Source organism: Zonotrichia leucophrys, chromosome 2, assembly GCF_028769735.1.
Source record: "Zonotrichia leucophrys gambelii isolate GWCS_2022_RI chromosome 2, RI_Zleu_2.0, whole genome shotgun sequence".
NCBI classification, from domain to species: Eukaryota; Metazoa; Chordata; class Aves; order Passeriformes; family Passerellidae; genus Zonotrichia; species Zonotrichia leucophrys.
The window spans coordinates 9,553,640-10,668,832 of NC_088171.1; the positions used below are offsets into that span (position 1 = coordinate 9,553,640).

A 1,115,193-nucleotide genomic window follows, 5' to 3' on the forward strand; every position below is an offset into this window, starting at 1 on the left:
CCCACACGTGGAAACTTCTTGGCACAGAACTGGAATGGGCCTTTCCAAACATTACCTGAGCCTCTGGTTTATTCCAGGCCCTGTGCTCATCATGGGCACTCTTGCACAGCAGCCTCTGCTGGCTTTGGGGAAAGGTGGGAGAGGTGGAGGAGTCACCTCAGTGAATGTTCCCAGTGTGAGCACCAGCCTCTGCTCCCCAGGTTCCCCCTGGAGATCCATTTACCTGCTGTTATAGTTGTGCATGATCAGGGACACTCCTCCTGGCTGCTTCCCCTGTCCTGGTGAAGTTCTCAGAGGGTTTCTGGAAAAGCTGTTGACTTTTGACTGAGAGGAAGTGTTTGCATTGAGCAAAGCTTGTTCTTGTTTGTTCAAAACTGAGCCCAGGACTCCCTGCAGGTGAGAGAGCAAACTTGCTCAGTGCTGGCCTGGCCATTGAGCTAGGAAGAGTAAAGAATGTTACAGCCCACCTGGCCAGCACCTACCCCAGGCTTGATTTTTATTGAATTCTGTGAGAATTCAGTAAAGACAGTCACTAAGCCCAAGCCCACGTGGATAAAAACATCTCTTGATGCTCTCAGACCTGATCTTTACTTCAGGATCCAGATACAGCTGTACTCCTGGGGACACCTTTCTGTGGGGTCTGTTCAGTCCTGACATTTGGATGCCAAAAATGAAACCCATGAGGATAAGGCTTGCCCTCACCCTTCCAGTGTGATTTAGAGAAGTCAGGTGAACCTTGTTTCAACCTTGTTCTTGGGTTCTAAGTGGTTGTTTCATTTAGGACATTTGACTAAAAGCCCTTTTCATGGAACCAGCTTCTGCAGGAAAGATGCCAGCAATTAATGAAAGATGATAAAATAATAAAAGAAGTAATACATTAACTATATTATCCTTGCACATTTGGGCAGTCTTTTTCATTATATCCTCTTTATGGACACCCTCCAGCAGCAATTGAAGAGGTTCTTTATTGCTGTTCTGTGACTGTTTTGGTTTCTAGACATTAACAAGTTATTTAAATGCAAAAGTTCTCTCTTGCTCATCCATTTCCTACGGGTAGATTTGATTCAAATAACAAAAAAACCCCCTGCAACTTGTTGCAATTACACAATTTCTCTGTGTGTAGGAATACTCATATCAAAAGCAATTTGGATATTTGGGATCTTTGACTTTCTCTCTTCTTCCTGCAACATGAAGAGATGCAAATATTTACACCTTACATGCAGGTGAATACTCTTGACGAAGATTGCAATGCAAGTTCTTTTCCATTACCATCTGTATGGCAGATTACCTTTGTCAAGTGGGCAGTTTGCTTTATCTCTCTCTTTGAGTGACCACATTCACACCTCCCTCGGGAGGGGACATTGCTGATAACAGCTATTGCATGTCACTGCATGACTGATAAAAACTACAGCATCCCATTGGGAGATGTGAGCCCAGAGGGAGGAGCCAAGGATTCCTACCTGGATATAATCTGGATTCTGGAACACCAGCACAGCTTCTCCACTGGATTTCCCAGAGGATCAGCAGCTGCCTCTTCCACTGGATCTTCAGAGGAAGAATACATCCTTCTCTACAGATCTCCCTTGCCCCAACAGAACCACCCCTGACACTTCAGGAAGACTGCAGCCACATTTCCAATTGGACTGCCACCAACACCCTGACCCACAGGGTGTCAGGTTGGGTTCTGACTCTGTCAGTGTTGTTCTAGTGTACTGCATTGTTTATTTTATCCTTTTTTTCCTTTTCCCTATTAAAGAAATGTTATTTCCTGCTCCCACATTTTTGCCTGAGAACTCCCTTAATTTAAAATTTATAGCAATTCTGAGGGGTGGGGAGGGTTTACATTCTCCATTTCAGGGGAGGCTCCTGCCTTCCTTAGCAGACTCCTGCCTTTCCAAACCAAGACAACTCTTCTGGCTGAGTAGCACAGTACTGTGTATCCCCATTGTTCTGATTACTGAGACAGGATTTTCTGGCAAGAGAAAGCAGAGTGAGCCCAGCAGCCCACAGGGCAGTGATTTCTGAGCACCTTAGAAACTGCAATCTCTATCCCTCCTGGGCGAGGTGGGAATCACACTGGCACTTATGGGCAGATTCCTCTCACACAAATTCCAAGGCTCACTAACTCCTTGGTGCTATCTCCTCGAACACCAACACAAACACCAATTTGGAGGCACCATTCAAAGCTTGACTCTGCTTTTGTGCAGAACAGAAATATCTCTCCAGGCAATTCTGACTGCTGGCATCACAACAGGGCATCTGCTCTGAAGGGCTGGTTTTGGAGCCCAGCTTCAGCAGGCAGGCTGGATTATTCAGAAACAGGAAAGGTTACTATGGCCAAACCTAAGGAGAAAACTGAAGGGGGAATTGCCTACCATCTTATTCATTCATCCCACTTTCCCCAAATGCCTTCTGACAGCTGTTTAAGAAAGGCAAGAGCAGAACCAGGTCTGGGAGGAGGTGACTCCTGTGCTGCCTATGAACCACAGCTCTGTTTGCTGCAGAGTATGTTTGTGTCCTACACAAAAACCAAATGCTGCATCTCATTTTTCATTCTGCAATTACCCTGTGGCCACAGAGGTTGATGAAAACTGCCAAGGTTCTCACTGTTATTTTTATTTAGCCTATTTTTACCCACCTGCACATCTTCCAAAAGACTTGTTGTACCAGATCCATATATTTTTAAATTCTCAACTATCAAACAGTAGTTTGCCATTTTGGAAAAAGAATGTCAATGAATTGTCAATTCCTTATGTTGAGTAATTGATTAATTGGCACACTTATATCTAAATCAGCAGCAACAAATTCTATAATTTTTAATCTTGACTTAAAAGTACTAAACCACTTCTAATCGCCACTGTTGCTGCTGTAAAATGACTGATTAAACTGCATTCATATCATGATCTTTGTTGCTTCTGAAAAGTCTAATTGAAGCCAAATCAGTGACTCAGTGCCAAGAAAGAAGACCTTGCTTTTGCTTTCTCTCAGGAATTATTTGGATAGGAATGTCTGCTATTTCCCCCTGTCTGTAGTGGACACTGGATTCTGATTTTAATTATTATTGCAATGCTATTTATTGTCTATTGAGTCTCAAGGTGCTCGGTATTTTACAAACACAAGACAAGACAGTTTTAATCCCAAAACTTGAAGGAGAATATGGAGAAGTAAGTAAGCACAAAATCATGATGAAGAACCACAAAAAATACCAGTTTCAGAGTAGGAAAACTTTCACAAAGTTTTTGCTAGGCATCAAAGCAAATGGGAGCTGTGAGGAGAAATTTAATTTTAATTTAATTTTTGCAATTTATGCAATTATTTTCTAGCAATTCAAAATCACAAAGACCCTGGAAGTCAGCTTTAGCCTGACCTTTGTATAAATTCCTAGGAAAAGGGATAGAGCCCAAAATCCCAGGGTTATGGTGAATCATAAATCCTGGGGGCCACAGGCAGCTGGGATCCATGAGCAGTGGAGTGCCCCAGGATTAGGATGAGCGTGTCCAGGTCTCCTTTGTTCTCCTTCCTTCTCCACTCTGAGCACAGCCCAGCCTGGCTGGCTAATCCGGCCTCTTGTACTATCATCATGTACCTACAGGATTTGTGAAGTGGTGCTTTAACCTTGTGAAAAACAGGGTTTTCTGACAAAGAAGCAGAGCAGACCATCAGGATCCAGACAGGCCTTCTTTGAAGCTGGGGGAGCTGGGGATGGTTTCTGACAGACAAAATACCTCCACCCTTCCTGTGTGAGTTGTGCAAACTGCTCAGAGACTTGAGTGGCAGCTTCAAGCTGTAAAAACCTTAAAAAACCCCCAACAATCCTAAAAAGAAGTAAAAATAATAAAGGACCCAAATCCTGCTGGATTAAGCTGAGGCCCAACTTCTAAACTTTTGGGAACTAGTCAGGAGAAAACCCATCTAACAAAGTCACAATGCTTTCCATCCCAGGTTCTTGGATTCTTTTTCTGGTTTATTCATTATCAGCCCAAGTTCTGTAGCTGCAGCTTTATTATCATTCTAATTCCACATATAGTTTGCAGGTGAAAAAAAATTTTGAAACTGTACCAGATGTGATCTGAAAGAAACAGAAAAAAAGGAGCTCAGACCACCATAATTCTGTAACCATGAGTTTAGATTTTGTAAACTTTAGCCTGCTTATTGCATTTGACAGTGTTACATTGTAAGGGGCTCTGTTGCCTCAAATAGTCTCAAAAACCTAAGAAGCCTTGTTTTAGCACAAAATTGATTAAAGGAATCCAAAATAACTGGAAAACCACCAAACTTATCAAGACCCAGCATGAGCAACATGAACATTCCTTTTGGTTACTTATTACAGCTTCCCATGATCCCAAGGACAACGCAGGGAGCAGCTGAGTTCTGTAGGATTTTGGAGACAGGTCCTGGAAAGGCAAAATGAAATAGGGAGAGGAAGGCCACAGCTCTTAGCATGCATTTTTCTCAGCAAATGCAGGGCAAATGCCCATGGGTGCAGATTAGTCATAGGTGTTTTTAAACACAGGGCAGTGAGAATACAGGGGATGGGCACCTGAAGGACAGGGGGATCTCATCTCATGGACATCTGAGGTCTGGAAGGACAGAACATCTCCTCCCTGTGCTGGCAAAGCCCCACATTTTGCTGCTTCATGGTGTGGGTACTGAGTGGAACACAAGAGCTCTTGTGTAATTCAAGACTACAGTGTAATTCTGCTCCTGGGGTCAGCACCAGAGCGCCAGAGGGCTCTGGGTGAATGCTGACATTCACTGCTGGTTTTTGATGTTTTTGAATCACTGAGGAACACAGTTAAAGCTTTTCAAAAGTATTTTAGTGTCGCTATAGGACACGAAAGAACACAGGCGCACACCGCTGTTCTCAAGGTGAAGAAAAAAAGGGAAGTTTATTTTCTGACTCTAACATTTATAATTTTCTAAGAGTGACAGTGGATTGGAGGGTGACAGTGCCACCTCTCCAATGACACTTGACAGACCAACAGTCCATCAACTTTCTCCTCCTCTATAAGGGAATGCAAAACTATGAGTTATTTAGAGAAAGTGTGTGAGAAAGTTCGCCACAAGAATGTCAACATCAGAAGCTTAGAAAATCTTAAAAAATCAGGGTGACATCTTAGGTGTTGGGGTTTTTCTTAGGAAAGGCTCTTGGGGGGTTTCTCCTATGCCATCTTTGGTTAATTTGCAGGGAATTTCCCAGCTGTGGCAGCAGCCAATGGTGGGCAGTGAGTGAGTGAATGGGACAATGAGCTCAAGAGGAAATAGGGCTGTGAAGCCGGCCAATTTAATATCCTCCATGTAAAATCTTGTAGATGAGAAGGAAACTCCAGCTGATGGCCATCTTTCATCAGACATTTCTGTCATTTGAGGTTTCCTCTATGAGGATTAGAAATCATAAAAATATGGAGTATTAATCACAACTAATTTGATTGTTAAAATGACCTCTATAATTTCTTCAGGGTTTTCTCTGCTTCCATAACACCCAATTACTCCATCTTGTGCTTTAGAAGCAACATGAAAAATACTCTTAAGAACAGCTAAAGAACACTGAGAGAATTTGTCTTGTTTCTTTAATAAAAGGTTCATTCTACTTCATTATTGCCTCAAAATTAGCAGAGATCATTGGTCATTTCTGGTTTTCCTAGATGAGGCTGGGTAATTTGGAAGGTGGGTGCTGTGATTTCTCTGATCACAGGTGCCAGGGTGGGAGTAATCTGTCTGCAAGAGGGACAGTTGATGTTTCAAGTACCAAACACCTAAAACTGCAATGAGGAAACTGTGAAAACCAAACCCACCAAGGGCCCCTGGAGCGATCTGATAGATCATGTTCACAGCTGGGGATGTCCTGACTCACCACCTGCGAGGCACCACAGATTCCTGACCCAGCCTGGAGCTGGCTGAAGTAGTCTGAAAAAAAGAAATAATAGCATACCCTAAAAAATTTTCTCAGACTGCATAAATGCCTGAGATTTCCTTCCTTGTCATGAAAAAAAAAAGGATGCAAGTTCAGTTTTAAAAGAGAAAATTTCAGGAAATCTTTGTGTAAAGGGATAATCTTTGTGTAAAGGGATAATTCTTGGCCTTTACTGAGACTGTTTTATCCCATTTCCTCCTTTTTTTCCTCCATGTGTGCCAGGTAATCACATCCACAGAGTGATTTGTACAATAGTCAGATATCAAATACAGCTAAAATAGCTTAACTGGAAGAAGCCATGATGGGACCATGGGAATTTTTGGCACCAGCCCCTCTGCACCATGGAGTGATTGTTCATGGAAAGGAGTGGGATTGCTGGTGGATTTCCTTGGGTTTATTTCAATGTCAAGTCCATTTCTCACAGTGCTTTTTGCCTTCAAACCTGTGGCTGAGCATCTTCACCATGGCCCTGGAGCTGCCATATGAGGTTGCTGTAGCAATGATGGGCTCAAATCTGTGTGGGGGGATCCCCCCATGGAAATGGAGGAAGATGTTCCTCTGAGTGACTCAGAAAGATCTCTTGAAAGACCTTGCATGGCTTAAAAATTCTAACAAAATCCATGAACTGTTGAGAACTTCTTATTGCTAGAAAATTATCATCCTTGCTTGATTTGAATTTCAAGTTTTCTCCAGTGCTGCGGGAGCTGTGATTTTGAAAGATGGGAATCACACAGAGCCATTCACTCTAGGACAGGGCAGGGAGACAGAAAAAGGGCAAGTCTGGGGCTCAGACTGCAGTGATGGGCTGTAGCAGAGGGGCTGCTTCGGCCAAGAGTGTAAAACTCAGTGAAATGCTGAATCACTCAACTGGCAAAGCTGAAATTGATAAAATCTGTTATCTCTGCTGTTCTCTGTGTGGCTTGTCCTGGAAGAATACAGTTCATAGCTTATCCTTCACAAGTAATGAATACAAAACCAATTTTGTGATGCAGTATTTGCCGTGAAAAACTTTGTTAGAAACCAATTTTGGAAGTAATTTTTAGCAGATACATTTTGGGAAGGCTGTTATATGGCAAGCTCTGGAATGTGAAACTGTGGTGACTCTGTGAAAGCCAAAATGTACACATTAGTAAACCTTAAAATAGTCCCTGTCCTAGGCTTTAGAATAATTTACAAATGGATCATTTTTCAACCTACAGACTTCAGAAACTACCTTTAGACAGATCCAGAGAAGAATTTTATTTGCCAATAAAATTTTCCAAAGGAGCTGTTTCAAAAATGGCTAGAACATAATGTAATGGCTTTATCTAACATTTTCATCTAATGCTTTTAGTTTCCTATGACTAAGAGTTTGGGACAGTGACATCTTATTATTCATGTATTAGAAAACAATTTCATTCCTATTTTAAAAACAAATGTCCATATAAACCCAAGTGCTGGGCTGTCTTTTAAATATTTGTCATCAAATCCATTAATCCTCTGGACCCTGAGTCCATTTGTGATTAATCTGTCACATTAGACAGCATCTTTTCTAAAATAGTAATCAGTGGAACATTAAGTGACAACATCCACATGATGATCTGCAGATTGCAGAGGCAAGGCCCAAAAAGATATTAGTGAATGAATTTTCAATCTTTCTCCAAATTTATAAGATTTTGAAACTGCCAACATTTAAAAATAGCATACTGCCATTGCCATGAACATAATTAAAAAGGAACAATAAATCCATGGAATTGGAGATGCTACATTAGCAGATTCACACAACCAGAATGTACCTTCAGTCATTGTTTTGCTACAGAACAGTAGCCAGATTTCACAGCAGTAAATCTCTGAAATATATTTTTGTACCTTTAACAGTCCTTTACATATGGATGCTTCAGTACAGGGTAAACATGTCCAAACCCTCTTCTTAAAAAACTATTTTTATATACAAATCATCTAAAAATAAAAAGAAAAATAATGAAACCCCCAGAAGAAAATTTTGATTTTCTTATATTATACAAGCTGCTAGACAAACACATTTGTAAATTTTCAGCAAACTTACTGTAGTTAGCTACAACTTTCTATAGCATAAAAAAAACTAAGTTCCTGTTTTAAGGGCATATCTCAATTCAACTGTCAATGGAGAAACATCTTGGTGGTTTCACAATTAAATGCCTCCAAAACTCCATTTGTAATCTTGTCATAGAAATCAATTTTACAAGACAAATAATATGAAAAGTCTTTGATTTTTTTTTCAGCACAAGAAGAATATCAACTGTAAAGGAATGAAATTTGAATAGCTAAATGAATTAATCCAGTTTTAATGTTAAATATTGAAGATGAACATTGTACTTCTTTTGGATCATGAAAAATTGCATCATTTGCCAGCTATGGTCTGATAATAGGAAGGGTCAATGTTCATACCAGCTTTGAATTAATTTTATCTTAGTACTGTCATCACTACAGAGGCAACAGATTTTATTATAAACAATAGGTTTGGGGTTTTTTCAGTTAGCTTCACTTGAGTTATTCTGTGAACTAACCTTCAAATTGTGTCCATATTGTTCTGCATTTATTCATTTGTCCAACAGAGACAAGTTTTATGTTTCATGGCACTTGTAAAAGTTGACCTGTTGAGCAACTTCATTCCTAGTGAGCATGGAAGCAGTTTGGACTCCTGGAGGATTTGTAGGGAGGCCCTGGCAGAACAGAGCTGCTCTGGGCTCACTTTGCCTTGTGCCTGTGTAAGAACTGAGTGTGGACTGGGCTGCCTTGGCCTCTTTATCCCAGTGGCCTAATCAACTTGAGTTCCAGACATTATCCCTGTAAATTAAAAGTTTCTCAGTGTGGATTTGACTATGACTAGAAACTACATTTCAATGATGCCTAGCTTTGCTGTAAATACCAGCCACCTGTCTATTTTCTTTTAATTCCAAAGTGTTTGCCACTTGGTTGCCTGGACACCAATAATCAGAGCTTTTTTGAAGCTTTTTTTTCATTGAAAAACAAAACACCAATTTCAGGAAGCCTCTAGATGATCTACCACAATCAAAATAACTTGAATTCTTGACATTTCTCCCTCTTGCCTTGTTTTTCCTTACCTGTCACTTTGTATGTTTTTACTTTTTGTTTCCATATTGCAGCAGTGCTGGTCATCCCTGAGCATTTCCTGATCACCCTTTGCTACAGAGATCTGCTCATCATATTTCATTATCAAATGCCAGGTAAAATACATTATATAGGCATTGTAGGCAGGAGACTTGCAAGGTTAATGCAAGTACAGCAATAATTGCTCTTTGAATATAATTATATGTTCCTTGTATTCACTCAGCTACTTTCTTTTCCTAGAGACCAAGGTTATGCTGTGGAAAATGTTATTCTCCATCAGGCCTTGGTACTGGACTTCTTGAGATTAATGTTCTTAAAATCAAAACACAATCTATAGAAGATGTCATGTCTTGGAAAATTGTTGCCAGAGATACTTTATTTAGTAAATTAGTAATCAGCAGTGACACTTTGCTGTAGCATATCAAGTACAGCACAAGATTGCTCTGCAGAACTCTCATTTGAGCAGGAACAGTCTGAAACTCAATAAAGAGTTTTTCTTGAGTTCAAAAGTTAAACATATCCCTAAAAATTTGATTCCCTTGTCATTTTGCATACTAGATAGGTAGTGTACAGTGCAGGGCCAACAAATGCATATCAAAGGCTGTATAATTTTTTGCATCCTTGGGTGCTTTGTTTGCTTCTGTGGCTCCTGAGGGCAGGAGATTCACCTAGGAATTATGTCAGTTTGGTGTAGAGTCAGGAAGAAAAATCATCATGGCAGTTTCTAAAAATAACTTAATTACAGCTAACAACTAGCTAATATTCAAAACCTCATTATTCTATCTCTGTAGTCAGGCAAGTAAATATCTGAAGATTATCTGTGGTGTAGTACCTGGTGACTCCCAAACATGTTAAACACACCATGTCATTGTGATTTAAGAATAAAGTGGAGGCAGGGGATTTAGCTGGCTGCCAAATAAATAACAATAAATAGCACAGTCACCTGAAAATTATTAACACCAATTCTAAGCAATAAGGAGATCAGCTCCATGGGCCAGTCTCCTTCTGAAACAGATTCATGACCTTCTATTCACTGAAAGTTAACTTTTAAATATACTTTTTCCAGGAAGCCTTCCAAAGGCAATCTACCCTGGAAACAAACCTGATTTAAAAAGCTTCACACAAACAAATGAAAATAGCAAAAGCAGTACAGTAATTGACTGCACTTAACCTGTATATTTTTACTCTATTTGTTTTTTTAAACTTTCCCTCATGTTTAGGCTTTACAGTATTTTGGATGGTGAAAAAAAATCAAGAGGAAGTTGTCTGACATAATCTGTCTGCTTTGCAACATTGCATTTTCCTTAAGATTACTGTAATCAGAGTTTAGTGAAGAAAAATTTCAGTCAAGCAGAAATTGTCTAAGCTGAGGGGTCACTAGAGATGTTCTCTAGCACCTGTCCAGCCTGGGGCTCTTCTTGTACAATTTTTCTTTCAATGACACACACATGAGGAATTTGCCAAAAGTAAAAAGTTGAGAAGCACTGTTGATACTGAAAGGGATCTGAATATCCAGGACAAAGAAAGTACTGAATAACCAAAAGTGCTGGAATCAAAAACTGGCTTGAAATTTCATTATGCAAAAGTGTCCTTCTTTAGGGGAGCCATCAGAGGGATTTCTGCTGTAAATTGAACTCACCAGCTGAGAATGTCTGAGGAGAAGGAAGATCAGGATGTACCAGTGAATACCAGGACCATTAGGAGACAATGTTATGCAGAAATGAGAAAAATGAATGGAAATGCTTTCACAGAAATACTTCAAGGAGCACAAGGAAAGTTTTAATTTGAGAAAGGAGAATGCTCTGCAACTTGCCACCCAGCTCTGGTCAGATATCCTGATAAAAAGTGTGAAGAAGGGTTTATGACATGATGCTGGGAGTGGGGAGCTGATCATACAAGAAGACACATTGGTTCCTAACAGTGGCCTGAACAAGCCCAGTTTTGACCACCTGTCAAACTGATCCTGCTCCCTAAACCAGCAGAAAACACTTCGTATTTTCTGCTGGGTTATTGATTTAATCACCTATTTTACTTATATTGATTTAATCACCTACATTGAATAGTCAGACAAGAGCCAGAAGCAGTTGCACAGGAAATATACACATGAATAGGAGAGAGAGGAGGAGGAAGAGGAGGAGAAGAAAATCAGGGATCATCCCTTTCAATGGCAAGAAGCTGATGGATTGACTCAGCCTGTTCCTGGCAACCTCACCTAACTCAGCAGAGCAAGGCTTGCTCAGCCTAGAAAAACTCGACAGGGCAGAAGGGAGATTTTGTCTTCCAACATTGAACCAGATAAGACAGAAGCCAGTGCTGTTGCAAGAATAAATGAACATAAACAGGCCATGAGCAGAGCTGGGCTGCAAGTTAGAAGAGTGGTTTTAGGCTCCATACCAGCCAGATTCTGCAGTCCCCAATGGGATTAGTCAGGAATATGGGAAAGACATAAACACTGAGGGACACCCAGTGAACACTCAAGTAAAAATCTTTGAATGGAGGGTATTACTTTTTCACCCACATTTATAAGCATGCACCAGCAGGATTCTGCTGTTGGAGGATGTCACAGAGGCCACAAGGATAGGTGGGCTCAAACAGGGAATGTACAAACTCCTGAAGGGGAAACACATCAGTCTCTGCCTCAAACAGTTGAAGTGTTCCTAGGATGGAGCTCCATAAATTTCTGCAAAGGATTGCATGTGAGGAACGTGAGGCAGCAGGGGACCAGAGTGCATGGTGCAGGATGCCTTTCCAAGTGCTAGATCCAAAGTGTATGGATCACTGCAGAGGCAAATGAACCAAATTCCATGCGCTGCATTTCACAAGAGACCAAATGAGCATTCTCATCTGGCCAAAATATTTCCTTGCTTAACACTAGGGTATTAGATAGTGCAAACCAACACAGCTTGTAGGCAAGTTTTCAATTTCTCAGTTTAAAAAAAATTCACTTTTATTCTCCAACATCCATCACTTTGCTGTTATTGATTTCAAATGCTGTAGAGACTAATTGGTAAGCATAGAAAATAGAACTGATGAAAGTGAGTATTTAACACAAAATCCAGTTGTGTAGATATTATATCCATTATTTGATTAAAAAAAATTAATTTTCACATCACGGGTTTGTGTTCCAGAGATACATAATACATAAGATCTAGCAAATGGCTGTACCACTGTTACAGAATTCTACAAAATACCTTATTGCCAAGACAAAATATTCAAAAATCATGAATGAGATCCCAATAATCAGGACACAGTCTTAAAATTATATTTCAAAAGAAATCAAGAAAATTCTGACTACATTAAACTCAATGACAAACCTTTTGTAAAGTCAATGACAAAATCCATATGGGATTAGTCTTAATTGCCTTTTGTTTTTTATGAGCCTTCAGGACTCACCTACTTGCCATTTCCAGTCTCAGTAATCAAAAAATTAATTTTCCTCCTTAACTGACTGATAGAGTTTTCCCATAGTCTAATAAGTCCAGGAATTGAGGCAATAAGAGAAGGACAAGTTATCATCAGGTTTGTGCTCCAATTATATGTCTCCAGTCAATTGGAGAGCAAATTTTTCTTTTAAACTCATCCTGCAGGAAAAGGGTAGTGTCTCACAGGGAGATGTGATGAATTGCACAGGAGTGCCCTGGAATTAAGGGCTGGGAGTGTGGTCCAGACAACCCTGAAGAGGTGGAAGGACCAAGCTGGGAGGGAGAGTGGGGTGCAGATCCCACCTGAGATGTAGAAAATTTACAAAAGAAGAGGATTACCCTCGGAAAATGTTTAATTTGGGGCTACTTATGCTCAGTTCAAGCTTGACACCTCAAACAATGGCAGTGAATTGATGCAATTTACAGAAGATGGATTTACCTTCTGCTGATGTTCTCTGACTTTATCTTTTAGACTTGACTGACTTCATTCCAGGCAGCTGCTTCATACAGGAATGGTGATAGTGGAGCAGTGAAGACCTCTCTAAAGGCTGGAAGAACCCCATAGAAAATAGCTGGAAATATCTGCTTGGAAGATAAGAACTTAGCCTAAGAAGAGAAAAAAACCCCCAAATCTGCAAATCTGAAGAAATGGTAATGACGGGAGGGGGCCAAGAGGGACAGAATGTTTTAAACTAAAAATAAACCTCAATTCTGAAATTTAAATATATAAAGCTGTCTATTAAAAAATAGTACCAGATTACATCTCTACAGAGCCAAATAATTAATAAATTTTAATAACCTTAATAAATTTGGATTTCATCAAAATCTTGTTGCAAATCATTGACTGTTTCAAGCAAGGACTATGAGTTCTTAAGGGAAACCAGCACCTATGCTAAAATGTACATTGCTGACATCTTTCCCAGGTACATCAATTATAATTAAAGTGTAATAAGAATGCCAGGATGGACTTCTCAGGCACTTTCGTGCTGGAGCCCTAGCATTTAAAATTAAATCCATTAATTGTAACTACTGTACGTTTGTGATCTCTCAGATAGAGTACAAACTAATTCATTGCTTTTGCAGCCATGCCAGTCTTTGTTAATTAAGGTTTGTGATTTATTTAATTTGAGCAGGGATGTATCAGAGTGCCCCAAACTGGACTGATAAAAGTTCATTAGTTTGTACTGTTTAAGACAATTTGGAATCTGATAATGAAAAATGTTTCTAGGTGCCTGACAAAAATTGATTAGCAAAATGGTCTCTAATTGTTTAAAGGAAAGCTCCATATTTTCTTCAACCCACCCATCTGAAAGTTCATAAGTTAAGAAGCTCTTCTCACTCTGAAGTGGCTCTGAAATACATTTGAAGATAAAAGGCTAATTTTAAATTATTGTTGGCATTGCTTAGGGGAGGAGGGAGCCACTGTGCTGTCATCATCTGGAAGGCCTTATTTCTTTCTTCTCTTTTCATACACAGCAGCCAACACCAAAGTTCCTGAGTGAGAATCAAATATTAACAAAAATGTTCCTCCAAAATTGTATTAAGGTAGGAGTTTCTCTGCTTTGCAAGTGTGAAAGAGAGCTGAAGAGTGTGGGACTGGTATGACCAAGTTGTGGCTTAGAGGAGACAGAAATGATGAGATGCTGAGATCTTTCTGTTGACCCTTTATCATCAGAAAGATCTCAGTAACAGAGCAGTAATCTTGCCCACAGACTGGAGAGTCTCATGGTGAGGCTGGCACTGGAAGAGTCACAACAGTGATCCCAAAAGGAGCCCAGAGCAATCAGAGGAGATGCAAACAGCCACACACAGCCATCAGTTTGGTGAACTGAGTCACAGAGTCAGAGAAGAGCTGAGGCTGGAAGGGACCTGTGGACAAAGCAGGACAACAGACTGCTCAGCACACTGTGCAGTGCAGGTTTGAGTGTCCCCAAGGATGGAGGTTTCACAAGATGCTTCTCTGGGTCTCATCCAGAGTGTTTCACCATCACCAGCAATAAAAGTTTCTTCCTAATATCTAGCTGAAAATAATCCAATTTCCCTTGCTGGAACTTGTGTCCATTGCAACTTGAGTCCTCAAGATGAGTTTGGTTCCACCCCCACTATACACTCCAATTAGATGGTAATCAAATGCAGGGAGGTCTTTCCTTCAGCTTCTTCTCTCAAGGCTGAACGAACCAAATCCTTCCAGCCTCTCTTTGTATCATACATCCAGTCTCCCATCGTGCTGCTGGTCCTCTGATGATTTCCTCCAGTGTTCCAAAATCTTTCTTGCCCTGAGGAGCCCAGAATTGCATGGAGCTCTCCAGATGCACTCTCAGAGAGAAGAGAGGGCAAAGAGTGCAGAGAGAAGTTCCATCAAGCTGCTGGCTATGTTCTGGTTAGTACAGCCTGATACACAGCTGGTTTTCTGTGCTGCAAGGGCACATTGGCCACTCCTGTTCCAATTCTTGCCCAGCTGGAGCCCAGCCCTCTCTGTGCACAGGTGTTTTCCAGCTGCCTTACTTGGTATGATTGTACAGCAGGTTCGTGGAAGTGCTCAGTATTCAAACTACATCTCCCAAATCCTGTGGCACCTTCATCTCTTCCTAATGGCACTTTGAAGATCCAAATTTACTGGAAGAGATCAAAAGAAAAATATAATTTCTGTGCCTTTTTCTGGAGTAGATGTTAATTACAGACTTCAGAATTGGTTAAATGGGCATTATGCAGCAGTCTCTGATACTTTTCACAACATCCTTCTGTGACATTAATAATAATCCTTAATAATTTCATCGCTCATTTGTCATTTAGGTCTTAAAATCTGTTTAGAAGTGCCTCAGCATCATTGCTCCTACTTTAAGGATAAAGGAATTTTTTTCTTTATTGTTTTATTTTCTTTCTTTCTTTAATTTTTTACTGGCTCGTTTTCAGTCACATAGAAAGTGAAGTGACTCCAGCTAACTTCAGCCTTGCACATGGCAAGTGCCCAATTCCATAATGAACTTTCAGTCAATCAGCACATCCTGAACCCCTTGTAAGGGAGGAGTTTAGAAGAGGAAGGAAGCAACTCCCTGTGTGGAGAGGTCTAGATGAAGAGGTTAGACCAGATGCCTCATATTTAGACAGCTAAAATTAGATTACACTGATGTCACTTGAAATGTAAGAGTAGGTAGGAGTAAAATTTGGGAACTTTTTTCTGAGGCAGCATAAACTGTTGTAAAGTTCTACTCAGTTCCTACTGCGTTCTGTGTACCATGCTCATTTTCATCAATGGCAAACCTGAATGAATGGATCTGAGCCATGCAAAATCTAAACTTAGAGGAGAACCTATACAGCTCATATAGGATTAAGCTAAAACACCCATGCAGAAAATGAGTCTGAATAGCTTGAATGATACACAGATGTAAATCAGAACAATTGTTCAGGATCCCACAGCTAGCTGTAGTAAATTTTCCAGAGTAATTTTAAATATCAGAATATTGTTGTTTCCTCTTAGTTATATAAACTGATATAATATCAGTGCCTTTTTTTTTTCTTTCTCGTAATTATTTTCCACCAGATCATAATTTGTGTCCTTAAATACTATTTGAACAAGTCTTTAGAACAGGAATTTACTGCCTGCCTTTAATTTCAATCTGCTTCCTGATGAAGGCCACTTCCACCTCATAAGAACTGGTCAGGGAAAATTTACTTTCTGAGTGGACATGGTATTAACAGGTGTTTTCATTGTTTTTTTTTCACTCACAGGAGCCCAGGCCTTGTGCAACAAACAGCCCACCTGAGTGCTCATACTTAATGAATAGAGGTTGGGGTATACTGGGATCTTCTGCTAACATTTGTAATTATGAGTAATTTGTTATGAAAGACCTCTTTAAATTCTTTTGTGGATTCCTGCATGAAAACTCATCCATAAATCCTTGCATCAATTCATGCACACATGCATGTGTGCCTGTGCTTTTCTGGATCACAGGGAAGCTCAGGTGATGTAATTCAAGAAATAATCTGGTCTGGTTTTTTCTCAAACCACATGAAAGATTTGATTTCGACAAGGTTCTTGTTTACATGGGCACCAAGGGAGGGTGAAAATACTCCAACCAATTTAAATAGGAAATTAAATGGAACACATTTTAACAACAGCTAGATGTATACTCACACATACACACATTTCTCTCAAGATAAAATCAACATGTTGGAATTGCTAGGAATGCCAATTTTTTTAATGCTTATGTTTAGGGAAAGCTTCCAAGTGTATCAAAGGTGAGCCAAAGATAGTAAGGTAAATATGAAGTTATGTTTGTGTTCACTTGAGGGTAATCATTCTTTAAAACTGGATTTTCAATCACATGTAAGAATCCTGAATGCTCCTTTCCTATTAAAATAAATAGTTTGAGTTTTAGGCAGACTTGAAAAAGATGATCCTAATCTTTACTATTTAGCAGCAATAGCATTGGGATTAAATATGTTTATATTTTAAAACCCTAGAAAACAAAACAGAATTCATGGTTAAGTAACATTTGCCAAATAACATCATAATGTCCCACAACTACAGCTCTAAAACTATAAAAAGTCCTTACCTTCAGTGCTCCCCAAAAGACTGGATTCTGAAAATAAATGATCTTGCACATCAGAAGTTGTGAATGAAGTGTAGGCACATCTGGGGGAGAAATTTTGCAATGTAGCTATTATAAAGGAGCTGAGACTATAGGCTAACAAATTCTTCATCTTAGAAACTGTGGATATAAGGTTCCTCCTCTCAGCAGCTCAACATGCCTTAGAGGAGTAAGGTGTCAATACTGAGAAAGGAACCACTTGTTTGACTTTTTTACTTCCTTGAGAGCAGGGACAGCAGGCAACCAACAGATATTTGTAGATTTCTGATGGAAACCCCCAAAATCTCACTGAGCCAAGCCAACAAAACATGGAATGATGGCCCCAGACTGGAATCCAAATGCATCACTGCAGTTTGCTGATGTGATTAGCTCTGTAGTACAGGATGGAGCCCGTCCATTTTTCAAAACTGGGCCAAAGCCTTGAACAGTTGTTTTGGTAATGTAGATGAGCCTTTAGGTCTTAATAGTTCCTACAATTACTGCTGAATCTGGCCTTGGCTCAGGAATAAACTCCTTGTATTGAAAAGATTTACTATCCTAACTATATCTGTATCTCAATTTAATGAAAATGTTAAGGATAATTTGATGGTCTCTTGCCAGTGTAATTTTAAATAAAATGTCTTCATTCCTTGGCAGTGTCTATTGGCACTCAGGTTTAACTAAAGGAAGTGCTTAAGTGAAGTGCTTTTTACATTACAGTCTTGCCAGTATCTTCTTTGATAGAATAGATTTAATTTTCAGTGTTTTACTCAGAGTAAATAAATTAAAAAAAAAAATACCTCCCACCGTCAATCCATATGGTAGCAAACCTTACTAAAAGCATTACTAAAAATCAGATATTGGCCTATCACAGCATTTGGACTAATCTCAAGCCTCATCTCCTGTAAATTAAAGGATTTCTAACTTATTTACTGTTCATTTTTTATGCACTCTTGTAAAAAAAATCTTTCTGTACCTTGGGAAATAATGTAGGACATAATGAGGCGCTGTCAGTGCATCTTAGATTTTTATCTGACTTCAGCAAGTCAGCAAAAAAGTTTAGGACACTTTATTATAATTGCATAGGGAATGGAATGTAATGGTGAGGTGGTGACAATTTGGCCATCATATCCTACAGAACTGAGCAGTTGCCAAATACAGTCTTGATTGTTTACCCTGTCTAAATCAGGAATGTGTGTACAGCATGAGGCCAGAAGGACAATGCATCAGAACTTAAATTGTTTGGGGATAGTCTGAGAATAGAAGAAACATTGTAGATATAAAACAGTGCTCATTAAAAGGGTAAAACATGAGTAATATTTATTTTCCTTCTAAAATTTAGGTGCCATTGATTTGTTTTAATATGCAGAAAAAGTATTTACAAACATTAAAAAATCTCCCTGGCAGAGAGAATGTGCTGCTACTTACATTAAGGTACCAGGAGCTCATAATTTTAAGTTTGTAAGCCACCTCCATAATGTTATCCTTGGCACCCAGCACAACAACTCAAGATCTTTGTCACTGTTGGGAAGGAATAATTTTTCTTGTTATTATTGCTACCCACCAAATCTTCATTCCTCTTTTTCTTCTGCTCAACAAGAGATATTTAGAAGTGTCAACAAGAGACTCACAGAAGATGGCTTTGCTCCGAGCCACTCACAGGGAAAAATGGAAGATCTTACAACAGCCATATGGGCACCACTGATTTTTCCTGTCCCTTGGCACCTAGAAGCAGGCCCTGGAGACACACTATAGATAAGTTTCTCTGTATTATGGATTGAAACACAATTTACCCATGTTTTCTACAACTGTCACTACTTTTGTGCAGCTGTTTTAATTTCTATGGTGTGTATTTGCAAGAAAAAGATGGTATTTGCACACACTTGGGAAACTTGATTTCAGGGAGTGAAGAAAATGTTGAGGAATGACATTTTTTTAATAGACTGCATCTGACAAACAACTGGACCAATCCATCTGTACCAGGGAGCAGTGTGTACACATGTGTGCAGAGGCAAAAAGGTACAATCACAGGGCAGAGAACTGTGACCAGGAGAACACAAAAAGTCTTGTGAAATGTGCAAAAAAGAGATGAAAAAGATGGGAAAGATTGCAGCAGGTGAGTAAACACAGCACATACACAAGGGCAATATTCCCACATCCTTGAGTGTGTGTTTGTGAGGGGCCTGGATTGCCCTGAGCAGCGACATCTGGGGTCCCCACTCACTCACTCATCCCACTGCTCATCGGTCCCTCCAAGCTCAGGTGTACCTGTCCCCAGCCCTTCCTCCTGGATGCACCTTGGACTACCTCACAGCACTGTGGCCTCTCAGGACTCTTCCACTCACCCTGCCTGGGGCTGAACCCTGTGTCACCACTGCCAGGCTCTGCCCTCTCTCTCTGGATCCTGTGGAATTATGTTATGATTTGAGAGGGCCCATGCTGGGGGCATCCACTTTGCTTCCTTCATGAAACAATGTGTTCTTGCTGCTCCCTGAGAATATTAAAGCAGTCCTGGCCTAGAGGGGCATATGCAAATCATAGAATCACAGAATGGCTTGGGTTGGAAGGGGCCTTAGAGATCACCCAGTTCCAATCCCCCTGCCATGGATAGGGACACCTCCCACCAGGCCAAGCTGCTCAGAGTCCCATCCAAGCTGTCCCTGAACACTTTCAGGGATGGGACAGACATCCACAGCTTCTCTGGGCAGTCTGTTCCAGTGCCTCACTGCAGGCACACAGTTTGTAGGATTGGGAGTGGGGCTGGGCCCAGCCTCATCCCCCATGGGTACAGCTATGAGCAGCAGGTGAACAGCATTGAAGGCAACAAGCCATGGAGTGCTCAGGGGCACTGACCAACCACCAAAGGAACAGAGGGCACACAGGTGCAATGCATCAACAGGAGGGTATAAATGGTTGAGCTAGAGAGCAAGAAGGGTAGACACTTGCAGCCTTTTGATGTGTTGTTATTTTGTATGGGTTGAAGCTTTCTGAGACTGTATAGTGACACTGTGTATTGTGGCGGTCTCAACTGCAACAGATGCTGTGGCATCTCACCACCCTCAATGTAAGGAGGTTTTTTTTCTAGTATCTAATCTGAACCTACTCTTTTTTGGTTTAAAGTCATTCCCCCTTGTCCTGGAGGAATGATGTTTTATGGTAAAAATGTTCTTTCTGTCTTTATTGCAGTCTCCCTTCCAGTACTGGAATGCCACAATGAGGTCACTCCACAATGTTCTCTTCTCCAGCCTGAACAATCCGATTCTCCCAATCTTTCCTTATGTGGGAGGTGCTTCATCCTTCTAATCTTCTTGGCGGCCTCCTCGGGACTCAACCCAACAAGCTGATGTCCTTCCTGTGCTGGGGATGCCAGAAATCACCAAGACTTCTCAGACACTCATCACTTGGGCCTGTGTCATTTGCCAACCACTTCTGCAGAAGGTAACAGCCAGGGTCAGCAGAACATCTTGTGTCTTTCTGATACTGGAGCTGGAACATGTCAAATGTGTATCAGTGAAAACCCTACTTCATAGAAACTCTGCTCTCTGCAGTTTCATGTTTCTTTCACTTCTTACATAAGGTGAGATTGCATCCCTAAACTGTCTTTGCTACTGATAAACATGGCACAAACTCATAACCTAACAGATTGCTTCTGTGCTAATGAAAATTAATTTAATAACTGCTAGGGACACCTAGACTAGTCCTTTTTTGTATGAGATTTATAAAGTTTATCAAGGCCAAAGTCAAATTGAAAAGAATCTTGTCATGTTTGGAAAAAAAACTTACTATCATTTCAATATAGAGTGATGGGATATTTCATCAGCAATGCAATGTGTTGAAACTATGGACAAACATTTGACATGGTATTTCACAATATCCTAAACCCCATCTGCATTTGTAAACAGTATTTAAGGAGGCCAGGCTTGCTTACACTGAGACGATGTTATCTGGGGAAATGCCAGGCTAATGCTTACTCTTGCTAAGCCCTCATTCCCTTATGAAAAGTCTGAAATTTTAAAACTTTGACTCTTCCGAATCATCCAAATCCAATGAAATCTGAACAAATATTTCATTTGCCAGTCAGCTTGACAACAGTAAAGAGCATTATACTCTTGGTGTGAACAGCTGCAAAGCACATACATCCTCTCCTGATGTGGGTGCTTGCCATTTGTTTGTTGTGATATGCTGATGTGAGAATTCACAAGCTACAGCTCATGAAATCAAATTTCCACTGAAGGGAATGAAAGCTGGATTTGGCCACGTATATTTATTTACCACCTTGAGTTGCAGACTGAGTAACTGCTTTTTGTTCCTGTTGCTGTCTGCACCACCTTTGTATCTGGAGAGATACAGTACCCACGGTGAAAAAATGGAGAATGGGCTAAGAAATGTAAAGCAGCCTCAGGTGTAGTTTCATGTTTGGGTCTGCTACTTTTACATTACAGCTTTTTTCTTTTTCCACTCCTCATCAGCTGAGATCCCATTCCTGAGCCCACCTCTATCATGTGTATTTTCCCAAGGGTATTGTCGTGGCTGTGTGTATTGTCATGGCTACACAGAAGCCTGTATTGGTGTGTTCAGTCTTCCCCCTGATCAAGAAGTCTTTGCTATAAGGTCATGTCCATCTCTTCATGGAGAAGAAGAGGCTCAGGTAAGGCCAATGGCATCCTGACCTGGATCAGCAATAGTGTGGCCAGCAGGAGCAGGGAGCTCATCCTTCCCCTGTACTTGGCACTGATGAGGTCCCACCTTGAGTGCTGTGTCCAGCTCTGGCCCTTCACTTTGGGAAGGATGTTGAGGTGTTTGAGGGAATCCAGAGGAGGCAACAAGTCTGGAGAGGGGCTGGGAACACAAAGCCTGTGAGGAACCCCTGAGGGAGCTGGGGGTGCTCAGCCTGGAGAAAAGGAGACTCAGGGCTGCCCCCATCACTCTCTGCAGCTCCTGAAAGGTGCCTGTGCTCAGCTGGGGCTGGGCTCTTTCTCCAGGCGGCACTAACAGAACCAGAGGACACAGTCTCAAGCTGCGCCAAGGGAAATATAGGTTGGATAGTAGGAAAAAAGTTTTTTATGGAAAGAGTGATAAAGTTCTGGAATGACCTGCCCGCGGAGGTGGTGGAGTCACCATCCCTGGATGTGTTTATAAACAGCCTGGATGTGGCGCTGGGTGCCATGGTTAATTGAGGTGTTGGGGCTGGGCTGGACTCGATGACCTTGGAGGTCTCTTCCAACCCAGTGATTCTGTGAGTTCTCTGAATTCTTATCTCTCCCTACAACCTCCTGAAAGGAAGGTATAGCCAAATAGGGGTCGGTTTCTTTTCCCAGCACAGGACGAGAGGAACTGGACTTGATTTACACCGGGAGATGCTCAGGTAGGCTATAGGAGTAATTTTTTCACAGAAAAGTTTGACTAAACATCGGAATGGGCTGCCCGGGGAGGTGCAGTCACCGTCCCTGGAGCTGATTAGGGGCTGGATGTGGCACTTAGGATGGAGGTGTTTGGTCAAAAAGTTCGACTCTATAATCTCAGAAGTATTTTTCAACCTTCTTTATTCTGTGATATGCTACTAAAAGTAGAAATTATGTGTACACAAATGTGTGTGTGCGCGTAGCAATTGTGTTCCCGTACCAAATGACGCTCAGGGCAGCCCTATGCCAAAGTCCGGCTGGACCCTCAGCTCGATTCTCGCCCTCAGCGCGGCCCGTCTGGGCAGGCTGCGGCAGCGCAGCCGCACAGCCGGCCCTGCACACGCGCGGGGAGCTCCGGTGGAGGCCGGGGCAGGGAAGTTTCCCGCAGAGCAGGGAAGTTTCCGCGGAACACCCGCAGCCGGGAGAGCCGGGACAGGCGGGACAGCCGGCGCGGGGCGGGGCGGCGGGCGCGGCCGTGTGTCGGGAGCGCGCCCGGCGGGCGGCGGGCGGCCGCCATCTTCTCTGCGCGGCCGGCGGGAGCGCTGCCTCTGCCCCCTCCTCCGCTCCCTCCTCCTCCTTCTCCCTCCTCCCACTACGCTCCGCCGTCGCCGCCGGTCAGGAACGGGGCGACCGGGATAGCGAAGGCCGCGGGAAAGGCGGGGGACGGTGGAGCAGCTCCGCGGGGGTGGGCGGGCCGCGGGGCGCCAGCCCGGGGGGTTCGTGCGGCCCCTCCGCTCGCCCTGCCGGCCGGCCGGGCCCCGCTCCCCATGGGATAAGCTGTAAACATGTTCAGCTTTGAAGGGGATTTCAAAACAAGGCCCAAGGTGTCCCTCGGAGGAGCGAGCAGGAAGGTAAGGAGCGGCGCCCGGCCGTGCCTGTGTGTGTGTCGGTTCTGTCGCCCCCCGCCCTGTTATCGCTGCTTTTACTGTCGGGCCTTCAGAAATGGGAGCAGCGATGACTAAGGCTTAATAGAGGGGAAAAACCCTCCCCTCCTGATGATGTGTTTATCTTTGATCTCCCTGCCTCACTGTTATTATTATTTTTTTGTATAATCAGGCCACACCATCCCAGGCTTGTAGTGTAGTAAGAATTGTGGGAAGCGAGGAAATGTCTCCTTGGCTCGTCCCCCCCGCAGGCGAGCGATCGATCCCGGCTGCCGTGGCCGGTGGCACCTCCCCGGCAGTCGCTCTCCGGGTCTTGCAGGGGGAAAGGACTCGGAGCCCTCCTGTCATTTCCCTGCGGAGGGAATGCCTGGCGTGGAGCTGCCTCGCCGGGGGATGTGGGACACACTCAGCCTCACACAACCCCGATTGCCGGGGGAGGTCCATCCACGTGAGCCGCGGCCGCCGCGTTGGTCTCTGTCAAGTTTAGGTTCAGTCAATTTGTCGTGCGCAGGGTTAGTCGCAGTTAATTGTCAGCTCCACCAGGCTATTTGATTTCCTCGTGTTTATTGATGGGGAAAGAAGCAGAATGATTTATTCAGATCTTGCTCATTGCACAGGGTCAGCAAATGTTTAGTCGAGCACTGAAGGGCACAGGACTTCGGAAGAATGACAGAAAGGACAAAGTGTTTTTAGAAGTGGCCTGATCTGTAGGGGTCACTTTAATTCACCGTGAAAATACCGAGTCTCCCCGTTGTCATTGGAGATGGCTGTGTGGGAAGCCAATGAGTGTTTCCATTAGTATTTTTGAATTTTAATTGGGTAAAAAAATAAGTTTTTATTACTGTGCACTAAAAGCAAGTTGGATCCTTGGAAACTTTTAAGGTTTGGCAGTACAGTGAGGAAATGAGCAAAAATACTGCAATGTGTGATACTAAAATCACAGTGAAGTTTGCATTTTGGTGTATTGACTTAATATGAAGAGATTGTATGCAGAACTGTACTTGGATTATGCAGATTTCCTCTGATTCATCTTCTGTTTATCTTAAGGCATGTCTGTTGGTTAGGTCACGTAAACTGGCATTACATGAGTCAAAATGCCATAAATACTCCCCAGCTTAAGTAGGAGTTGGCAGAACATGCCCTGGTCCTCAGCTGTACGCTTCAGGTACTTTGCAACTTTTGACCCTGACTTTGCTCATGGTGTTTCTTGCTGAACATGTTCCCTCCTACAGAAGTGAGGAACTGCCATAACATCTTCTTTTACACTTAGCAATTCATGAAAACGTATCAGAATTATGTCTATTTTAATTATATGGGACAAATTTATTAATGTTATGCAGGCATAAATTTCCAAGGGCAAATATTAGCATGTAAAGGACTGGAAACTGAAATTGATGCATAACCTTCACTGTGTGCAGCAGAGGTTGTGGTTCATGACGAGATTGATGCTGACTGGTGCACAGATTTCATGATTCTACATGGGTTCACTGAAGTGCTTGTGCTGCATCAGTGCAAATCAGTTACGTGCAGCTTTGGGCAGCGTGGTTACACAGACATCCTAGGGTGTCCTTGAGAGAGCTGCTGGTTTGCAGAAGCTGGGTACAGTGCTAAAGAAAGAATTTATTTAAACAGTAATAAAAATTACTTCTAAATGCAGTTTAGCTGAACTTCTGTGAAAATGTACTGCAACAGAGATTGCTTTGGGAAGTGTCTGTGAGTACCATGTGATGCCTTAGGATTTTAGCTTTTGAATTTTTCAGATTCTATACTGCATTAGTGCATTAGCTCTAAACTCCATAAAAACTGCAGTTAACTGTCTTCATATTTTGGTTAGACAAAACAGTCTGTGTGGGTCTGTTATCCAAAGACATCCTACAGCCTCAGGCCCTAAAAAGTATAAACAAAAGTGATTGGGGGGGAGCAAACTGGGGGAATAGAACTTCATTACCTGGAGCTGTAATTGGAGGATTAACCCCTGATATATAAACATACTAAAATGATATCTGTCTGAAAAACTCATGACCATTGTCCATTTTGGGTGTAGCCCCTTGGGGAGGCTTTATCTGCTCTTAATGTACCTGAAGGCCCTTCATTAAATATACCTGCTTTTATATTTTAACTTTGTCTGGTCTCTGTTTCTAGATAAGCCTGCATTAGTCATCATGTGAGTTTCTCATTATTTCATATCATGAGCTCCTTGGGATCATGTTCCTCATATGTATTGGCTTCATTTTTACAGAAAGCTGAATTGTAAATGATTTCCTTCGAGCTTTTGGTAAACATACAAAACACCCTCATTTTTTTTGACAAGTGCCCTTGCCCTCCCAAATGGTGTATAACTTTAGAAGGGTCAATGCTGTACCTCTCCATGCTTTTGGCAGCTGGCTGCATACTTAGTGCTGCCTGTTGATTCCTTTGGTGGAAGGAGGCATCATTCAGAAACACTGGGGCCATGCAGGCTGCTTAGTGCTAACAATAACTCTGTACCCAGTTTGGGGGAGTTTCCCAAAGTGGTTGCACCCCTGCAGAACAATGACAAAAACCTCCTGTTTGAGGAGCCAGTCAGTGCTAAGGGTGCCAGCTGATGTGAATACAGCTACACCAAAACAGTGATCAGCAACACTATTGCAAGTGTGGTTTTGCTGATGGAACTGCAGCTCAAGCAGTGATTGTGTTGGTCACAGCTCCCGTGTGCTGACACCTGTCTGGCACTGCCCTGTGTGTCTGTAGTGTTCCCTTGGGCCCCACAGAGCCAGACTTCAATAAGTTCTATCAGTAGGAGCACAGTGATAGAAGTAAAATTGGGGGCTTGCATAATTGTGGCAGCTAGGTACTGAATCTAATATGCCTTCTCATCATTAGCTTGTATGGAATTTCTGAATTACAAAACCAGAGGGCTTTGGGTCTGCTTTTGAGCTGTTTGTATCATACTCATGTGTGTTATGGTCTGAATTGTGCATGCTCTTGGGAAGCACTTCAGTCCACCCATACCAAGCATCACTTGATTTTGTTCTAGTCACAGGCTGCAAATGAATGTTCTCAAAATTACTACCTCAGTGACTGATCCTTTCAGAATATTATTGTAGCATTATAATAATGCATTGTACAAAAATGTAGGTGGTATTGCCAGTGCTTGAACTTTTCCTTTTATACCTACTTTCAAGAATCTGCTGATTCATCTGGACTGTTGACCCTGTTGTATGTGTTTGATTGTGTAGATACAGGTTTTATTTACAATGTGATAATCTAATTTTAGAGGGCTTTATATATTTATTTTTATTTGTGGGGTAGTTTTATCATCACCTTTAAAACCACACACACCTTTGTGTGTGTGGAAGATGCCAACAAGTCCTGGTAAAGTTGTCTTTTCAAATGGTTCATCTGTAATACAATTTCTGGACAATTGTATTATGACAATACAACCCAGACTTTTCCTAGAAAAACATTAACAATCTGATGCTTGATTTAGGAGATTTGATGGTCTCTTAAGATGTCTGCTCAGACTAACTGGTCTGAGGGTTGCAGCACTAAGAGCCTCATAAAGCAAAGAACCTTTAAAACATAGTTCTTTGCTTTATGAGGCTCTTCAGAAGAAATTTTCAAATTTATTTTAATTGTACTGGCAAACCATATTTTTGTGCTTCTTAGGTAAAGTAGCCTCCAGAACTGAGTGCTGATATTGGAGTTGTGTCTTGAGTCGCTCATGGACGTTTTGTGCGGGGCAGTAAGTGTGCCTGGGAGGCTGTGGGGGTGTCAGGCAGGAAATGCAGGGCTGTGCATTGGGGGCTGCCTTGGGCTGCAGCTCAGCCTGCCCTCAGCCAGCCCCACTGCGAGGTGCTGCCTTCACCTGGCTGCTCCATCCCTGTGTCTGCACTGAACATATTCCTGCCAGGTGCAGTGTCACCTGCCCTTCTGGGCACAGCTGGCTGCTGCCACTGAGTTTAGCATGAGTTGAACACAGCACAGAATTGGTTTGACCACATCAGCCTGGCTTGGGACACTCAGGCCTAGTGTTACTCCATTAATTTCAGCAATGTTAAGAAAAATTTGAGGTAGCAATGCTTTAGTGCATCCATGCAGGGCATCCCCAGGCCAGTGCTGAGAAGTGCAAGGGGCTCTGTAGTCCCACATTGTCTGATTAAGTTGTGAAATGTATGAGTGACACCTTGCAAGTCTAACAGGAAAAATGGGTAAAAGAATATTAAGTCAAATGTTCAGTATCACTTGAGCTATCTAAACCATGCTTTTACAAATCCCAAGACTGTTTGTAATAGAGTATTTTTTAATTATAATGCATTATGAGATGATTTTAAAAACCACCTCCCTTTTTACAATTTGTGATACAGATGAGTGAGCAGGGCCACAAAAGTGAAAGTGAAAGCAACTTCATTGAGTTTGGGGTTCTTTTTGATCTTTGGCTTTTTTTGTGGAAGACACAGAAGCTTACTAATGAGCAAATATTGATGACTCCATCTGTACTTTAACAAGTCTTAGTGATTTCTTTTAATTTGGACATTTTACTAATCAGAGAGATTAAATTTACAGAGTTTTAGATTTTAATTTAGTAGTTTCTGATCTGCTTTCTTAAATTAGTAGCATGACATTAAACATAAGGTTATTGTTTATATTCCCTCTGCTTTCAGCTGAAGTGCAGAGGTAGAACTCCAGAGACACCTTGTTTGCTCTGTTGTCCATATTCTACACATGGAATAACTTCTTGTGGAATTAAAATTTTACAAACAGTAGGCTGTAAAATTGCCAGTGCATGGAGAGGTCTGCCTATGTTGGGATTGGCTGTTGTGGCAGATGCCTGTAGGATATAAGCATTGATGGGACAGTTAAAAACCAGTTTTGTTTCTCTCTTACTGATGGATTGAGGAAAATAGTTAATAATTTCAGGAAGGAATAATTTCTATTATAACTTATTTGACCCTACACCATGCCACAATGGAAGTGAAATGATGGTAAGGATTTATAGGATGGGAATTCTAGATTAGAATTACAAATTGTTTATTTTTGAATGGAAAGAATTGCAGAGCTTTGCTCCCTGCAGACTTTGTCCTGTCAGGCACACGGTGTGTTCTGTGTGCAGGTACACACCTCACCCTGGCTCAGCTGGGATCTTGCAGTGTCACAGCCCAAGTCTTGAAATACTCCTGGAATTGCAGATCTGTGCCATGGAAGTATGAGGAGACTCTCATAGTGTAAAATAATGGCTGCCTGTCAGTAGGGAGCTACACAGTTAATGCATCCTTAATTCTTGGGCATTTTTTTTCTCTCTGTAACATTTGAAATTCTCCTCATTTGAAAGCGAGCGACAAAGATGGAGTTGTAGTTAGCTGACAGCAGTGATTACACTGTTCTTTTCAGTTATGTGCTATTTTTTCAGATTCAAATCAAGAATTTCTGCTTTTCTAAATACATTTTCTCCCCTTGTTCCTGAGAAAATGATGAGTCACAGAATGGTTTGGGTTGGAAGGGGCCTTAAAGATTACCCATTTCCAACCCCCTTGCCTTGGGCAGGGCCACCTTCCACTAGAAATAGCTCACCTACAGCTCTGTGAGTAATGTCAATCTTAAAAATCATAATAGGGACAAACTGAGCATAAATGCAAAAGCAGCTTTCTTGCATTTCAGTTGCCTCTAGAGCCTCCAATCAAATCCTGGCTCCCCCTTGTGTGGTTTTGGGGGTACCATGATAGAAGAGGTTCCAGATCCCCTTTGCAGGGCCAGATTCCTCTCCTGGGCATAGCTCACACTCCCTTCTTCTGCAGGATTGTCTGCTCTACATATAAACTTACCTGATTATTTACATCGTTGTTAACAACAATCACAAACTGGTTAAAAGCAGATTTCAGGCTGCTGAACATACTCAGACATGTTCAATGGAATTTAAATTGTTGAGGTTCGGTTCAAGGCATTGTAAGCCTTTTAAAATGCAAATTTCTTCTACTATTCAAACTAAAAAACCCACTTGGAGTTCATCTTGTCTGAAATAATGTCAGGAGATTGAAACATTGTTGAGAAGATGGGGGATGTTTCCTAGTGGCCATGTTTATTCTGTAAAAATAAATGTTAAAATTTTTTCCATTTATTGACTGGAGTTACTGAATACTTGTGTTGAAAGGAATTTTATTCTAAAAATTGCTTAGGTCACTTCATTTATTTTGGGAGTTGTTACTGATTTTTATGTGGTTCAAGTTCAATTCGGCTGTAAAGTCGTGTTCCTCATTTTAAGGAAAGAAAAAAAGATTCAAGTTCCTGGATTTTGCAGATGAAAACCACACAAGTTTTTATAATTGTCCACAAAAAATTAAAAAAGGTCAAGTGTTTTTTTGTTTTTTAAAGAAAATTTCATAAGAAATCATGCCTTGTACTTTGCATGACCTCTTGTAATGTGAAATACGAAGTGTTCTCAGCTACTAACCAAAACAAACTCTTAATTTATAAAGAAGCATCAAACATTTATTAATAATATTACATTTTTGCTTCAGTGTGTTGTTATTAATTAAAAAGAAATCTGTGTTTAACTAGTACCTGAAAATAATTATTCAGTTTCATATTTGCATCTGGGCTTATTTAGGTTTTAAATTTATTTGCTATGGGATAGCCAGTAAATAGCTGTCCAAGAGTGTTCAATTTCAGATTTTAGGAGTCAACAAATATTAGAAGTGTTGAAGAGGATTTAATTATGTATACATTTTGTTTTTTATAAATCTGGATTTTGAGCCAAGTGGGCTGAAAGTTTTTCTTTCAAGACAAAGTGTTCAAATGCAGAAGGAAAAGAGTAATAGTTTCTATATTAATGTACATTATTCAGTCTTTGGCTAGGATATCTGAAAGCTAGTTCTGCAAATGAACTTCTGCAACCAAAAAGTGTATTTCAGCAAAACAGGGATAAGAAAAGAAATTGAATTAAAGTTTCTTTTTTGTATGATGGGTTGAGCTGCTGGTTTTGAAGCAGTGACATTGACATTGTCCCACTGTCAGATGTGGCTGTTCCCAGCTGCTGCCTTGGAGCAGTTCAGCCCCCGGAGCCTGGCTGTGATGAACAGCGCAGTACATGGAAATGGATGTTATTCCCATGGACAAATTAACATTTCACATGTTACTCAGCATTTCTTTGGTGGCAGTCACACATTTTCCTGTCTGTGTGCTGTCCTCCCTCTGCTTCTCTGTTTTCACCTCTTTCCTCTTTCTGTCTTACCCTCAGAGTCATTTCTGTAGTGTTGCTCTGTGTTTTGCTGTCACGTACTTCTCTGCTTTCTTGTTCTTTGTGCTGTGCCCCACAGAAAACTTCTCAAATGGGGTTTTTCATGGTGCACACATGCTGGAGCAGGAGGTTGGTTGTCTTTTCTCTGCTGGAGAAGGCATCAGGCAGGAAAGGGACAGCCAGATGTGTCCTACACTGTGTGAACACTCATGGATGGTGCATTCCATGTTCTGCACTTGGGAGGGCAAGCCCTGAAGGAAAAGGGCTGATAAAAAGTCAGGACTGTGATTCAGGGAATGGCTTTCACCCCTTTTGAGTTAGGGGTGTGACAGAGTCAGGACAAGCTCAGGCTTTGTTCCCCCTGCCTTGTCTACCTGCCTGCCTTGAAAGAAAGACTCAACACCAGACGTGTTCCTGTCTGGCAGGAGAAGAAAGCCTGGCATGAGCAGCCCAGGAGCAGGGCAGGGTGGGGAGCAGGAGTGAGCCAGGTGGGATTTTTGGGGGGTTCCTGGTCCTCCCTGCAGTGAGGGGCTCTGGCAGCAGCCAGGTGGGATTTTTGGGGGGTTCCTGGGGCCTGTCCTGCAGTGAGGGGCTCTGGCAGCAGCCAGGTGGGATCTTTGGGGGTTCCTGGGGCCTGTCCTGCAGTGGGGAGCTCTGGTAGAGCCAGGTGTGATCTTTGGGGGTTCCTGGCCCTCTCCTGCAGTGAGGGGCTCTGGCAGCAGCCAGGTGTGATCTTTGGGGGTTCTGGGCCCTCTCCTGCAGTGAGGGGCTCCGGCAGCAGCCGAGGTGGCCGAGCTGAGGCTGTGGCTGTGGGCAGTCAGAGGCTCTGCGGGGGCGTTGTCAGACGGTGTCACTGCCGTTCAGAGCCAGCCACAGAACAGCAGCTGCTGAGTTCAGCTCCTTTCACAGTGCTGGCTGTCAAGGGCCAGTTCAGGGAGGATTTCAGAGGTGACTGCAGTTAACTCTCTTTAGGAAATTATTTTGCTATTATGCCCTTTGTATTGGAAGAAGATTATTTTGTGTTTCTTTTTATCTCTTTCCTACTGCGGGTTTGTTTTCTTTTGCACGTGCATGGTTACTTTTTAATTTCTGAAGGGGCAGTGTATTCCAGCTTGGTTTAATAACTCTTTAAGGGGATGTATTTTTATTGAGTTTAATTTAAATGTGTTCTTTAGTCATAGTTATGATCTGTGTAGGTCTTGTGAACATGAGTAACAGTATTATTTTACCCATATTAACTTGTTAAAGGTGGGATGTACTTATACCTGAGTATTTTATTGTCTTAGGACAGTTCTTCTATTTTGCTTAATTTGTACTCTAACAAATTGGCATTTTTCTTTACAAGTACTCAAAGCAAGTATGTGGCTGACTAAAAACTTCTGTTAGTTTCAGAGTGGACTGAATTAGAGACTGATGGCTACAAAGAAACCTTGTTCTTCATCAATGAAAAGCTGGTGATACACTAAGGATACACTGCCCTTTTACATCTCCCTCCCTGTCAAATGATTTTAAATTGTTTGTTTCTGATTGTTTGTTCTCTGACCACTTATTTTCCTTTATCTACTAATAATTTGTATTGTCTGTCTTTGCTTGTGTTTTTTCATACCATTCTCTTCTCTATTCACACGTAGCAATTTGTGTTGCTTGTCCTGTATTTTGTTCTGCTTTTTCTTTCTGCTTTCTCTCTGAAGTGTAAGGACAAATTACAAAACATTTTTTCTAAGCAGAAATGCACTTTACATGGTGCTTTCTGCAGTACAGTCATTTCTAAACTGTGACGTTTCACCACCTTCTTTAGTGCATCAGGTATCAGCTGTTGAAAAAGTCCTGAAACTTTAAGCCATTTCTTGGTTATTAATTTAGTATCTTGTTTTGTCTTTGTGTGCCTTTCTGAACTGCCTGAGTGTGGATACATCATCCCTGTGTATGGATTTCCTTGAGTTTGTTTGTCCTGTGTTTAACACATGGAGCAAACCCTGTCTTTAGAGGGCCATAGCTGTAGTTAGTGGTGTCTTTGGCCATAAATACTGTCTTTAGAGGAAAGATGGTTAACCTTCTTGTGGGCTTTTTTTGTTTTTCACTCTTGGTGGTCTGTAAGAGTGTTTTCTATCCCAAAGAAACCGAGAGAATCATGAAAGAAACTGAGAGAATCATGACTTTGCTTCCTCTGTATCTTCAAAAAAGAGGTGCTAAAGAGTTTTGCACTCATTTTTTGTATCTGCTGATAGACACTGAAACTATTCCAGCACAGTTGTTTTAGCTGTACTTAAATATTTTATAAACATTTGTTTGCCAACTTCAAATTGATTTTTCTGTATTAAAATACAGTACATTTTCAGCTTGAGTGTTTTTTAATTTCTTAACTTCTCTAGGCTAATATGGGCATACAGAGGAGAACAAAGTTGTCATTTGTGTCGGTGTCAAAAAATGAAAATAGTTTTCTTAAGTCTGCTGTGTGTTTTAGACTGGATTTGGGAAAGATGAAAGCCAGGGTGCTTTCATCTCCTGTTGCCTGCAGTGGGAACTGAATACTGTGCATCAAAATTGAGTTATTTTGTATATTTCCTTGGAAATTACCCAGAATCATCCAGTAAGAGACTCTTGCAAATAAAGTTTTGTTTATATATTGTAATCTGTGAATACTTGTATAAGATTGTGGTTTAAAAGCTAATGCATGGTTTTTCTGTTGTAATAATATTGGGTTTTGAGGCCTCATGAGTACTTTAGTATTCCTGTCTTTTGCTCTGTTGGTGAGATCACTGTCCTGAAAGTTTTGATGCATAACCTTAATTTGGGTGAAGAGTTCAAAATATGAAAAGAAAAAATTCCTGCCATTTATGCTGTGTCTCTCTTGACATCTTTTCTGGGCAAGCTTTGAGAAAAAGGATAAGTAAATACAAGAGCTTTGGCCTTTTTGTAAGCTAGACAAAAGCAAGGGGCTTTGGAGCAGGATGGGATTGCTCTGAACGTGCCACAGCTTGCTGTGTGCACCTGGGCCAGGGGTTTGTGTACCCTCCAGGCAAGGAAAACACTCAGACTTTGGTGTTGTTATGAACAAAAATTCAGTTGATTTTTTTCCTGGGAGAAAAAAGTTACGACTATTGCTGGGCTGCTGCTTGTGTTATGGTAATTACGGGTCGTTGTTGTTAATAGTTGTTTTTGTCTTAGTAAAAGCCCTGGCTGGGGCGAGGTAATGGCCCTTCCCCGAGACATTGAAGGGTGGGGACCTTCCCGAACGGTGAGGAGAAGAGACCTGGAGGGAGGGGGTTATGCAAAGTGACTCCAAAGACCAGAATGCTTTGTGGGACCCCGACTCCAAACGCACGGAGAAAACCCCAAAAACAACGAGCCAAATAAGAGTTGAGAGACTGAAGTGATGTCTGGACGTGAGGAGCCGAGTGCTGAGCCTGCAGAGATGCGGAGTCCCTCTCGCCCTGACCACGGGAGTCGTCCCCGGCGGGCAGACCAAGCCGAATGGGCGAGGAGGGACAACACCTGATGGGGACATCAGGCCCTAAAGGCTCCCACGAGGACGGATCCCTGAGCTCTGCCCCTCGTGGACAGAGCTGCGCAGATCCTCCTCCTCTGAGTCGCCCTGGGACGACGGGGACTGCAGCCCTGCCGAGCCGCCCAATCCTGAGCTGATCACTTTTAATAAAGGCATTAAAAAGGAGAAGAAGTCTCCTGGCCCTGTTTATTTCAGGTGTGATCTTGTGGGACTGGGACCTTTTTGTGCTGCAGCTCTGCCATTTGTAAATGGCTGATGTTTGCCAGGGTGGGTGGGATGCTGGGAGCACAAACACGGCCAGGGATCAGTACAGTTTGCTGCTCTTTGCCGCTCCCTTTTCATAGGGACAGAACTTCCTCCATCCCGTTCCTCTGGGAGGGCTGCCTGCCATGGATTTGTGAGTTCAGAAAATGATTAACACCCACTTCGCTCTATGTTTTATGTGCTATGCATTTTGAGCAATCCCTGAAGTCTGCATTAAATGTCCTGAACACGCTGAAGTGTGTTTGAATGAAAATGCAGTGTTATCTTTGTTTGTGTCTTACAGGAAGAAAAGGCTTCTCTGCTTCATCGAACTCAGGAAGAAAGGAGAAAACGAGAGGTAAAGTAGCCTGTAAGCGTTTGCTGCCTGCTGGATTTTCCTTTGATGGTACATTTACAGTGCAAAGTACTTCTGCTGCTGTCATACTTAGTTCAGAAATGTTTTCTTTGAGTTTGCAGGTTCTGTATAGTCTTAAAGTATGCTTGAATTGGCAAAAGAATTTAAGTGCCTTATACAGTTCCTTAGAAGTGCTTTTCATCTCAAAAGATAAGCATGCACTGGGTGTAAAGGGAAATTTCCCTTTTATTTTGGTGTTTATTGGATCTAGTCTTTTTTGAGAAAAGATAAGGGTTTGGCTAGTAAATTGCAAATTTTACCTTATTCATAATCTGTTACTATGGGTTGGTCTCAGCAAACTTTCTTCTGCTCCTGGTTCTGTTACGTTTTCTTGGCTGACCTTTAGTACTTCACTTCCCCAGTGTGTACCTCACTTCTGTGAAGGTAAAATCAGAAGTGATTCTTGAATTCCTTGAAAAGAATTCAAGAAACCTGAAGTGCTTTGAAATCACCTGATAGTGAAGGACCAGTGAGAAGCTGATGTGTGAGGCTTTAAGCAACCTTAATACTGATTTATGATGGAAGCTTACTGCTCTGGAAAATTCAGGCTGGAATAGTGCAAAGGAGGAATAGGCACTGAAATGAAGAACCCAAAATTTAGCAGTATGGAATTTGAATCAATACGTAATTTTGTCATTTTTCCCTCACCCCTCCCATATAAGTAAAAAACCCCTTGGTGTTAAATACTGATAAAATACATTAAATACATTAAAAAATGTAACTATGCAGGTTTCATGCTCATAAAGAAAACAGGTCTTTGGCCCTTAAAGGTGTTTTGACCCATGCTGGATTAATCTCAAGTTCTGCAGTTTCTGTGGACAGTTACTGCTTTTCTTTTTTTTCTCTGCAACATGGGCCTGTAGTTATGGACTAAGTTCAAATATGAGAGTACCAGGATTTCATTCATTAGTACAGAATTCCATGTTAAGAATCATTATGATCAATGAGTCTTTAGCAACACATGTAAAAATTCTTCTTTGTGGTCCATAAACGCATTCAGTTGCTTGTCTCTGTCCTGTGCAAAGCTGATGCAGAGCCCCCCACTCATCCCAGTGCAGGCACACGTGTGCACACAGGGATTTGCTGTGGCATTGAGCACATTTTCACCAAATGAATGGCTCCTCTGAGAATAAAATCAGCTGTGGCTTTTCAAAACTGCCTCTAGCAGAATCTTAGCAGTGACCTCAGACTTTAAGCCTGTGCAGTTGGGAGTCTCTACTTGACAATTGTGTGTTCTGAGATAAAAGCTGTACCTAGAGAGGACAAGTTACCTGTGTTTTAGTTGAGCCTTGCATTATGGTTGTGAAGAGACACCACCTCTCTGAAACTCTCTCCTGATTGCACTTTTACTGTCAGTATTTTGGAGAGAGAAATAACCTTTGGCCTATCAAAATTTTGATTTTGGTCCATGATATAGAGGCAGTTAGTCTTCAAGAATTTGCTTATTCAGATAAGTTACTTTAAGAACCAAGGTTTTCCAAGAAAAATAAAATAGGCCTTGAATAGTGATTTTGTCTGATGTTCTCTCTGGTCAGTTCAGGTCCTGCTTTTAACTTGGATGTGTCTTTATAGAACAATAAATTGGAAATCAAGGATTTGGGACTTGAAAGTTTATGTGAACTTTCCAAAAGTATTTTGATGAAATTTATGAAAACATTTTGGTGTTTTGTTTTGTCTGATGACCCTCAGAATTATAGGTTCAATATAGTTTAAGGATTGATTAGTTTAAAATTCCTCTTTTTAAGCAGGCTTCTTGATCTTTGTACTTTTCCTTCAGCCACTGCTTTGTAGCTCTAGGTTCATGAGCAACTCTTTATTTCCCCTCTTTCATTCCCTAAGAAACCATATGGACATTGTTAGAAATATAATGACAGTAGCCACTTCCCATAGATATTTATTGTAATGGGATATGCCCAGGGTGTTGTCAGGGAACCCTCCAAGAGCTCTTTCCACAGCATCTCAAGCAAGCTGGCTTTCAGTTCCTCAGAGCCATTGTTAAAAGGTGATTTTTGCTACTCTTTCCACTTTCTGAGGGAGATGTCATAAAAGGAATCACTACATATGTCTGGTTTTGGAGAAGAGACTAAGAATTTTTATTAATTTATTTCTTTTGCTTCTGTGCCACAGTGAGCTTTAAGCCTCATTTTCCTTTTCATGGCAGTACTGTCTCCAAATAACTGATTTTTTTAAATTGTTTTCCCCACATCTAAATTGTGCCAGCATCATAATGCTTTTATATTATTTGAGTGAAAACAAATAAGTGGATTGTCAGTGTTTGCTGCTCCGTGCAGAAAGAAGAATGATGTAATTGAATTTGGTGAATCCTTCAGAATTTTTCAACAGAGTGTTAAGACTTTGTCTAATAAAATGCATTAACAATAAAGTGATGCAAAATAATAACATATTTATGTTGATTTCTGTAGTATTACATACTTACTGTGTATTAAATACTCTTTTGCAATATTTAATGGTAAATTTGTATTTAAAAACGAAAAGCATTCTCACTGATGTATGTGTATTGGGTATGAACATTAAATTTTCTTTGACTAATGATTGCTGCTTAATTTTCATTAAAAAGCCATATTAATACAAATGTACTGGATAAAGTGGTAGAAATTAGAGTCAGTCCTGTGATGCTGATTTCAGTTTTCTTGCTCTGTTTTACAGGAAGAAAGGCGGAGGCTGAAAAATGCAATAATAATCCAGTCATTTGTGAGAGGGTACAGAGACAGAAAACATCAAGTCAGTACCTGATTATTTAATTAGAAAGATGCTGAATGGTTTTGTTGAAAATGAGATTTTCTTGTAAAAAATAATTTCATTGAAAAATTGTTTTGAGTATTTGAGAAATTGGAAATTCTTTTTTGCCTCTTGGCATTTTCATTTCAAACTCAGTATTTTAGTAAACAGTGGCATTTTCATTTCAAACTCAGTATTTTAGTAAACAGATATGTATTCTGCAAAGCATGGATGTGACTGGACCTGAGTGGGATTTTGCAGTGGTTTTTTTAGCTGATGAATTGGATAAAAAGCATTAAGTAGTAAGAACTTTCACACACCAGTAGAGCTTTTAATTTTTTTTTTTCAGTTTGGTCAAGGTGGTAGTTTGGGTCAAAAAGTTGATTTAGGTTGCTGTTGGATAGATTCTCCCAAGGAAGTTCTGTTTAAATTTGTTAATTTGAATGAACTGTACTAAAATGTTTGATGTGATAATGCTTGATAAGCAGCAGATTTGTTGCAACTGTGCTGAGTTACAGAATGGAGTTATGGCTTCAGCTGTGATACCATGTCTATGTTTTGATCTCTGTACAAATATGTGTTGTATCTGTTTTACTACTTTGCAGCCTCACTGGATGGGAAGCTGAGGTTTTGCTCTGTTGTAAATCACAACCATTACTGATGTATTGATGCATGTTTTGTTTTTAAGTACTCTATCCAAAGAAGTGAATTTGATCGCTGGGCTAGTTTGGCTCAGTCTGGAGGAGCCTTTTCCACTGCTCATGGAGCGAATTTGACTCTCTTAGTTCGCCAGTTGCTCTTTTTCTACAGACAGAATGAGGACTCCAAGCGTTTGGTGAGTACTGTTACCTACCTTGATCTGTGGTGCTTGCACCTCATGCACTTTTAGAGTAGTGTTTCACTGCAAAGTGCACTTTTCACTGCACTCTGCTCTTTTTCATTTAGTCACAATAACTTAAAATTAGATTTTACAAGTGTGTGTGCCCACACACATATATATAGTATGTGAAATGAAGCCTTGAAAAATCCTATGTGTATTATTTACAGTAAGTTTTAAAAAATACTATACATCTATTAGGATTTTAATTTTTAGACAGTATTTCTACTTAGCCCCATGGTCATTCCCATGGTGTTTGGGTGGTATTTTTTTCTCACTGTTCGGTATTGCTGGCATATCAATTGCAAAGTCACTGCCAGCTTCACAAATGTATAAGTGTGATTTGTAGTGGCTGGTAATAATGGACATTAAAGAATTATGGCTGTTTAAAAAGAAAAAAATTACCAGATGGTGTAGTTCAGTCTTAACTTTGAAAGTTTAGTACTTAGTGGTTGTGGAGTTTATAATGAGAAACAGTTTTCTTTTTCTCAACTGAACATGATTCAATCTGAGTTTGTGTTTTGTAAGTCTTCCAAAAGTATCCATAACAGCATTGAAATATCACTGTCTGAGTTGTCATAGATAATAAAAGTTGTCATTATAAACTGTAAACTTGTGCATATCTTGTTGCAGGTATGGATGTGTCAGAATTTAATTAAACAGAGTTCTCAGTTTGTTAAGCAATTGGATGGTCCAGACAGACTTACTTGCTTATTCCAAATAAAAAGACTGTTGGGGCTGTGTTGCAGGTAATTTATTCTTTTTCTATGTGCTAGTATTTAAAAAGTGTTCAGAAATTATGGTAGGCACTTGTTTGTTTCTTTTTGTAGCGAGTGAAGTATGAAATGTACATTATTTTATGTAGAGGACTGTTTATATTATATATGTGTCATCCATGGTGTAGGATACCTGTTCCTGTGTAGAACAATCAAATGTTCTGAAGCTCTGTTGACTTGCAAATTCAACATGTGCTTAAGGGATGCTCTCCTAGGATAGGCCTGAGTCTGTTCTTAACTGTTTTTGTTTAGTGATATCATTGACAATATTTGTGGAAATCAGGTTTTCTTGGGAACTGATAGTGTTTAGATGTTATTATCTGAAGTAGATTAATGTTCCAAGGGTATCCTTTGAATAGATGTTGTTTGAAAACGGATATAATTGAATAGGGCTTTCCTCACTCTTTATTTTGAACTGAAGGCATATTGAGCAGTCACATTTTGGCTTCAACATTAAATTTATTATTTGTAGTGGGAGAATCACAGAAGGGTAAATCTTTTAAGGTGACTTGAATATCTGGCAGCTATTGCTATTCTGTTGTTAGAAAACAATATATTTGTTCTTATCAATAACAGGGACTAGTTACACTCTGCAGAACTTCAAAATACTTGTTTTTATGAAAGTTGTTTAATTTAAGTCACTAAAACTTGTGTTCTTATAAGTGTAGTGTGTAAACTGTATGTATGATAAAAGGTGACACCAGATTCTAAAGAAGACTTGGGTGGTGGGCTTTAAAGTCCTTGTGCTGTGGGACACAGATGTGGTGCCACTGCATGGAATTGTACATTTTCACTACAGTGGAAATTGTGTTTTTGTAAATGCAGCTCTTAATATGGATAAGGAAGAAAACACATTGTTAGGACAAGTCAGTCCATGTACATCTTGCACTAAAAAATACTTTGAATTCTAAATAGGCTCTTAGTCATCATAATTTCTGTGGCTACTGATAGCTGTTACATAAGCAGCTTGTTAAGAGGGAGGGAATGGTTGTATTTTTAATATTTCAGTCTGTAATCAAAGTCATACTGTGTTAGTTATGCACATGATGTTCCCTAACACCTGTTCCCAGCCTGTGCTGCTCTGGGGCTTTCATGGCTTCATTTGTCATGTGTGGTTAGTGGTACATGTTGCTAAAACATGTATTATTCTTTGCTTCTCTCCTAGTTTATGCTGTAGACCTCCAAATTTTCAAATCACTCAGAGCAAGAATTTAATAGGATTTAAAGGTAAAATGCCATATTTATAGCTACCTGAAAATCAGGAGTTATTATTATAAAGATGCCAGCAAAAAGATGTAGCTAAACCACTGAGAGCACCTGGAAACCAAGTAGATAGAAATAAGTTACTTTAAGGTGAATGTGTGGTGAAAAATGAGAAATATCTTGTTAAATAATTTTAATTTCATTTCTAGGCTACTGCAAAATTGCAATGATGACAGTCTGAATGTTGCACTTCCTATGAGAATGCTTGAGGTATTTTCATCTGAGAATACGTATTTGCCTGTTTTACAAGATGTCAGCTTTGTGACATCATTAATTGAACAAATTTTGCACTACATGGTTCAAAAAGGTGAGTGGCTAGGAACCAGATGTTCTGGGAAGTAATCAAAAATTCAATGTCTGAAGCTCATATTGTTTAATAAAATTTTTGTCTTTACCACAGACATGATGAATAAAGTGCTGCATACGCTAACATATGCCGTAGGAGGATGTTGTCCTTGTAATGAGGTCATGGCTTGAGAAATTGCTGCTTGATTTCTTTGGAAATTCTCTTTATAAATTGAATATTCTACTGAGTTATTTATAGAGACTTGTAGCACAACTTTTGATAGTAGGTGGATATTGCCTAACAAAATTTTATTCCAGAAGATGTTTAACACACTCTCATGGACACACGCACTGTGGCAGATCTAGGCCTCAGTTGTGTAAAAGTTGATAATTGTGTTGCAGTACTGTTCTCTGTAAATGTTAATATTCATTATTATTCTAGATTGGCATTAGCTTTTCACCCTGCCAGCACTCAGACACCTTAGCAGGGATGGTAGCCTGGCTTTTATTTCTCTCCTGCCATCATCAGCAAAACTGTTTGCTGAACTGCAGTCAGTGACACCTGTGCAAACATACCAGAAGTTAATGAATTGGATAGTTAGCACCAAAATGGTGTTTAGTTGCAAAGAAACTTTATTGCTCTGGAAATGTCCAAAATAAATTATTTTGCCTTTTTGGTATGGTGGCTTGAGTTCACATAACTTGTGGATTGTGAGGAAAGACAAAAACATTCTGAAATAAATCTCTTGGATCCAGCCTCTTTGGTGTAAAATGCAGAAAGTCCATCTTCCAGTCATTGGAATTGGTTATTGGAATATTTCTATATAATATTTACAGTACATTCAGTGGACTTGACTACCTAATCCTGTTGCTAAGGACTGCATGTTGAAGTCACTATGAAGAAAAAAATTACTCTTAATGTAGCACATTTATTTTACTTGCCTTGCCTTAACAGAAACTATGTTTGTCACATTGGTTTTTATATAATAAATATGCACGTATTTATTCTTTTAGTGTAATATTCTGTCCTCACAACTGATATATGAAAGTTTGAGATTATAGAATCATAATTTTTTTCTAAATTTAGCTTTCTGATTGCTTATTATGAAAACATAAAGAAGTGGTTTTGCGTTACTGCAAGTGTTCTGTCTCCTGATAAGTTTTGATGCTGAACTTTTAAAGGATCTGTTTCCAGTTTTCATTAGTGTATGTTTTTGGATAGAATTGGCCTTTCATGTGTGTCTGCTCATTGCTAAGCCATTCCTTTATGGGACTTCTACTGTAAAAAGTTAGGTGGTCCCTGAGGAGGGTTCTCAGACTGGACTCTCAGTGGTGTGACACTGTTTATGCATTTACAGTGTTCCTGTAATTGTGGGACTTGTGTCTCAGTGTGGGAGTTCATTGAGCATGAAGGAAGTTGGTGTAAGAATGAAATCACGTGGTTCCATTTGTACTTCAGTGAGACAAAAATAAATTCCTCTCTATACATGTCTTTATGGCATGGGTGATAATGCATTTTATTACTGTCTGAGAGGGCCCTGCTCTGGAAATAGTGATTGTATTCTTCAGTCTGCTAAGGCAAGGTGGTCACAGAATTGGGACATTCTGCCAGCAGGCCTCTTGCCTGTATGGTGCAGTCATGTTTTGGAATAGAGTGGAAAATTCTTCATTTCTGGAAGAGTGAAAGGACAACATGACTAGAGTAATTCAAAGGAGAGGAGAACATCCTTGTCATAAATCATTATTTTAAAAATCAAAGTATTCACTTCATTCACTTCATCAGTAAGAGCTGATTGATCTTTCAAAATCAAACTGACTCTGAATATGGTTATCTATGAATGATTTTATAATGTGATGTTTCCAAAGAGATTGCTGATACAGTCTGTTAATTATGTGAATGTGACTTGGACTATTGTAAAATGTCTTCCTAAGTCAAGCTTCATGTAATGAATTAGAAAGTATTTTTCAACTTCATTTATTGTTTTATATGGAAAAGAAGAAAAATAATGCTGTGTTTAAAAGTGATGTTTTTTGCTTGCAGGCTACTACAAGTCGCTTTATTTGTTAATTAACAATAAGCTTCCCTCGAGTATTGAGTATTCTGATGTTTCTCGTGTCCCTATTGCAAAAATACTTCTGGAGAATGTTCTGAAGCCATTGCACTTTACATATAGCTCCTGTCCAGAAGGTGCAAGGTAAATAAAGATAATATGAAACATTTGTGTACTCATTTGCTATAATCACATGTGCAGTTTGTTGTTGTCTAGTGTCCAGCCATTTGTTCAGTGCAATTTGTTGATTTATTTGTACAGTAATGATTTTTTGGTGGCACTGTACATCACTGAAGCAATGTAGTTTCAGGTGTTTTTAAGAAAAAGGCAATAAAATGCTGAATGCTGCAATAAACAGAGCACAGAGAATAGCAGGTATCAGCACACAGGAATGAGGGTGTGGAAAATTTAGATGAGAGCAGAGATGCAGCTAAGGGTAGATGAAAAGAATTTCAGAGTTCAAAAGAACTTTGTGACAGATGAGCTGAGGTTTATGGAGAGAAATTACTAAGGCAGCTTGCAAGCAGAGAGTCAGGTGTGTAGACAGAGAGAACATGAGTTCAGGTTGTATCACATGCAGTAGGATTTTTTGTTGCAATAGGATTTTGTGTAAAAGGGTTTTTAAGATGTATTTTTTTCTCAATATTATAAAAAATGTATTTTATTTCAGATTAGTTTTCTTCCAGTTCATGAAAAGCTTAAAGGATAAAATTGCATGTAAGATCATCAGGAAGAGGATTTAGTCTAAGAAGTTAATTTTTGAGAAATCTGATGTACTAGGATGGAATTAATGGAGCACATCTTTGCAGTCCTCTTGATGGATGTGTTCATACTTGCAAAATGATCTATTATTCTATTGGTGTAATTGTGGGAAATTTTTCCTGTATTTTCTATAGCAACAATTTTTCTTCCTTTCAGGCAGCAGATTTTTGCAGCCTTCACAGAGGAGTTTCTGGCAGCACCTTTTACAGATCAGATATTCCATTTCATCATTCCAGCGCTTGCTGATGTGCAGACCGTTTTCCCTTATGAACTCTTTCTGAATGCACTATTATTAGCAGAAAGTGGATGTTCAAGAAGAAGTGATCAAGCCCCATGGCTTTTCTACTTTGTGTTAACAGTTGGAGAAACATATTTGGGTGAGCAAGCTGAGTGGACAATTCATGGATTTTTTCATGTTGGAGTTAATATGTTATGTATTTCCTCAGCATGGTTCATTGCCAAGTAAAAAGGACAGTTTGTGGATAAAAGTGTTGGAGAGATCTGTTCTGTTATCTGTTCCTACCCTTTTCATTGTAAAAATGCACTAATTTAGTAAGATTTGGCATAACTTGTTTTGGTCAGGTATTTCTGATAAAATACTTTTGTAGCACACTGTGCTCTCACTGATGATGATTTATTTCTCTGTATGTGCTCTAGGATCCCTTTCAGAGGAAGGACTTCTTGTGTATTTGAGGGTACTCCAGACTTTTCTCTCTCAGCTGCCTGTGTCTGCTGCTGGTACAGATTGTCAAGATGCAAACAGTGATTCTGAAGATGAGGATGAAGAGATCAGTAAAATGACAACTACACCAGTAAGCAGTGCACAATTCCTGTCAATGCGTTTGTGCTGCAGCAACAGCAGCAGAGACAGGCACAAACATGATCACTCTAAGTCCAGTATTTTTCTATAGGAGTAGAAGGGAGCCTGTTTGCTTCTTAAAAATTGATGTCTGTTCCCTACAAGCAAATGGAATTGATTGTTTACATTAAAGCAACCTCCTTACTATAACAATAGATCCAAAACTACAGATAGTATGTCTGTGCAAGTACAAAGCTTCTATTAAAAAAAAGGCTTAAAATTGCCTTTTTACATTTGTATTTTACAGAGATTTTCTTACTCTTTGTATTCTGTAGGTCCACAATTAAATTGAGATATCATGAAATACACTGATACTCCAACTTAGTGGGTTTTTTTTTTTCCTCATGGAAATAACTACAATTTTTATGCTGTAGAATAGGTCAGTATATACCCACTAACTCAAAGCCCTGAAAGGGAAACCAGCATCTGCTTCCTGTAATAATACATAGAGACACTGTTATACATAGGGCTTCTTCACTATAGTTTAAAGTTATTTATAAGTCTGTGCTGACTTTGGCCTCCTGTTACTCATATCAAGACTTTGACTAACCAAAGTTGAACAGATGTAAATTCAGCATTTTCTTACTGGCTTTTTTGTAGTCTTTCAGAAGACACAGCCATTCAAAGGATATAGTGTGCATGCTTTCCTTTTAGAACTGGAGCAATTTCACCATATTTAAAGTCCATTTAAAAAAATCAGAAGAGCCAGGGAGTACTTGCAGCATTTTACTTGAGTGGTTTTAGATGCTGCATGTTACTGTCACACCAAAATCTTTACCAGTTTAGTGTGAATAAAATACTTTTTTTGCCAGGCACACATACTGTCTGCAATGTAGATATTGGCAGATTGTACTTAGAGATCAGTGATGCTTGAGAGGTGATTAGGTAAAAACAAAGCAGTAATTTCTGTTTACAGATAACTTACACTAATTCATAAATTAGGAAAAAAATCTGCTCTGAGAAGGCTTTATATAAATAATACTCTTTATTGCAATATGGTTTTTTGTGTGTTTTTCCTGTGATTTTTTGTACATGTTATGTATTTTTATGCATGCCTGTCTTGCAAAAAAAACCAAGGTGAGTGGGTAAGCAACCCCTCTTTCTTAAAAATCTGTAACTGATTCACTTGTGTCCTTCAATGAGCCTGAGAGCTTTGCTCAGAGGAAGTTAGGAAAAGGTTAAGGTGGACTCAGTTACATGCCAAGAGAAAGCATTCCTCTTCACACACTGCTGGTACTACCCAGACATGTAGTGACCACCCTGAACTTTGTTGTCATTTGTTAATCCAAGAGATGTGAATGTGAAAATACTCCTTATAAAGGAATTTAGAGTCAACATCCATTTCTGGGTTTCATGTAATGCTGACTGATGGCAGTGGAGAAGAGATGATTATTCACATGTTTCATGCCACTAAAAGATTTTGCCTAATTATGTGTAAGTATTACAGAACATACCTATAGTAAAGGCAGTATTTCCACTGGCCTCAGTGAAGGGTGGATACCAAAGCTCAACACTTACCTGCCTGGGACTTTAAGTTGGTTCCTGGATCTGATATTTTCAAAACCTGGATATGTATATGTGCTTCTGTTTTATTTATTGTACCAGAAAACTTCATTCTAGTTAAATTTGGAAGTATTTTTTAATAGAAATGGGGATATCATTAAAAAAAATTAAAAGTAAACATTCCTTTGGTGTGTTTGTAGGGTGATGGGAGAATATCAGTCCAGTACATAACTGAGGAGTGCCTCAAGAAATTGGACACAAAGCAGCAGACAAACACTCTGCTGAACATGGTGTGGAGAGATTCAGCCAGTGAAGAGGTCTTCACCCTGATGGCATCAATTTGCCACACACTCATGGTACAACACCGAATGATGGTGCCAAAAGTCAGGCAAGTAGAAATAATAGTCATCTTCAGCTGCAGTACATCTAAAATTTTCTTAGATAGACTTGTTTTAAATTCCTTGTGGAGTTTTTTCTGTGTTTTCTTTTATAATTAACCAAAATAAATTAGAATTTCAGAATTTAAACAGTAATTCCAGGCAAACCAAAGAGTGGATTCTTTGTTTCTTACTTTTCTTGCTGGTCACTATCCCCTCTCAGGATTCTTGTAAGCATTTGATCTCTTCCCTTGCTCAGAGCAAGTGTTGAGTGTCATTCTAGTAGAAATTGGACTACCTTGTTTCTAAAACATTCAGTGCTCTGAATTCCCCAGTCTCTCTGGTTAGCTGAGCACTGAAACCAACTCATTCACACCCTTCTTTAGTATATGCCAAAATCTCTTGCTGCCTATTAAAATAATTGCGAACTATTGAAAATTGCTGATTTCTGGGGAGGGTTTGGTACCTGAGGTAAAAATAAAGGGCATGTTCATTTGTGCAGTTAATTAATTAATTCCTAACTATTGAAAAGTGCTGGTTTTTGGGGAGGATTTGGCACCTGAGATGAAAATAAAGGGCATGTTCATTTGTGCAGTTAATTAATTAATTCCTGACTATTGAAAAGTGCTGGTTTTTGGGGAGGATTTGGCACCTGAGATGAAAATAAAGGACATGTTCATTTGTGCAGTATTCTTTTACTAAGATTGTTCTGACATTTGTGGTTTGCAATGGGAGAAGATTTTTGACCTTTTTATTGTCAGACTGAGACCCATAAGTATTAACACTGTTCTGGTGCAAGTAGTTTGGAGTACCTGTGTAGTTGCTGGTAGTAAAGTAAGTATTCAGGGAATGTTGTCAACATAATTCAAACTGCATTGTAAACAGTGATACAGAAAACTAATTAGGTGCTATCTTAGCCCAATGGTGTTTATAGCTGCTAGAGGAAGTGAGATGTCAGTGAAACTGTGATTGCTCGATTAGGGTAATTAGTTCTTTGTAGACTAATTGCATTAGAGCAGGATGTGAGACCTGAAGATCATAGCAGCAGTTGAATTAGTGTGCCAGCTTTATTGTTGCAAGTAGTACATTGCCTTGGATAGTAATTACTGAGCTTAAATGCATCACTGCTTTGGCTGGGGGCTTGCTGGTGAACTGTGTGGAAAAGGGTGTTTAAGGAATAAAGAAGTCACCCAGCTTTAATTGTAGGAGTATGGCATCTATTTCCTCTGAAGAGCTCTGTTGGGTCTTGGCAATTATTTGTGATAACAAGCTATTTACACATTGGGTACATTCAGGAATTATGAAAGCTCTACTCAGCATCTTCTAGTAGAAAATAACTTTACAAATTGTGACTTTTGAATAGCTGAATTTTAGAAATGAGTAGGAGATACTAAGATATCTCTCAATTATACCAGTGCAATTACTTTTGTGGTCAAAATGAACTTATTTTACACAGATATTTGGTAAATTAAAGTAGACATTTAATTACTGGTTCTGACTTAGAAGTCAGCTGTAAGTGCTGAGTTTGCCCGGGATCATCATTTCAGCAGCTGTCAGTCTTTTGTCCTACTCTCAGTGCATTTTAGGCATGGCCTAGGTTACCCAGTAGCTATTCTAAACATAATTTTTGAGTATTTTTTGAAGGACAGATGATGCTTATTTGTGGAATTTAAAAATATAATTGAAAGACATTTTGTCATGAAGTTTCACTTTTTTTGTCTGGTGATTTTTTTTAATGCCGAAATATTTTTATCAAATGTAATTCTAGTCTTTTGAAAGATGCTGCCCTTGCTTTGAAACTTTTACTTAATATCCAGAGTGAAGTATATCTACTTAATAAAACCATGTAGAAATAGTTAAGCAAAAATAATTTATCTGAAATTATTTTTAATGCATTCTAAGAGCCAATAGTGCTCTTTTATTTTGTGTTTGAAATCATACTGGGTTTAAAATAGGAGCAGTTAAAAAGACTTAGTTTAATAGCATATCTGTCATATAAAGTAATGATAAAACCAGAAGCTTCAAATCTGAAAAATGGGATGATAAATACAGTAATAATTGAAAATAATTTTTCAGTAACAGGAAAATTGAGCTAAGATCGACACAAGATTTTGAAGGGAACAAATGACAAATATCTCAGTATTGTTTTAATAGTTCTGAGGTTTTTTTTCCTTCTTGGACAAAGATGAGAATTTCAGAATATAGACTTGTGTCACTGTTATTGCTGAATGCTTTTTTTTTTCCTTAAGGCTTCTCAATACTTTTATAATTTGACTGATGATTATAATATACTTTTATAATTTGACTGATGATGATGATATTGTGTAATGTTAGGAACATTGGTGTTGCTGAATCAACTCAGTGTTTTCCTTGATTTTGCAACAGAGACCAAGTCCAAAACAAGATGCCCACAAGTATAATGTAGTTTTGAAAGGAGCAAGCCTGTGAAGTGATTTTCTGATGCTATAGATAGGGTGGTGGGATCCAGAGGTGGATAACTGAAAAAACACATTGCTTTGGGTTTTTTATTAGGAATTTTGATGAATTCTGAAATAATTCTGGAAATATGCATTCAAGCCAACTTAAAGAAGAAGGTCACAATACAAGAAAAACCTGTAAAAACTACAAATACAAAAAAAAAATGTAGCTTGTGTTCAGTAACCTGGATTAGAGGTGTAAAATGAAATCCTGATTGTAAAGGAGCAATTAAGAGTTCTGCTTGTTTTCAAAAGGGATGAGGCTTTAATCTTTCCAGGATGAAGTTGATACATATTATTGAATACTGTTTCTAAAAAAAATAAGGAGAGATTTTTTTTTCTTGGACTGTAGTTCTTCTGGAGAGACTTGCAGGACTATTTCATCAAACCAATGCTTTAAATAAGTAAGTTGTGTTTCTGTAAGATATTTTGGGGTGTAATTTAATACCTTAGACTTCAGCTTTATTCCAGCTGGTGTTAAATGGTGGTGGAGGTTGTGCTGGGACGTCAGTGCCTGAGCAGTGCCCCGAGTGCAGTGCCTTGGGGAGCAGCTGCACAGTCCCTGTTCTCACTGCTGCCATTACTGCAGCTGCTCATCTCAGCCTGAGGCTCAGCCCTTCTCTGCTGTGGTGTGAGCAGCCTGTGCTCACATGTGTGCTGAGATACCCAGGCTTTATCCAGGCTGTTATGGTCATTCTTTAGGCAGCGTTCTGACACTGCTGTGTTTTTCTTAAAGCCAACATCATTGCATCTGCAATTTTAATCTTTTTTTAAGCTTTGCTGTATGTTCATGGTCCAATACAAATAGAGGTAGAAGCATAAAGCAGCCTGAAGATCAGGAGAGTGCATTTAGCAGTGGCTGTGCTGCTGTGTCATACCTGTGACACCTCTCAGTTGAGCAGTGACAGAATCGGAACGGTTGGATGGATGGGCAGAATCTAATGGGATGAAGTTCAATAAGTCCAAGTACTGAGTCCTGCACTTTGGCCCCACAATAACCCCCTGCAACGATACAAGCTAGGAACGGTGTGGCTGGACAGTGCTCAGGTGGAAAGGGACCTGGGGGTGCTGGTTCACAGCAGCTGAACATGAGCCAGCAGTGTGCCCAGGTGGTCATAAGGCCAATGGCATCCTGGCCAGTATCAGGAACGGTGTGGCCAGCAGGAGCAGGGAGGTCATTCTGCCCCTGTACTCAGCACTGGTGAGGCCTCACCTGGAGTATTGCATCCAGTTCTGGGCCCCTCTCTTTAGGAGGGACGTTGAGATGCTTGAGCCTGTCCAAAGGAGAGCAACGAGGCTGGTGAGGGGCTTGGAACACAAGCCAAATGAGGAACGACTGAGGGAGCTGGGGTTGTTCAGCCTGGAGAAAAGGAGACTCAGGGGTGACCTTATCACTCTCTTCAACTTCCTGAAGGGTGACTGTGGTGAGCTGGGGTCGGTCTCTTTCTCCAGGCAACAACAGACAGAACAAGAGGACACAGTCTCAAGCTGTGCCAAGGGAGATACAGGCTGGAATTAAGGAGGAAGTGTTTTACAGAAAGAGTGGTCAAATACTGGAATCATCTACCCAGGGAGGTGGTGGAGTCACCGTCCCTCTAAGAGTTTAAAAAAAGACTGGATGTGGCACTTGGTGCCATGATCTAGTTGAGGTTTTAGAACATGGGTTGGACTTGATGATCTTAAAGATCTCTTCCAACCTAGAATTTCTGTGATTCTGTGATTTCTGTGATTCTGTAATCTCTGCCCCAGCAGCAGTGACCTGTCGCAGGCTGTATGAGCTCCTCTCATTCTGCTGTATTCTCTTCATTAACTTAAATGGTCTCAGTGGGAAACTGAGCCCAATTTATGACCTAGACTGAAAATCTTGCCTTTAACTAATTAACTTGTAGTGGTGCCTCAGCTAAATTAAGCTTAATGGGTCATTTAATCTGTCCCATTGCACAGGAGGAATTTGACACTTTTTTTAAACCAGAGGTGCCCAAAATGCTAATCTGGCAAGTAGACATAAATCATGTGGCCTTTGTGGACAATTAGATACCTAGAGAGAGAAACAAGGGTCTAAATAAATGATAGTTATGTACTTACTTTTGGGAACAGATAATTTAATTTGGTGTGATTAAAATTGATACTTAACAGGAATCACTAAAGTGAATTTAACTCTATCATAGCCTGAGGTTGAGGCAGTGCGTGTTTTTGCACTTGAAAAAAGTTTTTCCTTTCTGGTAGCAGAGAAATGTTTCTTTCTTCGAAACAGTTGTGCTAAATCTTAATATTGGACTTTACAGAAAATCTATTAATGAATCCATTACATAAAACATGTATAATGATCTCATAATGAAGAAGTTGGTGGCATTCAGTGAGATTTTCAAGAAAATGCAAAACCTCCAGATATGAGGAATTTAAACTTTAGCTGCTTCAGTTTTTTTTAGAATAGTGCAAATATTGAAAATGAAACCCGAGTTAGATTTTATAATTTAACATAAAAATCAAAATGCCTGTAATATTTTTTATTTCTAGTTCTTTTTCTGTTTTTTTTTTCTTTTTCTTTAAAGGAAAAAGTGGTCAAGACTGTTTGACACTCAAAAAGATATATATATATATATATATTAGCTGATCTTGAAACTTTGTGAATTCCTAAGGCTTTTTCCTCAGGGTGTATGAGCCATCCCTGTACTCTTTTGCAGTTTATCAGGAATTTTTGCACTGTGTCATTTTAATGTAGCTCTACTTGGAAAGGCTGTTTTTAAACAGGTGAACATCTTTTATCTGCCAAGGAAAAAGATCAAATAAGGTAGATTTTGACCTATTTTGATTCTCCAAGATTTTTTTATAACTTAGCCGTTTTTTGCTTTTCACAGTGCTTTTTTTTTTGTCAGTGTGAAACCAAAAATTTTGAAACTTTATTATAACTGATTTTGTGTAGCTACAACTTTCCAAAGTCATCCTTGCATTTTGTGGTGGGTTTCTTTTTTGTATTTTTTGGTTACAGTTGTCATTTTGAACTTTGAAAGCCAATTTCTGTACTTGGAGTGGGAAGGTAGTTGGTTTTTTCTGCCATCTTTACTTTTGCAATGGATTAAATTTCAGGTGAATCTAGCAGTGCAAATCTCTTTAAACACACAGCCCAATTCACCATTCTGTGCTCAATTTCCAGTTCTGTGTTTGTTTTCTGGTCACAGCACAGAAACTTTAGAATGGAAGCTTTAGAGCAGATGAATTCATTTGCTTCATAGTTACAGTTATTTCATATTAATGAAACAGGCTGTTGGTGCCATCTTCTACCTAATGTGCATTTTTGTACTTAACCAGATTTTCAGGAAAGGGAAATGTGAAAGTGGAATTAATTCAGCATTTCTGGATCTGAGCCATGAAACAGAGCAGTTGCTACAATTGACTGCCTGAATCACGGATATGGAATAAAAATGGCTAAAACTTAGGCAAAGGTTATTATTATAAGCTCTTAAGGTTTGTCCTTTTTTCCCCTTCATTACTGCTGAATATTGCTAGAATGAAAAAATGAATTACATTATGATAGGTTCATTGTCCATAATGTTTGTTCATTTCTGCTCAGACTGGTACATAATTTCCAGGGATGATTGAGAAATTAACAAGTTTTTACTTGGAAGCTGCGTGAGACCTGAAGGCAAGGTGCCAAATTACTTTTCATTTTAAATGTGAGGCTGAAAACTGAAGGTCACTGTGGAAATTTCTCATTTCGGAAACCAAGACATCTGAGCTATCATACAGATATTTAAACAGTAAAATACAAATCCTTATTCTAAATTAGCTAGGTATGATAAGGCTGTCCTTACATGTTAATGCATAATTTTTGCCAAATGTCAAAATAATATGACTTTAGAAGGGAATGGAATTCTCATGTATCAAATTGAGGTTGAATTTTTTTGAAAAAAACACAGAGTAGAATTTAATTTAACAGCAAAGCATATCTTAAACTGGCATTAGCTGCAGTTGCTTCAAATTTGACTTGGACTTGGTAATGTTCCCAATGTGCAATTTCTTTGAAATAAGTGAAGCTCCCAACTCTTTTTAAATGTAATGATCTATGCATTTAAAATTCAAAGAGGCACAGTGCAAACTCAAGGCTGCTTGTTTCGTTTCCCATCTTCCTGCATGGCCCTAGTGTATTTCCAGAACTCCCTGTAGCTGTGAAAGGCTCCTGTGTGCTCAGTGAGTTCTGCTGCCTCCTGCTGCTGCCTCCCAGGTCTGTGTGTGCAGCCTGGGGGCTGCAGGTGAGCTGGGAGCCCGAGGAAGGCACCAGCTCAGGGTTGAGCTGTGGGAAGGCAGCAGGAGCAGCCAGCTCAGGGGTGTTGGTGAGAGGGTGTGTAGGTGTTCTTGTGTGGGAGTTAAACCATTCTCCAATGTTTTAAAACCTTTAATGATATTTTACTTTTTTTCACTAATGAAATGTGTGCTTCTTTTCCTTTTGCCATCTGGCAAATATTTATTTCCATGTGGTCCACAATAATACTTTGTTTTGTGGCAGCAGATAGCCTCCCCTGCCTGCTCACATTTCCCAGCCTCCCATCTCTTTTATGCCTGGTCACAAGAGAATTTTGATGTTGCAAAACTCTTGGCTACTGAGAGATGTTGATCCCAGTATTTCTTTTACTTACTCCCTAGTAGGAATTAGGAGACCTAGGGAAGTAGCATCTAGAAAAATTAACTGAATAAAGTTCTTTGATACCTGAAAAACTGACTGTTTGGTCAGTGAAATCTGGTTTGGTTCTTAGAAGACATTGTTTCAAATGATTTTGTCTCATTTGTTGTTTCCTATGAGGGGAAGAAAATGTGCTAGGGATGACTTTTTAGTTTTAGGAAGCTTTTTATTTCTCTTTTCTATAAGAAGTTTTTGATAGTGTAATCATGTCTTAAGTAATGTGGTTAAAGTCAGTCCTGTGTATAACTGGCTTGTGAAATGACACATTTACAAACTAATAAGAAATTTTCAAATAATAAGCAATTTTCAGTTTACAGGTGGATTAGTGCACATGTAGCAGTCCTGACATTGTTCCATTGGTGTTCAATTTCTCTCTGCCAAGCTGAGTATATCAGTAAAGCTGCTGTAGTTCTGACATAAATGAAGGTATTTTAATCTACCTTCTGTGAAAAATTGCTGTTTGTTACTGTCAGAAGAACCACAGAAGTGACCTATTAACTAGTTTAGTGTAACTTCCTGTATTAGAATTTAAAAGGTCTCAGATCATTAATTCAGTGATTCATGTTAATATATGTTGAATTCAGCAAAAGACTGGAAATGTGGGTTTATATTGTAGGGTTTGTTGCTGAAATAATGAAAACTGTTATTTATATTGTGTGGTTTGTTGCTGAGATAATGAAAATTGTTATTTTTGATATAAGGTTTTATATACTCGATTGTCAGCTTTTGGGGTTTTTACCATGTTTGATCAGAATAAGACCTTTCATGTGGAAAAAGTAAATTTAAGTTGTTAATTTCTGAAAAAGGCTTGACTGGAAAGTTCTTATAGAAACATTTGTGTTTTGTGAATTTTGAGTATTTTGGATGACCCAATTAATTTAACTTTTTTTTTTGCAGGCTTCTTTATAGTTTAGCCTTTAATGCCAGATTCCTGAGGCATCTTTGGTATTTGATATCTTCAATGACTACACGGATGATTACAGGGTATGTATTGTACCATCTCTGGAGCTGATTCTTTGTTAAAGTAGAATATCTAGTGAAGAGGAAATGGGACAGTTAGAGATATGGTGACTTACCTCCTGTGATTTCATAAAACTGAGCAAAATCTTGGAAATCGGACAGAATTAAAAAAATACTTATTTAAAATGAGTTGAATATTTGGTAGTTCTTGCAGTGCTTACAAGCATCAGTGGAGCAAACACTGAAGCTCCAGGTGGAGCCAAATGTGTGAGTTTTATCTCACATGCTCTGACTAGTCCATAAATAGATGGTGGCAGAAGCACTTTCCTGGAGCTGAGGCAGTACAGGTGTGTTCAGTGCTGACATGCAGAGGATTATTCTCTTTGCTTTGTGACTCCAAAGTATCTACAGTCTGTATTAGTTAATGCCCAGGTTTATTTGCCATGCAGACACTGAGGTACCAGTGACAAGAACTTGTGAAGAGTAACTGTATTTTCCAGGAATTGAAAACAATAATTATTTAACTGAAAACACCATTGTTGTATTGCTGTTGGAGCTACTACCATATTATTTTACCAGCATGCTGAAGGTAGTACTGTCATAGAGTATTTTACTAACCCTCTCTTCTGCACTGCATTTTGTATTTTAAGGTCCATGGTGCCACTCCTTCAAGTGATTTCAAGAGGCTCTCCAATGTCCTTAGAGGACTCCAGCCGAATTATCCCTCTCTTCTACCTTTTCAGTTCTTTGTTTAGTCACTCACTTATTTCTATTCATGATAATGAATTCTTTGGTGACCCAATAGAAGGTGAGTTTCAAACATGCTCAATAGCAGTGCTTTGTAAAATGTTTTTGTGTGGGGCTTGGGGCCTCCCTGGGCAATGATTTGCTGACATCTGGGACGAAGGATCTTCTGGCCTGGCTTGCTGATGGTCCCCTGAGCACTCAGCTGTCAGCTGGCTCTTTTATGGTGATTGCACTTAGAAAAAAGAGAGAAAAATTAATGGGCTGCACCTTGGGAACCCTAGCTTTACACAGGGTCTGATATGGAGGTTCTTAATCATGATAATTTTTAATGAGTTAGTGAAGAGAGTGAACTTCTTCTGGACTGAACCTGTAGTTTAATATATAAATTTAACATGGCAGGAATCACAAAAGAGATCAAGGTGATATTGTAATTAAAATAGTTGTGACTACACACAATAATAATATTTGATCTCCTTTCTAAATGTTTACTCAATCTTTTTTTTGGGTGATTTTTTTTCTCTCCATTTAGATTATATGTGTGAATATTAAAGTTGAATTAAATAATTAGGGTTTTTAAAAGTAATTTAAGGAAACTTAAGCTTGTGTTTCATGTAGTTGTAGGTCAAAGACAATCATCAATGATGCCTTTTACACTAGAAGAGCTTGTAATACTGTCCCGCTGCCTTCGAGATGCCTGTCTGGGAATCATCAAGCTGGCTTACCCAGAAACCAAGCCCGAGGTTCGGGAGGAATATATTGCAGCATTTCAAAGTGTTGGAGTGACAAAAAACACAGAAATGCAGCAATGCATACAGACAGAACAGAAAAGGTGGATTCAGTTATTCAAGGTAAATTCTGGCAATTTTCAGAACGTAGCTGTATAAAATTGTAATGATTCTGCTGAAGATATAAAATTAAAAAGATCTAATTTTATTTTATTGCTGTTGCAGCAAGGAATATGGATTTGGGAAGATTGCTGTTTGGCATATATGCTAAACTTCAAGTAATTTAATTCTGATAACTATAACAATTTTTTTTCCTTCTGTCAACTCTTAATTTTCTTCTTGCTTGTCTTGTTTATGAAACAGTTACTGTGTAAAATATGGGGTTTAACTTGGACTCCCTTTAACCAAGGTGCTTAAGCATGTTGTCATAACTTTGTATAGGTGTGAAATTCTAACAAAATCTAATGATTACTCAGGTACTTCTGTATTAGAGACTTCACTATACTGGTACTGTGTTGTATTGGATTCTTTGTAATCTCCTAGAACCTGTGGGTATTCCTCATTTTGGGTTTGCTGGAGCACTAAAGGGAAGGTGAATCTGGCTTAGCAAATATGAATTTAATGTATGTTCTTTCTGGGTATCTACCAGTGTTTTCCTGCTGGTTTTATCTGTGGCATCCTAGCTAAGACATGAGTTAAGAGAAGCTGAAAACGTTAGCAGAAAAAAAACCCTGATATAACTGTTGCTGAGAAAAAGGAGTGCTTGACTTGTCATGAAAATTCTGCAGCAAACACATCTAGTCAGCTAAAATTGCTCATTAAAGAAGTGGGAGCAGAAGAAATGCATTTTCCAAATTGAATGCTAGATTTACAGTCTGTTTAATACTGGCGACCTCTCGCACACTAATGTTCAGTTCGAGTCATCAGCTGTCCCTTCAGGTCTTTTATCACTGCTTTTGTCAAGCTATCTATTTAATTGAAAGAAGTTAATTGAATGAAAATGATCAACTAAGCTTGTATTAATATTGCTAATGGAACTTTCTTCTTGGCCATGTTTGGAGAAAGATGTCATGCTAGACTTTAGGAAAGGCCCATTAAGGCTTGCACTTAACCTGATGGGCTAATTAAGGAATGCTTATTCATTCTACAAGTCTAAGGTAGCCTCTATCCAGCCTATTCTGCCTGATTTTACAACACATTTCACTTATGAGCATAAGCATTAATAGCAGTGAGGGTAACTGATAATGTTTTGATTGCATTGAATACAGTCCTAATGCACCACTGAATCTGTAATTTGCACAGATTGATCTAATATGTGTTTGCACAATGTAATTTAATTACTTGTCTTTAAATTGCCAAATAAACTTTTGATTTAAAGGTCACTAATGAAACCCCCAATATGTGTTTTTTTCTGAGAAAGCTGTCAGACCAGGGGTATTTTTATGCATGCAGTTTGTATCATGCCTCGTTTTTGTTTGCTTTAGTTTGTTATGCTTAATCAATCTTTGTGTAAGTTGGTGGATTTCAGGTGAATTTGATCACATTTTGCTGTCATTCAGAGAGCTGTAAAGTTCTGAGTTACTTTGTCCCACTTTGGCAGTCTGAAATTAAACTTGTAGTGGAACTGTCAAAACTGGGTGTACTCTTATTATGTTCAGGAGCCAGAGTTGTCTTGCATCAGCTGAACTGGAAATATAAATCTTGAGGGTATCTGGAAGGCTCCAGTTCTACCCCAAAAAAGAATATCATAGCAAAGCTTCCCTTGTGTGCTTCTTCAGAAGCATGTTTGTTGTTACAGATGAAAATTGAACATGGCTAAAGGTAATGTCACCAGGAAGACTCCTGTGTATAGCTCTGAGTCTTTCCTGACAGCAGCTTCAGAAAATTGCTTCCTGCCAGTAAGCAGGCAGCAGTACCTTCTTCCAAATCATTAAAACAAAGCTAAAGTAATTAATTATAAATTCAAGTAGAAACTGCTTTTTCTATCTTTTAACTGTGTCAAATATATATCAAATATATGGGATTTATCTTTGCTAAAGCTTTTGCAAGCTGCTGGTAGAAAAAAGCACATTCCTTCCTTATCATCTGTGCTTTTAATTTCTCTTTTTTCTTCTAACTCCTTACTTTTGTGTATTTTCAATACCTCTGGTGTCTAATAAAATACATATGTGTATATATGAAGTGAATTAAATTATATATAAATATATATGTTTATTATTATTATTTAATATATTATATAATGGTAAATCTGGAAACAGTGAGGCTGCTGATAATGATGTGCATATTTGCTAACAGATTGGAGGTCTTTGGTAAGATTTACATGTGAAAATGTCTTCATGCAACAGAAGTCTCCCTTTTTGGCTTTGTAGAATGATAGTGTAGTCAACTATACAGATTCCATAGAAAATCTTAAATCCATTTTCATATACTCATAACTTTGTTCAACAGAAGACTTATTTCACCATCTTGAGTTAATCCTGTGAAATTTTGCTGAATTTTGCTGAATTTTAGTTTTAAATGCTGCTTGCACTGGATACTTTATTGGAAAGAAATCTCCATTTTAATATTTTTATTGCAGTACATCTTCCCTTTCCATGGAATACATACTTAGGAAAAATTTTACAGGGAATGCAGAGTGTGGGTGGCAGCTGGGTTGGTGTTCTCAGTACCAATACATTCTGCAGGAGAAACTCCAATTTCACCTGATCTGATTCAGCTTCCTTTAAGGTTTCTTTAGCTGCTTGTAAAATAATGTGTTTTCAGATAGTCTTTTCTGATTTTATTTTCATTTTAAAAAACATTTGCCTCACTTAGTGATAATGGGATCTGAGAGCTTCAGTGATTTGTGTAACCTGCACTGAATTTTATAAGGGAAAGGTGATGAAAATTCCCATGCAATCAGACAGTTCACTTAATAGCATTCTTTGTTCTGTCTTGAATAAAGACATTACCTTAGAAACTGGATGTTAAAAGCTCTTTTGTGTAGCATCTAGACCCAGAATCCTTTGGAAGGCCCATTGAACTTTGTTACTGTTGGCACCTGTCTATTAAGACTGTATTTAGCAAGATTTTTTCTATGAAAAACCCTGTGTACACTTTTCTTACTCATTTTTCAAGTGCTGTACTTTGAGTTTGCCAAACAGATGGCTGATCATTGTAGCAGTGATAATGTCTTTTTAGCTTAGTAATTTACTATTGTATTGATTCCACTTAATTATGTTTTATGTAGTGGTGGGTGAACTTGATTCAGCTTTGGACAGAAGGCATGCAGCTGAGTATGGCAGCTCTGCTTGAGGGGGAGAATTTGTTAGCTTGGTTTCTCTACTTTTTACTTTTTTTTTTTCTGGATTGGAGAAAATGGCCAGGAAAAACACTAAAATTGCAAAGATGCCATGATAACAATTTTTCTCAGCCTCTCAATTTTGCTAGGAAGATAAAAGAACATTATATACATACCTAATATACATTATATACAAATCATTGGATACTTGATTTGGTGTTATTTTCTTTAAATAAGGTGTTTAATGTTGATAATGATTTGTTTGGGCTTCCTTGAACTGGCATGCAGCACTTCAGGTGTGCAGTACTGCTAAATCCTATGTAGTGCTAGTTCCTAGATTTTGGAATGACATGTTGATAAGCCAAGTTTTTTGATGTCTTGCAGGTGAACCATGATTACTTAATTTCATTACTTAATTTAACTCTAACAGCAAGTTTTTGTGAGTTAAAAAAAATAAATGGCAATTTTATATGTTACTGATTTTTAAAAAAAAACTTTTGCTTTGCGAATTATTTAATTTCATTCACAATGCTTAGTGTATTCTGAATGTGTGTGTTTCTGACACCTAGGTCATCACAAACTTAGTGAAAATGTTGAAATCTAGAGATACAAGGAGAAATTTCTGTCCACCAAATCACTGGCTGTCAGAACAAGAAAACATTAAAGCAGATAAGGTAAGAGTCATGTCCTTTTCCACAAAGCCCTGCTGGTGCCAAATTTTCAGTGGTCAGGTGTTTGATTCCTGACAGTATTGGTGATGTTGCTGTTGCACAGATTGTATGGTTTAAAATGTGGAATAATGTTGCTTTTCTCTAATGTAAGAGTCTTGCCTCTGTTAAGAAACTTGTATGTTAAAGCACATTTCCAATCAGTAAAGGAGAACTTGCCCCACAGTGCAAGAGTGTAAACATTGCATTTATAGCAGAGGAGAAGGGGGAATCTGGTAGCACATAGTTGCATCTTCTCATAGTAAAAATGCTAAATTAAATAATTGCTCTATAGTGGGGAAAATTCTCTTCTAAAATAAAAGAAAATTCAGCAGCATTTTCTGTACTTACCTCACCTAGAAATGACTTTATTTTTCTAAGAGCTTTTGAAAAAAATGACATTGATCTCAAAAAGTGAGTATATGTGTGCAAAAGAAAAAATAATACCTGCTGTGGACTAGATTCCTTTGAATCATGACACATGCTCAGTGCAAAATAAACAGAATATTTGATATCTCAAACTTCAAATTTGGCTTCTCTAGTGTCCTAAATACCAGAACTGAATGTAACATTGTGTGATATTTTTAAATACAGGGCATTTATATTGTACTGTTGTTAATTGTGCAGCACTCCTGTAAGGCACAAGTGTAAGGAGGGATCAGCAGAAATGAAGATGTCTCAAGATGTGTCAAAGGAAATATAGGTTGGAAAAAGGTTTTTATGGAAAGGGTGATAAAGTTCTGGAATGGCTGCCCAGGGAGGTGGTGGAGTCCCCATCCTGGATGTGTTTAACAAAGCCTGGATGTGGCACTGGGTGCCAGGGTTTAGTTGAGGTGTTGGGGCTGGATTGGACTCAACGATCTTTAAGATCTCTTCTGTGTGATTCTGTGAATTCTGTGAATTGAGGCATTCAGACACACTCCTGCATGTGACAGCTCTGTGTATTTAGTCTGCAGCAGTAAATGATGATGTGTAATTAGTCCTGTTTAACTGTGAAATCCTGTTCATTTGTGAGGTCACACAGCTGTACGTGCCATCGGCCAGACATGTGTGGAGAGTCAGGAGGATGGGGAGAATAGGACCCCTGCAGTCCACTCTGGATGGTAAGACACTGTCCATGCAATTGCAGCTTTGCTAAGTCAAAATAAGAGATTGCCTTATGCAAAGAAATGTCTTCTCTAGAATGCAGTTGAGTATTTTGTAGCAAAATCTTGCTAGCCAAAAGCAAGACAATCTTTCATAATTTTGGTTAAGATAGTTTTTAAGATTGTGTACTTGTATGTATGTGTGTAAATCTTTATAATATGTAATGTTATTTAATTTAATAATTTCTTTGCCCAAGCTACCACTGGCATTGATGAGGTGGAGAAATGATGTGTTCTTAAAATAATGTATTAATTTGTATAAAAGGCAGTTGAATTGTACAGAAGATGTAAAGCATTGAGATCTTGCTTTTACTGTATACTCTAAAGAAGTATTTTTGTTCTGTATTAAACTGCAACAAACAGGCTTTGTATGGTAAACATTAATTTCTGTTTATAAATATTGTGTCTAATTAGATAAGGCAGAAATGTAAACCTCTGAAGTAGTCAAAATACCAGGATTTTATGGAGCTTGCAGAGAAAGATTAGAGAATGGGACAAATTTAGCAATCAGGGTAAATTTACACCAGATTGTTCCAGTATGCTTTCTCATGTAGACAGTCGGTTTCTTCCAGCTTTTCATACCTTTTCAGCTTCACTATTCTAGAATTTTACCTCTCTGTGATCAGGTAAAATAATCATTAAATCACTGGCACTTGTGCGGAATTAATAATGAATTTAAAATGGGGCCTTTAAGCAGCAAAATGACTCATCTGCAAGAGTCCTTGCTCTCTTTCAGGATGATGCAATCTGCTTGAGTTAGTTTAGCCAGATCCAGTAGATCATGGAGGGACTGTGGCCTTTGAATGCTGCTGTAGGGTTGTACAGAATTAAGAGTTTTGGCCAGGGTGGAAGCCTAAAGACTTCTGGTGATAATTTTTATTTGAGTAGCTACAATGGTAAAAGTTAATTTTGATTACCTTATTAGTGTAGTTGCCAGATAATAACTAGTTGGCTCACTTCAAGTACTGCTGAGAATTATTGATTATATATTTTTCCAGTTGGTTTCTTTCTTTGGAAGTCACTGCTTCTCCACATCAGCAATCCTTGTTTCTTTCACTGACCTGCATGACTCTCCACAGCTGTTTATACTGTCTGGATGTTCTCCACTGCCAAACCTATTCCACATTTATCACTTCCACATTCTCCTGCTCTCCTTGCCCTCACACCTACACTACATTGAGGTTTTCCTTCTCCAGCTGCCTCCACTTCTCTCCATTTCATGCCTCTCCTGCTGTGGGCACTTGGGGGATGAGGAATGCCTGTGCTGTGCAGGTGTGAGCAGCTGTGTGCCCTCCTTTTCCTGGCTGGCACACTGAGCACTGCTCTCCTGGCTGTTGCTGAAGGAATTTCTCCTCTCTGGCCTGTGAAAATTTTCACAGTATTTGGTATTTTCGAATTTCCTATTCTCTGTCAAAGTTGAAGTTTGGCTGATGAACTCAAGAGGTGTGTTGGAGGAAAGATGGCACAGTGTGTTCATGTAAACCTTGTTTTCATACAAAGTCAGGCTAAAAAGAGAGTGCAGCCAACATGAATGTGTGAAAACAAGCAGGTAACCTTGTGCACATGACTTGTTAAATCCCTCTTGACTCCATATGGGTTAAAGCCAATTAGCATGAAAGTACTGCTGAATCACATATGGCCATGTTTATTTGTGCTTTTTCATTTACTTAAATGGCAGACTTGTGAGTTCTAAATGCCCTCTGTATTGATGACTCCATCCCATATTTCTCTCTAAAGAAAGAAGCTGTGATGGAGAAATGCAGATAAAATTGACTAATTGACTGAAATAATTGAACTGTCGAAGTCATGTAGTAGTTTACCTTTGCTGTACATGCACTTTTCATTTAAAATGATTTTAACTGTTAGCTTAATAGGCTTCATACATTGACTTTAATTAAAAATGTTTACTAAGTAAACTAAAGATAATCACAAATCAGCATTTTGTCAGAAATTCCAAAGGCTTGCAATGTTGAAACCTGCTCCCAATGAATATATATCAAGATTAGTGATGTTTAGGGTCATATCCTATTAAATTGGTCCTTAAAATATCCCTACTCACGTGCTTTGAGGATATAAAAAAGAAATAAAAAAGAACATTGAAGTGTTCAGTCCAGAAGATTGCAGAAGATGCTTGTCACCATGGGTAGAAGCCAAAGAAAAAACCTTGAAACTGTAATTAAAAACTTATAGACAGGGTAGTGACATGAAGCATTTACTTATTTTGTAATGCACTCTATGTGTTCAGACTGGAGTCTTTTTTCAGAGGTGATTATTAAACATGAGAATGAAACAAGCAAGGAACTGTGGGTGTTGTTACCTCTGTAGACTGGAGTCAGGTGGACCTTTGGCCACAGTGGCTCATCAGTGAGCAATACTGACTGCACTTAATTGATTTACAGTCAGGTATGTGCTCACCAGCTGGGTTTCCTCCCACAAAGTTAGAGCAGGATTGTCATTTCTACGGTGCATCACCAAAAGTTCAGTTGTTTCCTAGAAATACCCTGTGAGTTCAAAGGAGCTGCACAGTAGTTTGGGAACTGCATGAATGAGTCTCTCTGCTGTGGCTTCTTGGATTCTTCTCCAAGATTTTTATCTTAAATACATTATACATGTTCGTGATGGTGTTTTCATTGTTTCTGCAGTCACTGGGATTTAATGTGGTCTCTGTGACTTTACTGTTAGGGGAGAAAACTCACTGAAATAAAAGTTATCTTTCTGTTGGTTTCCTTAGATTTGGTTTAATTCTTAAAGTTTTTACCAAAAATGACTTGATTGAAATTAAAATATGTAGTTGAAAGCACAGTAACTGTAAACTATTCTGAACATGAGAATAGGAATATTGTCTATTCCTGCAATGAAAATTCTAAATCATCAGTTACTAATTGTCTTCTGTCATGCATTTTTTCCTAAGCTTAAATGTCAATAAGGAGATTTTTTTTCTGAATAAAAATAGAGGTACAGAAGTACATATTTTTATATGCATTTTGGTTTTGTATATTTTCACTACTTATATTTCAGTTTGCCTGTAGCAACTAATGTTTAAGGAAAGGTAAGGCTTTGAGTGAGTATGTAGTAAATAAACTATTTTAATGTATGTGTTTTTATACAAAGTAGATTGATACAAAAGAAATTGTTTTAAAAAAATGTTCTTTCCAAAATTTTAAAAATTGTTATTTCTGTTTTAAGTGGGTTTGGAGCCAGCACCTCTTTCTGTATCTGAAGAACGACAACTTGCAATTCTGACAGAGCTACCTTTTGTAGTTCCTTTTGAAGAAAGAGTAAAGGTACCTAATTTCTAACTTAATATGCAATTGGTGTTTTTTGTTTTGAGTAAGTGTAAAAAGAGCACTTAGTGAAGTAGAAACTGGATGGATTCCCTACAGAAGGATATGGCACTCTGCTCTGTTTTTCTGCAGTATTCATGCAGCAGCTGAACATTTGAAGTTACTGACTTCTCTTTTACTTTCCTGTTGCCCTTAATAATATTTGCATTAAAGTTAGGAACATTTATTCTGAGGCAGCTGAGAGCAGTTTGCAGTCCTGGCTCAGAGATGGCTCTACCTTGTGGCACCCTCTTGTGGTGGCACAGCCCCGGCCGTTGTGTGCTGTGCCAGAGTGCAGGGCCACAGCTGGGGACTCAGCAGCACTCGTGTGCCCACATGAGATCATGGATCTCCATTCTGGGAAATCAACACCTACAGATTGAGTTCCTGCATTCATAGCTGAGTAGCTGAACTTTACTAGAGTGTATACTTTAAACTTGCAAGATTGTTGTACTTGATTGATTGGATTTGCTTATGAATGGTTTTGAGATTTTATAGATGTAATTGTTAGTTCCATTATCTATTTCAGTTTGCATCATTAATATTCTTAAAGCTTTTTTTTCTGTTAAGCATATTTTTTTAAAACTGGCTTAGTTTTCAAAAATATTAATTATTTCAAAACTGCTCCCTAAATTTTCTTGGAAATGTTACTTTTAAAGACACCATCAAAGGAATTAAGAGTAATTCAATAGGGAAAGTCAGTCTTTATTTGTCAAAACACAGAGGCAACTTTGGTAGAAATGTGTGATTTTTTTTTTCTCAGGCTTCTATGAAACAGTTGTTCCAACAAAACATCTTATTACTGTATGGCAATGGCACACCAGGATTACAGGGAATGATAGGAACTGATCTCGAGCAGGGGTCTCTGTATCATGACTTAGTCACTGCCTTCCAGCCTCTGGAATTCTTAAAGCTGTGTTGAGATGCATACATGTTATGTTTTTGGAATTCATAAAGCTTCTTTTGGAATTGGAATTCATAGAACCTTGTGTGCTTTTATCACAAAAACTGAAGTAACAATGGCATGAGAGCTTGGAGATGAGGATGAAGCTCTGTAGTTCAGAGAGGAGATGCTGTTACACTGTGTTTTGGAACAAGTGTGTACAGTCCTTTTTGTGTAACAGTGGGAGTCAGCATTCCTTGGAGTCTGCCAGTGCCTCTACAGAGCAAGTTGCAATAAGGGAAGAAAATACCATGGCCATAATAAGGGTTTTTTTTTCCCCCTTTTGGTCAGTTGCTGTCTATTGCTCTGTAATTTAATGTGATAAGCTCAGTGGGGCATTTCCATGTGCCCTTTCATTTTTGGACTTCTCATGCCACTTTTACCTTGACTCACCAGATGACAGATGCTCTAACCAGCAATTGCAGAGTCCAGTTCCATGGTAGGCTCTGGAGCTTTCTGGCCCCAGGCAGTGTTTTCCCATTCAACCTTAAGGCACATTAAGGTGCACCCTTCAGTCTGTGGGAGGAAATGAATCCAATTTGTAGCAGTGCCTTGGTTGTCACCTCCTTAGGCCATACTTTGGTCACTTTGCCTCTGGTGATGCTGCTTCCATGGTGTGTGCTTCAGTCAGCCTTGCTTGTTTTTCTCTGTCTGAAGTCATTGCAGATGCTTCAGTTATGCATTAGAGTTCTCATTTTCAGGACTAACATCCATGAACATTGGGTTGTGTAGGGAGTCAGAGTCAGTACCAAAATGAGTTTTTCTATGAGATGTAATACCAGGTGATTTTTTCTATCTAGAGTTGAGTAACAATAATTAATAAACTGTATCTAGGGCTGCTTCAGGAAGGAGAGTGGTGATGAGCATATTCTCATGCTCTGTACATAAAAAAGTTGCTTGTGACTACATGTCTGGATGTTATAAAACTGTAGAAAAATTAAGGCCAGAAGGCACCTCTGGAGGTTCTCTAGTCCCCATCCTTCCTCACACAAGAATAACTTCAGACTTGGGTCAGCATGCACAAGGACTTGTTCAGATGAGTTTTGACTCTCTCCAGAAATGGAGATTTCACAAACTCTCATGTAACCTTTTCCAATACCTAATCCCTCCCATTATGAACTTTTTTCTTTATGCCCATCCCTTGTTTCTCTTTCTGCAGCTTAGGACTATTTTCTTTTGTTTTCCTGCTTGTGTACCTTAGGAAAGATTCCTGCTTTGTCTGTACTGTAATCTTCCTGGTTGGAAAACATCTTCTCCACTAGCAACAATTGCACATAAAAACAGTAGATTTGAGACCTTACTCTACCTTTGTTTGCTGTGATCAGATTTTCTCTTTCATGGTCATTTTTTTGTTTTTAAAAATCCCTGCAGACTGTTACTTCATGTTCTGAATTAAAAAATGGTCTGACATATTACTGGGAGATTATACCCCTTGGGAAATATGCTATAGTATTTATTGAATATGGGAATGATGGCAAGAGAGAATATAGTAATCCTACACTTGATGGATAGAGGGAATATTATTTTACATTAGGCAACCCCCTCCCATGCTACATCCTGGTATAGAAAGACAGTGAGCTGCAGTTACTTTTCAGGGGAGCAGTTTCCTCTTGTGAAGACTTGAAAATGGACAGTGTGAAATTCAATTTGTGCTTCACCTGGCATAATTGTTTTGAATTTTTATGATGCTCTCGTTCTTTTTTTTTTTTAAATATAGTGGTAATATCCATGATTTTAATCTGAATTATTTGTTCTCTGCTTATACAAGGGGAACTAGTGCCTATTTTCTTATTACTGAGAATGTTCCTAACCATTGCAAACAGCAACAAAAAATTATTTACCAGTATTTAGAATAACTTCTGTGTGAAATACTTGTGGGACTTTTTTTGTTTGTCTTTGAATACTTTGTATTTCAGAACTCTAAAAGTCAGGGAGAGGAAACTGGAAGCACTGGCACAGTGTCTGTATATGTGCTTCTTTATGAAAAAAAACCCTGAGGATGTTATTTTAGCACAGAAAAGTTCTTTGCATTTCTGTCCCCCTCCTCCTCTTCCATAGGTCATGTATTAAGTTTCTGCAGCTCAGTGAGAGAGTAGACAAATAACTTGAAAGTGAGTGCCAGAGGCAGCTCAAAGGACAGTAACAGTAATAAATAACCATCTCTCATTGAATATTTAGATCTGCACAATGACATGATTGCTCTTTTCACTCATTTAAACAGATTTTTCAAAGATTGATCTATGCTGATAAACAGGAAGTTCAAGGAGATGGGCCATTTTTGGATGGAATTAATGTCACTATCAGAAGAAATTATATTTATGAGGATGCTTATGATAAACTTTCTCCTGAGAATGGTAGGTTTGCAGTTATCAGCTTGTTACAAAACTTTATTGTTCTTATTATGTAGTTCCATGTTTGCTTATTTGACTGGTATGCTGTAGGTGTATCAGCTCTGAGATGTGAAAGTTCTTAAAAGTTAAATTTCCTTGTTTTTACAGAAGTAATTCTCACCCATATTCTTTCTGATCATTGCAGTCCAAATGATCTCTTTACACCCTCTTCTTATGGTGCTTTTCTTCCCATTTGCTCGTCCAAATAATTGTAGTTTGTATATTTTTCTATATAATTCATTAGATATTATCTGCTTTGTTAGTCTTGGCTGAGAAATACATATGGACTGAACAGGATTTGCTTGGTACAGTATGTCTGATAATAGTGCAGGGCTCTTTTTAATGATGGGATGTAGTACTGTAAATTTTACTACATTGAATTAAATCACATGTTTGTGTGAATCTGTGATCTTGTGCTCACAATATTTTATATAAATAAAATTTTCAAGTTATTCCTTGGTCTCTTTTAGGATTTTGTAAAAAAATCCTATTTTGTAGGATTTTTTTTTCTTCCCCTACCTATGGTATTATCCTCTTCTTTTTTTGATGACTCTTAAGATGATATCTTTTCTACAAAATGAGCATTTCACAAACTGAATATTCCAAAAGTCAAGCCAGTAATAGGAGTTTTGCTACTGTTTACTAGCTCAAATTTTATGCTAACATAAATAGTTTGTGTGTGTAGTTACATGTGGTTTTATCCATACAAAACTGAAGCAGACAATTGCATTTGAGTTTGTCTCTCTGCTTTCCCTGCAGAACCTGACCTAAAAAAGCGCATTCGTGTTCACTTGCTTAATGCACATGGTCTTGATGAAGCTGGCATTGATGGTGGTGGAATTTTCAGAGAATTTCTGAATGAACTCCTCAAATCAGGATTTAACCCTAACCAGGGTTTTTTTAAGACCACCAATGAGGGGCTGCTTTACCCTAACCCTGCTGCACAGATGCTGGTTGGAGACTCCTACGCCCGACATTACTACTTCCTTGGGAGAATGCTTGGAAAGGTAAAACCTGTGGTCTGGAATACAAAGCTATAGCACTACTGAAATTATGCAGTAATGGGTTTTTCTAATTAAGAGGGAATGGGAAAAAACAAAGATTTTTCCCAGACTTGAGAGCGTAACTTTCAGATATTGGGTATGAATGTTACTACTAAATTTCTGGTTGATTTTAATAAATTATATATTTGGGAAGTACAGGAAATTTGTGTTATCCTGACTGCCAGTTGAGTTAGGTAGCAATAATTAATAAACTGTATCTAGGCCTGCTGCAGGATGGTGAAGTTTACATATGTGTGCTTCTGTGTATATCCTCATGCTTAAGGTTAAGTTGATTGAATTCACCAGCTCTACTCTGCATATAGTGATTTTCAACCTGGAACTTTTAGGACTATGACTGCAGTTACATTTCCATCATTTGGAATACATGAAATGAATGTTTTAAAGTTACTAGTTGTATGAGGCATACCATTTTTGATAGCATTTAAAATTTGCCATCAGCATTTAAAATACTTAAGAGGCACGTGCAAATTACTTTTCACATATTCTGTTTGGGGTTTTGTACATTTTGCATACTTCTTGAGTTTTAGTGCTTGATAATTTGGTGATATGAGTGTTCAAGGGCTAATAGATGCTCGTTGAGCTAGATGAAAAATGGAGGGAGAAGAACAAAGACAGAAACCATTACAAACATTAATTACATTCAATTTTCTTTTATGGTCAGGTTTAAAACTGAGGCTATTTCATTCTAAGTACTCGAAATAATTTTTATAAAGCTAATAATTGTGAAACAAAATTTGGAATACAAATTCCATTTCAGAAAAAAAAAAAAAGTATTAAATGCTACTTAGCTGTCTAATACTGAAGGTATTTCAGATGTAGAAGTCCCATTTAATTGTTTGCAGTATTTTGGGGGCTAAAATCTTGCTACTGCCTTTCAATGAGGTTTTTGATGTCTTTGTAGTATAGCTGGAAGTGGTTTCAAGGGATGTTGTTGGCAAACAGTGAATTGTTGAACCAGTGCTGTGCTTGGGAGTTGCCAGTCAAGTGATTTAGATCAAACTGCTGCTTTGTAAGCAAATACCCTGCTAATGCATCCCAGCTACTGCCATATCCAAATCTCCTAAACAATGAAATTACAAACCAGCCATTTCAATAAATAATCTTTGACTGATGTTCCCACTCCTGTTGCAAGATGGATTCAGTACTAAGACAACAGTTGGTAATTATGTCTGATACTACATATTCAAGCTTCATTTCCTTTCTGCATGTGTAAATTTTTGGAGTGGGAAAACAAATGCTTGTGGTATTGTTTAGGGGGTTACTTCAACCCAAAAGTGTTCTGTGTATATCTAGGAAGGGCTCATCTGTCAGGGTAAGTTTGAAGCATTATTTAAAAAATAATAATTTTGAGTCTTCAGTTTCCTCTGTCAAAACAACACATTGCCTTCTGTAACTGAATTTCAGATATTAGCATAGAGAGAGAAGTTGCAAAATGTGTTTTATCTCACAGAGTGCTACAAGTAGACTTTTTTGGGTTTTTTTTAATCAGAAAATCTATTATTTAACACTCTGAAAGCATAAATTGTTTTTGTATTTGCAGTATGTGTAGATAAGGTAAGAACTGACAGTGCTACTTAATAATTACCCTTGCCCATGTGCACAGACACCTTTTTAGTGGTGTGTTCAGAGACTTGATGAATTAAACAGAAAGATAAGGCACGACCATCATATTCCAAACCTGCTGGTATTGTGATCTTGGTTAGGTGATTGAATACCCACTCATCCATTTTCAAAAATGTGCCCATTTTATGCTTTGCACAGGGCTATTTGTGAGCAATAGGGAATTATTAAAAGCCCCTTTGCAAACAAAGTAGATAGAATGCAGCGGAAGCAATGAGGCATCCACAGCAATTTCTTATTTGTGGAAATCAGTGTGCAAAGAGTGCTGCCACCAAAAACTCTCACGTAAGAGGCTTCAATGTTATCAGAAAGCAAATACATTAAAATATAATAATTTATAGAAATTCTCTGTCTCTTGGTAACCACTTCATACTAATATCCAAATGCATTTAACTTTCAGCACCATGAAGTTATACCTAATTCAGTTTTTCTTCTCCTCAGGAGGTTTCTAACAGCTTGGCATCTTCTTTGCTCATTGGTCAGTTCAGAAGCAGAAACATCTTAAAATATAAAACATATCTTGATAAATGGTATATCTAAAAATAGAAATAATTTTAATCCTGAATAAATTACTGACTTTGGGGTATCTTTCTAGTTAATGAAGAAATTAAAATCTGTGTACAAAATGTTCATGCAGCTTTTGTAGTCACTGGATAAGCAAAAGGTCTTGTGGAAATAATACTTTGTGGTCATGTAATTGCATATGTTGTCTGAAATCATCCTTTAAAAAAACCAGAAATGAGTTTGCTTAAACAGCAGCTACTCAAACACTTCCAAAGTTTACATTTTCAACTGTCAGTGACTTTACTCTGAAATGTAAATATTACCTTAACACTGGTGCCTTTTAGGCATTTTCCGGTCTCTTCCTTAAAAGTTAAAGCTCAGTTTGCTGCGCGCAGTGAGAGTCTCCTACAGCCAGAGGGATTGCAGGCTTGAACCTCTCTGTTGCCCCCTGGAAGCACAGCTGGGACTGAGCCCCAGGCTTTGCCTGAGTGTCCAGGCAGGGGAGTTCTAACCCCAAATCCTCTTTGTTGTCCTCTCTGTAAAGTCAAGTCTTCCTGTCCCAAGTGGTGTCCCAGAAGGATGGATGTGATCCTTTTGCTCTCTTGGTAGTTTTGGGCTGTGGGCAGGCTCCTGGTTTGGTTCCACTTCCTTTCCACATGCAGTAGTTGTTGTTCTGGCTGCACTAAAAATCTCCCCATGTGCAGACTCTGCTGCTGCAGGTTTGGGGTGTAGTGGAATTGGCACAGGCTGCCAAGAAGCAATGAAGCAAGAAAATTTGGAAGCAACACCTGAGAATATTAAATAAGGGTTTTCTCCATGGTGGTTCTTGAGTTGTCTGCTGCAAACCTGAGCAGAGGGAAACACTGGTTAACCATTCAGGCAGGAACAGTGTCCAGGCAGAAGAACAGTGAATTAAAATCTGAATTTCACCATGTTCTGACCTAAACTCCCAAACATACTTCTCCATTTCCAGTTTACATTTGCATTTATTCAGTGATGTTACTGTGACAGATGTGGTGGAAAAGGACATTATTTGCATTTGGAATTCTTTGACATCAAGCTGCTAATTCTTAGGATAATTTACTTAAATTTCATGAAGTATCTGCATTAGTTTAAGAATATGGCAGGAAATCCATAGATAGATTAGTATGATAATTTTTATGGTTTCCTCTTCTTCCTTTTTGACATAAACCTGCTAGTTCTTGCATTTATTTTGTTTTACAGTGACTGTCTTTGCATGTTAAGCAGAGTGACTCTGACAGTAGAGATTTTTGTATTATACACTCAGTGCCTTTGAATTTACTGAATTCTACCTCCTCTCTTATTCCAGAATATTAAATAGCACTTGTGAGTCACACATTCATGTTGCTGAAGAACATCTATTTTTGAAATAAAATGTTAAGTCCCCTTTTCGAAACAATAGAACCTGCAGTCCTTGGGAGATACTACGGTTTTCTGAAAAGATTTAGATTTGTTTTGCCAAGACCCAACTTCTGCCTGAAGTGATTGGGAAAGCAATATGGAGAACAGAATGTCTTTTGAGTTGTTTTTGAAGTGAGTCCTTCTTTTGTGGAACCCAGTAAAGAAGATTCATAGAGGAAGCAGCAAGGATTGAGGAAAAACTAATGTGTTCATTTTAAATTTTAGCATTATTTTGATGGTGGATACAATCTTGGTTTTGTTATTTGATCTTTAATATTTAATGGCATATAGGAGGTCAGTAATTTGCATGGACTTGTGGATATTATATTGATGAAAGCCAAAGTTGCTTATTTTTGTATGAGTTTTTGTAGTTTACTGATTTAAGATCTAACAGACTGCTGCTCTTTGCACACATCTAAATGTTACTAAATATATGTAATTGAAAAAAATAGATACATGCTAAGTCCTTGAGTAAAATGAAGCTTTAGAAGAGTAATAGTAAATCAAATAAAGATTTTATTACACTACAAATAAATGAATGGGACCTAATTTTTGATTAGATTATTCTTCTGTGTATTAGAGAGGACGCCTTATGGTTACTGTTTGTAACTTTGAATATTGTGCCTCTGTGGAAGGTACAATTCTGAGCTGAGCAGTGTCTGTAGAATCCAGTCTGCACAAAAACTAAAGTAGTTCTTAATCATTCTCAGGCCTTATCCAAATATTGATTCAGGGGAGTCTTCCCACAGCAAGATCTGCATCAGATCCTAAACTCTTTAATTATAAATAAGCTGCATGTATGGAATTAAAACATTCAAGGAGATGCTTCTAATAACATACTTGAGTGCCATTCATGCACCAAAAGCTTGTGGAAAGAAAACAAAGCAAGAAAACTACAATGAGAACTGGCTTTTCATATACTGGATTGTTTGGTGTCAAGCATTGCACTGCCACTCTGACTTGGAGGGTGGTGGTTTTTTCCTTCTGATTTTTAGCCTCCTATTTCAATTTTCTTATTGTTATCTTAATTAGACCCTCTTTGGCTTGATTTAAGTCAGTACACCCTTAATTAGTTTGTTCTGCAGCCACAATTGGTATTACTGGTACCTGGAATGGTAGGTATGGGATTGGTGATACTGATGCAGAGGAGGTAATCGATTAAATTCTTGGTTTTATTAATTTCAATTAGCTCTCACATGACTTTGTAGCTTCAGCATTTTACTTAAGAGCAAGTTAGCTGATGATCATTTGCCTCAGAAAATCCTGAATCATCTGATATGGAATCAAAACAGGAATTCACCATGGAAAGTAGCATGGTCCTTTAATGATATACCTACAGTGCAGAAACACAATCCTGAGAGAGCAGAATTGGTACCTTATGGGAGCTATTTCATGATTTATGAATGCAGATGTAAACTAATTTGAATCTACTTTCTGACACAGTTCTTCAGCTTGACAATTCCTTTGTGTGCTGGTGCATTTAACAAAACCAATTATCTTTTGATTACAAATAGCTATGTTAGTAGTAACCCTGTAAATATATGTCTAGTGCTAAAAGACTACTGAAATGTGGTATTTTAACTCTAAATCTTTAGGGAGGAAAAGTGTTTATTGATGGATTGTGATATTTATTGGGTCATAATGTATTTAAATTTTCTTTAATGCATATGTTAGTGATTGTTTACCGTGATAAAGTGCATAGAGGTCTCTGCAAGGAGTTCTGCATGGAAAGAATTACCTCATGTCAGTGGTCACTCCTCAATTAAAAGTTCCATTAGCAGATGATTCCTGCTTCTGGTTTGTGTACTGATTGCATTTTATTGCCTCTAAATCAGGTTCCTGGACAGGGAATAAATAAACAGTTAGAGTGTGTGGTAATGGTATCCTGATCTTTTTTCACAGTTGGGAACACCTACATCCATTTCAATCAATTAGGTTTGGAATATTTACTGAAATTCTTAAATTGGCTTGAACTTTAGAAATTACTTGTTTCACTGCTATTAAAATACAGATTTATCTTAGAAGCATATCCAGAGGTTAGTTAGATAGTATTAAGTGTTTCAGTATGTCAGAAGATTAAGCTTAAATAAGGAGAAGTTTTCCTTTTATCTTCAAGTTCTTCCTAAATTATGTTTAAATTTGAGACAAGAAAAATCTATTAAGCCTTTACTGAACTTCAGTAATGAATAACTATCAGTTATCCAGTGCATCCACAGGTATCCACAGTGCTTTCCTCTCTCATAATTCAAAACCCCCAAAATGACATTGATAGCAATTTATGTCATATTTATGGCATAAGTTACAGAGATAACTGTTCCTATTAAATGAGAAAGAAAGTATCAAGCTGATGAAATTGTAGTTTTCTGCACGTGCTGGCATTTCTGAAGCACTCTGTTTTAGTAAAAAACATTAATGTTATTAAAGACATCCTAAATTCCTAGAATAAAAATATTAGCATGACTTTCTATTTTTAAATTAAAAATTAACTCAAGGACATTATAGTTGATATGATCCAGTGAAGTCTTTGGGAATGGATCCTTACATTCTCCAGGTCCTGTGTTCAGGAGTTTGGTCTGTGCTGCCACACCCCTGCCGTCCATTCAGGGATTTGTACCATCCTTTATGCCTGAGTCTTGCCATCTCAAATCTCTGAAACTTCTATAAGCTTGTACTTACTGAACTTCAAATTCACACTGAGTGGGAAATCTGAAGTAAAACCAATTTTCAAAAGGCTTTTTCTAAAAAAAAAACCCAATAACAGTAATTTTAAAATGTAATGATATTCACAATGCTGCAAGGGTTATTGAAGCTTGCTGAAGCCTCATTACAGGCATCAAGCTGTGGAATTTTGGACTCTTGTTCTTCTAAAAGACAGAAGAAAGGCAAGCAATGAATTTTCACAGTAATACAGGGAGGATAATGCACCAGATTTTCCATTACTGTGGTGATACAAATGCATCTAAACATCTGCTACTGCTCAGAGGCTTGGAAACAGTGGCTTAGAGCTCCAGGGTAACAGGAAACATTGCATTGGGACACACACCGGGGAGAAATAATTTTATTTTACTGTATTGGCATTAGAAACAATATATTTTGGGGTTTCCTCAATTTTAAACACATTATTAAGCACATCTTTAAGAATTTCTTTTATCTAGAGATTACTAAATGTTAGCTCTAAAAATGCTTCAAAATATGAGTACATGTTGATTTTAATTTAACATAAATTTTTAATCTTTTTTATTAGGGTTGAAAAGTCTCTGCTGCCCCCAATAGCTTTGTGAGTGTGATGAAATATTTCTAGGATATAAATAATAAGGTAGAAGGAAGTTCTAATGGTTTTGCTATTTTCCGATCATTTTTATTAATGGTTCTGTACAGCTTTGAAGATCTATTGCACTCTGTAAGTGCTAAGTATTATTTAATAGTAACTGTTTAAAATTACTGAAATAGAAAGGGTTGTGGTCTTGGGGACTGATTATGGAAATAACTGAATTTAAGTCCAGTCATTTATTGCTTTATCCCATCTTTCTAGGGATATGACTTTAGCATTGTTTATGCTTTAAAATACAGTTCTGGGTTGTGAGGGATTAATGGAAAGTAGCAGCAGTGACTGATTATTTTTCTTAAGAAAGATTTTAGTTGAAATAATAAATGAGAATTAGTTGTAGATCTGAAAATGTAAGTGAAGGCACTAAAGCTGCCTTACAGGGAGGGAGGTTTAATTAATTCATCTGTAAATTTGTTTATGCAATTTGTTGAACCTTATTCAGTATGTTGTTGTGCTTGTGTAACTTCTGCTGTATATGGCTAATCTGGTTGAAATTACTCCAGTAGCTTACATTTTGTCCAAATTTAAAATGTGGTGTGGAATCTTCTCTTTCTGAAGAGCAGTTCCCCAATCTTGGGGTCATACTCGAACAATACCTTGTATTGGAGTGCAATACGCTATGGATTACTTAAATGGTGTTGTGATAGTTACATCTGTAGTCTCTGTCAGGCACAACTGTTATTTTGTTGGAAGAAGGAAAGGATGACAGTTCTCCTTGTCCAGAGAAATGTCATCCTTCTCTTTTTGTCACTATGTGCAGCTGTCCTTCAGTCCAGATCCTTCTTCCATAATGTATTACAGAAATTAATTGCATGCCTCTGTTCTGAAAGGTGCTTACTTTAAAGAATTGTTTCTTGTTCCTCCACATCACAGCTGTGTAGTGAGTGCATTCAGTATATTTGTGTCTGAAGATGATATTTTCATCACTTCAAATGCCCACATTGTGATCTGTGTCACCAAACTGAGTAAAGGCCAGTCCCTGTAGCAATCAATTACTGTGGAACTGCACTGTAATCACAGGTGGCTGAGGGTATTTAAAAGAGGAATAACTTCAGACTGCATGTGAAATGAAAACTTCCTAACCACAGTAGGCTTTCTCTTACTTTGTTGTTTTTAATATTCTGTTGTGTTCTGCAGTCATTCTCACAAAGGGGGAGATAGGTGGGTGAAGTTTCTTTCACTGAATACTATTTTTTCCTTAGTGAAATAATTGCTCTTGACCTTTTAACCAGAAAAAAACCCCTCATTTTAACCATCTCTTCAGAAAATAGAAAAGATTTGACATAATTAGAACACTGGGTTGTAAAGTACTAAAAATAATTTTTTATTGCAATACAAGTTTTTTTTGTTTAGTAATTTCAGAAGCTTTTAAATTACTTTTTTTTTTTATATATATATATAGAGATGTCAGCTTTTAAATAAAGAGCATCCATAATCTACATGAGTTTGAAAGAGTGTTGGGAAATCCAGCTTGGCCTTTTCAGCAGACATTGCCTTTTAGCTACTTGGGAATGTGTCACCCTGTGAGCATCACCGTGCTTGTGGGATTGCCCTTGATGTGAACATCACTGCCTGTGCTTCAGAGCAGCCTCTTACCCAAGTTTGTACCTCAAATTGCCCTTCTGTCCAGCTGGAGTGTTCATAGCCCAGCCTTGCAGGGAGGCAGAGCTCTGCAGGGTGGGCTAAGGTTGTTGGTGTTGACCTCCACATGTGAACATAGAAGGTGGAAATCTGATGCCATCCATGGCCACCACTTGCTCCTTTCATGACTTCCCATCTGCACTCTCTGCCTTCCACAGGCCTGTGCAGTTCAGGGGCTGCAGGGCAGAGCCAGTGGGGTCAGGGGCTCAGCTGGGAAAGCTGGGGATGGGAGCTGTCAGAGCTCAGCATAGAAAGGCATCAGTTCCATTGGTGGTTGCTGCACAGTGAAAGGAAGCTTCTGAAAAGGTGAGAGTATTCGAAGTTTTAAACATTAGTTTTAAAATAGACATTGGTTAAACTGGGTGAACTTGCTGGCTTTGAGCTCCTGGAGCAGTGTATGGACAGGAAGCTCTGATTTAGCCAAACAGAAGAAATCTCTGTCCAAGAGCAAGCCAGTTTCTGCCATCAGTGTTGTTGCTCATTGGCTGTGAGAGGAAGTGTCGCCGGGAATGAGGGCCTTTGTCGGGGTTGAGCCATTTGTCGGTGAGGGGAGACTCAGACACTCAATATGAGTGATAAGCAAATTCCGTTTATTGGAGAGAGCATCAGACACTTATACAGCGAGTAATAAGCTTATGAATATTCTGTAAGCTAAGCAATCTATTGGTTAAACTATACCATCAACTCTTCCTCATTCCTTAGGGGTTAGATCTCTCTTTTTTCATGTCTCTTTCACTGTTTGTTATTCTGCTGCAGCTAGGCCTCAAGGACATGCTATCAACACAGGTGCAGGACTTGGAATTAGCCACAGTTTTGTACTTTTCCAGTCCTTAGCAGCTAAATTTCCAACAAGGAAGAAAGAGAACAAGGTCTGTGTGGAGAGCTTGACCATATATTTTATTAAAGGACTGTGTAAATGTAGTCTAATGGTGCAGCTTCACACTGCAGCTGACTAATCTGACAGAGCTGCTTTCCTCTGGGGAGGTGGTCACCATTCCCTTCCTGTTGCTGATCTGGGCTCCTGCCTCCTTGATGTTGATGTTGTGGAAAGCCAGTTCAGAGTTCAGACAGGCAAAAAACTGAGTTTAAACACAGGGTAACTTACAGCTTCCCAAGGCAGTCCAGTATGGAAAAACAAGGAAGGAGGGGAGTCTCCCTCTTGGCCTTCAGATTTAGCATTAGTAAAATCCCCATCAGGGTGGGCTTCCATGGGCAGCTGGCAGGTTTTGCTCCTGGTGAAAACAAATTGTTCTGCAATTCCCGCCCTGTTTCAGCCATGGCTGTAAGCTGGAAATTACTCTAATTTAGAAGAAACTTCAGTGTCCCTGCTGTGACCAACACACACCCACCCTGCAAACCCCAAATCCAACAGCCCAAAGAAACCACAGCAGAAATAATCTGGAAGTTGTGAACCTTATTCAGGTTGTAGTGACCCTGTAGCCTCCACTGTCCAACTGCTCTACTTGCAAACAAACCCAGGGCAATCAGCAGCTGAGGGTTTTGTTGCCCTGGCAGCAATGTGTGGAATCACATTTTTAGCAAGAATAGGTAGTCTGATCAGTTGTGCTGCCTGAGAAACAGAAAAGTTAGATGGAATCCAGAAAATAAAAGTTTCAGTTATTTACTCATATTGTACACAGCACTTCTCAGCATCTCTGCAGTGCTGGGGCTGTAATGGTGGCCTTCACCTCTTTGAAGTAAAACCCAAGTTCATCATGACTTTATTCACCAGAGTTTTAGTGCATTTTTTATTAAACTTTATTAGGATAGCTTGACTTTCAAACTAATTAAAACACTACTGTTTGTCTTCTTTCCAAAAATACTTTATTTTGAATATTGCAATCACTTAGCTAAGAGAGGGAGTAATTAAAGTTATTCTCAAGTTGCACAATTTAGTTTATTTAAAAATGCTTTATATAGTTTTTAGATGAAGTTATAAATGTTCACTTTGGAACTACCTGAAGATTAATAGTGATGCATTTGAAATGCATTATTTTTTTATTGATTCTTAATGTAGTAAATTACTGAAGTTATTTGGCAGCAAACAGAAATAGCCAGTGATGTTGTTCACATTTATTTTCCTGATAGCATCACAATTTGCATTAATTGCATTGCAGCTGCACTCACTTATATTAAAAAGCTTCTACCATAATTAATCCTTTTTATTTCAAATCATTTTGGCACAATTTCTTGCAATAAACACTCATAAAAGACAGACACTTGAAAAATAACGTACAAGTTTCTTCAATATACCTATTGCTGTTTTCTTCCTGACAAGGAATTATTGATAGGCTTCTAGGATCAAGTGTTGCAAGTGGTGAAGACTTAAGACCAGTTTGAAAAATGCTAAGTGGATTATTTTGCATAAAAAATAGACAGGTTTTGAATTTGTGTAATTAACCTGTGTTTAGAAAATACCTTGATTTATGTCTACATTTGTATTTCAGTTGCATACATTATGGAAATTTAATTTATAATCCATTTAGCTGATGTGATCATAGTTTTTAGTGCTATCATTTATTAGTCCTTGTATATTGAATGCTCTAAAGGCTTAAACCTGCCTTGTGTAAAAAATTACACCTCTGCATTTACATTTTATGAGTCACAGATGGAATTCCATTTTAAATTCGGGTAGCTTTGATATATTTAAGGAATTACAATAGCTTTATTGTTACTAATGCAGGAACAGCAAACACTGACCTTACACATTGCAAATTAATGATTTATCCCTCTAGTTTGCTTTTAAAGTCAGCTATACAAATGAGGATTTTGACTTCTACACCTTGAATAAATCATATGGCTCTAAATATAATGCACCCTTTGGCTTTGAACTCGTTATTCTCAGGTTTTTTTTGCAAGGTCTAACTCACCTCATAGAAAAATGTTCTTTCAGAAGTTTAAGGAATTGTGTGTATTTTTCTTAAAGTCTTTGTTGCAATATCATTGAGTGATTAAAGCTGCATCTATTCATCTTTTCTTAGTTTTGGTTTTTTTTCCCCCTCAGTGGGATTCCTTTTCAAAGTTTGCAGCAGATTATGAAGAAATTCAGTAACACCAAAACTCTGCTCTTGGAGACTTAAAAGGGAGCAAACAATGATGTTACAGTGATGTTGTGTTGGTGATGCCTTGTCTGATCAGCCTGGCATTGCTATTAATGTTTTGTAAAGATTTGGTTGTCACTGGTAGAGATGCTGATGTGGCAAACAGAGTGGAAAGTGAGAAGGGCAGCATGTACCAGGAATGGGCTTTTTAAAGCAGTGGTGCTTTATTCAGAATAGCCCTGAAGGGTGCACCTCTCCTTCTGAGAGCTACCATAAGTACTTTTTTCTTCTAAGCAAGCATTTATTACTGAGTTAATAAAAAACAATGCAAAGATACTTTACATTACATGGAAATGTGCTCATACAGTGGATGAACCTAGAGTGGTGTGGCTGGAGTTTGAAAATTCTGATTATCCAGGGGGATAATTTGAGGTTGCAGTCAGAAGATTTGGGTCAGGTACATGTTTGGTTCATGAATTTTTTGACATCTGTAGCAGTGTCAGGCACAGACAGGATTGGACCTGTGGCACAGAACTGGTCAACCCTTGGCTTGGGAATGAGGATGTTTTGGTGATTTTGTGGCATTATAGCAGTGGAGTTCACCAAAGGTGTTGCCATGAATCTCTGTAACATCCACCAGATAGTTTTTATTAGTTTAAAATGTACTGATTTCACAGAGTTACTCTAAGGGGATGACAGTTCTTCATGCAGTGATTGATATGAATGGAATAATGCTGCTTGTGATGGTGCAAATGGAAGTAGAGGTGTAAACTTCTTTTGTAAGACATTCTTGATGCAGTTGCATTGTCCTTTAGCAAACCTTAGTTTTCCTGAAATAAATGCAGTTTGGATAAAGAATAATGACAGATAAGCAATGACCTTGCATTTTAAATCACAACATAATTAATTCGTGAGATTTGGGACCTTGGTATTTTGCAAGAATATTCACATTTCAGATTTTGGATGAATATTCTTAAATTTATGCAATATTTGAGCTATTTCCATGCTAGAAGAGCCTACTCAGGCACCAGATTAGGACAGAATTACTCAAAAATTGAGAAACCTTCTGAATTCTTGCATCTACAAACAGTAATATCTAATGTGCTTTTAATTGCTTTATTTTTCAGGCTCTTTATGAAAATATGCTGGTGGAGCTGCCATTTGCTAGTTTCTTCCTCTCAAAATTATTAGGGACAAGTGCTGATGTTGACATCCATCATTTAGCTTCACTAGACCCAGAGATGTACAAAAATTTGCTTTTTCTAAAGAGCTATGAAGGAGATGTGGAAGAACTTGGACTCAACTTCACCGTGGTAAATAATGACCTTGGGGAAGCACAGGTAAGAATGGCTTTGAATTTTTATTTTCTTTAGTTTCTTTTTTATTTTATTTTCTTTTTATCTATGACTGATGAATCTTTACTATCCCTACTAATTAATTTTTTAATTTAAATATGATGGGAAACAGCTGTTAAAGGTGCTGTAAGTCATCAGTTGGAATTGTGGTTCAATATTTGGAGTTGAGAGTAGCTAACTGTGTACTTTAAAAAAAAACTTTTGATGATTACTTAAAGGTCTGGTCTTTTAAGGAGTAAACTGCAGTGATTTTCTAACAGTCATACTTATAAAGTTCTATTGCTTGAGAATCTTTCTTGAAAAAAAAATAGTTTCTTCAATTGCACTTGTAATAATAGCAAAACTTAGATGATGTGTAAACTACAGAAATACTGCCTAGTTCTAGAGTTGCAGGTAGCAATCGAACAGGTTTTAAATAATACTGATAGGAAAGACTCTTTATTGTGAGATAAGTATTGTCTCATGTATCTGTAATTTACAAAGTAAGAGGGCCTGAAGTTTGATCAACCTCAATTTTTTTATTAGCCCCCACCCCTTTTTTTTTAAGGCTTGAGATACCAGATTAGTCAGAGGGGATGAATGGTGTTAGTGTTTCTGAAAAGCAGTTACTTAGGTCCTTAAGTCTGAGTTTTTAATGCAGTTGCACCATATAATTTGTTTACAGCTTTTATTTGTTCTGTTGTGTCTACTGAAGATCACTCATAGTAGAAAATAAATATCACTAGAGCTCTAAAAGCCTGCCTTAGTGTGCTAATGCAGGTAACCTCCTAGGTAAAGTCTTCTGTCATGCTTCCTCTTTCAGTTCTGAGGATTTAAAATTGAGGATTCTAAACTTACACTTGATTATGGCAAATAATGGATGAAAAAAGTAGAGCTGACCACACTGTGATGAGCAGCAGATCTGAATTCAGCTCCTGTTGTGACTCAGGAACAGACTCCAGCAGGGGGTGAGCAGTGCTCTGGGTTTGCTGCTCAGGGCCAGGACTGAGCACATCTCCAGTGAGGGGCACTGACCTGTCCTGGAAATGGGGAGTTGAATTCTCTGAGGCTCCCTAAGTCAGGGCAAGTTTGCTGGCCAGGACTTCTGCTTGAACAGAGTCAGGCTTGGATTTTATCTTACTCTCCTGTCATTCATTTCCTGTCATTGTAGAAGATCCTAAAATCTGGATTGGGTTAAATTTTAAAATAGTACCCTCAGATTTGGGATTCCTAAAGCACACTAAAGGGGAGAGGTAACATTTAATATTAAACATGTGCCATATGTAATTTTCCTCCCTGAATTACACTACCTATAGGTAAACATCTGACCTGCACTGTCTTTAGAAAAACACTCAAAAACTTGAGATAAAGGTGTGATGCAGATGTACCCAAAAGCACATTCTGAGTGCTCTGTGTGGCTGGTACTGAGCTGAGCACACAGAGGTTGGGTTTTAGGGAGCAGAGCACACCAAATGGCAGTTTCCAGTATTATCTGGGATTTTTAACAGTGAGGGGAAAGTCTGAATTCTAAAACTATTTATTTAATTCTCCTTAAAGTAATAGCTTTGTTGGTCACAGCTAACACAAATCCAGTTTAGCATCTAACTAAAATGAGGGCTTTGGCTGCTGTTTTCAAGACTTATGATTTGTAGTTGTTTGGCCTAACTTTAAAAGCAAGATTTAATGTATTAGTGAGTTACTGAATAACAAGGTGAAATGTAAGTTAAAATAAATATTTTGATGATGGTTTGCTGGTTTTATACTTGAACATTTTACCCACAAAGTATCAGCCATCTTTTTATGAGACTCACTGCCTATTGTAGTTCAACAGAACCCATTGGTTCTTGTCACTGTCTTCTGCCTTTCAGTGCAACAAGTCTCTTTTTATACTTCATTTCATAACCTTATACTTCATTTCATAACCTCATATGGATAAATACATTTTATCTGCTGTTTGACTTGTAACCATTGCATACTAATGGATTGTGCCAAGGTAAGGCTAATTCACTTTGGGAAAAGAGCTTAATTTGCACTCCTTAGGTTGAATGTACATTATATGTAGTTTTCAGCTAAACAACCACTTTAGTGTTTAATAAATTAGTGCCCAATAAATGCATCATAAATCTATCATTGTAAATAGCTCTGCTCATGGCAGTGTCCATCCACCAATTGTGACACAAAAGCATTATCTGCAATGAAAGACACATTCAAAAGGGGCTCTATTGCCTCTGTCAGTAGTAGAAGGTAGAAATTCTATTATCAGTGTATTGATTCCAATCCTGTAATGTGCTTTTAGACCCCATTAAACTATTGTCAAAGTGCATTCACCAGAAGTTGAAAAAGGTACTTAATAATTTGCACATTAGACCTGCTAATTAGGGGAGCCATGCCATCAACCTTATCTTCCAGCCCCAAATAGCTTTTGATAAAGATCTATCTAATGCAGTGATACCAGCCCACATTTCAGCTGTTGGGTCTCCTGCAGAAAATGGTGGCCAGTAGCAAAGTCTCAGAGGAGGTCAGCCTGTGGTTACAGGTCTGTATATTGATTTAGTGTTTCCTTTTATCTTGTAGATGAGATGCTTAGGAAAGGTCTGTAAGAATAAGGTTAGCAAATTCAAGAAAATATCTTCTCTTCTCAGGCCTTTCTCCCTCCCCTTCTTTCAGTGAGGAAAGCAGGTTTTGTGGCTGCCCAGGGCAAGAGGGAGATGTAAACACTCATTCCTCTTCCTTCAGAAATGCTGGATGCTGCACTCAGAAACTCTGCCTGAGAACATCGGTCTCACACTGATACTTGAGAATACATGGATCACAAGCTGAGTGTGATCAGAAGATTCCATAAATAAAGTGTGAAGGCACAAATCCACAGAGAAGCACTATAATAAATATTCAGTTTCTATGAAATCCATATCATACAGAACTTGGTTTTGGGACACCTTGGGCTTTTTAAACAGATGTGAATGCCCTTGCTGTCTCTGAAAAGATGCTGACTCACCAAAGGGGAGTTCTTTGCTTTTAAATTTCTTTGGGGGAAAATTTTGAAGCCCTAAAAAGAGTTTTGAAAGTTTGTCTTGACAACCTCTTTACTAGGATGTGGTGGCTTAGCTGAATGATTTTAGAGGTTTTTCAGCAGCAAAGAAATTAAGCTGAGGCTGAGCCTTCTCAGGCAGACTCCTAACACTTACAGAAAATGCATTTTTAGGCATTCATATGCAATCTCCTACCTGGAACTTCTGCATGGACATCTGGAAGGCAGATGACAGGGAAAGGGAAAAGAAACTTTATCGACTTCTTTTCAAAAGGGGGAAGAACTGTAGGGGTGATGTGAACAAAAGTGATCAGAGGCCAAGAGAAGATTCACATCTTGTAGGAATTCTTGAATATCTATAAGAGCTGTATGAAATTGCACTGGAGGTTCTGTGATTCTGTGAAGAGATAAAGTATCTTATGTCTTCATCATATGGGACTTTTCTGTCCCCTTTTGGTGTTTTCCCCTTCATTTTGAAGATGCACTTTGTGAGCTGGGAATCAAATTTGTCTGAACAATCTGAATACTCACCTAAAGGATATCTATGGTTTGATTGCCTTTAGTACATGCGGTTTTGATTACAAACCAAGTTAAAATGCTTTTTGTTTGTTTGTTTAAACTTAGATCTGCAGAACAGATACATGACACAGGGCTGTGGTTTTCTCGCGTGGCCATCCCCGGTAACCTGGGTTATTGGCTTGCTCCATCTAGTGGCCAAGACTGGATGGATAAAATAAAAATAAAGCTGATTAAGTGTTTTTGATCAGTTAAGTTGTGCTATGGCCTTTTTGAAAAGGAACTCTTCAACAATCATTCCTGACTTCTAGAATTAAGAGGGAATTCTACGATAGTTCCTTCAGTGCCATTAACACACTGAGTGCATCTACCTTTACTTAAGTTTTATGCTTACCATGTGTTACTGGTTTCTATTTTACATCCTTCTTTGCCTTTTTGGCATAACATATTTATTATTTGTGTTCTGTTATCCCTTTTTCTTTGGTCTTAGATGATACTTTTACACAACAGTGGTAAAATTAACCTCACACTGGCAAACTCTGAAAATTGATAGTTGGGTCTCTGGAAAACCCCAGGAAATGCCCTTAACTGAGTGCTGTGCCTGTACTTGTGGCAATGCAGGGCTCTGGGGAGGAAGGGCAGCTACAGAAATGTTGCTGGATCAGAAATCAACATTTGCTACTTAAAAATATAAAAATGAAAGGAATAATAGGATTTAAAAAACAAAACAACTTTGTCCTGTTTTCTAAAAATAGTGGAACACCTTTTTTTTTCCTTTATTTTGAAGGAAGAACTTTATAGGAACAGAACAGCTTTTTATTATAGAATGAATACAGCTTTCCTAACATCCCTAGAGCACTGTGGAGCCAGTGCTATTACAACGCAAATGTAAATTAATCTGTGTCCTGATTTCTGTTTGCTGGCCTGCAGGGAAGGTCAGACATTTTGCTTCACCTAGTGCTGGGATGAACTTAAAATACAGAAGTTTTCTAGAACACCCTGCCAGTAGTTCCCTTGGGCTGTTTTAGGAAGGAGGTCAGTTCAAGCATCTTTTAGTGTAAATACTGAGCTCACAGAAACTGTTGTATGCACATGGAGTGATAGCTGTTAGTGTATTGTTGGGTGTGCATATTCTTAAGAGATGCTTGATGAGTTAGGTGATACAAATATGCTTTAATGCATTTTAATGGCCTAATTCAGTGTGTCCATACCTCAGAGAGAGGGATTGTTTTAATTGGTGCCAAAAACTCAAGGGGTTCTGCAAAACAAGCAGAGAAGGTTTGTAAGTGGGTAGATAGTGAAGTGTTAGTAATACTGAGGTCACAACACTGATCTGTTCATGTGGAACATCTCTGGTTGCTCTGATCTTGTAAAGCTAAAGAGGATGAGAATTTAAGAAGTAAGAGAAAGCTTTCTGGTCTTGTTAGGCTTGGTAAAAGGTATTTTATAAGAGGAAATTAAAAGAACTGTCTTTAGTTCTATGTAAAAGTCTCTGGAAAGATGAATGAAGTTCCTGCCTTTAAGTAATACATCATGGATATATTTGAGGAGGAAGGAAAGAGCTGATTAAACTCTTCAACACTGAAATAAGGATAGTAGATATGAACAAACTTTACCCATTGGATTTGAAGTAAAAATTAGAATACTTCTTGTCAATAATTGGATTAATCTGATGATTAACTGTTCAGCAACAGTAGTAAAATTAGTACAGTGGATGAAGCACAGAGAGCTCAGCAGTGCAGGAGCCCCTTCCCATCAGCTGTTTCCACTGTGGTATGGAACATGTCCCACACTTCTATTAATACTCCATGTGGACTTTACCAGTAAAAATACCCTCAGGCCAGCCATTGGCCCCAGGCACTGGCCTGTCCCTTCTGGAAATGATCCCTGACTGTATCCCAAGCCAGGTGCTGTGATGGATCCCAGAGAGCCCTCCTGGCCCCTGTGGAAGGAACAAAGTAATCTGTATAGGGTGTGAAATGGTGCCACCTACACTGACACCTTCCTTTTGCTTAATTCTTGCAGGAGTAGGGTTTAAGCACTATCAGTACCTGCACACAGACATGGTGGAGTACTGATGAGTAGGAGCTAAGAAAAGCCAGAAGCTTGCAGCTGAAGGATTAAAGTGGGAAGTAAGACATATTTTTAACACCTGCTGTAATTCAGGTTGTGGTAGCTTATCAAAGAAAGTGATAGATGCAGAATCACAGGATTGCACGTCTCTAAAAATGCGCTCTAACTCATCTGTGGATTTATGGAGTTGAATACAGGAATCTCTAGACAGAATCCTTTGGCCTGTGATCTGGGAGGTCAGAATTCACAGATCTTAATGGTTTCTTTTGTCATAAAGAGCTATGAATCAAGAAAAAGTCTGAATGCTCAAAAGCACTGTGAATTTTTAATCATACCATTTTGCACATTTTGCTTAGTACATGAACAGCTTGCATTACTAGGTAACATGTTAGAAAAGAAGCTCTTCATGTGTTTAATTCTCTGTGCTCTAAAGATCCCATTATTACCACATACTGAAGTGCACTGTTGGTTTAAATGAAGAAATTGCTGACTCTAGAGTGTAGGGAAAAACCAACAGTTTTCGGAAGAGTTTAGAAGGTGATGGCATTACGTTTTTAGGTTTTTTAAATTCTTCTCTTAAGTACTCTAATAATACCTTCCAATTGGGCTGCTGCTTAACTGAATTAACCCCATGTAGTAAAGAGTAGAATATGTGAAGGCCTATAGTGTTCTAATTACAGCTATCTTTGAACCTGGTTTATATCTTAATGCAAGTACAGTGTCTTTAGTTCTGGAGTTTTTCTTTAAAAATTCTCCCATACTGAGGTACCTTGGTGCACTTGAAGGACAAAAGTTGAGCTTCCCAGTAAGACTTGATTTGTTTGGTTGTTTTTTTTTTACTTTGATTGAATATACTGAGTACATTTTCCACAGGATGAATTGTGAATGCTGAGCTTGGGATTTTGACTCAGCAGTACCGCAGCCTCCGGCCGGGTTTCAGGGTGTCCCCAGCGGGCTGCAGTGGATCCGGATAGCCCAGCCCTGCTCAGCACAGGCTGTCCCAGTTCCCAAGCAGTTCTTAGCCTCAGGCAACCTTAGCAAGCTTAAGTGATATCAGCTCTTTTAGTGATTATCAGCTCATTGTGATTTCAGCTCTTTGCTTGCTAGGTGCCAGTAGGCAGACACAGGGAGAGAGAGGAGAAGGCTGTGTGAGGTTCCACAGCAATGTCTTTATTGAATCTTCTGTGAAGGTTCTCAGTGACAGCTCTTCTCCTGAGCTGGGCAAAAGTAGAGGTTTTTATAGAATACAGGGGTTTTAGAAATTGTCCAATAGTAAGAGTCAAAGGAAAGTGGCCTATAGTCTTACAGAGAGATAAGCAAGGGTCCAAAGGGGGAAGAGAGGGGCTTCTAAGGTCCAGTCATCATGACTAGGCATTTCCTATCCTAGGCTGCTGACCCCCAGGGAGCCCTTGCAGGCTCTGGGGCTGCTACACAGCAGCCATTGCTTTACCATAATGTGACCCTGCAGAATTCACCAGCAGCAGCTGGGGAGGAGCCCAGCCAGTCAAACACAGCTTGCCTAATCCTGCTTTCTGATGACAAACCATGGGGCTGTGTGATGAGCTGCATTGGCAGTGGAGGTCTCAGTGCACAGAATGTGCTCTTACACATAACCAGAGAAAACACCTTTGTACCTCCTCCTAATCTTCTGTCTTCTTTGAGGTGAATATTCCTGAATGTGTGGTAGCCAACTTCAAAGGGATACATCACTGACTAGAATGTTTTAACTTCATAGGGATACATCACTGACTCGAGTGTTTTGCAGCCCCATTTCCCAGTTAGGGCACAGAAGTGCAGTTTGCCAGGTGATGAGCATGGCTGTGTTTTAGGTGGTTGAGCTGAAGCCAGGTGGGAAGGACATCCCCGTCACCAGCGCCAACCGGATCGCGTACATCCACCTGGTGGCCGACTACCGGCTGAACAAGCAGATCCGCCAGCACTGCCTGGCCTTCCGCCAGGGGCTGGCCAACGTCGTCAACCTCGAGTGGCTGCGCATGTTTGACCAGCAGGAAATACAGGTACTGTGCCTAAAGCTGCTCACAGCAACTGCCCCTAACAGAAATCATTGCTCATTTCTGCCTCTAATGGAACGCTCTCGTTTCCTTTGCCCTCAGGTTCTGACTTCTGGTGCACAAGTTCCGATTAGTTTGGATGACCTTAAGTCTTTCACAAACTATTCAGGTAAGCATATTTTACATAAATAAAAAAAATCTGTTATGACTGATTTGGGAATAACTGAACTTGCTTTTCATTCTACCTTTTAAAAAAAAAAGTTGCAGGGTCATTCTTGTTACTTTTGGCCAAATTCAGAAAATTGGTTAAAATTACAACCCAGTTTTATAAATGGTAGGAAATTGAGATACACAGTTTATTTTTTTCACATGCTTAAATGCAAGTTTATAGCCAGAAAACTTGAGGGCATTTATTTTCTAAATTAAAATTAGACTGTGTCTGATCAATCTGAAAATAAGTCTGCAAATTACTTTGGGATAGTAGTTTCTACTGCCTCATTTAGATACTTACCATTTCTCAGACAGTCTGAAGAGAGGTCATATATTTTGCTTTTGAAAAATGAAGGTATCATACTTAATTTGTCCCGTGCATTTATCATGAATGTAATCAAAAAGTAGCTACCAAATCATGAGTTCACATCTAAGCTTACCTCAGGGTGAGCAAATTCATTCAATAACATCCTGGGTCGTGCAGATTTTGCCCACTCTTGGAGTGAAAGGCAATAATCTGAAGTTACTAGCTAAATACTAAACTAAATTAATTTAAAATAGGCTTCAGTGAAGAAAACTGCATTTAAGAAGCTGAAGGATAAAGTAGCACAGCTAAGCAATGAAACTGAAATTGCAGTGATGGCAGATATGTAGGTACCAGAAGTTAACAATACAAGCCTGCTGGCTGTAATATTTTCCCCAGACCTTCAAGATTGATGCTAGGTTTTCTGAAGAATTTATTTATTACGTAGAACTATTCTAGCTGTAAATCATTTAAATCTCATTGTAGGTGGCTACACAGCAGACCATCCTGTAATTAAAATATTTTGGAGGGTTGTAGAAAGCTTCACTGATGAAGAGAAACGCAAACTGCTCAAATTTGTAACGAGCTGTTCTCGACCACCTCTTCTGGGGTTCAAGGTATGTCCTCTGACTTCCTGGCAAGCTTTTAGAAATGCTGCAGATGTTGGTTCCAGTTTTTCTTGTCTAGGAATCTGCAATTTGAGAATTCTCATCCATGACTACAGAAACAGCTTCAATGTTTGCATTTGCATGTATAATAAGTACAGTTTTAAAATATGTAATGAAGTGTTCTTTTGCTTTCTGTTTTAACTATGAAATTTGATAAGCCTGCAAATCACTGATTAGGGCACTTGCTGTGTGTGATGGAAGGTCCTTGCTGCCATTTCATGTTGTGCAGAAGGAGAGTTGCTACCAGTTTCAAGCAACAGGTTGGGTTAAGCCTAGTGTCTTCTAAGTCAGGCAAAAGAGAAGTTAAAATATGAAAGCAGTTATGAAATTTGATCCTCTTAAATTAAGCATTTGAAGCAGGACATGTATTTTCTTGTAATTGCCATTTATCTGCTTGTAGCTCACATCTCATTACTCTTAGCAGCAAAATATTCAGCTGCAGTCCAGATTGCTATTTACAAGGAAGCTTAAGTATCAAAATCTGCTGTATTGCTGATAAAACTAAAGAGAGGCCAAGGCAAGGTGAAGACATTTTGAAACTAAATTCTGGTGTTGTTCTACCCATGAATTTCAGTGGACTGCAAAATTTTGGCTAAGAACCAGCCATCACATCATTTCCTCTAAAATGTGGGAACATTCAGTGCTGTGTGGTGGTGTTACCATGTGGATGGATGGGCAACATCCTCCATCTTCAGTATCTGTAATCTATAGCTCAGCCACACTCCTTTTATAGACATCTAGGATTGGAGCTGGCACTTTCAGTTGCTGATTGGTCTGACTGTTCATGTGTCAGCTTCAGGATAAAATGAGTCATGTCTCAGGCTCCCCAAAACATGCTAACCAGATCCCCTTTAACAGTAAAGAGTGTCCATAGATAGGGATATGGAGACAGTGGACATGGCTGTTGAATCACATGAATCCTGTCTCTGGTATTTATCTATTGATGTGATTCCTTATTTAAAAATCTGCAGGCTTTTCTCCTAAACCCCCCAAGTCCATGCAGATATCACTGTGCAATATTCTAGCAATAAATAGGATTTTACAGGACAGCAGGAGGAGCAATTGGAAAACTTTGGGATGAGACCAGGATAGAACAGTGCACATCAGTCACATAAGGAAGGGAGAACTGGGAAACAACTGGGGAAACCAAGTAAGCAGAAGTTCCCATTGGTTGTCATCCTCTTTAATTACAAGGGGAGAGGAGGAAATGCAGATGTAGGTACCCAGCTTTGAGGTATCCGGTGTGACATTTGAAGAGATGGAGGAAGTGAATCAAAATTCTAAAAATGTTCAGGCTGACAGTGGCACACTCAAAAGCTAAATGTGGAAAGCTGCAGTTGGTGTGTTCACTTGGGAGATGGGCCACAAACTGCCTGTAGCAGACATGGCTGGGAAAAAATGAGAATTAGTCACCAGACTTTCAGCATGAAAGCAGTAAGTTAAAAGATGAATTCAGTGTACAAGGGGCTTGCATGCTCAGCCACAGGCAGCAGTGTTGGCAGAGGAAGCAGCTGAAAGGGCATTAGAGCTGCTCTGCTGGCTCTGAGCGGGACCTCAGCTGGGGTGGCTGCAGCAGGACCTGTGAACAGGGATTTGCCTCCAGAGCAGGGGCTTGCCTGGAAAGGCAGTGGGTGACTGTGTTTGTTATCAGCAGAAATGTGTTGCTAGCCCCTGACAGGGCATTGTTTGGAGCTTGGGAAATGCAGAGTGGGAGGCCACAGGAGTGCTGAGTATTGCCAGGCAAGTAAGCATGAAAACGTGTTTATGTTGATGGGAGACATGAACACAAACCATCTTCAAAATCTGTGTGCACTTCCAGTGTGTGTGCTGTATTTTTCTGGGAGAAACACAATTTCTGGTTCTCTCTCTGAAGTTTTCTGTGTATTTCAGGTTCTCACTCTGAAGTTTTCTATGTATGCATTATATTGTGGGACCAGCATGTTTTCTTTAAGTCAGTGCATGTTAATTTAAGATTAGGAAATATCTTGACAGTCATAGCTTATAGATAACATAGTCTAGCTTTGCATCATTTAAAAATGTTCAACTTTCATTGCCAGAGTCAGGTTCAGAATAACATTTACTAAAGCTAATTAAAGTTTAATAAGTTTAATAAATGCGATTGTTACAGATTAAAAAAAGAATTATTAAAGTGTGGTTGAAAATTGTTAAGTTCCAATCAGGTCACATAATAAATTGATGATACTTTTCCCTTCCAAACTATTGCAGTTTCCCAGTGTACAGTATTTAATTATGCAACAAATGGTGCCCTTGGCATGACATTTCAATTTAGAACTCCATTTTTCCATTTTTAAAGCTAGAGTAGGGGAATTCAATTAGCATTTTGAAAGGAACACTAAAAATGCAACATTTTAGCCATGAAATACTTTTAAGGCCTCCATTTGAACAATAATTTAGCTTAGAATCTCATTGACCTTTTGCCTTTGAAGCTGGAATTTTTTTCCAGTTTCTGAAATCAGAACTTTTTTACCTCAGGCAAGCATTTGATAAAATGAATACTGTGTTGCCAGCAAAAGCAGTGATTTGGAGGTAACAAATAAATATATTTTTCACTATACTACTTTTTGGAAGATGATAAATGGGATATTATTAAACCAGTTAAATACTACATACAAAATGTCTTTAAAGCATGTTCTTCAGATCAGTAGTTAATGCATCAAAGAATAATCAGGGTTTGACAAATTTTTATCATTACAGACTCACTATGCCCATTGATATTATGTTTGTGTAGCACTGCAAATTTGTACCATAGACTGTATGAACAACAACAAATCATTATGTTTTCCTTAGAATCACATAAATTGCTCTGTGTGTTCCAAATTAGTGGATCTTGTTGGGACAAGGCAGAGGGAGACTACACAATTCAAGAGTGGCTTTGGTGGTATGAGGAGTGAAAGAAATGGCACTTGAGTGTCATTGTGACAGGTTTTCATCCAGTGATTTACTTTGTAGAAATGTGTGCCAGCTGCTACAGGGCAGTTTTGGCTTTTGTATACCTTTTTTTGATATGTGGTTGTTTTTTGTTTTGGTTGCATTTCCAGGAGTTATATCCTGCATTTTGCATTCACAATGGAGGATCAGATTTAGACAGGCTGCCTACTGCCAGTACCTGCATGAACTTGCTGAAGCTTCCTGAGTTTTATGACGAGAACCTGATGCGAAGCAAGCTCCTCTATGCCATTGAATGTGCTGCTGGATTTGAACTCAGCTGAGTCCAAGCCATGCTTGTGTGGATGACCTGCAGAAGAACGAACCAGTGCCTACTCTATAAGCAGCACCCATACCCAAGCAGTTTTAAGGGAATTCTGTCTACATTTCTGCAGCTCTTGTGTCTTACCAAATGCCCTCAAATAGGTTTCATTTCTAAACACGATTTCTTAGTTAGCTTCCATTACTGAATATTGCGTTGACACTGCTTTATGACTGAAAACAATGAATGCTGTGTGCAGCGTGGCTGATTTCTGTGTTGATGTGGAGAAAGAGCACATTTAAAGAACAGTGACATCTCAGTGAAATTAACCAAAGATGAAGCTTTGGCTTTGTGCTGTTCAAACATAAATAATTTTGCAAACTGGCAATAAAGTTGTGTACTGTGCGGTGCATTGGGATGAGACAGGGCTAACATCCTGTAATTAATCTTGTAGAAGGAAGGCAAGCAGATGTTTGCAGATATCCCAGAATTGAGAGGATGAAAATGCTCATTTCTGACAACCTAACATTGTAACTTATATTGTAGAGTTGTTTACAAATCATGGAGAGATGGGCAATCACCAACCATATGAAATTCAACCAGGGCAAGTGCTGAGTTCTGCACCTGGGACAGGGCAGCCCTGGCTGTGTGGACAGGCTGGGCAATGAGGGGCTGGAGAGCAGCTGTGGAAAGGGACCTTGGGGTCCTGCTTGATGGCAATTTGAACATGAGCCAGCAGTGCCCTGGCAGCCAGGAGGGCCAGCCCTGTCCTGGGGCATCAGGCACAGCCTTGCCAGCTGGGCAGGGGAGGGGAGTGTCCCACTCTGCTCTGGGCTGGCACAGCCTCGCCTTGAGTGCTGGGGGCAGGTGTTGGTGCCACAATATAAAGAAGACATTGAGCCATTAGAGAGCATCCAGAGGAGGCCATGAGGGTGGTGCAGGGCCAGGAGGGGAAGCTGTGTGAGGAGTGGCTGAGGTCACTTGGCCTGTTCAGCCTGGAGGAGACTGAGGGGAGACCTCACTGCAGTAACACCACCTTGTGAGGGGAAGAGGAGAGGCAGGCACTGATCTGTGTGACAGTGATGAGACCTGAGGAAACAGCATGGAGCTGGACTGGGGAAGGTTCAGGTTGGGTGTCATGAAATGGTTTCTCACCCAGAGTGTGGTTGGGCTCTGGAACAGGCTCCCCAGGGCGGTGGTCACAGCCCCAGGTCTGCCAGAGTTCAAGAAGCATTTGAAAAATGCTCTCAGACACTTGTGACTCTTGGGTTGTGCTGTGCAGGACCAGGAGTTGGACTGGATGATCCTGATTGACCCCTTCCAACTCAGCATAGTGCATGATGCTCTGACAGTTGTTGCAGATCTGATTTTGTTTCATATTACCTTCCCTCAAGATGGTAGACACTGAGATAAAATGGGTGTAATATTCCATTTGTGCTTTTTGAAACACTTTGAAGAAAACAGATTTGCATTATTTTAAGTTCAACCTTTGCTGCATCATTATCACTTGGACACTGTTCTGAATGGATGTGACTTTCCAGGTTTTCTCTGTCCTGTTCTGTCTTTTGTGCCTGTACAGGTTTGTTGATGGTTGGTTGGTTTTAAATGAATCAGTCTCCTATTGCATACAGTACATATAGAAATCACCACTTTGGAAAAATATACATGTAATAATTATTAAAGTTATTTGAACCAAAGTTATCAGGCTTTATCTTTTATATTTGAAGCCTGTGGTGTTCACATTCCTTTTCCCTATCATTTCTTTCCATCTTAAATGCCATATCTGTGCCGTAGACACTAAACAAATTAACTTCTCTTTGTGATTAAACAGCTTTTATATCCATTTCCCTGCAGTATTTCTGCTGAGAAAAGTAAGTGGGAATATGCTGCTTAATGTAATTTGATATCTGGGGAGAAAAATTGCTCTCACATGGAAGGAGCTGATCCTCTAACAGTAGGCACATCGTAGGGTTTCGTATGCAAACTCCAGGGAGTTTAGAAAAGGAGTTATAGTTCAGACTGTAAGATTCATCAGTCCATCCCTCTGAACTTTACTTTTATATTTTAAATCATCAAAAATTACAATCAAATTTGTATTCATCTCTTATGCAAAAAAATATTTTGCTGTTACTGGAAACTCTGCTGGATTTCCTATTTAATAAGCAGTAACCAGCAATATCCTTTTAAATGTGGGGGAACTGAGTGGTTTTAAGATGTTTACTAGTAACCATATAAAAATGTATAATTTCTTAATTTGGGTAATAAATGAAGTGTTAAAATACTATTTGTAGTCTTGATGTACAGAAATAAAATTATTGGTTTTCTTTTTGGTTTTGCTTTAGGCTTTTTATTTATGTTAAATGTTACATGCTCAACCTATTCTTTATCCCAAATTCTTTTCTTGTATATTTTTCTACATAAATTATGAAACTTGTAAAGAAGTTGAAGAGATCAGTAATAGTGAAACTGCCTCCTCCTAATTCAAAACCTGAACACTTCTTTTAGATAGCATTATTTATTTTAGAACCTAATGCTTTAAATATTTTGAAATTATTTTTCAATTCCATTATTTTGCTACATTGAGTAGTGTTGTATCTGTATTTTGTAAAATTAAATTAAATTTTTCTATTAAATATTTGTATTTTGAAGATTGTGTTGGAGTCATGCCAAGTACTGGTGACTGGTACTGTCCACTTTGTGCTTTTGAAAAGGAGCCAGTGCCCACTATTGCTGTGTGTGGCCAGGAGAGCAGGGGAGCCACAGGGAGGGTAGGCTGGGGGAGTGTGACTGCACAGGGCTGTAATGGCAGCAAGCACAGAGCTGCAGAAACCTCCAGGAGAGAACCTGAGTTTGCTGGCAGTACTGTGGTGTTTCATTTCTTTGTCCTGCAGCACTCAGTGACGTTTGTGTCCTGTAGATGTGACACTGGCACAGGCAGTCAGAGCAGATGTGTGTCCCTGTGCACAGGTGTGTGCAGCTGCACCCCTTCAGATCCAGGCTGCACTGAGGGCACAGTGGGGCTTTCCCTGGAGCAGCCAGTGCTTGCAGCTCTGCCAGCTGCTCTCAGGCACGCAGGGTGAAGCACGAGTTCTGCTTTTCAATGATCTATTGCTGGATGTTTTAAGGAACAGGAGGTAAAGGTGTGAGAGGTAACAGTCACGTCCTGGGGAGCAGCGGGTTAGAAATGATCTCTTGTAGCACTTACATAGCAAGAATTGTTTCTATGTGAAGCTGGATTTTCTGGATTTTAAAAGAAGAGCAAACTGTCCCCCAGTGGTGATGCTCCCAGGGTTGAGGTAGGCAGAGGCAGGAGCACTCTGCATGCAAGCAACCTGGAATTTTATTGTAGATTTGATCATCAGAATTAAAGCAGTAATAATTATGAGTTTGGGGTTGGTTTCTGTACAAGACAGCCCTTCCTTAAAGTACTACAGTGTTTCTTCCTCCTAGTTCAGTACTTGCTTTTGAAAAAGCAAGCATTTTCTGATTGGTTTTTGTTTTCAACCAGGTTTGGGTTTGTAGTTTTGTAACCTGTTCTACAAACATTTTTGTCAAGGTCTGTATGATAGAAGAGTTCACAAATTTTTCACCTCTACAAAGTTCAAAGGCGTTAAAAGTGGAATAAAGAAATAAAATTAGCACTTGGTCTCTTTCTTCCAGTGAGAGTTTTTCCAGATGGGGGTTCAGTCCTATTAGGTAGATTAAAATAAAATAAAGCACAGCAAACCAAACCAGGAGTAATTGGCCTTGTACTTAATCTCTGTTGTCTTCCATCATGGTCCTGAAAGCCAGACTTGTATAAATGTAACAAAGCTGATTTCTAGGGAACATTTCTATATCTTTAGAAGAGGGAAGATTTTGCTCCAGTTCCCTGCATAAACACTGAGCTGACAGAAGTTTGATTTGAATGAGGAGGATATCTTCAGGTATTTTTTGGGGAGGTGCTCCATAAAAATAATAAAAAATGAGCTTCCTGATGCTATTAGTAGCAGTGTTGACTTTTTTTTTTTTTTTGGCATCACTTGAATAATAGAGCACAAACATTCTCAATAAATTCTGTCAGAGAAAAAACTGAATGCAGTGAGTTCATACATTTCAGTTTCTACCAAAAACTGTTAGTTAAATACCAGTTACCACATATTCTTGCCAGCACTGAAAAGCACTACAGCACAGAAAAAAAAAAAGGAAAAAGAGGAATATTTGTTGGACCTGTAATATTTGCTAATATACATGAATCTGTGTTAATAATGGTTTGTGATGTAAATGCTTGTTATTTTTTTTTCATGATGCTTTTGCCTGTCAGTGAAGGAGAGAAGAAATTAACATGGTCTGTAAAACTGATCAGGATATCTATATTTTTATTGACTTCTGCTTTTGTGAATAAAATAATTGGAGTTTTCTTGAAACTCTGCAGAAACACTCATTTTTTTGCAGTAAATTGTGCATTTTCTTGTTAAAAACTGATGGTACTGAGTAAGTTTTAAAAGAATCTAATATTAACTGCTTCTTGGTCTTGATAGTACTGATGGAACTGGCCACCCATGGCAGTGATGGAGTCACACTGGTGGAGGAATTTAAAATTCCTGGAGATGTGTCACTGAGGGATGTGGTTCAGTGCTGGGATTGGCAGGGCTGGGTTAATGGCTGGCCTCAGTCATCACTGTTTTCCAAACATTCCTATTCTGCTTTGGGATGGTTCCTACCTTCAGCTTTCGAGCTGTGATTCCCCACTCTGCCAAGGAAGCTGCAGCTCTGAGGGTTACCTTTGTTCAGGGTGTCTTCCAAACAATGCACTTGCTCTGCTTTGTAAAAACTTCTTCAGAATCTTTGGAAAGAATAAAACTCCATGGATAGAAGTCTGAGAAGCTGTAATTGATATTGAGGAATGCTACTCTGTCAGCAAACACAAAAATTTCAGCTTCTTCTGGAATTCTAGCACATGTGGGCTCATCTGAAGGTGCAATTTAGTTTTTATCTCCTTTGATAATTAGACTTACCTGCTTCCCTTTGCTCATTTATTATTTTTATTGCTAAATACACTTTTAGTTCTACTTTAACATTTATAAAGTTAGTATTGTGCATATTTCTTTTTGAATGTTTAGAAATAGCAGCATATATGCTTTACCTGCTACTAAAAATGTGGTGAACATAAAACTACACGAAACTCCTCTTGTAGGGCATTTCCTAATTTGTAACATTAATAAAAGCACAAATGCCCATGTAACTGACCTGTTTTTCAGTGTGTATCTGGTAGTCTGGAAAGGGCATTACATTTCTCATGTGTGTAGAGAGGCAAGAAGTGATCGTGAAGTTACACAGGCTGAATCCATTGAAGGGAACACCAAGTAGCTGAAGTCAGGGGAATGTCTGGAGATCACCTACTCCAACCCCAGCTCAAAGCAGGGTCCAGCTACAGCAGGTTGGGCAAGACCTTCACCTGTGGAGTTCTGAATGTCTTGGATGGAGAATCCACAGTTTCTCTGGGCAACTTGTTTTCAGTGTTCAATTGACTTCACAATAAAACCTTTTAAATCAGGTTTAAACACATTTCTTATTTTCCAGTTTGTGCCCATTGCCTCTTGTTCTGTGGGGCAATATTAAGGAATCTGAGCCTTCTCCAGGCTGAACAACTCAGCTGTCTCAGCCTCTCCTGCTATGACACAGCTTCCAAGGCTGTAACCATCTTTCTCTGCCTTGCTTGTTAGTGACCCCAGCAGCATCTTCAAAATTCCTTCTGTGGCCTTTGATGTGACTGGGGACTGAGTTAAGTGACAGTAAATCTCTTCCTTGTCACATTCCTGTGGTTGTTAATCAGTGGCACTTACCAGGTAAGGTTGGATTTAAGATTTTGTGGCTTTGCTTTTTCAACCTCCACTGCTGCTTTGACTTTCCAAGGATTTTGCAAATCTTTTATCAATGTAAAATAACAGACTGGGTAAAAACTGAGTTCTGAATTATTTTCACAAATTTTTATAGATAGGATGCTAAACATTGATATAAAAACCATAGGACCAGTGTTAAATCACCTAAATGTATATTTGCTTCTGCCACCAGCAGTGTCAAACACCCAAGTGCAACCTCTTGTGCAAACTCTTCTGAAGGTTGAGTAGCCCAGAATTTAGCAAAGCACATCAGACAACAGGAGAAACATGGGAATTCTGAATGGCAAAAATGGGGCATAATAAAGGCAGGCACAGATGTCCTGCAGCTTGATTTTACACTGTCAAGGGATGAGCTCTTCCTGTGTGATGGTTAAATCACTGCCACATTTATTGCCAGAATAGTTGCTCTCCAGTCTGGGTCTAAGCCTCCCTGTCCACAGCTCTGCAGAATCACATTCTGTTTGCAGAGTTGGTTCATGTATTTATAGGAGCAGCATGCTCAAATTTCCTACTATATTTAACATCATTCTTTTCTGCATTCCCAGAGCAGCTGTTTGTTCATTCTGTGTAACATTTAACTGAAAAGTAGTTTTGCATTATTTCTATTTTATTCCTTGTTTATAGTTACACATAGTTCTTGATTGCTGAAGAGAGAAGCAGGCATTCACCAGATGGTGTTATTTCAGATCCTCCTGCTACTGCTGCTTGCCCAAATGTTAGACCTGGGACAAGCATTTCTCCTCAGTTGCTATGTAGTTTTGCTGTATGTTGTCAAACAAACCTGCTGAAGGAAAAGTTTCTTTTAGCCCTTGTGTCTTAAGAATTATTTTCATTACAGCTCTGTTTTTCTTTTTTCCCCTTTTCACTTTTCAGGCAAAAGGCAGCAGAGCTCAAAGTTCTGCAGAGATACTTCAGGTATAATTATCTGGTAGATCCATCTGGCTATTGAAAAATTACATAGAATTAACTGATATTTCACATTGTCATATGAAGAAAAAAGCATATCCCTGATCAAGGTAATGAACATAAATGCTGATCAAGCTGTCCTTGCAAAGAATAAGCACTTGGCATAAGCTGTGAGATCATCTGACTGCCCCCAGTAGTTGCTGGGTTGTTGTGTGCAGACCCCAAATAATCAGCAGAATACATCTGATATTTCAGGAGGAATTGGCAAAAATATCAACTATGCTGAAGTGTTTTAACCACTTTCAAAAGCATCCACTTAGCTCAGGCTTCTGCACACAAAGAGGAGTCCAGATAAACTTGCAGCCTCTAGATTACCTAAGACACACCGTACCAATGAAAACTGAGGTTGTGTTTGACAGGCCAACACTGGAGAATGCAAGGGAAAATGGGTTATTTTGTGCTTTTAATGCTTCTAGTGAAAGTTTCAAACTCAAGGTGTATTCCCCATATTTCAAGTCTAATTGTTTCTGATAAACTATCAGCAAAAAGTTAATGCTTGTATTTAATTAAGTGCCACTTTCCAGAATTACTTTGCCAGCAGTGCTATAATTAGATGACGTGAGAACAGTCTTTGATACATATGCTCATATTCTTTGTTAACACCAAAAATAGAATCTGTAAATCTGTAAATAGAAAAACGAGATGCATTAAAGCAGCAGGGCAGAGCAGCAGGCTGGGAAGGCTACAGCCATTACCACCCCAGGAGGATTAATATTAATGTCTCTCTAATGCAGCATTTTTAAGCATTTCTTGTGTTCTGATGGGCTTTATATAATTGACCTCCACAAATCATAAAAGATGGTTTAAAAAAAGAATCTGGGAACTATGTGAATTGCCAATACCTCCTGGAATGCTGCCACGTGATTTCCATCATTAGGTTATAGCTACCAGTTAGGGCTGAATTCATCTCACTGAGCTTCAGGCATCTGTGGGGTGGCTGTGAGGCACCTGGGGAGAAAAGGCAGCCCCAGGACAGAGCTCTGGCAGGAGGCTCCTTCTGTACTGAGACACAAAAGCAAAAATTCCACCCTCTCCAAAGAGGATGGGATGAACTGTGCCCTGGAGGTGCCCTCTCCTCTCTCTTCACAGTCAGTGCCTCAAACTGGATGTCTGAGACAGCTGAAGTTGGGTGAAGTGACCAGACCTTTCCCTCGTGTTCCTAGAGGAGAGCTGAAAGTTCTCAAACAATTAAGGTTCTTTGATAGCAGTGTTTATCCTGACTCAATGACTCAGCACTTGGATATCAGCCTGGATCTCTGATACCAGCTTTAACAGACCCACCAGAACTTTTGTTACTGGAATGTTGATGCTCTGCCAGCAACATCAGATTTAATGTCCCTTAACACAGTGCTCCAGGCTTCTGCTGCAAGCAGGGAGCCATAAAAACAGAGGACACTTTGACTTCATACTTCTGCAAATACCTTTGAAGGTTTTCTGAATCTAAAAGCTTTTCAGTTTTATTAATCCTATAAATAGAACTAATTAAAAATGTTAATGAGCCAGTTATGTAATCCTTTTGGATTTCAGCAAAACTTTCAATAGTGTCTCTCCCAGGATCCTTCTGGACAAAATGTCCAGCACACAGCTGGATAAACACAGCCTGGGCTGGGTGAGCAATGGGCTCAGGGTCAGCACAAAGGCTTCCAGTGGAGGGGGTCACACCAGGCTGGTGTCCTGTCCCCAGTGGGCTTCCACAGGCCCCAGCCCTGTGGAACAACATCCTCACAAATGACTTGGATGCAGGGCTGGAAGGGACACTAAGTGTGCCAAGGACACTAAACTGGGAGGAGTTGCTGCCTCCCTTGAGGGAAGAGAGGCCCTGCAGAGACCCAGACAAATCTGAGGGCTGGGCAATCTCCAACCACATGAAGTTCAACCAGGGCAATCCTGGGTGGATGTGCTTCAGTACCCCCTGCAGTGCCTCTTCTGTGGGTTTTGCCATGTGCTATTTTAATTGAAATCACCTGCCTTTCCCTGGAACAGAGAATAGAAAATTAAATATCATGTCATGTGCACAATTGGAGCAAACTTTAAAAAAGTAAATAATTCTTATTATTGTTCAGTATTAGAGATAATCTGAGCTATCAAAGATTGTAATTTAAAAAAAAAAAGAGGTGCCCTAATAAATTATATTTGTATTTGGCAGCTCTGTAAAATGCCCATTCTGAGAAGTCTTGGGAAATGCCTTCATATCTTCTTCAAAGAAAAGCATAAACCAATTAAAATATATTTTTGATTTAGTAAAAATAATTATACAGTCTTTTGTTTTCATCTATAACTTTGTTAGGAAGCATTTATTTACATTCTCAGTGTTTTGCTGAGGCACTTTACCTTCTCATACCTTCCTTTCTCCAAATGCAAAATTGGTCTGTAAGCCTTCCCAAATATTATTCCTATATCAGAAGGATGCTGAATCAGGGCTATTCTGTCTAGAGTCAGAACAGTGTTAGAAAATCTCTGGGCAGATAAATGTAATGATAACAATTGTGGTTAAAGAAGCCATGGTCGTTTTGCATTGATGCAGGCAGTGTTTGGATTCCGACCCTCTAGTTCCATGTGGAATCATGCTTCTTTGCCTCGTTCTTGTTTGCTTGGATAAAAAGAAAGTTTTATGGTTGGCATCCATCATATCTTAACTGTAAATATAAAATCTGTTCTTTAAATTATTAAAGGAAAGAAACTGCCTTGTGCAACTTCTGTCTTGTTTGCTGTAGCTCAGGCTTTAGGACCCTGTGACCGTGTTCACAGGGGTTCCTGAATGAGGGAAGAGATGAGGATCTGACTCCATGTTTCAGAAGGTTGATTTATTATTTTATTATATATATTACATTAAAACTATATTAAAAGAACAGAAGAAAGGATTTCATCAGAAGGCTAACTAAGAATAGAATAGCAAGGAATGATAACAAAGGTTTGTGGCACAGACAGAGAGCCCGAGCCAGCTGGGCTGTGATTGGCTATTAATTACAAACATTTAACATGGGCTAATCAAAGATTTACTTGTTGCATTCCACAGCAGCAGATAATCAAAGTTTACATTTTGTTCCTGAGGCCTCACAGCTTCTCAGGAGGCAAAATCTTAAGGAGAGGATTTTTCAGAAAAAATGTCTGCGACAGGACCCTTCAATTTTTTTCTCCCCAGTCATTAGTTATGAACGGTTGGGGAAAACCCATTATTTCCACATCAAGAAATGTTTAAAGGATTAAATCAAAATTTTATATGGTCTCCTCCCACACCTCACAGTACTGACCTGCCTTTGCCTTTGCCAGGCTGTGAATGCTGAGGTGTGAACCTCACCCATAGGAAGAGCCAGTCTAACCTACAAATCCTTTGGCTTTTGTCTTTCCAAGTGGACCAGCGACTGGGATCCACAGCTCCTTGCTGATGAGAAACTAATAATGGATGAGGTATCCCTCTGCTCTAATTTTGAAGAATTATTTCCATAACCACAACTTAGCATCAACAATATTTCTTTTGAAGCTTGCATTTCCCCAAAGCACCAAGCCTATACTTAGGGTTATCCTACTACTTGTCCTGCAGATTGTTTTAGGTTTTCTTCCCCTGCCTTATTCCAAGGTGGCTTTTGTCTTTTTGAGCTAACTCCACTTCCACACAAACGCTTCCTAAATAATGAGTAGACTTTTAATTGACTTTATTTGGGAAGCATGCATTTTAGGCGTGGAAACTCTCTAACTTCACTTTGGTGATGTATAAATTAATGCCTCCACTTTTTAAATAAGGGGCAAGAAATATAATTTTACAGCAATTTAAAACATGGATAAATACTACATTTTAAAAATAGAATAACAACTTTGCTGCCCTATACTTTGCTTTCAGCCATGGCACTCAGAAGACCACATACTTGAATATAACACAAAGGATGCTCCAATACAGTCACCCAGTGAAGGGCTGTATCCAGGTGCTACATGCAGGGAGAGGAATCTGACTTCAAAGGAATTGTGTGCCAGAGTTACAACTTTTGAGACTACAGCTTAAACACACAAGGGAAAAAAAAATTTGTCATCTCACCTTGAGCACCCAGACTCACCTATTCAAAGAATGTTTCTTAAAATTATTGTTTTTTCAGCTTTTCCTACAGCACCACACCCAGGCTTTACTTTTTGCATTTTCCCTCACATAATCCCAGAATGGGTCAGGCTGAAAGGGTCAATCTGGTCCAACCTCCTGCTCAAGCAAGGTCACCCAAAGCACACGGCACAGGATTGTGTTCAGATGGTTCTGGAGTATCTCCAGTGAGGGAGAGAGACTCCACAGCTTCTCTGGGCAATCTGTTCCAGTGCAGTAAAGAAGTAAAGAATTAAAGTAGAAGAAGTAAACAGTAAAGAAGTTCTTCCTCATGTTCAGGTGGAGCTTTTGTGCCTCAGTTTCTGCCCATTGCCTCATCTCCTGTTGCTGGGCACCACCGAGCAGAGCCTGGCCCATCCGCTTGGCAATCCCAGTTTTTGAGAGTAAGGACCCCAAAGGGGAAGAAATTTTGTCATTGCACTTCTAGCAGCCAAACTCACCTATTCAAAGAATGTTTCTTAACATTATTCTTTTTTCTTCTCCCTTCCCCTCAGCTGCCCACCCGAGCACTGCTGCACAAAATCACATTGTCAGAAAAAAACCTCTGAGAGTCCAGCCCGTGACTGAACACCAGCACTATGCCCACCAGACAAGCTGTGATTCTGTGGAACTGGGAGCAGCCATGGCTGTTTGCAGCCCATGACCGAACACAACCGTGCCCACCAGACACGCTGCGATTCCGTTGAGCCGGGAGCAGTCACCGCTGTTCAAAACGCGCGGTGCACAAACAAACCCGCCATGACCCTGCCCCGCCCGGAGCCCTGCCCTCCCGAAGCCCCGCCCCCATTGGAAGCCCCGCCCTTCCCGCGGCCCCGCCCCGCCCCGGTGCAGCCCCGCCGGCGGCCGGCAGGGGGCGCTCTCCACTCGCACGGGACACCCGGCGGGGCCGTTCGAGAAGCTTCCGGAAGCGGCGGGGCGGAAGTGACGACGCGCGCTGGCGGCGCTTCCTGTTTGCGGCCGCTGCCGTTTGTCCCGGCGGGAGGGAAGCGGCGGGAGCGGCGGCCGCGCTGAGCAGACACCGGCGGGTGAGTGCGGGGCGGACGGGCCCGAGGCCGCCCGGCCGCGGCCGTGCGGGAGGCAGGGGCAGCGGGGAGCGGGCGCTTGGCCGGGCCGCGGTGCTCGGCAGCGGCGTCCCTGGTAGCGGGGCCTCGCGGCCGGCGCAGGCCCCGCACTGCTGGATCGGCCCCGGCTGCCGTGCGGGCTCTGCCCGGCCTTGGCGGGACTCGGGGATCGCAGCGAGCTCGGGGAGGGAGCGGCTGCCCTGGGCTCCCCCGGCACTCGGAGCGGGACAAACCCCGAGACGTTCGGTGCCAGCCCGCGCTGCCGCCTGCTCGCCGCGAGGCAGAAAATAAATTCCGGCTTTCCATTCCTTGCTCACAGTGGTGTCAGTTCCCAGGGGATGAGGCCGAGCCTCGTTTCGTTAAGCAGACCTTCTCCTTAAAGCGCTTTTTGTCGCGGGGTACTGCCTAGGCGGCTTGCGAGCGGTGCTGCGTTCTCCTTTTCTACAGTCCCTGAAAGGAGAGCGGGGTGAGCTGCGGGCCGTGAGAGCCCGCAGTGAGAGCACCACAGGAATGGCCTTGAGATGAGACGGGGGAGATTCAGATTAGATAATGTATTAGATGTTTGAGTAGATAATGTGTTAGATATTTCGCGTTTAGGGTGGTCAGGCATTGGAATAGGTTGCCTAGGGCGGCGGTGGAGTCACCATCCCCGGAGGTGTTCGGGAGCGCCTGGATGTGGCGCTGGCTGGGTTAGTGATTAAGGGACAGTGGCGGTCGCTGCTGGGGATGTTTGGGATGGATGATCTCAGCGGCATTTTCCGCCCCTGATGATCCTAAGCCAAACGCGCTGTGTTTCCCCCGATGGAAGCAGTTCAGATGCGTTCGCTCAGTGTTTACTGCTCGGGGTAGGGGCAGCAGGGAGGTTTGTTGTGGGTGAGGTCGGCAGAGGTCGGGTGTTTTGAGTTCGCTGTTGCCAGGTTCCGAGCCGAGTTGAAAGCTGACACTGCCAGGTAAGGAACGCTGTTTGTCCTCAGTGTTTGTTGCGCTTCGGAGGGGGCTGTGGGCTGGGTTTACAACTCGGCGTTCTTGTTTGCACCAACACTTTGTGTTGTGTTGCTGCCTGAGCTCTCCTTGGCTGCTCAAAACGTGTGCTTCAGCCGTGCTAACAAAGGTGTTAGAAATAATTCTAAATACTGAACAAATCAGTTCTAAATTGTAATAATTATAAACTGCTACTTATTTAGACGCGGTAACATGAAAGCTGGGTTTATAATGTTCAAATGGTTAGGCTTGTGTCACTGCATAGTCAGTGATCAAAGTCAAGAGTTTTTAGGGTATAAAGTGTCAAAAAGTGATAAGAACAAGGTGCTGACACAAAGGGAACAGCTGGGATGAAGAAAGGCTCTGCCTCTCCGGTCCTGCAGCAGAGGTTGCACTCACTGCTGCCTGCTGACCTTAATTTTTGTTTACTCTTCAGAGATCCTTGTACTCCAGTTAGGGATTTTATGTTCAGCTGGCGATCAAGAGCCTAGTAGTGAAAATACCATTTAGTTTGATGGATTATGTTGTCAAAGAAGATTTGTTTAGACCAATGAGTAAATGTATTTGTTTGGACCAGTGAGTAAATGTATTTACAGATCTTGTCTCTGTGATTACTTTTTTATTGCAAACAACCAGAATTTTACCTATTGCACAACACTGTTCTAACTTTGTGTACTCCCCTCGGCGCCTGTGCTGACTTCTCAGTGGAGAATAACAGTGTGTTGAAAATGGAAGTTAAATTAGTATTAAATTTTCTTAAATAATCTCTATTGGAGTAGAAGTTTAAATTGCTGCTTTTATTGGCAGCACTGTTTAGACTGCAGTGCTACTAATAATGTAAACTAAATCTGTAAACTGCAGAGTTCCATCGAGCTTGTCTTTTAAGTACTTGTGCTTTCAAACTAGAGCAGATTCTTACCCAGGCAGCTTCTCTCTCTGGTATATTCTCTGTCCTTCCCAGATCGATGCAGTTTGCTCATTTATCTTGGCTGGGTTTGGGAAGAAGGCAGGAAGGGCTTTACTTCTGTGAAGTTTTAGTTAGAGGGCTAACGAGTTTTGCTACTGATGTTTTTAAATAGATAAATAGATTTCTTTACCGACTGTGTTCTTGCTTTTATCCATTAGAAGTTTTGGAATGTATGCGGGGAGAGGGAATAACTTATGTTAAATCATAATTATCTTATGTAGGATACAGGAGCTCCTAACAGTACCCGAGATATAAATACCAGGTTTTTGGTTTGTTCTGCCCCTGTGCCGAGCTCGGTGGCGCAGTGAGCTCTGTGAGCGGAGCTTGCGTGGGCCGGGGGCGGTGACTGCGGTGTCCCCGGGCCGGAGCTGCCGCGGCCTGGCCGGGAACGGGCGGCGATGTCAGCGCGGGGGCCGGGCCCGCTGGGGCCGCTGCCGGGACGGGACAGGACAGGAGAGCACAGCACAGCACAGGACCGGAGGCTCTCCAGCCTCCCAGAGCGCATCCACCGCTTCTGAGCCGTGCAGTCAGGCTCGCTTTGAAGGGAACTCGTTGCTGTAATTTTCGACTTAGCTCTGTGAGGTTTATGTTTAAGCATTGTGCTCCTTAAGTAGGAAGTGCTCCATTTCTCTAATAGCATTTGTAAAAGAACCTCAGTTGTGTCCTGGAAACATTTAATGACAAAGCTTTTCCTTTGTCTTATTCAAGCAATGGAAGGATTAGTGAGAAATTACTTAGCTTTGTCAAAACTTGTTGGATCTTGCATATGATGATTGTATCTTTCAAGATAGATTTAAAATAAAATTATATTTGAGGGTGTTAGTAGTTTAAATTCTATTTTCTTTTGTATGAAATACATTTGAATGGATGTTAGATTTTCCTTACTTTAGACTTAATGAAATCATTCTGCTTTATTTATTTAAGTGCTAGGGAAGAAATAATTCATGCATATGCATTTCACTCCTACAGTTTCTAGTTGTAGGTTTTATGTTTTCTCTTTGTTCTGAATACTGAAATCCCCCTGGTATTAGTGAGGACTCAGTACTTAACAAGGATCTTAAAGGCCATATAGTAAGTCTGAAGCCATTCATAGCTACATTGCAGCTATTTTTTATTAAAACTTTAATTTTTCTGATTAGAAATTTTTTTCTCTCTTAAAATGTAGTCTGAATCTGTGACAGCCTATCAAAAGTTGCTGTTTTCTTTAATGAAGCTTTTTTTTCCTTTTTCTTTGGCTTAAGTAAAGTTATCATGACTCAAAAACACTTCAGGGGAAATGTGTAGAAACTTTGAACTATTTTCTTTTCCCTAAAGGATCATCTGTTTGCATGTGATTATTTGCCTAAAACTTTCTGGGCCATGTCTTTCAGTTGAGGCTTTCACTGTTTTTAATTGCTTACTCATAGACATATCATATATTTTTTAAAATAAGGTTTTATTATACTTTGTATAAAATAGCCTTTTATGGTGAGTTTTAGGAGAGTGACAGTGTTCCAGATATTTGGGACACAATTCCAAATTTGGACACCTGAGTTGTTTTGGAAAAGTGCTGCTTTGCTTTAAGGGAAGATCATGAATAAGTCCCCCTTTATCAGAGATGAGATGGATAAGCAGGAGAGTCTCAGCCAAGGGGGTGAGGGTGGCCTGTTGACTGATCAACATCCTTCCCTGGTTTTTGTTAGCCAGCTTACATTTCTTTCACAGATGAAGATTTTGGTATTTCTTCTGTTTCCATTTTTGGTTGGTTCACTCTTTTTTAATGGTTTTTCACTTGTTGCCCTGTTCAGGCTTTCCATGTGCCAGGCAGCAGTGCAGAGCAGGTCTGTAGTTCCTGCCAGAATTGTCTTGCTGCCCTTGGGGAGCAGAGCAGGGGACAGGACTCTGCAGCTTCCTGCCTCGAGGGGTGAGGGTGTCCTGGTCAGGGGCCTCTTGTCTGGCTGTGGTGGAGTTTTGTTGTTGCTGGCTTTTCCACAATGGAACACGAGCTGCAAGGTAAAGCAGCCAGCCCAGCTGCCTTCTCCCTGGTGAACTGGTATAATAATAACAACAACTGTATCCAAATCCACTCTGCTGTCTGACATACAGGCAGGATGTTTGCTGTAAACATGAGATTAAACTAAGCTTTTTGGAATGTGCATTTTATTAAATTCATCTCCTGAGGATACTGAGGGAGTATTAAAATAATGAGCATAAACATGGCTATTTAAGTACATCGTATTAATTTAAATTATATGGTAAATTGACATTTTTCCATGAAACAATAAATTTCAAGAGCCTGTGAAGTTAAACTGTGACAGTTTTTCTAAGCTTAGGTAAGTAAAAGCTAAAAGTATTGAAGTTGTTAATATGCTTTAGTCTGCTCTGTGTATGTATAAGTGGGAGGAAAAAATTAATGCTGGTGCCTTGTTTAAATGTGTTTGTCAGGTTTATTAATCACAAAACGTACACAGGTTTTCTTACTCTGTGTTCTTGTACTCATAGGTAACTTTATTTGTTCCTTAGCATTCTTACTCTTAAAAAATGCTCTGGTAAACTTTGTGTTGGCACAGTGGATTTTTGTGAGTTCACCCTTCAGAGCAGGGTGTTTGTTCCTGCAGAGCTGACACCAATCCTTCAGTTAACTCCATGGAAAGCAGCAGGTGCTGGCACCTGGGTGCTGTGGGGCCTGCAGAGGATGTTGATGAGTGCCTGCTGTGTGAGCTTTGTGAATCAGGAGTTTGGAACTCCATCCTGCTCTCCAGGTGACTGCTGCAGTCACTGAGCTCGAGCTGTTCTGGCATCTTTGAGGACTCTCTGTGCTGCCCCTTGCTTCATGGCCAGAAATAGATAACTTTTTCTGACTGAGCTGACTGCAAAGGTCGCATGCCCCTTGCTGTCTGAATTCCCTCCTGGCTGCTCTGAAGAATTTCTTGTTTGGATGCTTTCCCCCATTCCCTGTTTAGTTTGGGGTGCTGCTTTGTCATCCCTGCTGCTTGTTTGTCTGGTTACTTGCTTTTCTCTGGCATCTGATCTTATCAAAGTTTGGAGTTCTCTACATATCTGCCTTCTGTAATGCTTCTCATGCTTTTTATGTAGCTGAGGACTGTGCTGTAAAGAGTTTATGGGCCAGGTTCTGGGTAACTCAGGCTGAGCTGTGTGGGGAGGGCCTGAGCCTGGTCCTGTGTCCGTGTAGTTCAGGGCCACTGTAAACCAGAGCAAAGCTGCCTTCCCTGTGATGCCTGAGAAATCTATAAGCTATGGAAACCTTTGGTTCACTTCAGCATTTGCCTGTTTGATTTTCATGCCCCAAAGAAGGAGTTGGAGTAGCTGATAGCACACTGTAAACATAGTGCAGTTCCCAGCTCAGGGAACTACAGATTTTTGTGAGCAAACACAAAGGCCATGAAACATCATCTTTCAGCTGGTTTATTTTTTTTTTTTTTGGCTTGTATTTTCTTCTGAAATTTTGAAGATTTTCTGTGGATGGAGGCAGGAAATCAGCTAATGTGGGCTGGTTTCTTCCTTGCTTTAGAAAAACTCTCAAGTGCCTATTAATGAGCCTTGCTTGTATATTTGGAGACAAATTATTTGACAGATTGCGTGTTTGGAGAAGATTTTTGTCATGTCATTGTGATTAGGACAGTTGGGTGGTTTCTTGCAGAGAGGTGTATGGTTTGCATCTTTGAAACATTTAGGCATTTTCACCATGCACATTCCTGCTAGCCTTAGAAGTACTGATTTATTTCTTTTTAATTGGCCATCTTCTATTTTCTAAGTCAATGGTGATCCATATTCTGCTTTATTATAAGCTGAGGGTGGCTGTTCTCTTGAGTGAGTGTTTTAAATAATTCTGTCCTGAAAAGATTGCAGATAGAGGTCTTTTCTAGTTTGTGAATATTGTTGGATATTTTGGGGGAGGGGGGTTTTGTGGGTGTGCATGGAGTTTTTTTGGTCAGTCTTGGTGGCTGTTGAGGGGCTAAATACTGGCTGACATTTTTTTTCTTTAGCTGGACAAAAGAAGCTGCAGATGAGTTTTTTTCTTCTAAATATTTTTAAAACCTTTTTACATACAAAAAGTTCCTATGATAACTGAAGTTTCAGCAGTACAGCTTATACTTTATGATAACTAGTAGATAGAAATAACAGGATATTAGAGATGAATGCTTCCTGTCACCTGACTTGGGTGACACTTTGATTAGGAGAAGGAGAATATTAAGAAAATATTAAGAATTTGTTTCTTTAGAAGGTTTCTGGCTGTTTTAATTCCAGACTTTATGCTAATGACAAGTAAAAACTGAGCAATAGCACTCACTAAAGACAGAATATGCAATCCCCAGACATTTCTTTGAAACAAATAATTTCTCCATCTTGAAGGAGTAGCTTTTTAGGGTCAGAGTCATCTGTTAAGAGGTGATCATGCTTCTGCTTGGTTTTTTTTGTCCCAACTTCAGGTTTCTATTATCTGGGATATATGGTGTTTATATTGAGTCTGAACTTCACAGATCTGTAGCATTGCTTTTAAACAAGCAGGAAAGTTAAAAAAAAAAATACTGTGTTGAAAACAATATAACTACCTGTGTGCACAAAGTTCTCTAGGGAAAGATATAATTTATTTGTTACATCTTAGTTGCTTTTCCTGCATGCTTTTTCTAGTTAGAAGCTTGAGTTTTAAGTTTTCCCTCTAAGATAGGTACCAGAATTGAGAGGAGAGCTAATGAAGGTCTTGTATAAGAAAAGGAGAATATGGAAAGACGTTTAGTGTTATGGTGTATGCTCCTGTCCTGAGGCTTTTTGCTGGTTGCTTGCTAGTTTTAGGCTTGTTAGGAGGGACTCTGACCTTTAGTCTTAAGCTTGACTCACGCTGGATTCCCCCGATTTCTTTGCAGTCTGTACATTCTGTGTGTGCTGTTCCTCATAAGGCTGTGGGATTTGATAACAAACTTACCCACCCTGACTCTGCTCCTCGCCTCTGTGTTCACAGAGCTGTTCCAATTGTTGTGTGGGAAACAGCAAAGCTAGAGAGGCCAGTTGATAGCAAATATCCTGGGATATTTTTGGTAATCTGTATGTTTACATATTGAACACTGCCATTAGTACATTATTATTATTGGCATTCTTAATTTTAGTGCACGTCCCCCAACTTCCTTTGGTGTTGGTCACAGTATTAACTATACCCTTATGTTTTTTTTTGATGTGGAGATTTCTTCAAAGGGCTATTTACTTGCTACATTTTAATTTTGTGTTTGTGGGACTGTATAGTTAAGGGGATTGCTAAAACCACCCAAGTTTTAAACACCTGGGTCCTCCAGTACATTTGCTTCTGTAAGTGGTTTGGAGAGGGGAGGAAGCGTGGCAGGGTATCCCTTAAACTGGTTCTGCCATTTGAGGAAATGTGTGTGTAACCATAATCCATAATTAAAGGTAATTAAGCTTTAACCTACAGCAGGAACATATTTTGAAGATGTACCAATTTATTTTGAAAGGAAGTATTTTTTCAGTGTTTGTATCCCAGGATGTTGAAAGATACTTGTAAAAGTAGTACAATGAATTAATTTTAGAATATTTCACTAGGCTACATCATGCTTGGTTTTCTTGGGAAAAAGGAAACTGAGACTGCCTGGGCTAAAATGAAAAACACTGAATGACTTGAGGGGGGGAAAGGTTATTTCAATGAATTTTTGTTCTTGATGCACAAGATAAGAAAATGTGACTAATGCATTGCTGTTCTGAGTGTATTTGGGTGATTTTCCCCGCAACAAGTTGATAACTACTGGAAAAGGGTCACTGTTTATTGTTCCTTAAATTGAAACAAGCCAGCAGGGGTAGGATGGAAGGGGGATTGGAAGTTTTGCCAGAATGGAGATTTTTTAATGGTGGAGAGAAAGACAGCATTGCATGAAGACATGAAACATTCTTGAAACTTTTTAGGAAGGTTCTTTCATCTTAGTGGTCATTTAGTTGGAGTAATGGTCAGTGAAACTGTTCCTTGTAATTATTCTCCAATGTTGACAAGAAACTGTTAATATTTAAATTGCTTTTTTAACTTCTGGGTTTCTCAGGACTCTTGTGATAACTGTTCTTTTATACTAACAAACAGTGCCTCTGCACTTGAGTTGGTTGGTTACCTTGCAGTTGGAGCAATCGTGCTGGTTATGTTCTTATCTTGAGAAGTGTAAAGGAGGCAAATGATATTCAGTAGTTTAGGCAACATGCACGTTTTTGTCAAAGTCTGAGTACAAGAAAGGCTTATTGGACTCAATAAGAGATTGAGTTTTAAATTTCCAGGCCCTGCACAAACATTGCTTTTCCGGAGGGAGCATGTCAGTGGAAGTAATGTTCTGAAGAACAGATGTGAAAGATGGGTCCCTTTGTTTATGCCCATATGTGCTTTAGACATGACAGGTGTCACAGATAACAGGTGAACTTTTGCATTCAGAGTTATTAATATCTACATCAAAACTGTAATCCAGATACCCTTCTTAAAATACTCATGTTTCAGGAACTGCTGTATCTCTGTGTGTTTGTGTACTGTGTTTCAGTGGGATTAAAGAACATAAAAATCTGAATTAAAGTAATTGTTTGATCTGTTGACCTAAAGTGAAGCAGTTTTATTTTCAATTTGGAACATTTGAACTTTGTCTTTCTTGGGTCAGGTTTGATACAAGGCAGTCCCAGGCTCCTACCTGACTTTCATGGAGTAGCAGTACTGGACAAGCTTCATTTACAAGTTGTTGTTGTTGTTACAGGACTGGAAAGACTCAGCTGTTGTTACCACAAGAACTCCTGAAACATGGTGGATTATTATGAAGTTCTGGGAGTGCAGAAGCATGCCTCAGCAGAGGATATCAAAAAAGCGTGAGTGTCACTGGTGGGGATGTTTTGGATTTTAAGGGACAGATATAATTACATGGCTTTTGTAGTCACACTTTGTTGTCTTCCTGTGTTCTTTTGCAAATTCCTCCATGTGCTGCTTTATCAACTCAAATGTCTGATCTGTGGTCTTGGATGATTGCAAAGCACATCAACCTGGGGGCAAGCTTAGCTTTGCCTCTCTAAGAAAGAAGTTATGAACACTTTGCCTGAAGTGTTTCGTTGGAGGATAGGAATTGTGTGCAGCTGGCAAAGAAGGCATTAATGTTAGGATGTCACAATCAGTGTGTTCTTGGAGCTTTATCAACTTCTAATGTACCAGATTCCTCTTGATGCTTCCCTTGGTTGGTTGTAGTACTGAATAATTACAGAGCTCTAAGGAGAAGCCCACAGCAGAGATACTTTGTTGGAATGTTTTTCCTAGGTCTCATAGATGTTAATCATCAGAAATGCACAAGAGTAATTTCAGAATAAGTAAGGAACCTCAAACCTACTTTCTAATTTAAAACATATCTGAGTAGGTGGTTCTTTGTGTACCTGCAGGTTGCTCCCAGTATCTTGATGCAATATACAAAGCACCAGGAATTTCTTATTTTGATCCTTGACAACCTGTTTAACCTGACAACATTATGTTTATTTGTATAGCATATTCTGTTATTTCAGAGTAAAATATCCTTTGTTTTCCTTCCACTCAGGTACCGTAAGTTGGCACTGAAATGGCACCCTGATAAAAACCCAGACAATAAGGATGAGGCAGAACGGCAGTTTAAGCAAGTAGCTGAGGCCTACGAAGTCTTGTCAGATGGTAGGTATCTCCAAAGGGCTCTTGAACTGCCTGTCTGTTCTGGAGATCAGGCTGAAAATGTTCATCTGTGGTGCTTTGAAGGGATATTGTTATTTTGGTTCCCCATCCAACTTGACCGCTTCCTTTTCAAAGGCAAGGAAAGAGAAAGATGCTTGCAGATAAGGCAGAATAAGCAGAAATTTTGAAACAAAAATTTCAGGATCTCCCTAGATACATAACCACTAGAAACTGAAATTCAGTATCTGCTAGAAATTTCTGCAGAACTTCTGTGAATCCCAAGATTAATTTTATCTTAGCAGGTGAGGCCAGTGTTACTGTCAGTATAGAGGTATTGTGTTTATCCTTGAAAGTCAGACCAGACCAAGTCTGAAGTATCCACTGTTGGGCCTACAGCTTCTAGTTTTTGTAACAGTAAACTAGTCTTGAGAAAACCCAAGCATACTGTAAACCTTGCTGAAAGTTTGGATTTCATTTGAGTGAGTTCTGTAATTTCAGTCAACTGTGATACTAAAGATAATGTTTATTTTGAATTGTTCTGAAAGAGGTGTTTAGCCTGACCCATGTAGTGCAGGAATGCAGTTTACAGTTCACCCATGTCTTTCTGCTTGAAGAGTATCATTAACTTTTGCCAGTGTTCTGACAAAAGCAGCCTGAATCATAACAAAGTGATTTAAGCTTCTTTGATTATTTTCCTCTGTAATTGACTGCAGCTGTCTATATGCTATTTCTGAAGTGTCCTTGATTTCACCTGAGACAGTGAGCATGGGAAAGCTATATTTAAAGCTCTAGCAGCATCTAGATTACCTCTCAGAGTTCAGCCTGATTTAGTGAGCTGCAGTCTTGTACACTGTGTTTCTTTGCTTGGTTTTGATAGTTAATTAACAGGGGAGAAAAAGAACTTAATTTATCATTAGTTCATTGTATACTTGTCTTTTAGAGTACTTTATGCTTCTTAAGCTAATATTTTTGAGCAGGATAAAAATAGGATATTGGTCTGGTTGTTAAACAGATCTCTAAGTTCTTTGGAAACAGTACAGTGCTAGAATTTTAGAACAGCTTCTAAAAGTGCTGCCAGTTTTTGGATCTATGCCAAATCCTAAGTTACTGATGTCTTAACAATCATTTGTGCAGCAGGGATAGCAGAATCTTCAGCCCAGTGGTTGAGAGGCAGTCAAATGTTCTGCAAACTTAATGAAATTTTCTGACACCATTACAGGCTTGAATGATGACAGATTTTTGGCAGAAGAATAGTTTTGTAAGGGATTACATAAGCAAAAAAAATACTGAAATTGGGTGATCATTGAACACACTTCCCTTGTGGGAAACCTTGTGGTTTCAAAAATGGAACATTTTTCAAGATGAATTCTGTTTTTTGTGAGCCCTCAGGGCCTATTTGCTGTTTCCTGCCCATGACAGTTTATCTACCTTGCTGCTTTCTTCTTCATAATTGGATGGGTAGGTTAACCTCCCTTCTTTAAAAACTGCTGTCTAGAAAGGCAATACAGATAATATATCAAGCTTTGGGGATTTGTCTGCATGTGAACCTATTGCAAGCTATTATTTGAGATGATAACCATTATATAAAATTTTAATTCCTGTTAGTCAGAAGTATTTTACTTTCCAATATCTGTTTGAGGTAACTGCATGTTCTTTCAGTGATGCTGTTTAAATTTTAAAAACATCTTTCACTGAAGAGATTCCACTGGGAAAAGCATAATAATATTAAGAGAATAAAATCAAATGCCCTGATTGGTTTTTGACTGGTACTTCCCCAACAGTGCAGGCGAAGGGAGCTGTCTGTCTGCCTCTTTAAGGTCTTCAGGTTCCCTTCCAGTACCAAAGTGCCATCTGATCTTGTGCAATAATGTGGAGTTCATTTTTCTCTCCTTTCTCATGAATACTGGCTGGTTTACAGTGAAATTAATAGTCATTCCATGCCTTCTAAAATAATAGAGAGCAAATAGTTTGAGTCACATCCTTCCTTGGCATTTTGGAACATCATTCTCCATTCCATATCCCACAATTAAGCCAGCAAAAATGGTTATAATTAATTTTAGGGGTTTTGCAGTCACTCTTATAAACACTGGTCTTTGTTCTCTTAACTCTCCCACAATGGGCTTGGTCTTGTGCAAGAAAAGGAGAAGAGGCAATGGTCAGGGTTGGCAAGTGGGAGAGGAGGAAGGGAGTGCTTGAGCACTGGAACTGCTCTCCAGAGAGCCTGTAGGATCTTCTCTCAGAAACTGATGTGATCACAGCTTTGTTCAGGCAAGATGTGGCCAACTTCACAGTTGGACCTGTGTGGAGGAGCAGGTTGAGGTCCTCAGGTTCTTCACAGCCTTAAAGCTTTTCATGGTAGCTGTCCAAAGAAGAAATCTGCCATATTCTTCTTAAAGGCAAATTTCTATATGAAGTTTGTCCTTAAACAGAACTTTTTCTGATACATCAGGACTGGACCTCCTACAGCTTACTGGTCTTAAGTTTGAAGTTCAGTAGCTCTTCTTTCTGAAGTAAATTGCTTTGGCAGTTCTTGTTGAAGATGCTCAGCAGTTATATATCAGAACTTCCTTAAATAAACTAGCTTTGAGAAGATGCTTAACTGAGAATGCTGATAAGTGGTTTTATTTTTTCACAAACCCAACAAACCTGTTTACTGACATGATGTACAACTTCTTCTTGTAGCTAAAAAACGTGACATCTATGACAGATATGGAAAAGAAGGCCTAATAAATGGAGGTGGAGGTATGTTGACAATCAGCAGTTTTTTTCTTTCTTTATTTTCTGTAGCTTTCTTTTCAAGACAGGAATCTGGAAATGCCTGTACTAGGGCCTAAAATTCAGTCTTCTAAAAATCAAGATGTCAATTGTTTTACAGTTTTTCTGGTTATTATAAAAGGTATTACTGTTATTTGAAAACAGAGAAACTGTTATGGAAAGTGATGAAGTAATGTGTGTACTTAAGTTAAATGATATCTGAAAGAGAAATTTTGAAACCGTTTATATCTTTAGATGATTCAAGTACCCTATAGGCCTCAACTTTCTTATTAGTAAGAATATGTAAAGATAACTGAAATTTAACTTTTTTCCTTTTTATTTGCAGGTGGCAATCATCATGATAGTCCATTTGATTTTGGATTTACATTCCGCAACCCAGATGATGTCTTCAGGGAGTTTTTTGGTGGAAGGGACCCCTTTTCATTTGACTTCTTTGGTAAGTGATCCCCTGGTTTTAGTAACATGTATCTAAAGTGGGGCTAAAACTTTACTCTTACAAAACAAGCAGAGCTAATGTAGTTTTAATAGAAATAGTTCTGAAAATGAGGTAAACAACTGGTATTTTGTATTATATTTGAAATTGTTTCATACCTGTTTCTTGGTTAATTTTATTGTACAAAACTAGGTATGGCTTGCCAATTAATGTTTTGTTGGAAGGCCTGGTTTGCCAAACATGAAATGATGTCTGGAATGTCTCTAAGTTGAAGTAATATTCAACAGAAAAAGTGCTTACTGGAATTTCCTCTCAAGAATTTGAGCAGGCTAACTTAGTCTGTTGATTTCTCTCTTTGGATCTGTAAATAAATTAAAACTTTGAGAGCTTCTGAATGGGACAGCTTAATTATAACTGTTACACCATAACTCTCAGTGTGAACTTGTGTCCTAGCAGGACTGATTTTCTTCTATCAGAATAGGAACAGTTGCATACATAATCTAGACCTTCTCCCAAATTCATGTCACCTGCTTGCTTGGGGTATAGAGCCTTTACAGACTCAGATAAAATGGTTCTTGAGGTCTGTATTCTTCATTTAGGAAGCATTCATTAAAGGAAGCAATATGTGATAAAAGTTGTCAGAGGAATCTTTTTGCCCTCATGCTGGAGGTCTTCTTGCTTGCCCTAGTGAAGGTCTTTTCAGAGGTGCTGGGATTCTTATGCAATCTCTCTGTGTATGTTCAGCTCAGCAAAATGCTGACCTATAAAGCAGAACTGATCCTGTGTTCAGTATTTACTGTGAGAAAGTTTCATACTGAAAACTGCAAGAAGTGTACTTGAAAAACCAGGCTTTCTTCCTGTTCAGTATGTAGATATTGATTTAGCTCTGTAATAATGTTTGTAAATGGTTTAATATTTTTAAAAGTAATTTATTTTCTTTGGCAGCATTAAGGGGGTAGTGCAGTTCAGATTTTAATTATATCTTTCTTTGGTTTGCTATTTCAGGATCATCAGCTGTTAGATGACTAATGAAGGATTAGAAAGGGGGTTGAAGGGCTTGAGGTTGAATGCAGTAGAATGGTAGTTGATGAATTAGATGAGTAGCTAGAGGAGGATCTGGTAGAAGACAGGCAGCTGAATTGGGCAGTTGGATCCAGTGTGAAATCAGCTGAAAGTAGGAAAGGGAAGATTGGAGGAAGCTTCTAGCAAAATACTGATGAGTGGAATGGGCTCTGAACTGGGTAGATGCAACTTCTTCACTGTCTGCAGCAGAAAAAGAATTTTAGGAAGTACTAGACAAGGATTTCAATTTAGGTGAGTGATCTCAGCTGGTTAGGACTCATCTGGAGTACTGGGTCCACTTCTGGGCTCCACAGTAAGAGAAACAGAGCTACTGGATAGAGTCCAGTGAAAGGCCACCAAGATTATTACAGGAGTTTCTCTCACATGAAGAGCAAGTGGGGGAATTGCTGGAATTGTTCAGTATAGAGAAAGCTCAGGGTAAGAGTCTCATCAGTGCATTGGGAAGGGAGGGGAGAGGTCAGAGGCAATGACCACAAATGGGAACACAGGAGTCTCTGCCTGAACTTAAGGTAGCACAACTTACTGTGAGGGCAACAGTGTTGGAGCAGATTGTCCAGAGAGATTGTGGAATCTCCATGTTTGGAGATAGCCAGAAGGCTATGGAGTAGTCCTGGAAATCCCCCTGCACTTGATCCTGTTTGAGCAGGGGGTTGGACTGGATGAGCTCTGGAAGTCCTTGTCAAACTCAGTTATTCTGTGATTGTGTGGTAGAAAACCTGGAAAAATCTGAGCAAGATGTTGAGTAGGAAGCTACTGTGGAGGAGCTGGGAGAGAGTGTTCAGTTCTTTTGTTTATTTTTTGATTGAAGATCTATTAAACAAAACAGTTGGTTCTCAATCAAGTATCTTTATAGTAAATTGCACAGGTGAGATGCTGCTAGTGGGAGACTGACGTAGGCTCTGTTTGATTTTGATTAGATTTACTACATCAGCACTAGCAAAAGACTCTTCACTTGCTGTCTCTGAAAATGTCAGTATTCTTGATTAACCTTAAAGCCATGAAGTTTAGTTCTGCTCTTAAATAAATGAGAGGCTTAAAGAAAGCTGAGGCCCTGCTGTTTGGGTTCCTTGGAAGGAGGGCTGTAGAGCACAGTGCACAGAGCTCTCCAGCTTATCCAATGGAGGGACCACTGCTGCCAGTGTTCCATGGGGTGCTGCAGCTGCAATAGCCCCTCCTGTAGAGGCTGAAATTTTAATTCCTGTTAGTCAGAAGTATTTTACCTTCCAGCATCTGTTTGAGGTAACTGCATGTTCTGTTGCCCCATATTCCCTTGGACACCAGTGGGCTTAGCAACTTACCTCTGCATTAATGACCTATACAGACATTCTCCCCTGCTTACCACACTATTTATTTATTTATTTATTCAGAAGCAGGTTATCTACTTCATGTACTGATCACTGTCAGCTGGAAGAGAAGAGCACTGAGCACAGGCTCTGCCTCTTGCCAGGGTTCTGGCAGTGGCAGCAGTGTTGTGTGCACTCCAGTTAATGGAAACTAATTGTTCCTAAGCTGCCTCTCTGCTTTATGTGGATAGTTGCAGTGTCAGTGACCAGAGGCCTAAAAGCCTCAGTTAAGCTTTGGATTTTGAGCATAAGCTCTTGAAATGTTTCTAGTTGGAAGGTTTCAAAGTCAGTGCTTTTTTTTTTCTTTAAGATGTTCTCTAACATGGGTAATTGTGACTCCAAACTTTTTTTTTTCACAAATTTCTGTAAAAAGTACTTGAATTGGTCTTTGCACATATATGAATATTTCAAGATAGTACAACATAAAAATATGTGTGCTTTCATCTGAATGTAGTGCATTTTGTAATTCCAAAAGCAAGCAGTAGAATTGCATGTATAGCAGGAATATTTGTATTGGTGAACTGCAGCCCTTATAGGTTCTGCTGTGTTGAGACACTAATGGAACAGTTCTGTCCTGAATAATAACAGAATTTATCTTCTTAAAATGAGGAGTTATCAACTTGTTGATGAGTTTTCTGTGGAATTAGTAACTTCTTGAGGAGCTACTCAGGTTATAATTGATATTCTAAGCCACTAAATAAGTACTGAGGTAATGTTTTCTAAAAATGTGTACTGGTGGAATCAAAGATGAAATTGAATAAATACTTTAAAACATTTGTACTTTTTATGCAGTTTGAAGTGGCATGTAGTGAAGCCCACAGAATGCAGGTGGGACTCTCTATATCCTGATTGTCATTGAGTATGTAAAGAGCAGCATTCATATGCATAATTCCTGTAAATTTATGGATGTGAAGAATTTCTGAAATGGTGCTATGACTTGAGTCTGTTAAACTCTACTGAACTATACTGCACTGCTCTTGCAGTTACAGAAAGTTTTCTTTATAAACAGAGACATCTTTATTCATCTGTAGGAAAGAGGAGAATGTAGATTTTTAAATGATGTCTCCCTTCAGACTTTTCAAATGAAAATATGTAATGCTGTTGGAGACAGCTCTGAACACTTCCAAATGGAGCAGAGCTAATGTTATGTGCTGTGTGTTGCACTGGAGACAGTCACAGATTATTTTCATTGTTTTTTCCCAGGCAAATTCTTTGTAAATCTAGGGGTGCATGAAGGCAGGTACTTTTTAAAACTTCATCTGGTGCTATGACAGATGCTGAGCTCTTACTCTGAGATTTGTGGACTTGCTTTTTGTGGCACATGGTTCCAGCAGAGTGTGTATTCCTGGTGAGCTGTCCTAGGGATAGTTTTTAGCCTCTGACATATGGATGGATGCTGATCCTTGTGACAGGAAGAAAAGTTGGTGCTTCCTGTGCAGCACTGCACTTTGCATTGCAAAGTACTGCCTTGGTATGGCAGTGATCTGGTGTTCAGTCTGTGCCATACACCTCTGCCTCTCTGACTGTTTACTCTTAATGGAGGCTTGGTTTTTCCTGTCAATATTCTTAAACTTTTATATTTCAGCTCTATCCTACTTCATTTATGGAGTATGGCTATATCTCACTTTATTTATAGCTATATCCTACTCCGTTTATATGTGATGCTTGCCTTGATTTGGTTTGTGTTCCTTGTTGTGTTTTATTTGTATTTTACTTGTAAATTTTCAAGGACCTTTTTTCTTCTATAATTTAACAGTTCACAGGAGGGAAGGATCCCAGTGTTACCACTGGTAATGGAAGTGTATTGATGAGTGACTGCTGCTTCAGGCTGAGAAACAGAAATTGATGTGCTTTGGTGTAGGCTGGGCTGTGTTTCTGGGCTGTTAAAGAATTGATTTGGTTTTGGTTTAGAGGCTTTTCAGATTCTCACTTTGAGAGTGAGTTCTGTGTTGGAAGGTGTTATCAGTGAGGAGTTACTGTGGAAGATGGAGTTGGTATAACAGCATCAGAACATTACCCAACAGAAACTCCTTAAGGAGTTAATTCTTTTTTTTTTTTGTAGACTAGAAGCTGCATACACACCCTAAACCATCTCAGCTGACTCCAGATGCATCAATGATGCCTGAGTAATCTGTGTATGGGCTAGGAAAAACAACTCAGGGCCTACAGCAGAGCAATATCCTCCAGCAGAAGTGTCTACAAGCTTGACAGGATGGTTTGGGCATTTCAAACTGCTTCCAGTGCCTGGGTGTGTAGTTAAATGTATCCCACAAGGAGCCAGGCTTCTCTCCCTGGCAGAATGTGTTACTAATGTGACATGATAAATTGGTCCTGGGGGATGTCCCCTCTGGACTTTGATGTCCCAAGAGAAGTCTGTTTGTGGGATCTCTTTAAACATCACTGTAGTCTTGACAGTTTTGCTGTGGTTTCTAAACATACATTTGGAGATGGTAATAAAATCTAATTCTTTTTTAGATTGTGAAGTAGAATTCACAACGTACTTTAATGCATTATATGCCCATAGGGATTCTGTGGAGTTTTCCCTTGAGAGTTCTGGTTACCTGGTTTATGTGATCTTTTAAAATTACTCTTGGAAATGAAAGGTAAAATGAGACTTAAAAGCTTCATACAACTAGTTAGATACAAATATTTGTCACAGAGAATGTCAGCTAGCTGGTTTTCTGGTATATACCTTGGTTCCATCAAAGGTCAGAATTACTTCAGATTGACTGCTGTAATATTGATTACATAAAGAGAAGCAGAACTGTTCTGGAAAAGTACAGCAAGTTACTTTTAGTATGCAGGCAAAAGAGTCTTAACCTGACAAGAGAGAGGAAATTTTATGTGCAGTAATCATTGCAAACTCTACGTGATAGGAGTTTCAGGATGCTTTTCCTGAATGGGACAGCTTCATCAAACTACTTGTCTCAAGGACAGAAAGTTGTCCTGCTGTGGCAAAATATTCACATAAGAATCAGATCATGGTTTTAATTCACATGCTGTCTCATTTCTGATAATTGATTGTTTAAATGTTCTAATGCAAAATGTATTTGTTAGTAAAATGGATTATTAAAACTGAAAATGGAGGTGGCTTTCATTTAAAGCTATCTTGAACAGCAGTGTCTTTTTAGTAATTAATTTTTTTGTTGATGTAAATTTGCTGCTTTTGGTGCAATTTCTGAAGTGCTCACAGATTTGCATGTGCATTCATTGCTTTGGTATGAATGTGCAGTTTTATTTCATAACCACCAGTCTAGATCATAATTATGCACTGAATGGTCCAAATCTCACTATGAATTTTTCAGAAATAACTTGATAGATTCAAAGAGGGCTTTTGGAACACAGGAATTGTCTCACCCAGACAGCATTATCAGACAGGAGTAGGTAGTGTTGTGGCTCCATGGCCAAACTAATACATAATTAGCCCTGCTGAAAGGAGGAGGCCTTACTTCAAATTTTTATGTGTATCTTAAAACTTTAATCTTTGTCTGATGTCTCATTAGATAGATTGAGAAGCTGTTTGATAGCATACTAGCAAAGTTTGTCTTGGGAATCCCAGTCCAGTACAGGTTGTTAGTTCCCAAGAAAATGTTTTGATTTGCTTTTCTTGGACTGGTAGCTGGTTAAATTGGTCAGAGCACAAATGCTGAATATCTTAAGGAGAGCAGGTCATAAGGAATGGAAGGTAATGGAAGTTGCCTCCATTTTTAAGGTGTGCCTGAACATTTGAGCATTCATCTGATAAGTATGAAATGCTGATTAGTGTACTCCAGCATCTCTGTAGTTACCATATAGATGGCATTCAGAGGTGATGTTTAGGTCTCCTTTTCTAAAAACCAATGAATCCCAAGATCTCTGCTATAAATCACTAGGACTTCCAAATGCTTCTTCTGTAATTTTTTATATGAGTGGGACAAACATCTGTTTCACATCTAATTTATGAAAAGACCCAAGACCAATTTACAAAGACCATGCTGAAACATCAGGCACATGAAGCAGCCTTGCTTGGAACAACATCTTGGTGTCTCTCCTCAGTAAGGGGCATCAACAGTGTGCTTACTTTGTAAGGAAGAAAATATTTCCATGCAGAAGTGCTTACAGGTGGCCCCTCCAGTTCTCATAGTAGTTTTTTACTGCCTGAGTGCTCTCCAGAGCTGTAGCATGAGGTTCTATGTGTGTTTACTGCAAATTTGCATATTTGAAACTTTTTTTCAGATAGGATACAAAGTAGAAAACACCTGCTCCAGGAATTCTGTTGTATTGTGGGTATTGTGTCTGTAAACACATTCAGACCTGCATTTGAGACTCTCTTCTGGCAGGATGTATAAAGCCATTACAGGATGCTTTTGATACAAGGAAAGGATGGGGCAGGCAGCCTTTGCTTACTGCAACACTGCAGCCGTGCTCAATGCCAGTGGGTTTGGCTGTGCCCTTCCACAGGGGCTGCACAGCATCCTTCATCCTGTTCCATTATCCTGTGTTGTGCCAGTGCCACCCTCCTGCATCTGCATCAGGGGCTGTGTTTTGGCAGAGCAGTGGGGAGGCTCTGGTGGTGGAGAATAAAGCAGAGAAGGTTCACTGGGGAGGTGCTGCAGGGAGTGGGGCCAGAGCAGTGGCCCTGCTTGGACAGGGTAATTCCCTTTGCACACTGTCCTGAGAGGATTATCAACATCTCTGACTGTGACAGTACATGCATGGGAGAGCATTTGCTGACAGCTCACCATTTATCTCAACACCTTTGATTTTTGGAGGTGAATGATGGCATTGCAGGGGAATGTGCCATCGTTCTGTGGCTGAAAGAATCCTCCTGTGCTGCCTGTGACCCTTGGGCACTTGTGCTGCTGCCTGTCTCATAACCAGCACAGTTGCTTTTACAGCCACACTGTGAGCTCTAGCAAAGAGTTGATGTGGCTGAACTCGCTTTCATCTGGAGATGCTCTTTTCAGCATTTCAATTCCTGGTCCAGTTCCCCAAGCAGCAGCCAGGATACAGAAAAGTGGTAGAAGTGACTGTCATAGGAAATGTGACACTTGCAGTTTGTCATGTATTGTAATTGCAGCTAATGCCTTAGATTGATATAATGAATTTTGAATTTTAGCTGCACTGTGGACTGCTTCAAATTGTGGAGTTTGACTCCTTTCCCCCCTCCCCTGTTGTGTGGTGCTTTCCTGCCCATTTTTTTCCCGATACACGAGTCCTTCTAGTGCTGAAAGAGATTAGCTCATGGGTGCAACAGAAAGTAACAACTCAGTGTTTTCTTTTGGATCAGTGAATTAGTGCAACTTATTTGGTTCTATGATCACAAGGCAGGAAGGGAAAACAATCACATCGTTTAAGTAGTATTCTGCCATGAGCTGAAAGGGAAAAAAATCCTGTTTCTGTGTTACAGCTGGGGACCTCTCAGAGTGGAGAGATCACCACCTGCCTTATTTTGAGCTGCAGTGTGATATTTATTACAGTAGTTGTTGTTATTTGACCTGTTTAGAGGTGAAATGCTTTTCTTGTGACTACAGAAAAGCAAGGTAATATTCCGTGGTTTTCAGGGAGCAGGTTTAATGTTTTACCCAGAGGATCAAGACAGTTGTTCCATTTGAATTGGCAGTGATTTTACTAAAGAAATTAAATTTTCCTGAAAACTTTACTTCCAGTGCAGTTATTTTCAGACAGGTTTGTTAGTGTACAATGTGTGTTGCTGGGGGTTTTGTGTTCCAATCTCCACATTATTTTTTGGCTTCTGTAACTTCAGTAATGGCAAGAGTCCTGAAGTCCTTCATTTTGCCTGGTGTTCTGGTAATGGGCTACCGTGAGTTCTTTGCTTAAGCATTTGACTTTTTCCAAAAAGTTTCATGGCATCTGCTGTTGTTGATAGATAAGAACTCTTTCTCATTTACTTTCTTGAAGTTTCTCACCTTTTGTTCTCTCTTGATTTTTGCTGTTCTTACAGCACCACAAATTCTGCATTAGAAGTATACTCCCAACGTTTTTATGGAAATTGAATGTAATACTCTGTCCTCCCATAAGCTTCTGGTAATACCTAGATTATAATATACTGAATTTATCTCCAGACAGTGGTTGGTAATACTCTTAAGTATCACTGGTTTAACATTTTGATTTTCTGAAGCTTGGAAGTTGTATTTATATAGTATTTTCACCTTTTTAGAAAGGCCTTGACTTCTATTTTTGTATTTTTTTTTCTTTTCTTTTTGCTGCTTAGTTTTCTTAATCTGATATGCTGCTCACATTCAGTAAAAAATGAACTGGAAGTACCAAAATGTCTATAGTAAGAGGTTAAAAAAACTCCAACACCGTGCGTTTGAACTGTTTGGAAAAGGCCTTTTTTGTGAAAAGGTTATCAGGGATGGAAAGGCTCTGCTGAAATAGACTTAGGGGGCTGAAATGTTACTATTTTGCTGAGTGATGCCATTAATCATCCAGATTTAGGGAGTAAAAGCATAAACAGGGTCTGCCTAGCTGTGAGGTTGCTATATTAATGTGTGTTTGTGGTAGATACAACAAATGATAGTGCAGCAGCCTCCTGCTGCCTGCTCTGTGTTCTTGGTAGTTTTTTTCTTCTGCCTGCTGTACTTGGCTGTCAGAATCAGAAAGGAGCAGTTTCTCTGACAAGTCCTGCCCCTTTTCCTGCCTCAGCATAATCCATCTTGCTGAGCATTCTGCAGTGCTCTGAGTGGAGTGCTTGCTGTGTCTCACTGGAGAGAATGACAGGAAGAGCTCTGGAGAATTGTTGCCAGGCTGCTGACAGCAATCACCTGGCATCTGAACACGTGCTGATCCCAAGTGCTGACCTCTTCCTTTGCTGGGCAGGCTGATAAGGCATGGCCAGGTCTTGGTTAGGCTTTGGTGTGGCAATAATCCACTGAGAAGCTGGGTTGATATCAGGGATCTCTAGGAGAGTCCATGATCTTCCCTTAAATAACTTTGTTTCTGCAGCTGTTGTGCTGGGGAGGAGAGATTCACTTGCAGAATCTCTCTCACACTGTGAGAGATTAAAACCACAGAGCTTACATGATAGGTTGTTTTGTTTTTATTCAAACTCCAGGTAACGAGAAAATTTGGATTATAAATAGAAAGCTTAACAGTGGGAGTAATACAGTATATAATTTGTGCACGTGAGTGAATGACCTTCATAACTAACCTCTGAGTCATTCCTGTGAGAATAAATTGGGCTACAAAACAATTAACTGCTCTGCTTGTACTTGCTGCTTGATATGCTAGACTGACAAAACTGGCCTGGTTTTAAATATGGACATAGTGCTTGTTTTGGAAATTATAATAATTCCCATATTTCCACGCTTGTTGGTTAACTTCTATAAAGGTACTAATAGGTCATCTTTATATTGAGGAAAAATTGCTTTACATGGAAAAAAAGAGGCTACAAAACAAAAATTGTCTGAGGTAGAAAAAATCTTGCCACTTGCTTGCCAGTGTATGTGAGATAAAAGTTTGGTCCTGTGTTGTTTTACTCAATAACTATGGAGGCTGGGAGGGGGTTGGGTTTTTTTTTAGCAGCTGCCCTTGTTCAGCAGAAATGCATTGTGACGTTTTGTATTTAAGTAATTGCACAAAACCAGATGGTAACTTACATATTTTTATTATCATATTGATTAGTTAATGATGCATAATGCATATTGTATTAACTTGGTGATTTATCTTAAATCAGCTTGGATTTTTTTTGAGGTACCAGAAGTGGAACAAATACTGCATTTCTGACCTTCACTTTGTCAGCTGTGGTTCTGAACAGTCAGGCAGTCACACATCTTTCCTTGCTTTCATACCTCTATTGCTGCTATCACCAGGTTCTGCAGTTTTCATTAAAAGTTTATTCTGAGCTTTCAATACTGAAGAACTTGGTAAAATCATTGGTATTCTCAATAACTCTCATTCTGGGAGAGTTGTGATTGATGAAGAGAGTAGTTCCTAAACTTTTCTGGTTTTAATTGCAAGTATTATGTTTATTGACTTTCTGGTTTATGACTGCAATTTTTTTCTGTTGTTCTTTGTCTCAAGAGAATTAGAGAAAAGCAGTTTTCTGATAATTCTAGTAAATAAAGAGTGCTTGTGTAGGTGCTGGTGTTGTACCCCATGGCCTGACACCTCCCCCATCTTTTTTTTCCTTTTTGGAAAGAGACTATTGTCTTCCTGGTGGGGATGGAACAATAGCTGTTCTCAATGACATAACAGTGGAACTAGAATTTCAAATAACATTTTATCCATGACCCCCTTTCTCTTTTTTTGCCCTCTCCCTCCTGCTTGGTACAGACTGAATGCCTCCTTGGGACACTGTGTGTAAACCTCCATGCTTGGCTGCTAAATGTGCAGCAAATACGTGTTTGGAGTATCCAATGTGGCAAGTGCTAAATTAAACACTTGGAACACTTTAGGGTTATGAGTCATCAATCCCTGGCTGCTGTTTTTAGATTTCAATAATTAATACAACCTACCTGGAAGTTACTTTTCAGATCATGGTGATCCACAATAAATCATGAATACAAATAAGCTAGAAAGTTCAGGTACCTGAATGCAATATTTTCCATTAGGATTACTAGTTGTTAATGTTAAAACTGGTAAAATAAGAAAGTCAGCTACTTTATATATATAAAAACTATTTTTAGGTCCAGAAGCAAGCAGAATTTAGACCAGGAGGAGTATAGCAATTACCTTTGGGGGAGTCCTAGTTCAGTAGCCTCAAATGTTTCAAAGGAAGAATCTTACCTGTTAACAATTTTTTTAAAAATAAATAATCCCTAATGATTAAATACAGAATCACTCAGTAATATTGACTCTTAAATGTTTTCTTCTGTTTTGTAGAAGACCCTTTTGAGGACTTCTTCGGTGGCAGGCGGGGTCAAAGGGGAAACAGAAGCAGAGGTGGGGGTGGATCATTTTTCTCTGCCTTTGGTGGATTCCCTGCTTTTGGAAGTGCTTTCTCTCCATTTGACACAGGTAAATATCATAACATTTAAGAAAGAATGCAATTTTGGCTCACAAAGGATTGCAGTACAACAAGCTGACTTCTCCATTCAGGCAATTCTGTGACTAATTTTTTTTAAAAATTAAGATGGTGTCTGTAAGGTGTAAATGAAAATTAAGCCACTGTTAGAGTATTTGGGCTACCTGGGAGTTCATATAGAGTGAACAGATCTCTAACAAGTAGAATTTCTGTTTTCTTTATTTTGATGCTACAGTTTCTTCATGGCTTTAGAATTCTTTTGTTCTGTTTGCTTTCAGGAGTGTGATGGCTTTAATTACAGGTCCTGAAAATGTGCCTAAACCCCATGGTGCTGCTTAGAGTGCTGGGAATCTGGGCATTGGTTGGGGTGTTACTGATCCAGGACTTGTTCTGTCTGCCAGCTTGGGGCATCCCAGCATCTGCACTAAAGCTGATGATCACATTCATTGGGGTTGCTGGCTTTCCCTGAGTGCAGTGTGGATAAAGGTTGAATGCCTTTTCAAGGCAGGAATTGGCAAATGGTTTTTGGACAATGCTGTGCATTTGGAAGCTGAACTGTGGGACCATATGAGAGAAATGGATGGGGCTGGAGCCATGGTTTTATTCTCAGGCTGGTGTTAATGCAATCTAGTCACTGATGTTGTGTGATGAAACCAGCTGAAAGTAGGATGAAGTCTGAGTGGATGATAAATTTGGATCCCACAGTGATGCAAAATTACATTTTATTCAAATGCCTTTTTTTTCAATAGGTTTTACTTCGTCGTTTGGCTCCCTGGGACATGGAGGCCTTACTTCATCATTCTCCTCTACGTCATTTGGTGGCAGTGGAATGGGAAACTTCAAATCAGTATCAACCTCTACTAAAATAGTTAATGGCAGAAAAATTACTACAAAGAGGTAAGTGATGTAAAAATATTTATATGAAACTATATGTAGAGACTTACATACCTATAGTTACATGCATATAAATATATTGTATCTTGGCACACACACATATAATGATAAATGTCTTTATGTTTTACTTTTGTTATGTTCATCATATTGGATTTCTCTGAATGCTTAAAAACATCTTGAAATACTTAATTGGGTTCTCTGTCTCAGCTTGGCATTGTTGAGTTACTTAATGCTGTAGCTGGAGCTCTTTTAGGCTTCAGAACCTCCTGTGTAGGGCTGCACCTTTTATTACGGTCCTTGACTAGAAACTGGGAAGAATTTTAGTTTTGCAGATGTTATGAAAGAATTTTCTCTAGCATCTGCTTAGTGTGCTTTCCTAGGCAGTGTTTGAGTGAAGTCTTTCTAGTAATTTTTTTCTGTCTGTTAAATGAAATAAGAAAATGAAGCCTGCTTTGGAGAAAAAATATGCCTGTTTGTTGGAAAGTGAATTTTCAAGTTCTGTACACAGTGTTGTGCTTGTGATGGGCAAATCCTTGCATTTGGGAAACCCAAGTCTTAGTTAACTATAGAAAAACCTACATGGAATATTACAGTCAATATAGGAGTACTGAACAATTAAGTAATTTCATTACTTAATATAAAATTACAGAAAAGTGAAGGAGGATAAATTGGTTTTGTTTGTTAACTTGGGTCCCATACTTCTAAGTGCAAGGTTCTTCTGTGAACTGTTGTACTGGAGAGCTCCTGTCATCTTGACCACTTGATAACAAACAGCCTCTGGATTACATGCTGGTGTGGTCATAATATTTTTCTGAGTGTATGCCAGAAAAATCTGAAAACTCAAAAGCTCTTTAATAATGTCTCTTTTCAGTCAGGGATACTTGAATTTTGTAACATGCATGCTGGTCATAAAGTTGGTGTATAGTAAGTCTACAAATTACTTGCTCTGATCAAATTAAAAATGGACTTTAGACTTTCTTGTGTACAAAATTGTGATTGGATCTAGAATATCATACATTTAACAAATGGGTAGGGACTAAATGCAGTGTCAAGATTGTGCAGTTGATCTGTCAAGGCCTTTAGGCCTAGATAACAGTGTGTAGTGTGAGCACAGCTGTGACAATGACAATGTATGAGGTGGCAGCTGTAACTGTGAACTCCACATCCTGGAGGATTGCAGCTTGCAGAAGGCAATTTTCCTGACTAAGCAGTGGGGAAATGAGCTGGGTGCTGGTGCCAGCTCTGGTGAATACCAAAGCTTGCCAAGTACAGTTGCATTAAGCAGGTGCTGCTCCCTTACAGTTTGTTATCTAAACCCGAGGTCTGGTGTGTGTTCAGAACTCTCATGGTGTTTTTGTCCTGCAGGATTGTTGAGAATGGACATGAGAGAGTAGAAGTTGAAGAAGATGGCCAGTTAAGGTCGCTAACAATAAATGGTAAGGAGCAGCTGCTACGCTTGGATAACAAGTAATTCAACGCACGCATTTAACAGAAATTTTAAGCTCTAACAGCCACCATTTGAGGATTGACAGGAACATTTTTTGAAGATTTCAAACGAATTCAACTTTCTGTATATCCGTACTCAATCTTAAGTAGTATAAGTAGCTCACAGAAGCTCGTATTTGTCATAGACTTTTGAGTTAATCGTTGGGACCACATCAATTGGACCATTTTTTGTCCTTTAAATTGTTGTAAACTTCTGTATGCACTTTTCTTTTCTTATCTGTGATCAAGGTGAACCATGATCCTTCAGTAGTGCTAGGGCGAGATGTACACTAACACTAGCATGAATCTTGCTTTTTCAATTTGAAATGTGAGCCAATTAGTAGTTCAAGTCTGCTGTGAAGTTAACAGTTCCAGGATAACCTTTTTAATAATTTCAACTTTTTTTTTTTTTTTTTTTTTTTTAATGTTTAGTAGTGAACAATGTTAATACATTTCTGGTAATGCATTTCTGGTTTAAATAAATTAAGGATGTTTTCTAGTTGTGCATGAATGCAGATGACTTTAGTAAGTTTTGACAAATGTTTAAATGTGTAATGTAAGCAAAAGGTAAACAAAAGTGAAGCCAGTGAGCTGAGTCTTTTGTCATTTGCTAAAAAAAATTCAAAATGAATAAATGCTGATGTTTGTGGTGCATTCTTTCATGAATGGCATTTGTAACCTTCCTGTGTCTGTGTGTGATTTGGGCAACTTGGGAAAACGGTGCTTTTTTTTTTTTTCCCCTTTACCATCTTTTCTTCAATCTTAAGGATGAGGGCCTTTTTTCTTTGCAGATGTTTTCTTCAGTGTGACTGAAAACATTATTTTTAATTTCATTTCTAAACCTGTATTTGAAGCACCTATTTTAAGAAGCATTCAGAGGCTGACTCTCTAACTCCATCTTTTGCCCTAATATGTAATTATTTTAAGTCTAGACTGAAAGCAATTCTGTTTTGAAAAGTTTTCTAAAGTTGTTCTGAGATTTGCTTTAAAAATAATCTGTAGTAAATATAAATATACATTTGATAAATTTATTTATTTAACATTTAATAGTTACAAAAAGATTTGAGAATTATGAGATTTTTTTTTTGCTGTTTTGAGAACAAACAATTGCTTTGAAGATTTGGACAAAATTGTTAGGATTATGATATCTCACTCTTATTTTTAGTCCTCAACCATAAATCAAAAGATGGATTAATGCCCTTTGTTAAATTAATGAAGTAAAGTGTTCATTTGTAGCTAAGACCAGATTTTCAAAGTTTAGTGGAAGATGACTTGGTTTTGGTGTGTCACAGAGAAAGCAGGCAGGTAACTAATGGTGTCTGTTAGCACCTGCCAGGTTCTGGATAGTTCCATGCATAGATCATGGATGTGCAGCTTTCATCTGTGCACCAGCTTTGAACATCTGGCCTGCACAAAACCCTTCAGGGTGGCTTAGTGGTTTAAAAAAAAAAAAAAAAGCATGGTGTTTTCAAATGATCACCTAATGCCTTCTTGCTGAACACCATCTGCTTTGTACTAACAAATGTGTTGATTATTAAATACATTGAAAAGATATGCTCTTGTTTTTCATGCAGGAAAACCATTTCAACTTAAGCCAAACCAAGCGAACATACTGCTACAACAGAATTTGTATTTGCAGTAAAGTTAGTATATTGTACTTTTGTCCCTCTACCATTAATGCTAATTTGATAGAACTGAAAAAAAAATAACATGTAGAAGAAAAAATAAATATATACTTTGGTTTTGGTACTAAAGCAGTTATAAACCTTTTCAAGTTCTTTGCAGAGTTCCTGTCACTTCAGTGTTGTGTTTTTGATGTAGAAGCACAAACTTAGTTTAGAACTAAACAGTGTTTTCTTGTTAATGCTGTTTTTTCCCCCTCCCCATGTATGTTACTTCTTGATCCAGATAACTAAACATGACATTTATTTCAAAATTTGGCTTTGTTGTGATGTCTTGAGTTATTAAAAATGTTAATTTATATTTATAGGATGCAGTGTGCTCCTTTAAATTATGTAAATTGTAAAAAGTGCTTTAAAATTGATTAACCAAGTTAAATAAAATTAGGACAATCTGGAGTTGAGTTTGAATGCCTTCCTCTGGATACCCATAGATTTTATATTAAAGTGCCAACTTTGCCTTCTAGTTTTATTCCAAGTCATCTTTAACATTTCAGTTGCCTTGCTCAGGTTAGGAACACAGTTAGGGTACCCACATGTTTATCTTCTTACCCAGGAAAGTGTGATCCTTCTCACAGTGTTACACACCAACAGGTCACACCAGGGTTCTGAAGTGAATTTTTTAACACTAAATGTGCTCAGGATCCAGTTTTTTGGATAGTCTCTGTTCTGCCTTCAGATCCCTGAAGCTGCTTGTCAGAGCTGGCCAGAATGCAGCATTAAAGTGGCAGTGCTGCATTTCCTTGGTAGAAAGTGGCAAAACACAGGGAATGAGGCAGCAGAAGGCAGAATTTGGCAGTAGATTCCTGCAGGAGTGAGATACCCACACACACCAGCATTTCCATGGGCTGGTAGTTGAACTGGATGTGTGGTCTTCATCCAAATAAATCATTGGACCAGCAATTCCAGTTCCAGGCTTAAAAAATTGTCATTGTTCACTTGACCTAAACCTAACAGTCTCCGTCTCTTTGAGTGTTTTTTGAAATAACATCACATCCAACTTTTTTTTAATGCAACTTCTTGCATTCAGCTCCTTTTTAAAACCACAAAATAAACTCACATTCCATGTTTTATTCAGATTTTTTTTGCTGAATTTAGTTGTTTTCTCCTGAAAACCCACTTGTTAGGTTGCTTTGAAAAAAAAATTAATGTTGTTCCTTTCTAATCCATAATTTGCATAGATGTACAAGACCTGTTTATTAGAAGTGATAGATCATCAAGGGCAGCACATTTCCTTACACTTCAATTTTACAAAATAGTACAAAATAATTAACAACAGAAAAAGTTCCTGATGGCAAATGCTAGGTACAAATATACAGTGGGATGAGGCAGCTTTCAAAACCAGGTGCTATTGGATTGAAAGTGCCATCTTTTCATACATGAGGGATTAATTTTGAATGTTTAGAGACACCATCCCATTTAAATTAAACTTCCTGGAAAAACAGTGGTTTGGAAAAACCAAGATGGAGTTTTTGAACCTGCTAAGTCATTTAGTCTTTCATGCTCTGCTTCAAAGTTCATTGGTGGATACAAGAACTTTGTGATGCTTTCTCCTGTGCACCCTCTTTGCAGTCCCTCGTGCATGGCAGTAATCCCAGAGCAGCACACTAACCCAAATTTCTCTGTAGATTGCATGGCACCTGCCCCTTCCACTTGGCTTTCCTGAAGGAGTTTGGGATTTTGTGTTGGAATGCTTCACACTGTTCAGTGGCTGCACTCCTGCAGGGCTCAGTTCTCACAAGACCTTCTCTGCTGGGGATCAGAGGGCTTGGTTGGTGCTCCAGGTGACAGAGCTGCTCTGCAGAGAGTGTGTGCAGCATTTGTCAGGTGGATCCTGTATCAACTTGTGAATAATTGATGAGCTGAGTTAGAATGCTGAAAACAAGGTTGTAAAAGATTTAAAAACCCATCATCTCTAAGCCCAGAGGGTTTGTATCTCTTCTCAGTGTTTGTGTTTGGTTATCCTGTTTCCTTGACTCCTTCAGTGTTTTGGCATTAGGTGTAACTGGAGGTTTATCTTTTGTATTGAGCTGTGCTGTGTTTCAGACCATCTGTGGGATAGTCCAGTGATAAAGTTGGATTTTAGTTTTTATTTTTGGAAATGTGAGTTCCTGAATCTGCTTCTGTTCTGGTTGAGCAGTGAGCTCCTTTGCCTGAGTTTAATCTGTGGTTGTAACAGGATAGTGCTTCTGAAGATGGTTGTGCTGCATAGTGAATGCTACAGCTGTTTGATTCTCGTGGTCAGAGAACCTTTGAAAAGGGCCTAGTACTTAAAATACTTGTTAACCTTTTTGTGGAAGTGTTTCTTAGTATTTTTTGAAAATTTGCCTCTTTGGTTGTGATTTTTGGATGTTCTAGTTATTAAGGCTTATTTTTAAGTCATGGTATTCTCATGGGTTAGTGGCAATATGGACATCAGTAATCTGCCAGAAAGCCTGTTTGCACTGTCTGCTCCCTCAGGGCTTGTTTACTTTACGATTCAGCTATGACCACAGACTTGATTTGCCTCAACAAAGACAGTTTGGGTTTTCTTGTTATTGTTTGTCTTAAAGTGGTCGTTGTGGTACAGAACTTCTTGCCTTCCACCTGAAATGCTGAAATGGTCCTTACATTGCACTAGGGCTGGAATGGAGAATGTTGGCTTTGTAGTGTTACAAACTGTACCTTTGAATTTGTAATTCTAGTGGATTTCCTACTTGGTTTTTAAAAATATATCTTGGCTAGAGTTGGTTGTTGAGTAAAGTGCACTCCTGAAAGGTTAAAGCTGAAGATGGTTGGTTTATTCTCTGCTATATAGGTCATACATTAACAAAATAGTAAACCTTATGTTTGAGGTGCTGTCAGATTAAAAAAAAATCACGAAAGAATGAAAATCCTGTGATGATCAGAGCCGTAACCATGAACCTCTGCAAGCTGTGCTGATTTAAACTCACTGAAACTTCTCTGAATACTCTGTTGTGGCAGACTCAGTGCTGCATTAGGTGTTATCTCACTTACAACAGCTGGTAGAAAGTTAATCAAAACCCCACATGAGTACTTTATGCTCTGTCATGCTGCTGTGGCCAAAAGATAGGAGGAGTTTGGAGGTGATAGTGCCCATGCCTGAAAGCTGGGCTGTCCTGGTGTGAGGTAGATTGCACTGATGGCCTGACTGCTAATTGCCTTCTAACAGAATAAAGGAAAACTTTCAGATGTTGTCAGATTCAAAATGCTGTGGTGGGGATTAAAGTATGTTTAATTGAGAAGATAAGTAAAACATTTTATCAGAAGGACACAATTAAATAGAATTCTCTTCAGTTTCTCTGACTTTTACAATGAAATTAACTTTGCAGCATATTGAGTTAATTTAAAACTCACTAAAAAGAGGTAATTTTTGAACCTGACCTAAAACTGACAATCAAGAAAAAATATTTTTAGAGGCTTCTGGTAATAACTCTTAAAATTTGGCTTTAGCCTATAGCTTATCTTTACCTCTGAATCTCAAACAAGGACTTTTCAAGCTCTTTTCAATGCAACCAACTTGAAGTGAATTTCATAAAAATAGAAACAAACAAAACTGTGTACCTGCTAGTTTACCAGCAGCGAAAGTAAAGCTGAATCCTTTCAGTCACCTGAATGTTAGAGAGAGATGAAATAGCAGAGAGTAACATCTCGTTTGGAAAAGCTCATGTGAGCTTGCTGCTCTGTTACCTGACATTGAGAATGCTCCAGTTCCTCCTTCTTTTTGAAGTTAAAAGCCAAATTTGACATTTCCTGCATTGTTTCTTATTTGTGAATTTATTTGAGTTACTAGAATGAGAGAGGAATCCAGTCTGGTGACTGGCCATAGTATTCACGTTGATTTGTGATGGCCAGAAAAGAGAATTACTTGGCTGTGTCTGTAACGGAGTTGCTCAAAGGTGTTACTAAACCAGCTGAAAATGCAAAGCAGTAGCTCTGGAATCTTCTGTCTTGGTTCCAGTCACAAGCTTGATTGAATTGTGGTGCAGGAGGGGAATTTACCTCCCAATAATAAAAAAAGTCATAAGGCTGCAGAGGCTTTGAGACATCTGATAGAGAAACTGGGCAGCCTCATCCATCTTTTGGTTTCCCTCCAGAAATACATGTCAAGCCTGTGTTAATCTTTGTAACTGATATATAGAGGAAGATTAACTTGCTAATTTATCACACATTTGCATAACTGTCACCATAGCCACCTCTGGCAAAGTTTTCTCCTAGACGTGTAGTTGGAGGCTGCCTTTTACTCTTCACAGAAACTAAATCTGCATTTGTCATCCTGTTGTGATATTTGTCATACTCAGCAATGGAAATACTGTGCTTTGCTGTTGTGTAAGAGCATTCTGCAGTATCAGTCACTGTCATTCTCCTTCCAGGGGGAGCTAGACTGTGGATGTTTTAAAATTGGTTTGAACTTCTCTGTGAAAGTATTTCTGAAGGAAAATGGAGAAAACTCACATGGCCAAGGCTCAGCCTTTCCTGCAGCATTTCTTAGCTAGAGGACAAGATCCTCTGTCTGCAGAGGACTTTGGCCAGGCTTTGTGTAATATCACTGCCTCTTGTGAAAAGGCACTTTGGTGCTTTGAGTTACTTGGACATCTCCTGTTGAGTAGTCACTCAGACACCCCTGAGAATTTCTCTGCTAATCTTATTTCTTACTGCTGGGTGCCTATGGAAATGTGGTCAGGTCCTTATCACCAAATGTACTGCACTTGGATAATGAAAGGGCATTATTCATCTCTTCTACACCAAGTGGGAGCTGGCTGTCCAGGAGAGCAGTAGAGAGCTAGAAATTCACTTGGAGCTATTTTGGCTGTATCTGGTGCTGCCTGCAAGCAGGAGTAGCATTCACAAGCCTCCTGCCCTTGCTTTTTGATTGAGCTCCTGAGTAACTGCAAAGAGATGGAAGATATTTTTGGGGGACATTCACCTTGAGAGTTAGGACAGCCACCAAAATGTTTCTTTAATTAAACACCTCTAGTGCTACTTCTGTTGTTTCTGGGATTGGATGGTGTACCCCTGAGAAGAACAGCAAGTCTTAAGGTCCTTGAAACCAGTAAGGGAGAAGCAGGAAAACAACATAGCTTGTTTTGTGCTGTTGACATAAATTTCAAGGACTTTTCTCCTCATTTGGTTTTTGCCTTTCTCATCAGGAAAACACGATCACGAGTTATCACAGTGAATGCAGAAGTGGTGGGTGTTTGTCTGTGTCTCCTCCTCCAGTGAACCCTGCCTGTTCTCTGGCTGCCCAGGCTCAGCCCTGCTCTGGAGGCTGTTCCCTGCCAGCACAAGCAAGGGAGCTGCTTCTGCAGCCTGAGGATGCTGTGCCAAATTCCACTTTGATTCTAAAAAATGTGTACAACAGTTAGAAAAAACTGAGCATATCAAAGGTCACCTTGTTTGGAAGAAGAGTATAAATATTTGTATCAGGCTAGACAAATTCAAATGAGAAGATAAACACACATTTTTAACACATGGATGATTAACTGTTGGAAGAAGCTGCCAAGAGCAGTAGTTTCTCTGGCTTTCATGTCTTAAAGACCAGCTTTCTGAAAAATATCTCCTAGTGAGAAGGGATTGCTTGGGCTTTGCAGAGAACCAGTGGAAGCTCTGGGAGCCTGGGGCACAGAGTGAGATGCACCTTGGAGCACAGTGCTCCTTCCAGCCCTCCTCCGTGGGCTGTACTTGGCTCTTTCCCTCCTGATGGGCTGCCATTGATGCACAGGCCATGTTCCCTTACTGTGGTTTTCAGGCTGGGGGATGATTCTGTGATGTGGGGGCTGCTTTGTCTCTTGGGAGGTGCTGAGGAAGCAGGGGAGCTGGGAAGAGAGGAGCCAACACCACGTGCACCTGGGGCAGCCTCATGACTCTTGCCCTAAAGCATCCAGTTTGGGATGTGTAGGTGCCAAGAGTGGACTTCATGTGGGAGAAGACATCCTGGATCTGTTCAGGTAAGTGGCTTTATTGTTGTGGAAGGATTGGATGTTAAGTGAGGAGGAGGAAGAACCAGGGCAGGTCAGTGATGACTGTGCCAGGGAGTTAGATTTGGAATTTGCAATACAATGAGCCCTTGTGTATGTCCTGTCTTCTCACCAACTACTCACTGTACACCTTCAGGCAGCCTAATTCCAGCTCCTCAGTTGAAGATCAGGATGTCTCTTGTTAATCAATGTAATGATACAGCAGAGATCCACATTTCAGAGTAAACTGTTCATTTTCTTGAATGCTGGCAACGTTTTAATGATCTAAAGTTTTTTGTTTTTACTGTGTGCTAAATCTCAAGTGGGTAACAATACATGTGTTTTGAATTTTAAGTGACTGTGATGAAAAGAGCTGGCTTTTTGTTAATGGAATCACCTTTGGTATTGTGCTAAATGCCCAAGACTGCATTATGTCAGATAAATAGTTCTACAGAATAGCCAGGGAAGTGTCCTACAGGGCTTTGTGTGAAAAACCTCTCTGTGGATGATAATTTGGGTTTTGTATATACCCAAAGCTGCATTTGTTAGGTTCATTTCTAAGGAGGACTTGAGGAAAGGCAACTTCCTAGAATTTTATAATTCATCAGCATTTGGGTCATACAAGGAACAAACATAGTTTGTAACAAACTGAAAGGTAAGCTATTGTGTGGTAAAATCCTGGTATCTCTTGAGATCCTCCCAAATTTTCTGGGAAAGGTATCCTGCTTGAAGAGCACTGGAACTCCAGATTGTTATTCTTCAATGGTCAAATGAACCATATTTTGAGATGTAAATATTCAGGCCTGAAAATAGCCCTTGTGCAGTCTCCTTTCTGAGCAAGTAATAAAAAGTGTAAGGCTTTTTCCAGTCACCAGCATGGCCAGAGCCAGCTGTAGTGACACAAGGAATCTTGTTAATGGAAAAGCAAACAAGTGTACGTGCTGTACTGCTCTGCCTTCTTCTGGCCTAAAAGGAGGCTCAGACAAAAACATTTCTGTAGTTTGCAAAGTGTGTAGACAGTGCACACCTTGAATGTTTGTTAGCAGTAAATGGCTTCTAAACTGTTAAAAATTGTTTAAAGCAATTGTTTTTAAATGTACCAGAACTGAACTTGTCAAAGCAAAACAATTCCATCAATTTTATCTGTATTTTCCAAGGACCTTCAAAGATTTGAGTTGTATTCTGTGTGGAACCTTTTCCAGAGATGGAAAATGCAGTTTTGTTTACTGTACAAATCAAGTCCTCTGTTACAGTCACTGTCTGGTCTTCGTAGACTAAACACCCTTTTGAGAAGCAGGTAGAAAATGACAAGTAGATGATTGGTTTTAACCACTGTTAAGTAAAAAGAAAATGATATGTACTTTACTATGCATATTCACATTTTCGAGGTGTTACATATCAATGTCAGCTGCTCCTATATAGCATCTAAATTGGAGGATCTATTGCTATTGCCCTACTTTTGATATATATTGAAAGTATTAGCCTGAAAGAATTGGAAGAAAATCTGTTTGGTTAAAGGTTAAAAGAAAGTAGAGTAATTTGTCCTGAAGCTTTCTCATAGCAGTTTTGTAGCCATTAATAATTTATTTATTAATAGCTATAACTCTGTCTCGAAAAGTGTCGTAGAACAGAAAGTGACTTTTAAGTGGCTTCTAATGCAGTGACTAATTGAGAAGATGCTTCTTGTAATCACTCCTAAAAACAAGAAACTCAGCTCAGGGAAATAAAACATTTTTCTGAGAAGACACAGGTGTTCAAACCTCCCTGCTCTTCTTGATCAACCAAATTGAGAACATAAGATTAACTGATTACTCTTACGTGGTTTTCACTCTTCCCTCTCCTCTAGCACTTGCTCTGAGATCACATGTGTGGTTTTGCCCTCGAAATGTTTATAGAAGGTGATGACTCCATCCCTGGTAACCCTTTTTGTGGAATAAATCACAAAGCCAAGTGCATGCTCGTGCTGCTCTGTTCAGGGGAGGTGCTTGCTGCCCTGCACAGAATAGTTTCCAGTAGTGGAAAGTTCTTTTATGAGAGCTGTTTGTGGGGGGGAATTTTGCCTTGCGCCTCCCAGCTCCTCCTGAAACCAGAAATGAGCCCTTGGTTCACGCTGGGCTCTAGATTCAGATTGCTGTTGTGTTTTCTGGGTGTGGTGGCAAAATTACCCAAATTGTCAGTGTCTCTGCTGTTGGGTTTGGGCCTGGAAGGGGCTCAGAGCCAAGCTGGCAACTTGGAGCAGCTTTCATGGAGGTTAGATGATAGATTGTTAACAGAGGTCAAAGCCTCTTGGGTTTTCTATTTTTGTGACTATTCTGGCTAATCTTTTAAAATCTAGGTCCTCTAGATTTTCAGTTAAAACTGGAGTAGAGGTGGACACTCAGGTCTTAACTGAACTGTCATCAGTGTCTACTTATTGCTGTTATAACAGTGTGGTTTTATTTGTTGATTTATTTTCTCAATTGAATCCAGTGCTTTGAAGGCTTTTGCAAACAGATCCCATCTCCTGGAAGGCAATTTTGCTGCCCTTTTGGCTCCAATTCTGTTTCCAGTCCACTATTCGGTCTTGTCTAAGCAACTTTCTCCTTAGAAAAACAGTTCATGATTCTTTTATTTAGTATTTTTAAATATTACTGTAAATGGAGATTGTTTCTGTAGAGATACCAGGCTGTATCCAATACCAGCAGTTCAAGCAAGGTCAGAATTTCAATTGGAAAGTGACAAAATGTTCTCAAATGTGCAAAATCTGGGGCTATTTCTGTCAGTCACTGGCTTGCATGATACCAAATGTAGGTGAGCATCAGCCTTACCTGTTGTGGATCTGTTCAGGGTTGCTCTCTCTGTCACAGTGCTGTCTGCAGGACATTCCCAGCCCTGCAAAGGGACCCACCCTGGTTCACAAGGCTGAGCAGAAATGCTTTTGTGTAAATTGAGTTTGACACCTTCACACTCAGTAAAGCTCTTGGCAACTGTTTCTGAGAAGATTCTGAGTTTGCTGATGTTCAAGGAAGAGGTGGAGTAGCTCTGCTGGATGCTGCACTTTGGGCTGCTACAAAATTGTAGTTACACAGCTCAAACCACAGCAGCTTTGATACTTGTTTTTATAGTTTTTCAAATATTTATACCGTGATATATGGATCCCATTGACAAATAGTAACTCAAACATTCTTCCATAAAGCTTTCAGTGCCATTACAGAATTGCAGGAGATGAGGGTACATCTTTATGCTGGGTGATTTTGAGCAGAAGCTGGGTATGGCAAATTCAGGTGTTGAGTTGTGCAGTTTTGGGGGATGCAGCCTTCCCAGGTCACATCCACATCTCCACAAGAGCCAGTGGGCTCTGCAGTGTGCATTCCACCCTTCTGGAATGTGGAGCACTCCAGCCTCTCTGCCATTATGATAAGTTCTTAAATACTGGAGCCCCTTTTTTTGCTTTGGCCCCAGAGATTGTGGTTGCTCCTGTCCTTGGTGCTTCATCCCACGGCTCTGGAGGTGTGTGAGAAGAGGAGAAGGTGGGATGGTGCCACTGCAGCCTCACAGCATGGGAGCAGCCCTGGGGTGGCTTTCCTGGGAGGTTCATGGCCTTGCTGGTGCACCCAGAGGTACCAATGTCACTCTTCAAACTCTCCTTCTCTTTCCAAAACTCACAAAGCTCAATTGGTAAAGTCTTGCCTGCTCCCCCTGGATCTCTGCAGAAGGAGTGTATAAACTGACGATTCTGTTTCCAGGCACAAAAGAGAATTGTAAGTATTGTTAGTGTTGGGTGGTAGTCATGTTCCTGGTTTGCTCTTTGGGTTTTTTTCAGTTGAGAAAATCTTCGTTTCTGTGCTCTCTTTATTGGTTGTTCAGGTCAGAAGTTCATTTTGAGAAGCATACATGGAACAATTTATTTTTATCTGTCTAAATACCTGCATGTATATGTGTGTATACATTGCATTTATAAACATTGTTATTGACAGGATTTGAAAAATTGTATTTCTAAAAAGTGGTGAGTTTTAAAGTATGGATCTTGACTATGGGTGGGAAAGAAGGAATGTTTGGAAACTTTTGAGATGGATTGGAGATGCCAAACAACAAAAGTTGGTGAAGCTTGGGAGTCTCCTCTAAGGCCAGTTGTACAGGTTTCATAATTAAATATAGTATTCAGTCAAAACTACCATTGAATGTCAACTTGAAACACTATTTTTAAAAAAATTCAGGCTTGTCATTTTTGTGTCAGAAATGGAACAGCAGCTAACAACTTAGTGTTCCTGTCATTGGGAACTGGGTTTTGTGGTGAAAGTTCATGAAGTACTTTGAAACCTCCTGAGCCTCAGAAGAGATGTCCTGTTACTGTGAGCATGTGATGCTTTCAGGGTCATTTAAAAGATGATGGTCTCTGGAGCTCTGTAAATCAGGGATATGTGCTCACACTGGAAGATGGGATTTGCTTGCTGTAGTCCTACAGGGATAGATGGATGAGGAATAAATTGCATGTTGGGGGTATAATTGGAGAGGGCAGGTATCTCTTATTTTTTTGTAATTAATACGTGGAACCCTTAGTGTCAGAGCCACAGTGTCATATTTAAACCTCGGGGTAGAAGGGAGAATATTTTTCAAATGATGAACCTGAAAAGATGAGACCTTGCAAAGGGAGTGTGGACAGAGCAATATGAAACGTGGGGCTGCACTCACTGTCTCGTGTCTGTGATATTTCAACAGCACTAATAGCCATCTGATGAAAGTATAAACTCAGTGATTTTGTGCTTTTGCCAAATTACTATGGAAGTGTTGACAAAACAGCTGGGGAAGTCATTCATCACATTTTTCTGAAGTCACTCATGAGATTCTTTTCTTTTTAAATTTAACTGCATGGCTTTTTCTTGAGGTATCTTTTTTTTTCTTTTACGGTAATCCGGGTTTGCTGAACATTAAGGTTTTGAAGACGGGTTTAAAGCTGATAATCAATGGAAAAATATGTAACACAGCTGTACAATTTGCAAATTAGGGCTTGCTCAGAACTGTTCTGAAGTTGCTCCTTTAGTGAGGGCCACTAATGGGAATATAAGATGACGTCTTGATACTTCAACTCATTAGTTTTTAAGAGTTATAAAGATCTGTTGCAAAAGTAGAAGAGCACTTTTCCTCTGCTTTTGCTGTTTGAAGAGCTTTTTAATTAGAAGCAAATTTTGCTTGACCTGGTGGTGGAAACTCCTAGAAGGGCTGAAGACAAGAAGCAAAGTTTTGTCTTTGGGGACAGTGGAGGAGCTGTTTCATGTGGAACTGGGAGGTTCTGGAGAACAAATATGAGAGATGTGAGGGTCCAAGGGGCTCTGCTTGGGCACAGGCGCAGAGGAAACACTGGTGGGAGGCACCTCGTGTCTGAGTGCACCATGGAGGACCTGGCAGGGCTGCATGCACTTGCACTGTGGAATTTTTATTTCTTTGTTTTCCTCTAGTAATGAGTATAAAGTTCATTATAAGGGCTGGTTTTTCTTTTCTTTTTTTTTTTTTCTTTTTCTCTTTTTTTCTTCTCAGTAGGATTTTGGTTTGCACTTCAAATACAATTTCAAAGTGAAACTTGGGCTGCGAGGCTTCCTCATGACAGAGATGAAACCCACGGGGATTTCTGTCTGAGGTCGAAGTAGAGATGAGATAAAAAACCCCTCTTTGTTTCAGGACAGTTTGAGTTGGAAGAGATCTTAAAGTTCAGCCAGTTCTGATCCCCTGCCATGGGCAGGGGCACCTTCCACCATCCCAGGTGGCTCAGAGCCCTGTGCAACCTGCCCTGAACACTGCCAGGGATGAGGCATCCACAGCTTTTCTGGGCAACCTGTGCCAGGGCCTCACCACCCCCACAGTAAAGATTTGTTCCAAATACCTAATCTAAACCTGCCCCTTTCAGTGGTTTAAAGCCATTCCCCCTTGTCCTATCACTGTCTGCCCTTGCAGTATCAAAACAAATCAAAGAACTTGATGTCAGTGATACAATTCTGGAGGAAGAGGAGCCATGTAAGAGACAGACAGAGGTACAGGGTTCTGAGCTCCACCTCAGCCATGAGCTGTGTGAGGTGTTGGAGAGAGAAACCCCAGGAGCAGGAGCCCCTGGTACAGGATGTTAAAGGGGTTTGGGCACTTCAGTGTAGTGCTGTGCAATGAGACTTGCAGGAAACTGGGGTAGACCTCTGACATGACCCTGAAGAGTGTAGAAAATACAATCTTTTAAGTAATCTTGATTGCTGTTTAAAAATCAGGTCCATTTGGTCAAGCTCTGAGCTTGAAATCTTGCTAATTTGTATTTATATATGTCAAGCTGTGCAGCTCATTCCTCATTCTTTGCTTCCTTTCAAAATTCATGCAGAATTGAATAAAAGGCCTCTGCTTGATAAAGTCTTTTAAAATTAATAAAATTCCCTTTGAGCATGCAAATTGGGTCATCTCTCTGCTTGCTGGAAATGTGAGGATTCATGTTGTTACCTGCTGCCATTTGCATTTCCAACATCCCAGATCTTTAAGATGAGAGCAACTGGATTATCCATATGGATGCCCCGGTGTGCTTTAACAGAAGGAAAATAGCTGCAGGAAGCAGGTGTGCTCAGCCTGTGCCTTCTCTCCTGCTTCAGAAACAATGCAGGACCAATTCATTGAGCTTAAAAGGTTCTGATGAGGAAGTTTTGGCAGGAGGAGGTAACTCCAGGCTCTCCCAGCAACTCCCTCTCTTTGGGCCAGGCTCCAGAGCTGCTCCTGGTCCAACAGGAGTGGCTGCAGCCATTGATCCCTGATGGCCACCATGGGGAACAGCATGACCACATTTCCTTTCAAAGCAGCACCTTGTGGTTGGTGTGTGCTGAAAACTCACTTTATTTTACCAGTTTGTTGCAGACTGGGGAATCTTTGTGGTAAAAAGTGCCTTGAGTAGCTTGTGATGTGCTGGGAATGCAGGATTCGTGTTGGTACACGCTGAGCTGGGTGCAGGATATCATGGGGTTCTTGGGTGTGGGTGGGGTGGCAGGTAAAATCCACCTAAAGAAAAAAAGGAAAATCTAAAGTTGCAACTGTCTAAGGGAGCTGCTGCAGGGCAGGGAGGGTGAGAGAACCCAGTGTGGGGCTTTCCCTGCTCTGGTCTGTGCCACAGCTGGGCAGCAGCAGTGGGAGCTGGCACTGGAGCAGATGAATAGGAGGGCAGAAATGAAAGGAGCAGGTCCATTGCCAGCTGTTAAAGCCAGGAGGGCAGAGGGTGGCTCTGAGCATGGAGCAGAAATCTGCACTGAGCCCTGCCCTTTCCTGGGCACTGGAGGTGCTGAGCCAGGCCTCTCCAGCACAGAAATAGCACTCCATCAGCCTGTCCCTTTTCCCAAATCCCACACCCTTGTTTTTCCATCACTTCCCAGGACTTTGCCACCACCTCCCCTGCTGTCTCCTGCCACTTCTGGATTTTTTCCCCTTTGGCAGGAAATGCCTGGCTTGCATGGCAGGCAAGATAGCAGTGCTGGTCCTGGCCTGGGAAAGGCCAGCCCAAATCCCCTAATTATAAACTTAATATGAGTTTTTGGGTGGGAGCAGGGAGACATAACCCACATCAGAGTGCAGTGCCATCGGTGCTGAGAGAGCTGAGCTGACAGAGCCACTGCAGGATGTGAGAGAAGGGAGTGGGACACTGGAGCAGGATTCTGCAGGGCAGGGATTGGGAGCTGCTGGCATCTTCAGCTTCTACCCAGCTGAGCACTCCAGGCACCACTTTGGATAAATATTTCCTTGAATTCTGCAGGACAGGAGTCTCAGACAGACACCAGGAAACCCTGAATCACCTTGTGTTCTCTGTAACACCCAGTGCATTTGCTCTGGAAGGAAAATGATTGCCAATAACTGGTGAAAGACACTGATCTGTTGTGAGCTGACTCAAAACCTCGTTGTTTGCGCTGTGCTTTGGCTGATAAACGTCACTGTTGAAATAAACTCCCTCTACAGTTTACAAAAGTGACGGTGCAGATGGGGCAGCTGCTCCAGCATTCCCTGGATAGTTTCTCAGTGACTTCAGGCTCTTTCAGCTTTCAAAACTATGTGCATCTTTTAAATCAGAGGGTTTTAAAATGGCTGTTTTTTCTTGGAAGCATCACATCAAATAGCAAGAGAGAGATTTTTAAGGGCTGTCACTCTCAAACTCAGAGATGTTTTCCAAAGAGGGCTCAATGCAAATTTTGGTTTCTGTCGAGTCTGACAAAGCCAAGAGAGCCCAGGCTGGAGGGTTTTATAACTCCTGCTGAGCGTCACTGTGTTCGTGTTTCCTGGCATTTAGAAACAGGTTTAAGACCAATTAATCAGAAGAACTTGCTCAACATAGCCTCTAGTAATGGTGAGGGAGTATTTTCTTGGCTGAGCAGTTTCAGGAGAGGTGAGGGGTGTGTGTGTGTGCACGTGGTTTTGGAAAATACCCTGGGCTGGGTGTTTTATAATGAGCATCCGTAGTTTCCAACAGGAATTTAAAAAACTGATGATTTGGCAACTTTATGAAAACAACTTTCAAGGTGTGATCCCCTACATTCTGTGTTTTAGTAGAGTCACTTGGTCTCCTGCTGTCTTCTCTGTGCTAGCATACATTAGATTTCATAAGAAACAAAAGATCCAGTTGTTCTCCAGGATTTTTTCAGCCCACGGTAATCCAGGCCTGTGGACAGATCTGTTAGATGAGTTCTCAGGTTGAGCTGGTTCCTGTAAATCCTGAGATGTCCCAGCAACTGGTGGACTTCAGTCTAGGAAGAACACTGGTAGCTTCTGCCAAGGTAAATATTAATACCAGACCTGCTGTAACAATGGAAAAGTACACGGGTAGAAAAATCTTATCAACAGATTACAAAGATCACAGTGCAATCGACTTCAGATAAGTGTGTTTCAATGGGGATCTCTTTCTTTCACTTCTGATTGCTCCTTCATTGCAGTTCAGCTCTCTGCAGCAGCAGCAGATGTGGCTGAGTCATCAGAAACTCCAGGTCCTCTGTGAGCACGGGGTAAATTCCAAACCCTTGTAACAGGAGGGGGAGAGAAATTCAAGAAAAGCTCCCCTCCCCAGCTTTCTGCACTCTTTGTGGTGTCAGCTCGCATCAGGACCAGCTCAGGGGAGCCTCAGACTGGCTGAAGCAGCAATATGATGCCTTGCTCTGAGTTTACACTGCCCCTTAACTTTAGAGTCTTGAAGTAAGATTAGAAAGACACATTGCAGGCCATCCTTCAAAGAAGATTTGGGTGGAGGAAGCTTCCTGCAAGCCAATACCCGGGGGCAGGAGCTCAGCTGGGAGCTGTGGTGTCACTGGGCACAGCCCCATGTCCCTCACCAGCTGCATCTCCTGGTGCTGCCTGGGGCACCCGGGGCTCTCCGGTGCCTGTGGCCTCAGGGAAGTGTTCCTTTCCTGAGCAATCTGCTGCACCTGCTTTTTATTTCGTAATAGAGGGGGAAAACCCCAATTCCAGGTGTATTTCTTTGGTGTGGTGTGTAAGAGCACAGCAGGCAGCAGTGTGGGAAGTGAGCTGGTAAATGCAAATCAGCAGCTCCATCTCCTCAGGATGTTTACCCTGGTTTGTTCAGCATAGATCTGTCATTACTGTCCTGCCATTAATTACTGCTAGGATTTCAGTTCAATTCCTGGACACACAGGGGTATTACTTAAATAATATAAAAAACACAAATAATAATGGTAATCTGTGCAGGACTGTGAAGGGCTCCGGGACTCACCTGTCCCACCTCACCTGTCACAGACATCTTTTATGGAAAATCCTTTCCTTAGGATTTTTCCTCCTGAGAAGCTGACAGGCCTCAGGAACAAAATGTAAACAATAATTATCTGCTGCTGTGGAATGCAACAGGTGCATCTGGGATTGGTGTCATGTGGTTGTTTCTAATTAATGGCCAATCACAGCCCAGCTGGCTCAGACACAGAGCCCGAGCCACAAACCTTTGCTATCATTCTTAGCTAGCCTGATAAAATCCTTTCTTCTATTCTTTTAGTGTAGTTTTAATGTAATATATATAATGAAATAATAAATCAAGCCTTCTGAAACATGGAGCCAGATGCTCATCTCTTCCCTCATCCTAAGACCCCTGTGAATACTGTCACATTCATCTGCATGTCTCTGCCACTGTTTATATTCCTGTGTGTCATCCTCAGAATATAATACAGCAGATAGGATATAGTATAGTATTATAGAATATAATATCAACATAAACAGAACAGACAATTGGGGATTCGAGCATCATAAAGTCACCCCAGGACACTGCTCTATTGAGATAAGTCAGCAGACTGTGCTAAGACAAATGTCCAGGATCACGCACAGAGCCTTTGGTGTAGCTGGGGCTCCCCCAAGCCCCCACCTGGCGCGGGTTTGTGACAGGTTTGTACAATCCCCGTGTGACCGCGGGCAGCGGCGGTTCCGCTGGGACACTGGCGACAGCCGAGATTGCCCTCTGCTGGTTTATCCCAGCTCCACGGAGCCCTGTTTTCCACTGCCACGCAGCTCCTCTTTGCTATAAGGAGTTATTCCCCAGCCCTTTTCCTAGCTGTTAGCCCTAACACAGCTTTTTAGGATGCTGCAGCTCCTGTTTGGTTTTTGATTCCCTGTAAGCTGCAGTTCTCTGCTGCAGCACAAACCCAGATCTTAATTATTGTTTTTAAATGTTACTGGTAATGCCAAATCACTAATTTTCAGAACTAACTCTTAGAAACTTCTGTAACTTCTCCAAACTGGTTTTGCAAGTGAAGCAACTGCTAGGTTTTTAATTATTATTTGTATTAGTAGAATAAGATCCTTTGCTTAACACCATAACCTGGATGCTGATTCCAGCTGTCCTCAACAATTTCCCCCTTCCCTGCCCCAGCTGGGGCAGCTGCACAGAGCTGGCTGCTGGCCCTGAGCTGGGCTAAAAATAAGCTGCCAAAAAGGTTATTTTTAACCTGGATCAGTCCCTGCTGGGGTCACAGCCCGGCTGCCCAGGCTCTCACGTGGGTGTGGAGGAGCAGGGCATGGCAAGAAGGAGGTGTTGGGGAGCTGGGGGCTGTTTGAAACCTGAGCACTCCTGGAAGGTGCTCCTTGGGTGGATATTCCTGCCCAGAACTCAGGAATTCCACACCCAGCCCCATCCCCAATACCTGCTCTCTTCCTAAAAGCCATTTCAAGGACAAACATCACTGCTGACAAAGCTCCTGCAGAATTTCAGCACTTTTTGGTGGTGATGTCCTTTGTGGGTGACTTCTCCCAGAGTAAATTCTGGTCAAGTTTTCTACTTGCAGTAGTTCTGTCTGGCTCAAATGTTTGTAAATGTCTCTCAAGTAGAATGTCTCTCAAGTATGTAGAACAGGAGAGAAGAGTTGATGCAAATCCCACTTTAGTTTTGCTGTGCCAGGTGTGCTAAAGGTGGATGGTCAGAGGAAGGTCTGACAGCTCATGCCATGCATAGCACTGCAGTCAATTCAGTATTTAAATCACAGCTGATGTGATCTTGCACCATTTAACTAATTTCTGGTGCCATTCTGCTCTCTCACAACTCATCAGGGGGGAAAAGTTTGGGCAATTTTTTGGGGGTCTACTTATTGTACTAAAATTTGCCTTTGCTTTGGGGATATAGAAGACTGAAGGACTCTGTTAGGTGATCAAGATGGATTTAATCCTTTCAATTTCTTTAAGAGAGCTAATAAGAAAGATGAGAACAGACCTTTTAGTAGGACCTGTAGTGACAGGACCCAGGGTAATGGTTTTAAACTGAAGGAGGGCTGACTTAGATACAACAATGAAATGTTTACAGTGGGGGTGATAAAACACTGGCACAGGCTGTCCAGGGAGCTGGTAGGTGTCTCATCCCTGGAAACATTCAAGGTCAGGTTGGATGGGGCCCTGAGACACCCTGATCTAGTGGGAGATGTCCCTGTTTATTACAGGAGGGTTGGACCAGCTGAGCTTTAAAGGTTCCTTCCAGCTGAAGAGTTCTGTGATTGCAGAGGTTGTGCTGGCTCCCTGAGCCCAGAGCTGAGGAGCTGTGAGTGTGCCTGGCTGGGATGGCTCTGTGATGCACAAACACACCCAGAGCCTCAAGGGTGGCCTAAGCGTGTTTCCCATTCCTGCATCTATCTATGAATATAAATTTTAAACATACATTAAGCAGGACTTTGCACATGAAAAAGAAATCCATGCACTGTGTTTCCATGGGAGAGGAGGGATCTCCTATTTCTGGTGCACTGTAATTTGTTAGGAAGTGAACTCTCTTGACTGGCTTTTGTATGTGCAGCTGATGTAAACAGGTTCCATGTGCTTTCTTTTCTTAGTCTTGGCATTTTATAGGCTTATCTTCATAGGTAGTATCAGCTTGATACCTTCTTCAGTGCTGTTTGTATAGTGTGTAAAATCCTGTAGTCTCTTCTGGGTAATGATGGCAATTCTGCATCTGGCCTTCCTTGAGCTTTTCCTCACCCCCTGCCTCTCGTAGCTGATGTCCTGGTGCCACCCTGGCAGCCTCTCCTACTGCAAGGAGAACCTTACACAGCCCTCTCCTGCTGCAAGGAGAACCTCACACAGCCCTCTCCTACTGCAAGGAGAGCCTCACACAGCCCTCTCCTACTGCAAGAACCTTACACAGCCCTCTCCTACTGCAAGGAGAACCTTACACAGCCCTCTCCTACTGCAAGAACCTCACACAGCCCTCTCCTGCTGCAAGGAGAGCCTTACACAGCCCTCTCCTACTGCAAGGAGAGCCTTACACAGCCCTCTCCTGCTGCAAGGAGAACCTTACACAGCCCTCTCCTACTGCAAGAGCCTTACACAGCCCTCTCCTACTGCAAGGAGAGCCTCACCCCGGGTTTTACACTGGCCTGATGCAGGCAGGCAGAGACTAAATGCAGAATCCTTGTCCTGCCATCACTGGTGTTTCTGTGGTGTTTGCTTGTGCCTTTGGAGTGTGGGGGACTCCAGGGCACAAAAGCAGCAGTGTTGGGGTGGGGATGGACATTTGACCACTCGGGAAGGAGCATCCTCTGCTGACACCCCAGCACAGCCCATGGTGTGCTCGAGTCCTCCTCTGCTGCAGGGCCTCTGTGAAATGCACTGTGAAATGACTTTTTAAACACACCTTGCCTCCTTTTCCTCATGCCCTCAGAAGCATCTCCCGGTGTAGGATTACAAGGTAAAGACAACGCAGCCCGTTGTGTTTGGGAGGGGCACACACAAAGTGGGGGTTCCTGCTCTGTCCCGTCCTGCCTACGTGGAGCCTCCTTCATCTTCAAAGCATTTTCCAGCCATGAACTAAGAGCACACGCATTAGCTGGGAGCACACACCCCTCCCTGAGCAGCTGATGCCGGCCACATCCCAGGAAAAACTTCCAGAATATGACACACCACTTTTGATGAAAATAAAATGATGCCATATTTCATCAGCTCTATTAGAAGTACTTAAGTAATTGAACTAATGAAACTTTAAAAAGCCTTTAAGAGACGAATGTGGTACACAACTTTGTTCCAAGTCTTTCCCCCCTGCCCCCCTTATTTTCCCTGTTGACCATCTTTTGTTGGCTTTTTGGGATCTGTTTGTTTTCCAGTGTGTGGTTTTGCTGAGTTTTGTGTGTGTTATGTAGTTGGTTTCTCTGCTTTGCAGCAATGGTACTGCTACAGTTTCTTCAGCAAAGGAAAGTATCATCTGCAACACAGCATGAGAATGACAGGAGTATCTCATCTTTCATGCCACTTTTTGCAAACATTGGGTTTTATTTCCATTGTGTGCATTGGCCTGTGCTGTGTGTGCCTGCCTTGCCTCTGGGCTGTGTTCACCTCTCACAGCTTCAACATGATTTTTGTCCTCATGTGTTCCATCACACATCTCCACCATCCTTCCAGCTGTGATGTCCAACATCTGGCCCCTCTGAACCCATGCTGGCTCAATTCTTGTCCCACCACCCCTGTAGCCAGCTTGGGTATTGATCTCTCCTTTCCCTTTACCTTCTCCTTGAGCAGGGCTGTCCAGGTGAGGTGGGATGGGATGACAAGCTCTGCACAGAAATCCTGTCCAGGGCCATGTGCTCAGCTCCCTCACCCTGCCCTTTGGGAAAAGGGAACGGTGGCCCCCAAGCCTTCATATCTAGTGGACTTTTTTGGGTGCCACGATGGAGCTTTCTGCTCCAGACACTCCCCAGTCCGCAGACACCCAGGATTGTCCGTGACCAACCACATCCAAAACATGAGCTTTGTGACCCCAGCCCATTTCTGAGGGCTTTTATTCCAGGCTAAATGTATTCACTCTGGGTGCAGCTCACCTTTCTTGCCTCTGTTGCTTTTGCAGGGGAGGCAGATGAAGAAGCCTTTGCCGAGGAGTGCAGACGGAGAGGACAACACGCGCTGCCCTCCCAGCCCAGCAACCTGCGCCTGCTGAAGCCCCACAAGCCTGGCAGTTCGCCCCGCTTTGCACATTACAGTAGTGATGAGCTGGAAGAGCAGGACAAGAGCCGCGTTATGAGCAGCTTCGAGACCCCTATTTATTTATCAGGTGTGCACAAGCATGTTGGTGAAAAAGGTGCAGAGAAGGACCCATCACATAGTCAAAAGCCAAACGCAAAAAGCCACGCAAGAAGTTGGTGCTGTGTGTTGACTTAATGTTAGTGCCCTGGTAGATAATAAACAGCAGCTTGTTTGCCTTCATCCTGCTTTAGCTCTGATCTTCCATTTAGCCTAGATTCACTAACGCCCTGAGATATTTAAGGATCCAGGGCAAATACTGTTGTGCTGCTGAAGTGCCTGTGCTATTTGTTGTTAAAAGTGAAGGCATTTTAGAGGTTAACTCATCACAGTACTTTGCACATTCATTTACTTAAATTGTGCTTGGCTTCCTTGTCTAAGGAGAAGTTCAGCAAGTTGATACTATTTCTGGAAGCTGCAGTTTTAGTCAACTAGATCCTAATAGAGGAGGAGAACGTTCAGGCAAACGTGGCAACGTGGCAATTGTCCGGGTTATTTTTGGAAGTAATTAGTCCTTTGATATATTTCCAGTCTGTAATTTTTTGGCAATGTAGTCCAGAGGCTATCTTGGACAATGAAGTCCTCGTAATTACTTGATTTAATTGGAACCTGTGGTCAGAGATCATCCAGGACTGCAAGGACAGGTTTTTACGTGAAAGATGCCTTTCTACTTGGATGCCCAAAGCAAGGACCCTTTTCATTAGTGTGAAATCAGGGGAAGTGCTGGGAAGTGTGAGCCTATGAGGCTTCTCAGAGTAAACACAGCACATGAAAAATATGCACTGTATCCCAAAACAGGTGCTCAGGTACTCCCAGTGCTATACCAACTTCCAATGTGTTTATGAGCCTTTAAACCCAACAATGTCTTTTGGATGGAAGACCTAAGGATATTATGATAGACGGCACATTGAAAAAATAGAATAATTTAGATTAATATCTTCCTGACAAGTTGCTGTTTGTGTCTTTAAAGATGACCAAGTTGAATCTTTTCTTTTTTTAAAAAAGAAGAAAGTTACAGAGGCCTGAGTGTAACCTCTGGGCTAATGTCCTGAAGCCTCCCATGCCAGGGCTACAGGTTTGGTCTCCTGTGTCTGTGGCTGGCAAAACAAAACCTTGGCTCTGCCTTTGGGCACACAAGGGCCTCTACAATCACAATATTTTGCAATGGATTCCAAGGAGCAGCTGAGTTTGACACGCACTGTGCAATTTTTGGAGTAATTTTTAAAATTGCTTAGGTCTTTCTGCTGTGAATTTATTTATGCTCCAAGACGCACAAGTTTGCAATTAAAATTAATTTCCAGAAGTATTAGTGCAATCACAAATGCTCTCTTCTACCAGTAGATTGTGAGTTGCCAAAACAGACTCAGGGTGAAAACTTGATTGCAGTAAGACTGAGATTTTACTGTTGCTTTAAATATTTTGCCTGCTGTTCCTCTGATGGACAGGGCTGCTGAAGGACTGGTCGAGTCAGTCATAAAAACCTACGTGAGTGTCTTAATCCCTCCCTGGGGAGTGTGTGCACGAGCCCTGGCCAGAAATGCCATTTCCCTTCATGGGTGTTCACCTCTGCTGAGTGCCTTGCCCAGCCAGCAGCTTCACCAGCACAGCTCTGTGATTCCAGAGCGCGCTCGGCTCGCTTGGCTTCTCACCGATCACTGCCGTGCTTACACGGGCCGGCGTCGGGAGAGAACGGCATCCTTTCTGCCTTGCTCCAAAGCCCTCTCAGCTCACTGGGAAACAGCTGAGTTCAATGGCCTCAATCCAGGTGCAGTTCCACCTTGAATCAGTTGTTTTTGCCACCACCAGTGTGGGGTTCTTGACAGCAGGGCCATGCAGCAGTTTTAGATGTTGTCCCAGTTGGAGCATCTCAAGCGAACCCTCAGTCATTGATGATTCACCTGCAGTGAAGTGGTTTTCTTTTCCCAGCTCTAGGAATGGGACTGTTTGAGTTTTGATTTTTAAGTCTGTAGGAAATTTAAATGAAGGAGAAGGGGATAGGTTTAATCTTGACTATGTGGTGGGAATCCCTCTGGAAGTGGCATCTCTCTAGTGCCCAAGAGGAAAGGCTGGCCAACTCCTTTAGACTGGCAATATCCAGAGGTGAGATGAATCCTCTACTTAGAAGGATTGCCAGTTATCACAGTGGGTATTTAACTAAAAAATTGAGAGTTTAATTTAATTCTCCATCTACCATGGACGCTTTGTGTTTTAGTAGAAATTGCTCTGGAAACTGTTCTTGGTTCCATAATGGCCTTTTAGAATAAAACTTCACCTCTTGTGCTCTGAAGTTGCTGCATATATCAAACAGTTCTCTAGCTCCAAAAAGGAATTTTTGAAATAAGAATTCAGACACTGCAATTGATGTGCTCCTTGATAGTGTGATATACAGCTGACTGTGCAAAGTGGTGCTAATGCCAGCAGAGACCTGGGGATGGCAGCTGTTAATGCCAGAGGTAGTGATAACTACCCCTTAAAAACTACTGCTTTAGATTTGAGAGTTTTCGCCTTCATCCAGCAAGAATGATTGAAATGTTTAATTGTTCAAATAGCAAAAAAAATATGATACAAATTTCATTGTTTGGAAGATAATATTGCAAGGTTTGCTCTTCCTTTTCAAAGAAATAGCTTGCATTAACCTACAACTTACAACATTAATAATTCATTTTTTGCTGCATTTTCATCTGCTGGCATCTGTGAAGAGGAAACCACTCTAAAAGAACTAGCTTAACTAATCTTGATCCTTTCCTGGCATGGTTTCCTCTGCTGGAAAGTTGAGCTGTTTGTAGTTCATTTCATCTTTAATTCAGTCTCTGTTTCTTTTACCAATGTGCAGTTTCCTGAATTACACTTTACTAACTAGTAACAGTGATGTGCTTTGTTATCCAAACTAATTACTTTATTATTCCATCACAAACTTCCTTTTGGGCATGTATTGGAAAGAGAAAGGAAAGCAAAGCCACTGATTTTTGTGGAAGTCTAACACATGAGGAGGGGCAGAGATGGAGTTTTCCCTCCCTTTGCCCCACATCCCCTGGCTGTAACTGTGCAAGTGGGATGGGATAACAGCTGTACCCGTGTGGAGCAGGGCTGGGAAGGCTGGCTGGTGGATTTAGAGTCTGGCTGGTGGATTTGGAGCCTGGCTGGTGGATTTAGAGTCTGGCTGGTGGATTTGGAGCCTGGCTGGTTGATTTGGAGCCTGGCTGGTGGATTTGGAGACTGCCTGGCTGCCCCCATGTTTAGCCCAGAGCTGCCTTCACTCATGGTGTTTTGGCTGCTGGTGCAAAATCATCTTGTTATCCATGCATTATCTTGTTACCCATCAAAGGCAGCTGGGCTGTGTGTGGAAAGGCTTCCATGGCTGCAGAGCCTTGCAAGCTTTTGCTCGCCATTTGGGAGTAAAACCTTGGAAATCCATTCAGTGCCGGTGTTACCCTAATTAACAGGAGGCAAACAGGTGGTGTCTGGCTTGGTTTGTTCTTGTGGCAGTTCTAGGCAGAATTGGTAAAGAAAATGGTGTGGTGAGCAAGCAGGAAGAGGAAGGCCCCTGCAAGCTGCTAAAGCTTTTCAGTCCCCTAAAACATCAAAGCTGGGATTACATCACCAGGTTGGCCAGTGAAACTGGAGAACTCAGCCCTTGGATTTGACAGTGTGGATAATTGAATAGTGGAGCAGCATACCTAGACAGGGTGGGATGTTTTGTCACCCCAGGCCTTGACTGAAGGCTCCCTCTCCAGGATGCTCCGTGGCACAGGCAGGAGCTGTGGGTGAGGAGAGGAATTAGTAGGTGAGGTTGTGCTGTGTGCTGGGCAGTGGCTCAGGCTGAGGGGAGGGGATGTGAAAGTGCAAAGTTGTAATTGCAAATTGAGTCACACATGAAATTATACTTAAGCTGTGATCTGGGGTGAATTTTTACAATGGCCTGTGTGAGTGTGGTCAGTATAAAATAACAGAGGGTGGCTGCAATTCAGAAGTAAGCCAGCTGCCTTTGAAATAGCAGTTTATTGTTTTGACTAGAGAGAGATTTCTAAGATCAGAAAATTAGAAAGAGCACTACAAGAACCCAGCTTGAAAGTGCCTCACTGCCCTTTTAAAGCTCTGTGGGTGTTGAGGCCTTAGCTGCTTCCATGCTTTGAAAGGAGGCCACAATCTTTGCAAAAAGTTGGTAGATCTTGGAGAACATTTTCTTTGGAACTTAAGCAGAAATTGTGAATCTCTCCCAACCCCAGCCTCAATGTTTCACTCTGAAATTGGAAGGAGGCTCCTCCAAAGTCTTCACCCTGGCAAATCCTCTATAAAAATCGTGCCTTTATTGCTCACTGGTGTGGGTCAAGCAGCAGCAATGCTGGGTGTTGATTGTCAGCTGTGACTGAACACCTTGTTTCCTTCTGCTCACTCCTCCGCTGCTCTGTGCTGGCACAAGGAAGGTGGGGCAGACCCGTGGCCACTCTGTGCATCCTGGTAGGGCAGGCAGATGTCGGGCAGGGCAGGAAGAAGCAGGATGCCAGAAATGCACTGGGTAGGAGTGTCTTCCCCAGGACATTTGGGCTGCCCAATGTGTTCGCCTCCCTTGCAGCTGCCACCCAGGAATGTGATGAGTTTCACAGCCAGTGACTGAACAAACTCGTGACTTTGGGAGGTGCAGATGGCAGTGAAGTAGAAAGCCAGAAGGAAAGTCAATCTGGGACACAGCAGAGAAGCTTCCCAGTTTGTTTGGGTCCTTGTTGAGTGGTGGTTGAAGGAGTTGCACCTAAGTGTTTCTGGAAGTTGTTTTCAGCCTTCAGCAGCTTCATGAAAGCTGGAATAGCTCCTGAACGTGCTCCTTATGGCTCTTCCTGAAGTAGAAGAGAAGGGGATGACATGGAAGGAGTGGGTTAGCTGATGCTGTTTGTTTTAGACAAGAATTATCCAAGCAGTAAAGCAGGTGTAATTCCAACTGGTGTGGATTCTTGCTTCACCCATCTCTGCCCCTGGCAGCTGACAAAAGCAAGAAATCCCAACTTAGGGAGATTTCTATCTGCATTTGAGTGACTCTGTTTTCCAAACGTCACAGCTTGGCGAAGCTCTTGGTGACCTGTTCTCCCTCTGCCCCGTGAGGCATTTCTAGAGTTTGGGTGGCTAAAGATTGCTGTTGAGGGTGGAAATGTGAGCAGCCTTCTCCAAGGCCAGCACAGTTTGGCTGAAGCCAGGTCAGCCTGGCACTTACTATGGGAAGTTTCTATGGACACTTTGGGATGCTGGCGACTCTCCAGGCTCACTGCAGAGTGATCGGTCACGGGGTTGCTGCTTTCTAATTCAGATTTTATTGCCTCATGACTTTGGGGCTAGTCTTGTAACCAAGGCAGCTAAATATACTTTTAATTAGTGCTGGTTGAAGTATTGGAGTGAAATAGGCATTGAAGGGTTACATCTTTAGTGTGCAATTCTTATTTATCTTAGGAGCTGCTTCACTTGTTTGGATCAGGGTTTTGGCTGTTATCACCCAGCATCGCTGGAGCAACAGACTGGCAAAGTTTGACCTATCCTTTCTTCTTAGGTGGGGGTAGAAAAGGAAATGGCAGACAGTGAAATTATTTATCACAGCAGGCTCAAAACAGAAAAGACCTGGCAGTTTTCTCTTGAGGAATACTCTGTGTTTGTGTGTTATCTCCTACTTTGGGCAATCTCTTTCTGTGTGTCAGTGATAACGCTTGAAAGATTTCCACTTTTCAGCCTTATCAAACCAGAGGCTGGTAGGAGGCCATGTTGTCAAATGCCTAAATATCTTCATACCACAATATTTTAACATTTGAGTTGTTTCATTTATAAGACAATAAATTATGTGGCATTCACTTCAAGTCATAATTTACATTGACTCAGTATTTTTAAGAAACAGTTGCTAGAATTGCTTTCAAAATCTCAAGCATTTGAAGAAAATGGGAAAAAGTATTATGATATAAAACAGCAGCATCAAATGCTATCATGCCTGGATGTGGAAATCTTTTAGAAATACTGACACTGTTTTCAGAATGAAAAATGCAAAAAATTATGAAGCTAGTACCTGCTAGGGTTTAATGATCCTTTCCCAAATATCTGTGTGATTGTTTCATAGTTATTATGTGAGCTAGTTCTGATCAACTGATATGATGCTGGTTTTCCTTCCAGTAAAGGGAGGAATCCTCTGAATAACACCCCCAGATGACTGATTCTCAGGAATCAGGACATCTTTTCCTCCTCCTTTGTGGGAAAGCAGGGAAATGCTTGAGTCCCTCAGGGATGGGTTCCTTACTCAGTGAATTGAATGCAAAAGAATCCTATTTTTGGTGATGTGCAGGTGACCAAGGGGCTGATGTGGAAGGAAACTTCCTGGATGGAGTTCCTGGTGAGGAGATGTTCACACAGTGAACAGGGACAGGAGTTTAGCTCAGGAGGTGACAGAGTGCAGGGAAAACCCAGTGTCATCTGCAATTCTGCTAAGCACCACCAGTTTCTCTCTTCCTTAAACAAGAAAACTGGTTTCCACTCTAACTTTGTGCAGGCTGATCGCTCATGGCACAATTTCTAAATAAATATCCTGCCCCTTGACTCAGGTAATTACTAAAGATGAAGTCATGCTGTGGGTGCAGCACAGGAGCTAGAGTGATAACCTAGAACAGTTTCCCATTGCTGCAATGAATGTATTTCCTCTAAGCTTTTGGTAATGTCTCAAATGGTTTTAGCCAAAAGTCTTAGCTTGTGCTTCTCCCCAAGTCTTAAACTTAAACTGAAGAACTTCAGCTCTGCTGTGGGCACATCTCTAACTGTGCTTGGGAGGAGCTCTGCTGAGGAGCAAACTGCAGCCACAGTGTGGCTTTGTACTCCCCCGGCCTCCCACCACTTCCTTTTCCTGTCTTAATTTTGCTATTGAAAAATTGATGAAGAACCAGGTGCACTGGTGAAACTGCTCCCTTGGGGCCATCTCTGCCTGCCTGCTGACAGGACAGAGGAAAAAAAAAGAGATTTCCATAGAGGCAGAGCTGTGCCTTTCCACAGAGCCATTCCTCTGACTCCCAGCCCTGCCTCTCAGCTGGATTGCAGGGGCTGCTCTGCTCTGTGCCTGCCCTGGCCACTGGACTGTGCTGATTTCCAGTGACAGAGCACCACTGAGCTGAAAGATCCCTCCAGCTGCCTCAAAACATCACAGAGTGATTGTCTGAGGGAAATGTTTACTGGCTCTCAGTTTAGATTTATGAGTGCGCCCAGGTAGATGTGGTGGCTCACACAGTTCACTGCCCGTGCAAGTCTGCCAGCAAGTTGATTTTACTGCAAGTTTGGAGGAAAAGGTGTGATGCTGAGCACAGACCTGTTTTACACACATCTCTGTGGGGGTAATAAACCATTGGAATGATGATCACATGGCTGGAAGCTTGTGCCTACTGAACCTGTAGCAAATAATTGTTGCTTGAACTCAATGCTTTCATGCACCATTGGGGCTGCAGTTGAATATAACCTGTGGTGCATAGTTAAGCATGAGCAGGCTGATGACCAGCATATAAAATATATATTGGTAAACACTGAGCACCTTCTTATTTACTCAGGATTCTTGGCATTCCCTAGTCTTAAAATGGAAATGCAAATATAGTGGTAACTCTGACTATTGTGAGCAGGAAATGCCAGTACTTAAATTGCTCCTGCTGCATAAGTCTTATTTATTGCTTCCTTTTTGAAAATTATTCTGGTTTTGCATGTGCTCTAATTTTGAAGCTTTTCCTGAATGGCTTTGAAGTATTTTGAAAGTTCTCCAGATCTTTTAAAACTTCAAAGATTGGTAGTATTTTCTTTCTATCCTATGTAAGGGATACAGTAGAATGGGGGATATAGTGGAAATGGCAATTTAAAAAAAAAAACAAAAACCAAACAACACATTAGGAAGCCAGACCTTTTCTTTAATATTCTTTAAACCATTCAGAGAACATGTGCTTTTGCTAGAGAGAAAAGTCTGTGAATGCTGTGAAAAGTGTTTTACAAGCCATGTTTCCTCAGGATACAAAGAAGGCAGCAAGAGGAGGAAGCAGAAGCAGAGAGAGGAACTGAAGAAGAAGAAGTCAACCAAAGCGAGTTACTAAAATGGACTTCTCTGCTATGCCAATACCTTTAAAATAATGACAACAACTTCATGTACCTTCGAGCACACCTCTTTTTTGTGTATATTTTTTGATTGTTCACACTGCTACCAAGGAAGTGACTCATGTTTAAAACTGTACTAAAATTGCACTATGTTATTCCTTTTAGTTTCACGGAGTGGCTTTCTTGCCCGTTCAGGTTGGGGAATTCAGACGAGGCAGGTCGTGGTTAGACTGTGTCATGTTGGAAGATTGGAAAGAGTTACAGAATTTCTTACCTCTTCTTCCCTGGGACTAAGGCAACTCTAGCCTAGTGTTTGTTATTTGTCTTGTAGGATATAAAAGGCAAATGCCTGCTTGTTTGGTCACTGGCATCAAATCAGGCCTGTTGAAAGAAGAGTCCTGTTCACTCATGTTGTTGGGAGTGGGACTGAGACATGAGCTCTTATAGGGTAATTTATGTGAGATTAATAAGTGACTGTTATGGTTGGGTTTTTGGGTTTTTTCCCCCAGGCTGGGCAGTTCTGTCCCTATTAAAATGTACCCTCATATTAAATTGCATCTTGAAGTTATATTTTCAGATTTTAAGTAATGATGGTCTCCTGTAAGCACTCCTACTGATTTCTTTAGGCTTAGTTGACTCCTGATGAATCATTTAGTGAAATCATTCCTTGTTTTAAAAGTTTATTTTCAGAACCTAGAGACAAATGATCCAAGTGCTACTTTAAAACTGCTCTTTGTTTCTCCTGAGTAGGTTTTAGATAACAAACATTTTTTCAGCATCCGTTTTAGATTTTATCAACTTGTTCTGCAAAGAACTTACACCTTTATGTATGAAAGCATTTTGCATCGGTTTTATTGCAGGACTATTTTTTTTTTTAGCTTGAAAAGATGTCTTAGATTTAAAAGAAATACATATTTCCTGGCAAGATGACTTCCTTGCTTCCCATACTCGTCTCATGTGCATGACACATTGCTGCTCTTAACCTTTTGGTGTGTACAGAGCCCCTCTGTTGTTGCCTTAAGCATTCACCTGCATGTTTCTTGTCAGTGTGTTGTCTCCTTTTTTAACCTCCAGGTAGGAGTTAGCAGCTTATGGTTTTGTTTTGTTTCTTTTGTCTTCCTCTTGCCAATATGTTGTTGATGTAACAGCCTTAAACCTGGCAATATTGAAAGTCCACAGTTCCTGGAGAAACTCACTCATCCTAACGTTTCAAAGATGCAGGAATGCACATAATGATGGTGTAAGAGAGGAGCTAAACAGAAAAGCCAAAGTCTGCATTCTGGCATGGTTTGATATAACAAATTCTGGCGTCTCTGGTATCTGAATGGTTTAGCTTCAATTACCTAATGTAACCCTCTGCAGGCACCATATAACACACAATAACCATTTGTGAACTCTCTTAGGGTCTGTAAATTATTGTTAAAATTAAATAAGGACTGAGTACCGGTTTTCTGTCACTTAAGTACCACTTTTTTTTTTTTTTTTGTGCAGTGTTACTAATATTTAAAAATAAAGAAAATCTGCCTTTATGCTTTGTCCTCTTGCACTGTGCTGTAGACTGGCTTCAGTTGTCTGGTTCACTCCCATTAAAGTTCAGGCTGTAAGCGTAGGGGGACAGTCCTCATTCACACAACGCCCACCAGCATTCCAGGTAATTCCTTTTGTTAAATCCATGAGCAAGTCAATACAGTCCCTGTGTCAAATGGCTGATACTGGAAAATGAGGGTTCATTCTGGCTGGAAACATCACTATGAGGAGTGTGTGTATACTTCAAGCAGAGCTTGCACATTTGCCATGCAAGGAATATTCATCCTGGATAATGCACAACATTGAACTGCATCCTGGTTAGGTTGCTTTCCATATTGCAGGAGAAATGCCCCCATACAGATGTTAGTTTAAAGCTGTTATTGCTCATTTGCTGGGACACAGTGCATGCTTTGGAAAAGCAGCAGAGGTGGAGGAAGGGAGAGGTGACGCCAGCACAGGGCTGGTCTCCCCAGGGCTGTCGCTGTGCTGGGAGCAGCCTCACGTAATGGGACAGAGTGGCTCCAGATCAGGAATGTGCCTTGAAGAGTTAGAGCAGACAGGGGTTTGGTGCATAAATATTTCCCTGACTCAATCCCTGTGTCAGGCTCGATGGAGGCAGGCACAGCATTAATTAGGAGAGCTGCAGGCAGGCTCTGAATTAGTGAGGAAAAGCCTGTCTCAACAGAGGCATCCTCACCCCACTGGAAGGGTGCTGCTCTGCTCACAGGCGGCCTCCTACACCCCTGGGAGGAACTCCTGGGAAACAGAGTCCCCAGAGGAGGGAAGCACGGGCGTCAGCTCTCCCATAACTACCAGAATCTGTCTGAGCTTGCCTGGAAATTAAGAGATGTGAGCCCATGGCCATTGAGCCTTATTCCTTCTTTCTCAGCCCAATTATTTCTGGATTTTAGCTGAAGGGGAGCTGCTCAAGTGTAGCGTGGCTGTAGCACTGTGTTCATGGCTGTGCTGCTTCCAGGACAGCCTGGAGTTCATGCTGTGTCTGTAGGAGCAGGCACATGGTTCAGTGTCCCAGTGCATCCATCTGCCACAGGTGAAGGCTGCCTGCTGATGTGGACACTTAAATATGTGTCAGGGTAGGAAAAAATGCAGGTGGGTGTGAGACACCACAACTGATAACAGATGATGCTGGCCCAAGAATGGCTGTGAATAAATGTATTGTGTATTGTGAAAGTTGAGAAATGATTCCTGCCCATCCCACAGTACTTCTGTGGAAGAGCTGAGAACAGAAAGAGAGCTAGTTTAAATACAGAGCCTGATGTGATGTATAAGATGAATTGCAAAATGATTCTTTATGGAGCAGATACCTGGGCTCCAAGACCTGAGTTATATCCATAAGAAAATACATTTACTAGGGTAGATAACAGTTGAGTAACAGGAAGGATACACAGAAAGGTGTCCCTTAAAAAGATAACACTGGAAAAACCCCAGTTTTGCAATGAAGGGGACACAATTGCAAACAAATAGATAAATGTTCCTGCTCTTCACTTGGAAGCTGCCACTGTGAAAATTGTTTAAATTCAGTTGTTTTTCCACACCTTTCACAGATGTGCACTGTCTACTCTTTGAACCAAGATTTGGCAAGACTTTGACCTGAAATAAATGATCTCAGAGTGTGTAGGTGTCAGAACGATAAAAAAGTATTTTTCAAGTTTTCAGCTACTCCGTGCTGGTGCCACCTTCACGAGCAGCTTGCAGACCTGTACATCCTGCTCCTGGAGGTAACACAAAGCTCTGTTTCCTTCTGTCAGTTTGGCTGCATTTACAGAGACTTCACTTTTCCCCAAATTTCAAACTACCTCATGAACCTTTGTATGTATTTCTTGAAATAACACACTGAAAAGATGATGAGTCAAATATCTAGAAAATGTGCAGTAATCATCAGGTAAGCATGTTTACCCAACCACATTTGAAATGTGTGACCTGTACCCACTTGCTCTTCAGGAATGTTCCCCACCATGTGCCACCAAACTGGTGCCTATCAAGTGGTAGGATTAGCTTGTTACTATATCAAATGTTCATTGTTTTATTCTACCTGTAAAGAATTCTATTAATTTCCATTTTTTCCCTTTTGTTTTGTGTGCTAGTTGCACAGGATTCCCTGGATGCACAGGTTAGTCCTTCCTGCATTTCAGAACCTGGTTATCTTGTACAGTTCTCATTTATGTCCAAACTGAGCTTACATTTTAGGGCTCTCTCACGTTTCCTTGCCCACAGAACACCTTGCTGCTCTGTAACTCACACATTGATGGGAGGGTGGGAGTGGCACATTTGCCCATGATTAGCTATATTTAGTTCTCTTCTTTCCAAGGGAGAAGCTGTTCTTAAGAGATTTTTTACCACTCATTGCAAAATTTTTCTCATCGCTACCTGTTGCACTAACAACTCTAGGCAAGGGAACTTTTCTCCCTGTTGATGAGAATTAAGAGGGCACTTAGAGCCACATACAGATCTCAGTAAAAGTTCATCTTTGGAGCTATGATCGACTGACCTGCCCTGTGTCAGCACACTTTGTCTCTTCACAAGCTCTTGTAGCCAAAAAGGATTAGGTGGGGTGTTGGGAAGTGTCACATTTGTTATGTACCTTGTTAGTGCCCTCTTAGCCACCAGCTGTTACCTCCTGACAGTGGGTGAAGCACTTACAAAGTGGCTGAGCTGATGTGAGATGACATTTCCAAGCATGGGGCAGGTTCTGCTCTCATCATGACAAGAAGAGACTGACCATGTCATTTGGCATATCCTGAGCTACAGTTTCAAGTATCCCAGACTTGACATAGGCAGGTTCCTGCCTCTTCCTGAAGGCCTCATGTTGTCACTGCAAAACCAGCCCAAAAAGTAAGAAGTGAGTGTGAGACGGAGATTACAACACTTGTGTTGATAATGAGTCTGAATGCTTTGATTTCAGGGAAACGCCCCAATACCTGCCTGGAAGCAATCATGGATTTTCTAGGATGTCTTCAAGGAGGGAAAGGGACCTCACTGAGCTGGCTGGATGTCTGATTGCATCTCTTCAGTGTCTGTTTCCATTGGCACACACATGCACCTTTCTACTGAAACAGCAGATGTCATTTTTTCCATCCCTTCTTTGGGTAGTGCTCATCCTTTGGTCAATGCTGAGCAATTTGCTTGTTCTTTAGGCTGCTGGTGGTTGAAATTTAATGAAGTCTTCTATGGCAGATGGTTTTTTTTACATTATTTTAGTGTTAGAGATTGCAGCTGGGAAAATTTCCTTTAACTTAAAAACCAAAGCTTACTTCCAGGCTTTTGAGATGAAAACTGAGATGGCAAAATCATGGATCACACCAAAGCTTTTATGCACATATACCCCTCAAATGTAATGGAGTTAAACCTATAAAATATGTGTTTCTGCCTGATTTTTTGAGTTCAGATATGTGGCATTTTTGGACAGTTCAATATGTTTAGATGAGCAGTGCTACTGCATATTGCCAGGTCAGACCAGGAGAGGGTTTGCAGCCTCTGTGACAGACTGCACACTCAGAGCCAAGGAGGGGAAGGAGCATTGAGGAGGGGTTTTGGAGCACTAAAAAAACAGTTCCCACACTACCTGGAAGGGACATTCACCACAGGTGGTTGGCTTGATCCTGGCAGCAGACACAAGCTCCAACCTGCCATGCTGTGACAGCGCGGGTTTCACGCTGCGGACGCCAGGGGAGGTGCCCACACTGGAGCCTTCCCTGGGCTGTGAGTCACCCTTTGTGCCCATGAAAAGGATCTGTCTGTCAGCTGCCTGGTCCACTGTCCTGTCTTTGATAGTGACTAATGGTGGCTGCCTAGGGGAAAGCACACGAACAGGCTGAGCATGTTATACCTCACCAGTGTTTTCCCAGCTGTGGCACTTTGGGGGTCAGAGGCTCCTGGATCCAGAAATGGCCTTTTTGTTACCCAGTATTTTTTTCTCCCATTGACTTGTTAACCTAGAAAGCTGCTCAATACTCATTGTCCTGTGACAAGGCACTCGTCATGTGACTCCACTGGGTAATGAGATAGGTGCTGTGCTTTAAAATTCTCTCCTACATCTTCCTTTGGCTTCCTCCCCTCCTCCATCCCTGCATGGGAAGAGCCACTGCCCACCACCTGTCCTCACTCACCTTTTCCATGGCACTCGTGATTTTACACTCATGCCAGCCTTTGGTTAACTCTTTTATGGCTCAAGAGATTCAGCACATTGAGCCATTCCTTGCAGAAAGCCTTTCCTGCCTTTGGTCACCCTCTCAGAATGGGGAAAGATGGTTAAACAGTGGCTCAGCTCCATAAATTGTGCTGACCATCTGGAGAAGCATGAGTAGCACACTATCAGCTTGCTAACACTCCACTGACAGGAAGAGAAGTGGGCCATGCACAGCCTGGGATGCAGGAAGGGCAGAGCTGGGGCCAGGCTCTGCTGCCCTCAGTCTCACCAGGCTCTCACAGGCTCTGGGTGCGAAAGCATGAGCTCATGGCAGCGATGGTATCTCCAGAGCCTGGTCCCACACACCTTCCCTCCCCCTCATCTGGAACCACGTCATGGGACATTCCTTGGCAGCATTTGGGACGTGCTCCTCCTGGCTCAGGCTCAGCTCCAGCCTCCACTTGTTGCTCCTCCAAGCGTTCGCTGTCTGTGCCTCTGCCAGGCCAGCACCACCCGGGCTGAGGTCTGTGGCCACTGCCAGGCTGCCTGCTCCCACACAAAGCTGGCACTGCCTGAGGGATCCCTGCCAGCCAGGGAGATGGCTCCAGTGACCTCGGGAAGGCACCAAGAGTGCTCCTGAAGTGACACATCCCTGCAGGCAGTGCCGGGAGTCCCGGGCGGTGCCACTCCACGTGTCCTCGATTTCTGCAGCACTGCCCGTGGCAATGCAACAGCTTTTGCACTGCCAACCCCTTCTTGTTAAATTTGCAGAAGGTATTTCCCATCTGTAGCAATCTGGGCTGTGAGTTTCCCTGTTCCCATCAGCATCTTTTGTGCAGGGACAGCTGTGTGCAAGCGTTCACTTACTGGGTTTTTAGGTCATCCACGTCATCTGGGAAATCTTAAATGTCTGGGGAAATAGTTATGAGGAAACGTCAGGGAAGGAACACCCAGAGAGATGGGAGGGCACAGGACAGCAAACAGTGATAGCTGAAGTGCAAAGGCAAAACCAGCTCATCGAGCTGAGCCCCCAAAAGGTTGTGTCAGGACCTGTCAAACCCAGAGTGTGTCCGGCTCTCTGCAGCTCTGGGTCAGATCCAGCTCTGCTGTAAATGCAATTTTGCTCAATATGTTTTTGCCCTGAGTGCAGACACAGACTCAGATGATGGGTGACCCCTGCCTGCTGTGCCTCTGCTGCAGCAGACAGCCCTGCTGGGATGTACAGGGAGGAGGTGTTTGGGTGCACCTGAGCCCCTGTTTTTCTCAGCAGGATTCAGGTTTGGTGGTGGCATTTTCTTTAATCAGTAAAATTACTTCCCTTGGAACCACAGATTTTTCTATCCTGATTTCTTAGGAAAATATTATTCAGCTCATGTAATGCAAGTCTGAGGTTGCATGATGAGATGGATGTGATAGAACACGATGGTAATGAGTCACCTCATATCATGTTTTATTGTGATGTGTCAGCTGAGAAAGGCAGAGAGCTATAGGTGTTTCCACCAGCCCAATTATGAAACCACCACTGGTTCATGCAGGAATTAGTAAGTTTTTCCTAGGTTAGTTTAGCAGATAGGTTTTGGTCTGTCATTTAACAATGTGGTTTTTTAAGTTGCTAACAATGAGCTGCCTCAGAATCTATTTTCCACCCAGAAAAGTCATCGGTCTCTTGCTAGAAAGGGTTACATGTGCTCAGAAACTCCAATCATCAGGATGAGACTGTCTCTCTTGGCAGAGGGGAAAGATTCTGAGATGGCCTTTATTTTAGGAGTACCTTCTGCTGGCACTGACTAGAAGGGGGTGATGCTGCCATCACCTGTTGCTGCAGAGAAGTGAGACCATGGAGGTGTCATTTGGAAAGCCAGGAGGTTACAGAACAGGCCCCTGTTCTCAATTTAATCCAGACAGGGACAGACACCTGCACCCAGGCAGAAGTGCTCAAGGTAGGCTTTGCATTTCTGTCCCTGCTGGCTGTGTGGTCATTCACAAGGACAAAGGACATTCCTGCAGGACATTGCAGAAGTCTGAGTATGAATCATGCCTGTGGAATGTGGATGATGGCAGTGGTGCAAACCAATGGGTCTTGGTCCCTTTCCACCACTGGTCTGGTGAGACCTTCAGCCAGGTGCTTGGCTTCCAGCTAAAATGCCCATGGATTTGCCAAGGCTGCACAAACAAACATCCTCTCAGCCAGGCAGTCTGAAAGTATCTGGTCATAGTGGAAAAGCAATTTTTGGTAGAAGTTTAGGTAAATGTCAAGAATAATGAACATACACTGATGCATATGCTCAGCTTTTCTTGTTGTGCTATTTGTTTTGACCACTAGTGGACTCAGTGGAGGGGCCCTGGAGTTTCCAGCCCCCCATGCAGGGGACAGATTTGGGATAAGCACGGATTATCCCTTCCCTCCCACAGCCCTGTGCCTTGTCCTTCCCACAGCTCTTCTGCAGCCCTGTGTCTTTTTGCAGCAGGAAAAGTCAATTCAGTGAAATGCTCTGGGGCTTTTGTTGTGTCAATAAACAGAGGCCAGGGCAGGACCTTTCCCTTCATTTTTGTACAATGGTTTGAACTGCTCTTCTCTAAGTGCTGGTCTCACACCATTAACCCCTTACAGCCCTGGTTTGAGGAGAAGGTTTCCTAGTGGGGTCATAAATGCTTCAGAGGAGGCATCCAGGGAGGGAAGCTGAATAATGGAAATATTAACAGACCTTTCATTACACACCTGATACATCATTACTTAATTTCTTTGCTTTTGTCTCTTGTTTTTACAGGGTTTTTTTTCCTCACAGTCAATAGCATTCATCCTACTCAGTGAATGGTCTTGATACTGTTTTTATGGCATGAAAATTACTGTTGCTTTGACTGGCTCCTATTACCAGGTGACACTTCTTGGCAGAAAACAATGAATCTTCCTATTATTTGGAAAATAAATGTGATTTATGGGAGCATCAATTGATAGTGGTCTGTGTTTTGCCATCAGCGTGCTTGCTTTCCTGAAATAAGGCTTTTACCTTTGGAGCATGAAAGCTGTTTGTCTAGTGCTGCAGAGCAGTTATATATATATATTTTTTTTTAACCTCAGCTTTCATTAAAAATGTTTTAAAATATGTTTTAAACAGATGTTTAAGGAAAACATCTATTATCATTTTAAGGGTTTGGTGCCTGTGCAGGGAGCAGTTGTGTAGGTGTGGAGTTAAGCAGGCTGGCAGGGAAGAACTGCCAGTGTTGTGGATGCTGGAGATGATGGAAGGAGGAGGGGAAAGCTGACCTGGGACGCGCTGTCACTTCCCTTCATCATGGCAGAGATGATGGTCAGCACTGAGGATTTATTACTAAAATCCCACAGAACTGATAACAAAAATGGGCCAATGTAATTGCAGGGAGGGAGAACTTCTTCCCTAAGAGCTGTGCAAGACATTACCCAGAAATGTCTGCGGGGATCCACGAGGCTGTTTCTGTTTTTTGTTTCATTCTTGCTCCTTTTCAGCAATCTCTGCTGCCAGCTGTCCTGGGCTAGGTCTCTCCCAGCCAGAACAGAAATGGGCCCTCTCCTTGCTAATGCCAATGCTGAAAATGTCTTGTGCTTCTTGAAGGACAAATAAATAAAGGCCTCACCCATTTGGGAACACTTTTTAACCTTTCATAGGGAAAATGAACTGAGAAATCCCCTGCATCACTTTAGATTTTTTTAAAATTAAAAATAGCCATGGTGTGGTGGGTTGACACTGGCTGGATGCCAGGCATGCACCAAAGCCACTCTGTCCATTCCCTCCACTGGACAGGAGAGAGAAAATACAAGGAAGGGTTCAGGAGTTGAGATAAGGACAGGGAGAGATCACACACAGATTAACAGCCAGGCAGAACAGGCTTGACTTGAGGAGGTTAATTGAATTTACCCATCAGAATTAGAGCAGGATAATGAGAAGTCAAACAAATCTTAAAAACACCTGGCCTCCTCCCTCCCTTAATGCCCTCCCCTCCTCCACTCCTTCTTCCTGGGCTCTCCCTTCCCCCTGCCAGCTCTCAGGAGTTGGGGAATGGGGTTACAGTCCCTTCATCCACATGGTTTCTGCTGCTGCTCAGGGAGAGAGGTCCTTCCTCTGCTCCAGTGTGGGGTCTCTCCCAAGGGAGACATTTTTCCACAAACTGCTCCAGCTCTGGGGTCACTCTTCCATGGGGTTATTCCTTCAGGCACAGCCTGCACCAGTGTGGGTCTCCGACAAGGTCACAACTCCTGCCAGGAGCCTGCTCCAGCAGGGGCCTTCTATGGGTTCACAGCCTTCTTTCCAGGCATGGGTCTCCCCTGGACCTCTGCACCCCCTGAATCCCCGTGGGCTGCAGAGGCTGTGCTCACCATGGCGTCACCAGGGCTCAATCCCCATGGGCTGCAGGGGCTGTGCTCACCATGGCCTCACCAGGGCTCAATCCCCATGGGCTGAGGGGCCCATCCTCACCATGGCCTCACCAGGGCTCAATCCTCATGGGCTGCAGGGGCTGTGCTCACCATGGCGTCACCATGGCTCAATCCCCATGGGCTGCAGGGGCTGTGCTCACCATGGCCTCACCAGGGCTGCACAGGAACCTCAGCTGTGGTGCCTCCTGAGGGACCTCCTGCCCCTCCTTTTCCAATGACCTTGGTGTCTGCAGAGTTGTTGTTCTCACATATTCTCACCCTGCTCTTCTCCGGCCACAATTACATCTGCCCAATAACTCTTTTTTCTTTTCTAGACTATGCTATCCCAGAGGCATTGCTATGATTCCCAACTAGAATTCCAGCCTTGGCCAGTGGCACGTCCATACTGGAACCATCTGGCATTGGCTCTGCTGGACCCAGGAGAAGCTTCTTACAGAAGCTCTCCCTGTAGGGTGAGAATTTTCACCTTATAGGAATCAACAAATCAGTAAACAAGTTCTGTCATACAATGCATAAGGGGAAAATTTTTTTACCAGGTTTTTACCTGCAAAAAAAATTCTTTTGCAAAATTACTGGTAAAAAAGCTCCACATCCAAAGAGGTTTCACCTGCACATTTGTAAGGAAAGGCTCAAAACTGAACATACACCTAATACTGCTGCACAAAGGACCAACCAATGACACAGGGACCAAATTATTTCTCTATACAGAACTGAGCTGCTCAGAAAAACAGTTCAGATATTTTCATTAAGGTATTTTGACAAAGATGAATGCTCCTGGAGGAAGCACGTACATCAGACAGGAAGAGCTGGACCATTAATTTAAAAAAGCCAATTTTCTGTCAGGTCAAGTTGTATTTTGGTTTGGTTTTACTACTCCTTCCTGCCAGCCTGCTTGCTCTGCTTTGCGGCCAATTTCTGCTCAAGCTGAAGTGAATACCTTAAAGTTGTTTCTTTCTTCACAGAAATAAATATTCAAGCATACACATCCACATGCATATGGACCTTAAGCATCTTTTGGGATGTTTTTACCTACTTTTATTAGGCCAAGAAGATTGATATTGTCCTAGCAGCTAGGAAGCTGAAGCAAACTGGAATTGCCTTTATCAATCTTAAAACAATGGAATCAGCAGTTTTCTGAATATCTTTGGGCAGAGCCTTTATTTTTCAGGCCTCTGAGTTTATGTTCAGGCAGTGCCAGACACTGGAGGGATCTAAGCCTGATCTGGGATTCCTCAGTGTAACTCCTTTGTTTTATGGTCAAGAGGAGAATATGACGAAAATCTCGTCTCCTACATGATGTGGGACCACATAATTTCACTTAATGATGCCTGCATTTAAGTTATGATCTCATGGCAAGCCCAGAGTGTATTTCATAGGGAAACACCCATCCACAACTGGAATACTTATCTCTTTTAAGCATCATCCCATACAGAAGGTACTTCAGTTCACTCAGTGCCTCAAACACCAGCTTCTTCTACACATTTGCCTGTCTGGCTGCAGGGTCTTTGCACAGGAAGGAGCATCTCTGGCCAGGACTAAATGCAGGGTTTGTCCTGAGTTAGCTACAAGGAATGGGTTTTAGTGGGGGAAATGGCATAAATACAGCTTCCAGGGTAGCTATAATTACACAGACTTTGATAAACATAATTACACTGTTGTTAAGGGGATTTTGGTGTATTTTATTTCTTCCACTTGCAAGAGCTGGATAAGAGATAGAGAGCTGTCAAAGGGAGTGCACAGTTTTGTTTCCTTATCTGAAATTAGAGCCCCAGGACACAGCTGTATTCTTACACTTTGAAGATTAATTTAAAATAAATACCATGCTTTTTATATCAGACCCTTGCCTTCTGTCTGGGATTTCTGTCACGTGGATGCATTTCCTGCAGGTGCAGCTTTTCCCACTTTGCTGCCCCTTTTTGGAGGGGATGTATTTGTGTGTGCTCACCTGGTGCAGGACTCAGCACTGTGTGTTTAACACTGCATTTCTAGTGATAAAGACCTTTACTGGAATAATGACATGTGAACTTATAGAGGTGTTAAACATTAATTATACCAACACAGATTCTTAGGAATTACTTAAGGCTTCATGCATGTAACATAAAGTATTGTTATGTGCATCATTACCCTGAATCTCACTCTTAAGGGATATTTTATTTTGATCAGAAAATAGAGAAGCCAAGTAAAAGAAATACCATGTTGCAACCTCAGAATCCAGTTATAATGTGATGGCATTATCAGGATGTATCCTCATAAAAGATCCCCAAAAGGTCTTCCTATTTAAATTAAACCTTGTGGAGGGCACAATGCTTTTCTGAATGGAGCTAACCATTCCTTAATTTAGTCCTGCCAGCTGCTGTGCTATTTGCACTAATATATGCTGATATTCAGCGAATTAAATCTTGATGCATCCTTCCAAGTGCAGTGGGGAAGAAATCCTATCAAGGCCCTTTACCCTAAATCAGCCTTCACCAGCTGATTTGATATGGCCCCAAATGTGGAGCACTTTGCTGTGATGAGTGAACTCCAACCCCCACAGTAACCCCCAAATCCTGACACCATTTATGAGCCTGTAAGGAGCTTTGCTCCACAAAGCTTAAAGTACTCCAGTCAGGCTCCTGACTTCATAAATAAAGCACAGGTCTGCCTTCCCCCTGGGAAGGGGTTGCTTGTTCCTGACTCTTGTCAAAAGGAAACTGATACTGAAACAGCTTTTTGGCATCAGCCAAGTGCTTTCTGCTTTGTAAGCTGCTACCTCAACCTTCTTTTTGACACAGCTGAATTTCCCAGCATATTAGCCTCATTTATCAGCTTTGTTAAAAAACAGTGTCTCTTTCTTTTGTGTCTTTCTGGTTTTCTGCAATTCCTGAGCATTTGGGGTTGCTGAGCACATTATTTTGGAAGAAACATTTTTTTTTTCTAGAGGAATTTGCCCGTACAGACATGAAAATGAAAGCTGAGGCAGGAAGTGGCTTAATGTGTGATGCATGGCCACATTACAAACAGAACCCTGTCCTTTACAAGGTGGGGTTCAGGGTTGAGAGACTGGACTCAGAGGATTTTCATGCAGTTCCTGACTCTGCTCCTGATTTCTTGAGCCAATCTTAGAGTGGTTTCCAGTCAGCCTCTCTGTTCCCCCTGTAAATTTGTTGCACTTTGAGTGCATTTAGCTCATTAATTTTTCAGACCAGGAAACCAAAAATGCTGCTTCACAAGGCAAACAGACAGGGAAACAACATGGAATAATACACAATAAATAGCCTTGTTTCAGCTTATAAAGATGAAATTAAACCCTGTAGGGTATTTCTCCTTAGAGCCAACATTGAGACAGCACATTTCTCCCTGTCCCTGAAATCTGCAAACACCAGAGAGGGAGATGGGTGAGGTCTGCTAAGTGCCCTGCTCCACCCTCTGCCCGTGGCTCTCCTGGCATCCCCTCTCATTCTGAGTAATTGTATTTGCAGTGCAAGTATTTGTACAGCCACAGTCACATCCGAGGGCTTTCCCAGAGATAAGGGGCTCTATTTCACTTCCATCCCCAGCTATCTGCAATAGAATGTAATTAATTTATCCCTTGTTTGTCAAGAGAAAACAAAACTGAGCAGCTGAAATGGTATTTGGAGGAGCATCACATTCCTGCCCTTTGGCATGATTGAGCCTGTAGCTCTTTGTCCAGCTGTCCCTGTGCCAGGATGTCCACCACTCTGGGATGTGACACGGAGCAGTGCTACAGGAAAACACCATCTTGATTTATAGGGAAATTTCAGCACATCCATTACCAATTAAGTTATTAAACTCCTTCAGTTGTTTATCTTCTGTATTTGTGACCTGCCCTTTTGTAGGCACACGCATTTTGGGGGCAAGGGTTAGTGCAGAGGCAAAGCACCCAGCTGTCTTCTGGCTCTTCCTCAGCCCTGCCCCAGCATGATGAGTCCCACTGGAGTGAAACAAAGCTTGGGACTCTCCTCTCTTAAGGGTTTAAATACATTTTCCTGCTTATTAGACAAATGTAGTGGAACTCTAACTATCCAAGCCAACTAGTGTGGTAAAAAGACGCTGTAAAATCTCAAGAATCCAGGGCAAAAGGAGGAATGTTTAAAAAGACCCTTAAAGCAGCTATCTTTAATGGAATTAGATATCTTAGCTAAATAAATAAGAAGCTATTGCTTGTAAAAAAACCCAAAACCTCAGTGATTTCCCTTGAGGTAAAATCAGTAGAGCAAAAGAAGGAAAAAAAAATGGACTAAAAAAAAATCCCTCACCATAAACCCCAAAGGGACTTGTCAGCTCTACAGCAGAAATTGGAGAGACTACTCAAGCAAGAAGAGGATTAGGCTATCTCCTATCAAAGCACCCAGGGACTGGATTTTTACAGCAACTTAAACAGAAAGTGGAGTTTTGGGTTTGGATTTTTTTATCATTTCCAGCTGTTGCAAGGACCGGAGGCAAAAAAAAATACACAATATTACCCCTAAAGTGATGTCTTTCCAGCAGGACCAGTGCCTGTGTCCTCCTTCCAGGTCCACTTTAGCCATTTTAAGAGTGCTTTGCACAGTGACCAAAGGCAGTGTGAAACATCTGACACCTTTGGGTAAATCTCTGAGGACCATTGTCCCACGCTGCTGAACACAAGAGTGAGCTGGCCTGGCTGTGAGAAGGACAGGACACAGTTGGTGACAATGGCTGCTGGATGCTGCCTGCTGCAGGAGAGCTGGAGGCAGCCACAATCCTTCCTCCTCATCCTTTCTGACCTGGGCTCCTGATCACAGACACATCAGTGTTCAGCTGTTTGAATCTGCTCAGGCTTCCACAGCACCAGGCGTGGCCTGAGCAGACCCCTCTGGCTCAGCTCTGCTGGGAGAACGTGCCCTGAGCTCTGTGCAGAGCGCCAGGCTCAACCCTGGGCACCTCCCTGTCCCACAGACACCATCACTGCTCTTACAGCAGCAGAAATTGGGCAAATTATCACTGCAGTGTGAAGAAATTATTCTTTATTAAAACTCAGCACTTTTTCACTAAGCCCTCAATTTGAGACGGTGCCTGTGCTCATGTGTGTCCTTTAGTCCAAGCACTGAGGGGAGGGCATTGGTTACACTGCTGCTCTGCGCTCCTGCTCTGGCACAAGTCCCCTCCTTGCTCTGGTCCTCTCCTTCTTCACAAGGTGCTTCCAGGGGCCATCTCCTCTAGGCTGAGCCCAGCTCCAGCCCTCTCTTCTTCATCTCTGCAGCCTCTCAGGCTGGGCTGGTGGCACCTTCCAGGGACACAGAGAAGTTGGTGCATCCCTTGTCTTTCTTGTTGTATGGCTTCTGCTGCCATTGGAAAGTGAGCTGTGCCAGGGCTGTGTTACTGAGCATCTTCACCTGCCCATCTTCAGACCTGTGTGTTCAGTGACTGGTCCTTCACTGTGCCTCTGTGATTCAGTCCTTTAATCAGTTTTCCCCAAAAGAGTGAACAGATAGGGTTTTAATTTGTAGTCTACTGGGCTTTCAGCTTGCTCTTCTGAAAGTTATTAATTCCAGGACAAACACAATTTTCTCTCTCTTTCTCAGCCCAGATTCTGGTGCTGTTGAGGTAATGTGTCTCTGTCTGTCTAGCTTTATATAACTGTCTCCCTTTCTCTTTCTTTTTTCCTTATTTTTTTTTTTAATTTTCTTTGCCACTTTATCAACAGCTGGAGAAAAACCTGTTATCTCCTTCCTACGGGCAGGGCAAGAAAGAGATAAAAAAGTAATTCCAAAGCCAAAGCTCAAAGTCTACCTGCCTAGCCTTCAGCCACCAACCATCCTTGGCTAAATCTGACAGTGTCCAAAGCCTGGGGCCTCACCAGGTTCTCCTTGGAGATTTCCTTTAACATGTTCTGCATGCAGAGACACAGAGCCACCAAGTCTGTACAGCAGCTTGAGCTCCTGCTGGGGGTCACCACCAAGGTGCTCCGTGCCCATTCTCACCCAGAGCCAGCCCTGAAAAGGCCACGTGCCTGAAGGTGGTCTGGATTTATGCTCAGGAGGTGAAACCTCCTGCTGGGGTGGAGTAGCTGCAAGTTCACCTCCCTCAGCTGCCTGAAGGTTCAGCAGCATCATCTGCTGCCCACAAGGCTCTGCAGCTGTAGGCAGAGTGGAAGAGTAACTGGGCATGTCTCAGACAGCAATTCCAGGATTTCATAAATGCGGGAAATCTTGACCTTAACATCTGGCATCAGTGGAGTCCTCTCCACAAGAGAGCTTCATATGGAAGCGGTGTTTTTAGCCCCTTCCCCTATAACACTTTGTGAGGACAGTTTATCTTGTCCTGATGCCATTCCTTAAGGTGTTTGACATGCAACAGTGCATTTTAGGCATTGGAGTGCTCAAGTTCTGCTTATAAATCTAACTAACTCGTCCAAGTTAAAATAGGAATTTATTCTGAAGCTATCAATCCAGTCTGAATTTACATAACTTCTTTTTAACCTCAAGACTTTTAGAAACAATTGCCTCAGGATATAAACATTACGTTATCAAATAATTTTGAAGGATGCTATTGGTCTAGAAAGGGCTGGATTGAGGCAAACTGTATCAAAGAATCCATTGCTCATTTCTCAATATGTGATTACAATGGATTCCATATCTTTACAAGTTTACATGTTTAGCTCCAGGCATTTTATTATGACTGGCACTAATGATAACCTTTCAAAATAAACATATCTGTATTGTTCCATATTGTTATTAAAGTGATTCTAACCCCTACTACTCCTAGTTTTCCTGTTTTAAAAATTCTTCTAACTGGGATTTTGCAGACCACTACTGTCATCCTTGAATTATTTCAGATTAATAATTTTGATGCCAGGGAAATATTTTACTGGTAACTCCCTCCCTCCCTGGAAAACCCATTCATATTTTAAAATCTTAGAAGGAAACCAGAAATTTGCAAGTTCCCAGCTGTCATTTGCTCATTATAGCCTACTTTTGGAGTGTTGCCAGAAACTCTCACCAGTCTGCTGGTGATGTATATGTGACACTTTCAGCATCGTGTATGGCTGGGGACAAGAAATGGGCACATGGAAATGATGGCTGCTAATTTCACTATGGAAATGCTCTTTGACCTTGACCCCTGCCTGGAAACCACAACATTGTTAAGTCTCATGTTGTCTCTTCTCTTTACTTCTAATCTGTGCAGGTTTTATTACTAAATACAGTTTAAAGATTTCACAAACTCAGAATAAAATCATGCTGTTAGCAGGACACCCCCAAAGTCTGTCTGCCAGGGGTCCCATGGGAGCTACTCACTCTTTGCATGGCCTCAGAACCTTCCTACTGACCCAACACAGGAGCAGAATTAATATTAGAAAGCCCTAAACTCACTTTTAGTGTAGAATAATTGTATTTAAAACCATTAACCTAAATCCCAATTGAATTCATTTGGCAAAACTTGAGCCACTGGAGTAGCACAGATACCATTTTTTGTGTGTGTGTGTGTGTCTGATAGCACAGATCCTTGCTTAGGAAGATTTATCAGATATAATGACATAGCTGCATTTAGATTGTGTGAAGCAGTATGTGTCATAAACTGCTTGAACACTCGTTGCACCTGATGAATGAAATAACCCTCCTGGGCTGGAGAGAGATGTTGCTGTTACAGATTATGATACATCATATATCACATCTGGTTGTTATTGTTCTACCCAGGTTATTTGATGTGTAAAAGGGATAGCAGCAGCAGGAAAAAGTCCTTATTTTGGAAGAAACAGATGCTCTGCAAACAGGAGACAGAGCAAAAAGCTTAGAAATTGGGAAATATGCTGGGAATAGGGAAATCTGCTGGAAATCTCTCTGACAGTCAGAGGAAGTGCAGGAAGACTTGACTATGTGGAGAAAACCTGAGGAATATTATTATAGATCAGTTATCATATTGTGGGTTGATTTTTTTCCCTGAAGTACACCAACTTGTATTCTGATTTTAATTCCTTTTGTTCTGAGTGTTCCTCCTCTGGAAATGTTGCCACAGGGGCTGCTATCCCTTGCTTGGGTCTCTCAGGTTGGAGTCTGGTACTCAATGCTACTGATATGTGTCTCTTCTTCCAGGGTGCACTAGACTGGGGCTCAGATCTGCACTTCAGGGCTCTTTACACTCCTCTCTAACTCTTGGGGAAAGTCAATCCTCCTAAAATTGCAGGCCAAGCACTGTTCTCTTAGTGTAATCTGTATAAAGTCATATTTCTTTATTAAGTGGTAGCACAAATCCTCCAGTTCTCAGGTTTACACTTTTGGTTGGCCATGTATCTGTTGGCAGGCAGGGAGCAGCTTCTTTCAGCCAGAGCCAATTCCCTGTGGAGTCAACGGGTTCTGAGCCAGGCCAGCTGCCCTTGGCTGTGAACTGTAAAATAAATATTGCTCTTAAACACTGAGCATCTTGACTATTCCAAGAATGTCTCAAAAGCCAATCTAGGCTATGTCAGCTCTTCTTCATATGCAAAGGGGAAAAATCCCTTCAGAACTGAGGCATGGGAAGTATGTGACACTGAGATGTGTCATTGTCTAAACTCTGGGCAGGGTGGGATGTTAGGGAAGGTTTCCAGGGAACCAGAAAAACTTTCACAAACTTATTGGCTGACATCCATGGCAAATGTCATTCCAGATATGGCAGAGAATTAAGCAGCTCTAGAGCAAAGTGAAAGCACATCCAAAAATAAAAATCATAACACTTATATTTTAATGTTAAATGATAAAAAATCAAGTGCTGTAAAAGTCAGTGAGCATAGAGAAGAGATTTATAATCCCTGGTAGTATTTAAATGAGTAATTTTCTCTGATTATGATTAAAAACAAGTCTTTAGATGCATTCAAATGTGTGAATTGTTTCCTGGCTTTCAGAGGGACCAGTCTTTAAGTTGCATGTAGTGTGCTGTGCTTTGCTAAACTGTGGTCAAAATTTCTCTCACCTGGCCAGTGATGTGAAAACAGTGTCTCTAGATTAAAGTGTCTATTTAAAATCTAATAATTAGATAAAAAAGTGAGCAAAAAACCAAAAACTGCCTTTCAAAGAACTCCACCTAGGACTCAAAACCTTCTCACTCAGGCTACATAAAACTTTAGAACTAAACATTGTCCCTTACTGATTCTCCTGTTTTACCTCCATTTGCTCTCTTTCCAATCTTCTCTGGGGCATCACTGGTTTTGATCCCAGTGTCCTCCCAATGCTGACAACATCTGGATTACTGGGCTCCTAGGGTGGAAAGTACCCATAGGTAGCTGTGTCCTTGGAGCACCTACAGCAGACAGTGGAGCTCTGGTCAGGGCAATCTATTGACTCACAGGAATATTGGAGATCATCCTGAAGTTCTGACCTGCCTTTGGCCACATGATCCTCCCTCTGGGATCCAGAGCACCCTGACAGTGAATGTAACAGGGCCCTACACACAGCCACCCTGGCAGATCCCTCAGATTCTGTGTCCTAAGCAGGATTTGGATCCTACCTTTGCTGTCCAGACTAAAACCCTGGCACATCTTTGTGATTGGTCACTTGCTTTTTGTTCAGTTTTAATCTTTCCTCACAGTGTTTCCTCCTTTTCACAGCCTTTCCTAATCATGGCAGGTGATAAGGCTGTTGTGCCTGTCACTCAGGCTCCCAACCCAGCCATTGTATGAGCTGGGATTTGGCTGAGCTGTGATTGCTGAAATCTCAGTGCTTCTTCATTTCTGACTTCTCTATCAGCCAATCCTTCCCAGCATTGCCCACAGGTAAACCCCTCCTCCAGGCACCCCATTTTCACACTTTTAGATCCTTGCAGGTTTCTTTCTGTTATCCCTGAGAAACTCAATCTTACCCTGCTCCTACCCATGGCCTACAAAATTCCAGTGATTCTCCAGATTGGATTGCCTCTCACCTTTCTTTTTCCACACTGACACCTCTTTCTCAGACACTGGACATCAGCCTCTTGCCTTGGCTCCCAGGGCACAGCCTGGCCAGCTCCCACCCTTCTGCCTCAGCTTCCCCTGCCTGTCAAGGCCCTTCTCCCTGCCAGAGTGCCATCATTCCTGGTTCACTTTTCCAACAACAACCTGGATACTTTCTTCCATAGGCCCTAGGAAGGGCTTGGGAGAGACATCTTGCAAAACAGCCACAACATGACATCATCATCTGCCTTCAGAGCTCTTACTTTAATTATACTTTGCCATAAGTTTAAGAAAAAGCCCCTCATCTTTGACATAGTACATTATACAAATATTTTATAATACAGGATAAATGTAGTTGTGAATGATTTCTTTTATTTCCTGTGTATTTTTTTAATTTTGATTATAAGCTCTTCGGGGTATGAACTACATTCAAGAGTTTGTTATTACAGAAAACCAAAGTACATCATTAGGGTAAATTAAGGAGGGTAATAACTTTTTCATTCAACAGAAGGACAGCCTAAATTTCCTGTTGCTTGGATATTGTGATCTCCCCTAAGACCTGTGAATGTAGACATCACTTTGCCTCATCCCTTGGCTTTTTCCTAGGGTAACAGAGCATGGGGTGAGCTTTGGGAGATGTGAGAGCACCTCATTTCATTAAGTTTTATTTCAGCATAAAACCCCAGCTGCTTCTTCAACGCTGCATTTTTTGGAGAAGCCACTGGAGGGAAACCTCCACTATAAAACCAAACCCAGCTGCAACCTGCTCCAGCACTTCCAGCCCCGTCTCTCCTGCTCCCTCTCGGATGGAACACTCCAAACACGGTTGTTATTTTTCCGGTTACAGATTACTTCTGGTTTAACATCAGAGAACTAACATGACATAAAGTTATTGGTTCTATAGGCATAGGAGGAAAAGAAGGAAAGGAAAATTGTTTGTGTCACTTAGGACCAGAGTTAAAGCCCACAGCTTTAACAATGGGGAAACAATGTTGGAATTCCTGCTCTGGCAAAGCCCGGCTTGCAGGGCACCTGTGCTGGGACAAGAAAAGAACCCAAGACTTTGTGGGGAACAGGCACAGCTCGAGTCTGCAGCCACCAGACACATTTAGGCAGCCAAATAATCTCTGATGGCCAGGCTGCTCCTCCTGCTGCTGAGGGTTTTGTGAGTGATAGCCACAGCAGAAGTGAAATTATCTCATTCTGGGTCCCTGGAAGCTGCAGATTTTCCTTTTTCCACACCAGATCTACTCCTGCTATTGCAATCACATTTCTCGAATCCAAATGAAGTAGTATTTATGGCTATCTGCTATTTTTCCAGAAAAAAATAATAGTCACCAAGAAAGTGGCAATCTGGTGAAAATATGCCAAATGTATCTAAAATATATCTTTGTGCAAACATGATTCTATTTTTGTCTGAAACAGAGGGCAGGAAGCATTTATGTTCCTGAGTACCTAAATTTATCTTGAAAAGAATATTTATTGAAGTCACCATAGAAACAGAAATTTGGAAGTATTAGACTTATTCCAGTTGTTGCAATTACTATTTCCTCCACAGCAGGATCTGTTATATTACAAATAATGAACAGCTCAAGATCTGTTATAATCTTATTCTAGATATTTTTCCTCTTTAATGGAAAAACCCCAACTTTTGTGGCATGAAAAACTTCCCTTTAACATCCCTGCTTTAATTCACTGATCAAAAAGAGAAAAAACATTTCAAATATTTACTTGGAAGTAAAGATATCAAGAAGAAGTTTGCACATGCTGTGCATAATTTTTGGGCAGTATCCAGGAGCGTTTATCAGATTTAAAAATGCTGTTTTATTTTCTGATTGATAAGCAAGGTCCATGACTTGGTACACAGAACAAAGGTACACAGAACAAAGAATCTGCTCAGCCTGGTGGCCCAGTGGTCACTCTGGATTGTGTCATCAGCTGGCACAGCTGCTGCTTGCAAAGCCATTTTAAAAATGATTCCATTGCTGGCTTGCAAAGACCATTTTTGTAGCTTGACTTCTTTAACCACAGCATCCCTCAGCTGACCCAGCCATGAGCTGCAGCCCACGCTCTGGCCAGCTCAGGACATTCCCTCTGGTTTTCCAAGGGGATTACACACCCCATGTTCCTGCTGGATTGCCTCAGGCTGACCACATCTGAGCTCCATTCCAGAACTACTGATAAAGAAGCATCTTACAAATGTCAAACTCTTTAACAGCTGGTTCTGTGTGCTAAAAAACAATTTAAACCATGAAAGCACAAAGCATTCTCTGCTCTCATCCTTACTTTGTGCAGCCTTTCACACCAGCTCCTCAGTGCAGTGGCTACTCCAGAGTTTCACTGTTTCCAGTGAGGATAACACACATGTCCTATCATGGAAGCTTCACCTTTACTCACTGGATGTATTTTCTGAAAGCCACAATGTAATCCTGTATGCACAGGTTATATTTATCACAGCTGGCTTAGGCAGCGACAGAATTAATTAGGAAGTGTCTCAAATGTCAGATCATTAAATGAAATTGTAAAAAGGTAAATTGTAGTCTTCAGCAAGCAGAGATCTCAGAAAATGATCCTTGAAGCAAATTGCAATTGCTGTAAAATATTCATTTCTTCTTTAAAACAGGGACAATGTGTATGGTTCCACATAAACACTATAACTTTCTAATTTGATATGAAGGTCAGTATAGAGGTCGTGATGAAGAATTTCTTTTAGTCTCTGAGGAATGACTAAACACTGAACAAATATTTAATTTGCATTTTACATTACTATTGAATAGACTTTGCTTCTTCAAAAAATCCCTGTAGAGCTTATTTCAGTTCCTGTCAAAAATTTACTGGATTAAAATGGAAAAAAGACAAGATATACAACAGCTAACAGTTGACAAATTCTTCCTTTTTTACTATTTTAATAACAAAAAAAGTAATGTAATAGTCAAAATAGTAATGGGAAAATGCAGCATATTCTCTCTTTCTATTCTAACATGCAAAATTTTCTGGCCTGAAATAAATATTTAGTCTCGGTAGTAGAAATACATTTTAAACAGAGAAACCCTTATAATATAGTTTTAAAACCATGGAGGTGAGGTCTGTTATTTAATGCTCTCTTTGATTCCAGGGACTAACAGGAGATTTCTGTATCAGGATGCCAATTCTCACCCACACTGCAAGAGGTAGCAAATTAAGACAGAAAACAGCATGTGGGGAACAACACATTATTTTCCTCCTTTCTCCCTCTTCCCTCTCCAAGTCAATCTGTTTGGACTGTGCCAGCTGTGGTGTCAGAGCAGTGTGTTATGAAAAGGGATGCTTTGAAGGGGCAGCTGATTAAATTTAAACACAGCTCCTGTAAAGCAGGGGTCTGAAATATGGCAGGATTTATTAAAGGGTCTTGTTTCTTAAGGTTACCCCCAAACCCACAGTTTCTGTGTGGGCACCCATCTGCCTGGCCTCACTGTGTTAAAATCTGTGGCTCTTACACCTCCCACACTGGTAACTGATTAGAGGGTCTTGAGATTGGCCACCTTCATGGGAACCCTGCCCTGGAATTTCAACTCAATGTATGGCTGCAGAGGTGGTTTCTACCCTCTCTGCTCTGCAGAACAGTTTGGACAACCTGTTCCTGAACTTAGTGAGTGCTTGGAAAGTGAAGCCACTTTAGTGGAAGTCCTCCAATATTTTTTCTCTATAAAACATTTTTGACAGCAATGTTGCTGATGCCTCCTACAGTCCCAGAAGACTTTGGAACAAAGGAATTCTCGGCAGAAAAGTGAACATAGATACTTGTGTTGCTGTCCCTGTCTCTGCACAGTGCTGGAGAGGGGAGCTCCTTCCCATCTCTTTTCTCAGCCCTAAATTCAGTAAGGAAGATGTGAACATGCCCTGGAGCACAGATGTGCCTCTCAACTCCCTGGGACTGTGCTGGAGATGCCAAGGGACAAAAGTGGTGACACGTGCAGATAACACAAGCAGGATAACTTTGAAATTCAGGTTTCAATGCTGCCCTGGTGAGTCATCTTTGTTAAACTGTGTCAGCACATGGACCTGATGGAGCAAGTGCAGGAGAGGGTGAGGAAGCTGATCAGGGGGTTGGAGCACCTCTCCCGTGGAGACAGCCTAAGACAGCTGGGGTTGATCAGTCTGGAGAAAAGAAGACTCCAGGGAGTCCTCAGAGCACCTTCCAGTTCCTAAAGGGCTACAAGAGAGCTGGAGAGGGACTTCTGACAAGGACATGAAGTGATAGAACAAGGGGGAACAGCTTCAGACTGAGAGAGTAGGTTAAAAAGAGATAATAGGAAGAAATTCTTTACTGTGATGGTGGTGAGGCACTGGCACAACTTGCCCAGGGAAGGTGTGGATTCCCCACCTCTGGAAGTATTTGAGGCTGGGTTGTACGGGCCTCTGAACACCCTGGTCTGAGTGGAAGGTGGCCCAGCCCATGGCAAGGGCTTCAGAACTAGGTGGTCTTCAGGGTCCCCTCCAGCTCAAACCATTCTATGCTCCTGTGATATTGGTCCCCACAGACACCTATGGCAGCCCCACCCAAGCCATGATACATCCTCAGCCTGCTGTAACAGAGCAAGTGTTCCCACCTAGAACCTGGCAATTCTCCACGGCACCACCAGACTCACAGCGCTCAACGGGACTGGCAGAACATGGCAGTCAAAATGTCCCTAAAGGGACCCAAAAGTGACCGACTATTGGTCTCTAATCCTCCACCAGTCTTGCAGAATTGCTTTCATTCAATCTTCCTTGTTTTTGTACCTGGTATCACATGGACTCCTTCATGGATGCTTGTCCTATTGAAAGCACAGGCCTTGGTCACCTCTTAGGAGGGCACAGTGAATGTTACATGAGTGAAGTCTTGGATTGTTTTTCTTTGTGAACTGTTAAAGTTTCTTCAGGAGGACATAAATGCCTTTTCTGATGTTTCCACTCCTCTGTCTTCATTTTTGATGCTGAGGACATTCAAGAAGTGCAGGTCATGTTGCATGGGATGTAGGAAGCTTAATGCACAAATCACAGACCTTCTGTTTCATTTATAAATAAATAATAGGAGATTTTGTTTTCTCTTAAACAAATCTTTTGATTAAAAGGATGATGATGGACTTTTTTTAAAAGGAGACACCAGTAATAATAAAAGGGTCTGTTTGCTTTTTGTTTCATATTATGCAATGATTTGCCTGAAAGAGATATCAATTATATTTGTATAAGAACATTTTCCCCTCACTGGTTTTAGCCCCGTGTGTTGCACTGATGAAGGGGAATTGATCTTGCTGCCACACGGAAATGGGAAAACAAACATGAGCTCAGTGGTTGTATAAGATGTGCTCAAGGGCCATAATTTGAGCCAAGAGGAACACTTTGTGGCTCAGACCATGCAGAGAAGTCTATCAAATGTACACCGTGTCATATACAGATTTCTGTTTAGTGGACCTTTCTGTCCCAGCCTCCACATTTATCACTGTCTCCCTGACAGGAGCTCTGCCCTGTTATCCTGACTTGTATGTCATTTATCAGTGTTAAGTACAACAAAAGAGTATCTCTTTAAACCCCCTTTACCCTTTCACATGCTTCTACCCTTGAATAATGATATCTGTCTCTGCAGCCACAAATATTCCATTTCATCCTTTCCTTTGTATTACATTAGTTGCTCAAAAAATTATTAAAATGGCATTAGTGCACTTTAAAATGAAAATTATTATATTATTGTTGGAGTCATGTGTAAGAGAAGAGATAAAAGCCTTTGGGTACTTTTGCCCCCTTTTTAGGCCTGTCAAGGCAAAAGAATTTTGTCTATATATGTATATACAAAAAGGCACCATCCACAAAGTCAAAATTTGCAATGCCACTTCAGCCCAAATCACACAGCCCCAAGCTCAAAGCTGAATTTTCAGCTGTGGGTATAAATAGCTGTGTCCAAAGGAAACAGTGTAAATTATGACATAAACACAGGCATTAAAATAACATTATTGATCTTTGAATATACTTTCTTATATGACTATTGCATTTATTTTATTCAAGAACAAAGAGGAAAAAAGTAAAATGGACCACAGAAACCTTACAAAGGCTATACAAAAAGTGTAGCAACACTGAAAATAGTTGCTAGAAGAGATGTTTTCAAGCAGCATTTCATGACCATGCCGGCTGCCATGCTTTATAAAAACAGACTGCTTTTATAGGAAGTTGGTAACATGCTGGGAATCATAAGCTTCACAAAATTTATGTTTAGCTACTGCCTTGCTAGACATTTTATAGAGATGTGTTAGCAACTCTCCATAACAGGTATGGTTCAGGCTCAGGTTATTAATTATAGCTTGCAGATTCAATTTATAATCAATAAAAAACCCAAATGAATTGTCAGTTTGAAACTTTGCTTCTCATTTTCTCGTGTGTACATACACATAAATCATCCAGTTCTCACACCTCCTGCTCTATTTCCCAGACCTATTTCCCAGCTCTCTTTCTGAAAAGCAGAAAACACCTCATCCTTCATGTTTTCCCCAGCCTCCTCATGCTCCTGCACTGGTTGGATGTGTTCCCTGGCACTCCTCATCACTGTGCTGGATCCTTTCAGACACTACTTCCAGTATGCTGGGACCTGCATTCCTGGGCACAGCAGTGAAGGAATATCTGCAGGGGGAGAGAGGACTGCATGGCACAGCTCCTGCAAAGTGCTGGAATGGGAAGGGAGGAAAGGATCCCTCTCATAGTCCAGATCTGGTTCCTGAGACAGACATCATTTGTACAACATGTGTCAAAGCCTCTGTGACAAAGAGAGGTGAGATTCTGTATGGTGAAAGTATCTGATGCTGAAAGAATGCCCAGGAAAGGATTATTGGATAAAAACAGTTCACCTGCTCTTGAAGCTGGCACAGCACCAGGAATAGAAGGATAAATGGAAATAGGGGAGAAATTTGGAAGATAGAGTATCTTCAGCAGCTCCTGATTCCCAGGTCTGGTAGCTGAAAAGGCTGTTGGGGTGTCTAGGAGCTGGAGACTTGTTGCTATCCCTGAGCAGATTTGTCTTTTGTATTTGTATCCTTGTGACCATTTGCTTTCAATGTGGTAATTAAGAGCTTGGCCATATATCCTGCTAATTGCCTTCTCTTGTTTTGCCATTGAGTTTACCTGATCCCCTGCCTACCCTGATTTAAATACACTTAGCTGAAAATCATTACATTTCTACTGAGTAGAGGAGGCAGGTTCTGGACCAGGTTTTCAGCTAAGGGCAAAAAAACCCTACCAGGCTTACAAAGAGGACCATGTAATGGTGTTTGCAGCACTTGTGTGCTGGCATGGCACACTCTGGAGTCTGCTTTTCATTGACAAGTTGCTATCACAAACTGGAGATCTGGGAACAAGCCTCTCACTGAGGCTGCCAACTGGCACAATATGTTTTCCAACTTGGGCAGGCAAGTCCCAACCCTGATTGTCCCAGAAGCATCTCTGGAGGGCAGTGAGGCAGTCTGAATCTTCTTTCTCTGGCTGTTCTGCAAAGACACCACCAAAAGACCTATCCTGGTGTGACCATCACATAAGTGCAATGCTTTGGATGAGCTCCTCTCAGATAAAGCCTTACTCAAAGCCACTACGGCAAGAGTTTTCCCACAATGGGATAAACTGACCTGACAGCCACTTCCCAGTAGAATCAGTGCCTACTCCTTCCCCTTTCCCCCATCTCTGCTGTTACACACTCTTGTCATTAACCATGTGGTAGGTGTGTGGCTCTCTGAATCCCTCTGCAAATGGATGCAGCTCATTCACTCAGAAAAACACCATTTTTTGTTCCTTGGTTACAAAAAAAAAAAAATGCAGGAGATTGGACTGACAGGAAGCAGAAGACCATGAGAAAGGATTGAGGAGAATAGAGATGGTGCATGGGAGATAGTGGGAGCCATGTCTGAGTGTAGGAAAAGGGCACAAGGCTCATGTCTGTTTTTAGGGCAGGAGTGAGCCATTAGACCAGCCCAGAAGATCACGACTCTTACCTTGATACGTCCTTAGCTCTCCTAGGAATTTCACTCCTGGTACAGCTGAAGGCAGAACTGCTTCTCAGACCTGCCCTGGGGCTGGTGGCTCACAGCTGCACACAATCAGCTCATGACCTTTCACTCATTTCCATTGATGAGCTCCCATCTTATGGGGAGCTATTTTTTGGGTGTTAGTTCAAATATATCTCTGAATATTTTGCACCTTGAATGGATTTTACCCTGTTTCCATTATTTCAGTCCAAAACACCATGCAACCCCTCCTTGTTCCCCATATCAGCTCTTCTCTTTTGGGAACACCTCCCAGCTTTCTGCCATCAAGAGAGAACATCAAATACTCCTGGCATTTGTGCCAACTCAGTGTTTGCATTTAGGATACATTTTCAACAGTCCACATGGTACTTCACGTACCCTGATGGAGTATGGCTCAACCCCATGCTGTCACTTAGTGAAGCCTTGGATGTTAAACAAGATTGGCAAGATTGTTATAACTTCCACTGAAATCACAAGGGGTCTTGGCAGGGATGAGAGTGTGTGAGGCCACTGTGCAGAACAAGCTGGAAAGTTTGGGACCAATAGGTCTAAGTTGTGAAGAAAATAGTTTGAATATGCCAGTGTTTTTTTAGGGTAAATTTTGTAGCTTTTTATGGATCAATACAATAGAACTCCCCCCCTCCCCCCCCCCATCCTGTGTTTAAACAAAATTACAGTGAATTGCTCAAAGGCAAAACAAAATTCTCTGCTCAGCTGTTTGGCTCACATTCATCTCCCTTTCCTCCTATACAAGTGACATTTTAATTAACTGTGTCAGGTGGATGTGCAACATCTCTGCTGAAAAGCCTGTATCTGCTCAGCTGTGTGTCATAGCTTCTATACCACCAAGATCTACTAGAGGTCATGCTTTTGTGGCAGGAGTATCCAAATTCTAAACAAATACTTCCTAATACATAATCTGTCTAAGCTTTTCTTCTACTTGCACAAATGTATGGAAAGTAGTGATTTACATTCACAATTTTTTCTAAAAACAAGCAAAAAAAATTCTATAGCAGGATCAAAAATCAGTTCTTTGTGAGTAATAAACAGTTTTGCATGGGACTGGCTGGGTAAATGGTAGTGATTTGGTTCCTCGAGTGAGTGCTTTTAGCTATGAATACCTAAGTGTGCAAATGTAAACCGCTGCTTCTGCAAATATATGTGCAGCTCTGAGGTTCACTTTCTGTGAATGTTAATGGACACAGAATTCAATCACATGAATATTCAAAGAAAGTGAACACAAAAGCAGCACAAGGGTGGTTGAAGTGAACAGATGTAAAAACGTAAGCCCAGAATCACGGTTCTCCCCCCCTCGCCACTGTGAGTGCCTTCAACTTTGAGAGCTTTACAGTATTGATCAGATTCTGAATTTTTCAGGTAAATATAATGCAGTACAAGCCATGACACTCCCCAGAGTCTTGTGAGGAACATATCAGTTGTGTCAGAAAGTCTGATTTGGATCTGAAGCCTTCCTAGTCAACTGTCAGCTTAGACCTACATGGGAACGCTGGTGCAGATAATACTTCTGCTGGGATGACAAGGATATGGTCAAAGAAGAGGATCACTGGCTTTGTGAGAGTCTCTTGTCAACCAGGAGTGAGGGAAATGATGATGTGAAATTCTGTGAAAGGGAAGGGATGAAGGTGAGCAATATTTTTATTATTTTACAAAACAACAATGTACGGTGGGGTTTAAATTGCAAGTGTGTGACTTTAACGTCAGTGAACAGGAGGCAGAAACAAAGGAGGAATAGAAATCTATATATATACACTTATACATGTACTTGAACATACATTCTCAATCTATCACCTTTAGACATGCCCACTTAGCTGCAGCTGTGAGTGGGAACCTCTGAAAGAGTCACTGGAGCAGGAGTGGGCATACAAATAGAGTAAAACTCCAGGTGGCTGGAGTGCTGCATTTTGTTATTCAGGAACTTTCCTGATGCATTTGAATTTTACCCATAAAGAAATCACACAGACACAATCTACAGGGAAAGAACATTGGAGGCTATGAACGAAACCAGCTAAAATTAGAGAGGCAATTCAGACCTTTGGAAAAGTGAGTGGCATTTTCCCAAGCACATCATGAACACACAGTCAGTGGGAGCTCACCACACATCAGTAATGTGAGTAAATGGCAGCTCCTCTGGGGAAACTGAAGGGAAACTGAGGCACGTAGGTGACTGACTGAAACTCTGATTCTGCAAAGTAGTTAAATATATCCTTCAAACATGGGACATCCTCACTGACAACAAACGTTTTCCTGAACTCAGTAACTGTTCGTCTCAAATCCCTTCTCCTTGAAAGAGATGTGGTGGTTGGGCTTAGAATCCTTCTATGGTTACAAGTATGCATCAATTTAGTTTGGTGAGAAAAAAGCTACACATATGGCTGAAGGCCAGGAGAGAGTCAGAGATGGGCTTGAGACACAAATATTGTTGAGAACATCAGGCACAACCATCACTGGGGTTTGATGGCAGTAGGAAGTGAGGAAGAGCAAGAACTGAGACTGGAGGTGACAGATGAAATACAAAAGTATGTAGGAAGCCTCAGGAAGATGCACCATTGAATCTGTGTTGCTGTTTCAATGGAAATTAAATACAGCATGCTTACTTACTGTGCAGAGTACACAGGAACCAGCCTGGAGCTTCCCAGATAGCCTTGTGCTGCATCAGCAGCAGTGAGGGATACTGGGGAAAGGCTCATCTCCCCCCATTCACTTTGGAAGATGGGCAAGACTTGGCAGGGCAGAAATTAGCACATTCCTTTTCAGTATATTTCCTTTCAATCCTTTTGTTCTTAAAAACTAAGACAAACCTGTGCAGTGATTTGTGCAAGCTCTATGCTCAGAATCTTCATTTCTTCAAGACACCTTCATTTCTGTCACACAGCAACTTGTTTTTTAATAGCTACAGAGGAATACAGATTACTTATTTAGCTAAAAAGAAAGGTTTGGGTTATGTAGTCAATCTAGTAGGCCTTGAAGCCTGTTCTAGCAGCTTAACAGCTGATGACAGACCCTCAAAAATCAAATCTAAATTAATTTTCAAGGAAATTAAATACTACCTCTCATTATACTATCTTATTGGCACCATGTCAACGGCTATTTTACGGACACTCCGCCAGAAAAATGAGATCTGATAAAAATTCGCATTTCAGTTTACATTTTTTATCAGAATTTTAGTTTAGACTTCATGAATGTCTCATAATGATAACTGCAACTCTCTGCACAGTTACATGAAGACCTACCAAAGCTGTAGCACACAGCATCACTTATTCTCTGTGTAGCTCCAACACAGAGTAACTCCCTCTCTACTCCATCCAGTGTCAGCACCTCCTGCCTCTTCTGGAAAAGCCACCAAATGATTTGGAGATGGTATAAACATGACTGAAATCAATTTAATTAAAGAGATTGTGCCCACTGATATATGAGGAGAGCCACTGCGGTAGCTTATAGAAAATTGTGGGAAAGGCTGGTGCTGCCTGAGTGCTTTTCCTTTATTCTTCAACGAGACAATGTGGTGAAAAAGCAGAATTTAAGCAGGTTGCAACTCCCCTAACTGGAGTAATTAAGAAAGCAGGCACAAAGTCTACACCAGCCACGTGGGGTCCCTCTACATTCAGTGAAGAGGAGAGACACCTTCATCCCTCTTATTGTGGCCTCTCAGAGCTTATGCTGAGCGGCCACTGTGATTTTGGCAATCCTTCCTCAGGAAGACTTAATTTTCTTGGCTGGGATTTGCCAAAAATGCTGTCTTAAAAGAAAAAAAATCTCTTTGAGTGTATTTTTCACAAAACCCAGTGTTCTTTGAAAATTTTCTCATCCTTCACTTTGAACAGTATCCAAACTGAAATAAAACCTAAACAATACCTAAACAATATTTTCCATATTCCAATACCCTCTGCCTTCTCTCCATTTTTTCTCTTTATTTCCTTTGCTTTTCCAATGGAAGGAAAGTAGAACAGAAAACAGAGAGTGTGAGGATGATTAAGCCTATTTAATTAACCTGTTAAAGGCTTTCTAAACATTCAGCCAGGGATCTGCTCAGGACTCTCAGGGCAAGTATGGCTTCACCACAGGATATTCTCTGCAGAGCTGTATGGGATTAAGTGAGCAGGGTTACCTCTTCACTTTCTCCTCGGCCATTAGCCTGCAGCAATCTGCTCTCCACACTCTCAGGCTGCTCAGAGTTGAAGGGACACGAGAGAATTTACAGTAATGGCTCATTTCTGCCAGGTCTGTGCCCTGGTAGCAGATAGTCCCTCTCTCCATCAACCTGGTGGCTCAAAGCAGGCAGGATGCTGCAAGTCAAACAGAGCAGCCTGGGTGATTATTCTGCAAATATTTTGCTTTTTCAAATTTGCTTACATACCAAAATATGGGTTTAGCTGATAAAAGCCAACAGCTCCATCAGAGTTCATTACAATCTATCAGACAAATACTCAGTAATTTCCAAATTAGTCCATGGACTACAATACATTCAAGTCATCTTCATAATCTCTCTTGTAGAAAAGGCCCACTGCTATAAGAATTACCTAAACATGGATTTACCAGACAGATAGCTTGCAATGTAAATGACTTGTGTTTGCATAGGTAGAATGCATATCAAAATGCATGCTCAAATGAGAGACCATATTGACTGTCTCTGAGTTGTTATGGTCTATTAGATAAACATTATCTTGGTTCAGGATAGTGGTAGTTTTCTATATGCACAGTTTCCTAATAAGCCATATGGACTCTCAGATAAAATTGTGCCTTCAGATTTCAAAAGTGATATGGCTGAATAGCTGTAATGAGTACGAGGAGGCTCCTGTTAACCAATTAATCAGGATGTGTCACGGAATGCCCCCTCCCTGCTTTGTGTTGGGATGTGTTACAATACCTACCCAGCAAACATGCACTGCTCAGTGGTATTTTGGCAAAAAACACATGCCAGCAGCATGGCAGCCAATCCCTGTACAAGAATGCTGGTTGTATTAGAATCCCTGCACTTCTGTGATTCCAGTCATCTTTTTATTATTTTTCATCCTGTTCACACAAATGCACACAGATTTACAATCACTGCTCAACAATATTAACAGAAGAATCTTAATGGTGTAAAAGACATGGATTTCCATCACACATTGCTTTTTCTCACTTAATAATAATGTACTAAACACATTTTTCATCATCAGTAGCAAAAACTCAGTGGATTTACATTTCATCTACATGGAATGTGAGCTCCAGGGATTCCTGGAGTATAAACTGTAAAGTTGAACTAAACAAGCCTGGGACACAAACCAAGAGAAAAACCATTTGCTGAAGCCAAGCAGGTGACACCCCAAGAAACTTATCCCTCCTTAAGGAACATGAAGATTTGTCCAGTGCATTTGTACACCACATTGATGTGGAAAATTATGTGGTGAATTCTAGTTTATTTCAAGTGACTGTGTTTCTTAGAGCTGACTGTTCTTCTCCTTCTGGCTACACCTTGTGAAAGAGGTCTCTTGCGACCATATAAAAAACTGTGACTTCAAGAGGACAAAAAAGGACATTATTTCTGGATAAATCAAATTTTGTTCAGCTTTTCCTCATCATTACGGAGTAAATTTTCTCCTGAAGAGCAACACAAAGATGTGCCTACACAGGATGGTTCAGCATGATGTAGAGATAACCAAGGCAACCTTAGAGTACCACAGGCTTTACAAATGACATCTGGTTTGCCTTCCCATAACTGTCTCCCAGACAGGGCAGCACACCAATGCATATGTAGTACCTGGTAAAAGGTTTTTTTACAAGATGTAAAATGATCTCCCAGCAGAAAAAGTGCTACATGGCTGCTGTACTGGAGGCTCCCAGACAGCTGCAGGGGATGAGTCTCACTTTGGGAAAGGGATGGTCCAGATACAGGCAAGGCCATCAGTGCCATGACATTATTCCTCACACATGGAGGTAACTTTTGGTTTAGACCCTTGTTTTACCTGCAGAACTCAGAAGCTAAGGCAGCAGACAGCGTATTATAAAAGTAATTTTAACAGGTGAGAAATGTAACTTCATTTGGTCCTCTGTTCCATGACTTCCTTGTTATCTTAACATTATTTAAAAGTAGCTCTGCTTGAATGACTAAATTTGTTCTCTGAAGCTTGCTGCTGAAATGTAAACATCATACAACTTTGATTTCCTCTGAATAGAGAACTCATGCTGTTCCTCCAAAGAACATACAAGATTGCTTTTAGAAATCAAATGTTAATTATGACTGGGGATTGGAGGACACAATAAGCTTTTGCCCATTCATTGTGGCCCAAGATAATTTCCAAGCCTCTACAAAAATTGTATTTTGCAGGTCTGTTTGGACTCTTGTGTTTTATTAGGAGAGAAGTACTTCCAGCCCCTGGTCCCTTCCTGGCAGAGGAAGCTGAGGCTGCAGGCACTGTCTAATGCTCTTGCCCACCTTTGCAAAGAGGACAGCAGCATCTTGTCTGTTCTTGTGTTCACAGCCATCCTCCCATGAAGGAGTGTTAAGATTTTCAGCTCTAAACAGCTCTGCTGTGCTGTAAACATGCTGTTGAAGCTTTTATAGGCCAAGTTACACAATGATGTTTTTCTTTCTGTGTACATTATTCTGTATGTCAAACTTCCAATGTGAAAATAACACTGTTGTAAGCCTGAAGCATTAGGAGGTATCAAAAGAAAACCAATGGTAATCAAAGTTGCTTTATCTTCCCAAAAATTTGACCACAGACAAATGAAGATGTGGCCTGGATTTCCACTAAAATATGTAACTTAGCAAACCAAAGTTGCACACTTGGTAGAAGTTTTGGATTTCCTTTGCTTTTTCACGATTTAATAGTTAATGCAGCTTATTTTAACAATAAAAGAAATAAAGTGTGAAAGAGCTGAGCATTGACAGTATTTCAAAATTGTGTTTCTGCACCCTTTGTTTCAGTGCACCTTTGGCACTGCCAGACTCTGAAGCCAGCAGAGCACACTGTGGCCAGCCCTTCTGAAGGCAGCCCTCCCTTCCATTCTCTAAGGAGCGCAGCTCTCAGGAGATTTCCAGCACAGCCCAGCCTCTGTTCAAAAGGCTCAGATAGGCTTGAATAAACATCTGACCTTCTCAAGGAAGAAAATGTAAACTTTCCTCTCCTCCCTCCCAAGCCTGGATTCTTTTGACGTTCTTTTCTACTATTTGTCTTTATTTATCAAGCAAAGAAAATATGTTTGACCCTATATAAGAACAGAAGATTTTCAAACTTGAAGAAGTTTTCAGCTATAATGGAAACAAGTGAAGAGTTCAAAATTGTGAATAAATATAAAGTTTGTGGGAAGGAAGTTTTAAAGTTTTTTTATGCTGGGAAGAGTAAAAAGAGTAAATAAACCCCCAGGTACACAGCACATGATGAGGCCCATGCCCAGCTCTGGGTGACAACTGTGCTTGTAATTATATTGCAGGTTTTGGGGAAAAAGTGCAGAACTGTGTGGCTTGATCAGCCATGATTTCATGTTTTTATTTTATCAGAGCACTGCTATTTTCAGTGAATTTTAATGTGTGCCATCAAACCCCAAAAGTAACTTAAGCAGATGTTGGTTTTCTTTTTCATTAAATGCATACATTTTTTCTTGTTTTTCACTGAACACTTCATGTCCTCCTCCAAATTGTTCTAGGTTCAGCCTCCAAGAGAGTAGTGAGGGAAAATCAGGCCATTTAAAAATAAAATAGATTACTTCTGCACAGCTTTCTTTAATCAAAACCATTATAACTGAAGGCTCAGAGCCTTGATTACACCTCTTCAGAGGGCACCCCTTGATTTTTGCACGACATCTCTGATTATTTTATTTACTTATTTATTTATTTATCAGCTTTTACTTTTGGCATTGATTTCTAGGTCATCAAGTTGAGGCTTTTTCTTGCTTTAAATGGACTTGCTTGTTTCTCACTGGCAGGTTATTTTTCTTACAGGGGCTGTGAAGTAAACATGCCTCTTTCTCAGAAGATGACAGAAATTCCCGTGATCGCATATTCTTGGAGTTCTTTCTCTTTTGCCTTCCCCTAGCCCCTGTGGTGAGCAAGATTGGACCAAGAGTCATTCCTCCCGACCTCTCCCGAGCCCCTGCAGAGCTGAGGGCCAAAAGGTCATTTTCTCAGGTTCCCTCTGGAGGGAGAATCCAAAGGTCATTCCCTCCCTCCCCAACTTACCCCAAGTGCATCTGAGAGACATTTAAAACTCTTTTGAAGAGGGAGGGAAGAGATCGAGTCCATGTGCTTTACCTAGTGTCCCTCAACAGCCAGGAGTTGTGTACCAGAGCTGCACATGAAATGTTTACCACAGCATCCAGAACTGTTTAGGTTGGAAAAGACCTTCACACCATCAAGTCCAACCATTTGCCCAGCACTGCCAAGTCCACCACTAAACCATGTACATGTCTTATAAATACCTACAGGGATGATGACTCCACCATATCTCTGGGCAGCCTGTGCTGATGCCTGATAACCCTTTCATTGAAGAAAAGTTTTCCTAATATTCAATCTAAACCTCCCCTGGCACAACGTGAAGCCATTTCCTCTTGTCCTACCACTTTTTGCTTGGGAGGAAAGACCAACTCCCATCTGGCTAAAACCTCTCCTGTTGTAGAAAGCTGTAAGGTCCCCCTGTTCTTCAGGCTGAACACTCCCAGCTGCCCCTCAGAGGACCTTGATGCTCACACCTACCCAGGACTGGCCTTGGTTTCTAAGTTTGGCACTGTGAACTTCAGCAGCGATGAGCAGAGATTGATCACACAGCTGTGACATGGGCCTAACCATTTCTGCCTCCTTTCCCCCAAATCAGTCTTTTCCTTTTCACAGTCCCCAGAATCCTTCTTGTCCTCCCAGATCTGGCTTTCACTTGGAATTAACCAGATGCCATCGGGGAGTTGTGTTAAACAGCTCTGAACATCCTGATGTTCCTGGTTCTTGGGAATGGGGCCGCAGGGATCATTTTGTGATTCCCCTTAGAAAACAACCCCCGACAGACTCCCACAGCCTCACCCAGAGCTCCTGCTGCTGCTGCCTGCTGCCCTGTCATCCGTGAACCCTGTGGACCAGTTTTGGATTTCCCAAGACAGAAGTAAATAGTTAAGTCTAGCTCCTCTACACTTCCTCCTCATCCCTTTCAAGGGAAAAGTCTCTTCATTGCTTGCTCTTTGAATGATGAAGTAAAAGCGAGTGATTTCTCATCGTTAAATTCTTTGAGCTGCCTGAGGAAGGAAGGAAGGAAGAGAAGAGCAACACTTATTTCACAAGGTCCCCTGCAGAAGGGGGGCACCAAGGGTCACTTCCTCTCAATCTGTCCCCTCCGAAGGAGAGCAGTCAGGCTGTGTCAATGCCATGGTCCCTTTGTGGCGGGTAGGCAGCCGGAGGTCATCCTGTGCCCCAGCCCCGCTCTCGCTGGGACGCACATACGCTGCTGAGCCCCGGCTTTCTCTCGCACACGGGGGGCAGGGGAGATTAGTTCTTTTTTCCTCTCTCTGCTTTGTGTACAGGGAACTCACAAGTCACTACCTGGGCCCCTTTCGGAAAGAAACAATAGCAAAAGGGGAGTCCCTAGGGTTTTTTTTTTTCTGGGGATTTTCCAGGCTGCTGGGACACAGTAGGATTAGCTGAGCAAAGCTTTAAAATCCAAATAAAAGTGAAGTGCTGAAGTACAGGTTTCGAGCCACTTGGAGGTTTTGGTGGCACTCTTTGCAAATCCACAGTAAATCCACTGACCTCTACCTATACATCAGCCTGAAATTTGGGGAAAACACTGAGCTTCCATGAAGTACTTTAAGAAAGCAAGGATCACATGAAATACACTGGAAAATTCAGGTCCTGTGTTGTCAGACAGGAAACAGTAAATAAAACTACCTATTTGTTTGGGGTTTGAATTGTTGTAGGTGCCTCCTTCAGAGCCTGATCTTAATCTTTTGAAATAACTCATGTTCTGGTTGAATTTCATGGGCTTTGGGTCAGGCCATGACTGGGCTTCTGTCCTTACATTAGTCTCTGGGCAGATCTTTAAGGAGCTAATGTGGAATTTAGAGTCAAGAGCTATCTTTTCATAGGTATCGTCTATTCTTTCAAGTCTTTGGATTGAATTTTGTTCAGATAGAGGTTGCAGTTCCCACTGAACTCAACGAGCAAGATTTTGTTGCTTCCAAAGCAGACCCAGGGAAATAAGCATGGTTTAGCTGCTTACTTTGGAACAAGAATTTGGACCTAAGATGTAACTAGTAAATACTTATACCTTGTTAAGGTACCCTACAATTTCAGCCTTCACTATTTTAAATTACACAAACAGCAAACTGCTCAAAAGAGATGTGCAGACTCTCTATGTACTCCTAAGACAAGAGCAGAGAAAACAATTCTCCACTTTCTGAGCAGAGAAACTAAGTCAGCAGCATGAGTTAACATATGTGCAGAATCTCCATGTGAACTCATTGGCGAGATTGAAAATTCCTTTTGAAACACTCCAAGACCATGTACAGCCTTGACTACAAAATTGTAGTCAAGGCTTTCTTTCCTTTCTTCTTTCTTTCTTTCTTTCTTTCCCCCCTTCCCCTTCCCCTTCCCTTCCTTTATTCCCTCCCTTCCCTCCCTGCCTTGCCTGCCTTCCTTCCTGCCTTCCTTTTTTAAGGCACCCCTGGCCTTCAGACTGCAGCCTGCACATCAGAGTCTGCACTGAAATAATTCAGGACTTTTCCTTCCAGCTCTTGACATTACACAGAGTTTCTATAGGAGCAGCAGCACTTAAATGTGGAACAACACAGTTTTTATGGTCTAGGTGAAATATCTCTGTGATGCTGTGAGATGTGAGCAGTAAATGGTTACAAAATGCCTCCAGATCCCTGTCTAAGTGTGCAGTATTGTTACTTTACAGCATCTCACTACCGTGAAGCTCAGGACTGATGTTGTTCATCAGTGCATCAGAAAACCCCCTTACAAATGAAGATTTTAGCCTTTGCACATGAAGTGACAGATTATTCCATACACTGTGTTGCAGTGACACAGGTGGGGGTCCTCTGCCAGCACTGAGCCTTCCTCCCCACACACGGAGTCATTCAAGGATGTGAGGGGGACAGGGTCCTCTCTCCTGCACAGACTCACTTGACTCATTCAAGCATGAGTTCCTATTTCCACCTGTGCCTGTGGATCCATGTCTCTGCCCTGCAGCATTCCACACTTCAAATGGAGCATGAGAAGATTCTTTATGAATCAGGATGGTTTCGTTATTGCCACACAGTGCTGTTTGTTAAGAATACAATGAATTTCCCTCATTGCAGTATCCTTTCCTCCTCTCCCTCCTCAAATGCAAATACAAATCCACTTAAAATGCGGAGATCTTTTGACTTCTAACAGGAACTTTTATCCACATAAGAGGATAAGAAATTCATTAGCTTAAGTTGTGTGATTGTAACAGCTCATTAGAGAGCACTGTGCCTTTCACAGTGAGCATGCCTTCAGTCCCACACAGAACCTGTCAAAGTTAAGGATAAAGGTATGGGACAACTTCACCATCTTGAAAGGCAATTTCTGATTTTTAACTATGCAGACCACAAGGTTCATTAAATGATTTTAATGAACAGTCACAGGCCTGATGTTCCAATCTTCATTTGTGTCTAATTACAAGCAAAATATAAAATTGGTAAATTGATCGTTCTTGACATGAGAAAAAAATTATGGTCATTAATTATGTTTTCAGACTATTTGTTATTGGGGTTTTTTTAAGCTAAAATAAATATTTTGATCTCAGGTTTGTCTGCTGCAAAATGTTGCTGTGAAAATCCTAACACAGCTTCTCTTCAAACAAGGGGGAAGCTGCCACTTCTGAACAGAAAAAATAGTAATTAGTCATACTAATTTGTTGAAAGAAAGGAAAGATAAAGAAGAGTTCTCAGCCATTTATTAGATCAAAAAAGTTAGTGATACAGTATTTTTTAATCTCTGGCATCTCAGAAGGCATGGCCTTGAAAAGGCAGGTAGTTTGCAACATTTTATAAAATATATGAGGGGAGATTGGAATGTATTTTTCAATCTTCCCCTGGCAGCCTTCACGGCTTTATTCAATTTATGCATCATCTCTTGAAGTTCAATACGGGGCACTGGGTCCCAAAATATACTTTGAAGCATCCATAGCAAATCTTCTGATCTCTGCTCTCACTATCTGAGCAACATATGCATTAGAGTGGAATTTGAGATCAGCTTTTAGGTTGAGGGGTGAAGCGCTTACTTAAGATAACCCCCGGTATCTCAGCTTCAAGTGCAATGCTCAGGTTTGGATAAATGATTGCTTTTCATTTTCCCTGAAGATAAAAGACACAGTTTTATACTAGGATTTACAAACCTCTCTACCCACATGGACATCAAGCGTTTCTTTTAAAATGTATGTTAAATACAAATATTCAAAGACAACGATTTCCTGACGCCATTCTGAGAGAAATGATACTTTACAGAACAGGATGGTTGCAGTAAGGTACCCTCGTGTGCCTTCAGTGAGCTCTTCTGCCTTCACTGCTCTTATTTAATCGAAACAAAGCTCAATCCCTTTCCTCCCCCTCAAAGAAGGGAAATTACACATTTTTGCGTGTGTGGCAGTACTACAGCAAGAGTTCACAGAACTCCACAAAGGAATTGCACACAATGTGGCTCAAGGCTTTCAGCACTTTTTGTTTCCAGGTACAACTTCTACTACAGCAAATTTTTGGGTTGTTTCTGCCACTGTTCTGTCACTTGCATTTCTGCTTTGTTCTCCCGTATGTCACCCGAGAGCAATGACTGTGTCGTGTGATAAGACAAGCTATGGGCTTGGAAGGGCAAAGCCGCAATGCAATGATTACTGCTGGAGAGTGCAGTGGAGGGAGAAATAATCTGATTTTTAAGCTGATTCTCTAAAAGTGATGCGTCATTCACGGAGCAGTACAGCACGCTCTCCAGGAGCAATTCTGCTTTGCGAAGACCAAATTAAAAAATCCTGAAATTCCTAAAAATAAACAAACAAGCAGATAAATAATCCGCCTCCGAGTGCCCGAACCCCTCAAGTTTCCCTCAGTGTCATGCAGCGCTCGCAGTCAAGGATTGCACAGAAACACTTCCTAAACTACACAATCCTCTCACAACAGTCAAGGATTGTACAGACACACTTCCCAAACACACAATTCCCTCACAACAGTCAAGGATTGCATGGACACACTTCCCAAACCATGCAATCCCCTCACAATAGTGAAGGATTGTACAGACACACTTCCCAAACACTCAATTCCCTCACAACAGTCAAGGATTGCACGGACACACTTCCCAAACACGCAATTCCCCCACAACAGTCAAAGATTGTACGGCCACACTTCCCAATCCCCTTGCAATCCCCTCACAACCCGCCCTCCCCTTGTGTCGTGCTTCCTGATTGGCCCGGCCGTGGCTGTAAGACGCGCGCGGATTGGCCGGGCGGCGCGCGCTGTTGCCATGGCTCTGTTGCTAGGGAGGCTCTGCCGTCTCCAGGCCCTGCAGGAAACATGTAATGAATTATGGATGCTTGGTTTGCTCAAAGAGGGCCTGATCTGTAATGCAGATGAGCTGCCAGGCCTCCCCCCCCACCTCGTCCCCCACCCCCCTTTTCTTCTAGGGTCTTAAAAAAAAATAGTTTTAAAAAAAATCCGGGGGTGTGTGTGGGGGAAATCAGTTTTAAATCAGAATCTGCCGTTTGCGCGTCCCCCGCCGCAGCAGCGGCTCCCGAAGCCGATGGCAATTCTCATGCAAAGGCAGGGCCAGAGGTCACTATCTGTTATTTGTTCAGGAAAAGCTTGTAGGATTTTTCACTGAACTCCATGACCTGCTGGGGTATTATTTTTTCCCCCTCTTTGGTTTGGAGACAAAATAGGATACAAACACCAGAAGTGGCATTTTCTGACAGTTGGAGAGGAAATTGTCCCCTCGGTGCTTGAGGAACGCAGCAGCCAGGCTGGCTTTTCTGGCCTCCTGAAGGATGCCTTTGCCCAGACGTGACCCAAGCCCTTCCATCGCTGTGGTTGAGTGGCTCAGGTCTCTGGAAATGGTGCCAGAATCCCTTGGCTGTGGAGATTCCCAGCGAGTGCCACAGCTGTAACATGTCTGCTTCACTTCCAGCAAAACTGGACCTTGTTCCCCACAGATTGCTCCCCAGCTGGAACCCCCCAGTCCTGTTTAAAGAAAGCCTCTGGTGCTTCATACCTGAATACACAGGCTACTACAAAGCATTTATTTCCCCTAATCTTCTTTGAATAAGAAGTAAGGTGGGTGTTATGCTACGGAAATGATAATATTTTCCTATACCTAATGAATACTGATGTCAGAAGAGACGCCTCTCTTGTGCTCATGCAGAGTTTAGTCTTGTTTGGGTTTTTTTTTCAAACTAGTGACAAATCATTTCAACCTTTACTGTGTCAAGCCTGCATGGACAAATGTGACTTGAAAAATTCTTAATTATAGCAAAAATAATGAATCCAATCCTTGTTTTGAATCAGAGGGTGTAAGTTTGGCCAGACCCAACTGAGAGTGGGCACCCTTAGCTGTCCAAAGATTGACCTCAGCAGAGGTCTCTTTGTACCTTGAAGATTTATCACTGATGTGACAGATGAGATACCCCTGCTTCTCCTCAGAGCCCTGTTTTACAGAGAATTCCACACTAAACAGTTTGCTCAGCAAGGAAATTACTGAGCAATTAGATGAATTTCTACGTATTTTGTATTGTGGAATTTTATGCCTTTTGTACATTAGATCCTGATTGGTTCATGGTTCTTCCTCTGGGCAAAGTAAATTCTCCAGTAAGAGCTCTGAGATAAAGACAAAATGTATCCAACCCTCTAGTGATCCAGAGTAGAGTGATGCCTTATTTCTAGGATTGTTAAACAAAATGTTCTGTTGTGTAAAAACCAATCAGCACTTAAAAAATAAGAAAGTCTATAAAACATTGCATACAGAAGAAGAAAACACTTATGGTGAGCTCTGGCCATCAGGCAGTCTCTAAGAGCTTCAGCTGTAAGGGGCCTTATGTTTTATTATTTTCTATTATTAAAATGTTTTCTATTGAAGAAAATTATTAAGGCAAAACTGTATTGTCTACCCCACCCACTTTTGAAAGAACTTTCATCAAATTCCATTTAAAAAAAAAATATCCAGACTAAAGAATTAGAGAACCGATGGGGCTTAAAGTTGAGAAATGTCTGAGATATGTTTATCTGAAAACACAGTAAAATTTGTATATATGGATGTATTAATTTTGTTGATTTTTAAAATTTTTTTCTTTTTTATGTCAGTGGTTCCCTGCAACATGCACTAAAAGAAAAGATATGTTAACAGTTTGCACTTGCAGGAAATGTAGGTCATGATTTTTGTGAACCAAATAACTATGGCTTACACTTTTCATTTATTGATCTTCATTTTTGTATGCAATACTTTAGGCATTGGAAGATGATTATTCCCACAACCATTCAAATACCTGCTGCACGTACCATGAGATTTGGGATAGCTTAAATAGTCAGCCGAGAGGCTGCAAACAACTTCTTAAGCACATAAGCAATTTAAACAAATCCATATTTCTAGTGCTTTAAATGGCCTTAGCATCTCTCCCATGCTTTCTATTGAGGAATCACAAGAAATTCAACCAGCACCAGCCAAGCTCTTTCTGTAAGTGTGCCGTCAGGTTGTGGAGAGCTCTTGTAATGATGTCTGCAGCACAGCTTTTGCCTTCCTCCATCAGTCCAAACTTCACCAAAACAGTGCTTGAACCTTCAGGGCAGAAACACCTCAACTCCAGCAAGCTTTGCACCTTCCCCAGGACATTTTGCAGGCAGCTCCTCAGGAGGAACCTTGCTGAGTTCTCCTGATTAAGATTTTATAATTCCCTTTGCTGTGTTTGTGCGCTGAGGGGTGAAGGAGGGGCTGGAGGCCCTTAGGGTATGGACCTAACAACCTGACTCAAATGAATACAATACATGCTGGACAATAGTTCAAGTGTGAGAAGGTCTGGAGTCACCAACAGGGAGAAAAATGATGCAGGAAGCTTTCACAAAAGAAGCAGCTCTTAAAGAAAGAGCTGAATGAGGAAAGGGAACATTTTGGTGCATGATGAGAGGGAGGTTGGTGTGTGGCCAGGGTGGAGCAAGAGGGAATCTTCAGAAAGCAGGAGCAGCTAGGAGAAACAAAGGAAAAATATTAAACTTTTTTTTTCTTCATTCCTGTGGCATCTGATTGAAAAAAAAATCGATTTTATTTTATTGGAAAATAACAAAGTTATATTTTCCCCTAAATTTGAAATGTTATTGTCGTTATTGTTCCAGTGGAAGTTTCTTTCTTTTAGAAACAAAGGGCTTCTTTCAATTTGCTTTAAAAAATGCAAACTTTCTAATACTCCTTTTCTATTTGGATTGTATAAACAAAAAAGCTTTGCATTTTTATCAATAATAGCTTTAAAATAGTGCTTTAGTACAAACATATTCTTCACAAAGATCCTTCTGTAATTTAAAACATTTTTTTTTCTGAAGTAATTTCAACCAGTTTATGCTATCAGTAATCTTCATAGAGTTTACATTAATCCACAAACATTGTATAGTGTGATGAAGTTGATGAGAATCAACAAAGGATAAAGTAGAGTATTGCAGCCCAGATAAAGAAACCCTCTGTTTAATGCCAGCTGCTCAGGAAATGTCAAAAGTAAAGTGAGTTTCAGGTCAAGGGCACTGGGAACAGTCTGTTAGCAAACCCTAAGACAGGCAGCTCTTGTTATTAGTATGAACAAGGATATGGTGAGTTCTTTTTAATCTACCCCTGGGCCTCCTTCTGGCTTCCCAGGCATGAATTCATCCCATTTGGGCTCACCTCTGTGGGATTGCTGGGAGTTTTTCAAAACATACCCTCTTTGCTCTCTCTAATGTTCCCCATCAGGTTTGCTAAAGGCCAGGATTTCAGTGAAAATCCTCCTCCTAGGAGATCTGTGGGCTCACTGCCAGACCTTGAAAGTGAACAAAATTGTGGGCAACTGCTCTTTTTGTTCACTTGTCTTGATAGCAAGGATTTTCTTCACCCCTGTTTTTTTATGCCATGTACCTGTGAGTGTACCTTGTTTATCACCACTCAAGGGAGTTTTACCTCTTGATACAACACTAAGCTGACAGGTAGAACATCTGAGGAAATAGGACCAAAGTGTGGGCAGGGTAATAACTGGATGAACCTCTCTATTGGTAGCCCTTTTATGAAGGATGGGGCACTGTTTCATGTGACTGGGAAGAAGAGGAGCTTCTTGTGAAGAGGTGTGGGAGAATGAACATGGTATATGCTGATACTGCTTGAGAAAATGTCCCCAGCAAAATGAGAACACTGTTGACAGCCACTCTGGAATGAACAGCAAAGCAGCTTGGCTCTGTGAATTCAGAGCCATAAGAGGCACTTTGCTCTAGATGTCCCATGGATGTGCACCAAAAATACAAGGAATTTTGCAATGATTGTTCAGAATTGTTCAGGTTAATGGCACAGTATGACTCTTTTCTTGCTGATGTTCTTTAATCTCTTCAAATTTTCAGGGGTCCTTTAAATGCATCGTTGAAGGCTGTGTTTTGGACCAGAGGGAAAAATCCCTGTACAAAACTCTGCAATGTATTTTGTAACATGCAAATTGTAAATGTTCTGTGGGATATGACTTGTGCATCTTTATGATAAAGCATTAGGTGAAAAACTTCTTCAGTACAAAGCATATAAGCTCAGCCAGAGCATTAGTCAATCTGATAAGGCCTCATTTAGAAATTGTCATAATATGCAAATATGTTCTCACATTTTATTGTTTGAATAGTGGATATTGGGAGATATAGATTGGGAAGAAACAGATGAGTGACTCAGAGGCTGCTGGTGCCATAATACTTTACGGTTATTAGAGCCAGACAGTCTTTCAGATTTGGTTCTGTTTGCAGAGTAATTGTCCTGTGAGAAAGAACAGCCAATATGATGCAATCTACCATGGATCCAAACCCTTCTCTCCACAGTGAGAGCATTTATTTCATCATATGTTAGATATTTAGAGAGGAGAAATTTACAGCAGATCTAACGAACCCAGGCACTGGAGATAAACATTATTTGGCACATAATTTGCTTGATCTATTTAATTCTGTTTTCCTTGGACTGAGACAAGCCCGTGTCTTGGAAGTAGGTGTCTTGGGGTCACAGGGCAAAAATGAGTATTTTGTCAGTGTGTCATGGTAATCCAGGCTCTTCAGGAAACTCACTTCATATCTGCTTCAAAAGATCTCTGTACAGAGCAGCCAGGGGATCAGGCCCAGCTGGTAAGGGTTTGAGAAATGCCAGCCTTGCTTGACCAAGCTCATCACCTCCCATGACAAGGTGACCTAAGTGGTGAGGGAAAGGCTGTAGATGTTTGCCTGGACTGTAGTAAAGCCTTTGGCACAATTTCCCATAGCATTCTCCTCCAGAAACTGGCTGCTCATGTCTTGAACAGGTGCTCTGTTTACTGGATAAAAACTGGCTGGATGGCCAGGCCCAGAGAGTGGTGGGGAATGGAATTACATCCAACTGGTGGTAGGTCACAAGTGTGCTCCCAGGGCTCAGTACTGGGGTCAATTCTGCTTAATATCTTTATCAGTGATCTAGGTGAGTGGGTTGAGTGTACCCTCGGTAGATCTGCAGGTGACACCAAGTTGGGTGGGTGTTGATCTATTGGAGGATAGGAGGGGTCTGCAGAGGGATCTGGACAGGCTGGACTGATGGACCAAGGCCAGTAGGATGAGGTTCAACAAGGCCAAGTGCTGGGTCCTGCATTGGGGTCACAACAACCCCAGGCAGTGCTACAGGCTGGGGACAGAGTGGCTGGAAAGTGGCCCTGGGGGTGCTGGTTGACAGCAGCTGAACATGAGCCAGGTGTGCCCAGGTGGCCAAGAAAGCCAAAGGCATCCTGGCCTGTATCAGAAATGGTGTGGCCACCAGGACCAGGGCACTGATTGTCCCCCTGTCCTGGGCACTGGTGAGGCTGCACTTCTAATCCTGGATTCTGTTTTGGGCCCTCACTACAACACAGACTTTGTCCAGAGAAGGGCAACAAAGCTGGAAAAGGGTCTGGAGCACAAATATTATGCGTAGCAGCTGAGGGAACTGAGGTTGTTTAGCCTGGATAAATGGAAGCTCAGGAGAGACCTTATCACTCTTTACAACTGCCTGAAGGAAGGGTGCAGCCAGGTGGGGTCAGTCTGTCCTCCTAAGGAATAAGCAACAGGACAAGAGGGCGCAGCCTCAACTTGCACCCGGGGAGGATTTGACCAGGTATTAAGAGAAATATTTTCTCTTCAAGGGTTGTCAAGCACTGGAACAAGCAAGGAAGTGGTGGAATCACCATCCCTAGAGGTATTTAAAAGATGTGTAGATGTGGCAGTTAAGGACTGGTTCAGTGATTGGTCTTGGCAGTGCTGGGTTAAGGGTTGGACTCAATGATCTTAAAGGTCTTTTCCAGCCTAAAAGATTCTATGAAACATCTCATCCCTGCTACTCTGCTGTCTGCCACACAATCCTCTTTCACACAAAACTTGTTTACGAGACTGGAAAGAGCCTTTTTCTGAATGAGCCAGGAACAGTTACTCAAAAGCAACTGGTTACTGGCCTCCCCACTATTTGAGCAGCAGCTGTTGGTAGGATCATGGCAAGTGGAGCCACAGAATCTGCTTCAACAGCAGCTTGGTAGCTGCTTCAGCTTTCCAAGACAGCTGGCAGCTGAGTTCTGAAACTGCAGCCAGCCAGCAGTGAGATGTCTAATACATCTCCAGAAATCACTGTGTGTTTGCCATGATTACCATAGTGACATGTCCCACTGTTTTGTCCATGCTCTGTGATCAAATAGAATCAGTCAAGATGTTGCCATTTATCCAAAACTGAAATAAAACAGTGAGATAAGAGGAATAACAGCACTTTGGATGTGGATCCCACATGCCATAATTCTACTAGATTACAAACAGCTACTGTTATGTATGGCCTGGGAAGAAAAGGTGCCATGATGGATAGGTTCCTCTTGGAGAAAGGACTATGGTACCAGAATTATGGATGTTTCATAGAGAATAAGTGCCTGTGTTGCAGAGATGTTGATATGGTAACAGGTTGTGTGAATAAAAGCAGCCTAGATAATTGGAGTGTAATAGTTAAAACATTACTCAGCTTATTTGCAAGCAAAAGCTCCAATTTACCTTCAGCAATCCCTGTGTGATGCAGTAGGCTGCTACATTGTGCATAGTTTGAGCTTTTCAGTGAGATCTTGAACTTATAGCTACTGGCAAAGGTATCCCTGTGCATATCCCTGTGAATATCCCTGTGCATATATAGGAATTTTGTTGGCATTGGTATCAAAACTCATATTGTGATAAAGGAAAACAACATCAATCCTTGACTTTTTAAGAGTAATTCTTCTGACCTAGAAAACACCATCAGACCCTGTAGTTTGATCTCCTGTATAATATGGTCTATTCAGTTTTAGCGGATACACAAATATTTTCATGGTTTAAATGAAGGTTTTAGTTAGATTAAAGAATTTAAGTCTTCAGGGGTAACAGTTGCATGCCACAGGCATAACACAGATAGAACAAGCTGTAGTGCCAAGTATATGTGAAGCCTCAGTGATGATGGAAGTTTATTAAATGGGATATGCCTAATTGATCACAATTAGTAAAAGTAGTGCTTTCTCCTATCTTTTAACTATTTTTTTCCAATTTGACCTGAGAAATTATTTCCAACTTCTAATCAATATGGTTCTGTGCATTTAAGTCAGAAATACATACATAGTATCTAGGAACATTTGTCTCTGTCTGGTTAGAAGCCAGATCTTTGGTGCATTTTTGTCAGTTACAGCAAGTTTGTAATTTTGAAAGCAAACCACAACCCTCAAACAGTTAAATAAATTTAAAAAATCCCAATTTCCAAATGCCCAATCATCTCCTTCTGACCAGCTGAGCATGAGAGGGAGAGGGGGAGGGGATCCTTTGAGCCCAGGCTTGCTCTTGGGTTGTATTGAAACCACATCTTTTAGGAAGGTGTGTGGTATTGCCTTGCAGCCTCCAGCCAGTAGTGAGACCCTCACCTTTACTGGTAATCTTTCAGTGCTTAATTACCCTGTCAGCCAGAAAGTTACATCTTGTTTCAAGGTTGGATTTGTCTAACTTCCAGCCATTCAATCTTGTTCAAGCTTTTGTCAACAAAGATTGAAAGCCCTTTATTAGGTATCTCTTCCACCAGGGAATACCTATATAAATTGATAGACTCATTGTATAACTTACCTGTTCTGCCTCTAAAAATCACTTCCCAACTCTTGCTTTCCCCACATCTTCCTGCCAGAGATTTCTTCATACTATATGCTGGATGGTGAGAAATGCTGTCTTCTTATGCTGCCTTACAATGCTGTCTTCTAATAAGACATGAGGAAAACTGAAGACATTATCTAAGAAAGGAAGAGGAGAGGTTCAAAACAAATTGATTGGAAGTGGCATTTTCTCTTGATTGCAACTCATTTCTTCAGTACTGATAAGCAGTGCCATGTCCTAAACCACACCTGGCACAAACCAGCCAACCTCCAGTGGTGGGGTCAGCTCCTTTCTGGGGAGCTGTTGCTCTTTGTAGCACTTGAGGATGTAGAAAGTGCTTTACAGAGAAGCACGTTAGGTTCAGGAACACTGGCTAAAGCAGGGATAACCTGTGTGGTGCTCTGCAGAGTCATGGTGAAATCACAGAAACCCCCAACCACTTAATTTAGCAAGTCATGTTAAACACAAAGGAACAGTTACAATTTCACTACCAATTTGCTGTCAAGAAGTTGTGTGTCACCCTACCCCTTCAGTTATTAATTTATATAATCAGCATTTACCTTTCACACGATGAAAACATTAGGACAGACTTGCCATTGTAGAACATCACTAGATCACGACAAAAATGTGATGCAGTCCCCATAACATCAAAATGTTGGTCTGTAATATTAGCTGTTTATACTGTAATATTCGCTATTTGTAGCTGACCAGGTCTAAGCATTTAGTGTAAAAGGAGAAAGGAATTCAAAATAAGAAAGTGAATGCAGCTCTCCCCCAAGGAGGAGCCATGATTAGAATTCAACCTTTGCTGGTGGTGTAGTTCTTGTGTGTACCCTACGGGTGTAAGTTCTGCAGCGGTGCTTTGTTTCAAACATCTTCATTTTTCCTCTCAGGATGAAGCAAATGTTTTAAATTACAGCTGTAGCATGGAAGAGAGAATTCAACTGAAACACAAATATGAGTCATGAAAGTGTTTGTGCCTTATTTTCAGGGTAATCACTAAACACCTGCTAAATTACATTTTAAAAAATTACCCAGTATTTCACAGTGGGTTTTATCCTCTTGCTTATTATTTTCTCTCTTAAGCCCCACTCTCAATCCTTGATCTGCGTGGGAAGATTGTCTCATCCATGCAGAGCTCCCAAAACTCAGCAGAGCTCTGCATATACTGATGCTCTGCCCAGGCAGGGCTGATTACAGGACAAGGACTGAGGTTTGTGCTACAGGGATAGACCTTGGGGCCTTTAGGCAGAGCCTTGGCAAGCACTGGGTACACCAGCACAGCATGAGAGAGGAAATCATTACCCAGAAAAAAACCATAGACTTTTTCTGAAAGCTAGTGCAGCAGAAATAAAAAACCAAAAGTGACTCATCCACACTGATTGTGTCTAAACTTTACTTTCCCACATGTTGCTGTTTCTTCTGTTAGCAACTTTAGTGTTGTAAAAGTACATCATGGAGAAGAATGCTGTAGATGGGCACTCTCCTCCCTGAGATGTGTAGTGTATACTCAGTTACTGAGATTCCTGGGAACATGGTGGAGAACACATGCTCAGTTGTCTGGTTTGCTTTTTATGTTTTCTTTAGTTGTTTTTCAGTCTGGCACTGAGTGGGCAGACAAGACTCTTGAACAATCTGTAATTACATTGTGTCACAGTTGATGAGGTTACAAAGGAGTAAATATCTAGTTGGTTTTAGAGAGGATATTTTTAACAATACTCACTCTACGTCTAATAGAGTGCATCTGTGTCCTCTGTGGGCACTTTGCCTTAGATAATATAAAAGGAGAGCAATGGGGAAAAGAGCAGCATAATTATATCTGCATAGTCTTCAGCAGAATCAGTTTCTGCAAATACACACTTGACATTTCAACTATTTCATTCCAGTGCTGCTCCTATTGATGCCAGTGGCATCTCTGCCCTTGAATAGGAATAGGATTGAATTCTGACTGTTGGATCTCCTATGACAAGAGAGGTGGAAGTTTCCCAGCATGACCTGATTGCCATAGGGAAAGAGAAAAGTTTTATTAGACCATCATGTCAGTAATTCTTGACCTGGGGTTGTGACTGTGTCTTGACAACCTTCCCTTCTTTTGGATCACAAGGAGAGACCAGCAATCCAATATATTTTCCTGTTGTAACATGGGTCACAGCACAAAATAAAATAGTTCCATCAGCCTGCCTCTGCTGGATTGTTACCTGCTGTGTTTCCACTTCTGCTAGCCAAATGTTGGCATCTCAGTGATACAGAGCAGCCTGCTCTGGACAGTATCACATATCTAAAGTCGTATGAAATCATATTGCATTTATACCACTCAGAGCTGAGGGGAAAAAATCCTTTTGAAGAGTCAAGGGCCACTTTCATTTTATAGTGGCAATGTAGAAAGTTTTGTTTGAAAGGCTCTTGGATACTGATGCTTGAGGTCCTTTGGTGAAGCAGTTACTGGACGCACTCTTTGTCATATTTATTAATTTTTTGTTCTCCAGTGGCATCTACTAGTGCACGTCTGGTGCAAACATCCAGGGTGACATTGCTTGAAAGCCCATTATTTCCAGCCTCCAGGGCAGGTGTGGGAACAGCCAGACTGACTTCCATGAAGCAGCATCAGCTCACTTCAGCTGTTGCTCTACTTTTGCAACCTGAGGATGACTCAGGCTATTGGGAACATCCCCTGCCTCTCAGCTTCAACATTCAAGGCTTTGCAAGTAGATTGACCTTGAGCAGCAACAGATTCCCTCTGCACATTGTAATGAAATGGCAGAACTCCTCTCCATAGAGGGGTATTATTCCTTAGCCTTTAGGAGAAATAACTGTTAAAAATACCTATAGGAAAATAAGACAAAATTGAGAAAAGGCGATAGTACACTTAATTTGGTAAAACTAGGACATAAGTGCAGACCTATTTTCTAGAGTCAACTGCTGAATTTTTGAAGAGATTACTAATAATTTGTTTTTGTTTTCCTAGCCTTGCTCTGTCTCCCTTCTTTTCAGCATCTGATAATAGAACCACCTATGCAATACAGCAGAAATGATCAAGAAATCAGGGGAGTGGTTAGGTGATCTGCCTCTTGAGCAGCCTGCTATGAACCATCTTCTGAATGAAAAAATTCAGATGCAGTGTAGGAGAAATCCATCAGCGCTTGCTTGCTTTTTTCCCTCTCTTTCCTCTAGCCACAGGAGACCAAAGCAATCTCTATCCCCTGAGCCTGTTGCCCTATGGAAGGATTATCCCTTCCTCCAGCATGAAGGGTTATTTGTGTCTTCTTTTCATCTACTATTTACTCTATTTTCCTTGTCTTGACGTTTTTCCCTCTCTTAAACAGTGTTGCTCTGTTTTTGGCAGTAAGGAGAGCAGCACAAAACAGAGCCAGGCCTGCCTTCATCTACAAGGCAGAAAGAAAAGAGTCCTTTTCCTTCTGGCTTTAACATACTTTGTGAGATCTCTGCCTAATCCTCACCATTCTCTTTCTCTGCTGCTGCTCCTCCTTTGGGCTGCCCACTCAAACACTCCTCCTGCTACTCTTCCCTCTCCTTGTGATGTAAAACCTCAACATCCAAGTAATGAATGCTGTCTCACCTCTTCCTCCTCACTCATCTGCCTGCAAGGTGAATGAACGCCCTCACAATGGAAGGAGGAGATAAGAAATTCCCCATGGAAATAGCACAGATACTTAAAATAATTTGGAGCAAAAATCCCTGCAGGTTTATTGAAAACACCCCCCTCGACACACAGAGATTTATTTATCTGCTTTGCTGCATTTTGCTTACGTCAAGAGCTGGATTGCTCCTGTACAGCCCCCTCGCCAGGCAGATAATTGCTACATATTCTTTTGTACTGCTGCCACCACCTCCACCATCGGGCGTTTTCCCAAACAATTGCCTGAGCAGCCTCGGAGCAATCCATCTCCCTGCCGACACTGCTTTGGTATTAGGGGTCTCCCAGGAGCAGGTGAGAGTCTTGCCTCTTTTCTTGAAAATCAAATGAAGTAAATGCGCTGCATTTCTCCTTCCTTTTGCAGATAATTAGCAAAGATGTGAAATAAAGCCTGGGTAGCTCTCTGAAAGCTCCAGCCTCTCCTCGATGGTATCTGGTTGGCCATCATTTCCATGCAGGCACACCAACCTGATGTAGTGTCATTTATCTTTACCTTTTGTTTACAGCCACTCAGCCAGTTGTCACTCTGTGTGACAGTGCCTGTATTCAAGCCAATATGAATTTATTTTTCAAGAAAGACTTTCTGAGAGCAAAGCTGATGCCTCACTAAGGATCCAACTAAACTGCATTGCTGGCAAGACCTTTTCCTTCCCCATCATCCATTATATTAATGATTAAACAAATGATAGCGTAACCTGGCCTTTCTCTTTTTTTGTTATTTCCTGCTCAGAGTTTCTTCCACGTGCTGATACTTATCTTTTCAGCTGAATAGTCTTTAAAATCTATTGCTATGCATTATGGCAATGACAATTTTTAGGTGTTCTTTGATTTCCTTCACCTGTCTCCAGCTCCTTAAGATTGGTTTTCTTCTCAGCTCCCTGGACATGGGGCTGTCAGACTCCATTGCTGTAGACAGCTGGAGACCCCAAGAGCGCCAGGACTAACCATGGCCCCATGATTTATCCTAGAAGGATGTCTGACAAATGTGACATCAGTGTGTGTGAGGCAGGGCATAAACAACTTTTTGTGTGTTGCTGCAGTCACAGCAGCAAGTTTTGGTTTTGAGCCTCTTCTTTTTCTTCCCTTCCCTTCCCTTTTCCCTGGCTGCACAGTGAAGATGAGAGGAGAAGGGCTGCATGCAGGGGCAGCATCCCAGGGAGAGCTGGGCCACATCAGTTTATCCTCCTCTTGCCTGCACTCTGTGGCAGTGTGCAGGCAGCAGCCTCTTTGCCGTGCCCTTGGCCAGAGGCAGGAGGATGCCCTCACTCCCTGGCTTTCCTGCATTGTTTCCTTCTGGACAAAGGCAAAGCTGGAGAGAGACAAAGTGCAGGAACTTTTTTCCATGGTGTGTACCAGAAACAGGTTCAGCAAAAGAGTTTGCTACATTGTAGACAAGTAATGACTCTCCCTTTTTACTGTTAATATATTCATTGCCACAGTAAATATTTCATTTCCCAGTACTAATTCAGCTCAAGAACCAAGGACATGTGTATTCCCTTCCCTAATGTCTCATACCCTAACAGCATATAATACCAATTTTCACAAAAAAGGCTGGAGGACTAAGGACATACCTTAAACTGCTTCCAGTCTGTCTACAACTTCAAAACCAAGAACCATATGCAGGGCCTAAATATATAACTGGATGAACTATTTTATGCAAAACTTCTGATGTACCAAGAAGTTTCCATGATACTAAATATTTACATGTAAAAAAAAAAGTCATCTCACTGTGAATTTTGCTTTCTAATTTCATAGGAAGTATGCTTCTTTGTAATACTGTCAGGGTGGTATATTTAATTTTTTTTAAATTGGAAAGTACATTTTAGCTAAAAATGGCATGAAAATTTATTCCAAAAAGTTCTAAATTCTTAACATCAGATGAAAAATAAAATATTTTCATAGATGAAGCATTTTACCTGATGTAATGGTTTTAAAATATTTTTCTGTTTGCAGATAAGTAACAAAGTAGTTTGAAATGAGAGTCATTTCAACATCATTTTTTCAGAATCACTAGTGAGATAAAAAACCCATTATCTGTAAAGCTCACACTAGAAAATCTAATTCATGAGAGTTACGTTGAAAGCATCTTGTGATCTTTAGATGGTAGATGCTGGCACGTGTATTTAGTATATATGTGTGTATGTGTGTTTATATATGCACCCATATGAAAGCATGAGCAGATATTCATAAACAAGGACATTGTGCTACAGGGGTTTGCCCTCAGTTGTAGTGGCTCCATATAGCTCATGGAGAGGCATGCAGTCAGCATTATTGTGGATATTATTTCTTTACAGCTTTGGACTCAGGCCAAGACTTAAGCACACAGTTATATTTGAGTATATCAGTGCTTGCACTGAGCTTTGTGTGGAAGTTTTCCTTAAGTCTTTCCCGAAAATCTCCCATGAATACACAGTGTGGATTTTGTTACTGACCCTTTTAAGAGTCCCCCAGTCCCCAAATTGTCTTTTGCTTTGGCAGCCATGGTGATGTAATACTTGTGTGTGCTGGCAGTGGTACATAGGATGCTGTAGGCAGTGGTTCCAAGCCTCTTGGAGGAGGTGTTCTTGCTGCCATCCCTGGCAATATCAGCAGAGATAAATTCAGTTCCAAGCCTTCTGTGGTGGGCATGAATCCAGCAACATGGCCCTGGGGCTGTATCTCAGTTTTGCCTGCCTCCTGGGTCAGGGTGGGCTGCCTTTGCCTTTATCCATGGACTTTATCCAGGGTGTATTGAGTGAGAGGTGCAGCAGGAGCAGCACAGCCTGCTCAGCGATGCCCAGTGTGAGCGCTCCTGGGGCGCAGGTGCCACCTCGAGCTGTAGGTGAAAGGAAAGGCAGGGAAAACAAGCAGAGCAGCCTTTGGCTGCACAGAGCTGCAGATCAGGTCCCCAGTGCCCTGCTCCCTGCTGATGGACAGCAGAGTGTTGTGGAGGCAGTGTAGCATAGCTTGTTTAATGCTGCATTATGGTAATGAATACCGGGGAGCCATTAACACGGGAATCTCGGACTGCAAATATAACAAACCACACACTTCAATGTTTTCTAGCAGTGTCCTCTTTGGAGCTGTAAGCACATGATTTTATTTTTAATCAACTTTCATCCCAAAGCAAATTTTCCCAGCTAAATACCTCTTTAATCAATCTATTCACAAATGTATATATATTTATTTTTAATAATATTTTAAAATATTTGCTAGAAACATAATGACAGTTATTTTTAACCATGGTATGTTCTTTACCTATTTAATGTTATACAACCTTTCTAAAACCAAATTAAGCAAAAACATTAGCATCAATCCATTGAATTCAGGTGCTATTAAAATAAAGTAGATGTTTTCAAACACTAGAATGAATGGAAAAATATTGTCTTGACTGTCAGATTGCATTTCTTTCCCATTGAAGCTAAGTGGGTTAAATTAAGTGACTAATTAACTATGCATCTGCACAATTAGGTGGGCATTTTTATTTTGTTTAACTTATACATTTATTTACAACTTTGAAAAAAGAACTGTAACAAGACAGAGGGAAAACATTCCCCATAGCACTACTGTAGTGTGGTTTTTACTATCATTTCCATTGAAGTGCTGCTGTTAATTACTTAGGTGTATAACTCTGGCATAAAAATTTGCACAATGTTGGAATTTATCAGAGAAGATTTTGCTGAGTTTTATTAACTGTTGTTTTTAGGTTAGGAAAGCTGAAACAACATCCAACAACAATAACCACATTTGTTGGAGGTGTTCTGAGTCTCTTTTTGTTGTGAACTGATTTGGTCCAGTCTGGCATTGGGATAAAATTTCCGAAACCATCTCTGGAGCTGCTGCCTGGACTTTTGCCTGTGGTTGCATGAGGTCAAGGCAGGTGCTGCTTTGCACCTGAGGAGCTTCCCAGGTGCCCAAGCCAGTCTGGAGCAAAAGCAGCAATCACAGTTTCAGTTTCTTCAGTTCCCCTTCTGAAGTGCAGGTGGAGGTTCACAAACCTCCAGCAAACATTCAGTGGAAGAAGGGCACCCAAGGCTTCTCCACTTGGAATGAAGGTCTTGCTTCCCATCCTTTACACCGCAGAACTGCATCTGGCTGCAGCATTGTGCTGGATTTCTCACTGAATTTTCTCCTGCACAGAAAAACCAGAAGTGCTTTTTAGTGCTGCCATTCACCAAACCTCCTTTCCAAGATGGTTTTTATCTTGGTTCTTGCCAGAATTCCTGTCACTGGATGGTACAAATTCTGTAAATGGACTAATATGGGCCCAGCAAGTGCTGGGACTGCTGCTTTGAGCTGAGCTTTTGAAAATAATGAGCTGGATTGTCAGAGTCCTTGGTCAGCAAGGCAAGAGAATGAGAACCCTGCTGCTCCCCTGCTCAGTTTGCAACTCCAGCTGCTGGCAGTGGCAACAATTCAACTGAAATTCCCTCCAGAGAGAAAGGTCTTCGGCAAGATGGAAATGTTGAGATGCTTTTTCTCCTCCCCTGTAATTTTGTGCCTCTTTTGGCATCAGATGCCTTGTGTCTTCATACAAAAGTTCTTTTCATTTTCTTTTTTCCTTTATTTTAAGCTGACATTTTGATTCTGCCTTAATTAAACCACTTTGGAAGCAGCATGACTCTGTTTTGGAATGAGTTGCACTGGTACAAGTTTTGTGCAGAGGCATCTTTGTTTCAGAGTGACTACATCCCTTCTGACAGTCCTCCCACAGCTAGCCCACCTTGCCTTGCTTCAGGCCTGCATCAGGATAGGTTTTTTTACCTGCATGAATCCTACTGCTCCACAAACATCTGAACAGATGTCACAGGGCACTTTTCATGCCAAGAGAAAACCTTTTTTGCTTTTTCTCCTGTGCTTTTCTGCTTGCCTGACAACCCTCTTGCTCCTTTTCCCCCTCCTCCCCTCTTCCATTCAATTACTGACCCAGTGTGGATGTCATGCCTCAGGATTTCTCAGGGCTTTTTTCTCTCCCAGGAAAAGAGCATGTCCAGTCCTCACTGGATCCATTCTTTGCTGTGACCTCCCAGTGTCTGGGGCAGAACATACAGGAGGAAAACACTTGTGGGGACAAGGGCCAGCACCCCACTGCATCCAAGGAACATGTGTGGCTTTACTGTGATACAAAGATGCTCTCTTGCTACTCCCTCCACCCAAAGTTGTGCACATGATTTTTCCAAGTTTTAAATAATTATAAGTAGTGGTTGTTAAAAGATAAGTGATTTTTTTTTTTGGTGTTGCCCTTCAAACCCACCCTCCTCCTGCCCTGCTCATATGGTGCTCCTACAGCTTTATACTTTAAACAGCTTTGTTTTATTCCAAGTGTCTAATTTTGCAGCAATTGGCCAAATATCCCACCTCTCCCTTCATGCCCATGTGCTTTATCTTTCTCTGTCTTGCCTCTTCAAAAAGCATTGTAGACATTCAAGTATTTTTGCTTAGCAGATTAAAAAAAACCAAACAACTGGTTCAGAAAAGCCATGAGTGAACTGCCTTTTAGGTTTTTAAACTGTATTTATAGTAGAGGAGGTAAATTGCCAAAATTAAACCATGATAACATGACAAAAACTCATGGAGATGATAAAGCAGAAATTCCTAGACATCCTCCCTTACAACTCCACTTCCAAGCCATGAACTCATTCCCACCAGCTTGGGATGTATTTCTGAGACTGGAAAGCACCTTCATGAGGAATTATTGGTTATTTTTAGGAAAATCCTTGGAAATTTTAACAATTGAGATTCAAATGGTTTATTATTAAGCCTAGTTATTTTAAGGTGCACTTTTATGATCAAAAAACATATGGGAGAGCATTTAAAGAAAGAAAATTAGTGCTCAGTTTCTGGGCTGGTCTATGGAATAATGGACAGCCTCTTCATGGGGCTGAACACTGTTGATTCAGTGTTTCCTTCATACCCCGGCAAGGCCTTTCTGACCACCAGCCTGGTATGTGGGCATTGATCCATTTTCCAGGCTTATGGAACCTTTTAAAGCAATATCCATTTCTGTTCTGCAGCCCAACATTTCAAGAAGTGAAAAGAAATCCGTGGAGGTTAAGAAATAATTACAAATCAACTATTAGAATTACAAATATTTTTACCCTGTGCTGTTGCTTAGTGGATTGAAAATTGAGCCCACTTGGATGAATTAAATGAAATGTGGGAAGAAGAATGCTGGGAAGTGATTAGGTGATCCCTCTGTCCTGGAAGTCTGGTTAGTCACTGCTAGGAAATTCATAGCACCCCTAAAGCCAAGTAACCAAATACTGGATGCACAGGATGTCTTCCTAGAGCCTGCACAGCTACTTTGAAAAAAATCCAGCTGTACAGTAAGCATGAAAATGCTCTTAAACTGGCATATCCCTGAATGTGTTAAATAAAAAATCTTCTATCAAATGCATTCTTTTAGGAGTGGGACAGAACTGAGTAAAGACATGTCAGGCAGAACTAGGTAATTTCTGGAATTCTGGCTCTGTGATCCCTCTCTTGAAAGAGAGACAACAGAAGCAGTTTAATTCCAGGAAAGGAAGCAGAGCAAATGTTTCTCCTTTGAGCAAGCAAAGAGAAGAGGGAAGCTGTGATCATTCCCTGCTCTGCCTGGGCTGCAGGGCAGCTCCAAGCTGTCTCCTGTGCAGGGCAGGCATTGGAATTACAGCCAGCATAGTCCAGTGGGCTGCTCACTGCCCTGCCAGCTATGTTTAGTGGTGGGTATTTTCAGCAGCAGGATTTTGCCTTGTAATCCACGTCACACAGCACCTGACTGGCAGATGTCTGGGTACACAGGGAGGCTGGGGGAATCAGTGGTTGGGGAGTGCTGGAGTTTTTTTGGATGTGACTACTTTGATCATATTGTCTTTATTCCAAGAGTGAACTACACCCACAGTTCTGGATGAATAAAAAGCCAGACCTTGCATAAAAACAATCAGTTTTCTAAAGTTGTTGAAATGGCAAGATCTTTAAAAATCTGTCGGTTCATTAATATATAATAAACCTATGCCAGCTTGCCCTGAAATAATTTAGTAGGTAAGATCTCATTTTGCTGATAACTGAATGAGTTTTAGAACATTCAGGATTTTTTTTTTTTAAATCTTGTTTACATTTACAATTCCTCATAACTGTTTATGTCCATTTAATGACTAAAAAAGCATGTCCACAATCTGTCCCTGGCTGAATTCCTCTGAATAGTTTACTCATTCAGAGCAGCATTGGCTTAGTGCGTTGGTTCAGTGACCAACGTGATTTTTGAATCAATGTAACACAGGAGAGGGTTTACATTACTGCTGCCACAAAATGTAATCAACTGCCTAGCATACTTGTCTGAAGAATTATTAAAGCATAGAATGCAAAGTGGCAGAAATAGAAGTATAATTCTAGTAAAATCATCAAAGGATGCAATAACCGAGTTAGAAAATGCAGTGACAGATCTAATTAACGAACTAAATTACAATTCAGTCCAAAAATAATTGTCATTAGAAGTAAAATCACATTTCTGTCTGAAGCGTCTCAGCATGTTTGCCATAGTGATTGCTAAAACTAGAAAGAAACCCACTCTCATTATTTTTTTAATGCAATTATTACACACAAAAATCAGTCATGAAATCGAATATGCCAGTTTAGCAAACGATTCTCAGCTAAGAGCCTTCCCTCTCACACCACAAGGTACAGATTTAGGCTGGTACTGCTGGCTTACAGCACTTTGTTTTTGTGCTCATGTTGGAGTCAACATTATTTTTGGACTGACTCCTTCCTCCCCAGGACATCTTTGTATTCTGACTTAAAACAACAGACTGTTTAATTTTAATATTGACCTAATTGCACATCTGAATCCATTGGAAGCTGTCTAACAAAGCAAAAATACTAATAGGACATGTGCCAGGTGCAGTTTAAGTTGGGTTGCTTTTAATATAAGCTGAAGAGCTTTTGTATTAAGCTCTAACAATGGCTAATACAGATGCTGAGCTGATTACTTAAGCAACTTCTGGGTATATTCACATGTCAAATTTGAATTCCAAGTATTTTGCATACTGTTTCCACCTATATGATTGTCCACTGGCCCTTATCATTATTTATTATGCAAAACTGATTTTTTTTTTGAAGCGTGAAGAATGAAGTAATTTAGTATGCAAACAGTTAAAACTCTCATGTGGATTCTGATTTCGTATGTGTTGATAAATTCACTTACGATGACTGACAGTGTGAGATTTTTTGGGGTCATATCGGTCACTCTTTCCATGACACTGATGAAAATGATAAACTAAATGCCAGAAGTGTCCCTGGCGCATCATAGGATGAAATGTGTAAAATGTCAGTGTCTAGCCTGTGTCTATTAATAACTAAATATGATTGTGTGTAATGAGCAGAGATTTTCATGTTGATTGAAGTATGATTTCTTTTGATCTTCCAGATGTTGCTGCTTAGAAATTCATATTGCTCTTTTGCTGCTAAATGCATAATGACCTTTTAAAACCTTTTAACTGTTAAAACCCCTATTATTTTCAACAACATAGTCAAGTTTCCATCTTTTTTTTTTTAATGTTGATTAGAAGTTTCTCTCTCTTCCCATCCTCACCTTCCCTTTTGCTTTCTTTTCCTCTCTCTTTTTTAAACCCTTCTTTTCCTCTAATACATTTCTCCAGCAAAGTTCCTGACATCACACAGACTCCTGTGCTCAGAGGGGCAGACAGCATAAGAGGGCAGGACCCTGTTGTCACTTTTGTGTCACTTCTACCCCCTAAATGTCCCAGGCTGTTACCCAGCATTGCTGGAAAATTTGTCCTGAGCAACCATTTCAGGCAAACACCCAGGTCACCTCACTCCTGAGGTAGAAAAGGAACAAAGGCAGGTGTCAGAAATGAAGAATCGTGTAGCTGACGTTGATAGTGGAGTGATCTGCTCTGAAGAAAGGAATTGTGGAGCATTGTAAGCTTTCTGCATGAATAATGCATTTGTTTCGCTCATTTTTGGGCTTAGTCACACCCTGCCTTCCACATTTGGCCCCTTTATTGTTGCACCTGTGCATGAATGGTGAGTGCCTGAGAGCCTGCAAGAATAAAACCAGTCCCTGAGTAAAGGCAGCAGCAGCAGCAGCAGCAGCAGCAGCAGCAGTGTAAACATCTCTTCATTATTCAGCTTTTGTGCCAATCCCACGTTGGCACAAGGCTGTCTCTGGCCTGTGTGACTCAGCCATGGGAATGCAGGAGCTGTTCTGCACCCTGAAGGTGTTTCAGGCACTTGACTGATTCGGTCAGCAAAGAAAGAAATCTCTACTCCTTGCACTTCTGCCAGTATGAATTTAGGATGCTTCAAGGGCTCTGAAGAGGCCTCACAGTGCCCAAGTTTCCTCCTCATCACTGTACCACTCCAGCCCTGTTCACACCAAAAAGGGCCTTGGGACATTACCCAGTCCAAACTCCCATTTCAAGCAGGGCCAGCACTGGCTTGAGACCTATTTCACCCAACCCATTTCCAGTATTTAGGAGAGGTCTGGAAGAAGAGCTGCACCTGGCTTGTTATGTTTGGAAAGATGAATACTTATCAAGGGTCAAATCTTCTTTATAGCCTCACTCTGGGCAAATGCATTGTCTTTGAGCAGGACTCCTATAAATCAACATGAGGATAAATCTACTTGAAACAGTTTCACCAATTCACTGTAAAATGTTCTATCTAAATACTTCCAATCCCTTCTTTGGGCCCACTAGGAGTTGGTTCAGCTCTTCTCATTACCTGGATGCTGGCACAGGGCCATGCCTCAGGTGTTTTGTGTCCTCTGAAATGGGGAGGTGGCTCATGGATCTATTTAAGCTGTTGTGTTACAGCTTAAGTGCACCACTTCTGCTTGGGCAGTACATAGGTGGAAGAGGCAAGAAAGCAAAGCAAAGCATCTAGCAAAAGAAATCCCACCTCACCAAGATTTTTACACCTTGTTTCTAGAAATATTCAACATAGAAAACAAGTTATTTTGGTTTGGATTACAGATTCTGTGGCAAATATGATGCACATAGCCAAATCCAGGAAGATCTAGACCCTTGGAGGCCCAGACCAAGTCTACCATGACAGGTAAAGAGTGTCTGTAGGAGATGATTATTTAGTGATTAAAAATGCTGTCTGTCATATGGCATCTCTGCAATGTCATTGTGAAAATAGATGCATTTTTACTGGTGTCCCTGTGGTTTTGTTTGTCCCTAATGCAATAGTGACAGTCCTGGGGCCCTATTGCTCTCAGCTACCTCTGGTTCCTGTGCAATGTACTGTGTCCTTCATTATATATTCTGGTCCCATCTGGTCTGACAAGCTTTCTCCATCCTCAGAAGCGATTACAAATAATAATGATGACAAAACCCAGAGAATTTTTGCTTTATTTTGAAAATTATTGTTTTGTGTTGCATGGTGGTGCTTCCTGCCTCTCTCTGGGGTCGCCTGGCAACCATTTGCAAGGCTCCTGCCATCAGCGCCATATCGAGCAACGGCATCTGGAAGCTCGTTTGGGATGGGAACTGCTCCCTTTCACCACCCCTGCTGGCCTTCTGTGGGCAGAGGTGAGGTTACTGGGCATGCAGTGGATTCATGACCATCACTCTGATAGAGGCTATTTAAGCACATTGTAGCAGCTTCATTTGAGTGTTGCCAAAATATTAAAAGAAAAGCTGGTGATAATACAGTATCAACCACCAACACTGCATAATTAAGCATGCATTATTTGCAGTTGATGTTTGTCTGTTTAATAGAATTAAGGATAATTAAGAGGAAACAGTGAGGAGATATCTCTGCACAATATAGCAATCTACCAAAGCAAGTGAAACAGGGAAAGCAATGTCTCTAAGTAGGATTGCCTACCCTGTGTGGTGTTTGTTCCTTTGTTTCTTCAATGGGTCACTTATATATTAAAATTATATATTTGTATATGTACATGCATACATACATGGGTTAAATGAAAAAGGGACAGATCATGCCTAAGGCACATTAAGGTTTTATAAAGGCATGCTCAAATTTTGAGAGTGGAGGCATTTGCTACATAGGGCTAAGATGGACATATCCCAACTTTCTCTCATCCAGCATCCTTTCCTTTGTTTTCACAGAGATGCCCTGTGACTGCTCCTGTCTGATCACATTCCCCACTCTCCTCACCCTGAAGCTAACATCTCTGCACTGGCTGGAGTAAGTCCAAAGGTTGTTAAACACTGGTCTGGCCACTGCCTTTTGCTGCAGGAGTGAAAGTGGATGAATGCCTTGTGCCCATCCATACCTTGCTATGAGCTCCTTCTTCTGACATCCCACCTTGGGGCTAAGCCTCCTCCCCTGGCTGTGGTGCTACAGATATAAATCACCTTCTGTAGCTGGGTAACTCTTTACTTTAAGGGCCTGTTCCTTTAAGCAAAAGCAGTAGGAGAGGTGGAGGGAGTGTGGCTGAGATGTGTTTACTTGAAACATCCAGAGCTCTGAATATATCATCAGCATAGGCCAGAATGGCCTGGGGAACATCTGTGCTTCAGCTTTGCTCAACAAAGACAAATACGTCTCACTCAGTGCTTTGTTCTTATATAAGTTTCCATATTGGTAGAAATAATTCAATGTATCTTGGTAATTCTGTTAAGGCAGGCTCACCAGTTTCCCCACTTCAGATTCAATAGTAATTGTGTTGATATTACCTGCAGGTATCTTTGTAGGATAATGCTGTTAATGTCACTACTCCAGAAGCTTTATCAATACATTAATTGGTGCAGGAAAGTTGACAGCCTGCCCTTACCAGTGCCTTGCTTTGAGCAACCTGAAACTGAAATGATTATTTGAAATTATTTTCATTTTTGAGGGTAGTGCTCTGCAGAGGGACAGCAAGAAGCAGCATCCTTAAATGGCAGCCAGGTTTTCTGAGTGGGTAACTAATGCAATCACTGTTTTTGTTTGTTCCTGTAGTGAACACATACCCAAGGGCTTTGGTGAGGATTAGGGTCTCTGTGCTCAGTACCATGTTACAAACAGCTTGCAATCAAATGTGGATTCATATATAAGAAAATGTATGAATAAAGTACTCCCTTTCAGAAAAATTGAATTTCTTTCCCAACACATCAATAAGTGTCCTCAGACAGAGGTGGTTGAAAAGAAGAGACAGCTGCCATGGTGTGCAGCAGAGCTTCCTGACAAGGATCCTACATCCTGAAAGACTCCAGCAAGGTGAGTCCCTGCAGTAACACAGACCTTTGGGGCAAAAATGTGCTCCAAGATAGAAACTTACTGCTCTGGCTTCATTCCTCCAGCACTGCCTTTGCAGACAGGCAGAGCTGGTGCTTCCCTGTGGCAGCAGTGGCTGGCAGACTGCCTTGCTTGGACAAGGCATGTGATAAAGTGCCTTGTCCCCAGTCCCTGCCTGGCCAGTCTCTGTTGCACAGAGACTGGCAGATACTGTCACAGACAATGATTACTCTCCTTCCCAAGCTTGTCCTGTCCCTTTCTCACCTCATCTCTTGTTCCCACTCACAAAGTTTTCAGGTAGATGGCTCAGAGACAACTTAGAAATGCAATCTTTCCCCAAACTGGTGTCTCCCAGCTTTTCCTGTAGTGAACACATACCTCTAAATACTCTTAATATATATATTGTTTTCTTTTGGTTTTGCAGAATTGAATTTTACCTGTATTAAGGATTAGCCTTGAGCTGACTTTGCACTCTTAAGCTCTGAGAGCTGATCCTGAATTGTAGATTTTGCCTGGATTTTGCAGAGTTCTCTGAGGTCTAGACCTCCTGACACTGCACAAAAAGCCCTGAAGAGGTACCACAAAGGGGTAATGAGCACTACTGCATGGAAAGGTGGTAGAGGCCCCATCCCTGGAAATAGGAATGCTGACAGGGCTCTGAGCTACCCGATTTAGTGGAAGATATCCTTACTCATTCCAAGGGGGTTGGATTACATGAACTTTAAAGGTTCCTTCTAATCCAAACTATTCTGTGATTTTATGAATCTATGAAAGAGGCCTGAATCCAGCTATCCAGCTGCTCTAGCTTGCATGTATGGTTGAAATTTTAGAGGCATGAGCAGAAGGAAAAAGAGATGGATGCAGCTACCTAAATGTTTGTAGAAAATTTTTTTTCTTTTTTTTTAGATTGCAGCCTATACAAAGGTATAAGCAATGATAAAGACTTCCAGAGGTTTCTCCTGCCTTTCATACTGGTGATGTGTGAGGAAGGAAGAGGAGACTCACTGGAAATGTTAGTTGTCTTCGTGCCTTTGAAATCTGCTCCATCACCCCTTTCCATAATGGCAGGATTCTAGTACTGGATGGTGCCATTTGCTTTGTTATGAACTATGTGGCAGCAGTTAGAGCGCTGATTTAAAATGGGGATTATCTAGCTCTCAGCTTTCTCCTGATGCAGGAAAAAATGTCCTAAATGTCCTCCCATTTCCCAGATCTCCAGCCCTGATTTACTGTATCCTGGGTGAGAGCAATCACCAACTCTTCTTTCCAAGCCATGCCATGGTCAGTCATCAGGCGTGCACAAGTTTTGCCATGGCTTTCTCCTAGCTTTTATCCAGTCACTCTGAACTCCACCAGCGGATCTGCCCCAGCATGGTGCAGCCACAACAGCAACAGGGAAATGGCTGCACCACCGTGGTGCAGGTATGAGAAGTCCTGGCTCATATGGAAGCTGAGAGAGGGTGCAGGTGCCTGTTGTGCTGTGCTTGGGCTGCCTTAGGATCAGTAATCTCAACCATGCTGCCTGCACCAGCCACTGCAGCAAAGAGTGTGGGCAAAACTGAGGCTAAACCTCTGTGGATTTAGCTGTCATCATCCAAATATGAAACTGTTGAAAAGGAGCAGTTTTGACAAACTGGACCAGTGTCTGATATTTGTAAACCAGCATGTGTCTGTGTTCATATTTATTCACACCATTCTTCAATGCTCCAGTTTCTAGATTGGTGTGAGGATAGTTCCTTGGAAATTAATAACTGTTAGAGCTTTGTGGCTCAGTGAGTTGTTTACTTCCTTACATCATTAATACTATCCTTGTAGGGAGGAGGAGTGTTCAAAATAATAAACACTCTTTCCTTCATTAACATGCTGAAGGCTGTGGAAGCAAAAGCAAGACATGACTGCTAGTTACTGTGGGGCCTCAAAATACACAGCTCCCAGCTGGTGCTTCAGTCCATGCTCAGGTCTTTTCTCCTTGCTGTCATAAAAAAGTGATATAATCACACAAGCCCAAGTTTGCATCTTTTCTGGCATATTGACTGTTCTGCTGTCTGCCTGTCTATCTGTATATGTATTGTATACACATCACTTATAAAATATGCTGGATTTGACATATTTGGTGTGGGTATCACTCATTGCAGGAATTCACCCTGAGCACTGGTCCTTGGTGGGGTGCTGCCTCAGTAGGTGGCACTATTTCCTCTGGATTTAGGACCAAACTGAGTCCCAGCACCATGTGTGGGAGCCTTGAGGCCCAGTTTGAGTCAGTTGTCAGGGCTGGTTGCTTCTGTGCAGGACATGAAGCAGCACTTCTGGCCATGGGTGAGAGGGGTCTTGATTTTGACATCGTAGCCAAAATTAACTTCTGTCTGATTCTATAAATCTCTTTTGAAAATTCATCTGGCTATTGCATTGGGTTTTTACTTTACAGCCTAAAAATTGCTGTCTGGTATTGAACATGTTGTAGTAACTCTCTTAAACTAGTTATTACTAGCTACCCCAGAAATGGCTGCATTCCTACAGTAGAAATATGTCCCTATACATTCCTCCCCTCATAATGTTGAATCTTAATTAATTGCTGCTTATAAAGTGCTTTCATATTCCCAGAGGGGAAAAAAAAAGTAGGGAAGTGCAAAGTATTGTTAATTGTTATTTTAGCACTTTAAAAGCATGAACCTGGCCCTGAAAAGTAGCCACAAAATAATACACTAATTCCAAATTCTGCATGAGAAAACTCAAGGCCACAAGGGAATTTGAAAGGTTCCTAATTAGGCAAAACTCACAAGGCAGACAAAAACTGGAAGACAAAGGTTAAACAAAAGAGGCAAGAATATATTTCACAGGAATCCAAAACACAAGCAGAGAAATGCAGTGAGGGACAGATACTGGTGTGGACCGGAGGCCAGGTGCAGATGCCCAGGGGAGATGCCTGCACATTAGCATACATCACTCTGCTACACGTGCTGGGCAAACCCAGGCCTGTGGGAGCTCAGCAACTTGCTGGAGTGACACCAGGGATTTGCTTGGCCCCTTTTGTTTTGCTGATATCACAAGAGTGGAGACAGAGAATTAGGCTGGCACTGATAACTGCCTGCCATGCACTCAGGAGAGAGGGTGATCATTTGTGTGCTGTTGGCTCTGCCCCTTAGGGTCTTTGGATTTTGTGGTTTTTTCCACCCATGTTATTATCCTTGCTATTTTTAGAAAATTCTGTAGAGAAAGAACAAGTTGTTATAAATACTAACTTAAAATAAAAAAGTGAGTAAAAGCTTTGGGGCCGGATTTACAAGGACAGATCAGGATACTACCAGCCATTTTATGCTCTAAGTCTAAATGTAAATTTTTTAATGCTCTCCTCTTCCCTTAAATTAAATTTATTTAAACAGGAAATGTTTAATTCCCTAAATACAAAAGTTTCCACTGGACAGTTTTTCCAGGTGCTATGGCACTGTGCTTGCACAGATAGAACTTCACTTGCAATTTGATGACTCTTGAGGTGCTTGACATTTGTTTCACTGACAAATTTTCTCTCTTTCCCAGAATACCCAAGCCTGAAGCCATCCTTTTCCTTTCCTCCATATCCCTGCATCTTGTCACAAAACACAGCCAAACACTGCTCCCTGCTACACATGCAAACCCCAACTCTTCTGAGTATCCCTGAGACAAAATCCCTGCTTTGTGTGTTTTGGGACAGAAACTCACAGCCAGTTTATGGAAACTTTCTGCCAGTGGGGTACTGATTGAGATAGAATGTGGCTGTCCCAGTCAATCCCATAAATTATCCTCAATGTAATTTTCCTTTGCATTTGCAACTCGGTATGTAGAGACTAAGGCAGCCAGCCCTGCGTCTCCTCCAGTGCAGGTAAGGATCCAACCCTCAAGGCTGCAGAATCAACTCTTTACAGCTTCTTGTTCCCTGTGCCTTAATGAATATGTATGTTTTTATTGCAGCATGGAATAGCTCAGGTCCCATGAGCAAAGCAAGCAGGGAAATGTTTGATTTGTGAGCCTGAGATAGGGAGCAGCAGTAGTTGAAATTCAGGTGCCACAGGGATTTCTGTGCAGGAGGAGAGCCATGGTATCTATATAATTTAGGTGCCAAGGAGGTCTGGAAGATGGCTGGTTTGGAAGTTAGCACATAGACCCGCAGTTATACACCTCCAGCACCCCAGTGAATCAAGCCCCAGAGGCTTCAGCACAGTATGCAATCCATATTCACATATTTTCATTATTCAAAAAGGTTTTTACCTTGCCTGGAAATTAAGCACAAAGGGCCTAATTCTGGATGTTGCATGGATATAACCCTTGGCAACTATCACTGATGCTGATCAGTAAAACAGTGTTTCACTTTTGCCTCTTTGAGAATGGGATTTGTTCCAAACCTAACCAGATAATTGTCATCAGACTGATCCATACACTGCATAAGAAAGTGTCTCTTGTTTTACCATTGCCACTGCATTTCCTCTTTAGACATTCACTGCATATCTGAAGGCTCCACAGTTTGCACAAAAAATAAAAAGCTACTCTTTCCTTGCTAGTCTCTTACTGATGTTACCTGTGCTCAGGATGCAAAAGTCAGTGTTCATTTCACATCCCTAGAAGTTGTTCAGGCCATGTTGGATGAAGCTCTGGGCAACCAGGTCTAGAGAAATGTGTCCCAGCCTAGAGCAGGATTTGGAACCCGATGGTCTTTAAGGTCCTTCCCAACCAGACTATCCTTTGATTCTGTGATGAGTCTATGATTTTCTTGACATAAAATATGGCATATAAGTGTAGCACCCTTAAGCAAATGCCACAAATACTTTGTAGAGAGGTATAGCATCTCTCTCTTGGGCTGATCTTTGCTTAGTACATGCAGATTTTTTAATGCTAAATATTCCCAAGAAAAGGTTAAGACCAGAGTTGGTTTTCATTTTTTTTCCTCCAATCAATCAAGCCCAGGTACTTAGAATAAGGTTTTGTGAGGCAGCTCAGCCTTCAGTTCACATTCTGCAGAAATGTTATGTCCTCCCATACTGTGATCTAACTGCATCCCTTGCATTTACTCTGGTCTTTGGACCTTGTAGCAACCAGTCTGTATCACTACAGAGAAAAAACCCATTAACATACAGGAAAAAAAGCAGAAATGGATGTTCACTGTCCTAGCTGAGGCTCTGTGAGGGACATGGTGGGCCGGCACTGCCAGCAGCTGGGGATGCACAGGGATAGGGGCTGTACCCCAGAGAAATGAGCTGTGAACTTGCCCTCCCTGCCTGTGGAACTTTTCCCTTAGAGGTGGACAAGTGTAATTCCTCTGTAAGATCTACCTCACAAGCCTTCCAGCACAGCTCCCTATCTAGCATGCATTAATTAGTGCATGCTACTATTACATACACCACACAGCAATCTGGGAGGGGAGTGGGAGAGAGGACCTAAGACGTGATGCTAGCTGTGACAGCCGAAAATGGATTACTTTTCTTCTGTATTTCAGCCTAATTATTGTACTGAGAATCTGGCTTCTCTGGTGTCTTAGAGCTTTAGGGCTCAGTGCTGAAAGCAGGATAAGTGCCAGTAGCCAGGGAATGGGGTACTTGGTACAAAACAACAAAAACATCTTCGTGAAGGCAGTGACCTGCAGGACTCTAATTAGCTCTGGTAGCAGCAGGGCCCAGCTGTGATGCTGAGCACAGATCTGAAGCTTGAAGGGACTGGCCAGCCACAAGCAGGCTCCATAGCTGTGCCAGAAAAGAAGGGAACAGAGGAAAATTCTGCCACAGTGACATGAAAGAATGCTCAGAAGGTGTCTCGGGCTCCTGTGCCAGCTGGCTGAGTGGCTGCAGAGCCTGCGTATAAAGACCACTTTCTGGGAAATGGAAAGACATCTATGTTTAATATTAGAGCTTGTGACTCATTTTCTCTATTTGCTACCCCAACTGCATAACCAAACAGAATCTCCAATCTTCCTTCCTATGACCTTCAATCATCTGTTGGGAAGACACGTCACTCGGATGAAATGGAGAGAATTTATTCAGAAATTTCACTAACCGAGATGAAGCAACCTCTGTGCTGCATTTGTCCATCTCTCCTTGAAGACCAAAGATGAGGTGGGTCACACAAAAGGCAGATTTTTCCATCAGTCTGACCTCACAGTACAGTCTCTATATTTTGTTGAATGCAGGAAGCTGATAGCCTTATCCTTGTCATGTTTTCACAGATCTGTGCCTCTTTTCATCATATTCCTCCAGGCAATTCCGTGTCTATTTTGTACTTAACCCCATAGTTCTGATTTGCATAGCAGGTTGCCTATTCCTTTGCTTTTACACATTTCTTTTGTTTAAGAAAGAATCCCATCCTAATCCCTTGAATTTGCCCGTGATTCTGCCAATAATCCCACAAAGAAAAAAAAAAAGGTGTAAAATATACAAAATCTCTCAGAGCCCAGAGAAAAGAGTATCCCAAAGAACATCAGTGTTAAATACTGTTGTTTACCCATGCACTCCAAATGCATTAATAGGTTAGAAAATGGAGATGAGTCTAGGTTAAACAGACAGCTTTGTCACTTTGCAGATGACAGGCCTTAAACTTACAAGATAAATAAGACAATTCAAGCATGCCTTTACCACTCAACATACTCCTCCTTATGTTCTTACAAAAGCTTATGCAATTGTGTACTGATGTAAAAGGCACTTTCCTGCCTGTGATTATTTATGCAATCAGTAAGAAAAAAATTCATGATGAACTAGACTCTGTGGGTCAGCCTCTGATCATTCTAATTTGAATGTTGGATGAAGAAAAAATGTCACAGGCAGCCAGTATGCTGGAAAAGAGAAGATCTGCAGGGTCACTGACAGCAGACTGGCAGTGGGTTGTCACAGTAGACTTTGCTGGTTATTTGCTGTCTTTCTGTGAATCATCTGGTCTTTTGCTCCTTGATCACAGGCTTAGGCTCCCCTGCATGCAAGGCAGATGCCTCATTTGTGGGTACCAACAGGAGTCATGTCTTAGATGAATGTTGAACTGCTCAGATCTGTTAAAACTGAGAAACTTATGGGCACAGCTGAAAATACAACATGAATTGCCTCAGGAACACTGGTGTTCAAGGCTGCGCTGCCTGCAGATTTTTAGGTGCCCCTTGATCTCATGAAGAGATGGGGAGAAATGTAGTGGTTTGATGTCTGGCTGATAGCTGGCAGTGAACAGAGTGCTGGGCTCTCATTAAATCCCATCTATGATTTTGTGTCTGGTTTGGGCTCCAGCTGAAGAAGGATAGGAAGAAACTGCAGGAGGTGTAATGGAGGGCTACCAAAATGGCACAAGGTTGGGAGCTCTGGCTCACAAGAAGAGGCCAAGAGAGTTGGGTCTGTCCTACCTTTGTAGAGACAAGGCTAAGGGACACCCTTGTAACTAAAAGGACTTGATGGGCAGCTGCAAAGACAGAAACCCAAACCCTTCTTAGTAGTTCCAGGCACTATAAGAAGGGCTAAGACCACAAAATGAGATTTGGGGTTTCAGTCTGAACATTAAGAAAAGATTTCAGCAGGAGGCACAGCAGTGGAAGAGCTCACCAGAAAGGTTGTTCAACATCCATACTTTGAAGTTTGCACATCTTAGCTACAAAAAGCCACAGGCTGGTCCCTTGTGGATGATGAGTAGAATGATGGAGACTAGAGATCTCCAGATGTCCATTGCAACCAGCATTTCTGTGATTCTGTGACCTAGAAGATTTTTAGCACATTTTATAGCTGAAATGCAGTTCCAGACTTCTCAAGTGAGACTAAGTCAGAGCAGGAGACTAGAACACAAAGAAAAGAGAGCAAAAGTTTTGCTCTAAAAACCAATGCAGCAGAAAATTGAAGGAATCGTACCCATATGCTATTGTAATCTGAGAGATGTGTGCTTGCCATTACATTGGGCTGACTGTGTGTTTCTCATCATGATGTTATGAGTTAGGGATAACTTCAGAAGGAGCCTACTGGAAGGAAACCCTGCTTGCTGGAGTGGTGAAAATCTACCTCAGCTGACAGCAGAACAAAGTCTTTCTATGCTCTAAAATGATTCTCACAGAGACCAAGGAGTGAGTGTGTGTGTGGGGCCCCTTCTATCTCTTGACAGTTGTTGTACTCTGAAATAAAATATTGGGGAGAGAGAAGGAAATACCTTGAGGAGAGAAGTCAGCATTTATTTTACTGTGACTGTGTTCTGGATGGAGCAATACTGAAATCTTAGGCTTGCAGATGTGGTGATAGCCCCCAGTTTAGTCTGCAACAAAGCAGTCTGCTGTCCACACACACACACAATATTTCAAATACCCTCTAGCACCACTCACCACATACTTCCTATGTGATGAACACATTCCTCATGGGTGGGCAAAAGTAGCATTTCCAGTTTTTGCTGTGCTCCAAGTCTTTGCCCGTCCGACACTCCGTGTCACCTAATCCCACGTGTCAAACTGAAGAAGGAAATTGCAGCTATGGCAGGCACACAGCAGTGTGCATGAGTATGAAACCTAAAAAAGAAATAAACTTGTAGATCTCCATGGGTCTATTTAAATACAATATTTTATTCCATTCTGTGTAGCTTTTTATACAGTTCTCATCACCATAGCAACAGAGGTCCAGCTCTTCAAATGGAATTTAGGTATCCTTCAGCACCCAAATCTGTCAGCTGGGTGCTATTGCAGTCACAAAAAAGGTTATTAAACTTCCACACACTCTTGTGTTTATTCAAAGTTCCTGGATACAGGTGCTGCCCATAGCTGAGAATATGCTAAGTGTTCCAGCTCAAGCTGAAACAAGACTTAAAGATCCCCAAATGCAGAATTTCCTCACTTCACTACCCAGTACCTTTGAAACCCTGGGAAGATGGTTAAATGAGCTGTGGTTCACTCAGTGGACAGCCTAGGGACAAATATGGCCCTATATTCATTTTTACCTCTGCCACTCTTGCCACCCTGGCAGCCCCCTCCAGCTTGCTGGTTAAAGAACTGATGTATGACAGGTGAGTTCAAATTTTGCTCTGAATCATTTGATGCAGAGAAATATGACTCCTCTCCCACATCCTACTATAACCCTCCTGCCAGCTCTCCCTGTTTGAATGAACATGCTCAAGCAAAAAAAATTTCCTCAGCAGAACACCTTCCCCTCAGGGGAATGGTTCGAATTTTGCCTCAAATGAAGCAAAACCAGGGAACTGAGCTGGAGTTTCCTGCAGCACAAGATTAACAATCATCTGTCATGGTTTGGTTCCATTATCTTTTTGTAAAGGGAGATATGTACGCAGGGGGATTTTTAAAATATACATATTTCTGTGCATATAAATTGTGTCCCTCTTTGTGTTCTTCTACTTGGATGAATGGTGTGTGTATACTTAGCAGCATTGCACAGACTTTGCATGCATAAATATTGTTGTGTACATTTTTTATTTCCCCTCTCTAAATAGCTCCATATATGTGGAGTGCAGTGACGTTTGTTCTCAGGCAGTGAGCAAGGCTGTGCCCTGTGTGAGGGGGGAAGGGGATCTCCTTGACACAACACTTATTAGTATCATCAATCACTGGGGATGTCATTTCCAAATTCCCTTTCCCTTACCTAATTTGCTAAACCTAATTCTTTATCACACTAAAAAACACAGCATGAGAGATGGAAGTGATAATAAGAGATGGCTTGCTCTGCTGTATAGGGGCAACGTCAGCCTGGCACCTTCTAGAGGGATTTCCCATTTTCTCTCTCTTTCCATGTAGGGTGCTCTGTATCTGCTCAGCCCAGAGCAATTAGAAGCCCATTGCATCCCTCTTTTACTGTGGCTTTATTTACTTCTGGCTCCTCAGTGAGCTCTTTAGTTGCTGGAGTCCCTAAGTCAAGCATTTTGCTTGATTTGTCTGCTGCTGCTTTCTTGGCTTATTTGCTAATGCATCCAGTTCAGGACACCTCCAAAATGCACTTCATTAATCTCAACAACCTAAGGCTATATTTTTTTTCCAAGTCTGGCACTAAATTAGCCGAAGACCTTTATCAAAAACTTGCCTTATTGAATTTGCCAGTCCTGTCCTACTTGTGCAAATAATTGCATGTCTGTAAAACTTGGAGGGAGGAAAACAGCAAGCCATGAGTGGAATCTAAACTACTGACTCCAAACTCCCATCCCTGCCATGGACAGTGCCAGGATCTCATCCTATATGTGCTGTCACTTCCATTCCATATGCAAGTCCTCTTCCTGTCAATGAATTTAACTCACCAGAAATCATTGATTTCCCTGGGTTTGTTCACAGGATTGTCCTACACACAGACTCCTAATGGAATTAATGGATGTGCATCTTGCCCACATAGATTATAGCACTGGATTTGGGCTCAATTATTCATGGACGTGACTTTGTTTCACCAGCACACCTTAAAAAGACCCAGTGTCTTCTCTCAGTTGTTATAAGGAGGATGCCAGAGAAAGAGAACAGAAACATATGAAAACTGTAATAGTGAGGGAGGTCAGAAGCCTTAGGAGGAAATGACCTTCAAAATTTCATGGCCATTAAGAGAAAAAAACTCAAACCAGCTCTGTTTTTCATAAAGCAGGCAAGGTGCATCCAGTGTGTAAACTTTTAACACCAGCATAAAGAATCAGTGAAGCCTGACTCTTACATTTGATGAGAAATGAGTAAGACTCAGAATACAAAGTTGTCACCAATTAGCAGCATCTCAGCTAAAAGACTGAATATTTTTAGAAAACTGAAAGGATTCAAGACTTATTTTTAAACAAAGAAGGGGTTTTAATCAGATGAAGAGATAGATATTAGGAGGGATGCTTTACAAAAATCCTTTGGGAATTTGGTTGCTTAGTGCCAGGAGGAATGGTACTTAACTCTTTTTTTTTGTCTTCTTTTTTTTTTTTCACTTTGAACATCTGTAATTCCCCCAGTGACTACACAGTCCCTTGAGCTAGACCATTGGGACTTCCTGCTCAGATGCTGTCATGATGACATCAATCTTGGTGGGAGCCCAGGAAATGTGGATCAAGGCACACCAGGCTGGAGATTCACCAAAACCAGAGTGTTTATATGAGTCCAGTAAAACTGACTACACTGAAAAGGTCCTACTCCCAGTGAAAAAAAATCTGTCAGGCACCAAAAGCTTTGTTACTTGAATGCCCCAGGGGCAGCAGCAAGAATTCCAACCATGAACTCTGCTATTTGCCCAGAGGTTCTGAGACCCCCAAAACTGCTGTTGCTTTACAGAGAAGGTACCTGTTTGCTCAGCTTCCTCACTGAAAGCCATGTTCAAACAGCAACAGCTGAAAAAAAAGGCTTAAACAAGATATTTGAAATTGCAAAAGCTCTTCTGAGCAGGGATTGACTACTGCACTTACCCAGAGCTCTGTACTCAGTTCTTGGTTAGCTTTCAGACAGCTCTGTAAAATTTATTCTCCAAGGAAAATATAAAACCTTTAAAGGCTAGAAAATTTCAGTATTTCTATGTGAGAAGTATCTAACATAAGAAAAAACCTCTGCTTGCTTCAACCCAGATATTTATGGTAAATGTGCTCTGATCTTGTGATTTCACACCAAAAGGGATTCATGCCACTGCCAAATGTCCAAGGAAAGGCACCATAAATCTCCTTGTGTCCCACTGAATATCCATAAAAAACCCTACCAGATTCAGTCTTCTTTTCTTCTAGCTGTAAATACCTAATGGAAATGCCTTCGAGCATAGGGAGGCTACAAGGAATCCAGCAAAACTTTGGCATTGAAGCTGCAAGTTTCTTTTCAATGGGTGTTTGCCTCCCCAGATCCAGAACTACAACTCCTCCCTACAGGAATGCTCCAATATTCAGATTGTCTGAGGAGCATGGGTATTGTTTTATTGTTTCTTTTGTAGAAGAGCTAAAGAGTAAAATATTTAAATAAGTTGTAAGTGTAAAATTATATGTGATTACACACAGATAGTAAACCTCAATTCCTGCATATTTTGTGAAGGTTGAGAGAATTATTTTTTTTGCATAAAATCTGCTATGAGAAAACATTTAAAAACATTTCACAAGTAATGCGGCCATATCTGCCAGAGGCAAAGGAGCAAACCCTATGCAGATGATGAATTTGAGAGCCATTTATCTTAGCTAGACCATAACAACCAACTGCAAAGATGGACAAAGCTCTTGCCCCCAATGGCTGGGTTTCCATTCTTCCAGGGCAGGTGGAATTTAGCCAGGTCTCTGTGTTTTTTTCAGTCTGTAGAATATTAAAGAAGATGAAAAATTGTTGCAAAGATACAACTTTCTTCCATACTTTGAAATTAAACAATATTATACTCCATGACATAGAATCTTTTTGGCAGTAAAGTATCTTATTATTCACAGTTGGCCTTCATCAATAACTGTAGTTCTGTAAGACCATTTAATATTGTGCCTGGTAAATTTTCTCAACAAGTCTGGAAGATTTGTTGTATTTAGATCAATACCACAGCCATTTGGTTGGCATGCACTAAGAAAAATATTACTTTTGCAAATCCACCAAGCCATGTACTGAGGTGCCATTCTGGTAGGAAGGTTATGAAGGCAGTTGTCCCAGTCTTCTGCTGCTCAAAGGGCTGTGCAATAATTTTGGCCCTGGAGCCAATTGTAGGCTTATTTAAAAAATCAGCAACTTTCACCTTGGTGAAACTCATTGTTTTTAATTTGCAGCTTTGAGAAGTGTAACCATCTATGTTTTATAGATTTTTCTTTTCCTGTGAGGAAACTCATCAACTTTGATGTCTGTAACTATTGATTCTCTGCATTAAGGGATTGGTAAAACAGATTAACCACAATAGCGTGTTAATTAAGACCATGTTTCAGCTTTCCAAAATTACTCTCTTTTTGCAGAAAGCTGATGAATTGACTGGCATTAGAGACCATCCAGCCCAAGGAGCCAGAAGGTACAGATCACAGGGGAAATCATGCATATACCCAAGAGAAGGTTTGGAGAGAGTGCAATCCCATTTTCACAATGTCCTGTGTGGGTCTGTTGGATCCAAACCTGCAGTGATGCTAACAGGATATTCTGCATATGCACAGCCTGTCAGATCTTCAGCCAGGCTGAGACAGGATTTGCGATGCATGAAAATTCCAGGATGAGGGGTCAAGGTTAGAAACAGGACCTTGTCCCACAGAAAGATGTTCTGCCACAGAAAGCCAGTCTGTCAGCCCAGGAACATCTTCAGGTTTTCTATATTACCTTAACTAAAGCAATAATTTGCCTCCTTCCATTGTTAGCTCTCATGCTTCTTGTGCAGTCAGACTTTACTCTTTGGAGAGGGTTTTTGTTGGGTTTGTCCCTGGTCCAGAGGGTGCTAACCTGAGCTGGGACACCATCATGGGTGCCCCTGGGTAAATATCTCTGCTCTGCTCTGGTGAGATTCCCCTTGGAGTGCTGTGTCCAGTTTGGGGGGCCCCAGCCTTGGAAGGACATGGACCTGTTGGAGTCAGTCCAGAGGAAGCCACAAAAATGATCAGAGGGTTGGAGCACCTCTCCTACAAAGAGAGGCTGAGGGAGCTGGGGTTGTTCAGCCTGGAGAAGAGAAAGCTTCAGGAGGACTTCTGGGGTCCTTTCAGTACCTAAAGGGGTGTGCAATAAAGATGAGGACAGAGGTTTATCAGGGTTTACAGTGACAGGACAAGAGGTAATGATTTTAAAAAGCAAGGGTAGATTTAAATTTGATATAAGGAATAATTTTTTAATGGTAAGTGTGGAGAAACACTGGCAGGCTGCTCAGAGATGTGGTAGATGCCCCATGCCTGGAAACATTAAAGGTCAGGTTGCACAGGCTTTCAGAGCTATCTGATCCAGTTGAAGTTATCCCTGCTTACTGCAGTGGGGATGGGCTTTTAAAGGCTCTTTCCAACCAGACTGTTTGACAAGCCAGTGATTCTGATGCAGGCTGGTAGTTAGTGCTGCTATTCATTCAAGTTTCACTTGCCTTGAAGTGTTAGTTCTGCAAATGCCCAGTACTCTTCTGATGTATTCAGTCAGAGAAAATGATGAGAGTTTGCTTTTGATGCAATGATGTGGATTGCTTTTTAAGCTATTCTGTCTGGGAGTGAGATAAAGTGGAATCAATGTCCAAGGGGTGTCTCTGGTGGTTGATCAGGCTGGTCTGATCCACTGCCAGACAGTGCCATGTGGGCAGAGTCACCTCCAGCAGCAAAACCCCCTCTCCATTTCTTCCCCACCCTCATTACCTTCTGCAAGGATATGCAGCAGACTCTTGCATGACCCTCTTTACGTCATGCAAGCTGGAATGTTTTTTGTCCAAAAATCAAATATTGTTAGCACAGTACTTGAAGGTCATGTGCTTTGCTGTGCCCAGTTAATCTCATTTTCATTTGGGTATGTAAAAAATGAAGGAACATAAGCTATACTGCTTTTGAATATTGTTTAAAAATACATTTTTCCTGGGTAGATGGGAGTATGCTAAATGTGTGTATCTTTTAGAAAAAGCCTCAATTTTATCATTGCTATGATTTCCCACTTTCACTATTTTCTGGAAGGAACAGTGTTGTTTTGTTCAGAGATTATTTTAGCTGCTTCTATCCATTTTCGTTCCCCCCACCCCAGAAAGCTTTCTTTTAATAACAGTTGTTTTTCTCTTTGCAACAGCTGGGAAGAGGAGTCCAATAAACCCCTCCTTAGGTTCCTTCTAGAAATAAAATAAAAACCCCATCTTGGCTGTCATTCAGGCCTGCCTTTTCATTAATTCTATTTCAATGTATTTTATGTGACCGTGTGCCTGCCTTTGCAACAGCAAGGAATCTCAGTGGGATGGAGCAGCTTAATCGATCAGCAATCCTGGTCACCCAGAAAGAGTGTTAATTGGCCTCAGTACTTGAAGCATGTGACACTGCCTGACCTAATCATCAGAGCTGGAGAAGTCAATAAATTAGAGGAGAAAATGCAGATGGATAAAATAAAGACCCAGCTCTATACAACACGCTGTGAACATCGTTCCTGAATAGTGCTATATGGAAAAGCCAAGTTAAGCATTTTCTGGATAAGGCCCAGGGGAGCCAAGAGCAAGAATAATTTCATGTTTTCAGAGTTTCACCTTTTAGTCTTCCATCACGTACCCTTGATATGTCTCAGCAATTTGTCTGAAATCTCCTAACTGAACCTGTGAAAATTATTCATTCTCCCACTCTAATAACCAGCAGTGGAGCTTGCCTGGCTCCTGCGCTCCCTGGGGATGGACTGAGGCTGGCCAAGCCAATATCAACTGGTCAGGGGTTTGGCAGGGACATGCCCAGGCTCACCTCCCTCTCGGAGAGGAGCAACATTCCCACAAAATTTCATGTGTGGGTTAAATGCTGCAGGTGAGATCTCAGCTCCCTCTGCCACCATGGGAGCAGGTGGGCTTTGTCACAGGGTCCAGCATTTCACTGGTGAGTGAATAACTTCAGGCTGCTACTTTAGACCCAGAAAGAAGCTGGTGGGAACACCACCCACAGAACAGCCAGAGAAGGAGAGCACCTTGCTCACTTGGCTCCTGGAGCCAGCAGGGGTGACTTTCCAAGGGTTGGCTGCAAAGGAAGTAGCATGTGCAAGCCCAGGCTGTCCCAGTAAATATGGAAAGGACTGCCCTGGTGACTGAAGCATGTGGGATGTTGGCCCAGGCAGAAGGTGGTGGGACAGAAGAGTTCAGGGTCCCAAACCTGCTCTCCTATGTGGAATGGCTGTGTGGGGATAGAACCCTTAACAATCCTTCTGTGGGACCTGCCAGTGTCAGGATTGGATGTGGAATAATAAACCCCTTTGTCCTGACTGCTCCAAAGGCAGCGAGTACTGCAGTGAGACCCAAACCTTCCCTTAAATGTTCAGAGAAAGAAGGAAATCAAAATAAATGCCCAGTAAATGCATCTGTCAGGCAATGAGTTAAAGGGAGGATGGTGTAAGGTGTGTATCACTGTGCTGGTTTTGTCTGGGATAGAATTAATTTTCTTCACAGTTTCTAGTATGAGGCAGGGTTTTGGATTTGTGCTGAAAACCTCTTTGATAATGTGGAGCTGTTTTTGTCATTGCTGAGCAGGGCCAAACGCAGAGCCAAAGCCTTTCCTGCTTCTCATATCACCCTGCCAGCAAAGGAGGCTGAGGTGCACAAGGTATTGAAGGAAACACAGCCAGGACAGCTGACCCCAGCTGGGCCAGGGGTATCCCACACCATATGGCATCAAGCTCAGTACAGACAGGGGGGGAACAGGAGGGAGAGGAGAACATTTGGAGGGATGGTGTTTTTCTTCCCAAGTCACTGCTATGTGTGATGGAGCCCTGCTTTCCTGGGAATGGCTGAACACCTGCCTGCCCATGGGAAGTGGTAAATGCATTCTTTGATTTGCTTTGCACATGGTGTGGCTTTTCCTTTACCAGTTGAAATGTCTTTATCTCAACCCATGACTCTGCCAGCTTTTACCCTCCTATCAGATTTTCAGTTTCCTACCAGTAAGAACCACCTTGTGTTGGTGGGATCACTGGAGGGGACTGGTGGGAGAGGCACTGCTGCCAGCCAGGTGTGGGGATGCCAGCAGATCCAGAATAACTCCCAGATCCCAGCAGAGACAATGTGATAGTGAAGGGTTGGATGTCTCCTGCACCAAAAATTACAGATGTCCAACCATGAGTAAGTGAACATGTGCCTGGTAGGAGTTCTGTGATGCTATTTTATCCAGCTATTTTCTGTGCTATTTTATTCAAATGTCTGGAGGGACATTTATCCATCTGTTGGCTGTCCACATAGCTGTGCTCTTATTTATTCTCCTTTTTTTTTTCTGCTGTTGTTTATTTATGTCTAGCTCTGTAAGAGATATATATCTCTCTAAAACAGCTCCAGAGATAGTTGCACAGATAAACATCTGTTGCAAGGTATGGTCCACAGAGAGAAAACACTGTGTTAGCAGAGAAACCAACACAAAATAGGCACAGGCCTATTAGTTGCAACTGGTCAACTGAATGCATTTCCAAAAATAAACAAAGCTTAGGGAAAAAATGTCAGAGAGAAAGTTAGCAAGTTACAAACTCATTTGGTTGCCCTTCAAGTGCCAGAAGATGCTCAGAGTCGGCAGAGCTTCTGATGTTAAGTCAAATATGAAAGGAAGGTAGATTGGATTATTGTAGCCTGGCAGATTGGAGGAACTTAAGGAATAGGAGCAATAAAGTCTCCAGACCAGCCAGGTGAAAAGTGCAAACCTGCCCTGTCCCCTCTGTCCATAGCTCACTTTTTCCCAGAGCCAACAAAAAATATCTGTACCATGTCCTTTACCCGCTGGCCTTTCAGTGGGGCAGACAGGATTTTAAAATAATAACAATAAAGTTTTCCATTTGTATTTTAATAAGGAAACATTTCTTTTTATCAGATTACCAGGCTTGTCATGCTTTACCTCTGAGCCCTTTGCTTGGCTAATGAATTTATGCCCGTGTCTCTGGGGGAAGAAGATCTTGTCATTTACAAAATGCTGCCATTGTCAGCATTTCTCATGCTGAGGTGAGGCAGGGAAAGAAATCCCAGCTCATCTTCCTTGGTGCTGGTCTCTCCTTCCTCCTGTGTTTGGTGCTGTAAGAGGGAAGAGCATTGTTCAGCTCCAACCCTCTTCTGCTCAGGGGCTGCTGTCTGGTCTCAGAGCCTTTGGGGTGAGGAGAGACCTCAGTGTGCAATGGAAAACTTCACCCCTTTGTCCCTTCTCACACCAGGAGCTGCTTATTCTGTTACTGCACAAAAGCTCCTTCATTGCTCAGCTTGGGCATGGAGTGAGTGGAACACACTCCCCTATCCTTCAGCAAAAGGTTGAAGAAGAGTGAAATTTGGACCAAAACACAGTGAAAAGAAGGCTGGACTGTGGGCCAGGAGGTGATTCTGCATCTCTGGCATGGACACAGTGCTAACCCATATGGCAACAAAATCCCCCAGATGGCTTCAAACTTTGCTGAAAACAGTTTGCTTTCCATCCCCATCTATTCCTGAGCCACTTCACACCCCATGCCAGGCCAGCTTCTCTGCTCTGGTTCAGGATCCAGAGTTGCTGCCTACCACCTCACCCTCATTGTGGTGAATTTCAGGGTAAAGATGGCTGAGGAGCAAAACTGTGTCACAGTACAGGGGGCAGACCTAAGTCCTGGAGCACTATTTGGTACTGGTTTTATAGTCTCTAGCTAAAAAAGAAAAACAGATGTTGCTTTCCCCCTAAATTCAAAGTGCCAGTTATCCATAATCCTCACACAGATCTGGCCTGTGCAGGGGCAATCCTCCCTCTCAGCTTTGTGCTGCAGTCCTGCTGGCACACAGGGAGGATTTGTGGGAGCTGGGTCCAGCAGCTGCCTTTGGCAGTGCCACATTCCCAAAAGAGATGAGCATCCCTGCTCAGAGCCCTGAACACACTGGGGAATGGCAGATTTCAGGGGAGACCTAAAGCTCCTGACCTAAGGGCCCGGTGGGAGTCCTTCCACATGTCATGATGCTTTCCTTCTGCAAGGGAGGCTATTCAGGTATATCCTGCCTGCCTACCCAGACTGTATTTTCCCCTGGGAATAATATTTTTCTGCTCTTAGTCCACAGGTAATTCTGGGCTAAGTGATTTACCACTGTTTATTTCTCTCTGCTGATTTGGAAGAAGGCTGAAAGGATTATCTAGGACTACTACTTAATTTTTAGCTGTTTGGATTAGAGGAGGCAAATCCCACCTTCTACACCTACATTACTTACTGAAGGGTAGGGGAGCAGATGGTGTGGGGAGAGGAAAGTGTGTAAGCAAATACTTATTAGAGGGTTTAGGAAAATATCTGTTAGTGGTGCACTGCTGTGCTCTCACCTCTTGTCTCCTGGAAGGTCTGACCTGCCTGGGCATTCCCTGGATATGGGCAGGAGGAATTTATCAAGTTTATCCTTATGCTTCCTTTCCTTCTTGCCCAACCCTCTATATCTCACTGTGCATTAAAGGGAAACTCAGACAAGTAATTAAATTACTTTTTCCTGACTTAAAATACTTAATAATATTAAATGAGTTTTCATGGAAGCCAAAAGTAAAAGCTATAATGGCATTTTCAGCCAGCATTAAATTGCTAATTAATTGACATACATTAGAAATAGTGTAACTCGTGCAGCATCAGCCATCCATTCTGAAGAAACATTTAAAATGGGATGGTCTCAGTGACTCACACTGGTCAGATGCAGCCAGACTTGTATACATAGCTACAGGAGTCTGCTCTAGGAGGGGGGACCAGCATTGGTTGTGTATGGCAGAGCTGCTTGTGTCTGCCATTTACATAAATCCTGCTTTTACAGGAGTGGAAATCAACAGAGAGAATTGAATAAGCTTTTCCAGGCCAGCATTCTGCTAAAAAAAGAACTTTTGTGGACATTTATGTGGTTCTGTGCACATTAGATGTTGTGTGTCTTACAGAAAAGAAAGTTAGATACAGAAAAAGATCTGTGAAGATCTCCCAGCATAAATACCTACAACACTGACAAAAAACGTGGGTTTTTTCTTTTTCTTTTTTTTTTTTTTACTGAGAAGAAGAAGATAATTAGAGACTGGAACTTGCTCAGCAATGAGATGACAGCTCTGGCAGATCACTCCAATGTCCATCCATTCCACTCCTTGGTGAATGTGATGATACAGGAACCTCTGCTGTAAGTTCTCTGCATCTCTCAGAGCATCTTTCCTTCAAGATTCTATTCTTGTGCCTCACATCCTTGTGTCAGAGGGGGACCAGCACATCCATCTCCATCTACCCTCTTGGCCATGGAGGATAAAGGAGGTGAAGGAGGTGAAAGTTGAGCAGGGCAAGAATTTGGCACTATTGAGAATCCAACAAAGGTCTGGTTCAGCAAACAGAGACATAACAAAATCTTACAGAACAAAATACCTGGATGTCTATGAGACATCAAGAAATGTTTTATTTCCCAAGTCAGTTCATTAGCTCGTCATGTTGTCACAATGTCTTTATTCTCTGAACTGCAGAGAAAAAAATAAAGAAGGTAATTTAACTTTACAAACATAATCAAAGTGTTTCTTCAAAAAGCTCACCATTTAGTGCTATAACTATAAGGAAAGCCAAATTCTACCTAACTGCTTAGGAACACAGTTTGGCTTGGTTGCCTGTCTTGAGGGTCTTTGTAATGGAAATATATGGCATGGGCAGAAAGGTAATTAATTTCAGATTAACCCTAACAGATCCCAGCTTGTTACTCCAGCTTCTATACTACCATATTTAAATAAAATAGAGTGAAAATACCATGTCTTAGAATGAAGAGTAGAACAGATGAGAAAGTCAATGCTAAAGACCTTCTGTTCTGCAAGGAACATCTCACTGAGAGAGGTCACTTACCCAGCTCCTTCAACCAGGCGCAGCTAGACACACCAGATGTTAAATCAATCTCCCTTTTCAAATAGCAAATGTGTATTCCTGCTTATGGAAATGATGTTTAAAGAATCAAAAGGTTTTTCTGGAAAAAGTGGAAGTTTGTTTTTCCCTTTCAGCCACTTTCCAGAGCTCTGGTTTCCTTTCAGCCTTGGCAATGCTTTTATCAGGATTACAAAGCTGTGGGTCCACTCTGGCCTCTGCTCAAAAGCTCAGGTGCAGCATCAGGAACACCTCAAGAGCTGCTCTTGCTGATGCTCTCTATTGTAATATCCACCTTCAGGAACAAACATTTCTAACTTGGACAATACAAATGAAACCTGTTGGAAATCAGAGCAGACTTCCTGCGTGAAGGAAATGGATGCCACATTTAGAAACAAGTGCTAATGGAGCACTGCTGTACACTAGGTTTTATTTTATGTGAACTCATGCTTTTGGCCAGTTTTCCTTTTTTTGCCCTCTTGTGCTGGAAAGCAACAGAGCCTGTGATCCCACACACCGCTGTCACTGCTGTGAGGTACACAAAGCCTTTTAGTGCTGCCTAGCACAAGGGCAGCTCTCCAGCTGTGCCCTGCTGTGGTCACTGCAGCACCTCGTGCCTGGGCTTGGCACACGCTCAGGTAAAGCTGCTGGAGTCACAGCCCTGCCTTGAATCCAGTTCTGACTGCAAAATTAGGGTTTTTAGAAGCTGCTGCCTCTTTTGGAGCGGTGGGTTTTCTGGGAAGCTGCCCTGTCAAGTTGCCTCCCATACCTTCAATTCTGGTAGAAAATACAGAATCCAACTGCTAGACCCATGATGTGGGACTCAGATCCCTGAATGTAAGCATCCAACATGATTTGAGGCACTTCAGGAGATTTCAGCCACCAGCACAGGGCTGGCAAACGCAGCACAAGACCTCAGATTGAGCCATTTGGCAGGAGTGCTGCAGGCTGGGCAGGGGACCCACAGCATCTGCAGTGACAGCAACCACTCACCAGCAGGCACTGAATCCTGCCCAGAGGGTGGGATTGAGCTCACAGATTAAGAATTTATTTATAAATCCTTCCATGTGTGCTGCTTGCCTGGGTGTGCTCTACAATGACAACCTTGGTGGTGGAACCCAGAGAGGGTTTGTCTGCACAAGGCATCTCCTTTTGGGGAGCTGGCTGGCAGTCAATCAGCATCAAGGGAAATTTCAATGAGATCTTCAAAAGATATTTTTCACAAAGAGGACCCAGAGGAGCCTACATCTCTGGAGACACTAAAAATGTGCCTGGGAACGACCCCGAGCTGTGTGCTCCCAGGGCTGTGTTCAGTGGTGGTTGCACTATCTGAGCTCCACAGCTCCATTTTTAGCCCATCCAGTAGCTCTCCACTGACTCCATAAGGATACCAAAGCTATTGTATTGTGTCCTACTCTATAAGCAGCATCCACACCCATGTGTCTAGACCCTGCATGACTGATGGTGTAAAGAGGAGGAAGAAGCAACAAGGCTTTTGCAGGGTCAAGTTGTGTTGCAAAAGCATCCTAAGAGACTCTGAAAAAATCAGTGAGTTTGATGATGTATGTGATGATTTTGTATTTGGCTTTCCTAAAAGCATTTTGCAAAGGCTGTATCGTGAAAGGTTCTTACAGAAACTGAGTTGCCATTGCATTAAGGGTTAGATTTTTTGTGGGTTAATGAAGGATTAAAAGTTAAGAAACACGTTGTGAATAAAGGGACAATTTTTGTAGTGATGGTGATTCCCCACTTTAAACAATAGGAAAAAGGAAGAGGTGATAGGGAGGTGGCAGAGTGTGAATGCCACATTGTTCCCTACCATTACAAAAACAAAATTAGCTGAGAAGTGTCATGGAGAGACCTTGTAATACTGTAGGACTGTGAGAATGGCAGATGAAATTACTGGTGATAAAGTAATTCATATAATGAAATACATCTTAACAATAAAGATATAAAGATGACCTGAAGAAAAGCATTTGGTATTGCTGTGAATGAGTGTCTGAGAGCAGAACCTCAATGGTCAGCAATGGAGAAGGGCAACAAAATGTTAGACATTCCAAAGAAGAGGAAAATATCTAAAATATCTAAAAACATCACAGTGACACTGGACTACAGCCTGGCTGGCCCCTCTGTACCTCAGAGTGTAGTACAAATAGAATTGGACAAGTTAAGGTGAAGGGTAGCAAAGGTGATCAAAGGCACAGGACAGCTTCTATAAGAGGGGACATGAGTCATCTGTATGGATCAGGAGAAACTAAGGAGGAATGGGATAAGGAAGTCTATAAATTCAAGGTCTATAAAACCAGAAATCACTTCACTTTTTCTGACAAATGATCCAATGCAGTTTTGAGGGAATAGGTTTACAGTATAGAAAGGAAATGCTTTTGTACTTAGCACATAGTAAAATTTTGATGTTCCCTGTTTCAGGGTATGGGGTGAATAGGATGAATCACCTCATGGTGAAGTGGAAGCCAAACCAGGTAATTCCCACTCTAAAAATGCTCTGTTTTCCTTTATTGACCACAGAGGAAGCTTATGATGAGTGGGTGGTTTGTGGAAGTCCATGAAAAGCTGCACAGAGGCTGGTTAAGATGAATCCTACCTGCTCTATATGCTGGAAATGATGGGAGCAATACATTCATGTATCTTTGAGAAGTGTGACCAAAGCTACTGCAGGAAAACTCTGGGGCTGTGCAATGTAACATTAACAGAATATCAGCCAATATCAGCCCAAACCTTACAAAGTCTGAATTCCAGATTGATCAGCCACACTGAGTCTTTTATCTGTATTGCTGATTTCCTGCATGTGGGGGGTTCAACTGGTGCACTCTCAAGGAGAGAAATTAATTTTTGACTTAAGAAGAATTTCCCCAAGGACTCAGTTGTTTCAATCACACATAAACCCAGCCTAGACACCCCTCCCTGTGGCTGTGCAGTTCTTTGCTCAGCATCCAAAACCAGGAATACCAGTCCCATCCCACTTGTTCTTACAGCTGTGTGCACCTGTGCAGTGTGAGGTCAGAGCAGCACTGCCTGCATGAATGGATGATGCACAACTGGTAGCTTTGGTTTTATCTAGAAGATTCACAATGCTCCAGTATTTATACAGTTAAACACATTTCTCTTTTTGTCCTCCATCTGATGTTACTGGAGTTTTCAGAAAGCTGTCTTGGAGATGAAAGACCTAAATTACACCAACAGGAAAATAGCTGTAATGGTGCATATATTTTGCTTCCAAGATGAAAGTCACCTTCTTACACTGAGAAAGGCACAGATATTTAAACATGCAACTACATAAACAAGGTTAAAGAATGTAAAATGTGATTATTCTGATGGGAAGGAAGCGAGCTGGACCAGGACCACTTTAGGTTTCTGTTTACATTTTTCTAGTGATTTCCAGGTAAGTGGAAAGCATATTTCAAGTCTTCTTCAAAACACAAGTGAAATTTCAACACATAACACAGGACCATGGAAACTGCCATGCCAGGGCTGTCTAAACCCAAAGACTGCTCTGACAGCTGACAGTAAGTATTTAATGGGAAGATCCAAAACCTTCATATCATGAACAGTGCCTATGGGAAAATGACTTCCTTTACTCCAGGAAAAAGACCTTTTATTGAATGCTGTGTTTGTGTGGTAACCTCATACTTTATTTCTTTTAACCTTATTTGATGTAACAGTGAGAAGTTTCCTTTACCTGTTCAAATACTCCTATGAACTTCTACTATTTTAAAACTATAAATCCTTGGCCATTTTCTGATGGTCTGATCCACCAGCTTCCCCAAAACATTTTCCTGCCTTTAATTTTCCTGAAAGCAGGTTCCATTTAATTTCTCTGTTAACTTGTACACTCTGTGGCACAAGTTCTAGGTGATTTTTTTCCCCACTTCCTGGCAGTACAAGGAGGGTCCCTGTAACTTTGTGATTCTTTTGCTTCATTTTTGGCCTGAATACAGAAATCCATCTCAATCAAAATCCTGTAAGGTGCAGTACTAAGGGCCACACACCTGAGCCAGAGTCTGTTCAGAGCAGATGAAATGTGCATATCCAAGCCATCAGCAGGGCATTTGTGCCCCTCCCTGTGAGCCTCCTGTTCCCACCTTGGATAGTCAGACCCCCCCCTCCAGCAGGAGACATCAGCACCACTCCCACCCCCAAATAAAAGCAAAGCACCAGCTTTTAATGCTGTATTCACAATACCATACTGCACAGACAACGTGACTTTATTCACAAATATGATCTTTACAGAGGTAGAACAAAATACTTTGTATAATCTTTTTTTTTTAACTATATACATATAAAGAATATAATAGAATGACGAGAAAGAAAAGGTTGTAAACAAAACAATATTATGCCATCAAATACAGTACAAACAGCATGCATGAACAGCTTCAAATGAAATCTTGCTGGTGTAACTATTTTTTTTCTCATGTGGTAAATGAAAAGTAGTAAAGAGTCATGCTCTAATTGGATTGAGTATGCCACAGCTCTGCAATTTTGTTTTAATTATTTTTTTTCTTTTACAATAAACCAACAGGATCACTTTCTTTTCACTGTGGTGGGGAATGCTTTTGTAATGCCCAATGTAATATTAACAGAAAAATATAATAATCAAATCTACAAAGTGTACTCTCATTTAAAAAGCAAAACCATAGAAACTGTACAGTTTTAAAAAGCGAATTATCTCAAATGCTTCTTAAGAGAATTTTCTAAAGAAAGAATAAAATATGCAGAATAAAAATGAGGAGAGCTATTGTTCTGTAACAAAGCTAATCAAATTCTTGTTTTCTGTTCCAATAAACAGTTTTTTTAATTAATGACTATTCTGGAAATTATGAAGTGGGCCAGGTTTTATTAATGTTCCACTTGACTAATAAAGCATGAACTCCTTACAGGTACTATAGCTGTCATTCCCCTGGGAATGGATGGGGATTGGTTCTGCATGCATGCTGGAGACAGGGACAAGGTTTAGTCATGGGTGTAGATTCTAAAAATATTTTGAAATGTGTTAAACATTTAGTAGCTTCTATAAAAATAATCTGGCTTGTTTTGCTACTGGATTGAGATCTGGATTTGTGATTTTCTGCTGAAATTCATTCCTGGCCAGGGACTTCCACTGGGATGGGACTTACCTGGGCTGCAGCAGGTCCCATGGCAGTGGCCACCTGCAATGGTTACAGGTCACACCTGAACACCTGAAGCCAACAGCAAACCCCACACTGTGCCTCAGGCTGAACCTTAGGGATCTGGGATTTGGGGAACGGGGCTGTCCTGCCTCTCCATTCCTCTAAGTCCCAGCCCATGTCATGGCAAGGGCAAAGGCTGGAGAGAGCAACTGTGCTTTTACTCCTGTGAAATATCAACTCTGGTATCATCCACCTTTCTGTCCCTCCTGTCTGGACACACTGACTGCATCAGCAGGGCTCTGCTCAGGTCCCTGCTCAGGGACAGCAACTCTGTGTGCTGCCTGTGGGACAACAGGGATTTCTGCCTCTGACCAGTGAGGAACAGTGGGGTTAAATTGCCCTCCCTCAGGTTGCCCCCTAAAATGTAATTTAAAGGTTCAAGCACACAAACAGAACCTTTACACTCCATTTGTATAGAATGTGAGTGTGTCCAATATTAAACACATGCTGTTTGTGGCCAAGTCAGGCACCAGCCCCAGCTTCAATGGCAATGAGTTTACTAAAGATCAGCAGAAAATTGAACAGAGAAGGGTGGTGGGTCTCATTTGACTTTGAGCTCTCAGGTGATCCTGGTCTTCAGGCAGAAGCTCAGCTCAACCTGACAGTGAACATGGGGAGCATCCCACGTCTAGTGCAAGTGACTGGAGGCTGGCCTGAATAACATCCTTCACCAGATCACAAGGATTAAGTTAACTTCAGTGAAAATAAATACCTGCCCTGCATGGCAAATCCATCTCTGTGGCTTCATCCATGGCTTTGGCATCTTCCTGGGAAATGGATAGTCAGATCCCTCCAGATTGCCCTGGTGCACCTGAAACCTGCATTTCACTAATTGACCCTGCAGCAGATTATCACCCCCAGAAGCAGGGCATTTATTGAGAGGTGTGAACAGTGTGCTATGCACAGATGAAATATTCTGTGTGGTTGTTTACAGTCAACAGAATAAGCCTTGCACCTCTTTGTGGAAGAACTGTACAAAACATGGCTGAAATAACAGGATTGTCGATGACAGTCAGTGGGAGATACTCTAACCCTCTGAGTAAAACTGCATCTTTCTGTTGTGTAAACTGCTCTACAAGGATGAGTAAAACAATACATTCCTGCCCCATTAGCCTTGGGGAAGATTAATGCCCTCTAATCTACGCTAAATAAACTCTGAAGCATGAAGTCCCACACTCAGCTGCTTGTGAATTAATAGGGATCACCCTGAAATTGCTATTATGAAATGCAAATATTTGCCAAAGAACAATTAAAAAATGTTCCTGAAGTGCAACGAAAGGCTCGTCAGTCGTGTTGGTGGTATGCACAGGGACAGTCAGGAGGCAAACACTAATGAATCCCAGGGCAGAAATCTGTGGTAAAACCCCCTTCGCCCATTGGCAGTGGGTGATGGCACAGCATCTAACTCTGGAAAATAATTCCACCCAGTAATCAGAGAGAGGGCTTGGCTTAGGATGCCCCAGTTTTGATTCTTTGGACAGTTTGTTTGCATACACCTGTATTTTCAGAAAACTGCAGTACATGGCTCACAGTAAATCTACTTCAAACACTTGCTGATACAGCTCAAACTGATCTCATCTGCCCTGATCTGAAATTTTGTGTTAGCTAAAGTAATAAAAGAATCCCGGTGAACCTAAATTATCAAATGAAAAAGGCAATTTTCTCATTTATACTCCATTAGTTTTTTTAGTTATTGCTAGGAAAGCTCTAAAATGCTTAGGCCATAAAATAAACATGTGGCTTAATGTACAGTATGTGTACTTAAGAGGATGATGGCATCTGCAGTAACTGCTCTGCACTGCTGTAGTAATGGGATGCACAAATTTGGCAACAGCATATATCAAGTAAAGCATACAAAAATGTATGGCAAAAAGTAACAAGCCTTCTGCTATTTTTTTTTAAGGACCTCTTTAATTGCTAAAAAGAAGAAATCACCAATATCCACACCTACAACACAAAATTGCAACGTGGTTGATTTTGATTGATCCTCATCACCTCTGTGCCAGCAAAACTGTATGATACTGTTATTTTTAACATTGCACTGATTAGAAGTTTATGAAAGCTCCCCTTCCCAAATTAAATTCAATGATTTATTTTCCAGTGTTGAAGTTAAACAATTAGCCTAATATGGTTTCAAGCACACAATACTCATAAGATTTTGGGAAAAAAGCACCCCAGATTCTTACATCATGGAGATGTAGGATAGCAGATGAAAAAGCATCCATATATTCACTTTTGAAAATGAAATTAATAGCCTAGATCACTTAGGTACCTTCAATAATTTTACTCTCAGGCCCTTCATTCAAACATATCAGAGTACTTTCTATCAATAATGTAAATTCCTTTAGAAAAGTGCCACAACTGAACCTGTGAAATCACAGAAGCAAGATTGCATATCCAAACCATTTACAGACATATTTTAGCATTACTTTGCAACAGTAGGCATTAGGCTTTTGAGAACACATGAATCTCTGAAATTCAATCTTTGTGCTGCTTTACCCCTTCGTGCTCAGTTCAAATAGGTGTCCTGCAGAACAAGGAGTGAGCAAAGCCTCTGCAGAGAGCTGCAACAAATGCTTGGATCAGACAAAGTCGATGAGAGTCATAAAATGCAGATTGGAGATTTCTTCTTCAGCCAGGCTTTTACAGAAATACACTTTCCTGGCTACAAAGGATAGCACAGCGGAGCTTTACAGAGGGAAATGCAAAGGTATAAAGGGGAGAATCCCATTTTCTTCCTCAGTAATCCCATAAAACCAACAATCTCTTTCCATAACAGCTCCAGACAATTACCTGACTGCTGACAGGACCTTTCCCATCATTTGAGGGGAGCCTATGCTCTCCTTTTCTGTGCTGTCAGTGCCAGGTACATGGCCAGAGTTGTGCTCATTATCCCTGGCTTTCCATAAATGTGACCAACATGTTTTCTCCCCAGTTGCAACAACCATGCAAGCCTCTTTTACTCAAAGTTCAGACTTTCTTCCTCTCGTGGCACAAAGCTGAAAAGTAAACAACAGTTAAGAAAACATTTGCTTGCCAAAGCCTGGCATGAGAAGGTGCAAGCTCTCCTTGCCAGAGCCTGGACCTGTGTTTGCTCACACCCACAGCAGTTTCATGCTCCAGCTTGGCTCTGTATGGGAACAATCACCATCCTCTTTAGGCCCCCACTCTTATTCAGCCTTTGAGAAGTTACAAAATATAACAGAACACTGTTTTCTGAGACTATATTGACTGCACTAATTACCCACGATATTGTATATTTGCTATTAAGAACATGAATGTGTGCTTTCAAAGTGTGACATTCAGGGCTTCGAGGATGTAGGAGGAATTAGATGGATTGTTCTGTCACTTAATCCGAGGCTTTGATGTACTTTAAAAAATTTGTTTAAACCCCAAAAAAAACAGAATACACATTTTAACTGTTGAACTTTTACCAGCTAAAGCAGTTTGTAAGGACCCAATCACTATGTGGTTACAACAGAAGATACACAGTTAAGGTCAGGTCACGGTTTCCAAGAACATTCACAGGGACTGAGGATGAGGAAAACGAGGGATGGATTCTGCAGGAACCTTCAGGAGACCGAGCTGCTCACTGGGGAAGGGCCTTGAGTATTGCATTCACTTCCTCTGCCACCGCTGTCAGAGCAAACTCAAACTGCTCCTGCGGAGAGAACAAACGCACACCCTGAATAATAAAACAAAACACTTCCCACAAAGCCTGGCGCTCTGTTCTGCAGCTGAACCTCCTCAAGACATTGTTAAAAATATGAATATGCAGGATGAACTGTACACTGCAAGGGAAAGGAACAAAATGTTCTTGGATTATTGATGTCATATAATATGTTTGACAGCATCTCGAAGCTGGAGTCATTTTAATGGAGAAAAATGTTAGTGGCAGAACCCAAGCTATTGGGACATGATGATTTATTGCCATTGCATGGTCAGAAGGGTTTGGGAGTAGCTGATCACCAGCCATTTCCTTCTGACACAGAGATGGGAACTCAGTACATTATTGAAATATGAAGTAAGTGAGATGCTGTAAAGCAGAGACTTTGGCTTTTCTCAGGACTGTTTCTAGTTGAAAGAATCTAAAGTAAATATCTCCTCCCCTGATATCTATTATATAGAACAATATCTGTTTTTTGGCTGTTATTGATCTTTTTAAACCTCTCTTTTTTAATGTCCTCTCCACACTCACAAACTATTCAATTTTGTTAAGACCACTCCTACATTAGACATACTTGGGAAGGCTTTTCTCTGCTATTATTTTACTGTAACCTCAACACCAAAATGATTTGCCAGCTTCTGTGCTGGGTTGGCAGAGGTGTGAAGGACACAGCTGTGAATGGCTACTTCTTCTGAGTGCGAACCTAACATACTCCTGAACTGTGCAGTCCTACAGAAGGACAAACCTTAAATCCTCAAGGTTAACAGGTGTTATATTTTCCAAGCAGGTGATTTTTTTTCTCAGTAATTTAGCTTACTGAAATAACTGACTGCTGATTTGGAGTTTGAAACTTTCCAGTGGAAAGTTTTCTCGAAATATAGGCAAATCAAAGACACCAGATAAGGACTGTGGAGAAATTAATGGATTTTGTGGAAGTACTCCAGAGGTTTAAGGTAGCTGGGATCAAGAGCTGCTGAGGAATTGACTCTGAGGATGCAGGTTTGAGATGCACCCTGCAAAGCATGCCAAGATCACTGCTGGGATACTGTCTGTGTGTCCCATTAGAAAACTGGAGGTCTGTACCTCTGGCATCTCAGTTGGTGCTGGCAGGGGCTGTGTGGGATGGTTACAGAACACAGCCACCTCTAAAAGTGATCACTGAACCAATAACATTAATTTTCCACAGAGTTTCATTTTACTGCAGAAAGGTACAGGAAGAATGAAAGAACAAACTACAGATGTACAACTCAAAGTTCAGACAGGCAGCTGATTCTTAATTCCGGCAATCCAGTGCCAGTCTTCTCTGCCTTGTCTTACCCAACTGCAGTCAGCTCCCATGCAGAGATGCTTCAGAGAAGCAATGATGGGCACAGTGCCAGAGCAGAAAAAGCAGAATAAAACTCAGAATAATTTCTCAGCGACACTGCCATTCAAGAATTTTGCTGTCTGCTTTGTGCTGTCAAAGTGGCATCCATGCACACTTGCTGGACTGCAGCCAACAGCTTTTAATCAGACATCAGTTCACCCTAAAGAGAAGGACTCATCCTCAGTAGGCACTGAAAATGGTGGGCATGATTGCCTAAGGCTCCCTGCACTGTCTAAAGTCTCTGCAATTAAAGGAAACACTGGGAATGCTGGGGGCCATCCAGGAGCATCAGTTGTATTTACCCAGAGCACAATGAGTGTGAGAGAAGCTGGAGAGCAGCAGGGTCAGAGAGGGCAAATTTGGGCTGTTTTGGGGCAGAACCAAACTGGGTGCTTGCAGCAGCTCAAAAAGCCTGAGGAAGAGTGTCTGCCTCACCAGGGACTGCGCAACAGGCAGTGTGACCTCAATGACTGAGTAAAACAATTCACAGGTGTGATCTGCACAGCCAGGGCTCAGAACTGACTGCAGTGAAGGGACAGGAGAGCAGACACGAGCTGTGTGGGGACATGGCCTGTCAGGGATGGCCAGCTGAGCTCTTCCCCTGCATCCTTCTGCATAACACACCCAGGTGAAAGGCAGGGAGTGCAGCTTCCACTGCTGGGCATCACCACCCTCCCAGGAAAAGCCTTCCCACGCCTTCCACACTTCTCCATGAGGACAACTGCAGTTAGAGCAAATTAATGTCAGTAATTTTTAAGGAGATCAGTTTGTTGTTTTGTACAGCTACACTGCCATTCACATATTCTATTTGCATATACAAGACTGCCTGGAGATGAATTTTAACATCTAGTTTTGCCTAGAAAACAGAGCTGGGCAGACATTCTGTGATGTCAGTTTATCTATAACGCAGAGGTGACAATATATTTAATAAATAGAATATCACTAATAAAAAATATATTCTAAAAATTCTGCTCTAAAAATAGAATATACTTAGTAAAAAGTAACTATGGCTGTGTTTCATTAAGTCTACAGATAAAAATTCCCAGGAAAACAAAGTGAGTTCATGTAGCATATATAACACAGTAAGGAATCTATCTACTATTATAGATTGTGAGAGGATAGAGGAGACAGGAAAAATAAGAAATATATCTTTTTCCCATCACAGACAATTCACTTCCTCCTTCATTACTTTTTCCTCTCGTATGTGACATATCAATTCTATTTTACAATTCTCCTGAAAAAAAAAAAATCCAACAAACCCACAAACTCTCCATTATGCTTCTCAGAAATGCAGAATGTGGTTATGATAATTTCATTACAATTTATTATATACAGTGCTTCTGAATTAAAGATCCCTTCCAGAAGACAAAATGCTGCAAACAAATCTTTCCCATGCCTGTTGGAAAGGTGGAGCGCTGCCTGCTGGAAACAAAATAACATTGCTGAAGGAAGTTGGTGTTTATTTTGCCTAGGGATATTCTGTAATTGGCATTTCTAACCTGACTTTTAATCCATCGTTTTAAATTACTCCAAGAGTCTAATATTCCTCATTTGTATTCAGTTGGGAAAGCACAGGGGTTTGTTTAAATCCATCAGAAAAATTCTCTGGGGATCATGCATTGCTAGCATGTAACCAGATATTTATAATTTGCAAGACATTAGCTTGAATAAGTGATTTGGGTGGTTTTGAGAAAATGACAATGATGGAAGAAGGAGCAAGAGGAGAGATAAGCAATATCCTGAGAAAATTTTTCACCCTGGATGAAAACACAGGGTACATTTGTTTTCTGAAGCTCTTCCAGACAAATGTTTGGAGGGAAAAACCATGTCTTGAGGGAGATTTTCGTGGAATTCAGGTAACTATTGCTGAGCTAAGTAGAAGAAGTTGTTCACATAAACTCATTCTTTCCTTCAGGAGCTATGATTTTCCTTCCGTTGAAGGCAACAAGCCATAATTTCTCTGCCCTGAAAAGGAAACTGGAATCTGAGCTCTATGTTGCCACAGAGCTGCTACATATTTTGAATGCATTTGCAGAGTAGTCCAGGATTTGCATCTTACCTCAGAGTAAATATATATGACATTGGATACTGTGTGCTATTTGCCTTTTGTTCCAGTTGGAACAATCAAAGCAGAAGAAAGACTTGTGCAATTTTATGTCTTCCTTGCAGATAAAGATTAGTTAGTTTTGACTAGCTCATCTTTATTTTTCATGCATTTACTTAATTGGTAAATAATAATTAACACTCCCCAAGCTGCTCTTCACCAGCGCTTTCCCCTAATATTAGTGGGAAATAACATAATTGGGAAGAGATTCAGGAAAAATTATGAACCAATGATTTCTGCAAAACATACTTATTTCACCTCTGCCCCTCAGCAATTTCAACTCCCTAAACACTGCAGAATTTCCTATCAGTTCCAGCCTGGCCAAGACCCAGTGCTGTCACATTGCTCTTGTTGCTCAGTTTGGGACTATAACTATCATTTGATATTTTATAAGGCCATAAACTGATTTATTTCACCTTCATACCAGGAAAGAGTTTTTTTATTGTCATATTTGCAGCTCTTAACTTGCAGCACATATCCCACAATATCATTCCATACATCACCGGAATTGTTAATAACAGAAAGCTTCATTTCTAATTTAAGGGACTAGAATTGCACCATCAGCTACTATGTTTAAAAGTTTTACATTGTAGAAAAATGTCAAAACTATTACAACTGACAGGAATTTGAGAGTAAGGCATTCATCTCACCAAAGTGTAAAAATATAGTTGCCATGTTACATCCATAAAGGCTGATGCAAGCTCCTTCATTCAAAGATACTAAAAATTACTTGATTCCCTGCAAAACTTTATTTCCTTTAATTCAAAACTTCTGATTTCTTTTTTTTTTTTTTTCAGAAAAAAATATCAAATGCAGCACTTACATTCTCTTTAATGAGTAGAAGCTTTAAAAAAAAATATTACAAGCACAGTTAAGCACAGATACTTGAAGAAAATAATCCATAGTTCAGGATGAAAGCAAGAACATTCTTTCAAATGCACATTTTCTTTAGCAGGCTATAGATTGTTGTCTTGACTGCCCTTCATATATGGTAATCAAGATAGATGCTGGAGATGTTACAAGAAAGAACAGTAAACACCAAAGAAAGTAACCTAGATAAATCTTCAGCATAAATAAACCTCAGTTGGGAGGGAGCCAAACAGAGTAATCAGCAAGCGACCTGCGTTAAATTAGGTCATACCCTTTCTCTTCTGTCATGAAAACAACTACTGTGAAAGACCTTTAATGTATTTAAAATCCCAGTGGATTTATTGACAGTACCTTTGTCTGGACCATGCCTGGTCTCTGGTCCCTCAAGTGCTCCAGGGTAGCAGCAATATCAATCTCTTTAGCACCTGCAACAAACCACAAATTGGGCTGAGTTCAGAGCACAAGATAATCCATGCTGCATCTGTCAATCTCTTGCTGTCGGGTTCCCTTTGGGCTAACAGTCCAATTGAAAATTATTACATCCATCTCTCAGCAGACTTGGCAGGCAGCTGCAATTTTTGTCTTCATATAGAAAAATAAGAGGTTGGGGCACCTTTTACTAACATTAATTCAAGAGAAGCCAGAGAAAAACAAATTCTTAAAAATGTCTCTGCACCAGAGCAGAATATATTTTGTGGAACCTGAGGGTCTGTCATGGCAATGCCACTGAGCATCCCCTTTGTCGCTTCTAAGAGCATGAACTGAATTAAGGGCCTGAACCACACATAGATTAATGCTGTAAAAACAAGATTTAGGTGACCTTTTGTCACCTGCAGCTGACATCCAGAAAACCCGTCTGTGGATCCTAGCTCAGGACCTGTCAGACCACCTTGCTGTGTGGTCACTGTTTCACCTGGCCAGTCTGTGGCATTTTCTTTAGGTTCCACTCTGGGTGTCCGGACACAGCTGCCCTGCAGCCATGGGTGGCACCAGGGCAGGTGAAACAGGCACAGAAGCCTGGCTGGGGCTGGGTCCCTGCCCCACACACATGGAGGAGCTTCCTTTCAATAGATGAACTATGGAGATCAAAGCAAGTCCTTGAGCCCCTTCCCTTTCTTATAATCCACAAAGATTACAAAACTGAAGGGGACAGGGAGATGCTGATTTCCTCCTCAATTTCCTCCAGTGACTGATATCTCAAGACCACTCTTCTCATTTTCCTTAAGTGCCTAATCTGATGTTTTAGGAAGGGATTGAGAGGGAATCAGGATTTTGGTCATTCCTGTATGAGCTTCAAGAATGGAAGCCGGGCTGGAAATCCTTTGAGGTGAAAAGTTCACATGCAGAATTTGGCCTTCTTGTATCTGCTCCCTTCTGCATCTTGCAAGACCATCTCATGGAACCAAAGCACCAGGCAGATGGGCCGAGGGTCATCCTAATGCAAGTGTAACCACCCCATCCCTGCTCCCCTGTGCCCTACTGCCCTGGGTGGCTGTTCATTCTCCTGGGGCTGATGTGGGCCCACAGATACAGGAGATGGAATCATGTTGACCTCAGGTCTCTCCTTTTCTGTACATTCACTTTTGTCATTGGATGGTTTATCAAGGGCAGGGACTGGCCACAATTTTGGAATATGCTTTGTTTTAAGGGATACTCAGTGGTGGGCTCTGAAGAAGATTTGTCAACTGCTTCCAGTTGCCTGGTCCTAAAAACTTCCCGAGCCACCCTCTGCCAATTTGGGACTTCCTTCTGGAGGCATTTAAATATTCCCAAATATTCATAGGGCTCTCAGTGGCCAACCTGTGGGCCATGCACCTAGAGCACTGTTGCTGCAATGTAACTTGTACACATCTAGAACACATACTTGTTGAGTTCCCAGAACTAGATTTGGAGAATTAGACCCAACACTTACCACTCCTCATACAACTCTTGTAATTTAAGGGCTTGTCTACCCATAGTTGGGTTCATATCAATGCAAACATCATGCACTTCCTCATTTACCCAACTCAGCTTTATATCTCAGCATCATCTTTTACAAAAATTCAGAATAGCAATGAATGAGGAATGATTTAATTTGGTTTCCTGGATAAAAATTATGAAATTATATTTAAAAATAGCAACAGCTCTACAAGAATAATTTATTTGGAATATGTTCTTCAAATAAATGAAAATATGTTCTTCAGCTGTATTAGAAAATGAATGAATTCTTTCAGTAAATATACTAGTGACAATTTAGAAATGGTGTCTTACAGACAGTTTTGCTAATTACTATGGGTTGGGACATTGCATGCCTTTTGCTCCCCACCCCTCCCCAGGATTTACAGGCATGAGCTTTGAAAAAAAATAGAAGGTTTTATTTGAAAATTAAACCCCCCAAATCTCCTTACAACAGAGCAAAGCAATACTTACATACACCGTAAAGTCTGATAACACTGACAGTAATTATACCTTAAATCTGTTGCAGGTTTTGCAGTGGCAATTCCTCTAGAAAGCATCACTAAAGGTACCCTCTTCACAAACCCTAACACTGGTAAAACACAGTAGCTCTCTTCAGTGTTTAATCTCACACACACCATGTGCAATTTTGTGGGGTTTTCCTGTTCCACCACAGCTGTGGATGGAAGCAGAGCTATGTGAGTGCTGCACATGCTTTACAGCCTCTCATGTAGCCTCATTTGATTACCAGGAAACAAAAACTTCCAGCAACATCTTGGTTCAAAGTAAGAGGAATTCTCCTTTCAGAAATTAAGATTTGAGAAATATTTAAGACACTGCTGTCCATGGACAAGGCTGTGCACAGTTCTGAGCTTCCCAGGTGTATGCTGCAAGGATGAACCCAGAGATCCTCCACTGCAGCTGGCAGCTCAAGAACCCATGAGTGTAACATCTCTGTCCCCCCACCACTGAGGGATGGTCTTTATTTGAAAATACTCTACCCTCTGAACAAAAAGAGAAAAGGTTTATGATAAGACATTGTTACACTCTTTAGTGGCCTGACAGGCTTTTGAGTTTACTGTTGAAAGAGTTAATTCCTCCATTTCTGTGATGCAGACTGCAGCATTTACTAGTGAACTGATGTTTGCTTTTTTATCATCATTAAGGGAATGACATGACTAATAGTATGAACAACACTTGATTAAAAAATCCTGATTTAGCAAAACACCAAAGCATATGCATGGACTGGAACATCAGAACAGTCCTGGGCTGGTGTGCTTAAGGGGAAGCTTGTTCTGAAGTGTTCTGTCAGTAAAGTCCCTAAAACATCAGTCTTTACTCACTAGTGTCCCTAGCCCATGTGTTGTGATCATCAGGTCATCCAAAAGCATTTCAGTTGTCCTCAACCATAGGTAACTTTAAGGAAAAGCAGAGCAAATCAAGTGTCTTGTTGAGATGCCAAGGCATTAGAGGCAATCCAAAGCAGAGACAAGGATTGGTTTGCTACAGCATTTTTTCCACCTCTGAATGCCTTGGATACTATGGTGATGGGAAATATGTGAGTGCCTGGAGAGACTGATCAATGAAACTTAGGGCTGCAAAGACAGGACACTGTTTCAGAAGAAAAACACCTTGGAACAAGAAAATTCACAGGACAGGAGATGAAATCAATGGCATAGGAAAAAGCCAGCATGACTTGTTCTCTCTCTGCATGTGTAAGCCTCTCTTCCTCCTCTTCCTCCTCTGCATCTACATGTTCTGCATCTATTCCCTTATTGTGGCTAAAACAAATGAGTTTAAATATATATTGCTAGTCCTCTATTAAATCTCATTTTGTGATGAGGGCTTTTTTTCTATTCAAGTTTAGGATACTCTGCTGCTGGATTATGTAAATTCAGCTGACTACCACTGGCGTGTGTAATAGTCTGTAAAAAGTTTTCTGGTGACAGACACAGACAAAGAAAGAGATTTTCAAGGCACAAAGGGAGGTCTGAACCCAACCTGCCTTCACAGGTGAGAAGAGCTCACTGTTTAAGTGCAGCATGAACTTTCACCTCTCTTTGGAATTATTTTGCTGAAATCTGACACAAATTCAACACTTTCTTTGCCATGCTGAGGCTTCCTCTTTCATTTGGGAGAATGACAATATGGCATTACATTCTATAGTACCCAATAACAATTTATTTATGCTTTTGAGCCAGTTCAGGTGACAAAAAATACAGCACATGCTACATGACATCAGGAAAGAGGAATATTGTATCTAAGGACATTAGGGTCAAATCATGCTCTTACTGAGATGGCTGCAAAATATCCACACACTGCAAAGGCATTTGAAACACTGCTTATCTGGAAAACCCATGCAAACTGAATTTGATGCAGTGGTTTAGAGCAAAAGCTAGAAGAGCTTGATCCACTGATCCCAATGATATCCAATTATTGGAAATGTTTTGCTTAGGCTTCTAAACTATTAAGCTCAGTAATAGATGCAGATGTCCATTTATTGTCATATAACAAATAATCTACAGGAAGGGTTAAAAATACTAAGCTGGAGAGCAAATGACATTTGGAAAAGAAAACAAAATATGTCAAAAATACAGTATTTTCTATCTTTTCTTCCCACCAATATATATGTGTCTGCCACAGGTTTCAGAAGCTAAAGAAAGGGATAAAAGAAGCATTTAAAAAATAAGGAATGGTCTTTTCACCTTTTGACTGTATTTTACTTTGCAAGGAATAAATTTGGGTTGTGTTTGTGACGGGCTTTTTCACAACAGATTTCATTGCTTGTTTTAAATGAACATACAAATGTAACAGTGCAAGACTGAGCTAATACTGTACCAACAGTATTGGGAAAAATGACTGTGCAATGTGCTATTTTTTTTTTTAAACAGAACATACATTTTCAGTAATTCACTGCAAGCCAGATACTGCCAGCCTTCCCCTGCCCCTAGCAGCTCAGTGAGCTGGCTGAGTAAATACCTCTGAAAGCACTTCCACACCAGCGCAAGCCAGATTTTAACTTCAGTAATTAACTATCATCTTCCTAAAGGCTTGAAGCATTCACAGTGAGTGCACAACAACTCACATCAGGAACATTAACTGGATAAACTAAAAGAAAACAGGAGAAGATGCAAGCTGAATGATATTTTGCCCCCAAGGAGAGAGGAGGTTTCTGAAGTTTAGGGTCATATCCTCTGCAAGCCTTTCTCTCCCTGCAGGCATGAATGCTGGATGCACGCTGGCACTTAACAGCTGGTGCTCCTGATTAGCAGATCTCAAGGGGTTAAAGTGTTTGCCCTTAGACAGTTGTGTAAGTGCAATATCCACCATGTCATAAAAACATGGGTAAATTCCCCTTTTCTTTCTTTTCTATGCAATAAATAATGACCCGGCCTAATTCTGCTGCAATAGGCTCCATGAGGTGACCAGCAGCTCACAATATTTAAAATCACCCTGAATTACCGAATGTTAGTTTTATGACTATAATAATGAAAGCTTCCCTCCTCTTCTCATTCCCCTAGACATGGCAGGGGTCCTATTTTGCTAAGCACAAGACACATGAGAAACACTCTGTGGAGGATGGTCCCTTCCACATTGTAGCTGTACTGCTGTCACTGTGATGGCACAGGAATATGACAATGTTTGTCAAGAGGAATAACATCTTTAAATGGATCAGCTGGGAAGAAAAAATGAAGACATATCATTAAAAAGTTTTTTTCAGGTTCAGCAAACTATAGAGTTTGTGTATCTGAAAATGTGCTGGGTTGTTTTCTTTTCAGTTATAAGAACAATCACCATTTTTACATAAATGCATGAGAAGTTTTAGCTTAATTAAGGTAATCTTTGAGATTTTTATGTAACAGGCTTCAACATACACTGAAAGCAAAGTCAAATGTTCTATTTTATTCAGTACTAATGAAAAGTGCAGTGTAGATTCTGTGAGGCTGATAGAATTTTATATTAAAGCTCTGTCTTAAAAGGAATATTTTAGATTCTAGATGCTCTGAATTTCCTGTGTATTTATAAAAAATAAAATGATGTTTAAATACTTCATCAAAGCAGTTATTTGTGGGGGGTTTCCTTTTAAATACCCCAAACTGAAGAATTTTCTTTGTGAATGTTTCGCAAATGCATTTTGCTCATAAATATTAAATTAAAAAGGATTTTTCTAGTTGGGAAAAACTTCCAGATATACCTCAAAAAGATATGATTATAACTCTGTAGAATGGCTATAAATTTGTTACTGTGATTCCTAAAGGATGGCTTGGTCATTAGGGGCTATGCTTAGATAGATTTCAGTTCTCTTGCAGACTGAGATTTTAACTTCCTGCTAAATGATTTAGCCACTTGGGCTAAATCATTAAATTCACCCTATGTTTCACACCATCATTTATAAAAGGAACCCTTTCCCCCCCTACCTAATGAGTTGTTATGAAAGCAAATCCATTAATGATTATAAGGTACTTGGACACCAGAGAGGTGAAGACCTAGATAGATCCTCTTTTTTTTTTTTTTTTTTTTCCTTTTGCACCTTTCTCAGCTCTCTTTCTGTTCTTCTTGACCATAAAGTCATCACAATACTGAATATATGAGGTAGGAGTTGTGCTGAGCAGCTGTAAAGGGGGGGTTATTAGCACCTTTACCATTTCTCCTTCAGGAAATTATGATGATCAGTGTGGGAATAAGCATTTATCCCAACAGAGAAAAATGGAGTACTAAGAGCAATACAGATATGACCTGTCAAACACCTTTCTTTTTGTTGCAGAAAGTATTCACCTTCATTCTAGTCAGATATTACCTGCCTAATGCATCTTTTTTATATTTATTATATTGTATAGATTTTGAATTAGGCCTTGAAGGGCAAAGGGACTTGTTAGCTAAGATTAAAAATCAGCTTGTTAAAATCTTGAAGGAACAGTGCCTACTACACTTCTTTATGCTGCTGTTGCTAGAAGCTGAAAAAGAGCCAATTAGTGTTTGCAGGATGCTGCTGATCGCAGCCTTTAGCCTCGGATCCTGCACGGCTCAGTATTCCCAGGCACCGCAAGATACACGTGTCATAATGTGAAACAGCAAAAACACACTTGAGGAAGAAAATAAGGAGAAACAACACAGTGCCAGTGAGGACACTAAGCTGTCTCATCACAGAGTGCCTGTGTTTAGGAAGAACACAAGTGTTTGTCATGTTTGGGTGATGGCTGCATGACTCATGCCTAATGTGGCGCGTCACGGTCAGAGCAAACGCGCAGCGGCTTTGGGCTGCCTTCCTTCCCTCCCCATCTGAAACTCACAAAGAGGCTTTCTTTGGCACTGCATTTGCTGGCCCTGTTCTGCATTCAGCTTTGCCACGGCAAGGGGATAGCGAACTAAGAGAGACCAAAGGACAGACAGTAAATAGATCCCGGTCTGTCAGGAACCTAACATACAAACATACCCATCCACACTTCTGTCTGCCATAGATATAGTGTATAGAGATAGAAGTGGGCTCTCTGGGGAGTTAGGAGGGTAAATCAGCACTCATGGACTATTACACTGTCACAGCCATGCTGGTTCCAATGTCTAATGTAGCTGGACATAGCACAGATATGCTGAAGATTTGCAAATCTCCTAAAGCCCTACATGCCTCCAGCTTCCCACTGAGAGCTTCTAAAGGAAGGCTCATGTAGCTGCCCCAGCAAGTGTTTGCCCCATTGAGTACTTAATGTTGCAGCAAAACATTTAATCACACCATATGAGGGGCAAACTCAATCTGATTAAAGAGAAAAGGGTCATAACTAGGGGGAGTGTAACACCACTTCTTCACTGACCATTAGTTTTAATAGCAAACCGGTAATATTTACTAACTAGCTTAGTCTCAAAGGCCCAACCTCATCTCATCTACTCCAGCCATCCTTGAAGTTGGAATTGGAGTTAGTCATCTCCTCTCTCAACAGCTAAGAGAGAGAGGGTAAGCTCAGATGGGCAATTCATTTGCCTGAGAATTATCCTCCAGAGGTGTGTATCGGTCTCCTTGATGACAGAGGAGACCCAGACAACTAGGTTAGGTGAGATGCTTAACACTGGATGTTTTATGTGCCTAAAGTTAGCTGGAATGAACTTGGGCTGAAAGGAGCTGAGTTTCTGCTCTTCACTTCTGGATTCACAAATGCTACAATCTAAAGCTTACGGTGTTTGAGATCTGTGCTTTGTGTCTGTAGCCTTCCCTATTTCCCTTATCTCCACATTGGTGATTTTGGGGGAAATGACAGAAGAAAGGCAACATGGAACCACAATGAAAAGATAAACCAGCACTACAGTGTAGTGAAGGCCATGGAAGTGAAAAATGTATCCTATGAGTAACTGCTGTTTGTAAAGTGCTCTGCTGCAAAGAAGCAAGAGTATTTTCTTCCTTCAACTTGCATTCTCTAAGTGCTCACTAAATAAAAAATGCTTTTAAGTATTAGAGATAAAAAAGAGGCCTGACCATCAGCTAGAAACTACAAAAATAAAAGCAATTTTCATTTGCAGCTATCCAGATGTCTGCTGCTGTAGCTCTGCTCTTGGCCAGGAGGATCATTTGACACTTTTCGTGGAAAGAGAAAAGCATCAGCAAAATCCTAGTGAGGGGTACACTTTTAAAGATAACAAAAAAGATTAATGTATTCAGGTTGGCATTTTCATTATAAGCTTATTCACTCTCTGAGATGAACAAAATCTGTGTGCGTGTGTGTGTAGCTAGGGATGGACCCAGCCTATGTCCGAGTCAGTGAACTGTCTGTAATTTCAGACAAAATATGTTTGTGCTTCTATGCACCTAACAACCCAAATTAAAAATTCATTACCTTTATTAAAAAGAAAACCAAACCAAAACAACTTCAACAAAAGTACCCAATGGGAAAAGCAAGCATGTAAGTGGAGAAGGGAGTGCTTAAAGTAATAAAAGTGAAGCAATTAAAACTATAGTGACAGTCATGCACATAGAGTATACATTACATATATGCATTACATAACATGTTACTGTTTACACATTTTGTATTAATACTTTAAGAACTGCATGTAATAAATGTACAAATGTGATATGGCTTCGTCAGTACACAATCCAAAGGAAGGTGACACTGCAGATGAAAGACAGGTACAATCTAATATTTTAAAAAATTGTACAGGAAAATAATGCTTCTAAGTTTTACACTGATTTTAACAGCCTTGCAGGGATAGAAATTCACTGCTGACATGTCAGTTTTTAAGTTAATATCCTTTGTCAATGCAGAAAAAAACATGCAGAAACCACTCACTGTAACTGAATGCAAATGGATGCTAATTTGAGGACCAATCCTTCCTCACTTCCACTGTGTGTGAGAATTGTCACATCACATTCTATACACGATAGGAATTGTTTCTCTTTTACAATTACATTTCCTCCACCCTCTCCAGAACTTAAAAGTAAAATGAATATGCCTAAATTACTACATAAGAACTGCTATAGAAATGGATGCTAATGCATTTTATTCCATATGGGGTAAAACATCCCATAATCACCTATTGTCACTGTAGAAAATACCAGTGCATGCATCTAAATTCAACTTACATGTGCATATGCAGACACACACATATAGACAAAGCACATACAGAGCAAGTATTGTGAATGTGCTGTTACTTCCTGCTAATAGATGTTGCCCAGGATCAGCTCCCATGGAGTTTTACACAATTTGCTGCTTTTAGTATCTCTTCCAGAAACTCTTGGTACATTACCTGAAAGGCATTTGATCTCCACGTGATGAATCAAACACAAACAAAGTTAAGATGCTTATTGCAAAAATGACATTTATGAGTACATGTCTCATTTGGCCTTAAAAAAAATCTAGAAGTCCCCTTTGGAAAATATGCATTTTCTTTCCAGGAGACACAGAAGTAGCTCGCCTACATAAATCTATTAAATTGTAAGAACTCAATTTTGCATTAGATTCATTTTACGTTGCACGTAGGTGGTAAAGCTCTCACAAGACAGTACATGGAGTGACCTGAATAAAAGATGCAACTGTTATGGATTCACTCTTTAAACAGAGTTTATCCTTAAAAGTGACTAAACTGATCCAGCTCTAGAAACTGTGGAATAACCACACTTTAGCCACCAAACTGTACCCTTTACAGCCAGAAGACTACCACTGGTCAATTGGACAGTCCTCTGCTGCATGAGATTAGCTACTGAAAAAGAAATAGTTTTACTCACTGCATATAAACTTCCTTTTCCAAACATGTGCCCAGCTGCTTTCAAAGCAGCAGCACAGTGCTTCTATGACCCAGCTTTTCCACTTTTCCATATCCTAACCTACCCATGGTGGGAAAAACGCCACACAAATTCCTTATCTGCTTGTCTCCTCCTTGGTTTCAGTCAATGACCTCTTGTTTTCAAATTAGTCACTATCTCAAGCTGCTTACTGACATCAATACATTTCTTTCAGGGTCTTCCAGCACTCTATGGGGACCCCCCTTCGTGCTCCCTCTCCCAGGGAATAGCCCATGCCTGATCAGTCTTTCTTCACAATTCATTTGACCCTAACCCTGGATAATTAGGATTGCTTTCTACCATAACTTTCCCTACTCCCAAGTAGTTTCCAATAAAATCTTCAGAATAGCAAGTAACTCAAGAAATATGGCTCAGTTAGGGTAATCCATGACCAATAAATTATATATATAGATATATATTATAAAAAAAAAGGTAAAGAAATTGTATCAGTATCATGTTTGCTTTTTGCTTGAAATTTTTATATTCTGTAGAGGAAACCACCTAAAAATGCAGACCATAAAACATACAGTGGGAAACATCAACCAAGAACACCTTCTCCATGGTCACTAATTCATTTCCGAACAGAAGCTTGTAGAACATGCTATATTTTTATCTTCCTTTTATGAACTATTAATCGATGACTCCATACAGGCAATAACATGCAAAAAACTTTAAAGCATCAGATGTCCAAATGTGTTTTTCAAAGGAAATAAACACTATTTTAAACAGCTTTTTCTAAATAGTAAGAATTTGCTGAGCACCTCAGGCTGGACCGTGAAAAACTATCCTATACATTCCCTATACACTCGTGCATGTAGCTGGGGGCCCAGCTCTCATAGTGATTAATTATCTGCTGGGAAAGGCTGCAAGAACGAGCACTATTTGCCTAATTGTGTTTCCAGGGTAACTCATTACATAAAAGTTACAATACATAAATGCAGCTCATTGGAAAAACCAGCCCTATAACATACGATATGTTTACATGGACACGAGCAGCTTCCTTTGGAAATTGAAACAGCAGCATTTCACATTTACATGGCTGGCAGTACTGCTGCTGAGAACTGAGGCAGTCTTGTGGACAGCACAACAGTAAACAAAACAAACCCCAATTTTTGGCTCTGTATTTTTTCTTCTGTGTTCCTAGAGATAATAATCTGTCTCACCCAAATCTCAAAGACCAGCCATGTAATTAATTCAAACTTAGACCCTAAAAACAATTATTATGTCCTGAATTTTTCTGCTGTAAATCTTTTTCCAGAATACCACTATTTCTAATCCCACTTTTTGACCTTCTAACGATTATTACCTTAAAAAAAAGGAAAAAAGAAATCTCCCATTTACACTATATATTCTCTCAACCTCCGAAGGAAAGCAGTATGGTAAATTTTGTTGTCATGGGAGAAGCTTGATCCTGGCTGAGGAAATATTCCCTCATTCACCAAAAGCATGTCAGAAATAGTCAGCTCTAGACTTGTATCAAAACAACAGAACAATAGAATTTTCTCAGACTTTGCATAAGGACTCAAAAATAAGCAGATTGAATCCATTTTAACACAAGTATGGGCAAGCATTTCCTTTCATAAAATCTTTTCAGAGAGGAGCTAACCCCACAACTTCATTATGATTGTTAAATCCAAACAGCAGATAAGCAAAACCTCAGCAAGGGTTCAGATTAGCCCAAATCATTTGATCACGATGAGTCAGAAGGCGAATTAAGGAATCTTTTGTTTTGCCTTAAAATGTCACGGTATAAACTGCATCTGCTCAGGAGCTGACTCACAAGACCCTCAGACAATAGGGTAGCAGGGGCAAGGAAAGGACTTGGGGAGATAACCTCCAGAGCCAGCCCTGGCCAGAGTGTGTGTGCTCATCAATTATAATCCAAGCTTTTGAATGCAGGAGAATAAAACGTTGGTTCAGCTTTGCTAAATTGAATCTTTTTTTGCCGGGTTTTAGAATCTGGAAATCAATACTTTAAAAGGATTTTAAAATTCATATTCGCCTTCCCTTTGACTCATCTCGTTTCAGCTAGTTCAAACACAAGAAAATGGATGGTCAGCAAACCCTAAGCAGCTGCTGGCTGAATGAATATCTAAAAATCAAACTATTATCTACACTATCCAAGCCTCACAGTTCAGAAAAATGGAAGTGGGAAGACTCATAATCTCTCTCTTTTTTTTTTTTTTTTTTTTTTTGTGTGTGTGTGTTTGTGTGCCAAAAACACTCAATAAAAATGTCTTGCAATATATCACACTTTTTAGTCACTATAATAAGCCTGCGGGAAAGACATGAAATGAGAAAATTCTCAACTTTTCTCTAGATCTCACAAAAAGAAAAAAAATCTGATCAGCTCAGCATTAGTGTGAGTTTGAGGTGAGGAAGAAATATCAAGTAGACTAAATCTAAATCATCTTATCTTCCCTAGTAACAAAGGATAAAACTTGTAAATACATCAGGAACTTAGAAATCAGCCTCAGAGAAACAGTCCCTATGAAAAATCCAGCTAGCATTGTTATGTACAAAAACAATCCATTATCATTTTCTGTATTTTTTTAAATCATGAAAATGCACATGGGCTGATCGAAATCACTTCTCAGCTTTTAACTCAAAACTAAAGCTTGTCTTAAGATGGCTGCTGAAATGAGAGGTGATTTGGTAACTGTCTTAAAACTTCAACACCCATGTACAAACAGTTAACATAGTTAAATAGGTACCATAGTTGAAACATGTTAAATGGCATTAAAATGCGTTACTGTAAGGCAAGATTTAACACTGTTTCATTTTTCTTTTTGCCTTGATGGATACAGGATCATGGTCTCTGCATATCACAGAATCACAGAACACCAGGTTGCAATGGGACCTCAAGGATCAACTTGTCTAAACTTTCTAGGCAACAGCATATGAAGCTGTTGCTTAGAATAATATAGTAATAAACGACATGATAAATAGCTACATTAATTATTGGAACAATGAAACAAAAGGACCTACTTTGCATTGAAACTTCCAGCTGACATGACACAGGAATGATAGCACAGGATACACACTACTGCTCTCTGCCTATTCCAGCATCTCAGATTATTTCATGTGGATGTTGGGAATAAGTGCACAGACGCAGTCATTGCATTTACTGCACTGAGGACAGTGAAATTCATTAAGAACCTCCCCCAACAGCAAATCTGTCCCAGTGCCCCTATGAGCTCCTGCACATCTTTCACCAGCTCAATCCCCCAAGTACACCATGGGAGCATTTCTGCCCTCATTACCAACTTTTACTGTCCTGCAAGTGCCCTGAGCTGAGATGCTTTGCTTCTTTAAATTTTCATTCCTCAAAATTCCCTTCCTCAAAGGGGTTGGGGCTGTCAAATTGATGTGGCACATGTCAAACACAAAATCCTCCCCAACTTGATTTCTTTTCCCCTGCTTTAGCTTTTAGGAACAGGTCCCTTGTTGGTGTTTTCAGCATCTAAAATAATATGAGGGTTGGCAACAGCAGGGTAGTAGAAGATATGAATTTATAACACGTTTAATAGACTAAGTGTTAGCACTAATTCAATGAGCAGTAGAAGAAATTGTAAATGACAAAGGCATTTACAGTTAACTGTCTAAGAGAATGCAGGGAAGTAAATCATTACATGAAAAAGGAGCTCCTTTGCCCAACCTATTAAAGACCCCACTAAAGAGCCAAGGTATTTATTGATTGCTTTCTACTTTCCCACTGCTCAAACTAAGTACCCCTCTATTTACTTTGATTTAAAAATGCATTATTGTCTACTTTCTAATAAACCAGACCATGGAACAAGAAACTCAAATTATTCTAAGTTTATTCTTAAAAGTCCGTGGTGGTTTTTTTTTTGGTTGGGTTTTTTTTTTTTGCTTTTTTTTTTTTTTTGAAAGACTGAAGGCCTTAATCCTTAAAAGCCTTTTTGAAAGAAGGGTTCCTCGATGCTGGCCCTGCAGCTGGGCCCAGATTGAAAGTGCACTTACATTTTTATGTTCAGCGCTGAAGGACTCTGAAGTTAGCCCTCGCACTGCACATAAAAGCTTTGGAAAGGGCATTCTTTGCCACTCGTGCAATTCATTCTCTAAGAAAAGGAAATGGAAAGAAAGATTTCATGTCCAGGGCTTCAGGCCTTTGATCATTTGATGAACATTGGATCCTCAACCTGGGCCTCCAGCTTCTCAGGCCAGACAAAGAGGGCCCCGGCCGCACAGGCTGGGCCGCGGCTCCCGCCCGAACAAAACCTTTGGCGGCCGCACAGTGTGACAGCCTGGGAAAGGCCCACCTCAGCAGGGCTGAGATGCCCGCTCTGCCCTTTGATCTTTCATTTAAACTCCAGCCAAAGCACCAGGTCAGGGGATTTCGCGTCGCACACCCCCACGGGCAGAGGGGAGCAGGTCAAGAACAAAATGGGGGTGACCGATCTCCAAAAAGCCCTGTGACGCCTTTCTCTGGCCAGTTTCACATGACTTGTCTGGCATTGTGCAGCGCTAAGCCCACACTTAAAATGGAATTTGACATTACATGGTACAATGGAGTCAATAAATGGCATTCTTCAGTGCTTTTACAACAAAGTCAACCCTCCCTTAAGTGGCTGAAAGCCTCGAGCTAGCAAATACTCCTCATTTACTTCTATATGCCAATAAATTGCATATAGTTTAAATCTAGTTTTCATTATGGCTTCTCACTGCTGATAGCTGAAATGAGTGAACAAACACTTAACAAAGGTCCACATTAATTTTACGATGCACCATTGCTTCTATTTTTAAAGTTCTAGATTGTCACGTGGCAAGTAACAAGCATTGGAAATATCTCCATATTCCTTCACAGAGCAAAAACCTATTTTCCAACGAGCATGAAAAACTAATCTCATCCCACTGAAAAATTTATTTTCAGTACAGCGCAAAGGAGAAGGCAAACATACAACTTCTTTTAGCATCAGTGGCAAGTTCCACATGATGCTTGCGGGCAGAAAATTCAGTCCATGTTTGATGAGACATGTTAACAAAATCTGGAGAGAAAAAAAAGCTAAAATCTTCTTTCTAAAGAGACCGGATACCACCATGTCCCAGAGGGCTGGAATATTCAGGATGCAACAGCAGATGACTGCAAAGCATGGAGAGTATTTTTAAACTACATATAAAAATATGTCAGTGTTAAAAGATATTAAATAAATGCTGTAAAGTGATTAGAATTCAAAGAACTAAATATTGTTTCTCTCTATAAATTAGTATGTTTTTACACCTAATCCTTTTTCATTAAATACACGTGTGTGCATAATGCCAGATGCGGCTTAAGAACTCAGGTTAAGAATCAATAAAGGCAAATTTCTTTTTGTTTATTTGGTCAGTTTTACATGCTCACTCTCACCCTCCTTCCTTCTGAAGACAGTATCAGCATTAAAATTTTGTTCAGTTCTAACAAAGATTATTTCCTTCTGAAGAGAGTATCAGCATTAAAATTTTGTTCAGCTCCAACAAAGATTATTTCCGAGTATCTCAAGTACTTCCCACCATGAACAATTTACCAATCAAGAAAAAAAAAGGAATGATCCCAATCTCTAGAGTATCTCTAGATTGTTCATTTTAACAAACAAATTTATGTTTAGTTGACAGATTATTTCCCATGTCATAAAATTACGTATCACAGATGAGACTTCTAAGAAACAGGAAAGTTAAATACATTGTTCAATATTAAATAGACAGTGCCAGAACTGGCAACGGAGATTTATTTTCAGTTCTCTGTCCTGTTCACTACAGTCTTTTTCCTTGTAAGAAACAAATCTGTGCTAGAGACGAGGTCCTGTCTGGCACCACCACTTCTACATGTGTTGGTGGCAATGGGCAGCTCCAAAAAGGAAAATAAGCACATCTGACTGTCATGGTGGGGCAGGTAACACCCACCTGGGCAACAGCCATGACACAGCCCAGGACCTAGCTCCTGTAACCACTAAATTATGGCTGTACAGCCCCAAGGCATCTCTTATAAAAACTGCAATAACTATTTTAAATGATAAATTTAAAAATTCAACTACTTCTCAACAGCACAAACACACCTCTCATTCACAAAGCATTTGCGTTTGGTATGAAAATAAAAACTACAGAACATTCAGGAAAGAGTACAATTTGCCTCTAATTTATTCTCAGATTTTCTGTGAATATTGCTCCCCCACTGTTGTCATGGCAACACAAGCACATATTTCAGTAGTGAGGAAGTAACAAGCCTTTCGATTCTCACCTTTGGCCATTTTATTGAGAACCATGTCAATTAGAATGTAGGTTCCACTTCTTCCCGCACCATCGCTGCCAACAGAAAAGGAAAAAGAAAAAATAAAGCCTATCAGTGTGCATCTAGACTTAACATGAAGGTACCTGCCCTTAATGTTACAGCGTTACACATGGTGGGAGAGGAGAGAATGAGGGGTTAAAGGAGGGTACTGAGAGAGGAGAGAAAGCTTGCACTGAATAAACACAAGCTGGTTGTGGAAGATTAACTACTACCCTGCATGGATAACAGGGCTTTGTTTTGATTTTTTTAAGCCAAGTTGTGTTCATGCAAGAGAAACATTTTGAACAACAATGGAAAACCCTAAACCAGGATACCATTTCAATTAAAAAAGTGTACATATAGTGACCTTGCAGTCACTTATATATGAGATGAAGAACTCAAGAGTAAGTTTGACTAGAACATTATCCAAAACAGTCAAAAATGCTGCAGATTGCATTTGAGCACAGTGGTGACAGGGAATGCAGAGATCTGCTCAAGAACAAATATTTAACTACTGAGGACTGCAATCTTTCTTCACTACATATGAGTGGTTTGTTTTTTCTCTGTCCCTTTCCCTTCAATTCTTCCCTAGAAACAATGACCAGAAAGAACTATTATCTTGTAATTTTAAGAAATAGCTTTACTTTTGTGTATCCACAGCCCTTCCTCAGAGATGTGAGACCAAGCCTCGGGAGGGGCAAAGCTCCCTAATCTGAATGCAGCTTGTGTCCCTTTCAGAGAGCAACGTGTAATTGCCAGTGTGATGCTCTTTTAGAGCTGCTGTTAGCAAACATAATTAAGACTTTAAGTAAAAGCTTTTTTTCTTTTCCTCCCCAAAATTTTTACAAAGGTGCATGTGTGACCCATTAGGCTGGTATGTAGTTTTATTAATTAAGCCATTATTTTTATTGATAGCTCAATTTGTGTAAAAGAATTAATGAAAGAAAAAAAATAATAGAACAGCATGAAACACATTACTGCATTCTGTTTACAGTCAGGCTATGAAACTTAATTTCTGTAGACAGAGATTTTTTTCTTTCAGTTACAAGATCACTGTTTAGAGAAAAGGAGCTAGTGATAATAATTTTTTTTCCTCTGTCTATGAAGGGAACAAAGACACAATCTTATTAGTTAAGCTGAATAATGAGAGACAAGACGGCAATCAGGCTCAATAAAAAACAAAAACTCCTGAGCTCATGGTAGATATTTCCATCCATCACAGTAAGGAAATAGCAAGAAATTTGAAGGCTCTTCATTGTGCATCAAATTGTTCCTTTCTTGCATTTCCTGAAGGCAATGCAGAGCAGCCCCCTCTGGAGCATTCAGCTCCTTGCATCCTCACTCGGCTGAGCCACACGTGAGAGACACATCCCCTCCCTCCTCAGCCCCATCCACAGTGAAGTGCCACATGGCAAACATGCTGCCACTTAGCAGGGCTCTTTTTCTGTCTTCATTATCTACAAGGATATTTTTGATAAATAACTCAGAACCCTCAATGGCAAACCCCAACATTAACGTTATTATGGTAAACTTTTCCAATGAACTGCCTGGCAGCTTTCGTGTGCATCTATCACATTGTCAGGCCTAAAAATAGTCTGTGCTTAAAGAATTACTCAATCTCTGGGCAGGTTTCCACTCCCTGACATTGCCCTCTTCCTGCCCTGATTGCTAAAAACAAGTAAAGAAGAAATAAAACATAATTGAGTGTTAATAAAATAAAGCAGACTAAATTGGGAGGGCATGCAAAGAACATCTACAATTTTGAAGGAGATGTATGTAATTGAAGTGCTGCTTATACTAGAAAGTGTGGCCATACATTGTTAAGTCATGGCTCAACATCTAAAACATCATATGGAAGAATAATTTTATGATAAAAACACATCCTAAGTATTAAATAGCATTAAAACTCAATTGAATTACACTTAAAACTTTTAGGCTACCACACTGTTTAGCGATTCATGTAAGGCTTTAATTTGCCCACTTTGTTTATATCTATATTAAATTCTTACACATACAGATCTGTCTAAAGCTATTTTAGAAATTGTACTTGCCTGCAATGAACAACTACTGGACAAGAGCGACCCCTGTAGCACTTGTTTACTTTTCTGAAATAAAACAGACACAAGAAATTAATTAAGCATATTATTTACTGTTTCTTTCACCAACTGTCAAAAATAAGCAATAAGAAAATGCAAATATTACTGTCTTTGAAGGAATACTCATGTTGATAGTTTCCTAATATAAAAGCAATTAGGTAGACAATCTTCTCTAAAGTTTGATTCTGGTTTGCTGCCTAAGAAATCCCAGAAAACATTCCATTATTACTGTTGTTTGGGCAAAACAAATGAGCTATTTTCTCAAATGGTTCATTTCTTAGCTCCAAAACTAAGATTATCTTGAGATGCCTTGATTTTGAGGCAAGCTTTGAGTTCATGAGCTTTCTCAAGGGTCATCAAACTGAATACAAAATTAAAAAAGGCTATTCCACTACACTTTGTACAATGTCTGCTGATCTGTAACACCACTTCTTCCCAGAAAGGCAAATGCCAAATCTCCTGAAACGCTTCTTAAAAATTCTAAAATGTAATCTTATTATAGTAAAAATAACTAAACCCATCAGAAAGCTTTGGCTCTACTGCTTTAGTTCTATTGCAAAAGTGTTATATGTTTAATATTTACACATTGTTGTCTTCGACAGTCTCCTGGTTAAACATTTTCAGTGGCAAGAGAATATAGGTGCAATCAATCAATAGAATATAACCACAGAACAGGTTAGCTGATGTGTAAATTCAATGAAGGAATTAACTAGTGCTGAAGCAAACCAAGATACTCAGTCTAAGAATAGAGCCCACAAAATTGGTTTAAATCTATTTAAATTGCCTTACAAACACCAAAATCCCAAGCCCTCTCTTTAGCTCTAGGATATATTTTGCATGTCAAGAACGTTACAGGCCAAAAATCCATAAAATATGCACACATATGTTAACAAGGCAAGATGAATAAAGGCTAAAATGGTAAAGCATTGCTGCAAGAAATCAAAACCTTTCATTCAAATTATTTGATGAGTTTGAGTTTACTGGAGCTAGAAGGTCTCCTATAAAATAATTTCATAAGGCAGCTTCCAAAGGGTGCTCTAATAGTCCCCAGCTCAGTGTAAGTGTTATACAGGATCCTGATAACTAAACTAAAGGGAGCTGCTAAAATTTAACAGTGGTGTGATGTTATTATGAATTTTAAAGCATAACTAACCTACTGAATCATTTAGTTCTTGGCTGTTCATCTATTCACTAACATCTGTGCTGTGAAAACATGCACATATCTTTAAACACTGCTTACAGTATAGCCTGAAGATGCCTAAACTTCTGACAGGGTGTTGGGATACCTGGAACTCAACCCAAATGGTCTATGGAGGTATTGATGATATCCCATGAAACCATGTTTTCATATTCTTATTTTTGTGACTTAAGATTCTAACCAAACTTGAGACCAATATTAAGTTCTTGTTGGGATTCCCTTTAAACATTTGAATTCAGAGACTTTTCACAATTCTTACTCTCTTGCTTAATTATGTAAATCATACTTGCAGAGACATTCTGTCTCTATTTATATTCCCTGGATATAAGTAATTAATGCAGTAGAACAATGTTCTCATTAAATGAGTGGTAAGTCATTGAGAAGCACATGACCTCAGAAGTTAAATGGACCATTTATATGTCCATAAATATATCTATATGCAGGCAGTACCAAACAAAACTTCAACAACTTGGGCTACAGAAGAGTTTTCACATGAAGGAACCATTCAATTCCTGATGGTCATATCCTGGGGATCAGCTCCTTCTATATGATACAAAACCTGGTTTGGTGGGGCTTTTTTTTTTTTTTTATTGTACAGTAAATTGTATTTGAAATGTCTGTACCAACATCTGATACAGTCAGCCTGCATTCCCCAACTCGCAGCTGGTCACTCTCCCCTCACCCCCATCAAGTGCATTAGTAAAGAGTTGTTTTTCCATTTCAAGTATTAAATAAAAGCCAATCACTACAGAGGGGTATTTACCGTTTCTGTTTCTGCTTGTGTGGTTCCTTTGTTCCTTGCGTGGCACCACTAACATGATATTTGCATGTTGTGACTAGCCCTCTACCAAAGTCCTAATATAATTTCAATGGCAAACTGGATCTAAATCTATCAGACCTCTCAGTAAATCAGACAGCCAGAGACACATGTTAGGGAAAGACACCTTATGTTTGTCAGTTTTATTGAAGGCGTTTCAAACATTTTCATTATCACACAATTCAGAAAACACATTAAAACAAAGGGTTTCAATCCAGCTGGTTCATAGCTTAGTCTATATATAGCTTATGAAAATATTTAGAAGTGCAGCAACATCTCTTTTCATTCTTAGTTCTGGCTAATGAGAGTGAGCTGAAAATTCTTCAGTAAGCAAAGTTCTTGAATGTTGAAGAAAATATATATTATATATATAAATATATACATATACAGGAAGAATTAACTTAGAAAGAATGATTAGTAATACAAACCAACCCTTGGCTCATTGAGTGAAAAAGAAATCATCATGCAAACCATCAGCAAGCAAAGGTCAGAGGTCGTTAGAGGCTCAGAAAAGGGGTTTCCCACATTGTCCCTGCAGCAGAGTCACAGTTTCCAATGATCACTTTTGTGACTATGCAACTGGGCTCATATTACTAGCTGCAACATCACAAAAATGACACTGGCAACCGCTAATTAGCTGGCAAAATAAGAATTTGTCCATTTTTAAAGTGAGCAGTGTTAGTAAATGCCATTGCACACAGCGAGAAGTGATAGCATAATAGATATATATTTTAAGCAAAGCCCTCACATGTGATGCTAATTATCTTTTAGCTTAGCAGTCCCTCTTTAAAGTGTAAATGTGCTCCCTCTGGGCTTAAGAAATATTTAATGACACATATCAGTGCATGACTAACAAGCTAGTCCAGAGCAATAATGATTGGTCTATTGTTCAAAATGAAATTAGGACTCCAGAAGCATTTAAAACTGACCAGTGGTTTCCGTAGTAGCCTCACCTCTCAGGGACTGTCTTTTGTACAGATTTGTAAAGTATATAGAATAATGTCTTTTTGGCAATTTATTCCTACATTACGGAAGTATGATAGATTATTCAGCAGGGTATAATGTATCTGCTAGATGCAAAATCATCTAAATCACTGTCTGATATGGAGTAAGAGAAATGTAAGCTTTCAGTTTTCAAAGAGACTTGCAAAATTTACTTTAATAAAAATGTTTAGGTCCATATTTCCACAGACTCTGGGCAAGGTAATTTTGGGAATCCAATTTTTCTTGGTGATGAATTATAAAAAAATAGAGGGTTGGTTATGTATATGCTTAATTTCATATATGTATGTGAATATATAAATATACACACATATCCATATATATATACAAACACACTGAATGCACATAAAAACATAGATAAGATTAAAAGAAATGAGAGCAGCCCCTCCTAGCACTACCCTACTAAGAGTATGGTAGCACTGTCAGACATTTTTCTGGGGGCTTTATGACTCAGCTGTTGTAATCCAGCAGAGTCTGTACTTTCAATAGAAAGCTTCAGGTGCAAAACATGGATTGTATAAATGAATTCCAAATACATTATTTTAGCGATAGTGCATTAGTTTTTTTGTCATTAAAAAAGAACGAAAAAGAAAAAACAACCCAAAGATCAGATGACCAAGAAAACTGAGATTCATAGACCAGGCTATTGTGCATGCCAAAATTCCTTTTCAGGCGGAATTTTACTATGCATTCAGTACTATGAGTTCATTGTACAAAATCTGCACGTAGCAAATGATTACAGTACCCTACACTGGACTGTGAATACATGTGAAATGAACACTCAGAATTCAATTAAATCTTAACAGGTTCATTCCCATACTGGCTTAAAATACAAAGAATGGCAGCTCTGCTACTTTTCTCATCTAGTTATCATTTTTCTTTTTCAAAGTATTGCACAACACTTCTTCCACACGGCTATTTAACCCTTACACAATGTCACTCTAAGAGGCTCTTTCCTGGCAGTGTGAACTGTGACTTACTGCAGATCTAATCCTGTAGCTCATGCAGGGACCTCAATCCTTACTGAAACAAGTCAGAGGCGAGGTGCTCTGAGCTTCAGATGTCGTGGCTGTACAGGCTCATTTATGCTCTAGTTAGAATTGCTAGCAGATTTCCCACTAACTTTGAAAAGAGCAAAGCTGGATGCTGCACTGGCTCTGTGCTGCAGCCTCACACAGCTTAATGGAACCGAGTCACAATTGTCACTACAAAAATTCACTACAGGCAACTTCCTCGGTACCACAAGCAAAGGGAAATCAACCTATAAAAATCATATTAAAGTTGAACCCAGAGAAGAAAACCTTGAAAATTCAATTACAATTTCAACTCCATCGCATGGCTGTGCTTCCTTGCTCCACTACTGCTTTTGTGTTGTGACTCTGTAGTATATCCTTACATCCTCACCTAGCCATACCTCCAAGTGACTCAGAGCAGCTGCACTCCATTACCTGACCTGCACCGTGTGAGATATCTCTCTGCTTTGAAAAGCCTTGCAATATGTACAAGAATAGTGAGTAGATGAAGGGTGGCATTTAGCCCTAAATTTTTAAGGGTAGGATTTTGCCAACAGACAACTGTGCAACCAGCTCCTGTTGGCTGTATGCCAGCTCCTCCCCTCGGGTGCAGATGCACGACTTTGACTGGCATCAGTCAAAGCTCCCAGCATCCTTGAAAGAAAAAACTTTGGATCTTTTGAGCGCTGAGCCCCGTATAATCACTTTGGGGGGTTGTAGATAATATTGTAGAGCAGAGAGAACAACATGTGATCCCACAGGCCGCTGGTGGATGGAGCACCAACTCCCCAAACCTCCTGGAGATTCTTTTCATTAGTCATAAGCGCGTCGCTGCGGATTAGCTGTTACACGCTAACACCTACACGTGATGCACTGGGCACGGTTTGCAATCAAATGAAGATTATTTCGCTCCAGTATTTATCATGCATGGCTTTAATTTTCAAATTAAAATTTAGATAGGCACAGCAAACATTAGAAAAAGTGGCGAGGACTTTCACAGCTTTTGCCTTTGTATATTTGTATTTTAAAGCCACACTGACTTTCTTTAAAGTTCCAAAGGGTATGCTATGTCAACATTTTCGCCTGCTTCCTCAAGCTTCCACCTTCCTGCAGCCAAAGGTCTGCAGACGTCGCTGTTGGATCCTTATGAGCAAATGGTACCATGGGAATGATGCTATCGCCATATGACTCCATTGTGATTCTTTTTTTAAAGCTCACACCTCCTAATTTACTTGTGAGAGTCCCGATATAAGGATCTTGGGGGAGCTACACAAAAAGCCTGGAAGTTGCAGAAATGAATAAATACTTGAAAAACAAAGAAATACAGAAGCACTGAGATTATACAAAGGGAGAAAAGGTATTGATCACTAAATGCAAAATGAATATGTCTTAAACCCAGCCACCATCTCTGTGTAAGGCAACACTAAAAACATCAACCTAGTGAAGATATTTCTCTTAGTCTAGCATTGTGGCATCACAGGCTGAGGAGCCCCCTTTCAACCCAAAATTCTTTAAAGGAAGAAAAAAAGCCCTAGTTCCCCAGATCCGTGTCATCTTAGAAGAAGCGCCATACTTTGTGCTTTACCTGCGGAAATCCAGAAGGGATCTGGTGGAAGCAGGAGCCCTCTGGTCGTTCCAGCTGAGGAAGTGGAACTGGGTCACTGTGCGGGTCTCGTTGGTCTGCAGGTTCTTCAGGTAGAAGCTCCTCACGAGGAAATCCTCGCACCAGATGTGCTCAGAGACAAGATTTACCTACACACCCACAGGAGGGAACAAACGGAGATCAGCAATTCTGGTTGCAAGTCACATCTCCGGGATTGCACGTGTAAGATTTCTGGGATGAAGGAATTGCATGAAAATTTTATTTTTATTAGCAAATTGGCTAGTATGGAGGGGAAAAAAAAAATTCATTTAGCAATCAATGTAGCTGTCAGAAAGGGGTTAGCTGCCATTGCTCTTCCATTGAAAACATAAGAAAAATCTTGACAATTTTCATGCAAAAGAAAAATTCACTGAATTAAATTTTTATAACATTATGTGAATACAAAAGATATTTTGTATTGAAAATGTGTTAGACTGGCAGTTCCTTTCTTTTCAAAAATGTCCACAAATGCATTGCCCAGCCCACTCTCAGAGGTCTTAAAAATCTGAGTTGAATTCACAAGAGAAGTAAAAATTCAGTTTCTTTTGCTATGAAGAAAAATAAGCATTAAAAAATGCAGTTTCTTTGCAGAGCTCATCTTTTCAGAAAATGACTTTATTCCCGTTTTAGTTTAAATAACAGCATTTCTTCACAGTTTCTCCACATTTCTTTGTGTTTGGCATTGTGGTATTATTTTCTTCCTCTACACAGCTGGACCACTGGAAAAATCTGACAGTCATTGTCAATGTTGCATTGCAACATAACTTGTGATATGATATTTTGGGCTAGAAATGCAAAGCAGAAAATAAAAATATATATTTGTTGTTGTGACTGAGGCATGAGATAAATATAGATAAGATTAATTACTACAGCAATATAGAGGTTTTTTTCTACAAAGATTTACATATGGCTATCCTAAGGCAAAATCCACTAGTTCCAAAAATACTATTTTCCTATAAAACATAAATACACGCTTTCATATATCAAACGCTTGCAAAACCATTCAAAATGCAAACATTATTTTCATTTTTAATACTGCAATATTTCACTCATTATTTACTATGCTTGGTGGAAACCACCTTGCTGTTAAAGCTGCACTCCAATTTTTTTTGCAAACGCAGAACTACTCGAAGGCACATCAGGAGTAATTCAGAGTCCGCAGCTCGACCTCTGGGTTAAAACATCTCCAGCATCCTTCTGCCCTGGATGGAATCAGCACTTACTGTCACGTTTGCAACCAGAAATTTTGTGCAGGTACCTCGTAGATGTGGTAGAGGTTTGACCCTTCGTCCGGCCAATAGTGGTAGCACTGCTTGACTCCGTTTTCCACGAGGGGTGTCAGCATGACAATAACGACACAGCCGTTCTCCCAGACCATCTGCAGACAAAGAAAGACACCGTGGCCACATTGTGACTGCCTAATTACTGCGTGACATGTATAATTACTGCACTCAGACACACAATCAAAATTTATTCCATTCACAGGAAATTTATTTCATTTTCATTAGACACTTTTACTCTGCAGCTGCTTTCAAATCCCTGAATAAACTGGCACCATATTTTGCAGGCGTCCATGAAATATTAAAGAATTTCCTGCAATTTCAATTCAGGTCATCCCCAAAATCTCTCCTTGCTCCCGGTACCATATTCAACTGCTTTTGTGGCAAACTTTTAGATCCACTGAAGGAGCACTGAGTGGTGCTTGCAGAACACCCATCTATTTAAGATTTGATATTTAACACTGAAGCAGCACAGACCTACTAAAGTCACATATACTGAAACCTATTTGTGTTCTCAACCCCATGTCTTTTTTCACTTTGCCAAGTAGCTAAAGCCATTAAAGCACTGCATTGCTGAAACAATCATAAAAGTTGCATCTGAACAACAGTAATGAAGAAAAGGCAGGGAAAATTCAAAGCAAATCTGTTTTTCCAGGAATATTTTGGATGGAGAAGTCGTCCCTCCAAATGCACATTTATAAAAGCTTCATTGCAAATATGTGCATTACTTTCATTTTCCTTCTTTCTTTCCTTCCAGCTTTCCTTTGTCTTCTTTCTTCCCTTTTCCTTTTTTTAAAATTTTGTTTTTATTTTCCTTTCTCTTTCCCTCTTTTCTATTTCATTTTTCCTTCACTTTTTTTTTTCAGTCCCTTCTCCTTCCTCTTTTCTAGGTCTGTTTTCTCCTTTTATTTTTTTTCCTGAAGATAGAATGCAAGTCCAACCTGTGCTGCAGACAGTGCACACACAGAGCACAGGTACAGAAACAGAGGAAAACAGAGAATCTTCACTGTCAGCATGATCACTTAATAATTTAGACGAGCCCCAGAGTAGGATACAAGAATCAAGCACATCCTCAACTAAAGGATTTGTGGATGTCTCTCACAAACAGCAAACAAGCAGAGATGTTCTGGTCTGGCATATCTCTGTTCCAAACACAGCCCATGACTGAACAAAAAGGCTCCTATGAATTAATACCAAGCAATATAATCACTAAAAACTGTTATTATTATGCTGTACATTGATGTTATATTTGCATACAACTTTCATTGTCTTTTTGCTAGCATATAAAATTACTAAATGAAGAGTAAACTGCTCTTTTTGTGAAGGGTTATGTTTATTTCACAGAAATATTTATAAGCAACTGTATTGACATGTAAATTTTGTCAACAAAAAAGGCCTTTGTCTAAACTGTGCAAAGATGAGATGATACATTCAATTCAAGGATTATTTTTTAAATTACATATCAAATAAAAAGGTTTCCCATTCATGGATAATGATGTTGTCTTCTCTTTTAAGAATAGCTTGCATATAGAGAAACAAATAACGTTTTTCTTCCCTTTTTTCATTTTGCAACATAATTAAAACTACTTTTAAAACCGGCTTAGAATTATTTAGAGAAATGAATCTAGGGTTTACACAGAATAGGGTTATTTATCATTTTGAAAAGAAGTGGGGTAAAAAAAATTATAGTGGAATTTAAGAATAATCTTTTTTTTTAACCCCTTCAAAAATGTTTTTAAAATAAAATTGTCTGTAATTTCCTCCTCCTCACTTTAAAATCTCACAATGCCACAAAACCATTTAAACAAACTTTAAAATAATCGATACTTTACAGACAGATATATATTGATCATTTGTATCTTTTTTTGTACTGCATTTGTTTCAGGCCACAGCTGGAAACCTTCTTGATATGTAAAGAGGATGATACAGATTTCTTTCATTCTAAAATAGTTTCACCTTTTTCAGCCAGCAATCAGACTAAGATAAGAATTCAAAACATGCATCTTACTTTAAAACTAGCCTCACTAAATCAGTACTTTCATCACATAACGATTTAATGTGCCTCTAGAAGGTATAGAAGCTCATTGAAGCCATTACGAAAATGAGGAGAAACACAGTTTTTATGAGTGTAATAAAAATACAATGATCTAGACCATAAACTAATCATCGAGCACTCTGCTTGTGCCACCCAAGTGTAACATTATAAAAGCCCACTCATTTAGAGAGGAATCCTTACAGTTTGGCAACCCTGTTCATTGGTTCAAAGACAGAGCATTTCATTAGAGAGGGGCTGTCTGCATCTCTGAAGATTTCATTAAGCATAAATCCAAATGAAAGTTAATTTAAACAAACAATTTCAAAGTTACTCTGGGGTGTAATATTTCTTTTAGGTCATTGTGTGAAAAGTAGAAGTCAAATCTACTAAATCAAGAAGGCAATACAGTCTAGTGCCTTCCTTCCTGTTACAAGCAACTGTCCCTGCATCTCCTGTGCTTACCATTGAGATGGGATTTTCACTAAGGCTCACCACCTGTGACTGGAGGACTCCAGCATTTTCATTGTTTCCTTGCTAATTTAACTATTAGAATATCAGGCTGGTATCTATTACCATGTATTTCCAAGTAACTTGGAAGCAGGATGAGTCAAAGGCAGTTCACAGAGTTTTACACTGTCATCTCTTTACCTCCCCATCTTTGAGCAATTGATGGGGTTTTCAGAAGCAGCATCCACCAGCACTTCACACTTGGCTGTGCTCAGTGTCCAGGCACACCCATAAGCTACAAAGTGGCCCCAAAAATGTGTCTTGGTAAAGAAAGAACAGGCAGTCCAGACCTGGTCTGCACAATCCCAGCACAGCCTCTGAAGAAGTGCCAAAGGGACATTTGAGCTGGCCTTGGAGAATGGAGGAAGAAGTTCAACTGCAAATATGCAGTAATTCACATATTTCTGAACTTTGTATGCTTGCACAATGTGATAGAAGAATAAAGAGAACTTCAGGTCCTCAGGACAGAGGTTTTCTTTTTATGTAGAGCCCAGTAAAATGAAGCCCTAGACTTCAAGTTTCTACAAAACCAAAATATATTTATATATATGCAACACATAATATACACATGTATATATTTGCAATATATAAAACTAATTTTATTTTATTTTTTAAAATCACTTAGCACAGGCAGGCTCATGCTTGTAATTCATGATAATACTTTCAGCAGAAGAAGAAATGGTGAACAGAGTCCAGTGAATGAGAGCAATAAAGCCTGAGTTCTGTACAGGAGCTCACTGCAGAGCCTGCAGGGCATTCTTTGCTGAAAAGGGAGGACATTGCATGACTTTGTGTGACATGTCCACCTTCAGCCTGTAGGCCTAGAGAGTAACATGTTAATGATCTTTAATGAGGTTCTGCTGTATGCATCATTCTCAGAACACTTCTTGGACAAGAATAACACCATCCTGTTCCATTTGCTGCAAATTAAAGGCTGAATCCTGCAACCCAAAATGAGCAGAGCATTGTGATCCTCAGAATTCCCTGTTGATGAAATCCACCAAGTGTAGAGACCTCATGCTGTGGTTATCCAGCATTGCCAGCCCCATATAAAGGGCTTCCACATTGGGATGAATTATATTTAGTATAATTACTTGAAAAGGAGCACAGAATTGGTTTTTTCATGTAATGAGAAAAACAAAGGCACAAATAGCAGAACCGGTGTTACAACAATGCCATAAATATGATAAAACATCAGTTTTTGATAGCTTATACTTTAAAATGTCCTTGTTTACTAGCTTGTAAATATAATGGTTAATATGAGCCCCCTTTTTTTCCAGACACTTCATCACTCTGAAGCTTCTTTTTATAATAAATGATTCTCCCCAAACTCCTCTTCCAGCTATTTCTGTCATTTTGGTGATGGGGAAATGACAAGATAGGAGCTCTGCCCAGACACTCTTCATTTAATGGAGACTAGTGGAGAAGTTTCTAAAATGCAATGATTTAAAAGTAGAAAATAGATGGGAAAATCAGTCAAATCCAGTCAGTTCACTAAATATAACCTGCAAATCACACCAGCTGCTCTCTGGGAGTGACCTCCAGAAAACGACAGAATTTACCCTTCCAGTCTTTTTGGCTACCCATACAATTGGTATAACTGTTAAATGCAAAGACTTGGAAAAGCAGATGAACCAGCTAAGACAATCTAAACAATTTCTGAGGACAACATAAACTCAATATGAATAAACAGCACTCCTAAAAAAACAACAAAGCAAGGTACTAACCCTTGCTGCATCAGATAATATTCATCCCATTAGGTATTGTAAAAATAATTAACTCAACTGATGTCTTTTAAGCTTAAAAAAAAAAAAAAGAGGATCTTTTAACTGAAGGAAAAATTTGAGTTGAATTTAGATTTTTGTTACCAACTACAGCTTTACAATGCATGCCAATCAGAAAGTCATACAAACATTTTTGTGAAATATTTTGTTTGTGAATGACATAACTTTAATATGAAATGGGTCAAATCTGGCAAGGTGAGAATGGCCATCTGCAAAATCATAACTGTGCCTGCCAGTTAAGCAAATCTGTAAGTTGGATGATTAACGGTCAACAATCTGTATTTCATTAAAAAAGTATCTAACAGAAGCTGGAAAAATGTCTTCAGAGAGGACGATATATAAGTAGACAGTTGTACTGTGTCCCCTGCTGTTTTAGCAACACTTGTTTGGAAGTCATAGGAAAAGGCAAATTCAAGATGTCTGTATGTGTTGCAATAATTTCTCTTTCTGCTTTCTCATAGAGACATAAACTGCTCTTATTCTTCTCAGTAGACTCCTAAAGAGCCTTATTATTAAATAATTTAAATATGACCTCTGTTTAGAGTTGCACTGCTGACAAAACCACATTAAGGAGCAAAAGTCCACCAAAATAATCAGAAATTAGTTTTTCCTTTAGTATTGAAAATGTGGAAACTAAACAATAGAAGGATACAAATTTTAAGGGGCCATTTCTAAGTACCTTCTCCACCCAGAGCCATAATTAGAGGGAGCGTGGTAAAAGCAGACTCCTTCACTGAACGCTTATGGAATTTCTAATGCTATATTTATTTCTCATGGCTTGACAAGTTACTTGAGCTCTAGGGGCTACTGTTCTGTGCCTATGTCTCCCTTGCTGTTTTTCCTTTATTAAATTAAAATATGCATATTTTACACATCGAATTGCTTTCTGTTGGTTTTCATCTGCTCTTCTTTCTGAAGGTGAGAACTGATTAGACATGCAGGAAGTCCCATTCCAGGCAAAGAAAATAAAACTTGGGAATCACAACTGCTTGAAAGCACAGAACAAAATGCAGAAGAATAATTTAGTCTGTAAATTAATTTCAGCACTCAAAAACGTGCTGAACTGGGAGCACAGAAAACAGCATTTAGAGCAGACAAAGGTTTGGTACAGGCGTTCCTACTCAGCCCATGGGCTTGGAACACTGATTTTGCTGGAAGACTCATTCAGCTATGGGGACATGGTCTCCTGCTACTGGGATTTGCCCTTGGAGACTACTGATTACTAATCCTTTTTACAGAGGACACAGTCAACTGACAGTATTCTGTATTTCTTTTGCTGAATTCAAAAACTGGAAGAGAGAAGCAAATATTGGTGATTAGGCATGCAAAGATTTATCATGTCCTCTAGACTGTGATTCAGGAATCAATTCTTAATATTCCATTGTGATCTGGGAGGAAACCAACAGTCAGTTTTTCTGACTGATGCTGATAACTTACTCCTGAACAGGGGTAGAGAAAAGTAAAAATAGTTTTAGATTAAGAAATGCAGGACTGGGGCAACAAAAAGCAAATGGCAGTTGAACTGCCTGGCTCATATTAGGGCTATGGACTTCACTCTTGGGACCCCTTCGGCACTTACATTTAACAGTCTGGTAATAAAAGTAAAAAATAATCAAGGGAACAGAGATGAGGTTTCCCCAGTCACTACAGCCACAACAGTGCAAATCTCCACTCCAGTGAGGTCTCTCTCTGTCAGCAAGAGACAGGCAGCATTAACAAGAACGCCAAAGAGGATTTCCAGTTTCAAGACTATTCATGTACTGACAAGTAGTGGAGGTAAGGAGGACAAGATGGGGTGAGGAAAATCATGGGTTTGACTCAGAATGTGGAGGATGATGAAGTTTTTCCTTGCTTCCTAGAGGAGCACCCCAACCACAAAGGGGCAGCACCTGAAGTCTGCCTTCCACCTCCTGTCTGACTTGGTGCTGCTCATGAGTGGTGTCAGCTCTGTCATTCTTGCCAGACTGAGGCATTGGGGGATCTATTTAGCCTGAGCTACAGATGTGTTTAGGCAAAACCCATGGGGTTTTCTGGTCTAAACTACGAGTGTGTCCACTACAAATGTGGACTGTATTTAACTTACTCTCATGACTTTTAGGTCACCAGGAGACTTAGGTGTACTGTACCTTACCCAGCATTTGCAAAATGAGGAAAATCATATTTCTCTACCCCTTCTGCAGAACTTCTGTAATGTTCAGATAATGATTAATTATTTTCTTTATGGAGGGAGGACATCACAGGAGCCCAACAAATGCTTACAGAAGTATATATATCACATATTATTTCATTTTCCAAGGCAAATACAGCATGGCAGGAAGTGCTTGTTCCCTCTCCCTATTTCACTTAATGTAGCAAAATAAAAAAACATGAAAATGTACTTCCCTCCAAAAAGAAGGAGGGGAAAGAAGGGAAAACCTGGGCAGATTTATGAAAGAAAGACATGATATGGGGTATTTTTCAGAGGGAAAATTTATGGCCTCCTACAGAAATGCCCCTTTGGAGATGATGAACCTTAGCAGACATGCAATTTATAAAACCAGAATAATTAAGAACAATTTTTCAGTGAAAGGACAGTTGGTTCTAAGTATCCTGACTCTTAGAAATAGTTTCTTGTATATTATCATCCCTTGCTTCTTAGAATACTTTGCAAGTTAAGACATGTACTTCATGTCAAATATTTTGTGGAATTATAACCCAGCATATACTGAAAATAATAAAATTTTATGCCTCCAGAATTATTCACAACATGGAACTCCTGCTGCGAAAACTTGTTATAGATCAGAAATGTTCCACATCCTCTTTCTTTTGAATTATGTTCAAAGAGATGTTGAATTTTAATAGCGCTATGTGAAAGAGCTGAGTGAAATCTCACTGAAGCTGCTGGACAAAATCATCACCTTTCATTCAAGATAAATGTAAGAAACAAGCAAACTCTTTTATGAAGCCTGATAACTGAAATTACAGAAGTTATCATCAAAAACAAGAGAAACATGAAGCATATGGACCCGCGAGTTTCTCTAGAAACTGATATGCTTAATGCAGAGAGAGAGCATTAATCAAGGCAAGATGATTAATCCTGATAAGCAGCATAAATGTGTAAAAGGAATAAAGAAACCACCAGCACAGCTCAACAAACTAGTATTGTGATCCTGGTAGAAGAAAAGCTGAAAGAGAGGTTGGGGGTAAAACACTGGGTGAATGAGGTTTGGAAAATAGAAGTTATTGACTGTTATTTGATTCTGTCTTTGTTCAAGGAAATAAAACTCTGTTCTTTCTTTGTAAATAAAATGGAACTCTATCAAAGCAAAACCCTGTCCTGAGGATGAATTTTCTTTCCAGCTGAGAAGAAAACAACTCGCAGACCTGACAAATTGTTTAACCACTCAGGTAAAAATGGATTAATACCATGTGAGGACAGTCTTCCAGTTTTTGAGAAAGGGAATTGTGAGGTGGAATTCCCACTGAACAAGAATAGAATCAATGAAGGATGTATTTCTCAGAAATAGTAATTGGTAAAAGATGAAAACAAGACCAGATAAAATTAAAAGAAGACTTAAATCAGCTGGAGGCTTTTCAAAATTAATTAAAGTAGTGGCTGGAAAATTTCCAGAGTGGTCCAAGAGATGACAAGCGGGTAGAGATGAAATCTCTGCTTGAGCCGCAAACACAGAGCATCTAGACAGATTAAGAAGCCCCGTGGCAAAACAGATCAATGAGATGACTGACAACACAACTCCTGCAGGCTAGAAAGTTTTCAGAGAAATAGGTAAGCCAGGAAAGTTGGAAACTAACTTGGCACTTGCTGACTTAGAGAAGCTATGCCAAGAATCTAAGGAGCTGGGGAAGTAAACCAGAGGGACACAGATAACTGTGGAGGGTTTTGCCATTAGAACAGTCAGTATAAGACTATTGCCTTTCTATCATTATTTTTCTTACAACAACATACACACAAATTCAAACACCATTTGAAAATAACCAATATACAGGCATTTGGACCATCTCCAGCTCAAACACTGTGCCTTTGAAAGAAAAACTTCTCTCAAGCTGATCTCTCAGGTCAGCTTGGAAACCCAAACGAATAGAAAGTTTTACAGAAAATTTTGAGACTGATGGCCAACTCTAGTGGCTCAAGTTAAATGGTACTGAAGAACAATACCTGCTCTTCTCCACCCTACCAAAAAGACTTATCTTCCAAGAAGTGGTCACGAGTGACATCAGTGGAGCTGGCGCCTCTCAATCCCATAGTGGTACTAGGCTTGGATCACACAGAATTCACAGAATCACCAGGTTGGAAGAGACCTTAAAGATCATCAAGTCCAACCCAGCCCTAACACCTCAACTAAAACATAGCATTGAATGCCACATCCAGGCTTTTTATAAACACATCCAGGGATGGTGACTCCACCACATCTCTGGGCAAACCATTCCAGTAATTTATCATCCTTTCTGTAAAAAACTTTTTCCTAATATCCAATGTATATTTCTCTTGGTGCAGCTTAAGACTTTGCCTGTACTAAGAATGCTAAACGACATGAGCCTGGACCAAGCACCATCAATGTTGTATGAAAAAGCTCTGCCTAGTTTGAGAAAGCAAAGGCACTGAGCAAACCATGATCTTTGCTTGGATCTGGGCAACTTGAATACAGTAAATGGGAATTTGTTTGCTAAGTGTCTAACAGCACTTGCACTAAAATACTGGGCACTGGATCAACATAACAGGTTTTAGAGGGGCCTGCCAGTAAAACTAGAAAAAAAGATTGTCCAAAACTAAAGTATCTGTTTGGTAAAACCTACAAAGTATTGTGACATTCCACAAATCCATTCATAGCAGGCCAGACTGCTTCCTACTGTGGAGGTAGTCACTGTCTGGTGGGAGAATATAACAAAAGCTTAAGAGAAAGCTGGTTTAGAAACTATATCTGGAATAAGAGCATGAAATGCAGACAATCAGCAGAGATCAGAAGCAGTTTGGATTTCATTGTGGATATCAGCTGTCTTGTGAATGCCAAGAAAGTTGCGTTACATATGCAAGTAAAACAAATGCTCTGTAGACAAGAGTTTTCTAGAAGTCAGCTTGAAAAGCCTTCAGGAGTGGAAACAATTACAACATGTTCTTGCTGGGGCAACCTTTCAGCCAAGACACAACGCAGTGGCTGATGCCCACTGTGCACTCTGACTGTTGGGAATCTCAGCCAACTCTCTGCAAAAATAGGAAGCAATACATCCAGTAAATATTGCCATGGAAGGTGATGTCAAGCTCCAAGAATTTCTGATGGACTTGCTAAAGCATGACATTGTGCATTTAGACAAGGAACAGTAGAACAGCCTAAGATCTCTCTGGAGTCAGTTGCTCTTCTCACTATCAGTCAGAAAACTGCTTCACTGAGCACAAAAAGGGAAAAACAGCAATGCAACTCTGCAACAGCTGGCATTAAGTGGAGGAGGGAGAGGGAGGAGAACCACTGAGAAGATGTATCAAGGATGAATAATTGAATCATTAAACAATCCCTGGTGGCAGCATCATGGAAGCACCATAAACTACAGAAAACTGTACTCAAGTAAATCTCAACTGATTGTGCCCTGACAGCAGTTAAGATTATTTCCCATAGCAAGTTTAGATTTCCTATGCTTTACATTAAAATAGGCACAATTAGGTGAAAATAGAAATTAACTTTTCTCCTGCAACTGGGCATAAACTGCAAAACCTTCAAGCCATGGCTTTTGACTTGTACACTGGATCTTCTTCATTTCTGTGGTCGTGGATGCAGTGTTTGGCAAGGAGCTCCTCTCTCTTGGCCTGTTTATTATATCTGGTTGATACCCTGGGCTGTGTAAAAGGTTTGGGACAAGAACTGGCACATTGAATTGTGATCAGCAGGAAGTTTAAGAAAAGTGGGTCATGGACCAAACCAGGACACTGGCACAGGTAGACTGTTATGTTGAAGTGACAGACATCATCAAAACAAACGTCAAAAACCACCTTTTCTATGGAACCTAACAGAAGAAATAGTAAAAGAGCATCACACCAGAAATGCACACAAGCACACTCAAACCAAGGCTGAACTATGGCTCCCAAACATCTTTTGAGGAGATGTTTACAGCAAATCTGGTGGGGAGCTGGAGTGAACTTTCACTGATGGAACACTGGAAGAGAAATAGCAAAAAGAGCAGAAGGAAAGTGAAGACTCTTCCACACAACATAGCATGAGGAAAGAAAGTAAAGAAAGAGATTTTTGAAGTATGAAGTAGAATGAAGAAGATTGCACCAGAGAACAAAGAAACAAAGTTGTAGTCTCTGTGACCATGCAAATGGGGTGCCTAACTTCGAACTGATGTGGGAGAAGAACAAAAGATATCCTTCATACTATGCTTCAATGCTTGAATTAATTCTGATTTCTGCAAGGCTTACTCAAAGTGGGCTTCTTAAATGCCATATTTAAAAATGAGAACATATATTCTTCAATGTGTAAAGGGGAATTTTCAGGTCAAAGTACACACAATGTAGATGTACAAATATGAAAAAAACAAATTATTAAAAACCTGTGCCATAAAAATCATAAAATGTAATTAAAGAATAGCTAACATACTATTTGATTTTGCATATGTAACTAAACAAATACATTTTCAAGTATTATGTCTGCTAGAATGAACCCATGTGTCAAGCAAAAAATATCAGTCTTCTCAATTCTAGCTAATTACCAAACAATGAGGACAAAAATCACAAGATCCTTGAAAATTTAAGCCAGACCAAAAGCTCACCTGACTTCAAGAAGAAAGCATTTGCTCTGCCCTTCTAGAAAACAGTCCCAAAATATCTTGGTCTGAGCACTTCAATATTCATGCACCCAAAATTCAATAACTTTTTTGACAATGTCCTGATTACTCATCAGAAAAATCGTGACATGAAAAGAGTCTTCAATAGGGATCAGTTAATAATTTCTAAGGATAGGTCAAGTGATGCAGATGAAGAGCTGATTTCAACAGATGCAAGCTCCTAAAATACAATGACACTTATCTTATCTTCAGAACAAAAACTTCTAAATTCATAATGCAAAACAAAAAATAAAAGCATATGTTCATGTTGATAATAAGCCCCAGCTGGCCTCCTCCCCAGGCAGCTTCTGTAAACTTTCAGACACAGTTCTGTACTTCCAAAGGAATATCTAACACTCGTATCCATCACACCATCACACACATCTACCCTGGCAATATGTGTTGGTCCAAACCTGAGAGCTGCACCAGCACTGAAACACCTGCATGTAAAGTAAAATCCTAACTGTGCCTCAAGAACTACTTCATTTAGCCCCAATGCTGCAAAGAATTCTGCCCCTACCTTAATTTATGCAGCTGGGTCCTAACTGCCTGTGGCAGGGGAAATGCATAAGGATTGAAGCATATTGGAGAACTGGGACATGTGTGGAATAGATTTCAATGGAAAATTCACGGTGCTTGGTGTTAAGTCCTTTCTGATCTCAAAAATGACAACGAATTCTGGCTACACTCTTCAGAACTTCTGAAAATCACTGAATCCCTGGCAGTAATTTAGTTACAGAGACCAGGCACTAAAATAGGAATACTTTGCCCAGAGGTTCTCAGTATAATTCTCAGATAAACTATTCCTTAGCAGGGCTTGTATTACATATAGATGTCTTGAATATCCATGTACTAGATTTTAAAAAGGCATGTGAATTGAGGTTATTCCACCTACAGTGACTCAAGCACAACATACTTTTACACAAATTACATTTCAAGAAGCACAGGAAAACTTGTGACATAAATTCAGTTTTCAAAAAGATCTTTAACTTACCTGCCAGAAGTCAGCAACAGTAGCAGGGAGAGGGCCCTGGGTGGCAATATATGCAGGGTTTCGGGGGTCATGGTCCATCTGGAATAAGGAAGAAGAACACACACTGGATTTATTTTAAGGAAATCCCTTGGAGTTTTAGAGACAGAAAGTATTTGAGGGCAGAACAAGGGACTTCCTGAAGGACTGCCATGTCCTTCCACCCTTTATTGGCAAGCAAAGTGTTTTATTTCTATTTGTAAGCTCAGAGAATTTTCCCCCAAAAGACTGATGACACCAGAGGTGATGAGCAATGTCCCATGTCCTCAACATGCAGAGAAAGATCATTTATGGTGGCTGACAAAGGCATTTATTTGAGATCAGTACTTGTGGTTTCATAGCAACCTAGGAGCCTTTTGAAACATTTTTCTACACTGAATGTTAAGAATGCTCCACACATCTAAATATGTTCTCCATTTCCACCATGCCAGTCAAGGGCACATGTAACTAAAAACCAGCAAAAATGGGGAACAAATTCAGTTTCTGGCTTTTTCTGGTTAGCTGATTTATCTAAATGCATGGATTTGGCCTCAATGGAGGAAGTTCTGCTTAAAGACCTTAATTATTACGTTTAATTCAAGGAGCAGAAAATTCACTGAGCAGAAAAAATAAAGAATCTAAGAAACAAAGCCATCAGGAGTAAATAGGATTAGTGTGTTACAATGAATGTTTTCGAACTGATGGGTGGTTTTCTTGGTTCTAAATCTTAGGACCCATTCTGCTGAAAAAGAAGATCTGCTGATAGGATTAAAAAACAAACAAACTCATTCTAACCCTGAACTGGGCAGGACAAAACTTTGAACATAAAGAAAAGAGACCCATTTCAGCTCTGAGATGTGTGGGTGTGCCTCGGTGACACTGAAGTCGGTGAGAGTTAACTTATACCCATGTAGCTGAAGGCAGAATTTGTCTCAATACACAGCTCTGTCCTATAAGTAAAGATCTGAATAAGAATGAATGTGAGTCACATTAACAGGCATCTCCTGAATTTATTCATAGCCTATCAAAATCTTCAGTGATGGTACATGTCAGCGTAAAAAAGGCACCTCATAATTATGTGCAACATAAAAGAGGGAAGAACCATAAAAGAACAGATGTAAGTTATTCTAACAGAACAACAATATGATGAATGTTGCAAAAAGGAAGAGAACACTTTTATGTTTCTAATTTTCTGATGTATAATTAAGCTGGACTTAATATTAAAATTCTCCATGACAACACAACACAGGTAAAAGTCACTGAATCAATTTAGACTAAAAGCTTACTTCTGATTCACCACCCATAGTTACACAAAAAACTTGACCAGGATGTCTGTAAGAGCATCATTTTATTCCAAGTTTCATTGGGATGCTTCTCTTATCAGACAGTAAATCTTCCCAACAAGCAATTGCTCACAAGAAGTTTCAACCTTGCTTTCTTTGCCTTTTGAAAAAAGCAATTCTGATAGCAGGACATTTACTGTTGTGGGTATTTTGAGACCAAGAAAAACTAGCTTTCTTCAAAAATCAGTATTAACAAAAAAGCCCTTAGGAAACATTTCAAAAGGAGCAACTTTTTTTTGGTTTTGTTTTGCTTTGTTTTGTAAGAATTAAGACACTGAACTGAACACAGCTGAAAACAACAGCAAATGTGATCAAGCAAAGTCAAGCTTAAAAGCAGAGGTTTTTTTTATTCTCCATTACAGTTGAAATGATTTCTTGGTGTTTTTTTGGGGTTTCTTTTTTTTTTTTTTTTTTTTTTTTTTTTTTTTTTTTTGGTTTTTGGTTTTTTTTTTTTGGAATCCCAAAGATCTACAAGATTTAAATTTGTGGTGAAATGATTTCCTATGCTGGAACTAAAAATCTTAACTTAGAAAAACTGACCTACACCAAGGAGGATGTGCTACTCTCAGTGGAAATTTTTGTGGGCTGCATCCACTCAAAAATGATGTAATTTCTCCACAGGCTAGAGCTTTGCTTGAAATGTAACCAACAGTAAATACACCAAACTTTAGAAAAAAATATAATTCATTTTGAATTCTTCTAAATGATTTTTTTTTCAAATGTAGACATGCCAGAAAACAAAGGCAGAAGAAATCAAGGATGATGCAAATAGTGCTGTCATGGAGGAAATACATCTCAACATTCAGCTGATAAATCAGGAATAGGCCAATCTTGGCATTTCAGCATTAATCAACCTCTGTCACAAAGGTGCTGTTGGAACGTGGCAAACATTACAATAAGCACAGAGTGGTGAAGTATATCAGCAGTTTAACAATAATTCAAAAGACAATTACAATTATTACATTCCAAGCACATTGTGTTGCACAAAAAACAATTATGAGCAGAAACTCTTCTTGCTTGGAGCAAATAGAAAATGGCAGAAAATGCTATCACACTATTAATGATCTTTAACTGAACGAAAATAAGAGCAAAGTTTAAACTAATTAAATGAAATTCCTGGTTTCATCAATTTTGTATTACATGCACTGTTTAAAAGAACATGTATTTCAAGAAAAGCATGAAAAATCCCTAGTCTGGTCACATTCAATTTAATATGAGTAGGTGATGGCAAGGGACAGTTCTTGAATGTTTTTGCTTTGTTCTTTTCTATTCTCTCAAGGTCAGCAAGACCACCAAGGGCATCTTAATCTATCAAAGTTAACAGAAGTTTGAATAAAGAAATAAAGTCAGTAATGGGTTTTAAACTAACTAATCAAGGATCCAGTAAAAGACTTTTTTTTTAATGTCAGTACTCATTATCTTCTTTCAAGGATCCCTCAGATTTCTCACTTCATGAAAATAAAATTGAAAATGTATTCTCCAGAGAAGAATGGAGAACTCCAGACTCCATACAATCAAGTATTAAAACAAAAATTGATTGTTTGCTAACATTTTACATCAGAACAACCTTCAGAAATCACCCTAATAGTAACTGTTCAAAAAGAACATGATTTTTCCCTCTATTTCCCCATCAAAGCACCAAGTTCACAAGGCTTACATCAGAATGGGATCGAACAGCCATTGTTGGAAAGAAAAACCTACAATTATTGCAGCTGTTCTGCTATGGTGGAATTCTCATTTTCTGCTGCAGTACAGCAAAGACAAGTCTGGTGATAATGTTTCAATCTATTTTTTCATGATTTTATATTAGGGGTCAAGTATTTCTATAATGGGCCATGCAATTGATTGTACTGATTTCCATCACTACTAGTACCAAAAGCAAAAGAAAAGAAAAATGAGGAGCAGTGAGATTTCTTCTTGGAAAAGAAAAACTAGAGAAAACTTTAGTGGCACAACTTTTGTTTTCCTAAAGGGTTTCGTAGTATAAACTGACTTATAGTACCCTAAAGTAGGAAAATATATGAAGAACATTATCACAACTGGTTGCATCTTGTTAACATCAGACAAGGATTCCACCTTTGCTTTACTGCAGAATAAAAGCTGTTTTTTCCCCTCAAGAGTTCTATTATCCAGCTGTCTTATTCTAGGACTTTGCAAGAATTCCCCGAAGAATGCTGAGTTTTGTTGAGTTTGTGATAGAGATTGTGCTGCTGCACGATTTCACTGATAATGCTGATGAAATACAGAAAAATCAATACATTGTGGAAGTAAATCCTTGAGAGTGGTACATGTAGATTCTTGTTAAGCAGTCTTGTAAAACTGCAAACTGAAGTAAAAGTGCCAATAGGCATCAATGGCCATTTTGAAATTTCATGTAAATGATAATACTGATGAATTCCTTCCCTTTACCTTCCCTTTCAGCTTGTCAGATTTTGATTTCCACAGAGAAGGATGCTGGGTGAGATGTGGTCTCAGTCACATCATATTTACCATATTTACCTTCACTTAAAACCTCTGAGTCCATCTGATATATTCCTAAATCATGAGATCAGAATGAAATCCAGTGTAGACCAAATATAACAGAAAGGAAGTTGAAATCTGATTAACGCCTTAAAAATTTGTATGGATTCAAGCTTGTGTGGTTTCCAGACTTGATGTGTTTACAACATCAAGAAAATCTACTTCCATACATATATTTATTACACAAAATATAGGCAGTCTTTAAAGAAGAAGTGTATTTGTTTTTGCAAAAGAAAGCATATCCAGCAAATGCAGATGAACTTTGTAATCATTCACCTCAGCATTAAAATTAAAAAGGTAGACTAGTCCTCATCTTCATGTTTGAATTAAAATTTAAAACAATTTTTTAATTCCTTCCTTTTAAGCCCCTAATGGAATGAAAGAAGCGAATCTGGTTGCCTATGCCATTATGAATTTCAGAGTCTATTCTTGCTGATGAAATTTGTATGCTGTATTTGAACAAACTGTCATGCTAATGACATTCCTCAGTCTGGTGTCTTCAATAATAAGCAAACTGAGTTTTTAAATGTAGTTGATGGGATTTTTTCCCTCTCAGACACCCTATGAGGAAAAACAGAATTTCCCATTTACTTTCATGACCTCTGATTTAAAAGCAAAGATTGCACATTATTTACTACTGGATGATTTTCCTGAAATTTAATGAGGACTAAGTACAAATATGACAGAAGTAATTATCACAGTTTTATTCTGCACAGTCAGGGTCTCCTTGTGCTGTAATTGTAAGCCTTTCATTCAGCTGCCGATACCAGAGTTATTATCATAGTACTTTATGTTATTTCAGAGAGGAGGGAAACAGATTTCTACCTCACTTTTACCCTGCAAATTTATCCCAAGGACTCATTTTGCCTGGCCTCATGCTACAGCTAAATAAAAGACATATGGGAAGAATTTGGACTAAATCTTTCCTGATTCTCTTCACCCAGCTGCAGTGGGGCCACCAATATAATCCCAGTTTTCACATTCTACTGTGAAGTATTGAGGTATTGAGGGGGGGCAGCATTTTTTCAAAGGAAGAAACATGTGGGCAGGTGGCCAGCTCATTGTCTAGCACGGGGATTTTTTTACGGTGTGCTGCTGCACTCATTTAGACTTCAGTGAAGGTTGAGTGAGCCCCAGCTGGAGACTGGACCACTGACCCAGAAGCTGGAGATACCCAGGAACATGTATGGGACTGGCAGCCTCCCTCTCTGAAGCTCAAAGAGAATTACTTTATTTTCCACTCTTCCTGCACCAGACAGCTCCCACACACCGGGAGGAAAAAGCCTCTTGCAGTCAGTTCATCCTGTACTGATCCTGTGCTATCAATGCCCATCTCACAACACTGCTCACTCCTCACCCAGGCTCTGCAAGGAGCAAATGCACCAGGAGCATCACTGTATTGACAGGATAATTAGTGAGGTTATGTAGGTTGAAAGAGTCTGAAGGAAAGAAATGGTAGGATTTTTGCAAGAGTGAGTGAAAGCAGTTGTGCTGATACTCCACATCCGCTGTGTGCTCTCATGGACACTCACTAAATGTGTGCCTGCTACCAGGAAAGATCTCGAGTAAACAGCAGCAGAAATAGCACAAATGTCCAACTTAGGCTTCACTAGCTGTATAAACACAGTAAATATTGCAGAATCAAGTGCCCAATTCAATATTGCAGTGGGCATTTGAAGTGGGGAGAACAGCGACTGAATATCTCTGCCACTTCTTTATACAAAAACTACACCAGATTAACAAATATGTTAACACTAATCTGAAGATATTTAATTTGGCTCAAAATTCAGCAGTTTGCAGGGAATCCTTCCAGACCATGGGCTTGCAAAACAGGGATTTCCTCCTATCAGCCCCCCATTGTATCACCTCCAGGAAACACATTTTGACCTATTGCTTTCAAAACAGCAAAATGACTACTGGCTTAGTGGGGTGAACTCATGTAACTAACTGGAGCATCTCTTTCCTTGGAATAGCAGGTCTACACAAATATCAGCTGTGGCACTCTCTCCTCACACTAGGGTCTCTATCCTACCAGAAAGAAGAGGAACTTGAAATTTTTTCTTGGCAGTTTTTCTTGGCTATGCAAGTTACTGGGCACTAATCCCAATCTAATGAAACACTTGTGAACCCACTTATTTTTGGGCATAGAAGTATTTCTGTAAGAGATACAAAGACAGCCATAAGAATTTTTGGTTCATCAGTGTGACTTCTTGTATTGAACAGAACTCTTGAGTCTGGGAAAACGACAAAAAAATAAATATGGTTCTAACCCTGGAGAAGGACCTTTATTAAGAGCTGGATGGAAAGGCAAGATTACAACCCTTTGTAAAAACACAAGAGGCAAAGTTGTAGGAGCAGGGACCCTGTGGTTGCATGAGCCTTGGGAATCTTGATAAAGCAAACCTCTTCCCAGTTTTGTCAGTGGGATATCCTAGTCCTGTTTCTTCATTTACAACACTACTTAATCTAATGCTTTACTCTTCAGTGTTATTAAAGAAACAGTTACACTATAATCCAAAACTACAATTGCAACAGACACATACACACATGCAAGAATTTACTCCCTTCTCCAGCCAAAACTGTGTACTAAAATAGTTAAACTGTGTCTACATAGACTTTTGGGCAGGTTGCAGAAGCCCATTTTTTCAGTAAAAACCCAGCAGTTGTGCTGCTGTCAACACTGAACCTGCCTTAGCACCGTCTACAGATGCTGTAATTCCACTTTGCTACCACGTTGTTGCCATGTGAGTTACAACCAAGCTCCTACAAGAATACAATATCTCACTTCCAGTTATCACCTCCCACTCCCGTCCTTCCCACAAAACCTCTCAGTTTCTACTATCAGATGTAGGCTTGACCAAACATAACTCACCAGCTGGGTCCTGAAGACACAGGCAGAGCACTGAGGCCCTGGAGCTGGACCTCTGTGTGTGATTTTACAAGCAGGATGGATATTCCTTGGAACACGACCTACTGTGATCCCCAGATCCTGCTGCCCAACAGAGCTTGGTCTAGTCAGAGACACACCTAAAAACAGCCTAAAAGCTCCAATCTGTGCCTATCTACCCTTGTCCTCTGAAATGGAACTGGCAATCCCTCAACATGCAGATGCTTTGGTTTCCCCTCTAACCTAAGCCAAAGACAAAAATATCCCAAAGGTGTTTTTTGGCTTCTGTGTGTTTTTTGACTCTTTGAATAAAGTGCTTTTATGTATTGAAGGAAATGAAGCTTTGAACTCTGCTGAAACAAAGATCAGGGAACACTTTTTATGTAGCTGTTGGGTTTTTTTAAAAGAAAAAAGTATTGTCAACAACATTGGAAGGATGCAGCCTGTAATTTCATGCTGTTGCAAATTGTCAGCTGCCTTGCCCACACAAAGTCATTTAACTGGGGGAGTGATACTCCCCAGGAAAATGAGCCAGTAATGGCAAATACAGCCCACTGCAGTGAGATCTTATTCTCCATCCTAAGCTCTTTCTCACAGTTGCCCTATAATAACTTTTTGGTGGCTAATTAATGTGAATAAGAACTGTGAGAAAAAGTGGCTGCCACACCAGCAGTCCCACAAGGTCAAGGACACAGTGCCTTTTTCCCCCTTCACTTGGAGATCCTGACACTTCCTTGAGATGCTATGACAGGGCAATGCCACTGGAATGACTGTACCTGTTCAGTGTCTGCAAATAGAGACCTTTTCTCCCTATCACCTTTCATGGACAAGAAAAGGATTCACATTCAGCTCACACAGTCATGGGAAATGGCAGCTGGGCAACACTGGAGTACCTGGACCCAAAAACTGGACTGACCTACTTTGCAGTTGGAATGAATGTACAGGGGCTAGGGGATCCTCTTCTTGCTTTCCAAACAGAAAGCTCATGGAAGAACAAGGAGAGCTACAGAAACACCAGACTGGGCTTCCCTAGGTCAACAGAATAAGAAAGTAAGAGGAAATGTCACTTCCTAAGGCAGAAGAAGCTCAGAAGTCTGTGAACTCAGCCCTCCATGCCTACAGAAACCATTCCTCCTACTGTAGCTGGCAGGACAATGCAAAAAAGAATAAGCTATTTTTCCTCTCAGGAGAAGGAAAAGCTCTAGTAAAATAAAGCATTGAATTTTATAATCTGTAAATTAATAAAATCTAATATCAAGTACAGAAAACTGACAGTATTACAAGGTGGAATGAGGGTTATCTAGTGACTTTTTCTTAGTAAATAAACATCAAGTGTATTGCATGCATATACATTTCTCTTCAATTTAAAGGACAGGCTGAAGCACCAGCATTGTGAGGTGCTCACAACCTGAGATTAACAGTGAGGTCCCTGGAGTGACCCTATTTTGACAACAAGGAATGACAAGGAGCAACTATTTGGAATACTTCTCATAGGTTACGATACTTACAATGGGACTGGCGTTGATGTAGTCTGAATTGTCGTGGCTACTTTCACCCTTCAGACATATCCTGGAATGGTCATCTGCAAAGAACAAGAGAAGAAAGTTTATATACCAGTATTCCACCCATTTTATGTTAGACAATTCAGAGTCACATTAATGTGCTTTCCAAGACAGGAAGATAGCAGAAAGGATATTTCCTTCTGACTCCCAGCTTAGCCATCGGGTTGATACAGCCACAGTACCACAGCCTGACTCAGGCATGAAACAATGGGATATTCCAGAAGCTCAGTATCATAAAACCTGTCTTCATGAGATGCTCTCTGATGTGCTACAACCTCTCATAAGAAAAAAAGAGAATCTCTTCTGTTCAGGAAGTTTAAGATTTAAACTAGGCAAACCACTAAAATCACTAAGACCCCCCAGTATTATAACAAACATTCCTGTGCTTGCCAGGTCATGGAAGAGGGAAGCTGATGGCTTCTCTAAAATATGAGCAGCAGGGACATGGAAGTACAGCTGAGAGCTGGACAGTAAATTAATCTGTCCTGATCAAAGACCAGTGCTGTGTGGTGTTCCACTAGTGATGTGGGGAGACAATCTGACTTGGAGATGACCATGGAAGAGACAAAATGCCAATAAATTGACTTAAAGTACAACTGGAGCACACAGAAACATCTTTCAGACACCAGTAAAGAAAACAGCAGTTCTGGACATAGGAGACTCACTCCTGTTGTTTGCCCATGTTCACAATTACTTTATCACTTTTTAACTTGTAATTTTACTGGTGCTAGCTCAATTATATTTAAAGCTGGTATGTCCCAAACTCTAGTCTTTTTAGTCTTTTTTTAAAAATTATTTCTACATCAGAACACATATAATGGATGGGTTTTATTTGTCTGTACTCAGGCAGAGACAATGCAGATATCTGCATCTCTTCCCATCATCCAGACTCACTTTCTGTTATGAGAAAAGAAATGTTTCTATGTGATGAATCATTTCATCCTGATTTAGCTGTCACAAACAGGCCAAATTGTGTTCAAGAAATGCCATTTCTTTCTACTGACTAAAGAAAGAAAGCCCAGACCCAGCTCAGATAATTTTAGAGATGTCTAAGTCTACATATGAATCCCAAACAACTTGTACCTGATATATAAGCAGCACAATTTATACTCCTCAGGAAACCTACCCTGCACAGTATATGGTAGAAAGAGGTTGTGGAGTTGCCCCTTCTGTAACCCTCTACAGCTGAACACAGACAGTGATGTTTTGAGAGGACTGAGGATCTTTCCACTGATTTTTCAAATAGACAAAGTGAGAACACATTGTCTGGTGGCCTGAGACACCACTCAACAGCAGGATTCCAAGTTGGCTGTTAAGTACCAATCATTATTTTAATAATGAGGAATAATAAACGAATTATCAAACATTCTAAGGACCATACAGGAAGGTAGAGACAGAGAGTTTGGGCTCTGCTTAGGCTTATTTAACAGCAATGCCATGGCAGTTCAGTAGATGAGCAAGACAAAAGGATGTTTGTAAGAGTGTTGTTTATAGTCACTCAATCTCACCCAACAGTGTCAGCAATCTTCTCCTGGAATAAGATTAGTGATGAACAAGTCATGTCAAATAACTGAAGAGATATTCTTTACTATTCACATAAACTTACTTTCCCTGCTAAGGTTTGAGGATGAAGAAGAGAAGAAAGGGAACACGCTCATGAACATTATTCATTCCACCCCACTTTGGCACCACTGCACAGAAAAATCCAAAACATCAATATGAACTTTTGACACCTGAGATCTTGGGCTACCTGATATTTTTTATAGGAGGCTTTGCAACGAGCAATGTCACAGAGTGCTTGAAGAATTGCAGCTCTGAAACATTCTGGCTTTGCAGGAGGAACACAGGTTACATGCAGTAAATGTGGTCTCACATACCTTAAGCTAAGCAAGCACTCAGGATAAGCCCTGTTCATTGAATAGCAAAAGTGTTTGAACTAATCACCAAAGGAAACGTGTGAAATGTTTTCAGAGGGATGAAGGAGAGAGAGCAGACAGTGATTCATCAGTACTTAGCAAACAGATGTCAGGGTGACTCTCCAATAAGAGTCAGGTGTGAGATCAGTAACTTATAGATCTTTTTTTTTTTTTTTTAAACACAGAGTTTTATCCAGACCCTCTGATTTAGTGAGCTATGTCATTATCTTGCAGTCTTGGAGGGTTTATCAGAGGGCAAACCACGTTAAGGCTTAGTGAAAAGGTGTTGAGACTTTGTATTTGCTCTTAGAAAAAGGAAGTGTACAAAAAAGGTTGGACATGTTTTTCTGCATATATCAGGAGTTTGCACCCATGTGTGCTTCAGTTGCAGCATCAAACATTCATATTGACAATGAACAGATTGTGCTTGTCTATGCCTGTTATCACCTCAAAGCTTCTAGGAACTGGCATAATAGCTCTTCTGAAATAGGCAGGGGAAGAAGAAAAGAAAAAAGAAACCAAAAGAATACCATGGACACCAGATTGTTATGTTAACAATGAGCAACTATGGGGAAAATGCTGAATGTACAGCATTTTGTTTTTGGCAAACTGCATATTGATTAGGTGAGAAGAAGGAAATGCCGGAAATACAAGGAAGGAAGGTATGTCAGAAAAGGAAGATAAACAAGATTAATCTAAATAATGAGAAGATGAATGAAGAAATAGGAGAGGAGAGGGGTGGTAATAAGGAAGTGAGAGAAAAGACAAACAAATGCTGTTACTAGCTACTGCAATCTGGCCAAGCTACAGCATCATTTTAAGTATCTACAATAGCTGCTGCTGAATGCTGAGCTGCTTTGTATTTGCTATTGCTCCAGCCAAGCTACAGCTGAAAGAAAAACAAAATGTACAGACGGATACATGTGGCAGAGGGAGGCTTCCTAAATAAAAAGGTTAATATTAACCTGTAGCTTCAGAGAAACACAGCACAATGTTGGATTTTATATACGTGTAAAATATAAATTATAAAATATAGAGGATAGAGCATCAAGGAGATGATATAAGCAGACACACATGAATTTGCAGTATATAAATCTCAATTAATAAACTGTAAAAGCTACGTTTTGGTGGCTACACATATTCATGTGAATTGCTTAACGGAGCTTGATTTAGGGTGTTAAACTAGAACATGGACTGTTTGAGAAACTGTAGAGTAGGTGAGACATTGCACAAGGAGAACAGACAGGGCACAAGACCCCAAGACTTTTACCCTATTAGACCAGCATCTGAAGCTCACACAGGATAAACAGTGGCATCTCAAGGCTATTAATTTCACTATGAACCAAATACCAGCTGTGGCCATTGCACACCTCTCCTGATGTCCCTGCACTGACTGGCTCCTCACTGGCTCTGTCAGGGGCTTTGACACCTGGTTCACATGGAGACACTTAAATTCAGGCATCCTGATCTACAGTCTCTCAGACTCATGCCCAGAAAATTGGTTTCAATGTCTCAGTGTAGGTTTCCACTGATATTTGGGAGTTCTAGGACACTTGGCTAGCAGACAGGAGGGTCACAAGTCTCCCACAGAGCTGGTGTTACACCTACCAGTTCTGCCTGGGTACCTTGAGTACTTCGGGCATCTCAAACAACACTGAATTCCTGTGCTTAAATGACTTAGTCAAGCACAAAATGTCATTACTATCTGAATTATTATCTGAATAATTATTATTAATTATTATTGACCATTACTAAAGTAGTATGACCTCTCAGTCTTTTACTTCTCTCACAGTGGCCCTGCAATTTAGTGAAGATTATTTTTGTTGCTAGATGGAGATTGAAAGCTTGTAAAAATAAGACTTACATTCTCCCTCTGCCTTTTGGTTCCTTTTAATCAGATACTTCTGAAGAAACAGAACCAACAAACATAAGGTTGAAAAAGAAAGAAATATGGGCAAATTTGGGTTGTCTGAATCCTGACATCACTGGATAAGGCAAATCTTACAGCAATCAACCCAGCACATCCTTCCTGGAACATGATTTTCTTCCTTCTAGATTTAGACTGATTTTTGATTTTATTTTTTTTATACAAAGCACTACACAGGACTCCACTCAATTAAGAAAGTGAAGAACTACTGAGAAAAGAAAGTTGTGCAGCCTGAAGACTACGAAGAATCATAATCCGCTGATTATCATTATTTTGCTTGTAGATGATCTACAGAAAATGGAATTTGCTCTGAACTGGTCGAGTTCCTTCATTTCAGAGCACTCTTTGCCCATGCATTCATAGCATGGATAAGGCACACAAACCTCTGCTCAGGTGTTCCCATCACTGGTGCACAACCCCAGGCTGTGCCCTTAAGGCAAACAAGGCTCAGATCTGGGTGCATGTTCTGCCCCTAAATGCTTTGCTCTCCTTTAGAAGAAAGGCAAAGCACAGAGATAACCAGGTTGCTTAAATATGTACCACATCCCATGGATCTGGTGGACAGCTTTTGATAGATGTTCACAGCAAAAAGTTGTTTTCCAAATGTTTAAAATACCTGTATATATTAATGGTGTACATAAATAAAAACATACAGTATTGACTCTGTTGAGATGGGTTCACTTTTCAGTGATGCAAAAAGAGAAAAAAAAAATGAAAAGCTTTTTTGGATCTGCTCATGTATTCATAAACAAAATAGGCATCACTAAATTGTAGCACTAAATATAAACACCGTGTGTCCTAAATTATAGCAATCTGCTTCTTGATTGGATAAAAGGATACAGTTTGTTAATCTAGAAGGTCCAGGTAACTTGAATTGTTAGCATTTTTAAACTAGTAATTAGTTAAGTGCAGTGTCAAGGTGTTCTGCTATCAAGTATTTTAGAAGTTTGCATAGAAAATAGAAAAGTTAGGCACAAGAATAAACTATGATAAAATAGTGATAATAAGTAGATCAATTATATAATCACTAAAATAATATTGTATTGGTTCAGAAAGAAAAACACAAAGCAAATACAACATATTAAAGCTTATTTGAAGCCTTTCTAAGAGGAAATCTTCTATGTGAATTGGCAATCTTGTTCTACCTTGTCAAGGTGATTATGAATATAAAAGGGGTGAGGAAACACTAACAAGGCATTACTTACTCTGTGAGAATACACTGAATATAACATAACAGCTCTGCAGAATATCAAAAGCATATCAGGTTTGCTTCTTCATACATTATGAAGCAAATCTATGGCTTTTTTTGCTATAGTTTTAATGTCTAAACACAGTTTTAAAAAATGGGCAAACTGGGCACTCTCATCTCTGTCTAATCTTAGAGTCTAAAATAACCAACACCTTATCAAAATTTAATATTGTTTAAACTCTATGCCATACTTTCCACTCATCAACAAAGCAGTAAGTAGTTTAAACATATATAATATGACAGCTGTTTACCAGTGCACAGTAACCTCAGAAAGAAAAGGCAGGTAATTTTGTGCAATTCAGTCAAAAAGGAAAATTCCCAGTGCACTAATATTTGTAATAGAAGTTTCCACATTGAGGAAACAAAGCACATTTATCATTTTACCCTTTTAAATGTACTAAAACACTTATAGTTAAAACTTCAGATAAATTGCAGTCACCCTGTCCATGTCCAAATACCTTCACCAAATCACTTCAATGGCATAACAAAGTGTCATGAAAGAAGCAATGGCAGAGAAACAAAGCCTGGTCAGGGCTGGCTGATACATCCAGGAGGTACAATATGATGAAAAGAGACAGACTAGCTGTCACCATCCCTGAGAGTATTTAAAAGACTTGTACATGTGGTATTCAGAGATGTGGTTTGGTGGTGACCTGGCAGTGCTGGGTTTACGACTCAGTGATAATCTCAGATGTCTTTCCCAACCCAAATGATTCTATGACACCTAAGTTAAAAACCTCTGCTCTTTAGCACTGTCACAGCCATGATACGTCTGGATTTGGAGGTAGAAAAGTCTAGTCTGAAGGTTTCTATCTTACAGCTCACTGAATCATGAAGACAGAGTTTCTACATCAGTCAAATAACCAGCACCAATTTCTGGCAACATCCATAGCTCCCATGCTGCCTCTGTGGCAGCAACCAAAACCAGTCTAGCTTAATTTATAAGCAGGAACTTGAAATAGCTTAAGACAGTCTGACTGTATGTCCATATTGATGGAACACTCTAAGCAGGAAGATTAACTTGGATCAATACATATTTTCATGGAAAATTTTCACTGCCTATCGTGTCAGTTAAGTGCTGGTTTTTTTTCAGGATGTAAAAGAGCACAGGAGGCTTGCACTGCACCACTTCAACTTTCATGGTGACTTCTTTAGAACTTCTTCACAAGCCTGATCCCAAGCCACATGAAAGTCAGCAAACTGCTGCTGCTGCCCCAAAAGGCTTTTGACCAGCACCATATTTACTCAGGAGAATTAATACTGCTAAGTTGCTGTAATCCTCTCCTGAGTGGAAAAGTATTGCAGAAAGAGCCACTACATAAACAAAAGAGACAAACCCCACTGAAGCAAATATGCAGGGACTGATGGGCTCAGTTAAATTACCATATCCTTCCAAAGAATCTTCACTCTAAATCTGGCTATGACATTTACTTAACGTGTTACCTGTCATTTCTCCATTCCTAAAGGAGGAATACTACTTACTCAAGACTCTTTTAGGGAAAATTAATGTTTTCAGGGCACCTTAAAAATTAAACCAGCTATATATGTTTGCCAAGCTATCCAGCTGGATTGTGGGCACGCTGATTGAGAGCATTTTGGTTGCTGTGGACTGTGCATATATTCTCAGTTTCATTTTTGTTTCATTGGTTGCCTAATGAAATATGTGTCCATACATTACCAATGTAATCTATGAGATATATATATATGTATGTTTGCATAGCAAAAATATGTTATTTTTATTTCAAGCTCAAAAGGCGGCTGCTTACAGGAAAGAGCAGATTCTGGGAATATAAACATCAGTTCCTTTTTTTATAATTATTTTTATTTTTGTGTGTTTAGAGAAGCCTTGCAGAGAGAAGCCAGTTAGCAAGTTTATCCACTGAAGCCTAAAGGGGCTCCTTCAGTACAGCTGAGTATTTGATAAACAGATTATCTGGCTCTGCCTACAGACTGCTGGTGTTACTGCTGGATGGACAAGAGACCAACTTGTCTTGGTCAAAAGGAGAAGAGACTTCTACTGAATAGCTACAGATGCCATTCTTGTACAGACAGTATATTCCAGCACTGACAATCACTCTGGCTATGGAATTTGGTGAGACATCACAGCTGCAGCAGCAGTGTTATGTGGCACAGTTGTGTATTTTTGTAACATATATGCAAATTACAAGGAGATAAACAGGGTCTGATAAGACAACAGGACATGCACCCAGCCCATAGTTGTAGCCACAGCTTCCACTACACACAGAAACCACTCCACACTGTTTACCTGCCTTCTGCAGCTTTCACACCGCTGTGCAAAGAACACTTGGGAGTGTATGCAGAACCAAAAAGCCAAGGTGCAAAGGGAAGTGTACATACATGGTACCACGGTGCGGGAGCGGTTCTTCGGCACGTTCTCCTCCTGCTGTGCTACGCTGCTCTCGTTGGGCTCAGCCTGGTAAGCACACAGAGCTTCCCACTCCTTCTCCAGACGGTTCTTGTTCTTCAGGTGATCTTCCATGTAGGACTGGAATGAAAAGAATACTGCATTAAGCAATGGCTTAGCTAGGCTGCAAACTAAGCTTAAAGGATGTTTCTCAAAGCGTGGGAATCCTGAGCTTTGGGGAAAAAAAACTGGCTCAGTTTTAAGGTTCATTTATTTACTTAATAGAGAGTTGACTTCAAGCTTATTTGTGCTATAAAAAATGAGAATGATAAAATGTACCAGTGCTAACAGAGAGGAAATTTATGAAACATCCATTCACTGAGCTTTAGGAGAAAATTGTTTCTTCTTCAGTACCTAGAAAACATAAGCCCAAATGTCTTTTTCATCAGGCAATGGAAAAGAAACAAAATTCCATTAACAAAAATTACTACAAACAACAACTTCTGTCAAAACAAAGGATTTTACAACCAAATTTCAAGCACATATGCATGTCACAACAGTGATAGAAATATTGAAAAGAATAAAAAAATTGCCAGGCTGAACTATTGTGGCCAAGCACTGGGTCATCAGAAACTCATCTTGCAGATGAACAGGCACAGAGAGGGCCTTCAGCTGAGGAGGTGTTGTTAATTAATATTAATAGTTGTTGTTAGGGATTGTACATTGCATTCAGTTAACAGTATTGGGAAAAGCATCACCAAAGAAATCTGTGGCAGGATTATGGGCCTCAAAGTATCTTGGTGCTGATCTTAAGCTTTTGCAGATCTCCCCTGGCTAGAGCTCCAGCAGTGGATAGGAATTCAGCTCCAAAGATTTGAGAAAAGTGAACCAAAACCCTTTTCCTTCACCCTATGGATCAGAAATAATCCAAGTAGGTGAGGGGAGGAGAGCAGAAAGGAGGAGGAGTGGGGAAACCCAGAAATCTTCCTTTCCCTTTAACATGAAAATTAAGATAGTGACCTCCTGGTACTTTAAGCCTGCTTATACAGGCTCATTACTTTACAGAGCCTTCCATCTTCTACAGCAAGCAAGAAACATCTTACTTTAGACCATGTTCATATCTGTAAATTAAACTCCATATTGCCTGTACTAGGTAGGTTGAAATTAACATTCCTAAACAGAATTAAAAAGGACAGACTGTTCAGGAGACAGGCTCAGGGTGGGGTCAATAGCAAAACTTCTTGCCCAAATATCAGGTATTGCTGGACCTAATACAGCCCAATCTATAGCAAATCTTGTCTAGAAAAAGATCCCAGAAAGGATTCACTGCAAAGTACAAAACGGACTTTAATTGCTTCGAAAACCCTTTCCATTGCCAATCTTTCTGATGTTGAATTGTTCTTCCTAAATGTGCTTTAAAGAAGAAAAGCTCTTGTGCCCTCTCTACAGGTTTAACAGAAGGTGTAAAAAGCTTGCAGCTTGTCCGCTGCCAAACAGGAGCTCTGCAAATCTGTTGTGCCACTGTGCTTCCCACCTGGCTGGCAGGGCAGGATACAGCTCCCTGTTGCAGCTTGAACAGTTTTTTGATGACAAAGAGCCCCTGACACACAGCTTTGTTTGGTGCAGGGTTTGTCGGGCGCTGTCTTTACACGAGGTTTGTAAATCAAACCTGGTACTGAAAAACCAATTCAAGAAGCGACGCTTCAGAAGGGATGTCTTTAAGGACACAGAAAGGTATTGCATTAGAAGAAAGGTTTCTAAAGGAGGTAAAAAATAGTGGTGGCCTAGATACAATCAAAACACCTACTGTGTGATTGCTTTTCCTCTATAATGAAGGAAGAAGCATTGCAGTGGACAGAGCTGTGACCTGACAGACGTGGAGCTGGGAGAGTGGCGTGGCCCCAGTGTGTGTCAGGGTGTGGGTCTGGGAACACGTTCCCAGCATTAACTTGCAAGTTAACAGGAGGAAACCATCCTCTAATAGTTTATTTATCCTTGTCAAAAGGCTCTTGCTACTGGCAAAGGAGGGAGGCTAAAGATCCTATTCTTTTCTCCTAGCAATTTTGTGCCTGGCTATGTATACTGAAGTCATAGGGGAAAAAAAAAAAAAAAAAAAAAAAAAGAATAATCCCTCCAGAGCAGAGACTTGCTGGTATATAAGAATTTTTATGAGGCAAAGGGAAAAAATAGCAAAATCTTACAATACCACAGAGCCAAGACTGCTGGCTTCAGAGCAGCTGTTTAGCATGCAGCAGAGATCAGGCAGTCAAGGACCAGCCTGTAGCATCTTCCCATTTTAAACCACAGTTTTATAATCTGATTCATTTTGACATGCCCATCACCAATGTCCCACAGACTTCAGGGACATTTTATGCAGATATACAGATCTGCCAACACTGAATCTCTCCAAAATCCTGGTAGATCCACAAAGGAAAGGAAAAGGGCCATGAACATTTCATTCCTAAGGCAGAACTGAATGTAGTAAGGAGCTTTCTGTTGACTCCAGCTTGTCTCTCTGATGATTTCAAGGATTGTATTTTAAAAAGAAATTTAATTTCCTTTTAAAATCATCAAATCTGTCACAGTTAAGGTAAAGTTTACAGCTAAGGTAAATTAACTGCTTTTATTGCACATGAACTTTCAGATAACTCAATGTTCTTTAAAAATTATTACTTTTACCTTCATTTTTCAGGTAATCTTGAGTGTAAAGATACAAGAATTTTCAAATGGAAACACACGGAAATCTTTACTTTAGCCAACCATTTCTCGTGTGGTTTCAATTCCTACATCTCACGGATCAGACAGGGCACTTGTCTGACAGACCTTGAGGAGGGGTTTGACTATTTGAATGGACCCGTGGAAGGCTCTGCCCAATATGGACATCTGCTTTACACACTTTTTTTAAAAGCTGCCGAGGAAGAAGCTTGCTTTAAAACATTCAGGAGCCAGACAATTCCCTCAGAGTTAAGTAATCTTTCATTTACAGTCCTTCAGAGCCCCAACACTCATCCCCACTTTGCTAAACAGAAGCTTAGTGATTTTGAAACATTCCCTTGGGAGCTGCTAGATGTACATTAAATTGAGTGGAACTTCTGATATTTTAGAGATTGTATGTCTACTCAAATCCACTCCTTAATTAGGATGTTTTGATGAGACATTCTGCAATGTTTGCCTGGTGCAAAAGAAATTCATTACCAACGTGTCAAACACGCACATGATTGTCCTTGTCCCAGAGTAGCAGGTAAAATAAATAGAGGTTGTCACCACTGTTATTGCAATGCTCCTCAAGCCTGCTGAAAAAAGTAGAGGTCTAGCCTCACCAATATGGGCACAACAAGGCAAATCCTGTAATCCCAAGTATATGCTATTATTTAAACAAACACCATCTGCTTGCACAGGTCTTCTGATGCACCTTAAATTCCATTAGCCTTAATTTTCCTTCCACAGGGCCTGACCTGTGAGGACAATTGGTAGCCCAGTCCCTACTTTCTCTTGTTCAGACAGAGGAGATACTCTTGCTGCCAAAGATGCTGTGGGGATGAGGAGGATGTGCTGACGTAATGAGGACAGAGTGGATGCTTTATAAAATCCATTATTACTGTGTGAGACCTGCCAGTTGTAAGGCAAAAAGGGAGCTTTCAGCAAGAGGATGAAAAGCTGTCCCAGGTACAATGAATGGGCTGAAGAGACACTGCCAGTGGCACATATTAAGACAGATTTTATGTGCCTGAACACAGGCACAAAGACAGAGCACAGTGGGCTGGTTTGGCTTTGGTGGAACATGGCTTTGTTAGAGCTTCCTGTGTGCTCAGCTGATGTTGTAATAGGGTGTCAAACTACTTTGGTTTTCCTTATTTTTTTCTCTACTCTTTTATCAAGAAGGGTGTCCAACACATGCCCTGTGACTAAATAAGGTTAAAAATAAAACTATTAAATTCTAATTGACTGGTCAATCTTTAAATCATAGAATCACTTAGGTTGGAAAAGTCTCTCAGATTATCAAGTCCAACTGCCAAGTCCACCACTAAGCCATGTTCATCAGTACCACATCTATATGTCTTTTAAATACCTCCAGAGATAGTGGTGACCCCACCACTGCCCTAGGTAGCCTGTTTCAGTGCTTGCCAGGCCTTTTGATGAGGAAATTTTCCTTAATATCCAATCTAAACCTCCTCTGGCACAACTTGAGGCCACTTCCTCTTCTCCTATCACTTTTTACTTGGTTGAAGAGACACAGTACTTTCTTCCGAGATAGTATGGTTTGCATCTGTGAAGATATTTGTTTTAAAAATTCCTATTTTATTAGCTGACATTCAATTGCCACAATTATTTCTGACAACATACTTCCAATACAGTACTTGAGTAGAAACCCTTCCCATGATTGAGGATGCATCTTTCAGTGAAAACATGAGCAGCTCTCAAAGTGACAGACCTTGACAGGTCTAATCAAATTTCAAATGTCAGCTGAAGATGTGGATGTGAAATTATCTTAATCCTTGTGAATGGTGACTGCTCAAACCCACACTGTTCACCCAAAAGTGTGGGAACCACTGCTTTCAAACTGCTGCTGCTTTTTCCAGAGACGCAGAGGGCCAGGCAGTGCTGTTGGGCTTCCCAAGCTTCCTCAGAAGGAAGAGAGGAAATTCTAGAGGAATTTGTTTTAGCTATTATATAGCAAATTGTGCAGAAAAAGACTATACTTGAAAACATTTGTTTTGTATTCTTGTCAGTAATTTAAATAATGTGGTTTTTTGCCTTTGTTCCCTACTAACTCATGGGTTGTATCACTCTGGCCCAGGATGCCCCAGAATTCTTGCTACTCTGCTTGAACTTCTTTGTGTTCTTTAGTACACATTGCATTGACTACATGTAAGAGGAATACTTTTCTGCATAAATCCAATTTGCTTTTAACAACACATATGGTTTTGTCCTTCTATTTTCTGGCTTAATACCTTATCATTAGTGGCTTCACAGTAAATTTCTCTGTTCCTACTCATATTACTCACAGTGCTATAGAATTCAGAGACAGAAGCAGCCTATCTGATTACTTGCTTCCAGGTCTTCAAATAATGTAATTTCTTGTACCTCACTAGGATTTTTCTAACATTTGGCTGTTCTGTATCTAAAGCAGAAGCCTAAAGCACAGTTCATTACTACTTCTTGGGACTCTGACTGTTCTGAACTATACATTGTATACCTGAAAATATACAAATATTTTCAATAAGCAGCAGTAGTTCTCCTTTGAGATTTTTTTATATGGATGTCAACAACATTGCTTTTCATTTTCATACTAAACTTACTACTCATTTTCAGCAAGCCATGTATTTCAGCTTTAGTCTGTTTGCTCAGAATATTGCTGTTCTCCACAATTTCTGCTTGTATACATTCCAGTGTCTTCACAGATCATGAATTAATGGATCTAAGCAAATTATAGATGTCTTCTTGTGACTCTTTTCTTCAAAGATAATTTCTTTGTTCTATGTGTTTTCAGGTTTAACACTTTCAAACTTTTGAATTACTCCTCTGTCATCACATCTGTGCAGAACTTTAGATTGTGCTAAAAGTCATTGTCACTTCCACTCATTTCCACATCATTATTTAAAAAGTTAAATATAACTGGATCTAAGAGCAATTCCTGTGCTCTGCCAGACACTCCTAGACATAGCTTTCAATCATTACTTTTTGTGTATCAACCTTTTGCCTCATGTCAATCCACATAATTGTCCTCTAAAAAACTGGCATTAATTTTTCAATTAACTATTCATGAGATAGTGTCACGACTTTATTAAAATTTGTATGCATAGCATCCATTGTTTTCATTTCAACTACTGGGTTGTGTAGTTTTACTTAAATAAAAAGCAATCAGGTTTGTCCAGGCAAGAATTGCTCTTTAGAAAATTATGCCTATTCTTACTCATTGTTCAACTATCCAATGGAAAGGGTGAAGGAGATTAGCAAACACACAAAGGAAAGACTCCAGCCTTTCCCATCCTCTTAAATGACACCCTTACATTTATTTTCCTTTTATGCCCTTGAAAAATCTCTCTCTAGATAATCAGCAACTCCTTTTTTAATGTATGCTCCATTACTTTCTAGGGCTGGAGTCTAGACTCAGGAAATAGCAACAGAAAGTTCATTTCTATTCTCTGTTCCTGCTCCCCATTCTTCTTTTACAAAATTATTAGTTTATTCTTCCATTTTGGTGCACACAAACTTGTCCAGAGCTAATCAAATAAAGTCCCCTGAGATCAGAGTCACTATTACAACTCTGAGCCATATTCAGATCCTGCAGAGCACCACAATGTTTTTTCTACACTTTTTAAGCATTTCTCACTTCCCACCAGTTTCAGAGTAACACTGAAGTGACTCTGGGGTCTTGCTTGCAGAAGATCAGTCTTTCTCCCTGAGCTGCCCTGGTGCATAAACAAAAGGCTGGGATCTCACCCCACGTTTCCATGAAGAAACTTCCAGTGGTACTGAAACGTGGGAGCAGAGCCAAACTATGCCCATGCTCTCCTACTTTTCTTCCTAGCAAAGCAAACCCTAAATAAATAGAGGATGCACTATCTCAATCAATTTCAGTCTTTGCATCAACTAGCATGTTAAGAAAATAATTTTTTGCCAATAGTTAGCTGTTCCATGGAAGTCCCACAGTTGTTTCTGGTGCTCTAATCCAACCAACCCTCAATAATGCAGAGTCTGTAACTGGTACCAAGACCAGCTCCATCTCTGAAGATTCAATCTATAAATGTTAGGAATACTAGCTTTAATCTCAAACATCAAGTTCTCAATATTAACTGCAAAGAAGTGTGACTTTATAGGGGTAGTTATATTTGGCTTATACAGACATATAAAATGAAAAGTTCTGTTGTGGCAGCTCATTGTCAGTATCTTACAGAACTTGTATCTGGAAGAAATCTCAGTAAATTACCATCTGGCTATAAAGTCTCACATGCTCTCAATCCTAGGGAGTGTTCTGCATCCCTACTTTACTGGAACCAGGATTTCATCACCTGATTAGTCAGTCATTTCAGGCTAAAAGCTCCTTTCCCTTTTGTAACTTGTCCTGTGCCATCTCAGATCTCCTGCTTACAGTAACCACAAATGAAAAAAATATGGAAAATAAAAACTTGGGAATTTGTATTTTCTCTTGCAAAAGACACTGAGAAATTATTTTCCTCCTCCATTTGCAGCCATACTACTACCATGATGTATTTTGATCTAATAGTTCTTGTATTTCTCAGGACATGATTACACCAGTGAAAAAAATAGTTTTGAAGCTTTTCAGTTAGGTACTGAAAAATACTATGGAGCTCTCCTTGTAATTTGGCATGAAACACTACTAATATCATACATAATGTGGTAGGTGATGAAGGAAAACTTAAAAAAAAAAGCCAGAGTGAGGCAATTCACTGACAAAGCAACTATTCAGCGTGGTTGAGAATAATATCCCTAGATTGCTTCAAATAGGTTGTATTATTTAGAAATAATTTAACTTCCATGGTGATACCAGCCAACAATAAAAATGACATTCCATAGTTTCAGTTTCATATTTTTAGATGTAAAGCTCATTGTAGACACCTAAGCATGCACACAGAGAGCAGCTGTATTTTCATGTCATCTTAAATTATGTTAAATTTTTGTCTCTGGTTTGCTAGAGAAGTACCACTCTGCACAAGCAGTGTAAGGCATTTTCTACCAGACTGGACCAGTGTGAAACTTTGGCCAGAAAGGCTGTAATTCACAAGCATGTTAGATGGCAACCTATGTTCTGTTTGCCTAAATTAATATACCCTTGATGCAGTGTACATCACCATCTCTCCCTCTCCTAATGCTCTGATAATAGAGTTTTGTAACTTGTAAAAGGATTACTTCAATCCAATCAGCAGGTGCTGGGATCAGTGTGTGTCACACAAACACTTGCTAATCCCTTTTCTTACAGCTCCCAGCTGCCAAAGGTGTTCAGTGAAATCCCAGTGAAATGGATGGATACAACCTGGCCTGGACTGACACAGGTTGTCATCTCTGGAGGAGATTTTGGAAAACACATGTGCTGCTAAGAATTGCTTCAGCTGGAATGGTGGAGGCAGGTATACTTTTAAAAAGAAATGCAGCTATGAAGTTAAACATTTAAAAAAATTGAATGCTTAATTATGAAATATTTACTCTACCAGGCTCTCTAAATATAGCAAAAGATAAAGAAATTCACTCCACAAGGAATCCCTTCTTAAGGAATATCAGCCACTTAATGGTGTCTTCTAGGTCTTAAAATACAACCACCCTCATCTCCTCCTCCTTACCCCCTTTTTGAAATCTAAATTATGCCTCTGAATTTTCACCTCTGCAGTTACTTTGCTTTAAATAAACCTCCACAAAAAAGGGAAGATGATTGCTATAAAAGGAATATAATTTGCTCCCTTACAATCCCTGTGTTTCTATAGCTCCTTCTTGTCCAACTGTCTGAAAGTGCTCACATTACTCCTGCAGGGGAGGCAAGTATCACTGCTGCTTCACAGATGGGAAATGGAAGGGCTCAAACATTGAAATTAATTTCCCAGGGACACAGAATATGCGCCTGAAACACTAATTTTTGCAGGAATATTCTTGATAGCTGTTTTTTAACCCCATGACCATGTTTATAGACATGGCTGAAAGTCAGGACACATTAATGAATCCATATCTGAGAATATTTTTGTAATTACAAGTATACCACAATGTTCTGACTGTGATGGAATTAATACAGATTTTAGGTTGGGGATTTTGTTTAGAAGTACATGGTTTAAGTGTCTGGTGAGTAGATAAATTTATTCACATGCTGAATGCTGTTTATGCAAAGACATGCCAAGGTAAATAATATATATGTAGAAGATGAATTATCCAAAAGCAGTTTCTAAAATTTCTGTACTTCTTATAGTAGATTTCACTACAAAAATCTTAAATAATAAATAGCCTTCACAAAAAGGAATAATATTACTTTAAAAAATTAAGGTCTAAACCTCTTAGCCAATTACTGCTATTTCACAGCATGGGATATGTTGTGACATTTTGTAAAACCAAAAATAAATCCAAAACAAGAAAAAACTCAGCCCAAACCTCCCCATTAAAGACAGCTCTGCAGTACAGGAACTGGCACCAAGGAGAGTGTCAGCTGAATTCATCAACTGAGACATTTTGGGAAGCATTTCTGGTAGCTTTGTTAAAATGTAAAAGCACAAGCATGTAAAAACTAGCTGGAAAACTGAACAAAAATATACAAATCAAGTCCTTTGACTCTTTGTGATAAATATTGACACCCAACACCATTCTCACAGAAAACTGCTATTTTCTTCTTACACATTAAATAAATTTTTCTAATGATCCCTTCTCACTTCATTTTTTACTAATATTTTAACACCATACCACAATCCAAGACATATTTGTGATTCATTTATACGTCTGTTGTGTGTCTGAAATGAAAACTTTAAAAATATATTACTGCACACTAATTACCTGACTGAAAACACAAAACCAAATTCCCTGGCTTCATCTCACAGCTCTGCTAACTCAGTTAAGCATCTAAATTTGGGTTCTCTGTGGGATACTGTATTTCCAAATTTAAATTTTAATGAATTACGGTCTATGTTTTTTTTCAGAGCACTTGTATAGTCATCTTCCTTTACTATATATATAAAAATTACCAAGAGATAAATAAAGAATTCTGAAAACATCATGTTTAAAAATAATCCTCTCTTCAAGCGTGGTCAAGTTCTATACAGATAATGAGACCAGTAAAACCCAGGCAACCATGACCAAGTATATCCAAGTGATACAGAACATGATGTGATTTATAGATAGTCTGGAAAAATATCACTATGTTAAACACTAGCCATCTTGAGGACAGACAGGAAAATATTTCTTTTACAGATATAATACCCCTGCTAAAGCAAAGAGATAAGCACTTACTTACTGCTACTCTTAAACTTGTGAATAAAAGTCAAAAAGTGCTTCTCCAGGAAAAAATTATAACCCATAAAGGAAAGCCCCTCTGCCTTTCTGGGATTTTTTTTTTTTTTTGGTGGTGGGGTGAGGTAAGATATCAAACATAGAGTTTGTACCTAAACACACACAGAGGTTGTGGAAAATTGAGAACATGCAATATGAAATCCAAGAAGTCTTGCAATTCATGCTAGACCCACAGCCTAGAGGCAGGCTATGCACATAAGCACAAGTGACCATCAGGTTACCTGGGAGAAAGAGCAGGAAAGGAACAGACTAGATAATCAGCCTTTTCCTTAGAAATCTCCTGTAACAGAGACCAGACACTTCAAACTCCACAAACATCTTCAATGATCACATCCTTGCACTCAGGACCACTTTGGAACCATGGAAATTCCATGTTTGCACACAGAGAAGCAACACAATTAGTGAACTGCCAGTCCCATGGATGCAGAGCAAACCCAGCACAATAGTAGAAACAACAAGCTTGACTATAGAAGACAGCTCAGAAAGCAGATGGAATGAAAAACTGATTTTTAAATGGTTGGACTTGATATTGGAGGTCTCTTCCAACCTAAATTATTTGATAACAGTAGGAAATGAAGAAACTCTTTTTTCACAGAAGTCCTTTCAGGCCTTAAAAGAGATGACTGTGGGAGAAGACACTGCTGCCCTACCCCTTCCATGTCACACTCACAGCCACATTGAAACAACATGCAGTAGGAGAATAAGCAATGCTGGCTGTGAGCAAGATGCAGCTGGCATCTGCCCAGCTCCCAAATCTGGAGGAAGTGTCCCATTTTTCAGGTAACCTTTTATCTATGCACCATGGGATTTCCAACCGATGCTGGCCTAGCTTAGTGATTCTCAAATATTTTTCTCATGAAAGCATTCAAAAGGGATTGTGAAGTGATGGTAGAAAAGCTTTAGAAGTGCATAAGCTGAAGACATCCTGCCTACTCCTGGGACTCTTGGGTTTCCATGGAAGCCAGTAAAGAATAACACTTTAAAGAAGTTTGAGGAACACTGGTCTAATCCACAGATGAAAACATTTGAAGTGACAGAGGGCAAAATAAGAACAAAGGAAAAACAATGTGAAAGAGGACAGAAGAAGAAGCCAAGAACATACTCTAGAGGTCAATAAAGAAGTGAAATGATGAAAGAAGACCCTATACTGCAAAGGAAGGAAGTCAGAAAAACAAAAACCAGAACACGGCTAAATGCTATGGGAAGAAGCAAATTTTGGTCATAATGACAGGTCCCAACATTTCTTTGCATGCTGTTTCTTTTCCTTGGAACCTTTCCCTTCAACTGCTGAACAAGGAGAATACATTGAGGGGGTGACAGCAGTAGTTTTGAGTAGACAGTAAAAGTACAGCTGACTGTAAAACAGAAAGAAAAAGAACCTAAAATGTGGTGCATGTGCATGATTGCTTAAGATTTAGCAGATTGGGCTTGAAGAAAACTGTTATCAATTCAGAAGATATTGTGGAAAAATGTGTGGAAGGCATCCTTTTCCATCATACTGTTATTTACTATAGACTGCACATCCTCACTTTGGTTTTCACAAGCTTTTTCAATATGTATTTAATATCTTTCAGTCAGCTCTCCAAATATGGGATATTTTGCTCTTAGATAATAAGGTGAAAACTAAACTTGGCAGAATGAAATCTGAAAAACCCAAGTCCAGAATTCCTTTATACTCTCATGTCTTAAAAAAGTGTAGTGAGTGGGGAAAAAAGGGCAAAAATGTTGTCCTTTAACACAATTCTTTTTCTGTTAAAGCCAATAGGATGAATTGTGAGAGCTCAGCACAGGGACACCAGGGAATGGGGGTCTACTTCTGGCTCTGTTTCCAACCTTGAGGTTTGTCTTGGTCAACATGCTTCCCTGTCAGTGCCTGAGTTTCCTGACAAAAAATGACAGGATAATGATAGCAACCTTTAAAAAGAGCTTTGAATCTACTGATCAGAAGTAGTATATAATCATTGGCTTATTATTATTTTGGTTATTAAAGTGAGTTGAAAGGATCCTGGTGGCTTTAATCAACATTTCTTTTATCAGGCCCCAGAATCCTACCTGAAGGACAATGTTTCTCAAAATTCAGTTATGAGGACACACATATGCTATAAGTCAAATGCTGGTGGATACCCTCAGATACCATAGAGTATTCTTGATACTTGAACTTCTTGGTTCTTGAACTTCAAATGAAACAAAAGCCATTTATGGACTTCCAGAAGTACTGTATTAGGTACCATTAGTACATTTACTACAGAAACTGGACACTACCATGATGTTTTCAATCAAAATGGTCCAATGCAAACCAAGACACCAAAAGGTGGAAGGAGGCAATGAAAAATGAAGAAAGCACTTTTCTCAGGCAGGCATTACACACACAGACATCTGAGAAGCAGCAGGACACCCCTCTGCTGTAAGCCAGCACTGCCCTGGGCATCTTAGCTTGCTGTGGTTAACAAACCAAACCCTTCCAGGTGCCTTCCTCAGCAGCAGATAAAGCAGTAGATAAACTGCTGCATCAGAAATACTCCTGCATTTAGAAAAGCTTCGGGTTTGGATTCTGCATTACTTTAATCCTTGAAAAATTCCATCTTTTAAGTTCACCACAGCCTACCACACTGGCATGGTGGCTGTCTCTTAATGCTGCGGTCTACACATATGATTCTCACAGGTTAGGAAGCATCCTTGATGTCTTTGGCCTAACACATAATTATAATGCATACAAAACATGATTTTATAATGAAAATGCTTCTCTGGCTATCATTACTGCATGCAATTTACCAACTTACATTTACATGTTATAAATTACCAATTTACATTTAAGCTAAAATTCCTTTGGAACTGTCTGATGAATGAAGTGAATGCCCACTTCAGGACATGTCCTGCTGCAACAGTGCTCCCTCTGCAAGACTGCTCCAAGGAATCTTGTAGGACTACAGATAAAAGGGTAGTTCTGCAACCAGCAGTTTTTGGGGTGAGCCCAGTGAAGTTTCATGTGCTCTACACAGAAGTAAAGCTTGGAGAAATCTCATGGTAGAGCGGGTACATGAGGGTTTGTTGTGTTGATGTTACTTCTACACACAGTCCATCTACTCATGCAAATAATGTCTTAAAGCATTTAAATGATCTCTATCTATTCTGCTGGTAAAATTTGTCACTGGCAAAGACATGTGACATCTTTTCCATTAGCTTTTCTCTGTAATGTGACACAGGCAGATTAAAAGGGTTCTTTAACACACATCTCCTCCAGTACTGATGTGGCTGAGACCACTGCAAATTAAATTTTATAAATTACCACTGCTGTGCTTTTCACCATTTCTGTCACTATATATTCACAATTTCCTCATCCCAAGGTGCACAAACAGCCTTGTCAGCTTCACTTATACACTGCTGCAAGAGACAAAAATTGCAAATATTGCAAGGAAAAGTTTTAAAATTTAAAATGTTAAAAAAATTTCCATTAACGAAGAAAAGCTGTATATATTGTATGTCTGCTCCCAAATATTTATCTATACCTATAGAGGATTCTATTGCTGTTCATGGTATTTGTACACAAGCACACATGTGGGTATGAAGCACCCACCACTGAAGAGTCATCTCAAGGCACATGATACTAAAACCAATATACAAACCCTAAAAATATACCAGTATTTAAAGGCATAAGAAGGCCTAAACAAACATGAAGTAACACTGTGTCATAAATATAACACTAAGATCTAGGGCCTGATTCTGCCTGGGCTCCCACCCGCTAATCACTCGTCTGCAGACACAGCCGTGGGTGCAATTTCAGCTCTCAGATTTTCCTGCTGTAGCTGTTCTCCCCTTGTTATCTCAGCAGACATCTTCACTTTGGTGAGATGGATATTGAGCTACCATCCTGCTACACATTCTAGGAATATGCACACAGCAAGCAGCTCGGCATCAGCTCACACATGAACAGCCTTAGCTCCCATAAAATATTCATTCATTTAAAAAATATTTGCACCCTGCTGTCAAACTTAGACAAATTCATACTGAGCCTCAGAAATAGCTGTTTTAATGGTAAATGATGTTCCAGAAACCTCTTTCAGGCTAAACACTCTCGTCAAAATTATTTTAATAAGAAAGATTAACAATTTCAACATTAGCTGCTAATCCCCTTTCATTTGAAACTGTGCTGATAAAATTCTTTGCTTGTCATTCAAATAGTAAGTAATAATTATAGATTTGGGGCCTCCATCTCTTGCTTCATTAATAGTAAATTGCATGGAAGTCTGAAGCATAAAGTCAGCTTTGATACATCTCAAAATGCAATTTCCATAGCTTTCCTTAGCTATGTACAATTAATTACAGAGTTAATAAGGGGAATATGTTAATGAAAGGGAAATTATTCACTCAGACCACCTGGTCTTATCAAATTTCTTTAATATGTTTCCTTCTTTCTGTGAATTTGCATGACAGCAAGAACACAAATCATGGTGTGCATTGCTAGTCCTTTAGTATTTTTATTTGCAACCAGCTAAAGTCCACTTAAATTAAATACAGAAAGAATGAAAGAAGTAGTCAGTAGTAAATAACTGACTGCATTTGTTTTCTCAAGTTCATTACCTTTATAATTTTAAAACAAAATTGCCTAAACAGCTTTATAATTACCAGACTCTCTTCAATGCTGAAGTACAAATATAATGCATCCAAAAAGGAGACATTGTCATCTTTTATTTTCTTTAAAGAAATGTGCTGCATGTGCACCTATTTAATAAAAGATGTACAGAAATGTGCTTCAATTCACTGCAGTCTGACAGCTACTAGAGTTTAGTTGCTATGTGCAGTGGAGTTTTTGGATGTTCATGGGAATATTTTAGTTGCTCCAAACAGCCCAGTCAGAAGGTGGCAAACCTTCACATAAATCATCTTAAAAATAACACAGTTGTGATACATAGTCAGAGAAATATTTTTTTAAAGATGGGTCAAATCCAGAAACCAACCATCTTAAACAAACCTCGATGGATTTACTACTGAGCAGACAGAGGACAAAAACATTTGAGGACCTGGACATCAACCCTCATAATGATTCCAGGAAGAAAAAGGCCAGAGAATAATTCCTAGAGCAATGGCAGGTTGTGTTTGGAGGAGGTGATGCCTGTGGGCAGTTTATCACCCCTCTCTCCTATTCTTAGTTCAATGCAAAGGTCCAACATACAGCCAGCAACAAGAGGCAGCTCATAATTCTCCCTTGCTATGAATAGGGTTCTCTTGGCCAGCTTGGCAACCTAAAGCAGCATTAGCTCATGAGTTTAGGAGAAGAGGATAAGGGAGACATGACAGCATTGAGGGAGAGCTGCCAACTAAAAAAAAAAAAAAAGTAAGATATTACTCTGGTCTGAAACAAAAGGACAGTTACATAAAGGAGACAAAGTCAGTAAAATTATTCTTTTATAAAGACATACTGGAGGGGTAAGGATGTAATATTTGAGGGTGGAATACTTTACCTGGTTTTGACCACAAAGTAAACCAGTCCTCTTTTACTGAACAGCAAATACTATGTCATCCACTTCCAAGCAAACTTCACAGATTATTTTAATGTTTATCTCCTTATTTAAAAATGTTTCCACAGCTGCGTCGTGGGTGCATATGCAAAATTTGATCATCACAGGAGCATTTTGTCTATGTCCTACACATCAAATTTTCCAAATACCACCCAAATTCTGTTACCTTACTCAGAAAACACTGCCAAATTATGGTCTAATCCCAGAAGGAGTTGCAGAAAGCAAAGTACAAGTTTTTTTAATCTTGCCCTGAAGAACTTCGTTGAGTCAGTGGAGGGACTGAACTGTCTTCATAACAAATAACCAGGCCATGTTCAATAACTTTTGCTGGCATGGCCCACACAAAGAGAAAGAGCTCTCCAAAATTTCAATGGGAGTTCTTCTGGGCATCCTAAACTGCAACTGGCACAGCAGTGCAAAAACACAGCGCCAATATTATGTCTCTTTGGAAGTTATGAAGCAAGTCCCACTTTTACCCTGAACTCTTACACATTTTGAGGAGCTCTGAAGCTGGAGTCCCATTTACCACATGTCATTTGATCTTAGCAGTGTGCCATGTCTAGCAACCCATGTGAGTAATTTCTTTAACTCACAGTGAGTCAAAACTCACCACCTGCTCATATCTGAACCCTGCCACCAGCTCAGAAATACTCTGTAACATATATTATCATCTTGGGTCTCCTGAGAAGCCTGAGAAGTCTTTCTGAATTGCCCTCTTTCTAGTATCCTTCTAAACAGGCATTTCCACCTGCTAAATCCAAAATATTATTAACTGCTGTATCTGCTACAATGAGCTATCAAGGATTTAATGCATGATGTGAGCTTGCACAATAGGAAAAATACAGCAAGAGCACTTCATCACTGAGGATGCATTTGAAGCCAAAAGACAAGATGTCCCAGATAAATATTCATATCCAGGAGACCCCACAGTTCATGAGACACTCAGAAGCAGCTGAGTGTCCAGTAACATTCCTTGTCTTCAACCTGATCCATCAAAACTCAGATAATTTTCATTAAATCCCCATCTATTGCTACTTGCTACAGCTGATACTTGTCTTGCCTTGACATTACCTGGATGTCCTCTAGATATGCAAGAAAGCTGGGTGAAACAGAAAAAAGTCCAGATAGCCACCAAGATTTGTTTCAGCCAAGAAAATGATCCTTTCTTTTTCCTTGGTGCACACAGTTGCATAACCTAGTTTTGTGTCACATATTTCTCCCAATGTAACACTTTTAAAATCAGTAATCTAGAATATTAAGAGAAATGTTTTCTTCATCTTTCTACTAAAAGCCCTAGGGAATGATGTAAGTTGGATAAAAGTGTTCAACCAAAGCAGCTTAAACAAAGCTGGAATAAACACTTTACAGTCAAATGACAGAGTAAGATGTAGTCACAGAAATTTGTTGAGTTATTTCTAATAATGAATACATTAGGGGAAAACAACTGGCATGGAAGAATTTAGGAAAAAAAGGTTTTGAAATCAATTTCATATCATGTTCAAGAGGAATGTTTTTCTCAATTTAATACTGACTCTGCAATTGTCATTATTTCCTAAGGCCTATTCAACAAAATTAATATAGAAAATGGGGAGCAACTTATTATGAAACAAATAAAATGGAAGAATCAAAGGGTAACGTGTTCAAGAATATTTTTTCTGAGTTTTATTGATATAATCTATGTAGTACATACATCCATTTATTAGATTTATGGCTCTATTAGTAGAGCTGTTTCCATATGTCATGAGATTTTTTTCACTTTTCTTTGCAGCTTTTCTCTGCTCTTGTATCTCAAGTCCCAGCTTTAGACAAACACAGGCAAATGTTTCAAAACAATTTAAACATTTAGGGAGGGAAAAAAATATGTAAAATGAAGGAATAGACCCTACATCAGCAGAAGATCTTTCAGGAGGCAGCCAGCTCTGCTTGTCCCTAAAAGCATGACAACTCAGGGAGAGATGGGTAAAGATTTTCCCATCCACAGTGTTTATGTCTTTTTGGGATATTGGCTATCCTGTCACAGAGTAACATAATTTATAACAACCCTTTCCCTTGTGACTTCCCCTGTCCGACTGTTCATGATGAAATGGCCTTTAGGGCCAAAGCTTTCTTGGGACTTCATTTTGTGAGACTTTTACAACTATTTATACTGGCACAGCTGAAAGATAAGTTGGGATTTAGATCCAACTTAGCACATGTGTAAGGAGTTCATGCTTTTAGCTTAACTTTGCCACTGAGTTTTTCCCTTCTCATGAGAGGGAGGATTTTTTTTCTGCATTTTCTCAGTGGCAAGCTTTTTTTAAACAGGGTATTTATATTCTTGAGATGCATGAAGAGGTATTAATGCTGGCAGAAGGAGACAGTGGGAAAAAGAAAAAGATATTAGAATCCATTTAATAACCAAACAAATGATTGTGACAAAGACCTTGTTTTCCATACCTGCACTCCTCACCTTTGTCCCTGCCAGCATTAATCACCTCTGCAGCATCTGTGTCCCCAGGCAGTGCACTGCATGCTGCTTCACTCAGGAGATGCTCAGTGTGTATATGGATTAAGGTCAAGGTGGAAAGTACACCTGCTTCTAGCTCAGTGCTACATGTCCTTACATGCTGGAGCTTCTCTCTTCATTTAGAGAACTGCGTTTAGATGCCTTTTGCTCCCAATGTTATTGCAGCTTTAGGGATAAAATGAAGGAATTTCAGCAAGATGTAGTACAGGACCTAGCAAATACCTTTTCTTGTTGCAATGTGTCTTCAGTCATTTAGTTTTACACTCTTTCATATTCAATTAAAAAGAATCTATAGCTGCTACCCCATAGAGCTTATCTAAAAAAGAATTAACTTCAAAAAATAAAAGTGAGGGGGAAATTGCTAAGAAACCATCATAAAATTACTATTCAGAGAGTACAGCATACCAATATCACCAAAAACCCCCAGGTTCAATCTTGGAAACTATTCTCTCCCTGCTGCCCTTCCCAGTCCTACCGCAATCCTGCCAGTGATTCAGCATCAAAATTAAGTGGATGCAAAATTCAGCACCTGGGGTTTGCCCTTTTTAGCAGCACCAGGCCCCCACCCCATGTTCCCAGCTAGGATTGTGTCACCTTCTGGGACACAGCCTGTCCCAGGACTTTGACAGAAAGTTCTCACATGAGTCCATCCTTCACTCCTCTGTGGTGAATGTCCTCCTGGTTTTACAGGCATGTTGCCAAAGACAAGGGGATTAAGCAGACTTATATCTCTTAGATAAAAGGCCGTAGATTTCAGGCTCAGTTCATCTGCTCCCATCATCTCATTCAGCCCAAGTATGAAACTTTCTCCTCCTTCTGAAAAGTACAGCATCACAAACAATCACATATTATTATTACTTTCAATACATAAAGCAGTTTCATGCCCTCTGGGAGGGGACACCTAAGACTTCAGCTTGCAAAAAATACTGAAAAAGACCTTTTGCAAATTCACACTTTCTGAAATTCTGATTTATGCATAATGCTCCAAATTTTGCACATCTGTCTTTACAAGGAAAAAACCTGCAAAACACAGAAAATCCTGCAAAACACAGAAAATCACTTCTGCTTCTGCAAATACCCTCTCTTATATGGTATTCAGATAACAAGCTCATAATGTTATCACCAAAAGCATACATTCCCTTCTTGCAGGACTCTTCTTCATTTAAAACCTCATAAAAGATTATAATTGTTTTAACCAAAAAAAACATGGTAACACATGAAGCAGGTGTAGGATCCAACCCACCTTGGTGCTGAGCTTGTGCTACAGCACAAACAAGAGAGACTCCTTCATGTAAGCAGCAAACATCAAGGTCCCCTAATTCTCAGGAGACCTTTAGAGCCACCTACTCACTTCATCAAGGGGGAATTTATGGACTCAAATCAACACCAACACTTCATTAAATGCCTAAAACATAGGAGCCCAAGTTAGGGAGACTAAATCTCTCCTGATTACTTTTAAACCTCCTCTGGTTTTCTTCCTGGACTACAAAAGGAATTGTTGTCCTTTATTAGAACTTCTCTTGTCAGCTGCAATATAGACACACACATGAGAATAAAGCGGGTGGAAATTTCAGTTCCTATTCTTTCCCTGGTTGTGACCTTCTGAATGATGCTTTCTTGCAAAACCAGTGATGACCAAAATGAGGGTACACATCCTGAGCTGTTGCTCATGCTGAAACCAGCCAGTCAGTGCCACAACCATGACTGCATTAAACATGCTCCTCTAATTACACTTCCCAAAGTGCCTGGATTTTTTAGAAAGACAGAATCAAAATGTGCCATATGCGCCACCCTCCTGTTAGAAATGTGATGAAAAAGACAGTGAAAAGGAAAAAAAAAAACCCTCTGAATGTTGTTATCACTGTCCTTCTGGGCCTCCTGAGCCCTCCCTGCTTCCTCCTGCCAACAGCTCAAACCACCTCACGCTGCTGGCAGCAGTGCAGAGGCACTGCCTGGCTGCACAGGGAAGTGGCAGAAATGCAGGATTTTTCCCTTGGAAGGCTGCTTTCAGTCTAAGTGAGGAGACTGCCCCACAGCCACAGGGCTTGGAAGATTCCTGCTTTCTGCACACCTTGAGCACTATAAACAGTGGGCTAACAAATGTAAAGTCCTCCAAGAAAACAGTACCCATGGCCAACCCAAGCTCCAACAAACCCTAAGCTGAGCTGACTTAGACATGACTGCAGGTATGACTGATAGCATTTTCCAGCAAATTCAACAGCTTTATAGAAGTAGTTCTGACCAATGCTACCTCTGAATATGATTACATGGAATCATTCAGCAGTCACACACTTCTAAGCTATTTTCATTAAAGTTTTATTCTGTTTATGAATCAAAAGAAATTATTTCCTGCTGCCACTTTATACAGTAATCCATTGTTTTACTTTCTCTAGGGAGATTCTTGCACCTATGAGCAATAAGGACTGAGAAGCCTTAGCTCAGCTAACTACCCCTTCACTGCACATTGTGGAGCTCAAAAACACATTTGCAGACTTATAAGTGCATTTACCCTGCAAAGCAAAGGGTATTTGCCATTCTTACTAGGCCCCTTGCTAATATTTGTCATGGCTTCTTTGGGCACTGAGATTTTTCAAAGAAAATATCTAAAAAATTTAAAAGGAAGAAGATTTTGGTAGAGGGAAATTAGAAGAACTGAAAAATGTCTTTTATTGAATGGCATAAAAGTTGCAAACTGTCTCCTCACTCTCCTCCGCTTGTATCTGCAAGGCAAAGAGAGGAACAGTTCACCTCTGCTGAGCTGCTTCTGTTGCTGAGGTCCAACAAGCCACAGCATCCCCAGAAGGAGAGAAAGTCAGGTAAATAAGGCATTACAGAGCTGTGCATTTAATTTTGAGCAGAACATAAACTGGGTCAGCTCTCTGGTTTCATTGTGACCCACAGTGACACAAAACATGAGCATTTCTGATCAAGCCCAATCATCTGCTTCTGTGCAGTAGCTAAGGGATGCTGATCCTTCCATGTAAACCTAACCCAGCTTTGCCTTCAGCAAATCTTGTATTTATGCTTTAACTGCTTCCTTAAGTAAACACCCCACTGCCTGCCTGACCTTCCTATTATGCTTGCCCTGATAGCAAAGATAAATGCATATTTTGATGCTAACACATATTTTCTCCCTAATTGTATCATCTGAGTCCATTAAGAACAATTTTTCCCTATCCTGTATGTCACAGCACATAGGCAGACTCCCCTGAATCACTGATTTTTGGTTGTTCAGGTTAGACTTAACAAATGAACTGTTTTTACTCTTTCTGTGTGGCTTGCACTCTTAAAACCCTACAGCATTTCTTTACCCTTCTTTGAACCCTCACCATCTAAGATATAACATCTGCTGTTAGTTAACACATGTATGAGTTCATCCAGGGTTAAATAGGATTGACTGAATTATGGACACTGAAAACCATAACAGTGATCTTGACCAATCTGACTATTTTTTAAAAGTTTATTTACTGCCATATGAAGACAATTCCTTATTACAATTTTGCAGAAATTTGCAGAGCCAGAATAAGTGGTACCCCTAGGCAACTTTCTCTCCTTTAAGCATGATTTTGAGATGACTTTTTATGTTTCCCAATAATATCACTGAAAACGATTTTGCTCAATTTGAAGTAGTTGAAACTGTTTGCAAATGTTAAATGAATATTTCCATCTACATAGGAAAGCTTGCTCTAATTTCCACACAAATATATTAACTAGATCTTTTTGAACCTTTTTTGCTTCAAAATTCGTATTTATTTTGAGATTGGGCAACTGGAAATGTTTGGGGTTCCCAATCCTCCCACCCCCAGGCCCCAAGTATTTTACTTAACTATGAAAGGAAATCAAGTGAAGTTTAATTATGGTTTGGCAATAGTGGAACAGTCAAAACTGTAACAAATGGTTTTCTGTCATGGTAACAACCCTTTCAAACTGCACTTGTCTACCGGATATTAACATAATAATTAATTAATTACTTTTGGAGGGGGATGGCAGCGATGTATTTACCCAGGATCATAAACTCTGAGGAAGCATCTGGTTTAAAATCCTACCCTGCTTTTGCTCAGTTTTATAGCTGACTGGATCAAGGCTGAAGAAGGTCAGTAACTTGGCTGAGGTCAAATTTGGTTTTTGGGTTTTGCCTGCCTTTATTCCTTCCACCATTACGTGAGGTTGTCTTGTAAGAACTTGGAAAATACCTCAGAAGATAGTACCTTCAAATATAAGTCCAGAAAAAGAAAGAAGTTAAAAAATTATGACCCAAAAGTATGGCATGATGGAGAGAAGTTTCCAAAAACATGGCAAACTATCAACTGGAAAGGATGCTTACTTTAGGTAAAAACAGAAGTCAAATATACAAGCAAAACAACACAACTTTTGGTCAAATTCTTCACCACAACCTAACTTCAACTCAGATTATGTCAAGGCACTCTATACAGACAGTAAATATTTAAAGAAAGATTAAAATAAGGCAGAAAAAGTAGAGGATTACTCTACAGCTCTCCCAGCAGGACAGAAACAAGCTCCACCAGTCCCAACCACTGGACTCTGACTCTTACACACAAAAAACTCCTAATGTGTCCATCTTCTACACTGATACTGGTGTCAAGCTGTGCTTGGAAGTAACCCAAGATTTACAACATAGACTCCATCAATAGAATATATTTGGATCATTTCAAACACGAGAAATCCAGCTTGGAAGAAATTCATCCACGGACAAAACAAAAAAATCCAGTCAAGGCTCAAAATTCAGATCCCTTTTCTAAGGGTGGCAGAAATAAATTGCTCCACATCACTAATCTCCTGTTGCCTTCTCAGCTCAGATACCTCCACACACTGGAAACACATGAGAAGAAGCAGTGAGCTGATCAGAAATTTGGCAGCCTTCTTCAGTTGTCCAAGCTGAGCTAAACATAAATTAACAGGACAAGGGGACACCACAGGGCTTTTTTTTCTTAAAAGCAAGCAGGAAAACAATTCATATATTCACATTAGAAGAAAGTTCCCAAGAGAAGAAAAACAAAAATATAATGAAAAACAAAAAGGAAATAAAAATGCCTGTTTTAATTATACAAAGTTAAGATTATCAGTGAAACTCAGGAATATTTTCCACCTGTGAAAACATATCTTTCCTGTTGTTTAAAGCTCTCTCTTTCCAAAAGCTGAGCGGGTGCCTGAAATTCTGTCGAAATTTTTGGTGCCACGAAGATGAAAGTGCCTTACCAGGATCATGTGACCGGTGGAGATGTCCATGTTGGACTGGACCGGCTCCTCACACCAGGACGAGGTGCTGCTGCGGGCTGAGGGGCTGGGGATGGGCCCATCACTGAACTGGGAGGAGACGCTGTTGATTCGGGAGGAGTGCAGGGGCTCGGGGCGGTCAGAGCTCTTCACTGCCATGCGCTGCCGGCATAGCTCCTAGAGAGAGAGAGAGAGGAGCAAACAACCCACAGTTAAGAGTAATTACAGGACAGAGTCTACTAAAGACATATGATTTACAATATGTTTCCAGGGCTGGAAGTGTTTCTCCCCTCACTGCAGTAATTTTTGGGCGGCTGTCTGTTCCGTTAAGCACAGCTACAAAGGGATGCTCAATGAAATTACTACACTATCACTGCCCTAACCTTTCAAAAGTGCAATTATGACTGCATGCACATCTCCATATAGATAACCAAAAATCATATTTTGGAGCTTGACTCCTTTAACAGATATATATTTTTTTCTCCCCCACATTCTGCAAAGCCAGTTTTGAACCACACAACCTCCTGAAGTTAATGGGGTTGCACGGGAGTAATTGAGAGCACTGCTTGGCCCTGGATATGCAAACTCAGCACGCTCAAGGCAACTGAATTGATGTGCTCTCCAATGTAAATCCTCCTTGATAGATGCCTCATTTCTCTTCATTAAAATAGCAAACTCGCAACACTTCCTCCCTGATGTGGGGCAGAGAGGATGAAGAATGACATTAACGAAGAATAAAAGCAGAAATCTGTCATTGTATTGTTTAAGCAGCTTTGGCGAAGAAAGAAAATTCAAGCTATCACACACACTAATGCAAGTCATGTTGAAACACCAAAATAGATAGCACTGGGAATACGTATTTTCAGTTGCTCTCATGCATAGAATTTGTGCAACTATACAGAATTCTGGTTAGGTAGCAGAAAATCCTACTGGTAAAACCAACTCCTGATAATATAAAATTCTGATTCTTATAGGATGAGCAGACCCACAGTCACACTGTCATGTTGTAATGCTGTTAGAATCAGTTGTGGTGGTGAGATCACAGATATTGTAATAAAATGATCATTTTTAACATATGACTACTGTCCATGAGGGGTCCTTGGCTGCGAGGCCCCTTGGCAAGTCTATAGGATATGGCCAAATTGCACACACAGCGTGGGTACACATTTGTCTCAGATTACTCATTCTGCACAGATGAGTACTAAGAGCTCAATCTTTTGCCTCAGGCTAACAAAATAATACAGGCTGAAAAATTCATACCATTGGAATGCCATGGCTTCTGTTTTCTTATTCATTGATAATTTAGTTGCAGCCCAAGTGCCATCAGTAGGATTATCTGAAAACCATTATTTATCAACTGCAATAAAATCTTCTTTTCAGACAGGAGTTTGAAATATAACTTAAGACTATGTCTGGGGCTTTTTTATAACCTCGCAAACTCTAGGAGACTGAAGGGGGATCCCAATCCATGCAGCAGCAAGCATTCAAACAAACTCCCTGAAATCATTGTACAGTCTCCTCCTGTCACCACATGACAATGATTAAAGACCCCTTCAAATATTCTTTTCTACCAAAACTTCTGTCTTATTTGCCATTAGAGATGCTTATGTGGACTTTTACTATTTGATAGTATCTAATACAGGATGTATATGCATATATACATACATGTATGCATGCATGTACAAATTAAGATACACTGAGATAAAATTTGTAACATTTATAGACAGGATATATTTCACTGTCTACTACAAAAATACAGTCAACAGAGGCTTGGGAAGCAAAGATTACTAATTCTATGTGGTGTCAGTTGTTGGAATAACTGTACAGAAGACTGTCACAAGTGAAATTGCTACCTGACTCCATCATTGTATTTTTGTATATTTATTGATTTTGTCTAGGCCACGAAAGAGTTTTTCTAATTTTTACTAAAAGTAGGTGTTTTCCACACTTGAGTGATATTTATTCTGTCAGTTGGTACTTTTTAGCTTCCTACTAACCTTAACATGAAAAATATTAGAAAAATAAATTAAACTTCAAAAATATGCTGAATTGAGTCACATATATTGGTGTTAGATAGGTCAGTTAAACTATCAGTATTAAACCCAAGACTTTATTTTTTAATAAAGGAAAAAATGTCGTTGTGTCTCTTATTTTTATATATAGGAAGAAAGAAAAAACCTCTTTTCCTCCTTTTCTCTGGAGGATCACACACTTTATAAGAAAGGCTAGCAATAGTCCTCAATGTCTATTACTAACCTCAGAATGACCCTGCAGTAGTGTAATTTCAAATCCCCGTTTTTAGCAGATTTTGGAAAAAGTATAACAGAGCGGAAGCTTTTTAGACAGGAAAATAAATCTACAAAAAAACCAAAAAGCTGCTCAGATGTTTAGACATCAGCCATTCCTAGAGGGAATGGTTTATTGGACTAAGCAAAAGTATAATAAGTAAAGGTATAAAAAAAAGAAGTCTGTCACATAATTGCTAGAAGGATCTGTCTTCTGGCTAGCATGCCATGTGGCGTTGATATGAACTTATTATATTCTAATAGACATCCTGCCACTTGACTCACCCCAACTCTGTGCTAACAATAGCATTTGTACTCAAACAGGATCTTTGTTTTTAAGTTGATCTGTTCCTGCTGTTCATATCCTGCCTCAAGTCATAATCCTCTGCTTTTACAAGTGGTTGCTGTGGAAAGGATTATCGACCTCTGTTAACAAAAAAGAACTGAGATCAAGCGATCTCTAAGAAATTAATGTACCATTTTTACATGAATTATAATGACAGAAGAAACAATATTATAGACAATTGGTTCTAGAACAGATTAACCTCTAACCAAAAGATCTTTCTGTACATAAACTATTTAATATGTTACTAAGAAATGTTGTTTTATAATGAAGTTTAACATGTTCATGGACCTTGTGGAAGAAGGTGAAGTCGAGAATCATAACAAATTTAAATATGTTTAAAAAATATATACCTTATCTCAAATATTAACATTTTTCTTTCCTGACATATAGAGAGCCAAAACAATAATTCCCAGAACTGCTGTAACTGTCAAATACCTCAAACAAAGCAACCACGTCACTGCACTCTGCTGCAAAAAATATTTAATGTAAACAGGAAGGTCAAATCATAGCTGAAGCAAAAACGCCCCTGAATTTCTTGATTGGAGTTTCAAATCTCCATGACAATGGGTTTTCCCCTGCCTGTAAACAGAAGTTTTTGGGTTGAATTTATTTCCAGATCAGTCTGACAGCCCTCGACAGCTCTTCCTTCCCCCTCTCCCAGCCAGCCCAGCCCTGGCTGAGGAACCTGTCCCATCCCCACACACACATCAGCCACCTTAGCACAGCTCCAGCTTCTGCTTCTCCAAAGCCACCTCTCTGCCAGCCCAGCCCTTCCAGCTCCCACTTTGGTTTCTAGCCTGGCACTGCAGGGATAACCTGTTCAAGACCACCACACGTAAAAGCTTTGATGCACAGGGGAGCCACATGGGCTCCCCCAGGACATACAGACAAGGGACAATCAGCTCAAAGCAGGAAAATATTTACGTGGAATTTGGCCTTGAGATGGGTCATCAGTGTTCCCCTCCTACAAAAGGCATTGGGAACAGTGGGGTCTCACAGTGTGGGGTGTTTCACACCATCCCATGGCACTTACTGAGCTGGCATCTCTTCACAAATGCACAAAGCCCTGGATGGTTCAGACCCTCGTAAGTTGCCTGTGTCGCCTGTGCACTTCTCTGCATGCTCAGGTATGCTCTGCCTTCCTCTCCAAAATATTTACTCTCACAAGCATTTTGCAAATCAGCCATTTACCAAATCACAACTAGAATTCAAACTTGACTAAAATGTCAAAGCTTCATACTGTGACAATGACACAAACTGTATTTCTGTATTGTCTCAGCCATTAAAAATATTTTCTAAGAATGAATTCAATTTACTGCTGCATTTCTATATTTAGCAGAGTGGCTGAGGCTATTTCTGCCATGCTGAGACTCAGTAATGTCTAGCCATTGTTTGTGTATAGTTTGAGTGCCATTCTTCATTTAAAAACATCATTTACACCTAAAAAAGCAACCATAATGCATACAGTGAAAGATGAAGAAACGATCCTCCTGACCTTCAGGCTATGATCTAATGGATGGGTTGGACATAAACATTTATTTAAAAGGTAATTTGAAGTTTATGACATTATTTCCCATCACATGGGAATTGCTATCATACTGAGGCACTTACTCTGTTTTTTATTTCCCAACATTTATTATCAAACTTATATGGCGGTCACATGCAGTATATAATGGAGAAGTAATATCGCTGCATGACAAAAACTGCCATAACCAAGATAAATATTCTGTAAATAATGTTGAGTTAAATGAGTTCAAAGTACTGCACCATGATCATCTGCAGTGAGCTTTTTATTTGACACACAATTGATAACCTTAAACAAACCATAAACAGTATTCTTGGAAACCCCTCAATCCTCTTCACAATGAGGTTCTAAAATATTCCTCATACTTGGCTGTCCACACAGAGACAGGGAGAAGCACGAAGTGCAACTATTTCCTCAGGTACAACAAATAGATTTTCAAATCCATGCACTCCACTTGTGAATGAAGCACTCTGCAGCATAAATGTAGCTTATTCACATTTAAAGAAGGGCATGAAGAGACTTGCTGCATTTCTTTCATTGACAAAATTGAGAGCCAATGTTGCCACCATGTTTTGTTAGGTGAGTCTCTGAACCTGAAGAGGTAAGAAACTCTCCTCTCAAACAAGGAGGCATCAAGTCTGTTCAGAAATGGAGCCCACAGGCTGGTTTGGAGGTGTGACTTCCTTACCAGCAGAAGTGTTAGGCCGTGTCACCAGCCAGTGACAGGCGCTGTGATTTCTGCCACGTGGCTTTGTGAGGCTCAGCAGCCACTGGTGTCACGGAAGGGCAAGGCAGCAAAAGAGAGCTCAGAGAAATTTTCATCTGTCATCTACTGGAAAATCCACTTAAGGAAACTGGAAAATCCATTGAAGCTACAGTGCTTACTGTAATGTTTGGTTTTAGAGAGAAATATATGTATATGCCCTGGTAAGGATTATGAGTACAGGTAACCATAAAAGTAAAATCAGATGTAACTGAGACTAATGGGTAATATTGAATCTTTTCTCTTGATTTACTCGCAAAAATGGAATTTGAGAAGCTCAGGTGACACAGTACAGGCAGGAGAGCTGACTGTAGCATCCCACTTAAGACATGGCCAGTGCTCACCTGAGCTCTGCAGTCATTAAACACGAGCCATTCCACCTCAAAGCTGCCTCCAGAGAGGATGCTGCAAATACTTAATGCAAATTCTCTAAGCAATGCCTTCAGGTATTCCAAGTCCAGTCAATGATGATGGCACATGAGTCATTCTCTTCTAGCTGGTACCAGGAGCATGAAAAATGTTCAGTCCAAAGCAAACAAAAATAGCTTTGTATCTAAAACATTGCTCTTCTTTCCCAGCCACTGTCACCTCAGATCTGACAAACAGGAGATCTAGGATCTGAGGGAAATGTCAACTTTTCAGTTTATTTAGAAAAAGAAACGTAATTTCATTACTATATATTAATGAAAATAGATTTTGCAACTGATCCCAAAATTTGCACCAAACCAAAAATTAAGTCCAGGAAACAGGGCTAATATTTCCACATTTTAAAGAATATTTTGTTTAGCAAATTAAAATAGAAACCACTTGAGTTAGTCCAGAAACAAGTGTGACAAAATTATTCTAGAATTAACAAAATATAAGGAAGAATAAAGCTTTCCATGGATAATTATTAAGAAAATGCAGAGACACTAAACAAAGAAATTACTGTTTATTAAAAGTGATAGCTGAGTGTACACCAAACCCTTCCAACCTGACCTGCCTAATATTCTATGAATCAAGAAACAAATCTGCTTAAGCAGGCATGATCACAAGAACACTGCGTTAATTTTTTTGTGAAATGAACATATTCCTCAGATATTTTAAATTAAAATGCTGACAATTCTAAATTATTCAAGACTACACTTTTTAATAAAATGCATAATGAAGATTAAGAATATATGTAATCTATATGCTAGGTATGGAGGAATAAGACCTTTAAAACACCTTTTTTTTTTTCCTCAACGTGAGTACATTTAATTCAACAGAAGTCTCATTCTCCTTTTCAAGAGGTATTATTTACAGAATGAGCTGAGGTCTGCACATACAACCTGGATTTCACTGTTCTGCAATGGATGCAGGCATAAGACAATGAGATTTAAAAAATGAAAAAAATAAGATAAGCTCTTTTTTTCACAAATGGATCTAGAACTATAAACATCATTATTCTCTAACTAAATTTGCTTAGTGTTACTACAGGGTGAAGCTAAAGTCATTTGGCTGCCTTTGTTTTGCTTTTGCATACTTGATAAGCTTTCAGGTGTTTTAAATTTAACTTTAACTTATTTACTGTATTTGTAGCTTTGGGGATAATTACAGCTTTATTATCATTTATTTTTGAGTTATTGAAACATACTTTCAAGCTTTAGCTTGATTTTAGCATACTTTTAGTCCAGGAATAAAAGAGCTGTTTACATACATGGAATATTTGCATGTATATCTTCTATCCTTCTCAGAAAAAGCAACTATATCTGATATCTGTGTCCCTTCAGAGAAGGGATAAAGGGATATATTGAAAAAATGACTGAGAGTAAGATTTTGAAAGACACAGCATCAAACATATCATTACACATCCACACTCTGGACAATTCATTTTTATCTAGACTTGAATGTGATAGATCTTGGGAGGAACAGAAACAAAAAAAGAAAGAAAAAAGAAGAAAGCAAAATAAATTTCTTTGACTGTCAATGCAGCCTTCATGTGTCCAGTTCAGTTCACTATCTGCCCTCTTGTACCACACTCTGTATATCTGAATACAACTCTGAACCTTGGGACAGGGGGGATTACTTTGCTTGATTTTTAAATGATCTAAAACCCAGGGATGCTGTTTCTTTTTGAGAGCATCACAGCCAAATACAGGCTTGAGAATCATTCTCCTAACAAAACCTCAATTTTGATTGTGGCCTGTGAAACCTAAAATTTCAATTATTTTAGCATTGTGTGTGCTTCCTGGTGATGACTCATTTCATTATCATTCCCCTTTCCCCAAAAAAGTCGAGGCCATGAAGAAAGGTAAAGGCAAAGAAAACATGGCTAACTTTAAATGAAAAATTACTTTTCCTTTTTTTTTTTTTCATTTCTTTGATTTCTTTGTTGTATTCCCTCTCTTTAAATTCACACATTTGCACAGCCTTATCTTACCAAATTGAATGAGAAGCCATCATGGTCTTGTACACATCTCCAGGTGTCCAGCAGACATAAACATTGCACAGAACCAAAGATCCTGCCTATTCAATACAGCTTGAGAAAATAGTTTTACTTTTATTCTTTCAGCAACCTCTCATCAATGAAGAACCAATCTGAATAGTCCAGAAGCTCCTGAAGGAGGCAGATACCTCTTACAAGGCTCACATTGCCAAGGAAGACATGACAGCATAGGTCTAATGACATTTCTCTGAAATAATGATAATATTGCCCTGCAATCCATGCCAGGAAAGCACAAATATCTTTGGGGATAATACTGCTTTCCCAAGGGTCACTTAAATTGAAGACCATGTTTAGGTTACTCAGCTGGAGAATGTTTTTCTATACAAAAGACCACTGAGTGGGACTGCGTGAATATGACAGTTTAGAGCCTTTATTTCTAAAAGTTTCATGAAACAATTGCTGACTAAACAGGACTCCAGCACCCTGGTCTTCACAAACAGGAGATACACAATGAAAGGTTGTGATTCTTTAGACTGATTTGGAAGAGTATCTTCTCTGCATGATGACATCATGGTAGCTTCCCAAAGAATTTAAAGAATTTAAAATTTCCTGGATGACTCCAAGGAAATCAGTGTGTGTTTAGAATAGGATATATCTGTAAACTGTGCACCTGAAGTCACCTGAGATCTACTGGTGTAAAAGGACCCAATTTTTTTTTCTCAGGTTGTCAGAGTTTTACTGGCCTTGCAGTTCAGACAACTGCAATTCTGGAAGTGACGGTATATCACACTGACCTACCTGCCACAAAAAAGTGATTTCAACCAGTGCTGGTTTCTAAATTGCATTTCCCACATTTCAGCTGTGCCTGCATGTAATGTTTTACAAGTATATGAGTATATGGCAAGTATGAATCTGGAAGAGGAAAGATTTCTTAAAGGAGTAACCAGAGAGATGAAAAACAGCACACAAAACAAGCTTCACCTTTGCCATGTTTTGTTCATCTTAACTAACTCTAATACATGCTCATGAGGGCACAGCTGCTCCTTAATATGAATTGGCACAGAAAATTCCCCACTAGCACAGTGAGAGCCACAGAGCCCAGTATGGGTTACAAATAAACCATAGCAACAATTGAATTAACCTGAAAGGCCACGCAGAACCACGTGTAAATCCATCGTGTGGTTTGCCTTTGTTTAACCCACCCAAAGCCTGACCAGCTTCCAGCAGATGCCAGTGCTCTTAAAGATAACTGCCACAAATGTTTCCTTTCTCACTCCCAGCATTTATAGTTGCCTGGGGCCCAAAGGAGGCAAAAAATGCAGTCCCAAGACAGCTGTAGTTTCTCAGCAAAGCTATACATTAAGGCTGTGTAGTCCACTATTTTATTGCCCTGCAGGACTGAAAATGGAAGATCATTTCTGCTAGAAATAAGAATTCCCGGCAGCCAGCAGAACTCACTGAGCATTCCAGCCTGGAGAGAAACAAAATAGCCACTAGTTTATTTCTAAAAATGTTATTCTACCCCATTGCAAAGACTAGTATTGCTTCTCCCTAAATCTGTGTAACTGCATTCATGGTAACAGAGTTTCTAAAAGCAGTCAGAGAAATGGGAAAAGAAATCCTGCGACTTCTAAAAACCCTCAAATACTTTATTTTTTTTTCTCCACAGAAGGCAGACATACACCAGAGGTGATGCAAGGATAAAGGAAGTATTTACCAAAGATGGTCATCAGTGACAAACTTTTTTTTGTAACATCATCTATCATGACAGTCAAAATTGCCAGTCATTAACCCCTCCTGATTTGAAAACTAAACTCACTGCTTTTCACCCACTCTCCACGGAAAAAAAATTGAATCCCTCATCAGCTCTGCTGGGAAGACAAAATGCAAATTTAATGCACAAATGTTAAAAAAGGATCTATAAAGAACAAAGTTGCTACTAAGTCACATTAGGTTATTAAGAACCAAATCTTTGGTAATACAGAGATACCTTATTAAACTATGGGAACAAATAGTATGTATGAGTTTCCTTATGTCTCTGAGTACAGACATTTTTTCTATCACACATCACAAAAGTCTTCAAGGATTAAAAAATGGTCAATATTTCTACACTTTCACTGTATTGGTGTCATAGAAAATACTGGACAAACTAACAGGGATTTAATACTTGGTACTGATGGTCAGAGATACAGAGAGACTTCATATTTTGGAGAGGACAGCAACAGCAGCAAAATGCACAGTTTTTCTTGGGCTCTCCCATGTGTCTCTGTACAGCTGTGTACAGATGGATCAGGGCTGTGCCCTGAGAGTGCCTGGCCAGAAGAGACCTGTGCCTCTCTCCATGGTCCCTGACCTGTCCCATGGCACCAGTTCCACTAAATACCCTGCAGCAGCAGCAAGGGGTTAATGTGTGTCTTCATTCAAATAAAAGGATTTCCCTGGCCATTACTGAGGTTCTGCATTTTCTTTTCCCAAGCCATGCAAACACAGGGGGTCACTTCTCTCCCTTGGACCTCTCCACCAAGCACCAGTTTGTCTGCAAGATGTGCTACAGGAACAGCACAAGATGACAAGTTCTAAGAAGGCCAATTTCTTAAATGGTCACACTCATATTTGGATTATCTTAAGACCTGCATGAAGCTACAGGCATCTTCTAAAACATTATTAGCTCCTTTATCACAGATTTATTTTTTTTTCTCATGTGGCTCCTTTGGTTTTTGAGATTCCTGCTAACAACTTGTGCATCAACAACATTCTGCAGAAAGTGTTGCTTGTTGCAGTTGTATTGTGCTGATAGTTTTTCTTCTATTAGTCTCTTATTTTACATACTTAATGTAACTGAAAATTTTTGTCCTGGTGGCCAAAGACAGAATAAAAGTTTCACTCTTTCTTCAATTTTTCATTTTATACATTTTTTCTTTTCTATAATACTTCTTATTACTGTTAGAAGAAATAATCTGTCTTTTGAATCTCTCTTCATATGAATTTCCCATGCCCTTAATCATTCTTGTCACCTTTTCCTTGCTCCCTCCATTTCTGCATTGTCCCTTAGGCGATGGAGTGACCAGCACTCACAGAAGCCTCGAGCATTGATTTATCCTTAATTAACTTCTAAAGCCCTCAAAGAAGCAAACAGAATTCTTAGTTAACAATACCTGCAGAGCAATGGGGTTGACTCAGACCTCCAAAAAGAAGCTGAAATTTGGAAGAGCTTGCTAGACAACCCTTATGTATGTTTTAGCTTCACACCCAAGTGCTTTCCAGTGAGGTTAACTAGGAGCTGCAGTTCTTTATTTTGTTCTTGGCGGTCACAATACACAGAATTTACGTGCTTAAATTCCCATGTTACTATACATACTGTTATCACACAGTACAGAGGGAGATGTATGAAATAATTTCCCTATACAAGATAAATTTATGTGTACATTGTTTTGCTTCCAAAAATACATTCAGCTCCATCACATTTCTCCTTCTAGTTGATGTAAATAGCCAGCCACTGGCACCTTGTGCTGTGAGCCACTGCAGCAAAACCTCTTCCAGCAAATCCCTCCATTTGAGGCATTTTCCCTTCCCAGAAAGCCAGAATGAACTCCACTTGAGAAGCTGAAAAATGGTAAAATCCAAGTTTCTTTTCCCCATGCTGTCAGAAAGGCACCAAAGTAGCGAATTTTACCTTTTCATCTTTCCCTTGTTCTTTTCTAAGCAGTGGGGAAGATCAGTATGTCTCCAACATGGGAATATTCTCCCCAGTGCACTGCTGAAGACGAGGGGGGTGTTGAGAGCAGCAGTACCAGAAAATGGGGGGTGCTGTTCCCTAGGGCTCCAGTGCAGCCCACCTCAAACCAGGCACCTCTGCTGCTCTCAGTGGGACCAAGGACAAGCCCCCAACCTGCATGGAGGCTCCTTGGCTCCCCAAGCCAGGCAACTCTTGATGAAGGGAAAAAGAGTGATTGTCATCAGCCAAGCTAAGCATGTAATCCCAATACCAAAAGTGAGTTTTATCAGGATAATGTTGAGCTGTTCTCACTTTGTAGAGCAAGATCAGCCCTTTCTGAGATCTCTTGAGTGGCTGCCAGAACGTGGTGCTGCAAAACAACAGCCATCCTATATAAAAGGAAAATGCTGGAATCATCAAGAAGCCTGCAACTATGTCAGCTGGACAGGAAAACAGAAAAATAAAAACTGCACTGAAATTCAACAGGGTTTTATCTGTATGAAAGATTAAAAATTAAAAAAAAACTATTGCCCTGGTCAAAATCTGTGCTTGTTCAGAATGCAGCCATCCCAAACAATCATCAATAAAACATCACTTGTTTGTCTTCAGTAAGAAGTACAGAAACTGGTCAACAAAACTAGAGAAAAAACCTCATGAATTTTCTCCTTTGGATAAGCCACTTACACTAAATTTGATTTTCTCCCATTCAAAAGCTATTGTCTCTCATCCTCCAAATTAATTTTGTTTCTTTGAGGGATTTAACTTTTAGGAACATCCTTTTACAGTCTCCCTTCTTTAGTCTTGGTTTGGTTGTTTGCTAAGAATACAAGTGACAAAAACTGAAAGCTGCAAACCTGAACTGGAAGGAGAAGAGCTGCAGAAATGCCCCAACTGAATTTAAGTAGAGGAGCAACACTGACAGCTTAGAACATATCACAGCAAAAAAACCACAGAACAAAGAAGTCAGGCAAGCTGTCTCAGTCCTTTATCATGCCTTGCTGGTGTGCATTAAATCACTCAGATTGTCTTTTTCTAGTGGTTCAAAGAACTGTAAAAATTTAGATCTCTGTTGTGCATGAAATTACAAGAGAAAGAAAATATCTTGGATAGAAGGCCCCCATACCTGGAGCCAGAGCTTTTTCTCTGTTGAGAGAAATGAAATTGGGCCTCTTGTCCAGCCAATCCAAATCACATTCTCAGTGTCTGACTTGTAGCTCAGCACACAGGCCTTCCATGGATCTCCTTGCCCACACATGTCACACACACCCACGAGGCTGTTTGGGGTGACACCTCTCACTTGTGCCCTTAAGAAAACTGGAGAGCACAGCCCTAGGAGACCTCCAGCCTGCTCTACCCAAACTTGTCTTATAGCTTGTATCACAATAGAACCAGCAAAACTATCAGTCCACTCTGAATATTCCTCTTGGCAACATCCCTACAAGAGTCCCTACAGGGCTACAGGCAGAGGAAAGTGGAGGATTTGACACTTTTTGTCTGTCTGTCCCACAAAGCAGCCAAGTCTGTGTGAGCTTGCAAGGTAAAACCTCAGGTGGCTGCAGTCAGCCTCAAACCCTTCCCAAAGGAGAAGCACAAACACACAGTGCAGGAGGAACAGAGATCTTGGAGGTAAGATGTTGGTGGTTTGGGCCGGACACAGCCCTGCTCTGCCCACAGAGCCAAGCACAGCACAGCTTCCCTGCACACACAGAGAAGGAGAAGGGAAGCGACACAGCATTCCTGTCCCTCTTCCCTTCCCCACCCTGTGAGGCTGGTGTGCAGGAGGAACAGATGTACCAAAAAGCAAGCAGTAGGAAGAATGCTTTTATATACCTTACAGACTTCAGAGAATAAACTGCAACCTGTTCCTGCTCACAGGCAACATGGTCCTACAAGAACTGACAAACATCATCTACCACAGTTCCTTATTTACACAAAATTGTTTCTATTGCCTTTCAGAGGCCCTGGTATAAGATTTATCCTGAAAAAACAAACAAACAAACAAACAAACAAACAAAAAAAAAAAACCCAAAACTTTCAGTTAAAAACTTTTAAAAATGTATTTTTTTCCTTCCAGTGAAGCACTCTGGAGGAAAATGAAAGGATCAGCAAGCCAGATTGCAGTGTTAGCTGCTGAGCATTCAGAGAACACACAATAGAAGAATGTGTCAAATCTGAAACGTGATAACAGAGATGCCGCAAAAGAAAAAGGAAAATCCTAAAACAGAAAAAAGGGTAGAAGTGTGTAGGAAAGACAGGCCTGATTATCCTCTACATTACATGGGGGGGAAAAAAAGCCATTGAAGACAGTATCGTTATTCCAGAAAGAAATTGGGACACTTGAGATGATGTACGACCTGGGACTGCAAATCAAACACTCTCCAGCCCATTAGGCAAGGCTGTGGTTATCTTTGGCTTCTTTATAACATACAGGCTCTGGGACATAATCAATTTACCAGGGGGAGACAATCCATTGTACTTATCCAGAACCAGTCCACGCTCAGCTGGCAAACAGCCTGTGGCACCAGAGGGATGGGTGAAAGGGGCTCTGAAGCAGGAGCAGAATGCTCAGGAGCTGGATCCTGGGAGCAGGAGCCTGGACCTTGGTGGTCCAGGACAGGAAGTTAGGGTAGATAAAGCACCCTCTAAAACCAGGTGGCTACAGCCAAATTATTAATAAAACTGCCTGTTGATTGAATTTATTTATTTTTATTTGTTTGTGCTTACTCTGCTAAGAAACTGGGGAAAATTCGGTGGCATGACCTGAAATGGTGCCAGGACCATTCAAAATATTTACTGGTTTAATTTACCAGGCAAGATACAGCCTGCAAGTCCAGAGCACCTCCAGCACATTTTCTAAGAAATGCCTGTTTGGGTAAGGACTCTGGATTTCCCAGTAATTAAAATGAGTCACTAACTTAATTTTGCCTCCTACTATTTTTACTTAGCATTTTCTTACATCCTAGATACACAGAAATTATCCTGTGGGATGCCTGGGGCACATTTGTCCTTGTTTCACTAAACACCAAGCTCAAGCATTGTACTTTTGAAAAATAAAGCTGGCTAAGAGGAGAGGGTCAGCATCACCTTCACTCTGCCGCTTTGAATGAGTCCTATGCAGAAAAATGGACAACTACTTAAAAAAGATAGTTTTTTAATGAAACTGTAGACCTGCATGACACCATCTCATCCAAGCACTCCAGGATTTGCATATATGCCTATTTTCCTTCCACACCTGCAAAAAGCCCTTTCTCTCACCTGCTCACTTTAATGTAAGGAGTATTTTAGTCCGAGGTGTTGCTGCACTGTCACTGCTGCAGCTAGTCCATTTAAGGGCTAGTCCATTTGTCCAACACTGAGTAATTCACAGAAGTTATTCATGCAGACAGGAAAAGGCTGGGAGAGAGCCATCAGTAAAAGCCCAGCAAGTCCCTTTCCTACAGCCTGTGTGGTTCCCCCAGGGCTGCCCCTCGGCCAGGCTGGGTGTGCTGGGGCAGAGCAGGGACAGGAGGTGACAGGAGAGCCCTGCTCCTCCAGACCACAGGCTCAAATAAAGACTTCCAAAAGTGCCCTCTGAAATATCTGCCATCAAGCTCCAGCCCTTAAGATAGGCGTTTCTCATTAAGCAGTGTTTTTTGAAGTTGATTTTAAATGCTGTGTTACCAAATAAATCCCTATTTATTTGTATCCTGTTTTATTGACCAAGCAAGTTTGATAAATTTCTACTGCTTTATAGATTCATACAGTATTTTGGAATGCCATTTAGAGCACTGCTACCATTTAACTCAATTTTATGACTACCACAGGAAGCAAGGTTAGGGAAAAGCAGAGTCCACTGCACCACAGGAATGGAGGACACCTCTGAACACTAATCAGATAAAAAATTGACTAAAAGTTAAATCCAGATTTGTACACATCCTGTTTTGCTTCATTCTGCTTTGACTTGTCTGACTTCAAGGAAGTGTTTAAACATAAGACAAACTCTTCTTCTAATCACCTTGAAACACTCCCCCTCCTCCTCTCCCAGAATCGCTGTGTGTGACTACTGTGAATTCTGTGTAGTCACACATATTTTGTACACTGTGAAAACTGTCTCACCTTAAAGTACAGTGGTTTATGTAACTACTCTATGTACAAAGTATCTGTAGGTTCCTGAGAACTTATTCTGAGACAAAATGCCAATCAAAGATAGACAAAATTGTTCATATAATACACAATAAGCAGACTTAAATGGACAAGAACAACTCTTCTAATTCATATACCATGCCATATATGCTTTATCACAAAAAATTACAGCTTGTCCTGTAGCTTTATGTAGTCATGAAATGATATCGTTTTGCCTCTTTAAATAAGGACACAGGAAACGAAAAGATTAAAAATGCATTATGCCCTTTGTTTTCCCAGTAGAGAACACAAGCAAGCCTTCACAGCATTCTGCCTTAAGGCAAAATTTTCATCTATCCAAAATCCTTACAAAATGTATTCCTTCTGAAATGTTTACTAAATACTCATGTACTGAATAACCTCATCCTCAGTGATATCTTTTGTGCTTAAGTGTAGGAGGGTCCTTGAAAATTAGGTGATATAAAGGTAGAAGGTAATACTTTATAGTACAAATTATCCTCAGTTTACCAGCTTCCCTTGGTAATAAAGGTGATGTTAATTGGAGTATTACTGACAACTTGATAAATAAGAACAGCAAAATTTTCCTTTCCCCCTCCCCCCCCTTTCACTTAGCCCACAATTTCTAAGGAGCTGATATACAGTATTACTATAACATTAAGGTCTAATATTATAATAACAAGTTTGCTTTTGAAATTCAGTCTGGAGTGTAAAATATTAAGTCACATTAGAGGTAATGAGTTATCTGTATTTAAACACACAAACCATGCATGATGCTTAAATAGAGGGTTTGTTTCCAGCAGATTCTTTCAGTTGGAGTCTTTTAAAATATTTGCAGCAAAATATTTATTGTAATTGTTGCAAATAGTGTGTTCTTAACATCTCTAATAAAAAATACCAGCGGGATCAAATCGGTAAGAGCATGGAGAAGTTCTTAGGGGCTTTGAATCCAGCAGGATAATGTAATTAATAAGACTGTATTTGACAAAGGAATATATAATTTATACCTAATAAAATACATGTAATAATGTAGAATTTAACATATAATTTACAACTATTTGCCTGCCAAATCAAGTTAATTGGACAAGTTTTTAAAACAGCTGATGATGTAATCCATCTGCATGTAACCTTGAATACTTCAGGCAGTTTGAGAAAGAACTTCATTGTAAACTATTTGGTCTTTTCCTCCTCACTTTTCAAATGAAGTTCTTTTGAGATGAAGGAAAATTAAAAAGAATGTTATTGACATGAAATATTAAAAGGCAAGCTTGCTGAAGCCAGCTTCAGAGCATTTTAACTTTTGCCTTTTAATTCCATTATGGGCAAGGTTTTGCTGAGCATTATCAGTGATGCAGAAGACCATGCTCATAGGAAAGTTCTGCAGTGCAAAGTATAAAATATGTTGATGATTTAACATGCACACCCCCAGCGTTCCCCACACAGGGGTCAAAAGCCAGGGTTCAACTGGACTCACAAATACATCACCCTGAATCAAACAGAGCATCCCTAAATCGTAGCAGTCACTACCACACACTCATTACATTAATAAATTGCTCACTAATGGGAGAGGTGACAAGTAAGATGTGCACTTAGTGGCCCTGTTTGCTGCCTGCTCCTGATGCCTGAATGCCCGTTTTTCTCTGGGTTATGTTCTAAAGTCTTCAAAGTGCATGAAGAAAATCTGCTCAGTGTTGTGAAATAAATCAAAGAGCGTCTGCTGAAAATTCCTAAAACGCTTCTGCCCTAATCTCCTGGACCAGAGAGTGGGCTTGCAGAATGCTAAACTTGCTTTTCAAAGAAGATCAAAGCAATGCCAGCAACAATTAAAAGCAGGGGTGCAGGTGCGCGCATGCGCGGGGGCTCCGCGGAGGCACCAAGAGCCTCTTTTTAGTCATCCCTGAATGCTAACGCTGACTTATCTAATCATTCCACGTGTGCTTTGAAAGGACAGGAGATGTGTTTGTGAGAGACACAAAAACTGTCCGCCTTTTGGGATAAAACGTAACATTTTACAAGACACTCTCTTTCCATTAATTTTGAAAAGCTCCTCAGCTACTGTCTAATTAAACCAGCCTGTAATTTTGTTGTTTAGTGATTCAAAGATAAATGAAGTTTCAATTGTGTATCTATCCTTCCTCCTGTTACTTAGTCTTTCAATAGGCTTTCTCTACCTCAACACTTCGAGGGCCAGCTGCTTGCCTTACCCCAACACCTGAATAACCAGGTTTGGCAGCTTATCAGGAGCACTGCAGCAGTTTAATTTGCCTGCTTCAACTTCTATCCAGTGCTGGTTGTCCTGCTCTCTTCACACAGTTACACAAGAAATACTTGTGTTAGTAGCTAAGTGTAAGGAGTGCTCGTGCCTGAGGGAGGGTGATGTTACATGACAAGTGCTACGCCTCCAGAACGGGGGGAGACTTAGCAGCCAACCTGCTGTTTCCCTGATAATATGGTTTGTCTGTTTTCCCCTTCTCAAGATGGCATTTCACTGCACAAACCAGAAAGGGAAGGAAAAAACCCTCAAGGCCCGCCAATAAACAGCCATGGGAAAAAACTCTTCCAAGTTCACAGGATAAGTAAGGAAGGAGTAAAACCCTGAATGAACTCCCCTGGCTAAACTGGGTTAGGATGAAAAATGCTTCTACTAAATGCTGAAAATTTAGGTCAGTCTTGTTTATGTGAAGATATAAACAACTGACATTTTGAGAAGCATGTGAATCGAAGTGATATTTCTGTGTTCTCTCTGAATCACATTGGGCCACCAGGCCCTTTTATACCAACCAATTTCTCCCCCTTCAAATAAAAAAATAAATCTGAATTGTCATGTCAGCTGTAAGCAGCAACACATTGGAGTACTGTACTTCAAAGCCTAGTGGCAGCAGCCCTGATATATTTCATATTTTTAAAAAACATCGAGTTAACTGAGTGGCTACCTGGGAAACATATAACAGAACCAAGTAGGTACAGTTTTGAAAGCTGCTTGCCTCTTTCCTACCCCCATATTACAGAGGTTATATTATTCCCCTGTAAGTATCAAGAGAAGATGAGGAAAAAGATAGCAGATGCCCTTCTGAGACCTAATTGATGTTATCCAAAACATGCATCACACCAGATATCCATTACACTTAACACAGCTCAACGTAAGGTGATTCTGACAATGTGAACAGGGCTCAATCCTATTTCTCTTCAAATCCACGTGAATAGTTTATTATATACAGACCAGGCACAGCAATTCATTTTGATAAAATGCTGCTTAGCAGCATCAAAACTGCCTGAGCATTTTGTCTGTCTGTACTTGGGCTTCCTACTGCTGCCATTGAAACAAATGGCAGAATTCCCATTTACTTCCATGGGTGGAGAGCCAAGCTCTTAGAAACCTTTGTTTTTAAGGAAAAACATTTTTCCTCCCACTCATGAGTACAGTTCTCCCAAAAACCCAATGGAACTGTTTAAGAAGTCAGGTGGTTAGGACCAGGCCCAGAGGTCAGGAACAAAGAATATTAATACAGTCTTGCTTTTGAAAAACTGAGCAGCAACCTCAAAGCATTGCTGTTGTTTTCAAAACAGAAAATGTCACTCTCAGATTTAAATATGAAGATTTTAAAACATATATAAATCTGTGAAGGAAAAAGGAAGCACATATTTCATTTAATGTCTGGATTACAGATTCTTATTAAACAAACCGAGCTCATTATAAAATCAATATCAACCACTACACTCCCAGGAGAAATGGCAAAAAAGGTCACTCCAAGAAATTCAAACAATTTTCCTGCTGGAAGGGCACGATTTTAATTACAGATACTATTAATTAGAGCTGTCAGTAGGAAGATTGTCCTGTTAATTATCAGAAATTCAGTTTCAAGTGTGGTTTTGGAACCTGGAGGGCTTTTCAAAAAAATTAAGAATTCCTGTATTCACAATTAACAGAAGAAAAAGCCTACCTATAGCTTCTGTGCTTTAAATAAGCCAACAGCAAGTCACCTATTAAAATCAAACAAATATATTTATGGGCACAGTCTCACTGGCCAACAAAACTGATAAACTGCTGTTTTGTTCACACTTAATCCCAGAGAACACTCCTTTTTTTTGTCTACAGGAAATGCTCTTGCTCTCACTCTGTCTTGCTTTGGAAGTCATTAAATGCAAAGATGTGATCCAGTGATTTTTTTAAAAAGTAAACACGTCTTTAAAAGTGTAAACCAAAACCTTTCCTGAATATACTAATTGTTACAGAAACATTCATATTTATTATTCTGTACTTAATTCTCTCTAGACCCAGCCTGTGGAAATATACTTAATGCATTACATCTTTAATATCTAAGAGGTACAGACAGATCCAAACTTTGTGAGGAAATATGAGTTTACTCCCATAATACTCTCAACTGCCAATTTAAATCTATCTCAGCTCCAGGATACAGAAAGGCCAGAATGTCTGATCCTAAGCAGAACAAGAAAGTAAAATAAAACTTGACAAAAAAGTGTCGTTAGAGAGGCCCTATGGATGTACAATAGACAGAGATACTACAGAGACAATGTTTACACATTCTCAAATTCTTTTTCCTGGTCACACTCCAAATATTTTGGGTAGCAGACCAGGGCTGTCTGGTATATGACCATAACACATGCACTACCACACCAATAACACACCAAGAATGTAAGTGCCATATGATCTAAAACAAACTTCAGGAAGATGCAGTGTCTCACCACCCAACACTTTTGAAACCGAAAGAGAAAGCTGGAGGTTTCTGATTTATTTCTGAGAAGCTGAGTGCAGTCCTCCAGCATTACTGGGTACACATCTGCTATCATTGTTCTCCTAGAACCAGTCCTGGTTTAACTCCCATCTATCAGCATTAGATTTCATTTTATCTGAATAATGGCAGAAGGTGGCAACAGATCGGGTCAAAGGCTCTTTTCATATCAGACCCTGAAGAAGTCGATTACTCAAAAAGAGAGACATCTTCAGATAACCATGCAATCCATTCCTCATAAATGTTAAAGATTTTTCGTTATTAATAGTGGCAGGGGTGACAGATTATGGATATTAATGTTATTTTTCTGAGAATTTCAATGGCAAGGGCTGGGATTTTATTTTTTTTTATGCTTCTAATTAGGCACGAATTTACAGCAGCTACCAGAATAGCCAAGATTAATACCCAGTAGTAAAAAGCTGCTACACCGAATCCGCGGGACTATGAATGGAACGGGGGCGGGGGGGAAGCGTCGGAAACAAACCCACCCCCGCGACTCCCAAGGCGAGAAGGGCCCCCCCGGGGGTCTGCGGGCAGCGGGGCAGGGCCGAGGAGAGCTCGCTCTTACCTGGTAAGCAGCGGGCGCATCGGAGCCGGCGTCAGCCCCCAGGGCCGAGAGCTTCTCCTTCAGGCGGTGGTGGGCGCGGTGGCGGAGGCAGTAGGCGACCCCCGACGCCGCCAGGACCCCGGCGATGCAGGCGAGGGAGAGGAGGGTGAGGAGGAGGAATTTCGCGGACTGTGCCTCCTCCCCGCGCTGAGCCAGCGGCGGGACGTTGCTTTTCTGCAGGGAAGGAGAGAGAGGCAGCGCCTGAGTTGCGCGATCGCGGAGCAGCGCGGAGGGGGGATCCCGTCGCGGGGAGCACCCGGCAGCCCTAACTTTCGGCCGGGGAGGGAGGCAACCGGAGGGGCAGGGACAGGGACAGGGACGGGACCGCTGCCGTGCCCAGCTCCGTGCCCTCCCCTCCGGCGTTCGCGCTCAACTACCGAGAGTCGGAGGCGGATCCGCGGGATGCGCGCAAGCACCGCCGAGCGCCCCGCGGCTCCGCTCGCACCGCACCGAGGGCCAGGGGCTGCGAGGGGCACAGCAAGGGAAAATCCGGTATTGTTTTTTTCTTAGTGAAAAATAAAACACAGGAAAAAAAAAAAAAAAAGTAGGTGGTGATCCTTCCTTTTGTCTGTTATAGAGGGAAGCGGTTTTAAAAAAAACCCGATAGTTCCAAACTCCTCCAGATTACTATTATTTTTGCAGCAATAGGAGAGAATCCTTCTAGTGCATTTCACTTGTCTCCATGTGCTAAAAAGTTGTACAATAATTTCCCCTCATTAGCTTCATTATAACCTATATTAGCAACAATTAAAAACGCAACATGAAAATGAAAAGACCAGGCGCGCAAATTGCAGCAAGACTCATTTGGCCTGCATTCCCCCTTTCACAATTACCAGGGAAATGAATTGAAAAGCACGCCCCTGCCTCAGTCCTGGTTGCTACAAGACGAGAACAATTAGCAAACTCCTTTCCACCACCTAATTTCGCGTGGTAACAAAATGGATTTTTCCCCATGAATGCCTAGCCGGCCTATTCATTATCTCTCCTCTATTAGTAATTTTCTGCTCCGTATTCAGCTAGCCAGCTCTTAATTTCCTCCTGTCTTGCAGTGTACACAGTGGCTCTTATGTCAGGCCCGGTCCATTTTTATCTTGTAATCATAAAGGCCACCAAAGCAATTATCGCTGGTCTTGACTGTAAAAGCTTGTCATTAATTAGCCTCCTTGCCTTCAGTGCTGCGGATTAGCCGGGGCTGAGGCTGAGTTAATGGAAATGCAGGTTCAGTCAGACTCCCGGATTTTCCTGCCTGGACGCGCCGCGCGGAGGAGGACCGCGGTTCCGTGCGCCCCGGCGGAGCGGCGGGGGGCGGGCACAGGGCTCGCCGCGGCCACCGGCCATGTGCCGTCCGTCCGTCCGTCCGTCCGTCCGCGCAGCCACCGCCGCGCCCGCCGCTTCCCCTCCCCTGCACGGCCCCTCCTCCAAATCCCAACAGCCACCAGGAGGAGGGGGCTGCACCCCCACCCCACCCCGCCCCGGCCGCGGGGGGATCGGGGGCCGCCCCCTCGCCACCGCCCCCCCGGCCCCAGCCGGGCACCTGCCCCGGGGGGAGCGCTCCCTGGGCCCGCAGCGGGCGGGGGGCACCGGGAGGGGCAGCACCGACGGCAGCCGCCTCGGCCCCGGGGGGGTGAAGGGCTGCTGCTCTCTGCCGTTAGCATCTCCCTGAAAGGCCCCGTCCCCCCGGGGCCAAGGGTCGCAATCTGCATCTCAATAGGCGGCTCCCGCCGAAGTGCCGACGCCCCCTCGCCGAGCGCTGCGCCCCGGGACGTTAATCCTTGTCGCCGCGGTGTTTGCCCCCCGTCAGCCGGGCAGGGACAAGCCCCGCACCCCCGAAGTCCCCCGCGGGCCGGCCCCGCTCATCGGGCGGCCCCCGGCTGGGCTCCGGGCACCGACGGGAGGAAAGAGGCTGGCGGGCACCTTCGGGCACTGCTCCTGAGCCTTACGTCTCTGCTATCTCTACCACGGTTTTAAACGATTTCTTTTCTCCGGGTGCCGTGTGACAGAGCCGCACCAAGCACACGGGAAAAGGGCTATGCGAGAGATACGATGACAATGATGCTGACAAAGTGCTGTCAAAAGCTCCGAGTAAACATGCAGAAGAGAAAGGGCGGCAGGCTCTTTCTCCCACTGGAGTTAAAGCTATTTTAGATGTTGCTTCCAACTTCGCCAGACAGTTTTCCCCGCAAATCCGGGGCTGCCGTCCCCGGAGCTAGCTGCCCTTGACAAAAGAATTGCTCGAAGAGCCCCCCCCCCCTACATATTCTCAGCGTACAGCTGCACTCGGGAGCCTGAAGCACAGGGAAGAGTTAGAAACCTTCCATGGGGCGTTCAGCATTGCTTACACCTTGCCAAGCGTCTGCCCTGGGAGAGTCTGTGCAGCCCTGCCCCTTGTGACAGGCTTCCAGCAAGCGAGGGCTTGCAAAGCTCCTGCACGTCCAGGGGGAGCGGTGCCCACGCCTGTCCCGACCCCCGTGCCCCGGGAGGGGATGGAGGCCCCGCGGCGGGAGGGCAGGGCCAAGGGCAGGGGGCACGGCCGCTCCCCGCTGCCCGCCGGCGCACGCCGAAGGAGAAGGGAGAGGGGGCTCTGCCCGGAGCAGCCCGCCCTTCTCCCATCCTTTTCCTCCCTTCTGCCTCACGGGGAGCAGCTCCAGAGCCGCTGCCGTCGGGGCCCGGACGACTCCGTTCTCCCCTCCCTGGCTGCGGGGGGCTGGTGCTCCGGGCCACCTCGGCCAGCCCCGCACGCCGCCCGCAGGAGGGAGCAGCGTCTGATGCCCCTGTCCCAGCGGCTGATCCGCCTGCGCTGTCCCGCAGGAAGCGCCGGGTGCGGTCGACGGCAAAGCCCCATCGCCCGGCTCCGGCTTCAACCCCGGGGCGCGCATCGGCGGCGTCCCTGCATCCCGAACCGCAGAGGATAGCCGGTCCCCCAAGCACGTCCCATCAGGACACAGCCCCGACTGTCCCCAAGGCAGCTGGAGGAACCCGCTGCCCTTTCATCCTGCTCGGTGACCAAACATCACATTATGAAACGGGTAAAAATTAATCCGACGTGTTAGTTACCAGCTCCTTCCCTCCTCCCACCTCTCCCCCCAGCCGCCCCGCTGCCTCTAACCAAGAGCACAGATTTCCCCACCTCGCCTAACCCCCTGATTCTTCCCTGCAATAAGGCCCCAGCCTGAAACGGAGCCTAGGGTTAATTAGAGGCGTCCTGTCAGCCTTGACTTGAAATTGAAAGAAAAGTGTTTAAATATTTATGAATTTGACATTTACAGTCGGATGTCTTTTAAAGCAGAACACCTCTCCCTGTGCTGGTTGGGGCTGCCGTGGTGCGTGTGCCTGGGGTGGAAGGGGAACAATAGCTATTGCATAACAAGAAAAACAAATTACCTCCCCACCCAAGGCTTAACAAATAAATAGACCACATAAATTACACGCAATTAAATATTAAACTCAGCTACATGTAAGTATGCATTTTTTAAACTTCACATAAGAGATCATATTGACATTCCTCTGAATGATTTTCTCCTTCGAAAAGTGTGGAGTATCAATGAAGTCCCAATGAAGGAAAAACAACTAATTCCTAAATGAATGGTTTAGAAAGTGAATGTGAATGAAGAGGCTTTGGAGATGTTCATCCAGCCTTGCTTTGAAACAGCCCGACCTAGCTTAAATGCTAGAAAGCAAAGAACAACAGCACACCTAACACACACAGCGTTTACTTGAAGTACACTGATTCTGTGAGGGTCTGTGGGTTTTTTAAGAGAAAAGAAAATTCTTAGTGTCTGATCTCATGTAGGCTTTCCCGGTCCCTCGACAGAACACATTTTATATACACCCAAAAGTGAGTCATTAACTAGAGCAGCCATAACACTGGAGTCACAAATCACTGTTCTAATCAAAGAGCAGCGTCCCGTTCCGCGGTGTCATCCCATGATGCAGCAGAACAGTCGACATTTCAAACGAATTCCAGGCAAATGTCAGTAAATATTTAATGTACGCTTTCATGTAAATAAGTTCTCACACCTATGCTGGAAGTGTTGGAGAAAGTCTTTGTAAGAGCAGAGAGGAGCTCCCCATGCAGTGATGTGGAAGCTCACCATCCAGATGCCTCAGCAGAATTACACTTCATTATTTACTTTAGGACATAGGGCATGATTCTGGTCCTTGCAAAATTCTAACTAAAGTTGAGGTTTTGTTTTGCTTCATAAATTTAAAAAGATTTCAAACCCAATCTGCCAGTTACTGCACCTGACCACTCTTCCAGTTAGCAATGGAAAAAATCACTACAATTAATTTTTAAACAACATTATCCTTTTTTTGCAATTTTTTCATGCTTCGATTTTTACATTTATATTACACAGCTTTGTTTCTGAACAATAATAAAAAATTGAAGATTTCTCAGTAAATATGGGCAAAAAGAGGAACTTCAGAATATGATTTGTTTCAAAATATTAGAACGTTAAGAAACTCAAGAGGTGCTATTTTTAATTTGGAATTCACTATAGAATCTAATAAATGAGAGAAGTGAGGCGGAAATAATCATGTATTAATTCTGTGCATTACAAAATCTTTTCAGAAGCTATTATCAGAGCAAGAGGCATTGTGGTTTGGATTCAGGGTGGGAGAAATCCTTTGTGCAACTGAAAGCTATTGTTCCTCTGTGCAGATGAAATTGTACTTGCAAATATGCCATTCAAGGAGGGAAAAAAGTACCTAGGCAGAAAAAAAAGAATTCTACAAGAAAATCATTAGTCTTAAAAATAAACTTCTCTAAAATAAGTTTTAGTTCATTGTTTGTTTGTTTTCTAAGGAATATCCTGTGCTAACAGTTGCAGCCACTGACATTACATGAAAATATAAAGGATATGCGTATTATTTCCTTATATAGAAAGCATGAAGAAAGGGATGGATGTGTGTGGGTGTGTATATATATAATGTGTGTGTGTGTTCATATGTATGTGTACACACATCCCTGTATGTCTGCTCATCTATATAAATCTAAACTTAAATTCACTTCTAGTAATTTCCCTCTCCCAGAGGTTATCTGAGACATAGGTTGATACACTCTTCTGGTTAAGTTTTGATAGGTTACTAGAAAACCAGAGAAACACTTTACGTCAGGAGGAGGCTGGCTACCATAATCTGTCCCCAGGAAAGCTACAGAGAAGATTTTTTTACCTTTCATAAAGTAAGAAAACAAAACAGAAGGGACAGCAGCATCTCCCCCAGCTTTGGTAGCTATGCCTCCTCCCCTCCTGTGCTCCCAGTCAGGTTAGGCTGGGGCAGCGGGGCCTGGGGGATGTTCACCTTTTGTGCTGTAACACCCCTTGTGTTCAGCACTGCACTCCCAAACTGTTTGGTCCAGGCTACTTGTTGATGTTTTAAATATGATCTCTGGAGTTACTGAGAGATTTCTAGGGCCGCTACCTTCTGACTCCCTGCTCACACCCCCTCCTTCTCTCCCCGGAAAGCTCACCTGATGCCAGGATCACTTTCAGCAAATGTCAGTTCATCACCTGAAACGAGGTCAATTTAATGCTTTTACTCGGGAGGATGAAATCGGATGGCAAGGTACTTTTTGCTTCTTTTAGGGGTCGGAAAGATTAGACAAATCGACAAACACAAAAGGCAGATGGATTTCTGGGAACTGCAGCTTATTCAAATCACTGAGAAAGGTCACTGCAAAAGCCACAGATCTATTCATCTGTAGGGGTACAATGATCTTTCCACAACCTTCAACACCACAAAGCACTCTGGAGCGTCTCTATACCTTTTAGTAGGATTAATGCCATGAACAATGACTGAATACAATCAAGAATTCACTGAGTTCAAAGATCCCTTGATCAATGGTAGATATTTTCTTCTGGCTTCCTAAAGGCAAACAGAAGTGAAGTTTCTGGTTAGAGTTACAAGAAATAAGAGCTATTATTCTGAATCCCACTACAAGGTGGTATTGAAATGCCAGAATGTCCAAGCACCCCAAAGAAGTTTGTGGCATGGAAGGAGTAAGGTTGTGAAAGAGGAAATTCAATGAGCTTCAAGATGTTCATAAGCATCTGGGTATTTTTTGAAGTCAGCAGTTAGGTAAAGAGTAAAGCACAAAAGCCTACAGCATCACTGAGACAGTGCAGGGATAACACACAACTCAGGAGACCGGACAGCCACATCCATGCCTGTGGAAGAGGCAGGTGAGTCGGAGACGGAGGAGCACGGCCCATCCTGTCCGAAGCCGCACAGTGCACCTCTGAGGTGGCAGCAAGAAGAGGAGGGCGCGGAGACGGCGAAGGAACCACGGTGAAGAAACTTCTATCCCCGTCTCTAAGGACTCGGGGGCAGTTAGGGCAAAGCAGCAGCGTGGGTGCACCAGGAAGCAGGTTTTCCTCCGCAGCCCAGGCTTTGTTAGCCGGAGTAAAACCGCGAAAGAGAAGGACTCGGCAGGTCTAAGTCACAGAGTGTCAGAGCCCGAGCCAAAAGGTCGGTCAGCGATAGCCGAGTTTAATCAAATATCTTCAGCTAGCAAGGGAAACACGAGCCGCAGCGCCAGCGCTGATCTAATGCTGATGCTGAAGGCACATAATTCAGGGATTAGATAAGGCGCCCTTACAGCCGAGTGCCAGCAAACGAACCAGCTCTCGGTTATGCTGCAAGCACCGGCGGGTCCGTCGGCGGAGCAGCCGCCCCGTCTCTCAGGGAGCCGGGCCGGGTCCCTCGGCCGTCCCCGCCCGGGCCGGGGCTCCGCGGCCGCACGCCCGCACCCCCGCGGGGTCCCGTCCTCGGGCCCCGAACCGTGAACGCGTCCTCGCCCCGCCGCCCCCTCCGCCGGCGCCGGTTCGACGGCCCCGGGCCGGGAGCATCCCCGGGGCTGCGCTGGGCCGGAGGCGCGCAGGGAGGCGAAGCGAGCCCTCCGTCCGCCCGCGCTGCTCCGCGGACACCCGGCCCGGCCCCGCCCGGCGGCAGCGGCTGCCCCATCCCTCCCGGCCGTCCCCGCTGCCCACAAGGCTCTCCCGAGTCCCGGCCGGGCCGCCTCGAGAGCCGTGGGCGCTCCCCCCAGCCCGTCCCCGCCGCATGTACCTGCTGCCGGCGTGCTGGGACGGGCCCCTCTCTGCGAGGGGTCGGCGGGCTCTAGCAATCCTCGTCCGGTGCCAAAACTTCCCCCTCTCCCCCCCGCCCCTCCTCAGCGCAGACAAAGGCGGCGGCCAGCACAATCGCCCCTCGCAGCCCGCAGCCGCCTCCCGGCTCGGTGCGGCGGGGGCAGCGGCGGCCCCGGGCGGCCCGGTGGTCCCCGCGGGGCGCGGGCGGAGGATGCCGGCGCGCCCCGGCGCTGCCCTCCTTATATCGGGCTGCTCGCAGCCCCTGCCGGCTGCCGCACATGGCCCATCCACCGGTTGCTATAGCGATGCCTCCCCTCCACATGTTGCTGGCAGCAATTGGCTAAGGAGGTCTGGGCTGTGCAGAAACCCTTCGCCGGAGTGCGGCGATGAATGGACACGGGCTGTGTCACTCACTTGGAAAAGCTGTTTGGGGTTTCTGTTGTGGATGTGCGGTTTTTTTTTTTTCGTTTTTTTTTTCTTTTGGTTGATTTTTTATGTGCACCCTCCCCCATCTTTTTCTTTTTATTTTCCTTTTTTTTTTTTTCTTGGTGTCTCTCTTGCAAGATGGAAGTGAAGGGTAGAACAATGACAGAAAGCCAAAAATAAAATCAAACAAGGACACCAAGGAAAAGCTACAAATCATTTGCATCACAATACGGCAAAGGAGCCCACAACGCTTCTTCCTGAAAAGACTTTCCTCAAAAAAAAAAAAAAAAAAAAAAAAAAAAAAATCTACACATTGCCAAGCAAAGAAGACCCAAACTTTCTCCCCTCTCCTCCTCGTTCTCCAAATGACACAAGAAATTAGGAAGGAGGAGTGTGTTCCGACCAGCCCCGGGACAGTAACGAGGTCCAGCTCGATAAAGAGCGACAGGCGCTGCTCGGGCGAGCGGGGCCGTGCCGTGCCCGCGCTGCGCACCCGTAACTCCCCGGCAGAGCCACGCTCCCGCGCAGGGGCCCGGGGCAGCACCGACCCTTGTATGGAAACGGACCCTGCAGTCTTCCCCATCTCCTCAAATTCCCTCATGCCGCCGGCAAACACGCTGAGCCCCCCCCCGCCTCCCTCCCCCCATCCAGCATCTGCCCACGGAGTGCCCCGGCTGCGGGAGCGGGACAGGAGCGGGCGGGGAGCGGCAGGGCGGCAGGTCCCTTCCATCCCCCTTCCCCCGCCGGTGGACAGCGCTCCCGCTTCCCTGTCCCCATTGTTTCCCGCTGTCACTGCGGCTGGGGATGGCAGCCAGGGCAGAGGCGGCTTTCCTCTGTCCGTGGAGGGGGCAGTCCTTTCCCTTTCCCCTTCCCCTTCCCCTTTTGCTCCTCAGCCGTCCCGCCCCCACGCCGCCGCGGCCGCTGTGCCCCGGCCCGAGCGGCCGCGGCTACTCCCGGGCAGGACCGTCCCGAGCCGGGCACTGCACACATCGGACCCCCAGCCGGGCACTGCACACAGCTCCCCTCGGCAGGGACCCCCAGCCCCGCCCGACCCTTCCCAGTCGCGGAGCGACCCCCGCCGTGGGACGGTGCGGAGGAGGCAGTGTGAGGGACGAGACGACCATGGCATGGCATGGCATGGCATGGCCACCCTTACCCCACACCCCTGCTGTCCCGGGGCTCGGTCACTGCCGCCTGCCCGGCCCCGGCGGGCTTTGCCTTCCCGGCTGGCCCTGGCTCCCCGCGGCTGTCCCCGGGACACCGCATTAGCGCCCTGTAGCAATTCCTTTGCCCCCTTTTCCTCCTTCCTCCTTCCAGCACCCCTCGGCAGCCGGCACCTGGGTAAGGGACCAAGGAAGGGCAAGGGCCGCCTGAGTTCCCAGAGCATCCCTGCCCGCCCCAGAGCGACACTTCACTTAAACTGCAGGACAGCACCGAAATGTCCTCACCATCCCCTGTACAGCGTCCTCCTGCCGGGTCCTGAAAGTGCAGAGTGGTTTTGCCATGGGCTCACCCCTACTAACATCTCACCCACATCCAGACTTCCCATTCCAGGCTGAGGAAGATGCTCTTTACATTATCACTGTTTAAGAAAAGAAGGTTTCCAGGCAGGAGAGGTTCTCCTCACCTGGCTGCTGCTCATACAAAATCCTTCACGTTCCCACAGATTAACACATATTTGGCTTCTCCAAACATTTCCTCAGCCACGTTTGTATTGCTTGGACTGAAAGCATGGCTTTGTCAGTCTGTCATGCTGAGAGGACCCTCTCAGTCTGATGTTCTCCTGCCCCTGGAAGCCAGAGCATACATAAGCTGCTCACTAACCTGCATTGCTTAAGTTGAAAGATAAATGAACCCGCCAAGTGATTTCATTAAAAGGACACGTGTGTTTGCATATTGATCCTTCTAATGAACTGTCTGAAACTGATAAATACTTCCATTAGCTTTGTAGTTTGTATTTAGTATTTAAAAATATATTAATTAACATTTCCTGGAATAATACTGGATCTTTTCATAACTATCAGGCGTTGAATGGGTTGAACATGAATTTGGCTGGCCAGGTATCAAGAGACAGCAAAATATTAGTTAAATACTATTTCTTTTTAACAGTGAGATTTTGAGAAATTTGTGGTGAAATTTAAAAAACTTTTCACATTTATGTAATTTTCATTACTTTTATCCCATTCTAAATATGACCTTTGAAGCAATGATAGATACTTGTGAGGGTTATGTCACAGGGAGAAATTATTTAAACATAGATTGTTTAATGTGTTATTCATTAAAAATGTAGAAGGTGTTGAGAGAAAGAAGAAATAATTTTCAATTGTTTACTCATTTAAAATTTAAAATCTGTTTTAAAGTATCTATAAAACTGTTGGTCACATATCTGTGAATTGACTTACTGATAAATTTTCTTATATGACTTAATTAATTAAAAAATGGGAAAACAAAAAACCCCCTGTTATCAGCAGCATTTCATTATAAAATTTCTAGAAAGTTTCATGTCTATTTCTCAGAAAAAAAAGTTGACATTGAAAGTATAAATGACTTTGAGACAGTTTCTTTGGGTTTAGCGCATCTAAAAATACCGGTATTTTGAAGATTCACATTAACATTCATCCAAATTCAAGAGCTGTGTTTGAACTATGCCTAAACTCAAAATATTCTAAATCTTGCAATTTCAGTGAGAATGATGCTGAAACGTATTCCCATTTTTGCACAGAATAAAACTCTTGCCTGAGAACCACCAATGTTTGTCAGGACTCCCTAAAAATCTGTTCTTCATAACTGGACATTGAAAACCACACTGACCATTTTGCCTTGATTTCTGACTACAGACCTGTCTGCACTTCTAAGTTTAGCCACTTCATTCTGCAAAGCATGCACAATGCACAGCATGAAATAGATTTTCATTCTTTTAAAGCATGTATGATAAAGCTAAAACACCATTTAATCTCATTTGTTGTTTTGTTTATCAGTTATCCTTTGGAGCCTTGCTCATTAAATACAGATCCAAATATGTTGCAGAGGATTTTCCATAGATTTTCTGTTCATGTGGATATTGAAATCAAAGTTGAATTTCCTTCATTCTGATGAACAAAACATTTTTTTCCAAATATTAACTTCCTATACCACATGCATTTAAATAACTTTAGGAATGTATGTATTAAGAAAGAGGCAGAACTCCCATGTCTTGAAAACACCATACCTTTTTTATAAATAAAACTAACACCTAGGACCATAATTTAAAAGTAGAGTTAGCAGAATTTTAACCACTAGACTCCACTGAGTTTTATGTCTTATCTTCTCATGCTCATCTGTGAAGATCAACAACAGACACATTCTACTAGCAAATTCTAGAGCTCTTAGCTTTATTAAGAAAATTATTTCATTCTGGCTAAGATTTGAATCTAATTAATCTGTCTTGCAGTTTAAAAATGATAACTAAATTCAAGCTGCATACTATTCTTCAGAGACAGCTTAAAATATTAATTAAGTAAAGAGTGCATTTTCCATTTATTTTAATTACATTAATACAGTTTCAATAAATAAAATAGTTCTATGCTTCATCAAAACAAACTCAGATGCAAATTTTTCTGTTGATTACTTCTCTGTTCACATTGGCCCTCTTGACTGTTTATTTTCAAATAGGAAAGAGATGCAGAAATGTTTGGGGGTTCCCATTAGTGAAGTGAGGTCTAACAGTCTGAAAAGGTCAGTTCAGTCTTCCAGGGGGCTGATGTAGCCCTGTAAAAGTGGCATCCTGATAATGTATTGCTTATTAAGGTAATTAGTAAGATAAACCTGAATGAATTTATAGACATTTTTAAACAAATGAAAATTTTAATGTATTACATTTTTCTAGGAAACTTAAAAAAACCCCAAAGCTGTTGGATTGCTCTGATCCACTTGCCTGTGATGCTTCCTGATCCACTAACAAAATATTACAAGACTAGTGGATAAATTGCATTTTTAATATTCAATTTAATTAAAGCTGATGTGTGCTAGATTTGCAGGTGCACCTCTTTCTTGAGATAAAGCACAGGACAAGGCAGAGGAGTCTGATTAGTAGCTACATTAAAAAATAATTGTAATTCTACCTAATTCAGTAATAATTTTATCCTTCAAATATTTGAGCAACAGCATCAGATGAAGGAAAACTAAATATTGAAGACAAAGTCTCAAAATACTTTAGGAGTCACAGCAGCTGTTTTGAAACCTGTCCTTTATACAGAACATTTTGAGTGTCTTTGTAGGGCCCAATCCTGCACCCTTCATTTTAAGAAATCAAACACAAATCAACAGAGCCAAACAGAATAGCACCTGGAACACAGTAGCAAATGTTTTCAGAGTGAGGATTTATGTAAATTGGTATTTCACAAAAAAAAAAAAAAATTGCATTATTGAAACTTTAATTCCATTGTGATTAGGTTTATATTCACAGAATATAGATAAAAATATTAATCTGTTTTAACATGAGACTAAATACTATTATTATGAAAGCCTGGTTAAGAAGCTTCTATAAAAATGTCAACTTAAAACATGTTTAATGGCAAAACAAGAAGAGAAATGCATGATTTTACACTGTGATCTTGTTATAACAAAATGTGGCTATCATTGAAATGCTGGACTCCTTTTATGCATCAGTACTGTATGTGCCAAGAATTCAGAGAACTGGGAGGTATCAGTTTTCTCTACTGAAACATCAGCAGATGAGTTTGTTAAAGTGCTATTTTAATATCATAATGGAAAGGGAGTTTGTTTCTTCTTTCCTGAGATGAAAACAAACTAGTACAGTTTAACTACGAAAAAGTATTTTCAGAATAGTAGCTAGTGCTGCAAATCTGAAGGAGATCTGAAATCAAGATGTGTTTTTTCTGCCTTTGACACAGATATTGCTCATTCTATCTTATCTCCTAATACTGGTAGCCTCAGGACAAACATAGATTATGTTAGAAAATTGTCCTTCATTATATTGATCCAAATTCACTTCCAACCTACCTCAGTCTGATGTTAGAACATTTTTATTAGCTTTAAATTGTTTGCATTATAAATTTAAATAAATAAAATGCTTTTATATATAGTTTAAGGTTTTGAAGCAGACTGTTTACCAAGTTCTTATGTGCTTCATACAGTCCCACTGAGTTTCTTTTGGCACTGACCTTCCATTTCTGACTGCAGAGAACAGCCATCTCTGTGGAATATTCAGCAATGCCTTCTATGAAAATGGATGGAAACAGCATACAAACTGGTATAATAAAGTTTTGAGAAAAGTCAGAATTGCAGAGCACTGTCTGACCAACTGAAGTTCATGTACTGGTAGAACTCCACTTTATTTTTGATTTCTAGTTGCTGCTACCATTGGTTTAGGGTCCCTGATAAAAGCCTTGATTTTATGTTGTGACACACAGAAACAGTAGAAGTCTGAGCAGCATTAGAAACATCACCAGGAATACTGGTCCTGGAGCTGGGCTTCAATGGATGATTTGGCAAAGATGGCAGACACCCAATAAAATCCTAAATGTACTTTCACTGTATCTAATAAAGACACCACCTCCACTCACACCCCACTTCTCTATTTTAGAAAGCAATTTACCAGGGTTTTCCTCTTTTTCTCCTCCTACTGAAGAAATGACAAAATGTCCCTTCTTCATTGGAAGCAGGCCCTTAGCCAATAATGCAAGTGGGCACTGTATCTGTGGCATTTGTAATATAACTAGAATCCTGAAAATATTAACACTTACCAAAAAGAGAAGGAAGATCCTGACACTTATAGGAAGGAGGATAGAGACTACATAACTTTCAGAAAGTCCCTTTCTTCTCTGAGTCATACAAGCATTTGAGAACATTGAAAAATTTTGCCTTTCCTGGCTCCAGAAAAAAAGAAGGTGACAGCATCAGTTTATGCAACCACAAGCTATAAAACCTAGATAAACACTCATGTGTGATAGCATGCTAATGATAGTGTGCTACCATGAATGTGTCACACAGTCATTTTAAAATGTGTGCTTTAAATATGTAGTTTCAGATTACATATGAAATCAGAAAGGTTGATGAAAAAGCACCTATCCTATGTTTTCCACTTAATGAGGCACACACACACACACCCAGAAGAGTTTTTCAATTGATTTCAAAACAGAGTTCAAATTCAAAATTCCATTTAATCCCCAGTAGATGTAGGTATGGTCCCTGAGCTTTTACCTGGACTCAGACACTTGGTGCTTGAAGTGATTATCATAAAGTCTCCTTTTTTAAGTGGAAGAAGAAGAACAATAGTGCAATCTATACAAAGAGAAACTTACATTTTCAGCTGTGGTCTTACAAAAGCTGCATCACTGTATTCCCATAACTTTGAAGGGCTAAGAGTGGAGGGGTCATGTCAAAGCTTGAGCAGACATGCACTGACAAGCCTCTCATGCAACACTAATTGCAGAGGGAAAGCCAGAATTTCTGAGAGGATGTTCTGTTTATCATTCTTTTTTGGTGATTTTCTCAGTCCTTTGAAAGAAAGACCTTCTTGCCTCTTCCCTACTTTTAATCACTCTGTGTGTGATAACTTTGTATGAAAAGTTTTTTAGCAAATTTTAAAGATTTCTCTTAATTCAATATCAAATTTTAAATGGTCAGTAACATTTATGATGCAGCCATTTCAGATGCAGAGCTCAGGAAAATTTAGGGGTTTACCATCTAAAACTATATCTAAAGTATAGTTTTCCACAATGAATTAGACAGCCTCCAACACAGCTGCTCCTAAGTTACATTTCCTCGTAAAATCAAGGAAATTAATGGAGAACAGTACATTTGGAAAATTTTCATCTGGAAGTCCTTCCAGCCTCCCTCTGGTCCTGGTATCAGAGCTCCCAAAGGCACCATGGAGATCTCAGGATAGATTTTAAATATACCCAGGGAAGAGCTACAGGCTTGGTGATTGGATCAGTTGTTTGGTGCATGAAAGTGTAACTCTCCCAGAGGCACCTCAGAGGCCAGGAAATGTGTGCCGCAACCAAAGCCTGCACCTTTTCCTACTACCTAGCCCTGCTGGTAGGAAAAAAACATTACAGCGTCTGACTTCATAGGAAAAAGGAAACTATGGCTGAAAGTATTGCACTGTTTAAAAACATACACCTACAGGAAGTTTTAAGAGTTGTAGCTTAATTATTAATTAATTAAATCAATTTAAAAATTCTACTGTTCAGCTCTTCAAGGAAATTGAGAAGATGCTTTTGATGAAAGGGTGTGTGAAGATGCTCTTTATCTCTAATTCACTGGTTTTAATAGTTTTGTTTCTCTAGCTACTTTGGGATTGATTATCCTGTCTTCACTAAGCTTCACTGGCACTACTGGGGATTTCTTGGCTGTAACCCCACTATCTATGTTCCCCAAAACGTACTTGTGCCTTTTACCCTGCTCCCTGCCCCCAAAACCCCAAGTCAGGTCCATGAAGCACAGAAAGCTCTTTAGGCCCCCAGCTGAAGGCTTAAGTGAGGTGCAACCACTGCCTTGGTCTCCTGCTGGTCTGAAAGTGCTTACAACAAATATAATTTCTTTTCTTTTATGTTCAATATTTTAGTTACTCTACTGTTGATCGCAATTAAAAATCAAATGGAAAAATGTCATCCCCTCAGAAAAGTTACCATAGAAACAACACCAGAGAATTCCCTTTAAAAATGTCAAGATTTCCCTCACATTTAAATACAGACTCCCAGGCATTACTCATGCCCCATTAAAAATTGCAACACATCCAGTGAGTCATTAGTTTAAAAATACATCTACAAACATACACTCTTTTAGGACAGAGATGTTTTTGTCTCAGTAAATGTATATCATGACACGACCCAACTTTTGATTTTATCTTTTCTACCTTACATCCCCAGAGAAAACTTGAACACTGTTGTCTCTTGTTCAAACACCTGATTGAGGAAGGAGAGAACAAAAATGAAGAGTGACAAAACACACAGAATGTAAGCAATGCCAGCAAAAGCTACCTGGAAAGGAAGAATAACTTTGAGAACATATTTACATGGTAGTAGACAAGATGGATGGAAAGAAAATTGTCTGAAGTGAGACACAGAGCAGACAGAAAGAATTTTAATGTTGTATCTTAAAGTAAGAAAATTTAAAATTGAAAAAGTCCTAATTTAATGTAATCCAGGCCATGCTACTGGGCTTTATAACTTAATTTTCATTTCTTTGTACCAATCTGTAGGATAACATTAATCTCACATATGATGCTGCTCCATCCTCCTTCCATGGCATAGCTGGCAAACTCTGACATATTCTGGCAGAGCACAAGAAGGTCCTTCTGCATTAGACACTTTGATCATATGGAAGCAGAAGAAAATAAGCTGTAGTCAAAGTGGAAGGTGCTTCACAAGCAATAATAATGTAAATTTAAAGAAAATTCAGAGCTGGTCACAAAGAAAGCTGATAAATAGTTTATTCATAAACTCTTGCATATTTAGAGGAGATAATAATATAAAGGCATTGTGCCTTCCCTTTGCATTACTGGGTCTGCTGTAGATAAACAGCATGGCTGAATGGAACCAGATTAATGATAATAATGACAGTTTTCTCATTTTCTTTGTAGTAGAGCCAACCTGAAAATGAGGAAAAACAACAAAATTGAACTATTTTTTTGTTCTTCAGGCTCTTATAAAAATGTTCCATTTCTTTTTCTTAATGCAGGGAGTCTCAGAAATTTGCTTCTGAATTTTTAGTGCTAAAAGTCTTCCCATTTTTGCTTAGCCCCATTTCCTCCTTTCTTTCTACTGCTTTCTCTATTTTTTCCTCCCTTAATAAAAGAGAAAAAACCAATCAGAGGACAGCTATAAGGAAAACAATAAACCCAGTTAAAAAAAAGCACCAAACCAAACTATTTTTTTTCTTTCAATATTTAGCTTCCACTGAGCACATAGATTTGCCAAAAATGCTGCAAACATTCTCCAAATTAAAGAGAAATTTCAAATAAGTTATTTTATTATTTTGTTTGTTTGGTTTTTGTTTGCTTGTTTGATTTTTTTTACACAGAATCACAACATGGGGATGATTGGAAGGGACCAATAGAGGTCATTTAGTCCAACCTCCTGCTCAGCCAGGTTGTGCTACAGCAATTACTCAGGATTATGTTCAGACATCTTTTGAATATCTCCACTGAAGGAGATTCTACAAACTCTCTGGGCAACCTCCTTCAGTGCTCAGTCACCCTCACACAAAAGTTCTTCCTCATGTGCAGGGGAACTTGCCACTACCCACTTGTTAATTTATATAATCAGCATACTCTGATTGTTAAAATATAGTTTTAGGTTTTCTGCTATCAGAATTGGGTTTTGTGTTCCCACTTCAACTGTATGGCATGGAAAAAGAAAATGAACCCAAGGAATTACTGAGATTATGTGAAGGTGAGGAGCAGTATCTTATCAGGACACCACCAGAGAAACATATTCTGGAAGGGATCCCACTCTTTAAATTAACTTAAAGATTTTGATTATAAATTTTCTGCCACTCAGAAAGATAAATGTAGCATTTTCGTCCTAAAACCAGTAAGAGCAGTGCACAGAGCCGCTGCAACTGAGGTATCCTTGGTATCTTGCTTCTGATTTAATTTATTACTATTTCTAAAATGAAAGAACAGGTTTTGGAAATATTTAGATATCATTTATATACTTGGATATAATTTTTCACCAGCACCATTCTCATGAAGGGTTATATTCTGAATTTTGCCCCAAATTGTAGCCCAGCCATGCTGCTAACAGGCTTAGCTCATTAGGCATTAGCAAGAGGCAGAAATTTGCCACTGCCAGCATGGACTGAGGGAAAGGTTTAGTTATGAAACACAAGCATATTGTGGCAGGTTTTCAGCTGGAAGTTGATTTCAAATCTTTGGTAATTATGCTTCTATTCAGTGCCACAGAAGGAGTTTCACATAGCAATAGATCTGTTTGTTTCAAAACGCAGTTGTTCAACATTGTCTGGAACAGCAAAACACATTTTTTGGTTTATAGACTCAGTGCCATAACATTCTGGGGTGCCTATGAGAGCTGGACTTCATCTCTGGATATCAAAGGGAAGTGATTTATGTGCTGAAGCTGCCCTGGCAGAGAGCTTCCCACTGACCACACACCTGAGCTTGCGCTATTTTTACATGAAGTGAGAAATTTGCTAGAGGGAGGTGCTAGTTTCTTCAGTAGCCCTCCTCACCTTGTTTCTTCAGCAGGATGTATTTAATTTCCCCATTGTGAGAATTTCTCTGTGTTTACCTCATCATTCATATGCCTTTAGATAGATACAAAATGGGATTAACTCAAAGCTTCAGCCCTGAAGCCCTTTCTGCGTTGTCCCGTACCTCTGCCATGTATGAGTAACAAACCTTGCCCTAAAACATGACAAAAATCTCTATGCCACTTCTCCTGTCTCCTCTCTGAGAGACAAATCTCTGGAGCTGTAACAGTTTACACTGGGGAAGGTCTGTCCTCATCTATTTTTATTCACACGTATGAATCACACTTCCATGCACCACAGCTAGAAATAAAACAGTAGTCCACCTCAAAGCTTTAAATTACTTAGGGCCTAATTAAGAGGATGATAGAACAGATATGAAATTTAGGAAGCAGTCAAGTGGGTAAATTAATGTAGACACAAGCTCGTGTCTGCTGTATACCTTAATCTGGCAGTTTCAGACAGAACAAATTTCCTATCCTTTTTTCCCCCTAGACATAACACAGTGTAACAACCATGATTACCATTATATGAAAATTACACAATTTTGAAATTGCAGGGTTTGGAAACATGACTATCATATGTATGGCAAAGAAAACTGGTATCTTTCTGTATCAGTTTATCTCATCCATGAGTGAGTGTTGGATCTTGGCCCACTCCAGTTGCTTTGTGACACTGCAGCTCTCAACCAGCTGCAGGACTGGAGTAGGCAGGTCCTCAAAGATCCCCTTGCATCAGAGAGGCACAAGAGTGGCTGTGTATGGATTCCTCCCAGCCTTTATAGAAAAGCCAGTCCTCCAGGACAGAAACATAACATGAGGGCCTTAAAACAAGAACATCAAGCTTCTTTGTAGAGAGTCCCATTCTCAATTTGAGTGGTCCCTCAAAATGGCAAATGTGTCAGGAAGAAGACCAGAACTCTCTTATCCATGAATCCTATGAATCCTGCATACTCTTCATGAGTTTGAGCATTTATCCACATGGAAACAAGAAGTGGGATAAGCTTGCAAATGACTTCTATCCCAACCATTTCATCTGTATATTCTTTCAATAGGACTCCTGGTTACAACTGGATTCTTTTACAAGAAATTTCCCCACTGCACTTGGTTATTAGCAATAAATGCAGAGCTGGGCTAAAATACAGCATATTACCCAGTTTCCTTGGTAGGACTTTGGTTCTGTCAAAGCTTTTACTGTGAAGTCCAGGTTACTTAAGCTAATGGAGCAGTAGAGGGGAGATGCTTTGGAACAAAGTCTTTCCCCTATCAGACAAGTTCTAGTAGAATATCAGACCAGCTTCTAATTTCTCTTGGCATTCCATCTCACCACTTATATCTTTGAAACAACCTCTCCCTATCACTTTAGATTTTAAAAGGCAAATCATCTGCCTGAAGGAAAATGAGCAGAAAACCTAACAAACAGATCGTCAAGGTCATTATTTATTTTCAAGCTGCTGTCCTTCTGCGGGTTTCCTACAGAGCCCTGGCTTTTGCTTTCTGTTGTGCAGAACAGAATTTAAGGAGAAGACTATGGATCCAAGACTATGAAGGCTCTGTTGCTTTATACCCTATTACAACAATGAATTAAGAGATCAAAAAGTTAGGCTTTAGTCCTGGCTTTGTGTCAAACTAATGATGTACTAAGCAGGGGAAGAAAATTTCCCAAGAGTGTATTAACAAAATAAAGTTTTGATTGCAATTTTGTTAACACATTTATCAAAATGGATGTTAAACAAAATAAACTCTACATTTGGCCAGAGAGCTGCACCTCATTGTAATGAAGAGCTAGAAAACAATAATGTTATAAATTGTTTCCCAGTGGCTAAGAAAGGGAATAAATCCAAAGGGCTTTTTAAAGGAAAAGAAATCAGACAACTGTACTGTCTCACAGATATGATGTATGGTTTAGAGCTACAATTACAAATGATAATTTTCAAGGGTGTATTCCCTGAAGGGTGAATACAGGCTCAGCTACTGTGTCTCTCAGGTTCATACTGAGGAAACCTGGACTGCCAGCGTTGCTCCATCGGCTGCTGTGGCTGCATCAGCAGGTCACTGCTAATTGCAGGCTGCAGGGATGCTGCAGCTCCTCTCCTGCTTCTCAGAGCTGGGGGCATTCCTTCCTTCCCACTCCCTCATGGTGTTTCCTTGGGGGAGGGCTCCTTAGGCACTCTGCTGTGCCCTTTTTCAGGAGAGAGAGGGAAGGTTGCTGGGAGCAGACGTGATGCTGATGCTGCTCGGAGGGAGGGCAGTCACGACTTGCCAGGAACTCGCACAGGCGAGATGAGCATGGCACTGAGCAGCAGGGCAGGAGGCAGCTCTGCAGCTCCAGCACACCAAGGCACTTGGAGCAGAGAAGCAAAGCATCACCTCAGAACCATCCTCTGTGCCTCTAAAAGCCACGCTCAGCCCATGCTCAGACCCAGAAGTGACTTTTTGTCACATGCTGAGTGTCATGCATCAGAAAACTGTGTAAGGGTGAAGTGGGGAGAGCTTGAGCACAGCTTTGGTGTCACTCAGAGTTGGGTGCTGGAGCCCATCACCACCTCTGAGCAGAAACACTGCATGGCCACCATGGGGAAAACTGGGCAGCCAGGCTCACTGCCAGAGAGACCTGATGTGGATAACACAAATAATTGCAGATGCAGTTTGAAAAGTGGATATTTTCCTATACATACACAGATTCAGACTGGAAGCTGTGCTCTCTTGTGCTGCAGAAAAACTTTCCCAGAGGCACTGGGCTGCCCTCACCAGGCACTGACTGTGTGTCACCACTGAAGAAACCAAACACAAATGCTACAAGACCTTTGTGATCACACAGAGATGGATATAACTGAGGGAGAGAGAAGTGAGGGCAGCTGCACTACAGTTTTGGATGCAGGCTCCTAAATCCTGCACTGAATTCAGTCCCAGGTTTTGGGGCAGCAGCTGCATTATGCATTTTCCTCAAAGTGCCAGCTCTCAAGCTTCTCAGAGTAGGGACATTCATCATCGACTGAACTGCTGGATTATTTATCATTGAGAAAAATCAAGGACTCTTAGTTATACATTAATTTAAAATATTAATATAAATCTATTTGTCAGTAAAACTCTCTAAATGGTTATGAAATATGTGTGGTGCAAACAGATTTTACTTAGAGGAGCACCAAACCATTCCTTAATATCTCTTTTGTTGGAATTCAGCTTTAAACCCTGTGACTAAGATGTGCTATGTTTTTAACACCTCTCTGGTGGCTTGCTGCTTCTCTTTATTAAAAAGGATCCCAGCAGAGATTTTTTTCTTGCTGTAGATCACTATTGCCCCTCACAGTAAAAAATGTGTGCTCACACTAATTTCCCTACAGCAGATTATTATTATTTTATTGTGATGATCAGTTCTGAACAACTTGTCCTGGCAGAATGATTTATGCACCTCATTTCAATAAGAATAGGCCTCCATTTGATTTTAAAGAAAAGAAGGGAATTTTTTTTAACAGCTGAAGTTAAAGAGGATTACAGAGACCTCTGGAAAAATAAAAGATGCAAACTTTTTATTTATTTCCTTAAATTTGCCTAATAATATTGTCAGCACAACAACTACAGGTTTATTTTAAAGCCTTGAGGTTGATATCACAGGATTTTGGTAGGTATAGGCTAAAGCTGGGGTTATTTAGGCAGATAGGAGGGGAACCATGGATTTTATGGGCTGATTTGGACTCTAAAAGGAGAAATCAAGATGCCTGCCTGGGGCCAGGACAAGGCATCTTCATGGACAGCCCTGCTCATCCTCCTGTGGCCTGGCCAAAAAGGCAAATCATACTGACCTAAAACTATCACAGAGCTGGACCAATAAATCCACAGCTGGGGTTGGTACCAGGACACCTACTCCAGACGAGGGGGAAAATCAATACCTTTCTTAAGTACAGGGTTTATCAGTCCTTTCTGAATCCTCCAAGGTGCTCATCCCCAAATTATAATATTTAATTTCATACATTATACTCTCCTTTTCAAACGAAAGTATTTTGTTGGCACACAGTGGGTCAGATGGAGATGAAAGGATGAATGGGAAGAGGCTGATTTTCAGATTCAAGCCAGATCTCATCAGAGCAGCATGAAAAGCCCTCCAGAACTAGCAATGTCAGCAAAGTGATTTTTTTTTTCCACAGATTTCCATATGGTTTTGGACCTTGGGAAGGTAAAGTGATAAGTGGGCATTGAGTTTCTAGCTTTCTTCCCATGTCTGCCCATGACACTTGGTATAATCTTTCTTGTTATTACATTTATCAGTTCCTTGGTTTTCTTATTTGTAAAATGGACATGGCAGAACTTCAATCCCTCACAAGGTTGTTGTAGAGATCAAGTCATTAAAATTTATAAGATGCAGTCAAGCTTTTAGCCAAAAGTTACCACATAAATGGTGAAGATTGTAACAGAAGGAAAAATAAAAATTACATGTACAGGTTTCCTTGTGCTACCATAGCCATTTTCTACATTTTTCATTGTGGCCCAAGGAGAAAATTTATGGGTGGGTATTGGAAACTGGCACATCCTTTTTTAAGAAAGTGTAACTCCCCTTTGGGACCACCAAAGAGAGCTGCCTCTGGTCTGCATGGATTTCTAGCAAACACAAGTAACATGAGCTCACTGGATGCAAGGTCAGATCTCCAAGCTTACTGCAAGACTTTGATAGGATACTACCAACAAAAATTTCAAATTAGGACCAGGCACAGAAAAAGTAAAATTAAATTAAGCAAGATGTGCAAGTATTTTCCAAGTATTTTTACCCTGAATGAACAATAAGCAAGAGGGACACAATGCAGTTAATTTAAATATCACAGCTGGTAGACAGATGTTCAGACAGACTCCTGTAACAAATGCCACAAAGCAGGAATAAACAAAGGTGTCTTTGTGAAATATACCAAACCCAAAACACTAAGGGACAAAAATGATTTTTGTTTTTTTTTTGGTGGGGGATGTTTGTTTTGTGTCTGAGGATTCTAATAGATCTTCAGGATGGCTGAATGGTTCCTTGTATCACTGCAGTGCCAACACTGCAATTTCATAATCTTCCTCAGATCTTACAATATGTCATGGATATGCAAAGTCAACTCCACCCATAGGACGAAAAATGTAAAGTTTAATGAGATGGCTGCTAAGGATAGTTAGTTCCATTAAAAAATGACAAAAAGAAACTGTTTTCTGTTTCCGTTTCAATGCAGTTTTGGGGAGAAAAAAAAATAGAGAGATAATAATGGCTTGGCAAACCCCAAACATATGAATATCTGTACAATGGATATGTTACCTGCAGGTCAAAGGGATGAACTGCTTGCTCTAGCCAGGAAAGCCTGGTATCTAATGACTCTTACATTCCAGCACCACAACAAAAAACCCAGCCCCAAAACAGAGGAGACACCAGGTAAAATGAGTAGCAAATTTAAGTTGGGATCAGCTCTGTTTAAAGCTCTTGACTTCTCCTGGGAATGTAATTTAACCTCCCAATGAAAGATTTTTCATAAGCACCCGAGGGATTCAGAAGGGCAATTCTCATTAATTTTTATTAGACTTGTGGAACCCTCACCCCTTGGGTACTTTGAAAATCTCCCTCCCTGTGTTTTTAAGTTGACTCCCCTGTTAAATAGGGATAATAATTACAACTGATCAACCTGTTTAAATAATACAGTTTTAATATCACTATTATTTTCATAGGTTATACTCAGCACTGAAATAAATGCATCATAATAAATAATGCAGAACTTTAACATCTGTTCTGGTTAGTAAATAATTCACAAGTCAATAATTAATTTTCTAGCTGTTCATTTATAATTCATAAATATTTTCCAAATATTCAGAGTCTGAAAATTTTTATCTGAACTATTTTATGAACTTTTCCTTTTAATTATTACATACTCACAATTTGTGTCATTTAGTTGGGCATTTAATTAACACAGTACCATGTTCCTTATCCTGAATGAGTAAAATTTTTCAAAGGTTGGAAAGAAAGTCACTGTCAACACCAAATCATGAATATTCACTTAGCATGACTTTTCAGTGCCCATAAAAGCTCACAATGCTTTGAGGACTCACCAGCATTTTCATGAACAGAATGATTTATGGAGTCATCTTGGTGCAGGTACCCATGTCATGTACACTTGTACTATGAGACTTCATCAGCCAGCTCTCCTACTTCCCAGTTGTTCCATTAGCCAGTTCTCCAGTTTACTCCCAGTGCTTACCTACTTCAACTATTTAACATCTGCATGACAATTTGGAGCTTGAGAATCAAAATTTAGTTTGCAATATTTTTTTTTTTTAAAAAGTAACAGTTCTTACAGGGAAATAAAAACTCTTTAAAACGTTTATTTAATAATTCCCCAAGAACTTAAATGCCTTTTATATCCTTTCACATGAGGAAATGGGACAAAAGCACCTTTGGCACATCAGACGCCAAAACTCAACCACTGCTTTTTATTCTGCAAAACATGCAGTGCTAAATACTGCAGATAATCATTTCCATCAGTGTGCATTTGCAATGAAGTTTAGCAGCAAAAGACTTGAAAGATTGAGATTATCCAACCTGAGGCACCTTCCCTGACTGGTTAAATTGGGGAACTGGTTTCTGTAGGCTACTTGGGCTATGGAAAATAATGAATCTGCCCTGGCTGTGGGCTAAAGTGTTTTGAGGATACATATCTTGTTCTTTCTCCAGTGGCTCCACATGGGGCCAGAGCAACTTTGCTCTTTGATCACTTCATGGAGAAACTGAGTCCTTAACTGCTGCCTAAAGAAGGCCTTGTTTCAAAAGCAGAACAAATAAATATTCACTTGAATAGTTACTTTGCCCTTGAAAGGGATCTCTGCATTCACCAAATGGTTCTGATTAGGCTGCTGAAATATTCTAGAATCAAAATTGACATTTTTTGTCTGGTTCTCCAGAGGATGCAAACTATGAATCTATTTTACATCTGGATTTAAATGCTTGTTCAGAATAACATTCTGCATGCAGCTCGTGCCTGTGTGGGTGCATGGATAAAGGTACAGGGGCTAAAAATGTGTCTGGAAGACAGGCTCAGGGCACAGCTTTCTGTCTGCAGCCCTAGTGGCTGCACTTCTTTCACTAATTAGACCTTGATCAGACTAATCATGTATGCAGTCCTACTGAATGCAATGGGACTACTTCTGGGGACAAAAGTAAAAAGCAAGTTTAAGTGCTGCAGGTGGTTAGATCATCAATAACCAGAGCCAGAACCTTTCATATAGCAACTCAAGTAGGGAGAAGCTATCTTCTACCCAGCATTTCCATACCTATTGCTTCACCAGAACCATTAGGATTGTTATACAGTGAATATCCCTGAAACAGCAAAGTATCATTATAATGGATTTTTTGTTAAGAGTTCATAGCATCCATAAGCCTATTCACACAGCAATGTGCAGCCACAAAGCTTTGAAGAGTGAGGTTTAGAGAGTGGAAAACTAGCACAAAGGTAATTCAATAAGATGTTGGTCTCACAAACAGTATCAAAAGACTAACTTTTACATAGATCATGACATTTACTTTTAAAGCTAAGAAGATTTTTTCTTATTCATATTATTTTCATTAGGCAGCTACACTTGTTACAGATTTTTTCCCACTTGGGCACAGATGAATGAGACAAAAAGCCATATATTTAAAACATTAATATAATGGCCTGGTACCCTGTAAATAAAGCTTCGTTGATTATCCATTTGCTTTAAGTGTCTCTTTTGTTAAGCCACCAGTTTGTAGGTCATCTCTGCCGTTTAATCCAAAGTAGCTGTACCAGGTACTGGCCCTTGAACAGAAGCATCACCTACAGATGTAGGAAGCAGATAGCAGGTGTGTGCTTTGTGCTCTGCCAGGAGGATCCTTGCAACTTTTAAAAGGGATTTGGTGACACCCAGGATAGGGTCTACACTGTCATCCATGCTAAAATGAATTCTGAAATAACAAAAACACTCAGGGAGATGCCACTATAAAGGCTGTCAAAGGCACTGCCACAGTTTCCTACCTTATCTTGTTTTAGCCACGTGCATATTTGTTTTGCAATGGACACATATGGATCAGGGGGGTAGAGTTCCTCTCCTATGAGGAAAGCCTGAGGGAGTTGGGGTTTTTAGCCTGGAGAATAGAAAGCTTTGGGAAGATTTTACTGAGGCCTTTCAGTTCTTAAAGGGGGCACTTAAACTAGATGAAACAATTCTAATAATAGGAGAAGGAGTAACAGCTTTAAATTAAAAAAGGATAGATTTAGATACAATGTAAGAGAGAAATTCTTTATGATGAAGTTGATGAGACACTAGAATGAGTTACCCAGAGAAGCTGTGGATGCCCCATGCTGGGACATGTTCAAGGTTAGGCTGGATGGGGCTTTGAGCAACCTGATCTTGTGGAAGGTGCCCCCTCTGTGCATGCCCATGGCAGGAGGTTTGGAACTAGGTAATCTTTAAGGTGCCTTCCAACACAAATCAGTCCATGAATATAGGATTTTATGATGTTGGCCCCATCTAGCCCAACAATAATTTAATTACTCCATGTACAGTGGAACAACTCCAAAAGGACAGCTTGAAAGAAAGAATGAAAACATGCTGGTGAGTTACTTCCAGGAGACCAGACATGTCAGTATACTTCTCAAAGCTTGGAAATTGAGTCTGGTTGTCCCATATCCTTGTTGATATACAAGTCAGAAGATAAGGCATGGACATCCATGGACAATGTCTCCAACTGCTATTTTCTTTTTCTTGAAATCTGTCTGATGGATAAAAATCTACAAGTAGAATAGGGTTCAAGGTTTTAATTTTCATCTTGATCTCCTGATTTTTTTGTGTTTCCTTAAATATATGTGACTTAATCCTCTTTGGCTTCCTTATGCAGTTCCTGGTCAGTTTTATGGTTCATCTACTGGATCTGCAAACTCTACAACACTGAATGAGTAACCTGCATGGTGAACTTCTCACATATAGGCTTGGTTAATAACTAGTTGTCATTACTGAGAGTTTTCTTAACTAATAACACATAGAAGAAAGTTACTTTCAGAAACGGTGCTTATGAATTGTGTCGCCGTTATTCTGACCACATTGGTGAGAAATTAAAGCTGCATAATATCTAAAGGAATAATCTAAGTCACAAAGAGGTAATTTATTCCAGTGGCAAAAGAATGAGGAGTTTGGTGATAGATTCTGAAAGTAGGCAAACTTGGACAGAGAAGACCATTCCAGGCAAAACTATAGGCAGGCTGATTGGGAGTGAAGGAATCCATGACAGTTTGCCCAACCTTTTCCTCTTGATTCTCAAATAATGTGTGGTTTGAAGTGAGAGCAAGTCAACATCTCATTATATGCTGGGCCCTCCTCTTACAAGTCACATCAGCATGCAGATTCCCAAAGTGCTGATTCTCAAAGGCGCAGCAGACTTGTCCAAGCTGTTCTGAACATCAAGATGCATTTTATATAACATGATATTGGAAATAACTTCACCCAAAATGTCAAGTTTATCCTAAGTATATTTGATGACAAAGAGTTCCTAATAAATTGTAAGACTAGAGAAGCCTAAGGAGAAGGAAGCTTTGTAAGTCCTTTGTTGCAAAGGGACTAGCTTTAATTTTTTTTTTTTCCTGAAGTTATGACATTTTGCCTTTGGGTGATTTTCTTGGCAAATACTATAAACCAGTGTCAGAAGGGGAGGAGAAATAGAGAAACTGTACAATACTTTCTATTGTGTGCATCACACAGTGCCTTTTGGTTCAGTAGACATAAACAGCTTTAAATTTCAAGGCTAATTCAAATTGGATTTTAGAAACACAAAGTCTTAAAATATTTGCACCAAACTAAGGGATTATACCCTTATCTTATCCTTAGAAAAGCTTTTGAAAAATATATGGTATCTCAGATTTTAAATTGGGTCTTCAAAACCCTCTTGTCTGTAGCTGTGTCATCTGCTTGGTTGCCTATTGTCAAAAGGTAAAATGTTGTATAGAGAAAAGGATTTGCATAAATTGCTATCACCTGCTGGCCATCCAGGTTAATGAAAGGCAGGGAGAAAAATAAGGCAGGAAGCCTTTGAGCCTAATCTTTCTTGACTGTTTCTGTGCCAAAACAGATGAGCAAAATATTACTGTAGTGTTCTTCTTAACTTGCATTCACAACCTGGGCCTGGCTTTTCCTATTGCTATCACTGAAATCTTTATCTCCACCTACTGAAAGCAGTTATCAGAGGGTGGAGGAACCTTTTGATTGTACAGATGCTTTTAGCCTTCTGCTCCCCACAGGCACCAGAAAAGATGTAGTACAGGAAACTGTGGGAACAAGGTGTACCAAGAGAAAATTCCCCTTAGTGGCTTGAGCAGAGCATACACAGCAATTGAACAGTCAGGACAGAAACAAAAACATGAACAAAAAGCACATTAGGAATGCTTGTATTCCTAAATTAATTGAACACTTAGTAAAGATGGGTTAAAAGGGCAATCTCTAGCACCCTGCAGCTACCTAAGGGTTAATGACAGAGGTGGCAAGCCAAACTCTGCAGCAGTGGTAGATGACATGTGGGGACAGTGGTCACCAGCTATGGCCTGGGAGATTAGGACAGCCCAAAAGAGGCTGTGGAATTTCCACCCTTGGTGTTTTCAAGATTTAGGAGGACCAAACCAGGACTGACCTGACAATGCATTAGCAGTAGCTGCAGTTTGAACTGGAGTTTGGCCAAGGACTGCTCATGTCCCTTCCAATCACCATTTCTGTGACCCCAAATCACGTTAAGTGAAAGTTAACATGATGAATATAAGTATTTACACAAAAGATAATAAAAAGTATAGCTATTGTGAAAGCAGTAATTTTGTTCTAAGGGATAAAGAATGGTTCTGACAAATTACTACAGCATAAGGAATTTTACCAGTCAAGTCAAATGAATTGATTTTTGTAGTGTCTGTTCTTTCCTGTTTAGACAATTCTCAAGAAACTAACATTAATATTCATGGGGATTTTATATTTACATCAGAAGAGCAGATGACCAAATAATAGACAATACTCACCTACAGGTGAGTATCATTTCAAGCAAAGTCTCCACACCACATTCTATTATCTAACACAGTTTACCACATATGACTTTCCAAAGTACACGCTTTTGGGGGTGCAGCAGAAGAAAAGGAGAGTTGTCTTATTGCTGAGGATTTTTAAACGGCTGGTGAGATTGACCAAAGCATAGCCTGGAAATCTGAGAGAAAAACTAACTGCACACCTATCAGGCTATTCTGGTTTATGTGCTATGACAAATACTTTACCACATAAATTGAAACACATTTAACTAAGAATGATTATAGTAGTGAAGCCCTGGATTAGGCCCTGTAAGATGATCTATACATGGAAAAGGTGTTTGAGGGGCATGTGCATTATTGTTCATGGGCAGATCAACTGTGCTGTGCTGGGACTGCTGCTCAGTTTGCCTCAGCTGCACCCAGCTCACTGCACAGGCTGGGCAATGCAATACTTGGATTTCTTTCAGGGAAATCTCTGATTGATCTGCAGGAGACTTACACCTGCAGTGTATGAACAAGTACATAAAGCAGTGCAAGGGATGCCCACAGAAGGTTAATCCATTCTTAGAAGTTGCTAAGTAACAGTACTTGGAGCTCAGGCTCACCCATTACTTGACAGCTCATCCCAAAGACTTTGACATGTGATTTTTTTTTGGCTGAAAGCTGCTATTTCTTGGTAGTCTGTTTGGGCAGTACAGGTTGAGGGGGGAAAGAGAAAGCCCTAAATGATTTAGATCAGCAGAGAATCTGACTTGTCTCACGACTGTGACGTTTGAATTCACATCTCTGTAAAAGCTCCCTAGTCATGAGAAAACACAGTGGCTTCTGGACTGGTATATGCTAATATACCAAATGTTACTCACTCTGGCTACAATAGCACTATCTCTTTAGAATGCATAAAAATTCATTAGAAGGCAGGTGAAGTAAATTTGATTTTGTGAAGCTATCATGTGAGTGCAGTATTACATACAGAATGGAGCACACTTATGTTTTGCATACCCTAAGTACGTAATTTCTGTTTGCTGCAGGTTTTTTTCTGCCTGCCAGGGATTTTTCCTCCACATTTTTAAAGAAATAATCAATCAAGTCCCCTCCTAGCACACAGGTAAATAAACATGTACCAGCAACTGGATTAAGGTCAAAATCATAACCAATGTTCTGTAAATACCCAAGATTAAAAAATGTATTTTTATTATTTCTGTTAGAAATTTCTCCAGTATTTGAATGCTGTGACATTTGAACAATAATAATCTTTTGGCTCTCACTGACATGTGCATTTCTATCAGCAAATACAGTGATACATGGCTTTCAGATTCAAAATATAGTTTTAGCAAACCTTTAAGTATATTAAGAACAAGGCCAAAGCCAAAGGGTCTACATTTGGTTCACAGCTGGTATTCTAATATTAGTGAATAATGATGTACAGAATAGAATATTAGCTAAAGATTATTTGATGTAAACAAAATGGCTATTTCAAAAGCATTTAAAAAAATATAAAATACATCAATTAATGTAAAACATAACGAACATGCAATTCCTTGTAGTGAAAACATATTTTACAGGACTTTGTCAGACAGTGTGTGTAACTGAAATAAAAATCAATATAATTTGTTGTATAACTTAGACATAGCTTTATCCTCTTCTACACAAATTAATATATGGGTTAGCAATTTATATGCCAAGTCTCAGTTCTCAGGGATTAGAAACAGCTGAGATATACTGCAACACTGAGGTTTATGATGTGAAAATGCTGACAGACTCAAATAAAATAGCACTGCTGCTATGGCAGGTTGGAAATGTGATCCATGAACTATTGCTGGTTGGGTGTAAATGACTGAACCTCCAGCTTCAGTCTAAAGGGTTCATGCTTGCCCAGAGGATGTTGCCTAGCCTATACCTTTTTGTTTACAACACTCTCCAAAGTGATACTGTACAGTCAGCGAGCTTCAAATCAGCTACTTGTGGAAATATGCTGTAGTGGATCACCAGCACAAGGCTTGCATGACAGCTGAGCCTGCTTAACACCTTAAAGAAGGGATTAACAGATGTATATTCTCAAGCACTGTGAGCGAGCCTCCTTCCCTCTCCTATCCTTCTGTCTCTGGGTTTGCAGCACTGTGGTCCCTGCCCTGCTCTGATACCCCAGTGCCCAACACACCTGGTTACTGCAACCAGCTTTCCAATTCAAAGGCATCCCAACTGAAAAGGACGTACTTTCTAAATATATATTTTTTTGCTGTGGCCTTACCCCGCAGCTGAAATGCCTAGATTATGCAGAAGCTCACAGCTAGACCTCAGGCTAATCCCTCTGGATGAGGGGATGTTGTGGCTTTCACCCTGTAAAGCTTTTTGTCAAAGTCATTTTACAGTGCAGCATGTCCCTCTCACTGAGGAGCTCTTCTCACAAGTCCTGGCCATCCTAGGCAGTTACAAGGGATAACTCTGCCTCAGTCACTGCATTTGATCCCCATAGAGATCATTATGTTTTACTGGTTCCTCAGGACGTGGCTAAACAGGGCTCAGAGTGCCTTGGGAGTATAAAGGCACATTTTTCTTTCAAGGCACATCTCCGCTCTGCTTTCTACAATACTTTTCCAAAGTACAAAAAAAGTAACAAAATAAAAAACAAAATAGCAGTAAGTAGACTCTGTAATGCTGTACTAAGCATGAAGTTCCTTGAGGTGTGAGGTAATTGCAGCACCTGGCTGTCATGGTAACAGGCATGACTGAAATTAATACAATTTCAAGTGCACTATATTGTATTAGAAGAATGTGGAAGATGGTAGGTAAAATCTCCACCTGTTTGTTTATAGCTACTGCAGCCTTCCTGCTTATCCTATGTAAAAACTTTCCTGATACATCTCAGCTGGGCATCAGATTTCCTTAAGGGATTTCAAGCCTTTGTGCAAAGCTGCTGCCAGCTGTTCATAAACAGAATGACACTAAATTTCTGTGCCCTGAGGAATAACCCCAAACACATAGAATTTGAAGAACTGAGCCTTTGGTTTTCTGTAATGTGTGCTCTTGAATACCAGGAACTAATCTAACACTGCCTAAACCTCCTTTCAGCTCGGCAGCCACATCAGCATGGCTCTCCAGCCAATGTCATGCTGCCCTGGAACTGTGAAAATCAATGAAGGTTAAAATCACACACATGAAGGCATTGTGTTGATCTGCACTGCCACTAATTTAAACCATTTGGGGAGGCTAAAAAAGCAACCCAATTATTTTCTATTTGCAATTCTAGTGTAGGGCTAATACACAGAGCAATACCTAGTATATAAAGAAATGTAAACCTGTCAGTTTGCTGCTAAGTGACCCAGCTTATACAGATGTAATTAGAAAGTTATTAAACCAGAGTCCCTTTAGCCATGGCTTCAGCTGAACAGCTCTGCTACTAATACTATCCATTAAATTGCATCCATTTAGAGCTGGTGCACTATCACTTTTTAATAGCACTATTCCTAACAATCAGCTAGCATATGCTGCTTTAAGCATTAATCTTTGCATGCCATTGACTACTTACAAACAGAAAATACCTTAAAATTAAAAGAACTGCAGTAGCACTATCCTTGCAGGTTGTGATTAGGAGGTACTCCCTCTCTTTGAGGTGTGCAGGTGCCAAGAGCCAGATCTGATCTCTCCTGGTCAGACCTGAAGAGGCCAAAGGGGCTACATCTTGTCCCTGGCTGTGTAAGCTCACCTGGGGTGATGGCCCACCTGAGCACAGAACTGTGCTGTGTCACCTGCAAGTGACCTTGCCAGCCTGGTGGTGCCACTGAGGCCTTTCTATGATGCCTTCACAGCTCCTTTATAGCGTCTGTGACCAAGAGAAGGCAAAATTTAGCAAAAAACAGCCAGGTAAGACTTATGTCAAGGTGCAGCTGATTTATTTCCTGGGAAAGGTTTTGCCCCATACCCATCCCTTCAGAGAATAGCCCATGAGATCCCAGAAGAACCTGATTCCAAGTGGTAGTAAAACACGGAGATTTGTGGCATGAAATCAGATATCAGGTCTCCTCTGTCTAGTCCTTAAGAAAGGTTGAATCCTATCCCTAGGAAAGATGTTCTCATTCCACTGAGCCCTCTGGACATTTCTGAAGTCCACACTTCTACACAGGTCTATACAAGAGTTCATTAGATTCACAGAAAAAGATCTTCAAAACAGGTTCAATTGGAATGCAAATAAAGGCCTGTGGCAAGACAACAAACTTCCTCTTTTTGAGTTGACCTTTTCTATTTCCATCCATTCTGACTGATCTGTATTAGCATGAGACACAGCATAATTTCAGTTGCAGCCCTTTTTGAAATCAGGTATTTTCCCAACTCCCTGCTCTATCAGTGGAAGGTACATTTACTAGAGATTGAATCTAGAAGCATCCAGGCTTCTGAGGTTGTACTGCGTGAAATAGTTTAATTAGGTAACGGTACATCAGTATTTTTAGGAGAACTTTAATTTATTACATGGAAGTGATCATAAAAGTAGAATGAGTTCTGAAAATAACTTGTTCTTTTCTGAGACTATTCAAAAACCTCATCTTTATTTTTGGATTTAAAATCTGTCTTAATTTTAAACTGTATAGATACAGTGCACTTAGAACATATATAATTAGAAATGAGAAGTCTAGATTGCTCTAGATCAGGAGCAGTAAAATTTTCCTTAAGCATGGTAGAGGCACTGAGTGTAGTTTAGCATTGGAGAAAAAAAAATATTTCCTTATTATAAACTGCCTTGCTTCTCATATTCTTTCAGATATAATCTTCTGTCAGCTGGGTCTGCTGGATCTAACCTCAGTTCTATAGATATCAAGACTAACAGGAAAGGAGGAATTCTCACCCTTTAATAGCCTCTATGTAGTCTTTTCTCTCCATCTTCTCTTCTGCATTGGGTGTGATATTGAACTCTAAGCCCAAAGGTTACAGCAAGTGACAGTGCCCACAGGTCCAATGCACTGACAGTCTCACACTTCCCACGCAGCTGTGAGGGGAATTTCACTTCCCTGGACAGTGTTTCTGATCATGTAGCTTGCTATATGGATTCCATCAGAACGTTTCCTCATTTTGAACAAAAGCATCTTTAAAATGAAAGTGTTCAGCTCCTGTGCTCTAAAAGTATGAAACACTAAGTGGCAAAGAGAGAGCCTGGGTTTCAAGCATTTCTAAGAAAGACCATGAGTTCCAGCAGGTAAAGCTACCTGGCATTGGACAGTGGAAGATCTTAGAAGTAACAACTCAAAAAAGTTATGTGGTGCTAGGATACTAATAACTGCACAGGAACCATAGGTTCTGAAGCACTAAGAAGTCTATGTGCACTTCTCCATCAGAAACCTGTGGACTGGAAATATAAACGTGGAAAGAATCAGTACAGACAAACCTCAGCATAATGGAATAGGCCGTCTTTAACAGTGGAGAGGAACAATCCTTAATCACAGGTGAGCAATCTTAATTGCCGTGATCTTTGAAATAGCAGAAAACTACAGCACAGAGCACAATATGGCATGATTTTAGATAAGCTGCACAAAATTCTTTCACTGTTGACTCACCAGTACATGCTCTAGATGAGGCAAGTATTACAAAAGAAAATTTTACAAGGAGAAAAATCTCTTCTTCAATTTCTATTTGTTGAACAGTGATTGTATGATTGAACAGAAGATGCTACATTTCCTGCTGAATTAGATGTTTTATGGTTCCTCATTATAGCAGTTGACTACATATATCTATGTGTTTTACAAGTAAAGGGCACAAAGGGTCCCATCCAAAGAGAACTCCTGAGCCTGCATATTACCCCATTATAATCCATATAACCAGCTCTGACCCAGTGTGGCAGCTTGCTGATATATTGCAGGAACAACCACGTATACACATTGTAATACAGTCCAGGCTATTACCAATAAAAGTCAGTTATTTGGCCTCTGACATTTATACAAGCCATGAATATCCAGAAATAAGAAAGCTAGATCCTGCTTTCCTACTTCTTGTCTTCGTAATGATGCAGTTTTTTTCAAACTTGTTAACAACCCTATGTCCAAGAGCTGTTCAACTCTATGCACTCATTGTGCACATTTCCATTTGCCTAAATAAATGCAAAACTTTCACTGAAGCTCTTTTAGCAACGATTTTTTCCTCTGTGCTTTTGACACCTCAGTTATATTCTCTCTACACTTTAAAATGAAAAATCTTAGATGCTCTGACAAATAGTCCAGTTTTGATGTTTGTATTGTGATGTGCTTCCCTCCCAGGAATCATTTATAGTATAAAGCAAAAGCTGGTAGATCAGACCAAAATTATTTTTTCATATATACTGCAGCTAAATCATTTCAAAATAAAAAATAAATGTAAAACAAAAATACATTTTCTTAAATTTTGCAAAGTAGAAACACAGGGCTTTTTAAAAAAAAAAAAACAAATGTCTATACCAGGCACGCTTAGACATATTTTGTTTTACACTGACTTCAGCCACTGCAAATGTCTTCTACCAGGCATCTATGAAAATTTTAAATACTTCATTCAGCCTTGGCACAGGAGCTCCTAGATGCACTTGGATGGTTCAATACCTTTACTCAAACGTCTAAAGTCACTTGGTTCAGATAAAACCTGTGTAAATGGAGAGAAGCCTTATGCCATACTCAAACTGTCCAATCTCAGCAGTCTGATCTCAGCGCCAAAATCACTCAAATTTAGCTGATTTCTGACTTAAAAAGCTGGTGGGACCACACAACTCATCTAACTTTAGACATGGGGTAATGAGCACTTGGAGAATTATGCCTATTTCAACACTTAAATGCAAGCCTTGCTGCCCAACCTGATTGCCACAGTTAAAAATGCAGGCTTGTAGCTTGTAGCTGTAAATCCCATTTATCAGGCCTAAAAAAGACACAGTCCTAATGTCAAAATCGCATTCCAGATCAATGGGGGCTTGACTTAAGCCTAAAGACTGTAGGGATGGTGAGCAACAACCCAGCTGTGTTGCTGTACAGACCAGCTGGGGCTGACCCATCTTTCCAAGTAGGTGGGGAGCATGTAAGACAAGCACAATCCTAAGACAAACACAGAACAAGTATCTATGGGACAAACATCCTAAGAATATGAAATCTGAAAGGTCCTTGACTACCAGCTTCAGGCCCTAGTATGTTTCTCCTGTAATGCCAGCATTTGTTCCCAGGCCCCCTCCTATCTTGCTGATATCTGAACTACTCATCTCCTACCATACTCTTGCCTTTGTCTTTCAGACTTCTCCATTTCTGGGTCTTGTTCGTCAAAATTTGTCTTTCACTCTGATTCAGCTGAGTTTAACCAACAGGCAGGACCACCTGTGCCCCAGTCAACACAAACTGAATCAAACAGAAACTTGATTTCCACCAAGTTTGAGAGTCCTGACTGCTGTAAATGTAAAGTAAAATAAATTTGTTGAGACTGGGAGGATCTACACTCCGCTCTGCGGCATTTTTTAAAATTGAATGTAGCATGATGAATTTTGGGAATGGTACATCTAGTCTCTTCCACAATATCAAGGGGAATGTTGGGGATGAGTTGAAGGGAGGAAAAAAATGTATTAAAGAATATTAAACACAAAGATACCATCTCTGGTGCAGGAAGGCCCTGGACCTCAAATCACCAGAAGATGGGGAAATACATCAGCAAAGTGTAACTGGCCCTACTCCATTCTGCTGTTGCCTGCAGTTGGACACAGACTTACATACTCCAAGAAAGATGTTCTTATGTGCCCAGGTAGCCGGGGCCAAATCATCATTAATATAATCTGCATTTTTTGCTAGAGTGGGGTTGGAGTGGGTGTGGGGGAAGAAATTGGGAGGGCTGTAGGTGGGACTCCTACCATCTACTTCATAAAACCACTGCTTGAGGTACCTGCCCTCAATGCCAAAGAACTGATGGCACCAGCAGACATCTTCTACAACAGAACTATCCCTGCAGGGGTGTCTCCCCATGAAGTTACCTTTCCAAATGACTGCCTCCTAGCCAGAAAGAAGATGGTGGTGCTGGGAAGAGGGGGTAACACCAAGCACCCTGTCAGAGGGAAGGCAACAGGGGGTCTACAGAATCCACTGAGTTAACTGAAGGGGGGCAAAAAGGGGACAAATTGGAAGAGCACCCCCATCCCTGCCAACAGAATGTGGTGTCTTTTGTCAGAGGCACCACAGAGCAAACAAAGTCCCAGGAACAAAGGGAAAGCTGAACTTTTAAGGCCTCTCTTAGCAGAGAAGACCTGAAAGAACTGAGCAGGGACATGAGTTTGGATGGCAGATGCCCCAACAGAGAGGAGCCTCCTGATAGAGGCTATATGCAGGGTATAAACCCCCACTATCAGGAGATGTCACTCCTTGAAGCCCCCCTAACAGGGGGTGCAGAGTTAAAAAACACGTGGAAACTTGCAAAAAGGCTAAAGAAGATCACTCCATTTCTGAACAACCTGCAAAATACAGGGCCAGAGTGTGCACTGACAGAGCAGTGGAGCCTGTTTCAGCTTTCCACAAAGAAGGACAGGATCAGTCAGCATTTGAGCTGGGGTAGCACAAACCCTGAGCCCTAACACTTTTTTCAGAAAGCAGATGCGTTTCTTTTATGCCCTGAACGTGCTTGCTCCTCATCTCAGACTCCAAGGGCTGGGGAGAGGAGGGTGCCACCAGGCCCAGACGTGGGCAGGAGGTGCCTGAGGCAGGTGTGGAGACACCACAGCGCGGGCGGCTGACACGTACCATAGCCTGGGGCTGCCTGGGGATAACCTGAGCATCTGGCAAGTCTATCTGCTGCAATGTTCTACACCATTTGTCCAGGATATTCTCCTCTCTCCCTCTGTGCCACTCTGTGCAGTGACCTGGTGGACCCCCAGGAAGAGTCCAGCTCCAATGCAATTAGCAGGAACATCAGAAAACGTCTCCCTGCTGCACAACTCCATACAGCCAGGGCACAGCTTGAACATGTTTATTCTGTGCAAAGCTTATGAAGAATTTGCATTAGAAAACAGAGACAAATGGAAATTTTGGCTTTCACTGCTGTTTTTAAAGGAAGTGCCACCCAAAGAGCTATTTACCTATTATCTAGATTCTGTTGTTTGATAGTGCTAGCTTTGCAATATGAATTTTTAAAATTTATTTAAAGCAATATTAGGAAATTCACTTTACACCATGTAATTATATTAATAAAGAAATTTGTTTGATGTTAAATATTTATTCTTCTCTCCCTGTAATCATACTTTTGATGCTGCATACATTTAAAATGAAAAAATGCAATTTCAAATGTCTTCAACCTAGTTTTATGATTGTTTGTCAATCACAATCTATTAAACCATTTAGGTTCTGAGTGGAGAGTTTGGGTTTTGGTGTTTTTGTTTCTTGGTATTTTGATTTTTTTAGTGGTCTGTTTCACTCTGGTTGGCAGAGTGAAAAAAGTAATTTGGGTTTAGCATGTAGAATTTAACTAAGCTTTATTTATTTTATTGTCAGAAGTAATAATAGAGAGCAATTTAAGTACTTTGAAGATGTGCATTTAGTGGTCTTTGAAGCATAATCCCATTAAGATTAATAATGAATTGCATCTGAGAAAGACCATGTCCCTTAATGCTAATGTCTATTGCAAGGTGGATAAATCACTCAATTTAACAGCAAAGACAAATGTGCTGAAGAGCTGTAGTTACACTGGTTTACTTGCTGTTGGGAGGGTCTAATTTTGGTTTTTGTCTGTTTGTTTTGTTTTGGTGTAGTAGTGACTCCTGATAATTGAAAACAATGAAGTGCACCAGGCCCAGCATCTCCAGCCAGGCAAAGGAGGGCATTGTCCTGCTCTGGGCCAGGGCGGTGTCACCTCGAGCTGGGGCAGCTTTGGGCACCTCAGCATGAGATGGCTGTAAAGGTGTTTGAGATCACCCAAAGGAGAGACATGAAGATGAAGAAGGGCTATAGGGGAAGCCATGTGAGGAGTAGCTGAGATGTCTTGGCTTGTTCAGCCTGGAGAAGAGGAGACTGAGGGGAGACCTCACTGCAGGCTTCAGCTTCCTCATGCAGAGAAGCAGAGGGGCAGGCACTGATCTCTTCCCTGGGATGAACAGTACCAGAACCTGAGGGAATGGCCTGAAGTTGTGTCAGGGGAGATTCAGGTCAGATGCTAGAAAAAGGTTTTGTGCCCAGAGGGTGGTTGGGCACTGGAAGAGGCTCCCCAGGGCAGTGGTCACAGTACTAAGGCTGAGAGGGCTCAAGGAGCATTTGGACAATGCTCTCAGGCACACAGTGTGACTCTGGGGTTGGCCTGTGTAGAGCTGAACTGGACTGGATGATCCTTGTTGGTCCTTTCCAACTCAGGAAATTCTGTGACTCAGTGGTTTGCATAAAGCAATTCCTAGAGATCACCAGCTACCTCAAATAATCATCATTCATGTCCCATGACTGCAAACCTCACTGGAAGAGTTTCACCATTACCAAGATTTCCCATCAAGTCTTGGTCATGGTCTGCACAGAAAGCTTGAAGCAGCCAAGATGGGCTGAAGAGCTAAATATGAAGAGAATGTAGCAGTCCTAGTTCTAATTTGGCTCAATAAACTGTGCTCCTAAGCAACCCATGGGGTCTTTCACAGACACCAGCATTCAGGATACCAATGTCAAACTTCAATCAGAGCTGCTGCAGTGCCCCAGAGGAGAGAGATTTTGCTTCTTTTCTAGGAATGGCAGCATGCTTTGTGACATGCAATAACTATGAAGTAAAAGGTAGATCAATATTAAGCGCGGTTTCGCTACTCTAAGGGCAAGAGGAAGGGCTGAGGAAGGACCCAAGGACTGACAGACTCTACAAAGGAAAGCCCTAAGCTATGGCTCACACTAACCTGAGGAAGAATCCATTTCCCTTTGGCATCCTTTCAAGTCCCTGTAGCAGAGACCTGGTGGGACAGCTCTCCATTGCCACTCAGGGAGGACAAACATCACTGGCAGGACACCAGACAGTAGCTCCTCCTGTGCCCTGGCATTACATTTGTGTCAGTCAGCTAAGTCTTCTTCCTGTTTAATGTATAAGACTAAAGAGATCACATTATGCACTGGTACAGCCACAAAATCAGTGCAGCTTTGCCCAGCAAATAATGGTATATGTCACTTCTGATTACAATTGGTTCAAGGGGCAACAAACCACACAGTGTGTGCAGCCTTCAAAGCACCTATTAAAAATACACTTTTATGTTGTAATTGCTCACTAAAAAAGATGCATCGATTTCTTTCCCTCACATCTGAGAAGCAATTGCACAGACCTATTCAGAAGAATGCACATAATATACTTGAAAAACTAAGCGTGAAAAATCAGTTTAGATTTCACTGAGTGTGAATTTGGGGAGAAAAATTATCCCTCCACCTTCTCACTACTAATGCAGTAGAGTTTATTTTTGAATGAAGGCAATATGAGCTTAAATTAAATGTCAAATATAATTTAACATTAAAGCATGAAGTGGCTGAGCATGTGCGTGTCAAAGCTAGCAGCTCTTCTGAGTGGTTAATTGCTATCTACAAAATAATAACCTATAAAAAGATCTCTCATTTTCAGTAGTGAGGCTTAAATTTACTGTACTGGAATAATTCTAACAAAATAGAACTTAGAAGCCTTTTTAGTCACCCATGCCACATGAAGACACACAATGACAAATAAAAACATCTGCAATCTGGCTGCCTAGTTCTCCCAGAGATGTCTAGACTCCTTTTATAATCAGCAATGAGAAATAGACACTTCTAGGCTGTAGTTCATCTTGTCCTAAGCTAGATATCTAAAATAGGCCAGAAGAATCACATCTGAAAAATGCCCGTTTCTTTCACTCACTAAAGGGAGCCAGCCGTGATTAATTCAGAGGTAGAAAGCTACAAGGCATTGTGTAGTTTTGATTATTTTCTGCCAAAATGATCAACTGACCAATTCTGCAATTACAATTTTTTCCCCCCGACATCTGATAGGTAACTATTACTAGTGTTAGAAAGTGACTATTTTATGTGACATGCTGCCCACTTTAGAAAGTAGTCAAATCCTTGCCAAAAGAAACTCCCAGCCTGAGACTTTAGCTTTGGGGCAGAACTCCAGAAAGACATTACAGCAGCAAAAACAGCTAAAACTGAACAAAACATTCCCAAGGGATCTAACCTTCCATGCAGTTGCTTAATTCTAGCTACACAAATAGTCCCATGGGGCAGATAAAGACAACTTATTAAATGAAGCGTTGGCTACCAGTGGGCAGAGTTCTGTGCTCTGTTGTACAATGGACTGGCTGGTTACCACCACTAAACCAGCTGAGTTCTACTTGAAGGAAGGGGCAGCTCCAGTAGAGGAGAAAAAAACCAAGAGGACAACACGTTTTTTATGTCAGTACATTTCTTTCTTGAGGTTAAGTTATGAACTAAGTTTCCCTTTAATTTTTTTTTGTGTGGTGGCATTCCTAAATATGCAAAAATAAATAATGCAGAATACAGCTAGACAACATCCTGATGTGTGAAGTTAACAGCAAAAGCTGTCACTGACTTCAGTTGATTCACAACTTCAATCTTTCAGTGTTTAGAACAATTAAAAATCTAAGATTTTTTCCAGAATGTGAAATAACAATATGTTATTATAATATCTCTATGCAACTATTTCTGCAAGAAGAAGGAGGAAAAAATTTGAGATAAGGAAAACAATAAATTATTTTTGCAAAGGCATTATCACTGGGGTCAATGAATATGAAAATAATATACTATAATTTTCATCATGATTTCTTGTTTGTTTCCAAAGTGTTATATTCACCAATACAGAAGTTTTGATATAAAAGTTGAGAAGGGTCATGCAAGTTACATGATGGAGAGTGTTGGGAATTAGCATAGAAATCTGAACACTAAATACACCTTAAATAGCAAGAATTATGATATAATCGTAAAACATGGAGTTAGGGTTCTAAATGCTGAACATAATAAGGAGCAAGTAATATGGATGAAAGGAATGGAGGGTAAGCAGGAATTACAGGGGAACGAGTACACAATTCTTGTCCAAAACTTTCTACCAAAACAGTGCCTCTAAGTGCTACAGCACTGCCATTTTACTTCATAACTAAAAACTTTGAAACCTAAGCAAGGCCCAAGTCTCACTGAAAATCACTGTGTTCGCTCTCCAGTGTCCAAAGTCAGCACAGACAGCGGGCAGGAGCCCAACACAGGACAAGGCCAAGGCAGCTCGTGCCCTGGTGCCACAATCTCGCTCTGCACAGCCATCGCCAAATGTGCAAACCTACAGGAGGCTTTGACACAGTGGCACCAGCCTTGGGCACAGCGCTGACATCCTGCACTGCTGCCAGCTTGGCCAGCGCTCACTGTCTCCGCGGACGCTTGGGTGCCAGCCATGAGCTCCTCCTGCCTGCTGGCTCCGGCCTCAGGGCTGCCATGTTGGCAGGGTGGTTCTGAGCCACCCACCTGCAGCAGGGGGCACAAACCTTGGTGTGCCCAAGCAACAGGGGCTATGTACAGCTGGGGAGGCACAGCAGCCATGGCAGTGAGCCCTCAGCCCTGTGATCTCTGCCTGATAAAGACACTGAGGCCCAGAGCGCTATTTCCAGCCCTGGCACAGTGTGCACAGGACAATCCTTGTCTGCCGCCATCCCTCCCTTTGACATCCCATGAACAAATACAAGGTTATTTTATGCTCCCAGCTAAGGTCCAAGTTGGTGTGGGCCGGGAGGAGACTGAAGGGAGACCTCACTGCAGTTCCAACTTCCCTGTAAAGGGGAAGAGGAGGGACAAACACTAATCTTTGTGGTGGCCAGTGACAGGGCACAAACCTGAAGTTGTGTCAGGGGAGGTCTAGGTTGGATATTAGAAAAAAGCTCTAGAACCAGAGAGTTGTTGGGCTGTGGAGCAGGCTCCCAGGGAAATGGTCACAGCACTGTTGTCATCATATTGCAAAAGTTCCGTACCTTCTTGGTGATTTCCTCATAGGCAGCTCCTCACAGCACTGACTCCCTCTACCTCACAACACAGCCAACAAACTATAGCTCTCTTCTCACTAACCCACTCTTTTATAGCACTCATCCTTATTGGACACAGCTGTGGCCTGTTAAGGGCAGGTCTCTTCCTAAGCTTTGGTAATTAGTACAGCTGCAACTCCTCAGGGGTGAGATTACCTTCTGCACTATCTTTATTTTCTTACATTCTATCACCCCACACAGCACCAAGGCTGACAGAGCTCAAGGAGCCTTTGGACAGTGCTCTTGGGCACATGGTGGGACTCTTGTCCCCTCCTGTGCAGGGCCTGGAGTTGGACTCGATGATTCTTGTGAGACCTTTCTAACTCACACTAATTCTGTGATGCTTTGTATTCATGATTTCCAGTTTGATGACTGCTAGAGGCTTGCTGATATGGCTTCTCCTCCACATGTAGCTTGTGCTAAGCTGTTTACAACCTCGGTGCCTTTCCTGCTCTGTGACTTCTGCCAATCTTCTGCTGTATGGACTCACAAAGGGACAAGGGACTATCTGCCCTGGTAACAGGAACAGGTGCACACCACAGAAAACAGAAAGTTGTGATAATCATATCTTCCTCATTTCAGAGGTATCCTGTATTTTGATATCTTTTGCCAGGTCAAGACAGGAAAAAACAAAGAAAGACTGGCACTTTACTGGGTGTAAAAAAAAGCCCAACTCAGTTTACTAAAAAAGACAGTATAACATCCAGGGGATGTGAGACAGCTTGACTCTGGGGAGTGACTTGCATTGACCTTGCATTTCAAGAGGGATAGGAACATCCCTGTGCAGTGATTCAATGATTACATGACGAGAAAAGAAAGTGGGTCAGAAGAAAAGGCCTGTGTGGAAACAATGGCAGCAAAACTTGGGCAGGGCAAATGTTACTTAACCCAGCACAAGGTCTGCTGACAGCAGTCCAGCCAGGAATATTATCTATTTAACTGTTAGTAATTCAGAACTGGTGCAGTGTGATGTAGAGTAATCACTGATTTATATAATCTGGTTGCTCCTTTTTAGGTTTGGTTCTCAGCCTACTCTATAGATCTAGAGATCTCTACACCTGCTACCTGAAGTCTGGTAAGCATCAGTGCAATGAAACTTCATTAACATCCCCAGCAACTCTGTCTTCTGTGTACCTGAGGTCATAATGAATATTTTAAAATAAGAAGTAAATACTTTGTCTGGCAAGAGAGGATCTGAATACCTTTACTGGTCATCATATTAAAAATCTACCTGCAGTATTTGGTGTATGGTCTCCTAGTCTTACACAAGTTTAACTCCATCATAAATAATTAAGAACTTTGAAACCTCAAGATTTGCTGATTTAACAGAAAAGATATGTCGTAGCAGATAAAGTTCAGCAAATTTTGCTGAGGTGGTTTAGATATTACTGCTCTCAGTTATTTTTCCCATCTTTCTGCCAAAGTTACTGCCCCTGGACAGAAGGACAAACTAAAACCTGGGCCTGTATCTCAGACAGCCCCTTTAAACTGATGAGACATCAGTGTGCAAAAGGATGTCCTTGAAGTACAGGTGTCCCGTCTTTTTCTGTTGACCTTGACACAGGGCAGAGTTGAAATAAATACCACCATCAAAAGCCTTAATAACAAAATAGATAAACCCAAAAATATATAAAAGTTACCTCCGTTTTGTCTCCCACTTGTTCTCAATGAATTCAAGTCACAGCCTTGTATCTGTGCAACTGTCCTGTCTCGGCTAGCTGCTAATTTTAGCCAGGGTACTCCATTATAGGGCAAGATGAAAAGCAAGTTATGAAAGGATGTGAGGCATAGCTTTCATACACCTTCTATATTTTTAAGTTCCTTACTCAGCTCCCAAATACCTTTTCTAGTTCTCTCACAATTCTAGCACACAGAATGGAAACACAAAGTGCCAAACAGATGCAGCTATTTGTAAGAAAAAGCCAAAACCTTCTGTCCTCTCTCAATGATCTCTGACTTTCAGAATCTTGCCTTAACATTCATCAAATATTCCCTTTGTCTGCTGTCATCCCTCTTAAATACATAAAGAGCTCATTCATGAATGTATAAACTTTTGTCAGTCTCTAAAGTAAATGGAGTTTTCTTTTAAAATGCTTTAAATCAAACTCACTCAGTGCATGGTGCTCTGTATTGCTATTCTCCTTTCTTCAGAGACTGTGTCTGCTTTTGATCCTTTATTCCTGACTTTTCCCTAGCACTGATTTCTCTGTCAATTTGGGAGCTGTGCCCTGTGTTAATGTTTGGGCAGAGTATTTTGATGTTTTTCCTGTCTCACTTTTTAAAAAATTCTCTCCTAAAACTGATGCTGATAAAGGTTAAAGATACTCAAGGAAAATGTAATTCAGACTTTTGTTCTCCCCCTCCATCAGCACCCTGATTTATTCCTTTATGAAGAAATAATCAAGTAAATGTTGAAGGTCCAGAGATTCCATTTGAGATGCATCAACCTCTTCACCTGCACAGATAACCATCTTTGGTTCATGCCACTACACGAATTAGGGCCCAAAGTCACAAAGGACCAAAGACCACAGTCCAGGAAGAAGTTTCTCCATAGGAAGAAGTACTCCATTTCTAAATTTCCTACTTGAACCTATCGCATGCTGAGGGAAATATGATCTTGCATGGCTAAGCCATTTCTGTCATTCTGTGCAAGGATTCCACCACTTTGGATTCAAGAGTCAGGCCATCTCTTCACAAAAAACCCATTCAATATTCTTTAGACATTGCTTTGTGTAATACCTTTCTCTAATGGTTAAATCCTCTCTATTCTTCTAGTGACAAGACTGGCAACAAAGCAGCAGACACTGAATCGACTTTAAGACAGAACAGCTGAAAGAGCAAAGAAATCTTTCTTCAGTGTATGTGTGTGTATATATATATATACACAAACATTTATTTTTGTATAAACTTTTGCATTACACTCGCAGAGATAGAGACGTCTCTGTTAAGAAGCAATGGAGAACTCTGAGATAGAGTAATTGGAAACGTGTCCTTCTGCAGCTCCTATTCACTGCTGGTGTTCAGCAATAAAAAGAGAATTGCAACCATGAATCACAAACACTACTGTGCTGTCTTAATACTGCCTTTCAAGAACTGAAAAGACAAATACCACTTAGTCAAGGAGAAACCCTCATATATCTGATACACCTCCAAATGCTCTGTGATTAATCTTTTTTCTTAAAACCAAACAAAACAAAACAAACAGTGATTGAACAAAAAAATCCCACATCCAACAATCAAGATTTCTAAAGGTTTGATGGAATGAGGCCACTGGTGAGCAACAGTAGAACTTTACATAGAAAAAAAACCCAAACACTTTACTAAAGCAATCAAAAGAGCTATTCTTTTAGGTAGTTTTGGGGTAAATAAAACAACACTTACTCCTTTAAGTGATTTGTTTGCATTAATGATTCATTTGCATTTATTTGTCTAATCCCAGAGAGGTTATTGTGCTGTAGCATACTCACACATTCAATTGGGCTATTCTTTAAAGCCAAGTGGTGTGGCTTCTAAAGTAGGAGTGTGGATGCTGGATTGCAGCAGAGTTAATACATAAATTGAAAGAGTTGGCTATTCTTTATTGTCTGTATCACACTTGCTTGTTGAAAGAACATCAACCTTTCAGCAGTGGGAAGTGGGTGGCCTGGGGAGCAGGAGGGATTACTGAGGTGCCATGTGGTCCTTTGGGAATCCCTCTGAGATGCACTTGCAAAAGCTGTGGTGGCTGCCTCTATTCTCACTGTGAGCACTTTTTGAACAGCTTCCATAAGCCTCTTCAGGATTATGGTCTCATAGCGCTTAACTGGAAGGCAATGAGAGTTTGTAGTGCAGATCCTTCCATAACAACATGAACAGCCATCATGCTTCAAGGTAGGATGGGAAGGTGTTGGTTAGGCTGGCTGCCACTGCCACTACTGCCTAAATGCTCTTGCTGCTTCTCTTGCCCTGTATTGGGCCCTCATCTGTTATCAGGGAGCTGAACCAACAGACCACAAAGAGGTCTTGTGCATTTAGCATCCTGGACTGGGTCAGCATGATTGATCAGAGGTTTAATGTAAGAAGGAAAAAGGATGCAGATAGCTGGGATAGGTCAGAAGAAAGTTTTTACAATGGTTTAACTATATTCTTAAAACATACTGTCAGTCTGTCTATCTATCTATCTATCTATCTATCTATCTATCTATCTATCTATCTATCTATCCTCCCCCATGTGGCAGGATTTAGGAGCTGTGGTTGAAAGAGACACTTACGTAAGTGCTAATGCAATCTGAATAAATGGTGGCATTTAGGCAGGGGCAATGTAGGGGTGAGACAGCCATTACATAATGTAATTGGAGATTTATCCACCAAAGCTTCACACTTGGAGTGGGACAAACTGGGTGTCCCAGAAACCAGCAGTTAAACAAACACTGAATTTGTAAACCCATTCAGAATTTGTAAAAAGTATTGTTGTTTTATTACAGTTATTTATCTTGATCGCGTTTGTTCTGCTTAGAAGAAATAAAACACAGGCGCTCTTTGCCTTAATTGCTGGGTCTATTCTTTAGTAAACAATGAAAAGTGATTAGAGATGTTTTTTGACATGCACCGTCCAAAACCACCTAGTGAGAGTTCAAAGAACAAAGCAAATGCTTATTGAAAGAAATTACTCAGCTAACTAAACTTGTATATCTTCGAGTCAGACATTTTTTCGGCATCTTTACCCCATTTATCAATGCACAATTACTGTCACTATTGTGTTGTGTCATTAGGCGTAAGGTTACAAGTGCCAGTCGGAATAAAAAAATTGCAGTAATGTTGGCATAATTTTTCATTATCATCTTCATTAACCACAGCTAGTGGGAGTAAGAGTTTATCCTTGCTGTTGTCATTGTCATGACAACGCTTCCAAAGCTTGTCTGCCGAGAGTTCACCAGATACAAAAAACTGAATGTCCTCATTATTCCACTTCTCACACTCTCACCCATGCCAAGGGTGATCTGAGATGCACAGGGCCCTTGATTTATCCCCTGTGATTTCTCTTGACAGCCTGGTATGGTGTCTCAGCTTAAGGCAATCGGTCTGATTTCACAGTTTAATTACTGCTAATCTGAAGGAGCGTGGCCAATGCTAATGAGCCAGCAGCAATCAAAGCAGTAATGGCTAAACTCACCCTGTTTAATTTTTTTTTTTTTTATTAAAACACTCTTGTCCAGAAATAAGCAAGTAATTTCTCCTTTTCTGCGCAACTGCAGAGAAAGAACAGATGAGCTTCATGTATAATTTGGTGTTATTTCAGAAGCAGACTATAAGATTCCTTTATATTTTTCACTTAAACCTCTGTTTAATGTTAGTTTCCAACCAGCTTTGAGTCAAGAGAAGGATCAATAATTAGAAAAAACTCATTAGCAGATCACTAGCTCAACTGCAGAACATCCATGCTGGCACACTGGGCCCAAGTTTTGGACGGACGTCTCCTTGATTTTTGCAGCTGGGCATCACTGAATTATGCAGCAAATAGAAATATCTCCAATGGCACTGCAAAAGAGAACCTAGAATACCCAGAAAGGGAGTTACTGTAATTACAAAACTGGATAACAATCCACCCTGCAAAATGACCTGTGTTTTTAGTTAGCACCATCTGATAGCAGCAACTTGCACATTCTCCTTTTCCTTGATCTTCTCTCCTATTGCTGAAGAAAAGCATGGAAAAAGATCTTCAGAACAGATTTTTGCCAATCGTGCCAGTCAAATACCTGGAATAACTATAGGAAAATAAAAAACAACTGGGTAGGCCTTACATCTGCTTTTCCATACATCCTGCAGCTGTGTGGGAAATTTCTTCTGAAATTTTCCTTGGCTTTTTTCTTCCTCAGTAGAACTTCAATTTAAAATATGCACCAAACTTCACTCTGACGATTTGATTTTGATACAAAACCTTTCACTTTTTAATGACTCTCCAAACAGAAAGTCACCTATTAGAAGCAAGAGCCCCAGCACCAGTGTAAATCCAGGCTACTTCAGCCACCTTCATGGAGATATTCCATGCTTACTCTGGTGAGCCATATGTGGCTTATTTGGAATAGAACTCTTACTCTTTGGAATGAAGAAGGAAAGCTGTGTTTCGGTGCTACTGTGTGTGATACATGATATATGAACAGAAGGTTAGGCAATATTTTGCTTGTTACATGACATGGGAAGATGATGTATAGGGAAATCCTCCATAAAGAAAAGGGTTTAGAGCAAATTTTGAAGAATATGAACTGCTTGTCTTGTGCTTATCTCAAGCTTATCTGCCATTACTTGAAATTTGGTATTGCTCAGTTAACCTGAGGGAAAATAGTTTTTCACAATTTTGTGGCACCTAGGAATACCTGACTAGTGCACATCATTTTTGCAGAAAAAGATGTTTAATAAAACAGTAAATATTAGGATGTAGGATTTGCCTTTTACAGCAGCATCATTTAAATGCATAATATAGCAAGACAATGGTCCTTTGTAAGATTAAGTCTATTATTAATAATTTAATCTCATCCATTCATCAAAAAGGTCTTCCATCCGTGATTGTTTCACACTCACAATGTTGTATTCAAAATTACAAAAATCCAGATTGTAATGCTACAGAGATCTGTTATTTTGCACTCTTCTAAAAATATATATATAACTTCTTTTTTCCCTTTTTTTTACTCTGTCTCAGTACAAGGAAAATAATGCTATGGGTACTCACAAAATATGGCTATTTCCATAAGATATATGAAGAAAAAGAGTGTCACAAGAGGGGAACATCATTCTAATAATATTTTGTACTTCATCATAGCACTGTCAGAAGATGCCAATGGAGACTCTAAGTCATTTTAAAGAACCACTTCATTTACAGGGAAGGAGTTCACTCCTAATTAAGTTGGAAAGCCTCCAGGGCTTTCTTCAGCCTTTGCAATTCTGATTTCCTCAGAGAACTCTTGGTAAATCTAAGAGATCCAGAGATTTCAGTGTGATTAAGACCCTACAGACACAGACATTAAAATGGCAGTAGTCAAACTATGCCATAAACCTTACACTAAAAAAAACCCAAACAAAACAAACATCCTGTCAACAACAGCTCAGGCAAACAGAACTAGAAGCCTGACTATAATACAGCATAGTTAAGGAGAACAAATGGCAAAAAAGAAAAGAAGGAAAAATTCTAGGTCCAAATCACTTGTCTCCCATAGCACAGCTCCTAGAAGCAAAATTCAAACTGCTATGAAGGAGTTACAATTCTCTTATCTTCTCCCTTAGAATCGTTCTATATGGCAAGAATTTAATCAGATGCCACCAAACTGATATTGTATAGCTACATGAAAGATCTGAAGCCCTGTAAATAAAACTAACATTTCCATATAAGGCTAAATTCTTTGTTTCACTGAGAAACTCCCCAAATCTATCAGTAAAACTGGCAGAGAAGAGAAAGAGCATAATAATAATAGTAATAATAGTAATAATAATAGTAATAGTAATAATAATAATAATAATAATAATAACAAAAATAATAACATACAACTCTAAGATAAGAATCAAATAACCCGATTTCCACTTACACCCCTATTACCTCATTCTGAACTAAACTGTTTATGTCTAGCATGCAGTGGACTGTCCGTATATACCCACTCTGACACAGAAGGCAAGGAAATATGCATTCTTATTTGTAGTTTGTCCTTTTTTATTGAATATCCTTCAGAAGGTCTAGGTTGATAAGGAATTGTCAGTCAAGAGTAAGTAGCAAACACAGGGACTTGGGCAAAATTGAGGCCTTGTAAATTTGGGTCAAAGAGAGCAAGCTGCACTGAAAAGAAGTAATTTTATGTCATTCTGAATAATGGAAAGTACCACAGCCATTGAATTATCCTTCTCTTCCCATAAATGGGAATTACTAGCAGAAGTGGAAAGCCTTTTTGTTACAAAAGCGATAGAAGCATCAAGTTAGAGATGTCATTAACAAATGTAGGGTATTTTAGTGAAGAGTGGTGTGATGGAGCCCGTGACAAAGGAAACACAATGATGAGAAAAGACTTCTAAAAAATGATGCAGGAACACATTAATCACATGGAGGCAATGAAAACCAAAGAACAGACTGTCAAGAAATCTCAGCTGATTTCCTTCCGGATATGGTGAATTAGGAGGTCATCTGCTTCAGACAGCTATGGACTGGCATCCTGGTACTCTCCTCCAAAAAGGAACTGCTCAGATAATAATCTACCATAGAGGCCAGACCCAGAGCTGCTGAGACTGCACTTCTTGCACAGATAGAACTGCTCGATTTTTAAGTTACAATAAAGCAACTGCCTTCTATTATTCTAAAATAATGTTGCTGCTGAGGTTTTTTATTGCAAGACAGGAGTGAGACTGCAGTATCAGGTCACTGCTGTGGAAAAGAAGGGATCTGAGTAATCACACAGAAGAGTCAGGAGAGGGGGCATTTGAAGTGAACACAAAGGGAGAAAATGAAAATGAATAAAATTGGAGTGATCTTCAAACAGAAACAAACGTCAGAGGCAAAGGAAAATAAAAGAAAGCAAACTTGGTTTGTTTAGCCATCAAGACTAATTCCCCTTCCTGTTAGAAAAGACCTTCATAGATCAAAGTATTAGAGTGCTCTGAATTTCACTTGGGCTACCAGTGATATCCTGATTAGATTTGTATTTAAACAGAATTCTCATACATTTCAATTATCAGAATCATTGGCGCCAAGTGCTCTTTCAAGTTAGACCTAAATTATCCATTCTCTAACAAAAAGTGAAAAGGCATACAATATTGATACCCAACATTGCTCTGCAGAGCCATATATTCTTTTAGCAGTCATGAGCATAAAGAGAAGTGTTCTGTATTCATACAGTTCCACTGGCAAACTTAACACTTGCTACAGCAAGCAAAAGCAAGCTCATTCTTGGCTTTTAATTTCTTTAATATCTAAAGGCTAGGCTTTCATCCTAGTCTTCAAAATTGTTCTTTGTTCCTCCTGTGTGCCCGAAATGATAAAAGAAAATAATTAAAAGATACTACAAAAGGTACTGATTTTCATGCATTTGGGCTAGGCACCTTCTAAAAACAAGTGCCCTTGATGGTGTGCCATTTGAGGGGTAAAATCAGAGGCATCCCAAGCCAGGTCTCTCTTTAAACAATGATGTGTGATCTAGGGAGTTGCACATTTCCATATTCCTAGCAGTGAACAGGAATCTAATATCTATTGATACAGCCCTGAAAGAGAAACTTGTTCAGTGCTACTGACAAACGCTGTAAAACCACCCAAACACAACAATGAGAAATGAAAGAGAACTCCACAGCAGGTCTGGCACCAATGGGAATTGTAGCTGTTACTAAAATGCACATGGACATATATAAGGTGAGAACATTAATTTTTCACTTAAAACTCATCAGATTATGAGTTTTGTAAGTATGTGCTATTCTGAACTTAACACCTACATTTTAACTCTAGGATTTTAAAATTACAAAGACTTTTTTGATTTTTTGCAAGGTGGTTGTATATTGTCTCAAATTTTACTTGCTGTTATTCAGTATACCCTAGGGGTCATGGTGTTACTATGTCTGTAAAATTACGAAGAGCATGCAGGATAATAGGAAGAATTAATCAATGCATTTTTTCAGCAAATCATCTTTAAGATTATACCAGAATTTTACTGTTCAAAGATGATTCTGAGTCACAATACAGTGAGAAAAAATTAATCACTTCTTGATGCTATTGTCAACCTTTGACTGCTTTGTGACTGCTCCCATCCTCCCTACTCTGCTGAAAGCTGCCTCTTTGCACTCAGTGTGTTTTCTCCCAAATGCCTTCTAGAGTATCTGCACAAGATCCTATATTTACTCTCAGACTCTTTCTTTATTATAGCAATTTTCTCTAAAGAATGATGCTGTCTACCTCATCTGCAAGACACAGTAGAAAGTAAAGATGCTTTAAAATGTCATCCAGATATATCCTTCTCACAATCTCCTGCCCAGTGTCATCTAGAAGTTCTAGTTTCTGTGTGGGATCACATGCAGTTACCTGGGACAGAGATCGGCTATTTCCCCATCTCACAAGATGCACCTTTGAAACTCTAATAATAATAATGCGCTATGATAACAGTTAAATACCAAAGACTGCTTGCAACTTTTCCCTTATCTTGATGAAGTTACAAGTGAAACAAATCTACAATATATTTCTAACATCACACCACCCACATATCTGAATTATAGTTTTCTCTTGTTTGATAGTTTAAATAATTTTAGAAAAATGTTAGGTGAAATGTTAGGTGCACACCTGCTGTTTCCACTGAATACTTTGTCTGGAAGGCAGGGTAACCATAACCACAATTCACAGCTCTCTTGCACAGAAAAATAAACAGAAATTATAGTGTGAATTTATTGGTCAGGTTCAGGTCTTATTTCAAATAAATAAAATGTGTGGGCTGGAAAATTTAGATATAATTCATATGTGCATACATCCTCTTGGGATCCTATAGGGTGTAACTGTACATTACCCAGTTCTACCTCACCAGGTGAAATTCCAGAGTCAGAACCTCACTTTGCTTCTCATCAGTGAGAAGGGAGAAGATCAAAGGACCTTCCACTTCTAGAGAGAAGCAAGGTCATCATCATTATCAGTGATAACAACTCTAAATGGATGTACAAAACTTTTGCAGAGTTGGAAATGTGGCACAAAGAAGCTCAGATGCAAACTGTTTTGTGTTATCCTAAGCCTCTGTGCACAATTTTTCCTTTTTAACCCTTCTGTACCAAACAGCGGCTCTTGGAAAGGATGCCAGCAGCCTCCCTGCCATTTTTGTGGCAATATTTAGTATTCACAAAGTCACGTTTCGAGGTGTCAGTAGCTGCAGCTGTCCTTATTTGTGTGGTCCCAAAAATAAGGTTTGAGTAAGACTTCTACTTATATGGCCTGGTGAGTCTGTCTGCCTGCAGCCCCAACATTTAGCAGATGGCCATGCTTAGCCAGTGAGCCACAGGAATGACAAAGAGCAGGAGCCATCTCTCCTTACACCACTCAGAAGGCACTGAAGCACAATTCTGAGAAGGGACTCCAGGGTATTTATATATATAAAGCAGAAAAAAAAAAAATCATTCTTAATTCTAAACTGTTTAACCACTTCAGTTGAAATGATGAGCCAAGTCAGGCCATTCTACCTGTCCCTACTATTTAGTTGTCTCACATGACAGCCAGTGTCATCATCCTCTACAATAATCTCTGTAGGACAGAAAGAAAACCAAACACACACCTTCCATTTCAAATTATTTTTAGTATGTTGTATGAGTCATCTTTGTCAATATAATCTAGAGGATAATGAATGTCTTCAGAAAAGCTAACTCAGGTTACTCTTTCCATCACACCATTAAGCATATCTAGAATTCTTTAAGTCATGCCCTGTAATTTTTAAATGTTAAGCTTTGAACCCACGTTCCTCAAATAAGAAGGGATCTGATTTTTCTTGTATATGTTACTTGCAAACATGAAAAAGAAAAAATGTGCATGAGCAATCTTTAGGCTCCCTGTTTGGTATCTTCATTTGATTCAGTACATAGCTAGAGATGTAACATATGTTTAGACCTAGCTTAATTGCTATCAAGGAATTATTTTTGCATTGTTTTGGATTTGCTCTTTCCCAGCAATGCTAAAACAACACCAGTGGATGGTAACAGGCAGTGTCATAAGCATTTTATACTTTATATACTATGCATTAATATTCTCTACTTGTTTCCTTTAAAATCTTCCTTAGCAGTTAAAGAGGCAATATCATCCTAGCTGGACATCAAGTAACTCATTAGTGCAATGAAGGCAGTCTGCTTCTCTCTTGTTTTAGACCATCTTGTGACTCAGACAATCTCATCTCGTTGGTTTACACTTAATTTGCCTCATTATCTTTTCAAGCATAAAAAGATGATAACTTTTTTGCTACATAAATAGAGACTCTGGACACAAAACACTCCCCGCAGACAAAAAAAATAATCTCCTGGTTAAGATGCTTTTAGTCTGTCTTTGCCTGTGTAAACCACACACACACACAAAAAAAAAAATCTAGACCACACTGTAAGGATATTTCTCCTTTCTCCTTTGCCTTAGGCCAAAGGCACCTGGGCTACTGGACAAGTAAATTGTCCCTCACCAATGACCACTTTTAGAGTTGTGCCTCTTCGTGGCTGTTACTTGAGCCACTTTAACTGCTCTTTAGCTCTAGCTGGAGGATATGCCTGTTCCTGCCTCCAGTCTTCCTCCAAGAATCCTCAGCTTAACAATAAGAAAGCAAGGGGGCGCGATGGACGAAAAAAAAAAAAAAAAAGAAAAAACTCCCCAAAACAACTATCTGGGAAGCCTGAAAGATGGGGAGAGGGAGAACCAGTTTGTGTTTCTTGAGGTACCAGCAGAGCACACACTGAAAGTAGAGTGGGATGGGAACTTCTTCCCTTGAGAAAGATGGGAAAGGTACTAAAAGAATGGTAATAAAATTTTCCTGGCTTGAGCCAGGCTGATTCATTCTCATCAGAGAAAGCATGTAAAATATCCAGACAATGGAAGATAGCTGAAAAAAGGATTCTTTTACTAATCTGTCCTCTTTTAGCCCAAAGCTGCCATATGATATTCCCCTAACAAACTTCTAGTTTCCATCAGTTAAAGATTTTGTATTTTTCTGCGCTGGAAGTTGTAACCAGACCATTGTATTTATCAACCTTTGCTGCATCTTTCTGTCTTGAATTTGTCCAATTTTTCTTAAAGCTCTTTAAACATGTGGTATCCAAAGCATCCTGTATCAATGAAATCCTCAATTTATTTTGCATTAGGAATTAAAAGAGCTTTCCTGCTGTCTAGCAATTTCATGGTGCCCCTGCTTCTTATTCTGTGGTAGGAGGGGAAGAACAACTCCTTCCTATATGCTCTGGATCATGTATAATGTTGTACCTGGCTTTACATCTTTGCTGTTCATACCATCACACACATCATAAAACTCCTTTTTCCACAGGATGAAGAGATTTGTTGCATTCAGTCTCTACCTGTACAGAAACTGCTCAATTCCCCTGTTCAGGCTGGCACCTTCTCTGTAGCCCTTCCAGTTCTGTCACATCCAGCTGGAGACAGGGTAACAAAAGCTGCACATAGCTGATGAAGCACAGGAACATCACAAGGTAGAGCTGGAAGGTATTTTCTTTTCTGTTCTGTTCCTTTTCCGGTAACTCCTTTTTTGTCTGATGAAGTTGCATTTTTACAAGCTTCTGGGCTGTGTGCCAGCATGATGTGAGATGACTTGATGTTTTTAGTATTATTCTTCTAAACCCTAACTTCTCAGCAGTCATGTGTCCTGTGGGATAGCTTCCAGGGAAAGAAATGAATTGGCCATGACTGAAGTGTCACTGCTACCTGTGTACCAGCCACCTCTGCTACAGATACCATCTCAAAGCAAGTGTTGCTGCTCTGGAAGGGTCCCTGTGGGAGAAAGCAGGTCCACACCATGGCTGAGCAGCTGCATTAGACACCACAGTATTCTAATGTAATTAGAAAACAGCTGGGAAGGAATAGTCAATTGTTTTTTGGCAGTCACGGCCAATTTTGCACCAATGCAAATGATGAATCAAATCCTGCAAGTTTACAATATCTGCTGAGAGCATAATAGCAGAAGCCATGCTAATGACTTTAAATCTTGTTTATGCCATTTTTGGCTGATGGACTAGTCCCCTGTCCCCAAGAGGCCTCCAGTGTGAAGGAATTCCCACACACTGCACCGTAACACCTATGGGCCGGGGAGAGGAGAGCCAATCAGTAGGCTATGGAAATCAGGAAACCACCTTTCAGCCACAACTAAACATAGTGTGTTCTTTTCTGGAGCAAAACCCATGCTGTTGAGCCATGCATTACCCAGCCTTGGCAAATAAACATAAAATTTTCAAGAGACAATAACACAAAGTATCTCCTTACTACTAGGCTGCTCCTCCTTGACTATCCAGCCCAGTCTACCCACTATATAGTAATGCATCAGAAACAGCCATGCAGGAGAAAAGTGTTATTCCTTTAAACATGTTCCACATACCAGTTCTTTTAACAAATATTTAGTTTTTGTAAGGCTACCAAATACAGCCTGTAAACTATCATCTTCTCCTAAAATATGTGCAACTTTACTATCTCAATGATGATGATAATCTCTAGGGCCACATCCTCTTGCTGTGGCCCCTGACATGATCTTTCAAAATTATTGCATGTATCAGCTGGGATTGAAAATGCTTCATAGGAGGATAACTGCTAAAAATATATTTTTGTGTTTGTAGCAGTTCCTGTTAACATGAACAAATGGAAACCACTTAGCAATGTTTGCATAAGTGCAAACTTTGAGATAAAGATGTTAGAAACAACATTTCAAAATGGCCCTTTGCCCTTCTTGTTCTGGCCCAAAAATAGCTGCATGTAAGTCTTGAGAAGGCAGTACTTTTGGCCAGATAGTCAATAATTTTAATAGAACTAGCATGGGACAGAAATGCCATCCAAAAATGGATTCATGTTTAATCTGGTAATCTGATCCCATATGGCACTTTAAAGAGTGGGAGGAATTAGTGTTTTCTGCTTAAAGAAATTACCCAGAAAATGACTGCTGAAGACAGACCAAATAGTACCTCATCAGCATTCAGTGTGAAAAAGGCAAACAACACAGGAACAAGAGAAGTTAAAAGGTGAGCCAGCAAAGAAAGCCAAAATTTGTTCCTGCATGGCTGAGAAAGGGATAACAATCAGATTTTAAAGGCAATCTCACAAAGCACTGGATATAAATAAAGAGGAATTAGAATATATTGCACAAGAGGATAGAAGACAGTTTTAAAACCAAAGCTAACTATAAGGCAAGCACATCTTTAAATGCCCATTCACCTTCTCTGCAGTTCTGAGGTGTTAAGAATGCAGGGTTTTGTCCCATAGTTATTCCCAATCATGCAAATTCCTAGTCACAAACTTGGTTCTGACACTTAACTGGGCTTTATGTCACAGTTTCAGGACACATTTCTGGGAGGCAAAATAGGCCAATGTGGCTCCTTCTCTCTTTGTCCCTCAGTCCTGCAGTTGTTTGTCTGTGTGACCTTGTGATGAACTACATCAAGAAACTGAACTTACAACCAATCCTGTTAAAGAATCACAAGAAAAGGCTGAGTATAGTTTTAATATAGCTGAGGTCAACCAGTTCATCTATAGCCCTGCAAAAAGTGGCAATGGCACAACTGAGGAGCCACCCCTGGAGTGAACAGTTGGAGCTAAATGGAATAAACAGATGGAGTTGAAGAGGAGAAAAGCGGGAACAGCTCACGCTGCCTCTGATGCCAAGAGCGACGTCCGCAGAAACACAGCCTCAGAGCTCCCAGTTTGTGCTGTCTCTGGAAGTGTGTTCATATCTGCATAAACACAGTAAATACAGCCTTTGTGCTAAAAAAGAATTGTAATGGCCAGAGAATAAAAATAGCTGAGGGATGAAATGTGATGAACATCCAAAACACTTCAGATCTGGGCAGGCAGAAAAATAATGTCATGATGCCTTTTCTGTTCTTCGTCTATCAGGAGGCTCAGCTAGCCTGACCTGCCCCATGTTGGCAAACCTCCTTTCATGACATTCACCTTTCACTTGGTCCACCCTCAAAAATCCTACAAGATATGAGGAGCCATTCTCTTTTACTGAAATTAAGGAAAGTGAAAGGCACCAAAACAATGGCTAGTGAAGTTGCAGATAAATCAGAGCATGGTTTGTGGCTTGCAAATGTATTGAGTGTTTCTATAACTGGACATGGACATGTAGCATAGGTTAAAAACCAAAGAAAAGCTATTTTCACCCTTCACACCTCTCTGGAAAAGAAAGCATTTAGCAGAACAAAATGGTTGTTGTAAAATGAAATAAGATGTGACTGTTCCCATATGGGGATTACACAAAATAGACCCCTAAAGAATTATTCCTTTGCTTACTTCTGGGGCAAGAATGCAGGATTTATCTGTAAAACCAGCTCAGACCAGGGCAGTGCAGTGGCTAATGAAACCCATGCCAATATATGTCCAAATCCTTTCCTTTGTGTCACCAGTTCAAGCACACCAATTTGTGACAGAGCTCTGAAATGAAAAATCACAGCCCAGTGCACAGAGATAATATAGACAATAACTAAGCTTTTGCTGCGTGCTTATGCACACATGCAACACCCAGCATTCAGCTCAGGCAGAGCTTGGCTTGCTCACCAAAGGCAAAAGCCCTGACATAAAGAATCCAAATTGGGGGGAGAAAAAAATAAATCTCTTATGTGCAAGCTATAAATAAAAAAACTCACAATACTTTTCAAGTTTTATCCTGTCGTTCTGAACAGTCACAGGCTCTGGGTTCTGCACCAATGTCCAACAGCAGGATTAGTGCTATGGTATTACATCCTTAATGGATATACTTTTCTATTTATATATTTTCTCTCTTCAGATAATATTTTCTTAATCTATTTTCTCTCTTTTCTCCTTATTTTATAAAAATAATTTGCAGAATAAAACATTCTTTGTTTTGTTTAGGTGGTAGTTGAGTGAGAGGGAGGACAATATCCCTTTTTCTCTAAAAAATTAAAAATCCTTGAGTGAGATTCCCTAAAATTAAATATAACATAAGTGCCATAGCAACTTAAGTGTCCTCACTTAATCACCCAGGTTTTCACAGTCCATGGCTAGTCTGGGTGCCAGAGCAGCATCCAGCAGCTCTGCACATTTTAGAAACTTCTTTGATGAATGAAAAACACCCCAAACCCTACCACATTTATGAGAACAGTATTTACTCCCCAAGGGGGTAAATCAATACAGGTGTCTGTGCACGTTCAGCCTTGCCTGTCCCTTCATACAATTTTCTATCTTGAGATGCAAAAGTGCAACAAACTCTCAGGGTCCCTTTTACTAAGGACTGGCCACTTCTGGCAGTTCCCCACTCTCATGCCACACCAGACACATTTACATGATTTTACATGGATATAGATTCAGGCAGAAAGTTTATGATTTGCCAGGCTGGATTGAGCCAGGCTAGAGGCCTTTCCTAATTAAAAGCACCTAGATATCACCAGGGACCTCTTCCAGGCTATACTCAATTTCCCTTCTTCCATTTCCCCTTTCCCTCCTCTAAAGGCCTTGTTTAACTCTTTGCAGAAAAATGACAATAGGTGAACTGAGCTGACATAAAAGCAATTTCCCTACACTCACATTCTTTGTGCTCAGTTCAGCCAAGATTTCCTTATTTCACCCAAGAGAAAGGCAAAGAACATGTTCCTAAAGCCAGCATTTTATTTGCCCAGCAGTCTATTGGGTTCTGCCACTATTGGAACGTCCAGCTCACTAACAGCAGTGTTCACTTTCCATCAGCTTTTGCAATAAAGTGTTTATTGACAGGTCAGAAAGGAAAAATGGCTGATTAAATAAACCAGAGCAACTGTAACCATAATCCTTTGCTGAACATACCCCAGAAGTGTCCTTCACATTCTGCAGTGTGATCAACAATGTTAATAAATTATGGTTTTTATTTCAGGATTTGGCTAAAATAAGGATGATATCCTGCCTTTTTTTGACTGCAGTATTATTTTTTTTATAGTCCTTAGATTGTGTCCCTTGTTTGTGTTCTTTCCTGTTCAGGAGTTCAAGTTCTAATGACTTTCTAAGCGTCAAATAGAAATATCACCACTTTGCATCCCTGAAAGGAATCACATCAAGAAATCAAAAGGTTAAACTCTATTATCTGGAAAGATCATGCTCCCCTTGTATCTCTGCAAGTTGACTGCTTTTATGCAAGTTCACATTATTACTTAATATGAAAAGCACAGCCTAGAGACGGGACAGGAGACGTGCAAGACGTATCATGAAAAAGTTGGAATTAATGGATGGGTCTCATCAATCTCATCTTGTATTTGTGATGAAGACAGTGCAAAGTGAATATACACCTTTAATAAGAAAGAGAGTGTCAAAAACATGACAGTTATAAATCCAAGGTCAACTGTAGCCTTCAAGGAGTTTTCTTAAGCAGTAGTGATGGATTCCCAAATTGCTAAAAGTTTTACATAAACCAGCTTGACGCGATATTACCACATGTTCCACAGCATAAGAATTTCAAGGCTTTCAGCACAGACATCTGAAGGACATTATAGAACCTTGGCCTCATTATTGGCAGCCATATTAGTGAAGCCATGAAAGGTTTCCCAAAACCAGGAATGCTAAATTTTGCCAAACAGTGGCCATCATTTTCTTTTATAAACAACAGCTTAGTCTAAGGCAAAGCCCATAAAACTCTTGACAATATTACCAATGACTTTCAGAGAAAACCCATAATGTCCTTTTCATCTTGGAGGCCATGTAAGCATCCCACACCTCCATACACTGGCAAAGTTCAGCAGCTTTCAGGCTAGTATACAGCAACTATTTAACAATTTAGAGCAAACCTACACTTTTCTTTAAAAGCAAATGCAAAGTCTACTCTAAAACAGCATTTCCAGGGTTATTTTAGGTGGGTACAATATAATCACTTTCACAGTTTAACAGCATATGTTTTGCCTTCAATCTCTATATAGTCCCTCTGAGAACATAACCTTACATAACTCTTTTTTAAAATTATTATTTTAAAGATGATCCCTGAAAAAGCTTTACCTTGTTCTTCCACAGCTCTCTCAGTAAATCCCAAAGTCTCTAAAATCCATGTAAAGTCTCCAGCTTTCAGTGAATGACACAGCAGTTCAGAATAGGTTTTCCAGAAAAGAAACCTTCATGCTGCTGGCATTAAGCACTGCTCTTTGCTTCAGTTCCTGTAACTTCCCAGTTTCATCTTCCTCCCCAAATCAGCCATCATTATCTCTACACTGTTAACACTGCAGCTCATTAGTTGCAGTAGTGGGCAACCTAGATCTGTATTTTCCTCCTTCCACTGGTTTTCCATTATTCTCTGCCCATCCAAGTATGTTTGTTCATTTCTGGCTCTTCTACAGGAGTTCATTCATGGCAAATCAGAGGACAGACAGAGCAGACAGATATAAATATATGTAGGATTCCTCCCAATTTACTTTATGAGAGATTCTTTTCCCCAGCATATATTGGGAACTAAATGAGGAAAGCAAAAATACAAATATTAATTCTGCAGAATTACCAGAACAGAGCATTAACACTTGTATCATGGCTGATACTAGCATCATTTATAGAACAGAACATCCAAGAACTGCAGCATGTGTCATGGTCTTATTTCTAGCCACAGCTTCCAAATTTTAAATCTAGTCTGAAAGACAATTTCTGTGGGCAACCCATCTTCTGCTCAAAGGAGCCCAACTTTTGGCGCAGTCTCTTTTCAGGGGACCTGATCCTTCGCTGCCTTGCCTCAATATCGATACTTTTGCACAAAAGGTAAAATGTGCTACACTTCCTGCTGTAGCACTCACTCCACTCTCCTCTCCTGCTGAGCAGGTGAAAATGAACAAAGAAGCTGCAAGGTTGCAGTGCTATAAATCCTTACACTTGCATTTCCAAATTGTTTCTATCAGAAACATAGCATTTAAAAGTCCTAGCAGAGAAAAGATTATTTTTGAAGAGAAAAAAATTAAAATTTTCTGTCAACATTTCAAAAATTCAAAGAGTCCTGTATAATTTTAATAGCATTTTACATTTGATGAAATTCTGAAAATAATAGTTACACCTTTGAAAAAACCCAATATAATTAGCTTTGATAAAGTTTTTCAAGAATTTCCTTTCTTGGAAATATATCTTAGAGTTTTGGTTGAAGGAAAAAAAAAAGTACCCTTTCCTTGTTTGACTTTTGTCTTGAATGAATTTGATCCTCATTCCACCCACGGTGTCCCCTCTGCTTCTCCTTGAAGCTCCTAAATGAGCTCTGGAGTGATCATGGGAAGGGGCTTGCCAGGTAATGGCAGCCAGAGGCAGCAGGGGGGGCTCACACATAGGGTTACTTTGCTGGCCTTGCATATTTTCATCTTAATTTTCACTCTTTACTGATGATAATGGCAGAAGACAGAATTTCCATAGCAGTATTAAACTTTGGAACCTAAATTTTCTGATAATTTTCCTTGGAATTTCTGTACATGAATGCTTTTGATGATAATTTATATCTATTTCTTGCATCGAGACATTCATCAGTAAATCTCAAAGCACTTTAGAAAGGAGATCAATGTCATTATCATCATTTTGAAATTAGCTTACCAAGAGATTATTATTTCTGGTACAACGTGATTGCTGTATAAAAGCAGTATGAGTGCAATGGCATTTGCCTTTGTGCCATGATCTTAACACTGCTATCTAAAGATTTCTTCAGCCAAATCAGAATAAGACTGACTTAGTCTTTTCTACTATCTTGGGAAAAAAAAAAAAACCCTCACAAAAACAACAAAGGAAGGATTGAAAGAAATATGAGCCTTTTGACTAAAGGAAGAAATACAAGTTAACATTACTATATATTTTACTTAAATCCAGACATATAATTCGAAAAAGACTGATAGACATAAAAAAGAACCACATTCACCAAAGGAAAGCTTTGCTGCTTGAAGGCTTGCTGAGCCCTGTCCTTCACAGAAAGGGCTTCACTGATACCTTGTGGGAAAACTGGCCCAATCTTGAGCAACACTGTGCTTTCTCTCTCTAAAGAGAAAATCCAGAGGCCTTCAGAGAATTTCATGCTAAAATGCCATATAGAGAAGTGTTTGCTGTTTGCCATTCTGCTGCAATGCATCCATGTCATGGCTTAAATGTTACCCTCACAGTGCAATGCAAAACTCAGGCAAGCCCCAAGACCTCCTTGCAAGACAGGGAAGAGGAAAGGAAAACAAAAAAGCAACAGCAGCCAAAGGATCTCTGAGCAGTACGTTCTTTTATGAACCCCCTTAGTACAGCACAGTTCTACCCTGAATTTTTGCATAGTTTTTTACAATAAGTGCACGAGAAAAAACGTTAAAGAGAAACCTATAATGGTTAGTCAAAAATCACAATTTTTGCACTGCCAAAAGAAAAAATGTGGACAAAAACGTGCTTAGAAATGAAGAAATATGTATTGTAAATAAAAATGAAAGGTGTGGTGTTTAATAACTTGACTGTTTCTACCATTCAAGCATCAGCCTCAAAACAAAAAGCACAGAGAGCAAGAGAAAGTTCTGTAACTTTTTCAATATTCTTCATTACACTCCATCACTCACAGCCCCCAGAGTGAACTGCATCATCAAATCAATTGCACCAAAGCCTCCTCTGATTTATGAAAGGCCTCACCATGGAGTTTTCATATAGTGGTTATTTAAGCACTGAAAAGTCTTACCTATAGATTCTCAAGTAATTACACACTGAGAAAGCTCAGGCAAAGCAGACTTTCAGCAAAGGGAGGCCACTGTAGGAACAAAAGCCTTTTTACAGCTGAAATCAGGCATGTATTATGGGTTTGTGTTTTTATAGGGCTTCATTAAGAGCTGAGCCCCAAGACTAGCACAAAATGACAGCAAAGGGACTTTTCCAGTGATAAGTCTGAAGAGATATAAAGGCATTTCCAGGACCATCACTATGACAAAATCCAGGTACAGGTTTTTCCTTTACAACTCTCTGTTTAAATAATCATTTGGTAACCTGTGATGGCACACATACATTTGCATGTAGTAGGTGCTACAAATATCACCCTTCTACTGTTCAGTTGGGATTTTTATTTTTAACGTTCTCATCTCCTTTATTTACCGCCCCCACCAGCACAGTCAAAAAAGAACAGCAAAGTTTCTGCTTACAGGAGTGGGATCTGCTGCACTCCTGCTTATGGCGTTTGGGATTCCTGGGGAGGTTCTCAGCCTCCACACTCATGGACCACTGTGTCATAATGGCCTGGGTAAAAAGAATGCTCATCCCTTTTCTCTGAAACCTGTCCTTCAAACACAGCAGAAATTGAGCTTTACCCACTCTGCAACAGGGTAAAAACAGCATCAGCATTCTTATCTTCACCAGTGGAAACTATTTTCCCCCTTTCCTTCCCTCTGTCCAAAGTCTCTCTAAAAAATGAGTTGGAAAAGTGAATCAGCCCTTGCTCTTTCAGAGAATGGAAAATAACCATGTTTATATGCTTTATCCCCTTTTAAAAAATTTATACACAGTTTATAAGCATCAACTCATGTTTACACTAATTTTTAGGAGGGTGGGCAAACAAAAATTTGCAGGATCTTTGCACCAAACTCAAACAAACATAACCCCTCTGGTCAGCTTCAATCAGTTCAGATGGCAGCTGTACACTCACTGACATTTTGGAAAAATTGCTGTATTTTGTGACTCCCAGAGAAATCCCCACCCTCTCAACAGCAACCCCTAAATTGATCTATTCTGCTCCAGAGCTAGCTGAAAAATAGTTACATATCATCAAGCTATACAGAAATATATTTTATATATATGTTGAATTTCTACCAAAATGCAAAATGCAGAAGAGTCAACTATTGCATCTTTGTGATGCACCTCAGGGGGCAACTCATGTGAGTCACAAGGCATTATGAAGGCACTGGTTTAGTTCTTACCTCTGCTGCTTATACACAGTGATATATTAATAAAATTACCATTTCATTGATGTCCCAGGACCTACAGCTACTTATAGGTGTTGATTGTCTACAATTATTCCAAGTAATTAACTATCAGAGACTGTGTGATACAAAGATGTATCTCTGGTTAAAATCTACCAAAACAAAGTCCCCCAGCTGCTGCATCCTAGCCATTATCAAATAAAATCTTAACCAAGGCCCCATTTGATTAGCAAGCACATACTAGTGCATTATGGGGAGATTGGGAGGAAGATGAGCTACTCAACAGGAAAAAAAAAAAGCTAAAAAGATCTAAAACTGTCTGCAGGTGGGCTTAATAACACATCCTTGAGTTTTAGCCTGCATCAAGGCTAAGAACTAGCATGCAGCCAACCTGATTTGAGTTAGCACTTTTATTTTAAAATATTTTTTGAATAAAACATTTTGAATGAGATTTTTTTAGTCAAAAGTAAGAGAAAGCCAGAATTAATGTTGCTATTCTGAACAAAACCTTCTTGCAAACTGAAAAGGAAAGGTATTTTAAAATGGTAGTCCACATGAATTTGCACTGCACTTGTGCTTATACAGACCACTGTCTTTTGTCTTCTCCTGGGTCACCTAGCAGATGCTCTGAATGTTTATGAACACATTGTCCTTTGGAAGCTGAAAACTCATGTAGTCTTAAAACAGGATTTTCAAAAGATTGAATCTCTAACTCCATTTAGGATCTTTCCTATAAAGCCTAATCCTAACTGCTTGATGGGGCTTTTCCCTGGATACCCCTATCTTTACTATTTTTAAAATATAAAGGCAGCAGAGCTGAGGTTTAGCCTCATCTAATAGAACTCAGAATAAAAATGCAGCATCTGGTCACCAAGATTTTGCTCTCAAAAGTGACTGATTTGTCATAGATCAACCTGCAATTTATTTTGGGGAAATCAAAAAGCTACAGTATTTTTCATCAGGTGTGACTCACTCACTACTTTTTCCCAGTGAACTTCCAGTGGCAAAATCACCATCAGGTTTGGCACTGGCTGTACTGGCTTCCCTGCAGCTGCTATTCCTGCACTGTTAATGACCTGTGCTGGTGTTGTATCACACAGAATGCTGTGCCACGAGGCTCCCTGTGGCCTGAGGGATGCTGTAGCTCTCCAGCAGCACATCCAGATGTCAGACAGCACTGTCTCCAAGAGCAGCAGCATCCATCAGCAGCCACGAGTTAGGGAAAAAAAGCAGCTGTTTCCAAATCTTTTTGATATGATGTGCAATACACTCAAGCGAACCTCCCTTCCCCTCCCCTGGGATATATTATAAATATTATGAATTTGTATTATTAATACTGTATGAGTGTTGGAATATTTACTGTAAGTGTGGGGCCTTAACATTTGTACAACTCAAGTGTGTCTAGGGAATCTCTCACTAAGTGCTGATATGCAACTGCTTCTAGATAAGTGTAAATATCACAGGACAAGATTTCATAACAGCTTAAGACAGAAAGTAAAAAAATGTTGCATTATCCTACAGGGCTGATGCTGGAAAGTATGCAGCTGTATGACAGGCAGCTGAGGGGGAATTTTGACAGGGCATTAGGCAGCCAGTGTAGCAGAAGTGTAATAAGATCATTAACGAACAAGAGATCAATAGCCTTTTAATTTCTGCACCTGAAATACTGTAAAATGCTCTCTCTAACACGAGGTTTTTCAGGAAAGGATGTCAACTACTCACTAATCAAAGCCACTTTCTGCAGCAGTGCCATGCCTCACAAACCACCCTTTAAGAAAGTGTTCCTGATTTACTTGTGAATCAAATTGCTCTCACAGTCCAATGTGGGATCGCTGTAATAGGAGATTGCAACAAGGGAGGACACCTACTGATACATTACTTTTCTATTTTATTAGCAGGAACCGTGTTAAAGCCAATTAAATTTCATAGAACTGAGATCAGTTGCTCTCTTCTGGAGATTCCTGTGAAGGTTTAAAGCTAAAATGAAGAGTCTCCCACAGAAACCGTTAATTATAATTGTTCTTAATAAAGAGGGAGCACAAATGCAACCAGAATTTGAAACTAGTGCTGCTGATTTGGCAGGTCTGCTAACAAAGTTTTGTCTGCAAAGTCTGTTCTCAAAGCTGACTTTAATAGTCCAGTAACATCAAAGCTGCTCATCACAAGCAAGACTATTTTCTGATTTCCAGTGCACATAAATGTACAACATTTTTAGTTAACTAGAAATTTTTGTCAAAACTTGGTATTTAATATTTCCAGCTACCAAGACCAGGAAATGGCCATTGAAATGCATTTTTCTCTTTTTGATGCAACGCACAGACTGTTCCACCAGACCTTTCATAATTACTTGTGAAACAGGTATATTCTCAATTATTTGTAGTTTAAAACATTCAACAAAATTAACCTAGAAGAAAGTTTAAACTAAATTCCTAAATATATATATAGTTCATTCTTTTGGAAATAACAGCCTTTTGGTTTTATTAATAATTAAACATCCCCTTTAGTCAAATTTCCTCCCCTGCCCCCTTCCCTCCAAAATGAAAAATTGCATTTTCCAATTTTTTGTATGTCATTCTTGAGAAAACATGATCAGCTGTTGCTCCAGGAAAGAGCAGTCATACTTGTCAAGCTGCAAGTGTTTCATGGCTCACTCAAAATAATGCTCAGGAGAAGGAAAAGCCAGACTACACCAATGTATTATCACCAAGCTGCCTGCAACAGCTGCAAAATTTTTTCTAACCTCAGCATGCTCCAGCTTTTAGCTTTTGGGAGCTGCCACCCACCTTCTCACATATGCCAAGTCATCACTTCAAACTCTCCCATAGTTTCAAAAAATCAGTCAAAAAAACTCTCTCATTTTAAAAATTGTGCGGAAATTTGTTTCTACCACCACCACAGTCTCCCTCTCTTCCCCTGTTTATTTCCCACTTTGTTCTGATAATTTTTGATCACTGGGCATATTTCTGCTCTGTCCATAGCCTTACACTGGAGTCTTTCAACCCAAACCTAACTGCCACATCAGCCTCCTCTTTGGATTTCAGCCACTTAGACCTACTCCACCCTGTTTTGTCTTGGTTTCCCAACTCTTCCCTCTTCAGACTTTTTGCTTTTTTCATATATATTTATATTTATGTGTGTGTGTATGCAAAGAAAATAGATATCTTAAATAGTCTGATCTTTTTCTTGTGGAAAAAAAACATTCATACCATTAGAAGAGTTCAGAAAAAGATTCTGATGCAATTCCCAGTCCAAAAATGTGAGTGGTGGTGAGTAGAGGTGTAGTGTCTCCTTTCTGCTCTGTCATAATCTTATTTCCCCTACACAAAGGGTTCACACTGTAGTAGTCTGAATGTACCATGCAGTAGTATGAGCTCCCTAGCTGTCACCTTCTGGAAGAACACGTGCCACAAACTGCTATGAATTTAGTTTCTACTTGTTCATACATTTGGCACTTTAAAGCTGTGATATATAATTTAATACAAAAATATAAAATCAATACTGATTTAGTTCCAACTATAAAGCAAGTTGAGCACAGATCAATTTTCATAACATGCTTATAATCATTTAAACACCAACTGATGCCTGATACAAAAATCAGAGAAGCATTTTGCTGGTTGCTGACTTATGGAAATAGATTATTTCTGTGAGATAAGGACTCTACATTCAGTAAAACAGAACCTTCACCCTACAATCCTCTTCCTCCCCACCACTGCTCTGTTACGGTCCCTGTACAAGAAGCACTGGATTAGGACTTCACAAAGAACTATTATTCTCCAGCATTTTATGCAGGATTAGCAATTTTTCAGTTCCAGAAGCTTCCACAGAGCTGCGGACCTGAAATTATATAACCCCAAAAAGGCTGGATTAGGTGGGCCATACAAAATTTACTTTTTAGGGCTGCCAGGGACAATATGGGTCAGCCTCTGCAAGCACTGCCAGGGCTCAGTGACTCCAGATCTTGCACTGTTGAGTATGAATCGATAAAATGGAGACAACTGGGCTGCTTTCTAGGCAAAGCACCCATTTTTATGGGGTTCCCAGTGAGTTCTTGTAAAAGAAATAATCTGAGTACTAACAGAAATGCATTCCATCACACTTGAGAAAGGCTCGTGAGTTGTTAGTACAGAGCCAGCTCCCATGGGGAACGCCTCGTCCTCAATCACATCATCAGCCTCTAACTTGCTGGATCTGCTGCTGTTAAACAGAGTCCTGGGCTTCTGGGACATCCCTGTGCCCTTTGGGCTGGAGCCTCCCTCCAGCTGACCTGGGACATGGAACCAGAATCAAATCCACAAGGGAATACATGCAGGAAGCTGCCCAGAGGTAGCTCATCACCTCTTGCTGCAAAAGGCAGATGTTTGCACCTCTGAGCTAGGTGGCTTAGACTTAAGATTCACCCTGGAGGTGAATGTGATGGACACCTGGGCAGCCAGAGCCTTGTGAGGAAAGGGACCACCTGTTCACCAAGATAAGAAGAGACAGCAAAAGGTTCCAATTCTTCAGGACTGATTTCTATGACAGTGCTAAATACTAACCTCAGCGCAGTAACCACTCATGTAGTGAACACTAGCAATGTTGAGACCAAGATTTTTGGAAAGGGTGACTTTCAGGGCCTTACTGAGTCAACCCAGCCCTGACACACAGCTCTGGGTACAAATCTCTACAGCTCAGTGTCCTTGCAGCAGGCAGGTCTCCTCCTCTTCCCAAGCATCTCCCTTCTCTACCCTTGCAGATGACTTCTATTTGCAGCCCCTGACGCCAGCTACACCTGGAGTCCCTGGCCTGGTGTCCTGATTTCTGCCACTGGAAAGGGGAACAGCCTTTTTGGAGAGATCAGAGCCAAGATGAAGACCTACAACTTTTTATTCTTCTTTTTACTAATGCATACAACACAACACAGCCTGCAAACAAATAAACCAGCTAATTGTAACTTTGCCAGAGTGAGCCAAATTTCAGATCCTTTCTTCAGCAATGTTTCATTTTGAGCTAATATAATAAAGGATTAATTGCCAGAGGAGTTGCCATTCAGTTTTGGGTAAACTTGGATAAGTGACAGCTAACTGAAGTCTACAGCTGCCTCAGACATTATGACATACAATTAATCAGACATCCTGATAAAAAGTCTTCCATTTCAGACCAAACTGACAAGATCAGGGAAAGGAAAGGTTTTGCATAAGCAAAGTCTTTGCTGGAAACCAGCATTCCTCCATGAAGAGGTGTAAGCTGTGTGGAATGGAGCAGTTCATGAGCCTCTTCTCCCACTGTTTCCTAAAGCTTTAAGTATGATCCCCTATATTTTAATTAAAAAGTTGGAAAAGCTCCCCATACCCTCAAATCCATGATATTTATCTTTTCCTAGTAAACCGTGTTTTGATTTACTCTGGGGACAGAAACACGATCATGAGGAGCAATCATTTCCCTATTGCATTTTTTTTATTTTGATCTTATTTCAGATTAAAATAAGAAACACCTTCTTTAAACCAAGAATTTCAATAAAGAGATGTCACTGCTGCAGTGATAACTAGTGACATAGACATTTCTTTACATTGAATTGTATTTATAGACCAAAAATTATTATCCCACTAATGCACAACTGGCCTAAAGAGGCAGCTCAGCAGAAGATTTTGTTAGTGCTGACAATTTACAAGTTCCTCATATTAACACGTGAAGTCATGTGGGATTGAGTGAAAGCATTTTTAGGGTCTATTCTGCTTATCTGCATAATAAAACTCAATTTTATACATTTCATATCATCTAAAAGATGTCAAAGTCCCTCACAAATTAAACTAATATTCCAGTTGGAGAGACAAAAACTCATTCCTTACTGAAAGTCAGCATTGGTTTAACAACACACACCACTAAACAAGAAATCATCTTGTACTCTCATACCTGCTTCTGCAAAACATAATAAACCCCTAATGAATGGAAAAAGATGAGTTTATTAGAGTGCAAGGGAAGCAGTTAAGATAGTCTGTTGAAAATATGAAATAAATTGAGACATCAACACCAGTAAAAATAAAACACTTCAGTCATTGATGACTTACCAGGATCAACATCCCCTTCTAAGAGTCAGAGTTTTCCAGCTTTGATGGAAAATGGATGAAACTTTGACCTTTTCTGGGATTTATTCTCCCACTGATATGGGGTATCCCAATGTAAGCCTGTAATGAGTCACACGTGGAAGAAGGAGGCAGCCCCGTGAACCTTTCCCAAGTGGAGGCAGCTGGGGCAGAGCAGGTGAATTGGAGCAGAGCCGTGGCTGGCAGAGGGATGTGAGTTATCCTGATCAAAATGGGAATTGTCCTTTCCTGGGTTTACAAACAAAGGACAATCCAGGACCTAAATCTGTATCTGAGACCTTTTTCCTCATGGTCTGCAGGATACATGTTCCCACCACTAGAGTTTTCAGTTCAAGTCTTGCTTGTTCCATCCTTTTGGAATAATTTCTGAACTTTGTATTTCTTTTCACTATATTTGAACAGACCTGCAGTCTTTGTTGAGAGTGCATTTACAATGTGGGGTTTTTTTGAATAGAAGCATCAATCTCCCAGAGGATGACTACTTGCTACAGCAAGCTAGATAATTCCTGGTAACACTTACATATTTTAAAGATTTTCATCCTTAAATAGTTATTTATAAATACATTTTTTTCTCTATTGACTTTTCTCTTTTCAGTTACATTCAGAAATATTAAAATCAGATTTTTTTCCAATGTTTCTTGCCCTTTTGCAAAATTAAAATTTTGGAAAAGAAAAAAAAAGAAAACTCTTAAAAGTTTGTTTTAAATGCATTAAATCCATACCAATCATAAGGAAGGCATTTGATTAATGCCATAATCATTCTCAGAATGTCTTTGTTTCACTTAAAGTGCACCACACAGAACTTAAACATTTAAATGCAGGGCAAATATTGTCATATAATTTCATTTCCTAAGCATCAGTGTGACATTTTTCACCTCTAAATAATACAAATGAATCCGGGAACAATCTGCTTATAAATAAGCATGAACCTCTGGAAGCCCTGAATGATGAGCTACCACTACAGGCAGTGGATGTGTTTTCACTCTCAGCACTAGGGGCCTGACCCAGACCCTTGATGAACATTGTAATTCCCTGTGTACACAAAACAAAACAGAAGATGAGTTAGTGACTGGAATCAAGTTCTGTGTCATAGGTTGTCTTAGGAAATGGCATTTTTCAGTTCCCTCTCTTTTTGGGTGTTCAAGCCATACCTCTCTTTCCTTGTTCCTTTTATCTCCCTCTTGAATTGTATTTCAGAATCAGAAATGTTTTGCTCAGTCTATTTGAAAAAGACTCATCTCTCACAGCTAAAGTTGTCTCCCACAGCTACAAATCCACATTTGACCTTCACACTGCATTTCAGTACTGCACTGCTTCATTTTTCACACATAATCTGATTTTATTATACAGGTCAGAATTACTCATAATGAAAAGTTGAACTAATAACAAGGGGCACAATTGATGCCTCTTGTCTCCTCATTAAAGCACAAGACTTTAGTTTATGATAAATGGAACCATAGCCAAATATACATGCATAGGTACCACCAGAGATTTAAGATTTTTGCCTTTCTATGTTTTTTTCCATTGTATTCTAATTTTCTGAATAGAAAGTAATCAATTTGATTTATTTAGTTTTATTTAGATTGCAAAGACTTTCATTTATCTGTTTGTGTAAGATGTTTCACTCCCAATACAATAGCAGCAGCACATTTTTTAATGCACAGCTCTGCATGAAAACAGAACACAAATCCCCAGCTCTCCACCCACTGTGCAGTGGAATCTGTGGGTGACAAAGTGCAGTCAGAAAAGCACATTTGCAGCCTGTAACAAAACAAATGTTATGATGGAGAAGAGAGGAAAAAAGGAAGCAATTTTTAGAAAAGGTTTAAACCATCATTTACCCTAGCAGGAGGATGTGACTGACTTGCCACTTTAAGGCTTTATTGATTAATAAGATTTGAGGATACAGCATAGTAAGAAAAGTTTCCTTCCTTTTTTTAAATAAAAATAACTTCAAAAGATGGTACACAGCTATTCAAAGTTGCTCATATTTGCTTTGGGATTGAAATGAAGCCTTTGAGCATCAGGAATCCATTCCAGAGGGAATGAATGATGTATTTTGATTTTTAGACTTGCTATTGTACTTTTAACACATCTTTTGGCAATAATTCAAGTTCTTATTAGTTAAAGTTGGAATGACTTGCTTATCTGTGGTTGAACAGACCAAAGCTGAGGGGCCAGTGCTCCTATATGCTGCTGTGGAAAATGGGATGCTTACTGTTTTGAAAATACAAAACAAGGCTCCAGACCTGCAGTTGACTCAAGCCTGGAGCCAGCATAGATTGTTGTCAGTCCCATGATCAGAGGTTACATATTATTTAAAAGCTATGGGGTTTTTTGATTAAACTGAAAAGAAAAAAGAATTGTAAGAGTGTGTAAATTGTAAATTATTTTCATATGAAACTCCTGATCTTTATTGTCAATGTACATCTTTGTCTGAGAGATGGCTTGACTGACAAATCTAAGACCTCAGTCTCTAACAAATAGCTCTAGAAAAAAAATAAATTAATTGGTATAGAAGAAAAATGTGTAGTTAAATTTTATACCAGTTGAAGAAACAAGTGTTTTCACAAATGGATTTAGGAAAAGCAAATTCTAATGTGACTGACATTGCTCAGGCTAAGCTAGAGACTTGCCCTGATGGAAAGCTGAAGCCAGAGAAATCTAAGACCAAAAGAGTTTTCATTTCTTCCAGCTATATTCTGTTTCACTTATTATTTCTTTTATGTCATGTACTAGAAAGGACTCCCTTTTTTTCCCCCACAACACTTTCATTAAAAGAGAAATAAAAAAACCCAACCCAACAACAGTAATTCAAAGCTCAGACAAAAAAAAAAGAAAGGATGCCAGATATCAAGAATGAAAGAATTTTTTTCCTTCTTTCCCTCTTAAAATGTCCTGGTTAAGAGTTCAAAGCCATTTTTTTCCTTATAGGCTAAGCTGGAATAAAATGCCATGCCCAAGATTTGAAGTACAATTTTGAAAGTACATGTAGAATTCTAATTAGCAACAGCAGGAGAGACTGCATACCTAAGAAAAAGAAAAGTATCATTTTCCTTCAGAGTCACTAGCCTTTGCAATTTTCATTCTTTAAAGAATGTGGATCAGAATTGAAACCACAATAACTAAGCTGCATTTTTCACCCATTTAATGTAAAGACACTGACCTAGACTATTGTTTCCACCAAGGATGCAGCCACATGCAGATGCATCCTTGTCATGTGGTCACAAGCAGGGCAGTAACAGAGCTGGGAAGTTCAACAAAATCCTGTGCCACAAAATACAGCACTCATTAGGCAGGACAGCATTCCCATTTGTAAGCAGACCCTTGTGATGCTTCCAGTGTTGCATAAGAAATGGAGGGCAACCAATGTGTCTTAAAATCTTGAAGATTCTCTCTGCATTGAAATGAAAATGGAAGAAACAACAAAAACCTGTCAAAGAATAACTAGTGATGTGCAGAATTTTCTTTGTATTAAACTGAGATGGCATAAACCCATTATGATGGCTGTCTCTTTGCTATATGATTTTCACTTACCAAACCTGATCACTCTATTTAGAATTTGTTATTTTCTCTCTGACATTTAAAATAGTCCAGCCTCTTACTAAAGGTCTACACCAATTTTTAAATCATAATGCTTCCACATGCCACAGGAAAGGGGCACATTCTAAATGCAGGAATCTCTGAAGTGATGATCTGTGGTTCTAAGGTTGTTTGCTGCACTATGGAGTTTACAAGGGCCATTATTTGCACAAGCCCCCCATGGCCAGCATTCAAATTTCAGCTATTGATCAGTATTGAGTCCTTGGGGAAACATAATAAACAGCAGAGTTAAATAGAGGTTTTTAAGAGCCTGGGATTTGGGTTATGCCCTAATTATGAAGTTTGAATTTGTTTCTGTGTCTGGCTGTGAAAACAAAGCCCCATGCAGGCTATACTATTACAATCCCCACCAGCAGCAGAATGAGCAATCTGCACATTTGGTGTGACTCTGTGAGTGTTGTATCACTTCATAAAGATGCCTGTCATTTCTCAAAAGATACAAGAACATACTACAAGAAACCTCCACCACCCTAATTCAGATTTTTTTCTCTTCTGGAATGTACTAGAGCCTCACATATTCCTCTATACAGACATGCTTTGGGTGACAACATACATTCAAGAATGGTTATGGTTTGCATCCCCAGCTTGGGGGGTCAGTGATTCAAAACCATTTATAGATTCAAAAAAGAACTATTTGCACTGTAAACGCTGGTGAGCAGCTCATACAAAGGACTGCTCTTCAAGATTTTCATAACCTCTCTCATTTGTAGGGTTTGTTTTACTCCTTTGAATATTTTGGCTGTTGTGCTATTAGCTTTCTGTTAACACATGAAGTAAATTGCTGCTGTGCATTAAAGCAACCAAATTTGGCTATTTGAATGCTAAAATGACCAGCAGTTTCTGTTTATTTCATAGCTGATTAGAAATCTGCCTTTTGCACCAAAGCAGTATTTACAGGGTATTCATGTAGCAGACACACAGTGTAATCTTCTTTCTCTGCAGCTGACAGCACACAGAGATGTTCAATGTAAAACTCAATGATGTACAAAGAATTTGACGGCTATGAGATAACTGGTCCTTTTCTTAACCTTCTCCTGATGGATTATGGGAGGCACACAAAATAGGGATCTGCTACCAGGCTGATAAGTCATTTCTGTCCTCTAAAATAGGAAAGCAGGGCCATATTAAAGGTGAAACCATTTATAAATATAGTCCCGTGGAGAAGGAGATGGACAAAAGGTTGTATGTGATGTTTGAGTACCTATTAAAAGAAGCAGGAACACAAAAACGGAACAGATCAAAACATGCCTGTTTGCATATGCCTATTAATTCTGAAACAAACTTTTGAAGAATACTAGCCAATATATTCCAGCCTTAGAAAGAGAATTGGGATAGGTTCACAGCAAAGCACTTAAATAAATAAATAATTTGATTTTCAGAGGATATTTGAAACTCAAATACAAAATATAATTGCCTACCTTTAGGCATAAAATAATGAAACTGATGACAAAATTAAAAACTCTCAGCACCCATGAGTTCAAGGAAGGTCAAAGATTGAAATCAAACATTCACACACAGGTGATAATTATTTTTTCTTCCCCCTCCACCCCCATGTTTCTATACAATGTCATATGTGATCCAAACTTTTGCAAATGCAAAATATTGTCTTAGGCATAGCCATACCTGACACTTAGTGAATCTGATGGAAAAGTTCACTGTAACTGCTACTGCCTCTGACTTTAATCCTTCTTTTGGTGGAGGCTGTCACAATAATATACATTTTCTCCTTTAAATAAATCTGCAACACTGGCATGTGTTCATCTCTCTAGGATTTTAGAGAGTTAATGAGATGGTATCTCCCCAGAAGGCTTTATATATGTGTTTACACTCATGATATGCACTCACAAGCATAGGCACATGGGAAAGTTCTGATATCTTTTATAAGACTGTTCCTTGAAATTGTTGCTACTTAAAAACATGTAATCCTCTGAAAAAGCCCTTGTGATGTTTATTTCAACACAATAAACCACTGATTAAACAGGAAGTTGATTTTGGGTGCTCGGTTTGGAGGCCCACCTCTAGCAGTTATAGTCAGTTTTTCATTCATTTCTTTTCTACAGTTTTACAGAGGATAAAAGTGCCGCAACAACCACAGAAACTGGGGCAGGCCCTATTTCTAAGTGAAAATTTAATAAAATTATTGACAAAATATTTTTATAAAAATACTATGAAGAAAGTTACATGGGTATGTATTGTGATTCTGCATTTCTCTTATCTTCAGTTAAACAGCTAATCTCCTTACTGCTCTGTCCAGGATGGTAGAATTGAGAGAGAGACCTTGAAAATCTTATTTTTCAATATAAATCTTATTTTAAAAATACAGAAAAAAATTCTTTGTCTTGATTTTTTTATAGAAGCCTGTTCTGACAAAACCTTTATATTTCAGATCTAACACTTTCTCTTAGGTGCTCTGATTAAAAAGGACAAACTTCCTCGACACATTTTCTTCTCCACAGGAGCCAGGGTTTGTTTCAGTTTCAAACTTCACTTGAAGCATCAGACATCAAACCTTTGCCCTAGAAATTACAGGCTGCACAGACAGTTTCTGAAGGATGTGCAGGAATTTTATTTGCATGTTTTTTCTTTTTCTAGTACTTTGCCTTTACTACAACCAAAATAACCATTGTGCAGAGAATGTGCAAGCATAAATAAAGGGAGCTGGAGTGATTAAGATCTAAGGTGATACTTATTGGATGTTTAAATCCATTCAGTTTATTAATTAAAATAAATCTGGTGACAGCTACCCCAAATTTCCTTTTAAAATGCTCTAGTTAGTCCCTTTCAATTCTGATTTCTGATTTCTTAACATCACCTACATCTGTAAGATAACTTGCATGAGAGTGGGAAGAGACAAATTTCTGTGAGTTGGATCATGGGGTAAATAATCCATAGAACTCTTCCCTCTGCCTTCTATCAGCAAGGATAGTCCTCATGGACTGACTCTTCTGTTGGAGAGACAAAAAGGCAGTTTTGGTTGTTACTTGATGCCCAAAAGCCAGGTAGGCTCTTAGAAGCAGCAGGTTTGGAGCCAGTCATGCCTTCTGTTGCCCACACTGACTGACATGCTACATACGCAGAAGAAAAATTTTAAATATTAAGATTACAGTGACAAGTGCTCAAAAATTAGGAAACACCAAAATCCATCTAGCTCATAAATATGTATTTTGCTCCTGTGGTTAATTACATGATCACAGACCCCTTTTTCACAAAGTCCTCAGCTGGTGCTCTCTGAATGAGCAACTGCTGAATATTTTATCTTCACAAGGTAGTTTTTGCACTAAGCCTTGGGGATAAAGTGAGAGAAGGTAACCTGCATTACCCATCAAGTCAAAATACTTGAGGAAATTACTGCTGTGAAGTAACTGAGCATGCTTTTGGTTTGCTCAGTTGGAGTAACTCTCCTGTAACCTACCCAATTAATTGCATTCTTGGAAGGTATCAGCTGGTCCCCAAAGGGGTTTCCTGGGACTGATACTGGGCCCCATACTGGGCTGCTCAACATCTTCCTAAGCAAACTGGCTGATGGGACTGAAAGCACCAATTTTGCTGGTGACACCAGCCCAGGTGGTGCCATGAACATGGCAGAAGGGTCACTCACCTTACAGACAGCCTGGACAGGGCTGGGAGAGTGGGTGAGGGAGAACACCATGAAGTTTAACAAAGGTAAATGCCAAGTCTTGCACTTGGGATGCCATAACTGGTGAGCCCAGCACACACCAGGTTCTGGGGATGGGGAGCAGCCTTGCTGAAGGGGGCTGGAGATCCTGGTGGGTCACACCCCAGCCAGGAGTCAGCAGGGCACCTCTGCAGCAGTAAAGGCAAAGCAGATGTGAGCTGCATCCCCAGGACAGCACTGACAGAGACAAGAGCTGTCATCATCCCACTCTGTTCAGTGCACCTGCAGCACAGCCCAGTTCTGGTCCCCACAGATAGACTGGAGACAGCCCAAAGGAGGGCCACAAAGGTGATCAGAGGGCTGGAGAGCCTGCCTTATGTGGAAAGATCTAAGGAGCTATTTCTTTTGTCCCTGGAGAAGAGAAGGCTCAGGGAGCATCCTGTCACACGATTCCAGCACTTACAGGGCAGAAAGAAAGAGGATAGAGTCTTTCTCTTCACAAGGGGCCACATGGAGAAGCCAAAGGCAATGGGTAAAAGTTCCAGGGGAAAGGTTTCATGTCAATATAGGAAAGAAAATGTTTACAGTAGAACAATCATTAATTAGAACATCCTCCCTGGGACGTGGTGGAATCTCTCATTGCTGGAGGTTTTCAATTATCTGGCCCCCTATGGTTGGACAGGGGGGCCAAATAATCTCATTTGGGCTCCCTTTCCCATGGAAGGATAGATCAGATGATCTTTCCAGGCCTTTCCAATCTGGGCATTTTAGGCAATTGCAATGGTAGACATTTTTCCCTATGCATTAAATGTCTTGAATATTTTGCCTATATTTATTCCCTAGAATTAAATCCAATTGAAAAAATAAAGACAGATGTCTATATAGAGGCAGGTAAATTAAATTAATCTGGGGGAAAAGAGTAATTAATGAACCTATTTTAATCTGAAATGTTAAGACTTTTCAAACAAAAACACATTGCTGTTCAATGTTCAATGAACACAGAAAGAAGTTTTTATGGGGAGAGATAATTGTATAAAAGTAATTCAAAAGCAAAAAAAATAAAAAAAACCAGCTTCAAACTTGCAAATACAGATTGCCAGTTTTTGAAGACTTAGAGCTGTCTTTATGAATACAAAAGAGTTACCTATATGTAATTGAGATTATTACTGTTGAACCATGCATAAGAGTGATTACAACAATGCTTCACTGGCCTGGTTAGTTGGGGTGAAATACTACTCCCATTATAGTTGCTAGAAAGTTACAGGTTTCACTTGAGCATTACTGAATTTCTAAAGAAAATTTAGGAGTAGGGTGACTCACATGGTGTTCAGGCTTGATTTGCAGTGAAGATGCCATTAGTGAGAAAGAAGATAGAGCCCTAAATTGCTTTAACTCTTTTCAGTACTCAATTCTTCACTACATGACACACAAACCAGCAGAACTGAGCTGGAAACAGTCTATTCTGCCTGGTGAAAAATTAAGGGGTTTCAAAAACCAAATTGTATTCATTAACTCAAACACAATAATCTGCATTTTGCCCTACAGCAAATTTTAATAAATTATTTGAATTACACTAAGCACTTCATTCAAATAAGGTACAGTGATTCACTGCTGTTTTGGCAATTTTTAAGTTCTAGATTAGAATTATTATAAAATTTCAGAAAAAAAATTCATGCAGCTATGAAAACATACCCATGTGTGCATCTCAAAATTCCAAAGCTTATTTTTTAAAAAAAAAGCTTGAATTCAAAGAATTCTTTGAAATTGTCTTCCATAGAAAACTTTTAAAACCACTCCCTAAAACAATTTTAAAAAAAATTTTTGACTAGTCCTGTGAAGTGTACCACACATGGTGCATAAACCTAAGAAATAATTCTACTTTTTTTATACTAAGCTTGGAAAGTAAAATTCTGACTGTTTTAGAACTGCATTTATTTTATTTTTATCATCATTTGGTTTGGGTAAAACATCCAGAAGTGCCTGGCTGGGACCTCAGGTCCATGTAAATATCCACATCCATGTCCTGCCTTCCTGGCAAACTGGAAGTCATGTGAAGAACACTTGACTGTGCATCACTCCAACAAAAATCTTAGTTACTAGCAGAAGCATTCCTTGCCATAAGATCTGGTGGTTTCCTAACCTGCCATGAGCCTTCCCCGCTCAATTCTCAGCTTCCCAGTGATTATTCCACAGGACTTGTGGTAAAATTTAGTTGAACAGATCTTAAAGAGTAACTTCTGTTGGTCACATCATTGAAGTGGTAAGATCTTCATTCTGCATGTAGCTCTGTTATAGGCCAGTTGAAGCACAAGGAAATACATCCAGTTTGGGAAAACTATTGAAACACAAAGAAATTGTTCTCCCAGCATGAATAAATGTTAGTAGGTTTTGGCTAATCTGAGTTTTCATAAATAAAGGTTAGCAGATTTAGGGTGTGTTGTAACTCACAATTTTAACATTGCAGTATTTATTGCCAGTCTCTTTCTTCTTATTTTTAATTGCAAAGCTAGAGTTAAGGTAATGAACAAGAGCATTTGCATACCAAGGACAATGGTGGGGACTTCCCTTGTTGCTGTGGCCCTGCAGTCGGCAGCGAATCTCCTGCCAGCACCAACCACCCAGACAATGCCACCTCCCTCTCACACACCAACACCTCACAACCTGTTGATATTCAACAGAGGAATTAGAGCAGACCATTTCATTTGCAGCTGTAAATCAGTGCTAGGGAAGCAATTAGAAGTGCCCTAAAGTCTGATTTAGTTAAGACCATAGGAATTACCCAAGAGACAAAAAAAATCATCTTGATTAGCACAGAGACCTCAGAGTTCCAGCAGAGACCTCCAGCAAGCATGGATTCATCACTGCCTTTAGCAAGAGGACTTGCAAACACAGTGTAGAGTGTCACATATAGATGATTGCTTTTGTTTGCAAATAATCCTGTGTGCAAGATCTGAACTGTGCTAGCCCAGCACATACAACGCCCCCAAAAAACAACAGAAATAACTCTGTACTGTAGCATTGCAGCTTTGGATGCAGTCTCAGCTTAATTAATAATCAACCCTTACACTTTGGAGGGCCACCTCTCAGAGCTGTCACGCATTTCCTTCAGCACGCTTGCTTGCTTTTGGATAAATAGCTGCAAGATTGACAAGTGCATGAAACAAAATTACCCCCCTCAAGCCAGAAAGAAGGTGTCCTCTCAAGGTCATGCTCAGACAAATGGCATGAGCTGTGTGCTAAATCTCCAGCAATTTACCTGGGCTCTGGTAAACAGAATCCTTCAGTATCCTGTGAAGCTCTAACACCAACTCCTCCTCCTTCTCCTCCTCTGTCTCCCATATCAAATTCATTGTGAAGTTTCAAGGGGGAAAAGTACTCACAAAGGTTATTCTAAAGCTCAAATCTAAATGCATTTTTAAACACTGCTGAACTCACTGCAGATGCCACACACCAGACAAAGAGCTGCAGAAGGCCCACAATAATGCACTAATTCCATTGCTAGAAGAAAGGCAGAAGACTTCAATCAATCTTGAAATTAACTTTGCATTTAAAAATGTAACAGCCTCTGCACTGCATAGAGTGTCAATTCTTTTATCATGATTACTTGTTATGTGTCAAACCATTTAGTCTCACCTCCTATTGTGCTGTGATTGAGTTCATGACAGCAAACATACTGGCCATAAAAACAATGGAAGCTTGAATGCTGTCTGAGATATTTGTTTCATCGAAGCTGAATAATCAAATGCACATTATGATTTTTTGTCAACAACTTTAATTTAGTTCTGTTTAATTGATTGCCTGTGCCTTACCAATTTTTTTCTCCATAAAGGAGGCCTGTAGGACAAACAAGAAGCAAGACAGCTAGCTAAAGCTCATATTCTGTAAATAAAGAAATGGCTGAGAGTATTTTTATGTATTTGTTTCACAAACCCTCCTCTTCTAGTATCCCTTTTGTCCATTTAAAGCTTCTGTATCCAGCTGGTGGCTTCAAACTTTATGACCTGGATGCCCAAAACATTTTTAGTGAGCTACAAACCATTACTTGGATGGCCTGTAACATCTATAAGCTTGTTTCCTTTAGACATATTTTGGTGGTCCAAAGTCTGAAAATGTCTGAACTTGCTGGAGCTTACTACTCAGTGAGTGTGCAGGATGTGTGAGATGGGCAAATGTTCCCCTCAAAGGGGCTGGAATAGGAATGGAGGCAAAGCTCCCTCATCTGCTGTGCTAATGAGCACTGATGGGCCTGGTGGAGAGGATGTCAGAGCCTGAGGGTCACTGAGCTGCTGGGGACAGAGCGTGTGAGCCCCTCACTGCTTCCGGCATCTGCTGTAGGACTGTCCCAGTCCCACTCTGCACTTCTGTGAGTGCAGAAGGTGTAAAAGCATATAACAGACAGAGAGGAAAGTTTATAAGTGAAGTGGCCAAGGAGGGAAATGCAACATCTTCCAGCACACTCGAAGATGTTATTGTTCTTCTGACAATTACTGTTGGCCACAGCAGCAGTAGACATGGGATCCTGTGAACTGAAGTTATCTTAGCCTTACTTGTTTGTTCTACTCTTTTAAACCATTTGTTTTCAAGATGTGGAAAGCTCTGAAATTCATATTGCAACCTTTTAATGAAATCCCTTTACTTGGAATCTTGTGTGAAAAATCATTAAAATTTTGATTTTTCTAACAGCTGAAGAAAGGCCATGTCCTGTAGCATACTTTTAATCAAATTCTAGATTGATAAAAAATGTTTTACTCCTTCTTTGAAGTTAGGTGCAAATCTTGCCTTCCCTGTTTATTGCAAAGGGATTTTCAAAAAGGGATTGCAAATTTTCACCTAGAAAACGAAAATGATACTTTAGCCTTGTGGTCCCACTGTGAATATTTGAATACAATACAACTAGATGAAGAAATATGCCAAGGTGAATATGTATAGAGTAAAAATAAAAAGAAGAATGGGCTATTTGGCTGTGGTTAAAAGCAGAAAACAGGGGGCAACACAGTGATGGAAGACATGCATTGTTATTCACTGTGAATTTTGCAGATCATTTTCTCTGCTTCACAACCTTTGAGTGCTAGTCCACTTTTTAACCTGCTCTGTAGATCTGAGAGCACTGCAGATCTGCCCACAATACTACTTTATTAACTGCAGATAATGAGGTATGTAGCACTTCAAATAACAATACATCAGTCAGCAGAACAGGGAGCCAAATGCCTGGCTTGGTTTGGCTTGCTGTTTACCTTCACTCCAGCAATTATAACGGCTTGAGGCTGAGGCTGGAAAAATAAGAGAGATGCTATCATTTATCTTCTTTTTTTTTTTCCCCCAAAGAAAAGCTTTGTAAAAAAGAAAGGTAATGTTATTTTAAAATTGAATTCATGTTTCTTGTTTATCCTTTATTGTGAGTACATTTTTGTCCTACAGGCAAAGCCAGCTAAGTCAACCACTGCCAGAGATAATCAAAGGACTTTGGTTCTTCTGCCCACTTTGGCCATGGCATCAGCACTGACCATCCAGAAAGGGAAAATTTAGTATGTGACTCCTGCTGGAGGGAAGGTTGGAGGACACTATTTCCACTGTGTCCACATCTGTTCCTCACATCTCAGCAGCAAGGGCTTCACCCTCTGTCTCCATCTCTCTGCCACACTTGGACTGTCCCCTGGACTCTGGATTAGCAAAATTAAATTTTTTATTTTTAAAAAAACTTTAAAAATTTTTGACTAAATGGTGGTTCCATTTTTGATGTATTAACCTCTGAAGGATAGGATAGAAGGAACTATACCATCTAATTTTCCCAGTTAGACAATCAGGCCCCTATCTTGCTGTGAGAGAGTAAAAAGTGAGAAATATTGAGAAGATGGGTTCAAGAATAGAGAACAACTACACTGAACATTGTTCTACTTTGAAAAACTATAATGAAAATATATTTTCACGTGTTTACTAGCTCATTTTTGAAAATAGATATTAAATTAAATCAGAATTGTTCCCACTCATATTGTCCAAGACTGAAACACTCACAAAACAGCCATTCCAAAAATAAAGTATCAGCTGTATACAGATATTTCTAAGGTCTTAGAAACAGTGTAAACAAATAAGTGTCATTCAGCTCATGCCATATTCCTGATGAAGACTGAGAATATGGTCAGCAAAAAGACAATTAGTTCTTCGAGATTTTATTTATTTTTGTGACATCAATATTTTCTGTCCATCTGCATTTGTAAATATTTTAGATCAAATTCAGACATTATATAAGTGAGGGGATTATTTTAATACCTTCGCAATTTAGTTACAAAATACCTCAAATTGCCTCACTGAAGAAAACTATTTCCCATTTTTGAAAGGGAAAATGAAAAAAAACCATCACTCCACCCAGCCTGTGGTAATTTTTCTCTGTTTTTGTCCACATTTGCTGTCTTACTCACAAAACCCATGATTAGTGAGAAAAGAATCCTCTGTTTTGCTATGATTTTCCATTCAGAAACCATGGCATAATCTGGACTGTGTTTGCTTTATAAGCACATATTGATGAGTGAAAATGGTTCCAAGACTGGGACTGTTTCAGGGGGAAATCTAAGGATAAACTAGAAATAATCATTATATTATTGGGATTAGTTCCAGAACCAGAGAGCTGTTTGGCCACAAGTAAGACATGCTGACACTCCTCCCCAGAGGGGCTGGAGAGGGGCAGTGGGTCCCTGCAGGGATGTGGGATGCTCGTGTCCTCCTCGCCTGACAGTACCAATGCCTGAGTCACTGATCCCCTTTGTGATCACAGCACAGGTCTTTCAACATCCTGCATGCAAAATCCCACAATTAGAAGGGCAGAACCTCCCTCTTTAGGAAGATTCAACTCCTAATTCTGGAAATCTGGTCTCAGAGGTCAGACATGCACCCACCAATGCAAGAGTGCTGGGATTCCCTCCTTACTCCTCCTGTTGCAGCCATGTCTTGCTGTCAGAAACACTTCAATAAAAGAAGTTCCAATGTCAAAACCACACCAGTTGCAAAAAATGGTGGTTCAAAAGTCCAGCCTAATGTGCCAGGTTGTCAGCGCTTCTACAAGCAGCACACTTTATAAACCTGTCTGAGAGGCCATAGAATGTCTGAGAGCTGTCTGTTTGCCATCATCTTCATATTAATCTAATACTTATCCAGTGGTCACTAGCTGAGATTGGCAGTTTTCTGACAGAGGTGTAGTAGTTTCAGATTCCAAATCAATTTAAATAGCAACCACAAAAAGACTGGAACTGATATAAGGAATGGCTTGTAGCATCAAGGTCTGAGGCTAAAAAGAGTTACTTTCTGCCTGTATTGAAATGGAAAAATCTTTTTGTATTGATATGGAAAACTCCTCTTGAGCACCTAAAAGCAGCTAGGGAGGAACAATAACTTCAGATTGCAAACACCAAGATCAATGGCAAATGAAACTTATGGTAAAAAGGGACAGTTATGGTCTCCTTTAGAGGAACACTGAGCTTGGCTTATTTCCATTGAATTGGCTACTGTGTTTAGAAGTCACACTAGGGAATTGCAACTGTCTTTTCTGGCCTTCAAACCTCCTCTGTTTCAGTTCCACAGCTGGAGCTCAAACCCAGAGATCAACCTCCTGGTTCATAAAAGGGTGCTGCAGAGCAAGAAGGGAGATAGCCAAACACCTACTTGACACTAGCAAACCTTCCCAGCCATGAAATGGCAAAATAATGTCTCTTTTGAAAAAGAAGGGAAGTCAAGGAGATGTTGGATTTCAAAGATATTTTGTGATTAAATATGTGGGAAACTAATTTTGCAGGGAGCTTTGTCCCAGTTATCTTCAGGACTATGAGACCTGAGGGCAAGGTATTTCCAAATGTGTGTATAAATTAAAAAATTTAAATAGTCATCTGATTTTCAATTTCTAGATAGTTGTAATTCTCATCCACAAATTACTACTGGCTAACTGTTGACATTTACTGAAGTCTTGTAAATTAAAACAGGTGAAATTGAAAATACTTGCCTAAGCACTTAGCAAAATTCGGACTCACAAACTTATGTCCATAGGAAGGAGCATTCATTGAGAGTTAATAAGGGTAAAAGGAAGGGCTAAAACCTCCTTTCCTCCAATAAATGCATTATTGTGCTGTGCTGCATCAAACCAGCTCTTGGTGACATTTCCAGTAAGCTGCTGCAAAACTCAAACTAATTATGGAGGCAGAAAATACTGACTGAGAAAAAGGACAGGTAAGAAAGAAAACACCAAGGCAAACTTCTCACAAAATCCATCTTTTGCATAGTCAAGACTTTTCTTGAAAAGCTCCATCTCTGCTTTTTATATACCTAGAAAATTAGCATATCATTTGATAATGACCTATCAAAACCTATGCTTTGATTACAAGCAGCTGCTTTTGATTACAATCAATGAATCACTAATTTGTTCTCAACCACATAACAGTTGGACTCCATCTATTATTCATTCTTGAAGTGGAGATCCTATTTAGAACTGGATTCTGAATTCGACTAGGGCTTTTTACCCCCTTGGCTATTAATAATTTTGTTTTGAAGTTAGGTCTCTAAGGTTTCATGATGGCCTCTTTTGTTATGATTAAACTCTGGAATAATATGCTCAGCTGTTACCCAGATCTGTACACCTTTCTCCCTGACTGTATGTGTGGAATGGGCTGATTTAAGTTTTCTAACAATCACATGATACTCCTTTGAATTTCAAAATCTTTGGCTTTTATTTCCAGTACAGACTGAGCTATATTCACAAGGGACTCATGTGATATTTATTGCCAGTGGTTGCATAACATGAAATCTGTAGATCTCTGGATTTCGTTACAATGAAAAGAAAGAAAAAAAAATATTTATGACATGATGAAAAGACATGCAAATGTCACAGGGCTTCTCAGTTTGAGGTGTTTAGCCTGAACATGTTAGCCTGGGATATAATCCACCTTTGTCATTATATTCTGTGTACATAAACAACCAAATTCTCAGATAATTCCAAAACTTTCAAGCTCCCAGATATCATGTTCAACAGTTTGATTATATTATTGCTAGTTCAAGATAAGGAACAGTATGTTTTTTTCTTAGATTACTGATGATATTGTTCATAAGAGTGTGTGAATGACTTCTACTGTGGAAAAAAACCTCTCTGGTCTTAGCTGCTGCAAAATTGTAAAAGTAAAACTGTCTGGCCCACAAATCTGTGTGACTCCATCAACCAACACAAAGTGACACCTCATTTGATAAATGAATGATGATTAGACTCAAAATGAAACTAACGCTCAATGTGTTCTGTTTTCTATCAAACTCAAAATAAAAATAATTCACCATCAAGCAAGTCAATTAATTTATGAGCCCAGAATGTCAAAAAATGCCCTGTCATTCTGTTTGGGTGGTGGAACTGATAGATGGATGCCTGTAATTTAAAAGGTTCTATTCTAAAAACTGTTAAACATGTTCAATCTATGCAGAAACACTTCATAAAGCAGCTCATTCCTCAGAGCCTGAATACTGTCCTTACTCTAAATGTGAAGAAGGCAGCTCAGGATTTGGGCTGAGCCTTGAAGAGCATCACGAGTGCTTGCTGGGATGAAAACAACCTTGCTTCCCAGTCATGGGTTCTCTTACTCCTCAGACCCCTTATGAAATGTAGCAGAAACTCTGACCCTGAAATACAGCTGAAAGCAAGTCCCAAGTACCCTGAGAAAAGAAAATATTAATATCTTGCTTATGGTGGAGGAGCATAGAGAAAAAAAAATCAGTTTTTACAGGACAGTCTGCTTGGAAAACAATACTCTTTCTTAGATTTACTCTTAAATTGTACTCAACTTCTGTGTGTGAGATTAACCACCCGCGAGAAGAACCTGAGTGAAAGTGAGATACATTTTCAGTTCAAAATCATGGGCATGAGTAGTTGCAAGTGTAAAATGGCACCCACAAAAACAAAGAAATCCCAGCTCAAGCCTGACACACACAGGCTCCCAGAGACCCCAGTGTAGTCCATGTCTGTAATGATTGCTTCCTGCTCCTCCAGCCTCTGCCCATTGACTTCAATATGAATCATGCCTCGTGATTTTTTAAATAGTCAACAGAATGCTGTAATCTGTAACTCTTGCTCATGTTAATAAGTACTTAATCATCTCAACAGGATCTGGATACACATTGGGACTGCTCCTGAGAATAAATTACTTCCCATTGAACATAAGGACTCAGGCCCATTTTTATTTACACATTGTATGTGAGATTCACAAAAAGCCTGTGAAAATTCAGCCCGAGGTCTCATTGCAAGAGTTGCTGGGAGCTAAGTGCCTCTGAATAGCTGGCACTAGCACCAAACAGCTGACAATCAGTCAATCCATCAGACAAATTTTGCCCTCAGATGGATGTTGCTTCCACTGAAGTCAGCAAGTTACACATACTTCACCAGGGAATTTGATCATAAAATAGCTGCTAAAGCAGACTGGCATTTTAGACTTCATTTTTAAGCAAGGTGCTTTGTTAGAAAAGTTGCCATGTAACTAAATGTTTAACCACAACCACATAGATTTGAAATGTCAGGGAGGAATAAGTCTTTGCAAGCCTTTTTGCTTCCCAGGGAAAGCTACACAACTCGCTAGGCCTTTTCCAAACCAACAAACAAACAAACAAAAGAAAAAGAAAAGAAATGGCTGCCTGCTCAAGAAAAACCTCTGTGAAAGAGAATGGCTGAGTGGAGCCACACAGCAATTCACCTACAATGGCCAGTAGCTTCAAACAACACAAAGCCTGCACAAATGTCACATTTCTATTACTGGTAGACTGAAATCTTTTCAATAGAGTTGTTTCTATTAAGACTCAACATCACCACATGCTCTAATTGCTGTTAACATGCAGTTTATCATGTCTGAAATCTTTCAATTTATAAACACATTCACAGGGCACAGGTCGGTATACAGTGGCATCACACACTGAAATTACCATCAGCAAACAAAAAATCCTTGCCAAAATGACAGAGTTTTGGTGCTCAATGCCCTCTGTGTGGAACCAGACCCCAGGCAAAATCACAGCCTCTGCTTTGTAAGATACCTCCTAGAAAGTCAAGCTGAACCTCTGTGGCTCATTGCACAGATCTGGGCTGAGGAAATCAAGTTAATGACATCTTTGTGTTGAACACAAAATGCTCTTCTAAGTTTTCTGGTTTAGCTGAATTTGCCTGAATGCAAGTGGAAATCAACTTGAGACCATGTAAAACTGAACTCAAGGATTCCTGAGTGGCTCATGCTGCTTCAAACATATGAAATAAATAAGGTATAAAATTTTGGTGTGATAATAAAGGTACTTTCCTATGGAGACAAAACAGAAGATGAACACAATTTTCATTGATGTGAGAGAAGCACTATGAATTATCATTATTTGCTGTGGACTATATACATATATATGTACTCAATGCTAGAAAATACAATAAATACAACAAATATAAAAAAATACTCTATAGTGTATACATATACCCATATACTCTCTCTCTCTATATATATATATATGCATATATATATATACACACACAGTGTATATATATATATATATATATATATATATATATATATATATACACACACACACAGTGCTAGAAAATTGGTAACCCCATGAGACAACCAGGATCAAGTTAATTCACTTAAAACCAGGTTCCTTTCTGGTTTACAGGGGCACTAAAGAGCTCTGGTAGTTTGCAGATGGGGTTCTGCTATCATCATTTGGTACTGTGCTACCAAATGATGCGATACAGAAAATACATTTGTGGAAGAAATGTATTTCAGTATCAGGGTTTTGGATTATGGTGAATCATACCCTAAATTTCTAGAAGCATGGTGTTGGTGAGATGTGGATGTCTCTTGAAATTTATTTTTGTTCATTTAAAATTCATTTTTTTTAAATGAAAGGCAAACACAGAAATATCTACACACAAGATCCATGTGCTCTTTCATTCAAAGTTAATATTTTTCTCCTAGTTTTAATTAGCATAAGCAAAGAACTTAAAGACAGTGAAGAAATAAGAAAATCATGTAATTAAAAATTCAGTAATTACTAAGTTTTGAGTGCCGCTTTAGTACATGAGTGGGGCGCTATTTTAAGGCAGCTATTAATGAAATAAGTCCTACAAGTTGCATGAATATGATACACAGCACTGAAAGACAGATATTTTCCAGCTGGAGCAATTATCTTGCATGAGATTTAAAAAACATTGGTGAAACATATGTGACTTGACTTTCACATGAGAGGTAATTGCACCTTCTCTAAAGTTCACTGTGATTCCTGGTGTTCTGGTGCTTTCCTCTGAAAACTGACTTCAACAAACTAACGATGTGAAAGACAGAACCTTTTATTTAATAGCTTTCCATTAACTATCATTTTGTCATCTTACTATAATCTTTGGTAACATATCTGACCAATCTGCCATGGGAATAAGACATTGTGAACTGGGAGAGGCTACTGAGAGGAGTAAATAAGTTTCAGAACCTACAGGCATCTCCATAAGATATTCCCCAGTCTGTTGTATGCCAAGAGACTTCATCCCTTTGTTTCCCTTATACCCTCACTTCTATTTAGAGCTTCCTTCTGAAGCTGAAGATCTAGGGGTAAACCAAGCTGTGCATATCATCAGATATTTCATAAGAATGAAAAAGAGGACAGGATAAAGGCTGTGTATGACAAACGGCATAAAAGCACAAAGCAAAATGGCAGGTACCTTCAGAAAACAGAATTATTCCCAGAAAAGCACTTTCCTGCACCCTAATGAACATCAGTCTTTCTGCCATCTTGCAGCCTAGTGCTGGCTGGTTTTCATGGTGGTGTATTTCTGGAGGCTTCTGAAGGAGACACACTGCCAGAGCACAACTATGGCACCATTCTGATTTTTAAAAGCCCCAACTGTATTGTTCCCTGATATCCAGCTGGATTGGACTGATTGTGAGTGAAAAGAATATAAATTAAAGTTGAATTTTTAAATATTAAGCCTGCAGTGATCTGAAAAACTGGACAGCAGGTACCATCAAAATGGACAGACATAAACTCTTCAGGGGTATATTCCCAGGGGTGGAATGCTGCTCATCCTACTGATTTGCATGTCTGGGAGCACTTAAAAAACATGAATAAGAGCTCTTGCTAGAACTGTCAATATTCACTGCCTGCTGCTCAGAGAGCAAAGTGAGTATAGCTGCATGGGCAAAAAACTGGTTGTGACCTTCATTTTCCAAAGTTTAAACCTGCAAAGAAACACAGTCACCATTTTGTTTCACCTTTGTAGAAGAATAGATCAGAGACAGCCTTTCAAATCCAGCTATGGTAAAAGTTTAATTAATATAATGTCAGTATTTCATATTGCCTTTCCTGTAAAAAATAAGATGCACCAACTAGGAATCTTGAATAACCCAACAGATATTTTTTTTAATCAGCTTATATTCTGATGCTTGAATTGGTCTCAGAATCATCTCCCTTTTATTATAATTTTCTTTAACTGAGGGAAAAGAATAGCAGAAGACAGGGGTTTTGAGAGAAAAACAAACAGCAGAGACTAAACTTAAGTCTACATATTCCACCTGTGATGCCAAAACAAGCTATCAGATTACTGCATAAAAGGAACTAAAGGCATGACCTATACATTTATTTTTGCTCATGGCTTTCACTGTTCTGTTGGTTTTTATTGCAAGACTTAATTAAAATTAATAGCAAGTCAGACTGGCTGCAGATTGTTTGGAAACACTACAGAACAATTGGATTGTATCTCCACCTACTGTTAGTACTCAGCTTGAGAGGGGTGTAACTATGGCATTTAAAGCACAGGCACAAATGATGCTCTGGGATACAAGCTGGGCAGCTCATGAGCAAGAAGGCAGCAGACAGAAATAATGGAGAAAGTTGAGTTTTGGCTAAACCCCATATTTTATTATTATTATAAAAGGGCTGCAACTGGGAGCTTTGAACTTCTGTCTGCTGTTTCCTTTCTTGTGTCAAAATCTGGTGCATTCATGCAAAAGGAGCAAACAGCCTTTCCTCTTATTTCCATACATTACTTTGGAGATTTTCTCCTTCTTTGTATCTATGGCAAAGTTTCTTGTGAAGCCAGGGCTCACAGAAGCACCAGCAGGCTTTGAAGTGCATAGTTTAAACACACTTCAGAAAAGGTTTCTCTGAAGCAACCTTGTATTTTACATTAATGAAAATCTTTCCTTTGAGATTATGCATATTTCCCTGCAGATGCTACCTAAGAATATGTGGACTACATCTTGCCATTCCTAAATATCTTTCTTTTTTTCTTGGGCTAAAGTAGCCCAAGGGCAACAACTGCCTTCTAGATACTGTCCTGCCAAGCTCTAAATTTGGCATTTTGGGGTAAGAAAAAGGGCGCACAGTTACCACATCACTGGATCTGCCCAGCCTGGCCAGTAGAAGATGGATATGACTTCAGCCTTCCTCATTCAGGGCCTCACTTGCACAGAGGCACTCAGCTGCATTCAGGGCACAGGCAGCTAAACTGATTCTTCAGGTGAGCAAAGGAGATCTGGGATTCTCCAAGGGCAAGATGATAGTGCCCCTTTTCATCCAGCAGCTCAGTGTTTGCAGCATCTGACCACATGATGTGGGTCCCTGCCTTGATCAAACATTTCCTCCCCCCCTCAGGGATCCCTCCTGCCAGACAGCTGAGGCCTCCAGAGCTGGAGCGTCCCACGGAAGCTCCTCTTGGTCCATTCTGATGGAATTCTTCTGCAGCCACATTTCTCCTCGCAGAGAAAAGCAAGGCAATCTTCCCAAGAGTATTTCTGGGATTCACATTCTCTAAACCTCAGAGAATGATCAAAACAATTCTTATCTTTGCTGTGCCTGTGTTGTGCAAAAGTAGAATGCAATATGGAGATTGTTTACCCAAAGTGATGGTGGTTTTTTTCCTTGGCCTATCAGGGCCAAGTGTGTGTATTGGGACTGTTGGCTGACAGCCATGAGTTCTGTGCAGTTGTGTGCAGTTGAGTGCTTGGCAGATTCAGTTTAGATGTAATGTAATGCAGTGTAATATAATATAGAACAATATAGTATAATAAAGTGATTAATTAGCCTTCTGATAAGATGGAGTCCTCCTCATCATTCTTCTCCCCTCATTGGGGCATTCCTTGCAAATTACATACTCTTCTACTTTTTATGGCCCAATTCAATATTCATTGGGGCAGAGAGCAGTGAGCATCCCACTGTAGGTCAGTAGTTCTGTCAGTCCCCGGGGACAGAGTCCCATCTCTGCTCACATGGATGTTGAAGTATTTTCTATGATGGATTTCCCAACACAGACATGTTCAGGTCAATGCACACCCAGGGGGGCCAAGCAGGTGGGTCAGGTGCTGTGATGGGGAGGGAAATCTAGGCTCTCCATCCTGGATCTGGGGTGCAGGTTGAATCAATTTGTATGCCCAAGGAATGAGGGTTTTTATAGATTTATCTGCTGTTCTTGCTTGGACCAAAGAATCCTGGGAAGTTTTTCTTTAATTACTGGACTAAGTTTGGAAAATAAAGTTTCAGGAAAAGCCAGGATTATGGTTACCTCATCAACTCCATCTTCTCCTCTACATGTATTTTGAAATGGCGGTTTATAAGTGCTCCTCTTTGCTCAGGGCACAGTATTTTTTGCACCTATATTTGCATTTGGCCACTGGACTTATTTAGCTCACATTACACAATGCCCTCTGTGATGACAGATCTCAGCTCTAAGGATAGACTAATAATTTTCAATATTTTCATTTCATTCTTTGGTACTCATTTTCCCAGTATACAAACACTACATAATTTTAATGAATTTCATATCCTGCTAGTACATGTGGGTATTATTTCCTCTGTACAAAGTGGATTTGAAGCACAGAGAGATTTATGTCAAAAGGTACTCATTAATTTTGGGTACAGTTTGAGCTGTCTCTATATTTTTTAATACTTCATATATTCACATACACTCTTCAGTTCATACATTTGTTGTGTCAGTGCTCACCAAAACCTTGGGTCAAGCCCTATATGGAAGGTCTTGTACATCTAGAAAATGAGAAAAAATTGACAAAACTGGTGTAAGAAAATTGCCTACTGTCATAAAAGTTTCTCTGGTGAAAACAAAATTAATTTTTTAACCAAGAGACTATCCTCTCTAACTCACTCTACACTTTCTGATTTACTTAACAAAGGAGGTGGGGGACTCTTAATCATTTGCTTTACTGCAAAGTCCTAGTTCACTGCCAGACCTGACTCTTCCTGCATATGAATGAAGCATGATTCTGTAATTAAACATGCTAGCTTAATATACATGGGAAAATGAGACAAATTAAGGATGTTAAAAAAAAATGTAAGTCAGGCATAAAATTTTGAGGGCTCAACTTTGAATTCTTTTTCCAAAGAAAGTATTCTTTTTGGAATAAAAAATTATATCCACAAGATTTTGATTCTGAGAAAAAAGTACTCTCCCCTTTGTAGTTTAAATCTTTGTCTTCATACCAACTCAAATATAGCTTTTGTCACTTGACTAAATATCCATCATCCAGACCTATGTCATTTGGGCTACTGGAATCAAATACAGAATCAAAGAATCATAGAGTCCTTTAGGTTGGAAAATACTCTAAGAGCATTGAGTCCAGCACTGCCAAATCCAATACTAAAACATGTCCCTGAGTTCCACTTCTACGCATCTTTTAAATACCTCCTGAGATGGTGACTTCAGCACTTCCCTGAAGGAGAGTCCCAGACCCTTGGTTCTTTGCCTACCCAGTTCCCCAGTATTAAAGTTTCTCTCCATGGTTGTCTTGGCTGTGCCTTTCCTGGCCAATTCTCCTGCAGACCAAGGTGTGTAGTTGAGTGCTTGGCACACAAGGTGTCAGGGATGACATCTTGTAACAAGAAATTTACCCCTGATGGCTTCGGTACATTTCTTGTTACAAGATGTCATCCCTGACACCTTTCCAAAATCTTCTTAACTACTGTGTCCTGTGGAATTGCTGAAGCAGCAGGGAGGTCAAGGTCCATTTTAATACCCAGGTCTGTGTTACAGAAACTTTCTTTATTTATTTAGAAAAGATTTCTTCTATTTCTCACCCTGATCATGCAGGATCATGGTCCACAAGCTCTCAACAAGCTTTTGGCTACCCTACTAAATGGGATGGGATGTATTGCCTGGTGAATTCAGATGCTAAAATGCCACAAACTTCTTCAAGGCATGTGCAAAACACAAATATAAACAAATTTATAACTACTTTGGAAAGGATTTCCTGGATTTCCATTAAAAAAGGGCAAAAGAGAAATCCTTGTCACATGGCTTCCCCTACCCATCAGCATCTATCAAAGGTGAAATGGATGAATCACTGGGACAGTTAAAAGAAAAAAGCACCATAACTTTTTCATACTGGCTTAGGTTCAGTTTTCAACAGTGCAATTTCAGAAATGACTGAGTTGTTTTTTATTGTATTTTTCCTAAGAAAATTCAGCCAGAGGCAGAGAGTACGTTAGGTACTTTCAAATTATTAAAGTTTGCAGCTGAAATTTCTAACAAGAAGTGCCAAGAAACTTTAATGGTTGGTAATTTTGTCCAAGGTATAAGCTATAAACAAAATAACTAAGAAAGAAATTTCAGTATGCTTGTATGTGGCATCTTTTCACCATATCCTGAAAGTTACCATGAACAGAGACAGTCTGTACCTCCATCAAAAGTGCCTTTTATCTTCCAGAGAAAACACACAGCATACAAATGTATCCTCTGTTCTGCTTCCAAAAGCAGAACTTAAAAAACAGATTAAAAAAAAGAAAGAGCAAATACTCAGTAGAATTGCACAGTTTTGAGCTCATGTGCTGCACTGTGTCAGATTCAAGTGAATTCATTTAGCAAGTGAAGTTGTCACAATTTTCTGTTAAGCTCTCAGGACTGGTGGGGACAGCCAGCTCAAAGAAAAACTTGTGCATGTGTAACAACCAACCTGTACTTCTGTCAGTCCCAAAATTAAAAAGAAAACTTCATGAATTTTGTGGGGCCCTCATATCAGACTGGTCTTGAGTACAAATATGATAATGGATGTAGGATTTTGATTCAAAATGGGCGCACACCTTGCTTTTTATTTATTGCTTATGCTTTCTGGGTTATGTGTTTTAAATTAAGTCTGTGATTAACTTTGATGTGTCTATCAACACTAGATCATAGGCTTGCTCATCTAATACTGCTGGGAAGCTGAAATATTTTAATGACAATCTAGAAATGAGAAAAACATTAAAGAAAAAAAAATTACCAAGGCTCCAAGAAGGTAACATTACACTAAAGCCAACTCCTGAGATGTCCATGTACAACTCAAACATGCATCCAAAGACAGAGATGAACTTTAGTGTTGCTACTGAGTCTATCAGTTATTGACTATCATTGGTATAATGAAAAAAATGTGAATTGAATTACTAATAGTCCAAAACTTTGATCTTTGCTACAATAATACCAGATCACTACAGAATTAGTCAATTATGAAGGTACAACACAACTATCACATCACTTACATTTTCAGATCTTATCCAAGCAGCAGCGTATAACTTTAAATAATTTTTGTGAGAAAGTCAAACAAGTTGACTGGATCCACTGATGTGTCCTGGAACATGTATTCCTCATTGACTGCAGCAAAACAAGAACTATCCTCACAAAGAATTATTTTAATAGTCCCAGGAGTCAGTTTTATCTGCGTAGCACTTTAAAAGAAAACTGAAAAACCTTATGACAGTAGGAAAATGTGTTTTGTGTCTCAAAAGCGATGCAAAGATAATTATACAATTATAAACAGGTTTTGCTTTGTTTTTATTTTATACTGTATCTTTAAATTGAGCATTTGGTATCTCCCAATGTGTGAGGCAGGACTTCCTCTTCCTGCAGCCTCCTGCTCCAAAGCTGATTCAGAGTTATGTGCTGGAGCCAGGAGTCTGTAGGAAATGCAAGTCCTTAAGAAAATTAGCCTTGTTCTCAGGAAAAAAGTTCTGACTTAAAAGAGCCCCTCCCATGATATTGTAATTGTAATTTCAAATGTGTATGGGATATCTCCTTTTATGTTTTCCACTGATTGTGCTGATAGAGCAAGATAAAGAAGAATGTTGTGTTATTGCTAACAACTATAATTTTGATGTATATAATTCATTTTTAATAAGGACAACTTATTAAAATTTCCCCACATATTTCCCCTTAGAAATGTATTTAAAAGAGCCTGCAATAAACTACATTCTACAAAGCAAGGCTATTTATAGGCAAAAAACTGAAACCCAAGTATGCTGGTTTCAAAGAAATTGCTTAAGGAGGTGCATACTAAAAAGCTGAGCTTGTTTGTGCACAAAAGCTCAAACAAAGATTTTTACTGGTAATTCAGAAACTTGGTGTGCATGTAGGTGGGCTAAAAAATAGCAAGTATACAGTATTTCCATATCAAACAAATTTTGATATCAAAGATTGCTCCTGCAAAATGTAAAAAAGCAACAACTTTCCCTATAAATAGATATACTGTGTTCTGAAACAAGTTTTCAGGACTATTTTACTGGAAAAGGAGGAAGGGGCAAAGGATCTCAAATGAGATGTCCAGCCAGAGCAGCTTAGTGTGGCATTTCAGTCCTGACCCTTTGAAAGCTGCCCCTCTGCTTTCCAAATCTGAATCCTTCTCTTTCTTCTCCAGAGTACCTGATGAGAACTGTATTTCTCCTGTTCAGAGCTTCCACAGAAGATGCATAATACAGTGTTTGATGTCATGCAATGATGTCCTTTCACTCTGACTGATGACATCAATAAACTCTCTTTACTGACACTTGAACAATCAGGGGGTTTAGGTTTGGATGTTAACACAGACAGAAATCAGGTGTTGCTGTACATCTATCTGCCTTTAGGTGCTGCCCATCCACCCCCCTGCTCCTCAGCACTGCTTAGGATTTCATCCTCTGATGAGTGTGAAAAATTGAGGAAATCCATCAAGGAAAACCAGCCCTTTTCAGTAAATCCATGCAGCCTGGGCTGGGGTGACTTCCTCAGTGGTCCATTCCTTGCAGCAAATGAACATTGCAGCAAAGACAGAAAGGACAATGTTGCAAGAGCAAGGAAGGTGTCTATTTCACTCCTTCTCATGATTGAAGAAATGAGAAATGTCATATTGGGATTCTAGTTCAGACATCCCCCTTACAACAAATGTACAGTATACTCCAGGATTGCCTGCTCTCTGAGTCTTGTTTCCAATGCCTGCACTTGGCACCCTGCATGCCATACTTGTGTGCAATTAATGGACATGAGGTCAGGATGTGATAGGCAAGGCCAGCCAGCAAAAGTACATCAAGTTCCTTGGATGCTTCAAGGAAGAGAAATGGATGAGGCATCCATTGTGGCCTTCAGCATCCATTACAAGTGGGATGATATCAAGAATAACAGAATAATAGAAATTTAAGAATAAATGAATGATGACTCATATGGGTTAAACTCAACTTCTAAAAAATACATACTTGACATATCTGGCCTGTAGCCTGCTGTGCATTTTTACATTGTGTTTTCAGAAATAAGAGGATTTTTTTTGGGTTGATCAGAGGGAGCTGTACTTTTTGAAATGGCTTATACTGTATCTGTACTTTACATTACACTAATGGACTTCTCTGATGCAGCAATCCTAATCCATTTGGGCTGCTATGGATGGCTACATTTCTGTAAACTGCAGATAGTTTTGTTCCCAATTTAAACATGGATTTTAATGAACATTAGTTATGGGCAAACTGAAATTCTGGAGCTGCAGTTCAGTTTGAAAAGGACTGGCATATTTTTTTATCCAAACTTCCTGGCTTTACACAACACACAACTGCAAATGACCTCAGGAAGAGAAAAGCCCCTTGTGACACTTTCAGCAATTTATGTATTCGGTGAAAACTAAACCCACAGATGAAGAAAGTGCAAAAGGATGAAAATATATAGTTCAAATTACTATTTGCTAGTTTTGTTAAAGTTTTGGGCTACACCAGTCTGCCAAACTGGAATTGTTACTGGTTCATTTATTCATACTTCTATTAAAATGTGAAGCCTGGAGGTTACCTGAAAGTGTGCTGACAGTATTTTCCTGCTGCTTGGCTGTATTTTCTAGTTTCAAGGGTGTGCTATATTGTTCTGAAAGCACCTTGTCAGATATACCAACAAAACTTCTGAAACTCATAGCACTCTCTGAGGGCAATAAGTCATTTTCTCAGCACTAAACACTTTCAGCACAGCAGTATTATAACAGAATCAGAATATTCTGAGTTGGAAGGGATCCACAAGGATCACTGAGTCCAACTCCCGGCCTTGCACAGGACACACCAAGAGTCACACCATGTGCCTGAGAGCATTGTCCAAAGGCTCCTTGAGCTCTGCCAGGCTGCTGCTGTGACCACTGCCCTGGGGACCCTGTTCCACAGCCCAACCACGCTCTGGGGGAAGAACCTTTTCCTAATATCCAACCTAAACCTCCCCTAACTCAACTTCAGGCCATTCCCTCAGTCCCTGTCACCACAGAGAAGACACCAGTGCCTGCTCCTCCTCTTCCTCTCACAAGGAGTTGTACCGGCAACTATACATAACAATAAAATTATATATAAAATAATAAATAGTATAGGACAATATAAATATACACTATTAAATATATAAATATATTTATTGTATTGATTGATTTGTTTATTGGGTTTTGGTGTTTCTACAATTTTTATTTGGAGATGGTCCATGATACCCAGGAACATATCTCCATGCAGTGCTGTAAATTTTTAAGTGGGATCAGCATTTGATCCTATAGTAGTTGATTGGAATCCTGACATGCTATAAATAAAGTAGATCTATTGACTTCTAATCTCCTTACCCTAGGAATGGAGGCAAGAGTTCTTCTCAGAGTGCCAGAAGAGAAGGAAGGCTAGCCTGTAGGCACTGTCTTCCTACAGAGAAAGCATGTACATGTCACGGACTGAGACTTCAGAAAGACAAATGACAATCTGGACACTTGTGGAAAGAAGAAACAGAATTAAAAAAAAAAAAAAGAGAGAATTTCTAAACGTCTTTTGGGAAAAAATGTTGAGTGTGTTTTCAAGAGAATCCTTCTTGCCTTGTCACCAACAAAAACTATATACAAGAACAAGCCTAAATTATGGCTTCTTCTCCCCTTTGCCTTTACTCCACATCTCTCAAAGCTTTTCTTGCTTCAAAAACAGCAATCAAGTAACTTTTGCCAAAGAGAAAGAACCAGAAATCTCTATGCTGCTAATTCTTGTTTTTCAAATTAGGTACAACATTTGGCCCTATCTCACTGCCTCCTGTGTGTGTCACTTTTTATGAATGGACAAAAGCAGAAGTGTGCAATTTATAAAAACAAATCAGCAATTAGAAGGAAATATTTATAGTTTGATTATTGAGTTTGACAAAGCCTGGAAAGCAGACATGTGGCATAAATACAGATTCCTCTTTTTTGGTAATGGAAAATATTTCAAACAATTTATACTGGTTATTAAATAGAAAACATGACTGCAATAGAGAGATTTATGCCTAAAAAACTTCTAAAGGCATCAAAGCTAACTGCACCTGGTGAGTGAAGCACTGAAGGTACTATCAGTTGTAACCAAGGTGATTGCAACTTCTGGACATTTCAACTCTGTTCCTGACCTTGTCAGGCAACAATCAGTGCCCTGGAGTCCTCTGCTTTCTGGCCTATCAGAGTCAGCTGCTATCTTCTGTACTATACAATACAAAGTGGGAACAAATTAAATAGATTTAAAACATCTCTTAAAAACAAAAACCATGACAGAAAAAAAAAAAAGGTTAATCAGAAAATAAGATTTTTCCCGATAATTTATTAAAGAATTGCATTTTTCATAGAGTTGGAGATGCCTTTACTTGTTATTACAGGAACAGCTTCAACTTTGCACATTTCTAAATGCTGACTTGCTGTCCACAGGGTACTTGCAGAAAAACATATGGTGCCCTCTGGACAATTTTCCCCCCTACTAGAGAACCACAGTACAGCTTTGGCAAGCAAGCATTTTAAGGATCAACAGAAAAGTTGGGAGTTTATTTTCTGTGTTGGTCCAATTAGAGTTACCCTGCAACTCCCAACGTCTTTCTATTCTCTCACCTGCCATAGCTGTCAGGAATTTGGAAGTGTGTGCTCATTTAAATCCATACCAGATTGCCTTAAAACCCCTCACACAATATGCTCTAGACTGTATTATTCTCTTCAAGAAGGTCTATGAGTCAGTTCCCTGTTTCCTTTCTCAATTAAATTCCATTTAGGCATCTTATCTGGTGCTGATTATTAAATGAAATTGCTTTTACACAACAAAGATGATGAAGAATATGTATATGAATCCCACACGAATAATTGACAAACCAAGCACACAAGTACATACACAGAAAGAAACACATACCAAGATGAATATTTGTCCATGTATGTGCAATATAGAGAGGAAAACCCATTTTTAGCATCTAGTTTTGTATTTCTCTGGTTTGTGCAATAGTCTCATCTATAAATTCCCCAAAGCACCTCCAGGATCTTCACCTAATGTGTATAGGCATTAGCATATTGCCACTGCAGCTGATAGGAGCCCTGTTTGCTGAAAGTCAAATGTGCTGAATGAAATGAAAGTCAAAAAGTTGAGACTTCTCAGCATCTGAAGGATGCAGGCCACAAGATAATTGGGATGCAGTTAAACTGGGATTTGGAAATTCAGCTCTATTCAGACTTGTACTCCTACTGATCAATTTTTTCCCCGAGTCTTAGACAGCCTTGTGCCTGTGTATCTGATTTATGGTGTATGGGAGGTTACACAGACCCAGAGAACTCTATACAAGAAATTAGACTAATATAATCGAAGACCAGCTGGCAATACATGTTGGACAAAAAAGGAAGATGTGACAACTTCAGCTAAACCAACAGACAGAATCACTTGATTTGGTCTCTGCACATCTTTAAAATCATGCTCTGTGAACATTGTTATGACAGGGAAAAACAAGATTTTTTTCCTTGTAAAATTAAATGTCACTCTTGATAGCATAATATCTGAAACATCATCCTTCCAAGTCCATAGCAATACTTTACACAGAAAATTAAACTCTCTCTCTGTTTATTGAGTGGATAATGCTGTCTTCGAATGTGTGAGAACCCCTGCTAGGTGAGAAATTAAAAAAGAAGCACTATAAAGTCTAATGGTATGTATGAAATACAAAAAAGAGAGAAAAAGGTAACTTAATTGGTAATCAGAAGAAATCATAAAACTAATCATGCAATTAATGTCTTAAAAAGCTGGCATATGAGGTGTGTATAATTACCAGAAAACAATGCAGTGATGGTTTCAAGGATTAATGAATTAATGATTGTTGGGGGAGGAGGATTGGATCTACAATTTTAGATGTTAGCTTTAAATCTATGCTTAAACTATTACTTTACTTTGTTTACAGGAAATACTCTCACCATACACACATAGAGAATTTATCTCTGAAATTAGTATTTTTTTCAATATTACATTGGAAACATTTTCCTCAAGAAAGATGTAGATGTGTTCCATTTTCCTTGATAAAGCTCCCCATCCTCCTCTCTTGTTCATGAAAATTGAGGACTCTTGGCAGGGAGAAGAGTTTGGGCAGCACATACATCAAAATGACACAAAGCCTAGAGAAATTCACCAATTGCAGGTGCCAGAATAAATTAAAAAATATCTTGACATATATAAATATTTTAATTTTCTCTTTAAAATGTAAAGTGCTACACCACATATTATCAATTGTCCTTTGTTTTGTACACACATTAAAAATAAATTTGTGTTCTGGTGCTGATTGCTAATTTACTGATGATCTTATATATCAAGATGTTAATTTGTTGATAAAATGAGGTGATAGAAAATTACAAATGATTTAAGACTGCTGTACATCAAAACATAAGCATTCCTTTGATTTGGTTGCCAACTACAAAGATTTCAAACCATGGTATGTAAACTTTGGTCTTTGTTCCTTTTTTTTCCCCTGTCATGTGGTTCAAATGTGTGCATCTGCTGCTAGACGTGATAGCAATGCACGGCGGATGGAGGGATGGATGAAAGGATTGCTTTCTTTAGGACAACAGAGTCCCAAAATTCAAAAACCTTCAAGGAAGGGCTGAGAGGATGGTCCAGAGAAGAGGATGCTGGCTTAGGACTGAGGAGATCCAGGATAACAAATGCATCCCCAGGGCCAATAGCCCATCCCTGACTTGGCTCCTCATTGGTGATTGAAGGATACAGATTACTGCCCTACCTTCGTGAACCCTTACAAAAGTAAATGCATTCAAGGCTGCCAGGCAGATGGATGCTATAAAATATGCAGAAAGGTGAGTAGTACAGATAGAAGCTTTAAAAGCTGTATGGCTAATAAGGTAGAGATTTTTAAATTTAAAAATGGGTGAATCCTTTTAAAACATGCCACTGTTAGAAATGTGAGCCCTTTCTATGAGAAGTTTGGCAGAGGCTGGGTTCCCACAATGTCTGTGGTGCTCCAGGACTTGAACTGCTTGTGGGTAGTTCAGGTCTCAGCTCAGCTCCTCTCTTCACCTCCAGATAATGCTCTCAGCTGGGGAAAGGAGGGAAAAAGAACAAGACAGAACAAAGCAAAGGAGGCACGGAAATGAGACTGAGAAGGTATCAAGCCCATTCTCTAGTCTGTTACTGCCTTTCCACATGGGTGGACACTCACAGATCATTTCTATGTTCCAGCTCCCAGCTGTAGCAGTGGTTATGATACCGGCTGTACCTCAGAAGGGCTCCATCACCTCTCCTTTAATGGCTGGAGCAGTCACTCAGTGGCAGTGATGGGGCTTTGAGATAAACAGAATAAACATCACAGGTGAAAATTGTGTTTGCACATATAGTGTCTGTGTATGAAGGACTGAGGTGCAGCTGGGCAACAACAGCCCCTTCCTGTGAACAGTCACCTACATTGAATAATCTCTGAAATCTGTAATTCCAGACTGATCCAGCCACTGCTTGAAGCAGCTTCATTCTCATGTGTCTGCAGGAAGGCATCAGAGGGAACAGGATCATCATTTCTTGGTTGAGGCCTCAGGGCTGTAAGCTGCCCCAGAGAGGATCCAAATTTTTCTTTTAAAAGTTTGATTTTGTTTTCAGTGCATTTTCTTCCTTCAGTGAGTTTGGGACTGGTTTGGTGCAAGCTAGAGTGTCTTACAGTAGTTTTGGTATTTCTAGATCACTAATTTTCTATTTTGCTGTTGCTGAAGGTCTGTGACCCCAGTGTGTGACACTGACTGCCCTGTCATCCCATTGAAGTTTGTGGCACAAGGCTACTGGGAGGGCTGGGCAGGATCATATCTTGTTTTGGCAGAGCAATGACTTCACTAAACTTCACTACTGAGGGCAAATATATGCGTTTGTATGATTTTGCATAGAGCTGGACTTCTACTGACCTTTGAAATCACAGTTTGTGCTGTGCAAATAAGATTTATTATTGCTCTTTCTGCTGGACACAGGCAGAAGAGATATTTGGAGACAAAAACTACATAGTCTCAACCATATACATCATTATCAGCTTTCTCTTTTGCATTCTGCTAGATAAGCCCCGTCTTTCCATTTGTGCACCAATAATATAAACACTGATCTACAATACTAGGATCTGATCAAGAGAAACTATTTTTTAATAGCCACAGAATACCTGAGATGTGGATTTCTGAGTCTTTAAAAATGTAGAAGTGATCTAACCAAGTTAGACCAAAAATGCACATATTGAACATTCTTCTTGTGGCAGTAACCACAGGAGGATTCTTGGAGAAGAGTAAGAACAGGTGGAGAAGTAAATCCGGACATTTGCACTCAACACTGGCCATGTGGTGATCCTCTCTCAGTCTCCACTCTGTAACATGGTGGGATTTAATCTGGATGCTTCAGGATCTTGAGCTCTTCTGTGGATACCACCTGATCTAAAACATCCTGTGATGTGAAAGCCCCCATTCCTGCCTCTAAACAGAGAGAAGAGGAAGGGAATTCCTGAATCTCACACTCTAGAGGCATACCATTTAAATTGTCTTCATGCACTGAAATTTTGGAATCTCTTGACAAGTCAGAACCATCCCAACTCTTTCCAAACTTAAGACGTCAAGAGACTTAAAGCAAGTTCTAATGCATTCACCTTTATCTTGCCTAATAAAATGTCCAGGAAGATCTGAATTTTTTACTGATGGAAATTTGGTTGCTATGCTTTACCAAGGGGAGCTGGAATTCAATATTTAACACCCAAGCATAATTGTGCATTTCCTTGAGATGAGAAAGCAGGACAAGGAAAGGCTGAACCAACAAATCAATGGCTCCTGCAGTTCTGCAGGCTGTCTCCTCATCCATATTATCCTGCAATATGACACAAAGGTATTCAAGAAATTTGACAGAGTTCTGCTTTGCTCTGACAATCCATAAAATCAATAAAAATTAACTCCCTCATCTTGATGAATTTCCCTTGACAAATATCCAACATCAGGAAAATTCTACTTGTAGCACCAAAAGAAAATTTCTCAGTAAAAATCTTTTCTAGACATCAAAGCCACTGACAACACTCAGAAATAATCAGAATGACTAATTTTCCTTTCCATAAAAGTTACTAAAGTCTCAAAATTTCTAACTGTATATTTTATAATCTCAGATGTTAGCACTTCATCTCGATGTAACTTAAAAAAACCCTGATCAATTTAAGTAAACTTATTCTTAAAAGTTAAACATGAAAATACATGTTTTGATTAATATGACTAGGTAACGCATGAGTTAAAAAAATAGATTACTGGTATTTCTACCCTAAACCCACAGTTTACTGTATAAAAAATTTATGCTGTAAAGTTCCAAAAATGAAGCCTCGTTTTCAAAATTGCCTGGCATTTTGGATCTCATCTGATTCAAACTGTAGCTTTGAGTACTGACTAGCTTTGAAAATCAAATGACATTGACACATGCTAAACACTGAGCCCTGAATCTAAATAATTCAAAATTAAAAAGTACTTTTGAAACTCTAGTAAGAGCCTCGATAAAAGTGAAATAAAGTTTTCAGCATAGTGCAGAAAAATTTCTGAGTCTTCTAACTAGAAATATTCAATCATGTCCACAAGAATGCTCTTACCCCCCAGTCATGATCTGCTTTAGTTTATGCTAATTTCTTTCACCCAAGCTGTTCCTTAAATCCATCTTTCCTGATTGTTTTTTTTCTCACAAAGCAATTCAGCATTATTTAATCTTACATGACACACAGACAGTGACTTACTAATTAATATGCCAAGTAAAGCAGGTAAACTAAATCACCTCTTAAATTAAGAAACCAGATCCTTTCTATTAGAGCATAAACATAATTTAAAACATTGATCTTAATAACTCATGCACTATTAAGGAAAAAGCAGGTGGCTTAGTGTTGCTAATGCTGAATTGATATTTCAGAAAAATATGAGAATCTTAGGTTGGTGTATTATGTACTTGAGTTGCTTTCTAGCTGTACCATCAGCATTTAAATCATGAAATTAGATTCCTATTCATGAGACACACTCTTCTGAATGTTAAGATGCGTATTGTAATTATTTTTAGAAATTAAGGGATAATGTTTATTCCTGGTGGATACTATTTATTTTATTTCATTATTAAAATAGCATGTTTTTAAACATTAACTACCAAACTGCAGGAAGCAGGGCAGGTATCTCCCTGATAATCAGCAATCAAACATGCTCTTTCCATTAGCAGGTTGGGTGAAAACAGAGGCTGAGCTGGAGTCAGTGCACACTGAGTGCCCCAGCATTACAAGTTCAGCAAGGGTCACTGGTGAGACTGCAGGCAGTTTTGTTCAGCTCTGTTTTGCAATGGCTATTTAAAGTTTTTTTTGTTGTTGTTTTGGGTTTTGTTTTTTTTTTTTGGGGGGTGGGGTTTTTTGTTTTTGTTTGGTTGGTTTTTTGTTTTGTTTTTTCTTTTTTTGTTTAATGCTTACAGACCTGCACTATAAAGCTCTTATGGCCAGTTTACAGCTGCTCAGGATCCCTTCCAGGCAGAAACAGAGAAGTTTGTCTCCTGCCTGCTCCCCAGACCAGAATTCACCCCCAGTTTCTGCAGAGTAACATCATACATCCTACACTGAGAGCCAGCAGCTTCCACTCTGATACATTTAAAGAGCTGAAAATAGGGACACGCTGTCTCCTGCTGCATTATGTGCCAATTTTGCAGTGGTTTTTGCACTTTGATGGTGAAGATGTAGCATTTAAATACATATCACAGAGCAAGGCTGAAAGCAGATGCCTAAATGGTGATATATAGAATACACTGTCACATCTTCATATATTATGAAGGTAAATATTTCCCGATGGTCACTTAGAATTTTCCTAATTACCTCTCCTATATTTTGAACCTTTGGATATTCATTCACCTTCCTCCTAGTCAAACAAGACCTTTGTTAAAATATTGGTAGTATTTGCACCTTGATCTCTTTTTCACATTGGGCACATTTAAATGATGGGTTTAGTTACACAACAACAGAATGAAAATATCAGGGATAATAAATGCCACAGGCGGAAAAATCTTTACACTGTGATCTGCAAATCATGATTATTAATTTAGATAACTGTAGTTTAAAATGCCTTACTGTAAGATCTGCAAGGACCCTGTAAGAAATAAACTCCAGACCTGAATGCAAATTCAGTAATCTTTTATGTCAACAGAAATACCAGTTCAAAGTTTACTCTTTTAGATTAAAAATAAGAAGAAAAATTAAAAAGCTCTACAAGCAGGGATATGCCCAGTAGGAGTTCTCTAGTTGATAAGTTAATGGTATGGTCCAGGGCTGTATTCTGGCTCATCATCACCTGTGCCAAAATGATGTGGTTTTCCTACTGTAAGAGTTTCATTAAACGTCCTTGTTGATACTGAGGGTTGACAGAAATTGTTATGAATTTAACACTAGGATGGAGGCAGAGTTAGTGATCTCACAGATAATTTAACTTGTGACAAGTCCTTTCACAGGGAATACAGTTTTCAAAAGGAGACCACAAAGAGTTCATGAGTGCATGTGAAGCAAAGGTGTCAGGGGCAGGTGCTGCTCACACCTGCCAGACAAGCATTTGTGTCAGAGCACACAGCACAGACTTCAGATAAACCACTTGCTATTTAGATGACATTTGTATCTACAGCAGTTCAGGTTTTGGAGGGATTTGGATATACAGGCTCTATTCTTAAAATTATTCACTTAGGTGCTGTAAAACAGGTGTGTAAAAGAAGGGAATGAAACCTGCTGTTACCCAGTGCCAATGGATGCAGAGGCTCTCAGTTCAAAGCTTTTGTTGAGTGTGAAATGTGGCAATAAAAGAGGATCAAACATGCAGTAAAATACACTTCTGGGAGCTAAAAAACCCTTAGTGCAATCAGTGTTAACTAATATGCTCACATCAAACTGAGAAACAATATGATCAGTGCTGGACAAGCTGCACATGTGATGTTTTCTCTTAACCAACAAGAGAGTGCTTCTGCAGCCCAGGGCTGTGTGCACTCTCCCTAGGATGACAGGGAGGCTCCATTCAGAATGCCATTAGTAACTCCAAATCTGCCTGCTAGGACTTGAACACCACTTATTTGAAAAGAATAACCAAGGGTATCTGAACATGGGAATGAGACAGGAGTGTTTGGTCCCAGTTTTGGTCTTATTAGCTCAATTTAACAAATAATTTCCCATATCTTTATGCTGCTGCTTGAAAGCTGCTTTTGATGAAACCAGAAGCAAAACACCTCCCTGTACTTTCAAGCAGGGCTCACATACAACACAGTCAGTTAAAAAGCTAATGAGGCAGGGATGTAGCAACAGCTCCTTCCACTAGACTGATCATCCACATTACAAATGAACATGGTGCTTCTTTAAGAGACCCAAACATGCTGAAATGGTCCTTCAGTCAATCTTCAGCTATATTTGCCCCTCCAAACAGAAAGCAAGAGATTAATGACTTAAAGTTGCTGTAGAGCTGACTGAGAGAAAGAGCCAGACACATGAAAAATGTTATTTTTGTGGAGAATGGCAGCTGCCATGGTGTAGCACCTCTTTGTGGTCTGGGGCTGCTGCTTAATAAATGACAGCACAAATCCTGCTGCAATCCTTTAGGAAAACTTCTGCAAGACAAAACATCCTGTATACATGCAGTGATAACCACACATTAGAGAATGAAGCATAAATGGATTGTAGGGCAAAAGCCATCTGTTGTACCTGCAGTTTATATTTAGTACTGTATGATAAAATATCGCCGAAGTCACATAAATCATTGTGATATTCTAGCCCAACCTCTATGATCTCTATTCAGAAACTGCAGCAGCTATCTTTAAAAGGGTCCTTCCCAACAATAACAAAATCTGACTGTATTAATGAGATCAAAGCTTAAAATTACCAGATACTAAATGATGGAAATTATTGTGCTGTTACCATTAATAAAATTGAACCCTTGCACCCATAAAACACTTTGAATTTTACTAAGTTATAAAAGGATTGGGTTTTATCTTACCCTAACATGTGAATAGGTTTTTGGCTTATGTGATACAGATATATGTAGTCCATGGAATAGGGTTTACAATAGGAGCATAAAACTTATAATAAACATGCAATATATTTTTGTCTTCAGTTCCCAGTAGAAATAAATTCATTTTGTACATTTATCTCTTTGTGAATTCTCCTAGATCTTATAACCATTAGCAGCAGATTTAAGTCCCATTAAAAGAGACAAACAGAACAAAGCTCTGCCTGCTCTTCCCCGTGCTTGTAAGAATAACTTGCACAGGTCTGTGAGACACCAACTGCAATTTGTTGAAGCTTTAAGAAAGCCCTGAACCTGAAGCAAGTTAGATGAAACCTGGTCTGTGTTTTTAAGACTAGCAAAAGCTCTGTGGTGGGTGTTTGGAACTCAGACTAAGGTTGTACTCCAGGAGTCCATACCATCAAAATCCCAGGGGGATCTCTGAAGAGACCACAGCAATGCCATGGGCAGCTACACCACAGCTTCCAAAGGGGACAGCTCTTAGTAGGGCATTGGCAAGCAAGGCTGTGCTCTTCCTTTTGGGATAGCTGCCAAGTGGGGTTAATGACATGAAATTAGACCAAGAAAGTGAACTCAAGACTATAGGAAAGCTTCTTAATTTTCCTTCTTTTCCTTGCATGCAGAAACAAATGGATGTAGAAGACTTTCTACTATTGGTGCTTCATCTCCTATCCTAATGATTCTAATGTATTTGTTTGAGACCTAATCAAAGCATTTCCTCCATTTTTTCCTCAGCATTTTCAATCACCACTGTTGTAGACAGATGTTCCTGAGCTCCTTCAGAGCTGGAAGCAGGAACATGGGAATAAGCTCTGTCACTGACTGCGTCCAGAACATTTCTAGTCAATTCTAAAAGTTTTTCTAGGACCAAACAAGACTGCACCCTCATGCAAAGCCTCTGGTTATATATAAAAGGAAAATAGCTGCAGGGAACTTTAAGTTTGTTTGTCAAGCTAGTTGAACCAGCCAGTCCACAAGGTACAGAGAAAGACATGAAAATGATGGCATCCCTCACCCCGCCCAGGCCTGGCAGGACAGGGAATGTGATTATGGGTGATTGTCACCCCAAAGACATCTGTGGCAGATACATTTATTACATGCAGAGTGTTTGATGCATGGTTTTGAGCAGGTGAAGGAAGACAAAGAGAAATCATCATTATTTATCATTTGCCAGATGGCAGGAATGCCAGAACCAGGATGGTTCTCCTAGGGACACACCAATATCACCATCAGTCAACAAAAATTAAAAGGATAGAAAACAAATCCTTGGAAAAGGCATGAGACCAGATTGCACAAGCAAGTTAGTAGCACCCAAAGGAGGATATTTCCTTACAGCTAAGGGGGTAAGTCCTGCCTTTTCCTTCTGCCTTCAAAAACTTGTTCTCATTTTCTAATGATGGCACTCCAAGTGCCAATATGGAAAGGAAATCTGATACAGGGTTGGCAACCACCCCATTTTGAGCAGGAGATGAGACAAGATGGATCCAGGGTCCTCTCAGACAATGTTTTCAAGACTGTTTTTGTTTCTCTAGATGCTCGTAGAAGCAGACAGGCTTTGAAATATGACAGCAATATGAGGAAACGACCATAAAAAGAGAAACAACCTTGCAGTCAGCATGGATGGGCATTACAGTCACGGTCATTCGGGCCACAGGAAGAATAAAGTGCAGCTGACAGTTCACCTCTGTCCCTCTCTGGAGTTACGGACTTCATGCAGAACCAAATGCTGCATGCCTGAAGGATGGTTGGCCCACCTGGGCAGTACAGACATGTGTTTTTAATCTAGAGAATGCACTGCTCCAAATTTCATGAATGCATCATACAGAAAAGAGGGAGGATTTAGAGGATTTTTAAAGAGAATTGATCTTTGAAAAACAAAACAAAACCAAAAACTTACTGAAGAAAAAAGAGAAAATGGCATGGTTTCAGTAGAAAGTTAAAAGGTCAAAAAAAAGATAAAAAAGTATCCCAAGGAAAAATATCATGTGAAGGGTTGTACCAAAACACTCAAGCACTGCCGAAGGCTTGAGAAAAGTGTGTGTGGCAGTCAAGTCCCATTTACACCATGTTGTAATATCTGAAATAATGGGTCATGAATGTGCCCTATGATACTGCTGCATTTGAAAGATCTTTTCTCTTGCCCAGTCCTTGTATGACATGGGAGATGCATACAGTCAGTTTGCATTACGCAATTCGCAGTTAAAATTTAAATTATAAAAAGTTCCAGAAAATTCCACAGATGTCTTTTTGACCCTTCATAATTTTCCCTTGGTAATGTACTTAAGTTGTAACGGTCATCTGAAAGACATAAAATATGATGGGGAAGGTGGAGGAAAGGAAGCACTTACTGCTAACTCTATACTGGCGAGATAAACGCCAGTCATAATCTGACCTGATATTAATTTCTGCATGAGAAAGGGTTTTCAAAAGAAATCAAATGCTAAATACTTCCATGTAATTGTAAAGAAAGTAACCTGTGAAGTCATGGGCTATTAACTAATCACTATACTTCAACTAACAGCAGCATACAGTTGCTAGGTAACCCCTGATAAGATGTGTGCATTGGCTGGCTGAGAATTGCTGGAGAAAAGTGATTCCCTCTGCCAGCACCACCACCACCCAAACCATCACTGAGTCAAACTGATTACAAAGGGGTTTCTGTTTTGACTGATTTTATAGGAGATAAATGGTGACTACGTTGTGTTTAGACAGACGGAATCTGCACGCTGGTTGATAAAATCTAAAAAAATGCAATCAATGAAGGGCATTTGTTGCTTTTTCAATGGGTTCATTTACCCTTGACATCATAATGCTGCATGCTGCAATCCAGATGATTTATTTTTATATATATTGCATTATATTTCATAAGATGTAAAGAGTCAGATGACTGGAGGCTGACTCTGAAAATCAATGAGGAGCAGATACCTACTGGCATATATGAGCAGTGCTTCCCTTCTACAATTTTTTTAACACTTTTTACTCTATTTCACACTATCGCATTTATGTGTTTGATAGAAACCTGAAATTCAATTTCATTTGAGCTTTTTTTTTTTATTTTCATTCACCAAGTTAATATTAAATAAAAATGAATGCTAAGTCAATTCAGTAAATAGCTTTTGAGGAAATATTACACTGACTTGTTCTGAATAGAATAGAAATGAAAACAAGTTTAAAACCAAAACAGAGAAGACATCCTCAATATCAAGAACTACATGGAAACTACTGGCAGGAAGGAATAGGTTGAATTTTTTTATCCAACTGCTTAGCATTCAATTTAGTATCCATAAACTGCAAACTATTTTGGCAAAAAGACTTGATGACTTCTAACAGTGACCTGTAATGCCTATCCTGCCCAGGAAAATCATACACTCTCACGTAAATTATTTCAAAGCAATAAAGACAAATTCAAAGGTATTTCATCCTTCTAAACTTCTGAATTTTACAGTGTGGGAGAGTTGTCTCCCTCTTCTGGAGGGAGGGAGGAAGCACTGGAAAGAAAGTACTAAAACAAGAGATGACAACATTATTATATTTTTCTTCTGAGCTAGCTTTGAGATTCAAAGACGCACCAGGGGTTTCTACACTACCAGAAGAGAATCACAGTTGTTTGCATACACTTTGAGTGGCACCACTATCTTTGTATCCCCATCATACACCTCCTGTGCTGGCATCAGCCAGGGCTCTTTCCATGGCAGACATTGCTCACAGCTTGATGCAACAAACTGCCCACAACTATATTGAGAAACAGCTTGTTTGGTTTTTCTAATTTGGAAAACAAAGGCGCACTGCAAGCTGCGCTGACTGGGAAGTCATACATCTTTAACACAAAGCAAAAAGGAAAGAAAAGAAGAAAACATCCTTTAGATATTGCAAATGCCTTCCTCTTCCCTTGCAAAGTGCCTTGTCAGCATGGCTGACCCCATACCACTTCTCAACATCAGCCAAAAAAGAATGAACTCTTTATTCTCTTTGTGTTCAAAAGTTGATATTAGGGAACTTACCAGTAAAGAGAGGGCTTCAAGCTACTAGAAAAGACTCTTGATCAGCTATGAAACCAATGCAGACTACAAACAAATCACTGGCTACTTAAGCCAGCAGTTGCTCTGGAAGGTAAATCACCCACTGGGCCAACAGTGCATGTGCTACATGAAGTGTAGGACAGAACTAAGTGCGCAAGGGTTGGGAGACCTGCTGGGCTTTGAGATCTGACTGCTCAAGCTGAGTGTGCTCACATACTCTGTGGGCACAGCCCCAGTGCTCTGTCAAAGATAGCCAAAATGGTTGAAGATCAATCAGGAATCCCCAGGACAGGCTTATCAGACTGACATGGAGTTTGATGAACATTATTTGCATCATTTGCATCTGCAGCCAACACTGAAGACTGTGATATCCTAGTTTACCTAGTTATTTATATGACAGAATCATCTTGACACCTTAGATGTAACAGAGATCTATTCAGTCTTAGCTTTTAAACTGAATTCCATTTAACTATGCAGCCCCAGCTTTTGACTTTCCCTTTAATCAGTGATGGGAAATAAAAGGCAATTCCAATCATAGCTGGACTCTGCTGATTATAGAGCTCAGCCAACTACACTCCTATCACAGATGATTTAGTTAAGTGTCTGTACAGCTAAGTTTGGGGTGGATAATGTCACTTTTCTAATCAGTGGGCTCATGTTTCACTGGAGGGTAAGGGTGCAGGAAACTGTGAGCCAGACTTTCAAAGCCCTGGGAAAAGCCAGAGCCAGTCTTACGGGCTGAGATCCTGGAAACCATGGATCTGCCACTGCCCGCTCCTCCAGTGTCCCATGCAACAAGAGCTGGGGTAAAGTTTCTGTAAATGAGCAGGACTGAACCCAAGAAATAACATGTATGTACCATTTACCTTCTCAGGAAATGATCCAACAAATCCCTGAGCATCTGCTGATCTGTCAGGTATTTAGCATGAGGGAATGCACCCTGATGGTTCCCTGTACCTGCTACATCAAGGTAATTAATAATAAGCATTTAAAGAGACCTGGCATGAAGCAAGGAAAGGATCTTCCTCTAAAATCTGTACATGCTCTGCACAGCTGAGCAGGAATACTGAATTCAAATCCTGCAAATAAACCATTTCACTACAGAGGAGTGATGTGGTTCCTGTTCTCCAGACCCAGAAAAGCCACAGTTGACACAATTTTTCATTCTGCTCTCCTGACCTGTGGTCTGATGGCAGATGTTTTAGACTATGTTCTAAATTAAAGGCAGGTGCCAATACAATATATTGCTGTGACATACAGCTATATTAAAGATGGCTTCCTTCTTCTGTTTCTTTTGGCTATTTGCTATTTCTTAATCAGAGACAGAATTTGGCTGAGAATCTGGAAGTCCCATGGATGAAGCAGAAAATTCAGCAAAAATTTAATTGCTCAAAATGTATCAAGTTACCATATTTTGTTTATTTCCTGAGATTCAATTACAAAAATTACCAGTCTGCAACTCCAAATTGCATGACAACTGTTGAACTTACAGTCTCACAAGGATATCCACCCCAGAGCACAACACCACACACATTGCTCCACTACCATGAATTAATATAAGCTACCAGTAATTGGAAAAAGCAGAATAAACCCCACACTTCCTTTATTCCCTGACTGGTATAATGAGGATGCCATTCTATTGTCTCCTGGGTGGAATCTTTTGGTACCTCTGTTGTTACTGTTTTTTCTAAGGCACAGAGTACAAACATGTTTCACTTCACAAAATGTCTCAGTGCCCTCACCAGTCTGTTCATCCTTGTCAAATCAGAATTTCACACATTGTTTTCTGCACAGTCCCTAATCTTAGCAAAAGTTTCATTTCCCCAGTCCATTGCCACCGGCTATTAGTCTGGCACAAAACTCAAGCTCAAAATGAAAAAGATAAAACAGAGAAAAGACAGCAGACACAGCCACTATTGCTCTGTTTTGTCTTGTCAGACCTAACAAAATATGGTTAATAGCACTGTTGTGTTATTGGGGAGCCAGAGGGACAAGCAGGTGTGTCTTGTCGTGTCCTGTGAACATTACCTATTCCTGAAATATTCTGTATCTGCCCATTAGAGTTTCCAAAGTTCAACATGTCAATAGACAGAGGAACATTTCATTGTCAAATGGGTAAAAACCAGCAATAACAACATGGTATTAGCCACTGTGGACAGTACTGACCAACAGGGTCACAAACAACACCTGGATCTACTCCAAGCTTTGACTGTTGAAACCAAAATAGTAAAGTATTAAAATGCCAATTTAAAATTTCACACAATTATATTTTTTTAATATTATGGCATCCTGATTTGATCTTATCTGACAGACTTTTCGGACTTTTGCCTACTTGGTACCAGCAAAGTAGAGAAATGGAACTTGTTTAGAAAGGAGACACAATTATTTTATATATTTATTATATATTTAAAGATGTAATGAAACACCATCAGTATGTTCAAAAAATTATCTGCAGATTCTGGCTTATCTGAGTGAAAAACTCTCTTCTCTGGTTTAGAAAAGAATGATTTTCTTTCAGCATTCAAATTTGCATGCCAATATACTTTGCATATAATTTACATAACATAGAGTATCACAACCACTTTGCTTCTTATTGTAAAATCCAAGATCAGCTCCTAGCATTTCATAGCTAGGATTATTAAAACATTTAGTTAAGTCAAGTCTGAAGATAAGCTTCCATCCTGATGATTCTGGAATTGCACATTCATGGGCAGGAAAAGTGAGTGTCTGGTTCTGACACTGGATAGGACTTTGGGTTCTAAAAATTTCTCATGGGCTTGTTTTTAAATCTGGGTAATTTCATTTAGTATCTTTATAGCTTATATACTTAATTTTAATATGAGAAAGGTGATAATTTTTATTCCCTTTCTTTCCTAATCTTGTATTTTTCAGTGATTATCTTAATCACTCAAAGACACAGCTTTCCTGTCACTTTATGTGTGGGCAGGTACCCAGTGAGATTCCAATCCTGTCTAGAAAGCATTACTGTAATTCTCCTGTTAATCAAAACTACTCAGCCTTTTTTCAATTAAATGATTTATGCAAAGAAATACCAATTTGCTGCAGAATTATTTTTTAATAGGTCCACATAATTTTTAGGGAAACTTTGAATAGGGAATTTCTTTCTATGTGAAAAGCGTGATTTTTTATTAATGTTCAGTTGACAGAAAGCTTTACCACCATCTATAGTTTAGTGTCAAAGCACTCCTATGGTAACCCAAAGTCCAAGCCTTCACCCATCTAACTCCAAACAAGAATCTTGATATAAACCAGGAGCTATGTTGAACAAATACCTGTCCCCAGGTCTCAAAAGCAATCTGGAATATTAAAATAGCTTAAAAAGAGAAACAATTCCAGGAGGCTAATACTCAGTGTAGCTAATGAGGTTCAGGTCACAGAAAAGAGCCAAGCAGAAAATCAGGGTGTCCGTCCTTCTGCATGAGGGCCTACACCTCCCCTCAAGTCTGAGACCCAAATCTGGGTCTCTCTTGTGTTTCTGTCATGAAAAAATTCATCCAAATGGGAAAGCAGTAATGCTCCACACTATCAACAAGCTCTGCAGCACACAGAACTGTCTCCTGCTGAGCACTGCCAAGTGTGCACGTGGGTCCTTTTGTGGGGAAGATCAGAGTGCACATCCAGAAGCTGCCTGTGATACTTCAGCAATGTGCAGTAGCAGCTCCCTGCATGAAGGTGACTGGAAATGGGACCCAGGACCACAGCTGAGGTCCATGAAGAACCTTAATACACAGGCACCTTAAAAAGTTAAAATTGGCTGCACGGTGGTGTGAGTACTCAAATGATGTTGGATATATTGCTTACAGGTAGCACTGCACTGCTTCTCTCCAGACACTACTTTGAGATTGATTATGCCTTAATATAGATCTGTGGCTTAAATATATAAGACCAGGCTGGATGAGGCTTTCAGCCACCTGGTCTAGTGGAAGGTCCCATCCATGGCAGGAGGGTTGGAACTGGAGGATCTTCAAGGTTCCTTCCAACCCAAACCATTCCATGATTCCCTGATTCTATGATTGATGCTTCTCCAATCCATGTAAGAAGGCAAAGAGAATAAAGAAGAACTTGGTTCAAATGATGCTGCCTAACCTCAATGCAGGCTGCTGCTGTTCTGATGCAGAAACTGATGAACTTCAGAGTCAATTCAGGGTCTTAAGAAAAGGCAAAGACCAAAGGCAGCTCTCTAAGAACCCCTCTGATCAAATGGGAAAGAGTTAAGAGGGGTCATTCATACTCCCAGGCATGCATGTTGCTGCAGCAGGTAGCACTAGAAGAATGGATGACTGTCTCTTTTTGGAGCAAGTAATGGAATTTCTCAGAAAATATCTAACTACCTTGCATTATCTGGCATCTGCACACCAGACACCTGTACAGCTGAACACCCATCTGCTATATATGCTTCATGCATTTCCTTTCTCTTTTTTTAGCTTGGCAAAGGAGTTGATTAGGAAGATAAGGTCTCTGAAAAACATTTTGGACAAAGATGCCAGCACAGATTGTACAGTTAAAGATATCAGGTCTGCCAATACATGCACACTACACTCTGCAGGCTGCTTATACTTGCTTCACAACAATTTACTGCACAAATTACTGGAATTCTGAATATGCCATATCTCCATATTCCTATTTAGTATAGAGTTCATAAAGAAAGGATGCAATCCCTGTAACAAGTAATATTTCTATTCTGACTATTCTCTTTTTTTGGTCAGTAGGAATATCCTTTCTTTCAAAGTAGGCTCCGCTTACCTTTCTGCTCTCCTCTGCTACAGGCAATATAGCTGAATGCTGCTGATATATTTTTGCTCAGTTCCAAATCTAAAAAAATATGCTTTTTGTATGGCAATTTCTCCAGGAATTCAATAAACTCAGTGCAGGTATTTCGAATTTTAAGAGGACTGAGTCACACATTCCTGGTGTCTGCACAACAATCAGGAGCTGAATGGAACATCCCTGCATGTGTTTAAAAAAAGCCTGGATGTGGCACTGGGTGCCAGGGTTTAGTCGAGGTGTTGGGGCTGGGTTGGACTCGATGATCTTGAAGGTCTCTTCCAACCCAGTGACTGTGAATTCTGTGTGTGGGATTCTGTGAATTCTGTGTATGTGATTCTGTTTATTCTGTGTGTGTGGTTCTGTGTGATTCTGTGGGTGTGAATTGCCCAGTGTCCAGTAGCACCCACAGGTCTGCCAGGTAAATGTCAGAAATGTCAAAAAAGGATGTCCTTCTTTATACACACACGTATATATATGTGTGTATGTGTATATATGGGTATATATGGGGTTATTTGTAGCATCTTAATGATGTGTCTATTTTTTTAAAAAGGTCATAAAACCCCTGAGAAGTGCAATGAAGAACAAGATACTGTGTGCAACTAATGACTATACTACTACTACTACTAATAGTAATAGTAAATGCTAAAGTATCTTAAGACAAATATGTCTTTTAGGACAAACCAGATTTTCATACTAGTAAAGATAAAAAAGAAGTATGAAGAAATTTTTTAAACTGAGTATTTTAACATGCAAGTCTATTAGTTGAACAAATTATCTGATATAGCAAATACCCCACTCTCACTTTTGGAAAAATTATAATTTTTTTTTCACATTATATGCTTTATATTGGCCGGTCAGTAACTGCCTGACTATTCAGTTCAGTGCACAGCACACAAAATACAAGTCACCTCTTCAGGCTGTTCATGTGCACACACAGATACACAGATACACACACACAAAATCCTGAAGCAGCAAACTGCACTTATCTTCTTCACATTTTTATATCATACATATTTCATTAAGCTTCATGCAGAGTATCTTCTGATTTATGGTAATTGTCAACAAAAGCCAAAAATGCCGACAATTTTAACCCTGCAGTACTGAGGATTTAACTGGGATAAAATTAAAATGTTTAGGGGGGAAAAAACCCCCCACGACACCCTAAACCACTGGGAGCTTGACCCTTGAGATGTTGTCAATTTTTTATTTAATTTTATTGTGTTTGTTGTCTGTGGAAGCAGATGCCAGCAGCAACATCTGATGTACCGGACACCTCCAGTGTTATCCCAGCATGCTCATGGCCTGGAGGACTTGGAGTAAGACTAATTTCCATATCAAACCCAATTTAGATGAAACATCTTGGTTAAAAAAAAAAAAAGCGAAAAAGAAAAAAAAAAAAAAAGCCAGTGCATCAATAGCCCCTTGATTAGATTTTCATCTCCTGAGCAGACAAATATGAATATTTATTACCATGAATGCAGATTTCCCTCTTTCCATTGCTCTGATCTTGAATATTACCCACTGCTAATTTTTATGAAAATTTGGGCAACATAATGTTTTCACATAAACTGACAGTTCTTGAGATAATCCCATTATTGTTTGGTGGGAAATGACAGTTTCCGCTTATTCATGTGTTAACGAGGGATTAAATATTGTTTTTCATCACCATAATCTAAGATGGACTGGAAATTAAAATTCAAACATTGTGCATTAGCAGAGCTTTGAGGACCAGAATTTGTTTGCATTCACTTAGTAAAGATCTGTAAATTAACAGTTTAACCATCAAGTGAAATCCATATCATAAAAGCAGCATTGACATTTTTAAAATGAAGTCATTACTCTACCTGCTAAAGGTAAAGAACCAGACAGACAGACAGTTTGCAGAATGCCATCCCTTTGGGAGAGCAGAGTGCACAGAGAGCTGTTGTGGTTCCTGGGCATTCCTGGACTGGGTCACTTTTCTCTGGCACAGGGACTTGATGCAGTTCAGGAGCCACTATATTGTTTCTACAGAAACTTTGATTTAGTAATTCAGTGAAGTATGTTTGCATTCTTATTACAAAAAAAATACCCCCAACATTTCCTTTTGATACCACTAAAAGTGCACACAAATATAAAACTATGCTTAGTCAAAACAACTCCAACACTTTTCTTAAAACTATCTCATCAGGATAAATCTGCTGATTAATGGAAAAAGAAACAAAAGCAAGCACCAGCAAGCTTATTTCATATGAATCATCATGTTTAAATTTAGAAACTTGCTAAAAGTTTTCTGACAAAAATTTGCTTTAATATGTATAACAGATAAAACCTTGCATTCTGAAGGAGTCTGAAGTGATAGACACTACAGCCATGTTGCCTTTGAGGGTGGAAACTTAGTGATGTACAAGTGCAAAGCAGTTCTGGGAAGGATGAATCAGAATGTGCTATCAGGCTTTCCCAGACAGCAAAGACCTTAAGTTTTACTTAAGTACTTAAAGCTTAGTACTAAAAAACCTATAATAAATGACACAAATATTTTAATAGAATTAAAACTTCAGCTGTGGGTTATTTTTAAATTTTAACATGCCTTTACACCCATGCTCCAAAGGTGACCACACTGAAACTGCCTGCTGTGAATGGTCCCTGGCCAGGATCTTGCTTGGGTGGAGAAGCAAACCGCCCAAGAGCCCTCACTGGCACAGGACACAATGTGACTGACTGACAACCACTTGGAAGTGCAGACAAATGCGGGACCATGACAGGCTCTGGGTCCTGCTCCTGTTCATTTTACCAGCCCTGGGCCCCTGGTGTCAAGGATTCCTATAAGAAAGTTGGATGTCTCAAGAGCTTGAATCTTAGAACAAGACCCTTATTCTCCCATGCTTTCAGACCCAGAGCAAAGGTCCTGATAAAGGTGTTTTCATGTTGACCTATGTAGGAACATTTCCAGCCCAGAGTCTGCTAGAGAGAGGGCTGAGAGACTGGGATCAGCCACTTCTGCTCTCCTTAAATAGTTAAATGTGTTTGAGATTGCTTGAAATCATGTGTTCCTGCCAGGATCAAGCTCCTATATGTGGATATGGAAGAATCTCCCTTTTCTACAATTCCTGACCATCTAGGTCCCTCAAACGTCAGACACTTTAAGAGAATTTAATCTGCAGCCTCCCCAGCTGACCCATTACACCACTCAAGATTTTCTTTTCCTTTGAGTCATAATAACCTGGCTGCTTGTAGAAGGAGGCTGCTGAATTTCATGAATCAGTAAGATATCTAGTACAAACAATCATGTTCTCCTATTTAAAGATTCTCTATTAATATATTGAGTGCAGGCTGCCAAATCACAGTTAAGGTGAATAATAACATGGATTCTTAAACAGAATTACCCTGCAATTTGTTCTATGTAGCCAGTACTAGTGTCTAAATCTCCTCTCTGCAGATTTATAATGGTTTGTAAGGGAAACTCTGCTTTAAAAACAATGGCATGACACAACCTAAACCCAAGATAAATCCTTAAAACAAACACATGCTTCTTTTCAACCAGTACAATGTTAAAAAAGACAAAAAGGAACAACACTGGTAGATGCATAAGTTCCTGAAGCCACAAGGCAAACTGTATCTTGTTTCATTTTACATGATACTGAATAAAAATTGAATTGCTGTAGTTGCCATGGCAACTGCCACATCACTTGGCACTTCTGCTCCTTTAAATCACACAGTGCTACTGTAAAGGAACTCATGAACCAATGTGACACTTGAATACTTGTGCTTTATATACTGTTTCAGGAGGAAAACATAAATCAATATAGACTGATAGGTGTCTCTGAAAATCAGGTTTGCTGTATTTTTCTTTACATTATAATCTCCTCATTTCCTTGTCGTGTTCTTTAAAAATTTGTAAAGAAGATGGAGGGCGTTGTCACAATCAGAGCACAAGAAAAGAAATTACTACTGACACATGATTTCCAAACTGAAGCTGTGACCTGTCATTCAGATGTCAAAATACCTCCGCTATGCAATATTCAAATCAAATACAGGGGATAAACATTGGAACTTTGCCCCTCCACAACCAGAGACGGTGTGATATGTGACAGAAGACAGTCTCAGGAGCATCCAGGCATCTCTTTAACTCTAAACTTAGCAGCAGCTTAAAAGGAATAACAATATACTTAAAGCTAAGCATATTCTAATTGTTTATAGAATTGGGGCCATGATTTATATTGTCTTAGTATGCTCTGTATATAACATGCAGTAGCTAAAATTAATTGACAAAATAATGTGGTAAAATGATACACATATTTCTGCTGTATATTTTTTGCTTTTAAACATTTAACACTTTTATTAACACTCTGGATGCAATTTACTTGAAAAGTAGCCCTCTAGTGGGCTATGTACTGTAATGAATAGTTAATAAACAGCATTAACATTATATCTAAATATTAGCTAGAATGCATTTTTTAAAAGCATACAAGGTCTTAAATAAATGAGCCATAGATCTTCATCATTCTCTTTGGAGAAATTTAATGTTCTGTTTAGCTTTATTCCTAAAATTTCTTGAAGTGTTACTTCTAAATGCTACTGTGTGACTAAGTTCTGATTAGCATAACTTTACTATTCATGTGTACTTACAAACTGTAATAGTGAGATATTATTCACTGTTAGTAAAATTTCACATAAGTAGTATATTTCTAGTAGAATTCTATGGAAAATATAATCTACTATTTTTTAAAGGTTACACAGCTTTAGAATCTGTAATTTGTGTATGTGGGACAAGGTAAGTCTTTCTCATTATGCCTTCACCCAGAATATTTCAAGGATTGTACTCCTAAAAGCTTTGTATCTAATATCATTGCTCTTATTTCTATATATAAATTTGCGTGCCTTAAGGCAAAGAACCCCTCTGTAACTTGATCCATGCCTTGCCCACAACAATTCATGTGGCTCCAAACATTGCCCCTCCTGGAAATGTTTGTCTGCTGATCAACACAGCCCCAGTGATCAGCAACAGCCAACAGCAAGAGCTGTCTGTGGGAACTCCAATCTCACATAACAGGAAAAAATAAACTTGTTGATCTCTAAGCCATGGGGTTTGTAAGAAAAAATGCTGAAGGCAGGCATGGAGACAAAGCCCTGGTCTAAGAACAGTTCCCCTGCAGTGCAGAGGTGTCTGCCCTCACATGTCCCTGTGCCTGGCTTCAGCCTAATCAGTTCTGGTAAAAGAAGGGTGGGTTTCAGTGAAAGATGAAAAACTTAGCTGTGTTTTGGGCTAAAACTTGAGTATTTGTACATGCACAGCTGCTGTTCATACACCATGGTCAGTCTCAGACCTACTTCATCCTAGTGATCTTGGGTACAGATGATCTTCCAGTCCTGGGTACCCCTGGGCAGTGCCTGCTCCAGGTCAGGAGCTTGGTTTGCCAAGGTGTTGCTGTAACAGAGACAGCTGGAGCAGATCCCAGGCTGATTTGGTCTTTATAACTCAAAAGCCAACACTTAGCACTTTACCTAGTACTCAAAGATCAGAAATTCTTATTCTGATCAACAACTGAAAATGATTTGTCAAGTTCTGTACTCCAATTTTTTATGGATTTCCAATCCACTATCATTCTAGGTTAAATCTGGATGTATAGGGACAAAATCTGGCAACATTAAGGAAGGTAAGAAGCTACAAACCGGCCTCAGAAGCCTGTACATCTCTGGAAACTCTATCTTATCATGTCCTCTAGCTTCACTAGAATTTTTAAACACAGATTTCTTTATTGTAGTAACATCACTTTATGCAACATCAACATAATTCTACACCTATCAAAATATCTATAAATGAGAATATCCTGAAACATGTCAAAATATCACTGCTCTATTTTAGGATATCTAGAGGTATGGTGAAGCATTCATTTTGCATACATTTTGGGTTATTTCCATTTGCTTTAGAAAACTGTTCTAATTTATATGTCTGCCATATGAGAGCCATGATTCAAATCCTACAAATGAAGTTATGATTCCAATGATTAGTTTCTTCTGTGCATTCTTACTGGGAAATTGAAAGAGGTAATTTAATATAACTTATTCTGAAGTGGGTGCTGTTTTGTCACTTCAAGACAGGAACAGTGCCATTCCCTGGGTTTGTTTCAGGCCTCATTAATTGATTATTCAAATCACAGACTCTTATACCCCAAAACTGGATTACACTTTCTTGAGCCACTGGAGAGCCTGACTTGTTATTCTGAAACTGTGGTTGAAAACAAATTGCAGCCAAAAGCTGAATAAACATTTATTCATGTCACAGTAATTCTGGTCACAGCCAACCTGTGCATGGAATTGAACTTAAAAATACTGTGTTCCTGTAATAACTCAATGGTGCTTATGTGAAGAGATAGAAGTAGTTCCTAAAGTTCATCCTAGGTTCCTAAATGATGCTGAAGGGATACCTGACACGGTGCAGGGCTGTGGCTGGTGGTGTCTGCTGAGCTCCTTGAGCTGGAGAGAAACTCCTGGGAACAAATCCGGTTGCAATAATTTTGGTGTGGGACTGGGGCTTGTGCAGATTCCTGAACTCAGGAGGAGTCAGGTGGAGCTGTGCAGCTGCTAAGGAGGCTTTCCCTTCATGTGAGACAAAGAGATCCCCAAGATCTTGCAGGAGTGCTCAGCCATTCAAAGCAGCAAGTTCAACTCAAGTAGTGGTTCACATCAAGTTGGGGCAGAGGAGAAAAGTTATGGGTCCTGCTTAAATGCTGTTTAGCTCTCCAGTTTTTACCAGTATTGTGTCTTTCATGGTATTATGCAAATAGACATCTAAATAACACAGCTCATGCAGTCATACCCTCAAAGACACAGCAGAACAGCTGAAGATGACCTCAGGACTTCAGAGATTTATTTCATGTGTAGGAGATCAAAAGAAAATACCTCAAAGCTTCATTGTATCTGAATAAACAAGAAGGTGTGAAATGCTCATGAAGGATTTGTCTGGCACAAACATGCATGACAATGAGTCCAACAAATCTCACATGGATACTGTAGAGGAGTTTTACTGGTTTTTTAGTTTTAGTTTTTTTCCAGCTCCTGTTATAGGTGCTGGAAAACTGCAAATAAAAAAACACATCTTGGCAAATATAATTCCAGAGATAGTACTACAGCAACGCACAGATCCTCAAGATTACAAGCTCAGCACTCGTTTTCTCTACAGCAGAGTTATTCTGGTTTTCTGGAATAATTGCCTTCTTGCAAACAAGATAAAATGAGATAAAATAATTCTCATTTTAAGAGTGTTGCACATCATATCAAACTCTAATCTAACTCTCTGGATCCCCGTACTGTTGAATATTCTGTTACAAATGTTCAATGCTGAGGTGGATGTATGGTGGAAATACTGGTGAAATCTGTTCTGTAATGGCCTGAAAGAAACTCTGCTTGCCCAGAGTCCAGACAGTGCTTTGCATTTTACAATTCACATTTGCCCTGAAATGTACAAAATTTTTAAGTCAACATCCTGAAACATGAGCAGCTGCTGAAGTGGCAGCCTAGGAACTCATTTTACTCTAGCTAAAGCAGAGCCTACCCTATGCTGACACAACACAGCTAACTCAGGCCTAGCTGGGAGAATCACAAGCTGTGGAAATCTTTCACATGACATAAAGATGATGAACTGGATTGCAGCTGTGGTAGACTCCAGACCCATGTTGTTAATGACTATATAGCACATGTTTATGCAGCGACATAAAAGCAATTCATCAGCTCTCCCTGGACTTGACTGAATGGCTCAGTAAGCTTGGTGTGAATTTCATAGTCTGTTGTTGCTTTTGAAATGTTTTTTCTTGAGATAGGGGAAAGAAAGTGGTAGATTGAGGAACTCTGAGAAGCATTCCTCATCTGCTCACAGGAAGACACAGTTTCCTTCCAGCACAGCCAAGACCTGGGAAGTCACCAGTGTCCACACATTCCTTACTGAGACACAAATCCTGTTATCACAGATCGACACCTAAAACAGATTCCACCATCCAGAGCCACACAAGAATTACTGCTGAGCTTCGGAGAGCTCCTGCATTTGTTTGGACAGTGGCTCCCTTTGCCCCAGCCATCTGGGCTATATTCTCTTGAGGTATTTCAGATATGAAAATTGCCTTGCAAAATCAATCCTTTTTATTTTACAGGCCTGCATATGAAGATTATATGTCCATTAAGTTTGTCATGCATATCACCTGGTGTCCAAACAAAAAGGCCATTTCTCATTCTCTACTAAAGTTTTCATAAGTACTTTTGATTAGAGCATCTTGACTTTGATTTACTGTCACCATTACATATAATTGCATTCCTAATTCCAGTATGAAGTAAAAAGAAACCTTATTCAACATGAAGCACTTCCATTATCTTTAAATACATACTTTCTATTATTTCAATAATAATTATTCACCAGGGTGAATAAAACACAAACTGCAAAACTGGATTACCATAGTTGAATTTGACCTGAAATAGCCTGAATCTGATACTGTATCAACAGAAAAAATGCTTGGTCACAGCACTCCTCTATTTTTCATTTATGTGAGACCACAGAAATGTATTAATTATGTACACAATCATATCTGATAAGACTTAGAAAGGGGAATGTATACAGCTGGGAGAATTCACACCCAACAAAATACATAAGCAGCTGAATAAATGTTCTTCTATCACGTTACTTGGTCCAAACCACTTGGTTCTTTCTCTGCTGATCATCCTCTTTCAGATATAACTTGGATTATATTTAGGCCAAAATGTCTGCTTCACTTGGGTTAATCAATTTTCACTTTTTGCCTCCTACTAATACATATTTGGTGGAGTGTAAAGCACAAAATTCTGTCAAAATCTTCATTAATCCAAGTTGTATCAGTGTTTTTTTATAAAAAAGTTATGACAGCCTAAATATATGGAAGGTGAGTTCTACAGTGACTTTTTCTGAACCAAACACAAGAATCAGGCTGGTGAGGTCTCTGGCCTAAGAACTCTTCAATTTTTCATGCTCTAGGAAATCCTTAAAGCTATAGCTCCAGCACATCCCTTATCTAACCATGGTTACAGCAAGGCTATTGCTACAATGGACATTAATCATTTAGCAGGTGAAAACTTCCTGCATTCCAACTATCCAAATAGGGAATTTTACCTCCATTGACCACATATAATACAAAAACTGATTTAACAGTAAGCATCTGAAGTGGGCTTTCATTCTCCAACTGATTTTGCAGCAAACTGGAATCCATTCAATGACTGGAATTGGACAAAATACATGGAGGTATTTTATTAGCATGGATGAGTCCCATTGGGTAAAATTATACTGAGTGGCTTCCACTGCCTGTACCCCAATCCTGGTTCTCCTGCTATTAAACAGAAACCAGAGGCTGCAGACAGCACAGCCACAAACTTCAGCCTGGCCTGAAGCCAGGACACAGCCTGAGGTGCACAGCCATGCCCCAGGATGTTCTTCACAGTTCCTAAGGTTATTCACCCATAAGAAACATTCCTAGATAAATCAGTTAAGGAGAGATGATGGCTTTCATCTTCTGATGATTTCACCTGTCTTTGTTTCCAGTTCCAATTCTTTCGGCTTTGGCCCTCAGCATCATAGCAGGTCTCAGTGTTATTACCCCTCCAAGACCAAGTCTTTCAGTAATGTGAATGAACTTGCACTGTGAACCTCACAAATCTCACCAAGTTCTTAGGCATGAACTGATAAAAATCAGAAATACAACCCTCAAAAATTGGTAAAGAAAGAAAACAACCTATTCCTTGAGTATATTAGAAGTTAGTAATTCATTATTTTTAATACTGAGAATAATGCAATCATGAGAAAAAGACATTTGCCTAGCCCTGTGAGCATTCACCACTAGCAAAATTACTTAAATGAAAAAAAAAGGAGATAACTGTGTACACAAAATTAGCACGAGAATTAGCAATCAACTGTAGTTCATACAAGGTTCTTAGCAGATAGCATCATGTTTATTAATAAATGATGAACTGCTTAGTGGAGTTTTTGCTTAGTGATATCACTATAATAACAGACACATGTTTTATTTATGTTTCAAGTTACATCCAAAATAAGCGAGACATTCAGATGTCAGATTCTCTCTAATATCTAAAGATTCTTTATCCCAAATTTAAACTTCCACTGTTCTAGATGAGATAGCACTCCATCAAAACCAAGGGGAATAATATGACGACTTCAGTCACTGTGCTCATCTTTGGGGATTTTTATCCTGTGATACAACAAAGCAAAAACTGCATTTCTTAAAGCTGGCTGCACTTTTCTCATAAGGATGGTATTTTTTTTCTCTGTGGGATACAGTGCTATTTGTGCAGCAGATTGTATTTTGACAGATGCAACTGTATCATAAAAAGGCCCTTAGCACCATGAGACTGGTAGCTCACAAACATTCATGAGCTCCAGAATTTCTTTAAAAATCCCAATAACGAAAATATTTTTTAGAATGTAAAATGCCTGAAAGCCACTTACCTCCCCCACACCAGTCTGCAGAATTTTCAGTCCAGTGGTTTTTTCAAGCCTCTCTTTGTTTATGGCTGTAAGGAAAAATGAAGATTGAGAGAGTTAAAGGACAGCTGGAATATGTATGATTTCACAGCATTTCCCACCAACCTTCTTTCCTTCATCAATATATTCACGACAGTTCATACCTATTCTATCTATGGAATATCTTTCCCTGAGAGAAGCTCTGCTATTCAGTTTTGTTGAATGCATATTTATGCTATTAATTGCTCATTATTATGTGAAAAAGAAAGCCAAGCTAATTCTATTTTCCACAATATTACACACATTTAACACAGATACAGAATTTGTTTGGCAAGTTCTTTTCTGAGGATATTTCCCACTTGCTTGCATTGAAGAGCAGAGCAGTAATTTACCATGAGAACAGCACTGTCATTGTGTAGGACTTTTCACAACAGATACAGACTCTTATCTCACAGGTAAAATAAAGAGCTTATTTCACACCACCAGGATGCAATGCACATTTTTTTTTAAATTTCATTTTTTCTCTTTATCAGCATCTATATCACTAAAAGCATTAAAAACTACAATAAAGCAACCCATAATAAAGCAGTTAAATAAAAGTGATAATCACTAAGACTACAATCATACTTGGAACCCAAACATGCTCAGGGCATGGGCTTGAGCACTGTTGTACAATTGCCCATTCCCTTAATCCCATGGTCTGATATGTTTTGGCCTGTGACTGTCAGCAGCCTCAAAAAACAGTGTTCAACCACATTTCTGGGAACAGGATGAGATTATTCCTAGCTGGGTGTATGGGTATTGCCATTTCATTTTGGATGGGGAGATATTAACCTTCTAGTTGCAAACTTTGTCAGTTGGACTCGTGGCCAAAACCCAGCCACCTGGCTTGATTTATTTATGCGTAGCAGTGAAGCCTTGCAGTCTTGTTAACCTCTCCTTCCTTTAGCTGTCTGTAATCCAAGTGAGTCCTCTGGGTTCTCTCTGCTGTCTTTGGAAAGGGATGCACATTTAATGTGGTGAGTCACCCCACACATCTTACACATATCTGCAGGCACCTACCTCTTCTTTGATTACGAACAAAATTTGATAGATGCAGCTTCTCAATTTGGGTTGCCTGAAGCAAACCTTCCAATCAGAAAGGTCAAGAAGTGCTAGGAACATACTGCACACTGTAAATTTACATGAAGATACTTAAGGGAATGAACTTTTTTTTTAAATTTGTGAAAAATTCCCTTTAATTGTTGCCATTTGAAACATTTAAAACAGCTCAGATTTCAGCAGATTTGAAGATTATTCTGAACTGATACGTTATTGAGTTTGTCCAAAGCGCAACACAAATGACTGACATTTATTCCAGAGGTAAGTCTGATTATTAGGCTCCATCTCACCACTTATGGTAAGATTTTTTAAAGAGTTTTTACATGCAAAGACTCAAGAAGTTACACCTCTAGCAATTCCAACACAGAAAAACTTTTCTGACCGCCTTCTGCAAGGGGTGAATATTGCCCTCAATGCAAACAAAGAAGAAATCTCTGCACACACTTTAGACCCAGACCCTTTTATTTTTGCATCTTTTTAATATGCTGATTAAGCAGAGAGGAAATTGGAGTCCAAAGCTAAGAAAGCTTAAATGCACGTTTTGCTGAATGACAACCTAAAACCTGCATGCAATACTCACATACTTAACACCTGTGCCATGCTTTATACGTTCACAAACATTTTTATTCCACACAGAGCCAAAGGGACCATGGGAAGGCAAGTTGACAGAAACACGAAATATGAGACCATGTTTTGCAGTGTTGTATATCTTGTGCAGTATGAATTTCCAAAAAAATAAGTAAATCTTTGAAAAGATATGCCATGCTACCACACTGACCATCCTTGCACCCAAAAAACACATTAAAGGCATTTTTCTACCAAGTGCAAAAATTGAAGATTTATAAAATGAGAAAGTTCCACAGCCTCCTTCAAAGAGACTGAATGGTCCAACAAAGGATTCTTTGGCAGCTTAGGATAAAGAAAACTGCACAGCAGAATGGCTGCAAAATAAATGGTTATAAGTAAACAACAAAGCTTAAATCCCACTGTGTAATTTCTTACCACATGAACAGTTAATAGAAAATATTGGGTCTGCTGAATCGCTGAATTTTATAATTACTATTACAGATTTGACCTCCTTTTCATAGGTTTCCTGCAGACATTAATTATTGAAGCTTTGATATTAAAAAACAACAACACAAAAGGTTTATTTAATAGCCCTGCTTTCCCCCTTGATATTGGCTGAAACACAAAGGACAGGTCTGACAGCCATGCTAACACAAGCCCTGCCAAAATTAGGAGGCATGGAAGGCACGAGGTGTTATTGATTAAATCATAACTGGAAAATGGTCAAGCCCAGGCTCTGTCAGACTGTGGAGAGAGACACGGCTCAGAGTGTCAGGCGTGTACAGCTGAGAATTTTAGCTAACCTTGAACTCCACAAGTTGCCCAGGAAGGTCAAGAAATTCTGTCAAAAATGGTGCTGAAGCTGAAGCAGTAACCACGTATCAAGCAGCTGCTTCAAGCTGTGGAATGGTGAATACAAGCACTTAACCTTTTCTACACAGGACTATAATGGAGAACTTAAAATAAGAAGACATAGTCAATAGAGATAGATGGAAGAACTGGTGGGAAAATGTATTCAGATATTAAGAACATGCTACTAATTCTCTGAAAATTGGCCCAAATGTTTGAAAATATCTTAATGTACTAACTGCTAACTTTTACTCAAATACCAGTATATAGCAGCTGATGTTTCAGTAGCAAATTTTATGAAAGTAGAAATTACAGTTCTGGGTAACACAGTATACTGGACATTTCATCAAAGTTATTTTTTTTCTGGTCACAGTTTAAAGTCCTATAATACTAATGGAAAACTGACAAACTCATCAGCAAAGAGGCACAAAAAAAAAAGCTATTCAAAATAGAAAAAAAAAAAAAGAAAAGAAAAAGAAAAATACCCCAAGCAAATCCCTCTCAAACCAGTTAGCAACACAAAAATCCATTTTTTAATCTTCCACTGAAACAAAAACGGCTTCCAAACACGCAAAAACGGAGGCCTTTAAATTAAATTCACTAGATGAAGGATATGCAAATTACCTGAAGAAGCGGAGCCCTATAATGTTCTCAAAATTCTGCAATAGCCTATTTAATTAGTATTTTAATTTATCAGAATAATTCTTTGCACTTGACAATTTATGCAGTATTCCATATAATTAAGCACGTAGCTACAGTGGAATAATTTTGCCTACTCTCTGTATACCAGTTATTTTAACCTGAAAGAATCTGTGGAAGTCTCTTCTGTGATCTAAATTACAATGGGGACAACTTAATGGCTTTGCTCTATTAGAGAGCATGATGAGGGTGTTACTGAGTGTTTAAGGGTAGGGATTGTCACTGCTCAGTCTCCACCAACCTGAGGGAGGTCTGATGTGTTTTCTGAGGGCAAACGTTTATTTCTTTAGCAGTTATCTGTCAGTGGCACAGGCAGGAATTGGAGTGCGTAGGTTTGGCAGGTTTAACCTCAGAGCCCATCAGTTATTAGAAGGAGCAAGTTATGGAGGGCTCTGAGCAGAGCTCCAGCCTCATTACTGCACTTCTGGAAGGAGGTTTTTTATCAAGCAGGCTGCCAAGCACAGCTGCACCCTCCAGCTGACTCATGGGAGCACAAACTGGCACGAGTGGGAGAAAGGGAACCAGGTTCAGCAGGGTTTCAGCAGGAAGCCTCCCCAGTTTGGCTCCCCAAAGAAGAAACCACCCATAAATATGAAAAATGTTTCTGGGAAGATGGCATCACTCACAAGGAAAACTTGATTGTTGGTGTGTATCTGACTTTGAGTGTGTGTTGTATTTAATTGAATGTAGGGAAAAAAGGACTTATGGGCATATGATTCCCTTGTCTGCTATTATCTGCCCATTTTAGGATGAGCCAATTCCTGCTCTAGACTCACTAACTATATTGATTGGACCTCCAGTCAATAAATTGAGGGCAACTAATTCAGATTTACTTTAGGCTGTCAGATGAATTCTACAATCACTGTTTTCTTCCCATGAGCTTGTTGCAAAGTTCTGTTCAAAGAGCCAGCCACATTTAGAAGAATTTCATTTATTTTCCTCTCTGAGGAAAAGAGGAAGAGATTTCCAGAGAGATGGTGCTTATTACAGTTTTTAGCTTTTTAACACGTATCTCTAAGACAAGCAAATGCTACATTTATTTACATGCAGTTGGACTTTTCTTTATCCTCCCCCCTACAAGGAACCCTTGAATATTTGGAAAGCTTCTTCATAGCATGGTTCAGAGAGAGTGGCTTTGTCTTTGGCAGGGCCACACACTGTGCCATGCATGTACACAGCAAGTCAAAAGCACAACATGGAATATTCAAAATGCATCAGCTCAGAACAAGAATGACCAAATCAAGTGGCCAGATAAAGTGAGAAGAAAGGTTCCTGTACTAAATTTTACAATGTCATTAGTGAGGAACAAATACACAAGCTGCAGGCAGAAGGTATTTTGTCCTCCAATCTTTACAGGGTGATGGCACGAGATAGTTGCTTCATGTGTAATTTCTATTTAACTGGCAGCCAGGCCTGGAGTGGAAATGGTTGCAGAAAAGTCAAAGCCACGTCTCTGTGCTAGCAACAGCCTGCTAAATACTATGTCATATTCAATTTTCAAGTCATTTTTCAAGTGATTTTAATTAGATATTGTTTCAATCTCATGTGCATTAATTTAATTTCTGATATCAACATTTCAGCTTTCAATCTGTTCAGATGCAGTACCTTGCTGCCTGGAGTAATTTAAAATATTGTTTGCATCTCCAGCAATTTTGAGAGCACACATCCTTTACAACCTGCTGTAGCCAATAAAACCAGCAGATGGAAATTCAGACCATGCTCACCACTCCCTGAGCACCTTTGCATTCTCACAGATTTTGGTATGAGACAGCTAAATCTCCATGCTCACAATCAAGGAGTTTTCTATCTCTGTTTGTATTTAATTCTGTACAAAAAATACACACAGAATCCCTTTCTCAGGGAAATAGCAACACTGCATGTTTTTCTAAGATGGAAATGGGGCCACACTTGAATATCTGTCAAGAGCTGTATATTTTTAAAACTTATTCACAGAAACAAGGTCACTTTCCCCACTCTAAACCATCTACCTCCTACATCCATGGCCAGGTAATATTCAAGGATAGAGTAGCAATGATTTTAGACAGCAGGACCTCAGGTACCTATGTCTTTGCATAGATTAGGGATGCATTTTAAACACATTTGTTCTGCATGACTGCTTGTATTGACTTATTTCCACTTCTTCAATAAATAACTGCTCAATTGTATGTCTTCCTTTAACTTTCCTTTAAAATGAGCACACCGCTATTCTAAAATCTGATATTTAAATTGCAATAAAGGAGTTTGGGATGTATGAAATGACAATTTTTTATTTTTCTGGAGTTTTTTCTGCTTCATGATGGGATCCATCTCTACAAACTTTGCTGTCTCAACTAGGAAGTCAGTCAAATTCCCTGCCTTGTCAAGAGAAGTAAATAGATATCACCTGAGATTTACTTATCCCATCCTGAGATCACTACAGTTTATTATTTTTTTACATATATATATATATATACATATGCCTGGAAATGCCTGCTGCATGAACCAATCCTATTTTTTTTTTTGTTTGTTTCCACAGGCATTTCCGTGTAAGAAATACATGTACACAACCTCCAAAATACTTCAGCAGTAAAACATTTCAACAGACAATGCCATGGCTACAGAGATTTTTAAGGTGTGGTGTAAGGATGATTCTGTTTCTGAAGTATGAAAAAACCCAGTTTAATTGAATTAGAACTGTGTAAATGAAAAACCTTTATCTAACCTAAATATATATTTTGGCAGAACTTCAGGAACCCATTATCAAAAATATTCTGTTAAATAATATCAGCAGATTGGTGTCCATCAAAAGAAGAGTTTTGAGTAATAACAAAAATAACCATCCTCTGGATATGTATTTTTTTGTTATATGTTGTATATATGCATATATGTGTGGACATATGTATGTATATATATATTGTTATATGTTGTATATGCTTTAGAAACACAAAATATAATTCAATGACTGCTTAACAGTGACAATTTTTAACACTACTGGCCATTTTAGCTGTGACAATCCAATGCTGCACATTACTTGACAGAGTGCAATGCATGTATGTATAACAACTCGCTTGCATACTTAAAACACTTATCCATTATTTATAGCAAAAGTTGTACCAGTTCAGCCAGTGTTAGCAGAAAATGAAAAAAAGAAGTGTCATTCCACTTTTCACATCAAAATTTGTTCACATAAATATTCCTTGACAAGTATCAGCTCTGAACAGAAAATTCAGATGAAACAATCTGCAGGGTGTTGAGCTGAAACTGGAGCTGGTTCAGGTAGATCAAGGTGTGACTACTGTGCAGTGCTTCTCTGCAGAGTTATTTCTGGGTGATTGCTAATGATAAATTATTAATAAATTATTAATTGTCATTTCAAAGTCTCCCTTAGCTTAATGTCAAAGTTCACCATCATATGTCCAACCTTAACATTTAAAAACCAGAAAGCAAGATCTGTGGTCGCAGGGGAAGGACAGGCAAAAAAACCACCTGGGCCTTTCTTGGCCTTTCCCATGCAGAGCACTCTTGGCCTCCAAGACAAGCTTAAGGCTACAGATTTTTTCCTTTTAAATAGAAAAGTTTTTGGAATAACAATATAAAGGAACATGTTTTCTGCCTTGTTTTATTTATAGTCAAGAATTCAACAGATTGCTTTAATTTTCTTGGGCTGTAAATACTACACAAAAAAATCAAGCAGAGAATAGCAGTAACTCAGCTTTTCAAGAGTAGCTAATATTCTGGTTTCGTATCTGCTTTTTCCTGCTATTTGAATAGCCTCTCTTTCCATATAACTCATTTTGATCTCTCAGGATATCCATTGCAGCTCCTCTTTGTGATTACTTATTTTTAAATAAGCAGAAAGAACCACTGAAGTCATCCAGATGTTGATCCTTATGGTTGCACCTTTGTAGAAATTCAGGAAACCCTGTTATCTGAAACTTAACTGGCCTTCTGTGATTTCTTTAGAATAGATGATGTGTTACTGGGGCAAAGGAAAGGACCAAACCATCTCTCCAGAAGTCTACAAGATACTTTTCCCAGAGTTTCCATTATTTCTTAACACAAAAGAAACAGGCAGACTCAGGAAAAGAAATCCAAGAATAGTTGCTGCATTTTTAAAGAAGCAATCCACACCTCCCCTAGGGTGTACCTGGAAAGTGCACTGACCCCCTTTCATATACAAAATATTTAAAATACTCATATTAGCATCTAACTATTAATCTTCATGTGCATTATGCTCTACCTTTTTATCATTCTCCAGCCTGCATCATTTTGAGTCTTATCCTGAAACAGTAAGAAATGTATGAATTATTCTTACACTTATTTAAAATTTGTCAAAACCTTTGGATGGACACTGCAGTGCATTTGCGCTGGTTTATGAAAAATTTAACGGACACTACCACTAATTCTCAGCATGTCAAATGTTGTTTTTAATAAATACACATTCAAGAACTGTCATTTTTTTCCCAGTCATTTCCTCAGTTAATAAACAGCACCCTGTAGGTTCATTTCTTTAATGATCCAAAACACAACTTCAAGACACGTTATTTGTTATTCATCTGCGACTACACTTAATGTCATCCTCGTGGCACAAATGTAACAAGACTGAGTCATAAAAACATTAGCAATATTTCAACTGACTGGCTCACTAAATCATGAATAGCACAGCTAATGCACAAGGTCATTCACTAACAAAATCTATTTGCTGTGCCTCAGAATAAAATGAAAATATTTATTACCAAGGATGCCACTAGTAACAAGAGTCACAATAAAGCTTTCAGATGAGAGTGAATAGGGACAATGTTAACTTGCCCATTGTTTCTCAGAACAGTTTTTCATAATTCTGCTTTCATGAAAATTCTGGAGGTTACTTCACTACATTTAAAAGGAATTCTTGAAAATCAGCAAGAATGGAAAAACCCTTATATTTCAGAAATATAAGCCAAATATTTTTTGAAGAATATAAATTTAATCATGCCATAAAAATCCATTATTTTTATCCTTGGGTGGGTGAAGTGCAAAATAAGGAAGATAAATGCTTGCCTACAGAGATAACTGTGTCCTAAATGCATTTACAGGATTTGAATGTGCCTGTGTCTGCAGGTATGCACATTTGAGAAGAATGAGAAGGATATAACAGGAAGGATCTGAGTCTGTGAAGGATGGCTGCTTTGCAGTACTCAAAATATTATGATTATTACAACCTTCCCTACAATGCTTTTCATGGCCAGAATCACTGTGCCAAAGGCACTGAGCAAACATGCTATTAAAAGGTGGTTCCTGTGCAAAAGAGCTTATATCCACCAAACAAGTGGAGACAGTAATTGGTGGCAGAGGGGTAGAGATAACAAGGAATGGATATTGGGCAAGAGAACAGCAGAATGCCAAGGCTGCCTCCATCCACACAACATTCTTTCTCTTTTTTTTGGCATGGGAAGTGATGTGTTCAGCTAAGCCTTATAAATCCTTTAAAAGCTGCAGCACTTTCACCATTTCACTGTTAGGGGCAGAAGAGACTTATTGGCAGGGTTTAAAATAAGGAGAAATGGCAGGAAAGGAGACTGATCAGCTCTCCCAGAAGTGTGGAAGCAAAGGCAAAGCTTTCCCATTCTGTAAATGGTATGAAGGAGAGGTGCCGCCTTTGTGGTAGGTTTAACCCAGTGCTCACTGGAGTGAGTTTCTGCTGGCATCATCCCTCTCCTTTCCTCCTTTATGGAAATATTTACTAGGACTTTCCTTCAATGTGTAGAAAAGGCTACCTGGGCTGTGCCACTCCCCCACAGTGCCAGTTCCATCTGAGCATGTTAAAAATCCAATTATAAACCTCTCATTGGGAAAAATGCTGTTCTGTGTCCCAGACCCGTGTGCTTTGTGTGAGAATCCTACATCCCAAAAGCAAAGCGTTTTTTCATGCTACATTTTAAAAAAGAAATCATAAGCAACTGCAGAAATATTCAAGTTAAAGAAGACAGGTGAATTGACAGTGAGAGGCTGTGGACTAATGCTGTGAATCAGGAGTCTGCCCTGCTGATGAAACTGTCCATCAAAATACCAGCTACACCCTCTTATGAGTAGCCCCTTATCCTTTGTATTTTCCAAATGTGCATCATTAGTAAAAACGCCATTATTTAAACTAGTTGAGCCTACTTGGTCAATTTTGACTGACATGGTTTAGAGAGTGACCACAGGAGCTGTTCCACCAGCCAACACACGACAGCAGTAACCTCTCTCAAGGGTATGATAACCCCTTTCATTGGCACTGACTCATTCAGAAGGAGACATTGGCCCACAGCCTTTATAAGGCTGTCAGACTTGTATGGATTAAGCAATTTAACACATAGGAATCATTACTGCATACAATTTTCGAGAAATGTAAATGAAATGCCTATCTGCTTTATGCATACATGGGCACAGGTCACTATTAGAGTGCAAGCCATTTCTGCATGCTATTTTCAGGAAAAAAATCAGCACAATAGCATTCTTATGGGGTGAAAATCTATAGGAGAGTTAAAATCTCAGTGAAACATTTTCTGACTTCTGTGACTGCTGTGTTTGTCAGGCAGACACTGTCCCACCAAGACAGGCAGTAAAGTATCCCTAAAACTGTGAATAAAGCCCTCCTTTCTCCTCCCTGACACTATGGCCATAGCACAGATTTGTTTCTAGGGTTTCCCCTTCGTGGAAATATATGGAAACTAGCCTTAAAAGAAATATTTGCCACTGAAAAAGAAAGGTGGCTATCGCAAGAGCAGTATAGATAATGACTTCCTCAGGAAATAATTTTGCAAGAAAGTGGTTTGCGTATTTCCTGACCCTCTTGCTTTTGTAGACTGCTGGATCCAGGTCTGATTTCTAAAGGAGAGCACGCAGTTTTGAAGGTATTTTAAAATGCCTTTACATATCTATATCCCTATAGATCTATATTACACACCAGAGCCCGATACTTTATAAATACCCACAATAATCTACACACACACAAAACATGTATGCCTCAATATAAGATGCATGCATATAGCTTATTCCACACTCTACTCTTCAAAAAGGAATGCAGAACTGTAGTATAAACATAAATTAAGTATGAGGTATACATCTCCACCCATCAAGATTAATGTATATTATTATCCCTTGACCCCTTCTTAATGTTCCATTTTACCACGTTTCTAAAATATTTATATCATACAGGGTGTTAAATTATAGCAATTAAGACCATAGTATGGTTTTATTAATATTTCATCAAGAATGTTTCATAATTTGAATTTCCTTGGTGCCCTTCTGTTGCTTTGCTGAACACTGGGAATGAAGGGCATTTCTGTCTTTTTCTTCTTCATCTTTGCAGAACTTTACCAGAATTTTGTGGTTTTTTAGCCAGATGCAGAGCTTTGCAGCTACTGCCTTTTTACCTGGTGACTGATTAATGGAACAGTTTCAGGTTTGTTACGGCCAGTTCTGTGTCTCCAACAAAATAAAGACATCAGCAAACCAGAGATGGTCCAGAGAAGGGCCAATAAAGGGACTGAAACATGAATTCAAGCAGAGGCTCAGCCTGGGGTTTGTCTAGCAAAGACTTCACAGAGATCTAAATGGTAATTTAACTGCTGCTGGCTGCTGCTTGGGCAGGATTATAAAAAGGAGCCAAAATTTTGCAGAGACTCACACCAAAAGGACTTGAGGCAAATTGCTACAAAGGAAATTCTGATTGGACAGTAGGAAAAAATTATTTTCTTAGTAAGTGATGACTAAGCACTGGGACAGGCTGCCACGAGAAGCTGTAGAATTCATTGATATTTTCACAACTCAAGTGGAGCAGGGACCCAAGAACAAAAATTTCAAATTTGGCACTGCTTTAGCATTGTTCTGTACCCAATGAACTCCAGAGGTCCCTTCTGATTTCAAATTTTCTGTGATTATAAATATATACATATAAAAAACCATTTAAGACAATGATCTTCACAAGAAACTAATATTTCATTCCAACATTTCTGAAGTGCTGACTAACCCTTCCTTGAAAAAGGTACTACATGTTTTTATGAGGAAAGGCTGCTGTTCTCAGAAGTACCATCATGTGTCAGATCCAGCAGTTTTATTTCTGGATCAGTTTGTTCTTATGCAGCCAAGCACTTTAGGACACGTTCAGCAGATGAATCACAACCCAAAAACACTGGAAAGAAGAAGTGAAAAATTTGGGAAATTCAAAACCAACTAACATTTGGGGCATACAAATCTTCATGGACATCACAGCAGAGCTGAACAAGGCTATGACAGCAAAACTGGAGATGCTGCAAGGACTAAAAACTGGAACATTATGTGAATAGTGAAAAAAATAAAAGGAAAGTTTTTTTGAGAAAAGAAAGGTCTCTTCTTGAAGCACGGTGATGTCACTGCATAAATGGCAGGTGGTTAAAGGACACTGAGTTTTATCTCAGCCAAAGCATGAGACAAACAGACACCAAGGGAGTGGAGAAAGAGAGAGGGAGCCATGGAAACACAGAGGGATGGGGGTAAGGAAAAAACTACTCAGGACTTAGGTTTGGACACTCCCTACACTTTCCAATCTGTAATTCAATGGCAGTTTCCAAATGTAGTTGTAGATACCTGAAAATCAGGCATGTAGTTAAAGTTGCTTTGCTACTTCTCTTATAGCTGATAGAGGCATTTCCAGAGAGTGCTTCATCCTCTCTAATTCACATACAAATACAACATCACCATCCATTTTACATGCAGCCATGATACCCCAAAAGCAGCTGGGGGTTGATGCAAAGACTCCAGGAACTGATTTTCATGATACAGAAGCAGGTAGGTGATCTTTCAAGGAAAGTGGATATCAAATTAATGGGTAGAAAAACAACATGGAAAAAAGGGGAAATCTCTCCTAACCACAGGCTGAGTCACCCAGACTACAACAAAAACCTCTAACATTTTAGAGTGGTGATTTCCTATGATTCTGAAAGTGCAATTTCAAATGTAAAAGTAATTTTGGATTTTCTCCTAAAAAACCCCCTAGTATTTTTTCTCCATTTATATATTTTTTAAATTTTATACGTCTAAAATATAACACAGTAGTGAGTAAAACTAACAGAGAACGATAAAATCAACCTAGAAAAATTCAAAGTGAGAGAATAAAAGACTTAAATTGACAGTTGCAAAATATTTAATTAATTTTAAAATATTGAGTATGGTTTTTACTAAGTACAGACTACAGCATCTTATTTTTGCTTTCTGAATAATTAAAATGCTTTTTTGTACTGCAACTATGCTACAAAATACTTTAATAGATGAATTGTTTCACTCAGTACTTGCAACCTCTTTCAAAACTAATTGAATGTTAAAGTTTTTTGTATTTCCACTGGGGGTCAAAAAAAAAGAAAAAAGCAGAATTATCTGTACTACAAGAATCAATTTTGATTGATAAGACATACAAAAAACTTCCTACCCCATAAAATTTGTTGAACAAAGTTGACAAATCATCAGGAGGAGCAAGTACCTCCAGGGTTATGCTGAAAGGATTTGGTTGTTGTGGGAATTCATATAAATGGGGGCCCCAGCAAAGGAGTAATCTCTATATTACATTGTCACATTGCAGGAAGGCTTGATGCTCCTTCAGGTAACTGGGTGCCAAATATAAAAAATGAGCAATTTCAAGCAATTAGTTGCACCAAAGGTTGGATGAGAAACTGGATGTCCTGCTGCCTTACTAGTGGGGATAGAAAGGAGGGTTCTTTATCAGGTGTAGGATGGGTGAGGAGATGAAGGCAAGATAATTTGCAGGATGGCCCTTCTCTTTTTGATGGCTTACTTAATTAGAAGTTCAGTAATTTTGTATCTGGATAATTCCTTGGGTCAAGTTAGAAATGCAAATCCTACAAAAATTCACCTTAAATGGATAAAAACACCAAGGTCCTGTAAAAATAGATAAATATAGGATGGAATTATATGCAAGGTGTATGTGTTTTGTGTGTATGATGTATGCTGCTGCAGTAGGACTTGCATATATTTGAATATTCATTAGATCTTCAATATTGTGAAACAAAATGCAATAAAGGCAGAAAGTGAAACACAGATAACAGGGAGAAGATGCATCTCTTTCATTTCCCTAATTTCACAGTGTATAATGATCTACCCATCTATTTTCTTATTTAAAAATACCAACAAGATGTTTGGTATTATAAATTACATTAAATAATAGACATTAATAATGCATTATACTCTTGAATCAATTACAATCTTTAAATTAAATCCAAATATATTAATACTTAAATAATAATTAATATAAAATTAACTTTTAAATATAGCACTGTATTACTTGGTGGGAATTCTATTAGTAGTTAAAATACTTTAAGGACATAAGCTTATCTAAATCAAATTACAGGCACTGCTGACAATTCATTAAAAGGAATTACAATATACCATCTATTAGATAACTGCAACACATAACTCCATTATTACATAGATCACAGTATGGCACCTACCTCATTCTTTTAAACTGCCACACTATTACTTGTGCATTTTTACTATGTACTATGCCACACTTTAAAATTATTTCAACAGCAGTAGTGCTAAAGGAAAACAGCAATTTTATAAAGCCTAATACATCTGAAGGGGAAAGCACTCAGAGTATCTAAATATGTTTTCTATGCACAGTTTGAACTGCAGTTGTTCAAAGTGAAGCCTTGCCTTTGGTGTGGAACATGAAGTACTTGGGAGAGAAGAGCAGAGCAGCATCAAAGGAGGCCCCACCATCTGATGCCACAGAACGCCTGTATTGATTTTGGATTTTGAAAGGCTTCCTTTACCTTGAATAGTTCGCGGATCCAACGAAAGTCTGAACAGACCCCAATGAATTTAAATGCTGCTCTAACTAAAATGTAGTATTTGAGAAGGACATACAAGTTATTCTATTATTAGGCTTGTTATCAGCAAGCATGGTGGTAATTCAGACACAAATATATGACACATTTGGACCAGAGAGATTAGAAAAACTAAAACTATTACTTGTATTTACAATTGGGAAGAAGAAGATACTTTGAAGTATGTTTCATAAGGTAGGCGGAGGTTGCTTTTTAACAACAATTAAGTTAAAATAGCCTATTTTAAATTACTTAAATAGCCTATTTTTCTGACAAGTTAATATTATACAACATGCTTTCAGCCTTCAACAAGTCACAAAGCAATTAAAGTGACTTTTGGATTTGACTTTGTCTTTTTCACACTTGCAGATTTTAACTTCATATACTGTTTAATTAATTAATATTGACTTTCAAAAGGACCATGATTATTATTTTTTTACTTGTAGCAGAACCAAGAGATTCTTGTCGTATTCAAGATGCTGATCCCATTTTAAACCTGAGTGCTAGATAATACCACATGTGAAGATGCTCCCAGTATTCACTCCCAAGGGGGGGAAACATAGCACATATGTTAAACAAAATTTTTTAGAGAACCAGGGAAAGTGGTTTTATGAAAAGTAAAAACAAAATAAGTAGATAACTGTCTTTTACTTCCATTATTAGATTTTGCTTCAGATTTAAAGTACCTGTTTCTAATGAACACAGTTCTTCTCACTGTGCATGTAATCAGCATCTGACCCAAATTCAAGCTCCCTGGCACAGTCTAGAGCACATACTTGGGGGAACCTAAGATGTTGCTAATAAAAGTTGCAGCTGGTACTCCTCTCACAGAAATTACTACTTTAGAGCAGAATCTGTGTTTGTGTCTGGGCTGCCAAGGTGGAATTCTGCATCTTGGCAGGCTCTGCCCTCCCTGGGCCTGGCAGTGACAAGGGACAGCTGGACACACGCCCCAGCCTGTTGAGCTGCCATGGCAATGATAGCCCTTGGCAAAATGAACAAGTAAGAGCCATATATAACATTTCCCATTTTGCAGCCAAAGCTATCAGAGCATGTCTGCCTCAGTCCCATGGCTGAAGTCATCCCTGTGCATCTCTGCATCTCAATACAGCCCAATTAATCTCAATTTATTAAGAATTCAACACTGAAAAAAAGTGTATTTTCCCTACTGAGCTTGCATTTTTTTTCCTGTTTTGCAGTTCTATTTGAGCACTCATGAACTAGGCAGTATTGGTTACTTGGCTGATGATAGCAATGGTGTCTGAACTATTTTTTGGCTCTAGCCATAGTATAAATCAGTCATAGTATAAAATACATAAATATGAATTCATACAAAATTCTTTTATGTGTTTGCAAGTTGTCTCCAACATCTTGATCCTATGGCTTTGTCAGAGTTAATTTGAAGAACATTTTTCTGTGCATAACTCTCAGGCCATAACTCAGAAATTCACCCAGGGCTGAAACTTGGAGTGAGCTCATAACCACCTCACTGATTTCACTGCCATTCTCCATATAGGTGCTGTCAAGGGGGAACCATGTCCTGTTGATTTTATAGGGTCACACTTTCATGGGCAGTTGGCTCAACTCTCTCAAAATATAACTGCTGTGCATCAATTTCAGCTAGACATAAAAGTCATATCATGCTGCTTCAGCTTTGTGATTGGAAAGAGATTGCATAATATAGACGCATCCCCTTTATACAGTAATACCTGCATCAGTAAAAGCCTTTGTCTTTCATAAAAGACAGGAAAGTTGTGAAAGAGTGAGATAAAAGTGATTTGTGTAAGTCACCAAGCAGCCTGCTGCCAAAACCAGAATGCCTCAGTGTCCTGTCAGCTGTGAAAAAATACAATATTTCTAAAAATACTCATTGTTTAACATGTCCACTCCAGCAGAGAACCTGTAATCAAACACTACCAGGAATGCAGGATAAAAATGATTAAGCAAAAGTAAAATGAAAGTATACAACTAAAGAAATCAGCCAGGCTAAATATTTTTTTCTCTTTTTTATGTTCAGCCTTTTCCCAAAGAAAAGTAAGGAAATTTTCTGTGGGAAAAAGAGAAACCACCACTGGGAAAACAGCAGCAATCAGTGCACAATAAAATAACATATTATGTGAAAGATTATTATAAATACATCTAAAAATTCATTGTACTTGATACTTTGGCCCATTTAAAAATGAGCTGATAAAGCAACATTGTTTCTTAGACTGATAACCAGCTTATTGGATTTCAGAGGGGTCAGAGGCTTCCTTGCTTATTTAGCTGAAGTAGTCTTTTAGCTCTCTGATCTACTCAGTCTGTCGTTATTATTAGTCTTCCCTGAGTTCTGCTTTTCAAATACCTTGTCTCCAGCTCACTTTGCATTTCCTATTCAGCAATTTAACCCTACAGACAGTTTATAAAACAAGATAAAAATCCATAAATTAGGCGTCCGTGGGTGCCTGTGCCCTATATCTTTGTCAAGGATGATCACAATCAAATGCTTGTTTCTCAAGACAGCCTGTCAGCAAGCACAATTACAGGTTTTCAACTTGTCCTGCCATAGCACAAGGCAGGAGTCTCATGTAGGGAAACAGCTTCATATCATTCTTCACCTGTGTCTTTTCTGTCTTTTTTCTTATTTCTACTTATTTTCTTTACAGATTGTCATTAATACTTTTTTGAGAAACCAAGACTTTATTAACAATGCAGTATTATTTATTTATATTCCTATATGGGCACAGTTATTTCAGAGACAGTGTAAGAAAATGGAGATTTTAACCCAGGGAGTTTGGCAGCTCTGCCATGTCACCACAACAATGAGAGGCAAGATCCAAGGTGCCACAGCTAAACTGTGAGCACCCCCCCCAGTAGTGTAAACCCTTTGAAACACTGACTTTGTCAGAATCCTTTATTTCTAGAGCTGAAGGGAAAATCCTCACACCATTGTGTAGAGCAGAAATTTTGCCATGGGCTTCACTGAAAGTGAATGGTGTAGGGGCTTTTTCTTTCTTTTATAGTTCAGGAAGATATGCTAAGGACTGAGAATGTGACTTGCAACCACGACTCCTAGCCCTCAGACAGTAGGAATAGTGTATTCAGAGACATCCTTCCTGTGAGTAGTAGCAATTTTTGGATTAATGCTGTGGACTACTCATCATCTGAAACAGCACCTATCACAACAGCCTGCAAATTGTGCTCTGTTGAGCAAGGAAAGACAACAATGATGTATTAAAAGCCTGTACACCTGCAATAGTTTTGGAACTCTCTGGTTTAGTGCTCCCACCAAAACTGTGCTGCCAGTTGCTTGCTTCCCCCTTCCTGTTGTCATTATATTACAAGAGTTCTATTGTCATTACATTGCAAGGGTTCCATATTGCTGGAGTTTCATACCTCCTTGATGTTTCTTGTAGGCGGCTCCTCCAGGCACTGACTCTTCCTTGTCCTCACAGCAGCCAACTGACTCCAGATCCCTCAACCAACCAATCCACTCTTTTATAACACTCTTCGTGTTTGTTACAGCTGTGGCCTGTTAACATCAGGCCTGTTCCCAATCTCTAATAACTAACCCGGCTCCAACTCCTTCATGGGGTAAGATTAATTTCTATACTACCTTTATTTTCTTATATTCTATCCCCTACACCTTCCCTTCTCTCTGCCCCCTGCAGTGGGATGGAGAGGAGAGTTGGAGGCACAAAAGATAAAGGTCATGGGTTGAATAAGGACAATTTACTGAAAACAGCAATGAGATAAGAAAAAACAAACAGCAACGACAGCAATACTAATAACAAAAGTCGAGAGAGTGGGTGTGTATGGGAGTGGGTTGGTGGGTGTGTGTGTACAAAAATTAAACCTGCCCTGGCCAGAACCAGGACAGCAGCACAGGTTGTTATGATGGACTTTAGTGTTGAGAGAGAAGATTTTTAGATTTAGGAGATAAAATGGATACGTATTTAAAGATTCATCCTGAAGTGAGCCTTGGTACATTGCTGTAAGGAGAAATAAGATGCTGTATTAGTTTAGTGCCTTTTTCTCTTAAATTCCTCTAGGAACCATGATATATTAGGAAATTCTGCCATGGTCTGAGGGCTTCCCTTTGCCTCAGAGCATCCTCCAGGATGGTTCTGTCTTGGAGCTCCACCAGGAGCACCCACATCACATCACATTATACTTTGCTCCCATCCCTGATTCATCTGTCTCATCACCCTCATCCTAACATGGTTGCTAATATGGTCCCCACTCACAGGCCAGGCTTGAGAGTCTCCCATCAGAGTCATCATGCCAAGAATCTCTAGGTACAGCTGCATATTTAAGACACCTTAACTTCTCTCTCTGCATGCTGCAAAGAACTCAATATTGCAGTAAGACTCCCACTGTAATTTTCTATTTCTTTCCTAGAGGAATCAGATCTATTATCCCAAATATGAGCAAGCCTCTGGACAGCCAGGCAGAGCACTGACACAGTGGTACATCTCAGCCAGTAATTCCAATGCTGTCTCCTGGCTGACACATTTTCTGCTTTTCTAGCAAATATTGCCACTTGCACAAATGTTATTCCACTCATAACAGGCCTCCAGGCAGATTACAAACAATTAATTATTTCCCTTTGATTCCAACAATTCAGGCAGCTTTTCACCTTTGTACTAATGCACTCATTGAGACTGAAATGTCTGAACTTAAATTCATGGAAGCTACAGGAGATCACATCAAAAGTATTGTTTAGGTCAAAGTAGATAACAGCTCCTCTTTTCTGGTTATCCACAGAGCTTGTCATTTCCTTGCAGAAGGCAATGAGGCTGGTCAGACATGGTTAGCCCATGATTAATTCATGCTATCTAGTCCCAGTCATCATCCTGTCCTTCATGTGCGCAGTAATAGCTTCCAAGGGAACACACTCCATAATTTTCTCAGGGTTCAAAGTGAAGCTGACCAGCTTCTGAATCCTGGAGTGTTCCTTCTTGCTTTTTCTGAAGATGTGTGCGATGCTGGCTTTCCTGCAGCCTTAAACTCCAGTTTTCACAATTTTCAAAGAATACAAAGTGACATCAGCCACCTTTTTGAGCATCATTGTATATATCTGTCCTGACCCATGGACTTTCTTGTGTCAAGATTTCATAAGAGCTCTTTGACTCAGCTGTCTTTTATTATTGCAGATTGCAGTTTCTCTCCTTAAAAACTCTGTCTGCATGTATTGACTTGGGAAAACTCATTTTTGCTGCAGGTCACAATGATGATACTGAGCAGTTCTGTCTATTCTGCATTTGCCTATTGGTACCACCTGCCCCGTTCAGAAGCCTTTTGTTGGTGTTTTTTTTTTTGGTGTTTTTTTTTTTTTTTTTTTTTTTTTTTTTGGTGGGGGGGGGTTAGGTTTTTTTCCTCCCTGTTATTTCTAACACAGTGGTAGAAGCTCTGCTTGTTAGCATGTGCTTCCTGTATACACCCTTTTTGCTCTGGAACTCAGTCCTTAACTCCCAGGCCACTTTCCTGGTACATCTCATTCTCCACAGTACCAGGGAAGATCATTCTTGAGCTCTCTGTCTTAGATACCCACTTGAGCTGTTTGTTTCTTTAGAGCTCCCTGTCACAGGATCTTGCCTACTAGTGTGCTGAGAAGCCAAAGCCTGACCTCTTGAATTCTAGGGCCTGGTACACATTTTCCTCATTCCCCTCAGTCTTGAACTCCCTTTTTTCTAGGTCACTAATTAGCATAAATTTAATACAATTCTATATGTTGAGATGAGTGCAGAAACATGATTTATTGCATTCTGTATGGATTTTCACTTTTACTTCTCAATTCAAATTGTGTTTGGACTGGATTCAGGGAACCTGTGCCTAGGAAGGACCATGAGGTTTAGCATGAGGTTCCCCATGTAGCTTATTTATATTGTACAACTTATTTACAATGTACAGGTCTGGGATAGCCTCCTTAAAACCACCCTGCTTGTGAACATATTCCATAATTCTGACTGCACTCCCTCTTTGGTTCAACATTCAATGTTTGGGCTCACTCATTGCAGTAGTCCACACCTTGGCACCCCATGGTGTCATTTACAGTTTCTGCAAGGTATTTGCCTTTAAATCATACCAGCTGCACAGCTATAAATTAATTAGATGTGAGGCAGGAGAGGAGCATATCAATGAAACACAATGCTATCATGACTGCTGGTGACTACATTTCAGAAAGTCTGTTTTTTCCTGGTGAGGCTGAATCTATCCAGAACTGCTCACTGTTTCACTGCTTTAGTGATTTTCCTTCTTGCCTTTCTAAAGAGCTTTAAATAAATTTCTGTAGTTCACCATAGTTGGGTTACTATGGACTTTATTCTCCCAAACTTAAAGTTATTCCTTGTGAGGATTTTAAGATTTTTAAGTTCATCATCCTCTAAATTAATCCAGGCCAATAACCCAAAGAAAGCAAAGGCAACAATGTCTGGGGTCTCAGAGCTCTTGTGGCCTTAAAGCATTGTATCATCTCACAGCATTTCAAAGTCTTCAAACAAGTATTCAGTCCAACTGAAAAATCACTTGGTTTTCAGGAGCCAAAGCTCTAGGGTTTTTCATCTCAACTCTTTAAATCCTTAATCTTAAAGGCTTTAGATTTGGCAACTCCTTCTCTTTTGATGGACCTTATTACTAGAACATGCAGGGTCAGAATCTAAGATGCTTTTTCCTCATTTTGAATAACTTTATCTGCTTATTTATTAATTACAATTACTTATGGTTTTTTGGTACTGAGGACATCAAGGAACTGCAGAAGTGTTACTCCTTTGGTCTTTCATTACATGAAGCTTGCCAAGAGTTCATTAAAGCATTTCTAATAAATAAATGTCTCATTAGAGTTATCAGCATGTGACCCTTGATGCTCTAGCAGTTGCTGTAGCCTTTTCATCAGATAGGAATAAATACTTTGAGAACTGTTGTATAAGGAGCTGCTCAAAAAAGCCAGATAAATGACCTTTAAGACAAGCTCAGTGGTTTGTTTTTGTTTTAATTAAAAAATTAAAATCGGTAAAACAGTTAGGAATTCAAATTTCCTGAATGTAAAGAATCAAAGAAGGAAAATATATGGACCCCTCCCTATAGATCAAGCAGGAATTATCCCATGTTCATCTTCTGCTTTGACTTGACTTTATTAACACCAATCCCCTTCAGAGCTTGCTCCCATCCCACAGTGCTCCTGACTAATGGATCTGTTCCTGACTGGATGAGCCAGAAGGGGAAGAAGCAAAAGGCACAATTTCAAGCTGCCAATGAAGAACCATGAGGTTGGTTTGGGAAAGAAGAACCTTTCCTAGTGATCTGAAAGATACAAGTAAGTATGAAGAGAAATTATCCAAAGAAATCCATAGAGATTTCTATACAGTCTTGGGGTGGAATTCAGATAAGAAGCATTAGTTAAAGAAAAAAAAAAGTCCTAAAGGTGAGATCTATCAGGTTGTGGAACAGTCTCCTGCTAAAAGTAGTGAGTGCAAAATGGTTTGAGTTACATCATTCAAATGCTTCACATGGTATCATATTCACACTGTCAACAGAAAGCATTTCCATTAAAAAAAATCGCTATTATATATGTGTGTCAAGCACTCTACACTTAGAAAAGCAAAAGACAATATTCACTTTTTCACTTGTTCTACGTTATTATTTTCTTACTATTGGGAACACTCGTATTGCTTTTTGTATGTTTATTTGTTTTGTTTTGTTTTTATGCAGGTGGCAGACAGAAGAATTCGAAAATGCAGAGTGTTCATAATGTGGAGTTTCACAGGTGGTTTTTTTCATCCTTCAGAGAGTAAAGATCAGAATGAAATTGTCTTCAGCAATTTGAATGTTTTATTTTTCCTGAATGGAAGAACACCTGAAGTGCTGAGGTGTAATTTGGTGCAGAATATGCACTGTTACAGTGCCAGGAATATATTTCTCCCGGAACTATTCTCCTCTTATGGCAGATAGAAGGACACTAATGACAACAGAAATTACACATCTGCCATAGGAAACTGACAATGCTTCTTGCCCTGACATGGCCATTTGGCTACACTGGTATTTCAAACACTCCCAATCCTGTACTAAACATGGGACATTTCATAAACACAATTTTTACTCACCAAAAATATACACATGTGGAAACACAGACATTTAACATTGTTGCATACTAATGCCTAGACTTTAGTAGCATAATTCCTAGGGGAAAAATGACTCTGTGTATGTATAAAAACATACTTAACATAAAATTGGACTGAAAATCAACGGGCCCTTCAAAGCACATATCTGTTTGAGCAGGGATGTGTCATTCCCAGTATGCAGCTCCTGGACAGCTGAGGCCTTTGGTGACCAGAAGGGTTCCAGAGAAACCAAGAAGAGAAAACCAAGTGTAGCTCAGCTCCCTCTGCCAGCTTGGCTTCCCGTGGCTGCTCAAGGGCGACGGCAGCACTTTGACGGTACCTGGTAGCCCAGAAGATTTCTCACAGTAAATTTGCCAGTAGAGATATGGTATCTTTTAACAGGCTACATTTTGTAGCCAAACCATTTAACCTGGCACTTTGCCTGGGCTAATTAGTCCTGCAGAGAAGATGGGCAAACCAGTTCATGAAACCATAATGCAACAAGCCTGCTCCTTGAACCTGAGCTGGCCATGAAATGCTACCTGAGGCTTCTGTTCAGGGTGCAGCAATCATGGGATATTGCTTAGTGATGCATCCAAAGTCATCAGCCCACAGATTAAGGGGCAAATGAAATGAGCTAATGGGAATGCACAAAAAGAAGTAAGAAACTAATTTTCTTTCCTTGTGTTTAGTCTCTTAAAAATACGACCCTCTTTAAGTGGATTCTCCTGACAGGACAACCCTATTTTCAGATCTTAAGGTTATGTGAAGGCAAAAGTTCTATGAATACATACCATGCTCATGTAAATTATTTGTCCCAGAAAATCACTAGAGCTATTTCAAAAATATCCATAGGTCATATATTTTCAGGTACATGAATCTTGCCTCAGCACCATTGCTAACTTCTCTTGGATTGTAATGCTGCATTTTTACAAATTCACACAGAAAGCTGGCCAGAAAATGGAGAAAAATATTGTAGAATTTGAAAAAAATTGGAAATCTCTTTTAGCTAATTCACTTTCTACCAATGGAATTCAATTCTACTATAAGAGAATAGGCAGGACATAAATTATTTTGAAGTCATAGTGAAGTCAATGATGAGCACAGAACAGAAAAGATATCACTTTAAAGTTAAAAAACACAGTTAGTACCATAAATACTAACTCTGGTTCTAAAACCATAGAAGGGAAGAGGCACAAAAAGCATACTTCTAGGATATTAACTTAGTTTTATAAAATATTAACTTAGTTTTATGAATCCTATGTGATACTGCCAGGAGAGAAACACGCAATTGGAGATGGCTGCAAATGGTAAAGTTGTCATGCTCCAATTTTATGCTAAGCTATCCCAGTAATTATTTACTTTCCTTCTGCATTTGCCATAATAAATTTACTTTCCTTCTGCATTTGCCATAATAACTATTAATTCCTTCAAAAATGCTGGAACTTGTAGGATTCTTTGATTTAACTTAATGTTTGATTCACAGAAAATATCAACTTAGAATGCAGGGTTGCTCAGACATTTGTAACAAGAAGATTACTTACCACATGACAAAATTATTATTTCCATTGGTTATTTTGGTATCTTTTCAGTATTTTAAAAATACAACTACTCTAGTAATTTGTCCACATTTTTTCAGTTGTATGGATGAAACTTGTCTTGCAGAGATTATCTAACACTTCCTAAATGCTTTAATGGTTTTAATGCTGCTACTCCCACTCAAAATGCAACAAACTGCTTGGAACAGTATTTAATCTGTTCACAGTCTTTAATTCTTTGCTCCAAAGAATGTTCTTGTATCAGAAGATAAATCCTATGGCTCTCTAAAGGATTGCCCTGAAACAAAGCTTTATACCTCAAACAACCAGGTCCCATAGTAGCACTTCCCTTACTAGCACAAGCATGCATGCACACTCATGAGTACCAATGTGTTGTGCTCTCCAAATAAAGAGAAGATGGAAATGCCAAGAAATCTTTGGCACATCAGAGATCAGGGCATTTCATGGACCACCTTTGACTCAAACTTTTGCATGAGTTTCGTTTTGGACTACCCAAAACTCAGCAGAGTAATTGTGGCATGGCAGAAGGAGAAACCTCACAGTGATCAAGGCAAGCACACTTAGATCCTGATGGCAAGTTTCCTGCCAAGGAGTGGGACATGAAGAGACCACATGTGGAAACTGTCTCTGAATAATAATTATAGCTAACTTTTTAAATTTAGTTGTTTCATCTCTTTCTTAAAAAAAACATACTGCCACCACCGTCTATTTCTACTGCACTCAGATCCAACAATCCGTTGTGCCAAGTTATGCAAAGACAAAAACCCCAAACCTATAACTTTAAAAGCTGGATCATGGATTCACAATAAACCAGAGTTCAAAAGATGGATATTCAAGCCCACACTTTATCATCTGTGTAAAGACATATGTAGATCTAGAAGGAAAAGCTCTGAAATATCCTGGATACCTATCAGAAAAGAAAACAAACAGAGGTATCTACCTCTCTGCCTCTCTGTACAGACTACAAGGGTCTATAAAGTGACTAACTCCAACTTACATGTCTAACTTTTGATGTGTAGATTAGGGCAGATAAATGCGCTACATACTGTGAAAGAAAAAAGTGACTTAGAAGAATGGAGCAGAGTACAATCAAATATATGCATCATTATTTTTTATTACTATATAAGAAGAATTGTAAACACCATCTATATTCATCTCTCTCCAACCTGCCCACTGGTAAGTGATTTATGTTGACACATATTATGAGACAAGATTTGTAAAAGAAGGCAACAGCTTTAATTCAATAGATCATATAGTTGGGGGTTTTGCAGCTACAAGAGTGAGCCCAAAAAAAGTATTTTCATCATTAGAATCCTTCCTCCTCTCACATCCCTAAGGATCAGAACTGTAGGAATATTACCACACAGAGAAGATGTATGATGGCAGAAAAATCATTTGAAGAAGAAAATACTAGCTAGCAGGTTAGTTCTAGGAGACCCATCTCAAGTTAGCTAAGGAAAGGAGTTATTTTTATAAAAAGTAGAAAATTATACAGTCAGAGTCACTACAAAATAACAGGCCAGTATAAATACTGATTATACAACCTTGTGAGAATGATTTGCATTCCAGCACATGCACACAGTAAATTAGAGATTGGGGTGCTATCAAACACAAACTCCTAAGAGGAATCATTGCATTTGCTGGTTCTCATCAAGTATTCAATCACTGCAGAGTTCAAACCAAGCCAGGTCTTGACACAAAAATATATTGTTAGTCCATTATCGAAACGGCTCAAGCGAAGGTTGACCTTCTGGGAGTTGCACCTCCAGTCATCATGGCAATCTCAGCTGGAATCAGAGTTAACCAGACAAATCATAACATCCACTCTGAATAGTCATGCACCACTTCCCTATCTCTGCAATCAACAGAGCAATCCCTTCTGTATTCCTTCCTACGGGACATGTGAAAAAATGCACTTCTGCATGCCCTTGTAACAACCTGCATTTGTTAGAACTGCAGAGTCCAATAAGCTTCACTGCAGACGAAAAAGCCAATAAAAATACTGATTAAAGTGAAAGAAATGGCTTTGCCAGTAAGGCACACAGGAGGACCAGCACTTCAGTCCTTGTGTGCTGATTGCCACATGTCTGATAGAATCGTGCTTCATCATTGGCTTCTTTATTGTAAAAACATAGAGAAAGGATAAGAGAAAACAGCTGGGACTTTGATAAGAAATCTAATATGTAAGAAAAATTGGAGCACAAAATCAAAAATAGTGACATTCAGAAAAAAACTCTCTGAACCTGCTTTAAAGGGGAATGTACCGGGTTGTGGGGTTTTTGGCTCCCAGTGTAAACTGAAAATAAGAGGATAAATTCATCTGCTTTAGAACAGAAAGATGTTTGTGAAAAATGGAGATGACAATAAAAAGGTTCTTCAGCATTTCCTGGAGACCGAGTGTATTGGGTTTGCAGGGCCAGGTTTTGGTAGAGGGGGGCTACCAGGGTGGCTTCTTGAGAACCTGCTGGGAGCTTCCTCCCCCCACACCCAGCAGGGTCAATCCCAGCCAGTTCCAGGATGGACACACCACTGGCAAAGGCTGGACCAATCAGAAATTGTGGTAATACCTCTGTGCCAACATATTTAAGAGGAAAAAATTAATTACTGCACAGATGCAACTGCAGACAGAGAAGAGCAGAGTGAGAACATGTGAGAGGATCAATTCTGCAGACACCAAGGTCACTGGAGGAGGAGGGGCAGGAGGTGCTCCAGATACCAGAGCCGAGGTTCCTCTGGAGCCTGTAGTGCAGACCATGGTAAGGCAGCTGTGCCCCTGAAGCCCATGGAGGTCCCTGGGGATGCAGAGATTCACCTGCAGCCCATCGAGGAGACCATGGAGAGGAGGCTGTGACCCTGTGGGAGGCCTGTGCTGGAGGAGGGTCTTGGCAGGGACTGCGGACCCATGGAGAGAGGAGCCCATGCCGGTTTAATGGTAGGACTTGTAACCCTGTGGAGGACCCATGCTGGAGCAGGCTGAGCCAGAAGGACTGCAACTCACGGAAGAGTTGGAACTGCACCCCATGGAAGAGTGACCCACATTGGAGCAGTTCATGGAGAGCTGTCTCCTGTGGGAGGCACACACACCAGAGCAGCAGCAGAAACAGCTTGTGATGAATTGGCTGTAACCCCCATTCCCCATTTCCTGAGGACTGGCACAGGGAATGGAGAGCCCAGGCTGGAGGGAGGGGTGGGGAGAAGGTGTTTGAAAGATTTATTTTACATCTCATTATTGCACTCTGATTTTGTTAGAAATAAATTCAACTAATATCCCCAAGCTGAGTCTGTTTTGCCTGTGATGGTACATGGTGAGTGACTTCTCCCAGTCCTTATCTCAACCCATGAGCCCTTTGTTGTATTATCTCTTTCCAGTCCAGCTGCAGAGGGGAGTGATAGAGCAGCTTTGGTCAGTCCCTGGCCAAGTCAGGAACCTGGAAAAGCAGAGCAGTGGTGGTGTGGAAATCACTTAGAGTGATCAGAAGCAGCAGTGGTGGCTGTGCTCTGCTGGCTGTTGGTGACCCATGGGACACCTCCACCACCATCACCTGGCTACCATGTACCTGTTTTTCAATGACTTGCACTAGTGGTGCTGAGGAACAGCACTTTCTGCACTCTCCAATAGGTTATACAATTTTATGCTTCATCCCCCAACCTCACATCCCAGGGATGACATTCCCCAGAGAACACAAAAGCAGATAGATGTGAAAAAAGTTACTGTGTGAGGTTTGGGAGAAGAGTTTTTTCCACTAGTGTCAAGTTAAAAGATGTTCCAGGTGAGAGGAAGCCAGCTGCGGCTGCCAGGATAAAAAGGCAGCTATTTGAACCTAATTTGATATTTTAATTCCAGCAGCCTAAAAAGCTTTCAGTTAACTAAAGGCCAAGTGATTCTCAGCAGAGGAAAATTAAAAAAAAATCTGTACAGAGAGAAGGGCGCTTTTTAGTCCCTCTAAAGTGAAATGCTGTGAACCATACAATTCCAATTTCAACCTCCCACTTAAGTATTCATGTGGATATCCTTTGCACTGCAGTGGGAGTAAAGGCACTCCCAAAGTCACAGTACTACAGCTCTTTTTCATGGCAATATACTTCAAAGGAATAGGTTTACAGATCTACTTACAGGTGCTTAGGATCTATTTGAAAATGTGTGAGGCATCAAGGCTCATCTGACCCCACAGATTAAACATGATATGTCATTTCTACAATAACTTGCAAAACCTTCCCATGGATGCTCTTGTCCCCATAAATCTTGGGGTTAGCTAGCTGGAGAGCGAGTAGGAACTTCTGTTTGCCAGTGTCTCTGTAGCATGTTTGAACATCAGGGGTCTGCAAAGTCTTTCACAAAACCATTATAACAACTGCCAGCAATAGAAAAGAAGAGAACAAATATGGAAACCTGAACTCAGGAAGCACTGTTTTTTGGGGGTTTTTTTGTTTGTTTGTTTTAAAATTTTATGCAATCAGATCTATTAAAAATATATATTTGTGATCTAAGAAAATGAGGTAGGGAAAGATGGATAGAATAGGAAAGAAAGGTTAAGAATTAACAACATTATACTGTTATGTTCTATAGTTTATGACATTCTTTCTCACAGGTAAGTAGAAGGTAAAAATGTTTACACAATCTAGAATTTAAAATTGCTTCAAATATTTACTTTAACAGTATGAAAAGTATTACTATTTAACTTTATTAGTCCTCTTGAAACATGTTTTTAGGCATATGAAGAAGAAGGATATGGATAAATCAAGAGGAATTCACCAAAATTATAACATGCCTCACCAACATCACTGCCTTCTACAATAAAATAAATGTATTTGTGTATGTGTTTCTCACCAATAAAGTGAATACGCTTAGAAATAATAGGTATCTTCAAATAAGTGGGCATAATTTATCTTCAGGTTTCAGCATCTGTGAGATATTGTAGCAAGAAGCTCTGCTTCAGGGCACCCATGTAGCAATCCAAAACTTTAATATATGTCACCAGCTATTTCTCAAAAGTACATTTTGTTCTGAAACACAAAACCTTGTTTATATTTTTCCTTTCATGAACAAAAATATTAAGGAACTGTGATGGTTGGACTGGATGATCCTGAAGGTCTCTTTCAAAATCAATAATTCTATGATTCATGACTCCATGAATGTGAGTGGCTCATCCCTCCACTAAAGGAAGGCCCTCCTTTTCCCTGGGCTGTGCAAAACTTTAGGTATTACCTCATCACTCTCCAAAATGTGATTTTGGATTGTATGAAACATATTATTCAATCATTTATAGCCTTCAAGGATTGTCATTTCATCCTAGACAAGGCATAAGTCATATATATGAGCCTATTGAGTTAGTCACCTCTTGGCTTGGCTGGTTTGATTTCCTGGGTCTGAAAGAGAACGTGCACATACAACACTGCTCTTTGAGAATTAGAAAGGTATTCCACCACACATCAGCTTGTAGAGTATTATTTTAAATACAGAGTATTTATAGGATAGAAAACGCCAGTAATTGAAGGAATAGAATGGAATCACCAAGAAATGCTGATTATTTTGCACTGTGAGGGTGAAGCAAAACATCCACCATTTAAACACCTTTGTCTTCTGCAGAACAATATGGTGCAGGAGCTCTGACAGAAAGACAAATGTTTAATTTACATAAATGTTAATTTACCCAGTGTAGATGATATTATTTTTTTAGAGATACACAAGATAACACAAATTAAGAAAAAAATTTTTATTCTACATTTGTCAAAATTCCTCACTATTATTGTAACACATGCTGACCTTGTAAAGACTAAAAACTGTAAAGAGCAGCTTTGCTGAAGTAACAAGAGCTACAATATTGTGAAAATTAACTGAATGGAAGGTAAAAAAATAGTCTCAAACTATCAGCATGAGAATATACTCTTTCTGGTGATAAGGAAAATAAAATTTAAAGGAAAAAATAACTCTGACTTCCTGTCACTATTAATGAAATTTCATTTACCTTTTCTATTTAGCAGCTATCAGTCTTCATATATCAAATTTAATTTTGCAGTTATACATTATTTTTCAGTTGTATCAAGAAATTAACCTCATGGATTGTAAAGCCAGATGGGACCACTGTGAGCATCTAATCTGACCTAATAAACCAAAGAACATTTTTCTTGATTAGGTTCAAGCTGCGAGTGTGTGTTCGCACACATACATATGTATGCATATTTTTTTTAATTGAGTGTCTGCAATTATAACAACTCAAGTCCTAATCTAAACCTAAATCTGCTTAAACCCACTGGATTATGGATAAGAGCCTTAAGACTGACACTTCCAAAAAATAAAAATGGGTTTCCTTTTCTTTTTTTTGGTTATTTGATTGCCAGATTGGAAAGACAGTGTCCCTTGCCTTTTAGCATTCAACAAATGCATTTCAGTGTGGGAAAATAATCAACGTTTTAAAATTAAAATTCATCGTTACCTTTTACTTACAGCACCTGAATAATTGTTAAAAACAACTAATTACCTGCATACCAGAAAGCACATTTAATTAGCTGCTCATAAACAGAATACATTTCGAAAGCCCTCCAGGGGGATAGGTGCAGAAATTCCATTAACCAAAGTTGTGCGTGAATTTGAGCACTTCGAAAATATACTCTGGAGACCACTTTTATGCATATTAGTTTTTCTGTTCAAAGTGCTTTCCCATCTTCCATGTGTGCATGAATGAGAAGTTCTGTCCACCTACAGGGGCATGGGGTTTTATGAATGAAGGAACAGTGGGGCTTTTGCCTTTTTTAACTGAGGGAAACAAAACCAATGTCGAGGGTCTTTTCTTTTATAGACTCAAGGAAAAGTTATGGAAATTGCATCAATAGAAAATGGGAAATTTATATGCAAGAAATGAGTTTCATTCAGAGAGGGGCAGAGTTGGCAGTCACTGGGTGTCTGGCTTTGCCAGGCAGCTCTGTCATGGAGCATGAGTCACTCAGAACCTTCTCTTCAGTTGTGCTATAATATTAAGACAATAGCAGCATAGTGGAAAAACACATCACCCCCCTCTTGCCCTAACAATATTACAGCCACTGGGAGACACACACAGACACACACCCCCGCACCAGCTCTCACATGCATTCACTCCATCCAATTTTCTCTTCTCTCCAGCCCAAAACAAAGCTGCAGCCAACTTATTGAAGCTAACAAATGCATGGTCTCTTTCTCTTTCAAAAGGAACAAGTTATCTGGGTTCCCTCTTGATGAGGTAATGTCAATCCTTGTCTAACTTATTTCTTTACTGCAGAAATTGCCACCTTCAAAATTAATGGTCCTTTCCAGAGAAGAGTGCCTATCGCAAAGCATTTATCTGATTGAGCTGGCAACATTTTCCCCAAGTACCATCCTCCATCAGGAAACACTTTTTCATTGAAATCGAAAGTTTTACATTAATATGTTGATTTTTATAGCATTTGACAAAAAAAAATAATGCCTCAAATAAAACTGGAACACTAAGCTTTCTTACTTGATTTTGTTGCAATGGTACAGTCTTGTCCTATTTCTATTTGCACTTGTTTTAGAACTTAACTTCTAAATAATGCAATATTGTTTCCTATAATTCAATATTATATTCTAATGTTCTGAGATTGCCAGGCTGAACTCTTTTGACACTGCTGAAATGGAAGTTCTAGTAAGTTACATAGATGTCTAGAAATATGTTTACTTCAAAGTTTCTTGGTTCTTCAGTTGCAGTGGTTTTATTCAGTGTTAAAATATTGATATTTCACTGAAGAAGGAATTTATTTTTTGATCAAATGTCTAATAATTATGTAAGTAGGTAAGTGCATGCAGACAGTTGTATACATAGTGGGATTTTTTTTCTCTTGGCACAGAGAGCTCAATGTCTTCTGAAATACATACAACACATGGAAAACTTTCACATACACATGTTCAGATATGAATTACCTGAAGGCTACACACATTATAAGTTTCCTTGCTTAAAGAAGAATTTCAAAGTGTATCTATTTGTACTGGTTGTAGCAAATTGTTAAAACCTATATTTTTGCATTTGTGTGTGAGTCTCTGTGTATGTATTCATACTCATCCAAACCCTTATAGTTAGGAATTTTCATTATACATTTATTTACTTTAGTAAATATTTAAATATTTCCCTCACAGTTTTATACATCATGTAATGATTTGTGAATTGTGATGACTTAGGAAAAAATTAGGCAAATCCCATATAGAAAGTCTTGCAGTTTGACTCTAAATGATATTTCAGAAGCTGAAGCCAAATTTCTTCCAGTATTATTGATTTGCTGGAGCCAAAGCAGCTGCACCTACAGGATCACGTAGGTAGTTTGTCTCTTGTGATTTCTGCATTAATACACAATTTTATGGTAGTCTTAGACACTGCTTATATTGCAATAACAGTGTCAAATAGCCTAATCATAAGGTGATTGATTCCCTGGTCAGAAGAGGTGAAAAAGATGTCGAGTAGGCAAGATGATGAAGGGATCAGACCTCACCATGTGCCTGGAAATACTAAATCCCTCAGCAGACTCCTGTTTTATCCTAGGTAGCAAATGGTGATAACATTTGGAGAAAGGAACGCATTTAAGGCACGATTTGGCCAAGTTTCAGACGCCCACTGATGGTGCTGTGGCCCAGTCTCCCAGTTGGTGCAATGTAAACAGAGACAGCTCTGTCTCCTCTTTTACTTTGCCTTTGAAACATTAAGCTCTACACATATGAAGCCAAACCTTCTCATCCTTCAGAGGAGAGATTTGTTTTTCTGTCTTTATCGTGCCAAAATTCATGTTCCTAATCCTTAGAAATAAAAAATAAATAAAAAAAAAAAAAACAAAAAAGAAGAAAAAAAGAAAAGAGGAAAAGAAAAAAAAGAAAAACAAAAAAAGGAAAAAAGATTAAAAAAAAAGATAATAACAGAAAAAAATAAAAAATAAAAGGATGAGTCAGCCCAAATAAGTCTCTGGCCACGAATTTAAGAAGTCATCTTTATATCACATTCTAGATAGAGCTGGTGAGCACTCACAGTCTCCAAACTGAGTAGAAATTTTATTTGAAAAGCTTTACTGTTTCTTTTGTATAAAAGACGAAATACTGTAGAACACAGAAAAAATGTTTCTTGGCATTTTTGAGCATATATACTAAAAATAATGAGCTTTACTTTTATATTTTTTAAAAGTGCTTTGAAATTAAGAAAATAATTTCTACTATTTAGTATTTCTTATAATATCATTAGTCATGATGAAATCATTTATGGCAAACATGGAGTTCCTTATGAATACCTTAATGGTATTTCCATCATTTCCACAGTATTTCAGTATTAAGTGACTGTAAAGTAGCAGAAGTTTAGCATCAGCTGAGAGACAGTACATTTCACATCTGCATTAAGATACATGGATTAAGTGTTGTGGTGTGTTGCAATATCCTGTTTTACCTTCTCCTTCCCCCTCGCCCCTCGCTGAGTGTGCCCTGTCAATCAGGCTAACATACCAGCAAGGCGTCGTGTGATAGGTGTCCCTAGTACCTTGAGACCCTGCCCCTTCACCTGGTTGGTGACTCACCTGTCCCCTCCCTTCCCCTGTCCTGAGCTTAAAATGTGAATGAGACCATGCGGATTCATTCTGTTACCAGCAGTGGCCCAGTGCAGACGTATCTGTACTCATGGAATAAACATCTGGCTACCTTCTAGCAGAATCCGCTCCCTTCTTTTCTTCACCATCGCCAGAAGCTCTCTCCTGAGGAGAACGGAGTCCTGTCTTGTGCCCCGCTGCACTTTGCCGCCAGCCAAGGTACCTCTGGGGTTAAACACCACAGTGCTGCCTCTGGCCAAGCAGCGAAGGTCAGAACTGGCCTAGGCACCATCTAACTGGTTATATTGGGATACATATTCCAATATAATTAAGAAAAAAAAAAGGAAAAGGTGTTTCATCGTTGTAAGAAAGCCTGTGGTAAAACAGCAAGGCTTTTCTTGCCTCAGGCTACAATAGCTACTAGTTTAACTCAATGGTCAGAGCACTCCCTGGAGAAACAAAAAGACTTAATTCTATTGCTGGCAGTAACTTTCCCTTTGTTAGTGGCACATGTACAAAATTATTTTTAAAATAACACCACATGTATTAAACACTCACTCCAAGATGACTTATAAAAACAATGTTCCATATGTGCAAATGAGATTTTGGCAAGCACAAAATTATATGCAGAAATTACATTTGGGCATGGAAAAGACTCTTTTCACTAACCCAGATAGATATTTAATTTCTGTGGGATAAATTGCATGCTACCTATTCACTAACATAATTTTCCCGCTGATGATTGACATTTAGATATCAAAGAGGAAAAAAGATAGCATAACATTAGATTGCACATCTCAGAGGAGTAAAAGGTATTCATTAGACTAGGTATGCCAGCAAATGGCATGCTAAAGTCTTGACAAAAATCATGTCAAAAGTCATGTCAATCTTTTTTTTTTCCTACTTCAAAAGCACATCTGTCTGCGGATGACAATCACTCATTCTGGCACCTGAAATATAACAAATAATATCCACAGTGGAAAAAATGAAAGCTGGAATCAATGTGCGATAGCCGGCATTGCTGACCAGTATTCAAGGACATGAAAATGCAAATAGAGAGGGCTTGCTGTTCCGAGGGGGAAGGTGTGCAGCTGAGGGGCAGCGTGGAAAGGAGAAAACCGTGGCAAAGGAACTTAGGCCTTCACAGGCTGTTTAAATCCCCAGAAGGGGTGTGATGCACAAACAGCAGCAAAGCCCAGGAGCAGGGGGCAATTGGCACACCCTCCTCCACAGGGCATCTTTCAGCCTGTTCAGAAATTGTGTATCCTGGCTCCAGAGAGAAGCCCAGCCAGTGCCTGGAGCTGAAAGAAAGATGGTGCCTCTGATGAAACACAGTATTTGTGGAAGGGTTAATGCAGAGGGGAAAATGAGGAATCATTTTTTAGACTTTTTTACACAGATGGAAAAAAAAAAAAGAAGTCAGACCTCCTAGTGGGAGAAAGCCAGGACCTGCATTGAGAAAAAAGAGAGCTGCATTGCAGAGTAACTGGACAAAAATTACTTTCTCCCATTAGATTAAACTATTTAGAAGAGATGCACTACATATGAGAATGTGTACCCTGCATTTGGGTCTAGTTTTGCTTCCCTTGAAAAGAATAATGCTAACAATATAACAATAGCAAAATAAGGGAAGGAGGAAGATTTGCATTATCTGTGTTCATTAACCTAAACTATAATGCTTCTCTTAAATATTAAATACCTTTCTATGATTAGAAATACATTGTGAAAGGCTAAAGAAATAGATGGCGGATTTTTTTTTAAAGAATATTTCTCCACAAGACAATGAGAAATGCAACACAGCTCCTTTAATCCTGTAATCTCTCTGGTAGCAATCAGCTTGGGGTACATTTCAGTTTGTTCACTTGTCATCTACATTAAGAGTCCTTCAATGAGCTTTTCTTTTAAAGTAAATACAGAATGACACATTTATAATTAGATCTCCCTGACCATTCCTTTCTAGGTTTGAAGGATATGAGGTGTGGACATGTCATGCAGACCCTGCTCCTGATCAGTGTGCTAAGGAGCTTAGACTTTCACTGTTGATTAGTGAATTGTAAAACAACCAACAAAATACACCATGGGTGCTGTTGGTTCAGATATTGCAACCTCAGTTATTCGCTGCATTCAGGAACAGTTAGACACTCAAGAAATGTTTTGAACCACACCAAAAAACAAAAGGAGTTCAAACAATTCCTGAATTTCAAGTAAAGATTATTCAATCATTTACGAACATAAGCCTCTGTGAACACAGCAGCAAGTAAACCCCCTGTTTCTGTTGAGCCTAAGAGCAATAAATATGTTTTAAAACTATTAAGAGTACAGTATAGTATTATAGGTTAGTGTTTTTAATTCCTCTTGATATTCAAAAAATTTATTTAAATTCCTGACCATTCAAAATGTCCATAACATTATTTCTTACTAAGGCATAAAATGAGATTGTCTTGTTTGTTCCCTCTAGTTTTTAATCATTCATGTCTTTGGTATCTATGTGAAAAATTTTCAACAAATGTGTTGTATAATTTTCTTTCTAGGAATAGCCTAATGAAGCTGAATTTTCATTAGCGTTTCAAAATAAGAACTGTGTTCCAATATAGGGATCTATGTTTGCATGCTTTCTTTCTTAATATATATATGATAAAGAGGTTTTTTTACAGCCTTAGAAGAAGAACCAGAGATAATTACCCCACATATGTTCCTTGGTTGCATGTATTCACTGATTAGAGGAAAAGACAAGAATCACTCCTCAGTATTTCATCTGTGCGACACTAACTTTACTAATGGAAGACAACTTTGGGGATTTAGTGAATCAGCAATGTTCTTGAGCTTTCTCATTTTTAACATGACTATTCAGCACGAACGTGGACCTCCTGGGGCTTCAACTCTTTCACTTCCATCATGATTATAATGTTAAAACAGACATTTGCCACTGTTCTAATCTCCCTCCCTGTACCAGGAAAACAGTAGATAACTTCTCACCTTTTTCTTCACAAAGTCAAGATTTCCATCCCAATTTTCTACAATTTTATTTTGTTCTGCTGTGTATACTTCATCACATTTACATTAAGTGAATCACTTCACTAAATCCCCACCCAGCATCACCTAGCATTTCAACATCTATGTTCTGTTTGTGACTCAAACTGAGTATTTACTACCTCTTTTTGAATAAACCTCTTTTCAAACAATAATATTCTTGCAAATTCTAAGAACTCTAATCCTTCTGTCACTATGGGTACTCCAACAGTACTAAATAAAACATGGCCAATGACCGAGTTTTAGCCTTGAGGCATCACCCAATCTCCTCCACACTTGGCCATGGGCCTCCTTTTGGCCATTGCACTACTCTGTGACCATAAGATGCAACTATTTAATATTTGTAGGGCAAGTTTTGAGATATCTGGAAAAAGGACTGTGTTGTAGCTCACCACAGCTGTAGCTGAAATATCTCAGTTGGCACCAATTCTCTCTCACACTAACTAAACCCTCGAAAGAATGATTACACCATCATTACATAGATTAGATGTTGTCTAATCCTTGGGCTTCTGAGAATGCTGCAGTCCAGTCACTGGCTACAACACATATTGTCAACTATTCTTAATCTACCATTATGCTACAAAATTAATTCTCAAGCAAGTAAATTTTACCACAATTAAATATTTTACTCCTAGTACACAAGAAGCAAGAGAAAATTATTCACCTGTCTTGTGTAGTATTGATTTCCTTGGCATTCTAAATGCACAGTTCCTCAAAAGAGAAAGATATTTTTAAGATGTGGATCTAAATATGGATTTGGAGCTTGATTTCAGACATTTAGCTTTACAATAGGGAGACTAAAATTCTTAGGAATATTGCGAAAGTTAAAAAAAGTAAGAACCATTGTCAGGAAAGTTGTCTAATATGACATAGAGAAAAAGACACAATCAGGTAAACAGGAAAGACAAGATCAAGAATTATAATTGTGTAATGGAACAAAGGAAGTCTGTAGAGTTACTTAAAGAGAAGAGTGAAATGGTCAAATCACAAGCTACAAAAAAAAACCTAACATACACTTGGTAAACATTGGAGCTATGGGGCTAGGTCTGAGAGAAGATGCAAAGAGAAAATGTTTGAGAGTTAGCAAAACTTCTGCACAGCCTATAGACAAAATAAAAAGAACAAGAGAAAATAAAGGAAAATGGGACCCAAGTCTGTGGGGAAGATGCCTCAGCTACCAAAACATATCAATTCCCTGGAAGCTATAGGCCATCATCAAAGAGAAGAGGTTCACTATATTTTAATTTTGCTGTTCAGTTTTTAACTCAACTCTGGGGTACAATCTGCATAAATTAACTACAATAACTGAGCCAGAAGATTTCCAGCAAATACTGAGGAGTCATTCCGTGCGAAAAGTATATTTAATAGTTCAAGTGAAATCTAGGACTGCAGCATTTGTCAGCAGGACATAGTCTGATTACACTAGGCAAGGCTCTGTGTTAGCAAATGTGATAGTTCTTTCAAAACCAAAACAGTAATTGATGTTATAATACAAGAATCAGAAAACAAAAAATGAGAGTCCAGTGACAATGCATGGCATTTTAAAAAAAGCAGCTATTTTCTCTTCAATGTCTTATTACTAGTAAAAACAATAATAAATTTCAAAGGACACTGATTTTCTAAATTAATGGAATTACAGATGAGAAAACATGGGATTTTATTTTACCTTCATAGCATTTAATATGAGATCAGAACATCTCATACTGTTATAGCTCCATTGATTTCAATTAATTTAACTTTCTGGCCAACTATAAATCAGAGACCAGAATCAGGACCAATTATCCTCAATGAGCATAAGTATTGCAAGGAGCCAGAAAAACTCTCAGGACTACTTGTAAGGAAAGAGCTTTCAATCTAGGGAATATTTCATGTGTCTCAGTGGAAGTCACCTAGCAGTGAGTGTAATCTTTGCATGGATTTTTATAAGACCATGTACTAGGAAAAAAAACCACCTTAATTGAGCTAATTTAGAAATGTTCTTTCTGATCAATGTATTGATTTAGTTATAATTTGATTCTCAGCCTCGTGATCATCTTCATGTAGCTCTCTAAGTGTATTATGAATTTGAAATGGAAACAAACATGTAATGAAATCCATTAACTAATAAAACAGTGATCAGTCAATTCATGAGAAATAGTGCAGATTTTTAAGATGACTGTCTAGCTTTACACAAACATTGCATAATCTGTTGCTACAGCATTGTCTTGTTTAATAATGAGAGCATGATGGTGCTGTAAAGGACATGAATTTTATATTTATCACTACTTTTGGAGAAAAATACAGTAGCAGGGGATTCCTGTCAAAGCCACAAGGAGAACTGAATTTGTTCTTTTGTACTGAACTCTAAGCACTCACCAAAATACTCTATTTCTAAATATATATTCTCTCTTCACTGGACCTCTAATCAAAAAAAAAGTGTTGCTTTGAAGCACTGATTCTATATTTTGACCCACTCATGATTGCTTACATGCCTGTGAATCTGGTTACAAATCTTAAAGCCTGGTCTTCTGCACAATATCTTTGTGAGATGTGCCACAGAAATCCTGTTCTTAGAATCCATAAAATCATAAAATCACTCAATGGATATGATGAAAACTAATGAATACTCTGTGGATGTATTCTCATCTCTTACATCACTGTAATTCAAATCCTTCACAGTCTCTGGAATTAATCCAATTTAAATTAGATGATATTGCTGTCCTGCTGTCCTGCTCAGTGTTCCTGATTTATTTCTGCATGGTGGACAACCAATGGCCTGAGAACACCACAGTGACTGCAGATCTGATACCAGTTCTTTCCTCTCTTGGGAAATTTACAAACAACCAGTTTTCTGTTACATACCAAAAGCAGAAATACTTACTTTTTTTTTTTTTTAAATAAACTTCACATTGTGTATATTCTATGTATACAAATATATTGCATATATTTATATAAAATATATATATTGTAACAAACAATGGAACTCACTAAAATTAGAGAACTTTTACCTTCCTGCACTGGTTTCCAAAATCTTAGTTCGGCTTGAGCTGGAGGCAAAGATTTTCATTCAGCCTCATCTTCAGGACTCTTATTATTTCCTTGCTGGCATGCGTTTGCCTATTGTCAGTTAGAAACTCCATTTTTTTATGTTTATAAAGGAAAGTTAAACAATTCAACCAAACCCATAAACTTTTTTTTCCTTTTTCCTAGGGACCAAAGTGGCAGCTTTCTCATTACATATCAATTTACAGCTCAAAATCAGGAAGAGATCAATGCAAACCATCTGCACCTTGCAAGTTTTAGCATATCTCCTTTTCGTCACTCTGAGTAAAACAGAGGAAGTTATGCAGAGCATGTGGTCTGCTTTCACAAATAATTTCTATGGAAAACAGCAGTCAGACAGTAATACAGGCCCAAGGTGACCTCATTACTGAAATTTGTTCTAGTTGTCATTAGACATATCACACTGTGTCACTCAAATCGGAAAAGGAATAAGAGATACTGACACGCAGCACCGGTGATTAGAGATGAAAAATACTGTTACGCCATAAGAATCCCTTGGTGGAAAAGAAATATGTACAGTGTTTAAGATTCATTCACCCCCCCTGATCTGTCACTACTACCTTCATGGCTTTATTCTTTTTCTGCTTGTTAGTTCTCCTTCACAAGGGACAACACCTTTTTTTGAAGGATATTTCAAAGGCCAATGTTCACTGGCTGGCAACCTTGCATAAAACATTGATGCATTTTGGTAGTGACACCCTCATCTTGAGTAAGGATATTTGCTGTTGCAGCAGGACAACTTGGACAGCTCCTTTTTGAATTCATCAGTGCAGATTCTTGTGCCTGCCTAACTGCAGTCATGGGCTCATTGCTCAAACCTGCAACTTCTGGTTAGATCAGGCTAAATTTTGCCATGATCCTCTGTAAATTGATAAGCTACAAGGAATGATACCAGAGACTCAGAGGATGATATCTCCCTGGCCACAAGCCAAGTATGGTTGCCAAAGACCCTCCTGCTCCTACACAGTTCTGATTTCCAGCTTTCCCAGCTGGTGATCAAAGATCTTGGTCAGTCTGGGTTTTGCGCCCTCCTGCCCATAGGATGCACTTCCACCGTGGAGAAATATATTCTGCTGCTGTGGGTCCCCACAGCGACAGCATCCCTTGGGAGTTTCAGGACACACATCCTGAAGCACAAGAGTCTGGATGAGATTAGTGCCACATGCTAAAGTTTAGTGAATCAGAGGAAGAAAAAATAAAATTTTCACCTAAGTTACTCGGTTTTAAAAGTCTAATCTTTCATGGCCCAAATATATATTTAATTATTTTGTATCATGCTTCCAATTTATGTCCTGTTAAATTCTTACTTTCTTTCCAATGCACTTTGCACTTTCTTAAATCTACAGTGAAGAAAAATGCTGAGCCTGAGTCAGCTATTTCCTTACAGAAATTAAAATATTTGCTTCTTCATTCTCTCTTGAAAATATTTATTTTGCAATTCAGACACTTTCCACAGGTGCATGTTTTCTTAAAACAATGGTTTATGGTTAACAACTTCTCTCTGAGGTCCAACATTTTAATTGCTGTTCAATCATAACTGTTTAATCCCTTAAAACTGAAGTTTTAATCACCGTCTTCACAAGGACCACAACTAGATTTTTAGTCAAATATAAATACAATCTCTCTCAAGCTTGTCATATTGCAGAATATGACATAATACAATATTGTCATACTCCCCTTTCACTAAAATTCCTTTCAGCGCTAACAGTACTTACTGCAGAGTGTGAAAATATGTAATTGCACTCAATCACAATGTTTATAGGTTCATTTTTTTCTCAAGATGTATACTTTTTACCCATATACTTTCAGTTTGTTGCCTCCTACATTTATTAGTCCTTTCTGGAATAGTGGCAGTCCTATTCTACTATTAACTTTACCGATAAAAGAAATAGGGCAATCTAAAAATGAGAAGTCCAGCCTGTGACAGCTCATCATACATTATAAACCAGCCTCAGCACATCTGTGGGTAAATTGTCTCTTGTGTACTGTTCTACAGCTGTTAGGGTTCATGTTGTTCCCTTATAAACCAGAAATAGGAATTTTTATTACCTCTGGCCATAATTTAAATTACATGAGCCCAACTCCATGATGTAGATTAGTGTACTGTCATGCAGTTCAGCTTTTATTTTGGCACACTACAATGCAGCTCACACATGAACTCTACCGTCAGTGGACATGTGATGGGAACAGAAAGGATAAACACACATCCAGAGTATTAAAAATGCTAGAACAAAACCTTAGGTCTATAAAGAATTATTACTGTACTTGCACTGATTCTCATAGGTTATATTCTTGGCAGCTTTACATCACCAGAGTGAATGGTTTGAGACTTCGCTTGTACTCGACAAACACACTAAAGGTCAGTGCTGTCACCCTTTCACTAAACATCACCAAAAATAGCTACATAGCTGTTCCAGGAGCTCTTACTTTATTTATTAAATAAAATTTGAGCTCTAAGGTTTTTTCCCAGGCCTTACATTGCAAAAAATAAACCTAGTTTTTTTAACAATGGTTATAATTTATTATTTTCGAGTAATCTGTCCAAAAAAGAAATGTATTCCGCTACAATATCTTAAAAAATAAATTTACTTTTCAAATTCAAAATACATCACATCAGAACTAAGAATTGCTTTGCTTGTTATAAAAAATGCCACACACTCTCCCTCCTCCCTATATAAATTTTTTAATTAGAAAAAGGGCTATTTTAAGAAATATGGAGATGTTGCAAAAGAAATAAAAAATTAACCACCCCAAAATGAAGAGTTGGAAGAGGGAAAAAGAAGAAAATAATCTCTCAAGTTCCAGCAAGAAGTTGAAGCTGCCCCTGACTAGATTTAACCAGAAACTTGTACTTTCCCAAAAATTTGCAAGCAGATAAATTCATTTGGCACATTATACTTAATGGAAGAAAAACATATGTTATGATCTGAATTTTTATGTAAAAAGTCATATTCATTCATTCTTCTGTGAAGCCCTACACTTCAATATACCTCAGAGTGAGCTGCAGTTTATAAATTGCCAGAATGCAAAAGAACATGAATGTTACTCTAAGCCTGTTCCTGCAACTTGCTTTAGAAAGTCATAAACATTATGGCTAATTAACAACCTAATGGAATGCTGAGAACAAAGGTCTTGCTTCTCTGTGCACTTCTGGGCTTGCCTTTAATTGGAAAGAAATTTCCAGGGCTATAAACAGAACATGATATCTAAGCAACACTCAAAATTTACTTCTGGCTTCTCATCTCAAATAAAAATAATAATTATCATTAGCTTTCTGATTAATTTTCATAAATCATCATGGCTTGAATAGAGACTTGCTCAAACCCAAGACAGATGAAGGATTTTTGCATGTCTCCTCTTTGATTTTATTCAGTTTGTCATTGTAGGAAACAGTCTCTAAATAAGTAATTAATCTTTCATTTTGATTGCAGCACAAAATGCATCAGACAATCATGGTATCATATCAAGGAGCTGTGATGGTTAAGATGTGGGCCTGTATTCAGGAGCTCTCAGAAGTCTCCTTTCCTGCTATGCCCCAGATTGAACCACATAACCTTGAGCTAACAGCTCAGTATCTCTACCTGCAAGAAGCATTTCCAGCCTTAGTTTCTAGACACTGTAAGCCCAAGAAAAGAGGTGGTGGTGGCATCAAGCCTGGATTTGCATAGAGCTCTGGACAGCCCAGCCAGCATATACTGATTTTACTAAACCATTCCTCACTCTCACCCGCTCTATGAATAGTGAATTAATTCAAAAACTTAGTCCATGAGAAATATCTCCCACAGTTTTTAATCTTTCAAGATGTGACATACAACAGAAATAAGCCATGATTATTTTTGGGACTGAATAAACAGGACTATAGCTCCAACCAATCAATTCCTCCAAGGATTGAAAATAAAATACAGTTTTCATTTTGGTTTGGGGTTTTTGTTGGACCTATTTGTTTATTTTTCCCCCACAAAGAGGAACACAACTAGCTACTCCAGTTGTGAGCATCCCCAGTATTTGTTTATTAAGTGTGAGGCCTTGCTCCAGCAATTAAAACCTCTGGGACTGTATGCAAACCAGAACATTTGCATTTGGCCTTGAGCAATATACCTCCTGCACGACAGCGTGCTCCCCACAGTTTTGAACATGCTGACAGACTGAAGAAACCAAACCACCAGAGAGCCGAGGACTGGAACCTGCAATAATAATCCAATGGGAAGGGTTACAGGCTTTATAAATAATAACATGGTAAACTAGCACAAAGTTTGTAAAAGAATCAGGCTGTGAGGTGACCATTACTGTAAAGTTGGAAAGGTTTTGCCATGGATACCAGCCAGCCAAAGGCAGAATATTTAAAACAGGGGAAAACTCATTATTTTGAAGCTGATGAATATGAGTTCTGTGATTGACCTTTCAGGGCCAGATTCTGATCTTGAGGGAATAGGCTGAGTGTTATCAACAGTATGGGCTCATGGAGATCTAATGACAACATGCCCCCATGACCTGTCTGGCCAGCTGCTGTCCCTAGTCTTGTACTTTATAGTCTCTTGAAATTAGAATACAATTAAACATCTTTAGAAAAAATCTAAATAATTTCTAAACAAAGTAGCTTGCATCACCCTGTGCAGAATCATGACAATAGTTTGCATTTAAATACAAATAAAAAGTAGGCAAAACTCTGAATCTGCAGTTATTGTAATTTCTACTTATTTACATGTCAGAAAAATTGCTTTATTTTCTTTTCTTTTTTTCAATCTGTGGACCTCAAATTGATATATTCTGTTCCTAGATAAGACTAATTTTATTCCTGCAAAATCAATCAGAACATCATCTTCCTCTTTTCACAGAATCTTCAAAATAGGACTTGAGTGGACACAAGTGCTGGGGGCTGTGCCAGAGGCTTATTCTCATATCCGTGTAAACCACGTCTCTGGGGGACAGAATTAATTTCTATGCAAACCATTCACTTTCCTCATGATTTATCAAGAATTTTATAGTACATATCCTAAAGTGAAATTTAAAAAAAGAAAAGGAAAAAAGAAAGAAAAACCCAAAATTTAAAAAAAAATATTATTGGACCAGAATAAATCTGTAAAAGAGGTTTGAATCTAGAATATTTTTTAAATGATACAATAAATTTTTGCTTATTTCTAAAAATTATATAACTGGATTACAGACAAAGAAACAGGTGTCAAAAGCAGAAATCAAGATCAATTTGGTTTTTATCCCTGAGCACAAAACAGAAGAAACTCTGTTTAAAAAGGCCAGTAAGGTTATTAAGAGTTACCAGAAAACACAAAAGACATCCTCTTTGCATGTGAGCTACAGCTGCAGTAGTCAAATGGAGAATCTTGGCTAAGTTTGAGGGGAAATATGCAATATGCAAACAAGCCATAGCTTCTTTTCCATCTGACATGCACTAATAGCTAACAAATGAGAGGCTCTTTCAAATGAGCTGGTCCTGCACGGCTGAATTATGATAGGCAAATGGGATAGGAATGAATTAAAGAGCAACACTCCCTGTCACAATATGCCTTTGCAAAAGCTACTTCCCTTCAGAAGTTATCGGCACCTGCCAAAGCGACAGGGATTACCCTTCCAGGATACAACAGGAGAGGAAATTTTGGCTCCTGACCAAGAAGCCAGAAACTGAAAAATGTCCTAACGAGTGAAGTGAGAAAGCTAAGCAAAAATTCTTTAAGGAAAGTAATAGATTTATCCCCGCCCAACCCTGACTCCTCATTGACATTTAGCCTCTGCACTGCAGCGTTAGAACTGCTCACAGAGGACTAAAGAAAATGGCAAGCAAATCCAGGCCTAACAGGGCATGCTTCCTCACCCAGCCATGGTTCACTGAAAAACAGCAAATGCATAGGGAAATCTGACCCACCAGTATACTCTGTCCCACTGGTAAAAATTGTCAATGTATATGTATACGTCAAGTGGCCCAGAAAGCCAAGAGCCAAACCCAGAAAGAAACTCCATGCCATGGGGAGTACAGGGTTGCAGTGGGCTGCTGCAGATTGCACCTGAACTGCTGCCTTGAGTTGAACAAAATACCCTGACACAGCCTGGGACATGTGTCCAAGGAATAACTCTGATTTGCTGGTCAAGAAATTGAGACTTTGGCTCCCTTTGGCAAGAATAACAGTGAGAATCCCCACCTGGTTGCCCAATTCCATTTACACTTCCCTATGTTTCAGCCTCCTGAAGGTCCTGAAAAGCCTTAAAGCTCTTCAGATCCATCCAGTGCTTTTCCTAATGTCCAAATATGGTTATTACTTGCATTGTCTATATAGAGCACTCTTTTTACCCTCTATCTTCACCAGCTCTTTTAACTTGCTCACAAATAAATACACACAGCCACAGAAAAATATTCTGTTTCTGAAGTGTGTGATGGCAAAAAACAGTGAATAAGGGGCTGAACATGCACAGGACGAAGGGGCAAACATATACAAAAAGAGAGCCTGGACATACAAGAATTGATGGGTCTGATCTATATAAATACACCAAGGTCCTCCCTAGGCATGTATTTGATAGTAGAGATTTAGTACTTTATGGGGTTTTTTTGGTGAAAATAAGGTGAACTTTGTTTTTACTCTAGTGATTGATTCTCATAAAAGTTAAGTAGCCACCTATGAATAATGTTTACTTTAAGACCTCAGGTGCTAGTTGTCTCTACTATAAAGATGAAGATATAAATTCTGATCATCTAAGCTCAAGGTCAGTATTGTTCATCACAGTAGAAATTCTGTTTTACTATTTATTTTCAAAGTCTTGGAAATAATAACTGAAGTCACATTCAAATTCACATATTCAAGAGGTGGGAAATGCCAGATTAAAACTGCTTATGGAATTCAGTTTGGACCTCTTGAACATACAGACTACTTTTCCATGGTAGCTGCAGTGCTTTTTATGTGCACTGTGCATGGTATTCTGAGAAATGGTATTTGGGGAATGAATCAGGTTTATCTAGTGAATGAGGCTTTCATTTCTCTCTGCCTCATTTGTTTCAGGAACTGGAAGGTATATAATGAACCAACAAGGGACTACAGAATGGGAAAATAAGATTTAATGGTTAAGGCAGCTGCCACCGAAGAAGTGAATTCCATTTCTGGATCTGCCACAGAGCTCCTATGTGATGTTGGACAAATTACTTCACATTTCCCAGAGATGACCATTAATTTGATGTTCCTCGTTTTCTGGTCTTTATACAAGGCAACTGAGCTGAGCTATGGAACACTTATAGCTGCAACAGATACAGATTAAACTGCATTCACATACACATACAGACTGATTAAAATTATACAGACTATGAAAAAAATGCTATTTAGAAATTAGCTGATACACTGTTAACTATTTTCCTCTGCCACCTGTAGGGATTACAAACCCATGAATGGCCAGGGTATTATGCAGGTAATTTCATTACTGTGTGTGAAGCATTCAGGTATGATAGCTGTGAGAACAATGAAGCAAACAATAATTTTATATTCAGTGCAGGTCTTGAATGATGTGGTGGTGAGGAAAGCCCTGGGGCCACATCCTACATGAAGAGGATGGAAGCTAACTGCTGATGAAGCAGGGTCATATGGAAACAAAAGGTATTAATTTTTAAAAGTGTGTCAGAGTTCCTGCACTCCAAGGGGCTAAGTTCAGTTTCACAAGAGCAACCTTAGACCTGGTAGCATGTAGTTTCTGTATGGACTTGATTTTGCTCGTTTCATGTAGATATAGAGTTGTGTTGCTCAATATATATTATAGGTTTTATGTGAGAAGAGAAGAATCCAGGCACCTGCCCCCTCTCCCATATCTAACCTAGGCCATAGACAAATGGCAGCTTGAATCTAAATCCATATCTCAAAGAGGTGTAGAAAAGGTGACAAATGTGATAAAGATTAATGTCTTAGATTTGGGAATGAACCTCCAGATTGACATGGCTTGAAATGAGCATGCAGATGGATGTGGCCCCACTGTCTGAAAAGGCTGCATTCAAGCTTGTCCTCAGAAACTGACTGCAAAAACAGATATTCCAGCAGGGAGAGAACCACCACTTGTTATCTGGGGAGGACCCACTGTCTCAGCCCTTTCATTCAGGAAGAGCACTCAGGCTGAGCAGCAATGCCTGAGGCCACCAGTGGACATTCCCTGCTCAGTTCATGAGGATGTTAAACCTTAGCTGGTCCATGGGAGATGGGACGGGCTGGGCAGGCTGAGGTGTGCCCTGGAGCTTGGCTTTTACCTCACTGCTCTGCTGACCTGGGCAACTCCACCACCCTGTGTGCCCACTCTGGGACAGGACCTGTGGCCAGGTGACCTGAGGTGTGACCTGGCTCATCTCTGTACATGCACTGAGGCAGTACTTGTGCACACTGAAAACATGGGGAGAATTGTTCTTTCCTCTTAATACAAACAGATTCTGCTGGAGGAAAAAAAGAACTGGAGATACTTTGGCAATTCACTAAAACTTGCAGTTATGATAAGGAAATCAGAGTGCAGGGAAGTTCTATCTTGTTACCACCTTCCCTATTATATGAAAGGCATGAAAGAAATGAATATTGTGACAGGGTCATGGCTTTGCTTATAAAACCTGCATATTAAGTGGTGGAAAAGATTACTGCCAAATGCCTTGTTTTACTGTTCACTCTCTCTTGCAATCTCCTATTTTCTAATACTTGCTATAGCTGACACTCACTTTGCCAAAATATATTACAGGCCACATGGAAGATCATATATCAGCAAATAATGGAATCAAGTTAAAATGCAAGTTTCCTATAATGAGCTGAGCCAGCCCATTTCAGCATTATGTTCAGGTGTTACACTGGGAGAGAAGATAGGCTTTGAGGTACATTTTAAATTTGATTGCCTGCGAGAAAAAAATATGCAACTTCAAAATTTCATGACAACATGCCTGCTTTTTAAAGCTTAAAGCAGTTTCATTCACGAGGTTTATAATTTGTCAAAGTATTTTCACTAGATTTGCATGCAAATTATGAAATACAAAACCAATTTAGTACAGCAAAGAAAATGATTTCAATCACTAAGGGAAATAAAAGTAACTTTTACTTAGAGCATGAAAAGAAAAGAAAAGCAAACAAGAGATTAAAAGTATAGTCTCCTGATGAACTCCATTGTTTGGCCTAGAGAAGATCAGCCAGAAGAGTAAAAAAAAATTAAGAATCTATTCATAAATATTATCCACATGCTGAATTAATTAAACATTCCTAATATTTCATATCTTCATTCTAAGCTTTCCTGATCAGAGCAGACTAGAAGTTATGACCTGGACCTTAGGACAAAGCAGGGGCGAAATTTCCCCATTCCAAGCTGCAGATGGCATAAATTTTCATGGACTCATTGAAGTTATTTCAGTTCTGGTAGTTTCCATAGTGTTAAGATTGAGTTCCACATTAATTGCGTCTATAAAGTGGTTTATGAATGCTTTATATTTTGGATCTCACCAAACCAATACATATAAGTTTAAAAAGCAGTGAGTAAACACAGCCATGATACTCCTAGATTATCAGGAAGCCATCACATACATCAATTCAATATTGAGGGCAAAAAAAACCATTAAGCAGATCTACATCTGGTCCCCTGTATCTAAGCCAATGAAGCCCTTTGGTGTTCATGCCTCAATCAGAACAGCATTTCAATACCAAGGGTGTAGGAGAACTCACTGTGGTGATCAGTGTAACATTCCACTGAAATTCTTCACCCAAGCATGCATCTCCACATGCAATGTAAGTTTCTCACCTGGTATCTTATTGATATGATGAAGAAAACACAATTCCCACTTTAAAAGTAGGTCTAGAATCATAGAATAACCTGAGTTGGAGGGGACCCACAAGGATCCTTGAGTCCAATTTCTGGCCCTTTTTGTGACACCCCAAAAATCACACCATGTGCCTGAGAGCACTGTCCAAATGCTTCTTGAATTCTTGTCAGGCTGGGTGCTGTGACCACTGCCCTGTTCAGTGCCCAGCCAACCTCTGGGTGTTTCCAATGCACAAAAACCTACATGAGAGCACTGAACACAGCAGAACCCAGTGAGGGAACTGAAAAACAGCAAAGAGGCACATCCTGTCTTAGAACTCTAGTGAGATACTTCAGAAACAAGTATTTTTAGATATTTAATAGAATCTGTCCTTCTTAAGAAAGACATACTGTGACCCACTCCTTAAGGCAGTACCCAGTGAAATGGTGCAGAGTTACTTGCAGGCACAGCAAACCATCACCCCATCTCAGAAAAATAATTAATTCTTGTTTCACCAAAGCAGTTTCTTAAGATATGCTCCCCAGAACAGTCCTATCATCTGATAAATGTCTGGAGTGATAAACAGAAAGTCATGATGTGCAAGTGTCCAAGCTCCTTAACACAAACTGTCAAATTGTTTTGGATCCATGTGAAAACACTGCACTGGGGACATTTGACTTCATTTGATAGAGCCATGACATTCACCAGCTCACAAGGATGTCTTCATGTCTAGGTGGAAAACTCATAAAATTGTTTCAGAGAACAGCTGTCATACATTCAGGCTACAACTCAGATCGAAAAACCTACCCTTGCACTACCTACTTTGAAGTTTAGACCAAGCCTCTGTATAACTCTGCTTTCCAGAAGCAGAGTACAGATGTTTTTTGTTGTGTTTGTCTGCCAACTTCTTTTTTTCTTTTCTGGTTAAGAAACAAAAGCTCCTGAATTCAAGGACTAGCATCATCCCATATAGCTGCAGCTCTCAGCTCCACCATGCTGCAGCCTTGGACTGCTGGCATACAAAAATCAATGTTTGCAGTGGAGGGGTAGACAGCATCACAAGGATCTCAATATGCATCTAGTCCTACAACACAAACATGCACAGTTATTTCATGCATTAATTAAGCCTGCATGACAATAAGGAAGTTCAGTTGTTCACTGCTTTTAATACTAATGCTGATACTCAGTGCAAAATGACCACAGTTTTCTTTTTTCATGTGAAATTTACATGGGAATGTTTAGCAGCAATTCATAATGTGGTGTATAGTGTGGATGTATTGAAACATTTTTAAATGCTCATTACTGCAAAGTGGAATCAAAGGGAGAATTTTGTATTCATTGTTTTGCACTAACTTTTGTGTACTTTTCATTGTTAATATTTAACCAATCTGTTGACAAATGGGGCTATATTTCCCTGAGATGTATTAGGCCAAGCCTTTTAACTACAGCTCAAGTGGTAAAATATTAGGAAAAAAATAGCAATTCTTACTATGGAACTTTAATATAACTGAAGAGTGATTCAATTTGCAATTTGTTTTAAATGTACAGCAACTTCTAGACCTACAAAATTAATACCAAGGTGAGCAGTTTACTTCCTTCTAAGTAGAAACTGAAAATAGATGTCTTCAGATAAGGAGGCGCTGAAGTGGGACTTGAGTGGTATAACTTAAAGAAAACCATAAAATGTTGCCAGAAATAACAGATAACTGTCCCTTAAGTCGATGCCTCAGGAAAGTACTAATGAAGAATTCATCAATGGAAGTGCCATTTTTCATACAAGGTATAAAATCTTCTGATCATTGTGTAGACATGAAAGACCTTGGGTATTTTGCTAATGCTGGAGACCTTGGCCCCTGAATTTGTGCCAAACTAATTTGATTTAATTGCACTCTGTGCACCCAATTCTTCCACAAACTTCTAAATTATTCTAGAGTGCTACCTTTTTCTTCCCAAATTCCACTTACCCTCCACTCTAAAAAATTCTAAATTTCTCTGCCTGTATTTCTTGGTTTGATTAAGTAGATTGCCTATGTTTTGAGGGAGGGGGGAGGAAGGGTTCTTTTGAAACAACAGTTTTTCAAAATGTAAGATTTTAAGAAAAGAACTGTGAGACTATCAAACTAAATACAAACAGAATACAAAATACTCATAACACAATATGTGTGCAAGGATTTTAAATTCAAATTTGTTTAACATTCTCCTTTTGTGTTGGCTGTTTCTTCAAAAGTAAACGGTACCATCTGTATAGACCATCTGAACTGAACTGACCCTGAACAGGAACATGAACAGAATGAACCCACAGATAATCCACAGCACTTTGTTAAGCCCAAGGATAGCTAATTTACTTCCATAAAATATGGACAGCAATTATTACCAGAAAACTTCAATAAAAAAATCTGAGAAGAATTATTTTAATTTTGCAAGCATTACTTTCCACAGGAGTTTGTTCTGTGGCATAGTTTTCAGGCAGTTCCAAATTATAAAGAAACAAGTCATTGGGGCTGGTTCTGAAACCAGCATCTGTTTTCCTACTCCTGTCAAAACCATTTACCTTTATTTAGTGTGAAGTTTGGCTTCTACATGAGCAGAGCCTCCAACACAGGATATCAGTACATGCCTGTGAGAATTGTGTGTGCTGCTCAGCATCTCTGGTGAGCTGCCTGTCCAGTCCCACATATGCTGCTGCTTCCACATATGCTACCAACAGCAGCAAATAACAATCAAAGAGTGGAGATGAAGAATAATTAAGTTCAAGGAACAAGGCAAGAGACTGAAGAAAATCAGAACACATCAGGATGTCCTTGAGGAGATATTGGCTTCCCAACCTTGCTTTCGTGCCTGCTTGGTCCTCAACAGCTCCATCCCCACCTCCCCTCTCCCAGCATCCTGCCCTTGGGCACTGGTCCCAGCAGCACTGGAGACACCATGGAAATCACTGGTACAACTCGACATCCTCATCTGCTCCAAGGGCTCAGCTGCTCTGCAAGACCAGCCCCTGCTCTTCTGGAGCTTGTCTCCCCCGCAGGGAAGGCAGGATAACTCGATTTGCTGCTGTCAAGGAAAGGGGTGCCAAGCCAAGAGATCTGCTTCTGCTGAGCCCTTGGCACTGAAATCAAGCCTGTGGTTCTATCATGCCCTTTTTGTTGCTTGGATTCATGAGGAACTGCTTCCTCTCCCTGCACAGCTAAACTGTACCACCGTGGGAGGCTTGAACTGTGTTTTTAAACAGGCTCCCTGCTGTTCTGTGTCACATTCTTTCTTCTTCTCTTTCCACAGCAATTTCATATATATTACATTCTAAAACAGAGGGCAAACTCCAGAAACGAGCATCCTGCACACAATTTTCCAACGTTCATGGCCAATTTGCTGCATTCTGCTGTGAATTTCATGACAAGGAATTCAGAAACTATTAATATTGCATTTGATCCTTCCTCCTTTTTCCCTTGTATCCACTGATGCTTGTCTATTCACAGTATGTGAAACAAAGGGGGGGATGGAAATCTTCAAATTCCAAAATCTTCATACTTACTCAGTTTTACATCAATTAGACTAACCCTGACTTCCTGAAAATGCTGACTTCAAGAAAGAAATTACAATTTGAGGGTATAACTGACAGCACTACAATGGAAACACCAATTAATGTATTTAGTCATGTCCAAGGGTTGATCTAATGAAGAATTCAGATTATTTATGTTACATTCCCATTTTCACTTTTCAGTCATTTGGGTAATGCAAAATAAATGATGTTTTAGATTAGCTTATTGGCTTGCATTTTCTTATAGTGAAGTGTTCTGAAAGAAGCACTAATGATAATCATTAAAGGTAGGAAAAAGTTAAAATTCAAAGGAATCTCTCTGTCTTTAAGTCCCTCATTCTTTGCCAAATGCACACATACCTTTATATATATATATATATATATATATTTATATCAAAATCAGAGGCAGTGAAATAAAGAATGTCTTTGATTTCATTTCAAGAAAAATGTCAAATGCAGAGATGCATCCACTATCCTTTCCTAGATATCAAAGCTATTTTCAACAGAAGGGTCTCTGCTCAGCCAAAAATATAGTCTGTTTCCATACTGCAGATGAAGTCTGCAAAAGCTCAGAGAAAAGAGGGGGAAAAAAAATCAGTTTTCATGGCCGTGTACCAATTTCTACAGGATGAAAGATGAAAGCATTTTTTGTTGAATCAGTCGGTATCTTTTAATTAGAAGAAGCATTTCCAAAAGTGTCTAGTTGTCTCTAGGAACACAAGTCTCGGTCACTGACTTCAATTTTGCTACAAAAATTATACTACGGCTTAGTGACATCTTTCACAAAAATGGATCGATTTTTCTTTCATAAAAAATGCAAGAAAACCTGACTTTCAAGTCATTTGGCCTTTTATTATAATATATTACATCCCATGCACTGTCTTGATGACATTTACTGTTTCCTATGCAGGATCCCACAGTATGTATGAGTAGTCCGAAGTTCAAAGAGGGCAATCATTAAAATTTGACATTTATGTCAATGTGTGCACAGAGAGTTTACCTTTTCATTAGCTGCACATATATATTTTTTTTTTCTGATGGAAAAAGCTGATTATGAAGTCATGAAAGACTTGGAGTGATTTTGTGTGATCCCAGTTGAGACTAATGGGCATTTCTTTATGATCACAACTGAGATTACTGGGTAAAGGAATTGATTGAGGATAGGTTTTTTTGTTGTTATTTGCTGAGTTGTCAGGAGGTGTTGAGTCATGCTGTGAGAAGTTCGAGTGCTGAATCTTCCGCTGTCATATACAGAAATGTCACGTTATATTACACAGCATGCTGAACTAAGTCAAAAAAATTCTTTGTACATCATATGGTAGTTTGGTAAACAAAACTTATCAACTTCACAAATCTGGTTCTCTATCCAATTGTATCTTATTTTTCATGCCTGATAGGCTCAGATTTTTTCAGTGCACAAGTCCCAACATTTGTCTTTTTCCAGATGAACAAATTGATTTAAATGCTATAAGGATAGGACTGTTGACAGCCAAACTGTAATAGGTCATTCTTTTGGTGCAGAAGTGTTTATCAGACTCGTCCTGATAACAAATTTCATCTGTTTCATCTTTTCCTTGTTTAACCAAGGTACAACAGTCCAGCAAATTGTGCCTCTCAACTCATCCCAAAATACTTTCTGTAATTGCATTGTGAAATTACTGAGAAGACAGAAAGATGATGTGATAGCCAAAGCCAGTTTACAGATTCAAGGGGAGTTTTATGCCTGGTCATGGCATGAAGTCAACATGAGGAGGCAAGAATGGATTTTTGTGCTCAGTTTTAATTTTAATCAGTTTAGCTGTGTTGTAGTGCAGCCAAAATCCCCATGCACGTGGGTCTTGGCTGGCATACAGCTGTGGTCCTGAACACTTGGGAGAGAAAAGGAGAGACACTCCAAGGGATAAAACTGCCTCGGAAAAAAAAGCATCTTCACCACTTCCCTTCCAAAGCCTGGCTTGAAGGAAACCAAGGAAAAAAAAGACAAGGCCATCAACATTCCACTTACAAACTCTTCCTGAAGGGTTCCAGAAGGAAGAGGCAGTAAGACCATCACCCAGCAATATCAAGCCAAAATTTTGGCTTAAGTTCTTATTTGATTTCACTATGATCTTGTTGCTCTTTAATCCTGTGATTAAGAGACAGGCTAGACTCTCCAGGCCTTCAGGAGAAGTTTGCTACAATTATCTCTACACTCAGTGGAGGCAGTGAGCATTAAACTCATGTGGTATTTTCTCAGCACTGCAGGTACCACCAGCTATCTCATATTCTGTTAAAAGACAGACCACACCATGACAGAAGTGGCCACACATTTATGAGGAGTAGGACAGACAGAGGTCTCAGCCTTGTTCTTCAGGAGTCTGCATTTAGTTACTCTTATTCAGGCTCTTTTAAGTTGAATTTGCATTGGAAAAATGGATCTAAAGGTCTTTGCAGACAACATGAGAAGGAAAAGCCTACTCAGGTCGAAATAAAGAGGAAATTCCTACCTTCTAAAATCTTCAAAAAAGATTTTCCCCAATTACAGCTGTACAAGTGTCTTCTAGATTTCCATTCTGAACTTGAACATATGCTAATCATTTGGGTGCTTAGTTAAAACAAAAAACTTATTTTTCTCTTAATTTTTATTGATCTAATTTACCTCAGGAATGACAGGCCCTTGATAAGACTATTTCATTCCACAATGCAATGTCATTAAGGTATAAACTGGGCCAGCCCATAACACCCTTATGTGTTTTCCCATCTGTCTCTTTAGCAATATACAATGTAATGTTAGTTATGATATTTACCTAAAGACTTCTATTTCATCTCTGTTGAAAAAAATATTCTGAAAGTTCTTTTATACAGCATTTACACATAATTATTCCTGCAAATATTTTAAAAGCTGCCCAAAACAGGGAGGAGTTTTAAAAGGTTTGTGTCTGCAGGAAAAGGTTTTGCTTTGTTCAGCTTCCCACTGCCCTTTTTACTAACCAGCCTGCAGCCTCTAATGCGCTGCTGACAGCCACCTTTCAGATTTCTATATGTCTTGTAAAGACAATTACTGAATTTACCCAATGAGCCAGACTAGGAACATCCTAATAGGTGTGTGAAAGGCTAACAAGCTGGAAGCCTTTGAGGTGGTGTCAGTGTCTCACATCCCTTGATGTCAGTGAGTTGATAAAATTGTTACTAGCTCAGGAAGGCACGCACCCATGGTTTCTCCTTTCAGTCATTCCCTTCAGCCAAGGCTACATAGTTAGGGGTTTGTATCTCAGAAGTGGTAAGTGGGCTGAAATGCCAGAATTCACTCCTCAGGAACTTCACAAGCAAGGGAGTTTGTGTTACAAGGAGGACTGAGCTGTTAACAGGGGGAGAAACTGTCTCGATTCCAACTCACCTATTTAATATTATTATTTTTAATAAAGGGAATTCCATCTTTAGCCCTCTTTTTACCTATAACCTGAGCAAGATGTTAATGAAAAGATAAGGCTTCTTTATTCTTTCTTGGAAGCACCAAGCACGATGCAGCTGTTACTGCATCACATATGGTCTGACAAAGTTCATCTGCGGGCAGAGATATCCCCATTCCTGTTCAGCCCAGCAAACTGCTCAAGCCTGGGGGAAAAGTTTAGGATTTAACTTCTCAGAGCTGACAGCCTCCTAGCACTGAATGGAATCAGCCATTCTCATTTCCCATCAGGTTGAACCATACCTAGGCTGAATGGGATGATTTCAGCTACAGGTTGCACCTGGTGCGAGCCCAAACAGCAGAATTCACCCAGAGCTCCCATCAGTAATCATTACAGCAGCAGTAATAAACTCACCAACTTTTATGTTCATAAAGCTGTGTGTGTGTACTCATTATCACAAAAGAAATAATGCAGCAATGAATATCACCACCACTACAAGCCATTAAGAGTTCAGGAGAACACAGCACTACAGAGTAGTAACCCAGGACAGCATGTAGAGATTAAACAGTTGAGTCTAAAAGTATCATTTGCATAGAGGCTGCCTACTGAAATTGAGTGTAAACAAAGATACCAGTTCTGGTATCTGTATAGAAAACCACTTGCACAGTGTAAAGGCCTGGGCTCAGACAGATGCAGAGCAAAGAGTGCCACCTACAGAACTGCTGGGAGCAGTCACTTCAATGTGTTAGGTGCCCTTTCCATCTGCAGACCATCTACGATGATGTTTAGTTAGCAGTGCTAACTAATCCAAGCTGCAGTGCTCTCAGAGCCAATAAATTAAATGTAAAGTGAAGCAACATAAGAGCAAAGCTGCTAAACAAAAGAGATGTTTGAAAAACTTTCTAATACTGCAGCTATAAGAAATCATCTTGCCAGCTCAGAACAAGCCTGTTTTGAATGTGCACTTCCCCCATGTGTTTGACTCCTAGTACAGCTCATTTAATACTTGCACAGAATCCATAACACACAAGAAAACCTCAGAAATGCTACTGCTGCCATATTGCTTTCATAAGGGTGCCCTCAATGAAAAGAAGCACAGAAGTTAAAATCTGTGCATTTCTTCCTGCTTTGCCTCCATCAGGCGAAGTCCAGGAACGTGCTGCTCGCTGGGGTTAATGGGATGGCAGCTTTTTTGTAACTAGGGGCTAGTTGGCAGCTCAGAAACAGATGGCAGGTTAAATAGTCTCAGCTGGAAGGAATTTTTGCTTTGGCCTTTTCCACCTCCCTTTAGACTAACACGTGACCATATTGTGACAGGAAGATTTTAGGTGGGGGTCAAAAAGTACAACAGACTTTCCTTATCCACATGCAAATATTTCCCTGTCCAGCCTATAAACTGCTGTCATGCATTTAATGATGACCATACAGTTGAATATAAAAATACGGCTGGACTGTGAACTCCCATTTCTATTAAGAAATATGCTTGTTCTGGGAGTGTTAGTACTCAGGTACGGAGTGTACAATAAAAAATTAAAAGAGGCTGCTGTGGCAGTGAAGAGAGTAAAAACATTTTTTTCCTTTCACACCTGATATTTGTAAAAAGTTTTAAAACCCTTGGGTTTTGTGTGTCAGATGGCTTGCATATCCTGAAAATCAGACTATTTGGGGCTGAACCTGGTCAGTCTGCTCAGCTCCAATATGTCTGCCAAGGTTTGAGCCAATAACATATTGCAAGAGCCAATGCAGTAATTATACAATCTGACGTCTGCATGCTACCAAAATAAACTCATAGCTAATGATGGCAGTGCTGCCATCATTTAGCAGGTTGAAGAAGTGTGCCATATTTAATGCTTTATCATGAGATTGCCCTCCTAATCTGAAAGAGATTTAAGACATTTAGAAATGTGCAGCTTCTCCTTTCTGCTGTTTTCCTGGTCACATTGGGCCTTTCTGCTCCATCCCTCAAATAAACAGAAAAGCTGCTTTCACAGCTCATCTCCAGATATGAAATTACTTTCACGGTGGCTGAGTGCTCTCTGCTATCCAAATTTCTCACAAAAAACATTGCTTTCATTTTCTGGTGCTACTGAGCTGAACAAAGATAAAAGAAGTCAAATAAAGATTATTGATTTATTGTTATCATTTCTCATCCCTTCTCCTCCTTAGGAGCATCACTGTGTATTTTACACCAACATATGCAGCAGCAGCAGCAATGCCACAAACGAGTCAGCTTTGTGACTCTCTGCAAGCTTGAGTTATCAGCAGCCACCTGTGCCATACGCTGTACTGAAGAATTAGTGATTTGGAAAATTATCCAATCCATACTATCAAATCTAGGGAAAGATCTCTTGTTTGCAATTACTCCCCCAGAGCTTGCTGCTGCTCCTTCCTGCATTTGATAAAATTCAGGTAGTGGAACTACAGAGCCGGACCTTTACAGTGACAGTTCACTGGGCTTTATAAGTATATTCTCAATGCCACAAAAGATGATAGAATTATTACCAGAGGGTAATTTTATTGATTTTTTTTCCTCTCAGGTTGAAGGTAGGTTGTATAACTGGGAACTTACAGTTAAATTCCCATTCCTACCATGCATACAGCCCAAAAGCAAGGGATGTTTGTAGCAGAAGCTAACACTCCTTGCCATGGCAAAAAGTACAAAATAGCAGATTTCTCACATCTTCTGTAGATGTATCATGAGGCAACTTCTCCAGAACCAGAAAGGGAACAGACATGAGGCCTTACAGGTGCCTTTTCAAAAGACTTATTAACATAGATCCATTAAATATTTCTGTGAAGGGCAGCAAAATTAGGCCCCATCCCCATCTCAAATTTCTTTTTCTTCTCTTTTTAGACAAAGAAACTTGAAAAAGTCCCTGGAATAGCTGATGGGTCAGCATCTAAAATCTATGCAATCCAAAAGAAAGCCAACCAATCAAACAAAAAATGCCGCAAAATTATCACATAGTAACAAGACTTTGAGAGAAACCCAACCAATAAAAGGCACCATCCATACTTCATAAATGCAGAAATGAACATCAACATCTTGGAAACAACTGGATGCACTTGTTTTCAGAACAACGGAGTTTACATTGCAGTAACTAAGTACACAACTTATCCTGCAGGATGTCTTTTATGACAGACTGGGAATAGAAACAGGCTAACACAGCTCCCCGGTTAGGACAGACACCTCAGGCTGTGGTAAAACATGACCTTTATAGATATCTAGCAAAAAAACATTTAAGAAACAGATATAACATCATGACCTTTTTAGATACGTAGCATAAAACATCTAAGGGAAAGTCCTGCCCCTCTTCCCTCCTGCCACTGAAGCCACGGACACAGCAGGGGCTGCCCAGGGGCCAGTGGTGGCACTGGGAGCTGCAGGTTTTACTGAAGCCTGAGATGACAGCAATGGTGGCACTAATTACACTGAACTCTGCCACCTATGTGCCTGTTACTCTGGCTGTCCCTACAGCTGCTGGAGGGCAGGCAGGCAGCTCCAGAAGTGGGGTTTAAAATAAATGTCTCAGGCAGAATACAGGAATTCTAAAATGTACTTTATGAATTCTTCTTTGGGGACACTTCCATTGCTTTGACTACAAAGGGGCTGCTAATTACTAATGAGAGTTCACTTGGATAAATAGCACCTCAAGGGATGACACTTACACACCCTCTGGGGTGACAAGGGACTGCTTCTGTGGCTCCAGCACACAGAAAAGATCACATTTTAGTGGAATTAGTGCAGGATGTGGGATTTCCTCTATCAAACAGAAGCCAAGGCTTAACGCTATTGCCCTGCACTTTTGCTTCTAAATGAAAAATTATCTTGTAAAACTGGAATTACTTCTCTGACAGACTTATGTTTTTTCTCACATGAAAATAAACCAACATAAAAAGCAAAGACTTGTTTTCATTAAGACTGAGCAATTGAAGACTTAGCACTGCCAATGACAGTGTTTTGCTCCTTCTACAGTCCTACCACAGTCAATCCCATTCCAGATACAGTGTGTAGAGTATTTTTAACAAAACAATGCCATGTTAGTGAACTTTCAAAGGAGAAATTTTGAAGAAATGATAGCCCAAAGGCTAATCAGAACTGGAAAAACAGAAGTTACATAAAATCTCCAGGAAGGAACCAGTGCATTGAAGAAATAAGGAAGAAAATAATTGTTTTGTAATGGCAAGATTCAAGATGCTAGTTAAGTCAGATAAAAGTTAATTAAACTCTGGGAAAAAAGTGTAGAGCCCCAATGGAAGTCAAGAGCCATGGCAAATACCCTAAAAGAGGAAAATCTGAGAGTCTAAAACTCTTATCTTTCAGCGAAAACCAAGTAAGAAATACTCAGAGGACACTGGAATGAGGAGAATGAGAACAATTTGCTGAAGACTATCACAGGTTAATGAAGCAGTTAAGGAAGAGAAAGGTCCATCTGAGAAGGCAAATGATCCTTTGCCTCAGTGAAACAGGAGACCCTTGATCCTTTCCACTAATTAAGAATAAATTCTATCAAAAGAGAGGTGTCAGAAATTCTGGAACAAATCTCAAGCTTCTGAAAAAGCACCTAAAAGTCATCTGAAGTGTATAAAATACACTCTCTGTGCTTCTCTGATGTGTGCAGCACAGTGCAGCTGTATTTAAAATCAGTGCAGAGATACAGAATCACTCCAGGGGATTACTGACCAATGAATGTAAATGGCATCCCAAATCAGAAAAACAAAACACTTGGAAGATGATGATGATGATAAAGGGGCTAATCAGTGCTGGTTTTCTGAAGAAACACCATATCTTTTCTCAACACTGTATCTTTATGTATTATTTTCTAGAAAAACCATCTGAAATGCCCCAAACCACTGTTTCCACTCCCCTCACATAGATTGTAATGTCCTTACCAACAATTGTGCCATTGTAATTGCTGGAGGACCTCAAATAGATTACAAGTACAATAAATTTTCCTTAAAAATATATTTCTATTTAATAACAAAAACTGTATAGCCCAGCTGCCATAATGTTTACTATGGAGGAGGCAGCAATAAGGGCACAACAGAAAAAACAAGATTTTCAAGTTTAGTTTAATGCCAAAGAAAACATGTCTTAGAGTTACAATCTTAGAAACCTTGTGATATGTTGATAAAATAATGAAGAAAGAAAAACCTTTTGACAAACCTTATCTGGATTGCCAAAATTATTTTTCAAGGTATGTTATAATAGATGAGTAAGAAACTAGAAAGTAAAGAAGAAAACTCTGCCCCAGAGAACAAATGACCAGAGGAGGAAAAAGCCTAAAGATATGATTAAATGGTGCATTTTTATCATGGTGAAAGGCTAATGACAGGCCATCCTGTGGTTACTTTCTAGGTCACTGGCTATTTAATAGATTCATTAATAATCTAGGAAGGGATGGTGTGTAGGTAGCCAGAAAAACAGGCACAATGTAATTTTTCAGGTTATCATGACACAGAGGACTGAGAAGCAAGTTCAGGGTTTTGCCAGAATATAGGTTTGCATTTTTTGGACAATTTTGTCTTCAGTTGTCACCAACTAATACAGTATTAAAACCACAGGCCTGCTCCATATAGAATACAACAGTTTTATCATCACTTTATTCTTCATGAGTTAGATGTTATTTTTATTTTACCAGATAAGGCCACAAATTACACATATTTTTTATTTCCTTTTCTTGTTTTTTTTCTTTTAGAAAATCTCACAGAAAAGAATGTCGAGTTTAGCAGTAAGACTAATAAAATAACAAGATACTCCAGAAATCAAGCTTAATCCAATAATGTAAATTCATCAATGCTGAGATTAGACTTATTTGTCTGAGCTCATCTTCTGTCATATCCTCATCTATCATATCCTTCTCTCAATGGAAGGGAAAGAAAATAATAAATTTTTAAATTTTTATTATTTCAAAAAATAAAAATCAACAATCCTATTTTTAATTAAATTAAACACGAAAATGAAGCTTTTATGCTTATTATCACCTAGAAGTTGATTTTGTAAAGAAATACTCACACAAAGTTATTTTTACAATATAAGATTTGAGAGATTCACCATCATTCCATTTTGTGCAAATGCACAGGTACTAAAGTATACCTAATTTTTTTGTCGCTCAAAGCCCTAAGAAGAGAAAAATTGTCAAGGTCTTGAAATCTGCACAGCAGCCGTACCCTGTATACAAGTGTGGAATCATAAGACTGCTTCTTAAGGTCAGTGCAGCTTATGGTAATGAATATGGAAAGGTTACTATTGTTGTCTTTTGTTGATTTCTCCTCAAAAAATGCAAAGAACAAAAAGGTCACTAAGCAATGTTTCTAAGCTACTTTGGAATTTACTAATCTATCACTGAAGAAAATACAAAAAAAAAGGGTTAATAAAATATACTCTAGACACAGAAAAGCAGATTAGAAGTGGCATTTAACTGTGAAACCGTCTTTAGACAGAGAAAAAATAACCCCAAAATCAGAAAGGAAAGCTACTTTCAGACTTTGATCACTAAATAAATATTTACAAATTGAATAAAGCTTTTTAAAGTAAAAGGCTGGAGCCCCATAACACGTCACTGAGGAATACATCTGTGACAGTGGAGCTGACATCTCTCACTGTAATGAGTGCTAGATGGAACAGTCCTATGGAAACTATGCTCGTCCAGACCAGTGACAGAAATTACTGTGCTTGAGTTTTGCAGCCAAGCCTGTACTGGAAGTGATTGAAAAAGCCAACAGGGTGACACTGCAATGGTGAGAAGAGACCCCAGCATGGTGCACTGAATTACCAAATTGTGAGATATCCAGCAGGGATACAAACCTGCATTTTTGAGCTTGGATAGCGAAGTGTTTGAATTAGGGGAGCTTAGAGGAGAAGCCCTGTCAAAGGCAGCCTGGATTGGCAAAGGGATAAAGGAACCACGACTGCAAAATGCGTCCAAAGGCACTGCTCAGTCTTGGGTCCAAGCTGGGAAAACTTCGATGTAAATTTAAAACAATATCTCTGCCGTCTGACATATTTCAGTTCTAAACAAATTATAAATGAGTTAGAAGCCATTTTTTGGGCCACCAGTGTCTCCAAGTGGAGGGTTTGCAAGGCAGATCCACTGTGGAAACCCCTGGTGATGACTAGGAGCTGTAGGGTCAGGAGATTACCTGAGAGAGGGATAAACTTGTAATTTGATCCCAATATATGGAGCTAGGTATAGAGAAGCAGAAGTGTACTCTGAGACATACATCTGAAACAGCATGAATAAAAGAATAAAAAAATTTTTTTCTAAAAATTAGTAAGAAATTAATGGTGGTTTTATATGGATATTCCAATATACCTGTCAACAGGATACACACATCATAGATTCTGAATTATTGCACATAATTGTATTTCTGTGGTTTTCACGTATTGTGTGGCCCTTTAGCTTGGCAGTAACTTGTCTGCAGTGTTTGTGCAGTGTGATGACAGAGTGGAAGAAGCAGCATAATCTTGACATTTTGGCATTACTCTTCATCTATCTTACCTTTTGTGGAGGTTACTATATTATTTAAAATGCCAAATGCTCAGAACAATATAGATAAGCCAAATTCTATGAATTTTAATGGGAATATTTTATACTTCAAATTCAAAATAGGCTTCTTGTTTGAGAGGAGGATCAGCTTTGAAGGTAACTGTGCAAACAGTGACATCGCCACACTGAGCCGTTGGTAGAGTAAGTTTTGAACGAACAAGAACATGTAAGAAATATTTTCATGAAACAGCCCTTTCACTGATAGGGGATAGGTTAATCTATTTTAGAAATTCAGAAGTCACATAGCAATGGATGCTTCCTATGTAATGGATTATGCTGCTGGACTTGTGTGATCATTTATTTGTACTTTTATAAAAATAGAGATTACAGAATTAATGGACATAATTACACATTACAGAGGAAATAAGCACAACTAATATATCTGTTTTCTGTTACAGAGAATGACATCTTTAACAAAAGGAGATTTAAATAGAATTTTAAAACTGTAGGGCCATTTTCTCATGATGAGTATATTCTTTTGTGTGGGCACATATATAGGCAAAGGTTTGAGTATGAATTTGCTTCTCAAGCCAATTTTACATTGAAACCACACATGCTGTTATGTTCAAATGGAATGCAGAGAGAAGAAAAAAATTTCAGATTTCATCTGCATTTTCATTTCAGTATATATGTCAAATGCTTTGCCTTCTTTAAATAAAGGTCATGAAAACACAGAGATTTTCTTTTTATCCTAAGAGATTCTGTTAAACCAGGAAGATGTGGGTGGAATGATTTGGAAATTAATTCTTTTTGAAATTCTCTACTGCAGTCAATTCAGGACTGATGTCCTGAAAAGACAGTTTAACTCTCGGAAAGTTAAGCACACAATTAAGAATGAGATTTTGGAGAAAGTCAGCCCTGTATATCATTAAAGAGTATCCAAAAATATGGGAATTATTTATTTAATAATTCACAAGGCATTGTTTTCGGCAAAATAAAAGGTATCTTAAAATTTTTTTGATAAGTTATTGGAGGACAAATGTGTAAGAACACAGCTGAAGGTCAGCCACATTCTGAAGACAAATTCTCTTCATTTTAACTTCTTCATCTCTCTGAAATTACAAGAGTTCCTTTCATTTTTTCCTAAAACAAATATAAGGTTGATACCTGTGGTTGTGGTTGCTCTGAGGGTGCTGTAATGATTGGCTATCTCAGCCTTGCACAGAAAGGCAGAGAACATGCAAGAGCTGGACAAAATCAGTAAAGCACTGCAAAACTGATGATGGCAATGACTCAGCAGTGATTCACCACCACAGCAGCCATCAAGGTAGCAAGGAATGAACAAACTACTCCAGTACTCATGAATGTTTTCACTCAATATGGGTAAAACAAAATTAAAAAAAAAAAAAGTTGTTTGGGGTCTTTGTAAAGAAAAAGCCCCACAGTGTATAAAATATAGAAAAACACCTAAACTTCTTTTACAGAATTTTTTTTGTCTCTATAGATAAACTGGATTGAAAGCTTATGTAGAAAGGTTTAACTAAAGAGTAACTAGTAAGATTTCTAGAAATAATTATCCCCAAACAAAGCGAACATCAAATCAAACAGATGACTCAATTTCCATGACAGCTAACATAAAAAAAAAATTTGTTCAAATTCTTTCCACACTTTAAATAGGAGAGGCAACGTCCAGAACAGACTATTCAAGTGGACTAGAAACAGATTTTTTTCTTTCCCTTCCCAGATATTAGAGAATCTATAAAAAACCTCAACTACTAGAAGAGCTAAATCAGTTGTATCAACAAGTACATGTTCAAGAATAAGAATACATGACAAATTCAATATAAATTCTTCCACAGTAATGTTTATTTCTTATATTAGACATTAAAAAAGGAAAAAATTTTGAAAAATGGCACTTTTTTTCTTATCAGCCTGAAAACTGAAAATGCTTGGAATGCTTTGTGAAAGTGACCTTAATAAAATATTTTATATCAAATGAAAGAGGTAATTATGTTTTCATTCCAATCAAGTTTATGAATTTTCTATTAAAACACAAGACTATAACTTTCATTGCATCTTGATGCAAGTATACCTATATTTGAAAAATGGTTAAATTGTGGTCTGTTCAATTAATATCAGCAAAAATATTTACAGCAATAGAGACGTGGAACACATATATTTTAGAATCAGATATGTAGGAAAGATTTTTTTACTGAAACATAATACACACTTTTGCAAACTGTAAAAAGCAGTAGTACTCACATATATCCTTTTTTCATTCAGGGGAAAAAACTCAGTTTTCCATTTCTGGTCCCTTATGGCTTTTAAAGTGCAAATACATTTCCTGCAACCATGCTTTTCAAGCAGAAAACAGCCAATGGATTGTTTTTTTTTAAAAGGAGCTTTTTCAGAGAGAACCCTAACTGAAAGAAATGGGACAATTTAGAACTTTGTCCTTCTGCACTGAAGATTTGCAATTGACTTCACTTGCATTGGGATTGGGGCTCTAAAGGAGATGTAGAAATTAGCTTTGAACAGCTTACTAAGTAAGGAGCCCTAACTGCACTCCTTACTGAGATACAAAGCTGATCATTAATAACTTGGTAATTTAGGGGAATAAATCAGGGTTCTCAAGCACCTTTCAGAAGCAGACTGGAGGACTGCATTCAAGGAATAATGACAGAAATGAAAGAAAAAAATTGCAACCATCTTTCTTCCACTTAAAAAAAAAAAAGAAAAAAAGAAAATCAATTTCTGGATAAGCCCAGATACTCTTCACACAGCAGAACAGAAAGCAGTGTCATTATTTTTCTAAACATACATGAAGATAAATGCCTTAATCGGTGAAAAAGAAGCACATGATGGTGATTTGAAGATTTTTGGTTTTGTGAACATAAGTAAGCTCTTGTAAAAAAATTCAGCAAAACTTCAAAGAGATAAAAAAACCCCAAACCAGTCTAGCCTTTACTTTATGCATTTTTCTATCTCATCAAGAGAAGAATCAAACTCCTGCATGAAAATACCTGCTTTGTTCCAATAACAGGTAGCAGCTCCCTTCCTGAAGCCCTGGCACAAACAAACAGTTCAGAATTGCCTCCACGGCTAAGTTAGCTCACGGCTCTGCTCGACTGGAGCAGCTGCAGCCAGCAGCTCAAATCAAATTCATAAAATGCAGGGACTGATATTTTCAAAAGAAAATAACAGCTAATATAGATGAAAATAAAAGAAGGCTTGATATTAATCTCCAAGTTATTTAATTTTTAAAGATCAAAGCTTGGAATGGGGAGAGGATCAAGCCTAGAAATGAAGCTTTCTGAGGACAAGGAGATTTGATGCCATACTCAACAACCAAATTTTGTCAGAGACAAGCAGGAGGGGAATGACCAGGAGGGATGGAAAGCTCCTTTCTGAAAATGTCTAAAAAGAAATCTTTGCACTACCTCAGTTTGAAGATCTGACATAAACATGATTGCAGCTCAGCTAAAAAAACACCTGGAATCCTAGCATAGAGATCATTTTTACCCCTTTTTCCCAAAAAGGTGCTGTTTTGGGAGTGGTACAGCAGAAGCCTGATGTCTGCAGGATCATAGGTTCAGGCTGGTGCTGCTTGGTGAGATTTGCAGATGTCAAGACCTCACCACTAGGAAGGTTTGCAGGTCTGTGGTATTTCCACTGTCCTAAGCTCTTGACAAAAGGACAGATGAGATCACAATAACAGAGATGTAGTGCCAGTAAGCTAATTATCTTATGTCTTCATTAATGAATAGGATCAAAACTTTGGAACCAAAGATTTTAAAGTGAGGAAATCAAACTTCAAACATCCTAGTAGGCAAAACAATTCAGACAGTTCCCTCATTTAATTGCAGTTATCTTTGAGCCTCTTCTATAAATTTTCCTCTGCTTCAAGAACTTTCCTTCTTTCTTTTCGGTAGTCTTCACCATTCACACTCATTGAATGTAGGTGGATGAAGGTAGCTAAATAATTTCTGAATTTTTGACATTTCTTGCCTATTTTCATCTACTGTGTCCCTTAAATTTCCTTTTTATTTATGCCTTAAATCCTCAGATGTTGCTCTTTTGGATCTCTCTACCTTTGGAGTCTTCATCTTCCCCTTGGGAAGTCTGGGATTGGCCTGCAGGCCACTCACAGAGAAGGAGAAGCATGGCAATAGATTTATCTCTTCTTGTCTGGGCAAAAAGCAAAAACCTCAAGGGCTGGCAGTAGCCCAGAGCAGCAGCCAGCCCCTCTCCTGTATCTCCAGCTCTCCCAAAAGCTCCATGCCATGCATCCCCCCCATCCAGGAGGGAAGAGATGCACACCTTGACAAAGCTCCTCTGGCACCTTCCCATTCACCACAAAGCTGAGGACTTTTACTAGGTTAATGCTTAATTCCTAAAGGTCAAAATTATACCTGGTGGAGGTTGAGCTGAACAATGTGCACAAGGCCAAGGTGTCATTTTGGCTGCAGGATTTGAAAACAAACCCACAATCCTTCTCTGTATGACAGCTCCTCTATTAATTGGCTATCGTACAGCACCCATGCATGCAGTGCTGGTAATTAAGGCAGAGTCAACACCCCCAGATTTAAAGAAAGATTGCTTGGTTAATTAGGATACAATTTGTTTTTGTATGCTTCTAGAAATTGCTCCAATAATAAGTTTGTGTACTATTACTTCAAAATTAAAAACTGTCAGGAAAGCTGCTATAATTAATGTCTCTGACTTAAAGGCATAACTCTTGAATTTTAAGACTTACCTTTTCTAATACTGGGAGAAAAAAAATTGCTTAGGTTTAAAATATTGAATTTAAATCTGTTTGTTTATCAGGAAGATGAATATCACGTTTCTCCCTATTCTCCCAGGATAACACATCCTATTAAATTTATCTTTTTCTAACTTTTTTTTTTTTTTTAGAATCACTGCTATTTTGAAGTAACCCATTATTTAGAGACAAAAAAGTGACAAATTCCCTCAGCTCAGCAATACAAGAATTTCCAGCTTAAAGACCTCACCCTAAAAACTTTACATCCTCTGTCTGACACACGGTATCTGCTACCAAAGCTGTGTATCTAAGCACTGGAAATTGTCATTTTTGGGGCAATGCATAGCAGGGAACAACAATAACGAAGGGGAAAAAAAACCCCAACCCACCTGACAACAGTAGAAGCCACAATAATAGAGTTTAGGATGTAATCACTTAGCTGCTGTCTCTGACCACAGTGGTAGAATACTACTTTCCAGCTGAGTTTAGGCTCTGAAGGTCATTAGAGATGTGTACCAATAAACATACACTCTGCTATCAGATTAGCAGACAAAACAGTTTCCATGGCAACCCTTGGACCAGAGAGCTTGCCTGCATTCAGCATTCATTTAAAATATTTTTTTTTCCTCCCTCAGTCTCCTTGGAGTCAGTCCTGTGAAACACAAGTGCTTGCAAGCTCTCTAATCTGCGGCTGCCTTTGAAAACCCATCCAACGGGTGTTGAAGCTGAGCCAATTAACAGGACGAGAATTGGGTGAATTGCAGAGAATCTGGCAAGGCTGTGTTTACCAATTAGGGTTTTTTTTATGATGCAAATGTTGCACACCATGCAGCAGGAATAAAAGCCAGCTATGCTGAATATGAAACTGTTAATTGCATTTTTCAGAGACACGGCTACAAGGTGAAACTAATCATACAAATGATAACTGGGTTTTACCACCTACAGTGCTTTGGTATTGCACTTGCAGTAATCTGTATTAAAATAGCCCATAAATTTTTACAGCAAAAGAAAAAGCAGGCCTTAGTATACCCTCCTGAATTTTGGGGGACATAAGGAATAAGGGAAATTAGAAACAGGTAACAACGAAAGCAAAAAAATTATTGCTAACAAAAAATAAAGCAAGCAACTTTTTTAAATTTTTAAGAAAATATGCCTTTGTTACAAAACAAAGAGAAGTATAATCTAATCAGCTCAAATGAAAATCCTCCTGGTAAAAGAGACTGGTAAAGATGTCAATGAATAGGAAGTTTTCTGAGGGAATCAGTCCAACGGAAAATTTGGGATGAGATTGGAAAATACTCGAATCAAAAGTCCTGAAGAAAAATAGATAGAGTATATTTGTGGAAAGATACTTTAAAAACAGCAGGAGAGTCCAATATATAAAAACCAGGACTGCTGACAGGATTTGGAAACATCCTAGTCTGAATAGGGACTTATGAGGAGGACATCATATTTAACTGGCTCAAGTTTAAATGCAATAATTCAGTATAGGAAACGGCAAATGAAATTTTTCATCTAGACTTCCCTATAAGTTAAACCTTATTTCTCCAAGGGTAAAACCCACCCCAGTTATGGGAGCCCTCAATGTGAAATACTTAGAAAAAGTAGTTAAATTAAATCCTTTAATAAAATATTTGATGAAACAATGAAATTTGATTTTATCCTCAGGGATTGATTTCTCAGGATGGAAAAATAAACCTAACAAATTTTCTACCATTTTCTCCAGTAAATGGGATGCTGAAGTTTTATCATTAGACAAAATTATGAGATTACATTTCTGATATGCACCTGGTGAATATTTAGACAGTAAATCTTGCCATTAATAACACTAAACCACAAACACTGCTACTACGATTACCTCATCCCATTGGAAGTTCAAGGTACTTTGAGCTTACTTGGCTGATTTTTTCCTGTGACAAATTAAATTTAAACAGTGATGAGAAATAAAATGAGGTCTTAACAACATCTGAATAAGTATGTGCAGTTGTCTTCAGGTAGGATAAAAACCACAATAATTTTGGGATCCATATTCCCACAATACTCTAGAAAATTTAATCAGTTCATTGAATCCTTATGAGAAAACAAAAATTATGATCTTTCTCATTACTCAGATAATTTCTGTCAGTCACAGAGAGTCAGAGACACAAAACCTCCTCTCATCAATTAGTTTGTCATAAAATTATCTCTATGCCTGTACCTTTGTCTCTTAGAACACAAAGCATGCAGCACAGCAAACAATTGGAAAGCACAAATATTTGCTAAACTAATGTATTTTGTGGTCAGCAATCACATGTACATGACACTTAGATAGAAAAGAAAAGCATCAGGAAGAGAGGGTTTTCAAATGTTACATTTGAAGAAGAGGATCAAAGTAAACACTGCAAAGAATAACCACAACTAGAGTAATACACTAGACAACTTCAATTGAAAGTGGCATGGCTTAAAGTAAGATAATAGGGTTGAATAATGCAAATGACCATATCCCATGTGGGTTTGCACAAGAGATCCTAAAACCACAGAAAATTAGGAAAAAGGCATTGAAGAGCAGATTCTTGAAGAGATTTTCCTAAAAGAATAGAGAAAATGAGGACAGCTGGGAACCTTGAATGCACAGCAGGATGAGGGGCAAGGGAATGATTTGCTCTGTAATAAGAACTGAGGAAAACAGTGACAATTGTAGAAAGTGCATGAAGAAAACTAGCCAGGAATGAATGGGCCATGTGTTTCTGAACTGCACTGGCAATCAATCATCTGTTTTCCAGCAAAAGACAAAATAGAAATTTGAATCGCAACTGCTGCCAGGGTGTGCTTAGCCCACATCAGTCCAGCATTAAGACAGCAAGAGAAACTCTGTCAGACATGATAAAATGGTTATTAGAAGGGACATGTTTTCATGAGCTCCAGAAGACAGATGGGTCATGTCAGAAACGAACTGCATCTAAATGACATGCTTCTCTCCATTCCTTTGTGTATTTATTTACCTGAGCTTCTCATATTCGTGGGTTGATTCACAAGATGCTAAAGACATCCAATACCACTGGCATACACACATCTGATAGCTGAACATCTGAATTCTCTTCAGAACTTTCTTCTAACCAGGAATTTACTGCAGGTTTGTTCACTTCCACTGTTCATAATGTTAAACGACACAGATTTGTAAAATCTGTTTTGCAAAAATTTAGCAGCTATTCAAATGTGGCCAGAAATCATTTTGATTTCAATTGTTGCAACGCATAAATTCAAAGACCTTGGATCTTGGGATTAAAGTGAAAGAAAAAAAAATAAAGTAATTGAGATAATGATCAAAGGATAACAAAACACAATTGTTACTGAAGATTATAAAGTGCTGAAAAATCTGACTGATTATCTCTCCAAACAAGCTATCAGATTGCTGGAAATTGTTGGAAGCGTGGAGGCTATTAGGAAAAAAAAGATAGCTTAGCAATGAATGACAAAATTAGGATCTGCCTTGTAATCCTGAAGTTGTAGATAGATGAGCAGCACATCCTCTGATTCCTGAGAAAGAAACATTATTTTAAAATTACTGCATGAACAGCAGTTCAGTATCACAGTATGAGGAACCTCATAATTTTTTGAATAAATCTTCCTGGCCATAGAAGGCAACTGTGAGGTTTAGGAGCAAGAGCAAGTATTTCAAGTTATGGTTTTAGAGATAGAATAAGTGAGATGTAGGAGAATTCCCAAGGCTTAATTGACCAGTTGGGAATAATTAATATGCTCAGGTTAATAAATTCAATGAAACAATTTAGGATGGAAGATCTCAGAGAATAAAACTGGAATCTTTCAAAATTATCTTTTTTTTCAGGCATGACTGTTGTTTGGTTAATTTGCTTTCTTCTTTTTTTATTTATTTTTGCAAGTAGGAAAACTCAGCTTCTCACATTTAAATCCTGCCTTTTGAATCCATAATGTAGAAATAAACAGTTGCTACCATATTCAGAATACAAGTGCTCAAAAATATTCTCTTCCTTGAAGACTGTTTGATATTATAAAGAGACAAAGAGTGAGAATGAAACACGAAAGTCACTAAAATGGGAACTGCACCTGCCTGGGGATATGCTGCTCCTAGTTCTTGCTATGAGTTAGTGGGGCTTTTAATATAAAGGATTCAAAATCAGAAAATAATTCACATTAGTGACCTGAATTAGGAAGAGATGTTCATCCACCTGAAGAAGTCTACGAAAGGGTTGGCTACAATAACATCTATGACATGCATAAATCAGAAAACACTAACATTGTCTGTTGGTGGAACTCTTATGCTCCTTCATGTTGCTCCAGGTTTGCAATCCCATCATAATGAAGTAGGTATATACACAACAGGCAAATATACTGAGTATACAGGAAATCTAATTTTTTTATTATTTTCTTCTCAGTATTGCTACTTTTAAGATGTAATATCACAGGTAACAATCTTTACTATGTCAACAGGGAACGTCTCCAAGTTGGAATCATACAGAAATGTTTTCTCTCTCCCAGGCACCATGGTGACTGCAGCACTAAAAATAAGCAGTCTAAAGAGAGATGAATGAAAATCTGAGTGTGGCATCCTGCAAGTCACAGCCAATAAAACCAATGAAGGTTGGATTCCAATTATGTGGAAAGAATACTCACTGTAATTTTTTCAACAAGCATCTGATATGCAAGTATCACAGAGCTGGAGTCACAGCAGCATGAGTCAGGAATATCCTTCCTGTCCTTCAACCAACTGGGACACTTCCAACAGACTTCCACAGACAGTTGACATAACTGTGCTTGGCTCAAAGTCCAAATGCTGTGCTAGCCATGGGGGGTTGTAGTATCCTAAGGCTACAAGGTTTACCACAACATAATCATGATAAACCTGGTAAGTAAAACACCTAGACGCACTGCTGGCCCAAGGTGAACCCCATTGCTGTGATACATCTGCTTCTGAATTCTGATTGACTTGAAGAAAAATTTGCATTTCCTGAATTACAATGTTATGTCCAATATGTGTTGGAGTAATTAATCTGATGAATTACATAACTCCAAACAACTACTGGATGTCAAATTGGAAAGAAAAGCTGAAAACTGCATACCTTGAGAAACATTTTAATCAGGAAGTATTTGAATTTTTAATCTGACCCATGGTTTACTACTTGTTTCTTTAAAAAGTTTTCATAATCCTAATGTGAAAGGAACAGTTCTTCCTCTATGGATCATTGAGACTCCAGAGAGAGTAAACTCGAAGTCCAGCATAAGTCTAAATAGTATAATTTACAATAAAAAGCAGTAAAGTCTTACAAAATAATTGTCTATACCAATGTAATGTAATAGAGGAAAATAAAGTCCTGGTTAATCCTTGCAAGGTTTCCACAAGTAGAGTTTACCACACTCACCCCCAATGGATAGAATTGGATAGAATACTTTTATTTCTCTCACAAAATAGAAAAAAAAAAAAATCCCTTCTAGGTTAAACGTAAATGAAAAGAAGGGATGCAAGAGCATCTTTTAGTCTGTGTTCCTAGACCTGAGTTAACATTATGCCTTTCATTGCTCCAAATGATATGGTTGCCATGTCAAAGGCAAGCCAGTGTGCACAATACCTGAAGACCATGACATTTATCAAGAGTCTGAAAGGTAGAATCTTTAGAGAATGACATTATTTCTCATCCCAGGTATACAAAACTTTACACAAAGTGATGCAGTGCTGGCTTGCAGTTTTGGAGTGATTGAAGGGACAGGGGCAGCGAGCTCAGACATCCCTGTGAATGTGAAGATTTAGGAGCAAAACAGCTCTGAGCAGGGGAGGACAAACCAAATGAGAGACCTGAGGCTCACCACAGCACTTGTGACAAGCCTGGTGATTTGGTTGCGTGGACTCACTGTGAACAAATGAATTCATTGAGTTGAGACCATCCGGTGAGATGATAAAGATAAAATAAACCAAGCTTTACAACAGGGAGCACAGGTAAACTCAGTAATCAAGTTGGAAATATGTTTGTTGAGGTGTTGGTACTGAAGATTTAAATTTGCATTGAAAAGCTTTAACCTAATTTTAGAATCTATAGATAATTTAATCTATTTTATAATAGATTCAGTTAAAATACATTGGTTAAATGTAATTGTAGCTATTGAACCTGCACATAACTTAGATAACATCATGTAGCACCTTTTAGACTTAGCAAAATATATGACATGTAAATAAAGAATTTTTAGAGTAGATTTCTCTAGTTAGCAATCTGCAATGTTAATTACACAAATAAAAAATACATCTTCATTTTAGTCTTCCCAAAGCAACCAGTGAAAAGAATGAAAGAATGGAAATGCGTCAGGTTTAAATAGAAAATTGAAAACAGATACAGAAACTAAAAAGAAAGCCAAAAGGGCAAACAATTCCCTTTGACCATTTCCTTTCCTTTTTCTAATTCTTTTTCAAAAAATATCTTCTCAAATAACAGCAGAGTGAACAGTCATGATTGCTAGAGTGGTTGCTCAAAAGTTGCAAAAGTATTTTCCGGCAATGGTCATGAGATTTTGAAAGTAAAAACAAGAAGAGATGTACGGTACATTTCATGTATTGATTGACCTTTGTATATGACAGAAAAGTACCTTCACTTTGTGAGCACAAATTACAAGAAGAAAGTTTAAGGCAGCACTTCTACCTTTGTACTCACAGACCTCAATTTTCTTTTCAAGACTATAATAAAGTCCAACCTGCAGTTCCACTACCCTAGTGTAAGCACAAATTGGCTGAAGTTTGACATTTCCTAGAGCTTCCCAGATTTTGGGAAGAAATGCATACTGACAAAAGTGTTATCACCTCCCACATGTTCAACTATATCCCAGCCCAGGTAGAAGTGGGGATCACAGCCCTCCTCAGGGAAATAAGAGCAGAAGAAAATTGTATCCAGGGCACTGGAGCCGTACACTGACTGCAGCCAAGGCTGAAAGAGGAAATTTGCCCTCTTCAAGACATGGAAGAGGATACTTTCTTAATAGGCAGGGCAAGATTTTTTAAATCTGGATCACAGAAAACAAGCTGTTCTAATTCACAAGTTTCTAGCTGGAACATGAGGTTATATACAAAAAACATATCCTTTAAAAGTAGAGAAATACAGGATCAGAGAATCATAGGATGGTTGAGCTGGAAGGAGCCTTAAAGACCATCTAGTGCTATGGGCAGGGAAACCTCCCAGCAGTCCAGGTTGCCCAGGACCCCATCCAGCCTGGCTTTGAACAGTCCCAGCGATGGAGCATCCACAGCTTCTCTGGGCGGCCTGTGCCAGGGCCTCACCACTCATAACAGGTGAGTGGTTCTTTAAGGAATGCTCTGAGATTTAATGCCTACTTGTTCAGCCACTTCAGGATGTCTTAGAGAGGAGGAAACCGACCTAGTTCACCTTTTATAAAGCTTCTACCCAGAAACACTTTTTCCCCAGCAATAAAACTATTTTGCTAGAGTGAACATTTTCAGGATCATTCTGTCCCCATACATTTTCAGCCCTGGCTGAAATAAGCATAACCACATACCAGTTAGGAAATCCTCATCAATCCTTGAATTTCAGACAGAGCTAATTCTTTTATTGCACCTTCTTGGAAGACATGCCACTAGTCATTACATTTTATTTCTCTGTTTTCATTCCTAGTACTGCAAACAGTAATTCAAATTTCCTCATATTTCCAGGAATGCAGTCAGGTAAGGAATGGATCTGTATCCATACTTTTAATGATTGGCTCAAAATCAAATTGTTGATGTAGATATGGATATTTTCTCAATATATTGCTAAAAAGGGGAGGGGAGGGGAAGAAAGCAAACCAAAGCCGGGGACTAAAATAATTCCAGAGATCAAGTACACTTATTTCTAGAAGGGATGCAGTATGATGTGAAAAAACATTTATACAGTAAAGACCAGAAAGAAATGTAAATAAATAAAGAAGCATATATTAGCAAAGTCAAGCTTTATGGATTAGTGAAAGAGAAACCCCTCTATGGGTCCAGAATAAAAATTTCCTTTCAGTTTATTTTCTGTTGTATAGGTTACTTTTCCATTTCAGTGACTTCAGTAACAGAGGCAATTGGTTGTTATTGACCATTTGTATGGGGTTTCATTGGCAGTAGCATTTTGAGGGAAAAAGTGCCTTTCCAAAAGATCCTCTGTTGCTTTAAAGCATGTAACAGTTTCAGTATGCCAAATGCAGGTCGTGCTGTGAGCCATCACAGCAGCACACAGATATTGATTTAGATAGAGACTAGAGAGCTGGGGAAGATAGAAAGGGCACAGTGTGCTTTCTGATGTGTATGCATTATTTAGCTTTCATAGTTTCATCTGAAGTTAGTGCCTATTTAGATAAAATTATAGAATCGGTATCACTGCGCTCAATACAGGTACATCAAATTACCTCTGAACCAAAGAGATACAAATGATATGGCTTATTTCTCCTAGGAGCTACTACAAAAATAGCTTTTAGTGATGATCCATTTTTTTTCAGCCTGAAAAATATACCTGGAAAAAGTACCATGTTGTGACAAACAAAGAAAAATAGCATCTTACCTGCTTGGTTCCCAGAGAGTCAAACTAGAGAAATCTACCACACAAATTCCACTGATTCTATTACTTATGAATGTCAAATAATTGACTTGACATAACTAATTGACAAATTCTCCAATACTGAAACAGGCTAATTTTCACAGAGCAAGGAAGACAAAGGCAAAAGAAGAAAGCAAGGAAGAAGTATTCCACTAACAACACTCACAAGAGATCATAATATTTATGGCTTGGATTAAAGTTCCAATGTTTTATTTTTACTTCCATACTGTCTTACTATGTCTTAAACTGGGACAGAAAAAGAGTAGACTCAAATCATCATAAATCATAATTTTGGGGGTCCATATCTTGTACTTGAAAATGAAATTACAAAAATTTTTGCAACATTTTCCACAAGCAGAAATAACCACGAGAAAAAGCTGAGAACCCACATATGCCACTAAGAAATATTTTGAATAGAGTTTTCTGTTTAGAGTTTCATATTTTGCAATTCTTTCCAAACTTGTGTACTATAATAGGGCCATGTGGAAATGACTGACAAATTCTGAAGTTTCAGAAGATGGCCTTTATCCTTATATTCATTCATTCATTCATTCTGTTCCTGACCTACCAGCCATTTGCACAGAAACATCCCTAATTAGCAGTATTAGCATCAGAAGGATTATTGTGTGAATAAGCACTTACAGACCAAATTGAAGCATGCACAGTCTCTGATAACAAGCTGACAAATAAATATATTCACAAATAAATATATTATTTGACTTAGCAGTTCAGAAACATCAACTTCCAGTCAAACACACACAAGCAGAGGATTCTTACACAGGAACCTCGGAGAGCTGAAACCTTCCAACAACAATGAGCGATTTTCTAATAAACAAATTAAATGTTTCCTGTTGTATTTTTCTACCAAAACATTAGAGATTTACATGATATTAAAAATTCCTGATGCTTTACAGGACAAGTAAGTTCATATTTTAAGGAAAAATTACCCAACTACACTGGTCACAAGCATCATCACCAACTGTATTGCACATATATATTTAGTAGAGGCTAAAAACCCCACACACTAATTCCACCAAAAATGTATGTAATGGCAGGTGATTTTTTCACTGACAATGATTTACTTGTAAACATGATAAGAACAGGAATTACTATCGTTTTCTGAATAGAAAAACCCCAGTTACATATGGCATAAGGATAAGCCTAATTTAATAAAAAACAGAAGTTTCCAGTTATAATTAATATTGGTCATTGTACATTATAATATAGATGATACCTCAGAAACACAACATAGTTCTTGGCACATTTGAAGTTTAATCTTTAAAGTTACTATTTTATATTTACTAGGCGTGGTTCTGACACAGAAGTGTACAAATAGACAAAAAGGTTACATTTTGCTTAATTTAAAAATCCCTTGAAGATTTGGTTAATTCATTAATTCATATCAAGCAAAACTTCAAAATGGCATTTAAAATATGAAATATCCAGTATTTAATTATTTAAATGTGGGTTAAATCCTATTTTGTCTAAAAGGGTACCACCCAACAAACCTCCTGTTTGCTACACACAAATAACCCCACACGGGATCATAGGAAAAATTTATTGGGAGAATATTTCTGATAGCAAGCCAAAGTTCTGAATGTAGTGCTCTAAACAAAAACTAAGGAGATGGACATGTCAGGAGTGGAAGAACAGTCTTTCTCATCTTTAGACCTTGAAGAAAACACTACAGTTATGATGCTGCAGTTCAGCAGCATCATAATTTGGGGCCCAGGTCCTGCTGGTCTTTTCTGCACACCTTTCCTGCTGAAAACATCACAAGGACAGCTGCTTTCACAGGATTTTTCATGGAGTCTCAGGAGATCTTCTTGTTATGTTACCACAGTACTTTGAATGACAGTCAGACGGCAGAAACAACAAGAACAAGATCCAAAGAGAGGAAGGAGTGAGGATTGGGATTGTAAAGAAGCAGGGAAGTATAAAGAAAGATAAGGAAAAATGGATTATGAAAAGGGAAGGGTCGTAAAATATCAGCAAAAAGAGGGAGCTGGGAAACCAGAAAACTGGACAAAAATAGAAATTAAGTGAAAAGGTTTACAGTAAAGAAATCTTTCAGATAAGAGAAAGGAAAAGGTGAGGGAAGGGGAAGGGGAAGGGGAAGGGCCTTAACATAGAAGAATTAAAATGGACGATTTGATTAAGGCCTGACTGCAACTTGCAGTAAGAGGTAAGAGATGAATAGAAACCAGATGCTGTGCAACTATGAAGACAGACTAGACAAAATGTGAGTAAATGGCATTTACAAAGCAAACCCAGCTTTGAGTTTATGCGTTATTTTATTTTCCATTAGTAACAGAAACATGTGTTGAGTTTTTAGTATCCATTTATAACTTCACTGAAACCTTGCAGGAGCAGGTAGGACTAACAAGAGCTTGCCTGACACAAGTCTGGTAAACAATGATTGATTTTTCTGTATTCACACATTGTATTTTTGGTATGTGTTTCTTCCCTTCTCTGCTATAATGCTGACATCAAACTAAAAATCACTCTCTACATGCACATACAAACAAACACAGCAAGTCAAGATGCAAAAGTGTTTGCTTTTCTTCACAACTAAAAATATTCATATTATATAAATTATACCCATGGGAGCCTCTTTCTCCAATGAGAGTGCATTTAAAATTTGATTCTCTTCCTTTCCAGGCACTGGGGACTCTGGCATTTACGTGTGCAGTGACCATAATGGTGGATATTCAGATAGGAGAGGGAAGAGATGAGTCATGATTTGAAAAGAGGACTTAAAAAGGAATTAAAGGTAGCAGCAATCATCGTGTGCTTTAAGCCTGAGCCGAGGGCCAGGGATGTCAAAAGGAATGCTTTCATTAGCTTCAGTGCCCTCTGACTCAAGTTCTTTTACCTTCTAGAGGGCAGGAAGGATTATGTTTTGGAAGGATGCGAGATTGAAATCATACACAGGCATTAAAAATGCCTCTTGTCTGCCTCAAGTGTGGCACAGTAACAATTGTGTGATGGGGACTGAAATAAGACTGGCAACTCACAGCCATGAGAGCACAATCACATTCAGATCACTTACCAGAGTTTAAAAACATTATTACGTTTTTCCTCACATTACCTCATTACTTATTTTCCCTACTCTTTTCATTTTTAGGGATTAAGCACAGAGAAAAAAAAATACAAAAATGCCCAGTATTGTGATATTTCTATAAAACAATTGCTTCATGTAGACTCTTACAGTTAAGTAATGTTAACTGCAAGGCAGTGTTTTGACTAATTGGCAAAATGACATTTCCTCAATATTACAGTCTTCCTTTTCCCCTCAAAATTGCAGAAGAAATATATGATTTTAATAGATAAAACTTCTCAAGTCTCCACAGACAAAAACAGTTTAATAAGATGCAAAATGTTATACTTCTTCCAGTCTGCCTCTCTTCTCTTTCTCCCCATGTCCAAATCCCCAGAATACATGTGAAAAAAATTACTGACAGCACGAACAAAACAGGATGACTACAAATATGCAGATGTGTAATTTTCACACTTTTTTTTTCTCATGTAGTTTTCTAGAATTAGCTTTCTACAGAAAAAAAAAAAAAGGAGAGGCATTAAAATTTCTAAATCTCTCTTTTCCATCTTAAAATATTAAAATATTGCTAGTACATGAACTAAGAGGGTTATGTCTATTTTTACTTTAGAGAACATAGATAAAAGGCAGGCAAAACATTTTTTTTTTTCTGGACTGCTTCACATGCACATACACCCCTTTCCAGTGTTGTTTTTATCTCAACTGGAGGTGACTACTCATTTGTAAAAGAAAAGAGGTTAAGAGGCACTAAATAAAGATGACAGATAGCTTCATAAAATAATTTAAATTACTCTGAAAAAGAACTGGGTAGAAAACAAAGATGACGCTGTTTACAGTAACAATATTTAAAATGTATTAATTAAACCCAGAGCAGAACTACAAAAGGGAGAGGTGCTTTGAAGATGGAAAGCTCTGAATGCCACAGAAAGCTTTGAAGTTTCTCAGTTTCCTTTGTTTCTCACTCATAATACATGAGGACACTCTGCAGTAGCTAAGCTTTAACTTTCAAGGGACCTTTTTCTGTTTGTTCCACCATTAATGAGAAAAAAAAAAAAAAGAATCATACCCTGCTCTTGCTCTTCATCTTTAGAATTCATGGCAGAGCGATCCACTGCTGCCATGAGAGTTTCTGGTTCCTGTTTGGGAAGGCTGATTTAATCTGCTGAACGTTACACTGCCATCAGTTGTGCCAAACCTGTGCCAGCCTTTAGCACAAATTAATCAAAGCAGTCACTCAGTACAACTTCTACTACACAGCAGAGGCAGCAGAGCCACAGCTTCAAACTTGATCTTAAAACCAAATCTAAAAGTTTTAGTTTCATGTTTTATTACTTTCCTTGCTGTTCCTCTCCAAAATGTTTTCTCTGACAGTCATTTTAGCAGAAAGTTAGATCAATAGTAGGATGAATTTTCTACTGCTACCTTACTCATGAATGAGGATATGCAAGTCAAGGGAAAGGAAAAGTTTGAGGAGTTTTTCATTTGGTGTACCTGGAAGCTGTCCTTGAGTTCAACATTTGAATATATTGAATCAGAAGGATAATTCACACACATCTATAAGTTTCTTGACCTTCCAAGAGGAAAAAATAGCTTAATTTCTTGCTCATGATTCCTGCAGCAACAGAGGTGATTCCCCTTCCCCTTCGTCCATCACACTTTATAGATGTAGGTACAGCAGTTCCACTATGTATAGTATGTGCATTATCTCCTGAGATAACACGATCACATTGTCATGCAAACATGCAAATCACCCCTTCTAGTTGCCATGGTTTTAAATTGAAACCCTGGCATCCTTTTATCATGGCCCAGCATAACTTACTGTAAAAAAAAGGCAGCAAGGAAGCATCTACAGGCCCATCCTGCATTACACCAGAGGAATTCAGATAGCTCTAACCCACCTACTATTTAGAGGACTAAATCCTAGGTATATTTTTAAAAATTCCTCTAGAACTTCTGATGCTGCATCTGGGTCCTGTTAATTAAAACATTTTTACATAAACTGGCTCACATTGCCTCTAATTTAAAACTAAATGAAAGGAATGAATGTCAGGTTCCCAGCCACAACACAATACCACTGGGAATGTGCTGCCTTCCAGTTTTAGCGCTCATAAAATACTGCATTAATGTGGTCAGAGCAGATTTATGTTAAAAAGGAAATTAAAAAAAAACCAGTTTTGTAAGTCTATTCATTGGTTGCTTTTTCAAAGGCTTAGGAATGAAATACCACAGAAGAGGCGAAGTCCAAGGAGGGGCAGCACAAAATTCTGTGTCTCCTTGCTTGAAGTGCTCCTGTAACCGCCATGTATAAGCCAGAAACAGCACTCTGAGGTTCACTGCTCTAACTTATGCCAGTCCTGTATGAATGGCTGGAGAGATGTGAACACATCTGATGGAAACAATATGAAGACCTTAAATTTTCCTGTATAAAATTCCCCAACAGCTGCTAAAAGTTTTGAGTGTCTATTAGCAAAAAATAGGCTCAAAAGAAGAAAGTAAGTGCTGTCTCATGTCTCAACTACCTGCATTTCACTGCTGGACAACTCATTATTGATTGGGTAGATTAACTCATTAATCTAACTTGTGGTGTGTTTATGAGAAGGTTAAATTTCCAAAGATCTCTGCAAGAGAATGGAGAGAAAGAACCTCCTACACAGGGTGAGTCAGAGCTGCATCTTAACTTAGATGCTCTCAATTGCCCTCTGGGGAATCCTCCCTCAGTTTGAGATCTGTATAAGGTGATTGCGCTTCTAATTTAGCCCTATGAACAGTTTGGCCTGAATTATGGGATCATAAACACCTTCCCCAAAGCTCACTAATACCTGTCTGAACAGGAACCAACATGCAGAATCAGCCAACAGAGAAATAAAATATGAAGGCCAGGTCAGACAAGACAATACTGCTTGTAGTAAGCCTCAAGAATGAAACCTGAGAGTCCTGATTGTTCTCTTCTCAGAATAAGGGAGCCTGAACTCGATCCTCTGCATTAGTGAGCATGGAGGAGCTGCTGTTACTCACATGGATGTGAATGTGGAGGGATGATGCCTTGATCATTCTGCTGTTCCAGAGCAATATTTTCTATAGGTGTGTGCCTCAAACTCCTAAGGTGTAGGAGTTGTTGTTTGTTTGTATTTCACCCAAGATAAGAAAAAAGAGTATTAGTCAGGTGAAAGACAATAAACCCCAAATGTTCCATGTCTAAAAACAAAGAAAACTAAGATTTAAAGTATTTGCTCCACAAGAATGCTCACTGTTCTCTCCCCAATATTAATATTCATCATACTTAATTAAACTCTCTTTCACATCCATGTATATCCAAGTATATAATACTAGATCTTACTAATAACTATGGCTAGTACACTGACTCATGCAAACACAAGTCACATATCTCTAGAGTCTAGAAAGGTGGTCAGTTTTCATGACTGGAAGTCCCAAGACACGAGCTCTGACACTCCAGATTTTATGAAAGTTTCCTGTGTGTTTGTGACTTCTTTCAGTAAGTTAAAATGGAATGTAACTTTACACCACCTTGAATCCTCTGTAGCTTATCCACAGTAGCTTTAAGGTAACCTTTTCTGCCTGTGGCACCCTCATGTCAGTGCCAGAGAAAGTTTGTTGTTGTTGTTGTTTTTTTAGTTGGTGATTCTTAGAGAAATGTGATCTCTTTCTTCACCATTAAGACCACAGAGCATAGTCCAGAAGTGAGTATTCCACCATTTATTTCAGGACAAACCATTTGCTTCCAGTGTGAGAAGGCCTCCAGTGGTCTTTCTATACTTTTAAAATTAGGAATTAAAATTAGGAAAGATACTAGAAAAATGCTTTTCCACCCATAAGCTCTCAGTCACAGGTAGATGTATATCTCAAACAAGAATTTTGACACTTTCAAAACAATCTATCAAGTGCTATTCTTACCAAAATCTATAACACAGCATAATCTATAGCTCAGAAAGTCATAAATCTGTTACAAATATCATTATTATTTTTAAATAAAATTTCAGAAATTAATATTCATGGCTGTGAAATCACAGAAACCCAGCTACACCCTGGGGCTTTTTATTACTCCCTTTGAGTACTATCCAGTTGCTTTCAGTTGTCATCTCTCCCTCCTCTGTAAATACCTTGGTTGATAGTCAGATTAAACCAAGCACTTCATGGACCCCAAAAGAAATTCTGATTTATGGAGGCTGGGCCTGGTGCACTCAAAAAGCCTCAAAATCCCTTTAAAGAAAAGTTAATGAATTTTTCACACCCAGGAAACACACATGTAAAACCCATATATCCAAATACTAATTTATTCTACTTTTACTTCAACATATGATACTTTCCCTGGGGGGGAAAAAAAAAAAAGAAAAGAAAAAAAGATAGCATATGACTTGTCTTAAGTAGGAAAAGCAGTATAATTTTAATGTCTATTTTCGTATTAGTCTCCTAAGACAAATGTTCTGCCCATCTGCCAGCATAAACTGAAAGGCTCCAAAGTCCCTTCCTCTCCATTTCTCACTGAAGTTTATCCTCCTATGTTACTCTTTCTCTGAAAATTGTGCTGGTCCAATGATTTGGAAATATGTAACTGCCTTGTGGCTACTTTGTTTGAAGTAGCTTTGACATTCACATCCCTGTAACATCTTAGTGTTTGAAATCAATGGAGGAAAAAATATCATAAAGGAGATTTTATTACCACTGTTACTTCACTGATTTCAGACAAATTCAAGTAGAAATAAATCAAGACCAAGCATCCAAGACAGTATTATTCTGTTAGGAGCATTTAAGAATGTACTAATTAGTCCAAATTATTATTATGATATCAAGCTGCAAATGCAAACATCCATTAAACACAGAGACCCAAATGCAATAATACAGTGCTAAAAAGCCAAAAGCAGGAAGAATACAAAAAGTCTGCCACCTGATAAAATATCTGATGTCATAAATAATTTGCTTAAAACCGTATCCCCAACAGTGACTAATCCTAAATGCTGAGGAAAGCCTATGCAGAAAAAAGGCCCAGTAGAAATAATTTCCAGAACAGTGCTGCAAAACAAGTCAGGAAATTTTTAAGTCAGAGGTGGTGCTTTACCTTTTGTAAATGAATGTATTTTTCTTCCACTGACTTGCCCATCAAGGTTTTTAAATCAACATAAACTTTAGTGTTAAAAAAATTTGGCAAGGTCTTTGATTGCTTGATAGCGCACTGTTTGCAAAGCTCCTTCTTTCTGCTTGGTAACAGCTTGGTCCCACACAGTTATCAATGAGGATGCTGAATATACAATGTTAGTTCTGTTTACTATATAAAACATAACAAAACCGATGGTCCTTGGTTCCTTTTCTGAAGACAGAAGAAATATTCAAGCCCTACACAATGACTCCATGCCAGTCACAATTTCACAGGCCTCTAGCATATCTTTCCATCAGTCATATCACTCTTAGCAGGCTCCTCTTCTATTAAATTTTTCCCTGCACACCAGATGTTCCATACCTTTGATCTTCCTTGTCACGCCTCTCTATATCTCTGCTCATAATAATATACTTTTTGGAGGGGAGGGGAACAGAGTTTCATGCATTTAGGAACTCAGGCACAGCATGGTTTTGTATGATCTTTTCTCTTTTTTACTCTCTTTCCTTCCCTAACAACGAATTTGCTTTTGTTGCTGCTATTGAGCACTGAACTGGTATTTTCATAGAACTATACATTGAAAGCAGAAATGTCGTTCCCAAGTACTTATAGTTAGCTCACTGTCCATCACTGTATATGCAAAGTCAACACTGAGGGTTTTTTCACCCCTAAGTATCTTATAATGTTTATGAATTTCATTGGCTAATTTATTGCCCAGTCACTCATATGTCCTTCTTCAATGTTAAACAGTCTTGAATAGCTTGAATACCTCAACATCCTCCACAAGTTATTCTGTCCTTTTCACAGATCACTTCTGAATCTGCTGAAGAGCACAAACCTCTGTGGAATTCAGCCAGCGACACCTCTGCATTGCGAAAATGGAACATTTATTCTTACCCTCATCTGCCTCTCTTTTCACAGACTATTTATCCATGTGAAGACCTCCCTATTATCCCTGAGCAACTTAGCTGCTTTGTTGAGAGATATTGCTGAAAGCCTTTGGAATTCCATGGGACCCATTATCAACAGTATCTGCCTCTAATACACAATTGTTACTGAATTCAAAGGCCTAAAGCTGGGAGGCAGGACTTTTCTTTTTAAAAGTTTAGTCATTCCTAATGTGCCATACACACCCACGTGCCCACTGATTTAGTATTTGGAATAATTTATTCAAATTTATAAAAATACAGATATTTGGTTCAGTGATTTGTCATTTCTGTCAATCTTCTCTGTGGCCTTTTCTACAAACTATTGTTATATTTACTGTGTTCCAGTCTGTACCAATGGGGCTTCCCCATGTCACCTACTGACTCAGATGTTTCGTTCTGGAGAATTTGAATTATTTAGAGCAACTATAATCTGGCAGAGGTGACCTATTATTCCTAATTTTGTCTATTTGTTCCATAGATTCAATTTCAGACATTGTCTAGGAAGTTTCCCATAAAGAAAGATTAGTTCTTAAAAACCTTGAAAAATACTTAAATAGTGAGCATAGCCTTATCAAATTAACATTTTTATTTTTTTATTTATTTTTTATTTATGGTGTCCTTCTCTTAGAGCTACTTTTCAAAACCTTTGGTCCTATGGAATCTGTGAAAGGCTTTCTGTCCCCAGTGAGTTTGAAAATTGTTTACTATTGGTTTCTAAGAATCTGCAACTTGCTTGTTTGATCTTTTTTGCCTACTTTACTACATTTTCATACTTCATTTGTAATTAACATTCTTTTTAATTTTTCCCTCGAAAAATTTATATTTCTTGATATATGTTTAAGTGACTTGTATTTTCATTCTGTGTTACCATGCTGTCTGGATTTCGGTCTTCTTGAAGTATTTTTACTACATAGTAAGAATTTTTCTTGAATTCCTAATCTGATTTCTTTAAATAATCTCTGTAGAACTGGAACCCATTTAATATTTTTCACAGCTCCTTTTGTATATTTTTAGCTATATTAATATATATTATTTATTTAGACTTAAAGGGCTTTCTGTTTCTGAAATTAAGCACAGGAATGGCAGATTTTTTTTCATTTGCTGGCATGTTGAAGCTAAGTACAACATGGTTTCTCTTGGAGAGCAGTTCTTTGAGAGAAACATTATCAGTCAAGTCTTTCACCAGTGCTCAGGACCAAGTTGAATTGCTCACAGATTCCCTGGTTGCCTACTTCTATCAAACAGTCATTAACGGGGTCACAAAACATAGATGTGGCAATTACTCCAGACAGGACAGAGCATTTATAATCTCATTCAGCACATCACTGTATCCATTGCAATTCTATCATATTCCCCTTACTATCTTTCTTATTTTCTTGCTTGTTTATGTATTTTTAATTTTTATTTTCATTCTGTCTTCTATATTCATTTTCATAAGTAGAACAGCATTTCAGTCATAACTCACTGACATGGCTTTTCATGATGTGCTAATCTGATTTGATTACGGGCTTCCTTTAATGTAAAAACTTGAAACTAGAACTCCATAAAACTCAACAAGGGTTGTTCTGTCCTTTGCACATTTGTTATCCCAGAATCTTAGAATCATAGAATTCTTTTCACCAGATCAGGCTGCTCAGGGTCCCATCCAGCTTGGCCTGGCACATTTCCAGAGAAGGGGCATCCACAACTTCTCTAAGCAGCCTGCACTAGGGTCTCATCAACCACACAATAAAGAATTTCTTTCTGATATTTAATCCAAAACTGCCCTCTCTCAGCTTAAACCCCTTGTTGTATCACTATCTGCCTGTATAAAAACTTCCTCATTTTTGCTAGCTCCCTTAAGGCTGCAATGAGTTGCCCCCAAACCTTCTTTCCTCCAGGCTGAACAACCCCAACTCTCTCAACTCTTCTCCCTGGGAGAGGTGCTCCAGCCCTCTGATAATTCCAATGATCAATGATCAATGCCATTTATCTAGACACAATCCACCAACAGAAACACTGAGAATACTATTACAGTTCAGAAAATTATAGTGTGATATGTGGCGATTTTAATGAGATTGCAGTCTCATTAACAAATGTGCAGAAACTGAGGCAGAGGTCTTTAATACAAAGAAGCCTGAGCAATTTTTTGCTGTTATCCTGCTATGGAAATCTCAGGAAGATCCAAGTGGTAAAATATATTTTCCATACATTATACATGCATACACAATGTGCAATTTCCCATAACTTGAGCATCCTTACTTTTCAAGGGAAAAAAAAATGAACAAATGTTCTGGCTTTACCTATGTTGAAGGAGATCCAGAATGTTCACCTTAAAATATTAAACTGTGCAGCAAAACCTCCCCACACTTCATGGGGAAGTTGCATGCAGAGGAGGTGCTCACTTTCCTGCCACCTTAGAAGGCTGACACACACTGCTGGGACTAAAGGAATGTAACTATTTACCAACTTTGTTCAGAGATGGTGAGGAATAGGAAATAAAAGCCAATTAATGGTGGATATTAACAATTTGGGCAACCAGAGATGTGTTTTTCATCACCCCATACTACAGTTTCTGCTTCAGAACTCTTCTCCTCTGTGGGCTGCACAGCTCTTTGAAATCTTTATTAAGGCTCAGAAAACTTTCTGTGTTAGGCCTTCTTTTATTTTTCCCACTCAAAAAAAGATCTAGGGGACTTTTCTAAGGCCACAGAAATGACACTGGTTAAATTAAAGGTGTTTGTGACAAAACTGATTGAGTTTAATATGAGAAAGACTGTGACAAACACCAAACATTTACTTTCTTTTCAGCTTCTGTACTCAGCCACAAAGCAAAGAAAGCTACTGTAAACAAAATAATAATGTCTACAGCAAAATCCACATCTTAACTACGTAACTTTCAAAATACTTCATCCTAATTATTTAAGTCAATTACTTCCTTATTTTAAATTTCAAATAGTCTTTTACTTTCCTGACACATGTATTGCTAAAGAGTAAATTAAGGCAACAACAAGAAAATTAAAATTATATATGATTATAATTTAATATTATATTATAATAGCACAGCATATTAGTGTTATTACCAGAAACACTGGAGCTCTCCAAACCTAAAAAGCACTAATATACCAACTCTCTTCCTCCTTCTATCTTAGTAGCATATAAGGAAAAGCTCCTTCCCAACAGTCCTCTATTTATAATTAGGGTCATTAATACAAAGGCTACATATGTATTCACCTGAACTGTCTGATCCAACATATACATAAATAAATTACTCACAATATGAATGTTAGACTGAATGTGGGAGGAACTATAGGTACATTCAAATATTTGGCAGTTAGGACGCCCAACAGTAAAGAAAAAGCATTCCTTTCTCCAAGAGTCTCTATATATTGTTATGCTTCATCATCACTGAGAGGTACAAAACCAGTACACACAATAATCAATTTTCTGAGTTCTTTCCTATTCCACTTTGCCAGCCCCAAGCCCCAGGCCAGCATCTGGCTGAGCACCTCTGGAGCCAGTACTGCTCAGCTCCCAGATGGGTGTGGCAGGATTTACAGTGTGGAAAGAAAAGATGCTTTCTCTTCCCCTTTTTCCCCTGTAAATTCCCAGTAGTCTCCTTTCCAGAGTCAACTTCAAGGCTGGGAAACTGAGGTTCCCAGTCTCCCCAAGGTGAGATATCTGCAGACAAATTTTTGGGGAAGACTCATTATGTTTTTTTCCTTTCTGTTTATTTTCAGAAAGAGCTCAGTTCTCAGGATTGTCAGTAAAACATATTTCAGCTCTATCCATGTAACTAAACTCTACTGACGTAAGAAAACTGAGATAACCTATTTATCCATTTTCCCCCATCAGCTAGTGCTGGTGGCTTCCAGCCCATTATTTAAAAGCTTTGCATAATTTTTCACTGCTTCCTCTCTATTGGACTGAATTCAGGTAAAATTCTTCCTTTCCTTGCAAGGTAAATCCCTTAATTTGGAGATCCTGTGGCCTTACCTGTGTCTGCAATTGTCTGGGATTTGTGCAGTCAAATTTAGGTAAAATATTGGAAATTAAGATTATTTTCAGTAAAGGCCAGAAACGAGTAGTTTAATCAGTCTGGGAATCTAAGTGTTCTAAACTTATGCTGTGTTATGCCAGAAATTATGCCGGTAGAGTGATCCACAAGAGAGAAATTAGAATGAGTCTGATGTGATCAGAATAGATCCAGGGATACATTTAATAAAAAACTGCTAAAGACTATCACCTTTAAATCTTTAATTACCAGGGAAATTCAGGTACATAAAAAGAAGAGAAATGGGAGGGTACTGTAGGCTTATAAATGCAGATATGGAGTAGCTAGTTTACATTGGCGCGTCTTGCTTTTGCTTGAAAGTGAACCACTGCCACCTGAAAAAGTCAGAGCTACTTATAAAAATATATATTTAAAAACTATATTCAAAATGCTTGAGCAAATCCCTAGGGCAGACAGAGCTGAAGTCTAAATGTCAGTGCTCTTTTGGAGACAAGATCAACCTATAACCTTATCAGAACACAAATTATGTCAGTGAACAACATCCAAAACCTGCAGAGGCATTTGAGAGATTTTTGGCATTCTAATTTATGGATTTCTGTTGCTGTTTTCTAACTTTCAGGCTGCTCAGAAAAAGACAGTTTTTTCTTTAGTTCTTTTTTTTTTTTTTTTAATTGGTTACAAAAGTCCTGGAAATCTACCACTTTTATCCTTGTGCATTTTGATGATGCATATTACTGATTAGGAAGTGTCTCAGCTGGTAATAAGTTCCCTTCATAATTTTTTTTTCAAATGCTGTTTTTATGCAGTTCATACAGGAATCCAATTAGCATATCATTGTGACTGATTAAATATGCCTCATGTAAATTTACATGTCAAAATACATACTGTACTTAAACAAACAGACAAGGATGCCAGTCTTCTGTAAACAGCTTTGCATTCATAAGCTAACTCAGGAACACAAAAGCTTATATTTAAATTCTCAATGACTACCTGAATAGAGTGAAAGGAAGATAGAAAGGTAATGTTACTCATGCATGAAGTGAGAGAATGAATATAGACATTTGTTTCTCTTTGTCTCTGAAGAAAACTATTGACAAGAGATTCCCCATCTGCATATGAGGCTGTCACGTCAGATTAGCTCATCAGGTAATGGAAATTTGGCCTCTGATCCAGAAAAGGTCCCTATGCACTAAGAATCAAGACTGTTTCAAAGAGATTGTATTATCTTAGACAGCAGGATTAAATTAATATGGGAACGACTTCTACTGGAGGAAATTTTTTGTTAAACATGTGCTAATGTTTATTATGCAGAGCATCCACTTCTCATAAGTGATCTTTCTTGACATTTATTCATTACTTGTTGACCTTCCTTGCAACTGAAAAACAAACAAGTAAGTGGACCTCCTCTGAAGCACGGAGCCAAGACCTCTACAGATGCATTCATGCTAGCACAGATTATGAAACACTAGAAGAAACTACACTGTTGTCAGATAGATCATAATGATCCCTCAAAAGAGGAAAAATTCTTGGGGTCAATCAATAATGACTGGGCTCACAAGTGGATGTTGTAGCTACTCTCCTTAAACAGCAAAGAGAAAAATTCAGTTTCAACACTTTTTTCAATGAAAAGTTCACCAATTTACATTAAATATGCAACAAAAGGAAGGACTTGGAGATGACTCATCAAACTGCTACAGTGCAATGTTCCCTTTGCTCTCCTGCACTCCAGGTCAGTGAATGTTCAATTATTCCATGCAAAGCCTAACAGCTTCTATAGGAACAGCTGAGAATCTCCTCCCAGAATTTTACTAGCATTGTGATTAAAGGTTCAAACTTGCTAAGGCCCAGGAAAATGGTGAATTCATATATTCATTCAAGTGAATTTCTGATAACAGACTGAACTTCATCCATAGAAATTAATCAGGAAGAACTGATTATATAGATTTGCATCATGGTTTGTAGTACAGGCCAGAGGGAATAAACACACAAGGAAGAGAATCAATTAGTTGTAGAGCAAAAGTCTGCGTACATGACTAGATATATTCAGCAAACAATTCAAGTTGAAGTCCAGTGTTTTCTATGAAAATCAGATTAGGGTACCTCTGAGCATGGTAGGAAAAAAAAAGTCACCTTAGCCCTGACTTTAATGAGGTCTCACATGTAAATAAAATGTGGGTAATTGATCCATATAATCTCCTTCTGATTTCACACAAACCAGAAAAGGGAAGAAAAGAACAAAAAGCACAGAGATATTTTCTGTACAGCAATGGTGTGTCTCTGCCAGAGAGATAATCTACCCAATTGCATGTGCTTATTACTCCATCTTATGTGTATTGTAGCACAGAGAGATGAACTACATAAATCACTTCAGAGTCTGAAATAAGAAATGTAAGTGAGAGGCACTTCAAAATAAATGTAGGATGTTGAAACAGTGAAATAATAGAAATATCTGGACAATGAAATAACATCTTGATATTGAAATTACAAAAAGGACAGGTCTTATATAGTATAAAATAACTATGTGCCTGTAGTTGTTATTGATTCCATAAACTGTTTCTGTCACTTCATTTAATATGTATATATACATCAAAAATTAGAACAGATTTCTGCATTTTCTAGTACCTAAAATCAGCAATTTAGAATAGTTTTTTTTGACAGATTTACTATTGCAGAATTAAATTCAGTTTATTTTTAAACCCAAATGTGAAAAATCTTTTTAACAAGTTTCAATATACATCACAAGCTTTAGTCTATATTAATGGGAATCTGAATTGTGAATGTACCAAAATACATTGAAAACAGGAATTTGTTGATTAGCTCTAACTGCTATCAAAAGGATAACATTATAACATTAATAGCAATAAGTGATGTAAAATTTTCAAATATGGCAAGAAGAAAACTGTTATTTTACTAGACTCAAATCAAGTATCTAACAATTTATTTTATCCTTGCTGGAAACGTGGTACAGATGCTTAATAAAAGTACAAACCATTGTAGCTGTAAAACAACAGGGAAAAATCACCAGAAGAAAACCTCTTCTTCTTTTACCTTCCTAAAATTTAAGGATACCCCTTTATGAAACTTTATCACTATTTAACATCACGGAACTACCAATGTTTTAATTACTGACAGAAAGCCCTAAATGAGCTCTTATTTAGATAATAATTTTCACTCTCCAAGCTTTGTTTCAGACTAACTTGCCATCTGAAATGTGCCTCTCATAGTTTGGGCAGAAAAGCCAAGGAAGACCTAAACTTAATAAACATGGCCAGCTTTTTTGGTGCTTACAATTGAGAAGCATTAAAGTGCCAGGGCATCAAATTCAGGGGAAGGTATGGGTGGAATTCAGTTCTCAAATTGAGACATCTTAACCTGAGTGTCTGAAGAGACACGCTGACATATCAGCTGGTTGCATAAGCTCCCAATGTAGTTAATAAAAGGCAGAAAAATTGGGGGATATTATCAGTAAATATCCTTAACGAAATGAGATTTTGCTTTTGTTTATTGAGAGAAAAATTCCACTATTGCCCAAATATGCTGTGAAAAAGAATCATACATAGACAATTTTCTAGAGGGGTTTTCTCTTTCACAGCAGTGTGAAATTGCATATCACGTGGATAAAAAATAAGTCATTTCAGTTTATCTTTATTGATGATATACCTTACTGTATGAAAAAGAGAAATTAAAAAAAAACCAAAACCCAGCTTCATTGGAGGAAAAATCTTTCACAAGTTAACAGAGCTGTATAAGTTGTATAGGTTTTAACTCTCAGTGCCATAAGAGTCATACTGTGTACTTTTTAGAGAATGTATAACTTTTCAGCTGGTGACTTTGAGACTCTATTTGCCTGTAATAGGGAGATGATTCAGTCACAGTTCAACCAACAATGCATGTAATATTTTCTCTATTAAAGCTGAGAAAAATCACAAGAAAATACTGAAAAATTGAAAAGCACTTTGAGTAAAAGTGACAAATATCACATCTGTGATTTAGTAGCATATGGCTTTTTCCTTATTTTTTAAAGGCAATGACATTTAAAGCTGCTAATTAAGATATGTCCAAAATGGCATTCCTTGAAATTTTTATTCACAACACAACTAAAATTGAAATTATTCTTAAAATAATGAAAAATATTGTTTAATAACACAGTAGCTATATTAGGAAGTGGCACAAACAAAAAGACCTTGCATACTTGATGAGGTTAATGGTCTAAGTTTAACAGCTGACAGAATTACATTCACTGAAATATTTGTTCTCTTCAAGTAGAACATCACTTTCCCTCACTCTCCAAATTTAATGTTGTTGTGTTTTGGGTTTTTTTTTTAACAAAGCATACACCAGAAGGTCTCACAGAAGGTCTGCTAACCTCCAAATATCTCCCTAACAGAGGCTGAGCTAGACACACTTCTCCAGCTGGTTTGTAATGATGTAAGAATGGTTTCCTTTGGCTGCTGCCTTGTGCCTAAGTTTTCTTCAATACCCAGGAAAGAGGATAGACACACCAAAGTTTCTCCTAAAAGGACAAACAAACACGATGGGAATGCTATGGTGTGATGCTGAGCAGAGACTCAAGTTACAGTTTTGCCAATTCCTGAAGGGATCTCCTTGCCTCTATTGCTACAAATATTGTCAGGAAATAATGAAGTAAGGATTATTTATCTTTTAAAATCACAAAAGCCTTTTCCAAGAATCAGGAGAAAGTTGAGAGGAGACTTTTAGAATGCATGCACTTTGGATTTCAAGTTTCACTGTTGTGTTCTGCTGTTCTTGTCAGTAATTTAGACAGAGATTTGCTTATACATATGCAGTTTGTGCAGCAAACAGCATTGCTTATCTATATTGGATAATTTTGTGGAATCAGATGCTCCTAAGAAGAACACTCAGGGATGCTCCAGGCCACAATAATGCAAAGCACTTCTGCAGAGGTGGAAGGAAAACAGGTTGGGAGAGAAAGGTAAGAATAAGTGACAGTTTATATCAAAACTTTAAATAAATCAATTTAAATATCAGTTGCAACATTTTTCAAAAAGACCTGCTGTTCCCACACATCGATGTGCAAATTGGTGACATTACTTCCATCACAAAATTCATTTGCCAAAAAATGGCAGACTGTTTGAAGAGGAGTTAAAGGCAATGACTGCTGCAGAACTGAAACTGCTACAGGTATTTCTGTAAGAGGGTTATTAAGTGCCCTACTTAATTTTTTTAAGTGAATGGAGTTTGCTTTTAGCTGATGCTAGATGTGCACTGAAGTAGAATAAACCATTTGAAAATTACTTTTAAAAGCCACTGGCAACAAAATATTACCCTTTGCCCTTTTCCCCCACTTATTTATTCTGTTGACTAAACACAGCAGCACATGCCCTTTGAGGTGACCCAAGCACCTAAGATATCAGTATGGGGTGGCCAAAGGTGACTGAGGGCCATGAGAAAACACCACTTTTCTGAAAGAGATTCTGGCAGCCAAAATATTGCTCAGTGCCCAGAATGCTACCAGACCATGCTGGGTTTAGTGAGGTACAACACATCCTCTTTGCACAACAGAAAGTGGAAATTCCTTGCTCCAAAAAATGCTGCCTTTCCCTTAGCATAAGATTTCCATGGCCATATTAATTCAGAAATGTGCTCTAAGGGTGCTTGAAAGAGATCTGAGGGATTTGCTTTCACTGGGAGATGTTGTTTAGTCCAAAATCTAAGCAAGACTCCTGTTGTAGTTAATGGACAACAACAGGATCCTCGGGGGGATGGTATACACTTGACCTGTCTTAGACACCAATCATAAGTGTGATAGACATGTATGAGATAGATGAGACACAGGAGTTCCAGATGAGACAGACACCTCTCATGGGATGAAATGTATTAGCCTCTGGAAGCACTTATTACACTGCACTGATTGGAACAGGAGCCAAGGTTGACTGGCTTATACTTAAAGCAGCTCAAACGAAAGACACCTGAGTTAGAGGAGACGAAATCCACTCTTACATTTAAATTTGATTACAAAGAATTGAGTTAGCTGACACAATACTGACCATGACTGATTGGGTCCGTGCTCAGAAGGACAAATCCAATTCAGCACTGAGCTGCAAGGTAGCCACTGTAATTAGTTAGCACGGTGCTAAACACACTTGGTTTTTTCCAAGGCATTCAGTCAACTCATTTTTAGCATGAGCAGAATCATTTACCTGTGAAAGGATGCAGTCTCAGAAATATGGGACAGTTACAAATGATCCACCTGAGGTATTTATGGGAAAAAAATTACAATTTTATTCTGAAAATTTCAAAATATTCAATGGCAATGAAGAGAAGATATTAATTCCCATTTTAAAATAGGAAATTACAAATGTTCCGATGAACCTATGAATTAGTTTGAAATAAAAATTAGAATTCTACATTGCTAAACTGAAAGCTTTTTTAAAAAAGTAGAAGTGTATGACTGAAAAAATCAACACATTCTGCCAATGTAAACTGACAATATTTGAAAGTGTTTTCTTTAAAATAAAATGTGAAATTAGCCTGTATACTGTCATAAGTTGAGTGAAGCTGTCTTGATTTAAACCACCAAAATTTATGTTGCCATAAGAACAGAGAAGGGAGTTTATGCATGTATTGAAACTTTTAAATTCCAGCACCACTTACACATGTGAAGATATTTATGTAAAATAACTGGCATATAATTATAAAGAGAAACAAGTGATAGCAATAACGCATGAATGATATTTTATGTTTTGCTAAAGATGACTAATGAACTAAATTTCTATGGAAATATAGTGTGCCTGACATTCTCATACCTACCCAATGAGTTCATAATGATTACTGCTATTACAATGAATACAAAATTAATGAATAATAAATTAAATCCTTACACTAAATTGATATTAGGAGCCTCTTTAAGTCATTTTTTGTAACAGTCAAGTCACAATCCATAATAACCTTCTGAGAATAACAAGTTATGGATTTAATTACAGATAAAAAGAAATATCTTCTATTAAAATGTGGGAAATTATGCCCTAAAAAATTAAAAATGAAGCAGATTTTGGAAAGCAGCAAAGAATGTTCATAAACTAAAATAATAATATTAATGAAAAAGGAAATTAGAATGTCATGTTTTTATATGCAGTGTTTTCAAAGAAATATGCCAGGGTTAGGATAAAAGATGAACTAGCCAAGCATACTTTTGAAAATTTGTAAAGGTTTATAACATATAAATTTAAAGGAACTCTCTAATTTCTATATACAAAAATCCTGTCAGAAGAATTTAGCTAACAATTAAAATAAGTGTCATGTCTAAATGTGATAATCATCAGTCAGGATTCATCAGAAATCTAAAACATTGAAGGGAATTTTTGTTCTAACAATCTTCCAAGAAATCTTCTGGAGAAAACATAAATGTCAGCTCCACAGATATATAGCATTTTGAAAGTTTAAAGACTCTTGGAAATAAAAGATGAAAGGTATTTTAAGGGGGCACGACCTTCCTCTGTGTCCTACCCCACGTAGTGTTAGAGGTTCTGTATAGCTGTATTTCATTAATCTGGACATCTCTCAGAATTAAAAATAATTATTTCACAACAAATCATAAACATTTTGATTTATCATTATAAATACCAGCCTCTAAAAGTGATTCTGACAAAGTCGCTGTGATATCTTGGTCTCCCTGGCACGCTGCTGGAGACTTGTGGCTTCCACCTCCCTTGGCACAAGGGCAGAACCCATCTGCACATTTTGGAACGCATTCAAGAACTCCTGAAGATCTTGACAAACAGAAGATGCACTCAAGTGCATTTCCATCAGGTACAACAGTTCCTGAACAGAATGGTGAAGAGTGGAAATCACTCCTATAACTGAAGTTTCAGAAATGAAAAATGATTTCAAGAAAGAATTCTGTGTCTCAACACAGAGAAAGACAGAGTCCATTTAAAATCGCTAAAAGTGATTTTGCCCTGGAGTTGGTTTCTATATGAATGGCTGTAGCTGGTTCCTTCAGCCATGTATCATATCTCCAGCAGTGCTCAGAAGGAAGAGTATGGAAATCAAATACAACTGGTTTCACCTTTTTCAAAAAATACGTACTCTGACTTCTAGGAATTCTCTAATGTGATAAAGGTGTCAAAAGAATGAAGAGTACCTTTAAATATAAAGGGTATAAATGTGCTATCTAACTTCAGCACGTCTCTCCCATGTAAGTGCCTGGGAGAGGGTAGGGCCTGACCAACAACAGATTTCATATTCCTGCAGGGATCTACCCCAAACTCAGTTTTACCTCTTATGATACCACTGTTCATTAAACCAATAATGGTGGTTTAATGAACAAGTGTGACTTGCAAGTTTTTATCCAGAACAGGCACTAGGAGCAGGAAGGATGCTCACCAGTGGCACCAGTGATAGATGGTGCATTACTAGATGCACACTAAAAGCCACATTGAAGCCTATTCCCAAGAGTGTCAGAACTTGAAGGTGTCCATGGGGTAGTGAAAATATGCTGTGACTCTCTGCTGTGTTACTGACCATTCTGTCATGACAGCTCCCATTTCTGCTTTTTCTCAGTGAAGAAATCTGAGATGTAACGGCATTTTGGAATGAGGATTCTTAGATGCTGACTTCCTTCTGTCTGAAGCAAAGATTTATTTAACTGTATGGCAATATTCCACTAAGTTTGTTTAAAACTCTTAAGGGCAAGTTATAATTCATTTTGGTACATACGCCTCTACACATAAGTATCTGCCAACTGTAACATTTTTGGTTGTTAGCTGCATAACAGATATCAGTTAATAATGGATATCAGTTTAACAGTTTAACCAAATTAGAGCTCTTAAACTCTCTGATGCTCCTTATCTACATCTAACACAGCAAGAAACCAATATTAAGTGAAAGATGGATGCACTTATTCAGACTGGCAAAGAGTACCACAGAAGCAAAAGCAATATATAGAAAAATATGTAATAAACAGCCAAACACTGCCTCATCACCACTTTAATAATCAGAGAAGAGAATCAGCTTCCTTGTCCATACTGTCACTTAGGCAAACATCTACCCAAACCTGTTTTTCTAGCCTTATCACATTTCCCAGCTTCCAGCTCTTTTTTGTCCCCAGGACTGATTTCAGATATTTAGTTATTCTATGAGAGCTTTGCTTCCAGCAGGAAAAAGAGCCTTGGATACAATGAGAGGAAAAGGAATCAGACAAAAAAGCAGAATTTCAGGAGGACTGGCAAAACCATGGCAAATGTTTGGATCCATACATGTTTACATCAGAAAACATGAGAGGGGCATCTGATTCTTCAACATAAAGTTAAAAAGATATTAACTTACCAACAAATAATAGTTATTAACATATTTTACTAAATCTTAAAGAAAGTAGAGTATTTGGAGCTGCCAAGTGAAAACAATTTTCTCGCCTAAACTGTGACTTATCTTCAAAAACATTAAGTTGCAACATAAAATAACGGGTTCTATATCAGGTGGATTTCTCAATGTGAAACACATGTAAAAAAAAGTTAAAATATTCTTAATTTAATATAAAATAACATAATAACCTCTCTGACTTCCCAGTCCTCAAGTGGAAATGATTTCCTGTGCAAACTCATTTTACAGCCAAGGGTAGTAACCAGACCCAGTGTGGTTGATTTTCACTGCACATTTCCCATTAATGTTAATGTGAGATTCACAGCTACATTGCTGCACATGGGCGCAGGATATACCCTCAAGTTGTTAAATGAATGAAGAGAATGAATACATGGGGATACCCATAAAGAGGAAAAATGCCAAGGAAAGAAATATCAGAATGAATAATATAATGCACAAAATCCATTCTGAGAAGGAAGGATGGGGAGGAAAAAAAGGAAGCATTTTCTGATCTCTTTCCAAAATGAGTTGTGTTGTGGGTTCCCTGAAATGATGTAACAGTTAGAAAAGGTTTAAACATTTCCTATAAAACCTCAATCATGAAATCCAGAAGAAAAAAATAATCTTTTTCTCAGTTAAAGTCTTTGTTTCAGATTAACCTACCATTCTTCAGACCTAGGTTTAAAGCTTTATCTCTTTTTGCTCTGGATTATATGTAAAGGCAAAAATGGTCAGAGGAGTATTTTCCTCAGTGCTACAGCCCCATGGCTCCTGATTGGTAACAGTTCAATAGTTTGTGTGGCATAGCTGATCAAGGTTAAAAACTACTCAGTAAAACACCAGTATGTTTTGACTGCTACCAATGAAGTTCTAGTCCAGCTCTGACTGCAACCACTGAAATATTGCAACTTTCTCTCATTTGGTTTAGACCTAAGATCTGGCCATCAAATCCTTACTTTCATTTCCACAGTACACACTAATCAGTCCCAAACCATTACTTTTTGATGGTCTGCATTCTTTCTCCATGTACAGTAAGAATTTCATGGTCACCAAATACCTATATTGGGTATTTTAGTTCATGAAGGAAAATCAGAGGGAACGAACACTTAATTGTGTGTGAAATCACTGGAGACCTGAGGGGCTGTCTGGACTTCAGACAGAACACCTTGAACTCCACTGAAACCTTCCCTGTTTCTGTCATATATATATATATATATACATATACACACAATACAGACACTTTCAGTAGCACAAAGAACACCATGATAAGCGAGAACAATAATTTTTAGTTTAGTCTGATAAAGACAGAAATATAACACCAGGAAAAGACAATCAACATTATAAAACTACACATATTATAAAAATCTCCATTGTTTTCATAATTGTATCAATACAATTGTTTGGGTTTTTTTCTTTCATATTTTCTCATACCTTGTAAAAGAACTTTAGCAGTTTAAAACCCCTCTCAGTTAAACAAATCCACTCACAGAGTAGCGCTGGATGAAGTGAAAATGCCCACAAGAAAATGGGAATATGTTGCATGCATTGAATTGAAGTTTTGCATTCATGTAATTGAAATTTCCTGCAATTTTTTTTTATTTCCAGTACCTTTTTAAAGTAGAATAAGTGCATCCTTTCTGTCCTGGGGTGACGTTATGATGCTTGTATATCCCCATTCATCTGTTCTGTGCCTTTAAGACCGGCCCTGAAGAGTGGAAGTTTTGTTTGGGTTTCTCTTATCAGGACACAGAGACAAGCGGTACACAGAGCTGTTTTTTTTTACTTCCAGCTTGGGCTTGCTGCTTTTGCTTGCTGCTTTTGCTTGCTCTCTTTTTCTGCTCTTGCTTCTGCTCTGCTTTCTGCCTCTGCTTATTAGCTAGTTCTAGCTAAACAGTCCACATTGCTTCCTGGACTGTTTCTCCTCTCCTGTTCCTGTGACCATCTCGAACCTGCTCCGGACTGGGACCCGGGAACACCAAGGGTTCGGCCGCAGCGGCTGCCCCAGCGCCGGAGGGACTGAGAACAGAGCAACCACCACCCCCGAAAGAGACTTTCTGATTTTGCCATCTTTCTCAGAGCGGTGTCATCGGGTACTGTTCATTTTGTGTGCTGGGGGGTGCAGGGCCAGTCAAATAAACAGGTTCTTTCCACCTCTCTCTGAGGAATTTTTTCCCGAACCGGTTGGGGGGAGGGGCCGTGTGGGTTTCGCTTTCTGGAGGGGCCCTCCTTTGCAGATTCTTTAACAAATTTGCCCTAAACCAATACACTTTCCTTTCTATTAATATTTTTCAATGTAAATTAAAAGTATTATCATTATTTATCTCTGTGTACATAAATAGCCAAATACACATGTGTTATAAACATGTCTGATAAATATACGTGTAGACACACACACATATATATAAAACAATACCACAACTATATATAAAATACCACATATAAATGCTTACAAATATACATTTACTCTGCACCACAGATTTCCCATATTTCTCCAATTTCATATTGGATCTTTAGTCCTAAGCACCCATTAAGATAATTTTTGTGAACTCTGATAAATGAAATTACTCTGTTTTATTAATTCACTTATGCTCAGTGCAAAACTAGAGTGAAAACTGGTTTCCACAACTTCTAATTACAAAACATTAGCTACCTGAGACTTCTCCAGCTGAGCAGATTAGCATAGATCTTCTCTGCTGACAGCTTTGACCTTCACTCCAGCAAACACTTGTCAAAATGCCAAAAGTAATTACCTGGCTGTTTAGGAAGGAGTAATGGGGTGTAGCTACCTACCTTTTCTTGTTACTGATCTAAATTTCCTATAAAACTTTGCCAAGAGGCACCCTCTGGATTTTGGCATATACATTTTTTTTCTCATCTCTCTTTTTTTTGGTCTTTTTTTTTTCAACAGACTATCAAATATTTGCTATATGATCTCCCGCCAGCCAATCAGATCACAATTCTGGGGGACATTCTAAATAACCTATGAGATGGATCTTTCAACCAAAACCATTTTATGACTGTTGTCATCCTGATTTTGTTTCACTGATGCAACCAGGAAAAAATATATTTAAAAGCAGCAGAAGTAGCACAGATAAAAATGATCATAATTATCCTATGGTGATTGTACTGCCTATCCTCTGAATTAACTTATACATTATAGCTTATTTTTTTATAAAAAGCCTTTTACTGTTCATATTTCAGATTTACAATTTAGAAAACTGAGAAAAGAGGATTTACAGGTACTACTTGAAAAATCTATGGCTAGATTAAATCTAGAGATGTCTTTTGACTTCAGCCAACATAAATTCATACAGTTTTTCTTAATCTGAAAAGTTCAAATTTATGGAAAATATCTTTTAAACATAACAAAGGGATTTAACATTTTCCTGAGGACTAGGCAATTCTAGAAAGATTTAAGTATTTGCAGATTATTCAATGGTCAATTATCTCTAAATCCTGAAAACTACTTTTGTCAAACAATGGGAAACATCATCCCCAGATAAGAACAAGATCAAATGTGATAAATTTGACTTATCTTGCACGTCAGAATGGATATGTGGAGCTCAGGAAAACTCAAGGAGGAAAAAAAATAAACTTCTTTAGCCATGGATAGTCCAGAAAACAAACAATTCATGCAAATCAAGTCCCTTGCCTTGTAGTCCCAACATTCCCTAAGAATTGTGCACAGTATCAGGCAGGAGCAGCAGCTGCTGAAGGAGCCTCCAGTCCGTAGGAGAAAGACTGCTTAAAATGAAGGCAATGTTAACACACAGATCTGAACACTGCTGACAAGTGTGCCCTTCTGAGCACTGCCAAAAAACTTCTCTTATCTTCAAAAACTCTCCCAAAGCTCTCAAATAATTCCTAGTCCCACTATCAAGAGCTCATTACTTCCCCTCTCAGATACATCCCTCCATGAGCTATCAGCAGCAGAAGGTCGTGCAAGTGCCTATTTTCAAGACAGATGACATGTGAATCCCCTGGACCTTCCAACTAAGCCTTTTTCAGCCAGAAATCCCCACCTGCCCCTTCATCCAGGGTCACATTTGTGCCTCCTTCCCAAGATGTCAACCTGTAAATCATGTTTTAGCAAGAGAACAAATTGCTCCCAAGTTCAGGGCAGCTGTCCTTACATTGTGTACCAAAACACCACACTTCTGGAGAAGGGCCTTTTCATGTTATTACTTTTCTCCAGGTAAAAGGGAAAACAGCCTGATCCTCAGATGAGTATATTGATTTTCTGTTTTTTCTCCTGTGTTTTAAATAACAACTATTTTTCATAGACTCCTGAAGTAGCACTGCTCTCACTCACAATTTTTATTCTTTGGCTCATATGAAAGCCATCAGCTAAAATCACAAGACTTCTAATCATCCAATTTCATATATTAAAAATAGGATATTTAGTTACATCAGATAAAGTCTATTTTCCTGTTTGTACCAACTGAAATAGAACACTATCTGTTCCACATTATCCCTGTTCCACATGGTGCCTAGTGTTTATTTGCATGCACAGTTTAAAATCGTTAGGTTAATCTTGTTGTTCCACATTTTGAGAAGTTATAATCAATCTGTCTAATGGGAAGGAAAAAAAGGTACTGACTGTTCTTTTCAGGGTAAAGATGAGGTTACAATGCTATCTGACCTAAATCAGAGTTTCTACGATTCCCTTCTTTATGCTTGCCTAGAAAGTTACATAATCATAAAAAAAAAAAGTGCACAGCCCAACTATTTTTTTTTTATAAAAGCTGCCTTTCAATGCATTCAAAGATCAATGCATGATCTTGCATTACCAGATTTCTTCTGTTGCATTCCTAAACAATTTGTTTTAATATGCTTGGGATCTGCTATAAATGGAAATAGTATCTTATGTGTACAGCACAAAAAATGCAAAAACTTTATTAAAGGACTATAACATTTAGAGATGTCTGGAATTGTATTTATTATTGCTGCATATGTCATAATGCATATATATTTCAATTTTCCTGGAAAACGTGCTGTTTATCATGAAAATGTGAAAGAGAAGCAATTTGGCTAAATAACATGGTGAAATACAACATTAAGCAATTGTCTTGGGGCTGGGGATTTCTGCTTGCTTTAAGTCAGAAATAAAATTAGTTCTCAAATATTTTAGTGTGGGGACTTTTTGATTCTATGGACACAGTGGGACCCCCAGTACTGCTGCTGTACAAAAAAACAAAAGTATTTTGTTTCAGTCACACATTCTCTGTGCCATGGATTTTAGAGCAGCTATTTGTTGATTTGCACCAACTGAAAACTTTCCTACACCTAAAATGTACAGTTTCAAATATCTGTGCATGGAAATCTGCAGCAAGTCTAAATAGAAAAAGACTTTCCACCACCATAGTCAAAAATGTATTGGGAGATTTCTTTGGCTTGAAAAAAATCCACTTTGCACTCCAACTATAGGGCAGTTTCATCCTGGATTATCAGATCTGTACGTGTGAAGAAGACAGCTGCAAGAATTCAATTATTTAATACTATCACACATGGGAATATTTATCAAAATTTAAATGCTTGTATTTTTACTTGCTCTTAAATTAATTTTGAATCCTTAAAGAGCTTTAAAATACTTTAGCAAAGGACAATGTGAATAAAGAAGACTTAGGCAGAAGAAATCAGGATTTGCACCAGAAGACTTTAAGAGATCAATAGAAAAAAAAATATATTTTTGAGTTTGTTACCAAGCAGCAATTACAGGAAGAAGCTTTCCATTTTACTAAATTCTACCATCCTGACTTCCACCAATTTCCCCAGATTTACACGCAGGATCTATGTATGGCAGCTCTATCACCAACAATATCTCAGTGATTCTGTGGACATTAGTGATGATTTCTCTCTCAAACTTTTACCCACCTATGATAAATATCACTTCATATAATCTATCATTTCTCTTTGAATGTAGATGCAATCTAGGCAAATATTTTTGAATAAATGCCCAACATTTCGACAGCTGCAACAGATTTAGATGAATTCTATTTCCACTATTAGAATGCATTTAGATATATTAACAGAGGGCTCTTAAAAAATTCAGCTTAAAAAAATCTCTATTAACATCTGAACCACGATATAAATTACTTAAATGGAAGACTTATTTTACCAGTCTCCATAGGCTTGCTTATAGTTTTCAGAAAAAAAACACCTAACAAAATACATGACTTTCAATCTAAGCTTCCATTCTGGTATTTCCATTGAACCTTTGGTACACTACTGTTCAGCTATTAATTATTGTATTCCACAATATTCTAATATCTGCTCTACACCAATGGTGTGTTTCTCCTTATTTTAGTTAATTGACAGTTTTCTATTAATGGGTCTAAATAAGAGGCATGAGAATGCAACGGCATAAACTGTCATTGCTTTAAATGAAAGACTATTAACTACATAATGCTAATTAGCTCTTTTTGTTTTCCTCCCCAGTTCTACAAAATTAAGTAGCTTTACAATTCCCAATAAGCAGCTGGATTTAAAGGTTTATGCTGGAATAGATGACATGACTTTTTAAGTTGAACAGGAGGAAGTTCTGCAATTTTCTATTAAAACAGAAAGTGATTTTAAAGACAAGAAATATTTCACTCTAAAATTAGATACCTCACAGTTATTCTTAGAGGAGAGGGGTGTATGTTCAAGTGAATTCTACCCCTACTTATCACAGAAATGAATACCATAATTAGAAGGAAGTCCATGGAGAAGAGTCATAACCAAAGGTACTTGTTATTCTTCAGGATTGAGACACATTTTCTGAACCGCGGCGCTTCTCACTTGTTCTATTTTTCAACAGAAGAACAAGATGGGAAAGAAATGCCATCCTGAAAACTCATTAATCATTGCATCAGACATTTGGTACTGCAGAAGACAGTTCAGTTTCTGAATAATCTTCAAAACCATAATGACATCCTTTATTCAGCAATGGATGGATTTGAGGAAAATAATTCAGACAGATTTGATGATCCAGTAGGTGAAAGGAAATCAATCCAGTACAGAGAGCTCAGGAGGTGAAAAAGGACAATGCGAACTAAGGAGGCTTGAGTAGAAGAAATCAGGATTTACACCACAAGACTTATGAGAGGTAGGAACAGAAAAAGACCTGTCAAATCTTTACGTTTCACATTATAGACCAAAGAATTGTAATCCCACTTAAACCAGGGACATGGCAAGTGAAATCAAATGAACCTCACAGCCTCCTGGCTATGCTGTTCAAAGTTTCTGACACAGAAGCTGTCAATTCTCTTCAAAGATGAACTTCAAATTATTCACAGACACATTCATTGTTACCATCTCAGAGAGCAAGATATCTTATTGCACAGTCTACAAAATCTAGATAGAGCGAAGGAATTCACCTGAAGACTTTAAACTTGTTCTGTTTACTTCATCACAGCTGAATTGTGATCTGACGGTGACTGACCCATGAATACTTTCAAAACAACCATCACTGCTCACAGCTATGGGGTAGAAAAATGAACCAAGACACTCTGCCAGCATGGACATGTTGGTGCCTGAAGCAAGAGTTCATCTTGCTGAGACTTCTCACAAGACTTGCAAAGCTTACGCCAAGAATCAACAAGAAAACCAAGGCTGGCTATAGTGATTTTGCTTTTTGAAATTGAAATTTCCTCCTTTTGATGACACAGAATTCGTATCTCCTGCACTGACAGACACCATGAAAAACAAGTTGGATGTTATTAGCAAACCAGCACAAAAAATTTCATTATGTCAGCAAGAGAAGCAGTACACTGGAGACAGAATAAGGCATAAATACTTTCTTTACCAACTGGATGTAGACTCACAAAGAGCTTGGCCATTTAGTCATCCTAATTAAGAGCAGAACTATGATATCTTGGACCACTTTGGACCATATGATATCTTGGACCATATCCAAACCAATCACACACCAGCAGCTGGAAACACTACACAGGGTAAGTTAACTCTAAGGGGTTTAAAGTATTAATTTAACTCAAAAGGACTGTTTAAGGCTAAAAGCTAAGGATGGTGTTTTGTTTGTTTAAAGCTGCCAACTTCAACAGAAATATTCACATACACAATAGAACTTTTTGACAGTGAATTTTTTTGTCATGGAAATTTCAGCTCAGCTGAGACATGACCAAAATTTGTAGATGTTAAATCTCAAAATCTGTAAGATTGCAGATTTAATCATTTGCAGTCATTTAAAACTGCTGAGAAATTCTATATGTTTTTAATATATTCCAATAACTTTGAGGCAGTGTTTTTATTCAAATCAGCTTGCTGTATTGCATAATACAGTAAAATTTGAATAATAATACATTATGTTTTGCATTTTTGTGTTTCAGCAGAATTAATTTTGTGATGTTTTATTTTCAGAAGTAAATCCCTCACAGAGAAATGATTTTTAGACAAAAAATTCATATGATACAACAACCTATTCTCTAAGTCAGGTTAATAGCCCTATTCAGACCATACACAGTGTGAAAATGTGAATTTAACCAACAGGGCAACAGAAAAGTAAAAAGGCTCCACTCCAAAAGAAAAAAAATAAAGCTAACCACAAAACCATCCAAATCAATGGTTTAGGTAAAAGTTATGGAAATTAAAATTGAAAACTTTTCTGTTCCTATATATACATTAAATAAATCTAAATTTCTGACCTTCCATATTGGTGCGTATCACAAGATATCTTAGGCACAAGAACATGCACACAAGACCTGTTAATTCCCTAATATCTGGTTATGCACAGCCTTTAATTCTTCCGGTCCCCATCACTACCATGCCTACACTATGCCCACAGCCCTTTGCTTTTCAGTCTTCACCTGAACACCTAAAATGTTGCACTTCAATACAATACAAAAAGAAATGTAAGCATGACTCTAACACTAAAAGGCATTTCAGCAGTGGGGAGCATCTGTGCCCAAAACTCTCCTACATCTCTTTTCCATGTGTTCAGAATATATATGACCATTACAGGCACCTGATGCCTAAATTCTTTGCTTGCAAACTTCAGAAGTTTCCACTTCTCTAATTATCACTGTCCTTGCCTAAATGGTAGGATTCTAGACTACATATAAAGTAATTTCATTCCTCATTTCTACATCAAAAATATTACAATTTTTTCTATACAGTTATCTTACTGATAATTGTTCTCTGCTAGGTTTCTCCTGACCTTTAAACTGAAGAGAAAAGAAATATACCTTTGTTTGTCTAAATGATGCCATGCCAACTGTAATTACTCCTAGAGCAGGTAACTTATGTCTTGAGAAAGTTTATTTCTTCAAAACATTGAGATTAAATTACCTTGCATCACTGAACCTGACTTATTAAACAGAAATAGGCCAGAGGACAGCTACTTGATGAAAGATGTATTCTATCATTTGAATGTCAAGGAGTGTGAAGCTGGCAAAACGTTGGGTGTCCTGCTTTAGAACAAATAAAGTTATTGTTAATGTGAGAAAACAAGCTATTCACAATTTTAAATTACTCTGTTGTCAACTTCTCCATATAATTAGATAGCCCTAGAAACTGAAAAAAAAAAAAAAAAAAAACCAACCAAAAGTAATCAAAACATGTACACAGAATCAGAACCGTGAATTGCTGGGAAAAAAAAGTTTTATCACCCAGAATGTCTCTAAAGGATTTTAGAGAGTTTATTTTGCCTCAAGACATATGTCATGTGTGCACCAAGAAGAATAAATCTCAAACTCCAAGACAACAGAGACAACCATTTTTATTATCATACTTCCATAGCTCTGGTTTTTAGTGGATATTTTAAGTCCTTCACCTCCCTGCATAGCTGCTAAATAGTCCCATGTCTTCTATAACCTGCACATTTTTCAAAATCCAGAGAAGAGGATGGAAAACTTTAAATATAGTTCCCTGTATTTAGGCCTTAAATAGTGCAAGGAAAATATGAAATGTATCCATTTTGGTTACAAAAATATATGCTACATGAATAATGAGACCAAACTGCTGCACAGAAACTGTTCTTGTGGCCATCAGTGAGACTTGCATGTACATAACACCTGCACAAATAGATTCCTTTTTGCAAATCTGAATAATTTACATTCCTATATTTATTATGGCATCTGATTACCTCAATTTCCAAATTCTTTTCATTTCTAAGGATGTGACAGACTGTGAAATTCTTCTGTCCATTTGGTCTGCTCATTTTCTGTAAACAAGATCTGCTTTCCAAGCTCCTGGAGGGATGTCAAGTTCCCTAATAGCAGTGCAGCATGGAACTATGCATTTACCTGTGCCTGCCTTGGAAGTATGCATTGATTTATTCTCCTTTGGCTTCCCTTGGTAAATTAAGTAGTTTCAATGCTTTTCTTCAAGACACTGTTGACTTTAAAAATTTATAATTACAACTAGAGCCTGAAAAAACTTCTTATGTAAGTATATACTGCTGTTGATTTTTTAAGAGAATTTATTTTTGGTCTAGAGATCTGGAAGTAAGATGTCTGCTTAAAATAAATGAACTGATTAGTGAGTACATTGACAAGCACTGCAACTTCATGAGTTAGAAAGGAAAAATAAGATACTTTTTAAATTTAAAATATTTGAAGGATGGATAAAATTGTGAGTTCTTTTTAGATTTTTTTATGTAAAAGACAAACACAAGGTTTACTTATGACAATAGTATGGCCACACTGAAATACCAAGAGGAACTTACGTAAAACTCCTATAAACCTCTTTCTGCAGTCATCAAATCCTGTAAGTTTCAATTTACTAAGCAAACAGAAGTCAAAAAATGCTTGGGATATTAATGTAATAAAAAGTAGATAAAATATTAATTTAAATTGGTGAATCTGCAGCAATTCTTAGAATCATGGAACATTATGGTTGGAGAAGACCTCCAGACCATTAAATCCAACATTAACCAAATACCATCATGCCCACTCAACCATATTCCAAAGGGCCATGTCTGTTTGGTTTTGAACACTTCCAAGAATGGTGACTCCATAATTTCCCTGCACAGCCTGTTCCAGTGCTTAACCACCCTTTCAGTGCCATCCAACCTGCACCTCCTTTAGGACAGCTTGAGGCCATTTCCTCTTGTCCTGTTGGTTGCCTGGGAGAAGAGACTGACCCTCACCAGGCTACAGCATCCTTTCAGGCAGTTGTAGGGAGTGATGAGGTCTCCCCTGAGCCTCCTTTTCTCCAGGTTAACACCTCCAGCTCCCTCATCCACTCCTCATAGGGTTTATGTTCCAGATCCTTCACCATTTTGTTGCCCTTTCTCTGGGGTGGCATTATTTTGTCCACAGAACCTCCTCACTTTTTCAGTAGCATTTAAGTTAAGGAAGTTGAAAACAACTACTTTGATTCCAGTGGTAAGCAAAATCAGAATGTTGTATCTTGAGTTTTGCTGAAATAAAGAAGTCACAGCATTCTTTACTTTTCAGAGTAGCTTGTTAGGAACAGGCCAAGGCACATCAGGAACCTCCTGGATTTGATAGTGTTTCCACAGCCTTGCTGAATTTCAGTGGATGTCAATTCCATTAATTTCCTTACGTATAAATTTTGAATACATGTAAGCCTCATTATCCTCAACTGGAAAAACTATAAACTGCATTCTGATTTATTTTAAACCTGCTTTCTACCAGTTTCATCTGTTCTTGCACTGCAAAAGCAATTATACCATCCTGTCCATATTCACTACGCAACTCTAGAGCTGACAGACCTTTCTCATACCATACTATTTTTCTTTTTTTCAAAATAAAGTTTCCTTTCTTACTGCAACACTGGTTATATGGAAGATATTCCATACTTACAGTCATGCCTTCTGCCTTTCCCTGAATCTTTCCATTTCAACCAGAATTTCAAATCCATCTGAGGTATGAGAAGCAGTACTATATGTGGTATTTAAATAAAGGCAAAGGACATATTTACGAAAGAACAAATGCTATTATTCTGTTTTCTATTCCATTTCAAATAATCCTTAAAAAAACTTTTCCTCATTCAACTGATAATGGAGACTGAACTGTCATTTTCATTAAATTACCCATTACTACACTAACTACATTACCATGCAGACCTTGTATGCAAAGCTACTTTTTCTCCTTATGAAATTTTTACAGTAATTTACAACGAAATTCATCTGCCATTTTGAGTCCATTCACTCAGCTTTATTCTACATTTAAGACCAACTTTCACCTTTATTACTGTGAATAATTCAGTATTAGCAGGATTTCTCACCATGCTGCTCACTCTCTTTTCTAATTCACTTATCACTATGTTGAATGTTACACTCTGAGCAGAGATCCTTCCACCTTTTTTTTTCACTATCTTAGCCTTTTAGAAAACTAATACTTTTTTCCTAATCTCCATTTCTTGCCTCCTAACCAATTAGTGATTCACCATTTTTCTGTTCCATATTCCACATTCTAAGAAACAATTCATTTCCATAGAAACTTCTGGGAAGATCTTGCCAAAAGCCTCTGGCAATCCAGCAGGCTCTACCAACAGCATCGTATTTGTTGGTCCTTTCAGAGAGATTCAAGAAGTTTACAAGATAGGGAAGATCATTGTTATGAAAAAACCATATTAATTTTTCCCAGGAAAAAAAAAATCATACCCATTCACGAGTCACATAATTCAGTGCTTATCATAAATTGGTAGTTCTGACACTACACAACAACGGTTTTTTGACCCTGCTACTCTTTAATCACAAGTTAACAAGACCCTTCTCCAATGCAAAGGGTTCTGCAAAGGAAAATTCTGGCCTGGGGGCTACCCCAGTTTTTTCTGTAACTACATTCATCCATGGTGAAGCAAAAGTAGAAGTTAATAAACAGATTGGAACTCCCAGTGTTTATTTACATGAACTTTTCTTGTTTCTGTTTTCAAGCAATATTGCAACTTGTTTACTTCTGATTATTTAAAGTCTATCAATTGAGTCATTTGGAAACAAAACAGTCATAAATTCAGATACCTTGCAAAAATTGGTTTTTTTCAGTCAACAACTCCATACTACAGTTAACAGCCAAGCTGAAAAGGAGCCAACAGGAGTCCTTAGAACACTGGTACTTACTCAGAAGCAGCTTAATTCTAGAAATGCAGTCTTTACTTCCAAGACTAACTTGTCATTGAAATAGTTGAAACAGCACAACATAAAAAGGCATATCTTATCATTTTTTGTTCCAGAAATTAAGGCTAAGGTGTAATAACATTTTTGCTCTCTGAAAAAAAGTATCAGAAAAGTGATCAGCTTTTACAAATGACTAATGTGTTTTTATGAGGTTTTGACAACACTGAAGCGTTTTTCACCACACTGGAACTTCATGACAAGCCTCTATTTAGTTTTCTTGACAAACAAGGAAGTCTCAAACAGTTTTAATGGACTTAAAGATGTTAAACTTCAATTTTTCACATGCCACTCACCTCTCAACTCTCTCCCCCTTTAAATGTCAGTCTTCTGGGAGAACAGGATGTGTCTGCGCTGTTTGCAGTGGTACTGACTGCTAAACAGACATGTGGGAGGTCACAGTCTGGGAAAGGAGGACAGGGACTTACCTGCTTCTTTGGCAACATCTGCAGTTGAAATATTTTGGAGGTTTGAGCGCACTCGGAAGGTCACAGCTGGTCCCAGCACGCTGAAAGAGATTATTAAAAAAATGTAAGATTCATAATCAAGAGACATGGCATAATATTCCTTATCAAAATAGGTTTTTAAAGAGAACCTATTAAGACACCATTTAGCCCTCTTCCTTTTGCTTCATTAGCTACATTTGCATACATTTTTATACCTCTTGTGGTTTCCTGTGTGTGTTTTGTGCCCGTCTGAAAGAATTTCAATGACATTAACTAAACTTCAGAACACTTCTGTAAATACTGTTCTTATTATGAAGATGGAAAAATGGAGGCACTGAAATTGCTATTCAGTGAAGTACAGCATAGCTCATCACTGGAATTCAGCATCCAAAGAAGATTACATGTACCTTCACATTTATATTCCCAATATCAACACAACTTCAGTTCCTGTTGTCACAACTGCAAGTCAGAGGGACAATATAAAAACTCTGAATATTTATCTTAATCATATTCTGCAAGAATATGTGTGGAGAAGGGATTCTGGACATATCTGACCCAATAGCTGGTTTTGACCAGAAAAATACCACAAAGTATTTATCATTTAACAACAGAGGGGACAACAACTTTTGAGAGGAAATTATTTGACTCTTCTGAAGACCTTTCTGCATGTAGCCTGATGATCCTTTATGGCACTAAAATCTATAAGATGTTTACAGAGGAAGGAATTAATTAGCCAGATGTAGAATGGCAACGTACTCAGGGCTTCACCGAAAAATATCACTGTGTAATTTTAAGGAAAAATAAATCTATATTTGTAATGTTGCATTCATTCTCCATCCATCCCAATAAACATCCCACATGTACATCTGATGAAAGGAAAGAAGAAATTTAAGGTCCACATCCTTAAAACTATACTTAAATACTTAGCTACAAAACACATAACAAAAATACACATAAAAATATAGTGAATGTATTATTGAAGAAAAATTTCTGGGGAACAAGAGACTATACCAATTATAATGCAAGCATTTACAGAAGAGAAGAACATAGGGTCTGAAAAAACCCCAAAAATTGGCACTATTTTATAAAATTTACCTACATAATATGTATTATGCAAGTTCCTAAGGTTTTTTAAAGTCATATTATCAGAGAAAAGAATTATATTTATACTGTGAAGAGCAACCCTGCTTAAAAGGTGAAGTGCATGGGCTGGAACTGTACATGTAATAGCTTTTGACTTCCTATGGCAGTGCCTTAGGAGAGAATGAAATCCAAAAAAATTTTGCATAAAAGAAATAAATTGAAAAATATTTTGTTGCAGGGCTTGAAATAAAGTATTAAGTTATTCTTTTAGTGACATGTTCATCTTCTACAATCATAGAATGGAGAGCACTTAATGAAGTGTGCTTAATTGGATCACATATATGCTAGACAGAAATACCTTTAAACTTTTTCCATTTCACATAGTAAAAACTCTTTCTTAAATGTAAGACTTTGCTTTGAGGTTACAAAGGGAATCAGAGGAAGAATAAGAATATGAAATATCCTTTCATCTTCTACTAGCAAAGCATGCACTGCACACATTTTATTCTGGAGTTAACAGCGACTACCATTAATCAATCATTTTTCCTGAAGTACTCTTGGGGGAAGGGGAGAAAAAGAAAACAGACTTTATTGTTAAAGGATACTCCAAAAGCCTGGTCACTAATGGTCAAGAAACACTTTTAATAATGCCAGGCAAGTATAAAACATTTGTCAACATCATATTAATATTATAGATGAAAATACTCAACAATTGCAAAGTACTTTTTATTTGAGATAACTGCTGTACAAAAATCCAGACTGTTCTGTCATTAACCCTGAGATAATCAACCATAAAATGCACCTGTTTTAGGATATCAAACACTGACTCTAAGTAATCTTCCACTGTCCTCCTTTCTGTTCTGCCAGCCTAAGAGAAATGCTGATTCCTCTCAGGTGCTCAGATATTTACAGGGCCAGTAGCAGTCTGCTTTAAATAAAAACAGCATCACCCCAGTATGCAGCTCTTGCATCACCAAGACAGGAGGGAAAGAAAAACCAATTTCAGATATTCCCCCCAAATCTGCACTGCATGGTCCATTATAGCTGAAAACCTAGAACCAACACAAAAATTAAACCATAATGTAGTTATACATCAGCTCTATCAGCAAACACAAAAATTTTCCTGCCCTCTTTCCCTTACTGGGATGTTTTACTTTTCCCTCTCAGCCACTCCCCACTTCCTCCCACTTGTGCTGCCCTGCCCCACTCCCAGCAGCCTTGCACCTCCTGGCATCAGTAAAAGCACAGATTAGAACTGGATCATTTCAGTGACCCAGCCCAGGCAGTGAGAGACAAGGATTTCAAAGGAGTGAAGCCTGTCAGCAACCACCCCACTATTCTCTACTGACTCCACCTGGATAACCCAGGAACACGGGAAGATCTGAGTCATGCCCACATCAGTGCTGCCACAAGGACTGTAGTTCCTTCCTCACTGCTCAAGGAAATCAAGAACAAAAACAGAGCAAGGAAAATAATTCCTCATGCAAGTGGGATGCCACTGAGTTAAGACCATTCTTCTGCAGGAAAGAATAAATCTCAGAATCATTTGAAACACCCACTCATATGATGCTCTGTGGGACATTGTTTTCCTCTACTGTAGCAATTGAATTCTTGTATGTTAGAAATCACCTGAGCACCAGATCAGCATGGCTTCACTAGGAATATTTGCAAAATACAAAAAAACAAAGCAGCTTTTGTCACAACTTTTTGCACATTGGCATTCTGTTTATTTAAAAGCAAACAAAAGACCTTGAGATTACTTGGTCAAAATTGCATTTCTGCTTGATGTTTTGGGAACTGACTGCTTCAGGAGCTCATAAAATGAGATTTTTCTCATGGGGGCTTCTGGCAAAAGCACTCAATAAATAAACATTTCAATAACAAAAGATGCCCTTTAGGGAATTCCTCACTGTTCATTATGTGTTGGATGAGAACATTTAAACAAAACCAGTAATTATATGACTGCAAAATATTTTTAAAAGACTTTTTAACAAGAGGTCAACCAGCCTGAAAAAAGGTTTCAAGATGTATAAAATGCACCTCTGATAGGAAATTTGAGTTGGGTAGATGAGATTGTGTCAGACCCTCTGAAACCTGGCTAACATTAATGGCAATTGTCTTGAAACTGCTCTAAATACAGAGGCTCACTGAAGTGCACACATTTGGTTATAAGCTGATGAATTGCAAGCAAACCATTCCCACAGACCAGGGAGTGCTGGGGGAGCAGAGGCATCACTCCTGCTGGTACCCTACCCCAGCCAGCCCTCACCCAGCTGGGCAGGAGAAAAGTCACACAGAAACCATTGACCAGGCTGAAACCTCACCCACATCTGACGTCTGCTGCAACTGGGGTTAAAAATGTCAGACAGGAGGTTTTGTCTATCCCCCCTGAGCTGCATGCTACTACAATCACCCCCAGGTAAATCTGTAGTAATGCTTTTCTGACACAAATGAACTTATAGTCAAGTAAGTGAAGATTGTGAATTTTAGAAGGTATCTGGACTATACAATGTAATTGCACTTAACACCTTTTCCTTATACTTTCTTACATTTTTTTTTTTTTTAATAAAGGTAAGTAGTTCTGGCTTCAAGGATAATAAATAGTGACTTTGCCCAGCAGAAAATGTAATGCCTGTTGCAATAACCTGCTAAATTTATTATTTGAACTTTACCAACTAATTACCCACCCTGTTGGCTGTCACAACTTTTGCCTTTTTTTTTACTTACAATAATGTTGCCTTCAGTCATAATAAGGGTTTTTTTAACAAAGACATTCTAAGCATATTGCAAATTGTCACCCTTATGTGCTGTTGTCTTTTATTCTGTTTACTAGAGATGAAATAATTACAGTGTTTATACCAAAATGACTTGAAGGTTGATTGCTGATTTAATAAAATCCCCTCCCCTTGGGTTTATATTTCCTATCTGAAGGTGGGGGACTGCACAGCACACACAGAAACAAAGAATATTCTTTGTGTAAAATAGAAATATTTCCTTTTGTTAATTGTTTTACAACTAACAGCATTCTTCTTATATTTTCCCTGTCAACAAATGAATGATGTGAATAAACAGAGCTGGAGCGTGATCAATATGGCAAGGTCCATATCACTTTCAAGCCGTGGGTTATAATTATATTTATGAATGACAGGATTTAAATCTCCATAAATTATGTGCCAGGCTTTGCATGCCTGTTCCTCTCCCTCGTGTGCGCGTCCTCCAGCGCCGCAGGATCTCACCGTGCGTTCACCGAGAGATGCACTCACAGTCTATCATACCCCCTAGTGGAAAAGGATCTCAGAAACAAGTGCCAACATGGCTCTCTGCACTCCTGAAGATGAGACACAGAACTGATGCCAGATGGAAATGATTTGAGGTGGCATCTCATTTTTAAGATACAAGGAGAATGCAATTTCTCAAGACTGGAGGAAGATGAGGAGATTAGGATTGGCTATTTCCAACATGAAACATTCTCTTAATGACCCTATTTAATAAAACAGGGCTTGCCTTAATAAAGCTCAGATTTGAAATTAAAGTCACCACTTGTCTATATGTTCATTTCAAAATCCTTTAATCTCTGGAGGTTAAGAAAAGCAATTAGTAACGCTCCAGAGGACTATGCAAAGCAAATTTTATAGCAGCGAAGGTAATTGTCTCAGGAAACGTTTGGTGGGCTTGAACTAATGACTTGCAATGTGTACACATTTCTATGCCTTCTGTGTTTAGGAATTTGAAGCTTATGTCCATTGTTTATATTGCACAGAAGCCTCCTTTTCACCTTCTCAATTTTGGAAAAATTAGGATGCTCATGTTGCTGTAAATGTTTTATATATTATATATAGAGGTATATAAACATAGTTATGTCAAATCAAATCAATGGGGAAAAGCACATAATTAGCAGAGGCATTTTTGTACTACATTATGTTTCTACAACATGAATTACAGAGGAAAGCAAAGGCAGAAAATTTCAGCTGGACACTGACACACAATACATGAATGGATTAAGAGATGTACAATGGCTATTTTTTTTCTTCTTCTGATATTCAGAGTAGCTGTAAATCAGTTGACCACTTGATTAAAGTTTTACCAACATTTTTGACCAGAACTGTTGACCAGACTTTGTTTTGTGAAGCATTGCATCATACTGTATTTAAATTACAGAAGCAGGTACCTGACTGAGCTTCAAAGATTCAGGAAAGCTTGCAAAGGATGTGTTGTGCTGACCTGCTACAAAATAACATCCCTGAACTGTTGAGTAGAGAATTATTGATCATCACTCAGACTTAATACTAAAAAGACACACATCTCTCACTCTTTAATATCTTTACTGTTCAAAGATTTTCTTCACTTTGCACCTGGACTGCAGAAATATCAATGTGGAGCTGTATGTCTTCTCACATTCCTATTGACAGGTATGTATGCATAGCCAGTGATCAATTTAAAAAATCTTTTTCAGTTTTAGCAAAATGAGTTTTTTGAGCCCTTCTCACGAAACTCTCAACATGCTCCCTAAAGTGCAGAATGATGCACAGTGTTCCAGAATACCCTGCAATACAGTAAGTAATATATTATCTATTAATATTTATATCCTTCATATACACTAAGCAGGAAGAGTTTGCATCCTTTTCTGAAGTGTTCTTGCACTAAACACAGCATAGACAAAGTTAAAGACTTGTTGTCCTGGCATTCCATCTGGTCTGACAGTGACCAGGAACTAAAGATGGAAAAGCAAAATCCCTGCTAAGGGAAAGACACTAATTGCAGTGCTCACCAGGTAGTGCCTGATTTCCTATCACACCTTGAATTTCATTGCAGGGGGTTTCACCAGGCAGCTGGGAGGCATAACAGGTAGATCACAAAGATTAGAAAGGTTGACAGTTTCAGAGCAACCACATCTCACAAATGCAGCTACATGGAAACAAAACTTAGGTCTGGATTTGATGGCTGCAGCCCAGATTTACTTCTGAAAGCTACATTCTTTACAAATCAGGTATGAATTATGGGGCATTATCAGGTGAATTATGGTGAATTATCAGGTATGAATTATTAGGTGTCCAAGTCTTGGACACCTTGTTGTGCCCTCTTCTCTCCCCCTGACATAAGCACTGAGGAGTGACTGCACAGAGCAGCATTTCAGGGGCAGAGAAGAGGCCACGATAAGGTGCTCAAATAATGAAATGCCTGACACACTACTGTCATTAGAATAATTTCCAGACTGAAGACACAGGAAAGGGATGACTGGTCCAGAAAGGGACACTTTCCAATAACAGCAATCCTTGTCTGGTGGGTCTCTGATACTGATACTAAAAGATGGAGCTTTAATTATTTTACATTAATCATTAATTTTGTATTAATCATTTAATCTATATGCATCAAAATTGTGCTAAGTACACTGATCCTAATTTACATTGCAAAAGATGATGAAAGAGTATTTTAAAGATTTTACAACTTGCTTCATCTGAGGTGAAGATTATTTTGCTAAGCCTACAATTTAAATGATTTAGAAAAGAGACAACGCTTAATTTAGAGATTGATGCTACACTCAGTTTGCCCTATTTTTATTCTTCACAAAATGCAACTTTTGATGATTACTCAATATCTATGAATAATTTGCAGAGTTTTAAAATAATTTTTCTATTAATCTGTCACAAGCCATGAAACTTGACATTTTCACCACACTGAGTACATGAAAGTTGCCAGCTTTGCCTGCCATGCAAATAAGGTTCTTAATTACAGTATTTAAAAGAACAAACCATACAAGTGCTATAATTTCTCACTGTAAAAAAAAAAAAAAACCTGTTTGGACCCTGTGAAGGTGGAAGAATGGTCTCAAAAAGCTTCTTAAATGTACAGTGATTTTTCTTGCACTCCCCAAGGATTAAGCTAAAGTATAAAATTTGTGTCATAAAAAAAGGAAAAAAAAAATTCTATTTATATTTCCATTCTCCTTCTTTATACCTTTGTATCTACAAACATTTTTTATATTCACCCAGTAAGCCTTCAGTGCATTTTACTGGCCTCAGCCCTACTCACCCTGTACACACCTGTGTTGTTAATGGAACTGGTTGAAAGCACATATAAAATTTCCCTGCTGGGATGACAGTCACCTTTTGCTCTGCTTGCAGAAGTGACTTTCAATCCTTAATGAGGAGCATGACTCACATGTTAGGGCTTTACAGAGGTACAGGTTCAGAATGTTCAGAGCTTTGATAGAATCCATGTAGGACACAAATTTCTTGCATCAGTATTAGGCAGCACAACCAAAGACAAAAAAACTCCCAAACTTTGCTGCAGTCTTAGTTCAAAAGGCCACCAAATTCTGAGTGCTACAACCAAAGCTCTCCTGCTTGTCCTCATAAGGACTTGTTGGCTTCTCCTTCAGCTCTGAGAACAACAATGAGAAGATTTTTTTCTTGAGGCTCCCCTGCCAGCTGTGAGGCAGAGATATTTCCTTGGCAAAGGGGGCACTGCAGGTAGAATTTATTGGGCTTTTTCAGTTGCACCTACAAATGCCTATTTGCTCTGTCTTTATGGCTCTTAAGGAATACAAACCCTTCCATAGGCAGGTTGTAATTCAACTTATTGACCTGTTTATGCAATATTTACTGGCTAGGCTGTAACAAAAATGCAAACCAATCCTTTATCTTTTTTGGCTGGGTCAGCAGGTCTGTAATGCTCATGCAATCCAACCATCCAGGTCACAAAATGAGAAAAAAAAAGTGTGTTTGTACTTCTAGGAGAATCAGGCAGCCAAGGGCAGGAGGATCAAGACAGACATAGACATAAAATACTTTTTATATTTCTTCTAAGAGGTTATTCTTTTAAACAAATCCCTACATAAAAACCTTTTTTTCATTTCTAATATTAGTAATTCTATTTGTGGTTGAAGCTTTAGTTCAAGAGTGAGAATCACAGTTCTCTGTTTCTATTCTCATATCTGTCATCAAGTCCTGTGCCATTTTAGGGAAAATGAAGCAAACTGCCTTGGGTTTCAATCTACCCATCTGCAGAATAGGAATTATTACCTGTCAATAATATGTGAAGTGTTATATAAATCAAATGCATTGGCACACACTCAATGACTTGCTTGAAAGAAAGGAGTATACCCTGCCTACCCTATAATGTTATGAACTTTGATTTTATTAAAAAAGGAATATGATGGCATTCTCAGTCACACAGAGAGATGAGTAGCAGAGAAATATGAAGTTAAAAAAGGTTAGACTTCAGAAGTTCACATATCTGTAAAAACCTACTCTTGAGCAGGGACCTAGGAGCCCATGGAAAATATATCAATAATAGTGGATTCATTCTGCTTTTGATTACAAAAGTGCAAATCCTCTGTTTTAATGAGATGAAATGATGTAATGGAAAGCCAAGCACCATACATATTATTTATAAGAATCTCCTTAGATTTTTATGGTCTTTCTCTTTGCAACCTAGAATTCATAAAATGCTGCAGGCCAAAATCCTTCCTGTTACTTTAATGATTTTTATATTTTTCTAGGAGGAAAGTTACAGTGGAGGAGGCAAAATTATCTTGGTTATATGCACATTCATTTAAGAAAAGAACACAAAATGTATTGTACCTCAGGGGGAAAAGCCACAAGACTAATGTAATGCTAAGGTTGTGGAATAACTTATTTTTAAGTAAGGAAATGCATAGTTTAAATTTTCACCTTTTTTTTTCCCCCTATCATCATTCCTCTAAAAAGTGATGAATCTTTATATTATAAATTAGTTGTCAAATAAGACAATATGTACCAGAAAACACAATGTAATTTCTTATAAGTGCCTGCATGCAATGATTTACAGTAATACATTTTTCACATAATTTGCTTCCCAGATTCATTAAATCTGTGGGAGAAGTCAAGTTTGAATAAAAGGGGTTCCATTATTCCTGAGCTATGCTTTTATAACACTTTAAACAAGATTATGTCAAATAACCACAGTTATTTGTTTGCTATTTAAGATCAGAGAGCAGATGAAAAATACTGCTCAACTTTCTTGAAAGGTCTACCTTTTTATTGAGACTAAGCATGGTACAGTTCAAATTGAAATATGAATCCTGCCTAATAGCTGGACAATAAATGGAGTTGAAATAAAAAGCAATATTTCTAGTTAATTTACAGCATCTTAAGGAGAGCAGGATGAGTTATAGAACATTCCTCTCAGTAAATCTAAATGACATAGACAACAGAATCCAGAATCTGTCAATCTGGAAAAAAAAACTTTGCAAAAATATTAATCCACAGATGTTCAACATACAACACAAGAAAAGATTAATCACACCAAATAATGGAGAATCTGTACTATGGAGGGAACTTTTCAAACACAAACCTAACAAGACCCTGGTACCTGTCCTACCACTGCTCAGTGGTTAAATAATTCTCCCTCACACTGTCCTGCCCCTCAATAATTTCCTGAGTTGTTCACATTTAGAGCATACACACACCACATGTCATAACCCATCAGCACAATGGAGTGAAAATGCCAAGTATTGTTCCAGTGTTTAGGTTCTGGATGACTGAATATGATTAACTGGTTGATTGAATTTTTCAGGTGTTATAAAAGTACCATGACAAACAATGAACAAAACCTAGAGTGCATGATTAGGACACTACAGCCAATGCACATGTTTATAATAGGTGAGGCTGGGAGATCCACTCACCACTCTGCCTGCCCAACACTTCCAATTTGGAAGTGTTTTAAGCTGCTCCAAACTTTCACCACTTGGTTTGATTTTCAGATATCTTCCTCAGTTCAGGTTCTTTTCACTGGGATGGTTGGCTGGCTTTTCAAATTGTATTTATTCCAGCCCAACCGTTCCAGGTCTTCCTAAGAGCAGGGATAATGGTAGGCAGGGTTTGGTTGTGTAAGGCCTGTTCTTTGAAAAGGAGGTGCAAAATGTCTCTAACCCCAGTTCTTGGAAACAAGAGATTTGAAGTATGAAAAGAATGTGCTTGTAACTATCCTCATGATAAGCCTTCCAAATTCAAGCTTTTGTTAAAATCACCATTTACACATAACTGTTAAAAAACTATGGACATGCTACTGTATAACAGGAAAAGTCTATGATACTTCAAACACAGAAATGCAATCTTTCTTTATCAAATGTTTTTTTAATAGGATCCTTGAAATCCAAAGATGAATGGTGGCCAAGTAGTAGAGAAGACCTTCATTTCAATTTTATCAGACTTCAGGAGGCATGTTGCAAATGAAGTATGGAATAATAAAGATTTAAAGGTTCTCCTGTTACTTTAAATTCTGCTGGAATCATTCACTTCAGACTTAGACTCATTCTCAGTTCATTTGAGGAAAAATAATTTCAGGAATCTATTTATTTATTTATTTCTGTTAAAGGCCCTTGCCTGAATGGAGAACTGATTGCTGGGACTGCTAAATGCTCAGGTAATGGAATGCTCAGCAGATTGGAGCCAATGGGATTCTGTCTCAGGGTAAGTTTGTTTCAGAGGAGGCTGAGTAAACCATGCAGTGAGACATCACACTGGACACCTTGTAGTGGTAGAAGCTTTGACACTAATCTTTTCATGCATAACTCCAGCTCTGGATGGTCCTAATAAAACCCCATATCTCATATGAGTTAAATATATCAATTTATGTTTGCCAAGCATTTTGATAGTGCAGTGAAGAGCACTACAGGAAAAGAAATCCAAACCAAAACAGAAGGAAATGGGGTTTCTGACCTCAAAGCAGAATTTGAATGAAGTGCAATAAATAAAACCTGAAGTCACACATTGAACAATGAAAATAAAATGAAACATTGAAGAGCTACTCATTAACTGAGGATTTCTTTTCTGCTCATGAAATAAAACATTTGGCTATAGAAAAATATATAGATGTGATTCAATATTTCAGAAGTCTATCATAATTAATGTTATTCAAAAGATTGGCCACCTAAACAAAACAAAACAAGAAAATGGCTTGAGTTCAGTCCAAAGTCAATTTTTTGTTTATTCTCATCACCTAAATAAGTCAAGCTTAGTTAAATTTTGAAACGAGTTATTACTTCAAATTTATAGTATTTTCTTTTCAAAATGTGAAATCACATTGCTGTGTCTGCTATAAAATTTGAAAGATATTTATCAGCTGAAGTCTTCATATGGTTTCCTTGTATAGCTTCAATTAACCTGAATTTTTCATTTTTCATATAATGAACTATTTAAGTAAACCTGAATTCACCTGTAGTCCCAGTGGGGGTAGGGAGCACTGTGAGGGGAAAGCTGAACCACCAGCCTGAATCCTGGGTGTTGGAGATTCAGACTCTGAAAGATGAGGGATTTGGTCTTTTAACTTAGTTTTGGATTCACAATATAAATCCATCAATTCATGATAAGGGAATAGTGGTTAAATGAAATGGCTTTGCAATCCAGGATGTTATATTAGATAATCAAAATCAGCCTTTTCAACTTAAAAAAAATCTATTTATATTAGCATTTCATATTTAGCCTAAGTGTTCTGCTCACTCTTAACATTATATATATAGATTATATGGTTATATAGTGAATAGTTACACTTCAAAACAACAGCAGCAGATTGAGATTAATGTAGTTTTATGGAATGAACAAAGAATGCTCTGCTAGAGGTTTTCTGCTGAAAAAATATATATGAAAATGGAAATGCTGGTAAAGTTAGCACATCTCCTGAAAGTTCAGTTCTTTGAGTACTGAGTTTTGGTATATTAGAAGGCAAAAATGAGGAAACTGCCATTAAGATAAATGGGTGGGGGAAGCTAAAGCAGAACAAAATGGGAAAAAAAGAGACACCTAGAGTGAAAGATCTTCAATAGCAATTGGGAAAATCATATCAGTCTAGAGAGAATGCAATATTCAGCTGAAAATCTCACTCTTAACAGGAGGCTGAGAATGGTAGGATATAAGGCCTGAAATACTATGAAATCAGAATAATTTGTTTTCTTTCCAAACAAAGGTATTCCCCTAAGGTCAGAGCTGATGTTGGCAGAAAATATTCCAAATGTGAGAACATTAAATACATATTCAAAATTATTTGAATTCTCATCAGAAACCAGTTAAGTAATTTATGCACTAATCAATGACTTTGACTATTAATTCTGTGTCCTTTCCACTACTTTCAAAGTTGAGCTTGGAGATTTTGGTATTTTTATTATATTTGGATGTTTCTTGATAAAATATCATGTTGTGAATAACTCAATTATATGAAGAAAACCAATGGTGCAGATTGCAAAGTCATATTTTTAAAAAGATAATAGATATAAACCCTCCTAAACAAAAGTACCCATCTGACTTCAATCCCTGATACCAGTCCAACAATCAATCACCAGGGGCATTGGACACCCATAATTAGATTATAAAATCATAACTATAGTAATTTTACGTCTGCTTGCATAATTACATCAGCATGCTAATATCCTTTTAATGGTCTCTAATGATGTAATAAGAAATAATGGAATTTATTTGACAGCTACATAACCATTAACAAAACATATTAAGCATAACTATTACTTCCATAAAGATTCAGGCTGTATCCAAAAGTGACAACTAACATGTTGGATCTTATTTTCAATGTTGAAATATTTCTAATTATGAATTCCCTAAATCTATTCCCACTCATCTGCTTCACAGGGCGAGCAAAGTTTATGCCAATGTGAACTTGACAACAAATCAGCTGCAGAGATGGACTGAATGCTCTGGAAGACAGGCCTGGGGATATCCTGTGAATTGAAGTCTATCCTTAAAGTTGGCAGGACTGTGAAAGACAATTTTATCTTCATAGAATAAGCTGATTACTACCAAGCACCAGCTAATCAAGAGCTAATACAGGGTGCTGGATTCCTATCCATGGCAATTGTTCACTTGCTTAACTTCAAAGCACAGGGAAAAACTAAAACTGTAGGCAAGAGGGAAAGATATTTTGCAGAGAAAACTAACTAAAAGCAGTAATTTATTAGTGAAGCAGTTCCTTTAAATTCTCTTTGGTTTTTTTTGTTTCCTTTTTTGTGGATTATCTTTTTGTTTTTTTTTTTTTTTTTTTCAGAGAAAAGGACTATAAACTGGTATCTGAGAATTTAAAGAAATTTAAAATAACTCACCACTTACCCTCTCTCCTCAGCTCTTGCACTATTCCTATTTGACTTTCTCTATACTCTCAAATTAACCCTGTGATTCTCATAAACATGTTATTACTCTGAAATCTTTGCAATTATCTAACAAGTCCAAGTCTACACTGTTACTTTCCAACCATTGTGAATTCTTGGACTGAAAAGAGAGAATTGAGAATTCCAGACCAAGCAAATACTCAGGTCAGAGTTAAAGGAGGCTAGTATGACAAATTCTCATCCCTTTTATAACTCTTCTTTCTAACTGAAAGTTTTTTCTACATAACTTCCCCATTTTTACAAAAAATTAAAAAAGAATGTTTAAGGAAAAGGGTACTTTTAGCTGCCAGTGAAATAAAATAAATCCCCCACGATGCCTTATCCCAAGTAAGAAGCAGATTTCCTGAGAAATATTTCTTGATATGTCAGTGGTGACTTTGACCTGACGTCAGGTTTTTCATGGAACTCCTCTCCATGAGACCACAGAGAAGCTAACCAGAGTAGTCAAATTTGTACTGTTTTCCACTGATAGTGGTGCAATGTCAAGAAAATAACAAATCCAAAAAGTGTTCACTCTTTTCTTGGCAATTCTACTACTGGTTTACCTACTGGTCAGCTCCACCTTCCTTTAGCACTTTATGGGTTTAACCTGAGTCAAAGCATCTCATTCTCTTGAACAAAAAAAAAAATCAATTATGGATGAATTCTTCATTGATTCGAGATTTAGGATAAGCCTTACCAGATTTATAGATTTTTAAAAAGGCAAAGACTGATAAAAACATTGTATGGATAGAAACACTGTATGGATGCTCAGTCCTGTTTGGACTTCCTGTAGATCATACCAGAATTTTAAGGTACTGACCATACAAATATTTTCAGTACAGTCATGTGTCTGCATATTAATAGAGGCAAAATATGCAGCTAATTCTGCTCATTAAAAGAAAGGTCCATCACAGCTGGCTATACCGCTGGAAGGATATTTTTATCATTATCATTAAAGAACAAGTCTACAGCCTATCAACTGCAAAGTGTTGTGATTTATCAAATGATAAAAAATAACCAAAAGGATTCATATTAAAAATTAGAAAGGTAGGTGAAAGTGTTCTTGTACTGTAAATAAATAAAGTTAATGAAGCTGAACCTCCTGATTCAGCAGAGAAATTTTCCATGGGATTTCACCTTTAAATATGCAGTAGACTTTATCTGCTAGTGTCCAAAGTCAAGGGTACAAAGTCTCCTTACAATAAAGATAATAGAATATCATATTTTTTTCAATTTATAAACTCAGTATTCATGAAATACAAGCAAAAGACATTAATCAAAGCAAATAAAATATGGGAATATTTTCCTTCTCAATAACTAAAGCCAATATGCCTGGTATTTTCCAGGTTTCTGAAAAAATTTTCTCACCAGTAGTCCATTTCTCCATCCAAATATAGTTATAGAAGGGGTACAATTTCATTGGTTTTTACAATCAAGAATAAACACTTCCACTAAAGACAAAGCATTATCAGTCTATGGTTTTAAAAAGAGTATTAAACAATTAATTCCATTCTGTAAAGGAAAATCAAACACTAGTTGATGGCAGCACAGGTGGGGCTGGGACAGATGCTGCACTTCAGCTACCCAGACATCAGCTATTTCCTGCATGCCCAAGATGTGACTTCCTTTCACAAAACCCTCCCACAGCTGACCCTTCTTTTCAATTACCTTTACATCAAACTCCTTGTGTTTTATACAGAGAGGATGAAGTTTTGTGAAGTACTTGTTTCTTCCAAAATGCTTTCAGAAAAACCTCAATCTGAAACTCTTTACTAGACATGGCAGATCTTAACCTCCTAGTTCATGACATTAACATGCAGAGCATTCATCAGTATGAATCACAGGAGGAAAACCAGTGCTCAGCATAGTTGAACTCCCTGTGACTTGTTAAATAATAGCTGACCAAAAAGCATGACCTAGTGTGCCATGTGCCAGACTCAAAGCCAGGCACCCAAGTTTTATCCATCTCTGATGTCTTTTTTCCCCCTAGCAATGCTGGGTAAAATTACCTTTCAGAAGACTTTCCTTTTCTAGAAACTGTTAAATAAAGTTGGCAATATTTGTATAGCATTTGAAACAGATTATTTTTCCCTATGAAAGAAGAAAAAAAAAAATGAATTCTTTATAATTTTCTCAAAATAATTTGTTCCCATGTGTAGGGAATGTTACAAAGATCATCAATATTTTTTCCCCTCTTGCCTGTTCTCCTTAATTTTGACAGTAAAAAGCAGATATTTCCTTGTAAGACAAACTATTCAAAAATAATGAGACATCCAATAAAATAAAAAAGGAGAAAATCCCATGTACATACTTGACATCATCGAAGACACTCATCTGCAGCTTCAGGAGATCTGCCACTTCCTTTATTAACTCCAAGCCCTTTTCCACACTCAGGGGGCTGTTGAAAGGGAGCAAGAAAACAGAGCATTAAAAAAATGGAACTCATCAATACTTGAGAGGCTAAAGGTCCCAAAAGAGTTATCACCTTGGCCTCTTTGAGTCTGAAAGCCACCACTAACTGTATTCCTGTCACATAGTGATCGTGATATCAAGGGAATTGGGATCAGGTGCTTCTTCAGGCATGATGAATCACCTGAATTTTCCAGCAATAAGACAAACAATAAGGTGCAAATGGAATTGTTAGGAAGTGTAATGGGCCCATGATGCAGCTACCAGTTCATCTCAGTCCTCAATAAAAAATGTAATAAAGTAAAAGGACAGAAAGAAAGAAAAGGATTGACGAGACAAGGAGGGAAACAAACAATGAAAGTCAAATTGCAGGCTCGGTATCAAATGGACAAGTGAAAAGCATATTTTTAAACTCATTAGATTTTAAAATGAATCTTTGCCCAGTGAAAGGATACAAAATTATTATGGATTTGAAAGTAAACAATGGAGCAAGACACACAGTCCAGAGGATACTGATTAGATACATAGGATTTAGCTTGGTGTGTGCATACACTGCTAACAGAGACCCCTTTAAATCTTTTTAACCTTTGTCAATGCCACATTTACATTTTTTAATTTAGAAAACAGGTTGCAATCAAGCCTAACACAATATGACTGCTATCATTTTAAAAAGCACTTATCCAGATGCAAAATTTGTATTTGCAAAAATTTCAGGTTATTAGAGCTGATACAACTATAAAGATGTATTTAGAGCATTCCATCCCTAATATACAGATCCTACCTTGCTTAGTTGTTCAGTACTGTGGAACCAAATAAAAAAGTATTAGGAAAGAAAAAAGATACAGAAATGATATAACAGTGTCCAGTGAAAACAACAGAGACAACATTCTCTATTTAAATTGTGATCATAGATTTATTCTCAATATTGTTAAAGCCCCAAAGACCAAAAATTATACCTTACAAGCATATCTAACTTATGCCATGGTAAAGCAGAAACAACTTTCCTGAGATTAACTCACAGGAAAAAAGGTTCTGTACTTGTTCCTCTGAGGATTTAAAATAAGTAGAAGAAGGTGCCAAAAAAGCATGTAGTATTAGACACAGTCTTTTCAACTGGACTAAGATTTTTCTCAAAGCTTTTTTCAAAGGTCACTATTTCTACCTCAGAGTTAAAGCTTTTTTATCGAATTTTACATCATGGTAATTCATTGCCACTATTTTATTTATGGTCTGCAATGAACACTGGGGGTTTGGGTTTTGTTTTTCGCTGGTTTTCTTTTTTGGTTGTGATTTTTTTTTTCACTGGTTTCTGCATGCACTGCCCTAAGGGCACCTCTATTTAAATAATGGGATATCTCATGTGGATCTTGGTTAGCATGGAATTGCTCAGCCTCCCTTCATGCTACTAGCCCAAAATGCTCAGGAGACCTCCTGTCACACAACCAGAGGTAGCCCCTCTAGGCACCAGATAAATATAGAGATTTTCTAGATTTCTAAGACAGAAATGTTCTTCTGTGAAAGTAACAAAAGAATCTGATTGATTGTGTAAGGAAAAAAAATGTACTATAGATTATTCATAAAACTGTTATATTTCAAGGACTGACAGTGGATAGAAACGTGATTATTCTCATCACTATGAAAGCAAATTGTCATAGTTACTCTGGGGTTTATGTGTTAATTAAATCTTTTCTCCCAAAGAGGCTGGCTTAAATTTTACAGAAATGATTGGTGTCAGCAAGTGGGCTTTTACTGTAATAGCAAGCCTGATGCAGGCAAGGCTGCTGTGTCCATTGGTGCTGCTTTTTAACCAAGGGAGCCTCAACATCCTACTCCCAGCTCACCCCTCCCTACTGCCCTGAAAAAGCATTCCCCAGCTTCAAAAACAAGATATGCTGCAACAAGCCAATGCAGCAGCAGTAAATGGGGGGTGAAATCAGAGCATTTGAATGCTACAAATCAGCAATAATGCTGGAGAGGAAATGGGTGAGAAAATGGTGCAGGAAGGCCATTGTTTTGCAAACCTGAGCATCCAAGAGCAGTCTTAGTAACTCTCATGCAATATCAAACTCAAAGACAAAGGCTCACAAACTCAGATGCAGTTTGATAGGCTAAAAAATTATCATTCATAATAACACAGGAAAGCTGCAGGATGAGTATTCTATGGTACCAATAGTATTGCTGATCCCACAGTCACATTTGAGGATTCCCATTAAGAATGATTACAATCATGATATTTACCAATGCAATTTTTCCAACTTCCCAAGAGTGGAAAATACAATTTAGTACTGTTCATTACAGTTCTATGACAGCTATGTTGTAGGACAGTAGAATATTCCAAACTTTCTCTAAAAATGCCCAGCCATGATTTTCCATGCTCAATTAAAGCTTTGCTTTTGTTTAGTGTTTCATTTTGCTCATTCTTGCATGGTTTGCATAGTGATTGCCTTTAACTTTGTTTACATGGAGAGAACCACACCATTCCCACCAGCACAGTGCTAACCAAACTGACCTTGTAACAGCACTGTTCACCCACATCACCCATCTGACTTCAGGCTTTCACAAGGACAACCTTTCAAACATCACCTGCTCTCCCACCATGACCCTCCCCTCATCCTCAGTGCAAGGACTCCATACTTGTAGAAAAGATGATATTTATGATCTTTCACATACTGTCCTTAGTATTCAGCCTGCTCAATTCAGTTTCTGTATTAGACAGTGGGGTTTTCAATAGTCAATGTTTTGTCTATTGACTGTGAGGGTTCAACAACTATGGAATTAATTCAATAGGAAGTGTTAGGCAAACCAAGAAAGAAAGACAAAAACAAGCGTTGAGATAAGTGTCTCACAAATAGTGAGACACTCTAGACTGAAGTAGAAAGAAGGCTCTTTAGACAACCCTGACAACTGAAATATTTTATCAAGGTCAAAGACTTGGAGAAAACTTGTGGGTAGTGTTCACACTGCTTTATCTGATCTGTAAAAATGGTCAGTGCAGTTCCCAGTGGGGGATCTGGGAACTCCTTTGGTGCTGGGCCTTTCTGGCACTCCAAGCAGTGCAGTACAGCACAGAGGGAATCCCTGGGTTGTGGCCCCTCAAATTCCAGGGCCAAGGGAGTTCCAATTCAAAGCATTTTCTTCCAGGAGTGTGTGATAAGGTAGTTCAGAACACCAGTAACAGTGAATCCTTAAGAGAGAAATCACAGTTTAGATAGGCCTCAGAGACACAAAGCATAAGCTGGTAAAAAAACAAAAGCACAAAAAGGACCTCTCATGGGTGCTATTTACATTTTCCAAGCTCTCCTGAGGAACCCTTTCTATGTCCAGGAAAACAAATGGTTTCTGCAGTGCCTTTAACACCCTGCTGGATGGCCACTGGAACAGGCTCCCAGGTCACAGCACTCTCAGCAGAGCTCAAGAAGTGTTTGGACAATATCCTTGGGCACATGGTGTGATTTTCAGGGTGTCCTGAGCAGGGGCAGGAATTGGACTTCTGTGATCCTCATGGGTCCCTTGCCACTCAGGATATCCTATGATTCTATGATCTGATTTTACCACTACTTTTTTTATTGCCTTGAAAGTTTCTGATCACCTTTAGGCTAGATTTTGGCCTTAGAAAGAGTCAACTGCTGGATGGCAAAGCACCTTTTTACAGATGATACAGATGTTGCCAGCTGACATCTTGAGACAGTGCTTACTTCGGGTTTCCTACCTTTGCTGTCATTCCATTTGCTATAGGTTTATCTTTTGCACCTTCTTTCAAGGTAACTGTAATAACAGCAGCTAAAAGAAAATGTGATACATCTCACTGTTTAAAATAATTCTTTTGAGGTCCTTTTTAAGTTTCCATCTCCAGCTCTCTTGGAAGATGAAAAGAGAGTCAGAAGGTATATAAAATTCATGTATAATGTACTTCCTTCCATTGCTTTATCTTCTAAAACATCTCTACCTGTAAGTGCTACCCTAATTGTTATTTTTTTAGTTGATAGATTAAGACCCTACTGCATCAGTAGCAGAACTCTGGCTCACTCAGATGCCAATTTCTATCTCATATTATTGGTAGAATAACTTTGACACACTAATGACAATAAATAAATAAGTGGGGAGTGAAATATAAATATTTCCTTTGAGGCTTTTAAAGATACATAGATTGATAGATAAAGTTTCAAAGTCTTTCAGAGTGTCATCTGCAAAATATTTCACTACTGTTTTTGTTTGATCTCACTTTTCAGGGCAGGGCTCTTGCACCGTTATACCTTCTGGACAAAATGGCTTATACCTCTGCTAAAACCAGACAACATTATATGGTAGTACTGCATTATCCCTTCGGATGAAATGACTCCCCAGCTCAGTTCAAGACTGATTTCATGATTTAACATCATGACATAGTTGTGAAAACTTCTGAATCCATTTTAATCATGTAAAAAAAAAAAAATCATCCAATTGAGATCTACTAGATTAACCTAAAATAATCCTGAGCCAATCAGCTCCCTCTAAGTTCATCAGGAGTTTTGTCTAACACACAAAAAAACCTCAAAAACCCAAACCAAACCACCAAATCAAAAAAGGCAGGATCTAGCCTATAAAGCTGTTTTATTGAGAGATGAGTCTGAAATGAAAGCACAGGAATAAATATCTCTTAACTTTAATGTGAGCAGCTGAGCATTTTTGAAAATTAGTGCAATCCATTTAAATGCTCAGGAGTGGATTTGGAAACCCAACTTTATGTAATTGTCAAAGTGTCTCCACAAAGTGTACTGGACATTGAATACCAGAAAATTAGATTGTCTGGTGAAAATAAGATTTTGTATCTTCCAGTGTCTAGGTCCCTCCCAGTGAGAAAGCTGAAAACAGAAATATTTCAAGGAACAATCCACTTACAGAGGTAATTTAAATAATAGAACACTGAATGATAATCTTCCTCTGCTATTGACTATTAAGATTTAACTTTTCAATTTACAAGAAAAATGCAGTGATCAGAAGTAATTTTTAAAATCTGCTCCCAGGAAGTTAGCACAACTTGGAATAATCCCATTAAGTGAGTTTCTTCTCAGTTCCAGATAAAAATGTATAGTAATGCTAGCTTTTTTGAAAATCATTTTTAGTCTGTCTAAACAATCCCACTGTCTTCAGTGGTTTTATACCTAAATGAGAGAATACCTGTAGCTAAACAAGTAACTAATGAGGAACAGAATATGTCTTCATCTGGGAGAGGTCCATCAAGCTACCCCAGTCAAGACATCCTCCTGATCTGCAATTCCATTGTCCATAAAATGAAGGCAATTACAGCAACTTTCCTTGTCAGCTGCCTCGTATTGTTATATGAAAGTCAACAATGTTATTATTTGACTTGCATCCATTCTGGATCTAACAGCAGAGGCACCAACACTATTGGCTCTATATACCACTCCCTACCAAATATGAAGGAGATGTAGTAGCAAATACTATGCCATCTGAAAATTAACTTAAAAACTTCACTTATTCCCCTACCAAAGATTTTGTTCCAAACTATGTTAGCACAGGGCCTCTGGTTGATTTTAGAGCACATCTTGCTGATTTAGAGCATCTTTGGAGCACCTTGATCCCAGTGAAGTTAAGCTCTGCCTCATTGGTGAGTTGGAAGTCTTGTTAAAGTCCTGCTGTGGGCAATTAGAGTGGGAGACCAGTCTAATGGACCAGACTTGCTTCATGAATGGTCAGTTAGACAACTTTAACAGAAAAGTAGTGCTGAATATTGGATGCTCATCTCATAACCAATTTAGCTTCATGCTCCAATTCTCTGAACAATGTTACAAATGGATTCCACGTTTTCTAGAAATTCCCAAGATTAAGTACAAATCTGATGAGCGAGAACAAACATTTTGAATAATGGCCTATTTTTGACCTGGACCTAATGATTTATGCATTCAAGGCTCAAAGTTTCCCCTTCTGGTTAAAGAACAAAAAGGAAGCATGTAAATGAAGGCACAGGAGGAGTTCTGTGGGGACACTGGCAGCACGGCCAGCTCTGCATGCTGAGCTAAATGGAGCTCAAACTCTAATATGAGCCAGTGGGCAATGTCAAAGGGAACAAGAAGAAAAACAGAAGTAAACAATGATGAAAACTATATGTTCTGTATTTCCCAACATGCCTGTCAAAACAATCCCATAAATTGAACCATTTTGGTAGCAAGAAATCTGATGCAGTTATACAGATGGCTTGATTGCCGGCGCTTGCCAAGCCTGCTCTCAGCCCAAGGAGAACAACATGTAGCTCAGTGTTATGCTGAGGTTATGTCAGTCTCACAAGCAGTTGCTCTCACTTGCTTTTCCTCTTCCCAATTGCCAAGTGCCATTGGAAACCCACTTATTGAACTCAGAAATGCTCTCTTAGTGCAGTCATTCAAATTATGTATTGTCTTTACCAGACTGTACCTAGTGCCCTTCCAATACTCTGTTTAGCAATTGTAATGCAGCACTGTGATGGACATCCAGTCAGCCCTGTCAGATTAATTCAATTGAATCATTTTCTGCAAAAATGAAGAATAATATACAGTACAGAAATGGGCCTGACATTGGGAATTGCACTCTTTAAACCTAAATGTCAGTCTAATCCCCAGTAAAATCTCAAGAAAGGTAGGGTTCAATACACCTAAAATTTGCTTAGATCAGAGCACAGGCAATGATGGCCAGTTTGCCCATTTTCAAGAGTGATGAGCACTACAATAAAATTGCAAGGCATTTCCCTGCAGACTCAAAGTTGCCTGAATGCTTAACTACAGTATCCTCCCAGCAGTAAGTGTATTTTCTGGGCAGGTAAATGCCACTCACACCCAGCCTCTTTTGCTGTCCAAACTCGAGCACAGTGGCACAGACACTGCCATTTATCTCCTGTGGAGAATATTCAGAAGTTTGGCTACACCTGAGCTCAGCTTGAATAGCATTTAATACACATCTTAATCAGCAAATGAAGCAGAGCTTGAAAACAGAATCTAGGACTTTTGGGACGGAGACATTTTATTCAGACATGCTGACTTTAAAACCATTTTCAATTCACACATGCTCAAAAAACTAAGTTTAGACCAGCAATCTTCCTTACTTCTGAGTGCTGCAAGACTAAGATCCTCTTCTGTGCATTATTTATCCTTCTCTGATGCTTTTAGGCCTGAAGACAAACCACTGGGCCATCAAGAGGATGATGGACAGTGTTACCTCACATTTCTGGTACACAGATCACTCTTCCAGCATGTGGAAGTTTAAACTGCTCAGAACAACTTCAGTAAGGTCTCTTCCATCTCCTGCTTCACCTTCCAAGCCCCACAGTAATAAGCAGAAGACAGAAAATCTTAGAGCCAGTGCCTGTCAGCAGAGCAGCATTAGGCACACTGGATCCCTGAACATATTACTTGTTTGGCATGTCTCAGTGAAACAGGGAGATATTTTGCAGTCTGGGCTGTCTTCTGAAGTCTTCAAAGGTCTCTTCTAATCAGTGGAGGAAAGAAGGTGTCTGACCTCCCCGTGTGGGTATGTCTTCACCTGTCTCTCAAGAAGTTCAGCGATGTGAAATGAAGTGGATGACATCCTTGGGGAATATGTGCAGCATCATCCAGCAGGTTGGTACCTAAATGAGTCAGTCTGGCTTTCACTCTAAATTCTGAAATAACCACATTTCAGCTTTACACCTAGAAATGTGCCTTAAAAGGAAAAGATATTAAACACATGGGTAACAAAGCACATATCCAAAGCTCTTGAAAACAGAAGCTGAATGGATGAAATCTGTTGAAGAATTTAATTTCAGTAATCAACTTTTATGAAACAATTAGAGCTACACACAGATTATGCCCTGCAGGCCAAAGTGTTGGGTTAGAATTCTAAGATTCTTTCTCATTTGGTTCTTTATTCTGCAGGTTCACTTGCTAGCAAAAAAAAAAGTGTAACCAGAAGACCTGTCTGGATGAATTCACCAAAGATTCATGGCTCCTTGTGGTGGTACTTTACTATAGGAGCTAATCTGAGTTTTGATCTGAAAAACAATTTTCTTGGTCCTGCCTACCACTATATTTATTCTGAGTGCTTATATTTAAGATTTTTTAACAATCATTCTCTTAGTGGACACAAACAGGAATGTCTTTCACACTGAAGATTTTTTAGTAGTGATCTGAGAACTGAGAGTAATTTTTACACAGTAAAATTACTGAGAGTAATTTTTTCCCTCTAGTCTTTTTAAATACTGAATTTTAAGTAAGATGAATTTCAAAGTTTAAAACAATTACTTAAAGAAGTTCCACCTGGCCATTTCTCAGTAATATCTTTGTTTTGATTGACATCAAATCAGCTTCCTGTCACTGAGAGAGCAACAGGCTATAACGGTATCACTTTCTTAATATGCAGCACAGTCTCCTTAGTACTGAAGATAAAAAGCTAAACCTAAAAAAAGAAAAATCAAAGTTCAGCAATATGAGCCTGGAATACCATATGGAATGCATTAGAGAGTCAAATAAGGAGTCTGTCTTTAGGATGAATAATGTTGAGGACCAGTTTTCTCTGGCTGCTAACACCATTTGGCAGCAGTATGGACTTTGACTGGTGCAGGCAAAATCCCTGCTGGTGGGAAGCAGGAAGGGGCAGCCTGGCCAGCTCCAGCCAAGCTGCCATTCTTCCTCCATGCCTGGAAAAGAGCATGTCATGGGGATGAGGCTGAGTGATGAAAGTCTGACATGTGTGGAGGTATTTCAGAGCTTCAGTAAAATGTCTTACGGGTGTGCTAGGAACTATCTATTTGCTTATTACTTGCTCTAATGAATACAAAATATTAAATATTAAAGAGGGGGAATGTTGAAACAGGTGACTTCTGCATTTTTAACCACCCACTTTCATGGGCCAGTGTCAGGCTTGATTTCTTTCCCGTCCTACCTTCCCTCTCAGTGCGCTGCTTGGCAAGGAAAGTGGAGGAGCTGGAATGCCAGGACCTGGGCACTGCCTGTCATGGGCAAGGGGCTGGTGCACACCAGCCATGACTGCTCTGCCTGCTAAAAGCAGTCAAGACAAAAGGATAAAGAGCAGGAAAGCAATTTCTAGTTCCTGCTGCTGGGATCAAGAAGGAGTGAGAAGAGCCATGCTGAAGGAAACACATTCCCAGCAGCACATGCTCACCCCAGACCCTGAGTCAGCTCTCAGCAGCAGCCACCAGCACAAGACTGGAGGTTTTTTAGACCACCTTGAACATGCTACTGCCTGATTTTCTAAAACTAGCACTAAATACAAGATAGCCCAAAAGTGAGTGTTAAGAAATAAAGTCCAAGATAATTCTGTAAAAATTCTGAGGGAGGGTAAGAAGTGATCAGCTGGGATCTGCCTCAGTAAGGACCACCTAAAAATCCATCTATCCTGGGAAAAACAGTGCTTGGACAAACAATAAACTTTAGTTTCTAATGAACATTAGTTCTTCTGTTTTCTTTTTCTTTTTTCTTTGGCTTGGGCATTGTTGTATTTGTTAGCACATTTACAGCACTAACAATCAAGAAAGAAAGATTGAAAGATACAAAGAGAGTTATTCAATAATAGTATTCAAAAAATAGTATTTCCTCAGTTCCCTAAGCAAAAATTTAAATGGTGAAATGGTGTCGATGAAACTGCCATTATTCAGGCACTTGCCCAAAACCCAGTCAAAAAGTAGCAAAATACAGATATTCTATCCCTGGAGTACTAGGAACACCTGACCAAATAAATGAGAATATTATACATGAAAAAAATCACTAACTGATTCTTTCTCTGACTTCAGAGGTCAGGAACGGTGCCACATTTTCCTTACATGGTCTTCACGAAACACGTGAACCTTGTATTTAAAAAGAGTATCAGTCAAGCCCTTTCCATGTGTCACATGTGAACTATAGCCTAGGCCAAGAATAGACAGATATCAGAAGTGAATTCCTCTTGCCTTATACCCTGCAGCAAGAGTATTCCTTCTGAAAATAAATAAGATTATGGTTATAATTCTAGAAACAATTAGTTAATGTGATTATGTATCTGCTTAAAAGTTAGAAAAATCCCTCTTTTAAAAAAGATCTCCTCCTGAACTCTTGACCTCAGTGATCTGTTGTTGCCACTATATTGCAAGAGTTCTTTGTCATTACATTGCAAGGGTTCCATATTGCTGGAGTTTCATACCTCCTTGATGTTTCTCATAGGCAGCTCCTCCAGGCACTGACTCTTCCGTGTCCTCACAGCAGCCAACTGACTCCAGTTGCCTCAACCAACCAATCCACTCTTTTATAACACTCTTCTGATTTGCTACAGCTGTGGCCTGTTAAAATCAGGCTTGCTCCTAATCTTTAACAATTAACCCAGCTGCAACTCTTTAGGGGGGGTAAGATTTCTTTCTATACTACCTTTGTTTACTCATATTCCATCTCCTTACAATATGTATTACACTACTTTGTGTTTTAGAAATGTTGGGAAATGGGCCACTGCCTTCAGGATTAGCATGCTTTCTGTTAAATTTTCAAGTCTGAAAATATGTGCCACCATATGAAGAGCAGGATTCATGTATAGAGATACAACAAATCTTTTCTTCAGATTTTCCACAGCCTTAGAGCACACACTATGAGGAGTTTAATGAATACTTTTGCTTTTTCTTTTTTATTTTTTCCCCCCAAAGTATTATTTTTGTTAATGTCTATTATTCTGTCACACTTATTCCAGCTGAACCTCATCTACCATTGTATTCCTTAATCCCTCAATGTATTTAAATCCATCTGGAATTTTTCTAAATCCTCCATAGTTCTTCCTAACAGAGACAATTTGCCGATGGGGTACCACTAATCTCTGTACATGCTGAGGAGCAGCAGCTCATGACAAATCTTTCTCTTCTATCTCATAACCAGCTCTTAATCCTCAGTGACACCCTGCTCTTTGCTCTGTGACTCACTCTCCTTAAAGTCAGTGTGAAGAGCATCCCATTTATGCCCTGTTGATTTGAAGGGTAGGTACAACTTCTGGTTTTGCTGTGACAGGAGCTTTTCTCCTGGGAGAGTCTGATGTATCTCAGCAGAAGGTGCTGAGGACCTGAGGGTCTTCCATGTGAGGTGATGCCAGCAAGGAGAAGAGAGGGTCCCTGGCACTGCCTCCTGGAGGCCCAGGCTCAGTGGCCCTAACATGCAAATAGGCAGGAAAATTGTGTAGCTTTACATAGCAGCTTATCATCAATGTGGTCTCAAGTCTGTGATCACAGAACTCAGAGAAGTTCTCAGAGAAGCTGTAAACAACACTAGGGAATCTTTTATTTTAATGACACAGTTTAGTTCTTTTGAATTTCCCTTTTCTTTTTCTATCTTTTCTTTTCCTCTGCTAAGATTAGTAAATATTTTAACAAGCAACATAATGGGAAACTCAGCTACTGATGTATGAAATAGATTGATGTGAAACCCCTTGTGTGCGAATTTCAGTAGTAACTGAGGCATGGGAGGGCTGCTGATGGTCCTGCAACAAACGGATACAGCTTTACCAAGGTTCCACTAGAGATTTTCATTCCCCTCTTCTCACTGACTCCTGTCTCCTGAGAATTAGCTTCATGGCACTTTTTAGTACACCAACACCACTGTTCTCTGATGTGAAAGGTCATTTACCAAGCCTGGCAATTGCCAGTTTCTGAGCCACACACCTCACAATCCAAAGGAAGGATGCCACATTTGTCTGAGGAGGGGATAAATGAAGAAGGGTGTCATCTACTCCTGCCCTAAGGATGGAGCAAGTGCTGCTGCCACCTCAGGTAGCACACAGCCTGTAGGAAAAGAGAGGGCAACACAGTGACATGACTCTGCCATTCTCATCAGGCTGGCAAGCACCAGCATAAAGCTATCAAATCCAGCCTTCTCCAGCTCCTACTCCTCTTTTTCTAGACAAAAAGGAAGTCTCAGTCATCACAAGAACAATGCCTATTATCCATACAATGGAGAAGAAATTGAGACCTTAGAGGGGTTTGCTGCAGGTCATAGAGGAGGTAAGTGCCATGGCAAGGACTACTGGGAACATTTTTAATACCAATTTTATAGTGTTGCCATTAAATTCTTTTGAGCCTACCAGGCCTAAAAAAGAATTTAGACACTGAAATTGTATTTATTTCTCTTGTCTGGAAGTGCCCTGAGAGTAACTCATCTGATAATCTATAATAAAAGTCCTGGGCACTGATGCTTTAAATCCACGGTGTTAGAACAGCCTGCCTTGTCTGTCTGAGGTTTTTGTCCATGCTTCAGTGTAACTTCACATATCTTGAAACACACATCTTCAGTAAAGACTTTGGGAGAGAATGCATTTCATGGATTCATTTTGGTTTGAACACAGTCTGTGTCTTACATTAAGTTAAATAACGATTAATTTTGTAATGGTTCACATTTATCCAGAATTCATGAGAACAACTAAATAACTTCCAAGCACAGAGCTATTCACTGGATTGTTTGAGAGCTGCCTGACTTCACAGCACTGTTATTGTAATCATTTTAAGGACACTGCAATTTTATTGCATTGGGCTGCACTTTCATTTTTTCATGCTTGTTTCCTCAAAGGCTATATTAGCCATAAAACCTTTTTAAGCTTACTTCTGTTTTGACAGCTCAGCAAATTCCCACTTTCTGTAATTTTTTTCCCTCTTTTCCCACCATCAGTAAGTGTGAATCTAAACCTCTTAATACAGACAGATTCAGGTCCAGACCAATTTGTAACACAAACGACACTCGCTAAAAATCAATGGCAGTGGTTGGGCTATGAAGGTCAGAGGAGATAACAGCATCCTGGAAACAGGAGAGTGAGAGAGAAGTTGAGAAGGACCAACTCTCTGGAGTTATAATCAAAGTGTGACATCGTGCCAGCCTGTGCTTGCATTACTTCAAACATTCAGTGCCTCCAGCTGTGTTAATAGTAACAAATTCATACAGATGCTTTGTCGCCTGCAGAAGCACAGAAATAATGGCAATAATCTGTGCCATGATTGTGTTGCCCTCCCTTCTGAGGCTGAAATGGACCCCACCAAAGCACTCCCTAATGCATTTTAAGCTGAATGCTGGAAACAGCTACAGGTTCACTTGTCATGCGCCCTGAATCTCTGATTAAAAAAAGCCTTGAAAATGTAAACCTGTTCTTTCATATGAAATTACTTCTTCATACAAGTAATTAGTAAATGAGATTGAGGACAAATGATGATACACATTTTAATGCACTTTTGACTTTTAAATTCTTTCCCTTCCTTCATATCTTCCATCTTCCTTCAAGGCAGCATAAAACCCAGATCATGTTATAATACAAAATGATAAAGAATATCCAACAATACAGTGTTCAAAAAAAAGAGTTGAAGAAACAAATACTAGTTCATAAAGGGACTAAAGCACCTCCCCTATGAGGACAGGCTGAGGAGGCTTGGATTGTTCAGCCTGGAGAATGGAAGATCATGTGGGAATTTCAAGGCAGGATCTGAAGGGGACCTATAGGGAAATCAGAGGGGGCTCTTCACCTGGAAATGTAGTGACAGAATAAGGGGGAAAGAATTCAAACTAAAAGAGAATAGGTTTAGCTTAGATGTTAGGAGGAGATTCTTTACTGGGACTCTGGCACAGGCTGCCCAGAGAACTTCTGTTCAAATTTATTCACTGATTTTCTCTTTATGAAATTACTTCATTCTAATTTTTAGTGGTCGAGCATTTACATTTTGTACACAAAATGTGAGTTAAGAAATTTTAAAAAAATAAAAAGGCATGAAAATTAAATGATGACATTTTTACATCTGAGCTTTCCAAGACTGGGCAGAACAGCACTGATGAAAAAGTACTGCCAGATAATAGACTGCACTATGATTCAGTATGCTGCATTCCCAGGAATCCTGATCTTTGGCTTTCTTGTTCTCGCTCATTTCAAAAGTTTAAAATTCATTACTTTTTCATAATGACCTGAATGGTAATTACCCAAAAAGCACTGTAATATCCTAGAAGAACTGACCATATGTTATTGTGAGATTTTGCAGCATCTCAGGGTTTCAAGGACTCCCAATGTTTATAAAAACAAAGCACAGTCCCCAGTCCCATCCTTAGTTTGGGGATATTTCATGTGCAATTCTATAACCTGGAGTCAGCAGGGTGACCTGAACCTGCTCACTGGAGCACCTGAACCAGCTGCTCTTCCAAAGACCTGGCATGGAAGACCCAAAGATAGGATGCTAAAGGCATGGAAAGGGGAATGAGAGAGTCTGGGAATGCCTGGCCTGGAAAAGCAGGCCAGCAGCCATTCCTGTTCAGCTAAGTGGAATAATACAGATCCAAGGGAGTCCTTGTGGTGCTAGAGGGCTCCAGGCACACTCCCAAAATTGCACACTGCATCAGGACCAGAGTGAATGCTTGCCATTAGTCATTAGTGCAGCACATTGGCTGGTCACCAGGTACATTAATTAGAAAATTTTCTCTCTATGTTCCTCTAGAGGTAAAAATGCAGAACTGGTCCCAAAAGAAATGAGAGGAAAACATGTGCAAAAGCAAAGCCCTTTGAGGAAGGAAAGATGGACACTGGGAAGGACTCTTCTCTTGTAAAAAGATCTACATCAGCAGGTGAGAATCATGTTCTCTCACAATATATTTCAACAAATTGTGAAAGCACAAAAGCTAAGGGCAGCTGAAGTAGAACAGATTATCACATCTCTGTGCATATAACAGATAATAAAGATATACAAAGCTGAACACATGCATTAAAAAAGGGCAGTATTTATGGCTCTCTGTGACAAAGCCAGATTAACTACTGCTTCTGTTTTTTTCTTGTGGATGAATAGGAAGCATGAAGTATCATTTTCCTATGGGAATATATAATATCTAAATTGAGGCAGTGAAGCAGTAATATGGGGGATATGATCTCTGTCAATTTCTAAGAATCACAAGGAAACTGAAGAATTATAGATGGAAGAAAGATTTCATGTCTAGAAAACTCTAGGGACCATAAATAATTGTGCATGAAGAGTTGGCAACAGAAAATTCTAGAATTATGTCTCTCTACAGGTTTTGGTGCTGAGACACACAGACCAAATTGTACCTACTGGATAATTTCACAGGAAAGGATTTTCTACGTGTATTATTCAGATAGGGGGTCAAGCTATGTTGTCAGAAGCAAAACCTTCAGCTTTAAAATAAATTATGGACATTTATAGAACTTATTTATACAAGGGAAGAGTTATATAAGGGAAGTGAAAAAATCACAGATAAAAATTTTACTTTTTTTTTTTTCTAATGTCAGCAATGCTGTTCTTTGGTGATTTTAACTGACTTCAGTAGCAACAGATTTTCTGGTTTTTATGTATTTATAATTTCTCTTCAGTTTTAAAGGAAGTTGTAGAAATTAAGTGAAGAATATGAACAAATCTCTTTCCCTTAATAAAGTGCACTTGTAAGTAGAATAATGATTTCAAAAAGGATAGTGAGATATATAGAGAGGATCAAATCAGTTTTTCTTTTTGAATAGATGTATTAAAAAACAAGAACATTCTGTTATTATTTTCTAGAAAGAGCTGCAAAGCCTCATGGAATATAAATGCTCAGCTTCTAAGAAACATCAAGATCCAGTAACTGAAAACAATATCAACCCTGTTTCATTGCTGTAGATATTGTGATTAATTTTTCCTATTTATTTTAAATTTAATTTTTAAATACAATTAAAATGTTTCCACCTGGTAGGGGAAAAATAATGAAGATCATAAAAATACAATTATTTAATGATATGCCTAGGAAAACAGAAAACTTGAGGAATAAACCAAGACTTCTGCACAACCCAGCTTCAGGGTCCTAACCTGAATGCCATCCTGAGGAAAGTAATCATTATATGCAAAGCAGTACCATTTATCACATTTGTAAAGGTGGAGAAATAACATCAAGCATTTGCAATTAACCCAACCCTTCAGCACGTTAAATGGGTCAGACTAATCATATTCCATAGCAACTTTACACTATGAACACAAGCCCCGTTTCTTCCCAGCACCTGAGCAGAATTGCAGCTACCTCCAATGAAATGCAGAGCCATGCATGCAGCATCCAACTCAGTTAACGTGGTGTGAACAGATTTACAACCTATGCAATCTTACACAGACAGTCTGCATTGAGAGCTAACATATGACAAAACATGAACTATCCTGGAAATGCATAACACAACAATGCCAGGAGTTGGCTCACAAGCTGAGAGAGCTGCCATGAGCTGTCTGTGATCTAGTCTTTGAATGAAAAACTTCAAGCACAAGCCCTCTGATAAATCACAAAACAGGATGGGTTGCTCTGCATTATGTGTCCAAGCATGGCGTCAGACAAGCATGACTTGATTTTGAAGCTTGAAAGACTCTGTGATAAGCAGTGGAAAGAGATGAACTTTCAAACTAGGATTTTTCTTAGTGCATTTAAGTCTAGCTCCTCAGTCTCATATTTGAGAAATTGCACGCCAGCTTGGCTATTTAAATGGCTGAGCATGCAGCAGCTTACATTTAGATTTACTGGAGGTGGCAAGAACTACACTTTCTGGAAAGTCAGGCTTTGGGTTTCCTCATGAGACACTAAGGAGGCTAAACACTGTGTAAATGTTTTGATTGTGGGATCTAGGCCCTCATTATAGAGCACATACTGCCAAACAAATGGGAGAATTGGCATGGTTTTTAACAAAAACAAAGTTTCCCAAATATGATGAACTAGAACTTCAGAAAATAGAAAAAGTCCAAAGGCAAGACTTCTCTGACTAAAGAGCTCACACTGATGTATCCCAACTATAACAGAGATACTTTATAACTATGGCAAAGTAGAACAAAAATGAAAATAAAATCCCATAGATTACTTTTTAAAAATAAGATTACTTTGGAATTTTAGAGTTAAAATTAATAAAACACTTCAAAGCAATTACACTGAAAAAGAAAAAATCTTACACAAAGATTTGTGTAGAATAGCCAGTTTTTGAAAGAGAAAAGAGTAAACAAAGTAAATCACCAACTTGATTGGTTTCTCAGAATAACAAAGTACTGAAGCAGCACAGCGGAGGATTTGCTGGGCAATTTTCTACACTGAAAGTGTCAATTCATTCCAAAGCTTAGCCCTGATGGATAATATGGATTGGTATGGATTGCAGTGCTGCAACCATCTGAAAGGTCACTTGACAAACACAGCAGGAGTGACCCACTGTTCTTGCATTGACAATCAGACTGCCATTTTGACAAGTCTTTAAAGTATCAAAAATCTTTACTTCAAGTATTAGATAGAAATATTTATCTTTGGTTTGTGGCACAATTAAATGCTGGCATCTTCTTAGCATTTCATGGAGTTCAGTGCAGCAGTGCTAATACCTCCTTGGATCATGCTTGCAAAACCCCAGAAGCTAACAGGGAATGGATCTCCCCATAAATGTCAGCTATAGCACTGAGCAGAATCATAGAATTATTTAGGTTGGAAAAGACTTCTAAGAACATTGAGTCCAACTGTTAACCCAGCCCTGCCAAGTCCCCCACTAAATTGTGTCCCTAAGTGACACAGGGACATGCCTTTTAAATACCTCCAGCCATGGTGACTTCCCAGGGCAGCCTCTTTCAAAGCCTGACAACCCTTCTGTGAAGTTTTTCCTAATATACTAATAATCCTAATATAATTTGAACATCCTCTGGTGCAAGTCGAGGCTTTTCTCTCTCAGAGACTTCCTGCCTTCCAGAAGATCAAAGCTCCCTCCTAAATTGGTCTCCACCTGAAAACTGACCAAGGACACACTTGATCCCTTCATCCCGATCATCAACAAAGATGTTAAACAGAACTGGCTTCAGTACTGAGCCCTGTGGAGCACACTGGAGTCTACCCAGAGTTACTGGATGAAACTCCTTTTCCAACCACTCTCTGGTCCTGGCCATCCACCCAGTTAAAAGCCATTAAAAATGGTAAAGAAGGTAAATTATATTTGTGTATATGAACTCCTCAAGAACCAGGAATTTTTGGACAAATGACCTTCTTCAGCAAGTTCCATTGAATAATAACAGACATGATTCAGGAAAAAGCCATCAGTGGGAGAGTAGCTAGGAAGAAAACCAGGTAAGATGATACAGTGAGGGATCTCCATGTTGTAAACACTGAAATTCAGAATGTCTCCCATTTCCCAGAGCTCTGGCAGTTCTAAACTTTACTGCATTTACGAGCCAAATAAATCTGAATAGTCAAAGGAGATGGTGTCATCATGAAACTCTTTGGAATAAAGGAGTCTTCCAGATTGATATGAGTTAAACGAGCTGGGGGAAATAGGGAAGTAGTGTTGAGCTGGGGAAAATAACATAACATTCCTAGGCAGGAATGAGCGCAGTTAAAGGGCATTCCACCAGTTTCTGGTCTGTTTCTAACGTGCAGCCACATGCATTTCAATGCACCACAGTATAATAAAACACAGTATAATAAAAAAGAATCCTCCACAATCCTATTGCCTTCAATCCTATTAATAAGTTTAAGACAGTCAAAAGAATTAATACATGCTGAAGAAATTTCTGCCTCAGTTTCTCTGTGATGCTGGACAGTGATTTGAAAGCTCATCCTAGAAATTCCAAGTTTCTTACAGAAGAGGAATCACTATCAGTAATTAAATATAAAACATTGTTCTACAGAGGGGAAAAGGATGTTAAAGCTCCTACATGGTTCTATAATCCCAAATCCTGTAATGAACTGTGCATCATTAGGGAGCTAAAGTTGCTTTTTTGAAAGTCTAGTATTAAATGTCAAATTCATTAGTGGCATGACCTGAAAGCATGAGGTCTTTCTTTCCAAACTAGCTGCATGTGTGATGTTTGGAGTCCTATATGTGTTATTTTCAGATCAAAATGAAACCACAGAGAAAATACTGTGCTGTATTATTGTGTGTTGTTTTTCTGAAAGAATGACTCAGGCATTGATATTTAGACTACTTTCAAGTCAAATATTTAAAGCTCTCATCCTAACCATAAGCACACTTACTGACATATTGGAAGGTCACTAGAACATGAGAAGATAGAGAGAGGTCTAAGTGAAAGACCTACAAATTTAATGTCTCCTGAAAGGGAGGAAAGGCAACTGTAAGAAAACTGAACTGTTTGCTCGTATTTTCATCAAAGTACTGAACAGCTTCCAAACAGTTTCAGATGTATTAAAAATTAGGCCTGTGGCATTTTCCTCTTGTACATTCATATTTCACTAGGTGGAATGATTTTATCTTTTCCCCAGTTAAAAATGCCGTTCAAATTGGCTGTTGTACTTACTCTTTCACTGTCACAATATAGCCATATTCTTCCTCCTGAGAAGATTTCACTTCAAGTTGTAAGCCTTGTCCTGTGTTCTTCTGAGGCTTTTCATTGGAGTTTCCTTCCTGCATTAAAGTATTCTTGATCCAGTAGCTGGTCTGGCTTGGGTCTTTGGAGTCAGACTCACTGTTCTTTGCAGTTGTCAGCTCCCTTGAGAAAGTCTCACTTTTTACATTTTCCACACCAGCATTTATTTCTTCTGAGGAAGAAGGGTCAGTTTCTTCAGATTTCTTAGTTTCTGTCTTTGCAGGTTCTTCAGGAATAAGGTCTTTATGCATCTTTTCAGCTAATGCATTCTCATTCAAGAATCTAATCAGTTTTGCAGTGTTATCCTGTATTAAAAGAATAATATTATTTTTAAAACTAAACACAGGAAGGTTATTGTCACCAAACCTGGATATAATTTATAATTTTTTCAAACTCTTATTGCTATAGTAGAGACTGCTCATACAACTGTTGCATGGTCATTTTCTTAATTTCTATAAGCTGCTAGACTATGTTAAGAACATGCTGTTTCTTCAGTAATAATAAAAGAGCATTAAATTATGCCACTATATATTTTTTCCAGTAGTTTCCATGTGTCTGTGTGTCTAAGTACGGACAAAAATGAAACTTTGTTATCAGTAAGTTAATGAAAAGGACAAAACAGAAATGTCCATCAATACTCCTGGGTTGGGTCTGGAAACTCATAACTCTTGGGTCTCACAAGCTATAACACTAGAAAAGGAACAGATTATATGACCAATTCTGTTTCCCTTCTTCATCTCTAGAAATGGTGACAAATTGTATGTGAGTGATCCAACAAGCTAAAAATATGATCACAGAAAACCAGAATCTGTCTAATAAATCAACAATAAGCAAATGAGCCAAAGTCAAAACAGGTGCCTGGAAAAATTCATTAGCTAGTGTCATTACATAACTTTATTGCAGCCAAGCATTTGGGAGGAAATGATGGCTAATGGGCACTTTGTGCTCTGTGTCACAATAAATTCTATTCAAACATTCCCGATTCAAACTGTCACTAAGAAATTTATACATGAGATCCTCTGTAAGTCTGTTGTGACTACTGCACTTCATTCCTTGTTGATTTTCATGTGGGTGTTTAAAGCTCCTGCCACTCTATCGATGTGTGTTTCCCTTGCTTGGTAGAAGGACCAGAGAGATTTTATTGTGAACACAAGAGGATTTGCCCATTTATGAGTCATGCAGTATTAGCTTTTGATAGAGTACATAGCAGGGGAAGTTTCACACAGTTTTTAAGAAATATTTGTTTGAAATTTTTCTGCTGCATGAAACTGAGAAAAAGAAAGATGAATATACCTCAAAAATGGCTAAATATTGGACAGCAGTCCATAGGAGTCAAACAAATCAATACATGCTAAAGAAATTCCTGCCTCAGTTTCTCTGTGATGCTGGACAGTGATTTGAAAGCTCATCCTAGAAATTCCCAGTTTCTTACAGAAGAGGAATCACGATATCTCTCTCTCTCTCTCTCTCTATATATATATATATATATATAAAACATTGTTTTACAGAGGGGAAAAGGATGTAAAAATGCTTACATGGTTCTACAATCCCAAATCCTGTAATGAACTGTGCATCATTAGGGGGCTAAAGTAGCCTTTTTGAAAGCCTAGTATTAAATGTCAAATTCATTAGTGGCATGACCTAAAAGCATGAGGTCTTTCTTTCCAAACTAGCTGCATGTGTGATGTTTGGAGTCCTATATGTGTTATTTTCAGATCAAAATGAAACCACAAAAAAAATACTGCGCTGTATTATTGTGTGTTGTTATCTGAAAGAATGACTCAGGAGAAATATTGTAAAAGTAATCTGGATTAAAATGCTAATTTTGATGTTACTAGCTAGGGTATGAGATGTAATGCTTAGAGATTTTGTAATACCTAATGTTCCCCAGAACTAAGAGCCAAAGGACAGGGGGGAACAGCATTTTCAAGAACACCTCACTGCTCAAAATCTACGGATTTGAGGAAAAGCCTGAATTTTTCTCAACTTTGTGAATCTATTTTGAATTCTGTCTATTTAAAAATTGGAGAAAAGGGGAAAAAAGGACTTTATTTTGATTTTTGAACATCAAAACCCATTTTGCTTAAGGTTTAAATAAATGCTCAACTATTATTTCAATGCATCAAAACAACATGTGTGTTATTGCATCATAGCCACACAAAACTTAGAACAAGTCTTATATTTCAGAAGTGTGAAATATATCAGGTTTCAGTGCACAGAAACCTGATATTCTGAGATGGAACATTTGTTTTGTTAAAATACTGGTACTCTACCTCTTTATCACTTCTCACACTGGTTTCGTGCACTCCATTGTCTGTAGGATATGAAAAGCACAAACATATAGTTATGAAGGGCAAACATCATATACAAAACAAAGACTTCTCATAGGCTGCTTCTTAGCAGTGGTCTTTTTATGTGATTTAAACATTGAGATATCAAAGCTGAAAGGGCAGAGTAAGGAGCACGGTATAATTTGTTATTCTAACCCCACTTTGATAGCAAATTAATGTGAGATCAATAGACAGAGTACTTCAAGAGCCAATGTAATAGTGTTATTTTGCTAATTAAGTGTCAAATCATCATATCAGTTTACCAATATCTGAGAAAAAAAAAAAAAACAGAATAAAATGGGTCTAGCTTGCTGAATGGATTATTTATGTTAAAGGAAAAGGAAACATTTATTTTCCTGATACCTATTTTGGTGGGAGAAAATTACATACTTCAAAAGATATCAGTCACCAAAATCATGTTTCAGTTTAACTACAGTGATAATACTCAGTCATATCCTTAACCTCAGTCAAATAGCACTGGTTTTTTGCTTTATGAACTGAATGTCATTCATCTTCCTCAGCATGATTCAAGATAAATTCTCAAGTTTACTCCTTTTAATTTACAACAAAATCTGGCAATAAGAATAACCAGAATATACCTAACTATTAAGGATTTCAGTATATCACCATGAAAACAGTGAAAATCATTTTTTATGACTTACAGTACACATTTCTGGCATGTCAGATATTATAACATTCCTAAAATAGAAAATAGATGAGCAGCAACTTATGTTCCACTGTGGCATTCACTCATTAATGGCATTTACTGTGGTTCCTGAATCTGCATCACCAGGAAAATATGTGTGCAGACAGAAACAAATAACGATAATAACTCTTCTTATTCCCTATGAAGGAAAGGGAATGAGTGGGTTTGTGCCTGTAACTTGTCACAGATTTTCTTTTGCAAGTAACTGTGGCATGTTAAAAAATTACTATCTGTAAAACATATCTTTTTCTCTGCATATTTTGAAATACATCTTATAATATAATAATTTCCATTATCATTTTGCTTTAACATCTCATTTTCAAGAATAGGAAATTAGACCACACAGCATAAAGCAATTCTTATTTCAATATAATTGGGTATGTAGGTTTATCTTGTTTGTGAAGCTTGAAGACCGAGTGTTCATAAACAGTTGTTTTTTGGTTTTTTTTTGGTAAATGAAGAACCTGCAGTAAAAAGAAAACAACAATCTAAAATTCCACAGCCTTTTGGGAAATACAGAAACTTTTCCTCACACATTCTTTCAAACTGATTTTTAGAAGTCTAGCACTAAGGTGAAGCAATAGAGGAAAATCAGGGAAGCTGTCTTTTGCTGTACTTCTAAAATAAATACCTGGTATATTAACACTGTTTTCCATTAATGCAGTCTGAAGCTCTGCCCTTCCTCGAGCATCTTCTTTCTTCATTTGTGCTTCTGTTTTGTCTTCTCTAGTTTTTCCAGCATTTTTTTCTGTTTCTTGCTGAATGTCAACACTTTGGATTGCAGTGGCGATAGTATCGGCGATTTCATCCAGTTCTGTTGAGCTGAGATTCTCCACATTCACTTGGTGTTTCTCCAGGTCCTTCAATACATTTTTAATCAGTGCCTCTGGATCAGAAAACAACATAAACACATTAACTGCATACATGAAACACATGTACTTATATTTTTAATTTTTCCTAAAAGATTTAGATAGCTTTCCGTTCTTGGAGAGCATCTGCTTTTTAAAGAAAGGTGCTGCATTCCTTACAGAAAATACAGGATTCTTAAAGGATGTTAAAGTTTATGACCAGGTGAATCTGTGCCAGGACAGGGGGATGTATGCTATTATAACCCAGCAAGTTCTCCTAGAGAGAGGGCATGAAATTATCACTTTTTCTTTACAAGAAAACAGTCCTCCTTAGTCTAAATTGACTCAAAATACTGAAAGCAAGTGTTAAAGTAGCCTAATTTCTTTTTTTTTTTAGCTGCAAAGGAGTACAAACAACATTACTGTTTCCTAGAGATCAGTTTTCTTTGGTAATTTGCTTTCACAAGATTAGTATATCTATATAAGTTGCACAGAGTTCTGGGAAACAATGAGTCAGATATTTTGTCTTTCAATCAAAAAGCTCCTCGTCAATTAGAAGGGGATATAAATAAATGTACACTATATATATGGGTATGTCAAGGACAAAATTTCTAAATTTTATTAATTTCTCTTGGAACATATATATTTTTTCAAATACATATCTACATATATAGATGATAGATACAGATTATATAGAGATATATAGAACTTATTTTGGTTTGCCAGCTACGAATGTTTTACCAGTCACATTGAGAAAAAACCAACAAAACCAAACAGCAAAACACTTTTGATGTGATAAAAGTTTTGATGGTAAGGAAATTCAAGGACAATGGGTATTAAAGGTGAGTCAGAAGATGAAGCATAACATCTCCCCAGGGAGGGCACTTTTCTGACAGCACTTATTGCATCTCCACTATCAGTCTGTAGAACTCTGAAAAATTCAGCCTAATGTAGTGCTTACTGCAGCACACCAAAACTATTTCCAATCAAGCCTCTGTTCTGTTTATTCATGTTGATAAGAAATTTAACATATTTGTGCATATGCATACAGACAAGAAAAATCTTTCACATAGTATTGTGTAGGAAGAGGAAAATAAGGGCTGCTTTTAAATCTCTGTTGAATGTATGAATTTAAATATAAACAGTTTGAAGGTGCCATCCAACCTTTTTTCTTAACAATAACACCATCCATATCAACCGAGTAGTTGGACATCTTCATCATCTCTGTAAGCAGGACTTTGGGATCATCCTGTTAGCTTTCAGGCTCACATAAAAGTGAATTTAAAAGTAGGGAAAGAGGGAAAACAATGTCATAAGAAGGGCTAAAAATAAGGGTTTTTCTTTTTCTTCACAGCAAAGGAGGAAGAAGTACATAGAGACTAGAAAAAAGTTAAAATAGTTAACAAATTTCTGCTTCAGGGAAGAGGCAGTGGAACATCTGTGATTTTGCAGGGAGACAAGCATTAAGGATTATTTTTCATTGGGAATAAGAGGCCAAGACCTTGGACACATCTGTCATTTTTGAACCCCTCAGTTTTAACTGAAGAGCTCACCATCAGCATCTCACCATCAGAATCCCAATTCCATCTCAAGGCAAAGACTAATTTCCCCTGACCTGACCCAAAATTCACCAAACAAAATAATGCCATTTTCCTCTAACTAATTAGTCTATAAAAAGCAAAAGAGCCTAAACAGCTTAAATAATAGATTTACTGTGAGTCTGAGAGGATGTGGACACAAAAGAAAGGTGTTTCTTTGATTTACTTTCTTTTCCAGATAAAAAGGAAACATCTTTCCAATAATCTACCGTGATGTTATTACAAAATTCTACTAATGTAATTATAAAATTCAGTAATATACAATACAAGCTAATCTTATAACATGTTAACTTTTTTAGATTTCCTTTAAAAAGCATAGTTATAAGTACACTTAATTGTGACTATCAATAAAAAAAGACAGGTTATATCTGTGATGTTACTTCAAACTGACAGCTGACAAAAATTTTGGTACCATACTGGAATAGCAGACATCTTTGTACAGGAAAGCAAGTGCTCAGAAATGTGAATCAAAGATGTAAACTCAATCTGTGCCAAACTCTGTGGGCCAAGATTTGTGGAGGCAGCAAAATTAATACTGAAGTTTGATGGAAGCTTAGCAATACTTCAGAGAAAACTTTGAAAAGTTTCCCTCCATTTTATTGTATTCATTCCCTGCTATGAATGTAATAATTTAGTAAAAGCCTAGTGACCAAATGCTTTAGTTTAGGAAGGCAATTTACAAGAGCAAATTAATCCAAACTGCAACAAAATTTTAAAATACACTTGATCAACCTGAGTTCAAGACACTTTTCCAAGAAGCACAAGAGCTACCTGGCAGAGGGATGGAGAGGATGTTACACAGAGCAGCAATGCAGAAAACTAACCTGTAGGAAGAAAACAGTACTGTTGCATTACCACAGGAGCCTTGTGTCTGCTTAGGTATCATTTCTGATCTTATATTTTATAGAACTATTGGACAATATCTTGACAGAAAAGCCTAAATTATTGAAGCAGAGCTAATAAAGTCAGCAATGAAAAGACAGAATATATGTCAGATCCTAGTCAAAACTAAAATTTTACAAATAAAACATCATTTGAAGACAAATCTTAAAAGAGAATTGTATTTCAGGACATATATCATTAAAAGAGTTGTATTAATGTAACACAACTAGATTTTTGTTTATTTCATTTGATTCACAGCCTGCTGTCAAGATCAACTACCGAGCTACTCAACAACATGCAGGCAATGTATCCTTGTCATTTTCATTCCATTTTTTCCCAACTAGCTTTTTCTTTTTACCTATATTCTTAGCCCAGTCTTATCTCTCCAGTCCATCTTCAGACTCATCTTTAATATTCACTGTCAACAAAAAAAGCAGTCTTAATCTCAAACAAATGGGAATGGGGGAACTGGGCAAGGAAGAGCATGAATAAAGAATGGCCACAGGCCCTATTCCAGATAATACTGACAGGCTCAGTGCAGGTTCTTCTGGCTCACTAAAACCTCAATATTATGTGGAGGAGCATCCTGCTCCTCCAATACTGGCATTCCTGCCCTGGTCACTGCCACCTGGGCACAGTTCATCAAACAGACTCCTAAACACTGCATTGACACGAGTAAAACTTTGGCATTATATCTACTTTTTCTGAACAGCTGCAATGTGACTTAAAACATCAAGGACCAAAGGCAATAACCAAAGGCAGTAAATATGAGGAACATCGTGTTTTTAGTACCCCAGGAGGGACAGTCACCAAAGTGTCTGAAACAGCCTGGTGGAATGCAGGTCTGCATAAAGAGTCCTGCTAAATTCACATGGCTACTGATATGGTATTAATCCTTGTCCATGGTAAATATGGATATTTACACTTCTTGTTATGGCACTTGGCCATGTTTGCAATAATTTGTAAATTACTGGATAACATTGATAAACAGATAAATATCATTGCATCTGTTTACAAACACCTTTGGGTAATATGATGTATTTATTAAAATCAGAAAATATTGTTGGAGAAAGACCAAAAAGCAGATGGATACTGCAATGGCACAGCACTTAAGCAGCACATGTACTTGAACATGCATTTACCTGAGCACAGCTTTTATAGTCTCCCACTGACTCCCTCCTAACTAGACTCAGCAATGCTCAGTCATGTTTCACAGGGCTTGCAAACTGCAAACCAGATTTCTCCCTTAGCTCCAGCTTTGCAACTGATGAATGCAAACTGCCTTTTATAGTTACCCTGGAACCATAATGGCAGTAAAAGCATACATGTCCTGGAAGATGTAATTTTTAATATAAGCTCCACCAGTAGAATTCCCTAGTAGGTAACAACAGCACCTTATGCAGGGAAAACAGCTTTTTATTGTACAGCATATAAATGATGCCTCATATTCTGCTGGCACAAGAGTCAAAGCCAGCTTGGCTGACAACCTCATGGTATGGGAGCAGTGACTTTGTTAGAAATTCCACAGTGTGGTCTGTCTTCCTCAACCCCATCACCCTACTGACCACATGTTGGCTGCCTCAGCAGCTGAGCACCATATGGAATGGTGATCCCAGCTTTGCCAGAGCGAGGATCTATAAAAAAATATTTTTGTTCCATAAACACGGAAGTTTGCTATTTTTTAAAGACATCTGAATTACTAATTCTGTGACCTTTTCAAAGGAACAGAGAGACGTGTTCTGTAATATTTAACATACAAAAAAATCAGTAGACTAGAACAAACCACACAAAACTGAGCCAAATTCTAAATATGGCTGGTGCAGAGGAGAGATTAACAATTCCAGTATTGCACAGTGACTACAAAGGCAGTGGCCCTGCACATCATGCTACTCCTAGAGGTAACAACTTCCAAATCTGATAGAAAAATAACTCCACATTTCCTTCTTTTGTATTTCTCCCTCAGGGTGCCTTGTTAGAGAATTTACCTGCCACTGTTTTGCAGCAATTCTCAGTACTAATCTGCTCAGTACCTTCTGGATTGTTCTCCCAGTCCACTGCCTTTGTCTAATCCTCTATCAGATGGATCAGAGAACTGAGCACCCCATTCTTCCAGGTTTTTTACAGTTCTGTAGTTCACAGAGTGCAAGAGAAAAACAACCCACAAGCCTACAATAATCCATAAACACAAGAGAGACTGCAGAAAGGTTAAAAGCAGAAAGAGGTTGTGTGGTCAGCCTGGGAAACCTGAATCCAAACCACCTTCATTCCAACGTACAGCATTTTAAGCAATGAATATGCCAGGGTCTGTCCTCACCACCTTCTTGTGAGATTATTAAGTGACTCAAAAATACAAAGGAAACCACATTATTTCCTACTCAAACAATTCATAATGCCTTGTCTATGCAACATTTAAAAGCAAATGCAATGGCAGAAGTTCCTATAAGGCATATTATGTATGAGAAGTCAAAATAGTACAACCCAATGAATTGTGAAACATGTTATTCCCTGTAAGTGTTAAGCATTTTTTTCCCAGTTGGCTCCTACCAGGAAAGGTGAAGTGGAACAGCTGGAGGATAATGAAACCAGCATGTGCCTAGTTTGTTTTGAGTCTAGCAACAAAATTGTCTAACCTGTGCAAGAGACTTACAGTGCCACCTGGATTTGATTTTACATTATAGTTCATTCCTTGAAACCTATTATCTCTGGGCACCATACCAAGAATGCTTTCACTTCTGAGCATCCTTTAGACTGCAAGCATTATCTTTCCTCTGCTGAAACTCTGACATTTATGTGTGTTTGTGTGTGTTCTTGTTTTGGAGGATATTATTAAAAAACAAAAAAAAAGAAATCAAAGAACACTGCACTTTATGGATGATAAAGAAGGATTCAAAGGAACCCTCTCACATATAACCAAAATCCATTGAGGTAGTCCTGACTGCAGTGTAGCAGATACAAGTGCTTGACAATGGCTGGGATCAACTCTTTGATTTTTCAGGCATCCTGAACCACTGGAACAACATCTATAGTTAGATAAGTTTAAAGAAACAACAAAATGAATCAGAATGATAAAGTCTACATGATCCCCAAGATTCATCTTATAAAGCAGTGCTTTGCATGCAGCACAGCATGGGGATGTTACCCTCCATTTTAATGATACAATGTGATACAATCATTGTTAAACAGCATTATCAAAAAAAAAAAAAAAAAAAAAAGATGAAAATCCAGGAAATGGGTTCCTTTTTACAGAATGTCCAGACAAAACTAGATGCAACCCCACCTTCTTGTTCACCTATCCATGGAACTGACAGACTCCTCCCTTCTCCCTCCTCTCTCTCTGGTTCTGCACCAGAATTCATCTCACAGTTAATTTCTGTGCTTAACTTTGAATTTTACCCATGGTCCTTGAATTTCTAGTTAAATAAAGAGACGTGGAACAAAACCAGGCATTTCTGTATCATCTATATATATAGTGTGGGATGAATGCATAAAAACAGATTTGAGAGCAAAGATATACCCATAATTATGCGTTGTTTGTAAAATGCTTTGAAAATATAATAAATTACATAAATGCTATGTCTTACTAAGTGCCATGTATTTCTGCACGCATATGGAAGGTGGGCTGAAGAATGTGGGTAGATATTGCAGGGAAAGAGTAGCTGGAATGGTGAACATTATAACTTTTTTATGGCAGATATAAATATGCCAATACCAGGAGATAGATCAAATGTCTAATTTTATTTTCTTTTTCTCAAAAACATCACAGTAAACATGAGGGAAACTTCAAGTAAGCAAAAAATTGTGGTGGTGTTTGCAGGGGACCCAGGATGAGAGAAGAGATGAGAATCTTGACTCTATGTTTCAGAAGGCTGAATATATATCATAAAATAATAAATATTATTATTTTATGATATATATTATATTAAAAAATTATATATTGAAACTATACTAAAAGAATAGAAGAAAGGATTTCATCAGAAGGCTAGCTAAGGAAAGGAATGGAATGATAATAAAATCTTGTGACTGCTCATTGGTGGCTGTCATTGGTCACCCAGTAAAAACAATTTCACATGCTGGGTAAACAACTCTCCAAACCACATTCCAAAGCAGGAAAACATGGCGAAGCTGAAGCTTCTCAGGAAAAAAGACCCTAATGAAAGGACTTTTTATAAAATATGTCTGTGACAAAAAATAAGTAAATATCAACTTTACCATCCACGATGCTCAGAGGGTCCTTTGGCTCATCCTGGGGAGCAGATTTGTGACTCAGCACCTCAGGGGTCGGCCTCAGCGCTCCAGGCCCAGGCCTCGGCTGGAGCAGCTTCCTCATCTTGAAATCTTCCACTTTCCCTTTGGCCAAAGTTCCATCGAAGGGACTGCCCTGTGTGGAGTACAAGCTCTCAGCATACACCTGAGAGCCTTTAGTCCTGCTGGGAGGGCTGTTCTCGCTGCTGTGTGCAGACAGATTCTGGGTGATGTACGAGTGCAGCGCGGCCATCAGGCTCCTCTGGCCCGCTCGCGGCTCCGGCAGGAGCTGGTCCGGCTGGCGCTGGCGGAGCGTCCTGCCACGGGCACCCTCAGGGAATTCCTGCTGGGATTTGGATCCAGGGGATGGATCTTTGGGGTTCAGCCTCCTGTAGTACCTCGTAGGGTCATTGTAGATGAAGCTCTAGAGAGAGCAGAAGGTGAGAAAAAGGAAAGGGGGCAGAATTGCTTTGTGATTATTGTTGCGCCAGGATCTGAGGTGGAACCCTCAGTGCTTCACCAGCCAGGAGAACAATAACTGGAACTTGTCATGCAAATGCAAACTGCACACCTCAAACTGTTACACGTGCCTCAAAGAGGCACTGCTAATTAATGTGCAAAAATCCAGTTCATCAAATTATTAGAAAGCAAGAGCAAGAGATTAGAGAGAGAATAACATAACTCAGTGTTGACTATGTGCGAACTATTTGTATTCAGACAGACAAAGGAAATTTATTAAATCTGCTTTCTCTTTGGTTTTTACTTAACCTGTGAGAATTACTATTCTTCAGATTACTTACCAAAAACTAGCTTGTCAAATAAAAAATATCATTTTTAAAGGAACATCAAGTAAGTAAAGCCATTTTTTTTGCATATATTAAGTACTTTGTTCTATTTTAAATGAAATATTTTCCACTAAATTAAATCTTTAATAAATATATAATCTGACACTGTGGCAAAACAATGTTTAAATTGTTTTTTAATTAAATTATTATTTTCAGGAAAAACACCACAGCAAATTAAGCAACAATGTTAAAAACATGTCAATCAAGCTCAAACCACATTTTTACTGAAAAAGTGCTGGGGAATAAAAAGTGGAAAGGTGGGTTTGCACTACAGTTTTCTATTTTCAGTTTCTATTCTTATGGAAACACCAGATGGACATTCTTTTTACTATCACTTAATCCTAGGGACATTTTTGCTATGACCACAACCTGAAGGCAGGCTTTTTAATTTTTTAACAAACCAGATCCATTCTCCTAAATAATTTCAAAAATAATTTTTCTTCAGTTCTTGCTAATGCAACTTTGAACTGAGAGGTTTACTTATACCCAGAATAATTCCAGTTAGATTTTTTATGATTAAATGAGGTTACATCCCATCCTGTATGTGTGCTGCAGGATGGGTCCTGTTTCTCAGCTCTGCTTTCTTGGTTAAACTGTCACACAAACTCCATCACAATGTGGCAACCTTAGGACAGGGACTACTTCAGCACTCACTGCTATAAATTATTGTGAATCACTGGTGTCCCTGAGCACTGATGACACAATGATTTAGGACACAGGGAGCTGCAAAATACAGAGAGAGTGAAGACACTATACACTCCAGAGGACAGCAATTAGAAGGATTCAGACAGAAAAATCATTATTTATGTATTTGCTAATGTACTTTGTAACACCAAAATAAGATTGATAAACTCCTCCAGAGATGAAGAATTGCTTTTAGATTTTATCTAGGTCCTAATTTCTGGACAATAATTTTGCTCTCCATCTGAACAATTTTATTTTTTCAGATGACAGCCAGTGGATTTTACAACACATGTTCATACCTATTTCTTTCCAAGAGGGTTTTCTTCCCCTTAAGAAATGATTGAAGAGATTCATTTCATGATTCCATATCAAGATTTAAATAGAATTATGGTATAGGCAATTTTATTACAGAGACAAAAGGCACTTTGGCCACTTTGGCTTGTGACCTACTAAGGCAAGGCTTTGGATTTCTGCAGTTGGTCTTTAACACAGAAATGTGCTTTTTGAAAGCCAAGAAATTGGGCTGCAGTGAAGCAGTGTCAAAAAATACAGAGCTAGAGATCAAGCAGCTTTGTGTATGAAATATTTCAATGTCTCCCGGGAACTGTATCAAACAGCAGCAGTGCAGCTCTGGTTCAGTGCTCCAGCTGCAGGGTAGGCCTTGCTCTGATCAGCTCCAAGGGGGAGCCAGTTGTCAAAATGCAAGCTGAACACTGTTTACATGCTTAATAGCAAAGCCTAAATGTAAAAAACTTCCAGTCAGATGCATTTATCTCCCTATTTGAACGGGTCTTTGCCTGGGGTAATTAACTCTCTAATGATACTGACTCCAGAGTGAGGAAAGCTGCAGAGGATGACACAAAGCAGCCCAGGACACCCCGAGCAGTTCACTGAGAATTCACATAAGCTGCCATCTGCCTTCCCCACTCCTGCTCTCTCTGCCTTGCAGCCTTCCAGAGGACGTCCTGGGCTCAAGGGAAGGAAGAACAGGGAGCCGGGAAAGGGAGAAATGCAACAGGGGGAAAAGGACATTCCCCATTCAGCCATGAAAAGACAAGAAATCGCTCAATCCAGCTTGATAACTGCACCCCAGTTTGGATCTATGTTCCATATCCAGCTCACTATTTTGCCTCTTAAGCTTTACTAGTAAGTGTTAGAGGGGAAGAAACTGCTGGGCACTCCCAAACCATGTGCAAGATTAGGGTTAGGCGATGTGGGCTGGCTTTTAACAAGCTATTTAACAACTCCAAGTACCCTTTAGCATAAACAGATCAGCGATTTACTGTTCTTGCAGACAAGGAGCACATCAACAAAGAAAAGACCACCAACCCACCAAGTGATCATGCACAAATTGGATTTAAGTGTGTGCCCATCCTGGGCTCAGAACTGCACCCTGTCAGGAAGGGGCAGCCTCTCAGCAGCTTGACAGGTCACACTTTGGGCAGTAAGGGATGAAATATTAACAGTTCTAATTAAAGCAGAGCACTGATAGCTCAGCTGCCTTCACTGAGACAGCAGCTCTTCTGATGTAGTTTACTCTGACTTTAATTAAAGGGGTCTCACAGCTGTATGGCAATCTCCCACCTGCAGGAGAAAAAAAATCCCCTTCCTTGCTGTTCCCATCTCAAACAAAACACCAGAAGTACATGTGACATGCAAGATGAAATCCAAGCAAAATCGCAGCACTGATAAATATAATCCTAAACTATGGGTTTGTCTAAGTGGTATGGGAAAAAAAAATAATTTTTACAGAAAAATATAGAAGAAAAATATCAGTAATATGTAATTTAGAATCCAGAGACAATTTACATCTCAAGTTATTAATAACAATTGCAGAGCACTGTGATTATCTAATTTGAAGTGGGTTTTGCAAAACCCACTCCTGAGCATGGACATTGCTAGTTTGATTAATGTAAAAGTTAAATGGCATAGTCCATGGTTAGTGAAAAGAATGTAAATTCCCATATTGGTGTCTTTGGAAAATCTTCTGACATGTGGAGAAGCAGAGGAAAACATAGAGTTGGAATTTTTTGAAAGAAAATACATTTTCTGGACTAATTACACATGACTCATATGAAGTACTGCCAGAAATAGAACAAAAAAACCCCACCCCAAACAAACATTAAGTGAAATGTATAAGAATAAAGAATGCACTAGTTACCATATAGATGGTTTGTACTGAGAAGGGTTGAAATACAAGCCCTGGGTGCTATGAGGAACATTTGGTTTTTTTTAATAAGTAAAATACTGTTCAATTATCTCATGTCATTGATACAAAGCCTTTGAAAAGCATTCTGAATTGATAAACCCTTCAGTTAAAAAAAAAATCTTATTTCTCTATCTGCACAGGATTTCCCTCTCCTTCACCACCTTTCAAGTAAGCTATCTAAATAATTCATTCACACATTACAGAAAATCCACACACACTAATCTTTCTGAAGATGGAATTGTTAGGGCAATGTCTTGTATGGTTTAGGTATTAAGTACCTGACATTTTCTGCGTGAGAATTCACAGAACGGCACACTAAATTACATTTTGCAGAAACACTCTGCAAAAGTCTATGAACATGTTTTATTTAAAAAAATACAAATTAAAAGAGTTGTGCAGGACTAGATACATAAAACATAATGCTCTTCAATTTATCCACTAAAGGGCAGATTGACTTGAATGTTTTGCCCATGTGCAGAAAGAATGGAATCAAATTTATAACAAAATACTTCCTTTCTTGCACATACATTTGCTAAATCTAGAAGGTATATAGAGCTAACAAAAATCCTTTTACAATGCATCACAAAGAAATCTTCTGCCCTCAATTTAATTTATGTTTTTCTGTTTGATGCATTTGAGATATTAACCCATGTTTGCTACCACCTAAATTTGGTTGAAGCATGATTCCACCTACAACTCTTATTTACTTTGCCTATTTGAGATATTGACATTATGATCTCTGAAATTAGAAGATAAAACCACAACAAACACTGGAAGGCCCATATCTATGGTGGGATAAAATACCATTTTCCAAAGACTACCAGAAATGAAATTACCTCAGAGCTTAACTCATCGTGTGGTTTGAGAGAAGTTAGGTTTTTGTACCAGACACAGTCTAGATGCTCTGTGACTCACACAGACTTGCCTCATGCAAACTCACTCACATGGGAGCTACCTGTACTCATGTGAACCCCCAAAATAAACACCAGCACAAGGGCACTGCCTGATTGCTGAATCAAAGGGTAGCCTGGGAATTTGTACTGCTCAATTCACCTTTAAATTGACAGAAATCCACCCAACAATGAAACCTGAGTGCCAAACAGGTGTCATGGAGTGGATGGAGCATGAAAGTCCCTGGGGTAGGGCTGAGCAAGCAGCACAGCTCTGTCCCCAGAGCATCACAGCTAAAGCAGCAAGTACTGTGACAACAAAGCCTTAATTCTTGCAGCTGGTGAGCTGCTGTGCCCACCCAGTGCTGTCCTGTCAGGATATCTCAGCAGCTCCCAGCCAGGCTCAAGCTGAAAGGGAGGAACTCCCTTGACAAGTTCTGCGTGCTGTAGACGTGACCTTACATACTCTGCACCAAATCCAGTGGCAGCTTTATCTGAAAATAATAACTACAGCCAATAAACTGTAATAAATAAATTTTCAATTGTCTGAGTAATAACGAAGCAAAGGCTTTTTCTACCAGCTGCTAATGACTTTTTCACTAACTATATTTTTATACCATGCACAAACCCCAGTAATTTGGAAAACTAATGCAGAATCTGGAACCTGGAAAAAGAGGCCAAACCAGTGATGGGACAGCATCAGGCCATGGCCTTTCCACAGATTCACAGTTTTAAGGCAACAGGAAACACTACAGTCATCTCACTCAACCTACTATTTCATTGATAATTTTCTGTAACTATCTTCAATTTTCTTTCTGAAAAATACAGTAGCTTTGAAACCTTTTAAGAACTACATCAGAGAAGGTGGCAGAGATTGTTAATTAACATCCTGTACTTCAGAGTGTCAAAAACTAGATCAAGCAAAAGGAGACTTCAGAGTCTGCTTTGATGGAAACTATTCATGACTTTATTTCCTAATCCTTCCTGGGAAACCACAGTGCAACAGGACTGTCCAGAATCTGACTCTACAGCATTCAATAATCGCTACTGCTTTAATTTCAGTTGATTTCAGAATTTCAGAGATTTGGCTTCCACTCTTAAACAAAAAAAATTTCAAAAAAGAAAAAAGGAAAAAAAATAAAAGAAAGGACAATACACTGGATTCTTTTATGTATAAGTTACTACTTAAAAAAATCTCTTTTTAGTTTCAGATGTTCCCAGCCATTCTTGCTCTCCTTTTGAATGATCATATCCACTTGCCTACCCTTCAGCTATCTACAACAGAGTCTCCTACAGGGATAATTTTTATCATCATGAAAACTGCCTTCAGTTTTCATGAATAACTGCTGTTTTTTCTCCTTTTTTCTGACACATCTCCATCCTATGGGTCAAAGTGTTTCCTTTGGTGTAGAAGGAGTTCTGAGTGGTCTTTCCTCAACATTCATGATTGGGTCATCATAAACAAAAAATGTCAGTTTTACACATTGAGATGTTTCCACACACAAAGGATAAAACACCTGGGAAAAATGAAGGGTGGATGACCTCCAATAACCTGATTGATGGCAAGGGGCCCCTGCCCTGGCTCCATCCAGGCCATCACAGTGAGCCATCAGCCATCGTGTCCAGGAATGGCACCCACCAGATGATTGATGGAAAAAGATCTCTGGATCACCCTGCAAAATTAAAGGGGTTAACATCTGCAGGAGTGTGGGACTCCTTAAGGGATGCAGGACTCCTTCTGGGTGCCATCTTGTCATTGCCCAGGGCACACTATGGGATGTTTAGGAACAAGGAACAGTCTGGAATGGGAGCATGTAACCAGCTGACCAATACACCTGTCTGACCACGTCTCATGTCTTTCCTGGCTTCTCAACAAACTCCATTTCTAGCAGTTCTCCTGGGTGGGAAGATCTGTTCTGTACCTTGTGTCCTGTGGTGCCTCCTGGCAGTAGCTGCTCCACTTGGCCACTGCCTGGACATGGGGACACAAGACTTAGGGCATCTTTACCTCTGCCAGGCCACTGCACCAGGAGCTCCCTGACACCACCAGCAGGAACCAAAGAGTGACAGTGAAGCCACAGTGGTGGTAGAAATTGTGCAGCCTGGTGATCAGTGCTGACAGATCGACCAGGGTGTATCAGCTTCCCTTGCCTGAGAACATTTTGCTCAAATGCCAATAAGTCTGTTACTCAAGGTTTCAGTGAATGATGTTTAAACACATTTTCTGTAGGCATATGCTGGTATATTGAACTATCTCATTATCTAAAGATGAATTTCATAGAAACATGATGATCTTCATCTGCCAAAAGTTGAGCACATTAACACCAATTCAATATATTTATAACTCCAACACGCGGATCTAGAAAATACTTTTATCCTAAGAAATGCAAGTGAATAGAGATTTACAGGATTGATGTCCACAACATTCTTTACAACCCCATTAAAAGCAACCTTCCATTTGCTGGACAACTTCTTGAGGTCAGCTGAGGTCTTTTCCCACACTAAAAATAAAGAAATTGTTGTTCCACTGTCCTGAAGTGTCTACACCAACACGCTCACACAGAGGTAGATAAAGTAAGGTTAAATTTCCGTGAGCTCTACCCTCCCATTTGATAACTATAATGGCAAAAAAAATAGAATGCACTTTAAATTTGTATCAGTTCCATCATTTTCTATTTACTAATTACAATGTACTGAAGTACAGGGAGTAAATATTTGCAAGACAAACAGGAAACTTGCAGGAAAAATCACAGAAATGAACTCCAAACACATGGTATTTGGAAAAAAAGAGTTGATTTTGAAGGGAAGGGTCTGAAAAAGAACTAAATCTTATTATCCAGTCAGTATTTGAGATTTTAAAAATATCAATCTATGTTTCATCTGGGAATTACTAGAAATTAATTAACTGCCCTTTTAAATAAGACTCCAGACTTGACACAGATCATCTATAATAACATTTCTATGGCACTTGCATCTTCTAATAATTGAAAAAATAATTAATCCTTTCCAGATACCTGTGTGATAAGGGAAATGGTGGTTTCTATGTTAGATGTTGAAACTCTGTCATTATATTCTGCATAAACTGATGGGTTGAGGGTAAAAGTACATGTTGGATCTAAGACTTGAATAGGATACTAGCGCTAGAATGCTCCCTTGCTAAATTATTTATTTAAAAAATAAATCACAAGTCATATTAGATCATCAGACTGTGTATTTATGCCACACACAATATGATTGCAATTTTACTAGGCTTTGTAGCCATGATTCTATTTGAGCTTTAGATGTGTCCTTCCAGAAAAAATTGCAGTCTACACCAGATTCCTGCAGAATGGCCAAGAGGATGGAAATTACAGCATTTCATTTTATATACTTAAATTAAAAGAGGTGAATCACAACTTTAAAACTCTCTTTTCCCCTCCATTGATCATGGAATGAGTTTAGGCTGATGTGCACCAATACAGACATCTTTATATGGTCAAATGATTTCTGCTCCAGTGCTTATGGGGCTTTGTTTGTTGGGTTTTGGGGTTGTTTTGGTTTGGTTTTGGACTTTGTGGGGTTTCTCATTGGTTAGTTTAGGGTTTTTTTGTGTACATGTTTGTTAGCTTTTTTAAGGAGGATTTATTGTTTCTATCTTGCTATAAAGAGCCATGAAGAGGAGAATGATCTGAAAGACGAAATACTTTTCTGGGATCTGAGGCTTAGCTTTTGGTTTATGCTTTACCAAAAAATTATTGCATGACCTCAGAAAATCTGTCTTATCTGTCTGTGAAGCAGGGGCATTAAATCTTCCATACTTTGTAATGGCTGCAGGTAAATGAATACACCAATGCTTGGGAAATGTTCAGATATCATTGCATAAGTATGCCAATAGAGGGGCAATTCTGTAGCTTCAAGGAGACATTCCTTTATCAATTATTCCAGAAATATTTTTATGGAAGTGTTCAAGCACAGCTGAATTACATTTTTATACATAATCTCTTATATATGAAATATTAAATTTTACCTTTATTCAAATAGAGTTTAAATGTATACACTGCAGGAAGTTTTTTTACTTTTTGTCAAAATTCTGATGAACTTCATTCAGTCCTGTATTTAAATCAATCTTAGATAAATAAAGGTGCTGCTTTTTTGAATTAAATTTCACGGTTAAAATGTGCAATGACTAAGTAATTTCTTACAAATTAATCACAGTAATAATTATTTGCAGATAAGCTCAAAGTACATCTTTGAGCACTTCTGCACTCAGATTTTCTAAAATTAATAATAATTCTTTAAAATAATTATCACATGTCTTTGTTTGGTGATCAGTTAGATTCAAACAATTGATTTTTTAGGCTAGCAAATATATGAATTTTTATTTTATATAATTTATATTTTTTTTTATTTGCAGCTTCTCCCCTTTCAGCACAATTTCACTGCTGAGCCACAACTCTCTGGCACTAATCTGTCACTTTACCTGTTTCTTTTCCCCCTCATGATTCTAAAAAGGCCTTTAACTTTATTAGCCCCTTCTTTGATGTAAAGATTATGGGGTTTTTTTTCCCAGAAATCTTTGCTTTAAAATTCATAATTATACCTAAGATGAGGAGATTTCTGTAATCACAATACCTGCACAAGAAGTCTACCATGAAAATGAATGTAATTAAACACAAAGAAACAGTAACAAGAGAAAGTTCATTAAATTCCCTAATGTTTCTGACATGATTTTCTTTCTCCCCCATCCTACCCACAAGGACCTGAATGTCACATTGGTCTGACAAAGCTCTTAGCAGAAGGTAGGACAAAATCTATCTGAAACCCTCAGAGGCCAAATCAGGAGGAAGGAGAAAAAGCAATTCCATGAATCTTCAAGCCTGAAGATTCATGAAATCTTTATGAGATTTCTGCAACAAGAAATACAGTCACAGCATAAGTGTGATGGCAACATCCTAATTCCTGCAGCCTGTCCAGCAGGAAGTACATTTGGGTTAGGTTTCAAATAAATTCTCTTTCTGTGATGAGTAAAAATTTTTCTCAGTCAGACGAAAGCAGCACAATTAAAATCTCTCATAACTATTCAAATACAGGCACACAGACCAGCAGCAAAGGCAGCAAGTTCTCCTTTACAACATCTGAGCTTTAGCAATACCAGCCATGTGCTGTCTTCCAAATCCAACAAAACCCTGAGCCTCAGCTCGTGTAGGAATGCCAACAGTGCAGTGGGTTTGTCAGGGGTTTGGGTGCTTTGATATGAGAGGGTTTTGCTCCAGTGGGGAAGGGCAGGACAATTCACACATGATTTGAAGCCTCTGCATTTCTAGACTCTGTAGCTAAAATAAACCAATTATCATTAAAATATGTGCCTGGCTATTTGTTATTTTCCATACTGCATCCAGGTTTGGTAGAAAGGAATCACAAAGACTGATAACTCAGCATTTGTGAATGGTAAAACTTTCATAAAGCCCTTCCATAAAGTGTGTGTAGGGAAGACTAAAACCAAACAAAATCCCACTAGCTAATGCTTAAGTAACAAATGCCACCAAGTGCCCATTTCCTGAACAACTCTTTTCAGCTGAACTAAAGTGAAATGCTCTTTACAGCTGTAACCCTCAGGAAACAGACACACCAAATTTCAGATTTTCTATTTATTTCCTGGAAGAGTCATTGTCAGCTGGCTAGATTACAGCCTGCAGTAGACACTGCCTGTATACTGAGAAATAATTCTAAGTCAGTGATGAACTTCAAGTGCTTCAAAAATCACCCAAAGCAGCTCTTGTGGTAAATGGTAGACACCATAGGAATTTTGGTCAATCACATGATTTAAGTTTACTGGTGTTATTTCTGTCACTGCTGTATCAAGCCTCAAGCTGACAGTTTGAGCTAGGGAAATAGGAAGAGTTACCTGCTTTAACTTTTGTGATGTTTTATTTTACAGTTTTCTGCATAACTGTGTGAGGTGTCTATTCAGTAATTTTGAAGCTCTGTAGTTTTAGTCTGATAATGCAAGTGGAAGAGAGTAGGGCAACTGAAGACTGATAGTTTGTAAAATATAATCATGTGAATATACAAAATAACACTTTCAAAGTATAAGGAATATTTTAAAACCTCTTTATCTTTTATGTTCCTTTGTTTTACATTTGGCCAGAGACCTCTGATGTCATGGATCCTGAATCCATGCAGGAATTCTGTCAAGAAGCACTAAATTTCTGCAAGACTCAGCTACACTTCACAGCATGCAAGGTATCAAAGCAACCAAGGCAGTGTTACATCTCCTGCTCCCCAAGAGCAGGAATGAAGTGACAGAGGTAAATACATACTTGAAAGAAAATTATTTTTAAGAAGGGCAAAGCCCAAAAGCTGCAGTTCTAGGTAGAGTAAACTACCACTGTCTTGTGCTTATTTTAATTAGAAAAGGACAAGAAAGTTTAAAAGATCAGATCTTACTACAATTATTTTATGTGGGTTTGTAATCTACATATTAAGTACAAAGATAAGGTACCAATATTTTGTGGAAGCTTGCAATTAAAGTGCACTAGGTAGCTATCTCCAATTTCAAGTGGCACAACCATATCAGAGGTATGTCATTCAGTTACTTTTCTGCCTTCTCTTTTCCAATTTTCAAATTTTACGAGTTTTTTTCTGGTTCTTGGAGCAGCAAAAATTCTGTTTTTTTCTCTTGTTTAATTGCTATTTCACTAACGAAACAATGAATCAAGATAAAAATACTATGTCCCTCTTGCTTTTTCAAGAAGAGCAGTTGCATTTTATTTGCTAGGATAGGGAACATCTCCAGGATCAGTTAAAATTCATGGCTGATCACAAGTTTTTAAAATAATTTTCCTTTTTTTCTTCTTTTTTTTTTGACTTTCAATTATAGGTAACACATCTGACTCAGTGTCTGTTGTTTCAAAATGCTCCTTAGTAAATAGAAGTGTACAGTTTGCTCCTCTACGTGCTTCACTTCCAGATTTTCTCCTCTTTATCCCACTCCCCCAGGCTTCAGAGTACCCATCTCCATGGCAACACTCGATAAGGTTGGTGGGTGGTGTTATCACAGCAGGCTTCCCCACAGAAGGTCTCAGCCATATGGATTATTTATGAACTTGCATGACAACACCAGACCCACTGAAATACTTCTTGAGCAAGTTTTTGTTGAAAGCCACTGATTCAAAACAGAGAATCCTCACTGCAGCCAGCACCCATGAGGAGAGAGGGGAGGAAAAGCAGCACCAAGGTGGTCCCTGGTCCCTCCTCAGAGCTGCCTGAAAGCTCCTCTTGCCCCAGATAAGATTTATGTGCCATAAATCACAAGTAGTGTATCTAATAAGTCAGTCAGAATCTGGGAAGTTATGCTTCTGACAAGAATAACAACCATGACTAAATGGTTGCTACAACTGGTGTTGTTGCCAGGAGTTGTTGCAGATTTGGCGCCCTGAGTTATTCTCTGAACTAAACAAAAGCAGTTTGGCTTTGCACTTTGGTTTCTTCACCTGATACTTTTCCTGAAACTTCAGTATATTTTTTGGCAAATTTTGTATTTATACTGAATTCATTGAAATAGCACAGACAATTTCTTGTAAAGGATTTCTGCAACAGCAGCCTAGTTCTTTGAAGTCAATGAGTCCACTCTTTGCTTTTTGAGCAAAAGATAAAGGACCATAAGAGCCTGTTGTATGGAACCCCTTTGTGCAATAATTTTAATAAATTTATCAAGTTGCATCTTAGAGTGAGACAGATTTTCTCTAGGAAGGGGGGGAAATGCTTTATTTCCCATATGTTTGTAGTTTTTGACATAGTCAATACTCAAAATTTAATGGTTGTGATTTATCTTGCCAGCTATCTGTACATCTCTAAAGTATACATGTGAACCTTAACTGGTCACAGTAGGATTTCCTTATGATCAATAAGTAGGAAATGTTGAGGCACAATTTATCAGACCCATTATTAAAATCTGCTCAAAGATTTTATGAATTGCACCCTAAGGAACATAAACACCAGCAAGAACTCACACTAGTTCAGCCAGGTTTTTGGAGCATAGTTCAGATGCAGAGTTTCAGATCTGCCAATCAAAACGTTACCGGCTTTATTCCACTCTTCCTTCTTCATCACATGCAATCCATCCCTAATTAGGGTAAAATGCTCCAGATTTGATGAGCTGAAGCATTTACAATGCTGAAGGTGATTAATTTTGAGAAAACTTAGTGCACTTATGATAATCAGTTGGAGGAGGCAGTAAAAAACAATGTCTGGTCTTCAGACAGAGAGGAAATTTTAAAAAATGAGAACTCAGAGACCAAAATCACAGAATGCAAGAACCACATTACAAATACTACCTTGACAGAAGCTTTGTCACTTGTCTTCCTTGGATACAAATTTTTTGATGCAGACTGGGAGAGAATTCTGAGATATTTAAGGTATTGCTGAAGAGACTTGGCCAAGTTCACATTATTTTCCACATCATAATTTCTTTCATTATCTTCATTCTGTCCCAAGGTCCTGCACAGCAAAAGCAAGGAAAAGAAAGTTACCAGCCTGTCCAATGTACAAAGTGGCCAACTAAAAAGGCACTGCACACCAATGTAGTTCAACACATAACAGGAAAGTCACTCAAAAGCTTAGCAACCAGAAAAGTATAGAAAATTCAATGTTTCAGCAAAAGCAGTCAAAAAATCTTGCACTATTAAGAATTTATTTCATGCATTTTAGTTAATTATTCTAAAGTAAATCAAATAAAATGTCACATCAAGGCAAAGCCATATTCAAAAGCAAAGAAAATGCCTGTAAAAAGAAAATGCACATGATTAGATTGCACCCCAAAGAAATATGAGATGGTTCTAAGATTTAACAAACTTGCTGAATGATGATGAGATTCAATGCCAATTTGGCCCTGCACCAATGTAAAGAATAGAAGAAAAACTACTAGATATGCAGAAATAATGGAGCAAGTAAACTCCAGTGAAAAGCTTGAAAAGGGAATAATGAGATGGAACAAATATCTCTTCTGATCTTCTCATGTGCCTGGGATTCACAGAATAGTGGTGTTTCCTGAGTGGTTTAGATAGATTTTGGTGACATTTGCAAAGAAAAGCTAGAAATGAGATTAAATTATGGCAGTGTGGAGGTGTTTATATGGGATTCAGAGTGCTGTGTGCAATGAATCTGAATTATTACCAGCTGTCCTCATCTATCTCAACAACACATAAATGGTGATGATAATTTAAATGTCAGCATCAGTAACTATTTCATTCCTTGTGCAAGAAAGCAGAGAGAAAGTTCCCAGCCCTCTTCCTTCCCTGTGAGTGAAGCTGCTTGAGGAAAATCACCTTTTGGTGTCACCATTTCCTACTCACATGCCCACACACTTCTCCAGTGAAGAAGAATTCGAGGTGGAAGAGCTTTACAGCTCAGTGAATGAATTTGACTTTCAACATCTCTGTGCCACTGTAAATAAAATTTTATTCTACCAGCCCACATCTTGGCACTAATGCAGAGGCACAGCCTGAGAGAACACCATTATATCATTTTCCAAAGCTGGGGTTTAATTATATTACTTTAATCAAAAATTAACAGACTTCCTTCCATGCTCACAGTTGAACCAAATGTGTGTCCCTACTAATTTAACACTAATAAATGTAATTAATAATCTAATTTACTGTGGTGGCACTGCAACCAACAGTGCTCACAGGTTTGCTCACTTTGAAACACCAGAAAAATCCTCCATTTCTCCCCAGTGTATAACAGCAGGTTCCCATCAGAGACACAAACTCTGGGAAAAAAGAAGGGTTACTGCACAGAGCACTACAGAAAACCTGATATAATTTACCATCAGTCTTGCTTCCTTCTCATTTTGTTTGCATTTTTTCTTATTCCAGAGCTCTAAATTCTGCCTGCTGATGAAGTGTGGACATGCAGGTAACATTATCCACCTTCTGTTGAGCTTAAAGCCAGACCAAAACTATTCTGCAGTTTCAGAAAAACCTGGGCACTGTGCTTTCTGCTTCAGTAGAGATGAACTAATCCAAACACACTCTCTTCATAGGAAGGATCCCAGTCACCAACACTCACCTTTCATTCATTGATTAATTCCAACACCTATCTTCTGCTTTCTTCACTAATTTTAAAAGGAAGGGGAAATGAAAAGAAAAAAACAGACCAAATTCTGCCCCAAGAATTTCCACTGGAGCTGATGGGAACTGAATGGGAACTGAATGCACAGACAAAGGACAGGATTTAAGTTGGCCTTTCAAACCATTATTTACAATATATAGTCACTGTCACTGGTGGTAGAAGCAAAATCTGGGATCTAAGATTTCTCATTTTTCATATGGAGACAATAATTGCACTCATATTTACACTCCACATTTGATGCTATATTTTATGCTATAAACATTTAAACAATTAAAATGTAAAAGACTACAAAGCTTTAAGTTTCATTTGATGACAACTTTATTGAGATACTATGAATACATCTGAAAGATTAAAAAAAATTTTTTTCAGCTCGCCTCTATATCACCTTGTTAACTCAGGAATGAAAATGCATTAACAAACCAATTATTGCTACTAAATTAAAATATTTCTTTTAAATTTGACAAAGTCATGCTGGAAAATGGATGAAAGACAAATATATAAAAGCACTTGGTGAGTAGGAGAAACGACTGTCAGTTGAGTTCTTTTTGTGCACTTATTTGGAAGTATTTTCAATTTTCATTTGCTCTGAAAGATGACTTTGCATACAATGAACTTAAGAGTAAAAAGAAAATACCACATATAATTATTTATATACAGAAATAATTATGTATTTCCTACAAACTAGCATTTTAGAAGCTTTTTTTGTGGAAATATCTAAATCACTGCTCCTCTGCTATTTCTGGAATGTTCCCAATTAATAGAAACCACACATTTTAGAATAAATTCCTCCCTTTTAAATGATGAGAGTATCTTATTACTGCCTTAATGATGGTTTTATTACAGAAATAATACTATACCCCATTTCATACATTGAAGTTTGCTGGAAACGTTTGTGGTTTTGCCTAATTGCACCAATGAACACAACTGACATTTATTCCCTCTGTGCAGAGTGGACTTTTTTCCTTTATCTTGAGCCCTCTTTCAAGAGAGGGTTTTTTGAAATTTAATAAGGACCCAGGAAATACCACGTACACTCCAGTTAGCCAACAAAGAAAGAACTTTCATCTTGAAATCAAACTCCCAGTTTCAGCATTTTTTTTGAGATGAAATCCATGTCTTCTGTTTCATCAGATTTTATATGCACTAATTTAGCCTAAGTCAATTTACCTTTCAAGTGTCTGAGTCTATTTTCTTGCTCTCACCAGCTCTGTGGGGATTAATGACTCATTAGTATGACTTCATATTGTCTTATTACACACGTTACCCTTAATAAAAGGTCTTCCTGACATAATGTTTCTTTGATAATTAGATACCTACTCTAAGTTGCTTTTTAAATTATTTAATTATTATCTGATAAGATTTTAGCAAGCACACTGAGCACACTGAACATATAACACACTTGATCAGAATCTACAAGACACCAGATTTCCTACTGTTCTCTGACCTACAAAACACATTGCAAATGGACAACCAGAAAAATCAATTAGTGCTTTAAACTGTTGGCACATAAGATAATGCTTTCAGAAGCACAGCTTGGTGACTGCAGAAAATCTATCCACAATAGGAACTGCTTTACGTGAACACATTTGAAATTCTGATGTTCTTGAAGTATCAATATACAAAATGTTGCAGTTTTTTTCTAAAACATAGTTATAGCTAAAAATTATATTCAAAGTTAAAAATAATATATAGTTAAAAATTATATCAAAACTTGTTAAAACCAGGAATTCCTAAAAGTGAGCATTTGCTTTCAATCTAAACCTTAAATAACTTTTTATGTCTTCTTATATTTTTTTTTATTTTTATATAACTACAAATTGAGAACACTGCAGAATATGGCCTTGATATCATGAAAATCTGGCCTATTTTGTCTTACTCTCATGAATAAAAATTTTAGGTACTCTCTTAAAAAAAATCCCCAGAAGATATTGAAGATAATTTCTGATACCATCTACTGAGAGTAATCCATTCAATACTGACATTTTGTGTATCTAAGCAGTGAAAACATGTTTATGGATTCAACCACATGTTGTTATCACCTTTATGGTAATCTTTAGATCACTATCTTCTTTGGACATTAAGTTTCTACCTTACTGCACTTCTGAATGGTTCTGTGATTTTAAGAAATGCTTTTGAATCAGCAAACATGTGAAATACAGGGTCAAAGTCTCTGAATTAAATCAAAAAAAAGTGAGGCAAATGCAGTTGAAGACACTGGGAAGTATCAATTACACAGCATTTTATTTCCAGAAAAAAGCAATCTAGAAAATAAATGGTTCTGCAGTATATAGAAACCACATATTGCAGTACATGAAGATCTGAATTCCAACATCCACTATTTTGCCCATCAAGGCTAGAAGCTCAAATTTATCTTACTATATGAAAGTTTTTTTAACAAAAAGTCCTTTCTTTCAATTTCACTACTTTTGAGAATATATTTCTTAAAATCACTCAAGAAAAACCAAAATTTCTCATTTTTAATTGTTCCTAAAATTGCATCTGGGCTTTGTGTGGTTGGGTTGCATGCATTTAAAAGCCTGTAGGACAGAACAGACCAGGTAAAAGAGTCTCTTTATATTTGTAACTATATATGGAGGTGATATAATTGCAGGTTCAATGATGTCACTCTACAGAATTACTGATGTATCTTGCAACCAATTACTGCAAAGTCAACCCTCAATACCTTTCAAGCCATGTCCCAAGACTACCACTAAGAATCTATAGACTGCAATTCAATTATAAGTATGTTTTGGAAGAATTTGACTTTGAAAATACAATTAGTCACTCAGAATGTCATTCAATGCTTAGTCCAGAATAAAATATCTACTGTAGTTGCGCTGCTGTAAGTTTGCCTTTTTGAGCCAGTCATAGGTAGGGATGGCTGAACTGACAGTAGACAGTGCATAAATTGAATGAAAGGCATGATGTTTTGAATTCTGACACCTTAAATAATAAGAGAAAGTGTATTTCCTTAACTTGATGATAAACAAAAGAACAAGGTCCAGGGTTTTAATTCATTCTGTCCCCTGAACACTGGTGGACACCTTCACCCAGTAGATAGTGGCTGTTTAAAAATTTTTAAAATTCTGCTTCTGGGCCAACCTCTTATAATTTGCAAACCTTTCCAAAACCCAAGAAAAACCACTACAGAAGACTTACCTTGCTGTGTCAGATCCTTCAGATGCAAATACATCAGGGCGTCTGCTGTGGATTTTGTGAATGGTTGAGAGTTCCTGACCAATAACATGCTGGGTGTAATCATCTCGCCAGGTAAAACCTGATAAATAATAAAACAAACAAAAATAGAGTGGAAAATAATCACTATTTAACAACTTGGAAGTTTGGCAAAAATGTGCCCTACATAAACAACATTTAAAATAAAGAAAAAAGAAGCCTCACTTGGTTGGAACCCACAAGTAAACTGCAGATTCTCCTCTTCTGTATGAAATTCTGTCAATGAAATTTCGCTAATGAAATTTCTTTGCAATGGAAGGAAGACAGTAAATCATGCAAGGACATTTTTTAAGCCTTTGTTCTTAGCAGAATCTTAGCTAGGTGCAAACCAGTTTCAATACATAAAAAAGGGTTATTTTGGACAGTTATGGAAATTATCCCACTAGCTGGTGTCTGTTGAAAGGTTGCTTCATGTCTTTTCCATCCACAGCACACTGCCCCCTCTGCTTTCCTCATGAAACATTTACGTTTTGAACACTGAGGAGCAAGTACTGCAAGTTTCAGTATAACACACCTAGAGGTCAATTTAAGTTATATTTTAATGTTGAACCAAAGAACTTTTCAGCAAAGGGTAAGCACAACTATGTAGGCAAATTACAGTGAGTATTCGTTAAGTATATGCACTTCCAATCTCTCAATAATTACACCTGAAATAATGATACAATCCCAAACATAATTGTTACCTGATTTGTAATGCTACAAATTTTTTACTTTGTTACCTGATTTTTTTATGTTACAGTAACATTTTAGAGCATTGAATTTGCAGATGCAATTCTCTGTAAATATCTAGTAACTAAATATCACACAACTGAAGAGAATCTCTGCTGTTGTGCCCTGTGCCGCCAAACACCACAAACCTCTCAATGAATATTGATAGAAGTTCCAGATGTGCTTATCCAGGTGATAATCTCTTCCTGTAAGAAACCACCTAAGGAAAAATCCTCTCTAGCACCAGATGCAGGCAGTCAGATCTGGTTGGTAGAAGCAGGAAGGGAAGTTGCTAGAATTTGGAAGGAGGATTTCTGGTTCAGCCCCTATTCTGTGTACAAATTATAAACTTCACCACCATCTGGAGTCAACAGGAGGTTTTTTGGTGGAGGCAGACCCTTATGATGAAGATGAAGCATCCTCAGCCTCAGCAGAACTCAGAACTTGGCCACTTCTCTACCTGGGATGGGTGCTTTATCCATTGGGCTCTTCAGATTTTTCCACTGCATCGAAGCAGAATTATTTATCTATTTACTAAATTCTAGAATTAAAAAAGAAGCTTAGGTAGGACATTTCTCCACCAAAGGAGACAATTCTGAGCGTGCAGAAGTAAAAATGACTTTAATAAATATCAAATTTTCATCCTAGAGAGGACATACTTAAATAAGTTCAGTATATGTTTAGACAGGGCTAAGAAGCATTAAAACTATTCTGTTGTCTTGGATTTAGACAAGATTTGGGGGGATAAAGAAAGGCCCCATTTAGGCATTAGTTAAGTGGGCTGCATCCCAAACTTTTGTTTTCATTAGTGGATATAATAATGATAAGAAATCTAAATCAATGTAAGTATGCATGAAGGCTTTAACAAACAAAAAATGCTTTCTAACATTCCACTTGTGATCCTCCTTTCTCCTTTCCTTAAATAAAAATGTTACTCAAGTTTATTGAGGAAACACTTCACCTGAAGCCATATTAGATGTTAATGGCTACAGTAAATGACTCTAGACACTCGGGAGGGGAAAGAATATCTGTCTCTCTCTAATCTGGTTTTATTTCTGATTCATCCTTTTCAAATGCAAATATCACCTTTTCAAAGATGCCATGTAAGAAGATGGATTCAAATAGTTTCAAAAATCTAAATCTAAGGCTGCTCAGAACATGTTTTTATGTGAACACACATAAATGAGTCACCATGCACCTATGATTACTTTGATGTAGTGTAATTAAAATGATTTTTAAAACAAAGTTGAGATATATGCCATACCTATTTATATATATGTATATATATATATGTTCAACTTTACTTCTCTGTTGTCTAGCACTACACATTTCTGTTTGCTTTATAATCTCATGAAGGAGAAAAAAACTAAAATAACTTTCAATTTTAGGAGAATGTGCAACATAAAAAGTTCAGCTAGAATACATATATAGTAAAAACATTAGCATAGACTTAAAACTACTAATTCATGAACCATGAGTCCAAAATTACTACAGTTTTACTCTCTAAGCCAATACCAAACCTATTAAAGGCTAAAGAATATACAATAAAAAGCATAAACTTTGAAGAAAAATACATTTAATTATTCTGAAGAGCTTTTTTCAAATTAAAGCAAGAAGAGTTCATCCATGGTACTTCCATACAAATAAGAAATTAATCTCTGAATTTTGAGAAATACAGAGTTTTGTGCCTACAAACCCCAATATTTTCAGTAAAAGAGCATACAAAACCATTGAGATGCCTGTTCTCACTAGTCAAGAGAATGGTATGTCTGTTCTTATCTTCAATGCATTTTTTTTCTACTGCTGCACTATTTTAACATCTTTTTCTAATGCATTTCAAACCAGTATAGATGCACTATCATCCTTAATGTTGTAAAAAATGCAACTATGGCACTAAAAAAGAGTAAATAGATGAAAGAAAAACAGACTAGTTGTTATAGAGTTAGAAAGAGCTAGAGTTAAGGGAATATGCCCTCTCAGCTGTATCTCCAGCACTTTTAACTCACTTCAGTGTCAGGACAAGACAAGGATGAAAAACACAAATTTCAACTAATTCAAAAATCCCCTTTGCCAGTAATTCAATATTTCTGTCTCTTATGCAACAATCTCAGGAACTGCAGCCTGCCTAAAGTTAACCTCATGCCAATCATTTTCCAGCATTGTTTCAGTTTCAAAAAACATCTCCCACACACTGAGCCGAATAAAACCGCACATTCAAGAGCCATAATGCCAGGCTGACAGCTGCAATCAGAATTAGGGTTGAGAAGGAGCATATGACGCCGTATGGCGATTTCCTGTTCCCTTTGTCCTTTGTCCCTGTGCCGTCACAGCCCCGGCCTGGCCACCCAATTATTGCGATTTGTGTCCAGCGGCTGAGCAGGATCACAGCGGAGCCCTTGTGCGCGTTACTTCCATGTCACTGCCGGGGAGGGATGTGGGGGATGCCCAGCTCCTGATTATCCATCCCCCCCGTGGCTGCAAGGCCCAGGCCCTGCTCTCCCAGCCCAAATTCCCACAGAGGGACAATGTCAAGGGAAGAGAAGGAGTCTGGCAGACACCGGAATGACGCAAACACCGTGACAACAGCAGCGGACACAAAACTGCTCCCAGTCATTGAAGGTCATTGATAGGAGTGAGACCCCACTGTGAAAAACGCCAATCACTTGTTTGTAAGATTTTAGAACTTTAATAGTAATAAAATGGTTATAAAAATAGTAATACAATTAGAGCAATAATAATTTGGACAATCTGAATTAGGACAATATGAGACAATAGAAACAAAGAGTTACAGACGCCCCAGTACCTTTTTCTGAGCAGCATAAGCCCAAAAAAAGACACACATTAACAGAGGATCAACCCTTAAAAACAATAACTTGTTGCATATTCATACACCTCATACATGATGCATAAATTCCATTCAAACACAGGATTCTGTCTGATCATCCTTAACTCCTCCTCATAATCCTAACAGCGTTGTCCTGGCTGAGCGAGACAGGAGGAAGTTCATTTCTCCTGATAATGGGGCAAAAAATTCTCTTTCTCTGAAAGATTTAGGTGTCCTGTGACTGCTATCTCAGTGCGAGTCCTTTCTTTAGAAAGAAAGTATCCTACATAGCATAGTTCCTATTATAACATTTTTTATAAACCAAAACTATATTTAACACACTACTTAAGAGAATTAATACAGCATTACTTTCTAACACAACACATAGAATATTCATTTTAATATTTGCGAAAAGCCAATCATAAAATACGCATTTTTCACACCACGAAAAACAGCCATTGGTACAAGTTTTCCCTGCATTCCCTACACCATTTTCATTGGTGTCAGCCCAATGTTTACTTTTTTAAAAAATTTAATTGGAACTCCATAACCTAAATGTATGTGAAAAGGGAATGCTAGTATAAAGACAGTGGAGACAAGACATTAATACCTTTATCAAACCCAACTGGAAGGTCAAATCTAATGGAAGTCCTCTAGGTATAACAGTCCTTCATATCATCAGGCATCTCCCCAGGTCTTTTATTTCCACATCACAGTCTATTATTATGTAGTAGTAGTATTACCCACAACTACAAAAAAAATAAAATTGTTTAGGTCCCCATTATATTCTCATTATGATACATAAATGGCTGTGTCAACAGCAAGTACTCTTCTAAGAATTATTAGCTGAAATCAAATCAAAAGCAAGCAGTTTTAATAGCGAAGAAAACAGTTTCAGAGATTCACAGTGGTGAAGAGGTTAGCTTCTGTCCACAAAATTGAAATAAAAATTTTTTTCAAATTTAACATAAAATGTCACTTAGCCTGCTTAATTGCCTTTGCTGCTATAGCAGTTACAGAGAATTATTGAAAAATACTCAAAATTCAAGTATTTTCTTCTCCCAGCTGATCCATTTTTCTAAGCAATTGCATTTTTTGTGTGGTTTTGACTCTGTTTTCTATCTTAGAGAAACTTGATGTCACTCAAAATATACCTGTCAACATCTTTAATACATGTAAATTACAACAGCAGCTTTTGAAAACATTTATCTGCTACTTCTCTGTTCAACTTATCCTATTCAGACTCATACAAATTAATTTCCTTCCCTCTGAAGGCCTAAGTAAGAAAAAACAAAAGTTTTTTTAACAATTTGGAGGAGCTCTGGTGCAAATCAGAAGAGCTCAAAATAAGTCCTTTAAAGAAACAACAGTTCTCATTGCCCTGAGATTTGGCTGTTCCAATCTTCCTGCTGCTGCCCCTGACCCTTTTCCTGACCAGCATGGCTGATGTTGAACAGGGCTCTGCAGAAAAGTCCAGCAGAACCTATGTCTGACTCCTCTGTCTCTTGTACCAATCAAAATCTAAAATTATTAGTTCTTCATTAATATATTATCAACAAAATTATTTTTACATACCAAATTCATTGAAAATGACAGGAGATTATTCTAAATTTGCAGAAACCTATATATGGAAACTTGATTCTTCTTTGTCAGGAAATTCCCCTTTATAAAAGCCCGAAACCCTCAGAATTATTCAGAATTAAAAACAGGATATGCACTATTTCTGAGTTGTGACATTATTTTTTCTCTAGTTTTTGGTAACACTAGGCATTTTGTCCCTATATGGTAGATTAAAAATATATTTTTTTCTCTAAGCTACCTTCAACTGCTACTTCATTTCAGCCAGAAAACTCTCAGCTGTAGAGCTCAGAGACTTTCATCCCCCATGCCATGTGTTGCAAATTGTTAATGCCTACTTTAGCTGTCAGAACGTCTGCAGAATTGGGAATGATTTGCTTTCTTCCCTATTTTCACAACAGACAGGTCAGGGTAACTTATAGACAACAGCCTTCCTGCAGGCTGCCTTTGCACATTCTCCAGGGGAGCTGCTCTGTTCTCATTCCACACCTATTTCAGAGCTCAAGGACATACCCAATAATGTGCACCTATTTCAGCTCTGCCTAAGTCAAAATTGCAGATTTAATGCTGAGGTTGCTGTGTACAACAAAATTAAGTCTTTCAATTGCTATTGCTGTATGTCCTATCTAAGGTCCCAGCCAAAAGATAAAATCCTGGCATTGGCTCTTAAAAGAAAACTTCACCCAAAAGCAATTTTGTATTACAACTTGAAATAACAAATTAATGGCAAAAATAGAAATAGGGAAGTTAAACCCAACTCTTACACCACAACCTTTTAATTTCCCCATTTCTTTGTATTGGAATACTCATTTTTAGTGAAAATTTTGACTAAGACATTTTCTACAAAACTGGAAGAAATTCTGCCCAAACACTTTGTATCACACTTCCAGAAAAACTTACTTTAATTATTTTTTTTGCTCTGGTCTGACTTTGTATTTGCCTTCTAGTGGGCAAGCAAATCTGGTTCAGAATTTATTTGAAGAAATGACTGGGGGTTATAAGCAGTTATCATAACTTTTGTCCAGTCCATCTCAGCTGGAGCTGTGGTCATCCTCTCCTGAAAGTCCTCCAAAGCTTTTTATGTTTCATTCCCTTTTCCACTGCCAGGTACCAGGTTTGCATTGGTGACTTTTTTGCCTTCTTTTGGAGTTTCTAATGAGACCTTTCTTATATGGAAGAATTTCATTTGCTGCACTCAGCAGCAATTCACTCACAGGCAAAGAGCTTCTGTTTGAATGAACAGATGAAAGGGCTGCCTAAGGATTACAGCTTCAATTTTTCATATATTGTTTTATTATACATAAAAGTGATAATCTCCATAGAATTAAATTACAACCATGATGTGCTTACAGTCCTGATTTTAATTTACTCTAAGCAACTCTCCCAGAAGGTAGAGGGAAGGCTTTTCTCTTCAGTTTTTGAAATTTTTCTATTATTTGAAAAAGCAAAATGAGTGCTTCATTTGCCAAGGAGATTATAAAATGCTCTCACAGGACTCAGTATGTAATGTTTCCTTACCTTTATTTCAGCTCTTGCAGAGAGCTACAAATAATTGGGTTTCTACAAGAGAAAGTTTCTAAGTGTTACATAAGACTTGCCTGCCGCTGGAGCTGATAGCAATAAAAGACTAATATGATAATGCAAAATATATCTCCAGACTCCCACATAAAGCAGGTTACTTTCCAAAGACTACAACTGAATGGATACATGATTCCAGAATCCTTGAGATGAATCCCATGCTATTCACCATGTCATATAAAAGTTCCCACAAACTATTGACCCTCAACCCAAAAACATACACAGAAATGCTTTCTAGGAAGGGAGGTTATCTTGCACTGTTACAACTTCATACTAATGTTCAACTTTAATTAAATCCATCTTTGACTTGAATATCTTTATGTCTCGCCTAGGCTGTGACATAAAAAACAATCAACTCTAATACATGGTGAGAAAAGGTGCACCCTTTTCTGTCCCTGGACTATGCACAGACATTTCCTCTGTGCTGTCAGCCCAAGGAGTTTTCATGAACATGAGGAAATGTTCACATGCACTAAAAATAGTGATACTAAAATAAAGATGAGATTACTTTCCTTGTTTCACCAAGCTTTGAACCCAAATGCAGTAGCTGGCACTCACACTGAGATGTGTGTAACTATTCCAAATTTAACACAAAAAGGTCCGATGTTAGTTTGACACTGCAAAACTCTTTAATACATTAATCCTCTGCAATCTCCTTTTAGAGTAAGGATTGATGATACTTTTTTCCTGTCAAAATTACCTTCATTTTTCTGTTCCTTTCTCTTTCCATCTTATTATTCCCTTCCAAGATGTCTTACACTACACTTTCATTCAAACTCGAAGTTTTTCTCAAACTCAGGATCTCTTTAAGTATGCATAAATTGGTTGTAATGCTAAACTGTACAATGCTAAGAATGGAAATTTTGTCCAAATAGTAGTTATCAATGCATTTAAAATTAGCAGGTTTTCCTTCTCATTTTATTTTATGCAATTCATTTCATGCTATCAGTAGGATGAGAGCCTTATTGTCAAAAAAATATAGTTCCTGGGAAAGGACTTTTGAAGTGTCTTCAGCCTGGGAATTAAAACATCACCTGTAACAAGGTAAAATTGGTTGAAAATGTGCTGGCACTTAAATCAGTACAGAAAATTAAGTGGATATACAGGTTACACTTACTCTGGCAAATTCATCTCAGACCTACAGTTCATCATGTATTTTTAAATGCTTATGAGCAGAACTGTTCTTTCAGCTCCACATAGTGGTTCTCAGCCCTGTTTTATGTAACTGTTGGACTCTTTGATGTTTGTGAAAAATCAATTTTTGGCTGTCAGAGCAGCGCTCTCAGCTTCACATCCAGAGCCAATACCAGGGATGCCACCCCAGGCTGGACAGTGAGGGCTGCATCTTCCAGGGCACCTCCACCTCTGGTTTTGAACAAAATTCCCTCTGACCACAGTACAGACAATGCACCAGCAGCACAGAGGGAGGGTTACGATGAGCCAGGGCAAAGGTTTCTCCAGGACACTCCCAGTCTATCCCATGAGGAAACTCAATATTCCTGAAACCCTTGCCCTAGGAAGGGTCTTAGGTCTGCTACTCATCACACTCTGTGCTGCACTATGACAAATACAAATTAAAGCAGGTAAAAGGTAATTTGTTTATACTAAAGGAGTGGAAGAAACTCCACACAGTTTGTGCAGAACCATATCTTCCATTTTCCACTTTTAAGCCATTTCTCTGAGACTGCAAATTCCTCCTGGGAGAGGCCATATATTGCATACATTTGCAGAGTCTCTTTCTGCAGCAATAACAATAACAATAATTGTTGTTGTTGCTATTATTATTAATAAAAGCCCAGCAGCTGCAGAAGAGAGGGTTCCCTTAGGAACTTTGTAAGGATCTTGGTGGCTGAAAGCTCAGAGCTTTCCAGGGAACTGAGCTAGCCAAGACAGTTTGCCTGCAGCAAAGATGAACAATCTGCAGGTCATGTGTTCCCCAAAATCTGATTAGAGCTCCTCAGGTTTCATTTTGAATTCACCCTGTGTAGAGAAAACGCACACACTGAATTTGTGCAACCCTGAAAGGCATTTTCAGCCAGAGGAGTATTTGAATTATTTTCTTGTGCACATACAATTTTTGGGTATTGGTCCTCTAAGCAGCTGCAATGGAGGGTGCAATTACTGTACACTGAATGACAGAGAAGTTTTTAATTAAAGCCCTTTTAGTCTTTGCATCTCAGAGCTCTGATTTACATCTCAATTCCAATTAAAAAAATACTGTACCACTTGTAAGCCAAGGTAAAGTGCCTGCCCATATATTAAGCTAGTGTCTATGGATAAAAATTCTATAATTTGATTATTTTAGCCAACAATGAAAAGGATTTCATGAGGGAATCTCTGACTGGCATGATTTCCAACATGGTGTTCATTTTCCCTCCCTTCTTTCATGCAGTTAATACCTCAGTAAGCTTTAATAACATTTTTAGACAATTCATATAGTGCTGATTCATGGATTCCCACTGATGCTTTGTCAGCTGCACACACTATTGTTTCTTTACTGCTTTCTGGGTTTGATCTCTCTGAACACTTAAAATATGAGCTGTGACTCAGTTTTACCACAGTATACCACAATGCTGCTAAAAAAGTTTTTTTGAAAAAGACTATCAATGAATTAAAATATTTGCACTAGAAGAGCTGGCACAAGCTCATCAGATATGAACTTAAAACCCCCTAAAATCTAAGTCTTTATGTGGACAGTATTTGGTGCCATCAAGTCATAACACACCGCTCCATTCAAAAAGATTTGTCAGGTTTCTTGCTCATAACTCTAAAGAGCAGCTAGATTTAAATGTAATTTACTGGAAACCCTGACATTAACAAAATGCCTCCAAAAGAGAAACAGTGACACAACAGTGAAATAAAGCATACAGAGGGACATAAAATTCCTATCAGTCCTGGGAGAAATTTTTTCCCTGTGAGTTTTATGCCCAGCTAAAATCCAAATATTCTAAAACAAAAGCTCTGCTAATTTCATGCCACTAAGGTCTAACACTAATTACACAGACCTGCTATTCACAGTGTGCTCACTATGAGCTCAGACAACTCTCTCTGGGCACAAATCATGGTTTGGGGTGCAGGCTGGACCTGCAGGCTGAGCCCCAGGAGGGGGAACCAGAAGCACTCGTGCCTTCTCTTGGATCTGCCCTTCCCCTTGTAATGCAACTCCAGAGCCGTGGCTCATTTCTCTATCTGCATCACAAATATAGTAACAAAACACAATTTCAGGGGTTAAAGTGGTACTGCATTTCATGTGACATTTGAATATTGTAGAACTAGGCAGGCATAAACAAGGAACAATGGCAAAACCAGAAATCAGCAGGAGCTACTGCAGTGTGGCATGAAATGGCAGGTACTTGGACTTTTTCTGAACTTTGGTGTATTTTTACTATTTAAGGACTAGTAACTAATATCAAGGAATTTAACATATTTTTGAAAACACCATTTATTCTATAAATTTTTTCACCATCAGCTCTGAATGCTGTAAAAAGCAGCAAACCTGCTTTAAAGCAACACTGAAGTGAAGCAGCAATGATAGAGTATTGCAAAAACACTGGTGATGTAGCCCTTATGTCTCACTGTTAGTATTGCTACAGAGGAAAAGTCTTCTGATCAGTGGCTCCCAGCTTTAAGAAATAATGATATATTTCTAGATAATCGACTGCTACCTATTACCATACTTTTGATGTGGTGGAACAGTCATGTGCCTTATTTTCCACATCCTCAGGGTATCCTGGTTAAATGTCACATGCATTTTTCTCCCATGTTAAGAAAACAAAACTTGCATATTAATTCTTTTTAAGGGAGGCACAAAATGCAATAAGAAAGGAACATTATTCTATTCATCTATAAACTACTCCAACAGACATATAAATAATACTGGAAAATGTAATGTAGCTTTAATTAACAGCAGTGCTCCCCCCATATTATAACAGTCTTGATAGATGAAACCTGCTGCAATCAATCTGATTGCTCTGAGAGCAGTTTAAGCTAATTCACAACAAAAGACACAAAGTTTAAAAGCCAGAATATCACACAATTTTTACAAGTATTTTGTTATTTAAATTAAGATCTCTGTGTCACTGACCAGATTTCTTAGTAGAGAAATTATAAGCAGCCCTCACTGTAAATGTAACCAAGAGCTGAAGTGTCCAAGTGTTCCACACACTCCTCTATGGTTGTTCCAAATATCAGAATAAAATAACAAAGAACTGCCCTCTTCTAACTCCAAAATGCTTGTGGTTCAGTTGTCCAAATCTGTAGTTCAGTAAAGTAATCTACCTACAAAATGTTTGCTATCATGGCCCCAAAAGGCACAAATCTTGAAAACGAAAAAGCCATGAGTGAATTTCACACAGTGTTAGCAGTTCCAAAAAGAAAAAAAAAAAAAAAACCTTTATCTAAAGAAATGATCAGTTTATTTTTACACTTCAAGACTATTTGTTGAAAGGAGGAAACTAGGATTAACTTGTTTCATTTACTATGACAAATAAAAGAGAAGCACGGGGCATTGCAAATTCAATGATTTATTGCTAATTTGCTATTCCTACTCACCATTCATTTCTATGTCTATATATAAAGATAAACTGTATTTGTAGATATTAATTTACATGCATTATATGACATTAAAGTATTTCTTTCTCTCAATTACTTCTCAGCCAAATGCCAAAGGTTCAAACATATGAACTGAGCCTGTCTGTCTTGACAGCCAGATAAGACTGAGCTTTTGTACTTTACATTATATTTAGCAGTGAGTCAGGTTTGGTTCATTTTGCTCTATGCAGTACCAAGCTATGCCGTTAAATCTATGATACTTCTAGAAACCAAATATACCCACTGTTACTCAGATAATTTTTGATCAACCTGCTTGCTTGAAAGTACATTAGAATTAAGCAAGATTTCCAAGATTACAGCAAAGATAGTCTTATTGATATGTCAGAAAAAACAATTAAGTATTTTTCACATTTAATCTGTATTTAGTAAAAAAAAAAATCTGTTTAGCTGACTGTAATGTTAATATACTTTGCGGATGTAATTTTCTGATTTGGTTTTTTTTGGGGGGGAGGGGTTTCCCCTCTGTAATCCCTATGGCAACAAGGCTAAATCAGATTGTGCAACCATACCAGATAACGACTGTGCAGGTGCCACCACTGCAAGGCATGATGCACCCCCCAGGTGTCCCTGTTCCTAGAGCTCCTCTCCTGCACACTCAGAAGTCTCCTGGGATGCTCCCAGCAGCACAGAGGCAGGGCCATTTATTTCCCAAGGCTCTCCCAGAGACTGGGCAGGTTATGCTGTGTGGATAAACACACTCCAAAAACACTTTATCTCCATCAATACAGAAGTTGAGCTGGAAGTGTTGCCCAGAACAGGTCCTGCCCCAGTTTTGGTGTAGCCTTGGATGGTTTGGGCCTTTGCCACAAGTAGTTGGATGAATGGGTGCAAGGAAATAATCCTATGTGGAAACTTGTGCAAATATTGTACTGAAAAAGTTAAACTAGACTCCATCTCTCCCCACATTATGGCCTTACATTGATAACAGGAATAGGAAGCAGAAAGTACTTTTTTATTATTTTCATTATCATTCACATTAATGCCATATCAACAGATCTGGTCCAAATCATGATCATAATGGTTGTAAATCCTGTTTACTTTTGCAGCAAGCTCTTCAAATGGCATTGAAGAATGCAAGGCATTTTTCATAAAACAGAAGTCAGCTCCTAGTCAGGTGTTTAGGATTCAGTTATCCCTAGCTATTAAACAAATCACCCTCATATATATAAGCTGGATATATTCCTTCTCCTACTATACTTTGCATCACTTTTGTTGGCCAGGGAAAATTTCCCTGACACAGTTTTTACAACCCCACAATTAATTTGTCTTCATTTCATTGTTTCCTTAATACCACTATGTAAGCAAAAGATTTCAATCCTTTCCAAGTGGAATGAAGCAGAAGTGAGCTCACATCCCTAATAAATTGTTTATTGAATATTTATTTTTACTTGGATGACGCAGCGCTTGTGAATCCGCTGGTGGTAAAGCCCATGCTTACATGCTACAGCACAACATTTATTGAAGCAGATATTCCTGCCAAATCTATATTGCATTTATAAATCTTCAAAACAAGCTGGTAAATGTCACTTCTTCTTAAATGCTTGGCAGAATCAATGACAAGTGATGCTGCCTTTGCCCTTGAAGAATTCATGTGTTTGGATCTGAGTCCAAATTCTAAAAACCTGTTCAGAAACACACGCAACATAAATGCACATGCAATGCACAAGAGGCACTGAGGAAAAGAAGGAAAAGTTACTCTAAATGCAAAAGTTCAAGACAAACAGGAAAGCTTTTCTATGGCTTTTTAAGATTTTCACTGTAAGCTCTGTGAAATGCACAACTTGAAGCCCACTGCCTTCTTTCCATTCGGCATTGGAATATTTGGCAGTGGTCATCCATACACTACCCAAAAGCAACCAGCACATTTGGATGTGGTTTTAGTACCTCATTAGCCACCTCTTGAAATAAGTACGTATAAACTAAAAATCCAAATACAGACCTATAATATCTAATTCTCAAAAAAAAAAAAGTAGAAACTACCCTGGCATAACATCAGGCAAATGCTATGTACTGCATATTTGTGTTTCCTAAGTATGTATTCTTCTTTTTATGAATGATATTTCTGATTTTTTTAAACTATATCTCCAACTGCCAAGAGAAAGAAAATGCAAAAACTGAGCAGTACAGTAAGAAAATGTTCTATGTCCTCTAACTCCTTGCATGCTGCCAGAGAATTGTGGAACAGTCTGCTCAGTGTCAGTGGGATGCCCATCTCCAGAGTGGAGCTGCTCTGTTAGCAGCACAGTCCAGATTCGCTGTCATGCCTGACATGGCACAGCCCAAATGCTTTTCCAAGGAAAGCACTGCAGCGTCCTCATTTTCCATCTGCTTTTGTACCAGCAATGGTTTAGAAGGCTGTGGGGTGGTCTAGTCAGGGCTCTGAATTATACAGCAAATAGTATTCTTCAAGAGCACATCAGCTGGCTTAGGCTAATGACATGTTTCTGTGGAAGAACTGCAACTATAACATCTTTTTTGCCCACGGTGGATTTCTCAGAGTTAGGGGAATTTCCCTGAGGAGAAATGCTGTCAGCACAGGGCAAGGAAAGAGACCAGATAAAGAGAATCCATGGAGATCCAGCAGAGAAAAGTCTCTCTCCTTCTGAGTTATAATCTCCACTGCACCTTATACCCTCCAGCCACACAGAGTCTCCCTCCTTTCATAAGAATATTTTCTTCTGGGGAGAAACTGGATATGTGATTCTCCTGACTTGACCCACAGCTATCTTCAGGGCACCTCCCTCACTTGCCAGCACGAGCATCTCTTTTCTTTTTAGCAAAACCTACGTTTGCTTAACTCCCAAATGGTGCTGAATGTGTTAATTAAACAGAAAATAATTGGCAGAGCTTGTCATAGAAGTGACACTGCAATGACACATGAGATCTTGGGGCAATATTAATTGATAAAATACAAAGTGAAATGGAAAAAAAGATTGCCCCAAATCAAGACTTTCTGTTTATTGGTAGAAGCCATCAGAGTTTTAAAAAAATAGTCTCCATCTTTTGGTGGCTGTCAGGCTTCTAATTGCTTCAGATTGGAAAACTGGCTTTGAAATGGGAGTAGTTCAATAGGAAACAAAAAACCCAGAGCCTAGATGGTGATGATGAGCAAATATGACTTCTCAAGCATGCATCCAGGAAAATGAAGGACAAAAAAAGACTACGAGATACTTTGTTACTTTTCATTTCCAAGTTAAACAAAGCATATTCCCCCTCAAGACCCCACTCCCCACCAAAAAAATAAAAGGATAAGTAACCTGAAGCAATTTTACCCTATTCAGTAAAATCCCTGGGAATGGCATCTTGTAGTAGGTATGAAAAGATTTCTTGGGCTACATGAGACTTTAGGAAATGTGATTATTACATTAATGCATTGTTTTACTCTAAATAAAAGAAAAACCCATTGCTTTTACAATTTCAGCTTATGTTTGATGTCTGCACACAGTGATTTGTAAAGCTTTTAAAAATTGCTTAAGCACACACTTCTTTTTCTCTAATTCCTGTATGCTTTGTTAAATAATTGTCTTAATGCAACAACAGCAGGATATTTTGGATCTTTACAGGAGAGATGGATTACATGGCAGCCATGAAATATTGGCAAAAGCATCACACATTGTTCAAAGTTTTCAAATGTGTAATGCAGAGACTCTTTCATTTCATCCACCAACCCTGAAGATATCTCAACTGATAAAAAGAAATATTCCAGCTCCCTCTTTGAAAATTACTGAAAGCCAGGTGTCAAGACGCTGGAAAGCTGCCCTTTCATCAGCTCTCTTTGGCTATGTGACAGGGAAATGGGAACCTGTTGGAAGAAGGAAATTATTTTCTGTAAGTTCCTTCCCAGTCTGTGGCATTGACTCCATACAACTGTAATTGACAACCTTGACTTGGAATAATTTGGGGAAATATTTAATGTTTCCCAAGTACAATGAATTAAAGGGTTAGAATAAAATGGGAGGGACGAAACACAGCCTGTTTGTGGTATGGACTGCCACATCTGATACAATTTCTTATTATATAAGAATGTGTTTACTCATCTCATATTCTTCACAGTGTATGTCCCTAATAAATGTTTAGGGTTGTATGACAGCAACAAAGTGTGACAGGTTCCTAATCTGCAAAACAACTGAAAAATGATGTTTTTTACAGAGGCAATCCCACATTTGCCTGCTCCCTGATTTAGAGTTTCCATCTGGGCAGTTGGCAGTCATTCCCTACAGCTCAGGCTACCTCGAAACACAGCACAGAGGCTTTGGGCAAACTCTGAGTTAGACACTCAGTAAGAGAAGATTTTTCTCCCTAAAATCACTTCCATCTTCAGATATTTTAATCAAATGAACAGCAGTTCAATTTCCATTATTCCAAAAGAGAAATCTAGAAAACCACTTGAAAGCTGAAATTATCATCAGAAGTTTGTGGTGTCCTAAGTCATTAGATGCAATTTGAAATAGACAGGTTTTGTCCATTCTTTTCTCTCTATCCTTTCTTCATCTAGAAACAGATTTTATTAGGAGAGTTGAAAAAATAAAACCAAGAAATCTGTGTAATGAACAGAAAAAACCCTTATTTCTAGAAACGTTATTTCATTAGCAGCATTCTTTGAACATCACTGTTCTCTGCATTACACAAAAAAAAAAAAAAAAAAAAAAGGAAATGCAGTTGCCTTTTCCCCTTCCTACTTCTGCTACCATGTTGTTAATTCCAACTGCAAAGTCACTGACCCTTGAAATTATTTTCACATGCCTGGCAAACACATGCGCCTTTTCCTTACCTTTATGTTTCTAGAATTGTTCCTTCAAAATTTAGTGTGTCCCCTAGAAAATACTGTTTCACACAGGTGAATTAACAAATATCAAAACTTGGCCTTTGTTTTAGCCTTAGAGACCTAAAGCCCCTAATGATGGAATTCTGAGTTCAGCTTGCATTATTCCTCCCTAGAAACATAAAACCAGATTCAGCACATGTAACACTGCTGCAGCTTAAGCACAGCAAGATACACCCTGAACCTGCAAATCCCTCCTTCTTATTTGTACAAGCCAGGCTATGAAAACAGACACCTCTAATGAATTCACTGAGAAATCCTCAGTAGAAGTAGCAACAGCAGACTTAGAGCTATAATATTTAAAGCAACTGCAAAATTGTGCTTTCATCAGGGAAGGAACAAAAGCTTTGTTAGTTTTGAAGCTTACATTTATATTCAGCATAATAATTCAAAGTATCATTGCCTGCCACTATTAGGACACAGAGGTCAAATATGGCAAGTAAAAAAAAGATTACATTCACAAGCTATACAAAAGAGAAAATAGGCTCAAATTGTATGAAGTGCAGTGACATTATTTAAATGTCTTTGTTAATCAGGGTCCTGACATAAGAGATGGTGCTGAGAAGAATTTGCTCTTCAGACTCTTCTCAGCATGGGTCAAATCTGCTTAATATTCCAAACGCTGAGTCTAGCTGAACTGCGTTACCCCTTTATGATCTCTCATCTATTTTTTTTCCTCCTTTGAATTCAAGATGCACTGGTATTTTCAGTTTTCATCACTGCTAAAGGGCAGGCAAGTTATAGTATAAACAGTGAAGTTCCTTTCATGCCTTGTTTATAATGATTTATACATTATATAGCTGTTAGACCTGCAGAAATTTTTGTAGAAATTCAGAACACACACCAAAAAAAAAAAAAAAGGAAAAAAAGGAGGTTTGGGAATGTTTACCTTCAACCTTATGTATTTTTTTTTCAGTTGCTGGATAAGAGACAAAGAATAGGGCTATCTGCTGATTCACACATGAGAATATGATTAATCCAGTTTCCGTCCTATAGAGCCACAAGAGCGTGGAGCCCATGCAAAGCAAACAACAGTGGGGCCCACAGAGCACTTAAGGTACAGATGCTGCTGTTTACTTATCTACACCAGCATCCCACTTGAAATACACCCATGAGGGCTGTGAAGGATGCTTCAGGTGGTCAATTATCACTCTTACATGGAAGAATAGAAAATAAATAAAAATAGCAAAGTCAAGCCAGTGGTACATCTTAGCCAGTAAACTGGTCTCCCCATTCACCAGCACTGTTTGTGGGAAGCAAAAAATTATTCCTAAAAATAAAAGTTAGCCCTGGTCCTCCTGTTGGCCCCATACTGAAGAGGATGTGCTCTGCAATCACAGGAACAAGACCTTGTGCTCTTCTATCATTCCTTCTTCCCCCAGCCATCCACAATCTTTATCCCTGCCAGCTGCTTTCCCATCACCCAGGCTTGCTACCTGAGGGCTCTGGAGGCTTTTTTTGTTTCCCTGCCAAAACACTCAATCCATAAAAGACTTTCTCCCATTTCAAACAAGACATACAGCGCACTGAGGGGACATGAAAGAGCAGCTGGCCAGTTTATTTTGATTTATTGGAAACATTATAGGATTGCCCAAAGGCCTTGGTCAGAGTCCAGTTGTGCTCAGAGCTGTTCCAGCCTGTCTGCAGCAGTGCAAAGCAGGAAGATGGATGAGGTTGCTCGAGACAAGATGAGATCCAGCCCACCCAGGACAACTCTTCTCACAGTGGGGATTTAGGAAGGACACATTACTGTAAAGACCAACTGCACAGTTGTTGAAGATTTTGATAGTCTGACCTAACTGCAAGAATTGAGGAAAAGCAATGACACAAATCAGACTGTCTGATCCGACCCTTTCAGGTGTTCAGATAAACAAAGTTTTCACACTACGGACCAACATTTGTTAAAAGCTGGTTTCCAAAATGTTCCTATTCAGAATCAAAACCAATTCAATAGTAACTACTCACTGCCTAGATTACCATATCCTGTATTTACACTTAATGGTTATTTTTTAAATTGCAGAGGGAGTGGAGAATACCACTTCATCTTTGAGACAAGTTTCACCAAACCAATGTCGGTCACAATGGTCTTCTCCCATGATGCAGAAAGACAGTGGCATATTGATCAGGTGGCTTGAGTTAGACAACAGAATATTTTCCATGTTTTCAAGAGGTTTAATAGATATTTCATTATTTCCTGTCGTGGCTCTGATCCCTGATGCAGACATCAGCCCCAGTGAGAGCTTAGGGGCTATAATCAGAGCTTTGCATGTTAGAAGGAGACACAAAAAGTGTTGGAAAGGCTGAATATGCCTTAATACCTTCTTCCATGACCAACACAGGTGGCAACAGCCAGGTGCTGAAGCTGAGACACTTCTGGGAAGGAGAAGGGTCCCCTACATGGTCTATATGCAACATAATATAAATTCACTGTGTTTTATTGGAGATTAGATATTTGCACTTCATTTATTTTAAAAGCCCTCAGAAGAACAAAGTAAAATATAAAGAACAGATCACAATGAGAAGAGGGAGATAACAGGAGGGAGGATTTTGAAATAGGAAGAGGGAAAAGAGGTTTAAACATATTTCTTTCTCTCCTTACAATTTTCTTCATGGTGGTTTTACCTTTTTCAGGACCAGCTTCAGATGGGGAGTATTTAAGTATCAAAAAAGAACTCTTCACTTCAGAGAACCAGTTTCACTAAATGTAATGTTGACAGGCACTGTACAGCTACGGTGTGTATTTGGGAAGACATAATAAATACGATCTGAAAAGGTCACATCTCACACAGGCACCTTTGACGACTCATGCAGACTCTCAAAATACAGCTCAGAAGTAGATACAGTAACACATTCCTTCCCTCCAGCGTTCACAGTAAGCAGGGCTTCAAAACCACTTAAATTTCCTATTAAAAAAAAAATCTCAATTCAGGAATATACCCCTTTGATTTAACACATTCCTAGAAAGGCAGTCGTGCTCTTGTATTCCATGCAGCAGTCCACATTCAATATGGAATTATTTATTTTCAGAGCAAAAAATAAAAATTAGCATTTCCAAATTGATTTTTTTGGAAAAGGAAGAAACAAATAGGCAGCAACATATTTATGACATCTTACTCCTTCTTGCTCACACCCTTCTGCTATCAAATATTTAAAAGATTAATGACACTTCAAATTATAAAAAAAACAATAAAGCACTGCAGTGCTTTTAAATAAAAATCATGTCCAACTTGATTTCTGTTCTTCTTTCTCAGCTTTTGGGATTGAAGGGGTTAATTTATTCCCTGAGACAGAAGACCTTAGATAAGCTTGCTGGTTATATAGGCATGTCTGGGTTGCTAGGAGTTTAAACTATCAGCTTGCAAATGGAGCTATTTCAGATCCCAGGTGATCCAAAGAATAGGTCTCCTCCTGCACTAAACGATGCAGGGATTATGTGGAAAAAAAATTGTATGTGATCCTGTAATCAGACAATACACTGTAACACATAAGCAGAAAGATGCTGAATTAAGGCAGTGTAGGCAATGCCAGAATTACATTTGTCTACCTTCTGAATGCTTGATTTGCAGTCTCAGGAGGTTTTAATAATATTATTTTTAATATTCACAACTATTGTGCATAACACACAGGAAATATGATACAATACTGGGTAATAATGACACCTCTGGTGTGCAGCTCCTGCTTGTTAACTGCCCCAGCATTTTTCTTATTCGGACATGGATATTGCAGTGGTTAATAATATAATATCTTCTGTATATCGGCTCACTCATGCATATGACCACTTGATTGCCTCACACACACTGTTTAACCTAATTATCATGAACACTGATGTCTCAAGAATTTTCTGTGCCTCCAAGATCTGCACTGTGGCAAACAGGCATTACTCTCTAAGCAATTTCTGAGCTTGGTCACAACACAGTAAACCTGTGCCACTTGGCTAAGCCTGATGCATCCTTGATAAACACTGCTGAACCACTGCCAGAAATGTTCTGTGCCCTGTGATACAGCTTGCATTAAAGCAAAGGCTAAAACATCTATAGAATAAGAAGAGCAGGAGCTTTGGGGGAAATGGAATTGTTGTTGTGGGGTTTTTCTAATTATACAAGCATGAGAAACACCACAAACTACTTAGTGCGGGGGGGGGGGGGAATGTAGGCTTGAGTTTAGCTGACAATGAAAGTAATCAGAACCTGCCACACAGTATATAAAATATGTGCAAACACATAGTTGACTTTTATTTATTGGTGCTAAAGCTCCCAGTGAATTAAACTGGAGTTCAGGGTGCTAAGCACCCCTGTAAATCAGGAGCTTCGTGCACGTGCAATTGTGGTCCTGGACTGCCTGCTCAACAGGAAATCACTTTTATCATCACAGTGACTCGAGGAGAGAAGCCCATGACCAGAATGCTTTTCTTATCTTCTGAATCTGTTACTCTGTGTAAACTATTTCTACAGGAAATAAATCTGTAAAGGTGGCATCAATTATTACAGTTTCAATTAAGGTATTGAATGGCAGGAGGTGCCATGCGTAACAGAAATGCCTAATTTGAAAAGGGAACAATGTACATTTTTTAGATAAAGCTGAAGTAATTTTTTTTTTTAAATAATTTACCCAGGATATTTATTCTCTTTTCAACAAAGGAGATGACAGTATCCATACACGATAAAAATCTTCTCTCCTCCTCTTCTAGACAAAGGTAGAGACACAAGGCTGGTTTTCATATTCATCTGTTATTAGTTTTGCTACATTCCCAGCTCTTGCCAAAAGCCTCAGTTTTCCCCTTTTCCTTGAAAAATCAATGTAAAAATCCTTCATCTGTGATTCTGAACTGAGAAACCACACAGAGATTGACAATCTACCTGTGCTTGCACAAGTGTTTAGATCACCAGAAACTAATAGCTTGTGCACAATTATGCTAAATCATCTTCATGTTTGTCCCCATGACACATGATTGTTGGGTTTTACATTAATCAAAAAAACAAGCTATAACAAACTATCTGAATTGTAACGTTCTGGCTTAATACAAGAGTTTGAGGAAAAAAAGCCATGTCAGCAAAATTAATTTGCAGGAATTACACAGGAACTGATCCAGTTTCCACTGAATGCAGTAAAACTACTCCATGTGCTCTATGCACTGCATTTAACCCACCTCCCAGAATCACCAGCAAAGTGGTTGGCAATGCAGGGCACTCTTTGCAAAAAAAAGAGTAGTTGAAGTGACAGTGTTGCTAATAACTCAATGTCCTACATTTATATGGTGCCTGCCACCCCCAAGGATGCTGGAATATCTGGATACCTGGCATAAGGAGTAAAAGTCACACAAAGAGGGCTGCCCACTCATGTCCCTAGCACTGACTTTGGTCCAGGACAGCAGACCATTTCTCTCAAAAACCTGCATGAAGTTTTCCACTCAGACAAAAAGGGACTCTCTCTGGTCTCTCAAGACATGAAAGAACAGCCCACATTTAACTTCATACAACTCAGATTCTCTCATGCCCAAGTCTCTTTCCTGCCTATATTTCCTTGCTTTAACTTTTCTTTCCCTCCAGTCAACTGTGAACATATATATGAAGATTAGATTTTTGGGAAGCACCTTCAACTCGATTCACTTCAGCTGAATCTTCAAATGCTCAGCCTCTTTGACTATCAGGCCATAAATATGAAAGAAGTAAATACCTGTACCCTGCAAACTCTCTCCTTCTCTCTTTGTGACAGTGCTGCTCATGGCTCCCCCAGGGACTGATTTATCCACAAGACTGGCATTTTAAATTCAACAATGTGTGATTTATTTCATGGTCCTCAAAGATAACAAATACTCAGTTTTAAATTACTGAATCAGTCACTTAACTTAGTATGTCTGAAAAATATCATTTTTATGGAAAGTAATAAATTGTAATTGCAAGTAATAAAAACGTAAGTAAAGAGAATGCCTGGATATGCCGCAGAGAAAATACCTCATTCTGTAAGTGAATGTCTTTAATTAATGATGATTTCTAATTGTAACACATTATTTACAGGATTAACACTTTTTGAATCTCTCTGTTAACCCCAATTTTAAAAGTTATTTCAGCTGTGAATGATAATACTCATTTCTGAGTCCAGCCTTCCAGAAGCAGCAGGAAGCAGAGAGGCTCTGGCTGCCAGAGCCCCTGTCCAGAGCATTTCCAAGTGGGCACAGAACTGGATTTGTGCAAAGGTTTACATTCAAACTTTGCACTGTGAGGTAATGCAGGGACTCCTGAACACCACACAGGAAGAAAACGTGTCTGTGGAAGGGGCAGCTGAAGTTGCACCAGTGTAATCCAGCTCAGCATCCTGTGGGTGCTGCAGTGCCCATCACTGGCCAGCTCACCTGGGTGAAGCTGCAGTGTTGGACACATGCTGGAGCACTGGCCCTGTTGTAAGGACACAGGCACCTCTCCAGGACAATAAAAGGCTTTCCTAACTCCCCCAAATGGTCTTATTCAAAGGCCATATCCTGCTGAAGAGACCAGCAAAGCTCCAGTTGTAGAAGTTAAGCTGTTCACACTGGTTGTTGCCACACTGCCTGTACAAAGCAATAAAGTATCATATTCATCAATGCTGGTGGTTGCTAGTCTGGTATTGTGATTTATTCATGTGAGACTCAAAATCAGAGCCTATATAGTCTCAAAATTTACTGGTGATGATATTCTCTCAATGTAAAATAATCCTTTGCACTGTTTATTTCCCATGTTTGACAATAATGATAGTGTCTCATTAAAAATAAAATAGCATCTTGACTTTCATTTTTCATGAAGTATTATTCTGTGATTAAGGCTACTTTTGTTTTTTATTTGTTTCTACTTTCCCATTTGGATTTATCTGGATTCAGCTTCCAGCCTACTTCAGGCAAAGCCAGTCTTTCTCTACTAGACTATAGAGGTAACCAATATTTTCAACACATTAAGGCCCTTCTGAGCTGTAAACTAATTGTCTCTCTTTCCTTGAGAAGGGCAGAACAGATGGAGCTCTAAATTCCTCACTAGAAGCATTCTCTCAAAACTTTTTGCCCATTTTTTATTACCTTCTTCAGTTTGTCAACATAATTTTAAAAAATGTGGACACAAAACTAAAAGGATATTCCAGTAGTTGCCTATCACAACATATACAGACAAAAATCACTTCCCTCTCCCTAAACCACTGTTTTAATCTGTGTATCCATGACCCACATCAGCCTTCTTTGCCCCAGCTCTCACAGAAAGCCCCAGTCAGCTGCTGGCCTGGTTTGACACTTTTCTCAACAGAACAGATACCCTCATTGCAACTCCAGCCTCCTTTCTCCTTATTTTTTTTTTTTCTTTTTGAATGGCCCAAGTTGGCAACAATTCTAAATTCTCTGGTAGAATTCTCAATTACTATTCACCATTCCAATATTAATCATCTGGAAGTTTCTTTACTGGCAGCTAGAGTATGTATGTCTCCAATTTATTGACAAAATTGTGGATGAGAATTGAGCCAGCATCTATCCCTAGGGAATTTCACTACAGCAATCCTATTTAGGTCTCATTATTATTTTGGGAGTGGAAAGCATCGTTCTATCCAAATAAAGAGTAAAAAAAAAATCAAAAAAATATTGTAAAAAATATGCAAAGCTTATCTTTTTAAGGCATAGGAAATGAAAGGCTTAATTATGTAAAAATGTAAAGGCTGGGTATGAAAATACAACTTGTGAATCAAAAACGGTCCTTAAAATCAGGGAGAAAAAATCTTTTTCAGAAAAAAGTCTTGTCTTTTTCACAATTCAATGGGCATAAGAACACAACATAATTCTGTACAAACAAAAAAAAGAATGCATATGTTTATACTCATTGGGACCACAAATACAAGAATCAACAAAGAATTTCAAGTAACTGCAATACAGTATGGTAAGCATAGTAGATGGAAATACACTGGTGCTCCATAATAGTGACATTTTTTTCAACATGGGCTCTGTCAAGGATATAAATCCCTTCTGCCTGTCTCCAGGGTCCCCAGGCCCAAAACAGCATAAGATTAACTTTCATAAAAGGCTTTTTATTTTGAGGAGGGGAACAAAACAGAGGGAAAAATGCTGTGTCACTGTGACAGAAGAAATCTGAAAATAGATATGAGTTCATAACAGAAAAAAACTCAAAATATTTACTAATTTTCAGATTACTAGAACTGCACGATTCAGGAAAGTACAGAAACATGAAGCCCATTCATTCCTCTCAATGCAACAAATTCAATTTACCGCAATACCAAAATATTTCTTGGAGAGAAAAATCTTCTAAGGGGTATTCATGTTACTCTCCTGACTCCTCACTTCCTCCTCCTTTGCTCTCTGCTAACCTAGAGAGGGGGCCAAGGCAGGACATATCTGGGTGAAATTTGTAGTATAATCAGTAAGATGCCACAAAGCCGAATATTTGATGCTGGCTTATTATTCCCATTGTGCTTCTGCAGGTTATGCCTCCCTCCCCCCAGCCTGCTCTCTTCCCTCTCTTCCCCCTCCAGAGGCACAAACAATTTTAGCTCAAAAGCTGCATTACCTCTCATTTTATGAAATTTCTGCAAGGAATAACCTTTAACCCATACTTTGCCTCCTCCCCTTCCCTGCCAAAAGCTTTATTCATTCAATCCTTTTTCAACCTCAATTACTTCCCATTTAACAAATGGTTGGTGTAGCAGTGAAGCACTACAGTAAGAACAAAGGTTGGTGCTCCATTGCAATCTCTTCAGGGTAGAATTAAAGGCAAATTCTCTATCAGAGAAAGCCACCTCTCCTCGATTTTTCTGTCACCACATTATTATTATACAGCTTGTCTCTGAAAAGAAGGCTCTCAGGGTGTCATGAACTCTCCGAGAATTTCTAGTCTACAATGCCTTTCAGTAAAAAAGAGAATGCTCCAGAGAGAAAATAACCTTTGTGCAAGGAAAGGTTTGTTCTGCAATATTGTCTGAGCATTGGCTTTACAGGGGAAGAAATGAGTCTTTGCATTTGCATTACCAGAGCGTAGGAGCTGCTCCAAAGGAGCAGGAGTGCGCACAGCCTGAGCTGTGCTGCTCCCTTCCCTCTGTCTGAGGGATGGGGAGGCTTGAGCAGGGTTAGGCAGCACATGCAACCCCTCCTACTGATACCTGTCCACAGCAGAACACACAGAGATTAAGTCAGAAAACAGGAATCCTTTTCACTTCAAATGGTGTTCCTTAATTACACAAAAACGCCATGTCACTTACATCTCTTTCCTCATCTCATTTGAAGGATAAGGAATGAAAATATTCCTATTCCTTGTTCCTCATTCCTAAATTATTCTCCTATTTCCCCCCCGATTTTAAATACTTTAAATGCAGGCATAAATTCCTGCCTCTTGCAAGCACGTTTACAGCAGCAGTTTATGTTGTAACAGGACAGCAGCATCCTCATGGAGACAAATTATTGATACTCAAAAAGAATCCTAAGGTGTCTTGTCTAGAAATAATAAAGACAGCTTATGGCAAGTATCATTCCTGCAAATACAAATATACACAGCACAGACAGAAGTGAGAGATATTCCTAAAAAACAGAGGAAAGCAGGAGACAGATTCCAAGCTGTGCAAATTGTTCAATGCCCTTTGAAATAAAAGGAACTCCAGCAATTAATTTCAGCTAAAGATTTACCTCTGAGAAATAAAAAGCACCTCTCAACCTGCTCAGAACCTGCTTTCATGAGTTATTGTAATTATACAAAAAAATTTAGGAGGGCTATTATTTTTACTTCATATAACTTAATGTACTCCAGTGGTCAGTTTAAAGAAATTTGGTTTTCTATTTTGTTTCAAAGTGAAGAGTTTTCTTCACCCAAATAAGAACAAAAATGTTGAAAGGTAAAAGGAAGGTGAAATGGTTAATAGAATAAATGACTTATATATACATAGGGAAAAGTAAATGACAGAAAAAGAAAATTAAATTTTGTAGTATTCAGGTTCAAGCTCAACAAGAAGTGTGATCAAAAATGCTTCTTCCCTTGAGAGTTACAGATTACTGAAGACAGTGGCACTTCATATGCTTTTCTTAATACTGTTTACAAATCACATCCTTCTGGGAGTTGTATAAAAAAAAATTATACTTCAAAGGCATGCAAGTGGGTTATTAGCTAAAGCTAATGGCCACCATTCCCACATATCTGAATGACTCCTTTTTCCCCCTGAAAGAAAAATAAACCAAAGAAAAATGGTATCATGCTTGATGTTCTGCAAACATTTTAATAATACATAAGGCTGAGTTAGAAAGGAAAACAACTCAAAACCAAATCAATAAAGTCTGCAAAACTAAAAAATTTCAATTTAGCCTCCAGTTACTCTATGTCAGTGTTTACTGCACGTCGTACAGGCTACTCCACGTACCTGCATGCCTAGGATATTCTTAGTGCTGTAAATCCTTTAGATGTATCCCAAATGCTGAGATAACTCTATTTAAATCTCTGGAATAATAAACAATTAAAAAAGCCCGACTACTGCTGTCATTCAGTGATACCTTAAAAATAGCACAGCTAAGCAGGTGGTGAGTAGTGATTACTGCGCTCGCTGTCACCGACTGCAGATTGTGCACACAGCACATCTCCACCAAGATATCCAGTTATTTTTGTTACTCATCTTCTCCACTCCTACTCATCAACTTTACCTAAATGTGTTTTTCAGCTGTAACAGGCTGAGTTTTTAACTGGAGCCTCCTCAAGGCAGGGATTATCATGCTAAACTTGGCTTCTACCTCTAGGATGGGTAAACTTAGACTGTAAACTAAAGTTTCAGCCTATGACATCAGCAATCACTCCATGGCATCTTCAGAGTCAGATTGACCCTTAAGGGTAAATAGAGCAGTAAAGAGTTAAGCTCTTTCATTTCTGAAGACTTCCTGACAGTCATAAGTGCTGAAAAAACAAGGAAACTGGATTTGGTATGCAGTGAAAGGAGCAACCTGCAGGTTGTAAAATTTTAGGTTAATCATTTGTTAAATTACCATCTATTTTTTAAATTATTTCAAGTTCAAGTGGGATGAAAGATGAAGATAGACATAAATTAAGTACACTGCAGTTACCTGCAGCACTTCACAGTTCATTTCCAGAATATTTTGGGTCTTGCACTCTGTGGCTCTTTTTTATAAATGGTTCATACACTTGGGCAGCTCATCATGACAGTACTTCTCCACTATGAGGCAGGAGAAATCATAAAAGGCTTTCAAAAAGAAAGAAAAAAAGAAAAAGTAAAAAAAGAAAAGAAAAAAAGAAAAGGTTTTCAAAACCATTGTCAAAATGAGGGTCCAGAAATCAATTTGTAATTATCTGCCAACACATATCTAAAGGCTTTTCTGTGATAAGGGTGGTAATACATAGGGCTGTAATGTGAATTATTTCAAAGAATAAAAGACTGATTGTCTTCATGACCTATATAGCTTTTAGTGAGCTTTAAAACAAAATTACATTTTATACTTCTCATGAATGGTTTTCTCCCTCCTCTTTCTCCCTTTAAAAATGCAGGGGTTTTGTCCCATCTAGGAGGCTTTCAGCTTTAAATAGGACTTGGCTTCTTCCAATGTTGATATATTTCGTTCCACTGAAAGTGAAGGCTCTGGATTTGCAAAAGAGCTGAAGCTTCCCCTGCACAAAGGCAATCCTTTCCAGTGTTTTAAAAGCAAATTAGAAACCATATGATCATGTTATTTTTACACAGATGCTCAGGGCTAAGAATCTTTTTTTCTTTCCTAGAAAACTTTGAGCATGAAAATATGATAAAATAAATATCTCAAAAAGTGCAAAACCACCAGGAAATAGCTCCATTTAGGTAAAAAAAAAAAAAAAAAAAAAGTCAAAAGAATACGAGGGAAAAAATACAGGGCTGAGTATTTGCAAAAAATTAATAGAAAAAGACGAAATGCAACATTTTCAGAGCATGAGGGTCATACTCAGATTGCTGTCCTTAATCACCTCTGCTCGTGGGCCCTGCTGTCACAGGGTGATTGCAGCTGCAGGAGCCTCCAGGGCTGGCTTTGGGTCAGCAGCTCAGTGTGCAGTGCAGTCCTGCAGACCCAAACCGCCAGAGGCTCCGTGTGCATCACCAGTTACAACCTTCCTATGCAAAGTTGCCCCCACATGGTTTTACTTGTGCCTGTTGCCCGCTTGGAAAGTGCTTTCCAGGAAGTCTCCATGGTAGTTTCTGTGATTCATTACAATAAGAAAATCAAACATCTTATACAATGAAATTTGTAGAAGGTATCTCTCTATTAAATAACCCATTTTTAAAAATAAGTGCTTAGGTTTTTTCCATTGGCTTATCCAGAGATGTAAAAATTCAATTATTACGTGACTGTATCAGTCTGAATTTTTTTTCAATCTTAGGAAATAAGAGCTCCCTGGGATGAATACCCACATGCCACTCTTATTACCAATAAGCCAGATTCTTAACTCAAGTACCTGCTGTTGTGTATAGTGGGATTCCTTAGCACTAACAGCTAGGTTCTGTTTTGAAAATATGATTAATTTCTTTACCAATCTATGATTCTTAAAACTGTGCCAAAATTCATAATTATGGATCTTTAACAACTGTTCCTAACAAAATAAAAAATAATTCCACTGCCTGTTTGGTTATTTTTTCTGCTAATAGACCAACTTTGTATAGTAACTACCAGAAAATATTACAGAATCTTCTCTGCTTTGATTTCAGACAAGGAATTCTTTCTTTTTACTAGTTTTAATTTTTAGGAAAACTTTTTCTAATCTATTAGGGTGAGGTCTTGTCATTACAATATCTACTGATTTTTCCAGAGAGGATTTTTCATAATATCATTCCTGCTCCATTTTGTAATCTCTTCCTGCTTATAACACAGCCCATAATTTGTGCATTGACCCTCTATGTTCACAAACTGCCTTGAATTTTAAGGCCATATTCAGAAGCTCTGCATGAGGCCTTTTAAATAATAAATAAAAACTACAGTGCCAAGGCATCCCTGCCAACTATTCTGCCATTGGCAGGCTCTGCTCATTTAATAACTTTGCTTTTCACTAGAGAGTAAACCTGTCCCCATAAGCCATATGTCTTTTTCCAACTTTTTTTCAGCTGGACTTAAATTCTAAAGGGACAGTAAAGTACATAATGTTACACCAACTTGCTGATATATTTTCTAATGCTGCAAGCAAGGTTATGCAGCCTTTTCTCAAGCTCCAAATAGTTTCTATTGGGTCAAAAAGGTGGAAAGAAAGCAAGGAGGAGATTAAAAGTGCTTGCTTCCTTCTTATTTCTGACCCTAGTGAATTAATGTTGGGTTAAAAACATAATAAAAGCACAGACTGGACAGTTCATTTAATCTGATGCAAAACTACCCAGGAGACTTTGACAATTTCTCTTCTGTGTTATGACTCTTCAGGAAATGCTATCTCCTGAACACAAACAGGGACAGCTCAGAGGCTTTTCTAAGTTCCAGCACAGTGAAAGGAAGATGTATATAATCAGCTGGCACAAACATAAGGACACAGAATTACCTTCAGCACTTTATCCCTCTCCCTGTCGTTCAATCTGACCATGGCATCTGGTCTGTGAACCAGCCAAATGGGGCTGAAGAGAAGAGACAAGTCCACAAAACTCCTCAAACAAACTTTGGAAATGCAGAAGGAAAACTCACTGCGCTGTTAATCAACTCTTATCTTTTAGGGAGAAAAAATGCAAATGTAACGTCATTAAAAAAATGAAAACTTTTAATGAAAACAAGAATTACTCATACTGTTCCACAGAGGATAAAAGATCTCTCTTTGGATTCCACTCTAATCTACTTTCAGGGTAATTGTTAAAATGTTTGAAATATCTTATCTCTCCCTCCTCCCTGTTTATATTCTCAACTTCTTTAACACACAGATTGCTTTTAATTTGGTTGCTTGGGATGTCAGTTCTGTATGAGGCTCTCATTTAAATTCCAGTTATATGAGCATTTCTCAAGAAATAACCTTCTGTTCCTTTTTCTTTCCAAAGCCGTCAGTCCAAAATGCCCACTCCAGTTCTCATGTCAAAGGAAATTTTATTGTCTTCTCCTCATCCCATCTTTCAGGCTCCCTCCCACAGGTGTGCAAGGGAGTGGGTGCTGTTCTCAGACCCCAGTACTCTGCTCATGGCATGATTCTGTTAAGAGGAGCCAACTGGTCCCAAACCATGGGGTTAGATCCTGATTTACTTTTCCACATTTCCGATTCTCAATGACATTTCTGTGCTAAGCAGTTCGGATTTTCTCTTGATTAGAAGTGTTTACCCTGCAGAGTGAATCATATGGCCTTTATGTAATTGCAGAGAATGTACACAGTAAACTTCATATCCTGTAAGAATTTACCACTATGAAATCTACCATAGAGCCCTGTTCACTTCAGTTACTTTCCTGAAGTTGTCACCCTCTGTGCCTTTCAATAGTCCTGTATTATTGCATTATTCTTCTGACTGCCCTGAACCAGAGATCAGGGGAACTGAAACTTTCATGTCCCAGCAAGAGACCAGTGAAAGTTTCTCAACTTATCAACAATTTCCTCTAAGCAGTCACCCCAGTGCATAGGAGAAACAATAAGAGCACTGTAAACTACTTGAAAACATTCCTTCTTTTCTCTGGCTGTATCTACCTCAGTAGGAAGTGATCCCAACGATACAGAACAGAAAAATGTGTTAGGCCTGACAATGTATCCTGTAGTTTGGGGTCAAAACCTTTTTGGCTTTCTTTTCCTTCAATGAGATGCTGGGCAGCATGTGGTAGCTCAGCATGTTTGTCACCAACTAGTCACCTCCAACTCCCCAGCTTGTAGCAAGATGAGAGCTGAGGAGCACTAAGGAAGCTTCTATCACATGGATCATGGAGCAAGACCCTGTGTTCATGCCCTCTGTACACAAAAAACCTTACGGATGCTGGCACGATGTTCAGTTTCTCTTCCCTTTTTTCAGACCCTGAAGTATTGACTAGTAAAAGGGCTAAAAAGAAGTTCATTCAGAAACGAAACTTTGAGTGACAACAGAAGAAAACTGCTGATAATCAGGAGAGAAGCTGCAATAATTATCAACATTTAACTGAGACTCAAGTATGCAGGAATACTTGAAGAATCCACTGATACCAAGGTGGATTTTAAAACTATCTAATCTCTGCTGCACACTCAGAGGACAAAGCAATCCTCATTATTCACATAAATTATAAACTCACAGTGATTCAACCCACCATAACCCTATTTTTTTCCCCCTGAACAATTTAAAAGCAGTATTTATCTCCAAGTCCCATTTGAAGGTAAGAAGTTTTATCCTCCTATGTTTTCATTAATATTGACCCAAACCCAGTCATGCTCTCTAACTTTCTCTCTCTCAGCCATCCAGCCTGGCTCTTCAGTGCACTGAAGTCACCATTAGCACAAAGCATCAGCTGAGAGGAGCTCCAAGATCAGAGGTCACTCTGTGCTAAGATGATTCCCAGAATCCTTAGAAAGGAGAAAATAGCAAACACCTTTATTCAAGTGTCCTCTCACTTTTAGCCTTCATCTCCTCTCCCTTCTCCACTAAAACAGGTGTCTTTATGTGTGTTTCATTGCCAGCACCACCAACTTATGATTATTTAAAGCTTTATATTCTTCTTCCAACAATCCTAACATGTTTTGACAACTTGAACTCCATGAAAATTATCCTTTGGGGAATCAAAGGAACATCCTATCATTAGCAGGGAACATAACCCTGCTAATGTTATAACATAACCCAGGATTGCCATCAATGTTGGGGTTTTTTATGGAATGTCTGACTGAGATCTCAAAGAGACACTAACAGGAGGGACACTGCTGTCCACTGAACAAGTGTTGGCGACCTGCTCAGTGTGTCTGGCAGCACCACTGAGTATCTGGGTTTTGGAACATCACTAATATGATGCCACCCATGAGTTGTTATAGAGTCTCCTTAGATTCAGTCAATGGGGGAGAAACAATCTCTCATTAAGTATTTGTACCATATTTGACACAAGGGGGTCCCACCTTCATGCTAAAATTAACACTATTTACATCAGCAGGTAAACCACTGACAGAAAAGGGTCTCCTGCTTCCTTCATCATCTAGTAAACACATCTTATTTTTTTGCAAGGTTCTGATTATCTTCTCCATCTCAGCGGGAAAATTGATCAAATTGGTAAGAATCACTATAAAACAAGAGCTAATTTTTCAATTCTTTTTATTTTAAGTATCTTAGACTCTGAAACCACACTCTAGAATCACTGTTGCTTCAATGGGGATTGGGAAATCTTTCTATTGGTGAAAAAATCACCATAAGACCACAGAATGGTTTGGTTTGGAAAGGACCTAAAACATCATCTAGTTCTAATCCCCTCCTGTAAGCAGGGACACTTTCCACCAGGCCAGGTTGCCCAAAGCCCCACCCTTGAACACTGCCAGAAACGAGGCTAAAGTGCTAAATTGCAGGGAGAAATCTGAAAATTGTCACAGGAAGACATTCCTCCTGCTAGAAGACAGCTGAGAGGAACCCCAGTGACACTACTGCTGTCAGATAGTGCCACGTAAGAGTAACTCAGATTATGCAAACAGCCCCCGGGACATGGCCCACACTCAGGTCACTGAAAATTTAACTGCACCGCATCAGATTTACCAGAAAATCACAAGGGCAATCACCAGATGATCACTGGCCATTACTAGAGCATGATCATTCTTTCTAATGACATCCCCAAGCCATGCAGGATGTTATCTGCTGTGGTCAATTGCCAGACAAAATAGTTTAACCAATATTAATGCAATTTAGAGTTTAATGCTCCTTCACCCAAATGCTTTCTCTCTTCATTCCAACAATCAACAATCTCTTCTTTCCATCTCATTTGAGGCAGTGATTTTCTATCAGAGAGGTACACATACCTGGGGTGATTCTTCAGCTCTACTGAAGGATATTTCAGCTCTAGGTCTGTAAGATGCCTAATGAGACAATTCCATGTACTGAGAAAAAATGTTGGAAAAGCAAAGCACAGAGCTTTACTGTACTGCTGCTGGTTTTGAACAGGTAACAGTGACTACTCAAAAAGAAGCATGATTTGAATGTTGTAACGGCTTAGATGTTTACAGACACAGAGGTTCTGTTTAGAAAACATTCTGGAAATTACCTGACAGCAACCGGCTTTGCTATCCTTTCACCTAGGAAGAAAAGCTGTATAAGAAGCTCTGGGAGCTCCAGCCTGTCAGGTGAAAGAAGGAAATCCTGACAATTCTTCAATTCCCAGGAGCTGAAACTCTAAGGACCTCCAAATAGAAGGTGCTTCTCAAGCCTCTGAGAGTTCCAAAATAATGACTTCTATGCAATTTATTTCAGAATTATCAAAGTTTCCCCCCAAGCATCAATCCATATTCCCCCAAGACAATGTCTTTGAGATGTAAGGATTTCTCAGAGATGAAAATTTCCAATATTTGATTAGTTTTACTCTAAATCCATTGTCCTGCAATTTGCTCTGGCTCAATACTGCTACAATGACATTGCTGATTTCATTTATTCCAAGTTAGGATTTACAAGTGGCACATTTTTCCACATTACTCAAAATTTAAGAAAACAGACAATAATAATGGAATTATAACTTCCTTTCCAGTGCATCTCACAAGTTACTTAAATATGACAGTTGCACAATACGTTTGAGGGAAAGTACTTTGAAAAACAATTTTAAACAATGACCAATGTGAAGACAAACCTCTATCAGACTCTCACATTAAAGTTTATAAAAATAAACCACATACACATTTTTCTTAGAAATTAATTCCTATTCTCAGCTTTTAACCTATCCCCATTTCACAGAATGTCAATTCCTTTTGGAACAATGTTTTCTTGGTTTGGAGTTCTAAGATTACTTCTTTTTCTTTCTTAAAAAGAATTTCAGTACCCTAATTGACATTTCAAGAGAAAGCCAAAATCCCACCATTACTTTTATATGTGCACTTGGCTCACTGGAATGACACTAAAAATGAAAGAATGAGGTCTGAAAATAGAAAATAAGCCAAAAAATGATCCATCATGCTATCTTGTGCTGAAAGAAATTTGGTTTTAGATTTGATCTTGCTAGTAATTCTTTGGGAAAAAAAACCAAAACAAAACTGGCATTGAGCAGTTCTTTCATCTAACAATGCATCATCTTGCAGAAAAGTCTGTGGAATGTTTCAAAGAACTTGTTTAGATATATTTACTTTATTTCCATGCCCATGAGAGAAGAAAGCTTTCTTCCCTGACACAGATTTCTATAATTCAGTTTCAGGCACAGCAGCTCCCTCCTGCAAGATGACAAGCAGTTTCTGCTGGGAGTTGATGCTCTCTGCTCAGACTGGAGTTATCCTGGGCCTTCCAGAAACAAGCTCCTGCTCAGCCCCAGTCACCTTAATCACCCCTAACCTTTCATGTGAGGGAATTAATGTCCAGTTCTGAATTAAGACTGTAAAATAGTAAAAATGTAAATGTGTTCATGCGGTTAAAAACATTCCTATGCAAGCATATGAACATGACATCCATGCTGGCAGTCCCTGATGGAATGAATGGGATGTTTTACAGGTGATGCAATGTTGGGGGGGGTGTGGTCCCTCTCCTCTCCTTCCTTTCCTGCTTAAGCAATAGCCACCAGTGGCCACCATGCTGGCTGCATCTGGCTTGAGCTGAACTCTGGGAAGAGAGAAAAAAACCAAAATATCTGAAGGCCAAACATCTTACGTGACGGCTGAGGGCTAGTTGAGCACATGCCAGCTGAAATACATCCAGAATGAGAATCTGACTGTAAATCAATCATCTTATCCCACAGACAGGGACAGCCCAGGGCCCACTGAGCCCTGCACAGCAGTGGCCTCCATGCCAGGATTTGCCCTTGAATGGGAACACCTCTCAAGGCCACACATTGAAACTGAGGGAATGCTTATCACACCAGGTACTCAACAAGTAAGTGGAAATAAGAGTGCTGAGACTTTGGAGTCTTAGCTAAGTGATATAAAGGGTTAATGTGCTTATATAATCCTTTAGAATAAACCATTAACCAAGCCTGTGACTAAGTCTTGGACCAGCCACACCTAGACTCCCCTCAGAAAGCAGTTTAGAAGGAGGTTCTAAACAAGGGGGTTCTTTATAAGCCTCCTTACCCAGTGGTAGGGTCTTCCTGGGAGTTTTGCTGACCCTGTCCTCCATGCAGTAAATAATCAAGTGTGCTTTGCCATTGAATCTTGTTAAACCACTGTAGCATTTACTATCAAACTTTGTTAAATCACTGGTTTATATCAATAAACATTATGCTACTTGTCCTACAAGTGAAGTGTGTCTGCATCCATGACAATGTTCATTTGTTACTCTTTTTGTGAGGCCAATCATTTCTCCCACAACACATTTTTTTTTCCTCAAAATGTATTTATAAGTAACTGTGGAGAAATAATGTATATTGTACAATCATTTATCTGAGACTACTTCCACAAAATTCCATTGTGTCCCTTAAGGCAGATTAGATGAACTACCATTTAGTGGTATTGATGATGGATGCAGTAAACAGCTTTAGGCCTGGGAATATAATTTATGACTCCTAGAGAATGCTAGTGTAGCAAGGAGCTCATTTGCAGCATTTAGACAGCACTAACTATCAGTCTATGCCATGTAAATGGGAGGAAATAGGTTGTGTTTTGGGATGCAGAATGCTGTAAAAAAGTAAAAGGGCTGTGACTCCAACCACAGCCTCTCCCTACTGAGCACTCCCCAACCACCATGGGCAGGGCAAAGGCTTGGACCAATTAGATAGCAATAACATTATAATCCTTGGAGACATAGACAGAAGAACATCTATCACTGGAAAAACTCATTTTTCATCACTCTTAAAAAAATAAAAACAAACAATACCCCATCTTTATATTTTCCTCTCAGTTTAATTTCTCCTAGGCAAAATTCCTGCCTGTGCACAGGGTGATACAAGAATAATTTCCCCCTCATTTCCCATTTTAAGACCATCCATGGGGAAGCACCCAATGATAGCCCAATTATTTATAGCTGGAATGGCAAGAAAAGTTGTTTTAGAGGGCATCTAAACCTTGAATTATCTACTCACTAGAGACAGAAGAAGAAGACTGTGTACTTCAACCAAAGCACTGATTCACCAACTTTGAAAAAACAGTGAATTCAACTGTTCATCATTCAGTCCAGGGACTCTTCATGCACCAGCTTCTCTACCAAAAACAGCTGCAAAGATTTAGGTAGGGAGGTTTTAGAAGTTAGATAGTCCATCTGGAACTGGATGACAAATTTTAAAGCCCAAAAAACTGCTAGTAAATAAAAGGCAAATAACTCTCTTGTGGGTAAACTCACTGTCACACTAAACAAAAAAATTTCCTCAGAGAAATACCAGACAAAATAAGCATATGGTGCATTTGAAGACACAGGTCTGGGTTCATTGTATGCAGACTAAATTTTATCATAAGAGTTTAGATTCCCATGGTAAATCAGCAATAAATTCAAAATATTTCCTCTGTGAAAAGAAAAGAAAACCAGCAAACTGGATAAGGCTTTCACATTGTAAGGTAGTTTAGAACAGGAAGTCAATAGGTGTAAGCCTTATTTAGAAATCTATTTAAGCAATAATACTCAACCCACTCTACTTCTAATGATCAATACAATGAAATCACTAGAAGTAAGCAAAGCTCCAGGAAATAAAGAAACATGATAAGCAGAAAGCTGATAACCTGAAAAATCAGATGGAAATTTAAGGTAAGGACTTAGCATTCGTAACACCAAGAGAGATTAAAATTGACCATAAATAGCATATCTACTCAATAAATGCTCTACCACAAAGAGATACTTAGGGTGGCACTGTGAAAGCTATAATGTGTACAAAACAAAGCAGTGCAGAACTGAGCAGGACTAATTAACCCAGGAACAGCACTATATGCTGACACAGTTATGCTGAACCCCATCCAGTCCCATCTATTGTTCAGTGGATAACCAGGATGCAAAGACATAAAAGCATACTCTGCTTCTCTAACAAAGACAAAAACATCCTGGACATTTTAACTAATTATTTTAATATTAAAATTTCAACCTAGATTCACTCACTTGAAGTGGCTGAGCACATTAAAAGATGAACCTGATGACCTGTTAATAAAATGTTGGTGTACTCCTCTCTGTAGCAGTAAGGGGAAGAAAAGTAAGGTATGACATGGAAGAGGAGAATAGAGACTTCATTTAGAGTGCTCTGAGCTTATCCCATCAGCCTTGCAGCCTTACTGCAATCACAGTGAGATTTCATACAGCTGCCTGCTGCTTCTCACCTTGTTCTTCCAAATCTTGTGCAGGTGAGCCTGCCAATTAAATCTAAACTGAGATCAGGTGAAGGGGATCAGGTGCTTTGCAGCTCTCATTTTATCATATTTCCCTTTCCTAGTTAAAAGCAGAATATGTCAATCTCTTCCTTTTACATATCTCTGTTCTGCCAGTACCAGACTAGGACTTGTTTCTTCTCAAAGAACAAAACCTTTGCTAGAACTGCAACAGGATTTTGTTACAAAAGCCACCAGTGAGGCCTTGGGAAGAAGCTTTGTTCATTAACTCCAATAACAATTATAACTTCTTTGTAAAGCTCCACAATTGCCTCTTGGCCTGCAATAACCACACAGTGCCCTCAGTCTCAAATCCCTGGGCCCCGCCTAAAACCAGAAATTTGTATAATGCAGCATCTCTCCTTAGACAAGACAGGTTTTATTCTTTGAGATTCTGTTTCTGTAACAGAATATTAAAGGACTTTAAAAGCAAAATCCATGTTGGGACCATTCTGTAATGGCAATAGTATTATTTTATTTCCAAAAATTATTCTATATTAAATATAAAAATGCACATTTCATTTAAAAATTTTAGAGACATGGTTTTCCCCCCAATTTTTCCATACAGGAACTTATACAGACTTTAGCTCAGACAGGTTTCTTTCAGAGCAGCACAATGCTCTTTACCACTTCCCTTTGGCAATGACAGGTCATTTTGAGCACTTGCCCATCCCTGCCTGGATCTGATGCTCTTGACACCAGACACACACATTTTAACAGAATTTCTAAAAGGGCTGTTTGAAAGACAGGTAACCTGACAGTAAAAAAGAAGTTACTAAAAATCTTTCACAGTACTTTTCACATGAAAATCTGTTGTGCAGTCACATTGAAGCTATGCATACTGTTAGAGCTTCAGCAAAAATGAAAAACAGAAGAGGAAAAAAAAAAAGAAAAATCACTTATGGGGGAAGTTTACAGAAGCCTGGAGGATAATATGACATTTATCTAAGAAAGCAATCACATTCTTTGGTATTGAATATGTTATTGTACATAATGGAAAATACTTTTCAATGAAAATATTTTGAAATTACAAATATACTATTTGGTTTGACTTGAGATATATCTTAGTGTTAAAATATAAAAGGAATAAAGCAATTTCTATGGATAATGTGGGAATGAAAAATAAGCTGTTAGTTGGACCTTCAAAATATTACTAAATCAAGCAGTATTAAGCATAAAATAATTTTTATTACTGTTACCAAAAAATTTTAGTATGAAAGCACTGGAAAATTATAGCATGCTTTTTTCTTCAGCTGAGATTAATATGTTGCCCTCTGAGGGCTGGAATACAGGGCTTGTCTGATAGCATAAAACAAACCTGAACAGCTGATAAGGGCAACGATTAAATAAATATAATGGATTTTACACGGGTGTGGGAGGAATTTGGTAAAGAAAATTGTCCAAATTAAGTTTGTGACACTCACTGAAATTTATGTGCTGCTTCTTGCAAAAGGTGTCTATCATCTTTAAAATCCAGAGGGGATCAAGGCATTATGTTCTGCAGTGGCATCTGTGTCTGAAACAGCACATTCCTCTTTAGGGCCATGCTGGATTATGGATTTAATTTAAACAGACTCAGAAAGAAGAAAAAAGATAAAATGGAACAGCAGCAAGACAACTGCTTTGTACATCATCTTCAGTTTATCACTGGTGGTCTCCATTCAAGAGTTGACTGAACTCAGCTTCAATAATTAACTCCTGCATTGGTCTGACCTATTCAGAATTATATCAAAACTCCAACCCACCAGAATAATTATATTTCCTTTTCCAAACTGAAAAAAATAACAAGCAGAGCCATTGAATCTCTTCCTATCAGCACAGGTGATTTTTAATATTCCATACCATTTGGGGATTTCTCCTTTCCCCCCCTTTATGAAATGATGACACTTTTTGGTTTTGACATATTGCTCAATACCTAACGAGAATCTCACCAGAAAATAAATCCATAGTTGTTTTCATGACAGCAAATTACATGCCATAGTGTGACATTTAAATGTTGAATTTTAATAGCTTGTCAGCAGAAGTGAAATGCATTTAAAAAAATTAATATGTGAGAGAACAATGTGTCTGTCTATAAAATAATTCTGTTCGCAGTAGACATGAATGGTAAATACAGTGTCAAATGCATTCTATTTCTCAAAGAACATCTTCATTTAGCGAGAAAGGAGCTGCATGAACAGGGGTTAAATTCACCTCTCCTGCAGCTGCCCTGGATCTCTGCTGCAGTGATGCAGGTCGGGAAATCCTACCAATATCCATGTCCAGGGGTCTCATGGGCAGGATCATTTCAGCAGAGGCAGTAAATGGTGAACTGGGCAGCTCAGTGAGGGAGGGATGCCCCCCTCAGTTGTGACTGCCACACACTTCACACACTTGCTTCACTTTTTCCTTGGACTGAAAGAAATTATTGGCCAAATGTATTCTAATCATGTTGAGTCACATGCAAGCATTTCCTCCTTGCTATTTGTTTTAAGCATTTCCATCAATAAATTTTTCACTTGCTACCAATAAACACTTGTGTTATGGAATATGTTGATATTTAACTTAAAAACAGCAGTAAAAAGAATTCCATTTTCATCCTGGATTTACAATTACATACGTTTTGATTCCATTTCATTTCTCTTGCTTACATAAAAGGTCCTTTAGACTCTTAGGATTATTTAATATTGGTCTATAAAGGCGCTGTGACAGGTGGTATGGCCATCTTCACAGGTTGGTATATACCCTGAAATTAAAGAAAATCTGACAACATTGTCAAAAATCAGCTTCTTGATAACATGTGGGAATCTGAGAAAACAAAGTTAACTGCTGAAAAATGGAAATTTGTATACATTGGACAAAATAAGCTATAGCTATACTTTGCTGGGAACAAATTTAATTCTCTTCTTTTTGGGGGAAATCAATGGAAAGCTTCACTAGCACAGCTATGGGCACAGGAGCACAGGAAGGCTGTTACCAGTCCTAAAATATTGAAATATCTGAATGTCCCCACTAAAAACTCTGAGCAGTGCTGGCCTGCTTATCCAAAACCAAACAAGGAACAGATTCAACATCAGACAATGAGAATGGCTAAAGAAATAGAAAAAGCTGGCTTCTTTATTCCTTAAGGTTCATATCACACCTCCACAGAAATAGCAACTCTCTCCGAGTATTCTCTGCTGCTTTCTCCTGAAATTATCCCATTCTCCTTAAGTCACCACAGGTCCTACACCAGAATCTGTATTTCTCACCTTTATTTACCCTTCTCATTCTTCTAAAATGTTCTTTGTCTTTCATATGCTCCCCTGCATCTTGTGGCTGGTTTCAAAATATCTGTATCACCCAGCCAAACACATCAAGAAAACTCTCTGTATTCACTTGGGAGCTCTCCTTGGGCCAACCACCAAATGTATTCACTGAGGGCATTTCAGACCTTGGCTTTTTGTCAAAATTCAAAACTTAATGAACCACTGATCTGAATTAATGCAGTGGGAAGGCAATGGTTATCCTTGCAATGCTACATTAAAAAAAAAAAAAAAACAACAAAACAAAAAAAAAACAAACAAACAGCAAAATCACATCAGGTAAATAAATAATTGAGAGGAATTCAATGATACCTGACTCAATGTTTCTGGTAGGGGACTAACAAAGGGCACTTGTTTGAGTAAATACAAAGGTATTCAAGGTTCTATCAAACAGGAGCAAGAGGCTTCCTTTGCAAAGTAGGAAGCACCTGCCCTGCAGCACTTTTTCAGAGCCAGCTGCCACAGGAGGGAGAAATGCCCAAATTACAGAATCTACAGAACCTCCAAAGTCTCCTTCACATATCTTATCCTGACACTGTCAGAAATGAGGTACAGGCTTAGATAAAACAACAAGGAATAGGAGTTTTCTCACCTCCCTGAACAATCAAAGTACACAGATCTAGGTGAACCAGAGCTTTTATCTGATCATTTTGCAACTTGCATTTTTATTCCATTTACAGAATTCCATGTAAGAAAGTTGTTGGGGTTTTTTTTTTCCCCCTAACATTTAAACAGAAATATTACTTCTTCCCCAGAAAGATTCATATGATTTCTGCCAGACTGTCAACACTAGTGGCTAAAACCTCACCCACAAAACAATCAGTGCAGGGGAAATAGGAATGCACAGTTCCTTCAATGCCTTGACAGCATGTCCCCAGCTAGGGGCACATCACTCCAACTATTCCTGTTCCCCTTCCCTATTTATTTTAGAAGAAAGGCTGACATGTCAGAAACTTGGCTGGTTTTTATCAAGTATCTCAGAAAAAAATAATAATCACATTACCCCTTTCTCCAAAGCATGCCTCACTCAAACAGATCTTAACTATAACTTCCTTCATACTGCCCAAATTATATGACAACAAGAAAATCCAGATCACTTGCAGTAAATCCAAGCCTGTTAACCCAGGAATAAAAGAGTTGCATTCATACCTAGCATGACCCCAACACATTTGTTCTCCTGATGGATGTTGACACTCATGCTTTATGATTATAACTTCTTGTGAGTTAGTTTCAAAGTGTATTTTTAAATGAGACAAGGACCAATTTGTTTTATTCTTTAAGGTTTATCTTTTCTATTTGTGGATAATACACTGAAGTTTTTTACTCAGCTTGTATAATCCTGTCTCCCTTCTATGGGGCATCACTTGCACTGCTGGCATTGAAAAGCCAGTTAAAAAAAAGGTGGCACTAAAATCATATCCATTGCATGGCAGTGAAATTAAATGTCTTTAATCAGTCAAGCTTCTTTAGAACAGATGAAATGAGATTTAAATTGGATTTAGGATTTGCAATTAAAAATATTTTGGTCTGTCAATCAAGCCTCAGCCAATTAGTTAGCAACATATATATTTTATTTCTAGAAAACATGTGCAAACATGTTTCAAAACCAGGCAAATCAAAACTCTCTATACTGCCAGTTTTCTAACGGAAAAGACTTTTTAAATTATTCTGAATATCTATACACTGAATTTTCATAAATACTCAGGCTGGAGACCGTGTTACACAAGTCACAATGTACACAGGTCCCTGGAAAAGCCTGGTATTTCAAGAGCACAAACATTGAGCAGGACTGTTGAAAGCAACATTGCCTAATTAAGCAGCAGAGATCTGACAGAAATGTCTTCACTATGGCTTCAGCCTCCAACGTTTCAGAAGCTCACGTGGATGGTAACATAAATACAGGCAGCTCCACAGCGAGGATGAAGGGTTGTCAATACAGTGACATTAGCATGCACTTTTGATTTTCTCCAACTAAACACTTAGTTTAATAAATTGAAACCATTTTACTGCTCTAAGTGGTAATATCAAGATATTGGATGAAAGGAATCCATAACAGAATGGTAATGAGGCTGCAGTATTGAATTTCCACCATTAAAATCCCCAGATAAGTTCTCAGTTTTCTGGACTTTTGATGGAAAGAAAAATCAGCCAGAAACCCCAGGTATACCCTACTGATTTCCTATCACCAATCACTTGGAAAGTACAGAACTGATTGAACTGAGGAAAATGCCTTTGTATGTAGCAGACTTGAGGTACCTAAAATTCTTGCCTGAAGCTGTATGTTCAAGCCCTGACAGAATGAATTGTGCATGCAAAGACATACCACCCTTTCCTCATCCCTGTAGGGCTCCTGCCATAGCAAAATTACTGTCCATGTGCTGACCCACGTTGTTGCAGAGTTTCCATGAGCTGCACTGATGCTTTTTAGGGTCTGGCTGTTGTCTCTGAAGTTGTAGGTTCTCCCGAATCTGCCTGTACTGAGCCTATTCTGTAGCAAACAACACAAAGTCTGCCAGAGGAGCTTCTAACACTATGAAAATACAGCAGAATTTGGTTAAAAGAATTAAAATTCTATTATTTGAAATGTATTAATTTTTCACTCAACACTTTTGATTAAACAAATAATACTAATATGCCTAATTGAAACCAAAAATAGTCTGCTTTGCTTTTCTCAACTGTGTTCACCACAGGAATCAAAGACCTGTAAAAATATAGATGCCAAATAAGTAATTATAAACTTATACTACAAGATGAAAAGGACAATAAAAAAGCTGTTCTTAGGACCAACCCAACCTCAATTTAAATCAGTAAGCCTCCATCATGTACTACCTTCCTGAACTCAGAGGTCTTAACATTTGATGCCAGGCAGCTTTTTTCTATCATTTTTCTCACTGTTTTTTCAACATTGTTTTTTAAACAGTCTTTCCTTTACTCTTCCTTTTTATACACAGAAAAGACTTTTTTTTTTTTTTTAATGCAGAAGAAGAAAATACCCTTACTGTAACAATCAATACAATTATCCCATTATCCTACACTTTGGTATTTACATTACTCTCCAGAATTAATTCAAGTAACTTTTGTTCCCTTATCAACAGCTCTTACATCAAAGTGGAAGAAAGAGACCTTACTTATTTATTTTCAAATCAGATCTGTGCTCCCCAGTGGTGAAACTGAAGAACAGAGTAAGTTCTTCATCACATTTTGGAAGGTGTTTTGACCTGCACGTTATTGCCAATGCTGTGAGTGTCAGTGCACAGGTGACAAAAATAGCAGCAATATCTTTTTTATTGATACTATATTCACTTTATCCCCCAATGTTAAATTTACAGCTCTCCCTAGGGAACTGATATCACATTCACATCCCCAGCATTCCAGCTGTATGAGGACTCCTCTAGAGCCAATATCAATCACACCATATGTTGGCCTGAAAAGCAGATAGTGCACACAGGTCACCTCACCCTCTGACCTGGAGAATTAGAGTTTAATTATGAACACAGGCTCCACCTCCTTTGTTTTCAATTGTGGGACAGCACAAAAGAGGTTATAAATATTCAGAATTACCACTTTTACCTACTCTGCTTTCCCCTCACCCCCTCCCCTTCCCTGCAGTTCTTCTGATACTGATTCTTTTAGCAGTACAGAGAGATTTTAGTTCTGTCCTGAAGCTGTATCTCCTCTAGCTTTTGATCCAACAGCAGTGCCCGTCTCCCAGAAAGCACTAGGTCACTTGTAAATGCCTTTTTAAAGTCAATTCTGTTTTATAATGCCCAAGGCAAACAGCTATCAAAGCAGCTTTCTCTTCCTCTGTCCCATTATGCTAAAACCAGCTTGGTGAGAATGGAAGGCTTAGACTTCACATAATCTCAGCAAGCACACAGCAAAAAAAGATGAACTCAAAGAACACTAAAGGGTTCAGATCCTTGTGTCACTACTGATTTCCTGTAAAATGTCAGCTAATCACCAAGGTCCGTGACCAAAAACATATTTAAGCATCTTATGTAGGTAGGAGACTTGCTACTGAAATCAACGGAAATATAAATATTTACATATCTCTGTGAACCTGACCCTTTAGTCCTTCCATGTCCCATCTGTGAAATAAGGATAACATTAATCCTTTATCTACCAGACATAGAGAACACAAATGCTGAAAATTAAAAGGTGCTGAGATTTTGCTGGAATATTAAAAAAAAAACCAAAAAAAACCCACAACCAAACAAAAAAATTTAAATGGTGGAAAGTCTTAAAATTGGGATAAATATGCTCAATTATCCTTCAGTGACTTCAGTGCAAACTTTCTAAATACAAAGTAAAGATTCTAACTTCACTTGTGCTTTTATCTTATTGCTGCTTTTCTGGAATATGCTGCCCTGATTCCTCCACAGAGGCTGACAGTATAAGATACAGCAGATGCTGAACCTTTTAAGTCTTTGACAGTTAAGGTTTTTTTCATAAATTGTAACATTAAGTCCAAACACTCTGCTTCGTGTTTATGCTGCCTCATTTAGATGAACCTGCTTCTTCAACAGGAACACAGAAGCAAAATAGTCAAACTAATTCAGTTCTGCATTATTTGCCTGGCAACATGTTTTTATGAGATCCTGGAGCATTTTTGACATCTCTGTGAATAAGGGAGAGAGACCCTTAACACTCCTCAGCACAAAGTGTCTCCCATCCAGATGTGCCTGCTCTGCTGTGGACAGCATCAAATGAATTGATGCCACCTTCTCTGTCACTTCTCCAAGCACAAGGGAGGCACAGCACACCCTCAGCAAGTCTTGCTCTTATGTGGGCACTTCTACAAAAATTCATTGGGCAAAAAACTGATGAAAACACTTTGAGAAAAGCACTTGTTACCAATTTATGTTTACTACAGGTAACCAGCTTTATAAGGAGTTAGTGGGCAACCAAAAATGTTTTTTAAAAAGGCATCTTGCCCAAAATAACACCCCTTAGAAACGACCACAGAGAGAATTTAGGTAAGGGAGACACAGTTAGCCCAGATCCTGCTAAACCATTGTGGGACAGCTTCTGGAGTACACTGGCACACTTTTTCTGGCAGGTTCACAACACTGCTTTTCTGCTACCAAATGCTTCCAAAAAATTAATCCTGAACACCAGGATTAATTGGTGTTAATGAATTAATTGTTATTGTTTGTTAATTAATTGTCATTGATTTAATAAAGAAAAAAATATAAAAAACAAAAAACAAACCCATTTTTTGATGTAGTAAAAAATACATTTTTTTTCCTAGAGTAATGAAAATTCACTACAGAACATTAAAAATGAATCTCAATCCCAGAGACAGCAAGGCAAAATGGGGCCAACAGCAGTGTTTCAATGCAGCCAGAATTTGGTACTAATTAACAGCAATGTAAGAAATTAAAGGGTAAATGGACCTATTAGATTATCTACTAAGTATACTGTTCATAAAGAAACAGCTTTTCTAACATTCAAATGATGTATCATATGGCACAGTCACTCTGAATCCCAAAGCTGTCCATCCTTAGAGCCCATAGAGTTTCTTAGTGAAAAATAAGCCAAGACACAGATTTCAAGGCAGATGGAATGCAGCTTCCAGGAACTTAGTTTGCAAAAGATTAAGGGGCAAATAATTGGGTCCTTTCCACAGCTGGATCACAGTTAATCTTGGGCTGCCAAAACAGGATTTGGAGCGGGACCATGGCAGATTCCATTCTGCCCTTAACTTTCCTGTACTTTTCCACATCATCATCATCATCATCATCATCATCATCATTTCAGTGAAATCAGTTCATCTGTTCCCCTGCCCAATCCAGAGGGTGCTGGTGATTTCCATTAAAAGCACAAACATAGAATGTATGAAAAATTCATCATGATAATCAGTGGTGATACAGCCAAAGGAAGGATCCAGAAGACACAGTGGATATAGCTATGTGAGATCCCAAAAACTGATGCAGGACAGTGGCCCAATGGTCTATTACTGTGCAAACCCAAAGCAAGTCTCCTATGAAACCTGCTCCTACTGTGTGTGTCACCACTTTCAAACCTTCCAGAAACCAGTTAGTTTAATTTATTAAGAAAACAAATTTTTACTCCTGATATGCATAAAAAACCCATATTAGGATAAAAAAAACTAGATCCAGGTTTTATTTACATCATCCTGCAGTAATTGCAATTGAGGAGAAAGTGTTCTCTGGTGTAGAAGGTGGAGGAGTAGCTCTCCCTGGGCTCTGGCACCAGTGCAGTTTGTCCTTGGAAATGCAGAACTTTTTCCAGTTGTCACTCTACTTTAGAATAATTTAGGCTCCTTTGAGAGGTGCCAAGAGGTTGTTCACAACGAACTCTCTGGGAGCCCTGGCCAAAAGAGGAAACCATTAACTATTTTAGAAGTTATTTTAATGGAAAACAGAAAAGCCATCCCAAAATTGTGCCGAGTCATTTTCTCAAGAGGACTCAAGAATCTATATGAATAAGGGTATTTTCCTTGAGCAAAGACAGTATTCCAAAACAATGTCACTAATATTCAGAGACTGAATTTTGGAGACTGACTATCACTGCTCTATTAAGCACTTTTAAGGGAACCCTGTGCTGACAAGATGTAATTATTTCTCATCTTTCCTCCTATTTCATCACATCATGGCTTCTTTGCTTTAATGGCAGCTTTTAGTTGCTTCTATGTATTACAAGTAGTTTTTCCTTAGTAAAATACAAGAATTGTGAAGTCCCTAAAAAAATCTGAGTTTCAGAAGTGATACAAGGGAAAAACTTATATTTGCTTGGTGTCTTACATTTCTGAAATCTACCACAAAGCATCTGCTACCAGTCACTGTCAGAGGAGGATGTTCAGCTGGATGAATCACCTGAGTGAGCTAACACTGCACTTCATCATTTACCAGCCCAGAGCAATGGGTTTTTACACTTATCCAGACTTGTTAGCTGGCTAAACCACACAATTGCTTCTGGACCTTTTATTTCAGACTGCAGAAATGTGTCAGCAGATCTAATGGCTTAACAGGGAAGGGCAGGACAGATGTAAATATTTGTTTACATGTTTACATTTGTTTACAAAACCCTAATGGTGTTTTGTTGCCATGGGGTAATGTCAATAAAAGCTTATTCAGACTCATCTGCAGCAAAAAGAAGCCAGCTACATGATGGGACTGTGCTTTTTACATCTTCCAGGTATCATCTGACAAAGTCTTTTCCCAGCTTTGCCAAGACATAAAAACAAATTGGATTCTTTCCGAGCCCAAACAGAAATGAGTCACTCAAGGAACTCAAGGACTCCTTTTGAAGAATCCTTCTGCAGGTCAAGTTCACAATGCTCAGAATTAGAAATGCTGGATGCAATGACGGACAATTGAAGGAAATGGCCAAATGTTCAAAGACCCTTCATCTTTAACTTGTAAACAATGCAAATAGATACAGAGGTTAATGAAAATGATTGCTGAGGTTGAGAATATAATATTCACTATGACTTGCAAGCTAATTCCTGGCACAAAGAGCCGTGTAACCCTAACTGGTGTTGTGTGGCCAATCCTGATGGAATGAACACGTGTAGCTCTCCCCCTGTGCACGGCCCAGCTACAGCAAACCCACTGATCAAATGAAGCTTCCTCCCAACACACAGCAACCTACACACATACACACACTCTGCGGTGATTGACTTTTTATTGCCTAACTAACTCAATAAAACAAAGCTGAGCAATTCTGCAGCCTGGGAATGAAGGATGTACTGTAATTTGATCTAAAGTTCCTTAAATCTCATATTTATAGGAGCTGCAGTAGGCATTTCCTAAGTTGTAAAGAATGTAAATATAACTTGTGCAACAACAAACTATGCTTAATATGAGAACTAAATCTAGAAATATTGAACTTAAATCCATTAATCAGCACCCTAGCAAAGCAGGTAAAGAGACTGATTGTTGATTATTCTGTATATATCTGTGATTCAATTCCAGATGAGTAATTTTTCTCTCAAAAATAGACACAGACACCTGATGAAGGCTACACAAATTGAGAGAGCTCATGTAAAATATAAGATTCATTATTCAGTGTATAGAGTAACACAGCAAGTACCACCAGGAAGGAAATGCTAAGTCCACACTACAATTCATAAGAGGTATAATAGCCTCAGGACATTTTTTCTTCATCTCAGAACTGGTGACACTACTCTCAGGGTTCCTGCATTTTGTTGAAATTCTGCTTTGTGGGATTCAAAGGCCTGCAGTGACAAAATCAATGCGCATGCTCCACCTGCTGCTCGCTCCTCACTGCACCACTGAAGTTGTAGCATCTATGTAGTGATGAATGTTTTGGAAACTCCTACAAAAGGTTATAAATGCTCTGACTCAAAAAGTTTCACCAGGTGTCTGATATCACACGTGATTTTCATATCTGAAATTACCTGTAAAAGCATCTTACCAACCTAAGTGCATTTTCATAGGACACAGAGTCAGCTAGTCAGACCTTTTAGTAGATATATTTGGGAAATTATTTATGCAGGAGAAAATTTTGAAAGGGAAATTATTAAAAAACAAACAAACTGTAAAAATTGATAAAATAACACCTGTGAAAAATAAATTTTTGCCTTGTTCTTGATGCCAACAGTGTCTACACCACTAGACATTGGAAGTATAATAGCAAAAAGCCATATTGACTTAATAATACTCTTCTTTCCAGAAAAAAAAAAAGGCACGCTACTTCAAGAAGTTACATATTAATTGAAGAGCTTGTTGGCCTATTGCTCAGCCATCCAGAAAGGAAACCAAGAGACACAATTCTGGCCCTTCAATCCCTCAAGCCCTAGGTGGTCATAGTGTTGCAAAACTCATTTTGGAACAGGCAATTCACCCAATCCTTCCAATGTCCTGGCACAGATCAGCCAGAAAATAAGGACTTTTCTTCAGGCATGTTTTGATTCCAGCATCCTCTACTTGAACTTCTGAGTATTTTTCTCTGTTTTTCCCTGAATCCTCAAAAAAGAAAAATTAAAATAAAGAGGAACATCTTAAAATACTCCTGTATGACAAAAGTAGAAAATCAATGTCATTTCCTTCTTAGCATCACCCACCCTCAGCTGCATCTTGCTCAGTGAAACAGCAGGGAGGTGAAAGCATCTAAAATGGAAGGTTTCATTATAAAAATTGATGCTTTCCATAGCCTTAGCACAGAATGACTAACATAGAAACAGAGATAGGTGCTGTATTTTTAAATTAATGAAAGAGTACTAAATAAAGAAATTTCAGATCCACTTTCTTTTTAAGAGGGAAAGTGCTGCAGTTTGACTATTTCAACAGATCTGCTTTTACGGCATTTATGTGAGAATTATAAAGATAAAATAGCTTTTTCTCTCCACAAAAAATAATATTACACAACTTAGCCACTAAAATATGAAAGACATGCAAACAGGTATCTTGTCCCTAGTTCAATAAAAGTGATGAAGTACAAAAAAATAAGTGAAATTATAGGATCACAAGAATGTTCTCAAGGCTAAAAGCAGAACTTATTCCAGTGAAGATGAGTTCATACCATCAGTTATCAGGCAAGGACCTGTACCCTGATCTGTCCAACTGAAGTTCAAGAAAAAACCAGGATCTATTCTAGCATAAGTTGAACAAAGAAGTTCATGCCAAAATAACACAGCAGGATTAGAAATTGCATGAGCCCCTGCTATTCAACAAAGGTCAGAATTTGAGTGCTGATTAGTTTATACTGCTACATGGATAACTGATGAGAGCCCAGAGGATTCCAGAAAAATAATTAAAACGTTGCAAGAGCAAGGCCAAAGCAAACTGCAGCAAAATTGGGTTTTTTTTTTTCTTTTTCAGTGACCCTGGCAATGGGAATTTGAAATTGTTTCTCAGGTTTCTGTTCAGTCTGAATAGGACTACTGAAGCTGTACCCAGAAGCTCCTTATCCTTAGAGTACAAGGGAATTCCTCTAAACACCTCTCCACAGGGCCTGGAATATGGGGCTGAACTTAAATGCTGCACTTAGGGAGACACAAAGGACCAAATTCAGGTGAATAAATGAAAGACAGAGGTAATCGGCCAGGGACTCCCCGGTCAAAGGACAGCTAAAGTAATATTGTCAGTGAAATCAAAGATATGATCCACTTCACCCTACAATTTTCTGAATTTACTCCCTTTTAGGCGCCCTAGAAGGGCTTGTTTCTCTACTATTTATAAAGAGCCCAGGAGAGAGAGGCTGCAGAGGCCTCTGTGTGTGAGCTGGGGCTGTCCACCCATGGGAGCTCACAGCGGGGGCTCAGGAGGGACAAGCCAGGGTGACAAAGAACCAGGCTTCCAGAACCACCTTGAAAGTCATTGTCACTGAGAATGGAATGGGATGTGCAGGGAAAATGGAATGGGATGTGATGGGAGGAGTGGGATGGGAAGTGAAGATATGGAAGTTTAACAGTTTTGTAAATTTACAACCCCTTAGCTATTTATATTGAGTCAAGCTGGCCTCCATGGAGCAAATGCAAGCCTGCTTTCAACAGAGCTGTAAGAGCAATTGAAATTACATCTCCATCCATCTAACATCAGCTGCAATTACCAGAATGTGGGTCACCTGTCCACACACTGAGCAAGCTGGCATAAGGAACAAGATCTACCTCCCTAACTGCTGTGCTACAGCTTTCTGTGACACTTAGCTGCTGGCCTAAGAACAAGACATGAATGTCATGTCTTCCCAAAGCTCAAAGGAAAACAATTAGTCACAAGGAACCTGGAATGAGATGAAGGATTAGAAGAAAAGTAAAGACTAGGCCAAGAGAGAGAAGGGCAAAGCCATGTGCAAGAAAGCACAAAGAGACATCTGCACACCCCCTTCAGTCACCATAATCTGGAGAGAAAAATAGAGTGGATTTTACAGTGAACCAGCAGCCTTAGAACGAGTTTTTATGTTGACATATTTTTATATATTAATTTTCACACTGAAGGAAGGTCTTTAAGATCCCCCAGAACAATGCCAGTAATGCTTTACTGTCAATGGTAGGCTGAGTCTTCAAATATATTTTTAGCATAATGCAGGAAGGAAATCTGTTGGTTCCTAAAGGAGATAAATGCAGTAGTAAAGATGAAACAATAAAATTATTCAGGAATATTTCAACAGAACAGGTAAGTGACCAATTTCATCTAAAATCTTATCAAAACATGAAGTGGGATTGCTTATATACTAAGTGCTAAAGTTGAGCACTTAATTAGACTGCCAAATCTGGGAGGACCAGAAGCAGATTAAACTTTGGATACTTATACACAGTGATCAGACACTACAGAGCAAAGGAAAGATTAGATGATCATAACTAATCTAAGTTTTAATTAAAATTTAAAAGGAGACAGGTTTTGCACTGCCCACAAGGGAGAAACAGCAGAGTTACAAGATGGGTTCAAGAGTATTTTTCTCATTTCTGAATCAAATTTGGTATCCACTCTCTCTAAGGTTATTCTTAGCTAAAAGAAAATTCTCTCAGTTTAAGTAACTACCACTGAGGACCACATTCCATTTTCATTTATTGACTGGTGCAATTACCTCACAGGTTAATAAGATGGGTAGTTAGAAGTTTTCCGTGTTGATGAACATTTTAAATTTAGTGTCTGGATTCCTGAGCATTGAGTGCCCTCTGCTCAAGCCTGCAGGCAATGTCAGAACAAAGTTCACTTTGATGGGAGAAAAGGGAAGAATATTGTCCCTCCCACATATATGCAGAAATGTTAATGGCCAGTCTTGCAGTTTTCAATGAAGATTGCTGATGATGTCAGAACCATCATAACCCAAAACATAAAATAATATATTTTCCTTCCTATGTAGGGCTGATTGACTTACCTATTATGGTTAAATTAGGTGGAGAGTTAAACCCTTCTTCTATTTAGAAATTGTTTGAAATTCATTTCTAACTTCTGTAAAAGTATTTACTACCCATAAATATTTAATGGAGCATTAAAGTGAATGATATTTAATTTATTGAATTTTTTTATCTCTATTTCTTTTTCTAGAAAAAAGGAGCCTGGCCTTACTTACATAGGGCTGACCTTACCAAATACTTTCAGTGCATAATGATACTCTTTACAGTTAGGATACATAGAGAGCTTTTTCTGAAACGCTGATAAATATAATCAGTCTATCAGCTTAGAAATTTATGGGTGATGAGTATTGAATACATATGAAGCCTCTAAATATGATCATTTAAAGAGCAATTGTCCAAATTTTTAGAACTTACCTTTTACACTGCAGATCAAATGGGAACCTTGGAATTTCAGAGAGAACAGACCTTTATGATGGAGAGTTGTGAAGAGAAAAGGTATGTGAGTGAATAAAATAACTGACCTTTTGACCATGTAGAATTTTGAATTAGGTTTTACACTATTTTGCAGTACTGGCTGGTATTAAATCCTTCCAACATCTTAAATGTGTCTATGAGCTGGATGCCTGCTAAAACCCAGTAACTGTAAAAACAATAAAAAGCTCAATGTTTAACACTGTGAGTGTCAGTAACTATAAAATTATCAGAAGTGAACAGAGTTCAGTTAGAATTTACCTGGAAAGACTTGAATGAAACTCATCAGCAATTAGAAAAAGCTGAGCTGGAATGTTAAAGTCTTTTCATTTCATTACTCTCTCTCTACTGAAGAAGGGATAAAGGGATATCTAAAGACTCAACACAGCTTTCTAGGAATGTATCAAAGAACTAGAGGATGCTCAGGCAGGAATTTTAGCTCTTCAAAAGAGCCACATAAAAATAAAAAGAACAAAAAAGTTAAGTTTCTGAAACATGACAGACTCAGGAGCCTTACACTTTCTTTCTCAGTCAGAGGTTTTGCATTGTTGAGTAGCTCACAGATAAAATAAGGAAACGAAAATCAATTATCTTACCATGTTAAAGAAATGTGAGAATACAGCATGTGAGGAAAACCTCACAAACCTCAAAGTGGGGCAAAGAACAAAATGTAGTTTAATGTATGCATGACATAGGCCAAGTCAAGCAAGAATAACATTCAATGTCTTCCTAAAAGACTGGAAATTATTTAGCAAAAAATGTAGTGCAGGTCCATGCAATGTTTAATTAGAAACCAGACAACAATAGGAAAAAGACTAAAAATGGGGGGAAACTCATCTTTGCCATCTTAAGGCTGGGAGAAGCTGAAAAACTGAGCAATGGAATACTGGAGGGATACTACAATTTTATTATCATGAACTGCTTTGTCTATCCATGTATAGGCAGAGCAAAAACAGAAGGAGAAGAATTGTATTGAGCACATAGTAAGAAGCAGCATGAGAAAAAGAAAATGTAGAATTTAAAAGGAAATTTAACATTACTCAGCCTTTTCATGAGACTGCTGTGTTTGTCAGAAGCACTCTGCCACAGCCACGAGGTAAAGAATGAAAACACCTTAAGTGGAAAATAAAAAGCCACCAACATACTTTATGTGTATATATATTTTATAAGTGTATATATTTACTTTTTCTACAGAGAAGGGGAAAAAAGAATTTTTGTGGGAATTTTCATTTGTTGCTAAAATAAAGTAAAGCCTCAATCTTATCATGATTGTGAGAGGGACAAAATCTACCCACTGAAGTTATGTATTACTTAATTAAATAATGACTTTGACAAATAAGCCTAAAAGTTTCAGAATTTAGAGTACCTATTAAAAAACTAAAAAAAATATGTCAAACACTGTCATTAAGAGCTGGCATCTTAAAAAAACATGAAGCCGTGTAGATAGAGATTAGAACTGCAGATAAGAATATGCAATGGATATAGAAATAGAAAAGGAAAATATTCCCTAGTTATAAACAAGTAAAAAAAAAAAGCACTGAGAGTGAAATGATAAAAAAATAGTTATATTTTGCATATGTAAATAGGCTATAATTACAGATTAATGGTAGAAAATGGCATAATTAGTCTGGATATGCTATATTGTAATTCACAGTCCCCAAAAGTGGTGTTATTAGAGAATATAGCACCTAAAGAAGTAATCTCATGGTTGATTTGAGACTTGCTGACATTCCAAGTGTGGGAACCACTGCTAATGAACAGCAATTTGATTGATACATTTTCAAGTGTGTTTTAAATACATATTATACACCTATATCACTTCAAACCCAATGGTCCTGTGGAAGGGGTTAATTTTTTAAAATGATCTAAGAGAGTAAGAATGAAATTCAGAACTCCTTGTGAAGTTATTAACAGGGGAACACATTCATGAATATCCCAAATACAAAGACTTTGAGCTGCTGCTCAATCCAATGCTGAGAACCATCCAGAGGATGCCTGCTGAGCTTGCTCAGGGAAGTCCAAAAGGAAAAAGAAGAGGCATCTGCAGCTTCTTCCACAGGAAGAAGAAACAAAGACAGTCCTCAGTTTTCAAATATCACAAAAATAACAAATTGCAAAAGAGCCAGCACATGGAAAAGCCAAAACATTAATGCAAAGGTTAAAATCCATGAGGTGCCACAGAGATCTTCTAAACAAAGTAAGTAAGGCAGGAATTGATCAGCAGCTTTAGATATTTGCATTATACTATCACTAATTTCTAAGTTTCCTTTGGAAGAAGATCTGTAAAATTACCTGGCCACAAAGAATTTGATATAATTGTCACTGCTAGTTGGTGTAAACACGACACAAGGGAGGCATGCAGACCTTTTCTCCTTTCTACCAAACACAATAGTTAATGTATTTGTTTACCAAAAGCACAAATAAAAGCTCTGATTAGTCATTCTATTTAAACAAGAGAATGTGGTGCTATCACAATGACATATATGTCTTCCAAAAAAATAAAAATAAAATTATGCAAAATCAAAAAGCTTCACACAGTGGTGTTGTGGATGCAGATAAAACACTATGCACATTGCAAAAAGCTTTCCTCTGTAATTTTTAATGTCTTTCCCAGGATACATGGAATCTGTTTCACTCCTATAATAATTTTCATAATTCCAATGCATCCTTCATAAATACCAATTTCCTGAAAAGATCATTTTTCACAATTATATGGTATATGACAAGTCAGTGCCATGTCAGATTATGTCTGGTAAGCAGAGCAGCCATACAAAGAAGCAAAGAGAAAAAAAATAAAATCTGTTTTGTTTGGTTCTGTGCTGTGTAACACATGGGCATCCAAAACAGGATCTGCTGCTCTGTAAATAAATCTTTTTGATTTTTCTGAAACTCATTCTTCTCTGAACTTCCATTTATGTCTTTGAAGACTGAAAAATATCAGTAGTGCTTCAGCCCTTAACAAAGGCAGGAATTTTTTGCAATCTTTTCAGCAGGTTTTTGTCCATTGAGCCAAAAAGTGAAGGCAGTGTGACAGTGATACCAGAAGAAGGTAAATATGTCCAGTCCCAGCTGAGTTCCTCTGGTGTAGCTCATCATGGGAGTTATGCTTCAATTCCTGGCTTCAGCAGCCATCTAGGAGAAGAATTTGCTCCATAGACAGATGTCTGGAGCAGGCTGATGCCCAGGAAATTAGATGTAAACACACTGCTCTCTGCCAAAGAAGAGTTTGCCTTCATTTATATCAATATTTCAATTTAAAGAAAAACCTGCTTTCTCCTACCTCTCAGGGTTTCAGGTTTCTGTATTCCTCCATAATGATGTGATAATCACCTCACAAATATGTGCAAGAACTGCACCATTCCTTTTATGTTTATTTCAAAACTGAGCTTATAAAGACTTTCAACTCTTAGCTTTCTTGGAGTAAAAAGTTATACTTTTTCTTGAAAAATAGTCCTGAGTGAAAAAAAATATTTAGCAACCCTTTTGTAATTCACAATCTATATGTGACAGGTCACATTCATTTCAATTTTCAAGTTAACCGATTGTAAATCATTTCAATTTTTTAAACAAATCTGCTGTAAGAGTATAAAATTATTTCTAGCAAAGTTATATTAATCACCTTACACTTAACTGGTGAGAATTAATTTAAGACAAATAATTTTTTCTCCCTGTCAAGAGCTTCCCGCATTGCAAAGAAAACAAACAAGAAGGAAAAATACTATTTTTTTCAAATAGCCTGTAAAGATGTTGCCTATTTCCACAGTCCATGAATCTCTCCAGAATTTCTTGCTCACTTAAGCTACATGAATTTAAAAGCACATCCTACTCTTTTTGGTTCTCTTAATATTACTGTTGATATCTGAATATCTTCAGCAGGACTTTCTTCATAACACAGTGAAATAAACTGCTTTCTTTTAAATTATCATTTTGAACAAAGTGTTATTGCAAAAATTAAGTGGCAGCAAGCAGACTGAGGAATTATTTAGGAATGACTCCAGCTCACATAAAAATAAAGAAAGAATGTGCATAACTGATCTGTTTTTTCAGTCACTCTACAAATTTCCTGCAGAGAAGTGAAAATAGATGTAATTCAATTACATTTTGAGTAAAAAAGAAAACAGAAGCTGAAATACTTATTAGTCTAACACACTTTGTTTCCAATACACAGCAACCTGTCAAGCTCTGCTAGAAACAGAGTCCACAGAGCAGGGAGTGAACACAAAACCACAACCACCAGTTCAGGAGAACCACAGGACACGGTGCTGAGAAGGTACAAATGCACAAAATACTTCTCTGGGCTTGGGATCTTATTCCATTTTTCCCCCCAAACATGCAGTGCCCTCTCTCAGAGGCAGAATGCCAAGTCAGCTGGGCACTTGTTGTGACCCTGAGCAAATTCTCTTGTCCTGATGTTTTCAGGGAATTGTGTCCTTCAGCCTCACCTCTGAGCTCGTCCCTCAGGGAATGCCCATGGCTGTGGCAGCTCACACTCACAGAGTTGGTACCACCATATCATGGTGTATTTCTAACCCCTGGTACTGTTTCTCATCCCATGAAACACACATAAATGCCTTTTGGAGCATGCAATTGAAAAATACTACTGTTCTGATTTATTATTGCTAATGGTGGCATTTCAAGTACTGTTTATTCTTCATGTTAAAGTTATGATGTCCCATGCTTAGCTCTCCTATCTCATTTTTTCATGACTCTGATTTACAGGTCAATAATCAATGTGGAACTGTTTCCACAACTTTGTTGAAAATTTTATTTTAGTGAATACTTTGCCATTACAATATAAATGTCACTATTGTAGGGACAAGAAGAAAACAAAAAAAAAAGGAGATAAATTTATTGCACTTAGGTAACAAAATAGGAAAAAGTATTTTCTGTATTTTAGCTTAAACAAGGAAATGCACACATGATTTGTCATTTTTGTATACTCCATAAAATATCTTCTTCCAAGCTGGACAAGAGGATGCAGAAGACCAACCACAAGGATAAATATCTCCCTTTCCTTCAGGCACTACTCATTCACCCCTCTACACTGATACTTCCTTCACTTCCATTTTCAAATGATTCAGACCCATCTACGTGGCATCCTTTTGACTGTCTTGTTTATCAGACAATGAAATATGTTTCAAATCCTCATAAATTATTGTGGATTATAATATAAAGTACCATCAGCTCCAGAAAGTGATTTGTCATGTTTCAGCAACAGTGAGAAGGGTTTTTCCCATATAGACAGACCCATTTATAAACACTGAACCTTCAGAAAATCTTCATGAGGCTTTGAAGGACTCAAGGACAGTGAGAGTGAAAATGACATGAGCAGGGGTATTTGAATGCTAACAGATCATTTCTTTGTAGGGAACTGTCTAATATTCCAAGGCATTCATTTCTATCATCAATCTACCCAGTCAATAGTGTAGACAAAGATAGACTCAATGCGTAAAGAAGACATAAAATCTGTATTATTATGAAACCTGAATTCAATTTTAGTCAAAGTCCTTTATTAAATAGATTATCATCAGGTGTGTCACTCATCTAAGCCTCTGTCTTATTCTTCCCCATTGTAGTAAACATTTTGAGTTGGCAGAGTCACAAATTCTATTTGCTATTCACATCACATTATCCTTTGTTTTGTACATCTCACCACACACACTCTTCCATTTGGGCCACGATTCAAACATAGGCACCACTTACTTACAAGCAATCAGCAAAGAAGGATGAAAAAAAAAAAGTACATTTTACAAGGTCTTCTATTGCTTTTTTTTTTTTTTATCCTATGGAAATAGATGTCAACAGACTATTTTCAGTGTTGGGGATGAAAAGGAAGAGCTTAGTAATTCTGCAAGAATATACCAGGAAGATACATATACATATACAAATATATATATATATATATATATATATATAAAATGAAATAGAAAAAACAAGTAACACTAGAAAATTAAATAAATTAGACCCTAGAAGACCACTCAAGTTAATTACCTGCAGAATATTTCATCCTTAACTTTATATGCTTCTAATAAAAATAGAAAGGGTTCAACATAGGCATTACTAAAATTTTACTAATCACAACACTAACTGTACAGTCTTTCATGGGAACATTGTCCTGCTGTTTACAGCAAGCAGAGAATAGATGCTGTCCCCTGTCCATTCCAGGGAAGGTGAGCACCACCAAGCTGAGCTAGACAGAACTCTTTTGGAGATAACAAGAATGGGCTATTAGACAAATAAAGGAAATAAGACCTCTGAAAAAATTAAGCCCTTCCTGGTAGTTGCCTGAAATATTAGTGCAGTCCTGACAATGTTTTGTCCAGCTTTACTGCAGAAATGCTTATCCCATTTTAAACACTGCGTGCAGGAGAACTGTCAGAGTGACCACCACAGCCAGAAAACACCACCTGAGGGCTGGATGTCTTACATCTGACAGTACCAGTAAGCAGCAGAGTTTTGTCTGAGCAACCTTTTGTCAGTCATCCATCAATTTGATAGTATTGATTCTATTCCTTCCATATTTCTGTCCCCACTAAACAAAATTTGCAAGGTACTAAGAGTAAAAAGAAAAAGTTATTTTATGACATCCATTATTTGAGCAAGAGCATTCCAGCATTCTCTTATGTTTCATAGATATATTTAAGTTTCCCTTCATTGGGATACCTAGAGACCACAAAAACAGCTTGCAAAAGTTTTGTATCAGTTGGAATTCACACATTGGTGTATGCATCTCTGAATGTCACAAGTAAAGCAGATAAAAGCAAAAGTCCTTTATTTCCACCATGGTTTCAATCTGTGTTTTCCATGTCATTTTCTTGCTATAAGAAACTATGAGACAAGACCAAATTTCAATGTGCAAGTTTCCTTAAAAGAAGCATATTATGGTTTCCTGTAACAAAAAAGTTAAATGCAGGGAGGTGGGTTGTGGATAACAAAAGTCCTAGGAAGGGTGGGTTTATTGATCAGAGGAGCACTTAAAAGGGGAGGCCACATCAATTCCACTGAAATAACCAAAATCTTCTGGCGAAGAGGGAGATGGAGGCAGGTGAGCATCCTTTGAGATGGCCTGGGGTATCCCATCCCCTCTGAATGCTCCTTTCACAAGGACATCAGTCACCTGCAGATCTCTGACATCCTCATAAGAGAAGCTTTACATAGGATACCTGACCTATATTCAGGTGATGTAAATAACTGCTGCCTGTCCATGTGTGCATCATCACTTCAGGTATTTATTTAGGTGACCTAATGAGATGAATATGTCCTTTCCTCCTCACTCACTATATTCAAACAGAGCCCAGACACAAGTTTTTTCACTCATAAAATGTTGCCCTGACAACAGAGTATTTTCATAACTTTGCTTGCATTACTTAGCCTTTAGAAAGTGACAAGTGAAAGAGCCACAAGTACCATTCACATGTAACTGTTAATCAGGCAGGAGCTACTAAAATCAAGTTTTGCTGAGTTTGTCTCACTTGGATGGGCTGCTAGACAGCAAATAAACCCCTGGAAAATGTTTAAATGCTCTAAATAATTGTCCCAACAAGAAATCCAGTCTCTAAGCAGGGTCCAAAACTTCCGAGAAACCAATTTTTCTCATAATTAAACTAGCATCATGCTAATGCAATATTACTATTTTGTCATTGTAGCTGGAAAACATTTAGGTACAAACACCCACACAGATGATGCAAGTGTAAAGTTAAACATTCCAACAATACTCTTGGAACAATTTGGATTGCAAGAATATCTTGGTCCAGTGACTGTCTACAAGAGATATTTATTTCATGTATTAGTATCTGAAACATTTGTTCACCTCACTGGCTTTCACTTTATTCAAGTTTTGATTTGTTAGTACAAGTTATGCCATTCAAAAGCTAGAAAATCCTGTCTGGCTTTGGAAAGAGCAGAGAGATTAACATTGGAAAGGTGAACAAAAATTAAAAGAAACAGACCAGCTGCAGCTGGCAATGAAATCAGAGCAGGTTTTTATCTGAATTTATTAGAAAGTTCAGAACTGTTCCCAGCTAACTGGAAGTTTTATGTTTCCTGCCCATACACCCTAAAATATGCTGTGGTGAAGAAGGCAAACTTTTCTTCTTTCCTGCTGATTTATTTATGTGACACCAGCACTCATGGATGCTAACATTTTCGAGTGCAGTGTCAGTCGCAGCCATGTGCTACACAGGGAGGAAACACCTCTCCTGGAATTGCTTCCCCAGCTCCTCCTGGCAGATTCAGTCAATCCAAAGGCTTTTGACTTTTATTAAGTGTGCACCAGCAGGGCTGAAACACAAATGTGTTCAAAAACTTCTGGAGACATCACCTCAGAGGGAGCACAAATAATTGTAACCCCCAGTGCATCTGACCCCAGTGCAGAGTTCTGACTGTACCTCTGTGTGAGAGCTGCTCCAGGATGATCCTCAGGTGCTGCAGAACAGGGCCTGAAATGTCATATTTATAGATGTCTATTACTGGCACTTGCTGACATCTCCCAAATATTCCATCTGCAGGAAAGAGAAAAAAGAAAAGGAAAAAGGCACATTTGGTTTTCTGAGAGGAAGAAGGGCATGATGAGATGCGCATTTCCAATGTCTCCTAATTATACACTGAAGGAACCTTTTAAAAGACAGTTTAAAAAGCTATCAAAGGACCACTGAAGTCATGAGACAGAATATTTTCTATCAAAATAAATAAATACTGGGAAGAATATTAGTTGGAAGAATATCCTATTGTATGAGATAGGCATACAGTTTATTTTGTGAAGTATTTTCAGACTTCTGCTTCCCAAATCTTTAGATGTAAGACTTCTTTACTGACAATTCAGTGAGAGAAAATCTTAATGTTCAATGCCTACTATGATGTGGATAAAAAGTGCAGTACCCAGAAATATAAATATTAATTTGCAGAAACTATGTGGATTTGCTGAAACATTTTTAATGTGGGAGCTGTGTGTTAGGCATTGGTAAATGAGAACTGAATCCATAATGGCTAGTAAAGGCTCATTTCAAGAAGTACCCTCTAATGAATGCAATAAAAGAAAGCTCCTCACAGAACAATGAGATATTAATGTGGCCTAATTTATTTAGCTCCATTCCATTTGTCTGAAATGACAGACTCTTCTCATCAATGTCTTTTCAAATCACACCTTCTAATTAATTTAGCTTCTTATTAGTCTTTATTTAGAGAATTGTTCATTTTGAGGCAAGCTTCCTGTGTATGTGTGGGAGGAACAGGGAGTTCAAACATTCAAATTACCTTTCTCCCTTTCATACAAAAGCCTAATTCAGAGTCTAGGTGCTTCACATACAATCTGACCATCTGCAATTCTGGGTCTCTGAGAAAGAAAGTGGTTTCATTTATTGTTCAAAATAGTTCTCTTCTATATAGTGATCCAAAGGAAGCAATTTAAATGCAACAAGTTTAATTAGCAAAATATTCTACTGCAATCCTAGTTTAACACAGTAATTACTTCTGCTCTGATACTACATCTATGCTCCAAAAGGAGAACTGCATCAGATGAGCAGAAAATAAGGGTAAGCATTAATTTGCAAATGTCCATTACTTTCTGTGCTACTTTACAGAGCTAAAAGACTACAAATGGGAACTACTGGCCCAGCTGTTCACTAAACACAAATAATGGCATAAAAGAAAATAAACCAAACCAGGATGCAGAAAAAGGGCATTATTAGCCCTCACTGTTAAACACAAATACCTCATTGAAATTAGCCAACTTTTTCTTTCTTCTCCTTTCCAATCCTCCTGTCACTTACAACTGTCAAATTAAGTTAATTCAAATTAAAACCCTACATCTGAATCTAATTTTGCTATTGGAAGCTAGGTTTAATTTGGAAACCACATAGACAGATAGGGTTTGGTTTTCTGACATGTAATGTGAAAAGCAGCCTAACAGCAGATTAAAATATTCATCTCTGTTTAAAAACCTGCTGCAGTTGAAAATAAGCAAAGTATATAAATATCAGTCAACTTGTAAATGGATGGATAGCAGGAATAGGGTTTTGATTCAGAAAGGAACAGAAGAACATCTCAGTGTTTAGGAACAAGATTGTTCAAAATGAAACATAACCTGACACAGCCAACTGTATTTTGGAATACCACCATTACTGGCTACAAACAATTAGTACAAAATCTATATTTACATAAACAAATAATATCCATGCATTTTTAGAGATAATTTACCTTAAAAATAATTCTAATATTATTTTAGAGTCCAGAAAAGCATACACATTCCATAAAAAATAAATATTTTTGCATTAAGTATCATTTAAGGATATCTCCATGGATGCAAAAGCTAATTCACTCACAAACTCTAAAAGACACCAAACCATTTTCCTAAACTCAGTTTTCAGAAACCTTCAGCCTACTTCCTTTGAATAGAACAAAACCCATTTAAATTCTAAAATTAACAATTAGCACATGAGCCTGAGCTGCATTATACAATCTAGTCAAAAACACTGGGACAGCTCAGGGAGAAACTGCAAGTTACTTTGGCTTTTGTACTTGAAATATGGGCATAATAAGCTTTGGAGGGGCTGCAACCACAAATAGCACTGGGCTCTGCTAAATGCAGCACAAGGAGAGAGGAGAGAGAGCAGAATGCCCCAAGGAGTGGTTGGCAAATACCAGCTCTAAAATACAGAGGATCTTTGTGCCGGGGATTACAGTTGGACTGGAGTCGTGCAAATAATACATTTCATAGTTCAGCTGCTTTTGCTAAAAAAGTAGGAATTTTCCCAGATTTTTCTGTTTGCTTGGGGCTTTCTTTTTTTGGTTGGGGTTGGTTTGTTTGGTTTTGAGTGTGTTTTGACTTTTTTTTTTTTTTTAATTAATAAGGTTTCTGTGGCAAGATATAGGACCTAAAAAATTAAATTGAGATTGGGCATTCAGTTCTCAGGGTGTCTTTTAAATAAACTTACTTTCAATTACACAGATTGCAAGGGAAGAAAAGCCAAGTGAGAGCCATTTTACCAAGAAAAAATGTCAAAAGTGCCCCTCTTTTACTTTCACGAAACCTAAATGGGAGATGTGGGGTCAGAAATGGCTTAGATCCAGCACAAAGCTCATTTTTACTTGAAAAACAGATTAAATTAAATTACAGCTAATATTTAAAATGTCCAGCTTAGTCTACCATGCACTATCCCAGTCACCGTGGGATTTACAGAAAGTCAGTACATGGTGCATCCTTCTGGACCCTGCTGTGCAACCAGCTGGCCTCAAACAGTGAGAGGCATGTCCAAAGCTGGGCTTAAAGGAAGAGGAGAGTGGAAAAGCTCCCAGATTTTACAGAAGATGTATCAGGGCAGAGAAAACTCAAAGAGTGAGTGATGCTTTAATGACACCATGGCCTGTATGCCCATAGCTGCTGAGAGTGTGCTCATACTGAACCTCCACTGAAGTTGTGTTAGGAGAGGGAACATAACATGCAAAGGACATCTACTCTTTACACCAGCCCAGAATGAGGGAAGGGTGAGTCTGAGCAATAGGGACACATGTTTTTTATTAAGGTGTTATCACTTGCTGTCAGCAAAAAGTAGAATTTTCCATAATAGTATCTTAACAGTTATACTTAGACCAGGAAAAATCTGCATCAAAGCATGCTCATTTTGGTTCTTAGAGAGCTGCTAGATTTGTTTCTCAAAGAAGAGAATAAACCAGAAGAATAATACACCCATACACCAAAGGAAACAGTGAAATGCTTCTTTATCCATTTGGCTCTTTTGCTGATAGGCTTATAATTTGAGAAGAAACACAAACATAAATTTTTACAAGATTTATTTAAAATCTTGAATTTCAACAAATATTTATGTAAAGGACACAAATTTACTGTAACTCAAGTGCCCAATAAGATCTCAAACAGTGTCAGATGTCTTTTACTAAAGAAAACTTCCTGGAGCATGGTAAACATATTCACACTGAATATTTATCCACTTCCAGGGAAAAAATTACAACTGATAGATTAAACCATGAGCAAGTCAAAAAACAGATTCTGGAAGACTGATCATTGAGAGAGTTTTAAAAGAAAATGGGAAACATCCATCATTATTCATTATTATTGGCCATTTGTCCTGAATTAGTGCATATATATGATCTCCATTACCTACTGAGGAAGTACCATTCATGGTTGGCATGAATTAGGTAAAAGGAGACCACAAAAACCTAGAGCTTCAAACAGTTTTGAAGAGTTGATTACACCAGTTCGTTCACTTTGTAAAGGAGATGGGCATCAAGTGCTTAGGAGTTATTAAAAAATCTTTGGAAACTTGTGCTGAGTGTCAACCTTCACCTTGAAGGCAGCACTGTTTATTGGGCAGCTGATTCGTGAAGTTCTTTATAGGTAGTCATATCTCAAAAAAGAAGAACAAAAAAAGTTTAAGTAAAAAAAACCTGTCCTTGGCAAGAGAAACATATCCCATCCTGGAACCACTATGTATGGCTAATCTGGTGACTAATTAAGCTGTATCCAAGACATTGCTCAGTTTTGAATAATACCAGCAAAAAATTCTTGTTGAGTGTCTTTTGCTACTTGAGCAAAGGTGTGAAGACTGATAGAGATACTGGAGTTTGTCTGCAGGAAGCTGAAAGCTTGATATATGTAAATTAAAAGATTGTGCTGTGCAGTAATTAATTATTTAGATCTGCATGCAGTGAAACTTTCACATGGCACTGACAAGTGACCTTTGCAAAGGAGCCTTCAAGCAGATGCTTTGAGGCACCTGGTTCTTCTGCTCTTCAAACTCCTACAGCAGCAGAAAGGAGCAGCTCTCCAGACAGTGTCAGTAGTCACGCTTCAGCTTCCTCACACTAATTACCTGACAATTGTTAACAAATTAAAGCTCTGTATAAAATTCAAGTTTTGCCCCATACTGCAGTCATTATGCTCTGTTCCTGCAGAAAAAGAAAGTCCACAGACCCAGTAGTGTGTGTCAAATGGCAACTTCTGCCACCTTGGATTGCGTCATTTGTGCACTTGCAGTTAACAAGAAAAAATACTGTAATGTTTTCAATGGGCATCGTTCTTCAGCAACTTAACCTTCTGTAAGAAAAGAATCCTTTCTTCTCACTGAATATGGACATCACTTCACACTCCTTCCCCTAGCCAGTAGTTTAAGGTGCTGTAAGGTCCAGGACTAAAAAAAAGGCCAGTGTTACAACCCTCAGTAAGAGCCTGAATTGCCTACTGGAGAGATTAAATCCTTTTCCAATGGGAAGCATAATATTTGCATCTCAAAAGTCTCAAGACACTGAACTTCAAGGTCACAGATGTTAAATGTTTAGGAAGTATGAAGGAGATTGTTACAGTATTTTATTATTCTCTCCCTGCTGTTTCCCATAGTATGGAGTTCCTTTTCAAAATCCCTTTTCAAAAATTAAAAAGAAAAAAAATGTAATGTTACTGTTCCTTGAAGAGGACATTAAGTTGTATGCCAGGAAGCTTATTTCAAAATATATAGTCCACAAAGCCATAGTCAACATTTACAAGTAAAGTCTTCAGCAATCAACTTATTTTAATATTCCATCTATTAAGAAATATTTTTTCATAACTTATATCTCTACTTTTATATTCACGTTGCGAGTAAGGTAGAGCTAATACAGATAGAGCAGCAGTGGCTTCTACAGTGTCATTTCTCACACAATGTTTTGGAAATGTGAGTCCAGTGCTTCCAACAGCAAATCCTGCAGTGCCTGAGCTGAAAAGCTGCTGTTTGCAATCAGGGGGGAGCAGCCTTCCAAGGGAAAACCTCCCCCTGCTCAACTTTTAAACCCTTTTTGTCATTTTATTTTGCTTATCTCCGTAGTCCCTGGTTGTTTTCCTCAGTGGCCCTTGGCTGTTCCCGTTTAGGAGCAGTAATAGTGGCATCTAGTGGACAGGGATCAGTCCTGGAGCACAGGCTGCTCACCCCTGAATTCCCTGATTCCAGATCCATCATCCCAGGACAGAACCGAGCACCTCCAGCCACCCTCCACCCACACTGTCCTTCCCTGCCCTGATGGCTGACAGGCAGGTGGAAGACTTTAAGGCAGCTATTTAAAATTTAGAGATGTGATTTTAAAATTAAAGGCTACCATATTTGTTTCTAGAAATAAAGCATAATAAAGACAAGTAAGGAAAGAACATTGAGACTGTTTAACAAGAGTTTGTGGAGGCATCCTGCCTTTGCTACTGTGTGAGGCACAAAATATTATGCAATAAAAGTAAATCCTCAGCTTCAAGGAAAATACAGCAAATTCTTTTAGACGTATTTTGCAAATATAATAGAAATACCATAAAATCAGAAAACAATGAAGTAGGACAGTCTAAACATGATTTTTTTTTAATCCAACAAAAAAATTGCCATGCTATGGATAACTAATAGTCCAGTAAATCCACTCTTCTTCAGCAACTGAATAAAATGCTACCTGGAAGGGAAGGGTAACTTTAAAAAAATTCTGCTGCAATCCAGATCACCAAACAGTCCTATAAAAGAACTCTAATGAGATTTAATGCCTCTTCTCACCTCTTTGGACCCAGATATTTAGGGAAAAAGGTGGATAGTTGGTCTACTTTGAAAAATTCCCCAAACCTGAAACCCCTGAATATTTCTGGTGATTAAAAGAATTGGGAAGGATGTTGGTGATTATGAAAGTGCTCATATTTAAAGATAGAAGCTAACATTAACAGGAGCATTAGTTAACTGTTGTGCAAATACTGTGATAGGGTTGGGATTTCAAAGCCCCACATCATTCTGAGGCATGAATAGTTCCTCTGGGAATTAGGGTCCCATTAGTCTCAAGGAGTAATTTGGACTGCAAGTTCTGGAGGACTCAGTCCTTCCTTAAAAAAAAAAAAAAAAAAAAAAAAAAAAAAAAAAAAAACAGAAAAAAAGAAATCTTCAACAGAAAAGAAATATAACTATTTTATAACTATTTCTGTGTTAACCTGCTAATTTAAGTGCTGGATTGTACAGTCCTAAAGCATTACACACTTAGAGATTTTTTTTTTAAGTTACAACAGAAATATGTAAATTTTAGAGAAAGTAACTAAAAAATCCTCAGCACAGCAAAATGAGGGAAGGAAAGGCCTGTGAAAACTGAGTTCCAGGCTAACAAAGCCAAGAGGAGAGCAGGCTTGCCATGAAGGAAGTGCTGCCTGCTTTCCAAAAGCCCCAAAGTTATTCAACTAAGAGATTGAGAGGTCCAGATTTCAATGTCTACTTTATGTGACTCAGAGCACAGAAATGAAGCTTAACAGGCCATACTTAGGCCTTGCAAACATTGAAATAATGGCCATGCCTTGGGAGGAGAGGGCAGGAGGGACTTCAAGGAAAGGAAAAAGTAGAGATGAATAGAAAGCAAGCCTTAACATTCTGCTGCTAGAGCAAATGTTCAAGCTGAATAATGCTTCAATAACTTGGGACTTCTTAGAGAACCACACTTGAACTTTCCACAGCTTAGGTAACTACATGGCATGAAAGGTATGTTTTGGCTCTGTGATGAGGATAATAATGGATCAGAAAATGGTGACTGAATCAACATCTCCCACATCCAGATAACCACTACAGTCTGTAAACCACAGGAACCATCTGTCTCTAATTCTGATCAGAGGCAAATCCAGAACACCTTTGAGGAAAAGCTCAAGAAATTCTAATTGTAGTATGTTGAGAGGGCTTTTCTAAGCAAAGCTATGCTTTCTGTATTAGCTCTGATGCTTCTAAGAAAGAAGAGCTTGCAATCAAAATCCTCAGTGCAGCAATTCCCTTTCTGGTCGATACTGGTAGTAAGGAGAAAACGGAGGAATTATTTAAACATATAAATCCTCCTCCAAGAGGGTAAATACTTTAAATTCAAGTATAAATCAAGTATTAGTAGGCTTACAATAAAGCTATCTTTTCCTTTAACCTGTTTATCCACTGGACTGCAAGATTAACATGCAGGTTTACCATACATTGCTATCTCAATACTGAGAAATCTAAGCCATGTGCCCTTCCCCATTTAGAAAAAACCTTTTTCCTAGAAAAAAAAGACAGAATTCTGCATAAAATTCTGACCATGTCAATATCAGAAAGATATGAAGAAACTAGAGTAGTTCAGAGAAAAATGAAAGAGAGGAAGCAGTCATATAGAGCCTTAAGCCTTGAACTACCTGATTCTTTACAAGAAACATTCAACGTTTATGCAACCTGGTTGATTAATTATTTATGACATTATTGGGAGAAATGGAGTGAAAAGACAAAAATGAACATTCTGAATAAGAACAAGTTTCAAGCAGGGAGAAACGATTCTGGAGCTGTTCAGCTCCTCCTGAAAGTTTTCAAGAAAACTGTGCTTTGAAATAGCTAAATATGATGCTACATACCTCAGACCACCTATCAGAAGCTGCATCCAGAAAAGTTATTTTTGTTACAAGTAATTTGAGGGCCGGACACGGCTTTTCCCCAGCCGTGGGACAGAGCCAGAGCACTGCCTGCAGCTTTGCTGATGGCAGCAGGTGAAGGGCAGCACAAGTTGCAGTCCTCCTTGCCTGGGTCAAACCCCAGGGTTCAGCCTGGGACAATGTGAGGGCAAAAGCACAAAGAGGGTTTGGGGATGCATGGAACATATAACAGCAATAAGTGGGAGCAAGGAGGTGACATCATCCAGTGTGCAGCATTGGTAAAGTCAGCATGGGAATGCAGTTCTGCAGTCCAAATCTGAAGATGAATGGTAAATTTTGGAAAGGACATTGAGAGAGGCAAAGGAGATTATTCATGGGCTGGAAAAAGCCCTGTGGTGAAATGCCTTTTCCAGCACAAAAGTCCCCAGCACAGCAGATGATCTTTAGTCTCTCTAAGTAAGCCTGCAGACAGATGGAAGGATACAGGAACAGGGATTGGGAACAGGGCTGGGAGCAGTTTCAGAAATTCTCCTCAGTTTTGTGTGCTACTAATCAAAATAACTTTTAGGACCAGAAATATCTTAAATTATGATAAGAAGGGATCTGAAAAGCAAGATTTCTTTTGCTTTTGCAATGTGTACAGAGACCCCTCAATATATGTGACATGTGCAACCCCAAATTGCTTCCTATTTATTTGCAGAATACATACAACTGACACAAAATACCTAACATTTGTGCATACTTATAAGTTGTAATGGGCTTTTTACAATACTGTATACAATTAAACCCCAATCTTTACCTGGACTTTGGGGGCTGGATTTAAGCTGCTCACACCCTTAGAATATCCTGCAACTGAAGTGGTTAAGTACAGAAGTTGTACACTCAGCACATACACTTAAAAGAAGACAGAATAAATAAAAATTATTTTGAACAAAATATTCATGCTACAAAAGGATCAAAAAAGCATTCATCAAAGATACAAAATAAAAAAACTTGAAAGCCAGGACTTTAGAATCAGCAAAGTTACTCAGTGAAATAATACTTTACTGCTGAGCATCAAACTGTATCTTTCTAAATGTCTTCCTGATACTATATTGCTTATGAGGCGCCAGATTCTTGATTGGAGTAACAAAACCACATAGAAAATATTAACTCTGTTTGTTGTTGCTTCCTCCATTCCAGCAGAATGTTCTTCCACCAGAAACCATCACTGTTTTTTAGAATGTTTTGATAGATCTAACAGAAAGGGGTTCCAAACCTACCTGAAGGAAAATGCCTCTACTCAAAATCTACTATTCTGAAGCTTCTGCTGCATTATTTACGCCAATCACACACATTTAAATAATACTGCTGAACTCAGGACATTTATTAGATGGATAAGTATTCACCCAGATCTCTGCACACAGATGATTTTTCTTAGGGATGTCAACTCAAGAGTTTCACTCTTTTCCTAGTTCTTTGCCAATCCCCACGTATCCAACAACCAGCCCAGTCCATGCTCCTGCCCTGGCCAACAGAGAGGTTTGCAAAGGACCAGCAGATCCAGGGTGGTGGTGTGGGAATCACCAGAGACCTCCCCAAGGTCAGAAACACAAACAGAACTGCAGACTCACTTATGAAAGCAAAGGGCTAAGCTAATATTTTTAAAATGGGAAATGAAACAGAAATGCAAGTTTTGAGGAAGGAAAAAGTCACCAGCTTCTCTCCCTAGTCATATTTCAGCACTAATTTTCCAGTCAGCAACAATGCTTCTGTCATGAAATGTAATGTGGATAGACTGAAACCAGAGTGATTGCCAAGCCATGTACAGATAGAAGCAGATTTGATGTATCCAATGTTTTTGTTTAATATACAGTAGCATTTTCTCCTTAAGACATCAACCAAAATAGTCAATTTGTAATTTTTAATCCAACTTCTGCATGCCTAGTAGCTGCAGTAATTTTACTTTATAGCTCATGCATTCTTTGAATGTCACTGAGAACAGCAGCAAAAGAAAACTGTTACTAATATTTGCTACTACCTTCAGTGTTTATGAATGTTCAGTGTAGCAACAGGACATCCCATTTCTCTCACATCTGGAGCACCACCCTTTCAAATAAAAATGTTCATTCCTAAGCCAAGAAACTACAGTCCATAAAGACACCTGCAAAATCTGAATAAATTCAAGATTTTAACGTCAGCACCCAAAGTGTTTTGCACAAATTTCATTTGCTGCAAAGTTCATATTCTGCCCAGATCACTGACTGCTGTCATATTTGGTGCAACTTGTTATGGGTGGAAAGATAAGCAGCAGGGCAGCAAAAAGAGGAGGTTTATCTCTGGCAGCTAATCTCCTCAATCAACAGCACTCAGCTCTGCTTAACAGCCGTTGCCAAGGAACGGGGACCAGCTTTTCTTATCGGCTTCATAATGTTTCATTGACTATTCAGACTAGAATAGAAAGCTGTGACACTCAGGGTTATAAGCAGCACAAAATGAAAATGGCATATTATGTGGTATGAAGAAGTCTTTTAGCCCTCACCTTATCTGGACAGTGACTGTTACTCAGGAAAAAAAAAAATCAAAAAATCATCTATCATTTTCTGCTCTGCTTATTTTAATATCACAAAACAAACAGAAAAATATACCTACATAAATAAGATTAGTTTTTTAACATTGTTGGCAGGTTCTCAGCAATTCACTGACATCACTGATATCTCTTATACAGTAAGACAAGGGTTGTGTAGATCCCCTATTACATTACTGAAAAGTAAGTGTTGGCTGCTTATTCTAAAGCTATTGTAGCACCTTCAATGCTTTGAGGTACTTCCTCTCATAGGAGCAGGGATGTTCCTCAAACCTTGATAACCACGACCAGAATAAGAAAATCCATGCAAAAACAACAATATTTCTTTTAGAGTATCACTGCTCTTCTCGCCTCTCTTCATTTCTGCACAGATTTTGATTCTCAGGCTTAATATTGATACTCTTCATGTACTTGAACAGGAATAAAAAGGCCTTATTGCATCTCTTCTGATTATGAATTTTTAGTATAATAACCTTTCCTGAGTATCTAAAAAATTTACTAAAATTTAAATCTGGGGCCATCCAGATTCATGATGAATAGTAACTGTCATTGTATTTGCATCTTATAATCAGCATATACAGAACATTATCCACCATAGGAAAATGTGGCAAACAAGTAAAAGAAGATTTTTAGACACATTCACTGCATCAGAATGAATCACCTAATGAAGCACATCCAAAATTAGAAAATAAATGTGTTTACCTTTTTTCTACCCCAATAAATGACTAACCATCCTCAAGGCTACATATGCAATGGGCTATGAGCCCTCATATTTATAGATGTCCAGAAACTGAAAAGAATATCCTGGAACAAATTTTACAGTCATGGAATTCTCTACTTTTCACACAAAGTTTAGGTATTGACTTAAGACAAATATTCACAAGCATTTAAGGCTGCAAGTACTTCTGCAGGATGTCAGTTACCCAGTCTCTTGCTATAAAAGTTCCAATGCACCAAGTTACTATTCAAGATATGCCTAAATTTCCATTTATTGCAAGCCTCCCAGGGGCTAATGGGAACATCTTTATGCTTAAACATAACTACTTGCTTAAGCAGTTATTTTTACTGAAGCTTCAGACTAGCACAGCTCTCTTGTTTTTTCACAGTTTTCGGAAAAAATGCAAAAAATTACAGGGATTTGCAAAACGTTTCTAGAATCATACCACACCCTTCAGGAAATGTTAAAGCTTTGCTGTAACACAGAGGTGTAACAAAGATGTATGAGGTAGAAACACAAATTTTTTAGGCATTGAAGTTTCCTTTGCAGATATGATTTTAAATTACTGCCCATGCTTGGGCTGAGGTGCTTTGTGAGGTCACAGTACTGAGGGATGGGACTCTGGGCTCTTACATTGTCTGGGATAGATGAATTCATTTCACAAAGGCATAATTGTTATCCTTTCAGTGACAAATAACTTCTGAAATATTGTCCCAAAGCTAACCACACTCACAGTAGTGAACCTGCAGCTTCATCTAGAAATGTCCTTAGATTATCTAGTGCAGGGTTATCAACTTCTCTATTTCATTTCCTTCCATTTTTTATTATTAATGAGAACAGACAATTTTCAAATAAGTAAAAGTATTCTTTCTATGAACAAACAAGGGCTACATTTCTTTTCATAGTAAATGGCCTAATTTTTATAAAGAAGTGTTTTTAAGTCTGGCACATCTTACCAAACCTTGCATACAAGATTGGACAAGTAATTTAGGGGTATATTTGTGACAGATTTACTCCAAAGATACCAAAGAAGCACCAAAATTCTGCAGGTCATTTGGCTAAATTAAAAACTAAGTCAATAAACTGAAAAGATAAATACCTTGATATGAATGAAAGCATGAGGCTGAGATGACTGGATTAACCATAACAAAAGAACAAACTAAAAAAAAACTTCATGGATTTAGCCTTAGCTGAGGGGCTTCTATCACTTTGCATCCAGTCTGACTTTTTAGCGAATGAACGCTAAGAGGAGGTGCTACACCTATTTCGAATTGTTTGACTACAGTCATGAAGAGAAGATTCAAGTAGAGAGGTACTGGGTTTTCTTCTATCAGTCAAATAAGTAAAATCATAAACTTGAATCTATTGCTTTATCATTAATTGAATGTATTTGGAATTACTACTGTTTAAATAATTTGGTCTTATTTATGCTAAATTTTTGGTGTGAAAACACCAAAATATGTTTTCAAAGAGTTTTGTTTCACAATACTTCCATGAAGATATATAAACCATAGGAAAAAAAAATGGGCACATTGTTAATTTTGGTTCTTCACACTTTTGCTTTTTGCACTGAGGCAGGAAGTGACTGTGAAGACCTTGGTCTTGGAGAGCTGACAAGCACCACTGCAAGCAAATGATGATACAGACTGCAAGAAGCAGCATGTGTTTCAACTCTTTAGCTCAGAAGAAAATGCAGCCTGACAGAGGAGAGGCCTCTTCAGCTATGATCACACAGTGCCACACATAAAACTCTGTAGGTGACTGCAGGACTCAAGTTTCAAGTCCCACCAAGAAGGGGTCCCACCTTGGGGCCAAGTGCTGTTGTGTAAGGATGGATACATCCTGAAGTTGCTTTAAAAAATATTAGTACCAAAAAACCAACTAATGCTCTGGCAGTTCATAAAGAGCATCCTATCTCAAAAATCCATTTAAATTTCTTTGAATAATGTATAATTGTTCCCTTACTCCTGTGCCATATCAGTAGTGACATTCCATTTGAACGTTCACATAAGGATCCCTAAGGGCCAGGTCTTAAAAGCTGAGCACAGACACTTAAGGAGCAAAGGAATAAAAATATCAGATAAGCACAGACATGGAGATTCACAATTTTGTGTGTGCATTAAATCAGTCTCACAGGTTGTGTCACAGGCAAGTAAATGCTAACTGCACATGCAGATATGGGAAGCATTTCCATATGCTACCCATAAAATATGGGTAGACCAAAACCAGGGCAGAGGTTACTACTATTGCTTTGACTTCTCTCTGGTAGAGATTCTGTTCCAAAACTAATTTTAAAATCCTGTTGTGTTTTTTCTGTCCCTTCATGGTTTTGGTATCTGAAGTAGAAAAAAAGGGGGAAGGAATTAGCTGTATAGAAACTAATAGTATTAAACAGAGAGTGGAATAAAAATTTTTGCAAAATAGCTGGGGAAAAAACTTACTTTATCTCAAGTGTGAAATATTATACTCAAACCCAACAGTAATTACAGAGATGTACAGTTTTCACACAGATCCATCATTAGCCATCATTCAGGCAGAAGCATTAGAAGTGGCCTCTTCTTACCCATAGGCAACGCCTTGTGCTGAGCTGCCTCCCTACATTTAAGGAATTGATTTTAACAGCACTCTGGGTTTGTGTTTCTTTTTTTCTTTTTCTTTATTTTCTTTCTTTTTTTTTTGTGTAAGAAGGCTTCAGAATAATTTCTACAAAACCAACATGGATCATCTTTAATTACTGCATTGCAACCATGGCTATTTAAAAACCCAGTCTCAGCAAAGTAGATGACAAACATTAATGAGCAGTAATGCACACATGGTATTGTAAATGAAAGGATAATGAAAGCAATTTATTTGAAAATTAAAATATGATTAAGAATGGCAGTCTGTACTAGGACCCAGATGCCAACAGAAAGCAACCAATGTGCAAGCAGACTGTCATTAATTCAGGAACCATACGAAATTGCTTTCATTTCTTTGACAGTTTTTAATATAAAGTATCTTAACTAATAGGCAGCACATATACCCTGGAAGCCACAAGACCTATGGAGATTTTTAGAAGAAATTAAGAACAGCACAGGGAAAGCCTCCAAGAGGAGACTCTCCAAGAGAGAAAGAGAATGGAATACATTTGGAAGCAATTTCTGATTTTAGCAGGGATGAATTACACTCTGCACAAGTGCCTCTCTACACTGGCTGTGGACAGCCTGTCAGTTCCCAGCTCACACTCAGCAGAGAGCCTGAAGTGAGGTCAGGTGAACCTGGAGCAGATGTCCAAAGCAGGTGCTCACATCAGCACCTGAACAGGAGCAGGACAGGGGTAAGCCCAAAAATCAGGTGCACCGATTTAGCTAAATGCATGCAGAGGAACTCTAGAAGCAGTTTGGCCACAATAACTTTTTCCTTCATATGTGTTAAAAAGCCTTTCTGAGATTATGCATGTATATTCAGGATCTAATTTGGTTCCATCTGCACAGTGTGGAATGCTAGAACAAGTACCCACCACTTCAAGGACCTCTGAACTTTTCTCCAAGTCAGAGTATAAAATGCCTTGAAAACATGAATTATTATTATTATATTAAAGTGAAAATTCTCTTTTCTTTTTTGAAGTATGTGTCTACCACAAGCTGATCCTGACACAACAAACCACACTCAGAAGACTGCTATTAAGTTGTCACATATACTCATATTTAAGCATTCAAGTTTGAGAATTTCAACTAAAATAACTTCCTCAGAGACAATATGTCAGATGGGCTTGAGGTCCACAATCAAGTATTAAACTGTATATCTCCAAGACTTATAAATATATCAGGATGCATGGAAAAAAATCATACAGAATGGTTTCTCTTTTATAAAAAGTTGGTGTTCTGCTGAGCAAGGCCAAAGGCTCCATCTTGAGGGTTCAGAGCCCACTGGCTTTGTTCCAGATGCAGCAGGTCAGGTATGGAACATTTATCAGTTCACTTTCAGAAATTAAACATAGCTGTTTGGGTAGATGTTCTCAGGAAGATCAAGCTCCTGCTAAGACACACCTTCTGTTACAAAAATCCACTTCATAAATGTATTAACCTGGACCTAACACAGCACAAACAGCTGCTCAAAACAGACGAATATACCTGGAGTGCTGTGTCAGTTCTGGGCCCCACAATTTAAGAAGGATGTGAATGTCCTTGAATGCATCCACAGGAGGACAACAAGGCTGGTGAAAGGGATGGAAGGTGTTTCTTATGAAGAACAGGGAAGGGCTTTGGGTCACCCCAAAGGGTGACCTTGTTGTTCTCCACAGCTTCCTGACGAGGGGATTTGGGATGGATGTGCTGAGTTTGTTTTCCTGGGATCCAGTGATGGGGTGCATGGGAATGGTTCAAAACTGTGCCAGGGAGGGTTAGAGCGGACATTAGGAATCAGGGCAAGCACTGGAACAGGCTCCCTGGAGAAACAGTTGATGCTCCAGGCCTGTCAGTGTTTAAGAGGCATTTGGACAATGCTCTTAACAACATTTTTGGTTGCACTTCTGATCAGCCCTGAAGTGGTCAGAGAGTTAGACTGGATGATCCTGTAGGTCCCTTCCAACTGCAATATCCTATTCTAAGCTTCACAGCAGAACAGAATACTCTGCTACTATGAACAGCATTTTGTTGTATATCTAATGAAATGCTTGTACAGTGTTCACAAGATATGTAGAGTATGGAAAATCAAGGTAACCAGTCAATAGCTTCTTTCATTATCCTCTTTCTTGAAAATATTTCATTTTATGCACATAAATCATTTATTCCCCCAACAAAAGATACACCAGAAAAAAATCAAATTTCATCAATATGGCTCTCAAGAAATTCTATTTTCCACCCTCTCTAAGGTATGAGGAGAACTTATGCACAGTAAACACAAATCCTCCTATCAAGGATGTAGACTATTGAATACTGCAGGCATATTCCATCCATTTTTGTCCTGGATATTACATAAGGTATGTATTTATTATAACTGCAGAAGTAAATATTTAACTATCTGAAACAAAACTGGCAAGATTTTAGGGGCAAGAGTGGCACCCCAGCTGAGCTGCACTGGTATCTTCTCACCACTAACAGCACAGAAAAGACAAAGAAAACAGTTTTATCTGCAGAACTCCTTGTATTAACAAAGGCTACTCCCTGGCCAGAATAGAGTTTCCCCCACACCTCTTTTCTTCTTCTTTCTCTACTACTGCATTGCCTTAGATATTACCAAATCTTACAAAGATACCTAGAATTTTCAGCTTCTAATTATTTCTTTTCTGTCAGTCAAGCCAATCACTCATATCTTCTTACAAACTGCTTCGATCCCTGTTCGAACAATGCCACTTTTGGGTAGGTGACAAGGGCTAATCATCAATGAAAAAAATATAAATAGAACCAATGGCTGCCTAAAACTATATTTTAATCCTTAGGAAATCCACTGGGATATTAACAAAAGATGGTTTTGTCTGCAAAAAGGCATTAACATAGCCATTTATAAAACTAATAGGAAAGCGAGCAGTGCTCCAGTAATAATGAAAGTACACTGCAGAATAACATTATGGAAATAGGATACCAAATTGAAGAATTGACCTTGGGGCCCTGGCTTATCCTGGATGAAGATGACTTGTGAAATGAAAATTTGGCTGTAATTTGCTCTTGCTTTCCCTAAAAGGTTGAAGGCATTTCTATTTCAAATGAATAAAATGACTGTTAATTTCCTAGCATTAAGCAGGATATTCTTAAATATAGATATTTAAGGGGTTTGAAATATAATTTCAAGTCTTATTCTTAGAAAACTTGAACTGGTTTTCTTTGATTTCTACCACAGTCAATTTCTAACAGTTAATTTTTAAATCTCCAGGGAGAAATGTGTGCTACAGCTGAATCACTTGGATGCACTGAAGTATCAAGTGTTTATTCACAACAGGATACATTGGTCTGAGCATTTGATACTATAAGTGAACATGAAATACAGAACATGAGGATATTTCCTCAAATAATCCTATCACTTTCAAATAATGGTAAATAAATTATTATCTGTTACAGAAGAAAGCAACAGCTAAAAATATGAGCTTGATAGCTTTGTTTAACATGAGACACTAAATTTTGGGCACCCCATTTCGGGAAATGGGAAAATGTCACAATATGGTGGCTGAAGCCAGAACTGAATAATTTGAAATAAATCAGAAATTATAGGAGGATAATACTATATGCAAAGTCAAAAATTTGCATAAAGGACTGTTTGTGAAGGTAGCAGGCATATATCAAATACCACCAAGAATCACAAAGGAGAGGAACATGTGCTGTAAGATCCACAAGTCTTAAAATGTGCCCTTTACATCATTATTTTTAATTATTGGTATCATTGTAGTGCCTAGCATCCTCAATAATTGTTCAGGGAACATGTTTAAAATAGAAATATAAACAAAAAATGCCCCACCATCTCTATATATTGACACATAACTGTATGTGTGTCTCTCTCTACATATAGACATACAATATAACTATGTAATTTACATATTACATACCCATATAAAATAAAATAACAATCTAAAATACTCTCCCCCAAGGAGTATTTATGGCATTCAGACACAGATCCATGAAGTAAGAGCTTGGCAATACCGGGCAGAATGGCCAGTAACACTAAATACAGCCCAGTTCCCAGAGCACACTTTGTATGCTCCACAGAGGAGCATTTCAAGAAGGAATCTGAAGGACATCTTTAAGTCAGCTCATGAATGGTTACAAACAGCACCTGTCAAACATGGTGGATATGAGGGAGAAGGGCAAAGGTGCTTATTTGAAAATGAATACAAAGAGGAGAAATCCTGGAGTAACTGGTAAATCAGAAAAAGGAATTAAAACCTGTATTACAAAAAAGAAACCTAATACATTCAGGGTCTGTATTCAATATAAGAAAAAATTCTCAAATTACATGTCTAAAGACAAAGAGTTGAAATTTGTTATTATTGTACCAAATCTCAAATTTAAAAAAAAAATAATAAATTGGCAACCTCTTAGGAGATGTTGCTATTCAGTATTATTTTCATTTGTTCACTACAGTGGAATCAAGTGCAAACAGTGAAAACCTTTCAGAAAACCATGATTTCTAGGATAATAGTATTCAGTAGCAAACTCTCTTAAAAATATTTTTTTTCTTGTTTCATTCCACAGTCTATTAATATTTGACTTAGTGCTTTACACCAAAGATAACTGGACAGTTCATGGGCTCCAGAGGGCTCCAGAATTTCAAGGCACACCTGTAGGAGTCAGTGCACCTCTGGTTGGCTTTGCCTGGACATGGATCACTCTGTGCTGCCTGCTGTAGGGTTACACAGTGAGTCCCAGGCATTTCTATGGACAGGTATTTTTAGGAAGACAGCATAAACAACAGTGGATATTGATTCTCTCCAGACTGTTTTCCTTGAAACATATAAGCCTCTCATAAGTACCTGACAGCATTAACAGAAGCGCAATTTTGTGTAAGAGGCAGCTTAGCAACAAAGTTTAAAGCCAAGCATAGGATGAGAAAAGTGAAAGGAATTTCCTCTGTGTTGCATAAAACACATTTCCTCTGATATAAAAATACAGAAAGCTTCACCTTCTCACTGTTTTGTTCAAAGTTCCTATCTGGAAGGTGGCTCCAGATGTCTTGGAAGAATCTTCTATGTCTGGCTCTGAACCTGCTCATGAGTCATTAGCTCTCATGCTAATGCTGGCCTTAAACAGACCTTTTATCTCCTTGGTCCTTTATCAGGCACAGACTGACAGATATCAGCCACATCCCCCTGCATCACCTGCCTATCTGACACAATCTCTCAAGGCGTAATGTGCAAGGCTAACTAGGATGCCCTCCTCCAGTTTCCTCATTGATTAGAGACTTCACTCTCTAATCTTATCAACAGCCTTTGTTTTCCCATCCTCCAGCTTCAACTAAATTTTCTTCAACACATTTAAAAGAAAATGTCCATATGGGTATTACAGGGGATATTTTGTTAATGTTATGCACATTGTTACTTGTCTCTCTCTTCTTCCATGTCCCAGATAGATGCATTCTAAAAATGTTCATGGTCTTTCCTAATAACATTGCAGTAAATAAATGAAAATGACATACAAGCCCCTTCTCCCCCACCATTTCCAACTGGGAATGTTCTAATAATAATCAAATTTTTAGTCCCTGGCTGTATCAACTTTCATTCTGTACTATTCGTATGAGTTTATCATTCTACTTCTCACAAGTGCACATTCTTTTCATTGTAATACTCTTCTTTTTTTATCAAGAAAGAAGCACTGTTTCCAGATAATACTATATTAATATTGGCCCTGAAGTCAATAGTAAGAATATAAAGAGATCTTTTAGAAAATCAATTCTTCAGAAATTCTTCTACAAATCTCAGTCCAAGTACTTCTCTCATTAATACTTCCCATTGACATATTCTATTAAGACATTGCATTCGCCTTATACAATTCCTTCAATAGACTTTGTACTCTGAAATTTAAATAAAAGTTTCTCATACAGACCAACCAATGCTCTGCTGACTTCCAGCTGATGCCATTGCCTCCATTTCCTGTCTAGAAACTTTGTTCTCCTCCAAAAATAAGAAGACAAAGCAAAGCAAAGTTTTTCAGGTTCTTGCTATGATTCATCTTGGGTAGATTTATATTATTGTGTTCCCATTTAGCTCAGATCCGATTCCCCAGCTTGTGTTTTCCCCCAAAGAGAAACAGAACTCACTCTGCTCCACCTGTGCTGCTGTCTCTGCAACACCTGCTGCCAGAACCACCATCCTGCAACGTGGAATGGAGATTGTACAGCACCAAGTTCCTTACATGGCTTATCCTTTACTTGGAGTAATGTCTGGTTTTGCCAGTGTTTATTCATCTCAGTTAATGTCAATCATAAAAAAAAAAGGCAAAGCATTAATAAAAACATGATATTGTCTCTTTTGAAAACCTTCACTGGCAAATCTGTTGCTGTCTTATCACCTGGAATATTAACTGGCAATTGTAGGAACTGCAGCTTTGTGCATCTCTGTGCACTTACAAGGCCTTGTTTGGAATAACTTCTTCCAGATGGATATTTTATTGACATGTCTACACAACCTCAGCCATTAACTACACAACAGAATATATATATAAAAATATTACATACATCTTTATTCTGATAGTACATTTCTTGGCTAGTACTTAGAGGATTAAACAGGAAAGCACTGAGGGAAGAATCAGAAGAGGTCTGATATGCTACCAATGATTCTTTCACCAGATTTCACATGCTAAAAGAGAAGCCTAATAGACAGATGCCCTGAGGAGATTTTGTGCCTCAAACAGAGGCTCTTCCTTACTCAATCAGCAGAAACCTCTCAGTTTTTCCAAAATACAGCAACTGAGCTGATGGCAAGAGGAGCTCACAGCTCTGCACACTCACAAGTCAACATCTCCTTTCCAATACTTGCACACCTATTGGTTTTTCAGGAAACCACTACAGCAAAGGATACTGCCATAGTGAACATGATTTCTGAGCCTCTCCTATATGGCTGCACTTAGTAATATGTTAATAATTTCTTTAGAAAACAGATGTAACTATTACAAAACAAGGGCATGCTTGTAGAGAGATATAAATACAGGTATTTCTCATATCAGTTTATGTAATTCACTACCAGATAATGGTATTATGTCAAAGAGTTCTTAAAGAAACACTTCAGTTGTGATTCATGAAACTACAGAACATGCAAATTCCTAAATAGGATTAAGTATATGAAGTCGATCTATCATGTTTCATGATAAAGACCAGCAATGTGGTTAGGAAGAAATTTCTGTATTGAAATTAGCATGTGGACTGACAATTGTATTTGTTGAACCTCAAAGTGCTCCCATTTTATTCTATCAGGAGGAAAATTGTTAAAGATAAAAGAATACATCCATTTTTTGCTGGCTTGCAAGTTCAAAGATAAACAAATAAAGAAAAAATCCTGCAGTTTGTTAAAAGCCTGAGACACAGAATATTTCCTTTCTACTTCAATGTAATAGCATTTTTATTACTAGACTTAAGCTGGAAGTCTAACTAAAACAAAAAAAAAAGAAAAACAGAACTGACAAAAATAAAAGACAAAAAGCTCTCACTCTCTTCAGTGTTCAGAAAAGTGAATTAACATATTTATTGAATTACATTGGCAATGAAGACAGCAATATATTGAAATTCATTGATTTTTTTTTTCTTGACTTAAAAGCAACACAGATGCTTATTACAAAACAGCGGTTCCTCTTCTCATTTTTATCAACCCTTTTTTAACAGCCACTGACATTGACAGTTTCAAGCTTAATTGTACATTCAGCATGTACTGTTAATGACATTAGATAAATGGATCACATCAGAATGCAGTATCGTCAAAAGAGACCACGTGCCAATCTTACAAATTTAAAATCAAACAAGCTACTCTGTAGACCCTGACTCTTCAAGTTGTTTATCAACTGAGTACTAGAGAATATTTTGAATGTCATTATACATCAAAAGATGAAAGATGTGCCTACCACAGCCCCATGTTCCATTTATACAATGAAATTTAATTACATGTTATAACTATGCTGTCTTAGAACTACGGTAATTAAAGGGGTACAGTACATTGGTGTTTTATTCATTGTAAGCCCTTATTTTCAGAGGGCTTAACTCAGCCATGCAAATTTACTCCCTTATCAAAGGGAGGAGTCTGTCACAAACACAGCAATGCTTGCTGCCACTATGCTAAAACAGAGTTGAAACTTATTTGCAGCATCATTCGGGATGTTGTGAGAATGAGCCTTAAAAATATTTTCCATTGCAATCTATAAGGCCTCAGAATAATACCTGTTTAAAATACCAGTTTGTGTTGAGATGAAAGTTTGGTTTGTAGACATGTCTAATCAAATCTCTGAGCAAAACACTCCCAGCCTTATGCAAAATATTTCTGCAAGCCCATTATAAGCACAAGCAGTGAGCTTCCCAACCACTCTGGATGCAAAAAAATCTATGTCCTTAAGCAGCAGGATGTTTGGATAAAATTTTCACCTGTATAGGCAGTTGCAAATTGCAATCCTCTGCATCCACATGGGCATCCGAGCAAGACGGGGTGGCTGAGGGGAGGCAGCTTAATTGGCTGGCCGTGCTCCACAGGGGCAGTGGAGGCTGCCTGGGAGAGGTGCCGAATTAACACATCTCACAGATTTCCCACTCCTCATTCCCTGCTCTATAAAGCCAGCCCTGCCACGACAAGGCTCCCAGACCCCCCAAATTATGCAGGCTGCCTCCATGTATGTGAGGCAGCATGGAATAGCTGGATCTATCTTCCATGGTGTGCGCAGATCCACCATGAAATAAGCACTGTGCTTCCTTCCCAGACAAGCTCCTTGTTCTTGGGCTCACTTCTTGGATTTCCAGTGAAAATGAAACAAATTCTTAATATCAATTCCCCATAAACTATTCAAGACTCACGTTACCTTCATTAGCCAAATCTAATATTTCATCTGTTCCAAGTGCAATGATATGTGAAATGTGTGGGTGAGAAGCTTTCAGGGAATCTAATCTCACCAAGTTTCTTGCTTCCACTCAAGTTATGTAGTGTAAGGTGTGGGGCATTTCTTTGTGTATGTTGGGCAAATGCTTCTTTCTCCAAACACACATACAAAATATAGAAGCACAAAGCATCAATAAAAATCCCTTTATCCTCAATCCACTGAAGGAGGCATATGATTTCCAATAAGCAGTCATCCAGTGTAGCAAAATCCTGTGACAACCAACAAAAGGGGCAATTTAAGGATGGAGCATTGCCTTGCTTCTGCAGATCTAAGACTTATTTTAAGCTTTTTTTGTGTGCGATCAAATCAGCATCAACCCAATTATGCCTAAGATCTATCTTCTTGTTAGATGGCAGGGTCAGTCACAAATGAGCAGCCTCTTGCAATTTTCCATCAAATCAGCTCTGTAATTTGAGAGCTAATGCAGACATCTCATGAAAACAAATCATCAGAGAGTGTCGCTTCTCCCCCTCCTTCCCAAAATGAAGCATTCGGAGGGATTTGGGTTTCTCTTTAAAAGCCAATTCTCATCTCTGTGAAAGTCAAGGCAATCTATAGTAAACAAAAGTCAGTAGTCATTTTTAGACTTCCATGAATATTTCAAACCTCTGTGCACATCTTCTGCAAAAGCTTTCTCACTTTGTTCAGTAAAAGACAGATTATCAACTTTAAGTAAAAAATACACCCTGGAAGTAAAGGTATTTTGCAAGAAAAAAGACATTTGCATGAAACTGCAAAATGCAAATCTGTTGTCATAAACTTACTTGCTGAGAGCTCAGCACCATTTAAATAAAAACAGAAAACAAAACCCCAAACCTTTCTATTAAGCATGCCACATAGTCCACAAATACTGCAAATCTTCAGAAAACCCTTATTTCTAATGAGGGGAGAAAAACACTGTGCATAGTGAACTACAGTCAAACCCAAACTTGAGCTGTCCAAGTCACCCAACCTCTGACATCTTTCTGACAAATAAGCCACTGACTCTGTACATCTCAACTGCCAAGGTAAACAGTAGGATGATAAGAAAGACCCCTAAATTATTCAAAGTGGTTTCTGGGCTTCAAAAGACTCCTTCACTTTGTTCCTTTATATATCTACAGCTATTTAAGTTTGCCTCTGGCTCTGACACAGACAGCATTGTGCCTGTGATGTTGAAAGAGAGGAGCAATTCTGTAAGTTTGGGCAGACACTTCTCTGCTGGAGCACAGGTAGAAAAAGATGGCCACTTTGGCAGGTGTTGGGATACAAGGATTGTGACTAAAGAAATCATTCCCTTCTTTCTGCTTTTTTATTTCCAGTTTCTCACTCACTATAGCACTTCTATGTACGAGATTGCTAATCTCTAAGGATCGAAAAGTAAGGTTGAATCACAGAATTGTTTAGGTTGGAAAAAAACTCTCAGATCATTGAGCCCATCCAGGACCCAGCACAGCCAAGCCCAAGGGCTCACCTGTGCTGAGAACAGGGGGACAATCACTGCCCTGGTCCTGCTGGCCGCACCATTTCTGATCCAAGCCAGGATGTCATTGGCCTACTTGACCAACTGGCTCATGTTCAACTGCTGTCAACCATCGCCCCCAGGGCCACTGTCTGCTCTGTCTCAGCCTGTAGCACTGCCTGAGGTGGTTGTGATACAAGTGCAGGGCCCAGAATTTTGATTTGCTGAGCTTCATACAATTGTCTTCAGTCCATTAATCCAGCCTGTCCAGACCCCTCTGCAGAACCTTCCCACCCTCCAGAACATAACACATCCACTCAACAAGGTGCTATCATTTGCAAACTGAATGAGGGTGTGTGTACTCAACCCCCTCATCCAGATCATTGATACCAACATTAAACAGCACTGAGCCCTGGGAGTACAGCTGTGCCCAACCAGCAGCTGGATGTAACTCCATTTTCCACCACTCTCTAGCCCTGACCACCCAGGCAGTTTTTTACCCAGCAAAGACCACACCCCAGAGCAGTCAGCTTCTGCTGGAGAATGCAGTGGGAAACTGCCAAAGGCTTTACTGAAGTCTGGGCAGACACAACTACAGCCTTTCCCTCATCCACTAAATGGGTCACACTGTCATAGAAGGACATCAGGTTGGTCAAGCAGGCCTGCCTTTCACAAACTCATGTGAGTCAGTTTCTCTTTCTCCCAAAGGGGATAAACTCTCCCTTTTTCTTTTGATTTCCAGTAAAAATTCTCTGTTCAGCCAGGCTGGACACCAGCAAAGATCATCTTATGGCACACTGGATGGCCTGCTCCTGCAACTTTAGGATTTCCTTCCTGGACCCCTTTGCATTTCAGGACAGTCTTCCAAGGGACACTGTCAGCTCCTCTCGCAAACAGGACAAAGTCAGCCCTCTGCAAGTCCAAAAGGCAGCAATCCTGCTGACCCCCTCCTTACTTTTCTGAGAATCAAAAACTAATCAGTGCTATTAACATGTGCTTTAACTGCCTAATAGCATATAGACAGCACTTCCAAAGGGGGGCTGAGGCTTCTAAGGAGGAAAAAAAAGAAGATATCAGAGTCAACATCCTGCCCTAATTCACAGGTCTACTGCTGGTAGAGCCCACAAGTGTTATGCTGCTTTTTTGTGCTTCTCTAATGTCAGCAGCCCCATTCTTAACAGCAGAACAATAGGCTGACACTGAGCTTAGGCAGGTTTCTAGCACGTTGCCTCTTGGATAAAGACATCTTTTTATTCTCATATCTGCAGAAAAGGAAATATCCTTCTAAGGCCTGCCAGCTGCTGGCAAAAGGCTCCAGAGCATACAGCCTTTCATACAGTCTCCCACTGAAGTCAATGGGATCACTCACATGAATGCAAAGTTGCTAAACCAGGCACTCCAGAGGGACTGAAAAGCCATCTGCTAATTAATTTAAAAATCTATTTTCATGAGATATTGAATATACTTTATGTGCTTCTCTGTGTGCTCCTCATATTTAGATCCCAAAATGCAGAAAAAGACCAGGACCTGAAAACTGACAGTCAGGATGAGGATTGGGACCTCATACCAGGACAGAAAAATGCTAATGCAGAAGCTCATAAAAACTTTATTCACCAGCTAACCACTCACAATGCAATGTCACCAGTGTAGTCTAGTTTAATAAGAAGTTTCCAGTTTGACCCTAAATTCATTATGTGCACAGTAGTGCTGACACAGAGATAGCAAAACTGGAATGGCGGCACTGTGGTGAATTTTGATGCCACTGCACTTGGAAAGATCTTGGAAAATCAGTCAGGACTCAAGGTCAAATCACAAGTACAGTCAAGAAAAGGATATGGTGCCTTGGAAAGCAACACACACACTCCCCTCAAATACCATCTATTCCCAATTTCCATATCTACAAAAAAAAAAAAAAAAAAGGCAAGGGGCAACAAGAGAAAGAAAAACCTCCCCCTATCCTCTGGAGGATAAGCATTTTATTTTCTTCCAGTTAGAGCCCTTTAAAGCTGTTTTTCAACAGTGGTCTGGCTCTGTCTCTGCTTCTACTAGCTCACATCAGTGAGCTAAGACTTAAAAGAAGTGAAGGTTGCTTTCTCAGATAAAAGGGATTTTCTAATGCCTGGCCTTCTGGATGTTTCTTGTGTAGTTGTTTGGCATTCACAAATACTGCCTGGTTATTTCTATTCCAGAAATCTTCTATACCTTAGCAAAGGTAGTGCCATGCTCCACACACTCACTGGATCCTGTCTGCTCTCCCTATAACACTGTGATATATTGAGAATAAAGATATTTCTCTGCAAGCCTTATAAGCAGGCTTAACTTTTCCAACACATCTGCCACAGTAAAGTTCCATCCAATACCTTAGGTAGGTATTAATGTGATGTGATATTATCTATACAAACACACATTATGTACTGTATGATACCATAGCTAGATATACTATGTACCTTTAGCATAATGCAGGCTAACACCCAAATGACATCAATTTTGGAAATATCAGTTCAGCATCAACAACTACTAGCTGTATGTAAAAACCAAGAGCTTTTAAAAATCAGCTTCTTCGTGGGTCTGCTAAGCTGGACGCTGCAGATATCCACCATCCAAAGGAGATTTTGACAAATATAGATTAAAGATGTCAGATCTTCATGTTGTTTATTTTTAAACATAGATTTGAGGTCTTTTCAAAGATTTTAAAGGTTCTGAGTCTGTGAATGTAGAGAGTATAGCAACTAAATATTTATATTCACTTCTAATAACTTTAATGTCCACGATAGTGAATTTTTTAGTAATATTTTACAACACACATTTTTCTGAGTTTGTGGTGTTACACATAGGTTAGTGATATCCATTTGTGATGGTCTTTCTGTCTGCATCCCAGAATTACTCAGTAGCAGCCAAAAGAGGACAAATCACCCAAGTGAAGATGTAGCTGTGGTGCAATTTCCATCATGACTTTATTCATGTGCAATAGGGGCAGGAGGAGAAAAAAAGCAGCAGGAGTTGATAGAGCATTTACAGCCAGGGCTGTGCCTGTGCCTGCATTAAAAGTCATGTCTCTATTTCTAGTGCCCTGGATCAAAGCAGATGCTGTCTGACTTGCCATTTATTTATTCACACTGGGTTTCAATCTACAAGGTGCAGCAGGAGCAGAGTACTGGAGGGTTATTTAATGTGGGAGCTGACAAGGCTTCCAGGAAAAAAAAAAGTTTCTTATTCAGTAACTAAATCAGTAAGAAGTGTGCTTAAAATTGCCCCAAACACACTTCCTTCTCTTGGGTATTTTCATTCCATGTCAGATATCTGAATTTTCTTCTCACATACAAAATCTTTGAATCAGACTGTGCTGATAAAATCCTGCAATTCTGCAAAATCTCCTTTAAAGCTAACAAAGCATCACAGAGATTCTCTCTTGCAGGGGCTGAACCAAGGCTTCCAATGAGGCCCTGGCTAATTCCAAATTGGTGAGCAGCAAACTGTAACTAAGGGCTGACAATAAGGAATATTGCTACATGGGGCAGCAAATGCCAAGGTCCTGCCAAAAAATCCATTTATTGTACACCTCTCACAGCAAGAGCTGCACCTCAGGAACACACCAACTTTGACTGCATACTGCAAACCACAAGTAATTGCCATTAAAACAACCTGTGCATTTCATTATACAAATATATGAATTCTCAGCACACAAAGATGTAGAATGAGAAATTATCTGTATTGTCCACATGACAAAGGTGCAGGACTGAGGCCTTTTGATATTATATTTGAAATGGAGAGGAATACTTTCATGAAAATTCAAAGTTCTCACCTAATGAAATGCAGAAGAAATTATCCTTCTCTTGCATGTTCTTTTTCTCTCTTCTAGGAAAATGATGAGAACAAATCTCTAAATATAATAGTCATATATGGGATCTAGAATGTACTCAAGTTATAGGGTAAAGAAATCCAAAATAGCAGCAATTACATGCACTACAAGAATATATTGTTCTGAAAGCACCTTATAGAAAATTTGCAAAGATATGCACTTTATAGCCTGTAATGACAACTGAAAGAAAAATAACATTAATCTAGGAAAAAACCCTAACCCTGCCATTGTCAGAGCCATGATACAACTGTAATTCAAGCAGGTTAGGATGAAGATATAATACAAAGCAAAGCACTAATATTATTTGCTTTTTCTCAGATCCTTTTTTCTTCTCAGTGGCTTATGCCACTACAGTTGCAATATCAGTTATTTTCCAATCTTCTGCAAATGGAGAAGGGGGAAGGGGAAATAAAACATCTCTTATTCACTCATGTTTGGATTTTCAATATTTTTTTTCCCTTGATAGCTTCTCCTTTGAGCAGCAGCAGTGTCAATTCCCCAAGGGCAGAATTCAGGTCTCAGAAATATGTACACAGCATACAAATCTTCCCTAATGCTCTTTCTAATAGTTTGTTAAACTCTGAGAAATGTTATCTATGGAAATACATATATGCATTTCATAAGCCCAAAGCCAGGTACTGATGCCATCTGCATTGAGCTATAACAACCATTTATTGGCTTTATAGAAAATGCTCATAGTTTGTACAAATAACTGAGTTTGAATGGCTCCTGCCAAGATGAATACAGCATCTATCAACACACAGACTTCTCTGTGCAGCCCCAGGAAGCGTCTTCCAAGTCCACATGGAAGTGTTCACAGGCTGCAACTTTGTGAAATGTTTCAGAAATTACTGGGCAGGCCTAACTTCAATCTTCCAGCTTTCTACCAAGCTGAAGAAAGCTCTTTTTGTGCAGCTACCCACCAGCCTGCCTCAAGCCTGAATCTATTCCCAGTGTCACTGAAGGGCAGTTCTGCTTCCATAAACTGTGAAGCTCTGAATCATTTTGCCTATTAGGATGAAAGGTTGTGCTGAAATTGCAGTGTGTGGCATGAGAAAAGAGGAGTAATCACAGTCATAGTGGTAAAAAAACATCCCAACCAGAAAGAACTTCTAAATATTCCTGATCACAGATTAATCTGCTGATGCACAAGCAATAGATTGAGGTCATGAAATTTAACACAGCAGACTTTTACACAGTCCATACCACTGTTACACTGTATGGAGTGAAGATGATTTACTGGGCAGACTGCTATTAAATCAAGTCTGAAGGTTTGCTGCAACAAAGGCACCCTGCTGACAAGAATCTCACCTGCATGTATTGTTCTCAATTTTCAAAATCACCTGCAGATAGCTACCAGGAGCAAAAATGCAAACATTAAGCAAAATGACAGCATCTACATTGGTACAATTCCAGCTTACCTCTGAGTAATATTTCAAGTCTAAACATTTTGGTCTATAAAACTGTCTCAACAACCATCCCAAGGCCTGAATATCTTTTTTTTTTTTTTTTTCTCCACATATACTTCTAACAAGCATTGAACTCTGCTTCTTCTTCTAAACCTTGCCCTTCTAGTTTATTAGTTTAGTTTGAAGTCACAGCCTGCAGATGAGCCAACATGAGTCTTTTATCAACCAAATATTATTCTGGTATTTTCTGAGAGAGGTTTTACAAAGTTGAAACACTTTATTGAAATTATTTAATGGGTATCATTTATCACTAGCAATGAATTTAGAATTTCCATGTTCTCATCCTTTACAAGTCATTAGCTAGAGATAGCAACACACATGTCAATGCCTTTAGCTTTGCTCACCTGCAGAACAGTCCTTATGAACTACATCTCTGAAAGCATTTTCTTACTGGAGAATGGAATTCATTTTCAAGGCACTCATTTAGAGCCAGGACTGACAAATATAATGAAGCAGTTCTCTCTGCAATGCTGTCTCAGAGGGATCTCTGAACACCATCTCACTGCAGAAACAAAGTCCACAGCATGAATTAGTGTTACGTAGCTGAAATATAAAACCACAATGCCACTAACAGCAGTAAAATTTCAAAATAGCCATTAATTCTGTAATTGTAAGTCTGGGTATCTGAAAATAGCATATATACCCAGAGAGTGAATGCTTTTTGAATGCCTTCCCTATTCTTTGGCCTTTATATATAACCTTGACTGAAAAAACCCTTCTTAATTTTATAAACATATGATATGCAAACTAGATACAGAGAATGATACCATGGGTGTGGAGCACAATAATTCATTTGATAAAAGTGCAAAGTCTATCACCAGTTACTAAAAATACCTATAGGATCATTTTCTTTTTTTTAATTAGCCACTTTCAGACAAAGGCTAGACAGTGATTGCCAGAGCTAGGCTTAGACTGACATGGCAGAAAGTGATTATGGCTACAAGCACAGAGTGAGCAGAATAGCACGTTCCCAGATGTGCTTTCCAACTCAAAGAGGTACTTGAACTTTTCATGAAAGTTTGGCTGAAGCCCAAGATAAAAAATGCTGAAATACTATAAAAGATTATACTGTTGATTAAAGATCAAAATTTATAAACAAAAATAAAGACTACAGTTATTTTATATTGGGTTTACAAAACCAACACCGAGGGAGTTACTGGAGCCAGCCACACATCCCATAGCAACAGGATCAGTACAGGAACAAAGCCCATGTTGCTGCCAAAACATGCTAGCCTGAGCTATCATGCTAAAAACCACATTATCTAAACTGATGTGCTAAATAAAGCAGGCACTCACATATTTTCTAGATATATTATCTTCCTTTACCTTAATTTTACATACAGTGCTGTCACAAGAAAAAGTTGGCCAAGTCACATGGTTAAAATGAAATCAGAGTTGAAGCAGTTTATTGATTTATTAATGGGACATAATTAACTGGCAATCAGTGAGCTATACATTCGGGATCAATATCAACAAAAGAACAGATAAGCTACAATGCCAGGCACTTACCAAACAATAGCAAAACTCACAGTTTTCTCAACAGTCTTCTTCTCCTAGACCCCCAAAATTTCTAATGCCCAGGGCCATATTTACAGTTCCCTGCACACACATAGACACCCACAGGCAGGGTACAAGGATCTCCCTTTTTTAGGGTACAAATTCCTATTTACAGGCACCTCCTTGAGATGTGGGGGCTCCAGCTCAGCACAAACCAATCCTGCTTTCTTCAGCTGCATAATTTGCAGGCAGAGAACAGAAATATTTCGCAGAGGGAGGTGGGAATGCCCAGGGCATGTCCCAGCAGTGGCAGATTCCCACAGCCTCAGCAGGGAGGAAGCACCATCCGGGACAGACTGGGGCAGCCTCCAGCAGGGCGAACACCATTTTGATGCTGCTCTCTTCCCATTTGTCTCCCTCCTATAGCAGGTTTTCATGCTTCTTTTACACTTCTTTTCAAGCTACCCCTCTTGTTTTTTTGTTTTGATGCTCCTAAAAGTCTCTAGGTAACTCCCTAGTTACCATTTCAACCAGCTAATATTCCTGTTAAGCAAACTTTGCTCTTTTTAATTTCAGCTTTAGCATTACCAGGCTCTGAGCAAACAACCTCTGAGCAGTTTTGGGTGTTCCATTCACAGCAGCTGTTTACTCTTGCATTCCTCTTTGCATTACTGCAGGCCATGTTACTAAGAGAAGGAGCCACGCTGACTGATTCCATGTTACCAATAGGTGATTATAATTAATAAAACTTTTTTTGCTGGGCACAGAAAAGGAGATGTGATAAATGAGACAGAGTTTAATGGTTGAGTTCAGCCAGACTACAGCAATGTTTATGGCTAGACCTGTTAGCACTCAAAAACAAATAAGAATTAATATGAGAGCAGCCCTGAGGGGAAGGATGTGGGTGGATGAGGAGCTCAGCGTGATCGGGCAATGTGCACTCACAGCCCAGAAAGCCAAATGTGTGCTGGGCTTCATCAACAGCAGTGTGGGCAGCAGGGGAGGAAAGGGATTCTGCCCCTCTGCTCTGGTTTCCTGCACCTCCAGTGCTGGGTCCAGCTCTGGGGCCTCCAACAAAGAAAACCATGGAACTGCTGGAGCGAGTCCAGAGGGCACAGAGATGATCAGAGGGCTGGAGCTTGGGGTTGTTGAGTCGGGAGGCTCTGGGAAAACCTTGCAACACTCTCCAGTATGTAAAACAGGCTTAGAGGAAAGCTGGAGAGGGACATTGGGCAAGAGCATGTAGTGAAAGAACAAGGGAAATGGCTTCAAATTGGCAGGGGGCAGGTTTAGATTAGATGTTAGCAAGAAATTCTTTATTGTGAGGGTGGTGAGGCACTGGAACAGGTGCCCGGAGAAGTTGTGGATGCCCCAGCCCTGGCAGTGTTCAAGGACAGGTTGGATGGGGCTTGGAAGATGCTCTTTAAGGTCTCTTCCATCCTATTATATGATTTCATTAATTTGTGGTTCCAAGTGATGTTTTTGTGAAAACTCCCTCTCATGTAATGTACCCACAACCCTCAGGGATCAAAACAAAAAAAGTATTTGTACATACTCAGTATTGACAGTTTCAGCCTTATTCTCTCTAGTCCTCATTTCCCAATTGGTGCCATATCATTTTTCCCCATTCAATGAACTAATTAATCATGTTGAAAAATTGTAAATAATACTGTAGTGATTAATATTACAAAATGTGACAGTTAAATAATATTTAGGGACCTAGTACAGGGTTAGGATATGCTGTGCAGCATAGACAGACTGATGACAATAAAAATAAATATAGTTATGAAATACAGAATAGGTACTATTTATTCAGCACAGAGAGGCACCCTCAGATGCTTAAATTGAAATAGCTGCATAAATGTGGACTTGCATAAGCAGAGGTCTGGTACCATGCAAGAGACTTTTGGGGACTTGGTCCACTGATTCTCAGCCTTTTCCAAGTATGAAGCCACAGGTCAGAAAACTGCAATTTTCTCTCCCACTTATGCCCAAAATAAGTAAATTCAGAACGTTAGATAATAAATATCACTTGTGACATCATCCTAAAGGGTAAGAAGCGATTTATATTTATATGAATAGACATGGAGAAAAATATGACCTATGGGAATATGTTAAATGTCTTCATGTGAAAATCAGAACTCTAATATTAACAGAAAAATTGTCTCTCTGAAAGATATCTTCTTGCATCCCAACCAATATCAATACACACATCTGCTAACATTTGTGTTGAGTAACTAGATTCACACACCTGATCATCTTTCAAAAGGGCAAATGCCTTGGTTTCATCAATAATATACAAATACTTGAAAGGAAAAAAAATATAATATTATAGATCTACTAAACTGGTTTGGAAGCCAGCAATATAAAAATTCAATTTCTGAAATTCTCTGTGGTTTTAAAACAAAGAAATATCACTGTTGTTACCAATTTAAATAGACTTTGCAGCTTTATTCCTGTTGGCAGGGAAATGGATTCGGACCATGGCACATGCCTGGGCAGTAAACATCTCTGAGGAAAAAAGCAGGTCACCAGTGCCTAAAGTAGATTTGGGAACTGTTTAACTACATTTGTTCTTGATATTCATCAGCAAAGCACCCAGGGCATCTATTTGACTTTCCATTGTTTATTGCAATTTCCCCTCCTGAGAACTTTAGGCTTGACAAGTCCCAGCCCCAGCCCCGAAACCAAAGTCCCTCACGAAGAGCAGTGTCCACATTCAACGTGATTCTGGGATCCCACTGAATCTCACAATGCTCAGCCCTGAAATGCTTCTGGGTTTGGTCTTGACACTCAGCACAGCAGACAGAAATCTCTTTGATAGAGACTGACTTTCAGTGAGTTTAATAAAGAAATAGTTCTGCTCATCCCAAACTATATCATGTGAGGTGATTGACTTTCATGACATTGTATATGGGTTTGACACAGAATAATTTTGGTAATTCTAAATTTTGTACTTTCATCAATAGAGTATTCAGTTGCATTTTTTTTCTTTTCTCTATTTTGTTTTGCTATTTTAATGAGTTTGACCTTAATTATCAGAATAAAGCTCTGGTAATTGGGAGACTTCTTTGATGAATAATAATTCTCCCAACTTCACATCCCTCTTAATGAAAGGCATGGTAGCCATGAAAAAAAGTGTCAGTACTGTAACTCAATAGAAACAAATCAAAACACTACTGGAACTCTTTTTTTTCCTGTATATTCTTCATCTCACTCAAGAAGGATTTATTATATTGTTAGTGAATGAACCACTTCACTTTCCACCAGGCAATGTTGGGCAATTGTTCATTTCCAATAATTAAATAATTTCATGACTAGAAAACAAAAAAGTGCACAGGGTTTTGTAATTGCTTTTCCCCCAGAGCAGAGAGGGCAAGGAAAAGGAACAGTAAACCTAACAGAACAAAAAGTTAAAGAGTAAGAAATGGTATACACAGATACTGTAAGATTATTATGCACAAAAGAAATGAAATATTTCCAACAAGAAGCAGCACTTCTCATCACACCAGCAAAACTAGAGGGAAAAAGGCCAACTCAGGAATCTCAAAAAGGGTGAAAAATATAGGTTTCAGTGATCTAAAAGCTTTTCTAAGGTAGGAAGGAAAATAAAAGTGGTAAGAGAAAAACTCTGAGCATAAATTTTGTATTTTGACCTTGGCTTTTCTTGCCCATGAAGTTACATCATGTTTTTGACTTTACTGATTGTAAACTGATGTCATAGTACTGAGATTTTATTCCCCTGCACATACCTAAAAATAGCCCTGTATTTTCTGCAGTCATAGATATGAATGGTCACCTCAATTATTCTCCTGATGCCCTCTGACTGTTTAAATTGTTTTTTGGAGAGTATATTCAGACTGGGGTCTTCTAAGGATTAATGGTTTCATGGAGCAGCTGGGATGGTTCATCTTGTGTTTCTTCAGCCGCTCAGGGCAGACAAAATGGGCAAGGCAACCCCATGCAGCCTTTTACTGGCAGAGCCTTTCCACAGAGGGAAGATAGAGGAAATGTGAGAAGAACTGGGCTGGATATGCTCCTAAAACTCTAAATCTGTATTAAGGTTCAGGAAGAAAAATTAAGATGCTGTAACTCATTCCTCTACATACACAATAAAACATTCAGGAAAAATCCTAGTTTTTTGAAAACAAATACAACTGTGCAGTCATGGAATTCTATTATTAAGTATTCACTAAAAATTTAGCATACACTTAAATACTTTTCCTGAATATTTCATATATTTCCATTATTTTCCTTTTATTCTCCTCCATCCCAAATAAAATACTACACTCAGTGTAATTTTATTTCACATTATGTCATAAAAACACTCTAGTTTAAGGACACAAGCACAAAATCTACTTTCTGTCTTGCAGAATTTAAATTTGGCATTCCACAACTTAAATTCAAGCAGAAAGATATCTTCAGGCAAGTACAAAGGCATCAGCAGTGGAACAACATAATTTTTGAATCATAAATGGAATTTCTGACTGTTGGCATTAGAAGGACTTTGGCACAAAAGCACCACATTTTATATTCAAAATGCAGTAATTAATTCCACACAAAGCCAACAGCTCACTAGTGATACAGTTCTTTCTAAATTTTCTTCAGAATCTTCATGGTAGGAAAATAAGCTGGTTTCATTCAGTAGCTGCAAACATTTCTACACAACTCCACAGTGTTAGTCAAACTGACAACAACTGACTCAAGTATGGCTGGCAGTTTGTGACACCTGCTATTCACAGAAGGGGAAAAAACCCAAACCAACAATCCACTGATCATGTCTGCCTGGGATGCTTTCAGGTAAAAAGAATTTCCTGAGAGAGAAAAAAAAGGATGAAATAAAAGCCACAAGTTTGCATATTTGTTGTGAATATATATATGAAATACCATTAGCAGAAAGAAGGAAATTGATTCTTGTTGAAATTTTACCAGCCAACAATTCTGCTAAGGATTTTCTCTCCTGCCTTGCATTTTTTATGTGCTGTACAAGGAGCAAGATTTGGCATGGCAAAGGTATCCTTGCGATCTACACATATAGAATAAGCGATAGGAAAAATACTGACTTCAAAAGAAGTGGCTGCAGCAGAATATTAGTGAATTCACTGCCAAGATAACATCAAGCCTAACTTGTATTAAAAGTGCCTACAGCTTTTGGTCTAAATTTCAGACATATAAGTTCATTAGAAAATGATTTATAATGCTTTCTTCATACCTTGTCAGTTCAATTAATTCCTAGGCTGAAAAATGGAGAACACCAGACTGTGGAACTTTTTAAATTTTTTAAGATATTAAGTAATGTGACAGGTCACAAACTTGAGTTGACTTATGAGACATTCCTTCATCCCCCATTAGACCACCCTTCTGGCTATATATTTTATTAAATTATCTATTTTTATATATATGTAATACATATATTATTTTTGAAATTATTCCTGTAGAGCAAACATACAACTAAAGTGTTCCTGCAAGAATCTGTGCTAGTTTTCTTCCATTTCTGTAGCTGAGGCTTAAGACTAAATACCAAAGATACTGAGGATCTGAATTACTGACTTGGATTATCATTTGAAATTTCATTACTAAAAATATTACAAATGGGACCGACTGACATAAGGAACAGGCTTTCTCCATATGATTACTCTTTTGGGTTAACTACTTATTTACAAACATTCCCTTTGTAAAAATAAGATTAATCATTAACTCAGTTCAAAAACCAAAGGTTAAGAGTCAAAAGATATGGCTAGTAGGTTTTTTCCCAGCTTTCTGAAGTTTTTTACTATGTCCAGAACAGAACACATTGACAATATTTAGCAAGATGCAAGTTCTGCTAAACTGCTTCCCTTCAGTTGGCTGGGATACCAACATGGCAGGAATTTGACCTATTTCCTTTGAGTCTGCTCTAAAAGCAAAAGGCACAATTAAATGGGAAAAGACAGAGGCTATGAAGGGGAGACCAAATTACAATAATCAATTCCAACTCCCAAATTCACATGTGATCTTTAACGTAGAGCTTTCATTCTAGCGCTAACCTCAGAGCTACATCAAGTTCAGTCTCACTTGATCCAAGTATCCACAACACACATCCCCATCCAGCTCATACCCACTGCAGTGCTGCCCCAGCTGGCCGATATGCAAAGGATTCCATGTATTATCCCAAGACTGCTGGCACCAGCCACACAACTCAGTCAGCTACTGCAAATCTTGTTTCATCTTCACTACAATTCCAATTTTCGCCCTCAATTCAGTTAACTACTTCCACCTTAAAATATTCTAGAAACTGTTTCTCTGAGCTGAATTTTAGCTTTTCACCAAGAATTATGACCTTTTGCAGACCTGGATATTAGCACAAGCATCCCTTTGGGACAGAGCTGCTCTAGGGCTGGACACAAGGAGCACATGGCAGTAACACACCCACTCCCTCTCTGGGTATGGAATAGTGTGTATTGCTGAGGATAACCCATGCCTTGCTAGGGATAACCCATGCCTTGCTAGGACAAGGGGCTTTGGTGGATTGGACCTGTAGAAGAATAGACTGAAAGTTTTGGAGAATGACCACAAATTCCCAGTGTCTGCAGTGGATTGAGAAGTTTTGTGCAATCAAAGGGACACATCAGTATTTGTATGAGGAGCCAGTCCCTGCTTCTTGGTGACAGAATTGCAGATAAGCACAATCATGCCATCCATCATCATTTACAACAATTTGCTTTTATATTTTTATCTGTGACTTGCTTGCCTCAGATTTCTAGAGCCCAGTAGATCCTTGTTTAAGTAGACAATGCTTTGCATGGCTTTCATTGGGATAAATTTCTTGTCCCATTTCAGGGTTGCACACCCAGTTACTGTCCTCACTGAGTTCCCAAGGAAACCCAGCACCAAACCTTTCATCATCTGGTAGGTTACCAAAACTATTGGCAACACACCATTTCTAATGAGGTGCTGGAAGACACAGTGGGGTCACAGTTACATACTCACTACATGTTGTGAGCTGCAATCTAATCCATTTACCAGCCCTGAGAACACTGACCTGCATCACCCCAACAACATTAAATGTTAAATTTTAAAAACCCTTCCAACTCAATATAGATGTTTTCAGGCTTGGACAATGAACATGCTGGGGCACTCAATGAATGCAGGTCTATATTAACCTTGCACAATGCTGTTGCAGAGATACCTTGGATCAATTAGGTTGCTTTTATTTAAAAGCAAATGTGTTTTCTCCATAGCAAAGGTGTGAAGTAAAGCCATAGTCTTCAGTTCTGTATTCTGCTTAGAAATATTTTGTAGGGTTGTTTTGTTTCTGTTACAAGTCAAGACATCAACAACACTCAAAAGAGCCAAAATGCTATGACAAAAATGTCTGAAGTCTTTGAAACAGATCAAAAGTACAGTGATTTGTTTGATCTAATTTGCTTTAAAAGTGAATATTGAAATATTTACCATGCTTAGCTCTCACATAAGAAAATTACTGTGCTATTTCACTCTTTCCTCTCTCTTTAGCTTTTTTCCTGTAAAAACATTACTTCTAGATCTAAATATGGTAATCAACAGGAAGAAACAAAATTAGAATTAGGCAGCTATATTCCATTCCACAGTAGCTGAATTCACTTAACCTGATGATCAAGATGTACAGTACATCTCACTATTTGCTCTCATGTTTGTAGGAAATTAATATTCTAGCTAGGTGCACTCAGTGTGTGACTGAACTCACAAATTATGTTAGCAACAATAAAATAAATCATGTTTCATACTAAGACATCATGGCTATTTTTTAGATAAAAATTATCCTTGAAAACAGACATAAAGCATAATCAAATAGACCAAGAAAAGAATTAAAGAAAATCTCAGAAGGGTTTGAGTATTTGAGATAAAAGACATATAAAGCAACTTTGCATTTAAGAGGGGAAAAGCCCACTTGAATAAGAATTGAGAGAAATACTGAACAGGAGCAATACTTTAGTGCTTCAGAGTCTCTTTTTCTTTTCAGTGATCCCAGTGAAACCAGTAAGGATTGATACAAATATGTACTGGAAGAGTGACAACAAAATACACAATAAATGTAATAGGAGAAACCCAAAGATTTCATGTATGCTCACTATGTGATAAGTTATTTCATTAAAGACTGTAATTTATAATGGTATTTTATAAAATTCTGTCAACAGGAAAGCAAGAGTTACAGTGGAGAACACTGAACCAATTTTTCTTACCAAATGCAAACATTTTCATAAATCACCAAAGAAATGCTACCATTCATTTTTCATACTACATATTGGAGCACTACTATACTACTACATTCTTTAAAAAACTTTGGCACAGTGTAAAGCCCTTCAGTACTTGTATCTCAGCCATGGAAGATGCATTTACAGGGAGATTCCATTTTACTGTCTAAAAATTTAGTTTATAAAATTCTTCTCAGTCACTAGTGGGGTTCAGCAGGGCACCATTTTAGGGCCAGTGCTCTTCAACATCTTCATAAACAATTTGGATGCAGAATTTGAAGGTATATGTAACAAAAAATCAGCCCCACATCTCAGACACTGCCATGTTAAGGCACTGTCACAATTTTTTTTAGTGACTTTAATGGCCCTCCTCACATAATTCCCAAGTTCAACACAAGAGAAACTTCTGCTCAGTGCATGTGCAAAAGGGGATATTTTTTACAGATGTCAAAAAAGTCCCTCAGTTCTCTTAGGGCTGCAACCAGTAGCAATGGCATTTCCACACTGACGAGAGACAAGGACTGGACAGGCCCAGTGAAATCAGCACTTCAGTGGAAATGACAAATGCTGTGATATTGTCCATGAATTGGATTCAGAACCTGGCACAGGTATGGGACAGTATTACCTTCCTCCCTACCCTTCTGAGATAATTCTGCTGGCATTACTGTCAGAGTCATTTATCTGGGTGGGAATCACTGGACAGCCTGGACAGTGCCCAGCACCTAAAACTGGTGCCCTGCCTGTACTGTTCCCTGTTCAGGAAGAGTTTGGCATTAGGGCAGAGCAGCATTCCAACACCAAATGTTTCCCTTTGTCTGAATAAAGCTTTAGAAATTAATTCACAAAGCAAATATCTGGGGATTACTTGGGTCATCCCATCTCTCAGGGCATTTCATTTTACATGCTTTGGGACTGGTTTTAAATATTTTAGAAAAACGTTTCAGCAACAGCAGGAAAAAATACAAAATCCAAGTTGAAGCTAAATCATCCTCAACAATCAGTCTTTTGAAACAGAAGCACAAATTAATCCAATAATCAATAGGCACTGGAGCAGGTATTTTTCTACAAGTCTCTGCCAGAAAGTTATGCAGAACAGGACTTTACAGGACTAAAAACTGGGAGCAATGATGAAAGACAGGCTGCACTCAGACTAAGTCATCAACCATGCCTTTCAACTTGGCACAAGAAAAATTAGTGGAAGTTTCCTAATTGGCTAAACCACATCTGTCTAACATTCTGACAGAATTAAAAAGAAGTCTGTTGCTGTCACAGTGGCATGTTAATAGACATCAGATAACTTGCATGATTATAAGACAGTCATTTTTATATATGTTTTTATGAGAAGTAGCATTTTCATAAGTCTAAAGCTCTAAAACCTTGAATGACACAGCTCTTTCCTGAGTGAATTATAATTAATGGCTCCACAGATTTATTTCACCAGGATGTTCCTAGTGAGCTGGGATGACAGAATAGTACCCCACAGATACAAATAGATATTCCTGCATTTGATAAAAAAACAAACAAAAACAAAAAAAAAAGCCCAAACAAACTAAAAAAAAACTAAAAAGTTCTTTCTGGACCCTTATTTTCCCCTTAAAATGCATATTTACTCAACGCAATGCAACATCATGTCAGAGCCAAGCTCAGCCAAACCAGTACATTTATAGAGCACCATGCAGGGATATTAGCTGAGGTCTCAGAGAGAATATAACCTCGTTAGAGCAACATTGTGCATGGGCTAATTAGGCCTGCCTCTCAAGCAAAGCTAATTATTCCCAGTACAGCACCATAGTGATACTGCTCTGCTGCTTCTGGGTTCTGGAGCTCAATTTTTCAGCAGCAGCTAAGGGATCAACACCCCACACTGTATTCAAAATTATAAACAAAATCATGAGAAATGGATGTATCCTTCTGAGATAGCAGCATGATGCACTGCACTGTCTCAATTAATCTATCAAGGACATCAAAATGAAGGATTATCATGTTTATGCACCGAGATCTTCACTTATGTAGGAAATTCCAGCACTAGACCAACAACTGTAGCACAGAGAAAAGTTGGGAATATCCCAGGACTGGAGTCCAGAGTGGACACAATCATCTCAGGTACATGCCACACTCCGTAGGCATTAAGAAACAAAAAAAATTGGTAAGCAAGGCTAAAGAGAAGCTCCAAACTTCCATTCTTCTTAGAAGACCAGCTTTGAGTAAAAGCTAGTGCAAAAGAAAAGGTTCCTTACTCTGCTGGCAAGGCAGGTCTCAAACTCTGCCAGTGCCAACAGAGCTCCTGTGCTGTGGTGAAGCATTGAGCACAGTTAACCAGGGCAACCTCAGGACATCTCACCACAAATTTCAGGGCTTAGGAGAGTTCACCTTTGCTGCTTCAGATGCTAAAGCTGAGAGCAAACCTTTGTCAGCATGAGACCTCACAGAGCCCAAACTAAAAATCAACAAGAGAGCTGGGAGCAGAGCCAGCTGCCCTGGAAACATGCCAGGTCCCAAATCTGGATGCAGTTACAGATGGGACTCTGTGCATCAGGTGGGTTCAACAGAGAACACAGTGATCTGCACCAAACAGGGAAGAAGGGACCATCTGACACACTGTATAAAAGGAATTACAGGTCTTTACATAAAACACACACAGAGGAGTCAGCACAATTTTTGTGCATAAGTTGGAAGCTTTGTATTTGTCCAGTGGATAAGTTTTCTTTATACCTTAATTCAGCTATCTTCCTTTAAAAAAAATCTTTGAAATCAAAAGGCAAGGAGAGGTCTGTCACATCACCACAGAACTGCACACATGTTGTTCTCACAGATTTCTAAGAAGCAGGCTCAGGAAGAAGAATGAAGACTTAAACTCCTCCAGGATTTGAGCCCTGCATTGCTGACACACACTTCTGTGATAAGACGGAATTGCCAAGAGCCTGCTGGAAAGACAGGGGTTTTGTTCAGCTCTTGTTGTGATGCCAGGTAGTAGCAAATCCAGTGCTCAAAAAAAACTCTAATAGGAAATGTGAAATAACAGAAATATGATGCCAGTATCAAGATTTGAAAGTACAAGTAATATCTTCTAATGAAAATGAAAAAAAAAGTGAAATAAAAAAGAAACAGAGCTGAAAATCCAGCTTGGTCTCTAGCATTCCAATAGAATTAAACAATCAGTTTTGATGATGGGAGCACAGGGACAAGGCAGAAAGGCACCATCAATTTAAAGTCAATTTACCTTTGTGGTTATTGGGCTGTAAATGAACACCTCTAACAGCATAAGCAAAGCTTTTTATAAAAGATAGTAAGCAGAAATTTGAAATCTTGGCCAGTATGTAATAAAATAAGTCACAGAATACCAGGATTAATTTGGTTCCAACCCCTCTTTCTATTCGACCTGTTAATTCCAAATATTTTTGTTTGTTTGTTTTTGCTTTTTGTTTTACCCATGAATGGAAGATCATGCATGACATTGCCCACATCTCTCATGACACAGTTCAGCCCCCTACCAATGCCCAACACAGCATTTCAACTTCAGCAGAAGAGTGGCAAGTGCCATTAAGACCAGTAGGGATTGGACTATTGCAAATTAACATGAAAGACAGAAAGAGCAGAAAACCTTAGACATTAAGAATCGCTGATTTAGGGAGCAGAAAGAGGAGAAAACTTGTATAAAAATAATTAAAGCATAAGGAACATTTTAAAATCCCAGCCAAGAGAAAGATAAATACTTATAACAACAGAACATTTAAATTTTAACGTGCATATTCATTTTCTACCACATTTTCAGCAATGTTGATATCTGTTGTGTATCAGTTGACAAATGCAAGAGTTTAGTAACTCAAAGCGTATCCCATCCAACCTCTGCACTTCTATCCTGTTTAACCTGCTAGTGCCTGATTGTTCCTGATAAAAAGAGATCCTATAGCTTGCTGGAGCTGGTGATGTGCCAAGTACTCAGTGACACAGTGACAAATTGCCTTCTCTATTCCTGACAAAATACTCCCTCTGCTGTACAATGCACACTGTTACATAAAGCCCAATGCACAGCTATACATATTTAAACTATGAGCATGTCATGGGTATAGATAGGATTCATAAACCAGAGAAACAATTTACTCTTCCAGAATGGTCTTGCTGAAAATAGAAATAACATTTGTATAGTAGAAATGGAAATTTATTTGTGGCTTAGCAAGCAAACAGGATGAATATACTACAATATAAACTATATGGGTGCCTGGGCCATAAAGATTGTAACAACCTTAAGTTACTTAATTTTGTAGTGAATGTCAGAAAATAAAAGGTCAGAAGTCCTGTTAAGACATACATAAGTCAAAATAGAAATATTTTATATATGGAAGGCAGAATGAAGGAATTAATTCAGCCACAGTTTTCTTTTGCTTTCCTTGTATTTTACTGCTTATATTATATATCCAGAATTTGCCTTGATTCAAAACTGCTCTGTGCCTACAGTTTCATTGTGCTTCTATATAAGACTAAGGAAGCCAACAAGACTGGAAAGCTTAACAATTCTTATGGGCTGGAAGAAACCTTTTGAGATAAATTTTCCATTTAGAAATGATGGCTTGGAAAACCCAAGGCTTTCAGGACACCTCACCTGGAACAAACTGAATCAGCTGTGTCAAGGGCACCCCAATGAAAGCCTGCTTGTGTCATGTAAAGCCCAGCCTACAGAACTCCTGGAGTGGCATCCCCATGCCATCCATGGCATGGAGTCTCTGTGCCAAAAAGCAGGGAATGACCCCTCCAAGATTATATCACAAATCTGTTTTAATATTCAGCAGACACCACCTCTCCTCTCCCTCAGGAGCTGAACATTTCTAGGAGAGCCCCTCAGTACTTACATAGCCACAGAATAAAACATACACCCATAAACAGAGGTATAATTTTCAGCTTTTAACATATTTAAAATTAGATTTTAAGGGTAGAGATAAGGGGGTTTTTGTATTCAGACAGTCCTCTAATCTCTTTCAAGTTATAAGAGTAGTGCTTGACACAAACACCTCCTCTCTGCTCCAGGCTTTACCACTCGTACAACTTAAACTCCTAGAAAGGTATTTAAGAAAACAGTAATTGGGGAAAAAAATCATCTACATCTCATGTTTTCATTATGTAGGCTTTGGGTTTATTCCACAGAGGTGTTAAGAAATTTAAGTTCTGAGGTCTATCTTAAGGCATATTGTCATTAAAAATTCAAATTTTTATCTGTCATGAAGACAACTTAAAGAAATTAACCATTCCAGAGTAGAAAGATTAATACACTGCAATAAAAAGAATGCTGGCTTATCTGGGAATATAAAACCAAAGAGAATTTCTTCCTAGAAATTCCATTAAAAGGATTCTTTTTAAAGTAAAAGCTAAATAGAAAATGCTTTTAAGCATATTAAGTAGAACTCAATTGCATGAGGTTTTTTAAAACTTTAACATTAATAGTTAATATAACTTTTTTCATTTCAGAAATGCATCAAGTATATAAAATTATCCAAAGAGCTGTAGTCAGAAGAAATTCACTTCACATTTTAATCCCAGGAAGCACAATAAACATCATTTTCTCAGGAACAAGAAACAACTGCAGCTAGCTGCAGTGTGTGCCAAATTACATATACAAGGGGGAAAAATCTATATGCTCAATACCACAAGTTTGAGTTCTTGTGTCATATGGATACACACCAGGAAAAACAGCTCCATGCAAAGAAGGACCAGGGTGTGACTGGTTACAGAATCACTCTCTAGTCCATGTTGCAGCAAGCCAGGACAGGCCCTTTGCAGTGTATCAGGACTGCCACGGGATGGCAGAAGGAACATCTGATAATTCACTGCTTTTGTGAATTCCCAAGATGCTGCTGAAAACCTGTAACCCGCTGAATCCTCTGCTGCCCCTGTTCTGCTGCACTGCACGACGTGTCCATTCCATGCAGGGTCTCACACAGAAGTGTGAAAAGCCAGAAACATTGCAAAAATTATCAGTGGTTTTAGGGCTAGTCATTTCCATCTTACAATCACTTCAGAGCTACAAAAACCTAGTGGCAGTTATACCTTGTTAGGAAAGAGGAATCAGCTGAATTGTCAAACATTGTCAGTCGGTGTCAAGTGGGACACCCCCTTGTGCCGTTCTTGCAGCAAAATTACCCTGTGATGCACCTCTGAGCACACAGCCCCACTGATGGAAAACTGTCAGTAAATCTTCAGGCCTCCAGTTCAAGGGATGTGTTCTGTGAGCACAACCCAAAGGAAAAGCAGGGTGCTGTGGAGAACAAACCACCAGCACACTCACATCTGAGTCGTCCTTGGCCTCAGGCACAAACTCAGCTCAGGAGGTATTTTATTTTTCCTTTTCAAGCACTTTACTACCACTAACAGGTATTTAAGAGATGCAGAGCAACTTGGAGACAGTCAGTTGATAAAGCCTGAATGAAGGGGACATGTGCCCTAAAAGAAGAGCTGGCTTGCATGGGACATCATTGCTCCCAGAGTTTTTATTTCCTCCCTGTGCTCACAAAATTAGCAACAGCCTCAGGATGAGCCGAAGTGGCTCCCTACCCTGCTCTGTACCTACAGCCCTGGGACAGGGGACCTCCAGGATGCTGAAATGGGTTTCCATCCACAGCAACCTGATGCTCTACAGGGGAAAGTCTGGGGGAAAAAAATCCTGTGGGAAATTTGTAAAGTTCAGGAAAAGGAACCACAACTTTGTTTCTTCAAGCAGGGATTATTGGATCATACTTTCATCTTTCCAGTGTAGCAAGCCAAGGAGAGAAAATTTTCATCACAGACCCCATGGGAGATTTTAGACAGTTTTTCCCCCTTGCAAAGTAATATTACAAGATTTCATCTCAGTGCTTTTGATCCTCACTGAAATGATGAAGGGATTTGTTTTTTAGGATGGATGGATAAAGTTTGTTGTAACAACAGTTGAGACTCACTTCTTTCCTGCTGCATCAAGTAATAGCCTGAATTTCATTTAATTTCTGTCTTTTCCCCTTGTTCTCTACCTACAAAATCGAAGACTTTTCACATTTAAATTGCTATATCTCTTTCCTTCTGAAAGAAAAAGACAAGAAAGTAACTGATATTGCAGACAAGATCTCTGCTTTGGTGAGAAGAAAACTGCTGCTTGCTGAAAGAAAGGAATTATATTAGTTTCAGAATACTGATAAGAACAAAGAATAGCTTTTTTCCTGCCTTTTGGACTAGGATTCAGCAATTTCAGTCAAATGAACAATTCTTCCATTTTAGCTAATCCAAAAGAACCAAAGTGCTGTTTCTACTACTGAACTTGAGAAAAATGTTAACCATATCCCCAGTCCTTCCTGCAGTATTTGGAGTGTAACATATTTATTTGGAGTGTAACATATTTCCAGTTGTTTTGCAACAGACTTGCTAATTATCTTCAGTTGGTTCTAAAAATCTTTTTTCCCAGCAGAAAATCCATTTCTGGATTTAAGCAAATGGAATTAATGAAAGCCTCTAGAGCAGCTTTTATTTTTCCAGGCTCTACTTGTTTCCTCTTGCTTCTTCCTTGGAAAGTACTGCACTCTGCTCTCTGCTTTAATAAGGCACTGACTTAACCAATGTGAAGCAACCCAAGAGCAGTCTGAAATTAATTCCAGTGTCATCCATCCCCTCCCCTGGCATCTGAAGATGACACCTCCTGGCAGGTTCTCCTTTAGCAATGTCTTTTAAGAGTGATACATGATTGCAATTTCCTTTCATTTTCTGGGACTGCCAGCATAACAGCAAGCCTGGAGGCTTTTTTGGGTTTGCTGATACTTTTGATGATGACAGATAAACACCTTTAACACTTATGGTAATATCAGACAGTGTGGTAGAAAAGTGCCCAATTTTGACCTGTTCTGCAATTCTGTGTAGAACTGTGTCCTCATTTTAGGCTGCACCACTGGCAAAGCTACTGGTTTTTTCATCTTTGCTAGCCCTGGTTTTGTTATCTAACTGGGCTTGAAACTTGCTACATTTGGTTAAACAAACACATCCTGGATTCCAGCTGGCCCTTTGGGATCTGCAGCTACACAGTGACATGCAGACCTTGGAGGGTGCAGCCATTTCTAGAACACAAACCATGTGGGACATTCATTTCTCCCTCTCCTTTTCTTTTTTTCTTTTTTTTTTTTCCTCCAATAAAAGAGAGTTTATTTCACTTGAAATTTTCAAAAAATTCTTTTTTGATTTGCTAGATCAGGGAAGTACATAAATGGGCACTGCAAATTGCTTTTTCCTTCTTTCCTTCAGAGAATCTTTGAAATTGCACAGATTACCCTAAAAGCAGCAGTAGAGTCTATACACTGGCTCTGGAAACAGAATCTTTGCTAACTGCTTTTTAACCATGTTTTATTCATAGCTCAGTGAGGGTTTAGATTTGCATTTGAGCAGTCTCACACGCTTCCTAATGGTTTCACAATCGAAACCTCTTGCTTTTCTGTTACCTGCCATTTATTGCTTCAAGGGGGTTTAATTTATTGACTACGAAGACAGCCCATAACATTAAATAAGTTCTCATGTTCATCCCAACATAAATTTGTGCTAAAAATAAACATGAAAGGAAAAGCATTACAACAGTACATCACAGACTGGAGCAGCTCTCTTAAAATAAAAACTGTATCGTGAGCAAGGATGAATCAAGAACAATTGTAACACCTCTCCACTGAGTGTGTCACATACACTTTCTTTTTCCCCCCTCATACATGAATCAAGAATAATTCAGTCCTTACATCTTGACAGGTGGGTAAAAAATATCACTTTGAAGTGAATTTCCAAATATCACTTTGAGTTTCATTTCAGAAAGATAGGTGGTAGATATTTCAGCAGGGTTCTGCTTAACTCACTCTGTCAAGAGACTGGGACTGTTGTAAAGAAGCACAAGGCAAATAAATTCTGATGGCTGATAAATACCCAAAACCTTCCTGTTCGCATCAACTTTCAAAAGTCTTGCTCTAGCTTTTTGTCTCTATGAGACATTGAAAACTTTCCTAAGCATTTTCTGTGATGTTAGCACTTTTCAGAATGTAACTCACTTCATGCTATAAATTTAAGATAATGCTCAGCACCTTTGGCACCAAAAGGCAGTAGACCCAAATCTGCTGGATTCTTACATTTGAGGCCTCATTATGGGTCCTCCCTGACCCTCAAAGCTCTGAAATGTCCTAATTTAACAATCTACCAGTAAACATGAGATAACCTTTGCATTTGCTCACTCAACTTTTCACACAAGAAAATATCCCAAAAGACAAACTATGCCTAAAGCTAGAAGCATGTATAAAACAATAAAATAGAATAAATTAGACCCATCTTAATGAAACTTGAATCTTCATTTAAAGTTCACTTTTCATTTTAAAATTTTTGAAGACAATTTCATGGAGCAAGTTGGAAGAGGTACTCCAAAACCACGTTTTTTAATACCAAATTCTGCATACCTCACACTTCAATTATCTCTAAATAAGAACTTTACAAGAAAAATACTGGTAGTGATCTCACATACATCTGTAAGAAAATAATCTTTCAGCATTAAATCCCACAGTCTGTTACAAAGTTCTCCATATCAGTTATCTTTTCAATGACCAGCAATGGGTTTCAAAATAAACATCCTTCAAAGATTATTGGGATCACATTGTTTTAAGGAAACCAATTACTATATGTGAGTTTATCTACTATCTATTCATTACAGTAAATACTACTGCATTTATCCCCACTGTGTTCACAATGTAATACCCCTTTTCATAACTACCGTAGTTGAGAGAGAGAAGTCATGGAAATGGAAATTTTGATTTCAGAACACAAGATGGCAGCCTCCAAAAGGGAATAGGAAGTCACCCCACATCACTTCCAATAATTATGGACCACAGTGACTGCAAGGGTCCAAGCTTTACCATCTCCTTCATATGCACTCATCACTGAGATCACTATTAAAAACCAAGAAGTAAATATGAAGCTAATATATATTCATTAAGAGAAATGCATATTAAAAGTACCTTATGGGAAATACTTTGCACATTCCCATCCTGTGACTTCTCAAGAGGCTTTGCTCCCACAGGCAAAAAATGCACGTTAGTATTCTACAAGCAAAACTGGCAGGTAAAATTTACTAATACATATATATAAGATCATCCAAGAATGATTCCTAGATTTGCCATGTAAAAAAAAAAAAATTCAATAAATGCTTCTTCTCATAAACAGTCCCATTTTATACATGTATAACCAAATCATGATTTACAGGTTTGCAGCTAAAAGCCAGATTTCAGTTACAAAGCTAGGTAAAACTAAATCCCCAGTAAACTTCACTGACACTGCTGATTAGCTGAGACTATGCAAAGTATGCTTTAAAGTAGCACAGTTCACTTTCCTCCTTAAGCAATATGCAGAATATTTGCATGTAAACTCCATGGATGGGCTTCATCTTCTGAAACTTTTACTTACCAAAGTCAGACAAATTCTTTCAGACCCTTGTGTACCAGAGAAGAAGATTAAATTACAGGTGTTATAAGGAAACCTGGGAGGAAAAGAAGCTAAAAAGCTATTTTTTTCTTTGTTAGACTTCCATCCAGCTTATTTGCACAATTCTGGGTCAGTCATAGGTTGTATAAATGAACCCACAACAAAGCACAAGTAACTACTAATGCTGTTCCATTAGAATTCATATCGCAGTAATAATAATAATGACTTAATTATGTCCTAATAAGTAAAAATATCTTTTAAATACATGTATGACCAAATAATAGCATAATTATAATATAAAAGCTACTTAGTTGTTTTTCATCTTCTTAAGCAATGCATATTCCAAAACTAACAAACCTAAACAGCACAAAATTAATTACCCTAATGGCTAATTAATAAAGAATAGACACGTCCCACATCAAATACAAGTGACACTTTCCCATTCTCTTGTAACCAAAGCTTTTACACTCTCTCTTCTTTCCAGAAGCAAAGTCCTTTCCTTCAAAATTAACCCCAAAATCCTCATCCAAAGGCACCAATTGCCATCCACTGCCTGAAGGAGAAACCTAGAGCTGTTCAGGCTAAATACCTAAGCCTCTGAGTTGCTAAAACTATTTCAAATCATCCCATTTCAAAGCTGAAGCATCCAACTGGATAGGTCCTGTGGTGGCAATACAGAATACAAATGTCAGTGACTAGAAAATTAGATTTACTGTATGTACTTAAGACATCTGTTTGGAACACACAAGAAAGCAATTAGAACAACAGGAACCCTACAAGAACCACTTTACCTGGAAGATTTCTATACTTCCCCCACAAACCACGTGACACCTTAAATGAATTGCAATGTAAAAGTCCAAAGGACACTTCCCACTGAAGTTTAAAGACAATTTAAAGCTGGAGGCTGGGCTGCAGGAGCAGAGTGTGGGCAGGCAAGCCCTGTGCGAGAGCAAGGGCTGCCTTGCTGCAGGGAGGCTCAGCACTGCTGTGACAGATGGCAGAGCACAGCACACACCCAGTTCTGGCACACTGCAGGCACTGCCTAGCATTGGGCTGCACCTGTGTCTTTCTCCACTCAAAGATTAAAGTCCTGGGAAGCTGAACATATTTTGCTTCCATTTTTTGTCTCTTCCACACAGTTCCAATTGTTGGCTCTCGATTCTCCGAGGTCTCCACCCAGGCCAGCTGGCAGCTCAGGAAAAATGGGATGTACATTCAGACCTGGTGAGAGCAGACAGCCCATCACCCACCTCCAGGCAGATGCAAAAATTCCTAATCCATTCCTATAGTCTGTGTCTCACCAGGAGTCTGTTTACATACTCATTGTCTCAAGCTTTGGACATTTATCCTGGTGCCTGCTCTTGATATCCCTTGATGTAGCTTAAACTACAAGGTTTGGTCTTACTACAGGGAGACCCTTTTTCTTCCCTATCAGGCTTTTTTTTTTTCCATATCACTGATTCTTTCACTGGTATTTCTTCATTGCTCAAGCAGATCCCTTCCAGCTCCAAAAAAAGCATTGCTCCCTGAAATGCTGACTGAAGTGGAAGTATTATCTCCCACACATTCACCATAACATTCCCTGCTAAACATACCTTTGGGATGCTTAATATTTGTGCAAAAAGATGACAGGGCTGACCCCAGCACACTCAGCAATGCATTTTACATCCCAGAGTGTTTCCTCCTCCTTGGTCAGTCTTGCCCCTTCCTTTGGGCTATTTCTCCAAATATTTTCTAAGTCATTTTGGATTTCAATGTCTCCTTTCCCATGTTGCCAGGCCCACCTGTACCCCACCAGCAGATTCCATAAGCAAATTCTGAGGTGTATTGTGCAAATCATTACAAAATGTTGAAAAGCACCAGGTAAGCATCTCCAGCCAAGCAGAAGTTGCTGGTCAGTGACTGCCCCCAGGAAGACCTTTGCTCAAGTCACAGCATGAAAGGACTCAGTGCCAGCAAAACCAGGGGATCCTGCTGCCCATGGGGTGTCCAAGAGTTGCAGGTCCTCTCTGGAGTGGTTTTGCTGCACCAGGTTAATGATGCAGGCACCAGGTTCAGGGCTTCCACACAGACAGTATCTGTACAATTTCCTTTTGTGAATCCAAGTCTCAAAAACCACAAACTCATGATTTAATCATGTTGACTGTGTATGCTTAGCCCAGTCAAAGGATAAAATTAGGTCATATGAAATCCTTTTGGGTTTTTTTTGTTTTTTTTTTTTTGAGAAATACATCTTATGTGTTTGTTGCTATCCTTTTTTATTTTTTTAATCAGGTAAAGACTTATAAGCAGGCAGATGAAATACACATACTTTAGCTTTCCCCAGAAATTAAGGTTATTTTTTTTCTGAAGCCTTTCTATGGCTGCTCAAAAATTGCTGCTCTAAGACTGTATTGAATAAATTTCACTGCAAAGCACCTGGAAATAAAGTGAGGCAATCTCAAATTATCTCACATAAATAGTTTCTGGCTTTTGCTGCTACCCAGTTCCAGCAGTGTTGTTACTCCTCTGCTGCGTACATCAACTATGCAGAGCTAATATTTTTTGCAGACATAGTATTGATGTAGGGAGAGCAAACCATTTTTGTCTTCACAATAAACTTCCATTTTTATTTCTACACTGGGTAGCAAAACAACTTTGCATTAGTCCATGCAGCAATGGATGAAGTAAGTTATTTGTGAAGTTTGATCTCATTTTTTCTCAACTATTCACAATTTTGTAGCATTGAAAGGTTGTATTTGTTTGTTTAGCTTTGCTTTTATTCCTAATGAGAAAGAGTACCCCTAAATGGGTTGGAAAATAATAGATAGAAAAGCCCTGGATGATCTGCCAGAATGTCAGGTCTCTGCTACTGCAGAGGTTTTTCACAACACAAGATAAAGGTTAAAGTGAAATCAGATGGATGTACAAACCTGCACAAAGAAAACAGGCAGAAACAGAAACTCAAAACAGTTTTGTGAGAAGCAGCTTAGCCATGATTGTGGGAAACAATCAATAACTCTGACAAGGAGGAATACTGCTGAAAAATATAACAGTAAAAACAACAGCAACAAAGCACCTCAGGAGCTGAGGATGCAGCAGTGAGTGTCAATAATAACTTGGTTTTGAAAGCACCTCTGCATTTGCTCTGTTTTAGAGGATATTGTCAGCACTGATTAAAAACCACTGACAACATGTCAGCACAATTTAAAAAAATACCCAAACAAACAAACTAGCCTTCACCTCTTCTGCCCTCCTTTTCTACAAAATGGTCATGTATATTTCAGGGTTTGGTAAGAATTTCAGTAACAGAAGATGGTGTTAGTAGAGCACTGCCACCTTCATTGCTTTTCTGTCAGAAAATTCCTTTGATTTCGTACTAGGAAACGTATTTTAGACAAAACCTAAGTTTGGATGGGGTTGCCATAAGAAATTTCATATTGTAAGATTGGATGGAGCTTCACATTTCAAACTTCACATTTCAAACACAATCTTTGGCACAAAGACTTAGAAAGATGGAAGGAGGAAGGTCTATTTACAGTACTGTTTTATTTCACAAGACATATGGTTTTGCAGCAAATCTCTGCTTCATCCTCTCTGAACACACTTTGGTTTCCACAGAGGAGTGCACACACTCCTGTTTTTCTTGGAACTAAGACCCAGTGGCTTTCAAGTCCTGGCATTGGACCAGAGGTCTTCCAAGGGAAAGTAGCTCCTGAAATCTGTGTAAGCCTGGATGTCAGGTTTGCAAATCAAGTGTTTTGCTTGGTAAGTCTGCTCCAATTGCACCACATTATGTGCAAACATAAACACAGCCAGAATCTAGCTGAGAAACATTTTGTCTTCCTTCAAAATCTATAATCACATTTACACAGTCTCTTTCTCTTTCCTTTGCAAGAAAACATTCTGTGATACCAAATGTTCCCAAACTATTGATATTTACTCGTTCTGGGAGTTTTGCTCTCTCCAGAATGATAAAGTTCCTTCCTAATTAGGATCTCCTCATACCAAATACTTTCTTCCTTAGATTCAACCACATTTTCTGTCTCCCTCTTGTGGGAGAAGGACTGAAGTCACACAGGAGAGTGCAGGACAGTATTTGAACCTAATGGTCCTTTTCCCACTGTGTGTTTTGAGTGCAGCAATCCTGTTTGCTCACATTTCAGCACAGTAGCGTAGAGCAGTGCAGCACCAAGCTGTAACACACACAGCTCTGCCCACACCAGGCCCCAGGCTAAGGCCAAGGTAGGATAAATGGAGGAAGAGCCCAGCAGGGCTGTCACAAACACACAGTTTGCACAAGAGTCACTCCAGCCACACAGACGTATCCTCAGGGCTGTGGCACAGACCAGATGGCTTTCCATTCCCATTTCCTGCTGTTCCCATCACATGGCTATCCTTAAAAGGACTTATTGCCCAGTAACAAATGCACCTATTTTCCTGAATAAACTCCCAAACAAGCATGTTTTAATATTCTTGCTAATTACAAATGTTAGCCTTTGTTCTTTGCAAAAAAACAGAGAGCAAGAGGTGAAGGTGAGAATAACAAGGAATTAGAGAGATGCTGAGATTTCCTTCCATCAGTGCAAACCATGGATGACAACAGGGATAGAACTACTCTTGACCTACTTTTGTCAGAAAATAAGAATGGAATTCTGTCACATACTTTACTGTACAGAGATGAGGTGCTGGAACAAACACGTAGGATGAGAAGCAATAAGGCATAAGCCTGGTAACATCATCATCATCATCACAACCAGGATTCAAAAAGACAATTATGCCTGAGGTGTCACAAGCAGGCAGGACAGGGTGAAAGAGATGGGAGGTGATATTTTGACGTTGCTGAAATCAGTAGCATTTATGCACCAATCTGATTCAAGGTGTTGTGTTTCAGCATTTCCACAGAGCAAATCTCATGGAATAAATTGTATTGTTTGCTATTTTTATGACAGATCACCAACCCAACTTAGTATGGGAGACTTAAATACTTGGTATTATAAAGCTTCCATGCTAGTATTCAAAAGCTTATTTAGCAAGTAAATTGAGGTCAAGCCCTTACAAACCATAAAATGTTGTACATGCTAAAACCTGAATATCATAGCATCTCCTATGTCATACATATGCCTTGTAAAATGAATTATAAATATTTTCAGAAATTACACATCTGCTCTAAAAATGTCAGATCTTGCTGACACTAGGAAAAGCACAGGAAGAGTTATGGGAGCAATATGCCACAGATGAAAAGTCTCCAATGAGTATGTTTTGATTAATGTTGCTGCTGCTGCATTCACTAATGAATGACAGGCAAGGTCACAAGTAATTTCAGTGGTCCTGTATACTACAACCTTTGTATAAAGAAAGTCCCATACATTCCAGGAGCTTTTCCTTGAGATTTACTAAAATACTTCTCAGAAACCAAGAGCATCTATAAACCTGTGGATCTTACCTCAGATATTTGGTTATATAAAGTCATAAGAACTCATACCTCATATTTTCACATGAAAGATCAAGAAATCTTGGAAGTCTCAAAGTTATTAAACTCATTTTTCTTTCTACAGTACATTGTCTTACTTGCACAATGTTAAGAGCTAAAATGAAATGTTCAGCTTTAAACTAATGAAGCAAAAGTCTGAGGACAGGGACTACCTGGCAAAGCTGGATCATTATGTTACTTTGCCTACTGAGACAAGCTTAATTAAAATGTGCCTTCAAAAACTCTCTATTGCTTTTTATTTGAAAAGTAAATTATAAAACACCAGAAATCCATAAGTCACTTGTACCTTCCTGCCACTCCGACAAACTCCATTTACACAAGACTTAACTCTGGATATTAGGTGAGATGAGCAGCGAGGAGTTTTTAGTTTATTTGCATTTCACAAGGTTAAATCCCCACAAGGGAATACCAATTTCATACCATACCTTTAGCAAGTCCACAAGAGCATGGTTAACTGTTCGAGGTCCCTACACATTGTTCACTCTCATGCTAAAATTCACCTCAATTCACTAACAGCCAAGAATGATTTCTGTCACATCAGCTCTGAAGCACTCCAGCTCGTTTGTAGCAGATGTTATTCCAGCTAAAGAAGAGCTCTACCCCCAAACTGCCCTCTCCCAGCAGTCAGCATGAAACACACAATGAATAAATATTATCTCTTCAGCCAATAGTTTTATTTACCACTATTCTAAGCAGCTTAAAAATGCCAAAAGTTGCTTACTTTTCAGACATGTTCAATGCCACCTGATTTTATTGGGGTCTATATCAGCTGCAACTCCTGCTTTTAATCCCAACCACTCCTATTTGCATAGCTAAACAGAAACAGACTGCTGCAGAGGAGGGAAGAAGGAAATAATACATTTTATGCATTTAGTACCTGGCCATCTGGTACCTCAGAAATGTGTTCAACTTCAAAACAGCAAGAAAATAAAATGAGGAAGCCAAAAGAGGCTTTGCTGAAGCAAAAATGCATTTATTTATATAAATGGCAGTTGGCAGCTGATGCAGAGGATACATAAATCCAGTTGCTAATGCTCAGGGACTGTATGAATAGAAATGCCATAGGTAAGCAGTAGCAATGGAAATTAGAATGAAGTCTCTGTCCATACCATCCCTATTGAAATTATTTTTTTGCCTCCAATTTTCTCTTCTGTGTGTCACTGGAGGAGGGGCAAGAAAACACAACCCTTAAGGTGCTTTCCTTCACCTAGGGAAGAAAATACAAGAAATGCAGTCATGTTTAACAGCTTCAGTGCCCTCACATTTGGTGGATGTCTCAGGAGAAACAGAGAGAGTAGGTGACATTCTCTTTAGCAGACTACATGACTGCTGTACTGAAGAAAGAAGGGTCATTCTACTTTGACCAAAAGCCATAAATCAGGTACAGATAAAAGGGTTTTATCTGCACAGAAAGGTGGTGATTGCATCACAGAAAGAACTCAGATTGGAGAAGGCCCTTTACAACTTTCAGCAAACTCCTCAACTTCTCTCAAGCTCTCCCTTTTTTGCCCCCTGAAAGAATCATGGGAGAAAATTGCATCAAGCTGTGTTTGATATGAAGCCACAGTTTCCTGATAGCTGCAAGGGAGCTATAATTATCTAATTTCCCTATATTAATGATTTTTAAATTAATTTAATTATTTTTAAATTTCAATTTTTTTCAGCTCCCATCTGCACTTGTCAGCAATTGAAGTTCTGTGATTCTTGCCACACACAAATACAACAGTAACAGATGTCAAAATGGCAGAAACAGAGTGGTGCTGCTATACCTGGTTGGGGCAGAAATTATGAAGTGGTACAGGGTGATTCTGGAGATAAAGGTAAAATCTCTATAATGTAATCTAGATTAGATACTGATTTTAATAAAAGAATACTATTTGTTATGTGAGTTCACCCAGATTAGGAAGCAGTTTGAAATTTACATTTTTTTACTAGACACAACAAAATATTTTGCTGCTCTCAAACCCAAATCTTGGGACATTTCAAGATGAGAATCTCAGTTTTTACTGTCAAATAAGTTCATACCTTAATCAGCTGTTCAGAAATGGTATGGAAAATGAAAGTGCTCAGAGGAAGGCAAAGCATCAGCATACAACCTTCTCTACCACAAAAAAATTAATAAAAGACAAAAAGATTTATTAAAATTGCCTTAGTGTTTAAGTTTATTGCAAATGGTAAAATTTGACCAGATATAATGAAATTACAGTCTTCAAGTAACACCATTAGACTGCAAAACAGGTACTAACTAACCTTTGCCAATTCTGAGTGCAAAACAAAGCTAAATCAACACTGTCCTTGCAGTTTGTTTGCACTTTGTAGGCATACACAATTCTATAGGCATATATTTCTATGTATACATACACCACAAAAGAGTATTTTATAGGTTTCTAATGCTTTATAATCAATTACACAAAAAAGGGGAAAAAGTCAAGAACACTAAGTACAAAATTAAAGAGAACTACAAAATGCTTGCTGGAAGCAGAATGCAGCAGGACACTTTGGGCTGGTTATTTATATAAAAGCATGTGACAGCAATAGAGAAATACACTCAGCAGCTTCTTCTGCAGAAAATAAGGGTTTTCAAGACCTGTCATAGGAGCTATGGGTCCAAAGATGGCAAAAAGGCCAAGGTCCTGATTTCTTCTTTGGAGAAATCCAGTGAAGACTGGATTCTTGAAAGTCTAATTTCATTGTTCCTAGAGATGTAGCAGGTTGATAAATATCAAGGTCTTCAAAATAAACCAATTTAGAAGCCAAATAGTAAGAGGGAATATAAAAATAGCAATAATACAATGGCACAAAGATCAGAAAGATGAAAGTGTAATATATAACAAAGAAACAGGTAAAAAGGACATGCTATAAAGACACAGGAATAGTATGAAAACAGTCATGAAACAGATGGGTCAACCCTTCCCAGTTTCTCCTTCTATGGTTGCTAGATCACCTAGAGTTCCCTCAGAAAACAGTCCACAAATAACAGTAGTGAAAAGTGACAGGGGTTAATGGTTCTGAACTAAAGGAGGGTAGATTTAGACTAGGTGTAAGATAGAATTTTTCTACAATGAGATTGGTGGAACATTGGTCCAGGTTGCCCAGAGGTGGATGCCCCATCCCTGGAAAAATTCAAGGTCAGGTTGGATGGGGCTCTGAGAAATCTGATCTGGTTGAAGATGTCCCTGCTCATTGCAGGGGGGTTGGACAAGACAAGTTTTAAAGGTCCCTTCCAACCCAAACTATTACACAATGGAAATTCACCCATGTAGCCTTGGAACATATTTGTACAATTTTCTGGCTAAAAATATGGAAAAAGAAAAAAAATCCTGCAGTTGGTTCAAAAATAAGAGCCAGCATAGTTATATCACAGGAAAAATATATGGATTGTTTTTAAATTATTAAACAATGCATGGATTTCTCTGGGACTTTTTTAATAAAAAAAAGTGCACGAGAATAAGAATTGAACATTACTCAGGAAAATTACAAATAGATGACCATGAGAAAACACTCAAACTGCTTCAGCTTCATTTTTCATTAGAAAGAAACCTGTAATCAGGCAATTAATTACTATGCACTAGGAAAAAGAAGAAAATGAAAGCTAAAATGAAGTAAGTGAGCATTTAACCATATTCTAAATTTTCAAATCACAGGCCTGATGAAATTAATTTTTAGAAAGCACATTAAAGGAAATTTAGAGCACTTAATACTTAAGAGGACTTGTGGGAAAGAAATGTAGCTCAAGGAGGTTGGAAAAAGCAAATGAAAATACTTCTCTTCAGAATGAGAGAAAATGGAAAGTTTTGGGAAATACAAACTACTCCATTCTAGCTGAAGTCTCAGAAAAACACTGCAGCAAATAAAAAGCACGCAGAAGATAGGACAAGTTACATAAGTAATTTGAATTTTTAAATAACAGATTGCTAAATCAAGTTGATTTTCTCCATGACAGATAAGAGCCCTTGTGCAAAGGAACAAGTCAGTAAATGTCTTATTTTCACCTTAGCAGGGCTTTTGGTACCATCTCACACAACACTCTCATTAGCAAGTCTAAATGAACCCTCTAAAATTGGTAAAACTATTTTGAAAAACATATTTAGCCCTAGCAATGGATAAATGTCAAAACAGGATGGCAGAAAAGGCAGTATCAAGGCAGATTGTGAAGTGAGTCTGCCCTGGTCTAGTAGTACTTATTGAGTAATTTCATTAATCATTTAAATGATGGAACCTAGTGAATGCTTATCAAATGTGACATTTCTCTGCACAAAACACAGGGCCTGCAGCTTCTTTCAAGCCCCTAGAAAACAAGATTAGGATCAAAATAATCTTTTCAAATTGGAAAAATGTCATAATATAAAGGACATGATTCAGTAGGGAGAAATTTGAGATGCTATGCCTGCACCTAGGTAGTCATTATCAGCTGTATAAAATACAGAATAATCATCTTGAATCTTCCTGATGAGAAATTTAGGAATTTTAATGGACTACTTACATGAGACATTATCATATTTTTATAAAACATAAAGTTTAGTAAAATAGTACTTGTCTTGTCTGAAAAGAGACATTGTTACGAGTCCTAATGTATTTAAATGTTCAAAATACTTAAAAATCCTTGGATGGAAAACAAAACACAAGTCTATAATAATTCTGTATATTTTTTGTGAAGTACTTTTTTCTTCCACAACACAAAAATATCAGGTTCATGCGAGGCAGACTCATATAATTATGTAAAACTATCAGTCAGGGATGAATCATCACCAAAACAAGGTCTGACAATCTCTTTTCACAAGTAGATGGAGGAGCAGCTAGTAGCCATCTGGAAGCAGCAATTTCAGATGCTCACTTGATAACTCAAATCAAGTACAAGACTTACTTTCCCACCTTTGGAGCAGCAATGCCATCCTCAGATCCATATTACCAACAGAGCACGAGCATACTTGCTCATCACAAGAAATGCTTCCAGTTGGATAACTGTAGCTTTAAAAACTTGAGCAAAACTCAAGAGAGCAAAGATTTAAATAACCTGCCTCATAACAAATGAAGCAAAGTGGATCCCTCCTGTTGTTACAATTATGCTTATAAATAAATATCTTTGGCTTCCATTAAATGTTCCTTACCTGATTTATTTTCTCTGCAGTGAATTTTTATTCTGTAAAGTACTTAATTATTACAATTTTCAGATATCTGTGAATTAACAGTTTGTTTTTTACTTAGACCAAGGGGAATGGCAAAATTGGCAAAACTAGTCCTCCTCATATCTTTAGTTTCTACAGCCAGTGTGTCACTGTCATATTTTCTGAAAAATCCCTTTGCCAGAATTTCTTCTCCTGGGAAGAAAAGGAAACCAATATTATCTCATTTGCTTCTCCTGTGTTTTCTGCTTTGGAAATCTTTTTATCCAAAAGGTGATTGTTTGATTGGTTTCATGTGAATTGTTTTTACTTAACGACCAATCACTGTCCACCTGTGTTGAGACTCTGGAAGGAGTCACGAGTTTTCATTATCATTCTTTGTAGCCTCTGTAAGTATCTTGTTAAGCCTTCTATAAGAATCCTCTCTCTATTCTTTAGTATAGTTTTAGTAAGCATTCTTTATTATAAAATAAAATCCCAAAATAATAAATTAGCCTTCTAAGAACAGGGAGTCAGAGTCGTCATTGCCTTCCTGCCACAGGGGACCCCAAAAATAACACACCAGTGTAACTTCCAGCTGCTTATCTATAAGATGACAACTCCCAGGATTCTTTAAGAGAAAAAGATTTTCACAGAGAAAATATTTAGTCCTGGGATAAAAGATGACAAAATCTTTATAAATCTAATTTTTTTTTCCACATCAAAATAGCAGATGCAAGCTTACAGCTAGAATTTTAAAAACTCCTTTTGCTTATTTAATGATCACATACACACACTGCATCTCTAAACCTGTTCTAATTCCTGGCCTTTGCTGAGTTTTAATCCCACACACAGATATATTAGTACACATGCACAGAGCAACCTGAAGGCAAATGATGGATGAGCTGTGAGGCCACATTGATTCCCTCTGCTGCAGTGCAAGTCAGGAGTGAAGTACAGCATCCTTATTAGAGATGCTGTCCATTAACTTTTCCTTGCTCTACAAGTCCTTAGTTATAACATATTAGCAGTGCATGCCTGAGTGAGCACTGCTCTAATTTGAAACTGAAACAATGCTTGCATCCCACCGTGAGCAATATTAATTAACATCTTTCTGCTGTTTTCCCTGAACTCTCCTCCTGACATTTCCAGGTAAAGTTAAATAAAAATGTATGTCAATATGTAAAAGCTGGCTATTGGCAAATGCATCATGTAATTGAAGTACTGGATGCTGAATGTCAATTAAAATAGTTTCCCTTTGGAAACTGAGTGTGTTTATCCATAATATATCATGTTATGGTCTTTGTTAATAACAGTGATCATAGCAGGCAGTCTTTGCACATTTGACAAGTTGGTAATATCACAAAAGATATATGTTTGCTTAAGGAAGCTCTTAAGTAAGGTAAGAACTCATTTGCCCATTTATTGATAAACCAGCTAAGTCCAAAAAATAAGTACATAATTAAAAAATTGCAAATTGAGGTGGTCCATTACTGTTCTGATGACAACCAGATTAAGCAAAGTCTGATTGTGAGATGCAAAATTCAAATGATGCCAAATTAAATGTTATCTAGAAGTGCTTCATATTTGAGAGAGTACATCAGTTGGTCTTGAAGTTTTTTGGGGGCATTTTTTATGAATGTAAAAAGGCCATACTGAAACACCTTCTAAAAATACACCTTTTTCCATCAGAAGTATTATATTCCTATATAGTATATAAATAATACAACCTTATCAACCAACAGTAGCAGCCACTTCTGGCTTCTTTTTTTCTGCTGTCTGAAAACCAAGCCAGTAGGTTGTTTTAATCGAACCCCCTTCTTAGAAAACAGGTTCTTTGTAGTACAATTATCTAGTTAAAAATATGGGGGGAGTGCCAAAAAATAGGTTCAGATCATCCTCAACAAAAGGAACTCAATTTGTAATTTAACTGGCCACCATGTAACTTAATATAACTTGGCAATACATTTTCAATTAATATGCAAGTACATTAAGCTCATGTAAAATTCAAAGAGAAAGAAGTAAATTAATACAAAAATATAGTTCAAGATCTGGGAGACATTCCCATGGCAGGCAGAAACAGAGCCTTGTGTGTCACCAGCTATTGAGCACATATTCAATTCCATACTATAATTTAGTAAACGAACAGATTTCCCTCATTTCCTGTGTAAGATATCTGCAAAAGGGCGCAAATTTATTACATCACACACATGGCTTGTCACTCCCTGTGCATGGTGGCACACAGCCAGCTCCCAGTTCCAGTGCTGGCTGAGATGACAACATCACCAAATTGCTCAATGTCCACTGATGTCCCATTGCCAGGTGAGTATCACACAAGACAACTTACACTCAGCTTCCAAAGGGATTTGATCACCTGCAAGCCCTGAGATTCAAGAGCTGCTTCTCTCTGGATCCAGGCACAATCCCAGCTTTTGTGGCTTCACCTGCCTTCATAAGTCCCAGCTGTAACACTGTGGGTTTGTATCCAGAGGCTTCAAAGAAGCCACATCCTCAGGTGGTTTACAAGCCAAACATTTATCAACTACAGCAAATGAAAGAAGAAATGCAATGCCTAAATATTGACTGGAGGTAATGTATTAAAAACATGAGGTGGCAGAGGTTTCTGAGCAGGTCCTGGTGCAGTGCCAACCAAGCTATAATGGAACAGTTCCAGCAAAATTCAGGTTTTTCTCATTGTGAGGGCTATTTCTGCTTTACTTCTCTGCTTCAGAAGCAAGATAATTCTTGTGTTTATGTTGCAGAGAAGCAGATTCTCTGGAAGACAAGTGGCAGAGCTCACATTTCTTCTACCTGGACTTAAATTTGCAGGACTTCTAGGGGAGTGGCCACAGGGATTCATGTAAAAGTTTCATAAGTGTTTTCTGACAGCTGGTGAATGACCACTGCTAATTTATGAAGTACTGTGATTAAAAAAAAAAAAAAAACCAAACAAACTAAAACTAAAACCACACCTTAAAATGCAAAGTAGACCTCATCTACTTAAATCAATAAACCAAGAACTTCATGGAGTCTCACATTCTATTAATTAGTGGTGGTAGGACAACGGGGAAATTTTTTATAAAGAAATTTTTTTATGTAGTTCATTCTTTGAACTACAGCAACAGTACTTGTTATATGTAAATAACTAGTATTTTATAGGCTTTGAGAAAGGGTATGAGAATGTAGTTGAAGGAAAGAACATATTGAAAACAAACAAACCTTGGTTAGTGTTTTGGTAAACACCAGTGGAGAGTTATGACATTAAGTTCTACAGATAACTGCTGCAGTATGTAAGGTTAAATCCAGCCACCTTCAAAATATGAAATGATTCAAGCTAGTCAGAAATATCAAACAGCTTTCCACAAAACACTTCAGTATTTGCACAACAAATTTTCAACAAACCCACTTACAAGTAGGTGCAATTCCCACAATACTGATGTCCATGTATTTAGTATAAAGCCCGATGACTCACAAACAAATGTGCTACTAGGTATCTTAATTGCTGCCCTTTCACTGAAACGAAGACTTTTTAATCAGATATAAACATTCACCAAAATGTTTATATCTGATTCACCCAGAGCAGTTTGCTGTGTAACACCAAAACAAGGTACTGCTCTCCTCAGGAATTTCAACATGCTATGTGCAACACTCCTTGCACCATCCTCAAATATCCTCAGACTTAACTCATTTTAAAAATCAGCTGGAAACAAGTCAAACATCAAACTCATTGTGTTTTGTCATTAAAAGGAAATATATTTATTTTTCCAGCTTTCCATAGCTATGAAAAGAATATCACCTGCTGCATATACCCATGTATATCCATGCATGAGGCAGGACAAAAAATAGCAGGAAAAATCTACTTGCATTTATGTTAAAACATAAAATGCACTGCAAAAGATAATGATAACCTCAGTATAAAAGCCCAGAACGACATTGTCCCAGCCACTCATTCTTACGCAGGCTATTTACTTTTTTAATTGTTCCAACCTGCATTCAGTACAAAAAGCCGTATTAAAAATCAGACTCATTACATTATTTACAATATTCTCATCATAGATCTGAAATCAAGCCCTCCAGCACAAATCTGTGATATTAAAGCAAACCTTTTAAAAGACTACAGAATGCTTAACATCCAAAAATATCACAGTGACTTGCAGTGTACCAGCAATGCCCAAGCCAGTCACATCCCATGGGCATGCTCAGAAAAAGGCATCAAATTCCTTTTCTGTATTTTGTCAGGGCAGGAATTGCAGCATCCCCCAGTGGGAATAACCAGACAATTAAAACCACAACACACATTTTTACACAGATTCAGCACAAGCATCACCCTCATTTACCTGAAGACTATGAGAGCTGTGTGCCAGTGCAATCCCCACTATGAAGTCACTGGGAGCCAGAGTGCAACTGAATATGCACCCCATGCCCAGAAAAGATCAGCAAAGCTCTGTATTTTTCTGATTTGAGAAAATATGATCCCCACATTCTTGGAGACCAACTGGAATGGCCTCTGAGCAAGGCATGAGTCCAGGTCACTGAGTGTGCTGAGAGCACCAGCTGGACCCAAAGGCACAGAGGGAGGGTATTCTCAGTGCCTTTCTTAAAAGCAGCTCTTGGATGTTAGGAACTGTGAGGAAGTTACACTTAGGCATATATACATTATTTTTTAATAAATATGTTTTCATATATATAGAGAGAGAGACTACTGACTAGCACTTGTACTCAGAAAATCTATGTTCTTCAGTCTGAAGGTGGTTCATTCCCTGATTTGCCATATCACAGGATAGTCCCAGGCCATTAGATTTGAAGAGATTGGCACAACTCTCCTTTATGCTGAAGCCATGTCAATGAAGAGAAAAGCTGCATAGAGCCAGAAAGGGAGCAAAAGGAAAAGTATGACTCTGCACCCTAATAGGATATTCAGCTGGAGAGAATGCAATTATAATTTCCAGCTCCTTCCCCCAGGATTGTAATGTATTGTACATTGAGTAGCTATTCAGTGAAAATTTGACATAATCTTGGGAACAGGACTCAATCACAGCATAACCACAAGGGTACAATCCTGTTCCCTTGTCTTCTTTTCCCAGCTCTGAAAATCTTGTCTTTCCTACACAATGGCTTCAGCAAGAGGCAAAGCCTGGCTTTTCTCTGTGCAGTCTGGAGCTCAGCAATTATTGCACTGCCCCAGGAGTTAATAAGATCTTGGGCTGTACTTGTGGGTGCTCCTGCTGACACTTTTTAAACTGCTGGCATGTCTAATCAACCGTGGCTTGAGAGGGGAAGGGTGCAAGGCAACAGCTCCCGGCACCAGCAAAGGTCTGTCCTCCCTGTTTGTTGGGGTGCCAGACTGTGGCCAAGGTTACTCTGTTTTGCTGCTCACTTGCCCAACATGACTGGGACTTGCTTTACCTAATTAGAGCAAGTTTCCTTCACAGGGGGTAGGTTTTCTATTTCCCTTTCAGACAATCAAAGGAAGGAGACAGGAGTTATCCTGGGGAGTGCTGACTGCATCAGGCACTTTGTACCTGCCGGATCTTTTGGTTTGCCTGCCAGTACCAGGAACTGGCCATTATCCAAGACAGCATGGATGGGATTCACAAGGTTAAAAACAGCTCTCAACCGCAGATCCAGCCATCCTATCCACTGTGTTTGCAGAGCTGCAGTCAAGGAAACAATTTATCCTCTCTCACTGAAAAGATCTGAAGCATGTTAGATCAGTATCACCTAAAACCTGCCTGTTCTACTCTCAGCTATATGGCAAAATCTGGGCAACCAGCTCAGAGGTTGATATCCAAAATGGAAATATCTAAGGTTAAGGCTGATTAATCCCCCTCCACATGAATCTTTCTCTGATTTCATCCTTCCGCCTTCTGTCTGCTGACATGAGCATACTGACCACAGTCCTCCTTTGGGCCAAAGCAGAAGACAAACCAGTCCCTGAAATACACTGGTTATTTTGTAGCCCTTTGGGTAGATTTCAGCTTGAGTAAGCACTGGATCAAATCCCATTAAGAGGTTCTCTTCCAGTATCTCACTCCCTACTCAGCTCTCACTAATTTAAATAGCAAATTGAAGTAACTCTCATCATCAGAAAGTCCAAGTACTCATCACAAATTTGCAGCTCAGCCATAAACTTAAATCTGTATGGTGTACCCAAAGGAAAAAATGAGAGCACAGTCCACCCATTAGATCTAATGAAAAATTTCAAAAGCCCATCACTAGTTTTGCAAAGAAAATTAAACATACATACCTACTTTTTAAACTGTTAAAGATGTTTTTCAAACTGGAATGTCAGATTGCGACTTGCCTATACCATCAACGTTCTGGAATCATAATCTCATCAGTTTTTGACAAAGTATAATTGAATGGACTAGGCTAGGAGTGGCCATCACACATAACCCAGACTCTTTAACATGGTAAGAAAGCTGAAATAAGCCCATAAATTATTCTGAGACAAAAAATTATGCAGAAAAGATTAATTAAGAAACATGACTAGACTGCCTCCAAAAGGGAGGCACTAGACTTGGCCAGGAAAAAAGTTCACTCCAAAGAAAGCAGTGAACAGAAGATTAATTTACAAAGTGACCCAGGACTGAAATCTCCTGGTCTTTCCCAAACCTCCCCTGCTCAGGATATTTTAATGAAAATCCTCCTCCATCCTCATTAATGTAAAGTGCAGCTCTGCTCTTAATGGCAAGGCAATGATGAATGCAGCAGCTCTGCTCTAGGAATAGGGTTATTTAGATCTGAGGTGGTCACATCTGATGAGGGCCATGTTAAAAAGGACAGTGATGGCTCACAGCTGTGTCACCCACTGTAGTATGCAGCTCAGAAACAGGCCAGAAACAGTGCAGAACGCGATTTGTCTTGTTCCAAAATTATATTCCGGATGCCCTTTAGAGCAGCTACAAAACCTTTATTCCTGAACTGCAGTCTGTGTGCTCCTGTGCAGTGATATAGCAAGTGACCCAAACTGCCCCTTTGCTTTGTAAAAATTGAACAGCCAGAGTTCAGGCCAGAAGAGATCATTTGGCCATTTAACCAAACTGCTCATGCCTCTCACATTCCAGCTTCACTCCTCTCTTCTTATCAACTGCCCAAAATTGCAGAAAACACATATTCAACTCAAATATATTAAAAAAGAGACAAACCAATGAGGCTTATTTGAGGACAAATTATAAATAATCTATTTACATCTTCTCAGTCTTTGCCCACCAGTTCATATTTAGATTCCTCTTTCTTTAAAGAGTTACTAATGTGTGGTATCTGCTGAGCATTAAAATACTATCACACAATAGTCATGCAATATACCCTACATACATTACCACAATATTCTTTTAAAAAATGAACCTAATCTTATGTACTTTGTTGTTTTCTGTAGCTTAAAATAATTTCATCTACTCTTGCCTGTCTCCATTGCAATTTTTGACAGCAATTTAAAATACTGGCATGACAGTTTTATGCCGCATTTTCACAGTGGCCTTATCATTAGACTTGATGAAAGTTAAATCAAAGCCAAACCCAAAGTCCCCAAGTTACTCTCTGTTCTCACATCATGACTTATGTTAACCTCTTTTGCCATAATGCCAGAGGAAAACCTGTATCAAGCTCTGTGTAACCTGCATCCCTCACCCAGGACCTGCCTGTTGTCATTGGCTTTGCAGTGTGCCCCTTCCCCTTTGAGAAGGGCCTCTTTCCATTTGGGTGCTTGCAAGCACAAAAAAAAAAAAAACCACCATTCTGACCATTACCTAGGTCATTCACAATTATTTAGTTTTAGGAAAAAAATTATATAATTTTTTTTCCTAATCATTCTCTAAATAGAATAAAGCTGAGTCCTACATTAAAATCCAGTTCGTGACTACTATGACATTGGCCAGCTCTAGCTCAGAACAAGGCCAAACCAACCAAGCCAGATTCCTACTAATTTTTTTCCTAGCTCCTACTTCAAAATATTATTGTGGTGTAATTAAAAAAAAAAAAAAAAAATAGATATCTATCTGTTTTATAGATATTAACAGTGAGATTACAGTGACATTACAGGTGAGTTTTCTTCACTAGAGATCTTGGAAGGCAAGAGAATATGAAAAGATAATTACATTCTGCATAACTCAAAAAACATCTTTACCTTAATTAATAGATTTAAATAATATAATTGATATTTACATACTTTATATGTTAATTAAATTAAAAAGTATTACAGAAGCAGAATTTAACAAAAATCAACAAAAGCTTCATAACCCACATTCTGGCTTAAATAACTGTGTTCTCAAAGAATACTAGATTATCACTGCTCAGCTTTGTTTACACTTTTCACATCCTCAGAATCCCTGCCTGTCTCTTTTTGTTTCCTATGTCCATTGGAAGGAGGTAAGGAAGCTCCTTTCCCTCTTGCCTGTGATCTGTTTACTGAATGACTGGATCAGTACAAGAAGTGAAAACACAGAAGCACGCAAGATGTGAATATTTTGATTATTCATTTCTATACACACATACCATACCCTCAAATTCACATGTTTACAATTGCTTACTATTGATTTAAAAAAAAAAAACCAAACTACAAAAACCCCAAAAATCCCCAAGTCCATCTCTCTGTTCACTACAATCTCTGTTGCAATTACATATCTAGTCAGCTTCCTAATTTGCTTTCTGAGAACCTAAACTACTGCTCAACTTAAATTTAGGTGCCAATTTCATTGCAGATGTTCAGCTTGCTGCTTGGTTAAAGGATTTGCAGTTACATTCTGTAGATTTGTTCTTAACTGTCAGCTCTACTATCAATAAAGCAGAACTAAGTTCTGGCTCAGTGTCATCCCTGCCTTCTTGAGTTATGCATGAACCTGAGCTTTTTGTCTGTTTGGGAAGAAAAGCAGCTGCAATATGGGAGCTTAATGTATTAAATATGAAAGAAAAAATTAAGAAGTTAGGGAGATTTTTTTAATTTGAGCTTCTATACCTCAGTAAGAAACTCTTCATTTTTATATAAACTATATGTGTTTATAGGTGTATTTGTTGGGGGATTTTAAGATGTTTGGATTTTTTTTTTTTTTGCTTGCAGCACCTGGTCATTCAATATGCAAGCCTTGCTAAATTTAATTATGATACTGTACACCTGGACTTCTTTCTGCTGCCAGAAAGTCTCTCTCCCTGAAAAAAAAAATAATAAAATAAAGGAGAGAAAAAGCTGACCCTGCACTCCAGAAGGTTTGTGCTTTGGCATGGCTGCCCCTTGCATTACCAGCAAGATTTCTTTCATTTATTAAATTATTACATGTTTAATTTCAGAAAAAATCAAGTAACAAAACTCAATCTTCTTCCAAAGAAGACTAATGATAACCAGCTTGCAAACACTTGCAAAAATTTAAGGTTTCATTTTTGGCACCATAATGAAGCAATCCAGAGCCTACCAAATGTATCAGGAGTTAAAGGCAAAGCACAGTTGGCACTTCCCACACTGGGACACTGGATTTTGGGTTTTTCATTACATCATTGTGCTGGGCTTAAAAACCTTTAACATTAAGACTACTGGTTTATAGCAAAGTGATCTGATGAGTCCTTCCAGCCTTAGGGCACAGAAACAATCTACCCTACATATGACATGCAACAACCCCAGCTGGACTTCTGGGCAGCAGCGAGATCAGCAAGTGCCAGGACAGAGACTGATTTATCTTTTCATTCCCACAATGAAGCACCCAGCTGAACCCAACCTTAAGTAGCTTGAACCCTCTCTGAAGCTTTCCCTAAACTTCCTACAAAATTCAAATGAAACCATAAAATCCAGTTTAAAAATAGATATTTACCTATTCCAATACTACTGAAATTTTATTGAAGCTTGGCCAAAGTTTCAGTTCTATTTCATTTTCCAAGCTCTGATCCACAGGAATTCCAATTATGCACTAGATTTACACCTTTACAAGCCTTATTCACTGCAATATGAAAGTAGCCAGCTAAGTATCTGCATCCTCCTACACCACACACCTTACAGTGAGTCAAGCACACCAAAATGGTTATGTAATTTAATTACACCCTTGGATAATCTCTTTAAAAGCAGGTTGCACTTTTAGAGATTGGAAGTCACGTAAAGCCTTCAGAGAAGTGCCATGAGTCCAACACTCATTGCACAGACAGCACACATTAGATCTGCCCCTGCCAGGACCAAATTGTCCTGTGAGGTGAAGAATTTCAGTTATCACCCATTTTGCATGCTTAATTCAAACAACAACAACAAAAAAACCTATTTCTAGCAAATATTAAACCTCCACATATTCCCAAAGCAGAGAAAGTTTAATACAGTACCATGATTGTAAACAAAAAAAGCTCAACTCTTGCACAGAAGTTCCAGTTCATTTTTATGCAGCCTGTTTCCATTTTAGAAAAAGGCTCCTCTTTTGGGGAATTACTTGATTTTTTAAGAGTACAACTATTTATTCCCTAATGATATCATTAAAAGGACTCATTTACTCTGTGAAGAATGTACTCCAGCCAAAATATGTTATTATTACAGACAATGGAGAGCTTTTCCATGTTCCCAACTGTGTTTTAGGTTGCTGACTCAAACACATTCAATAAAAGATAGTAAAGACTTGATTTATTGCTCAAGTCTCTCTTAATTACCTCCTCTGAAAAAAAAAACCAAAACAGAATTAATTTGATTTTGACCTTCTATTCATTTATACTATTTAGTTTTTAATGTGGAAAAATTGAGCATTTCAAACCCCACACTTCCCATAGCAGCACAAGAACCACAACGCAGACGACAAGTTCATTAAACTCCATTATTTCAAATGAGGTTGCAGAAGAGAAGCAGCAGAGGCCATGGCTCCGACCTCTGCAGCGAGAGCCAAACTGAAATGCCCACAAAGCATGGAAAAATCATTCTAGTTCGGGAGCTGAGCTAATGAGGGAGATGCTTGGTCTCACAGGTAAGGGAAAACTGCAGGCAGGACACTCAGGGTTTGTCCCCTGTTCCCCAAAGAGCCTTTTGAGGACTCCTGTGACCCTCCCTCACAGAAATATGCAGGCATGGTCCTTATCCAGGCAAGCTTACTGAATCCCAAAGGACCCTAAAATCAGAGAAGAAAGGTCTGACTGAAGGAGATGACAGGTGCTCATGGCTGGGGAGGAAGAGACAAGAATCATCCCAGATGTGAATTGCACCCTAAAATTCACCTCCGAGGAGAGCTGCTTATGGCAAGTACATCAACAGCACCATGCAGCTGCACAGGATCCAGTTTCAAGACTTTCATTTTGCCAGAAGACAAATTAAAACAAAAGTTTTTGTGTGTTGCTGACATCATTTGATGTGCTTGCTTTGCAAAGATAAATAGTAAATTTAAAGCAAAGTCTAGAATTAGTGAATGTAGCACAGTATTCACAGAATTCAGGAAAAGTGCTTAATTTTGTGAAATTTCTTTCACAGAAGACTTTCCCCCTCAGCACCATGCATGGTTTCCTCAGCTCAATTTTGGTGCCTTTTACAAAGTAAAATGGACAGGGAATTAATAATTTACATGCTTATGTTGAAATCATTACTCTAGCTTTCCTGTTGAGAAAAAAGCACAAAACAGAAAAAATGAACACATGAATTTGTCACAAAAAAATAGCTGAGTGCTTGGCACAACTGCTTTTCTCATTTTAAATTAAAATGAATGGTTTCAGATGGATTGATCAAAGATATTTTGCTTCATTTAAGGTATTTACCAAACTTCATAAAGATACATTATACATGCTAGAAATACAACCTACCTCCTCACTTCTTCTCTACAGTTTTCTTCTTCCTATGCAATACAATAGTCCCATGCATGAGAACTGGAAGGTGGAAATGCCCCAGGAGGCATTTACATTTACTTCGAGTGTCTCACTAACAGAGAAAGCATAGCAAATTAAAGCATTTACTATACAGAAGGTAATATGACTGCTGTTGCTCTTCAAAGTATCTCTCAGAAACAAAAAATTGCACCTAAAGATTCTACATGCTATATCAAACACTGAAAAAAATTTAAAACTTATATATTTTATGCTCCTTAAGCCAGTGCTTTGCACCAATGTGTTATGAAACACTATTTTGTCTCCTAAGACTATTCCCTCATTCAAAGTTTTCCCCTGTTTATTTAAATGTAGCTGTAGAGGGTGGGTCACTGATTTCTTGCTGAATAAAACTTTTGTGAATTCAAAACTGGTATTTCCTTGTGGATTTCCACTCTAGGATCTAAGATAGAGTGCAAGACACAGCCATAAATGAACATGTGTAAGCAGGGGTTGCAATTCCAATAGCCTCAGCAGTAAATATTCTCCTGTGTGGTTTGAGCTGGGTCTCTAATGGTTGTTACACACTCAATTTCTGCTGATTTATATGACACATACTCGGTATAACTTTGTGCTGACACACACCTGAACAAGGTTTTGATAAACACATCTGCAACTGCAGAACACACCCCCAGCTGTAGAAACCTGTCCCATTTCACACTTGTGCTAATATGGATTAAACTACTCATTTCTATATTCTGTTTGTGCTCTCCTACCACCTGACTGCTAGTTAGAGAGTGGCATTTGATCTCTGGAACTTTACACTGCCAACAAAAAAATCCAAATGGAATCCTCACCTCAAAACCTGAAAACCCAGTTACCACATCAGGGCACCAAGAAGAACAAAGTTTCCCCACTCTCACCCTGGCTTTCCCAAACACAGCTAAATAAAGATAAAAGGAAAGCAGTGACAAAAAAGGACAAGCCCAAAATGACCCTTGTGAATCCACCCTTCCTTCGGCACTTGTGGCTGCTGGGGTGTTAATTAACAGCCTCCTCACACCAGTACAAATCAGCCAGAGCTCGCTGTCACTTTTCCAGCCTCTTGGGAAGGATGAAAGTTTGACAAGAAAATATCACAGATAAGGATGCTTAGCAGAAAGATTTTGAAATGTAGATTCTGATGAAGGAATAGAGATGGAAGCAAGTTTTGATATAGAAGAAAAGAATTGCTGAGCCAGTATTACTGGATAACCAAGAAGGCAAAGGGTGTGTTAGTTAGAAGGGATTTTTATGGCTTAGAGCAAAGGATAAATCCACCTCAAACAAGGTGTTTTTACCAAGCAGAAAGATAGCACAGGCAAACAAGTCAGCAAAGTTGCAAGTAGAAAAAAAGTCTCAGAATTTTCCACTGCAAGAAAACTGAAACACAACTTCTAGCTTAAACTGTAATGTACTAACTTTTAGTGATTGGAGAATAGTAACATGAATATGGTAATTATAGTAGTTATGAGAGGCTATAGATAAAAGTTAAGGAATAGATTGGTTCTACTGTATTAAGATGCTCAGCAAAGGAAAGTACAAAATGCAATGTAACCAAAACCAAAGGGTGTCCAGGCCTGCCTGCAGCTGGAGCTGACAGCTGTAGGCACAGGCTCTGTCACCCATGACCCTGGGCTGCTGTAGCATCTTGGGTGGAATAAACTGCATTTTGGAGAGCTGCCTGGAGTCCCACATCTCTCATTTAGGCTCTTACACCAACCCTTTTGGCTGGGCAGTTCCCTGCCTGCAAGCAGGTGCCTTGTGCAGGATTTGCAGCTCCTGAGGAGAGGCTGCAGAGCCCCCATGCCTGGGCTGCTCTCCAGTCAGCTCATCCAGAGATGCTCCCAGTGAGCTCATCGTGCCTCTCAGCCTAAGGTTTACTTTTCAGTCTCACTGCCTTTCTCTGGCACAGGTACAAAATATTTTTCCATACCATCTGCTCATCTATGATATAAGCAGGGTCAGCAAAATGTTACATCAAAGTAATTTACACCTATTGGTGCTGAATTCTCAATAAGTAACATATCAGTACTAAGATGAAGCTATCTACAGCCTTCCTAAGGTGGACAAGCCTTTCTGGGAGGCTCCCCTGGCTACACAATGAAAAGATTTGCCAGGTACTGCTTGCTCCAGCTACCCTGAACATTTAAAGGCCAGTTATTCTGCTCTTATGCTGTAACAATCTTAATTTTAAGAACTCAGCTTCACAGCCTTCTACTAGGTTGTTTTTCTATTAAAAAAACCAAAACCCAAACAAATGAACAAAAAAACCAAACCCTACCCACTCCCCCCAAACAGCAGAAGTCATCAAGTCTTTCTTAAATAACTGAACCAAAATGGGTTGTGGGGAGAGGTGGCTGCTTTGCTGTGTTTTTAAAACTTGAGTTTCAATTTTCCCTTTCCTTGTGCACTTTCAGGATTTACCAGAATGGCCCAGACCATGAACTGTTCCACTGAATCAGCCCTACCCATGCCACCCTTCAGGGACATTCCCAGGGCACTTTTGGATCTTGGGCTGTGGCTCCTGTGTTCCCCAGCGCTGCTCTTGCTGCTGAGGGATCCCTGCCCCAGCAGGGTGCACGAGGGAGAGGCTGATGAGGAGCCAGAGCTGCATTAATGCAGAAATAAAAGGTCAGTGCTCAAGGAGGGACTAATGAAAGGGAACAGGAGGAGAGAACAGTTCATTCTGGGGGAGAACATACTGTTTGCTATTTTAAATTTTGTGTGAAGAATTTTCTCTTAAAATAAATTATTGGAGCTTTTTTCGAGACAACAGTATTGCTACACAAATTCCTCTCCTCTAAAAGTAGTCCTCTTGTAATGAAAAACTATGAAATAAAACCGCACTAAATAATTATAATGCAAAACATCACATTTTGCTGAAACATTTCATTTCCCCTCTAGTACTACCCAGAAAAAATATTAAAAACTGTAAAATTATTGATGAATTTTTTCAGTTTTCCCTACTTTTATTTGCAACTATTTCTCATACAAAAGAGCAAATAAACCATACACTTTTGATCATATAAGGCTTTACTCTGCCTATTACTGACCAAGGATGAGTAGAAAACACAGTTTGCATATATTTGTAACACCTTGCAAAGAAAAGTGCTGACAGACCCTTAACAACAACAGCCCCCCTAAACACCTCTCATATAAATTCATCTGTTTAATAAGAATGTCCTCTAATAAGCAGGTCAGAGAACTGCAAAGCAAACAGGGCAGCTCTGCTGCTGCTCCCCAGACAATATTCTCATCTCATACAAGAATAACCATTATATTATATACACAATTATTAGAAAATAAGTCATTTTAGATGTACATTTTCTGGATGCTGAACACTGATGTATTTTTTCCTTTAGAAATTAATTAGTGTGTTAAAGCAGTACTCTTGGAGGTGAGCACTGCATCTCCCTGGACTCTCTGGAAACAGGTCCTTAATTCTGCATCTGTGATTATTACAGCAGAATAAACCTGTGTGTGTATGGGAGAGGGAAAGAAGGGTCAGAACCCCCAAAAAGAACAGAAATTTTGCAGCTTTCCCAAAACCCTCTAATTTTGTGGATTCCCACAATACTGACTATCAACATGATAAAGTTATGGTCCCCAATTATGCTCCCAAGGTACCTTCAGAAAAAGTCTATTTGATAGTTTTCAGTTTGCTGTTGAGAAAGAAAAATAAATATGAAAAGTACCCCCTTTGCTCTGTTCTTAACATGGTTACAACAGCCTCATGCTGTGGGCCCATCTCCAGCCCCAGGAGATTTCCCAAAGCCCCATCACCAGCCTGGCAGGATCACCTGCAGCCAGGAGACACCTCCCAGCACCAGGCACAACCCAGAGGAACTTCACTTGCCAGTTCCAGGCCTCCATGACCCCCAACACAAATTCTGGCCCACCTTGCAATCATACTCCTGTAGCCAGAGATGGGCTGCAAATCTGGGTCTTTGTTGGGTGAGGAGAGGAAAAGGACATTCCCCAGAGCAAAAACAGGATTTGTGCTCCTGCTCATGGATTTTCTGATCATCTGGATCATCATGGGGTATGGAGCTGTGGGAAGAGCAGGACAGACACTCTTTAAGCTGGGTTTAAATCCCAGTATCACCTTAGCTCTGTGCACAGAGGTTTCTGAGGTCAGTACACAGGACTCCACAACAACAGACCCCTGGCTGACCACTTCAGATTGGCACAAAGATCACAGGCAAGCTACACATGGACACATGAACCTGCCTCTGGTGAAGCAGAAGACACAACCCAGCTTAAGAATCAATCCTAGTCCACCTTTTTTTTCAAAGAAAAGCAAAGTCTGAAAGCTTGGGGTGCTCCTGGGATGAAAGGAAGAGCCACACACCAATGGCCAGACAGGTTTTCACAAGGTGTGTCAAGCCCAACAGGTAACCCTCTTCATCCTCATGCCCACTGGACTGCAGAGCCCACACAGGACAGGACCCTTGCAGGGGACAAGGTAAAAAGGTGACCCCACATCCTGCCTGCCAGCACCAGTCACAGACACTGAGATGGACAATCCAGCCTCAACAGCCAGGGAACAGGAAAACACAAGTGCTGCTTTCACATTAGAAATATTTCTGACCAGAGAGGAGGAAAGCTAAAAGGCAGAGACTCATGAGAACAGCCAGGCTGCCTGCTTTTGCTGATGAAGGTGCCAGGATGAGGAAGGAGGCTGGAGAGAGCAGCCAGGAGTCTCAAAAAAAGCTTAGGATTTAGAAGGGGCATCCTGGCCACAACAGAACAAATAAGGTAGATTTGAAAGAATTGTGGTGCCGTGAAGGTGGATTTGCCAAGAATTGTGAGGCCATGGCCAAGACCAGAATATCCTGCTCAGGTAACAACTTCTTTTAAATATATGAGTTTTCAAAGCCTGTAGTAACTATATCACAGACATGGATAACACAAACATAACAGTAACGTCTCTTTTGTTTAGTCAGAGAACATCTCAATGCCAACTTTCTTTGACTTTTTGCACATCACATTTGCCTGTGTTTATTTGCTTACAAATACAAATAAACACTATTGTAATACTGATAGCATGACACACACCAAAAAATAATTAAAATCACATTTCAACAAGTTATTTCTAAGACTTACAAATTTTTCCTGATGTACCAGTGACCTTACACCCTACAAAAAGAACCCAAATACTTTTGAACAAACACAGTATTAGTCACTGCTCCCCCTTGCAGCTGATGCTGAATCATTCTAAACAGAAAAGATTTGCAGAGTTGCAGATGTCCACACAAATATTGTAAAACTCTGCCATCTTGAATTGCCTAAGTATTGGTGAATTTGTTCTTTCTTTTCTTTGTTATCTGCCAGCTCTATCAAATTATCTGAATATTCTGCAGCTATGAAATTCTTTGCTACCTATACTGCCTATTACCAAAACCACACCTGAACCCATCAGATTTCCACAGTCCACTATGTCATTCCACCTGGCCATTGCACAACAATTTCACCCATTCACTTCCATTCTCTGACAACTACTTTTAATGGGAAAAGTACATGGCTGAATAGATGACAGATTAACCAGCATTTCTGCTCTCAGGGTAATCTTAAGCATAAAAATTCCTTTGGATTTCCTTTCTATCACACATAATGACACTACATCTGCTAATACACTTATGTCAGAGCAACAAAAAGAGAACACACATCAAGGATTAGAAATTCGATACTAAAAGATACTTATGAAGATCAAGCTGATCTGAAAGCACACATTTTTAAGAGAGTAAAACTTTTTGGAACAGTGAATTCACCTTTGCAACTTTCTTTCTTACCAGTTCCTCATTGTCTGCCACTGAAACAATGATGGACATGCCAGGAAGGCCATTAGGTATTTCTGGAGCAGAACTTGGCATCTGGCTGTATCCCTTCATCCAGGATTTCCCACAACATCAATGGAGCCGCCTTTATGGCAACCATCCACCACTCCACATTGGCACAACCCCTGACAGAATACATTGCTCATAAGTAATGGGGTTTTCTGCAGACTCATAGGTTATGTTGCTGGTTTTGCTTCTCTTTGCAGTAATTTCTGTCCTGACACTGTGGGGCTGTCACTGGAGCCTCTCCTGCTCCCAGCTGTGCCCTGCTTGCGCCCTTCAGCCCAACCTGGCAACCTCACACAGGCATCAGGCCGAGACGCTGATGGGATTGAGAGTTTACCTAATCCAAATGAGCAAACAGTAGCTCATGGAATAAAATTAGGGACCAACTCTATAAATTATTTTTCCCAAGTGCCTTGTACTTTTCCCCCATAAATGCAAGTTTCCTACTTTAAAAGTAAACTCCTGTAAAAATATGAAAATAAAATATTTGGTATATTTTAAAATGATAAAAAATTAGGGATTAATTTAAACATAAAATAAGAGTTAAAGGCTGTTTACAGAAAAAGGTATGTAGATCTTATTTCAGAATATATACAAAAACCCTCATTTTTTTACAGTTTTTTTCTTGAGAATTGCTGGTGAGATATAGTTGCACCAAATATTATTTCTCTTTCAGGTCCATATAAGCTTTTAGAAATGACTAAGCTACTCATATACCCTGACACCTGACTCAGGAGTCAAGAACTAATACAGTAAGATGTGTGGAGGGCTCCTCTGATCTTAAGAAACAAATATCTGAAATTAATATAAGTTTGGGTTAGCAATCAACCCCACAGATTTCAGAATGGAAGCAGAGTATAAGGGAGTTTCAAACAGTGTCCAAAATTTACCTGTAGAGATCTGGTATGCTAAACAATTTCTGTGCTTTTGACCCACTTGGTTGCTGCAGAAGCCAGCAGGTAGATTTATCTGAGAACCCAACAGAAACAGCTTCTTTATGCCAGTCTTGATGAAGCAAAAATAAAAGTTACTTCCACCCCCCTGCTCCACCATCAGGCTTTCTCCATAGGTGACCTTTTCACATCTCCTCACCCAACTCTGAGCTCCTTTCAGTGCTTCAGAGTTCCTCAGCTATGGAGGCAAAACTAAATTTCACTGTTGGTGACACCCTGGCATGGAAAGGTGAGGATGCACATGGGAAAGAGGCTCAGAGGTAATCAAGGTTTCCCCAGACTTTTGTGACCTTTGGGATTCCCTCATCTCTTCCTCCATCCTGTGCATGCCCCCAGGCTCCCTCCACAATCCTAAAGAACTTCTTCTCTCCCATTCAGGATCTTTTCAGCATCCCCAAACTAGAATTGAAAAATAAATTATCATCTCTTTCCTCAAACAGCAAGTGCTGCTCGCAGAGCGGATCCCAGGCTCTGGCAAGGAGTAAAGGTGCCAGGTCACAGTCAGACTCTGCTCTGATAAGGCCAGGACAGCATGGTCAGGTGCAGAACAACAGGACTGAGGAGCTCTGGGGGACAGAGCTCACTGTGACCCAGGTGGGCAAACCACAACTTCTGCTGCCCCTGTCCCCAGTGCCAAATCTGCTGCAAGGACAACTGAAGCCAGAACATCTCATCACCCCCTTCCCAGCCTTGAGAGAATGAGCTGAAGTCCTAAGTTGAGTCTAAAGTTGATTCAGATATTGCCAACAGCAACAGATGTAATTTTGAGTCTAAATCTCACCCAGATTCTTTTCCACCTTCCATACAAACAACCCTGATCAATATTTTCAGAGTTATTTCAAGTGCAGCAGTGTGAGATGGGGGAGAGTCAGCTCTGGGCACACAAAGCTCAGACCTGTGCAGAGCACAGACACAGTCCTGCCAGACAGCACAGCTCACAGGCACAGGCAGTAAACAAGCAGAAATAAATCAGTCTGTTCCCCCATAAAATTGCTGCCACTTGAGCTGCAGTATCTCACACACTGATACTGTAGATAATTCGGTTTCACCTTGATTATGACCTGTATTAGCAACCAAAGTAATAAAATCCTTCACATTCTCATTTTACTGAAGCCAAAGGACAAACCTTCTGCAGTGACATATGGCTCTGCTCCTCTGCAAGTATGTTAGACTGCTTACAAAATCTCCTTGTCTAGCAAAGGATAATGCTTTTTAAAATAAATTACCTGCATTAATTTGTATTTTCCACCAAGAAAACCTCACATATCATCATAATCGTCTATCTATACAGATATATGAGTTTCTCACATTGTTTGCTCCTTTTTTCTCCTTTAATGGGGTGATTTTGGACTATGTCATTGATTATATAGCTGTAACATGCAATTTTTTCCAGCACAAGAGTCAGCTTGGGGCTCTCAGACTGCAGAGCAATTCCTGCATAGCTCAAACAACATTAAGAACAGTCTAGGGGACACGAATTGAGATGAGACCAAGTTTTGCAGAACTTTGAAAACAAGAGGTTTTTCCACAGCTGACTACTTAAGTGCAATTTTCAACCTCAGAGGATTTGGTATTACATACAGATTTTATTTTCTTTTTAATCCAAAATATTTTTCAGCTTTACACTGTTGCATAAACTTTGGGATACTCACTTTGATTAAAGTCTCTCCTGCTCTTTTCCAGGCTGCATAAATTCCTCTCTATACCCCTGAAAGATGACCAGCTGCTATGGGGAGAGCAGAGATTATTCTAGATCTCTGTTCTAGGAGCAAGAACTGACACTTCCACCTCTGTGAGACAGAGAGAGACACAAAACCATGGTCCCCAACATCCTGCAGGAGCTGTCTATAAAGGGCTCCTTGTAGGATTTCTTCGTGGCCAGGGACTATATTTTATTGTTGTGTGATGAGAAAGTATTTCTCTGCTTAAAGAAGCAGGTTCAGATTTAAACAATTAGGCAAGAAAAGTGAGAATAAATCTATTTATGCCTCCACTTGTTTTTCCACCTAAAAATTCTACTTCTGAAAATAGCCATATTTTCTTTGGATGAAGAAAATTCTGTTTATTTCTTGTTTTTAATAGAACATCTTCTATCTGTGCCAACGACTTTTAAATAGCAATCAGGATGTGAACTGCATGACATACAGGAGTGGATTTTGTTTAGCAAATGCTTAATGTCATTGTCATGGTTCCTAAGAAGGCAGCTTGCAGTGGCACTGAAATTTGCAATTAGTGCAGCTTAATTAACAAATGCCCATTTCCCCTTTACATCTACTGTGGAGACACCCAAGTTAAAAAAAGGAAAATATTTATTCCTGTACTACTGTACAATGAAATGCATGATGAAAACCCCTTTAGCCCTAGAATTCTGAACTATCATTTCCTTTGGTCTATGATGATCTAATGAAGTCATTCTCCCCAAAAGTGGGGAGAAATCATAAGGAATTATTTGAGCCAACTGATCTGCATCATTTGTGGGAATCTTGTCTAAGCAAAGCAGGAAGGAACCACAACATTAACTTCACAAGCCATTACAGCCCTGTGAAACCATATCATGCTTTAACCCAGCCAGAACTTAAGCACCAAACAGCTGCTTGTCACTGCAAGATGGGGGGGAAGATTATCAGTAGGGTAAAAGCAAAAAAACTCCTTGGTTGAGATAAGAACATCTAAATAATTGAAATAAAATAACACAAATACATGGTAATGGAAAAAAAAATCTAACAAAACCAAGAGAATTAAACCCAAGAAAGACCAATGATGCAAATGGAAACAGTGTGACACCACCAACCAACTGATGTCCAGGCAGCAGCTCCCAGGTTATGACACTGTGGGGTGTGGGACATGCCTGAGGCCAGTCCTGGCAGCTGGGTCCCCCCAGACTCCTCCCTATGGGGTTCTATGAGGAGCAGGAGAGGCATTGATGCAGTGCAAGCCCTGCTCACCAGCACTGAGAGCATCCCTGAATTACCAACATTGATTCCAGCACAGCCCCATATCAGCTACTGGGATCAAATTTAACTCCAGCCCAGGCCAACACAGTATGGTCTCTCAGAATACAAGAATTGGTTACTGTGTTGGCAAAGAGGTGCTTGGGGATAGAAAAAGAATTCTTTCTGATAGACTGATTCTTTCCACAGATTTTTGAGATGAAATAGCATTTTTTAAGCCCCAACTTTCTTGCCTTCTAAAATGTCATTAACCTCTATGCCAGTCATAACTTATTTTCAATTACCATGCCAACAAAATACATCGAGACAAGTAAATCTTTTTTGGCATCATATGTGAAGGGTAATATCTCACAGAATAACAAAATCATTTTAATCAATGATCTTATTTCTGGGAGGGGAATAACCAAAATTTTGGGGCTAGTATAAATCTCTTGAGGTGTTTGAAATAAAGCCCAGAGAGAAGGCCTGACTTCTAATTGGGAATGCAGTGGATCCAGAGACATGAAATGGGCACTAACTGCCTGATTATCATCTTAGTGAACATGCATTGATAATTTGTACTGCAACATTAAGCACATCCATCAATCCTTTGCCACTGAGAAAAACAGTGGGGAAAGAGGGATTCTTTTCTGCCCAAACTTCTTTCAGAGCTCTTCATTTCTTCAGTTAAAATAATTTCTGCCTCAAGGGTTTGGGTGGGGATCTCTAACTGCAGGAGCAGAAAGACAATGGAGAAAAGAAATCTTAGACATCTTCAAACATTTGTAACAAAAACACTGTGGAAGTATGACATATAAAATTAGATTTACCATAACAAAATTGAAATTAATAAAAAATATTTTGAGACATGGAATAGGACTGGTATTTCTTAACTGTATATTGATCCATTTTTATCCAACTAGTATTCACAGAAATTTTTAAGTAAGAAAAAAAGAAGTGAAAGAGTTTAAAAGTTAAATATTTCTAAAGCAATCATTCACCAAACACATCAAGCAAAATTACAGGTAAAAATAGAGAGAAGACTTTTCTAAGAGGTACTGTCAGTGAAAGAACAGTTTGTTCCATTAAATTACTCAGCTTAAGCCATCACCACAATTCCACTAACATGAAGGCAAGTTGTCAGCAGAGTAGGAAGTCTTAATTACTGTAAAAATCTAGTAAATCCATACATCTCTAACTTGGACGTGAAACAACATCCTAGAAAGAGAGATTAAATCACAAGACTAACAGGACATTTATAATTTGGAAAGCTTTGGGGATTTTTTAAGTCACAGTAAACAAAAAGCTGTCAAGTTTGCCACTTAAAGCTTGAAAATTAATTAAAATTTAAAAACAAAAACACTGCCACTTTGAAAAACCACTCCTCATCCAAAGAAAACAAATGGATTTAATTTTGGAAATACAAAAGCCATTCAAACTGCTTCCACTGTGACTGGGTATTGCAGATTGCTTTCTTTAAGTGTTCAATAACCTATGAAACTGTTAGCAGTCTTGCCATCCAAAAATTCTGTCCCCCAGTACCTTCCCTATCTTAACCGCACAGAAACAGAGATGCAGCAGCATAATGTGGAGTAAGGAGGGAGGACTACAGGACAAAGACAAAAATCTGAAGGAAGATCTCAATAGTTTTCAACTCCCCTCAATTTATTTTTCCCCACCAGTCCATTATAGTTTCTGGTTGGGTAATACACCTCTTTCTCATCTACTGCAGAGTTTATGATAGAGAAAACAGCAACTGCAGCTCAATAACAGACAGAGAGGACCAAAAAGAGACATTTTTGCCATTGAAAAATTTCACAGTGGGCAGCTGTTCAGTATCATACCTGTCCTGTTACTTCCAGGAAAAAAACTATAGTACAACCTTGTCTCTGGAAGATTCATTGATATAATGCAGTCAAAAGTCTAAATACAATCTTAAGAGAGTTAACATTATATATAATTAATTAGGCACACATTTTAAACCTTATCATAATTTTGCAAATTCGTTACTAACACAAATGTTTAGTGCATTACATTAAAAGCATTTTCCATTGTACCTTGAAGAGTTACGAGTCCAAACATGAAATGTTGTATTCCCTTACTCAGCCTCAACATCCACTGCAGTTACCAGCCTTAAATCACACTGGTCCTACCACAGGGCACTAGAGGAACATGCTGACACAGCAGCAAAAGCTACCAAATATTCTCAACTTGTGCAGAGCAGCAGCCAAAGCTATTTCAGTAAAGACCAAATTACAATAAACAGTTTGGGACCATAAAATATATTTATTGTTCTGTCTACCTCTAGAGCAACTTTTGTTGCTGTTGCCATGGGGTTGGAGGGAATGAAGGAAAACTCTGTTTAAATTAAAGGCTTGGAATGTCATATAATGCAGGATGACTTTTCATTAACAGGTCTTTACCTGTTAATCAACAGCACCATAATTAGTTCACTTTCAGATTGTTCCTGTTTATTGAATGAGGAGATATAATAATAAAAGCCTCTCACAGTTCTTTATTACAAAGCATTTGTTCTAAACACTAGAATAAAGAGAGGATATATTTTCTCATTCCCTTTGGAAGAATCAATCCAAATCAGGAACTCTAACAGTAGGTACACAACCTGGGAAAAAATTTCCACATTATTTATTTTTAAATATTAAAAAAAGGAAAATTTGTATATTATACATTTATGATTTCCATGTGCATAAATGTGTAGCTCCTTTAGAATATTATAAAGGAATACCTTCCTCTTTGGCCTCTTATTTGACAAAATGGATGCCAATTATTATTGCATATATTTTTCACACACAAGCTGTCTTGAGACAAAACAAATCCCTATTTCATGCAGACTCATCACTTTTTCTCTGCTGCAGTGGGTACACTTTCATGTGAACCATGTAGTAAAGTTTTCTACTCATTTCTCCCATAGTCTCTGAGAAGCTTCTTAGCCAAGACCACAACATCCTCCCCCTGAAAACCATAAATATTTTTTCCTATTATGTTTACTGTCTAAAGGCAGGTTGAGAGTCAAAAGACTATTACTGCTTGTGAAATGCTGTGAAGTCAGAAACAAAATGATGTTCACTAAATTATTATTGTAATGCAACAGCAGTCAGGTGATGCAGAATTTTTACAGCAAACAGGGAAGAATTTTAAAAGAAAATTTGAAGAAAAAAAGGACAGAAAAACAGGAAAAAATAAAAGGAATCTTCTGCACAGCAAAGCTTGTCATTGTGAAGAATCATCCAGAAGAATGTTATTCAGAATATACTTAAGAAATCTACAGCTTTGCCTCCTACACACTCAAGAAAATGCAGAGTGAACAGTCACTCATAATTGTCCTTGCAAAATTGGTAAATTTGGAAATTTATTTGATTCGTGACCTCATGTCTTCAGCTTATGTGCTATAAAACAGGATTACTGAAGCTTTCAAAAAGAAAGACAAGCAGCATGAATTTTAAGAAGCACAATTTTTCCAAGCAGAGGATGGGTTCAAAGTTTTCTAGGCTGTCTTCTTTTAGACACTCCTATCAATGCCTCAGTTAATTACCGAAGTACCTCAGTAAGTAATCTGATTGATCCAACTAACCACTGCTACACTGAGATGTAGTCACTGATATACAGGGGGAAAAAGGCAAACACCTTCTGACAGAGAATAGATAAAGTCCAAAATAAGCAAATAGCTGTTAAGCACTTCATTTTTGGAATGACATCTTTGTAATCAATGGGAATGCTAAGTAGAAGGTATCCTTTAACACCAGGAGAAAAGGTCCTGTCTCACTCAAATCTGGGGCTGCCCAAAAACCACAATATGGTTGTGTAGCCATCACTGCCAAATCATTTCACATCTCCTTTAGCAATGTTCATTACTACCTTTTGTTAATAAAAAAAAATTATGCTTTTTCTTTGTTGGTGGTGTTTTGGTTTGTTTTTCTCTTAGTAAAAGTGAAGAGCTAAAGAAAGAACAGTTATTCTATTTTTTCAGAAGCTGTAACCAAACATCTTAATCATCATAAAGCAAACCGTGCTTGTGAATGTCCCTTGACACAAGAAGAGGACAAACTATGATGGATTTAGAGCAGAGGCACACTGCTGCAGTGTCCCTCCAAACCAGGATTCATTTGCTTTCCACCTCATTGCCAGAACATTATCCCTTGGTGTTCTCTTCTTCTCTCCAGACCACACTGTCCTTTTCAGGCTCTGGTGTTTCATCATTCATCAGGCTCAAACCTTACTGAGACTCCCTAGTGCCTTTATCAAACAGGCTGTACTTTTCCATGACCTCTCAAATGTTAAAATTTTTTTTTTTTTTTTGTGTAATACAATAGTGAATTAAGGAACATCTCTGAACATGCAGCTATGTAGTTTACCCAAAAGGTGCTGACAAAAAGGTTCACCACACACAGCTAAGATACATGACAAAAACAGTATCTCTAATACACAAATAAATTTAACATTTAGCATGCTAGTTTAGCATACACGTTCAGAGTTACCCCAAATTGTATGTATAATGCCAACATGTCCAAAAGACTTCAGGAAAATAAGATTTGGTTGTATTTTTTTAATTAACACATAAGGCTGAAGACTTCATAGCACCTCAAATATTTCAGGGAGAAATACTGAATATTTAAAAAAAAAGACAAAAGGCAACTCAAAAAATTTCAGAATTTTAATCCTACTTAATATCAGACCATTACATTAGATGTTAGAGATTTATCCATCACCACAAATGCATAATTTTGAATAGAGAGATACCAGGTAACTGTATTTATTTTCCAGTGATGTCAAACCTTCCACCACACACACCCCACATCCCCCCAATCAGTAGGGGGGGAGATGGAATCTTATAATCAAAATTCTTGAATTGAACACCAAAATGCCCCCAAAACCACACTGGTTAAACCATTTTCTTACAACGCTTGCCCTGGTTCTGTGAAAGCCAAGAAAATGCATTACCACAAGTCACAACACTAAGATAGAACTAAAGCTTCCTTGTGACAACACAGCAGAATTCTTGCCTGAGCTCTGAGCAAAAGCAGGTCTGTCCACATGAAATAGCACTGTGCAGCACTCAGCAGCTCCAAAACTTATTTACTAGCACAGGACACGGGAATATAAAGGATTACCTATGGCTGGTGAGAGATTTATGGCTGCCTCTCACCCCTGTGCTGAACAGAACACTGCCAGTGAAGCCTCAGCAAGGCATTTCTGCCCTGCAGGAGCTGCACCCTGAGATTCTCCACATAAAGAATACCCCACAAAAAAAGTTTTTACAAACAGCAGGGACAGTGAAAAACACAGTTGCATTTTCACACTACACATCTTTTCCGAAGAGCAGTAACTTCACCTTTGATCACTACTCCACTTCTAATTCTTCTATTGTGCTTCCATTTCTGTCCTACCATCACACAGGCAGCTGTTTTAGCACCACATTGAGACAAACACAAGACACAAATACAGAGTTTGGAAGATAGATGAGACTTTTTTCAATGTGGAAAAAAATACCACCTCACTGTTTCAAAGTAAAGGAGATGAAGTCATCACTGCACTGACATTTTAACCTTAAGACTTAAATGTTAATTTTTCACCTCCAGTACATCAAATAGCTCAGAGGAAGTGAGAGCTAACACACAAGAGAACACAGGCAAATGGGAAATTGGGAGTCTTCCTCCCAAACCATCTCCATTTCATGTAGTTGTTCCTATTACACAACTGTCACACAACGTGATGAAGAACAAGTGTGGGGAACAAAAAAATTCCGCCAATTTCAATCCTGGTGTTTATTTCCAAAAAACTGTTTTAAAAGGTGTGTGGATTTCCTTAAAAATTATAAAGTATTCCTAATAATGAAACACCATCTTCATATCCACAGATTCTCAGGAATATTTAGGTGTTAACTCACCCTTCATTTCAGTTGAATAAAGTGTGTAAATACTTCTGAAGATGTGGATTTTCAGAACCATTTTCAGAACCAATATACAATGGCAGATTTTAAGCTTTATTTCTTCTTGAGCACCACACAAGATTGTGACTTCTTCTGACATAATATTTTTAAATATGCTTTGAACAAATAAAGTGTCAGACAAGTCCCATTATTTCATTGAACTGGTACAGAGGAACCACAGGAAGTAAATCCTAATATTTAAATAATTGGTCGGGTTTTTTCAGCAACAAAATATCCACATGCAAACATCCACACACTCATTTACTTCAGAATTCAGGTAAGAAATAACACCAAGGTGGTATTTGAACTTCAGTTATTTGTGAAGAATCCCCACATCCTTGAAAAGCACATGAATTCTCTACAGACAATACAGCAAGTGCATGCAGAGGTACCACTAAGTGTTACTCCTCAGAAGTCTGAATTTAGTTATAACAAGCACTGATGCTCACTGAAAGGGCTCAGAAAGCTTAGGCCCAGATTTATAGTGTCATTTGACAAAAATTCAATAGCTTTTGGAGAGCAGTGCCTTGCCAACACAGATGTTGCCGCAGACATCTGTTAGCTCAACAATGCTGAGGTTCATCTCCCTCTGCAATCCCACCCTACCAGGCAATGGTCTGGAAAACCTCAAAGCAGAACACATTAAGTTCAAGAAACCATTTCAGGGATCCTGACTTCTCTCCCTTATCATCTGTAGCACATGTTTACTGTTTACGGCTCATCACCAGCACACGCAATCACTTATATCCCGAATGTTCAAGGAGCTCTGTAGCTGAGGAAGGAAATGCATTAATATTCAGAACTACCTGCAGAGATCCAGGCTTGGAAAGGTTCACGATTTCGCACTGCAATGCCTGGGTGCCTCTGCCACACGGTGCTAACCTAAGTCCCTCCTAACAAGTGCAGCTTGCATACATAAAGCAATATTGATTCAGCTGTGCAGAGCTGTTTGCCCAGCCTTTCAGAAGCACAGCTTCTCCAAACACTGCTGCAGACATCGGAGCTGTCTTCCGAGGAGAGGGGAGGTGTTTGTCAGCCAGGCTCGGCTCAACGACGCTCTCTGCGCCAAACACTGCATTTAATTAACTCCCCTTGCTTGGCCTCACAGAGATGTTTTCTGCTATCTGATCTTGTCTGCATGAACCCCATTCTGATTTCATGCAGGATGGAGGATTGCAGCCACAACCTCTTTCGTAAATAAACCTGCCCTGACTTGTAAATTGTTGATAGGAGCAAAGATATCATGGTATCCATGCCCGCATAAAGCACAGCACAAAACTGCTTCCTGAAGCAAAATATCTTTAGAGATTAAAGCTAAAGGAAAGAATGGCACCCTTCTAAATGAGCAGTTCAAACAGTTTAATAAAGACAGGACATAAGGGATGGTTATTTAGAAATGAACACTTTTATCTGTACCACATGGTGTCTTTCCCAGTGGCACTGCTAGAATTCAACAGCACAATTTCACGAGAAAGAATAAGAACTTGTCTTTGTTTTGCTGTTCACAGGAGCCAGTTTGTTTAAACCTTCCAACAAGGAAGATAAACAAGCTGATGTTTTACATGAACTGCTTTATCTGTCACTTAAAATGCAAAACAAAACATGACATATTCCTGCTTATCCAGCTGTACTAAATTTAGTATATAAATACAAGGACTGTTCAAGGGTAAGCAAAGAATTTCTGTCTCAGAGATCCTCTAAAAATTCCTTCTTGATGGTTTTTTTTCTTTCCTTTTCATACAAACACATTCTAGGTAGAGCTGTTAAGGAAAAAAATACACTCACAGGCAAACTCTTCTTCTTGAACTTCTAACCCAGACAGCAAAGTGTATGTGAAGGTGTGAAAGTCATACCCCCTTTACCTACAACTGTGTCACCACACATACCATCACTGCAAATACTATTCCTACTTAATTGGAATTTAATAACTAGAATAATAAAAATATTCTTATTCTTCTATATATCTTCTTTAATTAAAATTTTATTTGCTTCCTGTTTTATCTGTAAAAGCTTTTCAGAATGTATTGGGGAGGGCAAGAACTTCCAAGCTTATAGTATGCCAGGTTACTTTCTATCAGAGAAAGTAGATCTCAGGCATATTCACCACCTTTCCCATCACCCTTTTTAGCTGCAGGCTTTCAAGCTTCAAGCACTTTAGATGGGTGAAAATGTCAGTTCCTCCAGCTCTAAGAAAGAAGCAGTGATGTACCAGAAGATAAATAAATGACATCTAAGTCAATTCACCTCTCAAAGTTCTGACTTTGCAAAGAAAGAGTCCAGGAAAACTAACTCAGTCTTTTTGCCTGGCTTATCCTTATGCCATTAAAATTAACATGAAACAATATGTTCCTTCTTAACCACTTGATGAGTCAGTGCAGCTCAGAAAACTGATAAAAGGTTTGTGGAAATAAATTAATATTGCATGAATGCTGCTGGAGCTATTAAACAAGCCTAAGCAGGAACCCATCACTGAAGCCAAAAGAGACCTTTACATGATGAGAGAAAGTGGCAGAAAAGTCAACAATCATTATTACAGCAAGTCCTTTGCCCTGCAAAAATGGCATGTGACATAAACAGATGTAAGCAGCCCTTATCTCTGATATAAACAGCTATGCTGCTTATCTCAGATCTCGCCTTTCTATTATTGATTTTAACAATACAAAACCCATTCTTTCAACACCTTTTTTTTCTTAATGGAAAGGAAAATTCATCAAAATATTTCAGTAAAAATATCTCTTCAGATGAAATAAGAAGGGAAGAAGAGTAGGGAGTTTTTAAGCTACGAAATAACTCAGTTATTGGTTTGGTTTTGGTTATGCTTTCACAAGTATGCATGAAATAGACTTGAAATCTACAGCTGATGACAGATATGAGACAGCAAATGCTGTGAATTATGTCTTTAGTAGGCAAACCTAGCTTTATTTCTGCAAATGTGGTCAGTTTTCTCTGCCTCTGCTGAAGGCAGAGAAAAAGATCAGAATTATCAGCCTTCCTGCAGGAGTCAGAAGCAGATCTGCTGATCACATGCTACCAAAAAGCAGCTGCTGCTTCTTACCCACTTTCACACTGTACTTCAGAAATACCCACTTGTGTGACAAGAAAGGAGGCAAAGCTTTTCAAAGTACGCAATGCTTCTGAGCACAGTGACCTCCACAAACTCCAGTTCCTGAACTCTCAACCCAGCAAAGCACTCAAATTTTAATACATCAGAATTCCTGAAAAATTTCAGAGGTACAGGTGAATCGGCAGCACTTTGGGCAGGAAAAAATGTGAAGGATTGCTCAGAAGCAAGAGCCAACTTCCTTTCTGCTACATATAAAAAAATATTTGGTAGTTTTTTAGTACTTCAACATACGATCTCCCAAAGATCCTGTTTATTTTCTCAGGAATGGTTTATCTTCACTTGCATCAAGGAGAGCATTCAAAATACATTCTACATAACATTTTCCCAGTGGACAAACAAGAATGAAATATTTTACAGTTACCTTAGACCCTTGGACAGAATCCCTGCAAGTACTTTTTAAAACAAGATCAGACAATAGAAAATATTATTGATCATCTGTCTTACTCATTACTGACATTTCTTTAAGTTAGTTATGCCAAAACATGAGTAGTTCTATAGAAAAGGTCCATGTAAATTCAAAGATACAACTTCCATAATTCAATTCTGCATGCTACAGAGTGTCATATGGACATTTGACAAACTGTCTCTTCATTTAAGGAAACAAGTAGAACAAGAAGTTAGGAAGTTACATTTACAGGAACAGCAAAGTCTTCAATAGAGAGATCCCTTAAATTACAGAAATTTCTATCATCTGTTGCATAAATTGCCCACTATGCATTGTCTGCAGCATGTAACAGTTGCCTATGATTAAACCTGCTTGCACTGTGGAAAACTCCAGCCTAAGCACTGGAAAATATTGATAGTCACCAAAATTCAACCTGTACAAATCTGTCACTGCCCTTCCCGGTGTCAATGATGGGGATTGTCAATACAAAAGACTTATAAATTTGCATTAGTCTGATGTTAAACAGTACTGGAAATTTAATCTCATTTCATCCTAAATGTTCATTAGCTAAACCTTATTAATATCTTAATTTATTAATAGACCCATATTATTGTTTGAGTTTGATGGAAAACAAAGCCTCTCCTTTATAATATGATGTCACAAACAATTTCATATACAATACTTAATTTAAATATTAACCTCTCTAATTACAGATATACATATTGCCATGTATTTCTATGTCAAATAACACTACAAAAACTACTCCCTTCCTCCTTTCACCACAAATACACATTTTATAGCAGTTATTGCTTCAAACACCTCTCTCAAAACATCCTCTGTCCTTCACAGGGAATTAAATAATTTCATATAGCACATTTCCAATCTTCAACTATTATTAGAAAACATCTTTTGTACTATTCCATTAGCCTCATTCATATGTTGTGTTGTCTTTTTGGACTTACTGAAAATGAATTATGCAGGACAGTAGAAGAAAGCTGTTCCTGCATAATTCAAGTAAAATCATAGAAAAAGGAAGCAGTATAATCAACAACTGCAGTGTTCCTTTGAGACTTTCTTTCTGATTGTATAAAATAACAATCTTTTGAAGAAGAGGAGACTGATAATTACTCAACATCATCCTCTAAAAAAGAGGAACAAACTGAAGGTAACAAAACAGTTATTTTCACCCATATTAAGACAAATTAAATGTTAGCATATTTCAGTGTGCTTAATTAAATTAAAATCTATGTCACATAAATGGTTTTGCTCATGGTTGAGAGAATTTTTTTTTTAATCTATTAAATTCTTCCTAACTGCTGACCATAATGGTCATACCTGGTAGTTTTCCTTTTCCCCTCCTTCTCACTCACATATGAATTTGGTTTACTGAATCAAACACACAGCAATTACAGAGTGGAGGGCAGACCAAGCAGCAAACAAAACCTGGAAGACTTACCATTAACACAGACTTCATAAGACTTGCAAAGGTCATCCTCAAACAGGCAGCCTAAAAACACAAAAGAAAGATAAAAATTAATACAGGTGTCAAACTGTGGATAGTTAGTGCATTGAAGACCTGTTAATGCTGTGAAAAAGTCAGGCATTTGGTTGGCCTTGGGAGCTCAAACTGGGCAGTAGAGGAAGTCCAGAACAGGTCTGATTAGACAGCACATCTAACTAACTGGCTATGTCCAGAATAATCTTTGAAGTTTTCCTCCCCTCATTTCTCTCCTGAAGGTTCAGGTTTTTTCCCATGCATGTCTCTCTCATTAATTAATTTGAGGGACTTTATGTTCTCTTAATTTTGAGCACATTATTATACCACAGCACAGTAATGCTGCAATACACTGCAAGAATATACACCAAGAAACCAAGAGCATCCTGACAGTATTGCCACAGCAATGGACAAGCCTTTAAATCTGCCTATAAATTGCTCAGGTTAAGCTTGGGTTTAGTAACTGCAACACTGACCATCCCTAAGACTTCAGGAGTGCTAAGTCCTTGGAGAAAGGCTTCCAAATTAAGCCACCCCTACCAACACCCTAATACCTCACAGACAGCTGACAAACCAATATAGGCCCATGAAAAATATCCTTGGATTTTTTTGATTTAAAACAAGAAATTTGATCCTGAAGTTGCTGCTGATGAGCCCCTACAACACAAGCTCCATTCCTCATCCTAGAAACTTCATTGAGGCTGGCAATCCCAGCTCTTTCACTTGTACACATCTTTGTGGATAAAATATTCTGTTCCCTTGTCACCAAACTGTTCTGGCAACCAGGCATTGAGACAATAGTTGTTTTTGCTTTTATCCTCAACCAAAATGAGTCCCTGCTGATAGTTGTGAAGGCAGCAGGGAAGTGGGCAAGATGGGCCCCTGCTCTGGTCACTCCACACTGGAGCACAGGGACAAGGATCAGGTGCAAAGGCGCTGTGAAATATCCTGCTACTGCTAAGGGCACTCACTTTGTTTACCCAACCAGTAGTTTCTTTATTTTCTGACAGGGCTAAAGGGCTAGGACTGGAGCAAATCTGGGGAATGAAGCTATATGTTGGACACAAACACTGCCCTTAAGAACACATTTGCACAACTAAGACTTTTCATTTTCCTGGCAAATATCTTATTTATAAATGGCCACATGGAGTTATGATATTAAGCAATATTGAACTTTTCCACACCTTGCATCAAGAAACCAGCAGGAACTACACCAGATCCAAACCAATGAGCAAATCCTCTCTCCCCAGCCATGCCCATCTCCATGAAAGCACAAAATACAGCACCTCTAATCACCAGGGAGTCCAGTGGATTATGTAGTATGTCCTTAGAAAAAGAACTGAAAGGCTCAGAACCCTCTGACCATGAATTACTTGGCTCCTAATCCTGCTAAAAGAAAAGTTTTGGTGAGATAGAGTGACTTAGTAATTTCTGAAAAGGCTTTCAGCAGATAACTGTATTAGCACATCATTAAGCCTGAACTAATATACTGTATATCTCAGCAGCACTTTAGCAGCACATGCTAGGTCTGAGCTAGACAAGCCCAGCTATGTGAATTCAAGACATGCTGGAGAAAAAACAGTTCCTCACATCCATCCCACACCTGCCTACAAAGACCACATACACATAACCTTGCACAGATTTACAATATGCACACAAATAAATGTCATCAATCTCTCATCCTTTTACTCATGTCCCAGTAAACTGTGGATATACATTTGGTACCTTTTGAAAGGGAAGTTTCAGACAAGGAAAGCTTCTTCACACACAGTATGGCAGAATGGATGTGTCCACACAGTACACAAACTGTGGTTTGTAACATATTCTTGAGATGTGGATGATTTTGCTCCAGACAATTCTGCTGAATGGTTCTGTAAGAACCATTTGACCTGAAACAGTGGCTGGAAGCCCACTGAAGATACCTGACTGCAGCTCTGCTACTGACCCAGCCAAGCAGGAGGATGCCTGAGCTGTACATTGACTCATAAAGGGCATCAGACAAGAACAATGAGAGGCAGTAACCAAAACACATCCACACAGAGCTCACAGAACAAAAGTCTAATTAAAAGAATAACAATGCTCACTTTAAAAAGGCATTCTTACAGAAAAAAAAAAATAAATAAAGACTTCAAGCACCAATATAAACTAGACTTGGAATGTATACTTCAGTGTTCCTGTTACCAGAAATCTGAAGTTAACTCTTCTAAAAAAAAAAATAAAAGGTTTCACGGCTAGGAAAAATCAGTATTCCTTTTTTCCCTGAGAGATTAAAAAAAAGAATTAAAACTAGAAAACTGAAGTATCTGTGTCCAGCAAAATGCTGCTGAATTTGTCCTGTGATAGAGGGAAGACAGTTTTGTAGTCATTTCCCATCCTGCAGTGCTGTGGAGCCAAAAGGTGTCAGATGAGAAGTTGCAGCCAGGAATATTTCTAGTGGAATGGCATGTTAAAACAGTGACAGGTTCACCTGACTCCAATGATTTGAAGCACCTGGGAGCTGGGATTACAACCACCTGCTGTCTGTAGCCACCTGCCAGAGACAGGCCATCCTATAATAATACACTGAGATTCTCAGAAGCAGAAAAATACAAATGGAAAATGAACAAAACAAGCCTGCTTAGGTACAAAGAAATGAACAGTCATGCTACTTCTCTACAGAACTCTGATTTTGCTTTATTGACTAATAAATTTTCGGGGAAAAGGACAAAAGAAAACTGGCACTATCATGTTTTAGCTTCTCTTTTAATAACTGTTGTTTATTTGATGCTCACTGCAGCAAGGAATATGATGCAATCAGACTTGTAAACCCATGTCTTGGAGAGCAAACTAGAAAAGTCCATGCATAGTAAACTATATCCATGTAAGATTACTCTAAAATAGATAAGGACCTCCAAAATGCCTTGAAAAATATTTTGTTTCTCGTTATTTATTGCTAGAGTTGATTGTTATGCGTATTTCACCCAACCAGTCAATATGCTAATTTAGCTACTAATTTATCTCCTGCTATTTGCTGGAACACTAAGAAGTATCATATTTCATTTTAAATACCATGTACCCACCATTAGTAATGGTGGTAATAAGTCAACTCTGAAGAGTGAAGTGGTATCATCTCCAAAATATATTTAATTCAGTTCATGCCTTATGGGAGCAAAATCACTTTGCATTTTCCATCAAAAAAATCTCCCTACCACTAAAAACGTCCCAGTACACATAAACTGTTGATACATTACTTTCAAACACCAAACCTAAAGCCCCAGTCTCACGTCACACAGCAGCCCTGAAATAACAAAGTCTCCACACAATAATCCAGCACGCATTGACTTGCTAAATGTAGAATTTAGAGTTTTCTTACCTAACTTACTGACACTGACATTCAACTCTTTATTAACACTTGCATGGTCTCCACATCTCAATAGTGACAAATCAGGTTAATATGCTGTATATAACGTACACTACAGTGTATTTACATGGTGTATTATTTAATAGTCACAAAAAGAGATTCCATAGGGCCTTGCAAATTCTTCTGCCTCCCTTTCCTCCCCCTCTACATCTCCAGTGCTGTTTCTCAGAAAGGCAGCGAAACATAATCACAAAATACTGCTGCAAGTACAGGACCTAAAAGTTTATGTTTCTTTTTTTCAACTTATTCTTCTCATGAGACACTAATAAAACTATCTCCTTCTCTTCATCATACAGCAGTTCTGCTTTCCTAAAGAAAAAAATAGGAAAGTTTAAATTGCACTGGAACATATTGTTTGTTTTGACTTATACAAGGAGCCTCTGAAGGTTAGGACAGTCAATGCAGCAGATGAAGTCACTTGAACTTCATCTAGAAGAAACTGTAAAAATTCTCTTATAAGGAAAATATTTTTTTAAGACTGACATTGACTGATGATTCAAACAGATTATATTATGTTTATTTCTCTGTCCTTTCCCCCTGTTAACCAACTCATGATGATCCTAAACGAAACACCTCTCCCAAGAATGCCATCAATCCTGTAAGCATTTTTCTAAATTAAAATTTAAAAGTAGGTCATAGATAAACTCCCTGTTTATCAAAAGTTGTCTTATAACCATCAAAACAGAAAGCCACATAACAGGCAAAACCAGCTACATTTCTTCTGAAATTGGGAAAATACAAACCTTTTAACTCTTTCGTGTTATTAAAGGATCTCTACCTTTTCCTTTCACTCTCTTACTCTAATATTCATGGAAGCACTCAATGTCTCCTCACATCTGCAGACCTTAACAACCCCTGGCCCATCACAACCTCAGTCAGTAATCGTCCCCTTAATCAAAATATGCCAGCAGTCCTTAACATTTTAATAGTCCAGAATGAAAATGCACCCCACATTTACCTGTTTATTTCACCTTTGACTGCAAGATGTGGTCAGGAGACCTTGCAGGGTGAGCTCATCACTGCTGGTGAGGGTAAAAAACAAGGAAACACCTGGGCAGGTCAATGTCTCCTTGGGTCTTTAGCCCCAGCTGTGGAAGACTCTATGTAGTGAGTCACATTGTTTTCCTGTAGTAGGATTAATAAATATGGTCCAATAATTATATTTTAGATATGCTTAATTCACACAACTGTGATGGCTTTAACTGAAAAAACCAAGATGATGCCCAACGATAACAAATGATAATCTGAACACATTGGTAGGAAAAATGAAACAAGGTTTCTTGCAGAAAACTGATGGGAGAAGTCATCTGTTAGAGAGAGAAATATTCTGCTCACTAATAGAGGTGAGAGATAAATTTGCTCAGTCTGCTAAAGCTGTGATCTATTCAACACATCCTCATCTGTCTGCCACACATGTGTGCTTAACAAGTCTAGAATTATCAAAAATTGCAAGAATGTCTGGGGAAAATGTACATCAAGCCGATCACAGGCTTTAAGCAAATTTCATCCCCAATTTCCTAAACCCTGGGGTTACACAGGTATGTCCACATGCAACGTAAGTATATACTCATCACTCAAAACTTACCAATTGCCTGTTAAAAATCAAGAGACTAACTGCCTTCCTTGCTTTAGATTCATTATAGCATCACTATGATAAAAAACCAGGATACTCCTTGGCCCTACCTTCTAAATTTTCCTTCTTATCTCCTTTGCTCCTTTTTTCTGTTCCAAACTCCTCCATTCTCCTCCTGAGAAGTGTTTCTTTAACTCCTCCTCTCCAAGAAAACATCGTTCCACCACCAGGATGCAGCTGACCCTCCCAAACACGTTCATGCCATTCCCAGGCACTGCCCCCGCTACACGGTGCCCTCTCCTTTCCCTCCTGTAGGTGAGCAGCTCTGGCACCTGTCAGTGTTTATTGCTGGCAGTCCAGTCCACCCATGCCCACAGGTGCCCTCTATTGTAAAATCAGGGTGCCCCGATGAAGGAAGGAAAATTATGAATCTGACTCCATGTTCTCAAAGGACTAATTTATTAGTTTATTATACTATATTATATTAAAGAATACTATACTAAAGAATACAGGAAGGATACTTATTGAATGCGAAAAAGATGATAACGAAAACTCCTGACTCTTTCCACAGTCCCAACACAGCTTTGCCCCAAGTGGCCAAAGGGTCAAAATGACTCCCACCAGAATCCAATGACACAATCACCTGTGGGTAAACAATCTCCAAACACAATTCCAGACAGGCACAACAAAGGAGAAGCAAATGAGATAAGAATTGTTTTCCTTTTCTCTGAGGCCTCCCAGCTTCCCAGGAGAAAAATCCTGGGTGAAGGGATTTTTTCTAAGAATGTGAATGCCACAGCCCTCCACTTCCCTGCCAGCATATTCAGCCATTCCCCATCTATATCCCTTCCACTGTGTCACACAGAGAGAACTAAAGGACAGGAGGTAAAAGAAGGGCAGAATTTGCTCTGTCTTGCTCCCTCAATTCAGAGCAGGTGTAGGTTCAGTTATATTCTGGTGTCTCCTCAGGTTCTCAGGATATCCAGAATGTTCTACACTGAAAAAGATTTTATCAAGCCCTCAGAGCCTGTGGTGGTTTATCAACAACTGCTTGGATAATAGTTTAGTGATGAAAGAACAGTAAATCAATGTGGTCAAGAATAATATTAAAGTGGCACATAATGCTAAAGGGGTTCTTTCTCCCAAGAGGGAAAGTGAGAAAAATATTGTCAGCATAAAATATACTGAGCTTTGATCTTCTTTCTTCACTCCACCTTTTATGAGTTTAATATGTGCCTGATGTTTTTGTAATACTGCAAACTCTTGAGAGAAGGGTTTTTTCCTTTCTTTTTTAATTATGTGCATGTACAAAGCTTCATACAAAGGAGCACTCATCCCTGGTGAAGAATCCAGGCTTTACTCTAATCCAAATTAACAGTCATAAAGATGACAAAAGAAATCCCTGCAGTGGTTAACTGCAGGACTGTGCAATCTTTTACATGAAAAGTTTCCAAAGTAAAGTAAGGCAAGATTTCCCATAAGTGTTACCATATGGTGCTAACACTTCCTCATCTCAGATTTACCCCTTCTTTCAATCATTTTTCATACACACTGATTTGTATATTGAAATATGACTCTAGCCAGAATAATTCATCACAGAATAGAGTTTTCATTCATTTAGGAAAAATTTCAGTACTAATCCTACAGCCAAGACTTGCCCCGGAAGCCTCAATGACATTACACAGCAGAACTTCAGTTACCTCCTTTATATCACTTGCCCTTCAACATGGATTAAAGCATGAAATAGGCAACATAGACAGACATGCTGTGGTGTTTATTATTATTATTTCTCACTATGTAAATCTCTACTTTGTCCTTTCTGCATTTAGAAGAAAAAATTAGATCTTTTCCTTTGTGCTTAAGTAGTCTGAGCGTGTTCACCACTACGGAAAGGAATTGCTTTGTAGTGAGAACACCATTAACTTATCTGATTACTAATGCCATGATTGCAATGATGTAGGGTTTTTTCCTGGGGAGCACTGAGAAAAGGTCAGTACTAAGAATAATTGAAGATGTGAGCAGTAATAACAGGTCATGAAGAGAAGGGACACTGAAAGTCCATCACTAAGAAAGCTTTATAACAGCATTTGCATTTGCCCAGGGCTCAGAAAGTGGCTCATTCACCATTTGATGAGCCATTTTGTCATTTTTTCACAGTAAACATTATAAGAACTTGCATTATCTCTTGTGAAAAATTACAGTTCTGTCACTGCTACATTGTCTAACTCTGTTTCTTTAGCAAGACCACCATTCACTCAAAGGAAAATGGGGAGCACAGATATAATCTGCCAAACAAATAGCTCCACTAATACTTAATTATACTGAACACTACTTATATTGTAAAAAAAAGATGAATCAATTCTTGCAGAATAAATAGACAATAATTTTAAAACATTTTAAATATTATCTCTTACAATCATGACTGAAATCTTTTACCTTTAATTGTGACAGAAGGCATCAAATGTGATTTACTCGAGTACATCACATTTACTCGAGCCCCAGACAAAAGATTTTTGCCATTTGGGTGCCCCATAATGGGAAAAAATAGCATATTTACAATACAAAATGAAGGATCTGTTACTTCAGAATTAAAAATTGTTGATTGAAATACTCACAAACTGTAGACATAATGTCATAAAGGTGAGAGCAGGCCTTCAGCAACTGCAATTAAACACCTTCTGGTCACCCGTAGCTAAAATTAAATTCATTTCTGGGCAGGAACTAAAATCACCCAATGCCTACTGAAATCCCAACTGCAACTAAGCAAAACTTTCTTTTGTGCCTGGCAGAGATTCTAAAAGCTGAACACCATTGAGACTAAATTCCATTTCACTGTTTAAATACATCAACAAGCAGCCTGATTTTTTTACCTGTCATTGCCTGTAAAATATCCTTGCCCACAAAATCTGCTGGCAGCAAAACCTTCTGGTATTATCCACAGCCAAAAGATATAACACTGAAGCTTCCATCCAGCAGAGTGTGACATTACCAGCACTGCCTTCCTCAATATCATTGCACACAAGCCAGCAAGCATTGCACTGCAGAGGCCTCTGTGATATTTATTCTGTGAAAGAACTGCCATCATTATATCTATCAACCTCATTTTGCCCATCACTAACTGCCAGTCTATTCCAGCATACTTGTTTTACAAAATTGCAGTACAGGACTGAATTCTAAATCCTAATTATAACATAATTCTAGATGTCTTCCACAGTGAGGGTTAAGACAAGCTGGGTCAAAGAAGTAGTGAACCATTAGCTAGAGGCAAAGGAGCTCTGTCTGGAGGTTATGTGCTTTGGAAGATAACTCTTTCAGGCAAAAAATCCAAAACACTTACATGGTTCAGAAACTTATGTCCTATTCTCTGAAAGTACTCAATCTTTAAGAGCTGGATTCAGTGACAGGGTTTGTTTTTTGTTTAAATGGTTTTTAAAGTTATGTTTTCTGTTTTGGGAAAGCTCCCATTATTTCCATAATCAAAGGAAGGAAAAGAGACATGTTTCTCATTTCCCTCTAACAAGTGCCAAAATTTTCTTTTCATTATTTGGCAGACATTCTTAATGAGTATCTTCTTGGTGCTTAAAAAAACATAACCAGAATTTACAGCAATTCTCATCCACTTATATTGCCTCAAACTAAGCAATTACCCAATATTTATATTGGTAATATTCCACTCCCAACAATATCTTAAGCAGACTTCAAAGGCAGAAACCATTTTTTGCAGAGGACCTCTCTGCTATTATTGGCCTTTATGTTCTGTTTTACTTAGAAAACAGTACAGCATCTTTCAACCAAAGATGCCTGTACCAAGAGCTGCAGTATGGCCAAGTGCCTGTCACATAGGATCCCCTCTATTTTCCTTCCTCAGACTTTTTAAAAAAATCCCTCTCCTTTTTGCTTCACCTCTATTTCACAGTTAATTTGAGCTGGGTTACAATTTTTGGGTTAAATTTACAATGTGGATTTAGTGAAAATAACTTGGAAGGAAAAAAGATATGCGTAATTCCAAGAAGTCTGAGTGCAAGGGGCTAGTTCAGAGTCATTTATTGCAGGCAAGTAATTCCATTCTGGACAACAGCACCCATGGATGTGGGAGCTACTCTTACAGAAGAGCTCCAAAACAGGAAGGCAGGGCCCCAACACTGGTCTAAATCTATTTCTCTGTATCCATATGGAGGTCTGATAGATGTAGAAAACAGTAAAAATTGCTATTTGGAAAAACAGCTTCGTGCCTTTATCATGCATTTCTGAATCATAATGTTAATTTAGAGTGTTGAAATCACCTGTGTTCATCTAATGGAAGAGACACTATTATATACACTTGGTAATTTCTTTAATAAAGAGTTTAAACAGTCCAGAGTAATCCACATTAATTATTCATGTACTGGAGAAACATAATGAAAGTCAATGAAGAAAGTCAGAGTCTCTTGGAGTTCTTGAGGGAAAAATAACAATATTAGGTAAAATTCAATGGACTGTGACATCAAGATTTATCTCTACAATTTGCCCAGGGAATTTGAATTGCGAATGAAGCTGCAGCCTCCTCTAGGATGGAACAGAGTTAAGAAAAACAGGTCACACAGGGATATTGGAAGCACATCAGATTTAACAGTTCTTACTAAGATGCCCAAAACTCCCTTTCCACAGGAAATAAAAATCATAACAGTGTTTATCTACTAGATATTTTTTTAAAGCTACCAAGAACTCAGCTGTCCCTATCAATACAAATTATTTCTTGACAAGCAATCCATGTGCAGCACCTTGTGGCTTTGTTCAAGTCCTGTTGGGCTGTTATGTTTGAAAGCCCTACATGGGCATCACAATGACAAGGGACAGAATTAGGACAATGCTCTGCTATGCTGATAAAGAATTAAATCTATTCTGTATTGATTCAAAATCCATTGCAGACAGATGTTTAAATTTATCACAGAGTTAAATGATCTGCTTCTACTTACTTTTGTGAAATTGCACCTATTTGAAAGAACTGAGAGTGAATGGTCTTGATTTTGACCAGTAATTGAGCTCTAATTACTCCTGACTCACCCTGATGTTTCTGAGGCTGGCAGTAGAGCCAGCTGTCCTAGAATACATCCTGCTGTTGTGTCTGTGAAGCAGCTCTGCCTACTCTGTGAGACCAGTGAGATGGTTTTTTTCCCTAGGCTAGTTGTTGAGAGGCAGCCACAATAATGACACACATCAGAGATGTAGTTAAGAAAAAGCCTAATGATTAAAGCAATTTGGGGAGGAAGCCAAGAAAATTAGAGATGATTCTGAAACATGACAAATAGTGTTCATGCTGAGTAACACCAGAATTCATCTTCTGTTTCCTTCCTAAAAAGTACACAAAAGACTATTTTTCTCTTTCTGGAAAAAAAAAGAAAAATATCATTAGAAGACTGAACCTCTCAGATTCCAGAAGTTCATCTGTTGCACTCCTTTAACCACCAAGGAGAAACTGCACTTGAGCAAATCCATTTATGAAGAAAAAAAATAATCTGAAGGCTAGATGCTGTCAGGAGTTTATATAGGTGCTTTTCTCCATTAAGAGTAGACAAAAGCCTTTGCTACACTGTAGCCATAGAGACACCAGCTCTCATTACCTTGGCCTCCAATGCCTGTTGATTTTGATGGAATTGAAGTATCTGAGCAGGGAATTAGGGCCCAAAAACCTATTTTTTTTCTGTTTAAGTTTCTTTGTCTTTGCTGTTTCTCCTTTGTAAACTTTATTTCCATATTACAGACTTCTCTGTGCTCATTCCGTATCCTCTCCTGGATATTCTTTGCTACTGAGAGTTACCAGGTAGGAGGCACATAATGGAAAAGAAAAAGGAATGGGGAATTTCACATCACTATTCACCAATCAGGATCTTCCTCCACTGCTCCACCAAGCTGCTCTGAACTCCAGAGCTGGTTCTGTCTGCTGAATCCAGCCTCTCCCTAGTAACAATAATTAGCCTAGAGCATACACAATGAAAAAAAAAAATGAGACCTATTAATTCATAAAGGAATTACAAACAGTTACTTCAGAAGGGTTTTTCCTTTTTTTTATTCTCATTTTCTTTTTTTCTCTATGCAAATATATAGAATCAAGGGGATTGAGGAAACTTAGAAAACGGGAAACAGTAAAAGGTACAAATTCAGAAGAAAATAATGGAGGGAGAACAGAGGTAATAGTGAACTCTTCACTGTGCAAAAACTGAAGAAGAAAAATCTACAAGAAAAGAGGAAATGGGAGAAAATAAGAGGGTCTGAGAAAGGAAGTGCAGGAGAATAATCTCCAAAGAAATGTCTGTAATGAATGATGTGTTAAAAGTGATAAAAAGTCCAAGGTGCAGAGATAAGCCAGTGGCAGAGATAAGAACAGCCCTGCATTTCCCTGCTAGCATCTTACACTGACTTTACAGGACTCTGTCTTGGGATTTCTGAGAATTTAGAAGAAAGGGACTCCCATTTCTTGGAGGCATCCTGAGAACAGAAGTTGTTTTGCAATAATCCCATTGATAGTTTTGCAAGTTGATTCCAAAGATTCATTAATTAAAGACTTGATTTTGTTTTTTCCTCCAAAAAATTCTTGATGTTAATATTTCATGAAGTTCCACACATGAGCCTTCAGTCTGCAGTTGACCAGCATTTGCATAATTCTCTGAGACATGATATTCAGCAAGGTTTAGAATCAGTCTGGCATCTCATATGGGAGCCCTCTTAAAAATTCCTAAATTATTCTAATGAACCAGTATTATTCAAAAAAATATTTTTCTTCCTTCAGGATTTGAATTTCAGCCAAAACATTAAAACATAATGTTTAAAACTATACTTGGAGAGTTTCTATTTGATGAATATATTACAAATCTAATTTTGTGTTGCTTCTGAATCCAATACTCTACACAAAGCAAGGAACAATGTGTATGCAATGCTCTCTACATCAATGCAGTGTTTACAAAACACCCTAATTAGAAGACCTTAAAAAAACAAACACAAAAAAGTAACAAATAAATCACCCTAAAAATCCAAAGCTTTGTGACCTTTTTTCTCTATTCTACAACCTATACATCATGCAGCAGAAGTAAAGGCACAAGAATATTAAAATTATGCCCAGATGAGTAAATGACTTTTTTCTAATGTGCAACCTCATTTGAAGTATTCTTTCAAACCAAGATGGGACTGTGACAAGAATGCCTGAAAGACCTGAAATTGTTTCATTATTGGTATGTCAAACTAAAATGTGAAGCGTTATTACACACTACTTTGTACAAGGAAACAGAACTCAGCTACTACTCTTCACTGAGCTTTGTTAAAAATAAAACTTCACTATCAGATTCAAAGCAAGCACTGGCCTGTTTTGAGAAGATGGCTTCAGTTTCCTGCAGGCAGTTGGAAAGTATCAGGTCAAGGACCAGAACAAGAATCTCTGTATCTACAGCTCTCTTCCTTTTGAATAACATCCTGGAACATTTTTACAGAGGGGTACATGGAGGCGAAATGTTGCTCATAGAATATTTTTTAGGATTTTTACAGCTAAGACACTTTGGCTATCAATTCAACTTGCCTTCAGCCATTCATGTGGTGACAGAACAACAAAATCAAAAAACCTTTTGTGTCATTTCTTAAGTAATTGCCAAAATTTTTAGCAGTTTTACATAACTAAAAATATTATTTTACATGTAGGTTCAATGAACAAACAGTCCTCAAGTGGCACAAGTCTACTGGAGAGTTACATCAGAGTAACCCAGCCTATTCAAATTCCCAATTTAAATAAAATATGAGGACAGGGAGCAAATGTGAGGAAGGGGGAGAGAGCCACTCATGGCTGACAGTATTTGGACATACCTGTATCCTCCTCACCTCTCAGAAAATCCTCACTTTCTTACACTCAGCAGCTCTGCCCATTGACATCTGATGATGTAATAACACACAATTTATGTCATTCTGGATTAAAGGTAGAGCACATATAAAAGATAATTACTGCTCAGTTAGTGATGCTTTTAGCTGTAATACTTTAATTCTATAATGGATATGAAAGTGTCCACAAGCTTTCAAATCACCGCTGGGTACTAGAGACTTTTATCATTCCAGATCTTCCAAGCCTTTACCTGCACTGCTGGTAAAACCTTCCCTAAGGATGTAATTCCCTTGTTGTAATTTTTTGACAACTATAACTTTATTCTAACCCATTCTCTATCTCCACCACACCTGCCTAAACCCAGACCCTACAGTTGCCAAAAAGGTCCTTAAGGGCAGGACAGTGACTTTGGCCATGGATTATCCCACCATCCCCTACTTTCCCAGAGGTGAGAACACCTTTATTGCTACTACTGACAGTCTAGTGTAGAACTACAGAATGCCACAGCCAACCTCAGAAAATACTACCCAGTCTTTTTTCCTCTCTCGATCCACATGGCTCACTTCACAACATTTGCTTTCCCAGGTGGATAACTGATTCTTTACCCTGAGGAAGTTAAAAAGAAACATTAAAAAAGGCAACTGAAACATGTCACACAGAAAAACTTATGAGTTCATTACTTCACAGAAGCTTTTTTAATATAATTTTTACTAAAATATCCTAAGAGATTTAGGGTGACTCACAAATGCCTAAAAATATGGAAGCTATTTTCCTACTGCGTTCTTTTTTTCCTTTATGATGAAGGGAAGCTAAATCTACTTTGCTTTTGTTTCTTGTTATTTTTTGCTTGGTTTCTCCCTCCCCTTTCTGGAGAATAATAAAGTACATTATGTTTTCACTTGCAAAGCTCCTGAGTGTGCAGCGCCTGCCCCAGCGGGAGGCACGGCACACAAAAGCACGAAGCACACAGCTGCAATTACACATCAAAGAGGATTGCTAATCTCACTAACTGCTGCACCTCTGCTCTCCCACCTCCAGTCAGCACCAGGCACTCTGCAAAACTCAGTATCAGAGCTTGTCTTTGCAAACTACAGGTATATATATCTGTATTATACCTGTACAGAAACAAATTTATTAAGCATGTCTACAGGATATATGCATTAAAAACATATTCATGATTATTGTTATTATTGCTATTTCTGCAATAAAATGGGGTTGGACTTTGTTGTCAAAACATTTTCTTCTACTGCCATCTGAGATACCACAGCCTGAGATATCCACACAGCACTGAGAGATCTGGTAGGAGACTCAGTCCTTTCTGGAGTGTCAGAGACATTAGGCAGAATACCCACAGCACCTGAAACAACTCAAGGTGCCCTTTGGGAGGCAACTGAACCCAGACTTCTTTTCTAAAATAATCTAAGTATGCCATGCCATACAATTTCTATTTTTTCCAATTTGTCTTGCAGGTTTCTCACAGTGATCTTGCGGTTACCCGAGACGAGACCTCTCTACTGTGTTCCATAAGATGTCAGAAAACCAAAAGTCAGCCTCTTCAAAACTGGTAATTTTGTCAAGACTCAGTCACTTGAATATGTTTGAAAAATACAGATTCAGGCAATACAAGGACTCAAGAGGAAGGAAGAACTAAAAAAGGAGGCCCTGTACATTGTACTGAACTGTTGTCATTATATTGCAAGAGTTCTATTGTCATTACATTGCAAGGGTTCCATATTGCTGGAGTTTCATACCTCCTTGATGTTTCTTGTAGGCAGCTCCTCCAGGCACTGACTCTTCCTTGTCCTCACAGCAGCCAACTGACTCCAGTGCCCTCAACCAACCAATCCACTCTTTTATAACACTCTTCTTGTTGGCTACAGCTGTGGCCTGTTAAAATCAGGCCTGCTCCTAATCCTTAGTAATTGGCTCAGCTGCAACTCTTTAGGGGGTAAGATTACTTTCTACACTACCTTTATTTACTTATGTTCTATCCCCCTACACTGAACTGCTTCATGAGGTTCCCAGGTTTGCTGAATGTCTCTGCCTGACACCAGTTCCGTGAGCATTGTAACCTTGGCTTGCCTGCTCCTCTGTGCCTCCTTTTCCAGCGTTGCAGGTGGTCATATTGCCACAATATAGAGTGGAACAGTCACCAAGGGAGTTTCTTGTTCCTGGTAGAGGCACTGACAGGCCTTCACTGATTTTTGAAAAAAAGTTTGGATCCTAAATGTTCAGGAATTAAATGGGAAAATGCTTCTGCTGCATTATAGAAGAGATGCTGTTTCTCAGCTAAATTAGGAATACAAAAGTGAATTAACCTTTCTTTCTACTTGAAAAGGGAGAAATATGCTTCCCCTTCCCTATATTTTGCTCTAGTCACAGAGAATGCCTTCTGTTATTAAATAAGTAACTCTGTGAATCAGAAATAACTCCAAGCTGGAAAGCTCCTGGAAGTATGAGGGTAGAAATGGGGGCCTAGGACAAGAGAGAGTAGCCCCACATGGGCTTTTAAGGGAGAAGGTATAAAACAGCTAAATAACTGTGTGTTACATTTTTAGGATCCATTCCTAAAAATATTTGACATTATCTACATATTTTTGGATATTTTTACAAAAAAAGACATCTAAATTATGAAGATTTTCCATGGAGACCTAAGGCTCAGAGATGCAGTCACCATGCCAGGTCACTGGCACATATTGAAAGACAAGTTGGTGTGATAGAAACAAAACTAAGGGGTTTATTTTTAAATACAAGTATTTCATAATGAATATTCAGCAAGACAGCTGCAGTCTAAAAATCATTCTGGATACAGAAAAGAATGGTTTTGAATAATCATTGCACATATGAAAAAATCCAGAACATTCCTCACAGGTTTACCTCTAGCCAAGGCATTTGAGATTATATTTTTTTGTTATGTGTGATATCTATACCTAAAGAGTATTTAAATGCAACTTAGAAAAAAATAAAAATGACACATCAGGAAGTAAGAAAGATTCTTGATTCCAGAAATAATCATCTTCCACTTGAAAATTATCATCTGTGGGAGTAAGATGATGATTTAGAAACCTTAGCTTGGGGGCTTTTCTTCTTTCAACTCAATGAGAAGGTAGAATCTCATTCTGTACTTGTGCAGTTAATATTAGAACCAAAATTATTTTAGTGGAGTTCACCCTACCTATGCTGGCCTCTTAAAGAATAGGAGAACAAAGGAAATTAACATTTCAATCTTCCTTGAATCACTACTTAGTCATTGTAAAATCATGGGGTAATAAACCAGACTGTGGAGAAGACTCTCATCAAGTACACATACACACACAACAGGAAAAGTAATTAACTGCAAAATTCAAGTAGGACAGCACCCACCGCCCTCAAATCAGGATGGATGCCTTCATAATTGTGTATGATAAGGCACTGATGTTCAATACCTCTCTCATCTATAAAGTTGTTTTAACTGTACACAGAAAAATGAAATTCAGCCACCTTAAAATTAATGGCAAATTCCTACTTGTTGCAACTGGAACCAAGAATGTTATTTTGCAGACATATACTGCTGATCAAAACAGGAAATTTCCTTGTTGGCTACACTGAATAGGTGTGAACAACAGTTAGCATATTTTTAGACCATCATCTATGCTGGTAGCAATCAAGCTTAAAAAATGATAGAGATCTATGCTGGTAGAAATTAGGCTTCAAAAATTATGAAGATCTATGCTGGTAGCAATCAGACTTAAATGACAAAGATCTCATTCATGGAAAATTTCCAGACATTTCTCTTTTCAAATTATAAACTTGGGTATCACTTATTGAATTATTCATTCTGCACTTTCTGTGTAACACAAAAAGTAGGCATGAAAGCCATCTTGGTTCAGAAGGTTAATTTTCATTTCAACAAGTGAGAGATTCATTCTCTATTTCTGTGCCCCACTGCATCTGAATCCCTGAATGATCCCTACAGAAAAAGTGTAAAGGAGCAAAACTGTAAGGCTATTTCAAGTCTGTTTCAAGTACTGTAGGAGTTTGACAGTATTTCATTTTTCAGCATATGCTAAAACACCGTGGGATGACTTTTAGCTTCTGCAGCTTCATGCAGATAAATATGGCTAGATAGGATCTGGATGTTTCCTGCAGTCAGAGAGATGTAAGCACAGCACCAGCAGGTTCCTTTCTGCAGTGAGGTCCTAATAGAGAACAGCCATGCAGGAGCCCTCCATAGCCAGTCACAGCAGCTGGAATCCAAGCAAAAGAAACAGAGACCACATCCAAGCTCATTTGCCCTGCTCACAAAGAAAGGCTACACAGGAGCTGAATTATACTTTACTACACCAGCCTAGTTCACTTAGGGCCAATTCCTCAAACACTGGTGGATGACTAATTTATGATGACTAACTGAAGAGGTCTCATTTTTAAAAGAAATGGTTCAAAGCCAGAAGAAAAAATGAGATGGGGGGAAAAAAAGAATAAATTCCTGTTATGTGACCCACTTCAAGCTTAACTCTGTATATGCTATTCCTGCACAGTGAACTTTTTGGTCCCATTTTATTTCCTGTTCTGTTGGAGGCAATGCTGTCAACCATTTCCAGCTGAGGCTTTTCAATTCTGATACTCCAAGGGCTCTTTTATATCTCCTCAGCTCAGTAGAAGGAAACAGGCAACAGAAGATAAAATGTTTTTCTTCCCCTTTTATGACTCTTGCCATTCAGCCAACTGAGGTGGCACTGATGGCACAATAAAACCACCACCATGAAACTTAACGGGTCCCACAGTAGTGAGGAAATTTTACGAACATCAGGCTGGCCATTTGCAACAGGGACTTCTGTCTGGCCCTGGATTCTGGCTATGAAAGTGGCCATCAACAGATGTTCAGGGAGAGAACATCAGAAAACTGTTCCAGTGAGAGGCAAGACACTGCTTAAAAACCTAGAGTTAGAGGCTGTGTCTGGACTGGAGTGTCTAAAAAGCTTCAATTCACCTCCAGGGCTCATTTATTCCTTTGGTTTCCATAAGACTCGTCAAAGCCCTAGTGACAGGCAGGTAAATAAATGTTATCTGCTTTTAACAGGCAGAAGAAAATGTGTTATATAATGTGTGCCAGATGTTGTGAAAACCAAGCAATTAACAGTACTAGCAATGGTCCATGTGCCACTTGTGTATCTCATTTTGCCTTAAAGATCTTACAGTCTAGACAGATGGCATAAAATACTCCAAGAGAACAGAAAAGTGTCTAGCCTGACATTTGTAAAAGTTTTTGGTTTGGGTTGTTTGGTTTTTTTTAATACAGGAGTACTGACTGCTTTTTTCTTCTACTTTAATGCATTAGGCCTTTGGCTCCCAATATCTGTTACAAGCCTATTAGATCAAAATGATTCCCTGTTTTTCTCTTACTTTCTCAGTATATTCCCTTTCCACCATAAAATAGTCAGAATTTTTTTCAAGCCATGAGCAGAAGATGAACTGTTTTACACAGCAGAAAGCATGGCCATCTTCACTGCACTCCAATCACTTCATCAGTAAAGTGAATTTATTATTTTCTTATTCTTCAGTCATAAGTCCTAAGGTATAAAAGAGCCAAATACTAGAATTTTGTCTAGGCTGGAAATCAGGTTTCAGTGTATTTATCTTTCTAACTTTGAACAGTAATTTTTACTTTCAGTTAAAGGCAGACTTCTGTGATGCAAATGCCATGGAGATTTAGGTAGGGTAGGGTATTTTGTGCCCAAATGAGGAAAGTAATGCAAACATGTATAGGTTATATCCAACCAGGAGCATTTTTCAGGCTTATGATATTTTCTTACTTTATACACAAACAATATTTTCAAGTTGAGTATGTTAAAAAAGCACAAAGTTTTACTTGTCTTTGAATGATTGTAAAATTTCTGGCTTTTCCTTTCCAGTGGGCAAACATATCATGCTTCTAATTTAAGCATATCAAAGAACTTGCCAGTTCAGCTTTTCCAAGAAGATCAATCTTCTCAAAAGTACAAAACTTTTAGTTAAAGCTTTAGAAATGAAATTTTTGGAAATGTATTAGCATATGACAAAAGAGATCAAGAATTAACCATTTTACTACCTACATAACCTTTGTCATCAGCTCTCCCATAAAAGTGCACACTTTTCTTCTGCCTTGCTTTTCAAGTTCTAGATGAGTAGAATCTTTTCAATACATCTGAAGATTAATTATTAGTGCCAGTAGAGTATAACTTCTAATGTTTACGACATAAAGCATAACGTCTAGTATTTATAATTGTGCATTACAGATCTATCACCTTGTGGAAAGATAATTTATTCTTGACAAATTTATCCTTGATATTTATCCTTGATAAAAGAGCACCGAGCACCCAACTGTAGCAATACTGATGAAAAATGTCAAGGGGTATGAGAGTTGCCTGAAGTTGCTTGTATTCAGCTTTCCATGTGACAATAACAACCATAATTAAACTACATTGCAAGAGTAATTACAACTTACATACAGATTGAGGAAAAAAAAATAAGTACCTGAAGGTGTATTTCCAGCTAAGCAATAAAATAATTACACCTATGATTGCTATATAGATTTCAGAATTTCAAATTCAAGCAAAACCTTTTATATTCAGTTAAACAAGGACACAAGACTCCCACTTTGAAAAGGGATAAAAGATATTTGTCACATGCTCTTCACAACACTCTTAACAGCCTCCCTCAGCAGAAGCCTCTCATCCACAGCAAAAAAAAAAATAACTGCAGATAACATTTAAACTGATTAACATGCTTGTGCCTTCTGTTTTCCTCAAAAGAAGTTTCCATTCTGCAGAGGATGACTTTAAAAAATGATACATCAGTTCCTTCATTTTGTGAGCAGTAGTGGCCATTCTGTCACCTGATTAAAATCACATTTGAGAGCCCTGGATAAAAGGCAGAACATTTCATTATCAGCAAACGTCTCCTGCTTGAACTTCATCTATTTTTAGCCACTTGTGCTATTAATCAGCAGCATGGATCCCCACCAGGGTAACAAGCCCAAGTTCCTGACACTGGCCAAACAAGAAATGGAACAGAAAGCACAGCAGGAGCAAACTGAAGGTGACAGCCATAAGACAGGAAAGAAAACAGACCATGAGAGAACCCTGCTCTATGGAACAAGCAGGACTCAAACCCTTCACATTTACCTCCCTTGTAATAACTCTGCACAAGTGACCAGAAGCAATGCAGAAAAGTTTGTACAAAAGTAAAAATTACCCAATCCAAAAAGAGTTGTCTGAAGGAATGCTAAATCAAAGCAGGAGTATTATTGACTGCTTGGGGAGAAAGGATAAGCACCCAGGAATTTGAAACCAAGAATCAAATTGCCAATCTGTAAGAAGCCTAAGTATTACAGCAGATTTTTATGGTTTTTAAGAAATGCTTTAAAAGTTATTTTGCTTTTATTTCTTAGAGACTGAAAAAATATTCAAAACTCATTTTACTATCAGGTAAAAAACTTCATTGAAGATCTTGTCTCCATCTTACAGCTGTATTACCTCCTCACTTTCCTGCCCACTGGATGCATTTCATGGCACACATCATCTGTGCAAACTGAGATAAACACACAATGGGAAAATGGAAGATTTTTACCTGAACTCATTTCTAGTAATTCTTTTCTTCATTAATACATAACCAAAATGCGAGCAATTTTATATTGGTATTGCTTGCACCTTATAATTTTCCTCACGAACTTCTAAAATAAAAATTAAAAGGGATTTTCATTGCCTTGTACAGTTTGCTCCTAAGCAGTCCTCACAGTCAATATACTGCTTGAATGAAACAAAGCCACGTGCTAAGAACAGCAGAAACAGAACACTGAGGATGATAAATAATACACGTAGTATGAGTACAGGTCAGGAAGAGTCCTACCAGAGGCTTCTCAAATTGAATTTACACTATACATTTCCCAGTCATCCTGACATGAAAAGGAGACTTTTGAAAGAAAAAATTGCAATGCAAGCTTCTCACTAAACAACATATTTAAAGCTCATCTTGATTCAATTAATCCATATCATTTTCTAGTGTGCAAGAAATTAGGTACCAGAGATTCAACTACTTTTCCATGCCAAGACGAAAAATTACTATATAAATATATAAAGAGATAAGTTCTCTGCTCTGCCAGAGAAAGAAATGCTTAATGAATCCAAGGCTATTTAAAATATTTACACCCTAAGTAAATCTTCACCAGTCACCCTAGCAAGTTCTTAAATTACCAGGTGGCAATGCCTCTGACTGCACACATCTTTTTATCTAGAAAAAAAAAAAGTATGTAGGTTTTGCCATATATAGTCCAAGGGTTCTATTCATTGCAAGGGTTCCATATTGCTGGAGTTTCATACCTCCTTGATGTTTCTTGTAGGCAGCTCCTCCAGGCACTGACTCTTCCTTGTCCCCACAGCAGCCAACTGACTCCAGTTCCCTCAACCAACCAATCCACTCTTTTATAACACTCTTCTTACTGGCTACAGCTGTGGCCTGTTAAAATCAGGCCTGCTCCCAATCTCTAATAATTGGTTCAGCTGCAACTCTTTAGGGGGGTAAGATTACTTTCTATACTACCTTTATTTACTTATGTTCTATCCCCCTAAATGTAGGGGCATGTTCGCCATGTATCATTTAACACCAACATCATAATTTGCTAGGAATGTCTTTGTGGGTTCTTTATGTACTGGAATTCTGATAAATTACCCCAACTTGTGCACTTGGTTAGCACGTAGCTGTACTGGTCCCAAATCCCAGGCTGGGCAGTAATATCTGTGTTTGATTATAACAATTTTTATTGTTATAAGAAGGAGGGTCAACATGTCATCTGAGAGAGATAACAGGGTATCCAAGACTGAGAGGCATCCTGGATCCACAGCTACTGCATTACTGAGCTGTATTATATCTAGGAAAGCCAGAGAGGTAAATTGCACTGAATTATCAGCAGTGCAGGTTACTGCAATAGCTTCAGTTCTCCTACTGTTCTCACAACCTGGCTGAAGTCAGCCCTGGACCAAAGACCAGATGGCTAATCCCAAAGCCAGAAAAGATGAAGGAAGTATTGTGGAAAACATGGCATAATTTGCATTTTTGTGTAGAAATTCCAATGCAGAGAAGGACACAGTAACAGTGAGCCCCTTCCTAGCACATCTCAGAAAATATATTAACTATACATTAGCATTTTTTAAAATTTAATTTCCAGGTATTTATTAAATCAAACTTCCAAAAGCTAGAGTGATAGATATGACCTTATACAATCTTAAAGTCTTACTCACTGAAGAGACATTGAGAGAGAAAGCTGTGGGAAAATGAGCTTAAAGTACTTATTTAAGAAACTATCCAGGTGTATGAGTCAAAGGGAGCAATTTAAAAATTGGAGTTTTCAATCCTTAAGTGCCAAAGGCTCCCACAAAAGATTAGGTCCATATAACAAAGGAGGCTAATGTTGTCCTGTGCTACATTTGAGGAGTGTTTCAAGGCATGGATTCAAGGGGTGATCCTTCCCCTCTGCTCAGCACTGGTGAGACCACACCTGCACTGCTGCACATGGACAGAGCCCAAGGAAGGGCCACAAGGATGATGAAGGGACTGGAGAATCTCTCCTGTGAGGAAAACTGGGACAGCTGATACTCCTGGAGAAGGCTTGGGGGAGATCTTATGCAGAAATATGTGAAGGGAGAGGGCAAAGATGGAGCCAGGCTCTTCTCAGTGGTGCCCAGTGATGGGAGCAGAGGCAGAGGGGACAAACTGAAACACAAGAGGTTCCCCAAACTGAAACACAGGAGGTTCCCCCTGAGCATCAGGAAACACTTTCACCAGAAGGAACAGCAGCACCAGCACAGGTGGCACAGACAGACTGGGCCATCTCCTCTGTCAGAGGCACTCAAAAGCCAACTGGACACAATCCTGGGCTTGAGGAGCCTGAGCCTCTGGGTTGGACATGAGGACCTCCAGAGCTCCCTGCCAACCTCAACCATACTGTGAAGAAAAGGCTGAGTCAGCAGTTAAGCTGAACTCAAAGAACATCACTTTACTTCTGAGTGCCCACACAGAGTGGGGGTGTTTAACAAATGTGGCACAACAAATCCTCTTTAAATTCACACTTTTAATTATTCAGGTTATCTTGTTTATGTAGGCACTTGCAGAAAAATCCCAAAGCAGCAATATTTTCATATTTGGGGGATGTGTTTACTTTTTTTTTAAGGAAAAGAAATCAAATTATCTGCAACTGCTGCAGATCTGTGCATCAGCAGCTGAAAAAGCCCTTCCCACTTAATCTATAGGACTATACCCTTTGCTAAGAGCAGTAGAAGATTGAGAGCCTGGCACTGCTTCAAACTGACCTTGAGCTTAGAATTAATTTTTAAGAGTCCCTTCTTTCCTCTCATTGTTCTTTAATAAATTTTAAGCTTTACTTCTTCAAGGATTGTTACTGCAAAGCTGGTGTGCAGTTACACAGGTTGGTTCATTGTGTTATTCCATATTAGAGACGAAAGTGCAAAGAACACTTCCTGAACAAAACATCTGTGTGAAAGTTTAATTAGATTTTTAACTACATCAGAATAATTTTTCCACAAATTGTGGGATCAGAGCAGTTCTGTACTTTCATTTTAAAAATACCAAACAGTGCATGCATTCCTTAAAAGGAGTTTCTACCTGAAGCCACAAGTTACAAGAATTTAACTAAAGCAAAATGAAAGCCGTGTAGAAGCTAGTGCAAGAGATCATCAGCAAAGACATTAACCAGGTAAATATTTCAACAGGAATAAAATAGAATCGCAATAAATACTGCTTATTTGCTAATCTATTTTATTTTAAATGGGTATACATGCCAATAAAAGACCTTCCTTATTTATAAATGGAAACAATTTTCCAACTGAACGCCATTCTTCAGCTTTTCATTACATCAATTAATATAAATTTTCCTAACTTACTTTCAATAATGAGAAGGCAGATGTACAAATCTAAAAGCCTGTCACTGTTTCAATTTTAAGACTGCTCAAGGAGAAGGGACATCACACTTAGGGGGATTCCAAGTTGTCAGCAGTGCCTTTTTTCACAGCTAGGTCCTTGCCAAGTCATTTAAAGGCAAGCTTGCTATTTTACACATCACTAACACCCACCCATCCTTCACATTTCCCTCCACTACTGCCCTTTTGTATTATACATCAAAGCACAGACCTCTTAAGTAGCATGATGGAAAAAAAAAGAGACACTAACGTTACTTACATTCCATCACACTGTTACTCCTTGCTTTTACTTGTCATTCCCTTTGAATCCCCTATTGATGTGACACATTGGGACGTGGCTGTACTACAGATGCAGCATGATTCATCAGGAGTACATGGCTCCACTTGCAACACAAAAATGTTTTTAGGAGGTATCCGAGTTTGTTGACTCCATGTTTCTCACTAGGAGGGCATTTTAACAACTGTTTCCTTGGCTTTCTCAGGCCACTTTCCCTGCATCCCTGCTCTGCAGTGAAGGATTGTGTTCTCAAAGAGCTGTGGGCAGTGGGCTGAAGTAATGCATGCTGGATTGTCCCCTTCATTCTGCCTTCAAATACCCCGAGCTGGAAGGGACACACAAGAATTGCAGAAGTCCAGTTCCTCACCCTGCACATGAACCACACTGTGTGCCTGAAAGCATTGTCCAAATCACTGAAACCAGCCTTCTAGGTGGGAGAAACCAGAGCAACCTAACCAGGACAATGCAGTAACTAAAGACAAAAGGACAGAGGGCAAAATAAAATAGTCCTAATAGTTTGAGACAATAATAATATGTAATTAAAGATTTTAAAACACACTGGCAGAAAATGGTCAGAGCCAGTGGAAACTGTGATCTGACCATCTCCTGAACTCCTGACACCTGACAAGTTAATAGAGTCATTTTTGCCCCTTTAGCAGTTCCAGCTACTTTCATTTTCTAAGAAAAAATACCTGTCCTGGATCAAATCTTTCAATGACACAACAATATAATATCTCCTTGAAGATGAGTAGCCTTGAGGAGCTTATACTGTGGCTCTGTCTCAGGAAAAAAGAGGATATAATTATCTGCAGAGATACAAAAAAAGACCACTGGAAAAGAACTTCATGAGCATTTAATACTGGCATAGAGTGCATGGTCACAGCCCTGACTGTTCATTCCTGCCTCTTTCACCTCTGGCTGGTGTTAGGTGGGTTTATTTCTCCCAGCCTGCAGAGGACAGGGCAGGATGAGAGCAGCACAGGAGCAGAGCTAAATGCCAGCTCTGGAGAGGCCAGATCCATCAGGCAGCTTTTTCAGCATCAGGGCAACTTCATGCTGCCTTAAAGTGTGCATGAACTGCACTGTTAATACTCGTGTTGCCAGAACTGAAGAGTACTATGTTGTTCTGTTGTCCATTTCCTATAAAACCTTAGAATTCCACAGGATGAGTAGTCAGATGTATTATTCCAAGTACTTGACTGCAGGTTGTGGCCAAACTAAAACTGAAGCCAGCTGTACTCCTTGCAAATGACCCTCTCCACTGAAAGCCCAGTGCCTTACTGCTGCTTTGAAATCTCATTACTCTCCGTAGTTTTGTCAAGTTTGCTACTGCATATAAAGAATATATGCTTTCATGATAAAGGAAACAGACATATACCCTGTAAGAATTTTTCTGTTTCAAATAACTGAGGACAAATCTGGCTTCCAGTTTCTTTAAAAACTTTGTCTAACATTCCCTGCAAACTCCTCAAACAGTAACTTGTCAAAAGGTTCCCAATTGAAAACTTTTTGAGAAATGAGAATCTTTTAAGCTACACTACACAGGTAAAAATAAATCAGAGTTATCAAAGGAGGCTGTGGGACAAACCAGGAGATGGAGAGAGACTTTTTACAAGGCCATGTAGTGACAAGACAAGGAGGAATGATTCCAAACTGAAAGGGCAGGCTTAGATTAGATATTACAAAGAAATTCTGTACTGTGAGGGTGGTGAGACACAGGATCAGGCTGCCCAGAGGAGCTGTGGATGCCCCATCCCTGGAAGTGTTCAAGGTCAGGATGGATGAGGCTTTGAGCAACCTGGACAAGTTAAGGATGCTTTTCCCTATGGCAGGGGGATTGGAACTATATGAGCCTTAAGGTCCCCTCCAATACAAACCATTCCATGACTCTAGCACAATAACAGGGCAGCCAACTCATCAAACTTAATTGCCAGCAATGAAATACAAGATAAAATTACACAGTATTAGTTTCCAACAATAAGCTTCCACTGCTCACAATTATAGAAGAAATTTGTGAAATGTGATTTAGATTACATTACAAGATTGATCCTGACTTAGGAAGCATCTCATAGTATTTCCAATTTTTGCAATACTGAGTCTATAATATTTGCAATCCTATTTCAATATTTTAAGATGTTACTTGATTTTAGTTCCATTTTTATTAGAATGAAATTTCTAAAATCCTAACATATCAGAGCATGCCTCTATCCCATTTCTGTTTGAAATTTATGGTTAAGAATTATTTCACTAGAAAGTAGGTTATAATGTAAAGAATGTGTTTGAATGGCATTCTAAAATGTCAAAACTAAAAGTTGTATGAACAATAGGAAAGGTAACTGGACATTGAAATAACTACAGCCACATAAAAAGAATTCAAGACTGGAGGGACAAGTTGAATGGAATGACAGAATTAATTACAGTCTAGGCCTCAGTTTTTACTAAAATGCTAAATCAAATTTTAAAATAATCCCACAGTTTCTGTCAAAATTAAACACTACTCCAATTTTAGAAACCTAAGTAAAAAAGTAAGAGTGGCAGTACTAGCACACTCATAAACCTCAAAAATTCCAGGGTGCAGACAGAAGAAATTACTTTTTGTCCCCTCTGATTCACCTCAGTAGGAGTCTGGAGCACTTTGCTTTAAAAGCTGTTCAGTAACCAAATGTGACAGTCCCAAACTGCAAGATGAATGATAGCTGCTTCCTGCAGGAGGTCAGTGCTTTAACTCATCCCTGTATTTCCAGTACATTCAACAACTAAATATCACACATCCATGGGACAGATTTAAAGGAAAGAGAAACATGTCACCTGATTTGAGATATAGCCAAACAGAAGACAGAGATGGCTTAAAGCTGTGATTCTGAGAGATACTAAATAGCACTGTGTTATAATACCTTTAGTTAGTGATAACACAAGACACAGAAAGTATGTTCAGAGAACGAAGAATACATTTTTCTCCTGGGATGCTTGTAAATATTTAAAGTTGGGGGAAAAGACATAGTAATTTATTGGTGATTGTCAGCGGAACAGAGGAAAAAATTCTCACCAGTAAATCACTGCTCTTTCTGCCAAGAGGTAATCAGTTATTCCACACTACTACATCTCAGCTGCTCTGACTTGTCACTGTGATCTATCTCCACTTTGAAAAAAGTTTCTAAATACAAAATTTATAATACCTTGTAATTAGTGCAGTTTATTCCTTAAGCTCTCAGAGAGAGTTACTATTGTTGCTCAATGGAAAAGAATATAATTGGCCAAGTTCAATCCCAACACACTTTATGCAGAATGCAAATCAAAGCAGTCACTGGCCCTGTGATGATGAAAGGGAACAGTGCAAACACAAAACTGAATCCTTTGGGATGGAACAGGTAAGAAGGACTGAGAGCATCTGCTACCCTGAGCTTCATCCAGAGCTCACAATGAGAGGTGAGAAATCCCAGACCTCACTTCAGAAGCAACTGGTATATGTCATCTTAGTTAAAACCTCTGTTTCCAAAGCTGGCAGCTCTGCTCCAGGCTATATGCAAAAATGGCAAAAAAAACCACCCCAAAAAGAAAAAATAACATTAATTAAACCTAACATCTCATCATTGAGAGAAGTAAAATATCCTGGCTGTCATGGTTTGACCAGGAAGGAGTGGGAATTCTGGGAAGCTGTGGTCAAACCAATGAAGGTTTTGGGTTTCATACTGACACCTGGTGTAGCCAGTGGGGTTTGGACACACCTCCGAGAATACACAGGGGTTAAAAGCAAGGCACTGCCCTGGCACTTCCTCTTTGGGACATCGTCGGGCGAAGAGGTCAGATCTCTTCCCCCGCCCAGCCCGCTGCTGCTGGGCGGGGGAGGGGCGGCCATGCGGTAGGCCAGGGGCCTGGACAGAGGTGGGGGTTGAGGGGCTTTCAAGGATAGAAGGGTAGCGGAGCCCCAAGAGACATCGAGACATCGGGCGGCCAGCACCCCCCCCCCCCCCCCCCTCCGGGAGAGTGCCCGGCCGCCGCAGCAGCAGCACGTGTGGGAGTATCATCTCGTCCCAGGACAGACAGAGACTGAAAACTTTTAACCCTTTCTTGCATGATTGGGGCCTTGCAAAAATGCTAATCCTCCTCTGAAGCTGAATAAGAAGGGAGATGAGAGATGAGATGAGACAAGGACTTTGGCCCGAAGATTGTGGAGATGATGGGATGGGGAGAGATGATTTGGAGTGGCCTTTTGGCTGGACTTTTTCTTGTAGCCATGGACTCAGTTGTTCCTGTGACACAGACTGCATTTAGGGGGAGGCAGTGCCTCAAAACCAGGAGGGTTCATTCGTGAGGACCCCCCGGCCCCAGGGGGTTGGAAAAATATGGGGGGGACAGATGTCCCAAAAGCAGAGACTGTGCCTTTTTGGAGTGAGACAAGGCATCCTTGAAAGACAACCCTAAAAGCAGCTCTGGCCATGTCTCGGTGGTGAGAGCACTGGGCATGGAAGGAACATGTCACAAGCGGCAAAAGGACTTTTTTTTTTCCCCGGGCGGTGCCGAAGTGACAAGGAAGCATCCGAGGTTTCAGTGTGTTTCCAGGAGAAGCCTATGGAACAAGAAGGACTCCTTTCCTCTTCATGAACTGCAGTTTGAGTATACTAAAGTGTCGTGCCGGGCTGGGCAGTTGGTGTTTTTGAGAGAATGTATTGGATTGGGAAAGTCAGGGAGTGGGGAGGAGGAAAAGTTTTTTTTGTAAGGTTTTCAATTTCTTTTTTTTCTTTCCCTATTTTCCTGTAGTTTAGGTAATAAAGTGTTTTTTATGTTTAAGTTAGAGCCTGTTTTGCTTATTCCTGGTCACATCTCACAGCAGACACCAGGGTGAGGCATTTTCATGGGGGGCACTGGCTCTGTGCCAGGCTCAAACCATGAGCAGTTAAAAAGAAATAATTTACATTTTTGGTCTAAAACTTTTCTAATTTTGTTTTACATTTTTAAGTAGAAAAATAAAAGTATAATTGAGTTTCACTTGAGTAATGAAAAATTACTATTCATATGAATGAATCTAATAATAATCATGACAAAACAAAAGAATTATCATTTTCAAAGGAAAATTTCTCTTCAAGATGATAGCATTTCCTTACACTTAAAACCCCAGGTTTTTAATTTCAAGCTTTTGCCAGAGCTATATTCCAACTCCCTTCCATTCAAAAGCCTCACAGATTATATAAGCCTTTTTTTACCTCCACCATTTTGTCTGTACCAAGCTTTTCCAACCTACATCAATTAATGTAATTCTACTCAACACATACCTACTGTTTCCTACTTTTTGCAGTTATCAGAAAATTTGGAGATTTAAAACCACACTAGTTCAGGGCAGAGCATCATCTCATTAATTTATAATTTAATTTTTCTAAGTACATCCCATTTGTTGTTCTTTAGTTACCATTAATATCTATGTGTAATCTCATGAAAAACTGATCTTTTGTTTGTTATTACAGTAATTAAAAAAAAAAACTAACACGCTCAATTTGTATAAATGGTCTTAAAAAGTCTTCCTAATGTTGAAATGAGTTTAAATCTTCCACTTGTCTTGATGCCTATGAAATTGGATTTGAGTAAAACTGCCCTCCAAACTCAGGCAGTTAATCAATGTCCTCTGCCCCACAGCACTACTTATTTTAGAGCTGATTTACTTAAACATTATAAACAAGATAAAGAAGCTTAAATGCAGGAATTTTCATGGGAATCACATCTGTTTCCTATTGATTTAGAAAACCTTTGTTACCCTTAATTTTCTTCCCCTCAGAAAAAGTAGAATTATAAAATATTTCTCAATATCAAAGTCCAAAAGGCAGAATTTTCACTATTGTGAAAAATTGCTTTTATTAGCATGTTTTTTATGAAGTTTATTTGCCATTAGTGCAAACTAAGATTAGAATAACAATTATTCTGTAAATGGTATTTGCCAACACAGAGGTTAGATGACCAGAAATTCACCTCTCCTTTTAGAATTATTACTAGGGCCAAAATCTTAGACTTGCGCTGCTAGGTTGCAAAAAAACCCATGTTATGGACAAATAAGTAAATCCAGAAAAAACAGTGAAAGGATTCAGCTTGTTCTCCAGCTGGAAGAGGAGTGTGTAAAACAGAAGGATTAAAAATTCCTAAGTAGCATGGAAGACATAAACATGAAGAGATAAGTTCACCAGTTCACCATCCTATCAAGCCACAAGAACATTTTTTTAAAGAAGGACTCAAAATTCTAGAAATTAATAAACAAGACTGATATAATTTTTGATTTAGCACTTCCTGAGCTGAAAATTTCTGAAGGCTGGAAAAGTAAAGTAGAGAAATGTGAATATGTGTTTGCCCTATTCTTTTGTACTCCTTTAGGTAAATGCTATAGGCCAACACTGCTACAGGTAAATGCTAAATGCAAGAGAGAATGCATGGGTGGTGTGGGACCTGCTCTCATCAGGTTCACTGGTAAGCACTGATGTTCCACAGTTAAAAAATAGAACCAAGGTTAAATCTAATAAATATAAACCAAAAATAGCTATAGGAGTTCCATGGGATATTCAATTCCAAGTCCTATTTCTACAGAGCACATGGATATAGATGATCAGCTGGCTACAGATCTTGTAGTGAAGGGTTTTGTATTTTAATTAGAAGAAAGAGTCAATAGGGTAACCAAGGTATGCTGGAGATCATTCTAAACCGTTGCTTGAAATCCAAGTGTTGCAGAAGTTTCTTGTGATGAATTTGACAAAAAAAGGCACATTCTCACAAAGAATGGAGCAGCTGTGACTGGTGACCAGCAGACACAGTAGTCACACAAGTCCACAGCTCTCCAGCTCACTCTGAGTGAACTTCCCACATCTGATCAGCTGAAAAGGCCTCCGGCCTTGACAGACCATATTGACCATAATGGGATCTTATTAAGGGGAACGCATTCATTATAGGCACCTACAAGGACACATCTACACATGGGTGTCTCATTCTGAAGCTGAAACCAGCCACACTTAATTTAAATGTGCCTTGACTATTCACATTTAAGTAATGCATATTATGATGCTGTTATGATTTTATTATCTTCCAGCCAGACTTGAATTGCTGACCCCATTTAGCTTTCCAGTTAATAGCTGCTTGATGATTTACCAAAATCATGAGTACAGATTGTTCTTTGCTGAATTGATTGATTCAGGACTTATTTTCAATATCATGTCTGCCCCATTTGCAGATGTTCTGTTCTCCTTAATAAGGACAAGAAAACTGACAAGACTTGTTAGAAAATTCATATCACTTCTCTTCTGCTATTCTAGTCTGCAGCTTGTCTGAGAACTTGCTGCTTTTCTTTTTTTTTTTTTTTTGTCAGAACCAATAAATCCTACACTTCATCCAATTTTTATTTTCAGATAGGATTTTCAAAGAGACCTAAGGGATTCTCAGGTCTTATTAAAAGTCCCTGGGAACTGGGCTTTTAACTTTCTGAAACTTCTTATCTTACTCCTGTAAGCTTTCACATTCTGCAGCCCTGAGTCAACACAGACAGAAGTTACTCACTGACACAAAACCAGGCTTAAAGGACAGGTTTTAAATCAAGGAACTACTTACCTGACCACAACCAAAGCTGGTGCCTGTACCATTGCAATCTTGCTATCAAGCTGTACGATTCCTCAATACATAACTTCAAATGTCAAGATAACTCCGGGATGCTGTTACCTGTCCTTTCAGGCTGCTCCTAAAAATAATTGAAATGGTCCAGCAACAATTCTCTGACCCTGGTATTTATCAGCACAGCATAGCTCACATGCATTTGGCTGACTTCTCTCACTCTAGCTCCTTTTTCTTCAAAATAAAAGGGCTGCATCCTACCTCCCTGGATTCTTGGGCTATAATATATTCCTAGACTTTGCCTGGGCATTGTCTGCAAATGTTATTTAACACTCCAAACTGCACCATGGACATGACCATGCTGGCAGTTCACGAGTTTGGATGATCTTATACCCATGCTCAGGCCCGGAGTGTGCCCAGGATTAGTTTATTAACAAAGACATAACCTCATTCTCCTAGAGGATGGTTCAATTTAGGTGACAGATTGTTTTTTTCCCTGGAACTGTAAGAAGTAGACTCCTTGATGGGTGCCATTTCACTGAAGTTTGGGGTTTTTTATAAAGCAATTATATTCTTCCCTGGGGAAGTAGCTTTCTCTGTCCTTTCTTAGCCTGAAGATACAATGACATTCTCTGAAAATGGAGAAATCACTCAAAAATTACTTAGTTGTCTCTTCAGCGTGGTGGGCTCTTTCTGCCAAGGGTTGGCAGCGTGAGTTCCACAAAACAGCCTTAACAAACCCTTTAACAAAAATATTTTGAGAGATGTCTGGTTCATTCACCATCACAGCATAGGTGTCAAAGTTAAAGTTGAAGGCTTGCAGTCTCAAAATGGAAGTTTAACCACAACTGAGACAGGTGCCTAATCCAGATGACAGAGAGTTTAGAGTGCTGCTTCTCAGCCTCCAATTACTGATGTGTATTTCCATTCTTAAGAACCCCATTTATAGCACTTCCTGTTTCTTGTTTGGAAAACTCCGTTGCCTAAATCGAAATTGCTTAGCCAAACAATTTACATGCGTGTCTGGAACAGGTGGTCCTAATAGTGACCAAATTTTCTGGATGTAGACCTCAGCATTTTTTGCTGCCTTTTCTTGCCTAATCATGATATCACTTTCCACTTTTCCTGTGCTATTGTCATTCTCAGCCTCTTCTTATTTCTCTGGTTTTAGTTCACTCATTTTGAAACCATCAATCATTCCTTAAACAACATACTGTGTTAGCCCACATCCTTCCTTTCCCCTCTTCCTTTTGCAACTTTTCTGGGAGAAAGGTGCTCCTTATCTCAAGTCTGTTATCTGTCTCTCCTGCCATATATTTAAAAAAGAAAAATCTGTTGCCTTATTATATTCTGATTTTATCCTTCACTCAATCTTCTTCTAGATATCCAAATCATATATTTTATATATGAGTTCTTCCTTATGCAAACCACCATTTTACTGTGATGTCCTCAGGGCTCTGAGTTCCCTCCCCCCTCCTAGAAGCAGCTCAAGGCCAGTTCACTGCTTTCAGCTGTTACAAAAATAAAAGCTGGAACTGGGGACTCCCCACTCCATCCCTTGGGAGCTGCTGTTAAGTCCAGACCTTGTCCCCTGGTCTGAACTGCACTGGAGCTCTTCTGCCACCACATCAGTGCCTTGGCATGCCTCCCATTGATCCAGACCCTCAGATTTCATGTCTCAGCCTGATCTCAGGTCTCCCTCATCACCACAGGCTTGCTGTGGCCCAGAGCCTCAGCTAAACCTGGGTGGGGTGATCAGTCTGTCCTGCTTGCCTTGCTCAGGTGTGGTGGGACTGGCTCCCTGTCCTGTTCCCCTCCTCAGCTGCCCAGGGAGCAGACTGCCTCTGCTGTTCCCTGGCAGATTATTTCTGAGCCATTCTTCATTCAGACTTTTACTTCTGCTGAAATAGCACTTGGCTTCTACCATGTGAGAGATAAATACATACAAAAAGCCCTTGCTTCTTTCATTATTGTGGATTTAAATACTTTATTTAGATAGTGTGCATTGATGACAGAAGGTTTGGCTTTTCTCTTTAAATCATCCTTCAGGAAATATGGAGATTATTCCCTTTTTAATAGGCATCTCCCCTGAGTCTAACAATTTCCTTTTTAGCACCTTCTAGTGCTTTCCTTCTTTCACACGTCTTTCCTAAAGTGGCTTTCCTCCTCAAAGTTACAGCTTCTAGTCTAAAATAAAAAACATGCCTTCCCAGTCTTTCTCTACTATCTTTACTACTACTTCCTTGCTTACTAGTATTGACTCCCTGGAAAGAAATACCTGGACACAAACATAATCTAGGAAAGCCTAGTTTTCTTCAGTTGTCACTTGTATTTACAACTACTTAAAGGTTACTTTGTGTACACCTACACTCTTATAATTCAAACGTGAAGATGTCCTACAAGACCTGGTCTTGCTAGGAAGCCTTCAGTTATTTACTATTGGTACAGATACTTTTCTATCTCTTGGTTTTTACTTTTTTATATGTATTTTTACCATTTTGATTATATTTCAACAACCTCTATTCCCTTTAATATCCATACAAAGACTATAGGTTCACCAACCTACTTCGCTGCAAAAGCTATTTCACTATCAAGACATTATCTTATTTCAAAACTCCCATACCTCCTCAGCAATTTCTCATAGGCAGTTCCTCACAGCACTGACTTCTCCTACAGCACAGCCAGCAAACTCCAACTTTCTTCAGCACCAGGTAACCCACTCTTTTATAGCACTCATTGGACACAGCTGTGGTCTATTAAGGGCAGGGCTGTTCCTAATCTTTGGTGATTGGCACAGCTGCAACTCCTCAGGGGTGAGATTACCTTCTGCACTATTTCCTTACATTCCATCCCTACACACTATAAAGTCACCCCAGAGCCTTCTCCAGGCTGAACAGCCCCAACCCTCTCAGTCTGTCTTCACAGCAGAGCTGCTCCAGCCTTCTGATCATCTTTGTGGCCTCCTCTGGACTCACTCCAGCAGGTCTGTATCTCTCTTATGCTGGATGCAATACTCCAGGTGGGGTCTCACCAGAGCAGAGGGGCAGAATCCCCTCCCTCACCTGCTGCCCACAGAGCAGGTGATGCAGCCCAGGATGTGGTTGGCAATCAGGTACAATTATCTCACTGTTTACTCCACATGAAAGCCTCAATGGTTTTCTAAAGCCTCTCCTGTTCTTTCATGTCCAGGAACACATTATTCTCCTTCTCTCCATAAGTTTATTATGTAGAATGAAGGATACTTATGCAAAACATGAGACTAAATTAGAAAGAATGTGTGATTTTAGCTTTTTTAAAACAAGTTCTTTGTTTCACAATACAAAGGTTGTATAAAAAAAGACTGTGTTAATTGGGCCCTTGGAACACATCTTTATTAAGAACATTTACTGTCAATGATTCAATCTTTTTATGAAAGAATTTATATCGTCATAATCTGCATTTGTGTAAAACCCTCTGCTCTGAGTCATTCAGTTGATGGCTACTTTCCAAAATGCTGAAATTACTCACCACAAATCTACTGCAGTGACAGAAATGTAAGTTTTGAATAATGGATTTAAGAAGCCTATATTACATTTTAGGTCGTAATCTGTATTACCATAAAAGAGACATTAAATATATGTGTGCAGTACAGCAAGCTCCCAAAACTCATCAATAGGGTGACAAATGACATGAGAAATTTAAGGTTTTGAGTTTCAGAAGTCAGTTGGGATCCAGTTTAGAAAATGTTAGTCTTATGATCACAGAAATCTAATCTTTAACACCAGAATTATTATTACATTCAAAGGGAATGTTATTTGAAAGCCTTCATCTACTTTTCAGAGCAATGAATAAACCTGGTGACAAATTTGAGGTTTTCTTGATGAGCAAAACTAACAGAGGATGCAGTACCTTTTTTCCATTTTTCTACCCTTCTTCTGCCTTCTTATTCTGATATTCCAATCTTCTACCACATTCTGCCTATTAAATACAGGCCAAAGGAAAGCAAAGGAGGACAACCCTAAATAAAACCCAACAGGTTTCCTCCCCTTTCTGAGCTCCAAACAGGGATTATAAATTATTTTCTGAGTACAAGAAGGGGAGAAGGAACTGGGAGAAATTTTGACAGAGCAGCAGCAGAATGTTCAGGGTCTCATGTGCAAAGCAGCCCTGGGGGAGTGGAACAGGGTTACTGTTAATGTTTTTATTGCTTCTGGTGTTCAGAATGCAGCTGGGCATTAGTAGGCAGAACTCCTGAGTTTACTTAATTCTGTCAATAATTCACAGCAAAGGAAAGAGAAATGTTCATCATGAGAATTAGTGGCCTCACCACAATGATGAATCAGCCTCTCAAATGTTTTAATATGTACTGACATAGGGGTGGTGGGGGCTGGGGGGAAGCACAGAGAGTGGAAAAACAAAACAATAAGTGTTTTTTGGTTTTTTTCTCAAGGGTGAAGAAAGCTATTAAGCCTATTGGCAAAATATCCATCTTTTTAATAAGCCTTAAATAAGTAGCCATGGACCCCACCTGCAAATCATATGGTGAGAATCATGAAGAGAATCATGGCCCTGGCTGCCAACTTCACAGCTTTTTTTTTTTTTTTTTATTAGCATAAGTGTAAATGCACGTTTCTGGCAACATAAGTGGTGAAATATGTTCTGAACCAGAACAGTACTGCCAATCTAACCAGTATAATTAGTACTATGTCCTATTTTTATTGTGCTTTTTGTATTTAGGCAGTAGAAAAACTAGAAACTTATTATAATGCTAGACTCTCCATTCTAGAATGAGATTAAAATATCCTAGATGTATTGGGAAGAGTAGGCTCTTCTGCCTATGTTGGGGTTTTTTGGACACTTTATTGAAGTTTTCATTGAAACAGTTCTTTTCAATCCACATATGCCAATAACAATAAAAACAGACCTGGAATGCCATTGGTCTTAGTCAAAGATTATGATAAAATCAGGAAAAAATCATAACAATGTTGTGAAAAGGGAGTTTGGCTTTTTTTTTATTTAAAAAAGTAATTTCTATCATTTGAAGTCATGAACAGTCTCTCACTATACACTGAAGAACCTGTCTACACTGCAGAAATAAAACAAATATAAACTCATTACTCTTTTCTGGCCTTTAGAGGACTTGTGCATTTGAGAAGTTTTTTAATATAGGCTTACAAGCACTGTCATAAATTATTCAGAGTTTGATTTTATATTGGATTTGTTCCACAATGCAGTGATCAATCTGGGCTACTTTCAGAAATGAGAATGGCAGTTTCTGTGAAATGCAGAAGTTAATAAATCCTGGTTTATTGTCTATAGTGTGTCACTGTGGGTCAGACAATGGGTCAGACTTTTGGTTTATCAGTGCAGACTCTGATCACTGTGTTTTGCCACATAATCAAGAACGAGTTTCTCAGTTCACTTCTAGTTTTTCACTTAATGAGATAGAGAAGAGACCTTTCATGAGTTTTGGCTTTTCTATAACTCCACGGACCTGCAGGTTTTGCACAGGATTTCATCATTAGCAGATAATTACCATTAACACTTTCTGCAGTTTTGCTCTCCTGTTCTCACTGCAGTCATAGAAAGGCACTTCATTTGACACCTACTTCACTTCCACAACTATTTTAATAACAAAAACTTTGATAATTTTCAGTGGATTAGGAATAATCTATTTTGCTCAGGAGATAGCTTGCTTACACAGCAGTATGGTCAAAGAAAATAAATTACTGTGCCTTCCAGCTTAGAATAGATGGCATCTCATGTATCTGAAGGAAATGTGTCAGTAATGCATTAGTGCTAAAATAAACATCACATAGGCAAAAATATTCCTTATCCATTTCGACGAGATGTGACAAAATACATAAATATTTCTCTTCTTAAATACTTGTGGATTTTCCTATATGTTTTCCTGTCATAATCTTAATAATCTCAATACTGTCATAATCTTAATATTTTTTAGTAGAATATTATAAGTCTTTGTATTTTCCCTCTATCCTCACACTCCTCTTCTTACTATTGGTGATGTGGGCTTGCCCTTTCTCATGATTTCCTCATTGACCTTTTCAAAACTTGCTTTACTTAATATTTATGATAACATTCTCAAAAAATACATTCAGCAGTTAGAATAGAATAGAATATTTCAGTTAGTAGGGACCTACAAAAATCATCTAGTCCAGCTGGATGACATGCAGGAAATTGTCAGTTAACCTTCTAAAATCTCAAAATACAGAGATTAAACCACAGCCAATATCCACATTAACAACTGCAAGTAAAAACAACTTCTTTCCTTCACTGTAAATAATTTTTTTAATGGAAATAGAGCAACATAAGAGAACCATATTCTTTTCAGATTCAGGAATAAATACAGCCCATCTGAATGAGGAAGCTGCCCATCTGGATGGGTATGACATGGAAGTGGCTGGATTTAGCAGCAGGTATAGATTCCTGCATCCCTTCAAGGAACCCAATAGGGGTGCCAAAATCCTGAACAGAAAAACAGATGTAATATAATCGAAACAACAGAATGAAAGCATGAAGAAAACAAACAAAGATCTTCTCAAAAATAATAAAGCTGGGTAAAACCAAATGAAACTCTAAACCAGTCCAGTTTTACTGGGGAGATGAGGCTCATTTTACCCATGTTGAACCATGTATAAGTTAGATCAGCAGTATATGATCTCCCTGTGATACATAAGCACTTCAGAGAAATATTCATCAACACAAGCAGCAAGAAAATTGTGCTTATGAGCTGTCTTCCATTCAGCATTCACACATAATAATTTTGCACAAATCATCTCCATGACTTGTGCAACTTTACAGCATATAAAGCTATGAATCCAATCTTTTCCTCAAAGTCAACATGCATGCCAGGCTGCCTGGAAAAGGTATGGGATTCCCAAGATTTTCATATGAGTTTTCATATGAGTTTTGCAGTTGTTTGTTTTTTGAAGTGGAAAATTACTGACAAAACCTCCAGCCACTCACGCTTGACTATGGATATAACATTTACCTGCCTTATCCTCAAATCCTATTTCCCTTGAACTATAAGAAAAATGTTGACCAAGCTGGGGATATGCCTGTGGTATATTTCTCTTTTAGGCATATTGTAATTGATTTTTATACAGCCATGCAAACAAACTTAAAAGCTTCCATCAGATTTTAAAGTATAAAGATACAGGTGTGGGCCAATCCCCTGCTGTCTTATTCCAAAAGAAGTCAGACCCTCTCAGAAAAAAAACCTCTCAGAAGAAGGCTGCTTCTATCAGATGCTCTGGCCTTTTGCTCAAGTCCTGGTATGTAAGATAAGCTTTTCATTAATGCTCCAATTTTCCAGAAAGCTTCCTCATACTCCTGAGCCAACAGGACTCTGGTCTTCTGCCTTGGGTATCGTCCAAGGTATTAACAATGATTGCTGAAGTTTGCTTAGTACCTCAGTAAATAAACAAGTTTTATGTTCTACCTCCCATGGCTGCCAGCCATTGCCTGTGTTCACTGCTGCAGCAATGGCCAGCAGTAGGATTTAGCTGCTACCTTGGAAGAAATGGATCTGTGAATTTCTCTTCAGAAACACAGTTCATCAGGCTGTCCTCACTTGCATGGCAGTCTAAACACCGGTTTTACTCTGGTGTTTCACTGTGAACTCTCTATTTCAAGAGCAAAATAGATTATACTAATTCTAATAAATGATTTTATTATCTTCTGTTCTCTTACTAAGCCATATATTAAGTTCATGAGTTAATATAAATTAACTCATGAACAGCATTTTTTCAAATTAGCAGTAGTGGGTAAGAAAGACAAACTGTTTTGGATTCCAGAGGAGAACTGCAGGATGATTTATTCACACTGATTAAATTAAACCCTGAATCTTGAATATCTTTTATAATTAACTATGTGATTTATCCCCACTGGTCTATTGGGTTGTTTTTACTGCATTCATTTTTTTTCACTTGTATACACTTTAGGTCCAACACAATATGTACATTTTAATGGATCAGACAAGCCTAATGGCTCTTTGTAGTTTAGCTTTTCTTTCTCACTTTAAATTGTGTGTATTTTCTCAGTTGCTATGTGATGTCTGAAAATCAATTCATTAAAATGCACACTTTTCTCATGCAACTGCTGCTTCATATTTGAGTGGACATATTTGAAGGGCTTTTTTCAGCTGAATACTGCTGTGCTTCCCCAGCAAAGAAGCTGGAAATTGTTTCCAGCTTGGGATCACAGACACGTCACGTATGTCAATGTTGATCTTTTCAACTCACTGCTAATAAAGCCTGAAACAAAAAAACATGTAAAGATAAGAGATGGAAAAACCTACATCTGTGGAAAAATAAACCTTTTCTATCTGCCCAGCCAGATCTGCATCTTCATTACTACTGCATCACTGAGAACAGACATTAAATCATAAATGGCTCTAGTAAGATGCTCAGCACTTTCTGTCCAAAAATAAATGCAATTTCCCAGTAATTTTAGAGAGGGTGGGGATTGTGAGAGTACTAAAATCTAGTTGGATGAGGAGAAATAGAGAAGGCTGAAGCAGAGACAGTAGTCTTGCTATTTTTAATATAATCACTAAAGACATATTTTTCATTAAAATCTCCAATAAGGATGGACATTTAACTCTCCCACATTCCTCAGAGAACCAGTCCAATCTTACTGTTCTCCTAATCCATTTTAAAGGTAATAAAGGAAGACTGACAAATCCCATATCACAGAGATTATAAACAGTCAGTCTGCTACATATTTACTATGGAATAGCAACAAAGACAGCTCCTGAGATTATTCAACATCTGCCAGCTAGTTACAACTAAATCACAGGAGAATTTCTGGGTATTTCAGCCTTTCAAGTGGGAATCTAAATTCTATGCAAAGAAGTCTGTCTCACATTGCTTTTGTATTAGGTCTCACACCTCAACAAGCTGCATTTTGCACCTTTTTTTCTGTTCTTAAAAGGAAAAATCAACACGTGAAGCTGTATCAAAATCCTTCTAAAGATTTCCTTCCTTAAGCAAGGGAGAATGGATAATCCAAACTGCCAGTTCTGGCTTTCTACATTTCATCAGTGTCCCTCACTCCAAGATGAAGGGAAATATTTGAATTATGAGTGAGTTTCCTGTAGGAAGAGGAAGGCAGAGGAAACCAAATTGTACATGGCCACCAACAATTTTATACAAATCAGAGCAATTGACAAGTACACACTGCCTGAACAAAGATATGCAGCAGAAATGAAACACAGCCTGTCACTGACATTTTACAACACTTTCAGATGGTCACAAACACCATGTTCAGACCTCACCCAGTAAGGTGTTTCTGACCACATGTGCCATCTCTCACAAATCACTGATTCAGACTGCCTCATATTAAATTCTTTCAGAATATGTTCAGGAATCAGTCAACCTGATATAACTGCTCCAGCCAGGCTCTGTACATCTCTTTGTCTCCTTCATATGTGTCTCCTTCTGAGCTGCTTACACTTGGAAAATTGACATTTGTTGGAGCCAGGGATGGTAAATCACTATTAACATTGCAGCTAAGCATGAGTGTGGATTTGTAAGAGTAGCAAAATCTTGCTTGGAAGCTAAAAGAGCTCTATTTCTTGGGGAAAAATTTATATATTACTCTCATACAATTAAATTCTTGCTCTATATTAAATCTATTAAAAACCAAATATACTTACTTAGTCTGAGACATCACCTTCAAATCATCATCTTAGACATCACCCTCAAATTGGTATGTCCACATTACCAGCTCATCAAAGAACTGCATGTATCTGCAGAAGGTGGAATTTGTTCTGTAAGGCCACCTAAAATAACCCTTTATTGAGTTACTCCCTTTATCATAAAAAGCTTTGGAAAAAGAAAAGAAAAAACAACTCAAACTAAAGCCTCAGACATTTACTATTCCAGCCTGTAAAATAAATAGATACAGAGTTTTCATCTAAGTATAAAAACCTCATTCAGCTTTTTTCTTACTGTCCTGTAGATCAGCCAGTGGAGCTCAATGTCTCCTTTAATCTTCTCTTTCTTCATCCTGTTCTGCAGGTAGGTTCCTCCTCATTATATAAACTCAACAATACTCTGTGAAAAATCATATTTGACAGCTCATTCCAATCTGTGCCTCTAGGACTGTGTGAAGCAGCAATTCTCAAACTTTTTTGGAAATGCAGCCCTCCTTTGGTAGCCTGTCTTGGGTATGATAGCTCCCCTCCTTGACAGCTACTTAGGTTTACCCTAATATGCAGCCTGATCCAGGAGTGCCAGATTTCATAATTGTTAGCAAAGAACAGGTTCCTCCAGGACTGAAGGGTGAGAAAAGACTGTAATTGCTAGCTATAGGTTTTTTCCTTTTCCCATGGAGTTGTTAACTATCAGCAACTAAAAATAGGTACTGCTACTTCTGTGAAAAAATGGAAATATCTGCTTCTAGTAATGATAGCTGCTTGTAGTTCTCTTTCCTGGAAAAAAATGAGCTGCTCCTGTCTTACATGAGTAGTGCTCCTATGCCATACTCCTGGAATCTCATCATAGTGCTGCATGGCAGAATTACTGCCTGAATGAAAAGCATGGATTTATTGCTCAATTTAAAAGTAAAAATTTTTTTAAAACCCCAAAAACAAATGAACAGTCTCCACCTTGTTTTTAAATATTTGATCTAGCCAATTGTTTCACTGAAGATTGATTCACCAAAGATATTATTTCAAGCCAATCTCAAGACCAGCTCTAGTTCAGTAATTTCAGAACATTGCAAGGAGTCCTGATGGAGGAATCACAATGTGCTTGGAGTTTTCTGCTGTGCTGAACCTTAGCAGTGAGGTCTATCAAAAAATGTCAGGATTTTGAGAAAAAATGTCCTTTCAGCCTCACTGAGACAAAAGACCTGCACCCCAGTTTCCACTGAGAACCCAAACCAGCAGCAGCTCCACTGGTTAACCCCTGGTTGGTTCATGCAGACCACAGGAACAGATTCAAGATATTCAAGCTTCAATTCAAGATTCAAGCGGAGCTTTGAGTATCTTTAGACCTCAGAATGAAATAGATCAGCTGAAGAGTCTGCTGAGAGAAGCAGAAAGCAGCATCTTTACCATTTTACTCTTTTGGAAATGATGCCTAAAGCCTCTTGATATTCCAGCTCTTAATTCCTTCTTGCTCTTACTTGTAAAATGTTTGCATTTTTTCCTCAAAGTGCATCTAACAAAGCAGGTTTAAAAATCAAACAATTTGATTTCAGGGCGACATAAATTAGTCACAAATCAGTCCCCAGAAATTTATGTTGTTCTGGCCACACTGCCTTTTACTATGCTTCAGTTAAAGCAATTTTATATCTCAAATTTATGGATTCTACTTGAACAGTGTCTCACCCTCACATTTTACTTTGTATCTCCAGCGATCTCATGTTCTAAATAAAGTGATATAACTTTTAGATGGTGTTAAGTCACTCAAATTTTGACTACCAGAAGCAGAAATGTCTCCTCTAGAAAAAAGTGGCACCTCTGTCAGAAGGTAGGCTTTCCATCACAGGTGGTTGCACCACAAGGGTCATTCTATTCTGGAAGTAGATAAACAAATCTTGTAAGAATTTGGATTTAATTCACTAGTGTTAACTAAACCAGTAGACATGGAAAGTTTTCAAATTTCCATAATTATGTAGATAGGACCACACACATGTGCTTTATAATTTAGGTTTTCCATAATTCATATTTTTTAAAAAATCTAATTTTCTCTCTTTTCCTACACCAAACTGCCCTCCACAATGTTTTTAGCCTTCATTTGGTGAGCTCTGAGAGTGCACTGGATCACAGCAAAGATTTCAGTAAAACTACCCCATGATTCTGAGGGGAAATCTCCCAACTCCTGAATCTCACTCCCACCAAGGCAATTCCCTCACTCTTTTCAGTAACTCTCAGACCCAGAATCAACAGACCTTGCCAGTAAATCTGGCTTCATAAGCCTGTGCTGCACCAAGTAATGGTGTGATAGTTTCATGCATGATAGTTTCTAAAACATAAGACCCTCTAAAAGGCATGCAAACATTCCTCAATATTGGTATTTCTAATGTTGCTGGGAAAATTTAATAAAATAAATAATATAAAATAAACTAAAGAAGTGGTCTTACTAGGTGAAATAAAAAATCTTCCCCATAAAACAGCCAGCAAGTTGTCTGACCAAGAGTAGCAGAGGTAGGTCAGTATTTGGGTGACATGGGGCCACCACCAAGAGCTGTCCCCCATGTCACCAGCCACACAACAGCATTCTCTGCAGCTCCAGTCATGCACTTATCTCCAACAGCTTTCCTTACTGATCACTGAATAAATTCTCTCTTTGCTGCCTTCTGTGTCCAAACATTTTCTGGCTCTCTTTTGTTTCCTGTCATTTGGCAAAGCAGCTGTGACACTTTTGCACCATGAGCTCAGCCCAGCTGGAGCTGCCCATCCATTAGGACTGGCTCTGAAAGGACATGCCTTTCCTCAGGACAATGTGCTAACACAGCACACTGTCTGGAAGCACCTCCTAACTATGACACTTCTCTCTAATAATTTTGAACGGACAGAAATATATCAGTAGCTTCATTACTTCAACAGCTATAACAAGAAAATTTCAATAGCTAGAAAAAATATGTGCAAGAATATGGAATAAAATAAAACTCTGCTGCTTCAAAATAGCTGCTCTTGCCTTACTTTTTAACAGATAGCTGCTGTAGCTCTTGGCATAAGAAAATAATAGTATTACCTTTTCACAATGAAAGCCAGCAATTTATCTCCTTATTGACATTTTAAGTTACACAAATTTCTACACCATAAAATGGAAGCAACATACAGTGAAATTATTTTATATCTCCAGTTTTATCATCCAAGCCACAATTGCTCCTGCTCTCAACAGAAAATTTTAAGTTTAGTGCTAGTGAAAAGTGTGTAATTTATTTTTGCAAAACACAACATGAGCTGAGTGTCAATCAGACCACAGCTCCTAATGACTCACATTCCATTTGTCTCTACAATGCCTGAATTTCCAATGGAAAGGAAATGTTTTTAATAATACAGTTTAATTTTTTTCCTAGGTATGCTTTTGTTGTTACATATAAGATTCTATTTCAAACAATCTAAGGCAGGTAATCCTTTCATGCTTCTGTGGTCATGGCCATTTTTTTTGCTATTACTGTATTGCCTACCAGTTATTTTTCATGTAATTTGTATGAAACTTAAAGCCAGCAGCAGGGGGTGAGTCATAAGGAGTCATTTTTAAAAATAATAAAATTTTATTGTCTAATCATAAAAAGAAAAAATCAGAGGACAAAGTACTGTCTGAAAAACTTTCTGTTCATTTCTGAAAGATGACTGTATTTCAGCCTCTTCTTGCTCCCTAAGAATCTCTGCAGCAGTTGCAGAGTGTGAGCAGACAGAGCTCAGATCATTTCTGCCCATGCAATATGGGGAACACCTGCTGCCTTCCTCCCTTTGATGTGGAGTTTGGCAGAGAGTAACAAGACTGAAGCTCTGTGTGAGCCAGGGATACAGTGCCCACTGGGGCATGATCCTGTACTGACCTCAAGTCACAGGACTCACTCTCTCATTCTCTTTATTCAGTGAGAAGCACCACAGAAAAAGCTGAAGAAGGCATAGAAAGCTGCACTGCAGCAAAATACCAGGCCAAAACCGATAACATCCCCCTTTCCATCAAAAGAATAAAAATCCATACAGTGCTTTGGGGTCAAAAGCTATTGTTGCCATATTTTAAATTCAGATTAGTTAGATTTTTCTCTGTGTAACCTCCTTCATAGCAACCATAAAATCAGCTGGGCTGATTTGGACAGTCTGACCTCAAACACTGCAGAGGGAACTTGAAAGAAAAGTGCAGAAGAATGCAGAGGTAGCTCTGGTGCTTTGTGATGCTGGAGGTGGTTTGCAACCAGAGCTCTGAAGAAGAATTCAGTGTGGAGGTGTCTGTAAAGCAGAGAGTATCTAAGGACAGTGAGTAGCATTGAGCACTGCTCAACCAGAACATGAAAGCATGAGAACTCTGGGCCTGATTTGATATTAGTAATATATACATGTACATACTCACACATCTATGGAATATTGCCACATGTTGAGGATTTCAGTAGCCCAAAATAGATCAGCTTAGACTGAGCACTACAAGTGACATGTGATAGGGGGCTACAAGGTGATGCTCATTCATTCTGATTTTCAACATAAAACAACTAGATGCTCTCCCTTGAGTACTATCTTGAGAGTAAATAACTCAAAGCAAATAGTTTTGTTCTGTTGGAACTCCACTAGAAATGACACTACATTACTAAGACAGAACAACAATAAAAGACTCAGCAACCTCATAAAGTTCTGGTGGAGCTGAAAACCACTGTTCTCAAGGGCAAAGTTGTCTTTGGAAAAATAAACTCTTTTCCAAGACTTGCTCAGATGAAAAGCATGAACTAGAAAAATGTCTTATGGCAGTTAATTTATTAAATAATTTCTCTGGTTTACTATTCAGGGATTTTATTTGTTCCTTGAGTACTTCAGTATTTCACAAGCAAGGTTTCAAAATCAATTTTAAAATAGTATAAAAGGTAAAAGAAAAATTTCCACTTCACTTTTGTTATTATTTATAAGAACCTCCATCCTTTCCTTCTGCAGCTGGTACAAAAATAATAAGAAACATTTAGCTATGCTTTCTTATATGACTACAAGCCATAAATGACAAAAGGATGAATACAAAATTGCCATCCAAATCAACTTCTACAGTCAACCCATTATAAAATGCATTCAATAAAACAACACTTTGCAATCAAATGAGATTTTAACTTAAGCTGATAAGCATTTTTGTCTTTGTATGCTGGTAAGATGGGCAAGATTTTCTTAGACCTTATAATGTGACATAATTAAAAATTGCTTTCTTTTAATAATAAAACCACCATAAAACCATTTTACTCCAGAATTAATAGGTATTACCATTCACACTGAGTGAACAGTAGAGGAACAGCAAGGAAGGAAAAAATCTGTACAGCATACAATTCACAGTAATGCACTCTGTCAAATGAGAGTGACTGATTTCAAGGTCAGAAAAGACCATGGTGGACACATTCTACATTGAAAACATCAGAGAATGTCACCAACCACCATCATCAGGTGGTCTCTGCAATTAGTCCACAATTTCTGTTTGAATTAAAGTATTGTGTTGTATGCCCCATTTGAATAATTTGGATGGCTCATCATCCCAGTGATTAAAAATCTTCTAGCAATAATTTATTCAGTTTCAGGTTAAATTTTCCACCACTTATTGTGACCTTTTTCTTGAGAAATTTAATGAAGTTTTTCCTTTATCAGAACTGCAAAGCTGTCAAGTAAACTCCCCAAAGGCTTCTCAGTCCAGATCTCCATGTTTCAAAACCAACTTTTTGTGTAAGTAGAGATTACAGTGGACATTATAAATATGTTTTGGGTTATAGAATCACAGAATAATTGAATGGTTTGGGTGGGAAGAGACCTTAAAGATCACCCAGTCTCAACCTCCCTGCTGTGGGCAGGGACACCTTTCCCTAAATCAGCTTGCTCAAAGCCCTATCCAGCCTGGCCTTGAACACTTCCAGGGATGGGACATCCACAAATTCTCTGGACAGCCTGATCCTTGTCTCACCACCCTGATAATAAAGAATTTTTTCCTAATATCTAATCTCAATCTGCCCTTCACCTTAAGGCCATTCCCCCTTCTGGTGTCACTACATGACCTTGTAAAAACTCTCTCTACCAGCTTCCTTACAGGCCCTGCTTCATGTACTGGAAGGCCACTATAAAGTCATCCCAAAGCTGAACACTTACAGCTTTCTCAGGCTTTCCTCATAGGAGAGCTATTCCAGCTCTCTGAAGATCTTTCTGATTCTCTGGACTCCCTCAAACAGTTCTATGTTCTTCTTATTTTGGGGACCCCAAAGCTGGATGCAGCTGTTCAGGTGGGGTCTCACCAGAGAGGAGCAGAGGGACAGAATCCCCTCCCTGCCCTGCTGCCCACGGGGCTTTGGATGCAGCCCAGGACACGTCTGGGTTTCTGGGCTGTGAGTGCCATGGCTGGGTCATGTCCAGCCTCTCACCCACCAGCACCCCCAAATCCTTCTGGCTAGGGCTGCTCCAAATTTGCTCATCCCGCAGCCTGTGCTGATAACAGGGCTTGTCCTGACCTAGGTGCAGCACCTTGCACTTGATCTTATTAAACATCATGAGATTCCCATGGGCCACTTCTGGAGCTTGTCCTGGTGCCTTTGGATGGATCCCATCCCTCAGGCAGTCAAGCACACCACTCAGATTGGTGCCATCAGTAAATGTGCTGAGGGTGCACTCGGTGTCACTGTCTGTGGCATTGGTGAAGACACCAAATAACACTGGCCCAGTAGAGACCCCTGAGGGCACTGCTTGTCACTGATGTCCATCAGGATCTCAATCACAGACCACTACCCTCTGGATGCAGCCATCCAACCAACTCCCTACTCACTGGACAGTCCACACATCATTGGAGAGAGAAATCCTTTTCTCTCCAGTTTAGAGGGAAGGGCGTTGTGAGGGACTCTGTCAAGGCTTTATGGAAGTCCAGATGAATGCCATCTGCAGCCCTTCCCTTGCCCACTGATGGAGTCACCCCATCATTAAAGGCCACTAGATTGGTCAGGCAGGACTTGCCCTTGGCAAAGCCATGCTGGTTATGCCAAATCACCTCCCTGTCGCCCATGTGCCTTAGCACATCTGCTAGGAGGATCTGCTCCATGATCTTCCCAGGCCCAGGCTGAGAGTTCCCAAGGTCCTTTTACCCCTTTTTAACATGGGTGTAACATTTCCCTTTTTCCAGTCACCTGGGACTTCACCTGACTGCCAAGACTCTTCAAATATCATGAAGAGTGGCTTGGCAGCTACAGCACCCAAATCCCTCAGGACTCTGGGATCCATCTCATCAGGCCCCATCAACTTATGCATGTTCAGATTCCCTAGGTGGTCATGAACTTGGTCTTAACCTACAGTGGGAAGCACTTTGCTTCCCCAGTCATAATCAAAAGTATAATTTCAATAAAAATACAAGCGATATTAGCAGCAAATTGTTTACTTACTGCAGATGAGGGAAATATCCAAATACCAACAGAAAGAAAAACTGTTTTCATTTTAATTTACCTAAGCCACCAACTGACTCAACAACCCACAAAATGACTCATTCAGATATAGGTTTTCTCCACATCTCTCAATCATTTTGCATAAAATGTTAACTTCAGAAAAGATAAGTTTTCTCAAATGTCAATAAAATTATTACCATCTTCAGAAGTGAGCTCCATGGTATTTTTATAAAGAACTTCTTGTGATTATGTGGTTTTGGATTGCTGTCATATCCAACTATTTTCCAGTGCATTGACATGTGCAATTGACATGACTAATATATGACTTTATGAAGTTTTCTCTCTATTGCTCTCTTTCTGTGTGAATTTGTCTCAGTCTTGCCATTTCAGTTCCAGTGGTACTCTTATACCAAGGGTGGAGGCTTTGAGCTTGGTCTGTAGGAAACCAGGGCTCAAACCAGAACCCAACTCACCTCTGCCTGTGCTGCTGAATTCACCCAGTGCCTGCTTCTGGATTAGCAACTCTATACTAAAGAAGGGTAACTTTAAACCACAGAGTATTATCCCCATGAAATCCAGATGAGAGTCAGTGAAAGGATGTAAAATCCAGCTTTGGTCATCATCTACCAGCATGAGAGATGGTATTATAGCCAGCTGGACATGGAAGACAGGAATTCTTACAGATAATACTGTGTGAGATCATCATGTATAACAACAATTCTTGAACTTCAAACAGATTCAATTCTGAGTATTTTTTAACCTTCAAGAAAAGGAATACCTGTGTAAAACCAAGTATTCCCTCCAGAACATTGTAATTTCTCTTCACTACTGTATTTTGCTTTTACAAACTGTACCACTCTGAGCGTATCTTATGTGGTAAGTTCTTATTTGGAAAATAAAATCAATACATACACAGATTGCTTCTGCAGCTGGCAGTGGTATTGCACATGTTTCTCTTATGTAATGGATAGGGATACTAAATGTAACAGTTAGTGACACAGTATCATTTCCTACCTATGTATTTTTCAAAAATTCTTAGGATCATGAAGACGGAAGAAAAGGACATGTCCTCATTAGATATTCAATATGGCTACAGATTAGAAAGAAAATCACCTTGCAGAAACTTGCTTTCCATAAATAAAAAGCTTTGTATACAGAAATCAAGCTCCGCAGAAATCTTGATTACAGAAAAATATGTTAATGAGTACTACAAAAAGTAAGTTCAAGGATAGTGTGAATCTAATGCTTTAACATCACCATGTTCATTTAGGAATTTTTTAAATTAGTAAATTAAATATCTCATTTACATTGCACCAAGATCAGAGCTGCCACCACAGTTTGCTACTTGGTATGCAAGTATTACCCACATTTTCAACTCATAAAAACCAGAGAAATGTCATGATTTGCCTAATGTCACATAACAGGAAACAGGAATCAAATCCTGTTGGATGGCCACTTGACATTCAAAGCCCTTCATAATCTGCTTCCTAATACTTCTCTCTTCTCCCACCACCCCCACTCTCCAGTCAAACAACTTGAGTCCTCCAAGTCATTTTGCTCTCATTTGCTGTTGCCTTTCTGTTAATACACTTGGACTTCCCTTTCTGAACCAAGTTAGGGCTTCTCCTCTATGCATTAATGCTCATCTTAAAACCCAGTCCCTCAGGGAGGGCTGTCAGGGGCCAGCACAGATGTCCCTGTGTGTGACCAGTTCTCAATCCTTCCTTACCCATATCCTTGGACTTTTCAGCCCCTCAGGCCTGCTGCAGGTGGATTTTCAGCCACAGTAACTACAATATTGCTCTGCCACAGTAACTACAATATTGCTCTTTCTTCAATGAGTTAAATATTTTTCTTCTTACTACAGTACAGAAAAGGACTCATTGTCAAATTAAGTTAACAGAACCAGCATATTGTTAATCATCTTTACACTACTATTAATTTATGCAACCTCTAAATCCTTGCATTAATTATACATCCTACCTAATTTATCAACCCCTTCAGGCTGGAAGTGCAGCTTTAAAATTTTCAACACATTAGGTGGCAACATAAAATAAATAAGTACTATATAGTTCACTATAGATATTTGGAAAAAAATGCAGTATTTCTATATACAAAGCAGTCTACATCAGATGTAAGACAGGATTATTTTCTAATAAGCACAGGTGAAAGAAAAATCCCTAAAACATATCTCTGAATTTTTACAGTAACCCAAGATAAGTTAGTACTGGAAAAAAAACCAAACTATGCTGAACATGAGCAAAGCATGATAACAATAATCACAAATTATGAAACTTGTTATACTGTAGAAGAAGAAGGAAGGAATGTATTTGCAGCCAAGTGTGTCTGTGCTGGTGCATTTACATGATTATATACCATGGCCAAAAAATCGTTGAGCTTAGAAACAAACTGGAATTTAACTGCATCTTTTCAGTTTAAATTTCATGATTGCTTATTGCTTATTATATTTTCATTGCTTATTTCAAACTAAGAATTTATTTACAAACAAGAAGATTGCTTTAAAAAGTCAAAATAATTGACTTTTCAAAAATATCATTTAATCCTAAGTCATAAGATACTCCATTACAGTAGAGCCAAAATGTGCTTCAAGAGAAGGAAGACAGTGCTATCCTTTTACAGAGCTCCTGTTGCTGTGGTTATCTTAATTTTAAAAACATTCTAAAATTAGTTTAATTTTTTTAAAAACTGTAGTTCTCTTAGTTTTTAAAACATCTCTAGTTTTAAAAACTTGCATGAGAATGTAATATCTTTTTAGGTGTAACAAAGGCACCATTAAATATTACAAACCTTAGCACTACAAAGCACTCTTACGACAGAGGATTTGGAAACTATCCCATTTGAAGTTAAGATGCAGATATGAAGTTTAAAAAATTCATGGAGATATTTCAGAAAGTTTGGATGGGAGCTCATACTCCTCTACATTTCTCTAACACAGCCTTTGCTCACACTTTGCTGCTTCTGCAGCTGAAGGAAATGAAGCCAGTTTGCCAAATGTTCCTGGAGCAGCAGCAGCACTCCTCTCCTCCTGACGCAGACACGTAAAATAGGTCAGATCCAATAAGTCCCATGAGTGCCTCTCCCCCTTCAGTGACTATAAATGGGACAGTGACTGACTCAGCTGCAGAGATCTGATGGGAGAGAAATCCCACACCACACCACTAACGATCCTGCAAGTCTTCTCAAAAGAAAAAAGTGGAAATGTTTCTTATCAAAAGCAATTTAAGAAAAAAAAAAAACAGTTTTTAAAATATCCAATATAACAGAGTCTTATTTCTGAGAGAGTACTAAATTGCTAGAGTTGAAAAGGAATCTGGTATATGTTGCTATTTCTCATGAGGTTTGTCAATAAGTGTAGCTTCCAGTCTGTCTGGGATTAGAAAATAATTGAAAAATTGTGCAGAACCCATTTTCCTGTAATTCTCACTAGAGGACAGATATCTACACATTTTGTGATATTTTGTAAAAGCTGGAGCTTTTGAAAACATGTAAAAACATAGATTTTTTTTTTTAGTGAAATCAACATATTCTTTGAAGACAGTTGAGAAACAGGATTTCTTTTCCTGGTATTAAAAAGAACTAGACCAGGTGGCAGACACCTCAAGAAGCAGAAGTAAAAAAAACCCACAATTTTCATGAAAATTTCAGTCACATTCTGCTGCTGTGTAAGAAAAATTAAAAGATTGCTTTAGTTTGGGTTGTTTGGGACTTTTAACAAAACCAATTGACTTCTCTGAACATTCTGATCATTATATAAACCAAAGTTGATGGAGACTGTCAACAGATCTTCCAAAGAAAAATGTAGTTTTCAGAAAATTGAGATTCTACAAGATAGTTCTAATGAAAAAAATAATAGAATCAAAATATTTCATTTGAGGTAAATTTATCATTGCATCTGAGCCAGATATGAATGGTGGGACTTTAGATAAAAGAAAGAAGTCGGACAGGACTCTGAGCAACCTGATATGGTTAAAGATGTCCCTGCTCATTGCAGGGGGATTGGACCAGGAGACCTTTAAAATGTCCCTTACAACCCAAACCATTCTGTGATTCTATTCTGATTTTGTGACTTTGGGGTGTTTCAAATGCCCCTTCCAGAGGCCTCCTGATCAGGTGAGCAGGGGAGCCTGGCCCAGTGACCAGATTGGCTTCTCCTGCCCATCTTGGACACACGAGATCTGAGGATACAACTTCCAGGATGAGGACTGGCAAATCCCTCACTCTGCCCTTGGGCTGAAAAACCTTGCAGTTCAGGCTGAAAAAGTTCAGTGTTAACATAAAACCCCCAAATTTCAAAATATTTCAGTATTTTACCTTTTGCAAAAATAGTATTTTAAAGTGGTTTATTCCATTAATACACTTTAATTTTCTATTTTATTTTTGTCCTGAGATAGAGCAAAAACAAATGTTAAAACATGAGAGGCTCCTATAAAGAAAAAATTCCACATCTTCAGCAGATAAAACTAAAACCTCTTCAAGGAATACTCTCTGCTGCAATTAAAGAATGAAAGCAAAAAGCCACAAAAACTATCCAGGCAAAACCATCTAAAAATATAATGTATTTCCTTGTTGTGTTGGGTCATGTAAAACATAACTTTAGTATCTGTACTACACTGAAGAGTTTTAATCTAATGATCACACAAAACCAGTGGCTCAAGAAGTTAAATACAGCAGCCCTGCACAGCCACACTGCACTTGGGAGCAATTTGAGATCCCTTGCTCTTCAAGCAAAAATTCACAATCATTGCTCAAATAACCTACATACAACAGCCAGAGATTTAGAGGAACTGCCATTTTATGTCACTGCAGTAATTTTTGAGGAAGAGTCAAATGTTTCCTTCATTATTTTAATTTTAAAGAAAGTGATAAACACATTCCTATGAGCTTGTTTTAGAACAAACCTGTTCTGATAGCTGGAAGATCCGAGAAACTCTTGTTTTAAACTGCATATTCCAATAACTGGAAGTGCTATTAAAAGCAGCAAAGCAGTCTTATTTTTTAAAAAAATCTTTCATCTTACTCCTTTAAAGAAGCCTTCAAAAGTTATGCTTCTTTAAACTCTGTGACTTCGAGGTGTCTGTGACAAAATCATGACAGATCTTGAATCTGAACTGCCTTTCTCATTAATATTATCATCCTTGGTTTGTTTGTCTCCACACTAATTTTTTAAGACTTTGTTCATTTGTGAAAGTAAACCAAGGCAATGAAAAAAAATTCGTTCAGCTGTGGTTATAATATCCACCAATTTTATATAAGATCATGATAAATCAACACACTTATTTTACCTCTTTTTACTTTATTAAATTGCCTATTTTCTGAGTGCCCAATTGAGCTATTTCCTCTTAAAATTCAGCACGCTTGCAATTGAATCTTCCCTCTCCCACAGATGTCATGCACAAAGATGCACTTTTATTATTTCACACCCAAGAAGTAAAACAAATCCTAGTTCTGTTCCTTCCCATCACCTAAAGCACAGAAATTAGCTGAAGGCCACATTGAAATCCCACCTGCACTTGCACATTCTGAAGTCCATGTTTTCACACACTGGTGAATACAGAGCTGCCACCCAGCCTGAAAGCAGAGGCAGAAGGGTGCAGGGGAGAATGATCCAGCTCAGCAGACCATGATAGTCTGTGTGTTCTGCCTTGATGTGACATTTTTCTATTCACACTTTCTTACCTGGACTGATACCCAATTTACAATGCAAATATACAGCTTTTCTCTCACCAAATTTCCTTACATACTTTTGATGGCTATAGGAACCCAGTGGGAGCACTTTAATATAGAGACTTCTGGCCAGAACACATTTATAAAATACTCATTTAACTACTGTATTTTCTGCCCACACTTAGCACTGCATTAGCAGCTCAGTAGCAAAAATCCATGGAATTTTGTTTCTCATGAAATATTTCTTATTCAGAGCCTGATGAGCAAGTCCTAGCATAAATTTTGATTCATGATTACTGTGAATATATCTATTTCTTTTTCTTCTAAGGAAAGTTTCTGAATTCCTGCACCTAGAATCTTTGTCCACATCAGAATTGTTCTGTCATTCTTCAGAATGCCCTCAGCACTGCAGCCTCCTGGCCCCATCAGTCTGTAAGGGAACCCAAGCATTATTAAGGGCTGCTATTTGTGCTTACTCAGTTTGCTCTTGTCAAAAGGGGCAAACAATACAAAGAATCAAATCAGATTAAACCAAATCATTCTCTGACAGAAACCAGTGGCCTTTGCTGAGGGAAAGAAGGTAAGAATGGGGCAATAGATCATAACACTCACATTGGTGTGACCTTCCCAGCTGCAGCCATCCATCACTGTGGAATATCTATCCTCAGATCTGCCAGGCCCAATACCAGCCTGGAGAGCTGATCCAACAGAGGATCCCTCAGCAGATCCATGAAAAAACAGGAGTCATCACTTTATTAATATTTTAAAGCCTTATATAATGGAATGGCAACATACTTCTGAAGGTAAGATAATTTTAAAAAATCACTATCTGAAATCATCCTTTTTGTCTTTGTACCACTTGACTATATTTTGGTAATTCATCCAACAAATACCATATGTGACTTGGAAAAAAATTCATACTGTGAAATCTGGAAGATACAGTCAAGAAGGACACTGAAGCTTTTTGTCAAATCTGAAAAATACTACTTTCCTGTTGCTACAGTAACATCTTCCTAACAAGACCTTTAAATATAAACACTGTCTTAAGAGAGTTCTAGGTCAAGTTAAAAAGCACAGTCAAGCTCTTCAGAGGAATGCAACTCATATTCAGCATGGGTAAGGATGGAACAGAAAAGGTGAACTAAAGTTTTTATCTATTTCCATAATGACTTCTCACTTGCTGAGGTCTGCCCTACTTTCTTTCCCCTTAGCCACCCAGTAGTCTCTCTTGTGAGGAGACAATTCTCAATGGTCTCTAAGGAAAATACCCTAATAATTTTTTATCCTAGAGCAACTTATCATCTTCATTAAAAAAAATAAAGCTTACATTTGCAAAAAGATATATTTGCAGAAATAAGTTTTCACCTCCTGAGATGAAACCAAGAAAAAAAAGTTATTTCTAGTTTATCACATATGGAGAATAACTACACACAGATAATATATGAACTGAGAAATTGCAGAGTGAATACAAAATTCATTCATGAGGCACCTGGGGATTCTGACAGGAATTTATATTTATTTTTTCTGTAACTATGCAATTATCTCACCGGTCTGTGAGGTAAGGTCCAGAGCTCAAGTCATTCTTCTGAGGAAGAATTGGCAAAATGCATACTGAGAATTATCTTTGGGAGAGGAGGAATAACCTCTTTCAGTTTTCATGCAGTTGTAAGGCATCAGTTAGTGGATTTTTGGCACCACTCTGATCTCAGAGAAATATTCATTTGCATCTTTTTACAGTCCTTCCTGGATATCAGCAGACATCCTACTCGCTGGAGAAGAATGAAAACCAAACCTAACTCATCTAGATTTGTGCCATATCAAATTTTAAAAAGTAAGTTAAATACACAAAGTCTTTTTATTGCACAAGGCACTACAAACAGCAGTTTCAAGGCAATTTTAGGAATTTCTATCTAGTCTCATTTTAGAAACCTCGTTATAACTATCTTACTTGGAAATGCAATGAATTCTTTGAGTAACCTTGAATATGCATGCAAGTGACAGCACTATGAAGTTGGAATTATAAGTTTTTCTAGTGTGTAAAATTTTGATGTCATCAAAGTGCTCACTTACCAACTAAATGAGTGAAATAAAGGTCTGGACTCTACAAAAATTCACAGAACAAAACTGCTGTGACCTATATTTTTCCATGCTGAAAGCATAAAGGGTGAACACTCACATTTACTAAGTGACAACTGCATTTACTCATAGTTGTGCTCATGCTTAACTCTTAAATCTTAACATTGGCAATCAGTACCAAAATTAAACAGACAGACTTAATCACAGCTTTCAGCTATTAAACTATTCCAGAAATAGCTCTTCTTTGATTTATGAAGTGAAAAAATATCATAATAACTGACACACATTATCCACAAATGAAATGTGACTAAAAGTAAATTATTAATAAATATAATTTAAAATACTGTGGTGGGAAGAAGTGTTAAGAAACTACTGAAATTAACCTATTTCCAACAGAGCTGCCACTTTAACTTTTACTTACAAAAGCTAGGAAAAAGAGCAACTATTGCATACTGACTCCAACATAACAGATAATATTAGAGTACTCTCACTCCCAGCTGAATAATGTGTGCTCAGGAAGAGTTGTGTTGGCAGTGTGTAAATTGTTTGGGGGTTTCTTTTTTTGCCTTTGGGTTTTGGTTTTTTTGTTGGTGGTTTTTTTTTTTTCCTCAAAGTGATGTTTAGCTGACATCTGTACAACTGGGAAGGACTTTCCAAAAGTTCCATGGCAATGATGAATCTGGTCAAACAGAGCTCTGTTAGCACAGCTGAGAGGAGCTGAAGGGCTGGAAGGTGGGTGGAAATCCCAGGTATGAATGGGCCTTCACCCAAGAGAAACCACAGCAGAAAGGCAGCTTCTTCATGGAAAGTCAGTATGCATTTCAGGACATGAGACTTGACCAAAAATAATCTGGGAAATGTAATTAAGCATTGTGATAATTACTTTATGCTGACAGTCTGGTAAAGATTACAGGTTATGGGATGTTATGTGATCTTTCTCTGCACCTATTCTTTTGTATCACTGTTGTTTTACTGAACTCTGCATAGAGCAGAATACTTGCTTTTCATTTGAACACGAACGTTGTCTAGGCTTGGGGAGTGACTTAGGTGTGGCCAGCAGAACACTGCCCTCGTTTCCCAGAGTGACATTCCCACACAAGGTAACACTCACACCCCATTCTGTGGGATCTGGGGTGTAAAAGGGAACTCCATCAAACCACCAAAGCCCTTCATCTGGCAAGAAGAATTGCCCACACTGAGAAGAGTTAAGGAGAGGGTCTTTGTCAAATAGAAGGAAAATGTGGGAGCTCCTGAGCCAAGTCTATCTTCAGACTATGACAGAGACAATGGAAAATTGACTATAAAGAAAATGTTCAAATATTTATTTGGCAATGCTTTGTCTCAAATAGAGCTAAACATATTCTATAAAATCAGGCATGCCCTGTTTAAATATTTGGTGTCTTAAATCCCCTTAAATCCAGGAACCCTGGATTAATACCAGTGGCATCAAAAGGAACTGAACCTGCAACCCCTCTAACTTACACCAAACACAGAAACAGTCAGGAAAACTGGTTAAACTGCTCATTAAAGGTTGTGTTTTATATGCCTCTCTTGATAGCAGAGTCTCCTTGTACAGGGATGAACTTTCATCTGAAAACTACTTGATGTTATTCTAATTCCAGATGGACAAAAAGAAAGGCACTAAATGACAAGAGTGTTAGGTGGCGAAACACATTTAACATAAATTCAGATTCTGGCAGATTCATGCAGACTTAGGTGAAGCTCATCCCCTGTTAATGCACTACTATTTAATTTAATCTGTCTGGCATGAGCCTCCCTACACTGCAAGAGAAAAAAGCACAACCACACTCCTTTTACAGCCATCAGTGGGTAGCTGATCCTTTCAGAGCTCTTCCCTACCTGCTAAACTGTGAAAACAGTTCCATAATCTGAAGAGGATAACATATTGTCCTAGAATTCTCTCAAGTAATTCTTCAATTAGGGAAGTTTGACAACTGGGTGTGATCAGTTCCTTCATTCAAGCTGTATCAGATTCTCCATCAAACCTGTGAGTTGCACTTTCTGAACCAGCAGCCATTTGACAGCTGTTTATTCTCAAGCCTGTGTGTTGTGTCCATTTCCTCCTCCCTGCTCAGTTATTTACTTTCAGATTACAAACTCATTAGAGCAGGTGTTACCCAGAGAAACAAAAGCAAATGGACAGAAAATAACACACCCTCATCCCTAGATCTCTGCTGGGCAGCATGAAACCCAGCACATGTAGTACTAAAACAACCTTCCCATTCTGCTTTTCAAATGCCACTTGATTATAGCATTATACATTTTCTATTGTCTGAAAGTGTGAGTGATTGCTTCCAAAGAACATGATTGTTTTATTTTTCTGCAGCTCTTACAATGGATAGCTTCAGCTAACTTTGGGTTTTCCTTCAAAATTTCAGTTTTCATTCTTGTCACATTTATTCTGAATATACAATTTTTATAGCTGGTTTTTGTTCTTGGAATTTATCCCCTGCATCTAACATATGTTGGTAAACTGTAATTATGAGCTGACCTAGTTAACTAAAATAAATTTCCAGGTAGGTAGTACTAACAAGAATATTTTGACAACTTTAAAATTGAGGTGAGACAAATTTGCAGAACCTGACCCTAGTTTTCAAGAGGGAAATAAAAAAGAAACACAGCCAAAGAGACACAAAAATTTAATGAATACTCTGCACTGAAGAATATTTGGGGTGGAGTTATGTCTGCCAACTGTGTCTCTACTCCAAGGTGACCTACCTAAATGCTTGATGATATTTAGCTTGGTATCTTGTTTTCATTAATATTCAGCTATCTCCAAACAGTCATGACAGATGACTAATTCCCAAATTTCCTTTTCCCCTCCTTTTTTTCTTCCTTTAGGATGTTAAAGTAAGAACTGGGATAGTCACCAGTGAGTACAGCCATCTCCAACAAATGGCAGGAGTTGCATAATCCACAGATTGAGGCCATGAAGATAAGAGCCAGTGCTCAGCTGAGGAGCTGGCCAGGTCTCAGAAGAGGCTTGGTGGGAGATTTTGCCAGTTTGAGTAATGCATTGACTGACTACATACTGAGACTACTGAGCTTTGCTGAAATCTAGAACAGGAAGGAGGGTTTCATGAGTAATAGCTCACTGAAGGTATTTGATGGTTAACATCTACCACAACAGAGTAGATGTTGTGAAGCTGAAATGTAAGTATTTTATATATAAAGTATTCCACACTACAAATTAAAATTATAACAAACAATTTTTCCAAGAGAAATAAACAATAATTTATACATTCTTAAAAGAAATAGAATAGACATTCACATTATTTGGTGGTGATTTATCCATATTAATCAAGGCCTATAATCTTTAATGCTGTTTTTTTTAATTCAGCACTAAAATGCAAATACAATGTAATGTCTGACTTATAAATCTACTCAGTAAGAGAGGCCAGGTTAACAGCAAACTATCTTTTACACAGACACAAGTCAAGATTTCATGCCTTTGAGACCTTAAGAGAAATAGTGGCATAAACTAATCCTACCTCCAAAACCCATCTCCCTGTTGCCATGTCATGGACACCATCACCAATACCAGCATTGGTTTCACTGCCTGCAAGCATGGCTGTGGTTTAGTTCCATTTTTTTTTTTTTATTTCAATAGCAAGATCAACAGTCACTGTCAGGAATAGCATAAAATTTTGTTACTGCCATTCTGTACTGCAAAGCTGCAGGCTGGTAGGAATTGAAAAAAAACCAACAGACAATTGTTTAACACACAAACTCTTCCTCAGGCCTGAAGATGAGGCATGACCTTCCAGGTGAAGCAAAGTTGTTACCTGAAACAACTGTTCTGAGTTTAACTGAATTGCATCAACCAACTGAAAACTTGTAGAGAAAAGACAACTTCTGCTCTTGGTGCAGAGCAGAATAGGAAGAGAAGAGGTTATAATATCTTTACCTCTTTTAGGGCATCAATAGACAGACAGGTAATCATCTCCTGCAGAATAATGTGAGTAGAAGATTTCTGTGCACCAGAAATTCAAAACACTTCATTCAGCATCCACAACTGATTTTCATAAGGTACCTTGTAGAATATGTTGAAGCTCAAACTTGAGAGATCAAAGATTGATTGGAGAAGAGGGAGTAAAAAAGGGGGCTTACAGGTATCTGGATATTTCCTGAGTTTTGTAGAACTTGTTAAGGTCATTGCAGTTTGTAGTGTGTGTTTGGTCCCTGCTGCATTGTTTTCTATGAGGACATCTGGAAGTATGTGACATTTTGGAGGCACAACTATCTCTGCACATTACCTTGTTCTTGCTGGCTGTGATTTCAAGTTTTTGTAACCATCTTTGCATGCTGCTAAGCTATGACTGAAAGAAGAGACCTTACACCCACTACAACCAGCTGTACTTCCCATAAAACTTCTAGTTACTCATTTTACATGTAAAAACAGCTTGTTTAATCGATGTGTTACTTGGAAGCAAAATAAGTAGGCATTGTAAGCACTAACCCTCTGACCAGGAACACTGTGTATCAACAAACTAGGCGTGGTATTCAAGTACCATTTGCTGAAACAAACTATAGGGGAAAAAACCACAGTGAGATGTGGAAACTCACTAAGCTACTTCTCAATAAATTCCTTCTCAAAAAGAGTAAAATCTATAAAGTTCCTCTAATCTTTTAAGAACCAAAACTCCCTAATTGTTGGATGAGTGCAACTGTTCTGAATGGCAAACTCTTACTGGGAATGCAGAAATATATTTCCACTGTGGAATGGTTGAGGTAGAAATAGAATCCTTCCACCACCTCACAAATAAAGGCCTTAAAACTCAGATAAGAAAGCTCATTAATTTATGTACACATTAGCATGCATTCCCTTGACTGTCCATAACTCAGGTCTTCATGGTCCCCTTCCTTCAGCTCTAATACCAGACTCCCCTGCCTTTTTCTGTCTTGCCTGCAGACCTCCTGCACGTTTACCTGCTTTTTTCCCTTTGCTTGCTCATTCTGTTATGCTCATTTCTCCTCTGTCTCATTTGGAGGTCCTCTTCACTTGTTTGCAATTACCAGAGGCAGATTTTCTCAGAGAAATTTCTTTCAAGCATTACAATTATCCATCAGCCACCTCACTTTGATCCCTTATGTTACCAACCTGCTTGACTACTCACAGAACCTCCCTAAACAGCTCCCTGGCAAGACCTAGAGATTTCAGAAAGGTTCTGAAGAAATTTAGGAGGTGAGCCTCAAGCAACCTAACTTTAGTTTAAGTACTTCATTAGTCTCACCTAGTGGGGAAGGACAGGTGAATCACTCTCCAAATGTGTTCAGCTCTCCCCAGATTTAACCTGAGCATCTGATTTCTGAAGAGCTGAAGTGCAGTACCTACCTTGTAGATATTTACAGATACTTGTCCTAGCCTGGGAAATGAATTAAGATAATACTAAGTGGAAAGCAGTAGCTGCACTCAGGGAGACATTTATCTGACCTGTGTTGGATATGTACAGTTGGGTAAAATTAATTGAAATTTATAAACTAGAAATAGGTTAAAAGGAGCCTAGAGTGATTAGCTCAATTAATTACATTTAGTTAGATGATTCCCAACCCTTACATAAAGAGAAATAAATCCTTTCTATTCCCAGAGCAGTTTCTCATAGTGTATATGCATTTCTTGACTTCATTTTTTTGCCACCACTTTGGGCTGAAAGAATGAGTTAATAGTTTTATTTGGCAAATCCCTTATCCTTCTAGTCACCTGCCTTCATTTTCTCATGCCTCAAACTGATACACTGAACAGCTCAATTTTGCTGCTGCAATTGACTGTCTCTTCCAAGAGAAAAGGTAACTGCATACGATCTTAAATTTACATCTTTACAGATCATATACACTAATCTCCATTTCTGATCTTCTATTTTAAAAATTTAATTTTTCATTCCAACATGCTTCTCTCTATTCCTTGGCTTCTCTTCTGCTTGCTTCTCTTGTCATCATTCCCTTGTCATCTTCACCTGCTTACTCCTCATTTGCAAATATGAAACTGTTTGACCAACAGCAACATTACTCACTGCCTTCCTGGATTATTAATAATGGCCACGTTGAGCCCAACCAAATACACATCGAGCTCAGCACTCCAGTGACAGAAGCTAGCAGTGAACTTTGCCTCTTGGTGGCTTTCCATCCTCTGCCAAATTTATGACTAAAACCAAATCAATCTTTCCTCCAGTTACTGAATTTCCTCCCAAATCTCCCTGCGTTGCCTAAACACAGGTTTTAGCAGGACAGTAGATACACTGATTTTGTAAGAATAACTGCAGAGATTTTAGCTAAATTTTAGGCTACATTGTCAGTGAGATGAGACTAAAATATGTATCATTCTCAGGCAGCTGGAATATACACTGCCTTTTGACTTGTACAGGCCTTCTTACAGACTTGGATACGTATGAATGATGGCAGCCACCTACATCTGAGCTCATGTTCTTATGCTCTCTTTCCAGGCAGTGGAAATCTGACTGACACAGGGGACCTCAGCTCCTGCCTCTCAATGAGCTCAGCACCCCCAGGGACTGCAGCTGCACTTTCCTCTCGGTGGCAGCTCAGCACAGAGCTGTCTGTAACCCACAGTGCTCACAGTCACTAGGTACACAGGCCGCTGCCTGCCTATCAGCAGTGTGTCAACATGACCTGCCCTGGGCTGTGTCAGCAGAGCTGCCCAAATGTTCCGGGATCCAAGGAGGAGCAATTCCCCCTCAGCAGGCTGGCTGACGTCAGGGCACCATGGTGGTGTGCTCTGGGGAGCTTTGGAAGGGCTGGGGCACACTCAGGTAGGAAGCAGAGACAAGATTATCTTGCCAAAAACTTCTCTGTTTTCTCTTAGTCAGTAAGACAAACAAGAACACAGAAAAACTCCCAAGGAAGCCCATCCTATCTCAGGGCCTCTTGCTGGTCACAGTGACCCTGAGAAATGTTAGAAAGTCTCTTTTCCCAGCCTGGTGCTTGAAGAAGGAGTCAGAGCTCTTCAGTTCTTGGTCTCAAGGTTGTTTATTGTTCCTTATCTATAAAATATTTTCTCCTGTCCAGCTGAGGTCCATTCAGCAGGACAGTCCAGGCACTCTGCCTGCCCCCAGGGCGGTGTTGTGTCTTTATACTAAAAACTACGTGTACAATGTTTACAATTACTGTCCAATACCTATCACCTGTGTTAGACAGTGAGCTGCTGCTCGAAACCAATCCAAAAGTGCCAACATCACAGCAGAAGATGGAGGCCAAGAAGAAGGAGAAAGGCTGGACACATCCAGATCCCTCCATCTTGCCCCTTGAACCCCCATTCTAAAAACCCCAAAATCTACTTTTCCACCCTGTGATAAATTCACTGTCATTCTACTTAGCTGTTGTGGCTTGCTGATCTTCATCTAAGGTTGGTAACTTGCTCCACAGGTCACAATCAAACCCACAGGGGCACCTTGGGCTCTGTGCCAGGGTCTCTGAGCCCCCTGGCAGGGTCTGGGCTGCTCAGGACAGCCAGAGGGATGTGCTGGGTTCTGACAGTTCTATGAACAGAGCACCCTGCAACTGCTTCCTTTGACTGATAGAAAACAATTCACTTCCTGTCCATTTGCAACTTTTAACAAAAACAAGTTACAGTAAAAAAGCTATAGTAGAACAGTCATGGCACGATGCCAATAATATTAATGCATGTTCTTACCTGGATTCAGTGGAACTGACAGATAGACATGCCTTGATATCAATCTACCTTAAAGCTGCTTTTTAATGTAACTAATAATTTAGGAAACATTTCTAGGATATGCAAAAATATTTTGATGAAGAGAAGAATCCAGTTTCCTACACTGAATCCTTCACATCCTGAGCACACAGCCTTGTCTTAATTAAATTATTTTGCTGTTATTTTTATTTTTTAGTATTATATCATAAATTACACTCCACCACCAATAATTACATTAAAGACATTATTAAAAACTAAAGTGCCTATGAGAAGTTCCAAATGAATGTGACTGGAAAGTCATGCAATTCTTTTTGTACTGAACAGATTGTAAAACTCTAATTCTCCTCCTTTCTCAGCCAGCCTGCTACAAGCCTCAAACCAGAACTTTGGTCCAAATGCTACTGAAGTCAGTGGGAAGGTTGGCATTGACTTCTGTGAGCATCAGCTCAATTACTTCAAGAAGAAAAATTTCAGTCCTCATGGACCTTCAGAGCAGGTAACAATGGTGGCTGAGAACAACAGCTCTGGTAACGTTGTTAGGGTAACATCCATCCAACAAGAACTAAACCAAGACACACTTCTTTGCCATTCCCCATGTGACATCCACAGACAAAAGCTCTCTGCTGCTGCCTCCTTTGGATAGTGTTCAAAACACTGAATGAAATGCAGAAAATCTAAATAAATAATTTTTTCACCTGTCCTACTTTTTATTTAACTCTCCTGCAGTTTAAGAATCAACACTGGAGAAATGCTTTTCACCAACAGCAACTGAAGTTCCTGCTGTTGCACTTTCTTAATTCTGATCAACTTTAGCCACTTGCAACTCCTAACCCATCTCTAAAATATTTTTTCAGTGGTTAAATATGCACAAAGTACTTTGTGAAAGTACTAAACTTAACATGGAACATTTTTTAAGTCTTTGAGTAAAGTTTCTATCCTCAATTACATTTAAATCCTAGAGAAATGTAAGACACTGTATGTGTCAGGAACTCACAGCTAAAGGTTTAGGAGTATATTTTATATTTATCAGCTGAAATGTGACTTGGCTTTTTGTTAGCAAGTAAAAAAGTAAATTCACACTCATTTGACAGACAAAAATTCTGCCTGTGATTACTTCAGTACAAGTCTGAAGGAACTTTTACACAGTGTAGGGAACAAATTTATGTAGAGTGTGGAACAAATGTTTCTGGAAATTTCCACAGCATATCAATGTACTCATTTAATAGGAAAACTCATACTGAAAAATGGGATTGCACACAGCACAAAAGATCAAATTATATTGCAAAATTATATTCACTGAAGGTTATAAGCATCATTTTACACATTAGAGGTCAATGTGAAGGCACTGCAGCAAGCACATTTACTCTCTTCTGGAACATATGAGGACAACCCCTGCTATAAAGCAGCAGTGGTTTATACTAATGAAAGAACGTGATTAAGAATGCTCACAGCTTACTTTGTTATTGAGTTCCCTGCCTCACCCAGCCTACCTAAAATGAAAATAAAGTACCACTGCAACTTTCTGAATCAATTAGTCTACTTAAAAGGCTGCACAATGAAAATATTTCAGTAGTTGGAGCTGCAGTTTTTATTGAAGGTACTGCTTAGTGTTATGACCATAAACAAAAGAATGGAATAATCCAAACCTTTGGAATTGAGCAAACATTATCAGGACGTATTTTTCCACAGACAATTACTTTGTAAAACACTTAAAAAGAAGCTCCATAATCTTAAGTGAACTGTATCTCATAAATTAATAAAGATTTCTTTAGAATATTAAACTCCCAACCCCAGTGTTTCATTAAAGACTAATGAATACTACTATGCACTCAGTTGATTTTTTTTCTGTGAAAAAGAGAAAAATCTCTCTCCTGGCCAAGAACTAGGCAAGAAAAAGAGAGAGAGAAAAGACTTTACTTTTCCTTATTTGTTCACATTGAAATGTTACAATAAATCATCACAGAATGATGAATGATGAAGGTAAATATCAAGAAATGGAAGAATATGTGCTTCTGTTGGTAATTGCACCTTAACAAAACACATCAACACAGGAAGAATCTATGAAGCTTCATGAATTATAGAGGCAGAAGAAGCAGGAGTCTAAACCTTGAATCTTAGTTATCTACAACTTTAAAGCTTCTAATTTCTTTAAAAGGTTTGTAATTATGTTGCAAAATAAAAGTCAACATGTAAAGACGTTCACTATACTGGAAAGTGCAGACAAAAGTTGACCATAAAAAAAGAGGGAAAGAATGAAATTGGATTAACCCATTCCATGAAATGGGAAAGGTCATGAACTTCTGCTTCTCAAACAACTTTTAGGAAGAGTTCCTGAAATAACGGGGGGGAAAAACCCAATAAAAATATGTTTCTATAATTATTTTGCTCTGAAGGCAGTTTTCAGCACACATTCTAGAGGTCTCATAGTGCATCTGTCTGTCTTCAATTTTCAATTATAGAAGTTGGGACTGTGCACAAGAAGAAACCAAATTAGTATCTTTCACATATAACCAGAAATAATCCCCAAAATTGGGTACCTTGTACAATTACAGTTATGTCCTCTGATTGTGTCTAAAAATTGTACTCCAAAATTGAACAGAATCTACAATAATAAATAGTTTGAGCTCAAGATTAATGAGATCTGAAACACTGGTCAATAAAAGAAACAAAGAAACTCTAATGGAAGAGACAGCCAAAACTGTTTCACTTCAAGCAATGCAAACATTTTCCTGCATCTTGTCAAACACAATCAATCCCTTCCCATCCTTCACAGAGATCTCTGACACAGCAGTGAGGTCCCTATCCCAGCAAGAAGTAGGGAGGCTCAGCATGTTTTGCTGCCTTTAAAATGCCTCCAAGTTCTACCTCCAGAGCAGTGGATTCACTGTGTAAAGGCAAGGCTGCCCTTCCCCAGTCCCTTCCATGCAAGGACAGCCTTAACTGGCAGGCAGGGATCCTTGCTGAGGCAGGAGCATGGGGAAGCTGAGGGAAGTGACAAACACACACATTGTTGTTGTGTTTCAGCTACAACAAACTGAAAAAATACCCCGTGACCCAAACTGATTTGCAGTTTGTGTTTAGGGAGAGAGAATCAACATCTGACTACTTCGAAAGCACAGGGCAGGCTATTGCATTATTAGAGGAAAAAAAAATACAGCTATTACTTGCAATATTTTTATGCAAGCTGTCTCTTCAGCAGATTAGGGGAAACAGTCCATATCTATAGCAACCAGGAGAGAAGAGGGATGGATAAATCCAGTCCAAGCCATTTCTCCTTAAAACCTTGCATCACTACCTTCACTACAGCAAGCATAATAGCTCATTTTTATTGCCACTTGACTGAAGCCTCATTATAAACATGGTCAGCTGATTTTAATTCCTTCTTAATAAACAGAATGTACATGAGGAAAACTGCAGCAATATTCCTCTGGAAGGCTTTCTTTGTTTCTTAAAGGAATTTAATTTTTTTCATCTTAGAAAAACATTTCTTAGGGGTAGTTTGTTTAGCTTTCACTCTGATCTCCATAACCACCCTAGGTAGACATTAAAATGTGAAAAAATACAAAATTCTCCTAGTCATGACCTTCTTGACATAAAGTGAGCTTTGGGAAGATACTGTAAGTGAAATGAGACTGACTCTATAAAAAGATATTAATATTAATAGACAATTCAGGTGAGCATACAGTGCAGAATGTCTCAATGCAAGGAAAGAACTGCCAGGGAGAGCGTCACAGGAGAATTGCATCGATGTGAAACAGACAGAGTTTGTTTCCAGGATCCCTTCATGCCCGCGTGGGTCACTTCCCAGGTGGGGATGCTGAGTGCAGCTGGTACCTTCTAAATGAAGAAGGGGTCGGTCAAGAATGCCTCAACACAAAGCCGCTGTTTAATGGTCCGCACTGGGCAGCACTGGGGGTTTTCTGACAGCTCCGAAAGAGCCTTAACCCGGAGCCAGGGCTGACTTCCACCTCCAGCAGCACGAGTCGGAGGGGAGACTCCACCAGAGGCTGCATCTGGGGGATTGTGGCCCGGAGATTTCCTGTCTCCTTCCCATATACGGGCAGTTCGGTGGGCTGAATCCAGCAAACCGGGAAAAGGGTTAAATATGTGTGGAGGCTGGAAGCGGTTTCGGGGACTCGCCACTGGCGCACCTCGATTTTAGGGGCCTCGTGAGCGGAAGTTTTCAGCATGCGGGGACAGCGGGCGAGAGCCGGCCCGCAGAGCTGTCCCCCGAGACGGGACACGCCGGGGGGCAGGAGGAGCGAGGGGCCGGGAGCGGGTCTTGACAGACCCGGGGACGGGCAGCGGGAGGCGGTGCGGAGGCACCGGCGGACGGGGCCGCTTATCCGGAGCCGGCGGCGAGGGACCAGAGGACGGAGCTCCGGAGCCGGCGGCCAGGGACCAGAGGACGGAGCTCCGGAGCCGGCGGCGAGGGACGAGCGGACGGGGCCGCTTACCCGGAGCCGCTGGAGAGGGACGGGCGGACGGGCCCCTCAGCGTCCGCCGTGCGGGCGCGGCCGCCGGGGCCCTGCCGAGCTGCCAACGGGGAAGCTCCCGGGCAGCAGCGCGGGGTGCGCTCCCCGCCAGCCCCGCGCCCCCCGCCCCCGGCCCCACTCACCGATCCGCGCCTCGGCGGCGGCCCCCGCGGAGGGCGGCTGGATGCGCGGGGCGGCGGCGAGCACCTGCGGCAGCGGCGGCGGCGGCAGCAGCAGCAGCAGCAGCAGCAGCGGAAGGACGGAGCCGAGCGTCCCCATCATGCCTGGCCCATCGCATGCCCCGCTCCCCTGCCCGCCGCCGCCAGCCCTCACTCCATGCCGCCCGCCCGCCCTGTGGCTCCCGCGGCCGCTCCCCGGCTCCGGCAGCCGCAGCAGATTCAACACCCAGGACAGCGACCAGCGCCGCCCGCCCCCGGCCCCGCCCCGGCCCGCCCGGCTGCCGTGAGGGGGGAGCGATCCCCGCCGCCCGCTCCGCCCTGCCCGCCCCGCCGGGACCGGGGGAAGCGGCTCCCCCGGGCACGGGCAGCGCTGGGGCTCCCCCGGCCCGCACCGGCCCTGGCGGGGACCGGGATCCTGCCCGGCAGCCCCCGTAAAGATGGCTGGGCATGGAAGGGAGTTAATGTGCTTGTTTCACACACCTGTACGGGGAGACAATGGAGCCGTACAGGGGCAATGGCCATAAACTGAAGCACAAGAAGTTTCACCTCAACAAGAGGGAGAGCTTCTTTGCGTTGAGGGTGTCAGAGCACTGGAACAGGCTGCCCACGGAGGTCATGGAGTCTGCCCTCTGGAGACATTCAAACCCTCCAGGACGTGTTCCTGTGTCACCTGCTCCAGGTGACCCTGCTTTGGCAGGGAGGTTGGACAAGGTGATCTCCAGATGTCCCTCCAGATGTTGGAAGGGACATCCAAACCTACAAATTCTGGGATTCTGTGAAACCAGTCCACCCTATCAAAGTTTTGTCCTGAAACGTGCCAGCTGAGTGGATCCTCCCTGTGGTCTCCTCAGCAGCTGTTTGTGTACCAATGCTTCCTCCAGTACAGAAAATTACTGGCTATTCCAAAGGATTTAAACAGCCTTCAGGTAAACACCTCTGTGAGTTTTCCTGGGAGGCATCCACAGGTGTGACATGTTCATCCTCCCCCTCCTGTCCCCAAATCACTCTGTGCAAGTGGAAGCATCAGTCTGGGCTGCCAGGAGGGATCAGGAGTCTCAAGCTCATGAAGGCCCTCGTGGTTCACAGGGTCTCCTTTTCTCACAAATTCACTGTAGCAATATTACTCAGCCTTTAACACAGCAGTCACAGCCCTAAGGTGACACAGCACAGGTGCCATGTCTCCATACAGGGGGATGTGTTTTTGGCCAGGACAGACAGCTCCATGCCACACCATATGATGTTGGTCCCAGCCCCCTCTGTCACCTAAACATCTGCTTTATTCCTCCCTGAAGTTTCAGATTCCCACGACCTTCAGGTAGACAGCCCTAACTACACCTGACCTGCTTCATCTCTGCCTCTAACCAGACTGAGACATGCTCGAGATATTTAAAAAGAGTAACAATTTTAGTACATGAAGTGGCTTTGCCATAGAGCAGAAAAGCAACTAACAAAAGTCCACAGAACAGACTAACCCTGGAAGAGCAGAGACTTTCCTCGTTGCTCACTTCCAAGACTTGGGGCAGGGGGGCTGGATGGGAGCCCATGGGGAGAACAAGGGGCACTTGCAGACAGCTGCAGACAACTCTTGTCCTCTCTCAGTTCTGCTCTGTGGGAAACCATGAACCTCTGTGCTGGAAAAAAAAATCATTGCTTCTAGAAGTGGTGCAAAGTCACCTCCTTTCCTTTGTGGTTAAGGTTGGTGACTCAGATGCAAAAAAGGCCAATACTTGATTCAGAAAACAGAAATTTCAAAATATGTATTGATACTGGATGGTCTTTTTTACCATTCCTGCTCTTGAGGTCTGTTACATGACTGTTTGTGTCTTGCAGGAGAGTGTTTTCACTAAGCCAAAAGGTCCCTTTACCTCAGAAAAATCAATTTTGACGACACTGAGAGAAATCTGAGCACTATAAGAGGAGAAAGAGAAAAGGAGGGAAAAGCATTCTGTGGAAAGGACAAGATGAGAAATGAAAGTGCTGAAACATAAATTAGTATATTCTCATGGGTTATGCAAACCATCTGGCTTTAAAAGCTAGTAGTGGGAACAAGGAAAAAGGTCATCAGAATTAGCAGAGAACTGCAAAACAACTGAAGGTAAGAAAGCAGCAAATGGCAGGCACAGTGAGAGAACAAGTTGTACGTCAAAATATAAAACAGCAGTGATATTGCTGGGAATCAGTGCAGCTCTGCAAGGAAGGATTTGCATAGTTCCTGTGAATTTATGATCAAATACTATGCAGATTTTAAAAGGAAATTAAAATTCTCATAGCCACTCCATGCAGAGGATTAGCAAAATAACGACATTTGTTCAAAAGCGTTTGAAGCAAAGTGAAAAATCAGGACAAGAAAGGGCATTCATCGAGGACAGGAAGAAATCCTTGAATATCCAAATCCAGTAAAAACCGAAATCAGGTGTCAAGGAAAGAGTAAAGAGTCAATCAGTAGGTGAATTAGGCATTTGGAGATAACTCAAGTAGTAATTGTCAGGACTGGGAAGTGCAAGGCATTCCCTGCCTGGCTGTATTTTACAGTTTTGTAGTAGACTTCACCTAACAAAGATACACAGATCTGTCTTAAAGCCCCAGGAGCAGACAGATTGAAGTAATGTGTATTAGGTATAATGAATTTTGTTAATGAAGTGTAAAAACTGCAAGGCTTGAGTCTGTGTGCAAATTAGATGTAAAACAGTACCAGAGTGTAAATAACGTGTCACATGCATCTTCCTTGCTGCTTCACAGTCATTTTATCAAGACAATTATCAGTGCCAAGGTTTTCAATAGTTCATACAATAAATTAAGCATCCATGTTTAGGTCTACCAACCTTGTGAGGTTGTTTTGATTGTGGGCTTTCTTATATTTTCAAAAAGTTTCTGAACTGTGGAAAAAGAAGTCCTAAAGTGTGCAAGTCATTTCTGAAGATTTCTAGAAAGATTAGAGAAATTACTCCATTCCTGAAGTCAGGGATATTGTGGGGCTCAAACAGAACTGTGGGATTTCATTGTTTTGAAAAAACAGTATCAGCAAATTATTTCTCTAAGGGCATATTTAAATATTTTTGGTGAGGCATTCTAAAGATGTTGAAAGATAGGGTAGAATATCAGGTCTCCTTGCTAGTGTGTCTGGAGGTGAGGGTGAGGCTTCATGAAAGAATGACATTGGGAATTACAGAACTGAAAAATTCAACCCAGTGAAAATCCAGTCCAACACATTGAGGTTTAGCATGTCCTTAATTGCTGGAGCTAAGTCTTTTAATGATGCCCATTTAGATGTGAAAAACATGCTAGGCAAAGTAAAAGCAGAGCTGGATAATCTATATGATTTTATGCATGTGAAAGATTTACATCCTTATCCATGGCAACCACAGCTGAACAGGAGATTTTTCAAGGGAACACTTTTCTGTTTGAAAATGCTGTGTTGTCTGACTAAGGCTTTTCATGAGAAATAGAAATGTTTTAATCAAAAATTCACTAGTAAGGGCTAGAAAAAAAGACCCAGAGCGGGCCAGAAATGATCCCAGGATTGATAATTACCCCAGTAGCCAGGACACCTGTGTGGCCTGGTGGTATTTTAAAGGTTCAAATTTTTGCTGTGGTTGATTCAAAGACATGAACTAACCACTGGATATTTAGGTCAGCCTCTCTCAGTTTCACTGGGCCATCCAAGATTATATTAAAGGCAAATGACCCTGCTAGAAAAGACTTGGTAAGTAGTAGTTTAGCATGGGAGAGGCAAGAAGATCATTATAGGATTTCTTTTGTTGATTTATTACTGTTTAGAATTAAATATTAGGAGTAGTGAATTTATCAGCTGGGAATTGTGTTAATAGTAGAATTTTTTAGAGATGTAAGAACAAAAAAGTGCCAAAATTACACAAACCAGACATTGATTGGGTGTAAAAAAGAAACACGGGGTTCAGTCAAAGTAGAACATTGCCAGAGAATAAGTTAGGCATAAAGATACACAAAAGGAAAATACTCTTAATATTGTCAAATCGTAAATAATTGTGATATGAATCAAATGTTGTAAACAGAATTTAAATAATACAGGATAGTTGGAGGGTAAGTAATAGAACTTACAACAAAAAGGTCACCTCTGAATTTTACTGTGTACCTAGTTACTGAGGTTGTGCTTGAAAGTCTTTGCGGGTCTGTTTTCAAATTTCAAATTTCAAATGGGAATTATATTTATAAGCACAGGCACACCTGTGTGATTGTAGAAATTGTATATTTTTACTGGATAGAAGTGCATGTTTCATCTGAGGATCACAGAGCTATTTGTCAGTTTATCCAAGTATAAAGAAGAGCCTGAACAAAAGGTCAGTTCCAGCTATGCTAAATACACTCTACCCGCACAAACAAGCCCTTAGAGAAAAAAAAGGCATTAAAATTATCTTCTTCATTTTCTTTCTTCCTCTTATCCCTCTGTCCCTTCCACTCTCCCCTCCCCAAATCAAAACTTCTGAGCACATTAATTGCAGATCATTTGTCCTGCTAATGGGCCCAAAGTCCACAGGGAACAATACCTATCAGGCAGTTTATCTCAGATTCAGTAACCCAGATATCTTGGCAGAGCTTTAAGATGTATTGGGGGGTTAAGGGTGAAAGGAGAGAGGAAGAGATAGAGAGGCTTGTGGTGTATCTGTGCCCAGAAAAGACAGAATTTATATTTTTATTATTTCCATTTCTGGCCTGAGAGGATGGAGGTAAAATATTCAAAGCCTGTAGATGTGTCCACAGACACTGAGGGAGGTTTTGCAGGCTCTGACGCACGTGTAACATTCACCACACCCGGTGAGTGCGCTCTTTTTGAGGGCAGAAAGAGCTGCGTGAGCAGCAGTGATCCTCCTGCACCTCGCGTGTGATTTGAGGACTTCTTGCACAAGACTGTGGAAAACGAGGCCACAAACCCCATCTCTAGAGCCACATCTCGGGGTGCCATGGTGACAAGAGGAGCAGCACCAGCTGCCACTGTGCAGGTTGTTGGTGTGAGCAGTCATAACCTCTGCCCTGGCAGCTGACACACTCTGGGCATCTTCAGGGTGATCGCACAGAGACACCCAAACAGTGACTGCAGAACTGTTCACACATTCATGTCCTGGCATACTTTAGTTACATTTATTCACTATTGTTGATGAAAAGTTTAAAGTCACAATATTTATATTCAAATTATGTGAGGGAGGGTATTGCAACTGTATTGCAGAGGCTGTAATAGCCCTTGGTATTAAAAATAACAACAAAGTTTAATAGAAATTTTGACCTATGCACTTAACCATAACTTCTCTTACTCATCTGTGTTGAAAAGTACAGGTGTGTCTATCTAGCTTTGTGTATTTGATCCTTTCAGTAAGAGAAAATTTATAACTCGCTCCATGTAAACATTTTTTAAAATATAGAATTTAAATAGTTAATATTTTAAAGCAATTAAGAAGGAAAGACTTTATTCTGCAATAGTTATAAACAATATGTCTAAAAAGCCACCCAGTGCCTGAGACAATGAGTGTTTATAGCATAAGAAGCTCTACAGAAGCCTGGACTACTGAGACCAGAAGCCTCAGTCTCTCCATAAATTTCAGTTTGGTGGTTGTATTCTGAATTTTGGGACAAAGTTTTAGGACAAAGGAATATAAAGTTCCTAAAGGGAAAAGTCTTTAACTGGTGTGAAAATGTGTAGTCCAAGGTCATATCAGCAGCGATTATGGTATTTTTCAATTGTTGAATAATTCATAGTGTAACTAAAATTATTTGAGAGGATTTTAGCATTTGATACAGAAATTACCAATTTTCAGTATTTTTTATTTAATGTCTACAAAACTAGCTGAGCCTTAGAAATATTTTAATGAATTCATACTGAATACAGTTTAGCATGAAAATAAATATTTGCAGGGTCTAGAAGATATTAAACTGTTTGATGGAAGCTAGTGGTATGATTAATTTTATGAATATCATAGCAATTCTGTTATATCTAAGAATGATGTTGTCTGGCTGTTCTCAGCTATTTTAAAGATTTTTTTCTTGTTTCCAAAATTTTATTAGAAAAAGGTTTTGCTCTGGTGCACACTAAAAGTTTTACTCTAGATATTTCAGCATCACTGAGGAACAGAAATTCAATACAGAGCCAGAAGGAAAAATCCTAGAGAACTGTGCAAGTGCATGACTGATGAAGTTTAAAAAGGAAAATAAAAAGATAAAAGTAGGTTGATTTTAGTTATGACTGCTAAGATGTGAGCCTGTCTTTTATTCCCTGTGCTGTAACTGAATGATAATGGTTTTTATGTGTTTTTGGAAAGGAGCCTAAAGTGGAATGTTCAAGGCCTAAGAGATGAAATGCAGCTAGAGAAAATTAACAGTGAGAATAGCAGGAGCTGTGACTTACATTAACTGAAGACCTAAACATCTTTGTATATGAGTGCTCAGGGCTGACTTCCAAGGCTGTAAGAAGCCTTGGTAACACACCAGCCACTTCAGTGTGCATGTGTGAGGAAAATTTCCATAATCTCTCCTGCTGGTTTGCTAGGGATGCTGGAGAGAGCAGCTTCTGTTAATGTAGGCATTTGCAGGTCTGGATTGAACCCAAAATCATTTAAGGCTCATCTAAAATTCTAGCTGACTTGTTCAAATACCACTGCTGGTGATACCTACAGGAAACAGGTTGCTGAAGCTGTGTTTGGTGTGAAGCTGTTGGAAGAGAAGGCAAAGGTGGAGTGAAGCAAGTAAAAATGTGTGGATGTCCAGAACCTGTGAAGAACAAACCCCTGGTGTCTCAAGGCAGGGCTACAGTAACTGATGAATCCAGCTCTGAGGCCATTCTGACAGCTTTATATCTGGTGTCAAACTATAAAAGGGAATTTGGGCTTTCCTGGGAGAGGGATGGCCTCTGTGAGAACAAGCACAGGTGGCTGAGGTGCTCTGGAGCTGGTCCCTTCTGAGTGAGAAAGGCTGAATTTCCTGCTAACACCCACTGTCACTCAGTCCAGCACAGGCTGAACTGGGACTTGCCTGTTTTTCAGTCTCTGGAGACAGATTTTAAAACAAAACCACATTAATTTCTGCTGATTTTAATGGGCTTTTAGAGGCCTCAGCACAGCTTAAAAAATTGCTGTCTGAGCACACCATGATGGGATATCCAAGTGAAAGGATTAGACAATTGTAATGTTTTTTGATAATAGGTTCTTGTTCTTCAAAACCATCCTGAAACCCTTAGGTGTGCAATGAATAATTAGATTTGGTTGCCATTGATCAAAATGGATTTGAAATGTCAATAGGGAGCCAATTTTTAAAATTAATTAGGTTCTTTTAATGGGAGGGAACTCAAAAACACTTTCAAAATTCTTTTCTGTTTTCATCCAGATTTGTTAATCTGTAAGACTTGATATTTGGTGAATGGATTTTACAAGTAACCAATCCCCTGGGATAGCCACTCCTCTTGTACTCAATGAAAGAATGAATGAGATTACTGCACTTTGTCATTCTGAAAGAGCTGGACTGTAGCTGATTGAAGCAGCTGGGCAGGCTCTGGTTATGTGTCCCCACCTGCTGTACCTGACTCAGAACCTGCAGTCTGGCTCCAGTGCTGAGCACTCACAGCTGGGGATGGGAGCCTCGAGGCAACCAGTGTTATATATCATCTGAAAAACATGGAAAAAATCCATGGAAATTTTTTACCTTAGTGTCACTGTGCATTTTGAAGATGGTGATAAGTAAACCTACAGGGAGCTGGAAAGAGACATGAATCAGTGTGAAATTCTGGGACTGCAGTGAGTAGTGCAAAGGGAATGTCACTGCAGGAGGAGCTGGGTGTGCACAGCAGGCAGCAGGCTCAGTGTGCTGAACCATGAGGGGATAAAAGCACTGCCCATTTGCTGTGTCATCAGCAGCAAGGGGTTTGCATGATCCATAGAGCAGGTACACAAACAGTTTGTGTGGAATGAGTAACTTCTCTTAATGTGATTGAAGATGTGTCACTTGACACATAATCACAGGAGACATTTAAGCTGTCCACATCATTTTGATATCACTTGACTTTTGAGTGCCTGAATTTCAGCTCTAATAACATTCTTAAACCATGTCTTTATGTGCTTCAAAGAATCATAGAATCTTTAAGGTTGGTAAAGACCTCCAAGATCATTGAATCCAACTGTTAACCCAGCAACCCTGTGCTTGCCACAAAACCATATCCCTAAGTGACACATCCACACATCTTTTGAACACTTTCAGGGATGGTGATTTCATCCCTTCCCTGGGCAGCACATTCTAATGATCAACCACCCTTTCAGTGGAGAAATTCCTCCTAATATCCAATCTAAACCTCATCTGGCACAGCTTGAGTCTGTTCCTATCTTCCTGAAGACATACAAGGGACGATCTGGTCTCACAAAGCACAAAGTGCAGATTCTTGCATTTTTCAGCCCCTTGCTGTGCTGGTGAGAGGAAGTGTGGGACAGCAAACTGTCAAAAAGTCACCTGTGTTCCCCTCCATTATTTTCTCCAGCAACTCTCTCTCACTTTGCCTGCCTGTTACAGGAGACAATCTGCCTTGGGGGTAAGCTCATCCTCAGTGTTCTATCCAGTTCTCCATGTTCTATTGTCCTACTTACTGTAAAACACAGAAGCAAACCTGGTGGTTGCCCAGAGGTTAGAATATTTGCTCTAGCTGCTGTGTGTCTATAAGCTTGGAGAATCCTTGAGGATATTTTCTTCCTGGTACACTGTAAAGGAAATGTAGAATTGACCAATATGTTTGATAGCAACTCAGAATGGAGCAGGAGAAATGGAGTTCAGATCCTTTTCAGTGGTTTCATAACAATGTTTCTTGACATGGGTTATTTTGAATAGCTAAAAAGGAATAAAAAATAAAATAAGCACATAATTTCCAGTTTAAAATATTAGCAATTCTTGCTGAAAGCATTCTGGTATCTCAGAGTACAAGATTACTTGGGCCTATGATGCATTTCTTTTAAAGGAAGGTCACTTTTTGAGGGTATGCTGTGATCAGGATAAAAAAAGATAGGGAAAGTTCATGGTAATGACAGCTGGGAAGAGGAACATTGTTTAGACTACACTGAAATTACATTATGTGTCTCTGCAAGTACAAGATTATGTTGAGAACAATCATGGGTTTTAGAGAAAATATTAAAAGTTGAATAATAGAAAAGGCAATGCTCTTTTTCTGTTCTGAATCACCATTTTAAAGGCCTTCCTGTTGCTCCCTGTCAAAGTTCAGAGTGTTGCATTGGAGCATCAAAACCCAAACAAAAATACCTACTTTGCTTCTCTAGGGAATCTTCCTCCTAGGCTGGGCATTTCTCATGAACTTTCCTGCTCCCCATAACAGAGCTTCTACTGTGCATGACAAAAAGGTACACAAACAGATGAACAAGGTTCTTGCTCTGAGGTGTGAGATGGGTACTTAATATTCTACCATTTCACCCTCTAGATTGCCAATAAAAAAAGGAAAATTATGGTGAAGAAATGGTAAAGGCACAAAATTCTACTAGCAAGAATTACATTAAACACAATTAGAAAAAATACCAAGACAAAAATAAACTTGTAACTGGCATTTTCTCTCATTAGCAGAGGAATAAAATTAGATATAAAAGAGCTGTCCTAAACTGGACCTGCAACAGGAAGCTTGAGAGCCAAAAGGATGAAGATGGTCTTCACAAATAAGTTTATGAAAAAAAAAAAATTTGCTTTCCTCTCACTATAATTAAAACAAACAAACCAGCAAAAAAGCTCCCCAGCCAACAAAAAAGAAGAGGTTTCATGTATTTTTTTCCATAGTCAGTTTATTTCCAGAGTCAAAAGCATCACACCTGTTCAGATGTGCTAATTGCCCAGGAGAGTCTTATCAGATAGCACAGATAGAGTGCTTTCTAATATTAGATCACACTGAAACAGGCCTGCTTTTAAGCATTCAATCAATGCATCATGATGCACTGATAAATTAAAAACTGCAGGCTGGGTTCCCTGATCTCTATGTGCTACTCAGGCAGTTTAAGGCCCTTGATCCCAACTGGGAAGATAAGAATCCCCCAGAGGCTGGCTGACCTGTGATGGATGGCTTAGGAACCAAAGTTTGCTGTCAGTTCCAGTGTAGATCAAATCAGGGAACCAGGAGGCTGCAATCAGATCCCTTGAGCTCTTTCTTGCATCAAACACTTCTCAATTTCATGGCAGGTAGACTGGTTTTATATCCTTTTTGAGCCCTAGCGTAACATTAACTTTTAAAATTCTGACAATTTGAGACACCTACAAAAGGAGAAAAAAATCTGATCTGGAAGATGGTAAACCCACCTTTAACTTCTTTCATTTAAAAATCAGATTCTTGTGACATAGAGAGCACCATGCAGTGTCCATCTCAGAGATTTTTGCTACTGTCCTTGAGTTTGAATATAGGTTGTTGTGATCATTGCACAATTCCCAGCAGCTCTTGTACACAAGGCAAATCATCTGCTGTGCCCAGTGATCAGCTCAGGCACTGGCAAACAAGTGTTTTACACACTGTGGGGGCACAGACCCATGAAAACCACTGTCCTGCAGACCAAGAGAGCAGCCCATGAGAGGGAAACTGGGGACAGAACAGAAAGGTAATGATTTTTGTCAGGAAGGATGGTCCTCTTTAATAAAGGACCACTTTTAAATATAGAATGAGCCTTAGAAATTCTTTGTGCAGAACTGGGAAAATGCTGAGTAAAACTATTGGTAATATATTGGTAGTGTTCACCATGGAGGATAGTGTAAGAAAGGACAGAGATTTTGGCAGTGTGATCAGCAAAATGAGCCTATCCAGTCAAAGGAGCTTCTCCTTCAATGCAGGACAGTCACACTGTCCTTAAATAGCCCAAACTAGAGCAGGAAGTAGAGTTACTTCAGGTTGTTTTGTTTTGTTTCTAAGTACTGTCCTAGAGTGGTCTAATTGAATTTGTAGCTTCTTACAGATGCTGTATTTTTCCTTTAGTGGCTGTTCTAAGAAAATAAAGTTCCAAACAATTATTTTTAATCACCACCACAAGATTTCAGAAAGGTCTGTGCACAAAGCCTGAATTTCTCACTAAGAAGCTTGTGCTCAGGTACCATTTTAGGCTGTGGGTAAGTAAGGATGTCAACAAGTAGGAAGCAACACAAAAAAACCCCAGCCAAATCAATATTCTTTATTCAGATGGAAGCTGAGCTAACACAAACAGTTTATCTAAATGTTTAATAATTACCCCAAAAGGCAGGAAGCACACATCATTGCACATTGCAGAGAACTCTGAAGGAGGTTGGGCTGGCTCTATCCCCCATGTCCTTTGATGTGGGCATGGGGTCACTCAGGATTCAGGTACCTCTCCAGCAAGAACTGCTAAAATGTACTTGCTTAAAATGTAAAGCTTCACAGCAGAGCATCTGCTACTGCAGCACAATAAAAATGGATTAACCCAAGACAAGGATTTATTGTAGGTGTAGTGAGATGGGTAAAGAACCAATTGAATGGAAGAGGGAACGAGATTAACTGAAAAGTAATTACTAATGATGTTTTGGAATAGCATCTTATTTAATATTTTTATTAATGATAGCACAAAAAATAAGAATAAACTAATGGAGTTTAAACATATATTTGAAACTGGGACAAGCTGACAGAGTATAAAACAAAATCCTAGAATTTTACATAGGAAGAATCTAGTAAAGTGACGTCCTAAGTAATGAAATAAATAATTGTCACATCATGTGTTTGAGAACCAAGTTATTTAGCTAAGAAAAAGGTGGTCTTCTGCTTAAAAAGAATGACACAAGAGAAGAAGATTGGTAACAGCTTCTGCTTACTAGAGTCATGAGCAGTAACAAAATAAAAGTAACAGAACTCCTACTGCCCACTGTTTTCAAACAGTGGTGACAGATACAACAGAGAATGAAATTTCCTCAGTGCCACAGCATATAATTTTTGCAACTTTGCTAGAACCATGATGGGGAACTGGAGAGACAAAGGACTCTGATTAGATAAGACCCAGAACACATCTATGCTGAACACCCTAACCAAGTGAAAACCCCCAGTGATTGCTGAGTAAATGAAAGCCAAAGCTACAGCACTGCTGGAAGCCTGGGGCTGTGCCTCAGGCCGTGCTCAGACAAGCAGCCACACAGAGACCAGCACCAAGAATTGTTATCCAGAGCACTTTAGGTAAGGTCTGTGCCTATTTGCAAGGGTTTAATGAACCTGAAGAACTGCTGGCCTCCTGTGGAAAATTCTGCAGCTGCTCCTGAAAGCTGCCCTTGGCCAGCTGCTTGTCCAGGTGCCTGCTCTAAGCCAAGCTCTTCTCTCAGACACAGGCAGTGGCCACAACAGGGGCTGCTGGCACAGGCACAGCTGGGCTCTGCCAAGGTCTTGGTCTGCAACAGACTGGAGCAGATCAGCAAAGAATATGGGAAGCTCACTGCTGTGTGTCATGGTTTCACATCACAGTCATCACAGTGTCCTTCACTTAGCATCCTTCAGGTAAGGTGAAAGGTTTTGTCAAAATTAGTCCAATTTCCTTCTGAAAGTCGAAAGATCTCAGAACACTTGAGAGCAGCACATGGGAGTTTAAATATAAAGTGAGTTTCAGCTCTCATGGAGTAAACAACAGGCCCAAGGTGGATTTTTTTTATCTTCCTTGGCTATTCTGAAGGTTTGTGTGCTGGATCCATACCTGAAGGCATTTATTTGCTAAGGAAGAAGCTTGAGAATTTATCCTGGCTTTTCCTAGCTCACAAGTTGAAGCTGTGATAGCTGGCAGATGTAGGGCTTTGTTTCCCTTCCAGACAACAAAGCAAATGAACATTGTCATTACAAAAAGGGCCCAAGTCCTTACAAACAATGTTGATTACTGAAAGTAGTTTTAGGTTATTGCTTTCTTCAGTCCAATTGATCCTGAATGCATATGCACAAAGGGAAGAGCTCTGGACACAGCACTCACAGGTACAAATGTGTCCAGAACATTTCTTCTGCAGGCAGCTCTTCATCACCTGCCAGTGCCGTTGCTCAAAAGACTGTCATAGACTGGTGTTGTCTTGCTCATTTTTCAAGAAATTTTATTAATCAAAGTCAGGTTCAACTTCTTCAAAAAGCTGAACAGATCTCAAAGGGTCTCTGTCTCAAGATTAAGGGAAGTTTTCAAACACACCTAAAAACACCACCTCTTCCCCAACAGCACTTTTGATTAATAAGATGAAACAAATTTGTTGTACAGGTTTACAAAAGATAACAGCTTGAGAAATGTTCTATTTATTTGTCTCTTCCAAAAAGAAGGAAAATGTAGATTTAAATTTTTGCACGAATAAAGTTTGCAATGAGAACAGCAAGAGAAACTCAGAACCCCTCTGATATTCTGGTGCAATTTGCCACAAAGGCCTAAGGAGAAAGCCCTGACAGACCTTGACTCGAGGAATGCCAACACCATTATTTGTGTTGCAGAAAGCCAATGTTTCTTCATGGCAGTTTAGTAGAGCCGGACAAGAAATTGAGCTGAAATATGTTCACCAGCTACAGGACTAACAGAAAATTATTTCAACCCTCCAAAGAACCACTTGAGTATCAGCCACCAGGAAAATAAAGGTTTATCTTTAAATACTTTACCTTTCCTAGCAGTATCACCTCTGAGTTCTTCAAAGGAAATCCACATATTTCTGATGTTGATGGAATGACCTTTATTTCCTACCTAGCTGACAGGGTTATTGCATCTGTACCATGAATTCCATGAATAAAACAAAATTATACACTAAGGAAAAACAAGGCAGTAAATTTGGATTCTTTTCTAATCTAATGATATGAGCAAACACTGAGAGACTGAGAAGCAGAAAAAAGAAACTTATTTACATATTCATTAAGTAATTTGTATAATCAGAAGATTTAAAAGGTCATTACCGGAACACCTGCCTGTTAACAGATGCAGAAGAATGAAGGCCAAAGAACACAGTTTTTATAAAGATGTTGATAGATAAACAGTTGGCAGATTTGCAGTTACCTGCTGGGGCAGCATTAGTTCCTTTGGTCAGGCCACTGGTGTGGATGAGGTACATCTGGAACTCATGAATCCATGCACACACTGACTATCCTGTTGCAAAGCTTGCCAGTTGTTTATTAAGAACTGCACTGCTTTTAAATATCAACATTCTAGCTAAAACAGCTTTTATCCAGTAGGGAAGTTTTATGTACCAAGGTCAAGCATGGATGGATCTGATGTTTGGACTGACAGCAGATATTGAAAAAACCTTACAGTCTCTTCCCATGGACAGAAAACGAGCAGAGTAGATGCTTGTTTAGACAGATGTGAGGTACAGCTTTGCACAAATCTTAATCAAGAATGAAGAGCCTGTCTTAATTTGGCCAGATTGGTTAACTTCAGTGTCAGTGCCCCTCAGCAACATTGGAGACTCCATAGCCATTGGCACAGGCCCACCTGAGAATCACTTCACTTAACTGTACATAGCCAAGAGCTTCATGCCCAGGTCTCCAGGTCTAACCTGGAGGATGCAACTTTGGTCTGTGACTGAATTGGTTCTGGAGATTCCCATTAAATCTCCTAAACCAGACAAAACTAAAGCATCAAGAGCTGTGGTTCTGGCTGAGATAAATTCCTTCACAGTAGCTGGTATAGGGCTGTATTTCAGATTTGTGCTGATAACACAGGGATGTTTCAGCTATTGCTGAGCAGGGCTTACACAGCATCATGGCCTCTCTGCTTCTCACCCCAGCCCTAAGGAGGCTGGGAGTGCACCAGGAGTGTGGAGGGGACACAGCTGGGACAGGGGACCCCAGGTGACCAAAGGGATGTCTCACACCATCTGGAATCATGCTCAGCAACCAACTGGGGAGGAGGTTGTGCAAAGGTTGTCCAAATTTCAGGCCCAAGAGCCTGATAAACAATGACTGAAGAGAGAAAAACAAGAAGGATGGGACTTAGGCTAAAGCTATAATTGGACAATTAACTCCAGTGTGCAAATGGACCAGAACTTATAAAAGTGAGAGACCCCATGACTGGTCATGCATTTTGTGACCATTTTGGGTTCATTTTGGGGGTAGCCCTAGCTGGGTTCTTGTACTACCCAAGGTGCATTACACCTTTTAATAAATACCTACTTTATTCCTTTAACACTGTCTAGCCTCTATTCTAGGTCAGCCTTCACAAGGCATCATTGGGAGAGCATCTGGTTGCAAGAAGAAAATTAAATAAGTGGCTTAGATGCCTGCATTATCTGCATCCTTGGTACTAACTGATCAAAATAGCTATAATTTTAAAAAATAGTTAAATATAAACCAATTTATATATTACTCAAGCCTATGTTTAATAGTTAAGCCATTTCCCCCCATTGCACTGGGTACTGAATCACCTGAATATTCAAGTCATGAGGAAGCTCAGGGGAGAATCCAATCCCCAGCTCAGCAGGGCTAACTCCAAAGCTGTGACACCATGGAAGGTCAGAGCCCTCCTCCCTTGTCAGCCAAGTTCTGCACATCTCCAAGGATGGGCATTCCACAGGCTGTCTGAGCAACCTCTTCCAGTTCCATTTCCCTCTCACAATGATTGTTTTTCACATCCAACAAGAAATTCTGTTGCTCAAGTTGTTTCTGTAGCCTCATATTCTCCTCCAGTCATCTCTGGGGAAAGTGTTTCCTTTACCCTCCTGCAGGCAGGAGCAGGATGCAAGAGGCTGCCCTGGTGCAGGTGCCTGTGTGGGTGGTGCAGGATTTGTCCATCAGCTCCAGGCCTTTGCTGAACATCAGGAGATGCCCCTTGGTGTCAGCTGTGGCTCCCAGCTGCTGTCACCTGCCATCAGTCCGAGGCTGCTGCTCACCCTGTCACCAAGCAGCCCTGCCCTCAGCAGTGCCACAGCCACAGCTGCCAATGCCACCCCTTAGCAGATTATTCCTCCACTCTGATGGTCCAGCCAGTTTTCCACTCATCTTCCAAGTCTACCCATCCATCCCATCTCTCTCCAGTTTGGCTGTAAGGATACTGTGTAGGACTGTGTAAAAGTCTTTGCCAAGGATAGGAAACAGGACATGCTGTGCTCTCTCCTCTTCTCCAAAAGGGAGGGAAGTCAGGCTGGTAAAGCAGAGTTTGCCCCTGATAAAGCCATGATGACTATTACAAATCAGCATTTTGACCCTCACACATCTCAAAGTAAGATTCATTTCCATAACCCCTAGGAATACGCTGTAGTCCTCCCAGGAACTGAGGTTACATGCAACCTCAGCCTCAAGAGTATCTATGATACAATTATTATTTCTTTCACAAAAACAAAGATACAAAAATACTGATTTTACACTCCCACCAAGAAGACATTTTTATACAGAACAACCCTTTTGCAGCTGTTAAAATCTTTACTATTACATAATTTCTATACACACTTTTATACATTTTGCTTGCTTTAAATGTACAGAATAACAGAAAACAGTTTTAAGCAATTCACAAGTTTACAAGGTAAGTTTTTTACAAAGCAATACACCTTCCCTCAATTTTCATGACAAAAGCTTCTGCGTGGTCAAGGATTCAAAAACTCATCCAAAATTTTCAGAGATGATTCACACAGGAATCTGAAATGCCATAAAAACAGAATGCATAACAGAATTAGAAATGCTAAATGCCAAATCAATCCTCAACTATTTGATTCTCAGAGTACAGCTACCACATGATTTCTTTGACAAGTTAGTCTGTATTAGTTTATTAAAATGTCTTTACAAATTACTTTTGAAATAGCTGGATTCGTTTTCTTTCAACTTTTCCATTTTTCTCCTGATCATCTCTGTCTCTAGAATAACCAACAGCAAACCAGTTTAAATTACTATGTCAATTCAATTTCTAAAATTTCATCATCTAGTTAAAGAACCCACTCGTTTTCTGCACAGCATTGTTACTCTTTTGTTCAAACAAAAGAGTGAAATCCTTTACAAGAAATTCATTCTAAGACCCCTTTTCATTCGTTTGCTTTCTTCATTTCTCCCTCACCCTTCAATAACTATATTCATATATCAAAAAGCTAAATAAAATAAATACACTTACATACAGTATTAAGTTATTATCCTATAGCACATTAGGTTTTACAGAATCTAATATTTCTCTAACCTCCAAATGACTGCATTGACAGCTTTATCTGCATTTTTTTTGTTAAGCATAAATATTTGCACTTTATAAACTAATGTGTGTGCCATTACTCTTGAGGAAATTCTCTCAATACACAGTATGTTGTCCAGAATTTTTAAATGCACTGAACAGCATTTTAAAAATACAGACCCACAGGACCATCTGAAACCACTAGCTCAGCTGAAGAGGGAAGAGTAAATTGCAGTGAAAAGTTTTGCTTCTGAATTACTGCACCAATTCCTTGTATAAGGGCAGCACCTTAATTACCACACCAGACAGCTTTTTTACTTTCATTGCTAATATGTAAGAGATTAGTCCTAAGTCTGAAGTTAAGATGCTGGCACAGAATGCCAGTTCTCTTGGGAAATTAAAGAATGTCACCATTTCCTGGTATACCTGGGTATTGAATAAAATAATCCCGCAAGGAGTTATTAGGAGCTAATGCATTCAGAAGCAAAAAATAGTAATACTATGAAGAATGAGTTAAAACCCAGCAATGTATTTTAGCCAGCAGCAGCACAGTAATGTGTGATAGAGGACTGTCTTCAAATTAATGACCAGAGATCTAGCTTGCAGCATACCATAACAAAATTTGGTGTTTGGTAAGCAGAGCAGGATGATAAAATAGTTTACAAACAACAGGGCATGCTTTAGAGCATGTATAATCACATTTGAGCTCCATTAGCACACCAGCAGCAGAGCACTGCCAATGGCACATCAGAAACCACCAGAGGCCCAGCCCAGTCTGATGTTCTGTCTTAGCTGGGAGACTGCAAACACTTCCATTCATGGTGCAGAACCTGATCACTGCAGAACTCCCTCCAAATCTCTTTCCAGCATCAATTATTTTACCCTTCTGGACAGAAAAATTCCCCAACATAACTGTACAAATATGAAACCCCCCCCAAATTCTGCAAAGCTGTGTGATAGCTTCTGAATTTTATCATAGTGCAATTCCAATTCATAGAAAAATTCTTCCAATTATTATATTCATATCCCTAACCCTTGAATTTTGTCTGCAAGTGCCTCCTGGGCTGGTATTACACAAAGGTAGCCACTCATATATCACAAAATTAAAACACTGTGTAGCATCTCATACTCTTCATCTGGCCCAACATGCAGGTTGATTTGTCCCAGTTCACTGGGCAGAGACAATCATATAGATTCATAAAGCAATTATCTGTGTTCTCACTGAAATTTATAGTCACTAGTGCTCTCAAGTGGCAGCAATTATTCACTTTAATGTGCCTATTTATTTAATCATGTTAAGATTCACTTTAATTTCACAGCTTTTTTTACTGTCTTGATTAGAAGAAGTGCAAACTGAAACACGATACCCTGCTGCTCTCCTCCTTTTCTATTATTATTATTGTTAAAAATATTCTAGTAGGGCACTTGGCAACCCATAGTAAAATAATTTCAAGGGGAAAAGAATGGGGTTTTGTTTACATGTGTTTGATTTTGTTTCTAAGCAAGGTTCTGACCAAAGGCCATTTTGTTCACAGCCAAGCAGCTGTCCAGCTTTCCTGCAGGTCTCTTTTGGGTACTGAAGGGGCCCAGAGCACCATGCTCTGGATGGAGGCACAGCTCAGCCACCCATGGCATGTCAAGTCACTAAAATGCCAGAGAACAACGTGCCTCAGGCCAGAGATACGTGAGAAGAGCACACAGGGGAAGAGCTGTGCAAGAAATTGTTGAGTAAATGAAGCTCCTATACAACGAGGCTCCTTTACAATGGGATTTTTGGCTTGTTTGGGAGTCTCTGGTTTGGCTTTTTCTGTTTTAAAGTCTGTCTACTCTACATCCATTGTTTGACTCAATAGTAAGGATCACACTAGTTTGAAGAATGAAAGACCACAAGGGCCTCTGCATGTTCAGGCCTCTGGTGCATTGCAAACTTTCTCAGAAATTTTGGATTAATGTCCATAAGCCCAGTCTGGTTTCTTCACATGCTGTATTTGAGCTTGTAATATCTCCTTTGCACACTTTTTGATTCCATGGGCAGTTCAGTAAGTAGACATGAAATCACAAGTTCACAAATTCTAAGACTGAAGCCAGTTTGAGACACTAAAGGCTAAAGGAGTCATCATGATTCTCTCAACAGGTCTGAGATAACTGATTGCAAATACAATGCAACCAATCACTTTCAAAAAACTTTTCACAAAAGATACACAAGATATGACACTTGAAATCCACCATCCAACAAAAAGAGCAAAATAAAATCACCTGTGGAAAGGTCTCAAAGTCATTGTTATATTCAGTTAAATTTTTACTGCCTGCATAGGCTTGGATTCATATGCCTAATGCTAAAGTGGGAGAAAAATCTCCTAGGAATAAGAATTACTGACTGGACTATTTGCTTTGTTCTACCCCAGCTGCAAACAGACCTGGATTTCAGAAGTGAATCCTGCAATATACAGATCAAGTGATAACACATTCAAATTAAATGAAAAAAGCCCAAAGCTAAATATGTAAAGATTGCAATCACAGCAGATATAAGGGCAGGAAATTTAATACTGTGCTGGGCTCAATACCTCCCACTTCCCCCCCAGTATTTTAAACCTTGCAATCAATCACTCAGAACCCTCTAACAGTGTTATGTAAGTACAGAACAGAGCCAATTATTGCAGAGGGGGCATAGGAGAGCTCAGAGCTCCTTTCCTACAGCACACCCACCTTTCAGTGCCTCTGGATTCTCCTGTGGCAGCATCCTTGCACATTATCAGCTTCCTTTGAATGGCAGGTGCAATATCCTTTAGAAGTGAAGTTTTGTGCTTACCTATTTGAAATGAGTTGGACAAAAATAATAATTTATCAAAAAAAAACAACCCCACCCTTCCATATTTTCATAGAAAAACTTTAAACATAAAGGATTGCTCAATTGAAGATTAGATATTAAATTGAATTTTCACTGTCCTGGATTAACTACTGTGTATTTCAATGCAGTAGCAAAAAGAAAGATGGAAAAAGGACAAAATGTTTAAACTGACCTTTAATTATAATCACAATGCAGACAGTAGCTGTTAGACTAAAAATCCCTTCAATTTCTTCCGAGAGAATGCACTCCATTAATTCATTTAAAATTGACCTAAGGAAAAAAATAAAGAAAAAATATGTTAAAAGTCACATTTCCTTCAAAACAGAACTGAACAGAACATGTTTGTAATTGTGCTAGTCTGCCACCACAGCTTCAAAGACATCATGCAGGACAAAGCAGCATGACTGGGTAACTGAAAACTGTGCTGCCTTTGGATCTGAGAATATCAAAGCATGGGAAATTGCTTGGGAAGAAAATAAAAAAGTCTGCAAACAGAAAAAGTGGCTGTTAAGAGAAGTGAAAAGCTTGTGGTACTTTTTAGGAAAGTCAATCCATGAAAAAACTACTGGTTCTACAGGAATTTAATTTCCAGAATTTACTGAAATTTCTAACTCAAATTCCTACAAAAGTTTGAAAAAATATATTCTATGACTCCATTGGTTTGCTAGTGCCTACTCAGGCTTAATTAAAATTTGATCTTAAATGTGTTTCTCATAAATATTAAAATAGATGTTTTTCCAATTACAACCCAGTGAAGATCATTTATAACTAAACAATGCTCTAAAACACGTCCAAGCAACATTTTAGTTACTGAAACTACGGACAGAACAGAACCATGACAGCAGCTCCTTGTAAAATACTAACTCTATATGTATCTTAACACATTTTGTGACTTCTAGCAAGAGATGAAAGTATTACCAGCAAACTCTAGTGGTGTTTTGGGATATATGTCAAGGTAAGAGAAATGAAATGAGAGTCTCAGATGGGGTCCAGCAACCAAACTAAAACTGCAGTGAGGAATAAGTCAATAGCACAGAATGGAAACTAACTGGTCATTAGTGTTTGTGGTAAAAAACCCAAATTTAACTTTGAGAAGCAATTCTCAAAGCCAGAGAAAAATAAAAGAACAAGAGGGATAAAACAGGAGCTGGAAGAGATCCATAATCCTGGTACTCCTCAGAGCACAAAGCAAAATGTTCTGTGAAGAACTAAAGGGAAAACTGAGAGCAGCAATGTTACAGAAACTTTCCCTAACATATTTCAAAAAACCTTTAGCAATATTATTATCTGTTATGAAAACTGAACATCATACATTGCCAGTCCTGACTTCAATTGTTCTTCAGGCTTTTATTGTGCTAAGATATCAAAATGAAAGATGCAGTTAAGAACCAATTCAGTAAAAACATTTTGCAGAAATTCAAATATTGCTTCTAAGAGCTGAGAAAGATGAAAAATCTTCAGCTTCAGAAACAAGCATTATGAAGTTGCTCATGCATTGCTTCAGTTTCATTGTATCATTGTGGACTAATGTGACCAAGCATTGATTCCATTTCAGCTTGCTCTTAAACTGCTCATGGGCAGAACTGGGGTCAGAGTCCTGCCTTGGTTGTTATCATTGTTTGGGTCACTAAGCACACTCTTAACCTCCATGAAGGAACACTGGAATTTCATTAACCTGGTACAAGACTCACTGAAGCTCCCTTTCCCTACCTCCCTCTGAAAAAGGGTCATAGCCTGCAGGAAAAGGTAAAATAGAAGAGAACAATAAGCTATTTAAAAATCCATATAAGGTTCAGAGGCAAGTAATTGGTTCCTATACAGATATTCCCTACTAAAATGAAGGATACTCACACAACTGGACAGATATTGCCAAGTCTCCCAGCATTATCACTGCTAGGGGGATTGAAATTCAGTGCTAGAGACTGGTTTAGTACTGGAAATAAAACAGATTCTGCTGAACTCAGAGCAAGATGACTCTCAGCTCACAGAGCAGGATTTCATATCAGATTTTGTAATGTTGGAAGCTTTCATGTTGACATAAAGATGTCTGAAATACTGAACCATTCACTACTGGACTCTAGTTATGCCCTACCAATACAGATTTATAAAAGAGCCTTAAAAGTAGTCTCAATTCTGAGGCACCAGTAGAACCAGATGGAAATTATCTCCAAATCTTTACCCCAAAAAGAGAAATACTAGAAGATACATTTTTTCTCCAAGTACACAGAAACAATTTGGCCCAAACTTGCAGTTTTCTCCACCAAGAATGGACAAGATTCACCTTGATTACTACAAGAAAAAGTTTCAGAAGAATTAACTGATTTTCTGCATCTCTTTTGAAAAGAGATGTGTAAAATAATTGTTTCACTAGAAGAGAACACCTTGAGCTGCTGCCTCATGGCAAGATTTGCATTAGTTGGACTATTGCTGGAGTCTCTGGAGTCTTTTGTTTTGCAAGTTCAACTAGAATTAGAGAAGGATTGAGATGAAAAAAAACCACCTCATAACAGCAGGGATACTCAGTGCCTGGCAGATGAAAGAAGAGGAATTAGTTGTGGTAAGTCAGGGAGAGCAACAGGACTTCTAAGTCCCTTTGTAATTTAAAACAAGTCTGGTGTGTGGAGTCATGTTAAGAGAAATTGAATATGAACAAACCATGCAAAATGAAATTCAGTTGTGACAATTTTAGAAGATATTTAGGGCCCTAACTAAATAGAGCAAATACACTCCCAGTTTAAGTGTTAAAAAATAAATAACATAAGCTCACTTTTGGATGCTTTCAGCACTCAGATACTTTCTATATTGAATGTTGTGACTTTAATACAGCCACAGGTACATGTCACCTCGTTGCAGATGTTCAATCAAAGGATTAATTCTATTTCTGGCAAATATTTTATCTCATCTTAATATCTCTGTGTTGAGGGGACTCAGCTTTAGAAGTATCTTATGAAAGATGCAAGCCAAGATGTATGATTAAAAAACTCATAATGATTAAGTCTTGTAAACAAGAAGCACTCTTGGTTAAAAAATGGACTCAACCCCAGCAATCAATACCTACAGGCAATCTGTCAAGAAAAAGGGATTATTAAAAAGGGATTATTAAATAGTCCAGATAAATTTAGAAATCAACCAGTTCTTCAAAATTTATTTTAATTTAGAAATTAAAATTTTATTGACAACACATAAACTGTTCTATATTAGCAAAAATCTTGGAAAAATTAATATAGAAACATTTACCTGACAACACTAGCTGACTTCATAATTACAGCCATTAAACTGCTTGAAAGAGGGGGAAGGTCTGAAATAGTCTTTGGCATAGTCAAGTCATTTTCACTGGAAGCCTAAAAAAGAAATAAGTCAACAACCATTGTAGCTCAAGAAAGACATGTATGCAGAATATTGTATTTCAATAATTACACTAACCAGGACCTATCCTTAAACAATTGGAACATTCACAAGTATTCTTTGAGTGGCTTTAATTCAACTGTGTTGTGTCCAAATAAACAAAACTAATTTAAATTAGAAAGACTGAAACTAAAGCACATGAACAGCATTTGTACCAAGGCAGATATTCTCTGCAGTTGCTTTCACCAGAAGTTTCACTTATCTGCACTGGTGGTCACTCTTTACAAAGGCACAGCCAGTTAAACACAAGTGAGTCCCTCTGTGGTTTCAAGTTGAAGTGTGCATCCCTGATTTCTAAATGTAACTTCAGTGACAGTGATTTTCTGGATACCTGCTCTTTCTGGTATAAAGTTCTGAACAGATGACAAATACTTAGTTAGAACTGAATTTTGATCTACAACAACCTGGGGGCAGGGAAAAGCCCAGCTCAGATGAGTGACTGGAATGAACACTCAATCTTTGAGTAGGAATCTCCAGTATATTCAAGCCCAGAAATGTTCCCTCTGCATCATGTGTAAAGAGCACCTGTCCCCCCAGGCTCTCAGCTGATACATGGATATCTGCAGGCAAACAGCTGGTACTGCTGCAGTGCCTCCTGCAACAGAACCTTGCAACTGCTCTCTGCTTCCTTCTGGCAACTGCTCCTTGCTCTGTTGCTGACACATCCAGAACCCACAGCAAAAGCACAGCCTCTACTAAAGAGCCTCTGCTCTTCCTTTTTACTTGTCAAAGCTTCCAATCTTACTAATCAGATTTACTCCTAACATTACCTGCATTAGAAAAATGGGGTGGGGATATTGCCCTCCTCCTTCAAGGAGAGTTGTGGTTCCTGGGACTTTCAGAACATGAAATAACCTCTGTCTACACATTCTTTTCAGTATTAGAGACTCTTTCTTTACTTTCCAAAGAAACACAGATCAGATATTTGGAAAACCAAAGGAACCAAAACCAAGATGCAGCACATGAATGAAACATCTCTGTATGGAAGCAGAGAATGCACAAGTGATCAGTGCCAAGCAGGCTTTGAAACAGGGCTACAGAACCTTATGGGGCCATTCCAAGAGCAGGGAATGGGAATCTGTCACACATCAGTGGTTCACTTCCCAAACTCCCTAAGGCTGGGTGGGATGAAGTCAGGTAGGTTTAGAACAAGCCCCTGACCTCCTCCTTTCCCTGAGCTCTGATTGCTGAGCACAGCATTGCATGGTGAGGCATAAGCCTTTGATCAGTTTTGGGTGCATGGTCTCAGCTGTGTTCCCTCTCAGCCTCCTGCCCACTGACAGCCTCACTTTTTTTTAGAGTGAAGGTGAAGGAACCAGGGAAATATTGACACTGTAAAGCACTGCTCAGCAACAGCCAAAACAAACTGGTGTGTCCTCAACAATGGCTTGGCCACAAATGCCAACCACAGCAGCACATGGAGGAAAGCTGACTCCTTCCCAGCCAGAGCCAGTACAAAGCACAGAGGAAATATCCCAGAATCCATGTTATTAATCCCCAACACTGCCTTACTGCTAAATTCTCCTGTCAGAGGCAGATATTGAAATAGGTATCAGGACAAGTCTGTTCCTACACAGCCGTAGTCAGAAACCTGAGAGATGAACTCTAATATGAAATTATAGCAAATAAAATTTCCTGTTTGTTCCATGCCAACACACACAAAATCCTCATCTGCAGTACAAAGATCAATTTTCTGAATAAAGCTCTGCCATTCCAACAGAACATTTAAAAAGCAGAAGGTGTTAAATAGAAAAAAGAAAATCAGGATTAACTTTACCTTCTGTAGCACACAATTTATCTCTGCTACTATTGCAGCCAGGAGAGTGGAGAGAACACCCTGGTGAACTGCTGGGAATGTGGAATGCCAGCACTGCAGTGCATGGAGGAATTCTCCAAGAGGCATCTGAATAGAGTGAATCAACTAAAACCAAAAAGAAAAACACATCTGTTTTTTCAGACTGCTTGAGTATAAATAAACTATACCAGCAAGCCTCTCTGTGAAGTGCAGACCACACCTTGAAAGCTTTTGAAGTTTTCTAGTCACTTGGGATCAGAGGGGAATCAGCAACAACTGGGAAGTCTGCTCAGAAATTTGAGAAACAAACAAAGCAGTGGTTCTTACAAAAAAGAACTGAATGTTTTTCAGAAGTCCTGAGAAGTAGACCAGCAAATTTCCCAGACTGATCCACCCATTTCAATACTATTTAGTATCTGCCTTAAAATACAAGAAGTCTACTTTTCTGTGAAGATGTGAGATTTTCAAGAATGTTAGAACATCACTCATATTTTGAAGTTTGGTATCATTCAGACTAAAAGAAATAAATAATAAAGAAAATTTTTCCTCCCTCCAAGATCATAATATATATAGTAATATATAAACAAGTTATATATATATATAACTTGTAATATATAAACAAGTCCTTTGCTCTGGATTGAGGAAGTTCATCTAATTGCAGATAAGATTAACATCCTAGAAGTACCACCATGTTCCAGAATCACTGGCAACAAAATGCATTTGTTCTGCAATTTACTGGTTCTTCTGTCATGATGAGACCAAAATGGACAAAAAAAACCCAGTAACAAGAAAACTTGGAAAATTTAACTGAAAATTTAATCATGTGTCTACCCAAACAGTTGGTAATAGCAAGGTAACAACCTCAAAATGTCTAAGTATACCCCTTTGCATAAAAATTAGGGATTCAGCTACACATTAGCCATAATGTATCGATTTGAACTGTAACATCATACCTGAATTCCTTTTTCCTGTTCTTTCTTAAGTCTGTGTGCCACACATTCTAAAATTTTCTGGAAGACATTTTGTAGAGTGTGGAAAAGATTTGTCACTTCCTCTGCCTCAGTATTCTGATTTAAAGAAGCTTCAATAATTTCTTTTAGAGCACACAGTGACACTGGAGCACAAAAGCCACCTCTCTCTAGAGAAACAGATAAATACCATAATGTAAAAGTTGTAATGTTAATCAGGTACAACCTTAGAATGGAACTCAGTTAGATACAATAAATAGTGATAGTTTACAAGTGCAGACAGTACATTTCATTTCTGAGCAGCCTTAGCTGAAATTTTCATACAGGCCAATTAACATTTTAAGTATGAATCCAGTGTTCCCTCAAAGTCTTAAAAGTTAGGGATTAACTAATTTGCTACTACAAGAAAAGCCAGCCAAGTATAAATGTTAGTACAAAGTAGGGCAAAACAGGGTACCTGTTTGCATAACCTGAAGAGCCATTTCTAACAGGTGTGCTTGAAATGTGACATTTCCCAGGCCCACCATTATGACATCTTTACACACTGTCAGGTAGTCCTAGAAGAGAGGTGCAAGATTATAGAAAACCCAAACTTTATGTAAAGTAATCATTCAGTAAAACTCAAAAATACTAAAACTAAAACTCTTAGCCAAGGTGCCCTGAGAGCTGGTGTTCCTAACTGGAGTTACTCAGTTCACACCTGTTGAAAAGCCTGAATTCCAACCAGTCCTTCAAATGCTTCCACTGCCCTTTCCCAACAGTAAATGGTTTCTCACAAGGCAGTAAATCCTCTCTTTTAAACTCAGGCTCAGATCAAAGGCATTGATACTTATCATTTACTGAGGCAAAATATGACATCTCTACCTGCCTTTAATAGCAAAATTAAAACCAGTAGACAAAAAGAGCTTTTCCCTACAGACACACAGTTGTTACATACTAAACAGATTATGAGATGGAAGTACAGGCAGAGTGAGAACTTTTAATCAGTCTGTGTGTATATGTGAGCTGGGTTGTTCAAAGACACTGACTGGGACCAAAGTTAGCCAAATCTTTCCTTTCACCAAAATCTGGTAAAAGCTCAGTGCTAAAATCCACCTTGGGTTAAATGAAATGTCAGAAGAATGCAACAGAAAACAGCTCAGAACCAGCTAAAACCTCACCTGCATTATATCATCAAATGCTTTCTTTGAAGGGCAAATCAAGATCAGGGGTAAGGGACACTGCATGATGACACAAATGCCAGTGCAGTTTGTCTGCATTCAAATTGCTACACCTACAGCTCTTCAAATTGAAAGCAGCTTGATTTATATCACAACAATCATCTAACCTGGATAATGAATTCAGAAACATCACTGTGTTTTGAAATACCATCCTCTTGATCACTTGCTAGTATAAAAGGTATAACTTGACTTTCTATCCAAGCACCTGTCTCCTTCAGAAGTGAAAGGTGATCTTCTCCTTCTTCAGAAAACTGAAAAAAAAAAAAACCAAAGGGAAGTTTACCAATTGTCTCTCCAGTTGTTCTGGAACTTCCTTATACTGTCAACTGTAACTCCAGCTTATTTTGGAAAGCTACAGCCATACCTTGTGATGAAGATGAACAGTCAATCTGCAGAAGAGGCTGAAGGCTCTTAGGCTGGTTGCTTGATTCCAGCCACCAGAATCTGTTCCTTCCAGAACTGAGCCAAGAAACTTCTGAAATATCAATGTTTACATTCATATTTTTCAGAAAAACCTTTCAAATGTTTCTTTACTCAATAGCTTTAAACAAAAGGTTAAAGAAAACCCCAAACCCACAAAAACAGCAAAGCACCAACCCCAAATAAGCAACAAGCATACTTTACTTCCATTTTTCAATGCCATAACTGATTTTCAGACTATAGCTTATTCGCATATTCTAAAAGTCAGGTCCCTTAAAAACACTCAACACTAGATCACAAAAATTTGGAGACATCTAAGACTGAGAAGCTGGCTTAAATCTGCCATCTCTATAAACAATTCTGAACTATTATACTTCTAGTTTAGAGTATTTGTTGGAAATAAAAATAAAAAAGAAATAAAAATCAAAAGGAACTTTTTTTACAAAAAAAAAAATCTTTTTACAAAGGGAGAGGGCATCATGAACCTCATTTATTTGTTCTTGCAGGCATTTCAGCTTGTCTCAGGCAATATATGATGTTAAGCACTGATTTTATAAGCACTGTTTATGAGAAGGAGAAAACTACCTTTGCAGCACCGAGGATTTTCAAAAGCTTCTTCAGTTTATTTTTAGGAACAGAAAGTAGGCACCCACAATTGACAGGATGAGTCAATAAATACTCAATGTAATCAATTGCTAGGTCTGGCTTTGATTCTTGTGTTACATGGATCCGTACTCGACGCCCAGATGTTTTAGCATTCTGCATGGGAAGGAAGCACAAAACCAGTACAACCCTGTTAGTATCTGACTTTAGAACTGATTTCAAAGCAGAATAATACAGCATTAAAAGCTCTTATTCTATTCTAAAAAAGCATGATGCCTTAAAGCAGCCTGGCAATTCCTCTATTCCTGTGCCATGCATTTGCACACCTTTGTTGGGGTGAGTGAGTCAGAGAGCCAATCGCAGGCTAATTCCAAAACGTGCCCCACTTGACCCCAGCGGCACAGGCAGTCGATCAGGATGGAATATTTGCTTTGGTCAGCTCCACTGTCAGTATTTCTGAGTCTGGAAACCACACCACAGCTTAAAAGAAAACAGACAGACAAAGAGACACATTACCTTCACAGCCATAAGTGCAGAAAACAATTAGTATAATACAAAAAAAGGATTCACCAATGAGACAGACTTGAACATCACTAATTTTACTGACTTATCACAGTTTTAGTGTCTTAATTTACCCAAATGGGTATTTAATATATCAGATTGCAAAAAATGAATGAATACAGCCAGCAAGAAACTTCTTGTTTTTTGCATTTTGGATTTCCAAACAGTACCTGAATGTAGGAATAGCAGCAGGAGGCATAAAGGATGCCAGAATAATCAGTGGAGCCATGCACCGCTCGTCCTAGGATAAAAGAACGACACTGTAGGACATGGAGGTACACACATGCAAGCAAAACTAAAGACAGTACTGAAAAACTGTGATTACATCTCCTCAAATTAAGGATTTCCCTTTCCCACTACAAATGGAGCTGAAAGGAGCTCAAAGTAAGATGGCTTGCAATCTGAAATGTCTGATTCCTGGTTTTGGAGGTCAATTACCAATCATCATATCCTTCACTTTCTGACAAACTGCCAGAATAACTACCATGAATAGTCATGGCTCCATTAGGTTAATACCCATTGCAATAGAAATAGCAGCTCCTCATCATTTTTTTTCTACTAGAGACTAAGGTTTAATTGCACAACCATGACACCATCTAACTCCTCTCAACCTTAAGTGCCCTAAATTCATTCACAAGACAAACTTATTAAAAAGACTTAAGAAAAAGGTTTTTATATAAGGATGGCAGTGTTTAATGCACTGTTATTCATTACAACCTGTCATAATACATGGTCTAGGCCACAACATAATCTCACTCAGCTGATACAGAAACCAATCTATGTTAAGAACTCTTCAAAAATGGTTTGTCACTACATCCAAGCTTCATGGAAAAAGCCAAATTAAATTATCATCTACTTAGCCATTCCAAAGATCTAAAACCTTTTTTTAAAGCTCATATTTTTAAAAGAACTTTTAAAATATATTTGTAGCTTTTTCAGGAAAGAGACAGGCAGCTTCAGTATGTTTGTAGCCTTGTAGGAACTAAGCCTCTGATGACAGGTCCTTTTAGATCCAAGCTGCACACTCACTATGTAAGAATATCAAAGTCAAAGAGGTTGCTTGCTAAAGCTGGATATCTTGTCTGTTCACCAGACCCTTCCAGAAAGGATGCTACATCCTCTGCCAAAAAAGTTTGGAATGTCTTTGAGAACTTCCAAATGCTTTCAGGGTAGAGAGCACTTGTGACTCTGTGCTGCAGAGTAATATGTAGCAATGAGCTGCTTTTCACTCCCTGATTATCTAAAGCAAAGTTGCAGTGAAGCAGCCACCATATTTCAGGACACTTCAGCATAAAAGCCATCAACTAAGAAAGAGATATGCAGTATGTAATCCTTCCAAATTCACTCTGGGTGCAGCAGCCACTATTGGCCACTCTCAGGATGGCATCCTCCTCAAGAATTACACTGAAACAATTAGAGCAAGGAGACTGACAATTTGAAAATGACTGATTTTAATTAACTGCCTATATTGAAACCAAGCAATAAAAAAATGCATCTACAGATCATTAGAGAGTAGATTTAAATTAGCAGAAACCTCAGAATCACAGAATGGTTTGGGTTGGAAGGGTTCTCAGAGATCATCTTGTTCCAACCACCCTGCCATGGGCAGGGACACCTTGCACTTAGCCAGGTTGTTCCATGCCCAATCCAACCTGGCCTTGAACACTGCCAGGGATGGGACACCCACAGTTTCTCTGGACAACCCCTGCCAATGTCTCACCCTCAGAAAAAAGAATTTCTTCCTAATATTTAATCTAAGCCTAATTTCTTTTCGTTTGAATCCATTCCCCTTGTCCTGTCATTACATTCCCCTGTAAAAAGTCCCTCGCTGTCTTTCTTGCAGGCAATTAGGTCACCTCAAAGCCTTCTCCTTTCCAGGCTTAACAATCCCAATTCTTTAAGCCTTTCCATTTAGGAGAGGTGCTCCATCCCTCTCATCATCTTGGTGGCCATCCTTTGGACTCACTCCAGCAGGTCAGCAGGACATGTTTGGCTTTCTGGGCTGCAAGTGCACTCTGCCAGCTCAAATTCAGTGCAAAAGGAGCCTCAGCTGCTTCAGCTGCAGCTGAATCATAGAAGTGGTGCTGGTGGAAGAGTCTGGAGGACAATGGGTAGAAAACCATGTGGACTCTAATGTACACTGAGTATTAATTCTGCAATGGCTCTTTTGTATTTACTGTTTTCCAAAAGTTCTTAAACATTCAAAAGAATAAAACCCTAGAAAAACCTTACAAGGAGAGTAATTTATTGCATAAGTATTTTTGAGCTGACTATTTAGATAATGGTTCATCAGTCAGACACTGCAGCTGGAGAAGAGTTTCTGCCCATTTGTGGGATTCCAAGAAAATTACTGCTGTTTATAGTAACAATGAAAAAGAATCCTTAATGTCATAAAAATAGATAAAAGATATAAAACATGAAAGCATCAGAAGAAAATACTGAGAAAATACAGGAAAATCTAGGCTTTCTTTACCTGAAATACTTTAAAATATTCAGGAAGTACAGAAGCAAACTTCTTGATAGCATATTCTTTGGCATCCTCATTATGATCTAGTGCCTTGTGGATGCTTCTCCAGAGTATTACAGTGATCTCCAACAAACTTGCCATGCTGGCCACATCATTTACTGACAACACATTATCCAACACCTGAAATACAAACATTTAGATGATATTACCAATGATATTTTCAGATAGAAATTTAAATTAAAATAAAGCTCTAAAGACATTAGAAAAAATCCTTCTAGATTCTTTACAAAGACACTCTGGTTGCTGTAGAACAGGAACTCCATAACTGAGTTTTAATCTCTCTAACTTCACATATCTTGCAACAGTAATTTAAAAAATAATTTAACTGCAAAACCAAACCAATTTATAATCAACACTGGAATTAGGCAACTATTAATTTAAAATAAGCTTCATATTCCTTCTATCTTTTTCTAGCTACTTGATCAGATTTCTGCTACTGCAGGACATGAAAATCCAATAATGGCAATTCTCGCCTTCCAACTCCAGAGATGCCCACGAGCATTCCTTTAGACTTTCTGCCATATTCTGTCTCACATTAAGCACCACTGAAAAGAAGTTACTAGAAGTTAGAATAGAGTGGACTTTCTTACACTGGTGTTCTCCTTTTCACTTCCATCTTCATCATCATCCTCATCCCCACTATCATTAAGACTGGCTTTCATTGCTCTCTGGATGCAGGCATTCAAGCAGCGCCGAATGGTGAGCATCAATTTAGCTACATTTAAATGGAGCAGGAATAAATGAGACATTTACTATTTGCTAAGCATGTTGGTAATAAGTGCTTCTAATTACAGTGCTGGAAAGCCAGAATGAAAAAGTAGGCAACAGAACCAGAAACAGCCAGGAAAAAATGGAGCAAAATTCCTTGTACAGGAAATGGAAAAAATGTGAACATGTTTGATATCCTCAAGTATGAAGAAGAAATTACAATATTATCATCAGGCTCTGGAATTTTACTGTTAAAACAGAATACTAAAAAACCCCAAATAACCACCACCTTATCAAATCAGAACCAGAAGAAGCTCTCACAACTCCTACATCTAATCTGGCACAGCTGTTAAATTAATGACCCACGTTCAAGAACACATTCCCTCTGATATCAATGTTCATTCCTATGTCAATTCCCATTCCCTCCTGTGACAATTCCCATTCTTTGGAAAAGATGTAGCCCAACCACTGCCTCCTGAACGAGGAGCTCAGCTCTAGAAAAAGTGAAAGGGTTATGCCATTCTGGTGGAAGTACAACAAGCTGATTTCATAATTGTGATTTCATAACCTTATCAAGATGATCAGTGAGAGGCAATGGTTTGGGCATTTCACCCAAGTCACTCCATGCTGATTACTTGAGTTTTAACAGAACTCTCCTGAAACCAGATTTTCCTGATTTTACTTGTTTCAATAGAACTTTTCTAAAAAGCAGGACATGCTGGGCAGTACATGCCCTCTTCACTGAAACTTTCAGAAGCTTTCTGAAGGAGGACTTTTTAGATTTTCTCTGAGCAACTTGAAAATACTGGTCCACAAATCCCTGATACCCAGATTATCAAATGTAAACATTTTTCCAGTTTCTATATCATCTTTCACATGAAGATCTCAAATCATTTAAGGCATCAGGGTATTTGCTACCTTAATTCTACATGAGAAATAGGTATCAAGTGAGATAATTTTAAGGTATGTGGGAGAAAGGGGACCAGAAGGACCAGGTATCACCATGGGCTGGAGTGTACAGTACAGCATCATAAGAACAGAGATGAAAAGCTTTGATCTCCTCACTGTTGAAAAATCTGATGGCTTTGCCTGCTGTGCTATATTATACTAAACCCCTCCAAAAACCTAGCAACAATGTACTACTGTTACAGAAATAAGAAAAAAAGCATGATATTGTGGAGAGCCTGGTTCAAGCATGGCTTAAAGAAAGAGGCCATGAAGGTATTCAGCTAAGGGAAAAAGCAGCCTTTCCCAGGCTTGATTCTGTAAATAATTAGGTTCTCAGCCACCTTTTATATAAACAACAAGATTCTCAGACCGTTTCCTCAAAAACAGGCAATATTCTGTCCTTGGCTGCTCTGGGAACAGATATAAAGGTTTTGAGAACTTTTCATATCATGGTGAGAACACTGATCTTGGTTTCAATAAACAAACTTCAGGTATTGTAAACAAAAGGAGGAGCTGAAGTTTTCTCTACAGCCTATCAGGAGCTCAGATTTTGCAATATGCATGAAGTGAATTAACACTGTTATAAAAAGCGCCTGGTTGATCAATAAATCGGAGTCAGATGCTGAACCAACAAAGGTAGGTCACTCCCTTCACTTCGACATGATATCAGTAATCCCAAAAGCTCCCAAGGTTTTGTGCTTTACCTATATTGGTGGGGGCAGTGAATTCATAGGCATACTGATAGAACTTCCTGGCTGCTGCAGGATTCATCTGGATGAGGGTGACACAGCGCTCACACCACACATCCTCGGGCTGGGCGCTGGGGAAGAAGGAGTTGAGCAGGAGGTTGACGATGCGCCGCGACACCGGCCGAGAGTCCGCCTCCAGCCGGGACAGCAGGTGCTCCATGGGACAGATATTCCAGAACTTGGGGAGGTGAGAAAAAGATGTTCAGAGGAGTGAAACAAAAATAGAGGGAAAAAACATCACCTTCATTAAGTGATTCCTATGGCAATAGTCTCATCAAATATCAACTGGGAAAGCATTGAGCATCTTTTATTCTTACACCAATGCATACTGCTGCAATGATGTTATTCTGCTGTGCTGATGTTTTAAATCTCCTGGTATCTCTGACTCATTGCTAAAATTGTGGTTCAAGCAATTCCACCTCACCTGCAATACTAATGCAATTCCATAGATACAGGGAAGAACTATTTACTCTACAAGCATATCACCATAAAATACAATTATTACCATTATGTGCCATGTTTCATATTCTCCTCACAGGACAAAGTAGGTCTAAACTACTCACAAGTACTGTGTACTTAAATGGATCAACATCCTTTCCAAAACCATCCCAAAGCTTATGTTACTAAATACTGAATGCATCCCATTCTTAGCAGAGCTCTAGTTTATTTGTAACACAGAAATCAAATGCTATGAAATTCAGAAAGACTACACAGCTGTTTGCCAGCTGTAACACTACATTTGTAGTTTTTCTGAGAAGATTCTGAATTAATTATGCTGGACAGATTAAAATTAAAACAAACAAAAAAGTATTTTTCAATGCCAAGGAACCTATTTTACTCTTTAGCAGAAATATTTGCATCAAATATTTACCCTGTGAATTTGAGCTATGGATGTCCCTATTAAAACTGTCATAAAAACTAAGTTTAAAGTGATCCCGGGACTTCCTAGAGATACACATTACAGTTTTTAAATCAATAGGGAGTTATTGAAAAACATCTAACACTTACTAGGATTTTTTTTCTTTATATAAACCTGATCTGTCCTTCCCCTAAAAAATCCCTGACATTGAGAATTATCTTTTTTCTCTGTCTTCAATTGCAGCAAACTCAGAATAATTCGCAAACTGACCTCAGCCACTCCTTGTATGACTTCCCCTCTGCAACCTTCACCACCTTTAGATCACTCCTCTGGATGCTTGCTAATAGTTTTATGTCTTTATCAGTCTTAGCAAGAGACTAAACCATTGTTAAATTAAAATATAAAATTGAAATTAGGAAACTATAAACATTAGAGAGTGGAATAAGAGCTCAAAGATGTTGTAATGCCTGTGGCTGGACAGTGGCATCCTAAATAAGAGTCCACAGCAGAAAATACATTAAAAATCACTGTAAAGGACATTAAAATCCTGAAGGATGTGGCCACAAAATAGAAGCAGACATTATAAAAATAGAAGAATCAGAGCAAAAAAGCTACTTAGGGTTAAGGTGTTAGGCATTTAGAAGACCTGGGCAGCTGAGGAAAGTGGCTGTAACCCACTGCTCTCCCCTGGCCAGCCAGAGAGAACAAGGCCCCACAGATATTAAGATTATTACCAGAGCAAAGCAGGTTCTTTCTTTTTTAAGAACACTGCAGCAGTCTCAAAATGTACTTTTTTTTTTTTTTTTAATACATGCCATGATTTTGTCTCCTTGCTACTTATCAAGTGTCATTATCCTACCTTGGCAGCCTTGGTAGCCTTCACTTTGAGCAGCATTTCCACAAAAGCCACTCGCACCTTCTCAGAATTATCATGCAGACTGTGTCTGGTTGCAGGCAGGAGCTGCTCCAGGAGTGGGTGACTTAATTTATTGTCCAAAATTATTGGTAGGCACTAAAATAAAAAAATCAAATCCAGAGAGAGTGGAGCTGAAAAATCTGTAGCGAAAAATTGTTGAAGAGGACCGTGACACTTCTCATGTTAAACAAAGCAGGGGCAGACACTGTGCATGCTTGTTTTTCTTGTCATATTCTTGGGTAAAAACTGCTTTGACTACTTCAAATTTGCAGGGAACTCTGTTCAGTGAGCTCACTTCAGCTGAATCAGCTTCAGACCTCCACTAAGACCATGGCCTTGCCCTCTGCCTGAGGACACACCAGCTCTCTAAAATATGCTGATTTCAAATTAGAAGTACACTTCTTTTTCAATTCATTTTAAAATCAGCACTTTCTGCTTATCCAGGATAGCTCCCCCATGAAGCAGTAATGGAGCAAGTGAGGATTAACAGGATGACAGCTTCAATTTAAGGCAGAAGTGACACAGACAAAATCTTCAAGTTCAAATGTTGATTAGGGAGTTCATTTTTCTGTCCAAGCTATCAATTATTTCTCACATGCCAGAAAGATGCAGATTAACTATTTCTAACTTAGTGAGCAATGCATGGGAGGAGGCATGACCAGACCAGCTGTGGAGTTACATCCATCCAAACCTCAGACACACAAAGTGGGATACAAAATCCCAATTGTGCATGTCTTGGGATGCCTTAAAGCCAGTGATGTAAGAAATTCAGAGCTGCCTACATATATTTTCAAGTCTAAGCGTTATTTCTAATAGCTAAAAAAAATTAATTATTGGGTCCAAACAGTCTGTGTACAACTGGAATTGAATACCTTAGAGTCAGAAAGCCAATCAGTTACTATTTCAAAAGACATTTGTGTTTTCCAAACATGTGGCTTTTATGAAATGTGCAAAACCTCCATGTAGGAGGAATTCCTTTGCCTAAGACATTTTGAAGAACAAGATATTTCCTTGATTTAAAGTGGCCTATACTAGAAACCTGCACATCAAGTAAAACAGAAAAATGACAATCATAATAAAAAACATTTACTTTAAAAACAGAGCACCGAACATCAGCAGATGTTATATCACAGGCCAGATCTCCAGTTATCTTTTTTAAAAGGTCAGCAAGAATTGTTGGAGGAATCATCTCCCAGTACTTGGATATGATCTGAGTAACTCCCAGTATCCCTGTAGAGCGAACAACTGGATTGGGATCTTCTAAGAGACTCTAAAACAAACAAAAGAACAACACTGTGAGAATTTGGAAAATTGTGACTCTACTGCTGTTTGATCTGAGCCTATCATAAACAAAATGCATTCCATTACCTTGTAATCATTATGAAAACTGTCATACAATAAAAGAACTGTAATATCAATAGTCCCTCAAGGAATTTTACTATGAAGAAAACAAGGAAATTTAAACCAGAAGCAAAATTAAGGTAACTACTGGCCAATTTTTTCATTGGACTTTTGAATTTTTTCTTTTTAAATAAATCAAGTCTTGCATTTGTGACTTAATTAAGAATATCTGGATTTCTATTTATATGAGTTTACACTGATCACTGTTCCTATGGAACAACAAAACAACTTGGAAACTTTCAATTATCTGATGTCAACTCAGGAATCCCCCAACATTTTCTTAATGAAAATACTATGCTCATTCTCACCCATCTGGGCTGGTAAGGAGATTTTTAGGTTCTCTTCATTATACTTAATTTCACAAGTATTTAGTAATACAGTCCTGAACTTTGATTGAGTGCTTCCATAGTAACTGTGAAGCTCTCCCCCACAATCCTAGGGTAAGTAAGGAACAAGATCATTACTCATGCATTTCATTTTTCAAAGGCATCTCTCATTCACAGAATAATGAATAACAAACCAAAATATTTCCTTTTTAGAGTTTAAAGTGGTGTATAGCATCTGCAGAAAACATACTATAGAAATTGAAAATATTAGTTTAATTTTGTATTTTCTGTACCACAGACCTCTATTTCCCTACAATTACTCAGAAATTCCATACATTTTAATTGCATCAACGATTTTTTTGAGTTAGTTCTGACAAAAGTTTCATTTTTAAAATTTTAATTTCATTAAAACTTACAAAAAGTTCTTCAAACTGTTTCTGAATTTCATTGTCCATCTCTTCAGCAGTAAAACTGGGATCACGAACAGGAAAAGCATCCACAAACAAAAACGCTGCATTTGCTCGAACTTCTGAGTTTCTGGCCTGTAACAATGAAGGAAAAGAGATTTTTTCCATAATGATCAACTGTTAATACCCAAAGGTGTATCCTGTCAAATATTGTTCTCCAAACATTTCAACAAGTGTTTTTAATTAAGTAGATGGAAGAGATTAATTTACAAATGGATGGAAGAACTTAAAGAAACATAAGAATTTTAATGTTTTATCTTACGTTTCTGCCCATTCAGTAAGACCTGAGTTATTGTTACAATCAGCTTTCAAAGCACATCAGCTAAAATGACCCTGAGGAATCACAGTCAGAGCCCTTCTGCTTTCTGTAATGTGAATAAATTAAAAGCAGTTGGGATTTCTCTTGGTGGCCTTACAGCTCCTCTTCAGGACAGAAGACTCTTGAATTCAATCAGACTGGATTAATTAACTTGCTTGTCAAGAGACAGGTGATTTAATTGAAAAGCTCAAGCCTGTTTCTTCAAGAAAACAGTATTTAGTGAGTAAGTACCAGAAAGCTTGGAGCGTAACTTATCCAGCAAAAACATATTCAGTTCTGCATCCCTGCACAGAAGGATTAGGACCATGTTCTGAGCTCCAGGCAGCTCATCAAAAATCTATGGGAAGCCTCACAACATTTTACCATATTTAACCATTTTCACTGTACTCCACCATGGTTGGAGTTACTGGTTATAGAGCCACAAACACAAAAAAGAGAAAAGAAAAAGGTGCATATTTAGACACTCATTCAGTGAAAGATAATTGATGCTGTGGACTCAAAGGACAGAAAAAGAGAGCAGGCAACAGAACCATGAAGTTCAAGGCATGTCAATGAGCAAGCTGAAATCTAACCACCAAACAGCATTTTATTTATCAAAAATAGCAGTGCAGTGATTAAGAGCCTCTACTGACTTCTCTTGGAAAGGAGACTTGGAAGGAAGAATTTTGTCCAGATCTTGTGTCCATTAAAAAAAATAAAAGCTCTCAATATAACAAGCAAAGTAAGCCTAATTTTAACAGCAAGATGAGACAGCTCAGGGAAATTCCTGACTATGCTAATAATTTAATTTTCTTCTTCCCTTGTCACAAAGCACATTGAGATCAAAGCAGGGAAAAACAACAACCATGTAATATTTAGACTTAAATAAACTAAGGACAAATAAAACCAGAAAAAAACCACAACAGTAACAATTATTTCATTTACAATCTGTTTTAGGTTTCTCTTCTTGACCAACCCTGATATGGTGGAGTAGGACCACAACATGCCAAATTCTTCAAGTCAACAAAATTACTAGGAATTTGAAATTAAATACTACAAAAGCAAACAAAGCACACACATACATTCTTTAGTTAGGGACTTGTGTTTTCCTTTATTTACTATGGATAATGCAAACAGTTAAAAGGTGACAAGACCTAATTCTTGATTCTATCCTATAAAGTTGTAGAAAATCCTTTATCTCTGAGCCTGTCTATATTTAAGAATTAACACATAACAAGATAATATGTGAATTCAGGGTGAAATAGCTCTTCTGCACTAACATTGCATGTGAAAATTAATTCAAATGTGGTTTTGTGCAATAACCTAGACCTTGTCTACCATACCCATTCCAGTAAGTTAATTTCCATAAACTTTTTAAGTGCATTACACTGAATTCTATTAAGCTCACTTTTAATTCTGAACTGAGTACCCACAGTTCAAATTCCTGCCTTTAATGAACTGGAATTTATCCCACATGTATTTGCATATTCAGGCTTGTACAATGTCTGCACAGAGGTAGAACCTAAGAGTTTAAATTCATGGTCTGTTTTAATCCACACTGACTTTTCCATGCCAGAGCCTGCAGCAATTTAAATAACTAATATTTCTTTTACCATTATGTTTTTACTATTCTGAGGAACTTCCAGAACCTTTTAAAACCATAATTTACTTTTTTCTTCAGTTAATTTTCACAGCTTTCTTTTAAACTTTAACTGGTCTTACAGATTCTGAAATTAACTTCAAATTATTTAAAACACTGCTTTCCCAGGACATCTTAGTTTAAATGTGTGAGATGTTAAAAAAAATATTAAAAAAGACAACCAAACACTTTAAAGGAGTCACTTCCTTCAACAGCTTGAATTCCTGGAGGAGTGGTTCTTGACTTTTTCAGCTTGATAAGAAATAGCTTAATCACTACTTACACTAAATAATTGTGTTTTTATACCCATATATCTTCTCATACTAACAACCAATCACTGCACATCTCTTTTATGTTTGTATGACTCTTGCTTTTCATAATAAGAACACGAAAAAATGATGAAGAAGTTACATATGGGCTTATATTATAAAAACTTAAGAGTTGCATAAAGGCTTATAAAAATGTGCTGGTAAAAGCCCCAACAGAACCTTGTGCAATCTAATTACTTGCAAAACAAGCAATTGAAGAAAAACCAGAGAACTGCATTACAAAATGTGCATTCTCAATTTAAAGATTTCAGAGATGAAATCAAGTAGTTTCAGCACCCACAGTTCTGGAACTCGCTGTGTTCTTACAACTGAAGTATTTTTGCTCTCTGTAAGAAGGAGTGAACAGGCCTTGTGTGTCCTTTCTGTTTCATAAGCAGTGTTCTAGAACAGAATTTGTTCTTCTCTATATTAAATTAGGGATTTGGCTAAAAAAGGAGCATCAAACTAGTTATCTAAAATTAAACTGACACTTCAAGCTTTGGAGGAGAATCCATAACAGTTATAAGAACAGTTATAAGCTTCCCTTCTTAGCTCTGTATTTTAAACTGCTGGTGATTCTGAGTCACAGCAGCAGTTCAAACCACCAAACACTTCATGCAGTATTACATGCTTTGTTCCAGCCTTGGAACCATTAGTGATGTGAAAATTATGAATAACAGCTGTTAAAAATTTCAGTTACTTGTGGAATCTGGAATTCTCCCATTGTCCTGCTGCAAATCAATCAGCAACCCTTTTTTTTCCAGATCACAAACCTTCTGTTACATTCCTCCAAATTAATGCATGCAGATTTCATAAGGTTTGACAGAATCTTCCTCCAAAAAGCAGTCTAGTCTCACATCTGAGTCCTGGCCTTTGGCAAGTGACTACAACCCTTCACTGATGGGCACCAACTCCCTTAAGAATGGAACAGTGTATTTTGTTAACTTACCAAAAACCAGTTAAAACCTCTGTTCTTTTTAGAGACAGCAATGGAGAAATTACAGGAAGCCATGCTTTGTAGCCATCATGCTCTGGCATTGGGAAATAAATGTTTCATCCAGAGGGTTCTTGTTTATATAAATTCTAAAAGGATGGGATCCAAGATTTAATGTAAGACCAAACAAGATACTGGCCTAGCAATGACTTTTCATATTGCCACCTCTACCACAGGGTTCTTTTGAAACCAAACAGCTCTCAACTCTTTCCTGCAACTCATAAAATCCATTATAAACAACTTTTGAAGTTAATAGTAAATACTTTCATCTTTGAGAATTTCAAATGCCTTTCTCACGTCTAGAGAAGATGCTTATGACCAACCAGTAAATGAAATTGCAAATGTTTGCCAGAAATTAACTTGGTTGTATGTGTACACTCTCACAAAGAGGGATTTCATATATTCAGACAAAACAAAAGCTGTCACAAAGAAGGAAGCTTGGCTCCTCTTGATCACAGAGTGTAACTGAGCAGACAAACTGCAGTGGGCCCCCTTTAGTCCATGCATGCAATCCACAGAAGGACACACACACCATGAGAGAACTACAAATAAGAAATTTCATTCTGAGTGCACATCCATACCATTAATGTCTGTCCATACAATCCAACTAGAATAAAAGTTTTCCTAAATTAATACTCCAATAAATTCATTCAGATGTACTCTCAGGCTGGTAGTTAATCAACAGGTGAGACTAAACCATCCTAGGAACACTTCTGGCTTTGATGAATAAAACTCTGATAATTCCCTGAAGATCTTGGAGAAGATAATACAAGATTACACAGAATTTTCAGACTGAGAAGATAAGAATGCCAACTGCAATCCTGGAAAGCACTCTAGGTACCTGTAAACAAAAGTGGATTTTACAAGTAAATGATATTAACAAATTAGAACATTATTGTGCATGCTATGTCTAATTACAACTTAAAAAGTTGCTCAGCTACATCTTGGTTTTTGTGGCCATCCATTTTAAAAGCAAATAATAAAAACAGAAGATGTGGAAGGAACCCAAAATTTAATAGCTGGAGAAAGACATTTGTATTTTCTGAAAAAGACAATTACCTTTAGTGCTCTCCAGAGGATGGGCTGATACAATCTATAGAGCATTTCTTCAACTCCTTGACGGACTTTACTTTGTCTATGAAAATAACTCAGCATCTGAGAAAAAACAAATAAAACAGGCCCCAAGGCCATTTTAACATTCTACATTCAGGATGTGGTAAGGAGTTGATGCATTTCATAAATATGTAAGACCAGAGCTTTCATACTATGAAAATGATAAACCTAAACATGCTAATTGACCCTGTATCTTATTAGGAAGTCTCAAAAATATTTCATTTAAAACAATCTAATAAATATAATATTTTATAATTTTATAGAGTCATTAAGTTTATATAAAGATCTACAACTAAGAAAAAAAACATGGCTACAGAATTGCACACCAACACCTTGTTTTTGTTACTATAAAAAATAATTTTTAAAGTTACTGGCACAAATACTTTGAAACCATGAAATTATGAACTACAGATAAATAAGCTTTTTCTCTGTTAAGAACAAAGGAACTTATCTGGTAAGTGGAGTTACCCAAATACACATGCACAAACCTAATACATTTTTTATGCATTGATGAAAAGCAAGTATCAGCACTCTCTGGGACTCTAAACTGTGTTTAATTAGCTAAAAATCCTGTTATTTTCTGTATCTGAATTATACAGAAAAGAAAGTGGAAGACCAGAGCAGAATATGAGAAAGGACATAATGTAACTTGATATGAAGAATTCCTCCACTTTGAAACACTGAGCAGTTTGAGCTGTGTTCTAAGGTTGGTAATTAATCAGAAAGTGAGATGGGATGATCCTCTGAACATTTCTGGCCTTGATCAATACAGCACTGATCATTCCCTGAAGATCTTGGAAAACAGAATACAAGATTACACAAAATTTGAAAAGAAGCTGACCCTCTCTCTAGTGGTCAGTTCAAGTTTATTCCAAGACCTACTCCTCCTGCAGCCCAGAGACATATTTATTCACTGTCCTCTTTCAAGATCATAAACCCCACAGTCTGAAAAACATGAAATGCCCTGTCAGAAGCCTGCTCCATCCATCAGGAATCACAGGACAAGGAAATCCTATAGCTATGAGAAAGCAAAACAGGACAAACCCCCAAAAAGCCAACCCTAAAAACTCCAAACCAAAACAAACAAAAACCCACTCTAGCATTGTACACTGCTATGTCAAGCTGAATATTGCACACAGCATACACTCCAGAGTCTGGGGATTTGGAGCAAGCATGGGAGGGGAAGGGGCATTGATCAAATACAAATGTCTTAAAGAGGCTTGTGCACTTCTCATTCTGCTTCAAATGCTCTGCTCATGACTGAAAGCCACAGACAGACAACTGGAATCAAAGCTTGTCCCTATAAACCCATATAAATCCCCTACACACAACAAAAAGAAAAAAGCCAAGCTTCATTTCAGACCCATCACTAAGTTTGCCTCAAGAAGGTTATGACTGTTCATCCCTGAGATCATCATGGAAAGGTCAATCCTACAGGTACAGAAAGCTTAGACAACAGACAGCAAAACCTATTCCTGACACTGGAAAATCCCCTTCTACTTCTGAGCAGCAAAGACAAATCTGGTGCAAAACTATAAGCAGGTTCCTCTTATAATTTATTCTAACATTATTTCTCAGAATATGCTATTTTTTAAGTATTTGTGGTGGGTTGGGCCTAGTCACCAGCTGAACACCCACAGCCATGCACACACTTACTGCAGCAACTTGTGAGGGTTCCTCAGGGTGAGAGATATAGATGAGAATCTTGCTTCATGATCAGAAGGCTGGATTTATTAATTTATGACATATAATACATTATGACTATACTAAAAGGAATAGAGAGAAAAGTTGCAGAAGCTGCTAAGCTAAGAATAGAACAGAATCTAAAGACAAGAGTTCTCTGTGAATCTGTTCCAGAGCTTGGACCTGTGATTGGCCCTTAATTGTAAACATGGAACATGAGCCAATCACAGGTGCACCTATTGCATTCCACAGCAGCAGATAAATATTGTTTACATTTTTCTTCTGGGGCCTCAGCTTCCCAGAAAGGACAAATCCTAAAAGAGAGGATTTTTATGAAAAAATGTCTGTGACACACACTCCCTGCTCAGTGGGGAAGAAAAAGAATTGGAAGAGAAAAGCAAGTTCATGGGTCAAGATAAGGACAGTTTAATAAATGAAGCAAAGAGGACCAAAAAACTCCCCAAAGGAGGGATGCAAATGCAACCACTCTTCACCTGCCACAAGCAGATCAATACTGAGCCAGCATTCCAGCAATGGCTGCCTCCCCAAAACTCACTTTCCCTGTTTGCTGAGGGAATGATGGTTGTGTACCATGCAATATCCTCCTGGTCAGTTTGGGTCAGCTGTCTCAGCTGTGACCTCCCAAGTCCTTGCTCATGCCCAGCCCACTCCCAAGGGAAAACGTGGGGAGGAGAAAGCCCTGAGAGCACACAGGCACTGCTCAGCAGCAGCCAGAACATTGCTGTGCCACCAACACACCCCAAACACAGCCCTCTGTTAATGAAAGTATTTCCATCCCAGCCACACCTGCTATGGTATTTTAGTATGAAAAGGAAATTTTCTACTTTGTAGCAACTGATCTCATTTTGATGCTACTAGTTCATGTCATGCTTCCTGGAACTTACCTCTCTAACTTTGGAATGAACAGAAGAACTTCTGGGAAGATGAATTCCATGATGCATGAAATCCTGAATGCAGTTATATTCAAGTACCTACAGTAAAACACACACATGCTCCTGTTAACACAATAAAACAAGAATAAGTACTGGAGCTGTTCAGCAACTATATTTTCCCTAAAACAAGCAACTGAAAATAGTACCTGCTATCATTTCTTACTTGGCTTCTGCCTTGCCCAAAGTTTTCCATGCTGGGGGCCTCAGTCTGCCTCAACTGATTATCAAAATTTTAGAATCTAGAATTAATCCAATTGTCAGAAGCTAAAAGAAGGGTAAGCAAAAGTACTTTGGTATCTGAAATTTTGCTCTAGCATTGTTGTGATCTGTAATTATGCTGTTAATAATTTCCATGGAAATCCACAAAAACTAGATAAATACCTGAGCTATCAACTATACAGATTTGCACATGCTGAATGAAAGCTTCAGTAATTCAGTTAACAGGCATGTTTATGAAAAACATTGTGCATATGCATATTTGTGTGAACCAATATCTCAGCAGCAGAATTAAAGGTGTTTTACTGCAGCCAAGCTGATCTCAGTGGGAAAACATTCAAAGCAGGACATAATAGTTACTCCTTGACAGTGCTGAAGGGGCCCTTTCCCTAGGGAAATAATTCTTTAAGGCTTGTTAAAGGAACCTCCCTGTGGTGGAAAGTCATGAGTCTTTCCCACCCTGAAATTCAAAACTATCCAAAAGAAATTTCAAGCATAGTGTTACCTCTGTGAATTCTCCTGACATCTTCTTCCAGGCCCTGAAGTAAACTTCTGAAATGCATTCCACCAAGGATCTGTATTAACATATAGGAAACACTGTCAGGAAAGCATACTAACCACATCTATGTACAATTCATAAAGGTGAAACATGAAGTTTTGTATAAGAACCAATATTCTTCTTAATTCTGTGCATCAAATTGGTTTTTAGAAGAAAATCTCTTTTTCAAGTCTACACCCATAACTACCAAGTTAACTCTTAATGAACACAAGCACTATTACATGATACTTGAAATATCTCCTATGGTGGGAAGAGTCAAAACATTCAGAGAGATACTTTACCAGTTATGTCATGAAGAATGCCTGGAATTCTTTATAGACATGTACAGGAATATAATAATCTACATGAAAGCATTAGAAAGCCTCTGATTTTAATAGACAGAATTACTTCAGCAATACTTCACTGAATAATCAAAGGAAAAAAAATCTCCATATTTCTCATCCATCAGCCAAGTTCTCAGGCTATGATTTATCCTGCAAGTCACTTCTTATTAGAATGCCTTATATAGAAACCTAGAAAATTCAATTAGAGAGGACTTGTAGGAAAAAATAGGAACACCCTACCAAAGGAGAAATGGAGCTGCAACCCTCACAGAAGCACTGCAAATAATGCAGTCCAATTTCTATCCAAAGTCATTTGCATTAGCTAATGGCAAATAAACATTTACTGCTCCTATAACTGTACACCAGGCACGTCTGAGCTCCTATGAAATGAAGTTGCTGAAACAATATAGCAGTAATATTCAGAAGATTTGTGGGTTTCTGGTTATTGATACATTTTTTCAATACACTAGGTATTTTTAGAGTGAGATAAACAAGATTTTAGACAAGCTCTTACTAATGAAGTGCTCTTACTGGGATGCATACCTTGGAAAGAACTGTAATTGGTTTTTAACAGTTCCATGTATCATTTTAATGAAGTTTACATTCCAGGTGAACAAAAAACTCAAGAGTCTTCTTCCCTGTGGGGAGGGAAAAGAGGAAAAAAGAGAGAACTCAAAGGTCAGAAGAATATGCAATTTAAGAGCTACCTCAAAAATCAGTAAATACAAAGGAAATTACATCTTTAATTTTGAAATGCATAGGTGAAATGGAAAAAAACTATTTAAGATTCTTAATTATTAAACAGAATTCATGCACTCCTTTTATTCATAGTGTAGAAAGAACACAGAACAAATGAACACATGGATCATATATCTGCCTCCACTCTTTCCATGTCCTTTCTGGTTTGGTGTGCCTTCAATTGAGCAGCATTCCAGAATGGCAGCACACTGTGCAGTCAGCACCCCATGGAGGCTGCAGCCCTGAGCTCTGCCAAGTGCCAATAGCCCAAAATCATCCTGGGGTGACACTGAAATGATGCTGAAGGCATAAATAAAACACCACAACTCTACCAGTACTGCATGCAGAAACAATTTTAACAAAGCCACAGAGAACAGCTGGGCCACTGAGGAAATTCAATGTTCTGATCAGCAAGGACAATTCCTTTCCTCCTGCCACATGAAAGGCAATGTTGTGAACCTCCTGGAGCTGCTTTCATTCATGAAAACAGAAACTATTTTTCCCAAATTAGTTTTCTTTCATTTTAACAAGTCAGGAACAATGATGACAAATCTGATGAGCAATAGGATTTTGTAACAAAAGGCTGTGGATGAAGGAAATAAGCCAATGATCTCCCAGAATCAGCAAAATCTGCCCAAGGAATTGAAGCCTTATACAGTATCTGTACAGGCAGCTTGACTCTGACTTAGCTTACAGGTGAAGGTAAGAGTCCAAAATGTCTGATCACACATAAGGGTGAGTCAGTTGTAAGGGTCCTTTGTATCTCTCAGCTTTCTAGCAACAAATCAATTAGGAATATTAATAAAGGAAGGGCAATAGTAAAGAGCACATTGACAGAAGTGCAAAAGGGTCACTGAATAAACAGCAGAGGTTCAGAGGCACTTCCATTGAGAGCTGGGCCAAGAATTGTGTTCACACCTAAGACCAAACACAGAAAATTGAATGCCAGACACACAGTCAGAAACTGCCCTGTAGTGAATTGATAGCTGAAATGCCTTTGGGTGAAGAACTCAGAAGCTCATAGAAATCAAGACCTAATGGCTAAATACAATGTCAAGATTTTTGGCTTCAGGTCTGGTGGAAACCTTCCCAACTCAACGAGGGTTGTTTCTATAAACACAGAGGAGTCCCACTTGGCATGTCACACATCAACATCCCTGACAAAACAAAAGGTCAAGGGAGTTTTGACCTTCAGTTCTTTCCTCAACAAGGCAAGGATGAGGACAAACTCAAACTCATCTCATCTTCTACAACCCCAGCAGCAAAACAGATGACAAAAAGCCAAAAAAATAGCTTTCAACCAATTCTTTTTAGCCTTAGGTTTCAAAAGATTGAGCCTGCTCCTGAAAATGATAAGTGCCTCTAGCTTAATCTGCTGCTTGTGATGAATGGATCTGCAATAATTACTGGTAACAACATTCTCATTATTGTGAGAGATAACCTGGTGATAGGAGAATGAGACTGTGACCTGTCATCTTTGGGACTAATGCAGTATCAGTGCTGGGTGTCTGGTGCTGCTGTGCTGGTGGACACAGAGCACATGACTCTGTTCTGTACACACAGAGAAGGTGAGCAAGGAAAGAGCACAAGAGACCCACCGTGAAAACACAGGAACCTGCACTGCAGCTGTTTGACTGGAAACCCCATCTGAACAAGAATGTTTTCATATAAATCACAGAGAGAGAAATTCAGAGGATCACTCCACTAATGATAAGCCTCTGAGAAATATTACTGTATGTTAAACAGCACAGCCTGGGAAGGCAGAAACACTGAACTCCCTGTTCTTGCCATGAGGTGTAATAAATGTGCAGTTCTCTATTGGTTTAATCTGATTTAGAACAGATACACTGCATTCCTGACTCTTCCCTTCCTTCAGTCTTGCATATGATGAACCATTCCAGACAGTTAATCTGTCTGAAAAATAATCTTACTAGGAGAAAACAGCTACCTCCTTCAATCCAATCAACCCACAATACTGCTGCTTGAACATTACCCTGTGAAAAGGAAAAGAGGAATGCTATTCCATGGCAACACAGGATCATTGCAACCTGGAGTTATAGCAGCTTAAGCTACTGTGGTACTGTGCTCTGGGATATGTACTCTGAAAATCCAGGATTACTTTTCTTAGGGACTGTAGAACAAGTTTGCAGGCATTAAAGGGAGTATTAGGCCTGATACACAGAAGCTCACTTTCAACTCAAAGCAATTCATACATCATGTTGATACTTGGTATTATTACATGCATTTTAGAAGCTATACAGGATGCAAAAAAATGTCCAGCAGAGATACTGGGGGAGTGTTGGTTGGTTTCTTATGGCTGCAAGAAATCTATCATTAGTGAAATGAACCAGGAAGGGAAATTAGAGAACATACATGAGGTGTGTTACCACTGCAACTGAACTCCCACAGCACGCAAATCCCAAACAACAGGACTTGCAACTGAGGTCCAATGGCCTCACAGCAACAGGAAAATGCTTTGGACACTTTCAATCTCCCGTCTGCAGAGCTACAAAAATCCATTTTTACTTATCCATTCTGGATAAGTACTGGAAGTTCATATAGCGAAGTTGGATCTCTGCTCACAAACTGAGACATGTAAATTTGGATGTTTAAGTCCCTGAAATGTTAATTGTCTGAAGAGTGTTTTATGTGATCAGCTGTTTAGTTACAGTTTTATGGAGCTGAATTGTTCTGTTGACTCTGCTGACTGGGGTTAATGTGGCACACCCTACACACAGAGCAATTTTCCATGCCCAGATGGTTTTCCAGAAGGCAGAGATCTGTGACAGTGCTTTATGTGCCAGCCCCACCTGGATGTCTGAGGCAGCTTAGGTCATTTAATGCAGCATGGGTCATTCACTTAAGCAATCAAATCCTTCCCAGGACCTGTACTGATTATGCTCCTGCACAGATGTCTAAATTTATGTCACACACTTAATTTAACTGAACCCTGTCCTGGGATCTTTCCAGAATGGGTTATGGTTCTCCTTTTATTCTGAACTATTATCCTTCAGGATGTGAAGTGCCTTGTGTATGGGGCTGGCACAGCAAGGTTTGGAGGTGGAGGCTGCAGAGGTGCTTTCTGTGGGAAGCTGCCAGAAGCTCTCCCTGTGCTGACAGAGCCAAGGCCAGTGGGCTCCAAGGCAGCCCCACCACTGGCCAAGGCTGAGCCCTTTGGCTCCAGCTGCGAGCTGCTGCTTTCAGTCAGTGCTTCCAGCCAGAAAGCAAAGAATCCACAATTCAGGATCTAAACCACTAATGAGCAGACAGAGCAGAGAGAGCAGTAAGGTGCTCTCTATATCTACCTAGAAAAAGACAGGCCTATGATAATGCAAAGGTGACAAAATGGCAAGAACCAGAAATCCCTGGGAGAGCAAAGAGAAAAATCTCTTGCAGGGAAGCGAAATGTGCAAAGCATGGCCAAATCTGCACATTCTTGTGCAGACATAAACTAGACATAAACTTTCACTTTAATATGCCAGGAAAAATATACATTATTGAGTCTGATTTTTAGCCTACTTTCCCCCCAATATTTAAAAAAAATCCCACAACAAAACCTCAGTTTTATACTCTTTCACTCAAAGATTCAAGGTGCAAACTTCCTTCAGAAAAGCTGTGTAGTAATTAACACGTTCTACTAAAAGTCTCACATAATGTGGAAGAAAAAAAGAACTACAATAATTTACATCTAAAGCCTAGACAGCAGATGTATTTTACATATGTAATTGCCAATCATTTACTGTGCCTATATGAAGATGAAATATTAAAATAATACCGTGGATTCAAATAAAACAGAAAAAAATACAGAATGAAATATAGATAATGCATTTCAAGTACTGTGACAAAGAACACACACAGGTACACACTTTTTCCAGATGGCAAAAAATGGCTTAAAATGAAATACACCAAGGACACAAAATTAATTGTGAACTCTGTCAATAAAGCCTTACCTGCCTTTCCTCTTTCCACACACATTTTCTCCTCTTCCATTCCCACCTCTCATATTGCCTTGGCACATCATTATTTTAGTCAAAACTAAAACAGCTTAAAATATGATATGTAAGTAACCAAAACCCCACCAACTTTGTGGCAGGTATCCAAACCCTGCTCTACCAACCATTTCACCTAATTCCTTTGCTGTCTCCATTTTTAATATGACATATGCCACCATGCACCAATCTCAGAGCTCATTTTATGACAGAAGTTCATGTATTCCACAGGAAAAGGAATATATCTATTTTACATATGCAGGGAAGAGATAGAACTTCAGAGACAAAGTAATGTGGTCTGGTCACCTAACCAGAAAAAAGGCTTGGATGCCACAATTCTGGGGCACAGGCAAAATCTAAACAATGAAACAGCAACTGTTCACTGAGAGAAATCTATGTAGTTAAATAAAGTAATTCTTATTTTTCTGTCAGGTTGGGTTCTTTTTATGCTACTTTTAAAAGAGAATATGGCAACACAATCTTCTAGATGAAGTAATTTAAAGGAAAATTATTTTGCTACAGTAACTTGTCTTGAATAAAAGAAGAACTGCTATAAAAGAAAAGAAAAGAATTACACCAGGGAATGATTTAAAGTATCGAGGGAAATGCACTGGAAGCAAAGCACTTGATTCTTATTGCCTCAGGATAAAAGAACTGAAGATTTAGACATAAACTTTCACACTTTAGTCTGGAATAGAAACAAGTTTTCCAAATGAAACAGTATCAACCATTTATAGCTTGGAGTCAGAGCTGATTTCTCTCATGTTGCTACCTACTGTACTATAAAAAAAGACAAACTGCAGAACTATTAAAAGCAACCAAAGCTCACTGGCACAAAACCACAGTAAGATAAAAGCTGGCTTACCTCTTCTTTCTTAATGTGTTTTACACTCATAAAACACTGAAGCAACAAGTCTTTGACTTCATTACTCTCATCTGAATCATAATCAAAACAAAGTAATGCCTGATGTAGATTCCATACACGAACTATATCTGCACCCTGACAGGGAATAAGAAGCCCACATTAGACTGGAGAAGCTTTGCTGTAATGCAAAGCTGCATTGAAAGGATTTTAAATAATGAACTTGAAATGCATTGTTACAGATTGTGAAATTATGAATATTCATTTCATCATATTACTGGGAAAAATATATGTAACTGCAGAAATTCTGACTTCCAACAAATGAAGATATGCTCAAGAAATGCTCAACAAAAAAAGTTGCCATTCCATGCAAAATATGTTAAAACCACATTGTTACACTTTTTAAACTTTATACAATACATGCAGTTAACAGGGAAAAACAGTAGAAAGAAATAAGGATATATCCATTGAATTAGTGCAAAAAATGTGTATCACAATGCACCAACCACCTCAAACATTTTGAAAAATGAAAGAAAAATTATTTGTAAAAAGATAAGAAGCAAGAGAAAATGAAGCTTCCCACAAAAGCTGTTTCTATGCTTAGCTGAACATAGTACTTAATATCTGAGTTGACAAAAAGTTAATTACAATAAAAACCTTGGCCATTGAACTGGACAAAAGAGTGAAAAGATTAAAAGGAATGCAAAAAAAATTAAAATCCAGTACACTTGTGAAACTGATGCCAAAAACCTTTAAAATTTGCCCTAGAGAAGGCAGTATTTTATTGGAGGGATTATCTCTCTTGAAATATTCAATAATAACCTGAAAGTTATTATTGAACACAGCCTCTACCTACCACAGCAGCTTTATTCAGGCTTTTCCTCAGCAGAATGACAAACAGAATCTTCCCCAGCTGCTCCTTCCCCTCCAGTCCCTTCTCCCACCACATTTCACACACACGTTGGATAGCGTCCTGTAGGTTTTTTTCAGATGTAGATAATGCAGGAAGGATACCTACAAGAGTAATGGAAGAATTATTTATTGCAATGAACCAAGTCATTCCTGTAAAACAGCAGCCTGTTAGCTCCTGCCACACTTACACACTTTCATGGCTCATGCTCACTGCAGTATTTAGGCAACTCTAAGCTTTGGCCCAAGTTTTTGTATCAGTAACAATGGAATATTGAGTTTCCCTTAAAAGTAATAAAAATCACAGGATAATCAAAGTTACCTTCCACTGGGTGAACTGCTGGGAGAAAGAAAACTATTTACATTCCAACTTCTAAATTGTGCAGCTGATAGGTAAACATTGCCTTAATTTTGTCTCATAAATATGAACTCAAACCAGTACCAACTTTTCTCCTGTGAATTCTGTTTCACAGTCAGATCAAACAGCCTCTGTAAAATGCAGCACTCTGTACAGAGCAGCACTCACCGTTTAGGATAAACACACATTCTGCAAGAGCTTTGTAGTTTACATTTTCATCCACGGCAGGTATGGAAGCAATAACAACAGCTGCCACTCCTTGGATCACTGCTACAGTCTGTTTCTGAAAGAAAGCAATGCTGAGGAAACACTTCTGCAGTTTGTTTTGGGCTCAGAAAATAACTCAAACAAGAAATGAACCTTAGCAACACAGAGCAAAGCTGAATTGTTATTATGCTTCCTTTCTGAAAAACGAGCATACTGGCATCCAAAACCTTTCAAATAAGAGGTAAAGAATAGATTTCAAAGTACATCATTTCAAAAAGTTTAAAAAGGGTTTTCAGCTCCAGCTAGTAGACTGTGACTGTGCATGTGTTTCCATTCCTGCACTAAAATCCTCATCTGCAACAATCCCACTCAAACACACATCCATTTCAGAGCTGAAAAGCCCTAACCAGCAGGGTCATGTGTAACTCAGAGATGTACATCTGGTGAATTTCACTCCAAGTGTTGATTCTACAGACCTTGGAACAGATGACTGATTTTTCTACAAGGCTCTTGGTTTCTCTAATGATTTCCCCACTGCATTTCTTTTCTTCCCCCCAAAATTAAACAACCTTTTCCCCCAGTATTCTCAAGGCTACATAGACTACAGTACAGAAAATTCTAAATTTGTGCCTTCCACAAATTTAGAATACATAGAATTCTATGTATTCTAAATTTGTGGAAGACACAGTTGAATCTAGATTTCATGATGTTCATCAAATAAAATGAGGTAGTCAAAAAAATCAGGTAGTGAATTTCTTATATGCCAGCTACTTAAACTTAACACGTGCAACATTAACATTTGTTTACTAACATAAGACACAGAAAAAGTCCATTCAACTCTACTGAGAAAACTAAGTCACATCTTTCATAATTTAAATTATCAGAAGAGCTAGTCTTTCAGAGCATGGACCAATCATAAATTCAGCTTAACATGAGCATAAATTAAGTCATTTAAAAAAATGGGCAGGAAGGTGATATTTGGAAGTGGTCTTATTTCATAACCCTTGTATGCTTTCAGATGTTATGGAAATACTTCATTTTATTTCCCAAAAAAACACAAAACACTCATCATGTTTTTATTTTACAAGATTCTTACCATTTCTGGAACTATCTCAACTTCCATGTCATCATCATTCTCATCATCTCCAGTCCTGTGCCATGTTTCCACAGGGTTCTCCATCAAGCTCTCTGTCAGCAGCTGTGTCAGTCTCTGCCATAGCACTTCTTTCTGCTTCCTTGGCAATTCTTGAAGTAGCTCATTCAAGTCAAAATGATCACATGTATTTTTCTATAAATGGTCAGAAGACACCACACAATCCCACATCAGCAAAGTGGCTTATACTTCATCATCATCTTTTCTACATTTAATCTGGGTTTTTACATTAATGATTAACTTATATTCCTCTGCAGTTAGAGGTAAAATACCTTCTAGAAGTTATATTTTTTAAATAGCATAAGAAACTCATGCTAGTTGACTCTTTATCATGAAGCAAGAGCACTGTCCTTAAGACAGAAGTCTTGATAGCCCTTCATAGCAATGATGGCAATTCTATACCCTTGGCTAAGATGCTCAAAACTGCACAGAATTTAAGTCCCTGATTATGTCTTTGGTCCCTTAAGTATCAATTGATGATGGCCATTGAAAGAAAATCCTTAGGCAAGGACTGGAACTGTATCAGTCAGCAGAGCCATAGGGACAACACTTGTTTTCATAAAACACATCTTTTCATAAAAATCCTTTCTTTAGGATTTTTCCTCTTTCTGAGAAGCTCTGGCTTCAGCAACAAAATGCAAACAATGGTTATCTGCTGCTGTGGAATGCAACAGGGGCAGCTGTGATTGGTCGTGGGTGAATGTTTGGATTTACTGACCACTCCCAGCAGAGCTGTTCTTGCTCTCTGCCTGGACACAGACCTTTGTTATTCATTCCTTTTCTATTCTTAGTGGAGCTAGCTTCTGAGAACTTCTCTCTATTCCTTTTAGTATAGTCTTAATGTAATATATATCATACAATAATAAATGCAGCCTTCTGAACATGAGGTCAAGATTCTCGCCTCTCTCTTCACCCTGACAAACCCTTGCAGGCCTGGTAACAGCAGGAATTTGAGCTCTGCACAATCAGAGCTCTGCACACTGCAATGTGTTCAAGCCCCTCACCAAACCCAGCTCCTGAGCCTGCTGGCCCCACAGCTCCTGCTGAAGCCCTGCAGACAGGGAAGGCACCATCACTCTCCAGTAGGGACTGCACCACCAGGCTGATCTGAACCATTTCCTAGAAAGAACTTTGCTAAAGGAATTTACCTCAGAGACACAAGGAGTCTGTTAGCATCAAGGAAGGGTAAGCAACCTGCTAGGAAAGGGAATATGCAGAGAGAAGATGAGGAAGAGCAGGCCCAGGCAAGAGAAAGAACAGCCAATTTCTGAGATGTAATTTGCAATACAGGGGTGAAGGTTTACTGGATGAAAAACACTTCAGAGGAAATAGAGAGACCAGCCATAATCTTGAAATAAATCTATTTTTAGTTTGCAGATACACTGCAAGGCATCAAAAAGAAAAAGTCGAAGGTAAAAACTGAAAAGAATGAAAGAAGCAGCATTAAGTATTACAAGGTTCCCAGAAGGGATTGAGAAGAAAGATCCTGTTACATATTTGTAAGAGAATTTCTATTCTATTCTACAACTGAAAACAAATACAATAAACCAAAGGCCTCACAGGGAATTCTGCAGCCCTGTGCTTCAAACAAATCCAAAAGACAGGATATTAAGATTGTACTGTTTTGAACAGAAAGAATGAATCCATAATAAGATCAGAGCTTTAAGATTTTTCTTTGGGATGATATGAGACAGAATTACTCCAAAATCTATGAGAAGAAAGGGTGACAGTGAATGATAATCATATCTGTGATTTTTCTGCCTAAGAAATTATGTATTTTCCTGAATTAGAAAGGGATTTAGTGGAAAAAAACCAACAGCACCTGCTGAAGATCTCAATGAACAGCACCACAATATGACATTTTTAAACATTACAAAGGAAAAAATGAAAAGCCGATGAGAAACCTTGAAGGAAAATTAGCAAAGCCCTGGAATTTTAGAAGACACAGATGAATCTCAACATTGAGAGTGCGGGAAAGAAAAATTCAAGGGGGAAGTAAAAGGAGGTTGGAGCATGTGTAGAAAAGACACTGAAAGAAGAAATGATGCTAAAAACTGAACTTTGAAGAGAGTCTAAAAGGCAAACTCTAAGGTTAGAGCACCAACTAAGTAGCAAATATAATACAAAAACCAAGGAAAGCAGTGAAGCTTTAATGATGATTTATTTAACCACAGCCTCCTCCAGAAAAGCAATCAAGGATTTTTCAAGGGAGATCCAAAAAGGAGGATCCTCATACTAAGACAAGACATGGTCACACATCCTCCATTGCTGCAGGTTTCAAAAGGAAATTATTAAAGGAATTGGAGTATTTTGGACAGTCAAAAAGTCATGTGGATATTCATGTTCCCTTATGCTACAAAGGCATGAAGAAAATTTTAATTGATATACTCATTGTAGCTGGTGACAAAGTTTCCAGAGATATTGGCAAAAGCTGAACACTGTTGCAAGAGAACTCCTGTGAATTGGTGATGAAAAATAAAAGGATGAAAAAAACCCCAACCATTTTTAATCCAAATAGCCCATGGCTCATTAAAATAAATTACAGATGGCAGAATCAACACAACCAAATCAATTGAAAAGGAAACACTGCAAGTGAATACTAAAGTGAATAGTTTTTTGCTAAAGTGGTTAGATTTGGAAAAAAAATGGGAAGGAGACTTTAGGCAAAGGCAGTCTGGTAATAAATTTATCATCCATAAGTACACACAGGCACACAAATGAAAGAAATAGCAAATTTCTCAGGGAAAGATTCAAGGATGTTTGGGAGACAAACTCTGTAAGCTTATTACACAGAATATGATTGTGGGTTTAATATGGTGCTACATGAAATCAGTTCATGCCTCTGGGCACAGAGAGGCAACTGATCCTTTATCCTGCCACAGGTACTACCAGGCAAATACCCACAAGAAAGCTCAAGAAACAAACTTCACAGTACCATTTATGGCAGCAAGCAAGAGGTGTTTAGAAGAGCTCAGGTATATTTAACACCAGACAGATTGAAGGTGAGTGGGAAACACCTCAATACAAATTATTATTTCTCGTTATCATGCAATATATACACAATGTGAGAATAAGCTTTTAACAGAAGATTCCAGGGGATTTGTTTGGTTGTTCCTCCCTGTTCTCTCCACACTTCATTTAGAAAGAGCAATCTATCCCTTCTCTAAAGCATTCAGTGATAGAAAGAACAATTCAAGTAAAATTAAACATGGACCAAAGAACAAGTGGACAGCCCAAACTACCAAATGAATGAACAAATACTAGTGAAACACAATTCTGCTATGTTTGTTATTAATTATATACCAATAAACTCTTTCATGGTTTGAAATTTAACAATGTAGTACTTCAACAACATGTGATCAGTATTTGTTTAGAATTACACAAATACTAACATTCTATTTTTAAAAAACAGAACAACCAAATATTAGAAAATATCAGCAATATGCAGAACAACCAAATATCAGAAAATTATCTGGTTTATAAACATTCATACTTCAGATTGCACAACCTTTTCAGCCAATATTCCTTCAAGTGCCATTTGAACTTATTTTGTATAGCAATCATCCCCATCTGCAAGTACCAGACAAATAGTTTCTGTCCCTTTGTCACATGATTTCTGCACCTGGAACAGACTTATGACTCCAGAAGTGATAAATGTACACACTGGCTCACTTACAGGGCTCTGAGTGTAACGCAGGAAGTCTTCAATTGACTCTTTAGACACAACTTGCAGAAATGCTTCGCGCTTCATCCTGGAATTCTTCCCTCCTTTATAACCAAAGCATAACATTAGAGAAGGTACTGTAAATGTACTGTAAATCATATATCAGATATATACATAGCATTTTTATTTATATATATATGTTATACATTACAGTAGTTATACATAGTACTATGTACTACATAGTTAAAGTAGTTTTCCCCTCCAACATATTTTAGTTATCTGAATCAGCATGTGGATTCACAACATCACTAGGCTGCAGGGCTTGCTTTCTTTTTCGGTCTTTTTTTTTTTTTTTTCAGTAAGTCTTAAAGCAGAATAAATTGCTAATGGATACTTGGATTTTTAAAAAGCACAATGCATTCTCCAGGACATACCCACTATTTAAGCTAGTCATAATTCCCAACCACAACACTATTTATTTGTATCAGAAGCGCTGAGGGGTAGTAAAATGGTCTATTTTCTCGGCTATCAAATGAAATGGAAATGGGAAATGGGCAAGGCCACCCAGAGCCTTATTCGCTAACGCAAACACTCCCTCCATCCCAGGTGTCTCCTGACGTGCTTCTCCAGGTGGGAAAGCGACTTACACAGCATTCAGTGAGTGTGAAGCCACACCACAGAACGGGGCGGGGGCCGCTCCTGGGCCCTGTCCCGAGCCAGCCGGGGGCTCCGCCAGGCCCCGGCAGGGCAGGCAGCGGGAGCCGGACGGGCCGCTTACCTCGGGCTCCCTCAGAGCGGCCGCAGCCTCACGGACCCGCGGGAGCCTCAGAGCGGCCGCAGCCTCATGGACACGCGGGACGCGCTTCCAACACCGCGGCACCGCCTCAGGGGAGCGAAGCGAAGCCGGTAGACACGGGCGTAGAAGAGCCCGCAGCGCACGGCAGCACCGCTGGAGGAGACACGGACCCCGGGAGCCGCTCGGAGGTGACACCGATGGGCAGCTCGAGGCACCTGGGAACACTCGGGGACGCTCCGGGACACCGCCAGCCCCCGCCCGGCCCGGTCCCTCCCTCACCCGCCACTTTTCGAATCCTCCCGCGGCCGACGTTGCGCGCGCGCCGCGCAACTCCCGTCTCGTCTCGCGAGAGCTCGGCCGCCGCCGCCGCCCTTTCCCGCGCGCGGCGCCGCTGAGGGCGGGGTGGGGGAAAGGCGGCCCTAGAAACCCACTGGGGACAGGGGATCGTGTTCAAAACTTAGGGAACCCCCTCGGGACAGGGGATCGTGTTCAAAACTGAGGGAACCCCCTCGGGACAGGGGATCGTGTTAAAAACTCAGGGAACCACAGCGTCACCTGGGCTGGAAAAGGCTTCTGAGGTCATCGAGTCCAGCCTGTGACCGAACATCACCTGGTCGACTAGACCATGGCACTGAGGGTCACGTCCAGTCTTTGCTAAACACCTGCAGGGAGGGAGCCTCCACCACCTCCCTGCGCGGCCCATTCCAGTCACCCTTTCTGTGAAGAAATTCCTCTTAATGCTCCACCTGAACATCCTCTGGCGCAGCTTCAGGCTGTGTCCTGTCCTATCGCTGTCTACTTGGGGAAGAGCCCGACCCCCATCTGGCTCCACGTTCCTTTCGGGTGCTGTCCAAAGCCGTAATGTTCCTCCTGAGCCTCCTCTTCAGGCTGATCCCCCCCGCGCTTCCCCAGCCCCTGCCCCGCTCCATCGCCGGGTAACGCGGGCAGCGCCCGCCCGGCCCCGGCTGCTGCTCCCGGCAGCTTGGCCGCGCTCAAAGGCTCTTTTTCCTCTGCTGCTTTCCGTCACGGCTGGTCCCGGGGGAACATCCATCAGTTCCCCAGAGGCAGCTGCCACGGTTCAAACCCACAGCCCCGCTCGTTGTTCCCTTCATGTACTACCTGCCAAGTGTCAGTGTTTCAAGATGGGGGGAAGACATGCTCGGTTAAATTCATGTACATGCTTAAGAAATGGTACTCCTTCTTCCAGTTAACTGGAACATAACTGCTTTTACCAAATATCACGCATTTGATTACACTGGTGGCTTTTTTCTCCAATAATGTTATTGTTGTTATTTTTGACAGCTTTGCTTTTCCTCACAGTCCTGGTGAAAAATATGAGTACTTTGCACTCTTCATCCAAAAGCAATGAAGAGTTAAACAGCCTATATGTATAGTATTGGAGACTATGTAAGCCACATGATATTTAGAGTTTGATAATTAAGGGTATTTTGAATATATCAGGAAATTATGATTCTTCTTTGCCCTGTTGGAAATAGTTTGAGTCAGATTTTGAGTTCTATAATATTCCCCATTCCGTTTGAGCTCTTCTGCAAACCAAAACCAGTCAAAGTTTCTTGTTACGGGCTTAGTTTGTGTCTTTCCATTTGGTATTTTCAGTAGCATTTCTCAGTGTTGGCTGTTAGAAGAGAGAGGTGCAGAACTGAAGTAATTTACTTTCAGTCTGTAGAAGCAGTACAATGTGTGCTGCTTTACTGTGCAAACAGAAGACCAACTATAATTTCTATAGAAGTTCTCATATCTGGTTAGACTTTTCAGGACTGTAATTTTAAAAAATATTACGTAATTTAGATTTCATTTAGTATTAAATGTAAAAATTCGCTCCTTTAAAAGTAGCATTTACATCTTCTGCTGTTTTAATTTTTAACATAGAATCTTCCTTATTTATCCTGCCTTTCACAGTTTTAGTTCACATTAAAAATCAATCTTTTTTGCATTTTCTGCTACATTTATTTGATATGAGAAGTTGGCTTGTGTCAGATCTTGTGGACCTGACTTTATATCCCAAGTCATGAATTCAGCTAAGTGCAAGGAGCCTGTGGAGCGAGCAAGTTGCATGAGCAATCAGCATACCTGTAGAATTGTAAAAAAAAAAAAAAAAAAAAAAAAAGTATAACACCTGACATTTTTACATTATGCTAATGCCTCCCTATATTAAAAATTTCCTGCATAAATTAAAAATCTTTGCCATTTTAGATCCAAACTGATGGATTTATTCATCATGACTCATGTAGACTGAATATTTCATTAATACCTTGATTAGTCTTTTAATTAGATGCTACATTAGTCACCTGGTTACTGTTTATTTAGTTGGGCACGTATCATTTTAGCAAACAAACTAAAACATATTTTAGTTTTTAATTTCTGTTGCATAGCAACCACAGGATGGTTTTTTTCACAGTATTGAAACTAGAAGTTGACACAGATAACAACAGGCTGAATAACACTAAGTGATTCATTTTAAAGGACCATATAGAGAAACCAGAGAGACAGAATAATGTTTTCTAGGTTTTTTCAAGAACTGTGCATGAACTGCAAGCCAGTAATAAACCTACAACTCTATTTTCAGTTTCTCTAATATTCTCCCTTTCAAGAGTACCAAATTACATGCCTCTCTTTGACATATCTGTTCATCTGTTCAAAATAATCTATACCCTGTGATAATAATCTCATATTTATTATCATTTTCCTGTCAAGTTAAGGCAAAAATGAAAAATGGGCCTTTTGCACATGGTTGCTGAGCAACAGCAAATAAAGATTTGCTTTTGTGCTACTGCTTCATGAACCAGTCTTTATTCTTGTTGGTGGTCTGCATTAGAGATCTCAGTCACAGATGGCTCACACCAGAATATTGTTTGGACTACAGCAAGCATTCCATTTCAACCTCTAAGAGTCAACAATATAAATAAAAAATAAACAAGTAGTTCCCTGAACGTCAGATGCTTTCTTGACAATATTTTCTTATATTTACAATGTTATTTTGTAGATAATAGTTTCTTACAAGATTATTTCACACATTATCTACTACCGTGTTGGGGTTGTAACTTCTATTTCTTTTTCTTTGAATATGTAATAAAATTTGTTATAGTTAATACAGTATGAACAAAATCTGCTCATCCTCTGAGGCAGGCTGTTAATAATTTACATGCATGCATTTCCCTTGATTTTTTTTTTTTTGATCTTCACATACTTTGATAAATAATCCGAACAGCATGGGAGAGAGATGAAGTTTCACACTATTCCACTTCTCCAGATCTCCCCTTGCCTGAAGGTAATCCTGCCAATCATGCCATCCTTTATTCAGAGGCGACTGTCACTTCTCAATGCTGGTGTGATTAGACCGTGAAAAGGCTTATTTCCCGTAAATTATTAATATTAACATGAATCAATTTTAGAGTTTAAGAGATTAAGTAGGGAAAAAAAAAATCACTGCAGAAGAAAAAAAATGTATCCTTGTTAACTCGGACCAAAATAAGGGAATAAATTGCGCGGAGGGGATGCAGAGGCCGCTCGGGGGAGCCGCTGTGGAGCCGCTGCCGGCGGTACCGAGGCGCTGAGCGCCGCCCCGCGGGAGCTCCGCGCACTGCCGGCCCCGCGCGGAGCCACGCCCGGCTCCGTGTGAGCGGGGACACGGCGGCTTCTTCTGCCTGCCTTTGTTGTGATGCTTTATGACAAAATGCTTAGCTATTATAGCATGAAGAGGGCTGGAGCATGGAGACAGGCTGAGAGAGCTGGGGGTGTTCAGCCCAGAGACCTGAAACCTCTGGAGAAACTTTGGAGCACCTTTCAGTGCCTAAAGGGTTTACAGACGAGGAGAGGGAATTTTTGTAAGAACATGGAGAGACAGGACAAGGGGGAATGGCTTTAAACTGACAGAGGGCAAGTTTAGATTAAATACTGGGGAGAAATTCTTTATTGTGAGGGTGGTGAGGCACTGGCACAGGTTGTCTGGAGAAGCTGTGTGTGCCCCAGCCCTGGCAGTGTTCAAGGTGAAGTTGGCTGGGGCTCTGAGCAACCTGGGCTAGTGGAAGGTGTCCCTGTGTTACAGGGCTTGCAAGGGTTCCTCAGGGGTGAAGAGATAGACGAGAATCTTGACCCCATGATCAGAAGGCTGGGATTATTAATTTATGATATGTATTACATTAAGACTATACTAAAAGGAATAGAGAGAAAGGTTCAGAAGCTGCTAAGCTAAGAATAGAAAAGGAATGAATCAACAACAGAGTTCTCTCTGATTCTGTCCCAGAGAGATCCTGTCTTTGATTGTAAACATGGCCCTTAATTGTAAACATGGAACATGAGCCAATCACAGGTGCACCTGTTGCATTCCACAGCAGCAGATAACCATTGTTTACATCCTCTTTCTGGGGCCTCAGCTTCTCAGAAGAGGGAAAAATCCTAAAGAAGGGATTTTTCACAAAAGATTTCTGTGACATCCCTGCCCATGGCAGGGGTGTTGGAAATAGATGATGTTTAGAGTCTCTTCCAACCGAAACCATTCTATTGCTTCTATAATTATTATTTTCTGTATTATTATGCCCTTACTCTTATCACTCATTCCTTATAAAGTGTTACAAGTCATTGTAATTTTTCTCTGCCCACTATTAGTACCATGGAAATGGAAAGATTTCTGAAATGTTACAAGATACAAAAAGAAATTACAATAACAGTATTTTCATAGCTGAATCCATCCCACTGTAAAAAAAAAAAAAAGGAAGTGGAATTTTTCATTACAATTACAGCAAACATTTTCTAGTATAAAGTCATTGTCATCATTCAGAATACTATGCATCATTGAGTAAATTTATAATACTAGTTTGTCAGATAATTTGTTTCAGATATAAAACACTGCAGTTACAAATGCTATGTCTGTATTACTTTAACCCTATTAAATTACATTCTGATAGAGATTTACTGCTCTTATAAGTGTCCTGTCTCCTTGCAGCTCTCATTCTATTTTAGTCTTTAACAGAAAAATTGCTTCTAAGGTACAAAATCACTGTTATTATTAATTTCACAAGTGCTCTTGAGGTTTCATTGTGATAGACATGCATCGCTTAGATATGACACCATCTCTGTTCCATCTGTCTAGCACAAAACATGAAAATGCAGTACAAATATCAGAATGGACATGATTTGCTCATCCATATTAGTTTATACATATATAAACACACACAAACACACAACAAACTGCTTTACATTGCTTGGGCATTATACCAACATTCACTCGTCTCTCATATCTGTGTTGGCTCTATCAGCAGGGCTGTTCCCATGTCCTTGATCCAGACCAAAGCCCACTGGGGTTTTTTACAGGCTGCATGTCCTGCTGCCTTCCTGCAGAACTGACAGCAGTGTGGTGTCAGCCTGGGGACAAATGTGGAGCCAGGCACCCATGAGGGCTTCCATTTCCACTAAGTTTAGACATATTTGTCATTTATTCCTGTTCTGGCCATCAAACAGTTTTATCGTCACAAGACCTGTGTTTTAGTAAACTTTCTTATCATGTCCTTAAACAAAGGAATAGTGATTCTTATTTTTTCTAGTAGAATTTTATCTGTCTTCCCTTTACCCCCATGTTGATTGTACTGCTCCATGATGGATTTCATTGTTAGCTATCCTGAGTTTCTAACCACATACTTGAATCAACAATAAATACTTAAAGCGCAGGGATGTTTCAAATGTGCTGGCCATTTTCCATGTCCTGAACTGTAATTTCACTTCTGTCTGCTTCTGATTAATTTTCAACTTTTTGCACTTAATCTCATTAAAGTTGTGTCAGCAACTCAAGGGAGTTCTAGAATCAAATCTAATTTGGTATCTAAGGCATGAAACACCTACAGTGAATTGCTGACAGAAGCATGCGGAATTTCTGGTGAACTGAGAGCCTTCCAGAAGTTTCATGTTTCCTCACATCATTTTTTAAAATTTCCCTGTGCCTCATGACTAAATACCTCTACAAAACCATTTTGGCAAATTGAATCCCCCATTATGAAACTCATTTCTTTTAGGATCTCTGGTGCCTCAGAGGAAAGGGAGAGAGCAGAGCTCGGTGAGGACCATACCTGTTGTCCACTGCTTTTAAGCTAGGGTGACTTAAGGCTGCACTTCCAAATATGCCTCTCATCCAAATCACTTCCTTCTTGTACAAGAAAGTGCACAGGCAGCAAAAAAGGATTCTGAGAATAGGGACTGCACCTCCATCTAGTGGAATATAACCGTATCTTCAGGAATAAACACTGGGCACTAATGACTGTACATGGAAAACTTCAATGTTTCAATGTGAAAAACAAGATAAGCAAAAATAAAATGTTCTAAATTAAGCATTTTTATGTCTCAAATAATCTGAAGTTGAAAAGGCATACGGAATAAAAAATATGGCATAGAACAAGGTTGCCTAAAACTAAGATTGAAACTTGTCAAAAAGCTCATCTTAGTATTGTCAACTTTTGATTCCAACTTATTTTACATGGAAATTAATTAATGATTTAACAAATAAAACAAAGAACCAACATTGCTACCAGTACCACTCATGAGTCATGAACATCCATTTCCATTAACCCATTTTTACCCTTTATTTCATTGTCATCGCATCGATAAATGACAGGTCTGGAGACAATCCAAGTCCTTTGTTTGGATGCTGTTGACAATTTATTAAATGTATCCAGCGGAACTCTGAGCTGAAAGTTACCACAGAGCTCCCATTCAGTGGCTATCATAGTTACCTGAGCTCAGAGAATTTCATGATTCATGCAAAATTAGATAAACTTTCCTATAAATTGTAGGTGAAAAACATTGCAACACAGTAACTTCAACTTAACCCAAGAGACAGCAAAAACAATCATGCAAAATACATCAGGGATTTCAGCCTATCAGTTGAAGCATTTCTCCCATGGGAAGTGTGCATGAAGCTGTCTTGCAAAATATTCTGTATTAAATTATTAATCATTGTGACATGCTTAGTAAGCTCTAGTTGTCAGGCTCTCAGTGTTTGTAGAATAACACACTGGCCTGCAAATTCAACTAGAATAAAAGAACAAAAAAACTTGTTTGAAATTTCATGCTGGAAACAACCTCTGTTAAACGAATGGACCTTTTTTGTGTTTGAGGATCTTGTCCCAGTATATATAATATTGAGTAAAATTACTGACCTTCATTCAGTACCTACAATTACCATTTTGCTAGCATTATCTATGTTACAACTGAAGTTCTATGCACAGTTTAATGTATTTTTAATTCCTATCAAGTTTTTGCAGCCTGACTCAGCAGAGCTTGCAGCTCCCAGCTGTGTGACTCCTTGAGTCTGCCCAGCTGGGGTAGCTGCATGCCCATCCCTGAGAGCTTGGGCTCAGGAAGAAGAATGCCCAGAAGACCTACAGCACAGGTCAGGAGTACACAGAGCTCCAATTTACTGAGCTTACCTTAGTGTTTAAAAAAATAGACTTGAGAGCCATAGAGCTGAGGTTAGAAGGGACCTCACCAGGTCATCCAGTGCAACATCCTGCAGAAAGGAGCTACTTTGCTTAAATAATTAATAAATAAAATTGATAATCAATTAGGTCCTTACCACATAGCTGATGAGTGAATTCACAGGACACAGCTGGGTGCAGGGACATCACAACTTTCTTGTGTCATTTCTTGCACAGAGGCTGAGGTGCTTGGTGCCCAGCTCTGAGGGTTGGGTCACCAAGCCCTGCAGGAATGGCCCAAGGGTCTCCAGGCCACAAAGCACCCTGGGCTGGAACCAGCTCTTCCAACGCCTGAAATCTTGCCTAGCTTTGGGCTGTCCTTGGACATGTTCCTATATGGATCTTAAAGGGAAGAATGATCACTGTTAGGCCTTAATTCCCTTGCTGTAAATTTCACAGCTCCTGAGGACTCAAAGATTAACATGAAAGACAGGTTGGCTTCACTTTGGTGGTGTCTGAGGAAACTGAGATGCAGGAGCCTGCTCAAATTGGATTCCACATTGGATGACTGGCATGCAGCAATATTCCCTGCAGACAGTGAGAACAGAGAGTATCACCTCTATCACATGAATGCAGATTAGAGAACTTTCCTCCAGAGCTGCCATCTACTCTGGCAGCTAAATTTACTGCATAACACTGAAAGAAATACAAGTGGATTTTTACATTTCTCATAAAACATATTTCAGAAGGTGCCTGAGAAAATTGTTGAGAGCCTGACAGCCTTAGAAATCAGTAGGGAATCATACAAAAGTTGGACACTTTAGGATATATAAAGCCACCATTTGGGATTAAATAATCTGACTGCTTCAGCAGCCAGCTACAAATGGGTCCAGGACAATCTGCAGTTTTGGTTCTTTCAAAGGTACCATCCAACATTCAGAGTTTGTCAGGGGGAGGTTATAAACAATTAAATTGATTAAAAGAAGTACTTCATAGGAAACAAATTTTGTACTCAACTCTTAGTTGAGAAAATACTGAAAATAGCCACACTGGTAACTTTATTGGCAAACACTGCTCCTAGGTGGGGGCTGGATGAACTGAAAGGCCAAACCAGTTTAAACAGTACAGCAAATACCAAGAAGAATCCTGAGCTGGGGTGAGCCCATCAAATTAATACCAAAGCCATCTGCAGGAGTGTCTTGCACAGTTATTTCTGCTCTCCAATAAGATCTGTGAATAATACTCAGGCAGTGCTGATCCAGGTACCACCTGTCTTGCAGGACTGAATGGAAGGTTTGATCTTGACCCAAGTGAGGAAAATGCTGACACCTGATCAGTATTGGCACTGCCAGAGAGTCTGCAATCCAGAACCACCTTGCCATGAGGGACATGTGGAGAGGGCCATGCTTTTCCTAGGCTTTAGCTGCCTTCCCATTGATCAGCAGATTATTTTTCTTCTGCTAAAAAAGGGATGTATTTCCTTCTAAGGAAAAAAAAACCCAAACCACAGTAGAACATAATTTTGTAGTTAGTAACATTAAAGATTATCCAGTGGAGCCCATTCTAAGTGGGATAATGATTGGTTGATGAAGCTTTGCAGCTTTTATTTATGGCTCATGAAAACTGACTGAGTATTATGAATTCAGACAAGGTATAGCTGTTTATGGGAAAAGGTATCAAAATTAATTATAGAATTATAACTAATTATAAATTAATCTTTCATGCAAATAGCATGATTTCTATGGTGTTTTTTCTGGAACAGATAGAGGATATAACAGCCTTTTTCTTATTTATGCAGTACATCATCATATTTTTCATCAATTAACCTTACCACGCTAATGAAAGAATAGGAAAGGATGCCATGGGTAGAAATCTGCTGATTCTAAATCTAAGGCAATTAAATACAGTTCTAGGTCCTTTTGAAAGCATATTTAAAGACAATTAATAAGTGCTAGAATTATGACAATTTGTTCAGTTGATCAATTTAAGAGAAAAATAAAATTTAGACGCTGAAGTTGAACAAAGGACCTGCTCATTCTTACGTGTGAATCTGTTCCAGAACAGCAAGCACAGAAATCCCCATGAAGTGTCCTGCACTTCTCACGCCACTTTCTCTCATGTAAGATCCAAAAATCTGCCTACAGACCTTACAGCAAGGCTCCCTAGGTCACAGGAGGAGGCTACAGGACTGAAAATTCAGTTCATTGCGTTGCCAGTTAGAACAGGGATATGCAAGAGAGGAGGGGGTGTGTGTGTGCAGAGGGAAGAACACACCAACTTCCATACGAACCATTTATTGAATAAATACATGCATCATAATGTAGAATTACATGAGCAAAAAAGGCAATCTGTACAAAATTGATTACCCTTTGTTCTCATTTTAACTCTCACCATTTGCTGCAGCTCTGATAAAGGATTCAAGACAGAAAATTAAAACTTTTTTAGTCCACCTCCAAGTGATATGCATGCTGATTTGAGTTTGAGTTATACCACTGCTATAGTTAAGAAAGCTGGTTTTCTTGTCAGTGAAGCAGAGTAATTCTAAAAACAGTTCCAATAGTACAGAACATGTGTTGGTACATACAGGTAACAAAGCTTATTTTTTAACCATTTCTTAAACATCTTCATATGTTCATATTTTAAGGCACAGGATAACAAGAACTACATGAAAAGCTATCAGTTGACATTGAAGAAATGACTTGATAATGAGGTGCAATTTTTGCCCAGAGGCAAAATTGTCCTTCCCACTTCCATATAAATGGAACAACTGGAATTTGGTAATACAAAAGTTGCATCCACTATCCAAAGAATCAATCTCATCTAGGCACTCACAGTCTGATCCGAATTCACTCAGGAGAATGTTTCTGAAGATCTGGCATCCAGAACTGATTATAGACTATGGGAATTCTAGTTGCTGAATTGCAATGACAGTTCAATCTCTTCATTTCAGGTTCCTAAATGAAAAATGGGATCTCTAAGAACCAACCCCTAATTTTAGGTAGTGAGCTATTTTGAAAACCTGCCCTGTATTCTTTATTCAGTTACTCACTTTGTGCTATCCTTTCACATTTGCCTGAACACAGCATTATTTTCCACCTTCAAACTTTAGAAGACAGAATTTTTTTGTGTTTAAGTGCAGTTTTCTGTCCCCAGACTTCACTTAAGACTTGGAACACTGAATCAGTTTAACACCCTATTTTTTGGCTGCAGATCAAACTCTGTGCAGTCACTGGCCAAAATGTAGAGCAAAAATCCTTCCACCTCAGACTGAACAAAGGCAAAAGGCAATTATGTTGAACTGCCACTCTTAGACCTCATTTATTCAGATTAGCATTTGGTTTCTGCATTTTCATTGCATTAAGAACAATTCTCTGTCTTTCCATTTTTAACATCTTAATGGAGAACTAGCAAAGAAAATATGTATTTCATAATATATTTTCTATTAATTGATGAGTGGATATATAGCTACTCATACATTCCAATATACAGTGAAGCCTTCAAATGGAAATGTTTTCTTACAAAGAATCTCTATTGCCCAGCCCAGTAACAACAGTTACAGTACAATTTACAATGTGAGATTGTTTGATAAAATTGTTGTGTATAAAACGTGGCAATGGGAAGGCCATCACTGTATAGAGGTGTATAGTGCAGGTCACACATAACCATAACAAATGTTCCTGTTAAATTGAATTTAGACAAACTTAAATTTTTAGACTTGAAAAAGACAAAAAGCTACATCTATGGTAGGCACTTTGGTACATCTAGTAATGTAGACAAATTCTACATCTAGAGTTAAGGTTCTGTCAGTTTTCTTGCAATAAAGCTAATTTCAGGAGTTCATCATTCCACGTTAAAATTCTTTCTTGGCTGAGACATCATTCTAGAATCTTAGCTAAATAATATACTTTGTCTAATTGCATACTTCTCCAAGGATGAGGACACTGGCTTTGCAACAGTCAAGCTGTTCTCTTAGATTCTTAATGCACATTTTTCTAACAGTCTGAAAAAACTTACCAGAAAAAGAAAAATCAGTTCTGAACACAAAAATAAAAGTCCCACAATTCATAAAATTAGAGTTATGAGCTCAGCTGTTGGGGCTGATAGTCTCCCTTGAGGTCCTGCCTGCCTGGATCAGTGTGTGCTGACTGCTGCCTCCTGCCCAGCCCAGGGCAGTGCTTCAGGAGGACAGCATTGCTCAGAAACCTGCCTGGGCCACTGTGCAGTTTGTTCATGCACCAAACATACTCAGCAGCAATGAAGCAACTGCCAAAGACAGTCAATTTTATCTCAGTTCCCCACTTTCTTACCTACTGGTGTTTATTTGAGGATTACAGAAGGTATCACATAACATACTATTTTAGCACGGTACTGTGTAATAAAAATAACATATGTCTTGTACATATGCCTACTATATGAACTTAACTTGCAAGCTGATTTGTCTACTTATAAATCAGTGAAACATGGTGGTAGGGACAGTTTAAAGTGGCTAGACATCTTTATAATACAGAAAAATCCATGTCCTCATACCTTCAAAAGATCACATGTCTAGTACTCCAGAGTACAGGAATAAATAACGAAATCCAACTGAACCTGTATAATAAAACTGTACTGTTTGTTATGTTTACTCCATTAAATGAAAACTCAGATTTAGAAACTGCTATTTGTGGACCTCATCCTCTATTTATACAATATTTATAGAATTCTCATTTTTATTTATAATATTCTATAGCATGATTTCCCAATAATACATTTATATATAAATATTAAAATGTTAATGTTTTATACATTTTAAGCTAGCCCCACTGGGCCAGAAACACAATAAAGTAAAAATGTTTTTCTGCAGTTTCGTTTTGCAGAGTATCACAAAATGATTAAGACCATTGTGCTGCAAAGACAAAAAGAGATTCATCTGAAGAAATTAACATGCATTTAGAAGAAAATATCTTTATCCTTTATCTAATTTTCTTCTGAATTCAAACCAGCATGAAAGAATTATAAAAAAATATTATATATTTACATGGTACAGTATATCTTGGTGAGATATAAAACAAGGCAGGAAAACAGCAGAACGTGTTCTTTTCACTTTCTAATAGGTACAGCCATCATAAAGATCTATTTAAACACAAAAGGTTACTTTACTGTACTATTGCACATTACAGGAACACATAAAACTGTTTAGCAAAATAAAATATAAAGTTTAACAATGAGGATGGCTATGTCTACATAAAATGACAAAGTGTTATAAAATTATTGGGGATGTGTCTAAGAACTAAATCAGTAAAGCTATAAAAATAACATTGGTACATCTCTGAAAACAACGCGTTAAAAATATATAAAGGTTGGCAAAATTATGCGTGAGGAATTCCTGGCGTCCATGGGCCTAACTTGCACCCTGTGGCCTTGTACCATCTTCTGTCAAATCATACCTGAAAAAGAAAAAACCAAAGGATTGGTTTTTTACATTTAGTATGTATTATTAAAACTATTATTAACAAAGTAATTACCATTATTACTATTAACATTAACTACTATATAACATTAACAGGAGTATTAACATTAGCATGTAGTATTATTATTAATAAAGGAAATGTTATACTTACCACTGGGTCCAGCCTTTAGCAAGTTCTTCAGATGCCAGAGGTATCAATAACTGTGGAAAGTTAAATTACCAATCAGTGCACTGTGTGTGCCTTTCATTCTAATTCTATTACAGATAAAAATCTGACAATCCTGTCAACTACAGTTAAGCAATAAGCATAAGCAATGTCATTGGTACATGATGTATTTTATATCCTTGTCATCACAGCTCTCTGCTAGCTGCCTAAAGTTTCAAGTTGCTGTTTTTGACCTTAAAATCCTCACCCTGCAGTGGTGCAGTCCCAGAGCACAGCATAGCATGGCAGTGGCAATCAGCAGATGTGTTCCTACTAACAGCCCTCCAGATGAACAGGAAAACTGAGGACACTGCTCACCATGAACTGACCATGATTCTGTATCTCTCATCCTCTTCACAGAGCTCAAATATGGCAATTTGAAAGGGTGTAGGAATTTACTATTCCATTTTCATGCCCCAAATCACGTGTGCAGCAATCGGGTGATTTAACGTGTGCCTATAGAACACTGAAGGTACAAACACAGCAGCTGGTGTTGGCTTTGGGAATGTCTCCAGTAGCAGCTCCTTCTCATGGATTTTACAAACTGGGGATTTAATTACTTCTGTATTTCCCTAAGTACTTGTCTTTCCAGTTTTGTCTGAACATTTTCTGAAATATTGCCTGGTTTCTACTGGTTCTTTCCTTTCTCTGACAGCATGATTAGTAAGTCTGACAAGCACATTTCTTTTGTTAGTGTGAACTTATCACTCCCTAGAAGAGACTACTGCCTCATCTTTCTAAGTCTGGCTCTGCAGATTGTTCCTTCCCTTACTGAAGCCTGACATCTCAGGCACCTGTAATTTTTGAAAGTTTCATACCTGAATCAGGCTTCAATCAACACTAACTCATATGTCAAGAGGATTTTTGTTTTATGTAATAAGCTGGATTAACAGAATTTGCTTATTACCAACTTACTTTGCCAAGCAGCCCTTTATCTTTGGACAAGAATCCACCACTGTTCTTCACTGCTACATCTAGTGTTCTTCTCTGTACTTCAGGCAGGGAAACACTGAAATCAAACCTGGCAGGCAAAGAGATGTATTAGAGGGAATTCTGTACCAGAGGTCCGAGTTCAGCTAAACAGCCACTCAAATCAAAACCAAACCATCTTCCTCCCCAAATTAAAAAATGAGGTCTGAGACAAATTTTAAAAAAAATCCCAATGTTTTGCCTAAATTTTTTCTTGAAAACTGTGATCAATATCAACTTCAAATGTTTGAGACTTCTTTTACCTTTGGCCTCTAGAGACCACTGGTAAAACAAAACAAACCCATGAACAAGAGAAAAGGAGGCAAAGGTGAAGCACTGACTAGAGAAAAGAGAAAGTGGAATCCCACTGTACTGACAACTCAGTATTAGCATTTTCCAAAAGGAAAAGACTGGTCAGTCTTACTGATCCTTGGTGCTTGATAACCAGAGCTCCTTTTCTTTCCTGTCTGGCTAAAGAAAAGTATCAAAGATAGCTCTTTGCTAGAGCTGAAACTTAGACAAAATCAGGACAAGGTTATAGCACAACCCACATCTATTTGTCACTACAGTTCTTAAACAGCTTTATTGCTTTGCTATACACTTTCCTTGGAAAGGCATGGCAAAATAAATCTATTACCTGGAATGAAGAGGAGAGAGCTGCACTACCAAGAAAATCTGCTGGAGTCTCTAACTAATGATTTACAGATTTGACAGAATGGACTGAAGTGGTGTTTTCCCTGAATTCATTTGCTGTCAGTAGAGAAAGGTCTTTATTGAAAAGCAAAGGGTGGGAGAGTAAGAGGCAGAAATGTGAGGGAAACCACTTTCAAAAAGATGAGTTCAAGGATAAGGATTTTTATGCAGTATAATATTGCACAAGCTGTTACAACTACCAACATATGGGCCAGGATATAACCTACAAGGAAATTTCCTGCCTCCCTGGATGCTGAGAAGTGGCACAGAGTGACTGAGCAATGTGAGCATGCACAGGCCCTGGCTGGCAGCATCAGCCAGGCACTCAGCCAGCCTGGCAGGAAGGGAGAGCAGCAGCACTGGCCAGCCAAAGGCACTCGTGTTCTCACCACCTGCCAGGAGAGCGAATCCTGCAGCTGAGCTACAGCACAGGGCCATGGAACTGCTGTAGGAAGGCAGGAAAGACAGAAGTGGCTGCTAACAGCAAGAAGGGCTGTAGTGATAACAGGGAATAGAAAAGGATAGAAGAGCTCTTACAGCAGAAGAGAAAGATATGATCAAGTCTAATGCTGACAACCAGGAACTTCAACAGCTCACCCTTCAGTAAGCACAGAAATCTTAATTTGACAGCTTTGTAATTACATGATACAAAACTACTACACATAGTTTAGAACTTACATTTGATCAAACACTGGGTTTAATGTCTTCTTTGATACATGTGTTTTTCTTCTTCCTGATCGTCTCTTATCAGGCAATAAATACATTCGCACATAGGGGTCGGATCCTTCTTCAGAAAACGCTATCAGATTTCTGGGAAAGTGAAAACCAAGGAAAAGCTCTTAAAAAACCAACAAGACACTGCTGAATATAAATGTCTACACTACCATCACTTAATTTAGTACATGAAGCTGTTCCCCTGCACAAAATGGAGTGACTTGTACAACACCAAATGACCTAAGCAGAGAGCAGAGGTGGGAATGCAGTGTTTCCTAAATTCTGATTTGAAGTTTGGATATGGCTTTTTAGAAATCATGTGTTTTGGTCATTCTGTAAAATAATCAGTCTCTTAGAAACAGCTTTCAGATACTGCTGATAAAAATCTAAATGTCATTTTCATTTAAAATCTGACAGAGGCATAGTAGACAAATATAAAATCAGAGCAAAGTCTTCCACAAAGTTTTTCCTGATTCTGAGCACAGCTCTGTATATTTTTGTATTTATGCATATTTTATTTCAAAAATAAGAATGATTAACCAATCCACTAAAGAGTAAGTCAGGATAGGACAAACTTTATAAAGAAATATGCCCAGATATGAAATAGTGTATGGAATGCTCACCTGCAGGAATGCACCACCACAATCAGTTTGTTTCTTTGTGAACTGTGACGAATTGTTAGCTGAATCTGTCCTAACGGAGACTGCCCCAGAGTTGTTCCACTGCAGGAAAAAAGAGAACATTATGCTTAGTTTTTAAAATGCACATTAGAAGTAAGACTTAACTGAGCAGTTTTCCCAGAAATCAGTTATTATCCATTTGACTTCTCCAGACCAATGGGAAAGAAGAGAACCCATGTAAGTCTGTGAGCACATCCTCATCAAATTCTTGTGCTTCAGCTCCTTGGCCAACAACTCTGCTCTCCAAAATAGGCCAGGTATTCTTGTCATTAGGATTATGGGACTTTCTTCATTAAAAGTAAAGAACTTGCCTGCCCTAAAATAAACATCAAAGCAGCATCTAGGAAAGTGGAAAGAATAATAGTGCTAACTGCAATGAAAACCTCAGGCATGGGCCTCTCTTACCTAAGGCCAGAAGCCAATTAGAAGACCAGCTCATTCTTTTCTAAATTCTCTTATCATAGAAATGTAGATATTCTTGGGATTATAATAGTGATCATTTAAATCTACAATTCCTGTAAAAGCTCAGTATAAATACAAGCTTCTATAGGTTTTTTTTTTATTTTACTCTTCTGTAGTTTATATCACCACAAAAAAGAAGATTAGAAAAAATTTACACTTATAGGTCATGTTAAAATAAAAAGCAAGCACCATGTTTAAGAACTTGTGTTTTACAGAATGGCCAGCATATGCAGTTCCCTCATCTCCATGAAATGCTCATTTTAGTTTGTGTGAGCTGTCTGTAAGTATTTTCCGTATCACACAGGACTGTATGTGCCATATTTGCCATTTCTCAGCCACCTGAAGGATATCTTATCTTCAAGGGAGAAGAGTGCCTGTTTTGTGAATATCTACTACAAAGTGATTGATGCATTAAAATTCCCAAGTCATTCACTTAAAAAAAAAAATAGAATGAAGATTTAATTTCAGTATTTTCTTAGTTGAAATAAAAAAAAAAATACTCAAAGCACCTAAGAGCATGTGGTCTGCAATAAAGGACCTCATTAATTCTTACCACTCTTACCAAATGACAAACTATGGCATTTGTGCATTGCATGAGGAGTGGTATTTCAATCTTTATCACAATTAACAAACTCTAACTCAGTTTTGGACCAGGAGAGAGCCTGACAAAGTCAAGACAAGTTAGCGTGTGACTATGAAGATAAATGGGGGTTTGAAGCACCATAAGCAGGTGGTGTATTTGTACAAATTGGAAAGAGAGCCAACAGCAGACTCAACTGCAGCCCTTCCACTGTTTAAAGTAGACATTTTAGAGAAGACCAAGTCAGATTTGTTGTGGCTGTACACAGTAATATAACAAGAGGCCATAGTCAAGCTCCAGCAAGATACATTTCAATAGAAATAAGGAAGAACATTTTAAAAGTGGAGTAGTTAAGCACTGGAGTTGCTGAACAAGTTATGGCATCTCAATTCTTGAAGATAACCAAAAGTTGTTTGGATAAGGCCCAAGAAACCTAATCTAGCTTTGAAGAGGAATCTGTTTAGAGCAGAGGGATGATCAACCAGAGATTCTGTTCAACCTCCATGACTCAGTTAATTCTATGTCCTCTGACAGAGAAGATGAATTAGTTCAATGCCTTGCAAATAAAAAATAAAATCTTTCTACTAAGATTCACAGAGAAGCTCGATAATAGGGAATGAATAGTTTCTAGTCTCCTATTCAGAGCAGGATGGCTGCTCAGCTGTCTGTACTTGGTAAGTACAGCTGCTCACTGAGGCAAGTAAAAAAAAATTCAAGAATTTAAGAAAGCACGTCACACCAATCTTCAGTGACTGCATAGTAACTGATTACCCATTTAACATTCTTTATAGCTTAATATCCCTCTGAGTTATTTTAAAAAGACCAACCATTTCCAGCTTAATTGGCTTAATTAATGCTAATAGGATTCAGTGGTGAAACAGGCAACTACTGCCATGAAACTACAAAGTGCAGCTATGAGAAGAAGTAGGACTTAGATTATCTAGCAGACGATCACAATGGTAAGGAACTTCTAATTGCAGCGTCTGTCTGAGACACGAGGAAGAAGCAGAAAATGCCAATGACTGAACAGTAAGGAACATTTCTGAAATGTGAATTCCTGCTCTGGTGGCCCTGTGTGCACGGGCTGGGAAGCGCTGCAGGAGCCCTGAGCCCCCCGTACTTCTCGAGCTGGCGCAGGCGCTGGCGCAGCTCCTGCGTGGCGATGGGCAGCGAGATGTCGGAGGCGATGCTGGGCGTGGGCTCCTTCGCCGACAGGTGGCTGGGGGAGCACGAGAAGTTGGAGGCCTGCAGGCTGGAGGAGCTGCGGCTCAGATCTGTCGGCCACTGCGGGCTGGCATTGGCAGGCTGACTCTTATCAGCTGCGTCAGTCTTTTTATCACTGTCAGTCACTGGGGATGCTGGAGCGGGCTTGTTTGGGTCAGATGTTGGTGAGACTGGAACCTGAGGCTTAAAAGATGATTTTCTTGCATCTTTGGAAACAGATGGCCTTTTAACTTGGGCTGAGTGTTGATGATCTGGAGATCTTGTCGGCTTTTCAAGAGAAAGGACCTGGATACAGGAAAATACATATTGTGTTGCTATTTTGCAGTATACAAATGACAAGAATAATGGTTGGTGACATGTTGTAAAGTTAAGACACTAAAGCAGAACCAAAACCATTTACAATTGCTAACTCTACACTATGAAATACATTACATGACAAAGCACATCTCCACCTTCTTCATGGTAACTTCATTTCACAACTGTGAAATTCTGTTTATTAAGAATTATTCTCCTCATTATTCCCTTTCCATATTCTACCCACTTCTGGTGTAAATGCTATTTACTTTGCGTTTCTAGCCATCGGGAAAGATATTCTGTAATTTTTTCTTCTACTCTTTTGAAGTTTAATTTTACATCACAATTTTTATCATTAAAATTGTTCTTACTTCCTCTTTTATAAGTTGCTTTAATTTATTAATGACACATAAGCAACAAAGTGCTTTAGAAAGAAAAATAACAGAAGTGTGACAGTGTTTGCAAAGAGATACTTATTAAGCCAAGTAATTTAGATGGAGAAAAAAGACAAACCAACTTTCAGGTTGCAAGTTTTGTTTTCAAAACTCCAACATGTCTGAAGGCTGATTTGAATTTTTCCAGTTCTATGCAGGTACTTCCTTTCCTTGTACACTTCACTTTTTAAAACCATCAAAACCTCAGCTCAATTTCTAGATGGAGGCTTTTTCACTGATCTGTAGCCCACTGGGTTCAAAAGAGATTTGAATTAATTCATATTCCAAACATGATTTCCAAACCTAAAGCGATAGGGGACCTTGTTTTTAATTAATGCAGGTGACTATTGTTTCATTTTGAGCATTGTACAGTTTTCAAATGGAATATATTTAAATTAGAGGCTATCTCTGTGTACTGATAGCTCTGCACAACCAAGGACCCTTGGCAGGTGACATCAAAGGAAATGTGCTGGCTTCTTCAAAAGCTGCCAGACCAGGAGTCACCACAGCCCTAAATATGCTGTCAGATATTTACAATGGGAAAGGTTTTAGAGTACCCTGAGTGCAATCTTCATGTTTATAGTGCTGTTGGGACCAGAGTTGCTCAGCTGGAATCGCTGATGCATAGTTAAATCTTCACTCTCTAGCAACTGGCTTAGAGGCAGCTTGAAGTTCCCCAAGGAACACTGGTGCTGTTCATCCCTCACCTGAAGGAACACAGAAATTAAGTCAGTTTGTATCATCTGCTTTGTAAGAATTCAAAGAAAGAAAATACATTTTTATTTAAAAACAAAAAATACAAACAATATTGAAAGTAGTTTGTTCTTAAACCAAGTTTCCCTGATTTTAAGATTACATTACATTGAAGGAGAAAAAAACCAAATATACTCAATGCCTCATTTCTTCAACCTTTCCTTCTACAGCAAAAGTAAGACAGAAAAGTGACGACATACATCTACCAGACCTATGAACAGAATAACTACAGGGTTTCCAAACTGTCTGAGTGAAAATTAATTACCACAGCTTTTAATGGAAGAGTGACTAAGACAGTCCTCACTCATTTACACTTCAGTCTCTTAGAGCTATGTAAAGGACATGTCAACAGTGTAAAGGGATACAGTATTTGGATAAAGTGAATACTTCCTTGGTGTGAGAGAGGAAAGATTCCTAGTTCCAAACTGGTATATCAAATTTACTTTTGGATTTCTTTTTAATTAGAAAAGACAGCCATTAACTATGTTATTCATGTGAGAGCCTAGTTATAGTCTTTCTTCCTTTTAGTAGTAAATGGAAATAAACATTTCATTGCCTGGTCAAAAAAAAATGCTTTAAGTATAATTTTAATCATGTTCACATTGTATTTAGCCTCATTTCATAACAGCCTTTAATGTGTGACTTTTACTGCTGCAACATCTTAGAAAAGAAAGGTATCTAAAGAGAGTGAGACACATACCTCAACTTCAAGATCTTGTCTTTTGGGATTGTGTACAAAGAAAGTAAAGTTTTCCTCCCATACCGGTTCATTGGTCTTGTATCTAATCTGAAGTTAAGAAAAAAGGAAGTACACAAATTATCAAACAGTTTGTCTAATGGAGGTGGTGTCAAGAGATGAGCACATTTTTCATTTAGGCACTTGGTGTTCAGAGAAGGGCAGCAAGGCTTGGGAAGGGTCTAGAGAACAACTCTGATGAGGAAGAGCTGGGGGAGCTGGGGTTGTTGAGTCTGGAGGAGGCCCAGGGGGAACCTCATTGCTCTCCACAGCTCCCTGACAGGAATCTGCCTGAAGGGAGGCTGTAGCCAGGTGGGATCAGCCTCTTCTCCCAGGCAGCCACCGACAGGACAAGAGGACACAGGCTGCAACTGCACCAGGGCAAGTTTAGGCCAGACATTGGAAAAAAATTCTTCACAGAAATAGTGATTGGGCACTGGAATGTGCTGCCCAGGGAGGTGGTGGAGCCACCATCCCTGGGGTGTTTAGGAAATACTGGATGTGGCCCTTTGTGCCATGGTTTGGTTGATTAGGTGGTTTTAGGTCACAGGTTGTAATCCTTGGCTGCTTATTGCCAATTTCAGTTCTGGTGGCACCTTGGTGTGTGTATATGCACCATGGCTTGGTAGCCAAATGCCAAGCTCACAGACCTAGCAAAGATGTGAAGACAGAGCCAAGCCTAGAGCTGGAACTCACCTTACTCTCCTGTGCCTTGTGTCCAACTGACAGCAAAACAAGTGGGTTGGGATTGCTGTTCATTTTCTTTCCTGACTGGTAAAGAAAAAGCAAAAACTTTGCCTTCAGAATAGAGCAAAACCTCTCCCCTCTGAAACTTAAATGTTTGCATCTTAAAAATACAAATCATATGCATTCTACTACATGCTTCTCTATTATTCTTGGTGTTTTATTCAGCTGGTTGGAATGGCAGACGGGCGAGTAGCTGGTGAGCACATCAACATGAAGGCATCCAACTACCTGAATATGCTGAAGCAAAATGCTACTAATAAGCAGGAGTTTTAGACTCATTTCCATTTTCTTTAAATGAAACTGGTAAGATGCAAATTCTTATCTTTTAATGAGCATTGCAATCCCCAAAGCTAATGAAGCATAGTTAAAACTGCAAAATGAATATTGCATGCAGATGGAAGATATGAAGAAAGCACAAACTCAGGAACTTTATATACAGTGCTGTAGAACTATTAAATTGGATGTGGTATCCAACACTGATGTTCCCTACTTTTCAGTTTGGGGGAGAAAGAATATGCACTATAATGTATGTGAGGGATATTTCTACAGTTTACCAAATACTCTTTATTAGAGAATCAACCATCTGCCATATCTGAGCCTTGCTCACCAGCTGTATAGCATTACATCAAACTGTGAAAACAAACAGCAGTTTAGAAACAAATTATATATACAAAGGAACATTCCAACTGTATGTTTCTTTCATGAATTTCAATTTAATCTAACAAAAATTCAATTCAGAAAGAAAATTTAGACATGAAAGTTAATCATCTCAAGCGGGTGTTAATGCAGTTTAAAAAGCCTAGAAAATGTAGGATACATGGTTACTTTGAGTTCTACCCTGTAGGAAAATCAGGTATATCAACAGAAAGTTAGTTAAAATCTTCTTAATGCATGTAAGGTCACAATTACAACCAAGTGATTAAAAATTTTATATTTTTAAATTAGGAAAGTGCATCACTTAGATTTTTTATCTGAACTTACATTTTGGACATCATACTTCCACTAATAATTCTCAACTTTAATGTCACATACTTTCCTTTAGAAACAAAGCTGTTAAGAAAGCACTCCTTTCTTGGATGAATGCTGCCTTTCTTTTTTTATGATTTCTAAGAAAAAAATATTTAGTTCTCTAATAAAGCTGAATACAAAGGTTTACAGAACAGAAACAAAGCCATATTACACTGCAACTGATGGTGTTTTAAAATAGTAGGTGACATTATCTTCATTTTTTCTTTGTCCACAAAATGATGCTTGAAACTTTCTTCATAAAATGATGAAAGTACAGGAGTTGATAAATGACCCTGTCACTCATGCTGATATGTAAATAGGAATAATTTTAATTCAAATTAAGCAGGTAGCAATGTGCACACACATATAATGCACCTCTAACACCAGGTACTGACAGACTTGTTATTGACAGGCTATTAAAGTCTGTCCCTTGTTCAAGTTCCTCCAGCTGAACATTAGCCCTTTCCAAGTTTGCCTACCAAAAAGCTGGCCTAAATTTCTTTAGTAGCCATATAAAAATGTAAGACCTACTGAAAATATCTAGCAGGAACAAGATTATTCCAAAGCAATCCTTCAGAGCTGAGTGATAAGGTATCACTGGGTATGTGGAAGATGTCTTAGCTTTCATGTCACCTTCATTCTTTAGTTACTACCACAAAGCAGTTCCCAGCACTTTTCCGCACTCTTCCCAAGCAGCCTGCACTCCACTAATCTGATCTAGAGTTCAAATTACCACAGACCACAGAATTTTAACAACATCCTGACACTGGCCTCTTGAAATCAAATTCAAGTGAAACAGAATTACACTAAATTTGTATCTGGCAATAGAAATCCCATCCAGTGTTGGAAGCAGAGTGTTGCAGGCATTCGTGCATTTCCAATTACTTTTGTGACCTTAAATGGACAACTATATTAATGTTACCTTCAGGGCTTTCTGAACAGCAGCCTTCTTCAAGCCATCAGGGTTAAATTCTAATGGATTATTCTTTTAAGTCAGGAGAGAATGAACATAGGAAGGGTTAATAAGACATGCAATGAAGCAGTTTCACTAGGTTAATTAATTATGACATGACAACATAGGACAAAGCAGGGGGAAAAAATCAACTTTAAAAAAAAAACAACAAAAAACCACAACATCTTTCAAAGAAAACAAAACAATGAAGGGCCACCACCACAACAAAAAAATCAGACAATTTTTTTTCCTCTTCTCCTCTGGATATTTTATTTTGCTTTAAAAGTAATATACAAAATTTCCCTCTGCTTCTATTTCTCTGCTCATTTTTTTTACCTTAATAGCGATAATTCACAAAATATTTTTATTTAATGCCTGATGCCCTATGAACTGCCTTCTTAATGATCCTTTTAGAATTTGTTTGAGCATATTTTCACAACCCAGAAGCTTCTCTGATGATAAGTCAAGTAATTATGCAAAGGAGTCTTTTATGGGAGAAATTACAACATCTAATTGATAGGGATTTATATAATAATAAAAGTCAAATTTCTTTAAGCCTCTTCAGAAAAGTGATGCAAACACTGCATGCTAACTAGAATGAAGGTCTGCTACTTTACTCAGTTGAATGAAGACATGTAAATACACTAAAAATAGGAATTTAAACTGGCTAAGCAAGACAAAACCTCTCACTGCTTTCCATTAAATATGGAAATTTCATAATTTTATATTAAGATTAATATACTGTTCTTTAAGTGACAAAATGTCTAGAAAAATTTGCATTCAATTTATAAGAAATAATTTCAGAAAATAAGATTTGGAAATAAAACAGACTTCAAGTTACTGTACTTATGGCTGGCTTTTTCTTTAGAGACACATTTTTGTTTCAAGGAATAATTCTTTTTAAGAAGCTGTAGATTGTGGCAATAAAAAATTGCACAGTGGCCTTTTAAAACATTCTGGTTTATGAACAGGAACTGGTATTAATGCTTTGCCAAAAGAAATGCCTTTCTGAAATGAAAATCTAAGTGACTAAAATTTGAAGAGACTTAACCTTTACGCAGAAATATTATTTTGCAGTTTCTTTTGGGATGTCATATACTCCAGTTGGCCAAAATATTCCAAAGATTCCTGGGATCCTGCTTGAAAATTTCTATTTCAGAATGAACATACAATATCCAGGACAAAATCACAGAATATTTATTTGGAAGCAACCTACAAGCAAGGAGCTTATCAAGTCCAACTTTTAAACTTGAGAGAACCAGAAATAAGGTTTGACTACTTTTGTGGGGTATTTTTCTGAACATTATATTTCTTAAAATAAAATAATGGAATAATGTCCGCAGTGATTTATCTGATACATTAGGAACTTAGTATTGTACTTAGAGAGCTTCAAAGATGGTGACTGCACACTATCCCCAGTTGAAACTAATTGAAACTAATTATTCCTCATTGAAACTTATGCTTAACTGGTTTTCATTAGGAAATTTTTAAATGCTCAACAGGTACATTCTTTACTGGAGTTGAAGCACTGTTCCTTGTTTTCTGACAAAGATAAAAGTGTCACTTTGTTTGCATCAATTGTGGATTCCCCATCCCTGGAAATGTTCAAGGCCAGGTTGAATGGGGCTTTTGAGGAGCCTGATCTAGTGCAAGGTGTCCCTGCCCATGGCACAGGGGTTGGAAGGAGATGATCTTTAAGGTCCCTTCCAACCCAAACCCTTCTGTGGTTCCATTATTTATTTCCAAGTTCCTTTCTCTGCCAGCCATGGTTACTTTTTCTCCCATCATCAGTGCTGTGCTCCAGACCTTAAATTTCTACAGCCAAGACCAGGGCCCTGGTAATGGCTAAGAGAACAAAAGGAGTAGGCCATGCTTCTCACAGGCTGCAATCCTCTTTTCTACACAGAGCACAGTGTCTTCTTTCATAACAACATGACACAGCATGACTACAAATCTCTTTTGGTAGAAAGATCTCTTTTCAAATCTCTTTCTTTCTTTCTATTTCCATCCCACATTTATAAGGAGGCAATGACTGTCCTCTACAGAGAAGTACCTGATTTTTTCAGGTGGCATCTACAATTCACCAAAATAATTTTGAATCTTAAACTGCAGCTCAACTTACTGGACTTTTTTTCCTTCCCATTTGCACCTGCATATTCAATACAAATCTTTCCCTTCCTATATTATTATTTCAAAGAATTTTAGAATTCAAAACCAAACCTATGTGGTCATAGATAAGGGCAGGCAACCATTGACTCCTGGATATTGAGCATATCCCAATTCTTCTGGAATCATAGCAAGGATAGGCCAACAGGGACATCAGCTGGGGCAAATGTCTTAAAGCCAGGCCTCAGGTTTCAAGGGAAGAAGCTGCAGGTCCATGAAGATGGTGGCTGAAAGGCTGGGAGGAAGGAGACTCAGAGGAGGAAAGGGGATACTCAATATAAAAAGGGAAGGTCTTGCTTTGGGTGACAAAATAGTCTTGGTATGGTTCTGAGTGTCTCTGCAGTAACAGGAAAAGAGGATGGGTTATCTAAGAAATATACTGATAATGACACTGTGGAATTCTCTAACAGCCAGTGACATTTGCAGTAACTCCTCATAACAAACCCATAAATTATACAAGTAACAAAGTGGTTTGTTTTTCAGCCAGCCTCTGTTTCAATATGATTTGGAGAATGACTCATTACTTCTTTAGACTCATTAAGTGTTGCTTGGGCTATCTCTGTGTGCATCCTCACCAGATAACCAGAAGACAGCCACTACCTGTAAGAGCTCATTTAAAATATGGATAATTTATAAATTACACAGACACCAAAACTGTTGTAAACTATTGATTATCATAAAACTCATGTTACTTCTGGAAATTAAACTAACACAATTCTTATACCTTAACTTCAGCTAAACAGATTTACATGGGTGAATGTCTTGGTGTCACAAACCTAGATTTGCAGCAGTGAATAAACTATCTAGAAAGGAACAGAGATCACTCAGAATTTTCCTCTCCCCATAGGAAGTGAGCTCCCTTTTCAACACTTCCCCAGTAACTCATGTTCCATGTTAGAGACTGGGCTTGCAGTGGGAATGTTTTATAACAGCCAATGTTTAAGGATGCTCTGGGAACAAATGAAGTTCTGGGGCTGCTGGAGCTGGGTTTATCCCTGGGCTATTTCAGACCTCTCCTGTCCCCTGGCCTTCAGCCACCTCCTCCTCCTTTGCAGCAAGAGCAGCCCCCAGGACACTGCAGAGCCAGGCAGCTCCCAGTGCTGCAGCAGGGAATCCAGACCCAGCTTTCTTTGCTGTTCCACTCTGCCTCACAAATCGACTCAGGGATTTGGAAAGTTTTGTCTGATTTCTAAATAAATGCTCTATACAGACAACCTGTCTTACCACAAAGATCCTAAGATCCACAAAAAACATCTACATTCTTAATCCAGCTTCTTTTTTTTAATGATAATTACTTTTAAGATATATCTGGTATAGGTGTAACTAAAAGAAATAGCAACTCCTTAACATTTTTGGATGTTAAGATGATGGAACTCTAGGTTATAAATTGCCTTTCTCATTCCTTTATTTTAAACAAGATTATAGAATGGTTATAACATTTTAGAAACTTTAAAATTAACCTCTACAGAGAAACGAACAGGATTTTGCTGGGGTTTGGAAAGGTGTTTTAAAATCAAGGATTATGATGTGGCCAGCCAGTTAAAATTTATCTGCACAATCTCCAAAGACAAACCCACCTCTGTCTGGCAAAAAAGATACTTATTCTGAGCAGATTCTCAGTCTTTTTGAAGATACCAAGGTTGTACTTCCAGATTTAAGTGTAAGATACTCAGAGGCTCATCAGTTTTTAATAGTTTTGTAACATTAAATTCAAGAAAAAAGTATTACTTGTTAGCTCACCCTAGCCTGGATTCTCCCAACTACAGACTAATTTCCAAAAAAGAAAAGGAGCTTGGGAATTTGCAAAACAAGGAGCATCATGGAGTGAGATAGAATTTACAAGGGAATTTATAGTCTGGGAAGCACAAAGAACTGCACCCATTTTTAAAACAACTTGAACCAGTGTGGAGAGGTTACAAGTCCTTACAAACATTGAGTGTGTCACCTTTTGAAGAAACTATTGGTTGCAATTTTATTATTTTAATTTCTTTGCATTAAAAGCCAACAATTAACCAGCACATAGTGTGCTAGTACAGTATTCATTTTATTTCTCAATGAATCAGCAATTTAAGTTAAATGTAAAGAGCTTTTTACAACAAACTTATCTTGGGTTTTATCAAAAAACGTTACTTACTTACCCAATGATATGCTGATCAATGAAATTTAAGTAGCCTTTAAAATGCAATCAAAATAGCACAAAAACAATGCACACTTGTTGAAACCATGCAGGAAAACAAATTGCATGCTCTCATTCCACTAGAGTGAGTGGCTTTAGTAGCACTAATCCACACTCTGGCAGAGAAAAGGTACAATACAAACAATACCAGAGAACTCACAAATAGTGCTCTATAGAGTGAGGTAGTGTTTTCACAAAAGACTAGTCCAGATGCTCTCCTCTCTTTTAAGTATCCACACCCAAAGTTTCCCTCGTAGATACTCTTAGGAAGATGGAAATGGAAGGAGAAAGCAGAGTGATGGGATTGTGGCAGAATGAATGCATAAGCAGCTTTACTACACAGAAAAGTTAAGGAAAATAGTCAAAGGATTCCAGAGAAAACAGCAAGAAACAAAAAGTAAATATTTCTCATTACAAATAGTTTCATCCATTAAATGACTTTCTGTAGCACAGCAAGGTGGAATGTTTTTTGAATTTTAGTTTTTTAATTAATTATTCAAATATATTAACCCACTTTCCAGGCTCACTCTTGGTAGTTCAGATTTATATGGCAGATCCAACTAATGTTTACTAACTTAGAGACAAGCCTACTACACCATTTCTATTTTTTTCCAGATCAATCATCCCAGTGTGCCAGAAACTCACAACTATGATGCAAAAGAAAGGCCTGAGTTGTGGTAAGTCAACATTGTAACTCCAACAAAACAAGGCTGAGGGCATGACCTAAAATGTACCAGTGATAAGCATTCACTTAAGGCAATTTTCAAGGTAATAAAAAGTAATTATTCTTGTAGAAAACTTTTCACTCTAACATTAAAGTGGTGCACAAAAATCTTCAAACTATTAATAAGGGTCAGTGTAATTTTAACCATTCTCTTTGAATTCTCTCTTCTCCATAAATACAAGCAATCAAAGACATTAATTTGCTATTTCTCTACACAACCCCTATGACTGAACTTGAGCAAAACATGAGAAACCAACAAATATCGTGTTTTTAGTCTCATAAATGTTGCTCCATATTAGAATCCTATGGCCATAAAAAAGCTCTATTTACTACAATTAACTGCAGTTCATGTAGAAGTTCCATGACATTGTCTCTGTAGAATGTGCAGGAACATTTTCAGTTCTCCTGCATAAAAAAAAGTCTTCCCATGGTATTTTCCCCCTATGTGACATAACTGTGAAGCCTTTTGGTCTCTGGTTTTGGAAAATTTGATTTAACACAGTATCATATTATTCTTTTGTAGTAAAGTTGTACATGGAATTTGCAATTGTTCTATGTTACTTTCTGTTATATTCTTTACAACACTGGAAAGAAAATTACTTGAAGTTAAATATGGAGTCATTTGTTGCAACTGCTTTTCTGGGCTGGTAGAGGAAGAAGAAAGAGGATTAAACAGGTCCCACACTATGACCATCATTCTCCACCCACCCAGGCAATTCTTATACTGTAGACAGAATATCAAATGCAGCAATAGGAAATTCGGGATGCTGTTCCCAAATTTCCTAATTTATCTGCTTTGTGCAAAGAACTCCCCCTTTCTGTGCCCTAGAGTTTAGAGATCTACTGATTAAATGCACTGAAATTAAAATACTGTCTGCACAAGCAGGCAGAAGTTGAGACTTGCAACCTCATCTTTCCAAAGGAAGGAGACAATGTTAGAGAATGTTTGTTTAAAACAAACAATGTTAGAGAATGTTTGTTTAAAACAAAAAAAATAATTTATGACAAAGCCTCAGTATTTGCTGGAGCATGTAAGAGAGAATCAGAGCTATGTGGAAAAGACTGGAACTGGTGCAGGAGAGAACTTTACACCACTTATTTTAAGTAAGAGGCTTTAGTGTATTTTACCAAACATTAGCTTTGTGGCTGTTTCAGTAAAATTCAGTAGCTGAACACAAAGATACATAAATTGGTTCAACTGAATCTAGTACACAAAACAGATGGCAGACAGACTTTTTCTGTCTGTTGCAGTACTCTGAAACTGATACTAAGCACACCATAATTCTATTCTGTTCCTGCTTACTTTGTACTGTAGTAATTCTAATTTCTTTTCTGCTAAGATTACAGATTTTGCCTGAATTCAATATACAGTGAGGTTAAAAAGGAAACATGAAGATTCCAACTCTATTCCAAATGAGTCTTTTTAGCTTTTAAAATAGCCTAGAAATACCACTTCCAAACTCTGCTCTATACACCCTGGAACAGACATGAAATCACTAGTCAGTCATGTAAATTGTTTGGGCTACTAAGGTTTTATTTGTTACCACTAGGATTTAACTTAATTTTAACCTAAATTTCAGCAGACAAATCTGCAAAATGCAAAAAAATCCAAAGCTTCAAAACTGTATTCTCTGATTAATATTTTAGTCATCACTTCCAGAACCTCTCATCTAATAGCAATACTGAAACCAGCAAAACTCAGTTAAGTTTCACTTATCTCTTTACAGTAGGGTTAAATTTATTATTGCTATCAATTACAAGCAGGAACAGTACTTTACTAACCTGAAGTAAACTCCAAAACAAGTTATTTTAGAGTCCCATAGGATAAACCCATAGAGAGAACATGATTTATTTCTAGGTTTTGCACAAGCAAATAAACCACCCTGCAAAAAACCATCTGATAGAAATCTCACACAAGTATTCTGGCACTGTAACATCAACTGCACAGGACTGATTTCATGGTGAGGACTTCAGCACCTGAAAATCTCCAGCAATACCCTAAGCCAAAGCAAGCAAGTTCACCTGAACTTATGGAAGTGGATTGTTTCCCAGTTAGTTCCTTAAAATTCCTCATGCTAATCCCATACCATGTATGGAAAACATCATGGAATAAAAACATGCAGCCTTTCAAGTCCAGGAAAGGAGCATTCTTTAAAGAAAAACCACACTGATTAAAGAATAATGTTTTATTAAATATAGAGCTAAAGACTATGCTACTAAAAAAGTAGACCTTACATCACACATCTTGAAAGGAGAGGAATTATAGAGAAGATGGCACAATGTGTGTTAGTAAAGCAGTGTCACACTACCAAGCAAGACATGCTGGGAGTACCCAAGAGACTCTGACAGAAGGGTATCCATGAGAACATAACTTACAGGCAGATTTCTCGCTGAGTCCAAATACAGAATAAGCAATGCAGAGGAAAGCCCATCATTAGCTTGGTCTTTGTCAGCTCTAATGCTTGTTAGCACCTAAAACAAAAACACACTGTAAGCCTTCCTGGAAAGCAAGTGTTACTATTTCTGTCTGTTTTCTGAAAAAAACCCAAAAAAACCCAAAAAAAACCCCCAAACATCTCCCAAAGATCAAACATACACAAATTGAGAGCATGAAGCATAAAAAGTAAGTTTTCAAGACTCATATAGACATTTCAAAACCATTTGCACAAATATTTGCACCCCATTTCCTACTTTTTTTTTAGATTGGACAGATTGTAACATCATATCCAGCTTTGTCTCCCAAGTAATGAAATGTTAGCAGACATTCTCAAACAGTAACATTAAGAGGAAAGAAAAGAACCACAAAAGCATTTGAAAATCTCATTTAAACCATTGACACTTATGGCTGGGATGAGATTTCTAAAGACAGTTTGGAATAAAGCTGTTTCTCCAAATTCACAGCAGCTAGAGATCTGGTTACATACTTAACAAATACATGAAAAATTCACAACAAAATCACCCCAAAACAATTAAGATTAGAAGGAAAGTAATGTGTTCCTTTAATACCTTGTCTAGATTGTCAGCAGTTGGCATCAATGTGAGCCATTCCAGTTTTAAATGCAACTTTCCTTTGGACACTTCATCCAAAGTAAACCACTGAAAATTAAGCAAAGTAATGTGAAATAATCTGGCAAACAAATCTATGATTGCAATTACTTCTTCAGGACATTTAGGGAGCACTGAAGTCTGCTAAGAATCTCTCAGAGCTGAACTCCACGTAACCTGAAAATATCTGATCCATAAAAAATTCTTATTTTGCATAAAGTATTACAATACAGAATGATAAAACCACCCAGACAAACATTGTACATTATATATAAAAGCATCTTTAAAATACCAAGAAAATTCTTAAAGTTCTGTAAAGATGTTCTGGGAAAACAAACCCTGCACAATGTTCCTACAAAATCTCTCTTACATATAGGATAAAAATTAGTCTGCCCAGCAATTAACTATTTTCTTGCAAAAAAACTTCTCACCAAATATCTAAGTTACTATTTTTTGCATTTGCATAGGAGTAACCTTAAAACTCCAAGACCAACAAAGAATGTCATTATTTTTCAGATTTCATCAGTTAAGGTATCTCTTAAACCACTGTACTGATCATCAGGGCATGATTTCTACAGCATTAAGTTTATTCTTGCACATAGAGGAATTATGCCCAGGAAAAAATAATCCAAGAACAACGACATGTACAACATATGGGTCTTGTTAAACCAAAAATGACTGAACTCCATTACCTCATCTAGAAGACGCTCCTTTTCAACTTCAATTAAATCAATCATCAAACTAGGAAAACGGAGAAAAAGAAGTAATATTTTAGCCAAGAAACAAAAGATCTAGCACAGAACTCAAGCCTCACCTTGATTATCCACCACTGACATCAAAAGAGCAGAATATTATTCTTTTAGCCCCTCAGAAAAGAAGGAGCAGGGAAGGAAATGGCTGAGCAAAGATGAGTGCAGGGTTTCAGGAAAATGCCTACAACAGAGCCCATTTTGTAACCATGAAGGAACAATGTAACTCACATGTGTATGACCCAACTCTCAAAACAGAGAGCACATCCAAACTACCCACTGGGAATAGCACCTATGACCAAATTCATGCTTTGGCAGTGTCTGGGAGAATTCTAGTTCACACAAGCTAAAAATGTAGCAGGGAATCTGCTAAAAATTAAAACAGAGCAGACATCTGCATGCCAGTGCATGAACATTTGTCTGGCTTCTTATTTTATTAGTACTGATGTACACATTAGGTCACTTCCTCCTCCCATCACTTCAGTGTAAGATTAGGGAAGTGCAAAGAAAAAGAAACCTTTGTACTGCCTACTTCTTAATTTTAATGAGAAGTAGGTACTGTTGCTCCTGTTAAGAGAGAAGGAGCTGGAAAGGCAAGGGAGCTCTACTCTGTATGGAAAGCAACAATGGGAAGTTCCAAAACTCTGCAAGAAATAAAGGTGACAAATTACTGGAGAAACAGCTGGCTAAACCCCTGAAATGTTTATGAGCAAACACCTATGGCCTCTGGAGTCAAAGAGTGAGTCATGTTTGTAAAAGCATTACAGTAAAATTTTTTCTGTAATCAAATAGTTAAGATCAGCTCTTAAGAGGAAAAACAAACTTGAGACAGTCATTTAGAAGCTATGAAGATGAAGAAGATACAGAGTTATAAAACTGTATTAACTTTGCCTGAAGAAAGAATTAAGACTTAGTGCTAGCTCACAGACATTAAAGAAGCTAGGGCACAATTCTGGGTACCCACAATACTCACCTGCTTTGTTCAGAAAAGATGTAAACATATAGATGTGTATATACACACCCAGACACATTTGCATATAAATGAATTTACACACATGAAGTAGTTACGGAATTCCTAACTACCAAGATAATTGATTGATAAATACAATTAGAGAGCAGAACAACTGCAATAAAATAAAAATAATAACTGAAGAAAAAATACAATATTTAATCTCTTTCCAATACATACAAACATATTCTCCATAACATTTACCTCCCCAGGAAGTCATCTTTATCTGGATCTTCATCAAAGAGCTCAATCTCTAGCTCCTGTCCTGGATGTTCATACACTAAGGCCTGGAAGTTCAGTGAGAGGGCATTATCAGTAAAACTGACCAGCTTGGTTAAATGGCATAATAACAGTAAAACACTGAGCTGCAGTAACTTTGTACAGTAAAATACATTAGTAAGAGGGCATTATCAGTAAAACTGACCAGCTTGGTTAAATGGCATAATAACAGTAAAACACTGAGCTGCAGTAACTTTGTACAGTAAAATACATTAGTAAGCAAATGCTTTTAAAAGTTTCAATTTAATGAGCAATTTTAAGAGCTTTTCAGATAAAATTTGTCAATGTTGGCTCTAAAAGCCCAAACTAATTTTTCAGAATTACTGATGCTCAGTCTAGAAAAAAAAAGGAAAAAAATATGTATGTAAGTAAAAGGAGACTTTCTGTTTTATTACAGAACTTTAGGCTTCTAGAGGGAGATATCAAGAAGCTCCTTAAGGACACCCCCAAAATAGCCTCTTTAACAGAAGAAAGAGGATATTTCTTCTTTTGTTTCTTCCATGAAGAAGAGCATACAACAAGGTATTTTTATTGGTTATACCTCATAAACTTCATTCCATTTTGGATTGAGATTTTCTTTGATGACCTTGCTTTGGAAAATTTGGTTGCCCACACGGATGATTCCATAAGGATCTGACTTTCCTTTGACAATCCCTTTTAGGTAAGTATCTTTCCCCTCTAGGTCCTGAGCTTCAATAAAGTGTATCCTTAGAACACCCTGAAAAAGGAAAATATGAGTTTGTACAGTAATCTGAAAGCTTCCATGTCATCACAATTTACACAAAGATGTTTTATAATTTCCATTGCCATTTCCTTAACATGAAAGTTATTCTGGACATACTGTAAATAGAAGATATCAGTGATGATCCACACACTCAACAGACCTAGCACTCAAGAGACTCCTGAAAAGAAAAATTATCATCAGCCATCAGAAACATGCCAGTTACATCAAGAAATATCAGGTTTCCGGAAGTGAGTAGCAAAAAATAGCAACAACTGTTTAGTGAAGCACACTAATAGTAATTTTCCATGATAACATAAAACACATGCTACTTTTTTGTCTATACAGTTAAACTAGATTGTAGCAATCTAGTGATTGTAAAAGTAATAAGTTTAAGATTTTTTAAAAAAGAATAAATAAATGAATAAGGAAATAAATCTTTCTTGGTGGTCTTTTGAAACATTAACTTCACAGAAATTGTTTATAAATTAAATCAGTTATTATCTGTGCTTGAATTCACAGCAACTTGTACCAGTGCAGTAACTGTATTTCAAAATTCCTCCAGATTGCCTTGAACAGTTAATACAGAAGAAACTGAATGCCCAATTATTGCTGTTGACAGAAACCTGCTTACCTTCGGTATAGGAAACCTCAGCTGAGCAATCTGCACTTCACTGACCAGGGGGACTGTAATTCTATTGGGAAGGACCAAGTAGTTGGATATGATATCCAATATTATTGTATCTGATAAGCCACTGTTGGAGAAAAGAATCCTCAGTTACTTTAAAAAAATATTCCTTTTGCTGCTTAACAACCTAAATGGAGAAAATATTTGCCTTCCTGGGAGAGCAGAAGACAGATCTGGTTTGTAAATGTAAAATAAAGGATTCTTGCCCAAACGGCCACCAGGTGGAAGCAGCTGACACTGAACAGCAGAAACCACAGGGATGAATATAAAGCTCCCATTTCCCTGCCACAGCCAAATTTCCCCCTCACCCTTGCCTTTTAAAAGCAGCCTGGGTAAAAAGGAATTGCATAAGTGCTCTTGCCTCTAACGCATCCAACCAAGCAGATGGTAACTGTTGAATTACTTTTGTCCTTCAATAATGATTTATCTGACCTTGCAAGTTTGGCTGCCCCTTCCTGTATTGTTATGAAAGCACTTGTCCTCTTGAGCTGGGAGGACCATCACTTAAACCACAGACACACAGAACACAATGTGTAAAACACAGTAAAATGTAGCCTAGGGAAGCAAAACTGGTTCTGTTCAGTGAAAAGGGAGTGGCAGTGCAACCACACTGGTAATGAATCACATAAAACCCAACCCCACACCCCTCCACAAACACAGAGAAGAGAACAATTTCCTAAGCTACAAGGTCACCCAGCTCAGGTCTGAACTGACAACAAATCATTGTCAGACCAACAGCATTGGTTGCACACACTGCCTACACAGGCAGGAGGCAGAACACAGAACACAAGCACCCAGGACATCCCAGGAGGATGCCCAAAGGTTCAGAGAGGTCATTACAACAATACTTGAGATACTCTGAACTGCAGAGGGACATTCTCACTAAAGCTGGTGGAGCTGTGAATTCTCCTAAAATACACACCATGATTCTTTTTTTACAGTTTTGTCAAATCAAGATGCAGATAATGTTTGATTACTTGGAACTTTTTTTGGATGAAGCACTTCTGTGTGAGCACCTTGTGAAGTTTTCTAAGACTGAATCTGAAGCTGGGAATAACTCTGACTCAGGAGCTAGCATATAAAAACACAAAAGCTGCAGTGAAACATGATATGTGTTACAGTTTCATTTGGAAAGAAAATGTAGTGGTGAGCAATTAACATTATGCTAGAGATGGGCAGCAGAACAAATCCATTACATACAATCTGGCCCACTAGAAATGCACACTGATTTTCATGCCAAATCCACATCTGATTTTCAATGCCCAGATTTGAAATCTGAGCAGCCTGCAAGCCCTTGGCTGCCCCTGGAAATCCAGGTAACTACAATACATGATGCAACATGGCTGACTGTAATGGTGCTCAGAACAACAGGCACAGAAGGAGCTCAAGGCTGCATCAAAACCAATGGACAGGTCTGTGCAGGCTTCTGGCTAGAAAGAGGAAGGAGTGGATAACATTAAGATATTGCTCAGAGGAAAAAAAGTTTCCACTCAACTTCTCAGTTAATTCACACGTGCCCTAAAGAATCTTCCTTCTCCTCCCTTTCATGCAGAGCTTATCCAATCACATTTACAGAGGTTGTCATTCTATGTGAACCCTAGAAATTCAGTTTCAGTAAATTTTAAGACAAATACTACATGTTATTTGAAGAGTAGCTTCATGTAGCTATCATTTTAACATACTGCTTTTCAAACTTTAAAGTTTCATTCTGCCAAACCTCTCGCTTTCAGTTTATGCTCTCTGAAATGAGCCAAGAAAATAGAATTCATTATTTTGTCAAGAGGTGACAAAAAATTGAAGATAAACATCTCAACCAGTCTTAACATTAAAAGGAAAAGAAAAACCAAACCAAAGCTGAAGTGATGGTAACCACACAAGCAACAATCACACTTTTCAAAATTCAAGTCTAATGACAACACTCTAGTATAGAGACCAGATAAGCTTTTTTGTTCCTGCTTTTGTTAGTGTCCCTACTTGGCAAAAAGAGAAAGCTCTGCCTTTAGGCTCAGTCCCTTCAGAACAGATGACTAATGGAGAAAATCAAGTGACAGAAAGCAAAGGAGCTGTGCAAGGAAAGCAATGGTACCAGAGCTTGCCCTGCTCTTCTCTAGTGTTTCATTAAAATCACAAACTTTATGTGATCACAGGTGTAAATACAGGTGTAAATACTCTGGACTAGCATAAGGTTCAGAGAGTGACTAATGTTCAAATAGAGCTGCAGCAAATCTCCTTAAATAAAAGAAACACAGCCCAAGCACTGGGAGGACTCACAATTCTTTGTGCCAGAACCAAACCCCAACTGATTCCACAGGTCAGTCTCATAATTCTATCCCAACATTACTACTTGAATTTCACAAAAAACACCTGAGAAAAATGAGGCAGCATTAATAAAGTTTCACCAAGATTTACATAGAGAAACTGAACTCCTAGAAGGTAGCAGGTACCCTAACTTTAAATATGGAGCTGAAAAAGAACACTAAAGATTGCATGCCACTAACTAATGAATTAAATGAATTCTAAAACAACATGATGCTTTCAAGCTGTTTAAATCTCATCCAGTATTAGCCAGCTGGGTTGCACCTAGATGCAAAGTATTCCTCATGAATACAAGGCAAAAATAACAATCTTTTGCATTTTTTGTTATCTAAAGTAAGTGGTCTGATCTATGGAAAACAGAGACAAAACACTGTAAGCAACAGAGAAAGATGCATTAATATAAACCCTTATGTTGATGCATCATTAAAAACCAGCTTCCTAAGATCAAAAAACTTTAGTCAATGATTCTATGTACAATTATTTTTTCAGTTCAAAAAAGGAAAGAAGTGTAGAATGTTTCATATAGTTTATAAGACTGTCTTCAAAAGCTCAATTTCATTGTAGAAAAATAACTGTTAGTTGCCTACTCTTTTGTATTGCTCTCTAATTTTTACCAGTTGTGTATTTTTCCTGTGCTATCTTTATTCATACTGCAGACACAGCAAATTTCTGACTGCACTGTGTTTTCACTCTGTCTCAAGCAACCCAAACATCTTTCCATCGACCACATCCCCTTCTGAAAGCACCTGAGTATTCTCACAGCCTGGCTCCTCCTCACACAGAGATTTTAATTCCACTTCTCCCAAGCTATACTAATGATGGAATATGAATTCCATGTGTGTTCTTCTCCTTTGTGGAGTCATATAGGAAAAGCAATAAAAAATTAGTTAACAGCTGACAGAGAAGCTTCCAGCAGCTAATGCTGAAATTCAATTAGTAGCAGACATTTGCAAACAGAGTACAATAAGCAGTTCAGTGTGCAGCCAAAAGCCATAGGATAATAAAGGTGGTGGCAGCAATCTCTTGTTCATCATTGTTTATAACAACTACAATATGTCAAGTTGTCAGACCAAAATACACAACTTATCTGTACAGATAAGAAACACAAATACAGCACCAAAGAAACCTCTTGGCAAGGCAGAGCATGAGTCACCCCAGTTACAGTTACTATAGAAACTATACCACGTCTAGGTGGCACTGGTTTGTGCATATGTGGCCAAGTTTGGTTGCTCTGGAAACCATAAACTTGAGATATTTAGCTAGACTTTGTTTACATCTGAGGTTTTGTGTTTGCAGTCAGGCAAATATGTAGCAGGATGTGAGTCTCAGGAGCCTAGTAAAGTTAAGTGCTAAATGTAAATTTAGTCATGGTATATCAAAAAGGGGAATTATTACTCAGGAGCTGTATTTTGGAAGCCATTTTCTCTCACTCATCAAGAAAACCTCTTTCCTCAGAGACAGGCTTGAAACATGAGAAATTCTTGGAGCTATTAACCTACTTAATGCAAGTTCTAATTTCAAACTGTTCAGCTGGGATTCCATGCAATGGCTCCACATGTCTAAGGAAAGCAAAATTCACTTCAGTCATGCAATTGATTACTAAGGGATTAATTTAATAACTAAATTCAAACTCCTGTTTTGAAACAATAAAAAATAATTCTGGAGTCAGCCAACTCTTGAGAGTATGGGATCTAATAAAAAGGGATATTCACAAAATGCAAGTGTGTATCAGATCCACCATTATCTCCTTTGCCATTGTCTCCATATTAAAAGCCCTTGGGTAACTATTAAAACCTGATAAATATGAATATATTAATGGATTTAACTTAATCAGGTTTATAATGATTGAAAGCAGCCTGATTTGCACCTCTATGGATGCTTTTTAATTTGGGATTTTATCATGTGGTATTAGGAAAAGCTCTGAATAAGCTAACACATTTTATTGCTATATACAGTGAATATTTTGGTACTCCACTTGATCTTCACATAATAAACTGAAAGCTTTAAAAGTAAACACTTGAAGATATTAGAAACTTTATTTAGTTTGAATAGTCTTAAGGTACTTCTAACTACCTTTACACAAGCAAATAGAGATGGATTGGCATACAAAGCCAAGAACCAAATTGTCATGAATCCACTTGCATGAAAGGAAGGCTCTGATCATAGGAGATGGCAGATAGGAAATTCATAAGATTCTAGAAAGGCTGAGAACACTAAGAGAAGTACATTATAAATTATATTTTCAAACTATTTTTAACATGATCTACTAGATATATTTTTTGCATACTTTGACTTGTGGTGAAATCACTACCTTCTGCAAATTGAACAATTTCATATAATTCTACATTAAGAGAAAACTGCTCAGAGTCAGTTAACCTAGAAACTATTCAATTTATGGTCTTGAGATTTTCTGGGCTTCATTGGGGTGCAGATATATCAAACACTGCTTCAGGTATACTCACTTCAGCCCTGGAACATCCAGAAGATTGGTCAGTCCAGTCCAGTTAATTTCCAAAAGCTGTCAATTGCAGAGAAAAGGGGGGGGGGGGGAAATGACAGGAAAAAAAAAAAAAAGAAAAGCAGCTTAGAATTGGTAACATTGAAGAAATAAACACAATTGCTACAGATTCTGATCAGTGGAGAATTAACCAGTTTCCAGGCTTTTCTTAAACAAACAAACAAAACAACCCTCTTCCATTCTTAAGAATTTTTAGACACATTTTTAAAAGCTATGAAAACTTTCACCATTCTCTTATCCACCCTTCCACCATTCATATAAATACACATCCCCCAATATACACAAATACACAGGACCTACTCCATACAATCCATATAGAATAATGAAATGTAATCCTATTTTCTGGAGAAATATTTCTGGGGTCACCATAGACCTGTCAGAGATGCATGTTAATGATTGTTCATTTGCGAATTATAATAAACTGACAAAGAATCTCACATGAGACCAGGAAAATAAGAGATCTAGAAGACATAGGCAACAGAATTAATGAAGAATTGGGATTAAGAAGGTGGCAGGAAGATGTGATAACAGCTTTCAAACATAAGAGGCTGTTTTCAAGGCACAAGTTCATTTTACCACTGATAAAGAAGAAAGGTATCAACAGGATTAAGTATCAAAGAGAGAAAAATTGTCAGAAATAATTAAAAGGGATAACTCATTGCTAGGCCATGCATACTTTGTCACTGAAAATCTTTGCAGAATATTACGCTGTATAAAGGTACCTATTCTGCTTCAAGATTGCTGCCATTAAAAACTAATTTAAAACATCCTTTTTGATCCTATAATATTCTAATTCTCGATAACAAAACCAACAGACCTGAGTTCCCTTTGTTCTCTCTTCACTGAATTATTTCAGTTAATGTCACAGAAGTTACCAGAGTATTTAAGCAACACATAAACCCAAACCCACCCAGTTATCACCATGTTTCCAAATCCAATTCACTCAATCTAAGTATAACTGCAGGAGAAAAAGGATTTTGATATTCCTCAGTTGAGAAACTAATTGTGGCAGTTCAGCTAAATGCTAAAACAAAACAACAAACCTCTACAAGAACAAATGTTGTGTATTTTCACAAACAGATGAGAATCATCACCCTAACTTCACTTTCTTTTTTAAAAATAGCACATACCATTCTTTTACAAAGGATCTATTAATAGTTTAATTAGTGATTTCCTTTGTGAATACTTCCAGTAAAGATAAGACATAATAGATTAACTCATATAAGGAACACTGTATATTGTTTAATACACTTAATTAATGGTGGCAAATATTTCAACAATGTTACCTATGAACAATATTACCAAGCCTACCTGTGACAAACAATTAAGCAAGGAAAAAGGAAACCATTATCCTTTCAAGGAAAAAAGTAAGATGTAATAACCAGACCAGATATTCCAGAGCAAAAGGCCATGCAAATCATGGGACCTACTGCAAGAACCTACATGAGCACCATGCTCTTGCCACAAACAGGGCTCAGGCTGTCCTGGGCATGAGGAAGATGATTATGGGACTGGAGCATGATGTCATGAGAGATGCCCAATACCTTTATTATTTTTGTGGCCCTCCACTGGACTTATTCCAGCATGTCCCTGTCTGCTGTACTGGGGAACCCCACACTGCATTCCAGATGTGCCTCACCAATGCTGTGGAAAATGCAAAATTTCCCTCAACCTTCTACTACTTCTACTACTGCAGCCCAGGATGCTGTTGGCCTTCTTTGCCACAAGTGCACATTTCTGACTTCTCTTCCCCCTTCTACCCAACTGATCAGCCTGTATCCTCTTCAGCAAAGCTGATTTCCAGCCAGTCAGCCCCCAGCCTGACATGGGAGACAAGGTTATTCCTCTCTAGGCACAAGACTTTGCATTTCCATTTACTGAACTTGATGAGATTCCTGTTGGCACAGTTCTCCAGCTTCTCAAGGTCCCTCTAAACAGCAGTACAACTATCAGGTGTATCAAGCACTCCTTCCAGTTTTAAGCAAGCAAACTTGCTGAGAGCACACTCTGTCCCAGCACCCAGGACAGCCCTGAATTTGTGCTGGCCCCAGCTTTTACCCTGGGGTAAATCACTACTGATGGTCCTCCAGCTGAACTTCATGTTCCTGATTCCAACTCACTGAGCCTGAAGAGTTTAGCCATTTTTCAACCAAGCTGCCCATTTATCTCCTCTGTACTTAGCAGTTTACCTACGAGGATGTTGCAGAAGGCTGTGTCAAAGCTTTACTGAAGTCAAGGTAGGCTGTATCCATAGTTTCTCCCTCATCCACCCAGCCAGCCTTCTGATCACAGAGATTATTGCCTTGATTCCCATGATTTCCTGCTCATGACTCCCTCCTGGCTACTCCCAATCACTTTGTTGTCTTCCCAGCCTTACCAGCAGGATGGATCTCACCACCTGAGCCCCTGTGCCCCTGAACTGCCTCCAGAGCCACACTGCAGTCACCTTTCATGTTCTCCAGGTCTCAACACCCTGGAAGTGGTGCTGATCCCCACATGGAGGAGCAGCAGTGGGCAATGGTCTGAGGCCAGACAAGCTGTAACAACATGCTGAACCTGAGGTCCAGGCAAGCCCAAACCTCAAGAGAGAACAGGTCAGGATGGCACATGGGGCCAGGAGTCTCTCAGAAGAGACCACCTCCCCTTTCTCCTGGTGCTTCAGGGCAGTTCAGGCTCTGCTGGCTTGGATGCTGCCAGGCCCTCCTCTGCTACACTGGCCCCAGATCTGCTCCACAGCTGCAAATCTGCAGGAGTCATCTTCCTTGGGGCAGAAAATTTCCATATTTCCCCATCATGGGATAATTCCACCCAGTAGTTTCCCCAGAAAGTCAGAGATTCTGTTTCAGACCAAGCCATCTACCTGATCATTTACATTTGTTATAGATGAAACCAGACTGTAAGAATCTAAAGTGAAAAAATTCTTCAGAAGTTCTACAGAGATTGCTGACTTTCTTGACTGATTCCTGCTTTAGGTGAAAGCACAAAGCTATCACTGGCTGCAGGACCACTTTGTATTCAATATCTTTTTTAATACCTCATTTACAACTAGTTTTGCCCACTTGCTATTTCTATTTCTAATCCACTAGCAGGATTGTAGTGAGAAAAGGTTAATGCTCCTTTACTTATGAATTACTAGCAAGGCTAAATGGAAGTACTGCCTTTCAGAAGGCAATAATTTCTTAGCTACAACCCATACTGCATACTGAACAGTCTTTTTATTCTTCCTTTTTGAGGTACTATAATTTTTTTCTACATGGTTATGAATTTAAAGCTATGAGGTTTTTAATTTACAAATATAAAAATCAATGATTTATTGAAAATAATTTCTTGCAAAATGGGTTCTTTTACATTGGTATGCAAGCTTTAGTTGTACAGTTCTACAAAAACTATGAGCTAGAACACAGAATATTTTCATTTAGGAAAACTAAGATTCCACCTTAAAAATTAATTGTGCAAATTACTGTATTTGTGTATGTTCTCAAATCTCCTCCTTATCTTAAATCTGAAAATAAAAGTTAAGAAACAAATAATTGAACCAGGATGAAAATTCCAACTTAGTATGAATAATTTCAGTTTTATACTACTTCCTCAATCATGCAAACCCACAGATGTTTAAGTAATATAGCAAACAAGTAGCTTGGTAGTAGCTGATAAGACTAACCACAAATTGAGTATTCAGACTAATTCTCTAGTTCTAATCACAAGTTTTGACTGTACATTATGAGACACTTTAAAAAGCTATGCAGTCTACCAAGCTTCTAGAAGATGTAATTTTATACTATTTTAAGACAAAAAACCCAGTTTATTATATGATTTATTTTTTCTTTATTCATAAGCAAAATAGAAACAAATGGACACCATAAATACCTTCCAAAAGTGGTCCCTATCCCGAGGTGCTCCTACCTGCATCCTGTATTTAACAGTTTTACATAATGATGTTTTCAGATTAAATAGCAAATGAGAAAAGATTTGCATTTCCTTTTGTTTTCATATTTTGTTCAGTGTACTGCATACAGCAATTAACACAGTTAGTCCTGTGCTGCCTCCTAAACAGCCTTCACTGAATAAATGCATTGAGCAACACAATGCATGTTGAAATTCAACATTGAGAAACATCTCCTGCACTGGACTGAAACATTTATCACAGTGGTTTCTGTATTAACTGCCACAGCCCTAAAGAAAGCCAAGAACAACCAAGGAGATGCCACTGAGAAGTGACACTTTGCATTGATGTGACTAAAAAGCATTTCAAAAGGTTGCAACACGGCCTATGAAACAAAACAGGGTCTATGATACAATTTCACTGTCAATATTTTGATTATTACACACCTCTGCTAAAAAACAAGCATTGGTTCCATCATCAGTCCTTACAGTGTCAAACATGGAAAAACAATTACACAAAAAACCCGAGATGTTTGCCACTAAGAGTGGTCATTTAGAAAAGAAATGCATATAATATCAACAAGAAATACATATAATATCAGAAATTCTCTTCATCCACTTAAGGTACAGGAATAAATACTAAGACCAATTTCAGAAATGTTAAAGACAAATCCTCTTCCATTTGAAGCTGAAGCTCATAAATTAAAAAAACATTATTACAGCTAAGAACTTTACAGGGTTATTAAAAAAGCTTTGCAAATAAATCTTAAGCCATTAAATGTTTTGGAAGGAATATGAGCCTTCAAACTCCTGCCATAATCAAGCTTTCACTGTTTGGGCTTTAAAGGTAAATTCCCCTGTCAGATAAAGCTTGTTGCATTCACCCACCACAGAGTTTCCTTTCCAGTTCTACCAGAAGCACCCAGCAGTAAAACACACTCTAATCTTGGTCTACAGGTATTAGGGAGAAATTATTTTTGTTTTCTCCTCTTCTGCTTTTTTTTAGTGTTCTATCTCCCCCTGTCCTTACCCCATCGTTCCTTTCAATAAAGTTGTTTCAAGTCTGCTCTTGGTTTCCAAACATTAAAGAGCAACTCAGGGGAAAAAAAACCCAACATCTTTATATCTGCAAAAGTGTAGAAATAACACTGACAGCAGACACACTCACAGCAGAGTGAGAAGAAAGGAGGCAAAAAATTTCTCCATAAGCAGGAGAGAGCCCCCAGCCACAGTCCAGCAAAATAACAAGGGGTTTTCACTCTGTATTTTGGGCACTGCCATGCCATGACTTGCTGGAGAAGAACAGGACCCCCTAATGTGGTTCTGACAGAAGTTACAGCAATGTTGCCATCACAACTAACTGAAGAGTCCTTTGGAGGAAAAGGGAGCAAGCAAAGGACTCCCAGCTGATGAATCTTTTATGAAGCACCAAACCTAAAAACTTTCCATATTTAAAAAATAGCTTAACAATATGATTTCCTCCTCTGTCATCATTTTAAGCAATGCATAATTCTCTTAGTTTAGCTAAATTCAGAGAATGCCAGCTGGTTCTCTGCAGCAGAACTAACAGAAAAATTTTCCAGAACACTGGAAAAACTGCGTGCAGAATTTGTAAGTAAATGAAATTGTGCCAGAAGCCAGAAACGATGGTGCCTTTCCACAACACACTGCAGCTAGAGAGGTGATGTGCCTTGCAGACTCTACCCAGCAGCTCACTGCACAAAGGCAGATTCCAGACACCAGTAACGCCTTCCAATGAAGTAATCTGTGTGTCTTGTGACTCAAACCTCTTACAATTCTTCCTTTTCTCAGAGAGGTGAAAACAAATTTCGTTATCTGCCTGAAAGCCAAGAAATTCTCATCTTACCAAAGCTCTGTACTGAGAACTAACACAATGCATATTTTGGAAGAGGTTAAAAAATCAGATAAAAAAATAAACCCCTTCAGCCAATAGGAAAAGATAGGCTAAAAACTAATGAGCATCTCTATACACACTGGGTGTTCTCAAGACCCTAGAAACCTTTACAAAGGGAAAAATATGTGCTGGAATGTAGAATACACAGGGCCATAAATAAAGCTCACAGAAATACAAAAAGCAGCCTCTAAACACTGCCAACCTTGTGGCTTGATTTGGCTGCCATAAACAATACTAATTCTCAGAAGAGAAGCCACAGCATATTTTAAAATGCTGATTAACAACTTCCTGCTAAATGAGTTATGGAAGTGCAATACTTTTGTAGGAAAACTGAAGCTCTACTACAGGCCATGAGGATACAAATCCATGGGATAAGATGTGATTCTTCCCAGGAATTGCTTACAAGAAGGGAACTAATGGGCCCTCTACTGTTACTTGTGAAAGGCCATACCAGACATGGTACAATTTGTTTGTTTGTAAAGCAAAGCCCATCACCACCTACAACACTGAAGTGCTGGCATTGCTGTAATAATTTAATATGTAACATTATCCATTGTATCTCTCAGGAAATACACAATAAACTCAACCTTTCAAACAACAATACAGAGTAGGTGCTGTAGTATTCCCACTGGTTTGTGCAGGAAACACAGCATATCTCTGCACAGAAATGGTGTTTAAAAGTTTTTCAGTGGTAACTCTCTGAAGATTTCCATGAGACAACTGCTAGAGAAGTAAGATGTACACTTGAGGGGGTAGAAGACACAGCAGGCAAGTGAGCTGAAGAGACCAGAAGCAGGATCACAGTTGACTTTGCACAAATCCAGTGCACCTGCTGTTCTCCACAGTGTCAGCCACTCACAGCTTTACTCAAGCCAATTCTCTCCTCCTTCTCTACTCCTTCCTACCCTTCTACCAGTCTGCATTTTGATTCACACCCTCACACCAGTCTCCTGACTTTAGTGAGCTGGCTCAGGCAACTAAAATACATCTGAAGGACAGGAAATTGGGCATTTCTTATGGTGTTTAATATCCTGCCAGCTCATGTCCCTTAGCCAGCTTCCTCCAGCAGCAGAAGTTTCAAAACTGGTGTAAGAGAGACAACAGCATTGAATGGGAGGGCACAGGGAGAAAAGAATAAGGTACTGTGGAAACACCACTGTGATAGCCCTTAAAACATCCCATAAACTCCCAAAATCTAAAATCACTGAGAAAAAATGTAAGTTGTAGCAAATTTTAAGTTTGCTGAGTAGCAGTGAAAATCATTCACTTCATAAGTAACAAGACTAGTTCTTAACAAATGTTATTCTAACAGTAGCTGTGCATCAGCATTTACCCAGGTGTTCCACAAACCTGACAGTCCCACATGTTCTAGATTCATTTTATACATTCCACATAACCATTTTATTTATTTCCAGCCATTTCACTGGACTCATTATGGCTGCAAGCACTCCTTTTTGAGTCTAATTTTCATCAGGACTTATAATTTTGAAAGTCCCATCCAGCCAGTTTTCCAAAGGCAGACAATATTAAGTGAAATTAAGCCTTATAAAAAATTAATCAAACTACAGGGCAGAACCAATCTATAAAGTGAGCAGAAGGAGAGCAGTACTCAAGTCATCAAGTGAAAGGCAAAACTGTGAATCTGAAAATGAGAGCTTTGGAGGAGCTGCCCATTTTTCCTGGAAGACATCCTGTTTTCCAGCCATTGTTCTTTTTGAAACATTAGTATTTTTATGTGTTTGCCTTATTGGGAGGGTTTTGGCTTTTATTAAGAGAAAACGGTTGGGTTAGGACACACCCTCAATTCTGAGTGTGCCACTGAACAAGCTTTTGAAAATTACCCATTTACAGTACAACTATAAGCCATATAAGCTTCTATAACTGAACAGCAAATCAAAATAACTGTGCACTGATTCATGATAAAAGTAAAATGATAGCTAAAACTCTGAGAACCAACTATCTGGTAAATATACATAATGTTAATATAGTGAGAAAATGCAAAGAATCTCACAAATCCTGACTGTTAGTCCAATGCCACCTTCTCTCTAGCACTGACACTCAGAGATTTAAAAGACCACTTCAAACATTAGAATGCACATATTTTCCTTCCTTGAAATGTCCTACATATTTGGATTTATAAAATAAGCTGATGAAACTTTTAACACCTTCCTCACAATAACAACAAAATACAGTATATAGAAAGTTTCATAAGATGTAAGAACTCTTGAAAGATCAAAAACTTTATGTATTACTCAGAAATATGAGACTGGTAAACTCATAGGCCATGTTGCCTTTTATAGTCATTAAGTCCAGCAAACAGATGATACAGAGCAAGAGGAATTGTTGCCAGTTACTTTAGACTGGAAAATATGAGAACAAAATCTAATGCCAGCTGCCAGCTAATTCCTCTTCTCTTCTAACAAAAATATTTAAGAAAGGCTTTCTTTGGCTGCAGCCATTTGCTCTCTAGTAAGAGAACAGAATTTGGTTCTTGCTATAATAAGGTTTATTTTACATTTTTCTACAGAAGTTAGAAAAATAAACACTGAGAAAACACACTGTGGTGGGGGGAGAAGTCTGGAGAAAGCTGAACAGCCATGGATAACTGTCAAAGTTATGGCCTATCTTAGATTATTTTAACCATTCACCCTTAGGTTTGCTCAGACATTGATCACTACCTTAGTTTTTAAATGAAAGGAGGGTGAAAAACACTTTTAGCATTTTTGTAACTGAATACTTTTGGGGAGGGCTTGACTTTTTAGTCCAAGCTGATACTCTGCTCTATCTCCCATCCCTTTTTTGTCCTATTAATAAAGTGTCAGGGGTAGGACAAAAGACAAAATTACTATGGACAAAGTATTTCCCAAAATTCACAAACTGACCCCAAATGAGGGGTGTTTCACTAGACATGTTTTCAGTTTCTTTTCTGAGGTGCAAGCTGTCCTAGTTAAGCACTTTGCAGATGCATCACACTTAGAGAAGAGTGGGCACAGCTACCAGAGTTAAAATCCACTGGCGAAGGCTCTGGGAGTAGCAGAAGTGGAAGGTTTGGATATCTCCTACCAGAGCAGGATGCTGGGGAGCAGAGCAGTGCCAGGAGCTGCTTCTAAGGATTCCTGGGGCTGATCTCTCCTCCTACCACTGCCAGCTTTCCCATCTCTCCCCCAGAAGGCACCAACAGGAGCACCTGCAGGAGGGACCCCAGGGCAGTGCAGACATCCTGGGTCAGGTCGTGGCTCCAGCACTGAGTGTGTCAGAATGGCTTCACAGAAGCACTGTACAAAACAGAGCTGAGACAACACAAACCACATCTAGACAATGCAGAAATGCTACTCCTGTAGGGCAAAAAGAGGCAGCACCTCTGTCCACATAACTACACTTTCCTCCCTGCTCCTCTAAACCAGAATGTTTGCATTTAACTTGTTTATTGGATGGACCCTGGAATGAGCTGGGGACTGTACTGTGTATGGAAGTTGTTTAGGAGAGGATTGCATAGCAAAATTATATCAGAGAGTATGCTAACAATTACATAGTGCAAACCAGCATAAGACAGCATTCAATCCTTTCCAGGGCCATGCTTACTTTGTTAGGATAAACATGAAGATTAACAGTTGTCCTACACTCATGGCTCAGCCACAGATTAAAAATGAGGTGAAACTTAAGCAGACATCTCCTTGTGTTTAGGCTCATTTCAAAGAAATCTGTGGAAATCCAAATTTGGTTCATCCCAATGTAGTTTCTCAACTATTTCCAAATAAGAGCCATGATGTTTTACCAGCTTTGCATGAACTAATTCACTTTTACAAAAACATTGACTAAATCGGGTACAAAACATTTCCTAATTATTGCATATTTTACTGAGATTTAAGTCTCCATTCCTTCTACCCAAGCACACATGGTTTCTCTAGACAGATGAAACAAGCCACACAAACACACAAGTGATGTAAGTTTTTTCTAGGCCACACATAAACATCTAAAACCAAACCTATTTTTCAACATGGTAGCAAAAATTTATCATGGGATATTTGTTCAAAAGAACTGTATCACAAAAATGTGATTTCTTTGAACAAAGTAACAACAGACCTCCTAAAGCTGTTGAGGAATTCACTCTCACCCCCCCAAGCCTAAATCAACTTTTCAGAGTTTCAGACTGCTGATGAAACCAAGATGATCACTTTGTGATGCTTCTAAGTGTCTAAACCCCTGCACTTGTAATTTGTGATCTGCCAGTCTGAAACTGTTAGACCTGGACATAGTAAGTTTTAATGTTTAATTAGAACATCTTCAAGGAAAGCTTCCAATGGAAAATATACATTCAAGTAAGAGATGGAAACAATTAATTTCTTTAAAGAAGTCTATGGAGCATAAGAATTTCCATGTTCTTCACATTTTCTGTTAGGCTCTTATGGAGACTTATTTAAAGCAGCACCAAACTTCAAATTGCTGAAAGTGCCTCACACACACACATATACAACATCAAAGAATTTTCCATCAGCCAAGTGCAATGTGTATTATGTTATCCTTTAAACTTTTATAAAAAAAGATTTGGTGAAGTGCTTGCCTAAAACTGAATGCATTTGAGGGCTGGTCTCTTGTTTACACATGCCAGTTTGGCTGTATCATTTTCATACCAGCCAGACCTTGTTGGCTCACCTTTGTTTCACTGTTATTCCTGCCCAAACAGGCATTTGGCCTATGACCTTCTCTCTGCTTTCCACTTTTGCTGCTATCATGATTATTTTGAATTCCAATTCCATCTCACTATGTACTTCATCCACTCTCACACCTGGGTCACTGGTAAATGTAATAGAAATTGCCACTTGCTATCTAGGAAAAAACTTCACAGTAGGTGGGTAATTTCCCAGTTTAATTTGGGCTAACACCAGCATTGGTTTTCTTAACAACCTTGCACAGATTTGTGAAATTTTAAGTTAGAGCTACAGAATATCATGAGAAGAGCAACCACAGCTTTTTTACAACCAATCTAGATGGTATCTGTTATCTTTCCTTACCCACAGGACTTGTAAGAAAAGTTTGACAGCTTTCACAAAAAACACTCCCAAATTCCAAGGTAATTATTATCCATCTTGGCTCCTGCTAGCATTCACAAAATTTTTCCAGTGCTTATCTGTCAAAATTCAAGCAAACAGTGATTTCCCAAACTCTTTCCTTTTGCTGCTTAATTCCTGCTCCATCATTTTTTAACTACCATCATCAGCACTCTAAAAAAAGTGGAAAGGGAGATAAAAGTGCTTACAGGTTTCCTAAGGAAAAACAGGGATAGTGCTCCAATTAGGGGCATGTCTCCAATCAGTGGTTCCAGGATAACCCTCATAGTGCCATGGATCTGTGAAAGGGGAAGAAAAAAAAGACAATGAAATTTACTTTAGTCAAATTTTAAATAAAATTTATTTGCTGGCAAGGCTCAGACATCTAATTCATTAAATTCTTGTTTATGGTAAAACTTTATATATGTATAAATTCTTTCTTCATATGTCATTCAGACCCAAAAAAATTCATACAAGCACTTAATAGCTGTGCTTAAAAATTCATTACATTCATCTGTATCATGCAGTGTCATGTTGGTGGCAATTTTTTGAAATTGTGAAATAGATTATTTCTACAGCTCCATGTAAACAAATGTGACACAAGAAGCACAGTGGCACCACAGAGCAGAATCAGGTAAATGCTTACAGGTCTGTCAAGACACACATGTGAAAGAGCCAATTCTGCTCCTTAGGGAGAGATCTGTTATCAGGAAGTTCAGGAAATCTCAGAAACAATATCAGAAGGCAAGGCTACTAATGGTAATTGCATCAGTAATTCTATCTGATGCTTAGATACTACATGAAATAAAGTTTTAGGCTCCATGGTGCCTTTATAAACTGACACATCACTTGAACACATCACATCAACTTGATGTGAAATTATCTCTAGCTTTTCCTGCAGTGAATGTTACATATTTGTTCTACATCTTAAAGGAAGTTTTTTCTTTTCTTAAGTCATGTTACTGAAATTCTAATGCAATATCAATCCTATTCACCTAAGAAAAAAAAGTAAGCTAGAAAACTACACAATTACTGTTCCTTTCTTATAGATTATTTCATCAGAAAATAGTGATTTAGTGATATGAAAATCAAAAGAAAAAAACCTGAATTTCACCTGTATGCTTTTCACACCAGCTCTGCAGAAGTATCTCTTGATCTCCAAATCAATTTCACAGTTTCCAACAAAACTAAACCAAAAAAGAAAGTATACATTTCACTTTTATGACCTAAATTGCAATAAACTGTTAGTTCTGTTTTGCAGTGTCATGACGACGTATTTTGTTTCCCAGTATATGCACAAAAATGCATGTTGAAATATTAGAACATAAAACAATGCCAGTTTGCTTAAACATCCTTTCAAAACATCACTGTCATCAAAATCACTCAAATTAATACCTAGGTTTGCTACCATGTCCAGAAGGATGCCTAATAGGAAACAAGCCAGAGGCCCTACTTTTGGGAAATAATGGACAGAGAACTCATACTCCATTTCAGGAAAGCTCTCCACAGATCTCATTGATAGTAAATGTACCCAAATCCACTCTCATCTAACATAATCATGAGAAGCACTAGACAGAGATGGTAGTTATGCTAAAAATGAAACTTGTCTGAAATATTCATAGACTTGCAAAGCCAGTCGTATTTAGAATTTCAATAAGCAGGGCATGCTGAGCTGAATGATCTTCTAAGCAAGTTCTAAGCCAAAAACAGTTGAGCCCTTTCTGAAGGGAGAGAAGGCAGGAAGCAAATTAGAGAATATATTAAAAATTATGCATATTTTTCCCTGAACTGTTCTTGCATCCCATTTTTGGGGATCAAGGTCAAGTGATTGAAATTTTTCAGATGCTGCCCTGTATTTCAGATTTGTCTAAGTTGGTAAAAAGAAGTCCCATCTATTTTGTCATGTTACAAGGCTACAAGATTATTCACACACAACTCAGGCCTGGATTTATAACTGCTTTCCCTCAACCATGTACCAGCAGAGCTGAGCAACTTTTCCCAAGAGCTGGTACTGCTGTGAGACACTTAGGTTCTGAAAACAAACTAATTTTGAGACCCAACAAGGAATTCAGGAAGAAAGCTTGAAACTCTGATTTAGCATGGAATTGGTCAATGATTGTGCAGAATGAGAGCTAAAAGCAAAACCCAAGCATGAATGCCATGCTCCAGGTGGGGAGAGATCACTGGACTACACTCTCTAAAACAGAGGCTGTAGAAGAAGCACAAATGAAATCTGAAAAGCTTTCTGAACAGACTGCCCAGGTAAAGAAAATGGAAGAAGGAGCCAAGAGGGATGGAGATGAGCCAGATTAAAGCCAGACACTGCTGAAAGGAGGGGGAAATTGTTCCTTCTGCAGTGCATCCTGTTTCAGATTCTGCAGCAGAGTGCAGGTTTCTGCACATTCGTTCCTCAGACCTGGCCTGTACAGTGTTAGCTGTGTTTGGGAGTATGAAGTAATCTTATTACAAAAATGTTTGGGGAATTGTGAACAAATGGAATTGCTCTCTTCATTGGCTATTCCAGGCTCAAGTCAATATAGAATAAATTACTCTTACAGTAAGAGCAAGAACAGCAGGATTGCTGTTCCCTTCTCCTGAGCCTGAGGGGCACAAAGAACTACCAAAGGAAAAAACAAGGTGAGAGCTGCTGCATTCCACAAATCCATTTCCCAAATCATCTGTATCCTCCTCTGCTCTGTGTGTGGTGGTGCTGTCTTTGGGATTTCAACAAATGCAATTCTTATCAATCCCTTAAACAGAAATAAACAATAGCACCAAGACTTTCCTGTAAACATCCATCACTGGAATTTATTTTCAACTATTCAAAAGATAAGACTTTGCAGAATCTTTTTTGTTTAATGGCCAGTTTGGGGAACTGGAAGACAACAACATGATGGGGTCTATGTCAAAGGAAGGTGACAGTTGCTTTCCTTGGAAAGAATGTAGTGTGACTGTACAGTTTAAAAATAGGTATGTAACTTTTAATACACAATTTAAAACGATGTAATTTCTATTTTTAACCCATCTAACTATATATAGAGATAGTAGAGATATATATAAATACACTCCCACATATATATATATATATATAATTGCATAACAACATGACACAGAGAAGCAAGGTCAATTAAAACCTGCAACTGAAACCTCAATCTCAGCACTCTGCAGCACCAGAACTATTTGTGTTATGAAGACTGGGAAGCAATATGCTTGTTTGAAAATCCATAACAACATGATGACAAACTGAAGTAAAAATAGTAACAAACTGCATTTGAGGGGACTAAGTCAACAACATTTAACTTTATAATAAAGCTAAATATGGTTTTATCCCCCAAGATATCTGGCTGGGTCCATTAACAGTTGATGCCTACATAATTCCACTGTAATACACCATACAACTTGAAAGTTCATAAAGTAAGCAAATTCTATACATTCAGATCATAATATCCCAGAAATATTTATGATCCCTTTAAGGTACAGAACACTGAGATAGATCACAGTTTAATGAGGACACTCTTGTAAGAATATTAACAGCAGCTGTACTGAATCAAAAGAGAAGCATGATGTACTGCATGTGGTCATTGTAGCCCATGGGAGATACCCAGAAGAAAAAGAAGAAAAAAGAAGATGTTATAGCAAAAATATTTCTCATATTACAGTGCTTTGTGGCTCTGTATACTGGACTATCTAAATTGTTTTTAGAAAGTCTTTAGTCCCTATTTTTACATTTGTCCTCTGCCAGTATAATGTAGTGAGTCTCCTATTCAAGTATTCCACGTTTGAAAAAATCTGCCATGTGTTTTAATCTGCAGCCTAAAACTCTTTCAGTGCATCAATTTTTTGTTGAGAAATTGAAAGAACTCAGGCTATTAACAACTACTTCTTCAATCTCTCAATTTTCTTGCTTTCTTTGCTACAGTTAACATTTGAATTGACTGGCTTTAACTTGTTTTCTGTTGATCCATAACCTTTACCCAAGTATTTACTACATTCACACACTTTAGCAAATGTAAGATTTCTTTTTATTAACAATTTCTCTAGATTTTATCTTCATTTCCTTAAGAGGTTGAAATTTTTTCCTTGCCCATATTTGTCATCAAGAACTAGACTTTTAAACTGTAATGAGTTTTGATAATTTTTTTAAACATAAACTCCAAAGTAAGGGAAAGGCAAAGCATTCGCTTCACAAATATGGTTCTCAAACTGAACTTTTAAATACATTCTCCAGTGCTTTGTGGATTAGTTATTCAATCTACTTAGAGTGAAGCTCTTAATTGGACCCTGAGTGATGCACAAAATGTGCTCTAAAGAGTTCTGAAAAATACTCTGAAGCAATGATCATAATGCACTCAGTATCCTTGCAGAAACAATAGAAACTAAACCAAAACACACTCCTTTTGCAATTAAAATTAAAAGCAGACAAAAAAAACCCCTCAAAGATGATGCAAAAAAATACTCTTGAGTTTTGGAGACACATTGAACCTCTTAAATGCACTATGGAAGGTCCAAAGCAAATGCACACACCCCACCACAAACAACTGACACCAGAAAGGGCTAAAAGAAGCCACAATAGTGGAACTGCAGGATAAAAGGGGATTCTTAAAAGAATTAATGTACTTTAAACTGAAAAAAAATATAAATAAAATCTTTCCTTCCTTCCCTCACCACACACCCCACAGGGCTTGGCTTCCTACAACTATTCTTATGAATGTTTAGAGATTGTTTGAGAGGTCCTGCTCAACTGTATTTAGAGAATGAAGGCTTTATAGAAGCTCCTAACTTTAAACTTAGAAATAAATTGAAGTTATAACAAACTAATTTAACTGGATATTAAAATCTAGAGGAATAAATACTCCGAAGGATGGACTTTTCTCCAGCAGTGAGACTGCTCTTTATAATCCTGCAAAACTGCAATAGAAGACATAATTTAAAGTTGGTATCTGTATTTAACTCTGTATCTAAATGTATCAAGAGGCACTTATTCTTCCTGTTAGGACTGAGACAATCCCAGTGATAAGACTCTCAGAGGACATATAAATCAAACTATTAAAAAGCAAACAACATTCAAACAGTAACAACTGGTACAGGGGGCCACGGGGGCTCTCTGTTTTAACTTGCATACTAAAAGCCTTTGAAAAAGAGCCCTTTCTGAATGAGGTGACAAGGACAAGTCTTAAATATGAACCAGGACTCCTTTGATGATGGTTTTGTCTAAGCCTTAGTTCCTAGAAGCTGTGATAGCCACTCCAGAGCTCTCGTTTCCCTTTTCTTCCTGGAAGCCTGTGCCACCTGCATTAGGGACAGGATGCTGGGCTCAACAGGCACCCAACTGACCCAGCACAATTATTGTCATCTAAATCACTTCAGGGAATTTATTTCAGCCTTTTAGACTGGATTCTATTGCTGCTGTCTACCACTTATCTAAGCAGGTTGCAAGGTGATGCAATGAGACAGATTTCTTCCAGTTCTATGTAACAGGACATTATTCCTGAAATTTTTGTACAAACCTACTGGCCTTTTTACTTTTATCTGCTTCATGAGGATGAGCAGAAATGAAAAAAAAAAACAAAAAACCTAGATTTACTCTATCTTCCTGTGAATAGCTCTGCCTTAAAGGGAAGAAGTGGTTTTGGAACAGAAAGAGCTTCTTAAAAACAATTTCTATGGACTGTTTGGTCAGATTAGATTGTTTTCCTGAGGGCTTATCTCTGAAGAGGTGAGGCTGCTCTCCCAGCTGCTGGCAGAAGTGGCAACAAAGAGAAAACTGAAGGAAGTAGCTCCATTAGGGCTAACACATTCATCCAGTGAAAAAAGCTCTCAAGAGCCAATCCTGCTGTACTTTGTCCAGCAACACCAATCCCTGGTTTGAACAGCTGTCTTTTCCCTACAGAAATAAAGTGATTCAATTCAATACAGACTGGGCTCTGCTCACAGATGCAGCCCCCAGCTGCTCTGGAACCCAGCGAAGGAGACAGCAGCCTTTTCTCTCATCACTCTGGGGCCTGCCCAGCTCTGCCAAAGCAGCAAAGGCTTTAGCATAGCTGAGCTTTGCACAAATAATTCAAATTTAAGAACAACCACATCAAATTTTGGAGGTGCCTCTGAAGCTGAGATGCCTGATGACCCTCCTGGCTGCTGCAGGGGAGCAGTGAGGAGCACAGAGGCTGCTCCTTGCTGGACTGTCAGTGACTGACAAATTTGGCCTTTCCATAACCCACAAACAGGCAAAAGTAGCCACAGTAACACAGACCTAAGATGATCAAATGCAAAAACATTGCTGGGTTCACTGACTGAACTTCCAAAAAACTATGCAACTGCAGATTGTGCTGAGAATGACTTGGGTAAATGTAGGGTAGACCTACTGAGAAACCTATATAAAAGGAGTCAGGATGAAATAGCAAAGAAAGAAGCAGCAATGGAGCAGTGTCATTTTGGCATTTTATAACACACAGATTTACTCTGGTAAAGTAAACACAAATTGTTCTGTAGCTATCTTTTTTTTTTTTTTTCTAATACTATGTTTATAAAATAATCCAAGTAACTGAGAAAAGTAAAAAAACCAAAAAAATCTTACATCTTAGATTTCAGACTACATTTAATGTCAAAGTATTAACACATTAAGGAAAAAGTCAAAGACACTGCTTTATCTTTGGAAAGTATTTTTTTTATTAACAAACACGACTTTAATGATGAAACCACACTGAATTGATATTCCATTTCCCTCAGATTAATGCTATTTACAGCATGCAACTTCTTCCTCTATTCATACACAGAACTAACTATATTTGCATATATAGAACTAACTATATTTGCATAATGAAGCAATTCTCCTTTCAGGCCAATGTAACTGCCAAATCAAGCAATGTGCAGATTATAAAGCAGGGACCCCATTGTAATATATTAATAAAGTTTACCTGATTTGAAGGTCCAAAATGATCTGCCTTTTGTCCACATTTTCAGTGTACACTTTTACACCATTTATCCTCAGAGGCTGGAACAATGAAGAAGTAAAAGTTGGATTCTTCTACGGAAGTATATTAAACTCTAAACTTTGAATTAAAGGTGAATATAGACATATTCATGCCTGAAGTTAAGAACCTACTATAAACATTAAAAGGTGTGAAGTAAGGCTATCACAATTTAGTTCAAACTCTTATTTCAAGGGTAAAAATTACCTCACTGGAGTCCAGTTAACTACAATCCTTCCAGAATTACCCTGGGTATGGACCACTAAACTTCAAGATTTACAAAATATTTAATAATCAAGCTTTCTCTCTCCCCTGCATAAACATCTGATTTCCCTGTAGAGGTGTCTAACATTCCCAAAGCATTCTTTTCTGTGTAACTACAACAACAAGCTAAATTTAGCTCACAAAAAACTGCCTTAAGTGGAATTTAGTGAGAATAGATGGAAAAGAATCTGTAATTCCCAAAAAAGTTGTGTCAATGACTCTGTGCTGTCTCTCTAAATCATTGTGTTCACACTCTCCCCCCTCTCCCTCACACAGAATTAACACATATCAATCACACACTCAAGCCTCAAATATTCATCAAACACTAGGCAGGAGAGGATGACTAACAACCTCCCATTTGAGTTTTTTCCTTTCTTGAAAAATTTTCATATTTCTATTTACACCTCTTTTATAATTTGTGTGAAATCAAAATCTCACTGCTGTGTTGGGGCTGTGCAGCTCAACCAACTCGATCAAGGCTGCAATATAAAGTAAGAATAGCTCTTTGTCATGTCCAAGGTTACTCAATTCAGCTGCAGAACCACACAGAGGTCTGGGAGCTAATCTCAAACATACTTAAAAGAAATGCTTCAGTCTATAATACAAATATATCTAGGGTAAGACAGAGTAAAAGTAAAACCATGTAAAAGGTTTTACAATTTAATAAATAATAAACCAAACACAGAAAAGGTGCAGTAAAGCATAATGAACTTTAACCTACATGAAATAGTCACAAAGAGAGGAAAAACAATTCCCCTCTATCACACCTGAAAATTAATTTTAGGTTTCCTAACATTTGAGGGTGGGGTGTGGGGGTGTTGATTTTTAAATCCCTATTTGAAATTCAATTTATGACAAGCAATAGAAACACAAAAGACAACTTCAAACAAAAGCTGTTAAACTGCATCTCAAAGCAGTAAAGTTCTGGTTAATGCAGGGATGATTAAGTTGTGCTGAAGTTGCTGCAAGCAGAGGGGATCATTCTCAGCTTGCACTGGTCAAACAGGCTCTCCTGCAGGCATGAGACCCCTTCTTTCATGGGCTGGAACAGAAGACAAATATCTGTATGCCCCTTTAGACTGTGATTTGTGCAGTCCTTGAGAAGCCAGGCCAGCAGCCTTGTCACTCACCCCACACATAACATGATCAGAAGTGCATCTGTGACAAGAGAAATGCACTTGGACCCTCTGCCAAAAGGATAATGGTTCCTGCTCACTTAATGTAAAGCATTGCATGAACAATATTAAAATTACACTGCTGTGAGCTCTTCACGTGACCAGGCATTACTACACTGAGTCATCTCCAAATTCCCAGTCAAGTTTCTGAAGCATAGATCCCAGGAAATGCAATCAAGCCTCTGTTAAAAAACCCACACATTTTTATTTTAATGTTACAACAGAAATCAGAATCAGGCTTACGACCAAGTGTCACAGAGAAATATTTCTGTGCAGATTTGAACAGGATACATGAAAATGTTGTGTAAAAGAGGGTCTCTTAAAAAACCTCACCAGACACTGACCTGATGACCAATATCAATCTTTGTAAAGCTGAAGGTACTGAGGTGGTTGTTTGCTCCTCTCACTGCTGGTTCGATGGTTTCTCGGAAGAGTTTCTCAATGAATTGACAAATAAAAGGCCACATCTGTTTTACAGTCTAAAGAGAAAAAAAATCTGCATGGAAGTACAGTTCTAAAATACATGAATAAGTTATAAATGTAAAAATTAGAACTTCACTGCATCTGAATTTTTTATCTGAAAATTCTATATTGCTTTTTTTTCTTACTATTTTCTCATTAATTCATGTTCTTCTATGCTCTTTGAATGAAAGATATTTTTTAAAAAGTAAGCTACATAGATTTATGTCTTAGATTATCACACACACAAATCAAAACTGCAAATTTCATTTATTTTTAGATTGTAGGTCAGGAACCTACAGTAACTGGAAAGTATCCCAGACAAGTAGAAAATTAAAGATTGTGTTTACAGCTTCTATGACTTCTATGCAATTATAGCTGTCATTACTGTTATGCCACTTTAAATCATTCATAAAACTCACATTTTCAGGACCATGAAACTAAATTTAATCTTTCTTGTGACTAACTGGATCAACAACCAGAGACTTCAAGTGTATAAAGCATGAAGTTAAAATTACTCTGTTCTCAGATTCTTGCCTCATCTTTTATTTTCATCTCAGCCCTCCCTCCTGCCCCTACCCATTTAGGAGCAATGCTTCTCCTTACCTTGTTGAGCCATTCTGCTCTCTCTGTGTCTGGAAAATGCACCTAAAAACCCAAAACAAACACAAAACAAAAAATTAGTACAAATACAAAACACTTTGTAGTTGATTGTGTCCAGTCATTTATAATACCAGAAAGCTTAGGGATCTCTCTAGACAGTGGACAACATATTGAGCAGTCAACACTCCTGACAAGAGAATTAAAATACAAGCAAATTAAAATACAAACTCATTTATGAACTAAATAAATATATGCTTGGGCTTGTTTCTAGTAGCAATACCTGGAATAAAGTAATGCTGTAACACCATGGACAAACTAAAAAACAAGCACAGCCAACCCAGCTTGTGTCAACCAATATTAACACGACACACACGACTGCCAGAGTCCTGAACTGCACTTCTACTTCCTTTCATTCATGCCAAACCTTCTTCAATGGCAATAAATCATGGCTATACATATTTAATCAGTGAAGTTGAAGCTCAGGAATATGGATTTAAGTTCAGCCAAAAGCCCTTTGAAAGACATTTCTAGTGATTTCTTTCTATAAACAACTGCAGAAACCAGTCAGAGTGACAATTTATATACAGGGCAGAAAGTGCCCATGGCAATAGGAAAACATCAATTAAATGCTCGAAGAACAGACACAGTTTTCCAGACATAGGAGAGCACAGGTAGTAGCTTTACCTTTTACAAATACACACACCAGAAAAACCCCAAACAAAAAACCCCTCCAAACAAAAATAAAGCCCTGAAAAAGCAGAGCTAACAAGACTTTCCTTAGAAACTCACAGGCTGTAGAACAAGATGCAGATCACACTTCCCAAACACAAAGAGCCTTTGAACACACTAAAAAACTGTGACCTACATATGGTGACTTTTGTGAAGCAGTGTCTCTACTTAACTGAACTGCCAAGTCTTAATCTCTTCATAGCATAACAGATTGCACCATGGCCTCAACAGCAGTTATTTTTATTATGCATATCCCAGATGTGAAGAGTCAGTGAAAGAACTACTCTTTAAACTGTATTTTCAACAAGATGAATTTGAAAGCAAGGCTCATTAATTACTTCTTTCAGTTTTTATTCACTTCTTGCATTAACAATCAGCACTAACATATTCTCCATATACTCAATCTACCCTCAGAGCAGTCCTCAATTTCATCTATACCCCCAAACTTTTGCTATATAGTTTTTGCTATGCTGCCCATCAGCAGCATAATAAACAGTGTCAGAGTTATCTCTCCAGTCTGTTTATTTTTCAACAATCCCAGGTCAATAACAAAGGTAAGCCCCATGTTTCTACAGATACCTAGAGAATTACAAATACTGCTGTCTTCCACTGTGAAGAAAGGTTCTCAGCATTTTTTTCAAGCATATCACATCTCTCAAAAGCTTTACAAGTGGTGCTAAAGTGTCCAGTGATCTGTTTGACTGAGAAAAGAATCATTTATTTTACTAAAGTTAAAAGAATAGAATTATTAATATCAGATGGAACAATTTGGGAACCATGTAATTTTATTCACTTAGAATTAATTTCCTAGAAAATTATGGTGGGTAGAATGTCATAACGCTGTACTTAAGACAGTTGGGGATGGTGTCTGATTTTTGAAAACAAAAAGTACCTAATTTGTTTTTTACTTTTGCAACACAAGCAGTTACAAGTATGTACATGAACTTACAGCTGAACGGAGTTTACGCTCAGTTTTTGTCTTGCAGGGTTCTCATGTTGCTCCCAAAGGCAAAAAAGTTAAAGGAACAGAAAGAATGAACACTGTTAACCCCAACACTAATAAATAATGATATTTCCTTTAAAATATTTGCCTTCTGGATCTGCAAACAGAAAAAATGCCAATTCTCAGTAATGACTTGTGCATGACATTGGATCAACATGTTTCATTGTGATTTAGGAGATCAGTGATATTCAGTTTCACAGGGTGAGGGCTGCAGAGCTGTTCCACATAGGGGACACCAAAGTAACCCAAGAGGAAATGCTCAGCAGCCTGCTACACCACTTAGACAAGCACAAGTCTCTGAGGCTGGAAGGGATCTACCCAGTGGTACTGGGGCAGCTGGAAGAAGAGCTCCCAGAGCCACTTCCCCATCATTTACCAGCAGTCCTGACTAACTGGGGAGGTCCCAGGTGACTGGAGGTCAGCAAATGTAACCCCATCCATCCACAAGGGCCTGGGCAACTACAGGCCTGTCACCCTGACCTGGGTGCCAGCAAAGGCCATGGAGCTGATCTCCTGTTATTGCAGCATGACTTAGTGGATGAGGGAAAGACTGTCAGTGTGCTGACCTGGACTTCAGTGAAGCCTGACATGTTTTCCCACAGCATTCTCCTGCAGAAACTGGCTGGTCATGGCTTGGATCAGTGTAAATCAGCTGGGTAAAAATCTGGCTGCATGGCCAGGCCCAGGGAGAGTGGGGGGAATGGAGCTACATCCATGGCTGTAACTCTGGCCAGTCACAAGTGTGTTCCACAGGGCTCAGTGCTGAGGACACTCCTGTTTACTGCCATTATCAATGATCTGTGTGAAGGCATTGACAGCAGCCTCCGTAGATCTGCAGGTGACACCAAGTTGGGTGGGAGTGTTGATCTGCTGGAGGGCAGGAAGAGTCTGCAGAGGGATCTGGATAGGCTGGACTGATGGACAAAGAGCAGAGGTTTGAGGTTCAACAAGGCCAAGTGCTGGGTCCTGCATTGGGGTCACAACAACCCCAGGCAGGGCTACAGGCTGGGGACAGAGTGGCTGGAAAGTGGCCCTGGGGGTGCTGGTTGACAGCAGCTGAACATGAGCCAGGTGTGCCCAGGTGGCCAAGAAAGCCAAAGGCATCCTGGCCTGAATCAGAAATGGTGTGGCCAGCAGGACCAGGGCACTGATTAGGCTGCACCTGGAATCCTGTGTTCAGTTTTGGGCCCCTCAATAAAAGAAGGACATTGAGGTACTGGAGCATCCAGAGAAGTGCAATGGAGCTGGAAAAGGGTCTGGAGCACAAGGCTTAGCTGGAGCACTTGATGGAGCTGGGGTTGCTTAGCCTGGAGAAAGAAAACTCAGAGGAGACCTTCTTGTTCCCTACAATTACCTGAAAGGTTGTTGTAGCCTGATGAGAGTCACTCTCTTCTCCCATGTGAAAAAGAGAGAGGATAAGAGGAAATAGTCTTAAGTTGCACCAGGGAGGTTTAGAATGCATATTTGAAAAATCATCTTTCATGGAAAGAGTTGTTAAGCATTGGAACAGGCTGCCTAAAGAAGTGGTAGAGTCACCAGTGCTGGATGTATTGCAGCTGTGGCATTTAGGGTCAGAGTTTAGTGGTGGATCTGGCAGTGTCAGATTAATAGTTGGACTTGATGATATTCAAGGTCTTTTCCTAAATTCTATGATTCGACAGACATTGCAATGAACAGCAACAAAATAAAATAAATAGAAGCAACAATTTAAACACACAGATGAGGAAAGGAAAAGAATATTCATGAAAATACCAAAAGCAAGCCTGTCTGGTCTGAGTAATGCAAGAAATAACAGTTGTCATGTTTACAATTCATTTTTAGTCTTCTGTACAAGTATCCAGTTGACATTCAACAGAAAAGATACACTAGACTTGAGAGAGGCTTCCTGCTCTAAATATAACCTCAGCCCAGATGAAATTAACCTTCCTCCAAAGGGTGATCCAACTTCCCAGACTCAGAGTAAAGACTTCTGAAGGCACAGGCCACATTCCCTGCATCATGCACACAGCTGACAGCAATGAGGAAAAGAGGAAGCATCTCTCTTGCACCTATCAAGCACTCTTCACATTCAGTCCCAGTTTATGCAGAAACACTTGAGATAGGTTGGGAAACAAAAAAGAGGCCACGGATACTCAAACTTACCCACATATGCTAATTTATTAATTTTTTATTTTATCTAGTCCACAGTCTTCATTAAAACCTTGCTTAACAGGACACGACTCTTAATATTTCCACAGATTTAATAATTACTTGTCCTTTGGTGTGCCACACCTATCATGCTCCTACAGATACATGAGTTGGCACTAAGCCTGCTCCTCATTTATGTAAGCCTAGTTTACTCCTGCAGTTGCATGTGATAATAGGCAACAAATAATACAGTACCTTCCATTCCTGTTTCTCATCTCTTTTCCATTCTTGCTTTTCTGCTTGCTCATTTCTATTTTAATATAGTTCAGTTTGGTGCCTATTCTGACACTCAAAACAGAAAGCAGAGAACCTTTTATTTTCAAGACTCTGAAATTTTCACTCAAGCCAACTTTGAATCAAAAGCTGGGCTTTGCTTAATCTTTAGATGCTCCAAACCCAGGCTGTCTGAAAACAAAGAATTAAAAATTTATCCATCTACTAATCCCATATAGTTTCATCCTGCTATATGAGACTGCAATATTAGTGGCAAAATTACTTTTTGCTTTAAGACTTTTTGACTTCAAATACAATTCTATGCATAGACAACAGGAAAAAGCCTGAGGGATAGAAGTTGGTACACTGGATCAGTCAGGACTGACACAAGAACATTGAAGCAACTGCACAAACATTTTTATGGCCAGAAGCAAGAATCAGACTAAGTGATGTGCAAAATCTGTTATTCTTGTATAAAAATCTATTGACAAGTATGACAGAAAGAGACAGAAGTCAAGATTTCAGCTAAGACAGTTAATGACTAATAGCATTTCCCTCTTGGCTTCTGTTGGTAAATTACTCATGCAGGTTTGGCAAGTAGCGTCATTTCAACCACTTGGTGTAGCAATCCTTTATTCAAAGCAAAGTATAACGAGAGAACTGATGGAAGAAATGCCCCAATGACCACGTTCAACTCCAAAAACATCATAATATTACATGTTCCAGGAAAGTTCTATTATTAAATGTTATCTTGCAAAATATTTGGAAGTGCGCAAAAGATGCATTTCTGCACATTAAAAAGACACTATCTGGCTTTCTCACACAACTGCTTGTTCTTAGCTCTAAATAACTTTCGTATTTACTTTCTACTTCTGATCTGCGCTTTCAAAAACTCAATTCAGAACACAGTATTTTTGGTAATGATCAATAAAATACCAGAAAGACCCCAAGGAATGCATTTCTATTGTCCTGGAAGTCAAAAAAAGAAAAAAGGGACAAAAGAAAACCACTTACAATAACAGTAAAACCAGCAGAAACATTTCTTATTATTTTATTTTTCAAACTCTCTTCATACTGGCTAAATTGACTCCGTTTTCTGGCCAGACTATCATCTGCATCTTTCCAAGGAAACAAGGCTAGACACAGAATAATAACTATTACACTCAAATGCCATGGACTAAGGATTGATGGGAAATTCTGAAGAGTCAAATAGCAATCAGCAAATAATATGAAATGAGGTTCAAAGCACAAATAACATTAATGCCTTAAATATATTTTTTCATTCACATAAAGGAAGTTTCACTTATCTACATAAATAGCCCTAAAAGCAAGCATTGACAAGAAATTCAGAGGGAAAGACATGACAATACCCCTCTGTAAGTAATGTTGAATTGCTCTCAACACAAGTCACAGGTACAAATAATCTGCTTTAAAACATAAATTTCATAATAGCTGTTACTATTCACTGATACCCTCATTGTAAAACATTTTTCTTTTAAAAATTATCTTTGAAAGTTTTCTCCATCCTTAAAGGTATTTATGAGACAACCCTAGTTAAATGTAACATTTATTTGTTGGTTATGATTAACACATAGGCTCTAAATATTATCTACATAACTCAACCAAAAATCTGAGGACCTACACTGAAAGTACAAAACTACAGGTATTGACCAGAGAGTTCCAAAACCTGAAAACTTAATTTGCTACAAACCAACCACGTTTCGTGACTTGTGTATTACAGCAATGGAAGAAATGGAAGCAATAAAAGCAGATCAGATGTAAAGGAAAAAAACCCCAACAACAATAAATAAAAAGCCCCAAACAAAACCCCACAAAATTTTGGGTTTCTTCCAATTTTACATTCAAAGATTAAAAGTAAGAATTCAAATGCTCTCAGACACATGTTGTGATTCTTGGGGTGCTCTCCATACGGCCAGGAGTTGGACTCAACAACCCTGATGAGGCACTTCCACATACTGTAGAATATTCTACATAAAACATAATGCACTATGATAGCTATGTTTAACAGATACTTATCTGAGTCAGCATTACTTTACTTAAGCTTAGTTCCTTCCCTTTGCATTGATCATTTGTTGTTCCAGATGTAAATCTTAAAGAAACTATATCAGTCACTTAAAGGTCACACAGTATAACCAAGTCTCTTTATATAGTTACAAAGCAGCAAAATATTCTTGAGCACTTTTCCAGTTATTTTACAAATATCTCTTCTATTAGATGCTGATCCCTTCTGCTTATTTTGGAAAGGTAAAATTACATGTAAAAATTCTCCATCCTCCTCTCTATCAAAAGTACATTTGTCTAGTTTAAATGTAAAAATGTATGAGGGTATCACAGTAAGTTTTCATAGTCTCTTCATACATAATCTGTGGGTAGGGAGAGACCATACCACAAGAGGAGATTCAGGACAGACACCCAAATTAGGTGCTCTAAAACCTTCTGAATGTACAGCATAAGCAGTTATTTAACCATTAAGCCTAAAGCCTGTGGTGTGGCAAAAAACCAAAACACACTAAAATTAAATTTTCCTTTGAATCACAGTTTGTCTAAACTCACTGCACTTGTAACTCAAAAAGGCCAGACAAAGTTACTAAAAGAAGACGCCCAGCACAGATAGAATAAATCGTGTCATATAGTGATATTCAAGCTCAATTTAACAGCTATTCACTCCAGTGTTTTCCAGTTGGCAAAGCAGGCTGGCCTAAGGACATTTTAGGTAAAACAGAGATGAGCAGGGCTAATAGCTTAATCCCATGTATTCCAGCCAGCAATCCCTCTCAGTCTCTGAAGCAACAAGGAGCAGCAGTAGGTGAATGATTTGTTCCCTTCCACTTTTGCCACTTGCCACAGCCTGGAGAGGCTTCTCCTCACAGCCAGGCTGAAGCGAGGACCCCTCCTTTCTGACAGGAGCTGAAGAAGGGGAAGCTAGCAGGGAAAGCAGAGCAGTCAGGCTCTGTCACTTCAGTAATTCACCTCTGGGGTTAACTGAGCAATTTTCCAACTTCTAGCAATACCAGAAATACCCTGGCTCTCTCCTCTTCTAAGGAAATCCCACAAAATATTTACTGTTGCAGAACTGCAGGATGCAGTACTTCTGAAAGGAAAGGTTAAATGCTAATAGTGAGGGTTCCTTAGAAATCCTGCAGGCCCTTGTTACTAAACCAACAATCAACTGTTATTCACATTACTTCTGCTAATCTGATTCAGTTTCTGTTTAGCATGCCTTGGGATGGATTTTGTGTTTGCAGTTTTAAATACATTAAAATGACCAGCCTTTGCACAGCAAAATTCATGCTCAGGACCACAAATGTGGTGTGTTTGCAGTTTGAGATTAAGCCAGGACTCTCCAAACAGTTTCCCTGAGAATCATTACAGATGAGCTGCATGTGCCCCATCTTTCAACAGAAACATCTGCAAGCTGCAGAAGCAGACTGAATATACAAAATCAGTTTTGTCAAACACACTATTTATGTCCATAGGACACTTCACAGAATTCCAGTTAGAAAGACCCATATAAATCAATATCAAGTAACCTAAAAGTGTTACAAAATAAGCAGTACAGGTTTTGACAATAATGGTCCATAAACAAACAAACAAAAAATGTTTTAAAAACATCAAACATAAGAGAATTAAGGGTAGAGGAAAAAATAAAATGACCCCCCTCCACACAGAGTACACACACAGAGTAAGATACAGAAATAAAGGAGGTGGGGAAGGGCCCTCAAATTTTTGCCATGCTTCTATGATTATGTTAAAACTTCACAGTAAAACAGAAATAGTGGAAAAAGTTTAAACATACTTAAATGAAAGAAACAGCTGTAATATCAAGCAAGGTTAAGGACTGTATTTATTTATAAACTGGAACATAGGCCATTTAAGTGCTTGGACAACACAATGGAAAACAAAATAAACCTTTATGAAAGAAGCAATTACATGGCCTTTGAGTCAGATTTGCACCTATAAGACAAGAGTGGCTTTAGAAACACATACTTGGTACCCCACCAAATGTTCCCAAAACACTGTACCAGCACAAACTCTGTCACCCCACGTGAGCTGCCTCTATCAGTTCAAGTCCTGTGAGGTGCCACAGCGAATCACAGACAGCTGTTCAGCACGAGTTTTCCAGGGTGATCTCTGTGTCCCCCCTACCCTGAGCTATCTGCTTCAGTCACTGTGAGCAGTAGGGTGGAAAGTAATTTCATCAACAACATAGCAATTAATGACAAAACAAGCTGGTGCTTGGAGAACTTGAAACAAACAGCTTTTCAACACCTCCAGGGTTCAATGGTAACACAGGAAAGCTACTACAATAGAAATCATACACCTCAAGTAATAAAACTGACATTCTTTATAAGGTATAGAAATTTGTATTTCCTTACAACCTTCCTTGTTACCTCATCCCTTTCTTAAAGGTCTAAAGAAAAGCCTAACATACAGAGTAGTTCAAACCTGGAATAAACAGGCATTTCAGCATCCTGGTATGGCCTGAAGGACATTATTTCTCAATATATATTCATATGTACCATATCTGGGGGACAAGGAAAACAACTAGCAGCATACAGGCTGTGTCTTGGAAAGTCAGGACAAACTTGCACAAACCAGACCTTCCCAAAACACTGCCAAGAGCCACCACTGCCCATACACACACCCACTGGACCTCACTAGAGCCCAGACTCCACAGAGAGATCCCATATCCAACCCTTCTGCTGTGCTAAAATTAAAGCATGCCATTAATTCAAACTATAAAATGCCTCTTTTATATTTTACCAATAACCAGAATGTATCTATATTTCTCATTTTAATAATACAAACATGCTACTTTGCTAAGATTATTTTTTAAAATATATATAATAAATACATTTACAGGACTGTAATTGAGAGAGTTGTCCCTGTTTTCCTTCTCTTTGCAGAATTCATTGGAACAGCATTTAGAAAATCAACAATCCTCCAATTTTTGCTAGCAGCCCATCAAAAGCCTAATCAGCTTATAGTTTTGGCAGCTGAGGACTCAGAATCCATCCTTGTGCAGCCCTGCAACACCACCCGAATATTCTCACCTGGATATTGTCCCCAATTTCTATGGCAAAAAATGTCCTTGGCAATGCAAAATAATGCTGTATTTGGAAAAGATTAACCCTGCCTAAAAGGAGGCTCCAGAGCTCTGATATGACTGAAAAAGCAGCCCAGAACTAAGTGCTGCAATTCAGAAGCGAAGGATGCTGAGCCATTTCAAGCACAGCAGTTTCATTTTTTTTTATGCACATCTTTCACTTCAAAATCTATTAAATATGCTTCACTCACAGTGGCAGTGTGACTTGTCAAAAGCTGCATTACTTTTCAGCAATTCAACTCACCAATACCAAAACTAGATATAATTTGCCTAAGTGCTGCTATTTTTGCAGAGCTGGAGCAAGCATGCCATAATAGAAAGTTACCCAGAGACCTCCTACTTAGCAGCAGCTTGCTCTAACAAAATCCTCTGGGATAGGCATTAGAAGCAGCTGCTCTGGAAGAATGACAGAACAGAAGTCTGCTAGTAAGGGAACTGGAAAATCCTGCTTCTAGCCTGACACTCAGCCTCTGCAGCCCCAGCTGGAGGCAAGAGCTTCAGCCTAGAAATTAAAAACCAATCATCATTAACTTCCAGAACACCCATGTTTAATCACCTCACAAACAACATGAAGCAAAAATCTCCTTCTCCACCAGTAAAGGTTAGAGTTTCCTTCCAAATAGGTGGAAGTACATTGGCATGGTTTTCTCTGCTATCTGGGTGCAGAATCTACCCTAAACACAGCACAGGATGTTTGCCAGAGGAACCACATGGGTTTGCTTTGCTCAGCTGTTACCTCTTTATGAAAAAGCTTGAAGCTTTTAGTGCACTGCCACAGATTCACCTTCTAGCACAGACTAATTTCAGAATTATCTTCAAGTTCTCATATATTAGTAATATATAGCATAACTCAGGCTTCAATATAGAGATTACATCGACTCTGTAGCCAAACTGCTTCATTTTCACTACAGTTTAATATCTTGTAATTTTTCCTGGATTGCCATGCTCACATTTGTTTTTCCCTTTCCACCTCCAAAAGGACAAAGGCAAGTTTTCAGGGCTTAGTTTGGAGTGAGGCAGGACAGTAAAAAATAATAATAAAGCAGTAGAAGACAAATGGGGGCATTAGGTTGCAGGAACCTTTTAATGGTTTCCAGTTCTGAGGGACTGACACCCAGAACCTCTGACAGCAGACTGATAACCTGACACAGGAAGAAACATTTTTCACATGTAGCACACCTCTTGAGCACATCTTGAAGTGAGGAAACATAGGAGTTTAGGTTTAACATTTTGACTGTTTACTATGCACATTTACAACAGTTTTTTCTATACCACTTCCTCATTCAGAAGACCAGAACACATGAACTCTTAGGACAACAGGATGCCATTTTCCAATCTCACCTCTATAAGCATTTACAGCAAAAACAATTGTACTTTATAAATGCTGATGTACAACAGAGGGCCAGGACAAGCACAGTTTTAAAAAAAAATTAGTAGCACAAGGCTCTATACAAGCAAAATATCAAAAACTGGATTTATACTGACCAAAGTCTTGCTCTCACACCATGTTAGAGAGAAGAGTGCAACCAAGGTTTACAAAATGAAACATTTAATGTTTCATAAGCCTGCATTAGCACATCTCCAAATTCCCAAAAGCATTGCAATTACTGAAAGCAAAGACCCAGATTTTAAATGTTTAAACTGCTAAAAGGCAAAGGATGAACCACAGCTCTCAGGACTCACCAAATTTTACCACTTAAAAAAATCTTGCACAGTACTCTTTTTTTTTGACATTATTGACTCTACCCTTGTATTCCCAGGAGTAATTTAATTTCTTCTTCTCCTTCTACAAATAAAGTCTTAATACCTTGAAATTTAAGTTTTCAGTTTTTAAAATAAAATTATTAAAGCATTAGCACAATATTTTCAATTTGTCACATTTCAAAAACATTATCTCTTTTGTACTTTCAAGTCTCTATAACAAATTCCTTTTCAGTTCCCTTGAGAATCCAGGCATGTTCCCACCCCACTGCATGCCAGAGTGTCTTACTCTCTTGACAGTCAACAGAAGACAAATTTTCCTCTCTGGACTGCTAAACATTAGCTTTCCAAACAGCTTATACAACCAGTGTCACAGCACAGCTCACTATTCTTTGAACTGTCTACAGCTGTGAAAAGAAGTGCTGGGCTCTGCACCAATTGCCAGCCAGCCTTGTTGCTGGTATCTACAATAAAACCCTGAAGGTTTCTTCACCTTTTACTCCACTGACCTGCTGCCCGATTCCCTGAGCCTGCAGTCAGCTCTGACCCAGAGACTGATTCCTGCAGCAGGGAGAGCTCATTCCTTCAGCACTCACTGCATTGCACAGTTCATCTCCCTCAGGGAGCCCAAGGTGTTCTGTGAGAGCTAAAATGGGCATCAGCTTTCAGAAATGGCAGGTGTTAAGAAGCAGTGATCACCTCCTGCTAGACTCCTCTTTCTCAGGCAGATTAAATCTTCTTCCCTGACTTTAGCCTGAAACACCTCCATGATGAAGCCCCACCTTCTATTCTTTCTACTGTAATCTATAATTCACAATACATTTGAAACAAATCTGTGTGAACTATGACAATATAATTAGCTTTGAATTTTTGGGAATAAGCAAACTGCAAATTTGTATTTGAAAATACAAAAGAGCAAAATGCAGAACTTGTTTTTGGGATTTTTGGTGGTATCCAAAACAATGCAGCATCATGATGCAAAAATTCAAGCCACGTTAGCCTAGAAGTCCTAAGAAGTTAATCCTAAGAAGTCAAACAAGTCTGTAGAATACACTCAGTAGTTAAAACTTAATGCTTGTTTTGACTGACTCTGACCCAACACCAGCAAAGATGTTTAACTTCTACATACTGCACTGCATCCAGTTCTACCCAGCCAGAGCTTATTCTTAGTGCTAAAACATTTTTGAAATATAATCAGAAATCATGTGAGATATAACAGGCATTTTAAAATCTCTGTTTCATTTCTAGTCAAAACACTAGAAACCCACTATGTAAAATCCAGAGTATAAAGAATGCAGAGTAATAGACCAGGAGTTCTGTGGAACCTGTAAATAATCAGTGATTAGCCCTCTCTGAAACTATAAAACCCTGCTGACAAAGTAACAGAGAGCAGAGCATTCCCATAAAGTGCAAGCAAAAAGAGCTGCAGTGTTTAAATTGGATCTCAGTTAATGCAGTGACAAACGGTGGGGAGGAAAGCCCCAGTTAACCTGACAGCACCAGGCATCAGATGACAAACTTATATGTGTAACTCCTTCTGGCTCTTTCATTCAAGCCTTTAACCAAATTCTTATACCAGGTTCACATACAAAGCTCAGTATTTCTAATAACTAGGTAGATGCTAAAATTTTTAAGGTTTATAAGATTTGTTCTCCCTTCTGTCTAGAACAATTTTGTCCCACTCAAGGGGCTGTGTATCAGCACCCCTCAACAGTGTGTATAGCACTGTTCTGTAACAGAACTATTGCCATTTCACTGGCAACATATTACATAGCAACTTCTGCACTAAGCAAGCTCAACTCATTTCAACTTCTGCACACAGCAATCAGAAGTGATGTCCAAGGAAAAATCAAAACTAAAACAGTACTATGGAGTTATCCTTCCCTGAATGCCCTCTCAGCTTCTGCAAAGGATGGCAGTAACCCTTAGCAGCTGCTGGCATCCTCCAGCACCCCTTCTGCCTTGAGGCATGCTTAGCCCCTACCAAAGAAAACAAGCAAAAAGAACCCACAAGCAATTCCATTTAATGAATACTCTTCAGGTAAGTATACTTAAAAGTTTTAGTGCAGCCCTTAACCTCATACAGGATCATACTGAAAATGCAAGACCAACAAAATATGTAATTGGAAAATACTCTGACCACTGAATTCCAATCCCCTACTACTGCAGGGCTCATTATCCTATTTTTGTTTATAAACTCCACCTTAAAACCATGGAGTTTGCAACTATTCCTCAGAACAGGGCAGGAAGGGCAGCTCTGGTGTGTTTTGGTAGGCTTGGTTGCTAAGGAAAGATACTGAAAGCACTCCCTGCTAAATCAAGTTTCTCAACTAAGGAATGCTACATCATATGTTTGAGCTACTAGGTGGAATCAAAACCCAGACTGCCTCTCCAGCTAAATTAGCTATTATCCTTAAATATCAGCCTTACTAGTTAGACTCTCTATGTTAACAAAAGGTACTTTAGAGGAAAAAAAGTCCTCAAAAATGACAGAAAGTAATGTTCAACATAAACAAAAATCCCCACCCAGTAATATCACTTTGCTTTGAAACAGAAAAAGTATTTTCATTATTTATTGAAAAGGTTTTACAAAGACATAGAAAGATTTTTAAATTTGCACCCACGGCCTTTAATTCACACAAATCACATTTGGACAGTCTATCTTCCAGCTGGGTATCTATCCCGTGACTGAGCTTAGCACCTCTTATCCAAGAAGCTATTTTAGAAAAAGCAGAGTAAGTGTACTTAAATCAAACCTGCACAAGGACAGGCTGCTACTGAAACTGCATCCTCTGAGGAAAATTCACGTGCTTATGTTACTGGGTTGGCACATACAGCATCTGCACAGTGGAACATGCAGCAAGTTGCAAATCTCCTGGGCCTGCAATGTCTCTAGATGACTGTACAATAATTTTCATCACAAAATAAATTTAGTACCAAAGCACACCATCCACATCACTAGGAGATTTTTGTTCATCCACAAACAGATGGACACTACCTGGCAGACACATCACAGTCTGCAACATATTGAAGTTCACAGTTAGCAAAAAGGGAGATAAAGCCCCTCAAGTGGAACTGCAGTAAATGAGCACCCAAGGTTGGCCTGTACCTTTTTTCCAACAACATAGTATTACATGTCTTAGTATTTTAGTTAAAACACACTTGGATATTTGACAGTCCTGTTGATCCTTGGACTTGTGTACACAGCAACATTTGTTCAGTCACTTACCCCAACCACACAAGTCTTTACAAATCAATAAAGCCAAGGGAAAAGAAATACTGCTAATATGTAGGAAATCTGGACTTTGAAACCAACATTTCATCTTTTGGAAGAAAAAAAGGAAAAACAGTGATTAAGTTTCAAGATGGTGTCATCTTTTAAGACATCAGTAGTAAATACAAAATACAAAACACTAAACAGAAATTAAAAGTCCAGTCAGTTTGCAATGCTCCTGTTCACCCTACCAAAATTCCTCCAGGCTCTGCTTCCAGGGAACATCTCCTAAGATTCCAGCTCCCAGCAGACACAGGACTCTCTCATGTCAGGACTGCAAACCATCACTGATACAGTCTTTTGACGTAGATGTCTTGCAATGCTCTGCATCAAAACATTCTTCAGACTCTGTTAAAAAGTTTTTCCATCTTAAAAAAGCAAGCAAAGTAAGTGATCATAAATTCTAAAAAAATGTAAATACTCTTTCTAAGTTAAGCTCTTTTTAAAACAATACTGGAAACCAAAGAATCTGCTTTCTCCAGTATTTTGGAAAGTTTAGCGTTTGGCCATATATGCTTTAAATGACACTCCATTTAAATTTCTCTGCTTCTAATGTAAATTCATTTATTTTATTTGCATATTTTTGTAGAGAAATTCCTGAGTTTTTTTGAGAGACTGTAATCTGATTTTCGCAGAAGCAGTTACAAAAGCAGCCCTTCAGTGAAAGCACAGACTGTGAACAAACTACTATCTAGAGTCTGTACCTAAGATTTTCAACAATGCCATCAGTTCACCCCTAGAATGGTCAGTCAAATGTGCAGTGCTGACCTGAATGACATAACCTTGCTTCTATACACAGTCACTACTTATGGGCAGCACCACTTACATGAAGATGTTTTACCCACCCCTGAAACCAGCCCTTGCATAAAGACAAGCTTCTGCTCTTCAAACTAACCATGGGCAGCAAGTAGCTGAGTGATTTAGATTCAACATCTCCTTGGCCTAGGAGGAGCAATGTTCCAGCATTTGAATTGTTGGGTGTTTGACAGACAGGATGGGGAGGTAGCAAGAGTGAAAACAGAGGAATTGGATACATTATCCCCCTTATAAATGCAACACAGAACAGTCAGCTCTCCTGTTACTGATTATCATCAATGCTGAAGATAAGCCAAGCATTTGGGGATCTCTTGAATATTCTTTACTCCTGGCTCAACTCTTACAAACACACTGTGTTCTTTCACTTTGCCATTTAGCAGCAAAATTAGCCATCATAAATCCTTTTAATTAATGACAGCAGTAGGCCATGTTACATTATAGAGATAGTGCCTCCAATTAATCATAACATTACACATCCAAGAGTCTTTTAAGACTAAGCAGTTTATAACTGATACTTAAGCTCAAAATTTCTGCATTTTAATCTGCATCTACTGTTCCACTTTGTGTATTTGTACAGCCCATAGCTGGAACTGTGATAATCAGATCATACCCACTAGATAGATCTTGGTTGTAGTTTATGACAAAGAAAAGGTGAAAAAAAATCAGCAACCCTTTTACCTGCATATGGTTTCACAGCAATTTCAATGATTTCCAGTTTTTAAGATCCAAATATTTTTCATCAGTAGGCAATTGCAACTGATTAATTACTTTTCTCTAATTCTCAAAATTCTTTTAGATGTTCAAGAATAAACAAGTCACTCTACACCTGCTTTATCATCAATAAAAGAAAAATAAAGGCTTCTGGAGAGATGTATCTGACATGTTGAAGATTTCCTTATTGTCAGTACAGTCCTCTGGAGATGTGTATACTGACCATAAAGATAAACTCCAACTAATTTGCACCTATGTGTTTAAGTTCAGCAGATTCTAGCTCTAAGGGGAAACCAAACACCTAGTGCCTAAAACCCAACTTAGTAATAACTCTGTAAATAAAAATAAATTTCTGTTGATTCTAAGACAACTGACTGAACTGCCAACAATCACCTAGCAAGTCAGTTGTCTAAAATCTAGCTCCAAGAAATATTGCCCATGGCAATGCCTATTTATTTTACTGCTCCAAAGCAGAGCTTTCCTTATGCTGAATTTCTCTTGGACAGGTTAATCTTTGTGCCCATGCAGAGAAAAATATGTGCAGCCAAGTCACTGTCAGCTCTGAAAGTCTCAGCAGATTTTGTAACAGATGCTAGTAGTTTTTTTAGAAGTTCTACCACAGAATATTTACTACATGTATTAATTAAAATCTAACAGTTGTGGCCCAAATTATTCCTTGATAAATTTAAGCATGTAAAAAGCAGCAGTGTAGTTAGGACCTCATTATGGTAAGTTCTTACTATACAGAGAAAAGGGACCTCCTGCAAAGAGCTCTGTTCACCCCTTCCCATTCATCAAAGGCAGGTTCCAGGGACAGACCTTCATCTCTGGAATGAGGTGCCCAAATATGGAACCTAAATTTCAGTTTGCTACAGGAAGTGTGACTGTGTGTACTAACTGGCAACAGATTCTCTTACAGGTTTTACTGCTCATTGTGCTGTTCCAGGCCTGGATCCCAGCCCTGTACAGCTACCAGATATTCTCAGCAGCCTTAGATCTGTACTCAGCTTTTAATCACATGTAATAACTTTCTTGCAAAAGACATCACTTGAGTTAGAAGAATGCAGTGATGACAGTTAAAATGAAACCAACCCCCTTGAGTAAAATGCCATAGTTATTTTCAGAGATCTGCATAAATAGCAGCTAATTTGCAACTATATCTTCCCAACTCAAAAAAGTATTTTCAAGAATTTGATAAAGTCTTTTCCATGTACAACTAGGCTCTGAGAAGAAAAGAAAATAAACAAACAAGTATTTTATTTCTTTACAACATCAAGGGATGCTGAAGTCAGGTCCACGGCCCTTGTTGCCATATATGATTTGCCTCATCTGATACAGTCCTGACTGCTCAACGTATTTGAGAAATCATTACAACATGAATACTCAGCTGCCAAACTTCTCATTTTTTAAAAATACATTAAAGAGTTCTCGTTTAACTGAACACTTTAAGATTGTACTGGGTGGATGTCATGGCAAGATTTTCAGACGATGGAGGGTCAGGGCCACCAGGGTGGCTTCTGTGGGAAGTTGCCAGAAGCTTTCCCTACAGAGTTATTTCCCTGTTTCCTTCCCAACAGAGCAAATGCCAGCCAGCTCGAAGATGGACTCACTGCTGGACAAGGCAGAGCCCAGCAGCAGATGCTGCAGAACCTTAGGGATAACTTACTTCAGAAGAAACTAAATATTTCACAAAAGTAGTTCTGTCCAGGGAAAAGTGAGAACATGAGAGAAACAACTCTGCACACAGCAAGGTCAGTGAAGAAGGAGGGGAAGAGGTGCTCCAGGTGCCAGAGCTGAGATTCCCGGGCACTCCATGGAGGAGGAGGTGAATCAGGAAGAAAGTGAAGCTCAGGAAGAAAGTGAAGCTCAGGAAGGAGGGAGGGGTAGGGGGAAGGTGTTTCTAATATTTGTTTTACTTTTCATTATCCTGCTCTGATTTGACTGCTAAAAATCCCCAATTCAAGTCTGTTTGGCCCATATTGGCAATGGTGAATGATGTCTCTCCCTGTCCTTATCTCAACCCTCAAACTTTTCCATTGCACTTTTCTCCCTGTCCAGCTGAGGAGGGGAGTGACAGAACAACTTCGGTGGGCATTTGGCATCCAGCCAGGGTCAAACCACAACAACTGAAATTAACTTGTAAACTATGTTGGGAAATGTATTTATTTCAATTGCCACAAGCAAGTTAGTTTCTTTTAAAATAGTGACATCTCAAAGCCCTTGTCATTAACTAACCTGGACTTCTTCAAGTTAAGAGCTTTTTCTATTTTACTTATTCAGTGGGAGATCACAGTGTAAGAGCTTTACTTACACATTGCCTTCTCCACTGGAACATGACAGGAATGTTATTTCCATGTGGCTGACAATGCAAACAACCAGAGCAGCAGAAAGCAGAGCTGGAGTTCATAACTTTACTGGAAAAGAAAACTAGAACAAATGAAAATCCTCCAGACAACTGGGGTTTTCAACCATTTCCCCAAGCACTGCAAGTCGCCAGCAAGAAAGCAAATGACCTTGCAAGTTCTTACATGTTAAAACTAAACTAGAATCTTATGTGTTACATGGGAATCAAGACTCAGAACTTGACAGCAAAGGAAATTCCAGAGTGATTTGTCAGAGCTTAAAACCCATTAATTTTAGGAACACTGATGAACTAATCTTCTCTCTCTGGCAAGTGAACACATTCTACTGCTCTCCAATAAACTGAGCCTAAAGTTTACCACCTTCTCCCTGAGGACAGAGATGTGAATCAATCTTATTTCAGTCAAGGATAAATGCTTTAAAGCTCCTATCACTTCCACCCCTTTAGCAGAGTTCACTTCAAGTACAAATACCTCCACTTACACTAAAAATGTTTTACAAAATATCTGCTAAATATTTTACATCGCAAATACAAACTCATTCAAAGTGAATGAAGATGAAAGTTTAGGTGTCTCCTACCAGAGCCAATACAGACTGCTTTCCAGTATCCCTTCAAGTCTTCCTATTGCCCATTTCCCTTGGTAAATGTTTTAATATCATCTAAAATTATCCATTAGTCCTCAATGGTCCTGTCTACACTTATTCCCAAGCAAGAACTGCCACCTACAACTGCCTGACACTCCTGCATCGTATCCAGAAAAAAAGGAGTTCAGCATAAAGGCAGCAGGCAGAACAGTAATAACTTGTGTGCACTGGAAGTGAATCACAGAACACTGAAATATTGTTTAAAAGAACATTTTTGTAATTCCTAAGTTCTCAAATAGCAAAATTAATGTACACAATCTTAAATGAACTTTATTTGTAAACTAAGCAACCTCCAAATCAGATCTACTGTCAGGCTGTCACTATGGTTCTGTGTGTAATGAATTATCTTAATGAACTCACAAGAAAAAACTTCATTAGAGCTTTTCTTTTGGTTAATCAAAAGTAACAAAAAGAACATATTGGTAATATTTTGGTTATTCACTTGAATACACAAAAGATAGGACACAAGGGAAAGAAATGTCAACTATAATAGCAAAACTTTCAAAACACAAAGGACCTGAGAAACAATTGTTGAGAAATATGTTTTCTCTTATTAGCCATCTGAAAACAAGCATATATTATATGCAACTTCTTATAAAGCTTTATACATCGCCAAATGTACCAGAAAATTAATTCCCATTATAAACACTTACATGAACATGACAGAAATGATTTTATCAAATGCACATAGACAGCTTAGGGACATTCACATCAACACTGTACTCATACCTAGCACACACTTAAAAGAAAAAAAAACCCAAACACTTTCAAAAGCCCAAATATCTCCCCTAAAATATAAACCAATATTAAGATTATCATGAACAAATAGAGAACAAGAAATTACCACAATTTAATCTAATATCAATCTCTATTGAATATTCTTTGAACACACACAAGTCAGATGACTGAGGACTGGTTTTCTGTTCCCCCCATGAAACACTCTCTTATCATTTCCTGGCTGCCATTTGATATTTAACTGGCAGAGGGTGGGTGGGTGGAAAAGAATTCTTTTTCTAGTTCAAGTATTTTAGGAGAAAGTCATTGAGTGAGGAACACCACATTTTAGGATACAAATTTAGCCTGCATCATAAAATTTATTACTAGACTAAGGCAACTTCCTAGCCACACACAAGAGAGAATTTGGCATTCTAGTTCAACAATTAGCAAGATGAATCAACAGCCTGGGGGAGGAGGGAAGACTTGTCTCAAAACAAATTACAATTTTTCAAAATTCTGGACCAGCAAGCTTACTGCATTAGGAAATATTAACAAATGAAGAGAAGACATTTCCTCATTTGAATCATTTGTATAATTACATTCATTACATTAACAGTCAGCTTGAAACATGCAGACAGCCCAAACATTCTAAATACTAAGAAGTCCTGAGAGTTTGCCCTGTAAGTCTGCACAAAAAGTCACAGCTCAGAGCATGTCTTCTCATACTCTTCCCTGCAGAATAAAACAAATCACAGGAGTTCTTGTTGAGGTTTTGGATATGAAGCTGTAAACTTATTCACTGGTCTGCAGAGTGTGCTAAGTGAAGAAGGGCATCTGAGAAAGCACAGACACATGGGGTTTTTCTATCAAGCTATGCAGATCTGAAATAAGGCATGAAGAACCACAAAATACAAAGATGCAGTAATAATGCCTGCAAATAAAGCAAGCTGTGAGCTCTCTGAGCTGTGAAGTTCCATTTCAGCTCTCCCTGCAAAGTTTTCCTTCACACAATTAATTTGTTTTTAGTAAGCTATTTTTAAAAAGATCACCTACAAGCTTTAAGAGCAGAATTTGTGGATCATAACACTGCATAATGGATTCAAATCTGAGCAAGCAAGGTTTTACAGCTACCTTCATGCTTCAGCATAGCCTGTGTTTACTTTTAAAAATGAGACAGGAAAGCACTGCATTCTCAGACATTCACCTTCTTCCCATCTTCCCACTAAGGACTGACAATGACAGAATACAACACGATGGATTGTCAATACATCGAATTTTTACATTCTATGTTGCATCTTTCAAAATTTTCTCAGAGGAAACTATTTCAGTCTGCTTGGATAATTCACTGAGCCAGTATTTAACTAAAGGAATGCAAACAAAGGTTATGAAAACAATAGTGTAGTCTGTTACTAGACTCCAACTGAAGTTTTCACATAAACAGATGCCAAAAGTTATGCAATTTACACTGCAAATGTAAATCTCCCAGGTAAAAGTGCAGCAACTGAACTAATGTAAACTCGACCCATGCTGCTATACGATAAGGACAGCCAAATGACAATGCAATTCTTGTCTGTCATATGACAGTTATTTTCAGCCAAGTAAAACTAGTTTCGTGTTTCTAGTATAGTAACAACTTCATGGCACATAAATCCAGGCTGCTTCAGCTGAAAACCATTAGTCCTCTTTCAGATTGTCAGGTCTTAAGGAAAATTCTGTAGTCACATCAGGGTGTAGCAGACAAAACTTTGTGCAATGACTCATTATATGGGAACGTTGGTCTTACAAAGGTTATTTATATAACAGGAGTTCCATTTGAAAAACAGTGTGTTTTAACATTTGCTGCACAGAACCTTTAATACTATCTGCTTAGCTGACAGGCATCCAAATCCTTCAAAAGATGTCATCATTACATCCAACAAAACACCTTTCTAAAAACAGCCACTTTTTAATTTCTTTTCTTAATATTTAAGCAAATACTTGTATTTTATGCAGAAAAGATTTCTTACCATTTGTAAGCCATAATTGGAGACTGAAATCTAATTTAAATGACAGCTTAAAACAAAAAGGAAAATGATAGAATAATTCAGGTATGAAGAGACTTCTGGAGTTGATCCAATCTAATCATGCACTAAAAACATGATAAAAACTAATTAAGCTGAATCAAAATATTGAGCGTTTATATCCCTGATAATTAGATAAAATGTTAAAAAATGTTATAAAAGAAGTTAGATGTGCAAATTGACTTTATAAACAGCTCCCATTCAAACTTTGCTTCCCCACAAAGATACCTCAGCAGCATTATTTTCCACCCTTTTGCTAAGAACAGCCTCTTTGTGCAGGCCATTGCTCCATCTCACTTTAAACCTGAGCACAGGCTTCCGCCCCTTCCCTTCTGCAGGCACTGGCACTTTTGTGGTCTCATAGTAAACTCATGAAACTCATCCAGCTGAACACCCAGCTTGGCAGAAAACTCACAATTACTTGGCCAAGTAAATTCTAATGCTGGCACAAGGTGGCACTGGGAAAGTGCACTTGGATGCAGAACATTCTTTTTGTCAGGACAGTGCACATTTACTTCATTTTGGAACTGCAGAATCAGTCCCTTTACTGACCCCCTTGATCCTCTCTGCCACAAGCATGAATGCAGGAATGCAGAGCAGAGCCTACAAATAAAATTCAAATTATCCTAAATAAGGACTAAGTCAAAAAAGCTTTAATATTCTTGCTGTTGCTCTAACTTTTAACTGTATCACAGGAAGCACAGAAAGAGAACTAAGCCAAACCAATCAACCAAAAAAAAAAGCCCTGTGCCATTTAAAATGAAAGGAAATTAAAACTCCACCAATGTAACAAAAAGACTGGTACATGAAGCTTGGTAAAGCTTTTGGGAATTGAACACTGGGGATGGGGATCAATTAATGTGCAAGAAGGCTCAGGAACACCTCTTTTCCTCCCTCTCCCAGGCACCCCATTAATGGGATCCAAGAGATGGGACACAGCTTCTTACCTGAACCCTGACATTAGGATGGAAATTTTAAGGCCTTTATAAAGGAACAACGGATCAAAAAGTATCTTGCAAAGCTGAGGTAAATGGAACAGACTTCCCAAGGCTGATGTGCTGGTCTAACACAGGCCCCTAAAGCCAGGAAATGACTCCTAACTCTTGAGCTTCGCTTTTGTATTGGGGTTCCTACAAAACAAGTTACATCTGAATTAATTCCAGTCAATGGAGCAGAAGCCTACTATCAGATATGTCCCTAGCTGATGGGGCAAGTTTGTACAACCCCTCTTTCCACTCTTGATGATGCATTATTGCCAGCTCAGAAACAGAGTGAGTGTGACATATGCCAGAAAAAAACACATAAATCTGGCAACTGGGTTTCACCATTTCACACACTTTTAGCAAGTTCTTGGTTTAATTCCTCCCTCTTGTTTCTTATCAAACATTTTCTTTCTCAACTTCACAGAACTCTCTCCTCATTCAATTGAAAAAAGTCTTACCCAGAATCAAAGTACCTTATGATCTAAAAGCTATTACAAATGATAGTGTCAGACTGCTCTAAACAGTTCAGTTTCAGAATTTACTGAATTCAAACAGTTGTTTCAAATAAAACCACTCTCTCCCTATTCTTATCAAAACACTGTTTCCCCAGTGTTATTCACATCTCATTCTGTGTTGAACACACCTACTCTGTATAGCCTTGATTTCCATTAAGTGTTCACAAACAGCAGTGAAAGATAAGGATTTCATTTTCTTCTTTGAAGTGGCACAGTATTTACCCTGAATGTGCCAAAGCAGCCCTACACATCCTACATTTGAAATTCTGCAGCCCTTTCAAGCTGGGTACATAACCCTTAGAACCCTGCGAGGCCACAGGAAACTCCAGAGCTGCTGGTGGGGTGTCCACTCCCCACCTCCTTAGGAAAGGGGAGGATCAGATTTAATTTATCCTTTCCAATAGTAGAGAAAAGCAAAGACAAAGATAAGATACCACAGGTCAAACAACTCTGTATCTAAACTAGCAGTGTCTCACACCAAATCTATTATTTATGTAGTACATCCAGAATATGATTCTTTTTACTGATTTCCTTTTATCTACATATCAGAACATACCAAGTCAGTGGTATAGACAGATTAATTAATAATCGTTACCTTTTGCCTTCAGAACCTTATACACAGTTATAAGACTCTGACAAGCTCATTTCAAACACTACAGAGAATATTTAGAAATAAGTGTTCTTTTAAAAGTTGCTATTATTCAAAAGAAAGGTTTTTAAAAAATAAACAGATTCAGTATGGGTATATGGGCAGCAAATCTCAAAAGAAGCTATGCCAAAGGCAATTTCAACCACTAGAGAGCTAGTGATGAATTGATAAATGGGAGATAAACTTTAATATAAACCACATTATTTTAGTCAAAGAAATTTATCTTACCAGAAACAACATGCCACCTCTTCTTTCATTTTGAAGAAAGAACACTTCACATGTATAAAAAGGCTTTCATTGCTATAAACTGCAATGAAAATGTTTTGACAATAATCCTGATTCAACTTTATTTGCCAGAAAGTTCTCATGTTAAAAAATAAATAAATAAAACAATATTAGATTACATACCCCACCACACTATGATATGCCAACAATCTCAAAAAGCAGTTGTAATTTAAAATGAGAAGAACCTTGCAGAAGATGCAGAAAAGGTTGACTGTTATCCCAGGTTTCTTTCTCTTCCACAAACCCTCAGTCTCTACAGACAAGATCTTTCTGACTCCTGCAATCTCAAATATGATTTAAGATGGGCCAGTCCTTGTATGCAAAGGCACTTAGGCATGGAAACAACTAAAATGCAGTAGCAGACTAAAATGCAAAACAAAAAAATACCAAATGAGCAAATAAAAAACTAAAGAGACTGTACACATCTTCCTTAGTTATTCAGACAAACTGCATATTGAAATGACATTTACAGTAGTCCCAAAACACAGTAGTAATTTCCACATAATAATAATAATTTGTTAGATGAAAAAAGAATGTAAAGCCTGTGTCACCTACAAAGAGTTCAAAAGGTGTGCTAATACTTTCAGGCTCGTGTTTTTCTTTAGTAGTTTGATATGATGTTCATAAACAGCAACTCAACATGCAGGTTTCTACCATAAATATTTTGGAAATGGATCTTAATAAATGAATCATATAGTGAGCTTCAGCACATTATTACATGAGAGAAGGTGTTTTGGGACAGACATGGTCTCAGCATAGCTTTAACACACTCAAATTGAAAACTCTGAGAAACAGGGAGATAGGATCTATTGTCTAATATCTTTTTTTTTTCTCTTTAGTTCTCCATTCCCAAACCCATAATTTACATTTCTCCTAACTATGGGGTACTCTTAGAATGTCACTCAAGTTACCTAAATTCAAGCAGTAATACTGAAACAAATTAAACTTCTTCCTTTAAGAAGAAAGCCCAACCACAAACACACACACAAAACCCACAACACACAGATGTGCATATTCATATACTATGAATCTGCTAGAACAGAACACGGTTTAAAATAAAAAATAATCAGGCAGAAGAAGGACACAGAGTTCAGTTGTTAAGTACTCACATGTTATTACTCTGTGTTACTACACCTCTTCACCCTTTCCAGATGCAGGCTGGCAGCCCAGAGCCATGGCCACCTGCAGTATTCACCACCCAAACTGATGAGATGCTCATAAGTTACTGGGAGCATTTTTCTTATAAATCACCCCTTGGTAAATTCCATCTCATGTACTCAGCTAAGCTGGAGAACAGATCAGAAAAATGTGTCACAATGTCTCAGTGTCTTCAAATTTCATATGCTGCAGAAAAACCCTCCTACAGTTCCTACAGCAGCAGCAACAGCAACCAAAGGTATGAGAGGAGGAACGTCTTTTTATTCTATAGCAAATAACACACATTGCATTGAAGTTCACCTGTTTATCAGGTTTACTGAGTACATAACATCCATCAGCAGGGATTCTTTGGAGATTCCTGTCCTGAACCATCTATCTAAGATTTATATAGCAAGTTTGATTAAGAAATCTTCATATCACCTACACACAAGAGCAGAACCACCTTAACCTTCTCTGCAAATGTCACTCAGCACCGGTGTGATCCTGCAGTCAGAGCTACCAAACCACTTTTCTTCCACAAACACTGACTCTGCCTTTCCAATAAATACCAGTGAAAACCAAAGTCTTTGTTGCTCTAACCATATAATTAGACATTATCTCCTTTCTCTAGGTGTAGCAGTGGCACAGCAGTTCAGTGGTGACCCACAATACTCACAACCTGCAAAAACATCATACAGCTTCCCATGAGAAAGAAGACCTACTAGATTTCTTTACATTGGTACTCCAAGTAAGTTTAATTTAGAAGATGATGACAGCTATTTAGATTTAGGCAGGCTTCTTTCTTTTTCTTAAGCAGATGAGAAAAAACAAGAGGAAAAGAAACCCCAAGAACATAAAAATCACTCCAAACTAGAGCAGAAATTTAAGCAAGTGTGTAGGACCCAAAATGGCACAGCAGACTTGTAATTAATGTTCTGCCACACCACTACATTTACTACAATCACATACAGTATTTAAGTTTCTGTGTTATACATACTTAGGATTACAACAAATTGTCTAAATCTGTTTTCAGAATAAATTCTTTAAAAATGCTAAGATTTGTTCCTATTTTGGTCACCTGCTGATTGTTGACAGACTGCACATAGATACAGCTCCTGGTACCAGGCCAAATTTACATTTAATCTGGGGAAAACAAATTCAGCATGGCTTTTTATCTGTATGTTGAAGAAAACAGGAGCCAAAGTTTCACTAAACCAAAAACATGTTGAACATTATATGTTGGCATGTTATGAAAGTGGCACTAAGCAACAAGAATCACTGCTAAAATGGAAAAATTAGATTAACTTTTTCGGCTGATCTAAGAAAGAACAAAGTAAATTTGTTATTATTAGATTACTAAATTCCATTACCATTTTTAAAATAAAAGGTAACATGATACCTGGCCTTTAAAAACAAGAGTCCTGCCTTTAAGTTTCCTACCTTTGCTCCTCTGTGTAGTGATACCTAAACTGCCACTTTCACTATACACGTTTGTGACTAAATTACATTCATTCCAGTGTAAAATACACCTGGTGCATAAAAATGCTGCAAATAAAGGGAAAATGTCTTTCTCTAAAGACTTTTTCATGTCTTAAAATGTCTCTATTTAAAGACCACTTTGATCTCCAGTTTTTCTCATTGTAAGCTCTGCTGCCTAGTTCTAAATTATTTGAATAAGCACCCACCTCTGCTCCCTCCTACCCCTTATAATCCATGACACCTTTCAAACACACAGCACAGCTATAACTACATGTTAGCAAGTCTATGAGTACAGATCTTAATTTTTTTAAGACAGTAAATGTGGTATTTTTCAATGCATACTTATTTGTAGTTAATTCTGTGTTGACATTTTAAGTGACATAACTTGTATTCATGTTGAATTTATTCATTTTATATGCACAGTACAGAATATTCCTGATATATAACCACCTGCTCATGGAAGAAGTCTAATTTAGGAAACTAATAATTAGCATTACAAATGCTATCTAGTGTGATGGCACAACTGTATCATTTTCAAACTGCAACTGAGCATATTGCCAGCAGAAAAACATGCTCTTGAAATAATCACTTTGTCAAAAATAAATAACTCAATGCAGTATTACTGAGTACTTAATATGAGCCACTAAAGCAACAGACAATACCAAGGTGTGTGGGGAAAGGGAATCATACCTAACACACAAAGCTAAAGCTCTTCTCCAATCAAGGGCACAGAAAGAAACCACATATCAAACAAAACTTTGAGCTACCACATAATTTTAGTTGAAAAATGGTTTATTACACCTCAGCATCAGTCCCAGAAGAGTAAAAAGTTTCCTATATTTAAACCACAGCACTGTCCTACTCAAGCAATTTAAAATTTATTTCCATAACAGAAACCAATGGAAAATCCTTCAGTTTGGAGTTGATACTGAGATGGATAAAGCTCATCCCTATCAGAAATGTCAGGTTCCATCCAGTACCTGTTACTTCCAATAGGACTGAAATTCGCAAACCTCCAGGAAAATGCACATAACGCAGAAGGAAGAACAACAGCAGTTTTTCAAGATGCTTTACGGAAGCAGCATAAGACTCATATAAACCTTAAGGACTATGACAGCAGACATTGAAGACCACTTTTGATTTAAGCAGGTTTTCAGAAATCTTCTGTTTTCCAGATTATGTTTATTCTGGAAGCTATTTTTATTTGAAAGAAGGATGCTTCCAGAACATAGCAAATACATCAACAGAAAGAAAAGAACCAAGACCTTTAAAATTTAAGAATATGGATAAGGAAGGAGGAAAAAATAACAAAAAAAAAATCTATACCAAAAAAGAAAAGTCTACATCCATTTGCCAGCTGGGGTCTGAGAGGGTCACACTTTTGGGACACACTGCATTTTGATCAGTTGCTTTCTCACAATGCCATAGGATATATGCAGGTGCTGGCAGCCAGCACTCAACTTTTTTTTGCCTCTGACTTCAAACAGGAGGCCCCTTTCCAAATCTTTAGTTATTTGGACAAGTCCATGCAGAAATTAATTGCCATTTTATCAAAGGTAACAAATTGCAACTTAAAATAAAACTTACGCACAGCACTAAGCTTGAATATCTATGGCTTAGTTACCAGCAGATTGTTACTATATACAAGCCTCCACTACCAATCTAGCTTCAATTAATTCATTCTAAATGCAGTGTCAGAACATTTCCATTATATTGCTGTGTGATTACAGGAAAAACCAAACACAACACACATTACAGGTAAAGTAAGAGCTATTAGCTACATTATTTGAGACTCACATCTCTGCTTCAAGAGGTAAAAACATTTAATCTCTCCTGTACACTGCACTCATTTCTATAATGATCTTCCATCAGAACTTTGGCAAAAGATATGATGGAAGAGGAGTAAAAGCCTCCAGTCTCACACCTACCCACTCTATTCTCTGCTATAACTTCCTCAGTAGAGCTAGAACAGGTCACATCAGGTATTGCAATCTGATGCCATGAAAACAGCTGCTTGCACTCTTATCATCTCAGCACTGCTGGATGCACAGTCACTGCAAAGAGTCCCCAGGGGAGATGTGGGTGACTGTAGGTCAGCAGCAGAGAAAGTCAATAAAGGAATCACACGGAAAGAATCAGCAGAAACCCTCAGGATTTGGGGTGTGGGCACAGAGAGCAGCGAGCTCTGCCCAGCGCATCACAGGGGCAGAGTGGGGCACAGGCAGGCCTGGATGCACACTGGCACTGGCAGCTGCATCAAAAACATCATTCATCCTCCAAAGCAGAAATTACAAACGAAAGGTATTCAACTTTGAAGCCAGATTTAAGCTAAAACAGAAAAAAGTAAGTATCATTGGTTCTGAAGACCTTGTAGAAAGCCTAAAACTTCCAAAGGAAGATTTAGAGAAAGCCTTTAAAAACCCCCACCATATCAATGCACAAATAAAGCCACCACGGCCCCTGTCTCGCAGTCCTCATGTCACAGCCCTGAAACCACTCAGAAACACCACCTCACCTCTGCTTCATCCCCTATTTGGCAGCACTCTACCGAGAGACCTGCCAGCATTAAGAGCCCGATTCTATTTCCCTCTCATCTCAACTTTGCAAGGAACGGCCCAAGCCGCGACATCCGCGTTCTGTCTGCAGAGACCGCTCTAGAACCGAGCCGTGCGCGCCACTGGCACCTGAGGGGACGGAAACCCAAACCCTGCAGCAAAGTTTATTCCTGCCAGGGGAACCCCGGCCGCGGCAGGCTCAGGCTGTCACCGCCGTCAGCGCCGCGGACGCAGCGGAGCGGCCGGCGGGGACACGGACAGGCCACTCCGGCGGAAGGAGAGCGGCGGGGAAGGGACAGGCTGCCCGCCCGCTCCCGCCGCTGCACCGTCTCGGAAGGGGCTGGAGAACCGGGACAAGCAGCCATGGGGCGCGGGAGATGCAGTGCCCTCGCCGCTCCCGCCAGGCCGGCCCTGGAGCTCCGGCCTGCGGAGGGGCAGCGCGGCGGGGCCGGGTGTCACGCAGGTCCCGGGGAGGTACAAGGCCCGGCCCGCCGGGCGCGGGTGCTCGCGGCAGCGCCGAAGGGTGTTGGCCACTCACCCACGCAGGCAGATCCGCGGAGGAGACGCTGAGCCGCACCGCCTCCTCCTCGTCCTCCAGGAAGGCGAGTGCCCGGCCCAGGCGGGAGCTCTTGCCGCCGCGGTGCCTGCGGATCCAGAAGAGCCCGCACAGGGCGATAAGCACCCAGCTGAAGCTCAGCCCCAGGTAGCCCAGCACATACACGGGGAAGATCAGCACGAAGCTCCTCGCAAACTGCGACACCAATCCCGTCACGTCCACGCTCAGCAGCGGCGGAGGCGACTCCGGCACGGGGTCCGCAGCCGGCGCGTTCTCCGCGGCGGGCTCGGAGGCGGACCCCGCGCCGGGGGGCTGCTTAGCGGCTGCCCCGCTCATGCTACCGCAGCGGCGGCTGCTACTGCTGCTGCCGCTCCTCCCGCTGCTCCTCCTCCTGGGGCGCTGGCTGAGAGCGGGCAGGGGGCAGGGCGGCGGAGCCTCCTCGCATCCCGCGCCCGGCCCCGCTCACGGCGCTCCGGCACCACCCGCCGCCGCTTCCGGGCCCGGCTGGCCCCGCTCCGACCGCCGCTGCCGCCGGGAGGAGGCGGCTCGGCCCCGGCCGCCGCTATTGGCGCCCGGCCGCCGCACGAACGCCTCTGCTCGCCGCCTCCCCCGCCCCGGGCAGCCTCTTCCCCTCCCCTCCGCCGCTCGCTCATCCCTCGCTCGCAGGCCTGCCCGGGAAGAGCGGGTTCGCCCTGCCGCCGGGACCCGCGGCCGCTCGGGGCCACGGCCGTGGGGAATGCGGGAAGAGGAGCGCGGCTCTGGGGGACACCGCAGGAAAGGGGCTCTCAGTGGGTGGCAGGAGCCCAATGAGCGTGCTGAGGCGTGTGTGTTTCCTCATGGGCAAAACACTCCGTGTCCCGTTCTCTCAGTCACTTTCGCGGCTGGGTGTTTCTACCTGTTACGCCCTTCGATGACAACCTTCGTGTCTCGCTTTGTTCACTGCTGATGGGTGTTATTAAAGGAGATCGATGCCTCGGAGGAACCAGACGCTGGTCACTCCGCGCCTGAGTTACAACAGGTGTTTCCTGAAGTTTGGCTCACACATCCTCACATAAAGCTGCCTTTTCTGTCATCCTGTTAACACACACGAATACCGAGGGTGGCACCCACTGTCTTGGGATTTGTTAAACCGAAAAATCTGATTTTATAACAGGCTTGTGTCCTGTATCCCTTTAACATCTGGTTCTTGCATCATTCCTCCCATCATCTCTTTACCTTTTCACATAGCTTTGATGATGCAGTCACGAGTTTCGTAAGAGGCAGCTGTTGCTTTTCCTTAGCTATCAGGTCCTAATCAGTTTGCTGGTACACACAGATTAAACTCAGCATTTACCAGAAGTTTGTGAGTTTTGAGTTTTTTTACTTTTTTTCTTCTTTGTTTTCTCTTCTAATCTTTCACTTAGTGGGAATAAGGATCCTTTCTCCTCTCTTCAGATGCCACTTTTCACAAAATGTGTAGGACTTTGAGACTTTATATTTGCAGGCAGTGAAGAGGGGAGAATTACTTTAGCCAATAGGCTGAAAAGTTATGAAAACACACACAAGTGGACTAATAGAAAAGCTATAAAGCTTCATTTTCTTAGAAAGTGAAAGTAGCCTCATCTCAATTATCCAGAGATAGGGAAAGTCAAAAAGGCAATGGCATCAAAGGAAAAGTTGTTTGCTTAGTGTGTCACAGCAGAATTGGAAAAAGAATCCATGTTTTGACAACTGAATGTTGTGTTCTGTTTTCTCATCTTTCCAAAATCCCTCCAATCCTGCCATCAGGCTCAGTAGATCACTCTAAGCTAAAACAATTTCTGGCCATAGACTCCTGCTGTTCTTTACTCTCTCTTTACCACTGACTCTGTATTTACTCCATCTGTGTATTTAGATTACTCAGGATGAATATTCAGAACAACCAAATGATACAAAAATATGTAACAATCAGTGATTTACAACTAGGTGGTAATCCAAGCTTGGAAATTATAATTTAGTTTGGGTCTTCTAGAGAACTCAAAACACCTGCAGGCTGTAACTGTGAAGGGACTGAAGGAAGAGCACCATAAGGCTCTAGGAAAGTTTGTGACTTTAAACTGAGGGTATCAAATATGATGCTGTCAACCCTTTAGACTCCAATGAAATTAACTACAGTAAATCTGAGTGATTTTTTGCATTTATTGAATCCCTCTTCTAATTATTTACTCAGCTTGTAATGTGACTTTAATATCACTCACTCTTGAATTTCAGTAACACCTAGTACAAATGGTCACATTGTTTTTTGGCTCCCTCCATTACAACCAACACTATTAATACTCTCATTTTTTCAAGTCTTTTGTTCTCAGCCTTGGAGTCCATTGTCCATTTTATTTCCCTATCCGGCCTCACAGTGTCTGAGTCAGAAAACAACTGTACCACAAATTAAAATGAAAATTCAAAATGAGGGGAAAAAAGTGGTTGAATTAATGTGATATTTGGCAAGTAACACTTTACCACAAGCTACATATTATTCTGCTCTTATGTATGTCCAGCATGTGTTTTGAAAATGAGCTGGATATAGAATTTAGAGAAGTTCCTCATACAGTCAAATTTAATGGAGAAACAAAACAGGAAATAAAAATTAATCTTGTAGTAGCATTTAGAATGACAAACATAATATAATTGTAGACCAGGCAGCCTAGCACTGGTCCTGCACAGAGTAATCAATGTGGAAGTTTGATTAATCAGAACTAAAAGTGGGTGATTGTGTGCTAATCAAAGAGGAAAACAGAAGTAAGATCTTGTAGCATGAATTTGATAACGTTTATCTGTAACATCAAGGGGAAGTTTTCCACTGACTTCTAAGAACCTTTGTAGATAACTCACTTGGGCCCACACAATATTTTGATGAAGAAACTGGGTGGTATGAAATTAGCATAGCCATTGTTGTATAGAGACAAAAGAGTCTTGTTAAAATCAAGATATAAACTCTGCTGCTAGGTGATAAATTAGGGTTAGTTACTTCATTATAAAATTTATAATAAAATGTTCTAGATAAACACTAGTTATTTGTTTATTTGAATCTTTTGGTGCGGATAAAGAGTTTAATAATTTCCTCAAGAATCTTGGAAATGTTAATTCACATATTTCCTGATACTATACTTTAATATTTAAAAATGTAAAAAAAAAAAAGTAAAATTTAAAAATATGTAGTTTTGAAAGGTAGTCTTTTGTGCATTAGGGACTCCTGAAGACAATAATTTATGGCCCAGAGATTGCTCTGGCTTCTTCTCAAGTATCCTCTAGTCAATTGTATCAGCTGCACAGCTGATTATATTTATTTCATTTAGATTATATTTATTCTTTCCATATCCTGCTTTTTTCAGGCCTGTTGCATTATTAGAATTTCAGTTAATACTTTTTTATACCCATTCTCAGCCATATGTGTTTGCCTCTCTTGCCATGATGATTTGTTTGCCAGTAAATACCAGCACTACTCTCCCAAAGAGCTTCTTGAAAGATTTTGCTTGTACCTAATTTTTGTCCATGAGAAAAATTGGGAAAATTCAGTGTATGTGGTAAAAAAGAAAACTGATTTTTCCCAACTTCTTTAGAGTTCACACATGTTTTGGAAGCAATTTTAATTGTTACTCCATGACCATTTACAGTAACAGTTTATTTCCCTGAAGGATAATATATGGTATTACTTTTAATTTGACCCAACAGCATTATTTCAGTCTAATGAGACTTTTTTGCTATTGAAGAGAAATCTTTATTGAATAGAAATCTGAGAATTTTTGCTGAGGAACATAATCCTTAAAAAAAATTGAATTATTAATGAAAATATAATTTACACGAAATTTTATCCTAGTAGATTCTCATGATGGAATACTCTCTACTTCTGTGTTTGATTTTATGCAGCTGTTACAGCCTGCTCCAAGTTATCAACCCTAGACCATAAATATTTTTTGCCTGCTTCAATTTATCTAATATATAGCACAAAGAGGCAAAAGACTCGAACATACCTGAGCTTCTGGTTGAAGAAAAACCATGTATGTCTGATCCCTGCTATCACCCAGGCTGGCTTCAGTTTCACTGAATGCATAAATTGTACTCTCATGACAAGATCCTTAAATATTTATTGTTACTGAAGACAGAAATACTTTCCACTATGTGTTTCTTAACAAGTTTTCACAATAATTATAGTCTCCTTTTTTTCCCCTCATTGGATTCTTAGGAGTTCAAAACTACAGACACAAACTTTACTGCAGTAATCCACATTTTTGCTGTTTTTATTTATGAACCTGAAGGACTAACAAAGCATTTTGGTACTTTGCAGATCATTTATGCATGTCTGCTGATAGAAATATTTTAATTTTCTTCTAATCTTCAAAAGGCTTCAGCAAAATGTGGTTAAAATAAAGGTGGTGGGGGGGGGAGGAACCCTACAAAGCCTAGATCCTAACAAGTTTATTTCTTCATAAAATTTAAAAAAAAATTAATAAGTGGGTTTTTTCCTAATAACAGAAGAGTCTTGATTTTTAAGCCTGGTGTAAAGTTGCCGTTTGTCCCTCTGAGGGGTAATATTTCCAGTAACTTTTTGGTATAATACTGTGATGTGTCATTCCACAGAGGTGAAGAAAAATGCAATAATGCTTCACAGGCTTAGAGGAACATCAGCAGATATAAACAAACAAATAAAAAAAGTTTATTACTACAGAATATAAAAAGCTGCACTATTTTATCTTCCTGTTTTCAGATATTTTATCTTCCCATTTTTCAGTGCAGGTAGAGAAGGAGATATATGTACCAAGCCAGACAAGAGAAAAACCTGTAGATGCTAAAATTGTAATAAAATTCTCAGGGCTACCAACCCCCTTTTTTACAACACTTTTCTTGGAAAGAAAATCTAGGGCATCCTTTTATGCTGGCTTTACACAACAGATATGTGTCATTTTATTGCCTGTATTCACTTGAGTCTAACACACATTTTATAAAAGGAGTCAAACCACTGGTATATTAATTTTCTCCACTACATTGGTGACACACTGTCGTTTATTTTAATACATGGTGGATACATTTATGTATGAACAAATTTTAGTATTGTTATTCCAAAGGTGCTATTCTACCTTGTATTCTCATGCAGCAGTTAAACTTCAGTTTGATCTCTATATTTAAGATTTGAAAAATTCTTTCCAAACCCTCTAGTGGCACTTTCCCACATCTGTATTTTTTCTCATCTTAGAGATGCTTGACTAGTATACCATCATAGGGCTAAGAAGAAAAGCTATTAGCAGCTAAAACTGGTATTTTATTATTTTTTTAATAGTAAATACATATGCATGTTCTGAAGAGTAGACAAGAGAAACAGAACTTGAAAAAAAGCTGCTTCTTCTATCCAGTCTTTGGCATCGCTGTCACATTTGCTTATTTAATTATATGTATTTGCTATATTGTTGTTTAAAAAAAATCCAGTGAAAAGGTTGTTTTTTCCTTCAGTATCTATACATAGGACAGCATTTCTGGAGAGATCCCTTCCTAAGCAGATGCCTAGTTCTGTATTATACAATGTCACCACTACAGCTAAAGAGCTCTTTGAGGTAATCCAAGATGGCTTTTATGCCCGTTTTTATATGTTCAAGGAAGAAATATATAAAATCATAGAATTACAGGAAAGTTTGGGTTGGAAGGGCCATTTAAGATCTAGCTCCAAGTCTCTTGCCATGGGCAGGGACATCTTCCCCTAGTCCAGGTGGCTCAGAGCTCCATCCCACCTGTCCTTGAACGCTGCCAGGGATGGGGCACCCACAGCTTCTCTGGGCAGCCTGTGCCAGGGCCTCACCACCCTCACTGTAAAGAATTTTATCCCAATATCTAACCTAAACCTACTTCCTTTTAGTTTACGTGCACTCCCCCTTGTCCTGTCCCCACATGACTTGGTAAAAAGGCCCTCTCCACCTTCCTTGCAGGCTCCCCTCAGGTACTGGAAGGCCACAACAAGGTCACCCCAAAGCCTTCTCTTCTCCAGCATGAACAATTGCAATTCTCTCAACCTTTCCTTGTAGGAGAGGTGCTCCATCCCTCTGATCATCTTTGGACTGTCTATAAGAGGTCCATGTCTTTCTTCTGGTCACCCCAGGGTTGGGTGCAATATTCTGGTTGCAATATTCTCTACCAGAGAGGAGCAGAGGGACAGAATCCCCTCCCTGCCCTGCTGCCCACGGGGCTTTGGATGCAGTCCAGGACATGTCTGGGTTTCTGGGCTGTGAGTGCCATGGCTGGGTCATGTCCAGCCTCTCACCCACCAGCCCCCCCAAATCCTTCTGGCCAGGGCTGCTCCCAATCTGCTCATCCCACAGCCTGGATTGAAATTGGGGTTTCCCCAAACCAGGTGCTTATAGATTATTATTGTTCTGCTACAACCAGATAAATAATCCATTAGAAAGGTTATAAATATTTTAGTATCCATAGATGTTTATATTTAATGGATACAATTTAGCCCTTAAAAGTCATACTTACATTTAATGGTGTGTTTGGGCTTTTTTTTTTTTTGTTGGATTTTTGTGTGTTTTTTTGGTTTTATTATTTCCAAGAAAATATCAAAATTTTTTTGTTTTTTTTTTCCTCATAATTGCATCCTTGATTTACTTTTCTGCTATATGATAAAGGAAAATATTTCACAGTTTGGACAAGTAGAAACTTTTACAAAATTTTATTTATTCTGGAAATATGAACACAAGGCGAGATATCATGGGTTTGTACCTACGTGTCAACTGACTATTTAAGGCCAAGTATAAAGGGTTAAATTTTATCTCTGAAGTCAGCCACAAACTCCCATTGAACTATGGCAAGAATGTTTCTAAAATGCAAAAATGTATCTTCCTTTGCTTTCTGCCCCCAGTAGTCAGTTTCCTAAAATCATCAATATTAGCTGTAGCTGCTACATATTAACTTTTTTTTTCACACTCTGAAAACAGGGAACAAAGTTAAAAGAACCCAGAGAAATTTTCACTTGCTCTTTTAAACTGCACGTGTTAATGGGTTGTAAATATTTCCCGTGAAATGGTACACACCTTTCCTGCAGGCAACCATCGAGCTCATTCCAGGTGTGCTCGGTGAGCTGCCACTTGTGCTTTGTTGCAGAGATCAGCTCTTGTACTTGTCACTGGGGGAATATTATTAGCATTTTAATTTATTTATACAACTCTTCTTCATACCTACCTCTTCCCAGCACCTGTATAAGTGGCAGATTAAGCATAGCACCCTCCTTACAGTTTTTTTGCCCTGCAGTAATTATGCACAATTTTATTAAAAGTGAGTCAGCCATGACGGGGGATGGTTTCCTAATACACTTCACCTGGAATAGGTGAGTGCTGCAGAGAACAGCAGTGCCTGAGGGCTGTGGGGATGTGTCCCCATCCCCAGCTCACAGGGGCTGAGCCCTCACCTGCAGAAACCCAGCTGGGCAGCAGCTCAGCATCACAGAATGGGTCAGGCTGGAAGGGAGCACAGTGGGTCACCTGCTCTTTCCATCACAAGTCATCAACTCACCCCTTTTCAGCAATGAGGTGATTGATGTACTGCAGTTAAGGAAATTAGAATATGACCGGTGGGTCATCTGGTCCAACCTCCCTGCTCAAGTAGGGTCGCCCCAGAGCACACTGCGCAAGATTGTGTTCAGATGGTTCTGGAATATCCAGTGAGGGAGACTCCACAGCTTCTCTGGGCAGGCTGTTCTAGTGCACGATCACCTGCCCAGTAAAGAAATTCTTCCTCATGTTCAGGTGTAGCTTCTGTGCATCAGTTTCTGCCCATTGCCTCATGTCCTGTTGCTGGGCAGAGCCTGGCCCATCCTTTTGGCTCCCTCCGATAGATATCTATACATTAACGAGGTGCCCTGTCACTTGTCTCCCCTTGAGGCCGAGCAGAGGCAGCTCCCCCAGCCTTTTTCTCAAAGGAGAGATGCTCCCTCAGCCTTTTCTCAAAGGAGAGATGCTCCCTCATCTCCTTCTCTGCCCTCCGCTGCACCCGCTCCTTGTCTCCCTTGCGCTGAGGAGCCCAGAGCTGGACACAGCCCCAAATGTCCCTCAGTAGGGCTGACGAGAGGAGCAGGATTTGCTAGCAGGGCCCTCCCTGCTGCACTCCCCTGTCCTGGGCCACACGGACAGCCGGAGCGGGCCGCCCCTCCCGCGGCCATGCCGCCCCTCAGGCGGCGCTGGCGCATCCATCGCTCGGCGCGCGGCTGCCGGCCCTGGTTGCCGGGCGGGCCCGCACGCAGCGCCGGTCCCGGCCCGCGGCGGCGGACGCGGCCTCCCGGCCCCATGGACGGGGACAAGGTGAGCGGCAGCGCCGGGAGAGCGCGGCAGGGCCGGGGGACAGCGCCGCAGCCTCGGCTGCTGCCCCCGAGAACCCCCGCGGCTCTGCTGGGGCCGGCCGGGGCGCTTTGTTTGGTCGGCACGGCGGTGAATCCCCCCGCAAGAGGGAATCCTTATCCCGAGGCTGAGGGGAGGCTCTACCGCCCCACATCCCCCTGCAGAAGGGGATAGCTGGTTACGGAAATACCCCTTGTTTCACCTTCTCGATAAAAGCGTGTTTAATAATTGATGTTCCTGTAACCGCTAATTGCCGTGCTTTAGTTCTTCGGGAACACACGTAACTTCTGCATTAAGGTGTTAAATTATTGAAGGTTTGTAGAAGTGCGGAATAAAGGAAACAAAACCACATGACGCGCTAGCAGCAATGACTGGGTGACGTTTTCACTGGCTGAAGTAGGCGTGCCAAAAGGGTGAGCTGTGATGGAAAAGTTCAACTTTGATCCGAAATATCTCAGGTGTGTCTGTCGCTGTGGGAGTGCCAGAGAGCCAGAGGCAGGAGCAGCCACACGGAGAGGGGAACCCTCCTTTGGCTGCTTCTGTCATCCTGCTCTTGCCTATTTGAGAGCTCTCATAGCTTTCTTATTTCTCATACTGGAAATCAGAAAGATAAACGTTTACATGCAAAAAATAAAGTACTTTTCTCTGGCTTAAAAATTAAAGACAGAATTTTGTCTTACTGCTCTTCTGTTTCTTTAGAATCACATTTAACTGAGTTCTTAAATTGGTTAAAAACATTATGTTCTGAAAACATCTTTCTAGTTATGAGTGAAGAAACAAACCCCTGTCGATCTCTTTCAAAGTTTATCTAAAGCAACAAGGTTTCTTTTTCCACTGCTTTATCTTTAGATTAAAGGACAGATTCTTAACTGGTAAAAATGTTTGTAGAACTTTTTGAGTTCAGTAAATGTGTGGCATTTCATGTGAGATGAATGCTCTCAGGTGGATGAATTAAGCTAAACCCTGGTATCATTTAAGTAACAAATCTTAATCTGGATTTAAATGAGTATATAAGTACTTCTAAATTAGCAGACAGGTGAGACAGCTCAATAAATCCTTTGCAAGTTTGTTTGAAACATTATTGTGTGGACATTTTCTTACAGGGGGACAAAGGGCTCAACCCCTTATATAACATCTCACTTTCCCTGTTTATTTATTATACTTCTGCAAAAGCAGAGATTTAAGTGGAAAATCACACACAGAAGCACCTCTGGTTGTGGTGGGGAGGTGAAAACTGCAGATCCCAGAAAAGTGACAGATGCACATTACTGGGTGTCAGAGAACCACCTGTCAGTGTGTGCTGTGTGCTTTTTGCCTCAGCTTTGAAATAAATCTGAAGCAGCCTCATCTGATGTTGTCTGTTGGTCATGCTGATTTTATGCTATTACATCATTAACATTCTTTGTTTGCTGATACATGCCTAAATATTGTCTAAATCCAAAACATGATTTTAAATAGGTTACTTTTGGAGTATTCTGCTCTCTTCCCATCAATATCCTTCCTTTCAGCTTAACATTCATGCAAGTTCTGTTGAGTTTCTTAGGCTTTGTTAAATCTTGACTTAAGAAAATTATCAGCTTTGTTTTTACTTTCTCATCTGACTTTCTGCAGTAGTAAATATTTGCATTCTTTGGGTTTTTGCCTTTTTTAAATATCAGAAGAAAATAAAACTGAAAGGGCACTTTCTGTTTGTAACAAATTCTGTTTTCTTGGGACTTCTGATTAACTTTAGAAGTCACAGTCCATTACAGTCTTCTATAACATCCATGATTTTTTTTCATGTAGAATGATTTAAAAATATATATATACTGTTAAAATACTGCTCCCATATAATGAATTACCAAAAGGAAAGAAAAAAATGGGCACCATGTGTTTATTTTGTTCCACCAGTGCAGCTCATCATTAGCATATTTATCAGTGATTATTTTGTTAATCTTCAGTAGCTTTTGCCAAGTCTAAATTTGAGAATAAGGATAGCCTGATCATGTCACTTTGGATATGGTCATCATCTCCCAATGAACTAGTTAAATATTCAATAGATTAAAATTCCTCCTTTCCCTCAGTGATCTCAAACAATATGAATTTTTATTTAGTTTTTGTAACAGCAGTCAAGCAGCCAAGTGAAGCAGCTCTGCAAATGCAGATAGAAGAAATAGAATTTATTTTATTGGGGAGCACTCTAGTGAAACCATGTGTACTTTGATTGGTTTCATTATCTTTTTGCTTTTTACCTTCAGTGCTGCATACTAATATTTCATGTGCAGTCAATTTACACGTGTAGTCTGAGCTTCAGGCTTCTTCCAGGTCCAGGAAGGTGAGGTTTACTGTAAATAGGTATTATAGCTAAATCAAATTATTGTTTGCATGATCCTTTCACTGAGACTTGCCATGTGTACCTTGATCCTTTCCTTAGAAATATGATTCATTGTTGAATGATTTACTTCTCTCTGCAAATTGATTACTCAGTCTTTTCTGCATTTTCTGTTCTAGAAAAGAACTAAAGAAGATACTTGGAAAGCAGAAGAGCTTAGGAAACATCTAAAGGTGGATTTATTTTATTTCTGTTAATCTTGCTGTTAAGCTGCCTTACAGCACTAGAATTTATTGGTGGTCTAAACGTAAAGAGTTGACTCTTTGTTCTAAATTAGATAAATGGAAATAGTGCATTGTTACAGTAATCACACAGCAGTCAGTGGGGTCTGATTTGGTCACCCAAATCCAAGTGACAGCTCTGCTTTATATATATTATTTTCACTTTCCTAAAATGAGTATTATCTATTGTATTTATTATCATCATCTATCATGTTTGTTTTGTGTTTTTAAACTGGTTAATTACATTATCCACTGGTCAAATAGGCATTCAGGCTGCAGTCAGTTACATCATTGATGTTTACATTAAATTTGTGTTGTATTTTTTAAAAGCTGTTTTCCAATATGTGTTATTATTATTCAGTTTGTTAGGTTTTTTCAATAAGCACAGATATAATGTTACTATTTACAAAGTAAGCCAAGAACTATGTCAGCATTTTAATACCATTTGGGAAATTAAATACATATTTAGTAATCCAGCTTTTTTTCAAATTAATATACTTCTATCAAAATAGATTGCTGAATTATAATAAGTTTTTTTAATTTTATTTCAGGCAGCACTACTAGAGAGTCAAAATGAAGACCAAAAACCCAGAGAGAAGAAATTGCAAAGAGAGAGGAGTGTTCATGACATAAACCCTTACAGACATGAATACAGGGGCAGAGAGAAGAGCAAGGAGAGAACAAGAGAGAGAGAGAGGTTTAAATCCAGTGAAAGGGACAGGGATAAAAGGAGAGAAAGGGAGAAAGAACAGCAGAGAGAAGAGCGAGAGAGACACAAAGATAAGGTCCCAGAGTCGTGGCTGGAGGAGAAACACAGTGTACTGAAATATAGAGACAGGGACACTGAGAGAGAGCGAGACAAAAAGCACAAGGCATATGAGATAATAGATCCCCGAAATTATCTGAAATCATTTGAAGGAAGAGATGCAGAGCATCACAGAAGAAGAGAAATCAGGCATCATTTGGGTAAGTAACTTTGGGTTGCTGTTGAACTTGGTGATATTTGATATTTAGATAGGAATGCTCTGAAACCATACCCCATCTGTGCAGAGAGGATAAAACAGGCAGGTGTGAGTACCTGCTGGCATGTTCTATTTTGATGCTTAAAAAAAATTCTGATGCTTGTTTCCCTTCCTCTGAGGAGAGGATGGATGTCACTGGTTTGGTTGGTCAGTGCCTGGACTCTGTCCTGAGTGATCCCTTCACTTGCAGGGTGGTTGCTGAAATCAGTAGCACGTGTCATTACTCTTACCATGACACAAGACTGGAGGGATTCATTAGGAGAGAAGAAGGAGTAACCAGCTTTGGAGAGAGAATTTCAACAGAATTCCTTTTTAGAAAGAGCTTATGTAAGAGAAAACACATTGCTAAAATACTATTTTCTACTTGCTAGAATTAATTACGTACGGAATTGAATATTATAAAATCTGTTCTCTAATTTATACATCTGTTTTCTAGAGGAGGAGAAAGCAAGAACTGAAGAGAGAGAAAGAAGACATAAAGTACAGAAGGTAAAGGAAATTAGTGAAGTGTTTCCATAACAGAATAAGATACAATTGTAGAATAATGAAGAAATTGGATCAGACTGTGTTTCCCAAGAAATCCAAGAGATGCATAGATAGTAAGGTGATGACAAGTATACAAAACAAAACCAAAATATATCTCAGCTACTCAAATTTAAGGACATATTTTATTCTCTTTTTTTTTAAATAAACATGAAATAAAATTTTTGTGCAAAAAATGCTTGCTTTTGGTACAGCTACATCAAAAGTTTCCATCTACTATTTATGCCCTTATTGCAAGGGTAATTGATGAGTGTACATCCTACTTTAGACCACCTAGTAGATAAGAATTAATTTTTTGTGTGAAGAAAAAAGAATTTTCTGGAGCAAAGTGTGCAGTGTCCTAGAAGAAACACCAGAATCTCATAATTTGAAACTTGTTATCATAGCAAATGAAAAATGGCTGGAAGATCCATGAGACACAAAGATTAGGTACTTAAAAATTCAATAATTTTAATGGTCAAATCTGGATATATTTGTGAAGATAGAACTCTCTTGGATAAGTTTTTAAACATTTAATATTATTTTCCTCTTTGCAGGATAATGATTTAAGAAAGCAAATTGAAAAATTTTTGGCCTACAAAATTGAAGAAGGTGAACGTGTGCGCAAGTTAGTGAAACATCAAGAGTTGGATAAAGAGAGAGAAAGAAGATACAGAGGAGAGAAAAAAGAACATTCTTCTGGGACAGAAAAAGAGAGGCTTTCTACAGAGAAAAGTTATAAACATTATGGAGAGGAAGAGGAAGAAAAACATAAATCAAAGAGATCTAAAGAAAAATCTTCCCATGGAGACAGAGAAGGGCCAGCAGCAGAAGCTGATGAGAGAGTAAAAAGTAGAGAAAAGGAAAGAAAGAAATATGATCTAAGGGTAGGTTTTGCTAAAACATTACCTTATCACTTACTTTAATTATTAGTATATTGTCAATAGGGGAATGATAAAAATGCTAGGATTTTAAGTCAACACTTTCTGAAATTTGAGGCTAAAGTGGTAGATGAAAACACTACATCTGCATTTAAGTATGCTAATTCAGAATTGATTCCTTCCATAAAATTTAAAGGAAAAAAAAATGCCTATATGTTAGAAACATCTTTTATTCATAAAATTCTTTCTTGTTATGACTTTTGAAATTTTTGCAAACACTTTAAAGTGGAGATGTCATAAGGCTTGAGGTCCATTGAAGTTTATTGGCTGCCTTTATTGCAAAAAAGATTTTAATAGAAGCTATTTTTATGTTGTCTGTGAAGGGAACACATCAATCCAAGTCATAACCAGGCAGGTGAATATAAACCCTTTATATTTGTGGGGTTTGCCTCCATTTCTGAAGCCATGGAATATATTTTATGTCTCTAACAGAAAGCATGATGTTATATCCTAGATACTTAATTTTATGTTATATATTATATATTATGTTATATATATAATATTACTTTAATATTATAAAATTTGTCATTTTTTACTGATTTTTTATAAGTATTTACTCAACAAGACTAAGAGAAGGAACCTCTAGTAATTTGTAACTCTTAGAATCAAATGAATTTTCTATAGACATATAGATATACAACAGTCGGGATGGTCTTGGGTAGTTTCTTCTGCTACCTAAAGAGTGAAGATGTACAAGCTTCTGAAATAGAAGTTCAGAAATATATTTTCTAGTGACAAGATGAGTAATTTTCAGTGCAGAGGCCCTCCATGAGTGATTCCTGTAACTGACTGACTGCAGCAGACAACAGAAGCCTAGGAGGGGCTTGCTCAGTGTGTGACTTCCTTGGAAATGTACTCAGGTTGCTGTAGAGAACGCACACACTGATGCTTCTGCCCCAGAGTTATTTTGTTTTCTGTTTCTGCTCTGATAGAGATAAAGACCTTTATCTTAAACAACCTATTGAATACTATTGGAATATGTATCCCAATATAACCAGTTAGATGGTGCCTAGGCCAGTTCTGACCTTCGCTGCTTGGCCAGAGGCAGCACTGTGGTGTTTAACCCCAGAGGTACCTTGGCTGGCGGCAGAATGCAGCTGGGCACAAGACAGGACTCCGTTCTCCTCAGGGGAGAGCTTCTGGCGATGGTGAAGAAAAGAAGGGAGCGGATTCTGCTAGAAGGTAGCCAGATGTTTATTCCATGAGTACAGATACGTCTGCACTGGGCCACTGCTGGTAACAGAATAAAGCCACATGGTCTCATTCACATTTTAAGCTCAGGACAGGGGAAGGGGAGGGGACAGGTGAGTCACCAACCAGGTGAAGGGGCAGGGTCTCAAGGTACTAGGGACACCTATCACACGACGCCTTGCTGGTATGTTAGCCTGATTGACAGGGCACACTCAGCGAGGGGCGAGGGGGAAGGGAGGAGGTAAAACAGGATATTGCAACACACCACAACAGAATACATTTCCAAACTTAAGCAAACCTGCATAATACAGAATTTAAGATCCAAGTCCCTCTACTGGGGATTAGAAGTGTCTGAGACTGTTCTGTGTCCCTCTGTCCAGTTTGTGTGAATTGTAGTACATACTGGTAAAGTCTCATACTGAAATTTTTTGGAACAGGCTGGCCACAGCCTTCCAAAGTCAGCCCTTAGGCTCTACCAGTTTTTGAGAGCATCTTACAAGCAATGACTGAAATAAAAAATAGTCTGTAATTGAAACAATTCATTAACAACCTTTTTGTTGTTTGATGAAAGTACTACTAATACAGGATCATATACATATTCCCTCCCAGCTTTTCTGACTCATGAATATTGTGACTTCTTTCACAGAGCAGTGAATACAAAAAGGAGGAGAGGATTCAAGAAGAAATGAGCCATCAGCTTGTAAGGTAAATTCAGAGATTTAAAATAATTATATACTAGATGGTGTCTACTAAGATTCAGTCACCACCAAAGCAATGAGCATAAATTCTTAATCTCACATATCTGGGGATAATGTTTTTTCATAGGCCCAATAGTACAGCAAAAAATCTGTGTGTTGCCTCTAAGATGATTCAGATAGAAAAAGGATGTATTTGTATTCCTTTGATTATTTTTCTTCATCAGGGTAGCAAGAGATATTTTTTAGTCATATATATATATTAATCTGGGCACTTAGTTCCAGAGACAGAAATGCTGAATTTTAGCATTTGGAAATTCATTATGTAGTCATGTGGACACATGTAAGGTTCATGATGAACTACATAGGACTCTATTTTGTTGTTTAGTTTAATTTGAGTATCAATATTCAGCTCCTATCCTAGATGGTATCTAAAACATTGTGTTTATATATATAGCAAGTTTGCTGTTGAATATGAAAGGAAATATTCTAGATACCCTCAGTAGGATCAGTTAAATTTCATGATTATATTTCTAAGTTTTAGTACTAGCAAATAGAAATCTGGGAGAAGTTTCCTGTATATTCGAGTACTTAGAATTCTTTATTTCTTGAGCCTTGTAAAATTCTTTCTGGAGTCTAATTCTCTGGGTCCATGGTTGGTTGCAATTCTCACTTTTAAACCCTAGTTTATCTTCCTGGCTCAATACAATCTGGGTTGTTTGCTTCTGGGGACACAGGCAGTGAAGTCACCACCAGTGGCTGAGTGTTGTTAATGTTAAGCATGGGACAAACCACTTTGGCTGAAGTGAATTGTGGAAGTGTGATCCTGTGCAAAACCAAAAAATGAAATATTTCAGAATGCACACTTTGAGATGCTGCCTGGCAGCAGCACTCAGCTGTGTCAGCAGTGCTGAGTATTCAGGCAATGTTTTGAAGCTGTTGCTGCTGGGGCTGTGGCTGAGTCATTGTTTGTGCATAGCTGGGAAGGAGAGTTTAGCCATTCCTGGCTGGCAGGGAAGGCAGTAGGGTTTGGTGAGATGTCATGAAACCCTGGTTCAGCTTCAGGCACTGTTAATGTTCAATCACTCCAATTTGTTATAACACAATCCAACCAAATTTTCATTTTTATTGTTGCCTTTTCCTATGTTTGTCAATCCCAACAGCAGTAGATACAAATACTCATATAAGAAGTAAAAATACTCTCTTCTTGAAGTCTGATACTCTCTACAAATATAAAATAATCAAATAGATTATTGAGGAGCAAAGCTTGTTGTTGACTTGCTCCTGCTCTCTGACCCTGATTGTATTGTCCCCATAAATAAGACCCCTGAATGAAAAAACAAATTTGAAATCAGTCTTTGATTTATGGCTTTTGAGCACATTGCACCAACCTGATCTTCATCTCTGGTTTGCTGCAGATATTAAAACAAGTGATAAATGTGTGGAGTTATGAAATTTTTTTTCCTCACTACTTTCTCTTGCCTGTTGATGCAATTATAGGTGTTAAATTAGTTTCTCAACTCTTTGTCAGTTAATCACTTGGTTCTTTCATTATCCTTTTGTATCATAGAGATCTATAAAAATATTTGTAGAAATATTCCAGTTAAGTGGACATTTCCAACTGTTCTTTCCTGTTCAGGAAAAAAACCCCTTTTTTTTTAAAATTAAAACAAACAAAATCCCCCAAAACCAAAACTGAAACAGAAGTGCTTTCTTATGAGTTAACCAATAAAATTGTTGTTCTCTTTTTGAATAGAACTGTAAAAGATAAAGGAAAACTCATTGAAACAGAGGACATGGACAAAAGACAAGAGGTAAAACTAAAGAAGAGGAAATGATTTTTATAGTTTGAAATTATTTATTTTAATATTTTTAAATGGACGTGTGCAGATAGAGCCAAATTTTCAGCAAGTCTGAAGCTGTATAGGCTTGGGCTTATTTGGAACAGTCTGTGCAGATACAGCCTAACTCTACCATAACAATTTAAAAAAGTTTTGTGTTGTTTTCAACTTATTGATTCAGCTCATCTTTAATTGAATTTCTGTGGTGAGGACCTAAATTTCATTTCTAGTTTGTGGAGAGAAATAGGCAATTCAGTCCTCTTACATTTAGTCTCCTTTTCCATTATCTTCTCTGTCTTCATTAGTAATAGGAGGCAACACAGGAGGGAGAAATTCCTACTCAAGACCTGACTCAACAAGGACACTGAAATTCCAGGGATTTGCATTCTATGTTGTTGTTTTTTTTTTTTTTTTTTTTTTTTTTTTTTTTTTTTTTTTTTTTTTTTTTTTTTTATATTTGTTGCTCCAAATGCCACAGCCTTCAAGATATTCCAGCATAATTTCCCAATCCTGTTTTGTATTGACAATATATAGATTTTCTCTATAAATTCTTGAAAGTAGGAACCCAGACAGTACTGGCAGGTGGAGGTTTTTAGTGTGTAAAAACCATATTTGTACCAGATGCATCTGTGTTATTAATAAAGCTGACAGCTCTGTAGACATTTTCTGAGATGATCATAGGTAATAGAAAATACAAAGTAGCCTAAAAGCTAATAAACACCTTTATTGAGTGTGTTACTAAAGGGGTCTGACTAAATAGAATAGGGATTTATTTAAAAATTGTATAAATTAAACTATATGAATTAGTTGCTGCAATCTTGCAGGCAGAAGAAATCAGAGAAATTTCTCACAACTGAAGTTATACTGGAGGATTCAGTCTGTTAATAAAACACTGCAAATGTTGAAACCAGGAAAGTTGCCACAAGTAAATGGCATTATTTTAATCAAATTAATAATCTAGAGAAAGGAAATGTATTTGAAGTTCTTGCAGGGATACCATAAATCTTATTCCATGTAAACAAAGTAGAGGGTTCAATGTTAGCAAAATTATTTACATATAGAAATTATCTTGTTCTCCTGTTACATCCATGTCTCTGCTTTCCTGGTTTCAATATTTGCACTATTTTATTAAGAGTGAGTCCTCCAGTATAACTTAGTGTAGGGATAATTTTGTCTAGTCCTCAGAAGGGGAGGGCAATCTTATTTGTTGTGAGCACCATCAAAGTTGTAGGCAGCACAGCAGTTTTTATATCTTTTCCAATAAAAATACTGTTAGAAAAAGACTTGATCTTCCCAAGATAAAGTTGAGTTCTGTTTTGCTTCCTGTACTATTAGTTTAATTCAGCTATTAGTGCTTGATAATATAATTATCTGTAAACTATCTATAAACTTCATGCTATATATTTGCTTGAAAATGTAGAAATATCTGAGAATAGCAACTATTAATCTATTGTATGCTAAGATTTGGCAGATAAGAGATTTTTTTGGGGGAAGATTATTTAATGGTTTCGTTTGTTTTTTGGATTTAGGAAATGAAAGATACACACATCTCTAATCCAGACACAGAACTTCAGGATTTTTCACTCAATTATGAAGATGACTTTGAAGTAAGTAAAAGCATACAGCTATCTGTCTGAAGTAATTCTTAAGTATCAAAATAGAGAGTAACTTTGTTCACAGAAATAAACAGGATGTTACATGGCTTTTAGTTACTTTTTGGTGACAGTGACCTTAATGTGGCTAACAGTAGATAGTGAGTAATTAAAATGTTATGTAGAAACTCTCTGCTATATATTTAGTTAGTTTTGTTTTTTCAGTTGAAGTGTTCACAAAATATTTTCTCTGCCTTTGTGGATTTCAATTATTTAAATGACTTTCTGTGAAGAATGCTGAATTACTTAAATAATCAGAGCTAATAATTTCAGATAGAAAATATAAAAAAGCCTGCTCATTTATCATAGGAAAAAGGTATTGACACACAGCATTCACTTTACTAATTTGTTTCATTGAATTCCCTATTTTTAGCTCTATTTTGTCTACTTTAGAGTTATTAAGACACAAGACTGTGTGGGATGTGCTTTCATTTTGAGCTGAACTAGAATCATCTTTGTTCAGTGAGAGTAGAATTCATCTCCACTCATGTCAGGAGTGATGATTTCCACTGTTGAGCTGGTCACTGCAGTAGCCCTTTACCACTCAGTGAACAGAAATAAGCACATTTAAGACTTGTTCATAAGTGTTAGGTGATTATTTTAGCGTGACATGAATTGTCTTAGTTTGAGAATTTGTTAAAGGATGACCCTTAGGCATAGACAGGCAGTGTGGCAGTTTAGTAAATGTGAGCCTGCCATTAAAGGACAGCTTGAATTAAAACTGTCAAATAATCAATTTCATACATCCCTGACACATTTATACCATTGAACACATAATTCACCTAAACTTAAAGTATCTAATCTAGGATATTAAATAAAAAGACTATTTTGGGCACTGTAGAACAACACAGCGATTATCTTCTCTTGATTAAAATTACTGCAGTAATTTTAATAGTTAAAGATAATTATGAATAATTAGAATATTATCTGATCAATCTTTAGAATTGATCAGATTGTTCTGTACTGCAGAATCAAAAGATGCTGTTTTCTTTCCATCAGTTATTTTAGAATGCCTTTCAATCAGAGGATTTATAGATATCTGTACAAGGTTTTTATTTTGACGTTTTATAATTTCTGTAAAAGATCTTGAAAAATGCATCTATAGTTTGTGTTTACCAAGTATTGGAAGTTCTGTTACTTTCAAAGGTCTATGAAGATGATTTTGAAGATGATGAAGACAAAAGTAGTGAAGTAGAAGATGCAGAAGAAAATCTAAGAGAGGTTCAGTCTTCCAGAACATCAGAAATTGAAGAAATTCAAAGAGCAATTATTGAAGAAAATGATAGAATTTTTAATCCATTGCCAAAGAAACTGGAAAATGAAAAAAAGGAGCCAGTCATGGGTATGTGACTAGATACCAGCCTTTTTATATTAAATGTATGAGTAACACATACAACTTACAAGTCAGCTGGCCACTTTCTCTAACAGTCTGCCTAAAGACCAAAATCTGGTCCTCAGGATGAATCATGTAGATTTGAGGTAAGCACTGTAACGTCCACATTACTAAATGATTCACAGGCATTACTAATCATTGAAATTGTGAAATATAAAAAGTACAGACTGACATTTAATACATCTTATTTTGGGTAAGAGGAGCATATGAGAGTCTGGATTTTGAAAACTTGAGGAGTGCTGGAACATTTTGGGCCTTCCGCTGGCATTAAATTCACCTTTTTCTTTTAAGCAAAGTTGAAGCAACTCTTCTGGAGGCAAGGCAAGAAAAATATCAATACTACTCAAATATATAGCATTTTATCACTTTTAAATGCAAGCTCTTTCTGAAATGTCTGGAATTCAGTTGATCTCACTCTTGTGAGTGCCAGAGCTGCTTATTTAAGTACAGTTGTTGTTTTCCTTTGCAGTCTGCACTGAAGTGAACAACCACATAGAATCATTGTGCAAAAGAATATTAAACAGCTTTTTAGTCTGGTTCAAAGTTATTACAAAAAGGAAGAATAAAATGAAGTTCCTGTAAGTCTTTACAGTATCCCTTAAAGGTCTTTCCCAGCCTAGAAGAGTCTCTGTCAATAGATTTCAGTTAATGGTCATTGCAGCAGGAACCAGCATACTGTAATGTGAATTTCTTCTTGCAGAAGATTTAGGCAATTATTATTTATCTAGTGAAAAATACAGAATAAATAGAGATTTTTAAATTTCAGAATTTTAACACTTGGTGGTTTATTCTTAATTGCACAACACATTCTTTTTTTGATGAACTTTTGATCTCAATTGCTTAAAATGGTGGTTGATCAGTCTGGCAATTATTTTTATAAGTTAAAAAGCATTTTACAATATTGCCTAAAGAGGCAGTTATCCTTTGAGGAAGAGAAGCACCACTAGTCCTGAGTGGAAATTGGATCTTAAGGTCAATTAGCTACAACCCAGCCAGGAAAGGGAGTAAGACAGATGTGACATCAGTTGTTGTAGTTGGTCTGTTAACTGTGGCTTTTCAAGGAAGTTTTCAATGTTTTCCTAATTCATCTAAGGATATTAGTTAAGCCTGTGTTGGTGAGGTTCTCCTCTACCTGAGCTCTTACTCAGAGGTGTAGTGTGCACATGGTGAAGTCTGTGTGACTTGAATGCAATCTTTAGAATTGATCAGAGTGTTTTACTGTACACAGGGGAACAAAGCACCTGCTGATGGCAAGAGAAAGAAAGAGACACTTTCTGCACAAGTCTTCTAAAGTAAAAATGACAATGGTCAGTCATTGTGAATTGATTGATAAAGAACCATTGTATATGCTGGCCCATTTCTGATGTTAAACTGAAAATGGTGACAGAGCCCTTGTGTAACATGTGAACCAGGAACTTTCAGTAGCTGTGTTGTAACAAATCTGCTGCTTTTTAGACTTACTGCTTAACATTTTCATGCACTTTTAAGTGTGAACTGTAACACTGTGTTTTACAATATCACAGAAAGGCAAGATTCTTCTGTCAGAAGCTCTTTTTGTGGAATATTCATGGATTTCCAAATGGCAAACCAAAGACAAAGCAGCCGAAGTTTGGCCAGTAAGCAGAAGTAAGTGTATTTTAAATAATCCACAAAAAATGGCAGCTCACTGTGTGAGATGCAGTTTTTTTCATTATGTTTAAAGTATGTGACTTTTATAAACTTGAGTCTTATGGAATCAAATACTTTATTAACTGGCAGTAATTAGTTTTTAAGTATATATAATTTACAGGTATTGCTACAAGTAATTTTGTAAGAGAAATGTATTTATATATCAGTTTGTGTGCCTCATTTTATTACAGAACCTGTTGCCAGGATTGTAATTTCTTTATTTAGTGCTTCAGTCATTTAATTAGATATTGACTTAAAGTACTAAAGAGCAAGCCTTTAAACTACCATCAGGTCTCTGCAGAACTGTAACTTATTGAAATAATCAAGAATATATGGTGCATGTAGTTGTTATAAAAGCACATTCCCTTTCAGGGATAACATCTATTGCTGTAAAAACATGTTATTGCTGATCTAAAATTGATCTAGATTTGAGATACCTAAGACATCTGTGTATTTTAAAGAAAAAAATTGATGCCTGCTTTTTGTGGAACTTGACAGAAGCTCCAAATTTGTCTGAAGCACTGTATATATCTCCAGTTTTCTGTTACAATGTTTGAATGCTTAATGCAAGATTATTAAATGTTATTGTTAATGCCAGACTCCACTGCTTCATGTCTTCACATCACTGGCTAATTTTCACATAAGGGAGATTTTATTGTCTGAGTTATTTAATTCACATTGCCTAAACTATATACTCAAATTTTACACAAGTTCATTGTCTAGGCTTCCTCTCTGGTCTGTAGAGACAGATTAAGAAACTCACAAAGGCATCTCTGGAGAATTGCCTTCTGGAATGTTTGTCAGCCTCTGCTGATTAAGTACCATGACTGATTATGACTATGTTTATAACCCTGTGTGCATGCTGACAGCATACACAGCCTGAAGATAATGAGCATTTTCATGGGAAGAGGAAGGGGTTGTGGAATTCAATGTTGTGATAATACATTACTACCAGTAAATAGACTGAAAGCTTCCCATAAATAATTTTTGGCACTTGGGAGTTGTAAATTATAAGTACAAACTCATTAGTTTATTTTAAGGATTTATCTGCATGTATCATTAAGTTTTGAAACTAGTAAGCAAATGTTATATGTTTGAGTTATATCTCAGCAATCTATGCCCATGTTTGTGAGGAGATGATGATACATTATGAAGCACAAGTTAAAGTAAAATGTGGCTAAGAATATGCAATAGATGTCATCAAGTAGCAAAAAGGAGATGTGAAAATTGTCCTTATGCATAAAGAAAAATTCACTTTAAAATACTGATGAAATTCTAGCTCTTGTTTATTCTAGTCTTGTCTCTTCAAATGACATCTTGCCTCAGCAAGAAGCTGTAACTAGAAAATGCATCTGCAAGAGTGTTTAGATATGGAATTGCTATAGATGCATAATTTTATCTGATTTGTATTTATGTATCACTTTTAAGTACATTAACAACCTGCAAATGCAGGAGAGAGAAAGGGAGACTGCAAAAATTGTCTAATTATCAAAGACTGTACTACAGCAAGAGCCTGTAATTGACTTGTAAGCAGACATCTTTGTGTAATTCATGCAGTTCACGCTAGAAATGAAATATCTTAACAGTTTTATGGCATTAAAGTAGATAGATAGTTGTGTGAATTGTGACAAGGACTGTCAGTCTTTTCCTACAAATGTGTAACAAAGCTAGGATCTTACTAGATTATACTAGATCATACTAGAGCATACTAGATCTTTATAGAGCATGTACACATATGAGAGATGTGAGTTAATAAAATGAGTTTAGGAGAATTAGCCACTATCCTACCTATAGAAGAAAGAGACATTCATCTATTACCTCACAGAACAGCTTTGGAATACTTAGGCAAGATTATCTGCTGAGCTTTTGATAGTTTGGCTTTAGTAATAAACCATTTGACATTTGCCATTTGCAATTAGTACTGCATTTTCAAATATGATCATTATCTCAATGTAACATTAAATGAAAACTCTAAACAATAGTCTATGTATTTCTATTGTTACATTTTTATCTGCTAATTAATTTTGGTACAACTTCAATTCCCATAGATTAAAGCATTGTTAGATATAAAATCAGGTTGTCATTCTTTAGGATTACCAAATATTTGTTCTTAACCATTTTTGTGTTTCTCTCTTGTAATTCATCCTGAAGAAAACGGACTTCAGAACTTCTCCCATTAATTGACCTGGATTTCTCAGTTAGTTTTTCACTACTGGATTTGCCCCCTGTCAATGAGTACGACATGTATATCAGGAATTTTGGTAAAATGAACACTAAGCAGGTGTGTAACAAATACCTAGCAATGTTTCAATCCTCAAAGGGCTGATTTTCCTTCTGGAAAAGAATTTTCCTTAAAAAACAAAGTTGCTAAAGCTACCAGCACATAAGGTAATAAATTAATCATATTGATCTCTCAGCCTTAATTGCTATAAAGCAATGATTTCAAAACTTTTGTCCAGACAGGCAATTTCCTTTCTGTATTAGAAGATGATTCTCTCATTTTCCTTCCCCATTTTCTAAAGGGCTTTTTCCCTGTCTGTGTCTCAGTGTCCCCAGATATGCTTGGTTTGGTGTTCACATGCCATGGAAGACATTCTGTATTTTTGCAATATTATTTATTTAGCACTTTGGTGTGAAATGTGGTAAAATGTGCATGCATGAAATAGTGACAGTGTGTCAGTGTGCTCAGATCTTAATTCACAAACAGAAGAGGCTGAGCTTTTTTAAATTTCAGTTTTAAAATTACTGAGTCCTATTCAGTTGTATGCTGTCAGTCTTAGCTGTGCCACCCCATATATTGACAATTTAATCTTTCTACTTTAGGCATATGTTCAGTGTAATGAGGACAACCTTGATAGAGACATTCAGACTGAGGAAGTTGAGACATTGGAGAAATGGACACAGCATCCAGGAGAAAGTGCTCTTGTATCTGGAGGTGAAGAACATTTTAATCTTACTCATAGATAAGTGCATGTCATATAAACTTTCTCTTTGGTATCCATTACTTGTGAGAATCTGTACAGTGGCAGGTTGCATTGATAGCAAGCTGACATAGGCACATAGGCTGACATAGGCTGTTCTGTTCTGAATCCTCTTCATGTGGAAAGTATGAAAAATAAGTGGCAGAAATAATTTTTCCTTCTGGTTTGATGTTTCTATTGGCAGCAGAAATGAGTCTCCAACAGATCTTGTCCTTCAACGCTGTTATTTCTGAAGTTGATTCCTGCCACTCTCCTCTTGCTCAAAAATTAAATTGTCCTTACACTTTTCTTAACTGATTCTCTTTTGAAGCCTCAGGTTTGGTTTTTTGTCTTTCTGTTTTTCATAGGTCCCATAAACAGCCAGAATACATCAGTGAATGGAGCTCCAACACCTAAAATTGATTCACAAAGATTAGCAAATTTTCTCCGGTCTGCATGCCAGGTACACTTACATCCTTAATATCCCTTTCAGCTGGTTGCATAAATATACCAGTGTGCATAAATAAAGTGTGATAAATCACTTACAGTTCTTGTTCTGACTAATTTAAATGAATTACTTAAATAATAGTTGTTATCAAAGAGAAAAATCTCTCTGCAAAGGAATGGAATCAGAGCTGTGCAACTTTTATGTCTGTAAAGCTGTATTTGCAAAGTTACAAAATTAACAAGACAGTTGATAAAAGTTTTATGAAATTATTCCATGTAACTTTAGAAAGCTACAAATAGCAAAGCTGGCAGATAAGATGACCCTTTTATTTCTATAAATGTAATTATGTTTGAAAGGTGATTGCTGTTTTGCTAGAGGAAGATCAAGTTGCAACACAACCCAGGAAACTAAGATCTCGACAAACCAGTCTGTCTATTAGTGATAGCTGTTTCCAGTTAAATACTAACCAGCCATTCCTCCATGGTAAGGGAACTTTATTCTACACCTTTTAGTGTACAGAATGATCTCTTCTTTCTTATGCAAAGTGCCATGTTCTTTGTCATTACTGTGCAAACAGCACATATCAGGATACACAGAGGATGTAAACCTCGCTTTCTTTTTTATTGCACTAATCAGATTGGTTTCACATAGGGAACATCAGAGCATCTTACAAGAAATATATTCCATCTCTTCCTACCAGAAATAAAGCCAGCAATTAACATAATGGGTGTAATTTTGTAATTTCTTATTCCTGTTGTTGAAGGACCATTCCAAGGGATGTAATTTTGTTTGGGCTCTTTATGCTGACAGTAGGGCCAAAGTTACAAATAAAGGCAGATTATTCAACAGGGATACTGTGGCCTGATATATTTGTAAAGCAATTATATCTTCTCCATATAAACAATAGCTGTTGAGATGAAAAGTGAAAAATAGAGCATCTGTAATTATGTTAGGAAGGTCTATTATAACACAGAACCCTACATCATCTAACAGCATTATGTTAGATGGAGATAAAACCAAAAAAGCCTGGCCTGTGCTGTTTCCTGTTTGACACTCAGATTAATTTTCAGTATAAATACTGGCATCAGATCAGATTGGCTTGCTTATGCCCAGAATAATTATTCTATTAATTTCTTGACTCTTCCTTTTTGCTTCCTACTTCTAGTGTTTTGAATTCCTTCTCTAGTCCCTACTTTTTTATTGTATAGTTTAAAAAGCAACACAGTGTTAATAGAAATATTCTTCATAATTGCATCTTAGTTTGTTTGTTGCTATAGTAGCTGAGTATGCTTTTTCATCTGCAGTGAATATGCTTTTTCATTTATTGCTTTTCTTTCTTGGCTTTTTCTTTAATGGTTTAGGCCGAAAAATCTCCTGCTTGTATGTCTCCCAAGTTCAGAGGCAGACACTGCTTTCTGCTCATGGATTACCTGAAAAGGCAGATGTGGGTTTGCTGAGCAGGAAGAGCCTTATATGTGTTTGGAACATCTGGCAGCCCTCCAGTCCTCAGAAAGTTTTAACATGTGATTCTGAGGTATGTTTTAATAACACCGTATATTGTCCATCAATTACAAGACTTTATTTAAAGATTTTAGTTTTACATGGGGTCTTTTTTTCTGTTGCTTCAAAATATGCCATCTATCTTCTGAGAAACACATTTGAGCTTAGTGAACAAAGACTGTTCTTGTTCTATTCTGTGCTTCAGAACCAGATTGTAGTGATGGTCATGGTGTTTTGTTGGTTGTTTGGATTGTTTAATTTTGACTCTATTTCATGGCTAATGAATGGAAGAATGAATGGAAGTAAAACATCTGGTTCAGATGTTGTTAGGACTTCTCCCTACTCATCATTCCCATTCATTTGAGTCACCTCATTCAGCTTTGTGACAGTAGATGCAGATTACACAATGACTATTTTGAAAAGGGAAGGCCTGCTGAAGGTCTTATATCCTACTTCCCTTTTAAGATACATGTCCCTTCTGCCATAAACCCATGTGAGTTATATTTTCTGGGTTCCCATGCTCACAAACCTATTTCAGGCTCATCAAACCATTGATCTTTATCATAATGTCAACTCTGCATGCTTTTACTGTTTTACAGGTGACGTGTTGCTGCTTTAGTCCCAGTAAAGCAACGTTAGTTTTTGCTGGAACAGCAGATGGTTCATTGTTGGTGTGGGATCTTCGTGAAGACTCAAGAATGCACCCTTGTGTGATGATCTCAGAAACTGAGTGGACATTTAGAGTTCCCACATTTTCCACAGGTGAGCATCTGTGCATCCTGGTCAGGCACTTTGTGCACAGTGAAATTGTCACCTAAGTCTTGATGTTTCTGTAACATTCATGCAAGATATCCTAGCGTGAGGATTAGCATACAGCAATAGTTTTGTAAATAATTTTATTAGGAGTGTAGGTTTAGGTTAGTTATTAGAAAGACATTTTTTCCTGTGGGAATGGTGAGACCCTGGCACAGGCTGCCCACAGGAGTTGTGGATGTCCCATCCCTGGCAGTGTTCTAGGCCAGGCTGGATGAGTCTCTGAGCAACTTGGTCCAGCACAAGGTGTCCCTGCCCATGGCTGGTGGTTGGAATGAGATGATCTTTAATATCCCTCCCAGTCCAAACCATGCTGTGATTTTCTGATTTAACTTTGGCTGTAGTACTATCAGTTTTCTAAAACACCCCACTACACACATTTACAAAATCCTCTTTTCTTCACAAATGTTTCTAATTGCAGCAGCCATGTAAAAGTAAACAGTAGTTGATTATAGATAGACTTTTAATTTTTTTTTAGTAGGTCAAAGATGCTTGCTCTTCTGTTGCAAGCTGTTGGTCAAATGGATGTGTACAGTTTCATGTAGTAGCTTATGTAAGCAGGCAGGTTTAATGCTGGGTACTTAGGAAGCTTTAATGCCTTCAGTCTTAAATGAGATTAAGTTCAGTGCACAGGGCAAGTCCAGAAATCAGGAGTATCTGACAAAGAACACACACTGAAATTACTCTAAACATACATTAGCCTTAAAATGATACTAAAGGGCAAATACATATTCTCTTGTGGTAAATACTGATTCAGGATTTTTCAGGATAGAGTAATTATTCTTCAATTTTGTCTTCTTTTATAGTAAACACTGATTTATTTCTACCTCTATTGTTTATGGAGCTTGAAATAATTCTTTCCATGCTAACCCTGAAATGGCAGATTTTAATGAAATGTCTGATACAGTGGCATAAATGGTGCATCAGTCACCTGGAAAATGAGAAGTGAATAGAAGTATTGGAACACTGATTTATCTGGTAGTATTTTGGTAATTTAGCAGTTTGCATATTGTGTTTGAGACTTGTGCAAAGTTCATTATTTGCCATTCTTGCTTTGTAGTCATCATTCTCCCATAAGCTGAAGAGTAACTAAGATTTTGTTGGTTTTTGTGGAAAGTACTGTGTTTAACTGTCATTATCCTCATTTACAGATGGCATTCTAAACTCAGTCAGCCACACCTCTCCCATACTGGCAGTGGAACCTGTCTCAACTTCTCTCAGCAGTGACCACAGTTATGGGCTCTCAAGCCTCTCTTATCAGGAGGGTATGTAAACTGCTCTTCTAAGCATCAAAACTGCTCTTCTAAGCATCTGAGCCTTTCTTTAGGTATCTAGTGAAACAAATTTAGCATAGCCAAAATCCAGTTTATAATCCCAGTCTTAAGTTGTCTGTAGTATCAATTGCAGTTTGTTTTCTACTCTCATTTTTATGTAGTGTTCATTCAGTGCAGCTTCACATCAGATGTGGCTGTGCTTGTTGTAAATTCTGCTTTCTAGACAGAAGAAAGCAGAATTTCCATGATAAAACCAGTTATCACTCAAAAACTGTGTTTGGAAGAGTCTTAGTGCTTTTCTAATGTCCAAAAAAGTCCCTGTCTGAGTCAGTGGAGCAACTTGCTTATAGCTGAAAGCACTTCAAATGTGTGGGTGTAATTGGTGGCTTTTCCTTTGCCTTTTGCCTATTCTTTTTATGACCAACCTTTGCAAAGAAACTCTAATCCTCACATCCTCAAATTCTCAGACAGTGTGCTAGGGAAGACATTATCACTTCCATTGCAGATTTGTACTTTGAAATCCACAGTGGTTTGAAGAAATGTGCTGCCTATTGCAGGTTTTACAAGATTCCATCTGTTTCACTTTATGTTCCCTTCCAAAGTCCACACAGAATCCAGACATTTTAAAAAAGATGCAGACTGAGATCATTTGCCTTTCTGGTAGGACAGTCTGCACATACTGGAATAGACCAGCCTAGACCATATAGAACAGACTATTTGAGTTGGAAGGGACCTACAAGGATCATCCAGTCCAACTGCTTGATCAGTTTGGGGCTGACCAAGTTAAAATGTGTTAAAGGCATTGTGCAAATGCCTCCTCAACACTGACAGGCCTGGGGCACTGACCACCTCTCTAAGAAACCTGCTCCAATATTTGACCACCCTGTCAGTAAAGAAAGTTTCAACCACTGTCAGTAAAGAAAGTTTCATGCCTTCTTTTTCCTTTGGTAGAATTAGAGCACTTTCCATTTTTATGCAAATGAGAGGATTGTAGAAGTTTCAGAGGAGGTATTAATGTAGGAAATGTTTCAAATCCTTTGCTATTGTTCAGGAGGGAGGTCGGTGTATGAATATAAATTGTTGCCATTCCTTCTATAGAAATGTCAAGCCCTCCATTTCAGATAGCTTCAATGGATGAAAATGGAATCCTCAATATGTGGGTGAGTATGCATGAAAAGAGAGAGTATAATGTGTAATAAAATACTTCAAATACAATAACCCAAATTCAGAATTTCTTAGGAGAATTGCCTCCCTGAAAAGTACAGCAACACTAACCATTCTGTTGGAATTCTCCTTAAAGTTTTGATCTGACCCCTAATGTTATCTTTTGGCAAAAGTAATAACAGGTACATGAATTCATGAAAAAAGGCAATAAATTGTATTACTTAAAAAAATATGCTCAAATATTTCCAGTACTCCATTATTGTCCTCAGTCATCTTTCACCCACCTACTTTAATTTTAAAATCACAGTGGTGTCAGAGATGATACTGAATATAGGGGAGAAATTAAATTCCTAATTTATATAAAACAAATGTTAAAGAGATAAAAAATTAATATCAGAGAATAAGATTTCCCTTCCCTGCCTAAAATATGATGGTTAGGAAAGCACTAGGTCTGCTGCTTTTAATTACTGACTTGACAACTCTTCTATCACATGTTTAAGTGTTTTTTTTACCTGATGCAGCTTTGGTTCAGCTGCTGAACCTGTGAATAATAAGGAATAAAAGTATTTCACATCTGTGTCAGTAATCAAGTTCCTTAAAGCCTTAACTTACTTTGGTAACTTAAGTAGCAACAGATTCAGGCCAAATGATCTACCCTTTTTATTTCATGTGTAGTTAATTTTATTCATGGATAGGAAAGCACAGGAAATGTGTTACAATTCCTTGTTTAAAGTGGGTTTTTTGTAACTGACCAAACCAACAAGATGCCAACTAGCAATTAGTGTAGAATGTAGCTTTCCATATTGTGCTTTCCATCAGGAACATCCAGCAGGCATGTGAAGATATTTTTAGAATTACAGACATTGGCAGGGAGTAGAGAATCTACCTGTAATCATTGTAATGTTAGACCTGCCTCTCCAAACAGCCCTTTAGAGTTATTACTTACAATTAAAACTTTAAATTCTGGTAAATATTGATTGTTTATTAATCTTAAATATTGATTTTCAGGTGGTTGTTGAATTGCAGAAAGCAGATCTAGCTGGTTCACAAACTGACTTAGGTGAGTACTGTACTACTGTTAGAGGTAGAATAAAATGCTCCAATTTTGAGACTATGAAGTTAAAAGAGAGAGGAAGAGTCAGTGATGTCAATAAGTACTTTAGAAGAAGGTGAAATTACTGAGGAAAACATTTATTCTGAATAATTCATAGCTGATGTTTGGGGTTACTGGTTAGGTAGGAGAATAATTTTCACTGCTATCTAAATCTCATCTGCTAATTCTGTATTGATAATTGCCACTGGACAGCCATATTTCTTTCAATGTCAGAGTAGTTTTCTGAGTTGTCAACAGGTTTTTTTTTTCAAAGAATATGTGGTTTTATGTCTTTGTCCTCCTCTTTGTACTTTAGTTTTAACCAAACCTGTTATAGTGCTTTTGTTGTTGCCTGTGTCTCCATTTTGAGAATTGTCCTGAAAGCTCGTTTTTAGATAAGATACTTAATTTAGAAGTTTTCCATGGAAACACTGAAAAACCAAGTCCATTCAGCCCATTTTTAGTTATGTAAATGGAGAAAATTACATTCTTTGTTCTTTAAACAAATTTACACTTACATGCTTACCTAACTGGAAAAGGCTGTGACTAAAATCGGTATACATTTGAAAATACATAAATAAACAATGAACAAACTAGAATTTTGGATCAGTTCCTATAAGCTCATGTGCAATGTCAGGCTATACTAAGCTGCTAAAGCTGGGTATTATGTCTGTGGAGAGGTACATTTTAAAGCTGTGGTCAGGTGTTGACACATTTTTACTGCAAAGTCAGTAAAACTTTTTCTTCTTCAAAACATTTTTTTCTTTGAGGGATTTGCATTATTTAGGTTGTTCTCTGTTAACAACTAACATAGACCAACTTTGTGGATGCATTATTGCACTATCTCATACCTATAATTTATTGTCAAAGATCTAAGTAACATTTCTAGAATTGAGTCTTAGAGAGTGCAGAAAAAGAAAAGTGTAACTATGTTTCTATTTCTGTCAAAGACTGTAACTCTTCAGATTTGAATTCTGAAGCAAAGAGTTCTGAATGGTGTAAGATTCTTACATGTCAAAGGCTGTATCTTCAGTAAACTAATTATGAAATATCCTTTTACTTATTACCTTACGATTTAATTTATTGCTTGCACTTTTTTAATGCAAAGTGCTTAAATCAGTTCAAATAATATTTTTTCATAATTTTAGGTTTAGTTCCTGGAGGGAAGGTGAAGTTAGTACATAGCTCAACTATGGAATTGAGTAACAGGTAGGAGAACTGGGGCATTACAATTTTACATGTTATTTCACAAAGCTAATTTTTCCTATGCTTTACTAATTTGCTGTTGCATAAGATATATTTAACATTATTTTCTGTTTGTGTTTTTTTTAATACAAATTTCTTCCTAGATCTAATCATAGACATTTTAGATGAAGAGTTTCTGTATGTACTTGCACAGCTTTAGGAGACAATTCCCTGTGTTAATGCATCTTTGCCTTTGCCATTTTCTTCAGCCTTTTCCCAAAGGATATTAGCCAGAGAGTGCCACAGACACTGACTATTAAATTTCTGTCTTCTAATCCCAATCACTTCATTGTTGGAACAAACATTGTGAGTACCTGGAATTCATCTCATTGTTAGTTTTTTGGTTTAGAAGCTGCCTTATTTAGTTGGAATTTTACCAGCAGACTGTGTAAAATTTATAATTTGAGCCCATATTACTAAAATTTGTTAGCTATTAAGGATCTTTTAAAGTATCAGCTCATGAATCATTTAACTCTTTCCTGTAATACCAATAATGCAACTTTTTTGTTGTTTTGTTTAATTAATTTTCTTTACATTGTTCACAGGGTCTGGTAGGCCATGGTACAAGACATGATTTAAAAGTTGTTCCAAAGCTATTCAGGCCCCAGGAGAGCAGACTGAGATCAATAAGCATCACTGCAATTGATTTCTTCCCTTTTGGAAAGCCACTATTTTTGGTATGAAAACATTTTAATAGAAGTTTCATTTTTTAATTACTTGCTGAGGGAGTATTTCTAATTTGATGTATTTAACTAATGTGTTAGTAGATTTACCTCACTAATTCAAATCTGCCATGAAAGGTGACAAAAAAAATCATAGAATAAGAGGATAATTTTGGTTGGAAAAAACCCCCAAGATCATCAAATCCAACCTTTAACCTATCACTGCCAAGTCCAGCAGTAAGCCATGTACCTAAACACCACTTTTTATATCTTGTTTAGTTTGGTCTGTTTGTTCATTTGTTCCAAAAGGTATTTTCTTTTTATCTGTGGTGTAGGTTGGCTGTTCAGATGGAAGCATTAGACTACACCAGATGACATCAGAGCATCCCCTGATGCAGTGGAATGGCAGCACAAAGGGCCAGCCAATTATTGCCCTGCAGTGGGCTTTGACAAGACCTGCTGTGTTCTTTGTCCTGGATGCATCATCCAATATTTACATTTGGGATCTTCTGGAAAATGATTTGTTTCCTGTGGCCAAGCAGATGATGCCATCAGAGAGGTATGTACTCTCTTTTTAACAAAATATTAATATTGCTGCATGGGTTCTTCGCTTGATTTTAAATGATCATTAGAATTTGCTTTTCTAACTCTGATTTTGTGAACTACTGAAGGTGTGGAAACAAACTACAGTGAGCTAAATTTTGACTGTCTTCCCTAAGCTGAAGTAAACCTTGCTGAATATCCCTCCAACTAAAAGTTTTCCTTGTATCCTTGTTAATTGTAGCAACACATTGCTAGCTTTTGGAGAAATTCCTACAATTTTAAATTTTTTAAAATTTTTAATTATTTAAATTTTAAATTTATTACACTGTACTGCAAAATGCAACCAAACGTTCATTTTTGCAAGCTTGAAATAATTTACAACCATGATTAGAAATCGATGAAGAAATGCATGGGGGAAGAATTGCATGTTATATTTACATTAAATGGTTGCAACTGGTGAAAAGCTAAAGAACATGATGGGGCTTGAGCAGAAAATAAGAATCATTTAGTTGACTGTAAGTAACCTGATACAAACATGTTTGAAAGCACCAATTTCTACTTATTTTGCCTCAATTAAAAAACACTCCCTTGTTCTTTTGATTTCAGGGTTGTAACTATGACTCTTCTGGGAGAGCCAGAAAAAACAAATGGATTGTTAGGCATTGTGCTGGCCAAGGAATCTGGAGAGATAGACATTCAGTATGTAAAGAAGAAGTGGGCATTACCTCGGCCTGAGGAATCTGAAAAACTGTATTCTATTTTATTGCAGTCTTTTTAGACACAGGGTTGTACAATTTATTGCAAAATGTGTAGTTTATTTTTTACTTCAATTAAAAATTTTTAATGTAATTTGTATATAACTATATTTTAAAGACTATCAATACAATATTTCAACTGAAACAATATATTTTATCATAAAAATGTCAGAATCAAATTTACCATTATTGCACTAAAAATATGATGGCTGTGTTCCATTATTGAAAGTACTCTAGATGTACATATATTTTTAAAAAATAGCAAAAATACATTCCTATAAATTGCACTGTTGTTTCTCTTTATTTCACTCTGAAATAAATCACAGCAATTCTTTGACAAACATAAAGTTGTGTTTCTGTACAACCTGAATGTGAGGAGATTTCCACCTCTGGGCCTCAACATTAATGCTTGGTAAAACTTCCTTGTGTCTACCTAAAGACCACATGCAAACATGTCAAAACACAAATTACACCACACATATCTATCTTCTGATTTTCACCCTGAAACTGTGCAAAAGGAATACCTGACTAACTCAGGTTCTGAGATGTACACTCCCTGTTTGGAGTGAACAATATGCCCGGGAGATTTACTGAACTTCTAAATCTGTTGGGATTTCTGACTTAAACAGAAAGTACTTACCTGTTTAATTCTGCACATAATTTCCACAGCTCTTGGAGTGAGGAAGAGGACAGCTGTCTATAATATGCTAATTTTTGTATGCCGTTGGTAAGGATTGGACCAAGATGAAGAACTGAAAATGTCTTTTGTAACTTAAGAAAATCTGGCTTAAAGAACATGAGTTAAACCTTGATTAAACAAGCTCAGATTTGGTGAAAAAAGGACAACTCATAGACAATGTATTCAGTATTTAGTGAACTGATATATTTAAGGCATGTACTTTTTCCTTCTGAAATAGATTCAAATACTTCTAAGTTTAAATTAATTAATTGCTAACGTTTTTCTATGTAATTTTTTACTTAAGTTGAGAAAACTCAAAGTGGCCACATGATGGTGCCAAGTCACAGCAGTAAAAAATGAGTTCTTCATGAAAACAACATCCACCACTTGGGCAGTGAGTCTGTTGTTGTCCATTGCACAAATCCAGAGAGCCAAAAGAACTGATGAGAAATTAATATTTCAGAGACCATTTTTGCAAATCCTAGGTCCTTGATTAGTCATGGACTTTCTTTTTAATGTCCATAAACACAAGCGACCCTTATCTTCATTGCTGGCAATACATTACAAGTTAAATAAGAATAACTTTGATAATCCAGATAAAGAAAGGGCAGGTAGTTTTTCCAGTGAGATATCAGAGCATCTCTGATGACACCTATCATAAAAAAGTCAAACCCAAATCTCTCATTCTTTGCATCCCAAAGTGAGAGACACACACTCCACCACTCCTTTCTCCCAGATCAATCTTCTGAAGGAAATCCAATATAATTTCATCACTTTCATGACTTCCCATCCTGAATTTTCTCTACTGTAGCCAATTCTGTTCATGGAACCTGCGAGCAAAGGGTTGGGATTTTTCTGCCTTGTGCTGTGTGCAGTTCTGGTGGGTTTTTTCAATATGCAAAAAGGAAAAAATAGGGTCAGGTTTTGCACAGAAGTACCTGTCACTGCTTTTGAGCAGCTGTTGTTAGGTATGCTTGAATTCAAACATCCAAACATATTTTATTATCTTATGCTTGTACTTCTTGGAGAGTCAGTTCCTGCAGTGGGCCTGTGCTTCTTGCCTAAAGGATTTTCTTCTCTTGAACTGGAAACTAATGTAAGAATATCAGTAATAATAAAAGCATCCTGGGCTGAGAGTTGCTGGTACAAGAATGTGAGGAAAAAGTTTTTTCCTTTTTTTGCGTGCTCTCAGTGGGTAAAGAGTGCAGGCCATGCAGTGTTAGCAGTTGAACATTTGGAGAAAACCATTTTGGAGCACATATCATCAAAGTGGGAAGTATTGGCAGGCCACAGTACAAAGAAACCAATTCCATGCATAAGGATTTAAGAAATTGTTTCAAACAAAACATTTAATTTTCCATCAGCTACTTCTAATGATTGTCAAGTTATATAAGATACTGGACTTTATTCATAAGAAGGCAACACGATTAATTAGAAATGAGAATCTTGTGAAAGAAAAAAAGTTCACTGTATTTTCATTTGGATATAATTTTACTGGTACCTCTGGTTCTTACGCACACACATTCAGTTGAACAATCTTTATGCAGAATATAAACATTGCTATCACAAAACATTTCAACCAGACCCAGTAAACATTTTTTCCCCACCTGTGGGCAATTTTGGAATAAACACTCATAACAGTATGAACTCTTGTTGAAATTGATCCACATAATAGAGAGCATTCAAATGGTATAGAAGTTCACCTATATTAATAGTGTATGTAAAATATGATTACTTGCTCTTAAACCAACAAATCCTGGCAGCAAGGCTGATAAATTTTAAATTTGCGAAAGGCCAGAAAGTTTTGGATAAACTGCTGCTTTTATTTTCCACTTTATGAACATGCTTTGAAAGCCTTTTCTGTTTGGAACATAAATATTAATACTGTTTTTATTCCATTTTGTCAACTCACAGATGGGAAAATCAAGTTTTCAGTAGCTGAATAGTAAGTTAACCAAGGAACAGAATACTTGAGTCAGATGGCTGATTTCTTACAACTGCTTGAAAATGCTTCTATTAACCTGTCAGCCTGTATTTCCAGCAGAGCTTGGGAGAACACAAATAGAATGACTCTTCTTTAGTCCCAGAACATTTATTTTTATTTATACTGAAGGTGACCATCTTACCCAACACAATTTTGTGTTAATTAAGTATAGCTGTCATTTAATTAAGTCATATTGAAGGTTACAGGTGCTTTGTAGGCTCCAAAGGAAGGGAATATTCTGCAACCTGGAATATTTTTACCAGAACACATTTAAATTGTAAAAATAGAAGCTTTCTTCTGAGGAGTTGGAAAGCCCATCTAGGTCTGTGTTAGGTGTAGAAATTGGCAGGACTAAGGCAAATACTGAAGTGTCATTAAATTGCAGAGACTGAATTCACTTGGAATGTAACCAGAGTGTGGCCATCAGTCATGAAATGCAAACCAGGAAAAGTTGTGAAGGTACCAGGACAAGGAAATGGCCAATGAGACATATTTTCATTATTAGCTTCTATTATATTCTATTTACAGACAATTGCTTGTTTGTCTGTGTTTCTGAGCCTCCTCAGCTGTGAGGAGGGAGGCAGATGAGAGTCAAATTGTTTGATGGCATTGATGGGCTCGATTTTGAGCACAAGGAAATCTCTGCTTTTTTCTTCATGTTGGTTACTGACATAGTGTCAAATACAGGCTCAAAAGGACTAACATTTGCGCATAGTTAGAAAAATCTGTATTTTTCATGGTTGCAGCTTAAACTTTTTAACACTGTGGCACTAAACTGATGGAATTTCAGCTCCTAACAATTTATATCCTATTATAAATTAAAGTAGCCTAAGGGCTCTGTTTCTTAGTTTTACCCTAGTGCAACCCAATAGAAAATTGCAATGATACCCTATTAAAAGCAGGAGTAAAGCAATACAGTAATAGCCTATACTACCCATTGACATTTAAAACATGATTATTTTTCACCTTTAGTTGAACCTTTGCTTCCCTTGGATTCATTAAATTTTGTGATATATTTGCTGCCCTTTTCTCCTGGATGTCAAGTGGGTTTTAGTTTTAGGAGTCTGAAATATAACAGCTCCACTGGAAACTAATCCCATGCACAGGTCAGACAATCTGTTGTAGCTGAATAGGTTCAATACAGTAAATAAAAAGCAGGTAGAATAGATTATTAGTCTTTTTAGTCAGGCTTTGAACTGCTACAGTGTTGTTAAGAGGTTTTTCTTAGCTAAAAGCTCTGCTCCACCAGTTGATTATTTCACTGCTGTTCCTCTTTTATGTTGTCTGTCCTGTGACCAGGAAAAACCATTCAGCTTGTCCACCCCACAATTGTTTCATATCAGGGATTTCATAACTTTCCTCAAACTCCAACTGCAATGTTTTGTCTCTGTTATAGAAAAAAGAGAGGCATAACACAGCAGTTCATTAGGCACATAGTTTAAAAGTCACATTTTTAATCTGCTTGGTACTTCTTGGGGAAGAGAAAATAAGAGCTGGGTAAAAAAGTTTTGTTTAGGGAGATAGGGAATTCTTCCAGAGCTTAGAGAACAATCCATAAGTCCACAATCAGACATTTACTGTAATTTTGAAATAGCAGAGTCAAACCGTGAATGTTTACAGGGAGTTAAATGAAGTTATGCATTACCCTGATTGCAGTCAGAACTCCAGATTTCTAAGACCATATCTTAAAGGCAAAGAATTAAGAGAAAAATTTAATAAACTTTCCTCATCTAGAATAACTTTTATCAATCATTTGGGAGTCAAGTTCTATTTCACTATTGAAATAAGCTACCAGGAAAAGTCTTTGTCTCACAGAGCTTATATGAGATAGGTGGAAAAGATATTTTTTTTGATAACTCCGTTTGTTTGCAATGGTGATAGGATTCTCTTAATGCCCATGCAGCTGAGCCAAAGGACAGGCTGATTAATACCAGAAAAGTAGGATAAAGGAAAAAATGGACGTGAAACTGCCCTTCTGACCTTAACTTAGAAAATTAACAATTACTTAGGTTACTTTAGATATCCAGCTATTTTTCACATTATGAGACAGTGTCAAAGAGCCTCATTTAAAGATTAAGTCACCCCAAATGATGAAATTTGCATTGAGTAGAAGGAAATTCCTCCACTGGTGTTGTGGAATGCAGGACATAGGTTAGGCACTACATTACTATAGATTCCCTAAATTCCCTGAGGCTTTTGCTTTACTTGCTCCATACTTAGCATTTTGGCAGTTCTGTAAGGTTGGTTCATTAAGCAAATTCATTACTAATTATGTGGGTGTTGCATGGGGTCCAATGTAAAGCTACCTATCCACAATCTTCAAAGACATTCAGTGTAGTTTACATTTACGTTCTGATTTGCATTCTTTTCATACTTTACAAAGATAAGGATTTCACAATATTCTGCATTTCTTCATATCATTGCATCCCTGTCTTTAAAACCAAAAATCTTCATTTCTTTAATGTCATGACTAATCTCTGAAGTTTAGGGTCTTTCTGAAAAATCTATCCATACATGAAAATAGCTGTATTCAGACAACAGGCTGATTTTACCTCACCCACAGGGGCCAAAAGCAAATGCTGAAGGAAAAAGAGAGTAACAGGGGAAGCCAGAGGAGCATGCAATTACACTTTTCTTCCAAGTTTGGTGTGTCTTCCAAGCTTCTGGCAATCTGGAAATCAGTTCCTTGGTGGCAGAGGAATTTTCTGACTCAGATGGTAGCAGATCACTGTGCTTAAGGGAGGAATTTTTTTTCCCAGTGACTCATCCAATAGCTTTTAAAAACGATTTTTATTTTGTCCCCAGAATATTTTGTGGCAATATATTCCACCAAATCATTAGACTGTGTAAATAACTACTTCTGTTTCAAGCCTGCTGGCTGATCAGTTCACTAACTACGTCCTACATCTTGTATTATCTGAAAAGGAAAATTGAACCAGGAAATAAGTAGGAATATTGTTATTTCTCATAGTTTCTCTGTCTATTTATCTGCTTTTAAAAAGTCTATTCTGATTTTCTTATAGAGAAACTTTTCCAAATTCACCTCTCTGTTGAGATGAGTTTCATTTAAACCATGATTTAAGCTCAAATATCTCTCTTTCAGCTACAAAGGTGTTTCCTGTAACAGTCATGCCTGGGAATACCAGTAAATTGCATCAGACCCTGCTCCAAAGACACTTGTTTAGATAAGGAAAGTAGATGTGTGTGGAAATTAGCCTCAAGCTAATTATATCAATCAATGGAAGTTTTAAATATTAATGCGACTAAAAAAATATAAATAAATATAAATATAAATATATAAAGTAAATAAGTAAGTAAATAAATAAATAAATATTTCTCTGCATTTACATCTTAGACACCTCTCTCCAAGCAGATCTAGCAGAAATCAAACCATAATTAAAAAAACAAATTTTGCTGTTGAATGATTTGTAATATCAGGTTGAGAGCTCTAACAAGTCTCATTTACTTGAAAGCACTTTGAATCCTTCATCACCCTGTGATGCATGGTCACACCATCTCCCATCATCTGCATTTATTAAAGGGGAAAATACCCCACACTTTAAGTGCCTAGAAATTTCCGAGCAAGAAATGTATGAGCTGAGATCTAGTGGAAGAACTCAGAAGAGGGAGATGGACCCCAAGCCTCAGATAGCTGGGACATTTGGAAATACTGGATTATTCAAAAATTGCACCCAGACAACTGGAAGTACCCACCAGTCTTAAAGTTGAATTTGGTTTATATTTCATTTATATTTCATTTATCATTTAGTGTCTTTTATTTGTCACTTTGTAATGAGGAATCCAACTGCTCATCCAGCCCAGAAGAGCCATTGCTGGTGTGCCCTTGCTTTGGATGTGCTAAAGATGACTCTAAAGGAGAAACCCACAAATTCAAACCCCACTATTGCACTGTGTAACCATCCCCAAGGAATCTAGGTGTCCCAGCACGTGTCTGGGGTGTCCTTAGACAGAGAAGGTTTGAGAAGGAGTCTCCTCATGGATCCACAGCAGTGCTGCCCCTGCCCTGAGCTCCAGGCAAGCCCTGGGCAGTGAGCTGTGCCTCACAGAGCCAGCTTTACTCTGTGGCTCTGAGGAGGTGCAGTGCTTCTCTTGGGATATCCAGAAAAGGCTCTCTGCTCCTGGAACACAAGCTCTCCAGTACTTTCCCACAACTTCATCCCTCTCCACTTAGATATGTGCAAGCTATCAAAGCAGCTTTTGGGTACAGAAGTCCATGTTTGGTAAGTTATTTTTAGTTATTCTATCAATTGAAACTCATCCAGAATCTAATCTTCTGTACCAGTAATGTAAGACGTGTTGTGAGAAGAGGTCAAGCATTGCATTTCTGCTCAGCTTGTATTTCAGAGCCTCATATTAAATTCTGCTGAAGGTTTTGGGGGTTTTACAATACCATTATTTATTTGTGCCTATTAAAAAATTTTAAAGTAACTGCAATTCTTTTATATGCTGCCTCTGCTGTCTTTCAAAATTAAGGCTCTTCTAGAGGCTTTGCTCTTGCTGACACCCAACCCAAGATTATTCACATTCTATCAGAAAAGAATTAATGTATTTGATTTCAAGCACTTTCATACTTTGGTTAAAATAGTTGTCACTCATTATTTTGTTGCATCCAAGTGTAGCAATACCCAACTAACCATGTTAGTGGGCAAAATCCATCAGAAAGTTTCATGCCTGACATGAAGAAGACTATGGCTCATAAAACTCAGCTACTCTAAAAGAATTATCAACTGCTGAAATCACTTCAAAGTAATTTTCTGTTCCAAATTAGAGTGCATCTTTGCAGCTTAATCAAGTAATTTAATTTACAGCCCCAGTTATTATTTATGGCTTATCATTCATATATTATAAGCAGTTTGCTGCAAACTACATTTGTAATGTTGATAGGTACATTAACATACATAATTTAAATCAATACATTTTAAGAACTAGAACATCCCTAATGGACTAGTTAACAATTACTGTGGTGCCTTCAAAATGTTGTTGAAAGCACAGGGATTGTCTCACAAGCTGTTTGCATTAGAGCACATCTATCAATTTCCAATAGTAGCAGTAGCATTGCTACCATTGCTAGTTAGAAAATGCCTCTAACACAGAATAAGAGCATTAACAGCAGGAAGGAAAGGAAGGGGAAATATTTTATCCAGGTTTCTTCAAGGATAGGCAGATATATCCAAATATAAAAAGTTGCCCATAGAGAGTTTTAGAGTTCAGTGACATGTGTGTTGACAGACACATAAACCAAAATACTGCAGTGCAGGATGATGCAGAAGGACATAATGGAATTGCTATTCTTTGTCTTCCACCAGCCTGATAAACTTATGACCATTATCTGAATAAAATTTCTTATGTTTTGAACTCCTAACTTCAGTGTCAGCCCAGCCACCTTGCAAGGAGCTTGAGGAATGTCACTCACTGTATTTAATCCTTAAACACCATGGAAACAGCTGCCTCAAAAGCCTCATCCAGAACAGCACAGTCATCTCTGCTCATTGAATGCACCTTTCCAAGCACCAAGTTGGGAGCCTGTGAAAATAATTAAGCCCAGGTGTTTGAGCAATATGAATGTGCTGCTGTAATGGTGCTGTAAAGGTATTTTTCACACACCTGTGAAAAATAAGTATAAAATACCTGCAAATAAGTAGAAAATAAGCATAAAATTTTATCATTTTTAACTTCCCCTAGTTCTGCAGGAATGAAAGGGCCAAGACAAGGTGGGCACTGACAGATCAGGGCCTATGGGCTTGGCAGGATTCAGCTCTTTACCTATTTTCTCAGCATATTCTGGACAGCTGAGTGGAATTCTCTCATCTGGACAGCATTTTCTTTGTTCACACTCATGGTTTTTCCTCCCTGTTTTGCCTTCATTCCAGCTTTCACTCCCTTGTCCACCTTCTTGCACCAGCACATTGTGTACAACCATACAGCCTGTCAGGCTGGTCCCAAACCTGTCAGTTGTCTTTCCACAGCATCCTCCAACCATCCTCAGAGGCAGTCTAAATGAGGCCAACAACCCTCTGAGATATAATCTAAGACACCCTCTAAAATATAATTCCATACAGTTACAGTGACTACAATCTATCCTCTCATCATTTTGGATCTTGCCTATTTCAGTTCCCATTGCTTTCACATCAATGAAAATAAGTAGATGAAGTTGTCCAAAGAGATAAAAAGTGTTCCTGAGAATTTGGATGATGTAATATTTGTGAGGTTAATCAGAATTTGGCATTCTGATTTGCAAATGACACATGGAAAATTTGTTTTTTTCACCTCAATGAAAAGCTGATGTTTCAGCCTGCTGCTGAATTCCATAATGGGTATTCAGTGCTTTTCCATCATCAGCAAATACAGAATTTTCCAAACATTACTCTGTTAGGGTTTTAAATACCTTTTTGCTTTTGCCCTCAGGTTGTAGATATTTTACTTTCAGGCAGCAATCCAAGCTCAAAAGCCTCCACCTGTGGAATGAAAGAGATGTCCCTGCTCAGATCTGCAGATTTACCTGTGCCTCAAGCCTGAAGCTTTATCTCTGGGCTATCAGCGCTGGCAGCCTTTTGCATCTGGGGCATGAAGCAAAGCTTGAGCATGACTTTCGATGGAATTTCACAATATTTCCTGTTTATTCTCTCCCAAAAAATGCCCAGCAGCACTGAGTGAAGGCTGGCATGGGCTCCTGCTCTGCCAGGGGAAAGCTCCTGCTGGGATATTCAGCCTCAGCAGGAAAGGGCAAGTGATAGGCACCTCCTGCAAAACACTATGCTGCTCAGCTCAGTGCTGCAGCCTCAGAGGTAAATGCATTATGGATAACATACAGATATCTTCTGGAGTGAGGGCTGGTTCCATGGAAGAGCGCAGATAAAAACACCTTGTCTCTTACCTCTGAGTTTTTCTGTGTTTGCATTATTTCCATTTATAAAATTCTAAGAAAGGGTCAGAGGCGTTGGAATAGCTGCAAAAAAGCCACCATCCAATGGCTTGTCAGTGGTGCAGCTCTCCTGGAACTTTTCCCACTCAGCTTGCACAGGAGAACCCACAGGTACTCTATCACCCGTGCAGACATTTTTGGATGGTGGACCATGCCAGCTTTGGCTGCACATCTGGGCTGCTGCAAAGGATATGAGATTTTGGGGGGCAGTGCCCTTTCCAGGAGGGGATAGAAATACCTGTGGTACTAACTTGACCCCAATTCCACGGCCATCCTTTCTTGTGCATCCCTGCAGGATTTTCAGGGCCAAGAGAAAGTCACAGGGATTGGATTTCACACTCCTTTGTCAGTTTTGTTTGGGATAAGGTGATCACTTCAGCTTTCTATCTGTAAGAAACAGGGAAATCCACAATCAAAGAGCAAATGCATAGTCTTGACCAGGAGATGGACACTTACTGGTAATTGTAGCAGTCAAAGAATATTGATGTGAACTGGTGGAAATAAATATTCTAGTAAAAAAACATAAGGAATAAGTTCAACTAGGGGTAACATGAAACTTATTAGGAAAACCTGAGTCCTGACAGGCTATAACTAAATTAAAATCAAAACTGGCGCATGGCTGTGTGCTTGGATCCAATTCATTATTTGACAGATCAAGAGTCAAGAAAGTCTAATCATCAATCCTTCATTAAAATAGTTTGTGCTTCTATGTCCCAGCTAATAAAGTTCCTGAAAAGAATAATTGTTAGAATGCAGTATGAGGAAACCTGGAGTTGTGGGAAAAGTGCACACTATGGATGGAGGGCAGCATCTCAGGCTCAGCTGCTGCTGTGTGAGACAGAGTCTGTGACCAGTGAGGGCCAGGAGAGGAGAGAAGACAGGACCATGGAGGCAGCTCAGAGGGAGCTGAGGAGAAGTTTCTAAGGTCAGGATGAAGAGCTCTGCAGAGAAATGGACACCATCTATTCAGTGCACTAGGCCTGGCTTACCCTGGTACTCATAACCTGCTTTTTACTTCAGCATTGCTAAAGAATGCTTTTATCCCTTATCTGCTCTCACAACACTCCTGTCCTTAGCTCCTGGGGCCAGCACTGGTTCAGCCATTAGAGAACACACAGGGAAGGAGCTGCATGCAGGAAAACTCCCCTTGGATGGGTGTTTTCCTCCTCCCAGCCTCTGCAGGTGGAGCACGGAGAAGAAGCAGCATGTGCAGGTGGAGAGGGGCTGCTTCATGGTCTGGCTTCATACATGTGGCTTCCTTCATCTGCAGTCCCAGACATGCAGGGTTTTTATGCTGCTTTTCCTTCTGATGACAGCTGCTCTTCCTTTGCACTTACCTACCAAGTAATTGTGATTAAGAGCCTTTTATCACCAAAAAATTGTGTCATTGTCATGAATAAGTGGAATAATGTAAAGGAATTAATTGTGCTGAAACCCACACTCCTAAATGTCTGAAGTAATTAAACCTGTTGTTATAATGAAATTACCTCAAAATATTTTCAATCCTATGCAAGCTGATCTTGAGGAGGAAGGAAGCTGGTTGACAATACTCATTCATGTTTATTATGTGATTTTCAACTGCTCAAAAATGAAGGTGTTTGGAGTGGGCAGAGGGGCCAGCGTGACGCCTGCTGGCAGAGGAGCCATTCCCTGGGAATGGGCGCATGCCAGCTCCCTGTGGTGCCTCCTGCAGTGACTTTGCTTGGATTATTGCCATCTCTTTCTGTTTCAGCAAGAGCACTGACTGCAGCTCTGGAGCAGCTGTTGACAGCAGAGACAGCAGAACATGTTTGCAATTCAATATTTAAAACAACTATCCTACATTTAAAGACCTTGAGACTGAAAAAATGATAAATTGGAGAAAGATAGGAAAAAACCATTTTCCTTAAGTGTGGATAAGCAGAAGACATGTGTTGCTACAGGACACAAAACAACACAAGCGCACACACTGCTGTTCTCAAGGTGGAGAAAAAGGAAGTTTATTTTCTGACTCCAACATTTATAGATTTCCAAAAGTGACAGTGGATTGGAGGGTGACAGTGCCACCTCTCCAACGACACTGGACAAAGCAACAGTCCATCAAATTTCTCCTCCTCCAGAAAAGAATGCAAAACAATAAGTTGTTTACAGAAAGTGCATGAGAAAGTTTGCTACAAGAACGTCAACATCAGAAGGCTTCGAAAATCTTAAAAAATCAGGGTGACAGACATGGGCAGGTAAAGGCAGGTGAGAATTGCAAAATAATTTCAGTGAATTTTGTGCCATTTTAAAGGTGCTACCAATACTTAGAAGATCGTGAGAAGTGTCAAGTTGACATTTTCTACTGGACCTGTACAACTCCCTCTTTCTGGTTTCTCTTCAAGTTTCACTTTCAAAGCTTTTAGTTAAACCTACTTTTGCACACCAAATGTTGCTGTGTGATGTGTTGGCTGCAGCTGCCTCATGGTGAAAGCTGCCTGGCATTTGGAACAAGAAGTTTAGGGATGCAAGTTTGCTAAGAGGAATCGCAGGGATTGTGGTGTCCACTGACATCAGCAAAGCACCAGTGGTTGCAGTCACCTTGCCCCAAAGCTCAGTGGGAGAAATCATGCATCCCTCAGCCTTCTGCAAAGCCAAGATGTGCTAAAATATGAAAAAAACCAAACCCAGTAACTGATTCTGGTGTCCCTTAGGAGAATTCTGAGATTTGCTCTCCTTTATCCACATCATCCCTGCACCAGCCTTTTGTACTCACATGTCAGAGACTGAGGGGTACAGGACCTTCCTCTGAGCATCATAACCAGGATGGAGAGATTGCATGCCAAGGTGAACCAAATCCCAGAGAATGGTGCCTATTATATGGGCTGTGCCTAAAGATATCACTATCAAAAAAGGGGAAAATGCATGCAAGAGCAGTAATAATCCTAAATAAACTGTCATATTCCAAAATATACACCTGGAGCAGATCCACTGTCAGATGGAACAAAGCAAAAAGACTTTTAGAGCAGATAAATGCTGATCCTATTAAGTCAAGCAAGGAAGGAAGGAGGTATCCTTCAACATCTCTTTTAAGGATAAACTGTTCCTTCATATCTCCATGATGACTATCAAAAGTTCCTGTGCCTTCTGTCTCAGAAGGGTGAAATCTAAGTGTTTCCTCTGGAGGCCAGGTTGCATCTGTGAAAGTATAGGCAACATTTTAAGTAAAAATTACATTTCTTTTCATTTTTCAATACCTCCTGGAAACCAAAATGCCAAGATAATACAAAGAAGAATGAGGATGTGTTCCTAAATTGACAAAATGCTATGTAACATCTTCAGAGACGCTGGAAAATGGAGCTGATAAGAGTCTCCTTAAATGAACATCAACATGAAGGGAGAAACTACCCTAGGAAGGACTTTTTCAGTTTTCATACAAGCACAGCAAAACAGGTGATGTAAGTAGTGCTGGAAAGACCTCTGAAATGCATGGACACAATTTGAAGTAAATTCCAGATATTTCCATCAGCATCATGGGAGATTTCCAGCTGTGAGGTTGTGATTTGGTTTGTTTCCCTGAAACTTCTGCCCAAGGGACAGAGGATGGTGAGGGACAGGACCTGACCCTGCTCAAGGGAAAGCAGCTCTGGAACTGAGCACAGGAAAGGAGCTCCCTTTTAGAGTGTGGGGGCTGAACTCAGCTAATCTGAGTCCTCACACCCAAATCCTCCTCAGCCAGGCTAATCATGGCTCCTTATTCAGGTCCATTGAAACTCAGGAATGTTTTTTCCTTTAGGGAAGTGGGGTTAAGTGGAGTGAGTAACCTCTGCTTGCACGTACACAGTTTGCTGCCAGCAAGTGTGGCCTCTGCTTGTCTCTGAGAATAGCACTTGTTGATAGCCTGAAGTCATAAATGCATTTATTTTGCATGTCACCACCACCCCTCCTGGCCATGATAGTGCTGCACCCACCTATCTCACAGAACTGCAGCATGATGCTCTGCTGAGTGCTGAAATTCTTCCCTCTGCAAAAATAACACACAGGTCAGCCCACTTGTTTTCAGCTCACAGCTTTTCATCACCCTGCAGTACAAGCTGTGATGAAATATCATTTAAATGTCTTTTGACACTTGCTACTAAGAGCACAGCTTGGTGCCTCTGCTTGTTGCTGGTGTTTGAACTTCTGTAAATTGTCTTCCTCTGGCCCACAGAGCCCCAGGAGGTGGGAACTGTCCTGGATCCTGTGTGTGCCTGTGGAACAGAATATCCCAAACACACCAGCAAAGTTCAGATCCCATCAGCTGCCTTTGGAGACTGGTCACATGGTATGAGAAAGAAAAACTACATAAGCTCAGCACCAATTATTAAGGATGAACTCACTGCAGACTCAGGGAGGGAAGTTAAGATGCCTTTGTTTTGTGTGGCACAGAGATCATTTCAAGTGGGCTTTTTTTTGTGCTTGATAACATCACTGATCATTGTTGCAAGTGTAAATATAAACTGAGTCTTAAATATCTGTACATTTTTGTGTTTGTTTTCACAATCAGTGCCTGGCTGGGATTGCTCTGTACAACCCTTCAATTGCTTTTTGAAGGTACAGTTCATTAGTGTACACAAAACTTGGTTTGGGTAAAAGCAAAGGGGAACATTTTTCTCTAGCTCCTTCTAAGTCCTCAGAGCCAAGTTAGCTCCTTTTGACATTAATTTAGGTTAGGACCACCAAACCCTTGGTGGACTCAGGTTTGTTGGTTAAGGGTGAATTTCAGAATTCCCTGGAAAGCAAGTATGAGATGCACTGCCTGGCTGAATCATTGCTTGGTCTCTATTAAAGAATCAAACCTCAACCAGATCTCTGGGTCTCTTCTAGGTGGCTTTAGACCTTTTCTCTGCTCAAGAGGGAATAACTGCTCTTGTATACTGGTCGCCACTCACACACATCCTACACATAGAACAGAAACCTCTGAATGATCCAGCCTCCAGTTCCAGCTGCATTTCCCTGCCTGGAGCTGCCTGACCTCTGTCAGGGAGGAGGTGAACCAGCTCAGACTCTGCATGGACAGTGAGGAGAAAGGGCAGACCTTGCTGCAAAACTGGCTGTGCCTCACCATGACAGAACAGACCAGTTTTCTCTGCATAATTTTGTACATGCTAAAGTCTGCTGATAAGCTTCCTCTCTTTATCTTATGTTCATAACCATGGTGGCAGTTTGTGTGGACTGTTCCCAGGAGGAACAACACTGTCACAGATGGGCCAGAGAGTTCAAAGCAAAGGAACTCAGATAAAAAATTAGTCTAAGCATCTGCTTCTTGTCAAATGGGTAGGAGAAGATACCAATGCTGAGCAAGGACAGTCCTTGCATCAGAACAAGTCACATTGCATGTGCAGACAGCACAGCAAATTTTGGCTTCTGGAGTTGATTGATTTCTGAATCTGGGACTGTCCCAAAGGTGCTGTGACAAGTCAGGTGGTACAAGTTAACTCATTTCACTGTGCAGTTAAGGGAAGTAAAAAGCAAATGTTGGCTCAGCAATGGAGATGGATGGAGAGCCAAGGAGCTGTAGCTCAGTTTCTGATGGTCACAGAATATCCCAGAGGATAATGAAGCAAAGTCAAGCAGAGAAATATGAAACACCTGAGTATGCAAATTTGACAACTTTTCCTCCTACTGATTCAATTTCTGTTACAGCAAAGAGATGGGAAAGCTAGTTCAATTTTGTTGCATGCATTTGCATATTTTCTGGAATTCACAGGTTTTGATTAAGAACCAGGTGACCTCATAACTCGTATGTGTCCTGCAATATCTTTCTCTAGGACTTTTTTCCCCAGTATTTTATAATTCAAAAGTTCAGTAACCACTTATAAAATGAAAAATCCTTTCTCCACTATTCTTTTGTTTGACTATTTTAAAAATACAGACAACATTTTCCTATTAACTTGGCTCAGTTTCTACTTACCTTATTTTGTTCTACTATTGATGTATCTTCTACAGGCCTGGATGGTTATTTTTATATACCAAACTGCTGTTTAAAATTTTATCTTAATTTGCTATGTTGGATTTAATGTATTTCTATTTAGTAATTTCCATCATCAAGACACTATTTAGCCAAGCTGCCCTTTGCATATTTATTATAGCTAATTATAAAAATTAGCATCTCCTACCTTGTTAAGAGTTTGTTCCTCAAATTATTAGAACAGAATTTCATAAATAAGGTGTGGAAAACCCTTTCATATGACTGTAGTTAAATTATCTGTAGTAGTAATAGTGGAGGTGGAATTGAACAAAAGTTATTCAAGAGAATGATGCTGTGGCTATGAAAATATCAATACACAACAGTGAGTAATGGAAAATTAGAATAATTTAAGTTTACATCATTGTGTGCAGAGAAACCAGTTTAGGCAGAAGTCAAGGGCTCAGAATATAAAAGACAATAGAAAGTTTAAAAGTGAAAAGGAAAAACATAAAAGTGAAAAGGAAAACCAGTAAAACATACCCAAGAATGTGAAAGAAAACATTCGTCTTCTGAGCATCTCAGAGCATTTTGAGGAGCCTTAGAAAAGAGGACAAGCTTTTCAAATATACCTTTCTACACCATGCTGGGGAGGATGAAGGGAGGTTTGTAGGTACTTCCTGACTGTATCCCCAACTGAAGGGAACACATGGCTTGTGATGCCAGATCCTTAGGAGGGTTTAAGAGAGTGAGAAAGTCAGTGAGGTGAATACCACAGTTTTCTTTAGTCTCCAAACCAGTTTGATCAAGCTGCACATTTTGGAAATCCCACTTGTTTTCAAACTCTGGGATATCTGGAATTGGTAAGAAAGAAAAATGGTGGGTGAAATCCTGAAAAGACTGCCAGGTAGAGAATTAAAGGCCAGTGGGATAATTAGCTCCAGGCAGCAGGTTTGTATTGAAGACTGACCAAACAAATTTGTATCCAGTGATGGAAACTGTCTTTGTCTTGGGCTGTGTCACCAGCTTGCACAGGTAAGGCAGGCAGGGCTGCGCTGGTGGTGGCAGGTGTGTGCTGGTGGCAGGGGTGTCACGGTGGCAGGTGTGTGCTGGTGGCAGGTGTGTCATGGTGGCAGGTGTGTGCTGGTGGCAGAGGTGTGCTGGTGGCAGGTGTGGTACCTCATGTCACTCCTTCAGTGCTTGCTGTGTGTGGTGTGGATGAGATCCAGGCTGGGCCATTTGGCAGGGCTGACTCTGCAGTGGAAAGCTGCAGGAGCTGGGAAATGAGAGGAGTGTACAAACCTGCACAGGGCTGCTCTGCCATTTTAATGAGCATATTAAGGGCCAGTAAGGGAACTAAGGAGGATCTCCACGGACTTTTAGGTCCCACTGACTTTCTAAAGTGTTTCCAAATCTAGCCACTGCCAACAAAGACTGGCAGCTTGGTTATATTCCAAACAAGGACCTGAAGGTATGGTGCACAAGCCCAGTATGCCTTATATCAAGCAGTGAAAATAGTTCACAGCTGTCCTGTCTGGTCAGATGAGCTTTTACAGACTACAGAGAGTCAGATTATTCATTTAGTTTAAAGCCAGGTTGTGTTCCCACAGCTGAAAATGATGGAATTGTTGCAGACAGTTTGCAGTTAAATGTTTATGGTTTTTTTATTTTTTTCCTCTTGCGCTTCTCATTTTTCTAGAGTATTAAGTGAAATATCCAGGGCAAATTGCTGTACTACAGCAACAACACTGTGAAATAAATTGAGCTGTTTAAAGGGAATGTAAATATAGAATGACTTGCACTAAAAAATAAAATTATTTCACATAGCCATTAACTATTTCTATCACAATTCTCACTGAGCAAAGCAAATCTGTCATTGATTGACCCACTCCCAGTAATACAGAACCACTTTATACATTGCTATTTAAAAGACAATTAAAAAATATTTGTCCTTTTTCTCTGTTTTCTTACTGCTCCCATCCAGCAAGACACTTTCATGGCATCAATTTGGGTGGTGCCATTTGGCCCCTGCAGAGGAAAAAATGGACCAGTTTTTCTGTTATGCTGGCTACCATTTAATCCTGATTTATTTTCTACCTTAAGTCCTGACATAATCTTTCAAGTTTTGTGGCTTTGCAAAGATAAATTGAAATGCCACAGAATGCATTTGAATACCTGCATGTCTTCCACTGAGTGATCAGGCTTCTGTCCTGACCAACTTCACTGGGTGGCAAGAGGGTTACACTTACCCTCTCTTGCAGCTGGGGTACCTGGTCTGACAGAGCAACCAGGAAAATCAAGGGAATTGATTTTGAAGATGAGATTAATTGGTGTTGAAGAAGAGAATAGAATCTGTCCAATTATTTGAATTTTTACCTGGACGAAGGGCTGTATCTTCCCCTTTCTGTGCTAGCACTTATTCTCTGCAGCTGCCTGAAGGAGAAAAAAACCATTTAGCTTGAGATGGATGATTTTAATTTCCATTAACGTATAGAAATTCTGCTCTAGTACTGAGACTTTGAAATGCACAGGAGGCTTATGTGCAGTAGGACAGAAGCCATCTCCAGCTGTGGAATTGGCCAAAGTCATGAAATAGGAAGTGCTTGTTTGAAAGTGTGCGAGACACTGTCCTGGCTCGCAGCATAAATTATGGATCTTCCCCTTCCTGCAGGCCTGCAGTGTGTGTCCATGGCTGAACACACAGTCCTTGGCCACAGTGCCTGCATAACAAAGGAAATGGAAGATTTTCTACCAGGCAGAGCAGTCATTTCTCACTGAGCCTTGTCCTTAGTGACATGGAGTGTGCTCTGGGGATGGATACTTCCTTCTGAGGAAGGAGCACTATCTAAAGCAATCACTGCTGCACTTCTGACAGCCATCCCAAGTAATTACCACCTTGGTAGATGAAAGGGAAACACAAGTCAAAACATTTGAGGATAACTCCATGTCTGAAAAAAAAATCTTTAATATTTTCTCATTCCAAACTCCACCATCTTATTGACATTATGGTCAAACTCACTCAGACCAGACTTTCTGCTCCTCTTCCTCTCCCATAGAAATACATCATTGGTTAAATGTGTATCCAGACCTGGTCTACAGCTCAGTCATCTTTAACATTCACAGTGAAGAAATTAGTACTCAATATTACTTGAGATGACAGTAAAGGCTGCCCATGAGAGCAATTTTTCACTGCATAACTTGCTGACCCGACAATTACTGTGGAGTGCAATTATAATGAGCAAGGGACAGCAGAGGCATGGAGTGACTTCAGGGACAGGAGGAGCCAGAGGAGGAGTTGGTTGTCCTGACTGGCTGAGCTCTGTCTCTGTAGAGAAACCCTCAAAACCAAGGGAAGAAAACCAAAAGACAAAATGTGTTTGTCCTTGGCTCCTGGCTACAGAGTGCTCTGGAAAAGTGCCCAGGAAGAGTAGCACACCTTCAGGTGCCATGGGAAATACATGGCATGAATGTTACAGCCAAGAGCAAGCTGTAAATGCAAGAAATAGAGAGCAGCCATTAACAAGGCGCCAGTTTAGTTTAAATTAGAGAATGGTCAAGCTATGGCAGCAATACAGATCATATTCCTATAAAACACAAACCCATCTCTGATCCTGACAGAGCTGCCCCTTTATTTCATTGTCACAAAAGTTACTAACTGCAAAATACTGCTTGGCCCTCATAAAACTGTACTCAGTTTTGGAGTGCTTTATTTATGGGATAAGTGGTGTGATGACATTTTAAATGCTTTCTTTTTGAATGGAGATAATGATCTAATGATTATTTAAGTGATTTTCTCAAACAGTCCTGCACTGAATAAACTGAAATCTATGAAAAGTATTGCCATGCAAATGTCAGTGAAAGTAATTAAGCAGTGAGAAATTTAAGAAGGTGTAATTTGTTTCATTTTCCCCTCTTCTGTGGAGATTTTAAAAATGAGCAGAACTAAAATATTCTGGGAAATATTATGGGATAATCATATGACAAGATTTAAGGAAGGTTTTCCATCTCCATTGCAACTGATGCTTGGTATTTCTGTAAAAAATTCAGAATGAAATAAAAATGAATTGTACACTGGATCCCTAAAGTAATTTAATGGCATACATTCACTTCTGAGTGTAAACTGCTATATCCATTAGAGCAGAAAATAGTTTATCAGGGGACTACTCACTGGAAAGTTATTGAATATTTCAAAATAAAAAAAACCAGCCTGGTAAGAATTTTGTCCAGTGATTCTATGAATTTCTGTTAATGGAAGATTTTTAATACAGATGAAGCTATATGTTTCAGAAATTGTTTAATATAGTTTATCAGGAGAGGTCCTTCAGTCTTTACTCCACAAAAATGATGAACTAATGGCATAGATAGAGCTGATCCTTGAGGACAGGAGTGGCAAGTCAGTTATTTTCATGTGGTCTTCTACAGAGGATTGAGGGTTCCTTGATTCTCTGATCTTTTAAAAAAACCAAATTGGGATTAAAAAGTGACACGGCAGAAGTCTGTAAAACTAGAACAGGTTTTCTAATAATTTTCTAATATTCTTTCTGTGGGGTTTTTTTTTAGGTTTTGTGTGTATATCACTGAGAAGTTCTCTTTCTTTTCTTGTATATAAACAATAATGCAAATATCATAGTGCTGATCTGTCTGTATCTGATTCATTTTTATACATGCCATGGTCTCTACTCAATGAATTCACTCATTAATTTTCTATGCATCACCTTGTATTTCATTAGATATTTTTTCCCTCCTGCAGGCAGAAATAGCTCTGAAGAAACATTTATCACTGATTCCTGCAGAAAATATTCTTGAATTGTAAGCAGTGTAGTGTTTTTCTTTCTTCTGATTTCTTGACTTATTCTCTTTTTCATGCAAAAGTTATTTCCAAGACACAATCTTGGAATGCATGGCCCTTCATTCAGTTACAACTGATTACTGTGTTCAATTCTTTTTCTGCCATTAATGAGGCTGCAATATTTTATTAATATTTCCATTCATTTATAGAGACTATCATGCAACTATTTTTTATCTTGAAGAAATTATGGCTTTACTATTAGTTTAAATAGATATTTTACTAACAAAACAAAATAGAACTAAGAAACTACTTGTTACAAGTAAGTAGTGGTTTTCCATTGTTAAGGTAGTGTATATGTGTGTATTGTGAATATACCACATCCAGATATATAAATGAAAGTAGAAAAGCATTCTGTATCAGCAGCTTAAAAGCTGAGGTTTCTGTAGCTGATGATGGAAATTATATTTGATATATTAATACTTTGCTTCAATGCACAGAAATCTGCATGGTCTTAATTGAAAACAGACTTTATCCTATCACTAATGGAATGCACTGCAATATCCTTGCTGAGTGTGGGATTCCTGATTCAGGCAGGGCACGTGAGGTACCTGGTGAGTGTTCTGGGACAAAGAGGGGGCAGGGATTGGAGTGCTGCAGTTTAGAGTTGCTAAGAAGGCACAGGAGATGTGATTCTCACCGGGAGATGTGACTTGCCTGGTAGGGCACAAACTCAATTTTTATTTTCAGGTCATGAACAAGCATAAAGTTTTTACTGTTAAAAACCAACCAACCAAATAAACAACTGTGATTTTGAAAGGTGACCACTTCCTAACATCCCCAGAGTCAACAACAGATAAAAAGATCTTCAGGAAGAAGATCCCCACATGAGGTTGGAAAGAAAAGCATTTCCCCTGGTCAATATCTTACAGTTTTGTCCCCAGTCCCCTATGTCCTGTACATCCAATAAAGGACTATTTTTGACAAATTGCAAAAAAACTGTTTAGCACTCCTCTCATCTAGCAAGCCTTGGTTCAGTGGGCAGAACCTTTTGGACCTGCCATGTCTCCATCTGAAATTGTACAGAGAGCAATGTCTCAGTTAGATCAGCTAGATCCAGTGTGGAAAATTTTGCTCTGAACTTTGATTAACAGAAAACCCTTTGGAATATCTGCATCTTCAGAAAGGATCTGATTCATAATTACTTACTCAGGACTGGTGAGAAATGCTGTGGGCCTCAGCAAAGAAACCAAAGTATTCACTGTTCATGTTCTTCTTGCTTCATAGCCTAGCCATGGCTCTGGGCACCCCATTCCTACACTAATGACCTTTTTACCTCCTGCCCTTGGTACAGTGGGAATGTCCCTCACCCCACACTTCATTTGGACTGCCAAACAGTCCTAAGGCCAAGAACAAAAGGTCTTCTTTGTGTTTGATCTTCTGTGAGCATATTTCATTCAGTAGTTTCATAACTACATATTTTAAAAACATTAGTTGGATTTATCGCCTGTGATTTCATGATCTTTTTCCAGGAATTCTCTCTTTGAAGTGCTTTTCCAGGGAATATTACAACTATGTCTGTTCCTTTGTAAACTCACTGACACAACTCTGTCTTCCAGATAGATAACACGAGCAGTTCCCAGGCTGCTATAATTTAAACTCATCCCTTAAGCATGCACCAGAGCAATGTAGTGAATAGATATCCCTGATGTCTTATGCTATGGAGACTCCAGAGCCAATGGTTTCTAGGAAAGGAAGAATCCCTGCCAAACTTGTACCTGGTCCAAACCCTGTGATTTTTCCTATTAACCTTCAGATGTTGGTACTCAAGGACATGGTGCTCCTGAGAGTAAAATTGGAGGATGGAGTTGGGGTTGGATATTACAAACTCAGAGTTGGGGTTGTTCAGCCTGGAGAAAAGAAGTCTCTGGCTTCTTTTGGATTTTTTTTTTTTTTTTAGAGAAAAGAAGCTCCATCCCACCTGGCCTTGAACACTTCCAGGGATGGGGCAGCCACAGCTTCCCTGGCCAGCCTGGGCCAGGGCCTCACCACCCTCACACGGAAGAATTTCTTACTAATAATAAATCTGTGGATATTATAAACTCAGAATTTCTTTGAAGATGTAACATCCTCCCTGAAGAAAAAGAGAGGTCCAGGGATTCCTGTACTCATGAGGACAAGACAAAGGCCATAGTCCCAGAGTCACAGTATTCCTGTAATTTTGACATTGGTGTTCATCTTATTACCTCCATTTCTATATTTGTGCCTTGCAAAAGAAAATGAGAAAATTCTTTTGCAGAGAATGAGAAAAGAAGCATCCCCCTCTCTCTACAGGTTTTTTTGAGAGCAGCTTTTCTGGAGGTGAATAACATCCCAGTCTCCAGTTCAGTTCAAAGGATAAGGGAGCATTAGCTTATCATCATGATTCCACCCTGAAGTACTGAACTAACAACCTGGGTTCTGGCTCTGAGTGTTACCATCTTGGCATGTCATCTGCTTCTTCTCTGAGTTGGCTTTGTGTGCTTGGTCTGCCATTGTAGCAGTAACCACAGAACACCTGATCTGATGGAAACAACTCACGAGAGGAAACCTGAAAGATGCATTAACAGTGGGGTATTGAAATACTCTTCTAGGACTGAACATAGAACAGGCTGGGGTGGAAGGGATCTTACAAACCATCTCATTTCAACCCCCCTGCCAGGGACACCTTCCCCTAGACCAGGCTTGTCAAAGCCCCATCCAACCTGGCCTTGAACACTCCCAGGGATGGGGCAGCCACAGCTCCTTTGGCCAGCCTGGGCCAGGGCCTCACCACCCTCACAGGGAAGAATTTACTAATAATATTTAATCTGAATCTACTCCCTTTCAGTTTAAAACCATTGCCTCTTGACCTATCTTTCCATGCTTTTTTAGAAAGTTCCTCTCCAGTTCTCTCAAGCAGCCCCTTCAGGTACTGTAAGGTGTTTTTAAGGTCTCTCTAGAGGCTTCTTTTCTCCAGGCTGAACAACCCCAACCCTCTCAACATATATCCATGTGAGGGCTGCTTCATCCCTCATGCCCCAAAAGATCCCATTTCTTTGGATGGAACCTGGGATATTTGAACATTGAGACTTAGCAGGTTTAAAGTACTCTTCTAATGAGGGAATAAATATTCCTAAAAATATTTAAAAGCTTAATTGCAGAGGTTGTAGAAAATGTTTTCTGTACCTCAAGACACTTAGATAGAAATTTGAAACATGCTAATAGTTCTGAAAACTACTAGGTATTCAATCTTGACTTTTATCCCAAATGCCGTAATCCCCAACACTGTTTGACATGGATTTGTTACTCTTGTAGGTGCTCTTTGTGTTGCTCTTACTGATAGCATCACCATTCCCACAAAATATACTGCATTTTGTTCTTTAATGATTAATCTCTCCACTTTCCTATTAACAAAGCAGTAAATGGGATGCTAGTTTCCTTCCTCCGTGCTGAGCAGATCATTTTATGCAGTTTGCTCACAATAGAGAGTAAAAGAGAAATAGAGACTGGTTATTGTGAATTGCTGCTATGGATACAAGGATCTTCCCTCTCTCAGGGTTCTGAGACTGCATGGAGTGCTTGTTAGCATATTAGCCAAAAGGCATTCAATGCTGAATATAGCTCTATTATATTAAAGTCTACTGCCCATCTCATTTTGTTATAGTCTATTCTGTAGAAACAAATGTCAAAGGTTTGTTTTCCCTGTAAACTGTTAAACTTCAAAACTAAGACACACAAAGCTTTAGTGTTGATGTTAATGAGAGCTGACAGCCTCATAGGGAGCATAAAAAAGACCAGAATTGACTAAAGAAGAATTTACTATACATATAAACTTTTATGACCCATGTATCAAACATTTAAAAATTACTCTTTAAACAAAATTTGGAGGAAATTAACTTCTGCTATTGTTTGTACAGTGATCCTTATGCTAGTGCTGACATATTTGTAGGTCACAGCTATTTAGCTGCAGAACACCAAACAGTGTCTCTTGCCTAAAGACATCCATCCCTTTGATGTCAGAGAGCTCAAACATGAAAGTAGCAAGATAAACAGGCAAAAGAGATCTATTTAATTCACCACTGGAAGGATATGGGTTGTACTTCTTAATAAGATTAAATAAATGAACACTTAAATGACTGCTCTGTGTGAAATGACTTGATTTTTTTACATATCCACTCAATTTGTGTTCACAGAAAATCTCACATGAAGGATAACAAAGGAAACAGTTCTTGCATCTGTTATTTGGCTGTGGTAGTGTCATGGTTTCAGCCTGGCACAGAGCCAGTGCCCCCCATGAAAATGCCTCACCCTGGTGTCTGCTGTGAGATGTGACCAGGAATAAGCAAAACAGGCTCTAACTTAAACATAAAGACCACTTTATTACTTAAACTACAGGAAAATAGGGAGAGACTATAAAGAAAAGAAAAAAATTGAAAACCTTACAAAACCACTTTTCCTCCTCCCCACTCCCTGACTTTCCCAATCCAATACATTCTCTCAAAAAACACCAACTGCCCAGCCTTGGCCCCACACATTAGTATACTCAAACTGCAGTTCATGAAGAGGAAGGGAGTCCTTCTTGTTCCATAGGCTTCTCCTGGAAACACACTGAAATCCCGGATGCTTCCTTGTCACTTCGGCACCGCCCGGAAAGTCCATTTGCCGCTTGTGACATGTTCCTTCCATGCTCAGTGCTCTCACCACCGAGACATGGCCAGAGCTGCTTTTAGGGTGGTCTTTCAAGGATGCCTTGTCTCACTCCAAAAAGGCACAGTCTCTGCTTTTGGGACAACTGTCCCCCCCATATCTTTCCAACCCCCTGGGGCCGGGGGGTCCTCACAAATGAACCCTCCTGGTTTTGAGGCACTGCCTCCCCCTAAATGCAGTCTGTGTCACAGGAACAACTGAGTCCATGGCTACAAGAAAAGTCCAGCCAAAAGGCCACTCCAAATCATCTCTCCCCATCCAATCATCTCCACAATTTCCGGGCCAAAGTCCTTATCTCATCTCATATCTCCCTTCTTATTCAGCTTCGAGGAGGATTAGCATTTTTTGCAAGGCCCCAATCATGCAAGAAAGGGTTAAAAGTTTTCAGTCTCTGTCTGTCGGTCCCGGAACGGCTCCCACGCATGCTGCCCACACGCTGCCGCTGCGGCCGGGCAGTCTTCTTCCCCTTTCTCGCTGGCTGCTCTCCTGGGGGGAGGGGAGCTGGCTGCCCGATGTCTCTTGGGGCTCTCCCACCCTTCTATCCTTGGAGCCCCCCCGAAGCCCCCTCTGTCTAGGCCCCAGGCCTCACCGCATGGCTGTCCCCTCCCCCGCCCAGCAGCAGCGGGCCGGGCGGGGGAGAGAGATCTGACCTCTTCGCCCGACGATGTCCAAAGAGGAAGTGCCAGGGCAGTGCCCTGCTTTTAACCCCTGTGTATTCTCGGAGGTGTGTCCAAACCCCACTGGCTACACCAGGTGTCAGTATGAAACCCAAAACCTTCATTGGTTTGACCACAGCTTCCCAGAATTCCCAACTTCTTCCTGGTCAAACCATGACAGGTAGAAATGAAATACACAGTTACTGTGAGCGAAAAGTTACTGATGTCATTCTGCAAGTCTCTCATACTTCTTTCATTTTAGGCTCTATGTAGGTGATGTTTTCAAGAGCCTTCAGCACTGAGTCATGTAAAGGATGCAAATTAATATTTCCATTATTGAACTGTGCTCTAGCACACACAAAAGTATGAGTTATAGCTATAAGACTTTTCCAGTTTGCTTGCAAAAAATCCAGCTTGAGAGGTGTACACTAAACATTTGCACACAATGAATGCCTCAGCCTGGCTTTGAGTTTGCTTTTAGTGTCAAATAACAAGCTCAAATAATTGGAAGAGAAAACCAACAGAAGGTAACATTTTAACGGTATATAATATTTATAATATTCTTTTCAGGACCTCTAATAATTAACCATACAGAGTGTTTTATGCCCTCTCTTTACTCTGTTGAGTTATGTAGCTTTTATAAAACAAAATGTCAGGACCTTTTCAAGCCCTTTCTAGTTAAGATAATGTTTTTTGTAAGGAAGTAGACCACTGCAGTCTGGGACTTGCTCCAAAGTCTATTTAAATCTCTTGGAAAACCAGGTGATGATTGCTTATACTGTATCTTGGGCACATGCTTCATGTTCATGGGATTCGTAATCAAATGTATTTTCCCAGCAAATCAAGCACATGAGTGAGCTGCTTAGTCAAGGTCTGTGAACAAAAAAAGAGATTATTCTGTCAGCACATAATGATAATTATTTTGTGCTGCTTGGCTTCTGGGGCACTTCCTTATAACTTGAACTAATTCAGTACTAACTCATTGAATACACTAAACCATAGATATTGTGCCATGAAATTAACTTGAATATCTTTTGGGTAACTCAGAAGCAATTCAGCTGGTATTGCAAATATCTTTATCATCCTTCTTTGATTTTCCATAGTGTCCCTACAATTTGATTTACTGGAGCTACTAAATGACAGATTAACAATCCAAATATTCCACTTGTTTTCTTTGGTCTGCAAATGAAATTATTTCAAAAAATCAATTTTTGAAATAATTTCTTATTTTTTGGGGTTTTTTTTGTTTTTTTCTTCCCTTGGTGTTTGATCTCACAATTATCTTCTTAATGCTGAGATATGAAATGATTATAAAACCAAGCTTTGCTTTAAACTAATTTAGCAAATTTTGAGACTGTCCAAGAAGAAATTTAATTACCTGTTCTACAAAGTGCACACAGCAAACACAACTGCAGACCACAAGACATTGCACAATTACAGGTTTTGTTTAAAAACTGTCAGAGCAGGCAGACTTGAATTTGTCTGAACAGATATATTTACTTTGAAACTTACGCCTTGACTTACTGATGTACTCAGCAGATGAGACATTTCATGGATTACTTTTGGACTAAGCATGTGCTAATATTTATAGATAAATGCCTGCTAAAAACATGTTCAATTTGCATTTTGATGGAAACCTTCATGAAGCAAACCCGCTCATGGGAGCTGTTGCTATGGCATAGCACGATTAATGGGCAGCTGAGGATGAGCCTTGATCTGTGAGGGGCTCTTAATGAGAAAGGCTACAAAAATTCATATTAAGAAGAAAATTTATTATCTGGCATTGTTCAGGAACAATCCTTACTAAATCCAGAAAGAACAGGCTGTCATGGCTCTGAGAGCCAGACCGCAAGGCACTGACCCTGTGCCTGCAAACGGAGCCTGCATGGGCAGACAGGAGCAATCAGTGAAGATTTAAAGACTTTATTTAAGAATTAGATTCAAATTGGCCAAAAGGACCAAACAGACTTTGGGAATACAGGCACAAGGTCCATGGTCCAAGGAGGAGATTGTCCTGCTCTGCTGTGGCCTAACATGGAGCATTGTGTGAAGTTTTGGGCAGTACAATATAAGAAGGAAAAACTATTAGAAGTTGTCCAAAGGAAGGACATGAAGATGGGGAGGGCCTTGAAGGAGAATCAAGAAGTGGCTGAGGGCACTTGGTCAGTTCAACCTGGAGAAGAGGAGGCTGAGGGGAGGCCTCACTGCTGTTACAGCTCCTCATGAGGGGAAGAGGAAGAGCAGGCACTGGAAGAGGAGGGGCAGGCACTGATCTCTGCTCTGTGGTGACAGTGACAGAACCCAAGGGAATGGCCTGAGGCTGTGTCAGGGTAGGTTTAGGTTGGATATTAGGAAAATGTTCTTCCCCCAGAGGGTGGCTGGGAACAGGAACAGGCTGCCCAGTGTGACAGTGTTCACAGGGGTCTTAGGATGAGGGAAGAGACAAGGATCTGACTCCATGTTTCAGAAGGCTGATTATTTTATTATATATATTATATTAAAACTATACTAAAAGAATAAAGGATTTCATCAGAAGGCTAGCTAAGAATAGAAAAAGAAAGAATGAATAACAAAGGCTTGTGTCTCGGACAGAGAGTCCAAGCCAGCTGGACTGTGATTAGCTATTAATTAGAAACAACCACATGAGACCAATCCCAGATCCACCTGTTGCATTCCACAGCAACAGATAACCATTGTTTACATTTTGTTCCTGAGGCCTCTCAGCTTCTTAGGAGGAAAAAATCCTAAGGAAAGGATTTTTCATAAAAGATGTCTGTAACACCCCAGGGCTGTGGCTGTTGTCATTATATTGCAAGAGTTCTATTATCATTACATTGGAAGGGTTCCATATTGCCAGAGTTTCATACCTCCTTGATGTTTCTTGTAGGCAACTCCTCCAGGCACTGACTCTCTTCCTCATCCTCACAGCAGCCAACTGACTCCAGTGCCCTCAACCAACCAATCCACTCTTTTATAACACTCTTCTTATTGGCTACAGCTGTGGCCTGTTAAAATCAGGCCTGTTCCCAATCTCTAATAATTAACCCAGCTGCAACTCTTTAGGGGGTAAGATTACTTTCTATACTACCTTTATTGACTTATATTCTATCCCCCTAAAAGTGGTCACAGGATCAGCCTGGCAGATCTCAAGGAGCATTTGGACGGTGCTCTCAGGCACAGGGTGTGACTCTTGGGGTGTCCTGTGCAGGGCCAGGAGTTGGACTTGATGATCCTTGGATCTTTTCCAACTCACAATATTCTGTGATCCCCTGATTCTGTGGAAAAGACTAAGAGTGCCAGAAGAATTCCAAATCACCACATTTTACTTAAGATAATATGGCATTAAGATTTGTTTTGCAAATAATTCAAACCCTGCGGAAATGAGAGAAACACCTCAAATTTAAGGTTTATTTGAGGATTTTCATTAAAAAGGTGAAGGTGGGAAAATCAAAACCCTGCTTTATCAAAAGTAACAAATCATTTATCACTGACATGAGCCTGATGCCAGACACCTCCATGGCAATAGTGTAGTATGCTTCTTCTGAGAAATGCTTATCTGAATGTCATGCTTCCTGTACTGGGAAATACTCTAGAGAAAAGTAGCCCATTATTTCCATAAGTGAAGGTTTTGCAAGAAATATTTATTGCAAAAACACAAAAGAACAGAAGGAGAAATAAATTTTATTGTCAGAGAATTTGAATACACTTGAGTGTATTGTTCTAAAACCCCTTAAAAGTTGAATCATTGTAAGTGCAAAGGCAAAATACACAACAACTAGTAAAACATCAGCAACAAATGACTGAAGTGCCCCCAAATAAAATAATGTAACTTTTTAAGCCAGTTATAGAAAGAGGGAATAATAAAGTCTGTATTCCTCCTTCTCATTGTTCCTGCAGAAAATGACCTTTCCATTAGTGCAAGGTTTGTTTCCTGCAAGTTCTGAAATTATGGAGTGTTATAACTGTACCTGAACTGCAATTATGAGAGAGCCAAAATCAGAACAGCTATAGAAGTGTGTGTTGGAAAGATCATCAGCCTTAGATATAAGGAAAAAAACAAATAGCAAGGAAAGGACCTGTAATATGGAAATAAAAGTGAAGACAAAAACAGAATGGAAAAACCCAGTGTTTCCATGATTAAGGCAGACTTTGGGAGGACTTGGCAAGGTGAATACTGGCTTATTGTCAAAATAACAGCGATTAAAGAGGTCTCTCCTCACCACATCAGTGCTCTGGCAGGTCAGTGCCTCCAAAAGCAGCTGTGCCTCAAGATCATTGGGACTGGGCAGAGATGGGAAACAACCACAGACACTCATTTGCCACAGTATTTTCAAACTGATAATGGCACTCAGTTAAACTGAAATAGGGCATTGCCTTATCTTTTTACTTTTTATTAATTATTATGTATTTGCAAACAGAAAAATAGGGGGGTTTCTGTTGGGTTTAAAACACATGGCTACCATTGACCACATGTCTCTCTAGAAATGTCCTTCATTAGATATTTTTATTACTTTGATTTCACTCAAAAGAATTCTATGAGATTATTCTCCTGGTCATATTTTTTCCATTTCTAAACTGTTTTGATAATCCATGATAAACAAATAAGCATGAATTGCTTTTCACTGAAGTTCCTCTCATGGTCCCATAAACATTTCTGATCATAATGAAAAGTGAAAAGACTAATGAATAGGAGTTATGGCTAGTATTTGAGAATTAGAATTTCTCATTTGATTTATTGAAATAAAACAATTTCTATTAAAGGAAAAGGCTTTCTGTTGCAACCTCTGCAAATACAACTACACCAAAACTCTGTAGTTGAAGTAACTGTTTTCAGTAATTGGGTTTGGTTTGGGGTTGGGTTTTTTTTGGTTTTGTCGGTTTTGTTTTGCCTTGGTTTGTGGGTTGTGTTTTTTTTTTATTTTTTAATTTCCTTAGGAATCATATTACTCTAATTAAGGGGTGCATTGATTTTACTTGACTGTAATTGCAGTATTTCCTAAGACAGGGGCAAAACCACATAAGAAAAAAATAATGACAGGCTCATAGGAAGATGGATGTGAAAAGAATAGTATATTATATACAACTTTTTACATTCTGTTTCCTACTTATTATAAATTATTTTTCAGTCAACTCAAAATACTTCTGCTATGTCATGCAATGAAAAGAGAAACCAATTGTTGCAGAAAATATTCTACTGACTGAAAGATTCAGATTCATGTTCAGTAATTCTTTTTTGCTCAGATATTTCATGTAAATTCACAGGACTTCTGTGCTGTAAAACTTCCAAGGCAGTAGGTTCTGAAAAGAATAAATTGAACACATTATGAACAAGATTCAGAGAGTCCTGATGCATTCTTTTCTGAGGTTTGTTTTGCTTTAAATCAGTTTTGTTCTGGAAGATATGACTGTCAAAAGATGAGCAGCAAACCCCCCAGCTGTAAATCTACATGGCATAAAATGAGTCACAAATATGGCAAAGGTGTTCATTCAAAAAGGTGCCTTTAGATAATTTTGTGAAATGCTGTCTTGCTGCTTAGTAATGGTCAAAAGTCAAAGAGAATATTAAATAAGGATCTTCACTTAAGATCCCTTAGTATGTATTTCTTAACAAACAGTAATCACAATTAAGTCACAGAAATCAATGGTGGAGCCATTTCTTTATCACTGTGTGCAGCTCTGATTCCCTCTGGGAAGGAGATGCAGCAAAACTAGAGATGATACAGGGAGGGCAGAAGGGCAGGGTGAGAGGGACAGAGCAGGCGCTGCACTGGAATGTATTGAAGAGTTGTTGTGGATTGGTCCCAAGAGGCAGCTCAGCCCCAGGCACTGGATCTCCCTCAGCAGGAAAGGGACAGAAACAGAAGAGTGAAAGGGAGAAAACTCATAGGTTCAGATGAAGGCAGTTTAACAGGCAGAATAAAAGCCATACACACACAAGCAAAGTAAAACAAGGAATTCATTCCTCCCTTCTCACAGGCAGCAGGTGTTCAGCCATACCCAGAAAGCAAAGTTTCATCACACATAACAGTGACTTGGCAAGACAATCATTCCAGATGAACCCCCTTCCTCCTTCTGCCCTCTTATTACTGAGATATCATATTTTATTACTGAGATATCACTGTGGGACATCCCTTTGGTACTGGGGTCACCTGTTCTGGCTGTGTCCCATCCCAGCCTGTTGTGCACTCCCAGCCCTCTCTGGTGAGGCAGTGTGAGAACTGGAGAGGGCCTTGATGCTCTGCACAGGCTGCTCAGCATCAGCTGAAACATTCCTGTGTTATCAGTGCTGCTCTGGTCACAAATCCATACAGACCGTTATGAAGAGAATTAATTCTGTCTCAGCCAAACCCAGGAGGGCTTGCAGGCACTACCTGGTTTAGAAGAGAGGCACTCATCACTCTGGAGCCAATTTGTGAGTGAGGCAACAAGGGAAGTGTTATTCATGACTTACCATAACAGAAAACTTAAGGGACACACAATTGGATAATTAAGTTACAGTGTTAAAATAAAAATAATTGCTTTTTCTGACAATACATAGCAGAATTTAAGTACTCAGAGTTTGAGGATGCTGTGGCAGTAAAAAATATGTAATTGTGTTCAATTCAGGTAATGGAGGACAAGTAACACTGAGGACTAACACTGGATGCCACTTTGACTCAGGATGTTTCCAGGCTTACAATAAGATGGAAACTGGGTGAAGGGACTCAGGAAAGAATACATTTACTCATACTATTCTTCCCATTCCTTTTCCTTCTTCATTCACCACAAGTTCCGGCCAGAGGCAGACTAATCACCTGGGCTGATCTCTGGGTCAATACAATATGGCATTTATGTTCTTATTCTCCACAAAGTTTTTAACAGGTGAGCACAAATCAAGACTGAGGGAGGGAAAATCATCATGTCTTGGTATGGCTGCAACCACCTTGAAACATCCCACTCCAGGACATCAGGAAGCTCAGTTCACACTGCACATAAATAACATCTCCATGAAAAGACTGAAAATGTATCTGTAAAACTAAAGCTCTTTGGGGATGGCAATTAAACAGTGTCACCTTGGCAAGCAAATATTTAGAAGAATGGAAAAATCCTCATTGTTATCCACATATTCATGTAAGCAGTAAATGCAGATTATGGGAGGATGTTATCATAACCCAAGCTCACAACCACCTTGCTATTCTCTGCAATTGCCAGGGGAAAACATTGCTGCAAAAACATAAAGATAACAGCTCAGTTAAATTTAGTAGACTATTTTAATCTTAAAATTCAGCCTCTAAACACATGTAATTGATAGTATATGAATGAGTCATGGAAACTTGCTTTTTATGAAGAAAATTACTAATGTTCAGTTCTGGCTCTTTTCATTACTTTTTATATCACTAGCTTTCTTCCAGTATGCAATTTAGTGATCCTTGATCCTCAACATTTACAGCAATTTAAATGTAATTCAGATGCTGGTAACATGGCTTCTGCCATTTCAAACGTTCATGAGTTTCTGCTTCCATTTTTGCTCTTTATGAGCAAATCATTATTTATGAAGTCTTTAATGATAAACTCCTTCTTTCCTTAGGGTAGAATGCATCCCTTTCACAGACAGCTTGCCATATCCTCTGCACTGCACTTCCAGTCCAGCACAACTGGGAAGGGCAGCTGTGATCAGAGAGAAAAGCACTGGGAGCAGAAAGGCACAGGAGCTTCTGTGTGGTTACTAATTTTTGTGGTGTTGTTGTGGGTCCCACTATGAGGCAAGGGATGACTTCAAGTTCTTAGAAGGCTGTTTTATTATATTATTATATTATATATAAAAAAATTATATACTAAAACCATACAAAAGAAAGTGAAAGGAGACATCAGAAGGCTAGAAAAGAATCAAGAATAAAAACCTGTGAGTGTGTAAAAACCAGAGTACTGACACAGCTGGACTGGGATTGGTCATTAAGTTAAAACAATTCACATGGAGCCAATCAAAGATGCACCTATTGGTAAGCAACCTCCAGACCACATTCCAAGGAATCAGATAATCATTGTTTACATTTATTTTCTGAGGCTTCTCAGCTTCTCAGGAGAAAACTCCTGGCGAGGGGATTTTTCAGAAAATATGACAGTGACAGTTCTGGGTGGTGCATGGTGGGTGCCTTGATGAGCTCAGGCAGCAGCTGAACACAGAGCCACAGAATCTGCTGAGCTGCAAGGACCCACAAGGATCATTGAGTCCAGCTCCTGGCCCTGCACAGAACCAGCCCCAGGAGCACTGTCCAAACACTTGAACAGTGATGTCAGAAAATGTGGGTTTCCAAGTGAGACATTTTATGCTGCTGTAGTGATGTGCTCAGGAGCTTTAACTTAAAAATGTGCTAAAAGGGCAGGATAGGACTAAGAGTCAGCCAGGATTTGGGATGCACCTACCTAGATCTTTGAACTGTAGAAAGTGTCATAAAACAAAAACTGTTTTGGGGTTTTTTCAACAAAATTTCAAGATCCAGTGGAAAATAGTTTCAACACATTAATACTTTTAAAAAGTAACATAGAAGTGAAATATCAAGAAACCCAGTTTAGAAGGGATTCTGGGGTGGCTCCAGTCTGCACTGTAGGATAAGTTGCAATGTTTTGCTTTTACTTTTCTTCCAAGCTCTGAATAATTTTGGATTTGAGAAATTCCAGCATGCTGATAAACTGATGGCAGGTAAGGAAAGAATAGAGAGTAAAAATTTTCCCCTTTCAAGAAAAGCAGGTTACAGAGACTATCTCTCTTCTCCAGAAAGATTTCACAAGAATAGTCCAAATTAGACTACAAAGGTTTAAGTAAACTAGCACATAATTCATGAACAAATGAAAACCAGCAGACCAATGGCTAATCTGACCTTGTCATCCAGAAAGGGAATAGATGATGTCTCATCATGTACAGTTTACATGCAACCTTGCAACATGTCCATTTAAAGCTTTCAAAAATGTCTGTAGAGTTCTTGAAGTTTCTGCATTCTCTCTTCCTTTTCAGTGTTAAGCCAGCCAGTCTGCTGGTAGATTTGGGGTCATCTCCATGCAAATTTTCACCAATAGCTCCAAAAATTCATGCTGTTAATCTTATTTTGAATACATTTTTTGTTGGTTTTTTTGGGGTTTTTTTTTTTTTTTTTTTTGTTGCTGCAGTGGTAGGAAGGAGGCAGGAGAAGCAAGCTCTTTTGGATTACAAAATATGACTCAAGTCTAAGGAAAGCTGAATTTATAGCTAAATACAGAGCTGATATTCAGAAGATCTGGATTATATCCTGGACTGCCACAGACTTCCTGTATGATCCTAGCATATGAGAAATATTCAGTTTTCTCCTAGGAAAAATGTGATTAGTTCTATGAAGGTAATAAACTGGGAGAATTTATTAACTGCTGTTTTACAAGTACTCTGACATATTTGTTTGAGACAGTATTGAGCCACCAAAAATTGATATAAATTATGTTTCATCACTGTGCATAACAGGGCGTCTACACCTGGAACTTATTCTCTTTCTTGGCAGGAGTCTAAATTATTCATGCACTCCACATTTTTACCATTAAATATTAGTTTATTCTTATCTCTCACTTGGTAAAATTAATGCTCTTTGATTTGTCTCTTCATCATCCATTTTCCAGCCCTTTCTCTTGAAGCTACTAAATTTTCTTTATATTCATGCTTCACCAATTGCTTTTATTCTATGGAGGTTCAACTTGCAGATCCTCTGGAAGGCCACAGGTAGGACTTTATATTGTCCCCACACATGGGCACAGGGTGACAAGTCTTTATTTTTGGCTTCAGCAGCTTCTTTCCTCCTTTTTTCATCCCCTTTCCTTTGTGGACAACTCCCAGTGTGCCAAATAACCCATTTGCAGGGGAACATCATGAAACAGAGCCAGGAGATGCTCTAAGATTAAAAACCCCATATTTTTCAGGGTGATTTTCTTTTGGGATAGACATGCACAGACAGAGTGCTGCCTTGGCCAAGGTACCAGAGAGAAGGTGAATTGGTCAGCAGCAGCTCTTGAGTCTGTGCTAAATCTCACTGTGCTAAAACATTCCCTTCCCTCCCCTGCTGGCCCAGGGTCTGGTGAAGGTTTCTCTGCTCCACCTCCCTGCTCCTGCTTTTGAAGGGAAGGGAGAGGCAGAAACCAACCTCAGCTTTCAGCTCCACTTCAGTGAAACTGATTTGACACCTAATGAGAATTGACAGCCCCTGCAGGATCATTAACCAACGAGTTTGACTGCTTAATTAACTGCCTGATCAGTCTTGCTCCTTTCCAACGAAAGCAGTTCAATTGTCCCTTCCAGCTCCACGCAGAAGTAAGCTGGTCTTTCCACAAAATCACTCAGAGCTGCCAATACCTGGGGTATGCCACGTTATTTGAATTCTGGATGTCACCCTCAAATAAATCCTGAGAGCTGCAACCCACAACCACAGCCAACATGTCCATGATTTATTCATGAATGGAACAGGAAATGAATGCAATCATAAACACCATGTATTAGGGAAAGGAATATTAGTCATATTAAGTAGCTTTGTTTCAATTTCACCACCTGTGGTATCTTTAGATCTTTTTACAGCCTCACAGGCAGAAAACAGCTTTGAATCCGGCAAAAAATGTGCTTTGAAAATTATTCATATGATGCTACAAAAGCTTTTACTAACCATTTTCAAAAGGACATGATATATGAAAGCAAAAAATAAAAAAAAGGTGAATAAAAGCATAAAATGGGAACTATTACACAGTTTCAAAGAGAAAATTTTCCTTATTGGGAAAATAAGTATCATAAGACAGCAGCCAGAAACAAGCAAACAAGGTTTTGTAGCAGACAAATGGGTACAACAAGGCTTTCTATCTTGCATGAATGAAAGAAAATTCTGGTTTTTGGTCCTGTTTATATAGAGAGCAAAAAGCAAGAGAAGGCAAGAATCTTAAAACTTCATCTTAACTTCCAAAGCTAATTCCACCTTAAATTTCATTGGGATGAAATTGGGATGAAAAAGAAATCTTTATAATTAAATACATTTAGTTGATATTTTGCAATTTTATTTGTTCTTGCAAACATGTAACGTTTCTGAAAAAGTAGAGTCTGGGACTTTTTATGTGTGATGAAGCTTTTTGTGTTTCTGGGAGTGGAAATCCTGAACAAAATCATCAGTACATGGGATTGATTTCATCTATGTAAGCAGCCTGGGAACTGCTATCCCTAGGGATGGGGAAGGGCAAAGGGCACCTTCCAGCCATCAGCAATGGAAAGAAAATGTCTTGGTGTGCAGGAAAGGCTTCAGCCCAGAATTCAATAAGGAAATGCAATACCTTAATTTGGAGACTTCAAACTAATGCAACTCTTGTGTTATACAGCAAGGAACTATTGAACTTAGAGAATGCACTGATCAGCTCAGCAAACAGAGCTGAAAGGAGAGTTCGCCTTTAGAAAGGACAATCTACAGTGGGTGGGATTGGCAAGCAGAGAATCAGCCTCAGGAGAGTGTTAGGGAAGAGCTAAAAGTTGTCTCATGTGTCTGGGTCTGAATCAAGTTAGAAAGAGACCAAGCAGACGTTGATCAGGAAAAATCTTGATGGGTTTTTCCTGAAGCTTTTGCTGTATGTGGCCATGGATTTGATGGCATGCTGTACTAGCTATGATACAGCAATGCAATCAGAAATGTTTCCAAATAGATAAAAAACCAGAAAATCCTGTGATATTTGCTGGGTCCCCAGGACGAAGGAGGAATTGATGACTCTGACTCCATGTTCTTAAAAGGTTAATTTATTATTTTAAGTACTTATATGATATTAAAGAATGCTATACTAAAAACTATACTAAAGCATATAGAAAGGATACAGACAGCAGGTTACAAAGAATAATCCGAAAACTTGTGACTCCTTCCAGAGCCCTGACACAGCTTGATGGTGATTGGTCCCAAAGTAAAAACAATTCACATGAAACCAATCAAATTCACAAAACAATTCACATAAAAACAATCAGACAACCACCTGTTGGAAAAACAATCTCCAAAGCATTCCAAAGCAGCAAAACACAGGAGAAGCAATCAGATATTTATTGTTTTCATTTTTCTCTAAGTCTTCTCAGTTTCTCATGAGAAGAAATCCTGGTGAAGGGATTTTTCAGAAAATACGTCAGTGACAAAAACCCTCTTGAAAATTAGCAGACATACATACAATTTATACTCAATTTATAGCAGGCAGTTGCAGTCTTAATTTTACACCAATTGTTTCTCTTTGTAGGGGTATCTCATAGAACCCAGCTGAATGATTCTCCGAGTAAAATGGTATTTGAAGTAAATTTATGAGAATCTGAACAGTGTACAGATAAATAGAAAGCCTCACTTTGAAGCCCATAGAGTTGTCTATTTCTGGAACACTAATTTTTTCTGTAAGCAAATTTATGTATTTCCATCACTGCTGACTTGAGAAAGTGAAATCCAAGCTCTTTTAATTTTCCCTGTGCAAGACACGGCTTTAGTAACAATTATTGCATTTGGATTGTGTGACTTAGTGGAGATCCTTGAGTGCTTTAAATACACTGAACATTCTCAAGTGCACTCATTAATTGCACAGAAACTTCTGCACTAATTCAGTGTCTTGTGTCAGTGATTTAAATCCTATTTTTCAGTGTCCAGGCATCATCTCTGGAGTTTGTTAATTTGGTACTTAAACATCATGTCTTGAATCACAAAAAATATTGCTGGGGTAGTGGAGTGACACAAGAAAAGACAAAAGAAATATTATATATGAGAAATAAAGCTTAGAAAAAAGCAGGAATTAATATAAAATGCCATTCAGGATTACTATTCTGTACAAATAGTGCTATAGATTGCTGTTCTTATTGTTCATCCATAGCATACAAATGTTTTAAAAGTAGGTTTGCATTGGAGGTTGCAAGGCAAACGTAGTGGGCTTCTCTCTCCACTCGTTTGAACTCCTCATCTACATTACAGTCCCTGATTTTTAAAGAACATTAAGTGATACTATGACCTAGATGGACTTAGTGTTTACTTGCTTACTGTCAATTTAAATTCAGCTAGAAGCTTGCTTCAAGTTATTATCCACCAAGAAAAGAAGAAATGATATTGGGACTAACGTCTGTCTGCATCTTTGCTGGTTCTGTATCCTCAAACTCTGAGACTGCTTTCAATTTACTCAATATCTCTCCTTCTACAGTAACAAAGTCATAGGCCTGCTAGAAGTATTCAAAGTATCTCCTAAGTTCCAGTTATTAGTAATTAACTATGATAAAAGCCATCTTGATTTAAGTAACTGCCATGAAATTAAAACAAACATTTGTGAGGAGATATCTGAAAGAATAAACAGAAAATTCAAGCAAAGACAGTGATGTCTGATGTGTGAGCCAGAGATCCTGATGGAAGCCACAGCTGGGAGGTCATACTGCAAGTCTGGGGCTGTCTGCTCTGCTGTCCAATGGCCCCAGACAAGATTAGGGTGATTTAATCACTCACTGAAAAAATCAGCTAAAGCCTTCAAAAGAGCTCCCTTAGCACTGCAGCAGCTGATCCAAGCTCCCCCTGATGCTCTTCTAGTGGGCTGTCAATTTATATCAACACCAGGATCACTCAGGAGAGGGTTCAGAGCCCTCTGTGGGGTTTCAGACCCCTGTGGGGTTCAGAGCCCCCTGTGGCCCTCCTTGGCTGTCCTGGCAGGATGGCGCTCAAGGCTCATTCCTGCTGCACACTGACACTGCTTTGGTCTCCAGCTCTCTGCCTGGCACCTTGGCTCGGTGCTCCAATCTCTTTTCTTCCTGAAGGGTGTCATGACTGCCTTGTCTCAGCTGTAGCTGTGATTTTGTTTTCTTCTGCCATAACAATTCTGAAAAAACCATCAAGATACAATAAATATTGTATCCAGATAACAATGTCAGCAAACATATCCATATAAATTACAGGGAAATATGTACAACATCATAAAGTATTCACAATATTGCAAAAAAAAGAAATTGTTTCCTTGGTGAAGTGCAAAAGATGAGTTACAAATACGCTGTAAGATGGGTAAGTATTGATAAGGGATTCTCAAGATCATGTATAATTTACACAATGGAAATCATAAAGCATAGGCAGGGATGAGCAAGCACTGTTGCTCTAAACGGTGTTTATGACCAGCAAAACACCAGATCAGCATCCTAAATTCTGCTGATGTTTCAGGACTTAAGTGTAGGCTTAAAGCTTGAGATGTGTGCAGCTGGAGACCTGAGTAAGCCTGAGAAAACATGGTTCTTTTGTAGGAAATGGGCACGTTGTGGTGGTGTTCACAGGAGTCCCAGGACGAAGGAAGGGGTGAGAATCTTGACTCCATGTTTCAGCAGGCTGATTTATTATTTTATGATATATATTATATTAGAAGAAAATTATATATTAAAACTATACTAAAAGAATAGAAGAAAGGGTTTCATCAGAAGGCTAGCAAGGAATGGAATGGAATGGAATGGAATGGAATGGAATGGAATGGAATGGAATGGAATGGAATGGAATGGAATGGAATGGAATGGAATGATAATAAAATCCTGTGACTGACCAGAGTCCAAGACAGCTGACTGTGATTGGTCATTAATTAAAAACAACCACATGAGACCAATCACACATGCACCTGTTGCATTCCACAGCAGCGGATAACCATTGTTTACATTTTGTTTCTGAGGCCTCTCAGCTTCTCAGGAGAAAAAATCCTAACAAAAGCATTTTTCATAAAATATGTCTGTGACAGGCACGTATTCCTAGCTGGTACCAACGTTTCACTTTTACCCCTTACAGAACAATTAATACCGTAGCTGAAAATTTGAATACTTAAAAACAATAAAAATTTATGGTAAGCAGATATCCAGATGATTTGGGTTTGGAAGATGAACTAAAACATATTGCAGAAGACTTATTTTGGAGCAGCAATTAATTCCCTTCAAAAGACTGCTATATGCAGTGACACCTGTGGATCTCATTGGAGGAATTGTACACAGGTGTTTGTCCAGCCAAAGCTTGCGACAAACATCTTCCCTGAGAGGATTTCTGCCCTCTTAAGTTGTTCAGTGCCTGTTGCAGAGGGACATGAAGTACAGATTGAATAAATATGAGGTATTTAATATGATAAGAATATAAATACATGAAGTACAGATTGAATAAATATGTCAGGAACAGCAGAGACAGAGTTAAGGCTGGGAGAGGTCACAGGTCATCTTGCAGTAATTTGACTCAGCATGTCCAAAATTCATGGTTTTACAAAGGCAGATGGCAGACTTTAAGCTGTATTAATAACAAAACCAAATGCTAACCATTTTCAAGTAGAAAATGGAAGGGCAAATTATCAGTTGTGTTCAAAAATTGACTTCCTACTTGGCTGGTGTTGAGCTATGCTTTGATACTTGGCAGCCTGCTGGCTACTGGGATTGCACCTTTAGTGAAGCATTTGAAATTAAATAGCTACAAACTGGATACTAGTGGAAGAATGAAAGCCAAAATTATTGGGTATTTTTGTTTGAGAGAATCATAAAATAAATATTCAAGACATATGAAAGTCCAGAGAACATTATTTTTTCATTAGGGACTTTGGCTGTGGAAATCACAGCACACAAAATCCATCAGCTGACACAGTTAATGTCACAGTGTTTAAGTTTGTTAATGAGATCAAGATTCATGATTTATGTTTAATGCCCCAAAATGTACTACCTTATTAGCTTATTGGTGCAAAAAATGTTTTCTTGGTCTGGTGGTGTAAAAGGTTTTTGCCTTTTTTTGTCTTAGAAGGTGAATCAGTACTTTCCAATTCTCTTCTTTACTCAGAAAAGTTTTAATTTTTTTCATATGTAGAGAGCTAAATAATGGCCTTCATGTAATCTAAAATGTGTAAAACTTCAATGTAAAAGGACAGGAATGTAGACCATCAGTTGATAGGTGGATTGTACCTGAACACCTGAGTTTTTCAAACTGTATATCTTTACAGCAAATTGGAGCAAAACTGGAGAGGTTTCATATGCAGTATATGTTTCTGAAAATTTAGGTTCTACTTAATTTCACACACACAGAATGGAAAATATTTAGCAAGATCATTCACAGTTCCTCATGACATGGTCCTCAGGTAGTGAAAGACTCAAAAGAGATTTTCAGCACAGCTCCTTACTTCCTATCACAACATTTTTGCCCCACTTTGTGCTACATGTAGCCTCCCCAAACCAACCCTCATTTTCCACTTCCATTGTTCCAGAGCATAACTGTATTTCCTCAAAGTTAGATACTAGCTTTTACCTCAGTTTACATCCAACTTTACATCCTTTTTCTTGATGTTTTTCCCCAACTTTACATCCTTTTTCTTGCTGTTTTCTTCTAATTTACCATTTTTCACTAATACGAAAATATACATTTTTCAAATGTGTTAAAGCAGTGAAAATCCAGGTGACCAGAAGTTGGTTGTGAAGGTCAGAAGCCATTTTCCACCCTATGAGCCAACCAAGTACTGCAGTATCCAGATTGTCCAAAGAAATTACTATTTTTGAAGCCTGATGACACATTGCATGAGGAAAGTTAAAACCACTTGAAAACATTGCCAAATGCTGAGATGAATAATTACAACTCAGAGGAAATAAACTATTCAGCCCAGACATTTGGAGAACATATATAGCAGTACAGTTGTACTATTAATGGATCATTATATGAATAGGAAATTGGAGGAACTTTTCCAGTCTTGTGATGAATACAGAGCACAATAGAGGGAGAAGATGAACTGAGACTAAAAGTCTCTTTGTAGTGCTCACATTTCTTCCAAAGCATCTACGTCACAGCAGCTTCCATTCATCCAGGCACAATGGAGCAGCACCAGGCTGAATCTACAGCTGAAATGGCTTTAATAGTGAGTTTTGTAATAGCAGTTGACAACAGATCAAAACATAATGATTTTTGTGACTAGTTCATCTGTCTTAAATCTCTGATTTGTATAGGTTTATAATGCTCTTTCCAACTTTTCCTGTTTCTTTCCAAAACTTTGGACATATTAGTGCAGTTAAGATCCCATAGCCTGATGGGAGTGTATGGGTCATGAAGTCTAATTCCCTGTTTCTTTAGACTCTAACAAGTGACTCCTCCTAAGCCATATTAAAAGGAATCTAAAAGTGGAATTTTCCAGAGATGCCATGAAGATTTTTCAAAACCTCACTCCTCTGTTTATTGCAAATAACTTTCTAGCTTCCAGCCTCAGTTTATGTGATGCCAGTCAATATTTGACTTATATGTAAATTTGTATAGGAACCAGAACCATAAAAATACCTGCTGCTTATTTTTGTGCATTCAAGAACAGTTGTAATTCAGCTTTAATCCTTTAAATCATTATTATATTCGAAAGCATTGCTCTAAATTCAATATTTCACTGCAGTGAAACCAGAAAGGGTTGTAAAGTATTTTCCTGCTGGATATCATGAGAGTGGATCAATAAAATCAGGGATCCCATGGTTTAAATTAAGATTCAGAATTTGTAAGCTGCTGAAAGAGTGGGAAAACTTCACCATGTCTATGACACAGCCCTGTCAGAGCAGCAATGAGAGGGAAATTCTGTGTGAGGGGCAGCAGCAGCCTTGCTGAACCCTCTGTGGGGACATGGGACTGTCCCCTCATAGGCTCCTCTGGGGCAGGGCATGGAATGTCCAAGAGGCAGGAGCAGTGCTTGGGCTGGGTTTTTAGCCTTGCATTCAGTCAAAAAGTGGAATGATAAATAAAAAGCTTAATTGAGATGTTTCGAGTCAGACAGAAATGGACTAAGCCTCAATGATAAAAAACCCCAATATTGCCTGTGTCTTTCAAGCTGCTCTCAGCTCATGTTTGGGGCATCAGGACAAGCAACCAGAGCCATGCATTGATCAAGGTATACACTGGGCTAATGAAAGGTTTTTTAAACCCCCCCTACTTATTAAAAATATTAATTCCATATGCTTAATGACAAAAAGGTACTTTTGAATGTCTAAATTGATAAATTATGCTGACCCAAGAACCAGAATGTTATGGCCTTCAAAAGCAAAATGAAAATGATTTTTAAAAGATGTTGTGTGTTTGAGGGAAACGCTGTTTTTCTTCATGTTTTTGTTGTTGAGTAATAAGGTCAAGTTAAGTGTTTTTTGAAACAGGCCATATGATTTTGGTACTTATCTGAATAACAGAAACTATAATCTGCAGGAATGATTAAATTGTCCAATCCATCACCTGGCTAAGGCACAAACATCCTCTATAGCACAATTTTGTGTATTACTCAGATTATGTTTTAATTTCCAAATTGCTTCTCGTGAATGCAGTTCTGTGTAACAAAATGTCCCCTTGTAGTCAGAGTCCATTATTAATTATACTGTTATAAACTAGCTTACTAATTCCCTCATTATTTCCCTCAGTATTTTTTCGTATCCTACAGAGACAGGCAGGCAAAGCCCAAGGCACTAATTAAAAGCAGGTGAAGAATATAAGCAGGAAACCAGGGATAAGCAGTGGCCAAGGGGTATTACTAAATAAAGCCTTTCTGAACAGAGAATTTCACAGCTTAATGGGATTGTGTTGAGAAGCAGTCTCAATTACAAAGGCACCAACTGAGAAATCCAGAAGGATTTCAACATAAAGCACAGCTCTTCATTTAGATTTCTGTTGCCTTCCAAATCCAATATCCATATTTAATGGAATATCCTAGGGTAATTTGTAGGATATTACATGAAAAATACTTATTTATTCTGTGTGACAAATCTATAACTATTTTGTTGCAACACAAAGTTACTTAATGCTTTGATGCAATGTATGCTTTTTAATAAATGGTTTGATTCAATCATTCAACCTAAATTGCATGTCAGCCAGCTCAATATATCCCAGTCTATGTTCAGTTAAGGATTTTAAAATATAATTGATTGTAAATAATAGAACTTAGCTAACTGGTAGCATTTTATTTTATTCAATTGGACATATATGGTTTGGTTATTTAGGACATTTTAAGCATTGTGCAGGGAACCCATTTGCAAACTCTACCTTCCCAGAGTGACTGCTTTAAGAAAGTCACGCCCAACCTCCACAGACAGGGCAGTGTTGAGGGGGCCACACTCAGATTTGGCCTTTGCAGAGCTGCAGGGTGTGGGGAGATGCTGCTTTTCCTGAGCATGGGCTCTCATGAGCTCCCTGTTCCTCCTCAGGGTCTGTGTCCCCCCTTTAGATTGTCACTCTGCCACCTAAGGGCTGCCCTCTGCCTTGGTACAAGCTGAACTGGGAACAGCGCTGGGAATAGCACTGGAACTGGGAGATAAATGGGATAAATGGGATGTGGCTTATGCACTGCTAGGGGAAAACAAGGTGTTGTCTAAAAGTAACCTCATTCTACAACCCTCACCAAACTGGAACACACACACACACAGAGTTTGCAATACCTTTTCTCTGTCTGCTCTAGTTCTTTGGTTCAGCTCTCTTACAGAGATGAAGACGGATGCTCTTTCTGACTCTTCCACCCTCCCATCCACTGATCTCCTTTGCCTTTTCAAGTGTCCCAGTTTGCAGCTCCTTGGTGCAATCAGAGGAAGGGCAGTGTGTGTGTTCATGTGCAGTTTGTGCTGCACTCACAGCTGCCTGTGGGGCAGAGTACAGAGCTAAGAGACCCCTGCAGCTGATACTGCCCAGTGGGACCATGCAGGAGCTGTCAGAGAAGTGTTTCCTTCTTTAAGCTGCTTCTGAAGTGCAGACTCCCTAATTCTTCCCCTCCACACTACACTGCTTATATTCTGAGATAACCATTCCTCTAATTACCCGTAACTTTTGTAAGGGATCCACTTCTGCGTTTGAGAGGCCTCAGAGTCACAATGGAAACCTGCAGGTGGTGTTGTCAGAACTGATGGGAACTGGTGCAGTGTCCCTCTGCAGCCTGGCTGTCCTGCATGCTCTCAGCAGCTCCAAAGCAGCTCATGCAGACACCAGGGTGATCTGGCTCTGAGGGACAGAGGGCATGCCTGTGGCTGAGGACACTGAAGTGCCTTGCAGACAGGCTGTTGGTTGCCAAAGGGCCCAGACTGACACAGCTCCCACAAGAACTCACACGAGGTGGGAGAGGATGAGAGCTCAGCTCTCCCAAAGGCTCAGAGGAGCCCTCTGTGTGTGGATTCTGTGATTCACAGAGACACACAGAGGAGGGGATGGACTCTCTGGTCCATGAGAGACACCACAAAAGGCTCCATCCTCTGTCCCTGCTTGGTGTCGCTGCCAGGGCAGGGATTGCCCCACAAGGTGCCACCTCCTCCCCCACATGTACTCCCCTTTCTCTCTGGCCCCATCAGCAGCACACCACTGCCAGGCTCCTCCCTGTGCCCATCCCCATTCCAGGTATAGAAAAAGATATGTATCTTTTA

The 1,115,193-nt window shown here is 39.1% G+C and overlaps 6 protein-coding genes and 3 long non-coding RNA genes across 24 annotated transcripts; 5 read left to right on the top strand and 4 right to left on the bottom strand.

The window, feature by feature from the left end:
• Nucleotides 1–19,946: 19,946 nt before the first annotated feature.
• Nucleotides 19,947–97,901, top strand: UBE3C (ubiquitin protein ligase E3C). 2 transcript variants are annotated; one of them, XM_064703900.1, is made up of 24 exons: nt 19,947–20,061; nt 20,184–20,435; nt 34,552–34,605; nt 37,330–37,404; nt 38,090–38,236; nt 38,912–39,027; nt 40,467–40,624; nt 42,644–42,797; nt 43,572–43,792; nt 44,073–44,227; nt 45,978–46,165; nt 54,207–54,293; nt 54,920–55,077; nt 55,632–55,864; nt 59,591–59,695; nt 60,744–60,831; nt 64,060–64,157; nt 67,361–67,493; nt 68,289–68,536; nt 81,277–81,489; nt 88,930–89,118; nt 89,215–89,281; nt 90,113–90,243; nt 93,354–97,901. In XM_064703900.1, the coding sequence occupies exons 2-24, from the start codon at nt 20,361–20,363 to the stop codon at nt 93,522–93,524; spliced, it is 3,264 nt and encodes a 1,087-aa protein (XP_064559970.1). In that variant the 5' UTR covers nt 19,947–20,061; nt 20,184–20,360; the 3' UTR covers nt 93,525–97,901. The 2 variants fall into 2 exon arrangements, with proteins under 2 accessions (XP_064559970.1, XP_064559971.1); XM_064703901.1 differs by lacking the exons at nt 19,947–20,061; nt 20,184–20,435 and adding an exon at nt 22,915–23,250.
• A 7,437-nt stretch (nt 97,902–105,338) lies between these two features.
• Nucleotides 105,339–163,739, top strand: DNAJB6 (DnaJ heat shock protein family (Hsp40) member B6). Of its 4 annotated transcripts, none has more exons than XM_064703902.1 (11): nt 105,339–105,462; nt 114,172–114,280; nt 114,991–115,100; nt 117,780–117,839; nt 118,198–118,308; nt 129,558–129,692; nt 130,449–130,596; nt 131,959–132,029; nt 152,826–152,852; nt 154,002–154,205; nt 162,173–163,739. In XM_064703902.1, exons 2-11 carry the CDS (start codon nt 114,216–114,218, stop codon nt 162,253–162,255), a joined length of 1,014 nt encoding a protein of 337 aa, XP_064559972.1. In that variant the 5' UTR covers nt 105,339–105,462; nt 114,172–114,215; the 3' UTR covers nt 162,256–163,739. The 4 variants fall into 4 exon arrangements, with proteins under 4 accessions (XP_064559972.1, XP_064559975.1, XP_064559974.1 ...); XM_064703903.1 differs by lacking the exon at nt 105,339–105,462 and adding an exon at nt 106,278–106,448; XM_064703905.1 differs by lacking the exon at nt 152,826–152,852 and having other exon boundaries at nt 162,173–163,738.
• Nucleotides 163,740–224,985: 61,246 nt separating this feature from the next.
• On the top strand, nt 224,986–229,502 carry LOC135443020 (uncharacterized). 3 transcript variants are annotated; one of them, XR_010438759.1, is made up of 6 exons: nt 224,986–225,029; nt 225,145–225,226; nt 225,605–225,705; nt 226,246–226,324; nt 227,081–227,338; nt 228,263–229,502. It is a non-coding gene; the product is annotated as an uncharacterized LOC135443020 (long non-coding RNA). The 3 variants fall into 3 exon arrangements; XR_010438757.1 differs by having other exon boundaries at nt 227,207–227,338; XR_010438758.1 differs by having other exon boundaries at nt 227,241–227,338.
• Nucleotides 229,503–251,878: 22,376 nt separating this feature from the next.
• On the bottom strand, nt 251,879–886,786 carry PTPRN2 (protein tyrosine phosphatase receptor type N2). The gene is made up of 23 exons (XM_064703906.1): nt 886,529–886,786; nt 817,746–817,796; nt 725,021–725,134; nt 663,575–663,692; nt 658,621–658,783; nt 645,645–646,101; nt 638,739–638,993; nt 637,345–637,385; nt 635,003–635,376; nt 615,674–615,760; nt 600,129–600,208; nt 487,396–487,460; nt 358,036–358,248; nt 337,539–337,733; nt 314,291–314,438; nt 306,787–306,860; nt 298,514–298,591; nt 286,359–286,478; nt 285,044–285,210; nt 279,384–279,437; nt 277,303–277,367; nt 261,221–261,294; nt 251,879–256,523 (listed from the first exon to the last, which is right to left on the bottom strand). Exons 1-23 carry the CDS (start codon nt 886,665–886,667, stop codon nt 256,452–256,454), a joined length of 3,204 nt encoding a protein of 1,067 aa, XP_064559976.1. The 5' UTR covers nt 886,668–886,786; the 3' UTR covers nt 251,879–256,451.
• Nucleotides 830,591–852,088, bottom strand: LOC135443587 (uncharacterized). 3 transcript variants are annotated; one of them, XR_010439073.1, is made up of 4 exons: nt 852,022–852,088; nt 849,399–849,525; nt 831,125–831,203; nt 830,591–830,683 (listed from the first exon to the last, which is right to left on the bottom strand). It is a non-coding gene; the product is annotated as an uncharacterized LOC135443587 (long non-coding RNA). The 3 variants fall into 3 exon arrangements; XR_010439072.1 differs by having other exon boundaries at nt 830,595–830,683; nt 831,110–831,203; XR_010439074.1 differs by lacking the exons at nt 830,591–830,683; nt 831,125–831,203 and adding an exon at nt 837,342–837,475.
• LOC135443021 (uncharacterized) lies at nt 877,163–882,728 on the top strand. Of its 3 annotated transcripts, none has more exons than XR_010438761.1 (3): nt 877,163–877,397; nt 880,685–881,011; nt 882,267–882,728. It is a non-coding gene; the product is annotated as an uncharacterized LOC135443021 (long non-coding RNA). The 3 variants fall into 3 exon arrangements; XR_010438762.1 differs by lacking the exon at nt 877,163–877,397 and adding an exon at nt 878,144–878,273; XR_010438760.1 differs by lacking the exon at nt 877,163–877,397 and adding an exon at nt 878,184–878,356.
• An 11,565-nt stretch (nt 886,787–898,351) lies between the features above and the next one.
• Nucleotides 898,352–945,376, bottom strand: NCAPG2 (non-SMC condensin II complex subunit G2). Of its 4 annotated transcripts, none has more exons than XM_064703908.1 (28): nt 945,099–945,376; nt 944,333–944,424; nt 940,600–940,791; nt 939,465–939,573; nt 938,886–939,043; nt 938,033–938,167; nt 932,984–933,078; nt 932,064–932,133; nt 931,295–931,381; nt 928,653–928,748; nt 924,304–924,429; nt 923,251–923,430; nt 922,104–922,256; nt 920,341–920,563; nt 918,571–918,695; nt 917,927–918,100; nt 915,624–915,694; nt 915,219–915,372; nt 914,875–915,048; nt 914,234–914,344; nt 913,977–914,120; nt 913,107–913,206; nt 912,635–912,819; nt 911,664–911,807; nt 909,719–909,822; nt 906,654–906,751; nt 906,340–906,442; nt 898,352–903,116 (listed from the first exon to the last, which is right to left on the bottom strand). In XM_064703908.1, exons 2-28 carry the CDS (start codon nt 944,405–944,407, stop codon nt 903,065–903,067), a joined length of 3,438 nt encoding a protein of 1,145 aa, XP_064559978.1. In that variant the 5' UTR covers nt 944,408–944,424; nt 945,099–945,376; the 3' UTR covers nt 898,352–903,064. The 4 variants fall into 4 exon arrangements, with proteins under 4 accessions (XP_064559978.1, XP_064559977.1, XP_064559980.1 ...); XM_064703907.1 differs by having other exon boundaries at nt 939,465–939,579; XM_064703910.1 differs by lacking the exons at nt 944,333–944,424; nt 945,099–945,376 and adding an exon at nt 941,805–941,866 and having other exon boundaries at nt 939,465–939,579.
• Nucleotides 945,377–954,818: 9,442 nt separating this feature from the next.
• On the bottom strand, nt 954,819–1,035,360 carry ESYT2 (extended synaptotagmin 2). 3 transcript variants are annotated; one of them, XM_064703911.1, is made up of 24 exons: nt 1,034,832–1,035,360; nt 1,005,149–1,005,190; nt 1,004,428–1,004,562; nt 1,002,591–1,002,667; nt 996,791–996,863; nt 995,886–995,975; nt 984,776–984,831; nt 979,944–980,064; nt 979,130–979,306; nt 978,514–978,596; nt 977,244–977,292; nt 976,513–976,602; nt 975,883–975,978; nt 972,943–973,044; nt 968,411–968,473; nt 966,430–966,504; nt 965,698–965,784; nt 964,802–964,951; nt 963,413–963,801; nt 961,194–961,292; nt 960,535–960,666; nt 959,110–959,215; nt 958,141–958,190; nt 954,819–957,966 (listed from the first exon to the last, which is right to left on the bottom strand). In XM_064703911.1, exons 1-24 carry the CDS (start codon nt 1,035,183–1,035,185, stop codon nt 957,921–957,923), a joined length of 2,742 nt encoding a protein of 913 aa, XP_064559981.1. In that variant the 5' UTR covers nt 1,035,186–1,035,360; the 3' UTR covers nt 954,819–957,920. The 3 variants fall into 3 exon arrangements, with proteins under 3 accessions (XP_064559981.1, XP_064559982.1, XP_064559983.1); XM_064703912.1 differs by lacking the exon at nt 972,943–973,044 and having other exon boundaries at nt 1,034,832–1,035,359; XM_064703913.1 differs by lacking the exons at nt 968,411–968,473; nt 972,943–973,044 and having other exon boundaries at nt 1,034,832–1,035,359.
• Nucleotides 1,035,361–1,043,050: 7,690 nt separating this feature from the next.
• DYNC2I1 (dynein 2 intermediate chain 1) lies at nt 1,043,051–1,069,440 on the top strand. The gene is made up of 24 exons (XM_064703914.1): nt 1,043,051–1,043,143; nt 1,045,670–1,045,723; nt 1,046,323–1,046,737; nt 1,047,230–1,047,282; nt 1,047,873–1,048,202; nt 1,050,094–1,050,152; nt 1,051,899–1,051,956; nt 1,053,513–1,053,590; nt 1,054,782–1,054,977; nt 1,056,552–1,056,654; nt 1,058,848–1,058,977; nt 1,059,520–1,059,631; nt 1,060,025–1,060,119; nt 1,060,461–1,060,587; nt 1,061,466–1,061,638; nt 1,062,204–1,062,366; nt 1,063,569–1,063,682; nt 1,064,790–1,064,851; nt 1,065,864–1,065,915; nt 1,067,097–1,067,157; nt 1,067,403–1,067,499; nt 1,067,739–1,067,870; nt 1,068,191–1,068,414; nt 1,069,005–1,069,440. The coding sequence occupies exons 1-24, from the start codon at nt 1,043,129–1,043,131 to the stop codon at nt 1,069,174–1,069,176; spliced, it is 3,075 nt and encodes a 1,024-aa protein (XP_064559984.1). The 5' UTR covers nt 1,043,051–1,043,128; the 3' UTR covers nt 1,069,177–1,069,440.
• The last annotated feature ends 45,753 nt before the right edge of the window (nt 1,069,441–1,115,193 follow it).

Excerpts from the sequence above, each read along its gene's own strand:
- ESYT2 (XM_064703911.1), bottom strand. The coding sequence starts at position 1,035,185 with ATGAGCGGGGCAGCCGCTAAGCAGCCCCCCGGCGCGGGGTCCGCCTCC. Across the intron at positions 995,976-996,790 it reads CTGGTGTGAAAAGCATACAG|ATCCATGGCACTATGAGGGT; the intron begins GTGAAATTCAGG and ends CCCCTTTCACAG. Across the intron at positions 976,603-977,243 it reads AGGAGCGTCTTCTAGATGAG|TGGTTTACTTTGGATGAAGT; the intron begins GTAATGGAGTTC and ends CTTAATTTTCAG.
- UBE3C (XM_064703900.1), top strand. The coding sequence starts at position 20,361 with ATGCCAGAAATCACCAAGACTTCTCAGACACTCATCACTTGGGCCTGT. Across the intron at positions 38,237-38,911 it reads ATGAGGACTCCAAGCGTTTG|GTATGGATGTGTCAGAATTT; the intron begins GTGAGTACTGTT and ends ATCTTGTTGCAG. Across the intron at positions 68,537-81,276 it reads TTGGGAGAATGCTTGGAAAG|GCTCTTTATGAAAATATGCT; the intron begins GTAAAACCTGTG and ends TTTATTTTTCAG.
- DYNC2I1 (XM_064703914.1), top strand. Across the intron at positions 1,050,153-1,051,898 it reads ATGAGCCATCAGCTTGTAAG|AACTGTAAAAGATAAAGGAA; the intron begins GTAAATTCAGAG and ends CTTTTTGAATAG. Across the intron at positions 1,065,916-1,067,096 it reads TGGTTCACAAACTGACTTAG|GTTTAGTTCCTGGAGGGAAG; the intron begins GTGAGTACTGTA and ends TCATAATTTTAG.
- DNAJB6 (XM_064703902.1), top strand. The coding sequence starts at position 114,216 with ATGGTGGATTATTATGAAGTTCTGGGAGTGCAGAAGCATGCCTCAGCA. Across the intron at positions 114,281-114,990 it reads GCAGAGGATATCAAAAAAGC|GTACCGTAAGTTGGCACTGA; the intron begins GTGAGTGTCACT and ends CCTTCCACTCAG. Across the intron at positions 115,101-117,779 it reads CTACGAAGTCTTGTCAGATG|CTAAAAAACGTGACATCTAT; the intron begins GTAGGTATCTCC and ends TTCTTCTTGTAG.
- NCAPG2 (XM_064703907.1), bottom strand. The coding sequence starts at position 944,407 with ATGAAGCGCGAAGCATTTCTGCAAGTTGTGTCTAAAGAGTCAATTGAA. Across the intron at positions 938,168-938,885 it reads GCCTGAATAAAGCTGCTGTG|GGTGCAGATATAGTTCGTGT; the intron begins GTAGGTAGAGGC and ends ATTCCCTGTCAG. Across the intron at positions 918,696-920,340 it reads CACTGCCCCCACCAATATAG|CTAAATTGATGCTCACCATT; the intron begins GTAAAGCACAAA and ends ATTTAAATGTAG.
- PTPRN2 (XM_064703906.1), bottom strand. The coding sequence starts at position 886,667 with ATGATGGGGACGCTCGGCTCCGTCCTTCCGCTGCTGCTGCTGCTGCTG. Across the intron at positions 635,377-637,344 it reads GTGTGAGAAGTGATAAAGAG|GATAACACTGCAAAACTGAT; the intron begins GTAGAGTACCAG and ends CTTTTAATACAG. Across the intron at positions 279,438-285,043 it reads TCCCTTCTGGATTTCCGCAG|AAAAGTAAACAAGTGCTACA; the intron begins GTAAAGCACAAA and ends GTTTTATTTCAG.